Below are 1,118,505 nucleotides of genomic sequence, written 5' to 3' on the forward strand. Positions count from 1 at the left end.
ACAGGTGTCTCTGTATTCTAAGTTAAGGGGGTGCTTCGCCACAGTAAGATATTTCTATGCCACCTGTTGATTCCTGCTGTTTTCAGTTTATATGCAGATCAGTAGTAGCCACATGTGTGCATATTAATAAGAACTAACTAAACATAAAGATAAATCTATTTAGCATACTTCCACAAGCGTGCCTCAAACACCTGGCCCTAACCTCCAGCGGGACTTTCAATATTAGATGCTGTAAATCTAATGCAATTAAGTGGCTAGTTATGTGTAGGAATCTTGTTCAAACCCACTCATCTATGAAATTACTGGATGGCCTTGTAACAACTAGAAATCTTTCAATGTATTTATTTTGTGAGATGGATGGATGGTTCATACCTACATCCAAAAGTGTGAACCAGGCAGGATACAGAGATATCAAGTTATTGATAAATGAGTAAGCTGGCTTCAGTTTTTAAAATTATATCAAGTCATCATAAAAGCCAGTGTTATATTGTGTGTCAATACCTGTAAGTGCATATTACTATGCATTTGTCTTCCTAAATTCAATCTACTATGTAACACTTTAGGATGATGTAAGTTTGGAATGCTAGAAGCTATTAGCCACAATAGCCAAGTTTTGAGATTCACCTTGCAGTGTATTTAGATTTATAAATTTTAGGTATGTTGTCAAGATTTTACTTTCAAGGGTTAAATTGTATCTATCTTTTTGGGCAGTTTGTAGTCAGTATGTAACTACATCAACTTGTATAATCTTGTAAACAGCCCAGATTGTGACACAGGACATTTTCACCATATCCATCCAACTACTGGCAAATTGCTTGAGACATCTTGACAACTGTGTAAGACACATACTGAGACACAGGTGAGACTTCCAGTGAAATCCTAAGCAAAGTTAGGATCAATGGGTTTACTGGAGTAATTCATTTTAGGATTTTACTGTTCAGGATTAAAGGCAATCTAGAAAGTTCACTTGGGAAATACAGAGAAGACATTTATCAGCATGTATTATCCACACAGTATTGAATATAAACATGTTTTAAGATCCAGAAAATCCTTGCATAATAGAAATTGGAACCAATTTGAGCCACTCCAATCTGAGTGCTCCACAAAAAGTTAGATTTGCTGTAGTGCATACTTTCTTACCCATAAAGATGGGTTGAAAGTGAGAATGGGGAGGCAAGAGAACAATGTTCCTGAATAACCAGGGGATAGACAGGTGGGATTATTTTAATTTAGAAGGCTAAAAAATAAAAGTGTTAAGTTTAAAGTAAGCATAAGAACAGCTTATATCTTCAAAAAACATCTCACCAGGTTAACTTGCCAGTCAATATACTATAAACAACCAAGCTTCCATATAAAAGACCACTTTTATATGGTTTCTATTGTGATGCTAGGATTTGTGTAGAAAAATACTTTCAGGTATTTTTAATACAGTAGAGTCTGTAACCTTGACATCAGTCTCAAGAGGAAGCTACAATATATAAAGATGGCATACAGCTTGTACTTAAACTTGCCCAAGATAGCTTTACTTTAAGGAAACTGGATTAAAGTATATATATATATGCCTGAGATTGCAGTACTAAAGGATTAGATCACCTGTTGTGCCTATTTTCCAATATGAAGTGCTGTATTGTTTCAAAAGTATTATGCTAGAAGTCATTCTTTTGAAATGAAAGCCAAATGCACCCATTTCTTACTTTGCCCTTGAGCGCTTTCAGTATTATTTTAGAGTTACACTACACATGGCACAACTGCTTACATTTGAAATACCACAATGGTAGCAAAGTTCATTTATAGGCACAAACAACTATTTCTAACAGTAATGGTAACTGTGTAGCACCAGTATTTTCTTGCTGGAAGAACTGCATGACCATGTAGTACAGTGAACTCTTGGACACAATAAAATACATCCATCAAGATAATTTCACACGCACATGAAGGGATTAACTTAATATATATAGTCATTACTGAGATGTTCACTTTTCGTTTGCTATTATAACCTAGAAGGGGAGATGTTCAAACACCACCTCTGGATCAGAAATTGTACTATTCTGCAGCATATACTGCAGCCATACAGACCTATTTCTCCAAATACTTCTCTAGACATACACACAGATGTACAATAAAAAATCCTAGTACTCTTATCACGGAATTGGCATAATGCCACCCACTTCACATATTTTTCACTAGTTCAACCTTTCAATTTTAGCACCATCAGCCTTTCCCTCTTGATAACCTGTCATACTAGCAGCCATGTATATATTCTTTTTAAAAGCCTTGTCATTGTATGGCTACAGTGTCCTATAATAAATAGAAGCAATACAAAAGATCTTCTAGACATTGTGCCCAGACACCAAAGGACTGCCCTATCTGCACGAAGCTTTATCTTGCCTCTAAGAGAAAGGCACCAGCAAATTTGGAAAATCCAAGAATATAATGAACTGTACCTTACATTTCTTATTAATACTGAAAATCCTAACTTATTTCCAAATGAAGTTACTGCAAGTATTTCTGGACAGTATGATTACTGCTAGATATGGCTGGCAGAAGCCTACTTCACGTTTTTCTTACTTGTCAATTCAGGGCAAAGAGCATGAAATCAATATAGACTGCCATGTTAAGAGTTCTGATAACTGCACGTGTTGCAACGCCACAGCTATCTCAATGCTGTTTAATGCTTTATAAAAAGTACTTTATGTAGAGCATAAGATATTATTAAGTAGTCTTAACACTACTAATGTCCTCATTTCAATGGCAACTGATGTGGACAATTGTGATTGATCCACTTGTGGGTTTGCACAAATCCAAAGATACAAAATTAAGCGAATTTCTTAGATACAACATCTTAGTTTGCTCTACTATTGCAAACAGCTACACTAATAGCCATTACAACATGTTCTTTAGGTTTGTTTAACTGCACAAGTGATCAAATTCTTTTTAAGAGCAGATGATCTGTTTCATTTATTACTAGTCACTGATCCAAATTCACATTGCAGTACATTTCTAAGACTTATGAGTAAAATAACTTTTCAAACACTACTTGGCTTTAAGATCTAAATCCTATGAAAAATAATTTGAGCCAGAAATTTAACTGTAGCAATACTTTAAATTTGAATACTAAAAACCAACATTTTAGCCATATCATATATACTCACTGAAGCATGTGAAGAATTGAATTCTTTATTTGCAATATCCATAACTATTCTATATTTCTACTCAGGAAGGCAGTTTCTCTCTAGAACATTGTTAATAGAACAACAAACTTTAATTCTACTGTGTGAAAAGGGCTACAAATACATCAAGCAGACTACAGAGATTTTGCTTTACAACTGGCACCTAGGTTACTGGCTCATTTATCAATCACCTAGCATAAAATTTGAAGATTGGGCCGTTTAAGTACGTAAACATTTTGGTGGAAATTTCAAATTTATATCAGAGTTGAGCCAAGATCCACAAATTCTTTGACATGTATGCTTGACCTTTGCCATCTAAAGACCAATCAGACTTTATAGATCTGAAAGCCATTTTCTCTCTGTGGCTGGGAAGTTTACCATAGTGTTTTACTATTCTGCCAGCAGATGGCACTGTAAAATATTCTGGGCTTCTTTAGTAAGAACAGTTTAGATAGCGAAGTCATTTCAACCAGATTCTATGCAAACAAAGTATTTAATAGAAAGGAAGGAACTTTGGATCGTTTACAGGCAAGCCAATAAATAACACAATGTGAAACTGAGCAATCTGAAATTTTGAACACTTATATGAAAAAGCACATGCTTTAAATGTGTTAGAACTACGTATGCTGATGGAATACTCCTTATACAAAAAACAGACCAACTGTGTCAGCAAGGCAAATGGCCCAATTACAAAATGGTGGACATATAATAAAGTATTTAAACAGTTCATCCACCAATGGGCATTTCAAAAATTGGCCTATAACTCTGAAGTAACAATCCAATAGCAGGGCAGCAAAAAAGTTAATTGAAGCCTTTACTAGAACTGAAGCATTATACTCTAAACATATGAAGAAGTTTAAGCAGGCTCAAAGAGTCTTTGCTTTAACTGTATGGAATGAACCCTAGGAAAAAAGACATATAAAGGTCAATGAACACAATGATTTATTTAAAAAATAAAAATGTAAAAACGATTCTTCCCCCCCTCCCCTTTTACAGCCATGGGATCAGAGTAGATTTTGTAGAAAAAAAATGTGTAGGTATCCAAGTCCTTACAAAGTTAATTCCCCTTTCCCCTCCCAAGTTACTCCAGAACCAGCACAACATTCCCTCCCAGCCCCAAATAAACCAAAATTAAAACAATCTTGTTCCTAGTATAAAAACGACCAATGTCCAAGCAATAAAAAAATAGAGTCCATCAATGACTAACACAAAATCGTTGTGTGAGAGGCCCAGTCCATCTTCGGAAAGAAAGAAGTGGCACAGGTGGCAGAGCGACCCCAGCAGGAGTATTCGAGAGCTGCTCCGCATCATGGGAGCCTTTGATATGGAGGTGCCCTCAGGCGAAGAGTAGGGGACTACTGAGAATGTGGCCCGGTACAAAAGGAGAGCATACTCCATGCAGACAACACTGGCATCCCCAGAGCGATCATGGGCAATCTCCGCTTAGAAGGGGCATCCTCCATAGCCGCCCCCGCCATAACCGCCTCTGTATGGTCCACTGTTATTGCGGGAGCCCCAGCTGCCGCCTCCACCACCCCCTGCGCCTCCGCTCTTCATGGGGCCATAAGACGACTGGTGCTGGCTGTAGCTGCCGAAGCCGCCGTACCCGTTGCCATAATCACCGCCGCTGGCACCGCCTCCGCCATAGCCTCCTCCGTACGACCCGTAGCCGCCGCCGCCGCCGCCGCCACCACCGTATCCTCCATAACTGTTATAGCCGCCGCCACCACCCTTAGAGAGCCCGTTGTGGTCCCGGTTGCCGCCGCCCCGTCCCCGTCCTCTGCCGCCCCGGCTCGACCGGGAAGCCCCTCCACCTGCTGCCTGGATGTCTTCCTTGGGCACAGCCTTCTTGACCTCCACGCGGTGACCCTGAATGGGGTGAAACTTGACCACGGCGGCCTTGTCGGCGGCATCGTGGTTCTGGAAGTAGACGAAGCCGAAGCCCCGCTTTTTCCCGCTCTGCTTGTTGGAGATGATCTCGGCCTTCTCCACAGGGCCGAACTGGCTGAAGTGCTCTACCAGGTCGTTCTCGCCCAAGTCCCCCTTGAGGCCTCCGACGAAGAGCTTCTTCACCTTAGCGTGAGCGCCGGGACGGGCAGAGTCCTCGCGGGAGACGGCTCGCTTCAGCTCCACTGGGTTGCCGTCCACGGCGTGTGGAGAGGCCGCCATAGCGGCGTCAGCCTCCTCCACGGCGGAATAGGTGACGAAGCCGAAGCATCGAGAGCGCTTGGTCTGCGGGTTCAGCACCACCACGCAGTCAGTCAGGGTGCCGTAGGCCGAGAAGTGCTCTCGCAGCCCAGCCTCCGTCGTCTGCACGTTCAGGCCCCCGATGAACAGCTTGCACAGCTGGGAGTTCTCCATGCCGGAGCCGCGGCCGCCAAACCGCCTCTCACCTTCTCTCGGCTGCCGCCGGCAGGGGGCAGCTGCGGCCTAGCAAAGACAGACGGGCCCTACGAAGCGAGCGGGAGGCCGCGGCGACCGGGCCTTGTTTAACCGGCAGAGAACGGGGAAAGGGGGTGGGGAGGAGGAAGCGAACACGCACAAAATGGCGGCTTCTACTCCTCCTCAAGCGCGCTCGCAGCCGGTCACTGGTGCCCACACACAAAGGAAATGCCAAACGGCCCGCCTACTGTGGTAACGTGGAACACGCCCCCTTTGTAAGAACTAGAGCGGTTCTACTGCTATCTTTTGCCTGAAAAGACACCCCTCTCTTGAATGATAGCTCTGAAAGCCAATCATTTTTCTTCCTCGAGCAACCGGGTGAGTTTTAAAAAGTAAGAGGCAGGAGTGACATTTGAAACATCCAATCAGTTCTCCTTCACACAGCTGCGCGACAAAGAGGCGGGCACATATTCGCGCTGAAAGAAAGCCGGAAAGGCGAATAGTACGCCCGTACGTCTGTGCGTAAAAGCCTAAGCCAATAGGCTGTTTCTTTTGCAGACGCGCGCGTTTTCTCGTGGGGGAGGGGATCGCAGGCATCCGGGAGTTAACGAAGTTCGTTTGAAAAGTCGAATGAGCGTAGCCGTTAGGAGGAGCTTTCGCTGTGTCTGACGCGTTCTAGTTCCAGTTTGTCGTTGGTGCTATTTGAGGGAGCAAGCAAAAAAAGAAATTCCTTACTCTTGAGTGCTCCGTGGAGCATTGCTGTATCAGCAATGACATTTTACCTTGCACCCCAATTGTTAACGGTATTTATTTGGTAGTAGGTCTTGTTAGTCTAAGTCAATATAGCATTGGCAAACGCAGGCTTTCGTATATGGAAAAAGTTCAGTACACCTCCAAAAATGAAAGCGTTTGCTTCCTTCCCGCATGCCCCAAGTACTGTAGTACGTCTTGGTGTTGTGACATTTACTTTAAACGGAAAAGAATAAATGATTTTTCACTAGCAAAAAAAAAATAGCATTTTTGAAAATGCATTAAAACGGGAAAAAAATTAATGCTCTACTATTTTATCTTAATTTTCTGGGGGACAGGTAGGGAGTTACTGTTTTTTTTATATTTTGTAGTATAAAAGAATAAAATAGAGCATGAAGTACAGGGTTAAATGGAAGTAATTGTAAGGATTACTATTGATAATGTCCAAGGCATGTTCTGAGCACTGAAAATATAAATGCTAAGTTAATAATATTACTACTTAAAAGCACAGGGGCTCTAATGAGGCTCTTGCGACTGAGTTGCATGTAGTAGCACTGAGAAGCCATAATTCTCTGGCCATAATGCCCTAGTTCCCAGCCCCCATAATTTCTTTTGGGGCAACAGGGAAAGGTAGGTACATGAGTTTGTCCTCCTTTGCCTCCACAGCCATTAGAGAAGCTTATCTTGGGCTCATGGGATGAACTCAGCAAGATATATTACCCTCTGAGCGGAAGGGATTCATGACATGTTATATTTTGGAGCTAAGGGGAGAAGCTTATTTCTCCTCCCATCTGACTCCCCCCCTCCCCACAGGTGCTAGGTTGGAGGGAAAGGGATGGTCATCCTATGAGGATACATGAAGGTAAAAGGATTGCCTTTTCAATTCCCTGTCCCTTTTTAAGCACTAAGCTACTGAAGATCATGACGTGTTCTCCTTCAACCTAATTCCCTCTTATAGGTAGCTGATAGCTCATTCTTCTATGTTACTTTTTCCAGCCAACATTTCAAGGAAGCATGACAGCAGTCATAGCTATCTTTGAATAGGTTATTATTGTTTCTATGTTTTAGCCCACCTTTCTCTGATAAATGGATTGAAGCTGGGTCATGAATTCCCAGGGACCTATTCCAACTAGGCTAGCATTAGGGGTCAATATGGTCACATTTGTGTGGCCTTGCAAACAGCCCATCATAGACATGTGGCCTATCTCCTAACAGTGGAAATACTTGGTGACAGTACAGGAAACAGAACACACAAAAAATGCTCCAGAAATGCCTATGACAGCACAGGTTGCTCTGGTCAATATCTCCTTTTGCAGTAAGGAGTATTTCCCAATGTGAGGAAATTTTCAAAAGCATAAATAGCACATTGGTGCTTACTTCCCTTACTCAATTTGATCAGTTATCCATTATTCATGTCATGGAAGTCTTTCCCTATCTGATTTTTAAAGTTTGTAGACTCTTGGGATAATTTTACTGCCTGCTCCTAAGGATGTGGAACAACATCTCATTGACTGATGAAATTTGCTTCTAAATGAATGTGCTAGACTTCATTCTCGAGCTCTTTTTTTCAAAAATAAAACTTCATGTTAAATGTCTTTTATGAACCACATGGTGGCAGAGTAGCATAAAAGATCAGTGTACATTCATGATAAAAAATCAAAGATGTTTAACTGCTGGTTTTATGTATCAGAACTCACATTTTGTGTTTTCACTTGATCCCACTTGTTATGTCCAAAAAAAGTTCTAAGAATCTTGTTGTATGTATATCAGACATTTGACCAAGGTTGGCAGCCTCATTCCCTGGACAGAGGCAACACAGCATCTTATCTGGGCTGCTCTCGCAGCATCACTCCTTATTGCAAGTTCAACAATATTCTTGTGAAAATACCAATAGTGGTGGATTCATTATATGGGCTAAGTGTAGAGTCAGCTGTTGACAGAGATTAAAATTTTGATTGCTCTTTCAGAGTTGCTATTTTAATTTTCTGCCTTATTCCCAAAAATATTCTAGAGAACCCATGAAGAAGTTTTGGAATTATTCTGAAGTTACAAAATACTGCAGTTTGAATGCTTGAAAATTAAAATGGGTTGAATCCTGCTGAACAGGTCCATACTCATGAGGTAAGGGGTAGGAGGATTTTTACCAATTCCCCTTTCCTGCAGCCCTTCAACTGGCCCTCATGTTGCTCCTGGGTATCCACCATCTCCCAGGAACAGCAGTTCAGTGGGGGGGGGTGGGATTTGTGGCTGAAGCAGGAGGAAGCTACCAAGGGGGGAAGGGTTGTGTTTCATGAGCAGAAATCCTACCACCCAAGATAAATTTCAATGAGATCCAAGCCAATATCCCCATAACAGAAGTGTAACCCAGAGGAAATAGGTGTTCATTGTATGCAACAAGTGTCTTGCTTCCCTCATTGATTTCAGTGGGTTTGAAGTAACTCTGCATAGGTTTGTGCTGTTGGTCATCAAATTTCTCTGGGTTAGTCAGTCTGGTCAGTCCTCACATGCATTTGTCCTGCTCCTCTTGCACGTTCTGCTTAACACAAAAAGTGTTTCAATATTAGCAACCAAACTTTTCACCTGTCTTCCTGTTTGGATAATTTTTTTGTGACAGTATCCAGAAACAACAAGCAAAATGAAGTCTCTCCCTTTGAAAACCAAAAGTTAGCATCAAGGTACAAATGTTAAAGTGGGCTATAAATTGTAATAATGAAATAACAATGGAAGCGGCAGCAGCTAGACTTTTGTATGCGCAAAAATGGAAAATACAAGAAGTGCCAACTATTGAAGATTGGATCCACAAATTGCTGTATATGGCAGAAATGGACAAAATGACAAGAAAATTGAGAAACCTGGACTCAGGACAGTTTAACACAGACTGGGAGAAGCTGAAACAATATTTGGAGAAGAAATGGGAGGTGGGAGGAGAACTGTGGCAGTTTGAGAACTACTGAAGTACAATAAAATGTAGAGGGGGGTGACTTTACCGGGGAGGAGAAGAGGTAAAAGAGAATTTCTAAGCAGTTATGATACTAGATTGATATATATAGAATAATAAATAGAATATTGATAGAAAATAATTAATCATAAGGGTTAACTATAAGGATTGATTAACTAATAATATTTTCTTTTTGATTCCGTACAGTGTACCAAACTGAATATGTTTATTTGAAGTTGTATATGAGTCAAATTGATTGATATCATATATAGACTTATGACTGAAGGGGAATAGAAATACTAATGTAAACAAATATAACTAAAATAGAAAGAAGAAGATAGAATGAATAACATATAGAGTATAAGTTAAACTGGTTGATTTATATGAATGTATGGTTTACATAGTTTATGATATATAGAAATATTTGAAAGTGAAATAATGAAAAATGGGATAAATTGTTTATCCATTATGGAAAATGGGACTCATAGTCAGGGTACAGAGTATTAAAAATAGTTAAAGAAGTATTGCTTAGAATAAAGGGAGAATATATATTTGTTAGATAGAGGAGATTAAAAGGAGTAAGGGAAAAGGGACAAAGGGTTGGAAAACTGTTGGAAGTCAACAAAAAGGGGGAGGAAAGGGAGGGGGTTAGAAATTGGGAAATGGGAATATTGACTGTAATGTGTAAACATTTGATCCTAACCCAATAAAATTTTTTTCAAAAAAAAGAAAAGAAATAACAATGGAAGCATGGAAAAACTATGGAAAAATACCTTAAAAATATCAACATGTACCAGTATTAGAGAGAATGGCTATAAAATGTTATATAGATGGTATTTAACACCAAAAAAATTAGCCATAGCCAATAAACAGCTATCTAATAAGTGTTGGAAATGTAAGGGGCATGAAGGTTCTCTATTTCATATGTGGTGGACTTGTTGTAAGGCTAGAGACTTTTGGACCAAAATATGTGCTGAGATGTCTTTGATACTTTGCTATAATCTTACTAGAGATCCAGAAATAATGTTACTATCTTTGCATTTGGAAGATGTTAACAGAAATGATAAGATATTGTTATATTACATGATAACAGCAGCTAGAATAATATATGCTCAGTACTGGAAGAGAGAAGAGATACCTGAAATTGAAGAATGGACAAGGAAATTGTTGTACATGGCTGAAATGGACAACTAACAAGAAACTTGAAGGATCAAGATCCAAAAGCATTTTTGGAAGATTGGAAAAAGTTTTAAAAATATATGGAAAAGAAATGGGATGTTAAGGGACAATTATGGTCTTTTGAGGAGTTTTAATGATACTAAGTAAGATAAAATATAGTTAAGATCTTTACTAATAACAAGGTAAGAACAATTTTAGTATAGAAATAATGTGTTACTAATAACGGGGGGTTGGAGTGCTGTTGGAAGTCAACATCGAAAAGGGGGGGAAGGGAGGGGGGAATATATTCATGAGAATTGAAATGGATTATATTTGTATCTTAATTTGACTATATATTGACCTATCCAATAAAAATTTATAATAAAAAAAAAAACCAAAAGTTAGCAGTTCACATGTAGCTGCTTTTTGTTCCTTTGGGGACAACACAGAAACACCATACGTGCAACTTGTGTATTGAGCAGCAAGACAAATAGTGGGGTGGGGCAGCTGAAAATGTGACCCTACTCCTCCTGTACCATGATCCCAATATGAGTTCAGGCCTTCTGAAGCTGCCATTTACAAAAAAAATGTGTTACAGATCAAAAAACTTAAGTGTCATCTGGCTTTCTCATAAGAAAACCTTACAGTCTTAAAATAGGTGAGAAGGAATAGCCACTGCTTATAATTTTGTAGTTATGTAATACACACACACGTTTGGTGTTGAAGTTGATACACATATCTGGCATCTGAAGAGATGAGCTATTTGTCATGGATCCCAAAGATGCTAAAACCAAATACTTTCTACGTATCTCACGTAAAAGACTGATGCAAGGATAGTTTGGCAAATGACCCATCTTTACTGTTTAAGGAGGCTTTCTGTCTCAGTAATATAGACTGTGTGTTATGTGCCATCAAGTTGTCTCTGATCTATGGCAACCCTATGAATGAAAGACCTCCAAAGCGTCCTATCTTTAACAGACTTGCTCAGATCCTGCAAACTGGAGGATATGGCTTCTTTTACTGAGTCAAGCCATCTCGTTTTAGGTCTTCCTCTTTTTCTACTGCCTTCTACTTTTCCGAGCATTATTGACTTTTCCGGAGAATCTTCTCATGATGTGACCAAAGTACGATAGCCTTAGTCTTGTCATTTTAGCTTCTAAGGAGAATTCAGGCTTGATTTGATCTAGTACCCACTTATTTGTCTTTTCGACTGTCCATGGTATCCACAAAACTCTCCTCCAGCACCACATTTCAAATGAATCAATTTTCTTCCTGTCAGCTTTCTTTACTATCCAACTTTCACATCCATACATGGCAATGGGGAATACCATCGTTTGGATTATCTTGATCTTGGTTCCCAGAGAGACATCTTTATCTTTAAGGATCTTATATAGCTCCCTCACAGCTGCTTTCCCAAGTCTCACTCTTCATCTGATTTCTTCATTGCAGTCTCCCTGTTGGTTGATGATTGAGCCAAGGAACAGAAAATCTTGAACAACTTCAGTTTCCTCATTGTCAACTTTAAAATTGTGCAATTCCTCAGTAGTCGTTACTTTTGTCTTCTTGATGTTCAGTTGTAATCCTGCTTTGGCGCTTTAACCATCAGTAGAATATAGACTAATGCATAAACTATTCTACAATATTAAGAAGGATAGACATTTCTATTTATCTGAGAATTACTAGATATCATTCAGTTTAAGAATCTCTAATAAAATGGTTGTGTGGAGAGGTGAGCATTAGAAAAAACATATATAGAATGAAGCTCAATCTTATCTGGCCCAAAAGCGTAATGCTGGGTGATCAACAATTATTTAATTTTGCCTGGCCTGAATAAACAGTGTATTTGATAAGGAGAGTTAAGAATAAGTTTCTGTTGACAAAGTAAATCTCTCGACAGCCTCTGAATGTACCCATGGATATATCATTGTATATTTTGCTCCTAGAGAGCAAAGTTATTGAAAAGAAGATTAGTAGATTAGCTCCCTCCACCTCACTATATTTTCAGCTTTAGCACTGAAAGCAAGTCCATGAACTGCCGTTAAAGTCTGATTTAAATTTAACATCAGTACCCCTTTTAAGTACAAGTGTCAGTTGCTAATCTTTATAAGAGAATAAAGCAGAACATAATGAAGATACCTATTTCCTGAGTTGTGAGATCACCTTTGCAGTGCTGCCATCCCATAGTAGGTGTCTAAAACCTAGCATCAATTCCATTTAGCAGGACTTTATCTGCAATATGCACTTAATCTTTTCTTACCAGATCGAAGCAATGATAAAATTCTCTAATGAAGCTGTGGCCATGCCCTTCATTCAACTATCTGTGTTTTCCTAGTGCTAAAAGCTATTCAAAGGTGGGTTTTTACTTGGCAATTAAAAGTACCATGAATATTCAAATACTGCAAACACAGTTCTGCTATTCATTAACTTTCACTGCAAACGTAGTTGGTATAGAGAAAAATATTTTAGTGTTATTGCATTCAAGTCCAATCACATCTTTAAACCATCACTCCTGGTCTAATGTTATGGATCAGTCTGTATGGATGAATGAAGCCTGAGTTTTATTTATCTTTTATCATAATTTCAAATGCTTCTTTAGATGTTATTTTTCAGAAAATGTAACTAGTAAGATTAATTAAAATTGGGAGCCTGCAAGGAATCGCATGGGGCAAGATGCTAAACAGTTAGGAAATTTCCACCAGAATAAAGTAGTATGTATAAGTTTGGAGGAAAGGGATTAATTTTAAAAAGCATGCATCTCCCACCCTCATTTCTCTCACACACCCATTCCAGGAGGCTATAAGATGTGAAAAGCTTTGTCCTGCTTGCTGCTTAATGAATCATAAGGGGTTCCTTTCCCTCCAATCCTAGTCCTTCAACTCCAATCAATAGGCAGTCGACTATGAACCTCACTAATAGAAAGAACAAGCTAAAAAGCCTGTGAGGAATCACAGCAGGGGCCAATTGGCTATTATGGCAAACAAGAAAAGTGGACTGATGGTCTAGGCGGGTGCCTCTTCTGGCTCCCCCACAAGGGCTGCCCCAGCACCAGTCTTGCACAAAGCAGACCTCCTCAATAGCCCTTTACTGGCTGAGGCAAGCCTGGTTTTCCACTCTATTTCAAATGGCGCAGGGCAGAATTTACCATTTTCTCCTAACACTACACCTGCTAAAAGATGAGTGTCTTGCACCTCTGGGAACTTTAGAATGTCCATGGCTGGCCTGCGCAGTTCCTATGTGAGACTCTAGAGAAGACTACTTGATGAACAACAGTTACAGGTAAGTGCAATCTTGTTTTCTTATCAGGCCATTTTGGGAAGTTACTTTTACATGGTTGTTGGGGGTTTTCCGGGCTGTATTGCCGTGGTCTTGGCATTGTAGTTCCTGACGTTTCGCCAGCAGCTAATTCACACATATTTCTACATCTCTGGGGGCTTTTCCTTGAACATGTAGAGACCCTTTGAGTGTGACTTGGATTTGCTGTGTTTGTGACTTACAGTCATCCAATTTACTATTAGATACAGTATAATAATGAATAAAAATTATGGACCAGAATATTGCAGTTCTGCTCTTTGGATCATATTGTTTGATGTCTGCTACTTGTCCTGATTAAGCTCCAGCATGTCAAGAAACCGGCCTCTCTTAGCCTATTACTTAGCTTTCTCGCATCTCTCATTCAGGCTTTGGCCTAGCTAAGTTACTGAAGGCCTTTTTGGAAAAGTACTCTGCATGACTGCAGTTCCCAGAGAGAAGGGGGATGAGATGGAACCAGGCACAGGTACAGAGAATTAATGGTTTCTGAGGCCTTCCAAGGACAGAGACCAATATCGTGCTCACACTCCATCTCATTAGTGCAAGGGATCTTGGATGTGAGTTCATGCCAGCTGCAGAGTTATGTGCAACACCCCTGATTGGTTGAGCAGAATCAGGCCAGCTGTGGGCAGCATGGCCATAAAGCAAGAGTCTTCATTCTAGTTGGTTCCCTACTTTGTGCGGCTGCTGGTGGATACCTGCTGCTAGACCCCACCTTGTGCTCTGGACCTGATTCCCAGGCCCAGGACTCTTGTCTTTGGATTCTGGACTTTAGAATTCTTTCTGGACTCTGTGCCTCTAGTCTGACAAGGTAGCATCTGTGTCAGAGGAGCAAAGCTTGTATGGTGTTTTAGGATAATTATTTTTATTTCCTGTTTTGCACTGCTTCAATAATTGTATTCTTTTGCACTTTTCTTTAATAAACGTTATTAATGTTACTTCTGTGGTATTTGGGCTCTGGGCCTTCAATCTTAATCCAGTACTCTCTGCAGGACTGACTTCTTGTTTACTACCCAGTGGGACTGGAGATTCATCTCTGTCTCACAGCTGCAGGTTAGTTTAGAGAGACTGATGGTGATGCATTACTCTGAGCAGGGAGGATTTACTCCCCAGCTTTGATGTTTTGCTTTCAACCTGTGCCCAAAGTCTTCTTGTGGGACAGGGCGGAGGGGGGGCCCTTTGTCACAACATGCATTCCACCAGATATCTCTTTCCTGGTCAATAGTTTCTGTCTTCAACAAGAAATGTCTTATTCTTGAGCATGCTAGCAACTTTAGCCCATTCTAAAAGTTGCATTCAATATAGCACAGTAAAAGCTAAAGAGTGTACACACATTTTTTAAAACAGAGTCTACACATCTAGGAGGTAGCAGGATTGTGTCCACTTGCACTCACTGATCCACCTCCTACACAAGTTTGTCATAATTTATGAAAGGTCTTATATGCATAGAAATTGTACAGATTACATTACCTCCAAGCAGCTCTACAAAAGAAGGCTGATTAAGGTCCAGCACGTATTCCACATCCTTTCCAAGAGGATCATGTATATGGAATTTATGTGCATATATTTTATATGTGTATAGGCTTTTTCACCGATTATAACAAGAAGATGTAGGAGATGGGGGATAGTGCTTGCAAGTGGGCAAAGAACCCCTTCTATATTTACAGATGGTATACACTGCAGTGTATGTGCATTTCTTATGATACAAGTTAGATAGAGGAGGAGTGGCAGGGTGCATATGATCGACTGATAGTAAAAAATGTTAACAACTCTGGACAAACCAGGACAGTCAGATTTGTGATCAGATAAGTTTTTCATAGCAGATGGAAAGAAGAATTTCAGCAGTTCTTTCCATCATAGCTCTGGAATACAAATAGCAGTACATATGTAACGTTTCAACATTTACAGTTTTTTATATCACTCCAGTACTGTTACGGAAAAACTACTGATATTATCCTCGCTCCATATTATAAATGGCATGGGTATGCTGTTCTGCAGTAAATCTTGCATCTGAAAGTGGCACTCACTGAACAGAGATGTTCATCAAAACACCGGAGAAGAATTGGTGGATTAAGTAAAAATCTTTAGGTTCTAAAGGTATGCCTAAATATTGCAACCATCCAGTGGTGGGACACACTGCTTGCAGAATTGACTGCATGTGCACTTAACCTGCATAGCTTAATTGAACTTATTTATATGTTTAAGCTGTAGAAGGTTTTGACTTAGAAGAACACAGATTCCTATGCAGATGACTGAGACACCAAAAAGGACATGAAGGCAACAACTTTTCCTAATTGCTTTCCCTCTTGTAATTGGTATTAAAGGCAGAATGCCTCTGAACCTGGAGGTTCTATTTAGGTTTCAGTCTTAAACGTCAACCTCCATACATTTTTCAATGCTGTGTTAAAGTTGCCTAAGCCAGTGGCCATCACTATGTTTGTGGCAAGATTCCCAAAATTAATTATCCATTTTGTTAAAAAAATACTTTCTTTTTTCTGTTCTGAATCTATTGTACATCAGCTGTACTGGGTGCCTTTCAGTTCTAGTATCTGGGAAATCCTTAGCATGTCTCTACTGAATCCTACTCAGGTCTAGTCAATGGAGCTTACTCCCAGGAAAGTGTTGTTAGGATAGCACTGGAAGTTCTCTGCCTCCACACCATGCATGCAAATGAAGGATCCTAAAGCCCGCGCTCTTATTGGGCAGTTACGGACCTTGTGGTGGAGTTGGGAGTGTATATATTGCAGCCCCCTCGGGGGCCTGTTGTTCTTCTCTTGTACAATAAACTATACTATGAGCTGAAGTCACGGTCTGGCTGAAATCACTTGCGGGGCCAACCCCAGTACTTAATAGGATCCACCCCCAAATCTCCAGGAATTACTCAACTCGGAACTGGCAACCTTAAGCAGTATGGGAATAATAATAATCACATTGATTACAAAGTTGCCATAAAGATTACTGGGATTTAGTGTGTGTGTATCTCTATGTAAATTAATTATTATATATCCTGTCTCTGTGGTTCTTGATGTTCCCCCAAATACCATGCCATTTTTCTCGGAAGCCATTCACAACACTGCTATTAATGATTGGCTTGCAGCTAAAACAATACAGTAGAAAAATAGACATGGTTTTAATTGTGCCACCAGCAGTGCCACAGAAGGGAGGGGAAAAGCAAATTAAAGCAAACTACTCAATTTTGATACTCCCACGTTCTACACTAAAGCAATAAACCTCAGTAAATATTTACAGCTCTGAAATCCAGCATGGATGTTTTTTAAAAAAGTAAACAAGTGTGCTATAGAACAGATAACTGCAAATCAGGTTGCAAGATAATGCTTGGGGGAAAAAACCAGCCATGGAAAACATCATCCCCATGACTACTGGTCTCCCCTCCCAGCTGCCTCCTCATTGGTTTTCCTCTTCTCTCAGACTCCAGAGCTCTCTTTATTTCTCAGTTTCTCAGCAGTGGCTCTTCAGTGTGGTCACTTCAGTTCCCCATGGGAAATGTCAGTCAATCAGTTTGCTTTAGAAGGCAGTGAACTGAATAGACTTTATATCTTCTTTTAGTCAGAGAGATGATATACTTCTGATACCTTTGGACACAAAACACAAGTCTCTTAATTTTGCCAGTATTTAGTATGAAAAGGAAAAGAAGACCATTCAAAACAAAGGAGTGGAAATGTTATTTGAAATTTCCAAAAGGTAAGATATTGAAATATTCCTAATAAGATTATTGTTTGTGCCTTGCCTTGACAGCCAGTTTGGTGTAGTGGTTAAGAGTATGGGACTCTAATCTGGAGAGCCGGGTTTGATTCCCCACTCCTCCTCTTGAAGCCACCTGGGTGACCTTCGGTCAGTCACAGTTCTCTGGAGCTCTCTCAGACCCACCCACCTCACAGGGTGTTTTGTTGAGGGGATAATAATGGCATACTTTGTAAACCACTCTGAGTGGGCATTAAGTTGTCCTAAAGGGCAGTATATACATTGAATGTATATTGCCTTGCCTTGCCTTGCGGGCAGCAGCTGGGATCCAGTTCCCATCCCTGTGTGAAAATGGAAAGTGCTTCCACATGTGCATAAGAGAGAGGATATTTCCTTTCAGTGGCAGAGCCTTGCATCCCTTTGAGGGGCTGTGATGGGGTGCCACTGGAAGGGGGAGCTGAAAACTCTCATGTACATACACAGCACTGTGTATGGTGCCTTGGATCTCAGCCACTGAGGAATCCTATGGATGTATATTTCAAAGTCTCACTTTCTTCAGGCTAGTAAAATCTGTGGCTTCATCTTACTGCATTTGGAATTTTTTCTTTGACCTTAGGAAAGTGCTATTTAATCCAAAATAGTTGTGAAATCACCTTTAGGAAACAAGTAGTACAGGCTAGTGATAGATAACTTATTATCCAAATGTTATGTTCCTATGAGGATTTCTTTTACTTTTTGGTCTTACTAAAGATTCTTCAGAATCTCTGTGAATGAAAGGCTGAATCAATTGGTGGTGCAATTGTAATTAGAGATCTTTTATTCTCCAAGTGACCCTTTTAAAAAATGAAACATTTGTGAATGTATTATTTGTAAGGGAAGGTATTCATTATACAGTATGACAGTTAATTTATAATTGAGAAATTATATTGAATTGAAAACTACATTGCCAAACTAAATCTGAACATGGAATAATTATGTTGATCAGTTTTCACAAATATGATCTGTACTAGAATAAAGATGATCCTGGTTGCACAGTACAATTTACAGGTATAAAAGAAAGATGTGGAGAGAGAGATGGTGCCACTGACCTTTGAAGAATGAAATTGCAAGAAGGCTGTTGCCATCCCCACATTTTTTAGCCCCATTGCACAGTCCTAGGGCACTTTCCATTTTATTTTTTGGCAATCATATCTTCAGCACTCAGAATAGTTTTGTAGCTTTTAAAAAAATAATAGGTATGTTCTGACAAGTTCTGTGGAGCCAGGATTTCATAATTGTCAAACTCACTAAGAAACTTACCGATGTTCCATTCCAGTGCTAAAATGTTTTGATTTCTAGACAAAAAAAATCCTACAGGGATTCAGCCTGTTTAGATCACTCCCTCCACACACACAATGTTTCATCAATGTTTCATCTTTCAAAGTACAAGAAAAAAAACACACATGCAGCAAGAAAGGCAGCTACTAAAAATATAAAAATTAAAAATGCTGCCTAAGGGGAGGGGGGATTGAAAAAAATAACAACCTGCTTCAAAGCCAGCAAAATGACTGAAACAGGAGGATTTATCCACATGATTTCTGCCATAATTGACAATTGTAATGAAGGAAAACATGCTGTTCAAAAGAATTAGCATAGATTTCGGACTGAATTGTTTAATAAAGACAAGTCCCCAAGAACTGCATTTTTTAACGTAAGTGTTCGTATTTGTATATATTTACTTGTTAGGCTTGCCAGCTTTTGTAGAAACCCCCACCAGAGCCACTGTCTATCTGCATATCTGAACTGATTTACTTATTTGAAATCTGAAGTTGCTTGATGCAGAGCATTAAGCTAAAAACAACACTGGATTGGTTTAAATCATGGCAGCTGATAACACAATACATATATGGGCTCAAATGCAAAGTATGGTGAGGATGTTTCCATTCATGGAGATTTCCTTCTCTCCCTTCCTTTGGCATCCACCTGCATGTACAAGCAAAACTGAAAAATTGTCCCAAAATTAAAGGACTCTCCAAAATGTTTTTGGAGGATATGTGAGAGGCAGCAGTGAACTCTTCCCTGTGCATACACAAAAGTATCTTCCATTTCTGCAGAGAGGAGGCAATTGGGTCTAAACCACTGAAAATAGTACTTTCATAATAAAGCTTTTCCTATGGTCATCAAGCACCATTTACAACTATACTCCACCTTCAGTGGACCCATCAAGCCTCTCCCACCTTATTATCCACCTCCAGAAAACCCATTAAATCATTGTTTGGGGAGCAAAGATGTCAGCTTGACCCAGGGAGCATTTTGTCTTATATTTGGACTCCCTAGCCACCAGTGACTCTGTCTGTGTGTGTGTCTTTGGACCCGTACACATGTCCCTCAAATCCATTTGGGCCTTCTCTTCTTCTCCATGAAATGCTGGTCATTTTGCTGCTGCCTCCATGGACCTCCATCTTTGAGACTGGTAACTATCACCTTTCTCGAAATTGCTTTCTACTGTTTCCTCCCTGATTTCCTCTTAGGTAGCCTCTTGTGTGTGCTGTGTGTGTTTATATGTTTGCCCTTTTATTTCTCTTTTAATAAAAAAAACCTTTCAAGTTGAACATCTGCCTGGCTAAGTTTCAAGAGTTGTCTAAGGGAATAATCTCTGTAATTATAGGTGGAGAATCCCAGTTACCCCCTCTCCTTTAAACTAATCTCCCCCCAAAATTAGGAGACTACCTATTTGGGTAACAAGATGGGAATGAGCAGATATGACTGTTGGACTTCTATTTTTACCATTGGCTAACTCGCATACCTAAGTGTCTATAGACAATTAAAAAATGAGCATAAATAAAGCACACCCAAAATGGTGTTATTCCTGCTCTACTTCTCCATCACTTTTTGGAGCACTGAGCAGTTATTACTGAAACCAGCAGAACCACACTAGAAAGAGAGGAGTGCTTACAGTGCAACACAATGATTCTCATCATGCTACACAAGCTGCCTCTTTAAGATCCTCTGTCATGGACTGATATATCTTTCAACCCAAAAGCCAGTATTATTGCTCTCCAGCTCTGCCTAATTATTGTTCGGAAGCTGCATTCTAATATTCATGCAGAGCAACTCTATCCTACATGACAATAGAATGGCAATGTTTCTTAACAATTACAGAAATCTCCTCAATAACCCTGAAGTGTCACAAGAAGGCTCTGCCCAACATCCATTAGGGTTTGGAAGAGGTGGTCCCTCCCTCCTAGCATGTGTGTGTTTGCATTAAAGTGTAGTTTGGCAGAGACAGAAAGAGAAGCCGGCAGACACTGCTGTGGGTTGGCTGAAGTAGTCTGTCTCTCTCTGGAGATCTGATGTAGCAGATTTTCTGCCCTGCAGGAGTGCTTCAGTTGCGTCCGCTTATTATTTACCTATATGTTTGTAAATAAAGCAAAACACTGAAAAAAGTCGTATGTTTTGAGTGCTCTCCATAAGGAGCAAACCCAGGTCAACAGTGGCCCTGGAACTTGGCACTGCTCAGAAAAGTGGGGTGTGTGAACCATAATGCTCATCCATGCTCATTGCTTGCAGACTGATTTGTGCAAGAAAATTGCTATGAAGGAAAATCAGAGAGTGCTGTAGCTCTGTTAATCTTTTGCCGCAAAAACAACAAAGAATCTGGTCACATCTTAAATACTAACAAAGTGGGCTCTACAGCATGAACACTTATGCATCAGTGCGGGGGGAGGGTGACTCTGGGGAAAGAGAAATGGGTAGAAATGATTATCCATGTGTTTTTCTGGTTATATTCCAACAGCTTGTTTCCAAATCTTGGCTTTGCCTTGTAACAGAAGGATTCTTATTGATAGAGGTGAAGAACCACTGATTCAGGCATGTGTTTCAGTATCATTTCATTAATGGACTAAGGTGAGGCATATTTTGACTATTCAGGATGGGGGAGGGAAGCAAGCTACTTGCAGCAACTCATTCTCTGGCTGATGTCTAGATCCAGGCTTGTTTTCTACTTAACCCTTGGGATCCTAGAACAGTATTTGGACCAGTGCCCTTGATTTGTGTTAGTTGCATATCAGATGCTGTTCTCAAGGACTGAAATAATAGAGGGAAAAGAAGTATGGTACTGGAATGTAACCCTAAGAATATGTTCCAGGAAGAAAATATTGAATTCACTGGGACTTACTTTTGAGTAACATTGTTTGAAAACTAGGTACCGGAGACTCAGATCAGCTGTACAGCACATACGTCAGGGCTTGCATGTACAGTATTCCCTATGGCTATCTCTTCAGTGTCAGAAGCCATTCTGTATATGCATACCCATTACCACGAGAACTTGCTCACATTGAGCTCTCTGTCTTTTTAAAATTTATATATATATTATTTAACAACAAAATGATAATAAACAGTACATAAAAAAACAAAAAAGGAAATAATTGTTTAACATGGTTGTATAAATCAGAGATAATTATATATAACAGATTATATAACATAATACATAAACTACAGGATTTTTCTCCCCTCATGTGAAGCTCTATGTCTTGAAGCTCTACAGAGAAACTTTGTATCTGGGGAATGTCTTTTATAGGTTTATTTTTAAGCATCATTTTATAATTTTTGAAAATCTATAGTTTGTAGCTTGCATTTCTCCTGTCAATAACCAGTTGTCATAAAAATAACAAATTCCAAAAAGTGCAATTCCAAAAACATAATATTCAAGTATTGGTATAAACGAGCTTCCCCCCCCCCACTTTTTATTTTCAGAATTCATCCATGATCTGACCTCCCCAAGACGCAGCTCTTAAAGAAGAATTTGATTTTTTTTAAGTACACCTGCTGCTGAGATACTCCCAAAAAATTTAAATAAATCAAAGGAGGTTTTAAAAAACAAAACCGGCTTTCAAGCTGCAATTATGTCTGTGATTTCAGAGTTGTTTCATGATTGGTAAAACTATTCAAGAGCCCAGCATGAATCTGACTATTGCAAACAGCAGTAAATCACAGTTTCAGCACTTTGAATCATGCCCATCGTCCTTTCCTGCAATATTCTTGCTCATCACAGCTTATGCTGTAGTGATACTGGTGGGGTTTTTTGGCAACCTGTGCCTGATCGTCATCATCATCAGAAAACAGAAAGAAAGCCAAAACGTTACCAGCATTTTGATTGCCAATCTCTCCTTATCTGACATCTTCATTTGCATCATGTGCATTCCTTTCACTGCTTCGTACACTTTGATGGACTATTGGATATTTGGAGAGGCAATGTGTAAAATAACTGGCTTTGTACAAATATGTCTGTTACTGCCTCTATATTTTCACTTATATTAATTGCTGTTGAGAGGTACCAGCTAATAGTGAACCCACGTGGCTGGAAGCCTAGCATTTCCCATGCATACTGGGGAATTGTGTTCATTTGGGGGTTCTCTCTGATAATATCAATTCCCTTTTTTGTGTTCCAGCAAGTTACTGATGAGCCCTTTAAAAACCTTTCTTCCCACACCAATGTCTATGTGAACAAAGTTGTCTGCATTGAAGTGTGGCCATCTGTTGAAGAGCGACGGGTCTTTACCACAACCATGTTGGTTTTCCAGTACTTCTTCCCACTAGGGTTCATTTTTGTCTGTTATCTCAGGATATTTGTGTGTCTTCAAAAGAGGCATGGTAAAGTAGATAAGATAAGGGAGAATGAGAGCAGGGTAAATGAGAGCAAAAGGATTAATATTATGCTCTTTTCTATTGTTGTGACCTTTGCAGCATGTTGGTTACCTTTGAATATATTTAACATGGTGTTTGATTGGAACCATGAGGCACTGATGAACTGCCACCATAATGTGCTCTTTATCTTGTGCCACTTGGTAGCCATGATGGCAATATGTATCAACCCAGTGTTTTATGGATTTCTAAACAAGAATTTTCAAAAGGATTTGGTGATTCTGCTTCACAACTTTAGATGCTTTGCCTCTCGAGAGTTATATGACAACATTGCCCTTTCAACTCTGAACACTGATGTGTCAAAGGGATCCCTGAAATTGAACAACATGCCTGCAAATATCTGAGACAGGCAAGTTTCCAACATTTACTTATCTGTTTAGCATATTTGCATTCTTCTTATTCATTACTCTTAAATAGAATTGTGGTAGCTTTAGTTGTGCAGTTTGAAGCCTAAAATATCTTACAAATGAATAAAACAAAATAATTGTTAATATTTATTTAGCCCAGCAACTTAAGGTCCTTGCAGGAGCTTCCTATGCTGCCAGACTAGCATATCAGTGTTCAACTGGACTAGTGAAATACTTAGCAGAGTTATACCATTCTATGCACATTGGGTAAGATTAAGACTCAATTGACAATGGCCACCAATTCCTGCTGCAGACCCTCCCTCATGTCATTCTCCAGGGTCCTCTGTCACCCAGGAGCAGCATTTTGAGGAGATCAGAGGGTTATAATAGGAGGAGGGAGACAGGAGAGTTCCATTCTGCCACTGGAAAATTTAGCATGGATCAAATCCATTGACTTCAATGGACTTAGAATGGTGCAACTTTGCTTAGAGTTGCACTAGAAGTGTGGGAGGTAGTACCCAGGAAGGAGGTACCATGTTTGTTGGGGGGTGATGCAGCCCTCCCTGTAGATCAGAGGCAGCTGTTTTTGCACTCAATGGCACCAAAATCACTAAGAATATAGCTTTCCTTCCAAACCATTGACCCACCGAGTTTCCAGCACATACAAGTAAGGTGCTTGGTGTTAACAGACCCCGAAGTAAGCAACCAGCAGCCGCGCAGTTGTCATTTCACTGACTCCTATGGTGGAAAACTACAAGCAAACTGTTAGTGGCTGATTGGCACTCAAGCAGGAGTGCAGCTCCACTGGCTTGTGCATAATGTATTTGCATACCATGATTTTTAGCATCTGACTATCATCAATCATGCACACACCAATCAGAGCCAAAATATTTTGCTTCTGTGCCGGCCAGAGATATGTTCTCCACTTTTTTCCCCTATTTTTGACCAATAAAATTGGGAGATTAGTCTCCTTTTTCTATTAAAAAACCCCCAAAAATTTGAAGAAAAAAAAGAGGAGTAGAAGTAAACTTGGAGAAAGTTTCACTGGTCATTCACTGCAACCATATTGGTTGTCCACATGGAAAACTGATCTGGGAAGACAGCTACTCAAACAGCACGCAAGGAGACGTTATTCTTCATCATTCAACTCAGTTCACATTGTCAGTCACAGAGACATAGATTGCCTCTCGATGATCCTCCACCTTACTTCTGTAGGACTTCTTCAGGCATAGTTAGCAATAAGGAAAATCCCAAGCGAGCACACTAGTGGAAGGCCGGTGAACGGCACACTTAGTCTAATGCCTCAGGCCATCACTGTGTCTCTTTTCATTTTTAAAAACAGTCATTTGTTCCCAAATTTACCCTCATTTGCATAACATGATCCTTTACTGTTTTGTAGGGAGGGGAGATCCATCCCATGGCATACAGAAATTCTGCTGGCACTTCCCCTTTCTGTGCATAAAAGTGTACAGAACAGGTCTGGTGGTCTGGAGCAAAGGGAGCTTTTGCCATCCCAAACAGTTCACCAAACTCAGCTTCTCAGGGTGGAGAGCATATCTTCTGACAGCATATATGGGGCACATTAGCAGAAGGATGAGGGTTGGGAATGGGTAGTCTTTTTTTCTTCAGTGGCACTTCCACTTTCCAGCTGATGTTAAATGCAAGAGACAAGGTGTCTCCTCTCTTTTCCTTTTTTATTTCTATCTTTACAACACTATAGGTGGGAGAAGGTGCTACTCAGCATCTTTTCCCAAAATGTTAAATGCCTTGCCTATGCTAAGTGATCTGATCTCATGAATGAAGGGAACAAATTGCAAATCTTGAGACCTCTGTATGAAGCTCACCATTCATATCCATCCATTTTTCCCCTGTACACTAGCCTCTTCAGAGAAATACTTCTTCTACTATTATGGTTGGCATAGGCTGCCTGCTCACCTATTGTCTTGCAAAGATAGAATGGACGGAACCTCCCCATGAGTTTACTTTCTTTGATCCCTCTTGGACCAGATTCATACCAATCTTTGCCTAGTTTCCTTCTCCACAAGGCAAGGCAGAATAGAGGTTCAAAAACCATTTTTTCCATAATTGTTATGGTTTGGAATTTTGTTACGCACACCCTACTGTACGGTAGTAGCCTTATTTCCTTACCTTAGGATATAGTATGAAGGCAAATCATGTGCTGAAGCTCGCATGCACCAGGATGTGGATATGATCGGTGCCTACCTAGGAGACTGCCTGAAAACCCTATGTTCTCTCCCTTGAACTCTGTGGAAGAAAGGCAGGACATAAATGTAACACAGAGATGAATGCTTCTCCTAATCTACCCAAATTATTTCATCTGACAAAATTCCTGTTCCACCCTAAAGTAATACTAATAATTAGCATCATAACAACTGGCTTTGCAGATCTTTTTAGTTCTTTTCCAAATTCAAGCACTTCCCTAAGATAGCCCTTATGTAAAGTTCTTCCTCATATATTCGCCCTGATCACTTACTCTATTCAGTTCTGTGCCAAAACACACAGTCCTTGTCCATTCCTAATATTTGCTTTTAAACATTAACATGTGGCTTCTTGTCTCAAAGAGGCAGTAAATCAACCTGCTTACCTACCTCTCTAGTCCAGTTTTATCCTGCTCTTTCTTCAAAGGCATCAGGGTGGCATATATGGTAATCCCTTCCCCCTTTTATTTCCCACAACAACCCTGTGAGGTACATTAGACTGAGAGCCAAGCTACAAGTGACGCCTGACACAGGTTGGACACTTGTCAGTTTCCCTCAAGTTTTGATGGGAAATGTAGGCATCCTGGTCTTGCAGCTGTAATGGAGAGCCAAGCTGTAAAACCAGGATGCCTACATTTCCCATCAAAACTTGAGGGAAGCTGTCAAGTGTTCAACCTGTGTAAGGCGTCACTTGTAGTTTGGCTCTAAGAGAGACCATTTATTCATCAAGCATCATGCAGAGTAGGGATCTCTTCCAGGTCTTAGTCCAACACTCTGACCACTGTACCACACACCACACTGGCCAGTTGCTGTCTGTTTCTGCACCTGCAAATATGACAAATGGGGAAAGACTCTTCTCTGGGGAAGTTATTTTGTCATTGCAGAAGAGGCAAATAGCTAGAATGGTGGCATGTGGAGAGCAGCAGACAGTATGGGGAATGGGGGTGGGAGCAGTGTAGTTTCTTTGTTTTAAAAGAAGTGTTCTTTTAGAGTTTGCTCAGATTATTTATGAGCCAAACTACAAGTGACGCCTGACACTAGTTGGACACTTGTCAGCTTCCCTCAAGTTTTGATAGGAAATGGAGGCAGCTTGGTGGAATGTTGGACAAGTGACAGTTGAAAAGTCTATTGGACAGCAGTCGGAGAGCCAAGCTGCAAGACCAGGATGCCTACATTTCCCATCAAAACTTGAGGGAAGCTGACAAGTGTCCAACTAGTGTCAGGCATCATTTGTAGTTTGGCTCTATATTGTTATCCATGCTCCAGGTCAAAAGCACAGGATCAGAAATTAACCTACAGCAGTGGTGGAAAATAATTTAACACCGCAATAGGTTGGTGGTCCATACAATATAAACTGCACGTCCAGACACAGAACATAGCTAGTTGGAATTGCTCACTCCAGTCCTAGAATCCTTAACTGGATGTACATTCTAGATAAAGTGCAAGTGGTTTTGAAACATTCTCTGTGCCAAAAAGAAATACTTCGGAATGCAGCAAATGCATGTTCGAACTGCTCCGCCCACTTTAGAATACTGCATTATTTCCTTTGTTACAATACAAAAATAACTTGAAAGTAGTCAGTATAAAACATAATAAATGTGAACTACTTGTTGTCTTCACATGTATTGATATACTTTAAAATATGTGTGAACTGAAAGTGAGTTTCAGGTGCTAAAATGGGGAATACATCTTTTTGAGAACTATAAAAAATATAATGCATTGCTAAAGGCTTTCTACTTCCTTTTCTATTCAAAAGAACAAAAGTTCATATGATAATATCAACTTCCCCCTTCTAAATGAAATTTGCTCATTTGTTTTTATAATTACTGTCCCTTTTTGTGATGCCAACCATATTTAACTGCAATAAACAACAATTAAGATATCTCCTGAGGGCAGTCAGGATTGCTCAGGATAATGGACTGGAGTGCTTCTTTAGATTAGACTACACTATTGTGACCATTTCTTGAAGCATTCCTGTCCACTTCAGCCAAATTAGCTCAGATAAGTGTGTTTCAGCAAGCATTTTCTTTTATTTATCATTGGTACTATATTTTCTATTATTGATTAGAAATTGGCAAATGTATAGCTTCTCAGTCTTTCAGTGGCTTGTGGTTACAAACACAATTTATGATCTCAGAAGCACATACCAAAGAATCAAGGTTGATATTTCTCATGCACATATGCTCAAATTTAAGATGCACATTTTCTGACATCATAGGGCCAGTTCAGACATGAACTCACATGAAGGTACCTAATACTGAATCATACCATCAGTTCATCAATGTCAGTATTGTCTACTCAGAGCCAAACTACAAGAGACTAATTACACAAAGAGGAGCACGTGAAGGGAATCACAATGTTAGCTGGGAAGCTGAGTGATTGGAAGGCTTTGTTAATTTCCCCTCTCTACAGACCCTGGAAGATCCCTGCTCAGAGGGTTAATTTCCTCTTTGTTTCCAGAAGGCTCTGTCAGTTTCACCTCCCCTTCTAAGAGGCAAAGAGGAAATAAACAAACCCTTTGAGCAGGGATCTCCCTGGCTCTGTAGAGAGGGGAAATTGCTAAAGCCTTCAGATCTCTTTTAAAACGAAGCTTCTAGGCTAACATTGCAACTTCCTTCACCTGCTCCTCCTCGTGTAATTTGTCTCCTGTAGCTTAGCTCTCTGTCTGGCAGCAGCTCTCCATGATCTCAGGTCAAGGTCTTTCACATCACCTACTGCTTGGTCCTTTTAACTGAAGATGCCAGGGATTGAATCTGGGACCCTCTACATGCAAAGCAGAGGTTCTTCCACTGAGCCATAGCCACTCCCCTGTCCCAACTCCCATGCTAGTGTCCCAGAAGTGCTTGGAGCTGTATCTGGGCTGTGTTCATATCCACATACATGAAAGTTCTGATCACTGGAGTGGTGCAGGTGGGACTTTTTAAAGCTGCTATCATGCTCTGACTTAGGGCATTTTTGAATGGATAGATCTTGCAAAAGCCCTATTTAAGCAATACTTCAAGGCAAGTATGGCCTGCCTGGGATCAAAACTAATATCCAGAAAGTTAAAAGCTAGTTTCTCTCTTGGTAGTGGTAGCAGTGCTTTTTTGTAAAAAAGCAAAAAGGTGCCAGATAAGGCTGCACTGATTTTTACCAATTTCCTTCTCTGGATCGGGAGAACCCCCAAAAGGTATTCATACTCAGAACCAGTGATTACTGCCACACACAAAATGCCTTGAGTGGTAGTACCCTCTGGCTGTCAGGCTTGGTGCTTCACACTGCAATGGTATGGATTTTTACAAGCTCCATGAGCACTGTGCTTGCTCCCACACATGTTAAGTCTGCCATTCTGGGTGCCTCTGATGTCATCAAATGATTCCATGTCAACAGAAACCAGCAGAGAGAGAACAGTGGAGGAGGCAGATTACCCCTGCCCTGCCACCTAGGAAGTTTTAATTTTTGTCTCTGCCTTGATCTTTCAGATCCTCCTGACTGTTGTTTATAGCAAGCAGGGTTGCAAACTTAAATCAATTACAATCAGTAAATTAATCAACTTGAGTTTTAATTGCAGGTCCAATTGTACCTCCCCATCAGTGATTAATTACTGGGGCTGAGAACAAGCAAAGACTCTTGAAGGGCATACAGGAGGCAGGTCAGATATGCTAGCTTCCTTCTTTCCGGCAAGGCAGTGTTCTTCATCTGTGGGCCAGGAGACCAAAGTTGGTCAGAACTCTCTTGCAGGTGAGATCAGGAGGGAGAAGGAGCGTGAGCTGGGAAAGGAGACTCTGAGAGGCTCAATGGCTTTGTCTCTGGATAATCTGCAAAATGGCCATGATATACAGTCTATATGTCTATATTTATAAATATTAAACATTTTTTAAAAATAACAGCTTGTTCAGTGATAAATGAGGTGAGATTCTGTGGTGAAACTAGCATGGAATTACTCTGCAAGTAGGTCCTGATAAGTACAGTAAGTTTTGAAGTGGGTGTCACTTCAAAAAGTGAGGACTACTGCTGTTATGAAGAAAAAGGAATGTAAAAATGATTATTGTGTTGTAGATACTTTGCATTTCTGGATGAAAGTATTATGGCTTTCCTAACAATAAGAACCACATGTAATTAAATACTGTCTGTATGGCCCAGTTAAAACATGCCTTGGAGCACACAGAGCCAGTGGCAGGCTTACAACTCAGATGGGATTTAGAAGTTGTATGCCTCCCTATGGGGACTGAACATATGGGATTCTGTGACATATATGTTTGTAGCAGTTTGAGAAAGAGACACTACATTAGTGCAAATGGAAGCAAATGTGTCTGCACCACACAAATACATGCCCATAAACACATTAGTTCATAGAAACAGAGTTTCACATGAACTCAACTGGCAGCACACAGTCATGGATATTCCCACAGGGGATGCATAGGGACCAAGAAGTATATGAACTGGGCCTATATTAGAATATTTTTTTTAAATGGTGATCTTCCTCAAAACCTATAATCTTCTAACTTGCTTGACTTTTTAAAGACATGTTGACTCTAGTTAGCTATACTAAATGAAATGTCCTGCTACTACCAACCACCACCACCACCACCACCTAGCTAACTGCAGCTTTGTGGAAGGAGACAGATCTACATCAGAGAAATAGCACAGGAGGAAAGAGTTAACTCCCACACACATACACACCGCTACTCACTCAAAACTTAAAGCAATCAAGAGAGGCTGCCTGATTTGATTATTGGAAACTGGTTGTCTTTTTTCAGGTTCCTCAAAAGACAGTTTCATGAAGTTTTATCAAAACTTACTGAAAAGTAATCAGTTAATTGATTAACTCAAACTACTCACAGATTAACTTCACAGAATTAGAAAGTGACTGTTCATAGCATGAGGCCAGAACTAGGTGGTTCTGCCTTACCTGTCAAGACTGGGATGGTGTTTCAGCTGCCATGACACAAACTGGTTGGGCTGCTTGGTCTGTTTGTATCTCTTGAGTTCATATCAGTGATCCCATGGAATCAAATGACAACTTTAATCACTGCTTCCATGCTGTGATCTTCATGCTGGCAGAGTTCATAGTTCTATTTGATTTTTTTCCAGATACCACTATCTGGAAAAACTATAATCAAAATCCAAACATTCCTTAGAGTGTATTCATATATACGTTTGGGGTCTATTTTTAAGTAACATACTTCTATTTGCAATGCCAGCTAAAATCAGCCATTGGGTTGAGGTAGTGGCAGGCTACATGTTGCTTCTCTGATATTCAAATATAAGTTCCTCAAAACAGATGTTGTACCTTCAGTTATTCAACTCTGTTTATGGAAGGGAGCATGCTTTATCCAGAGAAAGAAAAGTCCAGTAGGCATGGATAAAATTTTCCTTACCATCATATGGAAAGTTGACATGAGATCTACTGGATGAGCATTACAAATCCTTGCATTTTAGGCCTGATTTAACCATGATGCTGACAGGACAAAAGTGCTTAGCTTTGGGGGTTTGCACTCGCACAGTGATTTGTTTACACTGGGCTGCCATTTGTGCAAAACAAATAGGCGTGCTTAATTAGCATGCCAGTGCAATACCCATTCAAGTTACAGGCTGCTGGTGTGTTAATTTAGCAACCCAGTTTCAGCAAGATGTAGAATGAATGCAAAGTCGCAGGGGTAAGTGCTTTTTCCCCTTAGCATCATATTTACATCAGCTCTCATGAAGAGCCTAGTGCATGAGTTACACTTTGCAAAAATGGCTCAATTGTTTTCTGATTTAAGAAGGCAACAGGATGTCAAGTATATGATAACTTCATCCCATGATAATCACCCCCACAGCTGTCATGAATAGGGAACTGCTTGCTGGAGTGGGAATTGCGAAAACTGTAATTGGACTTGGGATGATAGATGTGGAATGAGTGGATCTAGGGAAATCAAAGCCTCTCACTAATCACTCCAGAGCAAGGTGTGGGTTTGGAGGGGGCTGGAGCATCGTTTATTATAGACATATATCATGGGCATGAAGCACCAAATATATTCCTAAGGAAAAGAAATGATGACTCAGTCAGTAGCTAAATGCCAAAGCCACTGTATCTAATAGTAAATTGGCTGACTCCTGTGTAGATAATTATAGCAGCAAAATCAGTCCATGCCAAGATATGGTAGGGGCCTTTATCAGCTCAGGTGGCTCCCCAGGTACTCAGAAAGTATGAGTTTGTAAATTAGCAAAAGAAAGGCAGGGGGGACTGATGAGGACCAAATGTACATCAGAAGGGACAGAATACTGAAAGCTGTTGAGAGAGAATTAAAAGGGGGGTGGGGAGCAGAAGGGAGAATTCAGACTGTTCAATCCCCTTAAAGCTTAGAGATTCCTGGAGGGAAATATTTGGAGGATGAACTGCTGAAATTTCCAAATTGTTCCCCCTCATGATTCCTTGAAATTCCATGGTGTGTTATTTTATATTTGTAAAAAAAGGGTGGGGGGTTGATATAGGGATCAGTGGCTCTCTTTATTTCCATTAATATCTACAGTTTAGACTGAACATTACTTTTGTCAGCATCACATACTTTGATAGAGCAACTGAACATAGTATCACTAGATTTTCTGGGCCAAAAGATATTTTGACTCAGGGAAGAATGCATAGTAATCTGTTCCATAGCCATCAGTAGCAATATCTAATTTAGTCTACAATCCAACTAATGCTTATAAATGAGTAAGCCCCATAAAAGTCAGTGGGATGTTTCTCAGAAAATATGCTTATGATTGTACCATTAGTGTGCAGTTATTTAATGAGCAGCTGTTTACAGTGCTGAAAGTAAATTGCACTTTGTTGTGCAGAACATAAACATACTTAGGGAAACCCTATTGTTTTATTAATAGAGTTTCCATGTTCCTAACCATGAATTCTGTTAGTATTTCTTACTGATTTCAGTAGGATTTACCATAAAATAAAACACCTAGGATTGCAGCCTGAAAGAGTTTTAACCCTATTGTATAATAAAGTGCAATAGTTAATCAAAAAAGTTTATTTTTCAGTGATACATCAATTTTTGGATTGTTAAACACCTAGCTATGCTGCTTCATTGCTGGAAAATATTTACAGGCTATAAAAAAGAAGAGATACAGCCTAGATATTTGTCAGTTGCAGCTTACTCCTTTTTGTCTTCCTCTCCAAATTATTTTTGAAAATGTACTTTACTTTCTATAACTTTGTTTGAAATTGTTCATGCATTGAAATCTTTCCAAAAGGCAGCCAGTTTGGTCCAGATTTGGGGGGCAGACCCCATTATAAGTTGATGGCAAGCCAAAGGCTATATATAGTTTAAAGACCTGAAATATTGCATGGTCATGCATCCAACAGAACTTCAAAAAGACAAGTCTACGTCATGAACTGTACAGAACACTGCAGATTGTGCAGAGTAAAAGGGAAATAATCTAATAATATAATGTCTAATAAAATATATCTTACAATAATATAATAACTACATATAAAATATGTTTTGCAAGAGGCAGATTTCTGTCTAATTCATTCTTTAATTAAGGTATTTATTAAGAATACAGCATTGTGTCTTTAATGTATAAGGGGTACAGCAACTATGTCTGTGATAATGTACATTTTGCTGGAACTGTTTGTATCTTTTTTTATTTGTAATTATAAAATGTTTTGATTGTGAACAAATGCTGACCCTGTACATCATTTACTTTTTATACCAAATCTTGTACCATTTTTTCTGAGTCATGTATTTTGGTATGCTAAACAACGTAACCCATTGTGATTCAAATAAATACACAATTTCAAAACAGTGAAAAGTTGAATGTGAAAGTGAAAACTATCAGAAGCTAAGCAAGAAAATTTACACAAGAAACATTTCAAAGTATCAGGGTTGGCTGAAGAGTAAGCCGAGATGCTCTGAAGATGCATCTCCCAGTTGATAGAAGTATTTTTCATAAATTTAATTTTGTGTAAAACAAAAGTGTCTCAGGATAAGGCTTTCTACAATATCTAAGTGGAGAAGGTGGTAGTGACTGCCTGTACCCCCTGCCTATTCTCCCCCTGCTGAGATGATCAAGTGAAAATTTACTGCATAATATTGGGGGAGGGGGGTCAAAGGGAAAAGAAGGCACAAGACAAGAATGAGAGAATGGTGTTCAAAGCTAAACCTATTCTTTGAATGTCAATTCAGTCCAATGTGTGCTTAAAGTCACAAGGACATAGGTGTATACATATATTTAGTTTCTATGTGTTGTAAATTTTACATACTTTGAGGTCTATGTATACAGTACTTCCAGTTTTGACAAACAATCACTTACAAATATATGACCACTGTATGTTATAGCAACATCACTTTGTGTATTTTATATTAACTGATTATTGTATTATTGAGTGATAAAAGTGGAAGCAGAATGAAATTATTCTGTTTGTTAAGCTTAAGCCTTTTACCTCTATAAACAAACTGTTATTCATCATTAAACATTTAAAATGATTTAAAGACTAATAAAATTAGAAGCATAAAATCAGTCTCTGAACTCAATGTGAAATTGCTGCTGACTGTCAGTGAAGTCAAAAGTCCAATGCAACCTGAGTGAGTCTCTTAAAATTGCCACTAGTTTTACATCCTAAACGTATTTCCTTGAAAAATTAGTCTGTCATTGCCAGTGCCATTCTCGGCTGTGGAACTTCCTGAGGCAGGGTGGTCATTTCTTACTGGGTCTGGCATGGACTATATTCATTATATTCTAATTTTACTACAGAGAGAGCTGAAGATAATTTGAACTAAGATGTTTTAGGGCTGCTTTAGACCAAATGATTTTGTTGTTGGACTTACATGTATTTTTAGCCTCTTGTTTCTTCATAATATAGGTTGGGGGGAGCAGATCATTTCCCAGTTGCCCACTGATGTGCATTTTAAAAAAAAGCAAACATCTAAGAATACATACATGCAGTATTTATTATTTATTTATAGTCCATATTTCTCAGTGAGACTCAAGGCAGATTACACAGTGTAATTCAATACAATCAACAGTTGGGGCATTCAGTAAACAATACAGTAGGGTAAAGATTGCAGACATTTGAAATCGAGCAAAAATCTGATACACAGCTGAAACCATGTTGAACAAAACATAAGCAATTTGACATGACATAATTAACAACAGTAACAGACAGTGCAGTTTGGTGTAGTGGTTAAGAGCGGCAGGACTCTAATCTGGAGAACCGGGTTTGATTCCCCACTCCTCCACTTGAAGCCTGCTGGGTGACCTTGGATCAGTCACAGCTTCTAGGAGCTCTCTCAACCCCATCCACCTCACATGGTGATTGTTGTGAGAATAACAACAACATACTTTGTAAACCACTCTAAGTGGGTGTTAAATTGTCCTGAAGGGTGGTATATAAATCAAATGTTGTTGTTGTTTATAGTCTACGCAGTCTCTATTATTATTAAGCCCTCTTGAATAATTTGGCTTTGCATGCTTGTGAAAAGCTAGGCAAGAGTGGGAGCTTTCCTGACCTCTTCAGGCAGACCTTTTCATAAGGTTGGAATCACTGCAGAGAATGCCCATGTGTGGGCAGCTGTTGATTTTGTCCATTTGCAGACTGGCACCTGCAGAAGACCCTGTTCAGATGAGTGAAACTGTGGCAGAATATATGGAGAGAGGCGGTCCCTTAGATATGAGAGCTTTGTATGTGATAATCAAAATCTTGAACTGAGCCCGGTAAGTGATGGGCAGCCAATGGCGTGATTGCAGAATACAAGTAATATGCGTGCTCCACCTAGTTCCTGATAATAACTGAGCTGCAGCATTCTGCAACAACTGGAGTCTCCTAATTGACGTTCTGAGGGGAGACCTATGTAGTGTGCATTATAACAATCAAATCTTGATATTAACATGCCATGGATCCAGGTGGCCAGATGGGCCATGTCAAGGTAGGGGGCCATCTTTCAGGCTAGACTGAATTTGTGGAAAGCATTTTTTGTAAAAAAAAATTCCCCAAAACAAAGAGGAGTACAGAAAAAAGAAGGAAGGGGGATAACAGGGTCCAAGGAACGGTAAAATTTTGCATTACAAGGGTTGTTAAAACACAGCGTACACGCAACATGCCTTCATCAGAGTTCAATGTTAAGATGAAGATTGCATCTAATATTCCAGCTTCTGTGTACCTTACTAAGTACATTCTTTTTCTACCAAGTGTTCACTATTAAGTCAACTAAAGATCATATCTTAATATAGTCTGATGCTTCTATACAAATCATTTCTATTTTTTTTAACTATCATACCAAAGTTTCCATAACTTATCGAATCCTAACCTTATATTCCGTCTAGAACAATATATCAGTATACTATCTTATTCAGATTTCTGAAACTAAAACATTTTATGCATTTTCTCCTTTGTAAGTAAAATAATTCCCCCATTTCTCTTCGAATTCACTCAGTGGTCTTCTGTTTAAATAGCTTGTCAGTTTCACCATCACTGCGTATTCTGCCATCTTGTCTTTCCAGATTTCCCAAGTTGGGCAATCTTCTTACTTCCATCTAGTTGCAAATACCACCCTTGCCACCGTCAGTAAATATCTAAATAGTTCGTATAGTTTTCTATCTACATTTTCTGGTAGTATTCCCAACACAGCATAGTTTGTGGGTTCATGGCGAACTCAAATTTTAAAACCTTTTGCGTCTCAGCATGTATTTCTTTCCAGAAGCTTTTGCTTTTGTGGCAAGTTCACCACATATGATAAAAAGAACCGTCAGCTTCTTTACATTTCCAACATGACCCCACATATTTCTTGTCCATTTTCTCGATGTCTTTTGGTGTAATGTACCATCTGAAGAACATCTTGTACCAGTTCTCCCTTAATGTTTGACTTGCCGTAAATTTTATGCCCTTTGTCCAAAGTTTCTCCCACTGTTGAAATGCTATTTCTTCTCCGAAATTTTGCATCCACTTTATCATGCACACTTTAACTTGTTCTGTTTCAGTATCATATTGGAGTAAAAGTTTATCTATTAGACCCAGGATGTGTTCTTTTTTCTGCATGATTATTTTCTCAAAATCGGTAAGATTCCTTAACTGTCCTCGGAGTTTCTTCAAGGCTTCTTGCATTCCAGAAACTGCCTGAAAATATATCAACCATTGTATTTTTTCCCCTTCATCTTTAATTTCTTGCCATGATTTTATCTTTCCTCGAGGGTTTGTCATATCTTGGTACATTATAAGATCATTATCTTTCCTCTGATTCTTATCACAAACAGCATCAATTGATGAAAATAGTGGTGATACCAACAGGCTTATTCCTCTTCTAACCGAACCCCAAATTTGAATGAGACTGTCTCTTATAACATGATTTCCTTGTTTTTTTCTTGATCTTGCCACCCAAAGGAGGTTGTGTAGTTCATCTGTCAGGTCTGCTGCTTCTAGTTGTATTAGTCTATCTTTGGGATTTCTTATCCAGACTATAATCCAAACTAGACCAGCTGCTTGATAATATAATTTGATATTTGGGACTAGGGGTGTGCAATGCGGTATTCTGATTAGGTTAAAGTTACCGAATCAGGGCCATTTCGGGTTTTTTCAGTATTACCAAAACTTTTTCTGAATACTGAAAAATTTCGGTAATACCGAAACAGAGATTGCCAAAACAATTCGGCCATTGTTTTCAATGAGAAAACCTTCTCCCGGGTTTCCGGGAGTCTGGGGGGGGGCATTTTCTGTCCAATCACACCAAACTTGGTGGAGACCTTCTCCTAACTCACCTCTAACTACCCCCCAAGTTTCAGAAAGATTGGACTTTGGGGGGCCATGTTATGCCCTCCCCAAACAAGGTGCCCCCGTCCTCCTACACTCTCCATGGTTCTCTATGGGGAAAAACAAGTCTTCTTTCTAGGTGGCTTGGGGTGGCATATTGCAAGCAAAATGCACCCAACTTTCAGGGGACCTGCTCCCATCTGTTGTCCCACCCTCCACCAAGTTTCAGGCAGATTACACTTGGGGGGGGATTTTATGGCCTCCCAAAGAAGGTGCCCCTATCCACCTCCACTCCACTATTCCCTATGGGGGAAATAAGAGAGGCTTGTCTGGCTAGGGGTGGCATTTTGCATGCAAAATGCCTCCAAACTTCAGGGACCCATCTCCCACCTGTCCTCCCACCCTCCACCAAGGCCCAAGCTGATCCCACTTTGGGGGGCCATTTTATGGCCTCCCAAAGATGCTGCTCTTAGCCCCCCCTTTCTCCATTATTTCCTATGGGGGAAATAAGAGAGGCTTGTCTGGCTAGGGGTGGCATTTTGCATGCAAAATGCCCTCAAACTTCAGGGGCCCATCTCCTACCTGTCCTCCCACCCTCCACTAAGGCCCAAGCTGATCCCACTTTGGAGGGCCATTTTATGCCCCCCCAAAGGTGGTTCTCCTGCCACACCACTTTGTCTTTCTACTGTGGGGAAGACTTCCACACCACAGAAACACATGGGATTGGGACTGCCAATGGACACAGCCACAGTCCACCTGCATCCAAACTGCCAAATACCACACACACCCTCCCCAAAACCTAACCTCCCCTGTCCTGTGGCCAGCCACTTTCTATTGATTCCTGTTATGGGAAAATCTCCCACTGTCATGGCCCAGCCTGGGCTCAGTGAGAGCGAGGACTCCTCCTCAGGAGGAGAGGGGCTTCGTGTAGCCAGCCAGGACTCCTCAGGAGAAGAGGAGCTCCATGCAGCCAGCCCTGACTCAGCAGAGGCTGGTAATCAGGAGCCACAGCTGTTGGCTAATCGGAGCCTACAGCCAGCAGCTGAAGCAGAGCCATCAGTACTCTCCAGCCCCAGCACCACAGGGGAAGTGCAGCCAAGGACTTCCACAGAGGAAGCTCAGTCTGGGACTGCCAGCACCACAGGGGAAGCCCAGCCAGAGGCTTCCACCCCCCCCCCCAGGTTCACCCACACCCAGAGAACACCGCAGACAGCGCCAGAGACTGGAGCTGCAGGAGAGACGGTGCAGTGCTCGTCTCCTGAGCCGACGCCAGCTGCTGGAGAGTGATGATGAGTAGCTTCAGGATGGAGCCCCAGCAGCTGGCTGAAAACCATGCCTGGCTATAAAAGCCAGTCAGGAGCAACAGCCAGGCATGGAAGCAACATCTCTACTGCCTGCAACCACTCCGTGCTCCGTGAACCTTGCCCGTGCCTACTGTTGGACCTGACACTACCAGTAACTGACCTTGGACTGTGCTTGGACTTGCTCTTGGACTCTGGACTCAACTCTGGCATTAGCTTGTGCTCTGACCACTGCTTTGACTTAGCTTTTGGCTCCTGAAACTCCCTCTGGACTTGGTATCAAGGTTTGGACCTGCACCACCCTGCTTGGGCTGGCCCAGCCCGTGACACCCACAGCAGGAACCCATGGAATGTGGCATCTATGGCCATAGGCACAGTCCCCCTTTTAAATCCACCCCCCCACACACACACACAGCCCCACACTGACCCAAAGACACCCTCCCCATCATTCCCACACCGGCCACTACCCCAGGAGCAGGCTGGCCAGCCGTCTCCCATTGTTCCCTGAGATGGGAACTTTTAAACTCTCTTTCCAGGGCAATTATGCACAGCCCAGGGGTGCCACAATGGTGGGCACCTGAGTGCGAGCGTGTCCCTGTGAAAGAGCACCTGAACCACAGACACCCTCCCCCAAATTCCCCCACCACCTAGAGAGATGGCTGGCCAGCCAGCCTCATTGTTTCCTATGATGGGAACCAACTGCACAACAAAGAATAAAACACAAACACACACTGAATAAAGTTTTTTAAAAAACATTTTCTCACTTTCAAAGTACAAGTAGGCAAAGCATTGTGACACATTACACCAGCAGTCCCTCCCACACAAAAATAACACAACTCACTTAACATCAGAGAATCACAAAAACACAATTCCTGTCAAAAACACTTTATTTCTTTAACAGCTGTAGGTTACACAGCAGGGGGGCACACCAAATGGCATGCCAGCAGTATCTTACACAAAAATAACACAACTCACTTCACATTAAAGAATCACCCAAACACAATTCCTATCAAAAACACTTTATTTCTTGAACAGCTTTAGGTTACACAGCCTACAAATCCCTGAATACCGAAACGGTATTCTGATTCAGTTAAAACCGAATCAGGTTTACCGAAACAGGCAGGCCTTGCACACCCCTATTTGGGACTGCCAACCCTCCTCTGGAAGTTTCATCTTGTTCGGCCATACTAGACTTGATATTAACCAACAGGGAAGAATTGGTAGATGAGATGAAGGTGGTGGGGACCTTAGGGGGACCTTAGGGGGAAGTGACCATGTCCTTCTTGAATTCCAGTTGCTGTGGGGAGCCAAGGAAGTTCATAGCCAGACTCGTAGGTTAGATTTTCGTAGGGCCAACTTCGATGAACTCAGAGGCTTGATGAGAGTCATTCCGTGGGGGAGTGTGCTGGAAGGGAAAGGAGCGAGTGAAGGGTAGGCCATTCTCAAACACGAGCTTTTGCAAGCTCAGGTCCTCACTATCCCAGCAAGATGGAAACTTGGTAAGGGCTCCAAGAAACCAATGTGGATGCACAGAGAGCTCCAGAATAAGCTAAGGGAGAAAAAGGAAATGTTCAGGAAATGGAGAGAAGGACAGACCTCTAAAGAGGAGTATATGAGGGTTACTAGGTACTCCAGATCAGCCATCAGAGAGGCCAAAGTTCAGTACGCGCTGGGTCTGGCCAGGAAGGCTCACTACAATAAGAAAAACTTCTACAGATATGTGAGAAGCAAACGCAAGGTAAAAGAGGCAATTGGACCGCTGTTGGGAGTAGATGGAGAAACTCTGATGCAGGACAGAGAAAAAGACAGGCTTAATGACTTTTTTTGCCTCTGTTTTCTCCCTGAAGAACTCAGGCACATCTAGAGATAGTAGAAAATGTGGCAGGACACCTGAGTGGCTAATTGACATTGACAGAGAGGTAGTGGAGAGGCATCTGGCTGCACTGGATGAATACAGATCCCCTGGGCCGGATGGGGTGCACCCAAGAGTGCTGAAAGAACTTTCCAGAGAACTTGCAGAACCCGTGTCCGTCATCTTCAAGGCCTCCTGGAGGACTGGGGATGTGCCACAAGATTGGAGAAGAGCAAATGTTATCCCAATCTTTAAGAAATGGAGGAAGGATGACCCGGGGAACTACAGGCTGGTCCGTCTGACTTCTGTTGCTGGGAAGATATTAGAGCAGATTTTAAAGGGATCAATCTGTAAGCATCTGAAGGACCACTCAGTGATCCGGAGAAGTCAGCATGGTTTTGTTCCTAACAGATCTTGCCAGACCAACCTGGTTTCCTTCTTTGATCGAGTGACCAGCTTACTTGATCGGGGGAACTCTGTTGACGTGATTTATCTGGATTTCAGTAAAGCTTTTGATAAGGTCCCCCATGACATTCTGATGAGCAAACTGGAAGACTGTGGAGTAGACTATAGGACAGTTCGGTGGATAGGGAACTGGTTGGAGGACCGCACTCAAAGAGTGGTGGTCAACAGCATTTCATCAGATTGGAGGGAGGTGTCCAGTGGGGTGCCGCAGGGTTCGGTTTTGGGCCCGGTACTTTTCAATATTTTTATCAATGATCTGGATGAAGGAGTGGAAGGGCTGCTCATTAAATTTGCTGATGATGCCAAATTGGGAGCGGTAGCAAACACCCAAGAAGATAGAATTAAAATTCAACAAGACCTGAATACTCTGGAGAAGTGGGCAGCTGTGAATAGGATGCAATTCAACAAAGACAAGTGCACAGTATTACATCTGGGCCACAAACATGAGAAGCACAAATATTGGATGGGGGATACACTTCTGGGCAGTAGTATATGTGAAAGAGATCTTGGGGTAAGAGTGGACTGTAAACTGAATATGAGCAGTCAGTGTGATGCGGTGGCAAAAAAGGCTAATTCAATCCTGGGTTGTATCAAAGGGGCCATAGCGTCGAAATCGCAGGAGGTCATAGCCCCTCTCTATACTGCCTTGGTCAGGCCACACCTGGAGTATTGTGTGCAGTTCTGGAGGCCTCACTTCAAAAAGGGTGTGGACAAAATCGAGAGGGTGCAGAGGAGAGCGACAAGAATGATCAGGGGTCTGGAGACTGAGCCCTATGAGGAAAGGCTGAGGGCCTTGGGAATGTTTAGTTTGGAGAAGAGGAGGTTGAGGGGGGGATATGATTGCTCTCTTTAAATATTTGAAAGGCTGTCATTTGGAGGAGGGCAAAGAGCTGTTCCAGTTGGCAGCAAAGGGTAGGACGCGAAGCAATGGGCTAAAACTACATGCACAAAGGTACCGGCTGGATATTAGGAAAAACTTTTTCACGGTCAGAGTAGTTCAAAAGTGGAATCAACTGCCTAGGGAGGTGGTGAGCTCCCCTTCACTGGCAGTTTTCAAGAAGAGGCTGGATGAATACTTGTCAGAGATGCTTTAGGCTGATCCTACACTGGGCAGGGGGTTGGACTAGATGGTCTGTATGGCCCCTTCCAACTCTATGATTCTATGATTCTGTGTATACCTTGAATCTTACTCTTGGTTTTTTACTGTTCCAGATGATTTGATTAATTTGTCTTTGCCAATCCTTCAGTGTCTTATCTTTTATGCTAATTGGTAATGTTTGAAACAAAAAATTGATTTTTGACAACACATTCATTTTGATCACCGAAATCCTTCCAGTCCAAGACAGATTTAATTTAGACCATCTTCCCAAGTCTTTTTGAATTCTCCTCCACAAGGTTTCATAATTATCTCTATACAAAATGTCCTTATATCTTGTTAGGTAAATGCCCAAATATTTCATTGGGTTTGCTGCTATCTCACATCCTGATACTTCTTGATTATTTCTTCCTCTTGCTTTGTTAAAAATTTAGGGATAAACATGCTCAGTTCAGGTTCCACACAGGTTATATTTCTCTCATAAACACTTCAACATAATCAGGCAGCACACAGCTAGCCTGCTTTCTTCTGACTGAAACTTTTCTCCCTCTACTGTCAGTCTCAAACTGCATTCACTCCACCCACACTCTCAGTCATCAACCAATCATATCACTCACTCATTCCTCTCTTTCACCCCCACTCTTCACCTATCTCATCAAGCATTTAAAGATACATGCACCCATTTCTTGAAATCATTACAGTCCACTTTTAAACATGATTTGGGGTTCTTGCCTTATCTTGGAAGCTAAAATTTCCATTGCCAATATGAATAGTTATGGTGACAAAGGGCATCCTTGTCTAGTACCTTTTTCTATTTTCAGTTCTTCTGTCAACACTCCATTAATTAAAATCTTTGCTTTTTGCTTTGCATAGATTCCTTTTATCCAATTTTCAAACTTGAAGCCAATACATAAATTTTGTATTTTTTTTTGCAAAAAAGTCCAAGAAAGCTTATCAAATGCTTTTTCAGTGTCCAGAAAGACAAATGCAAACTTATGTTCTTTTTTCTCCACTAATTCCATTGCATCGATTACAAATCAAATGTTTTCTTTCATATATCTCTTCAGCACAAAGCCCATCTGATCAGGATGCATTATGTTCATTATGCTTTTTCTTAGTCTCTCTGCTAAAATGTAGGTAAATAATTTTTAATCTATGTTCAGCAGCGAGATTGGTCTGTATGATTGTGGCAACATCGGGTCATTTCCTTCTTTAGGAATCAGCATTATATATGCCTCTTGCTACAATTCAGGAAAACTCCTATCTTCACTTATTTTATTCATCACTTTTTGAAGCACCAGGGCCAGCTCTTCTTCATGGAAAGCATTTTTTGCAACTGCATTAACTTGCTTGTCTAGCAGTAGCTCTGGGTCCAGTATAACCCCCTAGGAACTTAACTGAATAAGCAAGGGTCAGCTGAACCCCATTTCTGCCTCCAAATGCCTCAATAGGATGGCATAATCTGCTGTATCAAAGGCTGCAGACAGATCCAGGAGGAGTAACAAAGAAGCATGGCCTTTGTCTACATTCAGATGGAGGACATTCACTAAAGCCAAGCTCACATCACAAAAGTTATCCAAGAAGACCTGTAGTTGGTCTGCTACTGCTTTTTCAATCACTTTGCCCAAAAAAGGCAGATTAGAGACTGAGTGATAATTGGCCACATCATTTTGTCTAGGGTTGGTTTTTTAAATAGTGCTCAGATAACTACTTCTTTGAGTGACTGGAGTAAGGTGGTTTGATTTAATTACTGATTTATGATATATATGAAGAGCTCATTTATGCAATGTTTACATGAGGAGTTTAGTAACCAAGATTGGCAAGGATCCAGTAGTTTAGGTAGGTAGTAGGTAGCAGTGTTGGTCTGCAGTAGAACAGCAAGAATGAACAATCTGAAGAAGGGAGGTCTGACTCTCAAAAGCTTATACTCTGGAAATCTTGTTGGTCTCTAAGGTACCACTGGACTCAAATCCTGCAGTGCACAAGTTTTGGCCTTCATAGATGCCCATCCATCACATATCCATCATTGTAACTGGGTCAAATGGTCCATAAGCAGACCATACAGTGTATTAGGCATTTTTCCACCTCACCTAAATTACAGTCAACATTCATGTATTCATGCTATTTTGTCAGCAAAGAACTTTGCAAATGTGTCACACCTGATTTTTGAGACAGTAATGGTTCAGATTTAGGAGTCAGAAGATATTGAAATACCTTGGGACACTCGTGATCCATCTGAGGCAATGGCTGCAGAGAAATAACATTTCTTTGCTGCGATCACCACCACTTCATAGTGGGCTCTGTAGCACTCTCAGTCTGGGCTCTGTAGCACTCTCAGTCTGATTCAGTGTGAGATTTCAGTGAGTACAGTTGTGATGTATTTGATCTTACCGTTGTCCAGCAAGTGATGTTCTATACCAGCTGTTCCTGGTCTTCCAGTGTGTAACTGGAATATGATGCAGTGTCATGGGAAAGTACAAAAAAGTCTCACTTGAAGGATTCCTGTATAGAAATTAGAGTATCTTGATTTTAAGAATATAAAAAGAGCCCTGCTGCGTAAGACCAAAGTCTAGCATCCTGTTTTTCAAACAATTATCTAGATGCCCCTAGAAAGCATTCAAGCATGACATAGAGACATCTTCTTGGTATTAAAGAAGACGCTGCCTCTGAACATGGAAGTTAAACTTATTTTTTATGGGGACCAACAATAGTTCTTCTCCCTCCAAAATTCTCTAGGTTCCTTCCTTTGGGGGACCAGTCTCTTGTTACTGTGATCTGCCTCTTGCTTGCTTTGTCAAAGATTCTTGAGGAAGCAAGATTTTCCTGTTTAAGGTCCAATTCAAATTTTCTTACTTTACTACCTCCAGCTTTGCAATGTAGATTCAGAAACACTGTCCATGCAATTGTTCCACACTTTTTGTCCACATCTCCTCTCAATCAGTCCATTTGTAATGATGGATAATGTACTTCCTCAGCCTGGTTCTTCAGGCATTAAAATTTTACATCATTGACAACTAAACATCTCATGACCAACATTTAAATATAGAATGCTGCTCTGACATTTCTCAGATTCTTACAGTTTACATTATACTGTTCATTAAAGTCAGTTGCTCTTGGTTCTTTTTTTTCTTTTCTTTTTTTGAATTTGTCAATTTTCCTCCCAAGCATCTTTGTTCATTTGAGAAGATTATGCTCCACAGGCCCTTATTTGATCTAGAAAAACAGGTACAAATATGAATGTTGTGTTCTGATAACACAACAAAATTAACATGTCTGTGCTTAACTTGAACAATGACAAAAAAAACACATTTATTTCTAGCTTGGCTTTTGCAGGCATAGCTCCTCCAGAGTTCCTTATACAAAAAAGCTGCAACTGAAAATCACTGTCTTCTTGACTCACAGTGCTGCAAAACTGCTGTACACTTCCATAAAGCACATTGTTGGATGATGAGATACTCATCCTATGGAGTACACACATTGGGTCTGGAACTTGCAGGCTGCATAACAGTTAGTTGAGAGTTGCAGGTTTCCTCAGTTCTTGCTCAGTTCAGAATGGGACTTTTAGACTCCCACCATCACCATTTCAGGTCAGAAAAACAGCATGGAGTGATGCTGAAATTCCTTCTTCATGTGCGCTGAAATCAGAATCCAAATTTGGTTCATGATTCAGGGATGTTATTGTACCTGATCCTCTTGTTGGGCAAGCAAGTGGCGTCAGTAGCCAGGAGCACTTTTCACCAGCTTTCGCTGGGGAGCCAGCTATGGCCTTTCTAAGGTTAAAAAGGTCTTGGCAGTGTGGTGGATACCCTGGTAGCACCTAGATTAAACTACTGCACTGCACTCTATGTAGGGCTTCCCTTGAAGACTGTCAGTAAACTACAATTGGTACAGAATGCTGTAGTGAGAATGCTGACTGGATTGTGTTGTAGGAACCATATCACTCCAGCCTTGTTCCATTTACACTGGCTTCCAGTTTTCTTCCTGGCCCAATTCAAGGTTCTGTTATTGATCTTTAAAGCCCTATAGATCTTGAGGCCAGCATACTTTAATTACTGCTTGCTCACATATGAACCTACCCAACTGCTACAGTCATCTTTAGGGGGCCCATCATCTGAGAAAGAGCATTTTTGGTCACTGAAATAAAAACTGTGGAATTTTCTTTTGGGGAGATTAGTCTGTCCCCCTCTATCATTGTTGTCTACCAGTGAGTAAAGACTTTTTAGTTTAATTTAGAAGTCCCTTTATGTTTTAATTGCTCTGTATCTGTGTGTTTATGTTGTTACTAAAGTTGATTTTAATGCCTTTTTAACTGTTCACTGCCTTGAAGACCCTAACTGGGTAGAAAAACAGGATAAAAATGTTTTAAATAAAGTTTTAAAAAACCCTGCTTACTCAGTAACATGAAAATCAGCCAAACTCAGTGATGAGCGGTGCAAATAACTGCTTTTTCAGTAGGAGTATGTCATGTGAGTAAAAGTGGCAACTGCATGTTGTACAAAGAAAACAAAGATCTGAAGACTCTAGTTCTAACATTCACTCAAGGATACTATTTTTTGAAGGTGGCTTTATTTAATAAATAAATAAATGAAAACAGTAAAGATGTTTTAGGATTATCATGAGAAAGAGAATATTAATGTCAACCATGCTGGATCAGACGAAAGATCCATCTGGAACAGCCATCCACACTGTATGGTCCCAGAATCTGAAGTGGTATCAGAGGAAGTGAGCTGTGACTCACGAAAGCTCATACCCTACCATACATTTTATAAAGGCTACTGGACTCTTGCTCTTTTCTACTGCTACAGACCCATCTTGATCTATCCCAGAATCTTGTATTCAGACCTATACCACCTCTAAACAGGGAAGATCCATTCTGTTATCATGGCCATTAACAGAATTATCCTCCATGAATTTGCAAACTCCTTTAAAAGTAATCGAAGCTGGTAGCATCACCAATCCTGTGGCTGTGCATTCCAGAAATTGTCCATTATATGAAAATATACTTCCTTTTTCCTATTATGAACCTACTGCAAATGAATGTCAACATGTGACTATAAGTACTAGTGTCATGAGAAGGAGGAAAAAACATAGGAAGGAGCTTTTGGTCATTATTACAAGGTATAAAAAGAATATAACAATAAAAATACTTATAAGGTAACTTTGGCTGTCTTTGTGTGTTTGAGATGGTTCCCCCACCCCATTTTTAAAAACCAGTATCTGCTATTTCATTCCATTCATATTCATTTATTTCTGTTAATCATTTATTTCATTCTGTTCATTTATTTCTGTTATTCATTTATTTCTGTTATAATCAGTTTCTGTATCTTGATCACCTTTATTGCTGTCACATTTGGCATGTAATAGAAATGTCATTGCTGATGAGATATAATGTTGTTCTTTTTTACTCCAGGTAAATGTTAAAGGTCATCATCTCTTTATCAGATCAGATTAGTCTGTCAGCCAAGTAAATGTCATATAGATAGTTATCATAATAACAAACATCATGACTGAGTGGGTTTAAGAGTAAGTCAAAATAAGGAGACCACCCACAATTAAGGTACGAGTTCCTATATACTCATAACACCCCCCAGGTACCTACATATACATCATGTGATAAACTAGAAAAAGAAGACTCCACCCCATCACCACCCGCTAAGTTCTGGTGAAAACTGAGCATACTCACTGCTCTCCATGAAGTACAAAATATTGAGAACAGTGGAACATCAGTTAAAGGGGGGAGGCAGAAAATGGAGAAGTAGGAGTGCAAACTGGTCTCCAGTTAAAAGGGTGGCAGAAAACGGAGAAGTAGGAGTGAAAACTCCTTACAATGGCAAACTTGATGATCAAGTACTATCAAATTGGAAAGACGAGGTAAGAGGACTTCAGAAAACTTCACATATTCAGTTAAAGGAGGGGGGAAAGGATACGGTGGGGTGGGGTGGAGAGATTGGCCTGCTCAGGCCTGGTAGAGCATATCCTGGAAAAGGAGATTTGGGTCATGAGAAAATGTCTTAATATTTTATCCTTCCCATAATTCCTCATTGGCCCCAGCTGATTATCGTTAGTGCAATGAACTCATTAGGGCAAGGTAGGAAGTTCTTCATACTTGTGACACTCCCCAATATGCAGCAAAATATTATTTCATAAATGTTTGAAAAAGAAGAAATGAACCCAAAAAAGTCTAATAAGGATAAAGCATCTTATTATATTTATTACTCTCTGGGAGGACTGGGATATTCAAGGAAGTTAAAAGTCAGTTAAAGGTAGGGTTGGCATCTGCAGGGTAGGAAATTAATTAATTAACTAACCTATTAAAACATATTTTCCCTGCCTTTCCTCATGGATCAACACAACTTACAATAATAGATTAAAAACATTTACAATAAAAATAAAATAACAACCCCAAATCCCTCCCTCTCCCCTTAAAGATGCCTGTTATTCAAATCTCCTGGAGATTTGGGGATGGAGCCTAGGGAAGGCAGCAGTTCAACAGGGGTATAATGCTATAGATTCCCCCTTCCAAAGCAGCCATTTTTTCCCAAGGGAGCTGATCTCTGTAATCTGGAGAGTAATTGTAATTTTGGGAGATCTCCAGGCCTCACCTGAAGGTTGGCAACCCTAGTTAAAGGGGAAAGCAGACCCGAGGGGGATAGAGCAATTAAGCTGCTCAAGCCCTAAAAGCTTATGACTCTATGGGAGGGAAGATTTAGGTAAAGAGGCAATTTCTGTCATTTATCTTCCTCCCAGGTATTCCTCATAGGTTCTCTACTAGCAGCTGTGTAGCATCTGGTTCTATATCTATGCACACAGAAGGACAGGAGAGGCCACAATTAGAGATTATCAAACATTAAGTATAAATGAGTAGAGTTTTTTTTTAAGTAAGTGAACAAAAGCTCAGAAATCAATGAAGATTTAATTGCAAAGGAGAGCAAGGATACTCAGAGAGTTTTCAGATTAAGGAATCAGACAATCACAACTCTATCCCACCCGTATTTCCCAAGAAGTACCAGATGACTTGGATAGGAGTTATTGCATTTTATCATCCCTCTAAAATAGATTAGGCTGGGAGATGATGGCTGGCATTTCTGCATTATACTATCAGCAGAAATAGGGATAGCCATAAGAACATGAAAACATAAGAACCCTGATGGATCTCTGCAGTAGTTATTCTATCCACCATCCTTTTTCGTACAGAGACCAGCCAGTTACCCTTGAGTACCACAAACAGGGCACAAAAGTAGAGCTTGCCATTCTCCTGGAGGCAAATAAGCTCCCAGCTACACCATCTCATTTTGAGGAACTAGGTTTGATTTGAAATGTAAACCTTCCCTTCAGTTGCTAGATGTCCCTATGGTAGCGAGTGTAGGGCTTTGGGATTACTGTTGTGAGATAAACGTTGCATTGTTCCTGAAGAGTACAGAGATCACTGAAGTAGGAGGCTCAGCAAAACAACAAAGATTTATTTTTGTACAGGTAGTTTTTAAAGAACAGGAGCCCACAGTTCCAGAAAGTCACAGGAGAAACCTGGTTGTGACACTTAAGATAGTAATAACTTCAGATTGTGATTTAAATTCCTTTTAACACTTGAGGTTACAAATAAGCTTTCATTATCTAACCCTCCAGGCTGGATACTCTCACACACAGGCTCTCATCCACATTAGCCTGCCCTTTCCCAAGACTCAGAGCCAAGCTACAAGTGACGCCTTACACAGGATGGACACTTGTCAGCTTCCCTCAAGTTTTGATGGGAAATGTAGGCATCCTGGTCTTGCAGCTGTAATGGAGAGCCAAGCTGTAAAACCAGGATGCCTACATTTCCCATCAAAACTTGAGGGAAGCTGACAAGTGTCCAACCTGCGTCAGGCGTCACTTGTAGCTTGGCTCTCAAACTAAATGGTACCAGGTCTGCTCATCACCAGAGGCAGGCCTCAAGACTGGGTACCCTATCCTCTCCCAGAGGTAGAGCTAAACCACTGAGCCACACTACCAGGCAGAGCTATCCTTGCTTTTTGCAAGAGTGGTGGGGGAGATTTTCTCTCTCTCTCTCTCTCTCTCTCTCTCTCTCTCTCTCTCTCTCTCTCTCTCTCTCTCTCAAAAAGCCACCCTGGATTTCCTGCCTCCCATTATGTCCCCCCTCTCGTCCCCAGGTTTTCGTCAGGTTTTCCCAGAGGAAAACCTGAGCCGAGCCTAGGATTTTTGTAAGAGAGAGAATCCCTCCCTTTGCTCTTCCCTCGGCAGAGAATCACATCGAGTGGCTGTTCTTTGTAAGACAACACTATCCAGGAAAACTTGTGGGACCCCCGCACACACCTAGGTGCCTTATGTAGTTTCCCTCTCAGTAAGACCCTATTAGCATATACTTAAAATCGAGATTTTTTTGTTCCAATGTGCATCACCTTACACTTGCCTACACTGAACTTCATTTGCCCACTCAGTCAATTTGTGAAAATCCTCTTGGAGCTCTTCACAGTCAGCTTTCATTTCCACCATCCACAACAGGTTCATGTCATCTGCAAATCTGGCCACTATTACTATTCACCCCCAGTTCCAGATCATTTATAGAGTACTTAAATGTGGATGGTAGAGAACAGAGGAAGCAGAAAGAGAAAGGGACAAAGGCAGCAAAAAACAGCAGCTATAGGAAGCATATTAGACTCATGGATAGCCATCCATAGCAAAGAAAGCATTAAAACTAGAGAACAGGAGGTTATTTTAAGCCTTTGTTTTAATGGGGGAGGGTGTAAATCAGGATGGGTTCTGGAGAACCCCCTTAGCTGTCTGATAGGCAGCATTTGCTCCAGATAGTCAAAGTACCTATATATTATCATTGTGTCTGCTATAACATCACAGTATTTACACTTTCTTAAAAGCTAGTAAAACTAACACTTCCAGACTTTTGGAATATTAAAATAGTGATCCAGTAAACTCATGATCCAATTATACAGTTCTCAGTTTAACATCATACTCTAGAGGATACTTGGAGCTTTCATTAAAGCTTTTATGAGGTATATACGTCTCCAATAAAGAGTACTGTGGATTCAATTCCTCTTCATTCATCTTTCAATTTAATGGGATTAGTCATATGAGCCAAGATACATTTATTCTTTGGTTGAAGGCCAGAGAGTCTGAATGGCATCTTCTATAACTGATCATCTTACAGTATGTCTGCATGGAGAACTCAGAAGGATGTCAGCTATATATTACACACCCAACCCTTGCAAACATATCCATAGTATGGGGACATCAGTCCATGCTGTTTTCCTGTCCATTCACAATGAAAATGTGTGGTGTGGGGGCAGAATACAGAACCATTGCAGCAACAGCAATTTGCCTGGAAAGTGTTGACTAAGGATAAAAGATACTTTCTTGGATTGTCTTTCTACTTTCATACAGAGCATGACTTACTATTATATAGAGCCACTGGCTAGAAATCCTACATTGCGAACAGAAAACTAAAACCAGGATTGTGTAACAGTGCAAGCAAAACACCTTGTCCCATAGAAATCATAAAGACAAATTAAGGGTCTTTGCACTTTCATAACCTGAAAATCAGATTTTCTGATCAAGCAGTCATTTAGCCACTTGAACTGGTGTTCTGCTTTTAGCACAACAGTATTTAATTCAATTTTTGATTGTGGTGACATACAAGGCATTCATACTGCAGCTGCTAATTCAATTTCTTGAAAGGTAAGAGACACACACAAATCAGTTCAGTATTACTGAAAATTGAATTTGATGCTACAAAATATTTTAATATGGTTTGCCACAGAAGTTTGTCCTTAGGTTACTAGACATTCAGCATATCGCAGAGCTGGGTGACCTCAGTTACCTATTCCTGTAGTTGTCTGAACTTATGCTGACACAATTTATGCCTACTAATTTTACTGCTCAGTATGTTTCACAGGCTACAAATCCAATTTTTCCTCAGATGACTGACTTAACATGCCAAGTTTTTGCCCAGCTGCACCAATAGCACGGCGTAGTATTTTGACAGCACTGTCCTGTTGCCAGCTGTTTTTTCCTTATCTCTGGCCCAGTACCCTGTAAGCTGTAAACCTGCCTTCATGAAAAAATAAGAAAAAACTTTAATTAAATGAGAATTTAGGGACCCACAACAATTGTTGCACCTGGAACTCCCTCCCAGAACCTGGACATGGACTTTATATGAACTGTGCACAACTTGGCACTGAGGCCAATCCTATACATGGAAAGGGAACTTCATGGGACTGGCAGGGCACCCTTCAGCCAGTGCCCACAAGCAACCCTCCCTGGGACCACTCTGGAGTAGCCACTCTGCACCCAGATCAATGTGCCTGCTTGCCAAGATGCCAGCCACTGCTGAGATCCCTACCGAAACCAGGACCAGTAGTGGGCCAGGAGAAACCATGTTCCAGAAAGAGTTTTAAAAAGGAAACAAAAGGATCACTATTTTCCTGTGGAAGCCATGACACGCCAGCGCTCCTGTCACAAACCACTTGCTTGGTGTGCCTCCTGGTATGCAGATGTCATTGTCCAGCCAAAGACAAAGACATGAAGCAAGATGCCTCTGGACTCTGTTAATCTCATATCAAGATAATCGGTCCAACCCATCAAGCCATGGACTGTCAGAAGATTCAATTATTCCCCACCCTTCATTCTTCCTTACCCTTCTGTCCCTTCTGAGGTGTCACAAAAACAAACATTAGATTCCAAAGTGTCCAGCCTGGATTTCTTATGTCCTGCTGAAACGGCACATTTATTACTTTTGTTAAATTACCTGAGAACCACTTACAAGGCATGAAACGCACCCCGGGACTTGCCTCGGGATAGAAATTGGTTATTTAAGACAACCCCTTCTGGTCACAGTCAGATGCTCAAGATCTCACTCCCACTCGGTCCCACCTCATGTAGTCCACTAGGCTCCTCACTGCCAAATCTCTGCCTCTCGACGGATAGGTAATGTATCACCCACCAACAATCTTTCCTGCTAATGCAACCATCTCTGTACCTTTTCCACCCTTTGATTTCCTAGTTCACTATTGAGTGTGTGTGTGTGTGATTCTTAGACTCTGTAAGCTTAAAGGTTCTTAAGTAAAAGCCATGATTCATTTTAAAGTATTAGTCTCCTCCATTATTGTGCGTGCTCCGGAAACTCTGACCCTGGTAGACACAGGTTATGATCCCATAATATATGCCCATTGCCTATTAATTCCCCATCTTTGAGGCAATTCGGCCAACACTAGCATGAAATCTTTACATGTGACCAGGCACGTTAGGAGATCATTTTTGTTTCTGGAGGGGCAAAAATGAAAGGTCAGATGAAATGGTTAGGCAAAGCTATCTAATAAATCTGTTTACTCATTCTTTCACAAGTGGGTAACAATCTACTTTACAGGTTGGGCAGAGAGAGTGCCAAACAGTGCTGCCTACAGATATGCTACAAGAAAAAATATGTTATAATTTTGGATCTGGGGTTCGAGGGGAAATTTTTATGGTGAATGCTGATTTTCAGATAAGGCATTACCAGTATGAGCTTCAAATCTGTGTGAGTTATTTTGGATTACAGTTTTGAAACCGTTATCTTCAAGGGGGAATGTATTTAAGGGTCTGGGGCAGCTGTTGATAAAGATAATTTGTACCGGACATAGTCCTCCCTCTGATCTAAAAAACTCCTAAAATCCAAGCAGATTGAACAAAGGGGGGTGCTTTCACAGACCCATGAAGTAGGTGCCTTTCCACTCAGGTGCACTTCTCTCAACTGATTCCAGGCTGGGGGCGGGTGGAGGTGGTGGTATCTGTGAGGGAGATATATATAAATATCCCAGTGAGTCCTCATTATGGGGCAATATCCTTTTACTCACCAGGTGCAGGATATTCCACCTTCTTATATGAGAGAAAACTTGTCCATGACTTGTAAATAAGATAGTTACAGTAACAGCCTTTTTTAACTGTCACAAAAGGAATGTTCATTTGCAGCAGGGAGGGGCCAGTTCAATAGCAACAGATAAACAAACTGACACTACACAAAGTATCAAGCCCCCTTTCCATCTGCAAGTACTCTTCACTCTTTCTATTCAAATTAGGCTACAGTGATTCCAGTGATTCCAACAGTGTCAAGCAGTGGCCTAGCAGGAAAGGGCTGGCCAGTGACCGGCATTAAAAAAAACAACAACCCTGGTCTGCATTCATTTCATTTTTCCACTCTGACAGTGACTGACAATAAAAAAATACCTTTCTGCTGAAAACGGTGTTTGCCATCCTTCCTTGTTGTCTGCTTCCTTTCATAAAGTGAGGAAGGAGGGAAGGAAGGAGAACTGCAGCACTGCCATTATTCTGCATGGGGGAATTAAGGGGGAGGGCTTGAGTGGGTGTTTGTCAACTAAATGACACCAAAATTACAGGCTTGCTAGCGCTGCCTGTCCACTAAAGACTCTCCCCTCCCCCACTTTCAAGCAAATTGGCCCAAGAGACCAATTCTACAGCCATCCTACTTGCAGAGATATAAAGTGCCCACTCTCACAAAGGAGGGAGGGAAGGAGAAGGAGTGAGAAAGAACTACAGCTCTGCCAGGCCCTATGCATGGCTTGAGCAAGGACGGAAAAAGGGGGGTGGGGGGGAAATCCCCACAAACTCAACCCAACCGCGTCTGGTTGGTTTCTACTGTACCTATATATATATAGGTTGTTACTTAACCCCTATAGGTTGTTACTTAACCCCTTGATTTTGTTCCTATGCATGGCTTGCACTGACTGGGAGCTGCCTTCCCTGGGCTGCTGTCTGGGAAATTCCAAGAATCAAAGAAAAACAAAACAATTGCTGCTACTGATGATATGCACACAAACATGAAAAAGTATATGGATGGGGGGGGTCATAATGCCTAAGAATCCTGCATTTGTGTAACCATTCTGAAAAAATCACAGTAACAACTCCAAACTGTAAAATTTCATGTATATTTTCAGCTTGGAAATCCCAGAATCCATTCCCCTATTATGTCTTTTTGCTCAAGGGGAGTGATCCATTAACATGTAAGCTGTACAATATAGTCTAATTTATACTTTACAAGAGAAGCATAGTAGCCATCAAAAATGGAGGTGTTCAATGTAAAACACTGTATGAATCACGATTCACAACCCATATCTGAAATTTTAAAAAATCTAATAAAACACCTGGCAAATTCATTCACCCTAATGAACAGGGGAAAATGAACCAAAAAGGCTCCATTCATTTTATTCATTTGGATTAACAAATCACAGATATTCAAGAATTTGGGTTGCCAGCTCTATGTTGGAAAATTCCTGAAGATTTTGGGGGGTGCAGCTTGGAGAGGGCAAGATTTGGAGAAGGGAGAGATCTCAGTGGAGGAGAATGTCATGCAGTCCACTTTCAAAAGCCATTTTCTCCAGGAAAACGGATTGCTCTGGCCTGGAGATCAGTGGTAATTCCGGGAGATCTCAAGCCACCATTCGCAGGTTGGCAACCTTATCAGCCACTTGCCAGTATTATCTAGTGGGAAGGCACTATCTTGGTTCCGATACCTTCCAATCTCATATAGGATAGTAAGCTTCTTTTAAAAGCTCTGGCTATAGATGTGTAGAGTCTCCAAAAAATTGTATACTGTCTGTCTTAAACAATAAAAATACACAGTTTTTATTCAGTATAAACTTGTATCATGCCCTTTTCAAAATCTTAATAGCAAATTAATGGTCAATAAGGCAGTGCAATTAATCACAGCAACAACACACAAAGTCCTGCTAAAGGGAAAAGGGAAGGGAAAATTGCAAACATGAGCAGCAACCATTTCAAACCCTAAAGGAAACTGCACTTTCTCATAGTGCAGCTTGGCTGCACTGTAGCAATTGCCAACAGAAGGGTCTGTAAATGCACAATCTTTCAATAAGAGAACACACAGCATGAGCAAAAAGAAATGACAATGGTGCATCTGTTCTTCAAAACAAAGAGCCAGTCTTGGCTTTCTTTACTTCATTGGAGGTGTTTCTGAAGAGCCCAGGAAGCATCATCTTTGAGTCTACAGGAGAACACCCATTTGAAAACAACTGCCTTCATTGTAAGAGTATGCTTCACTTGGAACCATCTAACATTTTAGGGAAACTTCCAAAATTTTGTGATTGGAAATCGCCCCCATATCAGCCATTTTTGTGGTACCACCATAGGGATGTCAACCTCCCAGTGGGATGGGTGATCTCCAACCCCTATCCCCCCTGCCCCACTTACCTGGCCAGCAGAGGGGAAAGGAAGGCTGTCTTATTTCCCTCAGTTCTTCACTAACAGAATAAACACTCCCCTCACCCACTCAGACACACATTCACCCAGGCTTTTCTACACAAATTCTCTTAACTAGACTCTCTGATAGACTGAACTCAATTAACTGAACTTTCCCTCTTCACTCAGACTAAAAACTGTGGTTCATGCCTCACCCTAGGGTTCAGCTACCAGCCAATTACAGCTTACTTCACTCACCCTTCCACTCTCCCTCCTTCTTGCTTTAGAGGCCTGTATTTGTAACAACAGTAACAAATATTCACACACGCAGCCCATATTAACCACCAGAAACAAAACACGAACTATTTATATGGCAAAACATAATATGGGTTTTTTAAAAAACTTGGTATAGTTTTCTATCCCAATATCCCACAAAACCTATAACGTTTTTGGTGGCAGAAGTCACTGAGTCTGACAATACTAAGTCATTCAGAGCTTTAAAACACACTTTCACATGAGGCAATGCCAGCAACATCTTGTTGGAATAGAGGTGGACATTCCTGGACACTAGGGGCACTATTCTTCCATTTTTGCACTAGAAACAGACTGTGTATGTGTGTGATGCCTCTCTTTGTCTGAGCTAAATGTTTCTTTCTGACTCCTCTTTCTGTGCCTTTGCTCTTTCTCTCTTTGTGGTCTTGCATGAAGCAAGATGGTTCTGCAGAGCTCTCTTGTGCAAGCTTGCAAGAAGTAAATCCATATTCCCGCTCATGTAAAGCCATATTAGGGGGCCACTTGTTTGCTTTACAAGCAGAAGCAGATATGCCAATCGAATACATGATTTCCTGAAGATTCTGCATCAAGCCATCCTAAGAAAGGACTAGGAAGTAGGAGATAGTGTTATTTTTATTTTACTTAACATGTTGACATCCCATTTTTCAGTTTGAAAACAACTAACCGAAAGGGTTGTGCATAATACTAACATAGCAAAGCATCCAACACACTAAATTCAATTGCAAGTGTACTGGCAAATGACCATCACATCACCAATGCCACACTGCATGGCAGCAAGACCAAGGATGAGCTGTGAAGGCAGCAGCAAGTGTCCACTCCCCCGCCCCATACCCATGGCCTGATCAGATACCTGGCAGAGTGCGGGAGCCTGGAGAACTCCATGCCCTGCCCACATGATGGTGGCCACCATGCCTCTGGAGAGGACAGCCCTTTACCTTGCCTCGCCATCCAGTTGCAACCTAGACTGCCAGTAAGTCAGGCAAACTCTTGTATCATGCCATGTCCCTCTTGGGCTCAGTCATAATGAATTGTCTCACAAAGCACAGCACAAGCCAGTATGGTGTCCTACCTCTGTAGCTGTACAATGTGACTAGACAGAGTGTTTCCAGTATCATGCTGGGTCATCAAAATAGAACTTTCTGATGAATGGGAAAGCTGCTTTCTTGACATCCCTTTCTGTCAATACAGCAGAGAAACAGCAGAACAGACAAAGCCTCAGGAGGTCTGTACAAATGTTGGCCATTGCATGTACAATGCTGGTGTAAAAATAACTGACTTTTTTTCAGACAGGACAAAATGGGAAACTTTGTATTCCAGGTTTTAGTGGACCATTCATATACTGTTAACAAACAGTTCTGCACAAGTCAATGGACTGATCTTCCGAAGTATTTCATAACAAAAGCTGATCAAAAGAAAGAACTTTCTTGGAGAATTGAGGAGCTCAAATTCTTTCTTTCTTTCTTTTATTTAAGAAAAGAGTGCTCTTTTTTAATTAACTGCAACAATACCCAGATTGCCTCTTGGTAAAGCTCAACAATTTGAGCCCCAGGAACACTTTTGCAGTTCCTTTCATTCCAGCTACTAGCCTCCTCCTCTCCTCTCAGTTATTCCTTTTCCCACAAAAAGTGAAGTAGGACAATGTGACAGTATGGCCAGCAAAGCCTTTAATGTTATTAAAGACCCAGGCTGCAGTCTGAAAAGTACAAGCAGCTTAATCCCCCTGAAATCAATTTTCAAGCAACCTAGATATGTACAGAATCCCGTTACCCATGCCATAACATCTCTGTTTTCTTATTTGTAGTTTTAGCACAAAAGACAGAATTGTGCAAAAGAGAGAAATACAAAGGCTCATTGTCTTAACTTAGGCTGGGACAGTGTGATAAACCTAGCTCAACATCTTTCAGCCTAGCCTACCTCATGTTGTCTTTGAGAGGATAAAATGAGCAACTTGAAGCAAGGGCAGGTTACACATACGTCAAACAACATTTTGGAAACATGCTATTGGATTTCAAGCTCATATAGTGTAGCATTTTTTAAAAAAAACTTTGGCAGGTCTTTCTGAATATAATAATCTAGTTTGAATCAAGCCTTAGCCCTGAAACTTATATTCAAAAAGTGTCTTGAGAAGCAGCAGGAAAGAAGTGCACTTGAGTCTGGCAAACATGTAATTATTACAGGAGCTTGGGGCAAAAGCTGGTAGCCCTGGCTCAGCAGGGGGGCTCCCAAATATCACAGATTGTAACTGGCATAGTGCCCAGCCTCATGTGATTTTTGTTTGGTGAGGCGAGACAAACAACAAAAAAAGGCTTATTTTATTTGGGGTTCCTGAAATGAAGAACAGTTGGCATGAACACTGGAGCTGGACATTTTGAAGAACAGAAGGACTGTGGCTTCACAAATCACAAAGTTCAGTGACCTATTCTCTATTCTTAAACAGAGATGGGCACGAACCATAAAAAAACTGAACCATGCGGTTCGTGGTTCGTCACATTTCATGAACCATGAACTTTAACAAACCTGCCCTGGTTCACAAACTGGTTCATTTGGTTCGTGAAAACGTTACTTCTGGGTCAGCAGAAAGTCATTTCCAGGCCAGCAGAAGGCCACTTCCGGGTCAGCAGAAGGTCTGCAGAAAGTCCATCCCCTATTGCCCAGGAAACTGATTGATCAGTGCCAGGCTGCCTGCAGTGACGAACCAAAAAATGAACCAAATGAACCAGCCTAAAGTTTGTGGCAGTTCGTCAGAAATGGGCTCTGATGAACCGCCAGTTCGTGAACCACGAACCGACCTGGTTCATGCCGAATTTTGGTTCATATTTCGGTTCGTGCCCATCTCTATTCTCAAAGTGGAAAGGAGGTACAGTAATGTAGGCTAGGCTGAGAGATCTTCCTGGATGACACACCAGCCAAAGACTGTTTTCAGTTTGGCTTCAATCTGGGCTTCAGAAAAGAGGTAGCTTTAGTTATTGATCTCCATTGGAATGTTCTAAGGGCTGTGCTGCTCTGTTGTTTTAGTACTTATTAGGAGTGTGCACCAAGAATGTTTCCTTTTCAGTTTTGTTTCTGGGAAGTTCCAGAATAACTCCATTTCTTTAGTAGTTTGTTCTGAGTTGGTCAGTGCCGGCTTAGAACTGATCCATTTGGTTTTTTCATTTTCATGAGTTTTGGTCCATTGCGCATGCATTGGCTGCACACGCACAAATGCCACTGTTCTTTTAAAGGAGGATGGGGAAAGGAGGCTCTGAGATAGCTGTTTTTGCACTTAACTGAAAACAACATCTACTGTTAATCCCCCTCCTAGTCTAAACCATTGATCCACTGAGTTTTTCCTCTAGCACAATAATTTACACAACAGGGTGTTCTCAAGTAGGAGAGCACTCCAACAAATGCAGTGCAACAACATTAAAAACAAACCTCCTTCATGTTCATTTTTCTATAGTGCCAATATCTTATTACCTTTGCATCCTGCTGTTGCCTGTTGCTGCTATGTTTCCTTGTGTTATAGTTTTGTTTCCACAATGAGGGGCGAATCCAAATCCTTCCTCTTGATGCTCAGCCAATCTTCTCCATCGCCCAAGTGCAGGCAGGCAGGTGGAATGATTGGGTGAGTGTGCCCAAACAGACTTATGTTTTCCTCACAAGTTTTCCTTTGGCTGTGGGAACAAGAAGAATTGTTTTTGAAAGGGTGGAGTAGGTCTATGTTTGCCACTTGACTCAGAAAAAGAGAGCCCTGAAAGACTAGGGAAGCAATCCTAAACAGGTCAACTCAGATATAAGTCCCATGTTATTCAATAGTGCTTACTCCCAGGGAAGTGTCTTTCAAATTGCAGCCTATGATTGAAGTCTCCCTTCCAAACCTTTCCAGAGCTGATAGGAGGAGTGGGGTGGGGTCTCCCCTTGTGAGGATTGGATTGGCAGGAAGGATTGGATTGCCATTTCCCTCATAGCTACAGGGTGGAGGGTGGGGAGTTGCACTCATGCATTGGTTTCATTCTCATTCATTCTCCCTTCACCAACAGAGTTAAGGTCTCTCTCCCCTTGGGATCAGATTGGTGAATGCTGTTCTGGCAAAACAAGCTGCTGCCCTGTAAGGCCAGCCCAGTGCCTGCTTGCTGCTGGAATGTACAAAACAATACATCTATATTTTTTGACCCAGAGACTTGTTACAAGTTAGTTTCCCGGATTTGGTTCAGCGTTTCAGAAGCTGCTTTAATGAGCCGAGTCAGAGAGTTCTGCGTGTATTTTTCGCTTGTTTTTTCCATTATGCACATCCCTATCAGCAGATTTTGATGCCGTGTACCATAGTTCAAGTTAGCCTTCTTTGGCATATTGCAATAATTCAAGTTATCCACTTACAAAACAGAAAAACAAGGTTAAAAGAATACTACATAGAAGAGAACCATAGAAGAGAACAACAAAAAATGAAGAACAAGAGATTTGTTCCAAAAGATCTGAGAAATTAAAGAGAAATTCAAGCCACGGCTTTGGATGCTGAAAGATCAACATGGAAATACAGTATCTGATCAGGACAAAATAAAGGAAAGATGGAAACAGTACACTGAAGAACTATACAAAAGAGATGGAAGGATGACTGATACTTTTGACGAAGATTCTTTTGATGAAGAACCAGAAATCTTAGAAAGTGAAGTAAAAGCTGCACTCAAAGCAATTGTGAGAAACAAAGCACCTGGAGTACATGGAATACCAATAGAGCTATTTCAAGCCACAGAAATGGAGTCCATCAGAAACTTAACAAGAATATGTCAACAAATGTGGAAAACAAAACAATGGCCCACAGACTGGACACGCTCAGTCTACATTCTAATCCCCCAAAAAGGGGATGCCAAGGAGTGCAGCAACTATCGGACAATCGCGTTAATTTCCCATGCAAGCAACGTAATGCTCAAAATAATACAGCAAAGACTCTTACCATATATGGAACTAGAAATGCCAGATGTTCAAGCTGGATTCAGAAAAGGAAGAGGCACCAGAGGGCACATTGCAAATTTATGATGGCTAATGGAACAAAGCAGGGAATTTCAGAAGAAAATCAGCCTGTTTTATAGATTACAGCAAAGCTTTTGACTGTGTGGATCATAAAAAGCAATGGAGAGTCTTAAAAGAAATGGGGGTGCCACAACATCTGATTGTTTTGATGCGCAACCTGTACTCTGGAAAAGAGGCTACTGTCAGGACAGAATATGGGGAAACAGATTGGTTTCCAATTGGCAAGGGTGTCAGACAAGGATGCATATTATCTCCCTACCTGTTCAACCTCTATGCAGAGTATATCATAAGGAAAGCTGGATTAGATCTAGAAGAAGGTGTAATGAAAATTGGTGGCAGGAACATTAACAATTTGAGATATGCAGATGACACCACATTACTAGTAGAAAATAGCAGACTTGAAACTAGCAGATTTGAAACAACTATTGATGAAGGTTAAAGGGGAAAGCACCAAAGCAGGATTACAACTGAACATCAAGACAAACGTAATGACTTCTGAAAAATTACACAATTTTAAAGTTGACAATGAGGAAATTGAAGTTGTTCAAGATTTTCTGTTACTTGGCTCAATCATCAACGAACAGAGGGACTGCAATGAAGAAATCAGAAGAAGATTGAGACTTGGAAGAGCAGCTTGTGAGGGAGCTAGATCAAGATCAAGATCAAGATAATCCAAACTATGGTATTCCCCATTGCCATGTATGGATGTGAAGTTGGACAGTAAAAAAAGCTGACAGGAAGAAAATTGATTCATTTGAAATGTGGTGCGGGAGGAGAGTTTTGCAGATACCATGGACAGCCAAAAAGACAAATAAGTGGGTACTAGATCAAATCAAGCCTGAATTCTCCTTAGAAGCTAAAATGACAAGCGACAAGACTAAGGCTATCGTACTTTGGCCACATCATGAGAAGACAAGATTCTCTGGAAAAGTCAATAATGCTAGGAAAAGTGGAAGGAGGAAAAGAGGAAGACCTAAAAGAAGATGGCTTTACTCAATAAAAGAAGCCACATCCTCCAGTTTGCAGGCTCTGAGCAAGTCTGTTAAAGATAGAACATTTTGGAGGTCTTTCATTCATAGGGTTGCCATAGGTCAGAGACGACTTGACGGCACATAACTCACACAACACACCATAGGATCCTATTGAGAGGCTTGGAGGCAGAAGTGGGCATCAAGGGAGTTGCTTTGGACTGGTTGTCATTGTTCATTACCAATCAGACTTGATGAGTTGCTGTTGGAGACTGGTTCTCATCAGTTTGAGACTTGCTCGATTCCACAAGTTTCAGGTTTATAACCCTTGCTGTTTAATCTTTATATAAAACCCTTGGAAGAGATCATTCATGGTTACTGAGTTTCCTGTCATCAAGATGCTGATGATACCCAGCTCTAAATTTCTTTATCCAGGCTGCGTGCCATTGCTGTAGCAGTCTGAGCCAGTGCTTGGCTGCTGTGCCATTGCTGTAGCAGTCTGAGCCAGTGCTTGGCTGCTGTGTTTAAATGGCTAAGGGCAAACGAGTTGAAACTGAATCCTGACAAGATGGAAATAATACTTGTCAGAAAGGATGAGATCTTGTGTCTTTTGCTTCTACATTTGATGGGGTTCAGCTGACTCATTTAAGAGTCTGGGGGTTATAGTAGACTGAGCATTATAGCTAAAAGAGGCCCTTCATGGTCTAGGATCCACATATCTACATGACTGCCTCTCTCAGTATGGGCCACAGTGACAACTTCACTCATCCAATCAAAATCTTCTGAAGGAGCTTTCCAGCAAATGGGTAAGATCAACATCTGTCCATACCCAAGTATACACTGTCATCACTTCCGCCAGGTGGAATGGTCTACTTAATGAAGTCATGATGACTCCCACACTTCTGTCATTCCACAGAATTTACAAATTGGAGTTGTTGAGGGGGACATTTTTATAATAGGAAATAAGATGTCAACTTGAAAAATCAGTAAAATTAGCATTGCCCATACCATGGTCTGATCAGGTCAGGAAAGCGCCATGCTCACCCTGCAAAATGTGTAAAACAGAACTGTTCCAGAGAACGTTTGCCTAAAGAAGTTGTTTAACTTCTGTGAAAAGTTGTCGGTGTTTATTGTTTATGGCATTGTTCTCCAGTTGTACGATTCAACTTGTCACATTGTGTGTGTTAATAACAATAACATTCAATTTATATACTGCCGTTTAGAACAATTTAACACCTACTCAGAGTGGTTTACAAAGTATGTTGTTATTATTAGCACAACAATCACCCTGTGAGGTGGGCGGGGCTGAGAGAGATCCTAGAGCTGTTAGTGACCCAAGGTCACCCAACTGGCTTCAAGTGGAGGAGTGGGGAATCCTCCACTTGGTGGAGTGGAGGAGAGAGAGAAAGAATGAGAGACCAGCAGAAGAAGAAGAAGAGGAGGAGGACGAGGACGAGGACGAGGACAAGGAGGACGAGGATGAGGACGAGAAGGATGAGGACGACGAGGACGACCGACAGCTGGATGGGGACAGCTATCATGGAGGGCAGCCAGGACAGTGTCAGGTTGAAGGGACCTGCAAGTGGACTGAGAGGGTGAGGTATACCCCCTGTCCTTCCACAGACCGGGATCCTGCAGATTCCCTGAAGGTCCTTTAAGGCTGAAGTCAGGCATGCTGGCGTCTCACAGAGTGGCACCCTTGGCAGAACCTGACACTCCACACATGCTTAGAGATATGTTGTAACTGTGTGGGAAAGAACCAGGCTGCTGTTTTTTCAAGGGCTCAGTCTCTTTATCTCAGTTTTCTTTCCCCAAATTTGTCTGTGCTCCAGAGTTTCCAGGCTCTATGGATCTCCTTTGGTACTCATAGCATTGCTAGCCTCCAGGTGGTCACAACCACAAAAGGAGAGGCACCTCCACCCAGAGTAGGCAAAACTATGAACAGATCAAACTGTACGTGGAGGGGAAAAATAAACCAATGTAAACCTATCCACAATATCAAAATCCAATGTTACTATATATTTTTTCACAGTGAAACCATATAAAGTATGCAATCAGTTGTGTAATAACAAGCACACATCTACATAAGGCAAGCTGCTCCTAGGTACAATGCCAAATCAGTGAACAGTCTGACAGGTAAAGTCCATTGAAGCCAGTAGTTTCAAATCAAAATAGTCCAAAAGGTAAGTAAACGAAAATAATTAGGATACTCTGTATGGAGCTGAATAACAGGTGTTGTCTCCTTTCTTCTTCTGCAGGCGTAAATAGTGTTGGAAAAGACTGGATGCCCAGAAGACGCACCCAGCTGCCCGACAGTCCGGGCTGGCTGTGTTGCCTGATGTTTCATATATCACCTCTTCAGGGGCGAATACACATATCAGCATTGTACCTAGGAGCGGCTTGCCTTATGTAAATGTGTGCTTGTTATTATACAACTGATTGCATACTTTAGATGGTTTCACTGTGAAAAAATATATAGTAACATTGGATTTTGATATTGTGGATTGGTTTACATTGGTTTATTTTTTCCCTCCACGTACAGTTTGATCTGTTCATAATTTTGCCAGCCTCCAGTGTCCGTTGCACTGAAATGGTGGTTCATGCCAGTAATGAAAATATCATGTGGTGAGCTGTTCTAATTGAAGACCATTAGGAAGGTGTACATCCAATAACTGTGCCCAGGAAGAAGTTGTGTATACGAAACGGGAATGGTATAATATGCAAGCATAATCCCGTTGGCACATCAATATTTTCATTTGATTTGGATTGTGGTCACCCTCCTCTGTGGGACTGTCTGCCTACATTCCTAAGAAGGCTCTACTGCAGCTCTCACCCAGACGTTTCTTTATGAACATTACAAAAACACGGACAAACAACTGTTACCTTGTATAATTGTTACCTTGTATTTATTATAGATTGTATTTATTATAGATTGTATTTATTGTTGACACTTTGCACTTTTGCACATTTTGCACCAATATATTGTTATCAAAATCCAAAAATTTTGACTGTATATTCCCGGTATTGTTTCCTGTAGCCTCCAGGTGGTGGCTGGAGATCTCCCAGAATTACAACTGATCTCTAGGCGACAGAGGTTCCCTTGGAGAAAATGGCTGCCTTGGAAGGCGGATTCTATGGCATTATACCCAGCTGAGGTCCTGCCCCTCCCCACACCCTGTCCTTCCCAGGATCTATCCCCAAAATTTCCAGGAACTTCCCAACCCAGAGCTGGCAGCCCTAGGTACTTAAGTACAGAAGAGTCTCTTTTCTTATCAGTGAAATGGTGGGGATGTCTCTGTTGTGTGTCTGTCCTTCCATTTACTTATTTATATGCTTGTTAGCTTTTGCTCCATTCTCTGTACTTTTCTTGTCATAGTAGATCAGCCACACTCATCTCTGCAGCCAGGTTTTTGTTTTGTTTTACTCCCTGCCCCTCATCAGATTATCTAGTCTGGCCCCTTCTTGACTGCTGGACAAAGGCAGATGGATAAATGTTTGCCTCCATTCTGTCAGACCACCTATATATATATTTTTTAAAAGACCTATCCTCAAATCCTAGTAATTTTCAAGAAAGGAAGAGTATTATGATGTGTGGCACCAACAGAAATATTTCATCCTTGATAATAAGTCTCACTAATAATTGTGCTGGTTTTCCTTTTTCTCTTGCAATTTCTTTTCCTCCCCACTGAAGGACCTGACAGAACTTGCCAGCCAACTACTTTTGGAATTAGAATGATGAACTTCCAGATAAATTTTAACTTCTAATACAACTATACTTCATTTGTAATATTGTTTTTAAATTTGTTTTTATTTCTCCATTCCAATTCCTATACAATTAGGTGATGCCTCTTTCTTGGGGAGGGGGGCAGTCAGAGCAGAAGGTAGCATTGTCAGTCCCCTGTTCAGGATGGGGCATTCCCTGTGCCCACCACCACCGCTCAAAGTTCCCACCAATTCTGGAAGAAGTGTCATGTCACATCTTCTGTCACTGATGGCCACCTCCTATGTCCCCATTCCTCCTCTCTCACAGTCTCCTGCTGGTTGCCAGGTCATGATTTGATCTCTTTGCACTTAAAATGGTTTTATCTCAGTGATTCAAAGTTTATGTAAATAATGTTTTTAGTGGCTTTCTTTAAGGGGTTTCCAAATCCCGAAAGAATTTTGCAGGTTTACTCCAGCTGAGGATATACAATAACATTCTAATTCTAAACCGGGCCATAAAGCATTGATCAAAAACTCTGCAAAATGGAGCCAGGGACAGACAGGTGGAGTTTCTCTACAACCCTGGAGGAAGCCTTAGGTAAGCAAAATAAAAAAGAAATCTTTTTTTAAAAGGAAATAAAAATATTTTGGGGGATTTAAAAACCCAAAATAATTTAAATACTACCCATCACTTTAAGAAAAGAATGTCATTGAACTGTCATGAGCCTACATTCTGAAATTTCAGTGGTCATTTTGGGGGTTGCTAGGCAACCACAGTAATATTGCCAAGCTTTCCAAACATTGGTTTATGAGAAGAAACCAAAACAACCCTGAAAACCTTTCCATCTGTTATGACCTTTGATGGAGGTGGACTCGCTGGGACCAGGCATGGTGGCTACCACTGGCAACTCACTAACCAGACAACTTGGCCAGGCTTAGTATCAGCCACCATGTAACTTTTGCAACTTTACCAGTTTTCTCCCAGGAAAGATGCTACCAGGACAGGAAGAAGGGAAAACTGAACACTGGGAGCAGGGTTGGGGAAACAGTAAAGGTAGGTCACCTGGAAAATAGGAATGAGAGAAGGAAATAGGGGAAAGGAGAAGGATATGGGAGCTGCCTGGGGAGGATAAGAGGAAGTAGTGGGAGAGAGAATACAAGAGTAAATGAGATATCTCTCGCTCACTCACTCACTCACTCCCTCTCTCTCTCTCTCTCACACACACACACACACACGTCCTTGCAGGTCCCCTGGCTACTTATGCATAATGCTTTTATTCTTTTAATTAGGCTGACATGTATTTTGTTATAAAAGGAGAAATGTTCTGCTGTCAAACATCCAGGATGCCTACACAAAAAACACAATGATAGTTAGTACTTGTTACCAGAATCTTATTGGGTTGTAGAAGCAAAGTTCTTAGACCATTCAGGAAGAGGGCATATTTTCAGAAACTACTTCAATTACCAACTGTAAAAAGAACACTGATGTTTTAACTAAGTAAACAGTATCAGAGCAACAGCATGGCTATACTTAGCAGCAAGCAATTTGTCAGTTATTAACACCCTTCATTCCATTGATATATCTGTGCTGCCATCTAGCACATACTGCTGTATTGCTGACCATCAAAACTTTTCAAGCAAAGTTAGGCATGTGCTTTCTGTATCTCAGTAGAGATGAAGCACTATGGCATAGGCTAAGTGCATATACATACCATAGTCAACCTGGTTTCATAAGCATTCCTCCTCTGCAGAAATGTAGTTCAGGAATGTGAGTGTGTGTGTACATAAAAGGGCATTCTTGGCACTTCACAAAACTACGATTCACAGTTAAATGGCTATCAAACTATTAAAAGTATGTAGTTTAGATATACCCCACTGGCTATCTACAGTCCCATGGCCAAGATGTCACACAATAGTTTATCAGCTTTCTGTGAACAGCTGAGTAACAAGCAGACATTCTGCAAGTGACGTTCTTCCAGTTGGGGCATTTCTATGCTGGAAAAAGCTTCCCTGCCTAGATCTGTTCCTCAGGCAGCTGCCAGAGTCACACGAACTCTACCAGAAAAGTGTTAAATCCCTATCCTACAGTCTTTTAAAAAAATTAAAATATTTTAAATTAGTAAAAGAAAGCTGTCCCAGGAATGTGGGCATGACACAACACTCAAATTGCCAGTTATCTTCCCCAGAGTGATCTTTACTCTGTGAGACAAAATTACAGTTACAAACAACCTGGAGAAAAAAAATGTACTGCTCATTTAACAGAGGCTTAATAGGATGTTATTTACCAGGAAATGTTAATTGTACCCTCTGTGCCATGGAAAGCTTTAACTGCCCATTTCCACACAGTAAGCCTCTGTTAAATGGGCAGGAATTTTTTTTTCTCCTGGTGTTGGCAACCCTTGTCAGTAAAAGAAGTAAGGAATTGCCCCCTTAATTTATTTGCCTATAGTCCTGCTTAACAGCCAGCTTTTCCCAAGAAGATTATCTTCCTGAAATTTCTATACAAGTGCTACATTTTGTATGATATGCCACAAAACTCTACCACTTAGCCCAAATACATGTTATTGATATCAAAAGCACACAATACTTCCTATAATAAACTAGACCAGCTGTCAGGCGTTGCTGAAATAGCCTGTCTGGCATTTCTGCTTACTACTCACTGGGCTTCATAGCTGCGGTGAAAGCAGCAAGTGTTACCTCTCCTGATTATCCTGATTATCACACAAGAAATATCACTTTCTAGCTTGGCTTGAACAACAAGTCTGCCTTTGAGGTAAGGCACTTGGATTCATATAGCTTGTCTTTCCTTTATGAAGCCAATTCATAACCCTCCAAACGTGGTGATACTTCCTTCACAAGGTGATTAGTTATTTGATAAAGCAAAAATTCCTTAGTTGTTAATTAAAAGACCTGTTATTCAAATGTGTTTTTGTTCAAGATTTATTCTCCTTGACTTGAGAAAAATGATCATTTTAAAATGTACATCAAGTTGTTCCTAGCTATACTTACTGCAATCCACCTGGTATCACACCTTATTAGGTTTGCCAGACCTAGAGAAAACTGTCCCTTTATTAGAAGCTTAATGGAATGTTATTTACTAGGTGATGTTATCTACCTCCATGCCATAAAAGTTTTCATGTGCCCGTTTCCACACATGAAACCTCTATTAAAGGGACAGGGCATCTTTCTCCAAGCCCATTAGCAATTCTACACCCCCCCAACTTCTGTAATTAACAAGTATTTAAAATCCCCACCATAAGTGTCTTCTTGTTTTAAGTTGGTTTATGCTCCCCAATTTTGATAGAGTCCAGCTAACCCTTGCTGACTCAGTTAAGAGCCTTGGGGTTATAGGGGATCCAACATTACTGCTGGAGAAACAGCTGCAAAAAAATACTTTCTTCCAACACCACCTAGCCTAGAAGATGGCCCCATACCTTGATATGGCCAATATAGCCACCTGGATCTATGCCACAGTGACATTGAGACTAGACTACGGTAATGCACTTTACAGCGGTTTCCCCTCAAAATCAACACACATACTGCAGTTGGTGTGGAACACCATGGCTCGGCTATTATCAGGAGCTAGAGAGAGCATGCATTTTACTCCCATTCTGTAGTCACTCCACCAGCTACCCATCAGTTACAGGGCTCAATTCAAGGTTTTGGTTGTCTCATACAAAGTCCATCATGGCCTTAGTCCCTCATATTTGCAAGACCGCCCTTCTCCCTTATGCTCTACCACAACAGCTTCTCTCATCTGAGCAGGGTCTTCTACAGGTTCTAACCTGCAAATGAGCAAAACAAACAAGTGCTTGTACTCAGGCTCTCTCCATTGATATGGAATAGTCTACCTGCTGAGCCACCCTCCTGGCTTTTGGCAAAAATATGCAAAACAAGTATTCAGGAGGACTTTTCTACACAGGCAACAGGGCTGTTGTGTACGGAATGCTTTAGGGCCAAGCTACACATGACGAAAGACACTTGCCTGGCAAGTGGATTGAGTGGAGGGCAAGTGAACAGGGAGAAATACACTTGCTATTCAAGTGTCATTTGTCACTTGTAGCTTGGCCCTCAGAAAGCTGCTGGGGTAAAGATTTAGGGACCTAGCTTGGCAGCTGAAAGCAGGGTTGACCATAGTTAGTATTTGAATGGGAGACCACCATGGAAGACCAGGGTTGATTTGCTGAAAAGACAATGACAAACCACCTTGATTCATCCTTTGCCTTGAAAACCCCAAGAGGGATAGCCATAAGTCATTTGTGACTTGATGACAATTATTGTTGTTGCTGTTATTATTATGAATTAATTGCTAAAACTGGGAATAGTTAATCAGTAACTTAAAATTCATTATGTTGTAATCTCCATTCTCCCTCTGAGACACAAGCTGCAAGTAATGTTACCCACCCACCCCTTGCAGCTTATTTCTCCAGCTATGTTTGCCATGAGAGGGGGTTATTAGTGGAGAAGCTGTAAGGGAAATGTTGGACTTTTCTTCAAACTTTTTGTCCCTCAGTTATTCCCCACCCAGCCCCGCCCAGGAATCCTGAAAAACAGCAGGGGGGGGGGAGAGTTTCATCCCTGTCAACCGTATGGATTAGCTTGGGTCAAGCCACACAACTCCATGCACATCTACATGACATGTCTTAAGTGTTGGAACATTCTAATACATGGAATTGGATCCATATGGAGATGCCCTAAAAGATGAAATATATGATCTGAGGGGTCATGGGGTGCATCTCCTGCAGTACTGTATCAGGGTAGACTTCAGATGGGGGAACAATTACTTCTTTTAATTGCTCCCTTGAAAATTAGCACAAGAGGGAGAGGTTTTAGTTTAGTGTTCTCTGTTGATCAGACAATTTTCCACATGTAAAGAGTTCCTTAAATGGGGGAGGGGGGTGGCCTCTACCTGAATCCAAGATGTTTCAACCCCAAAAAAGCAGCTGTGGCACAATATTGCTCTTCTTTACATTTCTGCTCTAACATTGCACACTATGTATACTTACCTGGAAGTAAATCTACTTTCTCAATGGGATTTTCTTCTATGTAAACACAGGATTGGATTGAGTGTCTCATTGCAGAAAGTTATTTCCAGTTTACACAGTTCTCAGTGTGATCCTTCCTACTGGAGAAGAGGAGCCCAAAGCATACTGACAACACTTCCATTGAAACATTTCCTTAGCGACAGCAGACTTGCAGATAACTTGCATTAGTGATGGTATGGACTTTGACACAGCCATCAAATGCCATATGGCATTCAAGGGATGTTTGCTTAATTATTCATATTAGGAAATCATTCTTAATACCAGATGGTTGACATACAGAGATAATAAAAAACCAAGTAGCAGAGATATGCCAGAACCTTTGCTCGCTAAACGGAGGCATGCCTACTTGTTTTTCCATCCCCCTCATGAAATTTCCAAATGATTTTTTAAATCAAAGGCCAACTAGTTTGTTCAGAGCCATGTTATGGAGTGACCATGAAATTCACTTATTTGGTGTCTAATGATAAAGAATGTTACCAAGAGAAACACCTTTTCATTATTTACATATTATGCAATTCCAGAGGCTCATATTCATGTATTATTTGGTAACCAAGTTATTTTGTTTCTTTTATTTGCAACATTAAAAGAAGCATATCCCACCCACCTGCATGAAACAGAACTCTTGATGCATACCTTGTATGCTCATAGTACTTCTTTCAAGTCATTTTTTCAAGTCAATTTCTTTTTGGTTTTATCAGAAATTGAATCACTGTTTGCAGAGAGCTAGATTCTAGTGCAGTAGTATCTTAAAAACCAAGATACAATGTATCTAACAAAAAGAGCTTGACTCTTGAAAGGTTTTACCTTTGCTTGTCTTCACATTGCTACTGGACTCAAACTTTGCTCTTCTACTCCTGACTAATGTGGCTACCCACCTAAAACTAGTTAGGAAGGTTTCATTGGAATAAGAAAACTAAAGGGACATTTCTGTGTTGCTCAGCTGACTCAGTGGATAGTAACAGATCATATAATCAGTTTTTCAATTCCACCTTTATACAGCTCTCCCTCCCTGCCAAACTAAATGTGATGGTAATAAATGGTATGTCAGGGCTGGGTCCCGAAAGCAGGAGAGGAGTTTTAAAGAGCTGTATGGGCAGGAGGGAGGTGGAATAAGCAATACTCCAGCCACCAACTGCCTTTGCCCTGTGTTCCCACCTGTTATGCTTTTCAAAGAGGGGTAAAAATGTAAAATGTCCTGTTTGTCTTCCAATAGGGCTCCATGGTCAGAAATAACCCTTTCTGGGAGAAAAAAATCACTGTTAAGAGGTTTCAGGAGGGTGGGGAAGAGTGGGTGGCAGAAAAGCTCAGCTCCCTTCATTTCAGCAATAATCAAATCTCAATCAAAGGTTATCACAATATCCTGTGCGGAGATCTGTTTTTCTGACTGATTACTTGTCAAATTGGGCTATGTACTTCAGAACACAAAAGTAATTTAAAGGGCCATGTGTCTTGTACATTTTTAAACCAGCCCTACAGTACTAATATTCATGTTGTTTCTAACTACCACATACTGAGGAAAGGAGATGTCAGACATAATGGACAGAGAATGGCAGGGCTGATCTGGAATTGCCCTCCTTGCAATCGGTCCTCTTCCTCTCTCAGGTCAAACTCCAGGGTCAAGTAGGCAAACTGCCCCACAAATGCATGCAAAAGGGATGAGGCTTATTGCTGTATCAGTGTACAGCTGTCTGATACACATTTCTTATCATTCTATGGGGTCACCCCATGGCTAAGAGACACACTGTGAATTCTCTTTTTCTGTTACACTCTTCTTCTCCCGGAAAGATGGATTTGTTTTACCTATGTGTGGAATGCCTGGTGTTTCTTTTATCACTGCATTCATAATGAAAGAAGGGGGAGCATGTTCAGAATACAGTCTAGGGTTCCACATATTTGAAGGGCTGCCTCTCCCCATATGAGGCCAAGTAGACTTTCCAAGCCTCCCATGAGGGCTTGCTTTTTGCTCATTCTTTAAGAGAGGCTAAAGAAGGCAAGAATGTTTTCTGTGGCAGCCCCATCCTTATGGAATTGGCTGCCAAGTGGTATGACAGCAGTACCATCCCTTCAGAAAGAGCAAGGCAACGCTTCTTAACAGGGCCTTTAGCTGAATGTGGGTTTTTAAAAATGTTTTTAGGATGCTGGTTTTAATTACTTATTTTTATGTGTGTATATGTTGAGCTTATTTTAGAAAAAGCTCTGTGTTTGTGTGTGAGACAGACAGAGAGAGAGAGAGTTAGGGAGAGTCACATTCAAATTCCTGCTCTTTGGTATGGCTTACTGTGTCAGTCAGTCTACCTCAGAGGATTACTGGGGGAAGGAAGAGACTACATAAGCTACTCTGAGCTCCTGGAGGATGAGTGAGATAAAAATAAACAAAGCATTAGAGCTGAAAGTAACAGTGAAATGGCATTTACTTCACTCCTACATTAGAAAAGAACTCTGGTGCAGAAGGCTTGAATCACCATTGTAATGAGACTTCCAGATGAATGCTTGGAGTGTCTCTTTCTGTCATGGATTCTGGGGTTTGAATCAGGAACCTCAAAGTCTGCAGCTGGGAGGTAGCCTAGTGAGGTACCTGGGGATGTACGTGCTCAGTCTTCTGGGCCTTCTTAAGGTGCTTCTGCGAAACAGGGATGTGCTATATCAGTCTCTGCAATCGCCAGGCCTGAAGTACATATTAGGAACCTGGCCTTCTGCTTCCGACTTTTTGCTGCACTCCAGCTTCCAGTCTAGGCCACTGATGGTGACTTAAAATGGGCACCCTCCAGGCCTAGGTTTCAGTGCAAAGGTCGATGCCTCAGCAAAGTGCTGACACATTTCTCTATAGTTAGTAGTTTTTTTAACCTGCAAACAATCATAGTAGGTTTGATGTAATACTATGAATACATTTAAGCTTTGTATTTTGCAATATTCTAGACAATGTTCTTTTGATCTCCAGTCACTAGACATATGTTTATTTGGACTATTGGGAAGTCACTTTTTTCCAAAATCATCATCATCATCATCATCATCACCACATTCAATTTATATACCGCCCTTCAGGACAACTTAATGCCCACTCAGAGCAGTTTCCAAAGTATGTCATTTTTATCCCCACAACAAAACACCCTGTGAGGTGGGTGGGGCCGAGAGAGCTCCTAGAAGCTGTGACTGACCCAAGGTCACCCAGCTGGCTTCAAGTGGAGGAGTGGGGAATCAAACCCAGTTCCCCCGATTAGAATCCTGCACTCTTAACCACTACACCAAACTGGCTCAGCTAATGTTTAATTTCAAATCTCCCGGTATAAATTACATTTTACCTTTATCTGAGATGCTTACAAAGAGCATTTTTGTATGTCATAGGCTGGAGCTCTCTCTTGCACCAGAGAGACACTCGTGGCATTAGGAGGGAATCATAGGTTCAGATTCTGACTGTAAGAATTTATTATTGGGGAAAGACAGAGTGGGCTATATTAGCTAGTGAAATAATTACATAGATTTACCTCAAGCATTACAGATTACAGAATCCGTACTAAATCTTTTAGGGGGGTGGTCACATTTTTTTAACTTCTACACTGATGAAACAGTTACAATGATTTGGCAAGTGATTGATTTTTCATACAACTTTGTTGCTTGCAGGAAGGTCTCTGAGTGGGCTATGAACACCTCCAGATGAAAAAAATATGCTGTACCAATCAATATATTTTAATTGCTGAAGGATGCTTCCTAAGCTCCAGTGCAGGAGGCTGAGTATTCTTGATCATACTCACCCAGTATTGTTCTGCCCTTGAAGGCAAGAAGTTATAAACTCCACATTCCTCTGTTTATAAGCATCCATTACATTGGGGACTACAGCCAGAGGGGAGAGGGATATGGCATCTGAATATCTCCTTGATAAAGTGTATGAAATATAGTAGGGACAAGGTGTGAAATATAGAAGTACAAATAAAAATAAAATGAACATGGAAACTTGCTACATCAAAGTACCAGAAGGAATAAATAACATGGAATAAGGAACTGCATAAGGAATGGTAAAGAGTTGAGCCAAAATATTTACTTTGGTGAGTTTTAAAAAGTCTAGTGGAATGTTAGATAAAAATTATGACATTTTCAGCTAATAGAGGCAAAAGAACCACCTCACCCGGCTGAGAGCCAGTTTGGTGTAGTGGTTAAGAGCGCAGTTCTCTAATCTGGAGAGACGGGTTTGATTTCCCACCCCTCCGCTTGAAGCCAGTTGGGTGACCTTGGGTCAGTCACAGCTTCCTGGAGGTCTCTCAGCACCACCCACCTCACAGGGTGTTTGTTGTGGGGATAATAATAATATACTTTGTAAACCACTCTGAGTGGGTGTTAAGTCATCCAGAAAGGCGGTATATAAATCAAATGTTATTATGACTATTATTATTGATGAAAAAATACAACCAAACCCTGTGATTGCTCATTTGGAACACAGACCCACGGATTGTACACGAGACTGCAACCTTACTAAGGGTGGAAATACACGTTGCTCAAATGAACCTCATTTCATGTGTCTCCACCTCCAACTTCCCACACACTCGCTCTCACAGTCACACTTCAATTCGCTCTGCCTAAGTACACTCAGGTGTTTGATATCAGTTCCTCCTCAACTTCTAAAAGTATCCCAGGCTGTTTACAACTGCCAAATTCCCAGTTTACCCCACCTCTCACATCCACTTATTGAAATGCAGATCTTGACTCTTTCTCACAGCTTAAATAAATAAAAACTGGCAAGTCAGAGGAGCCTATAGTACTTACTCTACAGCGTCCATCCTTGAGAGTTCTCCCTGCAAAAGCAGAGCTGAATTGAAGCTCTCCCCTGACTTCATGGTGACATTCATACTCACTTACAAATGCAATCACACAAAGGGAGCTCCCATGAAAGTGGCATTCACATGTGCCAAGCAAGAGACAGCCTGCATATGAATTGAGGACCACACATAAAATCTTGCACTTGAACATCCCCAGGTAATTTGCAATACGTATATCCACTCTATATGACTGCTGCTTGGATCCTTCTACAGAGAGAATCACCCACAATTCTTTTTTTAAAAATAGCATTTCCCAATGAATGTTAAAGAAAACTTGAGAATATACATTGCAAAAACTACAATGATTGTCACAGATCAAAAAGTGAAGCTGGATGTGATACAGGAGATCTGTGATCAGGATTTTGTGCAATTAACACACAGCGAGAGGTAACTGTGAGTCTGCTGCCCATTATGACATCTCATCAGGTCTGAGAGTCTGCACCTTTTCCATACTACTTCAGCACCAGCAAAGGTGACAAGGAAAGCTCCACTGGCCTAGTGTCTCACTGACTCCACCCCTCCCCTTCTGTTTTTACAAGCTTAATAATCAATGGCACTGCATGAAGTGTAGGAGGGAAATGGAAGGCAAGGCTTGCTGGGGAAGAAACCGGTAGACACCACCAAGTGTGGGACAATGAATGTGTGGGACAAAGAGGCTGGGCAAAATTACAAAATTTCTGGGTCATATATTTGCCTTAATGAGAGCTTTGGTTCACAAATTCTGACTGGTATTGAACTACACTGGGGTTTGGGGCTTTCCTTGCTCTTTTTCCTAAGCCTGTCCTACTGCTAAAGCCCCAAGAGAGTCATTGGTCCCACACGTAGATTCTGGTAGGAGGAGAAGGGACATATCACAGGCTAGGCCCCTAAGAGACGATAATTATTTCTTTTTCCATGGGCATCTGTGGCAGAATGGTTATGGTGTTGCTATAAGGAGAATGAGACTTGGGTTCTAGCTCTTTTCCATAAACGGATATTGTTGCTCAGGACACCCAAGAGGAAACTTTTGCTTTTGAAGGCCACAACTTCTTCCATACATGGGAATGTATCCCATTGCAGTGTTCTTCGTTGAGCTACCAACCAGATCACGGTTTTTCCTCTTGTGACCTTGCTGCTGTGCTTCCCTCTCTTCTTTGTCCATGCAGCTGCCATCAGTCTCCAATGCAAAATGTGGGTTCCCATCAGAAATACCAATACAAATATGCTATGTGCAATTTTCCAAGCATTGCCTTAGCAGTCACCATAGTGGGACTTGAACCTCTCTCCACAGATCCCTATAACTCTTACGATGTATATGCAGCTTTCCTAACTGTGGAGATCTGAAGGCCAGATGAAGGATGCACTATGGGTTCTTCAGCCTACTTCTGCATTGTATATAGAAGAAGATGTGGAATGGGTTCTTTGAAGTCATTCTAGTATCTCTTTACTGATTAGTAGCTTCCTTGCAGGTCTACCAGGGATGAGGGGGATGCTTTACTAGCAATGGACATTCTGAGCAGTGACCATCAACAAAGTTGCTAGGAGCACTGCAGGACTTTCAGTTTTGTTGTGTTACCCTTTGTTTCTACTGCTGTTCGTGTGCAGCCACAGTCAGATGGGGGTTCCAACACTGGTCCTGTAACCACCACATAGTTAGGACAGAAGGGCAGGGTTGCAACCCTTTAGCGAAGACAAGAGAAGGACACAGAAGCAAGGCGGGTAGTCAATGCAGCTTCTTCAAAACAGCAGAAGCAGGTGACAAGCTGGCAATGACAGGGCTTCAGGCCCTGGCTGGGCAGAAACTAAGGCCATGCCTCTACAGCCCAACAGGAGTGACCTGATGGGGCTGAGCCAGGGAGAAAGGCAAAGTACAGTTGGTCACAAGGGGGCACGACTGTTCCCAAGGCTCTCCCAGGGATAGGAGGCAACACCATGAACCAGAGGAAGGGGCCGAGAATTGCAGAGACTGTGAGAAGCTATTTAAGTTCTTCCAGCTCAGAGCCAAGAAGAACACTCCTCTCTCCATGGAGCTAGTTCAGTGAGAAGAGCAAGTGAGTGAAGAGAAAGTCCCCATGGGAGAAAGTGGATCAGGATGAAGATTCATCCCATTTGCCTCCCAGTCTGAGAACTCCGCAGAGGTGGAGGTGAACTTGGTACGCCCCCTGGTGGCTCCATCTCCAAAGAGGCAGATGTGAAATTCCTTTGCTCAATGACCTGCCAGCTGCAGATTGGTGGGTAGCCGTCTCTTTGTGCTCTTAGGACCAGCCACCTCCTCACACTGTGCTTTGGCCTTTCTGCTTGAGGAGGCATAGGATTGTGGCATAGAAGTAGCTGTCTTCGTGGGACTATGAGGCTGGCCTTTCACAAGATCAATACTATGTTCCCAAGGAAGAATTTGATTTAAAAATGGGAGAGCATGCTTATCAGATTTGTGGATGAAAATTAAACTGGTAGGGAGTGCATATGTTTTATTGGACTGGCTAAACTAATCAATGTGACCTTAATAAACCAGAGAGCTTGCCAGCTAGCAAGACAATTGAATTCTACCATGGCAGATATAAAGTGCTACATATAGGAAAAAACAGCCATGAGCACAATTATACCACAGGTAATAATCAGGCTAAGTAGCTGCACATGCACCATCAACAGCATGATGATGCAGTGAAATCAGTTAACAGGAGCAATAATGATGATGATAAATTATGAAGTGCCTCAAAAATTGTATAATGTTTTATAATGAGGAGGACAGGGAGAATAATTGTGCTCTAGTCAATATAGGTAAGATATCAGGCCTGTGTTCAGTTATGGGAATCCCAAAGAATGACCATTTGAAAACATGTCACAGGAGAACAACAGTAATAAATAATACTTTGAGTGCAATTCAGATACTGTGGATACATCCTCCCCCTGCACTGTTTAAGTATGACCTTATTAGCTGCTTCTCACACACATGTATGTCACTTAAATTCTCAACACATGATGTAGGCAAATATGTGAATGAGTAGTCTACAAAGCATACTTTTTTGTGATATGAAAGTTCATTCTGACCTGTGTTTATTTATTCACATATGCCAGCTACCACCTGATGCAGTAGTCATCCAATGATGAACCTGCATGTGTGAACAAATCACTCAGAGCAAGAGAATTTAAGCAAATAATGAAAGATGCTTTTAGTGGGTCTTAGACATGGTTAACTTTCACTTGAATGTGTTTTTTGATATCTATATAACAATTTCCTAAGTGCTCAAGATAATTCACATGCATTATCTCATTACTGTAAAGTAGGTGTGGTATTATGACTGTAGTAACTCTGAGGATGAGAAACAGTCTATCACTGATGTGAAATTTCATCCAGTTCATAGTTTATGCTGTGAATCAAGTTCTAGATACTGAACAATATAAGAGAACAGTGAACCTGGTTAGTGAATAAAAGTGAAAGTATGAAATGGATACAAGGAAATAACTATTGGTGGTTGACCTGGCGGAAGAATGCTTGCTACATAAATAAACAGTGGGGGAGGCATCCATATTAATAAATCTGCAATTTGTTTTACTAAAAAAAGGATTCCAGGACAAATGTGATCAAAATTTAATTTTTCCTGTTCTGCGTCATTTCTGTCACTTTAATCTCCTAAAGCACTTCCAGATGACTCTGAGATCAGCCATAGTGAAGTACAACAGGAAGTATCTTGCTTAAGTACTTCCTGTCTGGGGTGCTTTACAATCACTATTAGTATGGGCAGGTAGGTCATCTTCCTCTGCCAAGCCTTCCAAATACGACTAGCAGCAATCAAAATGTCTGCCATATAAGCATCTGACACTCTGGCTCCCCACACTGATATCTCATGTGTGGAAGTTGTTTCAGCTCCATCTTCGCGGCCCACTCTTGCATCCTTTCTTGTTGAGCTTTTCAAACTCTTTAATTGTTTTGATCTCCAAGAACTAAGCTGGAATTCTACCAGGTCTTGTCCCCATTATGTCAAAAAATTAGTTCCCGAAAATCCTAACATGATGAGAGACATGCCTCTCACTGTTTGAGGAGATCAGAGTTCCAAGATCTCACATATGAATTCCAGACTTGGTCTTTTTGTACCTTCTAAATATGAACATGAGAAGATACTAAACAGAAGCTGTCATATTTCCAAACCCACCCAGCTCTTAACAATAACAAGCTGCTTTTACAAATGCAGAACTAATGGTATGTTCCATTTGGGAAAGCTAATACTGAGAATTCTAAATACCCCATTAACAGACTATTTACAGTTTTCCATCTTTACAGGAATTTCAGCTAGCTTTATTTTTAATTAACTTTTGTTTTGCATGCTGAGGGCACCCACTTCTTGTATGCCCGTTTTTTTTTCTCTCTTAAGTATTTATTCAGTTTGCTCTAAAAATGGAAAACGCCAGCAGCAGACATAGGGTGAAAAATTTCCAACATTTGTGAGAAGAGGGGTGAATTTACACAAAGTATGGGTCCATGCTACAAAGGTAATCCTTAAAAACCCTTCCAGTTAACATTTCAAAGAAAGTAATTAACAATGCTGAAAGAAATCTTAGGGTTATGTCAAAACAATTGCCTTCTTCATTACTGATGTCAGCAAGCACTTTAATTATTTAGTGACATGATAAATGCTACAAGAATCAATGTCCACAATCTTTTTTTCCTGGGGGAATGTGTATAGATGTTAGCTGTTCCTGGAGTGAGTATGGGTTCCTGGAGTGACTATGGGTATTGAGTGTATGTAGCCTGATAGGAAATCAGCACATTGCCAAGAGTTTCCCCGTGAACCACACCACTTAACAAGAACTATGCATACAAAATCATATTCCAATCATTTTAAAAAGTTGTGCTGGATCCTATAATACCAAAAGAAATGCTAGTCATATTGCGTAATCTATCCAATAGCTGTTTTCATTGGCATCAATGGGAATTCTGTTTATAGGTGTGGCTTTCCTCCTCCCCACCCCACCCCACCGCACCCAACCCTGGGAGCAAAATTTTCTGGGCTTTCCTCTTCACCCAAAGTATCACCACTGCTATTTTAGGGAGGAAAAACAAAGCACCTAGAAGCATTTAAACTTCTCACTTTCCAAGCACAGTGTTTTGAGCAGGCTTTCCATTCCTTTTCTGAGTGGGATATTCAGGGGGTCAGTCTTGGGGGGGGGAGGGGATGGAGTATACAGGTGATGAAATCTAAATCCTGTTCCCAAACACAACTGGGCCGTTTCCACGTGGCTTACCTTTTACCGGGATGCAGCGTGTTCTCACGCGAAATTGCACAATAACAGCATGATCTCTCACGAAATCGTGCAATAACAGCGTCTTCCTGGTGTGATTTTGCGCACCAAGACGCTGTATCCCTACAAAAGGTAAGTTGTGTGGAAATGGCCCTGGTTTTCTTGCATTCTAATGAATCTTTCCTCAGTCTGGCTGTAATATCAGAAGTCTGCTGGGCTGGCAGTGAATCCTTGAAAACACTGGAATAAAATGTGAGGGAAGCCAGTGTAGTGTAGTGGTATTAATACCACACCAGGACTGGGGCATGCACTCAGCCATGGGATCTTGAGCCAGACACCATCTTTCAGCCTAACCTCCATCATAAAGTTATTGTGAGGATAAAATGGAAGGTGGCAAATCAGGACCTGCCCATTCATTAGGCGCACACAGACAATTGCCTAGGGTTCCAGATATGGAGGGATGCCAAAACCAGCCATGTCTCCACCCCACCCACAGTGTTGAGGTCTACAATGGGCAGCCTATGGTGAGCTTGCTCCTTCTTTCTGTTGGTGGAAGAGCCTTTTCCAGGCCAGTTTTTGCTTTCCAATCTGCCCTGTTGGCAAGCCACAGCGGGGGTGGAATGAGGGGGCAGTTTCCTATGGTGCATGGAGGAGGGGAGCAGCAATGGTTTCCCTGCAGTTTGAGGGGAATCATGAAGTCTTTTGCCTAGGACACCAAAATTCATTGGGCCAGCACTGGGAAGAACCATGAACCCTGCCTCAAGTTCCTGGGAGGAAGGACATGATAAAATATGGATAGGGCAGGATTTAGCTCCCATCGTTTCCACTGTCCAGTTTTATCCCAAGTATTCCCACTTCCTTCACACATAAAGTCAAGAACTGCCTATCTTTCTTCCTTACTGGGGCTAATAGAGACTTGGGGGAGCATTTGCACTGGGGAAAGGTAAGGTTACTTTACATAAAATTACAGCAGTTGAGAGATCTCAGATCCTAATCAGCAGTTCTTCCTTACATAGAGAAATAATCCAATTTTCTTGTCACTAATTTATTACATCTTTTCTGGGTTTGGAGGGAGAGGGGGAAGTGTTTACTGGAGGGTGGAAAAACTTTAATCTTCCTCTATCTCCCTGTGGCCGGGGGCGGGGGGGGGGGCACGTAGGCCTCTGCATCTGTGATCCCACTCCCACCCCTACCCCTATCTGTGCAATCATGTCTGGTTGCCAGCTAATGAAAGCAAAAGTTTTCAGGACTTAACAGTATAGTGGGTGGGGATGCATAGACTCTAACAACTCTAAACAAACCATTTACTGCTGTCTCTTACAGGGCAGATTGGCTTCAAAATTAAAAAGAAAAGCTTGGAAGACATCTTCCAGGGGTGTTTAGGTGTCTGCTTTGGGTACGGTTCCATTGGGCTCATACAGGTTTATGACTTTACATTTGAAATTATAAATATATTTTAGCAACAAGTTAGTGGGACTTACTTATGAATAAATATGCATAAGATCATCATGTCAGTAACTTTTATTTAGGTTTCATCACCAAGGTTGCCAGCTTTCTTTTTCTGGTCCTGATCCTGTGCCTTTCAGCCACCCAGATTTCTGCATGTTTTAAAAGTACACAAGTAAAGTTAGTAAAACATAAAAAGGTGTGGCAACTTTGTACACTGCAAGACTTATCTAAAAGAAAAGTCATGCTAAAAGCCTGAGGGAACACGTTAACTTTGCAACTACTAACCAATGTTGTGTAAAAATGGTTTGAGCACTCCTGGAGTCATTTAATCTAAACAACATTAGTAATGTTGATGAAAAGAAAAATATTTTACAGAACCCCTTGGCAGGGACTGTACATTTGAAAAGTGGCTTGCTAGAGGAAGAATTTAAAAGCATGAGTGCTTTTGTCTTCCCCATGATTTCTGTCAAGGGGAATAAAACCAGTACTTATTTATAAGCAAATTAAAACAAATATCTTTCTCCAGAGACAGAAAAATCTGGCAGTTCTTGGATGGTATCTACAGTTTCTAATTAGCATCTTCAAAGTTGGAGCAAGTCATTGAAAGTTATACTCAGAGTTGCTTTTATCTTGTATAACTTCTTCAACTCAGTTATTTCCCATGAGATGGCTTTGAAGAACATGAAATTAGTTTCCATGCAGTCGAAACCACTGGTGATGTGCAACCAATGGGCACCGGTGTTATTGGAAATTTCAAATGCCTTTCTATGCCATGTCTTAGCAAAGTAGTCTGCAGGCATCTGTGTTAGATTTCCATAGAAACATCTATGGGACAAACTTTTGGATGCCTTTGTATTTCATGAAAAGCTTGGGACAAAATCAGGCAAGTCATCAACTACAGATTACACATAAACAAATATCTTAGCACTAAAAAAATACATTAACATCAGTGACGGCAGCATAGGATGCGTAAAGACTACATATACGTTTGAGGAACACTGAATATGCAAATAATAGGGAAATGACATTATAAAAGAAGACCTAAATTTAAGAAAGAGACACTGAATAAGGGTTACCAACCAGGCAGAGGAAAAAATTATAGCTGTGGTTCTTTTCACAGTTATGGATGAATAATTAATCTGACAAGAACCACAGCTGTCCAACTTTTGCTTCCTGGGCAGCAACTTAAGTTACAGGAGTTTTATTTGTATCAGTAAATGGCAACCTTCCTTCATAACATAACCCACCTATGATGGAACCCCCCATCCCCCCGCCTTCACTCCCCCACCATGGGGCAGATTTTCCCACCAAAATTCAAGTTTGCCTGCTTTGGCTGAGCAGCCCCAAGTAGTGTCTCTCTATTTGTGGTTTGAAATCTGTTTGCCCCACCCTGATAAGCTGTTATAATTTTGGCTTTTTAGCACAATCCAGAAACTTGATGGGGGGAAAGCAGGAGCCCTTTTCCTTTGTGTTGGAAATGGCACTGGATACCATATAACATTCAAAAAGAAACAACTTTATTAAACAGGCAGGAATGGAATAAGTGTAGTAAGGGAATGAAAGTGCTGAGGTAGAATTTGATAGTACTGATTACACCATGAATAATAGGTAAAATATTTTATGTGAAACTAGTTTCTTGTGTTCCTGGTTCTTAACAGTGAGAGGAATTTTACTTAATTCTTTAGTTACAGCAACAAGATTTCTTCACAGAGTTCCCTTTGACAACTCAGGTTTCCTGAGTTTAAAATTGTTTGCCCTTCACAACAGACTGGAGGTCCTCCTCAGAGCAAAACCCCCTTTTGAACCTTGGTAGGAATTAACCTTCTTCTCCTAAGAAGATATAACCCTACTTTTGGTTTGACAGGGAATCTCAACCCGCTACCCTATCCCTATTGCCAACACACACTCCCAGTTCTCTCATGGCTGTGCAAACGGGCTTCAGCTTGTATGACTCTTATACTTGGAATTCTTAATTAGAATTCTTCCTCAGGACAATAATGTTAAGGCAAAAGATTCCTTTCCCCTTTCTCCAGAGGGAAACCTGTCAGATCTTCCCTGTCAGACTCACACACAGACTCCCTGAAAACAAAATCCTGTCAGCAACCAACTGTCAGCTTGAATGCAGATTCTCACTGGCCAATCAGAACGGAGGGAACAACCTGTCAATCAAGCTTTCATTCCAGGCAATTGTTAACTCTTTCACTTCCAGGTCTCTGATTGCTGCACTTAGGAAACACTCTTTTAAAGTGCATTCTATCACAGTACCATCTCCCAGGTTGCCCCTAAGTCCCATTGACTACATCATTTCTTCAGTTTCTAACCATCTTTACTATCTTACCTGTTGCATCCTCTGTTAGTCCCTTTCCATGCTTTATTAAATATTTGTTTATTTATTTCTGTCCTTAAAATGCCTTAAATGTTGTAGGAGCGAGTAGATGTCAAGCCCCCTTGTATTAACAAGCAGCCTGAGTGAGAAGAACACAACACTCAAAATTGGGAGTAAATCCTCACTACTCAGGCTAACGGTTGTCACCACCAGTTTCTCTAGCTCAACTTCAACTTGAGACCAAGTGACAAATCTCAAGTCCTACTGGGTCTTAAGCAAAGAAATCAGCCTTGCAAGGTAAGCCACTTTGCAGATCGAATGCCACAAAACAATTACTTGGATAGCTGTGGCAAGTAGACCAAAGTACTGGACTCAAGTTGAAGACCTAAAACCCAAATAACACCACAGACGTATACTCAATAGAGTTTATTAATAATAGTGCAAAAGATTACAAACACAGAAGTGTGCAAACAGGAGAAGAAAATAACAAAGCTAAATAACTGTAATAAGACACTGTGCAGGCTTTGGTCCTCTGATATTGATGTTACTTTGTCAGACTGGAAACACAAAGTCCAGGTAGAGCTCCGAAGTCCAAAAGCGAAGTCCTGTTCTGACACTGGTTCTGGTAGTTAAACCCAGAACACAACAGTGCATGTAGCAATAGGCATTCCAGCAGCAGCTACACAAACCAGACTAGAATGAAGACCCTTGTTTTATTGTCAAGTTAGCAACATGGTCTGATAATTAACCAATTAGAAGTGTTGCTCTGATGATGATGCAATGTAGGTGCAAAACTCCCTTCGGGCTTGGCCTTAACACTGTGATATCATTTTGCACCTGCATGATTCAGTTCCACCTCTGAAAACCACCTCATACTGACTGTACTGTTTCAGAGACAGTCTCTCTATGTTTATACAGACTAGAAACCTGGGTCCAAGGTTTGGACATTGCAGAAGCAGATTAGAAAAAGTCAGTTTCTTGACAGTAACAGTTTCTGTGCATGTGTTGTACCAATGCAATTATTATCAGCTCAGGGATCGTTGATTCTATGGAAAGTGTAATTGTTCTAAAGAGAGAACTCTGAGATGTCCCCATTCAAATCATTTTAGACATTCAGGAAATATCTACAGGTAATAAGGGAAGATACATAGAAGCAGTATAGCAATAGATGAAATTTTGCTGCCATCTGCTGTTGGAACATGAAGGCAAACTGTTCTTTGAGTGTACCTTTAGTGCCTTTGAGAAAAACATTGTCATTTAATATTTGATTCAACGCTATTCACTATACATTTTTAATTGACAGAATGACCAGCCTACTGTGGAACAATGAGGAAACAGCCACATTGTGCTATTATTGGGAATTTGTTGCAGCGTTTAATAGTTTTCACTAGTTTCCTTGTCACATTTTTTAAAATGCACAGTATACCCAATGTTGGTTTGACTGCATATATTTTGGTTGCTCCCCATTTTTCCTCTTCTGTGAAATGCCCGTTCTGTCCTTTGGGGCCTTCTTCTTCTGCAAACTGAACATGTTCAAAGCTGTTAGTTCAGCACTCAGACAAACCACTGCTAGAAAAATCACAAATGATGTTGTTTAGAAAGGTTTTGCTGTGCTGTTACTCAACCTTCTTAAAGACAGGGTTCCTAGATATTTATTTATTTATTTATTTTTTATCGTATTTATTGTAGGAAGAAGTATATGTTTACCTTAAATGTTGTAATGATTGAAGCACCTTAGATAAAATCTCTAGGTTCTTCTCTTACATTCTGCTTCAGTCATTCTCAGACTGATCATTGTATCTAAGTATTGTGCATCATGCGATTTTAGTCTGCATTTTGGATCTTGAGCAGGAGGCAGGATAAAAGTTTTTACTCCATACACAACTACTGGGTGCACAAGGACTGCTTCCAGACTGCTGCATTTTGATGGGGGGGAGCATTCTTACCACATCATCCTCTAAACACCCATTTTCCAAGCTTTCTCCATCCTCAGTACATTCTCTCTCTTGGTGAAAAATAATTACTCCTTCATTAAACAATCATAGATATTTCCTATATATTCCCTTTATTTGTAACTTAATCTTAAATAAGTTTGAGCAAATTTCTTAATATTTGTTGACTGATTTCAGAGATTTATATTCTACCTTTTCATTAAATATAGGTCTCCAAGTTGCTATATTACACATATGTGTATAACACATAGGAAGGCGAGAATATAATGAAGCGTGCTATGAAATTAAAGCTGTCTTTACTTACTATAGTAGTAGCACTGAAAACCTCCAGTATCGTGTATGTAATGGGTGGGGACCTCATTCTTTACCAGCTGAAACTACAGAATGTTTACAGAATTGTACAGAATTTTTCTTAAGTGTGCCAGCAAACAGGTGGGGGAGAGTCAACAGTTCAGAGGCAGAGCACATCCCAAGTGCAATCCATGGCATCTCTAATTAAAAGGATCCGAGAGCAGGAGATGGGAAAGGCCTCTGCCTGGAGAGACGCTGCCAGTCAGAGTAGATAAAACTGACCTCGATAGTCCAGTGGGCTGGCTCAATATAATGCGACTTCATGTGTGTCAGGAGCCCAATTCTACTCATTGATAAGTGCCACTGAGTTCTGTGTAGAGCATTACAGCTTTACAAACAGAAATACTGGTTGTTTTTTTAAAGGCTAGTCATTTGTTTTATTTGACTGCCCCTACTAATAAAAAAAGCATGATCTAAAGTTCCCCAAGGTACTTGCACACAGATAAGCTTAGCAAGCAGCTGTTGAATGGAATCCCACACATTCAAGGAAGGTTCTGCAAGACCTAAAAACAGAAGCTAAGTAAGTTTGGTGTCACTTGAGTCAGAAGCTGGTTGGAGCCTGTGCAGCCATGTATAAAGCCTATCATGCTTTTATCTTAGGGATTCTTCAGTTTGTCAAAAAAACAATCGGAAGCCCTGCAAAATTTGCCAGGAACGAATAAACAACATTGTACATTGTAACTAAAGTATGTACTGAGGGCCCTCTGTTGAAGGGAAACTCTGCAGTGAACTCTGCTTGTCGGAGTGGCAGGCTTTAAAATTTTAGCACGAGCAGTGGGGCCACTTATGTACCTTCTACACCCCAATTAAAGCATATGAAAAATCTTCCACTCTGCTTACATAACTGGACCACATCCACGAACCTTTCAGATCTGCTTGTGGTAATTTTCTCTCCCAGCTACACTGGGGGACTGATGGAGGCAGCAGAGGCAGCAAGCAGCAACGGGGCCTTCTAGGGCAATGGCAAAGCAAATGTAATTGCAGTTGTTAAAGAAGAGGAAGGGGGGGTCAAGGATGGGGGGGCAGACAGGAAGATGAGCCCAGCCAAGATAAGTGAGGGTTGTGTGAGGGGACAGTGACATTATTGGGGCAGGTGGACAGGAATAAAGGAGGAAAGCTGAAGCTTAGAGGGCCTCTCACTAGCTGAGGGCAGCTAGACAAAGATCAAGTAACATTTATTTTATTTTAAACATTTGTATGCTGTCTTTCTATCCAAAGCTGTGAACATTAAAAACAAGTTTGGTGTAGTGGTGAAGAGTGACGGGACTCTAATTTGGAGAACTGGGTTTGATTCCCTATTCCTCCGCTTGCAGGCAGCTGGGTGACCTTGAGTCAGACACAGCTCTGGAGCTCTCTCAGCCCCACCCACCTCACAGGATGATTGTTGTGGGGATAATAATAACATACTTTGTAAATTGCTCTGCGTGGGTGTTAAGTTGTCCTGAAGGACAGTATAGAAATTGAATGTTGTTATAAAACATTAAAAAAATTTAAACAACATTTTGAACAATATAAATTCTCCTGCAGAGGAATTTCAAAGGGCAATTAGAAAGAGACTGCTGAATTGCAACTGATTAAAAAAACTCAAGTCTATGCATCCACCAGGACTGAATCAAAACAAAGGCTTCCTGTCTCATTACCAATGCTAATTTCTCCACACCCACTACCCTTCTGCATACCCTACCCTATTCAATCACGCCTGCCCTTGTCATTCATCAGCTATTATCATTTGGCTTCTGTAATCACTCCACTCTCCAAGATAAAAGGACAGATGGACTCACATTATAGCTGTATCTGAAGAAGTGGGCTATGGCTCACGAAAGCTCATACCCTACCACTAATTTTGTTAGTCTTATAGGTGCTACTGGACTCTTGCTCTTTTCCACTAATATAAATTTAAGTTTAAAACAACATTTAAAATGGTATAAAATAAATAAATTAATAAACACAACAGCGAGGGGGACCAACAACAGTTATTGCCTGCTGATTGCCAGCATTCAGCAGGAGTTTGCAAGCCACCCAGCGATCACCTATCATTGGCAGGCAACCCAGGAAACCACATGGAAGGCACACTCCCAATGGACCGCGATGACATCACTTCCTGAAGTGAGGTCATTGTGCTTTGCTCAGGAGCACTCCCACACTTTGTGGGGGCTGATTTTGGCCCCAAACATGACAACTCTAAAAAAATTGGCCCCACACAAAGCACAGGAGCATTCTTGCACAAAGCGATGATGCCACCTCCAGAAGATTGTCATGCCAGTGAGTACTGGCCCCACTCCCACTGGGAGGGTATGGGGACCTGGCAACCCTAAATGGGGAAGAATCTCATTTTCCCCTCCCCTACCATGTCCTCTTACCCTTCCCTGACTACCCCATAGCCTGTTTCTTTCTCTCCTTTCCATCTGCCTCTGTCTGCCCCTGTTTTCAGCTTTCTCTCCTCCCCCCCGCCCCCCAGTAGCCTCTCCCCTATGCCCAGTTGCGTGATGTTGGCTGAGCTGGGACCAATTGCATCGTGGGGAACCTGCAAGGACTTGCAAGGGGTACTTCACTTTTCCCTACATCTCCTTCTCTACACGCTTTCCTCTTCCCTTCTCCTGGCATCCTCTATGTGTGTGTTGGGGGGAGGAGAGTATTTGTGAATTTCCTGCATTGTGCAGGGGGTTGGACTAGATGACCCTAAAAGTCCCTTCCAACCCTATGATTCTATATGCTCACCTTTCCCTACATCCTTCTGTCCTTCAAACCCACTAAACAACTTTTTATTTGCCCACCATCTTCATCTATATTTGTTAATTTACTTCATTTATATATTGCCTTTCTCCACAATGGGGAACCAAAGCAGCTTACGTCCATCTCCTTGCCTCCATATTATCCTCACAACTAACCTGAGAGGTATGTTGGTCTGAGACTGTGTGACTAGATCAAAGTCACCCTGTAAACTTCCACAGCTGAGTGGGGATTCAAGTCTGGGTCTCCCAGAACCTTCTCGGAAACTGTAACCACTACAGTACACTGGCTTGGGGAAGGAGGAGGCTGCTATGGAACAGTAGCAAGCATCCTGGCCTGGGTGAGTCATGCAAGTCATATAGTATCAAGTGGTTGCTTCTGGGCCTGGCCCCAATGAGTCCTCCCTCAAAGGCCAAAACAGTCCTGGAAAGGGCACTGCCCCTCCTCCACTTTTTACTGACAGAACCCAAGGATGGAATACTGGCTAAACTGTTATGGTTGCCTACCAACAGCCACTGAAGGCAGCTGGCTATAGCTACAGGTACTCCTTCTATCATTTTTTTAAGCCAATGTATTTTTTTTTAGATTTCAGGTTTTTCTGAAAACCTGTGGAATTTTTCAGGTGTGTAGGTAGATCTGTCTCGTCCATTAGTGACTCCAGTTTCTGCATGTAAGTATCCTTAGATCAGGGCCACTTGGCTATTAGTGTATAAGATTGTTCTGGATTAGCAATTATCCAAATATATCCCAACACTTTTCAAAATAACAGCAGGTACTGTACACATCTTGGATTTGCAATAGTTTAAATTACAACAGGAAATATATTTGATGGGTGAAAATGCTTAAACTGGCACAGCCTGAGAGTATATATAAACTAGCAAATTACTTGATAGGCTGCCAGGAAACATGCCTGTCAGGTCATTTAATAAGCCGGGAGGACTTCCTGAAGGAAAGGTATTTGCACAACAATTAGACAGATATGCAAGGAATCTGCACTAGGTCTCTGATAACTTGGCTGTGTAGGTTGAAGCTTTATGCAGTTAGCCCTCATGGTCAAGGTAACCAAACAACCTTCTAGCTTACTCAGCTGACATCACACGGAAGGTGAATTCCTTAGACTCTTGGCAATGGCAATCTCCCTAACCCTCTTTCAAGTCAAATCAGCCCTAGGCTGACAAGTGACAACTCATCTCTGTCCTTGTGCCTTTTATAGATAGAATCTTGATTATTTACTCTCCCCATTATATCCATTTGTTTGTAACTGTAAACAGAAAGGTTGCAGAGGTCTAATTTGTTGCTTTGGCGCTATGGCTGGACATATGCCAGTAGGATGGTTAGGCTCCTGACAGGAAAATGTATTGATCTTGAAATAAGAATCTAAAGAATGAGCATACATTGTCAAATGACACTACAGATTACAGCATATTTAAGACCCAGTCCTAGTCAGAATGAGACATCTTGCTAGTCAAAATCTGAAATCTAAAGAAGAGGCTGAGTATCAACATGTCAGGGGAGTCTACAGGTAAAAAGACTGGGCAGCATGGTAGTAGAATTCCAGACTATGCCTAAAGGGCAGGCAGTAAAGAGCCACTGACGCTAGCCTATTATGGATACTCACCCTGCACACGGATTGAACATATGAGGAGGGATAGCAGACAGGAGTACGCTGGCCTCACTGTTTGCATGGTCACTGACTGATGAGCATGGCAGCTACACACACAGTGTGCACCATTATTAGCTGCAGTCTAATGGGGCTAGGCACATCTCGCCCCTTTGCCTTTCACTTCCTAGAATCCCTTCTGAAATATACAACGTTTCTCTAGTTCTTCTGCTCCATTCATTACTTTGACATTCACTGCTGGTTCTTTCTTAAGCATCCTTTACTGACTCTTCCATGTTCCAACCCAGTCCATTTATTGTACTTATAGCAAAAAAAGAGCAAACGGGGTGGGGTGAGGGAGTAGATGTGCACATTTCCTGCACAATGAAAGAGAAAGCTTTTGTAATTTAGGGTGTAGTAAATATGCCAATATGTAAAGGATGCAGCTATATCCTCCCCCGTGCTTCCTACAAAAAAGATGGGTTGGAAGGTGTGGCCGCTGGCTCCCTAGACAAAAAGGAAAAGGGAAGGGGATGAGTGCACCAAACCTCATAAGGCCATCAAGGTCTTGGCCAACTTGATTGTGGGACGAATCTGAAAAATCTGCCTTACAGATCACTACCAGACCTGTAACATATGCACGCCACTGATAAATGGGAGGAAAAACTGGACAAAAGAAAAAACAAAGGGGTTTTCTATGTCTCTCCACCAGCTCTGTGAGGTGGGGTACCAGTAACTAGAAGGGGGGAAGGAGTAGGTAAAAGGAACAAAAAGATTTCTTCACCCTCTGAAAAACAAAACTGAGCCTGGGGGCAGGGGGGGGACAACTGGAGGAGCGCAAAAGTTTATCTCAATCTGGGGGTGATCAAAAGAAAGAGGTGGCCATCGGTATGTCTGAGATTTGCCAAACAGCACTGTTCCATTCACAACTGCACCTAGTGCTGGAAGTTCTACTTTTTCACTTGATCTTGGGCATTTTAAAAAGTGGAGACAGATGTACAAACTTTTGATACTTTTCTTGATCAAGACAAGCACTATTAAACTATAAATGCACAACACAACCTTTTCCTCAGTGTTGCTGGTCTGGGAAGGCTCAGACAGAGCTAGCTGTCCCACAGGATTTTGGATCCAATTCCTTTGGGGGTATTGCATTTTTACTCTTCTTTGTCTGGCTTGCAATATTGTTGCAAGGAGGTATAGTCACAGTGGGCTGTGTATAAATTGGCTGGACATGGATCCAGAGATTCATCATGGGGGTTACTGGGGCCAAGGGAAATGCTTGAGTAATGGGTTCCAGAGACTCTGCTCATGTTTCATGGCTGGAGTGAATTCCAGGCAGGGAAGCTGAGGTAGGAACTGAGGATGGCAAAGCTTGGTCACTCACTTCACTGCCCTTAACCCTTTTAGTCCTATTTCCTGTGCTGAGGGGACTTCCAAAGTTTGTATTCTATCCTCAGGGATTTTCTGGAAGCCTATTACATTTTGCACTAGTACTTTTAAACGGGTGTTTTCCGTTCTTTTTTCCCCCAGTTGCATCTGTACCTTAACAAGTTCACACTGGAGTTGCTCTCTATCTGTTCTTTAAGATCCCTCCTAATATCTATTTTAGCTCCAGATTTTCGTTATTAAATTTCTAAATTCTGGTTCCTATTTAAGACCATGAGATCTTCATTCTTATTTTGCCATTCAGCAAGTCTTTTAGGGGTATCTGGGAAAGTTTTTGTTGGGTTCTGGGTGAGAATCATGCACTGAGTCTCTTCATTTTCTCTTTTATAGTTTGAGCTAATTGTAATGCCCAGAGGTTGAAGGCTAGCTTCCACCTTTGGTCTTTTCTGAGGGCAGTAAACTGTGGAGAAGAAAGTGGGACCCCCGAGCCTCCCTAGCACAAACCTCCTATGTCTAGGGGCTGACTGGAAAGTGCAAGTGCTTCCGTCAGGGAGTCTTATTTGGTGCATCTGTCATGGCCTGAAAGGGGGCTGTTGCAAGCACAGACGTGGGCTGCTTATCATACTGAGTCACGTCTGCCCCAGTATCTCTAAGCCAAGCCCAGATCACTAGCTGATACTAGCCCCATACTGGTGGCTATGGCAAGTGAGGATGGGGTGGCTCTGGTGCATTTTGTGCCTGCCTGAGAGCTGAGGGTCAATTCTGACTGGGAAACCCTGGATTGTATATAGGAGCGGACTTGTGACTGCCCTGGCAGCAGCGTGCAGGGCCAGAACTGGTCCTCCCAGTTTCAGCTGCCCCTACTGTCACCATTCCGCTCTCAGTTCTTCCCCTCCCCCCCCCAGCCTACATGAGGCTGAGCAGATCGGTTACTTTGATCATTCCTGTACTGGGAATGGGGCCCGTTATTGGTGTACATAACCGTCTGAATGGGCTTGGGTTGCCTGGAGTCTACGTTTCTGTGGGAGCTCAGTGCTGCGGCCTTAAGGGCTCTGGACTCCCAAAAAAGGTCTGCTACCTTTCTAATCCTATCTGAAAGTTACCCCCAGGTGAGGTTTGTTGGCTTTAATGGTCCTGATGGTACTTTCTTTTGTGAATTGATGCCAGCATAAAGCATCTGCTTAAAGTTCTCCTCGTCAAAATCTCAGGTTCCCTGGCAGTAAGGGACTTTCTCTGCAATGGTGGCAAGAAGCTTCTTGCAAGCTACATACACCTCTGGGTTTTCACCTGGAGCCTGGTGCTCCGTGATATACAGCATTTCTGCAGTTTGGCTGGGCCAAAGTAGATGCACAATTTCCCTCATCCACTGACTCTTATGAAGGGAGGCTAGATCCCTAGTGACTATTCCTGAATCAGTATGATAAGCAGCGGTGGTTGGGGTGTCCATGCTGGATGCGCAAAGCCTTGCTAGCTGGGTTAGGTTTGCTCCATTTGTGGTGGGGTGCAAATGAGAGACCGCTGTGAGCCATGCAATTCCAGTGTCCCTGTTAAAGGGGCCCAGCTCGTCTGCTATGGCTTGTGCCTCGGTGGCAGTCCAGGGGTCTTTCTCCTGGATTTCCTGTGTGTCTATTAGCGGCACGCTTCTCTAATGTTTTGTTTTTTACTGGGTGAATCCTCCAATCAGGATTGCAAGAGGCTGTGGGAACAGCATCCTCCAGCAGGGGCTCATACATAGCTGAGCTGAGGAGGTCTGGGAGAGTCTCTGGGTGGAAAGAAGCTATTAAGGTTCTCTGTAGACCTAACTGCTGTTTTAGGGAAGTCTCCCTACATCTGCACTCTAAGGCTCGTGTGTCAACTCATTATACTCAGATGTGCAGGGTGATGCCCACATCCTCCACTATTAAACTGTTACCCAAATAGGAGGTCTCCTTAATTAACTGTGGGAATTAACATTAAGGATGCAGTGAGAGGGGGGTAATTTGGGATTTTCCACCTATGTATGCCAGGATTATTCCCTTAGAGAACTCTCAAATAAACAGGCTGATGTTCAATAAGAAAGGCTTCTTTATTAAAGAGACATAAAAGGCAACCATGCAAGCACAAAACACACACAGCACACAAACAGGGCTAACTGAGAAAACAGGGAGGAAAGTAGGATAGCAATTCAGGATTGGGTGATATATACCAGTCCTGTAGAGGGGGGAGGTCTATGGGAACAGCAGCAAAAACATCCAACATTTCACGGTAGGAAGAAGAGAGGACTCAGACATATCTGAGGGTGCATGTATAGGCCCAGAACACACACACACGGCACATGGCTGGGAGTCTAATTATAGGGCAAAATGTGTCCTGGGGCAAAACTGAACATCTTGCCTCAAAGATAGTAAGTTAGGAGAGGCTTAATGGCTCTACCTGAGGTAGACAATAGGTGCAAATAGGGCTTGATGACCCAGCAGTTGCTCTAATTAGGGTATGTGGGACAAGGAAGAGAAGCAGGACATTGATGGAATTAGCCAAGAGTTCTTGAGAGGATCTCATAGTTCTTAGATACCTGTCACTTTCCGTGGCATAGGGAGTGTCAACTAGCCAACCACGTGACTCAGCTTCTGGGCTAAGAAGTGCTATGTGCTTATGGTATAAGAAGGGGTTTATGAGATTACATTCATAAACTGCCCTTTTAATGTGGTAGGGGTCTGACTGCTAACAACAGAGGAAGTGTCCATGCATACATTCCCACTCTATGATCAGCAGTGATGCTTTCTGAATGTTACTGATGACAGAGAAGGAGTAGACACTTCCTTCACACATTCACACCATGTAGACAACCTGGTGATTACACGAAGGCAGGAGGCAGGTCCAATGCACTCATGCCCACCCTCCCTCCCCACATGACCAGTCAACATAAGGGGGGGGAATCATCCATAGAGAACTATCAGCAAAGAACCAAGTGTAAAGGATTCAAGAGGCAACTAATAGCAGAATAGAGAACTGAAGCTTTTTTATATAGCAATAGCTCCACAAAAGCAACCTCTGTTCAACTGCATAAGGAAACCATGATTAGGAAACCATATTTATTTTGGAAAGGGCCAGTAAGAGTGCTCTTTGTTGCTGACCTATCCAAGAACTGAATTCCCTGTCCTGGAAGGTGGGAGTGAGACCTACAGAGCCAAGGACAGAAAGTCACCTGTCCATCATTTCCTCCATGAGGTTGGCTCTTCATGAAGATATTGAGCTAAATTGCAATAGATCCATTCTGCATGGTCTGTTGACCTCAGCTGAAGCCTGCTAAGCAGTTTATTGTATCTACATGACAGGCTCTTCCAGAATGTCAAAATTCATACAGGTCTTCCAAAAAGAGTGTATTCACTGTAAGTTTAAAATTTTTCACCAACAGCAATCTTGTAACACTCACATTTTATCAGTGTATGGATTCGAGCTCATTTTCTCAGATGTGTATTCAAATGTGATTTTCAAAATAATTAGTTATCTTTCTCCAGTCAGATTTTGCCGCCTATGGCTGAGTGAGTAGACAGGCCAGGGAGGAGACGCAGCAAAAGAACAGGACATAGACCAAGGCTGGGAAAAAACATGGCCACAACTTTATTGTAAAACAAACAGCGACAAGGAGTATTGGCGCAGCATATGGATCGGATCCCACACCATCGGCTGACCCGCCTGCCAGCCGATGGCTCCCACCGCCCCCCCTGGCCCCCTGGCCAGGGGGGGGACCAAGGAGTGGCATTGGGGGGAAGTCACCCGGTGTTCACCCTCATGTGACCCCCCTGCCACCTGGGAGGGAGGATGCCCCGGCAGCCCCCCGAGCTGGGCCTGCCTTCATACCTCCCTCCCAAGATTCCTTATTGGAATCCCCTCAACGGGAAGCCCCCCACGGGGGGGACTCCCCCAAAATGTGATCCGATCCAATGCCCCAACGCCAGCAAGTTGTGACAACATATCGAACCGAACAATAAAAGATAGGGCGCGGAGGGTGGGTGTCTGCTCCTCGGAGCAAAGTGAGGGGGGGCGGATCCGGCAGCGAGCTAAATACTCGTCTGCCGGACCTTGGAGGAGACCGCGGCCCCGGACCCCGCCCCCCAACCGCTCCGACCCAGGGCGGCCGTGATTGGCCGCCCCGGGTTTGAACTGATTGGCCGCGGGCCCGCCCGGGGCATGCTGGGCGATCCCGCGGCCATGGCTGCCGAGTCCTCCCGGCCGTTCTCCCTCCCCGGCGGCAACCACGACCCCAGGTAAGTCTGGAGTCGCCGTATCTTTCCAAGTGATTTTTTTATATAAAGATATAATTATTTCATAAAGTCAAGTCAAAGGAATCAAAAAGGAGGGAGAAGGAGAGAGCCTTAAAAAACAGACTCTATCCCAGCTGAGTTTTTTTTTAAACTCTGAGAAAAGTTTAAGATAGTTGGAATAGTTGTTCTTTTCTTACCGTCCTTGCATTCAAGCCAATGTCAAAAGTTCACTGTGTAATTATGATACCAAGAGGTGAATAATAGTTGAAATTCCTTATGCCAGACTATCCTGCCACAGGATCTGAGTGAATCCCATTGCCTTCAGTTGCTGTCCAGGAAGGAGGATGGGTCTTGGGGTTGATTGATACATTCCTCTGAGCTCTTCAAGCATAACACATTATTTGAGAGGTGAAAGCCATGCAACAGCACCCCGGAACAAGCAGCTGCAGTGCCCTTGACATCCATGGTCCGTAGTTGGTGGTGACAAATGGTGGTATAAGTTACTGATAGGGGTTGGAAAGCATGCCAGTGTAGTTTACAACAGTAATTTAGGAAGTCACAGGCTGATGCTGTTTGCACAGGTTATATATTTATGATGAGGGAGAGAGTTGGGGGTGCTTAACCCTACTGAAATAAATTCAGGTTGCAAGATAACATAGACATAAAGAATTTCACCAAAAGTAATCTTTTTCTTACTGTTGGTGTCCATCTGAATCTGACAACTTGACTGCTCACAGTGGCTGACATTTCTGGATCTAGAGCATGTGCTCACACAGCCTCACGGGAACCTTAGTTTGTTCTCTCCCATACCCCTGAAATAAATTGCCTTTAACAATATTTTTACTGTATTTTACTCTACTGGATTAATTTGAGCAGAGTTAAACCACTATATAGCTTAAACACAGTAAAGTTTCACCCTTTAGAAGACTCTTTCAAATATAAGGAGAACTATAAAAAAGTGGAACATTTTTAAAAAAACAGGTAGTAGAAGTAATAATCAGGTCCTCATAATGCCAACGATAAAATACAGATGGCCAGCTCTGATTAATGGGGCTTTATTTTTAATTAGTCATCAAAGCCATTAACGTTTAAGTCCCAGCCATTCGTCCGCTGGTACTCTTGGCTGTAATGCAACAGATCACATTGCAAAGTAATACATTTTGTTAAACATTATTTAATTACAGTACAGTTAAAACATGCAATCTTCCTAGCTGTTAAATACATACAGGAACGTAACAAAAGAAGAAAACAAGAATCTCGTATGTGCAATACAAATCTGGGATACCAGAAACAGCATATCTTCCTTAGGTGTGGAAAGGGATGTCTGGGTTTTGTCTGCAGCTTTGTCTGCGTTCTAACAGCAGAACGAGGTGAACCAGGCCCTTAAAAATGGTTTTAAATAATAAAACTCAAGTTATCTGTTAAAAGTATACAATATGGAGATGAGCATAGGATGATGAAGTCAGGTAACAGCTGTTAGTGATATCAGAAGTATTAGCCAATAGTTGCCTGTGATACTGGCCTATCACATTTCAGTATTTAAGCGTAACAAGAAACGGATAAAACTCCAGTAAACAGTAAAACAAAGGTAGTTGATAGTGGTTACCTGACACAGAAGCTCATATTGTTGTCTTAGGCATTTGATTATAGGATGTATACATTCCCAATAACACAACAATTTCCATAAGAAGTCAGGTGAATAAGAAGGAGAAGAAAAGGCCTGCAAGTCATTTTCTTTTCCAGGTTACTCACTTGCTCCTCAAAACTGCTGCTGCTGGGAATCAAAGCAGCTGACAGCCAAGTGCCTGAGATGGAGAGAGCAAAAGCACCTTCCATCACAGGCAACCAGCTGTTAGGCAGTATGTTTCCCAGGAGGACAAGAAGCCCATGCCACAGTCTAGAATATATATAGGTATGTATCTCTTCACCTGTGTCTAGAATATGCACCAGCATTTGCCAGCTAATACTACAGATACATGTACATTAAATAGAGAATTGTAAGCATGTTTCAGCACTGAAAACCTATTTTTAATGCACAGGTATCTCTGGCCTTAACGTGTGTGAAATTCTGGGAAATTGTGACTCATTTATAGCAACACTTCCTAGATAAATGTGATCTAGGTCATGTACAAGATTACAGTAGTTGTACCATAGCCCCTCTGCAAAACCATCATGTATAGATAGTGCCATGTTTTTCTTTATTATTAATAATAATAACATATTTATCTTGCTTTTTCATGTAACATAGGTCCAGAAATAAGTTTGCATTAGAGAAAATCTCAGAGAAAAAATATCACAGTAAAACTGATAACCCAACATAATCAATTGGATAACATGGAGAAATACATTTTATTTTTGGGTGTGGGCTTGACAAAGCCCTCATATATAGTTTTAAAAGTTTCTCTCTCTCTTGGCAGAAGAAAAGTAGGAAGGTGGAGTCACCAACTATCAAAACTTCGGAAATGCTAATGTTCATTCTGGCCAGAGACAAGCTCACACCTTAGCTGGAATCTCACCTCTAGAAGGAACACATTGACTTGTATCTTCCTGGAGTTTTCAGGAAAGGATTTTTGACCCACTATGAGGTAGGGGGGAAAGAAGAGATAAAGTTACCTGGCACAGTGGGAGAGAACCCAATTTGGCAGGTCCGTTCTGGCTGAATGCACCTGGAGGAAGGAGCTGTCATCAGGGCTGGTGCTAGGGTTTCTGGCACCTGAGGCGAGATACCTACTTGCGCCCCCCCCCCACTTGCATCCTGCTAACGAATTTTTAAAAACAGAAGAAACGTAGGAAAAATGAAAAGCACAAAACTTGAAACCTTTTACATTTTTAATTTAATTTTTATTTCTTAATTTAAATTTTACATTTTAAAGTGTGAGAATAACAATCTTGGTTTTTCATATTGTGAGCCAAAAATCTATTTTGTGAGCAGAAACAGCGACTTGCATTGAAGTTTTAAGCACACCTCCTTTTGTGTGTGTGTGTGTGTGTAAAAAAGTTTCCCTCTCTCTTTCTTCCCACCTCTCTCTGAACCCAGAGACTCTTGGCAGTAGAAGGAGGGCTTCTCTTACAGGGCCCGCTTGGAGGAGAGAGATGTTTGGAAGGGGGAGACTGAGCTGAAGCCTTCTCTTTCTCTCCAACCCTCTCCAAGTCTTAAAATATTGATCACCTTTGTCAGAGATCCCTTTTGGGAACTACCCTCCATGCTCATCCTTCTCCCTCACCCTTGGGTTTGAAGTGAACGGCAGCTGACAGCTAAGCATATGGTGTATAAATATTGAAATAAACTATTAGGGGAGAGGGGGAAGGTGGGGTGATATATGTAAACTAGGGAATGAGAGAAGGGAGGTAATAAAGAGGGGGACGCAGTGCAGGGCGCTGCTCTGCTGGAGTGAAGAGGGAGCAGCATTGAGATCAGAGAAGAGGAAGGGGGAGGGAGAATGAAAGGGAGAAGGGGGGAGTAATAGAATTTAAAACAACAACTTTAAACCCAACAACAGTGATTTGCTCCTACCTGTCGCACAGGGACTGAAAGGGAATTGTGTGTGTCTCACCTCACTTCCTCCTTCCTCTGTGGCGGTACACACACAACCAGCCACTCTTTCCACCAAAAGCAGCCCCCACCCCCCCAAGCCTGAGGAAAGGTGAGAAGTGGAATTGATGCCAGCCAGGGAGGGGGAAAGGGATGTACTAAAAGGAATGACAGGATTGCCCACTGGAAATAATGGGAGAGGCTTGAAGGCCCATTGGAGAAAATGGGAGCCAGGAATGTCAATTTACTTGCATGGGCACCATTGAAATGCATTACAACACAAAAAAAGAGCAAGGGTCCAGTAGTGAAGAAGTGAGCTGTGGCTCATGAAAGCTCATACCCTACCACAAATTTTGTTAGTCTTATAGGTGCTACTGGACTCTTGATTTTTTCTACTGCTACAGACAAACATGGCTACCCATCTTGATCTATCAACACAGGACCCAGAATGGAATGACAGTCCCTGGGAGAAGAATCAGTGGACTGGAACTGGAATGGCAGTGGGTGTGAAATGACAGGGGGTGTCATTCCAGTCCCAGAGCCCTGACCCTATTCCCAGGAGCAGTCGTTCCAATCTTTGACCTGTCATTGCAGTCCCTGAGCACAGGTTCTATTCCTAGGGACTGTCATTCCACTCTGGGGCTGTCATTCCATTGTGGTGCCTGTAATTCCACTCCAAGAATGCTTCTCTACTACCAGAGGCTGTCATCCCACTGAGCAACCTGTCATTCCTTCCCAGAGCATAGATTCTGCTCTGAGGGACTGTCATTGCACTCTGGGAATTGTCATTCCAGTCCCAGAACACTTCTGCTCTTCCCAGGGTCTGTCATTCCAGTCTGGTGCCTGTCATTCCAGTCCCAGAACGCTTTTTCTACTCCCAGGGGCTGTCCTTCCAGTCCCAGAGCACTGAGCCTATTCCAAGGACTGTCGTTCCACTCTGAAACCTGTCCTTCTGGTCCTGGAGCACAAACTCTATAGCTAGGGACCATCATTGCACTCTGGGGGCTGTCATTCTACTCCCAGAGTATTCCATCTGGTCCCACAAACCTTTATGGAAAATCCATTCCACATTTTCTTTACAGCTTTTTTTGTGTTGTGATAAATTTCAGTGGAGCCCAGGCAAGTAAATTGGCATCCCCGGCTCCCATTATTTCCAATGGGCCTTCAAGCCTCTCCTATTATTTCCAATGGGCAATCCTCCTGTCATTTCTTTTAGTACATGGTGGGGGGGGGAAGCAAGAAATAAAGGAGGGAGCAAGGGGGACAAAAGGTCAAATGGGAGCTTGCTGCTCCCCTGCCAGCTAGAGTGTCTCTTGCTTGCGGAAGCTTCGCCCAAGGCTTAAAATGAGAGAGAGAGAGAGCGGAGGAGGGGGAAAAGGGCAGAGAGAGAAATGTCCCCGCTGATGGGGCTGAACTTGAAGCTCCTCAGGCACTGGCTGAGAGGGAAGACAGGGCTGCCCTTCTGCACTCCAGAAGAAATGCCTTGTGCCAAGAGAGGAGAATTCCTGCACGAGCGCACAGGAGCACACACACTTCAGGGAATGCCAGTCATTGGGGGGCTGGCACAGCACCTCCTTCAGAGTTCAGCGCCCAAGGCAGGGGCCGGCTCCACCTCAATGGAAGCACCAACCCTGGCTGTCATCACTGAGATAGCCAACAAAATGTCTTTGCCAAGTAGGGTGGGTTGCCTAGACAAAGACTTCAAAGAATGTTTAAGAAACTGTAGCTTCTAAGTTAAAGAGCCTGCCTTAGAATAAAATTGGCTAGGACATGTACAGAGTGAGGGACAGGGAACTGCATGTTTACACCTTTCTTTCATATCCCTTGCTCAGTTTGTTGTTGTGTAGAGTATGTGCATGGACATTTTAATTTTAATAAATGCTTTACTACTTTAAGTGCTTGTAGGTGTTCTCTGTATCACTTATACCTCCCCTATTTGAATATGCTATTTAAAATGGGCACCAGGGCAAGGGAAGGGGGTCAGTTTCTAAATCGCTCTTTTCCCAGGAGTGTGCAAGCACAGTAAACCATGCCCATGATAACCAGTCACTGAGTAGCAGAAGACACAAGCACTAGGTGGAGCCTTAGAATGGCAACATGGAAAGGAAAGCTGGGAGTACTGTCCCTTTCAGCAGGTAATTCCTAAAATAACCAGTTGTTGGCAGCATTCCGAAGGAGAAGAGAAAGAGAAAAACCCTCTGAGGAGAGTGGTACAGTGCTTAGGCGGGGACTTGGGATGGTCACTAGGCACCTAAATGTCTCAGACAGCCAAACAGACTGGCACTCATGGGTCAGCAGGGCTGTTCTGCCACACATAACAGAATAAAACAGACAGCAAAACCGAAAAGAAAAAGGTTAATTGTGAGCCTTGATTATTGCAATGAACAGCTCAGTTTTCTCTTACCTTCTAAACCCCCAGTAGATCAGCAGGATTTGAATCCAGTGGCACCTTAGAAATCAACAAGATTAGGGTATAAGTTTTCGAGAGTCAGAGCTCCCTTCTTCAGCCACCCTAGGGAGGAGTTTCCACATCTTTGGTATCAGGGCCAAACTACAAGTGATGAATGACACTTGAACAGCAAGTGTATTCCACCCTGTTCACTTGCCCTCCACTTGCTCTCCGCTCGAGCCATTTGCCGTTCAAGTGTCATTTGTCACTTGTAGCTTGGCCCAAACAACCAAGAATACCACCACACGTCTGATGGCGGGAAGTCATGAATAAGGATCTCTGAAGATGTTCTTAGCATTCAGGTAGATTTATACAGGAGAATGTACTCTCAAATTGTTTAGATATTTAAAAGTCAAAAATGGGATTTTAAGTTGAGTCCAAAAACCAGCTAGGAGCTAGTGCAGGGTTCCCCCACCACCACCACCCAAACTGGAGTAATAGGTTGCATTTGGCCTGGCCCTGTAAACAGCCTGGCAACTGAATTCTGCATCTGCTGAAGCCTCCAAAACAAAAGCAGCCCCAATACAGTGGATTACAATGGTTGAATCTGGAAGAAACCATGTTGTAGACAGATACTTCCAAGCCAGAAGACCCATATAAACCGACCTGGATGCTGGTGCTCCTGATCTCTGCCACTATTTGCATGTTCAAGGGTAGCACTGGATCCCAAGCTGCAAACCTGTGTCTCAGCCTACTTCTTTCTTGTCTGAACGAAGCCTGGTTGGGCTCACCCAATCCACATTATAAAAATAATTTGGGATGATTATGAGAAAATCCTGCTGTCTATTGCCTGATTCATAAAAGAAGCGATTTTGACTTTCGATAACTCCCAAAAGTGAATGCCAAAGACAACACTTCAGGTACCTTTTTTAAAAAAGGATTGCTTCAGATGAATATTCCGCTTGCAATTCTCACTGATTATAACTTATAAGATTTAAAGTATATCTTTCAGTTATTAACCCACCATCTTTGGGATGCAAGAAGTCCTCTTTTGAATTAACAGTAGCTACATTTTCAGCAACCATTCCTTTATTCTGTTTCTGGAGTGTCACACAGCATGGAGAACAAATTGCTTAAATTTAACCTCATACAGCTGACATTCCTGCCATGCCATCACTCAGAGGCAGGGATCTGTACATTAGAAATTTGGAACCAGTCTATAATCCAGAGGCAGAGGAGGCTTTGCGGCATTCTGGAAGAATCTTTCTCTTTAAATACAACCCATGGCTCAGAGAGGTGAGTGATGATTTCTGCTGGTTTAAAGCAGCACTCCATATTCTTAAGACCTACAAATTTCTGTTAAATCCATGGGTGACGCTTGGCTTTTATGTTGGTATGGGGTAAATGGGTCAGTGTGGGCAACTTAAATTTTGGATAGGGATAGTCCTGGCAAGTCTTTGTGGAATTCAGAAAATTCACAATACCTTTCCTCTGTGTAAAAAAAAAATCTAATTTTTTTGCATTGATCAGTAAAAAAAAGTTTTAATGCCATGTTAAACTCCTAGTAGGCGACAGGAGAATTTAGATGCAATTTCCTTAGCTCTAGAAGAGACAATCTGAACAAAAGTTAGATGGAAGCAAATAATCTCTCAAGTTGTAAATTCATTCCTTCAATATTCAAAACAAAAGCCAACTCTAAGTTTTTGTAACAAACTTGGCAAGATGCCATTGGCTTCCTCCACCATACCACTACAGTGGCCTTGGCTGACAGCAGAATTACTAGGATGATCGTGTGTTAAAAGTAGCAAGTCAAAAAGCCAGGTGGGATAGACACACTTCCATTTCACATGGGCCACACTCAAAAAAAGTCAAATTTTTATTACATTGTTTTTAGCAAGATTGGTGCTCTGCTAAAAGTCCAAGGGACCCTCACAGACCCTTGCGCTGTAGCAAAAGACTTTAAGATATGCTGCCACTTTTTGTGAAGTCTAGCTAGTTGAAGACAGAAAACAATGCCTCTGCCTTGGCTTTACACAGACTTCTGCAGCACAACAGTGGAGGTATTTTGGTCCAACAGTCCCTGAAATTACCATCCCACTTACCAAAGCATGTCATAAAGGGGACAGGAGGCCAGGCCAGGGAGGGAACAAGTGAGAGAAACCATGATGACTCCTCCCACTACAATGTCCACTGCCCTGGGAATGTGAGACTATGAACAGAGACCTGTATCCTATAGTGCCTTTCCAATTGCATAAGTGTTCTTGCACAAGGCAAAGTACTTTTCAAATTGCTGAGAAGGCTTGGGCATCCTCATTGTCTCTAAACCTTGTCTTCTACTTGCATAAAACATAGAACAAATACTCCTATAGAAACTTATGACCTATTTTGCAGGTCATGCTACGCCTGTCCACGCGTAGTGATTCTTTCTCTGAAGGGAAGACTCAATTTTTTAAAAAAGTTCATTAACCCAGAAATGTATTTTTCAAACAATGTAAAACTCCCATCTCTGATAAGGCGTTCAGAAGGAAGAGCTACAGTTTATTATGCATTCCAATATTCAACCTTCAAACCCAACTATGCAAAATAAAAGTCAAAAACTTGCCAGATTAACAACATTCTTATTTATGATGTTGATGCTACATTATTTATAAACTCACATCTTTAGCTCATGTCCCAACATACATTAGATTATCTCTTAGGCAGATCAAGGATCAAACAAGTACTGATTTGGGGGGGGGTGCCTCCATTGCTGGTACATACAGGAAAATCAGCACCTGCATTTTTATTGGCCTTCTCAGCATTACATATTTACTCAGTTTAATCTTCACCTTCACCGCTAGTCTCCATGCCTCCAAGAACACAAATTGCATTAGAAGAATATCACTCAGTATAAGTACAAGTCTAATGATGTTTGGATGAATACTAACACAACGCAGTCCACATAATACCCTTTATTAGGACCAACTGAATGATACCTAACAATGTGCAAACTTAGGAGTTCTGCAGAGCTCTTCCTCAGGTTGAATATTACAAAAATATTAAAAATAGGAAAAGGAAGAAGCTTCAGGACATGAAGTACTGGTAGATTGTAAAGTGGAAACTATAGTGGAAGAGCTCCTGGCCAGGTGTCTCTGTTCTCCACCACCACATGACAGGCTGCCAGTGTCAGACTGACACACAACATCATTTTCAGAGCAAAAACATAGTGTTTGGGATGAATCCGAAAATGTCACTCCGGTATGATGACATCACTTCCAGTTTTGCACTCAGAGTGATCTAATGCATTGGTGTAACACTGAAAAGACTGTCTGCAGCATCATAACCTACTTAAACTGGTCTGGTCTTCAGCAAGGGCCTCCCCTTGCTGTCCCTTAACACTAGTCATGTCAGCTGCTAGGGCTGAAATTGCTACATTGAAAAAGTTTGTTATTCTTCCACAGAATCCTGTTTGCTTCCATTCTCCAACTCAAAACTACTGTGACAGGATTACTAGGATATAGTTCGATTGAAATTGGAGATGGTGCCTTTTTAACTTTTTATTTTTCATTTTTTATCTAACAATATAAATAATAAAAGAACAAAGAAACCTATAACGATTCCCTTCCTTCCCCCACCCTAACAACATTCTTATAACATCAGAATAAATATATTCTCTCCTATATTTGTTTCCCGATATTATATATTTAGCCTGATGTGTTTGAGGTAGGTGGGTGCAAAAGTCTGTTGCCAAAATATTACAAGTTGTGTGTTATTGGGGGAGGGGCAGATGTTTGTGGCTCAAATGGTGGAAGTTGATTTTTGTAATCCTGGAACCTGCTTTAGAGAAAAAGGAATGGAGGAAATGGGAATATTTCTGTCTTTAGTCTTTTTTTGTTTGTCTCTATGCTTCTGAACATGGGGTGGGGGAGATATAAAACTGGTTCCTCAAATATGGAAATTAAGGTGATTCTGCAGTCCGAGACCCTACTTCAATCACACAAACGCTCCTACTTTTTTAGGCCAGGGACTCTGAGATGCCAGTATCCCGCCCCCCACAAAAAAACCTGAGTAGTCTACACCCCTGGACTGTATGACATTATTCATAATGAAGTCCCTCCCCTCCCCAAACCTTGCCATCCCCAGGTTCCATCCCCAAATCTCTGGGAATTTCCTAACCAAGAGCTGGCAACCCTAATTCTAAATAAAGTAATAGAGTCCACTCTCCAAAGCTGCTAGTTTTTCCAGGGAATATGATCTCTGTAGTCTGGAGATCAGTTGCAATTCTGGGAGAACTCCAGCCCTCTACCCCCAGTAGCTGGAGGTTGGCAACCTCAGGGGAAGCAGAGCACCAGGGGCTGCAGTAAGCAGACGCTAGAAGTGGAAAGGAATTTCCCTTGCACATGAGTCCTTGGGGGGTCCCCTAGTGGCAATTAGCTATAATGACTAAATGGAACCTTCATGTTCAGAAGCAGTGGTGGCTGGGGAGGGGGGACAAGTAAAGGGGGATGTTTAGGTCTTTGTGCCCTAGGCCTTCTGGTGGACATCTTATCAGCCACTATGGTAAAGGGGATAGTGGACTATATGGATCTTTGGTCTGATTTTTCAGGGCGCTTCCTGAGTTTTTATAAGAATTAAATGCTTTCTGCTTATCATTAGTATGTTGCAGTGTTGCTGATGGTCTTATGTGAAGATTCCTATGTCCAGTTTCGTGTCCAAATTATTTTTTTGAAATACAGAAACTTGAAAGTTGCATTTCAGCCAAGAGCCTTTAAGCTTTTGTCCTAAAATGTAAATGTTTGTGCTGTTTTTGGAAAATACAAATAAATGCTTTTCTCATTTAGGTGATTTCTGTTAGACTTAAAATAGAGAGCAACACACAGTATCCTCAGCTGGTCTTACAAGCATATACTGATGTAATGTATTTTGTTTACTAGCCATCTTGTCACCAAGAGTTCAGTATATGAGTTTACTCAGCTATCACCTTCTGGCAGTGACAGTCAGAGCCCTGCTGTTCTACCTAGTAGAGTCAGCTGACCAAAAAGACAGAAATCTGAGCATACCCTGAGATCACTTCCTCAATTTATCCCTAAGTGATTAGAGTGACACCCAGTAGCTGAAGGGGTCCATCAGCAGCTTAGTTTCAGATCATGGAAGCCACTCTTTGAAAACTTTTTGCAGTGTGATTCGCTTGCAACATCACTCAAGGAGATTGATGAATCTCGCGCGGGCATTCAGATTTGTACTATAGAGTCCCTTCTGAAAGAAAGAGTATATGACAAGAAAGATTTTTTTATACTGCTTATAAAAACACAAACAGGTACGTAATAGCATGTCATTTAACCATGGGGTAAAAGGGGAAAAAAGAGTAAATCAGTCATGTCTTTGTGATGTATACCCTGACATTAAATTATAGGACTTTGGGGTGCTACACACCATTTGTGTATATGGAGGTTGTTGGACTCATTTCTGCTTGTTGAAATGCAATGGCAGCAAGTTTTAAAACCCAAAGCACTGCTTTCCAGCTTGCATCTGTTTTGAAAAAAATACATTTGCTTTAGCAACACACTCAAGCTGCTTGACAGGCCAGTAGATTTATACACCATCAGCTGCTTCCATATTAAATGCGACACACTTAGCTAAAATTAGAAATTAATCAGATCAGGTTTCCAAGGGAGGATTCTGTGATACATCCACAGACAGATAGCACCCCCCCCCCCCATGGCTTGGGCTTCCAACACTAATGGAGGAATTGCTTGGCAGGAATACAGACCATTGCTATTTAATTAATCCAGAAAATCCATATCCCCTTGCTATCAAAACACCTTATTATGTTTAATATGTTTGTTTCTATATTTTGAGGCACTCACATTCTCTACCAATGAAAAATGTACCGTGGGATAAGGCTCAGCAAACCTGGCAGGCCGTTTGTAAATAATTCATGTAACAAAGCAATCACATTTTTATCCCATAATTTGTAGCATTTTTTTTGTAAAATAATGACACTTTTACGCTTTCTGGATTTTGAAAGTGGTCTGTTGCATAGCATGTGTGGGTTTAGTGTTCCAAAATTCAAGTTGTCTATAAAACAAGCATGCTGACAGCTGATAAACGAGTCTGGTGGGCTACATAGTCTATCTAGTAGACTTTGATTTTTTTTTTAACAGTGTGTGATCGGTTCTTTATTTTGCTTTCAGGAGCCAAAATGAAGAGCTGTCTGCAAATTTATATACTGAGTTCCTTCTAACTTTCATTTAACGGACAGAATTTTAAATTTATTCTTTTTTTTAATTCTCAATAAATCAAACTTTGGGTATTTAATTATTTAGATATTTATATACCACTTTTCTCCTCAGTAAGAAGTCAAAGCAGCTTACAACATTGCTCTCTCCTCCTCCATTTTATGCTCACAACAACTTTATGAGGTAGGTTAGGCTGATACAGAATAATTGGCCCAAGGTCACCCAGCAATTTTCCATGGCAGAGTAGGGATTTGAACCTAGGTCTTCCAGATGCTAGTCCAGCACTCTAACCACTGTACCATGCTGGTGTTTGCCTATGATCCACAGCTGTGCACAAAAGGAAAAAAACAGCATAGGGCATAATGTATTCTTCTCGCATCCGCCCTTTGCTTGGGTTCAGTGAGTATGCATTGCAGCATCATGAGAAGAATTATATCCAACTGGAGCCTTGCTCACATACCCGTACACTGATCCAGTCGTCCTTCATGGGGCTCAATAGCCCTGCATTAAGATACATCATGCCCAAAGCCAATTTGACGTTATTCACAGGATTATCTAACATTAATCTATCATTTTAGTTCAAATAAGTATTAAAATTATGTGGGGCTTTTTAGTGTGAAATATGCACATTCTATCAATTGAATACCTATGTTTACTGCATTTCAGACTCACTTTGAATTCTTAGATTAGTTCTGCTTGTAAGTACATGACAACATTGTAAACTTGTCATTTTCAGTGAGTTGATTTATAATGAATTCTCTGGAAACATCCAAATTAAGGCCAACTGGACCAGTGGAACAAGTTGCCTCAGGTGGCTGAGAAATCTCAGGAATGTCTTTTTGGTTTGTTTATTTAAGGGGTAAACTAGCTTTCAGGAGAGCATGTCATGTGTAGTAAAAAATGCTAGAGTGCAGTCAGTTGGACATGACCCATTCGCACAATTCACAGGTCTATGGAGACAACTGATAGTAGTCCACTCCCATTCTCAGCTAAAGAAAGAGAAGAGGGAAATGTGTAATGATATAATAAAAAGTGTTCTCACTAACCATCAGCATTAGGAGTGCTGCACTTACAAGGAACTCTGGATTACAGCCTTACAATGCAATCCTAACTGAGTTATATATCCTTGCCAAAATCTGCAGTCAGTTGTTAGGACTGCAGGCTTGTGTCTTTGGAAAGGTCCATATCTGCTGAAACATCCTTGAAGCAGGCGTCAGTGGCCAAAAGTATTCTCCCCATTTTGCACTTGGTAAAATGATTACAAGCACTTCCTTCACATTCAGCCCTTCCTACAATTCTGTGAAAGCCAGATAGTATTACCGCAATGTGCTGTATGTAGAGCCACTCTGAAAAATTTCACGGAAGCCACAGCAGGTGCAATGTGCTCATTTAGCAAATAGTCACTGTTGAGACCATGTTACTTAATTTCTGCAAAAGAAGCGTTCTGGTTTCCTAACGGTTTCTTCTTTTTTAAAAAAATATTTTTATTTGTTTTAGTTCCATCTTACTCTAATAACAAAATTAATCAAAAGTTTTACATTCTTTGGATACATGTTATAAATAATACATTCCATTTCATCTCTACAGTTCCATCATAATTATACTATTTTCACTACACTATTATCACTATAAGTCTGCATTCTTTAATTCTAGTACTTCTTTACTTTGCTCATTCATTTGATTGTATTCTGCTAACATATAGTTATTTTATACTTCTGTTTAACCCATCTATAAAACGGGGTCCATTTTTGTTTTCGATCATGTCCATTTATTTCTTTTATTAATTCTGTCAGTGTATCCATTTCTGCCGTCTCTAAGACTTTCTCTATGAATTCTTCTTTTGTTGGTATATCTGTGTTTTTCCAGTATCTGGCATATACTATTCTTGCTGCTGTTATTATATGTATTATCAAATATCTATTTTCCCTATTTAGCTCCTCCAGTATTATATTTAACAGGAGCATTTCCGGTTTATAGGGTATGTTTATTTCTAGCACCTCTTGCAACAGCTCATGTATCCCTTTCCAATATCTCTTCGCTTTTTTACATAGCCACCATATATGTATGGGAAAAGGTGCCCACTTTTTCTTTGCACTTCCAACATTTATTGGGTATTTCAGTGTACATCTTTGCTAATTTTTCTGGTGTCACATACCACCTATAGAACATTTTATACAGGTTTTCTTTAAAGGTGGTTGATTCTCTTATTTTGATGTTTACGCTTCATGACTGTAGCCATTGCTCCAGATCTATGCCATGCCCCAGATTTTGTTCCCACTTTACCATATGGACTTTTAAAGCCTCCTCTTCTGTCTTCAATTGTTTCATGAAGGCATATAATTTTCCTATCAGTTTTCCGTCTGTTTCTAACAGCAGTTTATCAAAAGGGCATCGTTCCGTGTAGAATCCCTGTGTTTTGTCTTTGGCGAATCTGGATTCTATTTGTGCTCTTAGCCACCATCCTGTCTCTATGTTCTGTTCTTTTAGTTCTTCTGTTGACTTTAGCTTACCATTCTCCCCCAATAGCTGTTCATAGGTGTGGATATTCTCCCACCTTAGTAGATTTAGTTGGGTGAATGCTTCCACTGGTGATATCCATCTTCGTGTTTTGGTATATATTTGGGGTTTTATTTTCTCCCAGACATTCATGAGGGATTTTCTTATTATGTGATTCTTAAAATATTTGTGTATCTTTTTATTGGTACCAGAGGTAGGCATGCCATCCCATTTTAAGGTCATGCCCTTCTAATTTTAAAAGCCTTGGTTTCCTAATGGTTTCTAAGTGCAGTGTGAACTGATGCTTCTTCAGCAAGCCCTACAATGGCTTTATTCATGTATCTTGGAAGGCTTTGTTTGCATGGGTCAGGCAGAAATTGTGGCTGAAATAGTTGCAATAGAAGGATCACAGTTTTATGTATATTTTTACTATGTGCCATTGGTCTACTGAACTGTACATGACAGTGGTTCTGATTTAGGGGACAGGGCCTACAATTGGGACACATGAGTTTGGGAATGTAGCTAAGAATAGCAATCAACAAGTGGGACACCCACAAGGAATCACAGGGAGAATCTCGTCTTCCCCTCTCCCACCATGTCCTATTTCCCTTATGGAAGGATAGGCTGAGAGTGTGTGTCTAGATCAAAGTCACCCAGTGAGCTTCCACACCTCCCTCTTCCAATATATATTTTTAGATTTCAGATTTTTCTGCAAACCTGGGGTGTAGGAAGAGCTGTCTTGGCTCCAATCTCTGTATTTAAGTATCCTTAGATCAGGGCCACTTGGCTATTAGTACATAAGAGATCCGATAGAAGGATCCTCAGCAAAGAAAATTCCGTTGCTGGGTGCCAAAACAAAATGTTTGACTGTATTTTTTAATATTTCGCACTGAGGAGCTTAGACAGTTATGTCTCCTCCTGCTTTAAACTGATAATATTGCTTTAAGAGAGTTTGCCAATATGGGTTGATAGCTACATGAGGTACAGAAACTAGAAGGCCTAGTATTGTAGAACAGTTCATCATCTAGCGTTTGTATCAATCACTGCACAGTTGCACACAGGGCAGCAAAGGACTACATCATCCCAGAATATCAAAATTCTGAATCATACTTATAGGCAATGATCACAGTTCTTGCAACATCTCCTTGAATGATGCATTGGACTTTACGGAAGAGTTCATCCAAGCTGTGCTGTTCAGATAGGTAGAACTGGGGGTGGGGCCCTTCCCTTCCAGGTAAATTTAGCCTCAGCATATGGTGATGCATTGGTCTTCCCCTACACATTCCAAAGAGCACACTGTATTAAACAGAGAAGGAGAGAACTGAGCATAAGCCCAAACAGAAAAATGTTAATAAGGATGTTGCTGGCAATTACTATAACACTGTAACAGGAATAATTAGAATAAACCAATTTGTTTTTAAAAGAAGCAAATGAGGGTTTTCATAAACTATTTTAAAGCATGGCAGACAATTCATTGCTTCCGAGTAATTTAAACAGTACCTTAATGCTGTGAAATTATTTCCTAGATGCTAATGGAAAGCCTGTTCAAGAAAGCAAAGAGAACAGTTTCTGGTTCACGAAGGTGGGCGGAAGGAGGACAAATGTCTCCTTAATTTTCAAAATGGCTTAATTGGGACATGCCTAAACTGGAAGTAGTAAAGAAGAACAGAAAAAGGAAGTGCAAGATTAATAGAATAACAATAAGCAGCGCATTTAAAAAATCAGATTCTAGAAAAGAATTTGCATACACAAAACAATTGCCTCTATACTAAACATCTTAATGTGAGTAGCACAGGTGTACAAAGGAAAACAAATTTGCATCCCAAATTATCGAAAACAAAATCTCAGGTTAATTTTTATATCCTCCATTTCATAACTTCCTGCAGTTAAGCTTTGTTCTGCCTTTCTGCAGAGCAAGCATAATGGAGAGTGTTTAACTTTTTATAGTCCTATGGACACAAGTGTCTTGGCAGTTTCTCCTCCCTTGTTACTAATATGAGGCAATATCACCTACTAGCAAATATGTTCCAGGGCTTCTCCTTACATCCTTGGGGAACACACTGACCTGCATTAGCACCAGGGCTGCCAAGAGCCACCCCCCCCTCCACATATGTATATATATATATGGAGTGTGTGTGTATACACACACACCCCACTCAAACGCAACTCAAATATCCTATAATAACAAATCACATGAGCTCCCTGGCCTGGCTCCATGAGCCTCCTGGGTTTAGTCCCCATTAGCAGCCCTGATTAACACAAGAGAAACTGCAAAGGGTGATGGGGTGGATATAGAGGAGCTAGTATCATACAAGGGGAATATCCTTTAGCTGCTGTAACTAATGTGAAAATGGAAACAGGTGGAGAAGGGTAAGATAGTCTTATGACTGATTAGAAAATCTTGGGGCCTAATCTTTGCTGTGGCTTGCACAATATTACTTTCTAAACAGTGAAGTTCTGGGACTAAATCTCTTGCAAGGCCACACCATCTACTCTGGGCCCCTAATCCAAGTACTTGGGAGTAACTGTAATTACTCAGTGGTGAGGAAGATACATTCTGCAGCTACTCAGACGTGATTTTTAAAAAATTATTAATTCAAATAGGGCAGGACTGAACTGCGGCATTTAAAACAAGTGAAGAAATGAAGAGGTGAACAGTAAAAAGTATTAAACAAGTATAATAATTTATGGAAGCCCTCTAAATAGTCTTGTGTAATATGTTTCAGTCTTTGTAAGATCTCTCTCAAAAGGAAAAGAGACAAAAAGAACGAATAATTTTCTTCTAATGAGGAATCTAAATGCACCGGGCAAGATACTTGGAATGCTTTAGTAAATAGATATGTTTTGATGTATTGTCGAAGGCTTTCACGGCCGGAGGACGATGGTTGTTGTGGGTTTTCCAGGCTGTATTGCCGTGGTCTTGGCATTGTAGTTCCTGACGTTTCGCCAGCAGCTGTGGCTGGCATCTTCAGAGGTGTAGCACCAAAAGACAGAGATCTCTCAGTGTCACAGTGTGGAAAAGATGTATCATCCAACCTAGTGTATGGTTCCGGTTTGTGGATGATACATTTATCATTTGGAGCCATGGGGAGGAAGAATTGATGGGGTTTTTGAATCATCTCAACAACATCCACTTGAACATACAATTCACAATGGAGAAAGAAATCGAGGAAAAACTCCCATTCCTGGATACCCTGGTCATCCGCAAAGCAAACTTTCAGTTCGGTCACAAGGTCTACAGGAAACCAACTCACACTGATCGGTACTTACACAAAAACTCCAATCACCACCCCCGACAGAAAAGAGGCATAATGAAAACATTAGTGGATCATGCAAGACGGATATGTGAGCCGCACTTTCTCAATGAGGAAATTAATCACCTATACCACGCACTTCAGGCAAATGGCTACTCCAGAAATGAAATCCGAAGAGCAATCAAACCCAGGATGAATCAAACAACCAAGGAAAAACAGTCTCCTACAGGAAAAGTGTTTTTGCCATATATCAAAGGAATTACTGATCAGATGGGAAAGCTTATGAAAAAGCATAACCTTCAAGCAGTATTCAGACCCACCCGAAAAATACAACAGATGCTACGATCAGCAAAAGACAGTAGAGACCCCCTCACCTCTGCAGGAGTATACCGTATACCCTGCAGCTGTGGACAAGTTTACATCGGGACCACAAAGCGTAGCATCCAGACAAGAATAAAAGAACATGAAAGACACTGCAGACTTGGACAACCTGAAAAATCAGCAGTGGCTGAACATAGCCTAACTCAAACAGGGCACAGTATCTTATTCCAGGACACCAAAATACTGGACAACACTTCCAACTACTTTGTCAGACTGCACAGGGAAGCCATTGAAATTCACAAGCATAAGCAAAACTTCAACAGGAAAGAAGAAACCTTAAGAATGAACAGAGCATGGTTTCCAGTTCTGAAAAACACCAGGCTAACAAAACATTCTATCCCCGACAATAGCCCTGCAGAGAAGATTAGCACATCAAGTACCAATCCATATGCAAAAGAACCTCCTCAGGATACAGTGAAGCCTCCCGCCATTAGCATTCCACACCCTGGGAAACTCCTACAGGATGACTCAGCTCAACCCCACCCCTCCTGAGTAGATACAAATGACCTACATCTTTTCCACACTGTGACACTGAGAGATCTCTGTCTTTTGGTGCTACACCTCTGAAGATGCCAGCCACAGCTGCTGGCGAAACGTCAGGAACTACAATGCCAAGACCACAGCAATACAGCCCGGAAAACCCACAACAACCATCAGATATGTTTTGCTTACCACATTGTTTGATTATGCGAAGACTATTTTTTCCTTTTCTCCTGCATTTCAAACATGTCCAAGGGTTGAAACTTTGTTTAAATTGGGAAGTTGTCCCCTTGAAGAAGGCTATATCCAAAAGGTTTCTTGACTGCTCTGGTAGATTTTCCTGATGATATGGCTAGCATTGTGCAGAAGAGCTAGTAGACTTCTGCAACTGATGTGATTGCTCCTGAGCACCTTCTCCCTTGAGCTGGGGCTCAACCCAGGAGCAAATAGTTGAACCCTCTACAGTTCGCTGTGACCAATTTGCTAGGCATTTTGTGGGCAAAACTGCTTGCATCTGATTCAACTTGGACTCTGCACTAGCCAAGATTTCAGATTCTCAAGTTTATATCAATATTTTTCATTTAATTACATTTGAAGGAGAACTGAAGCCTCCCACCTGTCCATTAGACTCGGGCTCTCCATAGCTAGTGAAAATGGCTGTCAAACTGGATGGTATTATTAATTCATTACAGAAAGACACAACACCTGCAGTGTTAAGAGAAGCTATAGTTAGACCCCTCCTGAAGAAATCAACCTAGCTAGACTGAGTATGGGAGACTAAGTATTGTGGTAGTTTGAGTCCTTCCTGACAGGCAAGTACCAGAAGGTGGTGCTCAGGGACTTTTGCTCAGCTCGTGGTCATTGGCTTATGGAACACCACAAGCATCAGTGTTGCACTTAGTATTTTATAACATCTACATGAAGTTGCTGGAGGAGAGCCATTGGAGATCTGGAGCACGATGTCATTGCTATGCAAATAGCACTCTCTCCCTTTCATTAAAAATAAAGGAGGCAGTGTAGATATTAAACCAACATTTAGGAATACTAAAGGAATGAATGAAGGTTAATACATTGAAGTTTAATCCAGACAAGACTGAAGTACTATGAGTGGAAACTAAGGCTGACCTGGGAATGGGGATTCTCCAGATTTGGGATGGAACTGCAGTCTTCCTGAAAGATGAGGTGCATAACTCGAGTGGCCAGATCAGAAGTGGCCAGAATATTTTTTACCAGTCAAGGCAAGTCTGCCAGAATAGACTTTCTTGGAGACAGTGAACCTTTAAAAGCTACAGATACACATCCCTTAGTAACATCCAGACTTGGGCTGAATCCACACATCCCAGTGTCGCAGTAAACATTCGCTAAACTTCCGGAAGTATAGCGTCTTTCTAGTGTGATTTCTGACTCATTGCGTGATGAGTCAGAAATCGTGCTAGAAAAACGCTATACTTCCTGAAGTTTAGCGACTGTTTACCGCAATGCGCCGGGACATGTGGATTTGCCCTTGATTATTTCAACACATTCTATGTGAGGCTGCTGTTGAAGATGGTTTGGAAACTATAATTGTTCAAAAATGTGGTAGCTATGGTCCTTATGGGAACACACCAGAGTGATCACATTAAGCCAGTGATATATCATCTACACTGGCTTCCATTGTTTCTCAGCCTAATTCAAGATGCTAGTTTTTACCTTTAAAGGCTTAAGGCTTAGGCCCAAAGTATCAGCTACTGTGCTCAGTTCAAGGTATTGGTTATCACCAGGGCTTTTTTTCTGGGAAAAGAGGTGGTGGAACTCAGTGGGTTGCCAGCACAGGGGGCAACTCTTGGCGGGAGGTGGTGCCCCTGGTACCACATGTGCGCGCACAAAGTGCATGCATGCTCCCAGGGCCAATGACGTCACTTCGGGTCAGCTGGAACAAGGGGGGATTTTTAAAAGTTTAAATCACCCTCGGCGAAAATGGTCACATGGTTGGTGGCCCCGGCCCCAGATCTCCAGACAGATTGCAATCTAAACTCCCCTCTGTCTGGAAATCAGGGGGCGAGGTCACCAGCCATGTGACCATTTTCAAGAGGTTCTAGAACTCCGTTCCACCATGTTCCAGCTGAAAAAAAGCCCTGGTTGTCACATACAAAGCTTCTCACAGCCTTGGCCCAGCATACCTATGGGACTGCTTCCCTCCCAATGTTCCTCCAATGCAGCTTCACTCAAGGTAACAGGATCTCCTGCAGGTGCCATCCTGCACATGGGCAAAATCAACAGCAGCCCATACATGGGCTTTCTCTGTGGTGGCCCTACCATGTGGAACAGCCTGCCTGAGGAGGTCAAGAAAGCCTCAGCTCTCCTAGCTTTCTGCAAACTATGCAAAACCGAATTATTGTAGGGAGGGGCTCTCAGATGTTTCTCTAATGAGTTAAGGACCATAGACTTCACCACTATGTTCCTTACATACTACCTGTTGTCTTAAATATGTGCTCCTATGAGCTACTGAGCTTCTTGTGGTCTAATGTCAGCCCTAGAATTGCTTATGTTCTGTTTCAGCATTTCTTCAACTCTCCATTGGATTCTTACTAATGCTATGTCTTTGTAAAATTATGTTTATTTACTCTATAGCATTGTTTATGGAAACGTCCTTGAAACTGACTGTACTAATCTCACACTATGTAATCCGCCTTGAGTCTCAGTGAGAAAGGTGACCATAAAGAGCATAAATAAAATAAATAATTAAAATATCTGAATGACCACCTCCTTCCCTGTCAGTTATCCCTTAGTAAGGTCCATGTAATTTTCCTTCAAGAATCAGTGAAATATCAGCTGGCAATAACCTGGGGGAGGAATTTTTTGGCAGATGCTTCCTGGCTGTGGAACTCACTCTTTCAGGAGCTGTGGATGGGTCTGCCCTAGAGCTGGGAGAAAACATGCCCTCTCTCTTTAATAGAGGCTTAATGTGTGGAAATGGGCAGCTGATGTTTTTTAATGGCATGGAGGTAAGTAATATCACCTGGTAAATAACGTCCCTTTAATTCTCTATTAAAGGGACAAGGCATTTTTTCCCTCCAAGCAGCTGGCAACCCTAGTTATGATTTCTCTCCCTCTTAGCTTCCTCCCCAGGAGAGGAGTCAGTCTGTTCTCCTCCTCCGGTGGCTGCAAGAGCTTAAATAGCTCTTGGTAGCCTCTGCATTCCCTACCCTCCTCAATCCTTGGTCTTATGAGACCTCTAAATCTTGAGAGATTTTCATTCCCATGGCAACTGGCTCAGAGGCAGATCACCTTGCCTCCACCCCACCACCTTGCCAATTGCCACAGGTCCACATGGCACCCTCCAATATCTCCCTAGGCTGGGTCTGCCTGACCCATGCCAAAGGACTCAGTTCCTGCTGGTTATTGGCATGGTTTCAGGGAGAGGGCCTGCTGCTCAACTGGGTTACGAAGGCAGTATCAGGGTGAAGGCTGGAGACCAGCTCTGGACAACTATATTATAAACTGCCTTGTAGACTTTTTTAGTTGAATGACAGTCTGAGAAAAAATGCAGGTGCTACTCTGGAGGGCAGGACTTGTATAAACACCAAAGCTAACACCATCAATTGGCAGTGTGTGGCAAATGCCAGCAACCACTAAGGGGGCCTTTATCAACACATACATTCTCTAAATAAATAAAGGAGCAAACCTGAAATTTCCCCCCTCAGTTACTTGTTTCTCCTGCTGTGAATAAATAAAGTAGATCTTCCAAACAAAATCCTTACGACTAGGAGGCTCCCCAAAAATAAGTGTGTAGGGAAATACTTATTCTTAATTAAAGCAGCTCAGATCATGGCAAGAATTAGAAATGGGTTAGCAAACTATTTTTTTTATAAATGTATAAGACTGGATACCATTAACATAAGAACTGGGCACTCTCCAACAGATGTATTCTGCACAGAAACAAAATTCAGTAGGCACATGATTCCCAAAAATCATATGCATCTTATGGAGTGGACTGTGATTGTGGGAAGCTCATTCCACAATAAACTGGTTAATGTTGTAGAAGCAGCTAACATAGCTGCTCCTCTGGAAGAACAATTGAAATAGTTCAGAGTATGAATTATAGCTGTATTGTATGGTTTTCTAATATGGGCCAAACACTTCACCATCTCAGAATAGTCCTGCTGCCAAAGCTTTTAGTTGGCATCTATAATTTGAGCAATATTTCTTCACACACAAAGTATTTAGGAGATCTGAAACAAAACCTGATACTTTTGCATATTGTTTGATCTAGAATGATTTGAAAAAACATAAAATGTTAAAATATTTATCCACAGTATGACATCTCATGCATTTTGCATCTCTGTGGTATAGAGATTCGGGACTAACATTTAATACATGTTTAAGAAATTAATTAGAATGCCTTAATTTTGTTCTTTATCTATTACTGCCTTACATTGGCTTAAATCATTCACTAATTTGCTTCTCTGTCTTGCTCTTTACATTCTCATTCTGTAATGAAGGCACTCAATTAGCAATTAAACATCTTTCAGACTTGCTCGCTATCACAGAAATTGTTTCCAGCAAACTTTTTACAACTGCTACATTAACAATGAACCCATCCTTTTGGACTTCACCTTTTGGCCTTCTTTGAATCCATGATTAGAATAATAAAGCCAATCCCATTTCAAATAAGAGAAAAACTATGCCATAATCCTGAGAGCTAGTTTGTTTGCATCATCAATGGACTCTAATAATCATTATTAGTACATTGCTATACTATTAGTACTGCTAAAATATAGCAGTACATTGCTATATAAAATATAAGAAGTGATGTAACTGGTCCAGCCAACCTTTTAAATTTAAGTCCTTTCTCTAGATAATTGCTTATGCCAGACTGGTCACAGATGATAATAGATAGCTTACATACTTAAGTGAATGCAGCTGATGTGACTGCCTTGCATTTAATTCTTGTAAAATATTTTTAAGAACTTAAAAAAATTAAAAGTGAAAAAACACATGGCCAGTGGCATATCTCCCATAGATTCTGTTGGGTTTGGATCAGATAGCATTTATTTGTCTGGACTCTGAAGGTCACAAAAGACAAAATTTTATATTCAAAATATCAAGGCCTTACAGTTATTATTTTGGATGAACTCTTGTGTGTTTATTAATTTTTTTTCAGTGTAGTCATTAGGATTCAAGCTCATTTTCCATAAGTGGAATTTTTGCACCAAGGCTGGGAAATGGAGCTTAAACATACTTACAAGTTGTCAAGAGTCAGCCTTGCTGACAAAGATTTTAAAAGTTATTTTCTGTCAAAGTCACTTTCCTTGGCAAATTCTGCATATTCATACTTTGTAAACAAACCAACAAGTTACTTTTGGAATAGCTTGCTCTGATAAAGTAGAGGGTAGACAGACTAGCCTTGCAACCTCCTAAAACAGCCTTCAGGGATCCAAAATGAACCCAGTGGCAGAGTTCCTTCTATCATACTGCCTATACAAGAGCGTCATATTCAAACCCAGGAACATTACTTTTTTTAAAAAAGCACAAAATAGAATTTAAGAATCAGCATGGCACATTACAAATGTTCAGCATTCATATATTAAAAGAACAAAGCTGCAAAATGTTTGCAGGTTTGCCGGATTCATTGCATCCAAATTTAACAGAAGGTGCAACAGATGGACCTTGTTTATTTAAACAGCAATCCATGCATGAAAATTAAGCCAGTCTTACCTCTTTACCCGGAAGTTTCAGGGATTCTTTTCCCCTCCCACTGACACCACCCCATTCCAACAGCATTTATTTCAGATCTACCAAAAGAAGTCTTTGTTGCTAAAACAGATTTAATACAGTGCCTGCTTTTCAGATCTCTGGCAAAGTACTACATGGAACCTTACTAATATTTTCCTTACCCTCTCTACATTAAATTTGTCTCTGCACTGGAGATGGCATAATTGTGCAAACATTTTAACTATTCAGGTAGTAGTCATTATCATTTGTGTCAACTGAGAGCACAATTGGCATGTACTTTATAATACTTCTGGTGTTTGGTTGCAAAGATCCACCTCTCCATCTGGCTTAGTCTAATTCGGTCATCTTTACTAAGATCTAGAGTTACACTAAGTAAAGGTTGCCATTTACGTGGCATACTGAGGTTGCTAAAATGACTCCCTTAGGTACAGTGCATGCTATGCCATCTTTCAAGGACACAACCAGTACAATGCAGAGGTTTCTGCCAAAGCAAATTACAATCTTTTGATACAGGGGAGCATGGCAAGAAGCATCACATTTGTTTCTACTCAGAGTGTCTATGAAATACTTGGTGTACCATTATATTGATAAAGCTGCCTTTGAATACTGTTCAGTTATGAACATGTGAGCTTAGTTAGTTTAAGTCCACTAATGTTAGGCTGATTAACCTTCTGTTGTCAATATTGGTTGACAGCTGAAATTACTTTCTACAATTAACCAGCCACAGACATCACAGCCCACCTTCATCCCAAATTTGTAGAGTGGGCTGTGATGACTTAATGGAGACAGAAAAGACCTCTGTACATGCTCAGAGGCACCTTTCAGTACATTATTACATGTTCTAGATATGAGATTTGGTGTTAAAACAGGACACCACCTCATTTGCCTCAAGCAGGGCTTGGGTGGGCTGAGCCAGGCACTGCTTCCCTCATCTCACACAGGCTAAGCTTGGGTGGTTGTACCTCCTCTGCCTCACCCTGTATTGAGCTCAGGAGGGCTGGGCACCAGCACCTTGTTTTGCCACACGTGAGGCTCAGGCGAGCCAGGTGCCACTGTCTTGCCTCACTTTGTGAGAGGCTTGGATGATCCAGGCACCATCACCTCACCTCCTGCAGGGCTCCAGCAGAACAGGTGCCACCATCTCACTCACATGGGATTCAGGTGGGACAGGCAGGCACCACTGCCTCTCCTCATGCAGGGCTTGGCCAGTTCTCAGCCAATTTAGGTACAACTTCCCCGGTCTCTCATGGGAAGGACGCTGTTTCCCCCACTTATGCAGGGCTTGGGTAGGCCAGGGTTAACCCTTCAGTCACAGGGCTGGCACAGTTAGGAGGAGGCATCAACCCACTGGCAGGCATCCTGGTGCTCCCAATGGCCAATCTGCCCCTGCCTGTGAGGCTGAGAATATGTAACTGACCCAGGATCACCCAGTAAGTTTCCAGAGTAGAATGGCAATTCAAGGTCCCAGTCTGAACCACTAAACACTACAACACATTGACTTTCATAGCATGGCTGCTGTTGAACCTTAGCAAGCAACCAGTCCTGAGTGAGATGTGCAAATCCTGCGGCAGGAAGCTTTCTGATGGTTGCTGCCAGGCCTGGCCCGGGTCCTCCCTCAAAGGTCAAAACAGCCCTGGAAAAGGCCCTGCACCTCCCCTTGCTTTTTACTGAAAGTACTCTTGAGAAACTGTTGTGTTTGCCTAGCAATAAGCCTCTAAGGGCAGCTGTTTCTTAAAGGTAGAGGCACTTCTTTTAACATTTTTTTAAACGGGGGGGGGGCCTTAGATTTTAGATTTTTCTGCAAACTTGGGGTGTTTTTTTTAGGTTTGTAGAAAGATCTGTCTTGTCCATTCATAGTCCAATCTCTGGACTGAAGGATCCTCAGATTTGATTGGACTGAAGATATATTGATGTTCTGTGGAATCATCTTGCTTCCTCTCCACAATAGAAGATGGTCCATTAAAAGGTGCCTCCTTTTTTTTTTGCCCTCCGTTGTCAAAGCAGCACTCAAAGGAATGAGAGCAAAGTTATATAGGAGAAAGTGAAAAAATGTAAGATGAAATGTATTATTGTGACATAGTATATTTTCAGTATGCTCTTCATACTCTTTGCATCTCAAAATCAGTAATAATTAGTGGAGAGCACAGAACTTTGCGGGCATGATCCTTGTAGTTATGTATTTGGACTGTTGGAGCCACTGTAGTTATATTGGCCCAACTTTCAGAGGTTTCTGATGATTTTTAAATTCAGTTCCTGCTTGACAACCCAGATGGGGAAATAACTGAAATAGTAGCTAAGTTTCTCTACAGTGCCATGGCTATACACCCTGACAAGTAATATTCTATACTGGTTTTGCTGCACTGTTGCCCTGCTCCTATCTGTATTTTAATCTCATTTTGTATGGAGTCTCTGTATTTAAAAAATTTATATTTTCTATATGCCAATAAAGTCTTGCTTGACTGACTGACTGACTGTAGTTTTGTGGGGTGGAGCTCTAGCTCTCCTCAGAGCTGAGAGTGCCTGTGAAGGGATAGTTGCAGTCAGTTAGAGAGGCTGCAGTCCGTTGTTCCCTGTTACTGGTTATTTGTTAAATAAATGTTGATTGTTTGATGCACTGCAGTTGCCTTCCAGTCTCAATACATATTAATTGTAGAACCATAATTTCTAGCTACAGCTAGTGCCAGCACACTTGCTGCTACTGCAGCACAAATATCAGCAAGAATTACCTCCTCCCACCCTTTCACTGGCTCTTAAGAAAGAGGGTGGGGCCAGCACAGAGGTTAAAGGGCTAGCCTACAGCCATGTGAGTGCAATCCAGCACAGCCTCCAGAGTGGTCACCTATGCCTCTTCCCTCCTTGGGATCATGAAATTCCTGTACTTTGCCCACCATCTTGATCCATGGACTAAGTCTTATGCACATTACCTTTCTGCTTGAAACTCTGACATATAATCTTTTTGTAAAGTACTCTGAGATTGGCCTTGGTTAGTAATTGGATGGGAGACCTCCAAAGAAGACCCAGGCTGGTATGCAGAGGCAGGCAATGGCAAACCCCCTCTGTTAGTCTCTTGCCTTGAAAACCCCAACAGGGGTCGCCATAAGTCAGCTACCACTTCATGGCACTGTTTCACCACCACCCTAGATGTTTTAAATGAACCCGTCTCTCAGAAAGAGAACTACTGATATTTTATTTGTATTGCTAGCATTTCCAACAAGGTAAGGATTTTGCTAAGAAAGGACAGAAACCATTTTACTTTATTCATCCATCACTAGATAACTTGCTATTTACATAGCAGAACAGGCATTTTAGCAATACTGCCTAGTATTCTAGAGACTGTCTTTTCAGCAGTTCCTGCCATATTGCAACACCTGCCTAATCAAGAACAGAAAATGTGCAGCTGTAGCTAATAATGAACAGGAGACATAAATATCTAAATCTGGTACCATTAAAGAGAAAGATATCTTTTAGATTTTAGTTATCCTACAGGCATGATAATGGCTAATTTTTTATTTGGAATTCTAGTTTGAGGTCAAGAAGCTATCCTTAGTTTGTGATTCAGTCCTACTCAGTATGTTCCACTATGATTTGTGGAACAAGGAAGTCTTCTATTTCCAAGCTACATGCAAGGGAAGGACAATAGTGCTTGCAAGCTAGGCAAGGAGAGGGCAGGAGGGGAATAGTGCTTTCAAGTCAGAGGAATTCCAAAGCTCTTTTGTTCTTACATCTTACAACCTTTATCCTTACATCTGAATGCAGGTGTTTACAGAGTCAAGCTGTATCCAGGCATAATTCAAAATGCTGTTTTATTCTCCTTTAAAGGTCCTAAACTGCTTGGGGCCAGGGTACGAAGCTGAATGACTGCCTTCTTGTGTACAATCCAGCTAGTAGCTAGTTAAGGTCCTCTTGTCAAGGTCTTCTTTGTGCCCGTCTGCAGAGGTGAGACACTCTGTGTCCAGAGACTATGGGTTTTTCAGTGAGGGAGCCTCGCCTCTTTAATTTCCTCCACCTTGAGGCTCACCTGCTGCCCCTGTGGGCCAAAGTAAACATGACAGCACCATCACCATTTTAAAGTGGTCTTAAAATGCTGTAAGATCCTGATAGGGCTTTCCTTCCACACACTTTTTCAAGTGCCAAAGCCACAGGATGCAGACACCCCCTCAGCTGTTTTGGCACTTGAAAAGATGGGGGGAGCTTGATGCTATGGGTGTCATCAGGACTGGACCCTCACAGCATTTTAAAATCACTAAAATGAAGTCAGTGTCCTTGTGGCAGCCACAAGAATGCCATCATGTTTAGGTTGGCCCTATCTTACTCTCCTTCAGGCGCCAGGCCAAAACTTTTATTTTTAGTAAGACTTTTGAGTTCATTTACTTTAGCTGTTTTTACAGTCTGCTGCTGAATGTTATTTTACATTGTTTTTATGCCAAAGCATTTTTAATGCCATTACTTTTTTGGCTTGTTTTTATTCTGTGGTTTTTATGGCTTCTTTTACACTGTGGTTACATGAGTTGTGTTTCGTGAGCCACCTCAAGCAAAGTCTAGAGAAACAGCATCTAAACTTTCTAAATAAATAATGTATAGTTCCCAAGGCAGCATTGGCTCTGTAAGTTCATACAACAGATACAACTAGACCATTGTTCCCAAAGAGCATATTTATTTTGAATTATTGAAAATCTTGTCAGTGGGGCAGCCATACAAAAATAAAATCTTGCTGCAAAAATAAAAAGGAACCTTATGGCATCTGTAAGATTTATAAAATTTTATTCTAGCTTAAGCTTTTATGAACTACAGCCCATTTTTGCATAAGAAATTAGTAGATATTGCTTTGTGGAGAGTAATATCCTTTTATTCAGATTAATTGAGAGTGTTTTTTTCTGTTTTGAGGTAATAAAAATTTTTAAAAAGAAGAAAAATTATTTTAAATGCAGAGCTTCAAGCACCTGGATTTAGGATCTCACTCCCCAAGAGGCTATTTAAACAAACAAACAAAAACCTTTTCTTGTTAATTCAGAAATGTTACAACATTCCAAAGTGAATGGCTTGGTCTGGGACCTTCATTTATTTTCAAAGGTTATTGTAATTTCTAGGATTGTTTCCACTTTTAAGACCATCGGCCCTTTTCTTTGCTGATGGAATAGCAAAGCTCATTTCTTCCTATGAAATCTTTTTGCCAATGGTTCTTAAAAGGGAAAAAAGTTCTCATTAGGTTAGCATATTCAATAAAGTATTTATGTCTTTTAAATTTCAGTTGGCTCCTGATAAACACCATACAAGTGGCATTTTCTAAAACTGTAGTACTAATTGAATAATTCAAAAGAGATGAACCCAAACATTTATTTATTTATTCAATTTATATACCGCCCATCCCAGGGGCTCTGGGCGGTGAACAGTTAAAATTGATAAAAAGAAGAAAACAATATCAATTCTTGCAGAATAACAAACTGGTGAAGCGGCTGGCATACTGTAGTGCTGCAGCTATTTGTACTCAATGGTAACACTGCTAATTTGGGCACGGCACATTCCTTTCCATTACATGATGTCTGCCTGTCATTCAGTTTGCACCTAATCTGTTAAATTTACTCTCCATCATCCTTCAAGGAACACAAAAAATAGTTGTGTTTAACATACAAGCCTGATTTATGTTGTTTCCTATAGGTTTATAGGGAAATCCTGACCACGTTCTTCTGGGGTCACCGAGAAATGTCACAGTAAGTCCAGAGGCTTTTTGTTCCATATAATCACCAAATAAAATGTCTGCCTCTCCCTATAGCCATATGTATTGTTTATCTTCCTTATAGGACCAAGCGGAAAACCTCCAGTCTTTCCCTGATCATTGGTTCTCCAGCCAATGAAGAATCTAGCAGCAGCAATAAAGCCCATCACAGTTATTCCACTTTAATTCAGCCATTATCCATCGACCCTCAAAGAGTAGGTTAAACCATTCATTTTCTCTTTCCTTTAATTGAAAATATGTAGCAATGCTCTCCAAATATTGAGCCCCACACTGAAGCTCAAGTTTGTTTTCATTTGTTTGTTCCTCTTCCCATTTCAAACATTTTTGGCATCAGTCAATGGGAGGATTAGAAGTAGTCATGTGGCTGCCCTGGAGCTTAGCCATTTGTCATATTCTTCTAAAGACATTTAAGAAAGGACAGTTAGATCAAAGCAGCTACTTAGTATAGAAATGAAGAATTCAAAACATTCAGGGATTTAAATGCCTTTCAAGTGGTTGGAAAGAAGTGCAGAAAAAGATTGCATAGGTTTCTTTTTATATAATTATGCTTAAAGCAAAAAAAACCAGATACATTTCCAGCAATACCAATTATTTGAGGTGTTTAGAACTTTGCTGAGCAATAGGAAGCTTCAGGGACAGCCAATGGAGTGAATGTTTCCATGTGATAAGAGTACTTAGACATTTACAGCATTTTTGTAAAACTTCTGTGTTCGCAAATTTATGCATGAGGATACAAGTATGCACCAGAGTTAGTCTTAAAACAGCAATAGCATGGACCCTTCACCAGTGTCTCACTTCCTAGCCAGTTGTAAAACCCCAGAGTAGCATTTCTGTCACAGTATATCCACATCTACAGTATTTAACATCAGCTTTGTACTATTACAATATGTACTAAAGCTCAAGTGTAGTATCTGTTCTTATCAGTTTAATAGGGCAGTATGAGCTCCATTGGCTGGTGCTTCAGGTCTCCCCTATGATCTTGTTGTATACACATTCTCACATTTGTACTGAGAAGAGGCAATGTTAAACATTAGCTACTCAAATATCAAGAAAACTATAATAATTTACAAAGATTAAAATGTTTTGATGACCTCAGTCTGTCCAGGCTTCCTGTTTGTGTGGCATGATGGTTAGCATGTTGGACTTGGGCTTAGTTGACCTGAGCTCAAACCACTACTCAGCCATGATTTTGAGCAAGCCATTCTCTCTCATCTTAAGTTCCATCACAGAGTTGTTATAAAATGGAGGAAGGGAAAACCATGAGGAAAGGGCAGGATAAAAATGTGACAGATGATATCATATCCTGAAGCCCCTATTTATTCCCAAACCACAATTTCCCCCAATTCTGGTTCAAATATTTTCTCAAAAAAAGAGAAGTTGTGGACTGGATCTACTTTATGTATTATGGCTGCCATGTGGCAGCTGTTAGCACATCATTTTTTTTCATGTGAACTGTTTACTATGCAAATTAGGCAGTTTTGCACCATGCCATCACAAGGGTCCATCCCCAAATTATGGTGACATTGTGAAAATCCTTGTGGTGAGCTAGTACTCACCAACAGCTCACCATCTGATAATTGCTGCCATGTGAAATTTATTTATTTATTTATTTTATTTGGCTTATATCCCACCCTTCCCGCAAGAGGTTCAGGGCGGCTTCCAACAAGAATATACAATTAAAACATACAATAAAATCTCATAATCATATAAATGAGATAAGATGAAAAGAACCCAGGCACAGCTAAACAATCAAGCTACTACAAAATACCATAAACCATGGGCACCGCCATGATATAAATCCAGGTGGCTGCAGAGAGAGGGCATGGCAGTCAGAAAGAGGGACAAAGTGCTCTTTAAAAATTATTAAAAGGGGACTCCAGATAGTTATTATAGGGTTTGAACTAGCTAATTATAGTACAGGTGGTTTGAGGATTCTAACTTATTTCATCTACAAATTAACCATCTGCAGTGTAGGGCTGATTCAACACAATCTGGCATTCCGCATGGCTGTACTTTATGCTTTGAGCCTGCATTGTGAAAGCAAGCATCAGTCAAGGATTAGAACAAGTGGTAAAGCAGAGTGGATACCAAGTTGTTAGGGATAGTGCACAGACTTCTGCCATGTAGACTTTTCTACCTATGACCCTGTGACACCAATCTGTTATGCAGACTCCCACAGGCTCAGCATGTATGTCTTGTGGCTTCCGGGAATGTCCAACATTCCCATTCTAGGACATGTCCAAAAGCGCATGTCCAACACTCCCAAGATTCCATGTGGAAATGCCATCACAGAATGAATGTCATACAGTTCTTTTCATTCTTATAAATCCCCCCTCAGGGGCTTAAATGAGGGATTTCAGAAGAACGTGTCCTCAAAAGAAGCATTTCTCTTGTGATAAATTAAAGATTTAAGCAGCCTCCAAGGCTAGCTATTGCAATGTATCCCCTTTGTTTAACATGCAGATGCAGAATCCATCAAAAAAACAGACTAGATCTGCCTGTGAAGCAGCCCCTGTCTTTATAAAGGTAAGCAGCATAAATGTCTTGGATATGAAGATCTCACTGCCCAAATGGAAAGTACATACTCTTATTTACAGCCCCCAGGAAATTGATAAGATCATTGGAAATCCTCTTGAGTAGTGGGATCTTTGGACCTATGCTAATATTTCTTCTCACATAATTTTCTGCCAGATATATTTCCTTCTGTTGCCTTATTTTATTCACATTAAATGGTTTGACCAACGCAGGAGGAGACAAATAATCCCCATATGAAAAATGTGTTTGAGAAATATCAGGGATCTTGTATAATTCAGATATTTCCCAAGATTTCCATCCATTGTATTGTCGAAGGCTTTCAGGGCCGGAGAACGATGGTTGTTGTGGATTTTCCGGGCTGTATAGCCGTGGTCTTGGCATTGTAGTTCCTGACGTTTCGCCAGCAGCTGTGGCTGGCATCTTCAGAGGTGTAGCACCAAAAGATAGACACACGGAGAGATCTCTATCTTTTGGTGCTACACCTCTGAAGATGCCAGCCACAGCTGCTGGCGAAACGTCAGGAACTACAATGCCAAGACCACGGCAATACAGCCCGGAAAACCCACAACAACCATCTTTCCATCCATTGCTGTATACCTTGGAGCCAGCCTTGAGTCTTGACCCGAACTACCTGCTTCATACAAATATATACAACAGTTGCCTGACTGCCATTCTGAATTACGAAAAGGTGCTTCAAGCAGGGGTAATCAGGATGGAGTAGAATGGTACTGGGAGTGGGGGTGATGCCTCTTTCTCTGCTTGCTGTTTCCTTGTTCCAAATGCCCCTTTCTTGTGAGCTTCACAAGGATCAATTTTTCCATGTGCATTTGCTTTGTTAGTTTGGAGATGGGAAACAGTGTATTAGGTAAAGTTCACAGATTCTCTGCTCTTGATTACCTACACCAAAATCTTTTCCTCATCTAACATGAGTTAAATGTTCCTGGGCACACCTTATCTGTTTGTGAGTGATATGTGGTTTGGAGTGTAGCGTGTCAAAGCTCCATCTTTAGAAATCTTTTTCCCCTCACAAATGGATATCCAAACTTTTGAATCTTCCATTACAACTTAACCACTGCCAAATTCTGAACTAAGCTGCCCCCTGGATTGCTTTTAGCCCTGTTAGGGGAAATAATCAGGTACCTATACTGTACCTGTCCCCTCACCTTGTGCATTGCTATCCTAGGAACACTTCCCTGGGAGTAAGTCCCATTGAATAAAATGGGTTTATCTTATGAATGGGCATGCTTGAGATTTCTCCCATAGTTTTCCATCTCCATCTATATTTTTTCCCAATTTATCTCTGAGTGAATTCAGTTAGGTTAGCATACATATGAGTGGTTTTTCATAATTACATTGTGTTTTCCCCCTTTTATAGGGCCTACAAAACATTACAGCCACCAAAGGACAGCTAGTGGCATTTGAATGTCGGATACGAGCATCACTCACTTTCCAAGTTCGCTGGTACAGAGAGCATAACCAAATAATCGATTCTGCAGACTTCAGAATACTAAGAAAAAGTAGGGTTTTTAAAAAAAAATCCACTTATGATGTAAGAAAATGTGGTTATTGTTCCTGTTAGTGAAATTTAGTAATTAGGTCTATAACAAACTGTAATCTGCAAGAGTGGCCGAGTGCTTTGGAGAGGAAGGGAGAATGGCAGAAGTGGGCATTGCCAATCCTCAGCCTGATTCCTGTTAAATTCCTGTTAAATTGGAAAGTACCTGAGAACAGACTGGGAAGTGAAAGTGGCCCTGGTAGAAACCAGGCTTGCCAGCCCCTGTGGTGTAGCCAGCTCAGCAGTGTAAACAATGCATATTGACTCACTCATTGCTTTCTCCCTGAAACCGGCAGCAGTGAGGGAAAAGACTATGGAGAAACAGACACTGGTTACTATTAAAGATGAAAGGTCTGAGCCAATTGGCCCCTGAGGCTCTGGCAAAGTTGCTAGAGCTTGGCTGTGCTTGCTCTTGGCCACCAGTGCTTGCTCTTGGCCAACCTAGGGCAGTGACCTGTTGGGAAATTTCCCGTACATTAAATGGCCGGTCAGCCCTAAAAGTACCTCATGTACCCCCACAGATAGCTTTTCAGTTGGCTTCTTTAGAAATCCTTAAAGCTGCCTGGCAAATAATTTCTCTTTCATGATTCTTAAACACTCTTGGAGGGGACTTACTGTGTAATCTCAAGCAGAGCTAACTTTTCTTAGGACTGCACAGTGAGCACAATCCACTGACTTCAATAGACTGGGAAGGGTATAGCTCTTCTTAGGATGGCTGTGCCAGCAGTCTTTGGGTAGGCTAATGGACTGGGTAAGTCCCAATCATGTGCTTCTTCTTCTTTCTAAAGCTGCTTCAGACACCTGAGTAGCAACAGTCTTTGCATGAGATACACTGAGTATACGCCCCTCTCCTCCACCATGTAGTATGGCAATATCCTTTAAAAAGAAGCCTTTGGATAATGGAAGGACCTTCCAAGAAAGTCACACCATTGGCATTAAATATAAACAGACTTAATTGCTAATTCATTAGGTTATGTTCACAAGAAATAAAAACATCAAGCTGCCTAGATGGAACAAAACTGAATGCAAGTCTTCCTTGTGTTTTAGAAGCCCTTTTTAGATGTTACATCCATGTGTACTGGGACTGCATGCTGCTCACCATATTGTCTGAACAGGGGAGCAAGCATACTTTGCATGTGTGTACAATTTTGATATTGCAAAGCAGAACTCTGAAAAACCCAGTGGTCAATTTGTGTGTAGTATAGCTGCTTGGAAGAAGGAACCTTGCATTGTTGGAAGTAGACTCTTCAGTTGGCAGAATGGTGTTGTAGAATCCAACCTAAACTTCTGAGATATATAAACAGGGTTTCTCACCTGTAACTGTTGATCGTCGAGTCTCTTCTGTGCAGACACACATTGGGACTGCGCAGGCGCAGGCCAGCCGCGGAAAAGATTTTTCTAGCTCTAAGAGATGTGAGGGGGACGTTCGGATCCACCGCGCATGCGCGCCGGTGTTCCCGCCAATTTTGAATGCATATATATCCGAACGTCCCCGGCATTCCCTCAGTTCACCTGAGCCGCCGGAGAAACAATGGAAGAAACCAAGCACTCACAGCGGGGCAGGCGGGAGGGAATGTGTGTCTGCACAGAAGAGACTCGACGATCAACAGTTACAGGTGAGAAACCCTGTTTATCGTCTTCGTCCTTCTGTGCAGCCCCACATTGGGAGAGTAACTAGCATCTCACCAATGGGGGCGGGTGTGAGTGTCTACTTGAACAAGGACTGCAGGACAGCTGTGCCCACAGCCGAGTCACGTCGTGCATGCACATCCACAGAATAGTGCTTGATGAAAGTGTCTGCAGTGGACCATGTCGCAGCTTGGCAGACGTCCCGGAGCGGCACTCCTCGTAGGAAGGCAGCAGAAGCAGCTTGCGCTCGAGTGGAATGAGCGGTAACCAACAAGGGACACTGGACTCCAGCATGCTGATAGCAAAGTTTAATCGTAGACACAATCCAGCGAGAGATGGACTGGGCAGAAGCAGGTGAGCCCTTGCGAGGGCCAGAGTAACACACAAACAGGGCAGGAGACTTCCTGAAACATTTGGTGCGGTGCAAATAAAACAATAAAGCACGCTTTACATCCAATGTGTGTAGTGCTCGTTCCCCTGGGGATGAAGGTGTTGGAAAAAAGGAAGGGAGGAACACCTTTTGCTGTAGGTGAAACCTTGAGACTACCTTGGGCAGAAACTCCATGCTAGTGTGGAGCATGACAGTACCAGGGAAAAACTGCAGGAAGGGAGGGTCACACCGCAGGGCAGACAGCTCCCCAACACGCCTAGAGGACGTGATTGCTACCAGGAAAGCCACCTTCTGAGTGAGCAAAGGTAGGGGACAAGAAGATAGAGGCTCAAAGGGCTGGAGCATCAGCCGGGAGAGAACCAGGGAGAGACTCCATTGCGGAATGGGATGGGCCCTAGGAGGGAAGGTCTTGAACAGGCCCTTCAGGAACTGCTTGGAAAGCCAGTGAGTAAAAACTGTCTTCCCATCAATCTGCTCATGGAAGGCAGAGATTGCAGCCATGTGGACCTTAACACTGGAAAACGCAAGGCCCTGGGAGCAGAGTTCCAGGAGGTAGTCCAGGATGACAGGAAGCGGGCAACTAAAGGGAGAAACCCCCTTCAGGGCCAACCACCGGGAAAAACGTGACCACTTCCTCTGATAGGACAACCTGGTGGACGGTTTCCGGGCATTCAAGATCACCCCAAGCACTCCAGAAGAGAGGCTCACTCCCGGGTGCCCAGAAGCCAGGCAGTCAGATTCAGTACAGCCACATCGTGATGCCACACCCCGTCCCTGGTTAAGAGGTCCGGGGCGTGAGGCAGGGAGAGGCATCGCCCCTGGGACAGGGAAAGTAAAAGGGGGAACCAATCCTGGCGAGGCCACCGAGGGGCAACGAGGATACAGTGGGTTCGGAAGGCCCTGACCCTGGAAAGAACCTTGTACAGGAGCGGGAAGGGCGGGAAGGCATAAAAGAGCCCTGGGGACCAAGGTATTTGGAAGGCATCCCCTAGGGAGTGGCGGCCAATGCCGGCCCGGGAGCAGAACAGCGGGGCCTGTTTGTTGCGGGCAGTGGCGAAGAGGTCGACCAACGGCGTGCCCCATGTGCGGAAAACCTGGTCGAGGTAAACCCTGTTTAGCGACCACTCGTGCTGAGGCAAAAACACCCTGCTCAGCGCATCCGCCGAGGTGTTGAGATCCCCGGCAATGTGCACGGCTCTGGGAAGGACGTTGTTGACCATGGCCCAATTCCATAGAGTCGTTGCCTCCTTGCAGAGCTTGAGCGAGACCGTCCCTCCCTGCTTGTTGAGGTAGTAGCAGGCCGTGGTATTGTCCGACAGGACCTGAACCCTCCTGTTCCGAATGGCATCTGCAAAAGAAGCGAGGGAGTAACGGATCGCCCTAAGCTCAAGAAGGTTGATATGCATGGATGCCTCAGATGGGGACCAGATGCCCTGAGCCGAAAGCTGTCCACAGCGCCCCCCCATCCCAAGTTGGAGGCATCGGTATAAACCGTGACCTCAGGTAGGAAGGGGCCGAAAGGACAACCTTCAGACAGGTTCCCAGGGACAGTCCACCAGGCCAGAGAGCGCAGCACCACCCTGGGGATGGAAAACCTCTGGTGCTGACCCATGGTGAGGGGGTTGTACCTCCGGACAAACCAGTTTTGCAGAGGCCTCATACGCAGGCGCGCAAAGAAAACCACCCCTGTGGTGGAGGCCATAAGGCCCAACAGAGTCTGAACCAAAAGGGCAGTCTGATACCGGCAATGCATAAAATGCCGGGCCAAAGCGGAAAGCCTGGCCAACCGGTCTGGGGGCAGGTAGGCTCTACCCAGCAGGGAATTGAAATGGACCCCAATAAACCTAATGGCCATGCCTGGGGTCAGGATAGACTTATCCCCATTAACCACCAAGCCCAGCCTAGCCAGCACGGACAAAGTGAGGGCAATATGGGCCTGGAGAGAGTCAGGTGAGGGTCCCACCAGGAGCCAGTCATCCAGGTACGGGTAGATAAAGCAACCCTGGGACCGCAGGTATGCCACTACGGTGGCCATGCACTTTGTGAACACTCTGGGTGCAGAGGCTAGCCCGAAGGGCAACACTGTATATTCATACACAGAATCCCCATACACAAACCGCAGGTATTTCCTGTGGCCCTCAAATATAGAAATGTGGAAGTAGGCATCCTTCAGGTCTAGAATGGCCAGCCAGACGCCCACTTCCAGGAGTTCCATGACTCGCGCCAGGGTCAGCATGCGAAACTTCTCAGCCTTCAAATAACCATTGAGGCCTCGAAGGTCTAAGATAGGCCGGGAACCTCCACCCTTCTTATCCACAAGGAAGTATCTGGAATAAAATCCCCATGGGGAAGTAGAGACATTGACCACCCGGACAGCACCTTTGGTAACCAACTCCATAACATTATTGTGTAACACAACATCACAACATGGAGAACAACGGGGAGGGAGAGAGAGAGGGGGTGCATCCGTAAACATTAACTTGTAACCATGGGCCACAATGGACAGGACCCAAGCGTCAGAAGTAACACGTTGCCAACAGGGCAAAAAAGGTCGAAGCCTGTCCAGAAACTGGGCAGCAGAGGAAGCACCCTCGGAGGCCAACGGGGGAGCGTCCAGGCGTAGTCAGAAGACCGAGGGCTTCTGCGCCGAGGTTGAAGGCTTGGGCGAAGAGGGCTGTCGCCTGCCCTTGGACCGGCCGGAGCGCCTGGAAGGGTGACGCTGCTGGGCAGAGTAGGATCGGTGACCGTAGGACTGGCCCGAGAAGAAGCGCCCTTGACGCTGCTGGTAAGGCTGGTAAGGGGTCTGGTAGGATCGGAACCGACCATAGCGATACCTCGGACCCGACGACTGGGCTGAGGGGGCGACCCCGAGGGACTTGGCCGTCTGCTGATTCTTCTTCATCAGGGAGAGGGACTCATCCGTCTTCTCCGAGAAGAGCTGGGGCCCCTCGAACGGGAAGTCCTCCACCTTCGCCTTCTTCTCTGGAGGCAGGGCCGTGGACCGGAGCCAGGCGTGCCGACGCAAGACCACCGAAGTTGCCATCGCTCGCGCTGCAGAGTCGGCGGCGTCCTTGCCAGCTGTCATTTGCTGTTTTGACAGCTTCACGGCCTCGGCTTGGAGGGCCGTAACCAGGTGGCGGCGATCCTCCGGGAGGTCGGAGAGGTAAGAGGACAGCCTCTTCCACAGGAATAGATTATAGGATCCCATTATGGCCTGGAAGTTGGCAATACGGAATCCCAGAGACGCGGATGAGTAGAGTTTCCTGCCCACGCCATCCAGCTTTCTGCCTTCTCGGTCCGCCGGGGCCGACGAGGAACCGGAACGGAACCGAGCCTGACCCTCCTCAGCCACGATCGACGAGGGTTTCGGGTGATTGAAGAGGTACGGGCAATCATCTTGCTTTAAACGGTAGTACCGTTCCACCTTCTTTGCCGTCGCGGACAGGGACGCCGGCGTCTGCCAGAGCGCGAGAGCGTTATCAACAAAATCCTCCACAGGGGGAAACGCCACCGACGCGGGGGACCCGGAATACAGCGCCTCCAGCAGCTTACTCTTGGGCTTGGAGGTCGTGGAGGAGACGTCTATCTCCAGCGCGGCGGCCATCCGCACCATTTGTTCGGAGAATAGCCTGTAATCGTCATTCGGGGACGATGAGCGGGGCCCACCCACGGTGTCATCCGGGGAAGGATCCGAGGCCGCGTCTGAAGAGCACTCCGACGGTGACGCCAGACCTTCATCATCCTCGGAATCCGAAAACTCCGGCGAGGTTTGCGTCGGAACCGAAGACCGGTGAGCGGTCGGGGCCGACGGATAAGTTGCAGGAACCGGCGGTCGCAGAGGCAAGCCCGGAGGTGGAGGAGCGGGTGCTGGGAGCCCGACTGGCTGAGCCGGAACGGAGACCATCGGAACCGACGGATGTTGCAGGAAGGGCAGCGACTGCTGGAACCACGCCACAAAATCCTGCCAGGAGGTCATGTTCCCAACCCCCGCGACCGGTTGGCAAGGGGGCAGAGGAGCAGGCACCGGGGCAGGCCAGCGAAGAGGCATCGGAACCGACAAGGTAGACGGCAGTGGAACGGAGGCCTCTGAAGGCGCCGGGGCGGACGGCAGGGAGCGCTCAAAAGATTGGAACGGTTCCGGGAAAGGCGGAAACGGCATAAATTCCTCGGGAACCGACGGAGGAGGCGTGCAAGGAGGCGACGGGGTGTGGAGACTCACCACATCGTCGGGTATCAGGACTGGTTCGGCCGGAGAACCAGGCAGCACAGTCGGAGCTGGGGACAATGCACGGCCCTTGGCCCTCGACTTCGCCTTGGCCTTCTTGGACGGGGGCTCCGAAACAGCCTCCGGAACCGAAGGCTTGGAGGAGGACTTCGGCTTGGGAGCGGAACGCTTCTTGGCCTTCCGGCTCGAAGGACGATCCCCGGAACCGGAATCAGGTCGGGCCTCCGGAACGGGTTGCCCCGTCGGTTCCGAGGGGAGCGGCTCTGGCGACTTACGAGACGGCGCCGGTGACGGAGCGGCGGAGCGCGGCCTATCTCCCGAAGAGCCCGATGGCTTGGGGGGGAGAAGGTTGGCATCCCACAAGAAGGCACGGAGCCTGGCCTTCCGATCACTCCTTGCCTTCGGAGTGAAGGACATACAAATGGAGCAGCGCTCGACAACATGCCCCTCGCCCAGGCAGATGAGGCAGAGCTCATGGCCGTCCGAATGGGTCATCTTAGTGCCGCATTTATGACACTTTTTAAACAAAGATGTCTGCGACATAATGAACGGTATCTCCCGACAGATGACAAGGGGAAAATACCGACCAGCAGAAGAAACGATCCAAAACTCCGAAGAGACGCTGGAAACGAACGCTAGACAATAAGAACCTTTTCGACGGCGGCGAAAAAGGAACTGAGGGAATGCCGGGGACGTTCGGATATATATGCATTCAAAATTGGCGGGAACACCGGCGCGCATGCGCGGTGGATCCGAACGTCCCCCTCACATCTCTTAGAGCTAGAAAAATCTTTTCCGCGGCTGGCCTGCGCCTGCGCAGTCCCAATGTGGGGCTGCACAGAAGGACGAAGACGATCTGAAGGTTCACATTTTGCATCCTTCAGAATGTCTTGATCTGCAGTAGAATTCATAACCATAAAAATCAGTAGAAGCCTTTCCATTGTCCTCAGTATGGTACAGATTGCAGCAATAGTATATTTCCTTAATTTTTTTCCTGACGGACTGAAACCAAACAATTTAATACTATCGTTAGTTTAAGAGTATATTTTAAAGTTGCTTTCTCCAGGAAGCACACAGGAAAGTTTTAGCCTTTCCTGTTAAAGAATGGTCATGAGTTTGTCACAGATTTCATTTTTGTGTGTTTAAGTTCTTTTCTCTCACATCCTTCATTCCTACCTGCTCTCTAACTGGTGATATACAGAAGGTACAGAGAGGTTAAAAATAAGTGAGAGCAGGCAGAGCTAATGAGGGAAAGTGGAACAGGCATTAAAATTCGAACAAATATGTTGTGTTAGGTGACACTACAAGATTTAGAACTGATAAAATGATTATAACAAAACGCTCAGCCTTTGTGGCATTTCATACTGCATCTATACGGAAGTCATACCTCAAGAGTCTGTCATACTGAGGGATATTCCACATAAATTGTCAAAAGGCTTCATTGACAGAGATGCTACTGACTTCAGTGGGACTGTCATTGGAGTCTACTAGGTCTATTTGTTATGTTAAAATATGGGTGTATTATTTTTATTTTGGTATCTCACAGCAGTGTTTACAAGGTTTGGATCATGAGAAACACGTTTGTTTTTTAGCACTCTAGTAGATGAATAAGTATTTATAAGAGCCTGTTAAATCCCAGGACAGATGTCACAATCTCATTCCATCATCCCACAAGCTTCTTGTGTTGCATGAATATACTCTTTCCCCTTAACTTCTCCCAACACTGTTAATCTAAAATGAACAGGTTCATCAAATGAGCATGCCAATACCATCCGGGTATTTCAAGAAGCATGTTTCCCATCTGTTGGTTCAACAGCAATCCAATGGTCCCATTTGATTCTTATGTTATTTTACTTCCATTGCACACTGCTTGAAACTGATTTCCCAGCCACAGAATTCTGGAGATCCATTGTTAGCTCTAAGCCCACTGGCTGTGTAACAGTGAATGATCATATAGGATTATGAAGATAAATTTTAGAGGTAATCTACAAATTACACACAAGCAGCTTTTTAAAAATGGGAGTATGTATATCACCATGCATGTGTATGTAAAGAGCCATTAAGTCATATCAACTTATGGCAACTACATAGGGTTTTCAAGGCAAGAGACAAACCGAGGTGGTTTGCCATCGTCTGCCCCTGCATAGCAACCCTGGGTTTCTTTGGTGGTCTCCCATCCAAGTACTACCCAAGGCAAACCTTGCTTAACTTCTGAGATCTGGCAAGAGCAGGCTGGCCTCGGCCATCCAGGTCAGAGAATTACCATACTGATTATTCTAAAGATGGGGGGGGGGGACCCTCTGGCAGAAGAGGTGGGCGTGGCAGCAGGTGTGATGGGATGGAGAGATTCTGAGAGACGGGTGGGATGGGATGGGATGGGATGGGATGGGATGGGATGGGATGGGATGGGAGGAGGGAGAGACTTTATCATGGTTTTAATCTGGAAAAGTTTTAATCATCATATATTCAGCTGGGTTTTAAAAATGCTTTTGCCGAATAATTTTGTACATATCTTAAAGCTTAGGGAAAAATCTTTTAAAAGATTTAATAAAATCTTCCCCTGAGATCTGCTTCACATATTTCATTTTAAGCTGTAACAATCAAATGTTTTATGTGCAAAAAATGTAATGTATAAATGCAACAAACATACTTGCAGTCATAAAAGTATATTCGCCAGGGAGCTAGAACTGAGCTAGGGCTGAACTATTGATGCAAGCCCTACCAACAGGTAGATGGGGGAAACTGTCTTAGATGATGTATTTGGGGCATCACTGAAGGTTGTCTTTGTCAGTTATTTCATTCCCACCCATGGTGATCCCTGCTTTATAGATGGGATGAGAAGAAACAAAAGAGCAAAATACTATGTTGTGTGACATCTGAAGCAAAAGGCTCTTAAGTACTGTGCTTTGTTTGTTACTACATCTTTCCTGTTGGAAAGGAGGAGGAGGAGGGCATCGGGTTTTCTATCTCAGGCTCCAAAATATCTTCAGCTGACAAATGAACACTCAAATACAGGTTTGCAACCAGATGGTCCTGAAAACAGCACATATTTTGCAGCCAGTAAAGTTTATCTGTTCTTTTTAAAAAAAATCATTTTATTAACAATCCTTAATTAGACTCTGTCTTCTATCTTCTTTCCACAGAGGCTTGCTTATCCATGGTCCCTGGTAAGTATTTGTATGTAAGTAGGCATTGGTCCTGATCTAGCTGTAGTTACACAGAACTATGCTAGTACAACAACTAGTGATCCTGGATGGAAGTGCAGATCCCGATTTGTATCAACAAATATATTCAGCCATCCACTGAATGTGCAGAAACCTGCTTTGATGCACAGATCTCCCTTGCTGGATTGGCACTTATACTTGGCATGTAACTTAATATACTATAAATAAGAAAAACAGCAGCCTTCCAAATAGAAGCGACAAGAAAGTGTATGCAAAGAAAACTCACTTATTTATTGGGTTTTGACATGCTTATCATGTAGCAGCAATACTCAAAAGGTGTGTGATGGGCTGCCCTGTCCTGTGGCAATTTACAGGCAAGTAAGTTCCACTGAGTTGAATAGTGCTTATGATATACAACTGTAAACTTGGTAGCTATGCATGGTGCATGGTTAATAAGATTGCAGTCATATTTTGGCAGAATCCAGTACAGAGTAATGTGTTTTTCCATTACCTTGCATGAAAGCTGATAGTGGTCTGCATTCACTAGTCTACATACATAGAGTTGCTTGCCATGTTCTGTATGTTATAACGGGATTATAGGAAGATTCTCCAGGTTCCCCAAAGAAATGATCCAGCTGCTTGTGAAGAAACTTAACAGGTTTATTTACATCTAATGCAGATTGGGCCTAGAGACCCTAACTGCAAAAGTTCCAGCAGCTATCTCAACAACAACAACATTGGTTCTTCCCAGATACCACCAGGAGCAGGCTTATCATTCCCCCACTGGTGGTGGGGAATTCCCTGCTGCCAGTAAAAGCTTCCTGCCACTGCTCAGTTGGCTGGCAGGAGATAGGAGGGTATCAATAGTCCCAACATGCTGATGTCATTCCTGTGTACCTGGAAGTGAAATCAGCCAGGGGTGTCAGGGATGCCCCTATACCAGAGTATTCCTTGTGTCCCCCCAGCAATATGCTAGCATCACTTCTGGGTGCATGGGAGTGATGTCAACATAATGTCAGCAACAACGTTATGATGCCACCTGTGAGCCCCCCCCCACGCCCCCCATGCTCAACCTGGTAAATCCTCACACACACTGGTTGCCAGGGGGTATCTGGCAACCCTAACAGGAGGCAAATGGTTTCTCCTTGAAACATTAACTCTTTGTACCTCTTTACCACACACAGTCCACAAAACTAGTCAGATTTAAGCTTGCAAAGATTTCAGTGACAATGCAGATAAGCTTGCAATGCAGTCTTCACTTTCATTTGAAATAGAAAAAAAGTAGCTTCTCATCAAGATCCTCATCAAGATCCTTATTACTCTGAGCCATGCAGTCATTTTTTCCTGCACACAAAACGGAGAGATGTTTGGTGATATTAGTCAACAAGTTTCATAAGGATGACAAGATTCACTGGTGTTAGCCCTTGTCTTCTTTAGCAGTGACAGACTATTGGCAGACAGAATCAATACTTTCCAGTTGGACACATTCACAGGATTCCAGTTGGACACATTCACAGGATTCAGAAGAAGCAGCAGAGATGGGCATGCACTTTCACACTACATGTACACTTCTATCGTATCAATAGAAGGTTTGATCAATTAGCAGAAACATTTTTAAGAGTAATCATGCACAAAGCATTTCCACCCAGGCTTTAATTACAAGCACATTTTTTCCTAGTGCTGTTTTATTTTCAATACTTAAACAATTAAATCCTAATTTTATGGGAGATTAAATAAATTCCCACTACTGATGTCATGGGTGGGAGCAATGAAGCAGTGAAACCTTCTGCTTGTGGGTTTCTATCTCATTCTTTATTTCCTCCTTTCAGAGGAAGTTTGCACCTTGGTGATCACAGAAGCGTTCCCTGAGGATTCTGGTCTGTTTAGATGCATTGCTGAAAATGAGTTTGGTGCAGTGGCATCCAGTGCGTGCCTTTTTGTTTTCCCAGGTAACTACAGATTTCTCTCTCACACACAATAGAGAGGGTAGCCAGTAACAGTTATTGCAGAAGACAGCAATAGAGAGGGACAGATGACTCTCCCTGGGGAGAGATTTCCAAAGTTTTGGTGTTATGACTGGGAAGGCTTTTTCTCAGGTTGCCACCCATCTAGTCTCAGATGGTGAGGACACCCAAAGCAGGACCTCCAAAGCTGACCAGAGTGAACAGGCAGGTTCATATGTGAGAAGATGGTCCATAAGATATGCAGGCCCTAAGCTACATAGGGCTTTAAAGGTCAATTCCAGCACCTTGAATTGGACGTGGAAGCAAATTGTAAGCCAGTGCAGATGGAACAAGACTGGAGTGATATGTTCCCTATGAACAACTCCAGTCAACATTCTGGCTGCAGCATTCTGTACTGACTGTAGCTTCCAGGCAGTCTTCAAAGGCAGCCCGCATAGAGCACAATCTAGATGTTATGTTAATCTAGATGTACTGCAGTGGCAAGACCTTTCCTGACGAGGAAAGGCCACAGCTGGCTCACCAGCCAAAGCTGGTAAAAGGCACCCTGGCAACTTCTGCCACCTGTTTATCCAACAAGAGGCCTGGGCCCAGCAACTCCACCAAGCTACGAACCTGGTCCTTTAGGAGAAGTGCAACTCCATCTAGAACAGGAGATAACTCATTTCCTGCATCACCAGTAGCACCTCCATCGTGTCGGGATTAATGCTATTCATTGTAAAAGACCAGTGCTGAGTGCCTAAGTAAAAGACTGGTAGGGAACTCCATGTAAATGCCTCTGAGCATCCCAAAACAAAGCTGGATGTAAACATAATAAATAAATAAAGCATCTGGAAAACCATGACACAGTCTTTATTCCACAAGGCTAAAGAGTTGAGGTGAAAATAAGCCAGTATGTGTCAGTACAGAGTACTGGTAAGAAAGTGAGTGGTACCTGCCATGACATCTGCTATGAGCCCCCTCCGAGAAACAGTAGCAGTAAGAGACATGTTACTCTCACCCCTGCTAAAGGGCCGACAATCAGCATGGTACCTGCTGAAGCTAACTTCCCTGACAAATGCACATGCTCCTCCTCCTTCAAATCCTTATCTATATAAATCAACTTGCTTGGCATTTACAGTCTATGAGGTCACTGGCATTGACCTTACCAGGAGAGGTTCAGCTGTTGTCAGGCTACTGTCAGTGAAGATCTGAATCAAACCGGGATCGGTTCTGTTCCAAAAACAGTGCAAGCCTCTGGTGTGAGTCATATGCATAATGACAAATGCTGCTTTCCCCTACTCCTTGTGTATGGTTCAGAAGTGAATTGCTTTCACTATAGTTTACCATTTTATCAAAATGTCAAACTGCTTTGTTCCGTTCCCTTCAAACCCAGATTCCAAGCCATGGATTGGAAGCATGAAAACAAACTCATTGATTGTGTTTCAGACTCAATAAGCTATGATTTGTAACAAAAGAGGAAATGATTAATTTGAGGGGAATGTTTGAGCCTCAGGATTTCCAAGGCTCATTCTCATAATGACAATCTATAGTTTCTCATTAATTTATAAAAAGTATCTAAAATTCTCTGTATTTTACTTTTTCTGGCTCTGGGTTATATACTGGATTCTATAAGGAGTCCCATCTTCATAAGCCACAGGCAAGTTTCCTGGGTAGTCACCATAAAAAAATTCCAAATAAGTAATATTTCCCCTATCCCAGCTAAAAATCTGATCCTTGATAGCTCCACATTCGGGTCCAGTAAAGATCAACTACTAGACCCAAATCTTACTCTACTACTACAGACCAAAACTGCTACCCACCTGAAACTTTGTAGTTTCAGTGTGCAAACTTTCATTGCACATTGTTTTCCCTTGCTATTCTTGTTTCATTTGTCCTCTTCACCAAGATACGATAGTGGAATTCCCCTGAGTGAAAAGATTATCAGATCAGACAGTCATACAGTAATTTTTTTTCTTTTTAGAAATTGTCTCTCTACCTTAACAAGAAAATGATAAAATGGTAAGAGTTGCTGTTATTCATTTAATTTGTACTTGTGTCACTAAAAATTGTGTTTTCCAGGAACAGAAGAAGGTTTAAAAATCCCTCCAGTATCAGAAGCACCAACTGTAATGAACATCACCCCTGCACCAAAGAGCCAATACTGTTCCAACGTTATGCCACAAATACCTGCTCCTGGCCCAGCAAACCAAGTGGAGCAGGCAAGTTCCAGGTGGCAGAATTATGGGGATGAAAGCATGGATTTCTGTGGCATTTATGAAGACCCTTCAGAGAACTCAAACTATTGGTAAGCCAAAGCAACTGCAAAGATAGAGATCTCCCTTCCACCCCTAGAGCAGCAACTGCATTTGCCAGAAAGAACTTCAAATAATATTCCACAAAAACTGCCCTGTATGGATTCTGGAAGCCTAGCTGTTGGTTTCTCTGCATGCATGCTGCAAACCTAGCCTTGCTGTGTACAGAAGTGTTTTTGTGCCATATGGGATGATATTTTGATAGACAAGACAGACTTCTGTGCAATCATACAGCACTAACCATGAAACGCGAACACAGATTTGCCAAAGCAATATGTAAAGTGTGCAGATCATCTCCCCTGCCCTTGGTTACTCTGCCCTCCTATTCCAATGGGACTGAAATCTCATGTTTGCTCTGAAACTGTCGAGGATCAACACTGGAGCAAACTAAAACCAGTGTATGTACCGTTACCAACCCTGCTTAATGGCTAATGCGCTTTAACAATACTTAATACATTTAAGCCTCATTAGTTTCCTGCTACAAAAAGGTGTTTATTTACTTTACTTTAATTGAATTGAATTTTTATACCGCCCATCTCCCGAAGGACTCAGGGCGGTGGAGTCATTTCAGTGGAGTCATTTATTCTCTGGATTTACTAATCAACCTTTCAAAGCACAATTACCTGTGCAGAACTCAATATTACCAGCTAGCCATAAGAGGGTGGGGTGGATTAATTAGAAAGATTCCTGTGGAATGATTAAATCTTTAAAATGTTAATTGTAATAGAAGGTCTGTCTATTAAACAGAGATGCAGTCCTATGGGAAGATTTCAGTTTCCTCCCCCAAACTGCAATCGTCCTAAATTCTTTTTATTTTGCTAATGCAATTTTTTAAAATTTATTACTTGAACCAATCTGGTTTTTCCATCTAAAATGTACATATAAAACAGTTGTAAATTCAAGACAGGTAAAAATATAAAGAAGGGATTATGTCTTGTTCCAGTACAGGGTTATAAACATTTAATCTCATCAGTTTGCTTCCTCAGGTTTAGGGCACTAGTCCAACAATGCTGTGGACTGGATCCTTTGCATACAGAAATGTGGAAGAATTCTTCAGAAGTTCAGGGTATCATAAACTTAACAGCCCCCAATTTGCCTTGTAATGGTACCCCAGATCTTTCTCATAGTAGTTCCAGCTGTGCTTTTAGATACCCTTATGAAATACCAGGAAGTGCAGATGGTGCTACCATGGGGCAGCCAAAAGGCACTGGTACAAGACAAATTGTCAGCTGTTTAGTTTATTGTTTACAAACTGGGAGGAATGGGCATGGAAATCGCATCTATTCTATAAAATCTCCCCATCCATCATCCTATAAATTATCAGAGGATATAGCAGGCTGGTATCTCCTCTCGCCTTCCTTTTTCCTTTCATTGCCATTTGCTGCTCTCAGCATTCTATCTCTTATAAAGCATTTTCAGTTCTCCTCAGGTAGTTTCTTGAGGATTTCTCCCCCCCCCCCACTTCCTTCTTGGCTAATTTATAATTATCATCCTATTAGAGGTGACAGCCTGCAGTGAATCAAAGGGGGAGGGGAGGAATAATTTGGAAATCCTGCTCTCAAATCTCCCTCCTGAAGGGCTTGAACAGCCTGATTTCTTTCCATCCCACACACCACCTTTCCTTTAACTGACGCTCTGAACATTCTGTCCATTCCAATGCATATTTATTCATCACCAGACCAATTTTTGAGGGTTGGGGAGGTTAATTTTCAAAATGATACTCTTCTGTATATTCCCCAGAGTAGAGACCCTAGCCTTGCCTGTGGGTAGTCTGGTTTTGGTGCTTTCATTATCCATCCAGGAGCCAGCCAGTTGGTGGTAGAAGGTGCCATCTAGTCACAGCTGACTTATGGAAACAACTGCTGGGGCTTTCAAGGCAAGAGATGTTCAAAGGTGGTTTGCCATTGCCTGCCTCTGCACAGTAACCATGGACTTCCTTGTTGATCTCCCATCCAAGTAATAACCAGGACTGACCCTGCTTAGCTTCTGAGATCTGACGAGATCTGGCTATTCACATTTAGAATGTGAATAGCCACATTTAGAATTTTCTGCATGAAACATCAAATCTTTGAGAAATGTAGCGCAACCTTTAAGAGTTTTCTTGTGGGCATCTAATCCGCCCTGAGCCTGCGAAAGCGGGGAGGGCAGAATATAAATGTAATAAATTAAATTAAATTAATACTGAAGCGTATTTTAGCTATAGAGAAATCTGTTTACAAATATAATAGGAAGACAATTCTAGACTCAGGTTAGCATCATTCCCTTGAGGCAGCACTTTTATGAACCTATGAAGCTGCCTTATACTATTAGTGGTCCACCTAGCTCAGCACTGTTTCCTCCAACTGGCAGTGGCTGTCCCAGTTCTTAGGCAAGGAGAGGTCTCTCCCTAACACCTGCAAAGAGATGTTGTTTAACTTGCAGTGCCAGAGACTAAACTTCAGATCTTCTGCATGCAAAATACATGCTCTACCACTGAGTCAGGGTTCCTTTCATAACCCTTATCTGCTGCCTTCCAAAAAAAACCCCTGCTGTACTTCAAAAATCCCTCATTAAGCAAAGAAGCCAAAATTCCAACATGAACTGTTCTTTTTAGCTCTCTTTCCCCCCCCCCCCTCAACTCTCAGACTGGGAAAATCTGTCTAAAAGTATTTTCTTACCCTACAGGTATGTGGGAGCAATCATCCAAATAGCAGAGATGGTTAATGATTGCAATAATTGCACTAATAAGTAGGCATCCATTTTTAGCAATTAAACAGCACTAAAGTTGTTTTTAATAACAGACCAGGCTGGATCATGACAGAAAAATGAAGCTTGTCCACTGGGACAAGCTGATTTAACTTGCCTTGAGCTCCTCCTGCTCTTGTGGAAACATTAAGAAAAATTAAAGACAAGTAACATAACATAGGGTAAATTATTTACTTATTTACAAGATAAATATCTTTTCTCCAATTCTAGTACTGAACAAAAAGCCAGCATACCTCACAACAGCATCTCTTGTCAGGGATTCTAAGGCAATACTTTATTTGGTAGCTACAGTTTTCCTTCAAGTTCTATTTTACATATGAAAACATTTCATCCAAGGATGATTCCATGAGCTGGATCAGACTGGAATCTAGAATCCAGACTAGATCACAACTTTGCCTTTGAAAAAACTGCATGGATGACACTGAGATGACACCTTCACAATCATGGGAATAATTCTAAACATCATCTCTTGAACACAAAACTTTGGAGAAGGAGAGAAGCAGATAGACAGGATGTTATAACTGAACAGCCTACTATTGAATATGTTTAAGACCCCTAAGAAAAAGCTGAACCAGTGCAGTGAACAAATGTCACTGCTCTCAGCAATGTGTGTTTATCTAAAACATTGTATTTGTTGAGCTTACTCCATAGTAATTGTGCCTAGAATTTATACAGTTCACTCAAAGATGGTTACAGCATTTTGCCCTCACAAACCTTCCTGTGACATAGGCTACGAGTATGACAAGCCCATGGTCACCCAGCAAGCAACCTGGGTCTCATAGATTCTACTGGCTCTCAATACCTTTTTAAGTTTTAAATATATGTTTGTAAGCTGCAGTACTGCAGCCCAAGCTCTGCTCACGACCTGAGTTCAATTCTGGTGCAAGTCAGGTTCAGATAGCCAGCTCAAGGTTGACTCAGTCTTCCATCCTTCCAAGATCAGTAAAATGAGTACCCAGTTTCCTGGGGGTAAAGTGTAGATGACTGGGGAAGGCAATGGCAAACCACCTCCTAAAAAGTCTGCCAAGAAAACGTCGTGATGTGACTCCCCCCCCCCCCATCCCATGGATCAGTAATGACTCAGTGCTTGCACAGGAGACTACCTACTTTTTTAGTATTAGTTTTAAGATTCTTTATTCCCTTGTTGGTGATTCTGGTTGTGGGTTTTGTGTACATGTGTTGCTGGTTCTAGAAATGTGTAACTCTAGTTTGTTATGGTTTGTAGGGAATTCAATTGTTTTGAAAACAGGTATTATGCAGATTCTGCCTCAGAAATCTGCAGAGGTAAGGTATAAATATTTAAAATAAATATTAAATAGTTTTATGGGTAGGATCCAAATGTCACTGAATATTCCATTATTTTGATCACTTACTTTTTTATTTTATTTATTTATTTAGACATTTAATTTAGACATTTTCTCTTCAATGGGGACCAAAAACAGCTTACAGAATTGTTCTCCCCTCCTCCATTTTATTCCCACAACAACAACCTGTGAGGCAGGTTAGGCTGAGAGAGAGTGACTGTCTCACATCACCCAGCGAGCTTCCATGGCAGCAGAGTGGGGATTCAAACCTGTCAAGACAGAAAATATCCAGGATGTAAAATTATTACTACTATGCAATATCCATGGACTGTAGATCCAATCATGGACAGCATAGTTGTACAAACTGATTCAAGCTACTTTTTCACCTCTGCTGATTTTTTTTTAAACTGAGTCACTGATTTCGGCTTGTTTATTTTCCATGCTTTTCTTTGTTAATTCAGCGTTCTTGCAGAGACAAAGCTGTTTTTTAATTGATGACTGGCTGTCAAAAATGGTTTTCAAATAGGCATGCTGAACTCCTACTGGAATCAAAGGTGCTGGAGTCTGTCTTGTAAAAGGGGAGAATGTGACCTTTAACACCCTCACAATATTTTATGAAGCTGATGATTACACTACAACTTCCTCTTATGTCTGCCAATTCCTGCTTTCAAGTAAGGAGGCTTGGCTTTTAGTCAGAACACATTTCCTTCTCATGATCACTTTCTTGAGGAGGAATTTATGTTAATTGGTATCCAATTAACACTTGCCACCCAGAATGGGTGTACCAAGCATTAGTATGCAAACTTGAGTTTACATCTGGAATCAGGTTTAACCTTGTTACCTTTATATCTGACTAAAGACAAACAACAGAAAAGGAGACAAGCACTAAGAAAATTTGTCTATTTTGAAAGTTTTTCTTCCCAAAATCTCAAGACAGCTTTAAAAAGTAATATTGGTTTCACTAATTTTTTAACCACTAGCTCAATTAACTTGAGAAGAAAGGTTCCTTCCAAGTATTCCTTTTGTAATGGAAAACACAGGAATAAATCATTGCAAACTTTTTTTTTGTCATTCCTGTTCAGACTCTAGTCTAATGGGAGCAATTGTAGAGTAGTATTTTGGCTGACCCCAAGTTTATATGGAAATTGCCATTCCCACACAGGCTGAGTTACCAAAAAATATGGATATTTTTTCGTAAAGTAAGCAATATATTCTAGAGAATCCGATACATATTTTCTTACATCCCATTGACTTAAGTGGGATTTGTTTGTAACCTAAAGGTGATGTTTTCAGAAAGATGTGTTTATTACATTGGAGAATAGCCTGATAAAATCAAATAAAGGTTCATCTTGATTTTGCTACCGCTCAAAAAGTCTTAAATACACAGAAGAATCCAAAGTCAGTATATTCAATCACTTTGCATTTATTATAAAATTCAGGTAGAGTCCGACTCCTTAGGTTTTCTGGACCCTATTAAAAGACCTTAGATAAAGCAGCTCAGAAAGACCTGCTGCTGGTATTGTGCAAGATAGAAAAATAGTCTGCTCAGTAAAAAAAATAAAAAACTGCTTCATATATGCACATGCGCCAGAGATATAACAGTAATCCACCAGTCCCAAGTGAGCAAATACCTGCTGAGGATAATGTCATGAGTTTTACAACATAGCTTTTTTCAGATTTTCACACAGGAGAAAATACATACAAGGAGGCAAGTTCCACCCACCCAACTTGTGTTGATCTAAAATGTATGTTTGTTTTTGTTTGTTTCTTTGTTTCAAATTTGTATTCCGCCCTCCCTGTGAGCAGGCTCAGGGTGGATAACTACATATTAAAAATACAATTAAAATACAATTAAAAATTCATGTTCATTAAAAACAACACATTTAAAACAGGACGGTGGACAGCCTTCACAGGGAGGGTTTTATACACCCCTTTTTTCCACGCCGGCAGAGGCCGAGCCTCAGCCATATGCCTGGCGGAACAACTCTGTCTTGCAGGCCCAGCAAAAAGATAGTAGGTCCTGCCGGGCCCTGATTTCAGCAGACAGAGCATTCCACCAGGTGGGAGCCAGAACCGAAAAGGCCCTGGCTATAGTCGAGGCTAGGCGGGCCTCGTTGGGGCCAGGGACCACTAACAGCTGTTTGTCCCCTGATCGGAGTGTCCTCTGGGGAATATATGGGGAGAGACGGTCTCGTAGATACGCTGGTCCCAGTCTGCATAGTGCCTTATAGGTCTATACCAGAACCTTGAATCTGATCCGGTACTCCACTGGCAACCAATGCAGCTCGCGTAAGAATGGTGTTATATGCACCTTATTTCGCATAAAGACTGTGTGTGTAAACTTGCATGCACACAGGCTATATATAGTAAAGAGTCCAGTAGTACCTTTAAGACTAACCAACTTTATTGTAGCATAAGCTTTCGAGAACCACAGTTCTCTTTGTCAGATGCATCTAACTAAGAGCACTGTGGTTCTTGAAAGCTTATACTACTATAAAGTTGGGTAGTCTTAAAGGCGCTACTAGGATATATATATGCGTTCCAATTTATTTGCAGAAGCTGAGGTGGAGCTTGCCACCACAAATTTATTTACTTCATTTATATCCTGCCTTCGTCCCTAAAGGGAACCCAAAGTGGTTTACATCATTCTCTTCTCCTCCATTTTATCCCGCTTTCCTCATGTCTGAAACATAAGTTTGCAGCCCTATCCTATGTCAGTTAATTTACTTTCTCTTTGGTTGAACTTACAAATTGAAGCCCCTGGGTAAGTAGAAGAGTGGGTGTGTCTCCTTCTCCTTTACTAGGCAGATGATACATCAGTTAGATCAGGCACTTTACATTGATAAGCAATGGCATGGAAACTCTACTTACACAATTATATTAAAAAGAGAAATCATGTCCTTGGTTGGTCTACTATTGGATATTGGCATGTGTTATGTGCCATCAAGTCACTTTTAATTTATGGCAACCCTATGAATGAAAGATGTCCAAAATGTCTTTGCTCAAATCTTGCAAACTGGAGGATGTGGCTTCCTTTATTGAGTCAATCCATCTCATTTTGGGTCTTCCTCTTTTCCTACTGCCTTCCACTTTTCCTAACATTATGGACTTTTCCAGAAAGTTTTGACAGCAAGTTCAGACATGCATCCACTTTTTATGCTTTCAGCATAATGTATGAAGAGGAGACACACACACATCACTGTATCTTGAGTTTCACTGAGAAAGGCAAACGATAAATGAAATAAATGAATACTTCCCTCCCATGCTAACCTGTGAGATGTGTGAGCTCTAGCTATGGGGAGGAGCTTCTGCATAATATGATTGGGAATATGTGTAAGTTTCTCCTTTGGATGTTTGACTGGAAGTGCAAAAAACAGTTTTGTGAGTCTTTTTTTATTCCCCCCCCCCCCCGTTTCTTGGTAAGAAGCCAAGATCAAAGCCTCAGAGTGCTACTTACTCATTATGATGCTTGGAATGGTATTCCGTCTTTCTCTTCCAAAAATGCGTTCAACTTTACAATGATAACAACCTGAAGTAAGTAAGTTTACAATGACATGATGTCATGAAAAATCTGTTACCTAGAAAATCCTGCAAAACAAATGCTGTTATTGCTTCACTGGCATCCGGATTATTTACACAAAAGGAACAGCATGCTGGCAGTGGATGGCCAAATCAAAAGAACTCCTATCCAAGCATGGTTACCTGCACGTCAATCCAATGAATTCAATGGGGCTTTTAGGCAAATAGATCTAGGATTCAGGCCTGACTACAGAGGAGCTAGAGAAGAGGAACAAAGATACATTTTCATATTGGACTACGGTTGTAGGGTTGTCTTGTTCCTGCTTCAGCTTAAGCAATAAAAATGGTAGTAAAATTATTGGCGCCGGCTTTTAAAGTAATTGGCATGTAATTATCCAGATACTTGATTACCTGATATTGTGCTCAACTTTCAGCACAGCTGAAATCAATGTGAATGCTTGTGCAGGGCAATCCCCTCAACTGGCCAGACATCAGGAAAGTATTTGTCAGCATCAGTCTACACAAAGACAGTTGAGCAGATACAGCTTAATCTAGTCGCCTCATTGCAGCTCCTTCTGGTTTAATGATTTAATAATGCTACCGTGGCATAAAAATATAAAAATGATAGTGGCAAGAGACAAGATGTCTCACTTTTGAAGCTCCAGCAGCTATATAACCATTCAGGTTTCTCACAACTGACTTTTTTTACAAGGTGCTTTGTTGGCTAATAAATTATTGGAGTCAGGTCAGTTGATGTTCAAATGTAGCATGTGAGCATTCAAGATGCATAAAACTCTTCCTTAGCCAGGACAGTAATAAAAATATGACTTGAACATGAGATTATGTTAATCCCACATTATCATAATATTCCCCCCCCCCCCGCCTTTGGTACCTATTTTGGTTCTGCTTAAGCATGGTTTCAAATTACTCCAAGGCTTTCTGAGATGAGACAACATTAAGAAAGGATTTCTGAAAACATAAGAGAAGAGAGCCCTGTCTGTCTCTAGCATGCACTATTCAAGACTTACAGCTCTCGTGGAAAAGAACAGAAATAAAGAACAATGAAGCTACTTTCATATCAAATCCTTAGGGTTTTTCTTTCTTTCAGGAAGTACATGCTGACATTAATGCAGAACAGAAGACCCTTGGAGCACTTTGGATTTAAAGATATGTGTCTGCAAGTACTTTTTAAAGTACTTTTAAGCATTAAAAAGGAACACAGGAGTAAATTTGTTTGTTTCCTTTGAAAAATATTTTATTGAACATTTACAGTGAAATCCTAAGCAGAGTTACTCCAGTCTAAGCCCATTGAAATAGGATTTCACTTTTAATTTGAGGCAGACTCCTAATTCTAGACTACTTGCGGATTGGCCCAATTAGTGTTTGCTCAGAAGGTAAAGTCCCACTGTTTTCAGTGGAGCTAGTTCCTAGGTATGCATTCAGAGGAAACCTAGACCCAGCTTGACAGTAGCCATGGTAGCGTAGGAGTAAGGGCCATGGTTCCCAACAAAACATGGCACCCATGGACACCATGGCACCCATTTACTTCTCAACACATCTCTTGTTCAAGGCAAATAGTCACTCCTAGCTCTCTTCTTCTTCATTGTAGTAGGAGGTGCTTGAGAACAGTACAGGACTCCAGGAGCATCTTTGTGCCTGCGGGGAGCCCCCAGTCGGAACTAGCAAGCCTCCACTGTAAGAGGTGCTTGGCTTGCTATCTCCAGATACTTTGCGATTGGTCCACAGGCAGCTCTTTTGTGTGAGTTTATTGTTGCTATGCAGCAAACGGGATAGAGTGACAGGATAGTTCTGTTGGCCTGGCGTGCCCAAATCTTGGGAGGAGCGTGCTAAATGGGGCGCCAAGGCTATCGGAATGGGTTTTTTGTTTTGCCCGGTGAAAGGCGGCTTAAACTGACTGCACACTTCTTGGCTACACAATTGAAACGTAGACAAGGAGCAAAGCTTCTCAGGCCGTTTTTGCGGGTGAGCATCACACAGCGTGGTCTGGAGAGACTCTGGCCGGGAAGGACAGGGCTGCTTTGGAACAAAGGGAGCGCCGGCAGGACTCCGCTGCAAATACCGTCTGAAATCTGATCGCGCGCGCCAGGGTTGCCGCTTGGCTCTCCTTCAAAATCGAAGTCCTCTGAAGCCCGAGGCGGGGAGGTTCGTTTCAAGCCTGACAGGCGGCCCCAACGCGGTGCCGCGGATGACTTCGCGCCTACCGTGCTCCCTTGGCAATGAGCGGCCCGAGTGTGGCCGCCCGTCTCCCCTTTCTCTGCAAACTCCCTCGCAGTGCCAAGCAGGCAGGACTGTCCCTCTCGCCACTGCAGCCAGCCTCGTCCGATACCCACGCGGGCTTTTAGGGGGGCCGCCGCATTTGAAGTCTGTCGGATATCATCGCAGCCCGCTCCTGTGTAAAGTTAGGGCTTCTGACCCTGCATAGGATCCAGCTGCGCCTGCAAGAGATGCGAACTCCCGAGCAGTCCTGCCGATGTTCTTCGGCGAATAGGACAGCGCAGCCTGGCTCAGAGTTATAGTTCCAGTAGCAGCAGGCCATTTCATTTCAGTTCCTCTCGCACTTACGCATCCTCCTCGTCACACGAACTTCGCAGCTCTCCCACCAGCCAGTTAATTAGTTTCTGGCCTCAAAAGATCTTGCGCGGGTATTTATAGCTAAGTTTGCCTTCCCTTCCATGCTTTCACTCCACAGGTGCCTGTCTGGAAAGATTTGTGCAGTTAAAGCGCTCTTACTCGGGAGTAAGCCCGGCCGAACTCAATGAGATTTGAGGGGGGGGGGAATTTGTTTTAAGCATGGGATCGAGTGGCGGACGGAGGTCACTTCAGCCTTCGTCCGTTTGCCCCCTTCCATTGTAGGTGACGGCGTTCAGACGGGGCGGAAACTCTTATTTTGACACCTGAGCCTGGGTAGGTGGACATCGAGCACACAGATGTCATTATTTGGCAGCAGATAAAAGTCACTGGGCTTCTTAATGCTAAGGAGAGCTATAATGATTGTGGGCCGTGTAAGTGAATGGCCGGCCGGCCCCCTAAACACTGGTTAAAACCCCCTCAGGTGGTGCCTTCTTTGGCTTATAGGTAAGAGACCCTCTTTGTTCCGCCGTTTGAGACTCGAGCGCTTCGCTTGGCCGGGTCTGTAGTAAAGATCTGGTTCGAGTGTAGCAATATCAGAGAGGTGAGTTTCCAGTTGCGTTCTGTGTAGTAGAAAAGACTTGGGAGTCTTTTAGCAGCGTGTTAGGAACGGGGAAGAGGGTGGCGGAAACGTTTTTAAAGTGCACGCGAGGACCTGCTTAGGAGATTATACTAGGGTTTCATTTGTCTTGTTTGTTCGAAGTAAATGTGAGTGATTCCTAGCAAACTTTACAGGGGGGTGTTGGGGACTTTTAGTTCTAGGCTGGGGAGGGGGTGGTGGTTTTATTTAAAGTATTCTACTAGTTCTTCATAGCTTTCTGAAGGTAGTCCAAAGGCTTTATTTTTAGTTTCATATTTTTGGAAAGGGAGTAGAAGAACTGTTTGCTTCGAGTTGCTAGAAACTTCTTATTTATCTAGAGTTAATCTCTGAGTTCTCTTGAAAAAGGGAACCAAAGTCACCCTTCTAAAAACTAATAGTTTGATCTCTTGGGGACTTCATGGAGGTTCTCCTATGACAGGAATGCCTCATACTGTACATATATAGCAGCTAAACAGCTGGTCCTGGAGAAAGCAGCTGGTGGGGTTGATTTTCAAATGGAAAAGCAGCTGGCAGGGAAGGGGTTAAGCATCCTCTTGAACACCCCTGCTGCTCTGTTCAAAATAGCAGCCTTCTGAGGCTGCTTTCTTTCTTCACAGGTCAGGGCTTTCCCCCTTCTTTTTTCCTAGCATACTGAAGGAAGTAACATGTTTCTTGACACAATTATTTTTTTTATCTGGAAGTATCAAAAGCATTTTGAAGGCAGGAAGTATCAAAAGAGTTTTGAAACAGTCTCATTTAAACTTCCAGGACTAACTTACTCAGCTCCTCTTTTTCCAAGTGAGCCACTTATGTGGGCAGGCCTGTGTGGCTGTTCTACTCAGAAATAATTCTCTGATCATGGGGCTAGAAAAAGAGCTGCCATCATAGCAGGAATTGGTGCAACTGTCAGTCCTAAGCAGAGTTACACAACCTTGACAACATGCTATTGACTTTCACTGGTTTAGAAGTTACTGCAGCATAGTGGTTAAGTGGTTGGACTACAAATCAGTACTCCGCTGGTTTGAATCCCACTAATACCATGCCTAAAGTAAGCTGCTCCTCTCAACCCCAGCTCCCCAGCTGTATTGTAGAGATGCTAATAATAACACTGACCTTGTTCACTGCTTGAAGAGTGGTAAATAGGTGCAGTTGTTGTTAATATTATTATTAGCATGTAATTCTGTTTAGGATTGTACTGTTTGTCTGAATGCCCATGTAAGAAAAGCTGTTTAGATCTTCTGAGTAGCCTTTATTTTTGTGAGTTGCATAAATATTTTCGTTATCACTATGTGGTTGGACTTGAGCATGATGATCCTGCCTCCTATTTGTTAATTAGATGATCAGTAGATCAGGAAATCTGACATAGACTTTTAAAAATGCATAAGATGACTGCTAGCTTCTGAGAAGCTACTTGGAATGCATACATTCTCAAAAGATATTAATGAAGTGTGTGTACAAGTCTCTGCAGGTTTGTGCATAGTCCAGAGAAAGCTGCACTTCCACAAGTGCCATTGAAATCAATTATTTTAGACAACCCCCGTCCTCTGATTTCAGTTAACATATCCAACTTTCTTTGGATTGGGCCTTTTACCTATAACCATAAGACGCTTTGCATTCTTTTGGATGCTTAACAGTGTGTTAGCCAGGAGCAATTTTGTGCTATTCTTCATAGAGAGATGTACAGCTCAGCCTTTTTGATGTCAGTTTTGAGTCCTTCTATGGAAGCATCTCATATCTCCAATACTTGGAGCTCTTGCCAAGGCTGACTTCTGATCAATGAACTCTAGATGTGTCCCTTTTATAGGGGGAGGTGGAAGGGAGAATAGTGGTGAGCTTCCCGTCTTCTATTTTTTTGCAAAACTTTGGGGGAAATATAGTGGGGCACAATTACTCATGTTCTTACCAGTGTTAGTTCCCAACACATGCAGCTGTAATCATTTGCAGTATTCTATTGTTTGAGGGTCTCTAATAATACTACGGCAAATCATGTAATGAGCCAGTACCTTTAAGTAAAAGCTATGGGTGTTGTCCGTTTTATGCTAAAAATGTGTTATACTGATTTCAATGGGAGACGGTTGCCGTATGTTAACAGGCATATAAATATGTATGGATAATTGTTTCAGTGAATATTGACATAAACAAGTGAATTCTGATCATTCTTAAACTACTGTCAAAAACAACTGGAGTATATACGTTTTTTAATTCTTGTAAAACCTGTCAGGGATTTTCAGTGTTCATATGAGAGTGCTGATATTTGCTAAATCATAAGTGATAGCAGTAAAACACAATTTACAAAGAAAAAATGGAGTACAAAGCGTCAAGATGGGAAAAGATTAGACGTTTCTTAGGGAAGCTTTAGGTATAAAATTCACTGCTAGTGACAGGCTTTGGACTGCGTTCTTCACTGGTGTTCTTCCAGTTCTCGGACTCAATGGACTCTTGCGAGTTGCTATGGCATGTCATTTATTTATTTATTTATTTGTATTGTTTTCCTAAAGGGATTATCATCATCAAGACAGCCACTCTTTCCTGAGGCAGGGGTTCCTTTCCACCCAGGAACCTAGCCAAGAAAGGCCACAAAATTTATCATCCAATTCTTTCCAGCCACCAACCCAAAACCCATTTTCACCTAAAGCACAGGAGAATTGTGAAAGCTTCCCCATGAGTGTCAGTAACCTCCCATCAGTTTCCTCTATGTATCAACCAAGCATGTTTAACTATGAGCGTCCAAAACACTTTATCCAGTCTCAAAATACACATCAAGGGAAACCACAGCCTCCAGGACCAGAACCATCTGCTACGCTTCCAAGCAGGCAAACCAAGCAGTCCTCCATTCTAATCCAGCCATGTAACCCTAGTGAGAAGAAATTTTCTTCCTCTTCATCATTAAGCTCGCCAGTCTCGCTCTCCTCGCCTTCATATAGCGCTTCATTTCCCGTAACACCTGCATCTGCGCAGTCTCCTGCTAGCTCCTCATCTGGCCAGAGGATTTCATCCATGCATAACCAGTCCCCTGCAGCATTCCTTTGCTCCGTGTTGCCCTCCCACTTTGATTATAATAGCCAAGGTCCTTCTTCAGTGGAATCCAAGTAAGTATGCTTTCCCTTGCTTTGAATTGTGTGTATGTATGGCTCTTGAAACACTTGATGTTGCTGAAATTGTGTGCCCATACCAAGTCCTCAACACAGGTGTTGTCACTGGGAAGCAGGCAGGGAGACCAAGCCAGGTAATCTTAAACTGCCATTATTTTTCTAATGAGTGATACTTCTGTTTTCTTTTCCATAAGAGAAAAGAGGCATGAGCAGTGGGTTTCCCCCAAAGCCTAATTAGAGGAGAGGCAAACACAAACTCAGGTGTAAGATGTCACCTGCAAAGGAGGATAGTTGAGATGGGTGCCTCCCCAAATACCTCTGCTTTATCAACACTTAGTTTATTATGTGGCAAAAGAAGCAGCAATCACATTGATTTATGATGAAAGCCATTCTTATGTGAAGCTGTGAACAGCTTTATCTTTTATTTTCAATTGTTAATGCTAATTGTGGAACCATAATATAAAACAAATGGGTTAAAGCTATTCTAAAGTGTAATTATATTTCTATTGTTTAGAGTAGGATTATCCCACTAAGCTTTTTACAGTGAGGTCCTAAGCACATTTACTTACCAAGTTACATCTTTCTAAATCCCTATCGTGTTTTTGGAAATAAATACTCTGACTTGGAACAATGGAGTATATGATGGTGGTCCACTTGTAGAAAATGAAAGGGGAAGAAAACCTAAGTTTTCTTGATAGAGATTTATAATAGCAACAATTCCCTAGTATTTCACAATAAAGCACCAGAATGTCCAAACTATTTTCTATCCAACCTTCTCTTCTTCCTGCTTTAAAAAGCAGTGACATCAGTGTTCTCCTTAATGCCTAAATGAAGGGCACAAAGGACAACAGTAGGAGGAATGGCAGGTACTAATAATAGGACAGAAACACAGGTGGCAGGAACACAACAAATCTGGGAACTTTAATGCTAGTTGGAATTTCTATTTCATAAGGCATACCACATTCCTGAAGTAACCACCACAGTATACTGTAAAATACATTTCTTTAATGGGTTTCACTGACAAATTGCTAAATATTTCTACCTTTTTATTCAGTGGCCTCAATGTAATGTGAGGCAAGGGGTCCTTATTTGTCTGTAAGGCTGCAACTAAAGAGACAGAAGTAAATTCCATTGCAATCAGTGAAACTTGATTTCAAATAAGTATATAGGTGTGAAGTGGTATAGAATATTCAAGAATAGCTTTCCAGTCCATTAATCCTACTATAATGGGGTATGGTGTGTGTAAGTTGCAGTCAAGTTGCAGCTGACATGGGTTTCAAGGCAAGATATGAACAGAGGTGGTTTGCCATTGCCTGCCTCTCCATAGCAACCCTAGACTTCCTTGTGTCTCCTCCAAGTACTAACCAGGGCAGACCCTGCTTAGTTTCTGAGATCTGACAAGATCGGTCTTGCCTGGACCATCCAAGTCAGGGCATTATAACAAGTAAGGGATATTAATTGTATATGATGTGCAGAAAAAGAACAGTAAAATGTTGCCAGCGAGATATGGCCGATAATTCTATTGAGCTTAGTCAGTGAATTGTATGAATTAGTTGACTGGCTGCAAGCTTATGTCTGAGCCCTCTGTAAATTGATTAAAATGACATAAAATTGCAAATGACTACAAACAGTTGTTCTGAAGCAAAATACGTTGTTTTTAGAAAGTTAATGTATGTGTGTTAATGTGATTATTTTAGAAGAGGCATTCCATCATGTGTGTGGAAGAAGGGAAAAAAACCCTCTTAATATAAAAGGTGGAAATGACAAGGACCACAAGTACTTATATATTTTTTAAAAAAACTTCCTTTAAAGATATGCTGCTAGATGGATCAGTTGCACCCTTTGTAGTCTCTGAAGTTTTTTAAAGAAACATTTCATCTGATTAAAGTAGTGAGGATATTATTGTAAATAGTTATCCAATGATTGTGATTTAGATTCCTTGGGTGTCTGACTTTAAAACAGATCAAGTGAAATTTCATTTTTGTAGTCTTGCTGCTTGGGCAACAAGTGATTGTTTTCAGGTCTCCTCACTAAAGGAATAGCCCTAAATTTTAAAAGGGAAGACATTTTACAGCTTCATCCTAAGCAGAGATGCCCTTCTAAGCCCATTGACTTTAAAGGCCATAACTCTGTTGAGAATGGGAGAGTTACTCCCATTAAAACTGATGCCCTCATACCAGAGTAGTTGTAATGCCTGTCTCTTAAAGTCTAAGTTGTTTTGGGAGCAAGCAAAGTTTCCAGTGAGGAAACCTGCTGAATACCTCTTGGAAAAGTGCACATGGAACACAAGGCACAGCCACCACAATGGTCTCTGTGTTTCCTTTCTGCCGGTCTTTACAGTTTGATACCATGGGATGTGTGGTACTCTCTCCATTGTAGTTCAGCAAAATATAGAATTCTGTGAATGGCATTAGTGATGTCATCTTTTCTTTGCATATCAACTGGGGAATGAGGACTAGTAATGGTATTATCTTCAGTACCCTCTATCAGTGCCAAATGACCAAACTGAGTCTCTCCCTTTCCCCTTAAATTAGCAGTTATTCCAAGCCTATGTACAAGAAGCAGACTAGCAGCACCAAGCAAGTGCAGAAAACTTCAGACAGAGAGATACAAGGAACAAAAGACGCTCTGATTCAAGATTTGGAAAGGAAACTACGATGCAAAGATAATCTTCTCCACAATGGCAACCAAGTAAGAAAAATAAATATTCTGTGTACCTGGCTTTAGGGATTAGAAAGTTAGCAACTGAACTAGATTACATGAAGCCCAGTTACTCAAAGAGCTTTAATAAGCTAATGCCCTGCTATGAAACTTTGTACATGAGTTTTAAAAAAAGAACATGCATAAAGCTGTTTGTTCTCTCAGGCTGTTCCACGTCAGTCAAGTTGACTCCACCTGCTCATTTCAGAATTGGAATTATTCTGCTGGAGATCTGCTACCCTAGGGCGATTAAATTCTCAGTGGGGCTACTTGGGGATAAAATGTCTCCTGAATTACCAGTGCCTGCTTTCTGACCCGGTACCATTTTTGAATGCAAGTATGTGAGTCATAGGATATGCCAAAGTCTGTCAGAGAGAACCCTAAGTGCAAAGGATCCACGTAACCATGTGATCAGGAACTCACTCAAAGTATGTGAAACTGTAGGGTGTGCGTCCAAGCTTTAAAAATTACTGCTGTTTGCAGTGGCTACCATGTGTTGCATCTCCCTTCCCTCAGTAACATTAAGTTCAACTTACTCCAACTTGGCATCTTTACAAGATGCAAATTGAACCAGGATTTACAGAGGGTTGGGAAACACAGGGTTGCGGTTTTTGGTGTCAGCTCCTTGTCTGTTACATAACCATGGACACCAGTGAAGAAGTGAGCTGTGGCTCACAAAAGCTCATACCCTACCACAAATTTTCTAAGTCTTATAGGTGCTACTGGAGTCTTGTTCTTTTCTACTGTTACAGACTAACACAGCTACCCACCTTGATCTAGCTCCATGGACACCGTTGTAAGATAGCCGCAGTCTTATGAAAATAATTGCGCACTGTAAGGCTTGGGGCAATGGTTTCTCCAGCCTGCTGAATGATCTGGGGCTGCAGGAGCAGGGCAGTTTAGCTGGTGAATGGATTACCTTGCTTTAGGACAGAAGAATTGCACTAGATTATCTTGTAGCAATTTTCAGAATAATAGCAGGGCAAAAACCATGATCTCTTCCATCTCCTTTAAGATAACCCCACTCGCCCATTCACTAATCTAATCTAAATGAGACAAACTTCTCTTAAATACTGATCTGTTGGTTTTTGTGGGGAAAATAATCAGTCTAAGAATTGTATGTATCTTTTCCAGAGCAAGTGCTGAGATCTGGTTATATAGCCAAGAGCAAGAGCTCTTAGCCAAGAGCAAGTGCTTCCAAGCAGTACTAGTGTAGCCCAGATAACCTTTGTGGTTAGAAAGAAGCAGCTTCCTTGCAGAAATCCTGAGAAACCTGCAAGTGGCCTAATAGATACATTTATTATGAAAGGGGCTAAAAGAATAACTTAATTTTTGTCCATCCCCCTTTCTCAGTAAATAGGATTACAAGAGAATAGTTTCAGGTGAGTTGCCATGTTGGTCTGTAGGAGAAGAACAAGTAGCACGTTATTCTCTGAGTACATCAAACAGTGAAATATTTGAGGGTTTGGCAGCTGGTCTTGTGTACTTGGCATGCTTATGTAGAAGAGCTTGGGCGTATACTCTGGCCACCTGATAACGTCTTCAGTATTAGCTGTTCATTTTCAAGAGCCATTCTCATATGGTTGGCTTTTCTGTGAAAACTTTTTTAGAAGGACAAATACAAAGCCTTGAAGACAAAATGTGCATTTCAAAATGTTTTGGAAAGATACGTGTTCAGTCCTTATTTTCCTAAACTGGAAGAGACAGGCAACTTTATACAGTTGGTTTAATTGTATGGTGTAACTCACCCTGAACTACCTTGCTTCCTATTTGATGGACCTTACACTTAATTCCCCCTCCATGTCAAATATATATGGATCCCCACAGGTCCATATGTTTACCTCATTTGGAGAAATAGCAGCTGTCTAGGAAAACAATAAAGGGGGAAGACTTGATGCGCACACACAAACACCTCCAGTCTTGATCTGAATCAGGACTGAATACTAAATTTTAAAAATTGCTGGGAGTTGCAAATATGGAACCCTACCTGGACAAGAATACATTGTGTTGATACTGATACGATGTGTCATCATTTAGTAGATTTGCTTTAATTAAACAGATTGCTTATATCAGAGCTATGCTCTTTTTACACTCTCTGTTAACAGCAATGTTTCGTGCTAGTTCTTAAGGTGAAACTGGCTTCAAGGCGAAGCCTAATTTTCTTATTCCTCCAGTCCAGTCTGTGAGTGACTTGTCTTGGAGCAAGAAATGAACACTGAAAACCTTTTGTTGTGCGATGTTGGTTGGAGGCAACCTGGCAAACCCTTACTCTCCATTGGCATTTTTGTCTGATGCCTGCTTGTTGGCTCTATAAAGCCCAGTTGATTCTTGTGGTGCTGTTAATTCCTTCTTTTTCCCATTGCTGTTCAAATGGTCTGTCTTCTCTTTGCCCGACACAAAGAAGCTGAAGTTGAAAATGGATGTAGAACTACTAGAGCAGATAGAGCACATTGGAAGCATCCCTACAGAAGTTACTCCAAATGTATCTTGTTTCAAAGGGTCCTACTGCAAATGGGTAGACTTAATCTTCATTTGCAGCAAGATCTGTCTATGGACTAGGCTCAGTGTAGTGTCACCAAGAAAAAGCTCTTCATCTCTGAAGCACCTGGCACTTTTAAAAAATCCTTTTTAGTTGATAGAAGAATGGATAAATTCATGAGATCCTTTAAAGGGCTGGGGGTGGGGAGAGGTAGCTAGCCTGCCTGAAGTACAGTTGGATGGTCAAAACTGACAGCTGTGTTAAGCTTGGTGGCCTGGACATCTGTCATCTGAAATCGTAAAGTGGGAGGGAGTTGGGCTTGTACCATGGCTTAGGGATACACCCTTTATTAGCTCATCTCTCTCAGCTCCATACCTGTTCATGGAAGTTTTCCTTTGTCATAATTAGAGAATCTGCCATAAAGGTCGCTTCTATTCCATAAATACTCTCAACAGTTGATCCCCGACTGTAGTGTATTTTTACCCTCTGGCATATCTTCTCTCATGAGCTCTGTAATGCTGAATGGACACTGAGATTCAACTAGCATTTTTCTAACTAGCTTTCACTTTGCCCTGTTAAGCGTTTAAGCTACGAGGAGAGAATGGCTCGTCGGTTACTTGGACCAGAAAACGCTGCATCTGTATTTGAAGCACAGAGTGAAGAAAATGCACAGGATATGCAAGTAAGTAAAGAATTGGCCACCGGCCAGAATGCAACCTAGATATTTTTGCTATACTTGCAAAAAGATATATTTGGGGTTTTTTTTAAGGTTGCAAATTGTTTCTACAGTCAATCATATGATCTAGGAGAAGGTTTATAAGCATGATATTCAAGATATGCCTTGACCTGGATAGCCCAGGTGAGCTTGATCTTGTCAGATCTCAGAAGCTAAGCAGGGTCAACCTTTGTTAGTAATTGGTTGGGAGACTTCGAGCGAAGACTAGGGTCACAGAGGCAGGCACTGGCAAACCATCTCTGTTAGTCTCTTGCCATAAAAACCCCAACAGGGGTTGCTATAAGTCAGCTATGACTTGAGGGCACTCTCCCTCATCAGTCAAGACATAGCTTGCTATATGGGAAACACCCAGTGATTTACCCAGGGCCGCTGACTGAGGACATGGATGAGGTACGGTTTGTATCCAGTTTCTTGTGCTGTCCCCTGGCTAACCTTTAGTGGGTCTCCATAATATGTATAAAATAAGCCTTGCCCTTGACTGGAGGATGTCCTGGATGCAAGAAGTTCTGAGTGACGTATTGGCACTAGCAGATAGAGCATTTACTTCAGTCCCAGTCACAGCTTTTGAAATATTACTGGGTGGTTAAGATTGTTGTCCACTTTTTGTAATAAAATACAAGTTTTTCTCTCTTTATTTGTGAATTGATACTTTCATATTGCATAGAGATGGAAACATTAACTTGAAATGAATAATTAACCTTGGCTGAAAAAAGCTCTTCTGAGTGTGGCTTCAGGATTTTTTTGCCTGTAGGCAACTGGTATAATTCATCTTGCCAAACACTAATGAAATCCATCTTTGTAACACTATAAGAATATCGTGTTATGTTTTCATGAAGCTGTCATTTCAGCTGGCTTTTAACATCTGGAATTGCATTGCATAAGCAGTTGTAGCATTAGCATGCTTCCCTTGTTTCTGCAAATCTTGCTGGTTAATGAATCCAAGCTGGCCCTTTCCTTTCTCCACAGTAATATTTCTTGTAATAGGTCCTGTTTAATATGGTCTTAGGCAAAGTGAAGACCTGGTCCCACATAGGAAATGTTCTTTCTAGACAGTTGAAATAAAACCATCTGTAGATGTTGCTTTGTAATAGTGGCCAGTATCTCACCAAGGTGTAGCAAAGCTTAAGACCATGCTTTGGTGGAATTTCCCATGTTAAATGGTATCTGTGAAGGTTTTTGGATTGCAACCTTGGTGAATGTGAAGGACTTCAGACAGAGCTTATATGGCGCAAATACTTAGAACTGTCAGTGCTGCACTTCCTATATTTAACTGTCCTCATTGCTGGAATGGTAGGAATACCACAGAGCCTGAATTATACCTGGTATTGAATTCTATTACATATGGTATGTCCTTCAAAATGTTAGTATAAAATGAGTTTTGCTAGGGAGAGAAAAAGTATTTCAGTTGCTCAGAATGTTTCTGTGATTTAGTGAAAAAGCTATTGGAAAGTTTAGATAGCACCGTGATCTAACAAGGAAAATATTTTCCAGCTTAAGATGTGTCAATTGCCATTGGTACCCTTTTGTGAGTGCACATGCTGTGCTGTTGCCAGTACTGTATTAAAGTGACTTGACTTCTATTCCTGCTCAGCTGAAGGACACCATGTCCCTAGCTCCCATTTCAGATATTCCAATGGGATAATGGCCCCCCTTCCTCCAACAAAGGCTACATCTTTGCCAAAATATTTCTGATAAGTGGAAAGAATTGCATCATGGCACATGTGTGAATTCTGACGGCATTTGTTGCTATTGATGATGGTGCAATAAAACAAAACTTACTGTTGCCCTAGGAAATTATTTGCTTTAATGGGATTTCTTTCAAAAAGCAAGCTGCTAAGATTGAATGTGCAGCCCAGAGATGGGCTGCTTTCACACGTTCAACAATGCACTCTAGTGATTGTTTGCAAGTAGATTTTCCTGTTTCACACAGAAAACTCCCATTGCAAATGATGGCTAAAGTGCGTTGAAAGTACATTATCCAACAGATGTGAAAGCAGCCCTGGTTGTAACTGTTTAGCAAGTTCAGATAGTATTAATACCCTCTTTTGATCTTCCCAGCAGCAGAATTTAGAAAGCACAAGACTGCAAGTGCCTCCAGCTCAAATCAGGTAACTGCTATGCACCACTTTTCTGATGCAAGGTAACTTTTATGTATTCTGGTAATACAAGACTGCCTCCAGTCTGCATACTTAAGTATGTGTGGAATGTATGTAGTGTACTTGGTTGAATGAAAGCTACCTAAAGCTGTATTTAGTGGGATGGCTGGCATAATACCCTTTGCCTGATCAGTGGGGTGGAACTGAATGCTTTGAAGTAATGCTGTTGATGTGAGGAACGGTGGCGCCTTTTTCAAAAAGATGCATACAGCTGAAGCAAATAAATTATAATGTAAGGGGAATTTTTAAAGCATAGGATCTTCCATGAGAAATATGAAGACAGGTACCTCGAGTATGAGGAAGCCAAAAATAGCAGCTCCTTTATGTGAAGGTAGTTTTCCTGTTCAGCACAGTAGTGGCTGTGTCTGCTGAAACAGTGAATTTTCACAAGTAGAAATATAATTTTGTCCCTCTGGGAACCACACTCCCTGGATAACTGTGCAGTAGGTTTCCCTGTTGCTTGCCAGTAGCAGGCAATCTGCCAGGGGTTTGCCCTGTTGCCTGTCAGTCACTGGTGAACAGCAGGAGGTAGTAAGCACCCCAGAGGTCACCCACCAATGGTAGGCAACCCAGGAAAGCATGAATCTGGCACGCTCCCAGTGGGGTGCGATGACATCACTTCCTGAAGTGATGTCATCACACTGCCATGGGCATGCTCCTATGCTTCGCTAGGGGCAATTTTGGCTCTAAATGGGCTGAATTTGCCTCACACAAAGCACAGGAGTGCACCCATGGCCAGCGTGATGACATCACTTCCTGGAAGTGAAGTTATGTCATCACAAAGCACTGGGAGCAAGTCCGTGCGCAAAAAGAAGCACACACAAGGTACGAGATAAGTGCCAGGTTCCCCCTTTCCCACCTGAAGGCTACAGGGGCCTGGCAATCCTACTGTGCAGTGATATTATTAAAGCGGGCTGAGTGGATCTTGGAATGTATGTATGGGGTGGGATTATCTAGGGATAGAAATTATAGGAAACTTCATTGCCTTTCATTGGCAAATGTGCTTTTACAGGAGCAGGCCGTCTTCAAGAGGGGAGAGGAGTGAGCATGGCTCAATCCAGGAGAAATTCTTTCAGCCACGTTTTGTGCAAGTTCCTGAAGACTTAACAGTTGAAGAGGGACGATTCTGCAGGATTGACTTCAAAGTAATAATTCCAAGCTATTCAACACTGATGAAATTGTAATAGCTTTCTTTCCCCCTCCCCACATGTTACAGTGATGCATCACTCTCTCTTGTATGTCAGATGTTCTTGGGAAACTCATAGATGGAAATGAAGGTGGTAACATTTCTTCGCATCATCTGTTGTTTCAAAGAACAATACCTCTGATCAGTCATTCCATTCATCACAGTTAATAGCACTGATAAATCTAAATCCTCCATAAGCCTGACTAATCCTTTTTCAAAACAACCTTAAGTCATTGGCTATTGTCACATTCCAGTATGAGGAACTGGTTAAAAGCCTTCCTGGGCAGCCTGATCATCCACTGTTTAAGAACTCTGTTATGTATCTATAAAAGAATTCAGAACATTCACCTATAGATCAGATGTTTCTTGTAATATTGAACTGAGCAGTGGCTGGTAACCTTTTGGAAAGGAGAATGTGCATAAACCTGTCAATTCTTGTGACCCTGGGCTTTTTTCTCCAGTTTTGCTTCACAAAATCTGCTAATAAAGAGAGAGGTTGGAGAATTTGCAACTCACTTAACAAAATACCACTAGTATGAGCAATGTGGCAAAGGTTTCCTGGCTTGGCTTATCTATTTGCACATTATTCCTTCTGATCTAGTTTTTTGTCAAACCATTTATTTTATATGCCACTTGTGCTACTGCATATTTTCATAGTGATCATTTCTTGTACCACTATTTCCTTCATCCCAAGCTATATATTTAGCTTTATGCCCTAGAAAATTAAACAGGCCAAAATTCCTTTATAAAGACTTTAGTTAGTAGTATACTTATAAATGCAACTAAAACCACGAGTCACAAAATTAAACCAATTACCAATACATAGACTATTGCATATAGCATAACACTGAACTGTTTCTCATGACAATTTCATACATTAGAAAATTGCTATGTACAGATTACATTTGCTAAACACATTGAAACCCATATCACATCTACATATGCATGACTTGCTGTGCTTTCCAAAACAGAAAACTCTGAAATACAGTATAAATTTAGACAAATCGGGAGAGGAAGGGCAAGAAGGGATGAGGTGGTGCTAGGCTCTCGTGGCCCCTTTTTTTACATGCCCAGGATAATGCTGATTGTCACTTTGGGGTCAGGAAGGATTTTTTCTCCAGGCCAGATTGGCCATACATCCTGGAGAGTTTTTACCTTCCTCTGGGAGTAGAGCAGGGGCCACTGGGAGAGTGGGGGATAGGTAGCTGTGAATGTCCTGCACTGTGCAGGGGTTGGACTAGATGACCCTTGTGGAAACTTCCAGTTCTATATTTCCATGTTTCTAATTCCTATATGAAAGTACTTTACAAAGCATGCCAGTAACTTGTTTTATATCTGGACTCCCATACAGACGTGCTTTGGGGCATAAACTGTGGTACTTTTAAAACCTCAAATTACCTCAATTTACTGTCTTTTCTCCTACAGGTCAGTGGACTACCAGCTCCAGATATAGCATGGTATTTAAATGGACGGCTGGTTCACCCAGATGGTTGTCATAAAATGATAGTATCCGAAAAAGGCTTCCACTCATTTATTTTTGAAGTAGTTCATGTCTCTGATGCAGGAACATGGGAGTGTGTTGCTTTTAATCGTGCCGGAGAAGCTTCTTTCACTGTAAAACTGGATGTCATTGGTATGAAAGTGCTTGGATATTTCATGTGTTCTGTTTTCGTTCAACTGATGTATCTTGACCATCTCATCCTCATCCTGCAATGGGATTTTGAACAGCAAAATTCTTTACGGGCTAAGCTTAAATGATAGTGGCATACTCCTATACTAAGGATAGGGTTTGGGAACCATTTTAATGATATACTGGAATGTCATCAATGAGGCTTTGCTAAGGACAGACTACATCTTCTTGCATGGGCAGGAAAAGCTCTTCTTCACTCCCGCATATGCACCTTCAGTCAAATGTGGGGACAGAAAATACAGATATGTTGTTGTTGCTGATCTTGAAGTCAGTAAAAAATCCCTATTTAAGCTATGAAGTTCCCTTCTGAATTGGGGCATCAAAAGAATTTATAATAGATCCATTGACTAAGGCAACAAAGAATGTAATTTGGGGATATATCTTTTATTAGCCTTCAGTGTTCATGTCATGGATGTAGATAGGGTTTTTTTTGGTCTGTGTCCTTTAAACATTCTAACTTTTCTTCTCATTAAAATTTCTAGCACGAGAACATCGGAAAGCCCCAACTTTCATCTTTAAACCACAAAGCACAAAAGTTTATGAGGGGGATTCAGCCAGACTCGAATGCCAAGTCTCTGCTATCCCTCCACCACAGATCTACTGGAAAAGAAATAATGAAATGGTACAATTCAATACAGACAGAATAAGGTAGGTAGCCACCTGATGGGTTTACTCATCTCATCAGGAGTCAAAATAGAATTAGATTTCATTGGTGGTTCCAGATAGATAAAAGTATTGCAAGTGTAGCTTTAATGTAGTAGGTTGTTATCTCTGTGGTTCCATTCACTAGAAAAAGTATTGATCTGTGCTAAAAGTATAGAAAGAAATCACTAGCAAAGTTTGCCCTGGATTGTCCTGCTTCTCTTACCACTCTTCTGCAAAGTACTGGTCTACAGCTTACAGTGTGGAGCAACTTGCTTGTTTAAAGGGCCAGATCTGGTTATGCTTGAGTCTGGAGAAAAGGTGTTTATCTAAGATGACACAAAACCTGAACATTCTGAAGCATGATTTGTATGCATGTGTATAACTGCACTGCTTCACTGAGGGGGAAAAATGCAAACCGTTGTTTCAATTAATGTGCATATTTTCTCCTCACACCAGTATGTTTCATGATACCTCTGGGAAGGTCTGCTTGTTGATCCATGATGTAGTTAAGAAAGATGCTGGCTGGTACACAGTATCTGCAGTCAATGAGGCAGGAGTGGCAACTTGTCATGCCAGATTGGATGTGGCCAGTAAGTAACATAATTTTTTAAAAAATATACGAGAGTATAAAGTAATACATGTGTGTCATCTTCTTGATTATTTTCACCCAATGCTACTACTACCACATACGCCCACGTATGCCCACTTAAGCAATATCAATCAAAAAATAAGCTGGCAGGTTACTTACTGTGGTGGGTAACTTCTCTCCTTGGAGGTCTGTGCTCCAGCTGCTACTCCATGGAGCAGCAGGAGCAAAATGGGAGAGGGGATTGCCGTTGGCAAGAACTTCTGGTTCTGAAATGGAAAACGGCATCATGGCATTGCTGACACCAATTTTTGAAGTCTTCACCCTCATTTTGCTCCCAGGGACTGCCAGCCAAGAACAATTTATGCCCCTCAGGTATGAACTAAGTTGTTACTTAACTTAATAAATTACAGGAGAGAAAATGTATGTTTTGCTTTTGGTACCCTTAGATAGAACTATAGTGTCTCATTTTAACATGCATTTAAAATTAACCGCCACAGATAGATAAAGATAGATATACCTAAATCTACAGATTTTCACAGATTTAGGTCAGTGGTACTCACTCCACAGCTCATAGAAAGCCACATTCACAGTTACCATAAACTGAAAAACTGCCAACCACAAGCCCCACCAGGCCAAGTACTTTGCCCAACTTCTTCACTTTAAAATCAATGTTCTTATTCTTTAAGGTGCCACTAGATTTTATTCCATATTTTTTAAACATGGGGGACAAGGGTTTAGAAGAGCCACCTGTGGCTCTGTAGCTACTGAGTGCTCTGGTTTAGGTTTTTCTACATCAGGGAAGGATTCGGCTACCTGTACAATAGGGACAGTATTATATCCTGTCCTGGTTGTGAGAGACAACTGTGGCTTACGTCCCTTATGCCTCTCATCTGTACTAGCAAGATGAAACGGGGATCTTCATTTGATTGTATAGTACAAGTCTTGTCATATAATTTTAAAAATCTGTTTCAGCTCACACGTACAAACCAGTTCCACATCCAAAGCAACTGAGGGTCCGACCAACATTTAGTAAATACTTGGCGCTAAATGGCAAAGGTTTGGACGTGAAACAAGCTTTCTTGCCTGATGAAGGAGAGTTTCAGCGTATGGCAGCACAGTCTGGACTCTATGAGAGTGATGAGCTTTAACTGAAAACAAGGAAGAAAAGTTCTAGGGCTCCTGCAACAGACGTTTATGTATGGCACATAGGTGCAATTAAGTGGTGGTTGCACTGATTAGAAATCGTATCTACTACATTTTTAATTTATAATTTGACTCTGGCTCTTACTTCCTGCTGTTGTGACTTGCAAATTTATGAAAATCAATCTTGTGTGACTGTAGCAGTGGGAAATATCAAATGTTTGTATTTTTAATTATAAAGGCCAAGAAACCAGGTCAGACTATGAAAGTGCAGAGGTATAGAAGGCATCTAGACTTAGTCACAAGATATTTTTAAAGAGGTTTTTATTTGTATTGCTTTGTTAATATCACTCCCAATAGTATAACAATTTTCTGCAGGCTGAATACTAAACATATCTTGAGTGTTTTTAATTAAAGTTGTATGTTCATGCAAATAAAGTTTTAAATACAACATGTAAACTTGCCAGTTATGCTTGTCTTTAAAGGAAGTATTGGGTAAACTTTTTTAAAAAAAAATTGGACACCAGCGTGTATTTTTTAAAGTCTTTTCCAGAACTGCTCAAGCGTTGCAAAAAGAACGTCTCTAGACCAAGAAAATTAGAATTCCAGTCTCTTGCATGCACTCGAACTATATCTCAGATAGCTGGTATGTTGTAAGTTAATTTATTGCATGTATCTCGTCTTTTAAAGACTTGATAGAATACCAAGGAGACTCAGATAACCAATTAAAAGAACATTAATTGAAACTGTGTAGCAATCATAAAACAGCATAACCTCACATTCCACAAGTTGGCCACAAGAAAGCTTTATACAGATCATACGTCAAAAGATAATTATTTTACAAAGATGGGCTCCATGAGAAGGAAGCTATGAGACAGAAGGTCTTACTTACACCAACTCAAAAGGAAAGGGAATTCAGAAATTGTATATGGGAAGGATCTACAGCAGGAGCTCAGGGATAGTCTATACATGGTCCTTCCATTCCAAAGAGGCAATAACTGCTTCCATATGGGGATGATTTCCTGTTATGTGGCTGAAGATGCCTCTCTCTGGGAATCCACTTATATGCTATCAACAAGGGTGAGGTTTTTGCCAGGTTTCTTTTTTTAAAGCAGTAGAAATATAGTGCTCTACCAACTTTTTTTTAAAAAGCCTGTCAGTGGTGGGGATACAGAGTGAGAGATACTGCACTACTGTCATGGAGAAGTAACAATAATATAAGTGCTGCTGTGAAGGACAGAGCCAAAACCTCAGTATGAAAGCAACATAACATACCTGCACACCACCCCTATAATTATCAATGTTGTACAAAGTGTTTCCACAGTAGTTCCTACCAGGGATAAGACATTCTCTTGAAAACTGTTACATAACAGATTGCCTCACAATCAGGACTGCATGTTGTAGCAGAGTAGAAACTAGTGAGTGGCCACCTACAACTCAATGGCAAGAAAGCTAAAATATCTCTGGGTTTTGTGGTGATTCAGAATCCTCAGTCAAGACAGATCTTTGGAATGTAGTTCTCCAAATATTTTGGAAAAATTAAAGCCCAAATTTTATCTAAACCATTGATTCACTAAGAGTAACAACAAAAACAACATTCGATTTATATACTGCCCTTCAGGACAACTTAATGCCCACTCAGAGCGGTTTACAAAATATGTTATTATTATCCCCACAACAAAACACCTTGGGAGGTAGGTGGGGCTGAGAGAGCTCCAGAGAGCTGTGACTGGCCCAAGGTCACCCAGCTGGCTTCAAGTGGAGGAGTGCAGAATCAAACCCAGCTCTCCAGATTAGAGTCCCGCGCTCTAAACCTGAGCCAGTAATGGGAATCTTGGCACTGTTTGCAGGGAAGCAGCAGCTTGCACGCAGTGAAGGGAAGTAACATTGTTAAAGGTATTCCTTCTGAACGCATTATTTGCAACCACTAGTACTTTACATATGTATTGCCTATGAGCTCTGCTAACAGTCCTGCTGAGTTATACAACAGCACTTGTAAGCTGGGTCTCTGATAGTCTACACTTATAACATGAATGTGAACATTGTGTGTACAGTGTGGAACAAAGATCCTGAGATGATCATGAACCTTTTTGCTAGTGTCCCTTATAGTTTTAACAAAGGTAGCAATAAAAGCAGGCTGTGACAACACCCGTTGCTAGAGAAAAGATTCTTCATTTAAGGGAATAAAGAAAAATAAACATGCATTGTTCTTACCATACTATGGCCATTTCCACACACCCTTATAGGGATAGCCTACTCACAGAATGCTAATGGCTTTTCCCCAGGAATTCAGATGTCTCCTTTTGCAAAATGCTTGCAGGCCATTTAGGTTTTGGGTTTTTTTGGTGACTTTTCTGGGAATGCACTTTCCACGGTCCCAGAAAAGGCGCTGAAAATCCAGAAGTCAAACAGCCCATAAGCATTTTGCAAATAGAGATGTCACCAGGGTTCCATAAGTGGGCTGTCCCTTTAAGGGCATGTGGAAATAGCCCATATATATCTTCAAGCAAAGGTAGTGTTTATTATCGAAGAAGAGAAGTACACGAGCTCTCTAGCACACCTACAAGTGATAATCTGTTTTGAAAATCCTGGATCTTACATGGGGAAGAAGGCTGTATGTCCTTTTTGATAAGTGAAAGGCACTTACCACATTCTCAGGAGCCAGCTTTATTATTGTTATTTATTGTTTTATTATTATTGATAGTTTTCACAATGGAGGAAAGTAAGCATTGATAAATAAAAAGGACATTTATAAGTATTAATAGTGGGGCAGGTGCTATTTAATTTGTTTATAAATGGTTTGAAATAGCTATATAGTGGTCAAGTTTTCAAATGATACCAAATTATTCAGGATGATGAAAACCAAAGTGTGAAGAGCTACAAGAGGATCTTTCTAAAGCAGAGGAGTAGACAGCAATATGGAAAATGAAGTTTAAGTGTCAGGTGATTCCCACTGGAACAAAAGAAAAATCCTAACTCTAAATACAAGCTGATGAGGACTGAGCTGGTTGAGACCGAGACTGAAAGATATGTCCTGGTAGCAGTGGATAGCTCAATCAAAATACTGACTCTGTGTATGGCAGCAGTGAAAATTCCATGCTGGGGTTATTGGGAAAGGGGCTGAAAATAAAATGGCCCATGTTGTAATACCCCTGTACAGATCTATGATGTGGTCTTGTTTGGCACACTGCTCACAGTTCTGGTCATCATTATTTCAGAAAGGGTATTGCAGAGCTGGAGAAAGTACAGAAAAGGGCACTTAGTATTGGAGCAACTCTCCTACAAGGAGAGACTAAACAGTGTGGGGCTTTTCAGTTTAGATAAAAAAGACAAGGGATTTATAAAATCATGCATGGGGTGAAGAAAGTAGAATTTTTTTCTCCCTCTTCCACAATATTAGAACTTGGGGGTACCCAATGATGTTGATGAGTAATAAACTCTAGATGGAAAAGAGTACTTTACTCAATTAGTAATTAAATTGTGGAATTCACTGCCAATGGATGTAGTAATAGCCAGTTTGGTGTAGTGGTTAAGAGTGGCAGGACTCTAATCTGGAGAACCAGGTTTGATTTCCCAGTCCTCTGCTTGAAGCCAGCTGGGTGACCTTGGGCCAGTCGCAGCTCTTCCAGAGTTCTCTCAGCCCCACCCACCTCACAAGGTGATTGTCTTGAGGATAATAACAACACACTTTGTAAAAGGCTCTGAGTGGGCATTAAGTTGTCCTGAAGGGTGGTATATAAATGGAATGTTATTAGCAGAGAGAGCTTTAAAAGGGCATTAGATTCTGGAAAGTACAAGAAGTGCCAACTATCGAGGACTGGATTTACAAATTGCTGTACATGGCGGAAATGGACAAAATGACAAGGAAACTGAGAGACCTTGATCCAGGACAGTTCAACACGGATTGGGAAAAGTTGAAGCAATATTTGGTGAAAAAATGGGAGGTGGGAGGAGAACTGTGGCAGTTTGAAAATTATTGAAATACAACAAAAGAAGAGGGAAGTGACTTTACCAAGGGGAGTAGAGTTAAATGAGAAATTCTAAGCAAATATTTGCTATATATAAATACTATATATAGTATTAAGTAATAGAGGTGTTATTATAAGAATTATAAGGATAGAAACCAACTAATTTTATTTCTGGCAGATAATTGTATAATGGAGAAATTATATAACTAAAATAGAATGAATATAAGACAGAAGGAAGTAAAGAGCAACATATAGAGTACAAGTTAAATTGACTGACTTATAGTGAATGTATACAATGCTTATAGAAGTACTTAAAGTTATGCAGAATAAGGGACAAATTGTTTGTCCCATATTGACGAGAGAAGAATGAATAAGATAGAATATAGAGTACAAAAATTAGATAAACGATTGTTATTATTAAAGAATATATGCCAGGAATGTAATATTTAGTCGATAAGTTAAGTGGGAAAGGGAATAGAGACAGCACTGTGTTATAATAGAGAAGCTTAGAAGAGAGTGAAAGTATATGTTTAATAGAATAAAATAAGTTTGAAATGAGTAGGGGGAAAAAACGGATAAGGGGTTGGAAAACTGTTGGAAGTCAACAAAAGGGGGGGCAAGGGAGGGGGTTAGAACGGGAATATTTAAAGGAAATTGATTGTAATGGATATTATAGTGATTTCTAATCCAATAATTTTTTTTTTAAAGGGCATTAGATTCATGGGGGAGAGGGCTATCAGTGGACATTGGCCATGGTAACTAAAGGAAACCTCCATATTAATAGTCAGTAAACCTCTGAATACCAGCAGTAGGAGTCATCATCTGGGAAAGACCTTGACCTCTATGTCCCTTTGTTGGCTCTCCAACTGGTTAGCTACTCCGTGAACCAGAGAGACCACTGGTCTGATTCAGCATGGCTTTTCTAATGTACATATTCCTTTTTATTTCTTCAAGGGCTGAGCCCAGGTATTAAAATAATACAAAAGGAAGGCCTGCAGGGACTTGCAGGGGCATCTCATCCCCCCCCCCCCCGCCGCCTTATCATGTCCTCTTTCCCTTCCCTGACGTGGCTGTTTGCTACTGTTCAACAACACACGCACCTCAGGCCAGTGTAGTGCAGCAGTTAGAGTTTCAGAGTAGGATACAGGAGACCCAGGTTCAAATTGCCACTCTGCTGTGGAAGCTCACTTGTGTGACTTTGATTCAGTTACACTCTCACAGCCTAACCTACCTCTCAGGATTGTTATGAGGATAATATGGAGGCAAGGAGAATGATCAAAGCTGTTTTGTGGATACAGTATATAAATGAAGCAAATTAAGAAATACAGCTGAAGATGGAGGGAAGATAAACGGTAAGTTGTTTAGTGGGTTTGAAGGAGATATGGACTTAGGGAAAGGTGAGTATATAGAGGCTAACAGGAAGAGGGAAAGAGGAAATAGTGTGGGGAAGGGGATACAGGGGAACGTGAAGTATCCCTGCAAGTCCTTGCAAGTTCCCTACTATGCAACTGGGCCCAGCTCAGTCAGCAACATGTAACTGGGCCATAGGGGAGAGGCGGTGGGGGAGGGAAAAGGAGAAGACAGAGCGGCAGACAAAGGTGGGTGGAAAGAGGCAGGAAAAGGGTGTATGACTGGCAGGCTACGGGTGGCCAGGCTACGGGTGTGTGACTGGTCCAAGGTCACCCAGCAAGCTTCCATGGCAAAGTGTAGATTCAATCCTGGGTTTCCAAGATGCAATAACCATTACAAAAGACTGGGATTTAAGGACCAAGTCCTTGTTTACATGTTTGTCAGCAACATCTAATTTAGGAACAAGAACATTCTCCATACACAATGCTCATGGATTTTACTTGGAAATTAATGGTAAGTATAAAACGCAAACTGATCAGGGCTAGGCCATAATTAGAATTACTTTCCATGGAATTATTTCCAACCCAATCATAAGTTTAAATATAGGTAGAAACGAAAATATATCTTAATTTCCAGCGTTCAGGGGCTTTTCTTCCATATCCAGACCTCCTCAAAGAATGTGAGCGATGAGAAACAAAGGAGGCTATAGCTCTTGTACCTTTCATAATTGTATACAGCATCTCAGCAGGTGCAGTCTCTTCTTCTACCTGACGAAACTCTGCCATCTGCGCAACTGCTAAGAAGGCGATCCTATGCACACAATTCAGTAAGGCTCGCATCTTAGGAAAGACGGTTCGACTTGGGAGTGCAAAAGTATGATGGAGTCTGTGGCGTCTAATCCCCCTCAGGACATGCATTTTATTTTGACATTTTTACTCTGGCCTTCTTCCAAGGAGCGTCTGGTTCTTCTTCCCATTTTATTCGCACAACACCCCTGCCAGGTAGATTAGGCTGTGAGGCTTTCTCGGTCTCTGTGCTAGGGCCGGGTTTGTTTCATTTTGTTGGCAGGCTTTCCGTCCCCCTCTGGCTGGGGAAACTGCCCAGAGCCGCCGCAACCGAGCCCCGCCCTCTGCCCGAGCGCGCCGTTTATCATCTGAACGCGGAGCGGTTAAACGACCGCGGCTGGGCCGCTCCTTTTAGTTCCCTTCCGTGGCTCACCATGGAGCTACAGAAGACCCAGCCCGCCGGCCAGGACGCGAGCGCAACAGGCGCACCAGGCGGACGAAGCGCCGGTGGGTGGGGCTGCTGGGCCATGCCAAGCCGCGGCACCTCCCGTCCCTTTAGCCGGAGTCCAGCCCAGCTGCCCTCAGCGCGGCGCTCTGCGTTTCGCCACACGCATGCCCGGAGCTCTTTAGCACCTCCTTGCCGGAGGCGTCGCAGGCCAAGCTCCCCCTGCCCTCCAAGGCTCTGATGTCCCCGCCCTCTTCCTCGCTAGTGTCTGGTACCGGGGGGGGGGGTACGGCAGATTAAAACTGGTGGGAAAGGGGAGTTTGGGCACTAGGCTCTAAAACACGTACGTGTCTTCCGATCTAGGTCTGTGTAGCAGAGCAGTGAGTTTCCAAGAGTTGCTAACCACATTTTTCTGGAAACCTAGCAGGACATACAGACAGCAGCCTGTTCTAATCAAGCTACCTTGTAGCTTTGCATCCTGATGCCCTTTCTTTGCTATACCGCTCCCACTTTCTGTCAGGGAAATAGTGGCTCAGGGATCCTCATTCCTATTGGTATCTGACAAAGGGAGCTTTGACTGACAAAAGCTTACATCCTGAAAATATTGTTGGTGTTTAAGGTGCTACTGGAATCAAATCTACTGCTCACTTAGGCAGGGCAATAGTATCTCAGGCTTCTAGTTATGCACTTTCCTACTGTGTCACTTTGCAAATGTCACACATTACAGGTGTTGTGAAGCCACGGCTGACCCGAAGCAGAGAATTAGAAATGAAAGCTACCCTTCGAGAGCTATTGATCTACGTAATTTTCCTTACAGATCTATGTATATGTAAGTCAATGAGCAAAAAGGATAATTGTTTTTCCTGCAAACATTTTATAGAGTACAAAGAAGGACATATCTTTCAAGGTGTATGTAGTGCTTTACCCCCTTTATGAGACCAGTACATTGCCGCCTCCCTGGCTTCCTTAATGTTTCCAAAAGATTTTTGCAGCCACCCAAGGCCTTAGTTCTCACTCAGTTTGATCGACAGTATAGAAAAGCTTATTTATATTTGGTAGATTGACAGAACAGTCAGCATGTAGCGTTGGCTGTGCAGTAAAGAGATCCTTTATACTAGTTGTTTATTGAAACATTTATACCCAGCATTTTCATATAATTCAAAGCAGCTTACAATAGTAGCGTAAACCATTTACAATTAAACCAAAATAAAGTCACAATCCTCAAATCTCTTCCCCCCTTAAAAGCTGCCTGCCTTTCAAACCCCCTCAAAGGCTTGGCAAACAGACAGGCCTTGCAGTGCCTCCTGAATATATCCAAGGATGGGGCTCCTTTCACATTCTCAGGGAACCTATTCCACAGAGCAGGGTCCACGATGGAAAAGGAGTGGATTCAGGTTGATGCCAGATAGGACAGCCAACAAATGGCTGCCTGAGGATCACAGCTAGCACACGGGGACATATGAAAAGAGACAATCCTTCAAATATGTGGGTCTCAGGCTGTGAAGGACTTTAAAGGTCATGATCAACACCTTGAATTGAACTCGGAAACGAATTGGCAGCCAATGTAGCTGTTTCAAAATGGGTAACATTCTCAGAAGCTAACCCCTGACAGTAGTCAGGCTGCTGCATTCTGGACCAGTTGTAGTTTCTGGATTGTCGTCACATACAGTGCAAGCCCCACATACAGCACAATGCAACCATGAGGTTATAGAAGCATGGATTGGCGTGGCCAGAACTGCTGAGTTAAGGTAGAGAGAGAGAGTTGGCGCACCAGATGCAGCTGGTAAAAAGCACTCTGGGCCACCATACTAACCTGATTTTCAAAGAGCAAGGCAGGGTCCGTGAACACTCCAAGGTCTTAGCCTGCTCTGAAAAAGCCAACTTCACTCCATCTAAGGCAAGTGGACAATTCCTGTAGAACATTAGCCTTTCCAACCAGCATTACATCTGTATTAATGAAATAGACTTTTTACTTAAATAAAAATAGAGTTATTAGTACAAATTAGAGGCGAGCACAACCGAAAAATGAACCGAAGTTCATCATGAACTGGGTCGGTTAGTGGGAGCTCATTTCTCACAAACTGTGATGAATTTTAGCCTGATTCATTTGTTTCATATTTCAGTTCGTCACCACAGACAGCCTGGTGCCAATCAATCAGTTTCCCAGACAATGGGGGATGGGCTCTCTGCAGACCTTCTGCTGACCCAGAAGTGATTTTTTCACAAACCAAATGAACCGGTTTGCAAACCGGGGCAAGTTTGTGAAAGTTCGTGGTTCATGGTTCAGGAAATGCAACGAACCACAAACCACACAGTTCAGAATTTTCCCAGCTCATGCCCATCTCTAGTACATATGCATAATAGTTTCAAGATAGGTGCAGATCTTCAAACATTTCTAAATTAACTAATTCACACAGACGTATTTTTCCCTCAGTTGCCACTTAGGCTAATAATATCCATAAAGAAAAGAACACACAGACTTCCCTCACATTGCAGCACTTCATTCCTTCTCCCTCTTTTTCCAGAACAGCTCTGATCAACACTTTAACAATGCACTCAGGGCTTTTTTTCTGGAAAAAGAGGTGGTGGAACTCAGTGATGGAACTCAGGACCATGCAATGATGTCACTGGGTCAGCTGGAACAAGGGGGGATTTTTTAAAAGGTTAAATAGCCTTTGGCGAAAATGGTCACATGGCCGGTGTCCCTGCCCCCGGATCTCCAGACAGAGGGGAGTTTAGATTGCCCTCCATGCCACTGCGTGGAGGGCAATCTAAACTCCCCTCTGTCCGGCGATCTGGGGGCGGAGCCACCAGCCATGTGACCATTTTCAAGAGGTGCCGGAACTCCGTTCCACTGCGTTCTTGCTGGAAAAAAAGCCCTGAATGCACTCAACTTGGAACAACTCTGCCTAAACTGCAGTTCACTCTGCCCCCTTGGGCACAGCTATGATACAATCACAGCCCCCTAGGTATAGCTACAATCCTCCTCCTTTTTTCTTAAGAGGCCTGATTTTTTAACCACAGTGAATATGCATTCAAAACTTCACATTATTTATCTGAAATAAAACACGTACAAATATTTACATGCCGAAACTTTACAGTGCATATAGAAAACTATGTTTGCAAATTGCTATATATACCCAAGATAGTTTGTCATTTAGTGCTCCACATAACCTACTTCCCAAACATTGGTCGTCATTAGTGTTGCAGATCCCCTGGTGGGTGTGGGGGATCCTTCGCTCCCAGCCTCCACACAGACACCCTGCTACCACTCACCTAGCCGGTGTGGAAGGGGAAGCACTGGAATAGGCCTTTCAGGGCATGCTCTCCCTGGAGTGATGTTATCACACAGACCCTGGGAATGCTCCTGAGCTTCATGTCAGGCCGATTTGGGATCGTAGGAGCACTGTGCAGGACCTGTGTAGGGAGCGCACGTGAGAGATGACATCCAAGAGATGAGTGCCAGCTTCCCTCCCTCACCGGGAGGGTAAGGAGACCTGAAAAACCTAGTTGTCACCTAGAAAGGGTTTATTAATATATGGGTTTTATATGAGATGAGATTGGAAGGGGGGGATGTCACACAATCCCTGATCCAGGCGTTTCTTGTTATTTTATATCACTTTACCAAAAATAAGTTCCTCAGGCTGGAGAGTTGCAAACCACCTTACTACTGACACTCTCATTTTATTTGACTATATCGGGTTCACTGTCAACTTTAGGTGTGTGAGGTAAAATGGATGTTGTTAATATAGCTTAAACAATCGTCATCTGCACGGTCCTTGTGGTATTTGGCCTATTAAAAAGCAAAGAAAGAATTTCTGTTCTGGATTTCTGTTAATAAGCATGGCAAATTTGTTGTTTACTAATCCAAACAACCCTCTTCTCTCACTTGGTTGTGTAAGATTTTCCCCTGCTTTCTTTTTTAGTAACATTTGGGATGGTGAGCACAAATATGTATTACCTAAACAAAGTCATGTCAACTCTCTTTCTGGACACCTCTGTGTCAGAAACAGATAAAACTAACTTCAAGTCCATTGGAAGCGTTGCTGACTTTTGGAAGGTAAAAATTTATTTATTTTTTAAAAAATTTCTATTTGTTTAGGAACCAAGAGAGAGCATTTTTAAAACTGTAGTTCTAAACAAGAATTTTGTTCAGGCATCCATTAGAAAACCTTTGCCCAGGATCATTCAACTACAATTACCTGGTCAAGAAAGTCACATTTATTTCTTATAAAAAAGTTTCCCTAGCATTTATTTTATTTGCTTCATTTATACTCCACCTTTTTCCCCAATGGGGACTCATGGTGGCTTAAATAATAATTCTCCCCTCCATTTTATCTTCACAACAGCCCTGTCAGTTAGGTTATGCTGAGAGAGTATGATTGGCCCAAGGTCACCCAACAAGCTTCAACGGCAGAGTGGAGATTCAAACCAGAGTCTCCCAGATCCTAGTCTAATACTCTAACCACACTGGCTCTCAGCACTTATTGTTCCTAACGCAGGTTTTCTTGTATGTACTAGTGATCTGTGTGTGCCTTGGTGCATTTGAGGGTGTCCTTTGTTGAACAGTTAATTGATGCTGCCTGTTTTTGGTGAGGGTGGGCTATAACGTCCTCAGAGCCAATTGGTCATTCTTCTTCCTTCTCACACCACTGTGTGAGGTTTGTTCTTCATACAGCTCCCTTTTTTGTACCTGAGCACAAATCCAGGAGGATGAACTGTATACAGAAGTCTATTCCTGTGCACATTTCATATTTTCCTAAACTGAGGAGCCTCTCACCTGGCTTGCATATATGGTTTCTCTCATTCATCTATGTCCAGCAATAGGCTATTTCAAGTTGATCTATAAGGATGAGATATATCATGATTTAGAGCCCCCGAATAGCTTGATTGCTAGGAAATAGGCAAGGAGAAACATATCTGGAAGTAAAAATTAAGAATTAGACCTTTTAACAATGATGGCAGGCTGGTTGTAACATAATAGGGTTGTAGTAACTTGTTTATTTGATGTTTCCACTCTCGTCACCACCATTTTAATTAAGTTTTTATTTTATTTACTTCATTTATAAATCATCTTTCACCCCAATGGGGACCCAAAATGGCTGACATCAGTCTTCTCTCCTCCATACTATCCTCACAACAACCCTGTGTGGTAAGTTAGACTGAGAGCGTACAACTGCCCCAAAGTCACCCAGCAACTTTCCATGGAAGAGCGGAGATTCAAACCTGGTTAACCTAAATCTTAGTTCAAAACCATAACTGCTACACAACATTGGCTTGCCACATTTCCTTTGTCCTAGTTGCCCAAAGAATTTAAACAGTGTAGTTTACCTTGATACACTCGGTTTGTACTTTAAGTGCAGTTTGTACATGTACTATTCATTATTTATATGTGATACTCTTTCTTCATTGCTCTCAGCACTTCACTTCATGTAGGCTATTTCAGTATTTTTTCAGCAACCCTTTAAGGATGCTGTGTGGATAGCTATGTGGATAGCTGTCAAATAGCCACGTACTTTTAAGTGGACTTTACCTGGGTCACCATGTGTGAGATGCCCATGGAGTCACTGATAATCATCTGTAAAGGGAGGTGGGTTTTAAAAAATTATCATGAATGTATTACTACAATCTTAAAGACTGATAATTTACTGTAGTTAACAAAGAAAATGTTGACCACCAACTAGTACCTCCCATTCATATGCAAGGATTCTGATTTGCATGCATGAAAGCCTAACTTTAAAGTATTTCTGGATAAGGCTTTAATTGGATATTGTGAGCCACCTTGGAAAGTGTAAATAATCAATAGACACAGATCTCCACATATACAGAGCTTACCCACAATTCATGCTCTTACCTTGTCAGTTGGAAGCCACTGATTTTGTATTGGTTGCCTAGATGAAATATATAAAACAACAAAAATAAAAAAGAGTTAAATATCTTTTGTGCCTACTGTGTGACCCAGCATATTAGAAAAGAAATTCATAATACATAATACAATAGAAATTCAAACTATTTAAATAATACAATAGAAATTCAAACTATTTAAAGCTCTAGTAAAAATGTTTCAAAGGGTGGGCTTTCTGTGTTAAATATAACATTTGTTTCCTTTTATGTCATGTAATACAGTATATACAAGGACCTCTTCTGGATGGCCTTTATTGGGACACGTCGTATATTCAACATTCTATAACTGTTGACAGAAATACTAGTCATATCTACTACGAGAACTTATTGTTAGGAGTAGCCCAAGTCAGGCAGTTAAAAATCCGTAACGACACATGTTCTATCTATCCCTCTTTCCGGGCATTTATAAAAGAGTGCTATGGTCCATATCGATATGTTTCAGAGGATAAAGAACCCTTTGGCCTTAAGAATGACACTGAGTAAGTATAATGACTTTTCATTTTAATGACTGTTCTTTTCGGATTTGAACATAGTTTAGGAAAAGTGAAATTAATAATGGGATTTGCCTTTGTTGTAAAGGACTGCAAAATCCCACTGTTAATACTTTTGCATTGCTCAGGCAGACCAATAATACAAGGCCCTATGTGCAAAAGGGATTAGGGAGAGAACAGTAGTATGCCCAGTCTAACCACCATACTCACCTCAAACACTTATCTGCCTACAGTGGTTAAAAGTTTAAGATTGGGGGAGATTCAGGTTTTAATTCACACTGTACCATGGAAGCTCACAATGTGACCTTGGCCCAGTTGTCTTTCTCAACCTAACCTACCTCGCAGGGTTGTTGTTGCTGTGAGAATAAAATAGAGGATGAAAGAACAGTGTTGTAAGCCCCTTTGGGTCCTCATTGGAGAGACAGTGAGGTATAAATGCAGTAAAAGCTGTCATCCTTGGGAAACTGTGGTTGCTAGTGAAACATGACAGTTAGCCAAGTGAGAATCCACCAAATTTAAACATTTGTTTACTATATCATGAGCAAAATTCATATTTCTAGGAAACAAATATGTGACCCTGGATAACTATTGAAATGCACTGTTACCCAATGGGAGTCCAATACGCTGTCCTAATTATTTGACATAATTATTCTCAGACAGTTCTGTATTAATAGTTCCATGACAATTCAGAGATCTGCCAAGATGACATATTTGCCATTGCTCTTCTCTCATCACCTTTGAAACCACTTAGGCCAAGGAATGGTGTTAGGAGCACCTGATTGTTCATTATTGCTGAAGTTTAATAGATATGGGCCTAGTCAGGATCTTGGGTCATTCAGACAGCCATGTAAAAATGGGGAATTGGTATAATAAATATCCTTTAAGTGCCTGATGAGATTTTTAAAAAGAGATTTCAATTATGCGTATTTGCTGCAAGATTACATATTTGCTAAAGTTAATTATTTGTAAAATTGTTTTGGCACTTATTTTTCACCTGCTTTGGGCATGTGAACCAAAAAGCGGGGTATATATGTATTAAACTTAAAGAGTATGATCTTTCCCCATGTTAGTGATGTGCCCAGAGGTCGATTTTCCTTCTCTCTCCTCTGTGCATACCTTTGAAGGTAAGCAGGCAGTGCAGTGGACCATTATGGAGAATGGGAAGTCTGTGCGTACCTACCATATTTTCCATACCACATCCAATCCTCCCCATCTACTCGGTCTAGTTACATGATCTGATATACGGACAAGTGTCCAATACCCTTCTAAATCTGTTTTGACAAACTCACCTGTATACTGTATATTGTGAGGGAGAACTCTGTTGAATTCTATTGGGATCACTCTGTGCATAGGCACTGGTGCGCATGTAAAGAAGAATTATACTCATTGTGCATGGAACTAAATGCCATTATGAGAAGAGGAGAAATTCCTATGTACTCTAAGAAGAATTCAGGCTACATCCCAAAGTGAATAAACCATGGGAGTGGGGAAGATATTTCTGTGAAATTGTACCCATTCCTTTCCAACAGGTGGCGGTATTCCACTTATCAGTCACTGTGGTATTCGGGTCTTATCGGTCTATATAGTAGTGGAGGATTTAAATTCACCTTGCCCAGGTCAAAGAATGCAAGTGTAGACAAGCTCACCTATCTCAAGGAACAAGGTTGGCTTACCAGAGGGACGAGGGTTGTCTTCATTGACTTTTCAATGTATAATGCCAATGTGAACCTCTTTTGCGTAGTCAGGTAAGCTTTTACATTCACTGCTCTTGAGATTCCATTTTTAACTGGAAGGTACTTGGTTGTCTTTTGTCCTTTCTGGAATCAGTATTTCCAGGATATAAAAGTGATATATTTATTTATTGCAGTTTTAATGTTTGTAAACTGAGGGTGAGGCACTTTAAAAATAAATAAATACCCACTTTTTTCTATTCAATAGACACAAGTACACTTATTCCTTGTACTGTATTGTTGATTAATATGCTTGAGTCCATACTTCATGGGAAACTCATTCCTGTTATAATTCAAATACTACTACTACTACTACTACTACTACTACTACTACTACTACTGATGATGATGATGATGATGATGATGATGATGATGATGATGGTGATGATATGGCTCAGAAAAAATGTAATCCAGACTATGCTAATTGCATTAGACACTAAAATAGGCCAAAATCTTTCACATCCAGATTAGACTACTGTAATACAATGTTTATGGGGTTGCCTTTAAAGACTATTTGGAACCTTCAAATGGTACAATATGCAGTAGAAGGTTACTGACTTGTGTGAGTCGGAGGTCATATGCTACCTGTTCCTGAAAATGTCATTGGTTGCCAATTTATTTCCGGAGACAATTCAAAGTGCTAGTGTTTGTCTTTACAGCCCTTAAATGGGCTGAGACCTAGGCATTTTAAGAAACACTATGCTCTGTGTGAACATACCCAACAGATAAGATCAGCGTTAAAGGCCCAGTTCTACGTTTTTCAGAAATGAGATGATGAGTGGCTAGAGACAGGGCCTTTTCAATGTTAGTATCTTGGCTCTGAACAGAGGTTCACTGTAAGCAAAGTGCCAAATGCATACCTTTCTATTTGACCAGGCAGTGTGTTAATTCTTTTGTAATATTGTACCCTTTGTAATGCCTATAGTGCTTTGTTAATTGTCTTTGTAGAATTTTCTTTATATTTTTTAATTTGCTGGTTGTAATTTTGTGTCTTCATTCATTTGAGCATTTTTGGAGACTGTGGCTAATATGTCCACTAAATAAATAAAAAACAGACTTTGAGGGGTAAAATTTTTTTTATTATTTACTGGTAATCACCGTGCAGAACTTTTAAGATTAGGATAGGTCAGTTTTATCATTTTGAATCCGTAGGTATGCATTTCATAATGCATTTTTTAAAAAACAGGCTACAGCATGATAGTTTTATGGAAGACCCAGCTGCTATTGCTTTCCTTTCCAGGCTGGTTCTAGAATTTCCTGCAACAGGTGGAGTCCTCCCTTCTTGGCAGTTTTACTCAGTTAAGCTTCTCAGATATGTCACCTATTATGATTATTTCTTGGCCTCTTGCGAAATCATCTTCTGCCTCTTCATCATCACTTTCACCATCCAAGAATTTATAAAAATGAAAACACTAAAAAAAGAATATGTTAAAGATGCCTGGAACTGGCTGGGTATATTATTGCTCCTGGTAAGTCTCAGCGCTACATGTGCTTTTGAAAACAGCTGCAGGAAAAGGTAATTATGATATAATAATGGAAAAGCAAGAGAAGAGGAGGATATATGCTTTCAGCATGCTACTTGAGGGAAGTGAGTATGCTGGGGAAGGGACAGATGTACAAAGGATGTGAGCAGGAATTAGAAGAGTCTTAGGAAATTGTTTCTGTATTGCATCTCTCATATTGAGGCCTGAAATTCTGTTTTGAGTGGCCTAAGGGGGTACAAGGATAACACTGTAAAGTCTGTAAAACCATCATGTAGAGGCTACAGTAAACCCCTTTCCCCTGAAGTACTCCATACAAGTGAAGAGATGATGTTGGGTCCAGAATAGGACAAGTGGGGTTTGGGGCTTTTCAGTTTGCTCCTTCCCACTGTGACCTCTCGCATCCTCCCTCGCCCAACCCCCCCCCCAGATCCTGAAAGTCAAAGGACCATCTAGAATGGTTTATGTATGTGCAGGAAGAAGTTGCAGTTGAAGGAGAAAACAGAGAAATCAGAACTTTTGCAAGCAAAAGGGCCTTCCATTCATGCATAACACAGTCTGGATCCCACCCATCATAAGGAACTTTTAAACATGGTATATTGTATGCTTCCAGAAGGAATGCCTTTTCAGAGAGGTCTACATGGAGGCCATTTAAATCAACTTTTATATTGTCACTGTTATGCTACCAAAACAAAAATTCTGTCTACGTGCCTGGGCCTCTCATTGCTTTATCCCAATACTGCTGAGGTATTTAGCAGAGTAAACATCTAGCATGGAAGCTGGAACTATGTGCAATCTGAGTGCTGCCTCCTTCTGGTTCATGTGCTATTAATGTGTCCATTCACTTTCCATGAAAGTTTCAGATCTCAGTATGATCACCTTTGGGAATCTTGGCAGTTTAGCATACTTTGCACTGTTCTATAACCAGGCTAAACCAACCAAAGTGTGTGTTCAACATGGCCCACTTGCCAAGTATAAGTTGGCATGTATATGATTTAAACTGGGTGCATTCATAAGCAAAGCAATTTCACATATCTGTGAAACAGAACAGATATACCTAAAGTATCCTCTTTCACAATGCTCTAACAAGAAAAAAAACAAGGTGGCAATTGTACAGCACTGCAAACCCGAGTACTTCATTCCTAAACCAAAAAAAAAGATCCCCATGATATTCTGAGATTTAACAAGAATAAGTTGTTTCCTGAAATAAAACTCCTTTTATACATGCTTTACCTCCATTGACTTCTCTCAGAACATACAAGCTTTGCAGACATGCATGACTTATTTTCCCAACTCCTTTAATGATTAGCCTCACTCAAGCAGAAAGGCTATATAAGAAAAATCTAGTCTGTAGAAGCCATTAATGTGTGTGTGTGTCTTTATTCAGTTATCTATTTTAGCTATTGCCTTCAATGTTTACCGCACTGTGGAAGTAGCCAGGCTGATGGAAAATCTGCTCTCCAATTCATTCTCCTATCCAGACTTTTATTTTCTTGCGTTCTGGCAGACACATTACAATAATGTGATTTCAGTGACTGTCTTCTTTGCATGGATAAAGGTACTCTGTTCACTATTTCTGAGTATATTAATGAAGTTTGTATTGTATACTGTGAGGGCAAACTTCAAAAGAGGAGCTTAATATGGGACTGAGGAATATTTTCATGAGTTTATAAGTTTGTCCCATTTGGCCTCTCATGATTTCTGACATTCTGAATAGACCCCTGGTAGCTTATTATCAGGGAGAAGCTTGAAGATATATGTGGCTTCCTCTGTCACTGGAACACCATGACAGAAAAGATGGTCTCTAATTTGTCACCCTTTCCCATAGCAGTTAAAAATACAGAAATAATAAAATTTAGGAGGTGGAAATCTCCTTCCAGCTCTTATACAATACTTCTTAAAGATGAAGTTTTGGATTTTGGACATTCTTTATTCATTGCAATTCTCTCTCTAGTATCAGTGGACCGCTAATGTATATGTGCACTGTTTTAGAAGCACTGTGTTTGGACTGGTGCAGACTGGTGGCACAAACTACCTACAATGTTTGTATACTACTTCCAGCCAGCAGCAAATGGGAAATGAATGACTCACACCACTACCTTTCCTCTTCTGGATATTCAGGAAAGGAAGGACTAGAATATTGTCCCCCCGCCCCCTTGAGATGTGCAAGCCCAAATACATGAAACTCACTATGAGGAATATGTACAAGTTCTTCTTTTTTTTGGTCGTGGAGAGGGAAGCAGCATCCTGCAAAACACACTTTCCCATCTGCTGTTCTTGCCTCGCATAATGTTTTCTTCATCCATGTAACAGACAATTCACAGTTGCATAGCTTATTTTTTCCAGCATTTATGTCACCTAAATTGAATGAGCATTTAGTTCTGCCAGTGGTTTCCATGTCTGTGAGAACAAAAATGCACCTCTGGATGTAATCTCCTGCTTGTCTATTTGGCTTAGAGCAGGTTATAATGTTCAGTAAATTGCTTCCATGGAAAAACTCCAGTGACATGGCCATAGAGAAGAAGTAACATCGAATCCAGTGACAAGAGAAATGTGCTGCTATGATGTAGCAGCTGTAAACATGTTGAATGTACAGATGTTATGCCTAGACATGGCTACATCATGCTTCTAATTACCACAAGAAAATCTGCCAAATTATATTTTTACCTTCAAGGTTTGATTTAATAAGTTCAATATTTGGGATGTCGATTTGTTGACAGAAAAAGGAATATTACAGTCAGTGCTCCCATGTCTTCTATTACCGTTTCCCTCACTCCCTGCACACACTAATTTCTTCTCTGTTGCACAATTTTTGAAAATTACAGCTAGCTAAGCATAAAGTCTACATACAGCATGTCTGTCAGTCTTCAACAGATGTAATTGAAAATCTCAGGTAAAAACACCAGACACTTAAAAGAGGCCAGACACTCATGAGGAAGAGGAAGAGACTTGCACTTCCTCTTATTATGCTTGTGATGTAATATTAAAAAAGAAAGTGTCATAGTGAGAGCCAATGTAGTGTAGTGGTTAGAGTGTTGGACTAGGATTTCGGAGACCTAGGTTCAAATCCCTACTCTGCCATGGAGTGACCTTGGGCTAGTCATACACTCTCTGCCTAACCTACCTCACAAGGTTGTTGTGAGGATAAAGTGGAGAGAATTATGTAAGCTGCTTTGTGTCCCCTTTGGGGATAAAGATGAGGTATAAATGACATAAATAGGTGCAAATGCCAGCTCTAGATGTGGGAAGCGCACATCCATCACACAATTGCCATTTTTAATGTGATGCTGGAAGTATACAGGAAGAGGAAGTTACACTTCTTCTGAAATACCTTCAGTAAGGTTATCAGAGTGGCATGGGATCTCACCCCAGGGAAGGGGTTATGTGTGAAACTGGGCTTAATAGTCCATTAAGGCCAATACCGTCTACTGTATCTGGCACTAGATCTCTTCTACAGATACTCCCCATTTCTATCTGCCAATACTTCAGTTTCAGCCCTGAGTATTTATTCAGTTTAATATTTTTTGTGCCAAATATAAAGTGAAGTTTTTCTTCTGAGTAAATTTGCATACAATTGTGCTGTAAGTCCCACTGTATTCAATGAGACGTCCTCTGAGTTACCTGTTGATCTGGTAATTTTATAGCTGTATAATGTGTTGGAGCCAATGATGGATGAACAGAAAGCAAAATGTACTTAGTACACAGTTCTGTTTGTGCAAGCAATTGCACAATGGCATCAACAACACATAGCACTTCAATATGATTTTAAACAACAGTATGCATACAGAGGAATGGCACGTACAGTAGATGGTTCAAATAATTTCATTCAATTTGGTTTTGAAATAGTATCAAAAGAAATGCCTTGTGCTACGTCTTGTACTTGCAGAAAAGATAGTAGGGATACAATCATTTCCACTGATCACAAGCAGACAGCAAAGAATAAATTTAGTGTTTTTGCTTGCGCAAGTAGTGTTGTGCTTGTGGAAATCTTCCATGGAATCCTGCTCAATAGGTGTAGGCCCACCATTATGTAACCTCTTCTGTTCTCTTCTAGATATTTAAATACATACGCCTTAACAAGACTTTGACTCAGCTGTCTTCCACTCTCTCCCGCTGTGCTAAAGACATCATAGGATTTGGGATCATGTTCTTCATCATCTTCTTTGCATATGCCCAGTTGGGTTACCTGGTTTTTGGATCACAAGTGGATGAGTTTTCCACATTCCAGAATTGCATGTATGGAGTTTTCCAAACTGTCTGATACCATTCTATCATCTCTAGGAGAATTTTCTCCTAAAGTGGGCATAAAAAAATGTCGGATATGGCAGCATATTGTGAGAGGCCTGAACTATTTTGACTTTTTGAATCTCATAAGTTTTGCTAAAAGTGTATGAATTGAACAGGACATGACAACATATAAAGTTGGAGAACTATGCCAAAGGCACATTGATTGATTGACTGACTGACTGACTGACTGACTGACTGATTGATATAAAATGTTTGGGTCTTACTTTTCCAAAATAGATTATTCGAAATAGAGTATACCAGGAAAAGGTACAATAAAATCACTGCAATTAATTGAATAGGAAGCAAACACTCGAACTACCGCAGTCAGGTCTAGATGACCCACAGTATTAACAAGACACTTTACAGCTGTTAAATAACATACATATGCCAAAAATTCAAACAAAATATATCACATTTATCTAGAATAGCTAGGTGTTCATGCATTCAATTTGCAAGCAGCATATACGTCAATACTAATCCACAGTCACTACAATGAATCAATGACACATCAGAGCATCATTTTCCAAATGGCAAATGCCACAGATGTAAACTGCACAGAAGGACAACCCCGCAGAAAAGTCCAGGCAAACAAAAGTCCAAATGTAACGGAGACCAAGCTCTCTTCTCCTCTACGTTCCTTTCCAGGAGCCCAAAGCCGAAAGCAAGCCGGCGAAGCGATGAGCCCACAGCAGAGGGAAATGGACATGTGGGGGAAGAGTCACAGCTGTCAACCGCTCAGCAGGGTTGCAAGCTGGATTCCTGTTTCGGTGTAGCTTATTTTGTTAATTTTGTTTAAATTTTTGGCATATGTATGTTATTTAACAGCTGTACGGTGTCTTGTTAATATCATGAGTCATCTAGACCTGATCGCGGGAGGTCTATTGTTTGCTTTCTGTCATTTACTATGCTGTGCCCTTCTCTTGTGTTGTATTAATTGAATAGGAGCAACAGAAAATTTAAATGAGCTGTAGGTAAATCAGAGAAAGTAGAAAAAATGGCAACAATAAAGTAGAATACATGGCAGTCCAAACCCAGTGCCAAACTTACCACAGCTTGCAAACTAAACAAAAGCAGAGCAAAATAACAAGATCTTCACCTGATACCTAAATGTCAACAGGGAAGATGCCATGTCTAAGAGAAGAGTGTGCCAAAGATGTGACATGACAACTGGAAAAAAAATCCTGTCCTTTTTCAATTCTCACATCACTACTGAAGGAAGGAAAATCAAAAAGAGTCCAGTAGCACCTTTAAGACTAACCAACTTTATTGTAGCATAAGCTTTCGAGAACCACAGTTCTCTTCGTCAGATGCATGGAGGGCAAGAAGAAACTGGTCAGATATATAGGTGGGGAGGGGAGGGAGGAGTAGATACAAACAGTAGCTTCTGATATGGAGATCAGTTTGCTTCTGTTAAGGAAGTCATTTACTTCTGATAATGAGATAACCTTTCATAGTCTCTATTCAATCCCAGCCTGACTGAGTCAAATTTATATATGAATTCCAATTCAGCAGCTTCCCGTTGGATTTTGTTTTTGAAAGGTTTCTGTTGAACTACAGTGACCTTTAAGTCTTTGATGGAATGTCCTGATAGATTGAAGTGTTCTCCCACTGGTTTCTGGGTGTTGCCATTTTTAATGTCAGATTTGTGTCCATTCTTTTGTGCAGAGGTTAGCTGGTTTGTCCAATGTACAGAGCAGATGGACATTGTTGGCACATGAGGGCATATATCACATTGGCGGATGAGCAGTTGTAAGAGCCAGAGACAGTGTAGTTGACGCCGTTGGGTCCTGTAATTGTATTTCCTGGGTAGATATAAGGGGCATCCAGAGTATCTCTGAAGAGCACCTAACTGAATTGAAAAGTTCATTCACAAAACACCATTCCATATTGCTTGTACTCTGAAATCCCAGCACTTTATATTATGTTAATCCTTTTATTGTACTCTAAGGGGACCATGTATTTCTTTCCCTACCACCAGCTTCCTTTTTTCTTTGGCTCCTCTCCCATGAGTTTATGGGCTAGGGCCTTTTTGGAAGACCCTCAACTTTGGAATTTTTTCCCCATAATAATTTTCCCATGTATTTGGGAAATTTTCCCCATGTATTTGATGGAGTAATCTTACACTGTTTCCTTCTCTCCATCCCACTCACCAACCTACCTATTTACATTTGGGTTGGATCCAGACAGCTTTTTCAATCAATTTCACCCAGTTCCCCTTCTTATTATAGTCCCCATCCCACATGGCTTTTGTATAATCAGGTCCCATGAATGATTCCCAAAGTAGCCTTTTTTGGTGGTCCATGGGGATCCCTCCTTTCTTTTTCATCAGCAGAGAAGTGGATTGAATCCAGACCATTATCTGCCCACACACAGAGTTTTCAGCTTTTCCTCCTCTTTCCCAGTAGGCTTTCCCCATGTTTTTAGATATTTCACTTCTGTCTGTCCCTGGCGCCACTGCATGAATTTTTTGATGCACACTCTAGAACCTGATTCAGAATTAGATTTAATGATGATGTAATACAATATCCATTGGTAAAAACACTGTATAGTGACTGTTTCAATGTTTGTTCACAAGTTTTACCCAGTTTCGCATTGTGCTTGGAGATTTCAACTTTGCCCGTATAGAACAAGCAAACCGGATCCTTGGACCCATTTACTTCATTACATTTGTATTCTTTGTGTTCTTTGTATTGCTGGTAAGTGGTATTCTATAGAATTCAAATTAAATACAAAACATTAAAAATAAAAGATAATTCAGGCCCTCTAAAATTGAACTGCTTGAAAATTAAAAGTATATATCAAAGATGTTCATGGTTCATTATATCTGTGTTTTAGGCTATACCTATATTTGCATTTTGGCAAAAAATGTTGCTGTGGTCTAGGAGTGCCAGAAACACAAATTTAAAAATTATGAGACGGGAAGATGTTGAGAGCTCCACAATCTTACAGTTGTATTAATGTATGACAGCTCCCTATATTGCTGTGAGATGCAGTATATGTTAATAAATCATAGATGTTTTGTTTATTACAGAGAGGACCCTTGAGACAGCAAACTTTTGAGGTGTAGAGGGTGCTGTGCATATACAAAAGTTTAAACCTGCACATTCTTCCACACTCACTTCAGTGAAAGAGCAGCTCTGTAAATGCACATATGGAAATGTCTCACTGCTTAAGTTAATGGGGAATCCTACACACAGCAGGGCTCTGTTCGCACATGAAATCCAAAGCTCTGGTTCAGGAACATTAAAATTACTTCAATCTAATTAGGAGGCCACAGGGACCAGGTTTGTGCGTGTATATCCTGCTCTGCACTAGGAATGGTTAATTCAGACAGGTGCTGCTAAGTGTTTCCTAATCCCATCTATCAGCCCAGCCTGTGCTTGCATCACGCCAGTCAGAAAATAAGCTATATTGCCAAAGTAGTCAGGAGGGAGCATGAAAGGTTGGATTTAGTTCACCTGCTGCTTCCTCCTCCTACCTTTACAGCTGATCGGCACTGTTGTCAGTGATCTGAAGCAGCGATGTGTGCATGTGTGTATAGCTGGATTGTGTGTGTATAATTTATGTTTCTTCATATTTTTGGATATTGATAATATCCTGTTAGGTAAGGTAAAGGTAGTCCCCTGTGCAAGCACCAAGTCATTACTGACCCATGGGGGGATGTCGCATCACGAGGTTTTCTTGGCAGACTTTTTATGGGGTGGTTTGCCATTGCCTTCCCCAGTCATCTACACTTTACCCCCAGGAAACTGGGTACTCATTTTACCAACCTCGGAAGGATGGAAGGTTGAGTCAACCTTGAGCCGGCAACCTGACGTGAGCAGAGCTTAGGCTGCCGTACTGCAGCTTACCACTCTGCACCACGGGGCTCTTTTAATATCCTGTTCGATTTGATAATTTCACACTTGCATTCTAAAAACAGAGGCCGTTTTCACACGTCTTACTGGCTCCGGCACGTTGCACAAAGCTCCCACGACAGCGTCTTCCTGGTGCGATTTCCCGGTTCTCGCGCGAAATCGTACCAGGAAGACACTGTCCTTGCGGGAGCTTTCTGCAACGTACCAGAGCCGGTAAGACGTGTGAAAACAGCCAGAGAGATTTATGCATAGTTGGACTATCATTAAATGGTTCTGCTACTGAAGCACTCAGGGTTGGTTTTGATTTCTGCAGTCCCTACAATGCTAAGCTTAGTAATGATTTGTTAATGAGTCAGGAGAACAGGGGAAGATGGTTTCAGGGATATAACGAGATGGAAAAAGAAATAAAGTGGACTCCAAGTATTCTGTAATGTTTGGGGAGCCAAGTTAATATTAGAAAGGTGTTCATCATCATTCCTATTTAGCTATTTCCTCTGGTTCAGAAGGCATGGGAGGATAGTTGTTTCTAATACATTGTTTTTATTATGTAGCCCTGTTAAGGCCTAGAAAAGCCTTGATATCCTCAGTGACACAGCAGAGAAAATGTAAAGAATTATGTAAAATCAGGGATAATTGAAAAATTCTGGTGTACCTTTTATAATTGTCACAGTGACCTAGAAGGAAAAGCAAATCCAGTCATTGCCAGGCATCCTGACCCAATTAGCTCCCAATATAATTTGAGATGCACAGATAAGGCATATGATTCTAGGGCCCAACTACCCATTACATAGGAGATCTATAACTGGGTCTTCCATGATTGCCTTTTGAAGTAAAAACAGCTGCAGAGGGTCCCGAATTGGATTGGGCCCATGACACTAAGGGAAAGGATTTAACCCCACCCCATTGCTTGCAAAAATCACAAGGAACATTGTAGGGAAATATGTCTCTCTTTAATGAGGCAATGACTTCCAACAGCATAACTCAGATGTGAAACCCTAATCAACTGATGTGTACTTTGCAAAGAGTTATTCCTGTGATGATTCCTAGAACGTGTTGAAGAAAATAACAAGAGAAGGTGCTGTCCTAAGTGGACATACACAACTGTGAAATCAGTAGAAATGTTATCTGTGCCAGTGATAAGTAATGTATCTTGTGAGCAGATGTAACCCCATTTTTATGTGGGTTGCAACTCATTTTCATGTTAATTGCTTGTTGAACTTGATACTTAGCTGTAATTAGTATTGGCTGTTGTGTTACAGCTTTGGAATGGGATGGATCAGATTGGGCAACTCTTGAGAACCTGCCTGTTAGTTCATTCTGATCCTCTTTTTTTTTTGCACAGAATGTGTTCTTGGCGATCATTAATGACACATACTCTGAAGTGAAGGCTGATTTTTCAGTTATCCCTAGCAAAAAATTTGAGATCAGTGACCTCATTAAACAGGTAAGCACTTTAATGTTTGGGCTTCAAACATTCTGAGCCACAGAACTGTGAACCAGATACTTTTACTATACCATTTCAGCCAGGACATTGAAAAACAGGTTTAATTTGCCCCCACCCAAGTTTGAAGAAAAAAGAGATGAGTTGATATCTGATTGGAAGGGGGCTTTCAGCAGCAGTTCACAGGGCCAGTGCTGGGTCTGGTATTGTTCATCGGTGACCTGGATGGAAGAATGGATGATGCAGATAGAAAAGCCACAGGTGACATAAATTTTTGAGGGCTTAAAAACGCTCAACTTTAACATGATCTTCATGATTGTGAGAAGAGCCATAGTGCAGTGGTAGAGCATATAATTTGCATATGCAGTCCCAGGTTCACACCCCAGTATCTCCAGTTAAAGGATCTCTGATAGGGGATGGGAAAGATCTCTGCCAGAGACCATAGAGAGCTGCTGTCAACTGAAGCACGTGCTGCTAGGCTAAATGGACCAGTGAGTCCATATAAGGCAACTGCATAGGTTTTTCATAACTGAGGAGGTAGGTAGATTGCAACAAATATTCAAATGACTTATGCTTAATGCACAACCATAAAATGGGGGTACTTCAACCTATAGCACTCTGAGAGAGATTAAGAGCCGGCTTCCATGTATCTTTTCAGAAGTAAATCTCACTCAGTTCAGAGGGACTTAATCCCATACCACTGTGCGTAGGATTGCAATCTTCAGTTTTATGGTGGATAACATGAAGTGTGATGCTGTGGGCACAAAAAAAGCCAGTTAACACAAGCATTTTAACCAGGGTTTGCGGAAAATAATTGTGCCACACAACCAGTGCTGAGTGCTGGTAAATCCATATTTGGAGCAGCTGGACAGCTTCAGACACCGCATTTCAAAAATGATGCTGACAAACTGAAAAAGATTAAAATTATGTGAGGAATTCTTAAGGGGCCTATGTTTAGCCTAAGGAAAGGAAAATTAAGGTGAGAAATACTGACAGTCTTCAAATTATTAAACTGTCAGAAATAGGCATCTCATCAATTATCCCCCCCCCCTTTCCTGTAAAGATTGGGCAACAAAGGTGGTCTTAAATGAAAGAGTGGCTGATTTTGATAAGATTGGTGGATGGAACTTCTTAACCACAAAAGTCTTAAAAGCCTTCAGCGATGAGCTTTTAATAAAATAATAGACCACATGACTGGGTTGGCAATAAAATATGCGATCTTGGGGTGGGGGCTGTGAAATCTCTTTGGAATTCTTTCAAGAAAAGGTTGGATGTATGTCTGTTTGGGATGCTGTAAAGTATAGGATGTTATAAGGGGTAGATCTAGCTGAATGCCCTGAGCCTTTTCCATACCTATGATTCTGTCCTACAAGATTAATTGTTCATTGTTAAGAAACTCAAGAGGCAATTCACTGAATATCATGTATTTGAACGGGAGATGCAACTCTCTTGGCATCACTAAGTCTGTACACTGAATTGGGTTGTCCCATCTCATTGTTCAGGTTGTATATGATTTCAGGAAGCTCTCTGAGATCGTTCCTTTTTCCTCTGAAACATACCAGTATTAAAAGTTCGGAGCAGCAGAGCTCTTTTACAGTAAATGTACTACTTAATTCGCCTTTGTGTTTTGAGCATCCCAAGTTGGAAAATGTGGTATACATTTCATGATGTTTGAAAGCACTCCTTCTCTTTTTACATTGTTCATTTCAAAAATATGGTGTTTTTAAGCCTTTTGTTAGAAATGACCCTTTGGCCAGAACATCACACATACAGCAAAGGAAAGAAACAAAGATGTACACTATTGTGTGTGGGTGCAAAGGCTCTTCTAATGGCATGGAGTCAACTCCTCTAGTTGCACTGAGGTTTTCACATGGTATTTAGATATTTAAGAGCAGGTCGCATATTTTATTGCCAACCCAGTCATGTGGTCCATTATTTTATTAAAAGCTCATCGCTGAAGGCTTTTACGACTTTTGTGGTTAAGAAGTTCCGTCCACCAATCTTATCAAAATCAGCCTCTCTTTCATTTAAGACCATCTTTGTTGCCCAATTTTATTGTATATATCTCAAAAGGGGCTTATTAATTGTTCATTTGACATATTGAATGTACATCTTACACTTATCAAAAAATGCAAACCCTTTCTGCTCAGTCCTTAAACCTGACACATCCTGTCACAACTCATTGAATGAGGCTCTGTTATTTATTCTTAGAGTTACAATAACACTCTAGTGAAACTGAAACTAAAAAGTGCATCGCAGACAGAAGATTTGTACGCAGTAAGGTAGGAATCTTCATCCGGCATGTTGCTTAGTCGAACATTCTGTTCCATTTCTTTGCGCAGGCTAATTATGACGCAAAAGGTCAACACAAACAGGAATTCCCCTTTCCCAGCTAAGGCAGTATTTGCTTGGGGTGTGTCTGAACAGTGGCTGTTCACATTGTCTGCTGTGTGAAGTAGACAGCGTGGAGCACCCTAAGGCTGAACATGAGTGGACAAATCACCATGTTTTCTGTTTAATACGCAATTCTGGGGTAGCTGTTCTTTGTGACACATTTATCATATTTGTAGCCCCCTCTTCCTTCAAGGCATTCAGGGCAGTGTAAACCTGCATAGAGAAACAGGTATCCTTTTAAACGGTCTGCCGTTGGTCTGGTCAGAAGTTCTGCACAGCAGAAATCTTGCTATGTCCTTTTTCCAGGTCACGGTTCCATCCCTCCTAACTCTAGCTCCTGCCGAGTTGGGCAGGGGTGGGGGGGGGTGGGGAGGGATATAGTAATTTCATCTGTTTAGGAGAGGCATGCAGATAAAATAGCACAAATTTGATGGGGAAATAAATACATAAACCATCAAACACAAGAAAGATTAGTATGGAATAGTGAGCCACTGAAATAAAGTATAAGTGCTACTCTATTCAGTGGGAGAGCTGAAAGCAGTAGGATTTGAAAGATCTCACATTTTGCTGTATGGTGAGCTAAATCTACTGTCAATTTCCTTACAAAGATATAAGGAAAAAGAAGCAGGGACCTGCAGGGAACTTGCAGGGGTGGAGGAGAGAGGCAGCAAAGATGAGGGACAGTGGTGGTGACTCTGGGAGCTGCACTGGGCCTGGAGAGGGCAGCAGAAGTGATGGTGGGAGGCAGGGAAATTACAAGGAAGGGGAATCCCATTCCCCTTGCCTTTTCTTCCCCTTTTCCCCACCCATTCATTCTCTGACACTCTTACTGCCTTCCCTCTCCCATTTACCCACTCCCTCATTTGCCCCTGAACAGTAGCGGCAGTGACTCCTCCTCCAGCCATCCACCAGGCTGCAACATTGCCTTTTGAGTGGGGGCAGCAGCTCCTTGCCTGCCTGCAGCTTCAGCCTCGGTGGTCCTGGTGCAGTCATCGGCAGGCAGCCATAGCGGTTCACCAGCTTTAGTGACACTTGGTAGAAGGCTGCCTGGGATTGACAGCAGGTGCAGAGGGGTCCACCCAGCTTTGGCCTGCCTCTTCCCCCCATTGTTGGCACCCAAGGGAAGAAGACTTGCAGGTAGGGGATCTTCTCCCGCCCTATGTTGTTTGTTTTTTACAGACAATACTTTAGGGTGGGGACAATTTAAACTCCCCAAGTTTGGAGAAGAATCTCCCCTTTTGTTGAAGTGGGCCTGATCCACCCATCTAAGTATTCACAGATGGGACCACACTTGGTTATTAGAATATATGGTGTGCAAAGAGTATTGTGCCTAATTGTTCAGACCTTGCAAACTGGAGGCTGTGGCTTCCTTATTTAAGTCAATTTGTCCAAAACAGCTTTCTAATTATGAAATGATACAGAGCTTCACCTTTCTTCCACAATCTTGAACTTAACACTGTGCTGATAGGATTCTTTCCTAAGCACCCACACCAGGAAGCAGCGCATGTCTTACATGAACAATTGCTGTCTTTAGTTAGCACCATCTGTGGTTGAAGATGAGTGATGTATTCCCAGATAGTCAAGAGTAGATAGAAAGATGGCTCATGGGAGAATTTTGCTATAGTAAATACTGTGGGTATCCTCTATCTCCTATTAAAATCAAATAGCAAAACCTCTACTGACTTCAATGGGGCCAGATTGCACCCCTAGAATTTTAAAAGGAGATGGGGGTGAAATGAACTCCTCGCCCTGCTATGTTAATTAAAGGCAAAAGTACATGTGTTCTGAAACATATGGCCATCACCAATCCACATCTCTTCTTTGCATCTGCTGGCAACTGGTTGGAGTAGATATCAGAGGTAATGAGCTCACATTCAGCATTTCCCTGGCTCCATGTTACTTCACTACCTGATGCATATAAGAAGCAAGTAAACAATGAATGTGATGTGTCACATGACTATTCCAACTACAAGTTACTAGGAGATATGGGACACGTACATGGATTGGCAAGGCCCCTGTTTTCAGGTAATATCTAGTTTGACCCTAAGGTCATAGAGCCTTTAGGTAATCAGCCACTGGAGGAAAAATAAGATTGTTCTCTTTCAGTTATAAAAAAAATATGACCAACATTTTACTCTTTTCACACATGATAAAGAGAATTCATTGACATTTTCCCACTCAAATTGTTTTTTCCCTCTTGTATATGCCTTAGAACAGGACAGTCAGCCTCCAGAACAGACATGGACTCAAATATTTCTAGCACCGTTAATGTGGAGAGGGTAAAGGGCCAGGTACGTGCCAGTTTTTCACGGGGAAAACTCTGAACGTTTCACTGAAATAACTGTATCCAGCAGCAAGATGATAATATAACATGGATTGGTGCTAATGTCTTTGGGAAAGAGTAAAGAACAGTGTATTACAATACTTTTTGACATCCCAGGAGCAGCCATGCAGTTTTGATATAAGTAATTTTCTTCTATAGCAAAAATTCCTTGCAATTTTTTACAGTACCTAATTACCAAAATTTGGCAATCTACAGTGGGAAAACGAAGTACTAGTTGTCATGGTAACAATCTGAAGTATCACAACCGGTGGTCTGTGAACCAAATTTGAAAAAAAAAAATTAGTTCAGATTCTACCATGTTCATACATATACTAGATCGGGTCATAAATAGACATGGGCACGAACAGCATTACGAACAGAAAAAAAACAACAAACAGCCTAATCTGCTGTTCTCAAACAAGCTGTTCATGAGGCTCCATCCTAAACGAACAGGGAACAGGTGGTCATTGCAAGCCGCAGGCCAGACAGTCTGGCACCTGCTGCAATCAATCCTATTGGCAACCAGAGGCAGGGAGGGACTGAACTCTGTCTGAACTATGGTTGTTGTGGGTTTTCCGGGCTGTATTGCCGTGGTCTTGGCATTGTAGTTCCTGACGTTTCGCCAGCAGCTGTGGCTGGCATCTTCAGAGGTGTAGCACCAAAAGACAGACATCTCTCAGTGTCTTTTGGTGCTACACCTCTGAAGATGCCAGCCACAGCTGCTGGCAAAACGTCAGGAACTACAATGCCAAGACCACGGCAATACAGCCCGGAAAGCCCACAACCATCGTTCTCCGGCTGTGAAAGCCTTCGACAATACATCTGTCTGAACTCCTTCTGGCTTTCCTTCTGGCTTTAACCCTTCAAAGTACTTCCAGCAGAGAGTCCCGTTTTTGCCACTGTGAAGAGAAAATGACAGCCAATGGGGAGACCTGTGGATCATGCCTTTCCCAGGGTGCAATCTCTCTGAAACTTGGGGGGGGTCTTCAGAGGACAGTGAGGACTATGTCCTCTGCAAATTTGGTGGGTATTGGACATGGGGAAGGTTAGTTTGTGGGGTGTTGAAAGGGCCCTTTAAGCTATCAGCTGGCAGGCGGCAGAGGGGAATTCCCCCCTGCCAGCTGATAGTTTAAAGGGATCTTTAAAGGGCCAGGTAAGTGGGTTTGAGGGGAGGGGGGGCTAAGTGGGGGTGGGTGGGTGGGTTCTGGCCCCCAAAAACAGTTCATGTTTGTCCATGTTCGTTGTTCATTGTTTGTGGATGGCACTGAAGGATGAACAGGGTGTTCGGGGTTTTCCCCCCATTCATGCCCATGTCTAGTCATAAACCCTAACCTTAACATGGTGAACAAGAGTCTCCCTGGGGTTTTTTCTTTCCTCTGCTTCATCAGGGGACAGATTTCCAGCTCTAAAATTCTGTGCCAAGAGAATCAAAATTCTGCACTACGCTGAATTTTGCAACCTGTAGAAGCTATGCATGCAGCATAATTTATATAGTTCTCTTATTCTGCAAAATGTATTTTGGCTTTGCTTGTCAGGAGGAGCAGAAGACAATTCTTAACCAGCAGTTGGGCATAAGTTTCCAAGCGTATAAAGACTTCAAATGTGGCTTTTTTTAATAAATGGGAGATAGGATTGTCAGGAAGCTGTATTCTGCATCATAACTCCCAAAGAACAGTTTTTCTGTGCTCCTGCAGAATCATTGCATTCACGCAGCCCTTCATAAATCCTCCTTTTTGACCTCTTCTGTCTGCATGAATCAGAACTAGGACCTTGTTTTAAAGTCTTTAGTAGAAAATATCTTGCCCTGACAGCTGTAACATGCATTCTTTGCATTCATGCTCTAAAATACCTTTGCTCAAGCAAGTGTGTAACAATGTGTGCACACAGAAAAAATATGTACCATTATGGCCATTTTTTATTTTGCAAATGATACTGGCTGTTTCTTGAACAGGAGAGAAGACGGAGAGGTTATCCTGCCTCAACTACAAGATTACATGATTCTGTTTCTCCTGAAGAGTTTCAAAGGTGTGCTGTCTGTTAATATAGTCTCTGGCTAAAGATCATAGCTGTTTAGCAAGCTTTTGGATCTGTATTTGACTCCACCCTTCAGGTTTCACCCTCTTTTATTGTCATAGCAACTCTATGAGGTAGAACAGTTATATATAATAGTTATAATGAGTTCGAGTACCTACTCATTTGAACTTCATTGGCTGAGGCTAAACTAGACGTTATGACTTAACGAGTCAACTTGCATTTTATGCAGCCAAATAGGAGCTGGTGGGGAGCTGCCTTTTAAAGAGCCACAGGAGTCCAATTCCACACTTGAGACTGCGATAGAAGAAGAGGAAGTGTTTCCATCTCCAGCCCTCCAAGCCATTTTCCTGAGCCAAAAGTGCCCTGAGGATGTTACTTGCTCCATTTTGGAGCTGCATGTGCACAGAATGCAGGAAACTTGGACCCTGGACCCTGTCTCCGACATAACAGTCAAACGCGAGTGCCTCAATTCTCACACATGCAGTGCCCAATTCAGATTGCAAATGTGGTGGTGCATAGGGATGCATAGGGGGCTTCAGGCCCCCTATACCCTTTTCCCAACCTGAAACTATCTGTTTGTCCTCCTGGGGAAAGCCTTCTACAGGCATGCCTGTTGTGAATCAGGTACCATGTATGCAAGAATTGAGGGACTCACATGTGATTCTCAAGACTGGGTGAAGACCCCCGATCCAACCTGTGTGGAAATCTGCCCTGAGGACATGGCTTTTTTAAAAAAGGTGTTCCAAAGCAGAGATGAACTCAACATTTCATTCAACGGGCCAGCAGAAAGTTGTAGGCCCACCGTAATGACACATCTTTAAGAAGTTGAAAGCCAGTAGCAGTAAACTAGGAAAATCTTTCCAAAAACCCAGCTCAGATTAGGATATGTTCAAAACACATTAAAGTGACTCTACCAGGATATATTTGCTCTGAGGCATATCACTTGCTGTAGGCTGCCATTATGCTTGTTATCATTTTGAGCCACTTTACCTGCTCAGTCTGGTCTGCTAATTTTTATGTAGCAAGAATGTTTGTATAAATGCTTCCCTCTTTTTTCATAACCGTGGGGGAAGTTATCTACACATTCTCCCTGCTCTTGGTGGGATGGGATATGTGGGGGGGACTGGATCCACTTTATGTAGGGGGCTGCTGTTGAAGCATAGGAAGACTGATGTGCCTTTAAGCTGGTACGCACTTAAACATGGCAGAGGAAGAAAGCAGAATATGTAAGTAGAGGACAGGATACACCTACGAAGCAGCTCTATAATATTTGTCTGTCTAGGCAAGTTCTGCGTACTCTCCATGATCCCAAGAGGAAGTCCGTCATTATTAACTGGAGGTGCAATTTGGGTCCTGGCAAGGGTAAAAAGAAAAATGAAGTGGGTGTGGGAACACTGATAGAAAAGGAGAGGGAACAAACAATATAAGCTTGGGGAAAAAGAAGTTCCACGGGGAGTTGATATTATATGGCATACAAACCACAATCTAAGGTGAATGAGTAAAATGACCCTTAGATATATTTCCAAAAAGGCAGAGAGGGTTTCCGTAATAATGCTCAAGCAGCTTCACAAGAAGCAAGCTGAAGAACAATGTGCAAAATGGTGCAGTGGAAAAGGATTTTATATTGAGATCTTTATTTTTTACATTGAAGCTGTGTCTTCCACAAAACTATGCCAAGTACAACCATGTAAATAAGCTGCATGCATTTCCATTATATCAGGTTCTTTTTTCCTTTCTCCCCTTGGCTTTCCAGATATAGAAAAGAAATGGAGAAACAATTGAAGGATATGACTTCTAAGCTTGACTTGGTTATGAAAAATCTGCCTGAAGGCTCAGGGTCAGGAGACAAGAAATAGAAATAGAAAGAGGTGAGAGGAGGAAGGGGCTGATTTTACAGCTTAGGCCTTGGTAAAAAATAATAACATCATAACATTTGATTTATATACCACCCTTCAGGACAACTTAACACCCACCCAAGAGTGGTTTACAAAGTATGTTATTATTATCCCCCACAATAATAATCACCCTGTGAGGTGGGTGGGGCTGTGAGAGCTCCTAGAAACTGTGATTGACCCAAGGTCACCCAGCTGGCTTCAAGTGGAGGAGTAGGGATGGGGGATCAAATCCGGTTCTCCAGATTAGAGTCCCGTGTTCTTAATCACTACACCAAACTGGCTCTCCTGTCCTCTCAAAGGGACAGGAACTGTAGACCATTTCACTAGGTATGGTCTATTGATGTAAATATGCTTCTACTGGGTAGTTTCCATGTCGTTAAAGATCTCATCTTAATTACTTACACTTTGTTTCAGCACTGTTCCATCTCTGTGTTTGGATTTATGCTTGTTTTCAAATTTCTATAACCCATACCTTATTGTATTTGTTCATTGAATGTCCTAGCTGTCATACTAACTTGCACTGTGTAATCCACTTTAGGACTCAATCAGAAAGGCAAGCTATAAATAAATAAATAATAAAGAGGGGTCCTCTTCTGTTGCATCCAGTGCAGATTTTCTTTCCAGTGCTGCTACATCAACATTTTCTAGCTGATGTTGCACCTCATGATGCTGTACTACAAGAGGATTTGTTTGGATACCATAAGTAAATTCATTGGGCCAAAGGGAAGACCAGTAGCATGATCCCACATCATTCTTCCCTAGTGATAAGCCATCCTTTTGACCTTTTTCACGTTCTAAAGCAGGGGTGGGGAATGTCTGGCCTGTGGGCTGTATATGGCCCGCAAAGTGATTTGGACTCACCCGCAGAGAGCGGTGGAGCTGCGGGCGAATCCCGATCCCACCCTCCCCCCCTGCTCCCACTTACCTACTTGGTGGGGGGCGCGCTCCCTGGGGTGCCCCCTCCCCGGGGAGCGTGCTTCCACACTGTGAGAGCAGGCGGCGGCAGCAAAAGCAGGCTGCTCTTGCTGCCACTGCCTGCTGTTGCCAGTGCCACCCACTGCCGCCACCACTGCCAAGAGTGACCCGCAGCACTGGAGAAAGGAGCCTGTGCCGCTGTGGCAAGAGCAAGCGGTGGCAGCGACAGCGGGGGTACTGGCGCTGGTGACAGAGCTGCGGCAGCTGCCACCACCACCACCGCAAGCAAGCCGCAGCGGTGGCAGCAGGGAGAAAGGGGACACAAGTGCCCTTTCTCCCGCGTGCACGCTGCATGATGATGTAATTTCCAGGAGCGCTGTCATGCGCACGGGAGAAAGGGCCCTCCCGGCATGGGACAACATAAAGTTGGCCCTTGGCAGGAAAAAGGTTCCCCACCCCTGCTCTAAAGAAAAATGGAACACAGTAGGACATATTTGTTGCTTAGCTCCAATACTGGAGTGACAGAGACTTTCACATCAGCTGAAGCAGACTGAGAACACTGCACTGTTAGGAATATTTTGCCTTATTAGCAATTATCGGTTATCAGGACATACAGGATCACCTATGCTGAATATACTAACCCTGCCTCCATCAATTTTTTGCTCTTACACTGATGCACAAACTTTCACACATGGATCTTTAATATCATAGGGAGACTGGTTCTTTTCATGGTGAGTATACAGCCTTAGTAGTGAGAACACAGCCTTTGTTTCACTTGCCATATGGGAAAGCCACCAGTTTTTCTGTGCTATGGTGGAAATGTGAAAGGAGCCCAGTACAGCTCCATTCAAATGCATACAGGTCATTAAGCATATTTCTAGGTGATTTATTTAAAGAACTGGCACTTTAAAAAGTTTTTCACTGTTATCTTGTCACTCTCATATACTTCCCCCACCTACACTATACGTTTTAATGCCTTTGATATATAGCTTTTGATATATCGCTTTTTATTGCTTTTAAGTAATAGGTTTTTACTGACAACACAGAAAATTCATTTAAGCACAAGTCACAAGTCTCCCAGAGATAGAAGACAGCCAAAAATGTAATCAAATGAATCATAGAATCATAGAGTTGGAAGGGGCCATACAGACCATCTAGTCCAACCCCCTGCCCAGTGAAATGAAAAACCATATGAAACAAAAAGGAGTCTAGGGAAGGCAAAGCTAAATATCTATAGGCACCAACTAACAGTGGACTAAATCAGTGTTTTTCAACCTTTTTTGTGCAAAGGCACACTTTTTTCATGTAAAAAATCACGAGGCACACCACCATTAGAAAATGTTAAAAAAATTTAACTCTGTGCCTATATTGACTATATATAAAGTAATTCTCTTGAATAGGAATCAAATAAACACAAAGAAATTTTCTGATTACTTATTCAGTGCGAAACCTGGGCCTGTTTGGCTGAACACAAAAATGATATTCTGGCAGGAATCGAAGACACACACACACGTAGCTCTTCGTCAACAGCTCTCAGTCTCTCTCTGTCTTTAGTTTTCATAGCAATCAGGCTTGAAAAGCTCATCTCACACAGATATGTAGTGGAAAATGGGAGCAATGTCAAAATAGCTTTGTTTGCCAGAACGGGGAACTCCTTGGCAGTATCCAACCAAAAACTGTCCAAAGGTAGATCAGCAAATCTTAGCTTGAAACCACGATTTTGTCTCAGTTCAGTTAGTTCCTCCTGCTCCTGTAAAGTCATGTCCTTTCCACCAACTGATGCTGAGCTATAGGGGTCCCTAACCCAGTCAAGGCATTCAGTGGAGACTGAAGAGAAATAAAATGACAACTTCTCCTCGAGAGTTTTTAAATGTTTAACTATTATCTCACACAGTGCAGCAGTGTGAACACCTTGCCATTGCTTGGTGAGTGTGAACATTTCAAGATTGCCACTTTCCACGTGTTGATGCCAGAGTTGCACCTTTGAACGGAATCCATTTATTTTATCTGTACTTGTAAGCAGGTTTTCATTTCGGCCTTGCATTCGTGTGTTCAGTTCATTCAGATGATGAAAAATATCTGCCAGGTATGCCAGCCTTGCACACCACTCATCACTTGCAAGCAGCTTTGCGTAATCTGACCTCTCATTTGTCAGAAACACTTTAACTTCCTCCCGCAGCTCATACACACGAACCAAGACCTTGCCACGCGACAACCACCGGACCTCCGTATGAAACAGCAAGGTTTTATGCTTCGCTCCCATCTCCTCACACAAAGCTGCAAACATGCGACTTTTCACGGGTCGTGACTTTACAAAGTTTACCATGCACACAACATCATCCAACACAGGAACTAGGTCTGCTGGTAAAGTCTTGGCTACGAGGGCCTCACGGTGTAAAAAACAATGCATAACAATCACATCTGGATTTCTTTCCTTCACTCTGCTCACAAAGCCTTTGGTGCGCCCGACCATGGCTGCAGCTCCATCGGTGCAGACACTTGTGCAGTTTTCCCACTTAAGTCCTCCTTGTTCAAGGTATTCTGATGTGACCCGAAAAATTTCTTCTCCTGTTGTTTTTTCTGGCAATGCCTTGCAAAAAAAAAAGTTTTCTCTAATTGCATCACCATCCACAAAACGCACATTGGCCAAGAGTTGAGCATGTCCACTGATATCAGTAGACTCGTCAAGTTGCAATGCAAATTTCTCACTGATACGGATCTTTTCCAAAACCACATTTTCGATGTCTGCAGACATGTCATTAATACGTCTGGAAATTGTGTTGTCTGAGAGAGGGACTTTGGCTATTTCCTTAGCTGCTTCAGGTCCGAGCATCTCCTCTACAATAGCTTTGCAGGCGGGAAGTATTAATTTCTCTGCCACAGTGTGCGACTTTTTTGACTTGGCTATAAGTTCAGCAACTTGATAGCTAGCTTTAAGAGTTCTTTCATTTACCTTTGTGGTTTTTCTCATGAAAGTTGCCTGTTTCTCCGTGTTTTCACGCAGGCGAACAAAAAAGTCCGCATTCTTGTTTTGAAGCGAAGGGTGTTTCGTTTGGAGATGGCGTTTAAGTTTACTTGGGACCATAGCACTGTTAGATAGCTTTTCACCACACACCACGCACCGTGGAGTTGGTTTCTTTGCATCTCCGGTGAAAGTAAATCCAAATGAAATATAGCTTTCGCTATATTGCCTTGTGCCAGAGAATTTGCTTGAGCTAACCATCTTTGCTTTCTTTTGATCCCCACTCGTACTTGGGCTCTCATCTTGCTCCGAATTTTGTTCAGAGTCCAGTTCTTTCCTTTTCAAAAACTTGTCCATCACTGCAGTATCTGCTCCTGTCTCACTGTCACTCAGTACTTACTGTGCTTGTCTCCTCCAGATAGCCGCTGTCCGTCACACTCAGCGCTCTTCTGCTCATGTCTCCTCCAGATCCATCAGTCAGCGCTCTTCTGCTCATGTCTCCTCCAGATCCATCACTCAGCGCTCTTCTGTGCTGCGTCCGCGATAATCCTCCGGAGTCCAGATCCATCGGCGCTCTTCTGCGCATCGGCGATCTACTGCGATGTCTCCTCCTGTCTATTTGAATCTAATGATTGGTCTATTTGTGAGCCGAAGCCGCATGTTACAGATGAAATTGGAATTTTTCCCACGGCACACCAGACAATGTCTCACGGCACACTAGTGTGCCGCGGCACAGTGGTTGAAAAACGCTGGACTAAATGACTGTCCTACAGAAGTAAATCTAAAATATATCAGTTTTTAATTGCTACTTCTTCCTCCAGTTACCACAAGTTGTCACAACAGCTTTCCTCTCCACACCTCCCCCTTGATATTTGGCATTCAGGAAAACAATAATATAGTTTAGAGCCATACTGCATATTCATAGAAACCAACCTGGCAGAGTTTGGATGCTCAGGTATTTTTGTAGTCCAGCTTATCTACAGTTAATTGCTATTCTGTCCTTGTCATGTACAAAAAGGAAACAACCTGTACTGAGGGCTACCTAACCTCTTAGAGGGAACATACTAAGTATCTGAATAGCAATGCAGAAGTTCTTCAAAGGTACATGGATTGGGAAGCTGCCTATACTTTAGTTCTTCTCTGATAAACATGCCACTGCCACCACCATTATGTTAAAATACACCGTTGCTACATGTTGTCTCAGTGTCAGAAAAAACATGGTGAGTGATCTTACGTCATCTCATAGTGCATTAGATCCCACTGTCAAGCATCACAGATGGAGAGCTTTCCTAGCCTTGTTTCCTGAGATCTTTTAACAGAAGATGTTGGGAATGGCACATCTATCTTGTGTATCTGACTGTACCAGTGCTTTGGTAGACTTGACTGTTGTAGCTAAATCTGCTTGATTTTGATGAAAGGACCAGCTGTAATCAGCAAGTCTCAGATCCCTATTCTCTGTTTTATTTAACTCTGAAAAGGAAAAGCTGAAATTTTGCTTTGGGGTTTCCATTAAACACCACCAGTGAAAGCTGTTTTAGAATTTTGACAATAAAGCACTGGACTCTCTTCTCCAGCTAACATTTCCACTTCTGCTCATGAGTCACAGGATAGTCTGTTGAATTCCTGATGTTTATTGACATTCAAGGAAGGGAGAAATCTACCCTTGTCTTTAAGTATGGAGTCACACAGAAGTCATAGAAAACCAATCTCTTACAGATAATGTCAAGATTACATGTAATGCAGAAATGCTGCTTCCTATAACTTACATGCAGTTTGATTTGGAAATTGTGGGTACGTGACAAGTTACAAGAAGTATAAGATGCAGATACTAACTAGTTGGTCTGCTGATTGCCATCACCTAGTGTCTTATGTGGTAGCTTGTCTGGGTTTAATTTCTGAGCTGCCAGACATGTTCCATCAGGTAAGTTTTAAAGAAGGCCAAGAGCAGGATCAGGGCTGGTGCGTCCATGGAGGCGGGTCCAGCAGTTGCCTTGAGCACTGAGGTGCTGGAGGGGGCGTAGGCACATGCCATGGAGCTGGTGGCGGCAGCGCTGATGGCTGAGCGGAAGGGCTAGGAAGCCACCTGCGCACCGCCCCAGCTGCCAGCTGCGCCTGGCTCACAACTGCTGCGCCCAGCGGGGAGCGCATGCTGGAGGCGGCAGCGTGGGGCAGTCTGAGCACTTGGGGGCAGCAACAGCCCTGAAGCTGCCCCTGGCCTCAAGCGCCAGAAACTCTGGCACTGGCCCTGGGCAGGATAGAGAATTGATTTTTTAAACTGACTATTTTTAAAAATTCTTTTAGGCAGGATAGAAGGGGCAAAGAGCAAGTGATCTATTTCAGAAGTGCTGGAAACAGGCAACCCTTCAGATATGTAGAAAATACTGTGGAAGAATGGCCTACTAGTGACATGTTAAGACTATTCAATGCAACAGAAAAATAAAAGTCTTTTAGTTTTGTACGTGATAACATCTTAAAGTATTATATATTCTAGGGACTGTGTGAAAGGAGTGAAAGATAGATGCCCCAATGCAGAAAAGGCAATATGCAGAAAAGGCAATATGCCTGTGTAGGCAGGCTTCTCTATAGGTGTTGAGGATAAGCATAATTCAGAGGCACATTCAAATGAGGATTCAGTCTCCCAAGGGCATTCATGTACTTACTATTGAAAGTAATCCAGTATACACAGACTACATTTGAAATGACATCCAATTAATCCTCTGTGTTCCTGTTACACATGGCTTGCCTTCTCTGAAGCTGATAATTTCTACAGCAAATTCTAATGTTTAATCTTATTACATTTAAAATTCCCTATATTATCTTGAAAACTCAGCAATTTTATAAGGTGAAAAACAATTAAGACAAAATTACAGCATTAAATTAGACTAGCCTCCTATTGACTCCCTACTGTCACATGTAAATTAAAGGCCCTACATTGCCTAAGAAAATGTTCTTTCTAGTTTCCCGGGTGGGTTTCCACTTCTTTTGCTTGTCTGAACCAGGATCTGCCTTGTTGTTTGCTAAGAAAATGTTCTGGCTTGATCTGTCACCTCCAAACAAGGAAGTGCCATAGCTACGATGAAGCCACTGAGACTGCCCTTGCCACTAGCAATATAATGCACACATGCTGACAAGACTGTGCTTGCAGATATCTTAATGGTGGCAAAACACCAAAATCTGGGCACTTCATAAAACAAAATCGTATGTATCAACAACAGCTGAATCCTGTAACTGGTATAAAATTAAGGAAGCTTACAAACATTGTTTGTTTGTACAATTTATTCTGTTTCTGCTGGTCAAGGAGAAGATCAAAGAACTATGCAAGGAAGGGAGTAGGTTAGGCAGGCAGAGTAGAAATTTTATGATGCAGCACTATTATGGAATGAGCCCCAGCTCAGTGATAAAGTATATGCTTTGCTTACAGAAGATCCCAGTTTAACCCCCAACACATCTGGTTAAAAGGATCCAGTTGTAGGTTATGTGAAAGGGCAATGGTCTGATTCAGTGTAAGGCAGCTTCAAGTGTTTATGAATCAGGACAGTGTGCATGATGTTAGATTTTATTCCAATCAGCTGTGTCTAAGTTTATGAAATGCAAGGGAACCTTGCTATACTTCAACACATATAGTATAGTAGCTGTCATTCTAGTGGGTAATGCCATAAACATCAGGAAAGAATACATGGTAAGCAAATGCTATTTCCTGACTCATCTGGTGCCACTACTTGGGACTTGCTATTCTAAACCAGAACTGCATGTCAAAGGGACAACAGAATTAGGCTACAATTAGGAATCTTTCTAAGTGATGCTTTGTTAGGATCTTGCCTAAACCCCCACAAGAATATTTTTGGAAAAAACACACACATAATGGTGTATGACAATAAAAGTTGCTTTTATTATAAAAATCTATACACTGAGATGCCAGACATAGCAATCAATTATATCTGGTTTATTTATATATATTTATATATCTATATATCCACATATATAGTTTTTACTTATACCAAAGTAAAACTATGTTATATCACAAAATGCCTAAACCTACCATTTATTGCTCAATAAGAATGGTACGACACACACTCTTAGCATAACTGATGCCATGCTAGCTATGATACTGGACAGCCAAACACTGCATAACACACACAAAAGCAGCTGTTAATAATTCTGAATTTGAACCAGTTGGATCACTCACTTTATAAAAATATTGGAATCATATAGATTTAAGCATTATAAAGGAGGAATATATTATTTAAAACATTTAAATAGTGCATATTGACATTTTGCATGTGGTATATAAAACATTCATGTACAACACTATACAGTACACATAAGTTTCAATGTTTAGATACACTTGTGTCTGCAGACTGATAGAAAAGTAACTGAAGAGTACATTGCACAATGGAGCTGAACAAATGCCACAGATGATCTCCAGATTAAATTTCTAACCTTGCAATTTACTATGGTCCACTAAACAAAAAACCTCTAATTCTGTAAAAGGCAAATCATCAGAATATAAGCTCATTTTACTGCTCTCTTTCAGGTTCCAAAATTACATGCCTACAATCACCAAAAAAAAAAAAGTCTTTCCAAAGCAAACAGCCAAGTCTGGAGTATCAAAACCCTACTTTTAAAAAAATCTATCCCATGTCAACACACTGACCTGATGAATTTACATGCTAGCCACTTCTTTGCAAAAATTCATTTTTTGGTCATTCAGAAAGTAGTGCGAAAAAATATTTGTGCTGACATCAGCTGATCATAAATACATGCAGCAACTAGGCACATGCAAAAACATGGCCACAATCAAGACAAAAAAATCCCAGAGAGCACCGATTTAAACACTTAGGGCTCAATCAAGTCCTATCACAAGCACAGTATCTGAAGCCATAATACAGACCTCCACAGCTCCCAATCAACCCCCCAGCAGCATTTGCACATGGTACTCATCTGCCTACACTGCTTGTAAAGGCCCAAACCAGAGCCTAAACAGACAGGGAGGGAGGAGGGGACAAAAAAAACACAGCTCTATTATTTCTAAACTGGAATCCTTCTGTATGCAGGTGCTGTGTCCATAGCAGCACTGTAAAGAGCGTTTAGGATTCTGTCAGATTTGAAAGAAAAACATTAAAAGCTGTTGTGTCAACTACATCGGACAAGGTAAACATCACTCAAAAAAGTTTCCGTTCTGAAGCTGTATCATGCAAGAATATGATACCTGCTTAACATGACAAAAGTTAAATCACTTTGCTTCCAGTTTCTGTAACAGTGACATAGCAGAAAGGCTCCTTTCAAAGCTGACTCTATCCAATTTCAATCCATCACATTAATTGGTTTTAGCCCTTGATAAAATATACTTAGTTCAGGTACAATAGAGTAGGTAATTGACACAGGCCTGCTGGAGCTGTACAGCACCATCACAATCTCCCCATCAAGGATAAGACGCAGGATACAATTCAGACCACACACTAAATCACCATTAACTGATAAAATTAACAGTAATGCAAGTCTTGTAGGCAATATGTGATATAAATGTTCAGTTTTCCAAGTTTTAAAAATACAACAAGCAAGGTCACTTTCTGGTTTGTCCATTGTAATCTGAAATTGAAGAGCAAATGGGAGTTTTAAGTTGCAATATCCACAGGCCATAAACCATTCTATTACATGACAGATGTCATGTGAAACCAAATAAAGTTATTCCACAGCTGTTCTCTGAAAGGCATCTCAGTTCAGTTTTGGTGCTCAGGAACACGTGTTCTTAATTTGCTGCCATTGTTCCCCATAAGAAAAAGGCAACCGAGTAGTTCTGTGTTACACTAAGAAATGCAGATGAAACGAAGATAGCAGGTCCACAGTTTTTGAATGGTTATTGTTCTACAGTCTTTTGGGAACAAGATTCAAGTGTAATAATAAAAATGAGAAGAAAACTGTGTTTGCTAAAGTTGGACAGAGCAGTCTCAAATTGGTAAGATTTTCATTAGCTCTCTAGATAAGACCTACTTGCCCTTCAAATGTGGCACCATAATAAAAGTGTACAAAACCTGCATTCTTTCAACAGCGCAAGACAAAGCAAACACCTAACAAGTACTATGATAGCATAAGAAAAGAACCTTTCAGTGTTATGAAGAAACATAACTTATATTGACTTTGAAGAATCTTGTTTGCTGATGAGAACTTCTAGAAGCCGAAGTTTGGCCTTAACTTTCTTGTACTCTCTGTATTCATCAAGCATAGGAGCACGATCTTCTTTCTGAACATTCCTACAAAAAAGAGAACAATATTAAGAAAATTCTGACCAGTCTACCTTGGTTCAAACCAATTCAGAATAAATCGCCTGTCCTGGTGGTCTCATAAAGTTGTATAGTCCACACCACATCCTGTTATCTTTCAATCAATTTTGTTCAGAGGCTCACAGAATTGGTCCTCAGGGTCCAATCTTCCTGAAACTTGGGTATTGTTATAGGACAGTCATGAGCAGGTCCCCTGAAAATTTGGTGGAGTTTGCAGGAAAAATGCCACCCCCAACCCCCCAGATAGTTTGCAGATATTTTCTCCCTTAGGAAATAATGGAGAATGGGTGGGGGAAACTTTATTTGGAGGCCCATAAAATTGGCCCCCAGGGTCCAATTGACATGACACTTGGGGGATTTTTAGAGGACAGGAGTAGGTTCCCTTTGGTGAAGTTTGGTTGAAAAATGACTTCTCCAGCCCACTGGATATCTCCCAGAGTGATTTTCCCATAGAAAACAATGGTTGGATTTTTCAGAAATACTCAAAGCAAATGAGAGAATTAATTTGGCATTCAAGGAAGTCTGAAATTTTCAGATTTACCCATTTTTTTGGTGCACACCCCTAGCCAGAACATTCTGGTACCTATACGTACAGAAGGTCACATACTTAATTTGGTTTTCTCTGGGGATAAGCTATGTGGCTGGTAACCAGTGAATTTTCCACTTTGCCCTTGTCACGGACCAACCATTACCTGGTGAGAATTAGAATAACTGACACCTGGAACCTCCATAAGGGAGACACAAAATTAGGATGGTCCATGTTGCCACTGCTCTGTATTCTGCATTTTTCCAGCTGCCTTCACATCTTTTTTCAGAACCTGATTTGTAGTTTTCTCTTTCTTACACATAGCAGTTGTAGCAATAGCTTTTCATGTTTAACAAGAAAAGCTCTACTGGGGTCTCTTAGGGATACTGTTCCTTTAAGTTTTGTTCTATTTAACAGCTGCTTCCCGACCTACTTGCTGTTCAGCCACTTGAATTATCAGTTCTTCAAGGGGAGGGGCACTTTAAAGAGAAAACTTTTCTCTCCTTTTTCCTTTATCATAATTGTATAATTATAAAATTATTATTTGGCTTTTTATCTAGTCATTTTCAGGCCTGAGTTTTTTCTTAATGTGAAAGAATATCCCCCCAAAAGTTGCACCGTTCATTAGGAAAATCAAAATATTAATTGCCATAAATAGATAAAAGCACATACTGAAATAAATGTTAGACTCTGAGATGCCACTGGACTTTTATTTTGCTACAGTAGTCTAATAACTACAATATTTTATATATGATTTTAATTATTTCTTTATAGGATTTTTAAGCTCTCTCTCACAACACATTTTTCTAATGTGGCATATATTACATTACAGAATGACTCAAAACAGCCATATAAGATCAATTAAATATAGCAACATTAGCAACATTAAAATGAAACTGCTTTTATGTTAGCAGAAGGTGAGAGAGAATGACAAAAGGCCAGGAAGGAAAAACAGCTTTTAACTGATTTCTAAAACTCTAAAGAGTTTTAGAATTATGGAAGCAGAAACAAGGAGAAAGCTCCTTAAATGAGGAGCTACAACAGATGCTCCTGGCAGCCATCCAACCTTCTTTCAGAAAGTGAGGGCACAGTCATACTTCAGGTACCCTGTGGTTTGAAACCATATAGTGCTTTAGGAGGTACGAACCAGCAGTCTGTATTGCATCCCGGAAAAAACTGGAAACTAATGAAATTATTCCAGAACTGGTGGGATATATGAGTCAGTTGCCAATTGAAATGTCCCAACAATTTTTAAAGGCAGACCAATATAAAAGCACATTGCAGTATATTTTCACAATCACATAATGTTAAACTAACCTTCCATTTTGCTGATAAAACCCCTCTTCAAATTCCCGTAATGTTTTTCGCAATTTCTTTTTTTCAGCTCTGGCTTTCCAAAGTTGCTCCAATAATTCAGGCCTGAAAATGCATTGTAAGAAAGTACATCAAATCACCAACAGCATCAAAGATATTCCATCCACTACAAAAGGGATTAGTTGGATGATAATCAACGTTTACTAAGAAGCTGCTTCATTTCTTAACAGTCATCTTACTGGAAAAAATGTTCAACTATTCTCTTGCCAATGAGACACAGAAAACAGCTTAAAAATAAAGCAATTTAGCCAAATTACTAAACCAGAATGTCATTTCAGAAAAAAAATCCTCCCTTCACTGCTCCAGCTCCCTCCCATAAACAACCACAAACCTTTGTTGAAAAAATATCAGACATTGATCATGAAATATCAGGTGATTATTTTGATCATGAAATTTTATCTGTTGCTTTGCACTCAAATGGCCCTATTTGCTTACATGGAAGCTGCACGGGTACTGGACAGACGAAGCTCTCGAGTTAGTTTCTCTTGACTTTCTTCAATATCAGATTCTGAGTTTTCAACTGGGCTCGCAGTAACAGACTGCATTTGGGCATTAGATTTCAGGAGATCAGTCAGTTCTGATGACAGATCACCATCTTCTTCCTCTTCCTGCAAGATAATGCAAAAGGAGTTAAAATCGTTACACATTTTATTATCTAGCCAGAGTCCTAATAAAAACATTAGTTCTACATCTGCATTAAAGTTTTTGTAGATATTAGGGGAGAGCACAGCATTAATGTGAAACCTGCTGCAGTGAAACTCAAGAACACATACACTTTTGGATTAGGACCATTGCCATCTTCAGCTACAAAAAATACCTTAATTTCTTCAAAAAAGTGGGCTGTTTCTCCTTCTATGATAGGTTGTAACATTTGGCTGCGTCTCTTGGTTGATGGTGATCCCTAAAATATAAATGCTTAATTATTAATCCAGAGGAGTTAGCCGTGTTAGTCTGTAGCAGCAAAATAGAAAAGAGTCCAGTAGCACCTTTAAGACTAACCAACTTTACTGTAGCATAAGCTTTCTAGAACCACAGTTCTCTTTGTCAGATGCAATCTGATGAAGTGAACTGTGATTCTCGAAAGCTTATGCTACAGTAAAGTTGGTTAGTCTTAAAGGTGCTACTGGACTCTTTTCTATTTTGCTTAATTATTAAGACATAGGAATGCTATTTCGTTACATTTTGTTAAAGTTATTTTTAGAACATATTCAAGGTTTCATTTTATGTGCCTTTCCATGCTGGCACATAACTAAAATTTTGCCAACATCTATCTTCAGGCTTTTGTTACCAGCATCCACGAAGACCACTACACATGGCATCAATGTCCTACTTCTAATTGCTGCAAATGGACTGACACTTCTGTTTGAGTTTTAAAGTACAAAGTGTCAAAAATGAAAATAACTTCAGAACAGTGTCAGTGCAGCACATCTGATAAACAAACAGGCTCTTGACTATGGTTGAAAAACCCCTGTAAGAACTCATAGGTAAGAGCTGAGGTTAAATCAGTCATCAATTATCCAAAGCCAAGGGGTCATGTAACGTTGAGTTAAAAATAAAAAAGTTACTACCCCTAGCCTTGCTACTCCTATCTTAAGAATACGGACTATTTGCAAATGTCTCTCAAAGGGGGAAATAATGCAGGACACATCATCTTTTTTGATAACTTTAACACTGAGTATTTGGCAAAAATATCAAACAGACTTTACTCACAAGGATGGGAGTAATGCTTGCTCGAGTTAGCATTTGTTTCACAAGCCTGTATCTGTCATAGAGGGGTTTAACAACATGTCTTTCTTCTCTAGAAACCTGAATGAAGAAAAATACTCAACTTGTCACTGTAGAAAAAATAAAGCACGAGTGTGAATTCAGTGCCCTTTTAGACGGTTCTTCCCAGTCACTTTTAATTATATGTTCAAATACAAAACACAAAATGAAGAGGGAAAACCAGCTCCTATTTGGAGTTATTTAACATACAACTGTGGATAAGAGTTGGAAGATTAAGGTAGACTGGGCCAAACATGCTGAGATAAACACAGAGCTTTAATGACCTTGGCCACTGGCTTGTCCAGCCAGGCCAAAGAAGATAATCTATTTTGGAATGATATTTGGTTGATCAGATCCAGACACAGCTCACTCTTTTTTGGCTTTGTGGCTTCATTTGAGGAACATTTTCATTGAATCTATCTACCTGGTGCCTACTCCTATGTTTTAAACAGCAGGCAAATATTGTTTTAATTTTCCTAGGAATCTGGCAATGTTTTTTTAATTGTATTGATGTCTTTGTTTACATAGCCATACATAGTCACTTCCATTACATTAACATAATCCTACATCAATACAACCTTTTCCCCTTTATGTTACCCTCCCCCCTCCCGTAAGCGACCAATTGGAAAGTAATACTGTATACTTGCAACCATAAGCACACCCTTTGGATTTTGTCAAATGTATCTTTGCTGCCCCCCCTTCCCTTACCCAATTTATATACCCAAGCCATTTCTTCCTTATCTCTAATATATTATCCTCCCATGTCTTTTCTTGTTTTAATATGGACAGAATGTCTGATTGGATCATTTGATATAGATACAGGTTCCATCTACCCATAGTCCACTTTGCCGCATCCTTCCAGCCATAAGCTATGACTGCGTGTACAGAAATGATCATTGTTTTAAACAGCTCCTGTTCAGAGGTATCTACTTTATTATTCCCCAGAACTCCCATAAACAATACCTTCCCTGTCAATTCTAATTTAACTTTACATAAATCCTCCATCTTTTCCAGAACCTTTTCCAGGAATCTGGCAATGTGTAACAGGTAATTCCCTGCCTGCCACTCCACCCCAAATTCTCCTTTCCAGCATCAGGTTGTTTGTTGCTGTACTTTTAATGAGCAATTTTGATTTTGATTTTATTTTTAAAACAGACTAGTCATTGTACTTTTGTGATCGATTGTATTGTTTCTGCCCTTGGAAAGACATCTGTGAAAAGAAGAGAGTGTGTGATTTTTGCTTATTTCCCCATCCACTGCAGATCACCCCCTCACATCATGCTATTCCCGAGGGTCCTACAATCCCATGGAGCAGCATTTTGGGAATGGAGTGAGCTGCACAGAGGAAGAGAAGAGAAAGATATGGTCTATGAGTTTTCTCCATATATTCTCCCTTGGATCCAACACTTTGCTATGTAATGGCATACAAATGATTAAAATAAATGAATAAATCTTGGCATCCTTTCTAGTTTCCTAACTGGCAATTACAGAATTTGGAATTGTCAGGGCACTCTACTATACAATGTCAGAAGAATTCAAATGAAGAAGGAATCAAAGCACAATGAACTATTATTTTTGATATTGACCTTGAATGCTGAAGCATATATTAAGTTACAGCTAACATCAGAATCTGAAGCCAATTTTCAAGTTAATTTTGAGGAAAAATCAGTTTAAATCACTTGTTATGATGATTAAGCTCCATGTGAAGATTATTCTGCAGCTTAGTTTCTGTACATGAGCAACGTAATACAAATTCTGTCAGTGTGCTTTTTAGAAATCTGTAGGGAACTAAGCCATAGGAAAACCACTGAGGACAGATGTTCAATGAGCATTCATTATAATGTCAACTGCATTTAAAAATACTGCAGACACAGAATTAAAAAGGTCTGAAATGTTACCGGTCGACCATGCTGACTTTCATAATACAGGAGACTTTTTTGCAGTGAAGTTTTTTCTTCTGCCAGATGGTCTTTTGTCATTGTCTGTAGTGAAAAAGAAATATAACAATCTAAACTTAAGTACATTTTATACTGCATTTTCAATAATAATAAAAGATTAAAGGGTTTATATGCTGCATAAAGTCTGAAAGGTGGCCCTTAAAAAGGGGTTCCAAAACTCAATGCTTCCTTCCTTCACTTCACTGTCAGGAAATGTTTCATGTGCCTTCAACTGAATGGCAACTCTCTTACATTCAAACTCCATGGGTGCACCTGCAATTCCAGATTAGGGCAAAAATCTGTGAAATGTTTGCATTCAAAAGTACTAATTTAAAAACATTTTTTACTTCATTTATTCCCCTTCTTTCTCCCCAATGGGGATCCAAAGCCACTTACAACATTCTGTGCTTCTCCATTTTTCTCTCACAACAAACCCTGTGAGGTAGGTTAGGCTGAGAGTTCATGGCCCAAGGTCACCCAGTGAGCTTCCCTGGCACTGCATTTCATAACTTTAGTAACGTCATAATAAAGGAAGCTTGAGATGAATGTTTCCATTTTCAGATGCAACAATACATACATACTTTTATATCATCTGGTAGGCATCTTTCAATCCGTTTTTCCTTCAATCTTTTCAAAATGAGCTCAACTGTGGCCTCCTTGGTAGGTTTCTTCTCTTTCTGAACAACCCGCAGATCATCTTCATTTTCTTCATCTTCATGGTCTAGAGAGGAGCCAAAGCTTTTTGGAAGTGTGTTGCTTCGTGGACGTGGCTGAGGTATGAATTCTCCATCTGAGCTTTTGTGCTTTGCATCTGTTTCCCAGAAAAAGTACCCAAACTTAAGTCAATCAGTGTACAATGATTCCTATTAAATCATTTAAGTCAGAACAGAAGTGATGAGAATTCTCTTCATGCTCACAATTAGACCCTAAATAGATATTCTTTAAGATAAATATAAACCACCCCTTGGAAGGCAGATCAAAATTCAGATGCCCCACACTCTCCAGTAAAGGTGACTGAAACATGCATATATTTTAGCCTCTCTTACCTTTTATTTGCTTCTTCAGTTTGGTAAGCTCTGTCATCCACTTTAAAACCTTTGGATTTGCTGCAATATCAGTATATGAGGGCTGCAAAGAGGTATACATTAGAAATTAAATTAGAAATTATACAAAACCACATAGGACTAGCTTCTCCATTAGAAAATCCTTAATGCACTTTGCTGGAGAACAGTGGCAGTTAACCTGTCTAACAGCAAAAATGGCCACTATGTTTCATCTGTTCCCTACCAAACATGTTCTCTAGTCCAAAAACACCTGTTTTCAACTGAGTCAGTTACTGTGGTAATTTAATGAGGGGCATGGAAGAGGGACTGTCAGAATTTCCAAAACTTTTATTTTTATTCATATGAAATATATGAATTCAGTTGCGCAGCTACCAGCAATGTGGAGAACGCATTGTGATTCAATGTCACTGTGATGTGCTCAGGTACATGGGTATAGCTGGAACTCAAAGTATTTTCTACCAGTTGTACAACAAGCATGCACTGAAGATGAGTATGCTCCTCTTTGTACCTACATCAGTTCATCCCCCATGCTCCCCACCTCAGTTTCTGCCCCATCTTGGGAGAGTGTGTAGCAAAACAACAACAAAAGAATAGTCAGTGCTGAGTATGGTAGACAGGGTGTTTGAGTTGTTGCTCAAGAGGCTCAGATTCTGGACCACTCAGATATTCTTAATCTAACCCACTTCACAGGGCTCTTGTGAGAATAAAATGGAATAATGTACATTATTATTTGCCCCTTTCAAAAACAGTGGATATAAATGTGGCAACACGAGAACACAGAACACAGTCCCTTTTGCTTTGGGGAAAAGATGCTGTTTGTTTTCATTTTATGAAGGGGGTGAGTCACTTCCTGCTCAGTGTTGCCAAGAAATCACTCCCTCCTACTACGGTGAGCAGTGGCATTGACGCAAGAGCCGCTAGATTCCTTCCCCTTGCAATAGGGTAGTGCTGCCGGCTTCAAGAAGGAGAGACTGGGGAAAAGGAAGAACTACTTTTACATAAGTAAGTATTAATTCTTGTCCAATAATCCCGTAAGAAAAAACATGCTGACAGAGAAAGGGCTGGAAAAATACAAATGCCAAAGACAAGCCATTTTCTTTAAAGAAGATAAATATTTGGGTGAAGTAGTTAACGATAGACAGTATTGAAAGAGCTTACCTTGAAATTTTTGTCTTTTTCAAACTGTTCCTCAAATTGTCTGATTTTTTTCTGCAACTTTTTAACTAGCTGGTAAGGAGTCTTGTCTTCCCTTCTGTCATCCTTAGAGCTACTAAATGATGCTCTTCGAGTTCTGGATTTTAGAAGGGGAAACCACTTAGATGCTGTGTTCAAAAAGGAGCAAGTATACATTTACACTGTAAAACCCATGGAGCAAACAGAATAAAATTCTCACCTGTTAGCTTTTCCTCTCACACAACATTGTCACTAATCCTCACTATAAAGTTGTATTTTGCTCAGATGAGAACATGGCAGGTGAAAAAGCTGTCAGTCAAGTGCTTGAGTCAGTGATAAGAGCCACCCCTTCCTCTTGCCACAAGATGATAGATTTCTTCCAAAAGCTGTAAACCGTTACATCTAAAAAAACTATTAAACCATTACAAGCCCTTCACCATAGGAAAATCATAGCTCCTCATCACAACTTGAAAAGCTACCTGACTAAAAAGCAACAACATAAACTGATGCATTCTTTCTCTTTGACATATTCCTTTTAAAAATCACGAACATTGTACATAACACAAAGATAAAAGGAAAGAAATAACGGAGAATTCTTATCGATGCATTAAGTTCCCTCCCATCTTGTAGGATATAATTTGTACCAGATGGCTCTGCCCCATACAAGATACTAATCAGACCCCATTTGGAGTATTGTATGCAGTTCTGGAGGCCTCATTTCAAAAAATGATGTGGACAAATTGAAACAGTGCAGAAGAGAGCAACCAAGATGATCAGGAGCCTATGAGGGAAGACTGGGGGACTGTGGAATGTTCAGTTTGAAGAAGGGGAGGATGAGAGGCGACAAGATCGCTCTCTTTAAGTATTTAAAAGGCTATCACTTAGGGGAGGGGAGGGGAGGGGAGGGAAGCTGTTCCTGTTGGCAACACAGGATAGGATTCGAAACAATGGGTTTAAACTACAGGAGGGAAGATGCCAGCTGGATATTAGGAAAAGTTTCTTCACATTAAGAGTAATTCGGCTGCCTAGGGATGTGGCGAGTTCCCCTTCATTGGCAGTCTTCAAGGAGTGGCTGGACGAATACTTGTCAGGGATGCTTTAGGCTGTTCCTGCATTGGGCAGAGAGTTGGACTAGATAGTCTGTAAAACCCCTTCCAGCTCTACAATTCTAAGCGTCTATGATCTATAGTCAAACTACACAGAGCCTAAGATTGGATGCTTATGCAAGTTGAAAAAAAACACTAAGACTGCATTAAGACTTGTTTGTGAAACAAGCTCTCATTAGTTAACTGGATCTAAGTAACTAATTCTGATCTGTATATAAAAGGCCAGTTTGTCTACTTCATGCCTCCTCCCGGCAGGAACAACAACCCACCTTCTACCACTGTCTGTGTTCAGGCAGTATGACTGGACAAAGTTATGTTTTGCAAACTCATATGTCACAACAAACCACAATCAATACAAATTGTAGCTTATAATCCGTAGTTTGAAATCCCAGTTAGATACCCACACAAGTTTGCTGGGCCTTCTGATTTTAAATGTCACAACTAACCAGGGACTGCTCAAACTGCAGATCAGAAACCTCAGCTTATGGCGACATCAGAATGCAGCCCAAGGCTAAGTACTGTATTCTAGTCTTGCTATGTTAATTTTCAAAAAGAGTCCAGTAGCACCTTTAAGACTAACCAATTTTATTGCAGCATAAGCTTTCGAGAATGTTAATTTTGTTTCTCTGGATTTCTACACTTCAAGAGCGACAAATGCCCAGAAATATAAGGAGTTTCCATAAACTATATTGCTTATTTGCCTGTCTCACAGAATGTATGCTCCGAAACAATATTTTGATTAAGGCTAAGTATTCTACAATGTGTTCCTTTCTTCACCATCATTTCTATGATTCTAGCAAAATATTATTTGTCTTACTGCAAACAGTGATCATTGTTTGATATATATTTCCAACTCCTCTTTTCAACTGAACTTCTATATATTTGCCAAGTCATAAATTTCACCTTAATTTTGTCAGTAATTCATTCCTGTGCTTAGACTATGCTGTTCCCCTGTAGAGGTGGGCACGAACAGCAATACGAACAAAAAAAAGCAATGAACAGCCCGATCAGCTGTTCACAAGCAAGCTGTTTGTGAGGCACCGTTCCAAGCCCTGTTTGTGGTGTTTATCAGCCGTTAGTCAAGCCAGTCTGGTGCCTTTCAATCAAATTCCTTGGCAACAATAGGTACGGACTTTCTGAACTCCGTCTGAACTCCGGTTGCCCTGGAAACCCCAATCTAAGCCCAGTGGTACTTCACCCCCGACTCAGCCGCTTGACAGGGAAAACCCTGACAAGGGCTGATTGCAGCCTGCCGTGGTTTAAATTTCCCTCTCCCTGCTGCTGTGCAGCACAGGAAGAGGGACATTTAAATCCCCCACTCAGCTGCTTGTCAGGGAAACCCCTGACAAGCAGCTGAGTGTAACCTGCCGGGGTGAAATGCCCTTTTCCCTGCACCGCCAACTCAGCGGCTTGTCAGGGATTTCCTGACAAAGTCTCCCCCTCTCCCTCCAGCTGGCTGGAAGGAGGGAGACTTTGGTTCCCTGCACCGTTTGCAAACAGTGTGGGGAACCTTCTTGCCTTCAGAGTCTCCCCTCCCTCCAGCCAGCTGGAAGGACGGAGACTTTGAAGGGAAGAAGGTTCCCCACGCTGTTTGCAAATGGCGCAGGAAACTTTCTTCCCTTCCAAGTACGCCCCTCCCTCCCACGAACAGGCAACCACTGACATGTTCGTGAACAGGGTCATGTTTGTGGTTGTTCATGATTCCCTGTTCATGGATGGCAACAAACAATGAACATCATGTTTGTTTGTTTTTTCCTGTTCGTGCCCACCTCTACTCTCCTGTACAACACAAGCTGGCAACAACATCCTATTCAATTGTTGACCATCTTAGAGCTGAAGAAATATGCAAACACACTTTTGTGCCTAGCTATTCTGAAAACTGAGCTATTTGACCTCTAAAATATGTGGTCACATTCACTGGTACAGCCTCTCCTCCTTCAGATTTAAGTTGTGGTGAGACCATTGTCTCCTAATGGCACTTGCACTGCATTGCCTGCCTGATGTATTTTTACTTAGTGATCAGGGATAGTGCAACACTAGTTCTGTATCTAGAAGAGTTTTCTATGACCAGGATCTATTTTTGGTTCATCTGCCAGAGAAATATAACTCGGGATGAGGAAAGTAGTACTCATATTCTCCTTTACATTACAGATGCATTTACGGTCAATGAAACACAGAACAGAGGTTCAGCTAAGATCTTTATTCAGTTTACTATCTGCCCCTCAATGCCTTACAGTAAGACAACTCAGGTAACAAGCTGTAAGGACCACATTTCTACACATAGATCGGCTACAGATTTGCTTTTACACTGAATTGCACTTCAATGTTACATTTGAAGCACCCAGTGGATAAAATTTATTCCCCAATGCATTTCTATAATATACCTATAAAATTCATGTTCCCTACCATAATGTGTTATGAAACAGAGAAGTCATCTATCTCATCTAAACTGTTCCAGTTGCTCAAAAATGGAAATATCCTTTTAAGATTTACAACATTTTATGCTATGAAGCTGGTTTGTTAATCTTCAGTTCTTTCTCTGTAGATCACATTAAGGTTTTGGTTTCTTTCTCCTCTCATAACTTAAGCATATGAATTATGAAGTCAGTTAACTAACTTTGCAATGTATTTTTCTGGATAATTTCTTTACAAAAGTCAACATAAGGACAATTAAAGCAGACTTACTTATACAACACGTAACTCCAGTTATATAGTCTCAATAAATGCCAATGCTATTTTTATTTCTAAAAAGTTAAAAACTTACATATTCAAAAGGTATTTACAGATTAGTACACTAAGACACTGTGCTGAAATTACAAGAGAAAGAAATGATCAGAAAGAGAAACTGCAGAGGAGAAAGAGAAATTATGTTATTCATTGCTGGCTGGACATCTTCAGATCAAAAGCACTCTGTCCAAAAGCAGAATAGCATTTTACATGCCAGTAAAACTCTTATTTTCCTCTTCAATCAGAAACTAAACATGAATTGTTATTTAAATCTTCTAGTGGATACTCAGTTGTTCTTATCTATTAAAGAGGAGGAAGTTATTGCTCTAAATACACTTGCAAGAGGGGGATTCATATAGATTTCCCATGTATTTACCATATATGGTAGAAAGCTTTGCTGGAAGCAAAATCAAGATATCCCAACAGACTCCAAACTGGATAACTGGGCAGATGCTACACTTCACTGTCTCAAATACTGGACTTGTTCAGACAATCTCACTCTTCTTTAATGCAATCATTTTGTGAATTTAGCTATCTGAATATGAGATGAAAAGTTATTATCATATGAATGTACCCAAAATATCTGAACAGAATAGCTGCCATCGTCTTACCAGCTTAAAATCTTTAAAAAGAACAAATATTATTTGAAAGAGGAATGAAACTGGTTGCTATTTAATACAATGGGGGAATATTATAGATACAGGAATGAAAATACAGTTACTACCGGTAACTGATATTCTTTGAATAACCATCTGAACATTCATACTTATGGGATCTGAATCGATCAGAACACATCAAGAAGTGGAAGGTTTAATTTTAAACTCAGGAATATGTCTGCTCAACACTACGAATAATTTGCCATGTGGGTTCTACCTGCTCAGCCCCACCCCATAATTGCTGATGCTTTCAAAAGCAGCATTGCTATAGGATTTCATATTTGTATTGTAATAGGATTTTGTATGTACTTGTATTGTGATAGGATTTAATATTGTTAGCCACCTTGGGTGTTCTTTTGAACAGAAAGGCGGGATTTATAAATAAGTAAGTAAGAATGACATCAAGTGAAGGGCAAGATTTGGGCCCAGTAGCACCTTGTACTATGGACCAACATGGCAACATGGAACTACCATCTGAAGGAACCCTGATCCATTAAGGGTCAATATAGAGTATGAGGATGAGAGTCTTGATATCTGAGACATGTTACCCCTCACTTCCCCCAAGGAATTAAGGTGTATTTTGGTGGTAATCTCCACTTTTTTCAGTCACATCAGTCTACTAGACACTAAAAACGTCATGCACAGTAAAGTCTTCTGTATGTAAATCTGATTCAGAGAGCAGGGCAGTATAACAAAGCTGTGTGAGAATAATGCATTAGAGTTTGCAACAGCCTTGCAGGCACAACCTGACATATGCTATTACATTACATTCTGATGTTTTTCCTAAGTGGAGGACTGCAGCCTGAAATATTTTGACAAGTTTTCACACCTTCCAGAAAGTAGCTTTAAGCAGAAATCCTGTTCCCACAGATAATACTGATACCACGTGTGCTTTATAATTGCTAAAGTTGAGTGCTACAATACTTCCCCATAACACTGACTTCATCATCAGTGTGCACTGATACATTTCCTGATTTCCTTTGTCCAAAGAAGTTTCAAATAAAAGACTGTTTAGAGTAGGGCTTGCAAAAGAAAGTCACAGTAATCCTATTGCAATCTCGTATTACACCGTCTCCTGGAATGTAGAGACAGGAAAGCTAATGTTTGGCCATTTGGCCTAGAAAAAATGGTATCACAAGGTTAAAGGGGAGAAAAGCTGATACAGACTAAAACTGAATCATTTCTAAGTGGTACTCAGCCGTCTGGATAATTGTCTCAGATGAATGGAAATCCATTCCTCAAATCAGATAAATTGTATGATATTTGGCTATAACCTTCATATTGCAGAAATAGTTCATATACTGTGCTCAGCTATAAGTTGAATTATTCACCTCAACTACGTAACCTAACTCAAATGTAGCTAATCAGCTACTTTGTTTGCAGCTAAACATAATGATTTTCATCTTCCAGCTGAAAAGCAACTACTAGTTGAGAATAATCTTTCCTCGTGGGCTGGAATTACTTACTTTCTATTGCCATTAATAGTTTCTAAGCAAGATTTGCAGTTTTTGGCATTTTTACTGATAAATTAATTTTTATTTGTTTTATTCTGTTAGCATTATTAAGGATTTACTGAGCACTGATATTATCATGCATATTGTTTTTAGTGTATTTTTGTAGTAAGCCTTTGACAATGTTACATAAACCTAGTAGAGGCATTTTATATTATTCTTGCAGTACTGGGACACACTCTCATCATGCAGAATGCCCCTAGGGCCAAGTGAGGTACTGTTGGTAAAAGAAGAGGCATAGGACCCATGTATAGGAACTATAAAAGGAAAGATATTGTAGCTGACAATTAGGCTGAAGAGGTAGCCTGCAGAGCTGGGGACAAATTTGTGTACAAAGATCCTGATACTGCAAGTATTAAAGGACAGATTGTCAGGAGACATAAACTAATACAATAAAGATCCAACCCAGAAATCAAGATTTCAGCTTACTGTCATGTCCATGGATGTATGATTCTGATCATGTTTAGAATGGAGTTAGGATTTTAGAATACTCTGAACCTAGTGTTGAACTGGTTTCCAAGAGCTGGATACCAATGAAAGGAAGTACTGAGAGTGAACTAAAAGGTGTATCAATAATACAATGACTCTGAAGGCTCTGGATAAATTGTACCATCTAAAATATAAAAAGAAAACAACTTCCCAAACATGAAAAAGAAACTCAGATGGAAGAGAGTGCCGAGGAGAAACACCTAAGAAAAGATTACCTATGATGCCACTTTCACAATGGTTAAAAATCTGAGCAGGAAGGCATTTGCCTCATACCCTCTAAGCATATGCAAAATACTATTTCTCTTTCCTAAGAAGGGATAGGCTTGAATGCTACTTCCCTAGCCAGCTGATTCGTGTTACATGCTGATGTGTGTTTCATGCAGTTATAAAGCCCAAATGTATTCCAGTATTCCATCTCTGTGAGGCATGTTGTAATTTCTGAGCAGCTGTTTCCTTTATTTACTGAAGCTGAGGGACCTTGTTGCTGCTATCACCAAGATGTAGGGTAATAGCTAAGGAATGCTCTAGAGGCCTACATGGCTCTTAGAAGGTTCAAGGGGCAGTGTGAGGAACACCAGCAAAATGTATAGGAAGAATACAAGCATAGTGACAGCCCAGGAAATGAAACCAATGAAATATATTCAGAAAGTCAGCAGTGGTTGCCTTTGGTTCCAAAGATCAACATTAATTAAAAAATAAAAGCTTTTTTTGCCACTATAAAATGTATGGAGCATAGAAATTAGTCATAAAATTATAATCATTTTAAATTGCTCTTGCATCCCATTACGGAGAAAACTTGTGGCAAGAAGATGGTACAGGTCCACAGGACTGAAGCTTTGACTGACTATGCTTTCTACACATACACACTGTTCTTCCACATCAGAAAAACTTCAAAAAATTATAGTTACCACTGTGGGACATACTCTGTGTCATGTCCATATTTTTCTTTTTAAAAACCCAATCATTACCAGAAATACACAGACAAACAAGAATTAGAGTTTGCCAAAAATCAATACAAGGCAAGCCTCCATCACTTCACTTTGTATTCATTGCAGGTAAAAGGCCTCTCCTATAGTTGTGTGGTTAAATATGCTTTCTATTTGCCTTTTCCCTAGAAGAAAGAGGAGTGGCAGCATGTAGACTTGACACAAGAAAGGCACTGCAGCTCCATAGCTGACAAAACAAAAATACAGTTCAGGAACTTCAAACTGGTACACAAGAGAGCAAACATGCTCTAATTTTGTTGTTCCAGAAAGTACTTTATATTACAAAAAGCAGCTTTCCTAAGCAATTGAAACAGTAAAAATACTGCTTACCTCAAAGCCTTAAATTTGCAAAAGGTGTAATCCTGGTAAAACATACCCTTTTAATCTGAATTCTATTCATGGTTTACTCTTTTAATACACAGATCTTTCAGAATGTAGAACAAAATAGGATTTACAAAGCAGCTTCATATGAGAGGTTTATATGATCAGTTGCACAGCCATAGTTATATGGTACCCACAACTTCAATTTACAGATGAAGAGATGCAAAATTTTAAGTCCTAACACATGATATGGAGCTGAAGATTGAGAAGTTTTTTCAGAGAACTATATTAACTACTCACCTAACAAATGAAAGTGCTTTAGATGAATCTATTTTTTCTGGATCATGTAGAAACCGCTGGCTTTGCCCAAAATCTAAACTCCGATGTGACAATACTGGATGATTGTCCTCTTCCAAAGGATGATTCATTCTTCCAGCTTGTGGAGACAGCTGAGCTTCTCCAGATTCACTGTCTTCCTGCCAAGATTTAAAAGCAGGAAACGGCTCTACAAAACACAACAAAATAGAAAACAAATGGAACTGGGCTATTAAAAGTTCATAAAGGAAACAAGTGTCCACTCAATGCTTAGTCTTAAGTGCTTTAAATAGTGTATACACAAAATAAACAGTGAAGTGCACTGGAAATCAATACATCAGCATGGTAAAGCAAATAAACAACAAAAAGCCCAACGTGCTCAGACTACACATATCAATTTTCTATTCGGGTTATAACACTTGTGTATTCGTCTTGGATAAAAAAAATGCAAGAAAATTGTACGCTTTTGCACACTAAACTATATACTTTGCACATCTACAAATCCTAGAAAAATGGCAGTAGAGACATTTTAAGCTACATAACAAGATACATTAAAAACATTTAAACACACAATGCACTGAAGTAACTGATATGCAACAATCAGCGCACGAATTGATCAGTATAAATTTTTGAAATAATGAAATCAACTTTTACAACTCTTTAAGAGTAAGAACCAATGTTTATGCTGCAAAATATGAAGAATGTGGACCTTTGTCATTTATCACTAAGTATTTGGGAGTGATAATGAAGAAGCATAATTGTTTTTCAACATGGAAGAAAGTAACAATTTTCAAATCAGAGGTACACAGATTATTTTTCTGACATATGTCCTATAAAAGCATGTAATTGTTCTAAAGACTATGAAAGTTTAAATACGGGATTCCAAGAAAGTAGGGGCCCCTTCAATGTTCAGCTGCTGGATATACAGCCTAAGAAGTAGTATGTTTTAATTTCCAGTGCAGATCTTATATCTGAAAGCTAAAGCATAAAATAATCATACAAAAATGTTGATTAGCCCACTTGTACCTGCTTTCCACTGAGAATAAAATTGTATTTGAGCATTAAAGAGCGTAAAAAAATTTAATAGTGCATGTTGCTATGATGTGATCATATAAACATATGAAGATGCCCTACACTGCATCAGATCATTAGTTGATTTAAGCCAAGTTGTGTGTAGTCTGGCTGGCAGCAGCTTTCAAGGGTCTCAGGCAGAGGCTGCTCCCAGGCCTACCACATGAGATCCTTTCAACTGGAGAGGCCTGGACTAAAGCATCGGCTCTATCACTGTACTATGGCTCCTCAGGAGGCAGCAGGTAAAGGGGTAATTTGAAAGTAACCATGAAAAAGCTAGATAACTAAATGTATGGCGAACCATACTTACCCTCCCCTTCTCTCTGAAGATGCATTGTTTTGAAATCAATGAGGGGAAAAGTGATAGAGCATGGCGCTAATAAATGAAAAAATGGCAAAAAATACTAAAGTGAACACATCGCACAGTTAGAACAAAACCATATATAACACGTAGGAAGGTACAGCACCACAAGGAAAGTCTTCCAATTGATTCTGGACCAAGTATGAGCACTCATGTGTAAGAACTGAAAATACTCAGCAGTTGTCAAAATTAGGCTCTTTATTAATGAAAGGCTTTCCAGAAGTGGTACTCAGAGCTCACAGACAAAAACGCCACGTTTTCCCATGTTTTAGCAAAACACAGCTTCAACAAAACAGGATTTATATAACAGTTTTTGTTGACACTGAGCATTAAGCCCATTCAAAATACAAGCAAATGCATAGCCCTAAGGATTACATTATTTACATATTCAACAAATGCATTTGCCTGAATTAGAATGATAAGCATTAAATATAAATACAGTTGGATTGGATTCTCTGTCTCAGGGTACTAAATTATTCTGTATATCACTGCACTACAGTGCATTCCCAAAGGTTTATACAAGAAATCTAGCAGGTCTTTAACATAAAGAATATGAGAACCCCTAAAGATTTCCCCAGGAAGAAAAGGATAATCAGACCTAGGCCAGGATCCAAAGGGCTACAGAAAGACTTCTTCCACACAGGGGTTTTCAGCCTGATTGTACAGCAGCTTGTCACAATCCCACCTCCACCCCCATAGCCCCTAAAGGTCAGTAAGTCTTTTGAAGCAGTATATTCACTGGTTCCAGAACACAGAACCCTATCACGCCTCTGTGGATCCTGGCCCTAGAATACAGAAGCAAACAAACAGAACAACTGTGTAATAATAATATAATAATATTTGATTTATATTCCGCCCTTCAGGATGACTTAACACCCACTCAGAGCGGTTTAACAAAGTATGTCATTATTATCCCCACAACAAAATACCCTGTGAGGTGGGTGGGGCTGAGAGAGCTCCAGAGAGCCGTGAGTCTAGCCCAAGGTCACCCAGCTGGCTTCAAGTGGAGGAGTGGGGAATCAAACCCAGTTCTCCAGATTAGAGTCCTGCACTCTTAACCACTAGACTAAACTGGCCAATCTCATGGCTAAAAGCAAAGCAAGAAATAGACAGTCCTATCATCTTAAATAAGCAGAATGTTTTTCTTAAATGGATTAGTGGGCAGAAGGTTCATATCTTATTCTTGGATTTTAAAAGATTTAGTATGGAACTTATTCACTTATTTGGGAATTGAATCTAAATCACGGTTTAACATTTGGTACCCAATAATACACTGCATGCTCAACACTGTGAAACAGTGTAAATTGCTTGGGAATGGGATTCAAAAATACATAATTCAAACATGATTACCATTATTTAAAAAAAAACCAGAAAACCAGAAGATGAATATCTTTTATGTCCATGGTGTATGGTGATTTGTTTCCCTTCCAAGAGAAATGAGAGGTAACTGGTTTTGCTATCATAATATAGTGAAAAGGATAGCCCGACATTTACTTAATACTAACTCCTGCTATGGTTACTTTTAAATTGTAGTTTATGACATAGAACAAATTAAGGTATCATGCATGGACAATTCTGCAATTAAATGAATTATATATTTCTAATTATTAATTATATGACAAAATGTATTTGCAATTATACATAAGTTTCAAAAATATGACTGATTGCAAATATCTAAAGCCAAACAGATTTTGTACAGGGACATCATTATGATCTTAACAATGGCTGTTTCCACACTTCTTAACCGTAACGCAAAACTCACAGTATAATGGCGTCTTCATTGCGTGATTTCCTGTCATATGATTCCGTTTCGTGACACAATTTCTGACGTCAGCGCGCTACAGAATGGAGTTATGACGGGAAATTGTGCCATGAAGACATCATCATTCTGTGAGTTTTGCACAATGGTTAAGGCATGTGAAAATAGCCAATCTCTCCTCTTTGGACTTTTATAGGGATTCATTTTTTAGGAGTAATGGCTTTCTTTGTATCATAGATCTGGAAGCTCAACCCCAAAAATGTAACTTTCACTGCTCTATCTATCGCTTTTCCTTTCCCATTTTAAACACCCCCTATGTCAATGTGAAAATTGGTAACAAGCACTGATAAACTAATATTATAAGGAAGCCAGTGTGCATTTCTGAACAGCATGTAATTTAGAATTTCTCTATTCATCAACATATATTAAGGCAGTCAGAATTACCTTCCCATTTGTCACCATCATTCACATTCTTCAAATCAAGATGTGGCACAGCGACACACAGTGTTGCTTCAGGAGCATTGTTATTTCTGTTTTTCAACTCTCCTGATTCAGTATGGGCATTTGGATCACAACTCTTGCTAACAAAACCCTGCAAATAAGCAGTAAAGATTTTAATCAGTCTGCAACAGAATCAACAAGTTTCAGTCATCACATTTTTTTCCTCTGCTATTTAGTTTTGTGAGCTTTCCTTTCCATAAAATTACATTTTCAACTGAAATATGAAGCAGAAACCAAATATTATTCAAAAAAATCCGTATGTTCCTCTTTGCTAGAGCTCTGCAAAGAAATCACTACTCTGACAAAACTATGTTACTGGTTTAGAGAAAATATACCTGCCATTCCAAGTGAAGCCACAAACTACACACACACACACACACACACACACACACAAAATTTGAGACAGATGTACAACAGATGTACAAAAGAAATGAAAAAAGTTAATCCTCACCAGAACCACATGCGAAGTCATTTTGTGGCCATCATCAAACGACACACAATCTTGCCTATAATGAGAGTCTTATTATTGTTTGAATAACTACTTCAGAGCACGTGTGAAGACAATGGACTCTTTTATGCTTTATATGTAAGTTCAAATCAGCACTACTTATAGCATAGACCTGAAAGCAGGTTTGCATTTCAAAGCAATCTATCTGCCAAGCACTTCTCTCTCTTTGTGCCATGGTCCCTGAAGGCTGAGCAACAGCTGTAAAACTATGGCTTGCAAATTCAGAGATTATAGCAAATCACAATTTACAAAAATTATGGTTTACAAGCATATTTCAAAATACTGGTTTCTGATTATGATCTGCCACTGATAGTAAATCATGGCTTGGCAATTAAGACGTCACAGATAACTTTTTGTGACAGGCACGAACTGAGCTAATAATCGTGCTTGTATGCTCCCTCTTTTTTCTTGCACAATGAACATGGAATGAAGAAAAGTCTCCACTCCAATTAATCATGATATCTGAATTCATGGATAAATTGGAGTTTGTTTCCTACAAACTAGGACTGTAAAATCAGGATTAAACTGTGGTTTCTAATCCTGATTTGTGAGGGAGAAAAAGTAGCTTGTCCAGTGGTCACATTCAGATGTCACAGGAGTTACCTGAAGACTTTAGTCTTCAATCTCCATTGCCAGACAAGGTGGCGGAGGGAGGGAGTGGTAAGCATGACCACTAACCAAGTCTGGGCATATCCACAGAGGTTTATTTGTGACTCCTGAAAGCAGACCAAATCAAGTCATAAATTCTGGAACCATAATTTAGGTGAATTGATCCCCAGTGTGTAACATGACCAAGGCTTGCTTGAACACTTGAGTTCAAAGAACTTCCAAGATACCTTAAAGAACATGCTCTTATATTACAGTTCATATACTTAAAATTATTAATAAAACAAAAAAGGACACAATGTCAACAGGTTTTATATAAAATTATTTCCTCGTTTACTTTGCCTTCCCCAATGATCATAAAGGCTCAATCACTTAAAAGCAGCAAGCATCCCCTTACCTCAACACCACAAAACACAGGTTACTCTAATGACCTTACACAATAAGTTTGCACAGAAGAGACATTTGGACATTTTCACTACCTATCTGACAACAAATATAAATTCTTCATGCTCTGGAAATTGCTTCTGGAAGGTAACTTTTGAAAGAATGTTATTATCTTTATCTGAAATTAAGCATTTTGCTAACCATAAGCAAACCTGAGCTTAAGAAAAAAACTTCCAGGACTCTGGTTTCCAAATAGTGTCACATATGTTGAAATACATACACATCTCCAAGGGACCCTTCAGCCTCAACTCCTCCATTACATGGCTTCAACAATATGCCTGCTACCTGTTGAGAAAAAAACCCAGACACTTTAGCATACTTCATGAAAATTAAGACATTCATAGCTGCATGCTTGTAAGAAAGACAGTTTTATGTAAATCTGACCCAAGTAAGTTTCTATTTTCCACCCAGCTCCTTCAACTTTATACAAACATGACAAGAGCACAACATATCAAATTAGAAACATACCACATATCATCTTTTTCATTTTAGCTCATTTGTAAGCTTCTGGCAAACAGATTTTTGGAATCTAAGCACTTAAATGTACTAGTAACTCATCAAATCTGAGGCCTGAATGTCAGGATAAAATAATAGTGACAACACATGTTGAGGACTTGTCCTCAGCTTATGTAAAATGAAACAAGTCTGTTGGACTTTCTAAAAGGTACTATTAATCCTTGTTACTAAATAAAGCAGCAACAAGGGCAGAATGAGATGCAAAGCCACTGGCAACAAACACACTCATTTTGTCTAATGCAGCAACTTAGCACCAACCACATTTTGCTCACTTGTTAAACCTGAGTAACAAGGTCAGGCCGCTCCAAGGTTGAGTCTATCAGTTTACGCTAACAATTTTTACTCTTAAATATTTCACATACTTCATTTTCTTTAAAAAACATTTTGTTGTAATTTCAATTTGTTTAGCCATGAAAAGTTATGGACTGTGTCAGGAGTGTAGAAAACTGAAATCATTACAGAGCCAATGTAACCCACGTTATATGTTGATAAGTTAAAAGAAGGAGTGCTAACAGGAATAAATGCGTAATTGCTTTAACTCGTCAGATCTTGGAAGCTAAGCAGGATTGGCTCTGGTCAGCATTTGGATGGGAGACCACCAAGAAGGCCAGAGATGCTAGACAGAGACAGGCAATGACAAACTACCACTGGATGTCTCTAGTCTTGAAAACCCTACAGGGTTGCCAAAAGTTGGCTGTGACTTGACAGCACAAAAATTATTGCTTAGAATTATTAAAATTATTTGTTAGAACTACTGAAAACATTGTATTTGCTATTAGTCTCAAATGTTTTCCTCGTTTAATTATCCAATTGTACCATTTTTTAGTTTGCTGAACTGCTTACAAGTACATCCAGTTCTCAGCAAATATAGTACCAGGAAGCACCTAGTTGCTGGGGATTTTTTTTTTAAGCTGAACACTTTTATATCACCCCGGACCATAGAATGCTTCTTGTTGTCTTTCCTTCTTCCTGAATCTTTTCAGTGGAACTAAACAGGTTTCACATTGTTTGAAGACACTGTAGCATCAAGCAGGCCTACTAAAATGGTCAGTCTGCAGTACACATGAAGCTGCCTAATATGAGTCAGGCCACTTGTCTATGAAGGCCAGTACTGTCCACTCTGACTAGTAGCAGCTCCTCCTGGTCTCTTGTAGCCTTTCTTATCAATTACTGCTTGACCCTTTTAACAAGATGCTAAGGATTGAAACTGGAACCTTATGCATGTAAAGCAGATACACACACATTCTCAGCCAAACCTACCTCACAGGAGGGTTTAGAGCAACAAGTTTTTCAGAGTGGAAGCTTTCAAGAGTCAGAGCTCCCTTCTTCAGAGCTCTGACTCTTGAAAGCTTGCACTCTGAAAACCTTGTTGGTCTTTAAGATGCCACTGGACTTAAATCCTGCTGTTCTACTGCAGACCAACACGGCTACCCTACCTCACAAGGTTCTTGTGATAAAATGGAGGACAGGAGAGTAATGAAAGCTTTGGGTCCCATTACAGCAAAAGAGGTAAATAATTAATAAATACAGATGAAGATAGGGGACTCATAAAAGGTAGCTTGGCTAGTGGGTAGGGAGGAAAGAAGCAGGGAAACTGGTGAGAATATAGGGGCTTTCAGAAAATGGAAAGAGGAAACAGCAGTCTTGCTCTCAGACAACTTTATATGCTATCTACTGGGAATCTGGAATGACAAACAGGATGGATTATTCCTAGATTATGAACTTTTTGTTCAAGAAAATTGTTGGTTTGAGTCTGCATTGTGGTAGCTCACAAACAAAGGAGCATATATCTATAGACTATGTTTTGGTTTCCTAGTATATCTTTGCTATAGACTCATTTTAGCATATATGTGGTCCAATGAGTAACAGCTACTCTCATCACATGTATGATATCAAAACACTAATTAGCATGGAACAACTACTACAGCCATTTTACTTCTGTATTTTGGTAACCAACCCTACATCTGAGAGGGATATACAGTTAATCTCATATTCATTCTCAAATGACAGAAAGCCTAATATTCTCACTTTTAGTTTGTACAGCTGCTGTAGCATAGTGGTTAAGTAGTTGGGCTGTGAATCAGAATGCTAACGGTTCAGATCCCATTACTGCCATGAGCTCAATACGTGGCCTTGGGTAAGCCACTCCTCTCAGCCCCAGCTTCCCAGCTGTATTATGGGGATAACAACACTGACTTTTTTGTTCACCGCTCCAAGTGGGGCACTGATCTGTCTAAAAGAGTAGTATATAAGTTCAGTTGTTGTTATTGACAACAACAACAACAACAACAACAACAACAACAACAACAACAACAACAACAGATTTATATACCGCCCTTCAGGACAACTTAATGTCCACTCAGAGCGGTTTACAAAGTATGTCATTATTATCCCCACAACAAAACATCCTGTGAGGTGGGTGGGGCTGAGAGAGCTCCAGAGAACTGTGACTAGCCCAAGGTCACCCAGCTGGCTTCAGGTGGAAGAGTGGGGAATCAAACCCGGCTCTCCAGATTAGAGTCCTGCGCTCTTAACCACTAAACCAAACTGGTTACTACTACAAAGCAGAGATAAGAGATTATTTACAGATTGAAACACCTAAATCTAACATTTCAAGATTATAGCTACAGGAAATAGCACCCAAGTTTACAAACAAGCATAGCTCTCTGCTACCCTTACCTGATCATTGTCTTCTTCCTCGGATACAAAATCAGGGTGTGAAACTTCATTGTCTAAACTTGTGCAATCCACTGTTTCAGAGCAGTCTCCAAGATTCTCACCATCTTTAGTAACATTCTTTTCAGCACCACCTCTACTAAAAGAAACAGGATGCTTTTTTCTAAAAGGGAGGGGAAGTCATAAAATTCACCAATATTTGACTAGCTACATTTATTGGAAGAAAGAATGCCATGTTTTTCACTGGAGTGCATGCTTTATAATAATGGTATGTGGAGTACAAATAATAGCATCTTTGGTTTAGCCCCTAATTTCCCCCCTAATTTGTGCCATGACATTATGTTTTCTCCTAGCATAAAGAGATCAACTGTTCTGCTGGGTGTCCTCTTCCCCACAATTTTTTTTAATGTAATGATTATACTAAATGAACATGTTAAATTGTTATAGGGAATGAAATTATTAAAAGTGAATGGTGAGAAGCAAATCACTGCACATCAATTTATTGGAGGTCTAGATGACACAAACAACTTCCTAATGCTAGTATTTTAGTTAAGGGTGATAATGAGTTCATAATGCATTTTTTCATACCTCCAGCAGGTTTTAAAAGAAAGTGTGTAGGAATCCCTACATCTGGATCTAACAGATACCATTGAACATATATGGGAGGTCCTTATACATGCCAAATACCAGCCCGATACAATTATATTCCTGTACTATAAACAATTAATACAATTCTATGTGTTTACACTATACTATTACACTATACTGTAAGCAACACATTTCCTACATTTAATGTAAGTCCTGGTGTTGATATTAAACTGGAACAACTGATAAACATATCCTCCTTTTCTAGTCTATGACTCAAGATCCTGATTATCCTAACAATAGACTGATAAAGTGCATTTTATGCAGTTGTGATTTCTGTATTGAAAAAGGCAGTATTATAAAATAAAATCTTACTGATTGTTAGATCCTTCTTCATTCTCCTCAATATTTGCTTCTTGACAGACCATTCTATGCTGTAAACTCTTGAGATCTTGATCTATGCTGCTCTGCAGATCAAAGAGGTGTTGTTCTACAGCTGCTCTAATTGTTCTTTCCAAGATGCTTTTAAAAGAGAAGTTAAAAGAGCCGCCCATTAATAAACTGTTTTCTTAGTCTGACCTAATTTTTTACCCAGCATGCAGAAGTTATTTGTCCCAAACAAAAGCAAATTTTAAAAGTTTTCTAGACTGCTCAATGCATGAAGACATACGGGTATGTGTATCTAATAACAATTCACAATGTATCCTCTACAAACTGTTTATTCTACTGACCAATTATCATTGAACCCTTTGGAAAATTATAGCTCTGTAGTCAGTTTTGCTTACAACACCTTCTCCCCAAGTTGCCTATTCCTCTTTTACATCATTTCCAATCATGGGACAGATTTTTTGAAATGGCCTTCCAAAAAAGGGACCCTTCAATGCCCATTTTTAGGAATGCTTACAAGCCATCCTTTTTCACAGGGCTTTCCATGGAGGTATCTGGGGGTGCTGAAGATTACACTTTGGTATTAAATGGCATTTCTATTGACTGCATTTATACAGGGCTGGATCTAGGGTCGCCAGCACCTGGTGCAAACCTTGCTCCGGCCTCCGCACGCACAGCGCACGCCAGCACTTCCATGACATCATCACACAGGGGCGGGAGCTGTGCTCCGTACCGCCCATGTGGCAGGCAAGCCGGCCAGCCGCCCCAGCACCCGCCCCGCACTGGTGGCTAAGCACAGGGCTGGAAGATCCTGCGCGCGTGGCAAGCCAGATGCCCCATTGGCGGGGCAGGCGAGGGCCTCCCAACCCTATGCTCAGCCTCCCCCCCTACAGCAAGCCGCGGTGTGCTCCCGGCGGCTGGCAGCCACGCCCGGCACCCCCACTTTGGCAGTGCCAGGGGCAGGCTCCCCCCCTGCCCCCCCTCGATCCAGCCCTGCATTTATATGAATGTTTGGATTATGTTTTTTATTGAATTTTTCTTCCATATTGGCATTTGCTAGCCATTTTAAATCCCTATAGGAAGGCAGGATATAAATATTTTACTAAATCAATCGATCATATTATGGCAGCATCTGGTATTCATTTGAAGATCCTACTGCATGAGACATTCTTAAGCAACTCTGCAGGAAGGACAAAAACCACCCAACTATGCAAGATCTTGTAGTTAAGAGAGACTTCAACTTTCCAGTATGTTCTGAAAGACCAACTCTGCCACGTGTCCAGGGTCATGCAACTTCCTGACCTGCCTGGCCGACAACTTCCTTTCTCAAACGACGGCAGAAGCAACGAGGGGCTCAGCCATACTGGACTTGATATTAACCAACAAGAAAGAGCTGTTTGATAGGGTAAAGGTTGTGGGAACCTTAGGGAGAAGTGATCATGTCCTCCTAGACTCTTTTTGCTGTGGGGTACTGAGTTTGTAGCCAAATGCACAGGTTAAATTTTAGTAGGTCAAACTAGAGGTAGGAGTTTCATGAACAAGAATACTGAAAGGGAAAGGAGTGAATGAAGGGTGGGCTCTCCTTAAAGAGAACGTGTTGCAGGCTCAAACTATCACCATTCCAGCAGGTCGGAAATGTGGTAAAGGATCTAAGATACCAATGTGGATGAACAGAGAGCTCTGTGATGAGCTAACTATCACCATTTCAGCAGGACGGAAATGTGGTAAAGGGTCATAAGGCTACTTCTTTGTTGGCTTCCTTCCTCCTGGGTATGTAAGCATGCTCTTATTTTTTTTCAAAGCCAAGAATGAGTCCTAATGTTGCTGCTTATTCCCTGCTGGCTTTAAAAGCCAGGAAAGGGTTAAATGGCTGCTTTTCCCTTCCTCCTTTGGGGTATGCACACACACACACACACACTCTTCTTTTTTCAAAGGCAAGAATTGGTTGTAACGTTGTAACATTACTGCACATTCCTCCTGGCTTTAAAAGCCAGGAAAGGATTAAATGGCTGCTTTTCCATCCCTCCCAGGCATGTTTCCGGCTTTGCCAAAGAGGAAAAAAACCCCAAGTGTTTTGCACAGCCCTTTGGAAACAATGTGGCAGGGAAGCTGTCCAGAGGGGATGAAGCAGCAGCATTTTAACCCTTTCCTGGCTTGGCTTTAAAAAAATGTGAATGAAACAACAACAAAAAGTACATGTTTTCCCCCAGAACTCTTCCACCAACTGCCTCTCCAGTGGGCAGGGGACAGCCCTATCAGCAAACACAGTGGGGGGAAGGATTCCAACATTACTACGCCTGCTCAAAGTGTGACGTGAACTGCAAAGCCCTGAAAGCCTGAAACTGCACCAAGGCTCCACACAAGAAAAGTGTTGCTGCTTTCAAACGCTGGCAGCTTTTTTCAGCTAATAGAGGTTCCCCCTCCCATCCACTGAAAAGCAGCTGGGTACACGCCTCTACTGCAGAAAGCCCATCCCTGATTGCCTAGGAAACTGATTGATCAGCACCAGGCTGTCTGCAGTGACGAACCAAAAAACGAACCAAACAAACCAGCCTAAAGCTCGTTGCAGTTCGTCAGAAATGGGCTCTGACAAACCGCCGGTTTGCAAACCATGAACCGGTCTGGTTTGTGATTAACTTTGGTTTGTATTTCTGTTCGTGCCCATCTCTAATCATTAACAAGGACAAAGCAGATAGGAAATGTGTATATTGCCAAGCTATTGCAAACCCCTGAGCTGCTGAGATGTTATAGAATACACAGAAATGTTCTGTGTAATCAGGTTAAAGAGATCAGCAGCCAGTCACTGAAATAACAGCACTTGGTGAGGTGTGCAATAGATGGGAGAGTTTCCTCGGAGTACAAGGAAAGTAGAATCTTGTGAGCAGGAACAGATCAGAGTGTTAAGAAAGTGAACAGGAAATGGGCTCCCAAGGAAGTGTGACTAAACACAGACAACACATCCAGCAGTCTGAGAAACAGGGACATTAAGGATAGTGCTAAACATCATGCAAGGTGGAAGAGACAGAAACCAGGGGGGAAAAACTTCACTTAAGAACCTGTGAATAGAAATGGCTGTATGTTCATAAAGGGAATGAACAGGAAGAGTGATTGAGAAGCTCAGAAGTTGTGGGCGAGGTAGGTGCTAAGCAAATCAACTCAACCTTGTCCACAGTTTTCCAATTACAGCGAATCTGCCACTATTTACTCACTGAAGACTCAAACAATGCAAATTTTCCATAATACAAAATAGTGCTGCTTAGGAGTACTTTCTACTCCTAAAAAGCTTTTTATACTTACTCTGCAGAGGCAGGCAAGATGCTTAAAGGGGAGAGGTGAGCACTGTAATAAAATAAAAAGAAAGACTCTTCACCATAAATTCTCAGTATGGAACTGTGGAACTTGTACATCCACAAACTTTTACATTACAGATTTCACATTAATTTCAAAGAGTACTTCTGGTTCACTAGTACACCCCTACCTTCAGTAGAGAATGGAGAAAACAGTATCTAAAACTCACTTCTGATTTCACATCAGGCAGAGTCCTGGGGCAATAGGTGGTGCAATCCTAAAAAGAGTGTCTCTAGTCTAAACTCATTGAAATCAATGGGCTTAGACTAGAGAAACTCTATGATTGCACTGATTATGACTGAAAATAGCTCCACGTCAATACTAAATAATACAACGACATTCAGCCTGTGAGACTGTATTACCAAAATATTCAAGTGATTACTTTCTGCTGAGGGTACAGAAATAAGTTAAGTAACTTTTTATGTAGTGCAAACTGTCCAGTATATTAGACAGTTAATTCAACATGCAAAAATTTCCACTTAAAAAAGCCTTAACCGTTTCTACTAATGATAAAGTTCTAGTCTGTACATTGGTACATATCAGATTGATTTCACAATAATTTTAGACAATAATGTGTTTCATGAAAACAGAATTAAATTTCACAGTGGCCTTCAAACTAGGGCCTTCAAACTAGGGATGAGCAATTCGGTTTCAAAATTTGGCAAAAATACTGAATTTTACCTGATTTAGTAAAATTCAGTACTACCAAACGTAAATATGCATTACCAAATAAATTCAGTAATACCAAATTTAAGCTGTCAGCTTCCTCTCCTGGCCTGCTTTGGACTGTGACTGGATCCTGCTGCTCAGTGAGTGCAGTGGATTCCTGGCTGCTGCCTGGTTTGAGAGTTGGACACACTGGGTTTTCTCTCTCTTTGGAGGAAAGCGATTGGCCTGGTGTCTCCAAGGAATAAGAGTGGGGGGGTGGAAAATGTTTTTGTTTTGTTTTTTAGTTTGCATTTTTAAAGCTGCATTTTTGCTGTGTGGGGGGAACTTTGGTTGGGCTTTTGTGTAGGAGGGCTTTGATTTCTTTTGTGTAGGGGGGCTTTTGAAGTTTGTTATACTGGTTACTGTTCATTTTGCTGCTGCTCCTTAGGGGGCTGTCTGTTTTCCTATTCTTGGGCTTTCTTTACAGATGTCTGGTTGATGTTTTTTGCGGGGTTCTGTTTTCTGTTGGCATAGAAGTTTGGTTTGGTTAGGTGTTCAATTGTTGTTGGTTGTTCTTCTGAGGTGGTTGTTGGGGGGTTGGATCAGTTTGTTAACTTAACCTAGTGGTGTTTGGGTGTACTTTTTGCGTATCCTGAAAGAGTTCTGAAGTGTGAATGTCTAAAAAGTGTTTTTAAAATAGGCTAGTTGTAGGTGTTTCCCATAGGGAATAATGGAGATTGTGCACCTTCTTTGGGGGGGACCATAAAATGCCCCCCAGAGCCCAATCTTCATGACACATGGAGGGTCATTAGAGGACAGTTAAGAGTAGGTCCACAGCTAATTAGGTGCATTTTGCTTTCAAAATGCCACCCCCTGCCTCCTGGATATTTCCCATAGTTTTCCCCATAGAGAATAATGAAGATTGGACATGGCTGGGGGCACCTTCTTTGGGGGAGGTGTCATAAAATGGCCCCTGGGGTCCAATCTTCATGAAAATGGGGGGGGGGAGAGTTAGAGGACAATTCGGAGTAGGTCCCCTGCAAATTTGGTGACATTTGGTCAAAATGACCCCCTCCAGGCCACCAGAAATTTCTGAATTGTGTTTCCCATAAGAAACAATGGCTAGATTTCACTGAATTTGTTCCGTATTACCAAACCAAACTGGAGAATAAGTTCAGTATTTGGGGAATACTATTTTTTTCCAATTTGGTACTACCAAACTGAATCAACCAATTTTTTCCCAGTGCACACCCCAAAAACTGACTCAGTCTATACTACACATGCAAAGGTCTCCAAAAAATGGGGGGAGGGATTTCCCTCCTTTTTCTGGGGCTTTTTCCCAATTTCTGACCATGCGTACACAGAACATTTTAAATTAAATTTTATTTATTGCATTGTTAACATAAATAAGCCTACAATCAATAAAATGTTTAAATATTGCCATGTTTTTGTCAATGAAGTAATATGAATACAAAACCTGGCATGCTGTGGAAATAGATAAAGGGCTTAAAATACAAGATAAAAGCATAAAGCTTACAAAAATTGAGGGACGGGCTGAATATTAAAGGACTACTTTTAACATTAATTTCGTATGATCCAGATTACTACAGAATAGGATACAACTCTTATTAAATCTATTATATAAATATTAGTACAAAGTCAAGGAAAGGGGAAAGGACAAGACAAATTTTACTGAATGACCTTATGGAATTCACCATTTCAGGAAAGGTACAATTTCAAGCACAACACAGAAAACAATGGGATAATATGCTTGCAGGAACTCTGAAACATCCAAGTCATATCAGAGAAGGTATTAAACTATTCAGCTCCCAACAGAAATGACTCTTAGGAAGCAAAGGGTACTTTCAAAACATTCTGCAGTTTTCTCATGCATGCATACAAGCATCTTGGATACATGTGAAGGTTCTCAAAACAATTAAGAAGAAAACAGCATTGCTTCAGATTCTAAAGAAGCCAATTGCCTCTTAAAATTTCTTTCATCAGTTTAACAGATTTTGGTAAAATGCCATACAACCTTCGCCCAAAATGTAACAAATTACAATATATACTGTCAGTGCCCAAACTTACATAAATTTTTTGGGACTTCAAACATTACTTGGGTAGACTGCTGCTGCACCATGACACAGCAAAACCCCAGAGTAAACATTTTATGTGCTGCAGAGTGTAGCAATGTATCATTTATTAATATGGTTGCAAAGCTCTAATATTAAAGAAAGGCTCAGTAAGAAAATCACACGCTTACTTGTAGAATATACACATTGCAGTGAATACCTTTCAAAGAACATTTAGGTTGTTGACTAGATTCTAAAAGTTATTTGAATCACATTAAACTATCCTTTTAAGTACATTTACCTGTGTAGTAAAACTTTGCAGGCCATTCTGATTATTTTTGCTATTCCAAATGAGCACTTCATATAAAAACACTTCATTTGAAGAACAATACAGTACGGTATTCTCTGTTGACTATTCATTCTGCTTTCTCGACAACTTCAATAGCTGCTTGTAAGATGGCACTTCTGGAGTGCTGCACTAAGCCCTGCAGTCTACATAGAAATAGACTGCAACATGAGGTCACTACTGACAATAAGCTGCCCAATCAACATTTTAGCTCTAGTGAGCATTTAAGTCTACTTATTCTTGGTGCAAAATGGTGGATCCTATGGATTCTTGACAATAACACCAATTTTCCCAGTTTGAGCACCATATTTTACAGAAAAAAAGATTCAACCATTTTAATAAACAGTAAGGGAACTGTGGATTACCTTAGACAAAGTATGATTAAGGGGAGAAGAATCATTGCAATATATAAAGTTTATAAAATTAAATAAATACACATTCTGACCTAAAGGTATATTAAAAATCTGTCAATGAAGACCAGACAATTTCAAATACAATTTCATAATGAAAAAGTTGATAATTATAGCCCCTATTGTTTGTGAACAGGTCTAAGAAGAGGTTTGCCTATGAAGAGAATCAGTTTCTACTACATCTATCTTACTATAGAAGATAACTTCGTAAAAGATGGTCACTTGTACTTAGCCTTATATCCAAAGCAAATGACAGAAGACGGTATCTTATTTTTAATCCACTTACAAAGTTTCAGTTCATGAAAGAGTTAACTATACTATCAGATGAGCTCTGTGCAACATAGCAGAATGCTTTCTCATAATACAAGAGAAAACACAGAAGGACATGTTAAATGCAGCTAAACTGACCTTTTTCTACTATATATACATTTTCTCCAAACCACTACAAGATTAGAGAGGAAAAAAGGCCAGCTCTGTGACAAGGCCACAAATCTAAGAACAAAGTTTAAATGTTTTAAAAATGTATACTATACACACGTAGAAAGATGTGCAATGGAACAACTATGCTTTAAGACAAAGGCAAAAAATCTGAAAAATTAAGCTCTTTAGCAGAATATTTTATTGATTCATTGATTATATTTCGTTGCTGCCTTTCCAGCAACAGTCTCTAACAGAATAAAAACAAAACAAAAATAAAAAACATACAACAAATAAGCTGAGCAGCAATAGTTTAAAACTGGAAGATCAGCATAAAACACCACTTCAGCCAGAAAGAACTCAAACTCAGATTGTAATCAAAGCCAGAAAACTACAGCCACAGTCAAAACAAACAAACAAAAACCCCAATCCAAAATTATATACAGCAATTCAATGGCCCACCACCATCACACTGGAAGGTAGTCTGGAGTAAAACAGGCTGAAAAAGAACAAATTGAAATTGAATCCAGACAAGATAGAAGCGATCATCATTGGAAAGGCAGAGATCCTGAAGGACATTGTATTCCCTACTTTTGATGGAGTTTGTCTGACTCTTGCAGACTCAGTTAAGAGCCTAAGGATTATACTGGATCCAGCGCTACATCTAGAAAAACAAGCTAAGACAGTTGCAAAAAATGCTTTCTACAAACTCAATCTAGCCTGAAAGATAGCAGCCTACATCTACACGGCCAATCTGGTCACTTGGATCCATGCCATAGTAATATAGAGGACCTGACTACTGTGATGTACTGTACCCAGGTCTCCCCTCTAAGTTAACCTGGAAACTTCAGTTGGTTCAGAAAGCTGCAGTTTGTTTATTATCAGGATGGAGCTAGGAAAAGTATGAATATTACTCCCATTTTGCAGTCACTCCACTGGCTGTCTATCAGCCACTGGGCTTAATCAATGTACTGGCTATAACATAAAAAAATTTCATGGCCTTGGTCCATCATATCTATAGGACCACCCCTCTCACTATGTTCCACCATGGCAGCTTTGCTCATGTGTACAGAACTGCCACCTTGCACATGGGCAAAATCAGCTGCTGCCCATACACGTGCATTTTTGGTATCATTTTTAACCATTGTAATTGTTGTGAACCACTTCAAGATATTAACTGAAGAAAAGCAGTATAAAAATTGTAACAACAACAATAATGATAATAATAATACTCTGTGGTGGCCCCCACAGAAATGCTCTATTTAGCATTTTTCAATCTTTATATTAGATTCCTGCTAGTTTTAAAGCTTTGCAAATTTGCATTTATATACCCATTTATATATTGTTTATTGAAATGTCTTTTAAACTGACTGCACTGGGTCACACTGTGTAATCCTCCTTGAGTCTCAGTGAGAAAGGTGAACTTTAAATATCTAAATAAATAAAAATTAAAACTGTAAAGCTTACTGTCTCTCAGTTTACCTTACAGGATGCCTGTGGCTAAAATATTCATGCAAACTCCTTGGAGGAGGAGGAGGAGAAGATGAACCTTAATAAATAAAAAACTTTAATAAAAAATAAGAGAACTCTGATGGGAGGTTCTTACAAATACTGCACCACAGGAAGTTCACTGGTTCTCAAGAGTAAAAAGTAAACACACTAATTTGCTGCCTATACTAGAAACTTCATTAATACCTTGTTGAAGCTGCAACACTGCATGACTCCAAGATGCTCTCGACCATATCTTGAGGCTCTATATCTTGCTTATATTCTGGGTCCTCCATATTTTCTTCTTCTTCTGGCAGTTCTGGCTGGTCAAGCTTTACATCATCATCCAATAGATCATTTATCTTTAAAAAAAATCATTAAAATCAAGATGTTCCAATAAAAAAAAAGATTAGTAACATTTCAAATTTGGAGGGAAAGTATGCTTTATGGGAGGCGACAGAAGAGGAGCAAGTGGTAATAACTTTAGGCTCCTTGTGAAGGCTGTGATATAATACTGGGGTAAAAAAAATCAAAGTATAAAAACATGGGGGGTTTGTCTATACATCTTCAAGGACTTTTTAAAATCAATTCACACTTTATATAAACATTAAAGAGGATAGAATTATCTTTAGTTTGAGCTGTGAATGGTTACAGTACAACCATTAATAATGGACATATAACTTAAAGACTGTTGACTGTTTTTATCCCACCCACCCCACTTCCTAGCAGCACTTGCAGGCCTGGTAACATGATCTTCAAGAAAAAACATACCTGAATGTTGAAACCACAAATTTCCCATAGAAATCTACTTGGTCATCCAAAAACAGACTTTTGGGTCTCAGAAATTGCCATCAAGATAGACAGCAACAAAGCCACTAAAGAGATTTTCTAAATTGGCATTTCATAATACTGCCCTACCACATTCCTTCATATCTGACATAAAACAAATTTATTCACATGTAGCATACTGTAATTCATCTTAAAGAGAATGTACCTGGAGGACAACAATATACATATAAATTTTACACATACACACATCTTTCACTAGGTTTGATTACTGGTTCATCTAGCCATGCAGCTCTCCGAGATCTCACATAAGCCTTTTCGAGCCTATTACCCAAGGTTTTTTTTAACTGAGATACCTGAAATTGAAAGTAGTAACTTCTGTATGCAAAATATATCACTTTGCCCTTTGCTAAGTTTTATCTAATGTAGAAACTATGGAGAAAGAAGTCAGGGAGGACAAAGCAGGCCCCCTCTGGGGCATCTGACACAACCAGAAGTGGCTGTGGTAGAACAGGAAAGCACACACTAACAGCAGAATGAGCCTCCATGAGATAACATAAAACCCTCTTAGAAATAATAAGGAGAAACTGAATCTCAGGAAAAGGCAAGGCTGAGGGAAAGTGAAGCAAAGCACCTGAAAGTGGAATACTTGAAATACAGATAAAGTTATAGAACTCATCAAGTGGAATGATAACTGAAAAGCCCAGACAAGTGAAGACACTAGGAAGGCAAGAGGAAAAGGAGACCAACAGTAGGACAGAACACAGGTCAGAGAACTTGTGAGTGTTGATAAGGTAAACTTCTGGAAACTCTGTTTGCAGGGGCACCAAGCTCAGATATTTGACACATTACAACCAAGAGTCTGGGTTATGCCTTCTAAGGCCCAAAAGTGATCTCGGTAATCACAAACATACAGCAGTTTCCATTGATAAAAGAGGCAAGTATCTCTGTCAACAAAACATGCCCTCTGATGAATAGACCAAGCTCGTCTTCTCCCATGCAGGCAACATTGTCAGCCCTCATCACACTCGCCTGCTCCCCTGAAGAGTTGAGCAGTTGATCTTCATGAAGGTCAACCTGCCACTCTTCAATTTCCCAGCTCTGGACTTTGAGAGTGAGTGAAGAGAGCATGTCCTTGAGCCTGCATTCTTTCTCAGTCTGTGTTGGGGAGGTGGGGAAAAGCACTCTTCCTAAAACTTAAAACTTAGGTTGAAAACCAGCCAGACTGTTTATCCAGTTGGCACACTATTAAAAAATTCACATTTGCAACTTGGAATCTATCCCCACCCCCCACCGCCACACACACACAAATCCAGCCCAGTCAGAACACGCATTGGATCCTGCCACAATTCTGTACATAAAACTGAACAAAGCAGCACCAAAATATTGTTCTTTTGCCACTTATACAGAAGATTCAGAGAGATGTTAAGGAAAGCAGAGGCCATACTTCCAATGTTTTAAAACAAGCAAAAGCCAAACTCACAGACACACCCAAAATGAAGCTAGTGAAGGCTATTGTGTTATGGTGTTCTTAGGTTAATTTCCTTCTTTATGGGAATGGGTGGGAACAGTAGGGCCAGTGTTGAAGGGCAGATGCTGCAGCTCTGTCTCAAGGCTTCTCTGGGCCACTCAGTGACAAGGTAGGCCATGCGCTCTGCACAGAGAGAACATGGGTCACCCCAAATTACCCTAGTTCTCACTTTCTGAGGTCTTCCTTTGTGCGCGCGCACATGTGTGCGTTTGTCTGCATGCACGTGTGTTCCCGCTTGCCACTGCCAGTTAACTGGCTGTGCTTGAGCTAGGTTGCTGGTCCTGCAGCTGTGTGGTTGATGTGTTGGTACTTAGTTTCTGTTCTGTATTACCACACTGGTCCTCGATTCTGCCTAGCTTCTGTGAATGACACTGATTCTGTTGGGTTTGCACCAGTATCCTTTGTTTCACTTTGCTTCTGCTAAGATGCTCTGGTCTGACATTAGTTATGGCAGAATTCTCTGGTTTGGCATTGATTCTGTTTGGCTTTGTTGGTTCAGCTCACACTGGGACTGGCTTTTGGCCAGGGATTGCCCCTGTGTTTGGCTAAGTTTCTTTGGCATGGAAAGCCTTGAAATTTCCTCCTCATAGGAAACAATAGAAAGTGACTGGGGCACCTTGTTCAGAGGCCCATAGAACTGGTCCAATCTTCTTGAAACTTGGGGCTTTGCAGTGGACTGGAAAGAGCAGGTTCCGTGCAATTTTGATGAAGTATGCACAAAGAACAGCTCTCCCACCCCCCAGATATGTTCCCTCATAGGGAATAATGGAGCTGAATATATTCAGATTCCTGAATAAAATCCAGATCCAAATACTATACCAGTGTTTCTGGACCCAAATATCAGGAATATTGAATATATATGGTGTTACACATAGCCAGATCCAAATACTGAATTTTTCTGTGCACACTCCTAATAAGGTTTGAGGCAACCACAAAAGAAAACCAGCTAGTAAGTTAAGAATATATTTGTGAACTAGTGCTGATAAAATTTTTGTTACTTATACCAAAGAATTTTATTAAACTTAAACAGTACTTTGATATTCTTACCTGCTCAGTTATTGAACTTAAATCATTAGATGAGAAATCCTCCTCTTCATTTTCAAAGAGCTCATCATAATTCACTAATAGTCCCGCCATAACTCTGCTAACTAGTTCTTGTTCTTTCAGATCCTCCACATCTGTGTAAATGCTAAGGAAAGAAGGCCAGAAAAAAGTTTTTTATTTCAAAAATATATTTTCCAAATGTTTCTAATAGTTGCCTGCTCTGAAGACTAGCCTGCCTTGGTGGGGAGGAGCCTAAATATACATATTGAGGATTCTGACTCCATGCTCCCAACTCCATGTCTCTCCTGTGACTTCCCAAGCTCCTACCCAAAAGTGATCTAGAGCTATTATCTTCAACTTTCCAAACTGGAGAACCACCTTTATCCCACAAACAGGAAGTCTGGGACCCACTGAGCTACAAGCATGTGATAGGAAATCATAAGACATTGTGGTCTCATGACATTAGATTAAGAAAATAGGATAATGGAGGGGCCAGAGGGATGGCCCACCTCACTAGTATCATAGGCAGCAAGTAAGAGAACCGAGGACAGGAAATATACTTGCAGCACTAGGTAGCATACTACAAAGAAACCCGCCAGCACAAGCAGATTCAGAGACGCTTCTCCTTGCAAAAGCTCTCCCTTGCCTTCTACAAAATGAGAGCCACTGTGGTGGTGTGGTGTAGTGATTAGAGTGTCAGACTAGGACCTGAGAGATCCAGGTTTGAATCCCCACTCTGTCATAAAAGCTTGCTGGGTGAACATGGGACAGTACACACATACATACAAACATACTTGTGACTGTTGTGTGGATAAAATGGAAGAGAGGAGAATGATGTAGGCTGATTTGGGTCCCCATGGGGGAGAAAAGCAGGGTATAAATGAAGCAAATAAAATAAAACTTGATTTTTAAATTAAATAGTTGAATTTGAGAACATTTAAGAAACACCCAACTATTAACTGTTTTTATTTGAGTGTTTATTGCGGTAACCTAAACAGCAATAAAACAGATTTTATGCAAAGGAAACTAAAATTTCTTCTGTCAAGCAATTTAACTGTCAAACCATTTAGAAAATGACTACTGCTATACTGCTGTAAAAGTCTGTAATTTCTAACTTACTGAAAGACATCAGGACCAAAAACTGCAGCCAAAGAACTTGCAGACCAAATCTCTTCATGATGTGATGCTACATTAGCTAAAAATCTACACAGAAATTTTAACAAACTGTAATTAAGAGGCGGAAGCTGCTGCAAGAGGAACCTCAATTTTCTTCCAAATTCATCTTCATTATAATCTGCAATTATAAAATGCAATGGAAGAATTGTTAATCAAACTGGGTATAAGCAACTGTGCAGCATCCTTAAACATAAAAGGCAAAGTGTGTTGCCGACGATGCACATTTTATCCTGGTGCGCCTGCACAGGAGCACCAGGATAAAAAGTATGTCATGGCCAATACAGCCTCCAGAGGATGCCGTCCTGTCCTGTCCCTGTGCAGGGCACAGCCCCTGTGGGATGGCCAAATGGGACGGCCTGTCCCTCTGGAGGCTGGCGCTGCAGCAGGTCAGCCAGGCAAGCTGGACCATCCCTCCGGAGGCTGGCGCCGCAGCAGGAAGGCCAAGCGAGCCGGCCCATCCCTCTGAAGGCTGCGCTGCTTTCTAGGGCCCATTTTTTAAAATGGGCTCTGTTACTAGTCTTTCAATATTTAAGATGACAAGTACCAAAACATAACATGAAATCAAGAATTTCATGTTTTTATCTGGCAACGATTCCAAATTTTAACTCCAAACTTAAACAGCATGTAAGCATTTTAATATACATGACCCATTTTTCCTGCTTACATACTTTTCTGCCTTCCCACACCACTCATTATTTCAGCAAGACCTTCTACACATACCTCCTCTATTGTTTCCAGTTATTCCAGAATATTACTATTGGTCAGCGTACAAAGACAGTTTATATACAGATGCTGTAAAATGGATTTACACAGCCCTGAACAAAGGATTTATTTTCAGCTATACATGACGACACTCAAATTCCCCCATCACTTCGCCCAGTTTCGTAATAATTCAGAATTTACTTTTAAAACTACCATTAATATCAATTAGTCAACCATAACCTTGACACCGACACGAGGAAGAGTTGCTAATTTGGGCTAATGAACTATTGTTATGTTTTAGAGGAGACATACTAGGACTACACTTGTAGGCTTGGGAAAAAAATACTTCTACAGGTGGATAGTAATGTTTTTCAAATGGATAGTGTAATACAGTAATATCCTTGGGGAATAAGTGTCTGTACATAAAAAGTACAAACAGGTTGCTTACCTGTAATTGTTTTCTTCAAGTGGCTATATCTGAAGTCACACATAGTTTTGTGCTTGAGAAGCCACTCCAAAAAACTAGTACTCAGATCTCCCCACCCACCTAAAAGGGAATGGCTCCATAGCACTCTTCTCAAGAAGGGAAGGAATCTTTTTCTCAAAAAGGCTTTAATACAGTGGCACAAAAGCTGTGCTGAAGAAGGGGCACGTCAAACTCAATGGCATATCTCACCAGTAATGTTAAAAGTTCGTGGTGTAAGTTAGCAGAAATAGTTTGAGCCTGGTTCTTATCAAACAGATAAGAATGGGAAGCACCAAGTTTGTTAAGTTAAAGACTTTTAGCTTTGGAGGAAATTTTTGTATCGCCATATTGTTTATAATGTGGACAGTACGGGTGTGCGATTCAGGTTTCAGATTCAGGTTAAGTACCCAAATCCAACCGGATTCGCAATGATTCAGGATTTCTGAATCAAAGCTTCCTGAAGTGATTCATATTGCTTCAGGAAACTTCGATTCAAGGGGTTAAAATGCCCCTTTACGTGCCACTGCAAAGCAGCACAGAAAGGGGCATTTAAACCCATGGATCAGCTGTTTGGTGGGGAGGTCCTCGCCAAGTAGCCGATCCAGCCGGTGGGGGTTTAAATGCCCCTTTCTGTGCCACTGTGAAGCTGACCCAGGCCTTCCCCGCCACCCAGCTGGCTGCTGTGGCGGTGGAGAAGGTGGTGTGGGCCCTGCAGTAGCTGGCTCTGGCCTTCCCCATCGCCCAGCTGGCCGCTAACGTGGCGGAGGAGGCAGCGTGGGCCCCGCAGGAGCTGGCTCTACACTTCCCCACCGCCCAGCTGATCGGCCTCCCCTCTCCCTGCCGACCAAGTAAGTGGGGTGGGTGGGTTTGCCCCAGGGGTGGGGGGTGGTTGCTCCCCCTCACTTCAGTATGCTCCGAATCTTTACGGAGCATACCAAAGCAAGCTAAATACCAGAATCTGGTAATTCTGGACTTTTGGGGGCCAAAATGGGCCCAAAATGGCTGAAACGGCCCAGATCAGGTCGCTGCCAGGTGGGGGAACCCTCCCTCGCCCAGCACCAGCTTGATCCTGGCCATTTTGGCCCTAATCCGGGCCATTTGGGCGCCATTTTGGGCCTATTTAGGGCCCAAAACAGCCTGGATCAGGGCCAAAACAGCCAGGATCGGGCTGGTGCGAGGTGAGGGAACCCTCCCCCACCCGGCAGCAGCCTGATCCAGGCTATTTTGGCCCCAATCGTCGCCCAAAATGGCCAAAATAGGCCATTTTTAAAATACCTACAAGACACCAGTCATGTGGGTATTTTAAAGAGCTGCCAAAACGCCATTCTGGGGCATTCCGGCTCAAAAAAAGCCCTGATCAAGATATGGATAGATAGAACATCCTTGTTTTCTCAAGTATGCCACCAGTATGGCCATACATTTTGTGAAGTCCCTAGGGGATGTAAAAAGACATGGCAAAACTTTCTGGTGTGGATGAATCTATTTAGATTCCTAAGTTCCAGGATAAGTCTAGCACCTCCATCCTTCTTATCCACCGGGAACTTACTGGAGTAGAAGCCCCACCGTGATTCATCAGTAGGTACCTCCTGTATTGCTCCTTTCTTTTGCAGTTCTACTATTTCTGCTTGTAACCTGTCAGAGAAGGCATGCTGGGAGAAATCAGGAAGACTCCGAATTGGGTAATAGACAAGTTCTCTTCAAACAAGGATTATCACCATGGGGAAAAACAGTTTTAAAGTGTCTGATTTGTTAATTTCTTGAAGCTATTTAAACTTTATTAATATTATTCCACTACCTTCTGAAAGTTGTATCAAATGCATATATAGTGTGCCAGGAATAACTGGTTCTGGAAGTGCTTGAAGAAAAAATCTAAGAAGACTAATAGCTGAAGGTACATCCGCTTCTTTAACCAGGTCCACATCTTCTCCATTATCATATCTTTGTCGAAGCCACTCAACTGTTTCTGCATTACCATTGACTTGAAAAAGCCCTTCTTGGTCTAGACCTCCTTAAGTTAGAATAGAAAACCAAAAAATAATTCATTACTTTACTTTGAGTCTAAGGAGACAAAATAGAAATGTTTTAAACAAACAATTAAATTACTCAGTACAATGCAAGGAGAAAAAGCAGTAGGAATATAAACAGAAGTTAGCAACATTTGTAGGAACATGGACCAGATGCAGACACTACCTGTCTAGATTAACATCTGTAATCATTGCTGTACAGCCTCCACTGTTCTACAGAAACTTCTTTTCCTATTTGAAATATGAATACTAAATACTAAATATCCCACCAAAAGGAAACATGGTAAGAGCATACAATCCACCAACAATGAAAACACTCTTCAGTCAGTAAGAATGTTTTCACAAAGCCAAACAAGGGTTGGGCTGCAGTTCTGGTAAAATGTCCATCACATTAATAAAAGAAAGAACAAAAGATCTTGTGCTGCTGTCTCGATTTGATTACATTGATTTTACTTTGTGAGCCACCTTCACCAGATCTTGGGATCTCTAAATCAATAAATAATAAAGTTCTTAAGCTCAAAACAAGAATGAATAAGCAAATATTTATGTATGTATATATCCATATTTCAAGCTTATAATTAAGCCACTTACCATGTTCCTCGATATAGTCCACAATATGGCGAACTATGAATGGAACTTCATTGCCCGGCTGTCCTTCCTGCTGCAGTTCATCGAGTGGAATTCCAAATATTTTGTTAGCGAGAACAGAGTTGCAGTTACTTGAGGAAGGGGAGGAACTCTTCCTCATATCTTTATGCAGCCCAATATCAAAGCTGTCTTTCTGTAAAATAAAACACTGTTTAAGAGTAAGGGTACCATGAGGGCATCTTGTCATCAGTGATTCCCATCTATCCACCAAGGAGGTAGGACCAAAGCTCCTGTCTCCTGGGCAGGAGTCATCCATATTCCATTCAGTAACTCTGAAGGAGTTTCAGTGCCAGAAAAACTTAAAAGTAATTCTCAACTTGTTGAACATTAGGGAACCTTGAAATGGAAACACAAAGTTTACAAGTTCCAATGTTACACTCTTGCTCTGAGGGGGATGTCACCTTATCAAGGGACTTTAAAAAGCAGTCATAGCTCATGTCAGGTGAGTAGAAATAATTACTCCACCCTAAGTAGATTTTGCAGAACCTTCCTGCCAAAAGCTGTATCAGCTGAGACAAGGACCTTGTTCAGGGTGAGGAAAAATGCCAGTCTGGAATGGGGAAGGCAAGGACTTGGGAGGAGTCTAGGACCCCACAAATACCACCTTCTGCTGGGGAACCAAGAATGACTTCTCCAGATTGACCTTGAGATCCAGTTGGTTGAGGATGGTAAGAACCAGAGATATGTGCTGGAAAAGAGGTTCTCTGGTTTGGCCCACTAGAAGCCAATAGTCGAGATAGGGAGGAGTGGTACACGCTTTTTCTCTGAGGTAGCTCACCACAACAGCCATGACTTTCGTAAAGATATGAGGGGCAGAGAAGAGATTGAAAGGAAAAACCTTGTATTGGTATTTTTCAGAGCCACACTGGAAGTGAAGAAACTTTCTGAAGTGAACATTTATTGGAACATGAAGAAATGCATCCATTTGAACATGAAAAAATGCATCCTTTAAATTGACACTAACAAACCAAACTTTCAAGGGGGTAAAACATCCTTTAACGACAACACAAAGAACTTTTATAAAACTATGAGCTTGTTTAGGGAATGAAAATCTAAATTGGGGCAGGAGCCCCCTAACTTTCTGTCCACAACGAAATACTGGGAAAACACTGTCCATACAAATGGATGGAACCAGTTCTATGGCCCCTTCTATTAACAATGACTGCATTTCCTCTATAAGCAGGGTGGGGGTGTTTAGAAGAGTTGCCTTGAACTCCAGGTAATAGCCTTGGTTGACAATGGACTACACCCAAGCTTCCTGGGTGATCAACTCCCAGGCCTTCAGAGGAAGTAAGTGGATGCCTGGTGGGGCACAAGAGGTTTTGGCATCAAGACCTTCATTTATTCAAGCCAGATTGATCCTTTGGGGATTGGGAACCATTTTTTTAGTTGATTATGAAGTACCTCCTATAGAATTGAACAGAGGTGGAGGAAGAAGACCGTTGAGAACCTCTGGACAATGTATGCATTGGCTGGGAATGGAACCAATTGTATTTATTATAAGGTGGGTATGGCCAAGGGAGATATCTCTGTCTGAAATGATTTGAGTAGAGAGGAGTGATACCCAAGGATCTAACTGTTACCTTACCAGGTCTCAGCCTTTAAAGGAAACGTCTTCTACCCTCATCCTGTGATGAAGGAGCAGTGCTGTAGTTCTGAGCCATGTATGTCTATGTATGACAATAGCAGAGGCTATAGCTCTGGATGAGCAATCCTCAATAAGTCTGGCCATATTAATCTGTTGTTTGGAGAGCCTTTGCTTGTCATCAGGAATTACATTCAAACATGAACTTACCTTTTGCCCTGATAGCCTCATAATTACCAATTCTAAAGGTCAAAGCTGCAGAAGCATAAACCTTCCTATCAAGTATGTTCAGTTTCCTCCCTTCTTTATCGAACAGAGCCAAGTGGCCTGTGCTTTTTTGGAAATCTTTCTCTTGGAGGGACTTAGTGACAATGGAATTGGTAGGGGGAGGTGAGTAAAGAGAAACCTAACCCTTCTTGTTTGGTCTTATATATATTGTCCAGCTTTTTTTGTCATCACAGGACTTGAAGATGGTCTGGACCACAGATCTTTGGTCACATAAAGCATCCCCTGCATGATCAGAAATGCTACAGGTCTGGCTGCTCGCAAGTGAAGGACCTTGAAGACTGGATCCGAAGAGGTCAGAGCAGAGCAATTCACCTCAATTTCCGAAGATCTTGCCATTCAAACTAACTGCTCAGTGTACAAGAAGAGATTCTTACTTGGAGAAACAGCAGAAGGAATTCAGTAAGGAATTCTGGGGGAGATGGTTCTAATACAAAATCTGAACCAACATTGGAGTTGTTATCAGACTGTGTAGCATTGTTTAATATTGGTGTTGTCTTCTGGAACTGAGGTCAGAACTAATGTGGACTTTATTTTTCACCTTGATTCTGAGTGATTACTTCTTCATCATGGAAGAAGTAATGAGGGAGCAGGTACATGGCCGGTGAGCCTTCACATTTGTAAGGATAGTTATGGTAAAGGGGAACCATATGGAGAGTAATGGAAACAATGGCATCTTTGATTATGAGCCAGTTCCAGTTGACTGTTATTGTCAGACAGAACAGAGGAACTTCTCTGCCTTTCAACAACCTGTATCAGAGATGGCAGCAGATGGAAAATGGCAGTAGATGGTTCAATGACTTCAGGAATTTCACCCTCTGAGAGAGGGAGAACTAAAACAGAGCAGTATCTGAAAGTTGGAGATGGGGTTCTCCGAACTGGATAAACCTGATTGAACCCAAGCAGTCGGGCCTGAAGAAGAGGATTTCTTCCTCTTGTGTTACTTTGATGTCAAGGGTTTATCAACATGCTTCCACTTGAACTTAGTCTTTTTTGCAGGCAGCTCTGACAGACACCAAGGTGGAACCAAGGAAGATGCAGCTGGAACCAACTGGTCCTTCTGAACTATGTCAGGTGCCAAACATCCTGGTGGAACCAATGAGGCCTGTTCTGGGTGCTGCAGTTCTTTATCCGCAGCATTGTGATTGGACTTGGTAGAACTCTTGAGGGCTGACTCCCAAAGAGCCGCTTTGAGTTGTGATGCCCTCTCATGATGCACTTTGGGTATGAATTGTTTGCAGACTGCACCCCGCATGGTGTCACGGTGTCTTCACCGAGACAGAAAAGGCATTTGTCATACCCATACGACTGGGCCATCTTCATTCCACAATGAATGTCTTGAAAAGGGCCTTCAGTGCCATGGACTCGAAGGCCCTAACTCGCATAAAGCACAATGAATCTGAGGAGCAGAGAGAAGAGACGTCCTCCTTCAGTGGCAGCAAAAGAAGAACTGAGGGAGGATGCTGCTCGCCCCGCCTTTTATAGCCATGCCTGGGTGAAAGTATGCAAAAAGGCTAGACAAGAGACTTACGCCTCTAGGAGCTTCAGAATGTCTACAGCTGGCCTGCGCATGCACAGATCTCAAATGGGACTGCACAGAAAACACAACGATGAACAGAAGTTCAAGTTTTGGTCCTGCCTCCTTGATCAAAATATAGGAATCATCCATGACAAGATGCCTTCCCCCTCAGAGTGAGAACTAGCTTATCACATCAAGCACAGATATTTTCAATAGTCAATTCACACATTCAGTTGCAGACCATTAAGTATTCACTTATTCAGTAATGTAAAATCAAAAGATATTTTTGGGGACAGGCTTCCACTTTACATTTGTTTTCTTGCTTATCAACTGTAGTGTTTCTTCAGCCTTTTAAAAGGCTTTTTTTACTGTTTATTAAAACTCTGAAATCTGTTCCAATAGAAGACAGTTTTATTACTGACACAAAAGTCAGCCAACCACACTGTGTGCTGCACAGCCGAGAAACAGGAAGTTGCTTCATGACTTAGAGATGGGCCTAGAGATCAATGCCATGCAAATACCATTTGTATTACAAACTAGTAAAACAAGTTCAGCCTTAGACCAACCCCTACAGTGGAAGTATAGGTGTGATCAGTGCATTTCCACAGCAGCTTTGTGACTGGAATGCTATACATCTGTAACATCCTTATATTAACTTTCCAGTTGTGAGATTATCAATCCAAGTTTAGCAACAAAGACTGTAATCCTAAGAACATTTTCTAGGCATAAGATCCAACTAATAAAATGGGACCTATTTTTAAGTAGCATACATCAGTAGAATCAGTTATATTCTACTTCCATGCTACATCCTAACTGTATCCCAAATTTTTACAGCATTATGTTGCAAGTGTATATAAATGCAAAGCCTGCATTTTGTTGTTTATAGTGTCTACTATCAACTTCATGTTTCATTTAAAATCATGCAAAATTATGCAATCATTAACAATATTTATCGAATATTCTCCTGCATGTTTTACAAATGTTATTTTGAAACAATTTATATTTAGTCATGATTACGCTGATGTTTATATTTTTACAAAGAACTATGAACTAGAAAGTACTAAATATAATAAACATTGTGGGCTCTTATACCACTTTAAACATTTAATACCCGGTGTACAAGCTTACTATTACAACACAGAACACAACAGTGAGCTTGTACATCCGGTGTACAAGCTTACTATTATAACACAGAATTCAGAAAACACTTTTATAGAAAAAATGGCAAATCATACCAATAACTGCTCCAAGGACTATTTTATATCAATTTTGAATTATAACCAATACACTGCATGTGATTTTGTGATGACTGATAAATTTACTAACTTAAACCTGATACAGTACAGTTCCCTATAACCTCAGTCAAATAAAAGCATTCTCCAGAATTGTGTTCAGAAAGTTCATGAGGTAGCCTTGGAATAACTCGCTGCCCTATCACTGAAGCATTTTTCCCCACAACTAAACAAGGGATATCCCGTATGTATTTGAAAGCAGTGGCATGTATTTTATAACTCCACCAGCCTAAGAAGCCTTTCTGCAGCTAACAGCCACTTAAACTGCAGAAAGACTCCAGTCCTTAGGCTAGAGAGTGGATCTTCCTCCAGCCTAAGAACACTCGTGGGCTTGGTAAACCTTGTATTCTAAATGCAAATTGTTTCTGTTCATTTACACAGCACACCCAACTAGAAAAAAGGAGGAAAATGTAGAATTGGCTAGGAAGTAACAAAAGAACCAGAGGCCTGTTGCTAAACTGACAGCAAATACAGTGCTGGAGGCCATATCATCAGATTCAGAACTATGCCTGCAGTAGACCACCACCAAACTTTTACAAATTGTTTACATTAAAATATTCATGTCAAACAGATCTAACATTTATTTTCAAACTATAGATTAATTAGGATGAATCAGACCCCTATTAGATTAGAAAATAGCCTTTTAAGTATAGGAAGGTTAAAACCAGTATTATAAACCAACATAGGTTTTATAGTCAAATGACAGGCACAGGAATTGGGAGAAGGAGAAATAAGAGCTGTATAAAACTGAATTCATGCTCATCTTATAGTTCTTGTTGATTACTACTAAATTACTTCAACATGCTTTCATTTATGCTCTTTCTTGTAAGATTATCCCAACTGACAGCGAACTGTTTTGGAATTAACAAACCCTCAAATAATTTATTAAAAGAAAAAATGTTAACAGCTAAGAAAACCTACCTCAGAGCACTTAAACACCTACGTTTACAAAATATTTTCTACGCCAGCTACCCTTACTGACCAAGCATTCTTTTGTCATTTATGGTTGCTTGAGGTTATGGCAGAAGATCAGCCTGTAGTTCCTCATTGAAGAAGAGCAGAACTCGATCAGTACCTCAGCTGTTAATCTGGAAAACATACACATACAGACAAAATAAAAGATTTACATAATTTCAGTTTTGCAAATATGAAAAGAATTCTCAGAACCAAGTTTTAAAACAGTGATGTTGCCAAATCATTTTGAGTTGGACCCTATGCACCTTCCCCTTGCAGCTCCACTGTGAATGTGAATGGCAAAAAGGCACTGCCAGGGCTTAAAGCCACAGAACATGGGTGATAGCAGTGAAGGAGGAGAGTTTTAATCCACTTTTTAAAAAAGACTTCAGATTTTTGTGAAACTAGGGGCTTCCCTTAAATTTGTAGGAAAAGTCCCCAGTCTGCTTCCGGTTCCACTGTGTGGATTTTTGTTTACTCCACATTCTATGGCCCAGTTCAAAATTAGATATATGATGTGAAATGGAACACAATTCTTGTTGTGGGATATTATCTTGCAAAGAGCGGAAAACATACATTATACAACTAGCTCTGTATGATCCTATCAACAACTGCATTATTTCATAATGTGTAATTATCCATATTATATGTTGCAGAACAGGTAATATTGAAAGTAATACACAAACAAGAAAAGAACCATAATTAGCTCATCAAGCTGTTAAAATGGTACTTTGTTCCATCATTATAAAATTTCTGGGTAAGAACAGATAAAGTAGTAGCAAATTAAACCAGGAATTCTAGGCTATGGGTTGGATCTAGTTAACAATTTCACAAAATCACTTTGTCCTCCTCCTTCTGGCCAGCAAAAGAAGAAGCAGTTTTGCCCAATTGCCTTTCCTTATCACTGCATATTTTATTCACAAGGGTCCCCCAACCAGAGATTTGGGGCCTGAAAGTTTTACAGAACTTCTATGTAAAAATTTCTAACATTCATAACATTAACAATGAGTGGATGACACTACTAATTCAAAATCAGGCAAGTGTAGTAGTAATTTTAAAGTTGTAATTAATGATTTTCAGATTATCCCAAGCAATGTACATGTATGTTTTATTAATTTGTAATTGGGAGGGGGGAATAAAATCACAAGTGCACAGAATAATCCATTTTTAAAAGAAAATCCTGATCTGTTACTAACAAGCAGTGCAAGGAATGCCTCCAAGCGTGACAGTGAAACTAAGGTGCCGCAGGGAAGAGAATTAAATTCCTCTTAAATATATGAGTAAACAACTACATCCATGGCATATCATGCAGAGTTTTTACAATGCACTAAGGTTAACGTGTCAACAGTTTCAGTGTATTTGTTTTTTCCTTAAAGTTGAACATAAAGGAAGTATATGCAATATAATTTTACAAGCATTATTCTAATAAGTGTAAGCCAAAATAAATGTGTTAATCGGACCATATTATATTTAGGACATCAAAAAAATTTCTGATACATATTTTTCTGGAAAGCTCTAATTGCTGGTCCTAATCTTTAGAGAGCATTTTCAGGACAAACAGCAGGCTGCTGAAGCAAAGGGATGGTGGCAAAAGATCTATTCTACCTAATCCTTCTGTGAGTTTTTATGGTAGACCAAACTCAAAGACTAGACCAATTTTAAATAAAATATATTTTGCTTGTAAATGTGCTTAATTTACTAACAATCACTTTAATCAAGCAGCAAGAAAATTACTGTAAGCTTATAACAATTTCTTAAAATGCCTTCATTTTTATTAGATATTATATAAACTCGTATAAATAATTGTTTCCGGCATGTACAACTCTACTATACAAAAGAGACCTATGATTCTTCTCTGCCACTAGTGTAACCAAAGCAATGGAGCACAACTTGAAGCTAATTATTTACTTCATTCACATCTCACTTTTCTCCCCAATGGGACCCCAAAGCGGCTTACAACATTCTCAATTTCTCTATTTTATCCTCACAACAACCCTGTGAGGTAGGCTAGGCCGAGAGTTTGTAACTAGGCCACAGTCACCCGGCAAGCTTCAAAGGTAAAGTGGGGATTGACTTCTGGGATGAGGCAGTGAAATTACGACAGGGGAGTTTTATGAGCTCCCTGCTGTGACCTTCCTGGTTCCTTGGGACCCGAGAGATTGGGCCCCCAAGTCCTCCCCCCTGGAGAGGGGAAGCAGGCTGGAACAAGGTGGAAGAGCTTAGGGGGTCTGGCAAACCCCCCAGAAAGCCCCTACACCCGTTCTGAAAGCAAGGACCAATGAAGGAGCCAATATGGCTACAAAGCTGCAAAACCGAGAGTCCGACAAGCCAAAATGAATCACAGCGAATAAGCAGATTCTTGACAAGACAGATAAAAAACAACTTTAAAACAGCTCAAGTGATCCCACAGCCTTCCATCAAGTAAGCAGATTGTTTTATGGTTTTACGAGGGCAATCCAGCTTGATTGCGAGACGGCTGCTCGAGCGAGCTGGGAGGGGCAGAGACGGGAGAGGAATTCTAAAGAGACTCTCTCAGCGGATTGCTGGAAAGCTACAAATCTTTGAACATAATTAACCAAAACAAAGCTTTTTACCACTTTCTGAAATGGCTTCTTGGGAAGAAGTACTCTCTAATTTGCAAGAAATATCTAAATTAATGACCGAATTACTAATTAAGAGGAAAAAAGGGGGGCAACCCTACAGGATACAAAAAATGATTCTTTATATAATATTTTCAAAATTCCAAAAGTGCAATGTGCTCATAACACTTCATACAGTGTCTTCAAAGTTTCAAAAATGCAACGTGCTCATAACATTCCATACATGATTCAATACATATTACATAAACAATCTTACAGGGTAGGATGAATTAAAGATGATACCATTTAGATAACCAGTTCATGAAATATTTTCCAGGAGAGAATAGCCTACATAGGCTTGAGTCTTTGTTTGAAGTCAGTTTATCCTTCTATGTTGTCATAAAGTAGAAATATCTTAGTTGTTGTTTCATTCCAGCATGGTGCAGATGTAATTGCCAGTGAGGAAACAATCGCTGGGGGGTGCTTCCTCCTGGGATAGCACACCCTAGAACGCTCTCCCCTGGAACGCTCTCAATCTCTCAATCTGAGGCCGGCTGCGAACAGATTTCGCGCCTGCTTCTTCAGGAGCTTCTGTTTATAACCACCAAGTAAAAGTAAGCACCAGCCATACATTCATTCATCCCAGTATGGGCGGCAGTGTCCTTTACACTGTAATATGTATTGAATCATGTATGGAATGTTATGAGCACGTTGCATTTTTGAAACTTTGAAGACACTGTATGAAGTGTTATGAGCACATTGCACTTTTGGAATTTTGAAAATATTATATAAAGAATCATTTTTTGTATCCTGTAGGGTTGCCCCCCTTTTTTCCTCCCAGTTTATTACAGGTACAGCCACCTATTTTGCATTCGAATTTCTAATTAAAGCAGATGGGATATTTGGAGTGGAAAAGGATGACAAGAAATGACAATGCAGAAAAAATTTCTAAAGGGACAGATCTAACTGAAAGAAAAATAGAGCCAAATGAGGGGAAAAACAGTCTGCGACAGTTTACAAAATGGACGATTCTACCAGGACATCTCCTTGAAGACACAAAGCATTAGTAAGAAAAAGGCGGAGCCACGAAGCAAACCTGCACAGAGAGAATCCAGCATGCCGCTACCGAAAGGAGAAAAAAGAGTGCAGCGGATCTTAAAGCAGAAAAACAAGCAGAGGAGTAACAATATTTATATCGACCCCCTTCAGAAATGGCTGGAAGACAAGGGAATCTACCTTTGGTGGCCCAGATGGATTAAGGATTGGATGTACTACTTTACAGGAAGAAAGAAAAAACAAGAACCAGAATCAAATTAGGATCCAATAATGCAGACCTAACCTCTTACTTTTATAGCTTCTTCCCTTCTTTCCTTATTTTTTTTTATATAACACTATATATTCTGTATATGTTTTGAAGAGTTGAGAGAGGGAGATTGATAGAATTATAGAGCTCTCTGATTTTACTACTGTTCTCTCTTTTCCTTTTTTATTTTGAAAGTAAGAAAGGAGAAATATGGATTATGATTTAGACTTCTATATGTTTAATGATATGCAATATAGATTTATTGAAAATTTTGGAGGCTCTATATCATAACAGACTTTGTATATCTACTGTTAAAGCGAGTATGAGAATCCAAGTAAACAAGTGCAGATGGCCAAAATAAAACAGAGGAAGGAAATACTATTTTTAAAATGAAAAACTGTGTTTTAGCTATATAGTTATGTGGTCACCCTGGCCGTATCAATATGAAAACCCAAGCAAATAAGTTTGGCTGGAACAAAATAGATGAAAGAGATATTTTTTATAGAATATAAAATTGTCTTTAAACTAAATATTGATTTGGCCTCTCCACCCTTACTATTATTAAAATTCAAGTAGACAAATTTGGAAGGCATGGCCAGAACAGATATAAGAAAGAGGGGAAATTAGCATAAAATTGCTCTTTTATGTTGATGTATACTACTGTCCTGCTGATATTTTATGTTTTACTATTTCTATCCCACTCCTGGAATGATTAAGGATTTAAGATCCCTGATTAAAAGGTAAAAGAGGTGAAATGTGATCTGTCTATAATATGCACAAAATAAAAAAAATTATTAGAAATGATATAAGGAGCAGAGTAAGTGGATTAAAAAGTATAGAAATTAAATAAAGACTATAGAAAATAAAAGGGAATTTTGAAGGTATATGGGGCGCTAATTACATATATAGTGGCTTTCTGTATCTGGATGGATGGATATGTGTCTTGTATATGAATCTGCTAAATGTTTGTCTTATTGTAACCCCTCTCTGGTTACTATAAAAACCCAATTAAAATTTAATATAAAAAAAAGAGGTAAGGTGGGGATTCAAATCTGGGTATCTCAGATCCTAGTCCAACACTCTATTCATTACACCACGTTGGTTCTCCTATATGCTCTATGTCCTACATGCAAATGAAGAAACAGGACTAGAGAAGTAGGAGCACACTCTGTTCTCAATTATGCATTTATGTGATAACATTTGCATCTATTCCTTCCTCTAAGAAACCCAGGATGATACAGACACTGTATGAACAATCACATCTCTTTTATGAGGTGAACAAACTCAATGTATTTTATACCATACTCAGGTAATGAATAGGTAAGAATTTATTGTATTTCTTTTATGGTTGATGCTGGACTATGAGTGAACCTTCTTGCCAGTCTCCAGTTGAGGGGGGGGGGGTAGTGTAAACCCCAACCCCAATTTTCTACCTGTAAGACCCCTGCTGTTCATCACTTCCCACCCCATAAAAATATTTTATTGGGGCTGGATAATATGGGCTGCCATCTAGAGTTGTTTTTATGACTACATTGTATGCCTATTTATGGCTTTAACGTAAAATTTTAATGTAAATTTTAATACAGATTTTATCCACTCAGAGCCCATTTGCGGGGAGAGCAGACTATAAGTCAAACCAATCAATCAATCAATCAATCAATCAATCAATCAATCAATCAATCAAATATTTGTATCATTTTTCCTTTTGGCTGAAGGCAGTATATGGGTAATTAAAACACTGCAGATAAAACACAACAGTGATCCATAAATATAATAAAATCCAACAAAAATATACCATAAAGAGAATGACAGAAGTTTAAAAAACAGTTGCAAAACAATAAATAACATCAGCACATATGAAATAATAAAAGGGCCAGTAGCAGTGTGTGTGGAGGGGAAGAATCAGCAAGTGTCTTGTTAAAAAGCAATAGATAAGCAGGTTGAGTACTAGACAAATGATTATGGTGAAATTATTCCTTAAGCAAGGCACCACAACAGAAAAAGCCCTTTCTTAAGGGTTGCCCGCATTAATTCAAAGTAGGGAGACACAAAGCAAAGTCTCCGAAGCAAGTCTTAACTGTCAGGGAGAACTATAAAAGAGCAGGAGTTCCTTTAGTTACCCTGGCTCCAGATTATTCAGGACAGGGGTAGGCACCCCCACACACACACATACACACACACTTTGCCCACTATACTGGGCTGGTTCTCTGCCCAAGGTACAAAAGCTAGCCCTTCAGACCCTGCTGAGAATCAGTTTGCTTTGAATTTGTACGGTCACTCTTTCCCCTCACACACCTTTGCTTGCTAGCAAATCAAATCTTCATCGGTAGATATGACAGTTTTTTGGCAGTGGGGCCAAAACATTGCCTAACCTGGCTGTGGGCTTTAAAAGTAAGAACAAGCACTTTCAAATGAACCTGAAAAAGTGTAGCCAATGGAGTACTTTCAACAGTGACAAGATGTGTTCTCTATAACCAGCACCCACTACAATTTTAGCGGCTGTATTTTGAACTAAATGAAGTTTCTGAATAGTCTTCAAATGTGGACTCATGCAGAGTATGCTGCAATTATCTCTGAGATATAACCACAGCATAATTAACTGTGTCAAATCACACTTCTCAAGGAAGAACCGCAACCAGTGTATACTGATCCAGCAGCATACCCGACTCACGTGAGATGTTACCCTGCTCCTTGAGGAAGAGTTCAATCCCATCCAAAGCACAATAGGTTCCAACTCTGAATGCACCCATTAATGAGCAACAGCTCCGTTTGGTCTGAACTGAGCTTCATAGATAAATTAAGAGATAATATCTTGCCCAATGCAACTCAGTGAACTTCCCAGCCAAGCTAGAAGCAAAGCCCAATCCAAGATTAAAGCTCTATCCATTATACCACAATGGCTCCCACTGAGGTTCTATCAGGAAAACTAGCTGAAATCTGGGGCATAAGGATCACTATTATCTTGGGTGATATGCAGAATCTAGTGGCTCTCTATTGAACACAACGTCCAATATTAAACACAGAGTAAAAAAAACTGCTCTAAGAAGCATAAAGTATTACAGTTATAGCACAAAAAAATCAAATGCTATATTTAATACAATATACTGAATAACCAGGTTGTCAGCGCCCAGTAAGTCAATACAGGCTCTGGAACCCATCTCCTAGGTCCAGAATAATCTACTCTGAATATCACCAAGATTATCCAAACAAAACAAACTGGGGTGGGACAACCTTGTACTATTTTATTATCTCTGCTTGTCAATCTCTGGGTATGTCTCAAACCAATATGTATAAAAGCAAATTTCAAATCATACTCTAACATATTAAGTGAATTGATCTAAGAGAAAGGCTAATACCAAATGGGACTAATTTATCTTGTAGTGGCTTCCACTTAATTTCTTGAAACAAAATACTGCAGCTGGCACTGCAGCGCCATGATATATGGAAGGTAAGCTGAAATCTGCCTCCTGTTAAATACCTGTGCATGAATGCCCACCTTTTCTTTAGGGCCATGTACACGATTTTTGAAGAAGAGAACTGTGACAATCACAGGTTCTAGAAAGTGATACAGGCAGTCCTAAAGAACAGATTCCAGCAACAGCTAGTGTCCATTAATCAAGGCAGCCTTGCCTAACTTTCTGCCTTTTCCACCCCTTGTCTGTAACTTACCCCAAGTTATCTACACTTTACTCCACCCCCCCCCATCCTTTATCAAAAGCTTCACTTGTCTTGGCAGCAAACTGGTCTAAATTAACGTAACAAGGAATACTTCCTGCGCCTGCACAGTCTAGCCTTCTCTATGTAAAATGGATTAACCTTCAGGGCATGCAGCGAAAGGGACAGATATAAAATTCTGCCCTATGGGCACATTTTATGTATCACTATTAGCTACCAATTCATTAACATAGGCATTAAATCCCATCTTTCTTCTAGTGGCCATCCATTGCTTTCAGAGAGTTCCAGCATTTGGTCTCCCACTATAAGAAAATACATAAACAAAAACACCATGCGGTAGATTTTACCAAACCTTTCTGCTAATGGTGAAACTTTTGCACTGGTAAAAAGAGCTGCTTGCACAGGAGGAAAATATATTTGTTATTAAAAAGTTCTGTTAGACCCAGCCCACTTAGTGTTAAATGTGTAACTAACTTCTAGATACGATTCTAATGTGGTATGGCAGAAAATACAACCAAAAAAATAAGATACTGAGCATGATCCATCCAAAATTAAATACATAAAAGTTCCAGATACCTATGGTAGAAAAGCACATGCTTCTCTCACCCAGAGATATTGATAGGACTTAAAAGGTTCGATTTTGGCTAGATCATTCCCATAGTTATATATTAAGAATTAAAGTGTATACAATTAAACTATGTATTTTGTCAGAAAATCTGATGAAATAGAAAACGATTTAAAATCAATTACTTAAATTAGGGTTTTTCCCCTCTCTGAATGATTTAAGATCAATCCACCCTAGCTCTAAGTGGCAATAGTTTTGAGAATCCTAGTGCGACTGGAGGAATCATCCAAACTGCATTCCTGCTCAGACACCCTTATTTCTTCCTTACTTCTTCCTAAGTATGGTTGCCATTCACTCCTACAGGAAGGGGCATTTCACTTGACAATGTCAATAACCAATGGGGCAAAACTAGCTCCATCTACTCATAAAGCTCACTGGTTCACAGTTCACTGAGAAGGATTCAATGGGGGAGGGGGAGCCATACAATGTAAGGCCCTCCCTCACCTGATGCCATCATAATGGTCATTTCATTATTATACAAGGGCCAGTTCATTTGGCAGCAACCCTCATAGTCAATCACAGAAACCGCAGCCTTATCACGTTCACACAAAGGTGCTATTTGTGTTAGAACTGCTATGTTTTACATTATACAGAAGCTTTTTTTTTGACCTACTACGTTACACAGTCCCCATGTGGAGGCACCAGTTCATATGAACGCTGGCTGATTCCGCACACATTGGATAATGCGCTTTCAATGCACATTATCAATCGTTTGAGGTGGATTTTTTGTTCCGCACACAAAAAAATCCGTTCCAAATGATCTATAAAGAGGATTGGAAGTGCATTATCCAACGTGTGCAGAATCACTCACTGTCTCTGTTTAAGCACCGCTGAGCCCTACTCACAGCAGTGGTCACATGTATGAGATGTTCAATACAGGATTCACCACATGTAACCTGAATGTTCCTCTAACTAGACCAAGGCATGAAACCCAAGCCAAGACTGTGAAGGTATGGGCTGGGCCCATGTCTTCCACTGAGTTCCATGGGACAAAGTACCTGGTCTACAACCAGAAAGCCTGCAGAGTGTGGCATTATCTGCTACCTCACCCCCTAGAGATTCCAGGCTGTCAGGCTGCTTTTGCAGAAACTTCAGAAGTATGGTAAAGGACAGAAATAATGGTGTACAATGGCACATCAACACAAAAACCTAGATGTGACAAATACATCATCCAATGCACTGAAGTCACATCTGGATTTTCAAGTGGATATGACATCATACAACATCATTTTCTCCCCTGGACCTTTCTCCCACTGATCCAGGGAGCAGGAGGGCAGTCCCACCAGAAGGAACCTTCTCACTGTAAGCAGACCGGTAAACTACCCAGACACTAGAGGCAAAATCTAGAGGAACAAATTTCGGCTTGAGAGAAAAAAGTAGACTTCAGCACTTCTTAATCATTACCCTCTTGATAACAAGCATACCATTTCATTTCTATCTCACTCTTAACATATTTTAATAAAAGGTTATTCTGTATTGCAAAACAGCTAATTATATTGATAATTATGTACTTAAGGCACAAATACTTCTCTGTGGCTACTACAAGGGATATTGTGGTTAATAATACATCATAGCATTATAAAAAAACTTGCATTAACATTTAAACAACAAGAAAATTAGAATGCCTGTTCAACTGTATGCATCTGTATTCTGAAAAACCAACATCAACTATTTTTCAGATGGCTGTTTCTCCCTGTTCTTCTATCTTCCACCTCCCACCCCAATAATAAAAGCAACCAGCAGCAACTAACTGGAGTTTTTAAAATGCTCATTTCCTCCATGTCAGCTAAAAAGAAACTCATGCGCATAACTGAACCTAGTTCATCAAAACAAAAAACTGTATCAATTTATGTACATTCATTCCATCTCATTAGCAGGAGGAGTGAGAATCTTTCCAGTTCATACGATTAGGTACCGGAAGTCAGTCTGTACAATGCTGGTTAATGAATATTCAAATGAATTGGAAGAACCCAGCAATTAACAGAACTGATTGACTGCAGATAATGATCAATCTCCTAGTTAGATGTTCTACATGCAACACGTATACAGTACTGGGAAGGAGGACAAGTCTATATAAACATAACCAGCAGCAACATCCTAGTTTCATCATCTTTATATTGTCCCTAAACTAAGCATGTAAAGTCCAAAGCAGTGATAAAAAACACAGACAATATTAATGTGCAAAGAGGAAAAGGCTGCAGGATCATAACCAAATGATCACACTTCTTAATCTTTGTAAAGCTTATGTCATGTATGCAAGCATACCTGCCATTAATGTGTTTTGCATTTTGTGCTGATCATAACTGTTTGCTAAGGTTGTATTCTGTTGTATTATCTGAGAGTGTGTTAACTGCTAATATGTAACGTACTGGGCCAGTGGGGGTTGCCTGTTATCTGTTGAAAAGTATTTACTTTCACTCCTGAAGCAAGTGTCCTTGGATGCAAGCTGTGGGCAGCCAGCAATGTATCTTTTCTCAGAGACTGGGATGATTTCTCTTTGTACTCTGTCTAGCTTAAACTAATCAGTTCCCATGCAACTCTTCGGGGTTTTCGCACCAGAATGTCAACGGACCCAACGGGAAGTTTACCTATAATTAGTAGTGCCCTGTTTTGAATAGTCACTTCTGCCAATTGCTACCTTTGTGTGAACACCTTGAACTGTATGGATCTCTAATAAAAGTTTCTTCAACCAATGTACCCGAGTGCTTGCTGTGAGGGCCTTGGGGATCTAACTGCCAGGGACTGACAGCTCTATTACTAAAAATAGTTACACTGGTAATTAAGGAAAATTTAATAGTGTTTTCAAACAACAGCCAAAACATTTCTTACATTTTAAGAGCTCCCCCTGCAGGTCACAGGTCTGCCCATCTATGGGAACATATGGGAAATTTCCAGCAGCACCACCAATTTAATGCTGCCTATATCACTACTGCCCTGACTTGGATAGCCCATTGCCTGTAATTCAGGCAAAAAACATACCAGTTACAGCTTACTTCAAGATGAAGCACAGCTCTTTTAAAAGTATCTCCATGAAATAACCTGTACTCAGGACACAAAATTATCCTACCTTTAGAATTTAGTATAATTTAGTACAATGCATTTTGCCAAAACAAATCACAACGTTCTCTGGTGACAAACAATGAAAAGCAATCCAATGCAAGGATCGCAAATCTTCCCTTCTTTTCCCTCTCCTAGTAACTATTTCCAACCTCCAAAGTTTACTCCCAAAGTTATGGAACCCATGTGTGGATATGAATTGCAAGGCTGCAGTAGGGAATGGAGCAAAATTGTTTCCTTCCTCTTTTGACAGAAGATTTCCACCGATTTAAGAGGCAGGAATAGCCATTTTGTCTCCTTCTCCCCCTCCACTGCAGCATCCTGACTTGCATGGTTACTATTCCATGCAAGTCTCTCAATCATAAATAGGAAGAAATAAGCTTTACTGGGGTTGAAAAGTTTCAGCAATGGGGCTATAAGGAAGATTCACAACCATCAGCATCTTTTGTTGACAGACCACTGAATCCAACTCAATTAGGAGAATATATTACTCATTTACAACGATCAGAAAAGTATTACTTTTGTTTAACAGTAGTTTTTTTAAAAAAATTATCTTCTCCCTCTTAATTATTGTTCAAAAAAAAAACATTGTCACACTTTAATATTTTACTCTAGCGATTTAAAAGTCTGTAAGAGTGACGTTTTTCCTCAAAACAAGAAACTGTTTTAATAGTCATAATTTACACTTTTCTCACTGCGTATAATCATTCACTCTCCTCACATACTAGAGGAAATTATCCTACCAACTTGAAGTCTTTTGCTATTAAAGTCAACAAATCCAAATCATAATGCTACAGGAGTTTAGTAAATCATACCTACAAGATTCTTACATTTAAATGTAATTTTGTTGGGTATCATTCTTAATACCTTACACTTCATCCTGGCTGTACTTAAACCAGATTCCTAAAGGTCCAATTCTATACCATAACAAATGACTTAAAACTTGTATTGTATAAAACTGGCTGCTTGAAGCATTCAAGTGATTTTATTATATATAATGTAAGTTTCTATCTTGTTTTATGACACAGCATATAGTTATGCACTAATGAACAAGTAATAAATGAGCTGACTTTCTAGTTTACGTAAAGTTTATTTAACAGGATAAAGAGGAGAAATAATCCCAAAGCACAGCTATTCAAATTTCTTAATACCACCTCATCAGTTTAGGTTATAGTGGGAACTGTGGCTATATTCCACACAGAGGTCATCTAGCTAACTCTCTTAATTCAACTGGAGAGGATGGACTTTTCACTTACGTGGCTTATATGAAGAAGGCACAATGCAACTGTTCACATTTTAACCTAAAAATTCCACCTCCCCCCACCATCATCTCAGAGCTAACTTTTGAAGATGACAGATAAATTTGCAGAAGCTGCTAAGCCTATTGGCTGACCAGATCACCACTGGAAAGTTACCAACTATAATGAGCTCCATCTCTCACGGAACCACCCCTTCCTCCAGCACACATCCCTGCCTGCTGCTATCCCTTCCATTTCCACAACGCAAACTTTCTAGAAGCAGCCTCCCATCCAGTCTCAAGATCCTTGTAGAAGATGTATATGAAGCAAGGAAATTAACAGTTAATACAGTCAGCTGTATTAACCCTTTCCTCTCTATCCAAAGGATGATGTCCAAGAATTCAGTGCTTTCTGTCATAATGATTCACCACCACCTCATCAACCAATTTAAGCCTTTAGTGCAAATTTTGCATCATCTTATGAATTTAGTACCTTGCTACATAACACATAGATAGCTTTGACACAGAGCATTCATCTGTCTCATTTCCATTACTAAATATACTGATACATTAGGGAAACAAGCAAAAAACCTTTTACTTGAACAACAGAGGCTTCTTCTCACTCATAATTCATCATTATAGGATAAAAGGAAGAAATTAAGTCTTGCAGCCTTGTGACCCAAGTGGAGAAAAACAATAATGAGCAAGCAGATAAGAGATTAAGAATTAGGACTGTATCAGAAAACAGCAGCTCAGCTGGGAAGCAAGAGCCAAAGTTTTTACAAAGTTGTGCGTGTAAAGGAAAATTAATGGTAGGCTGGTCAGTGAATATGACCACAAACGAAACTTCAAGCAATCCAAATGCAGCAATACTACAGAAGTCTGTGGACTACAGAAAAGTTGAGGGGGCAGCAACTGCAGCTGCTTCTAAAAATGAGCAGGACAAAGAACACATTCACCCTATATTGCTGAATATCATATAAAAGAAAAATGAAGGGTGTAGATTTGCTTACTGTTAAAGAGGAAAAAACACACAGACATAGTGTTGCTGAGTAAAATAAAGCAAGAGCCCAGTAGCCCCTTAAGTAGTAAAGAAGGGAAGACAGAATAGCACTGTGATATGAGCTACTGTAAAGGGATTCATACAGAAAACAACAGATCAAACCCCAACTACCCACCCAAGGAGACTTACATTGCTTCTAATTTGGCACTGCTTTGTTTGCAACAGGAAAGTCAGAAGAGCACTTGTGATACATTTGGAAACTCTAAATCATATGTAGTTGAAATTTTCTTATTTTTTAGTTGTAGAGGGAATACTCTGCAGCCTGCCATTATAGAAAGTAACTTAATAGGTACAACTCCATATAATTTTTTTTCAGAAAAAAATAATTCTCACATAGTGATAAAGCATGGTATGTCACTAATATCAACAGGTTTTTAATTTCATAACATACATTACTGTGTACTTTTTTTACTAGTCTAAAGCAATAAAGAACATATGAAATAAACACAGTTTCCTTGATTTTATAGCAGATTTTGTCTCTAAAGACTTGCCTTGTGCAAAGTACTCATTTTAGTTTAGATTCCATTAACACAACACACATCCCTTTAGAATCAAAGAGTATCATGATGAAAATATCAAATCTTCTGTTCTTTGTCTGACTGCATCAACAGTCCTGTGCTTTTTGGCCTTCATAGCCTCTTTTTAGCACCTCAAACTATGCCTTCATGTTATTATTATTCATGGCAGTCCCATTTTACTTTTAAAAACACATCATATTAAATTCAGATTTCTTTTAAAACCAGTTTATTTTAAAGGAGCATAACATAATTATATTTTTTAAAAACACTGGTTTTTATTTTCCCTAAAAAACATGACTATTTCATTACAAATATTATTAATAAAGTTCTGGAGTGTGACACAGATCTGGACTTGGATATAGAAAGCTGAAGTTAGATGAGATCTTGAGTAGGTCACTATGGGCAGCACCACAGATTACATGGCAGACACAACTGCTGCAGTATTACAAGAAGAAACATTAGAACTATGGAAAACATTCCTGCATTGCTGAACAGAGATGCTCATTTGTCTGGGAAACAAAAACTTGAAGGCATAGGAAAGTCATCCAAACTTGCCATCACCTGTCTAACAGCACTGTACCCTCAGAAATTATGTTTGCAACTAAGAGCCAAGCTACAAGAGACGAATTACACAAGGAGGAGCACATGAAGGGAGTCACAATGTTAGCAGGGAAGCTGAGTTTTAAAAGAGATCGGAAGGCTTTGTCAATTTCCCCTCTCTACAAAGCCAGGTAGATCTCTGCTCCTAAGGTTTCTTTATTTCCTCTTTGCCTCTTAGAAGGAGAGGTGTAACTGACATAGCCTTCCAGAGGCAAAGAGGAAATTAACAAACCCTCTGAGATCTCCCCTAGCTCTATAGAGAGGGGAAATTGACAAAGCCTTCTGATCTCTTTTAAAACTCAGCTTCCTGGCTAGGATTGTGACTCCTTTCACATGCTCCTCCTCCTGTAAGTTGTCTCTTGTAGCTTAGAGCTAAGGGTGGAACCATGCTATTCCACATTTAAAATTTAAATTGAACTTTAAACACAGTGGCATCTTTTTATACACACAAGGAGCTTCTTGATGAAATATAAGCTATAAAAACAACACAATATTAATATTAACAATGAGGGGGGGGTGCTTGACTTGCCCATAAAAAACTTTCAGTTTCCCGCTTTTAGGGATCCCTTGCCACATTGACTTGTCTGCTGAGAAAATCTCTGGGCATTAGCCACAGAAATGCCACATGTTGCAGTAACTTTTGTAATATGTTCTAAAGAATACAATTGTAACTGCATGGCCTCGCTGATGTCGCATGCAAACACAAAGCAAACCCTAAACAATTATCCATTACTTCCCTGCAGCTGCCCATTGCAGAGGATAATGAGGAATACTGAAGAAACTTCACTTGGTCTCATCAGGATCTCAACACAAATTCCGAATCAGTCTTCCTAAGAACACAGTTTAAATAAGCCGATACAATTATTACATCTATGTTGTTAAGTTTTCCAGAAATTCAGATCACTGAGAAACAGAACAGGAGACAGCAAGACCACTGCTTGTAACATGTAGTTTAATTTAAGTCATATAAAAGTATTTTGTTCTGCAGGAATCTTGCTTCACTGCACTTGCAGTGGCACCTGATCTGTATTAGGTAGGTTCATCCCCAAGACTCTGCTGGGTAGATGGTCCCACTCCCACATCATGGTTAGATGTGTGTGTGCAGTACTGTCAAGTCACAGCCAACTTAAGGTGATGTGTGCAGCAGTTTTCAAGGCAAGAAACACAGGTGATTTGCCACTGCCTGCCTCTGCATAACAACCCTCGTATACTCAACTAGAATTTCCCCTATGTCACTCAGAAGCTTGCGGGGTGACCTTGGACCAGTCACTATCAACCTAACCTCCTTCACAGGGCAGCTGTTGTGAGGATAAAATGGAGAAGAACAATGTTGTATGCTGCTTTGGGTACTCACTGGGGAGAAAAGGGGGATATAGCTATCTAAATAAATAATAGAAATTAAATCCTTCCAACTACACAACTTTACTTTCAGAAGTCAAAGGAGTGGACAGTGGACATAGCTCAAATATTTTTCCCTACTGCAAGTTGGAGATTACAACAGCCGCATCTAAGCAGCATCTTTCAGAAGCCATAGCAATTTCTTCACATTTAACAAAAGGCCCTCCTCAAAGATTCTTGATATGTCATTCCTCCCCATGAGTGTGACCAGGGTAAGAGGAAACAAAGTTTACTGATTATCATCCTTTCAAAGAAATACTTGAAGTTCTACTGAGGTAGATTATACATTTATACTTTGACCTCTCACAGCTTCTTTAAGACTAACAGGGCCAGACCCCACTTTTCAGATGCATCACTTTGACCAAGTAGTTCTCAGGTTGGACTTCACTGAAAAAAATTTGGTTGTGCTCCCTCAACCACCTAAACTTCTAAGTTCAGCACAACACATAATCCCTACTCTTGCTCTTTCGCCAAGCCTCTGTTATCGTTCTACGCCTCTGTGTAGGTATTCCCAAGCCCACTGCCCTTTCCCATCCTGGAGCATTAGCTACACGTTCCCCTCCTTCCATTTCGAATCGCCCCCAAAGGCTGAGCTCGCTCTCCGCTTGCAACCCCCCATAAAAGGTCCTGTCTTCCTCACAGGCCCCTTCCCTTCACATTCCCCTCGTCGCATCCATAACCACCCCCCCACCCGGCCACTGCCCTGACGCGCATGCGCCCTTGGCAGTTCCCTCACCGTTGCCGGGTGACTCTTTCCTCGGCCCTCAGTTTCAGCAGCAGGTTCCTCCGACTCTTTCCTTTCGGAGCCCCTGCTTCGTTGGGCCTTACTTGGCTCCTCAGGGCTGGTCCTCCAGCGGCGACAGCTGAGGGTAGCGAGCGTTGCGCTGCCGTCCCGATCCTGGCCCCGCCCCTCGCGGCTAGATAAACACACGATCTGTGGCGCGCGCGCGCGAGGCTCTAGTACTGCGCGAGCTTCTCCGCCGACGGACTTCTCAACCGTAGTAGCAAAAAGCGGCAGGCTTGGAAGGGAAGTGACGATCACCTGACTGACAGCAGCAGCCCGCGCCTACCGCCCCTCCTCGCTAGTTCATCACCCTCCTCCCGCTCCTCCGCAGGAGGTGACGTATATAGAAGAGGCGGATCCTCTGAAAGAAGCGAAGAGACTGAATGCCGGGGCGAGCGTTCGGGTGGAGTATAAGGGCAGGGGTGACAAGGGATGGAAGAAACAGTTGAGGAAGAAGCCAGCTGAGTGGTTAGAGCGGCGGACTTAAGTCTCGGCGGCCCATGTTCGAATCCCCGCTCTGCCATCGAAGTTTGTTGAGTGACCCTGGACCAGTCACACCCTCTCGGCCAGTCGCGGGTTGCTGTAAGGACAAATTGGAGACGAGGAGCACAGTGTGAGCCACCTAGGGCCTTCACTAGGGAGAAAGGCTTGCTATAAATAAAATAGTAAATAAATAAATATAAAGATAACCCAGTGGCGTCTGGCGTGGGCTTTCGGGGACCACAGTTCTCTTTGTCAGATGCATCTGACGGGGAGAGCTGTGGTTATCGAAGGCTTATACTACATAGGAATTGGATGGTCTAGCTGTTTTACTACTGCAAACTAACAGGGCAAACTCCTTTGAAGCCTCACCCAAGCCAACTGACAGCAAAAGGAGATGTTTACATTTACTAGCAAAGGAATGTTTTGGTTTCATCCTCCCTCTCCCCCCCTAACTGCATCTTCTCTCTCCTCCCCTCCTCCCCCCTCCTCTTCTATATTTGACCAGTTTCTGTACCATTCATCTGACAAAGAGAACTGTGATTCTCGAAAGCTTATGCTACAATAAAATTGGTTAGTCTTAAAGGTGCTACTGGACTCTTTTTGATTTTGCTACTACAGACTAACACGGCTAACTCCCCTGGATCAGTAGCACCTTTAAGACTAACCAACTTTATTGTAGCATAAGCTTTCGAGAATCACAGTTCTCTTCGTCAGATGCATCTAAAGTAGGCTTATGGGTTTATAGGATTAAAGGGTTCTATTGTGCCTGCTAGGCAGAAATACAACAGGTGATAAATTTCACCTGTGGAATTTTTGAAGGTTGTTGGGCTGTTAAAGTGGCAACCTCAATTGCATTTAAATTTATTCCCCTATGCTCAGTAATGATTAATCCAGAATAACTACTGTTCCCTGCTGCCAGATATGCAAGTATTAATAAGGACTGGATAATGTGCTTTGCTCACAAAAATGGTGAAACAGAATCCGTCCAGAAACCAGTGAAATTGCAGTTATGGTACAAAACTAGTGGACATTGCAGAGCATACCGTACCTGTTGGTTTAAATACTGGAACATGCACCTTGACCATTTAATACTCAGATAGCTATTAGGAGGTATGCACAAAGGTTTCATTGACAACAGTGCTGGAATATCCAGTGCTCTTAAGGGCAAAATAGACACTTTCCCCCTTGAGGATACTTATGCTGACTCTGCCCATCACAGTGCCCTAAGCACATGTACCTGTAAGGTTAACTCTGTTTGAAACATAAGCTTCTTATATTTATAATATGTGAAACAGCCCTAATCTGTTATCTAAACACTATACAAGAGCTTACACTGAGATGCAGAGCATCAGCCTGGGGCATTGATGGCAGGGCATAGTTTGTGGCCCCTAAAAAGATGTAAAAATTACCCATCAGCCATGTAGTTTGGCCACATTCTTACACACACATCAGGATTGCAGGAATTCATAAACATGACACTGATCATTTGTTAGTTCGTCACTTCAGCCTCCATCCTACTTAAATTTATAAATTTAACAATCCTCATCTGACTCTTACATTTTTGAACTCAAAGTGCAAATGGTTCCTTGGCCAATGGACAGGGAAAGTAAAAACCAGTGTTGGTGGTTACATCCTTCCTTTGTTTGTTGTAGACGATGAAACTCGTGCACTTCATCCCTGGATGGGCTGAGGGTGGGGTAGACTTTGATTTGACTTAAGGATGACTGCCAGAGACAAGCAACCATCTGCACTAAAGCTTCCGCCTCAAGACAAAGGCTCTACAGTTTTAACTCGAGCAAATCCAAATTGGTAGTGGCAAGAACAGGAACTGGAGGACAAAGGTCAGCAACATGGAGCAACATAACCCACATGCTGCCTCTTCCACACACCCATAGTTCATTGTCTTTTAGTCTGGGAACCTGTTTCTGTTCCCAAGATTAGATATTTTTACTGGCAACAAAACAACAAAAGACACAAGAAGGAATAAGATCCTTTTCTTGGAAGTTATGCTTTTAGTTTTGTTTTCCTAGTTGCCATGCAGAAATCTTATGAAGCAAACTAACATCAAACCCAGGCATGACACGAACTCTTTTGTATCTAAGGAAATGCAGAGCCCTTTTATTTTCTAGATGAATTAAGTGATGAGCACATTTGATAGATGTGGTCAGTTGAGGGTTTTTAAAATAATTTGGTTTTCCTCTGAAATTTTAAATATTAGGGCTTCTGCCCATAGTAATAGAAAATATAACATGACACTTTTGAATAGTGTTTTATTGCTTTTTCAGTTGGGTGGGTATGTTATTCCAAGGCAGCTCTAATGTGATTATAAAAATCAGTTTATTGGCTGAACTGAAAAATGCTTTTATCTACCAAGGTGCCTGTTCCTCTAAAAATCTCATTGCTTTCTTTAAAAGTTGTCTACATTTTCCCTGAAAAAAAATAGTAGCCACCTGGTTCATTTAAATGTGTCCTCTTTTTGTTCTTTTCCTCTTGTTGCATATAAAATGAGTGATCCTTATTACCATCTCCTATCACTTACAAGCCACTCAGAATCTTGATAAGGCTAATGTGGTTTTTTAAAATGGAGAGCTGAACACAGTATTGTGCAGGACTACTATCAGCTGTACCTACACCAATCAAGACAATATCTATGGTCTTGTTCTGCTGTTGAATGTACAGATAAAAAATTATACTAGTAACAAAATATCTTCTTGATTCTGATAGTTTTCCTCTTCTCTAGTGTTATTTTGATTAGTCTTAATAAAAAAAATTAAAAGGCCTTTGATTTTGAATTTTGCTATTGACAAACATAGCTACCTACTTTTTCTTTTTTGCCTTAATAACCCATTGACTGGTATGTTCTAATTGTGCCTTTCAGAACCATTTTCCCCACTTCTGCAAACTGACAGCCTCCCTCTTAATTCAGCCAAAGCACTTGATCATGATTACCTGCACAGCAACATGACTTACAATAACTTTATGAACTATGGACTCATAAATGCTCCAAGACACATTCCACTTTAGTTATTAGTGACAATTTTACACTATTGGGTTTTATCTCCTGGCGACTGATTTTACTAAGAGTTTTATACTTTCAATGGTTTTACAGCTATTTTAACATTTTTTTTGCTACCTTTATTTACATTTTGCTGCTGCTATTCTTGGCTTTGTATTTTACACTTTTGACATACTGGATCTGTTATTTATGCTTTTAAAGTTTTTAATTTTCATGTTGTATGCCACTCTTCTAGATATTTATTAGAGGAGGTCACAAGAGCACCTCTGTTGATCTTTAGGAAAAATGTATATAAAACAGTTTTATTCTAGAGGGCTTTCGTTGACTTATTTGTGAGCCAGTGGAGTCCAGTGGTTAGAGTGGAACTAGGATCTGAGAAATCAAACCCCCATTTTTCTATGAAGTTTGCTGATTGACCTTGGGTCTGTCACCCTCTTTCAGCCTAACCTACCTCACAGGACAGTTGTGAGGATAAAGTGGAGGAGAAGGGAAACAATATACACTGCCCGGAGCTCCTTGGAGGAAGGAAGAAATACAAATGTACTAAATAAACAAACAAACAGTATTCCTTCATCCATGGTAGCTTGGGTTGTTTGGGTGGGGATTTTTTTCCCAATATTTAGCAAGTAGATTTGTTTTCTACTGCTTACCTTGATACTATTTTTGTCAGCCACTTCAAGGCTCCTTCTTAGCAGAAAAGGTGCAATTTAAGTATTTTTTTATATGTAAAGCAATTTTCTACAGTTTAGGGACAGATTAACTGTCCTTAGTGAATTAGTTCACACTGAAGTAACAGTGAACTGAATGTCATCAGCATCTTGATGACACAACCCCAAAACTACAGGTGATTTTGTTCAGCAGACTGACTTGGATATTAAAATAGTATCCAGGAAAGGACAGAATCTTCTGGTGTTCTACAGGTTAAATCCGAAATAGTTGATCTGGTTTCTTGCTCTCGAAGGTCATTCAGCTAAGAAAAAACTGAATGCTAGAGTGTTGTACCCTTCACTTTTACTGTAGCTTCTAAACGTTCAACAGGAGAGAATGATCAATTATGTCAAAAGCTGCAGACAAATCAAGTAAAACCAAGAGGATTGCTTTGCTCTTGTCCATTTGAAATGAAGATTGTCCACCAAGTTGACCAGCAGCCCTCCAGAGATGAATTTATAATCCTGGCAACAGGAGCCCTTAGTTTCTCCAGGCTAGTTGCTTCATAGGTAGGCTAAATGCTCAACAAATAGAAAAATCCAGAGAGAAATGTTGCTTTGCTATCTGCTTTTTCTTTACACTGGTTGATGTTCCTATTCTGTTTCCACCCCCAGCTGTACCCAGTCTCTGTGAAATAATCTGTCAGTTGCTGAACTGCACTTGCTGCAAACTTATCTATATTAATTGAAGTGAGTTGAGATGGGGGGAAGGGATTAATGTGACCTTTTCAAGCCTATGCTGGCTCAGACAGTCAAAAAGAAGCAGAGGTGAGAGAAGCAGTACAGGTAATGGTGTGTAGTTTTAGTATCTTTTCTATCATTAAAATGCAAAAAGCAATCAAAGCATATAGCTTTTCCAGAAACAAATAAAAGACAGATTCTATTGGGCAAAACACATTTCTGGATGAAACCATTACCCCAGGAAGCATTTTGTCCTCTGCTTTTATGGGACAAAATCATCAGCAATTAGCACAAGGAAGCTGAGATGGATAAAGTATTTAATGCTGGAATGTTTGTCTAATGAAAACCATTTTGCATGACGTGTGGTGAAGACAGTGAGGGAAACAAAGCAATCCACACATCTGTTCTATTGTTAAGCACAATTGTTCACTCTTGTAACTAATATAGACATGTATTCTGTGCTTTGTTTGTTAAAGGAAACTGGAATGTTTTGATCTTATTCAAACAATGCGCTTTAATAGGTTTGAAAAATTCTTGAAAATAGGTCAGTTTAAAAAGCAGGTTTGAAAAGTAGGTTGTTTTAGAAACTAGCCATGCCAGAAGTCTATATACATAAGCACTTTACTTTTCGTTTAATGTTTTTAAATATTTCTGTGTTCCACAATTTGACAATTGTGTTCCACAATTTTTAACTAAGAAAAAGAGAAAATTAACTTGATATCTTGTTATGTGAAGAACACAGTGACATACTGTGTGTTTTCCCCCAGCAATAATAACAGAGATATTTAAAGCTGTTCTCTATGTGTTTTGTAACGAGGCTCTAACTAACAAAAGCCAAGGGTATATTTTTCTTCTCTTTGCCAGGATCCATCATGCCTGACAAACTATATTTTGCAGAAGTTGAAACATTTGATAAGACTAAACTGAAAAAAGTGAAACCAGGGGAAAAATACATTGCCTATTAAAGAAAGTAAGTGACTTTTGTGCTACCTCTAATCTACAATTACTGCAGTAGTAATATGTCTAATGAATAAACAGGAAACAAAGTATCCAGGGCATATTTTAACAAAAAATTTAAATTAATTTAATTAGATTTTATGATTGCATGTAGCTGTAATAGTTTATATTAGCCAATTAAATTATTTGGTAAATATAATCCTTACTGAGATTACTATGTGATAATAAAACATGTGCTATGAACCATTTCATTTACTAGATTTTCCAGAAGTGTGATTATTATATAGCTGAATTTCAATTCGAAGATCTCCTGTTATAAATGGAACACAATATCGTAGTATAGTGGAGAGCTGTGGGAAGGTCCAATCACTTAAAGGTTGCTTAGTGCTGCCCTCTTGTGAACTATATTTCTCATAGCATCTAATGAAGTAGTCACCTACAAAAATCTCATGCCACCATAAAATTGATAGACTTTCAGCTGCCTCCATATAATTAAGCTACCTCAGTTACATGCATTGCATCAGAGCAACATGGCTATCCTTCTAGAATGTAATAATGAACTTTATTTCACTGGCCTAAAAATGAAAGCCTTTCTTCAGTGTTATTCTACAAAGTAGCTAATAACAATCCAGGCTCCTTGCTGCTCATATAATCTATTCTAAAAAGGGAATTTCTTACATTTGGCACAAGTTACACAAACTGCCTGTTATTCTGTCACATACTTAGCATTCCATTGTAATATAGCCCACGATACCTTTGTGCTGCTATGTCTGGCTTCATTTATATAATTCGTGAGCACAGATGTGCACTAGATCTTGCCTTTCCAAGCAGCAAGAAAACACAGACATATGCTAGAGACAGAAGGCCAGCTCTTACTATCAAATTATTTTCTAAGAGATATATAACCATGTAGAGAAAGGCTATTATAAACCAGCTGGAGTCTTCGCACTTGTGGCTGGTGGGGGAAGTGCACTCTAGGGATCACTGGAAACAATGGTTTTACAATAGGGTTACTGGCAATTCCTAGAGAGGCGTGGCATCACTGACACCACAGCCCCACATTCCTGTCCCCGAGACTCTTACTAGTTGCCAGATGTTGGCAACCCTACCACCACCACAAATATATTTATTTAGCTCATTGACAGGTTTCCTTTTAAACAGTAGGTGCTCAAGGCAGCTGGTAAATCAAAATTCAAATCCAAATTTAAATTAAAACGAGCATGAAATTAAGACACAAAATACAAACATTAGACGCTACCAAAACATAGCTGCTAGCTCCCCAGGAGTGCATCTTGGTTCACACCAGCTTTGGGGTGCAGCCACATGTGGAACAACAGGTGAAATGGCCCAGGGACCACAAAAGTTCTTTGTTTCCATTGACTGAGACTTTTTCACCCTTTGCTTAAACATACTTCATTTCATTATGTGAAGCTGCGATACTAGCAGGCTGAGGGGAAAACTACATGTTATGTTTTTTAACAAGTTGGGTTTGGGTTCTCAAGTCATTTTCTCCACAGCCACGCTGCAGCTATGGGTAACTGCTTTTTAAAAGACCACAGGGGCCCAACTTGGCTCAGGATCGTGGTGTAGGGGGAAGGAGGGGCTTGATGCTATGGGTGAGGGACACAGAACATGCCTGTGCCCTGATCTGGTTTGTAGAAAGTACAAAAGTGATCAGTGAAATGACTAATGATGTAATTTCACAAAACATTTCTGGCTTTAGGATTGTAATGCTTTTTCCAGGACTTGAAGAAAAAACAGAGTGTTTGAATCAGGCAAATATGAGTTTGTATCCAACCAGTTTTTTCAGTCTTGCTCAATTCTGCTCCTTGCAACAGCCCCCATTCCACATGGCTTTTGTCCATGCTGGTTGCATAATCCCCCAGCATAGCCTTTTTGGGTGGAGGACTTCTCTTCCTTTTTCACCAGTGGAAAGCTAGCTGGATCTAACCCAATGGTTGGGGGAAAATCACCTATGTTTTACAAAGTGGACTCAACTCTGAGAAGAAATCAAGAGAAGCCAATTATCATTTGGACACTGCTTTGAGATGAAAGTGGTTGATAAGAAAGAAAAACACCATACCTTGCAGTATCTTGCTCTTGCCTAACTCCCAGCAATCACCTAACGCTTTCCATTAACTAAATTCAGGACTGAAAGGCCACTAAAATCTTTATGGTGTTAGTGGAAGTAAAACCATGTTTAGATTTAATGTATTATTCTCTAATCTTCAGGTTCAGTAGTAATTGTTTTAAGCTACCAAACTCGTACATGGCATATTCATGTTCATCACATCAGATAGTATCAAATGATGGCTATGCATGCAAAGTTAGCAACTTTGCCTTTTTGCTGTTCAAGAAAAAAAAAGGCAAACAACCAGTGGTCAGGTAAGGCAGATGTTTGTGATACAAAGAGATGAGTTCCAGCCTCTCCCAGTGAAGCAAGTTAATGCTTTACTGATCTTTCCACCCAAGCTAATCTTGAGTAGCGACCAAAATGAAGAGGACATGCTTAACCTGAAAGTGAAACATTTCATTTAAAATTTAATTTCATAAATCAGGGGTTAAAAATGAGAGAACCATGATGAAATGAATGTGAAGACCTACCCTTCATCATGTACGTACGAAAGGTAAATCTTAGAATGAACGTCACCAGAGACACCATTCTATGACTCAGAGATCCCTTATGTCCAGAGATAAACACTGAGCCAGCATTAATATGCCATTCAGTAGATAACAGAAAACTATAAACAGCAGCTATCTGGGAATGGAAAGGATTGGATTTGATGCTTTCAAAGTTGTTGATACATGTTTTGCACAATTTATTTCTTATGCTTAAAAAACAATGGCTTAGATACTGTAGATGGAAGGGGGGGATTTTTGCTCACTCCTCCTTCACACTGCAGATCCCCCCTTCATGGGGGCCCTAATAATCCAGAGCAGCTTCTGTGGGGGGCATTTGGGAAGGGGGTGGCTAGGGAATCACACTCCATAAACTGAAATGCCTTCCATGGAAGTTACTGATGGAACTAAGCCAAACTGCTGCACAATATGTATTCAAGCCTGCCAAGTGACACTGACATTGCTCTTTTTTCTTGGAAGCTATTGAACAGGAAAAGCAAAGCAAAAATACACCCTGAAGTTGGATTTGAAGATACGATGGACATCTTCTAATGTGGGAATTTGGATTCTTTTTTTTTTTTTGCTTGGACACCAATTGGCTATTTGTAATGAACTTTTAACTTTCCCAGGCAAGCAGGGTTCTTAAGCAAATGGCCTAAAACCAACCATTTTTTAATTCCCAAAAGTGGTTGCAAGCCTGTGTCTAATCTGACTGTTTGCCAAAAAAGTCCATATTTACCTGTCAACAAAAAATATTTTCATACAGCATCTGATTTAGCATCTCACAATAAACCCGTTTCTTACGTGTTATCGTTATTTAGAATTTGAATATGCAGTTATAAAAAGGTTTGCAGTTTACAAATCTTGAGCATGAAATTTAGAAGATTCTCAGAAATAACATTTAATTTCAAACCACAATTAAGTAGAAATTTGACCTTATTGGGGATGTTAATGCAAAAAATAACTTTGGAAAACTATCATTTTTGATGAATAGCTGCTTTGGGAGCCAATCTTATGGGGAAAGGAAGTATCAATGTGTCAAAGAACATTTTTTAAAATCATATGATGAATTAAGTAAAAATGGATTAACAATCAGTTTATATGATCATTAATCAGAGTCTTCTATAATGACTTCCCTTTCTTGTTTTTACAAGCCAAGAGGTTTACTCTACATGATCAGAGATTCATATAATCGTTAGTTGTTTATTGTCTCTCAAGATAAACAAGAAACCATCTTGGGGGAAAATTATCAGGAAATGTCATCATTGGATGGCTTTTATCTTCTGATGGTTTATAAAGTATTTCATATTTGAACACATGGACCTGCCTTATGATGGGTCAAACAGACAGCTGGTGTTGACTCCTCTGTTTGGCCATGACTGTTCAAGGTCTTTCATATCACTTCTTCCCTAATACATTTAACTGAAGACGGCCAGATTTGAGCAGCAACTGTAAAAGGATCAAGTAGGAGGTGATGTGAAAGACTTCACCCTGAGATCCTGAAATTCACCATAGGTGGGAAATGAAAATCTGTTCTCTGCTGCTTTCTAACGTATTTCTACTTTACCAACAGATTTTCCATATCCACCCTGAATTGTAAATAAACTGACAGCCTTAGAAATATATATACAAGTTTTCACCATCATTATCCTGGATAATTTAGCATATTTTACATGACACAACCTGTTACTATATCTTTCAAGGTTAGTAGAAATGGTCATTTTATTTGTTATACTGAGATTTTCCACCAGAGGGTACTTGGCCATCATCATCCAAAACAGTTTCAAAATTTCTAGTTGGAAGTAGAAATAAGGCAAATGCATCAGATTTTTAAATCTAGGGTGTTTTATTCCCTTGCAAATTCTGGGACCTTTTCAAATGCCAAGGAATTCTTGAATAGGTCCAGAAAGCAGAAGCCAAATTTTCAGGATCCTAAATGCTCTTATCCACACACACTTTGTAGTACAAAAAATGACTGGCATAGTTCACTGGCATAACTCATTAACATTTGGAAGTGAAATCCAGGATTCGGGCAGCTCAGTCCTGGCACATTACTAACACTACTGTGGTGTGCTAGTTGATATCCTATACTTTCCCCCCAGAGAAAAGGGCAAGACGGACAGCTCCAAAGATTCAAGAACACAGCAGTGGCACTAGAGTCCATTGTGACACTGCCCCCATCCACCAGTCACAGAGTAGCATGCTGACAACACACTATGGCAGCCATACATGGAGGCGATGCTCACCATCACACCTTCCAGACCTCCTGTAGCTAAGTAGTGAAAAACATTCCTGTGAGCAACAAATGATGAGGGAAGCTTGGAGGAAACAAAGCACACCTTTTAGCCAGCAACAATTCGATCAACAGCAAAACAGAAGGGAGAGGCAGAACCAGAACCCATACCTCATACAGAGAATTCCTCCAAACACACACCGAAATGGGCAAATAAGTAAAGACACAGCATGGGGCATTGGGAATATTCTACTGGTCCCAGTATTAAAACCAGCCATACCCTCCAGTGTGAAAAGACTGAAGAATGGAATAGTAGCACAGTCTTCACATGCACAAAGTCCCTGATTCAGAAGGGCCAGCATGTGGCTAGCTACCAGAAAACTCTGCAAAACATTCCAGGCCCAACTAAGATTTTATACCATCTAAAGAATACACTGAGGATAAGCCGTTCATGTAGACTGGCTGCCTCAGACTCTAGGCGTTCTGCCTAGTACATTCCTATCTAGCATCCCTCTAGCATTCATGAAGTTCATTCATGCTTCTTGCTGCTATTCAGCCCAACACACTTTGTCCTCCATCTCCCTTTTCCGTCATGTGTACCATTTGGTTTTTCACATGCCAACAGTGATTATGGGGATTGTGAATCCTGAAGAACTTCCCCCTGTGCAGCTTCCACAACTGTGCAGATGGGGGATGACTCTCTCTGCCCACATCTAATGCAAGTTCCATGCTGAAGACAGCTGAGGTTAGTAAGAAGCAGGGAGAGGCCATAGATTGTTATCTGTCGAACCCCACTAAAAGAGAGAAGCAGCCACGAAACAATCCACGCATTCAACTAGCATCAGGCATGGAGACCTGAATACAGGTCAGATAAATAGGACTGGCAACTCTCTTGCAGTGCCATCCTAAGCAGAGTTAACATGTCTGTCTACTGAAGTCAGTGGGTTGTAAATGCAGCAAGTCTTCTATGCCTTTGAAACCTCCATTGACAGACCATAAAATCGCAGGTGGAGCAGTCCCTTTCAATGCACATCCCTAACAGGTACGACTGTCATGGTGAACCTGTTAAGCACCTTGCAATGGTACAGAAGCCAGGCTAAAACAAAGCAGATAGATACACTCCAGTCACTGCAAATGATAATCATGTTGTTGTCACAGCAGGTGATTGATAATGCACTGTGAATGTGGTCCATTCTAGCATCTAACCTTTTTGGAGGGCTGCCTGCCAAAATACAAAGGAAATGTAAGGACAGTAATAAGTAATTTTCTGTAATGGCAACAAACAGCACATGTGTTCAAGCACTCTGCACATGTGTTGAGGTATGGAGATGAGAGAGTGGCACCACCTAGGGCTTCCTCCAGTTTCTATGCCTCTGACCATCAGGGATTCCACACTGTAAGTTTCGCCTACTGGGAAACATACTCTGTTCCAACCTTGTTTCCCCCACTTGCATAACTTCTCACCAACACTGTTAAGATGTTCTGCCGTCATCTCCTGGAACATTTTCTAAACTGCATTTTATTTATTTGATATATTTATACACTGCCTTCCCCGCCGTTGCATTCAAGGTTTACAAATTCAGATCTCCCACAACATGATACACACATCACAAAAGGAACTGAATAGAAAAGGAGGAAACAAGCAAATTGAGACACTGATTCATACATGACTACATGACTGTTCTGTGATGGCTGGATGGATGAGGCAGGGAAGAACTAAATAGTAATTGGTCCCAGGCAGCTGCTGAGGAGAGGCAGAGATGTTGCTGGCTGATTCCAAACCTGTTCTATTACTTTGAAACATTCTCCGTTTAACTCTAGCTTGCTTACTAGTTTAAAATCCATTCAGACCTATAATCCATCTTTTAAATAAAGTTTATTTTTGTTTTGTTTAACCCTGGCTGGCTTGAAATCATTGCCTGAGATAAAAGATCTCACACACAGTCGTCAAACACTCTGGTCACATTAAATGGACCAAGTTTAAACACTAGCAGAGCTCCTCCCTGCAACTATGCATTTCTTTCTTGTTCATTATCATTCCTTTCCCCCTTTTCTTATCCTTTTAAAAAATACACAGTGCTTTGAGTGCTGTATACTTTTCTTCTCTGGCCATCGCATGACTGTATATCCTCCCTACAGGATGGGACAGGATGGAATATCATACCAGTTGCTGCAGACTGAGGCTAGCAGTAGTATACATGTTTGCAAGGTGTGATGCGAAAAAGTGCCAGAGAATAATGGCTACTTCTAGTCAGCAAATAACTGCAGTGGGGATTTCAAACTGTAGTGGGGATTTGGTAGAGACTGTATAATGGCCTTCCTGGAATTCCCCCAGGATGTTCCTGGTGTCTGCATTGCAGAGCAATATACCCAGATATTATCAAGTCGTTTTAATCTTCAGGCTACATATCTACTGATTACGATCATCCCGGGAAAGGGAAGGATGCTCATTTTTCCTTTGAGGGAGAAGGAAAGAGAGAGACAGAGACTAGTAACAGCTTTGGAGTGGGGAGACAATCTAATTTGAAGGAAGAAACTGCAGAAAATTGTTTCATGTGGGAAAAACGTAAGAGGAATGTCCTTAACCTCACCTGACCTAGACTGTCCTTGGTCTTAGCCATGTCCTGAGGCTGTTGGCTATCTGACCCTAGGCTACAGACCAATACCCTTCAGAGGCCCCAGCATGATAAATGTTTAACATAATTCAATTTGCACACTAGATATGTCTTATCACAGAATTTTATTCCATCCCCAAAGTTTCAGCCCGAAGCTTCAAATTCCTGTAGATAACATTTCCATAGAATACATCTTCAGGGACAGCATATATTATCCCCAGAGACTTCCAGGATAAACAAAGTTGGTCTCATGCCATGTCACATATCCAGCCAGCCATTTCAGGGTACAAACATATTTAAAGTATTTTTTTAATTAAGAGAAAAACATGATTATTTCTGTTTCTCTGTAATAGCATGGAGGCCTAAAGGGGATACTTTTTAGAGCTACCAGTCCTGAAAACCTGCTTCTTCTCACCACCAGCCTTGCCAGCTGCAATACTATTTGTCTACTTCTCATACTTCAGAATCTAAGATTTACAGTGCTTGAGCTGGAAGAGGCCAGGCCCCCCTCCCTCTTATGATGGACAACCTTCACTATGGTTGTTGTGGGTTTTCCGGGCTGTATTGCCGTGGTCTTGGCATTGTAGTTCCTGACGTTTCGCCAGCAGCTGTGGCTGGCATCTTCAGAGGTGTAGCACCAAAAGACAGAGATCTCTCAGTGTCTTTTGGTGCTACACCTCTGAAGATGCCAGCCACAGCTGCTGGCGAAACGTCAGGAACTACAATGCCAAGACCACGGCAATACAGCCCGGAAAACCCACAACAACCATCGTTCTCCGGCCGTGAAAGCCTGCGACAATAAAACCTTCACTATCATTTAAGAAGGCTCTAGGGGGGCATAGCTTGGGCCATCTATTACTATTCAAGGGGCGTTCCTCAAGACCATTGTTCAAACCCCCATTCAGACAATAAAAATGACTCGGGAACATTGGGCCAGTTGTTATATCTCAGCCTAACCTATCTTACATGGTTGTTGTGAAGATAATTTGAGATGGGTAGAACCTCATATGCCACCTTGAGCTCTTTGGAGAATGGGTAAGATAAGATAAAAGTGTAAAAGAGATTTCTCACTAAGTCTGTGGCTGTGTACCTAGCTGAAGAGAAAAGACTGGTCTTCGGTGCTGCTTTGTTTATTATCTTCAGAAGGCCCAAGTTATGGCCTTATCTTTAGCCTACTGGTTGCTTGCTCTTCCTTCTCCCACCCACACATTTCCTGTCAGTCAGAGTCTCTTGCCACCCTACAAAAGCCTCAGCTGCTTCAGAGTCTATTACTCTGGCAGAGGGAAGTTTCCCACACGATACAATGTGCCTCATTAATTGTTTTAAAACCTCCTTTTATATGGATTAGTGTCTGGATCCAACGAACCACAGCCCAGGGGAGCAGCACACATTCTTGAACTCCAGCAGGAGAGTGGTCGTGGCGAGTGGGGTGTCCATAGATCTATAAGGAGCCTCAAAGAGGACAACTGAATTCTTCTGGATGTTCTGAATCATTTAAAGTGATGGGATCACTTTGCTCTGCTCTGGTTAGACTCATTTGGAGTACTGTGATCAGTTTTGGGCATCGCAGTTTAAGAAGGATGTTGACAAGCTGGAATGTGTCCAAAGGAGGACTAAATAGATGGTGAGGAATCTGGAGATCAAGTCTTATGAGGAGAGATTGAAGGAGAAGGGTATGTTTAGTCTGGAGAGGAGATGACAGAGATATGATAGCCATCTTCGAGTATCTGAAGGGCTGTCACATACAGGATGTTGCCCCAGAGGGTTGGACCACAATCCACAATTTAAATTAAACCAAGGGTTTTTGGCTAAACATTAGGAAGAACTTCCTAACAGGTAGAATGGTTCCTCAGTGGAACAAGCTTCCTTGGGAGGTCGTGAGCTCTCCTTCTTTGGAGGTTTTAAAACAGAAGTTACATGGCCATCTGTCAGCAATGCTGATTCTATAACTATGACGGATTCTATGACTATGATGCTTCGATTCTGGGCAGACTGTGAGAGGTAGAGCAGGAAGGGATGAGCCAGTGCTCACATCTCATGGCTCTTTCTTATATGCCCAGGTTAATGCCAATTGCCACTTTGGCGTCAGGATGGAATTTTCCTCCAGGCCAGGTTGGCCAGGAATCCAGGACGTTTTTTGTCTCCTCTGGACCTTGAACAGGGATCAGTGGGAGTGGGGAGCTGTGAATTTCCAGGATTGTACAGGGGTCTGTGCCATTTAGGGTCCCTTCCAGCTCTGTTTTTCTATGTCCTTTTCAAGAAAATATTTTCATGGGAATCTATCTATTTAATTCATTTGTTTAGTTTTTTTAAATTTTAAACAGCAGGTATGCAATGCAGGGAAAATATGACATACCCTTTTAGAATTACATTTTCACTGTACTAAAGCCTCGCGTTTACATTTCAGTGCCTCAAATACTGTCCCATCTTGATCAAATACTGTCAGTTATTTATTAGCCACTCTATGTGATTCATACTGATGCTACTCCTCAGAAGCAGAATCAATCATCTAATGCCATTTTCAATCAAAATAAATTGTACAAACAATCCTTATATGAAAAATAATAACAATGTAAATATCAACAGACCCTATTAAAGTCATGATTAAAAGAAACATAGATCATACATGTAGCCCGTAAGAGAAAAAGAAAAAAGTTTTTAAACAGACTCCCAAGAATTCCACTAAATGTAACTTCCAAAATTGTATTACAAATTTAAACACTTCAAAATACATTTATAAACACAGCTTTGTACTGTATTAACAGCCAAATCAGCCTTACATAGAGTTATCCATATAATGGTCAGACATTATAGACTTCTATATTCAGAAAGCAATGTTAGAAATATTTCACTCAAGCATTTTATAGATTTTACTACATAAGGCCAACTTGACAGTTAATATTTTGTAATTGTACTCTTCCAGCAGCAAGCTGAATATATTAATCAATATGTACTAGACTAGAATGTATGCCTATAGTTTTAAGAGAAGTGCATCTTGGGAGTTGTAGTGCCTTACCCCACAGGTTCAGTTCCTGGGGCATTCAAAGCCCGCCAAAATTTGTTAGGGCCATTTCCTCTTCTGTTCATTCACACCTCAGCAGGGAGAGGAGCAAGTCGTCTCTCTTTTTTCACCGCATTCACTGGGTCTACAAAGCTCCACCAAGCGCCTTTATGCATGAAAGATGCACTCTCTCCTTTCGTTATTTAGAAGAACTGTGAGTAGAGATACTTTGAATGTGTGAAGAAGTTGAATAAAAACCATTTAAGTTTGTAACCCGTGCGTGTGCGTTGACACTTGACGACAAAGGGTTGGGATTCCCTCCTCGCACTGGAATAGTGAAAAAAGAGGAGAAAGTTTCTTGCATATCTGCCCTGCTAGTGAAAAGGAGATCTTGCATGTTTGTCCTGCAAAGGGAAAGATTGCTCTTGCCTGTCTGCCCTGCAGTCCAGAAAGAGCATCTTGCAAAAGGGAAACTGAATCCCTCCAAAGTGCGTCCTCTGGTGGCCAACTCTCGCTTTTGCACCCATTTGCCTTCTGTAGCAACCCTCAGATATACAGCCACATTCTGACACAGCCACCCAGTGGATTTATACGGCACCACAGTTCATAAAAAATTTCCTTGCAGATTCCTTGGGACACCTCCCTGATTCCTCTGCAGTCATCACTCCTGGTGAGACGACACTAGTCCCCTCTGGTGATATGTCTGCATCAGCTGCAACTGGCTACACGGAAGCAAAGCCTGTGCTTCAGACTCGAGAAAAAAACCCTGCACCTAGGATGTGTGAACATTTGTCCAGTAAGAAGGCTGAACTGCATCTGAAAGCTGAGAAGGCCTGGCTTAACAACCCTGGACAGCGTTGCCAAGGTGTCTGGATTGGATGAGGCGGATGCTTCATGAACCCATTTAACTGCCCAGTACCTGGCCTGGAAAGCACTTCAGGACTGCATCTTCAGCGTTCTAGACCAGCTGAACACTACTGAGGTGCAGAGGGAAAATCAATATCTACAGGATGCATACAATGGGCGGGAAAGCCTTGTCAAGACCGCCATGACAAACCTGGAAGACCTCATCAAGGCAGAAGAAGCACACCTCCTCGGCACGGTTGATGTCGAACAAGCTGGAGGTACTGCATCTAGAAATCCCATTCTTCTTACCACACCTCCAGCACACCATGCATCTTCGAAGGCTTCTTCAGCTAAACTCAGCAAGTCGTCACGTGCCAGCCACATGGAGATCGTCAAGGCAAAAGCTGAAGCTGCTGCTGCAGCCAAGAGAGCTGAGTTTGCCAAGAAGGAAGAGAACCTTAGAAGAGAGGCTGCCAAACTAAGAATAGCATGGGAGACAGAGGCCGAGGGCCAGGATGCGAAAATCGCAATGCTCCAAGAGGAAGCTGAAGCTGTAGAATTGCTCGCACGGGCCATGATTCTTGAAGAAGATTGCTGTGATTCAGACACAGACCTTGGCATGCCAGATGTAGAGGAAGTGGACACGTCCCAATGGGTCCAAGCCTACGTAGAAGAACAGAGGGCCATCCTACATAACCTGCAGGGGCCCAAGCCAGCAGCCCTAGAATTCCAGCCACCTCTCTCCATGGACTATGGTCAGCTTGAACACATATCCCAGCCGGGGACAGAGGAGTTCTCTCACACACTCGCCCCAAGTCAGCTCCCTGCTGGGGCACTTGCTGCTATGTATGCACCCATATAAACACCTGTAGCGCTTCCAGGTGGCTTATACTCAGCCAGCACCCCTATTTGGAACCATGCCACCCCTATTCCAGCTCAACCTGTCACTCCAGTTCTTGCTCTGCATCTGCCCATTGTTTCGGCTCCTGTCCTGCATTAGCCTGCTGTTCCAACTCCTACTCTGCATCAACCTGCTGCTGTGGTTCCTGCTCCACATCAACCTGCTGCTCCAGTTGCTGCTCCACTTCAACCTACCGCTCCTGTTTCTGCTCTACAACAACCTGCTGCTCCAGTTCCTGCTGCTCTGCAGCAACCTACTGCTCCAACTCCTGCTGCTCCACAGCAGCCTCCCCACAGCTGCCCGACCAGGATTTCTGAATGTGTGCAATGCCCCGATGGTCCTGACGAGACCTCGCTGAATGGGGCATCCAGAAGTTCTCCGATTGCCCAGATGACTACTTGCTTTGGAAGGCGATGTTCCAAGGAGCTACTAGGGATATGAAGTTGTGGCCCAATGAGGAGCTCACACTCCTAATCGCATGGTTAGGTCCTGGGTCAGCAGCTCAGGCTTGACGTGTCTTCGCAGTACATGTCGAAGATTCTGGGACAGCTCTTGCACAGGTCTGGGAACGACTTGATGAACGCTATGGAGCATTATCTGAAATTGAGGGGTCACTCATGCTGCGGCTAAGGAGGTTTCCCAAGATACCCGCCACTGAACCTTGGCAACTTTGGGACTTGGCTGATATCCTCGCAGAGCTGGAAGCTGCCAAGAGGAATCCAAAACTATATGGGCTGGCATTCCTTGACCAACATTTGGCACAGATGGAGGTTACGGAGAAGTTACTAGCCTCACTGCAAGACAAATGGCGAGACACTGTAAGTAGTTACAAGGATGAGCACCTGGGGATGTATCCCCCCTTCTCACTTCTCATTGGCTTTGTCACTCGGTTGGCAAGAACATGCAATGACTCACGATGTGAATACACCATCTGTCCCTCTACTTTTCAGCCTGATAGGGCATCTCCACCGGACACCAGAGCCAAGCCAGCAGTGTCCGTGCATAAAACAGGGGTGTCTATCATGCCAGCTACTTCCAGAGAGAAGACCCGGCTGGATCGGAAGCCTCCAGAACAAAAACCTCCGCTGCAGCAACATTCAGAGTGGAAGTCACACGCATGGACGTCACCGTGATTCTTCTGCCCTTTCCATGAAGTGTCGCACCCATTGAACTCCTGTAGCGCTTTCAGAGGACAGCCTCTGGTGGAATGGAAAGCTTTGCTCGTAGAGTACAAGGTGTGCTCCAAGTGTTGTGAGTCCACTCTCCACACAGCTGCTGCTTGTACAGCCAAGGTCACATGTTCCGTGTGCAGCAGTGATCAGCACCCCTCCGCTTTGCCTCCGAACCCTGCTTCATTGCAACCACCCACACCTGGCTCCCCTTCAGTTGCACCCCAGACGGAGCCACCAGGACCAGCTGTGCCTGTCAGTGTTCACTGTACTTAGGTTTGTGGCACCATGGACAGTCAGCATACCTGCCACAAGATTTGTCTGGCCACGGTCTTCCCTACCGGTTGCCCTGATCTGGCTGCAAAGATGTACATCATCTTGGATGGACAAAGCAATCAGTCCTTGGGCAGCCCAGACTTCTTCAACCTCTTTGATGTACATGGAGAAGAGATACAGTATATCCTGAAGACGTGTGCTGGGGTACAGCGCATGGTGGGGAGGAGAGCCGTCGGGTTCCAAATCCAGTCCCTTGATGGCAGTGTTCAGTTTTCTCTGCCACCACTGTTGGAGTGCGACACCTTACTGAATGACCACACCCAGATTCCCACACCAGACATAGTGTTACACCGCCTTCATCTAAGACCCATCACAAGTCACCTTCCAGCATTAGACCCTCGATGCACAAATCTTGGTTTTGGTGAGCACAGATATCTCCGATCTGCTGGCATGCCATGAGCTGCTCATGGGACCCCGTGGCACACCATACGCCCAGAGTTTAAAGTTAAGCTGGGTCATCATGGAAAACGTATGCATAGACCGTTTACAGATGCCAAACCAGACAAGCATCTTCACAACAAATGTCTTGGACAATGGGAGAGCTTCACACTTGAAGCCATGTGAGGAACACTTCACCTTACACGAAAACAACTTTGTTTTGGAAGACACAGTGTTCCAAACAACCAAAGATGACAACATGCTCACTCCTTCCGTAGAAGACAAGCAGTTCCTACACCTAATGGAACAGGAATTTCGGCAAAAATGACTCAGAGAGTTGTGTTGCTCTACTTCCTTTCCACATCCCTCGACAATGCTTACCCAACAATCGGGACAGGCCCTATCTAGGCTCTTCACCTTGCACAGAATTCTAGCAAGGAAGCCTGAAATGAAGGTCCATTTCATGGAGTTCATGGACGATGCTGCAGAACAAGCATGCAGAACTCGCACCACCGCTGAAGGCAGGTGAAGAATGCTGGTACCTGCCATTCTTTGGAGTATACCATCCTCAAAAGCCTGGTCAGAGAGTGGTCTTTGACTCCAGAGCTCAGTTCCAAGGCGTCTCACTGAACAAGGTCCTCCTTATGGGACCTGACCTGATCAGTAGTCTACTCGGCATGCTTCTCCGCTTCAGGAAGGAAGCTGTAGCCATAATGGCAGACATCCAGCAGATGTTTTACTCCTTTCTCATCAGAGAAGACCACTGCAACTATTTGTGATTCTTGTGGTTCAGCAATGACCAGCATTGCCAGACAATCACCGAGTGTCGCATGAGAGTTCATGTTTTTGGAAATGGACCATCCCCTGCGATAGCCAACTATGGGCTACACCAAACTGCATGCATTGGAGAACTGCAATATGGTCTGGACGCAAGACAGTTCATGGAACGAGACTTCTACGTGGACGATGGGCTTAAGTCCGTAGCCACACCAGCGGAAGCTGTGGACCTGTTGAAGAGGACACAACTGATGCTGGTCTCAGCAAACCTCAAGCTGCACAAAATTGCTTCCAACAGTGCACATGTGTTAGAAGCCCTTGATCCAGAAGACCACGCTAAAGGCCTGCAGGATCTAGACTTGGGCAACGACACTCCACTCCTCCAATGGAGCCTTGGACTGAGTTGGGATTTGAGGAAGGACACCTTCACCTTCCTAGCGCCAGTCCCAGAGAAGCAGTTTACAAGACGAGGCATCCTGTCAACAGTGAACAGCCTGTTCGATCCCTTGGGGTTTGTGGCACCAGTGACCATCCAAGAGAAGCATCTCTTATGCACACTCTCCTTAAGTGCCAAGGATTGGGATGAACCGCTTCCTACAAAATAAAGACAGGACTGAGAAGCATGGAGGAACTCCCTTGGCAGCCTACAAGGTATACACATACCCCATACCTACATACTGATCTCACATACCGCTGCCTCCCACAGAGAGCTGCATGACTTTTCAGATGCATCGACCAAGGCAGTAGCAGCTGTTGCATATCTACGGGTTGATGGCGGGGAGAGCTGCATCTATGTGGGCTTCGTCCTGGGCAAAGCCAAACTCGCTCCACAACAGGGCCACACCATCCCATGTCTGGAATTGTGTGGTGCAGTGTTAGCTGTAGAGCTGGCAGAAGCAACAGGAAGGGAATTGGACCTTGACTTTGCTGCCACTACCTTCTATACAGACAGTAAGGTAGTACTTGGTTACAGATCAAAGCCGAAGGTTCTACGTGTATGTGAGCAATAGAGGGGACTGTATCAGACGATCCTCACACCCTGAGCAGTGGTGATATGTTCCTACGGATCAGAACCCAGCAGACCATGTAACACGATCCATCCCAGCCTCCCAACTGGCTAGCTCCACCTGGCTTAAGGGCCCTGACTTCCTCCTATACCCAGTCAGTCACAAGAAGACAAGGAACACTATGAGCTCTTGGACCCTAACCAGGACTCTGACATTTGGCCTCAGGTCACCTGTCTAGTGGTGAGAATTGAGGTGAACCACCATCTCGAAATAGGGCGTTTCGAGCACTACTCCAAATGGACTTCACTTGTTTTAGGCGTGGCATGCCTCATCCACTTTGCACGTCATCGGAATGCTGGGCTGACTTCACCAGATGAACAATGCTGAGCTGAAAGGATGATTCTACGCAGTGTACAACATGAGTCCTACTTGGAAGAGCTCGAGTGTGTCAAGAATGGATCAGCAATTCCGAAAGCCAGCATTCTCGTGTTGACCTCTTATCTCGATGACGAGATAAGGGCTCAGAGTAGGACGCTTGGATCAGGCCTATTACCGAAGTGGTTCTGTTCATGGCTAAGACAGACTTTGAAGAATGAAGCTCAAGCTTGCATGTCTTAGTTTGTGTTCAGTTTGATAGTTAGTAGTGTAACATGCCTTATATGCACAGTTATAGTTGTACCAATCCATTAGCACTGCACGTTCATAGTGGAATCCCCAGTATTCCAGGCGGGGAGTGTACTGTTCCAGCAGCAAGCTGAATATATTACTCAGTATGTACTAGACTAGAATGTATGTCTATAGTTTTAAGAGAAGTGCATCTTGAATTTGTAGTGCCTTACCCCACAGGTTTCAGTTCCTGGGGCATTCAGAACCCACAAAAAAACTTGTTAGGGCCATTTCCTCTTCTGTTCATTCACACCTCAGCAGGGAGAGGAGCAAGTCATCTCTCTTTTTTCACCACATTCACTGGGTCTACAAAGCTCCACCAAGCGCCTTTATGCATGAAAGATGCACCCTCTCCTTTCGTTATTTAGAAGAACTGTGAGTAGAGATACCTTGAATGTATGAAGAAGTTGAATAAAAACCATTTAAGTTTGTAACCCGTGCGTGTGCGTTGACACTTGACGACAAAGGGTTGGGATTCCCTCGCGTTGGAATAGTAATGTTGTGCTTAAATACACATTTTGATGTGCTTTCTGGAATTATAGTATGGTTTTAAAAGTTTCTGAGCATATGTGAAACTCTTGGGAATCTATTTTAAATTTCATATTCTGGGTTGGATTGCATGTATATTTTTGTCTTCAAAGCCATTTTATCCGATGGGGAAAAGAACGTGAAGCCATGCACGTGCAACCTCTCAATGGGACAAATAGCACCAAATTAGACTAACCCAAATGGAGTGCTTTATGAAAGGCTGACTTAACTCCCCAGCTCCATGCCATAGCCACATTTTAAATTAGGGCCCCACATGCCTGGAAATTATATCTGAAGTGGGACTGAGTCAAATCAGACCAGGAAGACCAGACACAACACGCTTAAAGACTGTCATTTGTGGTTAGGGCCCTAATTCTCTCTTATGACTTCTACAATTCTTTTAATAATTATTTTATTAACGTCTGTTGATATTTACTTTGTTAGTATGAGTAATTAATTTTTGTACAATGATTTTTTGAAAATATTTATTTTTATTTATTTATAGTCCACCTTTCTCAGTGAGATCCAAAGTAGATTACAAAGTGCAAGTGACAATACAGCTAGGACATTCACTGAGCAAAGTATGATAGTGAAGAACAATGAGGACATTCAGTGAAAACACATACAATAGGGAAAGGTGGCAGAAAATTTTTAAACCAGACATAAAACCGAACACCAAGATGAAATCTATCTGAAACAAAGCATAACTAATTTCCATGGCATGTTCATCAGTGTAGAAACTCGCTACCAGGTGCATAGCTACATCAGCACAAAGTACGCAATAGTGAAGTGTTCAGTCCTTGTCCCTACCAAGTCATCTCTCTGAGCTATTTCTTGTGACATCCTGCAATCTGGGTAGAAAGCCCTCATGAATACTTCAGTTTTGCATAGTTTGAGGAAAGCTAAGAGAGTAGGGGTTTTCCTAACCATCTCAGGCAGGCCATTCCATAAGGTGAGGGCTACTACAGAGAAAGTACATGTGTGGGCAGCTGCTGATTTTACCCAACTGTAGAGTGGTATCTTCAGAAAACCCTATTCAGATGAGTGAAGCTGATATGGCATAACATAGGGGAAGAGGCAGCCTCACAGATATGAGGGGCCAACAGCATGAAGAGCTTTGAATGTGATAGTCATCATGACCTTGAATTGTGCCTGGTAACTGATGGGAAGCCGATGGAGTGACTGCAGAATGGGAGTGATCTGCATGCTCTATCTAGTTCTTGAGAGTAAATGAGCTACAGCATTCTGCACCAACTTAACTTTGAGGGGAGACCAATGTAAAGTGCATTATAGTTGTCTAATCTCAATGTTATTGTGCCATGGATCCAGGTGGCCAGATCGGTTGTGTCAAGGTATGGGGCCATGTTCCAGGCTAGTCTGAGTCATGAGAAGACCTTTTTTGCAGCTGCATTTACTTACTTCTCTAGCAGTAATGCTGGATCTAGTATAACCCCTAGGTTCTTAACTGAATCAGCTAAGGTCAACTGAACCCCATCAAAGGTCAGAAGCACAATGTCAGAAGCACAAGGCCTTCAAGATCTCTGCTTTTTCAACCAGAATTACTTCCATCTTGTCTGGGTTCAGTTTCAATTTGCTTGCTTTCAGCCAATTGACAACAGCTGTCAAGCAGAGACTCATACCTCTACTGCATCACCATGGGGTTTGGATAACAAGTTATAGAGCTGGGTATCATCTGCATTTTGGTGGAATCCAATTCCATAACTACGGATGAGTTCTCCTAAAGACTTCTCAACATAGAGGTTGAATAACACGGGGAATAAGATTACACCTTAAGGAGCCCCACAAGATAATTCCCACTCTGAGGATAGCTGGTTTCCAATAGTAACCCTTTGAGTTCATCCCATGAGGAACGATTTAAATGTCCAAGACACATCCTCTGATACCTGCTTTTGCCTCCAAATGCTTCAACAGAATGGCATGGTCTGCTGTGTTGAAGGCTGCAGATAAATCTAAGAGAAGCAATAATCAAGCATGGCCTTTGTCTAAATTTAGGCGGAAGTTATCAACTAGAGCCGCTAGGGCCATCTCTGTCCCATAGCCTGGCCTAAAACCAGACTGAAAACGTGGCATCCAGATCAGAGCGTATTGAAGCTATTTTATCAGTAAAGAACTTTGCAAAGGTGTTGCAGCTAATTGTTTGTTCTTGAACCAGTGAAGATTCAGATTTAGGGGTTAAAAGATGTCAAGACATCTTAAACAGTTGGGATATATGTGAATTAGCTGATGCAGTCATTACAGAAAGATAGTGTTTCTTTGCTGCTGTAACTGCTGCTTCATAAGTCTTCCAAGACTGTACCTGTAAGGAAGAGCAATATGTTGAAACGTCTTTTATTTATTTTCTTCATTTATTCCCCACCTATCTCTACAAAGGGGACCCAAAGTGGCTTATATCATTCTCCTCTATCATCACAGCAACCCTGTGAGGTAGGTTAGGCTAAGGATTTGTGGCTATTTTCACACACACTAGATAAAGCACTTTCAATGCACTTGAGTGATGGTTTGCAAATGGACTTCCCTGTTTCGGGCCGTTTTCACACTACTTACCCGATTGCACAAAACTCCCAAAACGATGCACCTTCCTGGCACGATTTCCTGCGATAAACGGAGTTATGATGGGAAATCGCACCAGGAAGGCATGTCATTCCGGGAGTTTTGCTCAATCAGTAAGCAGTGTGAAAACGGCCTCACACAGGAAAATCCACTTGCAAACCATCGCTAAAGTACACTGAAAGTGCATTATCCAATATGTTTGAAAGCGGCCAGTGACTGTCCCAAGGTCTCCCAGCTAGCTTCCATAGAAGAGTGAAGATTCAAACCCGGATCTCCAAGATCCTAGTTTGACAGGATCCTACTCCATGTTGGCTCAGCACTTAATGCCCCAATTTTTGTCCCCTTTTCCCTTTTGTGATTACCTGCCACTCCAAGAACCTTACTGCTTTTTGTACCTGTCCCCAACAAAGTTTAGATTTCATCATAAGGGCAAAGAGCCAGAATCCAGCTCTTTCAGTAATGTGGCAAGCTGTACTTCCTAAGACTTGGTCAAGTCTGGAAATGATAACTAGATGGGACAGTTCGTGTTGAGTACAATGATAGCCCTTTTAAGTGGGAAGATTACAGATTATTGCTGAATGTTACACAGAGAGAATCTGTTCTGGCTGTGCATTACTATAAGGGGTTAATATGGAGAACAAAAGACTAAAGGGAAATGAGTCCCCCAGTATCCCCACTACCACCACCAGGTTGTGAGTTTCTGTATACAAATAAAGTATATGCCATCACACACAGAGGATGTACTCTGGCCTTCTACGGAAAACCATGTAGACGAACACAATAAAAGAAGACCTTGTTATATGCTTCAAGGAAGGGAGAATCAAATTTTCCAGGAGGATTTTTATTGTGAAGACTCTTTAATGCAGGACTTGATGCTGGAGCAAGAAGGGAATTTGAAAGGTGTCACTCACGAAACTTGATCAAAGTTTCTATCAGCTTTACTTACTTATAATATGGTTTTCAGGCAGGCCTTTTTCCCTGCCACTGTGCTATACGTTGGAACATATGTAACACAATGCAAAGCCTTATTACTGACGCTTTGCTATCTATATATCCAAACCAATGTTTGATATTGGTTTAAACTTAAGCATGTTTACTCAGAAGTAAGTCCCACAGAATTCAATAGAAATTACTCCTAGGGATGTTTGCATAGGCCTTAGCATGACAGTTTCTTCAAGGGGCTACCACCTTTTGTTCTCCCTGGCAGGGCACTTATGCCTTTAGCAGTGTCATGAAATTCAAAAGCTGAAGCCTTCCCAGTCACTGCATCACCATGCTGGGAATGGTGGCAGCTGTTGCATGTCTCCCTTATACAGCAGGCAGAGGAGCATTGCCAAGAAAAAAAACAACCACTGGTAATTCTATTTGCCACCAAGAACAAGCCACCTTTGCACTCCAGCTTCTTACTATCTAGTGGGCACTTGTGAAACTGACCCATTTTCAGGCTAACTAGGGTGGTCTGCCTAATCTTCAAGGAGTTCCACACTTTTAGAGAACAATCATATTGGCTACAGATACCTCTGTACGCCTCACAGTCAACATGGAAAATGACATAAGCAGCTGGACACCATCAAACACCTGTGAACATGTACCTAGGAAAAAATAACTGAGACAATGGTTCCCCAAAACACGTCTGTTATGGAAAACACCTGTGCAATGCCAGTGTTAAAGAAAACACAATTACTAAGTATGATTCCTGTAAATAAAATCAAACATAATATTTCGATCATAAATAATAACAAATATAAATATAATATATATAAATAAATATAAAACCATTTTCCAGTTAGCAGCAATGTTCCCATTTATTTATTTATAAATATTATATTACTTTATTATTTATTACTTTATTATACATTGAAGTCCTTTTGTGGCTCTCTATAAGGACTGTTATCTTCCCGGGACAGTAATGATTAAGAGAATGACTCAGAGCAGAGTTTTGTCTTCCCTGCAGGAATACACTCACTGCAGAAAGCTCTGTGCTCATTAAGAGGCATCTTGCATTCATTACATTCTCACTAACCCACAGTTTAATCCTTTGATTGCAAATGTTTGTTTGCAGCTTTGCCAGACTGGCTCCAGGTTTCCCTTTCACATGATCTTGGGTGATGATAAGTTTCTTTTATCGCTTGCTAATAAACTTGGAGTCAAGGGAGAATTACCATTCAGAGGGAAAATAAACAGGAGTCTTGTGGCTCCTTGAAGAGTGACACAATTTTATTCCAGCGTAATTTTTGTGGACTCTAGACCACTTGTTTGGAGGGTGGGTTCTAGTCATTCAGTATCATGGGAACATTCTGGAAGTACTTTCAGAGGAAAGGAGCCTTAAGCATCCATGACTTGTTCTACAATATGGAAATAGATACCATAAGAATTTGGTCAATGTTTCATTGTTAACATGCTTTATAAGCAAGGAAATAAGCCATCTTTAGCTCTACATGTTATGAGGAACGGTGTCTTCTGTATAAAGAATGTTGCATGTTTGAGAAGACCTTGGCAGCATGCTTAACTCAGACTCTTTACTGGAGTAATTTAACTGAGGTCAGTATGGTTACTCTGGAGTCAGTGGTTTCAAGAGTTCAGCCAAGTATTGTCTATCAGATTTAGCCCTGAGTTTAAATCCCAAAGGCCATATGCTTAATGGATCACTTTGACAAGTCACTCAGACTCATTTTCTCATGTGTAAAATTGATATAATAATCATAGATCCAGAGGAGTTAGCCGTGTTAGTCTGTAGTAGCAAAATCAAAAAGAGTCCAGTAGCACCTTTAAGACTAACCAATTTTATTATAGCATAAGCTTTCGAGAATCAAGTTCTCTTCATCAGATGCCTGATCAAAATAATAATCAAAATAATAATAATAACCAAAATAATAATAATAATCATGTATCTCACAAATGTAGGAAGCAGATACGTGTGGAAAGGAAAATTGCCTGCTATGCTATATGAAGGAAAGGATTTCATTATTTATTTTATTAAGGGAAGTTATATGCTTCCCCAGACAGGCCCAAAAGGGCTCACAAATAAAAACAATTCCATAAAATCATAAAACCCTCAGTATTAAAAACTAGCCCCTGACAAAATGGAATAAAACAATCATTGAGCAGCCTAAAAATATCCACAAAACCAGCATGGTATAGAGGTTCAAGTGTCAGACCAGAACCAACTTCAGGCCCCCACTCTGCAATGGAAGCTCGCTGGATGACCTTGGGTCAATCAAACACTCTCACCCTAACTTACCTCATAGGGCTCTTATGGGGATAAAATGGAGGAGAAAACAATTATGCAAGTCACCTTTAGTCCTCACTGGTGAGAAAGGTGGCATATAAATAAAATAAATAAATATAGTTCTTGGTCTAGAAGCAGACCATAAAACAACTAACAAATATAAAACTCCTTCATCAAAATTGGATAAAAATAAATGTCTTGGACTGGCACCAAAAATATAGCAAAGTAGGTGCCAGGAATCTTAAGAATAGCACTAATCTATTTGATGGTTATACTGGAATATTGAGGTAGCAAACCAACAAATAGAAGCACTAGAGTATTCAATTCAAAATATTTTATCCTACACAACCATCATTCTGCAAAGCAGATCAAACTATTTCAAAGTAAATACTTTAAAATAAACTAATGCTGCAATCCAATTACTTAGGCATAAGCCTCTGGAGACCATTTGTTATCAGGCTGCACAACTTCAGTCCCCAGAAGTAAGTCTCATTGAAATCAGTAGGTTTTACTTTTGTGTAAACATGGATTAGATGTATCTGTAAGCTTAGCACACATATTAGAAGTGTGTCGCAATAAATTCAATGGGTCTTCTTAGTCCTAGGGACACTTACTTGAGAGTAAACCCAAGTGAATTCTATAGGGTTTATTTCTGAGCAAACATGCATAGGATTGGACTGCACAGAATAATAGAATCATAGAGTTGGAAGGTACCTCCAGGGTCATCTAGTCTAACCCCTTGCACAGCCCAGGAAATTCTTAACTACCTTCCCCTCCACACCCCTAGTGACCCCTGCTCCATGCCCAGAAGATGGCAAAACACCTCCAGGATCCCTAGCCAAATTGGCCTGGGCAAAATGCTAAAGTGGTGATCGGCTTTACCCTGGGCCTGTAAGAAGGGGCCATGAGAAGTAAGCACTGATGTAACCCTTCCTGTCTACCCCTCATGATCTGCCTAGGTTCACAGAATCAGCATTGCTGTCAAATGTCCATCTAGCCTATGCTTAAAAACCTCCAAAGAAGGAAAGCCCACCACCTCCCAAGGAAGCCTGTTCCACTGCGGGACTGCTCTGTCAGGAAGTTCTTCCTAATGTTTAGCTGAAAACTCTTTTGATTTAATTTCAAGCCATTAGTTCTGGTCTGACCTTCTGGGGCAACAGAAAACAACTCAGCACCATCCTCTATATGACAGCCCTTCAAGTTCTTGAAAATGGTTATCATATTACCGCTCAGTCACCTCCTCTCCAGACTAAGCATACCAAGCTCCTTCAACCTTTTCTCATAGGACTTGGTCTCCAGACCCCTCACCATCTTTGTTGCCCTCCTCTGGACACGTTCCAGCTTGTCTATATCCTTCTTAAATTGTGGTGCCCCAAACTGAACACAATACATGACCATTTAGAGATGGCAGAGGAAAACTGCCTAACTCCCATCCTTCTTTTTCAGACCTTGTCACTACATGGGACTGTTTTTCACATACCTGAGAACATGCCCCATCAAGCTTGGATGTGAGGTTGGATCCCACAGAATATTTCCACATTTGCGTGTGCAAGTGAAAGCTCCTTGCTATCTGTTTGCACAAAGTGAAAGTGGTGGTTGTATCCCTACAGTCTTTTGCAGATGCACAAGATATAGTGCGAGGAATCATTGTTATTTCTTTGAAAATTATACTGAAACTCTCTGTTTGCTTGGGCCACTGCTTGCGCAAGCAGAGCTGCTCACACATCACTGGATCCAAGTCTATATTTCTGAACAAACAAGAATACTTGATATGCATGTGTTAGGTACATATAAAAAAGAACAAATATATTTGCTTTTTAAAAGATGCATGTTCATCCACCTTTGATATCACTAAGGTTATAGTGAACTATAAAACAAAAACATGACAAATGCTCTCTAAAATACAAGCTCCTCCCCCCATTTTAACTTGAATACATCAGCCTTTGAATCTTGTATCCCAAGATATGCACTAAAATTTGTTTCTTCACCTTCAGTCCAAAACTTGTCACCACCACCACCCTGTTAGGATCTTCTCAGGATCAGAAGGCAAACCATCCTGTGATACCTTCGGGATAAATGTAGGAACAGTTTACTTCTTGCTTGAGCGTGAGAAATTCGATTAACTTCACCACGTTTGTTTGTTTAAATACTTATATCTCACTATTCCCTTGTGGCTCAAGGTTTCATGCTATTCTAAATCCACAATAAAATAAAACCCTATTGTTCCCTCCCAAGAAAATGTGTTAAAACTTTTCATATGCAAGACCAGACTGTGAAATGCATTTTCATTGCTCCTTGCAACCCACTTAAGTTAATATTAGTGAACAGATGTGCTGAGAAGGCCGGGAATTGCCAGCTTTTCTAATCAAGTCCCTAGCCCTGTATCTGATGCATGACAAGAAGGAATCCATCGGGCAGAGCTCGGGCTGCCAAAGAGCATGCCCAAAGACGGAGCTTCTATTGTTAAGTTTGGGGGTGCTGCTTCTTGTTTAATTTAGCCAAGAGATTTTTTTTTTTTTTTACAATTCAGGTTCATTGTAACAAGACTGTAAGCTTTAATCTTCAAAACACTCGCTCTGGAGTATTTTAGTAATGGGTATTGGGACTTCGTTGGAATTAAGAACCTTGTGGCTTTTTCCAGAGACCCCATGGTAAAAATGACTGATAGGAGTGATAGGAGAGGTGAAATAGAGAGGGGGAGACCCTGATAAAAGACTTTTTTTTCTCAGGAGAAAGCAAGAGCATCTTAGCTCTCTGAATAGAATTCAAAGTTGTCTATTGTTAGGCAAGTTTGCTCTTCATCAGGCTCATTAAAGAGATTCAGATGGCAAGCCGGTTCCCGGCCTTTTGAAGTGCAGCATCAGGCGTTTCCTTTTGCTATCTTGTCAGCCATTGGATCAGAAGCTCCTTTATCACACAGAGTCATTGGGCAGCAAATGAATAAGGTTTTTTGCTGTTCAGGAGTTCACCTTATAAATAACTGCGATCTTGGCTCCTGCAACTTTTCTTGTACCAAGCACCTCTCTTTTGGCATAGATAGGAAAGGAGCTGAGTTATCTTCATTCAGAAAAGCCTGTTGGTGTATCTTTTAAGCTAGGTAGCAGAATACAGTTTTCACCATGAAGAGAGGGACCTTTGTCATCCTTACCACTGTGGGGATATGTAGTGCTATTTTCAGCACATCTGCTTGGTAAGACTTCAAGACTCATTACCACCAGGGTATTTAAATGGTACTTTTCAACTGCTCTTCAGTTAGGTATTTTCTTTCTTTCTTTTCCTTTTTAGGTCAGTGAATAACTTTTTGATGACAGGACCCAAGGTAATTCCACCCCCACCCCTGCATATTGTGCATTTAAATAGATGGCTTTAATGAGTAACCATCTCCAGTGATATGTTTATGGGACTGAGAGTGACTACCTCTGCAGCATGCAGGGAGACAGAATTTAAATCATGTCTCAAAGGTGTTTTGGAGGCTTGAGAGTAAAGGGATACTTGTTTTATCTATTAAAGGCATATTTGACATATTCTACCAGTGTATCAATTGGTGCCCACAGTGGGATTGAAGAGTGTAAGCACCAGTTTACCTGGGAGCGCTGGAATTGCCCAGAGAGTGCACTTCAACTCTCTACTCACAACAGACTTCGAAGTGGTAAGTGGATTTAAACATACACTTTCCTATTGGCAGATGTGTTGGGGTAAAATTGTGAAGAAATGTGCAAGTGCTACATCCAAGGCTTCACTTGTGCCAGGTGTCATCAGTGCTCTGCCAGGACATCTGTTTCCTATGCCATGGCTAAATCCTAGAATATGTACAGAAGGAAGAGATGAAAATATCAAGTAACCTGTTCAGAATGCTTTCCCCCCACTAGTCTTAAAAAAATTATATGCCGTCTTTCTATTTTAAAAATCTGCACAAGTCGTCTTACAAAGAGCCATGTGGGATTAGAGGAAAACTTTCAGAACAAAGGATGATGTTTCCAGATATACTTGAACCTAGGCATCTCTTTTCTTTGTAAATGTGCACTTGTTCTTCAGTAGATTTTGGAAACCAGTATTCCCTACACTTTCTGAAGCATTGATTTCCTGAAATATTAATGTCAGTGTACCCTACCACCCAAAATGTGGTCAACATTATACAGTCTGGCACTAAAGCAAGACCGTAATATTATAGATTTACCAACCAAATAGCTTAAGCAGGAGGCTGTGATTATGAACTTTTCTCCATTCAGTTTTGTGTCCGTGCATGCACACATGAATAATAATTTCTTAACGTATATATTCTGTGACAGTTTTCATACTGATATGTATGCCACATATTGTGCAGGAACTAAAAACCAATCTACTACATAGTGATACGAATCAATACGCAAGTTTTAATGGATTTGTAAAAGAGGTTTAGAGCTGAGGAAAAGATCAGAAAAGGACAACCATTATGATCAATGGTTTGTAAAAAACCCAGCAGAGAGTTCAGTCCTTTAGTTTAGAAGACAGGTGAGGTTTATAAAACTACACATGATCTGGGGGAAGTGGATACACTGAACTGTTTTTCTGTGACTCTGTGAGTGGTAACATACATGTCACCTAATTTGCAGGATGTCAAAACGGATCTAAACACAACGCAGACACATTATTGTGTTTGACTCTATATCTTATCATACAAGCCTGGAAAAGAGAAAATGAAACCTTGGGCTTTCATTTCTTCACTTGTTTTTCACTTTTATCCCTTGGTTTTACATCCTAACATCTTGTAGCCCTTGATCTTGTGAACAATCCATTTTAGCAAGGCCATCTTCTCAGTCATTATGGAACATAAACAGGTGAGCTGTGAGAGAAATAAATGTGATGAAGAGCTTCAGGCTTCTGATGCTTCTCTCTTCTCTGACTACAGCTACCAAGGAGACTTCTTTTGTTCATGCCATCAGCTCAGCTGGGGTAATGTACACCCTCACCAGGAACTGCAGCATGGGGGACTTCGAGAACTGTGGTTGTGATGATTCGAGAAATGGGCGTGTGGGTGAGTTTGGGCTTTCTCAGGATAATGCTCTGCTGGAGTGAGTGACTTACTCGGTAACTTCTGTGGCATAAGTGGAGGTTTGAATGGCTGTTTCTGTAGCCTGACTTTCTAATCACCATACCACAGTGACTCTCAATAAACAAATACTGTATATAAATAAATAAATAAATATGGTATCATCAATGCTTTAAAAGGCATAAAAAGACAATTCCCTGCCCTAAGAACCTCATAGTTTAAAGTTTGACTTCAGGCAGACAACAAAGGGCAGTAAGGGAGGTGAAAGTGGGAATAAACTGGGAAAGACTGTTTTCAGCTACACCTGCTAATTTCAGTACAGGAACAGGACTCAGGAGTTATGTCAAAAGGCTGCATACTTTATAGCAGAAAACACGGAAAGTTTGATTCTGCTGCTCTCTTCTTGTTGTCAGTCTGGCTTTCCAGAACCACAAGGCACAATTTGACCTAGAGAACTGCATATGCTCTTAACAATAATAGAAATTCACTTTAATTCTTCTCCAATCCCTCACAAGCACACACTGCCTCCTCTATCAGTCCAGGTTCACTTTCCTTAGGGACATGTGGCTGCACCCAAATCCAACTCCAGGCTAGCAGTGACAATTCTGCTCAGAGCTATTTGCAAATCCTGTAATTTTTTTCCCTCCCAGGTGGAAGAGGCTGGGTTTGGGGAGGCTGCAGTGATAATGTAGATTTTGGCGAGAGAATTTCTAAACTCTTTGTGGATGCTTTGGAGACCGGTCATGATGCCAGAGCATTAATGAATTTGCACAACAATGAGGCTGGAAGGCAGGTAAGTAAAACTTGTTCTTCGGGTCAAATATACTTCCTTAGAAGGTGATGCAGCCTTAAAGGGCAATTCTGTAGGGCTCTCGAAAAGAGTTATTTCATTGACTGCGTGGGCTGACTGCTCAGCTCAGGTTGCTCAGCTTGAAGGATGGTTAGGGATAGGGATTAGAAAAAAAACAGAGTTTCTTTCTAACTCTAGATCAACTCTAGACTTATCAATTTGCCCTTTACTTTTAGAAGTAAACCTGATGCTAAGGTTGGCATTTTAAGGGGCTGTGACTTCTAAATTGCTTTCTTACACATTTACCACTTTTAATTATTAAACAAAAATGTACTTCCTACCTTGTCAAACAACAAACAAATACAATTATATATTACAAAGACATCAACTTTTTTAGCAACATGGGCACCAGATAATTTCACCTCTGGCCAAAATCATTGGCTATTATCTATTAAAATCTAGCGGTAGATGAACCTGGTTTACTAGCCCTGGCCCTGTGAAGGTTTTAGAGGTCATTCATTCATAGGCTGTTTTAGAGGTCATTCATTCATTCATAGGGTCGCTATAAGTGAGTGCCCTTGGACAAGTCCCATCATATCCTCTTGGCAGTTTAAAAACAAGAATCTTGTGAAAATCTTTAAGAATAGGATTTGTTCTTAGTAATGCTATGAAAATATGAAGACAATAGGAAAAGAGGAAGACCCAATATGAAATGGATTGAGTCAAAAAGGAAGTGATGGACTTCAGTTGATAGAAGGTTTTAAAGGTCATTGATTCATAAGTTGGAAGCAACTTGATGGCGCATAACACTCAATATACACAGGACCAGGCCATATATTTCTATTTGGAAAGCTTTCCACATACCTGGAAATAGAGAGACTGAAAAGTATTTACCAAATGGTCACTTCTTCTCTAACACCATCCCTAAGGACCAGACTGGGGTAAACACAAGTATGGCTGCTGTCCTGACAATCTTATCTATAACTCTTCTCCCACGTTCTTATCCTTGGGACATTTTAATTTATTATTCATTGTTTCTTTAGCCTATTAGGATGGGGTGTCTTTTAACACTGATCCCATTCACCCTCCAAGCAATGTCCTCATTTTCCAGGTAGTGGTGGCCAAGGAAATCGAATTCACTCTTTGGGCAGAGCAGAGACTTTAGCCCAGGTCTGTCATCCGTCATACTCAGTTCATTTCAATACTGTGATTTGTATTTACATTCTGGTAAAAAAATTTATTTGATTTATGATTCTTGGAAATTCAATTGATATTAAGACATTGGCTGAATCCACACTTATCGGCATAGCGTGAAACAGTCAGAATGATAGCGCCTTCCTGGCATGATTTCTGATGTAATTACGGCACTCGTGGCGTGATGATGTCAGAAATCGCGCCAGGAAGGCACTATTATTCCGACTGTTTCGCACTATGCCAGTAAGTGTGGATTCAGCCATCGAGAGGTTCTTGGTGTTATTTTAGGCTTTTAGACACAAATAATGGATAGGGAAAGGTGAGAAATAAGTGTCTATTTGGCTAAGCATCCATTGCAGCTACTTTCACCTTCATCATCAGTTGAAGGGATATTGTCTATAAGGTATGCAGGTGTCTCATTCATAATTCTTGCTTATGCCAACATGAGCTGACTAGAATGTGGCTCTTAAACCACAGTGACCCCAGGTTCAAATTGCTTCTCAATCAGCAATATCACTGGGTGACCTTTCTTCCTATCTATTCTATGTAGGGTTTCCAGCCTCCAGGTGGTGGCTGGAAATCTCCCAGAATCACAACTGATCTCCAGGTAACAGAGATCAGTTCCTCTGGAGAAAATGGCTGCTTTGGAGGGTGGACTCTATGGCATTATACCATTCTGAGGCCCCTCCCCTCCTCAAACCCTCCCCTCTCCAGGCTCCACCCCCCCAAATCTCCAGGAATTTCCCAATCTGGACCTGGCAACCCTAATTCTATGTTGTGAGAACTAATTGGTTAATTTTGAGAATTAAATGGTGTATAATATATGTACATGTACTTAATATTGCTGTTTTGTTCATTGTGGTTTGAACAGTAACATGGACCCAACACAGTGAGAAGCTTCATGTTGATCTTGCTATTTCAACTCATACATTGCTAGATTATAGCTATTTTTAAATTTCAGTAAGTGATTAGATTTTTAAGTTAACTAGTCTACTATGCAGGTTAACTGAAACAAACTTGTTTGGTAGTATGATGCTCTAATTGCTCTTCTATATCTCTCCAAAGGCTGTGAAAGCAACAATGAAAAAAACTTGCAAGTGTCATGGGGTATCTGGGAGTTGCAGCATCCAAACTTGCTGGCTCCAGCTTGCAGGCTTTCGAGAAATTGGAAGTCACCTGAAGATGAAATATCACAAGGCTCAGAAGATGGAGGTAGACAAGAGGCGGATAAGAGCTGGAAACAGTGCAGAAAGTCGCGGGATCACTGCAGGGGCCTTCAGTGCTCTATTAGCCAATGAACTTGTTTTCCTAGAGGATTCTCCTGACTACTGCATCAGAAACATCAGCTTGGGCCTCCATGGCACAGAGGGACGAGAGTGCCTGCAGAGTGGTAAAAACTTGTCCCAGTGGGAGAAGAGGAGTTGCAGAAGACTTTGCGTGGAGTGTGGCCTTAAGATGGAGGAGAAAAGGATAGAACTTGTCACCAGCTGCAACTGCAAATTCCACTGGTGTTGCACAGTGAAATGTGAACAATGCAGACAAGTGGTCACCAAGCATTATTGCTCCAGAAGAGAAAGCCCCTCTTCCAATAACACCCGGAGACGGAACAGGGGGCATCAAAGATAAACCAAGAACTTCTTGACCACTACCTGTAACTGTCTTCCAATAGACTAATCCGGATACTTGACCTTTCAGGTTCTTGAGTTTGTTAACTGATGATCAAATTTCAAGGTATAGAAGCATTTTTTCTTGGAATATCCCAAAAAGTTTTCTTTACGTAGATCAGATGTATCCAGATCTTTTTCTTTGTTTGTTCTGGACACATGTTCCATTTCTCCATCATTCTGATACAAATTGGTACTCATTTGGAATATGTTTTTACTACGCTAAAGTTGTATACTTCATACCTCCTTTATATCCAGTCCTATGTGATGTAGGGCATGTAGCTACAATCTGCAATGTGTAGAGGGTTTTACTCTTCTCTGCTGCTTTAAAGGGATTGACTGTTAAGGTCAGGTGGCCATCTGATTAATATAGTGCGCTCTTTAAGCTTAGATTGTAAACCTTGGTGGCTTTACAGTTTACTTCTAAAGCTTTGTAAGTTACCTGTAAGCATTTTTTCCCGTTTTGAAGACACTTTGCAAACATCAACAGGTCAGATTACAGTATCATGTAAAAGGCCAGTTTCCTCCATCACACTGGGCCGTTTTGCCAAGTCAGTGTGCCCTCATGTAAGCAGTGGTAGTCACTCATTAGCCATGATGGTGCCCTCAGGCTTATGGAGAATCATTCATGTAGCCTGTATTTTTAATGGATATGGTTACAGCTATTTCCATGATTATTGCAAATGGAAAAAATGCACCTGCCATCATTGCAATGTCTGCCAGCTATTTCATATAGTCTGTTTCACACTAATATTTTCTCACATGTTTGTGGCATCACAGTAGCTTGTGTGCAGAGTAAGCCAAACGTGAACTGACAAACACTGACTTTGCAGCTACTGATGGATCACTATGCTTTCCTGGGGCCCAAAATAATGGCCACTGTATTTCAAAAAGCTAGAGTTCCCCCCCCCCCAGTTTATCAAAAATGGAATGATTGCAGAGTTCATCTCCCATTTGGAAATCCAGTTCCATGAAGCTCTCAACAACCATGGCAGGAAGGATTGACACAATGGAGGGGGAAATGGTTGTCTGAATCATCACAAAAGTTGCTTTTATTCTAGAATGCATCCCATGAATTCTGAGTTCTAGGATTTCTGTGACTTACAGTTCTCCTTTTATATGAAATGTAAGAAGAGGAGACTAGAGACTTTGACAGTGCTGCCCACGCATGAATTGTAAATATTTATCTATCTATCTATCTTATGTGAAACATATGCACTTTTTGATGTGAATAGCGTTCAGAATCATAGATCTAGTTCTCATCTAGGTAATAAGTCTTTATCTGGGCTATATCAGACTGAAGATGGGGACTCACATGATTGAATATTTTAAAACTTCACATATAAACCAAGATTTTAGAGACACTAGGGATCTCTCTAATGCGCTAGTTTTCCTTTGCAGAGAATTTGTGTGTAAGAACATTCAATCATGCAAGGCCTCACTTGCGATCTAAAGAAGTACAGCCCAGATACAGTTTGCTACCTCAGTGACAACTGAGCCTTTATTTCCACAGTTAGGAGACCAACACTTTGTTCCTGAATTTATGACTAATATTTATGTATTTCTTACATGTGCATTTTAACTGTCCTTTTTGCAAAGGCATTTGTAATAAATAAAAAGAGCAACTTCAATTCTTTGTATTGGAATGAGTATGCTTCAAAAGCATAATAAATGCAATGCTCTTCTATCAGTTTTTGCTGTTTTGAAGTGATTCAATGACAAGTGAAGCTGGAGTTTATTCTGGATTCAGTTTTGCAATAATAAACTTTCAGTACAATGACTGTTATGTTTTTGAATCAAGTGACAGTTAAGTACACGCCTTTTCTCTCTCTCTCTCTCTCTCTCTCTCTCTCTGTGCTACACTTCTAAATTTAAATAAGAATGGAAGAGTAGTTGTGTGACTTGGGGTAAAGCATATGCTTGGAACAGAAGATATCTCAGTTTCAGCATTTGGTATTTTTTAAAAGTCAAAATCAAGAGAATTGCTGAACGCTTAGTTTCTCTGTGACAAAACAGGTAAAGCCTCACTGCAGCAGGGCAGGATAGGGCCTCCCTATGCTGTAAAGGAGGCAGAACAGGAGGTTGCAAACACAAAGCTGATGGAGTAAATTTCCCTAGTCCCTTTAATTTGTCTATTGGTGAGTGTTCTTTAAACACAACAAACTCAGATTGTGTTTGATGTGCTAAATATCAGCACTTGTTGCAAAATTCTTTATTCTAAGGAATAAGCTGCAGCCTTTGAACTAGAGGGTATGAGTGAAAACTTGGAGGCAGTTGTGAATGTGTCTGTGGACTCCCTGCTGTTGTCTCCTATAAACAACCTGATGTCATGCATGCCTGGAAGGGTAAGGGGAGACACTGGCTACAGCCATCCTGGCTTCTTGCTTAAATGTGTATTCTCAATCTAAGCTTGGGATCAGTTTATTGTTTTTCTGTCTCAACTGGCAGATTACACCCCCCAAAAGAATCCAGTTGGTTTTATTAGCCATTCAACTTGGTTGATGACATGTGTGTCAAAGACCAAACAGCTAGGTCAATCTGACTGATTCTCATATTCCTGGTTTCCCTAATCCGATCAGATTCCCCTGATTTTAGAATTTCCACTGATTTTAAAGTTTTTCTGAACATCAAGGCTCTGCTGTACACCCATGCTTATTGTTTCCAGCATGTCCTGTTTCTAAAATGTTGATCCAATTTAAAGTTGCCACCTGACTGGACTTTAATCAACTTGGCTGGTTTTTCTACCACCTGGATGCCTTTATTCCCTATTTTGAGTTCAGTATTAGTCAGGAAATAAATATCAAATATGCAATTTATTAAGATTAACATATATAAATGAACAGTAGCTTTTCCATATTCCACAGCATTTCTGGCTGAAGCAGCAAATTTAATGACATTTCCCCAATGAACCATTCTTTCCAGTAAAGGGCTGTAGTGTCCTTATGTAGACAGCAGTGTAGTGATAAAAGTGTTGGACTAGGATGTGGGAGATGTAGGTTTGAATCCTCATTCTACCCTGGTGACTGGGCAAGTCCCTGTTTCACCTGCAAGTCATGTACCGCCTACTACCATAACCTATGGCTGTTGTCCAGTTACTTATTTCCCAATTCCATCTATATTCATCAGTACCTTACAGCTGCTTATGTCAATCCTTTAAAACTAGAGTCCTTTAAACTCCAGTTCTTTATGTCCAAAGCCAAAAGATCTTGTAGGCAAATAGAAAAGAAGAGGCATATGAATCAGAGTACAAAAGTCCTATCCAGAAAATCGGTGATTGACTACGCTGCTTCCTCTGCATTACGTAGTTAAGGGTGAAACTAGAAAGTATAAGAACCCCAATGCTGCTTCACCAGTGGCTTGCTCTCCCTTCTTCCTGATAATATCTAGTGTAACATCATGTATGCTATGATGTCATTGAGCTGTGAGTTTCCCCCCCAATCATGCTGCTGGCAGCTAATGATCGAGGCAGGCACATTGTCAGTGTAATGATGTCAAGCCTTACAATAGCCAAGGAGACAGGAGAACAAGGCACTGAAGGGCTCTTCCTGTATCTTGAAACCTTTAATTGTGCCCTAAGTGCTCACAGTGGAAAGCCATCATGGCTACAGAATTTGGTTTGGATGTGGGAAACCCAGCTCAGCCATAAAGCTCCCTGCGTAGGCTTAGATGAGTCACTATCTCCCAGCCAACCAATCTCAGAGGACTACTGCACTGAAATGCTGCTCTTATTTATTTAGAAAAAGAAAAGAATAAAAATAAATACCCCTATAAAGAGCACATCATTGAAACAGACGTATCTCAGCTGAAGATGAGTCTTACTATCCTTTGGAATTTTGTTTTCTCTTTACAGTATGTTGCTTCAGTAACAACAACAACAACTGTGCTTATATACTACTTTTCTAGACAGATTAGTGCCTCATCCAGAGTGGTGAAAAAGTTAGTGTTAACCCAACCTATGAGTCTTTACACAAGAAGTCTTGGTGCGTGTTCGTTGTGTAGGGAGACACAATGTTAGCGGGGAAGCGTAGTTTAAAAAGACAGAGCCATTAATTTCATCTTCGCCTCCCCTAAGGCTCTGTCAATTTCACCTCTCCAGTCTAAAACTGTGTGGGATCGCAACCAGAGGGCAGGGAGGAATGGAAATGGGCTGGAGCTGCCTTCCAGAGCCGGGCTTGGACATGAAGAGGTTATAATGGGCTGAAGTTTCCCTTCTGGCATTTCACACCTCCTTCACACAGCTCCAGTGTATAGCAAAGCTTTTGCCCGGCCTCTGGCTCTGTCTTTTTAAACTACCCTTCCTGGCTAACACTGCATCTTCCGACATGTGTTCTTCACATGTCAGTGTCAGATGTCTCGTGTAAATAGACTTTATGACAGAGGAAATAATCAAATCCATTATTACTGAAAAAATTAACTTTTCCTCCTGAAATTATAATATATGATGGTTTGTGCAATGAAATGCATAGTGGTGGCTTTATATGTAGAAAGAATACATACATACCAGCCACATAAAGCAGCCATAAATATACTAGCTTTGGCAAGCTCCTGACAGCACTGTAGCCTACTTCACAGAGTTAGTGAATGAGTGTATACAAAGATTGGATCTGTTGGCAGCATTCGATACAGACAATTACAATCTTCTGACTCACCGCCTTGCCAATGTGGGGATATGAGGGACTGCCTTACAGTGGCTTGTCTCTTTTCTCCATGGTCGGGGACAGAGGGTGGCGCTTGGGGAGAAATTGTCATCCCGCCAGCCTTTGGTGTGCGGGGTCCCACAGGGAGCAATACTCTCCCCATTATTGTTTAACATCTATATGCGCCCCCTTGTCCAGTTGGTGCGAAGTTTCGGACTCTGGTGTCATCAATATGCAGATGACACCCAGTTGTATCTGATGATGGACGGCCGGCCCAGCTCAGCCCTGGATGTCCTGGAACATGCTTTTGCAGCCGTGACTGGTTGGTTGAAGCAGAGTCGGCTGAAACTGAACCTGATGAAGATGGAGGTCCTGTACTTGAGCCACAGTGGATTAGGTTCAGGACTCCGGCTCCCGACCCTCGATGGGGCACCGTTAGTGCCAGTTCTGAGGTTTAAGAGCCTGGGAGTGATCTTGGATGCCTCCCTGAAAATGGAGACACAGGTCACAGCGGTTGTCAGGTCCTCTTTTTTCCATCTGCAGCAGACCAGGCAATTTGTCCCTTACCTGTCAACCCGTGACTTAACTACAGTGATCCAAGCAACGGTCATCTCTAGGCTAGATTACTGTAACTCGCTTTACGTGGGGCTGCCCTTGAGCCTGACCTGGAGATTACAGCTGGTACAAAATGCAGCTGCATGTGTTATTACGAGAGTGCCAAATAAGGTGCATATAACACCGTCCTTATGCAAGCTGCATTGGTTGCCAGTGGAGTACCAGATTAGATTCAAAGTTCTGGTATTGACCTATAAGGCCCTGTGCGGACTGGGACCAGCATATCTACAGGACCGTCTCTCCCCAGATATTCCCCAGAGGACAATATGATCAGAGGACAAACAGCTGTTGGTGGTCCCTGGCCCCAAGGAAGCCCGCCTAGCCTCGACTAGAGACAGGGCCTTTTCAGTCCTGGCTCCCACCTGGTGGAATGCTCTGTCTGCTGAAATCAGGGCCCCGCAGGACCTACTATCCTTCTGCTGGGCCTGCAAGACAGAGTTGTTCCGCCAGGCATATGGCTGAGGCTGGGCCTCCGCCGGCCTGAAAAAAGGGGTGTATAAAATCTTAATCCTCCCTGTGAAGGCTGTCCACCATCCTGTTTTAAATGTGTATTAATACTCTGTTGTTTTAATGTAGATGAATTTTTTATTGTATTTTAATATGTTGTTATCTGCCCCGAGCCCGCTCATGGGGAGGGCAGAATAGAAATTTGAAATCAATTAATTAATTAAAGCACCTTGAACATTTATCTAATGTTATCCACAGTTATGTATGTAAAGTATGGAGGTAGCAGCAGATTGTTCTTATTCTAAGCACAATAACTACCATACCAGTTGTCTATATCCGGAGTGAGGAGCTGTCAAGTGGCATCATCTCAGGCCATGTGAAGAGTTTGCTGGATCTGTCTAATGAGAAAGGCAAACCTTACACATGAGCTGCGAAGGGAAGTTTAAAGAAGCAGAGCAGGAGGCCAATTTCCCACATATTACTTTGCCCATTAGTTATTTCTGTACAAAAGAGGTTGGCATAGTAAGGTTCAGCCCAGCTGGATCAGACAAAGGGTCCATTTAATTAAACATTCCTTTTTATTTTTTTAGCAGCCACCAACCAGCATGTGCCTGATATATCTGGGATTGCAGCATATATTGCTCCAAGCCTCAGAGTCCATATTGTGAAATAGTGCCACTGACTTCAAAGTGCTTGGATGACAGTGACTGAATTACATCTTGAAGAATGATATCTACAGAGCCAGTAGTCATATTGACCAAGTGAAGGAGGCAATAGAGGTCAAGAGTGTGATTGACTACAACCTATGAAGGTCTAAGCCTAACATTTTCAGCAGCCTTCCTGATTATTATCCAGGTTAATTTTCAGACCAACTGCAACTTTCCCCATGGATAATTATTACAGAGAAGCATTGTTCAATGTTGCATTAGAGCCAAGCTACAAGTAACACCTGACACGGGTTGGACACTTGTCAGCGTCCCTCAAGTTTTGATGGGCAATGTAGGCGTCCTGGTCTTGCAGCTGTAATGGGGAGCCAAGCTGTAAGACCAGGACGCCTACATTTCCCATCAAAACTTGAGGGAGGCTGACAAGTGTCCAACCTGTGTAAGGCGTCACTTGTAGCTTGGCTCTTAGTCTTCAGAGTAAAATCAGGTCAATTCTCTGCTTTTAACTCAGCTGTGTGAGCAACAGAGAGCGTATAGTACATTAAAAGTTTACAATAACAGAGAAAGTGATTGCATGAACAGTTCCTGAATGAGCCATTGAATAGGTATGTGATCTTTGTTAGGAAACATAGGACATTGCAGCCACTATTTGCATAAGAAGGCCAGGCAGGCTGAATGTAGATTGGCCAGGATCTTTTCTCCTGTGAAGTAGAAAACAGTTGTAAACAGTTGTATTGGGTTCTATAGAACTCGAAAACTTGCACAATGTTTTGTGTCGTTTGGGTTGGTCACAATAAAAGAGTGTGGTTTTTTTCTCCTATGGTCTAACAGACAATTACAAACCATGTGTTAGGCGACAGAACCATACTTTATTGCAAATCCATAATTTAACTAGGGAAACAATTTCTGCTGTCAGTTTGCAAGCACCTTCATATACACAATCTAGATTTCCTTCTTGATGCCAGTGATCCACCAGGGATAGGCTTCCTTTTTTTTTCTTTTTACCACCATGGTATAAGGGCAAGAGAAAGTGCTTTTACACCATTCATTTCCTGCATTTCCACATGGGGTTGACAATTGTATGAAGTGAATATTATGGCTCCCATGCAAAGGCTCTCCATCACTCAAGCTGACATCTTGTCTCTTCAAGAGAATAAGTGACCTTTTCATATGCAGTTTAACTAACCACTCACACCACAACCAAATTAGGAAAAAACCATGGATCACATCAATTCCTTGAGGCCTTGGAAACAGAAGTGAGAGGCTCTTTTCAACTTGCAAAAATCTTCCTTAGCATTACAAAGTTAGGGGGCCATAACAAGTATTTTGATGGTCTCTTTTCCTCCATGTTTCCAAATTGGATGAGAATGGCAGCTAGGGACATTTATCTGTTGTGTCAGATTTTCAAAGCAGCTGAAGGAAAATTAGGTGACCAAATCAAACTAACATTCATGGGCAGGTGGTGAAAGCTATTACATTCAGTTATTTCGTCTTTAAAGTGCTGCTGGACCCAAATCTTGCTGTTTTACTATAGACCAACAAGGCTACCCACCTGAAACACTGAGGTACAAGTATGGAGAAAAAAAACAACTAGTAGGACTACTGGAGGGTCAAGAAACTAGAAAAAGGGTGTATAGGACCATAAACAAAAGTGAGAAAAGCCTGGGCAAGTAAATGAGCAGAGTCAATGAGCAAGAGTAGCTACTTCATTTCTCAGGAAGGTAAATTTTACATAGGGAAAAGAAAGAGTGGTAACCCAGTCACAGTTGGGAGGGGAAGAATAAATATCCACTAAAACTATAAAGGCCCATAATTTTCCTCAGAAATGTCACATGTCAAGAAGCAGAACTCTAGCCCACTTCTAGGCTGATGATGCTGACAGATAATATCAATATATCTAATTCTCAACATGGCCAAATCTGTAGATATGTAAATTGAGAGATGTACAGAAACACGCCATGAACACACAAATCAAAATTTTCTACAAACCTGAGGAAAGCCCCAGGTTTGCAGAAAAATCTTAAATCTTAAAAAATATATACATAGAGGATTTTTTTAAAAACCCAAATAGTGCCTATAGTTTTAAGAAATGAATGCCCTCTTATTGGTCATTCCTAGGCAACCAAGAAGACCAGCATTGCCAGCCTTCAAGGTTTCTGTCAGCAAAAGGCAGTGTAAGGTGCAGGCATCAACCAACATACCACACAATTTGCATGACTCAACCAGGACTGGCTGTTTGCTTTATTCAAAAGTGGTCATCCCATAAAAGCCACTGTGGTGAAGAGGTTAGAGTTTCAGATTAGGATCCAGAAGACTCACTCTGCTGTGGAAGCTCACTGGGTGACCTTGGGCCAGTCGCATATTCTCAGTCTAACCTACATTACAGGGTTGTTGTGAGGATAACATGGAGAGGAGAATGATGTAAGCTGGTTTGGGCCTCATTGTAAAGAAAGGCAGGATATAAATGAAGTTAAAAAAAACACAAATACTGCTGAAGATGGGGGGGGGCAGATAAAACATTGGTTTGTTGGCGTGTGGGAAGGAAAGAAGGAAGAAGAGAAAGGTGAGGACATGGAGGCTGCCCAAAGGAGGAAAAAAGGAAATAATGTAGAGAAGCCATACAGGAGAACGTGAAGTCCCTACTATGCAAACCCTTGCAAGTTCCCCACCATGCTCGTGAGCCCAGCAGCCCACATTGTGCAACTCAGCCATCATTTTCCTGGATAGAGGCTGCAGGAGGGACTAAAGGATGGAAAGCTGAAAGCAGATAAATATCTGCTGGTGGGTGGGAAGGCTAAAGAGAAGATGGAAGAAGCTATGGGGGGCTGGAAAGATGGAAATGCTATGGGGGGCTGACAGGGAAGGGAAAGAGAAAATAATGGGGGAGGGAAAAAAATCCTACATACCAGTACAGACTTGTATTTGAATTTCAAACATGACAAACTTTGGAACCAATTGGGTTCAGAATAACTCTGCATTGCTCCTTAAGATTTGCGGCTATCAGCCTAATAGGATGTAGGCCAACTGTCACTGTCACCGCACAATTCTTTCCTGAGAGTGTTATGTAGCTTTATCCCACTTGGGGAAACATTACTTTAAAACAAACACATAGAAATGAAGTTTCTTTGCCTGTTCCAAAGCAACATTAGCCACAAGGCTATATTGAGATGATAATTTTATCTAATTATCAGTCTGTGAAAACTTATCAAACTGAAGAAAGGTCAGAAATTTATTTATTACAGGTGTCAACTGAAAACATTGTATTCCAGCCAAAAACCATTCAGTATTCTTTTAAGATCGTTACTTAAAATCAGTCTAATCACTCTTGAAATAATATAATAAAAAAAACGCAATGATACAAAAATGCTAGCATATGTCAATGAAAATAAAGATTAAAAAGAATACATGTCATCCCTTATCCTATCTACCTTAAATTTAAAAGATAAAACACACATTCTAAGATTTTAACAAAATGTTTTCACAAAAGATAAGATAGTCTTATTGCAACCGCAATCAGTGAGATTCAGGAGTGTGGCTACCTTACATAGGCCCAATTATGTGAACCTGCCATGACTTTATTAAATCATCCAATTCATTTCCTCTGAAGGCATGATGTAAGAAATCTCTGAACATAAAATGACAATTTCCCAAAGAATACTTGTTTCAAATAGTGTTCAGCTTGCTCTGGTTGTTCTAAGATTGGGAATAAGCCAATTTACTCAGAAACTATGTTTCTCAAGATTGGGACAATGAGAACAATGCTGAAACAGTAATGAACAACACATGTTTACAGATCTGATATGAAAAAACAATTTTTCAGGCATACTTTCAAGATTCTATACCATTAAAGTCAAAGTCCATGACAGGAATATGACCCATTGACTAGACCTGAGCAGGATTTGGAGCAGACATGCTTAGGATTGTTTGTTGTAGATTTTCCAGGCTGTATGGCCGTGGTCTTGGCATTGTAGTTCCTGACGTTTCGCCAGCAGCTGTGACTGGCAACAACAAACAATGTTCTCCAGCCGTGAAAGGCTTCGACAATATATGCTTAGGATTGCTCTCTGAATATAATCAGGAGCTAGGAAAGACATCATGTAGGGATCCCAGGTCCCCTGGTGGGGGCGGGGGATCTCCTGCTCCCACCCTCTGCCCCCGCCACCACTCACCTGGCCAGCGGGGCAGGGGGCAGAAGAACAGGCCTCCCAGGAGTGCTTCCGTGGTGACATGACAGCACCACTCCCGGGAGTGATGTCATTGCGCAGGGCCCAGGAGTGCTCCCACACTTCACAGTGGGCCCACTTGGGCCCCAAACTGGCTGAATTGGGACCACAGGGGGCCCAAATCAGCTTGCTGTGACGTGCAGAACCCTACCAGGCCCTGCACAATGATGTCATTTCCCAGAGTGATGTCATCATGCTACCCGGGAGCACTACTGCACTTTACAGACGTGCAAAGTCAAAAAGAAAGGTGAGTCCCGGTTTATTTTTCTTTTTTATCTAGATGTTCCAAGTTCTAAGTTTTATGGTTAAAAATATTATAATAATCCAGAGAAAAATCAGAAATGCTATCAGAAAACAAGAGTTTTTGACTTATGACTGTCAGTTCTGTGGGCCCGGAGTGCGTTTAAATCTCTGCTAAATGCACACACAGGACATTATTCTCCAGGCCTCCTGGCAACCTTACATACTGGCCAGCAACACTGACAGTCATAAGTGGAATACTCTCTGTTAATGTGCAGAAATGGGCAGTTGAAGCTTTTCATGGCATATAGGTAAATAAAATCACCTGGTAAATAACATCCTTTTAAGTTTCCACTAAAGGCACAGTGCATTTTTTCTTTAGGCAGTTGAACAGTACAACTTCCTCATTTTCATCTCATTTTTATGTCCCCAAGTTTATCTCAAGGGACTGGTTCTTAGAGTGGACCTAAATGTTATATGTATTTCCATGATGTTCTTTTTCCGATTATTTTTTAAACAGAATGCAAACACTGGAGCTGCAAGGAGAACAGCAGGGGTGTGGGGGGGGGAGGGGGGGAGAGGCGGAATTAACTCTATTTGCTTGTTCCATTTTCCCATTGAAAACTACAACTCTCAAGCAAGTGTAACATTTAATGGGGGTGGGGAGTAAGCATACCTGTACATTTTCCCCCACTGAAGTAGGAGTTGCTTGGGAGTGGTGGCAGTAATGATTTTTGTCTGGAAAATGAAGTAAAGGATTAAATAGCCCCACTCTCTCAACGTTAGTTTTTTCCCTTTATATAGTTTCAGTGGATGTATTCTTTTTTCAAAAGATAGTGGAAGGGGATCACAGAACCACAAGTTATGATGTGCATCTCTCTTATGTTTGCCACAACAGGGCAAATAGCGTATCCCTCAGGGCATTTCATGAAAATGGCTTGGGTGAAGGCTTAACCAGCCCCCATCCTACCTCCTCTCACACACAGTTCCAGTCTGAACTGGGGCCCTGAAAGTGAAAAAACACTGTGATTTTATTAACTTTGCTCCTGTACTTTTGAAAGGAGCTTGTTGCACAGAATTTTTTAAAGGAAAGCTTTCCCCATAATTACTGATTTTCTCAGAGATATTGGTAAACACAGAAAGGTAGATTGTCTTTGATAGGTATTACTGCATAATAATTTTTATCTCTTAGAGAAGTCATTAAAGTGATGGAAATACATAAACCAATTTTACTTAAATATTTTCAGATAATGAATATAGAAATAAGGCCTGGCACAGCATCCTTATTATGTAAAGAAGTTGATCAACCATAGAATGAGACCCAGTATGTCTACCATCTGACTTTAGTAAATTCAGTGGAAACTGAAGGCATTTTAGGTAACTCAGAGACAGTCTGACACTGAAATAGACCAGTCCAACACATAAAACAAATAGGAGCTAAATAGATTGTCATCCACAACAAATTAAATTTCAGACAGATGCCAAAAGATGCCTCATACACTTAAGCAAGCTTTTCCAGAGCTATGGCTTTTTCACAGTTCATTTGCTAAGTAAGGCATTATAAAAATAGTTGGTGTGATGGTGAGGATGTGTTAATCCTAGTGTCTTTCCTCCAATGACTGCTTTATGTTGGCTCCATGGTAGAATGTTTTATGGTGCAGGCAGGAGATTTATCCACATGCATATGCTAAAGGATCTTTGGAATTTTCCCACATAACAGAGCAAAGAAGTCCTAACCGAGAAACAATATACATTCAAATGTTGCTGTAATTTGTCCTCCCCAAACAAATGCCACCCAGCAAGGACAGGCTTTTACAACACCTAAGGAAGGAAAGAAATGTCAGGGAGCCCAAATAAAGACAGCATTTACCATTTATTTATTTACACAAGGTATACCTCCATGTTTAGAAGAAATACTCATAAAAGTAACTTCCTTCTCACAAAAGTGTGTCCCCAAATATCAGAACTCAAACAAGACCAGGAGACCAATAGTTTTCTGTGTGTTTTCAAAAGGCTAAGGTCTAAATTTCCTCTGTCAGTTGTATTCCAATGATAAGATCACAAGGAGTTTTTATTCAGATACTGGTGGGATGTGGATTGCACCTTCAATCAGAACATTATCAGAGAGATTGCTTTTCTTTCATAGCCTTTGTATTTTTCCACTTATCTTCCCCTACTTTATTCAAGGACGCCCATCTTAAATGTTCAGCCTAGGATTGCCAGCTGTCTTTCTAGCCTTTCATAGATTAATAGCAGAAAGAATCCCAGCAGAGGAAGCTTTCCCCTTTACTATGTCTGATAGCCAGGAAAAGCTTCCCCTGCTGAATTTATGATTGTCATAAAGGCTCAAAAGCTGTGGGGGTAGTAGGGTTTGACTTTATTTCGACTGCGTATCTTTATTTCTGTCTGTCTGAGCCACCAACTAATTAAAACAATATTAAAGTTATCTTCTTTATTGAAACAAACTTTACCAATAGCTGAAGCAAAGCCTAGAGATAAACTCCAGTACTGTATATGCCTTTTAGTCGATGACATTTCAAAGCATTTTCATGTGCCTAAATACTGTATAGTGGCAGAGTCATATACCAGTTTGGTTTGTTCCTGTTTAGTTTATCACTAACTAATGCTTAGAGAGAGAATATGGCAATGTGAAAAGAGGAGATAAACACAGGGGGAAAACCAATATGTGCTTGTATCCGTTCAATGAGAGATAGGAACCAAGTGGTTCAAGCCTTTGATTTGGCCAATTTATAACTGAGGGCTGCAAGTCAAACACTATTTAGCTGATAAAAGGTATAATATGAACCACTTCAGGCTGATTTAACTGTGGTGCATGCAAGCAAAAATACCCTTTCCTGTGTGATCTTGCACGTTCTCAACATGTTTACTCTTCTATGCATGTAATTTTCCTATACATACAACATTAGCATGCCACTGCAATACTTGGATCTCTGGCATGACACATTTGATTGCAAAGCAGCTGAGAGCTTGGTTTAAATAATATGTTGGGTGTGTGAAAGATCACACAGGTAAGTTCTTTTTGCTCACCAATGTTGTGTTTAGACCAGACCTTAGCCTCCTGTTTCCTTTTGGGGTCAATGCCACTGCCAAAACCAATGAAACCAAAACAAAATATGCTAAAACACACACTGTATACGAGTGTAACAATTCACTTGTGTTATAAACCTTGCCACAAGGCAATACACTGCATGCATGTTATATATCTCACCATATGTTCTCTGGAGGGTGCTCTGCTCAGCAAATAGACATCTACTGGTGGTGATCCCTGGCCCCAAGGAGGTTTGCCTTGCCTAGACTAAGACCAGGGCCTTCTCGATCCTGGCACCAACCTGGTGGTACTCTCTGCCTGAGGAGACCCGGGCCCAGCAGGATTTGCTGTCATTCCACCAGGCCTGTAAGACAGAGATGTCCCACCAGGTATATAGTGGTTAATGTAGGTGAGTCATCTAACTGTCCTCCTGCTGTAGGGGTGGCGGCATATGCCCCCTGGTTCTGCTGCTTATCAACTGGCCACCCTGCCCTACCAATTTGCTGATACTGGAGGGTTGTGCAATATATGTGTGTTCTGTTTTGTTACTGATGTTTTTATATTTTTATGCTACCCTGTTGATTTTATTCTTGGTTGTGATCTGCTCTGAGCCTACGTGTGGAGCAAGCAGAATATAAATAGAATTAAATAAATAAATAATAAATACAAGCCAAAGACTACTGACAAAAATTCAAATTACAGAAGATCTTGCAGAGCGGAATGGTGAAATTCATCCAGATTTCTGTATCTGCTCTGCATGCTAGATTTTCTGCAATTTGAATTTCTGTATGTCATCTTTGTCTTGTAATATAATGAGCCTTTGGGCAAGATTTGTAATACGAGTGAATTGTTACACTCTTTCATTTGCAGTGTGTGCTTTGGCTTTTGGGGGGTTTGTGTGTTACTTTACACCGTAGTTCCTTTTTTATTATAGCCATCAATGAAACCACACTTCTGATTTTAAATAATTTTATACATAACCGTTCTGTAGAGAGAAAATCTATGCTGTAAAGCAGAATAAATTCTCAATCCTTTAATGTTATCATTATAAGCAATCCTTTAATGTTACCATTATAAACAGCATAATGCTGCCATTTGTCTGCAAGCTGCTGTTCCCGCCCACTTGCCATTAACTGCTGCCACAATGCTGGGAAGAGCAACAAGAGACTCCCCTCTGAGTCGATGATAGGGTCACTCTATCTTCAAGTAGCAGGGGGTGGCACTGCAGCAATTTGGTCAGCATCCATTCTCTAGGCCACAATACTTATCAATCATGTCTCTTGACATATTTGGGTCTCCAGGGGGCTGGATATTTGATGGAATTTCTGGGTGAGCGGTAGTAACAGAAAGCTTAGGTTGCAGGAAACTCAGAAGTGGAACCACACTACATAACCACACGATGGGCTTTATAAGTAGCACCATGTTTCAAGACTATAAAGAAGACAATTTTCTTGACTATGTCCTTTCTTGTCCTTTTTCCTACTCCTCCATGAGTTACAAAAAGATAGAATATTTTTTATCATTAATTTCACTCATTCAACACACACACTCATTCTCTATCATACACAGTCATTTATTGGTTGTGCACTTCTGACATTTTTGAGAAACTTCAAAAAAAACAGAAGCAAAGCTTAATAGGCAGACACTTCACCCCCATTTTCTACCACTTCTAGCCCCTGCTAGAAGTGGTAGAAAATTTCCCCACTTCTAGCCCCTGCAGTCATCACTAGAATGAAGATGTTCATCTTTACTGTTCTGAAACAGCGATTTCAATAAAACTCAACTCTTCTGTGTCTGTCGGTAGATATCATCAGCTGTTCAAATGCTGGCTTGAAAAGCAAGTAAGTTAACATTCTTACACCGTTCCTTTCATGTCAGCTACTTCAACTCTAGTCTCTAAAGAGTGGTCATCATTATTATTGATAGTATTACTGGGAGTGATGGGATAGATGCTGTTAAATGAGTAAAGGGACTAAATCATTCTCCAGAGATTTCACCGACAACCATAAGATAGAAATAAATTTTTCTAATCTGGCTTGTTTATATACAGTACTGCGTACTGAGATCTATGTATACTGTGTGACCTCCATGGAGTATACAGAACAGATAAAGAGTATCCTAACAGATATGGTTACTAGACACAGGCCTTGTGAAAATACCTGAGCCTTTATGAGTTACAAAGAAGACAGAATTTTATCAGGTATAGTTTTCCCTTCAATATGTCATTCTATGACTACAGAGGTTCTTGAGAGTGCCACAGAATTCAGTACGGGAAAATAATTTGAGTGAAGGATCAGACCTGTAAATAATGAAGCTTTGTCTTATTATTTATTTACACATAGCCTGTACAGTTAAGCTGAATCTTTCAATGGAGTGTATTCCCAGGAAAGTATCCTTAGGATTGCAGCCACAGTTTAGCACATCATTGTAAAATATGCTTGAAAATATAAAACATTTCTGGAATGCTTTGTGTTCATAAAGTTTATACTTTTTTTCCTTTGTGTTATTCTTTTGCACAGCTGAATGGGTAAAACCCCACATTTTAAAATCTCAAAACATTATATTAAGCATATACATGAAAGAGAATTTTTTTGCTTTGGTAAAATACACTGTCAAAACCTGCATTGCATACATTATGCATTATTATAAATCTGTCATTAATTATAAGTGTGTTATTTGGGAAGAACTGGGATAACAACAAATTTGGATATATAAATTAACTAATCAAAATGCTCTCCCCTAGAGACTCACCTTCTCCCTTCTATTGTCTTCCACCAGTAGGAGATTTTTTTTTTGGTCTGCGGTTCCCCCAGACAAAAAATTCCTCTTTCCTGCCCTATGTTCTGTTGTTTTTATGTACGTGTATTTTAGCTTGTTCTTAAGTGTTTTCATTATGTGCTTTTATCTCGGTTTTAATGGTGTTAAAGATGCTTTTTATTATTAATGTTTCTAATATATTAGCTACCTTGGTGGCTCTGTTTAGGGCAGAAAAGGAGGCTATATATCTTGTAAATAAAATAAACAAATAAATATATTAACAGCAGGATAAATGAAGACAAACTACCTTTCAACCGGCTGCAAAACAGGATAATGTTGTTCTAATCTCTGAAGCTATTTATCATCCATTACTTGTAACAAGTGACTAATCCAAGCTCCAAGAGTACTACAGCTTCATAAAAAAAATTTCTTCTCTGTACAGATGATTTTAAAATATTTATTTCACGTTACTATTAGTAAGAAATTCCAGAGACAGCATGTAATGAAATATCTTTAACTGACATCTTCTTTTTATAGGTTTAAAATTTTCTAATTTCCCTCTTTAAGGCTCCTCCACAATCTCATTATGCCGCAGCCGAGGTGTGTTGGGATTATGTTCAATTAGCCAACCAGCCAGCCAAGTCTAAAAAACAAAAATAAAGATAAACAAATTATATTTAATTTCATTTACATATAAACATAACTTTTGCTAGTATTGCAGCATTCAAGATCTTCATCTCTACATGTGGAAAGCACCAAGAAAGCACCTATTTATCAACTTCTTTTTAATAATTTCAGAGTCCTCAACTGATTTTAATACAAAACTGTTCTTAAAACAGTGAAATCCTAAACAGTTACACCAGTCTAAGCCAATTGAAATTAATGGGCTTAAACTGGAGTAACTCTGCTTAGGACTTCACAGTTAATAGTACAATCTTAAACAGAGTTACAGCCTTCTAAATTCTACAGCCTTAAAAGGGTATAATTCTGCTTAGGATCACAGTGTAAGTCTACTTTACGCTGATTCACACTTTTGATTTTCAAAATATGCCTATTTGTCTGAGGTGATGGAGAAGGAGGCAGTCAGTCTAGACTGCTACTGATATACAAAGTTTAATTGATGGTGGGTATTTTAGACTGATAGAGCTAAACTTAATATGCAAACAGTGGAATATTACCCTTATCAACTAGCACGTTCCTTCTAATTTCCATCCCTTATACAATAAAAGCTGTTCTTTACAGGCAACTGGACTTGACTCATATCTAAGAAACAGTTCAGATGTATCAGGTGTGCCCTCACATTAACTCTAGTATCCTACTGTTGGTCACTGTAATACATACAAAAGGATCTGCTGGTTTCTTCTTACACAGCGCTGTAAGTCCTTTTAGTAGTGTAGGAGTGACATAGCGTGTCAAGTAATCCTTAGCAGCTTGTCCCACTGGGATTGGCTCAATAATCACTGGAAAAGAATTAAACATATTTTTAATTAGAAAGTATTCAAAAAATCAATTGCCTGCTAATGCTTTATTCTGTCTTTGTTTCCTTATACTCAATAGCAGTTAGTTAGATCTTCTTTTCTGAGACGCAGAGCAGTGTAGAGAAATATACTGAGTAGCTCCTAATTTAACTTAGATAATCTGTGTGGAATTTGTTGTCTCGATAGTTATTACAAAGTGAAAACATTCCTCAGACACAAACAATTTATAAATGATCTTGGTACATTTGAAACCACATCTAATTAATCACAGGCTAATGAGTAGGTAAGGACTTGCCCTTCCCAGAGGACCAGTTTACAGTAGGGCTTGCCACCTGAATAAAGAAATCTTAATTTATGGGCTTTAGTCAAATATATAAAGATTTGAATATGAGAAAAACAATAGCTTTAAACAACACAGTGTACTTTCTATGCTTCCATATGATGCATATGAAAGCGAAGGTAGACATCAACACAAAAGAAGTATTCTCCCTTCTGTCCCACAAAAGAGGGAAGAAATGCTTCTTTCAAGATAGCAATATTCAAAATAATACATTTTAAAAAAGAAAATGCTGCCCTGGTTAACAGGGGGCCATTTTTAGTCTAACAAAATGTTTTAATCAATAATGATTATTGCAGCCCCTAGTCTATGGTGCAAACTGTGCAATAAATGTGCAGTTGCTAGTGCTATTCTTTTTTGAGCAAGAGCCAGGTAACTTTCCTCAGAAATATCCCTTTCTTCATGAAGTAAGACTAATAGTAGATCTCAGGTCTAATGTAACAATAGATCTATAGGTCTAATGTCATGCTTCCTCACTATGCATAGAATGTTATGCCTAAATCTGAAGATAAATATGTTATCTGAATATCTCTTTGATTATACAATACAAATTCCGCTTTCAAGCAGGGTCTGGATGGTAAGGGTCAGGGACATCCAAATAAAAAAATTTTCTGGTGCAGATGTTATGTTATGTATATGGCAGAAGGCAGAGGAAGTGCACAGAAAAAGCCCAGGGCTCACTCCTGAACTATATAAGTTTTAGGTAGGAACTTTAATTTTAACCAGCCTGCATGCTTCTTTGTTTATATTTCACCTGGAACATACAAAGCAATGTTTTAGAGAAAATGTGATTCTTTTGCCAGCTTCACTGCTGACTGCTGTCATTTAGTTGCACAAATTACCATGGATATCTATTTAAAATTACGTAATCAGGGGTTGTGTGATCCCACACTGAGCCTCTAGAAAACTAGTTTGGTTTAAAAAAAAATTATTTATTTACAAAATCACAGAGTTGGAAGGGGCCATACAGACCTTCTAGTCCAACCCCCTGCCCAATGCAGGATGAGCCTAAAGCATCTATGACAAATATTCATCCAGCCTCTTCTTGAAAACTGCCACCTTTCTTACTGAGATTCAACAACAAACAACAACAAAACCAACAACACTTGATTTATATACTGCCCTTCAGGACAACTTAATGCCCACTCAGAGCGGTTTACAAAGTATGTTATCATTATCCCCACAACAAACACCTTGTGAGGTGGGGAGGGCTGAGAGAGCTCCGGAGAGCTGTGACTGACCCAAGGTCGCCCAGCTGGCTTCAAGTGGAAGAATGGGGAATCAAACCCAGTTCTCCAGATTAGAGTCCTGCATTCTTAACCACTACACCAAACTGGCTCTCAAGTCAATACAATTAATAGGATGTGACATCTGATAAGCAATGTAATTGGACTAAGATTACAAAAAAACTTTTTGGCATATTGTGTTGCCATTTACTTCCAAATTGGTAAAGGTCCCTTGCTGAGGAAGTACTTCCCTTTTGTTCAAACCAGTGCTGGACATTCATCTAGATAAACAAAATCTGCAGACAATAGCATAGCTATCCCTGATGCAGTAAGTCTTCCTCCCATCCTATAGTGTGGGAAAGACATAACCCTAAAGTCACCTATTAAAAATAAACACACTGTCCTTAAATTTACAGCAGCTTCATATATATAGTTTTATACTTAGTGCATTACTCTTCCATGTGATCCTCCATCCACATGTAACTATCCCTTGATCCACACAATTTAAGCCCCCCAAATTTTGTGTAACAATGACACACACAGAGTTTTCTTTTGAAGATAATAAGCAGCATATTTCAGTCATCTATGGAAGCTCATACCACAATAAACCCAATAAAGATTAATGTAACAGCAGTCCTGGAATTAATTATACCTGCCTGTGTCTGCCCCACTTCTTGAGCTACTGAGTCAGAATCTCTAGGTATCATCTAGAATTGTAAATAGTGAGAATTGCTGGCACAGAAAAGGGGGAAATACCCCAGCTAAAATCCATGCGGTTCTTTAAGCAGATTTTAATCCATGTTTCACGCAGAATGCTGTAAAAAAGCCTAGATATAAAATTGACTACACCTAAAAGGAGAGGAAAACAGCTTATCTCAGTGTAATGCAAACTCTAGATAAAAATTTCATACCTTCTGGAAACATGAAGCAGATTTCTCTTTCAGCTGAGGAAAAGCTAGTACTGCCATGAAGTGCATTCCTCAGTTCATCGGTTCCATAGATTGCTCTTAAACTAATGCAACAGAGATATGTGTTATTATCACATTTAGTCTTTGACAATGAATAGTGTATCGAAGGGGTAGGAAGCATAAGGCCATATTGTGCTGTCCAAACCTTTCCACCAAAAAACTGCTTTTCCTTCTCCATGAACAACCAATCCATAACTGAGTCTTATATGGCAGAAATGTAGAATAACACAGGCAGAGGGAAACAGCTTAATAAGTCCAATAGGGCACACTGCTTACACTTGAATTTACTAATCAAGTAATTCTCATTACCTGAAAATGTGAAAAAAATAATTTCATAAATGATTTCTAACTGCACTGTCCCAGCCTTATCCCTAAATTTCAGTATAAAGGTTGCACCATTTAAATCATTACAGCCATTAACTTGAGCAATACTGTTTTATATTTTTTTAATGTATTTTGAATGTAGTAAGTTACCTGTCTGGATAATTTTCCTTAGCTACTATGGTATTTGGTGGTCCAAGCAGCTCCTTCCAGTATGATATAGCACGATGACGAGCAAGAACCATTGCAATTAAAGGCCCGGAGCTCATATATGCTGTTAAGTTAGGAAAAAACATTTTTCCATATTGTTCTACATAAAAATTGCTACATTGCTCTGGACTTAGTTGAAGCTTTCGTTTCTACAAAAAATGAGAGAGAAAAATGCTCTTTAACCCATTGTTCTAAGATTGCCAAATTCTAAGATTTGCACCAACATAATGCATTACAGAACCAGTGTAGCTTATCTTGCAGCAAACTCTTTTAAATGCTTGTACAACAAAAATGGCGTTCTGCTAGACACAGTGGGCATCAGCCTACAAGGCAGGTGGCATTTTACCATGTTCCTTTCCCCTCCTTTTGTTCTTTTTAACCACCAGAATGATCATTGCTGGGGTTGCAGGACCCATATAGAGAACACCTGTGAGGGTTGGTGGGCTGGAGAAAGGAGGGACAAGAAGCTGTGCAGTGGAAGAGCAGGGAAGAATAATTTCAGCTCCTTGTCCTTCATCCAACTCCCCACCCTCTCATGTCGGCATGGCTATTCCGTGTACTCCCATAACCCTTAAAAGCAGTTAAACAAGGCATTCTATGCACAGAATGGTAGGATACATCCCATGTGTATTCTTTTAAAAAAACTTTAACAAGAAGCAAAATGACACTGTGGAATTCATGTTTTGGAGTAGTGGGTATTCTGGATAAGGAATGCCAGTAAGGAATGTCTGGGTTCTTTGAACCATTTGAAAACTACAACAATTAAGTTCATGCTTAAAGTTTTCCACTAGACGCATTTATTACTATCTTCCTATAAGAGTCTTCTTCCCGAAAAAGGTTGTTGTACAAGTGTGGTTCCAGGAACAACTGGATATCACTAGGGTTCCAGACCTCTGCCTATGTTGCTTTCATCTAGGCAAGGCTCTGGGATTGCACTGAGTTCTTGATCAATGGTCTCCACCTAGAGTTTTGTAAGGGAAATTACAGTTGATATATTTAGACATTTCTATGTCTTTGATAGTGTATATCAGGGAGTGCTGGTAACAGCAACATAAAACCTGACGTATGTTGCTCTAAGTTCTTGATTGTGCCTATTAGGAAGCTCCCAACCAGTAATGATATGCAACCGATTCTCCAACCACACAAATTCCTGTATAGTTCTATCCTAATCCTGTTCAAAACATACAGATTATTCTACACATTCTGCTCCATACAGAAAGCTGTTTGCATGAAGTGACTACCTGTGACAATATTTATTGCATTGTTGTACATTTCCATTTTCAGGGATTTGTCAGAGTTTGGAGAAAACTGCTGTAACTCGTTCAGGAATTACTTCAAACAAAGCCATATACGGTTAGGGGCCAACATACCTTAAGGACTGCCTTATCACAAATGAACCTACCCAATTCACTCCAGTCATCTTTGGAGGCCCCACTTCAGGTGCCCCTGCCTTATAAAGCTAGTTGGGTGTCAACTTGAGAAAGGATCTTCCTGGTCTTGGTGCTAAAACTTTGGAGCTCCATTTCCAGGGAGATTCATCTGTCTCCCTTTATTGTTGTCTTCTACCAGCAGAAGACATTTTTTGTTCTTTAGTAACTGTTACTGTCCTCCTCACTGGTTTTTGGTGTTATGCCTGTTTATATGTTTTATTGAATTATTCTATATATGTTTTATTTTAAATGTTCTTAATGTTGAAATGTTTTAATGTTTGCTGCCCTGGGGACCCCATTTGTGTGGAAAGGCGGCACAGAAATATTTTAAATAAAGTACACAGAGCAGCCTCTATATGCTTGCATTTTTAAGCAGATACCATACTATCAGTCCTATATGAGGATTAACTTGTCTGGAGATATGGAGTATGATGACACCCAATTCTATTGCCCTTGTCTTTGTTTCATATCACATGGAGGACTGTAACAGAAAGAAATTGCAGTTCTACTGTAAGTTTCCTTTATCATGATCTTCAATTATTAAAAATAGACTTCCTCACAAAATGATTATTATGCACCGTGAAGTTGCTTCCAACATATGGCAACCCTATGAATGAATGACTTTCAAAATGTCCAATCATTAACAGCTATGCTCAGGCGTTGCAAACCAAAGGTCATGGCTTCCTTTATTGAGTCAATCCATCTCATGTTGGGTCTTCCTCTTTTCCTATTGTCTTCCACTTTCCCTAGCAATATTGTCTTTTCCAGTGAGTCTTGACTTCTCATGATGTCTCCAAAGTATGATAGTTTCAGTTTCATCATTTTAGTTTCTAGGGAGAATTCAGGCTTGATTTGATTTGGAACCCACTGATTTGGGGTTTTTTAGCTGTCTATGGTATCCATTAAACATTCCTCCAGTGCCACACTTCAAGTGAATCAATTTTCTTCCTGTCAGCTTTGTCTCTTGTTCAATTTTCACATCCATACATAGAAATAGGAAATACCATAGTATGAATTATCTTGATCTTGGTCCCTAGCAAAACATCCTTATCCTTAAGGATCTTTTCTAGTTCCGTCATAACTGCCCTTCCTTCTGAATTCTTGGTTGCAGTCTCCTTTTGGTTAATGACTGAGCCAAGGAATAAAAAATCTTTAACAATGTTAATTTCTTCATTGTCAGCATTAAAATTGTGTAATTCCTTGACAGTCATTACTTTGTCTTCTTGATGGTCATCTGTAATCCTGCTTTGGCGCTTTCTCTTTTGGTTTTCATCAGTAGTCGCTTCAAGTCTTCACTATTTTCTGCCAGTAACATGGTGTCATCCACATACCTCAAATAGTTAATATTCCTTCCACCACTTTTCACTCCACCTTCATCTAAATCTAAATCTAAATCTAAATCTAATGCATCTTTTCTTATGACATGTTCTGCATATAGAATGAACAAATAGGGAGATAAATATATTCTTGCCTGACACCTTGCCAACTGGAAACCATTCCGTCTTTCCATGTTCTGTCCTCCTAACACTATACTCCAAGTACAGGTTGTACATCAGAACAGTCAGATATTGTAGCATATTGTTTATTAAGACACAATCTATAGCTTTTCATGATCCATACAGGCAAGAACTTCGCTGTAGTTGATAAAACACAAAATTATTTTCCTCTGAAATTCTCTGGTATACTCCAGTCATCATAAATTTGCAATATGATCTACAGTGCCTCTTCTTTCTCTGAATCCAGCTCAAATATCTGGCATTTCTTGTTCCATACTTTGCTTGCATGGGAAATTACTATGATGGTCCAATAGTTGCTGCAATCTTTGACATCTTTTTTCCAGAATCGCAGTGTGGTGCAAACATTTCCAGTCTGTGGCCCATTGTTTGGTTTTCCATATTTGTCAATATATTATTGTTTTTACCTTGAAATAGCTCTAATTTCTCTTTACCTTGAAATAACTCTAACCGATATCTCATCTACTCCTGGTAATTTGTTTCTCCCAATTGCTTTGAGTTCAGCTTTCATATCACTTTCTAAAACTGCAGGTACTTCATCAAAAGATTATTCTTTGAAGGAATCTGTTATCCTTTCAACTCTTCTGAGAGCCAGTTTGGTGTAATGGTTAAAAGCACAGGACTCTAATCTGAAGAGCCGGGTTTGATTCCCCACTCCTCCGCTTGAAGCCAGCTGGGTGACCTTGGGCTAGGCACAGTTCTCTGGAGCTCTCTCAGCCCCACCCACCTCACAGGGTGTTTTGTTGTGGGGATAATGATAACATACTTTGTAAACCTCTCTGAGTGGGCATTAAGTTGTCCTGAAGGGCGGTATATAAATTGAATGCTGTTGTTGTTATTGTTATTATTATTATAGTTCTTGAGTGTGTTGTTTCCATCTTTATTCTGTCCTGATCAGATAACGTATTTCCATGCTCATCTTTCAGCATCCCTAGCCATAGTTTGAAATTTGATTTCTTGGATCTTGTGGAACAGAGCTCTTGTTCTTCCTTTTTTTTTATCATCTTCTATTTCTCTGCAGTAGTTATTATAATAGTTCTCTTTGTCTCTATATGCAAGTCACTGAAAAGCTGGATTTAGAATTCTCATTCTATTTGTCACCTTTTACTTTTGCTTCTCTTCTATCTTTATCAATTTTACAAGTTTCATCAGTTATCCATTGAGGCTTTTCATTTCTTTTGGCTACAGGAATAGTCTTTGTGCATTCTTCCTTCTTAATATATCTGGTTTCAACCCACAGTTCTTCTGGTTCATGTTCTGGTGAGTTTAGTAATGCAAATCTGTTCTTTACGTGGTCTTCTTTAGAAATGTTGTCCAGATTATATTTTGACATTATGATTTTTTTCTCCATCTTTATTCTAATTCTTAATATTAATAATTCATGGTCTGTACCACAATCATCTCCTGGTCTTGTTTTAACAGCAAGAATAGATCTTCTCCATCTTCTGTTTCCAATTATATAATCTGTTTAATTTCCATGTATACAATCATCTATTCAGTAGCCTGATGCATGTGTATCCAATGAACAAATTGTTGGCTTCTCAAAATTCTATGAGTTGCTCTTCTGCTTCATTTTTATAATCCTAGTTCAAGTCTTCCAACAATATTTGATTCAGCTTTGTTTTCTACTTTTGTGTTCCAGTCACCTATGATTATTAGCACATCTTGTTCAAGTGTATGATCAATTTCTTCCTGGACACTTGCATAAAAGGTTTCTGTTTCTTCCTCTTCAGCATCTGTAGCTGGGGCATTATCTTGAACAATGGTTATGTATAGTTTTCCCAGGAAGTCTGATTGATATTATTGAGTCAGACTTCGCACTGTAGCCCTGATTGCTTGCACTATGGCTTGCCTCACTATTAGAACACCATATCTTCTGAGTTTTTGCTTTAATCCAGCTTTTGCTTTAATCCATTAAGAACAGTGCTATTTGTACTTGTCCTCTGGTCTTCCCCAGTAGCTAACTGAGTGCCTTCTGACCTGGAGGTCCTGTCTTCCAGCACGACTTTTGTTTTGAGTTGTCTCATCATATGGTTTTTGAGGTATGAAAAGATCAGAAGTGGTTCAACATTGCCTTCTTCGGTGTACTAGTACTCAGGGTTAGCTGAGGTGCCACTACCATTGCATATGAAAGATCTTCCACCAGTGTCATCTACTACTACTGCTGCCCAGTAGCTATTCTTCAAGGATTCCTTCACTCCCATTACCACTGGAATTGTCAATTCTCTTCTTAACTTATCTTCTCAACTTAACTGTTGATTCCTGAAGGGAGTGGATGCATCTTAGTCTGGTGTCTCAGCTTTGACCATTATGTCTTGAGTGATGCTGCTAGGAGTTTAGACTCTTGATAGAGTCTAAATTCCTGATGGTGTTGCTCTCAACTTCACTCTCAAGCCCCCTCACCACGTTAAGGTGTGATTCCAGGAGGAAGCCTTACAAAAATAGGCATCTTTATATTACCACTTAATTCCAATGTTAATACTTTAACAATTGGAATACATTTGCTGAAAAGGGACATTTCTGAGAACAAAAAAATATACTTGCTTGCACTGAGCTACATTTTTAAAAGAGGCCACAGTTGTACAATAGTGGCATCTAGTGGTTGCTACAACAGTTTGTTCATTCTTATTGCTGTGGGTTTACTTATTGAGTAATGAATTGACATGTTTATGGAAACAGATTTCTGTTCTAGCAACTTTATCAAACAGTAGCAATTTGCCAACATATTTATTATGGTATGCTGGAGCAGAGTTTTGCAGTTACCGTGGACGACCAAAAAGACAAATAAGTAGTTCTAGGGTGAATTCAAGCCTGAATTCACCCTAGAAGCTAAAATGACAAAACTGAGGCTATTGTATCCAGAGACAAGACCCTCTGGAAAAGTCAATAATGCTAGGAAAAGTTGGAAGGCAGTAGGAAAAGAGGAAGACCCAAAGCGAGATAGCTGGGTTCAATAAAAGAAGCCATGTCCTCCAGTTCACAAAATCTGAGCAAGTCTGTTAATGACAGGATGGTTTGGAAGTCTTTCATTCATAAGGTTGCTATAGGTCAGAGGCAACTTGACGGCATATAACACACACATGCATCTGATGGTATATGAGCCCTAACTGATGTTCACCTATTAGTTTTCATTGTTAGTAGTGCTCAGAAAAAATATTTTTTATTTAATTAAAAATGTTATACAGTATGCTTTGGGAAGTTTTTTTAAAAACATAACTGGCAAAGCAATTTTACAGCTTTAGCATTCTGTCTGTTTGCAATTCCTTTAATGCCTTGAGCATTAAACTAGATCAGTAATACAGTATGAATATATTGCAAGTAAAGCATATCTGGAATGTTTTATGTTTGTTGCCCACTCAAATACAGGCCCATTGAGTAGGGTAATGTTTGAACTAGTTGCATTTCAGGTTCAAACATTACCCTACTCAATGGGCCTGTATTTGAGTGGGCAACAAACATAAAACATTCCAGATATGTTTTATTTGCAAAATCAGATTGAAATACAGTGGTTATAAAAGCTATTTAGACAGGAAAACAAGTTGAAATGATGCCATACTTATTCTCAGGCAAAGCCTCTTGAATGCTATTTTTATTAGTTGCAAACTTACTTCAAATTGCAGCTCAGTATTCAGCTTTTCATATTACCTGTACAATAGTGAATCCTGATCTAAGAATAATATCCTCTATTTCATCTTCTTTGTGGATGATATCTGGCTTAATGATTGCCAGGGTTCTTTCGACATATATCTGAGGAGAGGGCATTAACGCTTGCATTTTTCCTTAAAAAATTCAAATCAAAGTTTTCTCATTACATTTACACAGTAGTTATTTATTTATTTATATCATTTATAGTCTGACTTTCTCGGTGAGACTCAAGGTGGATTACATAGTACAAGTTAATATGATCAATGGCTGGGACATTAAACAAACAATACAATAGGGCAGGTGTCCCCAGTGCAGCACCAACGGGCACAATTTTGCCCACCTACACTTTTCCTGGTGCCTGCCAAATGTTTTTAGAAAGTGGGTGTGGGTCAAGTGGGGCTCTTGCCCACCACACTGTCAGAATTCGAAATGTGCTCACGGGCTCAAAAACGTTGGAGACCCTACAACAGGGTAAGGATAACAGAAATTTGAAAACAAGCATGAATCCAATACAGAGCTGAAAAACAATGCTGAATCAAAATATAAGCAGATTGATACCACATATTAAACAGCATGGAACTATCCAGTAGGAGAATACTTGCAACAATAGACTGTACGCAGTAGCATAGTCTACTGTCTTTACCCATGTGGTAACGCATCTCTCTAAACTATTCCTTTACAGCACAGCCCTATTACCTGGGTTAGAAAGCCATTCTGAATAATCAGGTTTTGCACAGTTTGCTGAAATCTAGGAGAGTGGAAGCTTTCCTTAATTTTTTTAAAGTTTAATTTTAGTTGCAAGAACTTTTCTATTGAACATATAGTACATATAACTTTTCCTTTAAACAACAATGAGTATTTCCATTTTAATAACTAATAACAATTAATACTTGAAAAGATAAATAAATCCCTTAACGTTTCTCTTTCTTATATCAAAGATTATCAAAAATGAGTTAGTAAATTATAATATTCTCTAGATGGCATAGTTTCCCTTGCTGCATCATTCTCTGTTAAAAACTATAAGACCAGGAACCATTGCTCCAAAAAATCAGATTTATAATTTATAATTAACCACTTTAGACCAAAACATTTGAACAAATTCCCACCAACAGTGGATAACTGCCTCTCTCCCCACATTGTTTCCAGCATTTAGAGGATTAATGTGGTGTAATTTAGCTTGAGTCAGATACCAATGCGTCATGATTTTTATTAATTGCATCTTAATACTAATTGTTTTTGTGGTGAATATATATGATTGCCATGTGTGTCCACTGATCATCATTGAGAGCTATTTTACAGTCTCTATGCCATGCCTTTTGGTAAAATAATTTTTTTAAGTGTTGTTAGGTTAGTCAATATGCTAAAAAAGTTTTAAAATAGTTCTTTTATTTCCAGTTTCATCTTTCATTCGTTTTTTCAAAAATCTGTAGGTAGCTTAGTTAATATTACCTTAATACTAGAATTCTCTATTAAGTGTTTCACCTGGAGATATTTGAACCATGGGAATTTTAATTTTTCCAACATATTTTTGGGTTTTTTTACATCAATTGAGTGGAAGTTTTCCTGATCTCTTCAGGTAGGCCATCCCATAAGGTGGGCGTCATTACAGAGAATGCACACGTGTGGGCAGCTGTTGATTTTGCCCATTTGCAGGGTGGCACCTGCAGAAGGCCATGTTCAAATAAGCCAAGCTGCCATGTGGAGTACAGGGAGAAAGGCAGTCCCATAGTTATAACTGACCAAGGCCATGGAAGACTTTGTATGTGATACCCAAAACCTTGAATTGAGCCCAGGAACTGATGGGTAGCCAGTGGAGGGATGCTAAATAGGAGTAACACACATGTTCTGCCTAGCTCCTGATAGTAATAGATTTGCGACTTTCTGTACCAACTGGAGTCTCCAAATTGACTTAAGAGGGGAGACCTATGTAGAGTGCTATTTTTTAAATATATAGCTAAATCCCTGAATATGGCAGGTGAAAACTCTTTGGGTTGGCGGGGGGGAAGTGCTGCTGTCTGCAGAATGGTTCTGTGGAATCCAACCTGCCAGTAGAAGGACTCCAATGTGGCACTTCGTAACAAGATTGATTGGCACAGGAGCTTTCCAGACTGACCCTCTCCCCCAACTGCTGAAGTGTCTGCACTTAGCTTTGGTTGAACGAAGAAAACTGAAGTTAACTGAGTGGGGCTCTTGAGGAAGTCACTTCCCTCCCCCTTTTCCAGCCCATTCTCCAAATCACACACTCACCTATGCTTTTCAGCCAACCCACATTAACTGGAACTTGGGGAAGGATACTAATTTTCTTACTTATTTTAAGATTACATCATCTCCACCAATCTGTATGAACAAACAACAACCCAGTGTCATGCATGTTTACTCAGAAGTAAATCCCACTGCTTTTAACGACACAGTGCAACCTATACAGAGCTATTTTCCAGTTTATTATTGTATTTCTTTATATATTTAAACTCCACTTTCATCCCTAATAGGGAAACTGGCATACAACATCATTTCCCCCTCTTCATTTTATCTTTGCAACAACAACCTTGAGATGTAGGGTAGGCTGAAAGAGAGAATGACTGGCTCAAAGTCATCTAATGAGCTTCCATGGCAGCATGGGCATTCAAACCTGGATCTCTCAGACCTATTCTGACACTAACCAGTATACCTTGCAGTTAAAGTATCTCTGCATAGAGGTTATCTTTACTCCCAAGGAAGTGTATCTCGGATTACAGCTTTAATTATGCTACGTTTTTGTGCCTCTAACAGCTATATGTCGAGTAGAAATCAACCAGTGAGCCTCGCACCATTGCAGACCTTATAAAAAGTGTCCCCTGTTGCTTTCTGTCTTGGGAAACAGAACTACTGTCCACAGGTGGCCACTGCACAGTACAAACTTATGCACATGCACTATAAAGTTCTATCGTGTTCTTCTGAGCGTTTTCCCTTGGTTAGTGTGCACAGGTCTGCAGTCTTACCATGTAATGGTCAGTCTTGCCCACAGGGGTGGATTAGCTATTTACTTTATTAGGAAAAATCCTAGTGAGCCTTTAGAAAGCGCCGTTCCCAGTCTATTTTTGCAGTCGTACAATCTCGCCCATTAGTTCTTCTCTGGCTACTTCTGCCCATCGTGCGAGGAAGATTAGTCGCCGTTCAACTGAACTAAACTAGCCCTCTAATGTTCAGCTTACCCCGGATAACAAGCTGGGCAACAGTTTGACCTCACCCCGTTAAAAAGTTTCCCGCTGCGCGGCAGATTTTCACACGGAGCGAATTTCACTCACCTACTAATTAGGCCTTCTCAAGCCGAAGAGGTTGCTAGGCTACCAGAAAAACAGCGATAAAGTCCGGCCATCTACGGTAGCCGGCGAGGCCGTTGCGAAGTTCGCATCAAGCAATCTTCCTTCCTGTTCCGTCGGCTTTGATTAGATTTTAACAGAAGAGGTAGGTAGGTAGGGGAGACATTGATATTTTATTTCTGCAGCTGCCGTCTGTGAATGTTTGGAGAATTTATTTTACGTACCTTGCTTTTGCTTCAAGCATCATTTTTTGCGACTTTTTTTTTTTTTTGCATTACTGTTGAAACAGCCTCTCTCTGGCTGCTTGCTCTGGAAAAAAGCCTAGTGAATCGTATTTTTCCCCGCGGGGGCGGGGGGGGGGAGTCCTGTCCTGCGGTTTTTTTAAAAGAAAAAGTTTTCATTAAGCTCTGAGACATATGCTACAGCTACACTTTTGTTCTGAATTTTGTACTGTATTGCAAACAACAACAATATTCCATTTATATACTGCCCTTCAGGACAATTTAACACCCCCTCAGAGCGGTTTACAAAGTATGTTGTTATTATCACAACAACAATCATCCTATGAGGTGGGTGGGGCTGAGATCTGTGACTGACACAAGGTCAGCCTGCTGGCTTCATGCAGAAGAGTGGGGAATCAACCCCAGTTTTTCAGATTAGCATCCCGCTGCTGTTAACCACTACACCAAACTGTATTGTATTGTATCACCAGTAAGAGGGAATATAAGCCTCTTTTTAAATTATGAGGATTTAGTAATGACCATATTTTTTTTACAGGTATTATGATTATAGACTTTTTGAAATGAATTTTGTATCCCCACAATAGAGAGATTATGGGGGCAAGGGGCACAATTAAAAGGGAAGTAAAACCTTTGGTTTCATGGCTGCAGTGCTGCCCAGATGGTTCTTCCTTATCTTGGGAGACAAGTTCAGATCTTGAGCCCAGTGGACAGTAGTATTTCCCCAGCATCAACACTAGGCCAGAATTAATATTTTAATATGATTCATAAGTGTTATGCTCCATATTGAAAAAAACTGTTTTTCAAGGGAGGCATAATAACTGAGGAAAATCTGCCTGACCTAAAGTCCCTATGTCTGTCCTCATCATGGTAATCTAGCATGTAAGTGTTGCACTGAGAAGCAAAAGGTATTGAATAAAATCCCATTCCTGGTAAATGCTGCCCCCTGTTTTCCTGAGCCTCCTGCTGTGCTGCAATTGCTGTGTATTATATGGATCAAAATAAATAAATTACTGGCCTCCTTTAAACAATCTATAGCAGCAGTAACCACTTGATTTAGTAGGTAGTGTAACAAGTACTCATTTGGGTTAAAGCTACTAAGTGGAGAAAAACCAGTAACTTGTAACATGTAGACACTATGGGTAACTGTTCTCACATGATAAACAATTGATAGTTAATAATAAATTGAACAATATGAGAACAATTTCAGTATAATTTATCTTCTTTCAAGACTGCTGTGTATATGTATACAGTGACCATTTCTGAATGGCCAACTCTGGACAGAAAAATAGGAAACTTTGTTGTGGGAACATCTGGATTTTTTTTGAAAGGATAGTGGATGCCATCAAAATGGCTGCCACAGGGTGAGGACTAGTAAACTAGTTGTTTTAACATTGGTTGTTGTGGGTTTTCCGGGCTGTATTGCCATGGTCTTGGCATTGTAGTTCCTGACGTTTCGCCAGCAGCTGTGGCTGGCATCTTCAGAGGTGTAGCCCCAAAAGACAGAGATCTCTCAGTGTCACAGTGTGGAAAAGATGTAGGTCATTTGTATCTACTCAGGAGGGGTGGGGTTGAGCTGAGTCATCCTGTAAGAGTTTCCCAGGGTGTGATGACTCAGCTCAACCCCACCCCTCCTGAGTAGATACAAATGACCTACATCTTTTCCACACTGTGACACTGAGAGATCTCTGTCTTTTGGTGCTACACCTCTGAAGATGCCAGCCACAGCTGCTGGCGAAACGTCAGGAACTACAATGCCAAGACCACGGCAATACAGCCTGGAAAACCCACAACAACCATCGTTTTCCGGCCGTGAAAGCCTTCGACAATACATGTTTTAACATTGTTTCAAAACAGACAGTACATATACATCTACTTAGGAGTAAGGTCCATTGAATTCAGTGTGAAAGTCACATAATCTGTATCTTCTTACTAATGTAGAAGCAAAATGCTTGTCCCAACAATCAAGTATATCCACTTCCTTCCATAAAAGTCAGTTGGAATCACTGGTTGCTAGTGTTGGAGGTAAAACAGAATGAGAACAAACTGTGGTCTCCACCTCAACATCTGTGGGATCATCAAGGAGTCAGTCATCTTTGTAAAAACACAGCTGCCTCAGTTACAAAAGTGGTAGGCTATAGTTCTAATGGGTTTGCAACTGATAAGCAGAACAAACTTGACTCATATAGAATATGCTATCTACCCAATCCCTTCTAATAGTGTGACGAAACATATTTTGCATCAGAGTATATTTTTTTCTTAGAATCTTTGTCCATTTTCCAAGTCTCTTGGCCTTGTTTCCTTCTTGGTGCATTCTGCATTCTGAGTTGTGGAAACAGGCTCTCAGGACACAATTTTTGAAACAGCAGGAGTAATTTTTCAGTATTTATGGCCAAATGTTTAAATAGTTTCTCATAGAATGGGCTCAAGAGGGTTGCTGTTGGAGATGAGATATCTTCAGTGTGGGAATTATCTTGCAGAGTTTCACAGGGCTCAATTTTAGCCCCCATGTTATTCAACCTCTATGTAAAGCCTTTAGGAGAAATCATTCATAGATGTGGAATTGGATGCCATCAGTACATGGATGACACTCAGCTCTATATTTCACTATCCAAATCACTGGGTAATACAGTAGAGATCTTATGTCACTTCCTGACAGCTGTGATCAAATAGCTGAAAGTGAACAAGTTGCAACTGAACCCAGAAAAGACAAAAGTGATGCTGGTTGGGAAGGTAGAGATATTGAAGGACACTGTGCTCCCCACTTTTGATGGGATTATGTTAACCCTTGCAGGCTTGGATAAGAGCTTAGGGATGATATTGGATCCAGCACTACTGCTAGAGAAGCAAAATGCAGCTGCAAAAAAGGCCCTTTTCCAATCCAGTCTAGTCTGGAAGAGGCCCCTCAACCTTAACAAGGCCAGTCTAACCACCTGGATCCATGCCATGGTAACATTAAAACTAGACTACTGTAATGCTGTCTACATAGTCTCCCCTCCAAGTCAACTCAGAGACTCCAGTTGGTGTAGAGTGCCACAGCTTGGCTAGACAGAGCATGTATATTACTCCCATTCTGCAGTCACCCCATTGGTTATCTATCAGTTACTGGGCTCAAGGCAAACCATGTTGTCGGCAACTCACTTTTTATCCTCACACAGGTGCAGTCCGTGGGGATAAGAAGTGAGTTGTTGGCAATACATCTTGCCTTCCTGCTGCCTCGACGGCCTTCTCAGGGGCCTCTGGAGGCCTGGAAAGGCTCAGCGTGGCAGCAGGAAGGCCTGGAGCAGCACTGGGGCCCTCTAGAGGCCCCAAGGAGGCCGCTGCAGTGGTGGCCCTGCAGCAGACCATGAGCAGGCTGCAACAGTGGTGGGAAGGTCTGATGTCATGGCAGCCCCGCAGCAGGCCCCAAGTAGGCTGGGGAGGCATGATGGGCCCTGGAGTGCTCCTGTGCTCCACAGTTGGCCTGCTGCGGAGTGAGGGAGCACTGCTGGAGCAGCATGACAAGCTCTGGAGTGCTCCTGCACTCCCCAGTGGGCTGATTTTGGCCTGAAACGGGCCAAAATCGGCCCACTGTACAGAGTTGCAGAGGGCTTCTCTGGAGGGTGGCACAGCCTTCTCAAGCCCATGCAGTGGGGTAGGTTGGCCCTCACAAGGCCCTGCTAGAGCCTGTATTGTTAAACATAATGGGCTTTGTTGCTGGTACAAGATAATACAGGGAGAGGAGCCTTTGTTTTCCATCATGGTGGGGCTTGGTTTCATTAGTCCTGCTTCGCACCTTGCCCTTCCAGTTTCTCCTGCAAAAAGGCTTTTTCTTCAAAAGTTGTCACTGCTGCAGAATCATTGCTGCAAGAGCCATCTTGAGACATGGCAATTGTTCTCCATGTTCTGTTCCTGCTGCTCAGGAATTGAAGCTTGCTCATGGTGTTCCACATGTAGTATATACATTCAGGGTGAGAGGGCAGTGTGTGCAGGTGAAAACTGAGGGGGGCTGACAGCCTGCCTGATGAGGTTAGGTGGGCTTTCACTCTCTTACTGTTCTGCAAACTTTGCAAAACTTAATTATTCAGGAGGGCTTTTTTATACAGGTAGGAGGGCTGTACTGTAAGGAAATGGTTCAGATAGATGCTTTGGTTAAGGGAAAGGGGCTGTAGACTATACTACTTCGTGTCTACTGGGTAGTGTCTGCATCATTTAATATGCTGTGTTTAATTGCTTATGGTTTGTTTCAACATTGTTTCAGCTCTGTATTCAGATTTCTGTTTGTATTCAAATTTCTGCAATACATACCCTATTGCATTGTTAGAGAATGTCCGGGCCATTAACCATATGGACTCACACTATGTAATCTGTCTTGAGTCTCAGTGAGAAAGTTGGACTATAAATAATGACAGCAAGATTTATTAATATGCTTTTTAAAACTGTGAGTAGCAACTAGAGAGACACCTGACTCAGATTTGGGTGATGGTGTGAAGAATGGGGCTTAACCTTTTCCTCTCATGAATCTGCTTTATATTGAATTGGTCCATCAAGGTCAGTATTTTCTACTCCGACTGGCAGCAACTCTCCATGGTCTCAAGTTGAGAATTTTCACATGATCTTCTACCATATCCTTTTAACTGGAGATGCTGGGGATTGAACCTGGGACCTTCTACATTCAAAGCAAATGCTCTACAAACAAGCCCCAGCCCCTCCAATGGATACAATAGTGTGATAACAATTTCAGGCACAGGTCAAGGAATACAATGCTGAAATTGCTGAAAAGAGCGTGTAATGGACTATGAAATATAGGCTTGGTGGGGGGGACAGGGATGAGCAGGAATAAATATGGTGACTGCGGTGTATTTATTTAGAAGTGTATTTATTTATTTAGAAATCTATGCCATAGCTTTCTTTACAAATTACATTCTGTGGAATATCTGCTTGTTGAGTGGGTAAAGCATTTTATTTAGAATTGTAGGCTTTGGTATATTTTAGGAATGATCTCGAGTCTGATTAAGGGATGAATAAAGATAGTTTATTCAGGAACTACAACTTTGACATAAAATCGAGAAACAGAATAAATACTAACTACCTCAGTAAAAAGGGAGGAGGGACTTCCGGGAAGAAGCAGGAAGTAGCCTAAGAATACTAATCTGGAGATATGCAAGAATGACAGAAGAGATCCCACTCTGCCATCTGTCTGACTGTCAAACCCACTGCCCCTTGCAGGTATTCTGTGTCTTCTGCCTTCTCTATACACAAGACATTGCATTTCCAACACCCCTTCTCAAGGTCTAGTCTACAGAGTGCACAAGGTTTAACTTCTTGTGTAGATTTTCAAATTTATCTTTAGGGAGTGGCTTAGTGAGTATATTGGCGATCATCTCTTCTGTGCAGCAATAATCCAACTCAGTACGCCCATCTTCTTGCATATTTTTCACTAGATGTTTCACATCAATATGTTTGGTTCTAGAGTTCATCTTTTCTGTTTGTGCAAGTTGTATGCACCCTTGATTGTCCTTGAAGAGTTTTATCGGTTTGGGTTCTTCTGCCCCAAAGTCATTCATCAGTTGCAGCATCCATTTCAGTTGTCTGCATGCCTCTACTGCTGATACATATTCAAAGTGTACACAATGAAAAATCACCCAGATATTAAGAAAAATATGCTCTATTATTTTTTCTAACAAAAGGACAATCACTATACCAAATATGCGTGGAAAATTCATACAGTGTGCAAACAGTGCATTCATATACTTAAATTATTTCTAAGAATGTCCTTTTCTCACAGTCCAATCCATGCAGGAAACTCCATGCCCCGCTCCGATCCTCTTTGAAACAAGGCAAGTGCTCCGTGGGTAGAAGAGATGGTAAGTATGAATCACTTATGGTCCTTAATGTATTTTATATCTTTTCTTTCCATACAGGTGTCTTCCCAGATGTTATTTATAGTGTCCAACCAAAAAACAGCCCTAACTGCAACTGGTTAAGTGGCAGATTTCGTCCTCATGACTTCCTCAGGGGCTGGTGGACCACCTGTATTCATAAGCGTATTTCTCACCACCCAGAGAGCGACACGCGTATCTGTGCTCACGTGAGGTCCTTAATACGTGATACATTAAGGACCATAAGTGATTCATACTTACCATCTCTTCTACTCACGGAGCACTTGCCTTGTTTCAAAGAGGATCGGAACAGGGCATGGAGTTTCCTGCATGGATTGGACTGTGAGAAAAGGACATTCTTAGAAATAATTTAAGTATATGAATGCACTGTTTGCACACTGTATGAATTTTCCACGCATATTTGGTATCGTGATTGTCCTTTTGTTAGAAAAAATAATAGAGCATATTTTTCTTAATATCCGGGTGATTTTTCATTGTGTACACTTTGTTCTATACCAGGTATTGCCTTGTTGTATTGCATGCTGATACATATTCAGCTTCAGTCGAGGACAGAGCCAGAGTTTCTTGTTTTCTGCTACTCCAGCTCACTGCTCCATTGCCATAAAAGAATAAATGTCCACTGGTAGACTTTCTGTCCTTGGTATCTCCTGCCCAATCTGCATTCACACATCCCACCAATCTGGGATTATCACTTATTGGGAGCTTCAGTTTCAGATGCATAGTCCCATTCAGGTATTTGTCCAGTCTCTTGACTGCATTCCAATCTCTTTTGCTTGGTGATTCAACCTTCCTGCACAACATGCCAGCTGCTGCTGCTATATCTGGACGCATTTTAAATGTTTTTAAATGTATTATTTAATGTTTTTAAATGTTTTTAATGATGTTTGTATTTGTTATCCGCCCTGAGCCTGCGAAAGCGGGGAGGGCGGAATATAAATATAATAAATTAAATTAAATGAGTGTACTTATGTACAACAGTTTTCCAATTGATTCCCTGTATTGTTTATTGTTGGGCAGGAGTTCATCATTTCCTTGTTGCTTTAGAAAAGAGTCCAGTAGCACCTTTAAGACTAACCAACTTTGCTGTAGCATAAGCTTTCGAGAACCACAGTTCTCTTTGTCAGATGCATGGAGGGTATGAAGAAACTGGTCAGATATATATAGGTAGTAAGGGGAGGGGGAGTAGATGCAATCAGTAGCTTCTGATAATGGGATCAATTTGCTTCTGATAACGAGATCAGTTATTTCTGATAATGAGATAACCATTCATAGTCTCTCTTCAACCCAAGCCTGACTGAGTCAAATTTACATATGAATTCCAATTCAGTAGCTTCCCATTGGATTTTATTTTTGAAAGGTTTCTGTTGAACTACAGTGACCTTTAAGTCCTTGATGGAATGTCCTGATAGATTGAAGTGTTCTCCCACTGGTTTCTGGATGTTGCCATTTTTAATGTCCGATTTGTGTCCATTTATTCTTTTGCGCAGTGGTTGGCTAGTTTCTTCAATATACAGAGCTGATGGACATAGTTGGCACATGAAGGCATATATCACGTTGGAGGATGAGCAGCTATAAGAGCTAGGGATAGTGTAGTTGACGCCATTGGGTCCTGTAATTGTATTTCCTGGGTAGATATGAGGGCCCCCCAACCTTAAACAACTTCTCACTAACAACCAAGAATCGGCTAGCAGAGTCACCAACACAGGTACCAGACCCTGCAACAGACCCAGATGCCAACTCTGCCCTCATGTAAGTCCATCTGTTATCTTGATACCTTGAGTAAAGGCATTGTTCAGCTTTGCCTTGCTTAAAACCTTCTTTGGTCAACAGTTGGTATAGTTTTTCATTCCAACACCTAGTAGCTTGTTTGAGCCCATATAAGCTCTTTTGCAGTTTACAAACGAGACGCCTGTCCTGGGATTGTTTGAATCCTGGTGGTGCTTCCATGTAAACTTCCTCTTTTATTTCACCGTGCAGAAAAGCTGTTTTTATGTCTAGATGCTTCATGTGCATCTTTTGCGCTGCAGCTATACTCAGGAGCATCCTTATTGAAGTATGCCTCACCACTGGTGTGAAGGTCTCATCGTAGTCTTCATTGTATTTCATAGCGTGGCTGATTTTTATAGTTTCAGTCTTTGGGTTAAGGATTCGGTATCCTCTACATCCTTGTGCATACCCTACAACAATTCCTTCTTCTGCTTGGAGATCCATCTTAGATCTTTTTTCTTTAGGAACATAACTGTAGGCTTTTGATCCAAAAACGCTAGGTGATTCACAGTTGGTTTGTACCCATACCATAGTTCATATGGGGTACTGCTTGCTGCTTGCACCTTTGGTGGGCAGTCTCTTTTGCAGGTAGATAGCAGTGTTAATTGCTTCTCCCCAGAATTTCTCAGGTAGCCCTGCTTCAAGGAGCATGCACCTACTCATTTCAGTGAGAGAGCGATTCTTTCTCTCTGCGACTCCATTCTGCTCTGGCGTGTATAGCACTTGATTTGATGATGAATCACCTGCTCGGTCATGTAATTTTTCATTTCATGTCCTACATGTTCACCTCCATTGTCAGTGCAGAGTGCTAGTGGTCCTCTCTGGAATTTGTTACTGACTATTACTACATAAGCTTTAAATTTTTCCAGCACTTGATTTTTCTCCTTGATCATGTATGTTACAGTATACTTGGAGAATGCATCAATGAAGGTAAAAATACATTTGTTATCACTTGGTGTTGCTATTCTCATTGGACCGCATAGGTCACTGTGTATTAAATCTTATGGTTGCCTTGCCTCATTTTCCTCAGCTCCTTTTCCTTTAAAGCTGGGTCTGATTGCTTTGATTTTAATGCAGCATATACATTTATCTTCAAAAAAACACTTTGTAAATTGCATGCCTTTCATCAGATTATTGCTTTAAAGTTGGCTGATTGCATTTACATCTCGATGCCCAAACCACCTGTGCCAGATTAATGAGCAATTCTTATGTTTACAGGTCTCCTTTGCATTTGCAAAGTCAGCTACTTGCTGGCACATTTCCAGGGCATACAGACCATTCCTCTTCTTAGCTACAGCTATTATTTCTCTGTCCTCCTTAATGAGACATTGTTTCCCAAAAGATACTTCCATGTTTTTCTTGGGAAGCACACTTACAGAAAGCAGGCTAGTTTCCAAAGTTGGCACATAGAAGCACTTTGTTAGCAAGATTCTCTGAGTCTGTTTGTTTGGAAGTTTGCATCTTAACGTTACAGACCCTATGCCTGCTATTTCTACAGATCTACCATCTGCTACATGCAACACCTCTCTTTTTTCTTTCTTTAACATTTCAAAGAAAGTTTTATTCCCTGTCATGTGGGATGTACGTGCAGAGTCAATATACCCAAATTGCTCTCTAGGTTCTCTTTCTGCTTGCATAAAGCATTTCCTTGCATGTTTTGGTTTGTCACATTGAAAATTCCTCCTTGCTCCTTTCTTTCCTCTCCGGGAGGAATCCCTTTGTTTGGAGAGAGCGCAGTTCTGTTTGAAGTGACTGCCTTTCCCACATTCATGAGAATACCAGAGGAATTTGTGAAAACTAAGAACAGAGTGTATGTATGTGTGTCTCTGTGTGTGTGTTTGTTTGTGTGTCTGTGTGTGTGTGTCTGTCTAAAAACATATTTAGAACATCATTTAAAGAAATATATACTTATACATACCAGTTGCCTCTTAAGTTCAGACACGCAGAAAGCAGCACACAAAACTGTATTAAAGTGCTAATGCACAAATATAGGAAACCATTCAGAAAGTCCTATGAGCTAAATTCTTAAAGCGCTAATGTGCAATATAATGAGCTGACTAGAGTGTAGATTCTTGAACAGTAATAAATATACAAAGCATCAAAACAGGCTCGCCAGCTGAAATCATTCAGTAGTCAATGCACCAAGTTACTAAGTCCATAGGAAGTCCAATTCAATAACAATTCAAGGGTGTTTTATTCGACAGGTGGACCGGTTCTTTTCAATCCAGTTTCCGTTCTTTGTCAAATATGGAAAGATAAGATGAACCAATGAACATCCAATTCATAAATAATTATCTTGAACAAATAAAAAGATACACAGAAACAATATCTAAACATCAATTTATGTTAAAAATTAATTGGTATAGCAATAAAAATAAGACTACGCACATATCCATTCTATACAAAAATCTTAAACTTTGGCTCAAGTCCTGCAAGAGGCTGCGCGAGGAACAAATGTAAGACAACTATTTATACTAATCACCTACAGCTGTAAATGTGATTAATTTAAAGGAACATTAAGACCAAAAGCCTCCAATGCTACCGGAAACAGGAGTAATCAATATTACTATTCAACCCTCCTGGAAAGGTATTTAGCTTGTATATCCAATAAACTTCTTTTCTGTGGATATCAGTAGCAATTGCCTCTGGATATTTTGCCTTTGAAGTGTATATAACTGTGTAGCTCAGATCAGTCTCACTATGACCCGCTTCCAAAAAATGGCTAACCAGGAGAGTCTTCATTACTTTATTCCTGATCCGAGATTGGTGTTCAAGTAGTCGCTGTTTTACAGGACATGTAGTGTTGCCTATGTACAGGAGTGGACATTTACACTTAATCAGGTAAGCTACATTATCAGTATTACAATTAGTAAAACCCGGTCAGTTTTTATATTTAATGAGCGAAACTTCTGTTCAGTCATGACCAGTGAACATACTTTACAATGGCCACAACAATGATGTCCTTCAAGAAGGTTTCTCTCTGTATTAATAGTGGTGTCTACAAACTCAGATTTAATCAAAAGATCTTTAATATTCCTGGTCCTCCGAAAAGCTGCAGTAGGAGGTTTCTGACAACCTGGGACATCCTCTATCAGGTTCCAGTATTTCAGTATGGCTTTCTTTATGGCAAATGCTAAGGGAGTGTAATCCAGTAAAATTTTTTATTCTAGACCCTCTGCCAATTCAGTGTGATGCCAAAAGATCTTCCCTTCTACACTGCTCAGCCTTACGCTGTGTGCTAGCCACTATACTGGTGGGATGCCCCCTCAGCTTAAAGTGCTCAGCAAGCTGCTTGCTGTTTTGGGCAAAGTCCATTTGTTGGGTTGAATTTCTTTTTATGCGCAGAAACTGGCCGAACGGAATATTGTTTCTTATGTGGTATGGATGGAAAGACTGGTAATATAAGTAAGAAACACGGTCCATCTTTTTCTTAAAAGGCCATACTGCCAAGTGGTTATCCAGATCACGATAAATAGTAAGATCCGGGAAGTTAACTTCTTGGGTGCCGTATTGCCAGTTAAAGCGTATGTGGGGATTAACACCATGCATCCATCTACAAAAAGTTTCTGCCTTATTAACATCTGCATGAATTATTAATAAATCATCAATATAGCGGCGAAAAATAATGATTGGGTCAAAGTAAGGATTGGAAGAAGGGTTGCAATAGAAATCTTGCTCTAACTTATGCATAAACAGGTTAGTCACACTAGGCGCAGCCCTGCAGCCCATCGCCACGCCTTGTATTTGCAGAAAAAACTGGTTGTCGAACTTAAAATAATTTTTTTCAAGAATTAATTCCAGCAAGGAGACCAAGAAATGTGTGGGTGGAGATTGATCTGCTCACACATTTAAAGTATCTTCCACCACAAGGCATGCCTCATCATGCGGAATACTTGTATATAACGAGGCTACATCCATAGTTATCACAGCTGCTCCGTCAGGGAGAGAAAAACCTTCCAATTGTGTGATAACATCTCTTGAATCCTGTAAAAAAAGTAGGCATGTTTTTGACAAAGAGTTGTAAAAATCCGTCCACATATTTGGAAAGGGGCTCAAGAATGGAATTCGAGCCAGAGACAATCAGGCATTGGGGGGGGGGCTGTTTATGTATTTTGGGAAGTAAATAAAAAACAGGTATTCGAGGCTGGGTATTTATAAGTGCTTTATTTACCCACTGATTAATGTATCCCAGAAGAAACCCTTCATCCACTGTAACTCTAATTAAATTGGCTATATTGTTAGTTGGGTCCTCCAATATAGGGGTTTGACTACTGATGTCCAACAATTGTCTATTAGCTTCTTGTACATAATCCGATCTATTAAGGGCAACAATAGTGCCCCCCCTTAGCAGCTTCCTTGAATATTATATCCGAGTTTTTTGCAAGTTGTTTCAGAGCTTCTCTCTCATCTTGTGTCATTTTATGCCACTGAGGTTCTACAGAAGATTCAATTTTATTAATTTCCTTATATAACATACTTTAGAAAGTTACAATATTAGGGCAATTAACATTGGGAACAAAAGTAGAACGAGAACGTAAAGAAGAGGTCTCACTAGGCGGGGAGTCATCACCAAAAAACGGATGTAATTTCAATTGATGTACCAACTTAAAGAGATCAATTCTAGTTTGGAAGCTCTTATACATGGGGGTTGGGACAAATCCCAGCTCCTTATTTAATGCTGTTAGTTCAACCTCTGAAAAAGCATATGATGATAAATTGATCACTAGGTCCACCTCCTTTTGCGGTGTGGACCACCTCGTAAAAAATTACTGCTATTGTTATTGCCGTGACCCCTGTATCTAATATTCTTGCAGGACTTAAAGGCAACGCCCCTTCCCTCAATCGAGGTATCAGTCTCCTCACCCTTAGTTGTTTCTAATTCAGAGGTTGACTCAAGAGGGTCAGACCAAGATACTTTTTTCTTCTGTGTAGCTGCATCAGACTTCCAAACATAAATTCTCCCTAAAGAGTAGTCCTTACAGTCATGATGGTATTTTTTTATTTCTATTTCCTTCATCTTAAGCTCAAACTCCCTAACCTGAGCCTCTAAGTCCTCCGATCTCTTCTTAAAAGACTCTGGTTGCAATTTCTGTTCCAAATTATTTTGGATGGTGTCAATTTCAGTTGTTAAATGTGTAGTTTCCTTCCTCACCATATCTGTTATCACCCTTGAACTGTTATTGAATTGGACTTCCTATGGACTTAGTAACTTGGTGCATTGACTAGTGAATGATTTCAGCTGGCGAGCCTGTTTCAATGTTTTGTATATTTATTACTGTTCAAGAATCTACACTCTAGTCAGCTTGTTATATTGCACATTAGCACTTTAAGAATTTGGCTCATAGGACTTTCTGAATGGTTTACTATATTTATGCATTAGCGCTTTAATACAGTTTGGGGTGCTGCTTTCTGCTTGTTTGAACTTAAGAGGCAGCTGGTGTGTCTAAGTATATATCTCTTTAAATGATGTTCTAAATGAGTTATATATATATATATATATATATATATATATATATATATATATATATATATATATATATATATTTGTCTGTTCTTAGTTTTCACAAATTCCTCTGGTATTCTCATTTTTTCATGATTTCCCACATTCATGACAAAATGCTTCAGCTTTCTTGGTTAACTTTACAGCACCCATAGCACTTTCACAGTCTCTCAGTCCAGACCCTATGTCTGCATTCTGAAATTCCTTATGTCTATTATACTCCTTCAGCAGGCTTATGGCTTGACTCAGAGTCAAATCTTTCTTAGCTTCTACTTTTTTAATGAAACTTTCATACTCTGGTTGTAGGCTGATCAGCAACAGTACTATCAGATCTTCATCAAGGAAATATCTTCCAGCTGAGTGAAGCTGCTGGCCTAAAGCCAAAACATCATCCAGGCGCTCTCGTAAGTTCTGATGCTCTCCCATTCTAATACTGAACAACTTCCTTTGTAAAAACATTCTACTCTTAAGCAAAGTATCTACATAAAGTCTTTGAACTTCCCAGATATTTTTAGCTTTATCAGTATGAATCACCCGCAAAATATCCCAGTCCTCCAAACCTTTAAACAGAATCCGTTTGGGTTTGTTGCTGTCTTCATCACATTTTCTTTGCTTTTCAGGTTCATTATTTGCCAGTCTTGGATCTTTAATTGCATCCCAAACTTCTTGTTCCATGAGATGGGTCTGCATGCGGGCTTTCCAGATTACATAGTTTCTTTTGGTCAGCATTTCTATCACTGAAACTTGCTGAATGCTATAGGCAGCCATTTTGTCCTCTCTCTCTTTCTCTCTCTCTCTCTCACACACACACACAAACACACACACACAGCTCATGAGGGGAGCCTCTGGTGAGTCTTACTACTTTAATAAGAGATCAATCCACAAATCGTTTTCTGCTACCATGTAGGCTCTGGTCTATTTTAGGAATGATCTTGAGTCTGATTAAGGAGTGAATGAAGAGAGTTTATTCAGGAACTACAACTTTGACAGAAAGGAGAGAAACAGAATAGATACGAACTACCTCAATAAACAGAGGAGGAAGGACTTCCAGAAAGAAGCAGGAAGCAGCCTATGAATACCAATCTGGAGACATGCAAGAATGACAGAAGAGAGGAGGAAAGAAGGATCCAACTCTGCCATCTGACTGTCAGACCCACTGCCCCTTGCAGGTATTCTGTGTCTTCTGCCTTTGTAGACAAGACAATGTATTTCCAACAAGAATGTCTTTCCCTTATTAGTCTCACAAGGAATTAAAATTGATTAACTATAAATAATACATATTATTAAAAATAAAATGCTTCTGTTGTATATTAATGTTCTGGAACCAGAAGTCTTTTAAAACTGAACTATAATGTTTCACTTATGTTGTTGGAACTTGTGCAGTAAAAACTTTTTAAAAAATGGGGTACTGCATTTGCCCCATCTGGGCACTCAAATTATTTGTACTGCAATCTGTCTTTTATTAATTAAGTTGCTCTGAAACTGGTGAGCTAGAAATTAAATGACTAATTCTGTTCTGATTTGTTAGGAAATGTAATTGGTGACAGGCTGCAATTCTTAACACACTTATCTGGAAATGCAGAAATTACTGGAATGTATTTCAAAGTATTCCTCCTTTTGAAATGTTGTTATAAAACCTTAATTAAAAAGAAAAAGAGGGAACATGCAGAAGCCGGTCATTCCAGACTTAAAGGAAAAAAACAAGGGAGCCATTTAGCAAGAACTGAGATCTTCTCAGCAACGTGTGCTGGAATGCAGGCGGGGAATCCGACACAAGCTTCACTGAAGTCCAGAGTTCAACTAAGCCGACCGGGGAACAAGCAGGGAGCGTAGTCCAGGGAGCCAAATCCAAAAGGTCAGAGCCGAGAAAGCAGAGCTGGGTCGCAGTAGGACCAGGCAGGTCTTTGCTCAGGTGCTTCTGCAATGAGGGAAAGGGTGTCCTGGCTTAAGAGCAATCACCTCCAAGGCAGTGCTGCATCCTGCTAGGACTCAAGGTCACTACGCCGCTGTTTGAGTGCCTGAAGCCTCGCACTCCGTCTCCTTCCCTGAACAACAAGACGCTCCTGCACCCTACGCTGCCTCTCAGGTTCAGGGGAGCTTGGTGGGGATGTTGCCGTGGTCTCAGCTGCTGGTGCAGGTAAGGGAACAGCTTTTGTCTCTGATTCTGCCCTGGATTCCTCAGCCTGCTCTGGCAAGGGTTCCTGCTGTTCCACTCCCTGCTGGTCCTCCATGTGGCTGACTCTGGAGGAGCTTGGAACACTCTCTCCGCCGTCATCCTCCATGAGGTCTTCATCCTCTGAGGAATCAGAGCCCACGACACAACGTGACAATTTAGCATCTGATATCCCATTGTCTACCTGGGAATGCTACTTTGAAGATATGTTTAAAGATACTGTGGGAGGTTCTACCTCTCCTTTCAATATTGACATCTTATGGCTACCTGATTGGCCTCCAGTGTCTCCAAGAGAAGTTTTTGCTGTAATTAAACAAAGAAAACTGGAAAAACTCCTGGATATGATTTTCTTCCAGTTGAACTCTTCAAATTAGACCCAGTATGGTGGGTAGAATTATAAGCGCTTTTATTCACAAAAATCAACCAAACTGGAGTAATTCTTGAAAGCTGGAAATTGGCAATAATTGCCCCTATTTATAAGAAGGGGATAAGAATGTATCCCTCTAATTATAGGCCGATTAGCCTACTTCCAGTATTGAATAAAATCCATGCTGCCTTTTTAATGAATAAATTAAAAGTATGGATGGAAGAATATAACTGAATTTGACAGGAGCAGTTTGGCTTTCGGGAAGGCTGTAAACGCTTACATTATTTGATCCTATCATCCCTTGTTAATAAATACATCAAACTAATGAAGAATCCATATTACCTGCTAGGAGTATGCGATTTGGGTTTCCAATTTGGGTAAAATACCCAAATTGGACCCGATTCACAAAGATTCAGGATTTCCAAATTGGGTCCAGCACGCTGAGCCCAATTCGGAAACCCCGAATCAAAGCTTCCCAAAGCAATTGGTATCGCTTCGGGAAACTTTGTGTCAAGAGGTTTAAATGCCCCTTTCCATGCTGCTGCAATGCAACAGGGAAAGTGGCATGTAACCACGGGATCAGCTGTTTGGTGAGGAAATCCCTGCCAAGCAGCTGATCAAAGAGGGGAAATGCCCTTTCCTCGCTGCTGTGAAGCAGTGAGGAAAGGAGCATCGTCCTTTGGATCAGCACTTGCCAAGCTGCTGATGGAAGCTGGCTGGGGCTTACAATGTCCCTTTCCGTGCTGCTGCGCAGCAGCATGAGAAGGAGCATTGTAAACCCCAGGATCAGTGGCTTGACGGGGATTTCCCTGCCAAGCTGCTGAGCCAAAGGGGAGAAGGGGATACAATCCCACCAAGGGCTATGACAGTTAACCTCTTGTGAGCTAAATGAAACAATAAAGGTCCTTTGGGATCTTGCTCAGATGGAGAAAGAGAACCATAGGGGTTGGAACAATTTGAGCCGTTTAGAGAGGAGAGCCTTGCAAGATTTGTCAGGCGACCCCTCTATAGTCATTAAACCGGCAGACAAGGGGGGAGGGGTGGTGGTCCTGGACAGGCAAACATATGTTAATGAGGCGCTCTGGCAACTAGGAGACGGGACCAGTTATCGGAAAATTGGGGGAGATCCCACCCCACACATTCAAAATCTAATTAGAACGGTTTTGAATGAAGCAAGCGCTATGGGGGACATCTCTGAGTATCTCAGAATGGCATTAATGACGCCAGCCCCACGGGTTCCGGTGTTTTACCACCTGCCTAAAATACATAAGAATGTGACGCCCTCTCCTGGACGTCCCATCATTTCAGGTTGTGGGTCAGTCCTGGAACCTCTGTCCATATATATAGACTCCTTCCTACAACCAGCTGTCTCTAAGATACCTTCCTTTATTGGAGACACGGGTGCCTTCATCCAATTCATTGAGGGCACCCATGTTGAGGAGAATTATGTTCTACTAACAATGGATGTGGCCCCACTATATACATCTATTCCTTTAGAGGAGGCAAGATATGTTATAGAGCTTACCCTGAGACAGAGGGAGAGGGCCAATCCGCCAACGGAATTCTTACTTCAATTGGCGGATCTAATGTTGGAACACAATTATTTTAAATTTCTGGATGATTATTACTTGCAGATTAAGGGGGTGGCCATGGGGTGCGCAGCAGCACCCAGTGTGGCAAACCTCTTCATGGCCAGGTGGGAAGCCACCTATATCACAGGACCAGGGAATCCATTTGGGTCTAATATTAGTAAATTTTGTTGCTACATAGAAGATTTATTCATCCTTTATACTGATGGAGATACAGTGGGTGACTTTTGTGGATGGCTCAACACCCGTGACTCCAATATCAAGTTCACGTGGCGGTTTGAGGCGAGTAGTATAGACTATTTGGACGTGACAGTATATAAAAGTAATGAGAACACCTTGCTTATTCGTCCCTTCCACAAGGTCACAGACCGCAACTCTTACTTATCATATCAGTCTTTTCACCCCCCACAATTAAAGAGGAACATCCCTTATGGACAGCTTTTACGTCTTAAAAGGAATTAATCTAGAGGATGCGATTATTTGACAGAAAGCCGCTCTATGTTGGCTGCCTTTCATAACAGGGGTTATCCCTCAAGAGTAACTGAGACAGCAGTAGCGAGAGCATCCTTGAGATGGAGGGAGGATCTAATGGTCCGGTCAGAGCGCCCTCAGGACCAGGGTATCAAATGGGCGATTGATTACACACCGTATTCAAAGAGGGTGAGTAATATCATTAAAAAACATTGGCCCTTAGTAAGGGACATCCCTGGTTGTGAGAACGTCCCACTGATAGGCTGTAGGAGAACAGCGAGCATTAGAGATCTAGTGGTTCACTGTCCGTCTTCTGTGCAGCCCCACATGGGACTGCGCCTGCGCAGGCCTGCCGACCGGATTTTTCTTTTCTAGCAAACGTCCACTAGGGGGCGCACGTCCGATCCAATGCGCATGCGCGGCCGTTTCCCGCCCGAGCGACATTGGGCGACGTCGCCCCCTTTCCCCTCAGTTTCTTCTTTGCCGCCGACCAGTAAAGACCTAGCTGTCCGCTTGTGAGGAAACTTTGTGAGGAAACTTTCTTAGATCGTGAGGAGAATGTCGGAGAAGTCGCTGTTTAAGCGTTGCTCTACCTGCTCGACAAAGATGACGAGGACGGACGGTCACTCCGTTTGCCTCGAGTGCCTGGGCGAGGGGCACATCGTCGGGAAATGTGAGCACTGCCAACGGTTCACCCCGAAGGCTAGGGCTGAGAGGGCGAATAGGCTGAACGCCCTGCTGTGGAGAAGGGCGATGCGGGCGTCGGGGGCCCCGGGTACCCCGGGGGGGCCGCCACCGGCTGGTGGGACGGCTGATACCCCCCCCTGAGATGGGATCTGTCCGAAGGGCCGCTTCCACTTCGCGTTCCCGCTTGCCAGATCGCCGACAAGCCCAGCACCCGACCCCGGATCCGAAGGAGGCTGCGAGTTCCGCGTCGGGTCGCAAGCACTCAACTCCGAAGTCGGATCCGACTCGGAAGAGGCACCGTTCCAGGTCCCCGTCGAGGTCGGAACCGACCGCCACACTGGCTCCGAAGGTGCCGAGGACTTCATCGGATCCGAACATCCCGGCTGGGTCGGTTCCCAAGCCGTCGGATCCGACTCCGACTCCGACGTCGTCGGCTCCGAAGCCCACTGAATCGGCTCGCACTGGCCTTGTTCCGAAGATGGGCTCTCGATCGGATCCGAAGGTTTCGGATCCGTTGTCCATGTCGCCGGCTCCGATTGACCGGAACCGAAGCTCCGATCTGACTTCAGCCGCCAAGGGCGGAAAGAAGTCAACGAAAAAATCAAAGCACCGGCAGTCGACGTCGGTCCAAACGGATGAGGTCCTCTGGGAGAAGCCCTCGACCCCGTCACCGCACCGGTCACCTCCGTTGCACCACTCCACTGATGACGATGGTGATCTGCCCGACGCTCCACCTCGGGTTGCCGAGACGTGGCATGCCGGTGACTATATGGAAAGGGAGGACCGGCCTTATCACCTTCCTCGGAGTGGCTATGACAGAGAGGGCTCCCTGTATGCCAGCTCTCCATCGTTTGGCAGGGAGTATTGGGGTGACACTCGGAGTGAGTTCTCCCACTATGGTTCTCCCAGGCGCGTCTCACCTTACCAACGTGCAGAGCCTTATCAGTGCCCGAGTCCCAGCCCTCCATCTGACCCGTCGCCAGATGACATCATCATTGGGACTGGTCGTGTGTCACCCTCTGAGGACTACCGGCTCTATTCTGAGCAGATGGTCAGAATGGCCCGTTCTCTCGACATCGAGATATCGGCTGTAGATCCTAAGCCAAAGGACAAAATTCTACAATATGTCCAGTCTGGGAATCCTCCAACTATTGCTTTCCCATTCACCGAAGGCTTGGTGGAAATCATTCACGACATCTGTGAGAAGCCGGCTTCTGTGTACCCAACATCCCGCAAGCTGGAGGCCCTGTACAAGACGCGGGATGACGTTTGTGCATACCTCTTTGCACACCCACCTCCTTCTTCCCTCATTACAGAGGAAATGCAGACCCGTCAACGCCAGGGGTCTTATGCTGTGCCCATTGACAAGGAGAGCAGGAAGCTGGATTCGTTGGGAAAGAAGTTATACTCCTCTGCTGCCCTGACGCTGAAAATCTCCAACTATTCAGCCATCATGGGGGCGTATCAAATATTCCTCTGGAACCGTATGGCGGCCTTTATGGAAAAGCTCCCTGCAGACCAGAGGGTATTGGCAAAGGTGGTTCTTGATGAAGCCTTGCGCCTGTCGCGACAACAAATAAATGCTGGTCGCGACGCGGTTGACACCTCTGCGAGAGCGTTAGCTTCCTCCATCGTCCTCCGCAGACACTCGTGGCTCCGCACGACTGCTCTGCCCGTCGAGACGCGAAACAAGGTGGAAAATCTGCCCTTTGAGGGTCAATCCCTGTTTTCGTCTAAAACGGATGACTACCTGTCGCAGAAGCGCAAAGATCGGATGACAGCCCGTTCCTACGGCATTCTCCCGACCAGGCCATCCACCGAGAATCGGTTCCAGTATCGCCCTTCACAGGGCTATCGTGGACGGCAACAGCGGTACCAGCCGTATCCACGTTATGGGTCCTACAGGCAATTCCAGCTGCCTGCAAGTTCCTTTCAGCGCTGGAGGCCTAGCTACCGCCCTCGTCGCGGTCCACAAGCCCACGATGCCAAAGAGTCAGCAACGCAGCCAAAGCAGTTCTGACTAGAATTCGAACAGTCTGTCGTGTTTGGGAACAGATTGGTTCAGTTTGCCTCTGCATGGGCAGAAATTACATCCGATAGTTGGGTTCTTAAAATCGTTAATGTTGGATATAAAATTCAGTTTGATGTTTACCCAGTGTTGTCTCTTCCTGACCACTCATTACATTCCTCTTCTGATAACTTACAGGCTGAGGTTATGGCGCTACTGGAGAAGGGGGCTGTGAAGGAGGTGCTCCCTCAGGACCCCCTCTTAGGTTTTTACTCCAGGATGTTCCTGGTAGACAAAAAGGATGGAGGGGTGCGACCCATCTTAGACCTACGGGAACTGAATAAATTCGTTCTCGTCAAGAGGTTCAGGATGCTTACCTTGAACACGGTCCTCCAGTTAATGCCCGAGGACATGTGGTTCGCTGTCCTGGACCTCAAGGATGCATATTTTCATATTGCCATCCATCCTGATCATAGGAAGTACCTTAGGTTTCTATGTAACAATAAGGCCTACCATTACCAAGTGCTTCCCTTTGGTCTCTCAACAGCCCCACGAGTTTTTTCTAAGTGTATGGCTGTTGTAGTGGCTTATTTGAGGGAACAGGGTTGTACCATCTATCCCTACCTTGACGATTGGCTTCTAGCAGCACCCTCTGCTGATGCACTCCAGGCCCAGATTCATACAGTGATGCTCACCTGCTCCCGATTAGGGCTTTTGGTTAACTTACAAAAGTCTAACCTTACCCCATCCAAGAGAATACTGTTTATTGGTATGGAATTGGATGGTGGCGTAAACAGAGGTTTTCTGCCCAGGGAGCGTGCATTAAAGATTGGCAGGATGGTGAACCTTTTTTCTAAGTGCAGGTTCCAATCCGTGACAGCGATCCAGAGGCTACTGGGCCTCATGGCCTCTTCTACAGCTGTCACCCCTATGGCCCGGTTGCACATGCGACCTCTCCAGCTGTGGTTCCTCTCGGTCCATGATTTTGAACACGAGTCCCAGAATAAACGATATTCCATCCCCAGAGGGATTATCCGGGCCTTACGATGGAGGCTTGATGAGGCTAACCTTCTTGGGGGTATTGCTTTTGGGTCCATCCAAACCGAGATCACAATCTCGACTGATGCCTCCACGGTAGGATGGGGAGCCCAGTGTGGTGCCCTGAGGGCACATGGGGTTTGGTCAGAGCAGGAAAGGAAAGATCATATTAACCTGCTAGAATTGAGAGCGGTCCGTTATGCCCTTATCGCATTCGCAGACACGCTGCAGCGGAAAGCGGTTCAGGTGCTCACAGACAATTGCACCACGATGTTCTACCTGAACAAACAAGGGGGCACTACATCCAAGGCCCTCTGCGACGAGGCCGTTCGGATTTGGAACTGGGCCATGGACAGAGGCGTGTTCATTCAGGCGGTCCATATTCCTGGCACCACCAATGTCGTCGCGGACAAGCTGAGTCGGATGCGATTCGACAACTACGAATGGACCATAGCAGACAATTACCTGAACGCCATCTTTTTGGACTGGGGGTTCCCAGACGTAGACCTCTTTGCGGCAGAGGCCAACAAGAAGGCCCCGCAATTCTGTTCCAGGGGAGGGCTGGGTCACCGCTCCCTGGGGGACGCGTTCCAGATACGCTGGACAGGGCACCTGTTTTATGCCTTCCCTCCGTTCCCACTGCTGTCTCGGGTCGTCAGCAAAATCCAGAGGGATGGGCCGCACTTAATTCTAGTGGCGCCCTTCTGGCCCAGACAAGCGTGGTTCCAACACGTCATGCAGCTTTCGCAGGGGTCATATTATCGGTTCGCACTGAACCCGGACCTTCTGTCCGACAAGGGGGTTTGGTATCACGACCTACCCAAACTCAACCTCACTGCTTGGCGCATTCGGGGACGGAGGGGATGTCTGCCAGGGTAGCTGAGATTTTGCTGAATGCCCGTAGGGACACCACTCGCAGGTCATACGCAGCTAAATGGAAGCGTTTTGAGGCCTGGGCTGCTGACAACGATGTTAATGTTTGGGATTGCCAGTTGTCTTCTGTGTTTGAGTTCCTCCTGTCCCTAAAGGACGGGGGACTCTCTAATTCTTCTATTAAAGTTTATTTGGCTGCCATTTCAGCCTTCCACCCTAAGATAGATGGGAAGACGGTGTTCTCCCACAGTTTGTCGAAATCTTTTTTGAAGGGGTTGTATAATATGTTTCCACAAGTCAAGGAAATTGTTCCCCAATGGTCACTGCAAGTAGTGTTGGCGGGGCTCATGAAATCACTCTTTGAACCACTTGCTACCTGTGATTTAAAGTGGTTATTCTGTAAAGTGGCCTTCTTGATCGCCATTACATCTGCCCGTAGGGTTAGCGAACTGGCTGCCCTGAGATGGGACCCTCCCTTTTTGAAGGTCCATCAGAATAAGGTGGTGCTGAGACCTGACCTTCGTTTTAGACCCAAAGTCTCCACTCAGTTCCATACTTCACAGGACATTGTCCTACCTATATTTTTTCCTGACCCTTCCAGTGGCCCTGAAAGGGCCTTACATTCCTTGGATGTGAGAAGGGCTATTTTATTTTACCTACAACGTACGTCACAGTTTAGGAGTGCCACACAACTGTTTGTGTGCTATTATGGGCCCAGGAAGGGAAAGGCTGCTACAGCCCAGTCAATTTCTCGCTGGGTTACTCAGACTGTTAGGGCCTGCTACTCGCATGCTAAGTTACCTTGCCCTTTGGAACTAAAAGCTCATTCCACCAGAGCACAGGCTGCTTCTGCGGCCTTCCTTAGGGGCGTGCCCTTGCATGACATCTGCAGGGCTGCAACGTGGTCGTCTTCTGACACGTTCGCTAAACATTACGCACTAGATGTGTGGGAAAGGAAAGAGGCTGCTGTTGGTCAAGCAGTGCTTCAGTCTCTTTTTCGGTGAGAACACATGCCCGCCTCCTGGGTAAGTGGCTTGTGAGTCTCCCATGTGGGGCTGCACAGAAGACGGACAGTGAAAACAGAGTTGCGCTTACCGTAACTACTGTTCATTGACGTCTTCTGTGCAGACACACAACCCTCCCTCCTACCCCGCTGTGTTCTTCCAGATAATGTGAAGGCATTCGGCGGCAAAAGGAGAAACTGGGGGGAAAGGGGGCGACGTCACCCAATGTCGCTCGGGCGGGAAACGGCCGCGCATGCGCATTGGATCGGACGTGCGCCCCCTAGTGGACGTTTGCTAGAAAAGAAAAATCCAGTCGGCAGGCCTGCGCAGGCGCAGTCCCATGTGTGTCTGCACAGAAGACGTCAATGAACAGTAGTTACGGTAAGCGCAACTCTGTTTTCATTCGGCTTTAAGATCTGCTCCTGAGATTGATTCCAGCCAGAAATTACCTGTGGGCACTTACAGCTGCGGTCACTGCGTGGCTTGTAAATATATTTTACAGGGTAATGTGGTTTTTGTGCCCGGGTCGACTAGAACTATTAAGTTGCGTTCCTTTATTACGTGCCAAACCTCAGGCATAGTATATATGATTTTGTGCCCTTGCAATAAGATATACATAGGCAATTCCATCAGACTTGGAACATGTCTCACGGATTCGCAATAAGACTCTGGAAGCCCCCCTCACTTCACATTTTTTGAAGTACAACCATGATGCTACAGAGATTAGAGTGGCAGGGTTGCATCAGGCTGCCGGGGGAGCTGGTCTGCAACGGGAACTATTGTGTAAGGAAGCTTATTGGATTCATTCCTTGGGCACCTTGGCCCCAGCGGGTCTCAATAACGAAATTGTATTCAAGTGCTTCCTGGGTTAGTCCCTTTCTGGAGAGATAAATGAGCCAGGTCAGCAAATAGTTAATCGTTAGCATATAAACAGATTAACCCGGACGAGAGGCACGCTGGGATTTTCCTGACGTCGTCTTCGGGAGCGGGTTGAGAAGCAAGTTTGTATTAAACCTGTTGGTGAGTAATTGTTACTCTGTGCACCATTTATTTATTAATTAATTATTGAGTTGCCGTGTAAGATGTGCATGATTTCCCTTGTGTAGCAACCTTGTCAGCTGCCCCTGAGGAAGTTATGGACGAAAAGCTGAGCGGAACGACTTGTCGACACCGTCTCTTCGGGCACGACTGGAAGTTTACCTTCTTTATAGGGCACGACTGGAAGTTTACCTTCTTTATATAGAGGGAAGAATGCATATTGATAAACTGACAGAAGCCTGTATAGGAGGATACCATTCTCAACCGTCCCGGTTCCACGTGTGGAACTTGTGATTATAATACTTACTCTTGGAGATGTATTATATAGCCCTTGTATGAAATGTATTATGTAATGAATATATCTCTTTTTGAGAATTCATGAAATGTATTATCTAATGAATATATCTCTTTTTGAGAATTCATGTGTTTTGATTACAAGGAAGGTAGATGTCTGCACAGTAAGATTGTTATAAAATTCTTTCGCACACATCCTTTATTGTTTCATTTAGCTCACAAGAGGTTAACTGTCATAGCCCTTGGCGGGATTGTATCCCCTTCTCCCCTTTTTCCCAATTGCTGTTACCAGGGCTGGCCCCCTTCTTTGTCACTGAAGCTGCTGAGCCAAGCTGGCCTGGGTTTAAAAATCCCTTTCTGTGCCGCTGTGCAGTGGCACGGAAAGGGGCTTTTAAACCCCGGATCAACTGTTTGGCGGGGAAATCCCCGCCAAGAAGCTGTCGACAGGGGTTTAAATACCCCTTTCCATGGCCAGGTAAGTGGGGTGGGGCGGTGAGGGGCGGGGCTGGAAGCTTCCCCCCTCACTTCGGTATGCTCCGAATTTTTACAGAGCATACTGAAATGATTTAAATACCTGAATCCGAAGTGGCTTGCTACTTAGGTTTCAGTGTTTACGAAGCTTTTTCCTGCTTTGGGTAAACTCGAAGCGGGAAACCCGGATTTTTTTCTTGTGCACACCCTTATTCTCTGCCTTTGTTGACCTTAGCAAAAAAAGGGGGGTGGGAGATACTACTTCCTCCACACAGTGCTCAACACAAGAAGAAAAAAGGAAGTATGCCAATTACTTAAGCACAGATGTTTACCTATGCAATATACAATACTAGTAACTACAATGGTCGATGATGTAGTTCTCCTCAGCCAAACTCTGATTGGCTTGAAGAAACTCATGAACAATTTCTGTGTCTTTTGTGTTAGAGAGTTATTGACAATTAATTTTGCCAAAACAAAGATCCTGAGATTTTCTAGGTCAAGGCATTTGAAGGAACATCCCTGGCAAATTTATGGAGAAACTGTCGAAGAAGTCAAACAGATTAAATATCTTTGTTTTATGTTTAGTTATGACTTATCCTGGAACTCCTATATAAATTCTGTCATAAAGACTCAAATGACATTAATTTCTCTTTTTTATACCCAAGGTGCCAATTTATTCTGCTTCCCAAACTGCTTTATGCTGCTCTAATTGTGGTCAATGGACCACTGGATCCTCTTGATAAGTTCCAGCAAACTTTCTTCCGTAAGATCCTTTCTCTTTGTCCCAGTGTACCTTCAACCATGTGTGGGTAGAACTTGGACTCCTTCAGATTTGAACAATAGCGCGGTATCATGCTATCAGGTTTAGATTATCACTTTGAGAACCTAATGCTCTACTATCCTTACTGCAATTACTGATTCCTGGCTGAGAACTTGGCTCAGCCCAATTGACTCAAAGCTTGCTATATTAAACTTGAGCCTAAATTTCAGGGATCCATTGAAAAAAAATCTGTTAACTGTACAAAATCAATTACTAAAAAAGATTGGGCTATGCTAAAACTCCAAGCAGATCGGAAATGCTCTCCTATTTATTTCCATTTATCTTATCAGAAAATGTTTGATACTTTCTAAATACTTTTTTAATTTAACTATTCTAAATTATTGTCACTCTTTCCTGTTACTTAGATGCAATGTGTTACCTTCCGCTGATATGAAGGGCTGTTTTAGCAGAACCCTTCCTGAGAAATGTTTCTTTACTTAATGTAAAGATCAAGTTGACTCAATTGCCCACATCCTTTTTTAGGTGCCCTGTTATATCTCACTTCATAACCAATGTATTAGTTCCTGGATTGACTGGCTACAGAACATTTCAGAACAACAGAAATTGAAGCTCTTACTTTCAGGCAAGATAAAAGAAATGTATATGTGATTTAGCCATATTTACCTATGTAGTTACAAATTACTTCTAAAATACTTTGACGTATGACTTGTAGGCTGTTAAGTTTAGGGAAAGTATTTCAAAGTAACATGCTTGAGCTACCCATTATTCTCACTAAGATTTTAGGAAGTTTGTACCATGATAAAGCAAGCAAGGGGGACAGAGTTGCCTGTTTTCATCCAAGTAATACATTTTATTTATTTTATTTATATCATTTATAGTCGGTCTTTCTCACTGAGACTCAAGGCGGATTACATAGTGTGAGATTAGTACAATCAATTTCAAGGACATTTCCATACAGTGTCAAGGACTTTCCATAAGCAATGTCATAAGATTTTACAAAGACATAGCATTAGCAAGGATCCAATACAAAGATGAAGAACTGCTGAAACAAAACATATTTCTAGGACTGACATTAGATAACATGAAGCACAGGTAACATATAGGAGTACATATTCAAAGCAACATGCAAGGCAACATAGTGGTGAAGTCTACAGTCCCTAAATCATTAGCGAAGCATCTGAGACCCCATCCCTACAATACTTCCCTCCTATCTGAGTAAAAAGCCTTTTTGCATAATTCGGTTTTGCATCGTTTGCAGAAAGCCAGGAGAGTGGGGACTCTCCTGACCTCAGGTAGGCTGTTCCACAGGGTAGGGGCCACCACAGAGAAAGCCCATGTGTGGGCTGCTGTTGATTTCGTCCATGTGCAGGCTGGCATCTGCAAGAGGCCCTATTCAGATGACCGAAGCTGCTGTGGAGGGACATAGGGAGGGAGGCGGTCCTGTAGGTACGCTGGGACAAGGCTGTGAAGAGCTTTGTATGTAATAACCAATATCTTGAATTGAGCACGGTAACTGATAGGTAGCCAATGGAGTGACTGTAGAATGGGAGTGATGTTCATGCTCCTGCTCGCTCCTGCTAACGGTTGAGCTGCAGCATTTTGCACCAATTGGAAACTCCTCGTTAACTTACATGGGAGACCAATGTATAGTGCATTACAATAGTCAAGTTTTGGTGTTACCATAGCATGGATCCATGTGGCCAGGTCGGACGTGTTGAGGTAAGAAGCCATCTTCCAGGCTAGAATGAGATTGTAGTAAGCATATTTTATGGCTGCCTTAACTTGTTTTCTAGTAGTAGCGCTGGATCCATTATAACCCCATGGCTTTTAACCGAGTCTGTAAGGGTCAGACGAACTCCATTGGAAGTGGGGAGTACAGTGTCTTTCAAGATCTCTGCCTTCCCAACAAGCATCACTTCAGTCTTGTCTGGTTTTAATTTCAGTTTATTTTTCAGCCATTTCACCATGGCTGTCAGGCAGCGATCTAAGATTTCTACTGCATCCTGTGGGGACCTAGATAGCGAGATATAGAGTCATCTGCATATTGATGACATCCCACTCCATAGGTGCTAATGAGTTCTCTTAAAGGTTTTACATAGAGGTTGAATAACATGGAAGATAAGATTGCGCCCTGTGGAACCCTACGAGATAGTTCCCATTCTGGAGATAGCTGATCTCTGATGGTAACCCTTAGAGTCCATTCCATAAGTAACTATTTAAACCAGTCCACGGCACATCCTTTGATACCCACTTCTGCTTCTAAACACCTCAACAGAATGGCATGGTCTACTGTGTCAAAGTGTTGCCAAGTAGGTCCCCTCCCCTGCTTCAAGGCCTGCCATGAACTGTGTTAAAGTTTCCTGCATTGCTGTTTTATTGCTACACAACGATTGCTTTGCACGTGTGTGTGTTAATGCACGTGTCAGTTTCCTGCCTGCTTGTTAATTACCCTGCTGCTACAATAGACTGTGTAGTTCCCTGACTCCATGTTTGGATAACTGCACAAAGGACTCTTTTTCTGGGCAGCCCTGCCCTGGCCTGTATCTGGATTTCCCAGTGTGTGTTTGGACTGTGTTACAAGTATGCCCCGTGCCTGCAGTGCCATCTGCCACGGACCGTGCCGGTTCCCTGCCTTGGACTGTGTTTTAAAGTGCTGTTCCCCCTGCCTCCATGGAAGCCTGCCTCATATGGGCCCAAGCCGCTGCTAGCAGCCGGGCGCCTGCCGGGGAAACCTCCAGCGAGCCTGGCTAGGCGCTCCCTGGTCAGTTCCCGCCTGGAGCCTCCCGCGGGCCGGTCGCCGAGCTTGCCCTCACTACCGGGCAGCCTGCTATCCAGCCGCAGCTATGCCCAGCCGGCATCCATGTTCTCAGGCACCCAGAAGACCCAGAGGAAAAGACTGCTTTGGGAAGCCATTTCGGCAAAGCGGGCACACCACGTCCGCAGCGAGAGCCCCTCGCCCCGCTCTGCATATCTTAGGAGCCGCCCCGGAGAAGAACTAAGTGCCGACCATCCCAAGCACTTAGAGAATGCATCTCAAAGAAACCTCTGCATTCCAGAGCTGATGACATCAGGACAAGCCCTGTCCGCTGGAACATCCTTTCAGCCCACTCGGATTTCCCCCTCCCTCTTTTGTCCCCTCTTCCTGAGGTGTCACTTATCACAATCTGATTACTAAAGTGGCCCATCCAAGCCATTCAGTAACCCATTAGACCCTTTGTTTTAATCTGTGAGAACCACCAAGTACAGCACCAGCCCCAGGGTACGTTTTGGGGTATTTAAGCTGGTCTCCCAGACCACTCGGTGTCTCGGCCATTCCCTATCCAGACCTCCTTGCTGTCCGTCCGTGGTTCCAGTGCTGGCATTGGGCCACCCTCGCTGCTGTGTCTCTGCTTCGCTTCAGGATAAGTGAGTATTCCCCCTATCATCGTTGGGAACCAGCTAATGCGAACGTCTCTGTATTTCATACTCTGTATTTCCTAGATCTTGTGTGTTTCTTGTATGCTTGTGCAAGTTTAGGCTTACGCCACACTAAATACACGTGTTTGGAACCTATTTGTAGTCTGCCTCTTTTTCACTAGAGTGTCTGGGATCGGGACCTCCGTAGACATAGGTTAAGATCCGCGCTAATTTTAAGTTACAGACTGCTACAGCTAATTCCCCATTATAATAAAAAGCAGTTCTGGTAACAGTTTACTGGTGGAGAATGCGGGCATAACCCAGTTCGTGTGAATGCACGTGAGTCGACACGCGTGTCTTCAGCGAACTGACTTAGAGGAAAATTTTCCAGACTTCTGTGTAAAGAGCGCAATTTAGCTTAGGGAATTAAAAGTGTGAGTGTGTGTGGCTCTAGCGAGCATTTCTATCTTGTGGGTTGGCTTTTCCCCATTTCCTCCTTCAGCCAGCTTTGGACTACTTGCCTTTTGTGGTGCACCGCGAGGCCCTCCAGCCGTTATAACCGGTGTACTGTGGGTGAGGACCTCTGAACTGGTGAAGTTCCTGGCCACCTTCTGGGCCGCCTAAACGCGTCTATGTGGGTGGGATCCCAGAAGTAGGCTCTATAGATATATATACATCCTGAAGTAGCACATATAAAATTCTCTTCCGCCCTCCCCCGTCTCTCCTAAGTCCGTCCAAACCCCCGTTCCTGCCAGCACTTAGGCTTCAATCCCCGCTCCGGAGGAAATGTGAAGGGATCGATAGTCCGTTCGTTCAGTCAGTATAGCTTTGGGAATCTAAAGCCAGGTTCCTGAAGCCCCGCGGCAGCCGGCCGCACCGTGCTTAAGAGTTTTAAGGTAGACTCTTGGGCGCACCTCGCTTGAGAGTTAGTAGGACTCTTGGGCGCATTTTTGCTTGGGAGTTGTTTGAACTCTTGAGCGCACCTCGCTTGGGAGTACAGGAAGCTTTACTCCTGGGCACTTTTGCTTGGGGACGTGCAGAGGCAGTCCTTGAGCGCTTTAGTCTTTTGGTCTTGGCTTGGAGACAATTTAACCGTTTGTCTCTGAGCACGAGGCCTGGGGACACTTTGAGTTTAGTTCTTGGGCTTAGAGAGCTTGAGAGCATTTGTAGCTTCGGAGCAGAGGCTTGGGAGCGTTTCAGTTTCTGAGCAGAGGCTTGGGAGCATTTCTGGTTGCCTAAGCAGAGGCTTGGGAGACCCCTTAGTTGCAGTTTCCGAGCAGAGGCTTGGGAACACTTTTTGGTTTTCTGAGCGCATAGGCTTGGGAGACCCCTGAGCTTTGGCTTCTGAGCAGAGGCTTGGGAGCACTGAGCGTTTTTGTTCTTGGGCTTAGAGAGCTTGAGAGCACCTTCTGAACCAGTAAACGTTTCCTGGTCCCGTGGCTTGTAGGCAAGCTTGAAACGGGAATAGGAATTTTCCCTTCTCCCCCGGTGGAGAAGAACCGAGTGTAGGACCCTTAAAAATACCCTTGTGTACCTAAAAGTAGTACCTTAAAACCACCCCTGGTAAAAACCTGTGTAGAACCCAGTTAAAAATCCTTGAGAACCAGAGGGAAGGATAAACCTCCCAAAGGAACATAGAGAGGAAAAAGTTGTTAAAAACCCCTAAGAATCCAGTGTAAGAATCCCCGAGGACCCGAAGGGAAATAACCTCTGAACAGCCCCTAGACGGGAAAACTTATAGGGAGCTTCAATCGCCCCACCCCTGGTGTCGCTGATCCACTCTTTAACCTCCCCCGAGATCAGCCTTAAACGAAAGTAAAATGTACCGGGCAGCCCCCACCGTGCCCCGCCTGGAGAAGTGGCTAGTTAAGAAGGGAGATTGCCCCTGGGAAGTCGGTTCCTTCAAGGGACCCGACCCGCTCCAGATAGTTAGAAGTGCCTTCCAGGATTTCTGTGAGAAGGAGAAACCTAGGTCCAGTAAGAAAGATAGATACGGAGCTTGGGCACTTTTCACCGCCCTACAGGACAGCGTGTCCCTAATTAATAAGCTACAGGCAGCTCAAGAAGAACAGGAACAGGAGATAGAAAAGCTAAGGAAAGAAAAGAAGGAACATGAGGAGAAAGCAGCCGAGTGGCGTTCAGAACGCGTTAACTTCATGCTGGAGAAGCAGGGACTAACCACTGCCCTCCAAGACGCCCAGCACAAGGCTGAAGTAGCCACCGCTCGTGCCGATATGGCTGAGCACGCAGTAATTGAAGGACAGGAGAAGATTGCAAAATTAACCCATGCTGCCCAGTTCGTGGCAGAGCAGAAAGTTGCAAAGATAGCCGCTGCAGACCACTCCGCTTGTAAGAGGGAGCTAGAGGCCCTAAAGCAGCACCTGGGAATGCAGCAGGCCGTAATTTCCGCCGTGCACCCCTCAGCCCTCTTGGCCCTCCCAGAAGATAGTAAAGATAGCTGGGCATCTCAGTCGCCCCAGCCCGAGGAAGCTCCACAGCCCCTCCATCCGATAGCTACCAAAGAAATTGTCTCCACAGACGAGGATGGCAGGAAGACAGACCGGATAGTTAAAGAGACCCGCAATTGGAGGCCCGATGAGCTCCAAGCCATAGCAGACCGCATGGGACCCCTGAACCGGGACTCAGCTATACAATGGTTCGCACACGTGACCATGTCCCAGCCCTCTGCCAGTGGCTCCGATGTAGCTCAGCTGGCTCGCCATTGTGCCAGCCCCGAAATAGTCACCTCTCTTAACGCATATATTTCTAACCGGAGACTAGCCACTCGCAGTCAGTATGGTGCCATGAAGGAGTTGTGCGCCTTCCTCTGGCCTACCAAGAGCTTGAAGGCCTTATACATAGCAGAATCTCAAAAACCCGGAGAGGACCCAGAGGCATATTTAGCCAGAAAGCAGCTCCTAGCCGAACTAGCAGATGAGGTAGACTTAGACTTGAGCGACATGCCTGACTTCGATGACTTAGAGTTTAGGAGAGCAGTCATAGATGGGCTCAACAGCACCACTCGCCTGGCCTTGGCAGGAGTCGAACCCGGGAGCATTACATGGGGAGAGCTGGAATCCCGCATCAGGAGCATTGCTGGCCTGTTGCGAGAGACCGGAGCAATCCGTCATGTGAAGTCCCCGGCCTCTCGTAGGAAGGAGAGCGAGCCGATAAGTGCAGTCACTTACGCCAATCATGGCCCCCACTCTCAGTACTGACCGCAGGGACGCAACTCGTACTCGGAGACAAGGGGAGGAATCCTGAGGGGAAGGAGCAGCAGTTTTAACCGGGGAAGAGGGCCAAGGGACTACCGCCCGGGAGTTTCCTTTGCACCCACCCCGAGTTACGGTTCCTCCTCCCAGCAGGGACCCCACGAGCCCCGACCGCAAGATGCGCCCCTAGCCCTTTCCCATTCTCGAGCATCGCACCCGTACAACCATCAGGTCTACCCACCTCCAGATCAGTCTAACGCTTGGGGAGCATCGCAGGGCGACCACGAGGGCTACCGGGACCGCGGCAGCACGCCCCAGTCCAGGGACCCCCTCCGTTGGGAACTGTGGATGCGCCTCAAAAACATTGGAGCGAACATGGAGCTATTCGATGGGAAGCCCACGTCCGTTCTAATGAAGGCGATCATGGAGTGGGAAGACCAGCAGCAGCCCCCAGTACCCCCGTCGGCGCCCCCTTTACCGCCAGACCCTCCCTTCTCGAGTCCCCCGATAGCTGCGGTCCGGGAACGCCCGAGCCCCAACAACCCCGTCAGAGGAAGCGCCGCTTCCACCGACCAGGGTGCAGGATCAGAATAGGGTCGCCCCGAGTCCCAGTCTCCTTCCGTGGGCATAGTTGCCAAACTAAAGCCGGACACATGGGGGAGACCGACAGTAAAGGCAGGGATCGGGACTCCCGGGGAAAAGAAGAAGCCTGCCACCCTCCTCATAGATACCGGAGCTTCGCTTAATATACTCCGGCCCACCTTAGTTACGAAGGGAACTCAGACCTCTACTACCATGCAGCTCGCCGGTTTTGGAGGCGGCATGCAGGAATCCCCGGTCTGGCAGGATATCCCCCTCTCCGTTGGGAACCTGGCCACCCGGATTTCGGCATGCGCAAACCGGGGAGAAGACGACGGGCTCTTGGGCATGACGTTTTTCCGAGCCGAGGGACTGACCATTGACCTAGCAAATGGGCTCCTGTGGCGCATCCCGGGAGGCCCAGACTTCGTCAATGCAGTCCATCGATGTGCAGCCCTTAAGGCCCCTTTGCCTCTCGCCCCCATCACAGGAGACCCCTGGGTTCAGGACTTTCCCGAAGTTTGGGTGACAGACAAAGCCGAGTGTGGGATAGTGAAGGGCGCCTGCGTCCTGATTGAAGGAAAGGACCCCCCTCCCCAAAGACAGTACAAGTACCCAGCCGAAGCCGAGGCAGGGATAGCCAAGACCATAGAAGGACTCCTTGAGTGGGACGTCATACTCCCGATGCAGTCCATCTGCAACGCCCCATTGTGGCCAGTTCTGAAAGCAGATGGAGTGACCTGGAGAATGACGGTCGACTTCCGTGCCCTGAATGCCACCACCCCTCCAGTTGCCCCGGTTGTGGCCAAGTACAACGAGATCCTGACGGCCATTGCCGCTGGGTCCCGGTTCTACTCGGTTATAGACCTGGCCAACGCTTTCCACTCCATTCGGTTGCATGAGTCTTGCTGGTACAAATTCGCGTTCACTTTCCGCGGCCAGCAATACGCATTCAAGCGGACACCCCAGGGTTTCCACTCCAGCCCCAGTATTTGTCATGCCCATGTAGTTCAGATGTGGGAACGCCTCCAACCCTCCTCGAGGCCCCATGTTCTGAGCTACGTGGATGACATTTTAGTCCACGCCCCTACAGAAGAACTAGCCCGCCAAGTCACGAGGGAGGTCCTGGAACTCCTCCGCGAAACTGGGTTCAAAGCAAGCAGGGAAAAGGCTCAATTGGTTCAGACCAGTGTTAAGTACCTGGGTCTGACTCTGGGACCCGAGGGTCGCACCCCGGACGCCCAGCGAATGGAGGTCATTTCCAAGCTGCCTGCACCCACCGACGTCCCCTCCCTTAGAGCCCTTCTAGGAACCTTTAACTTTTCCCGAGACTTCATCGAGTCCTTTGCAGACAAGGCTCGCCCCCTTTATGCTCTCCTTAAGAAGAACACTCCCTGGGAGTGGGGACCGGATCAACAGACAGCCTTAGCCGAACTGAAGCGCAGCCTAGCCGCAGCCCCGGCCCTAGCCCATCCAGATGTTACCCAGCCATTCTTTATTCAGTTAGCCGTGTCAGACAAGAGCATAGGAGCCACGCTCACCCAGCAGCAAGCCGGGACTGCAAGAGTAGTAGCCTATGCCTCTCGTAATCTAACTCCGGTCAAGACCAAGTTCAGCCCATGCAAAAAGACTTGCCTTGCTCTAGTTTGGAGTCTGACCCACTGGGAATTTATCATAGGAGGCTCACGCACAATAGTTCAAACCACTCACACGCCCCTCAAATATATTCTGTCTGGCAAAATACAAGATGGACAAGTATCAAACGCCCGCATAGCACAGTGGACCCTGGCCCTGGTTAACCGCGGAGTAGAGTTTAAAAAGGAAACCACTGAGCCACCAGCCCCCTATGGCCTGTTAGTAACCGGGACCGAGCACGAGTGCCCCCTGGACCCGCCACCGCAGGTTGTTTGGCCAGTCACTTGGGGAGTCCCGCTAGAGGAAGCCCGACTGAACGGCTTCACATGCTGGTTCTGCGACGGCTCCTCCTTTCACGTTGGAGGCTCCCCTCGGACAGGCTACGGCGCCGTGCGAGTGAGCGACGCATGCACTCTAAAGGGTCCAGCCCGCCCCCATTCCAGCCAAGTGGCTGAGGTGCAAGCGCTTCTGGCAGTGCTTGAGTTTGAGCCCCCAGAAAGCCCACTTGCCATAACCACAGACTCGGATTGGACGGCCAAAGCCGCCACGGTCTGGCTCCTGGTATGGCAAAATCAGGGGTGGAGAGCTAGTGATGGGAAACCCGTAGCCCACCTACAGCTATGGCAGCAAGTAGCCGCGCTCCTTCAGTCCCGCACAGGCCCAACGCAGGTTACCCATGTTAAAGGACACCAAAAGACAAACTCAGAGACCGCTTATTGGAATGACCAGGCAGACCTCGCAGCCAAGGCGGCCGCCACGGAGAATGCTCCCTTACCGGAACCAGCCACCGATTGTCCCCTCCACCCTGTCACCACCCGGGCACAAGCCCGCAGCCAGGCTCAGGGAATCGCAGGAACACTAGACCTAGCACAACTGCAGATATCTGACCCAGAAGTAGCTGACCTCCTAGCCGCAGGAAGAGATCAGACAGGAAGACTAATGATCCGAGAAGAGGAAGGCATAGTTTGGGCAGTAGATGCAGCCGGTGAACGCCACTGGGTAGTGCCACTGGAAGTCAGGGCCGACCTGATTCAGTTTGTCCACGAGCAGGGACACCGAGGCAAGGATCTGACTCTGGAGAGGGTCAAAGAGGTTGGTTGGTGGCCTAGCATGCGTACCGAAGTAGCACAATGGGTGGACAACTGTCTGTCTTGTGCTATGGTCAATGCAGACCCAACTGGACCTAGAGCTCCCCTCCAGCATCAGAGAATTGATGGACCCTGGGCTCGTATACAGATTGACTTTATCGGTCCCCTTCCTCCCACTCCCCGCGGCAATCGCTACTGTCTCACTGTCATAGATCCCTTTAGTAAATGGGTCGAGGCATTCCCGTGTAAGCATAACACTGCAGCCACCACGGCCAAACTACTGTTCAATAATGTGTTTTCGAGATGGGGCACTGTGCGAGTCATGGATTCCGATTTGGGCTCACACTTCATTGGAGAAGTAACCCAGGAACTTTGCAAGGTGTTAGGCATCCAACAACGCTTTCACATAGCCGGCCATCCCCAGGCTTCCGGCGCCATAGACAGAACCAACCGGACCCTCAAGGAGGCTCTCCGCAAGATGGTTCGCTCCTCCGGGAGAGACTGGGATGAAAAACTCCCCATAATTCTAATGGCCATCAGAGGCACCACCGCAGTTCACGGACTCACGCCCCATATGGTCATGACAGGACGGAAAATGCAGCTCCCAGAAGCCTTCTGGCTAGACACGCAGCTCCCTTCTGATATGCAGCCCGTAGTAATTAATGACGCCTGGGTTCAGGACCTCATCTCATCCATACACGCCGTCCACATGCAAGTGGCCCAGAAGTTAGGCACAGCTCAGAAGGATATGGACCGCAAACTAGGATGGGTCAGGAACCCCAGGCAGTGGGAGGAAGGACAGCTCGTTTTATATAGAAAGTTCTCACAGAAGGCACACTCACTAGCGGCAAAATGGCAAGGCCCCGTCCCAATCACGAAAAGAGTCTCTCCAGCCGTCTATCAGGTAGCTATCCAGAGGAAGACAGGAGGCACTTGGCTAAAATACTTCCATGCCTCTCAATTAAAGGAATGGAAAGGGAAGCCGCTCCAGACCGCCCCGCCAGTATATGACCCTGGGGGAGCTGCCGCCAGCCCAGCCCCCCTCTGCCCAGTGATTCGCCAGACGTCCCTTCACCCTGGGCCAGAGATACCCTGTGTCCCCTTAGACCAGACCTTTGTAGCTCTAGTATAAAAGAAACAGCAGAATATGTAGATGTAGATGTGAATGTCAAAAGTTTTTCCAGTTCTATTCTTTAACTTTATTAGGCGGGCCCCACAGTTGGGACCCTTGGTGGAAACACGGCAACCAAAGCCAAATAGGACCACCACCGAGAGTGATTCTTAATTGGATTTAAGCCGCATGTTCGGAAAAATTGCACAGGCAAAAGAGATTTGCTGTGTGTGAAAGTGTTTGGAGAGGCTTTAGCCCAAAGGTGAATACATTCTTTCGAACATAGTGGAACCACCAAAAAAGGTGATCCCTGTATTCGAAAATATATCACCCGCCGTGCTGGTGAAGATCCCGCATCTACGTAGATTCGGGGTCTCACCTGCCAGACCCACGCTTTCGCATGATGGTCGGCTTTGGCTTTGAGGGCCGTGCCTCCCCTGGAAAAGGACCCCCAGATAGCCCAACATCCCTCTTTTACTAATGTTCATATTCATCATGGTGAGTTGCTATACGGCGCCACCAGTTAGTACGCTTTAGTGCAAAGGTAAAAGACCCGCCAGTATTTTGTAAATACGTGCCCTCTGGAATATGTTATTGAGGTGCGTTCGCTACGCACAAGGGGCAGCGTGCCTCATTTACATAGCCAGGATCCCCCGCGCCAAGATGACCCCCGAATAACCCAGACCCAGTGGTGCCGGCAGATCTCGGCCGCCTCCGCCGCTTTTCGATAAACGCTGCCGAGCACCTTCGGCTCCACTTCGGCCCTTTCCGCCAGCAGCCGCCCACCCCGTCCGATGTAATCTTTTCCCTTGCCCGTACCGTATAAGGGAAAAGAAGGGGGGGAGACATATTGAAGTTATAGTGAAGCCCTGCCAGGCCTTCCAAGTGAGGGCAACCTGAAAGTAACCCACGCCTGTGTGCTTTTGCTTTGTGTGTTTCTTTCTTTTAACATGAAATTGCGGCCTCCCGAGGGAGTCCCTCCAAAAATTGATCCTAGGAAAAAATGGTCCGCTGAAATACATACATGAGGTCCTGCAAAAAAGCAGAGGGAAAAAGGCAAAGCAAAAGCAAACCATCATAAAACATACCTTCAACCCTAACCTCATCTACTTAAAAATTATTTTAGAAAAATAGAACGAAGGTCTCCTTTAGCAGCAACCCTTATAGTTAATGGAAACCGCTCTCTAGTTTTTTTTTCCTTTCAAAACGGCAAGGCCAGGCCGAGCTGGACCGATAGCTCTCAGCCCGCAAAATAAAAGCAGCCCGCCACCGAGCCAGGGGCACCTGAAGGCCACATAGTCCAGGCACCCAGGGACCCCTGGGGCAAGTTTGCATAATCCCGCCTAACGCACAGCCGACACTCGCTCAACGTAAAGACGTCCCCCCTGAAATATACATGCTCTAAGAAGAAGCCCCCGCACAGGAGTTCCCCAGAGCAACAAGCTGGAAGGCTCGCTTAGTGCCCCTGGGACTTCTCGTTCGAACCCCGCTTAACATACAGTGCTGGCAGAAATACGCCCTCCTTTTTCCCCGCTTTACTTTATTTTATTTTTGCTGCAACAAACTCAGGGAACCTGTACTTATACCCGCAGGTCTCCCCAGGATACTTTCGCCACAGAAAGGAAAAGAAATCCAGGAGATGAGGCACCTGGCTACTCTGTGTTTGCTCGTGCTGGCAGGCACCCTAATAGAGGGACGCCCATCCAAATTAATGCCCTACCCCCACTGGAGATGTATTAATACACTAGCAGAAAACGAAATGATGGTCTGCAAGGTTGTGCAGCAGATTAATATGACCACCCCCACGGATCGCACTAACTTCCGCAGTTGTGAAGAGCAGTGGATCCGACCCCCAGAACTTGTTATTTTATGTGTGGGAGTCAAAACCATGTCCCAAGAGCTAGTGTGCTATTCACCTACTGACACAGTTTCACCACTTGCTCCGATTCCTTGTATGTTCCTTCCCCGTATCAGGCCAGCCCCCACTGCAGTCCCGGTGGTAGATAAATATACCACCCCTGCCAATCTCGAAACCTCGCCATTTGTCACTGAGGCTTTCGGACCATACTGTGAAGTTATTCTAGTGTCGGCCGCAGTATGGAAGGCAGGAGACCCCTTTAGAATGACCATCCTACTAGGCACTACTACCACTGAAACTGCATCAGTCACTATCACGCCCCCTTCAGGCGCAGTTCTCTCCTTTGCTATAGAGCGCTGGGAGAACTTGACCTGGATTGTAAAAGAGGAAGACCTAGCCAAACACGGCCCACCCGATTGGATACTGGTTCAACAGACGCCCGAATGCCAAACCAAGTCCCTAGTAGAGAAATTTCACCGGCTTGGGCTGCTCTTTGTAAATTTGACTCATGAACCAGGCAATTATTCCCTGCTGATCCGGACCCAGGAGACCCACACCATCCAAATTGACCCTTTGATTGCCAGCAATGAACAATTGAGCCAAGGCGGCACGCATATAGTGGGCTCCCATGTTTTGAAAACTGACATTCGAGAGAGAGTTCTAGTCCGCCCACAAATGTCTTTAAAAGAGATCCGCATAGACTTAGCTGAGCTAAATGTAACCCAGAGGCTGCCGCAGTGCGCTCCCTATCTGGAGGCCGGTAGCAAGGGTTGGAATGCATGGCTACAACTGTGGATCGATCCCGCCCCCTCTCTCTCGCGTGCCAGACGAAGCATTGCCGACTGGACTGCTCCTGCAGCCGGAGGCTTAGCAATCATGGATTCGGTCAACATTGAGACTCTCGCTAATAAGTTTGCCCATGTCACGACTAGCATCTCCGACTTAGGTAAACCGGTGGTGCAGTCCCTAAATTCCATTTCGAATGGGCAACACGAGATCAGCTCCATTTTAGTTAACTGGGAGAGTCAAATTGAAAGAGATTTTTCTCTGCTGCTCAAAGGAACACAGTCTTTTGAACGCAACGTGTCAATAGCCATGGCATGTATGCAAGCCCAACAATTAAACCAGGCTGTGGCCATAGGGCTAATTCGGCAAGCCATGGACGGGCACTTGCCCCTGGAAATTAAAAGATTGATTATGCCCAGATTGTCACCCATAGAACTGGAGCTTGAATCCTGGTGGTCTCTCGTAAATTCCTCATTCTCACCGACCACCCAGGAGCTTAAATTATTTTTGTTAACGGCCAGTGCGCACGAGTCATTCCACGTGTATCCAGTCGTGCCTCTGGGACTCCAAGTCAGCGACACCGAAGTTCTCTACGCCAGACACCCCGACCATTGGGCCCGCTTCACCCCGACCGGATGGCAGCTCGTCAGCCTCCAAGGGTGCCAGCATCGAGACCAGACCAGCTTCATTTGCCAAGACCAAGCCTTTGCACCGCATCACCTCTGTGTAGCCCCGCAAGTCGACGCCCTCAACGAGTGCTCTTTTGAGGTCGTCCGGGAGAACAGCTCCGCTGTGGTCTACCTTGGGAAAGGATGTGCCTGCGTGCGAACGGCCTGTGACTTCGTGATCCTGAACTCGTTCCAGCTCAAGCCCGTGATCCTGGGAGTCAACCGCTGCTTCTGCAACCTGTCTTCGGTGGCAGCCTGCGACTTCACCTACACGGTACCGGTCTGGACCCAAGAGGAGATCCTAGTGGCACCCTCCATCTATCGATATGTGAAGCCCATCTCCCTTGGCATCGGTCTGGAATTAATCCATGAGCTCCTGACCCACCCGCAGCTCCACCGCACCCTCCAGAGCATAAGAGGGACGGGGATACCACTGCTTTGGTTGTGTCCCACAACGGAAAGGAGATCTTGGACCTGGTCCAACGAATCAAGACCACCGGTGAGCATTCGTGGTGGGAGACCCTCTTTGGCTGGAGCCCCACTGCCACTGGAATTTACAATTTGGCTTTGCACCCGATCGTTGTTATTTTGGCCTTTCAAGTTTTGTTATGTGCCTCACTACTTTATTTGGGCTGTTGGAGCCGCCGACAGCTCCAGCAACTCCAGATGTCTTACCGCCTGGATCACTACAATCCAGACCTCCTCTTGCCTTAATGGGTGTACTTGGCGCCCCGTTTAACCCTTGCTTGTTTTACTACTTACATTGTTATGAGATACGCTTATGTGTGTGCTTAATATGTATGAACTCTGCACCAGCCCCATGGATGCTTTGCTGCCGGACACCGCTCTGAGGCCCTCTTGTGGACTAGGGGGGGACACATTTCTCTGCCCCCAGCCCACGGCCTGCCTACGAACGACTGCCAGCGGCACTACCTCCATGAGGACTAGAACTGTGTGCCTGAAGCCCTTCTCGCCGCCTGCCGACCCTGCTCTGCGGATTGACGCAGACAGCAAGGGGGGGTGGAAGTGTGTTTTGGAACACATGGACTAAAGTTTGCTTGCTCCTGTATATATGCAACCCAGTCTAGCAGCTGTACTGCAGACTGAGCCGTCTGTGATCTTTGTTGCCCTGTTGGTTTATGAATTTCTTGCCATTGTTTTTTATGAACTTTACTCCCATAAATTTAGCCCCGAACTAGTCCCTCCCTCTATCTACTGCAAGTGCGCCCATGATCTTCCCATGAACTGGGACCCTTTAATCATCCCCTATCAATTTTTCTTTCCCATGAATTTGCTTTTAACCTTATGAATCGCCCTCTTAACCTGACTCCCTCCGCCGAGGTAATTCTAGCCTATTTATCATTTTATGAATTTGGTTTTAACCGAGACCCCTACTGAACGGTCTCTTTTAAAGGTTATTTTATTCCTGATTTTAGACTCTATGAATTTGGTTTTAATCTGGCTCCATGAGTTAGCCTTTTAATTGCGAAGTTTATTTTTCTGCCCCCATGAGCCCTTCCGTCGCTTACCCTCATGAATGATTTCCTCGCACTTCCTTTTATTATTGTTGCTTTTATTTATATACTGGTTTTAATCTCTTATGAATTGTTCTATCCTATTGATTGCTTTTAACCTCATATATACATATATATTTATTATTTTAACCACCCATGAATTACTCCAATATTGTATCGATGAATTGGTCTATGCCTTGCTTGCACATTTCATTTTTATCCTGTATGAATTGCTTTTACTCCTACATTCATGAATTGAACCATGAATTGTCTTTGCTTTTAAATCCTATGCTTATGAATTAATCCATGTATATGAATTGCCCCTGGTTTTAGTGTTTTAATCCACCATGAATTGCGAATGAGTTACCACCAGTTATGAATTGATCTATGTACGCAAAATATGAATTGTTGCTGCTTATATACATGAATTGCTCATTGCTGCTTATATCACTATGAATTACTATTGCTATGAATTATTACTATTTATTCTGATGATTGCACTTAGCACACCTCCTGGTGTGAACCCAGAGACCTGCAGCCCATTGGCTGATCTAAATTGCACTTATTCGGTTAGGTGGTTCTCCAAACTAAATTTTTGAGTGACGCCTCCTCCCCCTTCCCTTCCCACTCCTTCTTTGCTCGAAGCTCGACCACCGGACATTGCCGACCACCTCGCCTTTGAAGTCAAGTTCGGAGACCCACGCGCCTGACGTCACGTGGTCTCCGAGGGGGGGAATTGTTGCCAAGTAGGCCCCCTCCCCTGCTTCAAGGCCTGCCATGAACTGTGTTAAAGTTTCCTGCATTGCTGTTTTATTGCTACACAACGATTGCTTTGCACGTGTGTGTGTTAATGCACGTGTCAGTTTCCTGCCTGCTTGTTAATTACCCTGCTGCTACAATAGACTGTGTAGTTCCCTGACTCCATGTTTGGATAACTGCACAAAGGACTCTTTTTCTGGGCAGCCCTGCCCTGGCCTGTATCTGGATTTCCCAGTGTGTGTTTGGACTGTGTTACAAGTATGCCCCGTGCCTGCAGTGCCATCTGCCACGGACCGTGCCGGTTCCCTGCCTTGGACTGTGTTTTAAAGTGCTGTTCCCCCTGCCTCCATGGAAGCCTGCCTCATATGGGCCCAAGCCGCTGCTAGCAGCCGGGCGCCTGCCGGGGAAACCTCCAGCGAGCCTGGCTAGGCGCTCCCTGGTCAGTTCCCGCCTGGAGCCTCCCGCGGGCCGGTCGCCGAGCTTGCCCTCGCTACCGGGCAGCCTGCTATCCAGCCCCAGCTATGCCCAGCCGGCATCCATGTTCTCAGGCACCCAGAAGACCCAAAGGAAAAGACTGCTTTGGGAAGCCATTTCGGCAAAGCGGGCACACCACGTCCGCAGCGAGAGCCCCTCGCCCCGCTCTGCATATCTTAGGAGCCGCCCCGGAGAAGAACTAAGTGCCGACCATCCCAAGCACTTAGAGAATGCATCTCAAAGAAACCTCCGCATTCCAGAGCTGATGACATCAGGACAAGCCCTGTCCGCTGGAACATCCTTTCAGCCCACTCGGATTTCCCCCTCCCTCTTTTGTCCCCTCTTCCTGAGGTGTCACTTATCACAATCTGATTACTAAAGTGGCCCATCCAAGCCATTCAGTAACCCATTAGACCCTTTGTTTTAATCTGTGAGAACCACCAAGTACAGCACCAGCCCCAGGGTACGTTTTGGGGTATTTAAGCTGGTCTCCCAGACCACTCGGTGCCTCGGCCATTCCCTATCCAGACCTCCTTGCTGTCCGTCTGTGGTTCCAGTGCTGGCATTGGGCCACCCTCGCTGCTGTGTCTTTGCTTCGCTTCAGGATAAGTGAGTATTCCCCCTATCATCGTTGGGAACCAGCTAATGCGAACGTCTCTGTATTTCATACTCTGTATTTCCTAGATCTTGTGTGTTTCTTGTATGCTTGTGCAAGTTTAGGCTTACGCCACACTAAATACACGTGTTTGGAACCTATTTGTAGTCTGCCTCTTTTTCACTAGAGTGTCTGGGATCGGGACCTCCGTAGACATAGGTTAAGATCCGCGCTAATTTTAAGTTACAGACTGCTACAGCTAATTCCCCATTATAATAAAAAGCAGTTCTGGTAACAAAAGGCTGCAGACAGATCCAAGAGGAGCAATAAGGAGGCATGGCCTTTGTTTATAGTCAGTTGGAGATCATCCCAATACTAGTGGTGCTGTCTCTGTCCCATGCCCTTGTCTGAATCCAGACTGGAAAGGGTCTCGAGCACTAGAGTTTTCCAAGATCTGGAGTTGGTCAGCTACTGCTCTCTCAATCACTTTACCCAGAAAGGGCAGATTAGAGACTGGGCGATAATTGGCCACATCAGCTTTGTCTAGGGATGGTTTTTTAATTAGTGGATGGATAACTGTCTGTTTGAGTTGCTGGGGGAAGGAGCCCTGAGTTAGTGATTGATTTACAATAGATCTCAGTGGCTCACTTATGTGATCTTTACTTGATTTTAACAACCAAGGATCAAGCACACAAGTAGTGGCTTTCATAGATCCTGTTAAGGATCTGATAGGGCTTTTTTTCAGCTGGAACGCGGTGGAACGGAGTTCCGGAAACTCTTGAAAATGGTCTCATGACTGGTGGCCCTGCCCCCTGATCTCCAGACAGAGGGGAGTTTAGATTGCCCTCTGCAATCTGGAGATCAGGGGACGGGGCCACCAGCCACGTGACTATTTTCGCTGAGGGCTATTTAAACTTTTAAAAACTCCCTTGTTCCAGCTGACCCAAAGTGACATCATTGGCCCTGGGAGCGTGCGCACACTTTACGTCACACACATACCAGGGGCACTACCTCCTGCCAGGAGCTGCCCCCTGTGCTGGCAACCCACTGAGTCCCACCATCTCTTTTCCCAGAAAAAAAGCCCTGGGATCTGTCATTGTAATTGGTCAAAGCAGTCCAAATGTAGGCCAGATGGTATATTAAGCATTTCTCCTATCTCGTTTGCATTGCAGCTAGCATCTAGATCAGAGTATATTCGTGCTATTTTATCAGCAAAAAGCTTAGCAAAGGCCTTCCAGCTAATTGTCTGTTCTTGGGACTCTAAAGATTCAGATTTAGCAGTTAGAAGGTGTCTAGATATCCTGAATAACTGGGATGGTCGTGAACTAGCTGGTGCAGTGGTCGCCGAGAAATAATGTTTCTTTGCCACTTTCATTTCCACTTCATAGATGCTCCAGTGTGTTCTATAGCAAGCTCTATCAGCTTGCCAGCATCTTTCTAGACGTCTTCAGGCCTTCTTTAGATCAGCCAACTCAGTGGTAAACCATGGTGCCGGCTTCCGTCCCAAGGGTCAGAGAAGTTGACAAGGAGCAATCGTGTCAATGGCTTCAAGGAGCTTTGTGTTCCACGCTCCTACAGCAGCTTCTGTGGAGCGTGTGTCTAGAATTCTAAAATCCCCCAAGGCATTTTGGAATCTGGAAGGGTCTACGAGCCTTTGTGGGCAAATCATTTTTACTGGACCTCCCATTTTGAGGGGCATTGGGGCTATATTCACTGTTGTCTTCAGGGTGAATTTCTAATGCTGAGTGTGTTCATGTGTACATACACTTTTATGTCTGATAACCCATTCAACTATCAACTGGTGGAGACTGCATTGGCCCAGTCAGGGCACAATCTGGACTCTTAAGGAGAAAAACATGCAGATAACCTGTTGAGAACACAAGTTAGTAGCGGAGGCAAGAGAGAATGGCAGAGTATCCAAGTTGTGCTGATGTAATAAATCTACAAGGGAAATATGGTCATGCACTCACATGAAGAAACATATACAATTGAAGGAAAACATTTCTTGTGCGCAGGACTATGTCATCACAGCAATACCTAATGGCACTTTACATAAACCCTGATAAAAGTAGGGTATCACTAAAATAAGTACATGAGGAAAAATACAACAGCCAACACTGCATGGTGTCAGTGTACTTTAGAAGGAAACATAAGGAAAAGTAAGTTTCTCTCAGTGGTTCCCAATGAAAGATCTGGTGTTGCAGACAAAAGACAAGAGTCTATGTGATATGCATACTCACTTAATAAAAGCGCAAAGAAAATTATTTGACCCTGACATCAGTAATGACAGACAAAAGAAGTTACCTGCTCATACAAAAACCTCAGGGAATAAATACATACACATCCTAACTCACAAGGTGAGCAGCAACCTCTTCAAGAGACTCAGGAAAAATTACTTCTACTTTTAATCAGTATATCATCCTGCAGGCAGGCAATTGACTCTGCTGCTGAGGACCTAAGCCATGTCAGCAGATAAATCCTTTTAATTGTGACTTGTTTAATAATTGTACATAGGAAAGATGGCACATGGCTCTTTCACAAACATACTTTCCAGTCTTCCTACTTAAGATTCTGTAGCTGGATATTCTGTAGAAGCAGTTCTGTGGCTGTATGCTTGTGCTTGTAGATCATATAGATGCAGTTCTGTGATGTCATCATGCCATCACTGCTGTCCACTGCCTATTAATTGTTTTTTTTTTTAAATATGGGTACTGTGGGGTATTGTTAACACTTATCATGGTTGGTCGGTAATAGAAGAGTTGTCAGTAACACTGGGAATATATATAGGTACTGCTGCCTCCTCTTTCTATTGTTATTTATCAGCTTTTTAGGTTTTTTTTCTGAGGCATATGTTAGAAAAATGACTGTTACACTGGTATAATGGCAGCATAGTGGCTGTCTAGTATAGCATGGCCATAGAATCCAGTTGCCAAGATCCACCATCTGGTATCTGTGTAGTTGTCTCCGATTTTTAGTGTTAAAAAAATTTCAGTACACTAGCACCTTAAAGACCAACCCGGTGTTTTTGGTGGTTTGTGTTCACAGTTATGTTAAGCTTAATACAGACTACAACTGAAAGCTAGCCACTAAGAAGACCCTGGTAGGGCTTCATATTGAAACAAAGGCAATCCAATGAACAACACAATAAAATAAAATCAAAATCTTGTCCGCAAAGCAAACAAACATCAAACAATGACAGACCTTCACTGAAAGAAGAGAAAGAGGCCTTTATATACCACCCTGTGTGACAGCATATATGATCAACATTATACAGGAATGAACTGAGTCCGGGATAAAAATGTCTCCTTTTCCCCAGAAGCTGAAACTCTTATTTTCCCTGAAAGAATACACAAATATGCTGTATTGGTACAAGTAATGAAAGAGTGATAAAAGTGTAATGGAAAGACTGAAGTGAAAGAGAAACCTTTCTCTGTTTCATCTGGTTGCGACATGGGGCCACATCCTCCTTGTTCCCTCTTCTGTGAGAAGCACATTAATAATATAACTATAATTACTCCATATTCTATGAAGATACAATGCTTTCTATCCACAGTCTTAGACTGTTACATGAAGGATAACACACAGGGTGTGAGGCTGTTAGGAAGTAACCACACCTTCAAATAAATAGTACACAAAAGATTAAATGTTGCATTATCTCAGCTTCCAAGGCACATTTTTAAACCAGTTCAATTGTGGGAGCCTGGTTATTTATACAAGGCTGAGAATTGGAAAGCAAAGGCTGAAGACCTGTACAGAAAAATCTTTCACAGTAGTCATTGTTATAAGTGATGTCATAATGAGAGCAAAGAAAACAAAGGAGTTGGTGATTGAAGGCAATATACTATAAACATTTTAAAGTTGGATTTAATGGTGTGATTTTTAAGTGTCTTTTTGTGGATTTATGCTATATACCTTCATCAGTGGCAGATAAATACCATGCTGAATCATACCAAAGATCATCTTAACCCAATGCTTAAAGAATATTGCAGTGGATACTAATTGTAGAGCACCCCCAACCATAGCCCACCAGCCTTGATGATATACACTAACATTACCTCCATGGTACACCTGCATGGGTATTGCCACTAAAATTGTGTGATGTGTCACTGATTTCAGTTAGACGTTTTTCCAAGGTGACTGCACATGTTGGATTGCAGTTTAAATTGGAAGAGGGCAGCTTGTGTTATAAGGAAGATTTAGTCTGGCAAGCAGTGTGTTAGGGTTGATTATGGAAGGTTTTATCCAGTAATATTAGAAGAGAACTGATAGAACACACTGCAGAGTAGTAGCTTTGCTATTCAGTTAAGGGAGATACTTACAGCGCAATCCTAACCCCCGAGACAGTGTTGTCGCTTGTGAACTGATGTAAATGGGGCGCCACTCCACGGTGCCCTATGTACTTTCGCAGGAGAGTCCCGCTGGCGCCTGAGCGTGACAAGGTGAGGTGCGGCTGCTTCCAGGAGCACCCGCCCGCCATTCCCGACAACCCCGCTCACACCAGCCAATAGCCACACCCCTCCCCTGACATCCAGGAGAGGGGTAAGCAGCGGCACAGCCAATGGGGAGGCTGTGATCCCCGCTGCCGCCAATAGGCCCCCCCGTCAGAGAGCAGGCATCCCTGCCAGGGAGGGGGGCAGAGGTGACAGTGAAGGTCCAGATCGAACACCCACCCTCTCACGCATCCAGCCCCCATTTCCAATGAGGGCCAGGCCGGTGGCTGCAGCTTGGTGCGCCTGCAAATACCTGCCGCCACTGCCACCACAAGACAGGTTCCCCCCGCCCCTGAAAAGTAGGGCCAGATAGTAGAGAGCTGATCTCTGTTGCCTGGATATCAGTTGCAATTCTGGGAGATTTCCAGCTACCACATGGAGACTGGCAACCCTAAGTAGTCCCCAGGTTCCGGAGAAGCAGGTGGGGGGAGGCGGGGTCTTCAGTGAGTGACAGGAACACCCATTGGGAACCACGCGGGAGGCCGTTTGGAAGCGAGGGGAATGAAAAGCGTGCACAAACTTGCTGCGGTAACACTTGAACACATCACTGCATCTCTACAATGAATGAAGGCTGGATCTCGACAGCCATGCCCAGTACTGGGGAGATGCCCCCCCCTCAACGTGGACTGACAGGCCCTCCCCACACCAGATTGGTCATGTCCATCCCTGCTTCCCCGAACACATCCCCCACCCTCCGGTTGCAACTTTCCGTATGCAGCAACCATCTTCCTGGCTTATCAGATGCCAGCAGCTCAGACTATCAGAGAATTAAAGTCCTCAGTGCCCCCCCACCCCACAGACATTCATGGGCCACAATTCAATTGCCCCCCCACTGCCTGGAGCTACATTGAGGGGAGGAAGGGGGCAGGGAGGCTGGACGGGGCACCACTTGATACATTTGCGTGGAAGTGTGAGGGGACGTGTGACAGGGAGCTGAGAGGGCAACTACTGGCAATATCAGGCATGCAAACACAGAAATTTGTTGTTTTTCAACACGTTTTATTAAACTGGAAAAAGTGCCAATGTCCCTCGGCTAGAAAGGGAGCCAAGGCATTTTGCACAGCCCTTGTTCTGTGCTCCCAGCGGTGAGGCTGAGATCCAGACTGCCTTGAGATATTGCTTCCTAGACTGGATCTGAATGAAACTCGCAGAGTATTACTGGGGGGAGGGGACTGAAGCAGACATGTTTGGTCGTTTCCCGAATGAGTCACAACGTGCCTGCAAGGGAAAGACACACATGTGCTGCAAGTAACCCAGCCCGGTCCATGGCCGAGGCACTCCAACATCTGAGAAGATGCACATAGTCGAGAGCAGCAGCGGCAGCCCCACAGGGGCAGCTAGAGACCAGCTGATGCAAGACCCTCTGGCAAGGAAGCGCTGCCTGGGGTGATTTTACCTTTAAGGGAGAAGGTCAACAGGTAGTTACAAACACCCGGTCAAGAGTAGTTTTCTGAGCAACTGCCTTTGGGGCAGGCAGAAGCTGCCGCCACCATCCTCTCCCCTGCCAAGCCTCACCTGAAGAGCCTAGCGATCAGGTGAGTTCAGGTGATGAGGCAGCCAGCACAAACCAGCGAGCTAGATTAGCCGCCACCTCATCTTCTTACATGTAAGTGCTACTTCACTTCTTACTGAGTTGGAACTTCAGTCAGATAACCTGCAAGGAGACTTGAGTAGTTAGTTAGTCATTCTGGACTTTGCCCTTCTTCCCTTGAGCAAGTGCATAATTTTCCCACTAAGTCCCCTCCAGTGCACTCTCCCGCCTTGTGCACAAAGTCTGCACAGCAAACACTGCCGGGCAGAGCCTTCGGCTGTGTGCTCACTTACCTGAGGTCATGCGCAGTGCAGCCGGACGTTTTATAGGGTGCATGAGTAGGTGATTGGGTGCGGGGAGGGGGCTCGTCCACCTCGGAAGCGCACGCGGATTGACCCCCGTGGTACTTCCCATCCTATGCTCCTTCAGGCCATGGGGGCGGGTCTGGGTGCTCAGAGAGAGGGCTGAGTTTTCCCTGGCAATGGTCCTCTATGGCCTATGCCGCCTTTTTCTGTGGCGTAGCTCTTTTGCGCCGCTGTGGCCTGGCAGGGCTTAGGAAGCAAACTAACTCTGGCCCCACCCCTTCCTGTACCGGCGTGGTGCCCTGCACTGCTTATCCGCCTCCGCCCGCCCGCCAAGTGTTCCCGCTGTTGGCAGCCCAGCAGCACGCCTTGTGCCACCACTGGCGGAAGGGCATTTGCACCTGCGTAGGAGCCACTTATGCCTACATAAGCCTTGGTTCTCTCCCTATGCACTCCCCCCTTAGGATTGGGCTACCCATCTTGTAAACTTTTGTGGATTACAGCTTGCTTCATCAGATGCATGAACGTATCATCTGTTGGCAGATTTTTTCTGTGTATCCTGTAACTGGTGATAACAAACAGCTACTTACAGCACTAACAGGCTACCTGGTAGAGACATTATTAACCCTGTGTCTAGGCACTGCAACAAATCTTATTCCTACATCCACTCATACAGACTATTATGGAACCTCATACCATCAGGGGGCACATTCATTTCTTCACCTTCCAGTGTAATATATACTGTTACATGCCAACAGTGTCCTTCTGCCACCTAAACATGTCAGTCTTAATACAAAAGAACACAGATGTGCTAACATTAAAAAAACAATGAGAATATGTCAATCTTCTGTTACTCACTGCCACTGACCAAAAAGTTGTTGATAATTTACTTGTTAAAATATTTATACTATCTCTTGTTGCTCAAATGACTTACCATGCCAATATTAAAATATACAAAATAAAGTAAAACCCTATTAACCCCTACTCCAACATAATGCCTGCAAACCCCATTAAAAATTCTTGCAAATAAAATAACATGACACAGGCTCCTAAAAACTTCTAAAGACAGTGCCCTCTTTCTGTCAACACAGAGAAGGAGTCAACACAGAGAAGGGATGGGCTCTAGAGCCTTTAATAGATGCCAAGTGAGCCATCCTAAGCGGAACAACTAGAACGCGGCAAACAGAGGATTAGAGTTTGTACATAGGGACATATGGGAAGACAGAGTCCTTCAGCTATGTGGATCCTACCAATGAAGGGCTTAAAGGTTATAACCAGTAGTTGAATTGAACTTGGAAGCACACTGACAGTCAATATAGATGTTTTAAAATATGCAAGATGAGTTCCTGTCAGTCCTTGACAATAGTCAGGCTGCTGTGTTCTGAACAAGTTGGTTTTTGGGTTGTCTTCAAGGGCAGCCCAACATACAGTGTGTTACAGTATGTTCAGAACTGTACAGTCCAAACACAATTATGAAAGAATGGATTAGTGTGACCATGTCTGCTACCAGAACTTCCTCCATGATGAAATTGCTGAGCTTTGATTTCTTAGCAAGATTGTTAGAATAAATACCTTAATACTTAAGGTTTTCTTTCATTAGAAAGGTGTTAGTTTAGGAAAGTTAGTGGATGTATATACACGCGGCCTTTATGTATACTTTCTGCAGAGTATGGACTTTTGGCTCCACTGTTTACCTCCCCCTCCAATACTCTTGTGGTATCAGGGGAATTACAGATCTGATGGAATCTGCCCCTTTTACCAGTTTGTCAGAGACTCTTAAGCGTCCCTGCACGTTTCACAGTAGGCGTTATGGGACAATGCTTTAATTATACTGTTTTATGGTGCACCCCATTTTTAATATTTACATTGGTGCTGTTTATTCATTTTAAGAAGCCTATTTCATTAAAACTGTATATTGTTTCTAACCCACCTCATCTGTAAAAACCTTCCGCCATAAGTCTATTCGTCTAACTGCTATAGGACTGTTTCTTGTTAGACGAGATATTTTTGCTGGTTGGTGTTTCCTCCCTCACAGAATATTTGTTATAGAAAAAGATGCTGACGTTTAGGAACTTCATTCTCAGCCTCGCGGCCTTCGGATTTCTATTTCTGCGCTCGCGGGAGTAAAAACAGGCCGCTCAACCAGCCGTTGGAGTGGACAGGAGGGGCGGGCAAAAGAGCGTGTGGGCAAATGAGAAATGCCATTCTATATGAATGACGGCTCCTGTCTTCCAATAAGCAGGGGTCTTGTTGCAGGGTGCCCGCGCGACCCCGAGAAATTATAAAAGGAGGCCACGCGAGATCGCGCCTTCTTCTACGGGTAGCGCTGAAGTGCCGCGGCTTTCTGTATCTGAGGCAAAAACCGCGCGGGAGAGAAGGGAGGAGCGGGTGCTGCTGACGACATCGCGGTGACGGGGATCGGTTCCAGACGGCGCTTTTGGAACAGGATTCCGGCTGGCCTGGGATCGCAACCGGAGTGAAATTTAACGTGAGTACCGAAAGCTTCCCAGGCACACTCGGCCTCGGCTGCTTCGAGCGGGAGAGGTCGTGAGGCGGGCTGGGCCTACTGAGAGCGCGGCGCGCCTTTCTCGCCTCCGCTTTCACGCGTTCCTAGGCCCCACTGACGCGGGGCCTTCCGTTGTGTCCCTTCTTGCTCAGGTAGAGGCAGCAGCGGCACCGTCTTCGGGCAGGCACCATGGCCGAAGTGGAGCACCAGTTTGGCGCCACTCAGAACGGGCACGAAGCGGAAGCTGCCGAGGGATCTGCTGGCGGCGGCGGCGGCGAGGAGCAGCAGCAGCCGCAGCAGGAGGAGGAAGAAGAGGTGGTAGCGGCGGTGGCAGAGGAGGAGGAGGAAGAGGAGGAGGAGGAGGCGGCCGAGGCAGGGGCCGGAGGGGAAGCGGGGCAGTCCGCCGCTCCGGCGGAGGCGACCGGCAGCCAGAACGGAGCCGAGGGCGACCAGATCAACGCCAGCAAGAACGAGGAGGACGCGGGGTGAGTGCGGCGGCCTCCCTTCTCGGCGCCACGCGGGCTGGCAACGTGCTTGCAGTGGAGGGGTAGGCCCGAGGCCGCTTCCGCTCCGCAGCGCTGCAGGCTCCGACAAAGGGCGGCTGTGGCGCAGCTGCGTGGCGCGGCTGCAGCAGACAATAAGCCGGGCCTGAGCCGCCACTACGGTGGCGGGACCATCTCCTTTGTTCAGGAGATGCCTTTTGTTGGCGCCATGTGGTGCTGGTGCTGGGAGATCGAGCGAGCAACCTCTTTTACCTGGAATGCCAGGACACCCCCCCCTCCCCCGCGTTGTGTTCCCATTGTATAGTGACAGCTTAATTACCGGTACATTTTAAGTAACTTTTGAAAATAAGTATTTTCTCCCCATTACTTGGGATATTTTTTCCCCAATAATACATAGCCTCGTTCCTTTTCATCACTAAAGTTATCTGTAGCTTCTAAAAGACTTTTTTCGTTAGAGAAGGACACTGTATAGATAGCTAATTAAGCATTATTTAATTGGATGTTCTACATGTGCTGCATATAAATCTAAGATGAAATTGGTATTTGTGGAGTTTAGGTTGACATCCAGTATCTTCATATGGTGGTTGGGAATCTAAAAAGAGTTTGATCACAAAGAGTGGCTAAGCTGTTTCTTATTTTGTTGGTGCTTGAAGCTGATTAATTCTGTCCAGTTTTTACTGCCCCTTATGATGCTTTTAGTAGAAACATACTAAATTCTTCCCCAGAAGCAGTCAAGTTAATTTGGTGCCACATGTTTGTGTTGCTTATATAGGAGATGTGCTGCTTCAGGATGCTGTCCTACTCAAATGGGTACCTCTTCATTTTACTCAAGATTGTAATAACTGAAATTTGCTTCAGAGTATATATTCTGTTTCTAGTATTTCAGACCTCGTATCATATATAGCAAAAAAACTTTTGCAAATTCTATGTACTTTAAACGAGAAACTTAAGAAGCTTGCTGCTTTGTAAAAGGGTCAGTTGGTACACTTTATTATTAACTTGTAAAGCAATACCAATTTATTTTAAAAAGTGGTTTTGCCATTTGAGACTTGTCTTGGAGTAACTCATGAAAGGTTATGCTAGAATAAAATAAGTTAGTCCTTAATGTTGGACTCCTGTTTAACTTTGCTACAATAAACTAGCATGGTAGTTCCCTAGGGTATTGATGAACACCAAATACATGGATTTATTATTATGCAGTGCCAGTTGGCTTGTAATCTTTGCAATATTTAGAGCATAAAACTTGTTTTTCATAATCTGTAGTGCGTGCTTGGCTGGTGTCAAGGTTCAGCCTGCTTTGGATCTATGTTTGGAGAATGTTGGTTTGAAATGTATTAAATAAATACATGCCTAAATTCTTGAACGAGAGGGAAGAATGTCCCAGAAAATAAAGTTAGGATTCCTTAATTTATCTTCAGAAGGTGTTGGAATACTGGAATCCATACCAGTATTTCCAACAGATTTAAAAATACCAATTGTTGGCAGATATAATATCTTAGTTTGTTGTTTTGTTTTGAATTAAAATAAGTTTTAATTATTGATAACTGAAACTTGAAAATGAGTAGAGTTTATGTTAATTTAATACAACATGTGCACTTGTGTTAAGTTTTTCAGGGACCTTAATATATTATAAACTATTTGCAAGGTGAAGGTAAGGAAATGGATGGTAGCAACTGCTTGTTTACGTTCACATTTTAGTTTAGATATTGTTAGTGATAGCTGTTTCTGCATTAACACACTGTTCATTTCAGGAAAATGTTTGTTGGTGGCCTCAGCTGGGATACAAGCAAGAAAGACCTGAAAGACTACTTCACAAAGTTTGGTGAGGTGACTGACTGCACAATAAAAATGGACCCCAATACAGGAAGATCAAGAGGTTTTGGGTTTATTCTCTTCAAAGAGGCAGCAAGTGTTGACAAAGTGAGTTTGAAGGGTTAAAAAACTAAACTTAGTATTCTTGTAAATCTTCTGCAAGTTCCATTCTGACTTGTTAAATTGCTTTTTAGGTTTTGGAGCAGAAAGAGCACAAGTTAGATGGACGAGTGATTGATCCTAAAAAGGCTATGGCAATGAAGAAGGATCCTGTGAAGAAAATATTTGTTGGTGGACTTAACCCAGAAGCAACGGAAGATAAAATCAGAGAATATTTTGGAGAATTTGGAGAGGTGTGTGATCTGAACAGAATTTAAATATTATACTAACAATGCCATTCTAAGCAGAGTTACTCTAGTCTAAGCCCATTGAAATCAATGGGCTTAGACTGGAGTAACTCTGCTTAGGATTGCACTGTAAATCTGTTAAGTAAAATAATTAATTCCAAGATAGCTTAATTAGACATACGAGGTTTGCATCCAACTGACTCCCAGTGAACCATGTGTAGATGGTCCCTTGCATTCCTTTATGAAGACAGAGAAGGAACAACATCATCCATTTCTTACTGCACCCACCCTACATTTGGATGTTAATTCATGTGTATCTAAGAATCATATTTTCAGGTTTTGAAGGAGATTGACAAGAAGAGAGAGGAATGCAGGGAAAATCAGCACTCTTCTTAAGTGGAAGGATTATGTGAATTGGGCACAAGCAGTTTTCATAGGATCATAGTGTTGGAAGAACATCTAGGGTCATCTAATTCAACCCCCTGCACAATGCAGGAAATCCACTAATTACCCTCCCCCCCCACACACACCCAGTGACCCTTACTCCATGTCCAGAAGATGGCAAAACATTGTCAGAATCCCTAGCCAAACTAGCCTGGGGAAAATTTCTACCTGACCCCAAGGTGGCAATCAGCCTTACTTTGGGCATGTAAGAAGGGGCCACGAGAATTAAGCACTGATGCACCCCTTCCTGCCCTCGCTTTCATCATTTTCTGTAACATAAGCTCATGCCCTGTTATGGATACAGTATTTCAGTCTCTGACTGAATTAGTGCCTTACAGTTTTATAGCAGTTGGAATTTTGCAAGTAATTTTGCCAATAAGTTGTGCTCACTGATAATGCTTTGAGAAATAGAATAGATGTTGTATAGCAAAGGTTTTCATGAGTGAGCTGTCAAGTGAAGTAATACAGTAGATGAATCCAGTTGAACCTTTATTATTGTTGTTTATCAGATTGAGGCAATTGAACTTCCAATGGATCCAAAAACCAATAAAAGAAGAGGGTTTGTGTTCATCACATTTAAGGAAGAAGATCCAGTCAAGAAGATTCTGGAGAAAAAATTCCACAATGTCAGTGGTAGCAAGGTAGGTATTCATGTCAATGAACTTATCTAACTTTTAGACTTAATGGCTCACTTAACTGATATTTACATGAAAATATAGTTGGAGCAACCTTACACTCAGCTAAAGTATTCTTGATCTAATATATTATGAAAGATTCTAAACTTTGTTTACCATGATTACTGAAGAGTGTAATTATCAGATTTAAAATCATGAAGAAAGATCAATCTAAATCAAGACACATTTTGTAATGTGCTACCTCTCAGTGCTACCTCTCAGCAGCTTACACTAAAATGTAGAACCTGTGCTTGTAACACTGAGTGGGGAATTACAAATGTAGCCCCAAACCTCAACAGTAAACTGGTCTAGGAGTTTTCCCCCCTTCCCATCGCTGTATGGTAGAATTATTGGGGAGTGGGGGGAGAGACGAGGATGGGATAGGTTGGGCATGTAATCTCCAACATTAATTTCATCTGTTGTTGCAAAACGTTATAAGCTTATTGGGACTATACTCCCTTTTAAGTTTCAGGTGGTGGTGGTGGGAATTGATTGATTAGGGTTGGAAGAAAGGAGCTTCTTCTAATCCTTTCATAACTTCCCCTCCCCTTTTTCTTTTTACTTCAGAGAGAGATCAGATACTTTAAAAACTGATCATATCCTGTGCTGGGGAGTGGAAAAGGATAGATTAAGAGCATTATTGGCATCAAGAGACAGATTTGTCTAGTTTACACATAAAGATACTAAGAAATATTGCTTTTTATTTTAAAAATATTTATCCAGCATTCTCAGTAGCTACTGAGGCAGATGGACACTAAAGCTGGAATCCTGTGCATGTTTACTTGCCACCAAGTCCCACTTTGATAAAAGTGTATTTAAATAACTTGGGATTTGTTTGCAAGTAAGTGTATTTAGAACTGGTCTGGAAGTGACAAGCTTTTCTGAAGCAAGGGTGGTAATTTGTGAGTAAAATACTTCTCCATGGGATGGGGAATGAATGTCCAACTTGTTCAGTTGATAGTGGCACAAATATTCATAACCTGAGAACTCAAAACATTGTAGAGCTGAGGTACTGGGGGGGCACAAAACAGGAATGCAAGGCCATGTAATTCAGGCTTGGTGAATGACTCTGGTGAGATAGAGGACATCATCTGTTGCATCCTAGTGCCTGTGATAACTTTCTAGTGTCTGGGTCCAGCAATAATTTACAATAATTTATAGTGTATGAAGGCTTTTAAACTAGGTTCACTTAAAAATACCGTAAAAAGATTAAAATCATCCACCACAAACTTTTGAATCCATCTGAATACCAGAAGTAAATCCTCAGTGAACCTGACATAAAACTGATGAGCAAGATAGTGCTCTGATAAGTAATGGGGAAATTAAGAGAGGGCCTGAAAATAGTTTCTAGGACAGGCTTTGTGATGTGATGACATTGAAGAATTTAAAGGAAGTACTGCTCTGAATGGAGGGGGGCATTTTAGAAGGGTACAGGGATGGGAGTGGGAAGCTGAGACAAGGATCAGATGCATGATCTTGAGCAAAACTTTTTTAAAAAACTTGAACGCCTCTCTACCTTTATACCATAGAACCATTGAGCTACACTCAGGCTCTCATTTGAAAGGCACATGTGAACAAGTAGCTACTCTTCATTTCTCAGTTGCCCTGCTGTACATGCACTTGTACTCCAGTTGTTTAAAATGTAGCATAAAGACTAACTTGGCCTTAAAGCAAGAAATGAGGACTGAAAAAATTAGGCTGCTATTAAGAATTTTAAATAATAGTGGCCTTTTTGGCATAAGTTTAAGATGCTGTCATTCAAGGATCTTCATACCATGCCAGATTATATACTTACATGTGATGGCAGAGAGTGCAATCAAGTCATAGGTGACTTACAGCAAGCTGTGGTGGGGTTTTCATGGCCAGAGACTAACAGAGGTGGTTTGCTATTGCTTGCCTGTGCAACTCTGGTCGTCTTTGGAGGTTACCCACCCAAATAGTAATCACAGCTTGACTCTGCTTAGCTTCTGAGATCTGACAAGGTCAGGCTTGTCTGGGCTATCCAGGTCAGGGCCTGTACTTACAAAATTAATACATATTTGTACTAGAATTTCTATTGGCCCCGATTGCAAAATCTGAACTCTTCAAAGTTTCTGTGTTTACAACTGCCTGGAAGCTGCTTATATTGTTCATTTTAGGGTATGTTGTTCTTAAAATACCTTTCTCTTTCAGTGTGAGATAAAGGTAGCACAGCCAAAAGAAGTATATCAGCAACAGCAATTTGGTTCTGGAGGTGGTAGAGGAAGAGGTGGAAGAAGAGGTGAGTATTGTGCACACTACTTTAGAGTGGACACATTCTAAAATAAACTTCTATACTAAAATGGGATTTTGTGGATGGTTTTCCTTCTATAGCTCAAAGTCAAAATTGGAATCAAAGTTATGGCAATTACTGGAACCAGGGTTATGGGAGTCAAGGATACGGCTATCAGCAAGGTTATGGTGGCTATGGAGGCTATGATTATTCAGGATATGGGTATTTTGGATATGGACCGGGCTATGATTACAGTAAGTAAAGAGAACTGTATTGGGTATGCATAAGCATAACTAATTAGCAGTTTAATGCATTCAATCTCTTGTTCATAGGTCAAGGCAGTTCAAATTACGGAAAGGCTCCGCGACGTGGTCATCAGAATAACTACAAGCCATATTGATCAAAGGTATTCAGGTATGCAGTGGCGTGCTGTAATGCTGGACTGCTGCATAGGTTTTGTACTCAATGCTGTAGATGGACATTACAATTATGTACCAAATTTAACTTTACAATAAATTTCTATGGCCTGTTATGTGTATCAGAAGAGCTCCTTGGAAAGGTCTTTGTTTAATATTTACAGATAATAGTTGTCTAGACAGTGTGGTGTGTAAATTTCAGCCTTGCTGAAGATTAATGATTTTATGGATAGGTTAGATTGAAACTGATTTTGAGGGTCTGCTTAAAGCTGCAGCTCGGCATCTAGGGGCTGCCTTGGAGTTAACTGTGAACTGTTACTCCAGTTGTACAGAATAAGATGCATCTTAGGGAACCCGTATCACTTTCCACCTTTTTATTTTGTATTGGTTTTGTGTCATACATTTCCTGTAATGGAAGTGTTAATTTTACTGTACTTTTTGGTACCTTTTTGGAATCTAATGTATTGTAAGGTATTTTACATGTGTTCTGATTCACCATGACATGGATATTGATGCTATCCTAGCTTTTGAATAAAAAAGCATAATCCAGTGTCGTGTGCCATTATTTCAGCTATCCAGTTACAGATAAGTGACAAAGTTGTGGAAGTTTAGTAGAAGTGTTGGTGTTTAATGCATAAATTTCAGTAGTTGGATTTAGAGCATGTTATAACCCTAAAAATGATGACTAACCAGCAAAAAGTTGATTGGAATAGTTACAGGTTTAAAAGGATAGTCTATCTTACAAAGCTTAAGAAAAGATTTTAAGCAGAGATTTGTAGTGGGTGGTTAATGCTATTGAGGCTTTCAAGAAAATGCAAAGAGTTCTATACCTTCAGGTGCAAGTGACTAGCTTGTTTAGAAACCAATGTTGCCAGAATTTAGGGAGATTTCTTGTACATTTGGATATTTAGTGTACAGTTCAAGGCTGTAGTTTACACACTGGAGGCAATGTCAGACATGTTTATTGCACATCAGAGTCTACTTTTTGTATCCAAGTTCAGTTTAAATCTACCACTGGATATGATTTGGAAACATGCTCAGCACTGTTCACACAAAAAAGTCTTTGGGATATTTACGTAGTACATGAATCATATTTGAAGCCACTCTCAGGTTTAAATAATTCACTAACCGACAGGTTTCTTGTATGTATTTATGGAATAAGTATTAACTATATTCAAGGACTTATATTCTAGCACTTAATGCCAGAAATACTTAAAGTATCAGTTGCCTGAGAAACTGGTCATTCAGTATTTGTGTTTGAGTCTTCTGTGAACATCGTCATGATGATAATAGATTGGTTTTTTTAATTAGAAGCTGCATGGGTAATAGTATTAATTGGTTTTTTAGTACAAAGTCATAGGAGCCCAATGTTCTTCCTAACATCTAAAAGAAATGCCATTTTAATATAGCACGTTATACTGTGCTAAGCCTCAGCACTGTTATATTTAAAATGCACACTATTTAATACCACAATCTACATTAGGTGCAGGTTTTAGATGGCTGCTGCAAACTTTAATGTCGCCTGTTCTTTAATCATACCTAAGGGTATGATTAAAGCAGGCTCTGGGATTAGTCATTTCCCTCAAATGGAAATCTTTCCCTGCCTCTATACACAATATGCTTCTCTTCCCAGGATTACAAAAGTTTAATGCTAAATTTGAAACTATTTTTGAGTCCTGATTGTTATTGATTATGCTTAAAGAATGTGCCAACATAACATTTAAGCATAGTTGACACCACCAAGTTGGGGAGAAATGTGTATGGTGATGTGACTGGATACACCGTGGTCTGCATTGACCTGTGAACTGTTCTAGAGATTTTGTGTGTCAGACAAACTGCCATAGTATTTTATCATGTGACAGAATCTGACTCTGTCACTTTTACCCATGCTGTAGATGCCTCATGGCTCTTCTCAATTAAGTCATAATGTAACTTGACTTGGACATAGATTATTTAAAAAAAACATGTAGCCCTGCTCATGACTAAACTGTATGTGTCCTAAGAAACAGATCGTCTACAGCTTTGCCCATATCAACTCTGTTGCCAGAGAAGGAGGGCTGTGATGCTACAAGTCACTCCTAATGCATCAGAGGTCTCTCTATAGCAACTACATGTTAGAAAGCGAATGAGTAAAACCAGATGGTCTGTGTAAAAGTAGTATGCCTTTATCAGAATTCTGAAAAACTGATACAGCCAAATCTGGCTGCTCAAATGTAGATAGTACTATTTCCCTGTTCCTGAATAAAAAATAAAAGGTGAATATACTTTCCATGTAAATCGCTATTTACTTCAAGTGAAAACTTCATTTTCTGCAGCAAAACCAAACAAAAAGGTGGTAGTTACTAAAACTTTGAAAGAAACCCATTCTTCCTTTAGTTAAATGGTTGAGTTACTGGCACAACTCAAACTGTTCAAGTATTAACAGAATGTGCACTAAGATTGAACCGTGCTGATATGTAATTACAGGCACAGATTGTTGCAAATTATGTCTGAAGCCATCACAACTACAACAGCTTTTCTCAATATGCTAAAGAATGAGATAGCAGATAATGGCTGAAGCGCTTCAGACCTTCTGTACTATTGGCATTCTAACAAAATAGAGATACACATTAAATAACTACATTAAGCAAAGGTTTACTATAATAAACAGTAGAATTCAGCATCTTATCTGTAGGAAAAAGTATTAAACGTCCTCATTTTAATTTTTAATACTTGATTGTGATGTTACTGATTGTTGAGAGACCATAATTGCTTAAATTGAAAACTTGAGCCTAATTAGGTGTCCTTCGTGGAAATTTTTATTTTTCTATTTTAATTTGTCAGTTTGTACTTGAATTCTGATACAGAAGAAATACTTACCATTTGAAGTGAAGGAGCTGAATGGTTCTAGGTATTTTTCTTCTCTAATTCTGCAGAACAGTCAACAAGTGCTTTTATTAGTATCTCAAAAGCTTCAGTGTATGATCAGCAATGAAACTCTTATTCCCACATCAGAAATTACTGTAAGTTACCTACTCTCGACTAAGAATGGCTCGAGTTAAAGCCTTGAACTCTATAGCCTGCCCTTCATAATTACTCATTCATGCCTTTCTTACTTTCTTGTGAACTTAACCCCAAAGTGGTACGTTTAGAGTCTGCATAGCCATATGTTGATGCCATGTGTTTGTCTCCCTTAGAAATAATTCAAATGGCTTATTGAGGATATATGTATGCCTCTTGCACAGTTAGATCTCTTAAGGCATGGAGATGAGTCAGCTTGTATAATGAGCACACCTATGTATCAAATCATATACTGTAAATAAAATCACAGTAACAAAAATGCTTCTAGTCTAGCCTTTTGCAGATTAAGCTTTTTATACTTAGTCATTGCTCCATCTAGTTCCATACTGTCTATGCTGAAGTTGGGAAAGATCTTGCCCAACAGCAGTTTCTGGAGATGCCAGGGATTTAATCTGGAATCATCTGTACTCAAAGCATGTACTCTGCCAGTGAGCTGTGGTTGTTCTCCTCCTAGATTTTGTTTACTGGATGCAGAATTTACATACGACTGGTTTTCTCCTTAGCTTCCAGTTCACTGGTGTGTGGGGAGATTGTATGAAAGGATGCCATGTGTTTAAGGTAGCATGTAGTCTGGTTTCATGGCCTTAGTTTACACTCTACTGAATGTAGAGTATATCATCTAAATTTTGTCCCTTAAATGAACATGAATTTGTTCACTTAGCCATCCTTCTTACTCTTGAGCTCCAACAAACAGAACTGGGAGTAAACAAGTAAAGATGTAATGTTTCTAAATTGTGTATATTCTGAAGATAAGACAGCCATTTTAATGTTCCATGAAGTCGCAGAGTTTATATCTTAAGATTTTTCTTCTTACCTGTTAATATCTTATCAAGCTTGTCCACAACAAGCTCTGCATCTTTTTTATTAAAACAGAGTGGAGGCTTGAATTTAAGCACATTCCTTCCTGGGCCATCGGTGCTCAACATAATGAACTCTTCTTTTAACCTAGAACATAGAATGTGAATTAAAATTATGAAGTCTTAGGACTATTTCTCTTGTTGAATGTTAAATCTGTTCAGCTGTTACACAATTGTCTTTGGATGGTCACTTTTTTTGTACATAATTTACTTTATTAATTAAAAAGAAATTACGAAAGCACACACCAAATACAGCAATCACAATCAAAAACTAAATTAATCTCCTTTAAGCAGAAAAGAGGTACCACTATATACTATCTGAAGATACTTACCAACCAGTACTTTATTTCATTAAATCAGAATCGAAGGATCTCGGCTGACACTAAACCAAGTTGCAGTGTTTCTTGTTGAACATTACTGTATTTTTTACGGCTATTCCAGTAGGTAACAAATAGAGACCATGTATCTATATTCTGAAACTAATCTTAGACTTTTTGATCATAAATGCCTATAAATTCATTGACCATATAAACCAGACTTTATTTAACCATTGTTCCAAAGAAGGTACAGTTTGTAACTTCCCATTTTGCACTAAGGACATTCTAAGTGTAATAATTAATTGTAACAAAAGTTTCTTCTGTTGTAGATCCAAACCCTTTGGATTATCTTGCAGAAAATACATTCTTGGAGCATATTCAAAGGAGGATCTCAAAATTAATTCTATTTCCTTACGTACCATATTCCAGTATTCTTATACTTTCCTGTAAGACCACCATACGTGCAACAAGGTCCCTGACTCTTCACCACATTTCCAAAATGTATCTACTCCCCTCTAATTTTTGCTGTTCTTAAAGGTGTCATGTACCATCTATACTAGACTACCATACGATTTTCTCTGATCTCAACATTCAAAGATACCTTGGGATACCTTTTCTCTGAGACCCCTTTCCCCATAATCTCACTGTAATCTTGTTCGCATCTGGTTTTGCATTTCCACCTTATTTTATCCCCCTTTTTAAGTAGCTAATACAACCTTGCCAATAAGCCTTTATGCTGTTCACACCCTACCAAAATTTTCTCAAATCCATTCACGGGGCAAAATGTATCTTCTGTTCCTAGAAGACGTTGAACTCCATGCCTTAGCAAAAAAAAACTCTGAAAGACCGGAATCCACATTGGGGCAATTCTAGATCTCTGCTCTTCCAAAATGAAAATTGCTATGGTCTTGGAGATCTGTAAATCTTCTAAGACCAGCTTTGTTCCATTGATCAAAATTCCCAGATCTTTGCATTTCTTGTAACACTTCTGCATAGATCCAAGGCCTTTAACAGCAAACCCTTAAGTTCTAACCTGTTGAAATTTCTATCTCAAGTGTCAATTGCTGCCTTTCTAATTAGATTTGAATAGATAGCTCTTTTCTTTCTACCCTGCCACACCCATCTAGTCAAAGGCACAGGTGCCCCTTTCTGTTCAAATTCCTATTGTTTTCTTCCCTAAACCAATATACCAGAGCTGTTAATAATGCTCCCTGATAATATCTGGTTATATTAGGCATAGCTGCACCACCCTTTGCCAATGGGGCTTGCGTAATATCTTTTGGCAGTCTTGCCTTTTATCAAACCATACAAATTTATCAAGTAATGATTGTATCTTCCTAAGTAATTCTTAAGAAATAGATACCGGGTGGCACTAGAAAAAAATAAATTTGGTAAGATCTTCATTTTTTTAGAGCTGCTAGTCTTCCTAGCCCAGACAACCTATATGAATGCCATTTTTTACTAAAACTTCAGTTTTTGTAATAAACATACCATATTATATTCCAACAATTTTTTATATCCAGTGAGAAATTAATTCCCAAAAATTTACATTATCTGTTTTCCAGACAAAGCCTGTAAATGTCATAGTACCTTTCACCTTCTGTGAAATACAAATCCTCATTAACACAGATATTAAACCAAGCTCCGTTGATTTTTCTTAAAATCATCATCAACTTCTTTGGGTCAACAAGACAACACAACATCATCTGCATAGAGAAGTTCTCTCCTCCTTCCATTACAAATCCAGAGATAGATGCCTCCTGTCTAACTCTAACTGCCAATGTTTCAATATGTATATTAAACAACAGACAGGGCAGTCTTGTCTTACCCCTTGAAATAGAGCAGACCTGCACTGACAAATTTGAACCCAAACCAATTTTTTTTACTACTTGCCTCAAAATAATCCCAATTAACCCTATCAAATACTTTTTCAGCATCAGCAACAACAAAAAAGCCTTTGGGTCTGACATTCCTCTTGAAATTGACCATGTTCATTAATCTTCTAATGTTACTTGGCATTTGTAGTTCTTCCAAAACGGCCATCTATATAATCTCTATATGATTATTTAAAGTATTCTTAAACTTTTTTGCTAATATTGATACCAATATCTTGTAATCTGCATTAAGTAAAGATACAGACCTATAAGCAAACATCAAAGAGGTATCTTTCTTTGTCTTGGGAATCAATGTAATATAAACATCTGCCCAAGATTTCCCTATTGTCTCCTTTGACAGCATATCATATCATCTTTCACAAACATGGTGCAATCTCATTTATAAAAAACAAAACTCCTTTTTGCTAGCCCATCAGGACCTGGTGATTTGCCAGTTTTTAGATTTTTAGTTAGTAATTTAACTTCTTCAAGTTGAATTGGTTTTTCTAAGATTATAGTGTTCTTTCAAAATATAGGGTACCTATATCAATGCCAAAAATTCATGAATCGTACTCTTTTCAACCAATTCTTCTGTATATAGTTCTGAAACATTTTTTCCAAATTCTTCTGCAATGACTTTAGGAGCATCTAATTTAGTACCCGAGTTCACAAAAATCTGTGGGTATTCCCATACTGTTATTGTGTGCTCTTTTCAAACCTAGCTATCACTACCTGCTTGAAGATAAGATATATTCAAGGCTCTGGAGAGATTTAGTAGGGGAAGAGTCTTTCTTACAAGATCCACCAGGATGAATGCAGTAGTCTTGTAATTAAGTCCCTTGACTAACAGTGCAATCCTAAAATTAGTTACTCCAGTATAAGCTCACTGAAATCAATGGGCTCACATTGGAGTAACTCTGCTTAGCTTTGCACTGAAAGAATGGTAGTCACTTTCTGAATGACTTGCTACAGAGCCAGTTTGGTGTAGTAGTCAAGAGTGGCAGGACTCCAGCCGGGCTTGATTCCCCACTCCTCCTCTTGAAGCCAGCTAAGTGACCCTGGGTCAGTCGCAGTTCTTTCAGAACTCTCTCAGCCCCACCTACCTCGTTGGTGTCTGCTTGTGGGGATAATAACGACACTGACTTCGTAAACTGCTCTGAGTGCGGCATTGTCCTGAAGAGCAGTACATAAGCACAAGATTGTTATTATTATAGCAGCTGCTGCTAGCAGCTTATCTTTCCCAGAAGATTTAAAGTCATGGAATCTAGTGCTGGATAAAACAATTCCAGGGGAATCGTAGATCACTTACATGTTGTGAGTCACTGCACAGACAACGGGAAGGAGAAACTTCATTTTATAAACACTCTAAAAAGCTAGATGTGGTAATCACCCCCAAAGTCCTGCCCATCCTGCAGGACTCGACCAGTCCTTGTCAGCCCATGGAACTTCACTGGATGGGAGGGACTAAACCAGACTCACTTATAGAAGGGGGAGGAGATGATTTTTTCCTCAGAAAGGGCACTGCAGCTCTTGATAACAGTGACAGTTTAGCCAGAATTTTTATTTAGCTTTTAGGTAGGATTGTAGGTAGACTTAGGGAAGAAAGCTTATTTTTAGGATATAAACATACACCCCTGGTAAAAGCCAGAAGTACTAAATCTATCTGGGCAGTTGAGAGAACTTGTATGGGTAAAGGGGAATGAAATGTCGCTCAGTGTTTGTGCATGTTAACTGACGCTCAGTTTTGAAGTGTTAACTCCCATTAGGAAATTTTATCATCTCTAGGGAGTGAAGTTGAAAGTCAGTTGTACATTCTATATTGAAGTGTTCCACACAAGAACCTTTACTTTGTTACACATCTTATTTTCTGTAAATAAATCTTTGTGGTTCATCACCAGTGTGTCTTGTCTGTCCAGTCGAAAGAGCTGTGAAAAGAGGATTATATTTACCTCACTTACATTATTCTAGTAGGATACCAAATCAGATCCCTTTAGGGAGCACAAAGCTTATATGCTACCAACCTCTCAATCAAAGCTTATGTCTCTGTTTGTGGGCAGCTGCTTATTAAACAAATGAAGGACCAGAGATTGTGGGAGTGGACAGCCTGAAGGCCGCTTCCTCAAGCTTCTCTCTCATTCCCTCCTTCCCATCGTTAACTGCCACAGTCCTGCTTAGGCTGCATAACTGCTGAGTGTCCATGCAATCTCTTTTAAAGAGCACATTGCATGTGTCTTAAGAATGTACAGCTGATGTTTATAAGTGATACAAATCTTGTGTTGCTGCCTACAAGGAAGGGGAATCCTAGGAGAAACTGGGAGACACTTGTGACAGGAAATGGAGGAGGGGGGAACCATTCCTTCATTTCTCACCCCGCATTACTTATAATCCTCAAAGTAATCATATCACCAGCGTTTATATTCAAAGGTACCAAAATATATACTAGTTTGGGGGTATGAATTTAGTCATAAGACAGAGAAACTATACCTTGTTGTTATAAACTCAGCTTCTTTGGTAGCAGGTGATCTTTTTGTTTGATCTTCTACCAAATCTACTCCAATGAACAATCCAGCACCCCTTTAAAAGAAAGGAAAAGCAACATGGCAGCAGTAACCAGAAAAGAAACTAATTATGAAATCTTTATGCATTTATCAACCTAGGTTTGAATCCCTGCTCTACCACAGAAGCTTTGTGGGTGACCATGGTCAGTCACGCACTCACACAAACAGTTTAACCAACATTGCTGGGTTGTTAAGAGGATAAAATGGAAGAGATGAGACAGCAGTGTAAGATGATTTGAGGAGAATGGTCGTGTATAAACGAAATAAGTACATTTCATAGATACAGTTATTAAAAAACAATTTAGGGAGTCACGGGAAATAACAGAATTTTTAAAAGGCGGATATGCTAGTCCGATCTAAAGACTCTGTTATTAAGAAGTTATCTGCTTAATCATATGTGCTACCGTGGCCTGAAAGAAAACTTGCAAATAGGAGAGTCTATTAAAAATCCTTGGTAGTAGTAACATTTAATTCTATATACCACCATGAGCTTGTTCCTCTTCAAGTTTATTTCATGTCTACTTTTGTTTTGGCTTTTCACTTTCAGAAAACCAGACCTTGTATTTTACAATCAGTTTTGCCTCTTTTTCCACAACTTGTTTTGTTTTTTATGTATTGAGAAAAGAGGTTGCTTATGGCAGTTCTCATAAATACTCCTTGGATTAGTGGACATTTTTATAATACACTTCCTGCAAATGAGGGGTTGGATCCAGCAATCTGTCAGCAAAATGCTCTCGAGAGTTGTGAGTTTTCTCTGCTTTCCCCTCTCCCCAGCAGTCCGGATCCCTAGGAAAGTTGTTTCCCAGGGTTGTGAGACCCACATGGAATAGCAGCCACAGAGGATGGGAAGAATGAAATTGCCCTTCCTGCCTCTTCAGCCAGCAGTGTGCTGAAGAATATAGAAAGGAGTGATTTCATCCCCTTCTCACTGCAGCCACCAACCAGTATGGATAGTATACCATGTGGGTTTTGTGACCATGGAAAACAATTTTCCTAGGGTTTGAAAGAATTGCTAGTGAGAAGGGAAAATGAGAAAAATCCATGGTCCTTGTACAAGTGGATCACTGGTATACTTGCTGAGATAAAATGACTGGTACCTGACATCACCAATTAGAGAATGTTTTTCTTTTTGTTGATGGAGTAGTTCCATGAGGAAGCGTCCCACTTGAAGAGCGTGGGCTTGAAGCTGCTCTTTTTCAATGACATCCAAGACTGTGAGACCTATTGCACAGGACACAGGATTTCCTCCAAACTGGGGCCCCGGGAGTGGAGTGAGTGGGAACAAGTGACAAAAGTAGAGATGAGCTTTCTACATGTAATTGTTTGATATGCTGAAAAAAGTACTATTGTAATTAATGTAGTTATAAAACCTGTTTTTTAAAAAGTTCTTCCAAGTTCTTCCAAAATCTTCCAATATACCAACAAAAAAGTACCCATTTACAAAGTGGAATATAGTAAAAGTGGGAAAATATACAATAAATCCAACAGATACCCTGCAAAATATGAGCAGTGAAATTGTAATAAACATTATAGAAAATACTACATTCAGCACCAACTATATAATATATTCATATGAAAATAATACATCAAACTATAAACACAATGACATCTATAAGCCTCTACAATAAGCCCACAAACAGAAGGCATAGAAAAACATGGCATGTGAAATGGAAGTAAGTATGAAATGGAACGAGGTCTCCTAGCAGGTTGTTTTGATGCACAAACTTCCAGAACATGTACCTCTCTTTTTTCTGTGTCATTATTAGTACCAAACCTAATCTCTTTATAATGAAACCACTAGGAAATACATGACTGTGGTTAAATTCCACTTTTCTTGTCCAGAGATTCAAGACCTGACCTATACATTACACACTGAAATGACCTGCTAACAGATGTAATTCCATTTAATATTTTGTTCCATATTCCATTTTATTTTACATTCCATGCTTTTCCTACGCCTTCTGTTTATAGTTTTATTATAAATGTTTATTGACACCATTGTGTTTATGCATTTTGCGGTATTGTTTCCATATGGATACATTATATGAATAGGTGTTGAATGTATAGTCTTTTCTAGTTGTGTATTTATTACAGTTTCATTTTGTATATTTTGTGGTGTCAGTTGGATTTATTGTATATTTTCCCACTTCGTATTTTGGGTACTTTGGTTGTTATAAAAACATTGCAACTTTTTCAGGTAGCCCAATGTGCACATTGTAACTGTACATAAAACAATTTAAACTAAAGCTAACATCCACATTTAGAGCAAGGATTTGACAGCTACTTACTGTGTTAAAATATTCTACTCCTGTTGCTGAAAATGCCTCTGCAATGTCCTTGGTTGTTGCTACACAGGAAACAGGATGTCCATTGCCAATGGGTTTTCCCATAGTGACAATATCAGGGATAAAATCTTCTCCCTGAAGCTGAAATGCCCAAAAATGTTTGCCAACTCTTCCAAAGCCAACTTGAATTTCATCAGCAACTAACACACCTCCTGCCTTGTGTATGTGCCTATTAAGAGAGCCAGGAATCACAGAAACACATACAGATATAATCCGTAATTTTGAACCAATTTGTTCCAAATATTATGATTGCATGTTTCTAAATGTTATTACTCTTTATTTATTCATTAAACATGCATACACATATTAACCCCCCAAAAGCTTTGCCCAAATCATGCAATAGCAACCAGAGCCACAGTCAAACTAGTTGAATTCCATAGGAGAGTGCTAAACATATGCTTAATTCTCCCACTGGAATCAAATGCGACTTGGATTGCATGTCAAAGTGCTTCAGTTTGGATCATGTTCCAGATTACCAGCAGCAAAAGACCTGAAAGGATACAGCAATCTGAATATTCAAACAAAGCCATTTAGATCCAATGGAGAAAGTGGAATGAATGTTGAGTTTGCAAGTACTTACTCTGCTACCTTCTGGAAATAGCCTGGTGGTGGAATGATTTGTCCAGCAACACTTGGTAAAGATTCAGCAAAAAATGCAGCAAACTGAAAAGTTAATATAACAATATGATGCTAACTGTGGAAGGATAAATTTATATTCCAACTGCTTAAAACTTGAACCAGCATTTGGGAAACAGCTGTGAGCAATGATTCCAATCCAGAAATGCTGTCAGCAAGCTACATGCCAGCATGCTGCTGTTCACAAATACCGCTCTTCCTGAATAGACAACAGGTGTGGCTCAGAAGAGCAGCTGGTACCCAGACAGCCTTTCTGAGCAAAAATCATGCTTGCTGTATTAAGGTAAAATACATTTGTCATGTTGTATCAACTAGAGCTTACTTAAAAAAACAGTTTAAAGAGGTGAATTAAAGGTTTCCTTTATTCTACCTTTCTGCTTTTTTGGTGTCCTTGATCAATTACTTTTTTCACTTCACTGGCATATGCTGTGGCTGGATCTTCGTGGTCTTCTCTAAACAATCCTCGGTATGTATCAGGAAGAGGGACCTATCCAAAGAAAGGGTAATTTGTTATTGAGACTAACTGGGTTTTGGTAAGCAGTTAATTGAAAAAGGACAATATTTTGTAATCTCTTTTGCATACCACATGGACCCATTCCTTTTGGCCATCAAGATTTCTGAATTTATATGGACTTATGTCAATCAAGGATGTCAGATGTCCATGATAAGCACTTAAAACAAAAACAAACAATCAGTAGAACTATACTGTCAATTCCACACCTGTAATTCATTAGGGCTAACACAGAGTTTGCCAAATAAGCAGCTGCTCTAGTGTTTCGGACATTCTTTCAATTGTTTTCTTTGGAAAAGCAAGCTGAAGCATCAGTTTAAATTGAGAAGTATTTCATCAAGAAGCATAGGATCCAAGTCAATTCCAGTAACAGGGTTGTATAATTCTTTGCAAGATTGTATGCACTATACTTTGGTGACAATTGCAGTGGAATATAGAACACTATCTGAGGGTGCCTGATGTATTTCCAACTCTGAAGCTAAGTAGGATACACTTGAGCATTATGTATATGTGAAACCACCTAGAACTCTCAAGTACTCTGCTCTGAACGTTTTGGAAGAAGAGCCGGTGTGACAAAAGCCTTCTTCAGATGTTACATTCCTGACCCTGTGACTGTATGTACAGATTGTTATATACTGTCCCTCCTGATCTGTGTGATGACCATTTCTTCAGAAGGGGGCAATGTGGATTTCCTGTGTTGGTACATATTAATCTGGGGTTTGCTACATGTGTTCTAAATCTGGAACATACATGAGTTGCCTCTTCAGAAGAAACCACTGTAAAGATCATGCATTTCAGAAGGCTCATGTGTAGTATATTTGTCCTGTGTACATGGTCAAGTGTAGTAACTAACAAGGCTAAATAAATAGATGAACAATGAACATTTTAGAATCTCTGCTAGTAACGAAACTTTTTCAGTGCAAAAATACAAAAATCACAACAGCTGTGCCATACATCTGCAAAGTTCATGTTTTTGATTCAAAATAAAAATCAGGTGATTTTTTAAAAAAGTATATACTTACTGATCCACTACAATAACATCCTCATGCTTCGTGTATTGCCGGGCCAATCTTAGGGCAAGATCGTTGGCTTCTGATCTACAATTGAAAGTCCCATGACTCTTTCATTCTACATATACAGCCAAATAATGATCTCCTTAGCATTGCTGTTTGTATCTACAGGTTACATACCTGAGCAATCAGACCCTGGATTTAGAAATGGGCACAACAAAACGAGTATGTACAAAAGTGAACCACTGCGAACATTACAGTTTTGACCCAGCCAATTTACATACTTCTGTAATGAACCTTTTCAGTGTCACAAACTGCTTGATGCATTCACCTTGAGTTATAAATGAAAAATATAGCCTGAGGCCTGAATATATAGGAACAATAATTTTTTTCCTATGTAGGATATATTCAAAATATTCAGTTCTGGCTAAAAGAACAGAAAAAGTGGAAATAAATACCAAGTATCAAAACAAAGGTAACTGATGCACTACATTTTTTCTGGCACACAGTTCACTTACATGGTTGTGTAGGTAACATGCTTCCCTGTTTTATAATGTATGGAAAAAGAGACCTGTAAAATTCAACTGTCATATCACTGGTTCCAAAAGTCACTCTGAATAAAAGTACATAAAACAGCCAAATCCTGTGCACTGTTGCTCAAAATTAAATCTTACTGAATACTGTTAGCATTTTGTGTCTCGTAACTACATAACTTTGCTACTTCAGTCAGTATCGATGCAAGTCGAGAGAGTAAGAAGAAACTGCCTTATTCGCATATTAGGCCCTTACCCTGAATTCAAAAAATAGAAAGTACACAGCTTTTCAGGCAATGTATTGGAAAGTCTTTGTGCATAATCTACCAAGTTGTCATGTAGATACCGAGAGTTTGTATTTAGCAGCTGATTTTGTTGATGTGCTGCACGGACTATCTCAGGATGGCAGTGACCAACTGAAAGATAAGAAAGGTAGAGGGAGAAAGCCTATTTCAATGTCCACTCAAAAAGGGTATTCTTGTACATTTAGTAACTAATTTATGTTGTTTTAAAGTCTGGCTAATTTATACACCGCTGAGTCCTGAAAAATTATTGGGATAGTGCCTCTTTGCATCAGTTTAAAATAATCTGGCCTGATGCATGTCAGTCAGAGGCACAAGTGCTTGCTATACTTTAAATCAGCCAAGCTATATGCTAGGTATGAGACATTATCTAGCTCCACTTTAATCCAAAAGGCCCTACTATGTTGGTGAACTTCCAGACAGTCTTCTATTTTTGAGTAAGGTGTTAAGAGTAGGTGGTTGCTTCCCAATCCAGGAATTCTTGGAAGAGACTGGTTTTCTAGATCCATTTCAATCTGGCTTCAGGCCAGAGTTGGGAACAGAGACTGCTTTGGTTGCCTTGGTTGATGACCTCTAATGAGAACTATATAGAGGGAATGTGACCCTGTTAGTCCTGCTGGATCTCTCAGTGGACTTCAATATCATTAGTCATGGTATCCTTCTGAGTCACCTCTTGGCCTTGGGACTAAGGTGCACTGTGTTTTGGTTGTTTGTGTCCTGTCTTGGTAATTTGACTCAGAAAGCGATACTGGAGGACTCTTTTCTACTCCATGACCTATAGAGCCCCCCAGGGCTCGATTTTATCCCCCATGTTATTTAACACACAAAACCACTGGGAGACATCATCAAGAGATTTGGGCTGCGGTGTCACCAATATGCAGATGATACCCAGCTCTGCCTTTCCCATCTAATTCCAAGAATGCTGTTGATGTTCTGAACCGTTTGTTGTAGTCAGTAACGGGATGGATAAGGGTGAACAAGCTGATAACTCTGACAAGATGGAGGTTCATTGCTTTGGTAGAAAGACAGACCAGCAATGTGAGATCTCACCAGTCTTGGATGGGATTACATTCCCCCCAAAAGTAAAGTTCACAGCTTAGGAGTTAGGAATACTGCTTGACATAGCAGTCAAATTAGAAAACCAGGTGACTGCAGTGCTCAGAGTGTGTTTGTCCATCTTCAGCTAGTGTGTCAGCTTTTCCCATTCCTGATTCAGTCAGATCTTGTCACAGTGATCCATGTCTTAGTTACATCTCAACTGGACTATTGCGATGTACTCTACTTGGGGCTACCCTTGAAGATGGTTTGGAAGCCGCAGCTAGTGCTGAATGCTTCAGCTAGACTGCTGGTTGGAGCCAGCTTTTGGGAACATGTGACCCTGCTGACAGCAACTACACTGGCTACTGATCTGCTCCCAAGCCCAATTCAAGGTGCTGATTCTATCCGTTAAAGCTATACATGGCTTGGGACCAGGGTTTCTGAAGGACTCTCTTTTCCCATATGTTTCTGCCTGGGAGTTGAGATCACAGGGAAAGGCCCTTCTTACTGTCCCATCAACCAAAGAAGCTCGGTTTGTGGGTACAAAGGAGATGGCCTTTTTGGTGGCAGCCCATACTTGTGGAAGAATCTGCCCTGGGAGGTGCACCTGGCCTCCCTCACTCTAATTTCAGGAGGCAGCTGAAGACTGTTTTATTTAGGACAGCTTTATAATGTATTTTAACTGTTTTAACGCTGTTTTAAAGTTTTTTTATACTTAACATGGTAAGATGCATTGAGAACCTCTAGAGAAAAGGCAGCAAATAAATAAATGTTCTGACATTGCTAGCTATGGTGTTGCATGGTGCCACACAAATGGATGTGCACAGGTGCAATCTGTAAATGAAAACAAATTTGAAATCCTCAGTCAAAGCTGAGGGGCATGGAATGATATGCAGCCTCACTTCTCAGATCCCAGTTGCAACCACCAGAAGTAGCTTGCTTGGTTAAAAATGGCCACTGAGGTAGAAAATGTAATTGGGACTTAAATGAGAAATTAACTTCACACTTGCCATGAGCGACATTACTTATACAGTCCAGGTACTCATTCCCATTTTCATCATACATATACTGGCCCTTTGCTCTCGTAATCTTCACTGGGTCTTCTGGGAAAAAAAGCTTGCAAGAGGATCTGACAGAAAGAAAAAAAAATAGATCTCTGTAGAACTTAAGTACTCATTTAAAAATAAAAAAGCTCCAAATACTCATTTTTATGCCAATTTGAATATGTCAACTCCAGAAACAAAAAAACAGCTGCATAAAAACAATAACAAACATAATAAACAAATATAAAATAATCAATAACAAAAAAACAGCAGCATATAATATGCAGTAGCCTAAAATGATACTTAAAAGGCAGTCTACTGTTTAGAAGCAGAATATAGAACAGTTAAAAATAAGATGAGACCTTTGAGTTAAAATCTTGGTAAAAAGATGTTTGGGCTGGTTCCTCAAAGACAGTAAATTAGGTATCGGGTGAGCTTCAAGGGGGAGGGCATTGCAAAGCCAAAGCCTCACCACTGATAAAGTCTGGAGGCTTAACAGGCATGCTGAACAATACAGGAAAAGGTAAATGTTCAGGTACCCTGATTCTACACCATTTAGGACTTTAAAATAAGAGCCAGCACTTTGAAATAGGCCCAGAAATGCTGAGCTTTAAGCACAGGAGTGCTTAAATGAAATAGAAATAGGCCCAGACAATGAAATGAAATAGGCCCAGACAATGCTGAGCTTTAAGCACGGGAGTGATGACTGCTGTATACAACCTGGCTGCCACATTTTTACAGTACAATAGCCTGCTGCCACATATCAGCCCAATTGAAATTTCCAGATAGTTTTCAAAGACAGCACCATGTAAAACGTGTTTCAGTAATCTAACCTGAATGTGATCAGAGCATGGGTCACTGCTGTCAGTTTATACTTTCAAGAATAATAAACACAACCAGAGCGGAACTCCGCATGAAGACCATAAACACTACCAGGTGTTATCCAAAGTTAATTAGATTAATTTACAAGCGCAAGTGCTCAATTGTGAATAATTTTTCAAATATTCGTAAATTCCTTTAGTCCTTATTCCATGTTAATAAAGTAAGTCCATAAATAGATGCAATAGTCTATGACCGCAATTCCATTGTAATTCCTATTTCTTTCAGGCGGATGTCAATGCTGATGTCTTGATTTTTCTTCAGAGATGTACATTTCACACTGCATGATAGCCATCCAATTTTCTGATGCAACAGGAAATTGGATGGCTACCATGCAGGGTGAAATGTACAGCTTTGAAGAGAAATAAACTATTGGCCGAGACGAAGAGACTTCGAAATGAGCAGGTTTACAAGCCGGTGGGCTCATTGCCAATTGCCGGGAGTCCTGTGGCTGCCGTGATTCAGAACCCGAAGTGGCCTTGTTCCACGAAGACATCAGCATTGACATCCGTCTGAAAGAAATAGGAATTACAATGGAATTGCGGTCATAGACTATTGCATCTATTTATGGACATACTTTATTAACATGGAATAAAGACTAAAGGAATTTACAAATATTTGAAAAATTATTCACAATTGAGCACTTGTGCTTGTAAATTAATCTAATTAACTTTGGATAACACCTGGTAGTGTTTATGGTCTTGCGGAGTTCCGCTCCGGTTGTGTTTATGATGTTGGAGACCTCTCTCCTTTTGTGTTTAGAGTATACTTTCAAGAATGGCAGGAGTTGGAGAATTGGATGATTCTGATAAAAGTCAGTGTAGCATAGTGGTTAGAGTGTTGGACTAGGATCAGGGAGACCCAGGTTCGAGTCCCTGCTCTGCAATGGAAGCTTGCTGCATGACCCTGGGCAAGTCCCACTCTTAACTTTTAACCTAACCTACCTCACAGGGTTGTTGTGAGGATAAAATGGAAGAGAGAATGATTTAAGCAGCTTTGGGGCCCTTACTGGAGAAGAAGGTGAGGTATAAATGAAATAAGTAAATAAATAAATAAATAAATAAGTGCTTCCTAACACAGAGGAAATATGAGCCTTCAACTATAGTCCAGGGTCCAGCAGCACTCCCAAGGTACAAGCCTACTCCTTCAAGGGGAGTACAACCACCCAGGATAAGCCAACTCTTCAATCCTTGAATGGCTTTGTCATTGACCAAAGAACCTCAGTCTCATGGATGAGCATCAGTTTATTGGCTCTCATCTATCCTTTCTCTAGGTTTGGGACTTCCATAGACTCAGCTGTTACATGGTTTTTTCAAATCTAGAGCAAAAACAAGGTTTTTTTAAAAAAAGATCTTTATTTATTTATTTATATTCAATTTATATTCCACCCTCCCCACATCAGCAGGCTCAGGGCAGATTACAACAAAGCCTCCTCTTTAACTGATCATATGCTAATTAAATCTGTGAAGTGAGTTGGACTTTTTATCAGGCCAGAAAAGAAGAAGCACAAAGTGGTACTTACTCTTTGGCTTGAGAGCCACATGTGGCTTTTTCACATGCCACCTGCAGCCCTTTGGGGCTGCTCTGCATGCAACAACTTACTGGAATTTAGTAGTGTTGCATTGAAACATATGTTATATATTTAATATTTAAAAGTTTAATATTAAATAAATAATATTAAATATTAAAAATTTTAATATTATTGGATGGGTATGTTTGGTGGAGCGATATGCAGGGTATACAGCAGTCATGTTGCTCTTTTGGTTAGTGGTGATTGCAAACATGGGTCTCTGTAAGTCACAGAAGGCAGAGATTGTGCTGATTCCTGCTTCTCACTCAAGAAGATACTTCTTTACATTGTCAGAATGTGACCCCAGCCATCTGGATGCTTACTGCTTTCCTCAGATCTAAGGACTGGTGGCACATCCTCAGCAAGAAATGTTGCATCTGAGAGCCTGAGTAATGAGTGGCAGCAACTCTGAATTAAGGCAATATACTCTTACAGTGACCTATCATCACACAAGATGTCAAGCAATTGGGTATAGAAAACCATAAGTGGGGAGAGGGGCAGGAAGTTTTTACTTCATTGTGTGTAGAGCAAGCAGGTAAATTCAAAGAGAGCTAATAACCATATATCTAATTATCAACATGGTCAAATCTGGGAATGCTTAACTCCACAGACAGAAGCCATGAACAAACGACAAATCTTTTTACTAACCTGAAAAAAGCTCCAAGTTTGCAGAAAAATCTAAAATCTTTTTTAAAAATGGAGGGTTAAACACCTAAAATAACAGAAGTAGCTTTAAGAATTGAATGTTGTTGCCTGGTTGTTACTAGGCAACCACAACAGTATTGCCAGCTTTCCAGCCTTGGTTTCTATGAATAAAAGGCAGGATCAGTGGGGAGCTTTTCAGGACTGTTTTGGTCTTTAAGGGATGACTCATTGGGGCCTGGCCAAGCAGCAACCACCAGCTGACTCGCTACCACATGATTTGTGTGACTTACCCAGGACTGGCTACTTGCTACTGTTCAACAGCAACCAGCCTTCAGAAAGCTACTGTGGTACAGTAGTTAGTGTTTCAGACTAGGATCTGAGAGGATCAAGGTTCAAATCACCATTATGCTTCAGAAACTCACCAGGTGACCTTGGGCAGTTACACAGTTTCAGCCTAACTTTCCTCAGAGTGTTGTTGTGAGGATAAAATGGGGAAAAATTATGTAAGCTGCTTTGAGCCAGTTTGGTGTAGTGGTAACAGAGTGATTATGGTTGTGGGGATAATAATGACATACTTTGTAAACTGCTCTGAGTGGGTGTTAAGTTGTCCTGAAGGGTGGTATATAAATTGAATGTTGTTGTTATTTGTGTCCATGTTGTGGAGAAAGGCAGGATAAACATGTAAATATTAAATATAGCTTAAGAGCGGCAGATAAAAGGTAGGTTGCTTGTTGGATGTGGAGAGAAGGAAGCAGGGCAAGGTAAGGATATGGGGGCTGTCGGGAGGAGGGAAATAAGAAATAGTATGGGAGGATAGGATATAGGAGAAAGTGAGGTGCCCCTCATAAGTTCTTCCAAGTACTCCACTGTGCTGCCAGGCCTGGCTTGGCAGTGGGTATAGTACAGCTTGGCCAGACTTTTCCTACAGAGAGGCTGCCAGGGGTAGGGAAGGAGAGAAAAATGAAGCCAGGGGGGTGAGATAAAAGTAGGCTGGGCAGGTGGCTGGGAAAGAGGAGGAGGCAGGAAAAAGCAAAAGGCTTGGGGGGAGTTCAGGGAAGAGGAAGAAGAAATAGTAGGGGAGGGGAAAATAAAATGTTCCCTACAAGTTCTTGCTGGTCCCCCACTTGTCAGTATATCTAATTCTCAACATGGTCAAATCTGTGGATTCTTAAATCCAGAGACTGGAACCATGAAAAGACAAGACAGTTCTTTCTATATACCTGAAAAACTCCCCAGGTTTTCAGAAATATCTGAAATAACAACAACAATAAATAACCGGGTTTTAAAACCTTCAAATACTAGAAGCAGCATCTGTAGCTTTAAGAAATAAATGTCTTCTATGGCTGTTGCTAGGCAACCACAAAAGTATTGGCAGCTGAAGACTTGGTTACTGTCAGAAATAGGCAGGGGAGGGGGGCATTGCTGTATCCTGTGTGGTTTTGGCCTTTTGGGGCCAGACCTGCCAGCAACCTCTAGCAACTTGCTACCACTTGCATGACTCACCCAGCACAGGTTCCTTGCTATTGTTCAACAGCAGTATGATGTAGTGATTAGATTTTCAGAGTGTAAGTATGCTACTACATAATTTCTCCTAGAAGCTGTGACTGACCCAAGATCACCCAGCTGGCTTCAAGTGGAGGAGTGGGGAATCAAACCCGGTTCTCCAGATTAGAGTCCCACACTCTTAACCACTACACCAAACTGGCTCAGACGGAGAGACATATAAAAGGTAGGTTGCTTGGTGGGTGGGAACAAGAGGTGAGCATATGAAGGAAATAAGAAATGGTGTGGTGAGAGGATACATGGGAAAATGAGTCCTTGCAGGTTCCCTACTGTGCAACTGGGCCCAACTCAATCAGCACTGTGCTGATTGAGATTTCCCAGGGAGAGACTGCCAGGGTGAGGGAAGGAAGGAAAGTTGAAGACAGGGACAGATCAAGATAGACTGGCTGGTGGGTGGGAAGGACAGACGTAAGCAAGAAAAAGGGAAAAGCTATGGGTGCTGCCAGGGAAGGGAAAGAGGAAATAGTGGGGGAGGGGGAAATGAGATGACACCCGCAAGTACTTTTGAGTGTTCTGCTTGTCTGCTCTATTCTGGACTTCTTTGCAGAAGCTCAACAAGGGCCTTCTTACCAGCAAACAAAATACCAAATGTCCATACCATAAGCATTTTTGCTTCGAAAAAGGATAAATCCATCTCAAAATGCCCACATATTCACAGACTCCCTATTACTTATGCTTGCAGGCCCAGTTTGTAGATTGCCTACTTGGGACCTTACTCAAAAACATGCTTTAAGCTCTTAGCAACTTGCCTGCCTACATACTAGAGTCTCCAAACAACTTTTGTAATGAGGATTAAGTTTGCCTATAGGATCTTTGAACATTTCCTCCTTACATTATCAAAAGTTACACATTTTGGGTGAGAACAAAGTGGTGCTAAAAACTGACACTTGTTTTTCACAGAAAAATAGAGGCCTTGTATGTAGGTTTTAACCATTTATCACTTGGGGCAGGGCGGGAGTAAGGTTTTCTACCATTACTTACTAGATAACAGTACAATCCTACAGTGCAATCCCATTGAAATCAATAGGTTTAGAAGGGTGCATCTTTGTTCATGTTTACATTGTAAGATACTCTGCTCTAGAATTTAGCATTTTGACAAAAGATTACCAAGAACCATTACAGCTTATTCTCTACAGTACCTTTAATTTGCAAAAATCACCATGAAACTATCTGCAAAGCAACAATTTGGACATCTCTCTTCTCCACACTTTTTGCTAAACAGCATAGAATTGACATTTATAGTTGCATTGGACTGAGGAAGTAAAAAAAGTAACAAGACATACAGTGAAAACCTAAGCAGAGCTACTCCAGTCTAAGCCCACTGAAATCAATGGGCTTAGACTGGAGTAACCCTTCTTAGGATTTCACTGATAATGCATTCATTTGGTTTCAAGCCCACTGATACCAGACATGGGCTTAAATAGCTGATATGCAGAGGGATGACTCTTCCTCTTCCCTTTAATGCCCTTTGTGTAAAACAGACTGGCAGTGAATACTAGCTGTCCTGTTAACACTGGTTTTAAACATATGTCTGTTAGCTGTAGATAAGGCTTTGTCAGGCTTCAGGTATGGCTGAGAAAGCTAATGAGAAGCTTCTTTAGATCTATTAAAATATTCACATCACACTATTTGCAACAGACGTTAAGGCAACTTAAATCAACTTAAAAAAATTAATTGAGAAAAACAATATAGCATTAAAATGCTAAATATATGAACAAAAACTACCATAAAGGCTCTCTCAATCCAGTTTTCAGCATGTGTAGTCCCATCAGTACTTGATCAAAGTAGTTTTCAGTCCAAACTCATCAATCCCTTTGGTGTTTACACGGAAGATGATATTGGACAGTACTTATCTGAATATCCATCCTTGTGAAGACAATCCATGTACTTTGTATACTAAAGGTAATTTGTATATACTAGACTTGTCCTTTGCTGTAATAAGTCTCACAAGATTCAAAATACAAAATAAACAAGTTGTAGATAAACAAAATACAAAATAAACAAGCATGATGTTAATATTTGCTGCTTGAGCCTAGGCAGGGAGCTCTTTGAAGGATGAGAGAGTCATGATGTGAGTCTCTGGCAGGTATACAACACAAAAGCTGGATGAGACTCAGAATGCTCTGAGCTGTCAAAGATGCTTCCAACCTGGCCAGCCAACAGCACTTGCAAAAGGCCCAGGCCAAGGTTTCTCAGCTGCCCCCAGCCTCATCAGTATATGAGGATCACAACCACATCAGTTCCTGGCTTGATTAAGGCATGCAGAACAAGATGGAAGAATGGGCTGTACCACTTCAGACTGCAAGTGGGGAGATTCGCATCTTAAAATAATCCCTCATATAAGAACTACCTGCAAATAAAGGATTAGCATCGCAAAAAAGGTTCAACCTTGGCTGGTTGACTTCTGTGCTAGTTTTCCTCTTATGGTGTAAGGGAATTTGAAAAAAATAATTCCTCACCAGCAGTTTGGTCTGTTCTTTCACCTCACCTCTCCACAGCTCAATGCTGCTGCTTGTGGGCCAGATATAGGTATGCACCACCAGACGGAAGGCGGTGATAATGAGGCAGCAAAACTCTGAAAGGATAGTAGGGTCTCCGCCAGAAAGCAAGTGAGGGATAGCATTTTTTAAAGACTTCCCAGTGATGATAATACCAGTATAGTCTGCTCAGGCTAGAGGAGCTCCCTCTGATGTGTTACACTTTTGCCTGCAGAGAGGTGTTTTTCTTCCCCTGGCTGATCATTAGAAATGTGCCTCTCCCCTCGCCTACAGACTGACTGAAATAGTACAGCTCATGCAACCCCTTCATTCTGGGGCGTTTGTAAAAGAGGCCAGCACGTCCCTTTGCAGCCCCAGGCGAGGGCCCCACGAGCTGCGTAAGTCCTCGCCTGCGAGAGGCCTGCAGGTCTTCTAGGCGCCCGCGGCACCTACCCGATCAGCTGTTTCCTCAGAGCCAGAGTCTCGAGGCGGCAACGTGGCTCGGCCTTCATGGCTTCTCCGGCCGGGAAAGGAAGGCCGAGCGAGAGGAAAGAGGTGGAGCCCCAGCCTCAGCCGAACGGAGGGAAGTCTTTTGTGCCGGGCCAAGCGGCGCTTCAGAGCGCGGGAGGCCTCCGAGACTCGTTCGAGGAGCCGGCTTGATGTTTGGAGGCTTACGCGAAGCTTTCCTGGCTTGCTGTCTAGTTGTCAGAGTGTGTAATAAAATAAAATTGGTTAGTCTTAAAGGTGCTACTGGACCCTTTTTGATTTTGCTACTACAGACTAACACGGCTAACCCCTCTCTCTCTAGCGTGTGCGTCTCTAGCGCCAGAAAGTTTTCACTTGCTGAATTTCTGCAAGACGTACAGCTGTAAAAAGCACAGGCGGGGGGAGGGGTGTGTGTAAGCTGCTCCGGGTTTCGCTCTTTGTCAGGCTGCTAACTTTCCCAGAATGAATCCACGAATCCTTTTAATATATGTAGATTTTCTTACATGTTTTAGATAGAAGAAGCGAGTCTGGGTAAGAGCTGGCTTGGGTCTGGCCCTGTAAACGGCCTGGACACCAAACCACAGGGGAATCCATCTTTTATGGAAGAGTTGTAAAGCAGTATATTAATAATTGGATAGGCTAAAAGGTCAAGCTCGGTAGTGCTGGAAAGGTCTCGAGTAAAATCGTGCTGTGAGCTCCCAACAACTTGTGGTTGTAGAGATTCTGCTTAATCTGGAGTTTCATTTTTTCCTGTCAGGGCAAAGCAAATGCCTATCTGGCTGCTTCTGCTGGCTGGATGATCCATGATGGATAGAATTGGGAGTTACTACTACTTCATGTGCTATTTATAAGGTTATTGGATGAATCCAACATCAAGGCCACCACATACAATTTTTTTCCTTTAAAGGAGTCAGAGAAAATGTATTTGTGGAAAGCAGGCTTCTGTGATACTGCTGCCTATGCATATCAGATTGAACATTTGGTTCTCCCTAGAGAAGTAATGCTTGTATCTAAGCTCTCTCAGCCCCACCACCTCACAGGGTGATCGTTGTGGGGATAATAATGACATACTTTGTAAAACGGCTCTGAGTAGGTGTTAAAGTGTCCTGAAGGGCAGCATATAAATCAAATGTTATGTTATTAACAGATGTAGAATCTACCCAGCTTTCCAACAGCATAATATCCAGTTCTCTACTCACAGTCTGACTCCTGACAGCACCCAGCAATCCAGAGATAGATTGTCCATAGGGCTGTTTATCTGCAGAATTGCATTTAGCTTTTCATCTTTGTCACCCTTTGTCAATTCACATTCTATCAGTGATCACAGTGAGAATTGCTTCAGAATGAATGTGTATGATCAGCCCCTTTATTTCACATTAACAAAACACTCAATACTTTCAGTGTTTTGTGACTGGAGTATTTTGAAATAAGTGGTTTGAAAACTATAGCTCTGATTATCACAACAGTATAATTTTTTCTAGTCAGAAATAATAAGACCACTAATCTTAATGTCGATGCATTTATAGCTCTGGCTACCAATGCGGCAGTTCAATATATATTCACATTAAAGTAAAGACAATTTGTATAAGAAGATGTTTATTTTAAAAATATCCAAATATCAACTCTTACTATGGATTACAGCACAAAGCAGTGGTTGGAAACACAGTGACTGTTGTAAATTTACAAAACGGTTAGTGTATTTGTAGTTACTAATGTATAATACTGTATTAATGCCTTCATTTTAAAAATAGTTGTTTCCTCATATTACAACTAAATATAACATTTGTTCTGGCATGTACGTGTTAAAAATATTACAGTAAGGTGTAATCATTAACAGCTAAACATATTCATTGCATAAAATATTCGCCTCTAACTTTGTTTTAAAGCAAAGCTATACATTTTAATAAAGTTCAGAAATGTTTCTCAGTAAAGCATTTAAATACATCCAAAAAATTCTTCATAAGAGGCAAAGACCTCAACATACTATCCAGTGAATAGGATTATTTGCATGAAAAGAAAACCTGAATGGGCAATCTGTAAGATCAGTCTCCACCACAGCTAAATAAAACTATCAGCCTCTTCCACCTCCGTATTCATGCATTTTTTTGTATATTTCCTGAATAAGCCAGAACTTTATTTAATATAAAATATAAGTTTATTTTTATTGATAATTGCAGTTATGGAGTACAGTATATAGAGTTCCAAGTGGTCTTCTTGTATTGATTAGGGATTTCACTTGAATTAATGGGCACTTGACTTACTATGCCACATCCTGACAATGTGTTCAGAAATAGCAGTTAGTAATTGGAAAGCCCTCAGCCAAATACCGTCACCTGAAGGATGCTGTCAGGCTACTCAGTTACCAAAGTAGAGATGAAAATGGTATAGCAGCAGCAGTATTCGTGATAACAGAACTTGCTACCAGGTTACAGAAGGGATGGGTTTTAAGGTACTGACCCACTGTTCTTCACTGCCTTCTCCAGGTGGCCTTCTGGGAAATGTACTATAGTAGTTGACCAGGGCTGGTGAATTATGGTACAAATGTTTGTGTTATCTGCAAGGCAGAATCAGCGAAACTTCACTGCATATTGTTTGAATAAGTTCAGTTTTCATGCAATGATGGTGGGTACCTATGGTGATAAAAGATTTGTAAGACGTTCTGATTATAATTACATATTTTTCAAGCTGCTTTACAACCCACCTAAAGTGTACAGTAACTTAGGCTAGAATTGAATGCAGATGGTGTTTTCGCATGATTATGAAACAACCATCCTATACAAACTAATTCCCATTTTAAACAAGGTTGGATGTTTTTTAAAAAAAGCAAATGCTTAAATTACTGAGATGTTCCATTAATTTTGAACCCAAGACTATTTAACTGCTTGTTTTTCCAAAATTTTCCAAATGAATGTATTCTGAGTAGTGTTTATTCAGGATTTGAGAAACTACTGTGTAAGTAAATGTAGTCACTATACTCTGATATCTACCAATCAATGTTGGCTATTATGTTTTCCTGAATAATGAATGTTGCCAAATTATAGCTGTCCAGTAGAACCATATAATACAGCTTTAATTACTGCAACATAGTTCTATCGAACTGATCATTCGAAGATTTTCTTTAAAAGTTAAAGCCATGAAATCTGAGTTATGAGAAATCAAGATGAATTAAGATACCTTGTTGGCCATTCTTGGTTTCCAACCAAATTAAGAGCAATTTGAAGTGTTGTAAAATGAAGTCTGTTGGAGGCATATAGTTTATATACCAAAACTGTTCATTGTTTGAAAGTAAGCAGTGTTCTCAAAGGTATAAAGAGACCGTTGGGAAAATAATAAATTAAAAAAATCAGAAAAGTCTTGTGGTGCCTTAGATATCAACAAATTTATTGTGGCATAAGTTTTTTTTACTGTTTCAATACTGCCATCATTGGGCGTGGCACTTTACAGACCACATACAAATAGATTCCTGCCTTAAAGAGCTTCCAGTCTAAAATTTGAGAAAGGGGAGACTGGAATAAACAGAGGAAGTTCATTCCAAAAATCATCTTTAGGATCAGTAGGCAGAGTCTAGAGCCTAGACTTCAGGATGAAGTGAGTTCTAGACCATGACTTCAGGATGAAGTGAGTTCTAGACCATACCCCTATACATTTGTTAGCCTTAAAGGGACCACAAGATAAGGGAGATGCTTTTAAAAAAACAAACAAAGAAATACCTTCTTTGGAATTTATCACTTTATAATGTGCTCTGCTGTTATTCCATGGTGATACAGTAGCATAATTGCTGTTACCTACAACGTAGTGCATTTCCTCCAAGTCCCCACACCATTAAATGATGCATTTAGACAGCTGCTAAGACGAGCAATTTAAAGATGGCTAAGCTTGGTTATTTTGTCTATAGTATCCTTCAGTGCACAGTCAAATGTGTACAGTAGCTTTAACCAACATTTCCAAGTGATGTATAAGTTGAATTAATCAAATAAATCTATAACAAATGCAGAAAGGTAAAATAAACGATGCAACGAATGCATTCTGTCCACATCCAGGTAGATGCTCAAAGTAGCTCACCTATAGAGTTTTGTAGCATCTCACTCAGGGCACCACAGCTGAGGAGTATTAAGAGTGAATGCACTCTGATGTACAGCCTGTGTCACGTGATGTCTTGTGTACGGATGTCAGGAAAGTGGTTCACAAATCAAGCTTAGTGCAGTAAAAGAATATCACCCCATGCATCATTCTGTTTTATTTTTTTAAAAAATATCTAAATTGTTTTTACACTCTTTGGAGAAAGGGGATGATAAAAACGCAGTTACACTATTAAGAACAATGTCACAGTATAACACATTTACAGTGCAATCTTAAGAAGAGTTACTCCAGACTCTGATTGCACTGTTAAATCTGCTCACATTAGTGGTATCTAGAGGTGAGGAAATTTGATGCAGGTCATCTCTTTACTAAAATGGATCAGAGAATCCATGTTTTTTTGAGAACTTGAAAAGGAATAAGGCGTTTAAGCATACAAATAAATTAGACAGTGTGTGAACTCCTCTTGCAAGAACTTTACTATCTTGCCAACAGTGAGTTTGTATTTAAAGAATGCTTTGTAAAGGAGATTTTAGTAATAATGAAGTACTTCTGAATTTCTTCAGGATTAATTTTTCTGGTGATACGACTGGTACTCTTAACGGAAAAAAATATTGTTCCTAGTGAAGAGATGTTTGGCTTTGTTCCTAAAGAAACAGCACTTTAGATTATATTGGCCATATGGGAGTAAAATGAGACTAGATTTCATAAGTGACGATCCAGACAAACATGATTGAGTTTTCCCATCCAGCACCTGCCCTTGCAAAGCCAGCAAGTTATTCTTTAAACTCTCCCAAGTTAAAAAAGCTGTTCATGAATTTGGCAAAAATTTTTAAAGAGAAGACTGAGAAAAATTTAAAGAACGGTTTGTGGATTACATAGTGACAACTATCACAAAAATTCAAGATCATGTGCTTCCCTCCAGCTAACATTGTGAAGGACAACCATGTTCCTAACATTTCCTGTTTCATGCAGTGAATGTGTGTATGGATCTCACAGTAAACCATCCTGTAATCTGTTCCAGAGCCTTCATACCACCATTAGCCCCAGACAGAATGGCATTTAATATTAAGTATAGCATGTTCACATTGCAGACTGGAGAAAGGGAGTTTGCTAGAAGACTGGAGGATGCAATGTGCTGTAGAGGAGGACAAGTTGTTTTTGCAATCTGTGGGCTAACGAGTTTTAACAGTTCTGGTTCCTCCTATGGCTGTAAAAGAGTCTCCTACACAATGACTTTCATGGAAGCCTTGAAAGTAGATCTTTTGTACTGGAAGTTAACAGCATTTCCCTTGACAAAATGTTTTCAACTTGTCTTTTTGAACTCAGTGATGTCCATCTTCATTTATACAACAGTTTAATATTATTAAGCAAAATAATATCACATACACCTCAGAAGTCATAAAATAAAGCTATCTTATATATAACTCAAGTTGTTGACAAATGAAGCAATGCTAACTTTATAATCTCAAAAAAAGGTGTAGTCTGCATCTTCTGCCATGAAGACTTGTACACTGTTTTGAAGCACTGACAGCAGTTCGTCTATAAGGCTTTAACAAGCACTACTAATATTAAAAATAGTATATGTTATTGCTAGAGTAACAGGACAGCAGTTCAGAACCCTCTTTGACCTACACTCAATGAAAGCACCGCGTCATCCCTACAGAAATGAGTGCTGGCCAGTAATACACACCAGCATTTTGGAATATGCTTAAATCCACCTCTTGGGGAAAAAAAGTTGTAAAACAGAAGTAGGATGAAGCCAATTAGCACCAACACACTGTGGGGAGGGGAATTCTAACTTGTTAGTTTTTGTTCAAATCATGACATATTCACTAGTTTTTGTAAATGTGAATATTCATAACAAAATTGCTAAAAGATCTTGGGCAAAGGGTGCAAATATTCCATTGATCATGCAATATTAACCTGTTAAGTCAACTTTGCTCAGTCAGTTTTGCAGCTCCTGAACTGTGTTGTTGGCTCCTAATTCAAAGACAGTTTTTGATAGTTGTGAGACAGAGAAGGGTTCAGGATATATAGCTATTCCTATTGCAATGATGCAACTTGTGCCAGCTGAACCATTACTTGTCCTGAAGCTGTTAAAAGCACTGGTTCAGTCTGAAGCCAGATGTTAGCAACTCTACTTTCAATTAAACTGTCCTTTTCACTCTCATACAAGTAAGATACTCTTAAGCCTGTTCTGCAGTAGTTCCAGTCACAGGAGCCAGTGTGGTATGGGGGTTAGAATGAACTAGGACTTGAGAGATCTGTATTAAATTCTTGCTTGGCCATGAATCTTACTTACTGATTTGGGACATTCATTTAGTTTATTTCATAAGATTGTTGTGCAGATGAAATGTGCTCTGCAGCAGAGCTCCTCAGAGGCAGAATAAAAATGTAACAGATAGATATGATTGCTAGATACCAAACCTCTCCTAAGGCATCCCAATCCTCATTCATAAACATTCCTGAATACAGCTTTAAAAACATTATTACTATATCTACTTCTTGGGAACTCAAGAAACTTGTATTTTGTAAACAGAACATCGATTAAGATTATGTCTCTTCCACATTTAATCAAAATACCAGAATTTGAAGACCATGTGGTGTTTTATCCCTGCTAGAAGCAATCAGTAAACTATGAGGGTGTATGCCAAAAATGGGGAAGCTGATTTGTTCTGCAAGTATACAAAGCATTACATAGGGCCAGTCATTGATGAAAATGGGGCAATTCCATGAGAAATTAAATTGCCATCTTGTTACAAATGAGGCTGTTCAACAGAGACTGCTTAGGAATATGTGTTTAAGTTCTTGGAATGAGTGAGATGGAACTTGATTATAGCAAGGCGAATGATGGCTCATGTTCAGGACCATGTTTTAGTGCGACTATCCTGCCTTGTTCACACTCATAATTATGATCCATTGGAACTAGCTGCATTTTTGTGAGATAATAGAACAGCTGCACACTTTATGCATCAGTCACAATTGGACTGTGTATGATGGGTGTTTAAGGATGTGTGCATGATGTCATCTTTTGATGAAGGAACTACCACTGTAACATGGGTGTATTAGGAAAAAAAATGCACCTTTGCTCTAGAGAACTGAAGGTAGAAGAGCTCTTTCCATAACCAATTGAATCACCAGTGCTACTTAGTAAACTATTAATTTTATCATAGGTTACTGTGGGATATGCTTAGAAACCAATTAAAATGCTACTATTTGAGGTATGAATTTGATTGTTCCTACAGCAGTAGGGAAGTAAAGTAAAAAGGAGGATCCAGTTATGAAGTGTTGATGTAGCAAGCCTGGCACATCCCGGGAACGAAGTACTATACTTCATATAAGAATCCCTTCCAAGTTTGCAAAGAGCAGTTGTCAACTCATAGCTTAAAGACGTTTTAACAGAATTTGTGTTATGCCCTAATCTGTAAAAAGAGATGAATATTACAGTTCCCTTTGCTAGAAAAAGCTGTTTGGCAAGTGAGACATTCCCAAGTATTCCACCACTGTGAGAGTTCTGCAAGAGAATCTTTCAACCTTTAGTCTCAGATTATAGAAAGCTTGACTGAGGGTCTCCCTCTGCCCCGAGGTAAAGTTTCTTCATTGGGAGAAGCATCCACAGACGGTTGAATCAGTCATATCATGCCAGAACGTAAATATTTTCACCAGGTTGGAGGCATGTAGCAGCATGTGTGGTTACACTTGTATGATCTTCGCAGGCTGGAAGTTCCTCCTGCGCTCAACCAGAGGCCACAGTTTGTCTCATTTCTAAGGCTGCATCTTTTTTTTCTTTTTTGTTTTCTCCCCCTTTTGCATCTGCGTCTATGTGCAACAGAATCGCATCGTTGAAAGCCAAAGTTTAGAAAAGTTCCTTCTCCATGCAATAAGGCACACTAGGCAAATTTTCTCAGTGCTGTTAGTCCACACAGTAGCATTAGCAGCGAACAACATTCATTCCCAGCTACTTCAGCATGTCCAGTTATAAAATTCCAGATGGTGTGTGAATACATATCCCATGGGTCCTGGAAACGTTTATATCTTAAAATTTCCATATGTGACAGCATCCAATATAAAAAAGATCAATATATTAATGTTGAAGATTTATTGTTTTTGTGACTTTTCCTCTCTTTTTTGTATAAAAATTAGAAAAGGTCAAAATATATCACACTATTATTTACAGAGTTCATGCTTGTAGGATCACTGAAAAAGAACACAAACATGTTTTAAAACACAGGCACAGCGTGCATCTCATACACATATACTGTGAAACAGTTCTCCTTTGTTAACATGCTAATTAATCAAACCACCCTGAAAGTTCTTAAGAGATGTTTACAGGCCTCACTAACAAAAGTCAGAATCTGCCCACACTATAGCTTAACTGTATTTGTAACACCTTAGTGGCACTGTTGATCCTTATTGTGGCTTTCTTGTCACATACTGCGACTACATGGCTTACATTCAGTGTCTATAATAAAGTAATATTTCTTGAACTTGGAACTAGGATCATCAAATTAGGTGGTTTGTTTTAAAATGTGGTTTGCGCAATCCTCCAATCATTTTTAAAAGCTGTCCTTTCTACTCAGTCTTGGTACAGAAACACATCCTATTATGTACTGCTCTTCTTTGTATACGTTACCTTGACACTGTCATGCTACATGAAAACTAGGGGTGTGCGCTTCGGATTTCTGATTCGGATAAAATACTTGAATCGGACCCGATCTGCAAAGATTCGGGAATCCCGAATCAAAGCTTCCCTGAAGCATTCAGGTTGCTTTGGGGGCCAAGCTGAAAGGGCCCTTTCCCTGCCTCTTGCAAGCAGCAGGGCCCTTTAAACATCCCACCTCTAGCTCCCCACCCCCCCACTTACCTTGGCCCTGCTGCTTGCTGCAGGCCGCTGCAGCTGTGGAGGCAGCGGGGTGGCGCAGCAGCAGCAACTCCAGCCTTCCCTGCTGACTTGCGGGGCCACGCGCTGCCGGATCCGGCCTTTCTGACCACCCTGTGGGCCGCTGCGGCCCTGGAGGAGGTGGCATGGCAGCGGCAGCAGCGGCTCCAGCCCTCCCCACAGCCCTGAGGGCCCACATGGCAGCAGACGAGGCTGAAAAGGCCCCTCCTGCCTCTCAAATGGCCACTGTGGGCCCATGTGGCTGTGGTGGTGGCCAAAAAAGCCTTCCCCACCACCCTGCAGTGCCGCGCGCCACCGGTTCTGGCCTTCCCGGCCACCCTGTAGGTCTGGAGAAGGTGGCGTGGCAGTGGCGGCTCCAGCCCTCCCCGTAACCCTGCGGGCCTGGAGGAGGTGGCGGCGGCGGCGGAGGAGGCAGCTCTGGTCTTCCCCGCCCAGCCAGGTAAGTGGGTTGGAGATGACGTGGGGGGGGGGCTAAGTGGGAGGTGAGGAGGGTGGGAGTGGGTGGGGGAGCTGGGAGAAAGCCCAGCCCCCTGAATCACTTTGGAATGCTCCAAATCTTTACGGAGCATTCTGAAGCGATTCAAATACCCGAATCTGAAGCGGCTTGCCGTTTTGGGTTTTGGGTATTTCTGAATTCAGGTAAATCCGAAGCAGGAAACCCGAATATTTTTGGGGTGCACACCCCTAATGAAAACAGCATAGACTTTTGTAGAATATTGTTGGGGAACATATATAGAGCTCCAATATTTACTAAACAAGAGCTGGAAAGAGTGTGAAAGTGTTTTCATTTCTCAGGCAACCAGGCCATCTTTTCCTGTTTTACTATGCAGAAACGTGTGCGCATGCGCTCACATGTGTGTCCGTGTGTCCCTTCATCTAATTCAGAATGAGGGCAATGAGAGACTTCAGTTGCTCTCAAGTCATTGTTTACTGATGTTTTTATTGCCTTGGTTTTTTTTCTTACTAAGGTTTTATGGATTTCTTTTTGGATTTTTTTCTTGTTTTTTTTCTGTTCTTAGTATTTTGTGCTTTCTGGAAAAAGATAAATGGAGTGAGGATTTTGCATCTCAAAAGTTCCCTTTTACCTAAAGTTCTCCAAATGTTTACAAATGAAAAAGTTCAGGATCAAAGTTACAATTATCTGGCTGAGTGTAAAGTCAGCGAGGATGGGGGGAGCAAAAAGCAATCAGAACTCCCTCCTGTCTGTTGCTTCTTTATTGGGAATCACTTTCACCTCTCTGTTTTTCCTGCTGTATGCAGCAGCCAATGCTCAAAGATGTGGATCTGCTGCCATCTTGTGTAGCCCCATCCGAAGCTGCCTAACTTGAAATTAGTTGTAAAATCACAATAAAAATATACCATGATTAGAATATAAGGGCAAGATGCAAAGTCAACATGAAAACTGAAAAAACCCTGGATTTCTAAACTATATCTAGGAGGACTGGGAGAGCACTGTTGTTCTTGCTGAGTAACAAACCAATATCAAAGTGAAGGAAAAAAAACAGAATACATACCTTGTGCCAACACCCTGGTACTGGCAATCCATCTGGTCCCTACAAAAAAAATAATGAACACTTTTGAACTCTTGGAAAACAAATATATCATGTAGAAAAAGCCATCACATTCATTTGTGATGAACCAGCAAGATCCACAGCTGTAACATCAACTGATATAAGTGTATGCAGCCTACCCCATCAAGTGTAGTGTTTGTGCAAAAGTAGGTATATATTAGTGAAATCATATTCAATATATCTATTTTGCAAAATGAAGTAATTACTGGAGTTTACAAACAACTACTTTTAAAACTTTAAAAAACCTGTCTGGATTCTAGTTAAGTTTAACTGCCTGAATGTTTTGCTTTATGCAGTAATAGAATTTTGATGGAGACAACATGTACAAGTACATGTCATCTGTTACAAATTTAGCCATATTTCTATTAACTGATCTCTCAGAGAGTATCTCTGAGCTTGAGTAGCTCTGAGATTTTGTGTGGTCTACTAGGAAATGGCTGTATGTTTCTCAAAGTGGAAAGTATAATCACAATGGCTAAGGCATACTGGTCTCCTAAGGCGACAGTCTATGGCTATTAAGTTATTTATTTACTTCATTTATACCACACTTTTCTCCTCAATGGGGACCCAAAGTGGCTCACAACATTCCCTTCTTCTCTACCAATCTATCAATCACTGTATGAAGTTGGAGACAAAATCTCCTTTGAGTAAGCATAATTTCCTTTTCAGTTCTAGAAAGAAAAATCTGAATAGTTCCCATGCATGGAATCAACTAATAGAACCATGTGAATCAAAAACAAGACAGATGAGCCAGCGTCTCATTCTCTCTCTCTCTCTCTCTCTCTCTCTCTCTCTCTCTCTCTCTCTCACACACACACACACACACCAGTTTGCACATTCAGTGTGCACATTCTGAAGCTATCCAGATGATTTGCACAAACATGGTGTGTTTCACAAGCCAGCAACATCTGGATAAAGCTGAAGTAGTAGAATGCTATATATAAGTTGGTTACCATTTTTATCCTGACATCACTCTGTAGACAAATCCATCACACATTAGAACATGAAACATTACTCAAACTAATAAGAGAAAAATGTCAGAAGAATGGCAGTTCAGTGGGGCCCTGTATAATATATTTTGTTTCTTCATTATTCCATAACACTTTACATTTTCTGGAAATGGGGATAACTCTTGGAACTGTGTGGACAAAATAAAGAGCATAACAGTAGAGTTTAGTTTACCTCCCCTAAAATTAGCTGTTAAAAAGTCATGTCAGGCAGCATCAATATATTTAATTTTCAAACCTGGCCCCATCTGCAGATATTTAAACCTGCAAATCAGGTCTAGATGGAGAGAAGGAAGATTTTCCTACAAACTTGGAGACCCTCCCCCAGGTTTGTGGAAAAATCTCACCTAAAACGGAGGGTTAACCCCCCCACACCCTCCTAAAGAATTCTGCACTTGCACAGAACTGCCACTGATGCCACCTGCCCCCAAAATTGCTGCCTCTCTTCAGCTGTGATGCTGAGTGCAGGAGAGTTGGTGGTGGCGCTGTGAGAAAGCAAGGACCAACCATCACTGCCAGTCCCATCATTACTGCCTATTCAGCTGCAGCACTGTGGATGGGGGTGGGCGAGGAATTGCTGCTGCCTCCAGGCATCACTGCCTCTCCGTTACCTTTAGTGGCTCAGTATACAGATGAGGAAAGGAGCTGCCACCATCTCTGCTGTCATTTCCTCTCCAGAGAGAAAGAGACAGTAAGAGAGAGAAATGTGTAGTTAGCACCTAAGTGTGCTAACTACAGACTTTTCTGCAACGCACAAGTGTCCTGTGACAGATACACAGTGCTCCCTCAGCAGATGATGCAAAAACGGTTCTCTGAAGGAAAGAAGAATGATAACCATTATGCTATGCCAACAAGTTAGGACAGTTAGGTTGATACTGGGTCCCAACTGGGTGCTTGAGAAACTGTGCTCTAATGTTTTCAACACATAGCTAAACTCAGAAGTTGCCAGAATGGATGCCCATCAGTTAACCATGCAGGATCACTCCAAACCAAGCACATTTTCAGGACCAAAGCATGCATGGGGGGTGGGGAATAGGCACACATGAATCATGGCTAAGAAGTCCAGGGACCCAGCAAGGAGGAAGGGGGAGGGGCACAAAAGGCAATTATGAAGAGAAATGGCTTCAGTCTAAATTGGCATTGAATGTTTGTGATGTTATTTATAAATGTAGCTCAGCATGTTTATATCCTTGTAGGCACAGGGCTTTTTTCTGGTGGTATGCACTGGCACACAGTATTGACACCTCTTTTGACCTGGTGGGCTTGGGCTCCCAAGTTGGCAAACATTGTGAATACTGGCACCTCTTTTTTTTTAAATTACTGTGTAGACATATATACCTCTCAACTAAAAGTCTGCCTTAAATCACACCTTGGGTCACTCTTCAAAGTTCACAGGTATGCCCAAAAGTGGCTCCCTAATACTGAATGGGATGAAGTGGTTTAGTAGTAGGCTATCTGCTTTGCTCTCAAATAATTCCCGATTCAATTCCTGGTGTTTCTGTTTAAAGGGATCAAGTTGTAGGAGACGTGAAAAACCTCTGGATGAGATGTTGGAGAGTCACTGCCACTCATATTAGACAATACTGACTTTGATGAGCCAGTGCCTGACTCAATATAAGATAGCTTCATGTGTTTGTTGCAATTATTCGGCATGATCATTATACAACTAGTTATATGTCAGCACTGCTCTTGGAATTGTTTAATATTTCCAGTGGGGTAGCTCTATTAGTCTACTGTAGCAAAACACAACAATAACAATAATAACTATTGATTTATATACTGCCCTTCAGGACAGCGTAATGCCATACTCAGAGCGGTTTACCAAGTATGTTGTTATCCCCACAACAATCACCCTGTGAGGTGGGTGTGGCTGAGAGAGCTCCTAGAAGCTATGACTGACCCAAGGTCATCCAGCTGGCTTCAAGTGGAGGAGTGAGGAATCAAATCTGGTTCTCCAGATTAGAGTCCTGCTGCTCTTAACCACTACACCAAACAGAAATCCAGTGGTACTTTAAAGACTAACATTTATTCCAGTACAGAACTTCTTCAGAAAGTTCATACTAGAAAAAAATGCTGTTAGTCTTTACAGTGCCACTGGAGTTTTTTTGTATTTAATATTGCCTGCCTTACAAGGCTCTAGTGGGCTACTCTGCCCTGTCAAGACTTGGTAGCCACAGGAACCACAGGAGCCTTGAATGCAAGTGGATTTCATGAGCTGATCACATGGACATACAAAGCTACCTTATACAAGGTCTCATAACAGAAACTTTGTAAGACACTTAACTGGAGAGATCAGGGAATGAATCTTGGCTTTTATACATTTAAAGCATGGGTGGTACTATATTGCTATGAACTTCCCTCCCATGTTAAAGCAGAAACCATATCCTGAATGGTGAGGTGATCCTCTCATACTTTAAAAATAAAATATATAAATGCATTTCTTTCATCATTTAGCATTCCTCTGATTTGAATGGAATAAAGTATGTGCTGTAGGTTTGCCCTGGCTTGAGGAAATGTTGCCTAGGATCTATACCTCATTCTACGTTTTTTGGTCTTTCAGAGGTCAAATAAACACTTGATGTGTTCTGGCAAGTGTGTTCTGTTACAGCAATTTTGCTCTTTTGACAATCTGTACACTCCAAACATTTATAGAGATGAATGTGTGCTGACTGTCGGATAAAAAAAGGAAATTATCAATTTGCATTTTCTTCCCTCTGTGGAACGAGGCAGGGAAGTGTTCAATTATCCATACTAAAAGGGATTTGTACTTTCCAGCGTGAGGATGAAGCCAATCAGAAGAAGCCATGCAGGAAAGGAAAGAAATAAAGGAGATACCGTACCAAAGGGCAGAGCATATTCACACCATCCAGTTCTGGTAAACCTGGCTCTCCTTTAAAAATGAACTGTTAATTGAGAATGGAGAAATACACAGAAAAGTTAATAGGAAAGGAAAGGAGAAACAAAGTGGTAAGGAAATCTCTCTTCAGAAACCTCACAGATTTGGGTATATGCATACTGCAATCTAGGAGCACATTTGTTCCTATTTTTTTATGAACTCGCTATTCTCCCATAAACTGAAAAAAGCAAAACAAGATTAGCAGTTAGAATCCAGGTCTTTATCATGCCAGATCAAAAGCACAAATGTCCTCTTGTGTTGTAAACATGCTGCAGCTTCCTAGTAAGTACCTGCTTAACCTGGTGGGTGGAAATTAATAGAGCTTCTTCTTTTCTGTAGCAGCTGTAAAGAAGTAAAGCAAAAAAAAATATTGCTCCTGTGTCTCAGAGTATGAAGTACTAAAATGGCATGAGGTATGAGGCTTCCAGAGCGTCTTGTGCAAGGTTCTGAACCATCCGTTCAACATGAGCCTCAGCCTATATTCTCTACACAAACTGTGATCCACAAATACATTTTGCCAACCAAGTATTATTATGCTTAAAAATTTTCCCTTCTTCATTTTCTCAGGTCCAGGCAGGCAGCAAAACATTCCCGACTAGCAGAATGTTTGAATTGTTCAGTCATAAGTTGTATGCCTCTGCTATGCAGAGAGAATTCCCTGTTTACTGGTGACTCTGCATTGGTTATATAAATCACCTCCCAGACCTCTGCAGTTGCTGCTTGCGTCTAAGGTGGACTGCTGTGGTGCTGCCTTTAGGGCCCATTCTGGCCTCTGCAGGGATGATGTGCCTGGGACAAGTTTCCTCCCATCAACATAGCTGCTTGGTTCCAAGGTAGGCTGAAAAGGTACTGCCTCTGAAGCCTGTTCTGGATTCCATGAGGTGGTCTGGACAGGAAGACACTTTCTTCCATCTGTGCTGCTGCTGTTCTGGATCTTGCATGGAGCAGGAAGAGGGGAACGTCTTAATGTAACCAAATGGTGCCAGCTGGCCCTGGCACCAATCAGCCTATTGGTTTCAGAGTGGTATACAAAAAAGTGTAACTGATCCTCTGTTGTATATTGACTATTTGCTGATGTGCAACCCAGTAATATGATTTGTCTTGTTATGTCAGCATCTGCATGGTGCCCATTGCATCGGTCAGTTAAAGGTAAAATATGTACCTCCGTCCTTTCTCCAGCTTCCTGCCCTCATAATTTTTTTTGTAATCTTGGAAAAGAACTGCACTAGGATAATGAGCTCCTTCTCCCTGAGATTCTTTTTTTAAAAAAACCTGATCCTGACATGTTAATTTTATTCCCTGACAAAAATACAAAAAACAGCAGATGATGCTGGAAGTCCAAACTTCTAAAGTCACAACTAGTTGAGAGGTCTGTTTATATTAGGCATAAATATTACTGGTTTCTGCTTTGTGAGAGATCATCTAAAATATACATTTTTGTTTTTTATTCAACTCAGTAGGTTTGTACAAGCCTATTTAGATGTCAGGTCAACAGTCTCTTACTAAAACAATTTTCAAACACTTCCTCCTATACCACTACCCAAAAACAAATGCTAGACTGAATAAACAACATTAGTAATGAAGAATTAAAGAATCACAAACTCTTTTGGGTGACCTAATAATGCACAGAAAGTAAACTACAAACATTATACCTATTACAAGTGGGGGATCCACAAGGGCTTGGGGGAGTGCACCTCATGTTCCCCTCCCACACCATGTTCTCATTCTCTTCCCTGCCCCCCATAGCCTCTCCCCTTCTGTTTTCTTTTCTGCTTCCCACCCACCTTTGTCTGTCCCCATTTTCACCTTCCACTCCAGCTTCTCCCCTATGGTCCAGTTGCATGACGAAGGCTGAACCAGGCCCAGATGAGTGGAAGGGAACCTGTAAAGACTTGTGGGGGGTACTTCCCCAAACTATATCCTCTTTCTCTCCTCCTGGTAGCCCTCATATGCTCACCTTTCCCTATTTCCTTCTCTCCTTCAAAGCCATTAAACAAATTACCTTTAATCTTTCCTCTGTCTTCATCTATATCCACTAATTTACTTCATTTATATACTGTCTTCCTCCACAGTGGCAACCCAAAGCAGCTTACATCATGCTTCTTGCCTCCATATTATCCTTACAACAACCCTGAGAGTTGTTGTAAGTAAGGCTGAGAGTGTGCGACTGGATCGGAGCCACCCGTGAGCTTCCAAAGCAGAGTGGTGATTCTAACCTGGGTCTCCCACACCGTACTCTGAATCCCTAACCACTACAGTACACTGGCTTGTGGGAGGGGGGCTGCTGTTGAGCAGTAGCAAGCTGCCAGGCCTGGGTAGTCATGTGGCATCAAGTCATGTGGTGGTTGCTACTGAGCCTGGTCCCAATGAGTAAGGCCAAAACAGCTCTGGAAAGGGCCCTGCCCCTCCGGCCTTTTTCTGACAGAAACCAAGCCTGGAGTACTGACCTACAAGAGCTCCTTTATCATTTTGGTGGGGTTTTTTTTAAACCTCCAAATGTATGTTTTTTAGATTCCAGATTTTTCTGCAAACCTAGGGTATTTTTCAGGTGTGTATGAAGATCTGTCTTGTCCGTTCATAGCTCCAATCTCTAGACTTAAGTATTCACAGATCAGGGCCATTTTGCTATTAGTATATAAGATATATACGTATCCATCTATGAATCCCACTAAAGAATATCTCTAGATTTTTGCCATTATTCTGCAATGGAACCCAGATTATAGCCTCTAATATACAATCTATCAACTTTTTTCAAAACAAGTTTCATACCATTACAGTTGCACAGTAAAATACAGTATTTAGACATTTTTGCTAAATATTGTTGCTTTTATTCTCTTGTCTCTGTCCAAGAATGCTACCATCCCTCCCACAAAAGAAAACAAGGAACCCAACCAAAATATGCACAAAATCTATTTCAGTCATAAACACTGTTTGCAGAACATGAAGGTAGGGTTAATTTATATTATTCTGCCTCCACTACATGCTTTTAAAGGTAATTAAAATGTAAAAGATACTAGTTACATGAACAAAACCAAGCTGCAGAGCCCTATTCTGTATACAGCATGCCACTCTCACACTCTGGAGTTTCATTTTGAGATGTACAGTCGGGTGCAGGAAGAAGGGCTGAATTTGTTCCATGAATCCTTTCCAGTCATGTTTCATAGGATCCAACCCATTTTACACAGCATGATCAACTATTATAATGCATCTGACAAAAAAGTTTTTAATTTGGTCAACTGGTGGATTAAAAGAGTTCATTTCTAATGTTTTCTTATTTCATATGTACTAATTAGAGCAGAAGCTGCTGATGAAAGGAAAAATGTGCCCTACTATGATGGACAGGACTAGAGCCAGCTCAACCTCTCCCAGAGAACAGTCAATGAGAGCAGGTAGAATGCTAGGGCTAGGGCCAGTTGGAAGATTGGTTAAGGCAGTTGGTGAGATGGAAAGAAGGACTGGAAACTGCTGAGGAGAGACAATAGAGGTAATACCTGGCTATTGACACTTGTTAATTTATATTATAACCATCCACTATTATAAGAATTTGGGGTTATATGTACATCTCTTAATACCAGTATTTCTTTGTGTTTTAAATAATTCATTCCTGTGTTAAATATCCTGTAAATAGAAGCTATTCTGGTTTGTGTTTTAAACCTGGCTGGCCTGAAGTTGTTGGCTGAGAGGACATAAAACACATACATGAACATCAAGCATACTGGTCATGACCAGTGGGCCTAATTTAACTAAATGGTGGCAGTGCAGAGGGAGTAAACAATTGAGCTCCCATTCCCTAATAGCCCAGGGCAATAGTTGGGTGAGGGGTAGTGAATAGAGGGAACAGACTGCCTGTCTGGTGGTGTCTTTGGGAAGAGGAGAGAGAGAGAGGACATGGTGTGGATTTGGGTCAGGGCTCACTACTGGCTAAACAGAGGTTAGACAAATGGTGTGTTATGATGACTGCCCTTAACTGCTTGTGAAGCCTCAAACCTGTATAGAGAGGTTTATGGAGGCTGGCAGTGTGTAAGGGTGTCACACCTACCTTTGTATAAAACAAAATATTTTCTTTACATTTACTGCAGTAGTACTTTCAGTTGAAATATTAGAACCATATGTTACTAAATGAAGGTATCAACTCACAATAAGCATCAGAAAAAATACCTACCTGAACAGCTGTTTATTTCATCATAATACATAAATGATAGATTTGAGTTACCAAATCCACACAAACATAGCACAAACCAAGCAATTTGCAATATTCTTTAAAAATAAAACTGTTGGCTTTCTTGTTAGGTAGCACTGTTCTTTTTTATAGAATCTAGTGCTTGCTAGTTCTGAAATATAAAATATTTGCATAGGATTATGGAGCTATTTGCTTTATGGATCTCTCTTAATCACCTACCCAATCTGTTTCTTTCTACAGTTATCACCCAGATTTTTCCAAGTGAAATACATATTCAACAGACATATGGGGTTAGTCTGAAGAGTGAAGCATCTTTCTGAATCTGTCCTGTATCCAATGATTTTCTACTACTGCATCAGGGGTGGACTGGACTGTTGAGCTGAGCCCACGGGTCCCACTTGGGTGAGTCTACACCCATTGCCATTGCTGCTGTGGCTCAGATCTGAGTGGTTGAGTGACTGCTGTGGCTCTGCTTGCCCCTGGCCACCAGTGGCTCATTGGGAACTTGCCTACTGAGTTCAAGGGCCAGGCTACCTGTGTATTGCATTTTTTAGTTGTTACTGTAAGTGGTTGGCGATGTCTGTTTTTGTTGCCTCCCTTCTTTGATTGCTGTCAGATGGCTTTTCCACATTTGTGTCTATCTTTAAACACGATGGGAAGAACATCTCAACAAAGATACATTCCAGTGTCACATGAGAAAATAAAATAAAAACAGACTATTGTGATCCAGTACAAAATAGCCTAACTGCAGAAATCTTTTAAGACTTCCAAAGCACTTGTCAAAAGACAGCTGAGCTATTTTAAAAGGGAACAAATTCCCTGTAATATCAAAACCATACCACTGGACAAGGCTGATCCAATCCAGGTGGGCCCGGTTCTCCTTTTTGCCCCTTTGCTCCTTTTCTGCCTGGCAGTCCTCTTTCTCCCTGTGGATACAAAAGAAAAATGAATCCTTGATGCTCTGAAAGATTTGAGTAAAAGAAAACAGGAGTTATGTCCTAAATTCAACTATCATCTTCTGTCATCATTTTTGGATTCTGAGAATTTCATTTCTGTGAACTTACCCTGTAGCTGTGGTATTGCTGCAAACACTTACATAAAACCATTAAGCTAGTATAAAGCCACACATATTTAATGGCAATCTAGTGCAGTGTTTCCCAACTTGTGGCTCAGGATTCAAAACTGGGTCAAGAAGCCACGTAAAGTGGGTCACAGGTCAGCCATCCCTAATGGCAGCTCCTGAGTCCTGACATTTGCACCCTCCTTTCTTTCTTTCTTTCTTTCTTTCTTTCTTTCTTTCTTTCTTTCTTTCTTTCTTTCTTTCTTTCTTTCTTTCTTTCTTTCTTTCTTTCTTTCTTTCTTTCTTCTTCCCCCTTTTCAACTTCTCACATTCTTGCCTCACCTTCCCCTTTTGCGACAATAATGAGGGGTGGGGGGAAGCTGTCCAGCAACTACTAACAGCGATTCCGCACACATTGGATAATGCACTTCCAATCCTCTTTAGAGATCATTTGGAACTGAATTTTTCGAGTCTGAAACAAAAAAGCCACTTCCAAACAATAGCTAAAGTGCATTGAAAGTGCATTATCCAATGTGTGCGGAATCAGCGATTATTATAGTGGCTAGATTAAGAGGAAAAAACGCTGGAGAGTAGGTAGAAGCAGTTCAGTGCATGGAAAAATGAGAGGAAGAGAGAAAGGTGTGTGTGTGAGAGTAGGCTCTGCCTTGGCACTGCTCCTTCAGCAGCCCAATCTCTTGCCCATTTCCCTGCAGTGCCTCACTGCTCTCTACCTGCAGTGGAAGATGTACTTCACTAAGCCTCTTGCCATCCACCTCTTTGCAGACAATTGCCATCTTCCTGTATCTCCTCAACTCAGCATACTCCTGCCCCAGCACCTTCTCAATCACTTGAGCTAGCCCTAGATGTATCACCATATAAAGTAAATTTGGACTTGTGGGGCACCATACCAAAAAAGGTTAAGAATTACTGATCTAGTGTATTAACTAAGTAAATTGACATGAAGAGCTTGCTTATATATCATGCATGAACAGAATGAGGCAGTTGATTGTTGTGGATTTTCTGGGCTGTATATCTGTGGTCTTGGCATTGTAGTTCCTGACGTTTCGCCAGTAGCTGTGACTGGCATCTTCAGAGGTGTAGCACCAAAAGACAGAGATCTCTCAGTGTCATAGTGTGGAAAAGATGTTGGCAGGTAATTTATATCTACTCAGGAAGGTGGGTTTGGGCTGAGTCATCCTGTAAGAGTTTCTCAGGGTGTGGAATGTTAATGGAAGGAGGCTTCATTGTATCCTGAGGAGGTTCTTTTGCATATGAATTGGTGCTTGATATGCTAATCTTCTCTGCAGGGCTATTGTAGGATGTAGAGTTGTTTGTTAGCCTATTGTTTTTCAGGACTGGGAACCATGCTCTATTCATTCTTAAAGTCTCTTCTTTCCTGTTGAAATTGTGCTTATGCTTATGAATTTCAATGGCTTCCCTGTGCAATCTGACAAAGTAGTTGAAAATGTTGTCCAGTATTTTAGTGTCTTGGAATAGGATACTGTGTCCTGTTTGAATTAGGCTATGTTCAGCCACTGCTAATTTTTCCAGATGGCCAAGTCTGCAGTGTCTTTCATCTACTTTTATTCTTGTCTGGATGCTACACTGTGTGGTCCCGATGTAAACTTGTCCACAGCTGCGGGGTATGCGGTATACTCCTGCAGAGGTGAGGGGTCTCTACTGTCTTTTGCTGATTGTAGCATCTGTTGTATTTTTCTGGTGGGTCTGAATACTGTTTGTAGGTTGTGCTTTTTCATAAGCTTTCCCATCTGATCAGTGATTCCTTTGATATATGACAAAAACACTTTTCCTGTGGAAGACTGTTTTTCCTTAGTTGTTTGATTTATCCTTGGTTTAATCACTCTTCTGATTTCATTTCTGGAGTAGCCATTTGCTTGAAGTGCATGGTTTAGATGATTAGTTTCCTTGTTGAGAAAGTGTGGTTCACATATCTGTCTTGCATGGTCTACTAATGTTTTTATTATGCCTCTTTTCTGTCAAGGGTGGTGATTGGAGTTTTTGTGTAAGTACCGATCCATGTGAGTTGGTTTCCTGTAGACCTTGTGACCTAACTGAAAGTTTGTTTTGCGGATGACCAAGGTATCTAGAAATGGAAGGTTACTCTCGATTTCTTTCTCCATGGTGAATTGTATGTTCAGGTGGATATTGTTGAGGTGGTTTAAAAACTCCATCAATTCTTCCTCACTGTGGCTCCAAATGATAAAGGTATCATCCACAAACCAGAACCAGACTGTAGGTTTGTGGGGTGCTGATTCTAGAGCTGTTTTTTTCAAAATGTTCCATGTAGAAGTTTGCTATAACTGGGCTGAGAGGGCTCCCCATGGCCACCCCATCCATCTGTTCATAGAATTCGTTATCCCATTGGAAGTAACTGGTTGTCAGACAATGGTGGAATAAGGCTGTTACACCCACAAAACAAACTTTCAGTTAGGTCACAAGGTTAGGTCATCGTTCTCCAGCCGTGAAAGCCTTCGACAGAATGAGGCAGGATTACATCTATGCTTAAATCTTGATTAGAAATCAGAGGGGTTTCATGCGTATCCATGGATGTATTCTGTGCCATAAACTCGTATCTGCACATTATCCAGAATGATGTGATAGAATGAGGCTGAAGGCACATGTAGCATATCAAAAGAGCACCAGAGATTGAGTCTCTCTTCACAAGACATCTGGCACATGCTCTTCAATGTTTCCTCGGAACTGTAGTTTTAAAAGAGTCGCTTGGGATCGCTGTGGAGAGGAAGGTTGTAAATTCAAGCAAAATTAGGTTAGAAGCATTTTTTCTAGTGTAATTTATGGGCACAAGCCTTTTGTCGTCCCCCCCGCCCCCATACTCTGGGTGGAATTGCAAAGTTCCTCTCCCCCAGCCATCTTGCCCTGCTCTGTCTTTGATAACTTTTATTTTAAGACCTGGCATATTCCACCCAGAGTGAGGGGTGGGTGGGAAATAAAAGCTTGCACCCATAAACTACACTAGAAAACATTTGCTTGCATTTTCAACCTTCCTCTCCACAGTGATCCCAAGTGACTCTTTTAAAACTACAGTTCCCAGGAAACATTGTATCAGTTGACATTTGAACCACACATGCCTGATGTCTTGTGGAGAGAAGCTCTGAGATGGGAGCAAGCACAGAAGGACAAGGCTGAAACAGCAGCATTCTGTTTGCAGGCCCCCTACAAGAGAGAGATCAATATAGAAACAGAGCTCTCAGCATATTTAAAGGGCAGCAAGTTCTCATTCTCTCTCTCTCTCTAAATATATATATTACATGTTCCTTCAGCCTGCAGCAGAATTGTGCCATTTCAGAATCCAGGTGGGGTTCCTATTTTGATTGCTCTCACAAGAAAAAAAAGCTCCCTGCACGTATTAAATCAGCACACAATAGTATGCTAAACTTCTCCCCTGACATGCTAGTTTACTACACACAGCAAAAACATTACCTCCCTCTGAAAGTGATATAATCTAGAGATACAATCCAGAATTCTACTCCTCAGTCTTTCACCTAACTTTGCATACTGCTGAGATTCTGGTTCACAAACCAGAACAGGCTGTCCATATATTTTGTGGTAGGGTGTGAACATTCACATGCCTCCCCTCTTAATGCTTACAAGGTAGTATGTAATATGGGTCTATGCACACACAAAAGTTTTGATCCTTCAACCTTCAAAAACAAAGAGGGGGCTGCACAGATCTATGCACACACAGGATCCAGTCATACATTACGTTGTCTGTGGGTATGCAGAAGCATCCCTCCTCTTCTCTAGTAACTTACAAACTAGTCCCATGTGTATACACACAACTGGGCACACAACTATAGCCTAATGGAACTTGGCTTTTAACGGATCTTGGCTTGAGCCAGAAAGAGGATTTGAACCCTACTGTTCTCCAACTGCGAAGTTGTCCAGGAGCAGATTTAAACATGAAAAATAATTTGTATTTGTTTAATTCCTGCCTGAATTTAGACTGCTAGGGGTAGTGGAGTGTTACCATGTTTCAATGCTTTCCCAAATAACAGACTATATGAGGAAAGCTATGATGACAGGAAGAAGGCTATGTTCAACTCTTTCTGACAAGATAACTTTCTTGTGACCAGATTTAATTTTTTTTGCAGATAGTGCATTCAATTTTCAATTTTGCTGTCCACAAAATCTGAAATGATAATCATATCCTGTTTCTGCACATTTATATTTTTAACACATTTTTACCCCATCTCTCTGTCTTCACAGGGCCACCAAGGTGGCTAACAAACTTAAAACATACAAATTAAAACATCATCTTAAAACCCATTATAACCAACAAATAAATGCATAATTGATACAATTTAAAAACAGAATTTAAAATTAATACAAAAGATTTTTTAAAACCCTGTTAAAACATTCAGGAGAGATGACACATTAAACTCTTTAGTTCTCATGGACTAAAGCAGAAGTACATGGGACTTAGTCAGAAGTATATAATTCTAAAATATATCATGACAAAATATCTCATGGCATCTGTGAAGGAATGCACTTTAAAGAAGGTTTCCTAAGTGAAGCACTCAGAGAGCTAGAAGGGAAGGAGTAAATAATGGCCTGGAATAATAGCTTGATTGACAAGCTGCTCCCTTCTCTTCGATTGGCCAGTCAGAACCAGCCTTCAGGATGAGAATTGGTTGTGGACAGGATTTTGAGGAGAGTTTGTGAGTGAGTTTGACAGGGAAGGCCAGACAGGTTCTCCTCTGATATGAGGAAAAAGAAATATTTTGCCCTAACTGTAACACCATTGTCTTGAGAAGGAATTCTAGTTAAGAATTCCAAGTATAAAAGCCAGCACAAGCTGAACCCCTTTTACACTGCCACGATAGAATTGAGGGTGTACTTTTGGCAAAGAGTGATTGGGTAGTAACTGGAGACTCTCATTCAAGCCAAGTGAAGAAAGTGAGGAAGGGTGTGTGTGTCCTTCATAGCATCTAATACCATTTAAATTAGTTCCACTGTTTATTTTGGAAGAGGCTCTCTTGATGTATGGACATTTAAAATGAATATATGAATTAAAGGAAGGATTTTATTTTAAAGTTTAGTTCACTAGAAGTAATACTGACCTTTTCTCCTCTTTCACTTTTTTCTCCTTTTTCTCCTCTTAGACCTGGGAAGCCCTATAAAAGCAACATCAAACATGAGCAAAAGATGTGCAAGTTTAGTTCCAAAAAGTTCTGGTAATCAAAAGAGGGGTTATCAGGCTTTTTGGAAACAGAAGTCATTACTAACACAAAATGAAATACTTACAGGAGGAAAGCATATGGTATTTTATATACTTTGTATCATTAAACGTAACAACAAAAACACATTGAAATCCCTCAATACGTCACCAGGTGGCATGCAACCAGGCTACTTAGAATGTGAAAGAGCAGAGTGACATGGATTTTCTAACAACTCCAAAAATGTTTTACTTTTTCTTTATCAGAATTCCCTTTTTGATTTCCTCCAAAATAAGGATGACTCCAGAGTAGCTTTTTGGATAGAGAAGCTGCTTTGTTCTGAGGGACATTCCCATGCACACTTTTTAGTTCCCAAACTTTAAAATGGGAATGATAATGAACAAACCTACAGATTTCTGTGGAGATTATGCTTGTTGCTAAAATAATGATGGCACAATGAAAGTAGCCTATTCAGTACTTACATCTAATCCTGGTTCCCCTGGCTTTCCCTGGAGTCATTTAAGAAGGGAATGAGAGGAGAGTTAGTCACAATGTTAAGAGCAAGCTCATAACATTTTGTTGAAATCTTGCATATACATTCTAGAAAAGAACAGTACATTTTAGCACTATGTGAGAGTTAAGCACATACCTGTCCCTTTCACCCACCTGCCCTATGAGGAAAGACTGAGGAACCTGGGAATGTTCAGTCTGGAGAAGAGGAGGTTGAGGGGAGACATAATTGCTCTCTTAAGTATTTAAAAGGCTGTCACTTAGGGGAGAGGAGGAAGCTATTCTTGTTTGCACCAAAGGATAGGACTTGAAACAATGGGTTTAAACTGCAGGAGGAAAGGTACTAGCTGGATATTAGGAAAAACTGCCTAGGGATGTGTAGGTTCCCCTCATTTGCAGTCTTCAAGGAGAGGCTGAACCAATACTTGTCAGGGATGCTTTAGGCTGTTCCTGCATTTGGAAGGGGGTTGGACTAGATGGTCTGTAAGGCTCCTTCCAACTCTATGATTCTATGAATTTATGGGTATTAAAAACTGCTTAGCTTTGACTGCATTCTGATCTTTGCATACTGCATTTGGATAACACACACAGACATAGGGTTTCTAGGACCCCCTATACCCCGGGCAAGAGGTGGGAGTCCCAGCACTAACCTTCAGCCGCCCCTGCGCACATGGTCCTGGCCTGAGCGATGTCAGTTCCAGGAAGTGATGTCATCACACAGGTCACATGCTGCCCTGGGAGTGCTCCCGCGCTCCACAAGGGGGCCAAATCAGGCCGCTGTGGAGTGTGGGAGCATTGATATGCTCTGCAGTGGTTCAACTCAGGCCCGATTTGACCAGAATCTACCTCAACTCCAGCCTGATTCGTGCCCTAACCAGGCCGAATCAAGCCACTGTGGAGCGTGGGAGCGCGTCCCCAGGGACTGGCCACCCTACATACATACTTTTTTAAAAAATTAAATCTTCCTGTGTCATTTTATTAGCATACAATAAGCAAAATGAAAGGAAACTTGTTTGTTTCTTTAGCATTTCCCATAGAATTTGGCCTGGTCTACTACACAAGCAGCAGGTGGTAGATTCCTGAGGAAAAGATCAAATGGACTGTATCAGTGTATGCCACATGTGAAAGGTAGCATTTTTTACAATGCTCACCATATCAAAATTCCTTACTTTTAGAAATCTAGCATATCAGAATGAAAGCATCTAGCCTCTAGTGAGAGCCAGTTTGGTGTAGTGGACTCTAATCTGCAGAACTGGGTTTGATTCCTCACTCCTGCACTTTAAGCCAGTTGGGTGACCTTGGGTCAGTCACAGCTTCTAGCTCTCTCAGCCCCACCCACCTTACAGGGTGTTTTGTTATGGGGATAATAATAACATATGGTTTTCCGGGCTGTATTGCCGTGGTTTTGGCATTGTAGTTCCTGATGTTTCGCCAGCAGCTGTGGCTGGCATCTTCAGAGGTGTAGCACCAAAAGACAGAGATCTCTCAGTGTCACAGTGTCACCATCGTTCTCCGGCCGTGAAAGCCTTTGACAATACAATAATAACATACTTTGTAAACCTCTCTGAGTGGGTGTTAAGTCATCCTGAAGGGCAGTATATAAATCAAATATTATTATGTTATTATTATTAATTTTCTTCTTGCAATAAATTGATTGTGGAAGGGAGCATTCAAGAAGACTCTCTATTTCAGTCTGAGGTAGTAAAGCCTATTCTATCACCTTAGAATTTTCCCACTTCATTCATTGGACCAGATCTAATTTTTTTATTACCTACAAATAATTGTAGAATTTACCTGAAAAAATTTGGATAAGCTGCAGAAGATCATATAGAAGTTTTTATTGCAACAAACGAATCAGAAAATATCATTGCTATAATTGTTTGCAATACAACAGGAAAGACTGGAAGAGCCCCAAAACTTTTAAAAAAATGATCTGATTCTACTCAGATTCAAAAATACAAAAACAAATTATCCTGCTGGAAAACAATTTCTTTGCCACTCAAGCACTTGCCTTCTTATCAAAATGCTGTGCTTTCAAATAATGTACTACATGGGCCTACTGAGTAGGTACAGTTGTGGAGCACTATAGGTTTCTGATAAACGTATCAGTTTATTTTCTTTCATTTAGTTTTTCTTACCTTCTCTCCTTTGGTGCCTGGTAAACCAATAAGTCCATGGCTACCAGCAGGACCCTATAGAAAAAGGCAACTTATTACGTGGTGCACTGCTGCTGCTAACGGGACTGAACTGATAAAGCTACGAGGCTGCAGGAGGTTGCAGCTTTTAAAAAGACCGCATGCTACTCACCTGTGGCCCAGGGGCACCTTTTTCACCTTTGTGGCCACTTTCACCTTTTGTACCTTTTGCACCATCTGAACCCTGCACATAAATAATGGTATATATATATATCAGACTTTCCACCAATTGCTTAATTTTAATTGTTTGATCATCTGCTTTATGACTAATTAATGTATCAATTAATTTTAAATAAAGTTGCACATGACCAAAACGTCACTTACAGTGCAGAGTTACAACTTTCTAAGCCCACAGACTTCAATGAGTATAGAACAGTATAACTGTGCTTAGGATTGTACTGCCTGGACTTCCGGTTTGGGATTCATGGAGGTCTAACGCAGCTCCATTTGTGGAGCTGACCGGATTGCCGTTTTAACCGGCCGGAGGGGTGAAAATAACCCGCGGCCGACTGCTCTCAGGCGGGGAGCAGGCAAAGAACGCTCAAGACCCTAGGGTGAGTTAGATCTCGGACGAGGGGGGGCTCTACACAAGGAGTCTCCCCCCCGATCCTTGAGGTCCCACCTTGCGACGGGTCGGCTATAATCTCTGCGGCAATTTTGGGGCCAATTCGGCTGGCATAAGACCTACATACCCAAGCTTCGATCGGGGAGGGAAGTCGAGAGGAGAATTTAAGATCGAAACAGCGATTACAACCCGAGAAAGCTGGAGAGAAGGTAAAGATCGCTATCTCTTGAAACGGGACAGATTGACAAAAACAGAGAGGAAAGAAAGTAGACTTTTAAACTGCAACAGACTAGCGAAAAGGAGGTGAAGACTCGGCAGGAGTTGTATTTTAAAAGAGACTAAGTTTAAAGAAGTTATTACAAAAATCGGACTATTGTTTTGAATACCTGTGGTTTTGGAGCTGTGGGAAAAAGACACCATCGCGAGACCTGCTGTGGGAAGACGGGAGACAGGAAGTGCGTAACAACAATAGAGTGGCTGGAGGGAAGCGGCCCTTGCCAAAGGACAGGAAGTGGGGAATTGCCATCCTTGAAAGTGGAAGGGTCGTGGCTTCAGCGGAAGAGGAAGTAGGCCATCTTGGATTATAATAACATAGAGAAACCATAGAGAAAAGACGCCCGACATTTTGGATATAAAAAATTAATTTTGGCAAAGATTGGGACATTTAAAAAAAAAGGAAAACGTTTAATTATACGCCACGGAGCTGAGGAAGAGAGCAGATTCGTGGGAGCGAGCTAAAGCAAGCCCCACGATGTCGAAAAAAGAGTGGCAATCGGCAATAGAAAACTTGGACAAAAAACTTATAGATATGATGAAAGAACTTAAGGACACGAAATTGGAGCTTATTAAAGAGGTCAAGGAAGTTACACAGACAGTAAAGTCGGAGCTGTCAGAAGTGAAAAAAGGTGTGGAAACGATTAGCAGTGAATTACAAGGAACGCAGCAGAGAGTTAAAACAGTAGAAGACGCGATGGAGAATTTAATAGACACGCAACAAACAGAGATGAGGCTGGTGAAGGGGAGGATGTCAGTTGCAGAAACTAAACACATGGAGAAGCAGCTTCGTTTTCGTGGTCTGCCAGAAGTGGAAGGGAAGTCAGCGCAAGAACAGATGACTGAGGTGTTGGCTGATTACCTGGGGAAGGAGGAGGAGGAAATCGTGGCTATCCTAGATGTGGCGTATCGTGTGAACTCGAGAATTGCAACCCAGAGGAAACTACCAAGGGATGTGATTGTGCAGTTTACAACTAGAAATATGAAAGAGAGGATTGTGACCAAACAATTTCAAGATCCATTGGAGATTGATGGCAAGACGATTATTATAATGAAGGAACTGCCCAGATCAGTGTTATTGGACAGGAAAAAATATAGAGTGCTAATTCAGACTTTGAAGGACATGAATATCAGATACAGATGGGAGTTACCGGAAGGAGTGTCCTTTGAGTTTGGAGGGGCAAAAAAACGTATTAGATCTGAGCGGGAGATGGAGAGATTTATCAAGGACAATGAAAAAGACTTACCAACAAAACCATGAATATGGAGTGTAAAGTATTATCTTGGAATATAAATGGACTAAACTCACCGAATAAGAGAAAAAATATTTTTCATTGGCTACTAAAACAAAAATGTGATATTGTTTGTTTGCAGGAGACCCACATTAGAAAACAGGATGTAAAATATTTAAAATCTGGAAAATTGGGCAAAGAATTTGTAGCGGCTTCCAACAAAAAAAAAAGAGGAGTGGTGTTGTATATAAAAGAGGAGCTGCAGCCAAAATTTGTTATGAGAGATGTGGAAGCTAGATTTGTAGCAGTGGAATGTAATTGGAACTTAAAGAGAGTGTTGGTAGTCGGACTTTATGCACCTAACGGTGCAAAGGAAAGCTTCTTTGAGGACTTAAGGAAGCACCTAGACGATCTTGTATATGACCAGATAATTCTTGCTGGAGATTTCAATGGAGTGACAGATTTGGAATTAGACAAAAAGACTACAAAAGCACAAAAGAAAAGAGGACTATTGCCAAAGCTTTTTTTTGAGTTGATTCAACAAGAGACTCTCGAAGACGTATGGAGGAGAGAATATCCTAAAACCAAACAGTTTACTTTTTATTCTGCAAGGCATCTTACATTATCAAGAATTGATATGATCTGGGCCTCAAAGGACTTAGCGCTATGGACTAAGGAGGTAGAAATAATGCCGATGGTAGGCTCAGATCACAACCCAATTATGTGGAAATTTGGAAAAAGGAGAAAAAGGAAAGCCTGGAGAATAAATGAGGACCTGTTACAGGAAAGTGAGAATATGGAAACACTGAGAAGAGAGACTAAGTTTTTTATACAATACAACGTGAATAAAGAAGTACCAACCAGTAAAGTTTGGGACGCGTACAAGGCGGTTGTAAGGGGCATACTAATGGACTTAAATGGTAGAGCAAGGAAAAAGAAAGAGGAGAAAAGACAAGAGATTGAGGAGAAAATAAAGGCCAAAGAAGTACAGTTAAAAAAGAGACCAGGGAAAAAGAAAATACATCAGGAAATCAAAATTCTTCAAGAACAGTTAACAGCAATGAGTAACAAAGAATTGGAGTGGAACCTTAAAAGACTGAATCAAAAAGCTTTTGAGGGTGCTAATAAACCTGGGAAATATTTGGCATGGCAATTAAAGAAGAAAAGGGAAAAGAAAATAATAAATAAAATTTGTGAAGAAAACAAAATGTATTTGGAGCAGACTACCATTAGCAGAGCCTTTTATAAATTTTACGCTAAGCTGTATAATAAAAAAGAAGTAAACAAAGAATCAATAGCATCATATTTGGAGAAAACCAAACTTCCAGAGATCTCGGAAGCTTGGAGAAATAAGTTGAACAGTGAAGTAACTGATGAGGAAATAAATATGGCAATACAATCCGCAAATCTAGGAAAGGCGCCAGGGCCAGATGGACTTACGGCTAAATTTTATAAGACAATGGCCAATGAACTGGCACCATTCCTAAAAGAGGTGATGAACGGAGTTTTTAGGGATCAAAGAATTCCAGACACTTGGAGCGAAGCGAATATATCATTGATCCCAAAAGAGGGCCAAGATCTGACTAGCGTGAAAAATTATAGGCCTATATCACTACTCAATAATGACTATAAAATTTTTGCGAAGATATTGGCGGAGAGATTGAAGGGGTGGCTCTCGGAAGTCATAGAGGAGGAACAAGCAGGCTTTTTGCCAGACAGACAAATAAGAGACAACTTAAGGACAGTGATCAATGCTATTGAATACTACGACAAGCGTTGTGACAAAGAGGTTGGTTTCTTCTTTGTAGACGCTGAAAAAGCGTTTGACAATTTAAACTGGGATTTTATGTTTGCCACTATGGAAAAGCTACAACTGGGAGAAAGATTCGTCAGAGCAATCAAGGAAATCTATAGAGACCAGACTGCAGCAATTGTAGTGAATGATGAATTGACCAAAAAATTGACGATTAGTAAAGGAACAAGACAAGGTTGCCCGTTATCTCCATTGTTGTTCATTTTAGTATTGGAGATTCTGATGATACAAATTCGACAAGATGAGGAAATACGAGGAATAAAAATAAAGGACTACTCATATAAGGTCAGAGCATTTGCAGACGACATAATGTTAATTGTAGAAGACCCACTGGAGAACATGCCAAAAGTGATAGGCAAGATCAAGGAGTTTGGAGATTTGGCAGGTTTCTTCATTAACAAAAAGAAGTCAAAGATATTATGCAAAAACATGACTAAGCAGAAACAACAATTGTTAATGGAAACAACGGATTGTGAAGTAACTAGTAAGGTGAAATACTTGGGAGTTGAGCTGACTGCAAAAAATATAGATTTGTTCAAGAATAATTATGAAAAATTATGGACTCAGATAGAGAGAGACTTGATCAAATGGAATAGATTGAACCTGTCATGGTTGGGCAGGATTGCAGCAGTTAAGATGAATGTGTTACCAAGAGTAATGTTTTTGTTACAGACAATACCAATCATCAGAGACTCTAAACAATTTGAAAAATGGCAGAGGAAAATATCAGATTTTGTTTGGGCAGGCAAGAAGCCTCGAGTGAAAGTAAAAGTTTTACAAGATGCAAAGGAGAGAGGCGGAATGCAACTGCCCAATCTGAGACTTTACCATGATGCAATCTGCCTAGTTTGGCTAAAAGAGTGGATGACATTAAAGAATAAGAAACTATTAGCCCTAGAGGGATATAAAAAAATTTTTGGATGGCACGCATACCTATGGCATGACAAAGTAAAGGTCAACTCGATGTTCCTGCATCATTTTGTAAGGAGAAGTCTATTTACAATCTGGAAGAAGTATAGAACTTACTTACAAGAAGGAACCCCCTTGTGGGTGGTTCCATATGAGGTGATAGATCCGAGAGCTGTGAATAATGAACAACAATGTTTAACGTATAAAGAAATAACTAAGATTGAAGTATCTAAACTTAGAATAAAGACGCAAGAGGAACTATCACCTAACTATGATTGGTTTCAGTATAGACAGATTAGAGACTTATACAACTCAGACTTTGCAAAAGGGGGCATACGAACAGAGAACTCGGAACTAGAGCAGACCCTTCTTAAAGAAGACAAGAAAAGAATATCCAAGGTATACCAAGTATTGCTGAAATGGTATACTGAGGATGAGATAGTTAAAACACAGATGGTGAAATGGGCTATAAATTTCAATAAAGAAATAACAATGGAGGCATGGGAATACTTGTGGAAAACTACGATGAAGACAACGACATGTATTAATATTAAAGAGAACATTTTCAAAATGATCTATCGTTGGTACATGACACCAAAGAAGATTGCGCTAGGGAATTTGAATACTTCTAATAAATGCTGGAAATGTAAGAAACATGAGGGCTCCCTCTATCATATGTGGTGGTCGTGTGAGGTAGCTAGGCAGTTCTGGGGGGAAATAATAAGAGAAATGAGTGAAATTTTACAGTTTCAAATAAATAAGAACCCAGAACTCCTGCTGCTAAACTTGGGAATGGAGGGAATTCCAGCCCATCATAGGACGTTGATTTTTTATATGACTGCAGCAGCTAGACTTTTGTATGCGCAGAAATGGAAAGTACAAGAAGTACCAACTATTGAAGATTGGATCTACAAATTGCTGTATATGGCTGAAATGGACAAGATGACAAGAAAACTGAGAGATCTGGACTCAGGGCAGTTCAACACAGACTGGGAGAAGCTGAAACAATACCTGGAGAAGAAATGGGAGGTGGGAGGAAAACTGTGGCAGTTTGAGAACTACTAAAATATAATAAAAGTATAAAAGAGAGGGGTGACTTTACCGGGGGAGGAAGAGAAATGTGAATTTATAAGCAGTTAGATTAATTGATTGAGATATATATAGATATGTATAGGTCAACTGATAGAGAATAATTAATGATAAGGTTTAAACATGAGGATTGACTAACTAACAATATTTTCTTTCTTTGACAAGATTTATATGCACCAAACTGAATGTATAGAAGAGTTAAATTGATTGAGTATCTGAGGAGTTATATAGAATTACCATAAAAAGTTGAAATGAGTAATATATAGAGAACAAATCAAATTGTTTGATTTAAATGTGGGAAATTTTTATGGTTTATGATATATAGGTTTATATAGAATTATTCAAAACTGGAAAATGGGATAAATTGTTTATCTAAAGACGTATAGTTTGGGTGTATAATAATTAAAGGAGTTAATGATGCACTGCTTAATATAATGGAGAATGTATATCTGTTTTAGACAGAGGAATTTAATAGAAGTAAGGGAAAAGGGACAGAGGGTGGGAAAGCTGTTGGAAGTCAACAAAAGGGGGGGAAAGGGAGGGGGTTAGAAACGAAAAATTAGGGGAAAATTGATTGTAATGTAAAAATAAAAATGTTCTAACCCAATAAAAAATTTTTCAAAAAAAAAAAAAAAAAGGATTGTACTGCCTAAGGTGCCTTTTAATTAAAAAATGTAAGGCACCAAACAAATGCTACTACTTCAGAAGACAGACAATCTTCAACATTTTATTGAGCATTTCCTAGTACCATAACATTCATCTGAAGAAGGAAGCTCTGACTCTCGAAAATCTTGTTGAACTCTAAGCTGCCACTGGACTCAAATCCTGCTCGCCTAGAACCTAGCCTTTGAAAATATACAACTATGCCCTTAATTCACAGCCCTCCCTATTAAAATTTCTCTTTACTGATTAATCCTCTAGGGAAAAGACTGTGCGTGAATTCTCCACACATGCAGCTGCATCAGATGTTATATAACAAAGGTATGGTGGAACAGAGGCCACAAAGCATCAATAGCTTTGTAATCCCTTGGATTCTTTTATCAACACAATCAGAAAACTGGGAGTCCAATCCTAAGTAAATTTACTTGGAAGAAGGCAGATTGAGTACAGTGATGTATTTCATGAAAAAATATGCTTATTACTGCAGCCTTTTTGTAGCTGAGACAGAGGAAGGAGAAGCAGTGAAAAGCAGGATTCTATTAAATTCAGTTCACTGCATGTCAGAGGCCAACATACCTGTTCTGGAAAATCTCAAAGCACCTTCAGCAAAAGCCTTACTTTCCGGAAGCCTCCCTTTCTTCCCTGAATGGAAGAGTTGAGGGGTGAAAGGAAGGGCAACATGTTCTCCTTTTACGCTATGCTTTTGCATGGGGCAGGGGCAGTGGCAAGCTCCTGATAGTGCCTTCCACTAAGACTGCACAAGGGCAAACATCCCTCCCTGTCACAAATTGTCTGCATGTACCACAGGACTTGAGGAACTGAGGAGTTGGTACAAAGTTCAAGGGAAAGGTTGGTTGTTAGAAAATCAAGTTAACATTTGTGAGCTTATGATTAAAAAGACAAGAGAAAAGGATAGGGTGAGTAGAAGAAGATGAAAAATAATACTTTGGTCCTTCTCACAGTATCACTAGTTATAGTTGATATATTTTGATGATATCATCTGAAAATATCTGGAAGTGAACATGTGAAATTCCATCCCTATAATTTAATCCCTGCTTTCTTGCTTATTGCCTGTAACTTGCATGTTCTAAATAAGGAAGGAATTTCACTGATTTTAGATTGGGCAATGACCTAGGCTCTCAACCAATATTGGATTTTTCCAGTATCAACTTCACCTGTGAAATTACTGCATCTCACAAAGGAACTAAGTTTATAGACTCCATCTGAAGCAAATCCTTTGTATTAGTGTGGCTTCTTTTTCCTAGTAATTGAGAAACCAAAGTTCTAATATAAATTAAAATTTGTCCTAGATGCTTGGTACTTCTGCAGTTCATGTGTGGCATATAGTCTAGCGTATTCATGATATCAAATTTGCTGTTTTAATGACTCACCTTATGCCCATGAGCTCCTTGAGGACCCTGCACGTTACAAATGATGTATTAAAATAGGTTTTGGAGAAACAGAATTCGTACCTCTATACCAAAATGTTTGCACCATCTATATATCTAATTATGGATATGGCCTCATGATGAGGATCAAAAAATTCATATAATAAGGCCAGGTACAGAAAGGGGATATGTTTTTATAAACCATGGAAACTGTCAGGTTTGCAGAAAAATCTTGTATTTTTAAAAGACAAAGTAAAATACAATTTAAAAGTTTAAAATGCAGTTATTGATGCTTATTTTGGATTGCCTAGGCAAGTACAGACAGCCTCACTGATGCTGGCAGCTGCAATTTCATTTTGAAACTGAATTGCGGATGAGGCTAGAGAGCATGTGAGCAAGCAAGAAAAACAAGAAGAACGATAGTGGTGGGAAGGAAACAAAGCCAAAGTGGAGGGAGGGAATAAAAATGAAACAAAAGAGGAAAAATGGGAGCTGGAGGGAGTGTGAGGAGAAACTTTGAGAGGGAGTAAAGAAAAGAAGAACTAGAGGGAAAACAACAGATAAGAGGGGAGTGAGAACAGAAGGTAGGAAGGAAGGATGCAGGGCTGGAGAGAAGGTGCAGGGACTTTGGAGGGGAAGGGAAGGAAGGAATGTAGAGACAGCATTGGGAGGAGGAAGAATCCAGATTTTATTGGACACAAGAGGCATCTGCAGAACAGTTTACACTAGCCATACTGAATGTTTCTGTTAACTTTTATAATACCGTAGCCTTAATATGATTTTTGTAGAACAATCTACAGCTTAGAAACAATGGATTGAATTGTATGAACTGCAAGTGCAAAGAGCTTGCAGAGGCAGATCCTTCCTCACCTTCTCCCACCAGCTTCCTGTAACCTCCCAAAACCAATTCCAGAGATGAAGAAACTAGATCCCATGAAGGAGCAGGTGTTGTAGTAAAGAACGCAAAGCCAGGTAAAATCACTTTCCCTTTTCTGGTAGCTGAGGAAGTTTGGTTTGTAGGATCCAAGCCAATGGCTTGATTAAAGCACAGCCTTGGTTCGCTGATATGTGAATTATCCTTGAAGGCTTGTTTGTGTAACCCCTGCTCCTTTCTCTCTATTCCCTTCATGCACAAAATGAGATAATTATCTACTGGGTTTGCAGAAAACCAGTTTGTGTTGCATCTAAACTGGCAAACTACAGGTTGTGCTTATCCTGCAAACCAAGATTTCAAACTATGGTTTATTCACAGTTGAATTGCGCTGTAATTGGGCTGCCACTAAAAAGACCCCACATTTGTGTCACCAGAAGTAAAATGTAAATAGAGCACAATTTCAACTATAGCACAACATATATTCAACTATGTCTTACTGTTAATATGTATATTTTGTAGACTAGGTTTCAAATATTACATGGCATTCTTATATCAGTGGCTCACCTTAGGTCCTTGTATGCCTTGAGGACCCTAAAATTAGACAATGTTTCATTATAATAGGACTTTCAAGTATGCTAATACATAATCTAAATTTTATACCCCATCGTTCATACTCAAACTGCCTCAAAAACCATAGTTGTATATGTACATTTTTAAAAAAAGATTCTCTCAAGGTATAATGAATAATGAAGCTACCAGGATCAAAAAGAGTCCAGTAGCACCTTTAAGACTAACCAACTTTATTGTACCAGGGGTTCTAATACTGTGAAATATACTCTTCCCTCCCCTTTCTTTTCTCCTCATCAAATATTCATCCATGCCCTTTGGAAAAAAGTCTTTGTGTTCACTAAGATATAATAAGACAAGCAAGGCTATATTCAGATTTCCAGTCCTGCAATCTCTTCTTAGTTAAACTTGTATTATGCATTCTGCATTGGATCCAAAAGGAGTGCCTGAGCAAGCAAATGAATGTAATGGTTTTACTGCCTCAATCTGCAATCCCATGCTGATCCTAAGGGATCCCTGACCCTTGTGTGTAGGTTTTTGAGTGACATGACAGCCTAAAAGCTGCTTCTAATGGTTGGGGAAGATGGGAAAGATCTTGTCTGTGAGTTCAGTTAGTGATTTTTTTTGGTTTACATATTTTGAACTCAAAATAAACCCCAATTATTCTATTTCCCTCATACAAATACTCAGGGTATTAAAGGAAATGTCTGACTTTGAGTTTTTCTTACATATATTCAGTGAGATCAATCTTGCTATCAAGCAAATGAAGTCAGTGCAATAACATGCTGAGAGCCTTGAGATTTAATGTACGTAGATGAAGGCACTCCAGAAGTTCCAGACGTGTCCTTAGCACAACAGCTATCATGCACATCTGTAATGAAGTATCTATGCCTTTAGCTGTACAGTCTGCAAAAAGGTTTACTTATCTCAGGGAGTAATTTTCATAAAAAAACATGGGAAACGCAATATAGATTTTTGACCTCCACTGCTTTAGCCACAAAATGAGAGACATAAAATAGAAAAAACCCTGTAACCTTGATTGAACTCGCAATGTGGTTTTATTACATCAGTTCAGTGATTTTCATCATAGTACCTATATTTAAAAAGGGGGTCATTGATTGAATTCCAATACGTGAGTGGAATTGAAAGACATCACCCAGGGCAGGCTTACATGGACCTTAACTTGGCAAAATATCACAGCCCCATTCAAAGTTTGAAAATAGTTTTCATAAAAGTTACCAGAGATGGACTTATTTTTAGATATTTGGAAACCTTTAATGGATGTCTGTATGTAGAATTCTCAATACTTTTGATATATTTTTATTTCTACTTCTTTTTCTTTTCAAATAAAAACATTTAAAAAACTTTAAAAAAAAAGACTTACTGGAGGGCCAGGTTGGCCTGGTAAACCTGGAGGTCCTGGTTCGGCTATGACTTGCACCTATGAATTTCATTACACAGTAAAATGTTGTCACATAATATATGATAAAATGTTTATATATGATAAAATGTTCAAAATGAAAAGTAAATTCCCTATTAAGAAAATAACCAGCCAATTAACGACAATTTTTTTAAAACTCGTTAAAGAATTAAAGTTGCATATAATGGGCATGATCCATTTCACTATAAGCACAACAATACCAATCTACAGTGGATTCCTGGATATCCAATGAACAGGCAGAAGGTCATCATGATGGAAGGTGGGTTGGGTACACTTCTTGTCACTCTACTTGGTCCTCCTCCTCACTTTGATCCAAGTTACTTCTATCAAGTGGAAAGGAAGCGCTGAATGGGAATACAGGATGTACACACAGATCTATCCCCCGACATATTTTCACTGTGCAAGCTTGTATTTGGGGAGAGAGGAGAAAGCATGACTTCACTAGGCCTATAGGAATCCTCTGCATATGAACCTGGTCCCCAGTCCCCATAATGGACTGGATCATGCCCAAAGTGTTCAACGAAAGTAATTTACTAGAATCAGAAATGATAAAATCTAAAGTATCTAGTAAGTATTATTTAAATTTATTTCACTGTATGGTCACAAAGTTTTCTTGTTTTCTAGGAAACAATTACCACAGACTTAAAAAGCCTAGTCTGCTACTAGATAAAATAAATACAAAAAGCATAAAAATATGCCTATTAATAACAAGCCATGCACAATAAATAAAGCCCCAGCACTTTAAACTGTCTGTCATCTATGCAATGCACAAAGATTGTGATTTGGGGCACTGTGCTGATAGGTTAGTAGTAGATTTTGTCCTAAGCCCATGTTTGTAATTGGTGTGGTTTAGATCTAGATTGTAGATAAGTACAATAAGTCAAACAAATACATAATGTTCCTATTGAGACAAATAAAAAATAAAATCATGGAGCGGAGTGACCTAAAGAGGTCTGGAAGATGTCTAGAAAGAAAGACACTGGTGGAAAACTCATACTGAATCTGATAGAGTGTGCTACTGAGCCCATTGGAAGGCCTATGAAGTGGTGGTGATAGCAGTAAAGAAATGTTATTTCTCTGCAACCATTGCATCAGCTGGTTCACAGCCATCCAAATTATGTAATGCTATTGTGATAGCTTCTGACTCCTAAATCTGAACCTTTACTGTCTCAAGAACAGACAATTAGCTGTGTGACCTGTTTGCAAAGTTTTTTGCTGGCAAAATAACATGAAAACACTCTGATGTGGATGCCAGCTGTAATATAGACGAGGCAGAAGAAACCACCTGGCTTGCTTCTGGACTACTCTGACCCAGTTATGATGATGGATATTGATGGGATCTTGGCATCTGTGAAAGCCACTACTTGTGCACTAGATCGTTATCCACCTTGGCTGCTAAAATGATGTAAGAATCATATAAGTGAGCCCTTGAGGCTTATAATAAATCAGTCACTAACTCAAGGCGCTTTGCCCCGGCCACTCAAAGAGATAGTTATCCACCCACTACTAAAAAAAATCCCTAAACAAAAATCATGTGGCCAATTATTGCCCAGTCTCAATAAGTCAAAGTGATTTACAGAACAGTAGCAGACCAGATCAAGATCTTCTTGGAGAACTCTTGCGCTCTGGACCCTTTTCATTCTGGTGTCAGGCCAGGCTATGGGACAGAGATAGTGACTTTAGTTGATGACCTCCATCTGAATACAGACATCTTGTTGAGGTGTTTGGAGATGGAAGTAGATAGCTGGGGATGCGCCTTGGACTAATTTAAATAATTCCTTGCCATTTGAGACCAGCTATCTTCAATGTGGGAATTATCTTGAAGGAATCCACAGGGCGCAACATTATCCTCCATTTTATTCAATTTCTATGTAAAGCCTTTAGGAGAAATCATTTGTAGATGTCATCAATATGCAGATGACACCCAGCTCTATATCTCTTTATCCAACTTCCCTGCTGATGCAGTAGATGTCTTGAGTTATTGCCTAACAGCTGTAGTCAAATGGCTGAAAGTGAACAAATTGAACTTGAACCAAAACAAGACAGAAGTTATGCTGGTTAGGAAGGTAGAGATCTGAAGGATATTGTACTCCCCACTTTTGATAGAGTTCAATTGACCTTGGTACACTCAGTTAAGGGCCTAGGGGTTATACTGGATCCAGCATTGCTCCTAGAGAAGCAAGTTAATGCAGCTGCAAAAAAGGCCTTCCAACTCAGTCTAGCCTGGAAGATGGTCCCTACCTTGATATGATTGATCTTGCTACTTGGATCCACATCCTGGTAACATCAAGACTAGACTACCGTAATGCACTCTACATAGGTCTCCCCTCAAAGTCAACTTGGAGACTCTGGTTGGTGCAGAACGCTGCAGCTTCATTATTATCAGGAGCTAGATGGAGTATGCATGCATATTACTTCCATTTTGCAGTCACTCCACTGGCTACCAATCAGTTACCAGGCTCGACTCAAGGTTTTGGCTATCACATACAAAGCCTTTCATGGCCGTGGTCCTTCATATCTATAGGACTTCCTCTCTCCCTATCTTCTGCTATAGCAGCTTTGCTTACCTGAATGGGGATTTCTGCAGGTACTACCACCCTGCCAATGGGCAAAATCAACAGCTGCCTGTACATGTGCATTCTCTGTGGTAGTGCCCACCTTATGGAATGGACTGCTTGAAGAAGTCAGGAAAGCTCCCACTCTCTTGGCTTTTTGCAAACCATACAAAACTGAATTATGAAGGAAAGCTTTTTTACACAGTAAGAGGGCTTTACTTTAAGGAAATGCTTTGGTAAAGAGATAGGGACTATAGCAATACTACTGCGTAATGTCTGTTGCTGGGAGTATGCTCTGAGAGGGTAGTTTCAGTGTTGTTTAATATGTCATGTTAAATTGCTTATGTTTTGATTCAGCATTGTTTCAGCTGTGTATTGGAGTTTTGCTTGTTTTCAGAATTCTGCAACCCATATCCTATTGTATCATTTATTGAATGTCCCAGCCATTGATTGACTTACACTATGTAATCTGTCTTGGGTCTCAGTAAGAAAAGTGGAATATAAATAATGTAAATAAAATAATAACAATTCTGGTAAAGTACAAACACCCTATGTAAACTAGCAGGGCCAAATTAGATTTTCAAGTTTTACAAGGTTGGAAAGGATTCACGGTGGAGTGGGAAAAACACAGTTAAAAATCCACATCCATCAGCACCTTCCATTGATGGAGCACTGGATCCAACTGCATGTTGTATGTATTAATTCCACTGCAAAATTCAGGAGCTACTGTTAGAATGTACATGCCTTGATGAAAACAAAAGTTCTGTTTCACATAAAGATGTGAATATACCATGTCAACTTTTTGTATAGATTTGATGTCCAGGAGTTCAAAAAACTTACAAGATCCGGTTCACAGGGTGCACCAGCTTCTCCTTTTGGTCCATCAATCCCCTAAATAGTTAAAAAAAAAGAGAGAGAGTGTGAGTTATGAACGTAATTCTAAATAAAGAACAAAACACAATCCATTCCCCTTAGCTGCATTACTTCAGTTCTTTTTTAGTGAGAATTTCCCATACAAAACTGATCTCCTTTTGGTTCTTATTTTATGCTAGCCCCAGAAAATCAAATGCCAGTTATTTCATCTATAACAGAAGATTCTAGCAAGGAAATATGGCAGAATTTGAGCTTATAGAACTATTAGTGGCTGTACACAATGTGTATGTTACTTCTTACATTGCATATAGAAAGAGTTATTTATGCACACCATTAATGGCATGTCAATCATTTCTTGTGGTGGGATGTTGTGCACAGATAATTTAAAAGCAGGTGGGTGAGAATAATCATATAAATCCTCCCCACGCAATCATCACAATCCCTTCTGATTGTGATTGTCATTGTTCATGTGGCACTGGTTTTCAGACCCATACCACAGCTGTATAGGTCTCACCAAATGAAATTGGACTTTATCTGACTAGTTATAAGCTTCAAGTCTGAAGACATGTCTATCTATCGTTTCAAATATTCAGCCACAGATGTATCTCATGGCTGTCTGTGAATCAATAGATCCCTATTTCTATGAACTATAAAAAGTTGCCTCTTTAAGAATAACATTGCATGGTTATGTTGAATATCTACCATGGTATTCACTGTTTTCTCCATTAGTACTGCTTACAGAAAAGACAAAATAGCCATTTATTGTTACCGTACATGGGATAACAAGACAACATGCTACCATTTTTATAGGTCACCATAGTTCTTCCCTGTGTGTGTGTTATATGCTATCAAGTCAATTCTATGCTGTGAGATTATGTGCCTATGCTCCCTCCTCTTTTGATTTAATTGCTCCCAATAGAACAAGAAAGGTCAATGGCCTTTTGTGGCCTTAATTGCAAGTAAAGAAAGCTTTTATAATTCAGAGTGGTTCACTGAACCAAAGTTCAAAAATCCTTGCCATATAATATAAACTTGTGAAAATGAATGTCTTCTAGCATGGAAGCTATCAGTAGCAGTCATGGCATAACCAGCCATCTAATTATGAATCTGTATGGAAGGTAAGCATACCGGTGGACCAGACAAGCCCATTTCTCCTATTTCTCCTTTCTGTCCCATTAACCCAGGGCTTCCTTGGTCTCCTTTTAATCCTTTAGGACCCTAAAATTTAAGCAAAAGAGTAGATTTACTTCTAATTAGCAATACTTTTTTTCTCTTATCATTAGCTATCACTCTAATAGGGGAACATGCACATTCTGCTTGTGTACCCAAACTTCTTCAGAAGCTATCCTTTTCCTGGGACTCTCAAACTGCAGTGCTCTTTAAAACTGTGGCAAAAGGATTTGGGGGAATTTAGCTTGACAGTTTTTCAGAGGAGATGCCAGGGCAAAAGAGTACTTCGTGTACATAAACACTGAGGCAGTTTCCTTTTAAAAAGTTTCTATAAACTGAAATAACAATTTGATAATGCAGCCTTGCAGATAGAACATTTTCCAGACCACAAAATTGTTCACTTGCCCACACTTGGTTCGTCTAAAAAATCCTTTGCCTCAAAAGAATGGATACATATCATGGAAAGGTAGGTATTGGCAATAGCAGTACCAATTGCAAGACTATCATCTTGGTATGTAGCTACTTAACTACTAACCTGTATCTATCGCCTCCCCCTCCCCCCAAAAACCCTTTCGCTTGCTATGGAGATGCTATTTCAAGAAACCTACTAAGATCATGAACATATTGAAGAAAAGTTTTCTCAACTGCCAAAAGAAATCACTGGGCTACTGTGATGTGTCAGAAACCTGGAGGACCGAAGAACTCTTTGGCTTCCATTTTTCAAAACAAACACATGCACATTCTGAGTATGACCGCTTGAAACAAATCAAGAGGATTACAAAATGAGAAAGGAGCAGAAAATGAGTTAATATATTAACAGCAAATTGTTTGTAAGGGATACTGATAAAGCAGTTTCTAGATCTCAGTCAGGACCAACCTGAGGATGAAGAGGCTTCTGATTAAGTGCTATATAACACAGTATGCTACACAACTTACTATGTATTCCCAGTTTGAAATGTAAGTGAAGAGGGGCCCCAAATAGGACATGATTCTGTTTGGGTAGCAGAATCTGAGGGCAGCAGCAGCTGAGCCTCTCCTTACTGCGGGAGGCCTGAAGAGGATAGGCCACCCCACATTTCAACCAATCTTCTGCTCTCTCTACACAAAGCCAGCCCTGTTCCCTCAGAACCAAAGTACAAGTGACAGTGGTCAGAAGTCCATCCCATGGCCGCCAACACCATTTTAGAAGCATTTCCAGTGCTTTTAAAATTGCGGGAAGGCCCCCAAGCCAGAGCACGTGCACAACACAGCAGCCCCAGGAACTCTTCTCCCCACCCCTGCATTTTTTCAAGTGCCAAAACAGCCCACTGTTTTTTTGGCACCTGAAAAGGCATACGGGGGGTGGGGAGGAGCTCCTGGGGATCTGCGCTGACCTTCAGATTGGATCTCATAGCAATTTAAAAACAACTACAAGTGTTTCTAAAATGGTGTCAGCAGCCACAGGATGTACCCATGGTCACTACTACTTGTAGTTTTGCTCTTAGAAAGTTTCCTTAGGAATCCAGGAAGCTTTCTAGCTGGAAGTTTGTGAGGCAGCTTTATTGAGTCTGATAAGAATCCCACACTCTCAGGCTATCAGAAGGCATTGAGCTAGCTCCAGAAATTTTGATAGGGACTGCAGCTGTTGGGGCCAACCTCCCTGTACCTGCTCCTCCCCGTCAAGCATTTTCCACATTCTTTGGTGGAAATAAGCTTGTATATAACATGTATTGGCAGAAATCAGGATATATTTAAAGATATAAAAAAATGAGACATACTGGTAAACCAGTCATGCCAACTTCTCCTATCTCTCCTTTCTGTCCTATTGGCCCAGGGCTTCCTTGGTCTCCTTTCAATCCTTTAGGACCCTGAAATTTAAGCAAAAGAGCTTCATAGGATGATACATTTTTAATTAACAGTTCCAGAGTATATTAAAGTTTGCTGATATAATAAACAGGCGTAGTTGAGAATTAGAGGCTGATTATAACTATGTAAGAATAGGCGTTAACCATGCACTTTTCAATCTCATGTATGAATATATGAAGAATTGTTGCTCATATAATATTCTGACTGTATATTTGATATGTAAACACTTATTTGATATGTAAATAATATATATTTGATATGTAAACACTCCCTACTGTGGAGTACGTTGTACAAAGCAACAAACTCCACAGTAGGGATTGTCACAAATCCTCTTCTATATAATCTTTCAAAAAAACCCACACCCCATAAGTCATGCAAGGATTTTTTGAGAATATTTTAAGACTCTTCCCTTTGATAATGGTACAAAGGATGAAGAGTGGGACACCCAGAGTTTGCCACTGTTCTTGATGTAGTAGTGGTGATAATTTCTGGTGATCATTCAATGTGGTGGCCATACTTCTACATTTTGTGACCAGTTTCCTCTTGAGCAGCTCTTATGCCAACCCTTAAACATCTGAAAAAGTGTTTTGCAGGTTTGGCAAGGTGACTTGTTCATACAAAACTGGCCAAAAACTTTGGCATCTATGTATATTTGAACTATGAAAAATATTTGGCATTTGTGAATATTGTGCTGTAATTGCAGATTTCTAATGGGCAACGCAATCCTGAGGTCTCTCAGGCCACTGGCACCTGAGTGCCATTTTAACTGTGGTGCTGCTAGTCCGCTCCCTAAGGACAGTGGCAGAGCTGTGCCAGTGGCAAATCTTTTCTGTTACAAAACTTCAGCCGCATAATTTAATATCAAAATAAATATACCTTCTCACCATCAACCCCAGGTGGACCAGGCAACCCAAGTTCCCCCTAAAGGAAAATATAAATAATTATATAAGTAAACCCAAAACAGCCCAACAAAATCACAATCCACAAAAGAACTGTCCATTCTTTCTGGGTTAAATATGTCTGTCAACAGTTTAAAGTGCATAAACAGACTCATGTATTTTTAAAAAAGGCAGATTGCCAGTACAATCCTAAACAGATTTACACCCTTCTAAGTTCATTGAAGTTAATGGGCTTGGAAGGGTATAACTCTGCTTGGAATCGCCTATACTGTACAAATTTGTACAATATTTATTCTTAATAGAAAATAATTGTATCTAAATGACATGAAGTTCTATACCCTTGGGTGTGCCAGAAACTAATAAACAGATTCTATACACGAAAAGATAAAATCTGCTAGACTTGAATACTCATGCTTCTTCAGAATCATACATGGCATCTTCATAACAGCCAGTAAGGGCTTCTAGAGTTATGATTAGAGATGGGCACGAACCAAAATACGAACCAAAATTAAGCACAAACCAGGCCGGTTCGTGGTTCATGAACCATGGTTCGTCAGATCCCATTTCTGATGAACCACCATGAACTTTTAGGCTGGTTCATTTGGTTCGTTTTTGGTTCGTCACTACAGACAGCCTGGTGCCAATCAATCAGTTTCCTAGGCAACAGGGGATGGACTTCCTGCAGACCTTCTGCTGACCTGGAAGTGACCTTCTGCTGACCCGGAAGTGACAATTTTCTGACCTGGATGTGACGTTTTCATGAACCAAACGAACCGGTTCGTGAACCAGGGGCAGGTTTGTGAAAGTTTGTGGTTCATGAAATTTGACGAACTATGAATCACATGGTTCAGTTTTTTCCTGGTTCGTGCCCATCTCTAGTTATGATGACTACTGGTAAACTAAAAGCACTCAATTAAAGAAAAATCTCAGTTAATACCACTGCAGAATTCACAATGAGAAAAAAAGATATATAAATTATCACAATATTTTAGAATCTTTAATTTGCTTCTTGTTGCTCTTTGAAAATTTATATTCATCACCCACAACTCTGATCACCGCTGTTCTTCAAGAACAAATACTATTAACAAAAACTTTGCATCTTGCTAATGGCAACGCCTCTATATGTAGTACACAGTACAGACCAAAATATATTTTGTGTAAAGAGAATTAAATCCAACCTTTGGTCCTGGGGAACCTTGAGGGCCCGGTGGCCCTTGAGGACCTGGTGGCCCCTAGAACAAACAAAAATAAGTTGTCTTGAGTATTACTGTTCAAAGTCTAGATAAATCAAGACAGAATCTGCAGGGCCTGGCAGCAGAGCATTTCTCTCTCTCTCTCTCTCTCTCTCACACACACAAACACACACACACTCACTCCTCTTTCCCTTCCGTGAAAGCCCCCACTCCCTTTTCTCTCTCTTCTCTCCTCCCCCTACCAGCCAACCTACCTTTACCTCCCCTCCCCTCTTCAGTTTTACCTCCTTCCCTCTGCAGAAAAACTATGGCCCAATTGCATGGTACCAGTTACCAGGCCAAGCCCAGTTGCACAGTGCAGAACCTTGTGAGAGGTACTTCATTTTCCCAAATCACCTTCCCAACCTATTTTCTCTTTCCCCTCATCCTGGCAACCTTCATACCCTCACACTTTTCTGCTTCATTCTTACCTTCTCACCTACTAATTAACTTACCTTGTATATGCCCCTCATCTCCAGCTATAGCTATTTATTTCATTTATATCCCATCTTTCTCTATGATGGGGATTCCAAGCAGCTTATGTCATTCACCACTCCTACATTTTATTACCAGAACAATCCTATGAGAAGGGTGAACTGAGACAAAAAAAAACTGGAAAAGCCCCCCCCCCACTCAAGGAGGGATGGAGAGAGGAAGAGGCATAGTGTCTAACCAATTGGTGAAGCACTACTCACACCTTCAGCAGGTTGGGCAACACCTCCCTAGTTTTGTGTGGGATTAGGCAGGTCAGTAGCCACCTCTGTCACCTCACTCCAGGCCTGGGCAGGCTGAGCCAAGTGGTACCACCTGCCTTAGTCTCAACTGAGCAGAGCTGAGAGCTGGCACCTCCACATATGCTGGACAATGCCTCCCTTGCCTCATCTCAGGCAGACTGGGAGCCACCTCCCCCACCTTACACCGGGCTTGTACTGGCTTTAAACAATACTAGCCAAAACCAGAACCAGCACCTTGTACTTGCCCAGACCAAGGCTAGTTGCTTAGCAATGGCCCCAGAGGGCATTTGTTTCTTAAAGCTACAGTTCTAAAGCTAAAAAAATACACTGGGTGGGATGAAAACCTTCAAAATAACAGAGAAGCAATTATTTTGAAGGTTTTCATCCCACCCAGTGTATTTTTTTCTCTTTTTTTAGATTTCAGATTTTTCTGGAAATTTGCAATGTTTTTCCTGTTTGTAGAAAGCTCTGTTTTGTCCATTCATTGTTTCAACCTCCAGATTTAAGTGTCCCCAGATTTGGCCAGGCTGAGAATAAGATTTTGGAAATAATAAAATATCTTCTTTTCTTATAAATATCTTATATCCAAAGACAATGCCTCTTGGAGAACTGAGAGGTGGAGGAGCAGGGACAATTAAGTTCTAAGAAAATAATCCTAGCTGCATAATGGAGAGAAATGGCAAAGATCTCTACAGTCTTCTCCAGTTTTCTTCATCTCTCTTTGGGGGAATTGACAGAACTTGCACCAATCAGAGCCTGGCTTACACAGGGCTACTTTTCACATGATGAATGTAGAGTTTAGCCAGGATCCAACTGTAGAAAAACCTTCATGATTTGCAAACCAAGGATATGGCAAGTGCCAATATCAGATTTGAGACCCAAGCCTCAAGCTGAAAGCCTATGGCTTGTCTCCCCATAGCAGAAACTCAGGCACTGAACTGAGCAAGTACCTCTTGGTAGCTCCATTATCCCAAAAATCAGCAATGGGAATAATCTAGCTCTCACTGATTTCAACAGAAGATTTAAGTATGTGTTTGAATCATACCCAAAGAGTTTTCAAAGCAAACAAATGATTGCAGCATCAATTTTGAGACTTAATAAGCCAGAGAACTGTATACTAAAGCAAGTCACACATTCATAGTTTTCACCAGCAGCAGGCTTGACATACATCAATCATGTTGCAAAGGATACAGGCTGAGGGATTATCAGTCATTATTTCATTAATAGAAACCAAATGTTTGGCAAAACTTTTTAAAGATTTCAGATCCAGAAATTCAAAGCTCCAAACCACATGCTAGGCCATTCCGACAAACCAATGCAAGCAGGCATCTGGCATACAGCAATTACCGTCAATTTGGGTTTCCCTGCAGCCTGTTATAAAACAATTAGGGTGGTTTTCAAATGCATCTGGAACTGAATATTTATGCCGCTCAACCGTTTTGACATTAGCTAAAATGGCAGGATTAAAACATAATCTTTAAATAGAAAAAGAATACCATTTAGAGGGGGGGGGGTTTTGCTGCGAATGCGGTTGAATGTCTCCTCACCCACATTATAATCAGTTTCTTGATTGTTTTCATTCATAGACAGAAGTTATAAATTGTTAGATAACAACTACCTGATAATGTCATCTGTGAGTCACTTGGAGGAGCTGTTTGTCCACATAATACATACACAACAACAGAATTTGTCAGCAGCTGTACTAGCAGCTTTTGCTTGATAGTTTGGTAGTCACTACAGCAAACAGTGAAGGGTTTTTTTTTGTTCACCAGTTTCCTCTCATACAGTATCAACACAGGGATCAAGATATGGAAATATAGTACCAGAAGAACAACTGAGTTAATCTGATACAGACAGTACAGAAGACACCATATTTGAACCTGATTTCCTTACAGAACCACAAGACATCTTTTCTCGCTGTTTGTGTCCATCTTTCTTATTTCAAGGTCCTTTGCCAATGACAGCCCTCCACTGCTGACAATAGCAGCCTTCCTCACTGGCTGTAGGACTGTCACAAAAAGGTCAGTGTGAAAGTGCAGCTTCCTTTCATACATGCAAATGAATTCTTTGGACCATGAACGAACTTCCTGATCCTGGTTGATCAACCTGCTCCATCAGAAGTGGCACTATCACATTATAGCACAAAAGTTACCTTGAGAGCTTCCAATATTCTGCCATCATAGTCAATTACTACAGTATCACCCTGTTCTCCCTTCAGGCCTGGAGGTCCCTGCAAAAAGGAAAAGGAAAACAACAACAAAAGTAATCATGAATACCAAAGTGTTTCCCACACACTTACAGGAAGCCAAAGTGATTCTAATGCAGCCAGTCTTGATAATTGTTATTCATTGGAGGAAGAACCATGTAACACCTACATTGCTACAGTCTGGTCACTGGAACTATACCCAACAAGTGATTTGAGACCTGCTTCTTTTGTAGGAGAGGATTCTTTGTGTTCAAACGTTTGAAAGCACCTCAGTATTAAAGGTAAAGACTGGTCACACAAACTGCCACTGAAGATTTTTTTACAGCCTATAAAATAGCCATTTCTATTATCTATCCCCAACTATACATCCACAAATAAGTAAAAAAGACAGACTCCAATGAAATAATTTTCTATTGAATATATGACTGTCAGCAGAGCTTCTGACAGCAAATGTTCAAAGGTTTATATAATGCAGTCTACCACTCTCTCCCTATGTAACATAGCATAACACCATCCTAATTACATAAAAATGATAAAATCCATACCCTTGGCCCAATGTGTCCATCAGCTCCCCTTTCACCAGGTTCACCCTAAAAACAAACAATGTTTATTCAAATATTCTACGACAATAATATCAATATGCAATGTATTGAGGAATGCAACACAGCAGCTTTTAAAGCAGCAGCAGCTTTTAAAAACTTAAAAATAATTTAGCTACAAAATAAATCAGCCAAATCAGATACAAGGCATTAAAACCTCCTGCAGACAGTTGGAACCCTTCTAATATTACTAACATCACATTTCTAAAAAGCCAAGCCACTTTTAAACAACCAGGAAATTAACACGGCACATAGTAAAAAACAAAAACACCCCAAAGCCAACAACCCAACAACAGTTTGGCACATCAGCATTACAAATCAAGATTATCATCACATTTTGAAAGGAGAGCACTTGAGGACATTCTCATGCACTAAAAAAACCATGATCTATGAAAGTGTAATGTATGTTCAGATATAAATTCTATGAAACACCAACTAGTAGAAAAAGGATAGCAAATTGGTTAAATTGGCTTCGCATAAACAAAGCTGTTTCCTCCCTTTTCGCTATAATTCTCTTATTTCTACACTAAGGCTCATGAACAATCATGGAATGTATTCTAAAATGTTGCATCTTTGCATGAAGACAGATGTAAAATTGAATGAGCATTCACAGCTGAATCTTCCTATCTTTGTAGGTGAAGTTACTAACAAGCATGGCAGTGACCTGAATGCTGGTTCAAGGTTTGTGTGCTGATATTGGACTGTGAGATGTGAACCATTTTTATGTTACTTATCCTTGTGCTGATGCTCTTGATTTCATGATGCTTTATGATTCATGGTTTAATTATTTTTAATGTGATCTGTACAGAGGTTATCAGGTCTTATAACATAATACAGATGAACATATAAAACATTTATATACCACTGTTCTGTGCATTCAAAGCAGTCAAACAAAAAATTCGATAAATAAAATTGATAAATGCATAAAACATCAGCAAAATCCAAAAACAAATGCAAGATACAACGAAGAATAATATCCTCTAAAAAAGTGAATTTTTCATCCTTTCCAGAAATTATCCCCCTTCCAAACAAAAAAACTCAGTATTTTCAAACAGGGCTGTATCTAGGGTTGCTGGCACCCGGTGCAATCCTTGTCCAGCCCTCCCCACGCGTGCAGCATGTGCGCTTCCAGCGCTGTGTAATGACATCACTTCCGTGACATCATCAAGCAGGGCGCCTCAGCAGTTGGCGCGCCACGGAGCTGGCAGCAGCAGCGGTGCGAGTGTGCGCTGAGGTGGCTGGCTTGCCATGCAGGCCGCTGAGCACAGGGCTAGGAGGCCCTCTGCCCCAGTGCACGGTGTGCCGTGGAACTGGTGGCGGCAGCATGGGCGTCCGCTGGAGCGGCCAGCTTGCCTCGTGGGTGGCTGAGTGCAGGGCTAGGAGGTCCTGCATGTGCGGCAAGCCAGCCGCCACATCGGCGGGGCAGGTGAAGGCCTCCCAACCCTGCGCTCAGCCTCCTGCGCAGCAAGCCACCAGCTCTAGCATGCTCCCGGCAGCCGTGCCCAGCACCCCCTCTTTGGTAGCGCTGGGGGCAGGCTACCCCCCCTGCCCCCCTCAATCTGGCCCTGTTTTCAAAACAGTTTCAAGAAAAAGATTCTACAGTTTGAGTACCAGTAAATGGCATGGCGTTGGCTGATGCTGTCTTTACCAGGCATGCAGCACTGCATGCAAGGCCTACTGCCCTGGTATTAAGTGATACGATCTTTCCTTGGGAATGTTACCTCATATTTTGGTACTGAATTCTTAATTTAGTATTATGCTAGAGTGCATTACTATGAGACCACAAAGATTAAACTCTTAAAACATGCCTAAAATATGTTTTGGGGGTTTGTGACAGGTGGTATACAGGGAAGGATTCCAAACTGCTGTTACTGAACTATGATTCCTAAGAAATTAGAGTTACTAAACTGAATCTAATAATTGTTGCAAGATTAATTTTTTCCAGTGTGTTTGAAGCCAGTCCTACAATCCAGCTATGGTTTTTTGAAAATCAAGGATCTGTACTCTGATTAAACTTACTGCTTATTGGCATAACAAAGACTTTGTGAAACTAGATTTGCAGTGGTACCCTTACATATATTGGTTATTTATTTTTATTTATTCACATTATTTATAGTCCACCTTTCTCGCTGAGACTGAAGGCAGATTACACATTCTAAGTTAATGTGATCAACAGCTGGGGCATCCAAGAATCAGTGCACTAGAGGATGAAAGGGCAAGTTTGCAGAAACTGGAAACAAGCAGAAATCCCACACAGAACTGAAAACAATGCTGGAAGGGCATTCTACGCATTCGTGGATATATTTTCTCTCTCTCTTTGCAGTCCGGTCTTATCCCTGGCTCAAATTTATTTAGAATCCCCACAAAAACCTACTTTTTCCTGTTGTGAAGATGGTTATATTTTTACATTGCCTGGATATTAGACCTTGTCATTCTTTTGGCCTTCTGCAGTGTTCTTGTAATGAAAATATTTAATCTTAATGCTGGATGTTGCAGAAGGTGAGGACAAGGGTTTTGCAATAGAATCATAGAATCATAGGGTTAGAAGGGACCTCCAGGGTCATCTAGTCCAACCCCCTGCACAGTGCAGAAATTTACAACTATCTCACCCCCACACACTCAGTGACCCCTGCTCCATGCCAAGAAGATGGAAAAACACCATCAGGATCCCTAGCCAAATTGGCCTGGGGAAAATTGCTTCCTGATCCCAGAGTGGTGATCAGCTTTACCCTGGGCATGTAAGAAGGGGCCATGAGAACTAAGGACTAATGTAACCCTTCCTACCCACCCCTCATAATCTGCCTAGGTTCACAGAATCAGCATTGCTGTCATATGGTCATCTAGCATCTCCTTAAAAACCTCCAAAGAAGGCGAGCCCACCACCTCCCGAGAATGCCTGTTCCACTGAGGGACCACTCTGTCAGGAAGTTCTTCCTAATGTTTAGCTGAAAACTCTTTTGATTTAATTTCAACCCGTTGGTTCTGGTACAACCTTCAGGGCAATGGAAAACAACTCTGTGCCATCCTCTATATGAAGATAGTTATCATATCACCTCTCAGTCATCTCCTCTCCAGGCTAAGCATACCGATCTCCTTCAACCTTTCCTCATAGGACTTGGTCTGTAGACCCCCCACCATCTTCGTTGCCCTCCTCTGGATACGTTCCAGCTTGTCTATATCCTTCTTAATTGTGGTACCCAAAACTGAACACAATACTCTAGGTGAGGTCTTTCCAGAGTAGAGTAGAGTGATACCATCACTTCACATGATCTGGACACTATACTTCTGTTGATACAGCCCAAAATTGCATTTGCCTTTTTAGGTACCACATCACACTATTGATTCATGTTCAGTGTATGGTCTACTAAAACCCCATGATCCTTTTCGCACATACTACTAGTATGAGTAAAATCATTCTGCACGTGCTCAGAGGCGCGTTTTCCTTTCCAACAAGCTGGATTGCAAAGAATTATTAACAGCAAATACCAGAATGAATAAGATTGGACACTGATTTTTCTCCCCTCAGCTCCATGGCTTATTGTAATTAAGGGGTAAATTGCAAGTGCATATAGGAGGAACAACCTAAAAAGTCATATATATTTCATTCAGATTCTCTGTCCAGTGCACTGACATCCACACTGACATTAAGTGGAAGATGAGGCAGACAAGAAAGAAAAGAGTCAAGAGAAAGGTAGTTGGGGAACAGAACAAAGGCAGAAGAGGAGCTCAGTAAATAAGGGTTCACTGACTTATGGCTGGGGCATTCTTGTGGCTTTCCTCTCCCCTCACATCCCTCATGAGGAAATTAAGTGAATTAAGCTGCCTAAACATCTTCCCACATATGTTTTATAAAAGGGCTAGAAACCTAGGGTTTTTCTAAAATGAAAGCTGGCATTCAAAGACTGGGTTAGGTGTAATAATTAAAAATATATTCTCTTTTCTCTTTTCAGGTTTATTCTGTGCTTGGTTAGTTGTTCTGTAGTTTAGGACAGTGGTTCCCAACTTTTTGGGTATGGTGACCCACAAGTTCAAATGTATTTGTATGATCTAGGGCTGGCTCAAGAGACTGAGAAATAGCTGGGTGGGGCACTCAGTTGAGGAAGATGGTTGATATTGGCAAAGAAGTGGGTGGCAAGTGGTTCAGTGCAATACATCTCCCATAGCAGGTAGGGGCAGTGAGGCACTGTAGGGAGCTGGGCAAGAGGTTGGGATGCTCAAGGAGCTGCACCAAGACAGAGCCTACACTCACACCTGTTTCCTCCTCCTCCTCACTTTTCCATGCATTAAACAGCATCCACCTACTCTCCAGCCTTCCCCCTTGCTTCTTCCAACTACTATTGTAAAGTTACTAGTTGCTAGACAGCTTCCCCCTCCCCCTCAGTATTGTCTGAAAGGGGGAGGCGAGAATAGGAGAAGCTGGCAAGGAAGAAGAGGAAAGAAAGGAAAAGATGTAAAGGGCAGGAGCTGCCATTAGGGATGGCTGGCCTGTAACCCACTTTCTGAGGCTTTGCTGCCAACTTTAGGGTCCCGAACAACAAGTTGAGAAACACCGTGGCGGCCATTTGAGGAGCAGGAAGGGCCATAGGAGCCAGCTCCCTGCTTCCCCACCACTCAGCTGGCCACTGCAGCAGCAGAGGAGGTGGCATGGGCCCCGCAGGAGCTGGCTCTGTGCTTCCCCACCGCTTTTGAAAAATTTGAAAAAAAAAAAGAAAAAAGCTAAAGAAGACACGTTATTTTGAGTCTTTAAAGACTTTTCCTGCTGCATTGCCGTCACACCCTCAGGTCCTCTTGCAGAGGACTCTTGTTTCTATGTATTATGAATAAGATTGCTGAAAAATGTTGAAAAATGATATGATATGTAATATGATGTAATTATGTATTATTGTTAAAATCACTTGAAAAGATTTATAAACTGTTGCACTATAGTATTGTAGAATTTTCCTTCCCGATGGTCTTTTGACCACCTTTATTTAGTGACCAAATCTTTATGGAGCATACCGAAGCGAGCTAAATACCAGAATCCTGAAGCAGTAATTCTGTATTTTTTTCCTGCTTCGGGTAAACTCAAAGCAGGAAACCCGAATTTTTTGGCAGTGCACACCCCTAATGACATCCTTATATGTATGAGTATGTTTGTTCAATAATTTTTACATAAGAGGAAGGTACTTATATGTGAAACCAGGCTGGCATTGTTTTAACTACACAGTTTTATTGGTTGGAATTTTATTAAATGTTTTTGTGCATAGGTGGAGGACAAAGCATTCAAAGATGCTCTTTAAAAGTTCTGCAATGGCAAATTCCTGTAGTCACTAAAAATGGGAAAACTGGATGTGCAGCACTACAAGCAAGAGCAGAGGAAGCCCTGCTCAGAGATCAACAGCCAAGAATAATTACTAGCAGCCACCTGCCAATTCCAGCCAGAGCTCACAGCACCACAATATTTCTGGGCAAAACTCTTGAGTGCATCCAGCTCTGAAAGCCATGCCAGCTGCTCTGCACTTTGGCACTTGCAGCATACGAGCAAAGAGTTAAGCTGTCCTGCTAATTCAATAGGAAGCCACAATTACAAGTGAACTTGGGTGTAACCCTAACCCATCTAGCATGCAAAGACCCTTTCCCCTTTAGACATTACATGCATGGTAAGGGCAAACATGAATCCAAAATCCCACAGAGAGAATATAGCCTGGGAGAAGAAGCTGCAGCAGAAAAATGGCACATGATGGGAATGGGTTATGCATTCCCTCTCCCTCTATACTTCTCCATTCCAAACTCCATCTGCCAGAACAGATTCTCTTTAACAGAAATCAGACAGATATTAGGCAGGGTTTTTACTAGTTGTAGTCTGGAATACAAAGACATGCACTTTTGTAGGAGTACAGGCTTTTCAGCTAACTACAGAAAAGTTTGTTCTATAGGATGGAGGACTCTTCAGAGTTGCAATTTATTAGGTTAAAATGCCTGACCTAAGAAGGCAAAATGGTCAGTTTCTCCATGCATGTACAGACACACTTTGCATGTAGATATAGGTCTCTCTGTGTAACAACTGTAGTATTCTTTTGCAAGAATCCCTTACCTGTGGCCCTGGAAGCCCATCTATGCCTCTCTCCCCCTTTAGACCAGTACTTCCTTGTTCTCCCTGCAGCCATTGGAAGATGTTTAATGAAAAAAGTTCAAGAGAAGTTCCTAAGCAGGGATTTGACTATTCTTAGTATCAGCAGCAAATAAGATACCTACTTGTGGCCCTGGAAGCCCATCTAGGCCTTTCTCCCCCTTTGGCCCAATACCTCCTTGTTCTCCCTATAGTAGTTAAAAGAAGTTTAATGAAAAAAGTTCAAGGGAACTTTCTAAGAAGGGATTTTACTACTGTTAGTACTGGTGGCTATGATACCTACCCGTGGTCCTGGAAGCCCATCTATGCCTCTCTCCCCCTTTGGGCCAATACTTCCTTGTTTTCCCTGTAGTGAAAGAAGTTTAATGAAAGAAGTTCAAGGAAAGTGCCTAAGCAAGGATTTTACTACTATTACACCACAATTGTAAGAAGAGTTACTCCAGCCTAAGCCCAATGAAATTAATGGGCTTAGGCTGGATAATTCTTCTTAGGATTGCACTTTTAGTATTAGTATGATATAGTATTAGTATGATACCTACCTGTGGCCCTGGAAGCCCATCTAGACCTTGCTCTCCCTTTGGGCCAATACTTCCTTGTTTTCCCTAAGATAGTTGAAAGAGGTTGAAGGAAAGAGGTTCAAAGAAATCTTTCAGTTTCTTAGCAGGGCTTCTAATTCTCTTAATATAGGTCTGTAAGATGCTTTACCTGTGGTCCTGGAATCCCATCTGTGCCTTTCTCTCCCTTTGGGCCAATGCTTCCTTGTTCTCCCTGTAGCAGTTGGAAAAGATTCAGGAAAGAGGTTCAAGAAAAACTTGGTTCATCTTACTATTCAAAGTATTATGTTCCAGAGATGCTTACCGGTGGCCCTGGAAGCCCATCTGTACCCTTTTCTCCCTTTGGCCCAACACTTCCTTGTTCTCCCTGAAAGTTGCACAAAGTAAAAGAAACTCAGTATCTTAATTCCTTAAAAAGCTACATTTTTGTTGAAGCACTCTTGACTAATTTTTAATAGCTGTAAATAATCAGTTCTATATTATCTGTATTGCTTCATGACTGCCAAACACCAAATGTATTTAGAATGTCTACTGAACACAGTATGTCAAACACAGTTCTGTGAGGATCTTCTTACTTTTGTCTTTTGAATTGTGTCATATTAAATATTTGTCTTTCATTCATTGACAAAAACATTGCATTGATTCTGCTTTAGTGCTTGCTGTATATATAAAACAACAATAAAAATAAGCCACAGAAGTTCTGTTTACCTTTAGCCCTTGAATTCCTGATTCTCCTGGGATTCCAGCATCACCCTGATGAAACAGAACACATAATAGTGACACTGAAATACAAATGTGCTTTGCATTTGCTAACGTCAATGCTAAGTGAGAGCTAAGCTACAAGAGAAGAATTACATGAGGAGGAGCATGTGAAGAGAGTAGCAATGTTAGCCGGGAAGCTGAGTTTTAAAAGATATCACAAGGCTCTGTCAATTTCCCCTCTCTACAGAGCCAGGGAGATCCCTGCTCAGAGGGTTTGTTTATTTCCTCTTCACCTCTTAGAAGGGGGAGGTGAAACTGACAGAGTCTTTGGGAGGCAAAGAGGAAATTAACAAACCCTCTGAGCAGCAATCTCCCTGGCTCAGTAGGGAGCGGAAATTGACAAAGCCTTCCGATCTCTTTTAAAACTCAGCTTCCCGGCTAACATTGCGACTCCCTTCATGTGATCCTCCTTGTGTAATTTGTCTCTTGTAGCTTGGCTCTGAGAGATTAGCTGGGCATTCTACAAGGCTAGTCATTTTTTTTTGTCAAATTGGCCCTAATTCAGAATTTGGGTCAGACTTTTACAGAATTTTTTATTATTAAAACAAGACCTAAACATTAGCTCTGTGTTGCTTTGTTTGCAATGTTCCTAAATCAAGGAGACTTTGCTCCTTGTCAGTGGAATGCAATAAAATGTAATGTTTGTGAAATCTTGTAGCCATATGTTGTGTGTGGTTCTGACTAAGTAGTGTGTGTTAGTCATAAAGTGCCTTCCATCTCGGCCACAAATATTCAGTGGCCTTTATAAGTTTCATTAAGGCAGCAAGATTTTTAACTAGCTAACACAGTCCAAAAAACCCACACATGTATCTGCACATACTTAGCTGCCATGGGGAAATAGGGTGCTGAGAGTCACTTCTTGGAGGGCTATGTCATTTTTCAGCAAAACACTCCAAGTGGAACAGCCCTGGGGACACAATAGTGAGGAATGGTAAATGTTCCATCCAGTCTATCCATGGATATAATCAGTGGTTTGTAGCAATGACTCATGTGCTGCAGAAGGGCTGCTGAATTTTTTTTTGCTATAGTTTTGCTAATGGCTGCTGGGAAATGGGGCCCATAACCAGCAATGTTCCAGATTGGACACTGCTTACTTCATGGAGATAGACCTCAAAAAAATGCTAGGAAAAATACAAATATTTGCATTGCCAGCTAGAGGGAGAGGCTATGGTGGAGGAAGAAGACAAAGAGATCAGGTTGGAGGTTAAAATGCCACAACTTTATTGGTTACAGCATATCAGAGCCTTGGTGCTGCACGGGGCATGGATCCCTGACCAGCACACACCTGCCTGCTAGCAGATCACCCCTTCAGGACACCAGCAGAGGGAGGGCACTGTGGGATGACAGTAAGCGGGAACACACTTGGGCATATGCCTCTGCATTGTTCCCCTGTCACCAGAGAGTGAGCATGCCTTGACCACACCTGAGCTGGGCTTGTCAATACCCTGCATGGCTCCCAATATCCCATAAGGGGATCCTCTGCTATGGGGAAACAAAGCACACAGGCTGTGTTAACCCCAAATGTATCCGTGCCCAACGCTCAAATCCCCTGCAAAGTTGTGAGAAGAGATAATAACTGAAGATGAATAACATGCCCAGTGAAACCACACAAGGAAAGGGCAATGCCCTGAAACCAAAGTGACAAGGGAGGGCTGGGTGGGACCGCTAGCATGCAGCAAATGCGAGGGGGCCTGGGTGGCTGCACACTAAGTGCATGCAGAACATCCCCCCTTTGCCCAGCCAGCTGCTCCTGATCACCAGCTGGTCCCTGCCCGGGATTGGTTCCTGCATGGTCACATGGGAGCTGGTGAGAGCCATCTGGGCCAAGCCATGGCAAAGAGCTTCTGCTGCCCACCCTCGCCCCACAAACCTTGTCCCACAAACCCTTGTAAACCAGCCAGCCAGTAAGTCAGCAGGCCATATCTTATCAGTTTGTAGTGCTATCATAAGCAGTTACAACAGTTACAACCTTCTAAACCCCTTTACTTCAGTGTCCTTCAAATGGTATAACTTTGCTTATGATGGCACTGCAAAGCTTTCAAAGTTGCTATTCTTTGTGCCTGATGCATTTCAACAGAATTATTTCCGTTTCTCTGAGAAAGGCTATACTTGTACACAAAACACATCAGGTATAAGACATGGCAAGTTGATATTTGCCTCTTGTTTTGTGGCCCACATGCATTCCTATACCACAAATACAAAAAAGAGGTCAAAGAACCAAGGGAACTGGGTTATGTTCATGTCAGACATAGACATTGGAAGTTACATAAATGTTTGCTCCCTCTTTGTACATTCAGCACATCTAGATTACAGACTATATGAGTTTGTAACTTCTCTAATACATTTGGCGTGTTTTCATAGCAGTATTAATGTGTATATAATATTCAAACATGCAGGAAAATATAAAACCATCTAATATTTTCCTAACACATGACTATTCTGTAGGAGGAACCATAACAAATGCCATTTTAGCGAGTCCTGTGAATGCAGTGATACTTGTAAAAATCACCACATTTTGAAACTTTACTAAGACTTAATCTCTCATTACTGTGTGTGTAATTTAAAATTTTTAAAAAAATGGAACATAGTATTTTCACCATGTAATGCTAATACAGTGCATTAAGATGCTCTGGGATATTTATTTATTTTCATTTAGGACTACTTTTAATTAACTTTGTTTCTATGAGCAAGGTTCAAGTCCAATAGCACCTTAAAGACCAACAAAGATTTTCCAGGATACAAGCTTTCAAGAGCCAGGTTCCCTTTGTCAGATACAAGTAGCAATGGATATCTGAGTCTTTTTATCCCACCTCTCCTACCTTCCAATCGGGATAAAAAGATAGATCTCCATTCTTACATGTATCTGAGAAAGGGAGCCCAATTCTCGAAAGCTTATGTCCTAGAAACTCTTTGTTGGTCTTTAAAGTGCTACTGGATTTGAACCTTGCTCATCTACTTCAGACTAACATGGCTTTTCACCTGAAGCTTTGTTTCTATGTTTATTGGCAGTCTTAAAGCGTACTTTTAAATTTAGATTTTATTCATGTTATGATTGTTTTTATTTATATTGTAGACTGCCTTGAGTTCATGCAAGGAAGAAAGACAGCTAATAAATGTTTTAAACAAACAAACAAACAAACAAATAAAACAAACAAACAAACAAATAAAACAAACAAACAAACAAACACTGTTTCCAGTCTTCCCAATATGAGGTGTGATTAGATGGCCAGACTGAGAGTTCATTATATTCTCTGGTATTCTGACACATTTTGCAATCAATATATAATATAAAGAACATGGCCACTGAATGGATAAATACGAGTTTCAAAACTGGAGAACAGCTACTGTTTTCAGAAATGGGAAGTCTCAGGAAGCATACCAAACAAGAATTAAACTGGTGCCACACACTATCATTGGTGCAAGAAACGCTGCTCCCCAGACTTATCTGGGGTGGCCTGGTTGTAGCCTCCAGGGTGGTGGGGATGGTGTGGCATAGCAGCTGCCATCTTTGAGATGCCCAGTGGCCTCCCAGCTGGGTGGCGTGCACTTTTCCCATTTCTAACACCCAGCGGCAGCCAACCAATCAGGGATGGATGGCAGGGTTGCTCAGGAGTGAGGTCAAGTGACAGACTTGAGAGGCATAATTTCCTCTCAGGTCTTCCACCAAGGTGTAAAAGGAAGGGCCAGCCCCACCCCTTTTCATTCAGCTTGTGGCAGGCATCAAGAGTGGAGCAGCAGCAAGCATTGGCAGCAGCATTTCAGCAGCAGCATTTTGACAGCAGTAGTTGGTGGTGTGGTGGCGGCAGCAGCAAGACAGCCCAGTAGTGAAGCAGTAGTGTGCCCAGGAAGAGACAGTGTGGCATAGCAGTGAGCTGAGCAGCCCGCAGTGGGGACCGGCTCTCAGTTGCTAAGGGAAGCCAGGAGCAGGGCAGCACTGCCAGGGGTGAAAGGACAGTGAGGACAGGGCTGAGCTTCCTTGGCCTGCTGGGCCTGCTAAGGGGATGGGCCAGTGCCAGTCACATGGGTTTTCCCCCCTGACTGGGAAAGCAAGAAGGGCAGCCCAGAGGTGGCTTTGAAGGCCGTGGCTTGCTGGCAGCTGTTCAGGCAAGCGTGACTTCCTCCCCCTTCTCTCACTACGGAGCCCAAACAAACAAACAAACAAACAAACAAACAAACAAACGTGTTAAAAAAAAACCCTTGCCCCTTTGTGTAGATTCCTTAGCTAGCTCAAGCAATTGGGGAAAGGTTCTGCTATGCTGCCCAAGACTCCTTGAAGGCTGTACCTCCCAAGGCAGGCAGACTGCCCAATAAGGCCCCTAAGGCTGGTTGTTGTCAAGGGGCTCTCTCTGGTTGCAAATAGGCTCGGCTCCCGCCCCCTGCAGCCCATCTCTCATGGGCTGGGGATTGGGACAGCCAAGCTGATGCTCCCCTGGGCCTCTTGGCTCCAGGTGGGCAGGGGGTCTCTAGGGCCACACAGGGGTGCACAAGGGCTCAACACGGTGGGGTGGAGGTGTTCTTTCCTAGGGATCTCTCGGGCCTTGGAGCTCCTTTCTGAGAGGGTGAAGCAGCTTGGGGCCTCTGGGCCTGGTTCAGCAGCTGCTGTTCCAGTCTGTTGAAGCCCCCCCCCCCGGGGCAGTCGGTAAGGTCACTGGTGCTGGGAAGCCTCCCAAAAGACAGTGGCTGGTGCATTTGCCCAGCAGCAGTTCCAGCTGCTCTAGTAGCCCAGATTGGCAGAGGCAACCCACCAGGAAAGCCCACTGCGTGCATCAGAAGTAGCAGAGAACCAGGCGATGGGATGAGGGACAGTGGGGGAACAACAGGTGAGTCCACTTTGGCCAAAAAGGCAGAGGGACTTGAAGTAGATTACTGGGAGGTGGCAGGCCATGTGCCTGGCCTGCCTACTTGAGTGCTGCAGAGGAGGGCTGGGTCCAGATGGGTGGGAGCAGGCCCACAGGAGGTATGGGCAGCTGAACAAGCCAAGGGCCTCTCCTTGACCATTTCATCCTTCACAGATGATGAGGACCACCTGGGATTTACCTCACTCATAAATTTCAGCAATTCCCTGGATGGGTAGTACATGAACTTTTTCTCACTAATAAAGCCAGAGGTAGAGAACAGGAGGAGTGCCCCCCCTCAAAAAGAGGGCCAAAAAGGTGGCAGAGAGCACCTTCAGCAACTGGCTGGAGCAACTTTGTCTTCACAGGCATTGTTCAGGCGGCCTACCCAGAGTGGGGCTGGAACCTGACGAACCACTTGAGCAATGTGCTGCAGGCCTGGGTCCTCACAGGTGATAATGCGGCCATGGAGTATGACAAGGCCTTCTGCAAGAGGACTTCTCATAACCCAAAAGCCAGGAGGGACCTGGCTGTGGCTAGTGGGGCCCCATATCAGGAACAGTGCAGAGGCCTCTGAGGGTGGTAGGTGGTCGGGCAGATGGTAGAGGGCTAGGGATTTTTGCTGGGAGTATAATTAGGGCAAATGCCTGCATCCCTGCTGTAGATGCAACAACAATTGTGACAGCTGTTTTGGTCCCCATCCCAGGCCTTCCTGCCTTTGAGGCACCATGGCTCAACAGCCCTTTTGTGCTGGCTGGCCCTCCAATGGCAGTCCCTGTAAGAAGTGAGGGTCCAATGTCCCACCTGCCCACCCCTATAGTATAGGGAAATAGTGGGGCAGCTATGGGCTTCAGGTTGGCACCCCCCCAATCAGGCTTGATGCCCTTCACTCTCTTTTGCTTCACTATTCCAACAAGTCTGCCACCCACTATATATGGGAGGGGTTCGTTGGCAGTTTTGCATTCGCTTCATTGATCCCAGTGTCCCTATGGTATATGGCATCCTTATGTCAACCAAGGAACTGTACAAAATTGTTGCAGTCAAAATTGCTAAGGAGGTGGCCACTAGGCAGGTAGTGGGCACCTTTAGCATTCCTCCCCTGCCCAATCTGAGGGTTTCTCCTCTTGGGGCGGTCTTGAAAAAGGCACCATCTGTCATACCCGTGGGGCTCTTCAGTCAATGAGGCCATCCCTTCTGAGCTGTGTTCTGTTAAATATGCCTCCTTTGACCATGCAGTTCACCTGGTCTGGTGGCACTGGGATCCTTACGGCAAAGTATAATGTGCAGTCAGCTTTCCAGTTGCTACCTGAGCATCCCGACAACTACTGTCTGCTCAGCTTCAAATTTATGTGCATGTGGTATATAGACAAGGCCAGGTCAATGGGATGCTCAGTTGCCTGTGCTGCCTTCAAGACTTTCAGCATATTTTTGGAATGGGCTGTTAGGGATCAAAGGGGATGCCCACACATCACCCATTATTTGGATGATTTCTTGATCATGGATCCCCTGGATGGCATGCTCCACGTGGATCACCTGTGTACACTTCAGCTGCCGGCTCAGGATCTTGGGGTCCTGCACACTCAGGAGAAGACTGAGAGACTGGTCACTTGGCTGGTCTACCTGGGAATTGAGCTGGATTCTGTGCTAGGACAGTTTCATCTCTCACATGACAAGTTACAGAACTTATGGAACTCATTAACCGCATACTGTCCTGCCAGAAGTGCACTCTCAAAGCGCTCCAGTCCATCATAGGGCACCTAAACTTCACATGCAGGATAGTTTCCCCCTGAAGGGGCTTCTGTGCGTTTTTAGCCTTGGCCACCAGTGGGGCCCCTGTCCCTCACCACTGCATTCGTCCTACTAAGGACATCAAGGAGGACCTAAACATCTGGCTTGCTTTCCTCACCAGTTTCAATGGGATCTCACCTATTGCAGGATTTGTAGGACTTGGGGCCTGACTTGCAGGTCCATTCTGATACTGCTGGTAGCATAGGCTTCAGGGTTTACCAAGGAGGTTGCTGGTGCGCCTGGATGCGGCCTGCTGCATGGGCCGGGTCTGGCATCTTGAGGAACCGAACATTCTTAGAGTTATTCTGTTTACTAGTTGAACAAAACATATTAAATGTCTTGTGCTCAAACAAGGACCCATACAGTTCCATAACTAACTTTACAATATACACTTTCGTACGATGCAGTGTCAAGAAGACATTGGTATATTCAATATTCTATAGAATGTCTCAGAGCTGATTTTAAATACAGTAAGATCCTTCAGTACCTTGTGCTATGCAGATGATTAGTAGGGAAAAAAGCAAATGTGAGCAATTTCTTAGGATAACAGTGTTTGAGTCACATAGGCTTATGATGGTTGAGGTAGATGAATCACCCAACCGGCCCCTCCCAGTGAGGGGGAGATATTCCCCCACCTATATTTATTAAATCTTAGCCATCCTGCCCTGTGGACCTTGAGGATGCTTTGAGATGTGGGGTGCGATATAAGCTGCCTTATGTTTTAGTGCAGTATTATATGATTGCTACCAGTGTTTTACTATATGTTTTTGTTATATGTATTTATATGTTGTGAATCCACTTTAAGCCTGCTTGCTCAGCTACAAAATAAATAAATAAATAAATGGGCCTAGGCTAGGGTTCTTAGGTGCCCGCTGGTGGCAGGCAAACTCCTGGGGATTTGTCCACTGGCCCAGCGATTGCTCAGCAATTGGTGGGAGGTAGCAAGCCTCCTGGAGGTTTCCTGCCATGGGCAGACACCCAAGGAATACATGCCATGCACGTGCTCCCTGGGGACGTGGCAACATCACTTCCAGAAGTGAAGTACTGACCATGCTTCGTGCTTTGTTTAGGGTCAATTTGGACCTCAAATGGGCTGAATCAGTCCCATGCAGAGTGTGGGAGCACTCGCACAGCCAGTGCGGTGATATCACTTCTGGAAGTGATGTCGCCGCATCTGCCCCAGGGTGTCCACAAACAAAGAGAAACCTCATGCCCAACATGAGGTAAATGTTGTGAAGTCTACCCTCCCAGCAGGAGGAGAGAGGGACCTGGCAACTGTAGCCTAGGCCCAATGTCCCAAGAAGATATGGCATTCATATTACCACCTATATTGTTATGAGAGGTGCTAGCAATAGCATAGTTAGAGCACACAGTAAGTTATACTAATTACAATGTGTGTAATGTGGAGCAACACAAAATAGAGGAGGACATGGAGAGCTTTCATAAAAGAGACTCACCTTTAAAGGACAGAGAATCTAATGCTGCTGAGTAGAAAGCCAGCTCATCAAAACAGGCTAAGCTGCTGGTTTCAGCAACCTGGACAATGCTGTAAGTCTGACAACTGTTGTCCAATTTTTAGCTTTGCACATACAGTGGTACTATACTTTGCAGTAGTAATGAACATATGAAACCAGAGGCAATGATAGCAACAGTTATTATAAGCAGGCATGACACAGTGAAGAACCAAAGCAGAAATTGTAGACGCACATAATATCTAGCATAGACAATCATCCCATGCTTAGTATGTGAAAACAAATTTATTAAGGTAAGATTTAATATCAAGGACTGTACACTGACCTTGATACCTGCTTCTCCAATTTCTCCTTTCTCACCCTAGACAATACAAATTCAGTTATTTAATCTTGGACAATCAATGAGTTTCTAAAATCTGTTTTCCAAAAGCCTCCTTTCAAACTGTAAAACTCAACAGAGATGAACAGAAGCTTTAACAAAGGAACTATGAAAATGTTATGGTGGGCTGCAGATTGAAATTAATGTTATGTATTAAATACAATAGATAAGCTATAGACCTATACATTTCTTATACTTGGACTTATAATTAGTACTAACACAGGTGGGCTACCAGCACTACCTTTAACTTAATCTCCTAGAAGAAATTAAGATGCAACACCCTAACTCAATTATCTTTGTTCAGTAGTTAATGCCCCTTAATTTGCCTTTTTTCCAATTCAAAAATAGAGGCATCTGGTGATTTTTTGCTGAAATGCATTATGAGGAGAATGCCTCTCCTACTAAAACATGCATTTTAGTTTACAGCACCTCCTCTTGATATTAATTGCTCCTTACAGGGAGGCCTGGGGGTCCCCTTGGGCCATCTTTTCCTGTGTCTCCAGGGGGCCCTCTTGCACCTGGCTGTCCAGGAGGACCTGGTGGGCCAGCAGCGCCATCTTTACCTTGATCCCCCTATAAGAAGTTTAGACAAAACATCATATTGTAAAAAATGACATCACTGATGATAAGTTGTAGCTGCAAACACTCTGTTCAGCACAACAAAGACAATACCAGGAAACGTGGTAAGAGAATTGGTGTGTTTTAACAATAAAACTTCAAATTGATCAATCTTTACATAGTCCAAAATCTCTCTAAGTACAGGCCTAAGGACATGTTTTTATTATTTCAGACTTAATTATCTGACAAAAAACATGATCATTAACATTTTTAACCCATCAGTGCCCAATTTGTGTATATGCGCACTACAGAAAGGCAAGGAACTGTGTCCACAAACAATGGACTGTAGCTCTCTAGTTTGATGTGGTTGCCCCAGGTCAGCAAAAAATCTTCTCTCTTTCAATGAGAAGCAGGTAAAAGAAATGCAGAAGGACTCAGGTTGTTTAAAATTCCACAGCACTACTATGAGAAAGCATGGAACGGAACTACTGTCCAAATTATATCTTTATGGCTTTTAAATTTGCAGAACTTTTGATTCATTCATAATCCTGCTATCTAGATTCAAGAGATGCTTGCCTTTAAGAGAATGAATGGTAATACAGTATCAGTTCAATGAATAAGATCAACAGTTGTAAAATTGGATACATTATCTGTATACATTTAGTGAATTTCCAAATATCCAAAATTGCTGAGCCTCAACAGCATTTTAACATGGATATATCTGTGAGATCTAGCATCTCATTTATTGTATTAATATTCTGTCTTTTCTTCACATTCTCACATTTCTCAAAGCCATGTACTTAGGGTTCCCAAGTTATTTTGCTCCTAAATGCTGATAAAATTGAGACCTGTTTAGCCTTATGAAGGTTGTTGCTCATGTGATTTTATGCCTATTTAAATCTTGTAAGGGCACAACATATAGTAACCTGCTGAAATATTATCAAAATTTTAATGCAATGAATATAGAAAATATAAAGTAAAGTTTTTAAATGAAAAAGGACTATATCTTATAGTGAAAGGGGTGCCATTCCCCCCCACTTACCTGGCCAATGGGGGGGCATGCCCCTGGGGTGCCCCCCTCAGGCGGTGTGGCATGCCCCCGCACCCACAGTGGCCTGATTTGCGCCCTGCAGTGGGCCCGTTTTGGGCTGAATCATGCCCCACAGGCGATTCAGCCACTTGGTGAGTGTGGGAGCACTCCCAGGCCACTCTTTGACCCACATGATGATGTCACTTCCCAGAAGTGACATCATCACACTGGTTGGGAGTGCATGTGAGAGGAGAAGAGAGTGACAGAGCGAGGTAGGAGCCAACATCCCAATCTCCCACCGGAGGAGTGAAGGGACCTGGCAACCCTATATAGCGAGGATACACACAGAACGGAATTGCTAACATGCATTTTATATCATGCTCAGAGTGGGTTACTGTGAAAGTCAAGAGAAACTAAAGAGGAATCAAGACAACTGTAATGATGAATTCATGCTAAGCGCACTTATAGGACTGGATCCGATGCCAGTCTTTCCCCTCTTCCCAGCAGCCATTTCTATTCCAAAGAAAGTTTATTCCTGGAGTCCCAGGACCCGAGTGTAATAATTGTCACAGGGATTAGGAGCTTGCCGCGGGGAGAGGGAAGGTGATGAAATCACTCCCTTTTTCTTCTCTTAGTGGAGTTCTCCTCAAGAAGAGGTAGGAGGGAGCAATTTCACCCCTTTTTCTTGCCACCACAGCTTCCTGACCCATACGGTAGTTATTTTATATAGGTCCCATGGCCCCAGAAATAAACTTTATTGGGATCAGAAATGTCTGGTGGAAGGATTGAAAAACTAGGTAAATCTGGAGCTATCAGTTCCTTCCACTGACATGGGTATCCAACCCATAATGTACACAATAGGCATAATCCAGTTTGGTGTAGTGGTTAAAAGCAGCAGGACTCTAATCTGGAGAACCGGATTTGATTCTCCACTCCTCTGCTTGAAGCCAGTTGGGTAACCTTGGGTCAGTCACAGCTCTCCGGAGCTCTCTCAGCCCCACCTACCTCACAGTTATTATTGTTGTGGGGATAATAATAACATAATTTGTAAACCGCTCTGAGTGGATGTTAAGTAGTCCTGAAGGGCAGTATATAAATCAAAAGTTGTTGTTGTTGTTATTCCAGAGGAATGTGCAGCCAACTGTGTGTGTATTCAGAGAGGGTTTTTATTTTGTTTTTCTTAAAATGCAGTCCCTTGTCCTCAAATGTCAAGGCAATTTGAAATTTCAATTAGTATCCAAAGCAGATTACAACATAGTATGGACAACTACTCTACATCTGAGAATTAATTCTATAATACTGGTATTCCTTTTTTTTAATGTATAAAATGCTTTTATCTCAATCCTGTTCACAGTGTCTCTATAATTGCCAGCATTATATCTGTTTTGCTAATGATTCAGCTAAAAGAGCAGCTTGCTAAAATGAGCACAGGACAGAAACATTTAAATGATACTAGTTACCAACTATTATTATTGTAATCTGCATTATAATCTGCTGTGAAAAACAAGAACTCAAGCATCCAGGATGGGACTATTTCAGCACATGGAGATGGCTTTGAACACCCTCCTCAAAAAGACTGGACCATAAAATTCTTTGTAACATCTGGACAGAATGTCCACAGTGACAGACCTCTACTTAATGTCATCCTGCTATAAATGAGAAACTCAATTGTACAGGGCCATCCTTGGAAAGTTCCAGTTCAGGAAATTTCCTTACAGACTTCTAAAACGAATAACTGAGTTTGACAGAATTGGTTCCTATTTCTTTATTAAAAAGTTTTGCAGTTATTATTTGTTGCAGGAATACTAAAGCCGTAATAATCCTGAAAATAAAACATTCAGGATCACAGCCAGTTTTCAACACTGGTTTATCCAATAAATCAAAAAGCAAGGTCTTGATTAGGGAGCCCATTCTCCTGGTGGGGGCAGGGGATCCCCCACTCCCACCTTTTGCCCCTCCCCCACTGTTTATTTGTTCAGTGGGGGGAAGGTGCAGAACAGGCCACCTGGGTGCACTCCTGGGGGCCAGCATAATGATGTCACTGACAATTTTTTAAAAAGCACTATCTCTGTATAACGAAATTGGGTTAAAATTACTTGCTGTTATTATGGACATAGGCGGTTCTGGCCAGTGACCAAAAGGATTTCTCGTTATGGTGATATTCTTTGAGGCTGAACTGTGCACATGTCAAGTGTTGGCAAAGCACATCTGCTTGGGTAGAAGCAAGTGCTGTGTTCTTTCAACATGGTCAGGATAGGATGTATGCGAGAGGCCAGCTGTATCATTGTTTAAAATTCTAAGTGTGATGATTATCCATATAACATTTTATTTTTTCTTTACTGTAGTGTAATGGCAAATTACTAAACAACCATAAACAATTCTGATACTAGTAGTTCTGCTATGTGGTCCATTTTGTTTATTACTTAAAGTTGTTAAGAAGCATTATTAGAATGTAAAAAAAAAGAATAAAATAACAGAAAAGAAAGACACATGATTAGAACATACATTAGAAGAGTAAAAGAAAAAGAAAAACCTCACAAGAAACACAGCAAACCACAGGTCTAAAAGCAGTTCTACCTTAAGGATTCGTCGGCTAAAAATATGCTGATCAGAGAGAAATCCATGACTGAGGCGAGGAAAAGCCATCTAGTCAATGTGTGGCAGGAAAGACAAAGAGGTCAAGACAGATTTTATGATGACAGAGTGAACTTTAAAGATTCATTCAGCATTACATAACTTAGAGATTCCAGTACTGTCAAGAACTGGTATTTGGAGGGAAAGTAACTAAGAAACAGTAATAAAAGTAGCTTTAAAATACACTTGGCGCCATATTGTGTGCCATGAGAATGAATATTTCTTCATTAGTTCAACTTTCAGTTCACAGGTGCAAAAATAAAATAAACTATCCATTCTTATTCATTCTATCACTTCATATTTGATAACGAGGGTTGCCAATTCCAGGTTGGGAAATTCCTGGAGATTTGGAGGTAATGTTAGCAGTCAAGCCAAACCCTCATGCTAATAGGAAAGTTTATGCTTGTGAATATATCATATACCCCTTCCTCATGTTCCTCAAGCACGTAGCACATTGCCTGGCTAGGCAGAACAATTCTCGATCCAGCTGGAAGGGAAAATCACTGAAACATGAGTCATGAGGCATGCCAACAGCCCTACACCCCAGATATGCGCAAAGAGGACTTCTAGGTTTTCCTAAGTTAATCTCCCCCAAACCCTTCTGATCTTCCCTCACCCACCTTCCGAATCAAGGCTACTCAGGGATCTGATAGCCCTTCTCATCCAACAACTGCGGCTCATCAATCACTTTTTCTTACCTTTAGTAACACCCAGGAAGGTTTAATCAAGCCCTTCCCATTTTATTGTCTCACCTCCGGAGACAGCCATTAAGCTACTGTTTTGGGGCAGAAGACGCGATCCTGCCCCAGGGTACATTCCACAGTATAATCGGGCTGCCCACCCATAGCTGTGTGTGTCCATCTTGGGATTTCTATGCACACCTTCAGATAAGTGTCTGAGCCCTCTTCTTGCTGCGAAGCACTGGTCATTCAGCTGCTACTCTAGGGACATCCTCTATCTCCTAGACTGGTAAATATTGTCCTTCCCCCGAAGCCACTTTCCCCGCTCACCACCTTTCCAGTTAGCTCTGTGTCTATGGTGTGTATGTTCTCTCTGTGTTTGCCTTGTTATTTCCCCTTAATAAAAACCATTCCTGTTGAACGACCGCCTACTTCTTTCAGAGAGAGTACTCTAAGGGAACGATTCTGGTATACATTGGTGGAGAGATCCCAGTTACCCCCTCTTGCTGCTTCTCCTTGTACACTAATTTCCCCAACTCACAAGGAGACTCCATTTAGGGTAACAGTAAAGCCAGGAGATAGCAGGATTTGAGGACAAGAGGGACCTTAGCAGGGTATACTACCGTACAGTCCACTCTCCAAAGTGGCCATTTCCTTCAGGAGAACTGATGTCTGCAGTCTGCAGATCAGTTATAATTCTGGGAGATCTCTACCTGGAGGTTGACAACCCTAGTGATAGCTTTCTGAAAGGGACAACAACATAACTTTACTTCAATAGTCATAATTTGATAGCACAATTCTTGTATCATTTGCATCATTGGTGAACTTCCTTTGGAAAACTATGTCACCACATTTCAGCTTGCTACTATTATCTGAAGCATGTTTTTCTTGGGAGGAGGCTACATTTCATGTTCCCATTCTGAGCAGAGATGTTGAATTTGAAATATTCATTTTTTTACACTTTTAACACAAGAAACACAAAACTGGAAGCGTTCTTCAGTTTTGATAAAGGATGAAACAATTTAGTTTACGACAGTATTGCCAGTGGCTTCCATGGATTTCATTGAGGAGGTCTGGTGATTCCCTAGATGCTTTTTGCATCTCTCATACAGATGTTACATTTTTTCAGCCTCATCTAAATGAGGCAAGTGTTCTTAAATTAATTGTAGAATGATTTGCTTGAATGGAGGAATGATTGAAATCTTAGCTGAAGGACATACTAAGCTCCCAGTCCTACAGATATGATTTAATATAACTGCCAACGACACCAGATTAGGAGCACACATTAAAAGGGGGAAAAACATTAAAATATTTAGTAGAAATACCAAGCCAGGTTTGAGCCAGTGCAATTGAGTTGGAAACAAATAGATTTCGTCTTAAGTAATCATGACTGCAATCCTAAAAACACTTACTTGGGAGTAAGCCTGATTGAATAAAATGGCACTTACTTCTGAATAAACATGCATAGGAATGCACAGGTTGATAAGGGGTAGAACCTGTATTTATTTATTTATTTATTTCATTTACACCCTGCCTTTCTCCCCAATGGGGATCCAAAGCAACTTACATCATTCTCCTCTCCTCCATTTATCCTCACAACAAACTGTGAGGTAGGTTAGACTGCGTGTAACTGAGCCAAGGTCACCCAGAGAGCTTCCATGGTGGAGAGGGAATTCGAACCGGCTGGGGGGATGGCAAGCCTAGGCCTAGGGCTGCCAACTTCCAGGAGGTGACTGAAGATCTCCTGAAATTTCAATGACTCTCCAGGCCATAGAGATCAGTTGCCCTGGAGAATATAGCTGCTTTGGAGGCTGGACTCAAAGGAATTGTACCCCACTGAATTCCCTCCCCTCCTCAAATCCTGCCCTCTCCAGGCTCCACCCCCAAATTCTCCAGGAATTCCCCAACTTGGAGCTGGCTCTACACAGGCCAGCTCAACTAGTCAAGTAGCAAAGTTCTGCAGAGATTAGCATAGTTCATGATGTGCTGAAGAAAAAAACCCTGTAATTTCAGTTTTAATTAAATGAGGATTACTCACTCAGAAAAGTGTTCCTTTGGAAAGACTGTTCTTTCCTGGAGTTACTAACAGCTACTAATTATTGTTCTGTTATTATCGCCAGAAAATGAAATCTAATGCCTTTTAGGGTTGCCAGCTCCAGGATGGGAAATTCCTGGAGATTTGTGGGGTGGAGCCTAGAAAGAAGGGGGTTTCGGGAAAGATTTCAGCCGAGTATAATGCCATAGAGTCCACCCTCCAAAGCAGGCCATTTTCTCCAGGGGAACTCAACTCTGTCATCTGGAGATCAGTTGAAATTCTGGGAGACCTCCAGCCCCCACCTGGAGGCTGGCAACCCTAAATTTGTTCCATGTAAAGCCGTACAGTAATTTTAGGAAATAAACTCTACTATGAGGCTAAAGAAAAGACACTGACCATGTAAAAAATTAAAATAATTCAGGGCAGATGGTGTCAGAGGAACGAATGTCCCAGAGACTATATGAGAGAACAGAAGGACTGAGAAGCCAAAGAAATGTCCTCAACATTCAGAAACATTTGTATGTGTGAGTGAGGAAATCAGACTGTTAGCACCATAATTTGATTACTGCACAGTCCTGTGAAGAGACTTTCCTAAGGGATACAAAATACTAAGGCACAAACATATTTCATAACATGAACACTTCGAAATGCAGGTTGCTTTTATGTGTAATTGGGAACATCTGGGAACTACTTGCAAATGTTTTCCTTTCTGTTACAACATGAGACAGTTTTCGAATAAATTGCCTTAGAATGGTTTATGTTTAATGCATGGCTACGGTGCTCCTTTAGGCACAATGCTGGATCTAACACCAACAGCCTCTAAACAACTTTTTGTCAGCATTTTTCCAGGTACAATTTTGTTTCACAATTTTATATTGATGTGGTTTTCTTTATACACTAGCACAAAGTTTTCTATATAACTAGTTTTAAGAAGATCATAGTACAGGTCTGTCAAAAGTTTCCAAATCCTCTTTTATGAGGTGCTTGCAGATATAATTTGGACAGTGAAATGGTGCAACATTATGTAAAGTAAGCATTTCAGCTCTTCTGATAATGCACAGGAAACATTTCCCCTGCAGAACATCTTTCACAGTAGCCCACGAGCTTATTGTGCTATTTGGCAAACTAATCCCCCATTTCCTCAAAATTAGAGACAATGGAGAGTATACAGTTACTTTCATGAAAACCTTCTAACGTATAATGTTTTTAATTATAAAGTAAAAGGATGCTGGAATGCAATCAGAGTAGCAGCATGTAATATTTAAGACTTTTCCAGATTCATTGTGATTTACACAATGAATCTGGGACCAGTTCTTTCTGTATTACTTTTTGTTTGAATGCTACCATATTGCTGAGTAACCCAAAAATATGCCAGATTCCAGATACTCTAGTTGGTACCCACTTAGTGTTGCCAGATCCCTCACAATGGCAGGGGATCCCCCATTCCTGCTATTACTCACCTAGCCAGCAATGGGGAAAGGCATAGGGGGAATCACATTGGGAGGCAAGCTGGCAGGCACATGCACAAAATGCGTGCCCACGTCCCATCAGTGATTATGTCATTTCTGGTGCAACCCATAAGTGTGCCAGGGTCAATTCAGTAAAAGCACCCCCAAACAGAGCATTTCCCCCCCCCCATCCCCCCATTTTGACTTAGGAGACCCGGCAATTCTGTACCCACCAAGTCTAACACATATATAGAATTCTTCACCTGATATATTCTTAAATACAAAATCATAACATTTGGGGAAAAAAATTAATTTGAATTTTTCTTTCTACTTGCTCCCTCCTCCTGCCCCACACTTTCAGGCAAAAGTCTTTGGTCATGAAGGTTTGAAATTAACTTTTACTTTAAAGGGAAACTCGAGATCCCTACAATTATACCTGAAGAGTTGGCTAGCATGCGAGCTAGCCTTGCTCAATTGATTTTACATTTCCGTATGCTAGGGGCTTTTTTAACACTGTAAAGAACAGAACTTTTAAAAGAGGTTCTGGTTCTATTTATCTGCCTACTTCTGATCAGTAACTTCACTGCTCTTATGATTTAGAACAATATTCTTATGATTTAAAACAATAAAGAATAAGATGGTTAGGGGTTTGGACCACCTTTTCTATGAAGAAAGGCTGAAGAGTCTGAGACTTTTCATTTTAGAAAAGTGACAACTAAGGGCGGGGGAACGTGAAGAAGGTTTATAAAATTATGCATGGGGTGGAGAAGATAGTAAACAGAATTTTTTCTCCCTCTCCCGTAATACTAGAACGTGAGGGCATCCAATGAATCTGATGGGCAGTTGATTCAGGACAGACAAAATGAAATACTTCTTTATGCACAGAGTGATTAAGATGTGGAATTCATTGCCAGAGGATGCAGCAATGGTCACAGCCACAGACAGCTTTAAAAGGGGATTAGACAGATTCATGGAATATAGGTCTGTCAGTAGCTACTAGCAATGGTGACTAAAGGGAATCTCCACATTCAGAGGCAGTAAACCTCAGATTACCACAGCCAGGAATCAACTTCAGGGGAAGGCCTTGGCCTCTATGCCTTGTTGTTGGCCCTCCAGAGTAACTGGTTGGTCAGTGTGTGAGACAGGATGCTTGACTAGATGGACATTGGTCTAATCCAGGGGTGGGCAATTGTTTTGGCTCGGGGGCCACTTTGTGGGCGTGGAGGTTAGCGGAGGGCCGCACCTTTTAAAATGATTGCATTCATTAGTTAACTTTGCATTTCAGAAAAGGTATAAATTGGATCATAAAAATCAATAAATATAAATTAAATAAAATAGTGGTAGTTTTATTCAATTTATTTATTGTGCTAATTTCATATCATCTATAGCTGCAAGCACATTTAATTTTAGAATCAGTTTAATGAGACAAATGTACCCTATCACACTTTTCTACTGTCTTGGCGAGCCACAAAAAACTCTGTAGCGGGCTGCATGTGGCCCGCGGGCCGCAATTTGCCCACCCCTGGTCTAATCTAAGGAGCAGGGCTCTTCTTATGTTCTTATGTCACCACCTGCAGGTGGGAACTGAAGTTCTTCTGGAATTACAACTGAGCTCCAGACTATACAGATCAGTTCCCCAGAGAAAAGGGCTGCTTTGAAGGGTAGACTCTGTGGCATTATACCTCACTGAGGACCCTCTCCTCCTCAAACCCTGCCCTTCTCAAACTCCATCCCCAAATCTCCAGGAATTTCCCAACCCAAAGTTCACAACTTTAATATCAGAAAATATTTTCTTTCAAAGCTCAGTTCCTCATACAAATAAACACTAGATATTTAAAAAAGGTTTGCAAATTTGGGAGTGGGGAGGAGGTGGAAAGGAAGATAATTATTTTTTGCCTTCACATATAATTGTACCATTTTTAATTCAATGAAAGCATATTTTACAGTCCCAACTCAATAAAATTCAGCTCAATGAGAATGAATAACGGAAAGAAAGATGTCCGTATGCCTGACTGTACCACTTTAACAAAACTTGATTACTTTTATAGTTAAATGAGGTAATCTATGGATAAAATTCAAGAATTCACTTTTCTGGTTATTACATTATTGTTTCTCTGCTTTTTAAAAACATATCCAGCTAATAGTTTCAGTTTAGGCTGGGATTTTCAAATGCATACAAAATATTTAAAGCACTTTATTTCCATCTCATGATCACGATTTAGAGCATCACATGCTCTTCTTTATAGAGTTTTAGGCATCCCTTTCAGGGGCAGGCAGGTCCTGTTCTCAAGGAGTTTACAACTCAAAGCAAACTGTGATAAGACAACAGAGAGTGGGGAGAGAGAGGCAAGGGAAGTAAGAGGTTAATATGAACAAATGCAGCTTCATGCATTTTTTATAGATGAAAAGTAATGAGAAGTTATAAAACCTAAACAACAGATATTCTTATTTTCTTCTGAAAAAAATTCTTATAAAATAAGCTTGAAGAGACGAGTGACTACATATTCTTATTTTTATCTGCTTCTGTTTTCACATGCAAGAATATAATATGTTTTGTTTATCACAACCCAATCTCATAGACTTCAAAAATGTTCATAATTATTAATCATGCTTACCCTTGGGCCAATGTCCCCTTGCTCACCCTATAAAACAAAAAAATGAGCATTTCCTTTCATTAATTTTAATTTATCATTTCTTGTGTTGCTTGAATGACAAAAAAATCTATCCATTACATTTTTACGCTGCCTTTACAGAAAAAGGGCATTTACAGATTCTTCCATCCTCTGTTTTATCCTTCAATATTCCTTTGAGGTAAGTTATGGCAAGAACTAAAGACTGGACCAGATTCATCCAGTGAGAATCATAGCTTAAAAAAGGATTTGAACTCAGGTCTTTCTCAGTTTAAACCTCAACACTCTAACCACTAAACCATACCGGGTTTATTTCTTTTACATATAGCAGAAAAGGTGATCAAATTACAAAAAAAGAGGAAAGCACCTTAAAATAGAATCAGAACAAGCTTTTAGTTTTTTGATTACCTAGATCATGCATCCCCAGCATGGTCCCTGTGTGTGTAGGGTTCCCAGGTCCCTATATCCTTTTGGTGGGTGGGGGAGGACCTCAGACATACTTGTTGTACTTTACTTGCATGTTTTGCATGTGCACACACCCCGAGAGACATGATGACATCACTTCCAGGAAGTGATATCACCACGCCATCTGTGGGCATGCTTTAGGGTTACCAGGTCCCCCAACCCCCAGGTGGGAGGTGGGAGGTCCAGCACCTACCTTGTATCGTGCAACACACTCCTGGCCTGTGTGATGATGTTACTTCTAGGAAGTGATGTCTTGCACAAGGCATGTACCACCCTGGGAGCGCTCCTGCGCTCTGTAGAGGAGCCGAATTGGGTCAAATTCGTCCCAAATTGGGCCTGATTCACTCTGAATCCAGCCAGATTCAGGCACAAATTAGGCCGAATCGGGCTGCAGCAGGGCTCAGCAGTGCTCTGCAGAGGCCAGATTCAGGCCAAATTGGGTACAATTTGTCCCAACATGGCCTGATTCAGCCTCAAATCTGGCCAAATTGGGCCGCTGTGGCACGTTCCCCACCCCATTGGCCAGGGAAGCAGGGGCGGGGGGTGGAGGATGGGATCAAGGGATTCCTCCACCACCAGTGGGTGACTGGCAACCCTAGCATGTTCCCGCACCTTGCGCAGGGCTAATTCTGGCCCATTTGGGGCCAAAATTGGCCCCAGTGAATTGCAGGAACATGCCTGTGGCTGGTATGATGATGTCACTTCAGGAAGTGATGTTGTTGCACCCACTGGGAGTGTGCCTGGTGCACACTTTCCCAGGTTTCCTGCTAGTGGCGGGGGCAAAACTGGCAGGCAGCCAGGCAACCCCCTGGGAGATTGCTTGCCACCGGCAGGCAACTGGTAAGCCTATGTGGGTGCCATGATGCCTACTGGCACTTTTCCTGGCACCTACCAAGTGATTTTAGAAAGTAGATGGAGTTGCGTGGGGTTCTAGTTGAGCAGGTCTTCTGAATGGCCATCGAAGAACTGATTCACCATGTAAATTAAAATAATGTTGTTTGAGCAGCAGCTGCCACCACAGTACTGGTTTTATTCTCTCTCAATCTTCTTTCCCAGTGTATTTTAAAAAATAACCCTTTTGTCCACTGCAGTTTTTTCTTTGTGGTTGGCTCCACCTACTGAGGCAGCCATTTTGTGTTGGGCTCTACCACTTCTGGCAGCCATTTTGCTGTTGCGTTCACCACCCAGTATCACAATTCCAGATGTGCCAACAGGCTCCAAAAGGTTAGGGACCCTGTCCTAGATAGTCTTCACATGTTTCCTATATATGTTCCACATTGTTCAAGGTGAAGGTATGATTCTTTAAGTTGGACTTAGAATGGTTTGCTTATAACAAATAAGGTGTGTGTGAAACACTGTGGAAAGAAGTAAGGAACATCGGAAAGTAGTATGAGGACAGACAAACTGCAGTATTCAGGAACAAATGTCATAGAAATTGAAAGGAAAATGAATGTGCTAGTACATTTCAAACCAGTGGTTTCAAACAATAAATTAAGGCCAATTGTTTCACCATGTTGGACCTCCTGATTGAAATTTAGGTGCAGTGAGTGAGGAGAGGAGGTAGGATTGCTAGTCCCCCAGAGAGGACTGGGGATCCCCTGCTCCCACCCTCCACAACCACTCACCTGGCCGACAGGGATAAATGGTGACAGACTGGGCCTTCCAGGGTGTGCTCCCAGCATGGTGCAATGACACCTCTCCCAGGAGTGACATCATCATGCAAGCCCTGGGAGTGCTGCTGTGCTTTGTGCCTGGCCAATTTGGGCCCGAAACGGGTTTTGATTCTTTGAGAATCGGCCCAGTGCAAAGCATGGGATTGCTTCCCATGATGTCATTCCTGGAAGTGATGTCATCATGTCGCCAATGGGAGCGCGCACCTGCAAGGATCTCCTCAAGGTGAGTGCCATGTCCTTCCCGTCCTGCCAGGAGGGTAAGGAGACCTGGTAACCCTGCGGGGGTGGAGGGAGAGTGGACAAATCAAGACAGGATTTTGGAGAAGTTTTATTTTTTAATTCTCTCTTTTGAAAGAAGACTTTTTCCTCCCTTGATTGGAAATACTAGCGCTTCTTGCTTTAGGCCTTAGTTGGGACCCAGTAGGTTCTCATATTGCTCGCCATTATTTTTTTGTGCATTTGCCCTGCTTCAGAAGCCTCATGAAAGGATCAGCAAATTAGTGGCTCTCTGTCCTTGAGACAATATGGAATAAAAAAAAGTGATCTCACTTACTAGAATAAAAACCAACCTTATTAAGAATTTTAAGGCAGTTTTCTGAGTAAATAATCTTACCTTGTCCCCTTTTGGTCCTGGAGGCCCCTATAGAGATCAACAAGAGAATAATGAGTTGATAGCTCATTAACCTATAATTTTTAGTGAAACTTCCTCTTTCTAGCTTTAACGAAAGCAGAGTTACAAAACAGGCATTTATACTAAACTTTTTTTCCAGGATTGCCAGGTCTTGCTACCTTGAAACTGAGGGATGGGTGGGAGAGGTCCTGGCAGGAGGTGCTGCTTCTCTTCATCAGGAGTAGAGATGGGCACAAACAACAATATGGACAAAAAAAAGCTATGAACAGCCCAATCTACTGTTCGCGAACAAGCTGTTCATGAGGCTCCATTCTAAACGAACAGGTGGTTGTTGCAAGCCTTGTTCGTTGCTGTTCATCAAGCCAGACAGTCTGGCACCTGCAATCAATTCCCTTGGCAACTTAGGCAGGGATTGTCTGAACTCTGTCTGAACTCCTGCTGTTGCCCTGGAACCCCCAATCTAAGCCCAATTTAGCTTGATAGGCAGGTCTTCCTTTCAAGTGTGGAGCTCCAAATTTGTTACAAAGGAGCAAACAGCAGTGGGGAGGGGAGCCCCCAGCTTGGGCTTAGTTTGCAGACAGTGGAGAGGGAGAGAGTTGCTGTTGGCATTTTGATAGAGAGTGCATTGGAGCTTGAATTTTCTTTGTGTGGTGCAGTAGCGATCTACCCCTTCAAATTCCAGGGCTGCTGCCAGGCTCTGGGGCCAAGCTATTATTTATTATTGGTACCTTTCCTGGTGCCTGCTCAGGTCAGCTTTCTGGGAGTGGTGCAGTAGGGATCTTGACTTGGATGATGGCTGGAGGAGAGCCTGCTGGCCCCCACGAACAGCCAACCACGAACATGTTCGTGAACAGGGCCATGTTTGTGGTTGTTCGTGAGTCCCTGTTCGTGGATGGCAATGAACAACGAACATCATGTTCGGGTTTTTTTTTTCTGTTCATGCTCATCTCTAATTAGGAGCCTGCGAAGTGCACACCATTTTGCTGTGTGCTCTGGCCAGCCTCCCCACACCTTTCCTGCCGCTGACCAGATGAGTATTGGGTGTGTGTGTGTGTGAAGCAGCTGTGGGTGTCCTTTGGAAATACAACAATCTCTCCTTGAGATTTGTCCAATATTGATGGAAAGGCATGAAGGTATAGACCCGAGAAAAGGGTGTTTGTCTGTGTGTCTTTCACTGAAACCAGTGGGAAATAATAATGAAATAGAATTATGAAAGCAAAACAACAATAACAAAAAAGGAACAAAACTATATGAAACAACCCAGTAACAAAACAGTCCCTTTTGGAATTAATAACAGCAATGAAAAAAAAACCTCCCATGAGCAAGTCTAATTTACACCCAACCTTTATTTTTCTTCCTTTTTAAAAGTTTAGTTTAGAACTCATTCCCCTCACCTTTGTTTTCTGTATGAAGGACCCTCTTCTCTTTATCTTTCTCTGTGCGTGCATGTGCGTGTAAAGGAGCATTCAGTCATATAATGACATATAATTACTGACATATAACCCAGATACAGATTTATTACTACCTCAGTGAGAAGTAGAGTTGCCAACTCTGGGTTGGGAAATTCTTGGAGATTTTAGGGTAGAGTTTGGGGAGGGCGGAGTTTAGCACTCTAGTGAGGTATAATGCCAAAAAGGCTATCCTCCAAAGCAGCCATTTTCTCCAGGGAAACTGCTCTGTAGTCTGAAAATCAGTTATAATTCCAGGCCCCACCTGGACGCTGGCAACCATAGTGAGAAGTTCAACTAGGTTAGGCCAATAGTCACAGGTAACAGGTTTTGTTCATATTCTAGTAAAAATGTTCTTTATTTCACTTCAGTAGAATTCAAGTTTCCTGAAGTGTGATCTACAATGAAACATTTCTGCCCAAATAGTAATTGAATAGGTTTGGAGATAGAAATGGATTTACCATGGCAACCTGCTAGAGATGCCATTCACCCAGTTGGGGTGGGGGATCCCCCACTCCACTCCTAGCCTCCACCGCCGCCACCTCTTACCTGGCGGGCAGGGGGAAAGGCACTGGAATGGGTTGAATCCCCACCCCCCGAGTGCACAGGAGTGTACTCTAGATTGTTTCCACATTGCACTGGGAATGACATCATTCTGGTGCAACAGGGGCCGATTGGATAAAAAAAGGTATATTCTCCTGGTGCTCCCCCCCCCCCCAGTTTGAGCCCCTGCAGGACCTGGCAATTTTAGAAACTGCTGAAAAGGTCCCTGTCTCACCTCTGCAAACCTCCAAGCTGCCTTTTGAAATTACACCTAATGGTGTACATTTTCACAGCTCCATTCCCTAGACAAAGCAAGTGCAGGAGACCTGCTAAGTTTGGATTGTAAACTGTTTGCCTTTCATTGTTCAAGATACTCAAACCAGAAGCAGTATATATGTACATAATGTAAATTGTCTATCAACAACTTTAAGTTGAAATAATGTCTAGATGACTTTTTCAGACTTGTGATAGAAGATTTCAAACAGTATCCTTTTGTGAACATGAAAAGGTCATTTGAAAACATCACAGATGTCCAGTAGACCCAGTGCTTGAATAAAGGATAAACTGAATACCTTCTGTGAAATATATCGTTTCATACTGTCATACGGTTTCATATTGATTTTAACTGTTGTTCACCGCCCAGAGCCCCTGGGGATGGGCAGTTTATAAATCAAAATAAATAAATAAATAAATACTGTCAATATGTTTTCAACATGAAGACACTCTCACAGTAGGTGGGTTTCATGTGGGTAATAGCTTGCATATTGTTAAATGCAAGATCAAGGGGGAATTTAACAGCAAGATTCTCAAAATACTAGTAAAACCACATTAGTGCTTTGAGATTAATGTCAATGATTACTGGAATGTATGGAAATGCATAGCAATATCTTTTCATCATCATTTTGTGAAGAGCTGAATAAGGACAGTTGTTTAGTTCATTCATTTTATGTTACTCAGAATATGACTTACTGGCTTGCCATCCAAACCAAGAGGGCCCTAAAACAAAAGAAGAAAAGTGTGTGTTACAAAAGGAAATTAGTTTGTAAATCAGTACATCCTAACTTACCCTGTATGATCATCGGAGGTGATCCCCAGCTGCATTTTAGACTTTGCATGATTTGAAAATCTCTTTCACTGTCAATAGCACAATGCCCCCTCATCAGGTAACAGATGAGATAAGGATGGGAACAGATTCGCTGTGGGGGATAGTGGCCTGCCCCCTACTTTTAAAAAGCTTTCTTAGATGACCACTTCAAAATGGGAGAGTGGGAGGGAAGAGTATAAATTAATATAAAAGCTGAACAACAAAACCAGAACTGATATTTGTGAAATCAGCAACAAACTGAATGCCCCTCCATAGGGATAGTAAAGCATAGGAAACTAGTGAATGGGTGAAAAAAATAAAGTAGGCAGAGACTGGAGGAGGTTGTGTCACCTGTTACTAATCGAGGCACAAACACACACTATTAGATATCTGACTGTGACACGCCTGCAAAACAATCTCACACAATAATAATATAGGGTAATGTGCCATCAGGAGGAAAACTATTGTAGGTCTGAATAATGGGGAAATGTGAAGTACGGAAACAGGGGGCAACAGAGGTACGGCCTTGAGAGAACATGTGTAGGCTATGAATTTCAAATGAACAAAATACACATTTATTGGACAAAAATCTGAATATACAGGAACAAAAACCTAAATGTGCGTATATTGGAAGGATCTTAATTATTTAGCAATATTTTGGTTGTTTTCCAAGCACCCCCCCCATCCTCTTGTAAAACTTCTTAAAAGAAAAACTGGTCTGCTTTATTCTGCAATAAGTAACTTCCTACTCTTCATTTGCATACTGCTCCATATAATGTTTGTTCCTTCATTTTTAAAAGACTGATAATTTTAAACAGAAGTAAAAAGCAGAGTTGCCATATTTCCCACAAATCTGAATATTGATTCAAGAAAGTGCATATACATCTAGGATTCTCAACCAGCTTAGACTCTCAGCCTCCTTTTTAAAAAGAAGCTTGAAATTCAAAATTTGCAGAGGAAACTTGAAAATATGAATATTATCTAGACTATATTAAATATTGATATCTCCTTCCCATCCTTTTCTTTGCTTTGGCTCACATTTACCTGGTCTTTAACATTTGTGAACGCTAGAGTGCACTGAAAGAACATTAATCTGCACAAAGTGATCTCAGTTAAGCACTGGAAGGACTTCTAGAAGAGGGACAAAGCTGATGATGACCCCCTGGTATCACTGCCAAGCCCTAAGTACAACTTTGAAGGTCCTCACAGTGAACAGGTTCTGCTCCCAGTTCTTTGGCCCTCTAGGGGGCGAGAGGGCACTCTCTGCATTTCCTGTTTCTGCTTCTTCATGTATGTAATGGAAAAAACAGAAGAGGCAGTGCTGGCTTCTGATTCATTTATTAAAAATGCACACCAATTTTAAAAGGAGGTGTGTGTCCATGAGGAATATGATATCTCATTGCCAGCTCAAAAATGTTATAATATAGGGTAGCCGAAAGTTGATCATTAGCAGGTGTTATGGAGCTGGGGACGAGTTAGTTCCACTGTTGAATGGGATTAGATTATTTTCATATCTATTCCAATTATGAGATTTTATTATTCATCCTGCATATTTGGCAGGATGGGTGGTATGTAAGGAGGAGATTTGCCCAGGGCAATTGCAAAAGAAGTGATGTGGGTAGTGAGGGACTGATCTAAATAAACAGAACAGAGGAGGATATTTACTGGGAGAAAAGGAAGGGGAGAATTCTAGAATAACTTACTGTGTGCATGGTGGCTGTTGTGCTTGATACTATTAACTGCAATGAGATTATAGAGGGAGAGCTTTTTCATAACAATATTGTTATGTGGAAGTATTGGTCTGAATTCAATTGTTCACTCTTGTAGATTATTTCATTTTCTGAGATTGCGTATTTGGGCTGGCTTATCAGTTTTGGGAAATAATTTTCTTTAGCTTTCTTTGTGGAATTTTATGAACTAGCAACAGCAGCAGCAGCAGTGTGCTTATATATCGCCCTTCTGGACAGATTAGTACCACATTCAGAGTGGTTAACAAAAGTCAGTGTTATTATTATCCTCACAATACAACTGGGGAGGTGGGGCTGAGAAGACTGGCTTACCCAAGGTCATCTGCAGAGTTAATGGCAGTAGTGGGAATCAAAGTAGCTGCAGCAGCTCTCTGCTACTTTACTAGGGCTGCCAGGTCTCTTGCTGGGTGTGGGGGATCCTCCACTCCAAGTCTATGCCCCCTGCTGCCACTCACCTGGCCAGTAGGGGGGAAAAGCCCCAGGGAATGGGCCCAGGGGGCAAAAAAAAACACACAGCAGTTACACTCCTTCCAGCTGTGATGAAATCACTTCTGGAAGTGACATCATTGCACCCAGTAGCAAGCATGCTTCCAGTTTTGGGGCTCCCAAACTGGCCCCTGTGCAGGGCAGGAGCATGGCTGCCGCCAGGTGCAATGACATCACTTCTGGAAGTGATGTCATCACATCCTGCTGGGAGCGTGCATGCGTGTGAGGAAACAGAAAATTAAGTGCCAGGTCAAATGTCCCTCCCACCAAGAGGGCAAGGGGACCTGGCAACTCTATACTATACACACCATACTGACAATCTGAGGGTCACAAGGAGTCCCACATCTGCATCAGCTTTAAGGAGCTATGGAGTGCAGGCTTATCCTTCTCCACCTGATTATTTCCCTGGTGAAAATCCATGGCACCCAGCTCCTATTGTAGTGGAAGGGATAATAAGATGCCTTATATTTCCCTCCTAGGGTTAAGATAGGGTTCTGAATCACCGTCTCCAGGCTGACATATACAGGGCTGGCCCATCCACTAAGTGGCCCTTCCCTTCTTTAGGAGGGCAGGTCAGACCTGAGGCTGGCTCTCTTTCTTCTTCCCTCTGCCATTCTTCACTTGACTATGGTGGATGTGGGGGGCAAGATGGGGCAAGAAGAGGAATGGTGGCTTTTCACCATAAGGGGTGAGAAGGGGAGGCACTTATTTTCCCACCTCCATGTGATGGAGTGGGGATAAGGCAGGTGGGCACAATCTTCCTGCCTTTCTGCAGCCCAGCTGGGGGATGAGAAGGGTGGATGCCATCTTCCTGCCTCCCCATGAGGGGTGGGGGGCTTAAGTGCCCTAGCCTAGGGCATCCAAAATCCTTGGGCTTACTCTGGTCACTTGCTGCCTCTAGCATATCCTTTAAAAAATCCAGCCTAAGGATGAGTTCTGTGAAATTCAAAGAAAACTCACTACTTTCGGATTTTTAATTGGCCCTAATAAAGGTATTATGCTAATGTTACTATCTGGATTCTTGTTTGTACTATCCTCCTTTTGGAAAGTGGAATGGGCTCCTTAACGCCATCATTTCCCCACATTAAACATTACTCTGTTATTATTTATTAATATTCTTAATATTGTTTACCCTTGACATCACCTGGCTGTATTATACAATGCATATCTAAAAGTCTCTTCTTCTCTATAACCAAGAGTAAGTGTTGGTCTCTTGTGGCCAACAGAGAAAGGTCTATCATCTAGTCTAAGAATCTTGCTTTCTCTGGAAGACTTCCCATGGTTTAGGGTTGCCATGGGCCCTAGGTGCCAAAGTGGGTGCAGGGGGTGGGGGCAGCAGAGTAGGCAGGGCAGGAAGATGGTGTGTCTATGACAGTTTCTTTCTTCACATCTTCTTTCTCTTGGCTGATATGGAGATAAAATCCTTCCAAGATACTAATAGTAATAAATCGAATATTATTACTATTAGTATCTTGGAAGGATCTATCGCCTTTCAGGACAACTTAACGCCCACTCAGAGCGGTTTACAAAGTATGTTATTATTATCCCCACAACAATCACCCTGTGAGGTGGGTGGGGCTGAGAGAGCTCCAGAGAACTGTGACTAGCCCAAGGTCACCCAGCTGGCTTCAAGAGGAGGAGTGGGAAATCAAACCTGGCTCTCCAGATTAGAGTCCCGTGCTTTTAACCACTACACCAAACTGGCTCTTTAACAAGTCTGAACTAACAAGTCTGATCTGCATATAAATAATTTGTCAGATTTTTGGGACTCTGATATGGCAACCTAATACAACAGTAAATCTAATAAAGGTATTTTATACAAGTATGAAGACAATAAGCACCAAGAATAATGACATAAGTATTTTAAAAGAGACACAAAGGAAGGAGAAGAATTATTGATTTGGAGAAAGGAAAAAAGATGATAGCAAATGCAATGGCACTGAGATTCCTATAGACATCAAGAGTAGTAGCAGCAAAGGCAGCAGAAGCACATGCTTGATCAGATCTCCCCTAGTGCTTAGGACTCCTTCGAAACAATATCTTATTTTTAAAGTGAAAGAATATGAAAACAGAAAAGTGTCCACCTACATACAGCTACTCAATGAGTGATAATATTTTAAATAGATTAAGAATGAACGAAGTAAATTATTCTCTATAAATAGGATAACTAGCAGCTCTGTAACTACAGGTAGCAGTTAGGTGATTGGAAAAGTAAGAACATTTGGAAACTTCAGCTGATGCTCTTACTGCAAAGAGTTCGTACTGAACTCCCCATTGCATGACCAAATAACAAAACAAGACAAGCCTTCATATAAAATAACACGAATAGAAACATGGTTTGCTGAACTCTATTGTTTCTCAAGTGGCTGCTGGAATGTCTTTATAACTAATTTCAATAAAGTGCTTTCAATAATTGCCTAACGTATATGCAACTATTCTGTATACATAAAAGAGCTCCTCCTTTTACATGCAGTTATAATGTATTCTGCATAGTAGTAATAAGGCCCCAGCCATTTGTGAATATTACAGGATGAAGACATGAACCTCAAGTCAAGTATCTTTACAAGCAATGTGATCCCATACATTTTTATCTGAAACAGTGTTGAAGAATTCAGTGAAACTTACTCCTAAGAAAATATGAGTTTGGGAATGCTAATATATTCATTTAATTATGAATGCCAACACAAACATTATGATACTTATGTAGCATATCCACATATCCACTATGCAGATGGTATTTATGTAACATAATCACTATGTACATTCACCTCTTGGAGTTCAGCATCCAAGTAATAAAGCATAACAAAGCCTATATATACAAACATTCGTGTATAGAACTGTCATCAAACATCAAAATAAATTTTCAATCATTCATTGGTGCCAGGCCATGTCTGAATCCTGAGTGACTGCATATGGGAAGCAGAAAACTGAGAAAAGTGCAGGCAGTGAAAGTAATCCCACTATTAAAGTACACAGTCAAAAACATTTGGCAATTTCTCATACTGCCACTTTGAATGGTGAAACTGAATTAGGCGAAATCATTCTTTCTTAAGCAAAACAATATGGTGTGGGGGATCCATTAATTGACATCATTCCTTCAATTCAGACTCTCCTTGTTGTTTCAGACCCATCACATCCATCTGTAATGCAGATGGAAGCAGATTCTATACTGAATCAAGAGAGAGAAAGGATCAGCTATACCATGAGTGGATCCAGTGAAGATGCTAGCCTTCAGAATTTACCAACAACGCGGAGAATCACGAGTCAGAGTAGCCAAGTCAAAAGTCGTGAAACCATGTGTGCCATTATTGATTGAAAGGATATGAAATATTTTGTATGCTGTAAATAGTGAGTTGAATTTGTGATTTATTGACTGTTATTTTGTTAGTTTTCATGACTTTTGATTTAGCCTTCAGAATTTGTCAGCTTGACTTTTCCGGTTAATTTAGACCACTTAAAAGTTTATTCTGTAGTGATATATTAACTGAGGAGACACATAGCTAAGTCCTGCTTCATAGTCTCTTCACTAGGCTTTACTGTGTGGCACAGGTATAGATTGTATCTACTTGATCTGTTACAAGCATTACTTGGCAGGCATTAAGCAGAAGCCCTGTACTTCTCTTTCATTTAAGCATGTGCCCCAGAGTCACAAGCAAACCTGGCTATCTATCGATGTATTGTCGAAGGCTTTCACGGCCGGAGAACGATGGTTGTTGTGGGTTTTCCGGGCTGTATTGCCGTGGTCTTGAAATACAGCCCGGAAAACCCACAACAACCATCGTTCTCCGGCCGTGAAAGCCTTCGACAATACATCGAACACCTCTACGGGGAGGAAACATTCCAACAGACCCGGAGATTGGAAACACTTTGGAACAAGAAAGAACATCTACTCTGTTCTTTAACCTTTCTTCTACGCTGCAGGGACACAAGAACTATTCCATCTTTTCTCACAGCTAAAAGAATCTTCAAAACCACACAGGCGAACCGCATTTATGACCGTCTAGAACAGGCCCTCTTACGTGAGAACAAGACCACGGCAATACAGCCCGGAAAACCCACAACAACCATGGCTATCTATCCATCATGAAATTTGATTTTTAAATCTAGAACACATACCATAAATTTGCTCCAGAAAGCTTTGTACCTGCACCACTAATCTCATATCGAGCTACTGTTTTATATTTTTATTAGCCTTTTATCCCATCCTTCATCCAAGAAACTCAGTGCAGCATATACAGTTCCCTTCCATTCTTCCAGTTTACTCTCACAACATTGCTGTGAGATAGGTTAGGTAAAGATACAGTGATTGGCTTGAGATAGGATTGCCAGATTGCCTGTAAAAAAAAAAGCCTGGACAGGCACTACCATTGAATGCTTAACTGAGCACATGCAAAGTGCACATGTGCCCCCAGCCCATTGTGTGATGATGTCACTTCTGGGAGTGATGTCATTTCTGGCACTCGGGATGCTGGCTGGCTGCTTCTCTTCCCCAGTGCGGAGGAGGAGGAGGGTGGGTGAACCAGCCGGCCACTTCCCTTCCCTGGCATGGAGGAAGGAGGGCAGGTAGCTGGCTGGCCGCTTCCCTTCCTTGGTGTGGAAGAGGGTGGGTGGGTGAGCTAGGCAGCCACTTCCCTTCCCCAGCATGCAGGAGGAGGGCTTTCCGCTCCCTCACTATGCAGAACTCAGGAGGAAGAAGTATAAGAAGGCCTGCTGCTGCCTCCAGCTCCTGCACAGCAGCGGCCAGGTGCTCCTCCCCCACAAAAATACCAGACATTTATATGTCTAGTATTTTAACTCAGCTTCCCCTGAACAGTCCAAGAAAAAAATGGACACCTGGCAACCCTAGCTCAAGGTCATGCAGCATTTCCATGCCTATGGAGAAAAGAACAAACTATACGCATAGACCTTGGTCATCTTGTTCCAAGGGATTGACCTGTAGAGGGATTGATATTGATGTATATGACTGTATTCAAGGGAATTATTGTGGGCCTACAGTGGGTATGGGATGGTGTTTACTGGTGAGGAGGCTGGCAGAGGGTCGGAGATCCCGGTGCTCAGGGGACAGGGGAGGTACAGTGGAGGGACAAGGTCTAGAAATAGAAGAGCACAGAGATATGATAAGGCTCGGTGCCGTTCTAACCTGTGCCCCATCCCGAAATATGTTGGTTGAGGGGCTATGCCAGGTCCATTAATAATAAGACCAGGAATCTGCATGAGTCTTTTACAGCAAATAATATGGACCTCGTATGCATGACCAAGACCTGGGCGAAGGAAGGCAAGATGCTTGCCTTGAAAGAACTGACTCCCCCAAGTTTTTCAGTCCTTCATCAGTCTTGGACAAGTGGCTGGCAGGGAGGGATGGTGTTGCTCATTTGAGAGTCTTGCTCCTTCAGGCTGCTCCCCACCCCAAAGATCACTGACATAAACTGTGTGGACCCGGGCCATTTCCAGACGGCTTACCTGCCTCTGGAACGTCGCGCCATGTTGCAGGGAAAACTCGAAACTCATGCCATGAATTCATTCCCAGTGCAACAAGGAAGTGCTCTGGATCTCATCCATGTGCTGCATGCACATGAGGCAAGTCCTCCTGGCATGCTCCCTCAAAACCACCTGTGTCACACTTGAGCATCTGGTAGAGCAGAAGAGTGGCCTGACCAATTTGAACTTGGAAGTCAAAACTGTTTGAGGAGGGGGTTCAGTAATGAGAAGTGGCTGACTCTCCCAGATGATGGGGTCCCTAAGCTTTTTAAGGCGTTCATCAAAGCACTCTCATCAGATAGGGCAAGTCTCATCCTTCCTTGAAGCCAAACACTTCAGTGGAAGATGACCACCTTTTTGGACCCAGGTACAGGACAAGCAGACATTGTTCCAGCAGTGTGCAAGTTAGTGCAGAGGATGCAAGAGGGCACTACATCCCTCCTGGAACCTCTCACCCAGCAGAAGGTCTACATGGTGGCAACCATTGTGTGACCCAGGCATCAAGGGCAGCCTTGCCAAGAGGTCCAACCAGCTCATTCACTGGAGAGAAACTCTTTTGGTGGGTGCAAAATTTGCACCATCAAGAGGAGAATGCTTCCTCCAGCAGAGGAGGAGGGGGAAACACCTCTGTAGGGTTCTTCCATGGCCCCTCTTGAGATGTTCACAGAGATGGAAGCCACGAGGGAGGCAGTCAGCCCCTCTGGGAATGGGCTTTGGCAGCCTCAATGGTGAACTATCTACCTTAGCCTTATGAGTTGCATTCCACCAATCCACTACTAGGCCAGGAAAGAGGCCAGACTTCTCTTTCGTGGCTCAGAGGCTCCTCTTGTGCCTTCCAATGCAGAGTGAGCGTGCCACATTGGCCTGTGGTTCTGCTGGGATTCTCTGGTATGACATTGGTTCTTTTTGGCTTGTTCATTCTATTTGCATTTGGAGGCTTTTGGCCAGTGGTTGCTTGCTCTTGTGTATTTGGCTATTGTCTTTGCCCCAGAGAAAGCATGGAATTCCCTCCCCTCCCCCACAGGAAACAATGGAGACAAGTATGATGGCTGGGGGCATCTTGTTCCAGGTCCTGCAGATTTGGATCAGTGTTCCAATCTACTTGAATCTTGGGGGGTCTTGGACAGGCAGGACTAGGTTCCCTGGAATTTTGGTGACATTTACTTGATAAATAGCCATTCCAGTACCCCTGAAAACATTCTTCCATAGGGAATAAAGGACAAACATTTGGGGAGGGTCTGAAAAAAGAACCCCAAATATGAATACTGAAACAGTATTGGGGGGGGGGGCTAAATAACCTGGAATACTGGTATTTATGATCGTCCTGAAATCTAAATCCAGAATAATGAATATTTTTCAGGGGCACACCCCTAATTCCTATACAAAGTTGACTAGATGCACATAAGCTCCTTCACTCATGCCATTCTTATTTTTCTTGTCTCTGAGGAGCATTGTAGTCACCTGATTAACAGTTTTCATCCTGGTCAGTCTAAGGATATTAACAATATTTATGGTTTGACATTGAGTTAAGGGAACTGTGGCTGGATTAGATGCAGAAATCAGTCAGTAGAAGGTGATTTTGATCACAAATCTTTCCCATTTTTTCTCTGCCCAGCAATAATTTCTGAACTTGGAAAATTTGCTTCCTGGGATTGTGGGACCCACATGGAGTAATAGCCATATAGTTCAGAGGGCTACAGGGAGGGGAGAATTTTACTCTTCCTCCTGCATTCCAAAGGAGCCATGCTGATGGAAGAGGGAAAAGGGAGTGAGTTCACCCTCTTCCTCTACCTCACTGCAGGTCACAGATCTGTGTGGTTATTACTCTCCCAGCTTCACATTTGCAGCTTCAGGACTAAGAGTTGATGTGTCCTCATAGTACCCCCCTTGTCTTTTACAGGCATGGCCAGGTTTAGCGCAGGCTCCCTGTCAATCTTATCATCACAGGATTCCACACTTCTGTGAGGCTGCAGTTGCTTGTTGTCTTAGCAACAAAACCTTCCCGCCCTCCCCTGCTCCTGCTTGGGCATCATCCACTAGCTCATTGCTGGTCAGCAAGCCTTCAAAGGGGAGCAGCAACTGCTGAAGAGCTGATCAGAGGGGGGGGGGCACTTCAGCCAGGCTTCTTTCACCCAATACTGCACTGGTGAGCGTCAGGTGGACAGGAAGGCAGGGGAATCGGAAGCTCCACATGGCAAGTTCATAAGGACGGCAGCAACAGAGAGATTCATATCATGGAATGTGATAGTTCTACATGATGTCTTTTTGGTGATATCTATACCCTGTACTACTTAACAAATGTCACCAAATGACATTAGAAACCCTATAATATAACCGCTGTGAAGTTCACCTATCAATCAAAACTAGGAATTGGCTGAAAATCTCAGATGTAGTATTTGATCTCTAGCATGTTCTCATCTCTTCTGTATAGTGCCAAATTAACCACTACCCAGTACAGTACTGCTGTGACATACCTCAAAGCCTAAGAGACCTTTCCTTGGAGTAAACCCCATTAAATAATGTTGGACTTACTTCTGAGTAGACCTGCTTCTCATTGCTCCCCCTTATTGACCAGCTTGTGTAGGGCACAGAATCACTTGCAGCTCATTCACTCTTTGCACCTGTGCAGTGGTATGCATCCTGAAAATCACCCACACGGATGAGACTGCATTGTCTGCTTTTTGTGCCCATGCAGTCAGCAGCCTCTATTTAGGAAGTCTTTGCAAAAACTAGGGATGCTAGTCCCCTGCTGGGGGTGGGGGATCCCTAGCTACCACTCTCCACCTCCTGCCCCCGCTTACCTGGCCAGCAGGGGGGGGCACGCATCCTGGGACGCACTCCCATGCTCTGCAGGGGCCAGATCTGGGCCCTATTCAGCTCAAATCAGGCCAGATTCAGGCCTGAATTGGGCCAGAGTCAGGCACAAATTGAGCTGCTGCAGAGTGCAGCAGTGCCCCCATGCTCTGTAGCAGCTGGATTCAGGTTGAATTGGGCCCAAATTGGCCTGAATTGGGCCACTGCAGAGGGCAGCAGTGCTCCCATGCTCCACAGAGGGCTGATTTGGGCCGATTTGTCTTAAAGATGGCCCAATTAGTGCTGAATTGAGCCTGATTTGACCCTAATCTGGCTGCTGCAAACTGCAGCAGTGCTCCCGTGTGCCGCAGTGGCCCAATTTTGCCCCCTGTGGAGTGCAGGAGCTCTCCCAGGGCCAGCATGTGGCCTTTGCATATTCATATAGCACCATTGAAGAGGTAAGTGCCAGGTCTCCCACCTCCCACTGGAAGGGTAAAGGGATCTGGCAACCATAGCAAGAACTGATCACCATATTCGTTGGGTTCATGGGCAGACAGTGCAGGCACACAGAGAAGCAGACAGTGGGCAGACAGGGCAGATGGGCAGACAGGGCAGGCATACTAAGACACAACTCAAAAAAAATTTAGCTGAATTTTTCTTAAATTTTCTTAAAACTTTACAATGTCCCCTTTTAGATGCAACACAACCAAATTTTCTTATACACGTTCAAATGGCTCACCAAACAACCAGACCCCTGCTCCAACTAGCAGGCAAGATGAGAACCAAACTGGCGGGTGATCAAGCATAACTAGTTGCCATGTGTTTCACACATGTTACATCTGCCTCTAAGTCTCTATAAATACACTGTAACAAATTCTGCTTTAATTCTAATTGGCATAAATCTGAAATAACCACTAATAGAATCACAGATTTTACACGACTAATTTACAAACAAACTGTACATTTTGGAGTAAGATCACGGGCAATTCACGCCTTTGAAGGGTCTGCTATGATGAATTAAAGCAGAATACTCATTAAATAAACTCAGGCATTTCAGTACACATCGTATAGGTGCACCATCATCCAAAAATTAAACCACTCACAGCAACTCTGAACAGACACAGCATGAAATCTGCAGTTTGTATTTTTAACTTCCTAAAAAAAGAGAAGCACAAGACAGGCAAAAGTTTGCTGCAGGGTTTAGTCTAGAGATCTTCTATCTGCATCTCTGTACCAGGAGAAAGTAGAGAATGTGTTGGGCAAGGAACCAGGGGAGTGCTTTCTTTCCACCCCACTAGCACTACTGATGTTAAGTAATAGAAATGTATTAGTTATCTAGTAGTGTTTAATCATAAGTTAATTAACAAGTTTAATCATTATAGTGAAGAATGGGTTACATTCAAAACCTCATTTTTTTCTGTTCCTCCATCCCACTGCAAAGCCACACACTGCACTCAGTTCTGTGCTTGAACATCCTCTGATTTCTCTCTCCGCTCTTGGCACAATAGACAACATTAATTGATAGAAGGGGCAAATAACATAGGGGAGGATTCTACCTAGCACAACTGTAACAGTGCTAGATGAATAGGAACTTCCCTTCATCCTCTTTTCCACTGCAGACTGCTTGGCCCCCCAATCATACCCCTGGAGAGTGAGTCAATGGGCACCCCAGAAGAGAGGGAGGTCAAAGTGGCACTCTGCAGTAGGTTGGGGGAGATCTCCAAAAATAATCTCCCCTCTTCTATGGGCAAGCAGAAAAAGGACAGGTTCCAAAAATGAAAGACTTCGCTCTCATTTCTTCTCATAACCACTGCTCTATATTATCTCCCAATCTCTCTTCACAATCGAGGGTGCAAAGACAGCCTTGTCTCAACACAGCATCTGCTCTCTTCTACTACTCACTGCCATTCAAAGATATGTCTTAGGCACTCCCTTTCTGGTCTGTGCGCAGTTTTCATGAAACACCACACACCATATGACAAAATAACTCTAGAACTGTAGTGCTGTAAACATCAAGAACAAAAACTATTACTAAATGAGGCCAATTTATTGTCTGGCTGCTGCATGGAGTTGGAGATGTCGCCCTGGATATTCATGTCCTGTCTCCTGAAGTTTCAATAAACTGCAATAAACACACCCAAAAGCACATATGCTGCATCAAAGTGCCAATATAATGGCTTATTTATATATTTATTTTGCTACATTTTTGTATCTCTGCAAGTTAAAGAAATGTACATCTTGAACTGTTTTTAATAAAAGCAGCTCCCAATATTTTCTTCTATGCCATTAGTGCATGGCACAGAACATCTTCTAAGCCACTGTGTCCATTGTCCATTTATATAGGGCACTTCTGCCTTTCTCCTACATAAACAAAGTACTCAAGGTGGCTTTTAAAAAAAAATCTTGGCTCAGAGATTCAATCAGACTGGATATTTTCTGAATGGTTATTCCACATATTATGGGGCAGCCAGTCCTGGTTTGTAGACTTGACATGCTGCTGCAATTTATTTTTTCCACCTTCACCCCCAAATAATCTTGACTTCATGCATTCTCTGGTTCTTTCTGCACAGCACACTTTAAGCCAGTGCCTCTGCGTATTCATGCTGATCAGTGCTGAATCGGCTTGGGCTCCTGGCATTCTGCGCTGCACGATCTTGAGGCGATTTGGTGTCTGTTGATGAGCTGAGATGTGTCTGCTTGAAACCGCCATTTGTGGGGGCTGGAGATGACATCACTTTTTTTAAAAAAAAATTGTGCATGCATTGTAACGTTGCAATGTTGGAGCCCATTGCCCTCCCCCCTCTCCCTCTCCCTGTATTTGCTGATTGGGCTGTCCTGTGCCCACTGGAGAGGTAATTGGTGGCAGAGTTCTGGGGGAAAATATATACTTTCATGCTTGTTCCACTCTCATTCATGCTTGTTCCACTCTCATTTATTTATTTATTTATGAAGCAGTAATGTCGCTGCTTCATTTGCTTCCTCCCTCCTGGTTTTAAAAGCCAAGAAAAGGGTTAAAAGCTGCTTGGCTTTCTCCCTCTTGGCTATAAACACACTTTCTCATTTTTTTTAAAGCTGGGGGAAGAGTGCTTCTCTGCTGCTTCATTTCTCAAATGGCTGTGCAAAATGCTCCCTCCCTGGCTATTCACACACATCTTTGTTATTTTTTCTTCTTTGGCATTAGGAGAATCTTGAAACATGCCAGTGTGTGCATAGTTGGGAGGGAGGAAGCAAACGGAGCATCAGCCTTTTAACCCTTTCCTGGATTTTAAAACCAGGAGGGAAACAACATCAAGAAAAAGTTGCAGTATGTCCACAGGGGGGAAACTCAGGAGAAATATTCTGCATCCCGTGACTCCCTTGCACACATGGAACTCTGGAGATCATGGGAAGCAGAATGGAAACTGAACCGCTGCAAACTGACCTTGCGGAAAGGGCCTCTGAAGGGATCAATTACTCCATTTCAGGAAACCACTTAGCCAGAGTTTTCAGGAAAACCAGTTTGTTAGTTCACTTTATATGACAACTATCCCTCTCAGATATATGGACTTACTCTTCAAACCCTAAATTGCATTGTGCTGAGAGGCTCTTGATACAAATACCAGCTCTTGCTTATACATCCATCAACATTAAGGAAAGCTAATTCCATACTATTATTAGACTACACAATTTGGGCAGTATAGAATGTATTTTCATGCAAAGTCAAAGAATGAAAAAAAATGTTAACATTTAACTGCATGGGAAGAAAATCTGGGTCTTCGGCACTTATTGGTGAATACGCATTTGCCAGTATTGACAGACTGACAAGCACCTACACAAGAGAGAGTGTGCACAGTTCTGAATAAACAGTAATTTCTTGTCACTACACCATTATTCTTGCTCCTAGATTCAACACAGCACTGTTTGCATCTACACAAAGCTCATTTTGGACATGTTTTTTATTAAGCACAACATTACACATGCTGTAATAATTATATGACAAATCTCAATTGCATAAAAACTGTTTTAAGAAATGGGGTGGTTTTGTGAAACAAGAAGATTTTGCTAGTAGTGTATAAATAAGGCCTTGACCACACTTTGCTTCAGTTTGTGTTTAAACGTGGTAATTATTATTGACACAAATCCCATGACTGTGACAGATTTTTTAAAAAATCCTTTTTGTTTACAACCTACATTATAATAGTAAAATGATTATTACAGCAGTGCTAGTCTGTATTCCAATCTCCATCAGAATTTTTATACTGATCGGTAACCATCACTGAAACAAAGGATGAACTAGTTATAATAATTAGATCTCAAATGGATCAAAGGAAGTCATATTCACATTTTTCTAGCAGAATTTGCTGCATAGCAAAGGAGCAGCTCTTGACTGCAGCAGCACCAACGAATTTCCTTCATACAATATCTTAGAACTGAGCTTGAACATGTCCATGATCACACAGGGAATTAATTTTGAGAATCACAAATACATTTCTATAATGGTGCAAGGAATTTCAGTGATTCCTGTGATCGTTTTTCTGGAGCAGCCACAACTATGTAAATCATTAAAACCCTGAGTACTAACGAACATGTGTACTTGTGGTTCACACAGTAATTCTTGTATGTGATTGCACACAAGACTGAGAACAAGTATCATCATCAAGTCTGATACAAATGCATGGAAGTAATTCAGCAGTGCTGTCACACATGGAAACTAGCCCTATTCAGATCTGGAAACTCCAACCAATGATTTGATCCACATAAAAGAAGTGAGAACAATATACTGCACTGCCTTTTGGTATGATAACATCCTTCACTACTATGTTATTGGTCTTTAAAAGAAAGCTACAGATATTTTTCATTTACTAAAAATTAAAAAGATGAGTTGATCCTATGAATTGCAATCAGAACATTATTCATAAAATGAATTTTCCCCATTCCCCCCCTGCATTTGCATCTCCGAGTGCTCCCTAAAAATGTGCTCCTGAGAGTCAGAGGACCCATGGGTCCTGGCACAGAAGCATGCAGTCTGACGAGGACAGTTACAGAAGGGCACCTTTGGATCCAAGCCATTCTTCTGCCAAAATATAATAAAGAACTGACCACTGGGTAGGGTTGCCAGTTTCCCACTGGGGGTGGGGGATCCCCTGGTCCCACCCTCCATCCCCTGCCCCACTTACCTGGCTGGCAGGATGGGATGTGCCTCCAGGGCACGCAGTGTGCTTCTGCATGCCACAGTGGCCCAATTTGGCCCTGAATTGGGCCGGATTCATGTGGAATCGGGCTGCTGTGGAGTGCAGCAATGCTCCTGTGCATCACAGCAGCCCAACTGAGCCCAGTTTGGCCCCTTGTGGAGCATGGAAGTGCTCCCAGGACAGCACATGGCCTGTGAGATGACATCATTTCCTGGAAATGACATCATCATGCAGGCTAGAAGTGCATGCTTCACACTTTGTGCATGTGCGAGAGCAACACAAATAGGTGCCAGGTCTCCAGCCTCCTGCCAGGAGGGTAGAGGGACCTGGCAAACCTAGCTCTGGGAAATACTCACACACACTTACTCCAAGATCAATTTTGTAATTTTCTTTTTACAGAGTTTGGAATATTTCTTTTCAGATTGTGACTGTAAGAATTTTGGACATCTTGTTTTGACAAGGTTTTTCCTGGAGAAGTAGTTATCTGAGGTCTGTGGAGACAACTTTCTGACTTTCATGAAAAATGAACAATAAAAAAGCAAAACTGGAGTGAAACTAGCTGTAAAGCTTGCTTGTGAGAACTTTACTCACAGGGGCATGCAATTTGAATGCTTCAATTATGGATTTATCACTTCAAAATAACAGTGCAAATGAGATGCATTAAGGGGGGTGGGAGTATACAACCTCATGTTATACAGTTGTGAGATTTGAAGATATTGTGATGAGCTTTGATGTGAAGATATTGTGATGAGCTTTGACAGAGAGAGAAGCACTGTTCTGAAAGTACTCTAAATTAGACATGGGGATGAACAGCATTACAATCAGAAAAAACCCACAAACAGCCCATTCGTCTGTTCACAAACAAGCTGTTCGTGAGGCCCCATCCTAAATGAACAAGTGGTCATTGCAAGCCTCGTTTGTTGCCTTCGTCAGCCGTTCGTCAAGCCAGACAGTCTGTCGCCTTTCAATAAATTCCCCTGGCAATCGAGGCAAGGACTGAACTTCCTTCTGGCTTTAACCTTCAAAGTACCTCCTGCAGAGAGTCCCGTTTTTGCCACTGTGAAGAGAAAATGATAGCAAAGGGGGGAACCATGGATCATGCCTTTCCTGGAGTGCAATCTCTCTGAAACTTGGGGGGTCTTCGGAGGACAGTGAGAACTATGTCCCCTGAAAATTTGGTGTGTATTGGACATTGGAAGGTCAGTTTGTAACCCCTCAAAGTAGCTTCCAGCAGAGAGTCCTGTTTTTGTCACTGTGAAGAGAAAATGACAAAGGGGGGCATGGATCATGCCTTTCCCGGGCTGCAATCTCTCTGAAACGTGGGGGGTCTTTGGAGGACAGTGAGGACTATGTTCCCTGCAAATTTGGTGTGTATTGGACATTGGGAAGGTCAGTTTGTAACCCCTCAAAGTAGCTGCATTCCAACAGGCAGTCCCATTTTTGCCACTGTGAAGAGAAAATGATGCAAAGGAAGGTCAGTTTGTGGGGTGTTTAAAGGGCCCTGCCCCTTGCATGTGGCAGGAAAGGGCCCTTTAAACTATCAGCTGGCAGGCAGCACGGGGGAATCCCCCTGCCACCTGATAGTTTAAAGGGATCTTTAAAGGGCCACAAACAATGAACAACAAACATGTTTGTAAACAGTTATGTTCGTTACTGTTCACTGTTCATGAATGGCAACGAATAACAAACAGCTTGCTCGGATTTTTTTCCTGTTCGTGCCCATGTCTACTCTACATTTGGAGCTGCCTACTCTCAGGGAAGGCTTGTCAGTCACGTGATTCGGTCAACTGTAGCAAGTTAGTTCATTTCAAATCAAAAGTAGAAGCTGCTACAAGGCCACATCTTTAGCCAGCATGAAGATCCAAAACAATTTTTTGGCTCAGACAACAAAGAATTGGTTGAGAACATCCTTTTGACAGCCAATGTATTTGCTTAGCCAAAGCCATCCTCCTTGTTTTCTGTTTAAGGTTCTTCTGCACACTTACTTTATTGCACAATAAATAAGTGTATGTTTTTCATTTGTTGCACACAGTCCTCACACCTTCCCTGAACACTGTGCTTCTGTTGCAGGAATATTGTATTTTCAGAGTGCACAACATGGAGCAAGTTAGTTGCTTTGTATCTCTGCGAACGCAACTGGTCCCAGCAGGTACCACATCCAGACTTACTGCAGTAGTTGTGTGAGGGCGTCATTGTACAAGTATCTTAAGCAATCCATGAGAAACACTTTTGGTGACATGCTTAAAGGGAATATTTCCAGAGGGGTAGCCATATTAACCTGTTTCAGCAAAAATCGATTTTTGTAGTCTTTAAGGTGCCCCAAGCTTTCTCTTTATTTTTACTTAGAGAGAAGTGAGATTCTGCCCCAAACACTTTTTGCACTTTTAAAAAAAGTTTTGTTCTCTTTCTACTAATTGTTTTGCAACTGTGTTCCCTTATTTTTCTGCTCCAGCATTGTAACCTTGTCTATCATTTTTTCCCTTTTACGTATGAACAGCAGCACAACTATTCCCTTTACATAATGCCTCCACTGCAATGCCTTGTATTTTGCCAACATTTTGATCTCAGTAAACTGGCTTAAAAGAAACCACTTGAACACTTAAGTTCAATTCTGTTCTAATTTTTCCTACTTGCTTTATTTCTGTCATCTATAGTAGCCTAAAAATAGTAGACTCAAGTCTCTGTTAAAATACTTGAGGAAGGTAGGTTGTTTTCTTTGATAGGGTATGGCAAAATGTACTATGCATTACTTGAAATATACCAATCTTCCCCCCTCTACCTTTTCTGACTTTAGCATAAGGATATGGATTATTGTATGAAGAATGCTATCTTAGGGCAAGTTGTTGGACTAACAGCCAACTCATTTGTAAACTCATCTTAAAAAGCACTCTTGTACAAGAAAATGCAAGGCACTATCCTGCCCTTCTCAGGTAGAGTACCAGCATGCAGACATTTCACTCTAGGACTCTACAGAGGCAGCATAAACATTTACTAAATAAATAAATCCCTATGAGGCACAAGACCTTTTTTACTGCACAAAACCCATTTTTCAGCCCTAGCCAAAGGATGTACTACACATCATCAGACTATTACTGAGGATGAGAAATCTGTGTGAACCTCCCAGCCATCTCCTCCACTCAATCAAAATATGCAAGCTTACTGCACTAGGGAAGGAACTAGCTCATTTCCGTTGTCAGCTATAATTTCTTATAATCATGCAAAGCAGAAGCCATTGGTCTTTGCAACTGTACAAGTATATATATGCAATTAGCTAACTAATCTTAACAATGCTTATTCAAGAACAAAGATTTCAACTCAACTTTACTGGCAACTAAGCTTATCTTTGGAGGCCCTGCCATGTTGTTCTCCTTTACTGGAAGTAAGGTGGGCTGCTATAAAAACAGGGCCTTCTTTGTGGTGTCAACTATGCTGCTAGAGGTAGGGGTTCTTCTGAGGAACTGGGAGAGTGGGTCAAGAAAAACTCACTTAATGCAAGGTACTTTGCATGATAAAGGCTTCAGTTGGGGGAAAGAACCAGGCATAGAGCACTCCTTTGCCACAGGTGAAACAAAATAGAAATCCCCTAATTTAGGGGAGACAAGAATAATCCCTTTACTTAGATGAAAACAACACACACACACACACATTTAACTTACAACACTCAGCACACCCCTGAGTAGCTCCAGTAAAGGCAAGCTCCAGTGAAGGTAGACAAGTTCTAACAGAGGCTCCAGTGCAAGCAAGCCCAGCTATGGTCTTTTTCTCCCGATGTTATATGTTGGGCCTGTGCTTACAAGGTGCATCTTCCAGGGCCTGTGCTTACCAGGTGCAGCTTCCAGGATCAGCAACACTTGGCAATCTGTTGGATCAAGCTGCACCTGGCACTCTGGTAGCAATTTTAATTCTTCCTTCGAAGGTCACATGGAGGAGATAATCCTGAACCGATTTAGGGCTATTTAGTATTAATATCCTTGAAGCAAGAACTGGACTACATGACAACAACATTCTGCAATAGTCCTTGGGAGTGCAATTGCACTACAGTAACCCAATGTAGAATTGTTCTCCCTTCAACTATTGTGTCAGGTCTATTAAACTACTGTGGAGACTAGAGATGGGCATGAAACAGGGAAAAAAGAACCCTGTTTCGTGGTTCATCACGCTCCAAGGACTTTCACAAAATTGTCCCGTTTCATGAAACGATTCGTTAGGTTCATGATTCATCAGATCACAGGGCCCTACAACAGCCCTGTTCGTACCCAGAGAGGCCAAACTCGCAGGGAGACTTCAAAGGCATCCTCACCCAACAATCTTCCCAGCAAGGACAACAGCAGAAAATAAGAGTCTTTTCAGTCTCTTTTGAAGCAGCAGCAAATTCAGCCAAAAGCTCCCAAATCCACTCTCTCTCACTCCAAATCCCAGCAACAGGTCCTTCCTCTCCCTCTGTCTACTGGAATTGAAAGCAGGAGGCACAAAGCTGTGTCTTATATAAGAAATGCTCACATAGAGCAGAACAGGAGCTCTCTGGTTGGCAGACAGACTTGCCTAACAGAGTTTGGAGGGATGAGATTGGTGTCCCCATGGCTAAAGAGGGTCCATCTCCTCCCTTCTAGTTGCTCTCATAGAATAGAATGGGAGATCTCATGTTGGCAGGGAGAGCTGCCTATCAAGGTTATGTGGGCTAAGATTGGGGTTTCCATGGCAACAAAAGGACTGCAGACATTCTGGGCCTATGTTCCCTAGGGAATCAATGGATTGACGCCAGCCTGTCTGGCATCACGAAGAATTCACAAATCAAACAAATTGGCCCCAAAAGTCACGGATTTCATGAAAAACGCGGCCCCACGAAATGCATTTTCGTGATACATGAATCAGCCCTATTCGTCATGAAGTTTGATTTGTATTTTGATTCATGCCCATATCTAGTGGAGACAGATGAAGAAGACATTTCTATTTACTTAAATCTTTAAAATTTGCTTTGCTTTTTCTCATTTATTTAGTTTGTTCTTTTATTCCCAATTGTCATGATGCTAGTTGGGGTGTATGTGTGTGGAAAGGTTCTTCATCTTTCTGTCTGGGTCCTTTGGGGTACTTTTGGTATATGGAATGTTATTGTTTTTCTCTGTTTTATACTGCTTTTAATAGAATTTTAAGTATTCAGCTTACTTGTATCTATATTTTGCAGTGAATTGTGATATGATTTTACTGACTTGCTTTTAAGTTTGTAAGTCATTGTGCAGGATTCCTAGCCTCCGTCCCCCTCCACCTCTTATCTGGTTGATGGGGGAGGGGAGGTGCAGGGAATTGGAACAGGAGCTCCGGACTGCGCTCCTGCGTGTCCCAGAGCTTTCATTTTTGCACCAGAAATGATGTTATTCCTGGTACGACAATGAAGGCTCCAGAGTGCATGTGCACTTTGTGTGTATGGTAAGTTCCACTCCCCCCCCCCGCATATCCCCCATCCCCCAGGTTGGGCCCCAGGGGACCTGGCAACCCTATCAGTATGGGAATGTTTGATAGAGGAATGGTATAAAAATTCTTAAATAAACAATAGCATATGCTTAAAGATTGCAGTCTCCTTTCCAATCTTGCTTGTCATATCCGTAAGGTACAACTTCTACATTACCTTATTATGCACAGTTGGGGGGAAATGCCTTCAAGACAGTTATGCATATGTGCAAAAACACAAAAGCTGAAATCAACCAAACTTAATTTTATATTATCAGAATATATATATATTATCAGATGCACAGTGACCTTCTTTTTAAAAAATCTTTTTTTTTGTTTTGATATAAACAATAAAGAATGCTGAAAAGAGTTTTTCATTTTCATTTTTAGTGGCTCCAGATATACAAGACAAACTTACATGGTTTTTCACAGATAACAAACTATTAACGCGGGAGGAGGAAAAATACTCCATAGGAAATGCACCTGCTTTCCAAAAGCTACTGAAGTCAAAGATTTGATACGTGTGTAGTACTGGACTTGTATTAAGCACTCAGTGACAAGAACCAAGACCAAATACATGATACTGAGCATGTCATTGGTGTGGCCTGGTTTGACAGTGATGAACATTTTTTGAAGGGGAAAAGAAGGCCAAAATATAGCCCCTTCTTCCCACTTCCTGAAGGTGAATGGCAGATATCAAAACTGAACAGGGGTGAACATAGATTACCATGCACATAGGACAGGTAACAGCTATTTGTAGGCACAAAAATTTAACTTGTAGGTGTTTTTGATTTGGGCTTTACCTTTTATATCCCTGAAAGGGGATGCTTATATCTTGAAAGACAGGGGTCCACTTAGTATATTCTGATAACAGAATGTGCAGAACAATATAACCCTTACATAGTGAGCAAATGTACTTCTGCCTATTCGTCATGGATACAGCACTAATATTCTTAAAATTATAGCTCTCTAGCTGAGAACAGAGTTGTACACTTGTAGATAGTACAGTACAATGCCAACCTCAACATGAATAAAACCACTAGTATAGGCTGATTCAGATATTTGTTGTTTCCTCTAGATGGGACATTCCAAGGTCATTGTGACAAATAGGACTGGCTCCTGCTCCACCTCTCCTGAGAGACAGCCAATGGGAGCAGGTGGAATGCTGGGCCAATGAGCGTGAGTGTCCATTGGAGGGAGAGAAGGCTTTGGGGAGGTGCTGAGGGAAGGAGGGTTTGACTCTGCTGAGAAGAGGCAGCAGAGATATTGCTGGCTGATTCCAAACCTATTCTGTTACATTGAAACATTCTGTTTAACTCCAATGTCTTTATTAGTTTAAAATCCATTTGCCCCTATGTTGCATCTTGTAAATAAAGTTTATTTTTTTGTTTTGTTTAACTGTGGCTGGCTTGAAATCGTTGGCTGAGGGAAAATAACCCACACAGAGACCTCAAACACACTGGTCATGTTAAATAGGCCAAGTTTAAATGGTGGCAGCGTATATATAGGAAAAGTAACCTCTTTCCCCAATAGCCCTGGGCTGTAGCTGGGTGAGGGGAAGTAAATACAGGGAATGGGATGCCTGTCTGGTGGAGCCTCTTGAAAAGGAGAGAAGGTACCCTGTGAGGAATTAGGTCAGGGCTCTCTGCCTACTGAATGGGATGCTAGACAGGTGGGTGACCTGGCCTTTACCTACTAGTGGGAGGCCCCAAACCTGTGAAGGGAGGTTAGGGATAGGTGGCAGCTTGTTTGAAAGGCTGTGAGAGTGGGTCACTGCTATAACCATTTTCAGACAAGCTCTATAATCCATTTTGGTATCTGATGGTGTCTCATTTTAGACATCTCATTTTAGATGTCTCAAAGGGCAAGTATTGTTCTGTTTTTAATGAAGGTTTGATCTGTTTTTTCCAGGTTTTGTTGTGTGGTTCCATTTCTGAGTCATAGGAGATGCTATCTTAAGTGTTTGTAGTGTTTTGTACTTTATTTTTCCTGTCCATTTCTATTTTTTTTAAAAAACTGAAGCAGTTTTTCAATATAATATATTGTATCACAAAACAGAGAGAGAACAATAAATTATACAGTTTAAAGAGCCTGCCTGATAGTGCCCTCCTTGAAATGATCCCACCTCACTTTTACAACTTTTGGGACTGAACCGGATTCAAAACAGTGTGAAAATGCTCATGTCCACAGAAATGCTGGTACATGGAAGAAGCAGTATCTTCCCTACACATCCTTCGTTACAGCCACTGCTTCATGGCGTGGCTGTACCCAAGTATGCATGCAGTACTTCTTTCATATAGCTGTTTCACATGAAGACAGCAGCAAATGTCTGAACTAGCATACATCCTTACTATCTGGCACCAGCATCTTGGCACTGTGAGCCCTTTTTACTTGTCCTTTTCCATTCTTACAACAAACAAGTTTTTTTACATTACTAAAAGGAAACTCTGGAAATCAAGAGCAGACAAGCTCATCCATAGAAAAGTGATCTAATGCACTGATGAAGCTCCCAAGGCACTAAAATAAAATAATTTGGTACAGGTCTACATACTTATCTCTAAGTGCACACACATACAAACAAACCCATTCTTTCTCTTTGTTATGCCTTATCATGCCTATAACTTAGCAACCTAATTTTCTCCAGGAATGAACTTCAAAAGCCTGGAGGGGAAGGAACGTGGCAGAGGTGCAATCCAATCCAAAGTCAGCTCCTGGAAGGACAAGAGGAGACAAGCTTCAAAGTCCTTCTACCTGCCCTTCTTACCTTGCCAACTCCTACTTTCAATTCTATGGATAAATGTGTTTTAAAATAGAGACTGTAACAAAAAAAGCACTCCAGAAAAGAAATTTCTTTAACATTTTAAATCTTTAAGAATCACCTATGATGGTACATTAATCTGAAATGAGGGGACAAAATATGGGGAAGTGCAGCTGGGTGAGAAGGCAGGGTTATAGCAAGGGAATGAGCTGGATCCCCCCACAGGATTGATCTACAAACATCAAAGAAGTGATAATTTAGATGATTCTCCATAGAAATCACAAGTTTTTGATACAGATCTTAGAAAATTATTGGCTTAGACTTTTGTGAGTTTCCTTGACAAGAAGAGAAGATTGATCCTGCAGTTAAGTGCCAGGACCCCCTTCCCCTCACCCACTGGGAGGGTATAGGAACCTGGCAACCCTAGCTATTGGGCCTGAATACATAGATTTCCCAAACAAGCCAAATAATGAATCCACCAAGATCATTAAAAATTGGGATGATGAAGGTGGGAGACTGACAGCTCCTTCTCCACATGCATCATAGTTACAATGCACATCTGGCACTAAATGCATATGAACTGAGAAACAGCAAGTTTCAAGCCATGTACGACTGTTACACATGAAACAGGGTGGGGACCATGGACCCACTTTGTCTGTTTTGTAATGTGTGAAGAGACATCATATGTCTGTAATTCTCACTGATTGATTGATTGATTAGATTTGTAGCCCTCCCTCCCTGCAAGCAAGCTCAGGACAGGTTACAATCATAAATAAATTACAACAGATAAAAACAATAAAATAACATCTCAGTAGAAACATGAATTTAAGTATTCCAGATGGGGCACCCTTCTCCTTTCCCTATCCACAAGGGAGAAAAGGGAAGAAAAGGGTGGAGGTATGGGTTGGTGAAATTTTAACTCCTCAGCATGGAGGGGAGGGGGCAGATGGACCACTGGTTCCAAATGTTAGACAGCAGCTATAGCATGGGGCAGGGAGGGGGTGTGTGTGTACAGAGGCTGAGGAAGCAAGAGGGAGGTCAGGAACCAAAAAGGAATTCAGTGGAACATAAGGCAAAGAGAGCAAGGGGGTGGATGGTGGTAAAATCCACTCATTTGGGAGAATATTTCCATGTAAGAAAATACACGTACTGCTAATAAATTTAGAGCTAGTTCAGGAGAAATATATTTTTAAAGTTTTAAAACTTTTTAAAGTTAATGGTGTTACTTAAAGATTGTTTCTCATCATTTCTTTTTCTACCATATGTACAATATGAAGCTAGAGTAAGGGGTTATATGTCAGCAGAAGCAGCTGGTTTCTACTATTGTACTTGCAGATTGCACCTCCCCACCCTTTTCTGGAGGCAGTTCTAACTGTTCTCTGGCTGCTATGTTTTATATCACTGCAAATAATAGAGGAATTAGAGGTACACAAAACCAGATGATCCCTCCCTTGAATGGATTTCAAAGTTTTCTTTTGTTTGAACACTGACACAAAACCAGATATAATAACCATAGAGCACCCCATAGTAGTTTGCTGCTGCCTACCACTTAAACTTTCCTGTGAAAGAAATAAAATCCTGATATTCTGAAGAAGAAAAGGCATACCAGTTATTGCTCCACATGTTAGCCATGAAGACCATGAGCCTTCTGATACCAGTACATATTGCAGGAAGTGGCAACCAGCTGAGAGCTCTCTGAGCTGTAGCTATATCAAACCCATGTTTCTAAGCACTAAATGTTATGTTTTTAGCATGTATGATCCAGGCACATACTAAATACATAATGAATGAAACAGCTCTAGCCGAAGAAACCACAGAGAGTCCCTAGAGGATGTCTACCTGTCCCAGGCACTTTTTAAAAATTCTGAGCGGCCTGGAGGCTGATGATGATGATGAATTACATTTCTAACCCGCCCTTCCCACAAGCAGGCTCAGGGCAAGGTACAGCAGCTATAAAAATACAATACAAATATTAAAAACAATTCATAAAACAACAGTTCATCATAAAATCAACAAACAGATACTAACTATCCTAAGATGGGGTCAATTCCAGATTCCTGCCCATCAGCATACAGGGAAGCGGACAGAAAATGTACTGCAACTCATACGTGGGTCAGCTAATGAATGGGCAATACATAGCCCTGTACTGTACCCATATGTTGGGCAGCCGGCCGATGGACACTGTATAACCCCACACTTAGTGGGAGACTGGTGGGAGGCTCAGTGAAGATCTCATACTGGCCTCAACCATACGCCCGGTGGAACATCTCTGTCTTACAGGCCCGCCAAAATGATAGAAGATCCTGATGGGCCCGGGTGTCCTCAGACAGAGTTCCACCCGTTTGGGCCCAGGACCAAAAAGGCCCTGGCCCTGGTTGAGGCCAACCAAGCCTCCCTGGGGCCAGGGACCACCAGCAGATGTTTTCCAGCTGATCGAAGTGTTCTCTGGGGTACATACTGCGAGAGGCGGTCCCTCAGGTATGCTGGTCCCATTCCGTTTAGGGATTTATAGGTCAAAACTAGCACCTTGAACTGAATCCGGAATTCCACAGGGAGCCAGTGGAGCTGCTGCAGAATTGGTGTAATATGTGTCCTATAAAGAACACCCATCAAAACACGTGCAGCACCATTCTGGACTCGCTGTAGTCTCCGGATCATACCCAAGGGCAGCCCTGCGTAGAGCGAGTTACAGTAATCCGACCTGGAAGTGACTGTTTGATGGATCACTGTCATTAGGTCCTGGGCTGAGAGATAGGGGGCTAGCTGTCTGGCTTGCCGAAAATGGAAAAAAGCAGCCTGGGCAACTGTCACAATCTGGGCCTTCATAGATAAGGAAGAATCTAGGATCATACCCAAACTCCTGACCGATGGTACGGGCACAAGTGGTGCCCCCCCCTCTGACAGCCCACGGCCCAAGTACAGGACCTCCATCTTCGCAGGATTCAACTTCAGCCTGCTCTGTGCCACCCATCCAGACACGGCCACCAAAGCTCTCAACAGGGCATCAGGGGCAGTCAGGTCAATTGTCCAACAGCAGATACAACTGGGTGTCATCCGCAAATTGATGACAACCCAGTCCAAACCTCCGCACCAGCTGGGCGAGGGGGAGCATATAAAGATTGAGCAACAGGGGAGAGTGTATCACCCCCTTGAGGGACACCACATACCAAAGGACAATCTCTCCCCCAGCGCCACCCTCTTTCCCCGACTGTGGAGAAAAGAAACAAGCCACTGCAAGGCCGTCCCTCGAATCCCCATGATGGCAAGGCAGTGGGCCAACAACTCATGGTCGACTGTGTCAAATGCCGCTGAAAGGTCTAACAAAATCAGCAGCGCTGACCTGCCATGATCCAGGTGCCTACAGAAGTCATCCATGAGGGCAACCAACACTGTCTCTGTCCCATGGCCTGGATGGAAACTGGACTGATATGGGTCCAGGACAGAGGTCTCTTCCAGGAAAACATGCAGCTGTTCCACCACTGCCCGCTCAATCACCCCATTCCCTTCTTATTGTACTCTGTGCGAATGTCATGTTTTTTTCTCAGTAGAATATTTATTTTTTCAAGATACGTATGACAGTATGTTAAGACTTCAGTTCAAAAACTGAAAGAAAAAAACCCTATTGGATTAAGTATAGCACTTTCTGCAAATTGGATCATTATTCAGTATATTTTTTTAATCACCCCAAGAATCACTGCTTCAGCAAAGACTAAACTTGATGTGTTGGCTTTGATGGCTAAAGCTGAGATCTCATGAGCTCTTCTTGAGGGATAGCTTATTCTCTCTATCCATGGGGTCCTTGAGGGCATTGTCTCCATTCTTGGAGAGCACTGCATATGAGAGAAGGGCATCCACTAAGGGAACCTGCAGAGATTTCATTGTAGAAGCAAGAGTGAAGTAAAGATTCTTATACACCGAGTGCAGGGTCTTGCTTACCCTGGGCACTGCCCATTCACTCCTCAGAGTCTCATCAAGAGTCTGGAAAGGGTAAATTAGATGGGGTCTGACCATTTGGTGAAAGACCCTGAAATCTCCTTTATTTATAGGCAGTTTGTGAAGTTTTGGGTGGCATCTCAGTAGAGAGAATTTCATCCTTGCAGTAACCTTGGCTAGGAGGTAAGGGAAAGCCTGGTGGAGGCTGGTATTGTACTAGAGGACACTTTACCTGACCACTCCCCTTCCTCTCTTATCACACTGCATAGAGTTTGAGTCTAAGTGATGAGAATCCAAATGGCCAGAGGGAGCAGTGCGGAGCTGCACATGAGTTATTGGGCAGGGGGACAGGTTCCATGCCTAATTGCACCTGAAAGAGCTTCTTTATTGGAGGAATGCCCATGATGGGCCTTAGAGCTAGGCTTGAATATTTTGGAATGGGGAGGGAGGGAAACAATGAAGATGATGAGAGTGGCCCCTATGTACTCTGGCCCACTTGAGTTATGCTGGAGGGGTATAGAGCAGCAGAATCTAAAGTGGCTCACTTGTACTTCAATGGTGTTTTCTCCATGGCTATAGTGGAAGTGGTGGCTACTAGCTGAAAGGCTCCTGCCCCAGCTGAGGCCTTAGCAGGTTTGTTGGAGTGAGGCAGGGGTTTCGCCTTCTAGCTGGAAGTGGTGTGAGTAGGGGGTGCAACTCATTTTAGGGTACCTTCCTCCACTGATGGAAAGCAGGAGCACTCTCCTTTTCTCTACAGCCCAAGCTGACAGTTTAGGGTAGGGAGAAGAAAAGGGGAATTAGCTGGACTTCTGCTCCCCCTGCCACATTTGCTGCATCCTATCAAGTCTTGGGTGCATCGACATTTCCAGGATAGGCAATCAGAAGAATCAACTTCCAGCTGATCCCTGTGATAAACTGGGAGTTGGGTCCTCCCCCTCCTCCATAAACTTTGCTGGGTACAGAGCGAAATTTTCCCAGCAGAAGACCAGAGGCTGACTCCCAGTTGATTCTACATCAGCTGGGAGTTGGATTCTGATGGCTGCAAGTAGCCTGTTACTGTGAATAGATGCAAACATGTTGTAAATAGCTTATAGATTAATCAACTGCCTGACTGAACTAGTGAACAGGATCAAAGCTGAACTGACAGGTGTTCAAGCATCCCTAGGTGGCTATAGAAAGTAGCTGGCAGGTCCTAGAATTGAGATCCTGATATGGAAACTGAATCAGTTGTTGCTTCTCCTACTGACATAATCAAAAAGAGTCCAGTAGCACCTTTAAGACTAACCAATTTTATTGTAGCATAAGCTTTCGAGAATCAAGTTCTCTTCGTCAGATGCATAGTACAGAAACTGGTCAAATATAGAAGAGGAGGGGAGGAGAGAGAAGATGCAGTTGGGGGGGGGGGAGAGGGAGGGTGCAACCAAAACATTCCTTTGCTAGTAAATGTAAACAACTCCTTTTGGTGTCCTTTTGGGGTCAGTTGGCTTGGGTGAGGCTTCAAAGGAGTTTGCCCTGTTAGTTTGCAGCAGTAAAACAGCTAGACCATCCAATTCCTATGTAGTATAAGCCTTCGATAACCACAGCTCTCCCCGTCAGATGCATCTGACAAAGAGAACTGTGGTCCCCGAAAGCCCACGCCAGGCGCCACTGGGCTCCCCCAGACCCCGCCTCTGTAAAGGAAATCTGTTACCTGTGATAATGTGATAACCATTCATAGTCCCTATTCAGTCCCAGCTTGACAGAGTCAAATTTGCATATGAATTCCAATTCAGCAGCCTCCCGTTGGATTTTGTTTTTGAAAGGTTTCTGTTGAACTACAGAGACCTTTAAGTCTTTGATGGAATGTCCTGGTAGATTGAAGTGTTCTCCCACTGGTTTTTGGACGTTTCCATTTCTAATGTCAGATTTGTCAGACTATTTCTAATATTTCTAATGTCAGACACAAATCTGACATTAGAAATGGAAACGTCCAAAAACCAGTGGGAGAACACTTCAATCTACCAGGACATTCCATCAAAGACTTAAAGGTCTCTGTAGTTCAACAGAAACCTTTCAAAAACAAAATCCAACGGGAGGCTGCTGAATTGGAATTCATATGCAAATTTGACTCTGTCAAGCTGGGACTGAATAGGGACTATGAATAGGGACTGTGACTCACATGCAATACGGTATATACAAAATCATTATCACCATGTCCCATACTCTTAAAATGTGCAACTAACGGTGCTTCCTCAATGTTCCTCCGTAGCCTCGACCGATGTTCTTGAATCCTTATTTTGATGGCTCGTCCTGTACATCCTACATACATTTTTCCACATGAATATATTATCAAATACACCACATTCTGGCTATTACAATTAGAGAACTCCTTCCAATACAATCCTAAATTCCTAAATTGTTGCGGTGGCATCACCAGATCACATGTATTACATTTGCCGCATTTGTAATGCCCCTTCGGTAATTCCCTAACTGGAGCCTTTCCTACTATGTCTGTGTGTATCAAATGGTCCCTAAAGCTTTTTGTTCTACGAAGGGCAATAAGGGGCTTCCCCTAACGTCCAGGCAAGTTCTCCACCAGGGGCCAGTACTTATAAATAATACCCCTAATACGTTTCGTCAAAGTTATATAATCTAATGCAAAGCAAAACCTGTCCTCCTGTCTTTTTTCTTTATTCTTTAAGAACGCCTGTCTATCTCTCTTAATAGCTCTATTCTTGCACTGATTAATCACCTGGGTCGGATATCTCTTTGCCGCTAGTTGTCTCTCTAATTGTACCGCGTGTGTATGAAAATCCTGTATTGTTGTAGAGTTTTGACGTAGCCTCAAAAATTGGCTGTACGGTAAATTATTGCGAAGATGGGGGGGATGAAAAGAATGAAAGTGCAAAAGTGCATTTTTATCAGTGGATTTCTTGTACGGTCGTACCTGTACTACATTCCCCCTCGAACGAAATACTGACACATCCAAATAATTAATTATTATTAATTATTATAGGATTTTCATACACACGTGGTACAATTAGAGCGACAACTAGCGGTTACATTGATTGTATTAGAAATATTGTATACGGTAACATTTATATGTACCTACACATGTTATGAAAAAAACCTGTGGTGGATGACATACCCCAGGTGTTGTGATATTATATACACACTTTAGGTATTTATGGTATAATTTGGATTGCAAGAATTGTTGATTGAATGGTTATTAAAGTTCTTTCATTGAAGTTTATGATCTATACTACATTGTTACTGCATAGTTAGTTGGGCGCAGTTATATACATTGTTTTGGCAGTCCTGAACTTTTGGCAGGATAACTGATCAGATGAAGTAGGCTGATTCCACACTACCTTAGCTCCCGCTTTTCTTGTGCAATGATTGCTCCATCTGTTATTGCGCGTTCTTCGCTCGTTTGTCCACATCACCCTTTGAATAGCGCTTCTCCTGCGCAATCCGTTTATCACATCCCCTTTCAAAAAGACGGGTAAAGGGGCGGGAAAAACCCGAACGGCCCCGCAGGTTTTTTTTTTTAAAGGACAAATTGACGCTATATCGACATGTAATCATCTTGAATCAACGACGGTAGAAGGTACCGATGAACGCGAGGAACTTCACAGCCTGCTTGCCAGGTGAAATCAGCATGGGATGGGTGAGCGGTCACGATGACCTGCAGCAGCATCCCAGGGCAGAGCTTCATTTTGTCTTTGGAAACTTCACAGCTATGCCTAGCTCGGCGGCACAGTCTGTGTCGTCCGTCTCAAGAGCCATGATTGCAGTGTCACGAGGATTACTAAACATTACTGAATTTAATAAACATATTAAACTGTTCCTCTGATATTTGAGGTCTGTCCGCTAGATTGAAATGAAAGTAATATGATGAGATGTCGACATATCGACACAGTACTTTTTTTTTTAAAGGGGTGGGAACAAAGGCAGGGCAGGGAATTGCTCCTTAATTTGGAGGCGGGTCAAGAGAGGCTAGGAAATCAACGGAGGGCGGTTATTCATCACAAGATAACCCGCAACGAAAGTGCAATCGTCTGTGGCGACGCCATGCCGATTTAATGACGGCTTCGGAGACGACGCGTGTGAACAGATTAAGAAATGGCGCTGCGGAAGCGAAAAACTGCTGCGAGAATGACGGTAGTGTGGATTCGGCCATAGTTAAGAGAAATTCATTGCACAACAAGTGTTTTCATGTGGGTCCTACATTGTATGGGGAAAGTTTCATTATTTCCTTTTTATAAAACAGACAACAAGTGCATCATCATACATTCGACCTCTCCCCCTGCCACAACCCAAACCTAGAATAAATTGGAGGGCACTGCAACAGAGAAAAGGAGACTTTCTTGAAGTTAGCTCTCCCGAGAAAAATCTTTTCAAATAATTAAAAGCAAAAAAGCAAAGTGAAACAAAAGAAATCCCAAACCCTCACTTCTTTGAAAATGTGGAGCGTTTCATAGGCACAACTAGGGGGTGATGGTGAATGTATCTTGTTGTCAACAATGATCTAGAAACTATCCAATCAAATCTTTCTGAGAACAGCATCCATTTTACAGTTAGCAACCTCATGGAAATCGAAGGAATACTTGAAAGAAGAATTAACCAATAACCCCAAATCTTCCTGATTCAAGTGCTGACAAAACAGCAAGAGAGGTGTGGCCTTGATGGAAGATGTCTATATTCCCTGGAAACAAAGGTTGCTTGCAGGGATGGCTTCATCAGACACAAGCAGAGTTACTTGTATACAGCCTGACTTGCTTCTGTGATTGTTTTCTCACTGCAACTTACTAGCTTTTTCTTATGGCGTGCGTGACAAGCACAAGGGATAAAACTTGTTCAAAACCAAAATTACAAACTAGAATAACCAAAATCCTACCAACCATGTGAGACAATAAAAAGTTGGTAATACAGCAAGGAAATCTCATAAAAATGGGAGTCAACTTTCTTGTTCTGTCACATATTTTCCATAATTTTCTAGTAAAGAAGGTTGCACTACATGCATCCATTTATTCATTAAGTCTTTTGGTTCTTCTTTTCCATTCTGTGACACATCCTCATTTCCTGACACCTATTAGTTGTCATGATGGGATGATGCTGACAAGCAAACAAATACTGAATTTACACTAAAGAAGACTACCCTGAATGTAAGACGACTCTCTTAAACATATTACACACATAAAAAATTCATTATTGGATATAATTGAAACTTGGACATATCTGTAACAAGCCCCTCTTTTTTTGTATTTTGTTTTTGGATGGCATTTTTTTCCCTGGGGAAAAAACCCTAGTCTTTCAATGGAATAAACACTGTATGATTTCTGTGTGTACTGGCAAGTCACTTCTGATTTACGGTGACCCTATGAATTAATAGCCTCCAAAATGTGGTATCGTTAAGAGATTTGGTCTTGCAAACTGAAGGCCACAGCTTCTTTTATTGGCTCATTCCATCTCATGTTGAGTCTTCCTCTTTTCCTACTGCCTTCAACTTTCCCTAGATTTACTGTTTTTTCCAGAGATTCTTGTCTTCTCATGATTTCAAGTGGAGGGCAAACAACAGAAGCAGTTGCTTGGAACCAGTATGAGGTTCCAGTTTAGATCCAGCAGGCCATATAGGTTTTCCTCTATAGATGCTTCCGAAACTTGTATTTCCTGGGCTTGCCATACAAGATTATATCCTGGTGGCTTGTAATGATGACCTTAAATAGTGCTTCTCTAGCTTTGATGTACAATCTGAGGCAGAGATGAACTCCGCTCTATTTCTGTAATCCCAATCCGGTACCTTTTGACTGCTGTTCTTCTGAAGCTGGTAGCCAGTCAAGCAACCAGCCAGCCAGCCAACTGTCATGTGAGTAGTGGAACAAAGAGCATCCCTCTCAATGCCCGGTCCACCACTAGTCCTATGGATGCTGTTTCAGCAGTTTCCAAACTGCTAAAGAGCACTACCAGAAATGCTGTCTTCACTGATAAGAAGATATCACACCTCAGTGACTACATTTCCAAAAGAGTAACTCAGATTATCAGGCACTTCAAGCCTGGGGAAGAAACACCATCACGATTTTTTTCTCTTTCAGAGTTAAAAGAGCTTTTCTTTCCAGTCTGAAGAGGGAGAATCCTATTTCTCTCTTAAGTAAGGGAACCCCCTTCCACCATCATATACTGATGAAGAAAGAAGAAACACAACTCTTTCACTGTTCCACAAAGAGTTCAAGCTTGTTTTGAAACTTCCAACGTGATAATGCATAATGACACGTCCGGAGTCCTTTCATACCTATTGATGAAAGCATAAAATGAGGACGATATCTTTAAAGAGAAGACTTTTTCCTATAGCAGCTGTACCTCTGAATGCATAGAGTGAAGACTCCTTCCCCTCAGTTCTTCCTTTTTTCCTTACGCATGCTCTGGATGCAACATAAACTTCATTTCACCTCATTTCTAACGTGCTTCTGAATGTTTCTCAGGAGATGGGACAAGCTGACCAAAAGTTCACATTGTTTATCTCTTATATTGCCCACTCCCAAAGCACAGTGTGTTTTACTGGAACAGCTAAAATAATCAGACTCTCTCTGCTTATTTTTTTCCATAAATAATTTGAACCATTGAATGGCTACATAATGGGAAGATCTGACTGTATTTAAGGGTTAGCTGAAAAAGGTCTACTTCTACAATTTGCTCTTGCATCTGGTTTTCATTTTTCCTCTTTTTACTCTCTTCCAGATGCAGCTGTCTACAGTGCTAATATAAGCACCAGAAACTATCCCCATCCTAGCTTTCGCTTTAACCCAAACTCCTTCCAAATATATAGGTATTGCTGCTGCCGTTTTATGAGGATAAATGCCCACAAGCAACTTGACTTAAGACTGGGCAGCACATAAAATCAAAATTAACAAGCCCATGTCTGAGGACCTTCTAATAAGCCATTAAATCAAGGAGAACAAAACTATGTGGAGAGCAGAAAACAGATACCAGATTCTGCTCTAGCCTGAGTTGCAATAATTTATTACTCCTTTACTGCTCTGTTGTTCAGTAGAACTACTTGCAGAGCAGGCAGTATATGCCACTTACTGTGAGAGGAATACAAACTGGCCCTACACATGCCCACATTTGGGTGAACTTGAAAGCTATGCACTGTGTTCTCAGTCCTATTATTTTCAAATTCAAATGTGTCAGTGTTTGTTCTTACAAATGTTAGTAAAAAAGAGCAAAACAAATTTTAAGTACTGATGCTAATTTTGGTGGGAAAAAACACCATCAACCCCTCCCCCCATACACACACACCAAAATTTGTTTTAACAGAAGGAAACCAAAGCAAGCATCTCAGAGTTTATTGTTACCTTGACTCAAAGAAGGCTGTAGCATGCATGTCACAGACAACATATCAGGCTGCAGTCATAAAGCCATCTTGAAAAATTGCCCACCCACTCCAATTGAAGGTCTGCCATGCACCTAACTTCTTTCCTACAGCTGCTTCCCCTTCTGTATGGTCTGGAACAGCGACCATCTACAGCACTTTAGGAACAAAACAAAGCATAATTAATACAATACACCAAGAGACTGGTGGAAATGCTCTAATTGTAAACAAAAGCTCTCCTTGAGTACATTCCTCAGCTCCTTAGAGAAAAAAACAGAAGGCAAGTGCAATTGAAAGGCCATTAGGCAAGCCAACACCTTCCACAAAAGCACACTCACAAGTGCTTCACAGCACAGAAGAGAGATAACGTTCCCCATAATCAGAGAGATAAAATAAACTCAAACTCTGGTTTTATTACGAATTAAAACAGGTACTAATTCCCAGCCCTGACTTGGATGTTCCAGGTAGCCTGATCTTGTCAGATCTCAGAAGCTAAGCAGAGTCGGTCCTGGTCAGTATTTGGATTGGAGACCACCAAGGAAGATCAGGGTTACTATGCACAGGCAGGCAATGGCAAAACACCTCTGAGTATCTCTTGCCTTAAAAACCCTTCCGGGTCGCCATAAGCCAGCTGCAACTTGACAGCACAGACACAAACACTAATTCCTGAGATATGCAACATGAGTGCCCACAAGAAACATTTGTGCTGAGCCTCTGTCATGTGAACAGCTTGACATTAGACATCTGCTAAGATTGCCAACTCCTGCTTGGGAAATACCTGAAGATTCATGGGAGGAGCCTCTAGATGGCGGGTTTTGAGAAGGAGAGGAGACCTCAGCAGGGTATAATGCCATAGAGTCCACCCTCCAAAACAGTTGCAATATTGGGAGATATCCAGGCCCCCACCTGGAGGCTGGCAATCATAGGAGAGTGGAGTTTAGGGTGGGCTAAACTCCAGAGCAGTCATTTTCTCCAGGCGAACTGATCTCTGTCATCAGGAGATCAGTTGTAATTCCGGGGGAATCTTCAGCCCCTACCTGGAGGCTGGCAACCCTAACACTGGCCCAAAGGCATTTGTTAGTCCTGAGGAGCAGCAGACCATGGGTCCCAACTTAGAAAATCTGCTGTCCTACCTGAACTCTGAAATTAGCAGCAGGTCATCTGAGGGAGCAGCCTGAACCCTTGGAAATCCAGCAGCCCCTGACTTTCACCTGTGAATCATTGCCTGAGGCATAAAAGAATAGACGATTGAGCATTGCAACTATGCAGACTTCAGCTGCTGGCCATACTATGGGTCCTAAGCTCTGTTTACTCTTTAGTGATAGGTCCAGCCCTATACTCACGGTGTGTCAGAAGAGAGCTACTTCCCATCATTCATACTGCACCTTGCTGGTTTTTTTTTTGCCAGCTGGACATTTTGAAAGGGTGTCTGGAAAGGCATGGAACCCAAATAACAAATTAAGACAGAAAATCTGACAACTTTCTCTAAACAGCAAATAATCATTCAGGAGTTCCAGCTTTCATATATTTCTAGAGCAGATATCAAGAGATGCTATGCAAGTATAGTGTTTAGATAATACAAAGCTTTACTCTGTTCTGGTTAGACCTCGCTGGGAGTACTGTGTTGTTTTGGGCATGACAGATTGAAAAGGATGTTGACAAGCTGGAATGTGTCCAAAGGAGGGCAACAAAGATGGTGAGGCGTGAGATCAAGTCTTATGAGGAAAGGTTGAAGGAGCTGGGATTGTTTAGCCTGAGAAGAGTTGTCTGAGAGAGGTGATATAATAGCCCTCTTCAAGTATTTGAAGAGTTGTTACATAGATTACAAGCAGAGTTGTTCCTGTTGCCCCAGAGGGCCAGACCTAACCAATGGGTAAAAAAAGCAAAAGAGTTTTGGCCTAAACATTACAAACAACTTCCTGAGAATTAGAGCAGTTCCTCAGTGGAATAGACTTCACTTCCCTGGAAGGTGGTAGCTCTCCTTCCTTGGAGATATTTAAGAGGAGGCTAGATGGCCAATTGATAGCAATTATGATTCCACTAGCACTAGAGCCTGTTGTGATTTAATACAATGGGCTCTAGCAGTGGGCACTAACCAGCTGGCCCACATCACAGAGGTCCGCTGGGCAGGAAGGCCTGAGGCTGCAGCGCCATGTCTTCCTACTGTTGCGGGTCTTTCCCAGGCCTCCAGAAGCCCCGAGGCAGTGGGAAGTTCGGCGCCATGGTGCCGGGCCTTCCTGTAGCTGCGCTGGGCCTTTCCAGGCATTTGGAGGCCCCATGGAGGTGGCGGGGAGGCAAACTGTTTTGCCCCCACTCACTTCTTATCCCTGTGTACTGCGTATGCAGGGGGTGCATGAAGGGATGAGCAGGTAGTAGGCTCTTGTGGCCCCTTTTTTAATGCCCGGTAATGTCAAGTGCCACTTTGGGGTCAGGAAAGAATTTTCCTCCAGGCCAGATTGGAGGGTTTTTGGCCTTTCTCCGGGAATAGAGCAGGGGTCACTGGGGGTGGTGAAGGAGGGAGATAGCTGTAAATTTTGTGAATTAAGCAGGAGGTTGGACTAGATTACCCTTGGCGTCCCTTCCAGTTCTGTATTTCTATGGTTTAAGTTACAGGCTGTGGAGTTCAGGGTCTGGTAGGAGCTATGCAATTAGTATAATATCAGAATTTGAGAATTTTGATGACTGGTGGTTATTAAAGGATCTCATGATGTTTTTAATAAGAAAAAGAATTATTTTTACACTAGTAGGAACACAATTGTGAATAGTTTAGTTTTATATTTGATTTTAATTATTGACGAATAATTTTTGTGAATGTTCTAATATAGGGTTGCCACCCCCCAGGTGAGGCCTGGACATACAACTGATCTCCAGAGTACAGCAAAATGCTCCCCTGGAAAAAATGGCTGATGTGAGGGGGTGGGCTTTATGGCATTATACCCCATTGAGGTCCCTCAAGTTCCACGCCTAAATCTCCAGGAATTTCCCGAACTGGAGCTGGCAACCCTACATATTGAATATTTCTACTCTATAATCCTTATAAGTTGATACACGCTAGGTGAGAGAAATTCTGAGAAATCTAATACAATTTCTGTCACAATAATGCCGTTTTTTACTCTCCCAACAGGGCACAATTATATGAATAAAGGTACCCTGTTACAATTCCTAATGTTTCTTTGGATCCAACTATGCATTCTGTATACATCCCAGTCTTCTTGGACCCCAGAGGTCTAAGAGATATTTGGCAGCTTCCCTGTTATGACCTAGAGAATTTTGATTTCTCAAGTAGATTGCTCTGGACCAGTCAGTACTTGGATATGCCTCTGTTTGCATGTGTGAGACCAGGGCCTGTCTCGTACATATTCTCAAGTATATATGTTACTGGGCTAGAAATCAGTTGGATTTGTAGGCTAATGTACCAAGGCTCTATGGCTGCCATTGCATTTGTAGTATCCCTGATGTCAAAGAAGTAATTTTAGGCTAAATGAATGGATGCTTTGAGGATCTTGGCATATCTTAAAATTTAAATTCTAAAGTCCTTGATCAACATGTGTTAAATAAACTTTTAAAATATTTTATGCCTCTATATCAAGATATTCCCACCAGAGACTTAAAAATACACAATTCTAAAAAAACCCCTGCTCCATATTATTTTGAAAACAATGTTGCCATGAACTATACTAGAAATATACAAAAAGCAGCAAAGTTTGCTGCAAACTGTTCCAGCCATATGCCCTTCATGCTCTGATCTCTTTAGCCAAGTAAGTTTGTGTTTTCTGTATTTCTTAACTGATTCCCCCTTCCTTACCCTTAGGGATCTAGAATATAGCCACAACGGTATCTGTGGAATAGGGCGATGCCAACCTACTGCTCAGCTCATTCTAGCGTTCCTGTTGTTCTGCTTCCTGCACTTGCTTTAAATCTTCTCGGTGCCTGGATGCTGAATCTGGATATATATCAAGATACAAAAGAGTTGAGAATAAATTGCTATCTTTCCCTGTAACAAGAAACGGAATGCAGAAAAGACTGCTGTCTATATGTAGCCTGCTAAACACTAGAGGGCACTATTGTGCCTAGGAAAAAAATGCAAGGGACAAAAATTAACAAGGAAAGGGAAAACACACAGCATTGGCAGGAGGCAGTATAGTGGATTTGTGTTTGTTCGGCCATAGTTAAAATTTCTGCTAGTAATGTGGTATCATCTGCATGCCCCAAATTGTTAATGTTCCTTCTTCCAATTTTCACTCCACCGTCATCTAAATCTAATCCAGCTTTCCTTATGACATGTTCTGCATATAGATTGAACAGATATTTATTTATATTCGATTTATATTCCACCCTCCCCACACCAGCAGGCTCAGGGCGGATTATAACCAACAGACACATTAAAATACATAAAACAATTATTATAGGTTAAAAGTCATAAAAGGCCATAAAACTTCCAAAATTACGCAGTTAAAATACATATATATACATGTACATAGCAGCACTGAGTCCAACCGACCAATCCTTAACTATCTACAGAGCATCTACAGAGCATCTTAGCAGTAAGAGAAATTACTAGATGAGGGTACTGCTGGTGGGGAGGGCATATTCTATAAGCAACCGGCCAGGGGGGCTCTGCCTAGCATTGCCCCGTATGCCTGGCGGAACATCTCTGTCTTGCACGCCCGGCAGAAAAGATAACAAATCCTGCTGGGCCCTGGTCTCATTAGATAGAGTGTTCCACCAGGCTGGGGCCAAGATCAAAAAGACCCTGGCCCTAGTCGATGCCAGGGACCTTTAGGAAATGTTTCTCAGTGGAGCAAAGAGTCCTCTGGGGTTCATATGGGGAGAGGCGGTCCCACAGATAGGGAGTTAATATGCATTCTTGTCCAACAACTTTGTCAATTGGAAACCATTCTGTTTCTCCATATTCAGTCCTAACAGTAGCCTCTTGTCCAGAGTTCAGGTTGTGCATCAACACAATTAGATGCTGAAGCATACCTGTCTGATAGGCATTTGATAGGGTAGGGCACATCCATTTTTTAAAACACCATCCATAGCTTTTCATAATCCACACAAAAACTTTGCTGTAATCTATAAAACACAGGCTGATTTTCTAAAATTCTCTGGTATTCTCCTTTAACCATCATAAATCTTCAATATGATCTCTAGTGCCTCTTCCTTTTCTGAATCTGGCCTGCACATCTGGCATTTCTTGATCCACATATAGTAAGAGTCTTTGTTGTAGGAATATGAGCATCATTTTGTTTGAGTGATAAATTAATGCAATGATGCAATCTTTGGCATTTCTTTTTTTGGAATTAGAATGTAGATTGAGAGTTCTGTGGACCATTGTTTGGTTTTCCATATTTTTTGACATATTCTTGTTAAGATTTTAATGGACTCAGTTACTGTAGCTTGAAATAGCTCTATTGATATCTCATCTACTCCTGGTGATTTCTTTCTCCCAGTTGTTTTGACTGCAGTTTTCACTTTACTTTCTAAAATTGCAGATTCTTCACCCAAAGATGCTTTTTTGAAGCAATTTGTCATCCTTTGATCTCTTCTGTATAGTTCGTCAGTGTATTCTTTCCATCTTTTTAAAATTTTGTCCTGATCAGATATGGTATTTCCATGTTGATTTTTCAGCATCCCTAGCCATCATTTGAATTTCCCGTGGAAACAATTTCTCATTCTTTCTTTTTTGTTCTTATGTTCTATTTCTTTGCACTGGTTATTGTAATAGTTCTCTTTGTCTCTCTATGCAAGTCATTAAAAAGATGCATTTAGAATTCTGATTCCATTTCCGTCATCATTTTTGTTTCTTGTCTATCTTTAGCAATTTTAAGAGTTTCATCAGTTATCAATCTAGGCTTCTCCTTGTTTTGGCTACAGGAATAGTTTTTATGCATTCTTCCTTGATAATGTCCCTGGTTTCAGCATCCAGCTGTTCTTTTTCACAATCAATTAAACTTAGTAATGCACATTTTTTCCTTTACATAACCCTTAAATTCTTCAGGAATATTATTAGCAGTGCAATCCTAAGCCTTGCCGCCATGATACGCCTGCCCATGGATTTTTGGCATCACTTGTTCTCTTCCACAGAACTTTCGTAACGAAGAAATATATGGCCAGGGTCAAACCCTCAGTGCCCGACATTCCAGACAAGCCCCCAAGTCTTGGAGCTAGGAGGGGCAGCTGCTAGGTGACATGCGAGGCAGGATGGGATAAACTTCTGTGACTCTGATGTCACCAGCAGTAGCTTGGGTCCAGACAGAGAATATCTCGCTGATCAGCTGGCTCAGTGGAAAGGTGCCAGGCCAGCATGGCTGGTGTTTGTGGCATGAATCTAAACAAGGCAAGGAAGGGGAGATGGGCGAAGTCCAGCTCTGACTCCCCCCACTGCAAACAGCAAAAGAAAGAGTGGGCTGGCTTTGCCAATAAGGCACCCTTGAGATCCTCTGGTTTGTCCAGGACATTGCTCCACAATCCCCCACCACATCCTCGCATCAACACCCCCCTCCCCCACATGCCACCCAGCTGCCTGGTGTATCAGACACCAGCAATGCTGTGGGAGAGTGGGAGACCTCCTTGCCCCCTCCCAACAGACACACACAGAGAACACTCAAGTCCCACCCCACTCCCAGCAGTGTGTCTGAGGGGGAATATGGGGCTGCTGCCTCCAAGGTGTCACTGGACAACCGGTCTTTTTTGCAGCAGAACTTCGTGGCCACCCCACTCTTACCAGTTTGGAGTCAGAGGCAATCCTCTGGGATGTGTGAAGGGGCAGCCCTACAGTGAAGTGAGAAATGAGGTGGTGGCAGGGGGGAGGTTTGACTGTAATAAATTTATTGGAACTCTGTCCATACCTGTGGCCTTTCCTGATTTCCTATTATTTATTAAATATTTTATTATTTTAACTGATACTAATGGCCAAACGCAAGCTCTCCAATTTCAATCAGATGTTCATAATTAATGACAAAGGCAGCATATAAATAAATACTTGCAAGTTATTCAAATGCATTGTTACAAAAAAACTCTAAATGAGGTGCTTGCCTCTGCTTCATTCCATATGCACGTTCTCTCTTCATTTCAAAGGCAGTCATATCATTGGGAGGAAAAGTTCACACATCCTCCTTAAAAGAGCCCTGGAGATAACATTTTTTACCTTGATTTGCCATTCTGGTAACAGGACAACTGGCTAGCTCATATCCTCTGAGGCTATGACAATAGATTGCTCTGTTACCTATATTATATTAGTCCCTAAATTTCTAATCTCTAAACAGATTATAATAAACAAATGTTGTATTTGGTATTACTCTTTTGGAATATTTATCCTTCATAATTTTTTCCATGATGTTAAAAGTTTTTTTTTTAAGCAAGCAGGATGCATTATGCTTGGACTCCCATTCTAAATATAGCACACTGTATTTGTATATGTATGTTTTAGTAATCATAAATATTAATAAATATAGTTTAAATTCTGAAGCCCTGTTCCAGACTAATGTATATAACATATAATTTCCTGCCTTCCCCAATCTGAGGATCATTAAAACTACATGGACGGGGGGTGGGGGGTGGGTGGGAATGCCTCCACTTCTTCATTCTGCAGGCTTCTGTTCCTGGTTTGCGACAAGAAATCCTGTCTCCCTAAAATGTATGTTGTTTTAAGAGGGATCTTCTATCCCTCTCTATTCAACACATAGATTTTGGTTCTCTGCTGCATCAAGATATCCTGAATGATGTGTATACCAAATTTTAGCTTTTTGTCCATTGTATATGTAACATTCCTGCTTTGTATTTCTGCTGTATACATAGCAACTGCAACACACCTGTAATTGAATTAGCTGCTCAGAGATGCTGAGGGTAGAAAGTTCTTAGAGGAAAACTTAGTACTGGTAAAATTAAGCCTTCAGTGATGCACTAGACATACACAACTTCATATTCTAAAAACTCATATGTTTCTGCAAGATTTCTGATGATTAAAAACACTCTACATTACATGTGTAAGGGAAAGATTTGGGTTTCTGACTCTTGAAAGCTCATACCCTGGAAATCTAGTTGATCTTTATGGTGCTACTGAACCTGAATCTTGTTCTTCTACTACAGACCAATACAGCTACCCATCTGAAACTGTGTTACATGTGTGTTCCTGTAAAGAATAAGACCTGTAACTATGCCAGGTAAACATTTTTGAAGTTAAAATATCTTACAATGTAAATTTTAGACTTTTAGGGGTACCTAAGTATTGGCAACTTGCCTATACTTAGACCCAACAGATGCTTTGCCAACTCATTCCCTTTGAGGATGGAATCTTTGTTGAGTGTCTCATCTTTCTTTGCTCTCTCAAATGGAGCAGGACCTATCTTAGCATCCTGTTGTATCTGAACATTAGAAACATGTGTACTAAGGGCTGGATCCTGCTGCATATTTCCACTAATAGAAGGGGTAGAGATTTTCACTGTTTCCTTCCCACCTACATCACACACCGGACTATCCGCTTACTCAGTTCCTGGGGTTTCTCTGCCCTTCCCCTTAAAGACATTTGGGGAAGCACCGTGAGGGGCGGTGAGAAAGCCATGCTATGTTGACTGAAATATTTCTGAGATTTCAGCAAGTGTGTAGAGAAGTAGAAGGCTACTGTAGCATCAAAAGTTGTCCCAACACAATGAAGAGCCAGCCTAAGCACTCTTCTAATAGAAGGCTCATCTTACGCCTAAGCCTCTTGTACTATTGCAGAAGGACAGAGTAATTTAATCTGTAATACAAGTATTCTATCTGATATCTAACAACTTTGAATCCTTTCTTTTGGATACTTACTAGCTATTGTTACTTATTTCAGCATGATATGAAAAGTGTTTAAAACTAGGGACACAGCATTTCTCATCTCCTTTCAATTTTTTGCCCAGTTTCTTCAGTCTTCCTTCATACATGCCCTCATTTCCTGTTTGTTAGCAGACTATATTTAAATGCCCCCGCACATACCAGATCGAATAATATTGTTTTTTAAATTATTCTTTAGTTTTTGTTGTTTCAAGTTAATGGCCTCTTTAATCTATTCTCAAATGCAATGATACCCTGAGTACAAGTATTTCTTAACTAAGGATAACGTAAGTGCAGTTCTTGAAGGACTGGCTTGACAGACATTTAGACACAAGGATACTGTCTAGAGGTCATGAGTGTGTGCAGGGATGCCAGAAAGCAGTAAATTAGACTCAAATGGTTTTCATTCTCTGGGGATGCAGAGGAGCAACCAAGGTCAGTAACCTTCTAATCCCATTCCCTGTAATTAAAATCCAATCAGGCCATTAGATTGTTTCAAAGTGTTTCTCGGTGAGTCCCTAGAGGATTCAGGCACACAGGACACAAGGAAAATGTTTTTTTCCTTCCCAGCCATTGCAAGAACATTGCAAGAAAAAACACTTGATACATTTGGCAATAGGCTGGGAGGGCATGAGTTTAATCTGTTTGACAAATGCTGTTCTCATAAATATAGTTATAAGAGGAAGCACAGTTTGTTGCTGTTTTCTCTTCCAAGTTTTTTGCACAGTTCTCTCATTTCCAGTTGTAAACCAAATTGAAATATGCAAAACAAAACACAACCCCCCAAAAGCTAACTAAAGAAACATATGAAAACTAACAAACAAATACGCCACCTATTAAAAACTAACAAACAAATATGCCGCCCATCACAGCAAGGAATTTATTTTTTTTATATCAATATCTGAAGACTAAAAAATCCCAGCCCTCTTTTCCACTCAAAACCATTTTGATGCTGACCTGACAAAAACCTGCAATGGAAATGGCATGTTGTTCTGTTACAAGAACAGGACAGCCATCTTTCTTGCATGTATATACTCTATAAACATTTCTTTTTTCAGGAACTAGTGTTGCGTTACAGATTAAAGCTCTGTGCGCCTGGGTGCTTGATCGCTTTCTCAAACTTCCATGGATAATTGCGAGTAATGCTCTCTCTTCAAAAGGCAACGGACCCCCTAGTGGCTGCATTTGGAACTTCCCTCTGCTTGGGGAAATGGAGAGTTGTGTGCACAAAATACTGTCATGTCTCTTCCCTTGGCAGTCGGTAGCTCATTCTTACACAATATGTGAGACCAACAGACCAACTCTCACGCGTAGGACTCAGCACCCAGTAAAGTCATGACTGGATTATGACATGATATGTCCCTAACCCAAATCTGTCTGAGAGGCCCCATATGGTAAAAATAATAATTTATTATCTCAGAAAAGACACTGAAAATATAAATATGAACATACACACACACACACAAAATGCAGCATATTGTATGAACTGCAACTTTTTTCTTCTTTAGCGAACCCAGGTGTTGTGAGGCCTTAAACTGTATCATACCTAGCTTATTCCTAAACCTGGCTCTGATAGGACTGTTTATGTTTCAAGTATGTTTCTCAGTCCTTTGGCCTCAAAGCAGTGCCCCTTGCATCAAAATCAATATAAAATAAACACATTTTAAAATATGCCTATCAAAAACTAAAATCAAAACTACAGCGTAAATAAGACACTAGATAAAACAAACATGTCAGCCCATTGCCCTCTAAATGATCAGAAATCGAAACAGATTTGTCATTTTAAAAAAAATTATGAATGTGCAAGCCTGGTAATCCCACTAGGGAGCAAATTCCACAAAGTGGCTACCACAGCGGCAAAGGCCGTGGCCCTGGGACTCACCTCCTTTGTGTGTGGAAACCAGGGAGCTTTGGACAGAACTTGCCCTGATAATCTAAGCTTGCGTGGGAAGGCAGATTCATATGAAGCACATATCACATACTATCAGTAATAACATACTATAAAAGTGCCAGAGATGGGAGTAAAACAGTTCAGAAATAAACCCTGGAACACGCACTGCTCTTGAAACTAAAATATAGTTCTATTTTGATTTCCTGAGGAGATAACTTGGATTTTATCTTTAGCTTCTGCTTGGCACAGAAGTAACAGAAAGCAGAATGTGATTAAATGTAAAATATCAGTCGACATCCATACATAACTTCAATGAATGTTTCACTTTCCAAAATGCCCCTCTGACAGATCACCATCTATTCTTGAAAGCATTAGGGGAAGCTGACTTCCGGTTTGGGATCCATGGAGGTCTGAAGCAGCTCCAGTTGCGGAGCTGACCGGACTGCCGTTTTAAGCGGCCGGCGGGGTGAAAATAGCCCGCGGCCGACTGCTCTCAGGCGGAGAGCAGGCAAAGAACGCTCAAGACCCTAGGGCGCGTTGATCTCGGACGAGGGGGGGCTCTGCGCAACGGGTCCCCTCCCGATCCTTGAGGTCCCACCCTGCGACGGGTCGGCTACAATCTCTGCGGCAGTTTTGGGGCCAATTCGGCTGGCATAAGACCTACATACCCAAGCTTCGATTGGGGGAAGAAGTGGAGAGGAGAAGCTAAAATCGAAACAGTGATTACAATCCGAGAAAAGTGAAAGAGAAGGTAAAGATCACTATCTTCCGATACGGGACAGATTGATAAAAACAGAGAGGAAAAAAAGTAGATTCTTAAGCTGCAACAGATTAATGAAAAGGAGGGGAAGACTCGGCAAAAGTTGTATTTGGAAAGAGACTAAGTTTAAAGAAGTTATTAAAGCAATTGGACTATTGTTTTGAATACTTGCGGTTATGGAGCTGTGAGAAAAAGACACCATCGCGAGATCTGCCGTGGGAAGACGGGAGACAGGAAGTGCGTAATAACAATAGAGTGGCTGGAGAGAAGCGGCCCTTGCTGGAGGGCAGGAAGAAGGGAATCGCCATTTTTGAAAGGGGAAGGGTCGCGGCTTCAGCGGAAAAGGAAGTAGGCCATTTTGGATTACAAAATCATAGAGAGACCATAGAGAAAAGACGCCCGACATTTTGGACTCTTTAGAAATTAATTTATGCAAGAAGACCGGGACATTTGAAATAAAAAAGGTACTAAACTCAACGCCACGGAGTTAAGGAAGAGAGCGGACTCGTGGGAGCGAGCTAAAGCAAGCCCCACGATGTCGAAAAAAGAGTGGCAATCGGCAATAGAAAACCTGGATAAAAAACTTTTAGAGGTGATAAAAGAATTTAAAGACATGAAATTGGAGCTGATCAAGGAGGTTAAACAGACAGTAAAATCGGAGCTGTCAGAAGTAAAATCGGAGCTGTCAGAAGTGAAGAAAGGTATGGAAACAATACAAAATGAATTGCAAGGAACGCAGCAGAGAGTTAAAACAGTAGAAGGAGCGATGGAGAACTTAGCAGACACGCAACAAACGGAGATGAGACTGATGAGGGGAAGGATGGCGGTTGCGGAAAGTAAACACATGGAAAAGCAGCTCAGATTTCGCGGTTTGCCGGAGATAGAAGGAAAGACAGCGCAAGAACAGATGACTGAGGTGTTAGCTGAATACCTGGGGAAGGAGGAGGAGGAAGTTGTGGCTATCCTCGATGTGGCATATCGCGTGAATTCGAGAATTGCAACCCAGAGGAAAGTACCAAGAGATGTGATTGTGCAATTTACAACACGAAACATGAAAGAGAAGATTGTGACTAAACAGTTTCAAGATCCATTGGAGATCGATGGCAAGACAATTATCATAATGAAGGAATTACCCAGATCAGTGTTACTAGATCGGAAAAAATATAAAGCGCTAATCCAGATGTTGAAGGACATGAAAATCAGGTACAGATGGGAGCTTCCAGAAGGTTTGTCCTTTGAATTTGGAGGTGCCAAAAAGCGCATTAGATCTGAGCGGGAGGTGGAGCGATTTATAAGGGACAATGAAAAAGACTTACCAACAAGATTATGAGTATGGAGTGTAAAGTATTATCTTGGAATGTAAATGGACTAAACTCACCGAATAAGAGGAAAAATATCTTCCACTGGCTATTAAAACAAAAATGAGACATTGTTTGCTTGCAAGAGACTCATATTCGAAAGCAGGATGTAAAATATTTAAAATTGGCAAAATTGGGCAAGGAATTTGTAGCGGCCTCAAGTAAGAAAAAAAAGAGGAGTGGTGTTGTATGTAAAAGAGGAGCTACAGCCAAAATTTGTAATGAAAGATGTGGAAGCCAGATTTGTAGCAGTGGAATGTATTTGGAATTTAAAGAGAGTGTTGGTAGTCGGAGTTTATGCGCCTAACGGTGCAAAAGAAAGCTTCTTTGAGGATTTGAGGAAGCACTTAGACGATCTTTCATATGATCAGATAATTCTTGCTGGAGACTTCAATGGAGTGACAGACTTGGAATTAGATAAAAAGACAATAACGGCACAAAAGAAAAGAGGATTATTACCAAAGCTTTTTTTTGAGTTGATTCAACAAGAGACTCTCGAAGATGTATGGAGGAGAGAATATCCCAAAAGCAGACAGTTTACTTTTTATTCTGCAAGGCATTCTACATTATCAAGAATTGACATGATCTGGGCCTCAAAAGACTTAGCGTTATGGACTAAGGAGGTAGAAATAATGCCGATGATAGGCTCAGATCACAACCCAATTATGTGGAAATTAGGGAAAAGGAGAAAAAGGAAAGCATGGAGAATAAATGAGGACTTGCTACAAGAAGGCGAGAACATGGAGATATTGAGAATAGAGACAAAGTTCTTCATACAGTATAATGTGAACAAAGAAGTACCAACTGACAAAGTTTGGGATGCTTATAAGGCGGTTATAAGGGGCATACTAATGGACTTAAATGGTAGAGCAAGAAAGAAAAAAGAGGAAAAAAGACAAGAGATTGAGGAGAAAATAAAAGCCAAAGAAATACAGCTAAAAAAGAGACCAGGGAAAAAGAAATTATATCAGGAAATTAAAATACTTCAAGAACAGTTAATAGCAATGAGTAATAAAGAATTGGAGTGGAACCTTAAAAGACTGAATCAGAAAGCATTTGAAGGTGCAAATAAACCTGGGAAGTACCTGGCATGGCAATTGAAGAAGAGAAGGGAAAAGAAAATAATAAACAAAATTTGTGAAGACAACAAAACGTATTTGGAACAGACTACCATTAGTAGAGCCTTTTATAAATTCTACGCTAAGCTGTACAATAAGAAAGAAGTAAATAAAGAATCAATAGCGTCATATTTGGAGAAAACGAAACTTCCAGAAATCTCGGAAGCTTGGAGAAATAAATTGAACAGTGAAGTAACGGACGAGGAAATAAGCAAGGCAATACAATCTGCAAATCTAGGAAAGGCGCCAGGGCCAGATGGACTGACGGCTAAATTTTATAAGACAATGGCCAATGAACTGGCACCATTCCTAAAAGAGGTGATCAATGGAGTTTTAAGGGATCAAAAGATTCCAGACACCTGGAGTGAAGCGAACATATCATTGATCCCAAAAGAGGGCCAAGACTTGACTAATGTGAAAAATTACAGACCGATATCGTTACTTAATAATGACTATAAAATCTTTGCGAAGATACTGGCGGAGAGACTGAAGGGATGGCTCTCGGAAATCATAGAGGAGGAACAAGCAGGTTTTTTGCCAGACAGACAAATCAGAGACAATTTAAGGACAGTGATTAATGCTATTGAATATTATGATAAACGTTGTGACAAAGAGGTTGGTTTCTTCTTTGTTGATGCTGAAAAGGCGTTTGACAATTTAAACTGGGATTTTATGTTTGCCACTATGGAAAAGCTACAACTGGGAGAAAGATTCATCAGAGCAATTAAGGAAATTTACAGAGACCAGACTGCAGCAATTGTGGTGAATGATGAATTGACTAAGAAATTGACTATTAGTAAAGGAACAAGACAAGGTTGCCCGTTGTCTCCACTGTTGTTCATTTTAGTATTGGAGATCCTGATGATACAAATACGACAAGACGAGGAAATTCGAGGAATAAAAATTAAGGACTATTCATATAAGGTCAGAGCATTTGCGGATGATATAATGTTAATTGTAGAGGACCCACTGGAGAACATGCCAAAAGTGATTGATAAGATTAAGGAGTTTGGAGATTTGGCAGGTTTCTATATTAACAAAAAGAAATCAAAGATACTATGTAAAAACATGATTAAGCAGAAACAACAATTGTTAATGGAAATAACGGACTGTGAAGTAACAAGCAAGGTGAAATATTTGGGAATTGAACTGACTGCAAAGAATATAGACTTATTTAAAAACAATTATGAAAAACTATGGATTCAGATAGAGAGAGACTTGATTAAATGGAATAGGCTGAATCTGTCATGGTTGGGTAGGATTGCAGCAGTTAAGATGAATGTGTTACCAAGAGTAATGTTTTTGCTACAGACAATACCAATCATCAGAGACTCTAAACAATTTGAAAAATGGCAGAGGAAAATATCAGATTTTGTATGGGCAGGCAAGAAGCCTCGAGTGAAAATGAAAGTTTTACAAGATGCAAAGGAAAGAGGCGGAATGCAACTGCCCAATCTGAGACTCTATCACGATGCAATCTGCCTAGTGTGGCTGAAAGAGTGGATGACATTAAAGAACAAGAAATTACTAGCCCTAGAGGGATATAAAAAAATATTTGGATGGCACGCATACCTATGGCATGATAAAGTAAAGGTCAACTCGATGTTCCTGCATCATTTTATACGGAGAAGTCTATATACAATCTGGAAGAAGTACAGAATTTATTTACAAGAAGGAACTCCTTTGTGGGTAGTTCCATATGAGGTGATAGACCCGAGAGCTGTTGATAATGAACAACAATGTTTAACTTATAAAGAAATAACTAGAATTGAACTATCTAAACTTAGAATAAAGACGCAAGAGGAACTATCACCTCATTACGATTGGTTCCAGTATAGACAGATCAGAGACTTATATAATTCGGACTCTGTAAAGGGAGGTATACGAATAGAGAATTCGGAACTAGAGCAGACCCTTCTTAAAGAAGATAAGAAAAGAATATCTAAGGTATACCAAGTACTGTTGAAATGGTATACTGAGGATGAGACAGTTAAAACACAAATGGTGAAATGGGCTATAAATTTTAACAAAGAAATAACAATGGAGGCATGGGAATACTTGTGGAAGACTACAATGAAGACAACGACATGTACTAGCATTAAAGAGAACATTTACAAAATGATCTATCGTTGGTACATGACACCAAAGAAGATTGCGCTAGGGAATTTGAACACTTCTAATAAATGCTGGAAATGCAGGAAGCATGAGGGCTCCCTCTATCATATGTGGTGGTCGTGTGAGGTAGCTAGGCAGTACTGGGGGGAAATAATAAGAGAAATGAGTGAAATTTTGCAATTTCAAGTAAATAAGAACCCAGAACTCCTGCTACTAAACTTGGGAATGGAGGGAATTCCAGCCCATCATAGGACATTGATATTTTATATGACGGCAGCGGCTAGACTTTTATATGCGCAAAAATGGAAAGTACAAGAAGTGCCAACTATTGAAGATTGGATTTACAAATTGCTGTATATGGCTGAAATGGACAAGATGACAAGAAAACTGAGAAATCTGGACTCAGGGCAGTTTAACACAGATTGGGAGAAGCTGAAACAATATTTGGAGAAGAAATGGGAGGTGGGAGGAAAACTGTGGCAGTTTGAGAACTACTGATGTATAATAAAGTGCAGAGGAGGGTGACTTTACCGGGGGGGAGAAGAGAAAAAAGCGAATCTATAAGCAGTTAGATTAATAGATGGATATATATATAGATATATGAAGGTTAACAAATAGAACATTGATAGAAAATAATTAACTATAAGGATTAAATATAAGGATTGAGTAACCAATAATATTTTCTTTCTTTGGTAAGATTTGTATAATGCACCAAACTGAATGTCTAAGGATAAAGATAAGTCAAATTGATTGACTATATGATGAGAGCTATATTGAATTATATTGAATTATTATAAGAAGACAGCAATATATGGAGTATAAGTTAAATTGTTTGACTTAAATGAATGTATGATTTACATGGTTTATGGGTTATAGAAATATTTGAATTATAGAAATTGGGATAAATTGTTTATCCAAGATGGAAATAAGGACTTACAGTTTGGGTATAGAACATTAAAAATAGTTAAGGATGTACTGCTTAGAATAAAGGAGAATATATATTTGTTTTAGATAGAGGAATCAAATAGAAGTAAGGGAAAAGGGACAAGGGGTTGGAAAGCTGTTGGAAGTCAATAAAAGGGGGGGAAAGGGAGGGGGTTAGAAATGAAAAATTGGGGATAATTGAATGTAATGTAAAAATAATGGATTCTAACCCAATAAAAAATTTTTCAAAAAAAAAAAAAGAAAGCATTAGGGGAAGCTTTTGTTACTTAACTGATGAAACCCTTGGGCAACATACATTTTAAAAAGAATCCCAAACACCCAATTTACATTTCAACTTTCCTTGAGGCAGGCAACTGAACTGACCTCATCTATATGTTTCCCTCCCCTGCACAATAAACTCATTAGGAGTGTTTTGGCCATGATTACATAGAGAAACAAGTTCAGCTTTCTTCTCCCTGCACAAAACACATCTTGAAGACAAAAAATGATGCACATCAATTAAAAATAGTAAATCACAAATACTGAAGAGCGAATGTGCATCAGAGACCCAGTTCCCAGTTCCTGCCAGTTTCTCACAATTCTGACCATTTCACAGTGAAAGGTTTATTAATTAGACCAGTGTGCCTGAACAGCTGAGTTTGGCAGCGATCATCAGCTGTTTTTACTCAACATGAGACACTAGTGTCTGCTTTTCATTTAATTCCTTTCTTCTTGTAAGGGCAAGGCATACATAGTATACACATTTTTAAGTCTCATTACTAGAAAATACTACTTATTGTATTTTTACATTTATTTAAAGCCAATATATACTCATTTAGGTAAGATTATGATAGCATCAAGGCTAACGGTACTAGTAGGCACTGGCAGTCCCTTGGTAGTATTAGAGGCAAGCCAAGTACAGCAAGGGAAACTTCAATTCCATGCGCTGAATTCATCAGATTATATTGGTGGAACTGCTAGGCCATTCCCCGCTGGCATACTTTTTATTTCACTGCATGCATTCTGGAAGCCTTCAGTTCTCATAGCCAACTGTCATTCTTTGTAAGGGTAGGTTTTACAGCTAGAAGAACAACTTGAACTGTGAGAAAGGACAGATAGGAAGCTAAATTGGGGGCCTTTTCTATGAGCTGCAAGTGATTCGTTTGGGGGCTGGTTTTGCTATGGAGGCATTGTAAAGCTGTATACAGATACTCATTAAAAAGAGAATTTCAACCCTGATAATTTGCTTTATTCTTAATGTATTTGTGACTATACATGGGGGAATATATGCTTATAAATGCTATGGTTGTTAGTCAGGCCACTACCATCTTCTCCCCCACTTCTCTGTTGACAAACAAACACCCTACAGCTGAGTTTCAGAGGTGTTGGCCAATGGCTGGACAGTGGATGAGGGATGCAGATGATCACATCATGTGGACCTTTAAAACAGACTTCAAAGCATGCAGCAGGGCTGAGTCTCTGAGAACGGCACACCATGCAAACATCTGTACCATATAGGGCTGCTAACCTCCAGGTTGGGCCAATATTACATCTTACCTTCAGACTACAGAGATCCATTCCACTGAATGAAATGGCTGCTTTAGAGGGCGGATTCTATGGCTTTATACTCTGTTGAGGTCCCCTCCCTCCCCAAACTTCACATTCTCCAGGCTCCACCCAAAAATCTCCAGGCACCTTCCAATCCAGAGTTGACAACCCAATTACCATATCAATAATTCAATGTTTGGATTGGCCCTCAGTAGGACAAAAATGGGAGCAGGGAATGGGGACAAAAGATCTTCCCATATTTGCTCCATCTTGTCAGTATAGAGGCTTCTAGAAGCCGGGACCTGCCTCATTCTTGTGCTTCTTAAAAAGCTGAACCATTACTCCAATACTGTTAACTAGGGACCCACAATGCTTACAATATTTAATGGAAGTTTAAATACTGAATGAGCAGTTCTGCTTCTTGCTGAAAGAGTTGAAGCAATTGCTGATGAAGCACCAGCAAGAGTGGCCATCCTTTTCTGGCAAATTGTAGGCAAAATTAGATATAACAATAGTCATACCCTGCCTTCCTCTCCTGTGGGGATCCAAAGCAGCTTACATAGTTCTCTTGTCCTCCATTTGATCCTCACAGCAACCCTCTTAGGTAGGTCTGGAGAAAAGAGTGTGATTGACCCAAAGTCACCCAGCAAGTTTCCATGGCAGAAGTAGGATTTGAACCTGGGTCTCCAGCTCAACATTCTAACTACTACACCACTCTGGCTCTGATAGTTTGGGGAACTGTGTAACCCCTTTTTTTTCTACCATCTCTGTCTGCGGGACCTCACTTATCCTGTTTCCTCATGAGTAAACCTTTGCTTCCATTACAAACAGGGCTGGCTCGACGGGGGGGGGCAGGGAGGTAGTCTGCCCCGGCACTGCCAAAGGGGGTGCTGGGTGCAGCTGCCAGCCCCAGGAGCATGCGGGCGGCAGGACAGGGGGCACGCTTGCCCCGCACCCCCTGTCCTGCAGGGCAGGGGGCGGCTGGCTTGCCACGCACCCCCTGTCCTGTGGGGCAAGCAAATGGCGTGGGCGGCCTCCCAGCCACTCGCGCTGCTGCCACCAGCTCTGTGCACTGGGAGTGCACACGCGTGAGTGGCCAGTCTTTGGTTGCCCTGGGTGCCGGCAACCGTAGATCCAGCCCTGATTACAAATAGCATAAGGATGTTCTGGAGCAGATTTGGGTCAGGATATTCTGATTCCCTTCATTTTTGGCACTGCAAGTCCCATTATCATCCAGAAGCTGGAGACCAATTTTAAAAACTCCCACATTTCTTCCCTGATGTATATTTGCCACAAAAAGAAAATCTTAGCTTTCATCACAAATTGTGTGTGTGTGTGTGTGTGTGTGTGTGTGTGTGTGTGTGTGAACTTCTATGAAATTGGCTGGTGGCCAATTTCAAATGCCTAGCTTTATTTCCTGATGGGTTGTGTCTGCCACACAAAGTACCTTAGCTTCCATTGCAAATGGGAGTGGGTGGGGTTCTCAAGGTAACCTGGGCCAGGATATCCAGATTCTCTTCATTTTTGGCACTGCAACTACCATGATCATTCTGAAGCTAGTGCCAATTTTGAGACTCCTAGGCTTTACTTTCTGAGTTAGGCCTGCCACAGACTGTCAGATGAATGGATGGACATGGAGGTCATTTTAGTATTAAAGATAAGCTCAGTATTTTTATGCTTTAACAAAATTCTAATTATAATACTGCACATTAGTAAGTGTTTACACTCTCCAAACCCCACTGCTGGTAGGTGAACAATTGCAGAGTCTATGAGCCTATAGAATGTTGTTAACATGCCCAGAAGTAGGAAGGGATTTTCTTTTTTTACAGGTAGTGGTGGTGGTGGTGGTGGTGGGAGGTCTTGCACGGCTATCAAGATCCAAGCTAGAAGCAGGGCATTTTAAAACAATCTCTTAACTCTGGTAATGAAACTCTAAACAAAGCTGCAGTCTAAGGGAAATGATCTGAATCTTGCCAAGGAGTATTGCATTGCTTTCTTTACTAAGGGCAGATTATAAACCTATTATTGATTAATGGTATATAACTATAGGATTTAGTACATTCCAGCATTTCCTTTTTGCAGGGATCTATGACTAATAATAGACCAAGGGGTTACAAGAAATAAGCATTCTGAATGGGCACTAGAAGTATTTCCAAGGCTAGTGCTCATTCATAAACAAGGATTCAGCTTCCTAGTGATTATATTTAGACAGACCGTTTAGAACAAACTCTGCTTCCTTAATCTTTAATAAATTAATTCTTAGTGTTTGTAAGCCACTTAGGCATTTATATAAGGCTTTTTTGTTTGTTTGTTTTTTGCTTTTCCCAGCAGCAGATCTTACATGGTGGCAGATTTAACTTTTCCTAGTATACACATCTTTGCTACTTCCACTACTGTTCTTGCCCTTCTGTTTTGACAACTCCTTACACCCCATATCTATCTATATAAAGACAAACGTCTTGACTGACCCATCAATGCCCAGCCCAAACCCCTGGACCTAGAAACATGAAATTTGGGGTGAACATTCCTTTCATGATGTAAACACCCACTAAGAAGGGATTTTAAGAAATTCACCCCCTAAGGGGGTAGAAAGGGGTAAAATGTGTTTCCCCAAAGGATACAGCTTCCCTATATGGCTGGCAGGCTGCTGCCTATTTGCACCCCTGCCCACTGCCAACTTGGCCACTCTTCCCTGATTGAGACAGCCTTTCAAGGTCATTTGCATATGCGAGCTGATTGGGGTCACAACATTCCGTAAGCAGCCTGATTGGTCCTTACTCCCCACATTCTAAACAGTATGCATCTGCTACTGGGAGTCTTTGAATGTGTCTTGAGGTAAAATGCACCTCCCAGTCTTCTCCTCAAAGTTCACTAGGGTTGCCAATCTCTCTGTAGGGGTCTGGCTTTCCTGTGTGACTAGCAGGCTCCTGCCTGCTTGCACTCCCCTCTTTCTGACTGGTCAACTGTGTGTTCTGAGGTAAAATCAGGTAAAGGAAACTGCAGACAGTTGAAGAAAGGTGGTACAAGACTCCTGAATAAGGATAACATGCTTTGCTTTATTCAAATACCTTTGTGAAGCTTGGGTACTATTCTATTATACTAAAAAACCAACTAAAAAGGTGGCATCGTCAACATGGATGTTGAAGTCACCCAGGACCAACAGACTAGGATAATCCAACTCCCACCCCAATACTGGCTCTAACAAGCTCGACAGGGTAGCTACTGGTGCGCTAGGTGGTCGGTACAGCAAGTAGATAGCCAAACTCTCCTCAGCATCCCATGCCAGGCCAACACAATCAATACCGGGAATCTTTGGAGCAGGGAGATTCTCGAATGAGTATTGCCACCCCACCTCCCCGACCCTCCGTCCGGGACTGATGAAGGACCAAGAACCCTGGGGGAGAAAAAAACTTATCTAAAGGAGCGAAAAACTACAAAAACTTAACATCCATTTACTACATTTTAACAATCAGCAGGTAACTTCTAAATGTAAGCCTTTTTGTGAGTACAAGTTAGAACATGTACAATTCTTACTCTCTTTGTTTACAAACAAGGAAACACTGAGACATTGTGACAGGAACCTGCTCAGCATAGGTCTTCCTAAAACAAATACTCTCCAGGTGCCTTGCATATGTCTTGGAACTATAATGGAAACACAAGTCCTTGTGTAAGCAGGGAATTGCCCATTGCAGGGCACTTTCACATGCATACTCTATTCTATTTGCTATATTCCCCTAATACTAAAGTGAGTGGTAAAACCTTTGTATATGGGAAGTTTCTACATAAGAAAAGTTTGCATGAAACTTTGGAAAAGACCCAGACTGCAGCCATACACATTATTTGCTCATGCACTTATTCCAGAGTAAACCTACACATATTTAACATCTCTTTAAAGTTGTAACTATTATGACTGAAGGGTGAGAGTCAGAGACAGAGAAAGTGAAAGAGATGATGAGGATACGTTGCACAGCTCGGAGAAAGATTGCAAAATAAAGGCAAAGTTACCGGGTAACCATCTCGTCCCGACTGCCCCTGTGATATTAAATAAGGAAAACAATAACATCAATCATTTGCACTTAACAGCAGCAAGGCATTATAGTCAATAAAAAGAAGACGGGTTGATCTGAGAAGGCCAGAAATTCCACAGGCTTCCCGCTAGCCACCCCTCTTGCTGAGCAGCAGGAGAGCTCTAGAAAAACAGTTCATAGCAGGTTGTGCAAATCCTGATCCCACTGTATCTTCATTACAACACTGTGAGGTAGGGTTAGGCATTAAGGATAAGTAGAGGTTTAAATCAAGGTCTTTCAAGCTTAAACACAACACTGTCCACAAAACCACACCTGCCTTCTACTGTCAGGTTTTAAAAACAGATTTTTCCCTACCAAGAGGGAAACTTGACGTATTTAAGACCAGACTGCAGCTTTGTTCCAATGGGCTTTAAGTCTTGGCTTCATGTCAGTGCAAGGCTTTGCTCTCTCCCATATCCTGCAGCATAAACCCATTTGATTTTGGGCCCCATCATTTATCGCTATGTACAGGTCACCTTGATCACATGAGATTAGCGTTCATGTTAGAAAACACATGATTATATCCCAGAGTTAAATGGCACTATAGGTTAAGAAATCAAGTACAATTAGAATATTCTTCTGTTTTCTTTAATCCTTCTTCACTTTTTGGTTTGATCACTGAAATTTACCATTTTTCTTCTTCTTTGACTTCAAGTAGGCCAACAAATGTGTGATCAGGGAGGAGAAGAGTACTTTCCATAATCGGGGAAGTGGCTTGGCACACAAGGCAATGTTGTTGCTGCCCAATGATGTGTTTGGCACATACAGTAGAAAGGGTACAGCAGTGGCAGATTCAAAAATATAGTCCTCATATACAGTAACGCATTATTAAATTATTAGCTGGCTCATGCTTATTTCAGTGAATTATTTTCTATAAACTCCATCTTATTTCTGTTACAGCTGTTGAGTAAGTAATGAAACGGGCTGAAGGTGAAACATGTCAGTGGTTCTTTATTTTATGGGCATTATTTTGATACATATTTTATTGATACTACATTCTTAATCTTAAAAGATCCAATGTTGTTTCTATCACCTGATTCTGCCTGTTGAAAAACGGAAGTACTCAACAGTAACACCAACTTTTAGTAATGGTGCATTTTTAGTAATTTCAAATCCCTCCAAAGCATCCATCTATTTATCTATCCATTCACCTCAAAATAGAATCTCAAATCAATGAAAGCTAAATATCAAAGGGTCAGATCAGACTGCTCCAGATTTTTGTAGGAAGCAGGGCAAGAAGCCATAGCTGACTGGCCAGTTCTTTGCTGTCACTCACTCACTCGAATTGGGTATCTGTGAGATCCCCTCTAAAGGAGAGTGGGTTGAGAAACAGGAATTGTAAGAAAGGGTAAAAACTAACCCCCCCCCCCATGCAGACCATTTGTAAACTGAGCTGTATTGTTCCACCTCTACTCTCACTGGGGCTGCTCCTGCCATTGTGGGTCTACAGCTGCTTGCACTGGCCATGGGTCAGATGCAAAAAAGAACACAGGACTAAGAATGAACTTTGTAATGAAGAACTCTGTTAGTGGGCCTCCATGGTTTCTACCTTACCATATGGACTGCTTTATAATATTTGACATGGTTAGTGCTAAATTATAAGTGCATGGTAAATATATCCTTCAGGTTGCAAGAATTACCTACTCAGCATGTGATTGTAATATCCTCTGTAACTAATTCTTTTGAAGCACATTTGAAAAGCTCCCATTCTGCAGACAGAATGGTCAGTCATCTCGCAGTCATAAATATTGTACCACAAAATGTAATGGTTAATATGTGAGCCCAATTTATGACAATCAAAAAATATAACACCTGAACAAGGCAGACCTGGTGGCACAGGAAGCAGAGAATAAATCTTAAACATAATGTGATGCTATGTGGTATGGGCAATAAGCAGTTCCTTATGACGGAGGGTGAGGGAAGTGGGAGTCAGGTGGCAACCCAGAAGAAACTACTAGTCTACTAATAAATGTCTACTAATATTATGTCTACTAATAAATGTAGTGCTGTCCAAATAAAATAATACTGTATTTTGTGAGTTTGGGGACAGCATGTAGTGTTTAAAAGAACTTTTTCAAAGTTGTAGTAAAGGATACAGTTTTAAGTTTTGGTAGGAAAACATACTTTGCACATAAAATATGTATATATACTATATGAAAGGAACTGAAAGCCTTATCTGACTGGAAAAGGCTTCTTTGCAACTCTATCACATAACAATAATGCCCAATGAAATTGACTGGAGACAAAAATAGATGGAAAAACAAATCTTGACTGAAAACCCCAAACTAGAAAGTAAACAAAGCTTGAAGTGGAGAAAATGTAAGGACCTGATCCTGCAACTGATAGCATGTCTGTAATTTAATGCATCCAAGCAGAGACCTTTTAAACTTTGTAGCTCCAGGTGGAAACATAACATGGTGATTCACATATGCTAGCAATTACAAAACGACAACCAATAAAGTAATATTTTCAGTTACAATCATGTGAAGTATGGCAAGAAAAGCAGTGATTATCTTCGTGATTAAAAAAATTACCATAAATAAGTTAATCATACTGCAAGCCAATTTTTATCTCATGAATGCCAGAAACACATGCTGGAGATTCTATCACAGAAATTCTAACAAAACTAAAACATAAGTTTAGAACTGAAATTCTATCGTTATCTTATACAACATGGTAAATCCCAAGTGCAGCAGAGGTTTTAGCAGAACTTTGAGACAGGGAGCAGCGACATCCACCAACATTAAGTATTCCCTGTTAATATTATTGTTTGTAACCTTGGTGATTGAAATTGCTTTTGTAACAATGTGAGTATAATGTTTGTACTATCATCCTTTTTCATCTCCTCCTCATCCATCAGCTTTAGAATCTTGGCAGGTTGTTCTTTTAAACAGGTCAAATAACTTCTGCATTTAAACCTAGTCTGCATGATACAAGAGCAAAGTACTTTTCAGGACAGTGTCTTTTGAACAGATGAAACTCCCAAACAGAACCTCAGTAAGGTTAAATGCATATTACTTGATGCTATCAGGATTTTTTTGCAGATGACAAAGTAGTAGTTTATTTTTTGTGTCACACACCTCTGCATTTTTCACATTCATATTGCAGCATTTTCCTCTGATGAACCTTGATGGTGCTAAACTACATTTTGATCATTCACAACTGCATACAAATGTCAGAAGAACATCCTCAAAAACAACACATTTTCATTTCAGTTTCAGGTTCTGACATGCCACTGCCTTTTAATATTTGTGTCTGTATCAGCTCAGGCATATGAGAGGCTTCTCAGTTAGAAGGAACAAGGACTATAACCTCAGTAGATGAAAGCACAAAGGGTGCATGCTTCTCTAAGGATCTATGAGAGTTTGGCTCTTAATTTCTGTTGGACCTTCTGAAAATCCCACCAAGAAGAGTAAATTAGCCATGGAATAAAGAAAAGTCACTGTGGACTGGGGGACAGGAGGAGGCTTAAATAAGCAGTAAAATTAGGAAGTTGTCTGAAGACAACCAGGCAAGAAACACTTTCATTCTCTTTCCTTTCGCACTTGCAAGTGAGGAAGTTTGGGAACATCTCTGCCAGCTGAGTGGGATCTGGGCTGATCTTTGGTGCCTTCCTTTATAGCAGCTACTTACAGTCTAGGTGCGGCACAAGCCATGCTTGCAACATGTGGGCCTAAATGAGCCAGGCCAGTGGATCCAGGAGGACCCACTCAATATGTTGACACATTGTATTCTATATATTTTCCCTGTTTATTTGGTGAAATTGTCTTTTTATGTTTATTTTGTGAGGAGCTCTATGTGCAGCTGTGGGAGAAAAGTTGTGCAGAAATGCTTAAACAAACAAATAAATTGCCCAATTATCCTCATGTACCAGATCGATAGTCTGATAAAACTACCAATCTCTCTGCTCTATTAATTCTGTGGTAGGGCAAGACATAGGGAAGAATAAAAAGATGATGTAACTATGGCTGAATCCACACACCCGCGGAGCTTCCTGGCGTTGCGCTAAATGTTTGCTAAACACCCGGAAGTGTAGCATCTTTCTAGAGCAATTTCTGACTCGCGCTAGAGAGACGCCACACTTCCGGGTGTTTAGTGAACATTTAGCGCAACGCCGGGACGCTCCGCGGGTGTGTGGATTCAGCCCATGTAAGCAGATTGAGTTATGCTTTATTATATGTCTGGATTACCCATGAAGTATTTTTGTAAGTATCTCTCTTTAAAAAAAAAGATGAGCACAAATGGAGCTGAGATTTAGATGACTACTCCATGAAAACACACCTTTAAGGTTTCATTGAAAACATTCACTGATAAGTCCTGTTTTCTACTTTCTGTATAACCACACACTGACACAGTTGTGCATTCACCTGGCCAACAACAACTCTGCAGCCACCAACACTACTTAATTATACCTATGATACATTAGTTGCTGGAAGCAAGTTGGAAATTAAAATTTGCAATAAACAATATCAGCATAACGTGCACATTCTATTTTTTATATAAAGTTGAGGCTTTTTTTGAACAAGAAAGAGAAGCATGTTTTCACTAGATTCAAGATGACCACAAAACACTTTAGGAAGGAAAATAAGCATTATTCTCTTTAAGTATTTCTTTACAATCATCTGGTACCAATTTGTGTTCCAGATACACCTCTATCCAAAGTGTTGTTCTGATGAAATGTTACAAAAATGGAAATAAATGCCTTAACTTTGTTGACTCAGACCAAGAGCAATGTCCATGGTACTTACTGGGGGACCTGAAAAACAAAATGCAACGTGATTAGCATTAACAGAAGGGAGCTGAAAACTCAAAGTATATGTCTATATAACAAAAAAAAAGTGCCTTCTGAATTTACAAGTATAAGTCCTGAAATCCTCCAAATAATGAACTGCATGGCAGATATGTTTCAAAATGGAGGCGTTATTTAAGCACACTGAAATGTGACTTCTTGCATTTTTCCTTGGTTTCACATGGTTCTAACAAATCTGAGAGGCTCAGTTAACAAATGCACCCAATCTGAAAACATCCACCTAAAGCAATAAAATTGTAAGATGACATCACTGCAACACATGGCTGATTCAATGTAAAAATAGAGGAACAGATGAACATATGGCCAATGTAAGGCTGAGGTTAGAAGAATGACATGGACTGTAAGACTACACTATGACAGTTTGAAAGTAGCCAGGGTCAATTCTTCCCAGTTAACCTTCCACTCAACTTGCATTCCATTGGAGCTTTCTGTATGTGGTGTACTGGGAGGCTACAGGAAAAGGTAGCTTCAAGGTTCACTTACTAGTACATGCAAGCAAAAGTTGAGCTAGAATATGTTCAAAAAGACATTGCCCATGTCTAATAAGAAAAAAAATGGTTCCCTAGGTAGATTGGCCTTAAGGGCCTCTTGACTCTTTTCCTAAATAGGGAAACAAACTGTACAATTTTGTACACTGTTAGAAGTTAAGATTAGGCACATGTGTATTTTCTCAAGTGATTGTGTTGGAAAGATGCAGATGGCAATGGGTTCTCTACAAATGATCACATGCACGATTTTAACACATAATAAAATACATATTTACTGCCTACCTCTGAATAGACAACATTTTAGGCCCCTCCCAGACCTGTTAAGGAGTACTTCACGTTTCCTTCTGGTCAGGGGCCAATATCACATCATTCTCCTTTTCTTCATTCAGATGATTGCCTACTAAATTCTACTGCTCACTTTTCTTATTAGGTTTGGCAGATACTAGAGTTTTTTCTGATCATCTGTGTTTGAACACAACTAATAATTCTCTTTTTATCTACCCAGTCTAGTCTGTAAAATTCACATAGAACTGATAGAAGGCAAATCCCCTGAACTTCTGTTTTATTTTTATTATTCTTGTAGCCTGTTCTTCCTCTACAGATTTCAGAGCAGCTCACATGGACTTCCCAGTGATATCTTTATCAAATCCATACCTGTTTAGCTTCAATAATGCTATAGTATTGGATGTTCCTGAGCTATTTTCATTAAAGTTTGACTACCATCCATAGTAATTCCAGTTCTGTATTGCTTCAAAGTACAGAAAAATGAACACATGTTTGAATTACACTGAAGTCAGTATGTCAGAAAGAATTATTTCAGCACATCTCTTCCTAATATGCTATATTTTTATGTGCAGAGAGGTCTTTAAAATGGAAAATTCATTCAAACATATGAACCTTCATTTGCAATCTGAAGTGGTACAGGCCAGGAAAGGCTTTACTTTATATCCTTCCCCACTTCTACGTTTAAACTGGCAATAATAGTACAAGAAAATTACTGTTGCTCTACTGTTTGTTTCCCTACTAAGGCTCTTCATACTCTGGCCCCAGTCTTGCTATATCCTCATAGAGACCCCTGTACAGAGGTGAGCATTGGTCTGAATAGCCTAATGGAATCCATGTTTCAATCCTATTTTCAAGACACTTTTTACACTCTTTTCTTTTTAGTTTCTTCATGCTCCATTTCCTATGTGATCAAAACCAGAAGGATTAAATAGAGGGAAATGTGGGAAAAATTAAAGAAAAACTGAACTCCCTGAAAAACAATATAAAATTAGAAACATGCTTTTGTTTGTTTATGCAAGCATATTCAAGCACTAAATCTACTTTAAATCTTATTTTAATATCAATGGAGACAACATATCAACCTGAAGTATGGGAATAATAGTTATGGAATCCACTGGCTTCATTTTGTCTTCCTGCTGGGTTTTCAGATCTCATGCCACAACTCAAGGTAGCCTGGTTGTGCAAGAAGCCAACCCCATCTATAGAGTCTTTTATTAATATCTTTGTGTGGATATGACGGACCCTCCATATTTTCCCACCAAAATTCAGTTTGCCTGCTTTTGCTGAGCAGCCTCAAGTAGCATGTTAATCTTTATGGTTTGAAAGTCTTTTTGGCCCACCCTGACAGATATATTTTTGGCTTTTTAGCCCAGCCTTTTTGTTGGAAATGGCGCTAGAGACTGTATAACATTCAAAAGGAAATAACTTTATTTAACAGACAGGGATTGAATAAGTGTAGTCAGAGAAGTGCTGAGGATAAATTTTGTTGGTAGTACAGATTACACTTTGAGTAACAGATAAAATAGTTTCTTTGAAGCTTAGTTTCTTATATTCTTGATTCTTAGCAGTAGAGTTGTTTTACTTAATCTTTAGTTACAGCAACAATGTTTCTTCACAGAACTTCCTATGACAGCTCAGGTTTCCTGGAGTTAGTTTAAAATGGTTTTTCCCTTCACAACAGACTCGGGATCCTTCTCAGAATCAAACCCCTTTTAGAAACTGGACAGGTTAATCTTCTCCTCCTAAGAAGATATAATCCTTCTTTTGGCTTGAAAGGAAGCCTAACCTACTACCCAACCACTCTTGCCAAAACATACTCACAGTTCTATGGTGTCTCTGTCAAGCGGGCTTCAGCTTCTGCTGACACTTATACTAAGAATTCTTAAATTGAATTCTTCTTCAGGACAGTAATGTTATAGTAAAGGCAAACGTTTCCTCTTCCCTCATTCCAGAGGGGAACCTGTCTGACCTTCCCTGTCAGACTCACTCACAAACTCTCTGAACAATCCTGTCAGAAACTCACTGTTAGTCCTTCAGCCGGGTTCTAACTGACCAATCAGAGAGTAAGGAGCAGCCTGTCACTCAAGCTCTCTAGTCTCAGCAAGAGTTAACTCTTTCCCTCCCAGCTCTCTAATTGCTACACTTAGGAAACCTGCTTTCAAGTGCAGTATTCACCACAGACACATCACAGCAGTGCCATATGGCAGTGCAGCAGTGACATATCTGGGAAGGGGGCAAAGCGGAGCTGAGGCTGTTGATGGCATCTTTATGCTTTTTAAGGCCCATCAAGGCTGGAAACTCAGACACAACTCCAATAATGCCAGTCTAAGACTAAATATTGGGATGAAACGTTTCCTGACAGGGAACAGAGCTGCAGAAGGATGCCTCCCTTCAGAACAGAGCTGCAGAAGGGAATGGATGCAAGCATAAACAGTTGATTAATCTAATTGAACTATCTAACAGAGTACATCTATGTGACCCACAAATGCTGTGGTTAATAAACTATTTGATTATGCTATTTGCTTCTTAATTCAACAGGCACATTAGAACTTCAAAGAGAAAATAAAGAAATATTCTTAGTTGAAGAAGAAAATATCTGATCTCTAAGACAAGTTGCTTAGTTTGGAGTTCTTAGCAGAATGAGCTCAATAGGAGGTTTTATTTCTTACAAGTGGGATTTTTGTTTGTCATGACTGGTCAGAAAAGTTCAAAAGTCTGAATTTATTGTGCCTACTGTAGTATTGTGCATACTGTAGTGCATGATAAAACCCCAGTAAATAAATGCAGTATCTTAGAAGCTCATCAACTACAAGGCCAATAAAATCTTAGTATCATGACTTCTGTAAGCTCGCTGGTTTTGAAACGTTCCCACTGGCTGTTACTAGGCTGTTGGCTAACATAATTAGCTGAGATGTGTTACATCACACATTAAGTTTATGTTGCCTGATGAAAACACCCTCAACAGGGAAAAAAATATAGTCCCAAGGACTAATTAGTTCCCAGCCAAGCCCTATATTTTCAAAAACTAGGGAGGAAGACATTTCACAAAATGTTCAGGATAAATAACAAGCTGTTGTGCTAGGATGAGTAGAGTAGAAAGATTTGCTCTGCTTTCTCCTTTTTACAAGATTCTCTGAAGCTTGCAATATTTTAAAACTCTTTGATGTTTTGCATCCTTTGTCACTTTCCCCTTGAATTTCAATACGGCACAACATTTGAGAGGTGTGCAACTGCTTAAGAAGTACTGCCAGGGCTTTTTTTGAGGGGGAACGCCCTGGAATGGTGTTCCGGCAGCTCTGGAATCTGTTCACGTGATTCTTTTCTCCTTCGGCCCCATGGGCTCTGCAGAGGAGGCTAAGATGCTTTGAGTTCATTCTGCTTTCTTTTCATTCCTCTGTGAGTGAGAGAGAGAGTGAAAGAGAGAGAGTGCAAGCAGACCTGCTGGGGCCAGCTCTCCAGAGGAGGCTAAGCTGCTTTGAGTTCATTCTGCTTTCTTTTCAGGGGGGGGGCTGTGTGTGTGTGTTTGCTGCTTTGAGTTAATTTTGCTTTCATTCAGGGGTTTCTGTGTATGTGTGTGCTGCTTTGAGTTCATTCTACTTTCTTTTCCGGGGGGGGGGGGGGGGCTGTGTGTGTGTGTTTGCTGCTTTGAGTTAATTTTGCTTTCATTCAGGGGTTTCTGTGTATGTGTGTGCTGCTTTAAGTTCATTGTTTTATTTTCATGGGTGGGGCCCTGTACGTGTGTGTGCGTGTGTGCTGCTTTGAGTTCATTCTACTTTCTTTTCATGGGGGTGGGTGGGGCCGTACATGTGTGTGTGTGTTGCTTTCATTCTTTTGTTGACTGAAGTTGACATTGTTATGGTTCCCACAGCTTTTGAATGCAGATTGGTTCTGTGTTATAACTGTTATAACTGATACATATATCAGTTATGGTTATTTGTATTCATTAAAGTATCACTTAGGGTTATTCCAGTTTTATGCTAGGAATGGATAGCTGTGTCTAAGTCACAGAAGGCTTTCATCAATATATTCATCAGCATATAGGTGTTCTTATGTCTTAATAGCTGTAACTCAAATGGTTCTCCCCATCCTCAACTGATTAACATCACTGAAATTGCAGTGGACATATGGTTGTTAAAGAAGTTTTTATGAATATTGTTTGTCTGTGACACTGGAATATTTATGACCCTTTCACAATGTCACAACAGCTTAGCCATTGGTAAGGTAGAGTTGGCAGGCAACAAAAAAAAAGCCATTTTAAACTAAGTATAAATCTAATGCAGCTAAAGTTGAGTATCTTCTTTTGAATTGCTCCAGTAAAGCAAAACCCTCCCTGAAAATATGAAAATTCAATATTCATTAGATTTGGAATTTCAGACTCTGTGGAATTTTGAGAAAGAATTTTGTAATTTTTTTCCCTACACTGGCAGAGGGAATCTGTTAGAATTTAGATTTGTGAGATGGGTTTTGGATTTTTAGAGGCCCCCTCCTTCTTGCATATTTTAAAATATGATTCCAAAGAAATGAAATGTTTGGGAAAGGGAATGGAAAATTTCACTTTTTGTAGAGGATACAGAAAGGAAACAAACCCTTTTTCATAACAGTGTAATTTCCCAAGCTTACTAACATTTATCTCGTTGTAATTTATTTTATTTATTTATTTTGTTATGCATTGTGCTGGGTTCTGAGAAGTAGTGTCACTTCCAGGATGCGGCGTCAGTTCCAGAAGTGATGTCATCACACATTTCCAGAAGCGCACATGCACTTTTTGTGCGCACATGTGGTAATAGAGAGTTCCACCACCTCTTTTCCCAGAAAAAAAGCCCTGAGTACTGCTATCCAAGTACTACTATTTATATAGCAGTTTTAACATTTGCATTTTTAAAAATAATTTTTCTTCTTTTTTTCCTTTTTACAAATAGGAGCCAAGGCTGAAAAAGAGCAACTTGCTGAAATCTGCATTCTAATAGATACATGGCTCTGCTAGCAACTAGATAATTTCTTCTATATGGCTGTATCCAAAAGACCACTATGTACGGTGGATTTTAGCACAGATCAACTGGCACTAAATCATGCCAACCACTGTTTTTGAAAATTCTGTCATTTCAAGTACGAATTGTTCTGTGGCTCTGAGACTTCTCTTGAAAACAAAATTGACAGTGCAATCCTAATCAGAGTTCCATCTTCCTAAGTACATTGACTTCAATGGCCTTACAATTTTAATTGGCTTAGAATTGCACTTCAGGTGCTATTTGGACTTCGCAGATCTATTATGAGACCCGCATCAACCGGGTGAAGGGGTGCAGGCAAGGTGACAAAAGACACCTGACAACTTGTAGGAAATAAAATGGCCACAAATGTATTGATTTACAACTTATGGAGCCTTGATGCCACACAGGGCATGGATCCAAGTATCGGATGACTTGCCTGTCAGCTGATGACACACTTGCCTCTTCAGCCCTCCTGTGTGGGGGGTCATATACCAAGGGATGACAGTAAGCAGGATTCCACATGGGTGTACACCTCTGTGTGGATCCCCTGCCACCTGGGAGTGAGCATATCCTGATTAGGGGTGTGCACTTCAGGTTTCTGATTCAGGTTCCTTGCATGGCAAGAAAAGTGTTGCTACTTTCAAACTGCACCTTTTTTCAGCTGACAGGAGGTGGATTCCCTTCCCATCTGCTGAGAAAAGCTGCTTTCAAACACAGCAGATTTTTTCATCTTGCTGCTTCAGGATTTGGGTTATCCTGAATTGTGTGCACCTGAATATTTTTCAGGTGCACACCTCTAGTCCGGACAGCCTCCAAGCTGGACATATCCCTGTTATGCATCACCTCCAAAATCCCTTAAGAGGATCCCCAGTAATGGGGAAACTGGGCTCCCAGGCCATGTTTCCCCCTAAAAGGATCTGTGCCAAATGCCAAAAGCACCCTTAACTAAGGTTGTGAGTGACAAAGCGAGCAAACAATTAGCAAACCTAGCCCCCACCACCATGTCATTGCAAATTACAGAATGAAAACCATCAATCAAGGAATAGCATCACAAATCAGATCAACAATTGTATAGAACTCCCAAGCACCAGCAGTGCAGAGAAGGAGGGATGGGTGGAAAGCAGGCCAAGAGCCAAGCACCAAGGGGCTCAGTCAGCTCCTGAAGATATAGCAGCAGGAGGACCAGAGGGAAATTGTGTCTTCCAGGTCTGATGGTTGAAAAGACCTCTCCTGTCTGCATGCCTGCTACTGATTGGCTGGCTGGGCATTTTGAACTACAAGCTGCCTGCACAGTATCAAGGAGACTTCTGGGAGCTGCCAAGCCCCTCAAAATAATGGCAGCTGCCAAGTGCTGCACCCCCATGCCCTGTGGGCCACAACTTGGAGCCCCAGGTAAGTCTGGGGCTAGGGCCTTCAGTGACTCCGAGTCCTGGCTTCTATCTACTGAACCACATTTGCTTTTAAGACAGTGGCAAACTGACAGGACAAGAATTGGAGTCAAGCATTATTTGTATTTTCTCACTGCTTTATTTTTCTTTTTGACTAAAACAGGCATTCTTTGCAGGGGCCATGTAACCCATTTACGTTTTAAATGAGACATCTTCCTTGTTCCTGTTATTGCACCACTCCTCACTGACTTGCATAGGGCCTTGTCCTGCCGTATGCTCTGCAAATGAATATAATAAAGCAAGGGGAAAAGACACAAGGGAGGAAAGAATTCTTTCCAAAGAGTTTATAGCCTTGGAACTGTGTTCTGCTAACACTTGAAAGAGCTTAACTTTGCATTCACAGGAAAGAAGGTCTTGGATAAACAATCCAGAGGAAAAAAAGGACAAGGACTGAAGAGCTGCAGTGAGCAAAACAGACAGATACGCAGACTTATATAGAATAACAAACATTCAGTGTTCCTAGGCCTGAGTCTCAGGCATAAGGACGAACAGAAGCAAGTCTGCTCTTCCTGAGGTAGATTTAGATATACGCTAATATTGAATTATGTTACTAGAAATTGTGCTTTAAAAGTATGTGAATAAGCCTGAGGGGAAGTACCACATCTATGAAAATTAACATACTGTGCTCTGATAAGGGTGAATGCCATTGGGTTCCCTGCTACCCCTTAATCCTCCTCATTTAAGATTACTTCACACACCACATTCTCTTGGTGTATACCTACTAAAACCTCTCTCTCTCTCTCTCTCTCTCTCTCTCTCTCTGCTCCTATGGCTATTGCCTTAAACAGAAATTAAAATGGGAAGAACCTTACCTGATATCATGTCTCTGATGTTTAATTATTGCCCCTATATAATTTGCCACAGAAAGAGTGATGGAATTGAAGGCCTCAGACTTACCTGGGGCCAGGTTGCTGCCGGCGGGCCAGGGGGGGGCGAGGCATGGCGGCCGCCATCTTGAGAGCTCGCCCGGCAGGCACCGGGTGAGCCCTCAGCCTATCAGTTCAAACCCCGGCTGTCCAATCACAGGTGCCGGGGTTGGTACAGGGGGGCGGGGCTGGGGAACGGACTGAAGGGTTGCAGTCTTACCCCAGGTCCGGCCACACAGCATATATCTCCGCAGCCGGCCCCGCCTTCCTTCAGTCGGCTCGGGCTTCCCAACAAGGCGGATCACGGCGAGGGACCGAGGAGTGCGGAAGACCGAGTGGGCAGGCACGGGTCAGAGGCAAGAGGTCTGAGCTGAGCCTCGTGCTTCGTGGCAGCGTGCAAGCGGCGCAGCGGCGGTGATCGGGAGGCCAGAGAGGAGTGTCGGAGTCCAGTCTTTTCCCTGAAGCCCTTTGAGGGCCGGTCGCTTCGGCCAGGAATTCACGAGCCACATGGATCCCACTAAGCATAGCAGGGCTGGGGGAGAGGGATCTCGGCCAGCCCGGTCTACAAGCGGGAGGGGGAGCAAAGGGACTGCCCCCCCGGGCAAGTGCAGGAACCCGTCTTTTCCTCCTTCCTCGGGCCGCACACCAGGTGGGGAGCCTCGCCCCGGTCCAGGGTGGGCCGCGGGTGGTGGGAAGCCCCAGCCTCCCACTTCAGGAACCGGGAGGCCCAGCCGGAGTTCAAAGGCTAAGGGCTCCCTAAGGGGAATGGCCAAGCCTAGGGTGCCATCTTCAGTCTCTCATTACTCGGAAGGGAGGCAGAAGGGGCGGGGGCCAGCCAGGAGGGCCAAAGGGCGGGCCCCCTCTAATCAGAATTCTTCTCCTGAGTCCTTAAGCAGTATCAGCTGGGCCTTAGAGCTCCTCACAGCCCGGGTTGAACAGCTGGGGAACTCCGGGCCAGGGACAGGCCAGCCTGCCCCTGGGCCTGTCGAGGTCCCCCAATGCAATAGGAGCAGCAAGGCGGAGAGGAAGCGTTCCGCACCGGGCCAGCAAACACCGCAATCTTCCTCCGCCTGTTCGGAGAGCTCCAACAGCAGGGAGCGACGAAGGCCTGCAAAACAGGGAAGGACTTCGTACAGGAAGAAAAACCATCGTCGCCGCCAGGAGGAATCAGACAGCGAAGGAACCTCAGGTGAGTCCTCATCATCGGAGAATGGGACCCCGTGGGAGGACTATTGGGAGGTGGCTTCAGGGGTCCCGTGCTTGCCAGCCTGGGCCCTCCGGCGTCGGGTGGGGGGCACTGGGGGATAGGGCACCCCGCGGGAGGTCTGGGACTCAGGGGAGGCTCCCCTTCCGGGATTGTCCTTCATGAATGACGAGGACCCCCCGGGTCTCCCCCTGTCCCGCAAGGTGCGGGAGCGTATCCTTGACGGTTATTATTTGGACATCTTCTCGCTCCTAAAACTCGAGGCGGAAAACGGGAGGTCTGCCCCCTCATCCAAGCGGGAGAGGAAAGTGGGAAAGAAATTGGCGGTCGAACGCACGTTTGCAAACTGGCTTGAAGGATACTCAGTATACATGGGGGTGATTCAGGCAGCGTACCCCAACCGGGGCTGGCACCTTTCCAATCACCTGAGTAACGTTCTCCGGGCCCGGGCCTTGGCGGGGGAGCAGGCCGCCATGGATTACGATGAGGCCTTCTGCAAGAGGGCTTCTCATAACCCTAGGGCTCAGTGGGACCTCATCAACCAGAAGCTGTGGCTCTGGTTGGTGGGGCCACACATGAGGGGCAGGGGGGATGGGTCCCGCAGTGGGTGCTGGGAATACAATCAGGGCAAGTGCTTTCATCCTAAGTGTTGATTTGACCATAACTGTGATTCCTGCGGTGGTCCACACGCACGCCCCTCCTGCCCCTGGGGCTCTGCCCCCCCTCAGCCCTTTCGTGGGGGCCGGTCCTCCAGTACCGTTGCCAGCAAGGATGGAGGACCGGGCACCTCTGCCTCCCAAGTTGCCGGTGGCGGTAACTAGTCCCAGCCATGGAGCACTGGGCCTCGCCCACACCACCATCAGGCTTGCACCCCTTCTTCCTCTCCTCGCTCGCTACCTGGACAGGCAGGCCGCCTGATATCTACGGGAGGGCTTCTCTGTGGGCTTCCGCATCCCGTTCACAGGGCCTCACATCGCCACCACCTTCGGCAACTTAAAATCCACCAGGGAGTTGCCGGAGGTGGTCGCGGCCAAGGTGGACAAGGAGGTGTTGGTGGGCCGGGTCGCTGGGCCCTTTGACACCCCTCCTCTTCCCAACCTCAGGGTTTCCCTGCTCGGGGTCGTTCCTAAGAAAAACCCAGGTGAATATCGCCTAATACACCACCTGTCTTACCCCAAGGGTTCATCAGTAAACGACTTAATTCCCCCTGAGTGCTGCTCAGTGAGGTATGCCTCATTTGATCATGCGGTCCGCCTGGTCCGGGCATGCGGGCATGGTGCCCGCATGGCAAAATGCGACGTACAGTCAGCCTTCCGCCTTCTCAGTGTTCACCCCATAGACCACTGCCTATTGGGTTTCAAATTTGGGGAAAAGTGGTACATTGATAAGGCCATACCTATGGGCTGTTCGGTGACGTGCGCAGCCTTTGAAACATTTAGCACCTTCCTCAAGTGGGCGGCCAAGGACTGCATGGGGTCCCCTTTCATCACACGTTATTTAGATGATTTCTTGATAATGACCCCCCCAGGCAGCTCAGCTTGCGTCGACCACCTCAGCTCTTTTCAGGCCCTGGCCCAGGAACCGGGAGTCCCCCTCGCACAGGAAAAAACAGAGGGCCCTTCTTCACACCTCACTTACCTGGGTATTGAACTAGACTCTGTGGCCGGCATATCGCACCTGCCGGCGGACAAACTCAGCCAGCTCAGGGGCCTCATAGCAGCAACCCTCTCCTGGCAAAAATGCACCCTAAGAGAGCTTCAATCTATCATAGGCCACCTCAATTTTGCATGCAGGGTGGTTTCGCCTGGGCAGGCTTTCTGTGCTCGTCTCTCCAGGGCCTGCTGGGGGGTGTCCGCCCCTTATCACCGCATCCGCCTCACCAGGGGCATCAAGGCTGACCTTCAGGTGTGGCTCGAATTCCTATCTGGATTCAATGGGGTCTCCCTCCGGCAGGACCCACTAGATTTAGGCTCTGACTTGCAAGTCCACTCGGATGCAGCCGGGAGCCTCGGGTTTGGGGTTTATTTCAAGGGGCGCAGATGTGTTTGGCGCTGGCCCCTCTTGGGCTGGGTCTGGAATCTTCAGGGATCTCACCTTCCTAGAACTATTCCCCATCGTGGTAGCTGTGGTCATTTGGGGGAACCTGCTCCGGGACAGGCGGGTTATTTTCTGGTGTGACAATCTAGCCACTGTGAAGGTCATCAACAGGCAGTCCTCTCGCTCTGAGCGGGTCATGCATCTCATTCGCCGTTTTGTGCTAACATGTCTTGCTGCTAACATCACCTTCTCAGCCCGTCACATAGCAGGTGTGGAGAATGGGTTGGCCGACGCCTTATCTCACTTCCAGATGGAGAGGTTCTTTGCACTGGCACCAGAGGCTCAACGCACCCCCGACCCGTTCCCGGAGGACCTGTGGTCGACTGGCAAGACTCCGTAATGCAGGGAGTATTGTGCTCGGTGGCTCCCTCCACCCTCCGGGCCTACACTGCGGTGACCGCCCACTTCCTGGCCTTCTCAAAAGCAGCCGGCGGCCGGGGGTCTTGGCCCACCTCCCAGGCCATGGTCCTGCAGTACTTGGGGCACCTTAGGGGACTGGGGCTTTCTCCCTGGTCCATGCGGAAGGACTTGGCCACCATCTCTTTCTTCTGCAAGGCACAGGGTCACCCTGATCCAGGCAATAGCTTCATTGCCCGCCGGGCCTTGGAGGGATAAGCAAGATTGCCCCCTCAACCCCAGACCAGAGGTGCCCCATCACATTACCAATCCTGGACCGCATGCTTCGGGTCATCCCCAGCGTCCGCTGGTCTGCATTTGAGGCGCAGCTGTTCCACGCTGCCTTTATTTTGGCCTTTTTTGGGGCCTTCTGCGTCAGCGAGGTGGTGGCCAGCTCCCGTTCTGACACATCTGGGCGGCCTGTCATGGCCACCGACCTTGCCTCGTCCCCTCGCAGGGTTTCTATCACTTTGCGCCGCTCTAAGACTGACCAGCGGGGCCGGGGGGGCCACCATTGTGCTGCGGGTGGCAAGAAACCGTGGCCTGTGCCCAGTTAGGGCGGTTAGGGCCTACGTGGATTGCCGACTGCACAGCGCGGGCTCCTTCTTCATGCACAAGGACGGTTCCCCCCTCACTCACTACCAGTTTTCAGCCGTCTTGTGAGCATGCCTATGGGCTGCAGGGCTCCCACACATGCAGTTTGGTACGCATTCCTTTCGCATTGGGGCCGCAACCGTGGCAGCCGGCCTGGGCCTGCCCACTCCTGTCATCCAGTCCATTGGCAGCTGGCGCTCCAGCGCCTTTCGTTCTTACATCCGCCCCACAGGGGCAGTTTCTCGCTAATGGTGTGGTGTTCATTTGTTGTTTCCCAGGCAGGAAGAAAACTGTGTGGGTATGTGGTCACAGCATCGTTCATTGGGCGGGAATGTATGCAGTGGCCACCGGCTAGGGCCGGCATCTGGGCTTGGACATTCATCTGCACATCCGGTGGATGGGGGTTTGTGGTATGCTGTGGGATGCTCTGGTGCCGATGCTGACCCATCAAGCCTGGCAACTGGGCCCTCCAGATGCCATCGTGATCCAGCTCGGGGAGAATGATCTGGACAAGCGCGAGTGTCCGGATCTGAAGCGTTCCTTGTGCGCCGACTTGGAACTATCTGCAAGGACTCTTTCCCCAGATGGCCTTTCTCTGGTCGGACCTGCTGCAGAGGCGCATCTGGCGTGGGGCACGATGTCCCAAGAAGGTGGACGGCATCAGGCAGAGGCTGGCTCGTGCCATGGAGCACTACATCTTGGGGAAGGGGGGGGCTCCTCATCAGGCACCCGGACATTTCTCATCATTTGGAGCCCCTGTTCTGACCTGATGGGGTCCACCTTGCCAGTTGGGGGCAGGACATCTGGCTGCAGGACATCCGGGATGGCCTGCTGGCTTGGCTTCAGTTGTAGAAGCATTGGTGGGGAGCCCAGTGGGCTCTCATGGCGGTTGGCATTGGATCAGATCTCGTTTGGAGGGGGGCAGGGCCTGGCTTCAGGCCCCCTCTGAGGGGATTCCCATAAGGAATCTTTGGAGTGAGTTATGGAGGGGCATGCCCAGCTCGGGGGCTGCCAGGAAAACTCACTCCCAGGTGGCAGGGGAGTCCACCCAGGGGTGTACACCCAGGTGACTCCCCCTCAATGTCACTCCTTGGGTTCCCCCCTCAGCCTGGCTGAGGGGGTGGGGTTCATCGGCTAACAGGTGGGCCAGCTGATGCTTGCAGGGATCTGACCCACATGCTGCGCCAATGCTCCTTATTGTGTTTCAATAACGTTGTGGCCTATTTTATCCCAAGACATGTCTGGGTCTGGTTTTGTCGCCGTGCGTCACCGTCCCCGCTCTCAGCCATAGGCAGCAATCATTTGTATCTGATAGTAACCACATCACCTGGGCTCTCATATTAGGTAGTTCCATATTTTTAAGTAGAGCAAGGGATTGTTAAGCTAGCCCTCCGCTCATTAAGTATGGTACACTCTATAATCATATGTTCAACGTTTTCAATTTTATCATATAGGCATCTGCATGTTCTCTTAGCATATGGTACTTTCTTGTATCTAACCTCCAAAACTATCTGCTAAAACAGTATAATCTGATGAGGTTACATATTTGTGTGTTTACAAAGGGCAAATTGGCAGTGGCTCACTAATTCATATAACCAAAGCGTACCTGAATTTAAAATAGAAATGTAGCCTATTCAAATATCACACATTACACAAATTTTTAACATATATGCACCAAAAATGCAATGTGTGAAGTATTAAATATATAGGATGGTGGTTGAGACCTGTGCAGGAGAAAGGTTGCTTATTTCCCAGCTGCCCTGTGTGCAGTAAACACTGAAACCTGAGGCAACTAATGCAGAGAATGCCTTCCATTTCCTTTTACTGAGATAAGATGTACTTCTTTATTTTGTGAGAGTGTGATACCAGAATGCATGGACAGATAAATACTGTAAACTGGAGTTATTCAAGTTATTCAAGTGGTAAGTCCTTGGTGTGTGTGTTTATCTTTAAAAACTAACAATCCCAGAAGACAAGATCAAACACTGAAAATGCTCACTATTTGACCTTAGTATTTTCTCCCCCTTGACGTTGCTGCCAGCATAACCTATTTTAGGAATATGTAAAAATTATGGCCACCACATGACTAAACTAAAACAGTAACTCTAAACTCGTTATATTATGTTTCTCACTTGTTTGCATCCTTCCATATCATATACGTACAAAGATCAAGGCACACAGACTTGTTAGATCATTGTGTACTGGGAAAATCTTGTGAAAAATTGTTAAAACAGCAAGAATACTGGAAACAATTAACATTTCTGAATAAATACTGTTAGTCTTCTGGAATTTCTGTCTGCTATTTATGTTAAGTAGACTCAACCTGACTACAGCTAACCATTTATTATGTGGTTGCTACTTGTGAACTTACTACAGGGTGTACGTATCCAACAGGGGAAGCTGGTCCTATACTACTACTGAGTCACATAGTTTGTTGAGTAACTGATCATAAATTCAGGGAATCAGAGTTGCCTTCCCATGTTGCAGATACTAGAGGTGCATGTCTTCTCATGTGGTCACCAAATTCTTTGGTAAACTTACTAACCAGCAACAGCATGTTGAGAAGGTGGCAGAGGCCAACTAGAGACCTGCAATCTTAAGAACGTTTACTTCTGAGTGAAGATTAGGCTGCCACTTTATTATCCCCCCCACGTCATGTCTATTGTTTCTTACCCAAACATCTTCTTCACCCTGGTCCTCACCTCTGAATCCCAAGATTTGTTCCACTCTCTGTTCTTTCCACCTGGTTTTAAAACATAATTTGTGCAGTCTATGTTCACCGGTACTTTCCATGTCTATCCTCTGGATCACCCCCTTGATTCTCTCATCTTTTTCTGCTCCTTTAATTTCAATTAGTCTGTCTAATTCACAGTTCTTTTTTGTTCCCTTTCAACACCACCCTTCACCAGTTATAACCAGATTTCTCTATACGACTCATTTCTTCTATTTAAGTAATTCCTTTTTTAATAAAACACAGTCTTCCACAATAGCCTGGATCTGAGACCCTGGGTGCTATGGACTCCCCATTTGGAGCACAGGAATGCTTTCCATCTTTAGGGGCACATTCTGTTTACGTGCAGCTTGTTAGGCTTCATACTTGTTGACTGAACAGAGAGTATGCCCTATAAACATCCAGTACTTCACAGCAGTTCTACAGTGCAAGGAAAGATTGTCCATGGTGTTCAAATTGTCATTCAGAGAAGTTTGCTTGGTGTTACTGATTTAAGTGAGGAACCCTTGATATGCTTTCTCAAAAAAATTCAGATTTTTTTTGCTTGAAAACCACCGCTGTACCTCACAGCAAGCTATCTATTAAATTGTTGCCAGCAAAGTCAAGCACAGCATGTCACCTTCATGTACACTCATACAAAATTTTAAGTACGAGCATGATTTCCAGTCACTTGAAGCATCTTGTAGTTTCATTGTAAAACTAACTGATTTTTAAAGGGCAAACTCTTTCAGAAGACGCTATCTCATAAAGATCATCAACACAACAACTCTGCAGTTCACCAGCCAATATCGTGAAATGCACGCTAGAATGTCTGCTCTTGTAAAACATGTGGGGTCAATTAAATGAAGCAACCAAATTACTACCAGAAATACATAAAATGGATCATGTAGAATCAAGTGAGTCAATATATTTGCAGTTTGTCTGTACTCATCATGGAAGTAATACCTTCAAAATCAACACACAGAAAATGAAGGTCAAAACTATGACAAACATACAGAGAGATCAAGAAATATTTTGGTTTTAAGGAAATCCCCATTTGTGTGTGTGTAACAGAAATTCTGAAAAGAATATCAATCACTACTTTAGAATGAATATTACCTTATAGTTACTTAATTAACTATGATTTCAGGAGAATACATATATAATAAAAGATGTTAATAAGTATAATTATATTATATTTATATTATATTATTATTACATTATAGATATTGTAAATCAATTGCTTGCTCAGGGCAGCTTTCCCCAGCAGCTCAAACAGGCTGTTATCCATCTGCTACTTAAGAAACAATCCGTAGACAAAAATGACGTGGCCAATTATCGCTCAGTCTCTGATCTGTCCTTTCTGGGCAAAGTGATTGAGAGAGCAGTAGATGACCAACTCCAGACCTTCTTGGACAACTTTAGTGCTCTGGACTCTTTCCAATCAGGATTCAGACCAGGGCATGGGATAGAAACAGCTCTAGTAGTGTTAGTGGATGATCTCTGTTTGAATACAGACAAAGGCCATGCCTCCTTATTGCTCCTCCTGGATCTATCTGCAGTCTTTGACACAGTAGACCATGCCATCCTGTTGACGTGTTTAGAAACAGAAGTGGGCATCAGAGGATGTGTCCTGGACTGGTTTAACTAATTTCTCATGGAATGGACTCAAAGGGTGGCCGTTGGAGATCAGATATCTCCAGAATGGGAACTATCTTGCGGGGTTCCACAAGGGGCAATCTTATCTCCCATGTTATTCAACCTCTATGTAAAGCCTTTAGGAGAACTCATTCGCAGCTATACCAATATGCAGATGACCCCCAACTCTATATCTCACTATCCAGGTCCCCACAGGATGCAGTAGAAATCTTAGATTGTTGCCTGACAGCTGTGGTAAAATGGTTGTAAAACAACAAATTGAAATTGAACCCAGACAAGACTGGAGTGATGCTTGTTGGAAAGGCAGAGATCTTGAAGGATTTTGTACTCCCCACTTTCAATGGAATTCGTCTGACCCTTGCAGACTCAGTTAAGAGCCTAGGAGTTATATTGGATCCAGTGCTACTACTAGAAAAACAAGTTAAGGCAGCCACAAAAAGTGCTTTCTACAACCTCAATCTTGCATGGAAGATGGCGTCTTATCTCGACACGGCTGACCTGGCCACCTGGATCCATGGTATGGTAACATCAAGGCTTGACTATTGTAAGGCATTATACATAGGTCTCCCATCTAAGCTAACTAGGAGGCTCCAATTAGTGCAAAATGATGCAGCTCGACTGTTATCAAGAACGACCAGGAGCATGAACATTACTCCCATCCTACAGCCACTCCATTGGCTACCTATCAGTTACCATGCTCAGTTCAAGGTATTTGTTATTACATATAAAGCTCTTCATGGTATTGGTCCAGCATACCTGAGGGACCTCCTCCCTCCCTATGTTCCTCTACAACAGTTTCACTCATCTGAACATGGTCTCCTGCAGGTGCCAGGCTGCATATGGGCGAAATCAACAGCAGTCCGAATAATCTGCCTGAGAAGGTCAGGAGAACCCCCACTCTCCTTAGTCTTCTGGCTTTCCACAAATGATGCAAAACTGAATTATTCAAAAAGGTTTTTAACTCAAATGGGAGGGCTGTATTGTAGTAATGGGGTCTCAGATGCTTCACAAATGAGTTAGGGACCATAGACTTCACCATCAGAGATGGGCACGAACAGGAAAAAAACCCAAACATGATGTTCGTTGTTCATTGCCATCCACGAACAGGGACTCACGAACAACCACGAACATGACCCTGTTCACGAACATGTTCGTGGTTGGCTGTTCGTGGGGGCCAGCAGGTTCTCCTCCAGCCATCATCCAAGTTTGGTCAAGATCCCTACTGCAGCACTCCCAGAAACCTGACCTGAGCAGGTACCAGGAAAGGTACCAATAATAATAGCTTGGCCCCAGAGCCTTGCAGCAGCCCTGGAACTTGATGGGGTAGATCTCTATCCCACCACACACAAAGAAAATTCAAGCTCCAATACAGTCTCCCTGTCTTTCTATCAAAATGCCAACAGCAGCTGTCTCTCCCTCTCCACTGTCTGCAAAGACTAGCCAGAGCTGGGAGCCCCCCCTCCCCCATGGTCTTTGCTCTCTTGTAACAGATGTGGAGCTCCACACTTGGAAGGAAGACCTGCCTATCAAACTAAATTGGGCTTAGATTGGGGTTTCCAGGGCAACAGCAGGAGTTCAGACAGAGTTCAGACAATACCTACCTACGTTGCCAAGGGAATTGATTGCAGGTGCCAGTCTGGCTTGACGAACAGCAATGAACAAGGCTTGCAACGACCACCTGTTCATTTAGAATGAGGCCTCACAAACAGCTTGTTCTCGAACAGCAGATTGGGCTGTTCGTGGCTTTTTTTTGTTCGTATTGCTGTTCGTGCCCATCTCTATTCACCATTATGTTGCCTTTCATATGATCGGTTGCTTTAAATACGTACGTCTATGTACCACCTGTGCTTTAAGTTGTTTAATGTCAATCCTAGAAGTGACTATGTTCTGTTTCAGCATTTTTTTCTATTTTGTATTGGATTCTTGCTAATGCTATGTCATTTTAAACTGGTATCTATTTACCCTATGGCATTGTTTATGGAAATGTCCTTGGTACTGTATGGAAATGTCCTTGATATGGATTGTACTGATCTCATACTGTGTAATCCGTTTTGAGTCTCAGTGAGAAAGGCAGAAAACAAACAAACAAACAAACAAACAAACAAACAAACAAACAAACAAACAAACAAACAAACAAATGTTTTATAAACAAAATAAATGTGGTATGCAGCTTTTGACTTCCAAGTGGGGTGTAGACATGGAACAAACAGCTGTTGGAAGACTGCTTGTATTAAGAGACATCAGATTCTCCATCCAGGCTACAAGAATTGTAGGGAAGTTCCTCCCTAATCATCTACAACCAAGCTAACTGGTAACTAATGCCAGATCTGTAAATAATATGATCCTGCTCCTCCATTATAATTATAATTATAGTAGCCATTATAGGAGGCTATTGTCCTGATTAGTGGAATCCAAGCCTGTTTGACTGATTCAGTTATTGCACTTGCTCCACTTGGATATTCGACCTACGTCATCCCTAATTTGGTAACGAGGTATTCTGATAATCCTTTTTGAAATATTTTCCTTTGCAGTTGTACACAGAACCTGGCTTTGAATGTGTGTACTTTGTCAGGTATAGATCAGGTACCTTACTGTTATACTGGTATACTTTATGGCTAGGGAACCACATTATCTATAGGACCACATCTCTTGATATGTTGTACCAAGAAAGCATTGCTCATCTGAGCAAAGCCTCCTGAAATTGCCCGCTTACAAAGAAGTAAAAACAACAGTGGCCCATGAGGTTCCTCTGTCATGCCCCCAACCTGGTGGAATAGTAAACCTAGCAAGGTAAGAAAGGCTTCCGCACTTCTGTTATTTTGCAGAATGTATAGAACATAACTGTTCTGAAGGGTATTTTCATAAAAGAAATAGAGATGCAGTAGAGATTGTGCAGGACATTATTGGTTTGATCAGTGGGATTTGTTTTGAAAGGATAAATGTGTCTTTAGAATACCACAGACTTCTGAATGTTAGCTAGAACTTTGCTGATGGCACCCACCTCTATATTTCTTTAACTGAACGGCTAGAATTTATTTATTTTAGAAAATATATATGCCACTTGTACAAGAACACAAGAAGAGCCCAGCTGGATCAGACCAGTGGTCCATCTAATCAAGCATTCTGTCTCACACAGTGGGCAACCAGTTACAATGGAGGGCCAATAACAGGGCATACAGGCTGAGGACTTACCCTGAACTTGCCTCCTGTCACTGGCCACTTCCCCAAAGACCTGCCTGAGGTGGCTTACAACACAGCAGAATCATAAAAAGTATAAAAATGATCAATAATAAATAAATCAGAACAAGCCATTTAAAACAAGCCAGTACATAAAGCCAGCTAGAAGCATCTTGTTAAGAATTAGTGCTGACCGATGAGGTGGATAAGGCAGAACAAGCTAAAATTAAATCTAAATAAAATAAAAGGGATGCTGGTAGGGGATACTGACATTCTGGCAGATATTGATTTACCTGTGATAAATGAGGTTCAGGTGAATAGCCCAATTTTGGGCCCCTACTTTGAACAGATTTTTGGTATAGTTTTACATGGGTAGCCATGTTGGTCTGCAGTAGAACAGCAGGATTTGAGTCCAGTGGCATCTTAAAGACCACCAAGATTTTCAGAGTGAAGACTCTGACACTTGAAAGCTTACACTCTGAAAATCTTGTTGGTCTCTAAGATGTCACTGGACTCAAATCGTGCAATTTTTGGTATAGAACCTTTTATTGTTTGTATCTGTTAGTCTTTGAAACAGATAGACTCACCTGACCTAGCTACCGTGACCTATGCTTTTGCAACTTCCAGGTTGGACTAATATAATGTGGATCTGCCCTAGGGCAACTTTAAAACTTCTGTTAAAATGGCTACCTTATGGCTGAGCTTCAGCAGTTGACACACATTTAGCCCATTCTGAAACAAATTCCTTGACTTCAAGCTTACTTAAGAAATGTACATGCTGCCTCCCCAGTGTTCTGTTCAGGGCATCGGACTCAATTCAAGATGTTGTTTCTTATCGATAAAGCCCTTCACATCTTAGAATACACCTCCCCATATCAGCCAAATTAAAACCTGCCCAACAGACTCTGCTGACAGTGGCTGCTTTTACATACATTTGATAATGTACCCTTTATGGGCTTTAACTGTTGTTTACAAGTGGAAAATCCAATTGCAAACACTAAAGTGCACTGAAAGTGCATTATCTAACATGTGTAAAAGTCGCCAGTATCATGCTGATGTTGTCTATAAATTTCACTCAATGGCTAGAACCTAGAATTTCTCAACTGTGGATCTTTTTCTACAGGATGGATTGCCACAGAAAGCACAAAAGGTCCCCTCTCTGCTATCCTTTTGGATGACAAATAAAACCTATCTCTTCTGTTGCAGGGTTATTTTTGGTTGATCGATAGGCATGTAAAATAGTGATGACTTAGTTTTTGTTTTATTTGTTGTTATCTAAGAATTTTGTTTTAACAAGTAGTTCACCCTACATGGGTCTCTCTTCAACTTGGAAGACTCCAGCTGGTGCAAAACGCTGCAGCTCAATTACTTTCAAGAGATAGGCAGAGCGTGAATATCATTCCCATTCTGCAGTCACTCCATTGGCTACTCATCAGTTACCGGGCTCAGTTCAAGATCATGATGACTATTATATTCAAAGCCCTTCATAACCTTGGCCCCTCATATCTGTGAAACAACCTCTCCCTATGTTCTGCCAAGGCTGCTTCGCTCATCTGAACTGGGCCTTCTGCAGATACCACCCTGCAGTTGGGCGAAATCAATAACTGCCTGTACATGCACATTCTCTGTAATAGCCCCCATCTTGTGAAATGGCCTGCCTGAGGAGGTCAGGAAAGCTCCCACTCTCATTAAATATGGAAGCTGTTAATGTTAAGGATAGAGTTTTGGTATATTATATGACAATGGCTGCAAGACTACTCTATGCTCAACACTGGAGACAGGAGGAGCTACCAGAAGTTCAAGATTGGATCCAGAAATTGTTGCACATGGCAGAAATGGACAAATTAACAAGGAAATTGAGAGAACAAAATCCAAAGGAATTTGCAGAAGATTGGTGTAAATTTAAAAAATATGTAGAAAAGAAATGGGATGTGAAAGATCAGTTGTGGTCTCTTGATAATTATTGAATATGAGAGAATTAGAAATATAAGACAAAACTTTGCCTTAAATGTTAGGAGAAAAGCTACTTAGACTAGAGTTAGTTACTAGGGGAAAAGGGGTCAGAGTGCTGTTGGGAGTCAATATGGAAAAGGGGGAGGGGGAGAGGGCGAGATAGCATATTGCGAAAAGGGGTATATTTGTTGTAACATGTTCTTGGAATGTATGTGAACCCATCCAATAAAAAATTCTTTATAGGAAAGCTCCCACTCTCCTGGCTTTCCACAAACTATGCAAGACCGAATTATTCAGAAAGGCTTTCTACTCAAATTATTTGGCTGTGTCATAAGTAATAGCTCAGAGAAATACCTTGGTAAAGGACAAGGACTATAGACTAGCCTATTGGGTACTATCTGCTGATGTAGATATGTTCTTAGCAAGTAATTTGACATGGCAAAAGATGTCATGTTAATTACTTATGCTTTAAATTGAGAAAGGTTTCATCTCTGTGTTCAACTTTCTGCTAGTCTTTCAAATTTGCAGCTACCATACCCTATTGTATTCTTTTTCACTGAATGTCCTGTTGATCATGTTGTATATTTGCTTTGTGAATATTCTAGCTATTGATTATATTGTAGTCACTTGCAATATGCAATCTACCTTGGAACTTGGTGAGAAAGGCAGACTATAAATAATTATTGTTGTTGCTGTTATTATTGTTGTTGTTATTTTAATGCTTATATTGCAAATGTTGATTTTTGTAAGTTGCCTTGAAATGTGGAAAGGCAGAATATAAATGAATAAAATAAGCAAGATAATGGAGGAAGAAAATGATGTCATGATTATGTCTGGTTTCCAAGGTCTCTCATCTCCTGAAGCCCAAGGGCACTTTCTCAGAAGAGGAGGAAGAACATGCTGATGACCCTGATGCATCCTGAGCCTGAGAAGCTCTGGCAAGCCCTGAATTGGTCTATGGAGTGCATGAACCAAGGACTCTGAGATGTATCTGTTGAACATGCTTGACTAAGCTTATTCCTCCAGGCCTTGACACAATCACCTCTGAGCCCTAGGAACTTCAACCACAGTGAACATAGATGGAAACCATCTGTATACAGATTAGCACCTCCTTGGCAGCAAGACACCGTTTCCCTGCTCAGTTTCAAGAGAAAATATAGATCAAGATGGGTAGCTGTAATAGTCTGTCTGTAGCAGTAGAAAAGAATAAGAGTCCAGTAGCACCTATAAGACTAACAAAATTTGTGGTAGGGTATGAGCTTTTGTGAGCCACAGCTCACTTCTTTACAGCTGTATCTGAAGAAGTGAGTTGTGACTCACGAAAGCTCATACTCTACCACAAATTTTGTTAGTCTTATAGAAGAAAATATGATATAAATCCTTCAAGAGTAGACCTCCACTTATTCATCACTATAAACTGCTCACGTGCTACCTGAAAGACACTGGTGCAACATAAAAATTGTCCAGCTCCCTAGTCCCCATCTTGTGGACAGCTCCCCTGCTGAATTCTTGAACCAAGCCCAGCCTTAGGCTATCTTTCTGTACTGGACAGCTCCCTGATCTTGTTAATTTGCTCTTTTTTCCTCAGGGTACAGAGTGGGTAATTGACACAATATGACAAAACGATGCAGAGGAAAAGGGTTAGTCACCCCTTCCCCTGTACCTCAGTACAAATCTAAATCACTGCCCTCTTCCATGGCTGTTAGTTTTTTAAAAAATTGCAGGAGGTCCATGATTATATGTATACCATGTCCTTCAGAAGCTGGTCTTCAAAAGCAGCTGTGGGATAATGCTTTAAGTACAACTGGAACACAGCCACAATCATCTGCAAGAGTACATTCTTACCTTAAAATGAGAAAATAACTGTATGTTCCATGATATACAAGGGAGGTAAGAATTGTAAAGAATTCTACAAAATATGCTATAAATAAGATGATTTTATTTGTGTGTTTGTTTATAGTCTGCCTTTCTCACTGAGACCAAAGGTGGATTACACAGTAAAAGTCAATAGGATCAACAGCAAGGGCATTCAGGGAACAAATGCAATAGGGTATGGACTGCAGAAATCTGAAGAAAAAAAAAGCATAACAAATGAAACATTTCTGAAACAAAGCGTAAGTAATTAAGTGACTGAAGTAAGTGTCTGAAAAAGAAAGGAACTCTAAAGTAATTAACATGGCATCTTTAACAACGAGAAAACTGCCCAGTATGATTAGGTGTTGGTCTGCAGTAGAACAGCAAGATTTGAGTCCAGTAGCAACTTCGAAACCAACAAGATTTTCAGAGTGTCTGAAGAAGGAAGCTTCTGCTCTTGAAAGCTTAGATTCTGAAAATCTTGTTGGTCTCTAAGGTGCCACTGGACTCAAAACTACACTACCCAGTAGGCTCGTATCTACATCAGCAGAGAATGGTTCATTCAAATGCATCTCAACAGTTCAACAAATGATCATCTACCTGCTCATGACTAGCCAGGGGTGGTGCCAGGGTTTTCAGCACTTGTGGCTGGCCGGGCACCCCCCCCCCACGTGCGCACCGGCCTGCGTGATGATGTCACATGTGACATCATTGTGCATGCGCATGCACACACACACGCCGTAGGCCCGATCGCTGCAGTAGGCGGCTAGGATGGTGCGCAGGTGGCCTCCGAGCTCTCCCGCTCGGTTGCCTGCACTGCTGCAAACGCCTGCCCGCGGCTGCTGCATCCAGCCGGGGGCGTGTGCAGGCGGCTGCAGCGCGGGGTGGGAGGGATAGGAGGCTGCAGCTCTGTGGCATGCGCTCCTGCCCCCCGCACCTCCTCTGGCGCTCCCTCCGGTAACCCCGCGCCTGAGGTCACCGCCTACCTGGCCTCAATGGGCGTGCCGGCCCTGTGACTAGCAAGCAGGATGTGAACCAAACCAGATAGAATTTGAGGTATAATAGATGAGCTGAACCTACACAAAATGCACGCAACAATCAAACCACTGCTCAGACATGAATATCAGCAATGGCAAGAGGAAGCACATGCCTGAGAACAGGAACTTGGAAGGTCAAACCACTGTGAGACAGGAACAGCTGTAGCAAGACTATCACCTCTTGAGAATCTGAGAAAGCAGCTGTGCTAAAAGCAGGAGCCAGAAAGTTTCTTTATGGCACCCTTTCATGTGTTACAAACCCTTTATCTTTTCTGATCCTGACAGTGAGAAGAGATGATATGGGGGGGAGGGACATTCCTTTGAGAATGAAATGCTTTGCACCTGATAAGTGACAATTGCTTCATTCCAAATAGTTTACACTGCTTTTTTCTCTGTGTTGCTGCTCTATCACTTGTTTCCTTGTCTGGCTTTGCAGTTATGAGAGAGAAATAAAACCACTGAAAGCAACAAAAACTCTCTTGCTTACTCTGTAGCTTACGTTTCCAGAAGAAATGTAAAAACATGAACTCATTTGCACTAAAACAACAATGGCCCAAAGGATTATGGACTGAGTTCATGGTGAGTAGATCGGTACCTCCACCATGCTGTGCTCAGGGTAGCAAAACACCCAGGTTGTACTGAAAGCCTCACTATATAAATATGTCTTTAAAAGCCTTCAGTGTGATAACTACAATAGTTGCCAAAGTTCTCTCATGCAAGCCAGTCTACTGCTGAGTCTTCTGGCTCACTGACCGCATTTGTTTAGAGGCTGTGAAGTTGTAACCACATAAGAGCTTCTAGAGAATGATGCTATCACAAAAACCAAACAAAAATTGATTTACATTTATCAGCTGTGGCAAAGAAGCAAGGCCTTGGTTTGTGTGTGGTAAAGTTTCAAAACTAAGTTATCTAACAATAATACATGTTAGGCCAAAACCACTTGGCACTTAGGCCAAAACTAGCACACCAAGGATGATCTGCACTCTGGTTAGGCTGTGTTACAGATTAAGACAGGCACACATTGCCAGTCTTGCAGTGTGTGTTCCTTTTGCTTCAAATACACGGTACACAGACTTCTTCACCAAAAACAGCTATAATTGCTACTTAGTTTTCCCTTACTGATAAAAGAAAATTCTTAGTAGACAAAGTTAAGACATATTAATGCTTTCATAATTTCATAATGCTTTTATAATTCATAATTTCATAAACTGAAGATGAACTATGTGGTCAAGATAATAAATTATATGAGACTTTTGTTTTGTCCTTACACACATTTTCTACAAAATCTTTGAATCCCAAGGAAGAAGTCTAGAAAAGTTTGGAATCAGAAGGAAACAGGAATTTATGAGAACTAGGATACTGAGATGGATTACATCACAAATCAAATGATCAAAGTCAGTAAAGAATATCTTTAAAGAGTAATTTTTTTTCAGTTTGATATTAGAATGGAATCACTATTCTCAAATCAGACAAGCAAAGTAAGACCATAAAAATCAAGAATTATCTTTGAGATGAAACGTTCATAGATTGATCTAGAAATGGTAATTTCTGCTTTGCAAAGAGGACATTTAAATGTTTCAAGGACAATCATTTTGCAGGCCAAATCACAAATATTTGTTTTCCTCCAGGGAATTCTGGATAACATACATGGTTATTCTGTACTAGAGATGGACACGAATCGAATTATGACCCAAAAAAACACACAAACCAGGCTGGTTTGTGGAAGCTCATTTCCACAAACTGGTCTACTTGTTTGTTTGGGTCGTATTAAAGGGGCAGTTTAAATGGCCATTTCCCCAGGGAAATGGTCATATAAATTTTTCCTACCGCTTGCAAGTGGCAGGGCCTTTTAAACTGCCCAAACCCAAGCACCCATCCCAGCCCCCACCCCTGCTCCCACCCCTGCCCCATACTTACCTTGCCCTGAAGGCCTGCGGCATCCTTCTCCTCCTACCGCAAGAGGCGGGAAGGCCATTTTTGGCCTTTTCCACTGCTGTGTAGGTCCACAGGGTGGCGGAGGAGGCTGAAAACAGCCTTCCCACCCCTCAAACGCCTGCAGCAGTGGCCATTTGAGGGGCGGCCACTCTGTGGGCCCACACAGTGGCAGAAGAGGCCAAAAACGGCCTTCCAGTCCCTCGCAGGAGGATGCCACGGGCCCGCAGAGCAAGGTAACTGTGGGGCTGGGGCTGGGCATGGGGGTTGGAGTGGAGGCTGGTGTTTGGGCAGTTTAAAGGGCCCTGCTGCTTGCAAGCGGCAGGTCCCTTTAAACTATCAGCTGGCAGGCAGCGAGGGGGGGATCCCCCCTGCCGCCTGCCAGCTGATATTTTAAAGGGACCTGCCACTTGCAAGGCAGGAAAGGGCCCTTTAAACTGTTAAATGCCCCTTTCCCTGCTGCTGCTAAGTGGCTGGAAAAGGGCATTTAAACCCCATGAACCACAAATTGGTTTGTAAACTTGCCCCAGTTTGTGCCAGTTCGCGTTCCTGGTTCATGAAAACTCATGAACCATGAACCTCATGGTTTGGGTTTTTTGTGGTTCATTCCCATCTCTATTCCCTACTCCACTTTGCCATCACAATAACACAGTGAGATTAGGTGAGGTTGAAGCAGAACCAATGGTCCACATCAAGTGAACTTCATGCCTAAGTGGAGATTTGAACCTGGGTCTCCCAGATCCCAGCCCAACACACTAATCAGAATATTCTATCTTCTTCTACCACTATGCTCTTCTCCCTTCTTGCATGGAGAATCCTAATTAAAAATTATTTTTGGTTATCTGTGTTGTATGATCACAGGCAAAATGGTTAACCAGAATTAGCCAGTCAGAGTCTCCCTTGCTCTCTCTCACCTCCCCCTCCCCCTCCATGATTTTAAGATTGGATTAAAAACTTTGGTTATGAATCCTGGACTGTGGAGGGAAAACTAACTCTGATTAACCTGCCTGCCTCACATGGAGAACTGTGCTGCAGTTCAGACTCTGGACTTAATAGTTAGATTTCTCCCTCCTCCTCTTTATCAGATCTGTACGCATCTATGGCATGGTTAAGAATGCATGGGGTGTGTTCTCAGGGATGCTTCTATCTTCACCTTAGAAAACAAATATTGAAGAGTGTAGTCCTGTCACTCTGTAAACTGGGGCACTGGGTCTACAAATCAAGGCTTACAGTGCTGATAGCACAGAAGTAGTTACCCTGATAGCTTAAGCCCATATTGGTGGCAGGAGGGGGTGAACGAAGGGCAATAAGTTCTCCATGTTAAAATGTGATAATAAAGGACATTATATAAATTTCATCTCAGGATTTAAGTATAAAATTTAACAGCATCATTTTATGACGCACAGAGGATTTACCTGGTTCTCCTCGTCGTCCAGGCTTTCCTCGTCTTCCTGGTGGACCTACAGGAACAAAAGATAGAGTTATTTATTAATTTTGCTCCCACCCAGTTTTCTTTCAAGAAACTTGGAACAGCTTACACATGGCTTTGCAAGCAGTGTTGTATCCAGACATTGATGCAGTTGTAACCTGTTTGGCTATATCTCCCTCTTCTGTAACACTATTGGAAGCACCCAGTGACGCTGATGGCAAAAGATTCAGGACAGCCAAGAGAAATACAAATTCACTCAAAAATAATTATACTGTGGAATTCACACCTCTAGTTTATCAAGGTTAGTGTCATCTACTCTTACTGGCACAGCAGCTTTCCAGGGCCTCAGGTTGTGGAGATGTTAGAGACCGAACCCAGGTTCTTTTGCATGCAAAGTAAATGTTCTATTACTGAGTATATTTTGTAAAATCTCTATTCAATCAAAATTTCCATTATTCAGAATCAAATCTAACTTCTTTATTTCAGGTTGTTTAAAAAAAAAACCCTCTGCCGAGCCTGTTTATTCATCTCCATTGTTGAACTAATTAAACTAATTGTTAAATTGCCCAAAATACTTCCTTTTTAAATATATAAAAGAATTATTCTTCAGAATAGAAGTAAAAGTCTGAGTGTACAACAATGTAATACTCACCAATAGAAATTCCATATGCAAAGACAAAAAGTAAACTATTCTTGTTCATATACTCTAGGAAATTCCCACCTAGAATGTTATTCCTCTTCCAGACAATACCTATGTTAACTTCAAATGTAAAGCAGTGGCAAAAGGACGTATCAACATTTATATGGCAAGGGAAAAAACAAGGGTTAAATATAAAATTTTACAGGATGTGAAGGAGAGAGGCAGACTTGGTCTACCGGACTCGAAAGTGTATTATGTCTCTGCGTGTCTAATATGGATGAAAGAATGGATGCTTCTGAGAAATGAGAGACTCTGACATTGGAAGGTCATCATGACCTGAGATTTGGATGGCATGCCTATTTGTGGTATGAGAAAGTAACAGTCAATGCAGACTTTAAAAATCACTATATTAGGAGAGCCATTTTGAGAATCTGGAACAAATATAACTGTGACTAACACAGAAGACACCACTTTAAATTTCAACACAGGAAGCGTTTTACAGAAGGGAGATGATTTTCAAACCGGGGTGGTTGACTTATGGAGATTTATTAGAATTCTCACAAGGAGATTGCAAACTGAAGACAAGGGAGGATTTAATAGCTAAAAGATAATGGTTTTCCTACGTTCAACTTTTAGAAAGATTCAAATTAGATTAAAAAAACTTGGGGGCTTTGAACATGAAAAGACTGAGTTTGAAAAAGAGCTTTGTTCAAATGATGAACATGTTATTTGCAAAATGTAGAAGATGTTACTGAAATTTGAAACGGAAGATGAACCTGTGAAAGATTGTATGGTAAAATGGGCTAAAAATTTTGGGTATAATATAATGATGGACCAGTGGGAAAATATGTGAGTAAAGGGGCTTAAATTTACTTTAAAGTGTTATAGACTTAAAGAAAATTTTTATTAAATGATGTATCAATGGTATATGTCCCCTGATAAACTAGCTAAAATGAGTAAAGGTATATCAAATAAATGTTGGAAATGTGAGAAACAGGAAGGAACATCTTATCATCTCTGGTGGACTTGCCATAAAGCTAAAACATTTTGGACTCAAATTCATATGATAATACAATTTTTTTTAAATACTATACAGTTTAAGCCAGAAGCCTTTTTGTTGGGATTAATGGACAAACAGAAAATCAGTATGGGATTTTATTTTTATATATGACTACAGCAGCCAGACTTTTGTATGCACAAAAATGGAAAAGTACAGAATTGCCTTCAATTGAGGACTGGATTATGAAAACGACGGATTAGTGGAGATGGCTAAATTTACAGCTTTGATCAGAGATAAAACATTGGCTACTTTTTTGGCTAACTGGAATCCTCTTATTGACTTTCTGCGTGAAACGCGGGATAGTGATTTGATGATTTCTGGTTTTGATCTTTAAGAAAATAAAACTGGGGAAATATAAATAGAAGGGAGGCAGTAGTGGAAAAGAAAGTTTGGAGAAATTAAATTTTAAGTATGATGTTTTCTAAAATAAGTGTTGTAAAGAAGAATGGAAATGAAATATGTATTATTGTTTTCTTTCATTTCTAAGTTCTGTTTTCTTCTCTCTTGTAAGCTTCTTTTACTTTCTCTTTCTTTTTTCTTTGCTTTTTGCCCTTTTTATTGGGCTTTTAATTCTATTAATAAAATAAAAAATTATTTTAAAAAAAGAAATTCCCACTCAGGTCTCTAAGGACAGCAGATTGTCCTTTTCATTAACAAAGACTGATAAAGATGTGGCATAGCACAGAAGCCAGTGTACACATAACAGTCTTCCTTCTCCCTCTTCTAAAGCTTAACTGTGCTACACATGGACTTAAGAGAAACTAAAGGATCCCATTAGAGCCACAGGCAAGCCTGGTAGAACCAACAGCCCTTCATCACATGTGCTCCTGTTCCCTCCCACCCCATAAAGAAAAAGCACAACATCAATACAGCATGCACAAGTTTCATTTTAGGTGCTTTTTGTGTGATCTGATGCTTGTTTTAAATTCAGACACTACAGGAAAACAGACTTTTTCTGCTTTAAGCAGTGTTTTCTAACTGGCATTAGGAAAAGGAATGTGTGGGGTCAAAAAGGAAAAGGTAGTCCCCTGTGCAAGCACTGAGTCATTACTGATCCATGAGGGGATGTCGCATCATGACGTTTTCTTGGCAATTTTTTTTTTGTTACGGGGTGGTTTGCCGTTGCCTTCCCCAGTCATCTACAGTTTACCCCCAGGAAACCAGGTACTTATTTTACTGACCTCATAAAAATGGAGGGCTGAGTCAATCTTGAGCTGGCTACCTGAACCCAGCTTCTGCCAGGATCGAACTCAGGTCGTGAGCAGAGCTTGGGTTGCAGTTCTGCAGCATACCACTCTGCGCTACGGGGCTCTTACTGTGTGGGGTCCCCCCATTTTGAGACTGCCTATCAGTCAGAAAAGCTCTCTTGATGCTGAGTGAATCCCCTTGTGTTCTCCCCCCCCCCTTGGGATTTAATCAGAATAATAGGATCCACACCAAATTTGGCAGATATTCTCTTGAAACTTTAACAACACAGTAGAAAAAAGCCATTCAGTAATTCCACACATTTCCAATAAAATCAACCAGTGAACTTGCATCATGGTCATGTGAGCAACAGTGCTGATGCAGCAGTTTATGGGATCAAGTGAGTGAGTCTTTGGCACCTAATCCCAGCTAAAGTTCTGACACAATAGTAACTAATGGGTGGTGCAATTCAAGATGACACAGTACAGAAGAAGAAGAAGAAGAAACTAATCTGCAGTGCATATATGTAAAGTTCTGTTGGCTTCATTGAGTCTGTTTACATTTGGAGGGTTTTTTGGCCAGTGGTGGTTCTTGTGTGTTTGGTTATTGGCATCTATGATTTCCTCCCATTGGAAACAATGGGAGAAAAGTAGCATGGCACTTTGTTCAGGGGCCCACAAAATTTTGACATTTTATATACAGCTTGGACCTATTTTCAAGAGACTGGGAATCAACGAGGCCATATTAAACACTGTAGTTTACTGATATATATTGTAGACTAAACACTGGCTGTAACCTGCTTGCCCATCTGCAAGTCTCAAATTTGCAGCAGAAAGAAAACAGCTGCTGTAAAAGGACAAAGAAATCCAAGAAAAGGTGGGCATACAATCTGCACAGATGACAGCAGGTAACAGATCAAAACCCTAGAAATGTCTCTCTTTCAGTAATGATGAACTAGAAGACACATCAGTGTCCGCTCATCAGTCGGGCTAATTATCACTGCCCCCTGAACTTTTTACCTTGATGCCTGAAGGTAGCTTTTAAATGTTCAATTTCAACAGACTGTGATGTGTTTCATGTTCTGTTCTTCTTTTCTTGCAAAGCTTGAGTTCACATCCCACCCACTGGAAATAGTTTGTTTAGCTGGAATGTGACAAGATGTTTAGGAGTGCACTTCTTTATGCTTTGTATTTGCCCTGCCCTCTGAAAAATTCTTTCTTAAAAATGTAAATAAAGGACTCCCAGTATGATATGGGATGGTTCAAAGGACTAAGGGAAAAAATAATCTTTGTTTTTACTACTTTGACGTTAATGAGGCCAAAATCAGAATTAGATTGAACCAGAATGGGGTAAAGTATGATTTGAAGACAGCCATTAAAAATTTGTATTTCAGAGCACTTATTTTTAAGAGCAAACTAAAACCCTTTCCTAATTTCTTGCTTGTTCTTTTAGCAAAATGTTCTAAAACCATAATGTTTTATTTAATTGTGTGACAGACAGGAAGTATTACCAGCTTTTAAAGCATTTTCAAACTATTTTCCTCCTACTGCAAGCAACAGACCTGATTTAATTAGAATTTAACACCACAGATACTAGCTACTTAAAATAAATACTGCTCTGTAACTCTAGCCCTGTAAATTCATGCCTAATTCCAACTATACTGTGCCATCAGTAGCAGGTTTTTTCTAGACAATTGCTTTATTACCTGTCCTGTGCATCATTCTTATTCAACTCTTTTGGCATATCCAAACATCTTTAATTAAAGAATAGTTTCTGTTACTGTGAAAACTTGTTTGCAGTCAATGTGCAAAAGTAAATCTGCAAAATTTTGCAGTCAATGTGCAAAATCAGCCACTGAGAAAGCTGGCAAGTCCCAATAGTACTATTGCCAATACTCGTGCCAGGCAATGCACTCCATTTCATGCAATTTTGTAAATGCTGTATACTTGCCTATTCAGAACAGGTCTACTCATGTAGTCTTTTAACATTGTTAACTTCCACTCTAACAAACACTAGTTAAGTCTTCATAATGCCCCATATTTTCATGAACCGTCCCTCATCATTTTTCTTTTTAAATGTTTAGCTTCAAACTCTCTCTCTCCAGCACTAAAGTACATATCTGCTTCTGTCTCTGAGTGTATGTGTATATATAAAAATTATATAGACAAATATACAAATGCAGAGAAAGAAGCCACCTTTCCTCATTTGGACTGTACAGCTGATCCCAGTAACCACTAGTGCGCTGACATGTAGATATTGTACATGGACTGATATCAATACCATATCAAGTTCTATCATTTTGCTAGCCCCTACAAGAAGCTGTAATTGTAAGACTGGGTTTAAATAATGGGACAAATCCTGCTGAAATGAGAAACATCTATATTTCTAAAATATATAAATTAAGCAATATTTCAAGCAATATTTTATGCACAATGGCACAAGTAGGGTTGGGATAGAGACAAAAATGAGAGTTTGTGGGACCCAGATGGGAAAAACAGATCAAGTAAAGATTACTCCTCTGTCATAAATATTCACCAAATTGGAAGACTGGGTGTGGCAGCATCTATTGATCTTAATTTGGAAGGATACTTTGTTTAAACAAATACTTTGTTTACTTCCTGGGATATCAGAGAAAGTAGTTTTAGTTCCATTTTGAGCCAAGCCACCATAAAATATGATTTTCTTAAAAAAAAAGTTCTACCACAATGTTTATACCAGTCCCTCAACTATGAACATGAACCAAATAGCTGTATTAAGATAAGACTATATAATAATACCTAGTTAAGTACTTTCTTAAGTATTCTGTCAAAAGACAGGAAATAATGAATCAAGAAGGGTCTAAAATGAAATCCTCCCATGGCATTAACAAGCAATCAAGAGTGGAAGCACATTTATGAACCACTTTACTGTCCTTTGCCATCCACTCAAACAATGTCAATAATCTAACAAAGCTTCTCTGAACGCTAAGACAGAAACTAAAACGTGTTCTATTTACTCAGCCAACATCTAGCCTCTAAGCTTAAAAATACCCCCCAAACCTGGTTAGCTTACTATTGGGGTTGCCAGCTATGCATGGGGAAATTCCTGGAGTTTGGGGGAGTGAAGTTTGGGGAATGCAGGGTTTGGGGAGGAGAGGAGCTGAGCAGACTATAATGCCATACAGTCCACTCTCTAAAGCAGCCATTTTCTTCAGGGGAACTGCTCTGTGTAATCTGGAGATCATTTGTAATTCCAGGAGATCACCAGGCCCCACCTATCCAATAAATACCCGTCTTCTACCTTTAAAAATAACACATTTACTTCTGTGTATAACACTACAATTTATTAAGCATGTTAATCCACCTTACATTCAAGGATGACAACATGACTGTCATCAGGACCACATGAGCCACCAAAGACCCCAGACAAGGATTTTCTCAGCCCCCCCCCCACTACGACCCAGAACCACCCCAAACGTAGTATGAAAAAGTCATATGACTTGCTGTTAACTTCAAACATGCAGGATGTCCTTGACTTCACATGTCACAAAATTGATGTCTAAACTGTCTTTTTTCACAGCTTTGTTGAGTGCTTTCCCAGCATGTTATGTATTCTCATTGAGGAACACTGAAGTACAGCAGTAAGGGACTGGCCCAAGGTAATTCAGGGAGAATTACCTCTGCTTAGGATTGTACTGATAGAGGGCACAGAACGTATAAATATACAAATGTTATTTCTACTGTTTGGCAGAGAGTGAATACTGAGGGCAGATATAAGTGATTTTTGCCAAGGATAGTCACAGCTAGACATGGGCACGATCTGAATTACGATTTCAAAAAAAACCCAATTTTGGTGTTTGCGCCATCATGACTCAGCTAATCGGTTCCGTCCACGGCAACCGATCCAGCAGTCAGGGGTTTGCTTGTTCGGGACTTGATTGGATGTATCCGTTTCTGTTCGGAATTGCAGACACTCTGGAGCCAGTAATTTATTCCCGGGGCAACGGAGCCAGGGGAATGAGCTGTGTTTGCCCTCCTTCTGTCACCCTCGAAACATGAATGGAAGCCCAGCTTTCCTTGATTAGCAGGCTTCCTTCCAACTACGGAGCAGCAACCCAGGGGAGGGAGGGGGAAGGGGATGTTCTGAAGCCATGGGCACAAAGGAAAGGCAAAAGGCAGCGCGGGAGGCTGGGAGGCCACCCGCATCGTTCGCCTTTCCCCAGGACAAGGGGTGCGTGGGCAAGCTGGCCGCCCCTTGTCCCGGGGAAAGGCAAAAGGCAGCGCGGGAGGCTGGGAGGCCGCCTGCACCGTTCACCTTTCCCCAGGACAAGGGGCGCGCAGGCAAGCCGGCCGCCCCTTGTCTTGCAGGGCAGGTGAACGGTGCGGGCAGCCACCGAGCCACTCGCGCTGCTGCCAGCTCCACAGCACACCGGGACAGCTGGCTTGCTGCGTGGGCGGGGGGGGGACCCAGGAGCGCGTGCACACGCAAGAGCCTGACTACGGTTGCCCTGGGCGCTGGCAACTGTAGATACGGCCCTGGGAATGTCCCCTCCCTGAGGGGAGGCAGCTCGTTGCCGGGTTAAAAACTCCCCCCCTCTACTCTAAGTGTGTGTGTGTGTGCGTGAATGTCCCCTCCCTCCCCCTGCCCGCCGGGCCTGGCGGCCGCTGCCACCAACCACCATTCCTATATCGCTGGAAACAGCGGGATGCCCTCCCGCTTTGGCCTTCCCAATTCCGGATCGAAAATGGAACTTGATCGGTTAGAATCGGTGGCCTGGGTTCGGCAACGGCACGGATCCACGAACGGCTTAATCGATATTTTTTTTTGGATCGTGCCCATCTCTAGTCACAGCATTGAATCCTTAAGCACAAAGGCACTGAATATGTTGTGAACTACTTCCTTTTGTCAAGTATGCAAGTGGATCTGCAGCCAAACTAGCATAATGAGAAAGAAAACTTCTGTTTAATTAAAACCCAGAGCAACCTACTTCTTAGCAGCCCCCCTTGATCATTCTGATTTAATTCTCGCACATCCGATATTCTACATAAAGATTTTCCTTGCAAGGGCACTGCGTTCAACCGGTGCCAAGCACAGCCCCAAAATACTTTTCAACCCCATCCCGGCACTCCTAAAGTAACAAAGAAAAACTCATCCTACCCCAATCTCAGGACCAGAGAGGCATTCAGCCCCCCACCTCGTCACAGCACTAGTATGCAAGACCTCACCCAAAGACACTCTGGCACAATGCTGGATTCATTTCACCCGGGTCAGTCACATGAAAGCATATATTCAAATTCCACCAGAAGCGTCCCTTAAGCTGGCTGATGTATACTGTCTCATCCACCCCCATCATCACAAATACACCACTCCCACTGTCTAGATCAGAGGAGAGCAAACTTCATATTTTTGGGAGTCACTTAATGTTTTTCAAAAGGTGCCAGTCACAAAATGATGGCTCAGTGCACAGAGTCAGAAACAAAATGTACAAATACTGGTACAAAAAATTACATTTTAGAGCACGTTTGCAGTACTCAGGTGAGAGGACACCTTTCTTCTGCTGATTTGCCAAAACAAATTACTACCACCCTAAATCGTCACTTGCCTTGCAGGGGCAAAACATACAGTTACCTATGTTTTCCCTGAAAGAAGCATATAGTTGGTACAGGGGAAGAGAGTCAATAACTCACTCCTTTCCCATCCACATTAATGGTGCGTATGTGTGCATTAATGTGTGTACATGTGAAGGAAGAGGAGCCGTGGATGGGAAAGGATGCTGTGCTGCCATTTTCCTATCCCAGACAGGAACGAGAGAGTCATGGTAAGTCACACAAAAAGAGGAACAAAGCAAGAGCGCTAACTAAGAGAAAAACTACAAAAACAATACACTATGAATGAAAATGAATGTTTATAGAGTACTCTTTGAAAATAATTCACAAATCTATAATTACGTAATAATGCCACAGAGGCAGTCACCAACAGAGTCAAACCTTATAGAACAGCCAAAAGTAGGTCACAAATTGAACAAGATACTCAAGGTGATCCACATGAATCCAATAAAGTGCTAAGAGCCAAATTACAGAATCAACGTTATATCCATATTCAACAACATTAGAACGATGAAAGTGGCCAGTGCTTGTTCATTAAAGTGATGGTGCCTCATCAAGAATGTAAATTTATAAATATATTCAGAATAAATATGGAGTTTGAACCTCTCACTGAATGGCACACTACGTTCAAGAAATATGCAACAGTAATCCTCTATGAATACTCTTTCCAGACCCTTAATAAATAAATCAAATAAATATAAGATAAGAATCTCCAGAATCTCATTAAATGCAATATAAAACTTTCAAGTAGAATGGGTGTGAAGATATAAGTCCATAGATCAAATTGTGCTTGATGTTTTATACTCACTAGCCCGATGGTAAATCTTGCCATGGACAGCTGTAGTAGTGTTCCTAAGGTGTGTAAATCTAGCTTCTCACATACACACTGGGATGGCCATGCAATGGGGTCACGTGTGCTATCCTCATACATGCATACAGGTAAGTAAAGGGATAGTAAGTACTACTGACTATATGAGATATGCTCTATATTGACTTCTTTTTTGTCCTGGTTTTATAGATGCACCATTGCGCTGAAGATCCACATCACTGGTCTTTGGTTTAGACTTAAACCGGTCTGCTTTCACATTGTTTGAGGTCCAAAGAAGAGTGGAGGTGGCAGCTTCTTCTCCTATTTCGGAACATCAACATGTCATTCTTTGATCATCCACTTTCTACTTTTTCACTCTTTACTGCCATGTCTATCTAGCCTGGGTTGGTATGATCTTTTCTGGAAAGACTGCAGTCAAAGTGTGCTTGTATGCTGTGTATTTGAGAAGATGCATATTTTTGCAGGTCCCATTCACACTGGTACCATTTTCCTTGCCTCAGCTCATCTATGGGTGCCATTTTCTCCTACCACTGGAAGAGGATTTTTTTTTAATTGGCAATTGACATATTGCTATAATAATAATAACATCCGATTTATATACCACCCTTCAGAATGACTTAACACCCACTCAGAGCAGTTTACAAAATATGTTATCATCCCTACCACAACAGTCACGTTGTGAGGTGGGTGGGGATGAGAGAGCTCCTAGAAGCTGTGACTGACCCAAGGTCACCCAGCTGGCTTCAAGTGGAGGAGTGGGGAATCAAACCTGGTTCTCCAGATTAGAGTCCCGTGCTCTTAATTACTACACCAAACTACACCAAATCTATCTACCAGCGCCTTTGAATTCCCAGTGTTCATTATAAGAAGTAAATTTCTAGCCCTTCTCATTGCAGAGAGATGCCTTTTCCTTTATATCTTGGCAATGAAAGGGGATAGAGATGTAATTTTTTTCTGAATGTAAGAAGGGAATTCAGCAGAGCTAGCAGATAAGTCATTATAACATTATAACGTTTAAAAAATCCTGCAAAATATTCTAGCGGCATGGGATGATGGTGGTGGTGGAAGTAGCAGCCATGAGGCAAAGAAAATGTGGGGAGAAATGCCATATGGCCCTAGGTTCTCTCCTGCTGACTTCCTGAGACTTCTGGCTCAAGAGTAAAAGAATTAAAAGCCTCCATAAGGCAGAGAGAAGTCAAGCAGCTTCTTATCCCTGTGGTAGATAAACTGCAAGCTCTGCTGAAAGAGCCCATAACTCTGAAATAGGGCAGTTTCAGTCAAATACAAATTGCTGGAAAGTAAGGAGGTATGTTAACTCAGTGGGGCCCCTATGACAACTTATGCTCTAGAATTCTGTAACCTCAGTCCTCGCCTCCACAGCAAACCTGATTGCCATGGCACAATAGTGATTAAGAGCATGGCGGGGAGGCTTGAAGTGGATGGGACAGGAAGTGATGGGGTAGAGATATGTGCAAGGAGTACTAGACAGACTAGGTCCTGGGTGCAAGGCTCTCTCCTGGGAGTCTTTTAGCTTATCCTGATACTCCATGCACACATTATTTATGTTCCAGAAGCATCTGCAATTCAGGGGAGTGGCATATTACTATTGGACTGTAACTATTTATTTCTGTTTTATGGATGGGCAACCAAGTCACACAGTGAAGCAAAGCAGAGGTTGAACTCAAGTTTCAGGTTCAGATCAAAGTCAGAATTCTCTACTCAAACAGTCTTTGTAAGAGGGCTCATAATTGCTTTCAGCCTTGCTGATTCAGCTTCTCTGAATTTTGATCAAAGTTTTACAAGTAAAACATAGCGAACTGCCAGAGAGGATAAGGCTGCAAAAGGGATCATATCCATATTTCCAAACAGCGTAAACTACTGCTCTTTCGTACTGTTTGCATATTGCTGCTTTGAAGGGGGTTCCCACTTTGCTTGATCCAATGCTCTAGAAAGCATTGTGCACAACAGCAGGGAGGATTTCACTTTGAAAAGGTCACTTTTCCCAGTGGTTTCTGATCATAAGAACAGCACAATAAATATTAAAGTGCTGCTGATAAACATGAAAACATGGTTGTACTTAACCTGTGACTGGTGTTCAAGACCTGTGCATACACAGGCCAGCCACAGAATGCTTTGGAGCTCACTCAAGCATGAAGCACTCCTCTTCTTTAAATGGCTCTTCCCGCCATCATGCTATGTGAGAGGCAGGGATGATGTTGTGTCTCAGTTCCTCTAAATCACTTTTGGATCCCATACTTTAGGTACAGATTGAGCCCCTTGCAGGGCTGGAGGAAGCAAGGTGACCACATAGCAAACCACCCGATGAACATCTACTGCAAGTAAGAGCAACCATGTTTCCATCATCACAATCTCTGAAAGACTAGTAAGATGAAGACTAGCATCAGATCGTATGGTGGGTGGGAACAGCTGTATAGGCAATAAAGCACAGCTTTTTCAGCTTCCGGAAGTTGACATCAATGGAATCATTTTTAGTAAGTGAGATGAAGGAAGGGGAATCATAAAAACATAATTCTTACCTAATAAATCTGAAAGCAACCCCAACAGAAATGAGGTATCTGATTTTTTCTAGGGAAAAATGCTGCGGTTGCTGGACCTGGTCCCACTGCTGGATAAGCTGGTGGCCAGGAGTGCCTTTTAACAACTTTGGCTGGTTAGCCAGCTGCAGCCTTTCCTGGGCAGAAAAGATCTGGCTATTGTGGTACATGTCCTGGTTACATCTAAATTAGATTACTGCAATGCTCTGTACATGGGGCTGCCCTTGAAAAGCAGTCAGAAACCTCAATAGATACAGAATACTGCAGTCAGATTATTGAGGACAGATTATTGTAGGGACAGTCTTGTTCTATCTTCTCTGGGTTCTAGTTTGTTTCCAGGCCCAATCAAAGTGCTGGTGTTGAGCTGGAAAGCTCTATACAGGCTGGGACCAGCATACCTTAAGGACCACTGAAGGTTGGGGGTTTAAATGCTGTTTAAACAGAGATAGTGTACTGTGCAGTTTGACCAGGGTGATCTCTACCTCAACTTTGTACTGACAGGCTGAAACCATGAGTCCTAAAAATAATCATTTCATAAGAAACAGTAGTCATCCAGTCTCACTCTCTGAAGGCTCAAAACTTGTTCCCAAACATTTACTGTTTTAGCCTGCTTACATTCAAGGCATGCTCTGAGACATCCCCAAGTCTCATAAGAAAGGATTTTCAGTCTACCTGAATCCTATCTGATCTAAGCTTACAGTGCAACAGCTTTTTCCCTTTCACTTCCCCCTCCCATCTGACTTCTTTGTCATCCATGGGCCCTGACTGGCTGTTAGCTTCAAACAAAGCAAGCGTATAGGGGATTAGTGATTGACAGAAAGGGGCAGGACATCTTCCCATTGATTATAACTGCCTACTCCCATATGAACCTACCTGACCGCTATAGTCATCTTCTGAGGTCCTGCTTCGAGTGCCCCCACCTTCTGAGTTTACACAGGTGGCAACCCAAGAGTCAGCTTTCTTGGCTGTGTCACCAAGACTACTGAATTCCATCCCCAGGGATGTGTCACTCTATTTCAATTGGTGTCGTCTGACAGCAGATGACTTGTTTGTTTCATCTAGTGTTCCCTCAATAATCCTTCCTTTTGGCCCTGTATTTTTAATTGATATTGCTGTATGTGTGTGCATTTGTGTATGTATATGTATGTGTGCATGTATACATAAACACACTGCAGTGGCCTTGATTGGGCCAAAAGATGGGATATAAATGTATATGAGTAAGCAAGCAAGCAAGCAAATGTTATAAGGGATCTGCTATTTTTACAGCCTGTATACAAACCTGCTGTGAACTACTGTGTACCCACAGGCAAACATCTTTCATGGTTTGCCCGCCCCCTTTGATTTAGAGATGCTTGCTTAGAAAAGGGATAAAGGTAGTTACTAGGCCTCTCGCCATTGGGATGAAGAGATACTGTATTACGGTGGTTCGAGTCCTATCTGGGTGATCACTCTAGAAGGTGGTACTGGGGGGATTCCTGCTCTGCCCTTTTGCCACTGGCCTATAGGGTTCCATAAAGTTCAATCTTATCCCCTAATAACTATATGAAGCCACCGAGAGAGCTCATGAGGAGGTATGGGCTACGACGTCACCATTATGCAGATGATACCCAGTCCAATCTAGTTTTGCACCTAATTCCAAAGACGCTGTTGATGTTTTGAGCCGGTGTGTGACGGAATTTGATTTAAAAGGAAAGTTTACCTAATTGCAGCACTCAGAAAGTGGAAGGGAAGGGGTTGTTAACTGCCTGGAAGGAGAGATTGATTGATAGGCTGCTCCCCTTTAGAGTTGGAGGTTAGAGTTCAGTTTGGAGTTGGAGTTGAGAGTGTGGAGTCTGACAAGGAGGGTTAGACTGGCACCATTCTGAAGTGAGGAAAAAGAGAACGGTTGCCCTAACAGTTACAACATTGTCTTAAGGAGGACTTTCCATTGATAAGTTCAAGTATAAAAGCCAGCAAAAACTGAAACCTATTTATACATCCAAGATAGAACTGGGGAGGGGGGGATGTTTTTGGCAGAGTGAGTGGGTAGTAACTTGGAGATTCCCATTCAGCCAAGTGAACAGGGTTATGTCTTTTGAAGAAGAATAATTCCTGCCCAATGTCTAGAAAGAGGGTTTTGGATCTAAGGAGGACCCTAGATCTGATGTAAAGTGGAAAGCAGTATTGAATTAACATCAGAACACCTAAGTTGTAAAAGGTAATCTGTGGAGAAACACTGTTGCTTTAACCAAAGTATGAAACTACAAACATCTCACTCTTAAGGACTGTAAACACTAAAACTAAGCTGCAAGCAGGGCTCATTTCGAGGAGGAACACACCAGAACGCGGTTCCGGTAGTTCCCCCAAGTCAGGTGGCCCTGCCCACCTGACTTTCAAACATTTTGGGCAGTTTAGGCCTCGACTGGGGCCAAAATGGCCACAATCGTGGCCAAAACAGCCCAGATCGGGATGGTGCCGGGTGGGGAAAGCATCCCCCACCTGGCACTGACCCAATCCCAGCCGTTTCGGCCCCTATCCAGGCCAAAATGGGTAAAAATGGCCATTTTCAGCCATTTTGGGCCCGTTTCAGGGCCAAAATGGCACCAACCTGGTCCCGGCCGTTTTGGCTCTGACCCTGGCTGAAACGAGTAAAAAATGGCTATTTTGGGCCATTTTGGGCCCGTTTTGGCCCGGATCTGGGCCAAAATAGCCTTGACTGGGTCAGTCTTGGGCAGAGAAGGGTTCACCCTCTCAGCTCTGATCAGATTTGGTCCTTTTTGGCCCCAATCCTGGCCCAAAAGGCCCCAAATGGCCATTTGGGCCATTTTCTGCCAGGATTGGGGCCAGAACTGCTGGGATCTGGTCAGTGCCAGGTGGGGGAACCCTCCCCTGCCCAGCACAGATCTGCTCCAGGTTGTTTTGGCCATGATCCGAGCCCAAACTGGGCTCAAATGGCCATTTTTGGCCGTTTAGGGCCATTTTTGGCCGGGATCAGGACCCAAACCGCCAGGATTGGGTCGGTCCCTGGTGGGGGACCCCTGCCCTGTCCGGCACCAACCCAATCTGGGCCATTTGGGGCCTGATCCAGGCCAAAACATGCCCCAAATGGCCATTTTGAGCCATTTGGGGCTTTTTGGCCTGGATTGATGGCAAAACAGCCCTGATCAGGCTACTGCCAGGTGGGGGAACACTCCCCCGTCTGGCAGCAGCTGAATCCTGGCCATTTTGGCCCGATCCAGGGGTGTGGCATATGTTAATGAGTTATGCTAATGAGTTCCTACAGTTCTTTCTCTATAAAATGTCCCCTGGCTGCAAGCAAAGTATTGTGCTGTTCAATAAAGCTGCTGTTTCTTTTGTGAGTTACTCAGCCTCCAGTGCCATTTCATATTAAGAAGAAGACTGCTGCTTCTTCCATATCAAGTTTCTGGGATGGGCTAAAAAGCCAAAAATATAACCACTTCTCAGGGTGGGACAAAAAGAACTTAAACTATAAACAGAGACACACTACTTGAGGCTGCTCAGCCACAGCAAGCCAATGTTGATTTTGGTGGGAAAATCTGCCAAAGAGTAGGGAGTGAAGGGGGAGGGGTCTGTCATATGGTGCTTCAAGTCAGTAATAGGCTGGATGACACTGAACAAGCTGAAATAGAATCCTGACAACACAGAGATTCTCTGGGTTAGTAGAAAGGCAGATCAGGAACCTGAGATCTCTCCTGTCTTGAATGGGGTTATACTTCCTTTGAAAAGCCTGACTCACTGCTTGACACAGCACTCACCTTAAAAAAACAGGTGGCTGCTGTGGTTTGGACTGTTTTTGCCCAGCTTCAGCTACTGTATTAGCTGTTGCCATTTCTTGTTCAGTCAGATCTAGCCAGAATGACCCATGCCTTAGTTACACCTAGATTGGACTTCTGCAATTCATTCTACTTGGGGCTACCCTTGAAGAACATTCAAAAGCTGCAGCTACTACAGAAAGTCGCAGCTAGACTGCTAGTTGGGGCCAACTGGAGCACGTAACCCCAGTATTAGAGAAATGACACTGGCTACCAATCAGCTCCTGAGTACAATTCAAGGTGTTGATTTTGGCCTTTAAAACCCTACATAGCTTGGGACTGGAGTATCTGGTTCTTGGTTCTTGCTCAGGAATAAAGATTACAGGAATTAAGATCACAGGGAGAGGCCATCCTGACTGTCTCATCAGCTGAAGAAGCTCACCTGGTGGGTACTCAAGGAGGCCTTTTCAGTGGTAGTCCCATGATTATGGAGAGTATTCCCAGGGAGGTACATCTGGCCCTGTCACTGCTGATCTTCAGAAGGTAGCTGATGACGTTTTTATTTAGGACTGCTTTTAAAAATGTTTTAAAAATGTTTTAAAAAACCTTTAAAAATGTTTATTGGCAGTCCTAAGCTGTTTTTTTAAACTTTGTTTTATTCACTTTACAATTATTATTTTATTTATATTGTAAGTAGCCCTGAGTTCCTGCAAGGTAGAAATGTGGCTAATAAATGTTTTAAATAAATAAATAAATATGCCCAATGCACCATGCCCTGATCTCTGCAACCCCACTGTGAACCACCCCATATTTTGTACACCCAGGCCTCTTCTTGATATCTCTGGCCCTAGAGACGCCTTGAATAAGGTTCCTTTGTCCTGCCATAAAAACAAGCAACAGAGAATTTCATTTCATGATATATACCCTTATTATCAGCAAATCGTATGAACTGGCTTTTAATTTTTTGAAAGCATGTGCGTATACACATGCTCACATGTACTGTTCTATAAGAGAATGCTTATTTTTGGATGTGGTTTATGCTCCCATATGCATAAAGGAGGGGGAAAATGCTTCTAGGCCAGATTTCTATTTCCAACATATGCTTTTGGATAGTTGCATTAGTAAAACTTTAAAAAGAGGACCAGAAAGTTTCTTTCAAATGTAAAACATATGTATATGTTCTTATACTTTTTCATGCTTTATAACGTTGGTCATGGCAGGTATCTTACCCATAAGACACGCACACGGTATAGTCAAGTTACTTGCATGTCAACATTCTGTTTTGTTAGTGTTTCATATAAATGTACATATCATTAAAATTATCCATAAAAATAAGTGCTACACTACTTGAAGAACAATCCCATGATTGCTCCAACCCAATGTGAAATCATTAAACAAAAAATGAATCTGTGACAAGCACAGAATGAAATACTCTTAAGCCCGGGAAGTGTTACATTGGAGCCAGTTGCCGTTTTTTAGCCTAATCTGCATCAACAGAGTTTGTTGTGAAAAGAAAATGGAAGAGTTCTATTTATGTCTTCTCCTCCCCCATTCTTGAGCTCCCTGGGAGAAGGGAAGAATTAACATGAAATAAAAGTCAATAAAACAGATTTTTGGAAAATATTATTCCAAATGCTCTCAAAGTTAATCACAGAAGTAAGTCTAAAAGTCACTATCAAGGATGGAAGTTGAGTATCTCATTTTAATCCTGTTCTTCTTCCATGGTGTTTGAAATAGAATATAGTTTTCTATTTTATTGTCACAACAACCTAATAAACTAAGGTTCAGCTTTACCAAGTAAAATCTGTGGTTCAGCAGGAATCTGTACCCCGCCCCCCCATCATAGTCCAACTCTTTAGCCACTGCACCACACTTACTCCCCAGTTAGGAAGACAAAGGATGCACTTTCAGATGCCTGAAATATACTGCAGTGGTGAAACTAGCAGTTGTTTTGATGCAGTGATTAAACTTATGCCAGCAGTACCATGTTTATACTACAAATATAAAACACACTTCCAGAACATTCCAAAAGCGAATGAAAGTAGCTAGTATTTGACGAGAATAATCATCTCTCCTATTCCCCACAAGCAATTCCTGGAATAGCAATGCACTTCAGCCACATTAATAAGAAGCCAAAATTTCTAGAATTAATTGTTCTTTAGTGTAAATAAGGTATTATCCTGGCAAAGTGGTTATAGACCAACAGAGTTAAAATAAAAGTAAGGGCTGAAGCAAATGAAATGTTTTAGGCATTATTACTGGCTCAACCTCACAAACACAATGATTGCATAAAACCACATACTCTATCCAAAAAATCCAGCATAGGGAAGTTATTACATTCTAACATGTAAGTAGACTAGATTAGATTTATTATCTATTACATTATTCATTGGCTACAACAAGTACAACATATTTAACATACACTTGCAATCTAACACATGTGTAAATAGCTCACAAGAAAAAGAAGTAAAGTTCATCACAAGGAAATGAGAGCTTCAGCAAAATAGATCTATCAAGCTGTCAGACTGCTTATGTTTATAATTATCCGATAATCAAAGGGTCAAATTCCTTTACTGATTCTACTTCAAGCAACAAAAGTTAAGTGATGGTGCTATCTTTTCCAATTTTAAAAATTAAAAGACACAGAATGTAGTGGGCTTTCTTTAGTAGCAAATTCAAGATCATGCTGCACATTTAAGCACCTTTACTCAGGAGTCAGACTCATTGAACTCAGTGAGATACTTCTGACTGCATACAATCAAGATTGTGCTGGGAGGGGATTAATGCTTTATTATATCCATATATGAGACACAATGAAAAGACAGCATTTTTGGCTCAATGCAACATATCTGGAACAAACCCTGCTCTGACTGCAAAAGTTGATATGCTCCATGGAAAGTATGAAACTTTTACTGAGTATGTCAATAGTACAGCTTTCAAAGTTGATGGCTGGTGATTGCTTCATGGTGCTGGCAAGGGTACAAAGCTTTCTTCAATATTTAACCAGTCTTTAAAGTAATGCACAATGTTATCCTAAGAACACTTTCCTGAGAATAAGCTCTTTTGAATATTAGAAGCATTGTACCATTATACCAAAAGAGTGACAATTACCAGAAAACAACAGAGCAACCGTCTGCTTAACAAAGCCACCAAGACTAATTTTACTTACCTACTGCCTGAACTTGAAGTGAGGAAAGAAGTTAATAACATTGTCATCAAACACTGAAATGTCAGATAATATGCTTGGTGGAAAGTTCAGGACTGCCCTAAAGAACTTTTCTATAAAATATCTAGGCCATACGTAGATAAATTCACCGGCACCATGCAAAACTGAAGTCACAGGGAAGCCATTGAAATTCACAAGCATAAGCAAAACTTCAACAGGAAAGAAGAAACCTTAAGAATGAACAGAGCATGGTTTCCAGTTCTGAAAAACACCAGGCTAACAAAACATTCTATCCCCGACAATAGCCCTGCAGAGAAGATTAGCACATCAAGTACCAATCCATATGCAAAAGAACCTCCTCAGGATACAGTGAAGCCTCCCGCCATTAGCATTCCACACCCTGGGAAACTCTTACAGGATGACTCAGCTCAACCCCACCCCTCCTGAGTAGATACAAATGACCTACATCTTTTCCACACTGTGACACTGAGAGATCTCTGTCTTTTGGTGCTACACCTCTGAAGATGCCAGCCACAGCTGCTGGCGAAACGTCAGGAACTACAATGCCAAGACCACGGCAATACAGCCCGGAAAACCCACAACAGCCATCGTTCTCCGGCCGTGAAAGCCTTCGACAATACATAAAACTGAAGTCTGTTCCTTGGTCTTAAAAATATAAATGTCCAGAATAATCAGACTGCTCCCATTCTTTCTTGGGAATTATTTATGCACTCTGCTTTCACTTTTGAAACATGATATTTGTTCCAATTCTTGTGAAATAAAAACAGAAATCCCAGATCCTTGAATTCTTTCCTTTTTTTCAATTTTGTTGCCCACAAATGACCAGCTGGGGAAGAAAAAACAACTTGACAAAACAGGGCTTGGGGAAAAAAAATTCAGCTGGAAGGTGTTAGTATCCGTGGCCTCATCTTTCATGCAGACTGGTTCAAGCCATAGACATGTGTAAATCCTTGCACCAGTCTGCATGACAGATATGGAATATGGAAGCAGTAAAGCAGATTTCTGAGTCAAGTCAAAGAACACCAAAGGAAGCAGTGTGTGACCTGTTTTGATGGTGGAGAGAGCCGTTAACTCATAGCTGACTTATGGCAACCCCTGGTGGAGTTTTCATGGCAAGAGACTAACAGAGCTGCCATTTGCCTGCCTCTGCAACCCTGGTCTTTGTTGGAGGTCTCCCATCCAATCACTAAGCAAGGCCAACCCTGCTTAACTTCTGAGATTTGACAAGATTGGGATTGCCTGGGCTTTCCAGATCATAGAGAGCATGCTTTATGAAGATGTGTATGACGTGAAAATTAAATAAACTCAACAAACAAGAAAAATATATAAAAATGCAACATTATACTTGATGTTCACCGTCACAATTATATGTTGTGGAGCCAATAAGGGTTTTTTTGGTGATATTTTTACAACGGTTGCAGCAGAAGTTCTTTAACTGCCACAGAAGAATAAGCAGTAATCAAACTATACTGGGCTCAGCTCTACTGGCTGGGCATTTACAACATTCTATAAGAGCAGGTGATTTTGCCCAGCTGTGAGATTTCATTCAAACTGTAATGAATGTCAAGATTAGTTGCCAAAATGAACCAATTTCTTGCAGATGATACTATTCCTCCTTCCATAGAACAGTATGGTAACAATATGTGTATCACAATCTGAGCAGGCAAGAGAAATATTTTGTGATAGAAAAAGCAAAGTCTACTACAGGGCATGATATAACATTAACAACATTCAGGTGTGACATTCAAGACCGTGCATAAAAACTCACAGCTGTAAGATAGATGTGCTATTCAGTGATATACAAGGCAAAGAAGATGCCACAGTAGTTGCACAGGAGTCATTATGCTTTCTATGTATGGTGCAGAGGTGAGACTTCGAATGAAGCTACATACTATGCCTATCAGAAGGAAATTGTTCAACTTGTAACAGCAGCGTGACATCTAGATTCCTACCACTTAGAATTTCTGCAACCAGACATAACTTCATGTATGTACAATATAATAGATACCACAACTAGCTTTGATCTTAATATATCAAACAATGGCAGTCTATATATGCAAGAACCAAAAGTTGTGATTTGCTGGTTATTTAACATGATTTATTTTGATTTTTCTTGTATTTGAAGGTAGCTTGCTTTACTTGAATATGAAATTTTGGAATAGAAATATATTCACTTGTATTCTAATTCCTGTAAAAGGAAAGAATATGTGGAAGAGGATTTTCTATGACTTCCTCTTCTCCTGGCAACCCCCTTACTCCTGAAAATAATCTGCAGAGGTGTTTGGGGACTGTACTGAACCATATGCTGTACAGCACAGGTTAAGGGGCTGCAGTAAGGGAAACAGGACAAAATCACCTTTCCTTGCTCCAAGGCACAGCTCCAAGGCACAAGAACAAGTAAAAACAATTCTGCCTGATACCATCCTCCCTTCTGCAGCCCCCCATGCTGCAACATTCCTGGCATCTCAGCAGAAGCTTTGTTTGGGCACAAGAAGCTGCTGGGATAAAGGAGAAGGTGGAAAATACAGATCTCCTTGAATCCTGTCTGTATGCAGGAATTAGGATCCACTCCATGGTAATACCATGTAGATACATCACGAAAACATATATAATAAGTACATGCTACCAGTTCAAAGTGGCAGCTACATTGATGAAAGCATCACAGAGATTTTTATGAAGACGAGGGCATTTTATCCAACATGTGCAAACTCCAGATTTGTAAAAACACACACTTGTGCCTTCTGCCAAAAATTTTATGATTCCATAAACTTCTTATTTGCACAAGAAGCACTCAGCAAAAGCTAGGAAACAGCACTGGGCTTGGGGACAGTCAAGCTGGATCTGAAATGTTCTACTCTGCAATATAGTTGTTCATATATTTCAATGGTTTTAATATCTTGTTATTGTTTTGCTTTAATGGCTTTGTTATAGATTGTTGTAGAATACCTCAAGCAGTGGAGAGGTGGCACATACATTCTACAAACAAGCAAGCAAGCAAGCAAGCAAGCAAGCAAGCAAGCAAACAAATGGACAGACAGACAGACAGACAGACATGACAGTTTTATTGTATACAATGTGAATTACCATCAAAACAAAACCACGCTATGTATAAATATGTTTGTCAATAATGTTAATGTAGAATGTTGATTTCCTGCAGGACTTTTTGAATAATTACCAGTTCAGTTCATCATGTGCTAACTGACAAAACAACAACATGAAATCTTCAAGTGAAAGATGGAACAGTCGCCAAGTTCTTCCTGACAATGAGCCTCAGATGGCAACACAGCTGACGTTAACAGCTAGCGTTCACGTTATAAAGGGTACAAATTACAGCTTTCCTGTTTCACAATTCAAACTCATGTTATTTCAATGTCATCATTCCAACATCTTTCAAAAACCTGTTAAAAACTCTTCATTGTCAATTTTTAAAAAAACCTATGTTAAGTTCCATGTTAACTATTTTTTAGCATCCTTTGAACTCCAGAGATTAATTTGCATTTGTAAAGAAATGTCCTTATTTACACCCTATTAGCTCCAATTTACTGTCAAGATTTGTGGCCAAGTTAAGAACTGTTTCTTAAACCACACTGCAAAAAAAAAGGTGGGGGGAGGAATGGGAAAAGGGAATTGATTCTAATTTGATACTCTATGAGACAACATACCATATGCTAAAAGGACTTTTTTTACCTGTATGATCAACCCCACAAGTATTAGGTATATCTTCTTTGGCAAGCTATTAATAAAACATATACATTATGATATTATAGAAAACTGATTGATGAACACTTGGACTATGACAACCATTCATGAAGTCCAGTGCCCACCGTATGTTCTGTGAATGGAACTCTGCTCACAGTTCCCCATGCCCAAATGGCTAAGAATAAACCAGTGTGGAAGAGACTGGTACATCTTCTGATGCAAAGTTTCTGACTGAAGGCTATTGAAACATTTTTAGCAGATCTTTGTAAGTAAAATATTAATTCATGAGACATTTCTGAACAAAGAACATATTCCTTCTATTAAGAATAATAGTTATGAACAATAACTTAATAACATGCAGACTGACCACAACAGAAATCCTTTTTTCCCCTTTCAGAACTGCAGTTGCAGTAAATCTTACAATACAACAAAGTCCTGAAACTTTTTCAACAATTCTGCCAGTACTCAATATGTACGCAATAATCTTAAAAAAAAAATTTTTTTTAGGTTATTTGAAAACTGGTTTGGGGTTTTTGTGTGTGTAAGGCACGTACAAAAGATTACACTATAGAGATAATATACGTGATTGAGTGAGAATGCAGAATCACTGCCAATTCTTTATCCAAGGTAGCATATCGGACTGCTCTAGTCTAAAATAAGTTATCAAAGAACTAAGATAGTTTTCTAATAAAAATGTCTGGGAAATAACTCTCAAAATATTGAACAAATTTCCCTAGCCCCATTTTGCTGATCAATTAAACCACACTCTATGGACCGGTTTGGAAACACACACTACTGTGAGATGCTATTGCGCTCCAAACAAATCACATTATTACCCAATTTCTTGAATGCATCTTGGTGTCTATGAGTTGGATCCAAAGGTGGCCTTGTGTAAGAGGAAGTTACTTTCACTTAGGTGAATGGAGGTTATGTTTTCTGCAGATTTTCCAGTCTAGCTGGAGCTACCTGCACTGTATCTCACGCTCTGAGATACAACAGTTTTGGGGGTTGCACGATAAAAGGAGGAAGGCAGGAAATATATGTTCTGTGAATGGAACTCTGCTCACAGTTCTTTATTTTATTTATTTATTTATTTATTTACTTATTTCAGATTTGTATTCTGCCCTCCCCGCAAGCGGGCTCAGATAAAGTATGATATCAACACATTTTGAGTTAGTTCCCTACAACGTATGCGTTGGTCCTCAGACTTACCTGGGTGGCCGGTTTGCTGTCCGCGGGGCGGCCGGAGGGGTCAGGAAGCATGGCAGCCGCCATGCTTTCATCTCCCAGGCTCCTCCGGGGCCTGCGCCCAATGGGATTCAAATCCCATGGCCAGCCAATCAGTGGCAGCCACGTGGTGGTTGGGCACAGGGGGGCGGTGCCTGCTCAACCTGGGGAGCCTGAGCTTCTCTCTGGTCCAGCGGGTGGCTATTTAAACCCGCGGCCCTGCTTCCTTGCCTCATTGCGTTCCGGCAGGCAAAGTTGGAGGTTGCTCGGGCGGTGCTGCTGCAAGAGCTGAAATCACATGAAATCACGAAGCAGCAGCACTCGGCATGGGCACAAGCCGGGACTTTGCCTGCAGAGCACAGCAGTCACTGGCTCCAGGGACCAGCAGCACAAGGAGAAGCAGTGGCTGGCAGCAAGGAGTGAAGGAGGCAAAAGCGGTGGCAGTGGCCATTTTGGGCTCGAGCAGGCTTCACGCATGGCTCCAGCAGCAGGTGGCAAGAGGGTGGCGTCCAGGCCTTCACCCAAGCCCTGGCAGGCTAGCAAGCTGGGTCAGGCTGGGGGAAGGTCCAAGCCAGCCGGGGTTGCCTCGTGCCCCCTGCGGGCTCAGATGATGGCAGTTCTGGCCCTGGGGGGGGGAGAAAAAGGGGGCAGGAGCCCAGCAGCCCGGTCACAGCCTGCTCCAGCCTTGGCGGGATGGCCCAGTGGTGCGAGGCCACAGTCACAGTAGGGCTTCCAGGGGCCAACCGGGAGCTGGGAGGCAGTAAGCACTGGCTGGCTCAACCAAGAGAACCAGCGCAGGCTCCAGTAAGGATGAGCAGAAGACTCTGCAAGGCATCAGCAAGGCACTGGGGCTCACTTCTAAAGTTGAGCAGTTGGGGAACTCCGGGCCCGGGGTGGCCCAAGCTGCCCAGGAGCCTGGGGAGGGCTCCAGGGCAGGGAGAGCACCCACAGCCAAGTGCAGCAGAGTGACCAAGGGCCGAGCAGAAGAGGCTCAAGCAAGATCAAGCGACGAGACATCCACCAGCCCTGAGCAGCAACAGCGAGCAAAGAGAAAGAGGAAAACACACAAGAAATCATGGCAGACACACCAGCGCAGGGCTGATTCAGACAGCGAGCGATCCTCAGGTATGTCCTCTTTGGAGGAGGAGGAAGCCCCGGGGGATGAGTACTGCGGGGTGGCCGTCCGGGTGCCAGGTCTCCCTTCATGGGCTCTAAGGCGTAGGAAAGGGCAAGCTGTAGGAGAAGGGGGTCCTCGTGAGGTTTGGTCTGCTGGGCAGGCTTCTGAGCTCCCTCCCACCATTTCATCCTTCATGGATGAGGACCCCCCCCCCCCCGAGTATTCACCTATCACACAAGGTTAGGGAGAGGATTCTAGACGGCTACTATATAGATGTCTTTGCCCTCATAAGGCTGGAGGCAGAGGATGGCCGCAGAGCTACCTTCTCAAAGCAGGATAGAAAGGGGGTCAAGGGAGAGTCGGTCAAGCGCTCGTTCAGTAACTGGTTGGAAGGATACACAGTCTATATGGGGGTGGTGCAGGTGGCCTATCCTGACCGGGGCTGGCACCTGACTAATCATCAGGGAAATGTCCTTAGGGCTAGGGCCCTGGCTGGCGAGGCAGCTGCCATAGAATACGATGAGGCCTTCCGGAAGAGGACTTCACATAACTCAAGGGCCAGGTGGGACCTTATCAGCCAGAAGCTATGGCTGTGGCTGGTGGGACCCCACATTAAGGGCAGAACCAATGGGTCTCGTGGAGGGCGAGGGTCCAGCCACAGGGACAGGGGCAGGGGCCTCTGTTGGGAATACAATCAGTAACCAAAACAAAAATCGTAACCAACTAACTAATATGCCAGTAAAGAATATTCAAACCATCCAATTGTTACAATATTTTCACATACATTTTATGAATGATATTCAGTGTAACCAGTTAAGCACACACACACGACAATCTTGCCATGGCTGCTGCAAAACGCACTACAGTCAATTGAATTCAAACGGGGTATCTCACATAAAGCGCATAGTGCCAATATTACCATTTATACAATCCATCATACTGGTAAAGTGCAAATGCTACAGTATATACAGTTCATAAAGCACAATGTGTCACCCCACTATCATAAAATTACATAAAGAATCTGCAAAGCAAGCAGTTCGTGGATGTCAGCGAGGGGAAAGCGATCCAATCAAGGATGTGCCATCTGATGGTTGGACCGGTTCCTGGACAGAAGACCGTTTCGGATCTTTTTCAAAGACGGCAAGATTTAGTGTAAACAAACGCTGACGTGAACATTACTTCATTCCTATAAAATTAGAAGAGGCAACAACAATCCAGTAATAAGCCCACTACTATCTTTCATTCTCTATTATAAGCTAGGAGCCCATACTTACATAATAAGATGACAATTTTTCATTCATTTCAGCACAACACCCTCAACAAGAAATTCATAATAAAATGCATGTGCAAAACAACCATCACAAGGCTTTTTATACAAACGCCGAAAGATCCTTAATAAGATTCTCTTAAAGGAACATACCGATGGCCGGCCCTCCACTATAGGTAACAAGAGAAGTCATTACTGATATTAAGTCCTGTTGGAACTAGTCTTGCCATCTTTGAAAAAGGTCTGAAATGGTCTTCTGTCCAGGAACTGGTCCAACCGTCAGATGGCACATCCTTGATTGGGCAGGCGAATGGTGCGGGCAGCCTCTCAGCCACCCACGCTGCCTTTCGCCTGCCCCACAGGACAGGGGATGCGTGGCAAGCATGCCCCCTGTCCTGCTGCCCGCGCATTCCCGGGGCTGGCAGCTGTGCCCAGTGGTGGCGCCAGGGGAAGACTACCCCCCCTGCCCCCCCGTCGATCCAGCCCTGCAAGCTATCATCCCTATCAGTGAATCATTCTTAAGTGAATCATGAAAAAGATAGTATGTTGTTTTTTAAAAACTGAGATGAGATGGGGACAAAGAAAGCAATGACATCTCAACTGATTTTCCTACACATTGTTATAAAGATGCACAGAAAGAAAGGGAGTGCAAAATGTCTTTGGTCCTAATGCTGAGCCTTATGTTGCATTGAAATAAAAGAAAAACATTAATCCTTTGACCCACTGTAATAATGTCCCAATGTGCTTTGTTCTCACAAATTGAGACCAAGTAAGCTGGCACACCAGCTTTGGCACAGCAGTAATTCATCTCAAACTGGAGATCAGGGCAATTGCATTAGATTGCTTAGTCAAAGCTTAGCTGCAAGCAGCTGTTTGGCTTTCATTTCACATAAGAGCTTATACTGTAAAAGGAATTCTGGCCCAAACTCAAAAGTTGCATTTGTGCCTAAGTGGCATGCTCATTTAATTCTTAATAATGGAACAAAATCCAGGATGAAACATTCTGAGCAACATATACACACAGGAAAACTCCATCACAGACTTGCCTTTAAGCTTTCACTTGTGATGTTCAAACTCCAGTTCTTCAATTTTCATTGGATTTAACAACTTTTAGACTGATGACAAACATTAATTGAAAAGCTGCATTACTTTAAACAAGTTGTATTCCATTTTTAGGCAGTTCAATTGACTACAGATCTTAGATGATTCTAATGAAGAAGTAAATGAACATAGAAAAGAACTAGCATGAAATGTATATTACTATTGTAACTTTTACAACGACTTCTGTAAGGTTGTTTTATTGTTTGCATTCAGCAAATGGGCAGCATTTGAGCCTGAGAGTAGCTTGATTAAGACTACCTATTGAGTTAGTGGGAGATGGTTTTGCAAGGGAATTCTGGCATAGCTCACACTGTCAGTCACTTAACGATACCAGATTCAAGCATCTCAGTTATTAGGGCCTTTGCTTTAAACCAGTGGTTCTGAAACTGAAGAAGAATCCACTTCTGAGCTTACTGTACTGTTCAGAACCCACTTCTAAATGTGCTCAACTTTACAGGTCGCACTTTGCAAAGAAATTCCCTGCTGATTTCCCATTTTCTGCTCTGTCAACATAAAAGTGCAACAATCTCACCTCAATCAACACTGAGCAGATTTCTATTCTATTTTTTCATGTTTAGTACTTATAAATAGACATGGGCACGAACAGAAAAAAACCCACAAACACCCTGTTCGATTTTTGGTGCCATCCACGAACAATGAACAACGAACATGAACGAACATGAACTGTTCCCAGACATGTTCATTGTTCATTGTTTGTGGGGGCCAGAACCCCCCCAACCCCAACCCCCCCCTTAGCCCCCTCCCCTCAAACCCACTTACCTGGCCCTTTAAAGATCCCTTTAAACTATCAGCTGGCAGGCGGCAGGGGGGCATTCCCCCCTGCCGCCTGCCAGCTGATAGTTTAAAGGGCCATGTGCAAGGAGCAGGGCCCTTTAAATGTCCCACAAACTGACCTTCCCAATGTCCAATACTTACCAAATTTACAGGGGACATAGTCCTCACTGTCCTCTGAAGACCTTCCAAGTTTCAGAGAGATTGCACCCCAGGAAAGGCATGATCATGTGTTCCCCCCCCCCTTTGCTTGTCATTTTCTGTTCATAGTGGCAAAAATGGAACTGCCTGTTGGAAGGCAGCTACTTTGAGGGGTTACAAATTGACCTTCCCAATGTCCAATACCCACCAAATTTGCAGGGGACCTAGTCCTCACTGTCCTCCAAAGAACCCCCAAGAGAGATTGCACCCCGGGAAAGGCATGATCCATGGATCCTTCTCTTTGTTGTCATTTTCTGTTCACAGTGGCAAAAATGGGACTCTCTGGTGGAAGCTACTTTGAGGGGTTACAAACTGACCTTCCCAATGTACAATACCCACCAAATTTGCAGGGGACATAGTCCTCATTGTCCTCCAAAGACCCCCCCAAGTTTCAGAGAGATTGCACCTCGGGAAAGGCATGATGCATGGGTCTCCCCCTTTGTTGTCATTTTCTCTGCACAGTGGCAAAAACGGGACTCTCTGCTGGAAGTACTTTGAAGGGTTAAAGCCAGAAGGAAAGCCAGAAGGAGTTCAGACAGAGTTCAGTCCCTCCCTCCGATTGCCAAGGGGATTGATTGCAGCAGGCGCCAGACTGTCTGGCTTGCTGAATGGCTGCCGAAGGCAACAAACAAGGCTTTTAACGACCACCTGTTTGTTTAGGATGGGGCCTCACGACAGCTTGCTCGCGAACAGCAGATTAGGCTGTTTGTGGGTTTTTTCCTGTTCGTAATGCTGTTTGTGCCCATGTCTACTTATAAAAATATATCATCACTGAGCAACAGGCTATATTCATGGCCATCTCCCAGAGGCCAGTTCAGATTTGCCATCTGAATTCCCTAACCCTCCTGTCCAGTTTTCTCTCCAACAGCAGCTCTGCTGCTTTTCAATCCAACAGCAGCAGAGCTGCAACCTACTTTTCAGTCACCTCACCACTCACAGTTTTAGAACCAATGGCTTAAAACAGTAAAATAAAATTGACCTGACTATACATTTTTGTTCCAAATTTCTAGCTCTCTTCAGAAGATGGATCCTATACAACTTCCTTCATTAACACCATTTTTGGTATATATACACGATTACAAATCCACTGCTTGCATCTTTTTAAAGACTGTGCAGTCCATGCGAGATGACTCTCTGACAGAGAATTTGTTACACAGATAGGGCTGCTATCATGATTGCTGCAAAAATGCTGACATGTATCTGTCAGCACATTCAGCTTGGAGGGTATAATGAGGAAGAAGGGCTGATAGAATGTTTATGACTATTGCTGTCATGTTACAGGAAACTGGAAGGGTATCTAGCTCCTTTATAACATGGCAGCAATTATCATAAGCATTCTATGAGCCCTTCTTCCTCATTGTACCCTCCAAGATGAATGTGCTGACAGATGCACAACAGCTTGGTCAGACATTTATGACAATGTGAAGCCTTTCTGTGCCTCATTTATAGATATCTAATGACCAGCTTCTCTACAGATTTGTAACATAACAAAGCTTGGGTACACCTAGCATGTAATGGACCATCCCTTAAATTTAATACAATAATTTTGTAAAACAGTGTATGTTTCAACCGTAAGTTGTGGTCAGCTGCCATTCTGAGAGGTGAACTGACTGAATGGCTGACCTGGATAATTTGCTAATGATAACTGAACTTGCCACAAGAGACAAATGAAAGTCACAATTGCAGCAAAATATAGCTACCACACCAGCCAATTATTTGGAGTCCCACAAATCAGGGCAACAGCTGGAGACTTCATACTTTACTGATGTGAAGCTTGTCTGCATGCATTTCTTAATTTTAAATAAAATAAAAGTTTTGCAACACAACAATATGAATTCTGTTTTTAGTTAAATCCTAAATACATCTTTGTGAGAGTCACAAAGACTTTCAAGACTTTGTTTTCAGCAACATGCAGCAAATATCAAAGGGACAAAATGGAAGAATTACAACATATTATCAAACTAACATGTAGTGGTGTCTAGACATTACCTCAGATTGGATTGTCAAACTCCTGTACTGACAAACACTCTGTAATAAAAAGAGCATTTTGAAGACCTGAATAGCAAGTAAAATGAAGTTCATTTAAAAAAAGTTTTTCTGAATCTGCATACATAAATTATTCACATGAATTAGTGGCCAAGGGATCTGATTTGCTGACACACTCAAATGCTACAAATTATGAATGAAATCATATTAGAGACTTTTATGATCAAATATGCCACTCGCCCACTCCTCAAAACTGCGCATGCGATCAAAATCCAATCTATGTAATTTCCAGTGAGCAATCTGACCAGATTCACAGAGCATTCCTGGGAGGGAGCATGTCCAGGTGTTTACTCAGGTTCCCTGTTGTCTGTGAGATGTGGGCACCTGAGATTTTTTTAGGCCTCTGGAAGCATTTTTCCTGTGATTCAGGAGTCATCAGAAAACCCTTTTTGGGTTTTCATTTCACATCAGAGAGAGACCCCTATTGGTTTTCTAAGGTGACATATTCAATTTTATAAGAGATTCATGTGAATCTCTTATATGGTATTAAAATGATGAGAGATCTTTAACTAAGATGTAGGTGCACTTTTTTTGCGACTGTGCAAATTTTCTTAAATCATGGAAATGGACACCCAAGGAGCCTACATTTTTTTCCTTCTGGTGTCTGTACTTAGTGGACAACATGGAACCTTTCCAAATAACTATTCTGGAAATAAATTGCACAACTGTGAGACTTGGATTGGAAGGGAAGGAAGCAAGAACCTGGAAAACATGTAGCTAGTTTGGCTCTCAGTTACGGAGCTTTAGTCTTCTCCAAAGGAGGATATAACATTTTATTATTTAAATTAACACTTCATTCAGTGAGCATAAGGTATCTAATGTGAATACTCCATTTGGAATGCATGCACTGAATTAATAAATAAAATCTGAAAGTATCCTATGGCAAGTTTAGGACATTTAAGATGAAACCCAATCATTTGTATCTGATACAGGCTGTGTGCTCTTTATAGATTCATTATTTTGTGGTGACAGGAAGAAACGGTTCCTATTGTTATACATACATGGAAAAATCTTTTTTTCAAATATGTAACATATTTTAAAAATAGCAGTAGGTATAGAACCACTGTGTAAATGTAACAGTTCTGTGGCAAGTGGACTCTAGTTACTAGCAATACTTAAAAAAAAATCACAAAATGCAGCTGAAATATTTGTATCCTGGTTATCAGTATTGAACAAATTAGAATACAATTCCACTAAGAGTTTTCTGTCAAGAATGACTTCATTTAATAATACAGACTGAAGTTATTTGCAAGTCTATAACAGCTGCTTTTCCAGTCAAGCAGTTGCCATCAAAGCAACACAGCTGATTTTTACTTGAATTTCTGACAACTGCTTCCATTTCTGATGCAATTTAAAACAGCTCCATAATTTATAGCAGTTATCTTTATGGCCCATTCTTTATCTGATTACATTCAAAACTAAAATAATCTGATATGGACTAATCTGATTTAGAGAAGACTGGGAGCAACTTTTCAGAGGGTGCAGTGGGCTACAGTATAAAAGGAGAGGCAGCAAACTGAAATCTACACATGGTTCTTTGGATCAAATACTCTGATTATATCAAAATTCTGCAGAATTTTCCAACTACTTCATTAGACAATGCAACACATAACTACTTCTTAGCAAAATGGAACTGTGAACTTCAGTTTGTGCCTACTATTTTCAACTACCACCATCATTTTGTACTACTTAAAAACGATACAGCTGGCCTCCAGTCAGAAAGATTATTCCATGCCACCTTTGTCACCAAAGATGTCACCTGGGTTTCATTAGATTCATTATGAAAAGTAGAGATGAAAAGATAGTAAATGATAATTATAAACCTAGGAGAATTTGGCAGGAATCACTTTATCATCATTGTATTGTTGTTTCCTTGGAATCTGCTTTTGACCACTAGATATGTCACAAGTGTATGCATGGAGGGGAGTTGATCATAGGTCTAAAATTTGATATATTTTACCAAATAACTAAATGAACAAAATAAAGGAACTCCCATATTTCTATAGCTAAGGTAGGACTGACATTCTGAACACTGTCCAAGAACAGATTTCCTCATCTTTAAGAACTACCCATAAAATTTAGGGAAAGGATTTTAGAGAAAAATAGTGTTTTTCACTCATGATGACTACATGAATAACCAGCCTTTAATTTATGCTGAAGAATGAGAAAGTGTATTGGGTAAAAATGTCAGCACTATGTGATGGACATCAGTGACTATTTCAATTGTCCCAGGACAGTTATACTTTTGCCAATTATCAGTAACCCTTTTGTTCTGCTCTAAGTATATGCATGTGAAATAATTTCTTATGATGAAAAATGAATTCCGTAAGTAGTGAATATGCAGCAAATTTAATTATTAAAATGAAGAATATTTCTCTCAAGCAACTATTCACAAAATTTCTTTGTTATTATAGTAACTAATCAGGAGTATCACAAATGTATCTTTCAGTTTTTCAAAAATACATGGTGTTCCATCTCAGTCATTTTACATTAATACTTCATGTCACTTTTTAAAACTCATTGTGAATTTTCCTCCTTTAGGTACATGGGTATGCAGACTCACTAGGCTTCTATAATAATCCTTTATATATGATTACATCTACCTCTGCCTTTACCAATTAGCCTAACTTCAGCCTAGAAAGCAGCTAGATTTAATCCTCTTCCTGAAACTTTTCCAATAGATCCTTTTTTCCTGCCAAGAGAAAGAGTCTGCATTCCTTTGTTTCTAACACTCTCTGCCATATAGCTTGCCAGCTTCCATTATCCCAGTTGTAAATATAACTGTTTTAGAAATATAACCTCTGGAGAAAAGTTGGCATTGTTTTACATAACAAACCAAATGACCACAAAACCTGTATCTGCATAACTTAAGCACTAAGACGTATTATTGCTATGAATCCATGATTCTTGTTTTATAAGGGCAGGGTAATATTCCTTAGTTGTATTCACTGGGAATTAATTTCATCTCAATATCAAGAGAAATCAACATTATGCTAAGAGGTTTTTAAAAAAGGAAACCCATTTTACTAACTGTTATACCTCTTCTAAGTCCATTGACTTCAGCGAATTTGGAAAGGCAGAACTCTGCTTAGGATTGTACTGTAAAACCTTCTTGGCACTTTGAAGAAGCATGGACAAAGGGGTGGTCATTGATCCTTCCTCCAGAATGGCTCTATGCTCACTCAAAGTTGCTTGCTATCATAATACATTGCATAAAAGCAAAAATCAAGCATTTTAGCTAATATGGATTTCAATGGAGCTTTTAAATGGCATGCCAAAGATCAATTTCCTTTATGGAGCACCCAGGCAACTGAAAAATAAATTAACAGAGCAATCCTAAGGAGGGACAGGGTCTGAAAGTGCTAAGGGAGTTGACTAGCATTTAAGTTGATGTAAGCCTGAGTTATGCTGTCACTGCTCTCCAGCAGCACCCATCTAGGCTGGAGCATCAGCAGTGGCCTGCCATGGCCAGCCACTGGCAGGCCCTGGACATAAATCCCTGGTCTGGCATGGGAGTGGGTGGACCAGGGTGTGTGCTCAGAATTAGTCAGCTTCCTAAGCCATTCCAGGCTAGGTAATGCTACCAAAGAGTAGCAGATAGTTACATCACCAAAAATGTCAGTATACCCCAGAAGTGCCCATGCATAGGGAAAAGTCAACCCCCCCTCCCATGCATGGCCTGGAGAAGCACAGTATGCCAACTATAGCTACCCAATCTTCTCACACTCTGTTGGCAGCCCAACCCCCTCCCCAGCACCTAATCATGGTCCTATATAAACCCAGGTTAGGATATCCATGAATTCAGTAAGTAGGGCATACGGCAGAGCTTCCTGCTGTGCAGAGAGTGTGAGGCACCATGGTGGTGGGAAGAGCACAGAGGGGCACTTTGCAAAACTGAGCAAGCACTTAGTACTTACACCAATGTGGAAGAGCAAATACATGTTTGATCCATTTCTCTCATTGCAGACTCCTAACACGTACCTGTGTCCATAAGGTTGGCAAGAAGGGGTGAGGACTAGAGATAGGCACGAACAGAAATAAATCTGAACATGATGTTCATTGTTCATTGCCATCCATAAACAGGGACTCCCGAACAACCATGAGCATGGCCCTGTTCACGAACATATTCGTAGTTGGCTGTTCGTGGGGGCCAGCAGACTCTCCTCCAGCCATCATCCAAGTCAAGATCCCTACTGCACCACTCCCAGAAACCTGATCTGAGCAGGCACCAGGAAAGGTACCAATAATAAATAATAGCTTGGCCCCAGAGCCTGGCAGAAGCCCTGGAACTTGAAGGGGTAGATCCCTACTGCACCACTCCCAGAAACCTTACTTGAGCAGGCAGCAGGAAAGGTACTAATAATAAATAATAGCTTGGCCCAAAGCCTGGCAGAAGCCCTGGAAATTGAAGGGGTAGATCCCTATCCCACCACACACAAAGAAAATTCAAGCTCCAATGCACTCTATAAAAATGCCAACAGCAACTCTCTCCCTCTCCACTGTCTGCAAACTAAGCCAGAGCTGTGAGCCCCCCTCCCCCCTGGTCTTTGCTCCCTTGTAACAAATTTGGAGCTCCACACTTGGAAGGAAGACCTGCCTATCAAGCTATATTGGTCTTAGATTGGGATTTCCAGGGCAACAGCAGGAGTTCAGACAGAGTTCAGACAATCCCTGACTAAGTTTCCAAGGGAATTGATTGCAGGTGCCAGACTGTCTGGCTTAACAAACAGCAACGAACGAGGCTTGCAACGACCACCTGTTCATTTAGAATGGGGCCTCACGAACAGCTTGTTTGCGAACACCAGATTGGGCTGTTCGTGGCTTTTTTTTTGTTCATATTGCTGTTCGTGCCCATCTCTAGTGAGGACACAATATAAGAAAATTGCTAACCTGAGACTAGATCTTTGGAAGAAAATGGCTGAGCTTAGGTTCAGAATTGTAAGTACTGTCAGGTTGTGGCCTAGCTGATATGTGGTTACAGAGCTGATTAGAAACACCTGTGGAGCAGTCCTTGAGTTCCCCAGAGATTGGACCTTGGAGAGACTGTTCTCAAAGAGCTCTGTGTTAACTCTCTAGTTTGTCACACAGCTGAAATAATAATTAACACCTTTGCCCTGATTGGTTCTTGTGTTTCCAGGTGATTCACTCAGTCCTGAAAAGATGGTTTCTCAGCTCACTCAGTCCTCAAGTTAGCTTTCCTTCATCAAGCTTTCACCATGATGTAAATACACCAGAGAGAAGCTGAAAGTTGCATGCTATTCATCACTTCAGCATGTCCTTATGCCCAACCAACTAGGCATGGGAGAAGGCTTGCATTCTAAAGGAGGGGTGAGATATGCAAGAATGGATGCTATACAGAGATGCTTAGGTAGCTATCTCTCAACTTTTAAATAGACAGTTTTATTATCAGTTTTATTATCTAGTAACAGTAAGGTTTTTTTAATGCTTGTTGCCTGTGTAAAAGTGCTTCCTGAAAACAATCCTAACTAATAAACTTATCGATGGTTGTTGTGAGTTTTCCGGGCTGTATTGCCGTGGTCTTGGCATTGTAGTTCCTGACGTTTCGCCAGCAGCTGTGGCTGGCATCTTCAGAGGTGTAGCACCAAAAGACAGAGATCTGAGAGATCTCTGTCTTTTGGTGCTACACCTCTGAAGATGCCAGCCACAGCTGCTGGTGAAACGTCAGGAACTACAATGCCAAGACCACGGCAATACAGCCCGGAAAACTCACAACAACCATCGTTCTCCGGCCGTGAAAGCCTTCGACAATACATCAATAAACTTATCTTTTATTTAAGCTGAGTCTGGAATTCATGACTTGGGTGTAAGTACACCCCAGAAATGAATCCTGAGACTGGAAAGCCTGGCTTCAAAAAACAAAGTGGAACAAAACGGAACAAAAGGGAACATGTTCCACCTGCCTAATTACTGGAGTGGCTGTAATCAGCGCCCTGACTGGAGAAGAGAGGTGCCAAGTCCTGTATACATCGTGACAGGTAAAAAGAAACTGGGGAGGCAGTTATCCCAGCTTGCTCACTGACATCTGCCTCCCTCCTGCACAAGGCTGCCCCCCCCCAAAAGCTGAGGTCAATGACATGTTGAAGTGACATGTTGGAGCCCGGCCCTTTAGGCACCATGGCCCATGTCTGACAAAGGGGGAGGCTCCCAGGGAAGAGCACTCAACAGAGCTGCCTCAGATGGAAGGGGAGCAGATGATGCTTGCAGCCCATAACAGGGCTGGGCACATACTCCGTCAACTGGACTCCCCTCCCCCCCACACACTTCTGAGTAGAGGATAGGGTACAACTATGGCTTGGGATGTCTGGGAAGTGGCTCACTGTACTCCCCCATTAAGGTGGCCAAGCAACCCCTGGACTCATTCCCTCACAGGATCAGAACTCCATGCAGCAGAGGTTTCAGCAACAGAAGCAAATAAATCTGATGCAATAGCAGAGCCCTTTGTTGCTGGATGAGTAAGTCTCATTTGGATACCAGTAGTATCTGCCTCAGTGGGATATCCTGCCCCACTATGGGGCCATGAACCCTCCTAAGGCGCAGTTGACTTGGCTGTGGCTTGTCCAAGACTGAGCCCCTTGCCATTGCAACACCTCTCTCTGTTTTCCTTCATGCAAGTGGTGATCCAACAGGGAGACTAGGGAGCATGGCTGTCACAGTCCCCGGCAATCCTCTCAGACTGCATTTCCAGCCTGGCTCTGCCTCCAGTGTTAGCAGTCCGACCCTTCTAGACCCTGAGAGGGCAGTTTATGGAGGAAATATCATAAACCCCTTTCCCATATGTGCAAGTCTAAGCCACTGCCTGGTCCAGAGAGGATGCCAGCTGGGCAAGGGGACTGGAAAGTTATCAGAATGTGAGTCAGAGGTGGATGTCTGACTGACTATCCCTCCATGTCTCGGAGAGAAGCAGAGATAACGAGACTTCCTGGGAAAACTCCCTGCAGAATCACGTAAATGCTCTCCTCTACCTCTCCTTATCTGCTTACCCTAATCAAAGCTATTTGGCAAGCCCAATAACCCTCCCGTCTGGTACTTACCAGATCATCAAGCAATATTTTCACCTATAGAACATATCAGATAGTCATATCAAATCTTTTCCAGGACAAATTATTAAGTTATTGTTTTGGGGAGCAAGACATGAGCATTGCCCCAGAGAACATCTTGCCCTATAATTGGGCTTCCCGACCATGTGCTCTGTGCGTGTGTGTCTTTGGATCTGAACACTTGCCCCCAAACTTGTTTGGGCCTCTCCTCTTCCATGAAACACTGGTTGTTTTGTTGCTCCTCCGTGGACCTCCTTCTCTTTGAGACTGGTAATTATTGTCTGTCCCCCGAAACTGCTTTCTCATTTCCTCACTGTTTTCTTGGTTAGCCCTGTGTGTATGCTGTGTATGGTTCTCTGTATGCTTGCCTTTTATCCCTTTGTTAATAAAGAAACATTTTGATTGAACATCTGCCTGTTTATTTGAGAGTTCCCAGAGGAATAATCCCTGTTAACACAGGTGGAGAATCCCAGTTATCCCCTCTCGCTGCCTTCTTAATGTTAATTACCCCATCTAATTAAAGAGATGTCCTATTTGGGTAACATCAGGAGTGTTCTCCCTCAGGCAGTTGGTCAACCTGCAAGTCTCCTTCACTCATGACCAAGCAGCACAAGGGATGGCTCAACTTGCCTGTGAAAGGCCCCTGGGAACAGCATGCACAGACACAGTTGCTATGCCAGACAAAGAGAGATGGTGATCTGTGTACAGACATCCCCTTCATGTTTGGCAGTTCAATAAAGTCTGCGTTGTTCCACAACTCTCTCCCTGTCTGCTTGCTTGTGTTCAGATAACACTAGATCCACAACCCTCCCGGCCCCAGCACCTGTCACTTCCCCATAGGGCTGCCCTTTTACACTTTGAGAGAGTGGACTCTGGCTCAGTTTAGCAGTGGTGACCTGTAAGTTTTCTATGTGTCACTGGATCTCTGCTTTGTTCTGCTGCACAACAAAGCAGTGGTCCAGCAGTACTTAGGTCTGCAACACCTCCCCTTCTGCCCAACTGGATTTTGAACCAGGATCCCCAATCATGCTATCCCACTGCTTTTCCACTGAGCCATGCTCATCTGTGTGATATTCTCTGGCCTCCTCCATGTGGCAGGTGGTGACATCAGAGCTGCAGCAGGGTATTTAATCCCTGCTGACATGTCTTTTGGGAACCTCCTAGCCCTGGGATTAGGGTCCTGAGTGTCAGAAGCTTTGGGTTCAAGCCTAGTCTAGGTCTCTTTGGTCCCTTTGCCTTTCTGTTTTTACTTTTTTGGGTGTGTGTGGCTCAAAGCTGTGGTATTTGTGAGTGGGTGATGCTTTTGGTGCCAGTCTAGCCCACTTGGTAGCAGTGGGGTGGGAGCCCTGTCTGTCACTTGGGTGTGTGTTTCCTCTGGGCTGGGGAGGGGCTTCTTGAGCCAGGAGCCTCTGTTGGAGTGCTACAGTCACAGGGTCTTTCCCACCATAGTGCCTCCTTGGATTGCACTGTAAATTAAGCTGCCAACTCTAATTCCTTTTTGTAAAATTCTGTGCTCCCAATTAATAAAAACTTACTTTATTGTTTTGTGAAGTATTAGCAAGACAGTGAGATAACACTGGCAGATCCTCAAACACACTAACTTCTATGCTGTACTACAATCATTATTTAAAGACTGCTAGAAACAATTTAACTTAATTTGAACTAGCTCACTCAAAAATCTAAAATGAGATGTGCCATCAATCTGGTCGCCAGCCATTCAGAAACCTTTGGGCCAGACATTTTCAATTTCACCTCTCTTGTTCTGTGTTTATGTGACTTTTTAATGAAGAAAATATTTGGAGTTACACTTGTCTTCTGAATTCTACTCTCAGACAGTAATCATGAAACAGTATTTTAAAAGATTTAACATTATCAATTTACTTTTTCTATGAATGTTAATGAATATAATTTTGCTGTAATAAAGAGTGATAAATGATCCACAAGATTTTAAAGAAGGGCTTAAATCTAGTTTTGCGTAATACCAAATATTGTATCCACTGTGAATATGACTACAATGCAGGCAAAAAATTCAAAGCATTAGTATTTTTAACACAGTATATAAAGTACAAAACCTCAAATCTCCCAGTCAAGGTTCAATGCTTTGATCCTTTACTTCTGAATTTTAAAAAAACTCTCTGCTTTCAATGTGATTATAACAACAGACTAAGATCCAGACATAGGTTCTTTGCTAACTCTTGTCTATTTAATTATCGGTTAAAGATGATCAGAGAACAAGTGAATAATGTAACTCATTTTATATTGCTGAGTTGATTCAGTGGGTATATTCAGAAGCCAAGAGTGTTACAGTATATCTGTGCTGTCACAAGTCACTCATGGATCTAAAACTAACAGGTAATGTATCTTAATATGCATAACCATCTCAGAGAAGGAGAATGTTACACTAAGAATCCAAGACCAACTTGGACATATTTGAGTAGTTCTTGAAAACACAAAGGTCGAATCCACATTACTCATTCTAAGTCGCATGTTCCCCACATTCCCCACGCAATCCCGAGTGCTGGTCACATTACCTCATTAAACAGATGCATTTCATTCGCATTTCTCCCGAATATGTGGTCACAGGTTTTCAACGGGAGTTTCACGGTGGCCATGAACGGGCCAATGCGCAATTTATGTGGTTTTTTTAAAAACCATCCCCCTTCCTGTCTCTCCGGCCGTTCCGAGAGTTCCTATTGGCTGATTCAACTTGCAAGTGCTCCGTAGTCTGCAAAAGACTGTTTTTGACTTCATAGCATTGGATTTATTGATTATGCTGTTTCTGAATCAAATCTGGTAGTTTGAAAAATCATTTTGGGGTGAATCCATCCTCAGAATGGACTCGCGAAACTTCCTTTTTAACTGTTTTTTATTTTTTTTATATTACTGTAATATTGAAATTATGAAATATCGAAATAATGACACTCCAAGGAAGTGAAACGTCAGTAAAATTCAGGCACTGAACTGTCCTGCATAGGAAATGCCCACGAAAGCTTCCCACATGCTTCCAAATTTCCAAAAAACAAATGGGAGAGAGCCATCAGTGCTGTCAGTGGGGGAAAGAGAGGCATCATTATCTTCAATGATGTTTCTTTATAAGGCAAGATCGAAATAACAGAAAAGTGTGCTCAAAAAAATTTTAAAAAATGGGTGGGAAAAAAGGTCCGGCCCAAAAAAGCGGTTTTCGAGCGGCCATGTGACCGGAGGGACGCACGAGAAAGAAGGATTGGAAGCAGGAATGTGAACGAAGAGGAAAAAATCGCGGATTGGAGGCAAACGGAAGATATCCGATAAACATGCAGGTAATGGGTGAATGTGGATTCAACCAAATGCTGATCAAAGGTTTGCTAGATTTAACAGAGATCAGTGTTCCTTTAATTTTGTACAGAATAGTGGTATGTATTCTGTGCAGCTTCTCCTACAAGCCAATACTACCCAAGAATACTCCACCTTCTTATCATCTCCTCCTTAAACAAGCTATTAAGAGCCCTGTCCTCTAGATCCTCCTTTTCAGGTGTGTAGCCCTAATATAAAGAGTGCTCTGGAAAAAGAAAGTAAATTGACAAAGCAGAAGTTATTCAAGAAATCTGCCACAAAAAGAAAAGGGATTTAAAATGCAGTAACTTTAAAGGAAAACCTGAAAGAACTGGACAGAGGGATGATCCAGTGCTGAGCTCTTATGGCCCCTGCTTTTGTGCTCAGGGTGATGCCCACCACCACTTTGGGGTCAGGAAGGAAGTTTCCTCCTGGCCAGGGATCCTTGAGGTTTATTGCCTTCCTCTGGGGGAGTGGGTGGGTGGGGGTAGCTGTGAATTCCCTGCATTATGCTGAGCTCTGGATTTCCAACCTCCAGGTGGGGCCTGGAGATCTTTGGACAAAGAATTCCTATCGACCGTTAAGATGTTACTCTGAGCTCCTTGAAGGAAAGGTGTAGCAGTTTTGTTCCATCTATACTGGCTCCCAATTTGCTTCCAGGTCCAATTCAAGCTGCTGGTATTGACCTTTAAAGCCCTCTATAGCTTGGGACCACCATACATGAAGGACTAGTCTCTCCCCTGTGAACCTTCCTGTCCACTTCAGTCATTGTTGGAGGACCTGCTTCAGATGCCCCCACCATGTGAGGTCAGATGACTGGCAGCCCAAGGAAGGACATTCTTGGTTGTTGTGCCAAAACTTTGGAACCCCTTACCAAGGGAGATTAGTTGTTTCTCTCTATGATTGTTTTCCACCAGCATGTGAAGACCTTTTTGTTTTGTTTTGTGTAGCCCCAATAACAGTTATAAGCCCTTCCTGCAATTGTGTTGTTATGGCTGTTGGTTTGTTTAGATTTTTTTTTGAATTGTTCAAAAAAATTGTTCATTTTATACTTTAAATCAGGGGTGGGGAATGTCTGGCCCGTGGGACAGATATGGTTCGTAAAATCATTTGGTCTGGCCCACAGGGCCGGAGCGTACATTGAGGCAAAGCCAGCAGCTGCCTTGGGCGCAGCTCTCTGAAGGAGGCGTGGTGGCCCATGCCAGCCCCCGACGACCCCCTGGCACTAGTGCTGCGGGCTGTGCAGCACAGAAGCAACCAGGCTGTGCTTGTTGCTTTGTGCACTTGCGCCCCCGGCCCGACCCGGCAGCAGCACTGCAGGACGTGAGGCGCAGAAGCAATCAGGCTGTTGCTTCGTGTGCTTGTGCCCCCAGCCTAACCCGGTGGTAGCACCAAGGGAGGCGTGGCGCAGAAGCAATCAGGCTGTGCCTATTACTTCGTGCACCTGGAAAGTCAATCAGGCTGTGCCTATTACTTCGTGTGCTTGGTGGGTCAGGCAGGCTGTGCCTATTGCTTCGTGCGCTTGGTGGGTATTGGACATTGGGGAGGTCAGTTTGTAGCGCCTCAAAGTAGCTTCCAGCAGACACTCCAGTTTTTGCCACTGTCCCTGCCAATTAGAGAGCGGCTATTCTGGCCCATCCAGCCAGGAAAAGGGCCAGTCCCTCAAAGTAGTTGCCAGCAGACACTCCCGTTTTTGCCACTTTGAAGAGAAAATGACAGGAAAGCTTGGATCATGCCCATGGACCCATGGATCATGCCTTTCCTGGGGTTCAATCTCTCTGAAACTTTGGGGGTTTTTAGAGGACTATGTCCCCTGCAAATTTGGTGGGTATTGGACTTTGGGAAAGTCAGTTTGTAGCCCCTCAAAGTAGCTTCCAGCAGACACTCCAGTTTTTGCCACTGTGAATAGAAATGAAATGGGGGGGACCCATGGACCATGCCTTTTCCGGGGTTCAATGTAGCAGGCTAATTTTTAAGTTGATAATTTCGTATGGCCCGTGAATGATGTTATAAATATCCCAATTGGCCCTTGGCAGAAGGTTCCCCACCCCTGCTTTAAATGGTGCTTTAATGTCTCAAATGTTTTAATGTTAAAATGTTTTAATATACTGATGTTTGCCACCTTGGGGACCCTGTTTGAGTGGAAAGGTGGCACAGAGATGACTTAAATACATAAATAAAAATGTGATGACAAACAGCCAGCCAGATCTATTCCACATTTGGTTATGAGGCAGGAACAAGAACTTCCATGAAATGACTCCATAATCTGCTAATCTACCTTCTGGATTTTGCTTTGATTTGAGGTGTTTTTTTTTTAAGCAAGATAAAATAAGTGATTATTAAAAGATATCAGCAACATACTATGTGTTGCTGATATCTTTTAATAGTGATTCCACGGAAGAGGACTAAGCCACAGTCCCCCCACTGCTATGAACTGCTCATGGCAAAATCAGGTTTTCACACTTATTTGAGGGATGTAACCAAATAAATTAATTTGCATATTCGTGCTACCTGATTTTGTTGCCTTTGAAAGGTAGCATTGGAAATCTGACCTTCAATTCTGTGGTGTTAAGAATTTAAAGATATTCTTCATGACTTGCTTCTTTTTAAGGGAAGAGCTATTAGACAGAGCTTTTCTGCATAGAGACTTTAACAAAACTATTGCTATCAGCACTTAATTCATCATACACAGAAATGACAGAGCTATGTTAATAAAAATTATGGCAAATTATGTTCATACAAAGAAATGAAAACTGCGGCAGTGAGGCAACCTATACTGGCATCTCATAACCTGTTTGCTTCAATCATCATCATCAACTTCCCTGTTTCACAATGACTTTGCATTTATTATTATGCTATAGTCTGCACTGCAAACATTTACAAAGTAAATTACACTTCATAGGTTAAAATTACTTGCACACAGAATATCTTGTGCTCTGCTGGGTTTCTTGCGATCATTCACAACACCACTGAAAAAAGCAGCATTCAAAGAAAATAAGAAGAAGCCCTCCACATCAAACACATCCACCATCTTATATTTCTATTTGGACAATAAATTATTTAAATAAAAATCAGAGACAAATAATTAATGACCAATATAAAAAGGTTTTAATAGGCATATTGAACTGCTGTCAGAAGCGAAGGCCTCAAGCTGTTTTTCAAAACAATGAGTCTCCACATCTTTGTCCACAGTAAGTAAGACGGACAATGACAAACAGCCACTTTAATTTAAAGACACGTCTCTGGAGTTAATCAGTTCTCGTAGTCAGGCCACTGCAGAATGACACAGTGATTGCTTGCTGCAAACATTTTCCTTTTACCTTGGTTAACTAGCATTCTTTTCCCTTTTAAGTACAAATGTTGGGCTACAGGCATCTCCCTACCCAGCCAATTATTTGTTGCTTTTAACTTCTACCAGCTTCTGTTTCTACTCAAGCACAAGAAATTACTGTATGTTACCATGCATCTAAGTCCCTTTTTCATATACAATAAAAGAGTCATGCACTTCCTCTTTATATTGCTCAATGTCTTGAGTAAAATCAGTTTGCATTTAACTTGATCATAGTTCCTGGTCCATCAAGCTACTTTCCTCACAACCATGGGAACTACCAAGTGTGTTTAGTACATAGGCAAAATATGGTTTGCCTAAGAGTAAGAGAGCTACTTCTGAATTTGTGCATCATGACAATTGCCCTGTAAATGCAAGAGTCTAATCATCACATGATCCATCCACACATATACTGTATAGGTAGTGACTTAGGTTCTTTGTAAAGGTGCCATCTCCCCAGTGGAGGATCCCCTGCCTCCACCCCTGCCCCTTGCCTCTGCTCACCTGCCAGTGGTGAGGGGGGAGCCATTTGTGTGCACACACACAACAGAGAAGCTACTGGTTGCACTACTGGTTGCACCCCATGTACCTCTGCATGAAACCATAGCTTCCCTGTTGCAACAGAGAGTGTGGAGTGTAGGCACTCTACTGCCACCCCCCATTGCTGCCGGTGGGGCCCTTGGGGACCGGGTAAGCCGAGATTTCTTGAAAAAACTGAGACCATTTTCAATGCACTAAATAGAAATGTGATCTGATTTAGCATGCTGACTTATATTTAGCAAAAGAAGAAGAAAAATAATTCAAAAACATGCTAATTTTAGGCCCCCCCAAACAACAAATATTTGCACTGAAATATTTCAAGTAGGCAAAAAATCATGTGTTGTTTAAATGTTATATACAAAGATATGCAATACTTTATGTGGAAGTTATTTTTATTAGAACATTATGTTAAAAATCGAAGAAAACACAGCATATCCTTCCCATACTTTAAATTTAAGAATAAAAGAAGGCACTGAAAATTGTTGATCTAGTCAATTTCATTGCCTACCACACAGATACCATTCATCATTGAGATCTAGAATATAGCCCATATCTAATTCTGGATTGATACATTTAAGGGGGGCTCTGCAATTGCAATGAAGCTCAGTAGGATACTTCTGTTTGCAGGGCCTTACAATGTGGATCCAAAGCTTTGCAAGAGATAAAGTTGTGGGAGGGGAGGGTTAACAATTCAGTCAGCAGTTACTTTTACATGAAATTAAAGATGTTAAGAGATCTCAGAATTACAATACTCACTAATTTCCTAGACAGAGAGAGATCAAGGGAGATAGATACATTCTTACTGTAAATCTCTACAGTCTACTTCTTGTGGTTGTTGCCTTGCCTAACTTCAGGGAGAAGGATAATTTGCTTCTACTCTCCTATCTTGCTCCCTCTGCTCCTGTTGCCCTGCCTCACATAGCTATGAAAAACAGGCAGCAAGGCACCATAATAATAAAAATCTCCAGAAAACACAAGCTATTCTAATTTCTAAAAATCCAATGTGGAATGTTAAATATATTGCAAAAACATGGGATTAGGTTTGGATTTTCATTATTTAATATGTATTTAGGTGCACATGCCTATCCGGTTGTGCAGTTACAAAGATGTTTGTAAGAATAAATGATTAATGCCTTTTCTCAGTGCTTTTCCCCACGCAATGGTAGGAATAAATCTTCACATTTGGAAAGTGGACATTATTTTTCTGTACAATAAAGAACAATTTATTAAGTACATTGTCAATTGAAAAGTTTTTAAAAAATGACTGTGGTGTTTTACTGCCTTTACGATACCTGTATTATGCTGCCTTCCTGACTTTCTTAGAGTTACCTTAGATTTTCACTGCCACCAAAGGCTCTTGCCTTATTTCTCTCAATTTAACCCTCAAAATAGGGTTAGTTATATTTGGTACAATGATAGAATGGTCAGCGTGTGGGGGTGGCTGTGAGGTAAAAAGGGATCCTTTATTCTAGATAAAACGGATGTTTTACTTAGAAATAGAATTCGTTTAGAAGAATATGCGCATAATGGTATCAGGGTAGCTCCAAAAGTGTGATATTTCATTAAAATGACTAGCTTCCTAATTACAAGATAGATCCAGGGTTTTTTTGTATTTTCTAAACAGATCTAAGTGGCCCTCAGGTGCTACTTATAGCATCCACAAGAAGGAACACAAGGACTCAGTTTCCAGCACCTCACTTTTCCTTTCTCTCTCTCTCTCTCTGAACAACACTCTCTCAGAACCACTCTCTAAAACTGCAGTTCATTTCGCCCCCTAGGATATATATGCCATTCAATAATGACACACTTTCCTCACATATCCAACCCCTTATTTCTTCTTGTAGAAGCCTGCATTTTAAACCTTAGCAAACATAAATTCAAAACAACATATTAATTAGCAGAAATACAAAACACAAAAATATTTACAAGGCAAAATGTTACAATGACCTCCTAAGAATAAGATGAAATGCCACTCTAGCAATTTGACCTGGCAAGATAGGATTTAGATTATGGTCCCCTGCATATGACTGGTATGTCACGTAGGTCTCAAAGAGCCCTTTCTGTGGGTTGTCTCCCACAATTTATGAGTGGAGGGTGCTGACAATTACTAGGCTTCCTTGCTTTCCCCTCCTTCCAGCAGTCTTTTCTGACTCCGGGAAAGTTTATTCCTATGGCCACAGGACAAGCATGGAGTAATAGCTACATCATGGATTAGGAGGCTACAATTAGGAAGGGGGAGGATAAAATTGTTCCCTTCCTCCTCTTCCATCAGCAAAGTTCGATTCACATTGCATATCCTCCAGGAATACAGTGGGATTTTCTACTTCAGAGACCATACTTTCCAATGGTAATTCTGCCAGACACCTCTTTCCTGGTATAGTATCAGCAATTTTAACCCCACTAGGTTGTTGTTTTAGGGAGAACAGAAAAGTCCTCTTCCTCCACAACCACCGTATCTTCCACCAGCTAAACTATGGGAATAAGTTCTGCAACCAATTTACCTGAAAAATTACAAAATGCAATTCAGCACCTTAAAGACTAACAACTTTTTTGTCACAGAAGTTTTTGTGAACTACAGCTACTTTTTCAAATGCATGAAGTGTTATTTTCAGTTAATGGAGATAGGAATATCCATTGCTACAAATAGCAAAAGGAGACAATAGTGGGAGTTATTACAAAGAGAGGCCAAAAAGTCATTTGTGGCCTATTTGCCACTGTTTAGTTCTAAGAGATTAGCGGAGGATTATTCTTGTGCAAAGTGGCACACTCTTCCATGAGTTGCATATGCTTCATCAGATGCTAAGTAGAATTTTTCAAGGTTTCTTCAGTGGCAGCTGGTTTATTCTTGCCCATTTGGCATTGCAATTAGAAGTTCTAGCTTTTCCTTTCGCTAAAACTATCCTATATACTCAGATAACTAATATTCAGTGGGATAAGCTCTCTGAGACTGACGATCATGTTGGACTCTTTCCATGTCCATGGGCACCAGCAGTCTAGACTCTGAACTTTTGCCTCTGTCATATTTGAAATGTTGTCTGAGCACCTGCATCATTCCTAATCCTATGTTCTAATCTCCTGTCTGAAGCCTGACAGCTCAGCATACCTCTCTTGAATGGGTGCTGCTTTCTCGCAATGTGTGATTGAAATAATATAGCATTTCACAGCTGTACAATGGGAGTCTTACCAGCACATGCTGAGCAGAGCACACTGTCAGTAGATGGTTTACAATTTGATTTGTTTTCTCTCTTAAAGGCAAACATTCCCCCCCCCCATACACGCCAATCCTCAGTAAACAAATACCAAACAGCAATATCGAACAATCTCAGTGATGTACAGGATAAATATACCTAATATACAGTATCAATCCAGGCTAGCCCTATCTCATCAGATCTTGGAAGTTAAGCAGGGTCAGCCCTGGTCAGTACTTAGATGGGAGACCAAGGAAGACTAGGTTTGCTGTGCAGATGCAGGCAATTGCAAACCACCTCTGTTTGTCTCTTGCCTTGAAAACCCTATGGGGTCACCACAATTCAGCTGTGAACTGATGTCATAGATATATATATAGACATAAACTTATCAATGCATGAGTCTCCATACTTAGTATTCTTAATGACTTAGCACATATAAAAGACAACCACCCATCTAAGCATCTGTTTGAAGTGAAGAATAAATGGAAAGCAAGACTGATGAAGTTGTAGTACACCAAATGCCTCCGGAAACGGTTTAAGGAAGCAAACCATATCACATTATTTCGAGTGAAATGTAAAGCATGGAAAATCTACCTATCAATTCCTTTTCCAGTTCCCATTCAATTGCCTTCATCCGGTTATACTCACATTTCATTTCTTGGAGGAAAGCATACTTTACAGTTGAAGAGTATGATTAATACTTATTATTATTTTAAAGAAGTGGAAGATTTCCCCAATCAAGGGGAATAGAAAGGAGCAAAACAAATGTAAGTTAACAATAAGGTGAGCAAAAAGAGAATTTGAGAAGCAGGTAGCCAAAAACATTGAAACAAACAATAGGCATTTCTTCAAATATATCAGGAGCCGGAAACAGGCGAGGGAGGCAGCTGAGCCTTTGGATGACAAACATATTAAAAGACTGCTTAAGGAAGGAAGGGGAAATGGCAGAGAAACTGAATTATTTGCATCTCTTTTTACTGTGGAATAAGTGGGTCACATACCCACTCTGGAGGTTCTGTTCTTGAGAAGGGTGGCTGAATCCATAATGATGTGGACAGGGATGCTCTGATAAACATAATATACTTGGTTTTTAAAAGGTTTTTTTATAGATACATCACCAAAGACTTCTGAGTAAGCTTCACAAACATGGGATAAGATGATGGGCCCTCTTATGGAATATATATTGATTAAATGGCAGGAAGCAGAAAGTAGGAAAAAATGGAAAGCTCTTGCAATGGAGGCAAGTGAGAAGTGGGGTCACACAAGGATTGGTACTGGGATCAGTGGTAGTTAAATTATTTGGAATTATCATAAATTATTTGGAATTGGGGTGAGCAATGTTTGCAGATGATACCAAATTATTCAAAATAATGAAAACAGGCAGATTGTGAAGATCTCTATAAACTGGGTGAGTGGACAACAACTGGGCAAAGGAAGTTCAATGAGGGTAAGTGTAAAAAAAATCTTACTTTTAAATAAATCCTGATGGGATCAGTACTTGCTGAGACAGACTGAAAGAGATCTTGGGACGGCAGTGGAAAGCTCAATGAAAATGCTGACCCAGTGTGCGGCAAAGGTGAAAAAGGCAAACTCCATGCTAGGAATTATTCAGAAAGAAATTGAATAAAAATAGCCAATATTGTAATGCCTCTGTATAGAGCTATGATGCAGTCTCACTGGGAATACTGTGTGTAGTTCTGGACACCACATCTCAACAAGAATATGGCAGAGCTAAAAAAAATGTACAAAACAGGGCAACCAAGAGAGTTAAAGGATTAGACAACCTTTCCTATTTTAAAAAAAGACCGGAGAGTCTTTGACTTTTCCATATACAAAAAAGATGGCTAAGGGGAGAGATGACCCAAGGTTACAAAATTGCATGTGGCTGATAAAGTGGATACAGAACTCCCCCCCCCCCCCAGCTCACATAATACTACAACTAAGTGAAATCCAATTACTTCATTGAGAAACAGGTTCAGTAAGGAAATACTTATTTACCAAATGAGAATTAAACTGTGGAATTCACTTCCAGTGGATATAGTGATAACCATGAGTGTGCTGAGGAAAGTTTGTCTGTCTGTCTGGTGTACCGACCGCCCAGCGCATTCGCAGACACCCTGTCGCACCTGTTGGAGGTGGTGGCGGGATGGGCCTTGGAGTTCCCCAGACTGATAGTACTGGGGGACTTCAACGTTCCCGCTGATGACACCACCTCTGCACAGGCTGCGGACCTGGTGTCGGCCATGGCAACACTAGGACTTTCTCAGTTTGTATCAGCCCCCACACATAAAGCAGGCCACACACTAGATTTGATCTTCAGGCTGGGGCTGGATGTAGTTGTGGATAGAATAGAGTCAGTGCCATGGTCAGACCACACGGTTCTGGAGGCTCAGTTGGGTATGCCACTCCCCCTCTGCAAGGGCAGCAAACAAATTTATGCTCGCCCATGGAGACTTATGGATCCAATTAGTTTGGATCCATACTGTGGGAACCAATGCCCCATGGTGGCTCATTGGATGAGCTGGTGGAGGACTGGCAGGTCCAGCTCTCCAAGGCCAGTGATGAAGTCGCTCCCCATCATCCTCTTCATTCCCGAAATTGCCAGGCCCCCTGGTACACAGAGGAGCTATGGCAACAGAAATGGGAACTAAGACGACTTGAGCGCATGTGGCGGCGATCTCGCAACAAGGAAGCAAGAACATCTTACAGGCTGTTTATGAAGTCCTATCAGATGGCAGTGAAAGCTGTGAAGAAGGAATTTTACGCAGCTTACATTGCATTAGCTAGCTCACGCCTGGCTAAATTGTTTAATGTGGTCTGTTCATTGGTCTCCCTTTCAGGTGAAGACCGCCAAAATCTGAATTCAACTATAAGCTGTGGGGCTTTTGCGAGCTTTTTTGCTGATAAAGTTTTGTCTCTCCACCACAATTTACCAGCCACAGTTGATATAGTATGTGAACTAGAGGTCCCTTGGCCGTCTTCAGGGTGGATATTTGATCATTTCAGCCCTCTTTCTGGGGAAGAGGTGGACAGGATTCTGCAGGTTGTGAGGCCCACCACATGCCCCCTGAACCCATGTCCGTCATGGCTGGTGAAAGCCAGTGTCGACGGATTACGGACTCTTTGGAGGCTATTGTTAACTTGTCACTGGGCTCTGGGGGTTTTCCCAGGGCACTGAAGGCGGCTGTGGTGAGGCCCCTTCTAAAGAAACCATCACTGGATCCTGCTGACCCACTCAGTTACCCATTTCTGGGTAAGGTGATTGAGTGGGTGGCAGAGAAACAACTGCAGAGCTTCCTGAAGGAGACCTTGACTCTAGATCCTTTCCAGTCAGGTTTTCGCCTGGGGCATGGGGTGGAGGTATTGTTGGTCGCCCTCTTTGCAGGCATCTGGACCGGGGAGGATCAGCGCTGCTGACATTATTAGATCTTCCAGCAGCGTTTGATACGGTCGATTATGATCTTTTGACCCACCGCCTTGCCAACGTGGGAATTCAAGGGATGGCACTACAGTGGCTAGTCTCCTTTCTTCATGGTTGGGGACAGAGAGTGGCGCTGGGGGAGAAGTTATCATCCCGTAGGCCACTAATATGTGGTGTGCCACAAGGGGCAATACTCTCCCTATTATTGTTCAACATCTATATGCGCCCCCTCGCCCAGTTGGTGCGAAGTTTTGGGCTTGGGTGTTACCAATATGTGGATGGCACCCAGCTATATCTGTTGATGGACGGCCAGCCTGGATTGGCCCTGGATGTCCTCGAGTGTGCTTTTGAAGCTGTGGCTGAATGGTTGAGGCAAAGTTGGCTGAAATTAAACCCTGTGAAGATGGAGATCCTGTACTTGAGTTGCGGAAACATGGATTCAGGACCTCAGCTTCCTATACTCGATGGGGCAGTGCTTACACTTGCCCCGAGAGTTATGAGCCTGGGGGGTGATCCTAGATGCCTCCCTGACCATGGAGGCCCAGGTCACTGCAGTTGCCAGGTCTTTTTTCTACCTTTGACAGACCAGACAACTTGCCCCACGACTTTACAGTGGTCCAGGCAATGGTCACCTCTAGGTTACACTGTAACATGCTCTATGCTGGGCTTCCCTTGAACCTGATCTGGCAATTACAGCTGGTGAAGAATGCAGTGGCGTGGGTCATCACTGGAATGCCAAGGTGTGTGCACATAACGCCGGTATTGCGCCAGCTGCACTGGTTACCAGTGGAGTACCAAGTCAGGTTCAAGGTTTTGGTATTAACCTATAAAGCCCTATGCGAACTGGGACTGCATATTTATTTATTTATTTTTATTCCACCCTCTCCACATTTCCAGCAGGCTCAGAATACTTCCTAATGCTCTGGTGCTGACTAAAGGGTTGTGCCCTGTGCCTACGTGTAATGCATTTTACTGGGCCTGCTGTGTATATGTATATGTATTTTAATCTTTGGATGTTTTTAATTTATGGTCTTAAATGGTATGAACTATTTGATGTAATTTTAACTTTGTGCATGAATTGTGAGCCGCCCTGAGCCTGCTGTTGTGGGGAGGGCAGAATACAAAACTGATAAATTAAATTAAATTAAATTAAATTACGTGGCTTTAAGAGGGGAGCAGACAGATCCATGGAGTAGAGGTCAATCACTGGCTACTAATCAGGGTGATTAAACAGAACATCCACATACAGAGGCAGCAAACCTGTGAATAACAGTGCAAGGAAACAGCACCAGGAGAATGCCTCAGCCTCTATGCCCTGTTTATTAAGTCCTCCAGGGGAACCGGTTGGCCACTGCATGAAATAGTATGTTGGACTAGAAGGACCACAAATCTGATCTAGCAGACTCATTTTATGCTCTTATGTACTTTTTGCCTGTAGAGAATCAAACTTCAAAGAGATTTCTATGGGGAGTGCTCATATTACAGGGCAGAAGGATACTTACCATGGCATTAATTTATGTAAACAGTACATCAACAATAAATTAATGTTAAGTTAAGCATGTTTCTGACTAATAATTAGCACACAATCATATGGGCACTCAGCACAGAAGTGCCATGTGAAGAGATCTGGCAGCAAACTTCTCTACAGGCCTCAAAAAAAAGAGTAGAATTACTAAAAAAAAAAAGTAGAATCACACACAAATAAAAGTAGAATCACTGGGAGTCGGGCACCACAGTTGGCCCACACCAATAAATATGCCAGTGTCTCAGCATTTATTTAGAAGTTGCAAAATATTTTTCATTGTGATGCATTACTTGTATTTGAAGGACAGACTGAATTTTACAGGGACCTTGGCAGGAAGGAGAGCATGAAGGCTGGTATCTGCAGAGATCAGAATGTCAGACTAAGAGCTGGGAGACCTGGGTTCAAATCCCACACTGTCACAATGCTTTCTGAGTGATCTTATTCATACTCTCTTAAACTAACCTGTCACCAAAAGGGTTTTGACGATAAAATGGAAAGGGGAGAACCATGCACACTGAGCACCTTAAAGGAAGAATATAATAAAAGTATACTATAGAGGTAAGGCAGAAGGCATCTCTATATGCTCTGTTCTAATAGAGATACACTACATGACCTTATGAGTCTATTTGGCAGAAGTTGGGCATTTCACTGTCAGAGATCAGGCTTTACTCCTAACTAGACATGGGCACGATCGGAATCACGATGTGAAAAAAACGCCGATAATGGCGTTTGCGCCATCGTGACTCAGCTAATCGGTTCCGTCCACAGTGACCGATCCAGCGTTCGGGGGGGGGGTGTTGATCGGGGGGGCCATCATGATATAATCGGAGAGCCAGACACTCAGGCGCCAATAATCTATTCCCCTAGCAATGGAGCCAGGGGAATGCCTGAGCTGTGTTTGCCCTCCTTCTGTCACCCTAGAAAACCGAATGGAAGCCCAGCTTTCCTTGATTAGCAGGCTTCCTTCCAACCACGGAGCAGCAACCCAGGGGAGGGAGGGGGAAGGGGGTGTTCTGAAGCCATGGGCATAAAGATAAACGGGGCTTTGTAGGAGGAATGGGTGTTTTTCTGTCTGTCACTCTATGTTTTTAACCTGCTTTTAAAACACTGTATTTTGTGGGAAAACCTCATTCACAGTTCTGTGTGTGTGTTTAAAATATGCTTTTTGAAGACTAGCTGCTTGCTTTTAAAAAGGGGTGGGGAGGAATGGAGGATTCTGTCCCTGTTCTTTTTTAAAAGCTGGCTGAAACATGTTGACGGGGTGTCTCTCTCTATTTGGAGAGGCAGGGATAGATTCCCCCCCTCTGCTCTAAGTGTGTGTGTGTGTGTGTGTGTGAATCAGGGCCGGATTGACGGGGGGGGGCAGGGGGGTAGTCTGCCCCCAGTGCCGCCGAAGAGGGGGCGCCGGGCGCAGTTGCCAGCCCCAGGAGCACACCTGGGGAAAGCTGAATGGCGCGGGCAGCCTCCCAGCCACCCGCGCTGCCTTTTGCCTTTCCCGTAGGAAAAGGGGTGGCCAGCTTGCGGGAAAAGCAAAAGGCAGCACAGGTGGCTGGGAGGCCGCCTGCACCGTTCGTCTTTCCCCAGGACAAGGGGCATGCGGGCAAGCCAGCCACCCCTCTTCCTTTAAGTCAACTGCTCACAAAATATAGTATTTTTATTTTTATTTTTATTATTATATTAGATTTTTAGTCTTCCCTTCCCACCGAGCGGGAGTAAAGGTGTAGTATGCTCAGTTCTGTGCATGCAGCATTACTCAGGGCAACCATGTTATTTGCTTGTGTGGCTAAAAAAAAGTGTAAAGTCATAACAGAACAATGTCCACTGATGCAAGTTAACTGCTTAAGCAACAGTAGGGGAAACAGCCCCCTAAATCTTGTCTCCTGGCTCCTTCTCCGATTCAGTTTTTTGTTTTTAATTTGACATGAGCTTTTACTCATCACTCCTTCCCTTGGGGATGAGACAGGCACTCTAGTTTGTTGTGTTTGAATATTAATGAAAGAAATTATGAAAGCACCAATCAGACTTGGTATCCTGACTAGAGATGGGCATGAACAGCAATACGAACAAAAAAAAGCCACAAACAGCCCAATCTGCTGTTCGCAAACAAGCTGTTCATGAGGCCCCATTCTAAACAAACTGGTTGTCATTGCAAGCCTTGTTTGTTGCTGTTCATCAAGCTGGAGAGTCTGGCACCTGCAATCAATTCCCTTGGCAACGTAGGCAGGGATTGTCTGATCTCTGTCTGAACTCCTGCTGTTGCCCTAGAAACCCCAATCTAAGCCTAATTTATCTTAATAGGCAGGTCTTCCTTTCAAGTGTGGAGCTCCAAATTTGTTACAAGGGAGCAAAGAGCAGGGGGGAGGGGGGCTCCCAGCTCTGGTTTTGCAGGCAGTGAGGCAGAGACAGTTGCTGTTGGCATTTTGAGAGAGAGACAGGGAGAGTGCATTGGAGCTTGAATTTTCTTTGTGTGTGGTGAGATATGGATCTACCCCTTCAGGTTCCAGGGCTGCTGCCAGACTCTGGGGCCAAGCTATTATTTACTATTGGTACCTTTCCTGCTGCCTGCTCAGGTAGGGTTTCTGGGAGTGGTGCAGTAGGGATCTACCCCTTCAAGTTCCAGGGCTGCTGCCAAGCTCTGGGGCCAAGCTATTATTTATTATTGGTACCTTTCCTGGTGCCTGCTCAGGTCAGATTTCTTGAAGTGGTGCAGTAGGGATCTTGACCAAACTTGGATGATGGCTGGAGGAGAGCCTGCTGGCCCCTATGAACAGCCAACCACGAACATGTTCATGAACAGGATCATGTTCGTGGTTGTTTGTGAGTCCCTGTTCGTGGATGGCTATGAACAACGAACATCATGTTTGGTTTTTGCCCTGTTTGTGCCCATCTCTAATCCTGACCCACCAAATGGTGCCGTTGTTTGTCTGGCTGAGACAGGAAGCAAGTTTCTAGCTTGGTTTGTCACTGACCAATTCAGAATGAGAGTTTCAGGTGGATAGCCATGTTGTTCTGTAGTAGAAGAGCAAGATTTTGGTCCAGTAGCACCTTAAAAACCAACCAGATTTCCAGGGGATGAGCTTTAGAGAGTCAGAGCTTCGTAATGAAGGGAGGTTTGACTCTTGAAAAGCTCATACCTTAAAAATCTAATTGGTCTTTAAAGTGCCACTGGACCAAAATCTTGCCCTTCAGAATGAGAGTTAGTGTGAATCAATGAGTATCATCTATCAGAAGTTGCATACCCTCCTATACTCAGGCACTCACAGCAACAAAGTATTCAGGGTGCGCTCTGACCCACAGCTCGCTCTGTCTCTCAGTTGTCACAATTAGACCATTAGAGTAGCACTGGAAAACTCATCTTCAAACATTCATCAGTGCATAATAAATTCCAAGTTGTTTTCAACATACTGCTTTTAATATATCATTTTCAATTTGAGAAAATCATCAAACTATTTAAAATATAAAACTAAAAAGAAGCTATTTCTTAAAAATATTTCTGAAACCACTTTAAGAAACATGTGAACTAGTTTGTAATCTTGGGTTTTCTGTAGCCTGGTACTGTCAATGAAAGTAAACTGGCCTGAAAGACTATTGCTTGGAGCAATAGAGCTCAGGAGGCAACGTGTGGACCCTCCTTTAACATAAACATTAGACCCACCACTACCACTACTCCATTTTAGATGTGAACTGGGCAAATATATTAACAAACATAGCTACCCCACCATGTCAAGCTTGTCCTGAGCAAATTTCTAGTAAAATTAAATTTGTATGCTTTTGACTATGGCAAGATATGAAATATTTATTAATTTACTTCATTTATACCCCACCTTTTTTCCAATGGGGACTTAAAGCAGTTTAGATCATTCTCCTCTCCCCCATTTTATCCTCACAACAACCCTATGAAGTGGGTGAGGTTGAGACTGGCACAAGGCCACCCATCAAGCTTCCCTGGCAGAGTAAGGATTCAAACTGGGGTCTCCCAGATCCTAGTTCAATACTCTAATCACTACACCATGTTGGATCTCAAATATGAGCTGAGATTAGAACTGGATTTAAGGCTTTGTAGACCACCCCTCCCTCTCTGGCCAACTGAAGTAGATGACACGGGAGCTCTCGTATCCTTATGCACTGGAAACACGTGCATAAATTTGCTCTTTACCAACAAACTGTACATTCAGTTCTCTGTGTCCTGCAGTGCCTCAGTATAATTGCTAAACACAAATGTCTCAATATTTTTCAAAATCAACCAGAAGCCATTCTATCTGCAGACAACAGGCATGCTTCCTGATATCCACCTTTTGTATCCATTAGCCACATATTGCAATGGGATTGCCCTTACCCACCAGCAGGAGTGGGGACCTGGCACTTACTAGTGGCAATCATCTCACATGCGTACTTTGGGCCTCTGTGAAGCACCAGAGCATGCCCACCACCAGACACAATGATGTCACTTGACTTCAGTAAACCTCATTGATTCTTACACATATTTCATCCCGAAAGGTGCATGGAAATATTTTATAGACATGGACCACAATTTTGGTGCTATAATAATAATTATTATTAAAAACTCTGTACAAAATGTCAAAATAATGATATTTGTGAGTGGTACTAGAAATTTAAGTGTTTTTCTGCACATTCATTTAGATAAGGTTTTTAGACAGTGGGTGCCTTATTCAGCTAAAGTTATTTATTTCTACTTCATGACATCAAAATGTTTTTTAAAAACAATTTTTTTTGGCCTAAATACCATCTTTGGGGAATATAAGAAACAGGGCCAAAAAATACACATTTAACACAGCATCTGGAGAATAGTGTTTTGGGCAACATCAATGCATTTTACTTTCAAGACTCACTTTATTGTATTTTTGATTAGACTTTTGAGGCACTATGACTGCCAAGTAATAAACTAACCCAGACTGAAAGCTATGAAATGTCTTTGCACTTGACTTTACTCCTTTTATATCATTACAGTCATTACAGGTTAGACTGTTGGTGATTATTTTACTGGCTATGAAAGCACAAAAAATGACAACAGAAACAAAATTGAGTCCTAGCTAAGCTGTGATAACCAGCAATTTCAATCATGTCTCTGCAAAGCCATCTCTTGGGAATCATAGAGTTTCTTATCAGAAAGCGAACAACATGTACTAGCATGCTACCTAATCTAGCCCATTCATTTTCTCCTGAATACACTGAGTGATGTTCTCTGGAATTCACCACTATTTTTGGAACACGCACCCCCCCAATCACTTGACTATAACTTTCCAAGTGACCATTCTGGTCTTCCTTAGGCTTCTTGTTTGCTTATTTTTAAGACCTTTCAGAAATGTTTTTGTTCTTACGATTCACGCTTTTTCTATTTCTGCTATTTCTCTCATGTTTTGGGTTTTGACCAGCTTTACACTATATAATTCATACACACACATTGTTCACAATTCAAGCAATTAGCACCATTTCACTTCCACTCAAAAAGGCGTACTGAAAATTAACAAAAAATTAACTATAACTGAAGAGCTCCTCTGCTCTTGAAGAGATGCATAACCTTACCCAGTCAGCAGTACGTTAAGCAGATTCCATTCTATTTGCCATTCTCTCTCCTAAGACCTCAAGAAAATAAAAAGTATACAGAACAACAAACGCATTTCTGAACAATAATAGCATCCATACCAATTTAAAGGCTTCAGTAAAAGTTCTGACATAGACATGTAACAAAACAAACAAAACACTGTGAAAACAGGCTTTTGAAAATCAATGCATAAACAAAAATGCTTTATATAGAATCCTTTATGAAAACTACAATATGGTTTAATTTTATTTACAAAACATCTACAATTAAATCTACAGAACTCCTACAGTCAATCTTACAACAGCCAAACACAATGAAGAGTAAAGTCCACAATATTGTAAATAACAACTGGCCTTTAGAATGCAAATTCCAACTTCAATAGAGTGTGCCCTTCATTTTGAACTTCAGCTGACAGGTAGCTAGAGTTGCCAGCCTCCAGGTGTTAACTGGAGATCTCCCGGAATTACAACTGATCGCCAGGCAACAGAGACCAATTCCCCTGGAGAAAATGGCTGCTCTGAAGGGTGAACTCTATACCCCACTGAGGCCCCTCCCCTCCCCAAACTGCACCCTTTCTAGGCTCCACCCCCCAAATCTCCAGGAATTTCCCAATCTGGACCTCGCAACTCTACAGGTAGCCCAAGGTTGCTCCTTGTTTCATCTTAGCTTTTATCAAAACCGTCTCAGCTTAGCTTTTATCAAAACCACAGTTTCCTCATAATATAAGTAACGTATTCATAAGGCACAATAATACCAAATACAATACCAAATGCAACTTTTAAGACTAACCTGTTGGTTAGAATGAATGAGGTGGTTTTATTATTTGCTGATCAAAGTGACATTGGTGGATTTCGCACTAGGAGTATTCTGCGCCATTTATAAGCAGTTTTCGCAGTTGTGTCTGCTTCGAATTTGCACCAGCGAGTTTCACACCTAATCAGAAGCTCCGAATTTGCATTGTCCAGCCTGGATAGACACCTGCCTGGAAGCCTCTGTTCAGTTTCGGACTTTCAGGGCATTGCAGTGCACGTCAGCTTTTTTTTTTTTTAACTTTAAGCATGTGTGGTAACAACCCTGCGTTATATCTTCGGACAGACAAGTCTCCCCCCATGCCGCCCCTTCAACCACCCACCCCCACCTCACTCTTCCTGGGGTAAGGCAGGACTTGCCTCCCCAGGGGTTAGGCATGGTGGGGGGGGAGAGCAGACTCATACCCGCCTCTGGCTCTGCTCTGACACGCCGAGCCGGGGTTTGGTGTGCCTTCTGAGGGGCTGCGAAATGTGTGGGGATTGCACACGTGCACACTCCAGAGAGGAGAGGCTGCAGCAGCTCTTAAACCCGCCGGCACAATTTGGCTGAGCTTAGCACGCGGACTGCATGAAGTGGAGAGCCAGTTGAGAGCCTCTGTGTGTGTGTGTGTACACGCCTCTCTCTCTCCCCTTCTCCCTCCCAAGAGTAATGTAACTTTAACATCCCCGCCACTCACTCCTCCTCCCCCACCTCACACTCTTACTTGCTGGCTTGAAAGCGTGGAGGGGGGAGATGAAAGAGAAGCCCTGCCACTCTGACAGCGTTTTGAGAGATGCTCTTGAGAGAGGGAGAAAAAAGGAAATGGATCCACACTGAGGAGAAGGGGAGGGAAACAGCCCAACCCGGCTTAAAGAGTAAACAGGCAGTGCTCATATGAAACGTGCTGGGATGCAGGGATAGCACATAAAGCGGAGAAAAGGGAATGAAGTTAAAACAACCCCCCCTCCCTTTCAGGTCCCACCCAAAGGAAAAGTATATGTCAGAGTCATAAAGTAAGAGAGACTGTATGTGCAGCCAAAAAAATGGCGGAAAAGAGGAGTTCAGAGAGCTAAATTATGTGGGTGTGGTTAATTTCACTCAAACCAAACAGCAACCAGGGAAAAGAAGAGGGGGGGAGTGCTGCAAAATGTTCACATTGGCATTAATTGAGTCTGCCTTGACTGGGCAGCTGATTAAAAATTAACATCGGGGTATATCAGCAGGGAGAAAAATCAGGGTAATGGGGGGAAAGAGTGGCACCACGTCCAATGACTAGTTTGCAAATGTGAAACTCCTGCAAACATGGGATGTGGAACAGGTACAGACATGCTTTAAAACCCGAGTGCGAAAAGTACCATTGACTGGTAAACTCTGCCGCTATGCTTTGCACTGGAAGAACACTAACAATGCCATCATAATAAAAGGTTGCTGTTCCTTGAATGGTCACCTGAGCAGGTACACCGAAACATGCATCTATCAAACTGTAGAAACTTCTAGGGCTAAACTGTTGTAGCAAGGAATGAAACCATGGGCAGTTTTAATGTGGATGGAAAGGTCTCTCCAAGAAGCCTTCCAATCACACACACACACACACACTTCTTCCCTCCTGCCCCCTTGATCCCAAGAGTAGACAAGGGCTTTGGTTGGCTAACACCACTCTGGTTTCTCCTCCCTACTCCCTGGGTAGCTCCCTATTCAATAGGGGCATGCTAGGGCTGTCAGGTCAATCTCATCCCCACTCTGAGGTGACAGATCAGCTGCTTCCAATCACAGCTTCAATGCAGCCCAGGTTTGGAGAGTGAACATGATTCCTCCAGTGCATGTCTCTCAAGGCTCTCACTCCTCAACAGCAAAGAACACCAAGTACAGGTAAGCAGTATGCTTTTCTTTGTAGTCTCTGGATTACATTGATGGGACAAGATGAGCTTGCTTAATGAATTTCACATGATGAGGACATGAATCAGCCCAATGTTCTTCTACCAAGCAGAGTAGACACTAATTTTGACTATTCCGACTATTAATATCTGGCAACCTGCCCCACAGGAGACGCAGCACTTAAAGATAGCCTTCTGCACCATAATCAGGGATGCAAAGGGGCAGAAATAAAAGTAAGAGCAGCCCACTAGTCCCCAAGTCCTGAAGGGAATGACTTTGAATGGAAAGGGAGGAAAAGTCTGAAATCAGATTTTCTTCTCTATTTTTTGTAGGAAAAAAACTAGCCTAGTTAACAAGGTGTTGACAGAAAGAAGTTCCTAACAAAATTTCTGTCGTGAAAGCTGAAAAAGTACTAAACCGGAAGTGCTGCTTTGTCCTCTGTGAGCTTATGTGTTATTCCCCATTGTTTCTAGTGGATGGAGCCAGTTTAGCACTAGAAGTTTTTCCAATTCCATTCTGCACATTTGATTCCCAGCATTGTGATGCACATAAAGCATGAACAAGAAGCTGAGTTGCATCCTTTGAAGTCAATGGGCTGAGAAGGGTGTAACTCTGCGCAGGATTGCACTGCAAATCTTCCAATAAAACATGAGGCACAAAGGAAATAGTCTGAAATGAATGAGCAGATGCTCCCAAAAACTGAGAATTTTACCTTGCTCAGAACAAACAAAACTCAGCATAGTTTTTCTTGGCTTGATATAAATTTGTAAAGAACTTTCCTTCTGCTCTGAACTCATGCATATACTTTAGTTTTGAAATAACACAAAGAAATTGTATCATGGTAATGGCAGGCATTCAGCTCAGGCTGGCTTCCTGCATACCCAGATCCCCCCACATGGTATCTGTTTTCCTTCCATGCTTGGCTCCCGACAAAGCAAAGAAATCAGTCAGGAACATGCAGCAATATAGGACAAATGTACAGTATGAGTTTCTTCCCAATAGTCAAAATGAGTGAAGCAGAATTTCTCCCTCCCAAATTCTGCTGCAAAAGATAGCATGGGTATAATGCAGATGTTTAACTAGCAGTAACATTTAATAGGCTGTAACAAGCTTAACAAAGCAGAGGCATGGTGCAGGCATTTCTCCCTCATCACCCTAAAGTAACAGAATATTAAACAGTCCATGTAGAGACCGGTATACGCAACCATCTAATCCATGTGCTAATTTTCCCCCACCTCTATTTTTAAAGTGGGGGAATTGTACAATTCAAATAATTGCATGCACCTTTATGCAGACAAGAAGGGGTGGAAACAAGTACATATCAAAACATGCAGATCCAATATCATATTTAGTTTGGCTCTAGAAAGAAGCATGTAAGTAATATTCTGATAACTGAATGGACCTAGGGGCCATGATAGTTGAATTCTAATGTGAATATTTTATCCACTTCTAAAAATAGTCTTCCCATAGTTTCTACTGGATGGCACCGTTGCCCTTTGTTGTCACACCAAAGTAATATGTACTAGTGTCAACACCTGCTCCATTTGTTCATCTCCTCTCCCTGCCACTACATTTTAGTAGTGGGCGACTAATCTGAATATACGCAATTTGTAGAGTGCTTTAAGATGAAAGACACCATATAAATGCTATGTAGCTCTGGCATTTCCAAGCCCCTTTAGCTCCCACCAGCTGTTCTTGAACAATCATCACATAAAGCCCTGGCTCGGGTGAAATTTAAAGACAGGCACTTAAATCACCACTGAAGCAAATAACTTGCTAATGCAGTAGATTGTGAGCATCAAAATGGCATCTCCATTCCCCTCCTGAACTTTGTATTTGAAAGTGAAATAAAAATCCTTGGGAGCATTATTGCAGGTATCTTATAGTTTAAGCTTGTTACAAAATTCTTTTCATGCCACTTCTAAATCATAATAAGCCATAATATTAAAGACCAAATTATTAGGACTTACATGAGGCAGTCTAAAATAATGATTTAGCAAAGCTGTCTCTATGTTTTAAAAAGAAATTGTGTTTGCAGCAGGAATACTATAAAATGACTTGATTCAGATTGTTCTGCAATTTATTGGTGGTGGTGGTGGAAAGTGCCATTAAGTTGCAGGCAACTTATGACGACCCTGGAGGCAAGAGACATTCAGAGGTGGTTTGCCATTGTCTGTCTCTGCATAACGACCTCAGACTTTCTTGGTGGTCTCCCATTCAAGGACTAATCAGGGCTAACCCTGCCTAGCTTTCGAGATAGGCTAGCTTGGCCCATCCAGGTCAAGACCTGCAATTATAGGCAATTAACTATGGATAATAAATTCAGGAGAAATAAGTTTTTTAGTCCAGAAATACAAAGTATTACTTATTAAAAGACTGCTCAACTTGGTTTATTACTCTTACAACAAAGTATTTTCACTTTTTCTTGAGTGAATTCAGTTATTAAAGTTGTTCTTTATATACTGAATCTAAGGAAGTAACCCTTTCCTCCAACCTACTTACATCAAAATCATTCAACTGGGTTTTCATGGGCTAATTCAGTTATTGGGTTAGATTTCTATGTTTTTCTGCATTCTATGAGAGCTGAATATACACCAAAGCAAAAAATAGTTTATGCTGAAGTAAACACTGTATTCGCAAAATTAGAATGGATTTTAATGGGTTATTAAATGTATGAAACTCAATTTCCTTATGATTAATATATTATTGATTTATATGTTATTTATATATTTGAGATAGATGATAATAATGTGCCTACAAATGAGACTGTGCAGTATTATTGGCCTGCTAACACCTATATCTCTTAACTGGTATTTGTGTTTCATGTGAAAGGAAGCAGAACTGCCTGCCCCACAAATAAACAACCAGGCCTGATCCCAAACCCAGTGATTATTTTTTTTTCCATTTCATACTTCTCATTTACACTAAAACAGCTAAATTAATGTCTCTTTAATAAACTGTCGGAAAGGGTTCAGGTAAATAATGAACAAATATATGCAATATGATCACAGTGGAAGTAACAGGATGATACTGAGTTAATTCTGTAAGTATTAATCTGGACCAAGTTAAAATAACCACTATTTCCCCTCACTACAGTACCAGACTTCCTTGAGGTTACTTTGTATCCTACTTTTTGTATTCAAGTCCTACTTTTTGTATTCCTGGCATTAGTTCTGAAAACTTGTGCGCATTCAGATCACTACTTACTACGCAAAATACACAGAAGTGGTTATTTTAAAATGATCGGATCACTCTTTCCATGTATTTTGCTCAGGCAATTTAAATGTACACACAACATTCAGAACTGGCATATATATTTCATATTTGGCTACTTGAATCTGAGTACAGCAATTATTGCTTTTGGATACTCCATACTTATTGAAGACCGGCAATTATGCTTCATCTTCTTCAGCTCCTCTCTATAGGACCTTAATTGTAGTGTGTGGGGGAATGCACAGAGCTGGATATGGACCGCTGAGAATTTCATTTACTGTTGGGTCTTCATACAGATATGAGTGAGCAGACTACTTTCAAGGCCACTTCAAAATGTCACATACCAAGACACAGAGTTGCTGAAAATTACTTCTATGTAACTATATTCCATGTAGGGTATTATATTTAATAAAGCTCTCTATATACTAATAGCCAAATGGCCGTGATCTGAGGATACTTAAATTCAGAGACTGGAGCCATGAATGGACAAGACAGATATTCCCACACACAGTGGGTGCCCACTGTACTAAATGTGGCAATAACTTTAATGATACTACTCATTTGGCCAACAGGTGTTTAGTAATGCCATGCCAAATACAAAAACAAACAATTTTAAATGTCGAACAATTACTATACTTAAAATCCTTTAAATTTAATTATATAGGCAAAAATTTTGGCAACACCCTAAGTCCATGCCTTTCAAAAGTTTTTTAACCTTGTCTAATACTGACGACAACCCTTCATTATCGCAATAGGAATAATCCACTAAACCCAAATACTACAAAAATATTGCATTCCAGTAAACAATGCTCCAAAGATTCTATCTCTCCAGTATAACAGACACAAATTCTGAATATGGGATCCTTTGCATTTGACCTTGCATTACTTGGGAAAGAATAAAATGTACCTATAACTATGAATATGGCCATGAGCTTAAACTAGTTAAGTATATAATTTACTATTACATATGTAAAAGAAGATTAGAAAGCTATTATTAATATAGTTTTTTTAAGACAACTGTTTCATGGAGATCTGACTTTCAGACATATGGCTATGGTAGTGGTTTAACTTTTAAAAAGATGCACTCTCCATCTACTGGTTTCATAGAAATTTCCTTAATCTGTCTTTGTAAATCTATGTGCAGTTTCAGTGAACAATGAAGATTAGGGGTGTGTGCCAAGAAAAAAACTCTTTTGTATCTGTTTATGTTCATGTAGGACATTTCTGGTTCAGGATTCAAATCAGTGTGGCTTTTCCGGTGCTGGAGCTTCAGAACCATTATTTTCAACAGGGAATCTATTGGAGGATCTGGGACAGCTGTTTATAAAAACAATTGCACCAAATTTGCACAAGAGACAGTCCTCCCTCTACTCTAAAGGCCACCCACTAGGGATGTGCGCTTCAGGATTCCGATTTGGATTAAATGCCCGAATTGGGAAATACCGAAGCAGAGCAACCCAAAGCAATTAGGGTTGCTTCGGGTTGCTTCGGGTTTACTGGGAGCACTTTGCTGGCCTGTTTGCATTTGCAAACAGCCAGCAAAGCTCTGCAAAATGCAAGCTTCCTGCTCTTTCTTAGCAGAGGGGAGGGGGCAGAAGGAGTGAGTGACCCACTACAACCTCCTCCTTCCCCCTCCCATCTGGTAAAAAAAGGCAGGAAGCTTGAAAGCAGCACTTTCCTAGCTGTTTGCAAAGTTGCTTGCAAACAGCAAGAAAAGTGCTGCTGTAAGAGATTCCTGCCTTTTTTTCTGAATGGCAGGGTAGTTAAGGAGGGATAGTAGTACAAGGGGGAGGAGGGAAGGAGATCAGAGAAGGGAGGGTGGAGTTAGGAGTGTCCAGTCCTACTGTTGCATCCTTCTTCCAGCCAATGGATTCTCTGGAAGGAAATAACATGCTCCCCGCCCCAAAAAAGTCCAATCTCCCTGAAACTTGGGTGATTGTGAGAGCAGGGTTGGGAGAGGATCCCCTCCAAATTTGGTATTATTATTAGGGAAGAAAATGGCCCCTCCAAGCTTTTGGATAACCAGGAGCAGCATTTCCCATTGGAAACAATGGCTGAATCTTCCCTAATAATCCCTAATCAGTTTAAATACCCGAACCCGAAGCAGCTTCCTGCTTTGGGTTTACCCGAATTTTTTTTATTGCTCTGGGTAAAGCAGAAGCAGGAAACCCAAATCTTTTGGGGGTGGACACCACTACCGCTCACCCCCAGTTTTAAATGAATTGGATGAAGGGGTTCAGTTTTACAGATTCCCCAAAGTTAGATGCCTTTCAGCATCTCTCCACAGTTCCTGGGGGACATGGCACTGGCTGTCAGCATTTAAAAAAGAAAAAACCTTATCTGCATTCACTTAATTGTCCTACTTTTATAGTAACTAATTGAAAATAAAATTTTAAAAAACCTTTACCTTTCCGCTGAAAACTCTGTGTTTGCTAATTTTCCTCGTTGTGGTATGTTGTTTGTTTCACAAAGTGAAGAAGGAGGAATTATCTCTATGGGGTATGGGCAGCTGGAGCGGCTTATAATGACACCAAATTGCATCAGAGTTAGTGCCCTGTCCAGTAAAGAATCCCCACATTTGAAGAGAATTGGGTTCCTTCCAGTTCTATAGGCAACTGAACAAGGTACCTCCAGACACCATACCTGCAAAGATAAAAAAGGGTTCCACCCCCACAAAGGTAGGTGGGAAGAAGGAGCATACAAGAACTTCAGCACTGCAATTATTCCATATGGAAAAGTTGCAGGCAGGGGAGGTGGAGTGTTTGTTTTTTTACAAAATGACATCAAAATTGACAAGGAGCTTGTACTGCCTGTCTACTAAACAACCCCCAAGTTTCAAATGAATTGAACCAAGGGTTCTGATTCTATGAGCCACTGAACAAGGTGCCTCCAGACATTACTTGCAGAGGAAAAAAGGGCTCTGCTCCCACAAAATAGGGATCAAAGGAGAATGGCAGCTCTCTGCATCTTGTCTCTAAAGGTGATTAGCTGGCAAAGCTCTGTGCTCCTCCTTTGCAAGGATCTGATTGGAAGGAAGAAATGCCATTGCCTGGAAAATCAGAAGATATAAGAAAAACACAAACACAAACTGCAATGTTGATAAGCACCTGAATTAAAAAAAACAGTTTGAGGAAGGGGTGTGTGTTTTATAATTCCCATGAATCCTGATTTTGTATCCCATGTTCCAGGGGATCACTGATTTCCGTGTATATCTTTAATCGGGAATTTCATAATACACACCCGTAATAATGATGGCCTCAGCAATCCTCGTCATAATAATAAATGTACAGCTCCTGCTATTTGAAACAAAGTATCTAATTTGTGTAAGCAATCTAAAGTCATCCCTTTTCTGTTTTAAAAACTTTAGCTGTAAGTAGTCGGCCCTGGCCTTTGCCATATTTAATATACAGGCCTATGATATAAAATCATAGGGCCCCTGGATTAAATGCAGCTTGATCTGCAGCAGGGGGAATTCCAGCTGGCTGGGCAAGAGCATTGCTAAGACCCTCCCAGGAGACTAAGGCAAGAAAGGAGTGTTCATGCTAATGCAGTGACTGGTGGTGATTGAATTTACTGCCTTCCCAGCTATGGGTGTGAGATGTGATAAGACAGGGTCTCGTTGGGTCACCCCACTTAGCACATTCAAATACCCTCCTTCTGTGATGAAATCGCCACCCTAAGATCGAGGATCAATCATCCAGCACTGGTAAGTTTAATTTGGCTCTGGGAACATGCATCTTCATATCTAAATTCATCAACTCAGCTCCAGGGAGAATCATTAGCAAACTGCCCTTTTGTGAGGCAGCAGGAAAAACTTTCCATTTCTTTTCACACACCCCAGCAGCAAGTAATCAAAGTAATCAAACCTTTGTAATTCTCAGGAACTGACCTTTAGAATCTTTGTTCCAATGGCTGAGGAGGCTCTGCAGCCTCAGGACACATGTTGCCCTATAAGAACCAGGGCTCTTGCCCCATTCAAACTGTGAATGCCTTCTGGATCTAAGCGCTGCTCCCTTAGGGTCACTTCCCCTAAGTCACTCTCTCCTGGCCAAGAATGCGGGATGTTTGAAGCTACTCTCTTCCTATGTGGACTATTCTACTCTCCTGGATCAGTAAATATACATCCCCTCCCCTCACTATTCCAGTTTCTGCCTAGCTTCCTAGGACTCTGTGTATGTGTGTACCAACCATTTTTAATTGCCTCTTGTGTGTATGTTGGTTTTTCCTCTTTAAATAGAAATACTCTTTGACCTTAAAAGCACCAAGGCTCATCTGCAAGGATACTGGTGGAGATATCCCGTTGTTACCCCTCTTGCATAGCCTTCCCCCTTGGCGCTAATTCCCCCCACTTACTCACAAGGAGACCCATTCCCAGAAATATAGCTGGATTCCTCTAAACCTGAGGTTTTTTTAAAAGGCTAAATTGATTTCAGTTCTTCAGATGCACGCCAATGCCATTTATGCATAATATCAAACATGCATTCTGTATGAACTGCCAATGTTTGTCTTAGAAGGGGGGGGGAAGGGAGACATAGATTTTTACAAATTCCTGTACGACGTTTTATACATGCATAGGGACATTTGGTTTTATGTTATAAACTGTTTTCAGTCATAGTTTATCTTGACAACTTCCCCACATCTCTCGTATTGGCTTCAAACACTATCAGTAAATAAAATCGCTGAAGAATCTTTTTTAAAATTAAGAATACTGCACATGCAGAATTAAAAAAAAACACCTATGATAACAAATTTACATTCTACTAATTTAGTTATTTAAGTATTTAATGTTACATAAGTACTTAAAGCTAATAGTGTAACTAGGCTAATAGAACTTAATCTCCCTTTTTCTATATGAAAAAGACAAAAAGTTGTCAAAACTTTGAGAAGGGACACTTGCCCAAATTATAGTATGAATTGATGTATTGTCGAAGGCTTTCACGGCCGGAGAACGATGGTTGTTGTGGGTTTTCCGGGCTGTATTGCCGTGGTCTTGGCATTGTAGTTCCTGACGTTTCGCCAGCAGCTGTGGCTGGCATCTTCAGAGGTGTAGCACCAAAAGATAGAGATCTCTCAGTGTCACAGTGTGGAAAAGATGTGGCAGGTCATTTATATCTACTCAGGAGGGGTGGGACTGAGCTGAGTCATCCTGTAAGAGTTTCCCAGGGTGTGGAATGCTAATGGTGGGAGGCTTCACTGTATCCTGAGGAGGTTCTTTTGCATATGGATTGGTGCTTGATGTGCTAATCTTCTCTGCAGGGCTATTGTCGGGTGTGGAGTGTTTTGTTAGCCTGGTGTTTTTCAGAACTGGAAACCATGCTCTGTTCATTCTTAAGGTTTCTTCTTTCCTGTTGAAGTTTTCCTTATGCTTGTGAATTTCAATGGCTTCCCTGTGCAGTCTGACAAAGTAGTTGGAAGTGTTGTCCAGTATTTTGGTGTCCTGGAATAAGATACTGTGCCCTGTTTGAGTTAGGCTATGTTCAGCCACTGCTGATTTTTCCGGTTGTCCAAGTCTGCAGTGTCTTTCATGTTCTTTTATTCTTGTCTGGATGCTACGCTTTGTGGTCCCGATGTAAACTTGTCCACAGCTGCAGGGTATACGGTATACTCCTGCAGAGGTGAGGGGGTCTCTACTGTCTTTTGCTGATCGTAGCATCTGTTGTATTTTTCGGGTGGGTCTGAATACCGCTTGGAGGTTATGCTTTTTCATAAGCTTTCCCATCTGATCAGTAATTCCTTTGATATATGGCAAAAACACTTTTCCTGTAGGAGACTGTTTTTCCTTGGTTGTTTGATTCATCCTGGGTTTGATTGCTCTTCGGATTTCATTTCTGGAGTAGCCATTCGCCTGAAGTGCGTGGTTTAGATGATTAATTTCCTCATTGAGAAAGTGTGGCTCACATATCCGTCTTGCACGATCCACTAATGTTTTCATTATGCCTCTTTTCTGTCGGGGGTGGTGATTGGAGTTTTTGTGTAAGTACCGATCAGTGTGAGTTGGTTTCCTGTAGACCTTGTGACCTAACTGAAAGTTTGCTTTGCGGATGACCAAGGTATCCAGAAATGGGAGTTTTCCCTTGATTTTTTACAAAAAGAAAATAAAGGAACTACTGGACCCCTCCACCTACAAAAAACTAAAACGAGATCCCACCTGCAAAATCACCAGGCTAACAAACGCGCTGATCAAGAATTCCTCACTACATCCCGATACGCACAGAAAACTATGCAAGACAGAAGCACAGCCACCTAGACTATATGGACTCCCTAAAATACATAAGGATTCAGTCCCACTCCGACCCATCGTGAGTGCCATTGGTTCACCGACATACGAATTAGCTAGATATCTGGCCGATCTCCTGCAGGACCACATCGGGAAAACCTCGTCTTACATCAAAGATTCAGCAGATTTCATCAACAAAATCAGTTCTCTGAAACTCAATCCACAAGACATACTGGTCAGTTTTGATGTTGTATCCCTGTTTACCAAGGTTCCAGTAAAAGACACTATTGCACTTATTAATCAGATTTTCCCAGAGGATGTAACAGCCTTATTCCATCATTGTCTGACAACCAGTTACTTCCAATGGGATAACGAATTCTATGAACAGATAGATGGGGTGGCCATGGGGAGCCCTCTCAGCCCAGTTATAGCAAACTTCTACATGGAACATTTTGAAAAAACAGCTCTAGAATCAGCATCCCACAAACCTAGTGTATGGTTTCGGTTTGTGGATGATACATTTATCATTTGGAGCCATGGGGAGGAAAAATTGATGGGGTTTTTGAATCATCTCAACAACATCCACCTGAACATACAATTCACAATGGAGAAAGAAATCGAGGGAAAACTCCCATTTCTGGATACCTTGGTCATCCGCAAAGCAAACTTTCAGTTAGGTCACAAGGTCTACAGGAAACCAACTCACACTGATCGGTACTTACACAAAAACTCCAATCACCACCCCCGACAGAAAAGAGGCATAATGAAAACATTAGTGGATCGTGCAAGACGGATATGTGAGCCACACTTTCTCAATGAGGAAATTAATCATCTAAACCACGCACTTCAGGCGAATGGCTACTCCAGAAATGAAATCCGAAGAGCAATCAAACCCAGGATGAATCAAACAACCAAGGAAAAACAGTCTCCTACAGGAAAAGTGTTTTTGCTATATATCAAAGGAATTACTGATCAGATGGGAAAGCTTATGAAAAAGCATAACCTCCAAGCGGTATTCAGACCCACCCGAAAAATACAACAGATGCTACGATCAGCAAAAGACAGTAGAGACCCCCTCACCTCTGCAGGAGTATACCGTATACCCTGCAGCTGTGGACAAGTTTACATCGGGACCACAAAGCGTAGCATCCAGACAAGAATAAAAGAACATGAAAGACACTGCAGACTTGGACAACCGGAAAAATCAGCAGTGGCTGAACATAGCCTAACTCAAACAGGGCACAGTATCTTATTCCAGGACACCAAAATACTGGACAACACTTCCAACTACTTTGTCAGACTGCACAGGGAAGCCATTGAAATTCACAAGCATAAGGAAAACTTCAACAGGAAAGAAGAAACCTTAAGAATGAACAGAGCATGGTTTCCAGTTCTGAAAAACACCAGGCTAACAAAACACTCCACACCCGACAATAGCCCTGCAGAGAAGATTAGCACATCAAGCACCAATCCATATGCAAAAGAACCTCCTCAGGATACAGTGAAGCCTCCCACCATTAGCATTCCACACCCTGGGAAACTCTTACAGGATGACTCAGCTCAGTCCCACCCCTCCTGAGTAGATATAAATGACCTGCCACATCTTTTCCACACTGTGACACTGAGAGATCTCTATCTTTTGGTGCTACACCTCTGAAGATGCCAGCCACAGCTGCTGGCGAAACGTCAGGAACTACAATGCCAAGACCACGGCAATACAGCCCGGAAAACCCACAACAACTATAGTATGAATTCACTGTGCATCCCCCTTCTGGCAACCATTTCCAGTATTGGTAGGGAATCAGTGTTTGCTGGCTACTGCCAGGTATCCAGAACAATAATATAAGGACTCAGAGTTCATTCATAATACAACCTTCTCCAGTAATTAAGTCATGGGCTTGGGAGAGAAGAGGCCATCAAGCTACTGCTTAACCTTTGTAAAACAGATTCTAACCAGTATGCCTCTGAAGTAATTCACTCATCCCACCTAGATCATCCTGCTGTCCTCACTCCTCCCCTAGCATTACCATGTTTGGACTTCTTCCTGGACAAACATCATCCTGCTTCAACTGGGTACCTTTACAAAAATTCAAAAACCCTAGTAGGAAGCTAAACCTAACTTAGTCCAATGTCACCAAGGACCCTAGTTTGACACCACATTACGAAACTAGCAAGGCTCCCCCACTGGAGCCCATGTAAATCCAAGTACATAAAGAGCATCTTCATGGGTTCTGCTGCTAGCCATTCTTCCAGTGCTAAAATAATAGGATCTTCCCCCCTTCATAACATCTTCCAGTCCCCCAAATGTGAAAGCACCATATCCTTCTCTCCAGGACAGACAACGTATGATTTCATTTCCCCCAGCTTCTCCATTCTCATTTCCAGGCCACCCTGCCTTCTTTCCAGCTGGTCTTCTCTATAGTCACTTGCATTTGGGCACTACCTTTTAACAACACAACTGTTCTGACTCTGACAGCAAGGGCTTAAAGCAGACTCAGAAGCTGGATCCAGTCTCATGGGTACCATAGAAGCAAGCAAGCCATACAAAATGGTTGAACCAGCAAGGCTCTTTTCTTAACCCAGGGCTTAAATATCTTGGAGAGCAAGAGGCCCCCTGTTCCTGGGCTTCAACTGGCCAGGGCTTGATTGAGCCCCAATTCTGCAAAGCACTGTGTGCCTTTAGGCAGTGATCTGTGTCAGTAGCTGGAACACGGGCTGCCAGACTGGTGCTTCTTTGTCACTGAATTGCCTCCTCATGGGCCAGCTGTCTCTGTTTGGCCTGGTGGGAAGAGGGAGAATTTGGGAGACCAGTAGCCCAGGATTTGGCCCTACAAGGCAGGGCACTGGCTGCCCGGTCATCTGTCCTGTTGACAGCATTGCCTAGAGCTAAGTCTTCAGGAATATGTCCTTCAACTGAGGACTTGGGATCCAAGGGCTCTGGGTCTGGAAGAGGCTCTGGGTCTGGTTCAGGTTGACTGCGCTGGGTATTCTTGAGCCTCCTGGTCTTCCCCCAGAGTAGTCTCTGGCTCCTCCTGGTCATCTTTGGAGGAATCTGTTCCTGAATCCAGCATGGGGGGGGGAGTCATGAGAGCAACTAAGATTGTTCAGATATACATGGTTTTAATTGGTTTGTCATATACAAACTGATGTGGAATTTTTGCAACAGTACTTATACTCTTTTCCCAATTTTCCATATCTTGGACAGGGCAATAAAGGTACTTACTGGTTAAATGCTTGTCTTCCTGCCAATCTTTTATCCTAAAATGCTGTTATTGTATGAACCTGAATATGGTATGTCCTGCATATATTTCAGACTTAAAAGGTATATATGCCTTTTTGCCTCTGAACTTGTCATAGTTCTCCATGAGTAGAGCACTATGCACATGCCAGCCCTGACATAAGGACTGAACTGGGTAACAACAGAGTAAGTGGCTGTTTGTTTATGTGGCAAAGGAAGGAAGGAAGAAAGGAAGAAAGAGTGGAGAAGTTTAGAGACTTTGCTAACTCCTTTTCTCTCCCACCATTTTTTCCTTCTAAATAGCTTCTCCACTCACTCAACTGCTTTCCCCATCCTTGTACCATGAAATGTACTATAATTCAATTTCATCACCAATGGAGTTCCATTGATATGAGACTAGGGAACAGACAGGTGAATCTGACAAAATACAAGTATAAGATGCTAGAAGAAGAAAATCTTTGCCCCACTTGCTCTTCCCACAGCAGCTTCCAGAAAATGTGATGCTAGGAGTTAAGATTCTTGCTAAAAATGGCATAAGGCATAGGGGGTTGGGGAAATCGGGAAAAATCACTCTCACCTCCCTGTTCTACTGGCATAAGAGACGCAACAAAACATGCTTTCCATTCATACAAGATGGAAGAGGGATAATTTTGCCCAATTCTCCCCTTACTGCACTGCCCCCCCCCCCAGGTACCTCATGGAGTTTTACCTGTAAGGCTTCTCCAACCCCCAGCACCAGTGTATTGACTTAGGGGGATACTGGGAGTAATATATGCCTTTGCTACTGTCTTCTACTTTGTAGAATCCAGCCCAGAAATTTGCAATTTGATAATCTGCAACCTGCGATACATGGCAGGTATTTAGGAGATTATAGTGTTCGTGGAAACTCATAATGAGAAAGCAGCAGAAACACAGATAAGGCGTTAAGGCTGTCATGCCTTCAGTTTCCAAGATGATGCTCATCTGCCAAGAAATAGCACGCTCATAATGAGCTACAGCATCTTTCCTTGCTTACCCATCTTCCACTCTACATTCCTGCTCCTCTATTTCCAGATGGACCCACCTCTACTATAACAAATCTGGAAGAGATACTTCTGAAAGTGGTCAGTGTAGGATGTGACTAACAGCTATAGATGGCTGAAGACAGGAATATTAGAAGGCTAGGGAAACAGTTCCTGCCTTGCATGATAAAAATGAAGCACCATGCATGCTTTCTATTGTTCCCTGGAAAATATTAAAATTAGCAAAGAGGGACTGTGCAAAGTGGTAGGAGTTAAATTTCAGGGATGGACGGAAAAAGCATGTTGTCTCATACTCTTGCCCTTAGCCTGAGCCCCTGATATGCTCAGACATATTGTTGCAACTACTTTTTACTTAACATAATTACTACAAAAGCAAATGCTCTCTTTCTTTTAACTTTTTGATGTTAGCATATTTAGCTTCATGCCAATTATCACAGACCACACATCAGGCTCCTATCAGGTTAAATATAGCCAGTGTGTAATACATTAACATTGTAATAGTCCTTAGTATCAAACATCTGGGGAGCAGATAGACAGCTTTTCAGTTATTTGGGGAAAACCTTTGAAATTGGCAGTTAAGCAAGATGTTAATAATGCCCCTACTCAAACACTCTGCAGGCCTTGAGCTACGGAAAAGTATCATTGCTGGACTGAAAGGGGTTTCTTCAAATATATCTTTAGTATATCGTTTTCATGGCCCCCCTGCCCACCGAAGTAAGATGATTTAAATAATGAAATCATACTTCTCATGACATAATGGCAGCAGCACACATCATCATTACATTTTCAAATGCAAACTTGGCTGTAATGAGCAAATGAGGGTTTACACTCCTGTAAAGAGGATATTGTAAGGTGTTCTTTTTTCTGCTATACTGCAAATTTTCCTTCTGGACTTCACTTCTCTAACAGTACACATACATAACGTGAGAGTTGATTTTCTCATTATGTTTGTCCCTCACCACCTGCTTCAAGCAGCCTATCTCTCTCTCTCCCTACCTCGAAGAACCTCTAGTTCATCTGCTTAAAGCATTTGGTCCATGTCTTATTACCTTTTTCTTTTAAATAAATTTTCCTTTTCAAACATTAGTTGCTCTAGACAGTGAAAGTGGAATCATGTCACATGCCTCCAAAACAACACTATCCACAGGCTCAAAAGCTGAAGTTAGGAGAACCAATTTCTCTTGTGCTTGATGCTCCCTTGTCTGACCAAAATAGGGTATGTGGGACTCTTCAGCAGTTGTATTATTTTAATTGTGTCTCTCTGCAAACATACACCCTGACTTGTAAGTCAGTGTGCTTAAGGTCACTGTTTTACTTGGTATCTTTACATTCTGCATTGCATTTAGCTTGGGAAATGATGGACAAACAATCTACATCCAGAATAGTTTTTTTCCACTCCACTGAGTTATACAACTAGTCAGAAAAGATCATGTCAAGTCCCCTGTTAGTCCTAAAACATTTTATCCCTTGTCTTTCTAGCAAATGCTAACAGATGTTAGAAGAACACATTGAGGTAAGCATTATAAGCAGATGTTTAAAAATAAATAACACATTACTATTAACAGAATCCACAATTTTAAAACAGAACCAAACTTTTAGAAGAAAATACTTATTTCAACCATGTACTTTTCCAATCATGTACTTATTCAACCGTGTAAAGCTGAAGCAGCAAAATCACAATCCTATCTTATATACAAATTATCACTAATATGGGACTAACATGTCAATGAAGGATAAATATGATGGTTAGTTTACCATTTAAACCTTGTTGAAATGTTTATTGGAGCCACTATGAAAAATTCAAGTTAAAAGATTAAGAGAATTTAGCAGTGTTAATGTGTTTTCCTACTAAAATGTTGATGATAGATAATTTCTTACATCGACTATCAGCTTAGACATTGTGACAAGGACAGGAAAAAATCTGGATGAAGGACAAGCTATCTTGATTTGCTGAATTTTTTAAATCAAGAAGTGCAGTGTCAAACATTGTAAAACTAAAAACTAATCTAACTCCAAGCCTGCACCATGCTTAGGTGATTTTAAGAGCAATCCTAAGCAGGTCTACTCAGAATTAAGTCAAATTTATTTCAATGGGGCTTACTCTCAAGAAAGTGTGTTTAAGATTGCAGCCTTTATTGCATACAGGGAAAACAAGTTTTCCAATGTTTTCACCTTTTTCTCAAATTTACGTAAGAGCAACCATGCTCTATCTGACTTAGGGTTGCCATGTCCCCTCACCCTCCTGGCAGGAGGGGGAGGACCCAGCACTCACCTTTTTGTCACCCTTTCATTGCTTTTTGCATGCATGGAAAGCACGCGTGTGGTCCTGGGGCAGAGTGATGACATAACATCATCACTCTGCCTCAGGAGTAACATCATTGAGCTGCCCTAGGAGCATGCCCAGGAGGCGTTTCCCCACCCCGCTGGCCAGGTGAGTAGTGGCAGGGGGAGGGTGGGAACAGGGGATTCCTTGCCCCCACCAGGGGACCTGGGAACTCTATTGGCTCATCTAGTACAGCAACCTGTTTCACACAGTGGCCAACCAGAAACCACTGGAAAGTCTACATGCAGGGCCAAAACTCCCCATTTTGCTGCCCTGCCCTAAGTTTGGTATTCAGAGGGTTACTATTTCTGAAACACAGGAGATTCCATTTAGGCATGGTGACTAATAGCAATTGATGTTCCTCTATTGCCAGAGCTTCTTGTGCCAGAGGATAGCTCCACTATTACAAGAATAGATCCATGGGATCCAACCTAGTACAGTTCAGCAGATTATTTAAATGACTTATTAGCTGAAGGGAAAACAACCAAGGTTCAAAGAGAAAACCCAGTCCTAAAATTAACAGCCCTTTCATCTCTTGGAACCATATTTAATTTTCATGGGCAGTGATGGCAACAGTATGTATACAAACCATGCACAACTAAAAAAACTGAGTCCGCTTTTCAGGTATTGCCCAAAGAACATCAACCCTTTCCCCTCTGTGCCCCTTTCTACTTTATGACTTCTTGTTAAAGGAAGTTTTGCCCCACAATTTCCACAAACAAATTCAATACAGCAGTTTGGAAGTAAAACACCACTTTATTGCATTTGTTTTCTTAAACATGCCTAAAAAGCATGCAGTGTGCTTAATTAGCTGAGATGGGACTGTTTTTAGAAGCCAAATACAATATTGAGAACAGACAAACTCCTTAGGGCTAAAGTGACTATGTAAATCATCTCCAAATGACACTGTCATTCTCAAATCAGAATGTCTCTTGATTTGGAATGTGCCAAATATGGTTCTTTTAAAAAAACAAAACCCTGCCATGAGTGTCCACTGGGGAGTCATCATGCCTGCCCTGGACAAATAGACAACAGATGCTGAAACCTACATAAAAAGAGCAGAATTGCCATCATTGAGGTCAAAGGGAGACATAAACAAGCCTGTCTCTAACAGTGATACACACCAGGAAAAAGCATAAGGTAGATGACAAACAGGGCAATCCTAAACAGAGTTACTCAAGTCTAAGCCCATTGAAGTAAATGGGTTTAAACTGGAGTAACTCTTTTTAGGATTCCACTGCAAATGGCTAAAATAATAAGAATCCAGGAACCATTTTTACATATGCATAATCATAAAATTACACATTAGAGTGAATGAGCTCTGCGTTATTTTTCTAAGAATACAACAGTTTTCCTGTGTTACAATAATCTTTACCACCGTGTAAAAGTGCAGAGGACAGAACAGGTTGCAGGCAGCCTAGAGAATGTTAGGACCATCACAATGAACTTAACAAAAACACAGACAGGCCTATGGTACTTTTTCAGTGCCACCAAATTATATTTAAATTCAAATCAGGATATGAGGAATTCAGCAATAGTCTATCATCATAATGCAAAATGTCTCCGAATACTTGAAAAAACTAAGATGCTAACTATCACATGGCACAAAAATTCCTACATGGTAGCACAATGTGTACATTATATGAAACATAACAAATATGTATTTTGCTGTACATCCACATTATTTGCCATAGCTTCCCAGCATACACCCCCACAAAACCATGCAAATATATGTAGTATGTATGCTACTGCCTCCACGTAAGTGCTTTCTAAGTTGGAATTTTGCAACAAAGAGCTTCCTGAATAGACAGGCAAGATGAAACTGAGTCTTTAGTGGCAGTGGAAAGAGTAGCAGCAAGAGTGAAATATGCTTAAAATGGCTCAGAAATCTGTTGTAGGCATCCTAACTCCTCTTCTACTTGCACTAGTTGAATTACTGTTCATACAAGAGGAGGTATTTCTGCTATTTTCTCCTTCTGCTGCAGACCTCAATGCTGCACCCAAAAAGTCTACAAAGGCCAAGTGACCCCTGGGAACACCAACAAATGCACTCGGTGGGTCAGTGGGAAGATAGAAAGGTCTGGTGAAAAACAAAAAAACACTGTCATATCTAGCACAAGAAACCAAAGGTGGAACAATACATAATTTTGTACAGTAATGCTTGAATTCCTGATGGTTTCGTTCACAAGCTGTCTGCATGAACAAATGTTTGTCAAACTGTCCATTTGTACTTGACAGTCTGCATATTTTTGAGTGTATAAAAAAGTTAAATGAGCATGTATTCTCACACTGCTTCTGTGTGGTTCCTCCATCTTCTGCTACCATCTCTCCTCCTTGTCTTCTGTTTCCCACATAAGTACACAAACCATTTACTTTTCACAGTGAGTGAGGTACAGATGTAAGGGATCTTGCCCTGACATATCTTTGGCTGCCTTATCCATTGTTTGTCAATAGCCAAGGCAGGTGATTTAGCTGGACTGGGAATAACTTGAGCACACATTCTTGCAATGTTTTGCCACAGCTGTCTCCTCCTCAAAACCTCTACTCAAAAGGGGAGGGATCAACTTACAAAACAGGTGCTCTCTCCATTAGGGATGAGCCTTCACATCCAGGAGACTTCTCTTGGGAGGGTGTTTGTACGCGTCTATATTTCCAGAAGGGTATAGACTTCCATGGCCAAGAAAGCCTGACAGTCGAACCCCACAATACGAATTACACGAGACGGAGCAAGTGTCAGGAGTCCTGTCTCATCCCAAATGCCCTTGTCCAGCATTCTATCGATAAGCACGTGTCCTGGTCCAGGCACGCATTCAAAATTTTCTGCTCCAGTGTAGCCGCGATGGCATGTGCATGCGGTCACGATCAGTAAGTCAGCAATGCAGAGTGTCCTTATTTCCTATATCTTCCACTTCCTATCTGTGCAAAGTGGAGATGCATGATTGGATATCTTGGAGGTATGTGGAGAAAACCCGTGCCACTGAGAACACGGGTTTGATGGAGGTCCTGCAGTTCTGGCGCATGTAGTTGAAAACAATGTTGGAACACATGTAAGTAAGTTTTCATGTCATTCGCGTGTAATTCGTATCACGTGGTTTGGCTCTGAGTCAATTTCATTTTCAGTTCCTTGGCAAACGACTCCAGAGCTGCAGTCCTCCAGTCTAATACACTAAAAGAGCAATCCTAAGCAGGTCTACTCAGTATCCTTACTTGCAGGAAAGTATTCTTAGGATTGATTGCACTGTAACATTGCTGGCACAGGGAAATTAACCAAGGATTTAGTGGATAAGTAAATCTTGGTCAGCTTCATCTTCAACACATCAAGAAAGGACTTGTAGGTTGGGATTCTAAAGATACTTTCCTGACAATAAGTCCCATTGATTAATATTGGACTTACTTTTGCTTAAGATATTTTACCTCAGCATGTGTGGAGAAGGATAGCACTGAGCCTACAAACCTGAAATGAAATTGAGAAAACTTTGGTTTCTTAGCCAAGATGGTGTGCACCTTCAGGATATACCTGCCACTGTACAAAATGCTACCACTGTTATGTCACAAAACTGCCCACAATACTATGTGCATAGAAATATTCAAAGCAATCTAAAGAGAGGATTACATTGACAAAAGGGCATTTTGAACATGTTAAATGTGAATATTAATCATAATTTTTGTGAAGTTCCTACAATCCTGGCTGCTGTACAGCTTAACAGCCACAGGGAAATGAGGATGATATAATTAGAACAGATGTAAAAGGGAACAAAGGAAATTTGCCTACTTGACTTGGGATCTGACTAGAACATAAGGTTGAATTCTGATTAATAAAAATTAATATTTCAAACAAGAGGATTGTGGCAGGTTTGGGAGGCTCTAACCACAAAGGCGAAGTTACAGGGTGACAAGCACATACAAAATGGGTCACTCACAATTACATTTTCAGACACAAATTTCAAACACAGGTTCACTTTAGCCATGAGTATCTTTTTGGTTTAATTGTTCCTGAGTATAATATAGATGCTCGGGAACATTTTTCTCAGGGCAACGGAATCGAAATATAAGAATTAATCAACCAAATGCTAAATATGCTTTGATGAAGAGGAATGTGACAGGAAATGTATAAAACGAGGGTGGTTAACTTGCTTATAAAACTAAACAACTAAATGCAAATTGGTTTTATAGGCATATCTATGTTGCTCCACTTTTATGTTTCTCTTTAGACAAGTTAGCTCTGAATTCCCTAATGAATTTGGTCAATCACTGCATGGAACAATTTTTTGCCACAAAACAACTTTGTATGGGAAGCAACTATAAGTACAGTCATTAACTTAGCAAAATGTGAGTCATCAGAATGAACATCTGGCTTCTAATACTGTCACAGCCCAGCCACTGAAGCTTTCATAAACTGTCACTCTGAGAGCATGTAAAGCACAAATATTGAACTTGCCAGTATATGCAGTTCTTCCAGAATTACTGACCATAGCAAATGTGTGTTTCTTAGTGCTACTGTTAGTAAAATACTGACTTACTTTGATGCTTACTGACATGTGCCTTTTAATATTAGGGACTATTAGGCTCTCCCTCTCTTTCATACACACCCTACATTTCTGATCTAAATGTTTAAGAATCAAACATTTCAAAGATGTTTTAAGATATATAGAGATGTTACTGCAGTTTAATATGTATTTTTGCTTAATTACTCCTATAGCTTCTACTGACATTCAAATACCATCATGTACAATACTTCCAATATGTATGTAACACACAAGTGTTTCATGGAGACATGCTGCTGCCTACCAGGCAACTATGGTTTACCAGGAGCTAGCCTCCTGAATGAATATTCACTCTCCCTTGTCCTTGTTCTCTCTCCAGAATAATTTCCCTGCTCTCTACATTTCCTACCGCTAACACACTACCAAGTTAACTATGGTTATTACAAAATATTAAAGAGTCCAGTAGCACCTTTAAGATTAACCAACTTTACTGTAGAATAAGCTTTCGAGAACCACAGTTCTCTTCGTCAGATGCAACAGCTGATTGTTCTTAAAGGTGCTACTGGACTCTTTACTATTTTGCTACTACACACTAACATGGCTAACTCCTCTGGATCTATTACAAAATATGGTCTCCTTAGAAACCATGATTTGAAGAAGGTTTTCAAACCATGGTTATGATGAGAGATTCTGAATTGTATTATCCATTGTTTTCATGGAACACAGATATGCCTGACCCTGATTCAGTTAAGAGCCTAGGGGTTATACTGGATCCAATGCTACTGCTGGAGAAGCAAGTTAATGCAGCTGGAATAATAGCTTTCTTCCAACACAGCCAAGCCCAGTAGATGGCCCCTTACCTTCAGGTATATACTGTATCCTATATGTGGCTATAAGTACACGCCTACCAGATAATTTCTGCATCACTTAAAGTGTCATGTTTATATGCTTATGCTCTACTTCAGTATTGTTTCAGTTCTGTATCAGATTTCTACTTGCTTTCAAACTTCTGCAAACCAAACTTTATTGATTATTGGATGCCCCGCCATTGCTTGTATTGACTTACACTATGAATCCACTTTGAGTCTCAGTGAGAAAGGCAGACTATAATTAAGTAAATACATCAATAAAACACAATAGAATAAAAGATAGATGGCTGCATAAAAATACTTTAAAATATTTAATAGCGGCAGTGGTCAAAGCCACTACTGGAAACATGAACTACTGAGACTCATAAAATCAGAAAGATTTGAAACTGGGGAGTTTGGGGAACAGTCCTAGGCAGGTCATCTCACAAGTCCCAGGAATATGTTCATGGGATTGAAGCCTTGTAGTTCAATCCAATGGACACTTCCCGGAAGTAAGTTTCACTGAATAGACCTGAGTGGGATGAGTATACCTAATTTGGATGACACTGGATGACATAAATATGTCTACATCAGTTGGTAACAATATTCTGCTACTTCTGACCAGCTGGGACAGGAAGAAAAAGGTGAGATAACATGAGCCTGAAAGAAGCATTGGGGGCGGGGGCTAGGCATCCTCCTCTTTTTCTTTGCCTCTTTCCCTTACTCCATCCAATGTTCTAGATTTTCTTTTGACAAGGCCAACAAAGAATGATGGGATCTTTGCATCTGCAATCCATTCTGTGTGGGCCAGACTCAGCCGAGAAATGTCATTTTCCAACTCCTGCTATATACTGTACAATTTCTATCAATCCACAGCCTCTGTGGCTGGATGTATGACAGAAAAGTAAGACTACTAACAATAGAACAAAAACATCCCAAAATAGAGACATGTTAACTGACCTGCTGTAAGTTATTAAACTTCTTGTTTTGGTAGACAGAAAAACATGAGTAGTGCGCAGATTTCTTAAACTCATGTTTTCAATAGCTCTGACTCTATTTTGTTCTGGCAAGTATTTAGCATGGGCCAAACTTTCAATTTCCCCGCATTTATCATTATTTCTATTCCCTTCCCTTCCATAGCTCATGTGAAAATTTCTAAAGTTAACATTCATTTAGCTATATAAAGTATTGGATCCTATTACTGCAATATGCCTTGAAGTAAATGTAACTGGCAACTATCCTGCTCTGCAGCTGGAACAGCAAAGGAACACGTACATTTGTGCATTTTTTGGCGTGCAGATGAATCACAGTGTATTTAAAAGCTAGCTACCCAGAAAATGACTATGTAGGAGCATGGGGGAAAGGTTGTGTGTGCACTGGGACACAGAGAAGAAATCACCCCCAGATGCTTCAAAGATGGTGACACATAGACCAATCCACCTTCTATGAAAAAATGCAGCTGTCAATAAATGCTCCACATCATCAAAGGTGCATTCTTTGCCCCACAAACTATACAGTCAGGGGGAGATTTCCCACAGTGGAACTGGGTATCATTGAATGGCAGAGGAAGCATGATTTCCTGCCAAAAGTACAGGATAGTGTGGCCAGGATATGCAAGGCAGGTTCACATAGCTAGCATAACAATCACATGATTACTAAGAATAACCTTTAAGTTTAATGCCTTTTTTGGGTGCTTGAAACCAATCTATATTCAGCTATGAAATTACTGGCATTTTCAGAGCAATCCTAAACAGAGTTACTCCAATCTAAGTCCATTGGTTTCATTGGGCTTAGACTGGAGTAACTCTGTTTAGGATTGCACTGTTAATCACTTAACCAACAAAGTATTTCCATTCTGAAAGTCCCCAGACAAAAGAGAAAGTTCTTCTAGCTCAAGTTTCTAAAGGGCTTCTGTTAGACCATTCTTAACAGATGGCTTTTTATGCCTTGTAATGTCATTCCTAGCTTTCATTTTAGACGAAAAGTCTTCTAGCTTGTTCAGCTTGTGACTTTTAAGGTCCTTAGTGGCCAGGGACCGACATACCTATGAGATTGCCTCTTGCCCTATACTCCCTGGAGAATGAACAAAAGGGGGGAGGAGCACTGTGTAGTAAACATAGCTGTATGGTGCACTTTAAGATTGTTAGCTCTTTCAGACCTTACCGCTGTAGGTCTATACTCCCTGGTGGCTGCTTCAATCAGCAGACAAACAACTACTGGTCATCCCTGGCCCTAGGGAGGTTCGCCTTGCCTCAACCAGGGCCAGGGCTTTCTCGGTCCTGGCACCTATCAAGTGGAACTCTCTGCCTGAGGAGGCCAAGCTTCAACAAGATTTGCTATCATTTCACTGGGCCGGCAAGACGGAGATGTTCCACCAGGCTTATGGGGTTCAGGTGAACGAATTATCCAACCAGCCCCTCCCAGTAGTGGAGGGGGGATATGTGCCCGACACTACACTGGCTGAGTTTTAACCGCCCTGCCCTGTGGGCTCAAGGTGCTATGTAGGGTGCAAATACGAGCTGCCTTGTTTCTGTTTAAATACTGTATTTTCACGATTGCTACCAATGTTTTTAATTGTTTTAACTGTTTTTGTATCTATGTACTTCCGCTCTGAGCCTGCTCACAGGGAGAGTGGACTATAAATTAAATAAATAAATCTCAATTTGTGACTAATTTCAACTAATGTAAATTGATTCTAGAGTACCACATTGCTACAAGGCAGCATATCATGAACTTGCAGAGTTTTGAAAAGCCACAAGACGCTGATTGAAGTATCAGCTCTGATCAAAAATTCAAACTGGAGGCAGCTTAGATAATGTACTGAACCAATTACTGTTTAGGAGTGTAAAGGTAGATTGGCTGATGAGTGGGAAAGAAGGAAGGGAAAGAGAAGAGGGGGAAATTAGTGGAGAGGAAATGAGATGCCGCACAAGTCCTTGCAAATTATTTGCATTTATAATCCACCTATTATAATTTTGTTTGAAATCTCATCTTTTTTCAGATTTAAATATTTTAATCTTGTGATACATGATGTATAATCTGTAATAACCATCCATTGTTTGAAAATTATCTGCCATTTCAGCTGAAGTGCTGTGACAAATCGAAGTCAGTACCCCCCCCCCCCTTTAACGTTAGTATTGAAGAATGTTTTGTGGGTTTTTTCCATCTTATTAAGGTTGGTGCTTTAAATGTTAGCAGTGTGGTAAAAATTATTACCAGATTTTTGGCTAGTGGGTTTGGATGGGTAGCTCCATAAGATTTTGTTACTCCAATCATAGAAAATAAAAGATTTATGATCAAGGCACACTCATTTTTTTAATTGGTGTGAGTTGACTTGTTGGCTCTGTGTCTAGCTGAAGTGAAGATAACATTTAGGACTATCTCACTGCAGGTCACCTTGCTTTAAAAGCTGTTTTAAAAGATTTGGACACAGCTGGGTAGCTTGCTTGTCTACAACCTCATTATTAAAGCACAGAATTATGCTGAATAGTACGGGCTTTTCAAAATTATATATTCCACAGTATTCCCTCGATCTGAAGTAAAAAACCCCATGATAATGTTGGAGGGAATACATACTAGAGGAGAGACCAATGTGGTAATATAAAAAACAACCAGGAAAATGTAAAAAGAGAAACTTACAATTATATGCCCCTCCCCCATCTTCAGCTTTCTTTGCTCCCCCACCCGCCCTTGCAGCCTCTGCCTTGGAAAATTGAGTCCATAGACCCAGTTGTGTAGTGCAGGGCACTAGACCAGGACTAGTTTCACGTGAAGAACCTGGAAGAATTTGGCACACCTCTCTTTCTCCTGGATGCAGAGGAGTTAGCCTTGTTAGTCTGTAGTAGCAAAATCAAAAAGAGTCCAGTAGCACCTTTAAGACTAACCAACTTTATTGTAGCATAAGCTTTCGAGAATCACAGTTCTCTTTGTCAGATGCACGGAGGGCAAGAAGAAACTGGTCAGATATATAGGTGGAGAGGGGAGGGAGGAGTAGATGCAAACAGTAGCTTCTGATATGGAGATCAGTTTGCTTCTGTTAAGGAAGTCAGTTACTTCTGATAATGAGACAACCATTCATAGTCTCTATTCAATCCCAGCCCGAGTCAAATTTACATATGAATTCCAATTCAGCAGCTTCCCGTTGGATTTTGGTTTTGAAGGTTTCTGTTGAACTACAGTGACCTTTAAGTCCTTGATGGAATGTCCTGGTAGATTGAAGTGTTCTCCCACTGGTTTCTGGATGTTGCCATTTTTATTGTCAGATTTGTGTCCATTTATTCTTTTGCGCAGAGGAATCCATTTAAATAACCCTAAGAACTGTAGATCACCCCCAGCAAGCCCATCTGACCTGAGTTAAGAATTACTGTTCTAGATAGCATGCTACTATTTAAGCTTCATTTTTCTAAATGAAACTTGATTTTGTTATTAGTTCTTTATAGTGCCCTAGATGTTCAGAAGCTCATATATAAACTTCACAAATGCTTCTGCTAATTGGAAGTATATTACACTTCATACACAGGAGAGTTAACTATACTGCTAGAAAGTCACAAAAGAAAAGTAGTGCACAAACTACTAGTTTTGCTTCATGTTAGATCCTTGGAACATCCGGCTTAAACAAAGAACTAGGAGTAAACCTTTCCTAAATCTGGTACCAGCATGAAAACATGATTTATTTAATTTATTTAATCCAGACATATTAAAACTCACCTAGAGACATATGGTGAGAATGATCATATGGGTCACCAATGGAACCAGTACATGTGATTTCTAAATATGGAACAATAGAATCTCTGAGAAGATAGTGTGAGTATTACAGAACCAAGAAAGAACATATGCCATATGGCAGAAACATGTTTAAATATGATATTGAGGTCACTTGCACATTAGTTGTTCTGTCTGGAATTGACAATATTTATTCATGCATTTATTACACAGAGTTCAGATGACGTTGCTACAAAGTTGTCGCAATCCAGTGTGTTCTATGCCAGTGGGCTTGTGATATAGTTGAATATATCTTGCAATAAAGTTCTTACCCAATTTGGGACTTGAAAAAAAAGATCAGGAAATGTTCAAATAGCCAATTTAAGGGAGGGATGGGATGAAATATGAGTTCATAATGGAGGTGGGTTGCTTACAAGTGTGGAAATTAAAAATAACTTATTCTTATTTTGCCAGTGCACAACAATGAAATGGTGTGACTTACAAGATCAATTTAAAAAATAAAGAGCAAATGATGGTATTGCAGAGAGAACTGAGATCAAGAACATAAGAAGAACCTACTGGACAGTGGTCCATCTAGTTGAGTATCCTGCCTCACACGATAGCTAACCAGTTATTTTGAAAGGAAAATGACAGATTATACAGGCTGAGGCCTTCCCCTGATGTTGCCTCCTAGCAGTGGTTTACTTCCTCTGAATATGGAGGTTCCCTTTAATCAATATGGCAGTAGCCACTGATAGACTTATCCTCCATCAATTCCTTTTAAAGTTGTTTATGCCTGTGGCCATGGCTACATTTTCTGGCAGCAAATTCCATATTTTAATTACTCATTGAAAGAAGTATTTGTTTTTGTCTTGCCTATATCTACAGCCCATCTACTTAATTGAATGTCCCTGAGTTCTACTATTTTGAAAGGAGAAAAAAGTTCTTTCTGTCCATTCTCGGTATCCCATGCACAATTTTATAAATCTCTATGATGTCTTTGATACTTGCACTCTTAGGGGACTGTGAGTAAGGTCCTTGCTTGATAGGCCATCTTTCATCCTGGGACTTTGGGTCTTTGGCAAGAGGGAGGTCCGTATCCAACATTAGAAATTCTGTTATTGTTTACACAGAGCTGCCAGGTCCCTTTGCTCTCCCGCCGGGAGACTGGGACATTGGTTCCTACCTAGCTCTTCCATGGTGGTTCCTCCTTGCATGCGTGCTCCTGGCTGGCGTGATGATGTCACTTCTGGGAGTGATGTCATCATGTGGGTCAAAGGGTGGCCTGGGCGGCCTTTGACCTGTGCTGTAATCGCCCCAAGCAGCTGAATCACCCTGCCGCGGGGTATGATTCAGCCCAAAATAGGCCTGCTGCGGCCTGAAACAGGGGCGCACTGTGCTGCTGGGGGTGTGCCACACTGCCTGAGGGGGGCGCCCTGGGGAGCGCATCCCCCTGCTGGCCAGGCAAGCGGGAGGGGAGTGGGAAGGTGGAAGCAGGGGATCCCCTGCCCACGGCAGAGGAATGTCATTCCTATGTTTACAATAAATACAGTTTTGCTTATACCAAGGTGTGTGAGTAGAAAGTAGTATATTTGTGAACTTACCCTTGATTCTAACACCTGGGTTACATCTGCAATGTGCTTTTTGAGATATGGTAACCAGAATTGCATATAGCAATCCAAATGAGGCCATGCCATAGATCTATTCAGGGGCGTTATAATATTGGCTGTTTTATTTTCACTCTTTTTTCCTAATATTTCCCAGCATAGAGTCTGCCTTTTTCACTGCTGCAGCACACTGGGTTGATATTTTCGCTAGATTATCCACTATGACTCCAAAGTCTTTTTTTCTCTCAGTCTCAGCAAGTTCAGACTCCATTAACAGATATTTGCTTACTTGAGAGCTAATGTAGCACAGTGGTTAATTGGTTTGGCTGCAAATCAGCACTACCAGTTCAAATCCCACTACTGCCATGAACTCAGTAGGTGGCCTTGGGTAAGCCACTCTTCTCAGCCCCAGCTCCCCAGCTGCATTGTGAGGATGATAATAACACTATAAATTATTATTATTATTATTATTATTATTATTATTATTATTAAAGTTGGATTTTTTTTGTTTGAATTTGCATCACCTTATTACTTACTAACATTGAACTTCATTTGCCATACTGTTGTCCACTCATTGGATTTGTGGAGATCCTGCTGGAGCTCTTTACAATCAACCTTAGTTTTCACCATCAATCTGCAAACTTGACGACTACACTGCTTGGTCCCAATTCCTTGCCTTCCTTGACCCTTTTGTCTCCACACATGGCCCTCCTTTGCCATCCAATGCTTGCTCCCAAGTTCTATCATACTCCTGCCAATAATTCCCTGAGCTAATGTCCTTTTGGACTGAATTGGCTCAAACATTGCAGGCTCCCTGTCAGCTTTCCTCCAAGATTAGTTTAAAAGCCACTCTACGACCTTTTGGTATCAAGATCCAGCCAGGTAGGTGAATAGGTTTGGCTTGTCCCAGAAATTCCTTAGCGCCTAACAAATCTAAACCCTTCCTCCTACTTTCTCATGCACACTTTGATAGCCATAATCTGTGTCTGTCTAGCTGGCCCTGCATGTGGAAAAGATAGCAATTTTAAGAATTCTGTGCTATCTTTTAGTTCCTGTCCCTTTCTGCCTAGTAACCTAAATTCTTCCTCCGTGACTACATTTCCCATTGTCATTGGCGCCAACATGCACAACTGCTAACTCCTCCCCAACACTATCTACCAACTTCTCTAGAAATGTGTGCTCTCTACTACCTTCACACCAGGCAGTCAAGTCATTATGTGGTCACAACCTTTGTCACAGATCTCACTCTCTGTATTCCTAATAACTGAATCACCCACAGCCCCGGTGCCAGGGTTACTGGCGCCTGAGGCAATCCTCGCGCGCATGGGCCCCTGGGCTGCGCAATGACATCATCACATGCACCTCTACCCCCAGCACCCCCTCTGGCACCCCCTCTGGCCCCGCAGCGCCCGCGGCCCCCACCTCACGGCCTCAACGGTGGCACCGGCCCTGATCACCCACTACCAAAAGCCACCTCCCCCCAATCCCAGAGGAATACCTTAGTACTATTGGATATCGGCCTGCCATCCCCAGAAGAGATCCCATCTAACAGTGACAATGAGTTCAGTTTCACTGCACCAAATAAAATGCATTCCTAAATATTTAAGATCTCAGAGTGTGGGGAGAAGCATTATAGGAAATTAATGGGGTACATTAAGTGTGGAACCATAACTTTAATTCTGTTTCCAGCTGACTGTGAGAGAGCAATTCCTCAGTACACAGTGGAAGCAATCAAGAATCTTAGGGTACTTCACAAGGCTGAAGTTGGTCCCTAGTTCTCAGTCCCTTATTTTCAGTTCCTAGTTCCTTATTCGCAAATGCTAAAACTTGTGTTGCAATAACTGTGTTAGACTTTCAGATACCATAACAACCATTCTGTTGTTTTTAGTACAACAAACTAACACAATTATTTTTCTAGAATTTATCCCTATTAATGTTAAATAAATTACCTGATAAACAGGGGTGGGAGCAACAGCTGACTCTGATAAAAAGCAAGCTGCTACTCAATTTTTTTTTAAAGCTGGCAAACTAATGAGCTGTAAATAATTCATTCTATAAACAGCTTGATCTTTGAATAAATTATTTTTCTTAAGCAAGCAGTTATGTAACACAATAAATAATTGAGAAAGTTATTGATAGGATTAGTAAGTGCTTGTAAAAATAATTTATTTTTCTAATGAATATTTTAAAGAGAAGAATAACCCTATGTGATTATAATGCCTTGCATAGGTCTTTAATCTTCAGATAGTGAATTTCTCTGAACACTGTTCTGACAAACCTACAGGAAATGACCTGGTGGCCTGAACACCCCAGTTGTTTGTCTTTTGAAGTCTTAGAGACTTCTTAAAATGTCTGGACAACACCACTTCTAACATTTTTCCTCTGAATACCAGATTGTGACCTTTCATCCCTCATATGGGCCTCCTATTCTTGTCCAATCTTATAAGAGGAAACAGCATTCCTCATAAAAGCATTAGGTGGCCAGTGCAGCACTAATCAAGATTTTCGATAGCCTGATAGTGTTTTCTGATGACTTTCAAACTGATATCCCAGTAGTATCTAAACAGGAAAAAGATTAAGTAAGGTCAACTGCTGTGTTACCTAGAAATAATTTTCCACACAAACTTTCTGGTGTCACTTCTGAATACACCACACATCTCTTACACATAGACACTAATGCACACAAATGTGCAAATTAATAGTTATTTGCAAGATTTTCTAATAGGTAATAGCATATTGTTATGGCTGCATATACTCAAATGTATTTGGTATCTATTTGAACCAAATAAGAACTATTATGTTGTTGTGTGGTGGCAAATGTTTTGGGCAGTAACAAAAAAAAATAGTTTCTAATCACTTCCTGGGCTTCCATAGAGTATTCCTGGGACGGCAACTCTCTTTCAGCATAACCTACTTTATAGGGCTGTTAGCCATTCATGCATGGTTCTTTGAGCATAGTAGGAGTGTGAGACATGTTTTTCCAGTATGTGCCCATAAATATTTCACACATTTTCCTGCAGTATACTTTGCCCAACACCTAGTGCTATCTTTTTGACTAACTGGAAACCCTTTATTGACTTCCTGTGCGAAATGAGGAATAGTGACTTGATGATTTGTGGCTTTGATCATTAAGAAGAGAATGGGGGAATTTAAAATAAGTAGAAGGGAGGCAGTAGTGGAAATGAAAATTTTGGAGACCCTTGTGGCATTTTTAAATCATCCTTGTTAGGCTCTTAAATGTCTCCAGGTATGACCTGTGGATGCCATCACATACAGCTGTGCCCTTAGTTCTGTTGATCAGTTAGAAGTGTAGTCTGCATGAGCTCCTTTGTCCCGAAACTAATTGTTTCCATACATGTATCTTCTTGCTAATAAGTGTTGTTTTGAACAGACCAGTCTCCGTTGTGTGAAAAACTCTGAACAAGAATCTGAGTAAGTACCTTACTCCTAATCAACAAGAAAAAGGAAACATTCACAGTGATAGAACTCTAAGGGGGGCCTAGAATAAACCTACAGACTTTAGAATCATAGAGTTGGAAGGGGCCATACAGACCATCTAGTCCAACCCCCTGCCCAGTGCAGGATCAGACTAAAGCATCTCTGACAAATACTCATCCAGCCTCTTCTTGAAAACTGCCAGTGAGGGGGAGCTCACCACCTCCCTAGGCAGCTGATTCCACTTTTGAACTACTCTGACCGTGAAAAAGTTTTTCCTAATATCCAGCCGGTACCTTTGTGCATGTAATTTAAGCCCATTGCTTCGAGTCCTACCCTCTGCTGCCAACTGGAACAGCTCCTTGCCCTCCTCCAAATGACAGCCTTTCAAATATTTAGAGAGAGCAATCATGTCCCCCCTCAATCTCCTCTTCTCCAAATTAAACATTCCCAAGGCCCTCAGCCTTTCCTCGTAGGGCTCAGTCTCCAGACCCCGGATCATCCTCGTCGCTCTCCTCTGCACCCTCTCGATTTTGTCCACATCCTTTTTGGTGAGGTCTCCAGAACTGCACACAATACTCCAGGTGTGGCCTGACCAAGGCAGTACAGAGAGGGGCTATGACCTTCTGCAATTTTGACGCTATGGCCCCTTTGATACAACCCAAAATTGAATTAGTCTTTTTTGCCACCGCATCACACTGACTGCTCATATTTAGTTTACAGTCCACTGTTACCCCAAGATCCCTTTCACATATACTACTGCCCAGAAGTGTATCCCCCATCCAGTATTTGTGCTTCTCATGTTTGTAGCCCAGATGTAATACTGTGCACTTGTCTTTGTTGAATTGCATCCTATTCACAGCTGCCCACTTCTCCAGAGTATTCAGGTCTTGTTGAATTTTAATTCTGTCTTTTGGGTGTTTGCTACTCCTCCCAATTTGGTATCATCAGCAAATTTAATGAGCAGCCCTTCCACTCCATCCAGATCATTGATAAAAATATTGAAAAGTACTGGGCCCAAAACCGAGCCCTGTGGCACCCCACCGGACACCTCCCTCCAATCTGATGAAACACCGTTGAGCACCACTCTTTGGGTGCGGCCCTCGAACCAGTTCCCTATCCACAGAACTGTCCTATAGTCCAGTCCACAGTCTTCCAGTTTGCCCATCAGAATGTCATGGGGGACCTTATCAAAAGCCTTACTGAAATCCAGATAAATCATGTCAACAGAGTTCCCCCAATCCAGTAAGCTGGTCACTCGATCAAAGAAGGAAACCAGGTTGGTCTGGCAAAATCTGTTAGGGACAAAACCATGCTGACTTCCCCAGATCACTGAGCGGTCCTTCAGATGCTTACAGATTGATCCCTTTAAAATCTGCTCTAACCCAACAACAGATGTCAGACTGACTGGCCTATAGTTTCCCAGTTCATCCTTCTTCCCTTTCTTAAAGATTGGGATAACATTCGCTCTTCTCCAATCTTGTGGCACATCCCCAATCCTCCAGGAGGCCTTGAAGATGATGGACAGGGGTTCTGCAAGTTCTCTAGAAAGTTCTTTCAGCACTCTTGGGTGCACCCTATCCAGCCCAGGGGATTTTTATTCATCCAGTGCAGCCAGATGCCTCTCCACAACCTCTCTGTCAATTAGCCACTCAGGTGTCCTGCCACATTTTCTACTATCTCTAGATGTGCCTGAGTTCTTCAGGGAGAAAACAGAGGCAAAAAAGTCATTAAGCCTGTCTGCTTTTTCTCTGTCCTGCATCAGAGTTTTTCCATCTACTCCCAACAGTGGTCCAATTTCCTCTTTTACCTTGCATTTGCTTCTCACATATCTGTAGAAGTTTTTCTTATTGTAGTGAGCCCTCCTGGCCAGACCCAGCTCATACTGAGCTTTGGCCTCTCTGATGGCTGATCTGCAGTACCTAGTAACCCTCATATACTCCTCTTTAGAGGTCTGTCCTCTCCATTTCCTGAACATTTCCCTTTTCTCCCTTAGCTTATTCTGGAGCTCTCTGTACATCCACATTGGTTTCTTGGAGCCCTTACCATGTTTCCGTCTTGCTGGGATAGTGAGGGCTTGAGCTTGCAAAAGCTCGTGTTTGAGAAGGGCCCACCCTTCACTTGCTCCTTTCCCTTCCAGCACACTCCCCCATGGGATGACTCTCATCAAGCTTTAGATAGAAGTTCCTTTCATAGTAATAATAATGAAGCTGCAAGTGGATTCAGTAGCATGCTGATAACATATATGCAAGTCCCCAGAAGCAGAATTCCAACTTACAAGCACACATAATACATCTGTGCCTTTCTCAGCATTTTATGTAATATCACAAATCTGTGTGTACATATGTTGCTGATTTCCACAAATTTAAATAAGCATTTTTGCTGCAGAAACATTTGTCGAAAGAATCGTGATAATAGTCTAGTGTAGGAAGGAAGGTGGCATGGTATAACCAATTTTGTCAGATCTTGGAAACTAAGCAAGGTCAGTACTTGGATGGGAGACCACCAAGAAAGACTCTACAGAGGAAGGCAATGGCAAACCATATCTGCTTCTCCCTTGCCAGTTTGGCGTAGTGGTTAAGAGTAGCAGAACTCTAATCTGGTGAACGAGGTTTGATTCCTCACTCCTCTACTTGAAGCCAGTAGGGTGACCTTGGGTCAGTCACAGCTTCTCGGAGTTCTCTCAGCTTCAGCAACCTCACAGGGTGATTGTCGCGAGGATAATAATAATACATTTTGTAAATTGCTCTGTGTGTGGCATTAAGTTGTCCTGAAGAGTAGTATATAAATTGAATGTTGTTAATGATGATATTATTATTGCCTTGAAAGCCCTCCCCAAATACCTATCAAATCCTGTGTGGCTGAAGCTATGCCTAAAAATAAGATGTGTACAGTCAAAAAGTTAGCAGAGGTGCAAGCCTTATTGATATATCCTGCAAAATCACTCTTCCCAGAGATTCTGATTTCCTACTATTCACTGGCTCAACAAAGGCAGTTCCAAACATAGTAACATAATATTAAACAACCATTTTGGATTAAAATAATAGTTTTGTCTTCAAAAGCAGCTGTCTCAAGAGCATTGAAAACAATAACAATAACATACAAGCTTTAATTAATCTTTATATATATGATTAACAGTATTATATTTATTAAGGTAAGATCAGATTGAAAGACTATTTAGTCCAGCACTACGATGGATGCGTTTCCGCCCATTTTTCTGCTTCATTATGCTATTTGTTTCCATCACCATAATGAATAGGAACAATAATTAGTCTTATTGCTCAGATTTTCCACATAGGGTCTTTCTGTTGATTCTGGCCCCATAGTGTTTTGGTTTATCCCCTGATGTCCACAGACTTTTTTGTCTTTAGCTTTCACTTCAGTTTTTTTCCCATTTTTCCCTCCAGTTCTTTTGAGACCACTTTTACCCCAATCTTTTCTGGAAGGTGATTTTGAGAGCATAATGTTTCTTTTGGTTTGGTTTGTCCTGCCCACTCTCACCCACTTTTCAATTATTGGACCTTTGTCACCATCAAATTACTCTGCCCCTCTTCCTTCCCCTCTCCTCATTTTGTTTTTATCTTTTTATTGTCAATTTCATATCACTATATCAACCTGCCATTATATTCATAGGTTCATGAAGTTTTCTCAATTTCCAGCCTTTGGTTTTTTAAAAGTAAGTCTCTAGCCCCTTCCTTTGTGGATATACTCCTTCTAAAGACATGTGAGGAAGAAAATAAGGTGACTCCACAACAGGATTTTCAGAGTGTAAGCTTTTGAGAATCAAAGCTCTCTTCTTCAGATACCAGTATGACTCTCCAGTCAAGGTCTATTTTTCTTCATTTTCCTAAGACACTAATGAGCTTTCTCCCTGGGAAATAAATTGTACGTGAAGGGAATAGCTCTTATGCTTCTTGCATCCCCAGCATCTGGAGGTTCCATTTAGCTATCACGATCTCCATTAATCTGTCTAACCATGTAAGTCAGTGGCGAGGTGGCTTATTTGCAATGTTAAATTTGAGTTACCAGGTACAAAACACTGTCTTAGGTAGCTATACAGTTACAGGTTAAGCATAGGTTAATAACAGCTATTAGAGATCTGAAGGAATATTTTCAGAGGCACAACAGGAAAAAAAACTAGTAATTTTTATTTATTTCAAAAGTGAACTTTGCAGCTAATGACTTGCCCCAAACTCTGGTCATAAACAGATTCCACCTGGTAACAGATAAATGAAAGAATTTCTACTACTTTCTTTAATTCAAGGTAACCCAGATTTCGTATGCTGAAGGAGGGAGCACTATGTATATATAAACTTGACAGCTGAAGAAGACTCATCAATCACACCTCCAAAATATTAAATATAAATACTATTTTCAGGCTTAACAAGGTCCTGTGCCTTCCCATCTTACCTTAAAAATGTCATATTTTACATAATGAGCTTTTCTGTATTTCATGACTTTTATTTATACATCCAAACCCCGCAATATGATACTTGGGCCACATATTATAGAAGGTGGTAAGAATTATGTTCTGTATCAATACATAGGTCAAAAGCGACTTAATGGCACATAACACACACACAATCAATACTGAAAATAAAGGCATTTAGCAGGCTAGTGAAGAGACAGCAGTATGTGTGTGTGTGTGTGTGTGTGTGTGTGTACCACCATTTTTTCCTCTTTTTCATCAGTTTTTTAAATTTTAGATCATCTGTGGGTTTAACGTATATCTAGATTTCATCTACAATTAGGGGAAAGGTTACATTACATGTGAAGGGAGTGTGTGGGCGGGAGTTGTATTTGTATCTCATGCATCTGCAAAGGTTGCTCCTTTTACTGACCTTGCCATTAATAGCAAAACATCTATTCCCATTTAGTGCACAGTCAACACAGGATCTTCCAAGTGGTTATGGACACATAACACAGTGGAATGTACAAATATTTGAAATATGAGAGAGGATAAATGACTGTGAGCAAAACAGCCACCCCATGATCTCATAGGAAAAACCTAAAACATGGAATGTATTAACTTGTTTGCTTAAGGAATACAATACCACAGTGTCCTCTTCAAAGGAGATTGGTTTCATTATTTAAAAGAAACAGACATATTAGCAATGTAAAATACTTAAAACTGTGGCTCTGAATCCCCTTGATATTTTTTTTTCTGAGCCACACATTAGACATGCAGTGCTAGTATAAATCTGCCATTGACTTAGACAGTGGAGAAATTCTGCAATGAACGAACCAGAACCAAACAAATCTACTTCTTCAAATCCTAACAGTGGTCATGCTGTTAAGGCCACTTTTAGCATAAGTTGTCTAAATCAGCAGCAGACTTGGAATCTCTTGGAAGAACAAAAAAAAAACTTTACTAGAAGGAAATTTCCACACTTCCCTGTTTCTGTTAACAGAAAAGGCTATTTAAACTGACTGTCAAGCACTGGTACCAAAGCAAAGACAGCAGTGTGATAGCTAAGAGCCAAGCTACAAGTGACGCCTGACACAGGTTGGACACGTGTCAGCTTCCCTCAAGTTTTAATGGGAAATGTAGGCATCCTGGTCTTACAGCTTGGCTCTCCATTTAACTGAAGTTTATAGAAACCCACACACACACACCCAGCGGAGGGGAAGGGAGGTGCCCGGCGAGAGCCTGGCGCCTGCAATCCCCCCCCCCGACTGCATGTTCTCCCTCCCATAGACTGCCGCTCTGTAAACTTCAATTAAGTGGAGAGCCAAGCTGCAAGATAAGGATGCCTACATTTCCCATCAAAACTTGAGGGAAGCTGACACGTGTCCAACCTGTGTCAGGCGTCACTTGTAGCTTGGCTCTAATGGTATGTACAGACTCTGTACATAAATGTCCAGTTGTTTGTAGGGGAATGATGAATTGCAATGCATGAGAGTACTGAACATATTACTAGTCATTACGCTTGCTGATTTCCAGCTGGGGCTGGAGATCTGCTGGGATTACAACTGATCTCCAGACCCCAAAATCAGTTCTTTTGTATAACTTTGAGGTGAACTTTATGACATCACATCTCTGATGAGTTCCCTTCCTTTCCCAAACTCCATCCTCTCCAGGCTCTGCCCCCATATATCCAGCAATTTCCCAAGCTGGAGTTTGCAATTGCAACCCTACCGCCCATCATTCTAAGGAATACTCCCACCCGTTCATGGTACTGATGGCTCACAGTCAAGATGCACATGTTCTTATTTTGCTTGACAGTTTCTGCTAGTTATGGGAAGGGGCAGACGACTGCATGGCACTGGAGCCCTACCTCCTGACTATAGGAAATTTTCCTCACATGCCCCTCCCTCCATACTTCCACATTCCCACTGCAATCTTAAGGTTTACCAATGTACTTTTTAAAAGATTAAAGCCAATGTTCCTAGGAAGCTGAATTCTTCATTTAGGAAATATAGAATGTACAATGTGCAATGCAATTGCAGGATGCACACTGTCTTATGGTGTGTAAAAATGCAATATGAATGTATCTTGCATATATATTTTGAAAGAAGGACTGTTCAGGGTTGTGTGGCATTATATATCTGAACACAAGAGTGCGTGTATGTATGCATGATGGGATTTCATCAACTTCACTACATTAAAAATGCCTTGTCAGAACAAATATGGGTCAATCTAACAGCAGCCGACCAGATGCCCCTGGAAGCTCACAAGAAGGTCATGAAAACAATGGTCAAAGATCCAGAGGACTTAGCCGTGTTAGTCTGTAGCAGCAAAATCAAAAAGAGTCCAGTAGCACCTTTAAGACTAACCAATTTTATTGCAGCATAAGCTTTCGAGAATCAAGTTCTCTTCGTCAGATGCATGATACATCTGACGAAGAGAACTTGATTCTCGAAAGCTTATGCTGCAATAAAATTGGTTAGTCTTAAAGGTGCTACTGGACTCTTTTTGATGAAAACAATGGTAATCCTTTATTTGTTTCCAGCATCTGGGAAACAGAGGTACATTCTGAAGCCCATTTTGTGCCTAAAGAAGGGAACAAGAAAAGTAACAAAACTCTGATGTGTGAAAAATAAGCCACAATACCACTAAGCAACCCACCTCCAGCAGTTTGCCATTATAAGGACAAGACCTCCACTATTATACCATTGAGAATGAGCAGAACGAGTAGGCAAATGGTGCAGCATAATCCAGTACTTCCTGACTTCAGCAGTTCTTATTGGGGTGTGGCGGTTAATCCAAAAACCCGGTATGTACAAACCTACCTTTTCTGGTTAGATTCCACAGAACTTGTCAAGGGGTTCTGCTTCAGCAGACATTTGCCAGCTGATTTTTGACAGTTTTGGCCTCTGGGTTTTTTTCTTTGGCACTGCTGGTTTAATCTGCTGTGTATTTTGGTGCTGCAAAGTTGCACCACTTATGGAATGGGCTGAAGTTTTGTGAATAGCTCTTTTTGTTTAATATATTTAATTTTAGTTTTTTCATTGACTGTTGTAAGTATTATTATTTAATTAATTTATTTAAAATATTTATGAGCTGTCCTTGCACCAAAAAGGAGCTCAAAGCTGCTTACAATATAAAATAAAAACAAGCAAAATAACTGTTTTTACAATATAAAACAAATAACAATTAAAACTATAAACCACCAAGACAGTTAAAAACAGAGGTTAAAAAACACAGTTTAAAATACATGTGCTAAATAAAATATGCTAAATATGCTAAATAAAATAAAGGAGCAGCAAATATTTCTTAAATAAATAAAAAAGGATGGTTCAAGAAGCAACAATGAGGTGACATGCCCCACTACTGTGGTCCTTTCGCTACTCCTCAAGACCACTCTGCCACCAAACACAACAAGGCTCCCTCTTCAGGAAAGGGAGCTCAAAGCAAAATATTTTTAAGTATCTCCTGTGATACAGTTGGAAGTGAACCATTAATATAATTAATCTAGAAGTAGTATATTTTAAGTACAAAAAATCTTCCCAGAATATTTTGCTGAACTCCTTAACTGTCATCCTTAAAACTTTGACTGACGTAGTAGCTGTAAGATATTTGTAAGAGTGAAACAGAAATATAGGTCTCTAAGCACAAAAAACTGCCCAAGTCCTCAGGTAAACAGACTAACAGTGACATTTTGTAAACCTCTGAATTCCCATTAACACCACCATTACCTTTAAAGCGTTTATAAGAATGTCAATTTACAGGATCTAGCCCCCTCTCTCCCCAAGCAGAACAAAACCTTTGATATGCTATGGTTTTCTCATTGTAAATTCCAGACTGGCACTGAAAATCCCCAGTGATGTCAGGAGGTCATCCAGTGCTTACATGGAAGCACAAACCGAGGAGTGTCCCTCAGTGAAGCCTTGAAACAGAGCAAGGTTTATTTCCCAGGAACAGTTCCCGAGAATTGTTTATTGGTCCAGAAATATTCTTTCCCTTTAATTTAAAAAAGAATAAAAACCAAAGTCAGTACAATTCTGCTGAAAATAACTGAAGTTCGTACCACAGTGATTTGTAGCTACATTTAAAGATGATGTGGAAAAGCAAATGTAAATAAGCTAGAATGACTGTCATTCTGTGCTGGGTACAAGCAGAAAACAAGGTACAGGAATCTACAAAATAGCATGAGGCTATGAAAACAAATAAAATATTCTAGCAAACTTATTGGAAAGATCCAAAACAGAAAATAACATTCCCAAATGTACTGTTCCTATTTAGTGTGTACATTTATTTCATATTACTTGTAGAGATGCACATTATCCTGGACATCAATAAACAATTTCTGTTAAAATTAGTAAGCACAGTCTGAGACTTTTGTTCCTCTCCCAACAGTTCTGATGTTGTGTGTGTGCATGCAATAAGAACCAGACCCACCCTGGGTGGTGCTGAGACAGTATATGCTCATCACGTATCATATGAGACATTATTTATTTGATGCCAAAGAGGAAAGGGTTTGGGAGGTGCAGGGGGTGCTTTACATTCACTCCTTCCCTTTCCTTGCCTTTGCCTCTCAGCTATGATGCCATTGTTTTTTTGTTCTACCCATCATTCCAATGTGTTTCCTACCAAAGGGCGTATCCATGGTCCCTTGGACATATGTTCCATGCCTCCAGAAAAATGCTGCCAGATCCAATTTAAAACACAGGCAGCAATCTGTTTTCTTGTATGCCAGTTATGAACTGCATCAAATGGGTTAACCACGGTCATTATAGATCTTATGAAACAATCTCTTAGTACTTATAAAAAGAATACAATCTATGATGATAGCTAACCTACCTACAGAACTAGAAACAGAAAGGTACATTACTATCCAAGATCTAAAATTGTCCCAGTAAGCAAAAAAGAAAAGAAGAGAAAAAGAAAAGAAATTCTGAGGCAGAACTGGGGCATGGCAACAGAATACTTTTATTTCCTCATTGAGGTCTGGGACTTCATTTTTAATCAGCTATTTTCTCAGTTTCTTATTTTCTTTATTAATGCCAAATCAGGTTTTAGTAAAGATGATTTATCCATTTAAAAACAGAAGCAGAGTAGAATACTTCTAATGGCATACTCCAGCAAAATCACCAAGAAAGATTTAGTATCCTTATGAAAAAAAAATTGTACCACCGTGTGTTCAATGTTAGTTCATCAATCTTGTAAGGCTAAGGTATCCTTCCTCACATACTTCATCATTTTTTTAAATGGGAAGGAGAAAGCTAGGAAGTTAGGAACCTTTACTGATGGGAAAGTATGACATGGTAATAAGATGACTGCAATATGAGGGGAAATAATAACATAAAACAGTGTTACTGTTTATCCCTAAGCATTTCTAGGGATAGCATTTCTAGGTGGAAAATATGAGATTTCACAAAGAAGACAGGAACATTTTGAACTATATAGTCACTGCTGGCGCCAGGGTTTCTGGCGCCTGCGGCAACCCCCCTGCGCACGCATGCAACGCACGCGCACCACAGACTGCGCAATGATGTCATCGTGCAATGACGTCATCACGCAGAGCAAGCCGGGGGCATTCACTGGCGGATGGCTGGGGTGGCGGGCAGAGGCTGCTCCACACTCCGCACGCTGCCCTGGCAGCGGCTCGTGGCTGCTGCGCCCAGCTGGGTCGTGCGGCAGCGGCACGGGGCTGACTGGCTGCAGCAGCTGCGGGCCAACCATGCCAGCTCCATGGCACACGCCTCCACCCCCGACACCCCCTCTGGCGCCTCTCCAGTGCCCTCGCACCTGAGGCCACCGCCTATCTGGCTTCTATGGGCGCGCCGGCCCTGTATATAGTAGAAACGAAATGTTTTAATATATAAGAAGACTGATAAGCAAATAAGCACAAATGAAATGATGCAGCAGCAATGCCACATGACAAACTAATCAGCTGCTCACTTTGATCTGTAAAGCCCCAACTAGCTCATGCCCCTATAGCCCTTAGGGGCTCCTCGCTTCTGGTGCCCCAGCAGGGGTGGCCCACGCACTAGGCAAACCTATGCAATCACCCAGGGTGCCAAATTTAGGCCAAGAGGACCAGGCACCGACCTGACCATCCCTGCTTCATTTACCACACATCTTTTCTTTCTTCTAGCATGATTTCCCCATAGCTTGACAGAATTCTTCCATCCCAGCATGCCCTGTTGGCACTCTTGGAAAAGAAGCCACAAAGAGACTGGTGATTCTTCCAAGCCTGCACATAGAAGGGGTAGGAAGAAACTCTGAGGCTGGAGTATCAGCCAATGTAGCACTCACTGTAGTGGGTACACTGGCAGGTGCCAAGCCTTTCTATTGGCTTTAGAAGAGCATCACCCATAACTGGGAATGGATTTTTATAAAAGCTGCAGAACTTGGCCTTTTTTAAAAAAAGTCCCCCGGGACATTATCTAGTCGTTTTGATTTTTTTTTTAAAAGTATGAGTTTTGTTTGTTTGTTTGTTTCCATTTGAAAAGTGTGGGGCTAGGCAGTGGTTTTGAGATCTGGTCTATTCTAAGCAGGACTATGCAGAAGAAAGTGCCATTTTCAATGGAGCTTACTCCTAGGAAATGGTTCTCAGGATAGCAAGCAGCATCCTGAAGGGCAATTTTTTCCCCATTACAGAATTTAAAATGATTCCTTTATATGTAAATAACTGAAGCACACTGAAGGGAAGACACCAAGGCCTCGGACACCAAAAATCCTTGGGCCAGCTCTGTGCCTCAGCATAATCTCTGCATAGTAACTTCTTCAGAATTTTCTTCCATGTGTCAAATATTTATTTTTTATTTATCTTATTCACTTTAAAATATTTGTATGTCACCTTTCTATCCAAATAGGGTTCCTAGGGAAGCAAACATTAAAACATTAAAAATTTAAATCACGTTTAAAAGTATAAAAACAATTAAAACACACACACACACAAACACAAAATACAAAGAACAGGGAGAAGGGCCAGATATGAATAATATGGGTGCACAGAGCTGATGGCTCCCCCAACTCCAAGACTCTTTCCCCCCATCAAACACAAAAGTAACCAAAAGATGAAGGTACACTCATTTAATAGTTAATGTTACATTGTACTGAGAGTTGGCAAAAGCATACCCACTGCTTATCTATGATGAAATATTCTCTTGCCACACAACCTGTCTTTTTTAAACCAGAAAAAAATCTTAATTACAAACAAATGAAAAGCAAACTTTGATTCTGCAATGACTAATTTTGGCTCTAGTTTTATCCCATCCCTCCGCCCCTAACCCCAATTGAAAAAAATAATGCTGCTCTGTTTAATGAAAGCAGCATGTGAATTTAACGAGCTGACTGCAGAATGGCCTAAACATCCATGTTTGGCCAATCAGTGTTATGTAAAGGTTTGCTAACATTTACACTGTAGCTCTGCTATAGTTCTGGGGTGGAGACTGGAGAGCAGTGTAAGAAAAGCAACGCTGATTGAACTCAACCACAAACTAAGCTGAACATGCAAAGGAATTCAATTAGGCTGGACCAGCAGAATGCACATAACATTAAACTTTGCAAAAAAGCATACGCTTATGCTGTGCTTGTTAACATTCAATATTTTTAGAATTAGGGCACTGACATTTTCTCGGTTCTTGATTTCCCTCAATTGAGTAGCAGACTATTGAATTACCTCAGCTGGTGTTATTATAAGCTTGGTACTCCTTCAACACATCATAAACAGAGTACTCTGTGTAAGTACTCATACCATCTCAGAGGAACAGAGAGGCCAAAGCCACATCCAGCTTTTGAGAGGTCCAGAGAGGTCCCCAGCCATTACAAGAAAGGGTGAAGAGAGTGTGTCACAGTTTGGTCTGAGATGGATAAGAATGAAAAAAAAAAGTTGTAGAACTTAACATTTGCCAAATAATTAACTAGTATCTACATTTGAAGCCCTATTCAAGCTTGAGGCTGAGACCAAATGGCCCTCTTGTTCTCCCCTTTCCTCCGGCCTGACCCGGTAAATACTTGCTCTGGATGGAATCTGAAGTGTCTCTCTCCTCTTGAACTTTCATTTTATGTAGAGACCATGCATGTCAATGCCAGCCTCCTCCAGGAATATATACATGCCAGAAGAGTACTACTTGTGATGGCTGCCACAGCTTGGTATTCATGCAGAGGCCATTCCTAAGAGTTTTTGCATAATGCACCTATATATTTTAATTGAAACTATGAGACCAAATAGTAGTAATTGGTGGTTTTACTGATTTTAGTAATACATTAGTTCATTTAATGTACTGGAGTTTATTACTTAATATATTTTAACTATTGTTGGAATCCGCCTCAAGTACAGACTGGAAAGAGGCAGGGTATACATACTTCAAATAAACACACACAGCTGAATTCCTGGAAATTTGACCTTGATGACAAAAGGATTGGCACAGTGAAAAGAAACAACTGTAATTATTCAGCATTATTATGCTATATAGGAATTAAGATGAGCTCCTGTAGGGAATTTATTTGTCCACGATTAAGCAGCAATTTGGAAAAAGAAAACACAATTTCTGAATAAGTGTTTTAAAAGAACTGGCACTTTAACTTCTGAAATGGAGATGGATCTAAGGAGCAGAAAGGGATTAGCTTTCAAAAGCTTTAAAAAAGTATGTGTGTGCAAAACTACAATGGTGATTTATCTTAAAAGTTCCCCTAATTTTCCTATTCAAAATTCTCTACACCTAGCAAAATAATATTCTCCATCAACTCTACAAGATTTCGGATTCGGTTTCGTTTTCTCGGCCATGTCGGACGCTCCTCTCCGCAGGTCCGGGAGGAAGCGCCCGAGCACCCTGACCAGGCGGCTGATCTGTGAAGATTAGCCCCCAGGGCTCCCAGTGAGGGAGGCAGGGTCCGGGACGCTGCGGGAAGAGCCCCCCGAAAATCAATGCGGGGGGTAAATTGCCCGTTTGTCCCTATGGAGGCCGGCAGACGTGCGCGGCGCCTCGAGTGCTGCCGGGCCGTGGAAAACGGCAAAGAGCAGAACTAGGCGGAAGCCTGTAAGTAAGCGAATCCCTTCTGTTATTACAAGCGCACGTGAAGGAGCGGTGGGATCTGAAGCTAAGAAGGCTAGTTCTTCCCCCTCGCTGAGTTTCAGAATCCGGTTGGCGGTCCCCCCTCCCTAAAATGGCAGCGAAAAAACAGAGTCTCGCTGTGGGCAAGTCAATTTCGGCTGCCCTGCAGGGGAAAGGAGAGTCGCTCGAGGAATTGGTGCGGAGGGCGGTTATCGAAGCCATAAAACCCTTTGTTGACAAGCTGAACGAAACAGATCAAAGGGTGGGCTTAATTGAGAGCGAAGTGAAAAACCATTAAGGAAGCAGCGGGGGGGGGCAGAGAAGTCTGCTCGGGAAAGTGCGTCACTCGTGAAGGCTACGAATAAAGAGTTAAAGCTGGTGGAGAACCAGCTGATCGGGCTACAAGTGGAACAAACACAGACAGTTTTGCGCCTCCAGAACATGAAAGAGGAGGAAAATGAGGATTTATGGGGTCTGGTCTCGGAACTATTGGCGATTTTTCATCTAAAAGGATCCGAGACACTATCCTATACAACTCATATAACGCGGATCTGGACTTTTTGGGTAACAAAGTCAAGATACTGAAAGACGTCCCATTTTTAGTTTGGAAAAGACGATTTAAGTATAAAAAGCTTGCAGCTCTTCTGAGGGAACGTGGAATAAAGTACAAATGGCTATTCCCGGAAGGTATCTGGTTCAGTTACAAAGATCAAGCTTACAAGATATTATCAGAAGATCAACTAAGGGATTTTGAGGACAAAAATCCGGAATTTCAGCGAGACACCAAGCAAGAAGAAAAGGAGAAGTCTGGGGGGGGGGGGGAGGAAACGAGCACTGCGGCTGCAGTTGCTCAGAGAGAATTGCGTCCGGGACCCAGGAGGGGGAGGAAAACTTAATTTGAATTTGAATTGTAATTTGCATTTTGTAAGGTCAACCACTCCATCAATATTATACAAAGCTTTAATTTTTTAATAATGGTAGTATGAAGGGAAAGCATTCTGTGTAGTGTAGTTGTTATATGTTGTTGTTGGTTTTTTTTTCTTTCCTTCCCTTGTTCCCCTTCCTTTCCTTTGTATTGTTAGTTAATGTAGTTAATAAAAAAAAAAAACTCTACAAGATTTCAGGAAGTAATAAAGATCTTGTCAGGCCAGAGACTGATTACTTAGGGAAAGCGTAACACTTACTTCATCTAAGCAAAAGATAGTAGTATCCTTTTAGTGTTCGTTTGACACTACTACAGAGACACAGAATACAGCAACAGTTGCACCCTTCTAAAATCACTGACTTCAAAGGGCTTAGAACTGCACTGACAGTTTCTAGAACTATAAAGACAATAGTTTATGAGGCTGGGGCATTAACAGTGCAATCCTATGGAGAGTTACTCCAATCTAAGCCTATGACTTCAATGGTCTTAGACTGGAGTAATTCTCCATAGAATTGCATTGAAATCAATGGGTTTAGTTAGATTGGAGTAACTCTGCTTAGGATTTCACTGTAAGTCACTTTGGCATGAGAAAACACTCTGGAAGTGTAACTGGTTTGTTAAACAAAAGCAGACATGTCTGTTTCAGCAGCCTGCCTTGTCTTTAAGCCTCATGGAATCAATTTACAATGAGAAAGAAACAAACTCCTTGTTTTTTTCACTGAAGAAACCCATAACAGCATAAAAATCTGTGACACCTCAACAACTAAAAGGTGACTTAACATTCATCTTTTTATTTTTTTAAAAAACTATACTTCACCTTTTCCCATGGCTCAAGGCAGCCTGCAATACATTATTTAAAAACATCCAAACATCAGCAAACTCCAGTTCATCCCCATCTCAATAAAATGCCTGTGCCTACATGTCATTCAAAGTTGTAGCTATTCCAGCGACCAAGGTGAGGTTGCTGCTGATACCACACACCCTGACAACCCTGCTAGCATCACCAAATGGTCACGATGCCCCCATGACAAGCATGCGAGTAGCAAGCAAAGGCGCAGCCAATGCACAGGCTGGGATCCCTGCTGCCCATTGACACCTCCATTCCCCCTCCCCCACCAGAGAGCAGATAGCCAAGGAACCACATGCCACCGGAGTCACAGAACCCACAGTGGGGCGCCCAGTGTGGGGGGGGAGGCAGTGCCATAGGGGCAGCCCCCATGATTGATCATGGACCTGCAGCCCCCTGGCTCAGCTAGAGGTGCTTAGCCACCCCATGCAGCCCAGGTAGCTGGATCCTCACCACGGGGTGGTGGTGTCCCAGTGTCTGCAGCCTTCCGACACCCTCCTGTGCCGGCATCTTGCAGCCCACTGGCAGGGCTGGTCTCCCTCACCTGGCCATGCACACATGGGTACAAGGGGGTGGTCCACTCCCTGGCTCTGACCTCCCCCAGCTCCACAAGGGATCTCAATATGCAGATGAGGGGGCATCCTGGTGATAACTGCTCCTGATTGTGTGAGAGAGGTGCCCACTGGGATCCTGCTCCAGCAATTGCAGTAGGTACATGTTCTCCCACAGCCCCTGGCCAGTTTCCCCAGTGGGGTGAAAGCGTCATTTACTGTGTCTAAAAGGACCCTCTGGAGATGGTGGTTGGGGAGACACTGCCCCCCTGGAGGCTCAACCACAGAGGCCCGTATTTTGGAGGACCCAGATGAGGGGAGAGGGGAGGCCAGTGTGAACAAGTGAGCCGGGCAGCCGCCTCCCCAGTTCCTTCTTTTCTGTTGGTGAACCCTTGCCCCTCCCTGAGCCAGGATGCAAGAGATGGGTAACCTGCAAGGGAACTTGGGTGGTAGTTGTTAGTCAGATATTCTGGACATGGTTCTCCCCTGATATGTGAGTACAAGGCACACCCCGAATTTTGTAAAATTCCACCTGTGCATTCTTGCCCCACCAACAAGAACACCCTCTCCACCTTGCACTCTAAGTCCTCATGGCAGGGGGCTCTTGGGCAGCACCTCTGGCTACCTCCCTACTTACCTGGGTTCATGGGTGCCCTGGCCACACGTTATGTAAGGCCCCTGAGGGACTGATTGGGTACAGAGGAGGGGGCTCAGCTGTTGCTGGGGTGCAAACGGATTAGTCCCCATGGTAGTTGGCATCCTATGCTCCACCAGGTCACTTGGGCGGGGCTGCGCATGGGAGAACAACTTTTCTCATAAATGGGCGCCTATGGGCTACACTGTCATTTTTTGTGGTGTAACTTTCCATAGCTGCTGGAGGCATTCCCATGCCCAGAACGGCTTATGGAGCTGACTACTTTGTACCCCCCTGGCCCACTCCCCAGCACAGGGACTTATGCTTGCGCCCTGCTGCCGTGGCCAGGCGCTGGTAGAGAACCTGGGCAGAGCAGTGCCAGGCTGCTGCACTATCGTACAGAAGGCTGCACTGGTGTAAATCTGGGATACGCCAATGCAAGTCGACTTGGGATTGCGCTGCCTGTCTGATTTTAAGCTGGAAGCTATTTCCAAAATGAAATTATGTTAACAAACAGTAATTGGAAGATAGAAATTAATTCAGCAAACGTTATTTTAGTGATACTCTGACAAAATCAGTTAGTGAGCAAACACAGGTGGCAAAATCCAGCTTTCATCTGTATCCAGTTGAAGCAGAACAACGTGTGAATTATACCAAGGCTAAAATTTGCCATATTACTCTTGTTTACATCTATTATAGCTATAAAAACACATGCTATTTTGTATCGTTTAAAGAAACATCGTTGTCATTCTTTTTATTAACATGTCATTGAGAGATTTATTACCCAATTACAGTATTTGTTGTGAAGTACAGTGAAATCATCTGGGATGACCTCCTCATAAAATGATCTTTCAAATCACAATGGCATAACTACAAAATGCAATAGAAACATGTAGGAAACATTCCACAGATAATTTTTTCATTCACACCATAGAACCTCTCATTGTACAAATACAGCTACATTAGATGAAGCCATGAAAGATAATTCTCAGGAAAAAGGCTCTTGCCATGTGGAGCCCGAGAAGGTGTATGTGTGTGTGGGGCTGTCAGCAACCCAGCCACACAAATCAGCAGGTAGAATTCAGCTGTAGGCTGTCCCATGACAAACTATTGTACAAATAATTGAATTATTCAGTGTAAGCTTTGTTTCTTAAAACATTTCAATATTTATCTTGCTATAACAGATTGCCCAGTAAGGGATCAGTTTCAGTTGTTGGAACGTTCCTGGCTCTGAAGTCTTGGGGAGCTCTCATCTGCCTATGCTCTTTGCCTTTATTGTGAGTCCTAGGCTTTGCCTCTCCAGATGGAGTTTTCTAATCTTACAAAAGCTTCACTACCACAGTAATCAGGTCAGATCCCTTCTCCTTGCCTGCACAATGCACACTCCTCTCTGCCCTCTCAGGAAACTTGCAGTTGTGCATTTGTTGCCCATGTGAAATGCTGAAGACAGTGGTGATGAGGAGGAGTTGGTATTCTAGGTTGGCTTTGAGCAGCAGAAACAGCTAAGTCACAGCATGCCTGTATTGTACCTGTCACCAGAGGAGTATCAGCCAACTGGGCATTTGCAGTGGCAGAAACAGGACAGCAAGTTTAAGCCAACAGGAGTCAGGAATGAGCAACCTCAACTCCCAGCTAGTGGCAGTGAGTTTTTTCAAGTTCCCTCTCCTTTATGTTCATGCAGGGATTGCAGCCTTTTCTTTTCCATTGATTACTGGAATGATCATTCAAGATTACTTGAAAACAAAAGATGTCCATTGGCTTTAAGACTTATCTCTCAGCTCTAGTGTTTCCAGCTGTGAAAGGAGACCATCAGTGCCCTTTGTAGTACAACTGATTTCAAGAACATCAAGTTAATGCTGCCTCTCCCTTTTTTTACATCCCCAAGCCAAGCATTTACAGGAAGTCTTTCACATATACCCTTCGATTTCTTTCTCCATTGAAACTAAGTGCATGCAACCAGAATAAACTGGAATTCATCACTACCACCACCCTCCTTCCCTTCCTTTTTTTGTCTTAAACTCTGAGCTCCTCAGGACAGACTTGCATTCTGTATCCTGTAAAGCACCATGCATATGAATTGCACAATATCAATTATTATTAAAATATTGTGATTTCATAGCAGCCAGGGGTGAGCGCAGAGAAAAAACTCATTATAATTTCAGATCTAGGATTTCATATCTGGAATTAAGGGGTGGGATTTTCACTGACAGCTGATTTTCAGGTAGGACATTACCAATTTGGGATTCAAATCTGTGCAGGTTTATTTAGGTTTCAGAGTTTCGGGACCATAATTTTCATGTATTCAAGGGTCTGGTGCAACTGTTTATAAAGATAACGGCACCAAATCTGCACAGAACATAGTCCTCCCTCTAGTCTAAAGAACTCCTAAATTTCAAGCAGATTGAACAAATCTCTACAATGCTTTGTGAAACGTTTAGTCAAATAAGATATTGTCTCAACTACTGTTGACAGCCAGTTTGGTGTAGTGGTTAAGAGTGCAGGAGGACTGTAATATGGAGAACTGGGTTTGATGATTCGGTTTCGTTTTCTCGGCCATGTCAGACGCTCCTCTCCGCAGGTTCGGGAGGAAGCGCCTGAGCAGCCTGACCGGGCGGCTGATCTGCGAAGATTAGCCCCCAGGGCTCCCAGTGAGGGAGGCAGGGTCCGGGACGCGGCGGGAAGAGCCCCCCGAAAATCAATGCGGGGGGTAAATTGCCCGTTTGTCCCTATGGAGGCCGGCAGACGTGCGCGGCACCTTGAGTGCTGCCGGGCCATGGAAAACGGCAAAGAGCAGAACTAGGCGGAAGCCTGTAAGTAAGCAAATCCCTTCTGTTATTACAAGCGCACGCGAAGGAGTGGTGGGATCTGAAGCTAAGAAGGCTCGCTCTTCCCCCTCGCTGAGTTTCAGAATTTGGTTGGCGGTCCCCCCCCCTAAAATGGCAGCGAAAAAGCAGAGTCCCGCTTTGGGCAAGTCAATTTCGGCTGCCCTGCAGGCGAAAGGAGAGTCGCTCGAAGACTTGGTGAAAAGGTCGGTTATCGAAGCCATAAAGCCCTTTGCTGACAAGCTGAACGAAACAGATCAAAGGGTGGGCTTAACTGAGAGCGAAGTGAAAACCATCAAGGAAGCAGCGGGGGGGGGCAGAGAAGTCTGCCCGGGAAAATGCGTCACTCGTGAGGGCAACGAATAAAGAGTTAAAGCTGGTGCAGAACCAGCTCATCGGGCTACAAGTGGAACGAACACAGACAATTTTGCGCCTCCAGAACGTGAAAGAGGAGGAAAATGAGGATTTATGGGGTCTGGCCTCGGAACTATTGGCGACACCCGCGAGGGCAACTAAAGAAGAGGTAAAAAGCGCCATTTTGGAAGTCCGTTGGGCTTCTTCAAAATATGCAACGAAGCGTCAGCTGCCTCGCGAGATCATCATCGAGTTTTCATCTAAAAGGATCCGAGACACTATCCTATACAACTCATATAATGCGGATCTGGATTTTCTGCGTAATAAAGTCAAGATACTGAAGGACGTTCCATTTTTAGTTTGGAAAAGACGATTTAAGTATAAAAAGCTCGCAGCTCTTCTGAGGGAACGTGGAATAAAGTACAAATGGCTATTTCCGGAAGGTATTTGGTTCAGTTTCAAAGATCAAGCTTACAAGATAACATCAGAAGATCAATTAAGGGATTTTGAGGACAAAAATCAAGAATTTCAGCAAGACACGAAGCAAGAAGAAAAGGCGAAGTCTGAAGGGGGGGGAGGGAACGAGCACTGCGGCTGCAGTTGCTCAGAGAGAATTGCGTCCGAGGCCCAGGGGGGGGGGAAGACTTAATTTGAATTGTAATTTGTATTTTGCAAGGTCAGCCACTCCATCAATATTATACAAAGTTTTAATTTTTTAATAATGGCAGTATGAAGGGAAAGCATTATGTGTAGTGTAGTGTTGTTATATGTTGCTGTTTTTTTTCTTTCCTTCCCCTGCCCCCCTTCTCTCCCTTTGTATTGTTAGTCAATGTAGTTAATAAATATATATAAAAAAGAGAGAACTGGGTTTGATTTCCCACCCCTTCACTTGAAGCCAGCTCAGAGACCTTAGGTCAGTCACAGCCCTCCCAGAGCTCTCTCAGCCCTACCCACCTCACAGGGTGTTTGTTGTTGTGGGGATAATAATGGCATACTTTGTAAACCTCTCTGAGTGGGTGTTAATTCATCCTGAAGGGTGGTATATAAATTGAATATTATTATTATGCTATTAACTGTGAAGGGTGGATATTTATACTCTGGTTTCTCTTCGATCATATAAATCTTTCACCTAAATTAAATATTATTATTATTATTATAACTATCAAACAGTGTGGGCTTAAATCTCTTTTCCTCTCATGGAACTCTGGACACCTCTGAGCATCTTAATCTCTAAGAATTTAAGAAGAGCCCTGATGGATCATACTGTAATTAGAACAGCATCCTGTTTCACATAGCCACCCACAAGATGCCTCAGATAAAGTCACAAACAGTTAAGGCAGAACCCTCCCCTGTTGTTGGCACTTGTTCCTCACAACTGGTATTGAGATTAATATACAGTAATTGGCAGACATTTATTTATCCCTCTTTTAAGTTAGTTTAAACTAATGACCATCATTACATCTCGTGGCAATGAATTCGGTATATTAATTCTGTTTTCCATGAAAACACTTCAGGGGAGAGAGTGGCTCATGCCATCAAAATGATGAGGGTATTAGTAATATTAAACAAGATTTTATATAATTGCTGACAATTAAATGCATGTAAATATCTTTCAAAAATTTACACTTAATTTTGAATGAGAGTATTTCCTACTGAGTGAGGTAGATGGGCAGTAGACAGAAAGTTGGACATGCACCTGGGTTCCAACCCCATCTCACCTGTGACAATATTTCTGCCCTGAAGACATTTTCACAGTCACAGTAAACTTTTACCTTAATTTTTAACCTTTATTTTTATTGAACTAAAACTAGAATTCTTAGGAATATAAGATAGATACAGTAGATACTAGCATGCAACAAATACAATACTGCTCAGTCTGCTTCCATGTAGGAGACTAGTATTCCTGGTTTTAATTTATGAGACATGCTGGAAGTGCCAAGAGTTACAGAATCTCTGTCTAGTTTAGGAACCAAATTTCACAGCAATATACTTTTTGTTATTACTTGTTTTCTTAGAGGAAGTGCCAAGAGCTTTCAGTGGAATTCTGCCTCTTTGGCCCACACAAGCTGCTGTCCCTGAATGGGCAGGTGCATGAACATGATTATCCAAGCATAAAACAGAACAAGATTAACATGGTAAAAGATTAAGATTAAAACCATGTTTTTCTCTTTGGTGGGTCATTTGAACCAAATAATTCATGTGGTTCTACAGAGAGAATCTTAAAGAAGTGTTGACTTTTCATTAAACAATTAATAAAGCATTTGGACTATTTACAATCCCTCCTTGCTTCAACATTTCAGTCTCTGAAGTATGATGCCTGAATGTACAAACACACATTTTAAAAAATCCAATAATGCAAGGGGTCATTCATTCCCAAGAAGGTATAGAATAGATCAACAGCTCCAACAAAAGTTCAGATAGTTCTTTTATGTTCAGCTAACAGAGCTAACATGGCAGTTTCTTTATTAAACCCCTCACCACTCTGAAATGAATGTGTACAAATCCTCCCATTTCAGAACTATAGACATATAAAGCAAGAAGTGGAGTTAGTGTCCTTGGATGGCTGCACTAAGATCTTTTAAGCAACCACACAAAGAGTCAGAGCATACATGCAATAGAGAAAGTTAACTCCCTCTTTTACATGCTTCCAAGATTTGCCGCGCTGTAAAATGATTAATATTAAATAATTGTGACAGTTGCCTTAACAGTATCCTTGAAGCACCCCATTGATGTGGCTCACCATGTTCTCACTATAATAAGAAATGTGGAAGAGCTTTATGACAATATTGTTGTTTAGTACAGAGAGCATATGAAGACAATAAATACACAAGAAGTGGCATTGTGAACCAGCACCTGTTTATGATTTAGCATCACGACATAGCTGAGGAAGCCGTAGATGAACTTACAGTTGACTCAAAGATCAATCTCTATATTAAGGCCACAGCAACACATACGTAGATGTTTTTGTTTGTTCAGGCACAGTTTCTCCCTTGTAGATCACTGTGTTCCTGGATTCAGGTATGGAACTTTTCTTTTTCATTCCTACAGTTTTTTTCTCTGTAACAATCTCACTTAACACGTTAGTTGTATCTGATTGAGAGCCAAGCTACAAATGATGCCTCACACAGGTTGGACACTTGTCAGCTTACCTCAAGTTTTGATGGGAAATGTAGGCGTCCTGGTTTTACAGCTTGGCTCTCCATTACAGCTGCAAGACCAGGATGCCTACATTTCCCATCAAAACTTGAGGGAAGCTGACAAGTGTCCAACCTATGTCAGGTGTCACTTGTAGCTTGGCTCTCAGTGTATTTCCTGTCATTTCCTCTTCCAGTCTACATTCCCGCTGGCCTCCTTTTCTCTCTCCTCTAATCTGAATCTGTGGGCAAAGCTACAAGTGACGAATGACACTTGAACGGCAAGTGTATTTCTCCCTGTTCACTTGTGCTCCACTCAATCCACTTGCCGTTCAAGTGTCATTCGTCACTTGTAGCTTGGCCCTGTTTTGAAAGCATGTAAAAATTTCCAACTTAAAATAGAGTAGTTCTAACAAGCTATGACAGAAATCATAATACTACAATAAAAACAAAGATATTGGCTAACAATACAGCCTCCTCTTATCAACATTTAAAAACCAGTATCGAAGAACACAACAACTAAGCAACAGCATAGTCAGCAAAAGCCCTGGTAAAAAGGATTGTCTTTAGTCTGGAGCAGAATGCTGGTGAGGTAAACATCTCTCAGGAGGGAATTCTAAAGCCATGGTGCTACACAAAGAAGATCCTCTCATAAGTCACCCACTCTATTGCAGATAGTGGAGATACATGGGGAAGAGCATCTAACTACAATGCTAAGAGGCGACACTTGATACTGAGGTCCCAAACCATTAGAATTTTAAAACGTAGAACCAGCAATTTTATTTGGGCCCAGAAACTAAGTGGAAACCAATACAGATTGAACAAAATGGAAGTAATATGCTCCAAGCAGCTTGACCTTACCAATGTCTGTCAAGCCATACTTTGGGCTAGTTGCAGTTTTCAAAACCCTTTTCAATGGCAGCTTCACAGAGAGCACATATCAGTAACCTAATCTGGTGAAGTGTTGGTGAATCAACCAAAGCTAGTTAATGGTAGACACCCCTGGACATTCATTATTTGATCAGGAGCAGCAGCAGATCCATGAGCCTCCTGAACCTTATGACTGGGATTATAAAGAGGGCTGCAATTTCATTAATCCCTGTCCACCCTACAGCTCACTGTGATTCAGAACTTCCATTGTCTTCCCAAGATTCAATATAATAGAGCTGAGTATTATCTGTGTATTGATAACAACAAAGCCCAGACTTCCAGATGACATCCTATATGTTTATATTGCTATGAACATTCAAATAAAATTCATTAAAGAAGACTTTGCTGTTTTGCCAGATATTAGGGAGCACCAGATAGCAGTACCATAACTTTTTGAAGTTGGTGTGTCTAAAATAGTCGTCACATGTTTTAATATATTCAAATGGCAAATATAGTTAAGAGAACAAGAGCTCCCTGGTGGATCATACACTCTATATAAATACTCGCCTCTTTCCTTCTAACCATTATCAATAATGTAGCACTTTGACTGCAGAGATGGCAAAATTTTCAAACCAAATCTGAAGCTGGTTTGCAAATCCTGGTTCAAGACAACCATACTTAGCATTAATCTAAATAAAGGAAAAATGCTACTCCAAGATTGATTACTGAAAAGAGGAGAGGAAATTCTCTTGGGAAAGAGAGGGAGTCCACTGGGCATTCCCAATTTCTTAATCATGGTTAAAAGAATCAGAAATAATGAAGCAGCTCTGGGCCTAATTTTAGCAACTGATGGTAAAAAAGCCATAAACACATCATGAAGGTATACAACCATATAACAAATGTTCAAGGTTTATTGACTTGTCAAGGCAACACCACAACACTGCCCTCCTCTGATAAACATATTAAAATGTTCAGATACAATAATACAATGTAGCATAAATGCAAATATATATTATGAACATAGACTACCTCTACTACTTGTGTCTGTAATTTGCATTTGATTTTCCATTTTTATTTTCCATGACCACTAGAAACATTATGTAACTGATATGGTATGATGTTGTCAGCTGTATGAGCACATGAGGCTGTCTTATACTAAATCAGACTATCAGTCCATCAGGGTCAGTATTGTTTGCTCAGACTGGGAGCAGCTCTCCAGGGTCTCAGGTGGAGGTCTATCACATGACCTACAACCTGACCCTCTTAAATGGAGATGCCAGGGAACAAACCCAGGAGGACCCTTCACACACAAAGCAAGATGATTCACCACAAGCCACGGTCCCTCCCCTTGTACCAAATTCAAAATCAAGAGGAACAAGTCAATTCTGTTGTAACGAGTTAGCTAAAAAAAATGAGGTCAGCTGAATTCATGGTCATTCCAGCTCAGTGGTGGCCTTTATTTCTGGTTGAAAAATGATAAATTGTGTGATGGCAAAATTGCCCACAAAAATAATTTAAGATTTATATTATATGCATAGTATCAAATACTGACGTGTTTAGAACTGATATTAGACATCACATTTTGGCTGTGCTGCTATTTCCTTCTTTTCTGTTTTTCATTACAGATGCTGGGAACAGGATTTAAATGGCTGGTTTCTGTTACTCTGGCCTAAATGCACTAGTTAAAAAACTTATAAGAAGGGTAATTGTAGGGAGGGGAAATCCAAAGGGTGATTAAAGAAACAGTAAAAGCTAAATATGAGAACATAAAGAAAAGTTCAGTAAAAATAAGAAAGTTTTTTTAGACATAGTGGAACTGTTGGGAGGCAAAGGGGCTTCTATTAAATGTGTATCAGTCTTTTCAGAGGACACTGTAGGGGTGCCAGCAATTTTGAGGGGGGGGAACCTCCTGCTCCTTTAATAGAGGTTTAATATGTAGAAAAGGACAGGTAATGCTATTAATGGCATGAGACTAAGCAACTCAACCTGTATTCCGATTAAGAGACTATTGTAAGGACAGAATATAAAGAAAAGAATGGTTTCCAAATGGCAAAGGTGTCAGACAAGGATGCATATTATCTCCCTACCTGTTCAACCTCTATGCAGACCATATCATAAGGAAAGCTGGATTAGATTTAGAAGAAGGTGGAGTGAAAATTGGTGGAAGGAACATTAATAATTTTCCTCAATAGTGTGGCAGCTGGCTGCTCTTGCTTGCTATGGCCTGCTCTTTTTGCCTTGGATTATTGGATTTACCTGCCTGCCCTGCTGTCTTGTCTTGCTCTTGCTGTGCTTCCTGTCTGAGGAGGGCTACCTGACTCCACCTGTTTTTTTAGTTTCCTATGACTCTTCCCTGTCCTGTTACTTGGAGGAGGGAGGTTGGCTCGCCTTGTGTTCAGTGGGGGTAGGTGGGCAGTTTTCTAAGCATTAAGCATAGTTATTAATTGCTTTTAAGTAACTGGTGTCGAGGGGGATGCTTTGCTTTACTGTGTTAACTTAAGTGTTGGTTGTTTACTGTCTATTCTTGTGTGTAATGTTAATTTTCTTTATTGGAGGGGTGGGAGGGAACAGGATGGCCAGTGATGATGATGTGGGCACTTGCTTGATTCTGTTCTGTGGTGTTTCCTCATTGGTCCTGGATTCTGATTCTGCCTGACTTCTGTGAATGACACTAGTTCTGTTGGGATAGCAACAGTGCAGATTGCTTCAATTTGGACTGGCTGGAATTTTCTGGTTTGACATGATTCTCTGGTTTCATGTTGGTCCCCTTGCTTCGCTTTGGTTTGGGTGTGTGTGTGTTTTCCATCCCATTGCTTCAGTTTGGTTATGTTGAGCTTTCTCTTGCATAGGAAAAAATGGATAGTGGGGAAGGGGGCTCATGGGATCGGACCTCAGGGTCCACTCTTCTTGAAATTTGAGAGGTCTCTAGTGAGTAGGCAGGAGTAGGTTTCCAGCAAATTTGATGGGGTTTACTTGAAAAATGCCCCCCTAGCCCCCCCAGATAGTTCCTCCCGTAGGGAATGATGGCCAAATAAATTTGGGACTGGATTAGAGCATCATATCCAGATTTCAGTGGTACTAATTTTTGTTTGTTTTTTTCCTTGAAACCCTGATCTAGCTCAACCTTTTTTTGTATGCACACACTTAGTCCCATGCTATCTAGGGGCTTTCAGTGCCTATGTGAGTACTTTGAATCAGGCTCAGAATTAACTAGGTAGCCAGTATTGTTGAGTACCAAAATGTGAATAAAGATTCAAGTAACACACATTGCTGTCATGGAGAGGGAAAAGTGGCTTTTTAAAAATAAATTGAGATATAACACTTTTCCCAAAGGAAATCAATCACACAATGTCTCCTGAGCAGGAGGCTGGGTCAATTGTACAGCAGTCAGATACACATATTCTTTTCCAGCAAACAAGGAGGGTCCTTCTGCACACTTGCAACTTAAAAACAAAAATGTGTGTAACTGAACCAATTTTTTAAAAATGAGAAATTAAATGGGTGTTGATGAAAACCTACAATTTAATTTATAAAGGTTATGTCCAACTTAATTACACTATATGGCTCAGTCATTCATAAATCAAAGTATCAACTTCTACACTAAGAGAGTTATTCATTTATTTGTGTCATTTATAGTCCACCTTTTTCACTGAGACTCAAGGTGGATTACACAGTATGAGATTAGTACAATCAGTACCAAGGACATTTCCATAAACAATGCCATAGAGTAAATAGATACCAGTTTAAAAAGACGCAGCACTAGCAAGAATCCAATACAAAGCAGAAAAATATACTGAAACAGAACATAATCAATTCTAGGACTGACATTAGACAACATGAAGCACAGGTGGTACATAAGAGTACATATTTAAAGCAACAGATAATATGTAAGGCAACATAGTACTGAAGTCTATGGTCCCTAACTCATTAATGAAGCATCTGAGACCCCATTCCTACAATACAGCCCTCCTATCTGACTAAAAAGCCTTTTTGAATAATTTGGTTTTGCATAGTTTGTGGAAAATCAGGAGAGTGGGGGCTCTCCTGACTTCCTCAGGCATCCCACAGGGCAGGGGCTATCACAGAGAAAGCCCATGTACGGACTGCTGTTGATTTCGCCCATGTGCAGCCTGGCACCTGCAAGAGACCCTGTTCAGATAAGAGAAACCACCATCGAGGAACATAGGGAGGGAAGTGGTCCCATAGGTATGCCAGACCAAAGCCATGAATAACTTTGTATGTAATAACTAATACATTGAACTGAGCACGGTAACTGATAGGTAGCTAATGGAGTGACTGTAGGTTAAGAGTGGTGTTCATGCTCCTGCTCGCTCCTGATAACAGTCGAGCTGCAGCATTTTGAACTAATTGGAGCCTCCGAGTTAACTTAGATGGGAGACCTATGTATAGCGCATTACAATAGTCAAGCCTTGATGTTACCATAGCATGGATCCAGGTGGCCAGGTTGGCCATGTAGAGATAAGAAGCCATCTTCCAGGCTACAGTAAGACTGTAGAAAGTAGTCCTCTCCCTCTTAAGAGTACAAACCTAAGAACACTAAGTAAACATGCTTAGGTTTGCTCTCTTAAAACTTGTACTCCTTAAGTTTGCTATTAAATCTTTCATTTAAATATTCATTTAGGAACCATAAATTTTAGGACCCACACGCCATTCCTCACAGGTTGAATGTACTTCTAGTTAATGTGGGGGAAGATATGATTAACTCAAGATCAGATAGTGACTCTGTGGCAGAAACTGTATATACACTTGAAATGTTTTTAGGTGTACACCAACAATCTGTGTGACTATTTGCAAACATGTGCATTACACAGATAGGCAGTCATGAGCAAGCCATGGATAGCTACAGCTTCCCAATGAGTGTATACTCCATAACAAACCTGTAAAAGGCCCTGAGACAAGTCTATTAAAGGTATGTCTTTCTAAAATTTATAGAAGCATATGATGAAACATAATTCTAAGCATTACTAGGTATTTATACACTTTTCAAGATTCACTTTTCCAAGACATGAATTTATTGAAATCGATGGCTTGGATCCGTGCCAGAATTTCTGTGGGTAAAAATGATTGCTCCCAGGGGTGTGGTTTTCCTTCTTTTCCCTCCCATAACATCCCATTCCTCCAAATCCTTTTCCTGGGGAAGGGGGCCTCCTTGGAACAAGATTTCAAGGGGAATTTGGGGCTACCGTGGGGAGGAGGTATGAGGGAAAACTGCTCCCTAGGCGAAGCTTTGCACCCACAAAAATCCTAGTGTTGTTCCTAGCTATTATTTATTCAAAGATTAACATTTTTCTTTTCAGAGAAAATGATGGGAAACATAATTTAATCTCTTAACAGAAAACATTATTTTCTTGCTGATTTTAAGCATCGAATTTGTAAAACTGGAGACTATCTTCAGAATGTTTAGTAGAGATTTTTTTAAAAAAAGATCAACTACTAATTTCAGTATAATCTCTTTCACTTCAACAATAGTGGAAGACAACTAATCCTTTCAAATGAAAGGAGAAGAGTTAAATGGGTTTATCATATGCCCCTTGCAAGAAGTCATTAAGTTCCATTTAGCAAGTAAATGGGTAAAAAAGTATAAAACAAGACAAACTCTGTCTGTCAGCACTAATCACTGAAATACAAGCCCTTTATTTACCACTACACCAAACTTTCAACAAAGATCTTAGCAACATAAACACTAGAAAGGAACCTGAAAGCACTTTTGCAGAGGACTGAGGCAAGAGTGTTGACAAGTGTCTGGATTATTTTTCCCCACTTATTTCCTTGAACTTAAAAATCCCCCTACATATATAGCAATTTTTCTAAACTGCACTGCCACATACTAGTATGCCATGAGTAAAGTGATTATAAGATGTGTAAAATCAGCTCTGGAATGAGTAGACACAAAGAATCAATCCCTAGAAGAACGGGGCAGGTAATTTCATACTCTTATCTGTATTGAAAGCGACTGACTTTTAACCAAAACCTGCGCAGACAAACAATCTGCTCTGGAGAAGATTACACTCTGAGCCTTGACATTAAGCAACATGCATGTCTCCTTACAATCAGGAGACAAACCCAGAATAATGGCTCATTCTAGAGGTAAGAAATTCTTCCTTTGCATCTTAATACATCAGATTTTTGAATGGGAAGTAAGGGGGAAGCTGGATCAGAGATGATGGCCGAAGTTCCAAAATATATATTTTAAAGTAATAAAAAAGTGTACATTTGTGCATTTGTCCACTAATTAGGGTTGCCAGATCCATGCTGAGAAATTCATGGAGATTTGGGGGATGAAGCTTGGAAAGGGTGGGGGTTTGTGGAGAGGAAGGAGAGCTTTAGCAGGGTATAATGCCATAGAGTCCGCCCCCAAAATAGCCATTTTCTCAGTTTTAATTTAGGGAGTTATCCAGCCACCACTTGGAGGTTGGCAATCCTAGGCCATTTCAACTGAATTTTTGCATAACAGTCAGTGAGTAACAACTGTGTTGCAATTATGTTAATGAGTAATGAAAATTTATTGTAAATATTTTTTCAGCAAAAGACTTGGCTTTGTAGAGCAGTTAATTTTCAGGTTTTGATTTTTGTATTACACATTCCTATACACTTTTAAATTTTAAAAAAGATTTTTTTGTGTAAGTTGCAGTCCTAAACAGACATGCTTGGAAATCAATTTCACATAATGAAGGGACTTAGTTAATTGTGAACATGCTAAGGATAAGGCTCCATGTCACTGCTTTTGGATTGGGCTTGGAATGTTTCACAAGAAACACAGGTCACAATTTCATTTAATACTTACATTTTACTCAGAAAAGGCAGACTATTTTAGACACTGGAATGAAAAGCCATCAATTTTAATTCCAGATGGATTGTATGTCTGAGAAATTCTGATCAATATGTTTATAATTGCAAAAAATAGATCGTATTTCTTATATTCTCATGCAATTTATCCATGTTTTAACCGCTTTAATCATAAAGTTCCATACAAATCCTACACAAATACAATAATGGCACCACCTTCATTTTTAATTAGAAGTAGTTGAGATTTTAGTTGGTCTATCTACTATAAAATGTTTTTGAAATATTCCTCAGTTTCCAAAGTATTTTCCATGCAATATACAGCTGCTTGTTCAAGAGACAGAAGTTCAAAGACCAACTCTTTAGATACTGGCCTACAACTTTCTAGCAATTAATATAGTTTATTAATTATTGAAATCATGTTCAAAAATTCAGTTTCTATATTTGTTGAACATGAAAAGTGAACCAGTATTACTCGAACATTTAAATACTATAGTTTTTTAAAAGATTGATTCCTCTTGGCATTGGCTGAAGGTTTCACATCTAACAACTGTGGAACGACAAGCCTTGAATAAACAAAGATTTTTACAGTGACTTTCACCAATCAGATTTCAACAATGTGGTAATTTTATGAATTCTAACAGGATACCTGTGGTTTATGTAATTCAAATGTATTTTTCATATGGTTTCTAATAAGTGGTGGAGTAAATTGATACATATCTGAACAAATATCTTTTACAGAAGCAAAACCAGATTCTTTATCTGAACCTATTGTTATAACTGGGATTGCCCAATTATTCTGAGAAAATGAGGTATCATTTTGCTTTGAAAAGTGCAAAGTTATAGGCAGGAATTGGATTTTAAAATCAGTGGGGTCATTTCAAACTTCATTAGTATAGCACACAGTCAAGTACAATTTTCTCTCAGCAAGACCACAATCTGTTATCTGGGTTAGCACCTTTTATAACAATTGACACATCTGAAGAGAAAAAGATCTTTCACACATGACAACAATATAAAATTATGATTTGTTTTAGATTTAAAATTATTTAGATTTTCAATTGAGTGACATTCTACCTAGCAAAAAGTAATGCTATGTCTAGCTGCAAGATAAGCTATATAAATCATTAGAAGATAACAGGAAAAGCAGATCTTCATTGGTCCATTCTAACAACTAGAGAATCATGGTTGTTGTGGATTTTCTGGGCTGTATAGCCGTGGTCTTGGCATTGTAGTTCCTGACGTTTCGCCAGCAGCTGTGGCTGGCATCTTCAGAGGTGTAGCACCAAAAGTCTAAAAGTGCTACTCCTCTGAAGATGCCAGCCACAGCTGCTGGCGAAATGTCAGGAACTACAATGCCAAGACCACGGCTATACAGCCCGGAAAATCCACAACAACCATCGTTCTCTGGCCGTGAAAGCCTTCGACAACTAGAGAATCATTTATCTACACTATTTTTAATTGGCTATCAAAGATGAAAAGAAAATCTGTGTGGTTATATAACTTGTTAAAAAACTACATTAACATTCATATACAGTTCACTATAATACATGTGTACCATTATGATACAATGTACTCTAATCCATATTGCTGTTACAACCAGATCAATAATATAACTTGCACAGGATGGGACCTCTAATTGCTTAGGAAGGGCCCATAGTTGTCGTGGAGACCATGAAATCCAGAGACATCCTCAATGAGGTAGCTTCAGCATGGATGAAGTCCCCTAAAGCAACCAGCCTAGGAGTCCTCAATACCCTCTAATACCACCTCTATCCGCTCAGGCAGGAAGATGCTTGGACAGCAGGGTGGTCAGTACTCTAATGAAATCTCAAACTTGTTAAGCAGTCCAAACCCTAGGGTGGCAATTTTATTGTTGTTGCATAATGGCTATTGAGATCTTGGAGGGCACTCATTTCTCAAAAATATAGATGCTGCTTTTATTATTTTGGGAAGGGTTTAAACCCCCTCATGTGACATTTTTTAAAAAAGATTTCCTATTTTTCTACAAACCTGAATCTCCAGTTTGTAGAAGGGTCTGTCTTGCATGTTCATGGCTCCAGTCTCTGGGTTTATGTATCTACAGATAGGGCCATGTTGAGAATTAGATATATTGTGTTTATGTTCAAATAAGTTACATAGACTGGAACAATTGTATTGTTATCTCCCAAAACTAGTAATATAGAAGGTTAAAATCCATTTAAGAAACATTTAGAAATACATTTTAGAAACATTTATATAGAGGATTAAAATACATTTTAGAAACAATTACAATATATTTTAGCAGGAAGAAAGAACAACTAGACATTTATTAGATGCGTCAGTTTATTTTATTTCCAGATCCCATGGAATGGTTGATTCTATTGTCTGGATACACATAACTTGATTAAAGTGGCTTCTCTGCTTCTCAAATTATTGTTTCGCGGTGACTGCATATTTTTATAACCTATTCAGTCCTTTGTTTTCCAAGTCATTTATATTTTAGGAGTTAACTTTACTTATTGATTGTGCTAATTCTTATAGATTGGTTAACCACATTGGCATCTAAAATAAATTTTAAAAGGCAAAACTATGACTGTACAGATACTTCTATGATGTTTTGCATTTTCCTCCAGCAATATTTCTAGACATTAATGAATTCAAAGAGATTGTTCCTCATAGCATTTTACATATCTTAAAAGCTGCTTTTCGGGAGCCAGAAGCAAAAAGGACTAAGGACTCATCTCCCCACCCCTCCCCCCAAGTTTCAAACTTATTTTTTACTTATTCATTGGAATTACATATAAAAACTAGTGCCTGCAAAGTTCATCAGGAAACCATTATAAACCTGTTTCTAACTAAGTAGAAATACTGTTTCTCACACCAAATGTGTAAACATTCGTTCTGTCACCCAATAAAAGAATTTTTAGTCAATTAATCACATGGGTTTAGCTGGTTTATTAAAAGTTTTCTTCTGACTAAAACAATACTTGTGAAGAAAAAATGCCCCATCAAGCTTAGAAAAATCATTCTGTCTTGCATGGATTTGCGCTCTTTTGGGATTCATCTGAACTTTGGCTTGGCTGAAGCACAATGACATTCATGGAAGCTAATCATTTCAACCTCCTGTATTCTCTATCTTTTTCTTAAAGAACTCTCACCCATTAAAATGGAAGATTAGAATCATGTAGCCATCTGCTATGCCCATATACGGACTCCCAATATTTGTTTAAATAGACTGCTCCTGGACTATTTTAATGACTTTAAAAAAAATATTATTGATTTTATGGTTTTGTAACATTTAATGTATTTTTTGAATGTTGTTAGCCGCCCTGAGCCCATCTGTGGGGAGGGCAGGGTACAAATAAATAAATAAATAAACAAACAAATAAATAAATAAATAAATAAATAAATAAATAGTGACAAAAGGAATTAAGGAAAGGAAATTGCAGGCATTCATTTGGTTCCAGCACTTGGAGTTAACAGAACAGCAAAGTGATATTCTTTATATCTTGTGGGACAAAAATGATTGAGACACTTTTCAGTGGTTTATTGAATAATATTCCTTGTAGACTCTATAGATATAAATGCAAACTCTTGATAGACTCCTACAACTACTGAATGCTGCCACCATTTTAACCACACAAATTGTACTGTCACCATTGTTTGGATATCAAAGACATCAGTCTGTTACAAATATATTGTGTTTGTTTCTGTGAACATTAAAAATCAATTACCTGCCTTATTCAAGTGAGGAAAAAGGTTAACAAAACCATGGCTTGTTCTCATTTGAACTTGATCTCAACTTTTAATTTGGTGAGAAAAAGCATATGCTAGACAGCATTATAGTCCATAAAGATTGTGGAAAGGAGTTTCTTGTGGGAATATGGAAAGGTATAAGTATGTGGAGCTTGGATTTGGTAGAGGGAAAAATTCAACAACTTCACCCCTAACCTTCACCTTTTCAAGCTTCCGTGACTTTCCTGTTCAGAGAGAAAATAGACCAAAACCCCAAAGGATCAAAAGACAAGAGCAGCCATGTCAAACATGATTCACGATTGCCTTGTTCCTCTTCATTTCATGAGTGACAAAGTAAAATAAATTAAAACCAACTGACTAGAACAAGCCAAAACACTCATGGATGAACCTGGAGAATCAAAAGCTTATGACAACATTAGCAGGAAAGTCTGCTTCTGCATGCAAACAGTCCTAACTGTGTAAACGGTCCATTAATTTATGAGAGCCAGATGTTCTTGTATATTGGAGCTGTTTACCTTTCTGGGAGGCTCTTTAATGGACTGATAGATGTCACCATGTTACAGCAGCAGGGAAGCCTGAGGCGTAGCACTCTCAAATAAAGTACCAGTCCATTACAAATCTGACATTTCAGTAACTCCCTCAGTACTTTCCTCCTCTATTTGCAAATCATGGGTTCGGTAGATCAACAAGTATATGCTGTAACTAAAACAAATACGAGATTCCTTTAAACAACTCTTACCACTTGAACCAAAGTTAGAAATAAATTATGACAATAGAACAAGAATATACCTTGTATTCAAACTACAAATGAATATTAATAAAGTTGTGCAAAACTCACTAAGTAAATATAGCATTAAATAATCAATAGTACTGATTTACGAGAAAAGACAATATCAACGTAAACCAAAATGATTCAAGTGAAACAGTTGTATGTACCATTCCAAATGTACAAGAAGTCCTACTGAATTAAAACATGGGTCCATCTAGGCCAGAAATTTTTCCAAGAGGGGCCAGTCCATAGCCTCCTGGAGGTAACATTTATTCCCTTTAGTTTTTAAATAATATCTAATATATTCCCTCCAAACATGAGAAGAACCCAGCTGGATCAGATCAATGATCCATCGAGCCCAGCATCTTGTTTCTCATAGCGGGCAACCAGTTGGAAGGGCAAGAAAGAGGGTATAGAGGCCTGGGTGCTCCCTTGATGACAGTGAGCTTGAGGGTTTTGGGTGCCCTAGGCCAGGTGTAACCCCACTAACTGGCCCAGGTGCCCCGGTCACACTGCCAGCTGGTCTACAAGTGGTTGTGTGTGCACCCCAACCCAGTAATCCAGGGTTAGTCACCCTGCCTAATGGTGCCTCCTAGCACTGGTATTCAAAGGTTTACTGCTTCTCAATGTGGAGGTTCCCTTTAGTCTCCATGGCTAGTAGCCACTGATGGACTTAGCCTCCATTAATCCATCTAATCTGCTTTTAAAGCTTTCTGCGCTAGGGCCATCACTATGTTCACTAGTAGCAAATTCCACCATTTAATTACTTATTGTCATCTTATGAATTTACCCATACTCTGTCTTCTGTTGATCAATTTCGTTGGTTGAATATGAGTCTTAGTATTATAAAAAAGGGAGAAAAATCACTCTACCCACTGTTTCTGTTTCATTAATAAATGAAATAGCAGCTCTCTGGCTAAGCGAAAACGCCTCAAACATTTTAGCTTATCCTCATACTGAAGTTGCTCTAACAGCCCTAGCACCAGAGGGAGGGAGGGACTAGAGCCCTAGCCCACCACTCCCACAGACCTGACCCGATCAGGCACTGATCAATAATAATCAATGTGAGCCCTCAGCTGAGGTGCCCACTGAGCTTGGCCCCAGGGCCTGGCAGCAGCCCTGGCACCAGAGGGAAGGAGGGACTAGAGCCCTAGCCTACCATTCCCACAGACCTGACCCGATCAGGCACTGATTAATAATAATCAATATCAAAAAGAGTCCAGTAGCACCTTTAAGACTAACCAATTTTATTGTAGCATAAGCTTTCGAGAATCAAGTTCTCTTCATCAGATGCCTGATCAAAACTGGGCAGATACAGAAATGAAGAAACAAATCAACAGGGCCAGACTAGTACCCAGAAACAGTCTGCTCCAGGACAAACCTAAAGGAACTAACAACAGAACACCACTGGTTGTCACCTATAGCTCCCAGCTCAAACCCATCCAACGTATCATCAGTGAGCTACAACCCATCCTGGAAAATGATACCTCTCTCTCAGAAGTTCTGGGTGGAAGACCTTTCCTTGCCTACAGACAGCCCCCCAATCTTAAACGACTTCTCACTTACAATCATGAATCGGCCAGCAGAGTCACCAGCACAGGTACCAGGCACTGCAACAGACCCAGATGCCAGCTCTGCCCCTATATCTACCCAGGGAATACAATTACAGGACCCAATGGCATCAACTACACTGTCTCTGGCTCTTACAGCTGCTCATCCTCCAATCTGATATATGCCCTCATGTGCCAACAATGTCCTTCTGCTCTGTACATTGGACAAACCAGCCAACCTCTACGCAAAAGAATAAATGGACACAAATCTGACATTAGAAATGGAAACGTCCAAAAACCAGTGGGAGAACACTTCAATCTACCAGGACATTCCACCAAAGACTTAAAGGTCGCTGTGGTTCAACAGAAACCTTTCAAAAACAAAATCCAACGGGAGGCTGCTGAATTGGAATTCATATGCAAATTTGACTCTGTCAAGCTGGGACTGAATAGAGACTATGAATGGTTATCACATTATCACAGGTAACAGATTCTCTTTACAGAGGCGTGATCTGGGGGAGCCCAGTGATGCCTGGTGTGGGCTTTCGGGGACCACAGTTCTCTTTGTCAGATGCAGCTGGCAGGGAGAGCTGTGGTTATCGAAGGCTTATACTACATAGGAATTGGATACCTTCACTGCTACAAACTAATACGGCAAACTGACTGCACACCAAAAGGAGATGTTTACATTTCCAAGCAAAGGAATGTTTTGATTGCCTCCACGCTAATTGCATTCTGTCTCTTTGTGATATATGTTCTTTCCTCTCTCTCTCTCTTCTCCCCTCCTCTTCTGTATCTGCCCAGTTTTGATCAGGCATCTGATGAAGAGAACTTGATTCTCGAAAGCTTATGCTACAATAAAATTGGTTAGTCTTAAAGGTGCTACTGGACTCTTTTTGATTTTGCTACTACAGACTAACACGGCTAACTCCTCTGGATCTATGATAATAATCAATGTGAGCCCTCAGCCGAGGTGCCCACTGGGCTTGGCTCCAGAGCCAGGCAGCAGCCCTGGAACCAGAGGAGATAGATGCCTATCTAGATGCCTATCCCCAAAATCCAAGCTCAATTAAACTCTCTCTGTCTCTCTCTCCAAAGGCTAGCAAGTAGCAAGCAACAGCTCTGTCACACTCAACTGCTCACTGAAAGTGAAAGCCAGCCTGGGAGCCCAGTGCTTTTTATAAGCTGAGGTCCCATTGAGCAATGCAGGAGATCTGTGGTTGGCCGTCAGAGCTGCCTATCAAGGTTTGCAGGGATGAGATTGGAGTGCCCATGGCTACAGAACACCCCTCCCCCTCCCTCCCCCGGGTGTCTTCTCCCAGGTAGTAACCACTTTGCAGCTTCATGGTTGGAAGGAAAACCTGCCGGTCAAGGTAAGCTGAGTTTCCATTTGGTTTTCCAGGGTGACAGAAGGAGTGGAGACAGAGTTCAGGCATTCTCCCGGCTCCATTCCTAAGGGAATTGATTGATGGTGCCTGACTGTCTGGCTTCATGAACCACGGAAGAACACACCGAACCACGCCTCTAATGGACGCTGGTTTGTTGGCCAGGATCCGCCAGGATCCGCTGGATCTCAAATGGAGGATCAAGCGGTTCGTGATTTTTTTTGGTTCGTAATGCAGTTCGTGCCCATATCTACTAGAGAGTTAGAGTGAGCTTGAGAGCCACTGAGCCATGAAAGTCTTCTTCTTGGTCTGCCTCAAAAATTGAAACAAATGAAGAAAACATTCAACAAGAGAACAGAAAACTAGTACTGTGAAAATACTAAAATTTGAAATGGAGCTAATAAACTACCTTATATAAAAAAGAAAAACGAACTCATGCTGAAGCACAAAACCAGCAGGATATGTTCTAACACACAAGTCTGATGACTTACCACAAATATTTAACATTAATCATACTTATGCCTATATTACTCAGCCCTAATCAGCCACATAGTCTATTTCTAATTAAAATCATTCCATGATTCCTTATACAAACAAAAGTGTATCACATTCTTCATGTACTTTACAAGATTGCTTCTAGGAGCAGACTTTTAATATGGAATAGAAAAATTCAAATACTGACATGTAATCAAGGCTTTATTGTTCAGTTCATCTTATTTCACCAGTATGTTCAATGTCAAGGAAGCATAAAAAATTGAAAGGACATGGATATCATTATATATGTTTGACCAGCTCAGAGAGGGTGGGCAAATCAAGGCTCCCTCCCAACCCATACCTCTCAAACATAACCTACAAGGCAAGGACTGTTTTAAGTCCCCTTTTATAAGACTAAACAGTGCTTTTGCTTCTGCCATTTATTCATTCTTCTTACATATGAACACATTCTAATTATCTAGGTAATATAATGCTTTTATTTTATTTTTATTTTATTATTATTTGTATTTGTAAATATTTGGGCAAATACTACAATGCTACAATCAAGCACAACAGCAAAAGTACAATTTGTGGGTGTGGGTTTAACCCTTCACCAACCCCTATCCACAGACATGTATCCCAAGTAGAGATGGGCACGATCTGTATTACGAACAAAAAAACCCCCATGATAATGGCGATCGCGTGATCGTGACCCAGTGGATCGTGATCGTCCATGGCCAATGATCCAGCGATCGGAGAGAGGCCTGGATCGGGGCAATCGGGCTCGGTTTGGGGATCCAGACACTCAGGCGCCAGCAATCTATTCCCCTGGCAACGGAGCCAGGGGAATGCCTGAGCTCTGTTTGCCCTCCTTCTGTCGCCCTGGAAACCCGAATGGAAGCCTAGCTTTCCTTGATCAGCAGGGCTTCCTTCCAACCACGGAGCAGCAAAGCAGTCACAAGTTGGGAGAAGACACCCAGGGGAGGGAGGGGGAAGGGGGTGTTCTGTAGCCATGGGCACTCCAATCTCATCCCTGCAAACCCTGATAGGCAGCTCTGACGGCTGCCACCAGCACCCACCTTCCCACATAGCTGGGAATAGCAATGCGCCCCGCTTTAGCCGCCACGATCCACGGCTCGGGAACAGGAGATGCTCGGTGTGGATCGTTCATTCAGGATCATCGCCGGCGCCGATCCACAATAAGCTGGATCATTAATTTTTTTTTGATCGTGCCCATCTCTAATCCCAAGCACCCATTGCTTAGACCATGGGAGACCATGTTCTGCCTTATGTTTCTTAAGTATATCATGCAAGTGATAACAACAATAACAATAACTATGCTTATATACCACTCTTCTAGACAGAAAGGTGGACAAAGTCAGTATTATTATTATCTCCACAATACAGCTGGGGCTGATAGGATGGGTTTTACCCAAGGATCACCTACTAAGCTCATAGTAGTAGTGATTTGAACCAGCTGCTATGTGCTGATTTGCAGCTCAACCACTTAATTACTGTACTACAGCAGCTCTCTGTTTGCAGAGTAAGAGACAATTACAGAAAAAAGAAATACTCTGTGCAGAACTCCTAACTGATAAAAACCTAGACCAGCAAGCTCTGAACACTTCTCTAGTGCCCAGTTAACCAAGTCTGCTGCTTCTTGCAAGCTTCTTACCACATTCTAGAAGCTCCCATCACACTATGTTGTCTAGTCCACTGACAGTGATGCTGTAATCTTAAGAACACTTTCTTGGGAGTAAGTCCCACCGAATAAATTGGGATATTTCCAAATAGGTGCTTGGGACTGTTCCCTTACAAAATAACCAAATGTAGAATTGCTTCGATATAAATCCATTATTTCAATGGGCTTTGTCTGGAGTAACTGTGTAGAACTGCACAGCCAATCACCTGCCTTTTGTATACTGTTATTTAGCCAGTTTTCTAAAGGCTGTGCTGCTGCACACCTCCCTGCAACTCTTGCCAGGCCTCTTCCAGTATCTAGAATTTTTTTTAAAAGTCCACTCTCTTATTTGCTTTTTAGAATACAGTATTCTAGGCATACTGTAATTAATGGCCAAGCTACAATTAATGGCCAAGCTACAAGAGATGTCTAATATGTGGCAGGTTCACGCAAGTTTACCTGGGGAGTGTAATCAGGCCAGCAATGACAGCAGGGCCAGAAGGACGGGAGGGAAAGATTCAGCAAAGGGAGCCCGAAAAGAGTCTTCTGCCCTTGCTAGCCGCCTACCAGCTTTGGGCTCCCCTTCCTGGCTGAAGAGATGGAGGAAGTCAGCAGCAGCAGCCATCACAAATCATTCTTCCAGACACAAGCTAACTTCCCTTTCTAGGTGGGCACTCAATCAGCGGAGCAAGGAGAATTGCCTTTGAGACCAGGCAGCTCACCTGTGCAATTGCTGCTCAATTTCACAGCAGTCCCCGGCACTTGTGCAAGGACTCATCAGAATTTTGGCAGATGCGAGCGTGTTGAATGCGGGGCAGGAGCCAAAAGAGTGAGGGGCCTCCTGTCCCTCTCTCACAGGCCCTGGGGGCAATCAGGAACTTCTTCAGCCAAGGCTGCTTAGCCTAGCAAAAGACCTCGCCAACCCCACCCAGGCTCTCAGTGGGCAGCTTCTGCACTCTCCCAGGGCAACCTGCATCAGGTGGGCTGCCTGCTCCCAGGGAGCTATTCCGGAGACAGGTCACTGCATTGGCGAAGCTCCAGCCATGGCAACAGCAGAGGGATCTGCTGCTGCTGCTGTTATGACATACCCTCCCTCTGCCCGAGCTCCCAGAGGAAAACCTCAATGGAGCAGATCTGCTCTAGTTTTCCTTCAGGAGCTTGGGGGCAGAGGAAGGGCATGTCAGAACAGCAGCAGGGCCAGAAGGACAGGAGGGAAAGAGTCATCGATGGGAGCCCAAAGCTGGTAGGTGGTTAGCAGCGGCAGAAGGCTCTCTTTAGGTTCTCTTCGCTGACTCTTTCCCTCCTTCTGGCCCTGCTGTTGCTGCTCTTTCTTGCCCTCCTCCTACCCCCAAGCTCCTGGAGGAAAACCCAAAGGAGTGGATCTGCTTGGGTTTACCTTTGGGAGCTCAAGGGCGGGGGCATGTCAGAGCAGCAGCAGCAGGGCCAGAAGGATGGGAGGGAAAGAGTCAGTGATGGGAGCCTGAAGCTGGCAGGTGGCTAGCAGCAGAAAGAACTGCTGAGGCTACTGCCGCCACAGCTGCTACTTGACCATTCCTTCTCACAGAAAGGGGAAGGAGTTTCTGGCTACACTTCCCAGGTAAACTTGTGCAAACCCACCATGTGTTGGGCATCTCATGTAGTTTAGCTCTATGATATTGAAGTTGCTGTTCTAGAGCCAAATATCAGCCTGCACTACAGTTGTCTGTTTCTAATATGTGCAGAATTAACATGAGAACTAAGACCATTAGTCTCCAACCAAAAAGCACAAAAGAAATCAGATGTGCCTTTTATAGAGGAACCATTAGAGATTCATATTCTTAAGAATATCTGTTGCAGATGTCTACTGTACTCAGTATGTTTTATGGGGATGACATTCTGCTATTTCTTGATGAATCTGCATGCAACTTAAAATATTTGGACAAGGTGAAATGAAAAAGGAGGTTTCAAATGCAATGTTTAATTCAAGATTATAATGAAATGGCAGATAGGATCTTGAAAAGCAATTAATATGCATACCAGAACTCACTAAAGACCAACAAGCCAATGGAAGATTCCAAACCCCACTGTGGAAATCGAATCTTAATGTTACTAAGTCATACACCATAGTTAGGGATGCTTAGTCTCCCACTATGTCCCTGCCCCCAAATCCTCCCTATTTCAGTGGCCAGATCCTTTCTGTCCAGGAAAAAGTTGCAGTTAGCTAACAAATCAAAGCTGTTAAAAAGCACCTCTTTGTGGGTCATCAGTCCCCCTTACCTCAAAATCAGGAGTACTGACCATACCAATAGGAAAATACCCCAGAGTTACCAGGAAACCATTTGGATTCATGGATCCTGCTTCAAGTGCCCCTGCTTTCTGAGGCTAGACAGGTGGCAACAGTGTTGCTGGGTCTCCCATGTTAAAATAATAACAGTAATAATATTTAATGTATATATCGCCTTTCAGGACAACTTAACACCCACTTAGAGCTGTTTACAAAGTATGTAAAAGAATGCAGGAGGCATGGCAGGGGCAGGTGTCCACACCCACAGCCCCCAATGATGACATCATTTCTGGCCCAACCCAGAATCAGTGAGTTGTGCTGGGGCTATTTTGTTTTGTCTAGCATTATCACAATGAGCCCTCCCTTCCTGCCTCATGTGTTAATTTGCTGTATTTTGTTTTATATATGTACTTTTAGTTCTGATTTTTAATTGTGTTCTAGATTGGGCAGACAGGTGGGATATAAAACATACTTATGCCTTCTTTGTTTTATTTGCTTAAATTGTTTAGTTATTTGCAATTTTCTGTAAGCTGATTTCAGTTCCTTCAGGAAGAAAAGCATCATCAAAATGCTTCAATAAATTAAAAAATAATAATAAATACACTGATCTTTAATCTTAACTGTCTGGGGGAAGACCCACTTCCATTGTTCTTAAATCCTAATAAAAACAGGGTTGAGCAAGAAGCTTGTTCTTGTCAACTTTTACAGTATGGAAAAGTTAAACTATTTAGTTATTTATTATTCAGCTTATGAGATGGCAAACTCATCAGCTCTGGTAAAATGAAATCCAACAGCTAAACCTTGGAGCTGCCATAACTCATTCCATTTTTAATGTGTCATTAAAAGAAATCTAGTCAAAGAGTAATCCAGAACTAAAATACAAATTGTCTTGCTTTCGCCAGATGGCTCCATAAACAGCAACACACATGCATTTTTCAGTTTGTGCTATGGAAAGTGTCATGGGTTCAAAAGAAAGAAGAGAAAAATCAAAGCCTTTTGAAGCAAAATATTAGCATAACTGGAAGACACTAGCAAAGCTAAATTGGATTGATGGGGGTGGGGAGGTTTCACAGTTAAGCCCCTTGCAGATTTAATACTGCCCAATGTCCTAACAGTAACTGGGAGATTGATACCTCCCCATTAACTTGAGTACTCCACCACTTCCTGTTCATGTATCACTTCCACATTCCCTTTCATTTTCAATGCTAAGCATAGTCAGAATTATGTCTGCACTGTATTTTTCACTAATCGCGATGAACTCAAATCAGAGATTGTAAATTCACCTCTAACTGTGGTTCTAAAAGGTGCTTCTAAGCTAGCTGTATTTGTAATGCAAGAACATCACACTAATGAGGTTTTGTTTTTCCTTCTGATGTATGCATCAGATAGCTTATACTTGCAGCTCTTTCTTAAAACATCTCAGATAAAAACACATACACTTCACTGCCATTTCTATGTCACAATGTGCACATATCTTCATACATAACTGTAGATGTGTATGCGTTTGCATGGTGATGTAATGGCCAACCTACAACAAATTATCAAGATGGGCCAAATCTTTACTTAAAATTAATGTTATGCCTTTTCACTTTTGTGATTTACACAGCTTCAGTTAAAGACAGAATTCAATGTGCACTTTAAACGATAATGCAGAATATAATAATGGGCAGTCTGAAGAAATATGACCTCCCCCCCTCCCCACAATTCCCTTATTGCTAAAACAACAACAACCATGTTCCCATGTGAAAAGAAGAGGCCCAACATAGAAAAGAATTGCCAAGAACTCAAACACGGGTCTCTGGCTCAGAGTCCAACCCTAGAAAAACCAAATGTAGTCTTACGTTCAGTTCTACTCTGCACTGGTGGTTTATAATAGTTCCCTAAGGGCTATCTGTTCATTGGAAAGTTAAATCTCTCATGCTGTCCATCCTTCAATATATTCACTGTGTGAGAACTTCAAAGGGGCTTCTTTAGCAGTCAGACCTAGCTATGCCAAAATCCAGCTGCAGCCTGGATTTTCTGTTCTAAATAATGGTTAATGTGTAAGTCAATGGTCACATTCTCAACAGTTCTACAAGCAAGTGTAAATGGAATGTAACTCTCTTTCCACCTCCATCTGGATGTTGTGGACTAACACGTACCAAACCTTACATGATTGCACTTACTTGTAACTGATGTCTATCAAATATTCTATGCAGGCACATATAGGAAATGCACATGCAGAGGCCTGCCATAGATGTCCCTAAAATTTCTGACAGTGTGAGGCACTTTCCTACCCTTTAGCATGGTTCTTGCCAACAGAGCCTGTATAAACAGGAGGGGCAGCATCTCCCACAGTTTTCTGAGGCCACCTCTGGAAAAGAGGAGCCAAAATAGGAATCCTTGGAGCTCACAGTGAGAATGGAGGGATGGACGTGCACCTACAGAGAAGAACACTCAATGAACATCAATTAGATGTAATCATAACTATTTATCATCTTCTCTTCTGTATGGTACAACATGGCGGAGTGGCAAGTCAGCTTACTAGAGAAGGTGGGTGTGAAGCTAACAAAATAGGCTGAGGAGGACAATTTTCCCTGAATCACTCACATCAATGATGTACTGCAGGATAAATATAGATGGTGTAGACCAAATAACTGTCCTGCAAATGGCCAGTAGAGGAGATCCACTACAGAAAGCAGAGGATGACACCTGGGCTCTAGTGAAATGGGCTGTGATTTCCAGTGGGTGTATGTTCAAAATATATACCTTGCCTTTCTGCCCTCGTAATGGCTGCCAAGGGGCAAAAAAAATTAAGAACATATATAATACAATCATATCTTTAAAAACAACAATAACAACATCATTAAAACAGTTAAAACCAGAGCTAAGAACACATACAAAAATTAAAAATAACAAGTAAAACATTGGGCTGGAAGGAGGGATCAATGAGGGAACACAAATAAAGCAAAATGGCAACAGAATGGGACAGACAAATCTCTCTGAGGAGAGGGTTCCAGAGTTTGGTGCCATGACCAAAAAGGTCTTCTCCTAGGTTGCCACCTGCCAAATCTCAGAAAGTGGGGACACACAAAGCAAGACCTTCGAAGATGACCACAGCGGTCAGGTATTTTCCTAAAGTAGCAGACCAACTATGTTGGTTCCATATAGGGTTTTAAAAGGCCAGTGCCTAAACAGACGGAGAGCTGGTGTAGATAGGCCCCTATGATCTATCTGACTGCACCAATTGAAGTTCCCAAGCACTTTTCAAGGCCAGCTCCACGTACAGCACATTGCAGTAATTTAATCTAGATGTAACCAGGTAAGGTTGCCAGCTCCATCTTGTGAAATTCTTGGAAATTTTGGAGGTGGAGCATACAGCCGACAGAGTTTGGGGAAGGGACGGACCTCAGCAAGGTATAATGCCATTGAGTTCACCCTCCAAAGCAGCCATTTTCTCTAGGGGAACTGATCTCTGTAGCCTGAAGATCAGTTGTAACTCTAGAAGATCTCCAGCCACTACCTCGAAACTGGCAACCTTATAGCCAGGGCATGGATCACAGTGGCCAGATCTTTTATGTGAAGAGAAAGCCACAGCAGGCTAACCAGCTGAAGTTTATAAAAGATGCTCCTGGTGGCCAGAGCTACTACTTATAAAAGATGCTCCTGGTGGCCAGAGCTACTACTTGCTTACTCAGCAGTAGATCTGGGTCCAAAACAGGGTTGGCAACCTATAAATGGTGGCTAGAGATCTCTTGGAATTACTGCTGATCTCTAGGCCACAGAGACCGATTCCCCTGGAGAAAATGGCTGCTATGGAGGGTGAGCTCTATAGCATTATATCATGTGGAGGTCCCTCCTTTCCCCAAACTCCACCCTTCCCACACTCCACTCCTAATCTCCAGGAATTTCCTAACTTGGAGCTGTCAATCTTAGTCCCAGAGTAGGGATCTGTTCCTTCAAGGTGAGAGCAACCTCATCCAAAATCCTGGGTCAGACCCTCTATTCACCCATAGTACTTCCATCTTGTCAGGATTAAGCTTCAATTTATCAGCCGACATCCACTCCAAAACTTCCTCCAGGCACCAGTTCAGAGTTTGTGCCATTGAAAAGTAGCAAGCAATCTGGCCTGGATATGTCATGCAAGTGATGTGATAAAAAGCAGCCTCTTGGTTGCTAGTGGGCCTGGCCCCAGTAAGTCCTCCCTCAAAGGCCAAAAAAGTCCTGGAAAGAGTGTTTCCCCTCCCCCATCCTTTTACTGACAGAAACTAAGGCTCAAAACACATGAGACAAAATACCTAGATTCAACTCGTGTTCTCTTACCTAAAGGTTTGCCGGGAAGTGTAGGCGTCCTTGCAGCTTAAAGTTTAGCATTTACAGTGCAGGCGTCCTTGCAGCTTAAAGTTTAGCATTTACAGTGCAGCCGTCCTTGCAGCTTAAAGTTTAGCACTTACAGTGCAGGCGTCCTTGCAGCTTAAAGTTTAGCATTTACAGAGCAGTGAGGAGGGAAGTGCAGGCGTGGGGCACCTTTCCTCCCACTCTCAAGGTGCATCACGGCATTTTCCCTTCCTCTCACCCGGCCTGGCCCTGCAGAGCGACGCCTGGCTTCACCGGGAGACTTTAAGCTGCAAGGACCCCCGCACATCCCTCTCTGCTGCTCTGTAAATGGTAAACTTTAAGCTGCAAGGACGCCTACACTTCCCGACAAACCTTTAGGTAAGAGAACACGAGTTGAATCTAGGTATTTCATCTCGTGTGTTTCGACTGTAAGTATTGAAGCCTAGCAATACTATTGTACTTGCCTAGCAATGTCCACTGAGGGCATCCATTTCTAAAGGCTACAGACATTCCTTTTTATCATTTGAGGATTTTAGCTCCCAGTGTTTGAAACATTTTTTTTTAGATTTCAGAGGTTTCTGTACATCTGGGGCATTTTTCAAGTTTGTAGAAAGATTTATCTTGCATGTTCATGGTTCCAGTCTCTGTATTTATGTATCTATAGATCTGGCTACATTGAGAAATAGATATATTGATTTAAAATATTACAAAATAGCTTTCTAAAACAATTTTGGAATCAATTCTTAACAGATGCTACCAAACTTTAACCAGAAAAAAAAATACAGACTTAGTTGATTCAGACTAGTTCTTGGCTATAGAGGGCTACCCCTACAGCCCTAGCAGCAGCTACTCATTTAAAACTATAAAAGCAATTCATTACTTGTTTATATCTTTCTAAAACAGCTAGTTGTGATAAACTGAGTAAATACAACTTACTTTATAATACCTGCCAGAGCTAGTTTCAATATTACATTACTTTAAATGTGTCGCATCTTAGAATATTAACTGAAGGAAAAAAGTTAAGCACCTCCACCCACATGTCTTCTCTTCAAGACCACAGCACTCAATGGAAGTTTTTAATTTTTAAAAATATTAGGGGACAAATCTACAAATCTATGCAGTATGAGAGGCTTGGCAATTAAACAATGTAAGCCAGTGAGTTGTATTGTCATGTCAAGCACAGAAAATGTCACCACTAGAGATGGGCACGAACAGCAATACGGGGGAAAAAAAGCCATGAACAGCTGTTCATGAGGCCCCATTCTAAATGAACAAGTGGTCGTTGCAAGCCTCGTTCGTTGCTGTTTGTTGCTGTTCATCAAGCCAGACAGTCTGGAACATGCAATCAATTCCCTTGGCAACTTAAGCAGGGATTGTCTGAACTCTGTCTGAACTCCTGCTGTTGCCCTGGAAACCCCACTCTAAGCCCAATTTAGCTTGATAGGCAGGTCTTCCTTTCAAGTGTGGAGCTCCAAATTTGTTACAAGGGAACAAAGACCAGGGGGGAGGGGGGAGGGGGGCTCCCAGCTCTGGCTTTGGAGAGGGAGGGAGTCGCTGTTGGCATTTTGATAGAGAGAGTGCATTGGAGCTTGAATTTCCTTTGTGTGTGGTGGGATAGAGATCTACCCCTTCAAGTTCCAGGGCTGCTGCCAGGCTCTGGGGCCAAGCTATTATTTATTATTGGTACCTTTCCTGGTGCCTGCTCAGGTCAGGTTTCTAGGAGTGGTGCAGTAGGGATCTTGACTTGGATGATGGCTGGAGGAGAGCCTGCTGGCCCCTACAAACAGCCAACCACGAACATGTTAGTGAACAGGGCCATGTTCGTGGTTGTTCGTGAGTCCCTGTTCGTGGATGGCAACAAACAATGAACATAATGTTCATTTTTTTTCCTGTTCATGCACATCTCTAGTCACCACTTCCTCTTCCCCCAGGGTTGTACAATGTCAGATATAGAAGTATACTCTGTCAGTGTATAAAAGAATATTCTGACCCTTACAGAAATAAGCAGAGCACCCTGGAGCATTGCTATGTCTAGTATCAGTATGTAGATCTTCCAAAACTGCAACGGAAATGACAAGGATAATTTTATCACATATCAGGTGCAGATGTGATAAAAGGTAATCTGTAACAACTCAAATTACCATCTTATTAAACAGTTACATGCAAATTGTGCCAAAACACTATTTGGTACCTGTAATCACTCTTTAAGTACACAAAATGATTTTAAAGCAATTCTTTTAATCATCATTAAAATGAAACCATTTCATATCTGCTTTATGAAGCTTCTGACTTCTAGTTACTGTTTGTAATGATGATGATTAAAAGAACTGCTTTAAAATCATTTTTACTATATAAAAGTGAAGTCCTGATAATACTTTAAATTAATTCAGAAATTTCCAGTGACAACTTTGGAACCACCAATTTCATGTTATCAGGGATGACAGGTCCCCCTACCTAGTGGGGGGGCATACTGTTTCTCTTCTTTTGTGCATGTGCAAAGTGCACACACGTCTGATGATATCGCATCTGGTTTAAAGTGGAAGTAACAGGGTCTCACCATTTTTGCAACTGTTTTGGGCTGATTCCTAAAGAACTTAAACTGGAAGTGACATCATCAGGACCCTGCTGAGCATGCATATGCCATTTCACTATGTGTTCCAGCCAGCCTCTTCACACCTTCCCACTGCTGGCCAGGTTAGTGGGGGTGGGGCAGTAGCTGGAGTTGGGAGGATCCTTCACTAATTTCATCTTCGCCTCTCAGAAGGCCCTGTCAATTTCAGCTCCCCTTCCTGCTGTGACAAGTTGGTTCTCAGGAGTATGTGTTCCTGATGTGTGCATACCACAACCCCTCCTGCCAGTTTGGGATCCGGAGGACTTGGCAACCCTAAAACTTGCATAGAAAGAGAGAAAGATTAAAGACTGCAATCCTATGGAACACTTCCAAGTAGGTGTGCTTAGGATTTCTCCCAATCTCACAGGTTTATGGGTCCAGGCTTTTATGATAAACTCAGTGTGAATTTCTGCAAGGAAACATAGAACACTTCCCTGTATGACAATTTGAATATTACTGCTAGTCTTTCTCCACATTTTTTGGAGACTAGTGACCATAATATAATTTTATGCCTTCATGAAGTTCTGAATAATGAAATAGTGAAATGTAATTAGAGCTAAAAGGAAGTTTACAAGAATTTAAAAATGCAGGGTCAAAGGATTAGTCTTTTGTTGAATCTTAAACAGAAACATTAGAGGCATGAATGGTAGGACAACTTTTTACATCACAAAAGATATTCAGGCTCCTCATCAAACAATGCAGTCTTAAACAGAGCTATATCCTTTCTAAGCCCATTGAATCCACTGAAAAACTCTGGTTTAATGTGGTGGTAATGAGGGAGAATATATGACTAGAGCAAATTATTTATTCCTGAAAAAAGAGGACCATACAAAACAGGGCTTTTTTCTGGGAAAAGAGGTGGTGGAACTCAGTGGGTTGCCCTCAGAGAAAATGGTCACATGGCTGGTGGTCCCGCCCCCTGATCTCCAGACAGAGGGAAGTTTAGATTGCCCTCCGCTCCGCATGGTGCGGAGGGCAATCTAAACTCCCCTCTGTCTGGAAATCAGGGGGCGGGGCCAAGAGGTACTGGAACTCCATTCCACTGCGTTCCTGCTGAAAAAAAGCCCTGATACAAAATATATTATTTTCAATGTAAGTGGTTTTGCTTTTGCTGTGCAAGTAAGATATTTGCAATTGATGCAACTCCCCCCTGCCCCGTATTTATGAACAAGACATTGCACATGCAGCATATTGCCAACACAGGGATGAAATTTAGAAAGAAAGGAGCTTACTGTACATGTACATCTTCTTTCATGGATCTTTGAATCATGACTAGCAAGAACAGTGATATAAGAACATTGTACATTGTACAGAGTAGAAAGAAGAACAAAATCATTGTGTCTTGGGAACCATAATACTGCAAACTGTAACAGAATCACGATATATTGTAAATATGTGCTTGTTTGCCACTGAGAGGTAAAAACCAATCAGTCAAATCAACTGGGCAAAAGACTGCAGCAAAACTTTTACTTATGCTTCAGAACGCATAAACCTTTATATAATGGAAATATATGTAGCTATAACATGTTACTTCTGTGGTAGGAAAGGACAAATTTTACCACAATGTTATTTTTTTTGCCAAAGACAATGGCTGGAATTATAAATACAAAGTTCTCACATATCTCAATGTCTAATCCATCCTCATATTTTCAGAAAGTCTGTTAATTAGATTTTAATCTCTAACTGGATAAAAAGGTTATTTAATAGTTGTCCTAGATAAGAAGAGTGTAAGCCAGTTAAAGTCAATTCAGATCTGTTCTGCTTACATGAAACTCTCCCAGAGCAGAGATTTTTACTCTGAGAGAACTAAAACAAAACCAGGACACAAAAACTAGTCATGCCTATCCCTTGTGAAGAGATCACAAAGAAATGGAGTCAGAATCAGAATTCACATAACCCTACTGCCTTGAATGAATCTAGCAAAGGAACCAGCAGCTTTTCAACCCTGACCGAGGACATAGGCAGAAATGGCAGTAGGCTTAATCCAGCATGTGTTAGCTCAAAGTGTAAAACAGAAGCAAGGTCAAGCAAAAACAAACAGAGGCCGTTTCCACACGGCTTACCTTATTCTGCAAAATAGCGAAATCTCACACGAAATCTCGCAAGAAGATGCTGCTATCGCGCAAGAAGACATGATAACAGCGTCTTCTCGCAAAATTTCGCGCAAGATTTCGCTATTTTGCAGAATAAGGTAAGCCGTGTGGAAACGGCTGGAGTCTTGTGCTACCATAAAATTATCACTTTTCTATTTTAGTATGAGCTGCATCAGACACATTGAGGTAGAATAAAAATGAAGGGCTACAAGACTCCTGTTTTTGTGCTGCTCCTCTGGAAGATCAAGCTAGAAATCTGTCATGGAATTAATGAACTAAACCGTGATGCTGGGTCATCAAAGGCATCATCTAATAAAGTCATTTTGGAAGGTTAAGTCAGCATCCTCCAAGTCAGGGACAGAGTTGTTTTGATGCTGCAGGGAACTGACTCTTCTACAGAGATTCAGCTGGTTTGGCCACAGATCAGACTACCTGGATCCTTCTCAGACTCCTTATTCAAGCTGTGGCGGTGAAGTGCTAGATCTGTCTTTGGCCATGAGGAGATCCCTGACAAAACTAAATTTATGTTAATGGTTGCAAGAGACCACCTGCTATTCTTTATCCTCAACCATCAATTATTTATCAACTCTGCTTCAGTTCCAACACTCACTGATGGTCAAGCCAGAGCTTGGCCATATTTTATAGACAATGCAACTATTAAGAAAACCATTCTTGTTTCAAAATGTTTATAATTACAAACAAAACAAGAACAATGAGAAAAAATACAATTGTTGTAGAGCTGGAATTACAGGAGTGCCTGGGTCTCCTACCTCTTGTGATGATCCTCTTAGCTGCTTTTTAGAAGTCTACTTCTACTCAAGGGCCATCACTGCCCCCCTTCCTCAATGCCAACCTGCATTTCTTTACCATATCTCTCTTTGGCTATCTGCCTGGCTAAGGATGGCAGCCTAATCTCCAGCGCTTTGGTGCTTGGTTTCTCTGTACAGACCCAATGACGTTATGATACCTGGTAGGATTTCCTAGCCAGCTAGCTGCCATCTTCCTCAATGAGAACAACACTCCATGAGTCCCAGCTGTCTCACAGTCTACTGAAGACACCAGCTGAGAGAACATGAACAGTTCCTCACCAATTACCTTAAAACTTTCCTTATAAACAAGTCAATGTCAGAACCCAAAAGAACCTTGGTATAGTTAACCAGCATACATTTTTTTAAACTCCAGTAGGGGAATGAACAGGAAAGGGTTGTGGGGAGTCCAACTCAAATGGCCATTCAGAACCACACACAGGATCTTGTCTGCTGGGCAGGAGACCCCTTTGGGGGGAGGAGCAAAACTTCTGCCACAGAAGAAATGCTAAGGACAAGCTGCTCTCTTTGCTTGGTGAAAATCCAGAGTGGGGAATAAAATCTCTGAACAAAATCCCCCAAACTCCCTTTTATTCATTAAATTATATGTCGTATTTCTTTCTTACCACAGAGGTTCAATGGGGTGGAATTAAGTGGGTGGCATCACTGTCATCCTAACCTGTACAGACTATATTATTATTTTATTATTTTTATTTATTAAATTTATAGTCCACCCTCCCCGTGGACAGGCTCAGGACGGATTACAACATACAGATAAAAACACATTGATAAAATGGTACATTAAATAATGATAAAAGCCAAATTTAACAGCATAAAAACAAACTCTGCACTATGTTCTGACTCTGCACTATGTCCCAGGTTCACTTCACCCTTCCCTGCCAACCACAAGGGAAGAGAGGGGTGGGGACATGAGTTGGTGTGAGATTAGCCACCATTCCTACATGGGGCCCCCACTAATAAGAGACAGGCAGGGAGGCCAATTGGTGGATCTGAGTACTGGCTTCAACCAAATGCCTGGTGGAACATCTCTATCTTACAGGCCTGCCAGAAGGACACAAGGTCTTGGCGGGCCCGAGTATCCTCTGACAGAGAGTTCCACCAGGTTGGGGCCAGGACTGAAAATGCCCTGGCCCTGGTTGAGGCCAGTCGAGCCTCCCTAGGGCCAGGGACCACCAGTAGATGTCCTGCTGATCTAAGCACTCTCCGGGGTACATATGGGGAGAGGCGGCCCCTCAGGTATGCCAGTTTCAGTCCGTTTAGGGCTTTATAAGTTAAGACCAAAACCTTGAACCTGATCCCGAACTCCACAGAAAGCCAGTGCAGCTGCTGCAAAGTTGGAGTCACATGTCCCATACGGTGTACCCGCCAGGACACATGCAGCAGCATTCTGGACCCGCTGGGTCAGACCCAAGGGAAGCCCTGCGTAGAGCGAGTTACAGTAGTCTAATCTGGAGGTGACTGTTGCATGGATCACCATAGTTAGGTCACGGGTTGAAAGATAGGGGGCAAGTTGCCTGGCCTGCAGAAGATGAAAAAAGGCAGATTGGGCAATTGCTGTGACCTGAGCCTCCGTTGATAAGAGTCCAGTGTCACAACAAGACTCTTGACAACCAGTATGGGCACAAGTGGTGCCCCATCAAATGCTGGGAGCTGGATCCCCCTATCCACTGCACCGTGGCCCAAGTACAGGACCTCCGTCTTCGTAGGGTTTAACTTCAGTCTACTCTGCCGCACCCACCCAGACACAGGGCTCTATTTAGGGCACTAGGGGCAGAGCCAGGCTGGCCATCCATCAGCAGATACAACTGGGTGTCATCCGCATATTGGTGGCAACCCAGTCCGAAACACCGTACCAGCTGGCAAGGGGGCGCATATAAAGACTGAATAACAGGGGGGAGGGTATCGCCCCCTGAGGGACACCACACACCAAAGGTTGGCATACTGATAGCCTCCCCGCAAGCGCCACCCTCTGTCCCCAACTGTGGAGGAAAGAGATGAGCCACTGCAAGGCAGTCCCTCGAATCCCCACATCGGTGATATATCCCCATATCTCAGTTGATACCCTGTCTCTGGTGGAGTATTTGTTTGGTGAACCCAATATTTTGCAGGGTGGGTGGTATTTCCTGAGTCACAATGTAAGAAGAAAGAGAAAGAGCTGCAAATGACACTAATAATTTTATATAATCAAGTAGGACTGTATGCAATTTTTAAAATGTACTTGAGCATACCTGGATGGAGGCATATTTAAAGATACCATGGATCATGAGAAGTCCAAGAAGTCAGAGAGAGCAATTAGAAATATGCAAAGAAAGAAAAAAGATTATATTAGAAAATTCAGTAATTCAATATAAACTCAATTTGAACAGCCATTCATGTACACAGTGCTTGTTGAGCATACTGCTGCTCACCAATATGCATATTAAGTGTATATATGAAGTTTATTTCTGGCAAACTCACAGTGCACAATACCTACATATAAAAATCAGTTTCTGACATAAGTATACATTCAAAGCTATGCTCAACATCTAGCACAAGATAAATACACACGATGTTATGTCTATGAAATGCAAATATACAGAGTGAACATGATGCTACAAAATTTCTATAAATCTTTTATAGTTCTGAGTTTGTAATTCAATAAGTCTTTCTAAGTTTGTAAGTTTGTGAGTTTGTAATTCAATAAGTCTTTCTAAGCAATCAGCAATAAATAGAATTTCATATTATTACTGAAGGATTTCTTTACTTCTTTGTCTAGGCCTTTGTCTCTTTTCTTTGTCCACTTTGAAGTGCATTACTTGGAAACATGTTTGCATTCTGATACGCTATACACACCATGAAACATTTGGCTGTTTCAGTTTATTGCTTTGTTTTCAAGTAATATTCAGCACAATTTCTCCACAAGCACATTAAGACAATGTGTAGTTTCATTCCATGAGAAAACACATGAGTATCTATTTGACTAAGAACTATTCATTCAGTGTTCATCACTCTGGTTTAGGCTTTCTAACCAGGAGACCAACAACTGAGCACAGGGCTCAAACATACATAAGCCTACAGTATAAGAAAATTAATTGTCCCCAAACAATATGTGTCCAACTGCTGTGTACATAAACAGTTCCTGAGAAACTGGCATGCCACATCACTTACACTGGGCTATGGTTACCAAGTCATATACAGCATGCCATAAATCAAGACTGAAGCTCTTTAGTTATCTATGCGTATGACAATATGACCTCCGGGGGGCAACAATTATTTTTTAAAAACATTTTTATCCTACTTTTCAGCAAGCCAGTGTGGTATAGTGGTGACTAGAGGATCAGACTAGGATCAAATCCTCCCTCTGCCTACCAGACTAGAATCAAATCCTCTCTCTGCCAGGGAAGCTTGCTGGGTGATCCTGAGCCAGTCACACTCAGCCTAGCCTACCTCATAGGGTTCTTATGAAGGTAAAATGGAAATAAGAAGAAGAAACGTAAGCTGCTTTGGGTCCCCACTGGGGAAAGGTGGCTTATAAATGAAGTAAGTAAATAAATAAGGTTAAAGATATACGAATTCCAAAACAGCTTGACAAAGTCAAAATTTAAAATCACAGAATACAATAAAATACAACTCTATCCAAGACCCTGAAGAGTAGCTGCTAGTCAGAAAAGACTATGCTGACATTTATAGACCAATGGCATCAGTGTCAGTACAAGCACCTTCCTGAATTCTAACAGAGCTGTCCTTAGTGAATCACAACCTTCTAGGTCAATGTAATTCTGTTTAGTATTTTACTGTAAAATCATTAACTCTGCATTAAGAATAGTCTGAACAACTTGCAATAATGGTTTGAGGTCAGACAATTTTGTTTTAAGGACAATGACAGCTGGATGGCTGTGATCCTTGTACGTATGAGAGTGAAAATAATTGAAAACATAAGGGTTTTTGTAGGTTCAGAAACATTTGAGCTTATCATCTACAGTATAAAAAGTTCCTTGGAGTAAAATGAAACTACGAAGAAATCTCATTCATATTTTAGGAATATTCATTTATGGACTTAGGGATATATGCATTCCCTTATTTTAAAGGAATAAGCACGTTTCCCCTGAAAACCCACATCAGTCTCTTCTGTAATATTTGGACAAAGAAATCAACATTGTCTTCCAAGTCCAAGAAGACTTTCAGCATTTATTTCAAAGAGGAAGTGGGCATAGTCTCGTCAAAACAAGAAAAATAACTATATTGTCTGGGAAGCACAGAGAGGAATGCAAACTGGAAATTACTACCAATCAAATATGTGCTATGTTCAATAATAGACAGTTTTCCAACAAGAAAAGGACTTTAAAAAAAATTCCTCCCTACACTGGCATTATTAACATTGATAACAGCCATTTGCCTGTTTGTATTATCTGGTGTTTCGTTACAGCACTGACAATAGCTTTTAAAGAGAGAAGGGAAGAGAGTCAGGTTTCTTTCCATGAACATTCTTATACCTCCATCTTCTCCTCACCACCTCCTGGTAACATAGTATGTGTGCTATTTTTGGAGGATATCTATGGTTATGAGCCAAGCAGGAGCTGACATTCAAAGTATAACAACATCATCAGAATAAGAAGTGTGTGCATGTGTAACATTTCTGGACCTACATTAAGCATACACTCAGATCATGAATATCCATCTTTATATGTTTGGCATGCACATATGAAAAGCTGGAAACAATAAAACCTGACAAACAAAATCTCAAGAGTACAAACAAAAAATACCAAGATTACTCAACAAAAGAACTTTTAATCTCCAGTCCATAAAGTCAATGATGCAAAGCTGCTAATGTTTCATGCAGTGTCACTCATCCCATGTGCTATATTACTGTATCTCTTTATTCAACAAATAATCTTAATTGCTCCTGATTACTACTTTAACATGCAATCCTATGCAGAGTTACTCCAGTCTAAGCATACAGATTGCACTATAAATCTCCTAAGATCTGTGAAATGTATTTCACTCAAGAGCCTGACATCTCTGAACCTACATCCCTGAAGGTCCCAACCCTATGATTCTATGATGATTCTATGATCTCTCTCTTAATGTTTACTTTTAAAACACAATTTTGATCCCAAAATAAAAATCCACCCTTCTCAGTTAATAACATAATTATAATAACATTCGATTTATACCACCCTTCAGGACAACTTAACACCCACTCAGAACGGTTTACAAAGTATGTCATTATTATCCCCACAACAAAAAACCCTGTGAGGTGGGTGGGGCCACCGCCGGCACCAGGGTTTCTGGCGCCTGTGGCCACCCTTTCGTATGCACGCACACAGTGCACGCAGAGTGCTCCCCCACACATCATCACGCAGTTAAGCTGGGGCCATTGGCCGGCGGGTGGCTGGGGTGGCGTGAGGAGGCTGCCTGCGCTCTGCATGCCGCCTCGGCTCCCTGCTGCCCCTGGCCCGCGGCTGCTGGACCCGCCCCAGGGCATGTGGCAGAGGCAGTGGCAGCAGCACGGGGCTGGGTTGGCAGCGGCAGCGCAGGCCAGGCACGCCAGCTCCATGGCATGTGCCTCTGCCCCCGGCGCACCCGCCAGCACCCCCTCCAGCCCTGCAGTGCCCGCAGCCCCCGCCTCACGGTCTCAATGGTGGTGCCGGGCCTGGGTGGGGCTAAGAGAGCTTCTAGAAGCTGTGACTGACCCAAGGTCACTCAGCTAGCTTCAAGTGGAGGACTGGGGAATCAAACCCAGTTCTCCAGCTTAGAGTCCACGCTCTTAACCACTACACAAAACTGGCTTCCTATTCGCCTGTAGTATATACTTTAGAGAGAGAATCCTGCACAGCTTTTGAATACATATGACGTATATAGTTTCCATTCATTTTTTAAAATCACTTTAAAGGTGGACATAAGTAAAACATGTAACTCAGGCATGTAAGATACAAGTGTTACTCTATGTGCTGTTAGGGGCATTGGGTTGGATTCTTCAGAACATCTCTAATGACAGAAAGGATTCCTGTCAGTGGAATGGTCCTTTCTCCCCTCCCCCTCCCACTGTAGACCAACATTCCCTCCAAAAAAGATACAAGGGTAATGCATAGAAGTATGACAGAGTTTCATCAGCTTGAGGCTATACTACTGTAGATGTGTCAAGGTGCCCTGCAGTGAAAGTGACAGTACCCTAATGATCAATAACTGTGCCCTGATGTAATGAAGAAAACCATAGTGGAATCTTAAGATGTATACTAGTAGGGATAAAGGCTACACTGAGCAAAGCTTGAAGCCTTCATGTAGCCTAGGGAACCTTTCTCCAACTTAAGTGGCTCTTCCTCTAACAGAACATGATATATCCCAGCAGTCCCAGAGTATGATTGGAAGGTATGTGGCAACCTTGCTGAAGTTAAGCAGGTTTAGGTTAATCAGTGGATAAGAGGACCGGGAAACCTACATACACCACCTTGAGTTCCATGATGGAGGAAATACAATACATAATAATACATTTAATATTTCCTTAATATACCTATGTTTGAATCTGTCTATGTTATGGCATAAAGCAAAGTGTCTCAAAAACATAAAGACAGAAAGAGGATTTTGATAAGCAGTCTTCTCCAATAATTGCTGTCCCTCTCATATTTTCTTGATTCTCTGTACTGGAAATGTAGTTTTCACATATTGCATGCATCTGCTGTATCTATTTAAAAAAACTTGGCCTTTGTCTATGGTGATATGAAACATCTTGTGTTTTTGCCCTCAACATATCTTTAGAATTACAATCTGGATAGAAGCAAATATTAAAGTTCATGCACTGTCTTTCTTGCCTTTGCTTTCATCATGTGACTAGTAGTGTGCACAGGGTATGCAGGGGATAAATCTTCCTCTTTTGAATTTGCAAGTGTTGACAGGTATGCACAGGTGGCCAGTTCACACATTATGTACCTGATGTTATTGCTTCATCATACACAAATGCTACTGTAGCCCATTTTCTTTCTGTTTGTATCAGGAAATTACATAATAAGCATCAAGAATCCTAATGTTTATTATCTTCTAAAGTAACTGAGCTCTGATCTGGGCCATCCAGATCAGAGCTCAGTTACTTTAGAAGATAATAAACTTGACCTTGTCAGATCTCAGAAGCTACAATGGGTCAGTGCTAGTTAGTACTTGGATGGGAGACCACTAAAGAAGTCCAGGGTTGCAATGCAGAAGAAGGAAATGGCAAACCTCCTCTGTTAGTCTCATGCCGTGAAAACTCCAGCAGGGGTCACCATAAGTTGACTGCAACTTGACGGCACTTTACACATATAAAAAGTAACTGAATTCACTATTAATACTTCAAAAATACATGTGAGAAAATAGAATAAAGACCTGGATAAAAATGGGATTAAACACGTCAACTTCTTTAAAAATACAGTTTGTAGGGTTTACTAATGAGACTAGAATGTAAGAGATTTAATAACCTGGCTTGATAAAATGCCCAGATGGACTATGACGGATAACAAGTCAATGTATAACCTGATCCACTCAGTCACATCCAATAAATATCCTTTCTCCAGGCAACAAGAGGCAAGTGCAATGCAGGTTCCACATTAAAGTCATCATCAGCATCAGTTAGCTGTAGCATCATTTTTACCAGAAACAGCAGGACCACCAGAGGGCTCCTGCGGCCATTCTTACCTCTGCTGTCCCAATGAGGTTGTCCTATAAGGTGCCTCATCATACTTTCTTTTACTGTGTTTTATACTTTTGCTCATGGGAAAAAAAAGGAAACTGAAGCTTAATTGAGCACTAGACAACACCTAGAAGAATAATACAGAAATGAGGGTAAAAACATACCAGCCCACAGCCAGCTAACACTGCCATCAACATTTTTCCAGACTGGAGAAATTTGAGACTGTGCCTCTAATCTCACAGGCTTGCCCAGCTTCCAAACTATCAGAGTGCCACACTTCTGGGCACATGCACTGCTCCCACAGCAAGTCAATGTCAAAAGAGTTTATTGTCTATAGCCATAGGCCGTCACAATTCACCAAACATTGACTAATAAACAATTAAGGCTCACTCTTCCTAGGGGCTAAGTGAGGAGGGAAACCAGCTCTCCTCCGTATCTGTGCACATGTGATCCATGCAGTGAGGCCATGGGATTCCCCCCCCCCCGACATATAAGGAACGTACCATTTCACTCTGGGGGGAGGGAGAAACTCACCGTTTTGAATGCTGCCTTATGTCAAAGAACGCCCAACAAGTAGGAAAAAAGCACTGCAGGGAGCAGGCCAGGCAAGAGCTATTCTCCTCACAACATTTTTGTTTGTGGGAGGTGTTTTTTTAAAATATACATATTGAAAAATGGCATCTCCTTCTGTCTAATTGGATGCAGCCTACTTTCCCACCCCATTCTGCTGCCTGTTCACATCAGGTCTGAGATGTTCTAACTGCGAGGGAAACTAGCCACTGCCTGAAGTGAAGGTTATACCACAGCTGCAATCAGCGTGACTCTAAGATCCTGTTGTTGATGGACCCCTCTCTCCAACATGAAAATGGACACCAACAGCTGATGTACCTGTGCAAATAAATCCTGTGGGGTTACACTTATAAGTTACACTTATAATTATTAAGGGGTAATTCATATGAAACCAGCTCCTCACCCCATCATCATCCTTGTAAGATTTCCCACTGCAATTTTTCCTTCGCATCCCATCTGCCAAACTAGGCTGTGACCATTGAAATAAATGCTGTTAGTCTTTAAAGTGTCACTGACCATTTGTTTTATTTTGCTACTACAAACTAACATAGCTACCCCCTTGTTATCTCAAAAATGTCAGACAGTCTTAAAAGCTGGGGAGAGATGATAATATGGGCCGATTCCAGATGACTAACCTTAAGTCGCTTCATGCCGCCCTCTTCCAGATCGCGACGGGGAAAATGCGAAATATCGCATTTCCTCACGCGAGTTTTGCGCGTTGCGCAAAACTCGCGCGAGGAAACGCGATATTTTGCATTTTCCCCGTCGCGATCCGGAAGAGGGCGGCATGAAGCGACTTAAGGTTAGTCATCTGGAATCGGCCATGGACAGGTTTTTTTTAAAAAAAAATGTTAAAACAGACAATCTCCTTCCAAAAGTTAATAACCCAGTTTCTATAGTCCCTCCAACTACAAAATGAACTTGAAAATCACTCAAAATTCAGAAAGTAAAATTTAAATGTGTGATGAGCAAGCATGGGTGGAATGGGGTGGGGGGAGAGACTAACCATGCAATCCTAAGCAGATGGTTGTTGTGGGTTTTCCGGGCTGTATTGCTGTGGTCTTGGCATTGTAGTTCCTGACGTTTCGCCAGCAGCTGTGGCTGGCATCTTCAGAGGTGTAGCACCAAAAGACAGAGATCTCTCAGTGTCACAGTGTGGAAAAGGTGTTGGCAGGTCATTTATATCTACTCAGGAGGGGTGGGGTTGAGCTGAGTCATCCTGTAAGAGTTTCCCAGGGTGTGGAATGCTAATGGCGGGAGGCTTCACTGTATCCTGAGGAGGTTCTTTTGCATATGGATTGGTGCTTGATGTGCTAATCTTCTCTGCAGGGCTATTGTCGGGTGTAGAGTGTTTTGTTAGCCTGGTGTTTTTCAGAACTGGAAACCATGCTCTGTTCATTCTTAAGGTTTCTTCTTTCCTGTTGAAGTTTTGCTTATGCTTGTGAATTTCAATGGCTTCCCTGTGCAGTCTGACAAAGTAGTTGGAAGTGTTGTCCAGTATTTTGGTGTCCTGGAATAAGATACTGTGCCCTGTTTGAGTTAGGCTATGTTCAGCCACTGCTGATTTTTCAGGTTGTCCAAGTCTGCAGTGTCTTTCATGTTCTTTTATTCTTGTCTGGATGCTACGCTTTGTGGTCCCGATGTACACTTGTCCACAGCTGCAGGGTATATGGTATACTCCTGCAGAGGTGAGGGGGGTCTCTACTGTCTTTTGCTGATCGTAGCATCTGTTGTATTTTTCGGGTGGGTCTGAATACTGCTTGAAGGTTATGCTTTTTCATAAGCTTTCCCATCTGATCAGTAATTCCTTTGATATATGGCAAAAACACTTTTCCTGTAGGAGACTGTTTTTCCTTGGTTGTTTGATTCATCCTGGGTTTGATTGCTCTTCGGATTTCATTTCTGGAGTAGCCATTTGCCTGAAGTGCGTGGTTTAGATGATTCATTTCCTCATTGAGAAAGTGCGGCTCACATATCCGTCTTGCACGATCCATTAATGTTTTCATTATGCCTCTTTTCTGTCGGGGGTGGTGATTGGAGTTTTTGTGTAAGTACCGATCAGTGTGAGTTGGTTTCCTGTAGACCTTGTGACCTAACTGAAAGTTTGCTTTGCAAATGACCAAGGTATCCAGGAATGGGAGTTTTCCCTCGATTTCTTTCTCCATTGTGAATTGTATGTTCAGGTGGATGTTGTTGAGATGATTCAAAAACCCCATCAATTCTTCCTCCCCATGGCTCCAAATGATAAATGTATCATCCACAAACCGAAACCATATACTAGGTTTGTGGGGTGCTGATTCTAGAGCTGTTTTTTCAAAATGTTCCATGTAGCAGTTTGCTATAACTGGGCTGAGAGGGCTCCCCATGGCCACCCCATCCATCTGTTCATAGAATTCGTTATCCTAAGCAGAGTTACTCCAGTCTAAGCCCAGAGATTTCAATTGGTTTAGACTGGAGTAATTCTGCTTAGGATTGTACTGTAAGTGCCCCTGGTTTTCAGCAACAGGACAAGCAGGAATTCAGTAGCTGAAGTCTTCCCCCATCAGTATCTCCAGGTACGAGAAAAAGCTGCACCTCTTAAATTTCTGCCTATCAAACCAATTATAGGTACAGAATGTGTTTAGGATGGAGGGTTTACAACACATCATCCATCTCAATAATGCCACTGCTGTGTTTCCTTTAAAAACTGAACACAGCAGGGCTTCAAAAACACACACGCACAGAGGCACACACAGTGACCCCTTCAAATCATTGTTAGAGGACCAAGAAAGCTTAATTGCTGCACTAATTAAGAAGTCTTACTTTCTTTCCTGGAATATTGATTTAAGCAGGATTTCTCTTCTGCTTTGCACAGCCTGTGAAGGGCTCTTTCTCTTCCCACCCCCACCTCAATGTTTCTTCCTCCATTCAGCAGATAACTCCCTTTTCTTTCCTTGTGTGCAGATATAGATTTAAACTCACCAGGAAGGCATATGTATATTTCTTACTAGGCAGAGAGGAAGGAGGAAGGGAGCAAGAAGGAAGCAGGGAGGGGAAAATAGGCTGGGTTGTTATGCAGGACAGCCAATCCCCCTGTAAACTCCCAAGTGCATTCCTCCTCCCTAAGTTAAATGGCAACCTCCCCCCTCCCTTCTCCTGCTATGTGGGGGAGGAGAGCCACCAGGCAGCTGCCCGACTTAAAGAAAGAACATCTCCAGGCTGGGCAGGAAGAGAGTTTGCAACACTCTTTCCTCTTACTAATTATCAGAGCGACTAGAAGGAGGGAAAAAACTAAAGCATCTCCCAAATGGCAGCCATTTTTCTACAACTCAATTTCTTGAGGGCAGATGTTCGAGGCTGGGGGCAGGAAATTGCCTGCCGAAGGCGGGAACATGGCAAACCTGCTTCTGACCCAGCTGTGTTTATACCCAGTCAAGTCAAGAAAGGTATGACCCTGACTATCAGCCCCTCAGCTCACCACAGATTTTGGGTGACTCAAAACTGAAACTTTGCTTTACTATGCTTTACTGTCTTTGGCTCTCCTTTTTGCTCATGACTACAGTTGCTGCAGAGGAACAGCAATATCTCTCCCCCCTTTAAAACAATGGCTTATCTGATTGTGTATGTGTAAAAATATCTGGCAACTCCAATGTCTGTTCACCTGGAAACACATTCTCATTTAGTAGTTCACAAGAACATTTATTTGTAGATGTTGAATTTCTCAAAGATTTCCCCCCAGCTTAGGTCAACGTAATCAATTTGTTACATAGCTCATTCCTCTTAGCAGTTTGACAGGAACAATTCCTGAGAAATTTATTGCTAACAGATTACTGTTAGAGATAAAACAGAACACAACTCTTCTCCAGATTGAGAGGCTACATTTCTGGTACTTTTCTTGCATTCTTCCCAATGCAAGTCAACCAAGTATTTATGATACAGAGCAAGAACCAGTCACCTACAAAATAATGTGTAAACTATTTATCTATACTTTCTCCTGCACCTGTTTTCCAGCTATACACAAGTTCCTACATTGTGCCACTCAGGATACTTGCTTTGTCAGCACCAAAACATTCAGGAACAGCTGCCAAACAGCATGCACAATCTCCATATAAATCATTCTGACCTTTTAACTCTACCATCACTCGCTACCCTCAAATCAGAGATAACTGGCCAGAGATACCAGCTAAGAAAAAATGGTTTACAAGGCAGAAGACAACAAATACCTTCATAATGCATCTGTGGTTTAACAGGGCAGAGTACAGTATTTAAAGCATTTTAAATATTCAGAGGAATTTTTTTTTAAATTTAAATTATAAACATATTGCAACATTTTAAATATAAATAGAGGACTCAGAAAGTGAATCAATTCATGCAAGAGATGTCACTGCTAGCAAAGTTTCACTGGCAGACAACAGAGCAAGTACATGAAACGACAACTATCACTTATGGCAACAGGTCAACTGACATCATAGTGATGAGTAGATCTGGGAACTGGCACTGCTGTTGAAGAAAGCACTGCAAGAGAGACAACAAGAGACAGCACTAATGAAAGAGTTGTTCAGGATGAAACTCTTCCAAATTAACCTCAGAGGACATCTGTAAAAAAAATTATTTTATAATCTGTTAGAAAACATGTTGTACAACAGCATCTTTCTTCTAAACTATACCACATTCACTGCAATTAATCCTATCAACAACACAGAAAGAATGAAGTGAACTGGCTAGTGTGTTCTTCAATTTCCCTGTTTTTTCTGCAGCTCATAGAAATTAATAGTAGAAAACCAATTGTGTGAATTGTCTGAGCAAAAGCTTCATTTTGTACCTTACTTTTTCTATGCATGGATTAGTTGCTTAGCAAAACTGAAGCTTTAGTTCATAATGAACAATTCGGACGGTCAATTCACCAAGAAGAAGAAAACCTACTGCATCATTCATTGGTTATCTCATGGTGACTGCATTATTTTTATCTTGTAGTCCATCTTGAGTCTTGGAAAGGAAGGTGGACTATAAATAAACGATTGTTGTTAATAGTATGCCACAATCTCAGCAACGTGCACCTCACCCATGAATCATTTAGACTTGGCCTGATTCTACTCCTAAGCATGCAATCTGTCTGTGTCTGTACAGACATGTGAATGCCTCTCTCAACTAATCTGAAAATGTCCCCCATTTTCAATCAAATCTTACCACAGAGCAGCAATCGTCAAACCAACTGCACAAACAGGGAAACCTGGTCACGAAAATCCTCCCTTAGTGTTTACCCAAAGTACAGATGGAGCCTAAGGAACTATCATTTCATCAAATTTAGAGAAGCTGAATATTCAGCCAGGTGGGTACTAGACTTGTGCATCTAGAGAATTCTGGAAACCATTATAAATGCACATACAAGGAGCATCTGAAGGCACCAAGCTTACTGTCAAAGAATTCCTCTGGTTCTTGGTTCTATATTTGAAAATTCCCAGTTTAAGAACAAATTATTCCCTTTATTTCACTAACATTTGAATTATAAAGATGATGTGAGAATACGAGCAGTACCAATCAATATCAGTGCATGGAGTTTTCCAGCTTTCCTCTCTGCTCCTGCAGCCTATTCTGACCTCCCATTCCCAGTGTTGCAGAACCCTTCCGGAGAAAAAGCTGCATGGGCTGGGGGAGGGGAATGGAATGAGAACGCAGTTAAAACGCTTCTGTTGCACAGAGCATCTGCAACACTCTGTTGACAGAAGAGAAAGGAGAGGAAATTTCACCTTCCATCACCCTCCTTTCACAGCACTCTGGCCACCTAGGTATTCCGTTGAATGGATCCTGCAACCCCAGGAAGAGTTTTTTCAAGGATCAAAGAGGGCTGCAGGAATGGGGAAGAATGCTGAGAAACTTCATGAATAAGAGGAAACGGGTCAGTGTATATATCTTTAAAATCATGGTGAAATATTTAAAGAGATTAGGTACAGGGAGAAAATCTGAGAGAAAATGCACAGTAATCTCTGTAGTGAAATTGTGGCATACTATCCAGAAACTTTGTTTTATTATGAAAACAGATATGCTTCATCTCCATAAAGAGTAGTTCCAAGTAAAGTTCTAAATTCATAAATCCTGCACACAGTCAACATGGTGTACTGGCAGAGTGTCTGACTAGGATCAGAGAGACCCAGATTGGAATCTCCACTCTGTCACAGAAACTTGCTTGGTGACCATGGCCAGTCATACACACTCAGTCTAAGCTATAACATGAAGACGGGACAACAATGTAAGCTGCTTTGGCTCCCTGTTGAAGAGTAAGTTTGGGTACAAAGAAAGCAAGTAAAGTAGCAACCATTTATATTTTAGGACACCTTGTAAAACAAGACATATACCAATGTTACCACAAATTAATTACATGAATAGATGAAATGTTTCATTTCTTCTCCCACAAAGATCAAAATAAAATCCATTTATTGTCTTTGCCAAACCCCCACCCCAATGTTAAGTGTTTTGAAATCTATTGTTTTCTGGCTTTAAAAATTACTCCAAACGTCAGAAATCAATTATTTGAAATAAATACTATCATTTCAGTTAAATCACACCAGTTTCATTGTTAGTTGTTTTGAAAAAGACAGGAGGTGTACATCTGTAAGAGATGTGGCAGTCTTCAACCTGATCTTCACAGTGCACATCTCTGTTGATCAAGAAGGTAAGTATCTAGCAACCCACATCAGTGCAGTATAAAGTATCCTCCTCATATTGCCTTTGTTCTGGAAGCTGCTGCAAGTATGAAGTTAGAAACCCCTTGATGGTATGAACAATAGTTCCTCCTCATCACAGAATTACAGAGTTGGAAGGGGCCATACAGGCCTTCTAGTCCAACCCTCTGCCCAATGCAGGATGAGCCTAAAGCATCCCTGACAAATATTCATCCAGCCTCTTCTTGAAAACTACCAGTGAAGGGGAGCTCACCACTTCCCTAGGCAGCTGATTCCACCTTTGAACTACTCTGATCGTGAAAATGTTTTTTCTAATATACAGCTGGTACCTTTCTACATGTAATTTCAGCCCGTTGCTTCGAGTCCTATCCTCTGCTGCCAACTGGAACAGCTCCTTGCCCTCTTTCAAATGACAGCCTTTCAAATATTTAAAGAGAGTAATCATGTCCCCCCTCAATCTCCTCTTCTCCAAACTAAAAATTCCCAAGGACTTCAGCCTTTTCTCGTAGAGCTCAGTCTCCAGACCCCTGATCATTCTCATCGCTCTCTTCTGCACCCTCTCAATTTTGTCCACATCCTTTTTGAACTGCACACAGTACTCTAGGTGTGGTCTAACCAAGGCAGTATAGAGAGGGACTATGACCTGCGATTTTGATGCAATGGCCTTTTTGATACAACCCAAGACTGAGTCTGCCTTTTTTGACACCACATCACACTGACTGCTCATATTTTGTTTACAGTCCACTCTTACTCCAATATCTCTTTCGCATATACTACTACCCAGAAGTGTATCCCCCATCCTGTATTTGTGCTTCACATTTTTGTGGCCCAGATGTAATACTGTGCACTTATCTATGTTGAATTACATCCTGTTCACAACCACCCACTTCTCCAAAGTATTCAGTTGAATTTTAACTCTGTCTTGTTGGGTGTTTGCCACTCCTCCCAATTTGGTATCATTAGCAAATTTAATGAGTAGCCCATTTACCCCTTCATCCCGATCATTGATAAAAAATATTGAAAAGTACTGGGCCCAAAACCGAGCCCTGTGGCACCCCACTGGACACCTCCCTCCAATCTGATGAAACACCATTGACCCACCAATCTTTGGGTGCAGTCCTCTAACCAGTTCCCTATAGTCCAGTCCGCAGTCTTCCAGTTTACCCATTTGAATGTCATGGGGAACCTTATCAAAAACTTTGCTGAAATCCAGGTAAATCACGCCGACAGGTAAGCTTGTCGCTGGATCAAAGAAGGAAACCAGGTTGGTCTGACAAGATCTGTTGGGGACAAAACCATGTTGACTTCCCCAGATCACAAAGCAGTCCTTCAGATGCTTACAAATCGATCCCTTTAAAATCTGCTCTAATATCCTCCCAGCAACAGAAGTCAGACTGACTGGCCTGTAGTTTCCCGGGTCATCCTTCTTCTCTTTCTTAAAGATTGGGATAACATTCGCTCTTCTCCAATTTTGTGGCACATCCCCAGTCCTCCAGGAGGCCTTGAAGATGATGGACAGAGGATTTGTAAGTTCTCTAGAAACCCAGCCCAGGGAATCTGTATTCATCCAATGCAGCCAGATGCCTCTCCACAACCTCTCTGTCAATGTCAACTAGCCACCCAGATGTCCTGTCATGTCTACTTCCATCTTTAGATGGGCTCGAGTTCTTCAGGGAGAAAAAAAGGGAGAAAACAGAGGCAAAAAAGTCATTAAGCCTGTCTGCTTTTTCTCTGTCCTCTATCAGAGTTTCTCCTTCCACTCCCAACAGCGGTCCAATTGCCTCTTTTACCTTGTGTTTGCTTCTCACATATCTGTAGAAGTTTTTCTTATTGTAGCGAGCCCCCCCTGGCCAGACCCAGCTTATACTGAGATTTGGCTTCTCTGATGGCTGATCTGCAGTACCTAGTAACCCTCATATATTCCTCTTTAGAGGTCTGTACTTCGCTCAATTTCCTGAACATTTCCTTTTTCTCCCTTAGCTTATTTTGGAGCTCTCTGTTCATCCATATCGGTTTCTTGGAGCCCTTATCATGTTTCCATCTTGCTGGAATAGTGAGGGCTTGAGCTTGCAAAAGCTCATGTTTGAGAAGAGCCCACACTTCACTTTCTCCTTTCCATTCCAGCACGCGCCCCCATAGAATGACTCTCATCAAGTCTCTGAGTTCATTGAAGTCGGCCCTATGAAAATCTAACCTATGAGTTTGGCTACGAACTTTCTTGGCCCCCCACAGCAACTGGAATTCAAGGAGGATATGGTCACTTCCCCCTAAGGTCCCCACCACCTTTACCTCACCTACCAGTTCTTCCCTGTTGGTTAATATTAAGTCTAGTATGGCCAAGCTCCTTGTAGCTTCCTCCACCATTTGAAAAAGGAAGTTATCGGCCAGGCAGGTCAGGAAGTTGCATGATTCTTGTCGCTTTGCTGAGCTTGTCTCCCAGCACACATTGGAGAAGTTGAAGTCACCCATAATTATGAGGTTCTGATGTCTGGATACTCTACCAATCTGTTCAAAGAGAGCAGCATGCATTTTCTCTCCCTCGTCAGGTGGTCCGTAGCAGACTCCAACAACAATACCCTTTGTCCTTCCTCCTCTTATTTCCACCCATATACTTTTCACTGGGTTGTCAACCACATTCTCCAGAACTTCCTGACAATCAAGACCATTACCACATTCCAGTCATGGAAATTATCCCACAAGGGTCGAATCCACATTCACCCATTACCCGCATGTTTATCGGATATCTTCCGTTTGCCTCCAATCCGCAATTTTTTCCTCTTCGTTCACATTCCTGCTTCCAATCCATCTTTCTCGCGCGTCCCTCTGGTCACACGGCCGCTCGAAAACTGCTTTTTTGGGTGGGACCTTTTTTCCCTGCCCATTTTTAAAATTTTTTTTGAGTGCACTTTTCCGTTATTTCAACCTTGCCTTATAAAGAAACATCATTGAAGATAATGATGCCTCCCTACTGACAGCACTGATGGCTCTCTCCCGTTTCTTTTTTGAAAATTTGGAAGCATGTGGGAAGCTTTCGTGGGCATTTCCTATGCAGAACAGTTCAGTGCCTGAATTTTACTGAAGTTTCACTTCCTTGATGTGTCATTATTTCAATATTTCATAATTTCGATATTACAGTAATATAAAATAAAAAAATAAAAAACAGTTAAAAAGGAAGTTTCGCAAAAAGCGAGGTGTTGTATTATATATAAAAGATGAATTGCAGCCCAGACTAGTGCTAAATGATGCAGAAGCCAGATATGTAGCAGTGGAAATTATATGGAATTCTAAGAAGATATTGTTGATTGGGATCTATGCACCTAATGGTGCAAAAGAGAAATTTTTTAAGGACTTAGAGAAACAATTGGATGATTTGTCTTATGATCACATAATCCTGGCAGGTGACTTCAATGGAGTTACAAATTTGGAAGAGGATAAGCAGTCTAAAACAGCTCACAAAAAAGAGGACTATTGCCAAAGACTTTTTTTGGACTTAAGGAACAAGAAAACTTAGAGGATGTATGGAGGAGACAATACACATTTTACTCTGCAAGACACTTTACACTATCAAGAATTTACATGATCTGGGCCTCCAAAGACTTGGCACTATGGACTACAGATGTGGAGATAATGCCTAAGGTAGGCTCAGATCACAATCCAATTATGTGGAGATTTGGGAAAAATTTCAAAAGGAAAGGATGGAGAATAAATGAAGATCTGTTACAAACAGAAGAAAATATTGTGTTGCTATGAAGAGAGACCAAATTCTTTATACAGTACAACTTGAATAAAGAAGTGCCGACTAATAAGGTATGGGACACCTACAAAGCAGTGATAAGAGGCATACTAATGGACTTGAATGCAAGGAGTAGGAGGAAAAGGAGGAAAAGAGATCTGAAATTTTGGACAAAATTAAAGCCAAAGAGACACAACTCAAGAAAAGACCGTGGGAAAAGAAAATTTATCAGGACATTAACATTTTGCAGGAACAATTGACGGCAATGGATAATAAAGAACTAGAATGGAACCTTAAGAGGATGAACCAGAGGTCGTTTGAAGGTGCCAATAAACCCGGGAAATACTTGGCGTGGCAATTAAAAAAAAGGAAGGAGAAGAAAATTATAAGTAAAATTTTGGAAGAGGATAAGGTGTTGATGGATCAAGCTGCCATTATTAGAGCCTTCTTTAAATTCTATGCAAAACTGTACCAAAAAAAAGAAGTGAGTAAGAGTTCAATTGTGGAATATTTAGAGAAGATGAAAATCCCGACAATCTCTGAAAAATGGAAAGAGAAACTAAATAAGGAAGTGACAGAAGAAGAAATAAGGGACGCTATACAATCAACCAAATTAGGGAAGGCACCAGGACCAGATGGCCTAACAGCAAAGTTTTATAAAGTGATGGTTAATGAACTGGCGCCTTTCCTGAAAGAGGCAATGAATGGAGCAATGCAAGACCAAAGAGTTCCTGATTCATGAAGCCAACATATCATTGATTCCGAAGGAGGGTCAAGATTTGACAAATGTTAAGAATTATAGACCAATTTCCTTGTTGAATAATGACGATAAAATATTTGCAAAGGTGTTGGCAGAGAGACTGAAAGGATGGATGTCGGAATTCATTGCTGAGGAACAGGCGGGATTTTTACCTAACAGACAAATTAAAGACAATTTGAGGATAGTGATAAACGCTATTGAATATTACGATAAGCACTGTGACAGAGAGCTTGGTTTTTTCTTCGTGGATGCAGAAAAAGCATTTGATAATTTGAACTGGGACTTTATGTTTGCCACTATGGAAAAGCTGCAAATGGGAGAAAAGTTCATACAAGCGGTTAAAGAAATTTATAGAGACCAAAGTGCAGCAATTATAGTGAATGAGGACTTGACCAAAAAATTGAAAATAAGTAAAGGAACGAGGCAGGGGTGCCCTTTGTCACCATTGTTATTTATCTTGATTTTGGAAATATTGATGATTCAAATACTAGAGGACGATACAATTCGAGGTATGAAAATAAAAGAGTTTTCCTACAAGGTCAGAGCTTTTGCGAATGACATAATGTTAATAGTTGAAGATCCAACTGAAAATATGCCAAAGGTAATAGAGAAAATAAAACAATTTGGAGATCTGGCTGGATTTTATGTGAACAAAAAGAAGTCAAAGATTTTATGCAAGAACATGACTAAGCAGAAGCAGCAAGAGTTAATGGAGATAACAGATTGTGAGGTAACTAATAAAGTAAAATATCTGGGCATTGAATTGACTGCGAAAAATATAGATCTGTTTAAAAATAATTATGAGACACTGTGGATACAAATAGAGAGAGAATTACTAAAACGGAATAAATTGAACCTATCCTGGTTGGGAAGAATAGCAGCAGTAAAAATGAATGTCCTACCACGAGTAATGTTCTTGTTGCAAACCATACCAATTATCCGAGACTCCAAACAATTTGACAAATGGCAAAGGAAAATATCAGACTTTGTGTGGGCAGGCAAGAAACCTCGAGTGAAGATGAAGGTATTACAGGATGCAAAGGAAAGAGGTGGTTTACAACTGCCCAACATAAGGTTGTATTATGAAGCAATATGTCTGGTATGGTTGAAAGACTGGATAATGTTAAAAAACCGTAAGCTTCTGGCCTTGGAAGGACATAAAAAAATATTTGGATGGCACGCATACATGTGGTATGACAAAGTAAAAGCGGACTCTTTGTTTTTGCATCATTATATTCAAAGAAGCCTCTTTGCGGTCTGGAAGAAATACGAGGTGTATATGGAGGAGGGAATTCCTTCATGGGTGGTTCCGTATGAAGTAATAGATCCGAGAACTGTTGATAATGAACAACAATGCCTAACGTACAAGGAGATTATACAAATACAATATTCAAAAATGAGAATAAAGACAGAAGAAGAATTGTCTCCTTGTTACGGATGGTTTCAGTACAGACAGATTAGAGATCTTTATAATGCGGACTGCCTGAGAGGAGGTATAAGATTGGAAAAATCGGAGTTGGAGGAAGTGTTACTACAAGAAGGCAAGAAAGAAATATCTAAAATCTATAAATTACTTCTGAAATGGTATACAGAGGAGGAAACAGTAAAAGTCCAGATGGTGAAGTGGGCAATAAATTTTCATAAAGAGATAACAATGGAGGCGTGGGAGCATCTATGGAAAAATACATTGAAGATTTCAACCTGTATGAACATTAAAGAGAATGTGTACAAAATGATCTACAGATGGTATCTAACACCAAAGAAAATTGTGCTAGGAAATACCAATATGTCGGACAAATGTTGGAAATGCAGAAAGCATGAAGGATCATTATATCACATGTGGTGGACTTGTGAAGTAGCCAAGCAGTACTGGGGAGAAATAATTGAAGCAATAAATGAGATTTTGCAAATCCAAATTAATAAGAACCCAGAACTGTTGCTACTGAACCTTGGAATGGAGACTGTTCCAGTGCAGTATAGAACATTGTTATTTTACATGACTGCTGCGGCAAGACTTTTGTATGCGCAGAAATGGAAGACACAAGAAATACCAACTGTAGAAGATTGGATTTATAAATTGCTGTACATGTCGGAGATGGACAAAATGACAAGGAAACTCAAAGATCTTGACCTAGGGCAATATGTTACTGAGTGGGGGAAACTGAAACAATTTTTGGAAAAAAAATGGGATGTAAAAGGAGAATTGTGGCAGTTTGAGAATTTTTAGAGAAAAATAAGGATGAGAGAGAGGGGGGGGTCTTACCATATAGGGGAAATGTAATTACAATCTAAGCTAGTAAAAGGATTAGGGGAATTTTCTTTCAGAGTATATGAATAAGAGTATAGTCAAATGAATACATTAATGGGGCATACTATATATATTATAAATGATATATAATGTTAGTGGATCAGGTTGTGTAATATATAATGATTATGTAAAATGGTGTTGTGTGTTGTGCCACATTGGTGGCATGGCACACAGTAAGGGTTTTATAATACATATTATATTGATAGTAGTATATTTAATAGAATATAAGTTTAAAAGAAATAGAATATGTTTAAATTAAGATTTTTGTTATATGTTATGCTATATTATACTGGTCTGCTATATTAAGGGTTATAAGATGTATACTATATTGATAGTATAATTGATAGATGTGTACTATATTGATAGTATATTTGATATAAATGATAAAATATCTGGGGAAAAATTTTAGAATGTGCTTAGAGTAAGGGATTTTATTAAGTAATAAGAGGGGTTATGGGTTGGAAAGCTGTTGGAAGTCGATAGGGAGGGGGGAGGAAAAGGGTGGGGGATAGGGTTAATTAGTTATTAAGTGATTGTATGTATTAAATTTGAATGTTATACTCACCAATAATTTTTTTTTTAAAGGAAGTTTCGCGAGTCCGTTCTGAGGATGGATTCACCCCAAAATGATATTTCAAACTACCAGATTTGATTCAGAAACAGCATAATCAATAAATCCAATGCTATGAAGTCAAAAACAGTCTTTTGCAGACTACGGAGCACTTGCAAGTTGAATCAGCCAATAGGAACTCTCGGAACGGCTGGAGAGACAGGAAGGGGGGTGGTTTTTAAAAAAAACACGTAAATTGCGCATTGGCCCGTTCACGGCCACCGTGAAACTCCCGTTGAAAACCTGTGACCACATATTCGGGAGAAATGCGAATGAAATGCGTCTGTTTAATGAGGTGATGTGATCGGCACTCGGGATTGCATGGGGAATGCAGGGAACATGTGACTTAGAATGAGTAATGTGGATTCGACCCAAGTCTCAGTAATTCCTACTATATCATAGCCCTCTGTTTGCAAGAGAAGCTCAAGCTCTTCCTTCTTATTACTCATACTTTGGGCTTTGGTATATAGGCACTTGTAGCCTTGTACCTTTGTTTGATCTGTCCTACCCAGGTGAGCCCCTGCTGTTATCACTTCTTCATTGAAATCCCCATGGTGATCGTCCCCTTCCCCTTGTGGCATCAGTTTAAAGCTCTCCTGATGACGCTCTCCAGATTCTTTCTAAACATTTTCTTCCCTGACCTTGAGAGGTGAAGCCCATCATGTGCTAGAAGGCCTTCTCTAAGAAAACTTATCCCGTGGTCCCAGAACCCAAAGCACTCCTGCCAGCGCCACCACCTCATCCAACGATTCACCTCGAGTATGGTCTTCTCCCTTTGCATTCCTCTTCCTTTGACAGGAAGGATAGAAGAGAACACCACCTGTGCTCCCACTGTCTTCAACTGCCCTCCAAGAGCTTCATAGTCCTCTTTAATTTTTGCAATGGTATTTGCAGCCGTGTCATTCGTTCCCACATGAACCAGCACAAACGGCTACTAATCAGTCGGTCTGATCAGTTTCGGCAGTCGGTCTATAATATCCTGAATTCTGGCTCCCGGCAAGCAACACATCTCTTGGAGTAGGGGATCTGGCCTGGACACATGACGTTCCATACCTCTGAGCAGAGAGTCCCTGATGACCACCACCTTCCGTTTTCTTCCACTTCCGTGTGGCCCCATGCCCTCTTCACTCCCTCCTCCAGGTTTTTGTGGTTCTCCTTCTACTCTTGTCTCTGTCACCATCTCAAGCACCTCAAAACAATTCTTGAACTCCAGTGGACCAGAGTGTCGCCTTAGTCCACATCTTCGTATTGCAGAACTGAGAGGAGGCTCCAGAAGGGAGATCGAATCTTTTTTCTTCTCTTGGACTTATTTCTTCATGCTTGTGCAGAGCCCCCAGGCTCTTCTTAATAAAATCCTCCCCTTCATTGATTTCCTGAAGGGTGGTGATCCTCTCCTCCAGGCTCTGAGTCTTCTCCTCCAAAAGCCTGACCAGCTTACACTTCTGACAAGTGAAGTCCGTCTTCTCTTCCGGGAGGAAAACAAACATGGCACACTCCATGCAGGTGACTGGAAAGGGGCCTTCTGTTGTCATCATCATCTTCCAAGTATATTCCAAGAGTACTCTTCTAGCTGCAGGTCCTTTTCCTTCTCCTTCTCAGAGCCCAGATGGCTGTGATGTGCCTCTGGTGAGGAGGAGCCTACTTCAATTCAAGGCTCAGTCAGTAGAGGGTGGGAACAGCAGTTAGCCCCAGGCAAAACAGACACTCTCCAATTAGTAATAATCCCCCTCTGCAATCAGCTCCAACTCAGGCAAAAAAGACAAACAGAAACACTTACCCCAACTGGCACAACTTTACAGCAGGCTCTACACACTCACACAGCCCCAAGCGCTGTCCTCCCACACAGTAACCTCAGCAAATTCCCCCAACAGTTAAGGAAGGCAACAGAAAAAGACTCACTGCTCTAGCAGCTCCCTTTCCTGCTCCTTCTCAGAGCCCAGATGGCTCTGAAACTGGCCGTATGATGGCCTTGAAACTGGCCATATGAGGTTGGATCCCAACACCTTTTAATGTGAGTGGAAAGACAATTCTGCAAGGTTAGGAGCCATTTCATTTGATTCTCCCTTCCCACTGCAGAGCCTCACACCACATCATGGGTTGTTCCTGAGGCTCTCTCAACCCTCAGAAGCAGAACCAGCAGGAATGGAAAAGTGGGGGAGGGGGGAATCTGTTTTTTGGATCTAACTCAGGGTGTTTAAAGCACTTCATATACATTGCCTTGTAATAATTACAATAGCATTATTACCACCATGTGATATTCAAGAATGGGAGGGTAGCTAAGGTAGATAGGGGTAAAGGGTTGAACTTGAGGTCTATACCTGCCTGGCAAAGGTAAGAGTCAAATGGGAAATTTCTGTTTCATAATTCAATCATTTACTGAATGTTTCTTTATATTCCGTCATGATTGCTTTGTTCATCCGAACAGGGCCTTCTGCAGGTTCTACCTTGCAAATGGGTAAAATCAACAGCTGCCTATACATCTGCAGCCCTAACATTATGGAATGGTCTATCTGAAGAGGTCAGGAAAGCTCCCACTCTCCTGGCTTTCCACAAACTATACAAAAATGAATTATTCAAGAGGGCTTTTTTACACAAGTATAGGGCTGTGCTGTTAGGAAATGGTTCAGAGAGACGATCTGGTAAAGGGATGGTGATTGTTGACTATACTACTGTGTACTGTCCTTTGCTATAAGTACGTTCCTACTGGGTCGTTTCCACATCATTTAATATGTCATGTTAAATCGCTTATGTTGTGGTTCAGCAATGTTTCAGCTCTGTATCGTATTTCTGCTTGTTTTCAATTTCTGCAATCCACACCCTATTGTATTGCTTATTGAATGTCCCAGCTTTTGATCATATTGACTTATACTGTGTAATCTACTTTGAGAAGGGTGGGCTACAATCATGTAAATAAAATAGGTCCTAATTCATTGTCTGACCAAATGATTGTGAAAACTGACACTGCTGAAAGGGTAGTTTCCTTTTTTAAAAATCCTTTCTTTCCCTGAGGGGCTTCTATGCATAATATAGGACTATATGGCCCTGCATGCATGTACACACACCCTGCAATTTTTGTTACGTTTGTTCCCAGGCTAAGGACAATAGTGAGCACAGCGATACAACCCATCTGTTCTCTTTTGGGTATACTTGAAAGGTTCAATTACTAGTTATTTAAGGCAGCTCATGATGACAACAGTCTGATAACACCTAATATATTTTGCTACATCTGAACAACATATGGTTGAAATTAATATTTACAATGAACCTTGTGTGAATTCAACAGATTCAGCAAACGCACGTTCAAATTGGTACTAACTGTTAATAGCGTGAAGCAGATCTGGAAGATCTGGGTTTGAAATTTTATTCCGAGTCATTGACAAGACTGGCTTCATACCTATTTCTATCATTTTATAATAGAGACTAGCTTGATATCTGTGCTTCGCTATAGTATTTAACTACTTTAAATCCAGTTATAATATCCTCCAAAGACCATGTTGCTGCCCGACAGATGTGCACCAGCAGCACCCCTGAAAGGAACGCAGCAGAGGCAGCTAGTGCTCCTGTTGAATGGGCACAGAGAGTTAATGGCAAGGAGCTTAAGTAGATTTATAACACATTTTAATAAAAAGTACCACCCATCTAAATATTGTCTGCCCTTATAGGGGCCAGAATGACAAACAAAAAATGCAAATATATTATTTTATATATTATATTGATATGTTACTGTTTTAAAATTATTCAAGAATACATTGTTAACTTCAAATATTCAATATCTGATAGTTAATGTTATTTTTTATTTCAATCCAATTTGCTTATATAGCTTAATAAACATCTGTTATCTAATGGCAAGGTTTATTAGGATGGACAGAGAAAATATTCCTGAATATTATGAATATTTCTTATACCTGAAATCCTAAAATTTGTATTTTAAACGTCATATGTTTATCATATTTTGATAGTCCTTGTTATGTGTATTTTAATGTAGAGTTTATTTTTTTCTAAATTTTTGTCTTCTTTCCCTTTTTCTTTACCTCTATTTTGTCTAAAAAAATTTTTAAAAAATGCAGAGTCCTTCCAAAAGGATTGAGCTCTGTCCACATAAAATAAAACAGCTCTCCTTACATTTAAAGTGTGTAGCATACATTCTTGTGAAGTTGTCGGGTTGGAAAAAATACTGGAATGGTTATGCTCTGAGACTCATGAAATCCGGACACTACCTTTGGTAAGAACTGCAAGCTAGCAGACATCACCACTTTGACAGGATATACCTCTAGTAAGGGGGGATGCACCCTTAATGCCTGGAACTCACTAACTCTCTTGGCCGATGGAACAGCTAACAGAAATGCCACCTTAGAGGAAAGGAGAGGCTTGTTGCTGATGACGTGAATGTTTTTAACATCAGACTGGCTAAGACCAGGGAGAGGGACCGTTGCAGTACCACAAGGGCCCTTGGTGGGTTCAAATTATATAGACCCTTCGAAAACAACCTTGACAAATAGTATGAAAATATCATTTCCCCATCTATACTAGTATGTAAAGCAGAAATGGCAGCTAAGTGGATTTTAACAGAGGGAAAAGCCAAACCAGAGGTTTGCAGTAATGTTATATAATCAAAGATCTTAGACAAAAAACAGGTGTTATTTAATGGAATTTCCTGTCAGTAAAGTTAATCATGCCGAACAGTTGAAAACAACTAGTTTGTTGGCTTAATTGTGTTATGGCAGCTGCTTTCAGTTTTGTGTGACTTTATTCTGCTTTATCAAGTCTAATCCACTTTGTAATGAGATATTTGTTTTAACTTGTAATAGATTTCTTGATTGACCCAATTACAAAAAAACCCAGTAAATGAACCATTGACAAAGCCAAGAAAGCTGATAGCATACCAAGATACCGTGCATGTGGCTTTCCTTTTGGAGCAATGAAACGTCAACAAGAATGTAAGTGATCAGTCCAGAGACAGGAGTCTTGTATCTCTTCATTTATTCTACAGCCAACATACTTTGTGATACAAGACTGCTTATCCATCCAGTAGTCATTTTAATTAGTCATTTTATGATGCATTTGTAGAAATAGAGCTCCTTGTAGTGATATTTCACCCTAAAAGTAGACATATAGTTACGGATAAATGGTCTTGAGGACATATTATGCAGAAAGTTTATGCTTCGATAAATCTGTTAGTCTTTAAGTGCCACAAGCCTCATTTTTGTTTTTGCATATTAAACATAACCTAAAATTGTTGGTTCATTGGGAGAGAAAGTTCTTTGGCAGAAAAAATGACAAGAAAATTTGTACATGCTTTCTTGATACTTTTCTTCCAAAAAGCATTTTGGCAAGTTAGTATTTTAAAAAACCTGTTCTGACAAGGCACTCCATCAATGGAAGAAGTTGACTCAGTCATTCTCTAAATTTAACATAAAATGATGCAGGATTATGCATTTAATGCTGCTGTGGATTAATTCTACTTTCCTCTTGATTCTATTTAGTGTTTAGAATGGGACACAGAAATAGGAAACCATTGGGACTGGTGTTATTGCAATTTTATCCAAGGACAACTTTGGCTGTCAAGGTGGCACAGAGTACTTGGTATTACATGCTTTGCAGAACTACAAACCATGACATCATCACACACCTTATGTACAAAGACAGAAAATGAAATGTAGGGTCAAAATAAGGCACAACTCCTAAGTGAGTTATAACTATCACAAAGTCAGGCACATCAGTGTAAAAGTGATATATGAAGCAATGACATCTGGAGCAGAACTGCAACCAGTCCTCTGTTTTAATGCAAAACATGTTCATGCAAGTCACTTTTCATATCTTTAAGATGAAGGCTGCTTTTAGATGAGAAGCGTCAGGAAGTAGATAGTTTCTCTCCAGTGGTCATTCCTTACTTACGACTTTTACTTCTCTGAATTGAACCTCACACCTAGGTCTTTTCTGCATAGGGCTTGTTCACCAATTCTGGCCACATACAGCTTCAATGTATCCTCCGATATCTGAATGCATAGTCAAAATACTCCAATTCAGTGTACAAACTGCTTCCTGGACATTTTTGTGTTATGAATGGTGAAAGGCTGCATCAGCCATAGAATCAATTTTTCCCTGGGTTTTCCTCCTTGTGCACATACCCTGATTTTTTTACAGCAAAGTTAAATGTCAGCATTTTTGAAATACAGAATATTTTATCTCATGTAAACCCTGGCCCTGACTTTCTCCTTTCGTCCTCCCCTTTATTCCCCATGTGTTGCCAGCCATTAATCCTTAGTTACTGTCAGTATAATGTAGTGGAAGGGGTCTTTACAGGCCTGTTTTGTCCTTTGAGGGAGGATTTACGGGTCCAAAGTCCAGCAAAAGCTGGGTGACTAGATACCATGGGACTTGCATGACTCATGGCTGCTAGCTATTGTTCAAAAGCAGCCACCCCACAAAATCCAGTGTGGTGTAATGGTTACAGTTTCAGACCAGGATCTGGGAGACCCAGGTTTGAACCCTCCCCCCTTTGCCATGGAAGCTCATGAGGTGACTTTGGGACCTTCATGGCTGGAACTTGTACCCAGGTCTCTTCAGTACTAATTCAGCACTCTAACCATTATAGCCATTCCTGTACCACACAGGAATGTCACATCTATCTCCCCCCTCAGTGACATCTGTCTCCCCCCTCCCTCAGTGGCCCTTGCTCTATGCCCAGAGGAAGGCAAAAACCCTCCAGGATTCCTGGCCAATCTGACCTGGAGGAAAATGCCTTCTTGTCCCCAAAATAGTGATTGGCATTACCCTGGGAATATAAGAAAAGGCCACAAGAACCAAGCACAGGCTTATCTCTTCATGCATTCCCTCTCCTGCTCTGTGTACATTCATATAAAGTCAGAGAATCATCATAGCTGTCAGATGATTATCTAGCCCACCACCTCCCGAGGAAGCCTGTTCCACTGGGAAACTGCTCTAATTCTCAGGAAGTTCTTCCTAATGTTTAGCCCCAAACTCTTTTGTTTTAATTTTAACCCATTGTTTCAGGTACAACCTGCTGGGGCAACAGAAAACAACTCCACTTTATCCCCTATGTGACAGCCCTTCAAATACTTGAAGAGGGCTATCATTAGAGATGGGCACGATCCAAAAAAAAATAAACGATCCAGCTGATCGGTGCCAGCAACAATCCCGAATTAACGATCTGCACCAATCATCTCTCGTTCCCGAGCCGTGGATCGTGGAGGCCAAAGCGGGGCGCACTGCTATTTCCAGCTATGTGGGAAGGTGGGTGGCGGCGGCAGCCAACTCTCTCAGTCTCTCTCTCTCTCTCCAAAGGCTAGCAAGTAGCAAGCAAGAGCTCTGTCCCACTCCACTGCTCACAGAAAGTGAAACCCAGCCTGGGAGCCCATGGCATGGGTCCCATTCAACAACACAGGAGGTCTGTGTTTGGCCGTCAGAACTGCCTATCAGGGTTTGCAGGGATGAGATTGGAGTGCCCATGGCTACAGAACACCCCCTTCCCCCTCCCTCCCCTGGATGTCTTCTCCCAACTGGTGACTGCTTTGCTGCTCTGTGGTTGGAAGGAAGCCCTGCTGATCAAGGAAAGCAGGGCTTCCATTCGAGTTTCCAGGGCGACAGAAGGAGGGCAAACAGAGCTCAGGCATTCCCCTGGCTCTGTTGCCAGGGGAATAGATTGCTGGCGCCTGAGTGTCTGGATCCCCGATCCAAGCCCAATTGCCCCGATCCGGGCCCCTCCCAATCGCTGGATCGTTGGCCATGGCCGATCATGATCTGCCGGTTCATGATCGCACGATCGCCATTATTGTGGGTTTTTTCCGATCGTAGTGTGGATTGTGCCCATCTCTAGCTATCATATCACCTCTTTCAGTCATCTCTTCTCCAGGCTAAACATGCCCAGCTCCTTCAACCTTTCCTCATAGGACTTGATCTCTACACCCCTCACCATTTTTGTTGCCCTCCTTTGGACACGTTCCAGCTTGTTAACATCTTTCTTAAACTGTGGTGCCCAAAACTGAACACAGTACTCCAAGTGAGGTCTAACTAGAGCAGAGTAAAATGATACCATCACCTCATGTGATCTGGACACATGATACAGCCTAAAATTGCATTTGCCTTTTTAGCTACAGCATCACATTGCTGACTCATATTTAATGTATGAGCTACTAAGATCCCTAGATCTTCTTCTCATGTACCACTGCCAAGACAACTCTCCCCGATCCTATGCGTGCCTTTGATTTTTCCTATCTAAAAGCAGAACTTTACATTTTTCTCTGTTTAAGTTCATTTTGTTAGTTTTAGTCCAGTTTTTCAGCATGTCAAGATCACCTTGAATCTTGCTTCTGTCTCCTACTGTGTTTGCCACCCCATCCTAATTTAGTACCATAAAATGTATAATAAATTCTGCAATTTTTTTTTCAGAAAGAGAGATCTTGCTAACAGCTAGGAGTTTGGATGCTCCATCAACAAGACATTATTTTAGCTGCCTAAAATGATAGCTTTATATCTTTTCTACCAACCTACAGAGACTTGCAGCGATTAAATTAAGGGTTTTCCAACCTCAGACAAGCGCATTTAGAAAATACTGATCCAAGGAACTGCCTTTGGAAATCTGGAACAGAAGCTTCAAAATAAAAAGAAGTACCTCCTCAGTTATTTTTAAATTATGACATGATTGCTTATTTTTAAACACTTCCACATTATCAGACAAAAACTATCAAATTACAGGTCTGTTTCTCTGTAACAGACTTTAATCAATACATGTGAACCCTTTTGAACTGACATTACAAATTAGTAAAAGATGTAACAAGAAACATTATAACATTATAACATTTTAACTGCAGTCTTCAAAATGATATGAACAATTTAGCCTTTATTTCAGATTTATACTATGTTAATCTCCAGATAATTTCCATGAGCCAGGAAGCAGCAAAGTGTCTCAGTACTCTTTCAAAATACAGGTTTTATTCAGAAAAAGATTTAATTTCTTCCTTCTTATACTTAAAATATAAACCATAAATTAATATGAGAGGCAATTCTTTTGTTGTTGGTACAGCCATACAAAATGCTTAAAATCTTTTAATTTTACAAGCATTCTAGGAGCTTGAGGTTAAAGCATGTACAGTACAAGCATGTATTCCACTACAAGAAATTATGTTCTACATGATGTCTAACCAGTCTTTGTTAAAATAGACTTGCATTTTGTTAGCAACGTGAGAAAAATCTACTTATACTATCATTAGCTGTTGTCCTATTCATTTAGCAGGATGACTGCACATGTGATTGCGACATCATGAATGACTATACTAGCCAGGGTACTTTCCTTCTTTCCCATAAAGGATAGCACATCCAGTCCATTAATCATGTTCAAGGCTTGTCATGTGTGGTTCTGCACAAGAATCAAAGAGCGCTGTACTCATGGGTCTAATACTGAAATCTAGAGAGAATTCTGAAAAGACCACCAAACTTAAGTCATTTGGCAAAACAATCCAAAAGCTATGCCCAGCAGGATAACAGAATGAAATTAACAACTTCATTCCACTCTTATTTGCTCAGGTGTCAAAAGGATTACAAAAGCAGTGACTATCTAGATTCAATAGTATTAACAGATGCCCTGATATTAAATACGACAAGTACCCACAGTCTTATCCACCAAGTTCAGCAGGAAGCTAAGGCTACTCAGCTCTATTCAAAGATGTTTCTGGACTGAGAAATTATATTTCCTTAAACAAACATAGCACTCAAGCACACACTCAACAGCACAGCACATCCAGCTAAATCTAGGGATTGTCCTCCTTGGATATGTATGACGGTATCTGTTATAAAGGCGATCTGCTTGAAGCAACATAAAGTTATGTCTTTGATCTGCTTCCCAGTTATTTATTGAGATTATCTATAGCACCCTTAGAGAGTAGTAAAAGTGTATGAATCAGTGGGAGAAGGCAGATTTTACATTTTACTTATTTTACAAAGCACAAGATGGAGAGGGGGGAGAACCATCTTTATTTAGTCCCTGGCAGTGTGTGGTGAATAGTGCTAAAAATCACAAGTTGATTTCTTCCATTAACAAAAAATTGCATGGTTGCCTTTTATCTTCAAACATTCCTAAATATCTATCATAATCTTCCAAGAGCTGTACTAAAATTGAAGGCAAAGAATTCACTGCTAACAACCCACTTTAATTATCTTTACTGATCATGCCCCTCTGGCAGCCTCTGTGCTCACAATCTAAGAGGATCATAATAGCGTATTGCCTCTCCAGTAAGATTCATTTCTAATCTAACATGTCATAGAAATAGCACAGAAGGGAATAGCAGACCAGAACACCCTTCACCCTCCCCAAGAATTAACAAGCCATCTGTAGTTTCAAAAGAGGTTCTAGACAATGCAGCTCACATACGAATCCAATTAAAGTCTAATCTGAAACAATTACCATTTGCCTTCTTTTGTTTTTCTGAAGGCTGTCACTCTGATATATAGCAAATGCCAAAATATCTCAGCAGCAGGTATAAAAATACTGATTTTCAATAAGGAACTAAATTAATTCTACAGAGCCTTATCAAGTATCAGTAAGCACTAAAACAGAGAATTGAAATATCTCCAAGCAGTCCCCCTTCATACTGTACAGTAAAGTTGACTGACTAGCCTAACAACAAACTCAATGAGTCTTAATATTGACTGATGAGAAATGTCGGATCAAGTTGTTCTTAGGACTGCTGATTCCTGGAAAGCCGTTCTCCTGTTATTAGGACCATTGCCACCATTCAGAATATGTTCTGTTCCATGCCAAGACAGTGACATCATATCCCATTTAACACTCGTTATTATTTTTTCAATGTAATATTTTTTATTTTGAAAAACAAAATAGTAATAGGAAATTATTCAAAAAGAAAACAAAGAATTATATAATATAGTTGTATAAATCAGAGATAACCATATTACAGAATATATAAATTACTAAGTGTTTCTCCCCTCTATCTCTTTACTTACTTATATTAAAATATATTATATTCAACATTTGATATTCAACATTTGAAATTACTGATTTGAGAATGAATTCATTTTACTGATAATCATTCTTACAGTGTAATCCAAAGCCCGGTGTCAGCGCCCCTGCCTGCGCATCGATGTAAAAGCAGTGCTGCTTTGCTACTCCCTATGGACTTTTGCAGGAGAGCCACGCTGGCTCGAGCGCTCAGCAAGGTGAGGTGCAGCTGCCACCAAGAGCACCTGCCCTCCATTCCCCTGACAACCCCACCCATACCAGCCAATGACAGGCAGACGAGGGGCATAGCCAATGGGGAGGCCGTGATCCCCACTGCCCACCAACACACACACACCCATTAGGGAGCAGGCATCCCTGCCAGAGGGGACAAAAGTAACACTGAAGGTGTGGATTGGGCACACGCCCTCTCTGCCCATCCCTGCCTCCACAAACCTATCCAACCCCCATTTTTGATGAGGGCCAGGACGGTGGCTGCTGCTCCACGTGCCTGCAAATGCCCCCGCCCCACTGCCACCACTGCAAGAAACAGGTTCCCCCTCCCTGAAAAGTGGGACTAGAAAGGTGGCAGGACCCAGCAAGGGTCGTACTCACAGCCTGCAGCACCTGGGAACAGCCCCCAGGTTCCGGAGAGGCAGGTGGGGCGGCAGGTTCTTATATGTGTGACAGGAATGCCCACTGGAAACCATGCAAGAGGCTAGAAGGCCCAAGGGAGGGGATGGAAGTGAAAAGCACCTACAGACTTGTGGCATTGCTATTTGAACACATCACTGCATCACAAAGATGTAAGAACGTGGGTTGGACCATGAGAGCCATGCTCTGGTCCTGAGATGATGCCCCCAGAGTGGACTGACGGCCTGCGGGAGCAGAGAAACTGCTCCAGGGGCCATCACCCACCCCTCCCCATACCAGATTTCCCAAGCCCATCCCTGCCTCCACAAACAGCGAAAAAGAGGGTGGTTCATCCTCCCAGAGCAGAAGCCCCAGAGATCCCAAGATGTCGCTCCACATCCCCCACCTCCCAGCAGCAACCATTCCCCTTCCTCTGCATGCAGCAGTCATCTGCCTGGCTTATCAGATGTCAGCAGCTCCGGCAGTCAGAGAATGGAAGTCCTCCACGATGTCCCCCCACCAGACATACACAGGCCACACTACAATTCCCACCCCACTGCCTGAAGTTACATTGAGGGGGGGAAGGGGGCAGGGAAGCTGGATGGGGCCCCAAAGCACCACTTGAGACCTGCTCCTTCTGGCAGCAGAGCCCACCCCATCCATCCCAGCCCATTTGCAGGGATGAGTGAAAAGACATCCCGATGGGGAGTTGGGGGGAGGGGCTACTGTCATCATCAGGAAACAAGGAAACAGACTGTTTGTCCTTTTTCAACACATTTTATTAAACCGGAAAAGGTTAAGAGGTTCTCTGGATGTGTTTCCTGCCAATGTCCTCATGTTACCAGAACTGCTCTTTATTATAATGGGGAATTAGCTATAGCAGTCTGTAACTTAAATTTAGCGCGGATCTTAACCTATGTCTACGGAGGTCCTGATCCCAGACACTCTAGTGAAAAAGAGGCAGACTACAAATAGGTTCCAAACACGTGTATTTAGTGTGGCGTAAGCCTAACTTGCACAATCATACAAGAAACACACAAGATCTAGGAAATACAGAGTATGAAATACAGAGACGTTCGCATTAGCTGGTTCCCAACGATGATAGGGGAAATACTCACTTATCCTGGAGCGAAGCAGAGACACAGCAGCGAGGGTGGCCCAATGCCAGCACTGGAACCACAGACGGACAGCAAGGAGGTCTGGATAGGGAATGGCCGAGGCCACGGACAGCAAAGGGGGGGGTCTGGATAGGAATGGCCTAAGCACCGAGTGGTCTGAGAGACCAGTTTAAATACCCCAAAACGTACCCTGGGGCTGGTGCTGTACTTGGTGGTTCTCACAGTTTAAAACAAAGGTTCTAATGGGTTACTGAATGGCTTGGATGGGCCACTTTGGTAATCTGATTGTGATAAGTGACACCTCAGGAAGAGGGGACAAAAGAGGGAGCGGGAAATCCGAGTGGGCTGAAAGGATGTTCCAGCGGACAGGGCTTGTCCTGATGTCATCAGCTCTGGAATGCGGAGGTTTCTTTGAGATGCATTCTCTAAGTGCTTGGGATGGTCGGCACTTAGTTCCTTCTCCGGGGCGGCTCCTAAGATATGCAGAGCGGGGCGAGGTACTCTCGCTGCGGACGTGGTGTGCCCGCTTCGCCGAAATGGCTTCTCAAAGCAGTCTTCTTCCCAGGGTCTTCTGGCTGCCTAAGAACATGGATGCCGGCTGGGCATAGCTGGGGCTGGATAGCAGGTTGCCCGGTAGCGAGGGCAAGCTCGGGGACCGGCCCGCGGGAGGCTCCAGGCGGGAACTGACCAGGGAGCGCCTAGCCAGGCTCGCTGGAGGTTTCCCCGGCAGGCGTCCGGCTGCTAGCAGCGGCTTGGGCCCATATGAGGCAGGCTTCCATGGAGGCAGGGGGAACAACACTTTAAAACACAGTCCAAAGCAGGGAACAGGCACGGTCCGTGGCAGATGGCAATGCAGGCACGGGGCACACTTGTAACAGAGTCCAAACACACACTGGGAATTCCAGATACAGGTCAGGGCAGGGCTGCCCAGAAAGAGAGTCCTTTGTGCAGTTATCCAAACATGGAGTCAGTAAACTACACAGTCTATTACAGCAGCAGGGTAATTGACACGCAGGCAGGAAACTGACACGTGTACCAGAACACACGTGCAGGGCAGTCTTTGGTGCAGCAGTGAAACAGTAATGCAGGAAACTTTAACACAGTTCATAGCAGGCTTTAAAGCAGGAGAGGGGGCCTACTTGGCAACAATTCCCCCCCTCGGAGACCACGTGACGTCAGGCGCGTGGGTCTCCGAACTTGACTTCAAAGGCGAGGTGGTCGGCAATGTCCGGTGGTCGAGCTTCGAGCGAAGAAGGAGTGGGGAGGGAAGGGGGAGGAGGCGTCACTCAAAAATTTAGTTTGGAGAACCACCTAACCGAATAAGTGCAATTTAGATCAGCCAATGGGCTGCAGGTCTCTGGGTTCACACCAGGAGGTGTGCTAAGTGCAACCGTCAGAATACATAGCAATAATTCATAAGCAATAGCAATTCATATCAATGAGTAATCCACATACAGCGATCAATTCATGGATATAAGGTTAAAAGCAGAGGCAATTCATGAGTCAATTAAAAGCGGAAGTAATTCATGTATAACACAAGCAATTCATAGACATGAGATTAAAAGCAAAGGCAATTCATGGTCCAATTCATGAATGCGAAATTAAAAGCATGATTAAAAGCAATTCATACATGACGGAAGGTGGAAAGTGCAAGTGAGGCATAGACCAACTCATAAGAAGTTAATAATTCATAGGGGTTAAAATCATAAATACATGTTTAGATAGACTAAAAACAATTCATAGGAGATTTAAAACCAGTTCATAAATAAAAGCAGCAATAATAAAAGCAAGTGCGAGGAAATAATTCATGAGGGTAAGCGGCGGAAGGGCTCATGGGGGCAGAGAAATAGAATTCGCAATTAAAAAAACCAATGCATGCGGCCAGATTAAAACCCAATTCATACAATCTAAAACCAATGTTTAAATACCCTTTAAAAAGAGACCGTTCAGGAGGGGTTCTCAGTTAAAACCAAATTCATAGGATGATAAATAGGCTAAAATCACTTCGGCGGAGGGAGTCAGGTTAAAAGGCAATTCATAAGGTTAAAAGAATATTCATAGGAACAAAATTGATAGGGGATGATTAAAAGATCCCAGTTCATGGGAAGATCATGGGCGCACTTGCAATAGATAGAGCGAGGGTCTAGTTCGGGGCTAAATTCATAGGGGTGAAATTCATGGAAGGCAATGGAAAGAATTTCATAGAGAGCTTAAAACAATGGAGTGGCACAGATCACAGATGGCTCAGTCCGCAGTACAGCTGCTAGACTGGGTTGCATATTTACAAGAACAAGCAAGCTTAGTCCATGTGTTCCAAAACACACTTCCACCCCCCCTTGCTGTCTGCGTCAATCCGCAGAGCAGGGTCGGTGGGCGGCGAAAAGGGCTTCAGGCACACAGTTCTAGTCCTCATGGAGGTAGTGCCGCTGGCGGTCGTTCGTAGGCGGGCCGTGGGCTGGGAGGCAGAGAAATATGTCCCCCCCTAGTCCACAAGAGGGCCTCGGAGCGGTGTCCGGCAGCAGAGCGTCCATGGGGCCGGTTTAGGATCCATACACATAATCATGAAGACACAAGCATAGTTCATACCAACATAAGCAAATAAACAGGGGTTAAAAGAGGGCGCCAAGAACAACCATTAAGGCAGGAGGAGGTCTGGATTGTAGTGATCCAGGCGGTAAGACAGCTGGAGTTGCTGGAGCTGTCGGCGGCTCCAACAGCCCAAATAAAGTAGTGAGGTGCACAACAGAACTTGGAAAGCCAAAATAACAATGATCGGGTGCAAAGCCAAATTGTAAATTCCAGTGGCAGTGGGGCTCCAGCCAAAGAGGGTTTCCCACCACGAGTGCTCACCGGTGGTCTTAATCCGCTGGGCAAGATCCAAAATCTCCTTGCCGTTGTGGGACACAACCAAAGCAGTAGTATCCCCGTCCCTCTGGATGCTCTGGAGGGTGCGGTGGAGCTGGGGGTGGGTCATGAGCTCGTGGATTAGCTCCAGACCGATGCCAAGGGAGACTGGCTTCACATAGCGCTAGATGGAGGGTGCCACCAGGATCTCTTCTTGGGTCCAGACCGGTACCGTGTAGGTGAAGTCGCAGGCTGCCACCGAAGACAGGTTGCAAAAGCAGCGATTGACTCCCGGGATCACGGACTTGAGCTGGAACGAGTTCAGGATCACAAAATCGCAGGCCGTTCGCACGCAGGCACATCCTTTCCCAAGGTAGACCACAGCGGAGCTGTACTCCCGGACGACCTCGAAAGAGCATTCATTGAGGGCGTCGACTTGCGGGGCTACACAGGGGTGATGAGGTGCAAAGGCTTGGTCCTGGCAGATGGAGCCGGTCTGGTCTTGATGCTGGCACCCTTGGAGGCTGACGAGCTGCCATCCGGTCGGGGTGAAGCGGGCCCAGTGGTCGGGGTGTCTGGCGTAGAGGACTTCGGTGTCGCTGACTTGGAGTCCCAGAGGCACGACTGGATACACATGGAATGACTCGTGCGCACTGGCCGTTAATAAAAATAATTTAAGCTCCTGGGTGGTCGGTGAGAATGAGGAATTTACGAGAGACCACCAGGATTCAAGCTCCAGTTCTATGGGTGACAATTTGGGCATAATCAATCTTTTAATTTCCAGGGGCAAGTGCCCGTCCGTGGCTTGCCGAATTAGCCCCATGGCCACAGCCTGATTTAATTGTTGGGCTTGCATACATGCCATGGCTATTGACACGTTGCGTTCAAAAGACTGCGTTCCTTTGAGCAGCAGAGAAAAATCTCTTTCAATTTGACTCTCCCAGTTAACTAAAATGGAGCTGATCTCGTGTTGCCCATTCGAAATGGAATTTAGGGACTGCACCACCGGTTTACCTAAGTCGGAGATGCTAGTCGTGACATGGGCAAACTTATTAGCGAGAGTCTCAATATTGACCGAATCCATGATTGCTAAGCCTCCGGCTGCGGGAGCGGTCCAGTCGGCGATGCTTCATCTGGCACGCGAGAGAGAGGGGGAGGGATTGATCCACAGTTGTAGCCATGCATTCCAACCCTTGCTACCGGCCTCCAGATAGGGAGCGCACTGCGGCAGCCTCTGGGTTACATTTAGTTCAGCTAAGTCTATGCGGATCTCTTTTAAAGACATTTGCGGGCGGACTAGAACTCTCTCTCGAATGTCAGTTTTCAAAACATGGGAGCCCACTATATGCGTGCCGCCTTGGCTTAATTGTTCATTGCTAGCAATCAAAGGGTTAATTTGGATGGCGTGGGTCTCCTGGGTCCGGATCAGCAGGGAATAATTGCCTGGTTCGTGAGTCAAATTTACAAAGAGCAGCCCAAGCCGGTGAAATTTCTCTACTAGGGGCTTGGTTTGGTATTCGGGCGTCTGTTGAACCAGTATCCAATCGGGTGGGCCGTGTTTGGCTAGGTCTTCCTCCTTTACAATCCAGGTCAGGTTCTCCCAGCGTTCTATAGCAAAGGAGAGAACTGCGCCTGAAGGGGGCGTGATAGTGACAGATGCAGACTCAGTGGTAGTGGTGCCTAGTAGGATGGTCATTCTAAAGGGGTCTCCTGCCTTCCATACTGCGGCCGACACTAAAATAACTTCACAGTATGGTCCGAAATCCTCAGTGACAAATGGCGAGGTTTCGAAGTTGGCAGGGGTGGTATATTTGTCTACCACCGGGACTGCGGTGGGGGCTGGCCTGATACGGGGAAGAAACATACAAGGAATCGGAGCGAGTGGTGAAACTGTATCGGTAGGCGAGTAACATACTAATTCCTGAGACAGAGTTTTGACTCCCACACATAAAACAACAAGCTCTGGGGGTCGGATCCACTGCTCTTCACAACTGAGGAAGTTAGTGCGATCCGTGGGGGTGGTCATGTTAATCTGCTGCACAACCTTGCAGACCATCATTTCATTTTCTGCTAGTGTATTGATACATCTCCAGTGGGGGTAGGACATTAATTTGGACGGGCATCCCTCTGTTAGGGTGCCTGCCAGCACGAGCAAACACAGAGTAGCCAGGTGCCTCATCTCCTGGCCTTCTTTTCCTTTCTGTAGTGAAAATATCCTGGGGAGACCTGCGGATATAAGTACAGGTCCCCTGAGTTTGTTGCAGCAAAATAAAATAGAGTGAAGCGGGGAAGGGAAAAAAGGAGGGTGTTTTTCTGCCAGCACAGTATGTTAAGCGGGGTTCGAACGAGAAGTCCCAGGGGCACTAAGCGAGCCTTCCAGCTTGTTGCTCTGGGGAACTCCTGTGCGGGGGCTTTTTCCTAAAGCATGTATATTTCAGAGGGGACGTCTTTACGTCGAGAGGGTCGGCTGTACGCTAGGCGGGATTATGCAAACTCGCCCCAGGGGTCCCTGGGTGCCTAGACTATGTGGCCTTCAGGTGCCCCCTTGCTCGGTGGCGGGCTGCTTTTATCTTGCGGGCTGAGAGCTATCGGTCCGGCTCGGCCTGGGCTTGCCGTTTTAAAAGGAAAAAAAAACTAGAGAGCGGTATCCAGCAACTGTACGGGTTGCTGCAAACGGGGACCTTCGCTTAACTTCCTAAAAATGGGCTTTCGTCATATGTTTGCAGGACTAGCAATTTTTGGAGGGACTCCCTCGGGAGGCCCCATTTTCTGGTTTAAAAAAAGGTACACCGGGCAAAAAGAAAAATATACTGAGCAAAAGAAAAATGCACTGAGCAAAAAGAAAAACACACGGAGCAAGAAGCATACGGGTCTGGGGTACTTTTAGGTTGCCCTTACTTGGGGTGCCTGGCAGGGCTTCATTATATCTTCAATATGTCTCCCCCCCTTCTTTTCCCTTATACGGTACGGGCAAGGGAAAAGATTACATTGGATGGGGCGGGCGGCTGCTGGCGGAAAGGGCCGAAGTGGAGCCGAGGGCGCTCGGCAGCGTTTATCGAAAAGCGGCGGAGACGGCGGAAATCTTTCGGCGCCGCTGAGTCTGGGTTGTTCGGGGGTCATCTTGGCGCGGGGGATCCTGGCTATGTAAATGAGGCACGCTGCCCCTTGTGCGTAGCGAACGCACCTCAATAATACATTCCAGAGGGCACATATTTACAAAATACTGGCGGGTCTTTTACCTTTGCACTAAAGCGTACTAGATGGTGGTGCCGTATAGCAACTCACCATGATGAATATGAACATTAGTAAAAGAGGGGGTTGACGGGCTTGATGGGGGTTTCCTTCAGGGGAGGCACGGCCCTCAAAGCCAAAGCCGACCATCATGCGAAAGCGTGGGTCTGGCAGGTGAGACCCCGAATCTACGTAGATGCGGGATCTTCACCAGCACGGCGGGTGAAATGTTTTCAAATACAGAGATCACCTTTATTGGTGTGTCTCCAATATTGGAAATGCATTCACTTTTGGGCTAAAGCCTCTCCAAACACTTTCACACACAGCAAATCTCTTTTGCCTGTGTAATTTTTTTTCCGAACATGCGGCTTAAAATCCAATTAAGAATCACTCTCGGTGGTGGTCCTATTTGGCTTTGGTTGCCGTGTCTTCCCCAAGGGTCCCAACTGTGGGGCCCGCCTAATGAAGTTAAAGAATAGAACTGACAAGAAATAACAAAAACACTAAATGATTATATGAAGCCAAGTTGGCTTTTTACATCTAATTTCAAAAGGGAATTGGGCTTCAGGTTCACACACACATAAAGTTAAGACTGCACAACGAAAAGGGAAGGGGGCTGCGGGGACTTGAACTCAAGTCTCCTTAAGGTGGCTTTTCCACTCCTGGTTCCAATCCCTTCCAAATTCTGACAGGGAACCAGTGATTACATTTATTTGGGCTTACTTCAGCCTGGGAGAGGACAAAAGGAAGAATGGGGAGGAGGTCAGATTCCTGGTCTGACCAGTTTTTCCATTTCAGTGAGGGGTGGGGGTGTAGCGCTGAGTGGAAACAGTCTGTTTTAGATGCTGCTAGCAACTGGGAGTCTTTCTGGAGTTTGCTCACTTGCCTTATTACATTCCTGACTGCACTTACTGCTGGAGGCTCTACCTTTTCATTAAGTTTTGGGCTTGAGCCTTTTAAAACGTGGAAACAGATACACAAATGTCTCTGAATTAGCTCAAGCACTACTAAACCACACAGGCCCAACATGAGGTTTTCTTCAGGGGTGTTAGTCAGGGAAGGCTGACAGAAAGCTATTTGGTGTGTAGTTGCACGCACTGGATTCTCAAAGCAATTTAATTCTTTTAAAGGAACTGCATTTTTACTTTTGTTTACCTGTTCTTCAGGATCATTGCAAGAGGGCACAGTCACGGTGGGCTGTGTATAGCTTGGCTGGGGGCAGTCTATGGGAGCCAAGACAATTTCTTGGGGAATGACTTTTAAACTCTGCACATGCTCAGAGGCTAAAGTGAATTCTGGCTTCTTGGGCATGGGGGCTGAGGCAGAAATTGGAGGCAAAGGTGACTGACTACCTGTTTCACTGCCTTTGGTGGGGCGGGGTGCTGATTCAATCACTGATTGTTCCTCTAAAGTCTTTAATCTGGCCTCAGTGAGTCTCTGGGATTCCAGAAGATTTTGCATCAGGGTTTTTAAAGTGGCAGTTTCATTATTCTGGTTCTCCAGCAAAGTCTGCATGTTAAGGAATTTATTGTGGAGCTGCTCTTTCTCTATTGTGCAAGCTTTTAATTTTTCTTTTAATTCCTCATTCTCTTTATTAAGATCATTTATTTTTAAGTTCTGCTCCCTGTTTACACTTATGAGTTCATGGATTTTATTTTGCAGCTCTGCCAGATTTCTTTCAGAGGTGTCTGGCAAAGTTGATGCTGGGTTCTGGGTGCGAATCACCCTTTGGAATCTTTCCTTCTCTCTTTTAAGTTTCCAGCTATTTTTAGTTCCCGGAGGTCGAAGGCTAGCCTCAACCTTTGGTTTTCTCCCACGGGCAGTTAAGTGGGGAGAATAATGTGTGACCCCCGGGCATCCCTATTGGAAAAAGGGGTTCCCAGCTGGTGGCGGCTCTTCTCTTACTGTAGCCACTGGCTGTGCACGTTGGGGAGGGCCATTCCTAAAGATGTCTAGAAGGGCAGAGAGAAGCACTGAAATAGGCTGCTGGTGGAAGAGCTCCATGTCTGCCCCATGATCCTTGAGCCGCTTCCAGAGTTCCCAGCGGAGTGAGTCCCTGGCTGGCGGCGGGCCGCCTAGGTCAGAGGGCTCCTCATAGTCCTCTGGCTGCGGTCTCCAGGAGTCAGCCTGACTTGGGGGAGGGTAGACCTGGTGATTGTATGTGTGCGGTGCCCGAGGGGGCGGGGGTGCCGAGGGCAGCGCAGGTCTCCAGGGCTCAGAGGGTACCTGTGGGGAGGAAGGGTAGTGACTGGGGGTGGGCACAAAGGTTACTCCTGGACGGGAGTCCCTCTGGCTGCGGCCCCGAGTGAAGCTACCGCTTCTCCCACGCAAGATTCCACCTCTAGGCTCTGAGTACGAGCTATGCCCTTGAGGCCGATATTGGGAGTGGGGACCATGGTTGGCATAAGTGACTGTGTTGATGGGCTCACTCTCTTTCCTATGGGAGGCCGGGGACTTTACATGGTGGATGGCTCCGGTCTCTCGCAACAGGCCTGCAATGCTCCTAATGCGAGCTTCCAGGTCTCCCCATGAGATGCTCCCGGGTTCTACTCCTGCCAGGGCTAGGCGGGTAGTACTGTTGAGACCGTCTATGACTGCCCTTCTAAATTCTAGCTCGTCGAAGTCGGGTACATCGCTTGCGTCTAAATCTACTTCATCTGCTAGCTCAGCGAGAAGCTGCTTCCTAGCTAAGTATGCCTCTGGGTCCTCTCCGGGTTTTTGAGACTCTGCAATGTACAGAGCCTTCAAACTCTTAGTGGGCCATAGAAATGCGCATAGTTCTTTAATGGCTCCATACTGGCTGCGGGTGGCTAGCCTTCGGTTGGACACGTAAGCATTAAGGGCTGTGACTATTTCGGGGCTGGCGCAGTGGCGGGCCAGTTGGGCCACATCGGAACCACTAGCGGAGGGCTGGGAGGTGGTTACGTGCGTGAACCATTGGATAGCCGTGACTCGGTTTAGGGGTCCCATACGATCTGCTATGGCTTGGAGCTCATCGGGCCTCCAATTGCGGGTCTCTTTAACTACCCGGTCTGTCTTCCTGCCGTCCTCATCCATGGATACAATTTCTTTAGTAGCTATCGGATGGAGGGGCTTTGGGGCTTCCTCGGGCTGGGACGAAGGGGATGACCAACTGTCGGTACTATCTTCAGGGAGGGCCAAGAGGGCTGCGGGATGCACGGCGGAAATTACGGCCTGCTGCATTCCCAGGTGCTGCTTTAGGGCCTCTAGCTCCCTCTTACAAGCGGAGTGGTCCGCGGAGGTTACCTTGGAGTGGTTATGCTCTGCCATGAACTGGGCGGCATGAGTTAGCTTAGCGATTCTTTCCTGTCCCTCGATTACAGCATGCTCAGCCATGTCGGCACGAGCAGTGGCCGCTTCAGCCTTGTGCTGAGCGTCCTGGAGGGCAGTGGTTAGTCCTTGTTTTTCCAATATGAAATTGACGCGTTCAGCGCGCCACTCAACTGTCTTTTCCTCATGGTCTCTTTCCCGTTCGGCTAGTTTGGCCCTGAGACTCTGGATTTCTAGATGCAGGGCGTCCTGTTCTCGCTTTGCTTTTTCCTCTAGCTCCTTCCTCTCTTTGTCCTGGGCTATTCTAAGCCTCTCTATTTCCTGCTCACTATCTTCCTGCGCTACCTGCAATTTATTAATTAGGGACACGCTGTCCTGTAGGGCAGTGAAAAGTGCCCAAGCTCCATATCTATCTTTCTTACTAGACCTAGGTTTCTCCTTCTCACAAAAATCTTGGAAGGCGCTTCTGACTATCTGGAGCGGGTCGGGTCCCTTGAAGGAACCGGCTTCCCAGGGGCAATCTCCCTTCTTAACTAGCCACTTCTCCAGGCGGGGCACAGTGGGGTTTGCCCGGTACATTTTACTTTCGTTTAAGGCTGATCTCGGGGGAGGTTAAAGAGTGGATCAGCGACACCAAGGGTGGGGCGATTAAAGCTCCCTATAAGTTTTCCCGTCTAGGGGCCGTTCAGAGGTTATTTCCCTTCGGGCCCTCGGGGATTCTTACACTGGATTCTTAGGGGTTTTTAACAACTTTTTCCTCTCTATGTTCCTTTGGGAGGTTTATCCTTCCCTCTGGTTCTCAAGGATTTTTAAACTGGGTTCTACACAGGGGTTTTTACCAGGGGTGATTTCAAAGGGTCCTACTTTTAGTTTTATAAGGGTATTTTTAAGGGTTCTACACTCAATCCTTCTCCACCGGGGGAGAGGGGAAAAATTCCTATTCCCGTTTCAAGCTTGCCTACAAGCCACGGGACCAGGAAAAGTTTACTGGCTCAGAAGGTGCTCCCAAGCTCTCTAAGCCCAAGAACAAAAACTTCTCAGTGCTTCCAAGCCTCTGCTCAGAAGCTAAAGCTCAGGGGTCTCCCAAGCCTATACTCGGAAACCAAAAAGTGTTCCCAAGCCTCTGCTCAGGAACTGCTACTAAGGGGGTCTTCCCAAGCCTCTGCTCGGGCAACCAGAAATGCTCCCAAGCCTCTGCTCAGAAGCTGCAAATGCTCCCAAGCCTCTGCTCAGAAGCCAAAGTGCTCTCAAGCTCTCTAAGCCCAAGAACTAAACTCAAAGTGTCCCCAGGCCTCGTGCTCAGAGACAAACGGTTAAACTGTCTCCAAGCCTTGACCAAAAGACTAAATGTGCTCAAGGACTGCCTCTGCAAGTCCCCAAGCAAAAGTGCCCAGGAGTAAAGCTTACTGTACTCCCAAGCGAGGTGCGCTCAAGAGTTCTAACAACTCCCAAGCAAAAATGCGCCCAAGAGTCCCACTGACTCCCAAGCGAGGTGCGCCCACGAGTCTGACCTAAAACTCGCAAGCGGAAAAGCGCCCAAGAGTCTACCTTAAAACTCTTAAGCACGGTGCGGCCGGCTGCCGCGGGGCTTCAGGAACCTGGCTTTAGATTCCCAAAGCTGAACTGACTGAACAAACGGACTATCGATCCCTTCACGTTTCCTCCGGAGCGGGGATTGAAGCCTAAGTGCTGGCAGGAACGGGGTTTGGACGGACTTAGGAGAGATGGGGGAGGGCAGAAGAGAATTTTATATGTGCTGCTTCAGGATGTATATATATATCTATAGCCTACTTCTGGGATCCCACCCACATAGACGCGTTTAGGCAGCCCGGAAGGTGGCCAGGAACTTCACCAGTTCAGAGATCCTCACCCACAGTACACCGGTTATAACGGCTGGAGGGCCTCGCGGTGCACCACAAAAGGCAAGTAGTCCAAAGCTGGCTGAAGGAGGAAATGGGGAAAAAGCCAACCCACAAGATAGAAATGCTCGCTAGAGCCACACACACTCACACTTTTAATTCCCTGAGCTAAATTGCGCTCTTTACACAGAGGTCTGGAAAATTTTCCTCTAAGTCAGTTCGCTGAAGACACGCGTGTCGACTCACGTGCATTCACACGAACTGGGTCATGCCCGCATATTCTCCACCAGTAAACTGTTACCAGAACTGCTCTTTATTATAATGGGGAATTAGCTATAGCAGTCTGTAACTTAAATTTAGCGCGGATCTTAACCTATGTCTACGGAGGTCCTGATCCCAGACACTCTAGTGAAAAAGAGGCAGACTACAAATAGGTTCCAAACACGTGTATTTAGTGTGGCGTAAGCCTAACTTGCACAATCATACAAGAAACACACAAGATCTAGGAAATACAGAGTATGAAATACAGAGACGTTCGCATTAGCTGGTTCCCAACGATGATAGGGGAAATACTCACTTATCCTGGAGCGAAGCAGAGACACAGCAGCGAGGGTGGCCCAATGCCAGCACTGGAACCACAGACGGACAGCAAGGAGGTCTGGATAGGGAATGGCCGAGGCCACGGACAGCAAAGGGGGGGGGTCTGGATAGGAATGGCCTAAGCACCGAGTGGTCTGAGAGACCAGTTTAAATACCCCAAAACGTACCCTGGGGCTGGTGCTGTACTTGGTGGTTCTCACAGTTTAAAACAAAGGTTCTAATGGGCTACTGAATGGCTTGGATGGGCCACTTTGGTAATCTGATTGTGATAAGTGACACCTCAGGAAGAGGGGACAAAAGAGGGAGCGGGAAATCCGAGTGGGCTGAAAGGATGTTCCAGCGGACAGGGCTTGTCCTGATGTCATCAGCTCTGGAATGCGGAGGTTTCTTTGAGATGCATTCTCTAAGTGCTTGGGATGGTCGGCACTTAATTCCTTCTCCGGGGCGGCTCCTAAGATATGCAGAGCGGGGCGAGGTACTCTCGCTGCGGACGTGGTGTGCCCGCTTCGCCGAAATGGCTTCTCAAAGCAGTCTTCTTCCCAGGGTCTTCTGGCTGCCTAAGAACATGGATGCCGGCTGGGCATAGCTGGGGCTGGATAGCAGGTTGCCCGGTAGCGAGGGCAAGCTCGGGGACCGGCCCGCGGGAGGCTCCAGGCGGGAACTGACCAGGGAGCGCCTAGCCAGGCTCGCTGGAGGTTTCCCCGGCAGGCGTCCGGCTGCTAGCAGCGGCTTGGGCCCATATGAGGCAGGCTTCCATGGAGGCAGGGGGAACAACACTTTAAAACACAGTCCAAAGCAGGGAACAGGCACGGTCCGTGGCAGATGGCAATGCAGGCACGGGGCACACTTGTAACAGAGTCCAAACACACACTGGGAATTCCAGATACAGGGCAGGGCAGGGCTGCCCAGAAAGAGAGTCCTTTGTGCAGTTATCCAAACATGGAGTCAGTAAACTACACAGTCTATTACAGCAGCAGGGTAATTGACACGCAGGCAGGAAACTGACACGTGTACCAGAACACACACGTGCAGGGCAGTCTTTGGTGCAGCAGTGAAACAGTAATGCAGGAAACTTTAACACAGTTCATAGCAGGCTTTAAAGCAGGAGAGGGGGCCTACTTGGCAACACTCAGCTGGAAAGGGAGCAAAGGCAGTTTGCGCAGCAGTCAGAGCTGCACAATCCATCCCTTGTCCAGCCCTCGCAGGGATGAGGGTAAGATGCAGGTTGCTGTGGGAAACTGCTCTCTGGGCTGGACCTGAATGGCACTTGAGGAACACGGGGGCTGGAACAGCCATGCTTCTTGGTCTCCCAGATGAGTTGCGACCTCATCGCAAAGGAAAGAGACACATGTGGCAAGAGGCCCAGCCCTGTTCAAGCTCCTGCCCAGTCTGCCTCATTCCGGGGTGGGGGTGTGTGTCAGTGGGTGACAGTGGCTGTGGCAGCTCCAGTAAGACAGGTCCAGCCCACAACCAGATGATGCATGACCCACTGGTGAGAAAGCGCTGTGCATTGGAGTGGTCTTATCCTGTGAGGGAGAAAGTCAAGAGGCTGAGCACCCTCCATCCACAGGGAATTACGAACACCCTGTCAACCTGACCTGTGGCCACACTTCCTCCTCTGCCAGAAGGCTGAGGGAATCTGAACCCCCAAATGGCACCCCCCCCGCCAAGGACTGTGTCAAGAGCAGTTTTCTGGGCAACTGACTCCATGGCAGGCAGCTGCTGCTGACGACCCTCCCTCCCACCAACGAGCCTCACCTGCAGAGGCTGGCGTTTGGGAGGGTTCAGGTGAGGAGGGCAGCTGGCACAAATCAGCAAATGGGGGTAGCGGCCACCCCATTTCCTTCTTACCTGTCATTGCTCCCCCGCCCCTTCCAGAGCTGGGACTCCAGAGTCAGATAACCTGCAAGAGAACTTGGGTGGTAATTGGTTGTTAGTCAGGTATTCTGGACTTTGCTCCTTTTCCCATGAGTGAGTGCAAAGTTCCGCTAAGACCCCCAGTGCACTCATGGGCCACCATTGTGAATGCCCACTCTCTCACCTCGCGCACAATTCCCCGCAGCAGGCAGCTGCTGGGCAGAGCCTCTGGCTGCCTGCTCACTTACCTGAGCATGGGCAGTGGATGTTATGTAGGGTGCCTGGCGAGCTGATTGGGTGTGCAGAGGGGGGATCTCCCACCCCAGGGTCACATGTGGATTGGTCCCCATGGTAGTTCCCATCCTATGCCCCTTCGGGCCTTGTGGGCGGGGCTAGGCGCTGGGAGAGGGACTCGATTTCTCCCGTTCAATTGGCGCCTATGAGCTATGCCACCTTTTTTCTAGGAGTAATTTTTCTCCGCTGCAGAGGGCATTCCCGGGCCTGGGGCAGCTTAGGAAGCCAACTAACTCACAGCCTGCCCCCCACCTCCAGCACCAGCGCAGGGACTTGTGCCTCACTTACTTACTACTCTCGCTGTTGTCACCTTATATTTAAATTGTTTGCTATGTATTTTTTCAATGTTACTTGGTAAGATATTTAATAATATATATTTAGGATTTAACACAAAGTGAAACTTCAGTATATTTTGCATCTCTACATATATTTTTATCCAATATTTCTTCACTTTCTTGTATATCCACCACATGTGATAGAATGCTGCATCCTTGTACTGGCATTTTCAGCACTTTCCACTGTACTCATTAGCTTCTGCTATGTAATAGGTGTAATATACCATCTAAAGAACATTTTATACCAATTCTCCCTTAATATTTAACAGTCTATAAATTTGATTTCTTAAATCCATAAGTTTTCCCACTGACTCATGGATATATTTTCTCCAAAGTTTTACATCTATTGTATCATACAATCTTTTACTTGTTCTGATTCTGCAGCATATTGCAATAACATTTTATATATGTTTCCTAATAGGTGTTTTGAATCTCCAGTGATTAGTTGTTCAAACACTGTTTTGTCTCTTAACTGCCCACCTTCTTTGGATAGTTGTTCTTTGAGTTTAGACACCATTTGATAATAGGTCAGCCATGAAACGTTTCTTCCTTGAGCTTAAATTTCTTGCCATGTTTTTATTTTTCCTTGTTTATCCATCATTTATTTCTTGTGATAGTATCATACTAGGCATCTACTGCTGATGTCAATTGCAAAGTTGGTGGACTTAGTCTATTTCTACATTGAAACCATATTCTTAATAATCCATCCTTCAAAATATCAGTGCCATCTTGTCTTTGAATAGTTTTTAATGATTTCTTGATCCATAAATACTTATGAATTCCTTCTTTGGTGTCAATTATGTCCCATTTCATATTTCTTATGTTTGGATTTATAAGCCATTCTGATATCCAAACCAGCACTGTCGCTTGATAGTACAGTTTAATATTTGGTACTACCAACACACCTTGGCCTTTTTCATCTTGTAATATTTAAAATCTTATTCTTGGTTTCTTCCCATTCCATACAAAATCATTTATCCTTTTCTGCCTGTGTTCACAGAATCAGCATTGCTGTGAGATGGCCATCTATTCTCTGCTTAAAAACCTCCAAAGAAGGAGAGCCCATCACCTCCCGAGGAAGCCTATTCCACTGAGGGACTGCTCTAACTTTCAGGAAGTTCTTCCTAGTGTTTAGCCAAAAACTCTTTTAATTTACTTTCAACCCATTGGTTCAGATCTGACCTTCTGGGGCAATGGAAAACAACTCTGCACCATCCTCTATATAACAGCCCTTCAAGTACTTGAAGATGGTTATCATATCACCTCTCAGTTGTCTCCTCTCCAGGTGGAACATACCGAGCTCCTTCAACCTTTCCTCATAGGACTTGGACTCCAGACCTCCCACCATCTTTGTTGCCCTCCTCTGGACTCCAGCTTGTCTATATCCTACTTTAGTTGTGGTGCCCAAAACTGAACACAATGCTCTAGGCGAAGTCTAACCAGAGCAGCGATACCATCACTTCACATGACCTAGACGCTATATTTTTGTTGATACAGCCTAAAATCACATTTGCTTTTTTAGCTACCACATCACACTGCTGACTCATGTTCAGTGTATGGTCTACTAAGAGCCCTAGATCCTTTTCGCACATACTACTGCCAAGACAAGTCTCCCCCATCCTATAATTATGCATTTAATTTTTCTGACTACACCTTCACCTGCTCCAGAACATCTCATTAGCACATAAACTGAGCCTTAGAACACTCTAAGAATCCTCTGCAATGAACAGGGATTTTACAACCGATATTTGCTATGTTTATAATACTAATCTAATGTAATGACATTAGGTCATTATAACATTATGAAACTGATGATTTAAAAAAGATTGAAAGCGAAACCAGGAGGGAGAAGGAAGGTGGAGTGAGGAAAGAGCAGTTTGACTACAACAAACAGTCAATCATCAAAAAGAGGGTTGGAGATACGAGGGCTACCAGACTCACTTGGTGGTGAGGTTGCAGCTGTCAGGCACGGAGAGGGGTGAAGCATGGCAGCCAGCATGTTGCCGGCTCACCCAGCATCCTCTGAGTGGGCCAGCAAACCAATCAGTTCAAATTCCCTGACCATCCTATCAGGAACGGCCAGGGGAGAGCAAGTGCGGGGCGGGGCCTGGCAGCAGACCTCAGGGAAGCAGTTCTCCCTCAGGTCCGGCTGCTGGGTATAAGTTCAGCTCTGGGACCCACTCTCGCTCTCGCACATCGCTCTCATGCGCTCTCGCACATCGCTCTCATCCAGCGTCCAAGAGGGAGCTCCAGGGAGCGCAAGTGGCGAGAGCAGAAGAGGTGTGGAAAGTGAAGCAGCGAGGCAGCAGCAGCGGAGGGCCAGCGGCGGGTTTAGAGCTGAGCCCCATGCCCCGACTTGGCTGAAAACCACGCGGTGGCCCACAATGAGCAACAAGGTCTACCTGAGCCTCGTGCTCCATGGCCAAAGCTGCTCATTGGCAGGACTGCAGAGGAGTGGTGCAAAACACAACTGTCCTTATCAGGACAATCTAAAGAGAAGATCACCATGGCTCCAGCCCAGCAGGCAGGGGCTTCTGGGGCAGGGGCTTGGGGAGGTTCCAGAGCGGGAGTTTCTGCCTCCTGTAGGGTCAGGTGCAGCAACCCCCCACCCCCGGCAAGTGGCAGCAGGGCGGGCAAAACCCCTCAACCCTCTAGAAGTGGGGCCCACAGCAGAAGACACACTAATCCCCAGTTGGCCTCCAGGGAGAAGGCAGCCAAAGGGGGAATGGGAAATGGCATGGCTGTGGGGGCCTCAGGACACAAAGGGGGCACCATAAGGTGGGGCAAGCCCCAGGTGGCTCCCACAGCCATGACTGCTCCTGCCAAGAAATGGCTGGGTGCTCACCCCTCCTCTTGGGGTAGGGCCAGGTTGGGGAAAGGGAACATGGCTTCTTCCACTAGCCCTCTGCAGGGTATCAGCTGGGCACTAGAGCTCCTCACAGCCCGGGCTGAGCAGCTGGGGAACTCCAGGCCCAGGGGTGCAGTGCCAGCCCCGGAGCCTGTCGAGATCTCCCAATGGCAAAAGACCTGCAGCCATACAAAGCAGGGAGAAGCAGCAAAGGGAAGAAGATCTGAGCCATCTCCCAGCTCCAGCTCATGGGGCTCCAGCAGCTGGAAGCAGCAGCAACCGCTCCAAAGGAGGAAGGTCTCACGGAAGAAGGGCATGGTGACACAGGTGGTGTTAGGAGTCAGACAGCGATGGATTAACAGGTGAGTCCTCATCTTCAGGCGAGGGGGCCCCATGGGAGGACTATTGGGATTTAGCAGCAACGGTCCCTGGCCTCCCGACATGGGCTCACCAGCAGCAGGAAGGGGCTCCTTACAGAAGGGGGGGGACCCTCGGGAGGTCTGGGATGCAGGCTGGCAGGTGGGTCAGCCAATACTTTTGGGGATCCAACCCATAAGCTTCGCCAATGCTCCTTCATGCTGTATTCAATAAAGTTGTGGCCATTTTGTTCTCCAGCTTGGTGTGGGTCAGTTTGTTGTCTTTTTCTTTGCCCTCAGCATAGGCCGCAAAAGTGGATGAGACAAATAAAATTGAAAGAAACATTCCATACAAGGAACAAAGTAAACTCAGAATCAGCTTTTTAAAAAGAAAAAGAAACAAAGAGAACGGGGTAAAAGTGATCTCAAAAGAACCAGGAAAAAACCGGGGGAAACAAAGCAAAAAAGTGAAAACTAAAGGCAAAAAAATGTATGCACAAATCAGGGGATAAATCAAAGCTGTACACGGCCAGAACTGACCAAAAAAAAAAAACCAGTACGTGTACAATGATAATACACTATTAATGCTGTAGTATTTTAAAGCTTAACTGGTTACAAAATATGCTATTAATCCTATTATGACTCATGATGACACTGGTTCTAAACAAATGTTTTGTTTGGTACAAAATTTTCTTTTTTCAACTTTTATTTTTTCCCCATATCTCAGATGGCAAAGTTAAGATATATGTGTTCTGAAAAACAGAGGGTATAGCAGTTTACATCACCCTCTCCCACCTCCTTCGATATTCGGAATATTCACAATTTTGCTTTATAAAACGAAGACATTTATACTTTTACACTTCATACATATTATTTTATATGCTAAGTTTTAAAATTATGCATTTATACTGTTAAAACAGAAAATTAGTTGTGGTTTGAAATAATTACATGTTTATCCCCCCCCCCCCCGCCCCGCAATTTATGATCTCTTAAAGGAAGGCCTGACTTAACATGCTCCTAATATTACACATGCTTCCTAATATTTGTAGCACCATAACAATGGAGTTTAACTCTTCTCATGTTTGCCTAATCCTTTTAAATAATTTATGGGTTGGATCCAGTGAACCATTGCCAGACCTCTGCTTACAATAATCCCCACTGCCAGATCCCCCATAATGTTTCCCAAAGCTATTTTTAAGCACTGAGGGACTCTCAAGAATATTGTGGAACACAGTGCAGGAAGATGCAGGTCAAGGAGCAAATTGGTCACAGACCTTTCCCCTTGCACAGGGAGAAGCGTTTTCTGACCATGCAACTTTCAATACAAGCCTACACTATCGGAGTTGACCATGTTGAAAACAATTTAACTTGCCACCTAACAAAGAAAATGTCCTCTCTTTTAATTTCTATGGACCACCTAAAATTCAATAGGGATTACAGCTCAATTCTGAATGCATATAAATGTTATGTATGTATTCTTGTACTTTATAGTTAATGTTTTAAAATAAGATGCTATTACTACATATTTGTGGTTTAAAAGAAGAAAACCAGAAGCTCCTTGAAATAAGCAACGCAGAGATACTATGCTGTGCTTTCTCAGCTCCCATCATAAAATAATTCACATGTTGATTTCACATGCTAATGATAAATAAATCACAGAACTTATTGGGAAAAAATGCCTTTACTTTGTTGTATGTGCATAAGTGTCTTCCCCTCATTATTAAAGATAGATATTGCTTAAACCATAGATTTAATCACCCAGGTCATTAAGAAAATATTCCAGTAATTCTGGGTTTAACTAACTTTTCACACTTCTGTATGAGAAAGGCAAACTATTAAATGTAGTGAATAAGTATATAAATAGAAGGATTAAAAATTATCATGAAAGACATCATTTCATTCTTTAATATATACAAACTAACAGCTGCATATAAACTAAAAATGTTCCCATGTGTTTTGCAGAGATTTGTTGATATTAAAATATGTTTATACAACCAGACCGAAATAAAGGTGAACCACGCCCAACCAAAACTGTGGGAACTGTGGATGGTAAAGGGGACCTTTGGTGGTTTTCAGAGCAGTCAGCTGGTGAACAAATGGCATGAAAAGCCTGTGAAGGAAATTTTAAAAAATATATTTAGGCTTAGTATTCTTCTGCCAAACGTAAATAATACTGATATGTTATTAACAGTTAGGCTATTGAACAAACGCTGCATGTTTTGTACAAAAAAGAGAGGCTGTTTCAAGTCATGGCACATCATGAGGAAAATATGAGCTTCAGGGAAAGAAGAGGGAAACTAAAGGTCCAACAGCTTTGATTCAAATTTTTACAAACAAAAAGAATTTGCATCTCAATATACTCTAAAATACACTTGAATTTGATATTCCATTCCTGGTATTCCACAAACCTTGATAACTCCACTTTAACAAAGAGACAAATCTGCTAGTGAAGTTGAAAAAATTGGTACAACCATGTAGTAATACCAGCATCTCTTACTTTATACCAATGCAGAAAGAAACAAGATGCACATGATACAGCTAAATACACTTTCTCACAGACTTGGCAGGTGGACCAACATCACTGATCTGAACGACTATTGCCTATTGGCAAACTTTCCTTTTTGGGGGCAAGATGCTTGAGCAGGTGATGGCTATGCAGCTTCAGGCAGTTTTGGAGGAGATGGATTATCTAGATACATTTCAATCTGGATTGAGGCCTGGATTTGGGATGGAAATGGCCTGATCGCCCTGAATGCTAATCTTCACAAGGAGAGTGACAAGGGGGAGTGCGTCTCTGTTGATTATCCTGGATTTCTTGGCAAGGTTCAATACTATCAACCATGGGATCCTTCTAGAGAGGTGGCAGACTAGGAGTAGGAGAAACCATGCTTCAGTGGTTCTACTCTTACTTGACTGGCCAACTAAGGTGATGCCAGGGGACTGCTGCTCAGCCTTATGGCATTTATGCTATGGGATTCCATCTTGTCCCCCATGCTATTTAACATCTACATGAAATAATAAATAATAAGTGAGTGATGTCCAGCTCCTATTTCTCCTTAACAGTTGTGAGACCCCACCCCGCTGGCCGCCCCTCTCCCACTTTCCGCCGTCCTACTTGGCTTGGGGAAGAAGGGGGGTTGGATACCCTCCGCGTCAGACTGGGCAGGGACAGGGGTTGCACCACCAGCGTCTGTCTCCTGCCCGTGGGTCTGGGAGACTCCGTCTCTCTCACCAGCCGGCTCCAGCCCACGTCTTCCTCCTCGGTGTCATCAGGCCTCCTCCCCTTTATAGAGCTTCTTAGTCCCACCCCCTTCATCCTTCACCATTCCCCTTTGTTCCCCTTTCCCCAGCTGCCTTCCCTCTTGCCTCCTCCCTTCCCCCTTGGTGCTCTCTCCTGTCCTTCCTGACCGGCCCGACCCCGGCCCGGCCGCCCCCATCATGTCCTCCCTCCTGGCAGGGCCAATCCCTCCCTTGGGTTGCTGGGTGCCCCGCCCCCCCTCACACCGGGGAGCCCTCCCAGGCGGCTCCTGGCCAATCGCGGGCCAGAGAGGGCAGTTCCCTGGCCAGGCTTCTGCCCGCGGCTTCCCAGCCCACCCTTCCCCCATCGTGGCCTGCGCCTGGGCGTCAGTCGGCGCCTGCCTCTTCGGCCTAGAGAGGGGTCTGGTGCCTACCCTCCCTGGGCCTGGGCCCGGGAGCCAAACGGCCCTCCGTGCCTGCCCGGCCATGCGCCGCCGGGTGCTCCTCCTTGCGCTCGGAGCGGCCCGACGGCGGCAGTGCACTGCCCACCATGCGGCCGCCTCGCAGGCCTCTCCGCAGGCTCACCCCTCCGTTGCAGCCCCTCGCCGCCATTCGGGCCCTTGAGGGACTCTGGCCCTGCCGGTAAGTGTGTGGGGGGGCGTCGGGGTTGCCGGCTCCAGCAGCGGGGCGGGGGGGCCCAGTCCGGGGCAGGAGGGGTCAGCCCCGGACAACAGTTGAGCAGCATGAGTATGTGGAAGGCCTTGACAGGTAGCTCGAGAGGGTAATGGGATGGATGAGGGCCAATAAATGGAAGTATAATCCAGACAAGACTGAGGTACTGTTAGTCAATGACACTGATGAGTCAGCTGGAAATGGTTGTACTCCCCCTTAAGGAACAGGAACATAGCTTGGGTATGGGGATGCTGTTGGATCATGGCCTGTGATTTGAAGCCCAGGCCTCATCTGTGGCGCACAGTGCCTTTTACTAGCTTTGGCTGATATGTCAGCTATGGCTCTTCCTCACAAAGATTGTTTCTGGGCACAATCCAAAGCACTGGTTCTTACCTTTGCAACCCTTAATGGCTTGGTGCTGGATTATGTGAAGGACCCCCTCCTCCCATACTGTTCAGCCCACCAGTTAAGATCTTCCTATCAAGTCCTATTCTCCATGTTCCTACCATCCAAGGTGAGGCAGGTAGCGACCAGAGACAGAGTTTTTTCAGTACTAGACCCTCACTCTTCCTGTTGAGGCTTGCCTGGCACCCATGCTACTCTTTTAGGTGCTAGGTCAAAACATTTCTGTTTACTGCAGCCAATCATTTAACACCATTTTTGTACCATGCTTTTAGCCTGAAAATTACTGTTCATTTTGAGCAGCTTTTTAATTTATGGTTTATGCTTTGGCTGGGTTTTTAATCTTGGGTTTTAATTTATTATTTTGTTCTGTAATATGGGTCAGGCAGATTCCCCTGGAGAGGAAGCACAAAAATTGTCTAAATAAATAAATAAACACATCAAAGTCATGTGCCTATCTCTTCTTATCACATTTTGAGAGGTTACCACCTAATATTGGGAACAGCGCTAAACTAACTTAACCAGGTTCTGAAATAGTACCAAAGAGTTTATTGTCTATAGCCATTTTTTCTATATTGTCTATAGCCAAATTTTCCAAACATCAACTAATAAACACTTAAATCCAGTATCACAGTTTGAAAAGGTTAATTAAAATGAATTAAGGTTCTGAAATAGGCAAAAGTAATTATGATGTTTTGTAGGTGAATTATTTCCAGTTAAGACTATCTATCCCACCCCTCATTCAAGCAACCCTCTCACTGTGCCAACGATGACCTTGCACAATGGGATTTTTAGGATGAAAGCAAAAGATTGTATTTCAAGATTTTATAAGATTACAGCAGCAAGATTCTCAGTTTTTACAACAATACTGTTCAACCACAACACTGCTTTGGTTGAACTATGAACATCTTGTCAAATATCTCAAAAGGAAGAAGCTAGAAGCCTTTTTTAAAAAAGAAAATTTTTGCAGATTCTGACTGTTTTACTATGTTCATGATTTCAAAAAGCAAATAAACAAAAAAACAGCCACACAAGGACTCCAGGTGAAAAAACACTCCATCTATACACAGTTATACTCATCTCCCAGATATTCCACATGCAAGAAGAAGTTAAATACATAATGGAAAGATGATCCCTCCATATTTATGAAAATTAAATAGCTCAGAGGTGGTCTCAACTTCCAAAGTGTTCTACTGACCTCATAATTAGAAGCTGAGAGAGAAATGCCTATATTTATGGAGCCTGCAAATGTAAAGATATACAAAATTTTAAAATCAGCTCCCCTTTGCCAAAATGTGTTATATGAATATGATAATAAATAGGTTTCACATTTGTTTCATGCATTGGCCCTGACTGGGTGGAAAGGTGGGATATAAATGTTGTAAATAAATAAATAAATATTTTTTTAAAAAAATATTAGTTTGTGATGCTGGAGTTACCAGGTAAAGTCTAAAAAGAAGGCCAAGTTTTGGGCATTTAAAGGATCTTGAGCTGCAAAACAGAGACAAATGTTTCATATGAAAAGAAACCTTCCTACACAGGAAGATGATGAGTGAGATGTATGAGTAATGACTGTTGACAACATAACTACAAGCGACACATGCACAAGCAAACCACTATGATGGGTTGGCTGGTATCTGGCTTTCCTTTATTTTTCCTGGGAATTTCTAGGTAGCTTCAGGCCCTCATCTGTTATTTCATAATGGAAATATGGAATGGTCATTGTTTAGTTAAATAAAATTGACCCACTTCTTACATTTTCCATAATTTAAAATGACAGTATTCTTCTCGGAAACATCACTTAATTAATAACAGGACAGGAGTCATTAAACTTCACAACACTTGTGTGTATTAATAGGAAAAAAGGAAATTACAACAGCTGCATAAAGGAAACTTTAGGACAACGGTGTCTAATAATTGCAGATATGTGAGGTAAAATGTTTGGAACCATAGAGGAAAGGGGAGAACAGGCACCAAATGAACAAACAGAAGGTACTGAAAGCTAGAGATGGCCACGAACAGCAATACAAACAAAAAAAACCCACGAACAGCCCAATCCGCTGATCATGAGCAAGCTGTTAATGAGGCCCTGTTCCCGGTGAACATGTGTTCATTCCAAGCCCTCTTTATGGCATTCGTCAGCCATTCATAAAGCCAGACAGTCTGGCGCCTTTCAATCAATTCCCCTGGCAACATAGGCATGGACTGTCTGAACTCTGTCTGAACTCCTTCTGGCTTTCCTTCTGGCTTGTAACCCCTCAAAGTAGCTTCCAGCAGACAGTCCAGTTTTTGCCACTGCGAAGAGAAAATGACATGAAAGGGGGAGACCCACTGATCATGCCTTTCTCAGGGTGCAATCTCTCTGAAACTTGAGGGGTCTTCAGAGGACAGTGAGGACTATGTCCTCTGCAAATTTGGTGTGTATTGGACATTCAGAAGGTCAGTTTGTAACTCCTCAATTAGCTTCCAGCAGACAGTCCAGTTTTTGCCACTGTGAAGATAAAATGACATGAAAGGGGGAGGCCCATGGACTCTCCTTTCCCCGGCTCAAGTTCAGCTAAGTCCCAAGGGGGCCATTCTGGCTCCCACAAACCTCCAACTACGAACATGTTTGTGAACATGTCATGTCCGTTGATGTTTGTGAATCCTTGTTCATGGATGGCAACAAACATTGAACATCGTTGTATTGTCGAAGGCTTTCACGGCCGGAGAACGATGGTTGTTGTGAGTTTTCCGGGCTGTATTGCCACGGCAATACAGCCCGGAAAACCCACAACAACCATTGAACATCGTGTTCGGGTTTTTTTTCCTGTCCGTGCCCATCTCTACTGAAAGCCCCCTCTCCCAACTCCTTTATTCTGTCTGGCTCTTCTTTAAAAAAAAACCTTGACAGAAAATAACATGTTAATGTATATCCTCGAAAAAGTTAAGCTATCAAAACACAGCAAGTTAGGATTCACTTTGAGAATACAACTAGAGTGCTTCTATTATGAAACACTGTGAGATGCAGTGTCCTACCAAGCCAAGCCAAGCCAAAAAGATTAGTTAATAATTCTACCAACATACCAACCTAAAATTAAGTCTCAGTCATCACCCAGCACCAAACTTGAAATGTCAATGTGTATGCGGGTATGTGTACATGTATTTATGTATGTGTGTATCCATATTCATTAATAATTTTTTTCATGTTATTATGTAAAAATGTCCTTTTTATCTCACTGTGTTATCCCATCAGCTGGCCTACTTGTCTTCTATTGTGTTTATGATTTTGTTTCAAAAGCTTTTGTGCATTAACAAATCTTATCTAAGACTAACTCCTCGGAAAGTGGTACAAATGCTACCTAACTAAACTAATTATTATACCACCACTGTAAATTATAGCAGAGATAAAGATATGTTAAATGTTTCCTCCTCATTGTTAATCATTTAGGAAGGTATACCAGCCTTCCCTTTATTGCCAGGAGAAGGTTGTTGCATCTCAATTTGACACATTGTAGAGCCACTGGTTTACCGTAATATGCACGTTATTGACATCCATTCAAAGGGCTGCTTTTGCAACAGCATTTTTTATTTCTGTATTTAAAACCAGCATGGTATAATGGTTGAGGTGTGTTGGAATAACATCCTAGGGCAGCTTGGAACAACATCCTAGCTTTAAATGCCTTTGAAACTTGCTGGATGATCATGGACCAGTCAATCTCTCTCAGACTAACCTTCCTCACAAATTTGTTGTTTCCTGAAAATTTCCATGGGAAATGTAGTGACAAAGAACCTCTGCCAGGGAGAAGAGGGAGAATCCCCCCTCTCCCTGGCAGAGTTTCTTTCTCTAGGCATCTCATCTAGTCTGCTTGGCTCCCTCTCAGTAATTCTAGTGCACTTGGCTCCCAAGTGCATTTAGGGGAACAAGGGGAGTGCGCTTCCTGTCACTACTACCCGTGCGCTCCCGTTGCTCCCCTAAATGCACTCAGGAGCCAAGTACGCTGGCAGCAGCGAGAGGAAACACAACAGACTTGATGAGAAACTTTGCCATCAGCCCCTGAGACAGTCCCCAGGCCTCTGTTAGGCAGGACTTGAACACCGGCCTTTAGTACCCTACGGTCCTCTCCCAGTCTGAAGGAACACCAGAGGCAGAAGACCTAAGCCATGATGGCAAATTACCAGGCTAGCTGCATGCAATCCATGGTAGAGCTAGAGCAGTACCCTGAAGGTGGTTCCTTGCAGGATCCTGATTGATGTGCAGAGCAGCCTCAGGAATTCCAGCACCTGTCGCCAGTCCCCTCCCAGACTACTTAAACCAAGATTTGGGAAGACTGCCAATTTGAAAGGCCACAACTTTGAGTACTAACGCCAGCCCCAGAACTTGCCAGCTCCAGACTCTGCTCAGTGAACATCTGCAGGCTAAGTCATGAGGCCAGAACACTCTTTATGCCATTCTACATTCCTTAGGGGAAACCAGGTTTACCAACACCAAAAAAAACCTTAAAGTGCCATTAAGCCTTCAGTAAATGTTCAGGGCATTTTTCTCCAAGCTGCTGGCAACCATAAAGGAAAGGCAGAATGAATATGATTTGAATTTAAGAAAAAGACTTTTGTGTAAGGAAAAGAGGAAAAAAATAAAACAGGCCTTTGGTATGCAACAGGATTTAAAAACGGATTCTGCAACATAAAAACTAAAATTATAGTATACCCTCCAAATTAGCTCTTATTGTGCTGAAATATTTTAAAAACTTTTTAAAAAGCCTTTTCACTCACAAATGATTGATTTTCAAAGGTCTTTTTGATTCCCTGTTGCAGAAGATTGCAATGGACTCTTCTGCAACCTAGAAGCAATAATGAGAACGCCCTTGAGAAGTAGCCCATTTGTGTGTTGAAAAAGTTTTTTTAAAAAATAATTTGCATTCAAAGAATTAGTTTCGGAAGACTTTCTTTTTTTTTTAATGCTGCACTGGAGCACTGGTTCTACTGTGTATATAGTGAAAGGCAACAACAATTAAATAAAATATATTTTGCTTTCAGTACAGCAGTTTCTTTTTTCAAAAACCAATTCATGAATTTGAAAGGGATGAACTTTTTCCTTGCATGAAATCCATTATGAACTTCCAAAAATTCTCCCATTTTCCGGAACACAACTGAAGCAGAACCCAAGTCATAAATGCAACAACATCATAATGGAGTAGAACTGAGGAAATCTTTCTTCTCCAGTTCTGAAGTCTTTTTTAAAAAAAACTGTAAAAGCTTGATAAGATTGAGTATATTCTAAAATTCTAAGTAGAAAAACTCCTAAAATTTAAAATCACAACCTTATAAGTTGCATCAGTTAAAAGTCATACGTTAAATGGGATTATAAATAATTATAACCATCTTACTATATAAAGCCAAATTCCTAGTTAAAACTAAAATGATAAGTATAAAGCAAAACAGGACATGATCAAAAATTTAAAACACTTCTAATAGTGAATAATGCTAACAGTGAAGGAGGGCCAGATTCATTAATTCTTTAAACCATCTACAGTAAAGGAAAAAGTTACCATTTCCATGAGGCATATGAGAGACATTTCCAGGGCCTTTAGGCACTTAAAAGCAACATATGTTTTCAGAAAAGCAAGATGGTATCTGAGTACAAGTATGTCTTTATGCTAAAGCCAACTTCCAAAAGGTAGCAATACTATTGCTAAGGTTGCAAATTGTTCTAAGAAAAACAAAAACAAAGCACTTTGCAAAGAAGTTGCACATGTTGATTCAGGGAGGGGGGATGCAAGTTCATTTTTAAATAAGCAGGTTTCTAGACCTCTTGATTGTAGTGATATGGTTTAAAAAGTTACCAAAATGCATAGTAAAGTCTGGCACCCCAATCACAGCAAGGGAAATTTATGCATAAAACAGGATTTTGCTCAAGGATTGATTGCCCTTTTGAAAAATTCCCTCCTCCCTGTGCACATGTAGCAGGATGTGGAGGGGAATGTCAACATTCAGTACTCCAGGGGTGCACAACTGTATATTGTCAAGCAGATGATCTGGCAATGTGTCAGCTTAGACAACACTGATTTCATATGTAGTGGTGGGAAGAGAGAAAGAGGATTGAAGCCAAGCCATCCCAACAGGTCAGCAGGGAAGATTATTGCTTGCAGAAGTAGGCACACAGCCACTCTAGTGCACAAGGATCCACTTATCTGTGCCTGGAACTACAGGGAACTGGGAAGAAGCTTTCAATTAACAAGGCAAGAAATGTTTTCCACTCTTCACAGCCCTCTTTCTTTTCAATGACATAACGTAAACGCTCAAATGGGAACACTGTGAAATCTCAGTGGATAAAGAGACATCAGCAAAGGGATGCATCTCTGTTTCCTCCCCCCACCCCCTACACAAGCACACGCACAACTCTCACATGCTCCTTTGATTCTTTTATTTCAAAATCCACATGGACATGTTGTCCCTTTCTTCACTGCATATGTTTGCTTCTTTCCATGGGAGAATAAAAGGTAAAACAGGGTTGCACTTACCTGTAACTGTTGTTCATTAAAGTCTTCTGTGCAGGCACACATGAGACTCCAGACATAGGCCTGTTGATTGGTAGGTTCTATAGCTAAAATTCCTCTAGGGGGCATCCACTCCTTCCAAAATCACAGGCACTCCTCTCTGGGAGGAGTGAAACCCTCAACCCTCAGTTTCTGCTTAGCTGCTGGACTCTTCAGGTAAATATTGAAGAGCACACAGCAGGGAAGGAGGGAGTCTATGTGTGCCTGCACAGAAGACCTCAATGAACACCAGTTTCAGGTAAATGCAACCCTGTTTTCATGTTTGGTCTTCTGTGCAGTCCCACATGGGAGATTAACAAGCCACTTAACCATGGAGGAGGGATGCGCTTTTCATGAGAACAGCGTCTGCAGGACTGCTTGACCCATGGCTGCCTCCCTCCTGTTATGTACATCTGGGGCATAGTGCCTATTGAATGTATTAATGAACGTATCAGGTGAAGTCCATGTTGCGGCTCTACAGATGTAGAGGAACACCTTTGAGCAGGGCTGCAGAAGATGCCTCTGACCTGGTGAAATGGGCATGGACTCCCAGTGGACAAGGTAAGTCAGTTAGATCATAACATATCCTAATAGCCTGAACTACCCATCTGGCGATGGTTTGAGACATAGCCCTTATTTGGGCCTGCTTAGCAAACAAAAAGTTAGACTTCTGACCTAAATGATACCACACCATCTAAATAAAAGAGTATAGTCCTCCTCATGTCCAGGGTATGTAATGTCCTCTCTGCCTCAGATGTCAGTGAAGGGGAAAAATACAGGCACTAAGTTGTGAAATTTGGAAACCACCTTTGATAAAAAAATCCAAGCTAGGTCTTAGTACCACTTTTTTGGCATAGATCTTCAGGAAAGGATGATCCATGCATAGTGCTGCTAATTCATTTACTCTCCTGGTGGAGGTGATGGCTCCCAGGAATGCTACTTTCATCAAAAGCAGTCTTAAGGGACAAGTGGCCAGAGGCTCAAATGGTTTAGTCATCAGTCTTGCCAATACCAGCTGCAATGACCATTGAGGCATTATTTGAGCTGCTGGAGGAAACATGTTCTGAAGATCTTTCAAAACCAGTTTAGACCTATACTGTGAAAAGACTTTTTGTCTACAGGAGAGTGAAAAGCTGAAAATGCAGCCAGAGATACCTTGATGGAAGATGAAGAGTGCCCAGCATGTTTAAGACTCAAAAGATATTCCAGAACAGAGGTTAAAGGGCATGTATACAGATTAAGGCCTCTACTCTTGGACCATCCTACAAAATGTATCCCATTAATGGGCATAAGATCTCCTAGTATTAGGCTTTCTAGCATTCAGCATAACTTCTACAACCTTCTAAGGGAGGCTGTCTACTGCAGAATCAACCATGCCATTAGTTTGAGTTGGGGTATGCTGTGATACCTTAAATCTCAGTATAGTAGGAGATCCATTACCAATGGTAAGTATTAAAATTTGCCCTTGGCCATTGGAAACAATCTGTGAAACTAAGTCTGATGTGGCTAGAATGGTGCTATTACTATGTAATTCATCTTCCGTCAAAGCATTTGTAGTGACCATGGCTTCGATTTTTGGAGAACCAAACTGAATCCCTCTAAACAGATGGGGATCTAGCAACCACCAGCGGAGCCACTTAACCAATGCTCTGGGAATAGAATACTTTCTTTTCTCTTAGAGCGGGACCACAAGTGACGCCTGACACAGGTTGGCCACTTGCCAGCTTCCCTCAAGTTTTGATGGGAAATGTAGGCAGCTTGGCGGAATGTTGGACAAGTGACAGTTGAAAAGTCCATTGGACAGCAGTCGGAGAGTCAAGCTGCAAGACTAGGATGCCTACATTTCCCATCAAAACTTGAGAGAAGCTGACTAGTGTCCAACCTGTGTCAGGCGTCACTTGTGGTCCCGCTCTGAGTGTATCGAGGGGTTGTGGACAGATAGAAACCATAGTTGTAAGTCCCTCGTATCCAGTCTTGCTAGGGCAGTAACAACTGTAGTTGCAGCCATCAGTCCAACAACCATCTGAATTTTCAGAGCTGATTGGAATCTACAGTTTATCACAGATTTGACTATGGTCTTTAGTTTTTGCACTCTCTCCAGCGGGAGAAAAATATTATAAATGAATAACACTTTTTTAGAGGGGCTGAGGTTGGATTTTTAAAAATTAACCATTAACTTATCTCTAAAGCCAGGTTTATGTGCTCCTGTAAAGCCTATTTAGGATGGGCAGAAATCAACCAGTTGTCCAGATATGGGTAAATTGAACAACCTCTAGTTCTCAAGTATGCAACTACTACAGCCATGCATTTGATAAATACCCTCAGGGCTGTAGCTAGTCTGAACGGGGATCTGGTACTGATGATATGGTCTCCCCAAACTGAAATCTTAAATATTTTCCGTGGGATGTATGGATAGCAATATGAAAATAAGCATCTTTATGGTCCAAGACTGTAAACCAAGAATTGTGGTGTTGTTGGATCCATGATATTGCCTGATCTGAAGGGCTTGGAGTGCCCAAAGCCAACTGGCAGATCCGAGACGGAGTCGGATCCAATGAGCTCAGTGCACTCGAGATAGAGCGATGTGTCTGGATCCAAAATGGTGCAGTTGAATCCAAGAGCCTCCGAGACCGTGATGGCTGGTGGTGTCAGATCCAGCTGATCAGCAAGGACAGAGGACTTACAACTTAGTAGATGGGGTAGTTGCAACCAACAATGCTTGTTCTCATAGAGTGGCCTAGAGCCTGGTAGGTCTTTCTGTTCAGGCCTTATGGGTGAAACTGGCAGTGCATGAGCTAACATTATGCCGCCTCCCAAACAAACAAAGCAAAAAGAGTGCCCATCCATTTTAGTCATCTTTGTATTGCACTGAGTGTGTTTTTTTTAAATAAGACTTTTTTAGCCATTCTGACTCTCTCTCTCTCTCTCTCTCTCTCTCTCTCTCTCTCTCTCTCTCTCTCTCTCTCTCCTTTTGATTAGGCAAAGAATGAAATTGACAGAAGATCGCTAAAAAGAACCTCTGCAACTGGTGGTAAAAGAGGAACTGAGGGTCAGGGGTGTCACTCCTTCCAGAGAGCAGGCTGTTTCTGTGGAAAACAAACCACACCTGCATTCTGGGAAGGGGTAAATGCCCCCAGAGGAATTTTAGCTATAGAACCTACCAATCAGCAGGCCTGCGCATGTGCAGTCCCGTGTGGGCCTGCACAGAAGACCAAAAATGAAGTTAAAATTTGCAGTAGGTTGACTGTCTTTAAAAAATTGTTTAGGGACTGTTACATTTTCCAGGATCCTGATGCTCAGCAAATAGCCCATCACAGACATCAGCAAACAAAGACTACAAGGCACAAACGCACCAACTCCCAACAACAAGTTCTGCCTGCTGTCTCTATATGAACAGTGTGCTGAATGTACCAGGGGAGGGGGTCTACGTGAAAAGCCTCCTGAAAATAGACTGCAAGCATACACATGGACCAAAGGAAGGGACTGAATTATTCACCACACGAAACAAAGTACTCTGAGTAAATTAAAATCCAAATTATCATGCTTATTATGCACCATAAGCAGTAGAAATTTATTAAAAGTTATACATTTGAAGTCAAAGTTATATTGAACTGAGATTTCCCAGTCTGTGAGGAATCATGGTTTCTTAACAATGTAAGAGGAACACAATGATTGGGGAAACAGAGGTGACCAATTACTTTATACATGCCTTTTATAACTGCCTGCTTTCTGTAATTAGGTCCAAATGTGCCTTTATCAGGCTTTTCTAGTCCTCAAGGCCAAAATCCAATAGTGGGAAGAGGCACAGTCTTCCTTTGACCTTTCAATCTGCTGCTGATTCATGTTAAGTTGTAAACAACTGCAGCTAATTATGCACACATACACATTTATTCTTGCCTGTCCTCTTCTTTCTTGCTTCCTGTGCATTCAGTTACATTTCCTTCAACCAGTGTGGCCACCTTAATTTAAACTTCATTTCTTTCCTAACAAAATCTATTACAGAGGAAGGGGAGGGAAGCCCATTAGGAGAGGTCAAGCTATTAGGGGTGTACACTAAAAAAAAAGTGGTATTATTTGGATTTGGGTATTTGGAATACCATATATATTTGGTCTTCCTGGTATTGGGTCCAAAAGTACTGATACTTTATTCAGACTTCCGAATGTATTCAGCTTCACAATTCCCTATGGGGCAATCTTAGGGTGGGAGGAGGCTGGAGGGGCCATTTTTCAAGAAAACTACACTAAAATTGCCAGGAACCCAGCCCTGCCTGTTCACGAAAGACTCCCCAAGTTTTGTGAGTTGGACTAAAAGGTTCTACAATCCCCTGGTCACTCTCCTTTGTTTCCTATGGAGAAGGGGGGATACAAGGTTTTATCCAGAACACAGGAAGTCTTAGCCAAACACAACAGCAACCAATTACTAAAAGCCTCCCAATGCAAACAGAACCAATAGAGCTGAAGAGAACCAATATCAAATCAAAGAATCCCACCAGAACCAATGTCAAACCAGAAAATCCCAGCAGATTCAAACTGAAACTGTTACAAGCCCAACAGAACCAATGTCACTCAACGTTGCCAGAAACAAAGAACAGAACAAACTGTACATAGGGGGAAACAAATAATGAAATTGCCAGTCAAATGTATTAAATCACTAAACTATAACGTTTTAAACACCATGAAAAGTGGAACTCAAACAAGCATAATCAAAGCATAAATCAAAACATACATTCACCAAGCATAGTTAAAGCATGAATAAAAGCATACAATCACCCAAATTAAGCAATCCTACAGAAGTAAAGTCCACCAAATACATAGGTTCCAATGGAGGTCAAACAAAGAAGAGTAAACTGGTAAGTGAAGAGCTGTTCTACGTAGTCAAGCCAGTAACAGTCCTTCCATTTGAGCTTGAGTAGATGTGAGGAGTGTTGCAGATCTACAGAGCAGTACAGAATACTCCCCAGAGGGTTTGTTTATTTCCTCTTTGAATCCTAGAAGGGGAGATGAAGAGGAAATAAACAAACCCTCTGAGCAGCATCTTTGCTGACTCTGTAGAGAGGGGAAATTGACAAAGCCTTTCAATCTGTCTTTTAAAACTCGGCTTCCCAGCTAACATTGCAAGTCCCTTCACATGAGTGTCCTTGTGTAATTCGTCTCCTGTAGTTTAGCTCTATGCGGCAGAGAAACATGTCACATTTCTTAGCAACATCCTGATTGGACCACCATTCTGCCTGAGTGTCAGTTCTTGAGTATTTTGGATCAGCAGTTGAAGAATTGTTGGCCCTGGACTTCTATTTTGACTTTGGGGTTGACCCAACAAGGTAATATCTAGATTATTAGGCAACAGAAACCTGGTAGATTTTATTATTTTCTTTCCTGTCTTGAACAATTTCTATATATTTCTATAAATGTAATCTTTTGCACAATTTTTAATACATGTATTAATTATACTCTTGTGTGGTGATATTGGGTTTGAGGGCTTCAATCTGAATCCAGTGTCTTGGCCTATGTGGGCTAGCTACCAGTTACTTGTTTTTTTAGAACTCAGACCACAGGTGGCCTACCTGGCAGGGATGACCTTTTGATTAATACCTGGTATTGCTTCAGACTGAACTTCCTCAGTCTCTGAATGTAGGGTTAGTTGGAGGTAACTGGTGGCAGCTTTCTGCCCTGAGGTGCAAAGGTCTCTTGCCCCCAAGCAGCACATGTTGTTTCTCAATCTCACCCCCCTCCCAGGCTAGGGAACCTGGGGCCAGTGACACCAAGGATATTAGTTTAGATGCTATAAGTTATTATATTATTATATTTTATTATATTAGATTTTTTTTAGTCCACCCTCCCTGCCAAGCGGGCTCAGGGCAGAGCACAACATTTTAATTTACATAAAAACACATAAAAGCAGATAAAACATTACAATAAAATTTAAAACACTACATACAATAAAAACTTCTCATATGGCGATGGAAATGTTACTCCATTTCAGACATGGCCCATATATCCATATCTATAGATATATATAGATATATAAGTTAAAAATATATGCAATCAATAAACAGATGAAGAGGTGGCATTATGTGTTAGGGTTGCAAGATCTTCTGCTATAGCAATAGCCTATCTGCCGGCAACCCATGTTTCTCACCACCGCTCTTTCAGGTAGCAGGAGAAACTTTTTTTGGAAAATTGCTGTATTGCACACAATGTTATTTCACTTCTATGTTTTCCCCAGAAGTGACATCATGTTGCTCTAGGAATTGCTCTATAGCTTTATTATACAGTTTTTGGCAATTCTTAGAGTGACATGGCATTATTTCTGGGTTTCACAAGGTGATGTCATGTTGCACATGATGATGACACCCACCTATGTCCCGCCACCCTTTTCTCATCATGATTATTCATGAATCCCATTAAGATCTACATGGAAACAAATGCCAATCTTAGAAGTAGTTAAAAAGGGGCTTTCCTTCCCTCTCACTTCAGAGGCTGACAGGACAATCCTAAACAGAGTTACACTCATCTATTTAGGATCCACTGTGAAAGTAGGGAACAGTTTTAGCCTCCATTCAGTGATGTCTCCAAGTCGACTCCTATACGTTATTAACCAGTTGCCTCCTGCTTTATTTTGCAAATTATGTGCTGACACTAGTCTTACTGCATTTCACAGTTAACAGAGACCCTCTAATCGTCTGAGTCAGCTTGATTATTTGGAAGCAAATCCCACTGTGTTCAATGGGCCCAAGTTGCCTGGCTGAAATTCTATGTATGCTTTCCTGGGACTAATCCCTATAGAAGCTGTTTACTTAAATGCACAGTAGCTAGTGTCAGCCGAATAAAATTGCTTTCTTTCCCTTGCCTTTTCCAGCAGGAAAAGAAAAAGGCTTTTTTCTATGTTACTTCAAGATAGAAATACTAAATATCTTTCTCCTTTCCTGTTCTTAGGAAACAAGAAAAGTTGTTTTATACCTTTAGGGTTTAAGGCTAAAGAATTTCAGAGAGAGAGAGAAGATAAAATTGTGGGCTGCCAACTTCTGTGGACTTCTTTGGAAGGCAACCTTATGTCATTTTACTGGATACCAGAAGCACAGATTTGGATCCTCAGCACGCTTCTCCGCAGTCAGTATCAGCTTCAAGAAGGTTCAGTTACAGTGCAGTCCTAAAAAGAGTTACTCCAGTCTAAGCCCATTGATTTTTATGGCCATAGACTGGAGTAACTCTGTTTAGGATTGCACTGTTAGTTTCATTTGGTTGCCTTTTATAGATACAATCACATAAACATATTGTATAAAATATTAGTTAATTTAAGTGTGTTCTCCCAAGGAAGTTACTAAAGAACTATAATGATTCATGGACCAGCAGTTAAGGCTAAAATAGTCTGACCAAAATCACATGGTATTAAATTCAATTAACTACTCACAGAACTGATTTCTCCCTTCTTTCTCTTCCCAGTGCGTCTCCCTGTACCTCCTGAAATGCTGTTCCCAATCACTGAATGAGGTGGAATGTACTATCAGATCTATATTCAGACACAGTAGAACAAGTACACATGATGTGCAAACAATGCTGTGGATCTTATTTGTTACGTGTTTCTGTATTATTCAGTCCATTTAGTAACTCTAAACATTCCTGACGTAAAATTTTACAGTAAAAAAAGGTCCATGTTATGAAATGTTTTAAGTCAGTTTTTTTGGGTTTGCTTTCTTACTTTTACTAGGACACCATGTAATGAAGACAGAGGCTAAATACTGAATGCAATTAACATTTAGAGAGATTAATACACTAAGTGAGATGGACAACATTCACAACAGAAGTGGCAATAAGCTAGATTCCTCAGTTCTGCCTCTGTTTATACCACTGTTGCAAGACAGAAATGGAAGATTTCTTTCAGATGTGTGTGATGCATGCAAGTATAATTGCCTGAGCTTTTTAGACACTTCAAGGTTACAATATGAAATGATGGATTTCTTATGACTGCTGCTTGATATTTCCATGCAAAACTAACAATTGAAGCCACAGCATACAATCTGCGGTGTGTTACAGTATCTTAATTTAAAGAGACAATTGTATATTCATTTCCAAACTGAGAAGCATAGAAAATTTAAGACAAACATGCTGATTGCAAGGAATTTTTTTAAAAGATCATTCTAGATTTCCTTCCCAAGGCCCTATCCCCCTTTATAAACCTGAATATAGTTGGAATATCAAATAAATGTGCTCCATTTGAGGACCTAGACAGGATGAAATCTATAAGCCACCAAGGGAACATATTACATAATAGCAGTAAACAAAATACAACATTTTCTTCTAAGATCCATGTGGCAGATTTGAGTTTTTAATACTTAGTGTTCCCTACAGATGGGAACTCCCAAAGAGAATGGAATATCTGAGTCAAGATCTGCCATTCATATCTGAAAGACTTTCCTTCAGTTCTATTCCTATGGTGTAGGATAGCTCTCCAGTTACACTGCTTATCTTCATCGACAAAAATACTATTATCCAAGGATAATTATTAAGGGATCGTTATCAAACTTGAAAGAATTCTCAAACAGATGTCTATAGTAATCAAGACTACATTTTGTAGAACTATGAACATCTTTCATAATAATAACACTTACAATAGTCACAGTAATTATAATAGTTGTTAAGTGGGATGGAGAGGCTAGAGTACTGGGCTTATATAAAGAAATCATATTTAAATCTCTGCTCAACTACAAAGTACAATAAGTAGCTCTGGGAAGATACAATTTCTCACTGACCTGCTTCATAGACTAGTTAGGTATATAATTTACAAGGTTCTACGTAGCTGGAAAGATGGATACAATACAAATATAGTAAACTGTAATGACAATGGGCAGTATGCTTTCCAGACTGAGTGGGAATGCCATATATAAATCCAAAGGGATTTGGGATATTTTTTACCCACTGTCAAACTCTCACCATTTACCCAATTCTAAAAACTGGCCCTAAAGATCAACAGTTATCTCTGTGAAATTGTTCAGCATAACATAAAAGTAGGTATATGGAAAAATCACCAATTCATCCCTTTCCATTAGTAAACATGACACACAGGATCCTGGCCAACTGGTGGAACACACTCTCTTTGCTTGCTTGCTTTGCAGTTCATAGGGACTTAATTATTATTGTGAATTCAGCTTGAATTTTTTCAAACATTTCCAATTGCCATGCCTTCCTTCAAAAAGCTCGAGGCAATAATAAAAAAAGCACTGAATATAGTTTGGCTGTTGCATACCATGGAAAAGAGGGGGAAACTACAATGAGAGGGAAATAAATGCACAAGTCCACAACAGTGCCCACGCTTTGGAGATTATGGTGTCTGAATTAAGGTTGTGTGTACTAACAGTAACCCGTTAGCTATTACAGAGAGGTATACAACATTTAAACGTGCAAATTGCACATGATATTTGTACTGCTCCATTGCTTCCAGCTGGTTGGCAGTTTTATATAGGAACTTAAAATGTGGAGAAAATTTCCAACAGTAATAGAGAACAAAAAATAATGCAGTTCATACTCTCTCTGCTGTATTTGTTGAATTATCGCAGCCAGAGAAACTAAAAGGCAAAAAATGCTACAAAATTGCATATAGGCACAAAATACCAATAGCTCAGCCTAAAACTGGCTTTGCGTGTTTTAAGCAGCAGAAACCCATTTGAAGGAAAACCTTGCCATCTGGTAATCACCAGATGCTAGCTGGAGAGAAGGTTATGCAAATCAGTTGAATCTGCTTTATAATTTGCCTATCTATTTAGGAACTTTCTCCAATAAGCATATAATATTCCCATAGAGGCAAAAGAATTCATATGTCCATTCCCATTACACTCAGTGAATTTAGACTTCTAAAAACAAATAAACAAAAAGCAGCAATTGAATTGGTCAAGGCTTTTTCTCTTACCACTTTTGTTTTACTTCCAAAATTACACCAATTGCATATTTTTCCTCAGCCCTCAGGGTTGAAGCTTTACTTCTTTTATATCAACAAATCACACACAGAGAGAAATTTAAACCTTTATTGGTTTATTTGCTTAAGAAATAAATCAATGATTGGATGAGTTTAAGTTGTTTCCTCTAAGGTACACAGACCAATTGCTTAAAGAAATGTTTCTTACACATGTAACACTTGATCCTCATCCTTTGTTGGAAAAGGGCCAGCCTCATCAGTCTGTAGTAAATGCCTCCCTCTGTGTGGGAGACAGTGTTGAGGCCCTTTATACAACTGATAGGAAACCAATACAGCAAAGAGATGAGAGAAAGGCATGTTCTGGTGTCATAATCCTCTTTTAAGTTACAGTTTCATAGTCCAGGGATGCTCTTGAGCCCACACTGATTCTGGATGGTCAATGAGAAATCAGCTTCACCAAGGACATCGCCTGGATTTGTTCCAGGAAGAAAGAAAGAGAGAAGGCCATACTCACTTGCAGCTGCCAACATTTGAGAATTTGTATGTTCATAGTGCAATCTGGTTTTCCAGCCCAGGATCCATTGCACCACAGCATGGGAAAATCCTCCCACTTCTAACTACCCAGTCTTGTGGTGGCTGATGATGGGACTTCATACTGAGGACATCAGGCATCCCAGAAAGAGTACCAGCTCTCACAGGATCTTGCATCTTAACGTTCTCCAAAGTTGTTATATCCCTTGGGTATGAGGCTTATTTTTTTTCCCTCTTCTTTTTAATTAAAATAAAAATAAGCTGCTGGACTGATTTCAAATCAAGCCAGAGAAAATTTGTCCATAACTACTTGTGTCATTATAACATCCAAACTTCAGTATTGCTCTACATAGGACTATCCCTGGAAAAAGTTCAGGTCTTCTGCCATGGCAGGGGATCGCCTGCCTCCCCTCCCCTCCCCTGCTGGCAGGGGGGAGAAAGATGGGTGGAGGCAGGTCAGAGTGCACTGTGCAAGCACTGTACATGTCCTGATAACATCACTTCCTGTTTAAACTGGAAGCTAGTGTCTCAATAGGGCCTCAAACATAGTGAAAATGCTGGTTTTTTGGCCTGCTGAGATGCTGTGGTTTAAACAGAAAGTAGCAACATCGGGGTCCCTGTAGAGCAAAGGCATATGCAGAAGAAGAGGATCAATGCCCACACTTTTCAGGTACGGAAACCTGGCAATCCTAGCTGCTCCCCAGAATGTAACTGCCTATTAACAGGGAATAGTCCCTGGAAGCATATAGTATCAGTTTTGAAGGAGCTTGCTGGATGCCAACAAGATTTCTGCATTCAAGCCACTGTTAACTTTTTTTTTTTTTTTGAAAAAATTTTATTGGGTTAGAATCCATTATTTCCACATTTACATTCAATTTTCCCCAATTTTTTCATCTCTAACCCCCTCCCTTTCCCCCCCCCTTTTTGTTGACTTCCAACAGCTTTCCAACCCTTTGTCCCCTTTCCCTTACTTTTATTAGCTTCCTCTATCTAAAACAAATATATATTCTCCATTATTCTAAGCAGTACATCCTTAACTATTTTTAACATTATATGCCCAAACTGTAAGCCTTTGTTTCTATCTTAGATAAACAATTTATCCCAATTTTTCAATTTCAGGTATTTCTATATATCATAAACCATATAGATCATACATTCGTTTATATCAAACAATTTGACTTATTCTCTATATATATTACTCATTCTATCTTTTTATAATAGTTCTATATATCTCTCCTCACGTAGTCAATCAATTTGACCCATCTATATCTTCAGACATTCAGTTTGGTACAAAACTTGTCAGAAAAAAAAGAAAATATTGTTAGTTAATCGCTCCTTATATTTAGTCCTTATAATTAATTATTTTCTCTGTTCTATTTGTTAACCTATATATATCTATATATATGTCAATCTATTAATCTGACTGCTTATTAATTCACATTTATCTCTTCTCCCCCCGGTAAAGTCTCCCCCCTCTACTTCAATACTTCAGTAGTTCTCAAACTGCCACAGTTTTCCTCCCACCTCCCATTTCTTCTCCAGGTATTGTTTCAGCTTCTCCCAATCTGTGTTGAACTGCCCTGAGTCCAGATCTCTCAATTTTCTTGTCATCTTGTCCATTTCAGCCATATACAGCAATTTGTAAGTCCAATCTTCAATAGTTGGCACTTCTTGTACTTTCCATTTTTGCGCATACAAAAGTCTAGCTGCTGCTGTCATATAAAATATCAACGTCCTGTGTTGGGCTGGAATTCCCTCCATTCCCAAGTTCAGTAGCAGGAGTTCTGGGTTCTTATTAATTTGAAATTGTAAAATTTCACTCATTTCTCTTATTATTTCCCCCCAGTACTGCCTGGCTACCTCACACGACCACCACATATGATAGAGGGAGCCCTCATGCTTCTTACATTTCCAGCATTTATTAGAAGTATTCAAATTCCCTAGCGCAATCTTCTTTGGTGTCATGTACCAACGATAGATCATTTTATGAATGTTCTCTTTGATATTAATACATGTCGTTGTCTTCATTGTAGTTTTCCACAAGTATTCCCATGCCTCCATTGTTATTTCTTTATTAAAGTTTATAGCCCATTTCACCATTTGTGTTTTAACTATCTCATCCTCGGTATACCACTTCAACAGTACTTGGTATACCTTGGATATTCTTTTCTTATCTTCTTTAAGAAGGGTCTGCTCTAGTTCCGAATTCTCTATTCGTATACCTCCCTTTACAGAGTCCGAATTATATAAGTCTCTGATCTGTCTATACTGGAACCAATCGTAGTTAGGTGATAGTTCCTCTTGTGTCTTTATTCTAAGTTTGGATGCTTCAGTTTTAGTTATTTCTTTATACGTTAAACATTGTTGTTCATTATCAACAGCTCTCGGGTCTATCACCTCATATGGAACCACCCACAAAGGGGTTCCTTCTTGTAGATAAATTCTGTACTTCTTCCAGATTATGTATAGACTTCTCCGAACAAAGTGATGCAGGAACATCGAGTTGACCTTTACTTTGTCATGCCATAAATATGCGTGCCATCCAAATATTTTTTTATATCCCTCTAGGGCTAATAATTTCTTGTTCTTTAATGTCATCCATTCTTTCAACCAAACTAGGCAGATTGCATCATGATAAAGTCTCAGATTGGGCAGTTGCATTCCGCCTCTTTCCTTTGCATCTTGTAAAACTTTCACTTTCACTCGAGGCTTCTTGCCTGCCCAAACAAAATCTGATATTTTCCTCTGCCATTTTTCAAATTGTTTGGAGTCTCTGATGATTGGTATTGTCTGTAGCAAAAACATTACTCTTGGTAACACATTCATCTTAACTGCTGCAATCCTACCCAACCATGACAAATTCAATCTATTCCATTTAATCAAGTCTCTCTCTATCTGAGTCCATAGTTTTTCATAATTGTTTTTGAATAGATCTATGTTCTTTGCAGTTAATTCGACTCCCAAATATTTCACTTTACTTGTTACTTCACAATCCGTTGTTTCCATTAACAATTGTTGTTTCTGCTTAGTCATATTTTTGCATAATATCTTTGACTTCTTTTTGTTAATGAAGAAACCTGCCAAGTCTCCAAACTCCTTGATCTTATCTATCACTCTTGGCATGTTCTCCAATGGGTCCTCTACAATTAACATTATGTCATCCGCAAATGCTCTGACCTTGTATGAATAATCCTTTATTTTTATTCCACGAATTTCATCATCTTGACGTATTTGTATCATCAGAATCTCCAATACTAAAATGAACAACAATGGAGATAACGGGCAACCTTGTCTTGTTCCTTTACTTATCGTCAATTTCTTGGTCAATTCATCATTCACCACAATTGCTGCAGTCTGGTCTCTATAAATTTCCTTAATTGCTCTGATGAATCTTTCTCCCAATTGTAGCTTTTCCATAGTGGCAAACATAAAGTCCCAGTTTAAATTGTCAAACGCTTTTTCAGCGTCAACAAAGAAGAAACCAACCTCTTTGTCACAACGCTTGTCATAATATTCAATAGCATTGATCACTGTCCTTAAGTTGTCTCTTATTTGTCTGTCTGGCAAAAAGCCTGCTTGTTCCTCCTCTATGACTTCCGAGAGCCACCCCTTCAATCTCTCCGCCAATATCTTCGCAAAAATTTTGTAGTCATTGTTGAGTAGTGATATAGGTCTATAATTTTTCACATTAGTCAGGTCTTGGCCCTCTTTTGGGATCAATGATATATTCGCTTCACTCCAAGTTTCTGGAATCCTTTGATCCCTTAAAACCCCATTCATCACCTCTTTTAGGAATGGTGCCAGTTCATTAGCCATTGTCTTATAGAATTTAGCCGTAAGTCCATCTGGCCCTGGCGCCTTTCCTAGATTTGCAGATTGTATTGCCTTACTTATTTCCTCGTCAGTTACTTCACTATTCAACTTATTTCTCCAAGCTTCCGAGATTTCTGGAAGTTTGGTTTTCTCCAAATATGACGCTATTGATTCTTTGTTTACTTCTTTTTTATTATACAGCTTAGCGTAAAATTTATAAAAGGCTCTACTAATGGTAGCCTGCTCCAAATACGTTTTGTTATCTTCGCAAATTTTATTTATTATCTTCTTTTCCCTTTTCTTCTTCAATTGCCATGCCAGGTACTTCCCAGGTTTATTAGCACCCTCAAACGCTTTTTGATTCAGTCTTTTGAGATTCCACTCCAATTCTTTATTGCTCATTGCTGTTAGCTGTTCTTGAAGTATTTTAATTTCCTGGTATACCTTCTTTTTCCCTGGTCTCTTTTTTAGCTGTGTTTCTTTGGCTTTTATTTTCTCCTCAATCTCTTGTCTTTTCTCCTCTTTCTTCTTTCTTGCTCTACCATTTAAGTCCATTAGTATGCCCCTTACAACCGCCTTGTAAGCATCCCAAACTTTATTGGTTGGTACTTCTTTATTCACGTTGTATTGTATAAAAAACTTTGTCTCTCTTCTCAGTATTTCCATATTCTCTCTTTCCTGTAACAAGTCCTCATTTATTCTCCATGCTTTCCTTTTTCTCTTTTTTCCAAATTTCCACATAATTGGGTTGTGATCTGAGCCTACCATAGGCATTATTTCTACCTCCTTAGTCCATAATGCTAAGTCTTTTGAGGCCCAGATCATATCAATTCTTGATAATGTAGAATGCCTTGCAGAATAAAAAGTAAACTGTCTGCTTTTAGGATATTCTCTCCTCCATACATCTTCAAGAGTCTCTTGTTGAATCAACTCAAAAAAAAGCTTTGGTAATAGTCCTCTTTTCTTTTGTGCCGTTGTAGTCTTTTTGTCTAGTTCCAAGTCTGTCACTCCATTGAAGTCTCCAGCAAGAATTATCTGGTCGTATGCAAGATCGTCTAAATGCTTCCTTAAATCCTCAAAGAAGCTTTCCTTTGCACCGTTAGGTGCATAAAGTCCGACTACCAACACTCTCTTTAAATTCCAAATACATTCCACTGCTACAAATCTAGCTTCCACATCTCTCATAACAAATTTTGGCTGTAGCTCCTCTTTTATGTACAACACCACTCCTCTTTTTTTCTTGTTGGAGGCCGCTACATATTCTTTGCCCAATTTTCCAGATTTTAAATATTTTACATCCTGCTTTCTGATATGGGTCTCTTGCAAACAAACAATGTCACATTTTTGTTTTAGTAGCCAGTGAAAAGTATTTTTCCTCTTATTCGGTGAGTTTAGTCCATTTACATTCCAAGATAATACTTTACACTCCATACTCATGATCTTGTTGGTAAGTCTTTTTCATTGTCCTTAATAAATCGCTCCATCTCTCGCTCAGATCTGATGCGTTTTTTGGCCCCTCCAAACTCAAAGGACACTCCTTCCGGTAACTCCCATCTGTACCTGATTTTCATGTCCTTCAAAATCTGAATTAGCACTTTATATTTTTTCCGGTCCAGTAACACTGATCTGGGCAGTTCCTTCATTATAATAATCGTCTTGCCATCAATCTCCAATGGATCTTGAAACTGTTTTGTCACAATCCTCTCTTTCATATTTCGTGTTGTAAACTGCACAATCACATCTCTTGGTAGTTTCCTCTGGGTTGCTATTCTCGAATTCACACGGTATGCCACATCTAGGATAGCCACAACTTCCTCCTCCTCCTTCCCCAGGTACTCAGCCAACACCTCAGTCATCTGTTCTTGCGCTGACTTTCCTTCCACTTCTGGCAAGCCACGAAAACGTAGCTGCTTCTCCATATGTTTAGTTTCTGCAACTGACATTCTCCCCTTCACCAATCTCATCTCTGTTTGTTGCGTGTCTGCTAAATTCTCCATCGCGTCTTCTACTGTTTTAACTCTCTGCTGCGTTCCTTGTAATTCACTTCGTATTGTTTCCATACCTTTTTTCACTTCTGACAGCTCCGATTTTACTGTCTGTGTAACCTCTTTAACCTCTTTTATCAGCTCCAATTTCGTGTCCTTAAGTTCTTTAATCATATCTAAAAGTTTTTTGTCCAGGTTTTTATCCAGGTTTTCTATTGCCGATTGCCACTCTTTTTTTGACATCGTGGGGCTTGCTTTAGCTCGCTCCCACGAATCCGCTCTCTTCCTTAACTCCGTGGCGTAAAATTTAACGTTTTTCTATTTTAAATGTCCCGGTCTTCTTATAGAAATTAAGTTTTAAAGAGTCCAAAATGTCGGGCGTCTTTTCTCTATGGTTTCTCTATGATTTTGTAATCCAAGATGGCCTACTTCCTCTTCCGCTGAAGCCGCGACCCTTCCCCTTTCAAAAATGGCGATTCCCTACTTCCTGCCCTCCAGCAAGGGCCGCTTCTCTCCAGCCACTCTATTGTTATTACGCACTTCCTGTCTCCCGTCTTCCCACAGCAGATCTCGCGATGGTGTCTTTTTCTCACAGCTCCAAAGCCACAGGTATTCAAAACAATAGTCCCATTTCTTTAATAACTTCTTTAAACTTAGTCTCTTTTTAAATTCGATTCCTGCCGAGTCTTCCCCTCCTTTTCACTAGTCTGTTGCAGTTTAAAAATCTACTTTTTTTCCCCTCTGTTTTTATCAATCTGTCCCGTCTCAGAAGATAATGATCTTTACCTTCTCTTCACTTTTCTCGGGTTGTAATCGCTGTTTCGATTTTAAGTTCTCCTCTCAGCTTCTTCCCCCAATCGATGCTTGGGTATGTAGGTCTTATGCCAACCGAATTGGCCCCAAAACTGCCGCAGAGATTATAGCCGACCCGTCGCAAGGTGGGACCTCAAGGATCGGGGGGAGACTCGCTGTGTAGAGCCCTCCCTCGTCCGAGATCTAGCTCACCCTAGGGTCTTGAGCGTTCTTTGCCTGCTCCCCGCCTGAGAGCAGTCGGCCGCGGGCTATTTTCACCCCGCCGGCCGGTTAAAACGGCAGTCCGGTCAGCTCCGCAAGTGGAGCTGCGTTAGACCTCCATGGATCCCAAACAGGAAGTCCGCCACTGTTAACTTTTAAAAGCTTCCACAGGTTGGATCTGGAGCACCTCAGACAGTCTTCTCCCTTATGAGGTGCCCTGTGCACTGGATCAACTTAGGCCCAGGTCCAAGTATCATTATTTGCAGAAAGAAACTAGTCGGGTCAGGAAAGAGGCTTTTCTCTGTGGTGGCCCCTTCTTTACGATACCCACTAGGATGTAACTATTTTACCCTATCAAATGAACACCAAGACTTTTTAAACATTATTCTAACATATATTTGGGGTAGGGTTGCCAACTTCAAGTTGGGAAATTCCTGGAGATCTGGGGGGTGAAACCTGGAGAAACCTGGAGAAAGTGGGGTTTGGGGAGGGAAAGGGCCTTGGCATGACATAATTCCATAGAGTCCACCCCAAAAGTAGCCATTTTCTCCAGGTGAACTGATCTCTGTGGCCCGGAGATCAGCTGTAATTCCAGGAGATCTCCAGCCACTACCTAGAGGCTGGTAACCCTAATTTGGAGACTGAAAGAAAGTAGGTAGTGTTGTATGTCAGTGTGTTGTTCTAGGTTGAACTACATATGACATTTATCAGAAGTCTGGGCTGGGTTCCCCCAATATTCAGCGCACATGAAACACAATGAAACAAATAGTACCCCTGGACATCTTGGTTTGGGAAGATGGTGCAGGGTGAGGCTAAAGTCCCTTCTCCCCCAGCATGCGATCATTAGCCAAATTGGACCCAGGCATGCGTTGCAAAATTTTGGCTGTAACTCTATACATTGGGTTGGGGACCCCCCCCCCCCAACACGCGCACACACGAATTCATGCCAATGTCACACACAGTTTGGCCCTCAGTAATTTGTAGAATGTAGCATCTTGTCCTCTTTCAATATTTATGTTGTTTAAATCCATTGATTTTGCAATGACCACTATCTCTATTTCAGGCAAAAAAGCATACAAAAATGAAGTAATTAATTTGTTAATAAAATAATTGTGCTAGAATCATCTAGGATACTAACCTGTTATGCTAAAGCTTAGAACTACTGCTTTGTTTGCTTGTATATATTACAGTAAATACTACATTTACAACATTTTCTATCCTGTTTCTTGTTTTGGCCTGCAATTACCTTTCAGTCAGACCCTATCAAGTTACAATTGTCCAGAAGAATAAGGTTACTACTAAATCCCCTTGCACCCAAACTATTGCCAGCAGTGGTACCTGTACTGGCAGAGGTCTCACATCAAGATACATGGCATTGGGCTATATCAGTTTCTTCCCATATTATAGTTGAACAAATGGAAATTTAGGTCTTCTCTGCCATTGTCTAACCTCTAAATCAGGGGTCTGCAACCAAGAGCTCCAGAGCCAAATATGGCTCAATATAGAGACCTTTTACAAAGAGGGAAATGATAAAGATGAACAACAACCCAACTGCAAATCATGAGCATATTTATGCCAGTGTTCTAAAACAATCAGGGTGTGCTCCTTTGTTTATTGCTTGTTGCGAGATTTTATGTCTGCCACTTCTAAATAAAGGACTTACAACTAGAGATGGGCACAAACCGAAATACAAAACAAAGAACCGAGCCGGTTTGTGGTCTGCAAACCGGCGGTTCGTCAGAACCCATTTCTGACGAACCTCCACAAACTTCAGGCTGATTCATTAGGTTCATTTTGTGGTTTGTCACTGCAGACAGCCTGGCACCGATCAATCAGTTTCCTAGGCAACAGGGAATGGATAGACTTCCTGCAGACCTTCTGCTGGCCCGGAAGTGACAATTTGCTGTCCCAGGTGTGACGTTTTCATGAACCAAACAAACCAGTTTGTGAACCGGGGCAGGTTCGTGAAAGTTCGTGGTTTGTAAAATGCGACAAACCACGAACTGCACAGTTCATTTTATTCAGGCTCGTACTCACAACAGCTAGTGTTAGGGCTGCAGAAATGTAACAAATTATTAATTAATATGTTACTTATCAATAAAGTTAAACTTTACACCTTCATTTATGCAAAGGGGCTTTCATATAAATGGAGCTTGTTGCTCTGAATGTTGATGTAGTTTGGCTGTTTGATTATGAAGACTGCTGGCATAATCCACTATGATGGAGCTCCATGTAGTTGCCTTTCTGAGAACAAATTAATTACATCAAAAGTTGTGCCCATACTTATACCTTGTATGGCTATGAACCATTACTGGGTGATTGTCTTTTCTCTCCCAACATCTTACCCTGAAAGTGCAGCTCCCAAAGCAATATATGGGTTTTGGTGCTTTCTGATCTACCCCATCAAAAAACAGCCTTAACATGAGGGACAATGAAAGATCGCCATATTAATTCACATGGGCATTTCACCTTAATTTCACAGACCACATATTCAGATGAAATCAATCATATCTGCCATGTCTAAAATGTTCTCTAATCAAAGAGACAATTTCTACATATCTTGTTAATATTTTAGAAACAAAACCTGGATAAATGCTATGGGAAAATAGTTTAAGAAAAGCAGACCAACGCTTTAATAGGTCTGACATTCTTTTTCTCCCAGCATTACATTGTAATTTCCTCTCAAAGGTATTCTTTATCACTAGAGATTAAAGACACATTCTAGTCCTGTTTGATTTGGCCTTTGCTCAGATAAACAAGTAAACTGCAGGACTGCAGAAGTTGACAATCAAGATCAGGCAAACTGACAGCACCAAGGTAAAAATAAGCAGGTCATTGTCTGCTTTATTTCATCTACTTTTTACACATCTGGAACATGGAAATAAAAGCTATAGGAAAAATCCTTACATTCATTTAAACAATCTTAATTTGTTGAAAAGGCACATAACAGTGATCTCAAATCAGTAAACTAAAGATGAACATACAACATGAAGACACCATGTCATAGGTGGGGGGTGGGGGGAGGAATGTGTCCTCTGAACAAACTTTATACCAAGGAAAGAAAGCAAGCTTTCACAAATGCATTTACTGGTACAGTATTAACAAAGGGCAATATCTTCCAGATAACTACATCTATGGATAAAGATGGAGTAAGAGGCCTTCCCTCCTTTAACTTGGAACAAGGAAAGGTGTTTCACATTCATTGCACCCACACAGGATAGATTTGTTTCAGTCTTCCCACAGTACTTGGCATGCACAGATGTCTTCAGTAGAGGGAAAGGAGTCAGCTTCTTTCCACATGCAACCAGTATGCAGAAAAAATGTTCTCACTATTTCCAAGTGCTTCTGAAATATGGTACAACGTGAACAGCGGATCCTTTGCTGCAGGAGAGGGACATACCACTCATCTGACAATGGGCTAAGACACACTCAGAAACTTCCTTGCCACTTCTAAATGAGTCCTGATGTAGTGTGACCTTACTCTTCCAGAAGACTAGGGTAAGGAAGAGGTCAGCATCTCACCTCATGCTGGTGTGGGAAGCATGTCCTACCCTGGTAACAGGAGACAGGATAGAGAGAGGGAGAGAGAGTGCTAGGAGGCTGGCAAACACAAATAATAAGCTGTCCATGAAAGCCAGCAAAAATCTGTGAACCCTGGTAAAAAGAAGTTTCTTTCATTTTAAAATGTATGCAAAGAAGTTAAATAGTTTTGGGTCCAATGAACATTCTTGAAACACCTTAAGATGTGGCATTTGTTGAGCTGGTGGGTTGCTTGAAGACCACAGGGAGCTCTTGTGTGGGAGTGCAGTACAAGTATAATAAATATTTTGGAAAAAATAAAATAGTTTTGATGGATTGGGCTGAAAAATGGATTGCATTTCAGAATCATTACAGACCTGGAAAACTGCCATTGAAACATACAAAGAAGTGTTTCATTAGGAGCCAATTCCCATGTATGTTCATGGAATAGATGTTGGAATGACTCCAATGGGTGTATACAATTGAAATTTTTTCAGCAGAATGTTGCACCCACATAGCATCTTTGAAGACAATTCTATCAGCTGGATCTATTTGGAACCAACGGCCAAACCCACATGATTACTGGTTGCGTAGATCGCCTATTCTGATGAAGTACTCCTGAATGCATTTATCTATGGTAATTATTCAAAAATCTATCACTAAATAAAAATAGTTAACGAAAGAACTGGGTCTAAAACAGTAACTTTTGGTGGTTTCCTCAACCATTATTAGTCCCCTTATTTAAATCAGTAGAAACTTTACACAGTGATTACTGCCACCAATGCATTTTTTCTTAGCCTGGCAGCAGAATGGAGTAGGTCGAACAAACTAGGATAATTACTGTATTCTCACGAACCCTATAACCCTATATTTTTTGGCTCAATCATCGATCAAAAAGGAGACTGTAACCAAGAAATCAGAAGGTGACTGAAATTTGGAAGGGCAGGCATGAAGGAACAAAAAAGATCCTTAAAGATAAGGATGTGTTGCTATCAAGATAATCTACACTGTGGTATTCTCCATGACTGTGTAGGGATGTGAGAGCTGGACACTGAAGTAAGCTGACAGGAAGAAAGTTGATTCATTTGAAATGTTGGAGAAGAGTTTTATGGATACCATGAACTGCCAAAAAACCAAATAAGTGGGTTCCAGATCAAAGTACGCCTGAATTCTCCTTAGAAGCTAAAATGATGAAACTGAGGCAATTGTACTTTGGTCACATCTTGAGAAAACAAGACTTACTGGAAAAGTTCATAATGTTAGGAAAAGTTGAAGGCAGTAGAAAAAGAGAAAGACCCAAAATGAGATGGCTTGACTCAATAAAGGAAGCCATGTCCTCCAGTTTGCAAGACCTGGGCAAGGCTGTCAATGATAGGACCTTTTCATTCATAGGGTTGCCGTAAGTCAGAAACAATTTGACAGCACATAACAAACACAGAACTAATCCTTCAAGTGGTGCAAAACACTGTCAGCTGCAGGATGATACAACTTTGAATAACTACTGGGTGCCAGTATGGCAGCTCATCTATTATTTACATTAGATTCATTTTTTTATACTGACGGTAATTCCAGAGACATACTACTTAAATTAAACCCTTAGGAATGTTATTGTTTCTGTATGTTTCACCATTTTTAAAAATAATTTCTTTGGCATCTAGAAAAGAACACAATCCATTGTTATTGTGATGACATATCCCAAATTCTTCCTTCATAAGATAAATGATTCAGACTCTGCTAAGTTCTATCAGAAGAGAGGATTTGCCCAAAATAGCCACATATAAGTGCACAGTCCTCAGAGATCTTCTTCTATGCCATGCAACATTGTAATAAGCACTGCACTCTAATTTCAAACTTGTCTCCTTTTATTGTGTGAAAACTGCTCTGCCTACAGTTGAACTTGCAAAACATTTACATTGTTACAAAGTATCATAGAACCTCAGCCAGATCCTCTGGAGATGTCAATCATGGCTTCAGAACTGTTTCCCACTCATATTGCACCCTTGGATGAAAATTACAGCAAATGTTAAATCTCACTTCAAGCGTTTTTTTTTTTATTATTATTACATTTTTACCTCTTGAATGACACAGTGTTTGAAACTGTAGGAACTGCAGGGGATTCTACTAGGTTTAGATTTTGCCACTGACATTATTGCACAAACAGTGTTCCCGGTATTCTTCAACTAATTATTTTTAACAACCATCTACATCAAATGGACCTTAATGCAGGCCATTTCAAACAAAAACATTCCGTTAGGGTCAAAAACTCTGGGTTAGGAAATTCCTGGAGTTGGGAGGGGGGGGGAGCCTGAAGATGGCAGTGCTTGGGGAGGGGTCTCAGTGGGGCATGACGCCACAGAGACCACCCTCCAAAGCAGCCTCTTTCTCCAGAAGAACTGACCTCTTTAGTCTGAAGACCAAGTAAAATTCTGGAAGATATCTGGCAACCCTTGCATTACCTGGGATCAATGCTTTTTGAAAGTTACTTCCAATCTGTCCCATGTATTCTACAGCATTGCTTTGTTATGCGTGATGCATCTTGTAGAAGAATGTGTATGACTTAAAAATAAAATCAGAATGGAAATTGATGTTTTCTGTGGCTTAGTTTCCATTTTCTCATACTAAAGAAAAATGCATGCTTCTTACAACACAATCTGAAATGCTTTAGCATTTCTGTGTATGGATACACACTCTGATAACACAATTAGATATGTCTGGTATATTTCTCCACAGTCTTTAAAAACTACTCTATTAACTAACTCCCATAACAAAGCAGAGTACAATTAGTCTGCAAGTCATGCTAGAGAAATGTGTGCTTTCAAAGGCCTTAGCAAAATGTCATAAAGATAACTGGTACTTAAAAGTTAGCAGCTCATAAATGCTTCTGACAACTACTTAATACAAAGCCTATTCTTAATACTTATCCTCTATAAGTCACCAGTATAACACTATTACCCTAACTACCACAATTTCCCTTTTACATTAAGATAACCAGAGATATATAAAATACTAAAATCTTTAAAGGGGCCATGGAAAGTTTATCCTTAAAAGAACTTTTAATGAGGAGGCCAAGTATCACAGATTAAGTGCTAGTCTTTATCCTAACTATTAACAGGCCAGTTAGTATGTATGACTTGATAACAAAACAGAGACTAGGTCATTCCTAGATTTCTACAGCATAAGTTACAGTAAAACAACAATGACAAAATCTTCACATATTTCCCCTTGTGCATATCAGGTGCCTACTGAATTTTACAATCATCCAGCATTTATCTTTCAGATGATTTTTCATTTAATCAAAATATTGATTCCAAGTCAAACAGCAGCAAAAAAGGTTAAATCAGAAGAGCATCAGCCATGTACCTTCCTCCTTGAATATCCCTGAACACCTGTGATTTCTGAAAAAGGAACTGCAACAAAATAAAAGATATTTCAACTATTGCCAGTGTGCATTTTAGTTTTACAGCTCATAGGAGCATCCAACTAAAATGTTAATATGGGCCAATAGAAATATAAAGATCTGGGGTGAGAAAACTTTATTATACAGGAACTATAACACGTTTATTGGTTTAACATGTGGAGCCAAATATTTATCTGATAAAGCTACATTAAATTGATTCAGGAATATTGACCATTGTTTACAGTGCACATAAACTTCACACACCCCTCCCCCAAATTTAGTTCTCCAAAATTAAACAAAAACAAAGCACAAACATGAAAATTAAGGAAACATATAGAAAAACAGTGAACAGATTTAATTTATTTATTCACTATAGCAGCTGCACATTTGCCACTCTTTAGCTATACTGCATCTGTATGTTGATGATTTTCCATGTAGCTTTTATCATCAGTGAAAATGTGTGTATCACCGGAGGGCTTTGGGGGGCTTTTTCAAAAAGAATTGGTAACTGAGATATCACTATGACATATCACTATAAGCACAACCATGTGATAAGTCATTCTCCCCTTACAGCTCTACAATGAAAAAGGGTTTAGGGTAGTGACATGCCTGAGTCTGCTGGATGCAGGACTGCCAGCACATGGGAATGTTACTCATCCCCTGCACTGATAGCAGTTTCTATAGCTACAAGTTTAGGTTTGTCAAGCTAGACAATTCAGAGAGTTGGTAGGTGGCAGTCTAGCACCCTTGAAGTTTCATTAGATAAGTTAATTACACTTTTGTACACATGCAGGCATATCTCAAACCCTAGTCAGAGGTTTTATCCTTGATCATTCCCAGGGCTTTTTTTCTGGTAAAAGAGGTGGTGGAACTCAGCGGGTTGCCCTTGGAGAAAATGGTCACATGGCACATGGCCCCACCCCCTGATCTCCAGACAGAGGGGAGTTTAGATTGCACTGTGGTGTGGAGGGCAATCTAAACTCCCCTCTGCCTTGAGATCAGGGGACGGGGCCACCAGCCATGTGACCATTTTCAAGAGGTTCCGGAACTCCGTTCCACCGCGTTCCTGATGAAAAAAAGCCCTGATCATTCCACTGTTTTCTGGGTAAAGGGGGAGGGCGAGTTCCATTGCTGGAAGGACCCAGTAGGACTTCACCCCCTCACCAACATCCACTGGTGCAACATGCATGAGATGCCGCCTCCATCACATTTTTAAAAAGTCATGCATCCTGATGTCTCTGTTCAGTACTTGGCTGAGAACAGCTTCTCTTCACAAATGGTACTGCCCTCACTTTGATGGCCCTTTACAATCCTGAAAAAAAAAATGTGGCCACAGGTGATTTTGGTAGTGACTGAGCCTCTCCAGTAGAGAGTTTGGAAGGATGTTGTTATTCCTACTGGCTAACAGTGGGATCAGTATTAAAGCTGTTAAGAAGAAGGGTAGTTCTGGGGGTTGGTAGGATGATTCACTCAGTGCTCCGGCCTTAGTGAGATCCCCTTTTAAAGCAACAGCCTAGATGGTAACATATGAGTGAGCTGTTAGTTCATTCACACAGGGAAGTCTTGGAGGCACTGCAACAGTGGATTTAACACTTTCGCTGGTGGATGCAGTGTTAATGATTGCTGGTCCAAAACAGATCAACGAGCCGGGGGGCATTACATGATCTTAAAGACCTCCAAGGATTCCCATTTCTGTTTCATCAAGGCATTGGACATGTTCATGGGACCACAGGTCTATGGCCCAGGCTGTTTGTTTCAGCAAAGCAATGGGTCATTGCTGAGCATTTCCAGTTTGGGACAGTGACCTGTTGGATCGTGGTAAATGCAAGGTTGCCAGTATTTGCTGACCAGTTCCACTCTCTAATTTTCTTATTCCTTAAGTATTAAAGAAGTTTGGATAGGGACCTGAGAAATCTGAAAGAAGGACGTCTAAATAGGTGGAGCCAAGTTAAGTGATCACGAAAGTTTTCTGGAAACCCTGCAGCATTACAACCTTAACTGAAAGTACATTGATGGGATTGGAAGGGGTCACCTTCACTGAAAGGGACCCAAACAGATTATGGATGGATGGATGGTGACAGGATACTGCAGACCTGATGTGAGAATAATAGAACATGTCAGATTTATGGCATAAAGTTCTTTCCCCCTCAATACACACACAATCCAAATCACTTTATTGGGAGTAAAACGGCTAAGATTAAAACAGCACAGAAATGCTTATACTTGTCTGTTCTGCCTACGCCATTTCCTATGGAATCTGACAATATGACAGCCGCCTGCTAGCAGACACACTGGAGTCACACTTCCTGTCTAAACTAGCCTGACCCTGGAGAGCCAGGGACTAAGTAACTGCAGTGACAATTCAACCAAATGTGCTTCATATTTTAAAACCAAATATAACAGGCAACTCTCATTTTGGAAAGAAGAAAAAACTCATAAAACAGTGTGATAAAAGCAAAAGTACCTAACATTGGCACCAAACAGTAACTTCAATGGATTGAATATACAATCACAGCTTGTATATTCAGCTTTTATCAGATTTAAACATTTTTCCTTCTGTTAAAAACTTATATTTCTGCAGCAGTTAAAGAACACAGCTGTACCTAGAAGTGAGACTATACTGTCATTGTAATCTTTTAGATTCATAAGAAGATTAAAAACCTCACAGAACTAAACAGGATTAACAAGCAAGTGCTGTGTAGTGGTTAGCGGGCCACACTGGGATCTGGGAGACCCAGGTTAGAATCCCCACTCTGCCATGGAAGCTCACTAGGTGACTTTGGGCCAGTCATACAGTCTCAGCCTAGCCTACCTAACAGGGTTGTTGGGAGGATAAAATAGAGGAGATGAGAATGATGTAAGCTGCTTTAGTTGTCTTTCTGGACCTAAATGAAGTAAATAAATAAATAAAATTTCATGTGGACATGGAAGATCATCAGCTAAACTTGGACAATTAAAAGCAAGGCCAAAATGTAATGTCTCTAATTTGGGGTCTTGGTCAAGGCCTCAAAATATAAGGATATCAGTAGGCATTCTTTGCTTCAAGATAAGCTACAAAGAGGCCACATCTCCCACTTCAGCAGGAGACCTCCTGCTCCCAGTTCTCCCCACTACCACTACCTGGGGAAATGGGGTGGGGGTGATCAGCTTTGCCAGCAACACCATGATGTCACTTCTTACATGACCTAGAAGTGATGTTATCATGTTGGCCGTCATTCAAATATACATACGCCTTCCAGAAGCTATACTTGGGGACTGGCAGCAGTTCCTGCTGTTTTGAAACAGACTAATCTAAAAGTTATGTTATAAAATAGTCATCCTTCCTTGGAGAAAAGATACCATATTGGTGATTACACAAGCCTGGGCTATCACATTCATGTACACATACTGTAATTAGCATACTGTAAATGCTCCTGAGAATTCTCTGTTAGAATTAATGTAACGCCTCCAGCAACTCTCTAAATGCTCTTTAAATACAACAGATTATTTATGAAATACGAGTTTGTAAGATTACTCGGGCACTCATAATTTAATTTGAAAGTGCATGACTGATGTACTAAATAATGAACCACAAGGACAAATATGCTAAACATAATTGATTTATGTAAGCATTTCCAGAAAACTTTTAATTATATTATGAAACCACTTAATAGGTGACCATGTTTTTTCAAAACTGAAATAATTTCTAGCATTCCATCAGCAAATAGATTGAGAAGCAACTTACACACAAGGTATGGAAATTACAGCTTTCAAGATCAGCAACAAGTATTTAAAACAATTCCTATAAATGTACATGTATAAAAAAACCATGGCTATTTGTGGTAGAAATGAACCTGATTAATACCCCTTACCCTTTGCAAGAAAAGGAGACCTGAAGACTTCCTCCTTTCAGTAATTGTTAACTGAACTCCAGTTTCTTGTGAAGTTTACATACAGAAACCTAGACAAACTGGAGTCTGTTTCTTCTCCACAAAGTGGGATTCTAAACAGCAGCTTATTCCTGGTTTAGAACCCTGGATTGTGAGGAAGAAGTGTAAATACAGTCCCAATAAATGAAGATTAGATGACGATGTGCACCTGCATATTCACAATACATTGTACGTCTGTTGTGTTACCCTAATGGAGTGATGTCTCCTTGTGAGTTGGGGGAATTAGCATTAAAGGAGATGCAGTGAGAATCTCCATCTATGTATACCAGCATTGTTCCCTTAGAGAACTCTCAAATAAACCGGCAGATTTTCTACCAGAAAGGTTTCTTTAGTAACAGAGGAATAAAAAGGCAAACACAGAAAACACACACAGAATACACCCAGAGCTAACTAACAAAACAGTGAGGAGATGGGAAAGTAGTTTCAGGGGAAGGGCAATAACTACCAGTCTTTTAAGAGGAATTGGTCCACGGAGTAAAAGCAAAACAACCAGCATTTCATGGAGAGAAAAAGCACATATGGAGTGGGGGTGCATGAGCAGGATACCAAGACACACACACACTGAGCACATTGCTAGGCAGCCCAGTTATAGAGCAAATGTACCCTGAAGCAAAACTGAGGTCTTTGCCCCAAAACAATGGCTTAATGGTTTGTCCGGAGGTAAGGCAATAACTTGGGAAAAGTCTGATGTGACTATCTGGGATGGTCTATAGGTAAAAATATTTTTTGATGACCTAAGTACTGGGCATGAAGGCTATCAGATGTCCTGAATAGCCTGATTAGGTAAGTAGGTGAGGAAAGGTGGAGGAAGGCGTTGATGAAATTAGGTGGGGAGGTGTCTCTCAGGAAGCCTCGTTATCTCTTCTGCTCTCCAGGGCATGGGGACCGTCAGTCAGTCATTTCCTCTATGACTCATGGCTTGGTATCTTTACAGTCTCCAGACCAGCTGGCATCGTCTCTGCCTGGGGCCAAGCAGGTCTAGGACTTGCAGCAAGGGGGTTTAAGATATTTCATATCCACAAACTGCCCTTATGGTGTGGGGAAGGGGTCTGACTGCTAACAGTTGCAGGCAATCCACAAACTCTGAACAACATGATCTTCCCATTTCTTTTGCTATGCAGATGAAAATGTGCACCTGACAACACCAACTGTAAGTACTATGCATGAATTACTCACCTTGCTTAATGTTTTGTGGCACAGAATTATTTATAGGTAAGAATCTGTATGTACCATATTTTGTGAAATTTTCACCTGAAATGTCAACACTGATAGCAGAACCATTGAAAGCACAAGAAACCGGGCCTTTAACTTTCACAGATTCATCCTTATCCTTAATGTCAAAGCACGTTTCCAGCAACACAAGAAAGCCTCTGACCTTTAGCAACATGTGTTGCATAAAAAAGAAAAGTAACTGTCTATGGTCTAAACATATGATAGTAATATAATAATACCACTTCAAGCTATTGTAAATGGTCTCCAGCCTAAACATATTTAACAATGATTCCAGGACTACAGAATAAAATACTATGGGCTTATTGTAACATAACACATAGTAGCTTTGGGAAACTCAGTGAGACTCTAACAAAGACATCTAGCAAGTGTAGTTGTACAAGGTCACCTTGACTTATTTTCCTCCTGACATTCGAGGATATCCAAATGGAGATAATGGATTTTGTAGCAAACAGTTGTTAAATGTCATCTCCTGCCTTAACTGAGCTTTTGCATTGCTAACAAATACCATGCTACAATGGAGGAAGAACAGATGGAGAATGAGAATGCGCTGAATTCCTTGCACGGCGGCGGCGGGGGGGGGGGGGGAGGGGCAATATTTTTAGTGAATTTGTGTTCTCATGATCAGTTAAAACTTTCCTGGGATGACCTAGTTTCCAGAACAGTTTTAAACTCTGTTCTGCTGCACACTGCTACATTTTTCTGGAATCACTGCTTATCTGGTATAGCGCAAACTCTTTGTTCTGTGTTTAGTTGTATGATAGAAAAACTGCTATTTATTATTGATTTATATCTCACTTTTCTTCTTAAGGGGGATCTTACAATTAAAAAACAATCAAACAAGCAGGAGAAAGAGGGTAGTGAAAGGCTTCTGAATAATAATATTCAAGTTATATACCACCCTTCAGGACAACTTAATGCCCCTCAGAGTGGTTTACAAAGTGTGTTATTACTATCCTCATAACAATCACCCTGTGAGGTAGGTGGGGCTGAGAGAGCTCCGAGAAACTGCGACTGACCCAAGGTCACCCAGCTGGCTTGGAGCAGAGGAGTGGGGAATCAAACCTGGTTCTCCAGATTAGAATCCTGCCACTCTTAACTACTACGCCAAACTGGCTCTCCCCCTCTCTGCAAGTAGGTCTTCCTTCCTGCACCAGGCTATGACTCTCAGGCCAAGAGCATTTCTGTTCATGTCTCTGGCACACCCAGGGCCGGATCTAGGGTTGCCCCCCTGCCCCCCCTGATCTGGCCCTGGGCACACCCTTGCCAGAAATACTTGTGAGATTGGGAGAAACACACTCAGCCTGATATTTCTTAGCTGCCACGAAGCTCTTCATGTTTACAGTATTTTGAGAAATTACTTAGGAGTCTTCTCAGTCCAAACTGAGTGTGAGACATAAGGACAGAATTATCCATGTAGAGGAGCAGAGTTAATGCCTTTGAGGATAAATACAGAGGGTGGAATTCTGCTGAAGAGAGGGCAGTTGCAAGGTCATTCAGATACAGATTAAAAAGTAAAGGTGCTAAGAGACAGCCTTGCTTCACTCCTCTATCAAGGTGAAAACACTCCATAAGTTCTCCCTTTTCTTCACAGTGGACTTGAGCCACACAAGAGGAGTAGAGATTTTTAATTAGGCAGAGCAATCTTTTCTTGATTGAAGTACATTCCAGTTTTCTGCACAGTCTGCTTCCAGATATGGTGTCTCTTGAGATCTATAAATGCAATAACACAGAGCCACTTTGCTCCCATCCAAGGCTATAGATCAGGGATGGGCAAATTGCGGCCCACGGGCCACATGCGGCCCGCTACAGAGTTCTTTGTGGCCCGCCAAGACAGTCAGAAAAATCCGCCTTGAACCGAGATATAGATGATATGAAATTAGCACAATAAATAAATTGAATAAAACTACCACTATTTTATTTAATTTATATTTATTGATTTTTATGATACAATTTATACCTTTTCTGAAATGCAAAGTTAACTAATGAATGCAATCATTTTAAAAGGTGCGGCCCTCCGCTAACCTCCGCTCCCACAAAGTGGCCCCCGAGCCAAAACAATTGCCCACCCCTGCTATAGATCAAGATGGGTAGCCATGTTAGTCTGTCTGTAGCAGTAGAAAACAGAAAGAGTCCAGTAGCACCTATAAGACTAACAAAATTTGTGGCTGGATATGAGCTTTCTGAAGGAGTGAGCTGTGATCATGAAAGCTCATACCATACCACAAATTTTGTGCTACTAGACTCTTGCTCTTTTCTACCATCCAAGGATGTTATTTGAGATTATCCTTTCCTCTAATTTGAGCAATACATATGAGGTATATAACTTTGTCACTGATGAAAGAAGATTAATAGGGCAGTCGTTTGTGGGATCTGACATGGAGCCTTTCTTAAAGATTGGAATGATAATAGAATGTTTCCAAATTGGGGAAATCTTCCCCGAAAGGTTGAGTTCATAGAAAATTGGAGCTAAAATCGTAGCCCCTTGTGCTGGATTAGCCTTAAATAAATTGTTAGGTACTGAGTCCAAACCTGGAGCTTTCCCTGAGCATAAATGCTTACTCATGGAGATAACTACAAGCTTAGTGATAGCGGACTGTAGAGGGAGATCAGCAGGGGTAAAGTCACATGGTAAGGAGAATATTTTCCTGAAAAACAGCACCCATTCAGAAGCAGAGATACAGAACAAAGGAGACGGTCTTCTACCCAAGTTTCTAGAGGTCAGTGACTGAAAAAGACTGGAATATTTGTTATTTATTGCAGAGATCAGGAGGTCCCATGTCCTATGTATTTCCTCTCTTTGGTTTCTGTTTAATGTGTTCCTATATTGGACTTTAAAGTTCAGCAGTTCCCTTAGAACTTCCAGCATATCGTTCTTTTCAAATTCACAATGTTTGCGGTGGATTGCCTTCTTTAGGAATTTGCACTCACCGTCAAACCTGCTATTGAATCTTTTGAATTCTTGACTATCCAAATATGGCTTAATATATAAAGGTTTGAAGATATTAAATAAAGAATATAAAGGAGTAATAAAATAATTATTTCAATTACCAGAGAGAAGTAGACTGCAAAAACTGACAATGACACACTGTTAAAAAATAGCACAGACAAGATCCTACTGACATCATCAGCTCCATTTAAAGCTATGACAAAGCAATATCTGCTTTAAGTTTATATTAAAATTACTTAGGCATCACGTGTATGTTGCTATTAAAGAATCATACACATCACACATAATACTTTCAAGACAAATAGACCATTAAATGAGCACTGAAATTGTTGATATATAATTTAAGATATATTGGAACCGTAAGTATATAAAATATATTTTTGCTACACTGAGAGCCACACAGCTTTTCAGATTCAAAGCAATTTATTAATTAAAAATCAAGAATAAGTGGGCCAATGATAGAGAGCTCCATAAAGTTCCAAGGTGTTTCAGGAGAGCCAAGATGGTTCAGGAGAGCTTCTGGTATAACACTTTAGCATTTCAAGGTAAGAAAAAAATAGTTTACCTAGCTGGATTTTATATACAGTTTGAAGATATATTTTTAGCAAAGCAATCTGGAATTAAACAAACTTTGTATGGATTGTCCCTGAAAACTGCAATCTCTCATCAAGCTTTCAAATGAATAGTTTACATATATGCACTCTCCAGAGGTCTCAGTGCAAGCGGAAGTCCCTCTTCAACATAAATTTTGGTGTTATAATGAGAGTTACTCCTATATTTATGAGAATGTTCACTCTTCAGAGCAAAAGGGAACATGAGTACTCATACTGGTTAACAGAAGGTTTAAGCTGGAGGACAGAAAGTGATAATTAAAATGTTACATAATATGAAACAGTAATGCAGTTCTGTTGTATATCAAGCAATTTGAGCTGTAATAATCCCAAATCCCAACATCTATTGAATTTTATTAAAACAAATATGATGAGATAGTCTACTGGAACAATTTAAAATTATACTTGATCATTACTGATGCATGTCCATGTATATTTAATAAAATAACACTAATTGTTTTCCAGTTCTACACCCAAAGTCATTATATACTGCCTTCCCCAGGCTCAAGACAGTCCAGGATTAAGGAATTTCTACAACATGAGCACAGTTCACATTGTGATTATCTTATATACATTACTACTTCTATATGAAGTAGCCAATTTACAAGAACTGCAAAATCCACCAAGAAGAATACAGCCCACCAGCTGTGTATGGTGACCTATCAGGGGATCAAAAAGCCTCTTCTTTCTACTGCCTGCCTAGAACTGTGAAAAATTGTATAGATCGCAGAAATTTGAAAAAACAAGCAGAAATCTGATACAGACATGAAACAAAGTTGAAACAAAACATAAGCAATTAGTCCCCCTTAGTTTAAACTGATCAAAAGAGATCATGTTAGATCTCTTTATTTAGTGAATATCACATCCCAAAATCTCAGAAAATCATTTACCTCCCTGCGCTTTCAAACAATGCCGAAAGCTTTACTTACAGGAAGATATCATCAAACCCCAATGGCTCTCCGTCTCTGCATATGTGGTGCCTCAGTTCCTGAAGAGCTTCTACATTACACTTTATTTTGTCCCATGTATGCAGAGGTTAGAGCTAAATTTCTTGCTAACTTGTTAGTGGGGCGTAACTTTACCTCTGATACTGACAAATTAGTTTTTTTGTTATCTGATATTGATTCAGTTGTCACTAGCAGAGTATCCCAGTTTGCCTTAGCTGCAAAAAAGGTTAGGGCCAAGATTGTTTCCTCAGAAAACTAACTTTTTTCATAACTATCTGGTATTTATTAAGGTCCCATTTTAATTGTATTTTATTTTTATTATTTTAATAACTGTATTTTATGCTTGTAAGATAGATTTCTATTTTTACTGTTCTTAACTTTGTATTGTGACGGCCTTTGGCCATATACAATTAAACCTACTACTACTACTACTACTACTACTACTACTACTAAGCAATTAAACATGACATAATAAATGACAGTAACAGCTAGTGCAGAGTAGTACAGTCTACAGTCCCTATCCCTTTATCAAAGCACCTCTTTGAACCATTCCCTTTCAGTGCAGCCCTATTATGTGTACATAAAAGCCCTCATAAATAATTAAATGTTGCACAGTTTGCAGTAAGCTTACCAGAGCTCTTCAGGCAGGCTGTTCCATAATGTAAACAAACAAGGGAACAGTAGAGCTGCCAGGCAACTAAATCTCATGAGAGCTGTTAAGCATATAAACTAAAAGGCACAGTACAATGTTGGAGGTCACAACTTGTATATACCTATAAGAAGCTGAAGCATTTAACACGCTGCTTTGGATTATTACTTCCAGTGGTCCGAGACCCCAACTGGACCCTAGTTTTGATAATCTGATGCCTTTGCTAAATCAGCACATCCTTTTTTAGTCATTTTAAAATTGCTAATATAGTGACTCTAACCTACTATGCCAACCAGTGGCTTTCAGATAACAGGATTCAAGCATGAACAGTGCAAAATTTAATTAACAACACTATAACTCAAGTTGTGCAACCAACTACAATAGCAAAGGTGGCCAGTTTCAGTTGTTCAATTCTTTTCTTGGCAATATTTTAAAGCAAAAATAAAAAAAGTACATAGTACCGCCAAGCAATGAAAACCGTAGACTGTTCATACAGATTTCCCTCCTCTCTATATCCCTAGAGGTGGGGGGGGGGGGGAGAGAGAGCATAATGCCTGCTTAACTCCTTTCAACCTCTAAAAAATAAAAAGCAAAAAAAATGTCTCATGCCTGTGATAAATCATTTTAAATAGCTGACATTTAATATTTCTTTAAGTAAATATTATACCAAGCATTTAGGATTCTAATAAATCATGTAAACTATACAAAATCGCTTAGCGGTTGGTTCTGATATGACAACCATTTTTCCCCTCTCCTACTGGTCACAGTCAATTAATGAGCAAATAGTAGACCCAAGCAGACCCAATCAACTCTCCGATGACATTCAGATTTTATGTCAAATATATGCAACTACTCATGGTTTGTGATTTCAAATTTAAAAACCATCTTAAAACATCTGAACTTTATAGACCGGTTTTTCAGTCTCTTGTGAGGCTCTATAATTTGTTCTCCAGATTTCAGCTAAAACATGTGCTTCTTGTTTTTGATTTGCATGTCATACCGTCAATGTGAATTTCAAGTTAAGGCAAATGAAACACAAAAGTGAAGGAGAAGGAGAATGACTGTTATTAATATGCAGTCCTGCTTTCCCCTCAAATAGAAAACTGTAGCCAATGTTGTTAACTGCATGGGACTCAGACCAATTTCCTGTTAGTCAGTGTCACCTGATCAATAGAACCAAAATAAAGTAAGGGATGTGAGCAAAGGGGGAAAGCTCATATATGTCATTTACCTGAAGATTTCAATATATGCAAAAAAAAAATGTTATCAGAACTGCAGCACAAAACATCCTATCTATGGAAGTGCAATTGACCAGCTACAGCTGAATAGGATTTCTGCTTATTCCAAATCATGTGAAATTCCTGCTTGCATGGGGCAAAGACAACTTCTTCCAACTGGCAGAGCTTCACTGGGTCTGTATCAGGGCTTTTTTTCAGGGGGAATGCGGGGGAATGGAGTTCCGGAACCTCTTGAAAATGGTCACATGGCCGGTGGCCCCACCCCCTGATCTCCAGACAGAGGGGAGTTGAGATTGCCCAACTCCCCTCTGTCTGGAGATCGGGGAGCGGGGCCACCAGCCATGTGACCAGTTTCTCAATGGGCAACCCACTGAGTTCCACCGCCTCTTTTCCCAGAAAAAAAGTCCTGGTCTGTATCATGTCTGTAAGTTTCTCGCCATATGTGGAGTTTTGACTTTCTAAATAAAAAAGAACTATAATGTCTACACTGGAACTAATCTGATATGATACAAGAGTAGAGCTCAGTACTTCCCTTCCCAGGGTACTTCTCACCACAATATGGAGGAAAGGACACTTACCTTCTAGAAAACAGTGTCGAGAAGAACTATGGAACATATTCATACATTTTAACTGAATGTAATTGTTTGGGAAGAAAAAAGTCCCTTCCACTGTAAACAGAACAACTGAAGAACACCTACACAACTTGTCCTTGCTGTGAATGCAGCATAACAAAAGAAAGCAATTGTATGTTTGCATACATAAACAAACAACAACAAACATTAATTCTTCAAAATACAATCTGTGTACTATCTTGAATGAATCTCTTTCCAAGGACCATGTACATTTACTATCCACAAAAAAAATTGTGGGCTCTCTCTTGTGTTTCTTTCTATAGTATATGAAACATCAAGAATAAGCCACTAGGTATGTCTTCTCAAAAATATTCAGCAAGTAGAAATGTTCAGAAAATACGAGCCCTTTGACACATCATTCTGATGCCCCATAAAAATTGTCATTCCAGAGGAAATGGCACTCTCTCTCCATATCTCCTTTTTTACCATCCATCTGGATTCACTTCTTAAAGAAGAAGCTATAGTAAAAAAACAGGAATTAAAGTTACTTCCTCCGGCAATTAATTTAAAATGATATTTATTAGCTTATATTCAAGTCACATGATTTGGAATAAGCAGAAAGCACCCTCTGTTGTATGATAAGATTATTGCAGTAGCAATTTCTTTTTTAAAGGGGGGAGCCCACGAAAGCTATGATTAACTTGGTTCATTTGTACCACAGAATTTATATGAGACAGTCTGTAATACAGAATACATAGATCTTATTTCAACAGATCTGTAAGAAACCAATGAATCTGGCAACTGAACACTAGTATACTCCAACAGTCACATAAAGATTGCTCTACAGTGAAAACATGCTGTGCTAGTTGTGTATCTTTCAGTTCAATTCTCTAGAGGTACTACAAATCAATAGAGTAACGCTGCAGTTAAGTCTCCATATGATCTCACTCTGTGTACCAGAACACTCCCTTTTTAAGTTAGCTTCCAAAAGTCATGGTGTTGCCAGCCTCCAGGTGGGTGGCTGGAGATCTCCCAGAATTACAACTGATCTCCAGGTGACAGAGATCAGATCCCCTGGAGAAAATGGCTGCTTTGGAGGGTAGTCTCTATGGCATCATACCATTCTGAAGCTCTACCCTCTCCAAACCCCACCTTCTCTAGGCTCCACCCCCCAAATCTCCAGGAATTTCCCAACCTGGACCTGGCAACCCTAGAACAGCCATCTCCTGGTTTTTATAGCATGGCTATTGTGATGGACTGGTGGTCCATCCGGTGGTTGTACTGCCCTTTGTTAAGTCATGTGCCAATCAGCTGTTGAATGTGCAGAGCCCTAGAAACGTCCACTGAGGAAGAAAATGTTGGGAAGGGGGAGGGGGCTGATAGTGAACTGACAGAACCCAACAGTGGATATTTCGCTTGCCTACCATCTTGAGAGAGTTAAATAATTTCCCTCTCTTTTGAGCAATTCTCCATGTGATTTCTATTTTTAAAACATAAGGGGGAAATGAGCAATCGTGCAAGAGAATCTAAAAAAAGTAAAAGGACACAAATAAGACTGGCTTAGCTGGTACCTGATCATCATTTGTAACGAAGGTCTAGACAAACATAGCAAAATAATTAACAAAGGCCAAGGATACCAGAAGAACAGGGAATTTGGCCACTTTACACAGGAGCAATGCTGGCACATACTTTCATGTAATAGTTTAAAGCAAGAGTGCTAGCCAATGTAGACATGCTCAGACTACAAAATTGGTAGGACAAGAAGATCAATTTTTATTTGCATTATGCATGTTCCTACTAGGTAGTTTTTGCATTATTTAATTTGCCAGGAGTAATTGCTTATGCTGCTTCAGCATTGTTTCAGCTCCAGATTAGATTTTTGCTTGCTTTTTAAAATTTCTGCAATCCATGTCCTATTGCATTGTTTACCCTATGTCCCAGCTGCTGATAGTATTTAATTAGGCAGTGTAATCCACTAGTTATTTTCAGATCTTTTATGTTTCAATGGCTTAATCTTCAAAGATTGCAAGTTATGCATCATTTACAATGGTACAGAAGAAACATTAGGTTATATCCTACCACCTTTTCTTCTGGATGTTTCTTCTGTACCATTGTATATGATGCATAACTTGCAATCTTTAAAGATTAAGCCATTGAAACAAAAGCCTTGAACATAATGCTTCTCAGAGAACATCCTTCCAAAAGCAGAAATCTAAAATTATCTTTGAATATAATGTACCCACAATGCTCTTTTAGTTGAAATGGCTTTGCAGGTTTATTGGCACTTCAAGCTGCTTATGGGAAAACTCCAAATCAGTTCTCAGCAACACAACATATATCAGGACATTTTAGGGCGAGGGTGTCACAAAAGAGGTCGCCTGTTTTTTAAGTTGTTACCTATGCATCTAGGAGTGTGGAGATATATAAGCAGAAAGTATTGTTTGAATTGATCATACAAGCACAGAGACGTAAAAATCTGGAAGAAGTGGCCACACAAAACAGACAATTAATAACTTTACTGTTATAACAGAGGTACAGCAAGAAGAAGCCTTTGGTGGAAACAGCTGCTAGAAACAGTCAAACTGAAATGGAAGTAGAAAGTGAAACTTCTTCAATGAAAAGGTTCAATTCCAGCTCTTCCTAGTATGGCAATACCAGTGTGCAAGTACACTAATTAATGGTTCCAGTCTTCACTCAAAAATAACTGTGTTTAATATTTGGTTATTAAATTGCTCAAGCCAAGTTTAGGACTCTTCTTAAATGGCATCCATTTCCTCCCATTAGCTCTTGTCTTCATCTTTTTTTAGATCAAAAATGCTTCAGAGAAGGAGTTGACCTTTTTAAATCAAACCATGTCTGAGGCTCTCCTTTCCTTGGAAAGCCTGAGGCACAACTGCAATCTACCTTAGTAAATATTGTTGATCAGGGCTGTACGCAGGATGTGTGACATGGAAGAATTCTAAATCAACACTTGTATAATGTAGCACTATCTGTGAGGATGGCTGTTTGCTAAGACTTGTCGTCTTTGCTTCCAGAAAGCTTAGCTGACCTAGCAGTGAATGTTCTTTATCAACAAATTTTTCTCTCAAAGCCTCTGGCTTTGGGGGGGGCGGGGGGGAATGTATTTTAGACAGCAAGAAACATCACCAGCTTAACTGGATCCTTAAGGCAATGACCTCAGTGTCTTTTCTGAGTCGAGTAGTAACAGTGAAGGTAATTTACAACTTCTATGGTAAATATAAGCTTCAGTGGTAAACTCTCAAGCCCAATTAATTTACAGTTAGCTGCTCAATAAACATTTAACTGTTGTTTTGCAAAAGCTTTAAGTATGTAAAAAAAACCCACATGAATTTCTATTTGAAGAAATTCCAAAGGCAACCATAAACAAAGAAGATGCTATAAACAAATGTTTGGTAAATAAACAGGTCATTGATATATGCATCCAGGCACTGTTTAGTCTTGCAAATTATCAGGTTTGAGTCATACATCCACAGTCAAAACAGGCCTTTGCATGTAAAACTACCCATATGCCCCCCCCATCGGAATAAAGAGGCAGACACCAGTGATGGGATTAAAAGGGCAGCTTTATTAAATTATAACGTATTTGTAAACACGGCAAGGGCCTAACTAGCAGTACAGGTCAGGCCCTACGGTCACTCCTGAACCTCTGCCCTGACCTGTATGGGCGACCCTCGACAGCCTCAGGTGTGGACCAGGTGACCACTATCAGATCGGTCACCCGCATTGGGCTTGGCAGGGGACATCAATTGCAGCCAAAGCTGCTGATGCACCTGGTCCGAAGGCAGGGAGGGATTAAGAGCAGCCCACATGCAGAACTCTTCATCGTATTGCAGCCAAGCTACACCGGTGAAGTCTGTATACCCCCTGTATATGATGTCCATATAATGAAACAGGGGAGCTGCCCTTCAAGGCTGGGTGCGTGCAATGACCCCAGCGAAGATAAGAAACCCAGGCAACCAATTGGCCCAAGTCCTATCCACCTTACGGCGCTTAAGCTGTTCCTTATCATGATCCTCAAGGTCTTCTTTATCCTTCTTCTCCAGCTCCTTGAAGAGAAGGGTAAAGACATCCACATACTCACCCTTAAGGATCTTTTCCCTGGTTGCTGGGGTCAAGTGGTCCCTGAGAGGCATTGCTGTATCCCCAAAGGGGAATGCCCTATATGGCACTGAACCATAGCCAGCCAAGGGTACCCATAGACAGAACCCCATGGAGCTACCGAATGCATTCCCATCTGAGACTGGGGTGTAATAGTTGGCCATCCAACAGCCCCCAGGTACTGCCCTGTGAGGGTGGAGGACCCCAATGTGGCCATACAGTACTGGAAGCCATGGATTGCGATGTGCCTGGCTGCTCACATGGCACCAGAGGCTTGCAAGGAGGTGTGGGGGTAACGGCTTGACCCCAAGGCCCCCATGGCCACCCAGTACCCTGTTGAGGCCCAAAAGACTTACCAACCAAGTCTGGAGGCCAAACTGCCAGCCCTATCTGCTCATGCTCCCCAGAAACACCATCGTGTCCCTCTGCCAGGCCAGCCTCATCCACTGCTGTCTCTGGAGCTTGACTGGCAGATGCTCTGTCCGCCACTGCGCTGGCCAGCCCTGTACAGCCGGATGGACCCTCCCGGCGCACCGAAGACAAAGCTGGCCCTTTAAGGGAGCAAAGCACCTGACGCTTCTCCCTGCCCCAGATACACACGGGCAGTGCGTGGACTGTTGCAGCAGGCAAAGGAGAGCAAAAGCCCTCAGAGCTAGCTGGTCAGCTGCGCAGAGCAATACAGGCTGAAGCCGCTCTGCCACCAGGCTCCTCGTGCTGGGAGAGGGAAGAGATGCGTCCTTCCTCTACCCGAGCACAAGGATATGCAAATTATTCCATAGGATAAAATTTGAGCAGTTCTCCAAGCCCTAGTTAACAATTCAGAGAATGGTCTTAAATTCAATCCTGGCTTTAAAAGAGAGGCCCCAGCTCAAGTTCAATGAACCAAAAGAGGCAGTCCTGTCACAGGAATGCATGATCAGGCTGTCTTCTTTTTAGAAATATTTTTATATGGCAATGAGATCTAGTTTGGGGATTACTTTGATGTGCCATTTGAAGCAGGACTCATAGCAGATGGTATCCGTGAGCCCCATTTCAGTACAAGCTGAAAAACGAACTCACTAATGTTTCTGTTGACCCCATCTCTATTTAACACTAAGACACCAAGAATATTGTTTTAATATCCATTATACCACATTAAAACACCACGCAAAAGTGGCATTCTATTATGTAATTTTTAAAGTATTACATTATGCCTAGATCAGCAGAGAGACATGAAACAGGTGTGGTTCTCATGCTATTTTACCACTGTCCAGCATTTGACAACAGCCTGACTACAGAAGAATGGACTAAAACCTGTAAAATTATGGGTTTTTCATACCATTTGGAGCACCTGGTAGCAGGCATCACAGGTCTATAGAGAAGACAATATTGTTTCTATCCGTCCTTCCAAATGCTGGAATATGAAATGTTCTGATTTGCTCATTTTTCTGAGATCAGATGCCTGAACCACAGAAAGAATTTGGATAGACTCCTTATTGGAACTGATGGAAGTCCAAAGCTAACATTCTCACCAAGTTATGAGTCCATGCAAATTATACGCTGAACTTCTTTTACAGTATTACAAGATGGAGCTATATTTGGTATAAACTAATCGCATAACACGCAACAGAATTTTAGAATGCTGAGTTATCTTTTTGGATAATAAATATTTTCTTTGGCATTCCACTGTGTTGGTAATACACCCTTTAGGAAAATGGCAACAGCGCAGAGATGAAAAAATACAACAAAGTTTCATTTATACAGCAAGTAGTTAAACTAGATGCAGACCTCCAGATATCCCCAGGCATTGTGCCAGCCCTCTGGAAATTAAATGTGATGTTCAGCAACTTATATTACCTTTCCACAAACTAATGTAATCTTCCCCCCTCTAAAGGACTGCTTGTTAAGATTAAGCTACATTATAATACAACTAGACCCTTCTCAGTTCAATATTATTTTCCCCCTGTAGAGTTCAAGAAAAGAAGTAAAACATGTTTTCCAGAATTCATAGGTATTTGGCTTGTGAGAAAAGGTATGAAACCGAAGCTGCAAGCATGTAACATTGACAATAGCCTTTCCCCCCAAATCTCCCTGGGTAATTTCAGTGTCCATAATTAATACTGTATTCCAGCGTGGGCATGATAGCAGTACTGAGATATTTGATCCATTTCCTGTGCAATTTTTATCTTTTTTAAACGGGTCTTTAACACATAAAGCACATTAAATTGTTTATCTTATTCATTCTTGCAAATAATGAGGTAGGTAATGTAATTGCTTTTCTCATTTGACACAACAGGAACTGAAGCTAAGAGATAAGTTATTTGCCAAAGTGAGTCTACTGCTGAGATGAGCTGATCTCCAAGTTAACTTTAAAGCATGAATGTTTTAAATCAAGCATTTTTAATACAATAATCTTCTGCATTTGAGATTATTCACAGATTGGTTTATGCTGGAAGTACACAGAATTTTGAATACTATGGTACTTTTCGCACTTGGTTTTTAGAGCGCGTTTGTACCTGTTCCATATCCCATGTTTGCAAGGTTTTCACACTTTCAAAGCAGTCATGAGATGCAGTTCCGCTTTTTCACTGTTCACTTTTTCAACAGTTCACTGTTGACTGGCAGCTGGCCCGCATTTTGCTAATGTGAACACTTTTGCCCCCTTTTTGCTTCTCTTCCCCCCTCTCCTTTTCCCTTGGAGCTGATTGGTTTGTGCAGAATTAACCACTCCCACCCTCCTCAGCTGTCTGAACTCCTTGTCCACCATTTTTTTTAGTAAAGCGAGGTGAGGGTCATAAGGCTGCTTCTCCGTTGGTTTCCTTCCTCCCGGTATGCATGCTCTTTTATTTTTTTTCAAAAGCCAGGAATGATTCCTAAGCTTGCTGCTAATTCCCTGCTAGCTTTAAAAGCAAGGAAAGGGTTAAATAGCTGCTTTCTCCTTCCTCCCTTAGGGTATGCACACATTCTTTTTTTTTTTAAAGACAAGAATGGGTTGCAAGGTTGTAATGTTACTGCACTTTCTTCCGGGCTTTAAAAGCCAGGAAAGGATTAAATGGCTGCTTTTCCCTCCGTCCCAGGCATGTTTCAGACTTTGCCAAAGTGGGGGGAAAAACCCAAGCATTTTGCACAGCCCTTTGGAAACAAGCCTCTGCGTCCTGGGAGGGGATGACTCAGCAGCATTTTAACCCTTTCCTGGCTTGATTAAAAAAAATGAGAGTGGTGCATGTTTTCCCCCAGAACTCTGCCACCAATTGCCTCTCCAGTGGGCAGGGGACAGACAGCTCAATCAGCAAAAAGGGGGGAAGGGTTCCAACACTGCAACGTTACTACACGTGCTCAAATTTTTTTTAAAGTGTGACATGAATTGTAAGGCCCCGAAAGCCCAAAACTGCACCAAGGCTTCAAAGTGGGTTTGAAATGAAGCACAGACGCCAAATGAAAACTGCAGTGGACAGTGTGAAATGAATGGGTGCAATGCCGAAACCACTGCGATCGGGGCAAATGCTCATAAATGGCAGTTTAAACTGTAAGTGCGAAAAGGGCCAATGGCCTGTCAATGTCAAACAGAAAAAAAAATTGTGGGAAAGGAAACTTGTTTCTTAGTCAAGCAAAATTATAGCATTAGGGCTTAAGATGTGAGAAGGCATGTGAGAAGACATCAATATATGTCTCTGACCATGGAAAGGCATGAGAAAACTGATTGACATAGGTAAAGGGTGTTTAGAAAGTTGGGTAAATAAAAAATGCATCTTGAGCTACAGCTGGTATTTATAGGAATTTTTGCTGCAGTTTCCTGAATCTGACTAATAAGGATATTCTCAAAATAAGCAATGTGAGTTCATTTTAGAGCAGGCCTTGCAGAACATTTCCTGGTAAATGATATCCTACATTCTACTGACAGAATGCAGTTGTATAATTTTCATGAGAACAAGAGGGAGTCATAGTTCAATACAGTCAGTAAATATTTTTACCAAATGCTTCCAACATTCACATCTCATCCCTGGTATAAAACATTGGGCAGAATTAAAGGTGGCATGGAAATACATAAAAGAAAGATATACATTTTCTGACCACAAGATATTGGGCAGTGCCTGTGAACACCCCCCTCCCCCCAGTACTGGGCACTGTCTGTTGATGTAGATATGCTCCAGTTTCCATGTCTTTTAACATGTCATGTCAAATTAATTATGCTTTGTTTCAGCAATGCTTCATCTCTGTATTCGGATTTATGTTTGTTCTCAAATTTCTGCAATACATACTGGTCAGTGTCAGCACTGAGGTCAACAGAGCCTGGGAGGGTCCACCCTCCAGGTTGGCACCCTCTAGGCAGGCAGGATGCAGTCCCTATATGGGCCACCAATTTGTCAGTGTCAGCGCCAGGGTTGTCAGAGCTGGTGGGGGGGGGTCTGCCCTCCAGGTTGACACCTATTTTGAGCTGACCACTAGGCTGGTCTCAAAATGAGGGAGATGGGGGGTTTACAGCACCCTTACACCCTCTCTCCCCCTGGCCAGGCAGCTCTCTCTGGGAGGGTTCCACCACTCTGGAACAGTCCCCCCCCTCTCTCTCTCCTTCCAAGCACCACTCCTCAACCAACTTCCTCCCTGATCTGCCTTTGGGGTTCCCATTTATAGGTGCCTTCCTGGGTTTGTTCTTCCACTCTCCCAGGCTCCTACAAGTGTTTCCCGCCTTCCCTGTTTTGGCAGGTTCCTGGGCCAATGCCTGGGTTTGCCAGGGGATCCTCCTGTCCCTCTCCCCCACCCCGCCCAATGAGGATGGCTCCACGGAGTGGGGCTGGCTTGTGTTGGATGCCAAGGTGTCCCACCTCCTCTCCTCCGTTTCCGCTGTTTTGGCCGTGGTGTTTGCGGCAACTGTGAGCCTCGTTGCTCCTGGCTCAGGAGCCTTCAGCAGCTCCCACCCCACCTCCAGCTTGGAAGGACTTGTTCCTGTTGCTGCTGAGGATGTCAGCCCTGCGGGACTCTCTTCAGTTGGCGCTGTGGACATTGATATCTGTATTGGCCAGAGGGGGCTTTCTCCCATAGCAGCGGTTCCCAACCACTGGGGGGATCACGGCGGAGGTCAGTCCAGGGGGAGGGGGTTGCTGCCAACCTCTGGACAATACCCTATTGTATTGTTTATTGAATGCCCCAGCATTCAATAATTGATTGTTGACGTTAATTGTATGGACTTACACAGTGCAATCTGCCTTGAGTCTCAGTGAAAAAGGAGAACTATGCATAAACAAACAAACAAAATGTCTCAACCACAAGCTAAGTACTTTGGACAATGTATATGGAGAGTGGAATGATTCTTCTTCCTGACTCTACTATGCCCCTTGTGTTCTACTGAATGCTATTTTAGAGACTCTCTATCTCAGCCTATAAAATGAATTGGCTATCTTTCATAAAGTCTAAGAATAACCTTTAAACATAATGCTATGATGCATCTTGCAGGGTTATTATACCATTCTACAAAAGAATAGTTAACATTATAAATTAAAGAACAATTTAATTTGTAGCCCATTTTCCACTAAGGAAATGAATGACAAAATAGATGATCATGTTTTTCATTCAGTCAGTATTTTCCAGTAAGTAAATACATACACCACTTATCTTTGTTGTCTCACAATTTAAAAGGCAATAATACAGAGTAAAGACACGCTATGCGCTGCCTGATACACTGTGGGAAAGTGCTGTTCTCTTCTAGAAATCACTGCATAAACATCCTGTGTAGCTGAACATGTTAACAGGCTGATTCTGACATTAGTTAGTTTAGTGCTTAGAATGAAATATACTTTAGTTTTGGGGTGCCAGCTCCAGGTTGGGAAATTCCTGGAGGGTTGGAAGAGTCAAGCCTGTAGAGGCCAGGGTTTAAGGAGGGGAGGGATCTCAGAGGGGTATAATGCCATGAAATCCACCCTCACTATTTGCTCATTGGGAACTGTCCTCTGTGGCCTGAAGATCAGTTGTAATTGTGGGAGATCTCCAACCACGATCTGGAGGTTTGCATCCCTACATTTACATAAATACACCAACATTGTAGGGCAACATAATGAAGTAAATATCTAGGATCAGAGTATTTGTGTTTTTATCTATGATAAGGGCCTACATAGATAAAATCCACAATAAGTTTTAAAAATACATATGTGCCTGTTCCCTGTTCAGATGGAGGTTATACAAGAAGGTGGTGTTTAGCTCTCCTACCAATGGACAACTTCACCACTAGAAAATGAACCGCTGCCCCACATCATTAGTCACTTTAGAAAAAGGGCAAGGGATGAATGCTTGTCTTTTTTTTTCCTTCCAAGGCTACTAATAAAATCAAAGGGTTTGTTAAAGCTGTTGAAACCCTGTACAGATCGAAGTTAAACCCCTCTCCCATGACACTGATCCATCAAAGCACCTTGCAGCTACTATATCTATTCAAAAATACTATAAAGATCTCATCACAGATTTCCCAGGATCTTAAACAACAATGACATTTTTTTTAAGAGAGATTAACAGGCTTTTTGATACTTTTTGTTGATTGCAACTCAGTAGGCCTTCCATTTCCTAAATTATTTAAACAAAACTGTTGCAACTTCAACAAGCACTTGAGACGCTGAAATATCCAGGTGCTTAGAACATTCAGGCATCTATCCATTGGTACATAGGTTATATTCTCAGTTTTCACAAGAGGAGCCTACATAGGAAGGGATGTATTTTAATACATTCTGTAATTCAGAGGTCCCCAACATAGTGACTGTGGACACAACTGTGCCCGCTGACACCTTTCCTGGTGCCCACCAAGTATGTTTAGAAAGTGGGTGAGGCCATATGGGTTTTTTGCAAAGCATGGCTTCTGACTGGCCACTGGAGTATTAATTAGCTGTGCAGATTTTTAAAATACCCCTCCCTCCCAAATAGACCCATGGTATTCCTGGTAGAATTCAGCTTTCCTAGAGGTGTGGTTTGGAGGCTTCCACACACAGCCCCATATGCAGAGGAAAAAGGCTTCCAGGCTCACAGATCCAAATCCTGCTGCCTCGTTTTCTCCACCCCTCCATCTTTTCTCCTCTCCAGCCTTCCTGCTAGGGTTGCCAGGTCCTCCCTTACCCTCCTGGCTGGAGGGAGGGAACTCAGTACTTACCCCAAGCTCTTCTCTCTTGAGTGCTCCTGGGCAGGCACAATGACGTCACTTCTGGAAGTGATGTCATTGCACCTGGCGGAAGACATGCTGCTGCACTTCACAGGGGCCAATTTGCACTTAGCAGAAGTGTGGCCATTATGCTGTGCTTGCAGCACGTTGGCCGGGGAGGGAGTATTTTTGCCTTCCAGGCCCATTCCCCAGGCCTTTCCCTCCTGCTAGCCACGTGAGTGGTGGCAAGGGGCAGAAGCTCAGAGTGGGACATTCTCCACCCCCACCAGGGATCTGGCAGCCCTACTTCCTGCTTACGGGCACAAGAATTATGCCTTCCAGCAGTAGATAGATAACAGTCATTTTCAATTATATAGATATAACAATGGTCTCCAGAGCAGACCCTGCATAAACACATTCATTGTGCCATTACTTAGGGTTCACAATTCTTTATATCCTTACTTTGCACTGTTGAACAACTCATCAACAGTGGGATTTATCTGTGAAGTGAAGCGTTTCTTACCAGCAGAATGTGCCCAGACATTCATACTGAATACAGATATCTTTGTCTGTTTACATGCCAGAGAGGAAGCTAAATCGTTTACATCACGGCTTCTCTTAGACGCTCCTATTATTAGAAAGCACAAACTCCCACTAGCTCCAAATGCAAAGAGACAGAAGGAAACCTCAAATTGCCAGATTGGGCTCAAAGTGAAAACTCCTGTTCTTCAGTTAAAAACCAGTCAGCATCACCCTGATTTATTCGGCAGTGCCGCCTGACTCTCCAGCCGTGGGCTCTCGGCACTACTGCCAGGGGGAAGTGAAGACAGCCCAAGGGAGATAAGAAATGCACTAAAATTCCCTGGAAAAGTGTCTATGAAGGTGCAAAATCCAAACAAACTGCAACTTTGAATACAGATATCTTAGTATAACCATAGTAATGGTATATTAGCGTGGAGGATTGCCTCCATGCTAATTGCATCCTGTCCCCTTGTGATATATGTCCCCTTCTTTCCTCTCTCTCTCTCTTCCCCTCTCCTCTTCTGTATCTGCCCAGTTTTGATCAGGCATCTGATGAAGAGAACTTGATTCTCGAAAGCTTATGCTACAATAAAATTGGTTAGTCTTAAAGGTGCTACTGGACTCTTTTTGATTTTGCTACTACAGACTAACACGGCTAACTCCTCTGGATCTATGACCATAGTAATGGTAGTTAAAGATATTCTTCATGGAAGTCTTATACCTCAACAATAAAAATTCTTATCTTTACTCGAACACCCAAAATTAGTCAATCACTCCTCAACTGATTTCCTGCTGCATAGCCAAGTACCATGCTCCCCAAGTATAGCAAGAATTAAAGGGCATAAGCCAATCCAAAAGTCTGCACATACCCACTGTCCATATTAAACAACCTCATTTGCATTCTGTATAGATAACCCTAGAATATAGGAACCCCCCAAAACAGATGGCTTTTTGCCTTACTTTTGGTTTGCCACTGTATCCCCTCTATGTTTCTTAAGTTCCTTTTCTTTTGTACTCCCTTTTTCATTTTTCAGTAGGCCTCATTCTGCCCATGGCAACTGCAGTCCCTTTTACTGCTGGTTCCTTCTCTGCCCACTACCCCTTGCCTTTTTAGGGATCCTTTTTGCTTTTTCTTGAAAAGCCCCATCCACCCTGATGAAGTTCCAGTGAAGGACATCTCACACCCACAACTCACTTCAGGACAGGTTGTATGGTTTCTTTACTGCCTTCTCACTTAAAGATAAACTAGTATATATTTGCCATCCTGGGCATGGAGCAGGGGTCACTGGGGTATGGGGGGAGGTAGGTATGAATTTCCTGCATTGTGTAGGGGTTGAAATATATGACCCTGGACTGGAGGTCCCTTCCACTCCTATGATTCTATGATTCTAGAGGGGATCTGGTATGTAGCAGGTCTAGAACTATAACAGCTTGTGATTTGGAACATGTACAAGTGAATATTCCACTGTCTGGCTATGTGTTTTTCATTGTATTCTTCTTAGTCTATACTCTAATTACAATCTCTCTGTTCACTTACTTGCCTGCAGTAAAACCTCGCTGTAGTTCTTAATTTGTATTGCTCTAGATTTGCAGCTGCCTATGATATAGGAAATGGGAAGGCTAGTGGTTCAGTGTGTTGCTCTGTAATATTTGTAGTGTGTCTTCTGGTCTGGATATTCATTACTTTACCTTTGTTTATTTAGTAGTAGTAAGGCCTCATTATAATCCTCAAATGTCCTGTTTTCTTAATTCCCCAGTGAAAGTGTTTTTGGTGTAGTTAATTTCCTGCTGTGTTTGTCAAGTCACTGGGAGGCACTTTTAAATACTTTTAATCTAGTTACCTGTCTCATGGAACTTAACTGATGGTCAACAGAAATGGACCCTCTGTGAGTTGGCAGTTCCAAATATCAAATTATATTATGAAGCAGCTGGTCTAGTTTGGATTATAGATTGGATAAGAAATCCCAAAGATAGACTAATACAACTAGAAGCAGCGGACCTGACAGATGGACTGCACAACCTCCTTTGGGTGGCAAAAAGATCAAGAAAAAAACAAGGAAGTCATGTTATAAGAGACAGTCTCATTCAAATTTGGGATTCGGTTAGAAGAAGAATAAGCCCGTCACTATCACCACTATATTCACCAATTGATGCCTTTTATGATAAGAATCAGAGGAAAGATAATGATCTTATAATGTACCAAGACATGACAACCCCTCGAGGAAAGATAAAATCATGGCAAGAAATTCAAGATGAAGGGGAAAAAATACAATGGCTGATATATTTTCAGGAATTTTCCAGAATGCAAGAAGCCCTGAAGGAACTCAAGAGGACTGTTAAGGAATCTTACCGATTTTGAGAAAATAATCATGCAGAAAAAAGAACACATCTTGGGTCTATTATATAAACTTTTACTCCAATATGATATTGAATTAGAACAAGTTAAAGTGTGTATGATAAAGTGGATGCAAAATTTCAGAGAAGAAATAACATTTCAACAGTGGGAGAATCTTTGGACAAAGGGCATAAAATGTATGGCAAGTCAAACATTAAAGGAGAACTGGTATAAGATGTTCTTCAGATGGTACATTACACCAAAAGACATCGAGAAAATGGACAAGAAATATGTGGGGTCATGTTGGAAATGTAAAGAAGCTGACGGTTCTTTACCTGACGGTTTATCATATGTGGTGGACTTGCCACAAAAGCAAAAGCTTCTGGAAAGAAATACATGCTGAGATGCAAAAGGTTTTAAAATTTGAGTTCACCACCTATTTAGATATTTATTGACAGTGGCAAGGGTGGTATTTGCAACCAGATGGAAGGAAGAAGAACGCCCAACTAGGGAAATCTGGAAAGACAAGATGGCAGAATATGCAGTGATGGCAAAACTGACAAGCTATTTAAACAGAAGACCGATGAGGTAGGTAGGTAAGATTTATTGCATTAGGCCAAAGGCCGTTACAAACAATAAAACAGTAACAATGAGAGAACTCAAAGAGAAATGGGGGAATTATTTTACTCACAAAGGAGCAAATGCATAATATGTTTTAGTTTTAGAAATCTGAATAAGATAGTATACTGATATATTGTTCTAGACGGAATATAAGGTTAGGATCTGATAAGATGGAAAATGCTTAAATATCATTGATGAGGTCATCATTGATGACCGAATTATGAGGTAGAATACAAGATATGGAAACTTTGGCATAATAGTTAAAAGAAATAGAAATGATCTGTATAGAAGCATTAGACCATATTAAGATATAGCAGTAAGAATGTGCATAGAGTCCACTCGTTTTGATCTTTAGTTGATCTAAAAGTGAACACTGTAGAAAAAGAATGTATTTAGTCAGTAAGGTACACAGAAGCTGGAATAGTAGATGCAATATTTATTTTAACATTGAACTCTGATGAAGGTATGTTGTGTGTACGCTGTATTTTAACAACCCTTGTAGTTCAAAATCCTATAGTTCCTTGGACCTTGTTATGCCCCCCTCTTTTTTCTGTACTCCTCTTTGTTTTGAAAAATAAAATAAAATAAAATAAGCAATGGCCACTCCGTGCCCTTAGAGTTGTTAAAAGACTTATACTACAGCACTGGAAAGACAAAAACTTACTTCCCATAATTCACTGGATTGAGAACGTTTGAGCGAATTTCATATAGATGATTGCATATGGACTTATATTTAGATATTTGAAGACCTTTTATAAAAGCCTATGTATAGATTTGCCCGTATTGTTTGTGTTTGTTTTGTTTCTCTTTTTCTTTTTGCTTTGTACAAATAAATAAACATTAATTTTTTTTAAAAAAAATTAAGTCTTACTTAATCTTTGGTCAGAAAGAGGACCAAGAGACTTAATAGCATCACTGTTGGCCGCAGCCAAAGCCACCAGAGGCTCCATTTGGAAGAATCCTAAACCTCCTTCTACCACAATTTGGTATAATAAAATTTGGGATCATTTTCTTATGGAGAAAATAACCTATGAGATCTCATAGGTTATTTTCTCCATAAGAACCTATAAGACCTATAAGACAGAGATCTCACATGACTGAGAGATCTCTGTCTTTTGGTGCTACACCTCTGAAGATGCCAGCCACAGCTGATGGCGAAACGTCAGGAACTACAATGCCAAGACCACGGCAATACAGCCCGGAAAACCCACAACAACCATCGAATAGAAGATTGTTGGGAGTAGAACAGATCTGCACAAGAAGCTAGGTGTGAGGAATCTTATATAGAAAAGAATGAGTCTTTATGTAGAAAACCATGATTTAAATCTAGCCTTACTGACTAGTGATTTAAATTGATTCAATTTAAATCAAATCCACCCTGAAAAAAAGTCATCAGGACTCTCTTATTATTTATTAAAGCATATTCCTGAACTATTCCATTTTATATAGTTCTATTAAAATGCTCTCATAATTCAGTCTTATGTAGACTCTTAAACTTCGTACAACCCTGCAGAGCACCTTGAAGGAACACCTCTGCCAGTGATATCCTGGTGGTTTCCAGTCATCAAAAGTTATTTAGTCCATTATTAGTATTTGATTCATTCTTCTGCTACTCAGCACATCTGCAAACTATCATACTACTTAGGGAACATTTAACTACAATCATGGAACCAGTTTTTTTAAAGGCATCTTTCAAAATGAACTCAATCACATGTGGCTTGAATACTAAACTGCTCATAGGCACAAAAAGTTTGAGGACTCTGATACAGCTTCTCTCTCGACAGAGGCTATTTGCTTTGTTCAAAAATAATGGACTGAAAAAGCATTTCTCAAAGAGTTATAATGTAGGGTTATGAAAAAAGAGCCTAGAAGCGACTAGTTTTTAAGAAACAGAACAATTGGCAAAACTGGGTACTGTAAATAAGCTCTGTACTTATTTGAATAACCATTTATTGGACTCTATTATAATAAGGCCTTTGGCTTTATCACAGTCTTGAGCATTTTCTTCATTCAATTCCAGCCCATAATTTATTCAAGTTTTGCATTACTTCCTCCATTTGTTACTGTGTGTAGTATCTCCTGGTTCAGAACACACTTACTTCTTTGACCAGCTTGCCTTCTGTGTATGCTGAAATTTTATCCTTTATAGTTTTGTGGATCTGAGCCATTCAAATTCTCAGCTCTTAAACTCAGCCAGAGTAATGAAGGCTATACTTTAGTGCAACATCACAGATAATTTTATATCATTTCTAAATCATTTCAAATCAAACCAATCTCAGCCTTCTTCAAGGGCCAAACTATTTTGAAGACAGGAGATCTATTAACAGATCATCCTGCTATTTTTTTTATTTTACATTTTAGCCACATGGGTATCCAACTCAGATCATAGCTATATCAAAGGAGGAAGAAGGGATTATTTAATGCCAGTTTTCAATCAGAATCTCTGTGTGGAGCTGTAATTTGCTTGCTGAAATGCATCTGTAATTAAATTCCTGTGAGGCAAGCAACAGACTTGGAAATGGATTCAGACAGGTTGCCAGCTCCAGGTTGAGAAATTCCTGGAAATATTTGAGGTGGAGCCTAGAGAGGACAGGGTTTAGGAAGGGGAGGGACCTCAGCAGGGTATAATGCCATGGAGTCTGCCCTCCAAAACAGCTGTTTTCTCCAGACACTACTTGGGAGTTGGCAACTTGGCAACTCTAATTGAGACACAGAAGTAGCTTGGGCTGTGATCTATAAATTAAAAAATAACGTGTCCTGCACAGGATGGGTGTGGGGTGGGTGGAATGTGTCTTTCACTGATATCCTGTTTTCACATCTAGTTTGGCCCTAAGATATCTGTTCTCCCATATTAAGGATGCAAGGCTCCCTTCCTTACCACGAATAAGATTCCAGCTGGGTTTTTTTTAGCCTATAAATGAACGGCTGCTAAAGATCCTTTCCAAGATGATCTTCTATTGTTGTATCTTGAATTTTTTGGGACTATTGGACATTATGATTATCTTTCATTTATGAACCCTTGATGGCTTCCCAAACACTAAAACTGGCGAAATAGTACAAATTAATAGCAGACTACACCAAAAAGGCTAAAAGGCTAAACTTTAAGGATACCATACTAGAATTAAGTTCATTTTCTCATTGTTTTAGAGTTGACCAAATAAAAATCCAATAATAAAGGAATGCTGAAGCAGGTCCACCCATCAAGAATGGAACAAAACACCAATCGGTCTGAATAAAAAAAGAATAAATTTACAGTTTAATTCTTTGTAGCGGCTCCAGTACAAGCCCACTGAAATCAGTGGACTTAGACTGCAGTAATTCTGGATAGGATTGCACTGTTAGTGTTTAAATTTTAGAGAACAAAGGGCATCATCTGGAAGAAATATTGGAGGTATATACTAATTCCTACCCACAGAGGTCAAATACAGAACCATACTATGGTTGAGAAACATTTCTCAACAGGCCCATAAATGTGATCTTTTTCAAAGCAAAAGACATTAAACAATATTCTACAAATGTGTTAGATTTTTATTCCTAACCAAACAAACCCAACAGCAATTTGTGAACAGATTCAAGATCTTCTAAGGGTCAACTAACACCAAGAATTCTAATGGGGGTGGGTGGGAGGGGAAGAAAGACAGCTATTTAATGTTACATAGAGTAATTTGCATGAGAAGATAATACTTGCTTCAGTGCATTTGAACAACCTTCTGTTTCAAACAGCAGCCAGCTAAATGCTTCTCAGACTTAATTAAGGAATTAAAGTAATGGCTGTTGCCCATTGTTTCTTTAAGTGTAATCAGAGATATAGGCTACATGCAGACATCATGAGAAACTGAACAAATTATGGGATGTCCTCTGGCTATAACTCCCTTCTTTCTCCTCCAATGCTGAAGGAAATCTTTAATTACATTTAGAACTAACTAGATTTTCCATACGGTCCAACCTGGAGGCTTTAACACAGAAACAGACAGAAAAACATAGACTGGAAGTATCCCCAGTGGTCATCTAGTCCAACCCACTGCACAATGCAGGAAATTCACAGCTAACCCCCTCGATCCATGACCCCTGTTCTATGCCCAGAGGAAGGCAAAATTGCCTCCTTTTTTGCTTACAAATGAATGTTCTAAACTACAGTTTAATCCTGATTTGTATGCAAGAAACTAGCTTCATTTGAATCAAGTATCCAATCCAGACATCACAAGCAATTGTGCTCAGTTTAAAATCAAGAAGTCTTCAGTTTTGGTATGTGTTTACTGGAAGGAATGTATCCACAAGTCTGAGGACTTCTGAGACTTATAGCAGAACCACAAGTGACAAAAGGCACAGATTGGACACTTGTCAGCTTCCCTCAAGTTTTGATGGGAAATGTAGGCATCCTGGTCTCGCAGCTTCGCTCTCTGACTGCTGTCCAATGGACTTTTCAACTGTCACTTGTCCAACATTCCGCCAAGCTGCCTACATTTCCCATCAAAACTTGAGGGAAGCAGACAAGTGTCCAATCTGTGCCTTTTGTCACTTGTGGTTCTGCTCTTAGTCACTGGTTAAACAAACCAAGCTTTCGTGCAGCCATGCCATCCTGCTAAACAAAATCTCTATTTAAAGCTAATAGACTTATTCTCTAAAACCGTTTTAGATAAACAATATGGAACTTCCTTATACTTAGTCTGAACGGTAGTCATCTGCCAGTTTGGTGTAGTGATTAAGAGCATGGGACTCTAATCTGGAGAACTGGATTTGATTCCCCACTCCTCCACTTGAAGCCAGCTGGCTGACCTTGGGTGAGTCACAGCTTCTAGGAGCTTTCTCAGCCCCACCCACCTCACAGGGTTTTTGTTGTAGGGATAATAATAACATACTTTGTAAACCATTCTGAATGGGCATTAAGTTGTCCTTGAGGGCAGTATATAAATCAAATGTTGTTGTTGCTGTTATTTTTGTCTATCCCAAAATGCCAGTAATTGTAGACCACTATTCAGTGTTTGGGGCCAGCCCTGATACTGGAGATCCTTTTAACTGAGGATCCCAATAACTGAATCACAAATTTCTTCCAAGAGGACAAAAGTAATGAATATTGAGAAATTACACAATTTTAAAGCTGACAATGAGGAAATTGAAATTGTTCAATAATTTTTATTCCTTGGTTCAATCATCAACCAAAAAGGAAACTGCAATGAAGAAATCAGAAGAAGATTGAGACTTGGAAGAGCAGCTGTGAGGGAGCTAGATAAGATCCTTAAAGATAAAGATGTCTCTCTGGGAACCAAGATCAAGATAATCCAAACTATGGTATTCCCCATTACTATGTATGAATGTGAAGGTTGGACTGTGAAGAAAGCGGACAGGAAGAAGTCGGGCCCCTTCACGCCCAAAAGCGCAATGCTAGGGCTGGGGGCCTCTTTTGCCGCCACAGAAGAAGGGAAGGCAGTTTCCCTTCTCCCGGCATACGGGCACTGGAGGTGGGCAGAGCTGTGGGCATATAAATCTGCTCCGTCCCCTCCCTATCGCAGAAGGTGCTGGATTGCTCGGGCTGGTTGGATGTCTCGGCTTAGCTTCCCTGAGCCTCGGTCCGACTCCTGGGTTGCCCGGCATTTTGTGGAGCGTGTGGCTCCTTGCGTCTTCCTCTTCCCCGCAGCGGTGTCAGCATTAGGAAGAGGAGGTTTTTCCAGCGCACTGGCATTTTGGTCTCTTCACCCCTTTGCCGTTTGTTTTGTTGCACCATTTGTTCAGCGGTGTGGCAGAGGCTTGAGGGGCTAAGGTTATGCTTTGACTGTGGCCCGGGCTATATTAGCAGGGCTTGCCTTTATAACCTGGGTTGCTTTATTTTAGGCGATCGTGCGTGGGCATTAGAGGGGCTTGCCTGAGCAGCCACGGCTGCTTTACCTCAGGCACGGCATCAGTGCTTTAAAACGCTCCAGCATTACGTGTTTGCCAAATGTCTATAGCTACATTTCAGAGGGAAGTGCTTAACTGTTTGTCTCTTTTGGAAGGGACAACTGGAGTACCACCGAGAGATGGGTCTGGTGTACAGGCGGTGAGAGGCGAATTTGGCATGCAGAATGGCGTAGAGGAGCAGGGCTGGGCTGCTGAGCCAGCGCCTACGGTGGTAGCATTGGATTTGCTGGAGGGGGATGGTAAGTCAGCATTACCTACTCAGGCTGGCCCTTGGGCTGGGCGGCCTTGGGGTCAGCCTTCTGGCTTATTGTCCTCAGCTACACTGCATGCACAATACAATCCAGCTGCTTCTGTGCCACAAACACCATTTACACCTGCTGCCATGCCGCACGCTCAGGAAATATTGGGGCCATGGTCCCATTGGAATCAGTCTCTGCAACCTCACACTAGCCTTTCCACCCCTTGGGGTCAGTATCTTGTGACTCCTTGGGGTGCTACTATGCTTTATGTTTCACCTTATGAGACATCCCATTTAGGGCCCTCCCATTTGGGGACATGGCTATGCCTTTGGGCGATCACTGAACTCCCAACACAAGAGAGAAAATACTAAAGGGGGAATATGTGGATGTTTTCAGACTCCTATTTAGAGAATTGGAGAAAAAAGAAAAGGAGGACCTTGATGATACGGAAAAGGAGTGCTTGAAGTGCAGAAAGGTGGATTGCACTTGGGCAAAAAGGCTGCCAGGCATACTTATCTATGTGGGAGCGATTGCAAGGGCGCAGCCATGGTGGGCTGCATCTTTAATTCAGTATATTGATATTATCTATAGAGGATACTCGGACTTCTCTGGTGCTGCATGGCTGCAGTATGACGAGGAGTTCCAGATGCATGCCGCCCTCAATCCCAACCTTCCATGAGATCAGGTGCACCAGTAGCTTTGGCTGCAGGTTATGTCCCCTGCAAGGCCGAATATGGGTAACCGTTCTGACAGTGGCCACACAGTGCACCTGCAGCAAGCGGCTCAGAGTTCCTGCCCTCATGCGGGGCAGTCGGTTCAACCTCGCCTATTATGTTGGGAGTACAACTCCCAGGGATCTTGCTCCAGAAAGGCCTGTGGTTTCAAACATCAGTGCCTTAATTGTGGTGGCCTTCACCCATTTGCGGCCTGTCCACGTCAGCCACGAAAATGGGGAAAGAGGGGGGAGAGGGCATCAGTTCCCATTCTTCTGGAAAAGGGTCCCAGTCCCATAAGGCTGAGGGTCCTTAGGCGCCTTTTGTCTGGTTACCCAAAGCATCAAGATGCTCGTTATTTGTTAGAGGGTTTTACCATAGGTTTTAGAATACCATTTCAAGGTCCTTGGGCCTCCTGTACGTCAACCAATTTACGTTCTGTTGTCGGCATGGAGCATGTTGTATGTTCTAAGATAGCCAAGGAATGTAGGGAGGAGTGAGTTTTAGGGCCTTTTAGTACCCCGCCTGTCACAGTCAGGGCAAGGGCTCCCGGCGAGGCGAGGGCTGAGCTGAGCATGGGGCTGTGAGCGGGAGTCCAGAACACGCCAAGGTCACGAGCCGGGGAGTCTGTCCGTCAGGGGCGCAAGCAGGGGAGAGTCAAGGAGCCATACCGAGGTCTGAGAGCCGGAGAGTCAGTTACAAACGGAGACAGGCAAGGGGTGGTCGGGGATAGAGCTGAGGTCAGGTCGCAGGAAATCCTTCCGAGCAAGGCAGGATACGAGGCGAGCCGCCGGGCGCAAGGAGTGTGAACAAAGTTGCTCCCACGCTGGGCTCTGCCCAGCGTTCTGCTTATAAGGTCAGGGCGGCATAAGAGGGCCAGGTGTCTCGCCTTCGCCTGACTGCTCTGCCTCGTCTTCGGCGGTCAGCCCCACCCACCACTGTGCCTGCAGCTGTGCGCTCCTCCTCCGTTCCCACACTGCCTCGCATGCACGAGCCTCCCACCTCGCTGCTGGCTCGCCGGGCTTGGTCTTCCGAGGCGCCGGTTCCACCTCCTCTCCGCATGCACCCTCACCTCCACTATCCTGCGCTGAGGGGCCGGGTTGCTGGTTGCCATCTGGAGCTTCAGGGGCTGCAGGTGCGTCTCACGCTGGCTCTTCCAGCCCCTCGGAAGAGGAGGAGGAATCATCTGCGGGCAGAGCGCCCCGCTGGGGCGGGTCTCCGACACCGCCAGTTCCAAACTTTAGAGTCTCCCCTTTAGGTGTGGTGCCAAAGAAGGCGGTTGGCGAGTTCCGCCTCATTCACCACCTTTCTTATCCCAGGGGCGGGTCAGTGAATGATGGCATTCCTGACTATTTGTGTTCAGTACATTACATATCCTTTGACGAAGCAGTCAAAGTGGTTAGAAGGTGTGGGGTTGGGGCAGAAATGGCGAAATGAGACATCAAGTCTGCATTTCGCGTCTTGCCCGTTCATCCCGGAGATTTTGAACTCTTGGGATTTTCTTTTGATGGCCAGTATTACATGGATAGGGCCCTGCCCATGGGATGCTCTATTTCATGTGCGGCTTTTGAACGTTTTAGTACCTTCCTGGAATGGTCCTTGAGGTCTCAGCTAGAGTGCAGGGACACCGCCCATTATTTAGATGATTTTCTTTTCGTAGGACCACAGGGCACCGCCCAGTGTGCCAGCATATTAGCTGGCTTTATGGGCCTGGCTGAGGAACTTGGGCTTCCTTTGGCTCATGAGAAAACTGGGGGCCCATCATCTGTCCTTACCTTTTTGGGCATAGAATTAGATACCGTGCGTCAGACTTCATGTCTGCCGCCCCAGAAGCTGGAGGAGCTGCGGGCTCAAGTAGCTTATTTTTTGGAGAGGCACAAGGTTTCCCTGTTAGAGCTCCAGCAACTAGTTGGACACTCTAACTTTGCTTGTAGGGTTGTAGCACCTGGTCAGGTGTTTTTATGACGCCTTTGTGATGTCATGGGAGGACTTAGATTACCTCATCACAGGCTACGGATTAGCCATTACAACGGCGTAACTTTCTTGAGGGAGTGTCTCCTGTTGGAGGCAGAGTTGCAGGTGCCCTCTGACGCATCTGGGTCCACAGGTTTTGGGGTGTTTTTCTGGGGGGAGTGGTGTGCTGAGCAGCGGCCTGAACGCTGGATACATCTTGGGCTCATTTCAGACCTGACCTTTTTGGAGCTTTTCCCCATATTAGTGGTGGTTTATTTGTGGGGGGCCGAACTGGCAGACCGTACTGTCCATTTCTGGTGTGATAATCAGGCAGTGGTGTGCGTCCTTCGCTCCCTCTCATCTAGATCTCCTTGGGTTATGAGGCTGGTCAGGGCTTTCACGCTTCAGTGTTTGAGGCTAAATATTTTGTTTTTGGCAAGACACGTTCCAGATGTAAATAATGGCGTGGCAGATGCTCTGTCTCGCTTGCATATGGAATGGTTTAGGTAGCTTGCCCTGGAGGCCGACTTGCAGCCAGCTCAGATGCCCCAGGAGCTGTGGAGCCTTGGATGGTAGAGGCGCAAAGGGCCATCCAATTGGCTATTGCCCCTACTACCCGGCGATCTTACAGCTGGGCAGTGCATCAATTTTCTGGTTTGAGGCATGTGGCCAGACTGCCGCAGGTATGGCCCATACCGGTGAAGCACATTATGCAATTTTGTGTCGAGCAGAAAGGTAAGGAGCTGGTGGTCAAGTCCATAAGAAGCTAGCTGGAGGCTCTCACTTTTGAGATCAAGGCCAGGGGAATGGAGGACACCACAGGTGATTTTAGGTCAAGAAAGATGCTTGAGGGTTGGTCACGCAAGCTGGGAACGAGGGCTGATGTTAGGAAACCCATTTCTCCTTCTGTGCTCTGGGGCCTTGGCCTTGTGTGGAAGAAGGTGTGCCACTCGGATTTCGAGGTGGCATTATTTTATCCAGCCACTCTCACGGCATTTTGGGGGGCTTTGCGTGTCAGTGAATTGGTGGCCCAATCCTTTAGGGATGGGTCAGGTCATGCCCTTTTGGCGCAAGACCTCAAATTCATTGGCAATGTAGTTACCCTCAGAATCCGGTGGTCAAAAACTGATAAGTTGGGTAAGGGAACTATAGTTCAGTTGAGCACCTGTTCTGAGCCAGGATTGTGTCCCATGAGTGCACTTAAGCACTATGTAGAGTTGCGAGCGGACGGTGAGGGTTTACTTTTCCGTCATGTGGACGGCACCCCTCTTACCAAGTTTCAGTTTGGGGCGGTTACGGGCAGGGCTCTTGCTAGATTAGGTTTGGCAGGCATTAAATTTGGCACCCATTACTTTAGGATTGGGGCTGCTTCTACAGCAGCGGCCATGGGCTTTCCCCAGCCTGCCATCCAGAAGGTGGGGTGTTGGCGGTCCTCTGCGTACAAGGGTTATGTTCGACTGCTGACTTCTTTGTAATTTGTTGGTTCTTTTCTTTCTTCAGGTGCTGTGTCTCGCCTCAAGAGGCTTTGGATCCTCATCTGCGGGCACAGTATGATCTTTTGGGCAGCCCACCAAGCCAGGAGGACTCCGATCAGGTCTCAGCTCAGCCTTAGTGAGTGGGCCACAGTTGAGTGGCAGGGCCATAGAGGCCTTCGTTGGCCAGGGTTGCTGCCACTCCTCTTTGAGGGGAGAACCGGTCCACCCCCTCATATCTTGGTCATTCATTTAGGTGGTAATGACCTTGGCTTGGTTAAGGGCAAGGCCCTGTCTTTGCAGGCCCGGGAGGACTTCCTGTTGATAGGCAAGTTCTGGCCTAAGGTGCTGATCATTTGGTCAGTGATGCTTCCATGCCAGTTGTGGCAGGAAGTGTTACATCCTGCTAGGATGGAGCGGGCTAGGTGCAAGGCCAACAGAGCCCTTGAGAAAGCCCTAGTACATGGGCTGGGAATTTACTTGCCACACCCCTTGATTCAGGCCGAGCACGCCGACCTATACAGGGGTGATGGTGTCAAACTCTCGGGGGTGGGCAACAACATATTCTTGAATGATCTACAGCAAAGCTCAGGTTGGCCATAAGCCACCTGTGGGGCGCAAGGGTCTAAGCAGAGGCTTGAACCTTGATATTGGCAGGTTAGGATGACAAATGAGTGGGCCGGTAACCCCCTTGGCACATCCTCATTGGTGAGGAATTGGGGTCTGTCTGGAGCAGCTGGTGGGCTGTACGGCAGCCAGTTGCAATGGCAGACCCTCCTGCTGTACGGCGAGGTGCTACAGGCTTGGAGTGGGAACCATTTGCCTGTCCATTGGGTACAGCCATTCACTGGATGGCTCACCCCTGGGACAGTGGGGGCTCACCCAGACAGGTCAAGGCAGAAGTCCACAGTGACCCCAGCGCTTGACCTTTACCACTAGTTAGTTAGATTCCTTGCCATAGTGACAACTTATGTTGTAATCAATAAAGTGGCCCAATTTTATCCCAAGCTTTGTGTCTGCCTTTCATTTCGACTGGGGGGGGGGCAAAATTGATTCATCTGAAATTTGGTGGTGGAGGAGAGTTTTGCGGATACCATGGACAGCCAAAAAGACAAACAAGTGGGTACTAGATCAAATCAAGCCTAAATTCTCCCTAAAAGTTAAAATGACAAACTAAGGCTATCGTACTTTGGTCACATTATGAGAAGACAAGATTCTCTGGAAAAGTCAATAATGCTAGGAAAAGTGGCAGGCATTAGGAAAAGAGGAAGACCTAAAATGAGATAGCTTAACTCAAAGTTGCATCCTCCAGTTTGCAGGATCTGAGCAAGTCTGTTAATGACAAGATGTTTTGAAGGTCTTTCATTCATAGGGTCACTATAGGTTGGAGGCGACTTGATGGCACATAACACACACACACAAATTTCTTCCATTCAAAGCTCCACTATTGAACTGTTCCAATGTTCTGAGCCAACTTTTTATGGACTCACATTGGAACAGATAGGATAGTTCATTTACTGCATGAACCCTACTACATCCTGTGCAAACTGCCAGTCACTATGCTGAAGGTTACTCCTAATTTCTTCTCTTATAAAGACATTTCTTATTAATCTTCTCATACCTTTTTCTTCAGTTCATCTGCCATCATCACTTCCATTTACAGTCCATCAAACTATCCTAATAACTAAAAACTCTTTAGAACAGATCTTCCCTTTAAATTAACAGTGTTTTAATGGGCCAACATAGCTTCATTAATTCTGCCACCACTGTGCCGTCTTATCTTTTCCCATCTCTCCATCTCACTTAAAGTTGCCAGGTCTCCCATGGCAAACAGTGGGATATGGGTGGTAGGAACTTACCAGGAGTGCAAATGCCATCCCCATGCAACATGTCATTTCCAGCACGACCCCAAAGTCGCAGCGTTGTGCCAGGGCCGATTCTTCGGCACTTGCCACCTGATCCCACTGTGGGGAGGGCGGAATAAAAGTCTAAAGTAAATAAATAAATAAAATAAATAAAAATATAGTGTTTCTGGCCAAGTGCTAAAGAATCAGCCCAAGCACAACACTGTTGCTTCTGGGTCATGTCAGAAGTGATATTATCACATGGGGGATGACATCTGCACACACACCCTTTGGCCAGCCTGCTTTCACCCACCAATCAGGATTAAGCTGAGAGGCAATAGCCCCTTCATTATTGTTCTTCCCCAAGAAGCCACATAGATGACTTAGAGAACTGGCCCTGGGTTAATGAACAAATCACTGTCTGACAGTGTATCTGGTAGACTAACTAGGGTTTATGCAACAACTGTTGCTTCAACAAACCACAGTGTATTATGATGTCTGGAAGCAGCTGAGTCAGCAGCACTAACAGATTTACAGAGAAAGTAGAAAGGAACAATAAAGTCCCCATTTCTTTTTAATCTACTTTTTTCCATGTTTGATGAGGATCCATTTATTAACTATTCCCTTACAGTTTTCTTAAATTGCTTCTGATATAGTCCTGTTTTGTAAGTCAGAGAAGAAAAACAATGATTAAAATACAGTATTCAATAACACACAGAGGCCCTACAGATCTTTAAACAAAGAGAGAGAAACACCCAAGTGTTTTAAGCTTCCTCTTGCTTGACACAGCAGTTTGAATTTCTGCCAAGGACCAGTGGAAAATTTTAACATCTGTACTTTGTGATAAAAATGTCAAATTTGGAGCTATATACTATAGTAGGAATGAACCAACAAAGTGAACACATAATCTTAGTTTGAAGCAAAAGTTATGCAATTATTACCTCCTAAACTGATGAGAATCTTTGGGAGATGGAGTCTGCTGATTTTTCTAGACTGTAGCATGATTGACAAATCATGCTGCTTTCCCCAGAACTTTTACACATATACAGATCAGAGTAGTTAGCTCTACAAATTGTGTCAATTTAAAATTGTAACACTTCACTCAGTGGAACAAAGAAAGAAAGTTCCTGTAAGATGTATTATATATCATCTCTGTTCTATGCATGCTGCTTGTGTATTCATATACAAAAGGAGTTCAAGTGATTAGATATAGTCACTCTGAATGACTCTTCTAATGCAGATAGCATTCCACTTATAAGACCTGGTGTGATATAGCAGAGTGCAAGATTTGTCACTTGAATAAAATTTCCATTCAGTCATGAAGCTCACCGTGTGACCTTGGATCAGAACTCTCTTTCAGAATAATCTTCCTTATAGATTTGTTCTGGGACTAATGTACATCGTTCTGAGTTCCCTCAAGGAAAGATGAGCTACAAATAGGGAAGTGTGCCCCCCAAAAATAATCCAGGAAATACAGATCCAGGTTTCAGGGATATTAAAAAAAATGGGATTCCTGAAATTCAGGGAAGCTTCTCTGATCTGATTAGGACAAATCAGAGACTCCTGGATTTATTCAGCCATTATTACCTATGGGGAAAACTATCTGGCGGCTCTTGGGGAGGAGGACTGAAGGTATCAAACTCCATCAAAATTTGCTGGGAATCTACTGCTGACTGCCCTCTAAAGGCACTGAAATGTCAGGAAGACGTCCCTGGGTCTAACTCTATGGGCCTCCTTCTTCAAAGAAGTTTGGCCCTTGAAGAAGGCTGAGATTGATTTGATTTGAATGATTTAGAAATGATATAAAATTATCTTCAATTAAGTCTATGGGCCTCCTGATCCTTTGAATCAGATTGCACACCACTAGCTACAAATATAATTAATAATAAATTCTGTCCATGTACATTAAGCCAGGTATTTATTTATTTAAGATATTAATCTATCTCAGCTTTCTCCTCACATCTATTAAAATAAGTAAAACATTAAAACAGATAAGTCAGAGTCCTAGGGTTGCCAACCTCCAGGGGGGAGTCTGGTGATCCCCTGAAATTACATTTTCAGACTACAGAGGTCAGTTCCCCTGGAGAAAATGGCTGCTTCAGAGGATGGACTCGATGGCATTATACCCTGCTGAGGTTCCTCCCTTCCACAAACGCTGCCTTTCCAGGCTCTACCCCGAAACCTCCAGGAACCAGCTGAGAGTTGGCAGATTCCACATCTGTAGCTTTTACGCTGTGCCATAAACCCACCTAAACAGTTCTGTCTTACCACCTTGCTAGAAAGTCTCAAGAGTAGGAGCATGTATCAACCCTTTTGGGAGTCCAGTAGAGGAGCAGCAACAGGCATGGGCCTTAACAGATCATTTCCTCAAGAGTGATGGTACTGCTAGGAGGTATTTCTTGTGATGACTAGAACCACAGCACTGGTTCATAAGGTCTTATTAGACAATATGTTAAATGCAAGTTGGGTTGGAGGAAACCTCAACTCAACTCGTGGTTAATATGCTCCCCACAGCCCTTTTCTGCTGGTGAAAGCCCACAGGGTGGATGATGATGCTCATCTTGCATTGACATGTGCTCAGGAGCCAATTTGCACCCTCACAAACTATTTTAAAGGTGAGCAATGAGTCACACATTAAATTAAGGTCATGAACGGCTCTCAAGGAAAGCACCAGCACCTTATATTGGACTCAGAAAAAAATAGACAGCAGTAAAGAGTATTCAGAACGAGTGTAATGTGGTCCCAGCCCCTAACAGTAAATGTGCTGCTTCATTTTGCATCAGTAGCTCTCAAAGAATAATCAGGAATAACAGGAATAACTGACTATCTCTAAATGAACTTTTGCATTTTTAGTGAAGATAAACAAGGAAGTGACAACCTACTTTATCATTTCTAAGAGATTGTTTGAAAAACCTGACCTAAGGAAGCTAAAGTTCAGAACTAAAACTTGAGCTAGAAAAGCTATCATGAGAGAAAGATAACTAATATTAGCCTTTTTAAAATCTGCTTTTGGAACCTTTCGATTTTTCAAAATAGCCAGCATGAGGTCGCTTTTATTGTTTCTTCCTGTTAGCAGTATTTGAATTATCTTTTATTCCACTTTAGTGGGGTTTTTATGGCAAGAGACTAACAAAAATGGTTTGCCATTGCCTGCCTCTGCACCCTTGGTCTTTGTTGGAGGTCTCCCATTCAATTTCTCACCAAGGCTGACCCTGCTTAGTTTCTGAGATCTGATGAGATTGGACTTGCCTGGGTTGTCCAGGTCAAGTAAAAAAGTATGCCAGTTCTGTTAAATTAACAATAACAAGTAAACCAAAATAGTAAAGATGTTAACAATTACAACAGTTAACAGTTTACTACAGCCAAAGGGACATGCAAGAGAAGTTCCCTTTGTGTTTCTCACTGCGTAAAACTATTCATCACTGTTATGTTTAAATGGATATAATAGCTAATTAAACTGCAGAATACATTTTAATGAATATGAACATGTTATCAATACAAACATATCATCTAGTTACAAGAAAAAATATTCTCAAACATTGCCTTTTTATCTCTATGCCTTGTAAGAGGTTTTTTTTTTCAACCAAGCATGCTTCTGTTTAAGGTCTGTCAATTCTTCACCTCCTACCTTGTCCATATATCTTTCACTTATATCTGTTACCAACTTTGGCCCATTTCCTTCAGCTACATTCTACGCTTTTAGTCTTACAGTTTCCCTCTTTTAGTTCTTCCAATCAATAGGTCAGCTTAGCACTTATCTTTCTAGGTGTAAACGGAAGCACAGGGTTATATACAGAAGTACAACACTCTAACCATGTAGAGAATGGTTAGATCTCATCTAGCTTTTTATCTTTTAGCAAAATCATCCATCATTACTTATTTTCCTTCAATTAACAGTGAAAATATAATTATGGTTTTTATTGCTAAAGTGAACACATTCTTAACATAAAGAGACTTCTGAAGCAGCTAATAGAGTTGCCAACCTACAGGGGAACCTGATGATCTCAGGGAAATATATATTTCCCCATTTTATACTCATAACAGCCCTGTGAATTAGTGACTAGACCAAGGTCACAAAGTCAAGGTCACCCAGGAACTTTTGTGGCAGAGTGTGGATTTGAACCTGGGTCCCCTATCCTAGTCCAGCTCTGGTTAAGACAGATCACAGAATCCTAGAATTATTCAGCCATTACTCACTATGGAGTAGGGAAGAACAACAGAACCAAAATGAGGCAAGGGAACCAATGTCAAACCACAGAATCATGTCAAAACAGAAAATTCCACCCAAACCAAACTGTTGCAACTTAGCTCAATTGAACCAGTGTCACAGAAGCCAAGCGAACAGGAGAAATCCTGCATGGATTGGCTACTCATACTCCTTCCCTCCCTCCCCCTCCCTCCTGCTTCTAACTCACTCCTCTGCCCTCCTGCCCCTCCCTTCTTGGGAAAAAAAGTGGGAGAAGCCCAGGAAGAAGCCAGCCAGAGGATGAAGCCATGTGCCGCAGATTTACCTGGATTATCCTGAATCAGATCCTGTATTCTCTGATTTGATTTGGAAAAGGCAGATTTAGCGAGCTTGGGGGGGGGGAATCCAGTTTTCTTCCTGAATCCCAAGAAATCCAGATTGTACAACCCTAAAATACAGTTTAGCACAGAAGAAAACAAAGCCTTTATAGGGCTAAAAGGGAGAGGAGCGAAATGGCTCATGGTAGCAAGCTGTCCGGTGCAATCTGGCAATCATTCACATATCCTCCTTAAAACTGCATTGAAATAAATTTAATTTTTAATCTGGTTTAAAAGCAGAAAGCCCCCAGGCATGCCCAGAATGAGTATGATGTAATCTAGATATTCCCATTTACTGCAGGACCCTCTTGATTTTTTTATGCAGAGAAAAATTCCCGTGTGGACACCAGCAAATACACCACACCGTGGTGAATATTTCAGTTAAGAGATACAAAGTAATTCAGAGTGGATAAATTTTCCACCTTCCGACTCAAGGGCAAGGTTAAAAGTGTTCCTAAGAAGTGGGACTTCCCTTTTGAATTTTCAATCTGTATGAAAGCCAGAGGGGGATGAGTTCAACAGAAAATTGTAATTAACTCTTTCACTTACCTTCCAACAAAAAATGTAGAGATATGGGGGAGTACTGACCTTCCACATTTCAATTAAGAAATATTGTCAGAGTTGTAATGGTTTATAACACTATGCTGAGTGGACAGAGTGACTTATCTAAAGAAGAACAGAAATCCAGAATTTCCTTTGCTCCCCCCATAGACAAGGCATTCACAAAGTGAAATATTCAAAGACACTATATTCTAGGGGATGCACTAGTTCCTCTAACCTTAACAGTACACATCATTATTTTAAAGAACTTTCTGGATCACTAGGTAAAAGGCAACTTTAGTTAAGATGACAGTATTCATTTAATTTGGGGCTGCAGCTGGAAGGGGAGGTGAGAAAGTGTGACATTGAAGCTATAATTCAAAGAAATGAATAAAAGTGATGTTTAAATAAACTTTACATAAGGAGTCATCTAAAACATCTCAAAAAGTATTAATTTCATGGCTATTTCTAGACTGAGGGAATAGATTTACAACACCTAAATATTTATACATTCCTTTCCAACAGTTCCATTTTCTATAATTTTGTATATAGACATTTATTAAAAGTATTATCAACATTTTCTGAAGTTAATAAAAAGTCCAACTTTCCTTGTATGCCCTCTTTGAAGAACAGCTACCATTCAACTGTAGCATTATTTGGCTTCAAACTTCAGATTGACTCCCCAAGGCAGAAATGTACATAATACAAGATTCTAATAAAGGGTTCTATGTTTGGTGGACCAAAATGTTTTAAAAAATTGCAGATCTCTTCAGTGAAGCCCCAAGTTATTAATATTCAGTATTCAAGAAAAAAATAGAATTAAAGATCAACTTTACACATTCCAATAGATGAAGGCAACCGGTTAATTGATCATTACTAATAACACTGCATCTGTTCCTCTTACTTTTGAAGTGTCATACCTCAATTCACATTTGCAAGGCTACTAAGGACCATATCAACAAATAACATACAAGAAGAAATGCTGTTTCGTCACAATAGACAAACAAGAGCCCTACAGCACTGAATTATCACAGAATAAGATTTTGCAAGCAAACACTTGCTTCACTGGATCTTTCTCTTACTTAGACTGTTTTTGTTTGGCCCCTTTTGTTTGTAAAATTTCAGGCCTTTTGTTTAATGTAACTTATATTTAAATAACAATAGAAAGTTTTTTTAAAGTACTATAAATGTAATTTCCAATCAATAGCACTACCTTGTCTCTAAGTGACAACTTGCTTGACTCAACAGACCTGAATATTCAGACTGATAATCATTTGGCTTGCATGAACCAAGCTGACTTTAAACTTCAAAGCAAAAGCCAATTAGCTTGCTTTCATCCTTCCAATCTACAGTGAGAAAATGCCAAAAGGGTTTCTTCCTGCTGTACAAAGTCAGAACTTTTGTTATGTTCCAGAAAGATGCTCAAGTTGCTAAAACACTACCCTTGGGCATTGCCTTATATTTAGGATCCTTTCAGCAGTTATGGCATGGTGATAGCTGCTTTCTGTATTTATTTACTAAGGGCTGTTGACCAAGGCAACACTGGTGAGTGATCTGCATATTAGCTACAATCAATGGGAACTGCTAGATAGGTCATCATGGGTCCTGCATTTCTGCTGGCTGTAGAGGACTGGGCATCGATCAACTTGCATTGTTTTAGGAGTGGTACAGCCCTCTCCACCCAACTATCAAAACTACAAATTCATAATTTCTGGGGAAAGCAGCTGCTTTATAACAGGAATGCTTGAAAATTATAAACCAGTAGTTTTTTAGAAGCTAATGTTAACAAGTTCATTATTATAAGGCAATGAGTATTTTTTCTTTATCTGGAAGTTTTGAAACACCTTCAGATTTAAACATTCAATTGCCTGGAAATTTGTGTAGGTCAAAAATATTAAAAGAATCTGATCAACTGTAATAAAATCATGTTTAAACAGTGGCTAATGGTAGCATACTGACCCTATTGCATGGATGTCTGGGTTTCCAAACTGGTAACCTTAAAAACAAGCACAATTTGAGCAAAACATCCATTGAACGCACAATAAAAGCAAACTGTCAACAATAATTGCACTAAATCAAAAGCCAGAATAAAACTTTAAAAAAAAGGAAAAGAAAAGTTTATTCATTGGGGCAAAAAGGAATGTGGTGGTTGGTTTCTCTGCTCCTTTGTTTTTAGTTCATTTTCTTTGCTCATTTTACTCTAATAAGGCCTAATGAGTTCCTCTTTCCAGAGTTCCTGTAATACCAAAAAGAGCTTTGAACTCCTCTCGGAAGTACACAGAAGCAGTGCTTAAAATGCATATTTCAGTGTTATTCAGTACTAAATGATGCTATTTGCAAACCAATTAATAGACAACTGACCACTTTCCTTTAAAGACCCAAGGATTTCTAACTATAGACAGATAAACATAACTGTAGCTTTACTACAGTGGAGTCTTCTATACAAACAGCCTCTTTGCAATTGCTGTAATAAGAGCTGTTAAGCTAGAAAATAACAATATGAAATAACCATGTGTAACAATACTCATGGCTAAGTATAACATGAGAATATAATGTGGCCAACCAACCATTTTTCTAGAAAGATATAGTTAAAGGGGTACTTCCCCCTCCTCCACAATGTCTCTTAACAAGCAATGTGTATTAATAGCACTCACTTGCAGCTGACAATGACAGAGATGAAAGCATAGAGTCCCTAATGAATGGAGCTTTTTTCCAGAACTAAAGTAGCTGTTTTATTGCAAGCATGGTGGCCTTTGGCCTCTCCCTCAATCTTTCAGTGCAGAGCAAGAGAATAATAGAACTGGTTTGTATCAGATACTCAGAACCAAATTAGTGAGTCAATAAACAAGGTGAGGCAAGCCAGTGAAGTTATTCTAATATGACCTCCCCAGAGAGGACTCCCAAGTCATATTACAGTTTTGGTATCATCTGCTGAATTCTAAAGCAGATAAGCCTTTCACTGTGGAAAAAAAAATAACAAAATCGGAAAAATTTTAAACAGAGGCTCCATTAATATGTATGTACTACTCAGGTTGAGGTAAATTTAAAAATAAGAACATTTATTTTCTATAGCTAAATCAGAAAAGTTAATGCTATAAAATCTGACTTAAGCCAGACATAAAGACCGTTTTCCTTTCATAAACTGATAAACAAAAATACGGCCTCTGATTCAAACGAGCACTGGACATATGTACTGTAACTGCAGGACACAATGCATTCTTAACCAGCACAAGTTTCTTGTCAAAGTCAGGGTCATCATGATGTGAGGGGGGTGGGGTGGGGTCTGAAGGCTTTCCTCCTGCTCCATTGTCTGAATATGGAATGGCCCCAGGGAGCTACTATTTGCCCACTGGGTTAAACATACAGGCACCTGTAATGCCTCTGTATAAATCGATGGTGAGGCCTCATTTGGAGTACTGTGTACAGTTCTGGTCGCCACACCTTAAAAAAGATATCATAGCACTGGAAAAAGTACAGAGAAGGGCAACTAAAATGATTAAAGGGTTGGAACACTTTCCCTATGAGGAAAGATTGAGGCGCTTGGGGCTCTTTAGCCTGGAGAAAAGACGACTGAGGGGAGACATGATAGAGGTTTACAAGATAATGCACGGGTTAGAGAAGGTAGAGAAAGATGTGTTTTTCTCCCTTTCTCACAATACAAGAACTCGTGGGCACTCTATGAAATTATTGAGCAGTCGGGTTAGAACAGATAGAAGAAAATACTACTTTACACAAAGGGTGATAAACACATGGAATTCGTTGCCACAGGAGGTGGTGGCAGCTACAAGCATTGCCAGCTTCAAGAGGGGACTGGACAAATATATGGAGCAGAGGTCCATCAGTGGCTATTAGCCACAGGAGATAGATGGTATTCTCTTTGTGGGGAGGTGGTGCTCTGTTGTCTTGGTGCTGGAAGGAAGGCAGTGGGAGGGCTTCTGGTGTCCTGGCCTCACTGACAGTCCTTTAGATGGCACTGGATTTCTAGCCACTGTGTGTGACAGAATGTTGGACTGGATGGGCCACTGGCCTGATCCAACATGGCTTTGCTTATGTTCTTATGTTCACCTCTATCATTACCTGTATGGCTTCCCCTAGGCCACTTCAGATCAGGAAAACAGAACATGGGGAACCGCTTAAACACAACTACCCTCATACTCATATTCCCTCATTAGAACCTCGCTCAGTGTTGACCCCCATTCTCTTCCAAATATGGTGTTGTTTCAGTACATTATTTGGCCTTTATAAGACAGAAACGTACAAAGAGCTGGAAACTCTACACAATTTCCTTTTAATAAAATCTTAACTTCTTTGAACCTAAGAGGGTGGGGATGGGTGTTGCTTTACTGCAGTTCTATGAAGTGGTGCTCCAATTGTGAAAGTTATATTATTCGTATTACTCAAAGATACGTATGGTCTCTTTATGGAGCAACTGCATTACAGTGGTTTTAGAAAAAGTACTTCAAATGCATCTCAGTTTTTCTGGCAGGATTACACTGAAGTTCTGCTGTGGCTGTTTTTTGAAACAATGAAATATATTCTGCCAAATCCACATGAGAACAGCTCTCCACTCTATTACACAATGTATCTGGGCTAAGCAAGCTTTAAAAAGTCCCACATCTACACTATTAATACTTGTGAACCTTCAGTGAAGCATAAGATTTCAGAAGACAGCAGCGCACCAAACCTATATCTCCAATTTTTCATGAGACAGGATCTTGAAATAAGGTAAATCACAACTACTTTCAATATAAATCTGTTCTGGGGAAATCTGAAGCATTTAAACAAGGTTTTCTACCAAACAAAATATAAGCTGCAATTCTGCAGAAACTTATTGCTCTTCTAAAGTACACAGAAGTCAATTGCAAAACAACTTTTAATGGAACTGGTAAAATAAGAAAGGATAGCATGTACTGAAGACTTTTGCTCAGATTTTTCTCTAACCTTGAAGATCTGACAGTCTACTCCCAGTTCTTACAGAAAGGATGTTATTATCACCAATGCCCAAGCAAAGGGAGGGAAGGAAAAGCCGAGCCAGCAGTACATTAAGTGGCTCAGCTTGCCTTCATCACAAAAGGGAGAGGGAAGCCTCTCCCACTTCAGTTGATAGACCTCTGAGGAGACTTTCTCTCCCCACATTGGATGAATGGCTTCCTGTAGCCTGGGGGCTGCAGATGGGGGATATAAGAAAGCAAGTTATGGCTTTGTCACATTGCTTGCCTTGGGTGATCCAATCAATGCAAGGAGGGTATCACTTATTTAAGGCTAAAAGACCCACGTCCTTGAACACGGTTCAATTAGTTCAGCGACTGCAACCAGCAGGAGTCCGGGGGTAAGGGGACATGGTGGGGTACCATCAGGCAACAGCATAATATCGCCTCTGGGGAAAAGCCAAAAGTGACATCATGTCACTCTAACAATCACTGGAAACTCCATGGTACAATCACATAGTAAAATTTCTGATGATTTATAAGTGTGACACCACTTTCAGTTTTCCCCTGGAAATAATGTAATGCCATTCCCCAACATCAATTTTTCTTATTTTCTTTCTCCTGCTGACCACTGGAGTGCTGGTAGGCAATGGGAACTGGGTGTGGGAAGTCCACCACCCGCATCAAGCATATGGCAGGCCTATCAGCACCACTCATACCTCTGAGTTACTGGAATTAGCTCACTGCCTGCAATGACTAACAGGAATTTTTGGCCTGGTAGGTATGAAGATTTTTCCTCAAACTATGCACTGAATTTTAATCGGGTTGAAATGTCTTTTAAAATAAGTTCCACTCTGCAGTTAGTTCAGATTCCAGAATAAGAGGTATATTGGTGAATATATCAAAGCTTTGTTTTGCAGATGAAGGCAGCCTTTCCGGGCTACCCAAAGTAACAAAGTACGACAGTTTCTTGAGGTCATATTTCAGGGTAGGTCACCATTTTGGCCCCCTCCAGGAGGAAGGGGTGCTGCTGTTGGTAGATAAAAGGATTGCTAGACATACAGGGAGCAAACCAAGCCTCACATGCCACTTCCAGTGCCTCGGGCACTTTTCTCAGACTCAGTGAGCAGCTGTGTAGATCTGGAACAACTCTCCACCATAGTGCCCACTGACACCTTTCCTGGCACTTGCCATGTGTTTTAGAAAGTGGGCAGGGGCAGATGGAGCTTTTCTGATTGGCCATTGGAAATAAAATTGGCTGTGCAGATTTTTAAAATGTTGCTTTGGCAGCAACTACTGCCACAGCATGAGAATCTTCACTGCTTGACTGAAGGTAAGCTGTGCATACGCAAAAAACCCCGTCTTTAAAACAGTATGTTCAAATGTTGAAGATTTACTGTTAAAATTATGCATAACCTCACTCTCTGTCGGTCTGTGGTTGGAACCGCCTCCTGCAGCAGCCATTTTGTGGTTGTGCCATCACCCTGACGCAAAATTTCAAAGGTGCCACAGGCTCAAAAGGGTTGGAGACCCATGGTCTGGGAGATGCCAGGTCCTTCTGGTGACCATCAGGAGGGCGGTACTCACCTGGACTTTCTTCGCGTACATGCATGTGTTCCCAGCCCCGTGCATGATGGTGTCACTTCCAAAAGTGAAGTTATCATGCGGAGCATGGGATTAAGCATGCTTTGCACTAGAGCTTATACCCTGAATATCTTTTTGATCTTTAACATGCCGAATTACTCAAATCCTGCTGTTCTACTGCAGACTAACATGGCTACCAACCTAAAACTATTAAATTCCTGGGAGGATGATTTTAAGATACATCCTTTCAAGTTAGGAGTCACGTCATTCTTATCCAGTGCAATATTTACCATGTGTTGCATGCAACTGAGGAACTCCATTTCTCTGAATCTCATAAAAGTCCAAGATTTTGGATAGGTTGGTCCATCCATTTTTAATGATTTACAGTTAGCTTTCATCCTATCACATATATGAGATTTGATAGATATGTTATTTATTTTGTTCATTTTATAGTTGTTTTAGTACTGTTACCCATGCCAAGCTCCAAGTGTGAGCTTGGAGCTTGGAGCTTCACTTTTATGTTTTATTTCCAAATGCCCCCATATTCTCCCTTTCTACATATCATGGACCTCTTTAGCCTATTACTACCACTCAGTGTAATCAGATGGGGATAACTTGTGTCACAAACCACTGCAGTGGAAGGAAATCCATTTTTTTTAAGCAGGATGAAGAAAGAAATTCAAGTTTGGCAGGCAATCAAGGTCAGAATAAGGAGGGCAGCCCTTGTTCTGCAGAGTTTATGTAAAACTTCCTGCCTGTACATAGGGGTAGAGAAGAAACAATACACTAAGAAACATATATTTATTCATTTCTGGATTATTCTTCCTGTTTATTTTTGTGTATATAAGCCTAATTTTTGCTTCTAGTACTGCAGAACAGAAAGTCTAGATGATTATGAACAAAGATGAGTCTGTAAATTTACCAGAAGGGATTAACATCCAAAAAACACAGACTTTCTAAGGTAACTTTGCAAACTGGAAAGCATGCAAAAACGCTATGTAGAGGATACCATCTACCCAAGTCACCAGAATCGACATTTTAAAATAAAAATTCCTAGAAAGATGCTGAAATGATATGGATAAAATTCCTGATCCATGTCTGTGTTATAGTAACACAAAATTCAATCCTGACATTTTGCTTGGCTGACTGTGGAGCCTTCCTCCAGAGGAAATGCCTCTGAAGAAGGCTCCATACCTCAGCTGAGCAGAGTGAGAGTAAGAATGCCAAAGAAAACAAGTTAGATTCCCACGCTAAATCCTTTCTGTAAAGTTGGGGACAAGAATCCAAAACTGTCTATACAAGTCAACAACATTTATACCCCAGAATGATCATGTTGTAAAACTGAATATGGAACCAGATTTTTTTATTTGTGGATTACATTGTTATATGTGATCTTTCACATTATTCTTTGCAATCTTCTTCTAAATTCCATTAATCAGAAAACAATTGTTTTAAATTATAATTTTGTAAATTTCCAAGTTACCAAGTTGAAAAAGCTAATGATATAAAAACAAGAATTAATTTCATTATATCAACTGCAATATTTGCTGATATAGGTCATTTTGGCTGTTTGTTTTAGACAGTACATCTACTAACATACTATAAATGTTACTTTTCCCCCCTAAATTTGTTACAGCCTTCTGGTTAAACAACTCCATTCATTCAATCATTCTTTAAAATGGAACACTAGATTATGTGTATAGATTGTTACAGATGTGCAAAGCAGGAATGAAAGTCCAGTGTTTCTATGTCAAAGGGTACTTTTCATACTGACAATGTATGTCAAGCTGACCTGGGCTGCAGCCTGTCCCACTGACTGCTCAATAACTTGACAGGATTCCTGGAGTGAATCAAGGCCTGACCTGTTAGAGGTCAACTTTAAGGTTGACCTCAAGCACTGAAAAAGATACCCATTTCTGTTTTTTTTCAAGGAACAGTTCAATTTTGAAAACAATTGTACCCACCAAATATATTACAGGATAGTTCAAAGAAATCCTGTTGACAAACCATTGCTAGCATTGTGTTCTTCAAGTATGTTATCTAAGGCTTAGGAATCCCAAATGATATTGATAACACAGTAGCATATATAGACTCTTCTTTCTTCCTACAGCATGGCTGCACACATGGAAGTTACTAAATAATATCCAAGATAGGTGTTGAATAATAAGCATCTACTAAAATGTCCAACCAGCTGCAGGTCAAATAAATTAAATAAGGACTAAACTCACATTTACAACTGAGTACAACTTACTACGCATCAGGGTTGCCAACCCTTACTGGAAGAATACATATGTAGATTTACCGTGCAATCCTATGTAGAGTAGCTCCAGTCTAAAGCTGTTGGTTTATGGCACAAACAATCAACACATGTCGACTTAACATTTCACGCACTAGCTGTACTATAAAGCCTCTATGAATGTCTTACAGAGATCTCTTGCTGGCAAGATCACTCTAATACTTCTTCAATATTCAAAGTCATAGAGCAACAAAAAGGGAGAATCTTTCAAAACCAGTATAGCACAAGAACAATTCACAGAAGGTGGAGAAACAAATTAAATAAAGAAAATGTTTCATCTCAAGTATTTTAGGTTACAGATGTCTCTCTGTCAGAGGAACTATATATGTTAAGAAGAAGACAAAAGTTTAAATAAGCAGGAAAGTAAAAACCACATGCTGTGTTTTCACAACATATTTCCTCTCCTTAAAGAAAGGGCCACAGAGCAACAGCAAGTGCATGCTCTGCGTGCCAAAGGTCCCCGCCCCGGTTCAATCCCAGCATATTAAACTAAAAGGATTTCTGGCAAGCACCTCTGCCTGAGACTTCAGAGAACTGATCCAAGCATACAGAACTAGACTAGATGGATTAAAGGTCTCACACAGTATTCCAGATTCTCATTTCCTCTTGCAAAGTATTTACTCCTGTTGCCTCTGAAATAGCATTCTGTACTCTTTGACCAGCAGACACATAGGTGGCTGTACACCCACATATGGGTGTGCAGGGACAGAAAGATTCAGTTTTCCCACTTCGGAATTTCCAAAGTGGGAAAAAGAATCAGAAATAAGCACCAAAACTTCCTGCCCCATGATTATTTTATCAGATGGGATGGAGAGGAGGAGGTTCCCTCCTCCCCCTCCTATCTGGTGAGATAAGCTGCAGCAGGGCTTCTCGCACATCAGCTGGCCGGGAAGGATCTCCTCTCTGCCTGCCTGCTGAAGTTTAAAGGGCCCTTTCCACACCACTGCAAGCAACGCAGAAGGGCCCCTTGTCAGGCTTCAGCTGGCAATGGGGAGGATCCCCTCCCCCCACCATCTGAAATTTAAATGGCCCTTTCCACGCTGCTGCGAGTGGCAAACAAGAGGACCTTGTTGGGCTTCAGCAGGCAACAGGGGGGAATCACCTCTCCCCTGCCAGCTGACATTTAAAGGCCCCTTTCCTGGCCATCGGCAGAAGGGGCTCTCTGAAACGCCCCTGCCTGGCTTCACCTAATGTGCAACAGGTGAAGCCAGGGCCAGTATGTCTGCAGCTGACAGCATTACTTCTCCTGTCGCTCACTAGGGCATTGGGTGTCTGCAGCTGACAGCACCCTTTCCCCTGTTACTCACAACTGGAAGGAGAAGGAGCGCTTTGAAACACCCAGCTTCACCCAATGTGCAGCTCACAACGCCCCTTCTCCTGTCACTTGTGAGCAGCAGGAAAAGGGGCACTTTGAAACGCCCGGTGCCCAGCTTCACCTGGTGTGCATCAGGTGAAGCCAGGGCACAGGGTGTCTGCAGCTGACAGTGCCCCTTCTCCTTTCACTCGCCTATGGCAGGAGAAGGGGCACTTTGAAATGCCCTGCTGGAAGCACCCGTTTTCGTGCCGCTCGCAAGAGAGTGACAGGGAAAGGTGTGCTTTAAACTTGCTTCAGCTGACAGATGGAGCTTCCCCGCCTGTCAGCTGAAGCAATGCCTGAGGAGAAGCTCCAATTTCTGTGCTGCTTGCAAGGGAGCGACATGGAAAGGGGGCTTGAAACTTGCTTCAACTGTCAGGTAGGGAAGCTCTGCCTGTCAGCTGAAGCAAGCCCAGTAGGAAGCACCTGTTTCTGTGCTCCCACTTGACCCAAAGCTTCCTGAAGTGATCTGAATCACTTTGGGAAGCTTTGATTTGGCATTTCTGAATTGGGCCTGCAATGCTGGGGCCGATCCAGAAATCCTGAATCTTTACTGATTGGATCTGATTCGGGTGCTAATTCTGAATCAGAATCCCGACTCACACACTCATAATATTGACTACCGTAGGTGTCTTAACTGAATTTAGCTAAAAACAAGATGATTTTCATTTGCCTCAAAGGAGAAGAGGCAAAAATCATAGCCTGTTTGCAAAGCTTTGATATATTCACTTTCTTGCATGTCTACCACATGATAAAATGTGCACTGAATCCATATTCTTAATAATCCATCCTTCAAAATATCAGTGCCATCTTGTCTTTGAATAGATTTTAATGATTTCTTGATACATAGATAATTATGAATTCCTTCTTTGGTGTCAATTATTTCCAGTTTTATATTTCTTCTGTTTGGGTTTACAATCCATTCTGATTCCCATAACTAGTGCAGCCACTTGGTGGTATAATTTAATATTTGGCACTGCCAACCTATCTCGGTTTTTTCATCTTTAAATTTTATTCTTGGTTTCTTCCTATTCCATACAAAGTCATTTATTCTTTTCTGCCATTTATAAAAATTTTCATCTATATGAATTGGCAACATTTGGAAGAAGAGGCAATTTTTACTGAACTGGGCTTCAGCACACTCTGCACCTCCTCTATCGCTCTAGAAAATAATGTCATTTTCCAGCATGATGGGGGCGCATATGCACATGCTTCTTGCCCCTCCCCCATACCTTTCCTCCCTATCGGCCAGCTGAGAAGGCTGACGGGTAGCAGCTGGGGATGGAGATTCCTCTGCCCTGGGCAGCAGGGGCGGGGGGGGGATGGCAAGCCTAGAGAAGGGGCGGGGGCAAGCCTAGAGTACTGTTTTCAATCCATTCGCCCTCTTGTTTTTTAAACAATTAAAAGGTTAACATTGAAATATACATACATCAAAAATAGGTCACAGCTGGATTTCTAATAAGAGCAGTGAAAATGAAATGGGGTGTGTGGGTGCCATAGGACATTCCCCCCACTTTCTGAGGTCTATTATAATTCTCTAAATGAAGTTTCACTTTCCCCCCCCCTCCCTAGTAGGAATTAGGGCTGCCAGGTCTCCTGGATTTGCAGGAGAGTTCTCACTGGCAGCCTTCTTCCCTCAATGCTGTTCAGTGGGCCAAGTAGGGGGGAAATGGAGGGATTGCTGAGTGTCAGTGATATGGTGATGTTGCTTTCTACATAACCCAGAAGTGATGTCACCACTTAGGCGCAACTTCACTTCTGGGTAGCGCTGGAAATGACCACCATATTACCCGAGAGGATACTCTGCTGGTAAGTCTATACCACCAATTGCCAACCTGAGGCTGGCAACTCTAGTAGGAATGCATATCAGTGGAAGAGATGCCTGAACTTCGTTAATTTTTGACATCTACTTTATGGCAATGTAACCCAGGCACTGGAAATAAGGGCAAGTTCAAGGCTTAGAGTCTCCTTTCTCAAAGCCCCCCCACACAAACACACTCACAAACCTTGGCTTAAGCAATAATAACAACATTTGATTTATATACCACCCTTCAGGATGATTTAACACCCACTCAAAGCGGTTTACAAAGTATGTTATTATTATTTCCATAACAATCACCCTGTGAGGCGGGTGGGGCTGAGAGAGCTCTAAGAGAGCTGTGACTAGGGTTTCCAGCTCCAGGTTGGGAAATTCCTGGAGATTTGGGGGATGGAGCCTGTAGAGGGTGAGGTTTGGGGAGGGGAGGGGCCTCATTGGGGTATAATTCAGAGGAACTGATCTCAGGAGCCTGGAGATCCATTGTAATTCTGGGAGATTTTCAGCTATCACCTTGAGGCTGGCAATCCTAGCTGTGACTGACCAAAGGTCACTCAGCTGTCTTCAAGTGGAGGAGTGGGGAATTAAACCCAGTTCTCCAGATTAGAGTCCTGCTGCTCTTAACTACTACACCAAACTGGCTCTCTATTAATTACAACAGGAAAATTCCAATTTTGCACACAGCATAAGGTAATCCCCTCCACGAACCAAAAACCTAGTAGTCAAGTGTCCCAGAAGTGCTGTTTTCCTGTTGAAGCTGGTTCAGCCACAGTCCCTCAAAAGCAGGCCTCCAGTGGGAAATAAAGTTCTCAGGGCCTCTCTCCTCACCCTCCAAGAGAAGAAATCAAGCTCCAGTTCAAAGACAGATGGTCTGGGGCCTAACCTCCTCCTGAAGATGTGATATCCAAAGAAAAAAGGGAGAGCACTCACCAGACAAAGCTTCTTCAGTTGAAGTCTTCAGTACCCCAGTCCTCGGTGAGACCAAAACTAACCAGGCCCCTTGCTCCACCCACCCACCCCAGTTCTCTTTTTTTAGTCACTCTTACACATATTCCTCCCAATATGCAAAGCAAGCATTTTCATTGCTCCTCCCAAAAGGATATATTCTCAAAACTCTACAAGAACCTGTACAGTACACTAGTTTTGAGCGGATTTGGAACAGCGAGCTTTGCAGCTTATTTGCAAGTCTTAGACAAGTCACTGTCTCTCAGCTAACAGCCTATGAAGTGAGATAACACCACTTATGCTGTGCTGTTGGATATTTTAAAATGTTTTTACTGTTTTTATGGTGTATAAAAGGTACCACTTGCTGCTATTCAACCTATGCAGGAGGCTTGCCGACTCATGAGGAGTCCGTTGTCAGGGATAGATGGATGCTTGCTTGCGAGGAGCACATGGCACTTCCCTTTGATCTGCAGCTAGGGGCTATTTGGTAATGCAGGTCTTGTTGCCCACCTCACCTTCTCTTTCACAGGTACCGCTTGCTGCTATTTAACTGGAGCTCCATGCAGGAGGCGTGAGCCTCTTGGCGTGAGCCGAAGGGTGACAGCACAAGGGTTCTTGGCCTGTGGCTCTTAGCTCAGGGTGCGTGGCCAGGGAGTAATCATCAACTACACAAGGTGGAGGACACGAGAGAATAGGAGGAACATCACTATATTATCATCTGTTCCTGGAATGGTTGCAATGCCAGTTCGACACTATTTGCTTAACTATACTATGATTGTAGCCCTAATCTGTTGTCTGAATTGAGACCACCAGTATGTTTGATGCTCTAGTACATGGCTGTCATACTAAGCATGCTAAGCTTCTTACTAAGCTTCTTACTTGCTTGGTGAAAATAGCATATTTGCTATTCAAGTGCAGTTGGGAGCTGGTAAATATGGGTGTAGGACTTACCAAAGGCATTCAACAGCAAGCAGCAATGCTAGCTGTTTATCTAACCTCTCCAGTATTCCCGCTACTGTTAATGGGGCCACTTCCACTACCACCCCCGCTACACTAATACTATGCAATACCAGATCTGTTAGGAACAAGGTTGCATGCATTGCTGATATGTTACAGGATGGGAAAATTGATGTGGCTTACCTAACAGAAACTTGGTTGCAGGAAAATGACAAGGAGTGTCTTTCCCAACTAACTCCCCCTAGCTATGTTGTCGTACACCAACTTTGCTATGGTAGCCAGGGTGGAGGAGTTGCTATTATTCTTCACAAGTCCTTCAACTTCCGCAGCAATCCAGTACAAGCTATAGCTGGTATTGACTGCATGTTCCTGTCTCTGAGAATTAAAGATAGACTGGGATCATGCTTGTTTACAAACCAACCAGCTCCTCCATAAACACCCTTTCAGAGTTGGCAGAGCTTCTAGCAGACATGGTGTTGGAGACACCTAGACTTATTGTTCTGGGAGACTTCAACATCCATGCTGAGTGTTCAAAGTCAGGCCCGGTTCAGGAATTTATAGCTTCCCTGGCAACCCTGGGTCTCTCTCAAATAGTGTCATGAAAGAGGCCACACACTAGACAATATTTTGCACTGAGCCTTTGAGGGAGAGTCTTATTTCAACATTACAGACTCGGCCTGAACAATGGTCAGATCATCATCTGCTGAAGACAAAATGAATATGGTCCCAAAACCTCGCAAAATAGGGGGTCCAGTTAAAATGATTCACCCACAAAGGCTCATAGACCCTTCCAGATTCCAAAATGCCTTGGAGGATTTTAGAATTCCAGACATATGCTCCACAGAAGCTGCTGTAGGAGTGTGGAATGAAAAACTCCTTGAAGCTATTGACAACATTGCTCTTCCTCTGGCCCTTGGGACAGAAGCCAGTACCATGGTTGGCTGGCTGACCTGAAGAGGGCCCGAAGATGTCTAGAAGACACTGGTGTAAAACACGCACAGAAACTGATAGAACTTGCTACAGAACACACTGGAGGATCTATGAAGCAGAAATGAAAGTGGCAAAGAAATGTTACTTCTTGGCAACCATTGCATCGGGTAATTCATGACCATCCCAATTGTTCAGGGTATCAAGACACCTTCTAACCCCTATATCTGAACCTTTGCAATCCCAAGGACAATTAGCTGCGAGGCCTTTGCTAAGTTTTTCGCTGAGAAAATAGCACAAATACACTCTGATCTAGATGCTAGCTGCAATACAAACAAGATAGAAGAAATGCTTAATACACCATCTGGCCTATATTCGGACTGCTTTGAACCAATTACAGTGACAGCCCTTAACAGGATCAGGATATTTGTGTGCTTGATCCTTGCCCATCTTGGCTGTTAAAATCAAGTAAAGATCACATAAGTGAACCACTGAGATCTATTGTAAATCAATCGGTAACTCAGGGCACCTTCCCCTGGCCGCTCAAACAGGCTAATTAATCCGCTAATTAAAAATCCATCTCTAGACAAAACTGATGTGGCCAATTATCATCCAGTCTCTAATCTGCCATTTCTAGGCAAAGCGATTGAGAGAGCAGTAGCTGACCAACTCCAGATTTTCTTGGAAAATTCTAGTGCTCTAGACCCTTTCCAGTCTAGATTCAGACCAGGGCATGGGACAGAGACAGCACTAATAGTGTTAGTGGATTATCTCCGTCTGAATATAGACAAAGACCATGCCTCCTTATTGCTTCTCCTGGATCTATCTGCAGCCTTTGACTCAGTAGACTATTCCATCCTTTTGAGGCATTTAGAAACAGAAGTGGGCACCAAAGGATGTGCCTTGGACCGGTTTAAATAATTTCTCATGGAACAGACTCAAAGGGTTGCCATCAGAGATCAACTAGTACCAGCAGCAGCAACCTTTATTGGCATTACATCCATATTAATGAAAAAAAACAACTCCACGCAGTCAAAACCCAGTCTACAAATACATAACTGGCCTCATAGCCACAAGATACAAAAATTTAACTATCTCCAGAATGGGAACTCTCTTGTGGGGTTCCGCAGGGTGCAATCTTATCTCCCATGATATTCAACCTCTACATAAAACCTTTAGGAGAACTCATTCACAGCTATGGAGTTGGATGGCAACAATATGCAGATGTCACCCAACTCTATACATCGCTATCCTGGTCCCCGCAGGATGCAGTAAAAATCTTAGATAGCTACCTGATAGCCATAGTGAAATGGCTGAAAAATAACAAAATTGAATCCAAACAAGACTGAAGTGATGCTTATTGGGAAGTAAGAGATATTGAAAGACATTGTACTCTCCACTTTCGATGGAGTTCGTTTGACCCTTGCAGACTCAGTTAAGAGCCTAGGGTTATGCTGGATCCAATACTACTACTAGAAAAACAAGTTAAGGCAGCTGCAAAAATGCTTACTACAATCTCACTTTTGCCTGGAAAATGGCTTCTTATCTCAATGCAGCTGACTTGGCTACCTGGATCCATGTTATGGTAACATCAAAACTTGACTATTGTGATGCACTATATATTGGTCTCCCATCTAAGTCAACTAGGAGGCTCCAATTAGTGCAAAACGCTGACTGTTAGCAGGAGAGAACAGGAGCATGAGCATCACTCCATTGGCTACCTGTTAGTTACCGTGCTCAGTTCAAGGTATTGGTTATTACATACAAAGCTCTTCATGGCCTTGGCCCGACATACCTATGGGACCGCCTCCCTCTCTATGTCCCTCAATGGCAGCTTTGCTCATCTGAACAGGGTCTCTTGCAGGTGCCAGGCTGCACATGGGCAAAATCAACAGCTGCCCATATACGGGCTTTCTATGTGATGGCCCCTACCTTATGGAATGGCCTGCCTGAGGAGGTCAGGAGAGTCTCCATGCTCCTGGGTTTCTGCAAACAATGCAAAACCAAATTATTCAAAAAGCTTTTTTCTCGGATAGGAGGGCGGTATTGTAAGGAGGGGGTCTCAGATGTTTTGTTAATGAGTTAGGAACCATAGGCTTCACCATTATGTTGCCTTACATATCTGTTGCTTTAAATATGTACTCCTATATACTACCTGTGCTTCATGTTGTCTAATGTCAGTCCTAGAATTGATTATATTCAGTTCCAGTAATTCTCCAACCCCATATTGGATCCTTGCTAATGCTATGTCTTTGTAAACTTGTATTCATTTACCCTGTGACATTGTTTATGGAAAGGTTCTTAACACTATGGAAATGCCTGCCCTTGTCCTTGCTACTGATTGTACTAATCTCACACTATGTAATCCGCCTTGAATCTCAGTGAGAAAGGCGGACTTTAAATGACATAAACAAACAAACAAAGTCTCTCATAAATATATAGCCAAGTCTTTTGTTAAGAATCTTCGATTTTGAATTAGCAAAAGCTAAGCTCCCCAGATTCCTTGTATCATCTGCCAGGGACATCACTCTAGACAATGTCGTATTCCAAAACTGAATCCTGAAACACACTTGACCCAAGGATATCTGCTGTTAGGATGAAATTAAAGCAGCGCACTCTATTTCAGCACACTGCCAAAGTTTAATGTGAGCAGAGAAATGTTGGCACCATCTCACACACAGAAAAGTTCGTCTGCAACAGTCACAGCTCTTGCAACAACAGGTGGCAGCTTAATTATACTTTCAAAATAGTTCACTACTTACTAGAATGATATGTACAGCAATGCAAGCTGCTTATTCATTAAGGCATTGTTCTCTCTGAGACCACATCTATGGTGTGGTTAGAGAGAAATATATATATATATATATATATATATATATATATATATATATATATATATAATCCAAACAAATATTTTAATTCTGGCATGAAGAATGCTGTCCTTTGGGCAAATGTGAGTGCTGTAATATGTACAAGCAGCCTGTAGGGGACAGCTTTGCATCACCAAGTATGAACAGAGAGGGCTAAGGTAGAAGACAGAGACTCGGAGACCATGTGTGGAGGTATAAAAGAGGACAACTTTATTGCTTATACTTTAATAGAGCATTGGCACTGCATGAGGTGTGGATCCCCTATAAGCTGATCCATCTGTCAGCCTATCTCCCCCTCACCCATCCACCCTTTGGAACCAGTGAAGCTGCTGCTGGAGGGCAAGTAGCCATGCCCAGGGCCTCATGACTGACTGCTGGCCTTACCTGCCCCCTAGGGGGGTCCTCAACAGGCCCAGGAATGGAGGCCTCCACTGCCACTCCAGGCCCAGAGGCACCCAGCCATTCCACCTTCTCTGCTAGGATCTTGAGGACCTTGGACAAACCCTGCAGGGTGGAAGGTCCCCCTTGGCTTTAGCAGGACCTCTTGAGCAGGCCTGGAAGGCTGCAAAATGCTGCCCCCTGCACCCACTGCCATGGACCTCAGTGGCCTCTCCTGATCCTTGGCCCTTCTGCCCACTGCCATGAGCTTGTGGGCCACACTGGTGTATCTGCCCCCACCCCCTTGGGAGGAGGTAGCTACCGGTGGCTTTCCCTGCCTCCTAGCTTCATACTGGGAGCCAGCCCCGCTGGGTGGCATGCCTGCCCAATTAAAGAAGGGGGGTTGCCCACCAAAGTGGTGCATTGGCACCAAGCCACTGTTCCCCTGACCAGCCTGCCCAAAGAGGAGCCGCCTGCCATGGCCTGACACCACTTCATCCTGGACTTACTGCCGTGCAGGGCAACTGTTGGGTCTCAGCTGAGCCACACAGCCGCTGCCCTCAAAACTGCAGTTGTCCCACTGGGTCACTGCCAGGCACTCAGGAGTCATCGGAGAACTCCCTGCTGCAGTTGAGAGCCAAAGGCCCCTGGAGAGCCAAAGAGCTGACCACTGAAGAGCCGCCCAAAGAACCAACCACTGCCAAAGAAGATCAAAGATCCATGAGGATGACAAAGAAGCAGCCTGAACAGGAACGCTGACTCATGGTGAAGTGAGGGGAGGTGAAATTGACTGCCTTCGGAGAGATGACGGGGAAATTAACAAACCCTCTGAGGAGCCATTTCTGCTGGCTCTGTCTTTTTAAACTACGCCTCCTGGCTAACATTGCATCTCCCTACACTTGAGCATCCCTGTGTAATATGTCTCATGTAGAGAGACTCCCAGTCTTTTTTAAAGAAGATTTTTTCCTCTTAAGTTTATAATGTTAATGTAACCTAAAAGCATTATATTAGAGACTAGACCATAATCAGTGTCCAAGGTTAATTGTTACCTGTGTTTTTTAAAAAAAATTCTCTCATTGTTTTTGACAGACTCTGGTATTTGGAATTTCAGAACATAAGAGCATGGTATTCCATGCTGAAATCATTTGGGCCACTCTGCTAATGGTCACAGATATTTCCTGCTAGATATAATTGTGTCACTCAAAAATCTAAGAACAGCAGTAAGAAGTTTCTGACCTCCTTGAGGAATAGGTTTTCATGTTTCCGCTTCCATAGTCTCTTTACAACAGAAAGCAATAAAGTTAACAGAAGAACAGAAACAACAATGAAATCAGGCAGAAACTATCGAAGCAGTTTGCTCTTTAGCAAATAATGGCATGACACATCAAAAAGAGTAATGGTAGCCAACCACACATATGTGTGAATCAAGGATTCTCAAACTTTTCAAGCCTGTGGGTACCTTTGAAATTCTGACTCATGGTGGTAGGCATTACCACAAAAAAGCTACCACAAGAGGAGAAGCCAACCACAAAATGTCAATCTTAAAAAAATACAGTCTCAAAAATAACAGAAGTACTATCTGTAGCTTTAAGAAATTAATGCCCTCAGCAGCTACTCCTAGGCAACCTTAACAGTACTGCCAGCCCTCAAGCCTTGTTTTCTGTCAGGAAATGGCAGGAGAAGGGGGTCAGAGCCCTTTCTACGGTCATTTTGGCCTTGGTAGCAACTGCCAGACAACTTGATACCACCCAGCTTGCATGACTCACCAGCTGTTTGCTATTGTTTAACAGCAGCCACCCCATGAAAGCAGTGTGTTTTAGTGGCTAGAGTTTTAAACTAAGAAACGACATACCCAGGTTCAAATTCTCACTCTGGTGTGGAAGCTCACAGGGTGACCTTGAGTGAGTCATACATTCTCAGCCTAACTTACCTCAAAGGGTTGTTGTATGAACAAAGTGAAGTAAGGGGAGAATGATGTAAGCTATTTGAGTCTCCCCTGTGAAAAAGGTGGAGTATAAATGAAGTAAGTAAATAATAAATATAACTGAAGATGGATGTCAGATAAAGGGGGGGGGTAGGAAGGAAAGAAGGAAGGAAGCAGGAGCAGGTAAAAATATAGGACTGCCAGGAGAAGGAACAGAGGAAATAGTGAGAGGAGGGGGACAAAAAGGAAAATTAAGTCCCCCCCCCAGCAAGTTACCTATGACACAACTAGGCCCAGCCTGTAAGCAAACACCACAAAACCGGGCCATAGTTTTCACTGGTGAGGCTGCCAAGGGCTGGGAAGGAAGGAAAGCTGAAGACAAAGGGGTGGATGAAGACAGGGGTGGGGGGTGATGGGTGGGAAGGGAAGAAGCAGCAGAAAAAAGGTTGAGTCTACAGGTGTGCTTTTATGGAAGAGAAAGAGGAAATAGTGGGGGAAGGGAAAATTAGATGACCCCGGCAAGTCCTTGAGGAGCTTAAGTTTTAAGATTTTTAAAAAATTATTTATTTTGTTGTGCAGGAAATACACTGATGCCTTACAGTTCGATCTAGCCATGATTTTCCTGAAGAATGACAGCATGAAAAAAATTAGTCACGGTTTGAGTTCATAGGTTATTCAGGAAGATTTCAAGAGGACTAGTAAAATTACTCCCCTTCATTTTTTCTATCACAATTGATTTTTATTTTACAATATGTACTTCATGTACACACCCTTTTCTCCTCAATGGAGACCCAAAGTGGCTTATCCTCACAACTACCCTGTGAGGTAGGTTAGGCTGAGCATGTGTGACTGGCTCAAGGTTATCCAGCTTCCATGGCAGAACGGGGATCAAATCTTGGTCTCCCAGATCCTAATGAAAATCTAAACACTACACAACACTGGCTCATGATGTAAGTCATGGTAAGCAGTAATGGCAAATAAGATGCACAACATGTAAATACTCTCAGATTGTCATGCGAAAATAAATCCAATCTTAACTAAAGTCAACCTTTTACCAATATATGGATGTTAGTTTTACATATCCAGAACGTAAAGAGAAGTAATGAGTAATCTTCTCCATGTCTGTCATCAATTCTCAAGTGCAGACTCTCAGAAGTCCAAGCTGAATATAAAACAACTATAAAAACGAAGTAGATTTTCAGCTCAAAGACACAGTGTGGCAGAAGTTCAGCAGTGTTTTACATTAATATTCTGTTTTTATATATGTATTTATATATTTATTTAAAATTATCTCATGTCTCAGCCTTACAGACTTTGAAGTGGCACCCAATAAAAAACATTAAAAGTGAGTACTGTGGGTTGGATCCAACACAGCGTGCTCACAGGCGCAAAGACTTCCTCTGGCAGCAGCCTGAAAGCCCCCCTCCCATAGAAACAAGGTTTTAGGAGATGTTTCGGGCTGCCACCAGAGGAATGAACTGAGAAAGTCCTTGCACATGGAAAAATGCTGCACTGGATCCGACCCCACAATGTTTTAAAACGTTGAATTAAACAGCATGCCACAATGTCAGAACTAAAACACGTTAAAAGACAGCAACAGTATCAAATCCACAGCAAAAAAATAAATAAATCCAAATACAACCAGGGGTGTGCCATTCGGGATTCTGATTCATAAAAAAAAACCCAAATCGGAAAGATTGGGGAGTCCCGAATCAGGCCCAGCATTGCTGGCCCTGATTGGGAAATCCTGAATCAAAGCCTTCTGAAGCGATTTGTATTGCTTTGGGAAGCTTCGGGCAAAGATGCAGCAGCTGCTCCTGCAGCACTTTTCTAGCTGTTTGCATTGCAAACAACAAGAAAAGTGCTGCTTGCTTTCAAACTTCCTGCCCCGCTGCTTTTTTCCCTCGATGGGAGAGGAAAGAAGGAGGGTTCCCTCCTCTCCCTCCTTCGGGGGGGGGGGCGGGGAAGCAGAGGGGCGGGAAGTTTGAAATCGGGAGGAGAAGGGGCGCTTTCAGTTTCAAATGCCCTGCCACCAGCTTTATCCGATGCATCAGGTGAAGCCAGCATTGGGTATTTGAAAGAGCACCTTCTCCTGCTGCTGGTCTTGTGCCAGCTTCACCCAGTACACATTGGTGCGGGGCATTTGAAAGCCCCCCCTTCTCCCGCTGTTCGTGAGCGGCAGGAGAAGGGTGGCTTTGTGCTTCAGTGTGCTCCAAATCTTTACAAAGCATACTGAAGCTTTTAAACACCCAAATCCTGAAGCAGCTTGCTTTCCCGCTTTGGGTATTTTTCAGGTGCACACCCCTATACACAACAACTACAACCTGAGTAAAAACCTCGGTATGAACAGAGAGATATTCGCATCACTCTTGAAACTATAAAGCCCAGTGGAGAGGCATTCTACAGATGCATGCTATTAAAGAAAAGGAGTTTGGGGCAGCCACACATCTTACTGCTAATGGTAGGAGAATTAGGAACACTGCTTGAGAAAGAATCCTTAGTTCTCTATTAGGGTTATATGGGAGCAGACAATCTTTCAAATACCTGCTGGCATGCTGTTTGAGGCTTTAAAAGTCATACCCAGCGTTTTGAATCATGCTGGAAGCAAATAAACAACTACAGAAGCTGGCAAGATATGATCCCAGGAACTAGCATCTGTTAGCAGCAGCATTTTCAAAGGCAGCCTCCAAAGAAGGCACTTTGCAGTAATCCCCTCTAGATGTGATCAGAGCATGGATAGCTGTGACCAAATCCTACTTTTCATGGAAAAGGTAATATCTGGCATATCAATCAAAACTGGGCAAAGGTGGCTGACACCACAGTGAGATTTGGGCCTCTGTATGTAAACATGGATCTATTAGCACCCCAGTGCTAACTTCCCATCAGAACAGGCTGTCTCTTAGTCCCTGACTGGCAATGTGATCAACTAACATTTCCTTGCTTGTCTGTACTGAGCTTCTATCAGCCTTCATCCGCTCCCTTCCTAGCATGAGACACCAATTCTGAACATCCACCATCTCACCCAATTCCAATTTAAAAGGAGAAACAGAGTTGATGTCACCAGCATGTTGATGACAGTTTACTCAAAATTTCCAGACAATCTCACTCAGAGGTTTATCTACATGTTAAACAGCATAAGCCTTGCATAAATCACAGAGGAATGAGCAGCAATCAACCAGCACCCCTTCTGATGTCAGTCCACCAAACATTCATTCATTCATTCATTCATTCATTCATTCATTCATTTATAGTCCACCTTTCTCACTGAGACTCAAGGAGGATTACACAGTATGAGGTTAATACAATCAGTATCAAGTAAGTACATTTCAATACAATACCATAAGGTAAACAAATACACGTTTAAAGACATTGCATTAGCAAGGATCCAAGACATAGTAGAGATACTGAAGCAAAACATAATCAATTCTAGGACTAACATTAGACAGCATGGAATGATGGTTGTACATAGGAGTACATATTTAAAGCAGCAGATAATATATGAGGCAAAAATGGTGATGAAGTCTATGATCCCCAACTTGTTAGTGAAGCACTTGAGACCCCATCCCTACAATGCAGCCCTCCCATTTGAGTAAAAAGCCTTTTTGAATAGTTCGGTTTTGCATCGTTTAGGGAAAGCCAGGAGAGTGGGGGCTCTTCTGGCTTCCTCGGGCAGGTCATTCCACAGGATAGGGACCACCACAGAGAAAACCTGTGTACGGGCTGCTGTTGATTTCACCTGTGTGCAGCTTGGTACCTGCAGGTGACCCTGTTCAGATGAGCGAAGCTGCCGTGGAGGAACAAAGGGAGGGAGGCTGGCCCGTAGGTATGCCAGACCAAAGCCATGAACAACTTTGTATGTAATAACTAATACTTTGAACTGAGCACAGTAAATGATGGGTAGCCAGTGGAGCGACTGTAGGATGGCAGTGATGTTCATGCTCCTGCTTGCTCCTGATAACAATTGAACTGCAGCATTTTGCCCTAATTGGAGCCTCCTAGTTAGACCAGAACCACTGAATCACAATGGTCTCTCTTGCCATACCATGCACCTGGGTCAGAAAGCTACCATGGATGGCTGTAGCCAAAGCTAATGAGAGATCCAGGATTATCAACATGAAAACATTCCATCTGTCTCAGGGCCAAGCTACAAGTGACAAATGACACTTGAACAGCAAGTGGATTGAGTGGAGGGCAAGTGAACAGGGAGAAATACACTTGCCGTTCAAGTGTCATTCGTCACTTGTAACTTCACCCTCAGCTTTGATTGTTTATGAGGGTGACCAAAGCAATTTCTGTATTAAAAATAGATTGAAATGTATCCAAATAATCAGTATTCTCAAAGAAAGCAAGGATTTGCTTACTTGCCATATATTCAGATGTCTTGTTCTTCATTACTAGGAATTCTACTAAATTTTACATTTTGACTCAAATGTCCCCAATTTCACTTTTCCCTTTTGCAAACCAAACCTACATGTCTCCTTGTGCACTTTTCTATTTTTGCACCATTTTTCTACTACATTATATAAGTTTTAATATTATGCTTGTATTGATTTGGTAAACGTCATAAAATAAACAGAAAAATCAAGAACGCCAGCAATAAAAAAGCAAAATCAAAAGATTCACAATGACAAAATAACATATGCATAAAGAAATAAAGAAGAACACACACATATATATATAACCTGATCACTACAGAACTGTGGCCTCTCTTACTATTACCTGAGATTTCCCATAGTCCAAAATATTCTACTGTTGTGCCTCATAAAAGAAGTACAGCTGATTATGATGTATACAATGTGCTTTTATGTACTGTTATTACTTAGCAAATTTGCATATAATGTCTGAGATTTAAAAGCAAGTTAAGGGAGTTGCAGTACAATCATAAGCAGGGTTACCCTCTTCTAAACACATTGAATTTAATTGACTTAGAAGGTGTCATGATTCTGTTTAGGACTGCACTGTTAGGCATTTAAGTTCATGACATTTAGAGGGGGTCCAGCACTCCAAGCTCCTTTGATAAATGAAAGCTGGGATTTGAACAAAGCAGCAGACTTTAAAAAGTCTGAGGAGTCACTGATACCTCGCAAATGCATTAATGTTCACCATCCTAAAACTTCTTCTCAGGCCAGTGAATGTGGCTTTCACTGCAAAGAAATAAAACACTATGCAGCATAACAAGAATAATTTCAGTATATTTATAGCCAATATACTACTGGGAAATGTTTACTTTGAATTAATTCAATGTTCCAGTGACAATTGTGCGCCCCAGGGCTCATTTCGAGGGGGAACGCGCAGTAACGCAGTTCCGGCAGTTCCCCAAAGAGGTCACATGTCAGGAATTTGCAAAGGTTCTTTCCATGAACTACAATCTCTACACAGTCAGGGCTCATTTGTAGGGGGAACACACAGGAATGCAGTTCTGGTAGTTCCCCAAAGAGGTCACATTTCAGGTGGCCCCGCCCACCCGACTCTCGGCCATTTTGGGCCTGTTTCTGCCTGGATTTGGGCCGAAATGGCCCAGATTGGGCCTCTGATGGGTGGTGCATCACTCTCCCACTCAGCAGTGGCCCGATCCTGACCATTTTGGGCCCCTTTTCGGCCCTGAATGGGTCCAAAACAGCCAGGATAGGTGATGCCAGTGGGTGTGGCATATGCAAGTCAGTTATGCTAATGACACACTTCTGGTGGTGCCAAGGGGCGTGGTATATGCTAACGAGTTGTGCTAATGAGTTGTGCTAATGAGTTCCTCCAGCTCTTTTTCTACGAAATGACCCCTGGTGCACACAGAACTATTACTTTAAAGAGGAAAGATTACTTTGTAACCCAGGAAGAGACAAGAAATTATGAATGGAAGCTTGCTTCTCTCTCTTTTTTTTTACTTATTTGAAGCTAGCTATTGTGAAATAATCAAGGGACAGCACACACAGTTATTACACAATAAATTCTCCAAAGATCTTGACTTTCCCAAGACTCCAGGTTGGGAAAGGGGCTTCTTGATGGAATCAGGTGCATCTTCACGGAACAACCAAGGAAGAAATTTTGCCAAAAAATCCAATATGATAGCACCACACATGATGGCATACATACTGCATAGACATATGGAGACATACATTAATTCTTCTAGTAGTACTAACAAATATACCAGAATGTCCACTACTGGAGGAACCACAATGTAACATCTGTCTGTGATGTATTTTAAAAAATCACAGAATTATAGAATCATAGAATTGGAAGGGGTCTTACAGACCATCTAGTCCAACCCCCTGCCCAATGCAGGAACAGCCTAAAGCATCCCTGACAAGTATTCATCCAGCCGCTCCTTGAAGACTGCTAATGAGAAGGCACCACCACATCCCTAGACAGCCGACTCCACTGTTGAATTACTCCTAATGTGAAAAGTTTTTCCTAATGTCCAGCCAGTACCTTTCCTCCTGTAGTTTAAATCCATTGTTTTTGAGTCCTGTCCTCTGCTGCCAACAGGAACAGCTCTCTTCACTCTTCTAAGTGACAGCCTTTTAAATTCTTAAAAGAGAGTAATCATGTCTCCCTTGAACCGCCTCTTCTCCAAACGGAACATTCCCGGGTCCATTGGACTTTCCTCATAGGATCTGGTCTCCAAGCCCTTGGTCATGCTGGTTGCACTTCTCTGTACCCATTCCAATCTGTTCACATCCTTTTTGAGGCCTGTTACCTAGTGAAGACAGGCCTCTTGTATCATAGACTACTAGAGAAAAATATTTTCTGGATATATACTTATTTGTGGCATTCCCTAACAACTTTTCAACTTCAGATCAAAGCAAAACAATTTTGCCCCCAAATGTACAGGCCAAAGGATAAAGATCTCTTGGGAAGGAATTATACAACTGGAGCACCTTATAGATTTAGAATTCTTCCATGTATTTGATTTTTAGCTAACAATATGTTCATGAGAAAAGTTTTCCAAATGGAAGTAAAATTGGTCAAAAGATCCGGGCAAAGACTTCTGTACAATATTAGTATTTCCCTTATTTGTGGTAGTCACTTTCATGCTAAAACACAACAGCAACAACAAAAATCAAGCTATTTTGTGAAAGCAGTGTACTTATAGTTATTAGAACCTATTAATATCAGTAATACATGAAAAGAAAATGAAAGAAAACATCTGGGAAAATTAAAGGTCACAACAAAAATATAAAACAGTTAAGTTATCAGGCACTCTAGATTACATTCTGAGCAAAGATTTATCCACATTGAAACAGCAATCTAAAGTGATTTAAGTACATTGATTTTAATTAAATATTGTACGTTAATCTACCCATCTGGAATGATAGTGAGTCACTCTTTTGAATGATGTATTAGATTTTCAAACTTTTTCTCTTTGAATATAAGCACTGAAAAGCTATGAAGCAATTCTCTACATTTTAGCACCTATTTCTGATGTTTTGTTAGCACATCTTCAATCTGGTTTCTATGGTATTCATGAAACAATATTAGCTCCCTCTTGTGGTCAGTAATGGCAAAGGCTCTATAGACTACTGATTGTAAGTAAATTTCAAATGATTAAATATTTCAATTTGTAAGGGCACATCTCAAGTGCTGTTAACATAGGATTGAGTTGTCAATCTCACTGAAACCAGTGCGATCTGTTACTTGTAACTAAGCCCCAGGATTGGGGCAATAACTATATGTTCATTTTTTAAAAAGTCGGACTGACTGAGACTCTTAATGTTTTCTTTACATTTCATACATAACTTCACTAATACACACATACACATAAACTTTTTTTAACAGTTACAAAAATTAAAGCTGGACTCAAGAGTGGTTAGTTACTTTGAACCAAGGCAGTTTTCTGATTGTTTGATTATATAAATTTTTATCTTATCTGAACCAAGAGGATTTGATTTTAATATAACTAGGCAGCAGACAAAAATTTGGTATAGGCCTACATCCTAGCTCCAAAAGCCCAAAGAGACTTTGGCGTTGCATTTCCTAACAAGCAACCTCTCCATATGGCAAAGTACTTTAGGAACTGAGCCAGATTTTCAAAAGCAATTTGGGTTAAGACTTGGATTTTTGTTGGCTAAGGAGAAAAAGCAAAATTTTCAAATGAAAATGCCCAAACCTCTGGGTCAACCTAACTGGCAGCTCTTTAGATTATAGGCACAACTGTTATCTCATATATTAATCCAAAGAAACAGGAATATAACTCTGGGTAGATTCCAGACAGAACAGAATCAAACTCCTGTCCTGAGTATCTATTTCTTCTGCCTTGTAGAAAAATCCACTAAAACAAATAACCAAGCATCAGTATGACTTTGCATTTTGTTGGAATTAAACTTTAAACATGTCCCTGGGATTTTTTAAAAGTTTATTTCAAAAGAAAAAGACAACAGAAAATGTGTAAAAAAGCTGAGATAGTATACATACAGTAAATTTAGGTTAGCACCAAAAAAGAGAAAGAAAAAAGAAAAGCATAGTAGACAAGATGTATAACAGCACAGCTAAATTGCAAAATATTACTCCTCTCCCTCTCCTTAATTACTTATGCCCCAAATTTTATACTTAACATTCTTCCTATTTTGTATTGTACATTTTTAAAACCTTAGTTTTATAATTAGTCTATGTCCCTATTAACTATTCTTAATTTTTCTTAATTCCCAAGTACATATTCAAAGAAATCTCTCAATTTTTTCTGAAATTCCAGTGTTGGTCTGTTATGCATATAAGAAGTTAGTTTGGCCATACATGCATATTTATGCAGTTTGTTCATCCATCCATTCACATCTGGACAAAATTCTGTCTTTCATTTTGCTGCATATACATCTCTCGCAGCTTTCAACATATTCTTTAAAAGTTCAAAAAATTCATAATAGGTATCTATTATCTATAGATAATATTGGAGATCTATTGGAGATAGATTGGAGATCTATCTCCAATAGATCTATTGGAGATGTCAGCAACAAAGTTGGCAGGGTTAATTTATTTCTACATTGAAACCATATTTTAAGTAGTTCATCTCTCAAAATATGAGCACCACCTTGCTTTTGAATAGTTTTTAGTGGCAGAAAAATATAAATGAATTGTATGGCAAAGGAAGAAACCAAGAGTAAGACTTCAAATATTATAAGACAAAAAAAGATAAGGAATATCAAACTATACTGCCAAGCAACTTCTTTAGTTTGGATATCAGACCGGATAATGTAGCAGACATATAAAGCTGGAGGCAATAGATGCCAAGGAAGGAATTCACAATTACTTATGGATTAAGAAATTACCAGAGATTAAGAAATCAGTAAAAACTATTCAAAAGCAAGATGTCCCTGGGATTTTGTTTTGTTTTTGTTGCTTTAGAAAGAGAAACAGAGATATGGAAATTCCAGAACTGAAATCCACTGCCGTACATCCTCTGCTAAGGTGTCAACGCAGAAACAACAGAATAGAAGAGAAAGACAAGCAAACAAACAGGTTCCCACTTAGCAAAGGATAAAAAGGATGGACAAGATGCAGTTTGTAGCTCTGAAAGCAGGGTGGCTGGGGACACCTTGTTCTACAGGGGCCTGTAGAATTGGATCCCTTGGTCTAATTTGCTTGAAACTTGGGGATTCTTTAGTGGACAGACAGCACTAGCACCCCTGCAATATTGGTGACATTTGGTTGAAAAACTACCCTCCAGTCCCTCCCCCCGCCCCCCAAAGTCCACCATACTAGAATAATGGGACTCAAATAATTCTGGAATAAAGGAAAAACCTTAATCTGAATTCCAAAACAGTACTGGGGGACCTGATTGTATTCTCAAATTTCTGCAATCCATCCTATTCTATTGTTCACTGACTGCCCCAGGCATTTATTATACTGATTTACACTGTGTAATCTGCCTTGAATCTCAGAGAGAAAGGCAGACAATAAAAAATGATGTCCTTCCTGAAATTCAAATCTGAAAATACCATTTTTTCCAGGTGGACATCCTCATCAAATATCCACCTTATGTAAACTCCTACATAAGACTCTACATTCTACGCAGTTCTGCCAAGATGGCAGTCATATATTAGGATCAGGGTTTTTTCCCTAGGAAAAGAGGTGATGGAACTTAGTTGTGTAGCGTGAGATGCCAGCACCCAGGGAAACTCCCAGCAGGAGGTGGCCCCGCTTGTACCGCTTTTGGGACTGCGTGACGATGTCTCTTCCGGGAAGTGATGTCATCATGTAGGGTGCAGCCGCCCCCTGGGAGCACTCCAGCAATTTGGGCCCATTCGCCTCCCCGCCCCTTAGCTGGCAGCAATGTTTCCTCTAAACAGTGCACTGTTGTGAGCCAGAAATCTACTCTGTTAGCAGCAACTTGCAAGTTTTGAGCACGCCTTTTCCAAAACCAGAATCCATTTGATTAAAAGACTTTTGAATTTAGATTGTCTGAGGCACTGGCACTGGGTGCCATCAATATGTTGATGATACCCACTTATGCATGTGGTTCTCAAAAGCTTATGCCTCAATAAAGTTGGTTAGTCTTAAAGATGCTACTGGACTTTTTACTATTTTGCAACTACAGACTAACACGGCTAACTCCTCTGGATATTAAAGAGTGCATCTGTAATATAAGGAATTCACTGCTACATGATGTGGCAACAGCTGGAAGGTATTAGGGTCTTTAAAAATGATTAGAGAAAAGTGTGGGATGAAAAGTCTATTCACAGTTATTTTAGCATAAGAGTTAACTGGATACTCCACGTATAGGGGCAGTATACCACCTGAGCCCAGACCAGGACAACCCAGGCTGGCCTGATCTTAGATCTCAGAAACTAAGTAGGTGATCCCTCCAGGGTTGTTTCACAGAGGCAGGCAATGGCAAACCACCTCTGCACATCTCTTGCCTTAAAAACCTTGCAGGGTTGGTACTGATTTTGTTTTGTTTGCACTATTTATAGTCGGCCTTCCTCACTGAGACTCAAGGCACATTTCACAGTGCAAGTCAATACAATCAACAGAATGGGGCATTCAATAAACAATACAATAGGGAATGGGTTGCAGAAATTTGAAAACAACCAGAAGTTTGATACAGTGCTGAAAGTGTTAAGAAACAAGAACCTAACTTCCTTAACATTTATACCAGGGTAATAATGTGGGGGAAGACTTGATGGGGGGGGGTTGTAGAATACAGCTTCAGTTTCAGGAGCTGGAAGCAGACACCCTCAACCTCCACCCTCTCCAGCCCCCAAATCTTCAGGAATTTCCCTACCTGGAGCTGGCAACCCTAAAGCACATGAGCAAGCCAAGGCCAGGGCACACCATGTAGCTGACTGCCTGCCCACACTCAGCTGCCCACCCACTGCTGCCGCCTCCTCCAGGTCCCAGCGCCGGGGTGGAGAGGCTGCTCGGTGGGCCCAGCAGAGAGGCTGCTCAGGTGCCTGCCCTCTGCCCCTGCCTCCTCCAGCTCCCAGCACTGGGATGGAGAGGCTGCTTGATGGGCCCAGCAGAGAGGCCACAATGGTGCCTGCCTACCACCACTGCTTCCTCCAGCTGCTGGCGCTGGGTCAGAGGCTGCTCAGCGGACCTAGTGGAGAGGCCGTGTGGGCACCCGCCCACCACCACCACCTCCTCCAGCTCCCAGCACCAAGAGGTGCCGGAACGGTGTTCCACTGCGTTCCAGCACTGCACTATTCTCCCTTTCTCTAGTCTCTGTTGCTCTAAGGAGAAAGATACGTGGCACTGAATTTCATTCCTCAGGTCTTCATAATAGTGGTCAATGGTTGTATCTTATTGACAAGAGTAACATTTAGCTAGAAATGTTACTCTTCTAGAAAGCTAGAACAATTAATAACAATGACAACATTTGATTTATATAGTACCCTTCAGGACAATTTAACACCCACTCAAACAAATTATGTTTACAAATTATGTTATTATTATCCCCACAACAATCACCCTGTGAGGTGAGTAGGGCTGAGAGAGCTCCAGAGAGCTGTGGCTGACCCAAGGTCACCCAGCTGGCTTCGAAAGAGTGAGGAATCAGACCCAGTTCTACAGATTAGAGTCCTGTTGCTCTTAACCACTACACCAAACCCTCAACCAGCCGCTGTTAAGTGCTGTGGATGAGATCTGCCAACAGCAATACCAGCACTTCATATCTAATATATCTGCTCTGCTAGGAATCTAAACTGTTTGCATGCTAGAATGCTTTCAAAATATTACATGATCAGACCGAAATTGAAAACTTCAAGGAAAAAAGTTGCCTTTTGATTCAAGGACCCAAACGTACATTTTAAAAATTAGACAGACTTCCTTTTCTCCAAGTGTAACTGACATGCAAGTAAGAATTTTAGATTAAGGTCTCAACCAACGTTGCCTCTCTTCAAGAAAATCAGTCTAGACTTTGAGCATAAAGACAGCTATCAATTTATTTGCTAGTGGTTAGCTAAATAAGCAGACTACAATTAGATTGTTATGCTTAAAAGAGCTACAAATTTAATATTTAAAACTATTATATATAATTTAAAGGACAAGATCAAAAGAGGATAAAATGCTTCTTCTGCCCCCCTCCCCCAGATTCATGATTCCGGAAATTATACTGAACCATATTATGTTTTATGTCCACTTAGGTCAGGAAAATTCCAATATATAAACTTTTTGTTTGTTATGGTTCCAAATGCTGGAGCCCAAAATGTTTTCATTACAAAACAATAATGGAACCAATGGTGCACAGGTGGACTTTGACTTCTGTACAAGACAATGTTCATATGGAAACATTTGACCCCAACATCTAAAAACCGACCCTATTCCTATAATGTCCAGATAGTTCCCATAACATGTTCCAAGCTGTTCCAGATATTATAAGACTGTACTTATTATACAAGCAAACAATTGAGCATTTCATACCTTGTCCACAAAGAAAAGCATTACACCTGTGTTCAACACAGGAGTAAAAAACCAAAATTCATCAATAAGCAGGACCTCAGCCCATCATTTTTTTTAATTTCCAAAATTCAATTAAAAATATCTGTGCATTATGTGCACGTGCACTCTCACATAACTTTCCTCATCCATCATCTTTTGATGTCAAAATATATATTTTAAGGAAGATATTATATTATCCTGTTTGGGGAGAGGGGCAAGCTGCACGGTTTGTCTCTCTGTTCTAGCTTTGTTTGTGTGCCTGGCTGACTCAATATTTTTTTAGTCCAGACCTCAATACTTTGTCATGGTTGTCCCTCCTCCCCCATACACACTAATCTAGTGTGAATAAATGGTAGGGGGCTGTGGCTCAGTGATAGAGCCTCCGCTTTGCATGCATAAGGTCCCAGGTTCAATCCATGGAATCTCCAGTTAAAAGGATCAAGTAGCAGGTGATATGAAAGATCTCTACCTGAGACCCCAGAGAGCTGCTGCCATTCTGAGAAGACAATACTAACTTTGACGGACCAAAGGTCTGATTCAGTATAAGGCAGCTTCATACATTTATGCAGTCCACACCCGGCACATGACTCTCAGATGTATGCAATCCAAGCAAGCCTGTAAATTGTGACTACGTAAGGGCAGCAGCCGGTCACCATGAATACCAATACTGCGCAGATGAAAAACTTCTCTAATGCTGTTTGTGACCAAAATGTTGATGTGACTGACTTGACACAAAACCGGTGAACTAAGTTCAAATGTCAATCACATTTTTTGCAAAGTTCTCACCATCCCTGATGTATAGGTCCCGTGAAGGAGATGTTTGGAAAACAAAACAGAAACATAATCTATCAAATATTAATAAAGAATAGGTATGCTAGGAATCTGAAAGAACAATTAATTTACCACAATGGGATTTCAACTATTCCTCACTGTTTATTATATAAGGTCAGATATCTACTAAATGGCTTTAATAGTGAGCATTCTTTCCATACATCAAATCTTTTTACATCTCTATACTGAGAAATGAAAGCTAGTATAAGAATTAGTGAATAATAGCAGGTCACATACCATCTTCTGGAAATAGACTACAGCTATGCAACAACTACATATTACCCTTCCACATACCTGGTGGGCACCGGCATTCAGATGGCGCCTCTCTTGCTGTGCGAAGTTTAGCTAATCCTTCACCAAGTTTCTGTTCAGAAAAAGGACAAACATACATTTATATAGAACAGTGTGTGTATAGATATATACATTATTTTGTAAGAGTACTATTGGCAATTGGCATGATCCAACCAAAATTAAGCACTTTTAAGCCCCATTGATGGTTTTAGAATAGTTTTAGAATAGCTTGGGATGGAATTTACTGAATATTTTAATATTGATTTGTTATATGACTTAAATTATACTTATACGACTTAAATTAAAGTTAGCCCATATAAGCTGAAAGGTCTACAGATTTTTTCCATGGAAGGAAAAGATTTTCATTCACAGAGCATTAATCCCTCTTCTCCTCCCTCCCACTGCAGCTCAAAATTCCCTCTGAGATGCTGCTTTGGGGGTCAGAAGCAGGGCCGGCCCACCCATTGAGGCCTGCCCGGCAGCTGCCTCAGGGCACTAAGGCACCTGAGAGAGCGCTGGCCCAGGGGCAGGGGCGTGTGCCCCAGAGCTGCCGCTACCGCCGCCGGCCAGGAGCACGTGCTGGCAGCGGCAGTGTGGGGCAGCTGAATGGGCAGCCTCCCGTTCAGTTGCTCTGTGGGCCAGGAGCAGCTGCACTGCTCTGCGCCTGGCCCGCAGAGCAACTGAACAGGAGGGCTGGAAGGCCCCCCATGTGCGTATCAACCCTGCTGCCTCAGGTGCCAGCAATGCTGGAGCCGGCCCTGGTCAGAAGACTCTCAGGAACAGCATGCTGGGGGACTTGAAGCTCTGCTAAAGGAGGGAGGAAATCATGCCCCTCTTCTGTCAATGTAAATCCTCCACTGGATCCAACCCCAGATGAGGATGTGTATGACGGGAAAGACAGCATACAAACGTTAAAAAAAAAGATTTAAGTGGTTAAATAAAGCATATGCTTAACAGTGCAATCCAAAGCAAAATTACACCCTTCTAAGTCCACTGACACAACTGATTCATGACCTGGATAACCCAGACAAGCCTATCTTGTCAGATCTCAGAAACTAAGCAGGGTTGGCCTTGGCTATTAATTGGATGGGAGACCTCCAATGAAGACCAGGGTTGCAGAAGCAGGCAAACAACCTCTGAGAGCCCTCTTTCTTAGAAAGCCCCAGGAGGGATCATCTTAAGTCAGGCATGAATTGACGGCATTCTCCCCCATCACCAAGTCCACTGAAGTCACCCTTAGGATTGTGCTGTTAACTCTTCCACAGTGGAAGACTTCCAAAAAATATGTAGTATATCATACAGTAAAATATATTATGTGTGTGTGTGTGTATGCATATATATTCATGCACAGTATATCACTTGGTGTTTGAGGCTAAGTTTCACTTGTTTCTGGTCCTGGATGGGGTATGGCTTGTTCATTTATTATTGAATAAAAACAAAAACCACACTAAAAAGTATGATTAGGATTTTTTTTATTAAATGGAATGCTAATTCAAATAAAAAAATAAATCAAGATTTTTTAGGTTTTTTACCAAAGAAAGCAGTGATGAAACTATTTTTTTCTTTTCTCTACAGTTTTTTTTAATTATTATAAGTTATTTTTTACTAAGAATAAAGAGGGATTTTTTACAGAATAAAGAGGGATGGGGAAAAGAAGTTCATATTATATCACTCTAATACACTGCACCGTTCAATCCAATATATTTCTTGTCACATCAATATGTTCTGCAGATCAGCCACTTATTTGCAAATTTTTCCATTCATTTTTAAATAATGTCTATAAAAGTCTTCATCCTAACTAAGAGCTAGGTTTCTTCAGATTTCCTCTGTAACCAGCTATAAAATGGGTCCCAAATGTCATTATATATTGAATTGTCCATCTCTTTCAATAAACTCGACAGTTTATCCATTTCAGCTGTCTCAAGAATCCTTTCAAACAGATTTTCTTGCGTTGGGAGGACGGTCGTTTTCCAAAGTTTCATATATAGTATCCTGGCTGTTGTGATTATATTCAAAATCAAATGTTTTTGGTTTTTATTAACTGGAACCAACATGTGGCTTAATAAAAAGAGTTCTGGTTTCAAAGGCAATGAAATCTTAAGTATCTGTTGAGTCATTTTGTGGACCAGTTTTTTGAAGAGTTCCCACTTTTAAGTTTTTGCAGCTCAGTTCCACGCATAGCAACACAGCCTTCCAACCAATTTTCATTGAAAAGTCTGTGAACTTTCTTATTCACATTCGGTCCATCTGAACCAATCAGCAGCAGCTTGTGAATGGGCAGGTTTGCCCTTCTGGTGGCAGTGTGAATGTTTTCATGAAGAGTTTGTGCATCAGCTTTCCCGATGAAGAATGTCTGCAAATGTCTTGAAACTACTTCACCTCTACCCTCTGACCAATATCTCACCGATATCTGGAGCTCCTTTTTGTCTTCAACATTGGTTGTTTCATCAAAACAGACTGAATAAAAGGAGGTTCCCACATCATCTGAGGTCATCTGTTGAAAATATGGTCCCAGTGCATCAGTTATTAAATATCGCATCTTTTTAGGGCTTAAAGAAAAATCAGTTGGAACACCCCCTGGAAACATTGCATCAAATGTTTCCTTTATGCCACTGCAAGAAGATGCCTAAAAGTTGCAACACACCGACTTCATAACCCAGATGAGTTCAGATACTGTTGATGCATTCTTCGAACTATAGAGTTTAATAACAGGTGTTGAAGAACTATGGCTTGATCCGGGATATTCACTCTGGATTGTTTCAGAAGAATTACCGGGATTAGCTGCAACTAAAACCATCTGCTTAGGCCCTAGAACATCAGAGGCTAATTTTTTATGTTTAGCATTGTCCGAGTGTTGGAGAAGAGCATGAAGACCCCTGTTCTGAAAATCTACTGTACACAAACAAAGTTTGCAAAACACTTCAGTTTCACTGTGTCTTGATGCCCATACTGACATCAAATGTCCATTACGGTCTTTTTAAAGAAGCCAATTGGCTCTAAATTTGCACTTTCCCATCATTAACACTTCAGTTCACAGATCAGCAGCCAACCATTTCAACATGTATCCTGAAAGGAAGGAAAAAAGAATTAGAAAATGAAAAAGTAAAGCATTAAAGTAAAAAACTAATACTAAAAAAAACTAAACAAAAAAAAGGTACTAATAGAATAAAACATGACACTGTAGTAAAATGCAACATGCCTAATACTAACAAAATGTGACATTTTCATGGGGTGGGGTTGAAAAAGGGCTACACAGGAAAATGATACAAGTTAGCTTCTTCAGAGCATCATGACTCACACAGAGAAAAAAAATTGTATGCATTATGAGCAAATTCTCATCATAAGAAACTCATAAAAAAGAAATATTGACCGTACATTTAATAAGACAAATCACATACCTTTATTGCATTTGAAGAATAGCACATCCCACAATCCTGTTCCACAATTTTAATTTCTTGAGCACTTGAAGGCACAAAAAAGGAGATAAAAGACTTATTCTGAAAAAAAGAGACTTTAAGAGACTAACCCAGAAATAAGAGACTAAGAGCTAAAAAACAGACCCGCTCCTAGGCCTGTGAAACCGATGTATCAGAAAGCATTTAACTTTGGCTGGATTGTATCCTATGTGTATATTACAGACAGCATTCAACATGTTGTGCAAACCTTGTCTATGTAAGTCTTGGCCCTAATTTATACTTGCCCTCTGAACTCCAATATTAAGGGGGGGAAACAGCTGAACACTGATCAGAACTCAGAAATACTTGGCAAAGGGAAAATACTGATATGCATGTTCACAAATAATTCTTTGAAGTGTTGCCATTAGAAGATTTTGTTACACTTACATACACACAGAGAAAGAATCTGAAGGATTTAAATGTAAATGTAACTCCTTCAGATCATTTCAAAATATGTTTGATGGATACATAGACTGCTTTCAGCACAAAACTGTAAATAATATCTTGCAGCAGGGAGAGGTTGGTGCACAGCAACAATTTCCAGGACAGGGAACTTTTTGAAAGCTATAAGCATAGTTCAAGAAATTATTTGGTGATTCTATATTTTTTCCAGCTTACTGTTGGAAAAAGATTAAATATTTACCTGAAAATTAACCTTTAAGTTAAAAAGTACCTTTAAATCTTAGCATTTCCAATATTAGAGTGCTATAGGGAAAAAGAGCTAGTTCTATGTGAAATCTGAATGCTTACACGCTCCAGATGCCTGTTATTGTCCCATCTTTTGCATCACTTTATTTCTTCAGAATGCAATATAACCTATAAATAGCTGAATGAACCAGTACTTAGGGCCCATCATTCAAACTCGGGGGGGGGGAGAGATTCTTGCACCCCAGGGCAGAGCACTGCCATCAATTTCCTCTAACGAACCCTATGGTCAGAGTCTGAGGAAATGCTAGGTATTAATCAAGAAGTCAGCTCCATAAGGTAAACCACTTGCTTGGTGAGTCAACCCACAAACTGTGAACTGGTAGCTGGGCCAATAGACCAAGGTGCTGGATTCAGATTGAAGCCCAAACCCAATGATACCACACAAACATCAAAATATTTATTAAGGACTGAGTAAAAAGATTATATATATAGAAAGCGTTCAAAGACAGGATAAGTAAAACAATAAAGATTACTTAACTAAAATCCTTAAATTACTTAGCAGGATTCTATGCCTGATAAACCAGACGTTACCTTGTAAAGCCAAGCCATAAAATCCAAACAGAACACCAAGGGCTAGCTTTCCAGTCTAATCCAAGAATGAGATGGCCAAGGGCCAGCAACCACGTCCGACTGCTGGTACAAGAGCAAAGAACTATCTTACAAATGCCCATGCCTGTTTTGATACTGAAATGATAATTCCAAGCTCAGATACTAATGCCATTTTCTTTTTTCTTCTTTTTGTAAATTTTATAATTTTTTATTTAGAAGAAAAAAACAATTGAAAGTGCATAGAATTTATAGAAGATTTATCTAAGAGAGTATGCATAATATATAATAATAAATTGAATAATAATAAAGTGAGATACATGCAAGATATAATTAAAATATATAAGATACTTTTGCTCCTCTCCCTCACTTCCATTCTAAGAGAGAGAGAGAGAGAGAGAGAGAGAGAGAGAGAACATGAGAAAAAGAAACAAATAAGCCAAAGTACTGCTAAATATACTTTTTAACCTATTGTTAGGGGGACAACAAAAGTCGAACTTTGATCATTTTTATATCTTACCAATGCCATTTTCAAGCACTCTTAATAAATGAATGTGATCCACTAAAGTGAAATGGTCACGACACATGACATATCAAGACCTGAATTAAAGATTGTTCCACTTAAGAATAAAATAAGACTTTATTAAGTAATCCATGATTAATAATTGCAAAGTTTTAGAGTTTATCCAGTTCTTTGAATATCAAAACATAGATTCAGAAAGTCTGGTATTCAAACTGTCTATGTTAACTGAACGTATGTGTCTTAGAGATGGAAAGCACCTGGTCCGTTGAAAGGACCTGGTCTGTTGAAAGAATAAGTCAATGTATTGCAAACAGGAATAGCATTTTGAAATTATTTTAGGGTACAGAAATCTTTAAGTTTATAATTAGTATGCAGAAGATATAAAGAGAGGAAATACTCCCTCCCCTTTTGCTCCTTTAATCAAATACATCACACTTCTTACTTTGAATTGGTAAAAACTTAAAAGGATATAAGTAGTCATCGCACCAGTGTATAACGAAGCCATAGGATTATATGTGAAATGGCTATCAGTTTGGAAAAACATAAAACATCTTAACACAGTGTTATTAGGTTTTTGGGTGGGGGGGAGTATAAACAACTGAATATCACGAACTGATTCAGGAAGTAATTATCCAATGAAAATTTGCTCTGTCTGATCAGTTAACTCCTATTTGTTCCACTTCCTGCTCTTATTTCAGTACAGAACTTTAGTATAGTGTGTTCTTATTTTGTGATAACTCTTTGAAACGCTTATGAAATACTTTTTTAAAATTCTGGGTAAATGACTTCTATTGCCCTTCATATTCCAGGATATGAAATAGTAAAAATACACTCCCAGCTACATTTGTCTCCTGGGCATGCAGAAGCACACCCAATCTACATATCTGCTCCTTCAGGGGAGTACAATCCCAACTAGGGATGTGTGCTTGGATATATCTGGTCCGAATATATACCTGAAAAAATCTTCAGGTACAGTCAGGTATCCAGATTAATATTTGGGATTCTCTTCTAGCTCACAGCTATCTGACCATGGGCAAAAGGGATAAAAAGCAAGCCTGACTACAGACTGACTCTACCTTCAGGGTGAGTTTATCTGAAATGCTGGTGGTATGCCTCTAGTTGTTCTGGTCTGTGCCTTGGATTACATCTGCTGCCAGCCTGCCTGGAAAGACTCTCACCCTCTTCTTGTTTTCTGTCAACAGCCAAGACTGGAGTGGTTTGCAGTTTGTTTTAAAATATTATTTAAATTATTATTTCAAGTGTTCCTGGTTTGTTGGGGGAGGGGAGGGCTAGTAGGTTGTTGGGGAGGGGACATTTGCTTTCTTTCCAGTTCTTAAAAAAAACAATTTTATTTGGGTTTGTGCTGTTTGATTTTTCTCTCTTGGCTTGTTTTGGAATGTTACATTATAATTGCTTTGCATGTTAATTTTAAAGGATTTGTGCTTTGGGGGGGAGGTTCCCAGATTGTGGCTGTTGTTTTAAAAAGTTTTTAAAACTTTAGTTAATCTTTTAGTATTGTTCTGGTTTGTTCTATAGAAGTTTAAAGATCTTTCTGAGTTGTTTTTCTGGGGGGAGTGGTTTAGTAGAGTTTTCTGTGGTTCTTGATGGTTATTCTTAGGTGGGTTTTTTTTTAATGGAGAATAGGTTTACTTTTTAAAACACCTATTAGGCTGACCTCTGGGCTTCAAAACAATTAAAGCCAGGTGGTTCTACAAAACCAGACTTTAGGCTAACCTTTTAGTCTTAAAAAAAAAATCAAAGTCGGGCTTTCAGAAAGACTAGGGATTCATTTAATTTTTTTTTAAAAAAGGCTTTGTTTGTAGACTAGGAAAAATAAAATGTAAAAAATGAAGACTTTTAAAAAAGAATTCCATACTTCCATCTCAAGTTTGTTACAAAAAAAACACACCAGTTTTTAGGCCAGAAAGTCAAACCCAGTTAGAATTCAACTGAAGCAAGCTTAGGTGCAATTTTACAGGAAAAAAGTAAGTTTGTGTGGGGTTTTTTTTATGCAATTGTAGACTAGTGCTGAGGAGAAAAAAGTCAAGGGCAGCAGGTTTATGAGTCAAATCCAAGATTGCAGTGTAGCACAGCTATCTTACTTTGGTGTAGAAGTTCAGGGGGGTCAGAATCAATAATAGGAGAGGAATGAAGCAGGGCCCTAGGGGGGAGGCAGAAGAGCAATTAGGGCAAAGAAGAGGGAGAGGACTGTGACTTTCCTTTCACCTGTGGGGAGGCCTGTCTCATAGCAGCCTTCCACCACCCTGTCTTCTTATTGGGGTGGTGCAATGAAGAGGCCTTACAAGGTTTTCTTCAATGAGGCAGTTGGAGCAACACCTGCACAGGTGCCTGAGGTAAGTGCTGGCAGGGTAAGTGAGGAGCAGGGGACACTTACCAGGGGTCTGGTAAGGAGCAGGGGTCTGCTCCTCATGCTGTCTTCCTTCAGCTGTTGCTGTGACTGAATAGCAAGAAGAGGAGCAGCCTGAGTGGTATTTTGGGCTAAAATGGGGGGAAATATCTTCCAGCTCTTGAGTTCAACCCCTTGGACCCAGAGGCTGAAGAGCTAGAGGAGAGACTGGGTGCCCCTTATCCAGTTCTTCCAGAGTCCAGCAGTCCTTCTGAGAAGAGTGAGAAAGAGAGGCTGGAGGTGAAGCAAGAAGAAGATATGGAGATGCATCCCAAGATAATGCCCCCTCAACCCCTCCCTCAGACTTCTTCTGCCCCCCCCCCCCCGCACACAGCATGTCTGCCCTGAGCCTCTCACAGGAAGCAGCTCCAGAGGAGGGCACAGTTGCTAGGCAGCATGGGTGCTCCTATATCTCCATGATCTGGAAGCACTTCCAGAAGATGGAGGATCCCTGTTTCACACAGTACAGTGCTACAATTACACTGAGAGAAAGACCTGGCTCATCTCTCAACTACCAGGCTCAGGAACCATTTGAAGAAGTACTACCAGATAATGCTTCTTTAGGGAAGAGAGAGACTGATGGGGTGGCCATGTGGCCACCAGCCAGCCAAGAGAGGAGATGCTCCATGACCCCTCTAGTGCTCTGTCCTCCAGGTCTCCTTAGGGAAAGAACATCAAGTATCTTAGAGCGGAACTACAAGTGACAAAAGGCAGAGGTTGGACACTTGTCAGCTTCCCTCAAGTTTTGATGGGAAATGTAGGCATCCTAGTCTTGCAGTTTAGCTCTCTGACTGCTGTCCAATGGACTTTTCAACTGTCACTTGTCCAACATTCCGCCAAGCTGTCTACATTTCCCATCAAAACTTGAGGAAAGCTGACAAGTGTCCAACCTGTGCCTTTTGTCACTTGTAGTTCCGCTCTAAAGACAGAGATGTTTGGTGAGGCTGGCACTGCCTCACTGGTGACATGCTCACTCCAAATGGGTTGTCCGTTCTCATGTTGAAGATGTCAGGTTCCACAGGCTGATCTAAGATGCTATTCTCTAGTACATGATCCCTGTTTGTATGACACTGAGCAAGACTGTGGTGTCTTCCTTGTATAGGGCTGCTAGGGCGTATGTGAAGGCATACCTGCTCTACACTCATGGGAGATCTGTACACATCCAACATCTGGACCTACTCTCAGCTGCAGCACATGTACCACTTGCTGACTGTACACAGGTAGCAACCCAAGGGTGTTCTGGGTGGGGGTATAGGACAACCAGCTTTAGGCAGGGTGGGAGAGGCCACTGAGCTATTTATTGTCAGGCTTTGTTCCACGGCGAGGTACTGGACAAGGTGCACATAGCAGACAACACCGTTTGCATTTGGGCTCTGTAAAGAATCTCAAATCAGAAGCAGTGAGTCCTGATTCCCAGAATCTGCTCCAAAACTGCTGGAATATCATGAAGCCACTTCTTGTGCAATGTGAAAACTACCCATCAGTTTGTTGGAAGCAAGTCCTGACAGGCATGCCAGAGCACCATCTGATCAGCAAAGTCACCACTGGCTGGAACTCCATCTGCACTATGTTTAAATGTTTGGTAGAGCAGAAGAGTACCCTGACCAATACAACCTCAAAGCTGGACATTATGTGGGGGAAGAGAACATTCAGAAACAAGGAGTGGCTGACTCTCTCCCAGTCAGAGGAGATCCTTAAGCCCTTTAAGGAGTTCACCAAAGCACTCTCAACTGATACAGCAATCTGGGTCTAGTCATTCTCTTGATCCAAATGCTTCAGGGAAAAGATAGAAAGCTGTCTGGACCCAGACACAGGATGTGCAGACATTGTTCCAGAAGTGCCCACACTGGTGCAGAGGCTGCAAGAAGGCACTGTGTCCCACCTGGAACCTCTCATACAGCAAAAAAGGTCTACTGTGTTAGTGACCACCATGTGACCGGAGCATCAGGGGCTGCCTCTCCGAGTGAGCCAGCCAGCTCATTTGCTGGAGAGATGAGTTCTCTCAGCAGGTGGAACATTTGCAGGCCAAGAGGGGTACACTTCCTCCAGCACAGGAGGAGGAAGGGGAAAGCAGCTCTGTTGCTTCCACCACCCACCTTCTAGGCAGGATTCTCCTACAGCCACTCCCAAAGATGTCCATGGAGATGGAGGCTATTGGGGAGGCAGTTTGCCTCTCTGGGAACATGAGGCACATCAGTCAGGCTTCAGTGATTGCAATGGTGAGAGATGACCTATCTGAGCCCTTTGAGTTGTGTTGCATCAACCCACTGAGCTTCTAGATCAGGAAGATCAGGAAAGATATGGTCTGGCCAGACTGCTCTCCTACGGCTCAGAGGGCCTCCAATGGACGTGCATAATGAGCGTGTTTTCTCCCAGATGGGCAACATTCTCAGCCCATACTACTCATATCTGCTCACTTGAAGGGTTGAGCAACTGGTCTTCCAGAAGGTCAAGTAGTTGCTTTTCAACTGCCTAGCTTGGTACTCTGAGAGTGTGAGAAGTGAGCATGTGCTTGTGCCTGAATCTTCTGAGTCTGTGATGGAGTTGGAGAAAAATGCTCTTCCCAAAATTTAAAATTCAGAAATAGAAAGAAAGAACAAGGAAGTTATCCAATTTGATTAACACTATATAAAATCCACATTCCAAACTGTATTCTAAAGCAACTTTAAAAAATAACCATCAACCTCTTGACAGAATTCTGTGCAGAAAATAAATACGGTACCAATAATGTTGTTCTTGCCACTCTCAAGAAGATAAAAAGCCCATAAATATCACTGGAACATGAAAAGATGTCAAGAAAATGGAAATGATGCACACGTATGTGCATTAAAACAAGCAGAACCCACTGCTGTTGTGTTCCTTTACATGGGTGGGAGGAAACAGATGCACCAATGATGAAGGGTTCTGCACCTCCCAAAGCTCGTCCTCTGAGGCAGTGATGGTATATAGGCTGTAGACTGCAGAGAGAGGAGAACTTGGGCGCCCTCAAAACTTTTCTTGCTTTCTAAAACCTTTCTTGAGGAAGTGATGTTACTGAGTAAGAGTGTGTGGTGTGTGTGTATGTGTCACCCATCTTGCCAGGACTGGCTGCCTGCCTTTGTACTGGCTTGCTAGATGGGTTATGATGGAATTCTCTGGTTTGATGTTGGTTCTCTCGGGCTTGTTGGCTCTGTTTGTATTCAGAGAGTTTTGTACAGTGCTTGCTCTTGTGAGTTTGGCTGCTGACTTCTTGGCCCTGGAGAAAGCATGAAATTTTCCCCATAGGAAACAATAGAGACAAGTAGGATGACTGGAGGCACCTTGTTCAGGGGCCTGTAAAATTGGACCCCTTGATCCAATTTGACTGAAACTTTAATGGTCTTTAGTGCAGGCAAGACTAGGTTCCCTGCCGTTTTGGTGTCATTTGCTTGAAAAACAGCCACTCCAACCCTCCAAAAATATTCCCCCATAGAGAATAATAGACCATGAAAATTTCAGGATTCTGAAAAAAAAAATCCAAATACTAAAACAGTGTTAGAATACCTGAATAACCCAGCGTACTAGTATGTATGCCCTTTCTGAGATATGAATCCTAAAACTACCAACAGTCTTTCAGGTGTACACTCCCAAGGAACCTGAACTGATTCTGAGCCATAACCTGAATGAAAGCCAAACTGAGAGAGATAAAGGAGCTCAATTTCATCCAAAAACTCATAGAACTATATGGTAATCACTTTCTTCAGGATCCTTGTAATTACTTAGATCAGATAGGTCTAATGCTGCTTTTTTACGCAAGGCCTAACAACTGTTTTTTTTTTCATAATGGAACTGACCTTTGTATCAGAGACGTACTGATATACATCATTCTTTGAGATAACCTTCTCCATAGATTTTGTTAACCAAGAGTGGGAAAAGTCCAGTAAACTTGAGGTGGGCCTTAATGTTCCAAGTATTCTGTCCCTGTCCTCAAAGTGCACCAACAGAAGTAAATCCACGGATACCTACCAAGAGAAACCTCAGGAGTATTCAGAATCTCTGTAGATAATGTGGTGTCCACACTGAATTGAACACAATTTTATCCACAAAGTGTTTGGCTAATTGATCACTGGGCATTTCTAAAATATCCTCTATTTGTTTCCAGGGCTTAGAGGCAACAAGCCTCTTAAATCATGCAACGAAGATGGCTGGTTGACATAGCGGTGGCAGAGAAGTAAACTTTCTTAAGTACCGTAACATCCACAGAGTATGAGCTAAGATGAATTCTTTGTGTTCAGTCAGATTCAACACAAATCTTTCTTCACTCACTCCATTGTCCCAACCACAGCATCCAGTTCCATTGAGCACCAAGGTACATAATGTCCTTGAAGACATGAAAGAGGATGCTTAAGAGAAATCATATCCACTGCTCATAAAGCCTCCTAATTCCAGACACCTACTTAATCGCCTGCACTACACCAGAGACACCAAATGGAAAATGCCCTAGAGCTGTCAGAAAACCATATCAATCCATCTTTCTTCAGACGCCAATCATTCTAGTTAATCTCCCATCCATGCAGGAGTTCTGTGCTACCTTTAAACTAATGCTTGCAGCTTTCCTAATTATAAAACCACCTTTATATTAAACTGACTTTTCCATTCAAACTACATTATTTCTACACAGAGATAATTTTTAATTCTACACAAGTTTTTTCCTTATGAATTCTCCTAGGCCACAAATCTTACTGCACCCTTAAGTCCTAAACAATGGTGCCACTGTCTCTGCTTGCAACATAAACATAATCCATGGTTTGCTTAATTGTACTGGTGTTACTGCGGTTGTACTTTATTCATGCGATCACTACCCAGGGTGCATTTGCCAAGTGTATGGGGAGGGGGTTGATGTCCAACTCCTACAAGGCCTACTGATTCTCCCCTATAAATGCTCACCCACTCTGCTCTCCTCTCAGCCAGGCTTTCCTCTTGCCTGGCAATTTTGCAGGTGGTGGAGGAGAAGAAAATAATTTTAAATGATCTAGGGAGGATCTGCAGGGTGAAATAAGTAAAACCTCTGCCACCCCCACTATTTCACTGTGCCAACGTTCACCCAACCCTGCATTAGCATCATGTGTAAAACACAGAAATGGGAATCCCAAGATCCCTTGGAATGTACAGCTTGCACTCAGATGCCCATACCTCAAGTCTTAAAGCTAGTACCTAACAGCCAGAATGTTTAATGCTGCTAGAAAACAATAGAGCTATTATGAATGAAACTATTCTGGTTTGTTTGCTTCTAAATATTTCTTTAAACTGCGCTCATTAACATTTTTACTATAGCCTGAAAACTATGCACTTTGCATTGAAGCTTTTGTTATGGAACAAATAGAGGTATTGCTACATCCTGGCCATGTAGTTATGATGTAAATGGTGCTAGGAATCTGAATAATTGCTGCATTAAAGGACTACATGGTCCCACAGTAAAGTTTGTGGGAAAGTTTTTGCGCCGAGCGGCGCAGAGGGCAATCTCAACTCCCCTCTGTCTGGAGATCAGGGGGCAGGGCCACCAGCCATGTGACCATTTTCAAGAGGTTCCGGAACTCCGTTCCCCCGCGTTCCCCCTGAAAAAAAGCCCTGGGAATACCTACCAAGAGTCGTTGATAGCAACAAAGAACTATTATTTCTCTGTAACCATTGCAACAGCTAGTTCACAACTATCCCAATTGTTTAAGGTACCTCAACCTCTTAAATCTGAATTTTTGTTGTCTCAGGAACAGACAATTAGCTTTGACACCTTTGCAGAGTTTGTTGCTGCTGAAATAACATGAATAAGCTCAGTTTTGGATGCCAGGTATAATATAGGTGAGGTAAAAGAAATATTTAATATCTGATTCACTTGGACCATTTTGACTCTGTTACAGTGATGGATATTGACAGGATCCTGGGATCTGTGAAAGCCACTACTTGTGCACTGGATCCTTACCCATCTTGGCAACAAAAAGCATGCAAGGATCAGATCAATAAGCCCTTGATGTTTATTATAAATCAGTCACCAATTCAAGGCACCTTCCCTTGGCCAGTCGAAGAGGTGGTTATCTGCTCGCTACTTAAAAAACTATCTCTAGACAAAAATGATATTGCCAATTATCACCCAGTCTCTAATTTGCCCTGTCTAGGCAAGGTGACTGAGAGAACACTACAGACCAACTCCGGGTCTTCTTGGATAATTCTAGGCCATTTTCAGTCTGGCTTGAGGCCAGGGACAGAGATGACTGGTGGCTTCAGTCGATGACCTCTATCTGTATGTAGACAAAGGCATGCTTTTTTGGTGCTTCTCCTGGATCTATCTGCAGCCTTTAATACAGTAGATCATGTCATCCTATATTGCTGAGGTGTTTGGAGGCAGAAGTAGGTAGCAGGGGATTTGCCTTAGACTGGTTTAAATCATTTCTTATGGAATGGACTCAAAGGGTTGCTGCTAGAGATCATCTGTCTTCAGCCTGAGAATTATCTTGTAGTGTTCCACAGGGCACAATCTTATCCCCCGATATTATTCAACTTCCAAGTAAAGCCTTTAGGAGAAATAATTTGTTGCTTTAGAACTGGATGTTATCATTATGCAGATGATACCCAGCTCTATATCTTTCTATATTTAGTTGTAAATACATTTTAACTTGTAAAGGCGTATGGCTATACTGTCTGTCTATCTCTCTATCCAAATCCCCTGATAATGCAGTTGATGTCCTGAGTCTCCTGGCTGCTGTGGTCAAATGGCTGGAACTGAACAAACTGTAACTGAGCCCAAACAAGAAGGAGGTGATGCTGGTTGGGAAGGTGGAAATCTTCAAGGGCGTTGTGTCCCACAATTATGACAGGTTTCAGCTGACCCTTGCAGACTTAGTTAAGGGTCATGGGATTATACTGGATCTAGCATTACCGCTAGATAAGCAAGTTAATGCAGCTGCAAAAAAGCCTTCTTCAGCTCAGTCTAGCCCAGTAGATGGTCCCCTTTGTTGACACGGCTGATCTGGCCACCGGGATTCACACCACAGTAATAGTGAAACCATACTACTGTAATGTATTATACATAGGTCTCCTCTCACAATCAACTTGGAGACTCCAGCTGGTGTAGAACTCCACAGCTTGGTTATTATCAGGAGCTAGAAGAAGAATGCACATCACTCCCATTCTGTAGTCACTCCACTGGCTACCTTTTAGTTACCAGGATCAATTCAAGGTATTAGCTATCACATACAAAGCCCTTCATAGCCTTGCTCCCTCATATCTATGGGACTGTCTCTTGCCCTATGCTCTGCCATGGCAGCTTTCTGAAAAAAGCCTTTTACATATGGGCAAAATCAACAACTGCCCATATAGGTGTATTTTCTGTTGTGGCCCCTACCTTTTAGAATATCCTGCCTGATGAGGTTAGGAAGTTTTCCCCTTTCCTGGCTTTCCACAAACTGTGCAAAACTAGATAAACTAGGAGGGTTTTTTTTATACAGGTAGGAGGGCTGTACAGTAAGGAAATGGTTCAGAAAGATGCTTTGGTAAAGGGATAGTAACTGTAGAGTGTACTACTGTGTACTGTTGGTTACTGTAAGTGTGCTTCTACTAGGTGATTTCTCCATCATTTAGCATCATGTTTAATTGCTTATGCTTGTTAAGCATTGCTTTAGCTCTGTATCAGATTTCTGCTTGTTTTCAAATCTTATGCTATCCAAACCCTACTGCATTGTTTATTGGATGTCCCAGTTGTAGACTGTGTTTACTTGCACTACGTAGTCTGCCTTCAGTCTAAGTGAGAAAGACAGACTATAAATAACATAAATAATAATAAAAAAAAATTCAGCAAGAATTCTAAAGGTTTTAATGTTTCCACAGCTATGTTGAGTTTTTTGGTGGGGTTAACCATTCAAATTAGTTATTGAAATGTGAATGTTTTAAGTAAACTCAAAGAGTTTATGGGCACAGGACATAATATTGTAAGCATATCAATGAGAAAATTCCAAAAAAACCCATAAAAATAAAAGACAGAGATCTGACACATTAAGTAGTGAATAAATTATGAGAGGAAAGCACCACATAAATAACACTTGAAAATATTTCATGAAAAGACAATTTGGTATTTTAGTAGTTTCTTAAAACAGCATGAACACCAAATAAGTGTATATTGATGCATTTTTGTGCTAGGCTAAGTTCTCCCTGTAGCGCTCTGAATAAAATACTCCCACTGCATGCACTAAAGCTCTAAACTAAAATATATACATTAAAACTGCTCATTTATATAGCACATTTTAAATGTTCACCCCACTTTTATTAGCATTTTATAGAGGGAACACCATTTTTTTAAAGCACATCTTTTTTCCCTTTAAAATGTTATTTACAGATGGACAGATAGTCACAATCCTAATCAATAACAACAACAACAACATTCGATTTATATACTGCCCTTCAGTACAACTTAATGCCCACTCATAGCGGTTTACAAAGTATGCTATCATTATCCCCACAACAAAACACCCTGTGAGGTGGTGGGGCTGAGAGAGCTCCAGAGAGCCCTGACTAGCCCAAGGTCATCCAGTTGGCTTCAAGTGGAGGAGTGGGGAATCAAACCCGGCTCTCCAGATTAGAGTCCCGCACTCTTAACCACTACACCAAACTGGCTCACATTTGTTTGTGCCTTTCAGTAATCTTTACAAAGAGTATCAGTAATCACAGATTGAATGAATATGGATGAGATTGGGGCTGATACATTAACCATTCACTTCGACTACCCTCACATTGGGGCTGATACATTAACCATTCACTTCGACTACCCTCACATTGACTGGGTAAACAGGCACTCAAATCATGTCATAGAACAAAGGTTCCCAGACATCATAAATGACTATACACCAAAACAGCTGGTTACAGAGCCAACCAGATAGGCAATGATCTTGGATTTGGTTCTGAGTGGGGGCTGTGCAAGATGTAGATATTGTTGCACCAGCTGGGAACAGTAACCACAATGCTATTAAGTTCATCAACACATGTTAATGTAAAGTTTCCTTTACAGTCCAAAACAGTAACATTTGATTTCAAAACAGTGAACTTTATGAGGGGACTGGTTAGACAGAAGCTGAAAGGAAGACTTGAGAATCAAATCCATAAAGAGTGCTTGGAAGTTATTTAAAACCACACTAACTGAAGCCCAGATAGAACACATTCCCCAGGTTAGGAAAGGTACTGCCAAATCTAAAAAGATGCCTGTGTGGCCCAAATCAAGGAAGCCATAAAAGGGGAAAAGGCTTTTTTAAAAAAAGAAGTGGAAGGTCTGCTCTAATGAAGTGAACAGAAGGGAATACAGGGTCTGGCAAAAGAGGTATAAATTATGCAAGCAAAAGAGGTATAAGTTATGCAAGCAAAAAGAGAATTTGAGGAACAGATTGCTGAAAGCATCAAGACAAACAATAAATATTCCTAGAGCAGGAAACTGGCCAGAGAGGCAGCTGGGACATTAGATGACGACAGAATAAAAAGATTGGTAAAGGAAGATAGGGAGATGGTAGAAAAACGAAATAAATGGTTTGCATTTGTGTTCACTGTGGTTGTGTGGGGCAGGTATTCAAGTTGGAGCAACTGTTTTCAGGAATATGGTCTGAAGAACTAAGTCAAACTGAGGTGCTGAGAGATAACGTTCTACACTACTTGGGGAAAGTACAAACCAATAAGTCTCCAGGTCCTGATGGCATACATTTAAGAGTTTAAATGTCAACTTGTATAGTAACCAGGATATGTAAGCTGCCACTAAAATCAGCCACTGCACCAAAGGACTGAAGAGTAGCAAATATTATACTAAGTTTTTAAAAAAGGGTCCAGAGAAGAATCAGGAGATTACAGGCCAATTAGCCTAACATCTATCCTAAGCTAATTAGTAGAAACTGTAATCACAGTCAGAATTATTAGACATATAAAGGAACAAAGCCTGCTGAGGGAAAATCAGCATGGTTTCTGCAAAGAGAAGTCCTGCCTAATGAACCTTCTGGAGTTTTTGAGAAAGTGAACAAACATGTAAATAATGCTGATCTGGTAGACTTTATACACTTGGACTTTCAAAAGATTTTGACAAGTTACTTCATGGAAGTAGACAGATCCTTTTAAGAATTAAAAACTGGTTAAACAAAAGAAAGTAGAGATTAGAAATAAATGGACATTTCTCACAACAGAGAGAAATGAGCAGTGGTGTCTTACAAAGATATGTATTGGGGCTGGTACTATTTAATTTGTTCACGAAAGACCTGGAACAGGGGGAGAGCAGTGTATTGGCCAAATTCACAGGTGACACAAAATTATTCAGGATGGTGAAAACAAAAACTGACTGTGAAGAGTTCCAGAAGGATCTCTACAAATTAAGTAAGCAGGCAACCATGTTGTAAATGAAATTCAATGCAGGTAAGTGTAAGGTGCATAGTGGAACAAAACCTCCCAACTTTAAGTGCATTTTATTATTTAAGTGTGTTGTATTATTTACTTATCAATCAATCAATTAAAGCAATATATAAATCTATGGTGCAGTTTCCATTAAAAGAAAAAAAGACAGGTACAATATGGGTTCCTGGCTTTTTCCAGTCAGGTCTGATAATTCGGGAGAGGAAAGGCATTTCCCTCAGGGAACTAGCAGGATGCGAGTTAATACTTGTGTCTACAATATATGGGTTCTTTTTTCAGTGCTCCCCCCAAATGTCCAATTTTTTTCAATGGAAAAATGCAGCAAGAAAATGCCTGAGGACTTTCTATATGTTTCATTGTGAAAAACCTTGCCTTAAAAGGCATCTTACTCATTCTAAAAGAGAAAATATTTTCTCAGCGCTCCCCCAGATTTTCCATTGGAAAAACTGGAGGGTGGGAGGAGTCCTTGGAAAAAAACTCAACGGTTTTTTTTGGGGGGGGGGGTGTCAAAATTTTTCTGGGCCTTCACGTCTCTACCAATAGGTAAGTAGTTTGGGCTTAAATAAACATAACTAGGAAAAATGTATGAAGGATGGTAATGTTAAACTGAAGAAGCATGTAACAATCATAAGACTGCACAAACATTAGCAACTGATGGAAGCTGCATTTTTGTTTTTAAGTACTAATAAAGCTGCAAGTGGATTCAGGTTCTGGCTGACAGTACAAATATTAGCTTACAGAAGTACACCTTCCATTGATATACAGTCTCCTCTGGCCCTACAGATGATAATATGTTCCACACTCCTACCTAGGGTGGGGAGGAACTCTTAGCCAGTAAGGTACATTATTTCTCATGCCACCGTGTTCATTCCAGTGCTATTGGGACACATGTACACAAAACACTGTATTCCTCCTTGAATTCTCCTTTGTCAATATAACCCTTTAGAGGTCAAATTTCTCACTGCGCTCTCAAAAGTATGCATGTCATCCCAAGATCACATTCAGTGCTATGAAGTTTGCTGTCAAATGAAAATGGGAAGTTCACAGGAGGTCATTATGGGACCCATTATGTTCCCAAATCATTATGGGAACAGTATTTGCTTTACCTGCATGCTTCAAGTCACCTCTGTCTAGAAAGCACTACAATTTACTTCTTTTCCTTTTCCATTTTATTGTGCTGGCTAACTAGAACACACTGTACATTAGGCATAGCAGAGAGCAGTAACCTTGAGTGAGATTTGACAGTGGCAAAAATCTAAAACTATTTCAATCTTTATTAAGGTCCCTAAAGTTTATTTTTTCCTGCTTATTCACTATTCTGTCTTAGGAAAAAAAATTCAGCTAAAATTATCCTTAACCTGTCAAAATGTAGTTCACAGTGTTTCTCATCCCCTTTCGCTACTGCCAAACACAATTCTTGTGATATTATAAAACTGCACAGCATTGGTTTAGTCACATTCCTCTCAGACCGGGGGCTAGTTATGGGCTTTCCTTTTATCCATCTTTTCTTTGATTTGTAAGTCTATCTTTATGATCCTTCTGCAGTACAGGACACATTGCTACATCAGCTTAACCTATAGCATCTGTTCTGATGCAGATGCAAATACTACAACAAGATCATAAATATTATTTTTGCTATAGTGAGATTTGTATCATATCATGACAATTTCTCACCCTCCACCCACCATCTCATCATTTCAAAAGAAATAGAGCAATCATTTATCTCTGAAAAAAGGATAAGGAATGGATTGTCTGTGCCCATAACCAAATTTCCAAGAGGAACAACACTTACTTTAGCCAGATAGATAGTACACCTCATCCACTACTTTGAAACAGGAGTAGATTTACTGTACTTGCTGCTTCTCTCTGTTGTATGAGTAAAATATGCTGTGTTATAACCCTGAATAATGCCTTACCAAATGCTACTGGAGTTTGAGCATCTTACAGTTAAAATGTAGGACATAAATTGTAGGCTTTAGCCAGCTTTGATGTAGTGATTAAAGTAGTGGTCTAGGCTCTGGGAGACCCAGGGTCAATCAAATCCCCACAATGGCATGAAGCTTGCTGGGTGACCTTAGGCCAGTTACACACATTCCTCCTAAACTACCACACAGGGTTGTTGCTAGAATAAAATGGAAGAAGGGAGACCAAGGTGCACTACCCTGAGCTCCTTGGAGATTAACAGGAACAAAATGGAAATAAACAAATAACAAGATACTGTCACCAAAAGAGCAGACTGAAATTTAGACTCAGTACTATGGATCCAGCGACCTCAGGCTGAAGTAAGTATATGTACTCAAGATTTCTTGTGAAAGAGGACTTGAAGGCTCTGAAGGGGGATAATTACCAGATAAATTTTTCACGGTGAAACAAAACACAAAATCTGAAACTTCATACATAAAATGGAAAAATAGGCAATTTGCACAAACATACAGAATAGACTGAAAGGCAAAGGAGTCGTTCTTTATTCAACCTGTTTCTTCTATGCTCTCTTCTTCAAAACATTCATTTTTATTTCCCAATGTCAATTAAAGAAACTTTCTTCAAGGCAAGGGCTGAGAGGTCATAGAGGGATATCCTGAAAGAAATATTCACCTACCAATGACAATCTGTGTGTACCCATAATTACTTGTCAATGTGGGATCATTTGAGATCCCTATGACCCATCTTAGGACATTTTGTGCAGTGAGAGAGTGAAGTATACCACATGCTGCAACAGCCTCCTTCACAGCTCTCTCCTTTCAGCTAGCATGCCACCACTGATCTCTCTTCAGTGACATCTACTCCTGTCTTTGGCACCTCACCATAACTACTAAAAATAACAAGCTAGCAATATTTGAAAAGCAACAGTACACCATTTGCTTCCTTCAAGAAAACGTTTTAGCAAAAAACGTTTTATTAGTTTTCAGTTGTGTTCACCACCACTCCAACACTTAGTTTTGAAATCTACACACCATTAAGGCATAAGTATGGAATAAAGTAGTCCTCGTTATTGGTTTTAGACAATTTTTGAAGACTTATTTATACAGTTACAGATTTTGGGGTAAAGTATTGTGTACATCAACATTATAACTGTATAGCAAGTCACACCGGCTGCAGATTATGTGCAACCTGGATCCTTACCTGTTAAACAGGTAACATGCAGCAGTGTATTTCTGAGAGTTCTGTTAATTGCTTTCTTAACAGCCTCATGGGGATATAAATATGAAAAAAGAATTTCTCAAATAACATTAATCCTCTGTGTGTGTTAACGTACCTCACAAAGAGTCATAACAAAAGCCTTTTTGTGAGGGCACAGCAAAGAAATTCAACTTTTCTGATGTGTAACTGATAAAAATCATTCTAACTTTTTACACCCTTTCAAAAAAAGAAAACAAAGTTTTACACAAACAAAGATATAGATATACAGCCAAAATAAACAAAACCAGAAAATGTAAGATGTATGTATAGCAGTGTTTCCCTGATTTTGGCCTTACTGCACATGTCCTATACATTTCTGAAAAATATGTTCAAATGTATGTATAATTACATTGGATCAAAAATTAAATTAATGGATTTGTTTTACAGAGAAAGAAACAAAATTGTCATTGGTATCCAAAAATGTATTCGTGATGTACCTGGATAATTTGGAACTTCCAATTAACAGGTGAAGGTTTTGTCACCCATTTTACTTTATCACCTGAACTATGTTCAACTTAAAAGATGCTCAGCCCTGATCTGGGTACCCCAGGCAAGCCAATTTTATCAGATCTCAGAAGCTAAGCAGGGTTGGCCTTGGTTAGTAATTGGATGGGAGACCTCCAAAGAAGACTAGGGTTGCAGAGGCAGGCAATTGTAAACCATCTCTGTTAATCTCTTGCTTTGGAAAACCTTGAAGGGGTTGCCATAAATCAGCTATGACTTGAAAGCACTTTTCACCATCAAAATATGCTCAAAGATGCATTTTCATTATGATTTTCCTCTTATCCAAAGCATAATTAATTATTCAAAAAGAGGGCTCTCCCTACTGTGTATCTTGCTGTAGCGTCACTCATAACAGCACACTACTTCAGTTCTCTTTTGAAGTTCCCCACTCATCTGCTCTTATTCCAGTTATTAACAAATATTCTTGGTCTGAAATGCTACTGAATAGAAATCCCAGGTCCCAAGTCCAATATAGAAACATTATTAACCAGCATCTATGGGGTTTGTCAGTTAACCAAATATGCTGGTTAGTGAAACTTTTACTGAGCAGTGACAGGGCAGCAGCATCAGTCAATAGCTATTGCCACAACCTGGCCAGAATCCACAGTCCACTCCAACACTGACCACTTAGAACTACTGCACTCTTGCCAGCACCAGCTGGGGCATTATTGCCCTTTTGCAAGCAAGTCACTGAGCCAGTGAGTGCTGCCACCCCAGCCAAGTGGCCCCCCGAGGGCTGCAGAGTCAAGCAGGCAGCCCATGAGTGACTCAGGTCCCTGGGTCCTGGTCATGCAATTAACCAAAGCTTTACTGTATTGTGGTATTAAACAAGTCTTTACTATACTGCTACTTAAAGCAGGAGAGTCTAATCCAAGATCAAGTTATCTTAGGGCAGCAAAAAGATAAAGAGTATGTATGGCAGTTACTAGGCAGCTGCCTACTGGAATGAGACCAGTAGCAGTACAGCAGATTGTTAAGAATCCAAGCAGCTTGTGCCAGCTCCATGGTATTGAGAACTGTCCATGTTAAAGGGTGACATTTGCTCTCCAGTTCCAGTGGGGTGGCTGTGTTACAGTGCAATCCTAAATGTAGTTACACACATTGACTGTGCTTGTGATTGCAATGTTAGTCAGTTTTTGCAGCAAAAACAAACAGGAGTCTAACAGCAACTGAAAGACTAACAATTTTATCCTAGCACAAGCTTTTGAGGGCTAGCACCCACTTTTTCAGGTGCAACCAATTAGTAGGTAGTCAATAGATTTAGTCACAATATAGCTGCGCAGATGAGGTCTTCACTGCACCTCAGCTCATGAAAGCTTATGGTGGAATAAAATTTTGTTTGTTTTTAAAATGGCATTACTTCTGCAGGATCTTTATTACTGAAGTCCAGCAAAACTCACCTTGTTCTTCCAATCATAGCTGCTGAAATGAGCATGTGAAATTAAAGCAGGATCTAGATATTGCTGTCAGATTCTGACCCTGATATTGTTTGAACATTTAGCGATTTCATGTCAGTTTCCAGTGCTGTATATATCATACATAATGAGAAACATTACTTATGTGCTTTTTAATTTGCCCATATCTTGTTTGAATGGATTTTGCATTAAATATCTATAACTTAACCACTTCTGAACTGTCTCTTTAGCAGCAGTGTACAATTTGTACACTGCAAAACCGAGTGACAAATTCATGAGACTGGTTCTTAAAGCTCTATTCAAGACACACACACACATTCTGGCCAAACAGCTGGCCCCAAGCTCCAAAATCTTGTGGACAACAAAGCACCAGGTACTGTGCATGTTATGTAAAAACCACCAGTCCCAAATAATTTTCTCTCTTTCCTGCCATGAATCTTTACATAAGGGGTCAAAAACAACCAAAGGGTGGTGGTTGTCAGGTTTTTGATGCAATGAACTATATAACTGGGTCTTTCTGAAGAAAAAAACTTCTGCTACCCATAAAAGTTTGGTGCACATCTTCAGAGATCTCAAACATATTAATCACAATTTGCAGGAAAAAATTGCAGCCGTATGAAAATATGCTTAATTTGTAAAAATCCTTAAATCTTATTGTCTATTTCACAGCCAGTATGGTATAGAGGTTGGGTGCTGGACTAGGATCTGGGAGACCCACTCTGCCATGGAAGCTTGCTAGGTGCCCTTGAGCCAGTCACACACACTTGATCTAACCTACCACGCAGGGTTGTTGTGAGGATAAAACAAAGGATTGGAAAACAATGAAAGTTGCTTTATTCCACTTTCTCCCCGTGGGGAGGTGAGTATAAGAAAGGTGAGAATAAACAATGCAAATAAGCAGATATTCAAGTACTAGCCAGGGTAAGACTGTAGAGATTACTTTGAGGGACCTTGTTAATTTCGATACGGAACAGTTGTCTTCTAAGCTATCTTCCAGCAGTTTACAGTAGAAACCAATACCACTGTAGAGTGCTTTTTATTTTTTAAATCTCACTAACTCCTTGGTCACAAAACAGCTAGCAAGAAAGTCTCCTTGGAACCACATGCTCTGACACACAGGCTCTTTTCTGTAAGCCCAGATGGCACGAGTTAGCTGCATTGACTCAGGGATGATAAAAAGCACTCTGCACATGGGCAAAGATGCTGTCTGACTTCACATATTCTAAGGTTTGTCCTGACTCAGTGTATGCAGTGCACCCAAGAAGGGCAGTGTGCAGAAGCTGGAGATTCCAGTCTGCCTCCCTACTGGCCTCCAGCAGCTAAGGGTCAAAAGAGGTAACCCTGCCGGTCTCTTGCAGCAGAAGCTACAGTGTCTTGTGGAGTAACCACTAAGGACTAACCACTATTTTGCAGCATGCACTTTTGCAAGCGACGGCCCCTTAGCCTCTTAAGTGTAACTCGGACCTGGAATAGAGTTTAAGGTGCCACAGGCCCTTTTTAGTTGACCTTTATATATTCTGGGTCTCAGCCCTGCCAATCAGATGAGGTTCCTGGGACGAGCCTTGGCTCAGAATTTAGCCCCGTCTGCTCTTTATTCCAATAGCCTGCGCGGGGTTGGGGGGGAGCAACCTTTCCCTCTAAAGGCCAACAGGAGAGACTGAGCCGCTTCCTGCCCCCCTCCCTCCTCACTCACCTCCTGGAAAACCTTGTCCACCTGAGGCTGCAGCAGGGCGAGCAAGGGCTCGGCGTCAAGCTGGTCTCCCGGGCTCCAAGCGCGGCTGGCCAGTTCTCCCTCAAGGGCTAGCAGCTGGCCCTGCAGCTTGGATGTCTTGGCGCTGAGCAAGAAGCAGGCGCCCACCGAGAGGAGCGAGAAAAGCAGCGAGAGGATGATGGGGCCCCTACCAACTCCCCCGGCGCATCGGCAGCCGCCTTGGGGCGAAGCCGCCGCCGCCGCCTTTCCCCGAGGCTCGCTCATTGCGCGCACGCTCTGCCAGGGAAGACGCCGCTCCGCTTCTCCCCCGGGAGCTGGAGGTGGCGGCCGCCCGGCGGCTCGCGGGTCCTTCCCGGTCGCTCAGCAGCCGCTCTTGGCAGCCGGCTGCTGCGAAAGTGGGGCAGGAAGTTTGGGGAGCTTGGCCTCTTTCTCTCGCATGGCCCTCCAGCTGCGCAGGGCGGGGGCAGCAGTAGGAGTAGGAGTAGGAGTGGGTGGGTAGCTAGGTGGGTGACTGACTGACTCTCCTCCCTCACCGCTCTGGGACCTGGGAGGGAGCTGCTGCCTGCAGCCCTCCCCGGGGATTCCAAAATGGATAGCCTCTCCCAGCCCCCCTCCTCCGAGCGCGCTACAGCTATGCAAATAGCCCGGACCATAATAAATAGGGGCCATGTCCAAGGACTGAGACGCGAGGCCACAATACGAGGGGACCGGACGGGAGGGGGGGGGACTAGGTGCGGAAGGATCCTTTGTTTTTTAAATGGGGCTCATCAATCTCTCACATTGGAGGGGCTACTTAAAGCCCCCGGGACTATTTTCAAGGGAGAGAGTTGGAAGCGACTCGTATCTTGCAGTTGCTGGAGGTCTATCAAATTACTTTCGAGCCCCTTTGGAAAGCAACGGTTTGTGGATTACAGCCGCGCGTATCTCTGTTTCCCAGCCAAATTACAGGGAGAGCAATTCACATCAAAAGAAACCTGTCTGCTTGAGAGAAGTAACACATACAGAACTGCCTGCCGTGAGGCTTTATTTCAGCTCCATGAAGCTGAATGGAGAAAAGCCACAGAATCTGTTTCCGAGACTTCAGTTCGTAGTATCAGTTAGTTGGGGACTCCCTTTCCACATATACACTAGCCTGTTCGTAAATTCCAGTGAACGGGTGTGCAATCCATTATAAGGTATACTTGATCTTTATAGGTATGTTGAGTAATTCTCATGTTAACCAATGCATACACAGCTGAACGTTTGATACAAACCACATACATTGATGCAGATACTGATCCCTGATACTAATCCTAAAGTGGCTTTTTCTTGCAGAGAGACACATTTACAGGCAGGATGTACAAACATTCACTGTAACGTGAATAGGGCTACTGTAGAATAATGGCTAGTACTGGTTGTAGACTAGTAAGGTCCATCGAACACAGTAGGTCTACTTCTGAGTAACCATGCATTGAATTGATCTCAAAGTTCAGTGTGGTTCTAGCACTATTGTGTGGCCTGCGTTGAAGTAAGGCTAAAATGCAACTGAGTTCCAAGGTGGTGCAACAGTGACTTTCTGAGCAGTACATTTTATTGAAACCAATGAGATGTCTGAGTAGTGAAAAAGGGTATGATACAAATGTAACATAATAAATTTTCTGGTTAGCTGAAAATAATTTAATGCCTCTTGGAGTCTTGAGAGTTTGCAGGGTACTTGCTTCCACTGGGTAACCAAAATTGTTTCTAGTAGAGTTGCCAGCTCCAGGATGGAAAATTCCTGGTAATTTTGGGGGTGGAACCTGGGAAGTGCAAGGTTGGGGAGAGACTTCAGTATGGTAGAGTCCACACTCTAAAGCAGTGAACGCCTCCCCATGTTCAGTCTGCAGAGTTAAATTCTTAAAAGTTAATGCAATGCTAAACAGAAGCCCATTAAGATGAATGTGGGATTAACTCCCTAGCATATTTAGAGCTGCAGCCTAACTGATGGTGCTTTATATTCTATAGATACACCACCTCCATGAGGGCCATGTTTGGATACATCTCAAGAAACTAGTATTTCAAGAACAGGCTATGATGTTCTGGACTAGGGCTGGAATCTAGCTCCTTTGTAGAACAGAGGGTAGTGTTGGGCATGGACACTCTGTATAGGTATTCGTGCTTAACTATGCTCTGCCCATCCCCTGCTTTGCCAGAGGAGGTCACAATTGTTCCTATGTTCTAAAGCAGCGTGTTCAGGACTGATTCCAACAGCCCTCAAGTTAGAAAGCAATTTCAGTAACAACAGGCTCTTGCTGATCCGGTTTTTGGAAAGATTTACACATATTTGAGAATATACCATTGAACTCTTGCTTAATTTACACAGGAGTAGGCTGCATGTGCACACTGGTTCCTTCATAACTACATAAACTCCTATACCAAACCCAATCAATGGTGATTAACCTTATACCCCCATTCTTCCTGCCTCATCCACTGCCCTTGGCTTTGTCTTTTTATTTTGTAAACCCAAAGGCAGAGGGGGTATGGCTTTTATGTGAGCCAATCTGGGAGACAACTGTCTGAAAATTGGGATTTATTGTAAGCATGATAGAATATTCATACCCAATATTTAGTTACATGACTCTTCAGTTCTAGAGTTGTTCTGTGAAGTGTTGCAGTGTAGAGATTTTCATAAGCCTAGTGGTTGTGTCACTGACACATGCTGTTGCTCTTTACTAGTACAGATGTAATAGCAGCATGACAGAGGAAATGGCAACTCTTGACAGAGCCAGTAACACCAGCCAAACAAGATAACAAGAACCCCCTTTATGATGTACTCTTCCTGCTTAAGTCTCTGGCTAGACAATAGTGATGGGGAAGGTTACAGACATCTGAAAAAGACTTAAAAGTTAAATATATTCGATAAGATTCATGAAAGCCTTATCATTGGAATTCATAGTTGATATATTCCAGCATGTGGGAGTTCCAAAGATTTATCTTCCTCCTCCTATCAGCCTTTCCTTAAGCCAAGGCATACCAATCTGATTTGACAAGATTCTGTTTGGAGATTTAAATTAATCTCCATGGGCCATCTTTAACCCAAAGTACATTCTGTTCACAAAACAAGACCTTAAAAAATACTGTTTGGCAATTAGACTGCATTGCAAGCGCTTCTCACAGACTATCTTATCACTCTTTACAAACTAGCCTAATAAGGTAGGACCAGTAAAATGCCCACATTGCAAGATGAGAGACTGAACAGAACTTTCTGGGGGGTGGGGGTAGATGGAGTCTTTTCACCTCATAACTTTCAGATTTAGCCATTATGTGCACCAGTCATTTTGTACTGCAAAGGAAAGACCAGGAGTCCAGAAAGACTAATGCCTTTGAACCAAGCTTTTCTACCTGTATTTGTTTAGACCATTAAAGCATACTTCATACCAACATTTTAACAAACAGAATGTAAAGACCATGAAGGCTTCAAGTTTGTACAGATGTTCTAAAAGTGAATAGCAAGATTTGGATCCAGCAGCACCTTAAAGACCAACTAGATTCCAGGGTATGAGCTTTTGAGAGTCAAAGCTTCCTTCTTGAAAGCTCATACTCGGGAAATCCAGCTGGTCTTTAAGGTGCTACTGGATCTTGCTTTTCTACTGCATACCAACATGGCTACTCAAGTGAGACTATCTAGAGGTGAATGTAATTTCTAAGTTTAAATATAGTATTACAGTCTGTATAGTACATACAATTACATGTAGCGCTTAAAAATTAATGAAAGTATTCCCTTATAATAGAACTAAACCAAACTAGTAACTGCAAAAAGCAAGAATGTAAAAAGCAAGAATGATAAAACTGCTACATTCTTGTTCTTAGAGAAATACTATTGAAGGAAAGCACTGTACATAAAGAATGAAAATCAAGTCCTTCTCCCCTGCAATCAAATTTTTAATCATTGTGCAAAAATTCTGATTCCTAGTCTACTCTATTCTGGGTTCTGAGCTTGCCAGCAGACACAAGGATCAGTTAGAAAAAATTTAAAATATCAATAAAAAACCTACAAATAAGCTATTAAGTTACCAATGTTTGTTCTTCAGGGTTCTTTTATAAACTTGTATATAGTGCCCTCTAATGGAAAAAAATACGAATGCAGATTGCAGACCATTGGATCTTGTAGTTTTGCCATCTACCATCACAGCTACCCTTTGGGAATACTCAAATTTAGCTGCTGAAGAAATGGACACTTCAACTGGAGGGGGAAAGAACCTGGGAAATTTCGCTAGAAATAACCAATTTGGCTTAGACTTTTCATTTAATGCATCAATTTAAATTGATCTCTAACATGGTTAATATAAAGACTGCTATATTTTCCTCTGCTCTCAGCATTTTCAAGTATTTGTGGGTTCCATATGGTAAAAGAGGGGACACAATTGATCAGTCACTGACTGTTACATTTTCCAATTGGAGAGATTTCATTTTTTACTTGGTAGAGGCATACAACCTGATGCCAGCTAGCAACACCAATGAAGCCAGCAAAGCAACCTACACAGGATGCAGAAAAGAAGGCCTGATACTCCCCTGCCCCTGCATTTTAAAATCCAGCTTGATGAAGCGTTTGAAAAGTCAGAAATTTTCACACGATTTTTATTGCTCTTAATGTTATATTTTTGTGACGATCTTGTAAACCTCTTATACTCCATTTCCCCATTATTTATAATTCTACCTCTCTCACCCAATTTTTATAGGACTCATTTCCATATAAACATATTTATGGTCAAAGTATTAACTAGCAGTCTAGCTGGACTGTTAACATTAATCTTACTTCAAGTACTTTTCCAAAAATCTGCATAAGCATTATTTATTAAGGAAATATGCCTTTGCCAAGCTAGAATGAAGAACTGAACTTAATCTCCAAAATGGTTGGTATCAGTAGGTATAATGTTGATTTTAATCCTTATTGTGTTTATAAATATTTACATGAAAAATATCAGTAGCTGTTTAAATTTTTAAAAAATACAAGCACTTCTAAAAAATATTTTAATATTTACAACAAATGTATCCATGATCAAGGCCATAACTGTTCAACAGACATGGCATAAATACAAAATGAATATATTTACAGAATCAACTGTACAAAATGAATTTACAAAGTCTCATGCATATATGAAAATCTCACACTGCCTGCTGACTAACACAGTCTATATGATCTCCTTGAAGGATAAGATCAGTTGAGTGTATTTTTTAGGGCATCAAAGAAAGGATGTTCCAAGGCTTCATCTAGGGTAATTCGGTTGGCTGGATCATATTCCAACATCCTCCGAATGAGGTCAAAAAGAGTCTCATGATCTTTATCATGGCAGTGCATGAATTCCTGGAAAAGAGAGACCAAAAGAGAGCATGAATATTAAGCTATATCTCTCTGAAAACCAGCCTCAAGAGGAAAAAAAATCGTGCTATTGCTACCTTTAATGGTTTACAGCGTCTTTTAACATAGCGACCTGCAGAACTATGTTCATCCCAGTCCAACTGGTCACGATCAAAGTACTGCTTCCTGTATACAAAAAAAGTTAAATGAATTCTTCGCTTCAGATTTTATATACGGCTCACTTCTCTCTCTCTCTCTCTCTCTCTCTCTCTCTCTCTCTCTCAAATAGCATTCATAACTTCTCATTTTCCCACTGTGAATGGTTTCATTTTTCTTGCTTAGAGCTTCTAGATCCAAGGCTGAGAGAGACTCTGCCAGCCATGGATTTAGTAGTTTTAACACCAAAAAGGTGGAAAAGAGATCAGTTCTGTCCCTTTCCCCCACCTCTCAGTTTAATAGTGGCTCTTTCCTTTCTATCATCTTTAAACATAACATTGCACAAACCAGAGCATCTCTCTTACTCTTGTTAACTTTCAAAGCAGGACTGTCATCTAATTAAATGTATTTTAGCTGATGACGATTTATTAATTTTACATACATTTAAATACATCATTTTGGAAAGAAAAAAAGCACCCTTTTAAGATGACACAGACAGCACTAGGCTATACTGGCACTAGTTCTCCTAAACAGCACCTATAACTCAGTTTTTTAAAAAGTACTTTTATTAAAGTACTTCCTGATGAGTTAAACAAGGGAACATTTTAAAAAAATTATTTCTAAAACTATCTAATTGATTAAACAACAGTGTAATCTTAAACAGATTTACACCCTTTTAAGCCTATGAACTCACTACTCTTAAATAAAGGGGGGAAAACAGAGGAGCAGTATTGGGTTTTGTTCTTTCTGTTGTTACAGCTCCTGAATCCACAGCTAGCAAAGAGCAGCTCTCATACAATTACTAAGACATCCCAATGACTTACTTCTGAGTACAGATCAATCATACTGTAAACGTCGTGTTTCTGCTTCAAGCATGAAATCACACACTATGCATTGAAGGAACTAACTAGGTCTAGAGATGGGCACGAACTGGAAAAAAAAGAACCATGCGGTTCGTTGCATCTCATGAACCAAACGAACCATGAACTTGCCTTGGTACGTCAACTCGTTTGTTTGATTCGCGAAAATGTCACTTCTGGGTCAGCAGAAGGTCTGCAGAAAGCCTATCTCCCATTGCCTAGGAAACTGATTGATTGGTGCCAGGCCGTCTGCAGTGACGAACCAAAAAATGAACCAAATGAACCAGTCTAAAGTTTGTGACGGTTCATCAGAAATGGGCTCTGACGAACCACCAGTTCACGAAACCACAAACCGGCTGGTTTGTGATGAATTTTGGTTCATATTTCGGTTCATGCCCGTCTCTAACTAGGTCATCTTTACTGTCAAAATTATTATTTAGTCACTTGTTTTAAAATACTGTAATATTTATTCATATCCGATTTCTTCTACAAGTTTCAACAAACTGGCTGATCAGCAAAAAACTAGACAAAGCTGGATGCTCAATAACAAAATAGACAAAGTGTTTTTTAAACAGAATGATGAAACCTCCTTTTTATTTAGAAAAATAAAACTTACATAGCAATATGAAAAACAAATTGTATAAGTTCTCACCACTAAAATACACCATCTTAACCTATCATACCATACACATAACAAAATTTCCAATCTTACAACTTCCTCAGGCTTAAATTTATTCTAATATAAAATAAATGGCTGCCAATTTTAACATATTTAAGCATAACATTCTTTATTATCGTCTGTTAAATTCACTGTGTTAAGCTTCTCTTACATCCCACAAACCAGCTTAATTTTTTTAAATAGACAACCCTATGCCTCAATAATAGTTTTAAGTAGCTCAATACATTTACCTTGATTTTTTAATCATGTGCACTGGTAAAGGCCCTAGTATCCTCTCCATCATTGCCAGGTGTTCCTTACTATCATGTGTCTGAAACAAAACAAACATTATGTCATATACTCTAACTCAAGTAATCAACTATCGAAACTGGAATAAATTCCACCCTGCATAACTGTAACAGTACAAAGACTTTTTCAAACAAAAAAGGCATTAGGAACCTTTTGACCTTCAGCAAAATCTTGGTGTTCCCTTGTCATAATACCTGGCAGCAGCTCTACAACACATAGCGTCAAAGCAGACAAGATGTTGTAAGATTCATGAACAGATTTCCAGCATGATTTCAACTGCTTCATGGTAGCATCTAGGAGAGGCTGCCTGTCACATCCAGGCTGACATTTTCTTCCCCCAGTTTTCCTGAACTCTAACACTGAGCTACTTATTTGCTACACTAAAAGAAATATACAGGCAAATTGCATATCCAAAGTATTGTTCTATTTTATATACCAAACCAAAATTTAATCCAGAAAAGACTGGAGTGTAGTTAGTGGTAATTTTTTGGGAACAGAGGTACCTAGGTTGGATTGTGTCAAGCTGATCTTGTTCTAATCACTTCAATTAATAATACTCATATTTAAGTGGACTGAAGAGAAGTCCTAAAATAAAACAATATAAACTTACCTGAAATACTGTAAAACCAAGGTAATACTCAATCAGAATACACCCTATACTCCAGACATCACAGGGCTGGGACCATCCTAGTGCTAAAATATAAGACACAAAACAAGAGTTATTTAATGATGACATTCAGGCTGAAATTTCAAGAGCTATCACCCCCTCAACAATGCAGCTCATTATTGAAACTATTTCATTTACATATATTTTCTCTTGAACTTTTAGAAACAGAACTTAACACAAATACTATCTATAAACTCATTTAAAAATAGTAATTAAAAGGTTTTAAAAACTCAAATGGTTACATTTTTCGCTAGTAATTTTAAAAAGACTACAATAATTTTAGCTCTACTAACCTAATATAACTTCAGGTGCTCTGTAGTGTCTTGTTGACACCAAAGTGCTGTGATGTTCATTATCGTATGTTGCACTTCCAAAATCTACAACTTTAATGTCTGTGTTTTTCAGTGTGCATTCATCCTGCCTCTGCAAGAAAGTCAAAATGCCGCTTAAAACCAAAAGAACTCTCTGTACAGCTGTACTTCCAGAATCTTCCAAATATCTACTATCCATGTTCAGAACATATCCTCAATATCAACTGCGGGACTGCCTCTCCCCATATGAACCCCCGAGGACTCTTCGCTCGAGCGATAAACATCTATTAAAGATCCCTGGCCCTAGGAAGGCCCAGCTGGCATCGACCAGGGCCAGGGCCTTTTCAGTCCTGGCCCCAGCCTGGTGGAACGCTCTGTCCAATGAGAACAGGGCCCAGCAAGATTTGTTAGCTTTTCGCCAGGCCTGTAAGATGGAGCTGTTCCACCAGGCATATGGTTGATGTGAGGCAGTGCCCCCTAGCCGGGGAAGTATAGCATATGCCCTCCCTTCCAGTGACACCTTCCATCTCTCACATATTTCCCTGCCAAAATGCTCTGAAGATTGCTAAAAAGGTGGTTGTCCAGATTATGTGCCGATGTGTCTACATTTATATATGTATGTATTTTAATCTATGGTATTTAAGGTGTTTTATGTTTTTAAAATGGTATAAATTGTGAAATGTGATTTTAAAATTTGTTGTAATCCGCCCTGAGCCTGCTGATGTGGGGAGGGCGGAATATAAATTGAATATAAATAAATAAACTCTCTCTCAAAGACTAAGCAAATCAAGTTCTTAGTATAATAAATCTGACCTGATACTTTTACTGTTTATGGACCAGTAGCCAGCAAAATTTTACACCTTTTCCGTTGGTTTATCTTATGTAAACTTAAGTTAGTAACAAGCAAATGATTTAACCGCAGCCTAAAATGAAGAAATTAGCCCCTAAGATGATCTTCTTACAATCTCCAAGCTGAATCACTAGTATTATAGGATTTTAGAGCAATGCAAGATTTCAAGCCTCATATCAGGGAATACAACAAGCAACCTTAAAGCTTTAAAAAAATCCGATACATCTACATAGAATTCCTTGGGGGGGAGGGGAAGACAACTGACTTTTTTTGACAACTTATTAAATAGTTCCTTTTTATTATCTATCTATAATTGTTTTACTTCACCCCTCTTGCAAGTTGCTCAGCATAGCATAGTTGTCTCCTCCTCCAGTTTACCCTCACAACAACTTCCTGAGGTAGATTAAACTGAGACAGTGACTGGCTCATTGAGCTTCATAGCAGAGCGGTGATCTGAAACTAGCTGGGCCCAGTCCCTAATCTAACACTGTATTACACTATACTCACAGACTTAAAGAAAACGTAGCATTTGAATGTCTCATGTATGATGACAAGGCAAAGATTAGACTAAAACTTGAATAAATAGTATGTTCAACCATCAAAGATATAGAAAATACAAAGACTTCACACAGGGAGATGCCTGCCTGCCAAGCGACGGTTTCCATCAAAGGCAGAGTTATTAGCACCTATTCTAACACCCCTCTCCAATTTGAGGATTAGTCTGATGGCTGGTAATCCTGTTAGGTAACTTGTGTTTTGTGAAATGTGACTTTAAATTTTATGTGTCTTGACATAGTAACGTTTTGAGCCTGCACTGAACAGAGAAAAGCGGGCTTTAAAATGCCCAAATAAATAATACAGGAAGTAGTATTAAGCAAGTGAACTTACCATTTTACCATTGTATTTTATTACATAATCAGACTCTACAAATAAGATATTTTCAGGTTTCAGATCAGTATGAGTCAACTTATTGTGATGCAAGACTGAAAAAAGAAAAAAAACCATGGTAGAAGTTTAATATTTACACTGATGCCCAAAATCTTTGGCTCTGCAGAATTTTAAAATATTACATATACTTACAGTTTATAGACTGGCAAATCTGATAAGCCATCTTCCTAATAAGTTCAATACGAAAGGGCAAAAAGCTATTTTCTTTAATAAAGTCATAGGTACTGAGTCCCAGCAGCTCAAACACAATGCAAACATGACCACGATGATCAAACCATTCCAACATCTGTACACAACGGCTGAGGAAAAGCAAGCAACAAGAATTGTATTAAGATAAGCAGACATTTTTAATTTAACACGGAGTTCTTAATTATAGTTTATACTTACTATGTGCTGTCAGGATCCAAGGCATTTAAACGCTCCAATACCTGGATTTCTGAACGAGCAGCTTCTCGGTATCTACCAACACTTTTCACAATTTTTATTGCAACATGCATCTCTCTCCTAGGGAATAAAATAAAATATCACCCAGTTTTGATCAGGCATCTGACGAAGAGAACTTGATTCTCGAAAGCTTATGCTACAATAAAATTGGTTAGTCTTAAAGGTGCTACTGGACTCTTTTTGATTTTGCTACTACAGACTAACACGGCTAACTCCTCTGGAGCATTAACTATGTCCATTTTCAAGTGTCAAATGGTTCATTGCAGTAGATCGTAGTCACCACTTTGCATCTAACTCCAGCCTCTGACTAGCTCAAACATACAGCCCGGAAAATCTACAACAACTAATCAAACATCTGTAGTTGGCACATCAACACTTTTAGACATCATGCAAGTCACGTGGAATACCAACACTGACAAATGTGTTTTGGTGGCATCAACTCTTTTAAGAATACTTGCAAAATCAGTTTGTTATTGCAGACTTCCACATATAAAATTGTAATTAATGACTACACTGGAAATTTTAATTGTGAAAATTAAGAGCTTAGGAAGCTGCTAACATACTTCTAAGTACAGCTATTAAAAGCTGTATTATCAAACCAATCAAAAAGATGATACAGAATTGCATCCACATCCCTTGGAGGAAATTTATCATTTAGGCCTGGGGAAAGTAGTGAACAAATTGTGTTTGTGGGTCATGCTCACTGGCATCTCAACTGCAGTTTTTAAATATAAGTCACTGACAACTATTTTTGGTTCCTAGTTGAAATGGAGCAACATAAATAAGTGGTATATGATCATATATCAATTATATTTAAGTAAAATCATTGTCTAATTTTTCTACATAAAACCAAATTGTGAAAAGCTTTCCACTGGAATATTTGTCATCACAGGTTCTGTTCATACCAATCAGCAAGGGATTCCCATAAAAATATTTTGTACAGTGGTGTTTAACCATATCTTCTTGTAAGTTAAACGAATATACGCTAACAATTCCAAAAGCCAACTGGCATACTTATATCTGAATAATGGCAGCTGTATTACAGTAAACTGAGAAGCAGCTCTAAGGGTGAACTTAAGAGTCCTAAGCCTAGAGCAACTATGAATATTTTTGTACTGCTGGTCTCCACAAATCACTTGCTATGTATGTTAGCTTCTCTTGTGGCCTTGTGGCCTATTACCAATGACCTTAACAAGAGGTGAAGATAGGTGGGTGAGTAAACAAGAAATCAAGTTGTTGTTTTATCATGCATATTTGTAAACACTCCCTGAGCTGTGGGCATCACTTGAAAGATTCTGAACCCTGATGGAAGAGTCTCTATTCCCTCAAGAGCATAATTTCAATGGGTATTTGGGGCTGTGGTAGGATAGGGAAACAGCTGGTAGAGAAGTCCCTCTCTGCAGACAGAAATCTTTTCCCTCTGTTGCATCCAATCCACTGTATTCATCCATTGCATATAATGAACAGTGTGACATATTGCCTTTACTATTAGTTATTAGAACTTCAGCCATGATTCAGTGGAGCATTTTCACACATGACCAACCCACTTTTAAATACAGAACAGTTATTTGACTTGCACTTTATGGAATACAGAAAATTAAAATTATAAAAAAGCAACCTTTCGTGCTTGTTTCTGGATCTTTTAGATCATGATGCCCTTTTTTGTTTTTCAAGTGATTTATGTAATCCTCTGACCTAGTATGCTGCATTTTAGCAACAAAGAAAAAAATGTTTTTTGGGGGGAGGGAAAGGGCAAATTAGTAACATGTGCAAAGTGATTGCCAATTTATTTTGAAAATATTTTTTTTGAAGATGGAATACTTACATATGATGATCAATGCATTCTACTACTTTTCCAAATGCACCTTCACCTAAAGTAGAAACAATTTCATCTAAAAAAAGAAATGTACAATAGCTGTTATTGAGCTAGCTGAATAAAGATGAATGTTATTAAATATGTCATTAAATGTTAACTTAATCCTTGCCTTTGAATACATTATTTTATTGGACATGTGTCATGAAACAGCTATCTAACTAGTAATCTAATTTAAGCTTTTCTATTTGGAATCTGAATAGGAATATTTAACTATACAGGGGGAAAAGGAAATGCAAAAGAATACAAAGACAAAACAAAACACAGAGAGAGCAATGAAGATTTCTCAGGCCCCCTTCCCCACTCCACTTCTAACATACTATTCTAAACTGATTTTTCTGCAGAAAGGTTTTTTTTAAAAAAAGTGTTGAAAAATATTCTATACATCTTGCTCTTAGTACGTCTCCACTTTGACAGATCAGGTGACCCTCCTCATCATCCTCTATATTCTTGGATCTTTTCCTTCGGTGGCTCTTCTGGAAACGGCACCAAGATCGTCCAGCCAATCAATATATCAGAGTGAATTCAGGGTAGAATACGCAATTCATTCAGCAGGGATATTCAGGCATTCAGTTACACACCAGGCCACGAACAGTTGGCAGGAGCAATTTCAAATTCAGTCCCCAGAAATTCACAGGGCACAGTTTATGTTACAGAAGAAAAACATGGCAAGGAACAGATTTTCAGATAAATACTTAAAGTAGTAAAACAACAGAAAACACAACAGAATTTTGTCTCTCAAATACTGGATTAATAGCAAATGTAGTTTTATTATTCAATGTTAACATTTGCTATTTGAAAATTATCTTGTCATTTATGCATCTACTTCTATGAAATGGTAATTTGGATAGAGCTCCTTGAATCTCTAGTAAAAATATTAAAAATAATTGCTGTTGATTATTAACAGCAATGGCTGGCTTTTCAAGCAATCTACTTTTTATTCCATATTTAAAACAACTAAGATGTATTCAGTATGTTTAAAATGCAAGCTAAAATCTAAAATTCTCATGTTACCAGAAGATACAAGAACACTTGCACCTCAAACAATCTTAAAACTAAATATACATATTAGTACTTATCATACTGTTTAGAGATAATTCAGGCTGATTTCCTTGCTAAGTGGTAGTGTGAAAAGTAATAAAATCATTCAGTGAATTGTCACAAATTAAAGGAAACTAACTTGCTGAGTCAAACCATGATGAATTCATTACAGACTGCAAGACATTTTTTATATCCTAATTCCATTTAAATAAATACTTTCCATGTCTTTATGGGTGGAATGAAGAGTTGCCTCACTGAGCCGCAAAACTAATTCAAGAGACAACAGTGCTTGGCTACTGCTCTTTAACAGCTGTAATTTCAAAGACTGTCCAATTTAACCATCATCTGAGTTTTCCCAAGTACTGGTCTGAATAGAGCTAATGAAAACTCATGTGTCAGATGCCACTGACTATAAAAAGGTCCTCAAATATCTAACTTCATACTCTCTGTATATTAACAGGGCCTACATTTAATTATTTGTTACAAATTCCCAAGCATTTATGCTTAAAGAATCTAATATGTCACAAAGAAACTTTATATATCTAATGTAGATCTTTATTAACCAAGCTTAAAGTGCACATACCGAATGAGAGTGATGACTGGGACCATGTTTCTTATGCTTTCTTTTATGACTACTTCTCCTGCTTCGACCAGATGACTTGCTATGGCGATGGCAGTAAGTCTTTTCATAATCTCTGTGATGGTGCCTGTGGTCATCTACATCAGAGAAGTCATTTCTGTATTCTTCAACATATCTTCGGTTGTTACCGTCTCTCTCATGCATGGATTTATAATCCAAGCAGTTACTGAAAACAAAAATAAATTAAATTCTTTCACCATTTAACACAGTTGATCAAAACATAAAATTGTATGTTATACAACCTAACCAATCTGAAACATAAACATGGTAAATTTATACTAGTAATCATGTTTGCCTAGAAAATAGTTCATTCAAGGACCCATTCAAGGAAAATAGTTCATTCAAGTGAATACCACTATCAAAATGATCTGCACAAGTACTGAAAGATACCAAAATGAAGTATATGCCCTGTCACAGGATCCAGACTTCCCAATTCTCAAGAAAGTCACAATAAATTAATTGTACCTTCTATTAAGGGAGAGGGACCATTCAAACCAGGGCAACCCAGTACCCTGTTTCAAGACCTCACTCTATCTCATTTGCTAACATTCCAAAGCTCCCTGACCAGATATTTCCAAAGCCAATTAATACTCAAGTGCTGGATTACTCATGAAAGCAGCCCCTAGCTGAGCAAAACAGTCGCTACCAAAAAGGACTGTTTTGACCAAATAAGCACACCCTGTTAAGACCAAATAAGCACACTTAACAACAATGTGGGGGACAACATTGTTGGTAATGGAAAATTTTCTACTATCATTGTATTTATGCAGAAAACTTTCAATTTCTATAAATGCATTGTTCCATTAATTTAATTAGTAACAAAGACTGGATACAGTGTCTGTCAATGTTAGTATTTTAAAAGCCAAAATTAATTTTTGCAGGTGACTATCCCTAGGAAACATTTATTTCTCATATATAAAACTCTTGATTTAAACTACATTAAACGCACTTTACTGAGGTTTTTCCTAATCAAATAATTAAGTTAATTATTTTTTTTCTAGAAAAATGAGATATTTATACAGCATATAAAATTAGCATGGCATTTTAAAACCATTTTGTTTTAAATGTAAGTCAAATAAGCATCATATTAAGGATAATTTGTAGAAGAGAATTTCTGGGAAAATCCATTTCACTGAACCTTACACCTAGCAATCAAGGAAGCAATTTAGAGCCAATTCAAGAAAAGCCCTCCAACAGAAATGCTCTCCTTGCACCATTAAAGTGCTTCAACTCAAACAGGACACATGTACTTTGGCAGCTCAACTCACAGGTGACTGCAGAAGTCCTTCACTAGGCAAGATGCCTAGAGCTGGCCAAAATAATACAGCAGACTCAACTGCTAAAGGGCTAGAGCATCTCACTTCCCCCACCAGTAGTAGGAGCAACAAGAATTGGCATAAATCTTAACATAGCCGACTGCACCAACTCCACAACTTAAAAGAGCCCAATACAAAATATTTAATTGTAGTTGTATAGGTACACTATAAAGTTACAAAGAAAATATTCCTACCTCTTGTATGCCACTGTCCCTTTGTTGACAAATAATTTAACCACCTTCCAGTTCTGAAAGACTGTTATTCTGCTATCCAGCATTCAAATAAGTAAAGTTACTGGACTATAACTTTTCCCATCTCCCGCAAAGATGAAAGGTAAAAGCAGATGTCTTATAATACTCATCAGCAGACTTTAAAAGTATACATTCTCTTGAGAGTTCTATTTAACTCAATAAAAGAAATATAGTAAATACATCTTGAAACAAATCAAGCTCTACATGAAAGTACCAAAGGCTATGTTACCCTCTTAAAATACTTTTTGCTTTCACAAAAAAAAGAATAAATATAGATCAAAACATGAGCAAGATTTGGGTCCAGTAGTTGGTCTTTAAGGTGCTACTGGATCCAAATCTTGCTTTTCTACTACAGGGCTACCCACCTGAAAATATCAAAACATAGTTTTACTAAATTGATCTTCAGGAGCTATTGTTAATTTTGTTTTACGGGAACTACTATTAAACAACTCAGGATGTAAAATACTACACAAATTACAACTTAAAAATAGCTAACATTTTTAAATTGTAATTTGTATATTGCTATTTAAAACTGAAACCTCTTCTTTCCAGATTTGGTTAAAGCAACTAACAACAAATGACGACTTAACAATAAATCATTCTAGTGAACACAAGATTTTCTTAAATTGAGCTATTATTATTAGAACATCTATCATTATATTAGTCAAGAGTTATTTACCTGTCAGCAGTTCTATGTGATTTATAACATTTGTAATCTCTTTCACTGCTAGGAGACCTTCTCCGCTTTTGACTATTTGTGTTCTTTTCTTCATCCCAACAGCGTGTTCTTTTTGAATGCTTCATCTACCACAAAAAGTACAAATGCAGAAGGATTACATGCTTTAACAAAAATCTCAGAAAAAGTAATGAAGGATACAATTCTATGTTCAGTCACTTGAAAACATGCCCTGCTGAAATAAATGGGACATGTATATCCCTGATCTGTATGTCACCTGTGTCTGTGAAAGGTATTTATAGAGACACAATCATGCAGGAAGACTATAAAAGAAATATTCCATTAACAACAAAATCCAACAAAATCTTCTGGGAGGCATATTGCCTACATATTGCTTTGAAAATCCACCCTTAATCACTTTATTGGAGTAAGGAGACTGCACTAATGAACATTCAGAACTACAGTCCAGATCACAAGTATGTGACATAAAGAACTACAGTATATCTATATAAAGTATTTTGATTAGGGCACATTTCCAAAGTAGAAGTTTTTTTTAACAACCATTTTTTCCCTTCAGAAAATAACTTAATCAGAAAACAGTCTCCATTCTCACCCTAGAAACTGCACTGTAACATTAGGGGGTTGGACTAGATGACCCTAGGTACCTTTCAACCTTATGATTACAATATTCATGTTTTCAAGAGAATCCATAATATTAACATTTAACATAGCATTTAACATTTAATGACAAGGAAGGAACAACAGCTGTTATTTAGGACAAGGACCAATTTTTGGTTTTAGCTATTTTACCAGAACATAAAATTTATAAAATACAAGGATTAGAGAGATGCAAGTTTAAAAAGGAATATAGAAGATTTTAGGAAGCTGCACTACATACTGTATTCAGGCATAAAGGAGGAATATGGAGAATCAAAGTAAAAGTATGAAAATACAAATGGAATGTTCATATCTTCATCCATAAAACTAATGGACTGACAAAAGTACAGCCTAAATAGGTTGCAAAAGTACTCATTACAAATTGATTCTTAAGTTAGAGGGCACAAGTGCCCAAATAAATTCTTTAAAAGTTCCACTATGTGCTGTAATGAGCATATGGAGTTGCTCTATGTTGCTCCAAATTCCGCCTCACTCATTTCACCATATTTTAGTTTTTCTAACATGCAAATTCTCAGTATTACAAAATCCTCTCAAAGATAAGTTACCAGAGTAGACCAGTCACATCAAATACAATACCATGCTAAAAGTTATTCTACACAAAATTTGCCATAAAACCAGCCACAGCATCCCCCCCCCCATTTAAAAAAAACACTCAGAAACACAGCAAAGTGCTTAAGTGCTCTTCCCTCTGGTCACTACCTTAGTCTCCTGCTGCCTCTGAAATTATATACCCTGCTATTTCCCACGTAGTGGAAAAAAACCTTCTAAATTTCCTATCATCAGCACAACCTGGTGTCCCATGGAATTTTACTGATAGCTCAAGATTGCAACACGCAGACTGCTGTAAAAAACTCAATAGTACATAATCCCGGTCACTGATCGTTAGTGAGATGAATGCTGCCACTAAATAGATAAAATATAACGTTTCGTCCAAACTGAGCTTTTATTATGGCCAAGTGTCGGGTCACACCTAGTAGGCCTCTTTTTTTCCTTTTTGGCTCGCCAATGACACACCTCTTTTAAATCGGGCTAGCGACCAGGCCAAGCACGCATAGATCCATTGCACTGGATGCCCGCGCAGCGTAGGTGAGACGCGGAACTCTTTGCTTCGCCAGCCAGACGTTTACATCGCTCCTGGGCACCGGAGGAAGGATGGCGAGTAAACAGAGACGGGGCCTGGAATTTCAACTGATCTCCAGGTTACAGAGCTCAATTCCCCCCGCCCGAGGAAACGGCAGCTTCTGACAGCGGACTCCACGACATCTCACCCCCGCTGAGCTCCCTGCCCTCCCCAAACTCCAGCCTCTCCAGACACTAATTCTCCAGAAATTCCCCAAGCAGAAGATGCCAACCCTAGGTAAACGGGATTTTGCAGAATACTTTACGCTCTCCCCTCTTCTTGCATTAGATTTTCTGAAGCACATATATAGGGGAAAGCGCCAGAGGACAGTCGCCTGGGAACAGGGGCTCCCTGAGAAAGGACATCACGCCCACACTTGTTCAAAAGAGCCAGGAGAAAGAACAGGTCCTCCCCAGTCCTTCACTACTTACAGCCGACGTCTGAGCAAGCAACAAAACTGCCTTCCGTCACAGCACACAAACAAACAAAATGGCGCCTTCCGTCCCCCTCCCTCTCGATTGTGAGGAGCAGCATTATTACGTCACTCAGGCGCAGGGCGGTTATGAGTAAAGAGAACGCGAGCGGGAGTTTACGCTCCGCCCTAAGAGGAAGTGAGTTGCTCAGGTTGTTGCTGGACTTACCTGGTCGGCTGGCCGGAGTTCAGGCTGGGAAAGCGCAACTAGTTTCTTCTCTCACGCTCAGTCTTGTGACTCACACAAGATACTAGTAGCTGGCTTACAAGTAGGGTTGCCACTCTCCAAGTGATAGCTGGAGATCTCCTGGAATTATATCTGGTCTCCAGATGATAAAAATCAGTTCCCCTGGAGAAAATGGCTGACTTGGAAGGTAGATTACATGGCATTATACCCAACTGAGGTCCCTCCCCTCAACCCCCCCCCCCCCAAAACCTACAGGAATTTCCTAACATGGACCTGGCAACCCTACTTACAAGACTAGAAAATTGAAATGGGATCACACTACAACTCCCTGAATTATGTTTGTAACGAGTCTACATCTTGCTTGCAGGTGTCCACTTCCGTTCAGGATGTCGCACTGGTGTAAATCTGTCATTTATTCTAATTTGATGCACTCAGTCTTTCCCCGGTGACGCTTACCTACAGTAGAACACACCCGGGAGTGTCATTCACTGGGACTGAATGATGAGGAGAGAACCAGGCTAGTAGGGGAGCAACTTAGGCCTTCTCAAGAGGAGAGATTGGGGTTGCAAAATGGAGACATATTAGGTCAAATTTGGATAGTAAACTACCTCTACCAGCCACCATAAAGGTTGCAAAATTGCAGCAGACCACATGAGCTCTCAAGATTTTTTTCATCAACGGTTTCATTGAATAAACAACAAAACTCCAAGACAGCATACTCTGAATGATGATGCAGCTCGAATGCAGAAAGATTTCAAGAATGTATGGAATAATAATGTATGGGATGGCCAAAAGCAGTTTTGCTGCCTTTAAATACACAAAAACAAAAGGCCGGACATAGAACAGGAAGCTGTCAGTTTTGTAGGATGTTTGAATCTATTAGATAAGGTATATCAGAATCTATAATTGTCACATTCTTTGCTTCCTTTCCTTGTCTGCCTCTATAAGTATTCTTTGTCATAGTTTTAGCATTAGTGGATGGAAAGTAACCACGAAGCAAGAAAGTTCATTCATTATGCAGACAGAAACTTGCGTAGGGAAAGCTCATGTTTGAAAACCTATAAAAGGCATAAAATCAAGCCAGCATTCATACAATACTAATCAACAGGAATCTTAAGAAATGTTGGCAGATAGATTGATAAACAGGAAGGTCAAACTGTAAACCCCCATCCTATGATTGCTAACTCTGGGTTGGAAAGTTCCCGGAGAATTTTGGGAATGGGGCCTTGAGGGTGGTATTCAGGGAGGGAAGGACCCTCAGCAGGGTGTAATGCCAAATTCTATCCTGCAAAGCAGCCATTTCCTCCAGTAAAATTGATCTGTCACCTAGAGATCAGCTGAAATCCTGAGAGATATCCAGGTGCCTCCTGGAGGTTGACAACCCACCATATACCCATCCAGTGTGACTAACAGAAGCTGCAAAAATAATTGTATTGGGGCTTTATTACAATTTATAACAGAAGCTACAAAAACAATAATACTGTATTTGGGCTTTGTAAATTAACCACACATACAAACACACACACACAAAGCAGAGTTAAATAAGCTTCGGAAGGGGAAAAAGCTGATGACAGTGCCATCCTAAGCAGAGCTGTATCCTGTAAAAGAAAAAAAAAGTGAAAATGGAAATTCATTTTGGAGGGAATGAAGGTTTGTAAAGTAGCCTGTTGGGCAGTTAATTTTTGGACATGAAAAAATAATTTCTGGAATGTGTGTCTGGTAGAAAATATACCATTAAGGGGGGATTAACAGCCCCATGGTGCAAAGTGGTAAACTGCAGTACTGCAGCCCAAGCTCTGCTCACAACCTGAGTTCGATCTTGGTGGAAGCTGGGTCAAAGTTGACTCAGCCTTCCATACTTCTGAGGTCGGTAAAATGAGTACCCAGTTTCCTGGGGGTAAAGTGTAGATGACTGGGGAAGGCAATGGCAAACCACCCCGTAAAAAGTCTGCCAAGAAAACGTCATAATGTGCTGTACCCCCATGGGTCAGTAATGATTTGGTGCTTGCACCTTTACCTTTTAAGGGGGGATTAATTATGCACAATTGATTTTTGGAAGGGGAGTATTGGGGAGGAATTTCTGAGTGAAGGGATTTTTTAAAAGAAGAAATCAGGTTGGAAATAACATTTTGAACAGGGAGATTATTTTGATTAAATGGGATTAAAAGGAAGTGAATGTGAAGGGAATACATTTTTGCAGTGCAAAGATTTATTTAGGAAGAATGGATTTTTGGAAGAGGATCTAGTGGGAAATGTTTTTTAAAAATAGATGCAGTTTTTCAAGGAATTTGTGTATAAACTAATATTGGAGAGAATGATCATTTTGGTAGATTAATATGTAAAGGGAGAAAACATTTTCAGTAGCTATAGTCCCTGGCCAACATTGAACAAAGGGCAGAAACAGAGAAAGTAGGACCACAACTGATTCTATGATGCTAGTTCGAATGAATACACAACTCTGAAGATTCTCAATTCACCCAGAAGTGGGTATTCAGATTATTATCGAGGACTCCTAAATATCTTCAGTGGGCCTTCTGCTACAACAGATTGCCACTAATGTCATGCTACAATCTATACATTCCATTTTCTGCCTTCACCGAGGTTTGGATTTGACTCTAAAAATGGCCTTTCCTTCTAGAACCATCTTCATTTTTATCTTATTTGAGTGCACAGATCGCTCACTGCACCAACCTTCTGTTTCTAAATCACTAAATTTTTATTGCCCTATAACTGGATCCAGAATCCTTTCTTTTTTAACCTGCTCAAAGAACATTTTTTGTGGGATGCAGAGCGCGTGCTAGCACATTGCGTGTGATTCTGCCTTTACCTATCAGATTTATTTGCTGCCCAGCCATCTGGACCCCCTTCATAGGTGTACGACTGTCTACTGGACCCAAAAATCAGTCGTTATTACTTTCCCTCCCACACTTCCTCCATCCATCCCTTCTATTTGAGTTTATACCTTTGGTGCCTGAAATCAGTCTTGCATTAATTTAGATAGCTACTTCCTCCTGCTTTTGGTGCAATATGATGTGCTCCTTAATAAATTTTGGTTTTGATTTTCTTTTCTACCTGGGTTCTCCATATTCTTTCCAAATTTGTGGATGCTCTTCATCACATAGTTGCAGATGCTTAGAACTTCTGTATGAGTCATTGCTCTTGAGTCACAATACATGTTAAAATCCAAACTATCAGCTCTGAAGAAAAAAAAAAGAGGCTATAGAGTAGGGTTGCCAAGCGCCAGATGGTGGCTGGAAATCTCCCAGAATCACAACTGATCTTCAGGTGACAGACATCAGTTCTGGAGAAAATGGCTGCTTTGGAGTGTGCACTCTATGGCATTATACCCTGCTGAGGTCCCTTCCCTTGCCAAACCCTACCCTCTACAGGCTTCACCCCTCAAATCGCCAGGAATTTCCCAACCCAGACTGGACAACACTGCTATAGAGAGGAGGGTCACTCCTTTACTCTGGAATATTTTATTGTGGATTTCTTATGGAAAATGGGTCATATCTACCCTGACACACATCCAGAGTACACATGTTGCTAACCACCCACTATAACACTCACTATGATGATGATGGCTTCCCCTTATCATTTGACCCTAGCATCTGGTATTGCTGCTTTGAATGTGATGGTTCTGTTTAGCTGTCATGACTAATACTATTGATATACCTATTATCCATGAACTTGTTTAATCTCTTTTTAAGACCACTTAATGCAGTAATCATCAGCATACCTTGTGGCAGTGAATTCTAAATTAACTGAAAAAGTAATGTTCACAGCTTTTCTTTGGGAGGCTAAATAAATTTGTTTTTCTTGCATCTGTGCGCCAAAACACAGTACATGACTCAATTCACAGTCAGACATACATTGGGGAAGCACATCTTAAACAGTGCTGTAAGGGAGTGTTGTGAGGAAGCACTAAGAGGGGGGAGGAGGAGCTTCTGGTTTCCTTCCGTGTTGTTTAGACAGTGTAAATGGCATGGTGGGTGCTTTTTGTCCCTTTCTCCAGCTCCACATGCCTGTCACAGATTTCCAGCACATTGCTGGCCCTGATACAGTGTCGTTTGTCTTGCAGTGCTTGGCATTAGTAAGGATTCATTCACAAATCCAGTTAAACGTGCATAGGATTGCAGACTTCCTTGATAATGGATCTCACGATTTTGTTAGTTGCTACTGAATTTAGGATTTGTTTTGAGATGGACTTTTGTCACCAACCAAATTCTAACTGTGAAAATGAGCTTCCTGGTTGTAAGAAATATATATGTTGCCATCAATAGTATAGTAATTATTTTAGTTCTTATTTGCTACAATATTGTATTCATCACAGTACTTCTAAATGTATTTTTTCTCATGTTGGAATATATACACTCTATCTGATTAGTAAAAAGTGTTATAGACTACTCTGGTTAATCAATATATTATATACTAATACCACCATTTAGGTTTGCTGTGCTGGAGAAGGGCAACTTTCAGAAAGCTTTAGCTTTAACAGGGGGTTAGGCAAGGTTCTTTGTTTGCCCCACTTCTTTACAACGTATACCTAAATGATCTGATGTTGTTCCTTTCATCTCCGAAGTTCCATGCTTCCAGGGAGTGGTGGGGGGAGATATATTCCAGCTGCAATTCAGATGTTTGTGTCTGGAGCCGGCCTGGTGACCTGCCCCAACTGCCTTCCCCAGCCCCCCCTCAGCATGCGCCCCCCACCTCCACTGCAGTGGACACAAGCCTCGGGGGTCCAGTGAGCCTGGTGGGGAGCAGCGCAGTGGCAGGAAGCAGAGCAGCTGCGGCCACGGCAGTTGCCTGGCCGCAATGAGCAAGGAAGACCAGCAGCAGGCAGAGGGTGCCTGGAGCTGATGTGGCAGCAACAGCCATGGCCCCAGCTCAGCCCCGGGATGGGCGAAGGAGAGGAGAGTCTCGCAGAAGATTCCCTGATGGTGCAGAGCCAGCAAATGGTGCAGTGGCACCCCAACCACAGGCACAGCACTTGGTGGCACTCAGGGAGGAGCCAGGCCACTGGAAGGAAGCCAGGCAAGACCAACAGCTGTTTTTCCCCAGGGCAGGGATTCCAGTCCCACCTCATAGCTGGATTGACAGCTTGGGGTGAGTGGCAGCCAATGCCTCTCCCAGCTGCACCTTCATGCCGGCCAGGATTAGCCCCAATGCTGCCAGGGCCAGTGAGACAGCTGGGAGACGGGCCGATGGGCCAACCAGAGGACAGGGGTGGAGTCAGGGGTTTTGGCCTGCCATACCCCAGTACTGGGCCTTGCTTGGAGAGTGGGCTTGTGGGGAGAGGGGTGGGGACTTCATTAGGGGAGGGTATATGAGGGCATAAGGTCCCTGGCCGAGGAGGAGGAGGACTGTGCCTGAAGTAAGGGCAGCTTTCCTGGGCAGAGGAATGATTGTAAGGGTTCAGTGCCCTGTCTTCCCCTCCGCCCTATTGAGGTCACGAAAGGGGCCGCCCTCAAGGGGAGCCTGCTGGGCATTGGTTGGTCAGGCGACCACTAGGTGGTGTCCTTTTCCGGGGTGGCAGCAGGCAAGTTGGCAGCACCACAATGGACCAGTTGGCACGTGGACCCAGAGAGGGGGAGCCTCACAGTTTAATTCAAAAATAACCCCACAGCTACTCTATGACATTGCTATTTGGATCTCAGTGATTACAGAATCTTTTGATCATCCCCTTTGCCAATTTATATGTAGGATAATAGGCATTCCTCAGTGTGTCTTAAATGTATCTCCAGGGCTGATTTAGGCCAAAAGTCACTGGAAGCTAGAGCATGGCTCAGTGCTTTTAAGTTAAGAATAAAGACCATCTTTGCCACAGAAACAGGCGGGGCGGGGGGCGTCGGGGGGAGCGGCGCAGCCGCGACCCCCGGGGGCCCCCGGCCCGCCGGGGGCGGGGCGGGGGGCGTCGGGGGGAGCGGCGCAGCCGCGACCCCCGGGGGCCCGGCTGTCTTTGTCTTTGTCTTTGTCTTTGTCTTCGCCTTCGCCTTCGCCTTCGCCTCCGGTCCTCCGGGATGGGGATGGGGAAATTTATTTTTGGCATCCTCTTTTACATGCAAAACTTAAAACTTTTGTGGTACAAAGTTGTAATGTTATAAAATGGTAATAATGTCATAAAATTGTAATTTTTCTAACAATCCAACTCAAATAAGCATATAGATAATTCAAACAGTATAGCTTCTATAATCATATTAGCCATAAATATTAAACATACCTTTTAAACATTAAGTAAAAAGTGTTAAATACTCAGTAGAGATGGATCGAAGGTTTTATCTTAAATCCTGAGCAGCTTGAAACCTTCAAGTGAGAATTGAAAACACGTTTCTCTTTTTCAGAGAAACTGTTTGTCAGTACAAAATAAATGGGATGGATGTTTTTGTTGCACTCTCCAAACCAGGAGACAGACTCCTCCTAAGAGTTTAATGGCTTCTTTCATTAACAAACACTAGTCTTTTTCATTAAGTGAGGTATCAAAATATAAATGTTTCCTTACATAAAACATAGAAAAATAGAACAGATGAACACAACAAGAATTAAGTTTCCTAACATTTCTTAATGAAATCTAACTCAGTCAGATTAACGATGAAATGCATTCAAGTTACCGTAGCACATATTACAAGGGTAACTTTCCTGCCTAGATCTTCATGTGATTTCTTTTGCCTAAAACCCTGATCTGCTATTTGGATTTTTTATATATTTTATATATATTTTTTATATATTTTCTTATGCAGAAATCTAAGATCTTTTCATATGATAACATAGATAAATATCAAACCAATCATAATTTAATTCTTTTTTACTATTTCCAATCATGTGACATTCTACCTAGCCAAAAGTACCACTATGCCCAGCTGCAAGATAAGAGAGATGGATAGTAAAAATGACAGGAAAAGTTACATGACCAGATCATCCTTGGTCTCTGCTAACAATTACAGAACATTTATCTGATACTGTTCACTATTTTTAATTGGCTGTCAAAGATAAAGAAGCACCAGTTATACACCATACTAGAAAAAGAACTACAGTGAAGTTCATACAGCGTTATTTAGAATGCATATGTTTCACTAAGTATGTGTTCTAAACCATAATCAGGAGTCTACTGGTTTGAATCCCACTACTGACATGAGCTCAGTAGGTGGCCTTGGGTCAGCCACTCCTCTCAGCCCCAGCTCCATTGTGGGGATAAGAATAACACTAACTTGTTCACTGCTCTGGGTGAGGCACTAATATGTGTAGAAGAGCGGTATATAAGCAAAGTTATTATTATTATTTATATTTCCATGACGCCATCCCTTGACCTGTGAAATTAAGTATTTTGATAAATATGAAAGTGATACAAAATATAAATGCATTGCATAATGTGTGAGTGTACATATACAAACTTTAAAAATTGTATTGGATAATACCACAAAGTATGATTACTGAGAAAGCTGCTTTCACTGCTTTCAGTGTGGAGAGCTCCTTGTAGATCAAAACAACCTGGCGAGCTGTCTTCATGCAGAGTGCACTTGATTCTCTTGGCTTTCAATTCTGCTTTCGTTCAGCATGGGTAAATCAATGTGTCAGCAGTAAACATTTGTATCACTCCTCTCTGAATGACCTTTTAAATTTTACTGCCTATCGTGTCAAAGCAATTAAAATTAACAATACAGTTACTAAGCTGTTAAGATCAATTAATGGCTTTTAGGCTTTATTTATTGATCTAGTGACATCTTCAAAACCCACTGGTAACAGACTATACATACTTCTCTTCTATCCACAATATATACACAAGTATTGATTACATATTCTTATCTTCTAAATTACATATTTAAATGACATATTCTTATCTCCTAAATTAATTAGTCAAACTCTTTACATCAAGGATTTGTGACAAGTTGTGGACAGCCTATGCTTGGACAGAATGTACACTGAGAATAATGGACATCAAACAAATTGGAAACTAAATAAATCACTTTTACTTAACAAAAATTTCTTCTGAAGTCTCTTTAGAAATTAAACAATAGAAACAAATAAACTATGTGGCATTCCTCAAATCCACGTGTAGGATGCTATGGAACTGGTACTTAGAGGGAAATTAATCTCCATTGCCTCCTGTCATGAAGAGCAAAAAGAAAACATTAGAAATGAAATTATATCTAGAATAAGAAAACTAGAAGATGAACACAAAAAAGGCCGCCCAATCTATAAACTTACTTGCTTGAAAATTAAAGGAAAAAACCTCCTCACATTCTATACAAGCTATTAAAGGCACCCAGGAAAAACTCAAACTAATTATGTAAAGTCGAAGGCTTTCACGGCCGGAGAACGATGGTTGTTGTGGGTTTTCCGGGCTGTATTGCCGTGCTCTTGGCAAGACCACGGCAATACAGCCTGGAAAACCCACAACCATACTTCTGTAAAATTAGCCAATTTATTTTCTGAATACTATCAAACCATTTGTACATCAGACAATCCTGACACTAATCATATTTTAAATTATTTATCATCACAGGAAATTATTTGGAAAACAACTCACAAGAACATAAACAATATCTGGACCAACCAATCACAACAGAAGATGTTACAGTCACTATCAAATCCTTGAAAAAAATAATAAAGCTTCAGACAGGGATGGATTCCCTGCCAAATTTTTACAAAAAAATACATTCACCTACTTTCAACTCCACTAAATGCCACATGCAACTCTGTTATGATAGGAGATAGCATCCCTCTATCTTGGTCAGAGGCTGAAATAGTAGTTACTCCAAAAAAGGACAACGATATTACAAATACTAAATCTTCTCAACCAATACCCTTACTGAATCAAGACCAAAAGATCTTTACAAGCATATTTGCCAAAACATTGTCTAAATTTAAATAACCAATTACATTCACCTTGACCAGACTGGCTTTATGCCAATAAGGAATCTTTTTGACAATACACGTAACACTTTAACTATAATTAATTTCTGTGTAGCATACAAAACCCCTGCATTACTTCTGACCTTTGATATAGAGAAGGCATTTGATTAAGTGGAAATACCATATCTAAAACTTTTACTTCAAAAATGGGTTTTGGCAACCAATTAATGCTCTTTATCTTTCTACAAAAGCTACAGTTAGGACCAGCAATGTACATTTGATTGATATCCATATAGCAAGGGGAACTAGACAAGGCTGTCCCCTTTGTATTGTCGAAGGCTTTCATGGCCAGAGAATGATGGTTGTGGGTTTTCCGGGCTGTATTGCTGTGGTCTTGGCATTGTAGTTCCTGACGTTTCGCCAGCAGCTGTGGCTGGCATCTTCAGAGGTGTAGCACCAAAGGATAGAGATCAGTGGTGACACTGAGAGATCTCTATCTTTTGGTGCTACACCTCTGAAAATGCCAGCCACAGCTGCTGGTGAAACGTCAGGAACTACAATGCCAAGACCACGGCAATACAGCCCGGAAAACCCACAACAACCATCGCTGTCCCCTTTCCCCATTTCTTTTTGCCATAACTATAGACAGGGCCGGTGCTACCATTAGACCAACTAGGCAGCCGCCTTGGGCACAGACCTCAAGAGGGGCATAGTTTTATACAAATTACTTTCTTGGAAAAAATGCAACAGAGCACCCCCTAAATGGTCCTGTCCACAGACATCAAGCAGCTCAAAAGCTCACGGTAACATTTTTTTAATTTATTTATTTTATACCCTACCCTACCCACAGATGGCCTAAGGGTGGCTAACATTAAAAAATACATTAAAATCACAGAAACATAAAATCAATAATATTTTTTTAAATGATTAAAATAGTCCAGGAGCAGGCTATTTAAACAAATATTGGGAGTCCTTATACAAACATGGCAGATGGCTGAGGGCAGCTCCAGAAGAAATGGTGGTCTTAGATGGAAGAAGAAGGACACTCGCTGGCACTCAGCCAAAGGCCCAGCAGAACATCTCCATTTTACAAGCCCTGCAAAACTGTAACAGGTCCCACAGGGCCCAGATCTCCAGCAGGAGAGCATTCCACCAGGCCAGGGCCAGGGCAGAAAAAGCCCTCGCCCTGGTTGAGGCCAGATGGATGTCCTTTGGGCCAGGGACCACCAGGAGTTGCTTGTCTGCAGAGCACAACACCCTGCAGGGGACGTAATGGAGGAGGCGGTCCCACAGGTATGGAGGTACCAGTCCATGAAGGGCTTTAAATACCAAGGTTAACACCTTGAACTGGATCTGGAACTCCACTGGAAGCCAGTGCAGCTGGCACTGCACATGATGAATATGCGCTTGGATGGGCGTTCTGGTAAGAACGCGTGCCGCTGCATTCTGGATCAGCTGTAACTTCCGGGTCAGGCCCAAGGGCAGTCCAGGATAGAGTGAGTTGCAGTAGTCTAGCCTGGAGGTGACCATTGCATGAATTACTGTGGCCAGGTCCTGGGGTGAAACATAGGGCGCCAGTTGCCTGCCCTGTCAAAGATGAAAAAAGGCAGACAGTCATGACCTGGGCCTCCATTGAAAATGTGGCATCCAAGGTCACACCCAGACTCCTCACCATCAGTGAAGATTTCAATTCTACCCCATCGAGGGCTGGGAGCCAGTTCCCAGGTCAATTGCCCCATGATCCAGACACAGAACCTCTGTCTTCAGGGGATTCAATTTCAGGTGACTCTGATGTAACCATACCGTCACAGCCTCAAGACCCTTGACCAAGGAATCCAAAGCAAGATCGGACTGGCCATGTGTAATGATTCCAAGTAAATGTGTGCATGTATCTTTAAATGCTTGATGAGATAGGTGAAGAGTGGGGGGGGGGTGAAGGAGATGGATGAGTGAGTGATATGTGTCAGGCTATGGCATTCCAGACTTGATAGTCTGTTTCACTCCCTTCTGCAAGAAGATGAGGTCTTTTGATTTCGAAAGGTTTATTGTGAAAGACAGCATTCAAGCCCAGATGTGCATATTCCAGGATTAGAGATCCTGGCCGAGCAAAGCGTTGCTAGGAATGAATCATAGAGTAAAGGTTGTTACATTTCACACTCCCGGAGCCCAGCCTCCCCCCCGAGTTCATACAGCAAAACTTCTCAGAGGTGCGTTGAGCTGGCCAAGGTCGAAACAGCAGATAAGACAGGATCCTTTCCCATGGAATTGGCTCCTTGCAGGTGTTGCCTGGAACAGCAGATAAGACAGGATCCTTTCCCATGGAATCGGCTCCTTGCAGGTGTTGCCTGGAGGGAAAGAAGTCTAAACACTACACGATTAAATATGGCGTTACTTAGGTTAAAACAGTTTCTTACAATATGATTGGTTGAGGACTGAGAGGGTGGGTGGAGTGAATGCAGTTTGAGACTGAGAGTAGAGAGAAAATTTTAGTCAGAAGAAAGCAGGCTAGCTGTGTGCTGCCTGAATATGTTGAAGTGTTTATGAGAGAAATATAACCTGTGTGGAACCTGAACTGAGCATGTTTGTGAAAGGACACTCACTCAGGGAAAGAGAGGCCAGCTGTGTGAATGAGAGTAAATGAAGTAACTGTAAGAACCGAGAACTACGTTTATGAAACCAATACGCTTCTTGACTAAATAAAAGTTTATTTTTGTTTTGTTATATCCCAGTGTAGCTGTTATTGCTATATCCCATTCCTATCTTCAGGGCCACATAGAACCACGAAGGAGCCTGACGCTTAGGAACGTTACCAAAGGGAAAATTTAAATAAAATATCTTGGAATAAAATATTCCTGGTGGCAGCAGACTACCCAGAGGGTTAAGGGATAGATTAAAAGAAAAATCTACCCTAAAGAAAGTAAAAGTCATAACACCATCCATCAGCAGATAGAGCTGAGTGTCATCCGCATACCGGTGACAACCTAGCCCAAAGCTGCGGGCTAACCGGGCAAGAGGGCACATATAGATGTTAAATAGCATCGGGGAAAGAATCGCCCCCTGAGGGATGCCACATACTAAAGAATGGTAAGCAGACATCTGTTTCCCAAGTGCCACCCTCTGTCCTAGATTGTGAAGGAAGGAGTTCAGCCATTGCAGGGCTGTTCCACGAATCCCCACATCGGCAAGGCAGTGAGTCAGAAGATTATGATTGATCATGTCAAATGCTGCTGTAAGATCTAAAAGTATCAGCAGTGCTGACCCACTCCGGTCCAGGTGTCGCCGCAGATCATCTGTGAGGGCAACCAGAGCCGTCTCTGTACCATGGCCAGACCTGAAGCTGGACTGGAATGGATCCAGGATAGAGGCATCACCCAGGTATACCTGCAGCTGTTCCACTACTGCCCTCTCAATTACCTTACCCAGGAATGGAATATTCGAAACTGGGTGATAATTGGCTGGATCAGCAGGATCCAGTGATGGGTTCTTTAATAAGGACTGCACCACTGCCTCTTTCAGTGAGTCTGGAAAAAACCCAGAACTCAGAGAAAGATTAATGATGTCAGCTAATGGTGCCCAAATCCCATCACCACCACTTTTCACCAGCCATGATGGGCATGGGTCCAGTGGGCACATGGTAGGTTTCACAGCATGCAGGACCCTGCCCACCTCCTCCTGGGAGAGTGGCCTGAATTGATCTAATATCAACCCTGAGGACAACCAAGGGGCCTCCAGTACATATACTGCATCAACTGTGGTGGACAGATCCCAGCGGAGCGACAAGATCTTATCCGCAAAATAGTCTCCAAAAGCCTCACAGCTTATTACCGAATTTACATTTTTATTTGTCCCATGCGTGACGTTAAAGACCAAATCACTCTGAAGAGTTGTGCCGGGCGAGAACTAGTGGACGCAGTGGAAGCTGCATAGTAGTCTCTCTTTGCAGCTTTCAGTGCCATCTCATAGGCCTTCATAAACATCCTATAAAACGTTCTTGTCATTTCATCATGAAGTCGCCGCCACACTCGCTCTAGCCATCTCAGCTCCCATTTGATTTGTTGTACCTCATCAGTATACCAAGGAGCTACTCTAGTTCGGGGGCGGAGAGAGCAACGGGGAGTGATCTCATCAATAGCTTTAGAGAAACGGGCATTCCAGTCCTCTATCAGCTCATCCAATGAGCCACCAGGGGGCATCGGATCCTGCAGAGCGTTCTGCAATTCAATTGGATCCATTTGACTCCACGGGCGAGCATAAATCAGCTCGTTGCCCAAGCAGGAGGGGGTCATGGTGCCCAGACAAGCCCTCAGGATGAGGTGGTCTGACCATGGCACTGCTATAGCTTCATCCAGATCCACTTGTATCCCGAACCCAAAGATCAAATCCAGTGTGTGTCCTGCTCGATGTGTGGGCATTGATACAAACTGGGAGAGTCCTAATGCTCCCATGGAGGCTATCGTGTCCATGACCTGTGAGAAGGTAGCATCATCAGCATAGACACTGATGTCCCCTAAGACCAGAAGCCTGGGGTACTCCAAGGCCCAGCCAGCCACCGCCTCTAACAGGCCTGGCACAGCATCTGCTGGTGCGCTGGGCGATCGGTACGCCAGACAGATGGCTATACTCTCCTCGGCATCCCACACCAGGCCCACACAATCAATGCCAGCAATCTTTGGCAAGGGGAGCAGCCTGATGGAGAAAGACTCTCGAATGAGCACCACTACCCCAACAAGACATTTCCCAATATGTAAAACAAATATGAGAAACCTGTACCATAAATGTGTTGGAATATATGTGTGTTGCAAGGTCTGAGATTCAGTCATTATGGGGTTAATGTGTTTACCTACCATGCTATCGTTTAGATTGACCTGGAAGGGGAACCTGGCTCAAAGCCAATAATCTGCAAGCCTGGAAAACTTGAGAGTGTTTGTAAACTGTTATTGGTCAACAGGTCAGGTGATTTTCTTTCAGGGTCAAGAAGACAGAGGAATAAGAAGATTCTCCATTCAGTTATCCCAGCTCTTTGTTTGTAACCAGTAGTGAGAATGTAGCTCCAGCCATTTGTTATTTTGTAGGCAATCCTGTTAACCTTTTTCCTTTAGAAGTAAATGATTTTAAAAGCTAAACTCGTGTGCTGACTCTCTATTGATTCAAGATCCATTGCACCTCTGAAGAAAAGCTATTTTTTAACCTTTTTCCCCCAACCAAGTGGACCAGTTGAAGTAATTATTAAGGTGAAAAAGATGCTAGCGATTTGTGTATATTGTTCTTTGAATAACAGCAGTATGGTATGGCTTTGGATAGGCAATATGAGATCATTAACTCTCAAAAAAGGCAAACCTTATGAGTTATATCATCCTGCTTTCAGATAATACTGCCAGTCATTGCTGCATCTCAAAATAGTCTAGGAGACTCAAAGTTATCTCAGAAGTCTCAGTCAACTTGAGAGGAACAATCCTTACTGAAACTACTCCTTTTTAGCTCTCCAGAGAGCCAGCTAAAAAGAAGAAAGCAAACAAACAAAGTAACTGCAGACAAAAGTATCTCCTTTTCAAGTACAACATAATTCTCTCTCTCATTGTCTCACAGCAAACATGAGAAGGGGGTGGGAGTAGAAGACACTCTGTTGTGCCAGCCAGGAAAAAGGTGGGGAAATAGCTTCCAATGCTACAAAAAGAAACTTTTCAGCAACTTGAGGAAGCCAAGCAAGAAGTGAGAAGGAGAACAAAAGGGAAAAGGTGGGAAACTGCCTCCAGAGCTAAGAAAAAACCCCACTTCATAGAGCAAACTGTATCCCAGCAACACCAAGAGAAGCGGCAGAGTGGAAAACACTAAATCTTCACAGCTATTCTGCTGTGTCTGGAAAGAAATGGGCAGAAAGTCAGCTTCATGGCTGCAATAAAAGGGAGGAAAGTAGGGAAATTCTACTGTAGCAATGCGCAGAGCATACTTGCTGCAGAGGAACAAGTGCAGGGAAAAATACCTCTGCACTAGAACCTACAACTATATAGTCAAGCTTTTAAGGTTTCCTCAAAATCTGAAAATCCTTTAAAGAGTTATGATGACCTCGTCCAATCCTTAAGGCCACTTTCGGTAGGTGCTCGAGAGGGAAAACTGGTCAAGACCAATTTGTCATCTAAACCTTGGTTTGATCAAAGCTGTATTTGTGCTAAAAATGCTTTAATCTATGCCTATAAGCTAGCACTGAGAGCTGATGAAAAGACCAGACAGGATGCATATCGTTCTCTTTCATTTTTAAAAAAGAAAGATAAATCACTGGTTGCCCGCTGTAAGAAAGAACATACCCGAAAACTGTGGGCCAATATAATTGAAGCAGCTACAAGCAAAAACTCAGTGGTGTTCAGGAAACTAGTGTCAAACCGCGCCTCCACAGCCGCCTCCTCCTTGGCTTCCTGTATCCCCCCAGATAAATGGACTTCTTTTTTCCAAAAAATGTATGATGATCCTATTCAACCCCCTCCTGCCCTAACAATAGAAGATCTGGCCAAATGCCCCCCAGTTCATGCCGAAGAGGTAAAAGCTTATATTAGCCAGTTAAAGAATGCAAAAGCCCCTAGGCTTGATGGAATATCTCCAGAATTACTAAAAACAAATAAGGACTGGTGGGAAACTTTCCTAGCCTCCCTATTTACTTATATTGATGAAACCGGCTACATCTCCAATGATTGGGGAATGGCTATAGTAGTCCCCTTCCATAAGAAGGGGAAGAAGGAGGATCCATCCAATTATAGGCCCATCAGCTTACTAAGCATTGTAAGCAAATTGTCTACAAAACATCTGCTGGAGAAATTTTCAGACTGGCTAGAACAGGATGATATAATTGCTGATGAGCAAGCTGGGTTTAGAGCTGGCAGGTCAACAATAGATCATTGCCTAGTAATGCAACACCTTGTAGAGAAATATGCTACAGGAGACCAAGCATCACTTTACCGGGCATTTGTTGATTTAAAAGCAGCTTTTGACACAGTCTCTAGAAATAGACTTTGGAGGAAACTGCAGGCCTCCTCTATTGATAGGCAACTGCTGTTCCTTTTTGGGGCTATGCACAAGCAAACTGCCCTGAGTAAGGTGCAGCTGAATTGGGCATTTGACTCACCCCATTCAAACTTACAGGCAGATGTGCCTTCTAGCCCCCTTTCTGTTTATCTTCTACATCAACAATTTGGTAAACCTTTTGAATGACCCTGGATTGCACCCTCCCAAATTATCAAATAGGCACATTCACGTACTGCTCTATGCAGATGATGCTGTATTACTTTCTAGGACCCCCATAGGGCTGAAACGAGCCCTAAAAAAATTCTCCCAATTCTCTGATACTGAACACCTTCTAACTAATTACCAAAAAACTAAGATCCTGGCTTTCGATAAAAATCCAAAGATCAGACGATGGGAGCTTCAGAGGCATCAGTTAGAACAAGTTACCAGCTTCAAATATTTGGGTGTAGTTTTGCAAGCCTCAGGTACCAAAATAACACATAGCAGCTTCATTGCTGATGTGGGAGAAAAAACAGCACACAGTATACTGAAATTCTATCGATCACAAGGGGGACAGTATGTACCGGCTGCACTCAGATTGTTTAAAGCCAAACCATTGGCCCAATTAGTATACGGATCATTCTTAGGGCTGCCATCCTCCTCTTTCTCTCAACTTGAGAGACTGCAGTCCAAATTCCTTAGAGCCCTATTACAAGTGCCCAAATGCATGCCTAACTCATGGGTTAGACTGGAAACAGGAATGTTAAGGGTAGAGGCCAGAATCACCATCCTTTCAATTTTCAAATGGCTGTCAGGATGTCTAAACCCACAAGGTCTGCTCCCTCTGTTATTCCAAGACAAATTTCAATCTAATTGGCAAAAGGCGACTCTGAAATCCCTGGGAAAATTGGGTCTTTCCCCTCAAAGTTTGCTAGTCATGGGGTTAGACCGAGCAAAATCACTCATTAAGCAGAGAGCGACAGACATTGAAAGACAAACAGATTTACTTAGAGCACCAGGTTTTATTTCTTCAGATACTACTAAATATATTGCCGCTCCTGCAGCCTACTTTTACTTTCTTGAATCCAGTAACTTCAGAAGGGCTAGAAGTTCAACTCTACCCTCTGCCGTTCTGGAAGGAAAGTTTAAAGCTGCCCATTACTCTCTTAGGCTTTGCTCCTATCCCCTAAGAGAAATTGACTCAATGGAGCACATCTTCTTTAACTGCCCAAGTCATAGTAAAATTAGAGCGGAAACCATCAGTCCATTAGTAGAAAGATGCCCTGGAAGTTCAAATAAAATCAAACTTGATTATCTTTTGTCTGATCAGAATCACCAGACAACACATCAAGTAGCAAGATTCTGTGGCCAGGTCTACAAGCAACATAAATCGCATAAGGCAGACTGAATGTATTTTAACCTTTTAAACAACTAATTTATGATTATCTTATTTTTTTACTCTTATATTTATTCATCGTTCTTCCCCTGTATCCAGTCTCGACTGTTTTTAAACTGATTTGCAAATGGTTTTATATGTACTGGTCACAGACTGTAATAATAAACTTGACTTGACTACCTCTGCACTAAGAACAGCAGAAATACCTGAACCTACTTCATGGGGTGAATTATCATAGCTACCACCAGAAGAAGCTGAGAAATGGAGAAAAGCGGAGGGTGTGGTGTCGGTGTTGAAGAGAATGATAGCACATTGAAAGAGCTCCATCTGGGGGGCGTGGCGTCACAGCGGAGAGGAATGGACGCATGTTGAGAGCGCTCCAATCCCCCCGAACCCAAATCTCGCCCTTACTCGCTACAACGAAGGAAAACTTGCAGGAAAATAATGTACACAAACTCCACTAAGAAAAAGAAAAACGATCCAAAGGCAGTAAAAAACTTACAGACGTTTTTCGCGGCTTCAGGAGGATCGGTGGAGACGGAACGCAGCGGCATGGAGAGAAACAAAATGGCGGAACTCGCTGCAAACGACGATGTGAGAAAAGTAACCGAAAAATACCTAGATCCCGAACTTGAAAAACTACGACAAGACATTGTAGACCAAATGGCTAAACTCATTAACCCTATCACTGCACAACTCACGGACATAAAACGTGACTTACAAACAACTAATCAAAAAGCTGAAAAAGCTCTGGACGTGAGTGTGCAGGCTCAGCAAAACGTCACAGACATGCAAAGAATAATTACGGAGCAGCAAGACAGACTAACAAAGCTAGAAATCAATGCCAGGCAAAATCACGTTAAGATACAAGGAATAGACGAACAGTATACACACAATATAGATCTCATAAGCTTCATTGCTAACTGGCTAGCTAAACAACTAAGGCTTGAGGAAGGAGTCTTCCCCTACATCACAACAGCCTACCGAGTGGGACCTTTTCAACAAAACAAAAACAAAGAACGCCCGAGAGATATAATCATAGAGGTACCCGACCAGAGGACAAGAAAGAAGATAATGGAAGCAAGGGGATCATTTAAATGCGAAGGCAAACATATATATATATTTGCTGATCTCCCAAAAGAAGTGCTTGCTAAAAGAAGGGAACTTAAGCCAATCTCTGAGACCCTGCAAAAAGCGAACATGAGATATAAATGGCAAGATCAAAGCAAACTTATGGTCATCCATCATGGCAAAAGATATATTGCAACTGATATCGATACGGGACTAGAGCTATTGAATGCAGTCGGGTTAGAAACACCAATGGAGATGAGCAAACAAAATCAGAAAAGAAAATCTTCAGACTTACTATCTCCTCAGAAAGGGAGCAAGATCCCCATCAGAGACACTTAAATCTTACTTTTACCACACCACAAACTGGTAAAACTGGATAAATATACTTCGGTTTGACTGTTTATCAAGTTGTAGTACTTGAAAATAGAGATGTAACTATAGAGGTTTTGGGGGAAGGGGGGAGGGGCTTTCAACATAGCTCACCTGGGGTTTTTTTTAGCTCTCATAAGTGGAAGGGGAGTGAGATAGACTTCCACAACTGGTGAGTGAAGGTAACTCAGCAGTTTGAGAGAGCTAAACTTGAACACTTTATTACAGTAGCATAGAATACTAATAATATCCAAGTGGAATTTACAGCTTACTAAGACACAAAGGTGGTTGAGGGGAGGGAGGGTGGTAAGGGGAAGGTACAGGAACAGTTAGTTAGTTATATAAGCTCAGTAAATAGATACATAAAATTTTGGGAAAAAAACTGATAGTAAGGGAGGGAGGGGAAAAAAAGGGAAAGAAAAAGGACATTAAAAATAATAATAATAACAATAATAATAAAAATACAATAAAATAATTAAAAATCTCAAAAAAATAGTTATATATATATTATTACTATAATCTATAAGTATAAAAAGGGAAGGGGAGGGTAAAAAAAAGGAAGAGGGTTGGGGAGAGCATAGGGAGTGGGAGGGGAATAGGAAAATAATAGGAGTAGTTTACAGTCTGTAACAAAGACTAAATATCATAGAAAGGAAAAAAATATATATATAGGAAAAGGAAAGAGAGGGGAAAGAACAATAATACAGAGTACAAACATAGGAAGAAGTCAATTCAACATAAGGAGTTAGAGGGGTATAACTGGTAAACACTTGACTGGATTGAATTCTAAGGAATCAGGGAAGGTTTATCGTGCAAAAATTAAGAGAAATCTGGCAACTTTAGTTTCTATATATTGACCTAAAGAGAGTAATTTAAATATAGGCATTAAGAAATAACATAGTAAATAAGATTATTGTGATATTAAAACAACTATATTGATAGTTATATTGTTATAACTAGTTGAGAACTATAAGCAGAAGTTACAAGAGTGGAATACTGATTGTTTGATAAGTTTGATGTTATAACCATACAATTCACTCAAAAAAAAAAGTAAGAAAGAAAAAAAAACAGTGAACCAGATACTATCATTTTTTTTTCTCTTGTTGTTTCTTAATCAAAAGTGCTGGTATAGAGTTGAACAATCGCATATAGTTGTAAGGATTCAATTTAGACTAGGATTGTATATTAATCAACAGTTAAGATATATAGCGAATTCGGAATATATACAGGTGGAGAAAAAGGGGGGGGGAAAGGAAGGCACAAGTAATCGTTATAATCAAAACAGACAATGAGCTCTAAAATCAAAGTCTTAACTTTCAATGTTAGAGGATTAGGTAATCCAATCAAAAGAAAGAGAGTGATCTCGAACTTAGCCCAAACCAGACCTCAAATTACATTTCTGCAGGAAACCCATCTACGACATAACAATACAGATTCGCTAAAAGCTAGGTGGCTGCATACCCAGTATCACGCAACTGGAAACTCTAAATCAAGAGGAGTAGCCATCCTAATTGCAAAGGACCTACAATTTCAACAAACAAAAACACTTAAGGATAAAAAAGGCAGATTTATCTTTGTTAAAGGGAAAGTAGGGGAGCACACGCTCACACTAGCCTCAGTATATGCTCCAAACGCAAACCAATTAGGATTCATAGAGGAAGTAATACAAAAATTGATTTCATTTCAGGGAGGATATTTGATAATTGGAGGAGACCTAAATTACATAATAAATCATCAACTGGACAAATCAAATTTTAACAAAGTACACACAACAAAAAAAACCAAAATAACAAAACTAGCAGCTATACTACAGAAATACCACTTAATTGACACATGGAGACATTATCACGAGGGAGAAAGGGATTACACATACTTCTCACAAAGACACAACACATACACAAGAATTGATTACCTTCTTAGCTCTAATGACATAATTAATAAAATAGAGAAAACAGAAATAGGAAGTAACACAATCTCAGACCATGCTTGGGTATCCATGACACTTAATCTCGGTGCCAAAACACAAAGCAGTACTCAATGGCGCTTACCGAAACATTTATTATACAATCAATATGCAATTAAAGAAGTTGGCAAAATAATTGAAACAGCTATTAAAGACAACTTCTCAAAAGAAATTGGGATACACATATTTTGGGATACGATAAAAACAGTGACCAGAGGACATTTAATAGCCCTTACTGCTAAAATCAACAAAGAAAAATTGAAACAAAAATGTGAGTTAATAAGCAATATAAAAGCACTAGAAAATAAACATAAATTAACAGGCAGCAAAAAAATATACAGGGATCTCTTAACACAAAGGAAAATATTAGAAACCTTGGAAAGTCATACGGTATACAAAAATCTGATTGCTATCAAACAGTCACATTGGACCAATACACCTAAAACTTTACGCATTCTGGCAAATAAAGTAAAACAAAAGAGAATACAAAATACAGTCAGTAGAATTCATAACAGTAAAAATATAATGCAGTACAAACCAGAATCAATCCTTAAAGTCTTTAAAGACTTTTACACTCAACTATACTCATCAAAAAATCCGGACCAAACTAAAATGTCCCATTTTTTAAATTCACTAAAACACTTCAAGAAATTAGAGGAAAAACACCGAACATTCCTAGAAAAACCCATCACTATCCAAGAAACAATGGATGCAATAAAAGCAGCTAAGAATAATAAAGCCACAGGGCCGGACGGATACCCAGCAGAATTTTATAAAAAGTTTACGAGCTTGTTAGCAACGCATCTAACTGATTTAGCCAACTCGATTCTGGAAAAGGGAGTAATGCCACCCACATGGGAGAGAGCCGACATCATAGTGATCCATAAACAGGGAAAAGATCCCCTAAAAGCAGCATCCTACCGTCCTATTTCATTACTCAACCATGATTATAAAATTTTTGCTTCTATTATGGTAAATCGACTAAATACATTCATTTCTAACTACATTCATACAGACCAATCAGGATTTATACCAAAAAAGAGACATTACAGATAACATTTATAAATCATTAAACTTAATAGACCATTGCACCCAAAATAATACGGAAGCCATCTTTTTATCACTAGATGTCGAAAAAGCTTTCGATTCGGTAGAAATATCATACCTACTAAAAACACTGAGGCATATGGAATTTGGAGAAAATTTTTTAAACACAATTGAAGCTATATACCACCAACCTATAGCAAACATCAAAGTAAACGCTAAGTACTCAGAAAACATTTACGTTAAAAGAGGTACAAGACAAGGTTGCCCCCTATCCCCTCTTCTATTTGCAATAGCCCTAGAACCCTTTGCGACTGCCCTTAGAGAACACAACCAGATAAAGGGAATAAATGTTAACTCCACAGAATTTAAAATTAGCTTGTTCGCGGACAATATGATGATTTATTTGACCAAACCATTAAGTTCACTGTCCCATCTTTCATCTCTACTTACAAAATTTGGTGCAATATCAGGACTATTAATTAACCAAACAAAATCTTACTATCTTGCCATCAACACCCATAACAAAATGGTCCAACAAATTAATACAATATATAACTTTCAATGGTCCCCATCAAACCTTACATACCTAGGAGTTGAAATCACCCCCAACCTGAAAGACCTTATAAAATTGAATCACCTCAAATTGATAAATCAAATTAAATTAGATATTACCAAATGGAATAAACTAAAACTCACGTGGTATGACAGATTTCATTTAATAAAAGCTTTTATGTTACCAAAATGTATTTTTATGTTTAGAGCGATCCCTCTTACTATAAACAGATCACAAATAGCTCAATGGCAAATATTAATTAATAAATTTCTATGGCAAAACAAGCATCCGAGAATTGCATTCACTACTATGAGGAGGAAATCAGCAAATGGTGGTTTTAATTACCCAGATTTATACCTATATCAATCAGCGACAAGACTGGCTAACCTCTTGCAAATGACTTCAAATTCCCCTCAGCCAGATTGGGTTATGATCATACAACCATCCTCAAAATTTAGTGACATAACAGACACAATTTGGAACAAACCAAGTAATAGGCCACAAAGCATCAAAAAAAGCTTCCTGATACCATCTATCTTAAAGACATGGGACCAAATCAGGATCAAAATTGTTCCCAAAATATCTAGATTCTCTACGTTTCTAAATCAAGAATGGTTTTTACCAGAGTGGGATCGATCACTTATCCTATCATTACACCAAGCAAAAATAACTAGACTAGTTGACATATCCACAAAATTAGGTCTCCTAGAGAAAGTAGATATAGAGAATAAATTAGAACAAAAACTACATTGGTTTAATTACTTACAACTCTTACACATGGCAGAAAAAATAAGGCTAAGGAACATCATGAAAGAACCTCTGACAGAATTCGAACAATTTCTAGACTCACCAGTACAACAAAAAAAAGGCATGATAGCTAAACTATATAACCTACTGCTAAACATTACTGAGAACAAGCAGCTAAGTTGTCAATCTAGTTGGGGTAAGGACTGTGCAATTGAACAGTCCCCAGAGATTTGGAAAAAAATATGGACATCTGGAATATTCACCTCGAAAGTCAATATAACTAAATTACAAACATTTAAAGTGATTCACAGATGGTACCTAACACCCAAAAAATTAGCACACATATCAGCTAGATCATCCCCAAAATGTTGGAAAAATTGTGGCGGGGAGGGAACCTTCGCCCACTGTTGGTGGGAATGTAAAGGAATTAGACAATTTTGGAAAGAGATATTAATGAAAATTAAAGATATCACAAACCACGACCTCCCCTTTGACCCAAAAATGATCTTTTTAGACTTTTGGCAAAACTCACACATCCCCAAAATCAGAAAGGAGCTCATTGCCTCTTTTTTTATAGCAGCTAAGAGTGCCATAGCGACAGTATGGAAATCAAAAAAACTACGGACAATCGAAAACTGGTTCTCTAAGGTATGGAATCATTTTATTTTAGAAAAAGTAAGCAATGATATGCAAAATGCTGTACAACTCACAGAAAATACTAATTTTATTGAAAAGTGGCTCCCATTTCTGGAATACATAGAAAAGTATAATATGCAGCCTAACTCGAAAATACTACAAGTTGTAACAAACAATGGATACCTCTCCTTCTATTAAGCTGATAGTATAATTGTGTAATTACATGGAATTACTTTTTCTTTACGTTAATTATTAAGGATGTAAGTCTAACTGCGTATTGTATATTGGTTTTTGTTTCATTCAAATTTGAAATGTTGTTTGTTACTTGAAGGTTATTAGTTACATCTAATGTTACAATAAAAATTTTAAAAAAAAGAAAAAGAAAGAGCTCCGTCTCTCCCATGCCTGAAATTTAAGATTTATGTTGGAAGGGCAAAATAAAAATATTTACCCTTCCAACGTAAAGATACACTAAGAGATCCAAAATGCAGATTCATATTTATTAAAGGCACTACAGAAAACCAAACTTACACATTTGGCTAAATTTATGCCCCAAGCCAAGACAGCCTAATGAAATTCTAAAACAAAGTTCATTAGAATACACATGTATCACTTAGTATAATGTGCTCTAAACCATATTTTCATGACAAACCCACAGAAACAGCAGCAACATAATCTAAGAGTATAATGGAAAGCAACAAATAGAAACAGAAGGATTAAAAGTATCCTACTCACTAGGTTGGAGGCAAGTTCTGACAACAACAGGGCCAACAACAAAGATTCTCAGGTCAAACTCCATGGTCAAGTAACAGATTCCAAAATCAAAGACTGTGACCCACCAAGGCTCAGGCAGCCAGAACCTAAGAGCTCACCAACAGCCAAATCCAGAATACCACAATTGTGACTAGCTAATCCCATGCTAGCTGCGGCCTTATAAAGGGAGTTTCTCCTACAGGTGAGGCTGGGTTCATTAAGCTTCTTTCTCCAAGCTGGCTCATCTCTGCTACTCAAGAGGAGTAGATCAGATCCTGTACTGGCTCTCCTGACATTTCCTCAGCAGAGGGAAGGCCGTGGGCTGCCAGGAATGAGCTCCTGTGCTTGGTCCATGCCTCTGCCCTTACCCTCAGCCTTCGCTGCTCCTGGAGTTTTTTGGGAGACAGTGGTAGGTCTGACAGCAGGCAGGACCATGCTAAGGCTGCCTGGCTTGATGATACTGTGGTTGCCAACCCTCCTGGAGATCTCCACAAATTACAACTGATCTCCAAATGACAGATTTTAACATTCTCCGAGACATGGAGGCTTCTTAGGCTGGCCTATGTGGAATTATACCCCACATAGGTACTACCTGAAAATTGATGCCAACCCACCTAGAGAACTCCGAGAGTTACAAATGACTTTCAAATGACAAGTTTTAATTATCTCAAACAGAATGGTGGCTTTGGAGTGTGGCTTCTGTGGAATTATACCCCACTGAGGACCCTCCATATTATGATTGCCGTACCTGGAGATCTCCCTCCATTTCAGCTGAACTTCATATGTCCTATTTTACCTAAATTGGAGACAATGGTGGTATTGGGTATTGGCAACTGGGGTGTCTGAAGCACCTCCTTACAGTAGTTGCCAACTTGGGGTTACGGGGGGCTTATATTTTCACCACTTCCTTATTCAAAGCCATGTCTAATACAGGGCGCTTGGAGGGAGGCCACATTTGAGGACTTAGGTCCAGAATCAGAGACTGGATCAGCACCAGCACATGTCCTCTTGAAGGGGACAGTCTCTGGAGTTCAGGGGTGTGTGATTTGGGGTGATCCAAAGGTTGTTTTGGGTTTCAGAGGGCTTATATTTTCACCGCTTCCTTATTCAAAGCCATGTCTAATACAGGGTTCTTGGAAAGAGGCCACATTTGAGGCCTTAGGTCCAGAACCAGAGACTGGATCAGCACCAGCACATGTCCTCTTGTAGGGGACAGTCTCTGCAGTTCAGGGGTGTGTGATTTGGGGTGATCCAAAGATTGTTTTGGGTTTCAGAGGGCTTATATTTTCACCACTTCCTTATTCAAAGCAATGTCTAATAAAGGGTGCTTGGAGGGAGGCCACATTCGAGGACTTAGGTCCAGAACCAGAGACTGGATCAGCACCAGCACATGTCCTCTTGTAAGGCACAGTCTCTGGAGTTCAGGGGTGTGTGATTTGGGGTGATCCAAAGATTGTTTTGGGTTTCAGAGGGCTTATATTTTCACCACTTGCTTATTCAAAGCCATGTCTAATACAGGGTTCTTGGAAAGAGGCCACATTCGAGGACTTAGGTCCAGAACCAGAGACTGGATCAGCACCAGCACATGTCCTCTTGTAGGGGACAGTCTCTGGAGTTCAGGGGTGTGTGATTTGGGGTGATCCAAAGATTTTTTTTGGGTTTCAGAGGGCTTATATTTTCACCACTTCCTTATTCAAAGCCATGTCTAATACAGGGTGCTTGGAGGCAGGCCACATTCGAGGACATAGGTCCAGAAGCAGAGACTGGATCAGCACCAGCACATGTCCTCTTGTAGGGGACAGTCTCTGGAGTTCAGGGGTGTGTGATTTGGGGTGATCCAAAGATTGTTTTGGGTTTCAGAGGGCTTATATTTTCCCCACTTCCTTATTCAAAGCCATGTCTAATACAGGGTGCTTGGAGAGAGGCCACATTCGAGGACTTAGGTCCAGAACCAGAGACTGGATCAGCACCAGCACATGTCCTCTTGTAGGGGACAGTCTCTGGAGTTCAGGGATGTGTGATTTGGGGTGATCCAAAGATTGTTTTGGGTTTCAGAGGGCTTATATCTTCCCCACATCCATATTCAAAGCCATGTCTAATATAGGGTGCTTGGAAAGAGGTGACATTTGAGGCCTTAGGTCCAGAACCAGAGACTGGATCAGCACCAGCACATGTCCTCTTGAAGGGGACAGTCTCTGGAGTTCAGCGGTGTATGATTTGGGGTGATCCAAAGATTTTTTTGGGTTTCAGAGTGCTTATATTTTCACCACTTCTTTATTCAAACCCATGTCTAATACTGGGTGCTTGGAGAGAGACCTCATTCGAGGACTTAGGTCCAGAACCAGAGACTGGATCAGCACCAGCACATGTCCTCTTGTAGGGGACAGTCTCTGGAGTTCAGGGGTGTGTGATTTGGGGTGATCCAAAGATTGTTTTGGGTTTCAGTGGGCTTATATTTTCACCACTTCCTTATTCAAAGCCATGTCTAATACAGGGTGCTTGGAGGCAGGCCACATTCGAGGACATAGGTCCAGAAGCAGAGACTGGATCAGCACCAGCACATGTCGTCTTGTAGGGGACAGTCTCTGGAGTTCAGGGGTGTGTGATTTGGGGTGATCCAAAGATTGTTTTGGGTTTCAGAGGGCTTATATTTTCCCCACTTCCTTATTCAAAGCCATGTCTAATACAGGGTGCTTGGAGAGAGGCCACATTCGAGGACATAGGTCCAGAACCAGAGACTGGATCAGCACCAGCACATGTCCTCTTGTAGGGGACAGTCTCTGGAGTTCAGGGGTGTGTGATTTGGGGTGATCCAAAGATTGTTTTGGGTTTCAGAGGGCTTATATCTTCCCCACTTCCATATTCAAACCCATGTCTAATACTGGGTGCTTGGAGAGAGACCTCATTCGAGGACTTAGGTCCAGAACCAGAGACTGGATCAGCACCAGCACATGTCGTCTTGTAGGGGACAGTCTCTGGAGTTCAGGGGTGTGTGATTTGGGGTGATCCAAAGATTGTTTTGGGTTTCAGAGGGCTTATATTTTCCCCACTTCCTTATTCAAAGCCATGTCTAATACAGGGTGCTTGGAGAGAGGCCACATTCGAGGACATAGGTCCAGAACCAGAGACTGGATCAGCACCAGCACATGTCCTCTTGTAGGGGACAGTCTCTGGAGTTCAGGGGTGTGTGATTTGGGGTGATCCAAAGATTGTTTTGGGTTTCAGAGAGCTTATATCTTCCCCACTTCCATATTCAAAGCCATGTCTAATATAGGGTGCTTGGAGGGGGGCCACATTCGAGGCCTTAGGTCCAGAACCAGAGACTGGATCAGCACCAGCACATGTCGTCTTGTAGGGGACAGTCTCTGGAGTTCAGGGGTGTGTGATTTGGGGTGATCCAAAGATTGTTTTGGGTTTCAGAGAGCTTATATTTTCCCCACTTCCTTATTCAAAGCCATGTCTAATACAGGGTGCTTGGAGAGAGGCCACATTCGAGGACTTAGGTCCAGAACCAGAGACTGGATCAGCACCAGCACATGTCCTCTTGTAGGGGACAGTCTCTGGAGTTCAGGGGTGTGTGATTTGGGGTGATCCAAAGATTGTTTTGGGTTTTAGAGGGCTTATATCTTCCCCACTTCCATATTCAAAGCCATGTCTAATATAGGGTGCTTGGAAAGAGGCGACATTTGAGGCCTTAGGTCCAGAACCAGAGACTGGATCAGCACCAGCACATGTCCTCTTGTAGGGGACAGTCTCTGGAGTTCAGGGGTGTATGATTTGGGGTGATCCAAAGATTTTTTTGGGTTTCAGAGTGCTTATATTTTCACCACTTCTTTATTCAAACCCATGTCTAATACTGTGTGCTTGGAGAGAGACCTCATTCGAGGACTTTGGTTCCAGAACCAGAGACTGTATCAGCACCAGCACATGTCCTCTTGTAGGGGACAGTCTCTGGAGTTCAGGGGTGTGTGATTTGGGGTGATCCAAAGATTGTTTTGGGTTTCAGAGGGCTTATATTTTCCCCACTTCCTTATTCAAAGCCATGTCTAATACAGGGTGCTTGGAGAGAGGCCACATTCGAGGACTTAGGTCCAGAACCAGAGACTGGATCAGCACCAGCACATGTCCTCTTGTAGGGGACAGTCTCTGGAGTTCAGGGGTGTGTGATTTGGGGTGATCCAAAGATTGTTTTGGGTTTCAGAGGGCTTATATCTTCCCCACTTCCATATTCAAAGCCATGTCTAATATAGGGTGCTTGGAAAGAGGCGACAATTGAGGCCTTAGGTCCAGAACCAGAGAATGGATCAGCACCAGCACATGTCCTCTTGTAGGGGACAGTCTCTGGAGTTCAGGGGTGTATGATTTGGGGTGATCCAAAGATTTTTTTGGGTTTCAGAGTGCTTATATTTTCACCACTTCTTTATTCAAACCCATGTCTAATACTGTGTGCTTGGAGAGAGACCTCATTCGAGGACTTAGGTCCAGAACCAGAGACTGGATCAGCACCAGCACATGTCCTCTTGTAGGGGACAGTCTCTGGAGTTCAGGGGTGTGTGATTTGGGGTGATCCAAAGATTGTTTTGGGTTTCAGTGGGCTTATATTTTCACCACTTCCTTATTCAAAGCCATGTCTAATACAGGGTGCTTGGAGGCAGGCCACATTCGAGGACATAGGTCCAGAAGCAGAGACTGGATCAGCACCAGCACATGTCGTCTTGTAGGGGACAGTCTCTGGAGTTCAGGGGTGTGTGATTTGGGGTGATCCAAAGATTGTTTTGGGTTTCAGAGGGCTTATGTTTTCACCGCTTCCTTATTCAAAGCCATGTCTAATACAGGGTGCTTGGAGAGAGGCCACATTTGAGGCCTTAGGTCCAGAACCAGAGACTGGATCAGCACCAGCACATGTCCTCTTTTAGGGGACAGTCTCTGGAGTTCAGGGGTGTGTGATTTGGGGTGATCCAAAGATTGTTTTGGGTTTCAGAGGGTTTATATTTTTACCGCTTCCATATTCAAAGTCATGTCTAATATAGGGTGCTTGGAAAGAGGCGACATTTGAGGCCTTAGGTCCAGAACCAGAGACTGGATCAGCACCAGCACATGTCCTCTTGTAGGGGACAGTCTCTGGAGTTCAGGGGTGTATGATTTGGGGTGATCCAAAGATTTTTTTGGGTTTCAGAGTGCTTATATTTTCACCACTTCTTTATTCAAACCCATGTCTAATACTGGGTGCTTGGAGAGAGACCTCATTCGAGGACTTAGGTCCAGAACCAGAGACTGGATCAGCACCAGCACATGTCCTCTTGTAGGGGACAGTCTCTGGCGTTCAGGGGTGTGTGATTTGGGGTGATCCAAAGATTGTTTTGGGTTTCAGTGGGCTTATATTTTCACCACTTCCTTATTCAAAGCTATGTCTAATACTGGGTGCTTGGAGAGAGGCCACATTCGAGGACTAAGATCCAGAACCAGAGACTGGATCAGCACCAGCACATGTCCTCTTGTAGGGGACAGTCTCTGCAGTTCAGGGGTGCGTGATTTGGAGTGATCCAAAGATTGTTTTGGGTTTCAGAGGGCTTATATTTTCACCGCTTCATTATTCAAAGCCATGTGTAATACAGGGTGTTTTTTTTTGAAAATTTTTTTTATTGGGTTAGAACATTATTTTTACATTTACATTCAATTTTCCCCAATTTTTTCATCTCTAACCCCCTCCCTTTCCCCCCCTTTTTGTTGACTTCCAACAGCTTTCCCACCCTTTGTCCCCTTTCCCTTATTTTTATTAGCTTCCTCTATCTAAAACAAATATGTATTCTCCATTATTCTAAGCAGTACATCCTTGACTATTTTTAACATTGTATGCCCAAACTGTAAGTCTTTGTTTCCATCTTAGATAACCAATTTATCCCATTTTTCAATTTCAAATATTTCTATATATCATAAACCATATAGATCATACATTCATTTATATCAAACAATTTGACTTATTCTCTATATATTACTCATTCTATCTTTTTATAATAATTCTATATATCTCTCATCACGTAGTCAATCAATTTGACCCATCTATATCTTCAGACATTCAGTTTGGTACAAAACTTACCAAAAAGAAAGAAAATATTGTTAGTTAATCCTTATATTTAAACCTTATAGTTAATTATTTTCTCTATGTTCTGTTTATTAACCTATATATATCTATATATATATCAATCTATTAATCTGACTGCTTATTAATTCACATTTATCTCTTCTCCCCCCGGTAAAGTCTCCCCCCTCTACTTCAGTACTTCAGTAGTTCTCAAACTGCCACAGTTTTCCTCCCACCTCCCATTTCTTCTCCAGGTATTGTTTCAGCTTCTCCCAGTCTGTGTTGAACTGCCCTGAGTCCAGATCTCTCAGTTTTCTTGTCATCTTATCCATTTCAGCCATATACAGCAATTTGTAAATCCAATCTTCAATAGTTGGCACTTCTTGTACTTTCCATTTTTGCGCATACAGAAGTCTAGCTGCTGCTGTCATATAAAATATCAACGTCCTGTATTGGGCTGGAATTCCCTCCATTCCCAAGTTCAGTAGCAGGAGTTCTGGGTTCTTATTAATTTGAAATTGTAAAATTTCACTCATTTCTTTTATTATTTCCCCCCAGTACTGCCTAGCTACCTCACACGACCACCACATATGATAGAGGGAGCCCTCATGCTTCTTACATTTCCAGCATTTATTAGAAGTATTCAAATTCCCTAGCGCAATCTTCTTTGGTGTCATGTACCAACGATAGATCATTTTGTAGATGTTCTCTTTGATATTAGTACATGTCGTTGTCTTCATTGTAGTTTTCCACAAGTATTCACATGCCTCCATTGTTATTTCTTTATTAAAGTTTATAGCCCATTTCACCATTTGCATTTTAACTATCTCATCCTCGGTATACCATTTCAACAGTACTTGGTATACCTTGGATATTCTTTTCTTATCTTCTTTAAGAAGGGTCTGCTCTAGTTCCGAATTCTCTATTCGTATACCTCCCTTTACAAAGTCCGAATTATATAAGTCTCTGATCTGTCTATACTGGAACCAGTCGTAGTTAGGTGATAGTTCCTCTTGTGTCTTTATTCTGAGTTTGGATGCTTCAGTTTTAGTTATTTCCTTGTACGTTAAACATTGTTGTTCATTATCAACAGCTCTCGGGTCTATCACCTCATACGGAACCACCCACAAAGGAGTTCCTTCTTGTAAATAAATTCTGTACTTCTTCCAGATTATATATAGACTTCTCCGAACAAAGTGATGCAGGAACATCGAGTTGACCTTTACTTTGTCATGCCATAAATATGCGTGCCATCCAAATATTTTTTTATATCCCTCTAGGGCTAGTAGTTTCTTGTTCTTTAATGTCATCCATTCTTTCAACCAAACTAGGCAGATTGCATCATGATAAAGTCTCAGATTGGGCAGTTGCATTCCGCCTCTTTCCTTTGCATCTTGTAAAACTTTCACTTTCACTCGAGGCTTCTTGCCTGCCCAAACAAAATCTGATATTTTCCTCTGCCATTTTTCAAATTGTTTAGAGTCTCTGATGATTGGTATTGTCTGTAGCAAAAACATTACTCTTGGTAACACATTCATCTTAACTGCTGCAATCCTGCCCAACCATGACAAATTCAGTCTATTCCATTTAATCAAGTCTCTCTCTATCTGAGTCCATAGTTTTTCATAATTGTTTTTAAATAGATCTATGTTCTTTGCAGTTAATTCGATTCCCAAATATTTCACTTTACTTGTTACTTCACAATCCGTTGTTTCCATTAACAATTGTTGTTTCTGCTTAGTCATGTTTTTGCATAGTATCTTTGACTTCTTTTTGTTAATGAAGAAACCTGCCAAGTCTCCAAACTCCTTGATCTTATCTATCACTCTTGGCATGTTCTCCAATGGGTCCTCTACAATTAACATTATGTCATCCGCAAATGCTCTGACCTTATATGAATAGTCCTTTATTTTTATTCCACGAATTTCCTCATCTTGACGTATTTGTATCATCAGAATCTCCAATACTAGAATGAACAACAATGGAGATAACGGGCAACCTTGTCTTGTTCCTTTACTTATCGTCAATTTCTTGGTCAATTCATCATTCACCACGATTGCTGCAGTCTGGTCTCTGTAAATTTCCTTAATTGCTCTGATGAATCTTTCTCCCAATTGTAGCTTTTCCATAGTGGCAAACATAAAGTCCCAGTTTAAATTGTCAAACGCTTTTTCAGCGTCTACAAAGAAGAAACCAACCTCTTTGTCACAACGCTTATCATAATATTCAATAGCGTTGATCACTGTCCTTAAATTGTCTCTTATTTGTCTGTCTGGCAAAAAGCCTGCTTGTTCCTCCTCTATGACTTCCGAGAGCCACCCCTTCAATCTCTCCGCCAATATCTTCGCAAAAATTTTATAGTCATTATTGAGTAACGATATAGGTCTATAATTTTTCACATTAGTCAGGTCTTGGCCCTCTTTTGGGATCAATGATATGTTCGCTTCACTCCAAGTGTCTGGAATCCTTTGATCCCTTAAAACCCCATTCATCACCTCTTTTAGGAATGGTGCCAGTTCATTAGCCATTGTCTTATAAAATTTAGCCGTAAGTCCATCTGGCCCTGGCGCCTTTCCTAGATTTGCAGATTGTATTGCCTTACTTATTTCCTCGTCAGTTACTTCACTGTTCAACTTATTTCTCCAAGCTTCCGAGATCTCTGGAAGTTTGGTTTTCTCCAAATATGACGCTATTGATTCTTTGTTTACTTCTTTTTTATTATACAGCTTAGCGTAGAATTTATAAAAGGCTCTACTAATGGTAGTCTGCTCCAAATACGTTTTGTTGTCTTCACAAATTTTATTTATTATTTTCTTTTCCCTTTTCTTCTTCAATTGCCATGCCAGATACTTTCCAGGTTTATTAGCACCCTCAAACGCTTTTTGATTCAGTCTTTTAAGATTCCACTCCAATTCTTTATTGCTCATTGCTGTTAACTGTTCTTGAAGTATTTTAATTTCCTGGTATACCTTCTTTTTCCCTGGTCTCTTTTTTAGCTGTATTTCTTTGGCTTTTATTTTCTCCTCAATCTCTTGTCTTTTCTCCTCTTTCTTCTTTCTTGCTCTACCATTTAAGTCCATTAGTATGCCCCTTACAACCGCCTTGTAAGCATCCCAAACTTTATTGGTTGGTACTTCTTTATTCACGTTGTATTGTATAAAAAACTTTGTCTCTCTTCTCAATGTTTCCATATTCTCTCTTTCCTGTAACAAGTCCTCATTTATTCTCCATGCTTTCCTTTTTCTCCTTTTTCCAAATTTCCACATAATTGGGTTGTGATCTGAGCCTACCATCGGCATTATTTCTACCTCCTTAGTCCATAGCGCTAAGTCTTTTGAGGCCCAGATCATATCAATTCTTGATAATGTAGAATGCCTTGCAGAATAGAAAGTAAACTGTCTACTTTTAGGGTATTCTCTCCTCCATACATCTTCGAGAGTCTCTTGTTGAATCAACTCAAAAAAAAGCTTTGGCAATAGTCCTCTTTTCTTTTGTGCCGTTGTAGTCTTTTTGTCTAGTTCCAAGTCTGTCACTCCATTGAAGTCTCCAGCAAGAATTATCTGGTCATATGCAAGATCGTCTAGATGCTTCCTTAAATCCTCAAAGAAGCTTTCTTTTGCACCGTTAGGTGCGTAAAGTCCGACTACCAACACTCTCTTTAAATTCCAAATGCATTCCACTGCTACAAATCTAGCTTCCACATCTCTCATAACAAATTTTGGCTGTAGCTCCTCTTTTATGTACAACACCACTCCTCTTTTTTTCTTGTTGTAATACAGGGTTCTTGGAAAGAGGCCACATTTGAGGCCTTAGGTCCAGAACCAGAGACTGGATCAGCACAAGCACATGTCGTCTTGTAGAGGACAGTATGTGGAGTTCAGGGGTGTATGATTTGGGGTGATCCAAAGATTGTTTTGGGTTTCAGAGTGCTTATATTTTCACCACTTCCTTATTCAAAGCCATGTCTAATACATGGTGCTTGGAGGGAGGCCACATTCGAGGACTTAGGTCCAGACCCAGAGACTGGATCAGCACCAGCACATGTCCTCTTGTAGGGGACAGTCTCTGGAGTTCAGGGGTGTGTGATTTGGGGTGATCCAAAGATTGTTTTGGGTTTCAGAGAGCTTATATTTTCACCACTTCCTTATTCAAAGCTATTTCTAATACTGGGTGCTTGGAGAGAGGCATCATTCGCGGCCTTAGGTCCAGAACTGGAGACTGGATCAGCACCAGGACATGTCCTCTTGTAGGGGACAGTCTCTGCAGTTCAGGGGTGCGTGATTTGGAGTGATCCAAAGATTGTTTTGGGTTTCAGAGGGCTTATATTTTCACCGCTTCCTTATTCAAAGCCATGTCTAATACAGGGTTCTTGGAAAGAGGCCACATTTGAGGCCTTAGGTCCAGAACCAGAGACTGGATCAGCACCAGCACATGTCCTCTTGAAGGGGACAGTCTCTGGAGTTCAGGGGTGTATGATTTGGGGTGATCCAAAGATTGTTTTGGGTTTCAGAGTGCTTATATTTTCACCACTTCCTTATTCAAAGCCATGTCTAATACTGGGTGCTTGGAGAGGGGCTACATTTGTGGCCTTATGTCCAGAACCAGAGACTGGATCAGCACCAGCACATGTCCTCTTGTAGGGGACAATCTCTGGAGTTCAGGGGTGTGTGATTTGGGGTGATCCAAAGATTGTTTTGGGTTTCAGAGAGCTTATATTACCACCACTTCCTTATTCAAAGCCATATCTAATACATGGTGCTTGAAGGGAGGCCACATTCGAGGACTTAGGTCCAGAAGCAGAGACTGGATCAGCACCAGCACATGTCCTCTTGTAGGGGACAGTCTCTGGAGTTCAGTGGTGTGTGATTTGGGGTGATCCAAAGATTGTTTTGGGTTTCAGAGGGCTTACATTTTCACCACTTCCTTATTCAAAGCTAAGTCTAATACTGGGTGCTTGGAGAGAGGCCACATTCGAGGACTTAGATCCAGAACCAGAGACTGGATCAGCACCAGCACATGTCCTCTTGTAGGGGACAGTCTCTGCAGTTCAGGGGTGCGTGACTTGGAGTGATCCAAAGATTGTTTTGGGTTTCAGAGGGCTTATGTTTTCACCGCTTCCTTATTCAAAGCCATGTGTAATACAGGGTGCTTGGAAAGAGGCCACATTTGAGGACTTAGGTCCAGAACCAGAGACTGGATCAGCACCAGCACATGTCCTCTTGTAGGGGACAGTCTTTGGAGTTCAGGGGTGTGTGATTTGGGGTGATCCAAAGATTGTTTTGGGTTTCAGAGGGTTTATATTTTTACCGCTTCCTTATTCAAAGCCCTGTCTAATACTGGGTGCGTGGAGAGAGGCCACATTCGCGGCCCTAGGTCCAGAACCAGAGACTGGATCAGCAGTAGCACATGTCCTCTTGTAGGGGACAATCTCTGGAGTTCAGGGGTGTGTGATTTGGGGTGATCCAAAGATTGTTTTGGGTTTCAGAGAGCTTATATTACCACCACTTCCTTATTCAAAGCCATATCTAATACAGGGTGCTTGGAGGGGGGCCACATTCGAGGACTTAGGTCCAGAACCAGAGACTGGATCAGCACCAGCACATGTCCTCTTGTAGGGAACAGCCTCTGGAGTTCAGGGGTGTGTGATTAGGGGTGATCCAAAGATTGTTTTGGGTTTCAGAGGGCTTATATTTTCACCGCTTCCTTATTCAAAGCCATGTCTAATACTGGGTGCTTGGAGAGAGGCGACATTCGCGGCCTTAGGCCAAGAACCAGAGACTGGATCAGCACCAGCACATGTCCACTTGTAGGGGACAGTATCTGCAGTTCAGGGGTGAGTGATTTGGAGTGATCCAAAGATTGTTTTGGGTTTCAGAGGGCTTATATTTTCACCGCTTCATTATTCAAAGCCATGTCTGATACAGGGTTCTTGGAAAGAGGCCACATTTGTGGCCTTAGGTCCAGAACCAGAGACTGGATCAGCACCAGCACATGTCCTCTTGTAGGGGACAATCTCTGGAGTTCAGGGGTGTGTGATTTGGGGTGATCCAAAGATTGTTTTGGGTTTCAGAGGGCTTATATTTTCCCCACTTCCTTATTCAAAGCCATGTCTAATATTGGGTGCTCGGAGAGAGGCCACATTCGCGGACTTAGGTCCAGAACCAGAGACTGAATCAGCACCAGCACATGTCCCCTTGTAGGGGACAGTTTCTGGAGTTCAGGGGTGTGTAATTTGGGGTGATCCAAAGATTGTTTTGGGTTTCAGAGGGCTTATATTTTCACCACTTCCTTATTCAAAGCCATGTCTAATACTGGGTGCATGGAGAGAGGCCACATTCGCGGCCTTAGGTCCAGAACCAGAGACTGGATCAGCACCAGCACATGTCCTCTTGTAGGGGACAATCTCAGGAGTTCAGGGGTGTGTGATTTGGGGTGATCCAAAGATTGTTTTGGGTTTCAGAAGGCTTATATTTTCACCGCTTCCTTATTCAAAGCCATGTGTAATACAGGATGGCTGGAAAGAGGCCACATTTGAGGACTTAGGTCCAGAACCAGAGACTGGATCAGCACCAGCATATGTCCTCTTGTAGGGGACAGTCTCTGGAGTTCAGGGGTGTGTGATATGGGGTGATCCAAAGATTGTTTTGGGTTTCAGAGGGCTTATATTTTTACCGCTTCCTTATTCAAAGCCATGTCTAATACTGGGTGCTTGGAGAGAGGCCACATTCGCGGCCCTAGGTCCAGAACCAGAGACTGGATCAGAACTAGCACATGTCCTCTTGTAGGGGACAATCTCTGGAGTTCAGGGGTGTGTGATTTGGGGTGATCCAAAGATTGTTTTGGGTTTCAGAGAGCTTATATTACCACCACTTCCTTATTCAAAGCCATATCTAATACAGGGTGCTTGGAGGGGGGCCACATTCGAGGACTTAGGTCCAGAACCAGAGACTGGATCAGCACCAGCACATGTCCTCTTGTAGGGAACAGTCTCTGGAGTTCAGGGGTGTGTGATTAGGGGTGATCCAAAGATTGTTTTGGGTTTCAGAAGGCTTATATTTTCACCACTTCCTTATTCAAAGCCATGTCTAATACATGGTGCTTGGAGGGAGGCCACATTCGAGGACTTAGGTGCAGAACCAGAGACTGGATCAGCACCAGCACATGTCCTCTTGTAGGGGACAGTCTCTGGAGTTCAGGGGTGTGTGATTTGGGGTGATCCAAAGATTGTTTTGGGTTTCAGAGGGCTTATATTTTCACCGCTTCCTTATTCAAAGCCATGTCTAATACTGGGTGCTTGGAGAGAGGCGACATTCGCGGCCTTAGGCCAAGAACCAGAGACTGGATCAGCACCAGCACATGTCCTCTTGTAGGGGACAGTCTCTGGAGTTCAGGGGTGAGTGATTAGGGGTGATCCAAAGATTGTTTTGGGTTTCAGAAGGCTTATATTTTCACCACTTCCTTATTCAAAGCCATGTCTAATACATGGTGCTTGGAGGGAGGCCACATTCGAGGACTTAGGTGCAGAACCAGAGACTGGATCAGCACCAGCACATGTCCTCTTGTAGGGGACAGTCTCTGGAGTTCAGGGGTGTGTGATTTGGGGTGATCCAAAGATTGTTTTGGGTTTCAGAGGGCTTATATTTTCACCGCTTCCTTATTCAAAGCCATGTCTAATACTGGGTGCTTGGAGAGAGGCGACATTCGCGGCCTTAGGCCAAGAACCAGAGACTGGATCAGCACCAGCACATGTCCTCTTGTAGGGGACAGTCTCTGGAGTTCAGGGGTGAGTGATTTGGAGTGATCCAAAGATTGTTTTGGGTTTCAGAGGGCTTATATTTTCCCCACTTCCTTATTCAAAGCCATGTCTAATACTGGGTGCTTGGAGAGAGGCCACATTCGCGGCCCTAGGTCCAGAACCAGAGACTGGATCAGCACCAGCACATGTCCCCTTGTAGGGGACAATCTCTGGAGTTCAGGGGTGTGTGATTTGGGGTGATCCAAAGATTGTTTTGGGTTTCAGAGAGCTTATATTACCACCCTTATTTAAAGCCATATCTAATACAGGGTGCTTGGAGGGGGGCCACATTCGAGGACTTAGGTCCAGAACCAGAGACTGGATCAGCACCAGCACATGTCCTCTTGTAGGAAACAGTCTCTGGAGTTCAGGGGTGTGTGATTAGGGGTGATCCAAAGATTGTTTTGGGTTTCAGAAGGCTTATATTTTCACCACTTCCTTATTCAAAGCCATGTCTAATACATGGTGCTTGGAGGGAGGCCACATTCGAGGACTTAGGTGCAGAACCAGAGACTAGATCAGCACCAGCACATGTCCTCTTGTAGGGGACAGTCTCTGCAGTTCAGGGGTGTGTGCTTTGGGGTGATCCAAAGATTGTTTTGGGTTTCAGAGAGCTTATATTTTCACCGCTTCCTTATTCAAAGCCATGTCTAATACTGGGTGCTTAGAGAGAGGCGACATTCGCGGCCTTAGGCCAAGAACCAGAGACTGGATCAGCACCAGCACATGTCCTCTTGTAGGGGACAGTATCTGCAGTTCAGGGGTGAGTGATTTGGAGTGATCCAAAGATTGTTTTGGGTTTCAGAGGGCTTATATTTTCACCGCTTCATTATTCAAAGCCATGTGTAATACAGGGTTCTTGGAAAGAGGCCACATTTGAGGCCTTAGGTCCAGAACCAGAGACTGGATCAGCACGAGCACATGTCGTCTTGTAGAGGACAGTCTGTGGAGTTCAGGGGTGTATGATTTGGGGTGATCCAAAGATTGTTTTGGGTTTCAGAGTGCTTATATTTTCACCACTTCCTTATTCAAAGCCATGTCTAATACATGGTGCTTGGAGGGAGGCCACATTCGAGGACTTAGGTCCAGACCCAGAGACTGGATCAGCACCAGCACATGTCCTCTTGTAGGGGACAGTCTCTGGAGTTCAGGGGTGTGTGATTTGGGGTGATCCAAAGATTGTTTTGGGTTTCAGAGGGTTTATATTTTTACCGCTTCCATATTCAAAGTCATGTCTAATATAGGGTGCTTGGAAAGAGGCGACATTTGTGGCCTTAGGTCCAGAACCAGAGACTGGATCAGCACCAGCACATGTCCTCTTTTAGGGGACAGTCTCTGGAGTTCAGGGGTGTGTGATTTGGGGTGATCCAAAGATTGTTTTGGGTTTCAGAGGGTTTATATTTTTACCGCTTCCATATTCAAAGTCATGTCTAATATAGGGTGCTTGGAAAGAGGCGACATTTGAGGCCTTAGGTCCAGAACCAGAGACTGGATCAGCACCAGCACATGTCCTCTTGTAGGGGACAGTCTCTGGAGTTCAGGGGTGTATGATTTGGGGTGATCCAAAGATTTTTTTGGGTTTCAGAGTGCTTATATTTTCACCACTTCTTTATTCAAACCCATGTCTAATACTGGGTGCTTGGAAAGAGACCTCATTCGAGGACATAGGTCCAGAACCAGAGACTGGATCAGCACCAGCACATGTCCTCTTGTAGGGGACAGTCTCTGGAGTTCAGGGGTGTGTGATTTGGGGTGATCCAAAGATTGTTTTGGGTTTCAGTGGGCTTATATTTTCACCACTTCCTTATTCAAAGCTATGTCTAATACTGGGTGCTTGGAGAGAGGCCACATTCGAGGACTTAGATCCAGAACCAAAGACTGGATCAGCACCAGCACATGTCCTCTTGTAGGGGACAGTCTCTGCAGTTCAGGGGTGCGTGATTTGGAGTGATCCAAAGATTGTTTTGGGTTTCAGAAGGCTTATGTTTTCACCGCTTCCTTATTCAAAGCCATGTGTAATACAGGGTGCTTGGAAAGAGGCCACATTTGAGGCCTTAGGTCCAGAACCAGAGACTGGATCAGCACCAGCACATGTCCTCTTTTAGGGGACAGTCTCTGGAGTTCAGGGGTGTGTGATTTGGGGTGATCCAAAGATTGTTTTGGGTTTCAGAAGGCTTATATTTTCACCACTTCCTTATTCAAAGCCATGTCTAATACATGGTGCTTGGAGGGAGGCCACATTCGAGGACTTAGGTCCAGAACCGGAGACTGGATCAGCACCAGCACATGTCCTCTTGTAGGGGACAGTCTCTGCAGTTCAGGGGTGCGTGATTTGGAGTGATCCAAAGATTGTTTTGGGTTTCCGAGGGCTTATATTTTCACCGCTTCCTTATTCAAAGCCATGTCTAATACTGGGTGCTTGGAGGGGGGCCACATTCGAGGACTTAGGTCCAGAACCAGAGACTGGATCAGCACCAGCACATGTCCTCTTGTAGGGAACAGTCTCTGGAGTTCAGGGGTGTGTGATTAGGGGTGATCCAAAGATTGTTTTGGGTTTCAGAAGGCTTATATTTTCACCACTTCCTTATTCAAAGCCATGTCTAATACATGGTGCTTGGAGGGAGGCCACATTCGAGGACTTAGGTCCAGAACCGGAGACTGGATCAGCACCAGCACATGTCCTCTTGTAGGGGACAGTCTCTGCAGTTCAGGGGTGCGTGATTTGGAGTGATCCAAAGATTGTTTTGGGTTTCCGAGGGCTTATATTTTCACCGCGTCCTTATTCAAAGCCATGTCTAAAACAGCGTTCTTGGAAAGAGGCCACATTTGAGGCCTTAGGTCCAGAACCAGAGACTGGATCAGCACCAGCACATGTCCTCTTGTAGGGGACAGTGTCGAGTTCAGGGGTGTGTGATTTGGGGTGATCCAAAGATTGTTTTGGGTTTCAGATGGCTTATATTTTCCCCACTTCCTTATTCAAAGCCATGTCTAATATTGGGTGCTTGGAGAGAGGCCACATTCGCGGCCTTAGGTCCAGAACCAGAGACTGGATCAGCACCAGCACATGTCCCCTTGTAGGGGACAGTCTCTGGAGTTCAGGGGTGTGTGATTTGTGGTGATCCAAAGATTGTTTTGGGTTTCAGAGGGCTTATATTTTCACCACTTCCTTATTCAAAGCCGTGTCTAATACTGGGTGCTTGGAGAGAGGGCACATTCGCGGCCTTAGGTCGAGAACCAGAGACTGGATCAGCACCAGCACATGTCCTCTTGTCGGGGACAATCTCAGGAGTTCAGGGGTGTGTGATTTGGGGTGATCCAAAGATTGTTTTGGGTTTCAGAGAGCTTATATTACCACCACTTCCTTATTCAAAGCCATATCTAATACAGGGTGCTTGGAGGGGGGCCACATTCGAGGACTTAGGTCCATAACCAGAGACTGGATCAGCACCAGCACATGTCCTCTTGTAGGGGACAGTCTCTGGCGTTCAGGGGTGTGTGATTTGGGGTGATCCAAAGATTGTTTTGGGTTTCAGAGGGCTTATATTTTCACCACTTCCTTATGCAAAGCCATGTCTAATACTGGGTGCTTGGAGAGAGGCCACATTCGAGGCCTTAGGTCCAGAACCAGAGACTGGATCAGCACCAGCACATGACCTCTTGTAGGGGACAATCTCTGGAGTTCAGGGGTGTGTGATTTGGGGTGATCCAAAGATTGTTTTGGGTTTCAGAGAGCTTATATTACCACCACTTCCTTATTCAAAGCCATATCTAATACAGGGTGCTTGGAGGGGGGCCACATTCGAGGACTTAGGTCCAGAACCAGAGACTGGATCAGCACAAGCACATGTCCTCTTGTAGGCGACAGTCTCTGGAGTTCAGGGGTGTGTGATTTGGGGTGATCCAAAGATTGTTTTGGGTTTCAGATGGCTTATATTTTCCCCACTTCCTTATTCAAAGCCATGTCTAATATTGGGTGCTTGGAGAGAAGCCACATTCGCAGCCTTAGGCCCATAACCAGAGACTGGATCAGCACCAGCACATGTCCTCTTGTAGGGGACAGTCTCTGGAGTTCAGGGGTGTGTGATTTGGGGTGATCCAAAGATTGTTTTGGGTTTCAGAGGGCTTATATTTTCACCGCTTCCTTATTCAAAGCCATGTCTAATACTGGGTGCTTGGAGAGAGGCGACATTCGCGGCCTTAGGCCAAGAACCAGAGACTGGATCAGCACCAGCACATGTCCTCTTGTAGGGGACAGTCTCTGGAGTTCAGGGGTGAGTGATTTGGAGTGATCCAAAGATTGTTTTGGGTTTCAGAGGGCTTATATTTTCCCCACTTCCTTATTCAAAGCCATGTCTAATATTGGGTGCTCGGAGAGAGGCCACATTCGCGGACTTAGGTCCAGAACCAGAGACTGGATCAGCACCAGCACATGTCCCCTTGTAGGGGACAGTCTCTGGAGTTCAGGGGTGTGTGATTTGGGGTGATCCAAAGATTGTTTTGGGTTTCAGAGGGTTTATATTTTTACCGCTTCCTTATTCAAAGCCATGTCTAATACTGGGTGCTTGGAGAGAGGCCACATTCGCGGCCCTAGGTCCAGAACCAGAGACTGGATCAGCACCAGCACATGTCCTCTTGTAGGGGACAATCTCTGGAGTTCAGGGGTGTGTGATTTGGGGTGATCCAAAGATTGTTTTGGGTTTCAGAGTGCTTATATTACCACCCTTATTTAAAGCCATATCTAATACAGGGTGCTTGGAGGGGGGCCACATTCGAGGACTTAGGTCCAGAACCAGAGACTGGATCAGCACCAGCACATGTCCTCTTGTAGGAAACAGTCTCTGGAGTTCAGGGGTGTGTGATTAGGGGTGATCCAAAGATTGTTTTGGGTTTCAGAAGGCTTATATTTTCACCACTTCCTTATTCAAAGCCATGTCTAATACATGGTGCTTGGAGGGAGGCCACATTCGAGGACTTAGGTGCAGAACCAGAGACTAGATCAGCACCAGCACATGTCCTCTTGTAGGGGACAGTCTCTGCAGTTCAGGGGTGTGTGATTTGGGGTGATCCAAAGATTGTTTTGGGTTTCAGAGAGCTTATATTTTCACCGCTTCCTTATTCAAAGCCATGTCTAATACTGGGTGCTTAGAGAGAGGCGACATTCGCGGCCTTAGGCCAAGAACCAGAGACTGGATCAGCACCAGCACATGTCCTCTTGTAGGGGACAGTATCTGCAGTTCAGGGGTGAGTGATTTGGAGTGATCCAAAGATTGTTTTGGGTTTCAGAGGGCTTATATTTTCACCGCTTCATTATTCAAAGCCATGTGTAATACAGGGTTCTTGGAAAGAGGCCACATTTGAGGCCTTAGGTCCAGAACCAGAGACTGGATCAGCACGAGCACATGTCGTCTTGTAGAGGACAGTCTGTGGAGTTCAGGGGTGTATGATTTGGGGTGATCCAAAGATTGTTTTGGGTTTCAGAGTGCTTATATTTTCACCACTTCCTTATTCAAAGCCATGTCTAATACATGGTGCTTGGAGGGAGGCCACATTCGAGGACTTAGGTCCAGACCCAGAGACTGGATCAGCACCAGCACATGTCCTCTTGTAGGGGACAGTCTCTGGAGTTCAGGGGTGTGTGATTTGGGGTGATCCAAAGATTGTTTTGGGTTTCAGAGGGTTTATATTTTTACCGCTTCCATATTCAAAGTCATGTCTAATATAGGGTGCTTGGAAAGAGGCGACATTTGTGGCCTTAGGTCCAGAACCAGAGACTGGATCAGCACCAGCACATGTCCTCTTTTAGGGGACAGTCTCTGGAGTTCAGGGGTGTGTGATTTGGGGTGATCCAAAGATTGTTTTGGGTTTCAGAGGGTTTATATTTTTACCGCTTCCATATTCAAAGTCATGTCTAATATAGGGTGCTTGGAAAGAGGCGACATTTGAGGCCTTAGGTCCAGAACCAGAGACTGGATCAGCACCAGCACATGTCCTCTTGTAGGGGACAGTCTCTGGAGTTCAGGGGTGTATGATTTGGGGTGATCCAAAGATTTTTTTGGGTTTCAGAGTGCTTATATTTTCACCACTTCTTTATTCAAACCCATGTCTAATACTGGGTGCTTGGAAAGAGACCTCATTCGAGGACATAGGTCCAGAACCAGAGACTGGATCAGCACCAGCACATGTCCTCTTGTAGGGGACAGTCTCTGGAGTTCAGGGGTGTGTGATTTGGGGTGATCCAAAGATTGTTTTGGGTTTCAGTGGGCTTATATTTTCACCACTTCCTTATTCAAAGCTATGTCTAATACTGGGTGCTTGGAGAGAGGCCACATTCGAGGACTTAGATCCAGAACCAAAGACTGGATCAGCACCAGCACATGTCCTCTTGTAGGGGACAGTCTCTGCAGTTCAGGGGTGCGTGATTTGGAGTGATCCAAAGATTGTTTTGGGTTTCAGAAGGCTTATGTTTTCACCGCTTCCTTATTCAAAGCCATGTGTAATACAGGGTGCTTGGAAAGAGGCCACATTTGAGGCCTTAGGTCCAGAACCAGAGACTGGATCAGCACCAGCACATGTCCTCTTTTAGGGGACAGTCTCTGGAGTTCAGGGGTGTGTGATTTGGGGTGATCCAAAGATTGTTTTGGGTTTCAGAAGGCTTATATTTTCACCACTTCCTTATTCAAAGCCATGTCTAATACATGGTGCTTGGAGGGAGGCCACATTCGAGGACTTAGGTCCAGAACCGGAGACTGGATCAGCACCAGCACATGTCCTCTTGTAGGGGACAGTCTCTGCAGTTCAGGGGTGCGTGATTTGGAGTGATCCAAAGATTGTTTTGGGTTTCCGAGGGCTTATATTTTCACCGCTTCCCTATTCAAAGCCATGTCTAATACTGGGTGCTTGGAGGGGGGCCACATTCGAGGACTTAGGTCCAGAACCAGAGACTGGATCAGCACCAGCACATGTCCTCTTGTAGGGAACAGTCTCTGGAGTTCAGGGGTGTGTGATTTGGGGTGATCCAAAGATTGTTTTGGGTTTCAGAAGGCTTATATTTTCACCACTTCCTTATTCAAAGCCATGTCTAATACATGGTGCTTGGAGGGAGGCCACATTCGAGGACTTAGGTCCAGAACCGGAGACTGGATCAGCACCAGCACATGTCCTCTTGTAGGGGACAGTCTCTGCAGTTCAGGGGTGCGTGATTTGGAGTGATCCAAAGATTGTTTTGGGTTTCCGAGGGCTTATATTTTCACCGCGTCCTTATTCAAAGCCATGTCTAAAACAGCGTTCTTGGAAAGAGGCCACATTTGAGGCCTTAGGTCCAGAACCAGAGACTGGATCAGCACCAGCACATGTCCTCTTGTAGGGGACAGTGTCGAGTTCAGGGGTGTGTGATTTGGGGTGATCCAAAGATTGTTTTGGGTTTCAGATGGCTTATATTTTCCCCACTTCCTTATTCAAAGCCATGTCTAATATTGGGTGCTTGGAGAGAGGCCACATTCGCGGCCTTAGGTCCAGAACCAGAGACTGGATCAGCACCAGCACATGTCCCCTTGTAGGGGACAGTCTCTGGAGTTCAGGGGTGTGTGATTTGGGGTGATCCAAAGATTGTTTTGGGTTTCAGAGGGCTTATATTTTCACCACTTCCTTATTCAAAGCCGTGTCTAATACTGGGTGCTTGGAGAGAGGGCACATTCGCGGCCTTAGGTCGAGAACCAGAGACTGGATCAGCACCAGCACATGTCCTCTTGTCGGGGACAATCTCAGGAGTTCAGGGGTGTGTGATTTGGGGTGATCCAAAGATTGTTTTGGGTTTCAGAGAGCTTATATTACCACCACTTCCTTATTCAAAGCCATATCTAATACAGGGTGCTTGGAGGGGGGCCACATTCGAGGACTTAGGTCCATAACCAGAGACTGGATCAGCACCAGCACATGTCCTCTTGTAGGGGACAGTCTCTGGCGTTCAGGGGTGTGTGATTTGGGGTGATCCAAAGATTGTTTTGGGTTTCAGAGGGCTTATATTTTCACCACTTCCTTATGCAAAGCCATGTCTAATACTGGGTGCTTGGAGAGAGGCCACATTCGAGGCCTTAGGTCCAGAACCAGAGACTGGATCAGCACCAGCACATGACCTCTTGTAGGGGACAATCTCTGGAGTTCAGGGGTGTGTGATTTGGGGTGATCCAAAGATTGTTTTGGGTTTCAGAGAGCTTATATTACCACCACTTCCTTATTCAAAGCCATATCTAATACAGGGTGCTTGGAGGGGGGCCACATTCGAGGACTTAGGTCCAGAACCAGAGACTGGATCAGCACAAGCACATGTCCTCTTGTAGGCGACAGTCTCTGGAGTTCAGGGGTGTGTGATTTGGGGTGATCCAAAGATTGTTTTGGGTTTCAGATGGCTTATATTTTCCCCACTTCCTTATTCAAAGCCATGTCTAATATTGGGTGCTTGGAGAGAAGCCACATTCGCAGCCTTAGGCCCATAACCAGAGACTGGATCAGCACCAGCACATGTCCTCTTGTAGGGGACAGTCTCTGGAGTTCAGGGGTGTGTGATTTGGGGTGATCCAAAGATTGTTTTGGGTTTCAGTGGGCTTATATTTTCACCACTTCCTTATTCAAAGCTATGTCTAATACTGGGTGCTTGGAGAGAGGCCACATTCGAGGACTTAGATCCAGAACCAAAGACTGGATCAGCACCAGCACATGTCCTCTTGTAGGGGACAGTCTCTGCAGTTCAGGGGTGCGTGATTTGGAGTGATCCAAAGATTGTTTTGGGTTTCAGAAGGCTTATGTTTTCACCGCTTCCTTATTCAAAGCCATGTGTAATACAGGGTGCTTGGAAAGAGGCCACATTTGAGGCCTTAGGTCCAGAACCAGAGACTGGATCAGCACCAGCACATGTCCTCTTTTAGGGGACAGTCTCTGGAGTTCAGGGGTGTGTGATTTGGGGTGATCCAAAGATTGTTTTGGGTTTCAGAAGGCTTATATTTTCACCACTTCCTTATTCAAAGCCATGTCTAATACATGGTGCTTGGAGGGAGGCCACATTCGAGGACTTAGGTCCAGAACCGGAGACTGGATCAGCACCAGCACATGTCCTCTTGTAGGGGACAGTCTCTGCAGTTCAGGGGTGCGTGATTTGGAGTGATCCAAAGATTGTTTTGGGTTTCCGAGGGCTTATATTTTCACCGCTTCCCTATTCAAAGCCATGTCTAATACTGGGTGCTTGGAGGGGGGCCACATTCGAGGACTTAGGTCCAGAACCAGAGACTGGATCAGCACCAGCACATGTCCTCTTGTAGGGAACAGTCTCTGGAGTTCAGGGGTGTGTGATTAGGGGTGATCCAAAGATTGTTTTGGGTTTCAGAAGGCTTATATTTTCACCACTTCCTTATTCAAAGCCATGTCTAATACATGGTGCTTGGAGGGAGGCCACATTCGAGGACTTAGGTCCAGAACCGGAGACTGGATCAGCACCAGCACATGTCCTCTTGTAGGGGACAGTCTCTGCAGTTCAGGGGTGCGTGATTTGGAGTGATCCAAAGATTGTTTTGGGTTTCCGAGGGCTTATATTTTCACCGCGTCCTTATTCAAAGCCATGTCTAAAACAGCGTTCTTGGAAAGAGGCCACATTTGAGGCCTTAGGTCCAGAACCAGAGACTGGATCAGCACCAGCACATGTCCTCTTGTAGGGGACAGTGTCGAGTTCAGGGGTGTGTGATTTGGGGTGATCCAAAGATTGTTTTGGGTTTCAGATGGCTTATATTTTCCCCACTTCCTTATTCAAAGCCATGTCTAATATTGGGTGCTTGGAGAGAGGCCACATTCGCGGCCTTAGGTCCAGAACCAGAGACTGGATCAGCACCAGCACATGTCCCCTTGTAGGGGACAGTCTCTGGAGTTCAGGGGTGTGTGATTTGGGGTGATCCAAAGATTGTTTTGGGTTTCAGAGGGCTTATATTTTCACCACTTCCTTATTCAAAGCCGTGTCTAATACTGGGTGCTTGGAGAGAGGGCACATTCGCGGCCTTAGGTCGAGAACCAGAGACTGGATCAGCACCAGCACATGTCCTCTTGTCGGGGACAATCTCAGGAGTTCAGGGGTGTGTGATTTGGGGTGATCCAAAGATTGTTTTGGGTTTCAGAGAGCTTATATTACCACCACTTCCTTATTCAAAGCCATATCTAATACAGGGTGCTTGGAGGGGGGCCACATTCGAGGACTTAGGTCCATAACCAGAGACTGGATCAGCACCAGCACATGTCCTCTTGTAGGGGACAGTCTCTGGCGTTCAGGGGTGTGTGATTTGGGGTGATCCAAAGATTGTTTTGGGTTTCAGAGGGCTTATATTTTCACCACTTCCTTATGCAAAGCCATGTCTAATACTGGGTGCTTGGAGAGAGGCCACATTCGAGGCCTTAGGTCCAGAACCAGAGACTGGATCAGCACCAGCACATGACCTCTTGTAGGGGACAATCTCTGGAGTTCAGGGGTGTGTGATTTGGGGTGATCCAAAGATTGTTTTGGGTTTCAGAGAGCTTATATTACCACGACTTCCTTATTCAAAGCCATATCTAATACAGGGTGCTTGGAGGGGGGCCACATTCGAGGACTTAGGTCCAGAACCAGAGACTGGATCAGCACAAGCACATGTCCTCTTGTAGGCGACAGTCTCTGGAGTTCAGGGGTGTGTGATTTGGGGTGATCCAAAGATTGTTTTGGGTTTCAGATGGCTTATATTTTCCCCACTTCCTTATTCAAAGCCATGTCTAATATTGGGTGCTTGGAGAGAAGCCACATTCGCAGCCTTAGGCCCATAACCAGAGACTGGATCAGCACCAGCACATGTCCTCTTGTAGGGGACAGTCTCTGGAGTTCAGGGGTGTGTGATTTGGGGTGATCCAAAGATTGTTTTGGGTTTCAGAGGGCTTATATTTTCACCGCTTCCTTATTCAAAGCCATGTCTAATACTGGGTGCTTGGAGAGAGGCGACATTCGCGGCCTTAGGCCAAGAACCAGAGACTGGATCAGCACCAGCACATGTCCTCTTGTAGGGGACAGTCTCTGGAGTTCAGGGGTGAGTGATTTGGAGTGATCCAAAGATTGTTTTGGGTTTCAGAGGGCTTATATTTTCCCCACTTCCTTATTCAAAGCCATGTCTAATATTGGGTGCTCGGAGAGAGGCCACATTCGCGGACTTAGGTCCAGAACCAGAGACTGGATCAGCACCAGCACATGTCCCCTTGTAGGGGACAGTCTCTGGAGTTCAGGGGTGTGTGATTTGGGGTGATCCAAAGATTGTTTTGGGTTTCAGAGGGTTTATATTTTTACCGCTTCCTTATTCAAAGCCATGTCTAATACTGGGTGCTTGGAGAGAGGCCACATTCGCGGCCCTAGGTCCAGAACCAGAGACTGGATCAGCACCAGCACATGTCCTCTTGTAGGGGACAATCTCTGGAGTTCAGGGGTGTGTGATTTGGGGTGATCCAAAGATTGTTTTGGGTTTCAGAGAGCTTATATTACCACCCTTATTTAAAGCCATATCTAATACAGGGTGCTTGGAGGGGGGCCACATTCGAGGACTTAGGTCCAGAACCAGAGACTGGATCAGCACCAGCACATGTCCTCTTGTAGGAAACAGTCTCTGGAGTTCAGGGGTGTGTGATTAGGGGTGATCCAAAGATTGTTTTGGGTTTCAGAAGGCTTATATTTTCACCACTTCCTTATTCAAAGCCATGTCTAATACATGGTGCTTGGAGGGAGGCCACATTCGAGGACTTAGGTGCAGAACCAGAGACTAGATCAGCACCAGCACATGTCCTCTTGTAGGGGACAGTCTCTGCAGTTCAGGGGTGTGTGATTTGGGGTGATCCAAAGATTGTTTTGGGTTTCAGAGAGCTTATATTTTCACCGCTTCCTTATTCAAAGCCATGTCTAATACTGGGTGCTTAGAGAGAGGCGACATTCGCGGCCTTAGGCCAAGAACCAGAGACTGGATCAGCACCAGCACATGTCCTCTTGTAGGGGACAGTATCTGCAGTTCAGGGGTGAGTGATTTGGAGTGATCCAAAGATTGTTTTGGGTTTCAGAGGGCTTATATTTTCACCGCTTCATTATTCAAAGCCATGTGTAATACAGGGTTCTTGGAAAGAGGCCACATTTGAGGCCTTAGGTCCAGAACCAGAGACTGGATCAGCACGAGCACATGTCGTCTTGTAGAGGACAGTCTGTGGAGTTCAGGGGTGTATGATTTGGGGTGATCCAAAGATTGTTTTGGGTTTCAGAGTGCTTATATTTTCACCACTTCCTTATTCAAAGCCATGTCTAATACATGGTGCTTGGAGGGAGGCCACATTCGAGGACTTAGGTCCAGACCCAGAGACTGGATCAGCACCAGCACATGTCCTCTTGTAGGGGACAGTCTCTGGAGTTCAGGGGTGTGTGATTTGGGGTGATCCAAAGATTGTTTTGGGTTTCAGAGGGTTTATATTTTTACCGCTTCCATATTCAAAGTCATGTCTAATATAGGGTGCTTGGAAAGAGGCGACATTTGTGGCCTTAGGTCCAGAACCAGAGACTGGATCAGCACCAGCACATGTCCTCTTTTAGGGGACAGTCTCTGGAGTTCAGGGGTGTGTGATTTGGGGTGATCCAAAGATTGTTTTGGGTTTCAGAGGGTTTATATTTTTACCGCTTCCATATTCAAAGTCATGTCTAATATAGGGTGCTTGGAAAGAGGCGACATTTGAGGCCTTAGGTCCAGAACCAGAGACTGGATCAGCACCAGCACATGTCCTCTTGTAGGGGACAGTCTCTGGAGTTCAGGGGTGTATGATTTGGGGTGATCCAAAGATTTTTTTGGGTTTCAGAGTGCTTATATTTTCACCACTTCTTTATTCAAACCCATGTCTAATACTGGGTGCTTGGAAAGAGACCTCATTCGAGGACATAGGTCCAGAACCAGAGACTGGATCAGCACCAGCACATGTCCTCTTGTAGGGGACAGTCTCTGGAGTTCAGGGGTGTGTGATTTGGGGTGATCCAAAGATTGTTTTGGGTTTCAGTGGGCTTATATTTTCACCACTTCCTTATTCAAAGCTATGTCTAATACTGGGTGCTTGGAGAGAGGCCACATTCGAGGACTTAGATCCAGAACCAAAGACTGGATCAGCACCAGCACATGTCCTCTTGTAGGGGACAGTCTCTGCAGTTCAGGGGTGCGTGATTTGGAGTGATCCAAAGATTGTTTTGGGTTTCAGAAGGCTTATGTTTTCACCGCTTCCTTATTCAAAGCCATGTGTAATACAGGGTGCTTGGAAAGAGGCCACATTTGAGGCCTTAGGTCCAGAACCAGAGACTGGATCAGCACCAGCACATGTCCTCTTTTAGGGGACAGTCTCTGGAGTTCAGGGGTGTGTGATTTGGGGTGATCCAAAGATTGTTTTGGGTTTCAGAAGGCTTATATTTTCACCACTTCCTTATTCAAAGCCATGTCTAATACATGGTGCTTGGAGGGAGGCCACATTCGAGGACTTAGGTCCAGAACCGGAGACTGGATCAGCACCAGCACATGTCCTCTTGTAGGGGACAGTCTCTGCAGTTCAGGGGTGCGTGATTTGGAGTGATCCAAAGATTGTTTTGGGTTTCCGAGGGCTTATATTTTCACCGCTTCCCTATTCAAAGCCATGTCTAATACTGGGTGCTTGGAGGGGGGCCACATTCGAGGACTTAGGTCCAGAACCAGAGACTGGATCAGCACCAGCACATGTCCTCTTGTAGGGAACAGTCTCTGGAGTTCAGGGGTGTGTGATTAGGGGTGATCCAAAGATTGTTTTGGGTTTCAGAAGGCTTATATTTTCACCACTTCCTTATTCAAAGCCATGTCTAATACATGGTGCTTGGAGGGAGGCCACATTCGAGGACTTAGGTCCAGAACCGGAGACTGGATCAGCACCAGCACATGTCCTCTTGTAGGGGACAGTCTCTGCAGTTCAGGGGTGCGTGATTTGGAGTGATCCAAAGATTGTTTTGGGTTTCCGAGGGCTTATATTTTCACCGCGTCCTTATTCAAAGCCATGTCTAAAACAGCGTTCTTGGAAAGAGGCCACATTTGAGGCCTTAGGTCCAGAACCAGAGACTGGATCAGCACCAGCACATGTCCTCTTGTAGGGGACAGTCTCTGGAGTTCAGGGGTGAGTGATTTGGAGTGATCCAAAGATTGTTTTGGGTTTCAGAGGGCTTATATTTTCCCCACTTCCTTATTCAAAGCCATGTCTAATATTGGGTGCTCGGAGAGAGGCCACATTCGCGGACTTAGGTCCAGAACCAGAGACTGGATCAGCACCAGCACATGTCCCCTTGTAGGGGACAGTCTCTGGAGTTCAGGGGTGTGTGATTTGGGGTGATCCAAAGATTGTTTTGGGTTTCAGAGGGTTTATATTTTTACCGCTTCCTTATTCAAAGCCATGTCTAATACTGGGTGCTTGGAGAGAGGCCACATTCGCGGCCCTAGGTCCAGAACCAGAGACTGGATCAGCACCAGCACATGTCCTCTTGTAGGGGACAATCTCTGGAGTTCAGGGGTGTGTGATTTGGGGTGATCCAAAGATTGTTTTGGGTTTCAGAGTGCTTATATTACCACCCTTATTTAAAGCCATATCTAATACAGGGTGCTTGGAGGGGGGCCACATTCGAGGACTTAGGTCCAGAACCAGAGACTGGATCAGCACCAGCACATGTCCTCTTGTAGGAAACAGTCTCTGGAGTTCAGGGGTGTGTGATTAGGGGTGATCCAAAGATTGTTTTGGGTTTCAGAAGGCTTATATTTTCACCACTTCCTTATTCAAAGCCATGTCTAATACATGGTGCTTGGAGGGAGGCCACATTCGAGGACTTAGGTGCAGAACCAGAGACTAGATCAGCACCAGCACATGTCCTCTTGTAGGGGACAGTCTCTGCAGTTCAGGGGTGTGTGATTTGGGGTGATCCAAAGATTGTTTTGGGTTTCAGAGAGCTTATATTTTCACCGCTTCCTTATTCAAAGCCATGTCTAATACTGGGTGCTTAGAGAGAGGCGACATTCGCGGCCTTAGGCCAAGAACCAGAGACTGGATCAGCACCAGCACATGTCCTCTTGTAGGGGACAGTATCTGCAGTTCAGGGGTGAGTGATTTGGAGTGATCCAAAGATTGTTTTGGGTTTCAGAGGGCTTATATTTTCACCGCTTCATTATTCAAAGCCATGTGTAATACAGGGTTCTTGGAAAGAGGCCACATTTGAGGCCTTAGGTCCAGAACCAGAGACTGGATCAGCACGAGCACATGTCGTCTTGTAGAGGACAGTCTGTGGAGTTCAGGGGTGTATGATTTGGGTTGATCCAAAGATTGTTTTGGGTTTCAGAGTGCTTATATTTTCACCACTTCCTTATTCAAAGCCATGTCTAATACATGGTGCTTGGAGGGAGGCCACATTCGAGGACTTAGGTCCAGACCCAGAGACTGGATCAGCACCAGCACATGTCCTCTTGTAGGGGACAGTCTCTGGAGTTCAGGGGTGTGTGATTTGGGGTGATCCAAAGATTGTTTTGGGTTTCAGAGGGTTTATATTTTTACCGCTTCCATATTCAAAGTCATGTCTAATATAGGGTGCTTGGAAAGAGGCGACATTTGAGGCCTTAGGTCCAGAACCAGAGACTGGATCAGCACCAGCACATGTCCTCTTGTAGGGGACAGTCTCTGGAGTTCAGGGGTGTATGATTTGGGGTGATCCAAAGATTTTTTTGGGTTTCAGAGTGCTTATATTTTCACCACTTCTTTATTCAAACCCATGTCTAATACTGGGTGCTTGGAAAGAGACCTCATTCGAGGACATAGGTCCAGAACCAGAGACTGGATCAGCACCAGCACATGTCCTCTTGTAGGGGACAGTCTCTGGAGTTCAGGGGTGTGTGATTTGGGGTGATCCAAAGATTGTTTTGGGTTTCAGTGGGCTTATATTTTCACCACTTCCTTATTCAAAGCTATGTCTAATACTGGGTGCTTGGAGAGAGGCCACATTCGAGGACTTAGATCCAGAACCAAAGACTGGATCAGCACCAGCACATGTCCTCTTGTAGGGGACAGTCTCTGCAGTTCAGGGGTGCGTGATTTGGAGTGATCCAAAGATTGTTTTGGGTTTCAGAAGGCTTATGTTTTCACCGCTTCCTTATTCAAAGCCATGTGTAATACAGGGTGCTTGGAAAGAGGCCACATTTGAGGCCTTAGGTCCAGAACCAGAGACTGGATCAGCACCAGCACATGTCCTCTTTTAGGGGACAGTCTCTGGAGTTCAGGGGTGTGTGATTTGGGGTGATCCAAAGATTGTTTTGGGTTTCAGAAGGCTTATATTTTCACCACTTCCTTATTCAAAGCCATGTCTAATACATGGTGCTTGGAGGGAGGCCACATTCGAGGACTTAGGTCCAGAACCGGAGACTGGATCAGCACCAGCACATGTCCTCTTGTAGGGGACAGTCTCTGCAGTTCAGGGGTGCGTGATTTGGAGTGATCCAAAGATTGTTTTGGGTTTCCGAGGGCTTATATTTTCACCGCTTCCCTATTCAAAGCCATGTCTAATACTGGGTGCTTGGAGGGGGGCCACATTCGAGGACTTAGGTCCAGAACCAGAGACTGGATCAGCACCAGCACATGTCCTCTTGTAGGGAACAGTCTCTGGAGTTCAGGGGTGTGTGATTAGGGGTGATCCAAAGATTGTTTTGGGTTTCAGAAGGCTTATATTTTCACCACTTCCTTATTCAAAGCCATGTCTAATACATGGTGCTTGGAGGGAGGCCACATTCGAGGACTTAGGTCCAGAACCGGAGACTGGATCAGCACCAGCACATGTCCTCTTGTAGGGGACAGTCTCTGCAGTTCAGGGGTGCGTGATTTGGAGTGATCCAAAGATTGTTTTGGGTTTCCGAGGGCTTATATTTTCACCGCGTCCTTATTCAAAGCCATGTCTAAAACAGCGTTCTTGGAAAGAGGCCACATTTGAGGCCTTAGGTCCAGAACCAGAGACTGGATCAGCACCAGCACATGTCCTCTTGTAGGGGACAGTGTCGAGTTCAGGGGTGTGTGATTTGGGGTGATCCAAAGATTGTTTTGGGTTTCAGATGGCTTATATTTTCCCCACTTCCTTATTCAAAGCCATGTCTAATATTGGGTGCTTGGAGAGAGGCCACATTCGCGGCCTTAGGTCCAGAACCAGAGACTGGATCAGCACCAGCACATGTCCCCTTGTAGGGGACAGTCTCTGGAGTTCAGGGGTGTGTGATTTGGGGTGATCCAAAGATTGTTTTGGGTTTCAGAGGGCTTATATTTTCACCACTTCCTTATTCAAAGCCGTGTCTAATACTGGGTGCTTGGAGAGAGGGCACATTCGCGGCCTTAGGTCGAGAACCAGAGACTGGATCAGCACCAGCACATGTCCTCTTGTCGGGGACAATCTCAGGAGTTCAGGGGTGTGTGATTTGGGGTGATCCAAAGATTGTTTTGGGTTTCAGAGAGCTTATATTACCACCACTTCCTTATTCAAAGCCATATCTAATACAGGGTGCTTGGAGGGGGGCCACATTCGAGGACTTAGGTCCATAACCAGAGACTGGATCAGCACCAGCACATGTCCTCTTGTAGGGGACAGTCTCTGGCGTTCAGGGGTGTGTGATTTGGGGTGATCCAAAGATTGTTTTGGGTTTCAGAGGGCTTATATTTTCACCACTTCCTTATGCAAAGCCATGTCTAATACTGGGTGCTTGGAGAGAGGCCACATTCGAGGCCTTAGGTCCAGAACCAGAGACTGGATCAGCACCAGCACATGACCTCTTGTAGGGGACAATCTCTGGAGTTCAGGGGTGTGTGATTTGGGGTGATCCAAAGATTGTTTTGGGTTTCAGAGAGCTTATATTACCACGACTTCCTTATTCAAAGCCATATCTAATACAGGGTGCTTGGAGGGGGGCCACATTCGAGGACTTAGGTCCAGAACCAGAGACTGGATCAGCACAAGCACATGTCCTCTTGTAGGCGACAGTCTCTGGAGTTCAGGGGTGTGTGATTTGGGGTGATCCAAAGATTGTTTTGGGTTTCAGATGGCTTATATTTTCCCCACTTCCTTATTCAAAGCCATGTCTAATATTGGGTGCTTGGAGAGAAGCCACATTCGCAGCCTTAGGCCCATAACCAGAGACTGGATCAGCACCAGCACATGTCCTCTTGTAGGGGACAGTCTCTGGAGTTCAGGGGTGTGTGATTTGGGGTGATCCAAAGATTGTTTTGGGTTTCAGAGGGCTTATATTTTCACCGCTTCCTTATTCAAAGCCATGTCTAATACTGGGTGCTTGGAGAGAGGCGACATTCGCGGCCTTAGGCCAAGAACCAGAGACTGGATCAGCACCAGCACATGTCCTCTTGTAGGGGACAGTCTCTGGAGTTCAGGGGTGAGTGATTTGGAGTGATCCAAAGATTGTTTTGGGTTTCAGAGGGCTTATATTTTCCCCACTTCCTTATTCAAAGCCATGTCTAATATTGGGTGCTCGGAGAGAGGCCACATTCGCGGACTTAGGTCCAGAACCAGAGACTGGATCAGCACCAGCACATGTCCCCTTGTAGGGGACAGTCTCTGGAGTTCAGGGGTGTGTGATTTGGGGTGATCCAAAGATTGTTTTGGGTTTCAGAGGGTTTATATTTTTACCGCTTCCTTATTCAAAGCCATGTCTAATACTGGGTGCTTGGAGAGAGGCCACATTCGCGGCCCTAGGTCCAGAACCAGAGACTGGATCAGCACCAGCACATGTCCTCTTGTAGGGGACAATCTCTGGAGTTCAGGGGTGTGTGATTTGGGGTGATCCAAAGATTGTTTTGGGTTTCAGAGAGCTTATATTACCACCCTTATTTAAAGCCATATCTAATACAGGGTGCTTGGAGGGGGGCCACATTCGAGGACTTAGGTCCAGAACCAGAGACTGGATCAGCACCAGCACATGTCCTCTTGTAGGTGACAATCTCTGGAGTTCAGGGGTGTGTGATTTGGGGTGATCCAAAGATTTTTTTGGGTTTCAGAGAGCTTATATTACCACCACTTCTTTATTCAAAGCCATATCTAATACAGGGTGCTTGGAGGGGGGCCACATTCAAGGACTTAGGTCCAGAAGCAGAGACTGGATCAGCACCAGCACATATCCTTTTGTAGGGGACAGTCTCTGGAGTTCAGGGGTGTATGATTTGGGGTGATCCAAAGATTGTTTTGGGTTTCAGAGGGCTTATATTTTCACCGCTTCCTTATTCAAAGTCATGTCTCATACTGGGTGCTTGGAGAGAGGCCACATTCGCGGCCTTATGTCCAGAACCAGAGACTGGATCAGCACCTGCACATGTCCTCTTGTAGGGGACAGTGTCGAGTTCAGGGGTGTGTGATTCGGGTTGATCCAAAGATTGTTTTGGGTTTCAGAAGGCTTATATTTTCACCACTTCCTTATTCAAAGCCCTGTCTAATACTGGGTGTTTGGAGAGAGGCCACATTTGTGGTCTTAGGTCCAGAACCATAGACTGGATAAGCACCAGCACATGTCCTCTTGTAGGGGACAGTCTCTGGAGTTCAGGGGTGTGTGATTTGGGGTGATCCAAAGATTGTTTTGGGTTTCAGAGAGCTTATATTTTCACCACTTCCTTATTCAAAGCTATTTCTAATACTGGGTGCTTGGAGAGAGGCATCATTCGCGGCCTTAGGTCCAGAACTGGAGACTGGATCAGCACCAGGACATGTCCTCTTGTAGGGGACAGTCTCTGCAGTTCAGGGGTGCGTGATTTGGAGTGATCCAAAGATTGTTTTGGGTTTCAGAGGGCTTATATTTTCACCGCTTCCTTATTCAAAGCCATGTCTAATACAGGGTTCTTGGAAAGAGGCCACATTTGAGGCCTTAGGTCCAGAACCAGAGACTGGATCAGCACCAGCACATGTCCTCTTGAAGGGGACAGTCTCTGGAGTTCAGGGGTGTATGATTTGGGGTGATCCAAAGATTGTTTTGGGTTTCAGAGTGCTTATATTTTCACCACTTCCTTATTCAAAGCCATGTCTAATACTGGGTGCTTGGAGAGGGGCTACATTTGTGGCCTTATGTCCAGAACCAGAGACTGGATCAGCACCAGCACATGTCCTCTTGTAGGGGACAATCTCTGGAGTTCAGGGGTGTGTGATTTGGGGTGATCCAAAGATTGTTTTGGGTTTCAGAGAGCTTATATTACCACCACTTCCTTATTCAAAGCCATATCTAATACAGGGTGCTTGAAGGGAGGCCACATTCGAGGACTTAGGTCCAGAAGCAGAGACTGGATCAGCACCAGCACATGTCCTCTTGTAGGGGACAGTCTCTGGAGTTCAGTGGTGCGTGATTTGGGGTGATCCAAAGATTGTTTTGGGTTTCAGAGGGCTTATGTTTTCACCACTTCCTTATTCAAAGCTAAGTCTAATACTGGGTGCTTGGAGAGAGGCCACATTCGAGGACTTAGATCCAGAACCAGAGACTGGATCAGCACCAGCACATGTCCTCTTGTAGGGGACAGTCTCTGCAGTTCAGGGGTGCGTGATTTGGAGTGATCCAAAGATTGTTTTGGGTTTCAGAGGGCTTATGTTTTCACCGCTTCCTTATTCAAAGCCATGTGTAATACAGGGTGCTTGGAAAGAGGCCACATTTGAGGACTTAGGTCCAGAACCAGAGACTGGATCAGCACCAGCACATGTCCTCTTGTAGGGGACAGTCTTTGGAGTTCAGGGGTGTGTGATTTGGGGTGATCCAAAGATTGTTTTGGGTTTCAGAGGGTTTATATTTTTACCGCTTCCTTATTCAAAGCCCTGTCTAATACTGGGTGCGTGGAGAGAGGCCACATTCGCGGCCCTAGGTCCAGAACCAGAGACTGGATCAGCACTAGCACATGTCCTCTTGTAGGGGACAATCTCTGGAGTTCAGGGGTGTGTGATTTGGGGTGATCCAAAGATTGTTTTGGGTTTCAGAGAGCTTATATTACCACCACTTCCTTATTCAAAGCCATATCTAATACAGGGTGCTTGGAGGGGGGCCACATTCGAGGACTTAGGTCCAGAACCAGAGACTGGATCAGCACCAGCACATGTCCTCTTGTAGGGAACAGCCTCTGGAGTTCAGGGGTGTGTGATTAGGGGTGATCCAAAGATTGTTTTGGGTTTCAGAGGGCTTATATTTTCACCGCTTCCTTATTCAAAGCCATGTCTAATACTGGGTGCTTGGAGAGAGGCGACATTCGCGGCCTTAGGCCAAGAACCAGAGACTGGATCAGCACCAGCACATGTCCTCTTGTAGGGGACAGTATCTGCAGTTCAGGGGTGAGTGATTTGGAGTGATCCAAAGATTGTTTTGGGTTTCAGAGGGCTTATATTTTCACCGCTTCATTATTCAAAGCCATGTCTGATACAGGGTTCTTGGAAAGAGGCCACATTTGTGGCCTTAGGTCCAGAACCAGAGACTGGATCAGCACCAGCACGTCCTCTTGTAGGGGACAATCTCTGGAGTTCAGGGGTGTGTGATTTGGGGTGATCCAAAGATTGTTTTGGGTTTCAGAGAGCTTATATTACCACCACTTCCTTATTCAAAGCCATATCTAATACAGGGTGCTTGGAGGGGGGCCACATTCGAGGACTTAGGTCCAGAACCAGAGACTGGATCAGCACCAGCACATGTCCTCTTGTAGGGGACAGTCTCTGGAGTTCAGGGGTGTGTGATTAGGGGTGATCCAAAGATTGTTTTGGGTTTCAGAGGGCTTATATTTTCACCGCTTCCTTATTCAAAGCCATGTCTAATACTGGGTGCTTGGAGAGAGGACACATTCGCGGCCTTAGGCTAAGAACCAGAGACTGGATCAGCTCCAGCACATGTCCTCTTCTAGGGGACAGTCTCGAGTTCAAGGGTTTGTGATTCGTGGTGATCCAAAGATTGTTTTGGGTTTCAGAAGGCTTATATTTTCACCACTTCCTTATTCAAATCCATGTCTAATACATGGTGCTTGGAGGGAGGCCACATTCGAGGACTTAGGTCCAGAAGCAGAGACTGGATCAGCACCAGCACATGTCCTCTTGTAGGGGACAGTCTCTGGAGTTCAGGGGTGTGTGATTTGGGGTGATCCAATGATTTTTTTGGGTTTCAGAGAGCTTATATTACCACCACTTCCGTATTCAAAGCCATATCTAATACAGGGTGCTTGGAGGGGGGCCACATTCGAGGACTTAGGTCCAGAACCAGAGACTGGATCAGCACCAGCACATGTCCTCTTGTAGGGAACAGCCTCTGGAGTTCAGGGGTGTGTGATTAGGGGTGATCCAAAGATTGTTTTGGGTTTCAGAGGGCTTATATTTTCACCGCTTCCTTATTCAAAGCCATGTCTAATACTGGGTGCTTGGAGAGAGGCGACATTCGCGGCCTTAGGCCAAGAACCAGAGACTGGATCAGCACCAGCACATGTCCTCTTGTAGGGGACAGTATCTGCAGTTCAGGGGTGAGTGATTTGGAGTGATCCAAAGATTGTTTTGGGTTTCAGAGGGCTTATATTTTCACCGCTTCATTATTCAAAGCCATGTCTGATACAGGGTGCTTGGAAAGAGGCCACATTTGTGGCCTTAGGTCCAGAACCAGAGACTGGATCAGCACCAGCACGTCCTCTTGTAGGGGACAATCTCTGGAGTTCAGGGGTGTGTGATTTGGGGTGATCCAAAGATTGTTTTGGGTTTCAGAGAGCTTATATTACCACCACTTCCTTATTCAAAGCCATATCTAATACAGGGTGCTTGGAGGGGGGCCACATTCGAGGACTTAGGTCCAGAACCAGAGACTGGATCAGCACCAGCACATGTCCTCTTGTAGGGGACAGTCTCTGGAGTTCAGGGGTGTGTGATTAGGGGTGATCCAAAGATTGTTTTGGGTTTCAGAGGGCTTATATTTTCACCGCTTCCTTATTCAAAGCCATGTCTAATACTGGGTGCTTGGAGAGAGGACACATTCGCGGCCTTAGGCTAAGAACCAGAGACTGGATCAGCTCCAGCACATGTCCTCTTCTAGGGGACAGTCTCGAGTTCAAGGGTTTGTGATTCGTGGTGATCCAAAGATTGTTTTGGGTTTCAGAAGGCTTATATTTTCACCACTTCCTTATTCAAATCCATGTCTAATACATGGTGCTTGGAGGGAGGCCACATTCGAGGACTTAGGTCCAGAAGCAGAGACTGGATCAGCACCAGCACATGTCCTCTTGTAGGGGACAGTCTCTGGAGTACAGGGGTGTGTGATTTGGGGTGATCCAAAGATTGTTTTGGGTTTCAGAGGGCTTATATTTTCACCACTTCCTTATTCAAAGCCATGTCTAATACTGGGTGCTTGGAGAGAGGCCACATTCACGGCCTTAGGCCAAGAACCAGAGACTGGATCAGCTCCAGCACATGTCCTCTTGTAGGGGACAGTGTCGAGTTCAGGGGTGTGTGATTCGGGTTGATCCAAAGATTGTTTTGGGTTTCAGAAGGCTTATATTTTCACCACTTCCTTATTCAAAGCCCTGTCTAATACTGGGTGCTTGGAGAGAGGCCACATTTGTGGTCTTAGGTCCAGAACCAGAGACTGGATCAGCACCAGCACATGTCCTCTTGTAGGGGACAGTCTCTGGAGTTCAGGGGTGTGTGATTTGGGGAGATCCAAAGATTGTTTTGGGTTTCAGAGGGCTTATAGTTTCACCACTTCCTTATTCAAAGCTATGTCTAATACTGGGTGCTTGGAGAGAGGCCACATTCGAGGACTTAGATCCAGAACTAGAGACTGGATCAGCACCAGCAGATGTCCTCTTGGAGGGGACAGTTTCTGCAGTTCAGGGGTGCGTGATTTGGAGTGATCCAAAGATAGTTTTGGGTTTCAGAGGGCTTATATTTTAACTGCTTCCTTATTCAAAGCCATGTGTAATACAGGGTGCTTGGAAAGAGGCCACATTTGATGCCTTAGGTCCAGAACCAGAGACTGGATCAGCACCAGCACATGTCCTCTTGTAGGGGACAGTCTCGAGTTCAAGGGTTTGTGATTCGGGGTGTTCCAAAGATTTTTTGGGTTTCAGAAGGCTTATATTTTTACCACTTCCTTATTCAAATCCATGTCTAATACTGGGTGCTTGGAGGGAGGCCACATTCGAGGACTTAGGTCCAGAACCAGAGACTGGATCAGCACCAGCACATGTCCTCTTGTAGGGGACAGTCTCTGGAGTTCAGGGGTGTGTGATTTGTGGTGATCCAAAGATTGTTTTGGGTTTCAGAGGGCTTATATTTTCACCACTTCCTTATTCAAAGACATGTCTAATACTGGGTGCTTGGAGAGAGGCCTCATTCGAGGACTTAGGTCCAGAACCAGAGACTGGATCAGCACCTGCAGATGTCCTCTTGTAGGGGAAAGTGTCGAGTTCAGGGGTGTGTGATTCGGGTTGATCCAAAGATTGTTTTGGGTTTCAGAAGGCTTATATTTTCACCACTTCCTTATTCAAAGCCCTGTCTAATACTGGGTGCTTGGAGAGAGGCCCACATTTGTGGTCTTAGGTCCAGAACCAGAGACTGGATAAGCACCAGCACATGTCCTCTTGTAGGGGGACAATCTCTGGAGTTCAGGGGTGTGTGATTTGGGGTGATCCAATGATTTTTTTTTGGGTTTCAGAGAGCTTATATTACCACCACTTCCGTATTCAAAGCCATATCTAATACAGGGTGCTTGGAGGGGGGCCACATTCGAGGACTTAGGTCCAGAACCAGAGACTGGATCAGCACCAGCACATGTCCTCTTGTAGGGGACAGTCTCTGGAGTTCAGGGGTGTGTGATTTGGGGTGATCCAAAGATTGTTTTGGGTTTCAGAGGGCTTATATTTTCACCACTTCTTTATTCAAAGCTATGTCTAATACTGGGTGCTTGGAGAGAGGCCACATTCGAGGACTTAGATCCAGAACTAGAGACTGGATCAGCACCAGCACATGTCCTCTTGTAGGGGACAGTCTCGAGTTCAAGGGTTTGTGATTCGGGGTGTTCCAAAGATTTTTTTGGGTTTCAGAAGGCTTATATTTTTACCACTTCCTTATTCAAATCCATGTCTAATACATGGTGCTTGGAGGGAGGCCACATCCGAGGACTTAGGTCCAGAACCAGAGACTGGATCAGCACCAGCACATGTCCTCTTGTAGGGGACAGTCTCTGGAGTTCAGGGGTGTGTGATTTGGGGTGATCCAAAGATTGTTTTGGGTTTCAGAGGGCTTATATTTTCACCACTTCCTTATTCAAAGCCATGTCTAATACTGGGTGCTTGGAGAGAGGCCTCATTCGAGGACTTAGGTCCAGAACCAGAGACTGGATCAGCACCAGCACATGTCCTCTTGTAGGGGACAGTCTCTGCAGTTCAGGGGTGTGAGATTTGGGGTGATCCAAAGATTGTTTTGGGTTTCAGAGGGCTTATATTTTTACCACTTCCTTATTCAAAGCCCTGTCTAATACATGGTGCTTGGAGGGAGGCCACATTCGAGGACTTAGGTCCAGAACCGGAGACTGGATCAGCACCAGCACATGTCCTCTTGTAGGGGACAGTCTCTGCAGTTCTGGGGTGCGTGATTTGGAGTGATCCAAAGATTGTTTTGGGTTTCAGAGGGCTTATATTTTCACCGCGTCCTTATTCAAAGCCATGTCTAATACAGGGTTCTTGGAAAGAGGCCACATTTGAGGCCTTAGGTCCCGAACCAGAGACTGGATCAGCACCAGCACATGTCCTCTTGTAGGGGACAGTGTCGAGTTCAGGGGTGTGTGATTTGGGGTGATCCAAAGATTGTTTTTGGTTTCAGATGGCTTATATTTTCCCCACTTCCTTATTCAAAGCCCTGTCTAATATTGGGTGCTGGGAGAATGGCCTCATTCGAGGACTTAGGTCCAGAACCAGAGACTGGATCAGCACCAGCACATGTCCTCTTATAGGGGACAGTCTCTGGAGTTCAGGGGTGTGTGATTTGTGGTGATCCAAAGATTGTTTTGGGTTTCAGAGGGCTTATATTTTCACCACTTCCTTATTCAAAGCCATGTCTAATACAGGATGCTTGGAGGGAGTCCACATTCGAGGACTTAGGTCCAGAACTAGAGACTGGAACAGCACCAGCACATGTCCTCTTGTAGGGGACAGTCTCTGGAGTTCAGGGGTGTGTGATTTGGGGTGATCCAAAGATTGTTTTGGGTTTCAGAGGGCTTATATTTTCACCGCTTCCTTATTCAAAGCCATGTCTAATACAGGGTGCTTGGAGAGAGGCCACATTTGAGGTCTTAGGTCCAGAACCAGAGACTGGATCAGCACCAGCCCATGTCCTCTTGTAGGTGACAATCTCTGGAGTTCAGGGGTGTGTGTTTTGGGGTGATCCAAAGATTTTTTTGGGTTTCAGAGAGCTTATATTACCCCCACTTCCTTATTCAAACCCATATCTAATACAGGGTGCTTGGAGGGGGGCCACATTCGAGGACTTATGTCCAGAACCAGAGACTGGATCAGCACCTGCACATGTCCTCTTGTAGGGGACAGTGTCGAGTTCAGGGGTGTGTGATTCGGGTTGATCCAAAGATTGTTTTGGGTTTCAGAAGGCTTATATTTTCACCACTTCCTTATTCAAAGCCCTGTCTAATACTGGGTGTTTGGAGAGAGGCCACATTTGTGGTCTTAGGTCCAGAACCAGAGACTGGATAAGCACCAGCACATATCCTCTTGTAGGGGACAATCTCTGGAGTTCAGGGGTGTGTGATTTGGGGTGATCCAATGATTTTTTTGGGTTTCAGAGAGTTTATATTACCACCACTTCCGTATTCAAAGCCATATCTAATACAGGGTGCTTGGAGGGGGGCCACATTCTAGGACTTAGGTCCAGAACCAGAGACTGGATAAGCACCAGCACATGTCCTCTTGTAGGGGGACAATCTCTGGAGTTCAGGGGTGTGTGATTTGGGGTGATCCAATGATTTTTTTGGGTTTCAGAGAGCTTATATTACCACCACTTCCGTATTCAAAGCCATATCTAATACAGGGTGCTTGGAGGGGGGCCACATTCGAGGACTTAGGTCCAGAACCAGAGACTGGATCAGCACCAGCACATGTCCTCTTGTAGGGGACAGTCTCTGGAGTTCAGGGGTGTGTGATTTGGGGAGATCCAAAGATTGTTTTGGGTTTCAGAGGGCTTATATTTTCACCACTTCCTTATTCAAAGCTATGTCTAATACTGGGTGCTTGGAGAGAGGCCACATTCGAGGACTTAGATCCAGAACTAGAGACTGGATCAGCACCAGCAGATGTCCTCTTGTAGGGGACAGTTTCTGCAGTTCAGGGGTGCGTGATTTGGAGTGATCCAACGATTGTTTTGGGTTTCAGAGGGCTTATATTTTCACCGCGTCCTTATTCAAAGCCATGTCTAATACAGGGTTCTTGGAAAGAGGCCACATTTGAGGCCTTAGGTCCAGAACCAGAGACTGGATCAGCACCAGCACATGTCCTCTTGTAGGGGACAGTGTCGAGTTCAGGGGTGTGTGATTTGGGGTGATCCAAAGATTGTTTTGGGTTTCAGATGGCTTATATTTTCCCCACTTCCTTATTCAAAGCCATGTCTAATATTGGGTGCTTGGAGAGAGGCCTCATTCGAGGACTTAGGTCCAGAACCAGAGACTGGATCAGCACCAGCACATGTCCTCTTGTAGGGGACAGTCTCTGGAGTTCAGGGATGTGTGATTTGGGGTGATCCAAAGATTGTTTTGGGTTTCAGAGGGCTTATATTTTCACCACTTCCTTATTCAAAGCCATGTCTAATACAGGGTGCTTGGAGGGAGTCCACATTCGAGGACTTAGGTCCAGAACTAGAGACTGGAACAGCACCAGCACATGTCCTCTTGTAGGGGACAGTCTCTGCAGTTCAGGGGTGCGTGATTCGGAGTGATCCAAAGATAGTGTTACCAGAACTGCTTATTATTATAAGGGGGAAATTAGCTTAGCAGTCTGTAACTTAATATTAAGCGCGGATCATAACCTATGTATACGGAGGTCCCGATCCCAGACACTCTAGTGAAAAAGAGGCAGACAACAAATAAGTTCCAAACACGTGTATTTAGTGTGGCGTAAGCCTAAACGTGCACAAGAATACAAGAAACACACAAGATCTAGCAAATCCAGAGTATGAAATACAGAGACGTTCGCGTTAGCTGGTTCCCAACGATGATAGGGGGAATACTCACTTATCCTAGAGCGAAGCAGAGACACAGCAGCGAGGGTGGCCCAATGCCAGCACTGGGACCACAGACGGACAGCAAGGAGGTCTGGATAGGGAATGGCCTGAGCACCGAGTGGTCTGAGAGACCAGCTTAAATACCCCAAAACGTACCCTGGGGCTGGTGCTGTACTTGGTGGTTCTCACAGATTAAAACAAAGGGTCTAATGGGCTACTGAATGGCTTGGATGGGCCACTTTGGTAATCAGATTGTGATAAGTGACACCTCAGGAAGAGGGGACAAAAGAGGGAGGGGGAAATCCAAGTGGGCTGAAAGGATGTTCCAGCGGACAGGGCTTGTCCTGATGTCATCAGCTTCTGGAATGCGGAGGTTTCTTTGAGATGCATTCTCTAAGTGTTTGGGATGGTCGGCACTTAGTTCCTTCTCCGGGGCGGCTCCTAAGATATGCAGAGCGGGGTGAGGTGCTCTCGCTGCGGACGTGGCGTGCCCGCTTCGCCAAAATGGCTTCCCAAAGCAGTCTTTTCCTTTGGGTCTTCTGGCTGCCTGAGAACATGGATGCCGGCTGGGCATAGCTGAGGCTGGTTTGCAGGCTGCCCGGTAGCGAGGGCAAGCTCGGGGACCGGCCCGCGGGAGGCTCCAGGCGGGAACTGACCAGGGAGCGCCTAGCCAGGCTCGCTGGAGGTTTCCCCGGCAGGCGCCCGGCTGCTAGCAGCGGCTTGGGCCCATATGAGGCAGGCTTCCATGGAGGCAGGGGGAACGACACTTTAAAACACAGTCCAAAGCAGGGAACAGGCACGGTCCGTGGCAGATGGCAATGCAGGCACGGGGCACACTTGTGATAAAGTCCAAACACACACTGGGAAATCCAGATACAGGTCAGGGCAGGGTTGCCCAGAAAGAGAGTCCTTTGTGCAGTCACCCAAACATGGAGTCAGTAAACTACACAGTCTATTGCAGCAGCAAGGTAATAAAAGAGCAGACAGGAAACTGGCACGTGTACTAGAGCACACACGTGCAAAGCAGTCTTTGGTGCAGCAGTGAAACAGTAATGCAGGAAACTTTAACACAGTTCATAGCAGGCTTTAAAGCAGGGGAGGGGGCCTACTTGGCAACAATTCCCCCCCTCGGAGACCCCGTGACGTCAGGCGCGTGGGTCTCCGAACTTGACTTCAAAGGTGAGGTGGTCGGCAATGTCCGGTGGTCGAGCTTCGAGCGGAAAAGGAGTGGGAAGGGGAGGGGGAGGAGGCGTCACTCAAAAATTTAGTTTGGAGAACCACCTAACCGAATAAGTGCAATTTAGATCAGCCAATGGGCTGCAGGTCTCTGGGTTCACACCAGGGGGTGTGCTAAGTGCTACAGTCAACATAGACAGTAATTCATAGGCAGCAATGAGCAATTCATGCATATAAATAGCAATAATTCATATTTGTGTACATTGGTCAATTCATGGTAGGGGGTAATTCATATGTAATTCATGGTGGATTAAAAGCACTAAAAACCAGGAACAATTCATATACATGGATTAATTCATAGGCATAGAATTAAAAGCACAGGCAATTCATGGATACAATTCATGAACGTAAGAATAAAAGCAGGCTACTTCATAGGAAGTTAAAAGCAGAATTCATAGGTGAGGGAATAATACATATAGGAAAGTGCAAGTCAGGCATAGACCAATTCATCAAGGGTGGAACAATTCATAGATGGCTAAAATCATAAATACATATATAGGATTAAAACAATAATTCAGGAAGTTAAAACCAATTTCATAGATGATAGAAGCAATAGTAAAAGCAAGTGCGAGGAAATAATTCATGAGGGGTAAGCGGCGGAAGGGCTCATAGGTAGGGGTGTGCAAGCCAAAAATTTTCGGCTATAGCCGAAAGTAGAAAGCCGAAAGACGATTCTCTATCGTTAAAGCCGAAAGCCGAAACAAGAATCTCTTTCGGCTTTCGGGATTCTTTCGGCATTATTTCGGCATTCTTTCGGCTTTTTTATATGGGAAAATGCCTCCGTCTTCCAGGACGTCTGGAGGAGGCATTTTCCCACCGAATAAGCCCAAAATTGGTGGGGACCTTCCTATAACCCTTCTCTAACAACCACCCAAGTTTCAGACAGATTGGACTTTGGGGGGCCATGTTATGGCCCCCCAAATCAGGTCCCCCATCCTCCCATAAGAAAGCGAAGGAGCAGCATATTGTTAGCATGCTGCTGCTCATCTTTCTTCATTATTTCCTATGGGGGAAAAATGAAGAGGCAGGCTTCCTTTGCCAGGGGTGGCATTTTGCATACAAAATGCCCCCTTACCCTCAGGGGCCCTTCTCCCACCCCTCCTCCCACCCCCCACCAAGGCTCAGCCTGCTCCCACTTGGGGGGGCCATTTCATGGCCTCCCCAAGTAGGTGCTCTAATCTCTACCACTGACAGCTGGGGGAGGCTTGTGTTGCCAGGGGTGGCATTTTGCATGCAAAATGCCCCCCAGCCCTCTGGGGCCCTTCTCCCACCCTTCCTCCCACCCCCACCAAGGCTCAGACTGCTCCCACTTGGGGGGGGCCATTTCATGGCCTCCCCAAGTAGGTCCTCTCAGCCCCTAAAGTCCACCCCTTACAGCCCCACACAAACCCAATTCCCCCCCAGCTGCCACACACAGACCCAAATCCCCACATTAGCCCCTCACAGACCCAAATCCACCCCCACCTGCCCCACACCCATAACCCCAGGAACAGGCTGGCAAAGGCCAGCCCTCTCCCTTTGTTCCCTATGCTGGGAACTTCTAAACTCTCTTTCCCTGGGCAATTCTGCACAGCCCAGGGGTGCCACAATGGTGGGCACACTTCTGAGTGCCAGCTGGTCCCTGTGAAAGAGCACCTGAACCACAGACACCCTCCCTCAAATTCCCCCCCCCCCCCCACCTACAGAGATGGCTGGCCAGCCAGCCCCATTGTTCCCTATGATGGGAACCAACTGCACAACAAAGAATAAAACAAGAACAACACAAAATAAAGTTTTTTAAAAATTATTTTCTCCCTTCCAAAGTACAAGTAGGCAAAGCATTATGACACATTACACCAGCAGTCCCCCACACAGAAAAATAACACAACTCACTTAACATCAGAGAATCACAAAGCACGATTCCTGTCAAAAACACTTTATTTCTTGAACAGCTTTAGGTTACACAGCGGGGGGGAACACCAAAGGGCATGGCAGCACTATCTTACACAAAAATAACACAACTCACTTAACATCAGAGAATCACAAAAGCACAATTCCTGTCAAAAACACTTTATTTCTTGAACAGCTTTAGGTTACACAGCAGGGGGGGAACACCAAAGGACATGGAAGCAGTATCTTACACAAAAATAACACAACTCACTTCACATTAAAGAATCACCCCAAAAAATTGCTGTCAAAAGCACTTTATTTCTGTAACTGCTTTAGGTTACACAGTAGGAAGGCACCACAGAGCAGGAAAGCAGTGTACTACACAAAAATAACACAACTCACTTCACATCAGAGAATCACACAAACACAATTGCTGTCAAAAACGGTGAAGTGGGTTGTATTATTTTTTGTAGTACATTGCTATCATGCCCTGTTGTGCCCTCCTACTGGCACGACCAGCTGGCACTCAGAAGTGTGCCCACCATTGTGGCACCCCTGGGCTGTGCAGAATTGCCCAGGGAAAGAGAGTTTAGAAGTTCCCAGCATAGGGAACAAAGGGAGAGGGCTGGCCTTTGCCAGCCTGTTCCTGGGGTTATGGGTGTGGGGCAGGTGGGGGTGGATTTGGGTCTGTGAGGGGCTAATGTGGGGATTTGGGTCTGTGTGTGGCAGCTGGGGGGAATTGGGTTTGTGTGGGGCTGTAAGGGGTGGACTTTAGGGGCTGAGAGGACCTACTTGGCGAGGCCATGAAATGCCCCCCCCCAAGTGGGAGCAGTCTGAACCTTGGTGGGGGATGGGAGGAAGGGTGGGAGAAGGGCCCCAGAGGGCTGGGGGGCATTTTGCATGCAAAATGCCACCCCTGACAAGACAAGCCTTCCCCAGCTGTCAGTGGTAGAGAAAAGAGCACCTACTTGGGGAGGCCATGAAATGGCCCCCCCAAGTGGGAGCAGGCTGAGCCTGGGTGGGGGGTGGGGAGAAGGGTGGGAGAAGGGCCCCTGAGGGCTGGGGGGCATTTTGCATGCAAAATGCCACCCCTGGCAACACTAGCCTCCCCCAGCTGTCAGTGGTAGAGATTAGAGCACCTACTTGGGGAGGCCATGAAATGGCCCCCCCAAGTGGGAGCAGGCTGAGCCTTGGTGGGGGGTGGGAGGAGGGGTGGGAGAAGGGCCCCTGAGGGTAAGGGGGTATTTTGCATGCAAAATGCCACCCCTGGCAAAGGAAGCCTGCCTCTTCATTTTTCCCCATAGGAAATAATGAAGAAAGATGAGCAGCAGCATGCTAACAATATGCTGCTCCTTTGCTTTCTTATGGGAGGATGGGGGGACCTGCTTTGGGGGGCCATAACATGGCCCCCCAAAGTCCAATCTGTCTGAAACTTGGGTGGTTGTTAGAGAAGGGTTAGAGGAAGGTCCCCACCAATTTTGGGCTTATTCGGTGGGAAAATGCCTCCCCCAGACGTCCGGGAAGACGGAGGCATTTTCCCATTGAAAAGCCGAAAGAAAGCCGAAAGAATCCCGAAACGTTTCGGCTTTTTTCTTTCGGCTACCCGAAACGTTTCGGCATTCCCCGAAACGTTTCGGCATTCCCTGAAAGAAGCCGAAACACTTTTGTTTCGGCATTCTTTCGGCATTCTGAATGCCGAAACGCACATCCCTACTCATAGGGGACAGAAAAATAAACTTTGCAATTAAAAGACCAACTCATACAGTCAGATTAAAACCAAATTCATACAGGCTAAAATCAGGACTAAAATGACCTTTAAAAGAGACTGCTCAGGAGAAGTCCCGGATAAAACCCAATTCATAAAATAATAGATAGACTAGAATTACCTCGGCGGAGGGAGTCAGGTTAAAAAGGCAATTCATAAGGTTAAAATCAAATTCATAAGGATAAAGTTAATAGGGGGTGATAAAAAGGGTCCCAGTTCATGGGAAGATCATGGGCGCACTTGCAGTAGATAGAGGGAGGGACTAGTTCGGGTCTAAATTCATGGGAGTAAAATTCATAAAAGTAATGGAAAGAAACTCATAAAACAATAGAGCTACAAAGATCACAGACGGCTCAGTCCGCAGTACAGCTGCTAGACTGGGTTGCATATATACAGGAACGAGCAAGCTTAGTCCATGTGTTCCAAAACACACTTCCACCCCCCCTTGCTGTCTGCGTCAATCCGCAGAGCAGGGTCGGCTGGCGGCAAGAAGGGCTTCGGGCACACAGTTCTAGTCCTCATGGAGGTGGCGCTGCTGGCGGTCGTTTGGAGACGGGCCGTTGGCTGGGAGGCAGAGAAACATGTCCCCAAGAGGGCCTCGGAGCGGTGTCCGGCAGCAAAGCGTCCATGGGGCCGGTTCAGGATCCGTACACATAATGAAATACAAGCATAGTTCATAACACCATAAACAATAACACAAGTAAGGGAGGAAACTAGGGCGCCAAAAATGACCATTAGGGCAGAAGGAGGTCAGGATTGTAATGATCCAAACGGTAGGACAGTTGGAGTTGCTGGAGCTGTCGGCGGCTCCAACAGCCCAAATAAAGCAGTGAGGCACACAACAATACTTGGAAGGCCAAAATAACAACGATCGGGTGTAAGGCCAAATTGTAAATTCCAGTGGCAGTGGGGCTCCAGCCAAAGAGGGTTTCCCACCACGAGTGCTCTCCGGTGGTCTTAATCCGCTGGACAAGATCCAAGATCTCCTTTCCGTTGTGGGACACAACCAAAGCAGTAGTGTCCCCGTCCCTCTGGATGCTCTGGAGGGTGCGGTGGAGCTGGGGGTGGGTCAGGAGCTCGTGGATTAGTTCCAGACCGATGCCAAGGGAGATTGGCTTCACATAACGATAGATGGAGGGTGCCACCAGGATCTCTTCTTGGGTCCAGACCGGTACCGTGTAGGTGAAGTCGCAGGCTGCCACCGAAGACAGGTTGCAGAAGCAGCGGTTGACTCCCGGGATCACGGGCTTGAGCTGGAACGAGTTCAGGATCACAAAATCGCAGGCCGTTCGCACGCAGGCACATCCTTTCCCAATGTAGACGACAGCGGAGCTGTTCTCCCGGACGACCTCAAAAGAGCACTCGTTGAGGGCGTCGACTTGCGGGGCTACACAGGGGTGATGCAGTGCAAAGGCTTGGTCTTTGCAAATGAAGCCGGTCTGGTCTCGATGCTGGCACCCTTGGAGGCTGACGAGCTGCCATCCGGTCGGGGTGAAGCGGGCCCAATGGTCGGGGTGGCGGGCGTAGAGGACTTCGGTGTCGCTGACTTGGAGTCCCAGAGGCACGACTGGATACACATGGAATGACTCGTGCGCACTGGCCGTTAATAAAAATAGTTTAAGCTCCTGGGTGGTCGGTGAGAATGAGGAATTTACGAGAGACCACCAGGATTCAAGCTCCAGTTCTATGGGTGACAATTTGGGCATAATCAATCTTTTAATTTCCAGGGGCAAGTGCCCATCCGTGGCTTGCCGAATTAGCCCCATGGCCACAGCCTGATTTAATTGTTGGGCTTGCATACATGCCATGGCTATTGACATGTTGCGTTCCACAGACTGTGTTCCCTTGAGCAGCAGAGAAAAATCTCTTTCAATTTGACTATCCCAGTTAACTAAAATGGAGCTGATCTCGTGTTGCCCATTCGAAATGGAATTTAGGGACTGCACCACCGGTTTACCTAAGTCGGAGATGCTAGTCGTGACATGGGCAAACTTATTAGCGAGAGTCTCTATGTTGACTGAATCCATGATTGCTAAGCCTCCGGCTGCAGGAGCAGTCCAGTCGGCAATGCTTCGTCTGGCACGTGAGAGAGAAGGAGAGGGATCGATCCACAGTTGTAGCCATGCATTCCAACCCTTGCTACCGGCCTCCAGATAGGGAGCGCACTGCGGCAGCCTCTGGGTTACATTTAGCTCAGCTAAGCCTATGCGGATCTCTTTTAAAGACATTTGCGGGCGGACTAGAACTCTCTCTCGAATGTCAGTTTTCAAAACATGGGAGCCCACTATATGCGTGCCGCCTTGGCTTAACTGTTCATTGCTGGCAATCAAAGGGTCAATTTGGATGGTGTGGGTCTCCTGGGTCCGGATCAGCAGGGAATAATTGCCTGGTTCGTGAGTCAAATTTACAAAGAGCAGCCCAAGCCGGTGAAATTTCTCTACTAGGGGCTTGGTTTGGCATTCGGGCGTCTGTTGAACCAGTATCCAATCGGGTGGGCCGTGTTTGGCTAGGTCTTCCTCTTTTACTATCCAGGTCAGGTTCTCCCAGCGTTCTATGGTAAAGGAGAGAACTGCGCCTGAAGGGGGCGTGACAGTGACTGATGCAGACTCAGTGGCAGTGGTGCCTAGTAGGATGGTTATTCTAAAGGGATCTCCTGCCTTCCATACTGCGGCCGACACTAAAATAACTTCACAGTATGGTCCGAAAGCCTCAGTGACAAATGGCGAGGTTTCGAAATTGGCAGGGGTGGTATATTTGTCTACCACCGGGACTGCGGTGGGGGCTGGCCTTATACGGGGAAGAAACATACAAGGAATCGGAGCAAGTGGTGAAACTGTATCAGTAGGCGAGTAACACACCAATTCTTGGGACATGGTTTTAACTCCCACACATAAAACAACAAGCTCTGGGGGTCGGATCCACTGCTCTTCACAACTGCGGAAGTTAGTGCGATCTGTGGGGGTGGTCATATTGCTCTGCTGTACAACCTTGCAGACCATCATTTCATTTCCTGCCAGTGTATTAATACATCTCCAATGGGGGTAGGGCATTAATTTGGACGGGCGTCCCTCTATTAGGGTGCCTGCCAGCACGAGCAAACACAGAGTAGCCAGGTGCCTCATCTCCTGGCCTTCCTTTTCCTTTTTGTGACGAAAATATCCTGGGGAGACCTGCGGATATAAGTACAGGTTCCCTGAGTTTATTGCAGCAAAATGAATGAAGTAGAGTGGGGGGGAAAAGGGAAGGTGTTTTTCTGCCAGCACTGTATGTTAAGCGGGGTTCGAATGAGAAGTCCCAGGGGCACTAAGCGAGCCTTCCAGCTTGTTGCTCTGGGGAACTCCTGTGCGAAGGTTTCTTTCTCAAGCATGTATATTTCAGGGGGGACGTCTTTACGTCGAGCAAGGGTCGGCTGTACGTTAGGCGGGATTATGCAAACTTGCCCCAGGGGTCCCTGGGTGCCTAGACTATGTGGCCTTCAGGTGCCCCTTGCTCGGTGGCGGGCTATTTTTATTTTGCGGGCTGAGAGCTATTGGTCCGGCTCGGCCTGGCCTTGCCGCTTTAAAAGGAGGAAAAACCTAGAGAGCGGCTTCCATTAACTATAAGGGTTGCTGCTAAAGGAGACCTTCGTTCTATTTTTCTAAAATGATTTTTAAGTAGGGGTGGTTAGGGTTGAAGGTATGTTCCACGATGGTTTGCTTTTGCTTTGCCTTTTTCCCTCTGCTTTTTTGCAGGACCTCATGTATGTATTTCAGCGGACCATATTTTTTCCTAGGATCAATTTTTGGAGGGACTCCCTCGGGAGGCCCCAATTTCATGTTAAAAGAAAGAAACACACAAAGCAAAAGCACACGGGCGTGGGTTATTTTCAGGTTGCCCTCACTTGGAAGGCCTGGCAGGGCTTCATTATAACTTCAATATGTCTCCCCCCCTTCTTTTCCCTTATACGGTACGGGCAAGGGAAAAGATTTCAGTACGTGGGGCGAGCGGCTGCTGACGGAAAGGGCCGAAGTGGAGCCGAAGGTGCTCGGCAACATTTATCGAAAAGCAGTGGAGGCGGCCGAGATCTGCCGGCGCCACTGTGTCTGGGTTGTTCGGGGGTCATCTTGGCGCGGGGGATCCTGGCTATGTAAATGAGGCACGCTGCCCCTTGTGCGTGGCGAACGCACCCCAATAACATATTCCAGAGGGCACATATTTACAGAATACTGGCGGGTCTTTTACCTTTGCACTAAAACGTACTAAGTGGTGGCGCCGTATAGCAACTCACCATGACGAATATGAACATTAGTAAAAGAGGGATGTTGGGCTATCTGGGGGTCCTTTTCCAGGGGAGGCACGGCCCTCAAAGCCAAAGCCGACCATCATGTGAAAGCGTGGGTCTGGCAGGTGAGACCCCGAATCTACGTAGATGCGGGATCTTCACCAGCACGGCGGGTGATATATTTTCGAATACAGGGATCACCTTTTTTGGTGGTTCCACTATGTTCGAAAGAATGAATTCACCTCTGGGCTAAAGCCTCTCCAAACACTTTCACACACAGCAAATCTCTTTTGCCTGTGCAATTTTTTTCCGAACATGCGGCTTAAAAATCCAATTAAGAATCACTTTCGGTGGAGGGATTCGGTTTCGTTTTCTCAGCCATGCCGGACGCTCCTCTCGGCTGGTCTGGGAGGAAACGACCGGGCACCCTGACCGGGCGGCTGATCCGCAAGGATTAGCCCCCAGGACTCCCAGGGAGGGAGCCAGGGTCCGGGACGCGGCGGGAAGAACTCCCCGAAATCAATGTGGGGGGGAATTGCCCGTTTGTCCCTATGGAGGCCGGCAGATGTGCGTGGCGCCTCGAGTGCCGCCGGGCAACGAGAAACGGCAAGTAAAAGAAACAGGCGGAAGCCTGTAAACAAGCGAATCCCTTCTGTTCTACAAGCGTTTGTGAAGGAGAGGTTGATCTGAAGAAGACTCGCTCTTCCCCTTCGTTGAGTTCCAGAATTTTGTTGGCGCCCCCCCCCCCCCCAAAATGGCAGCAAAGAAGCAAAGTCCCGCTCTCGGTAAGTCAATCTCGGCTACCTTGCAGAAGGGGGAGCCGCTCGAAGAGTTGGTGCGCAGGGCGGTGGTGGAAGCTATAAAACCCTTTGTTGACAAGCTGAACGAAACTGATCAAAGGGTGGGCTTAATTGAAAGCGAGGTGAAAACCATTAAGGCAGCAGCGGGGGGGGGGCAGAAAAGTCTGCTCTGGAAAGTGCGTCACTTGTGAAGGCTACAAAAAAGGAGCTGAAGTTGGTGGAGAACCAGCTGATCGGGCTACAGGTGGAACGTGTCAGCTTGTGGCTAGATAAGGCTCTTCCTACAGGTTCCCTTTCAAAAGCAAACAGGAGTCCATTGATTGAATAAGGAAACTTTACTGCAGAAAAGGTCCATTATAGTCCACAGTCCTGAATAGGAGACTCAGGATGGTACACAGTCATTGTTACCAATGAAGGGCAAAGCATGAGGTACAAAGTAACAATACCCATCTGGATTTGCCTCCCCCCACAGTTCTCAAAACAACATCTCTCAGTCCTGGGAAGCTGCTCTCCTTCAAGGCCAATGCTTGGTGGAACGGTGTTAGACAAAACAGTCGCCTCCGGTGGGAATGCTGCCTGGGAACTGGTGCACCTGGGAAGAAAGCACTTAAACACTAGAAGCATTAGAAAATGGAGTCAGTACAGTTTAGATATACACTGGACCTGACATTCTGCCCCCCTTAAAACAGATCCCCCCCTGGTTTATATGGGTAGCGAGTATGAAAAGCTTTGGTTAATTTAGGAGCATGTACATGTACAGAGTTCACCCACTCATCGTACCCAGAATCAAAGTCCTTCCATCTAATGAGGTAAAAAAGCTGATTTCGTTTGAGTTTAGAGTCCAAAATTTGTTGCACCTCATAGTGTATTTGGTCGTCAATCAAAGTTGGAATGGGTGGAGCTTTGATGTGCCACTTGTCATCGGTAGGAGCTCTTTTTAAAAGACTGACATGGAACGTATCGTGTACGTGGCGTAAGTTCTTGGGCAAAGTTACAGCAACAGTCACTTTATTTATTATTTTGCGCACAGGGAAAGGTCCTAGGAATTTCAGAGCGAGTTTGCGGCTTGTCTGAGCTAGTTTCAGGTTCTTTGTGGAAATATACACATGATCTCCAGGTTGTAAATCCCATTCGGCCACACGATGGCGATCTGCGTATTTTTTGTAATCCAGTTTGGCTTTTTCAAGATGTTTCTTAATAAGAGTCCATTGTTGCGCCGCCTCCCCCCACCACGAAGATACATCTGGCAAATTAGAGGAATGGAGAGGGGGAGCGTCCAACGGGAAGGGATTGAAGTGAGCTCCATAGACAATTTTGAAAGGGGCCTCTCCAGTTGAAGCGTGTACACTGTTGTTATATGAGAATTCGGCCAGAGGGAGAAGGTCTACCCAATTATCTTGTTGGAAATTAATGTAGCAACGAAGAAACTGTTCTAGTATCTGGTTGGTTTTTTCGGATTGTCCGTCGGTTTGTGGGTGGTGGCTTGAGCTGATGCCTTGCTCAATATTCAACATTCTCAAAAGCTCCCGCCAGAAGTTGGCAACGAACTGTCCGCCGCGATCCGAAATCACCTTGGACGGAAAAGAATGTAATTTTACGATGTGTTTTAAAAATAAATCTGCTAGTTTTCGAGCGGTGGGTATAGCCGTACAGGGAATAAAATGAGCTTGTTTGGAGAACAGATCTACCACGACTAAAATGCAATTATGTCCTTTTGAAACAGGTAGATCAGTGATAAAGTCCATAGATATTATTTCCCAAGGTCTGTTGGGTGTTTCCAATGGTTGCAGGAGACCCGGAGGTTTTCCTTTTCTGGTTTTGGCGCTGAGGCAAACGGGGCAGGAACTAACATATTGGGAAATGTCTTTGCGCATGCCCGGCCACCAGAACTGCCTTTGGATTAGATGCAATGTTTTCAGATACCCATAATGACCAGCAGTGGGAGCATCATGACAGCGCTGCAAAACCTCCAGCCGGAGGCTGTCTGGGACATAAAACTTGCTCCCCGCTAGCCAATCCCCCTGTGGGGATTGGACCAGCTTGTTTCGCGGAGCCTTATCCCCCTCCTTTTCCACCTCAGTTTTAAGTTTCGATTTCCACTCCTGGTTGGCCGGGAGGGGCTGTTTGGCTCGACTGCGAGTAGTCACCACGCCCCCAAGTTGCGTAGGCGAGAAGACCGTGTCGACAGTCTCCTCCCGTTTGCTCCTGTGTTGGGGCATGCGCGATAGGGCATCCGCCAAAAAGTTAGTCTTGCCCGGGAGATAATTTAGAGTGAAGTTGAATTTGGAAAAGAATTCCGCCCATCGCAATTGCTTGGCATTCAGTCTGCGTGGGCTTCGGAGGGCCTCCAGATTTTTATGATCTGTCCAAACCTCGAAGGGGTATCGCGCCCCCTCCAGCCAATGTCTCCAATTAGTAAGGGCTGCTTTTACTGCAAAAGCCTCCTTCTCCCACACATTCCAATTCCTTTCCGCCTCCGAAAATTTTCTAGACAAGAACGCACAGGGCCGCAACTTTCCATCCTCCCCCTTCTGCAGTAAAACTCCCCCTATTGCCGTATCGCTGGCGTCGACTTGCACTACGAAAGGGGACTGTTCGTTGGGGTGGGAGAGGATGGGTTCCGTTACAAATTGCTTTTTCAGGCATTCGAAAGCAGTTTGGCAATCGGAGGTCCATTGTAGTTTGGAGGAGGGTTTTTTAGCTTGGTCCCCTTTATCTTTTGTTTTCAACAATTCTGTTAAGGGGAGCGTGATTTGGGCGAAATTTGCTATAAAGTCTCTATAGAAGTTGGCAAAACCCAGGAAGGATTGTAGTTCTTTACGGGTGGTGGGTGTTTGCCATTCTTGAATCGCTTGTATTTTGGTTGGATCCATTTTTAAACCCTCTTGGGAGATGCAATACCCAAGGTAAGTGAGTTCGGTTTTATGGAATTCGCATTTGGACAACTTGATGGGTAGTTTATTATTCATCAAGGTGGCCAGGACCTTTTGTACCATTTGAATATGTTCTTCCTCTGTGTCTGAATAAATTAAGACATCATCAAGGTACACCACCACCCCTTTGTACAGAAATTCGTGCAGAACTTCGTTTATCATGGACATAAATACAGACGGGGCTCCCGTCAATCCAAAAGGCATAACTAGGTATTCATATTGTCCGAGGGGCGTATTAAATGCGGTTTTCCACTCATCCCCTGCCTTGATACGGACGTGGAAGTAAGCATCTTTTAAGTCTAATTTTGTAAAGATCTTACCTTGGGCCACGACGTTGAGAAGGTCTCGGATGAGTGGTATAGGATAGGCGTTGTTGGTGGACACTGCATTAAGTCCTCGAAAGTCCGTGCACAGTCATAGTCCCCCATCCTTCTTTTTCACGAAGAGAACCGGAGCGGCGTGGGGGCTGTTGGCTGGGCGGATGAACCCTCGTTGGAGGTTGGTGTCGATGAATTTCCGGAGCTCTTCTCGTTCATGGAGACTCATGGGATAGAGTCGTCCTTTGGGCAGTGAGGCTCCGGGTAAAATTTCCACCGCACAGTCCGTTCGTCGGTGCGGGGGTAGAGTATCAGCTTCCTCCTCGGAAAAAGCGTTTAGAAAAGGCCAATACGGTTCGGGTATTTGGTTGATTTCTTCTTGAGTAAGAAGGGCCTTTTCAGTATGAGTTGGATCATTGCCCCAGTTTTGGTTCCAACGGTGATTTTTGCAGTTGGCATGACTGAAGGTGATACATCCTTGTGCCCAGTCTATGTAGGGATTGTGATCACATAGCCACTTGCTGCCTAGAATTAACGGGTATTTGGCAGTGGAGCTGATGACAAAAGACCTCTTTTCCCAATGTTGTCCCATGCCTGTGATCACTGGGATGGTCTCAGTGGTAACGGGGTTCATATTGGTGCCATCCATTTGTTCAAAGATTACTGGATTTTGTAATTCCCGAGTTGGTAAGACTAGTCCATTGACTAGAGCTGGGGCGATGATGTCTCTCGAACAGCCCGAGTCGATAAGGGCTTGCACTCGGATGTGCATTTTTCTCTCTGGGTTGATTAGAGTTACTGGCATGAATAAGATGGACCCAGGCGGCCGGTTCCGTGCAGGGACGGGCTTGGGGCGGATCTGTCGTTTGGGCCCTCTTACGACAGATCCATCTCGTTTCCCGACTGGGGGCTTTCTGGATTGACTTCTGCGTTTGGGGAAGCGGGGTCGTATTCCATAACTTCTTCCGCTTCCAGTCCTCTCTCTGAGGCGGGCCTTTGGGAAGCGCCGCGGCCTCTGTTCGCGCGTGGCGCGGGAATCGGGCGTTGGAGAGTAGGAAATGGAGCAAGGGTTGGGCGCCGTAGTTGAAGCGGAGGTCTTTGCACAGGCCGGTAGGGGCATTGTGCTGCAAAGTGACCGGCTTGTCCGCATTGCAAACACAGCCCTTGTTGCCATCTAGCATCTCTCGCTCCACGGGTGGCGTACCCAGCTCCCCGTCCTCCCTTCTGTAAAGTCAAGGGTCTTCTTTGTCCCGTTTGTTGTTGTTGTTCAACCAAACGGACTTCCAAAATGCGATTCTCAACTTCGCATGCAAGTTGGATCCAACCTAACAACGTAGGGGGATTGTCCTGCATGAGGGCTCTGTCCAAAAGTCTCGGGTTTAGTCCTTGCTTGAACAGAATGATTTTGGTGGACTCCTCACACCTAGGGCATTTGGCGGCCAATTGTCGGAATTTCGTAATATAGTCTCTCGCCGACATACTGCCCTGTTTAAGGGCTTGCAATTCTGTTCGGGCCCTGGTTTCCTCTAAGGGGTCTTCATATTGCGCTCGGATAGCATCCACCAACCCCTGGAGAGTATCGAGTTCCGGGGCCCCGATATTGTATAGTCCTACATACCAGTCCGCTGCTTTGCCTTGTAAGCGGGAGCCGAGATGTTCAATTTGACTGGCCTCGCTGCCGAAGAGGTGTCCCCACCGGTTGAAGAATTGCACCACTTGCACTAAGAAAAATCCCAGTTTGGAGGGATCCCCATCAAAAGTAGCTTCCAGTTTCACCCAACCCATCGGGAGGTCTTGCCTCGGAGCCGGTGCTGGGTAGAAGTCCGTCGGAAGCATCAATGGCACTTGAGGTATGGGGGGACCCGGTTGTGGTAGCGGTGCTGGTTGCGCTGGCGGCGGCCTCACCGGTTGAGCCGGGGGTGGCGGTCTCGGCTGGGCTGGCGGTGGTGCTCTCGGCTGGGCCGGTGGCTGCAGTCGTGGTCGGACAGGCGGCTGCAATCTCGGTCGGGCTTGTGGTGGCAATACAGGAGGTGCTGGCAGTAGCGGTTGAGGTGGAGGTGGCCTGTGCGGCTGTGTAATGACCGGCCGCTGAGGGATGGTTTGGTGGGGTCGTAGTGGTGTAGGTCCCACCGGTTGGTTCGGAGGTGGTAACACGGGTTGATCAAGTGGCAAACGTATCGGTTGCTGCAACGGGGTTAACTGCGGTCGAAGCGGAAGGGGCCGCAGCGGCGAAGGTCTGATGGGTGGTGGGTCGCGCGGGCTTGCCCCTCCCGACGCCGTGATCCTGGGAAGCAGAGGCTGATCTTGAGGTGCCGGTAGGCCGTCCCTCGGGGATAGTTGAATGGGGACCGCTTCTCGTGGTTGTTGTGGCAATTCCTCCCCAGGAGGAGCCGGAGGCTCTTCCGTCTGAGTCGGCCGTACCGTCGTTGTAGAAGCAGGAGGGGGTATCACCGTCGTCTCGGTTGGACGGGTTGGTCCTTCTTCCCCCTCTCCAGGCCGCTCAGCTGGAGTCTCCTCGGCAGGTGTATCCCCGTCTGATTTAGGGGTTTCCGTTGGAGTCTCTCCGGGTGCCTCAGCTGGAGTATCCCCGCTAGGCGGAATTTCGTCTAATCTAGGGGGTTCCTCGGGCGTTTCCCCCGGTTCTCCAACGTCCTCCACTGGATAGGACATAACGCTTTGGAGGGTGGCTATTTGTACAGCCATTTCTTCAGGTGAAAGCCTCTCTCCTGCCCCCATCGCTGAGATTAGGTGGATGGCATGAGCCAAACTTTCCTCCATATCAATCAGTCTAGCTTCCAACTGTTGCATTCGGCTTGGACCCGGTTGCCCCGTAGCGGAATCTCCCTCGGTAGTACTCACCGGGGAAAACGGCCCCCAAGGCGGAGGATCTCCTTGATCGACTCTCGATCTCGCTGCTAAAATTCCTTTGGCTAGACCCGTCACTGCCGAGATCCCGGAATCTACAGCATGGGTGCGACTTTGCATCTGCACCCAACTTTGTTCAGGAACTTCCGTTGGCTCTTTCCATGGAGCAAGTTCCGAATAATCCCAACTCAGGGCGCCGCGGTGGGATGTATTCCCGTCCGTACGTTCGGTAGTCCTGTTCCAAAACAGCCACGGTTGGCTGCTATCCAGCTCAGGGACAGTTCCTAGGCTTCGGCGCCCGTCCATCGAAACTCTAGGATGTAGTCCTCCGGCCCGGCGCTCTCGCGTTTCTCGGGGTCTGGCTCCCCACTCCGACGGGGTGGGTAACGAGATCAAGGGGAGAGCGGTAGCCTTCGGCCTGGTCCCCTCACCGCCGAGGTCGATGAGAGGCGGTGTGGAGGTCGAAGCTCCGGCCCCGACCGACACCGGTTCTTGAGGTTCTTGGGGTTGCGCTGTTTGACTGTCGGGGGACGCATACGGATCAAACAAGGGATCCTTGTCCGGGACTCCCTTGGATTCCGCTGGGCCCGACTCAGGCATGATTGGTAACAAAATGTCAGCTTGTGGCTAGATAAGGCTCTTCCTACAGGTTCCCTTTCAAAAGCAAACAGGAGTCCATTGATTGAATAAGGAAACTTTACTGCAGAAAAGGTCCATTATAGTCCACAGTCCTGAATAGGAGACTCAGGATGGTACACAGTCATTGTTACCAATGAAGGGCAAAGCATGAGGTACAAAGTAACAATACCCATCTGGATTTGCCTCCCCCCACAGTTCTCAAAACAACATCTCTCAGTCCTGGGAAGCTGCTCTCCTTCAAGGCCAATGCTTGGTGGAACGGTGTTAGACAAAACAGTCGCCTCCGGTGGGAATGCTGCCTGGGAACTGGTGCACCTGGGAAGAAAGCACTTAAACACTAGAAGCATTAGAAAATGGAGTCAGTACAGTTTAGATATACACTGGACCTGACAGAACGAACGCAGACAATTTTGCGTCTCCAAAACGTGAAAGAGGAGGAAAATGAGGATCTGTGGGATTTGGTCTCGGAACTACTGGCGACACCCGCGAGGACGACTAAAGAAGAGGTTAAAAGCGCCATTTTGGAGGTCCGTCGGGCTTCTTCAAAATATGCAACAAAGCGACAGTTGCCTCGTGAGATCATTATTGACTTTTCATCTAAAAAGATTCGGGACACCATCCTATATAACTCATACAATGCGGATTTGGACTTTATGGGTTTGAAAGTCAAGATTTTGAAGGACGTTCCATTTCTAGTCTGGAAACGGCGTTTTAAATATAAAAAGTTTGCAGCTCTTCTGAGGGACCATGGAATAAAGTACAAATGGTTATTCCCGGAAGGAATATGGTTCAGATATAAAGATCAGGCCTATAAGATATTATCAGAAGATCAACTAAAGGATTTTGAGAATAAAAACCCAGAACTCTGCTGCACCAAGAACGAAGAAAAGGAGGAGCCGGAGGGGGGGGAGGAGGAGGAGAGCATCGCAACAGCAGTTGCACAGAGAGAATTGCGTCCGGGACCTAGAAGGGGGAGGAAAGTTTAATCAGAATTTGAAATGTTTATTCTCTGTATGATTAACCACTCCATCATTATTCTATGGAGCTATTTTTGTATTATGACAGTATGAAGGGAAACATTGAAGTGTAGTGTTTAGTGTTTGTAGTTCATTCCCCCCCCCTTTTCTTTTTCCACCTCCCTTTGTCCCTTCCCTCTCCCCTTTCCTTGTGATAGTCTGGTGTAGTGTTTTGTAGTTATGAAAAATAAAAAAAAATATTAAAAAAAAAAAGAATCACTTTCGGTGGTGATCCTATTTGGCTTTGGTTGCCGTGTCTTCCCCAAGGGTCCCAACTGTGGGGCCCGCCTAATGAAGTTAAAGAATAGAACTGGAAAAACTTTTGACATTCAAACCTACATCTACATATTCTACTGCTTCTTTTATACTAAGGCTACAAAGGTCTGGTCCAGGGGGACACAGGGCATCTCTGGCCCAGGGTGAAGGGATATCTGGCGAATCACTGGGCAGAGGGGGGCTGGGCTGGTGGCGGCTCCCCCAGGGTCATACACAGGAGGGGCGGTTTGGAGCGGCTTCCCTTTCCATTCCTTTAATTGAGAGGCATGAAAGTATTTTAGCCAAGTGCCTCCTGTCTTCCTCTGGATAGCTACCTGATAGACGGCTGGGGAGACTCTTTTCGTGATGGGGACTGGGCCTTGCCATTTGGCTGCCAGTGAATGCGCCTTTTGTGAAAACTTCCTGTACAGAACGAGCTGTCCTTCCTCCCACTGCCTTGGGTTCCTGACCCATCCTAATTTGCGGTCCATATCTTTCTGGGCTGCGCCCAACTTCTGGGCCACTTGCATGTGGACGGCGTGTATGGATTAGAGCAGGTCCTGGACCCAAGAGTCATTAATCACTACGGGCTGCATATCAGAAGGGAGCTGCGTATCTAGCCAGAAGGCTTCCGGGAGCTGCATTCTTCGCCCTGTCATTACCATATGGGGTGTGAGCCCGTGAACTGCGGTGGTGCCTCTGATGGCGATTAGGATTATGGGGAGTTTTTCATCCCAATCTCTCCCGGAGGAGCGAACCATTTTGCGGAGGGCCTCCTTGAGGGTCCGGTTGGTTCTTTCTATGGCGCCTGAAGCTTGAGGGTGGCTGGCTATGTGGAAGCGTTGCTGGATGCCTAGCGCCTTGCAAAGCTCCTGGGTGACTTCTCCGATGAAGTGTGAGCCTAAATCAGAGTCCATGACTCTCACAATGCCCCATCTTGAGAAAACATTATTAAACAGTAGCTTGGCGGTGGTGGCTGCACTGTTGCGCTTACAAGGAAATGCTTCGACCCATTTGCTAAAGGGGTCTATGACAGTGAGACAGTAGCGATTGCCGCGAGGAGTGGGGGGAAGGGGGCCGATAAAGTCAATCTGTATACGAGCCCAGGGTCCATCAATTCTCTGATGCTGGAGGGGAGCTCTAGGTCCAGTTGGGTCTGCATTGACCATAGCACAAGATAGACAGTTGTCCACCCATTGTGCTACTTCGGTGCGCATGCCAGGCCACCAACCAACCTCTTTGACCCTCTCCAGAGTCAGGTCCTTGCCTCGGTGTCCCTGCTCGTGGACAAACTGAATCAAGTCGGCCCTGACTTCCAATGGCACTACCCAGTGGCGTTCACCGGCTGTATCTACTGCCCAAACTATGCCTTCCTCTTCTCGGATCATTAGTCTTCCTGTCTGATCTCTTCCTGCGGCTAGGAGGTCAGCTACTTCTGGGTCAGATAGCTGCAGTTGTGCTAGGTCTAGTGTTCCTGCGATTCCCTGAGCCTGGCTGCGGGCTTGTGCCCGGGTGGTGACAGGGTGGAGGGGACAATCGGTGGCTGGTTCCGGTAAGGGAACATTTTCAGTGGCGGCTGCCTTGGCTGCAAGGTCTGCCTGGTCATTCCAATAAGCGGTCTCTGAGTTTGTCTTTTGGTGTCCTTTAACATGGGTAACCTGCGTTGGGCCTGTGCGGGACTGAAGGAGCGCTGCTACTTGCTGCCATAGCTGTAGGTGGGCTACGGGTTTCCCATCACTGGCTTTCCACCCCTGATTCTGCCACACCGGGAGCCAGACCGTGGCGGCTTTGGCCGTCCAATCTGAGTCTGTGTAAATGGCAAGTGGGCTTCCTGGGGGCTCAAACTCAAGCACTGCCAGAAGCGCTTGCACCTCAGCCGCTTGGCTGGAATGGGGACGGGCTGGACCCTTTAGAGTACATGCGTCGCTCACTCGCACGGCGCCGTAGCCTGTCCGAGGGGAGCCTCCAACGTGAAAGGAGGAGCCGTCGCAGAACCAGCATGTGAAGCCGTTCAGTCGGGCTTCCTCTAGCGGGACTCCCCAAGTGACTGGCCAAACAACCTGCGGGGGCGGGTCCAGGGGGCACTCGTGCTCGGTTCCGGTCACTAACAGGCCATAGGGAGCTGGTGGCTCAGTGGTTTTCTTTTTAAACTCTACTCCGCGGTTGACCAGGGCCAGGGTCCACTGTGCTATGCGGGCGTTTGAGACTTGTCCATCTTGTATCTTGCCAGACAGAATATATTTGAGGGGCATGTGAGTGGTTTGAACTATTGTGCGTGAGCCTCCTATGATAAATTCCCAATGGGTCAGACTCCAAACTAGAGCAAGGCACGTCTTTTCGCATGGGCTGAACTTGGTCTCTACTGCAGTTAGGTTGCGAGAGGCATAGGCTACTACTCTAGCGGTTCCCGCTTGCTGCTGGGTGAGCGTGGCTCCTATGCTCTTGTCTGACACGGCTAGCCGAATAAAGAATGGCTGGGTAACATCTGGATGGGCTAGGGCCGGGGCTGCGGCCAGGCTGCGCTTTAGCTCGGCTAAGGCTGTCTGTTGATCCGGTCCCCACTCCCAGGGTGTGTTCTTCTTGAGGAGAGCATAAAGGGGGCGAGCCTTGTCTGCAAAGGACTCGATGAAGTCTCGGGAAAAGTTAAAAGTTCCTAGAAGGGCTCTGAGGGAGGGGACATCGGTGGGTGCAGGCAGCTTGGAAATGACCTCCATTCGCTGGGCATCCGGGGTGCGACCCTCGGGTCCCAGGGTCAGACCCAGGTACTTGACGCTGGTCTGAACCAATTGAGCCTTTTCCCTGCTTGCCTTGAACCCAGTCTCGCGGAGGAGTTCCAGGACTTCCCTGGTGATCTGGCGGGCTAATTCTTCCGTAGGGGCGTGGACTAGAATGTCATCCACGTAGCTCAGTACGTGGGGCCTCGAGGAGGGTTGGAGGCGTTCCCACATCTGAACTACATGGGCATGACAAATACTGGGGCTGGAGTGGAATCCCTGGGGTGTCCGTTTGAATGCATATTGCTGGCCGCGGAAAGTGAACGCGAACTTGTACCAGCAAGACTCATGCAACCGGATGGAGTGGAAAGCGTTGGCCAGGTCTATGACCGAGTAGAACCGGGACCCAGCGGCAATGGCCGTCAGGATCTCGTTGTACTTGGCCACAACCGGGGCAACTGGAGGGGTGGTGGCATTCAGGGCCCGGAAGTCGACCGTCATTCTCCAGGTCACTCCATCTGCCTTTAGAACTGGCCACAATGGGGCGTTGCAGATGGACTGCATCGGGAGTATGACGTCCCACTCAAGGAGTCCTTCTATGGTCTTGGCTATCCCTGCCTCGGCATCGGCTGGGTACTTGTACTGTCTCTGGGGAGGGGGGTCCTTTCCTTCAATCAGGACGCAGGCGCCCTTCACTATCCCACACTCGGCCTTGTCTGTCACCCAAACTTCGGGAAAGTCCTGAACCCAGGGGTCTCCTGTGATGGGGGCGAGAGGCAAAGGGGCCTTAAGGGCTGCACATCGATGGACTGCATTGAAAAAATCTGGGCCTCCTGGGATGCGCCACAGGAGCCCATTTGCTAGGTCAATGGTCAGTCCCTCGGCACGGAAAAATGGCATGCCCAAAAGTCCATCATCTTCTCCCCGGTTTGCGCATGCCGAAATCCGGGTGGCCAGGTTCCCAACGGAGAGGGGGATATCCTGCCAGACCGGGGATTCCTGCATGCCGCCTCCAAAACCGGCGAGCTGCATGGTTGTGGGGGTCTGGGTGCCCTTCGTAACTAAGGTGGGCCGGAGTATATTAAGCGAAGCTCCGGTATCTATGAGGAGGGTGGCAGGCTTCTTCTTTTCCCCGGGAGTCCCGATCCCTGCCTTTACTGTCGGTCTCCCCCATGTGTCCGGCTTTAGTTTGGCAACTATGCCCACGGAAGGAGACTGGGACTCGGGGCGACCCTATTCTGATCCTGCACCCTGGTCGGTGGAAGCGGCGCTTCCTCTAAAGGGGTTGTTGGGGCTCGGGCGTTCCCGGACCGCAGCTATCGGGGGACTCGAGAAGGGGGGGGTCTGGCGGTAAAGGGGGCGCCGACGGGGGTACTGGGGGCTGCTGCGGGTCTTCCCACTCCATGATCGCCTTCATTAGAACGGACGTGGGTTTTCCATCGAATAGCTCCATGTTCGCTCCAATGTTCTTGAGGCGCATCCACAGTTCCCAACAGAGGGAGTCCCTGGACTGGGGCGTGCTGCCACGGTCCCGGTAGCCCTCGTGGTCGCCCTGCGATGCTCCCCAAGCGTTAGACTGATCTGGAGGCGGGTAGACCTGATGGTTGTACGGGTGTGATGCTCGCGAGTGAGAAGGGGCTAGGGGCGCATCCTGTGATCGGGGCTCGTGGGGTCCCTGCTGGGAGGAGGAACCGTAACTCGGGGTGGGTGCAAAGGAAACTCCCGGGCGGTAGTCCCTTGGCCCTCTCCCCCGGTTGAAACTGCTGCTCCTTCCCCTCAGGATTCCTCCCCTTGCCTCTGAGTATGAGTTGCGTCCCTGCGGTCGGTACTGAGAGTGGGGGCCATGATTGGCGTAAGTGACTGCACTTATCGGCTCGCTCTCCTTCCTACGAGAGGCCGGGGACTTCACATGGCGGATGGCGCCGGTCTCTCGCAACAGGCCAGCAATGCTCCTGATGCGAGCTTCCAGGTCTCCCCATGAGATGCTCCCAGGCTCTACTCCTGCTAGGGCTAGGCGAGTGGTGCTGTTGAGTCCATCTATAACTGCCCTCCTGAACTCTAACTCATCAAAGTCGGGTACATCGCTGGCGTCCAAATCTACTTCATCCGCTAGCTCAGCGAGAAGCTGCTTCCTAGCCAAATACGCTTCTGGATCCTCTCTGGGTTTCTGGGACTCTGCAATATACAGGGCCTTCAAGGTTTTGGTGGGCCATAAGAATGCACACAGTTCTTTAATTGCTCCGTACTGGCTTCGAGTGGCTAGCCTTCGGTTAGAGATATAGGCATTGAGGGCCGAGACTATTTCAGGGGCGGCGCATTGGCGGGCCAGCTGGGCCACATCGGAACCACTAGCGGAGGGCTGGGAGGTAGTTACGTGAGTGAACCATTGGATGGCTGTGTCTCGGTTTAGGGGCCCCATACGATCTGCTATGGCTTGGAGCTCATCGGGCCTCCAATTGCGGGTTTCCTTAACGACCCGGTCTGTCTTTCTGCCGTCCTCGTCCATGGATACAATTTCCTTAGTAGCTATCGGATGGAGGGGCTGTGGAGCTTCCTCGGGCTGGGACGAAGGGGGTGACCAACGGTCGGTACTACCTTCGGGGAGGGCCAAGAGGGCTGCGGGATGCACGGCGGAAATTACGGCCTGCTGCATCCCCAGGTGCTGCTTTAGGGCCTCTAGCTCCCTCTTACAAGCGGAGTGGTCTGCTCCGGCTACCTTTGCGACTTTCTGCTCTGCCATGAACTGGGCAGCGTGGGTTAATTTTGCAATTTTCTCCTGGCCTTCAATTACTGCGTGCTCAGCCATATCGGCACGAGCGGTGGCTACTTCAGCCTTGTGCTGAGCGTCCTGGAGGGCAGTGGTGAGTCCCTGCTTCTCCAGCATGAAATTAACTCGCTCTGAACGCCACTCGGCTGCTTTCTCCTCATGTTCCTTCTTTTCTTTCCTTAGCTTTTCTATCTCCTGTTCCTGTTCTTCCTGAGCTACCTGTAGCTTATTAATTAGGGACACGCTGTCCTGTAGGGCGGTGAAAAGTGCCCAAGCTCCATATCTGTCTTTCTTACTGGACCTAGGTTTCTCCTTCTCACAGAAATCCTGGAAGGGACTTCTGACTATCTGGAGCGGGTCGGGTCCCTTGAAGGAACCGGCTTCCCAAGGGCAATCTCCCTTCTTAACTAGCCACTTCTCCAGGCGGGGCACGGTGGGGGCTGCCCGGTACATTTTACTTTCGTTTAAGGCTGATCTCGGGGCGGTTAAAGAGTGGATCAGCGACACCAGGGGTGGGGCGACTGAAGCTCCCTATAAGTTTTCCCGTCTAGGGGCCGTTCAGAGGTTATTTCCCTTCGGGTCCTCGGGGATTCTTACACTGGATTCTTAGAGGTTTTTAACAACTTTTTCCTCTCTATGTTCCTTTGGGAGGTTTATCCTTCCCTCCGGTTCTCAAGGATTTTTACCAGGGGGTTTTAAGGTCCTATTTTTAGGTTCACAAGGGTATTTTTAAGGGTCCTACACTCTGTTCTTCTCCACCGGGGGAGAAGGAAAAATTCCTATTCCCGTTTCAAGCTTGCCTACAAGCCACGGGACCAGGAAAAGTTTACTGGCTCAGAAGGTGCTCCCAAGCTCTCTAAGCCCAAGAACAAAACGCTCAGTGCTTCCAAGCCTCTGCTCAGAAGCCAAAGCTCAGGGGTCTCCCAAGCCTATACTCGGAAACCAAAAAGTGTCCCCAAGCCTCTGCTCGGGAACTGCTACTAAGGGGGTCTCCCAAGCCTATGCTCAGGCAACCAGAAATGCTCCCAAGCCTCTGCTCAGAAGCTACAATGCTCTCAAGCTCTCTGCCCAAGAACTAAACTCTCAGTGTCCCCAGGCCTCGTGCTCAGAGACAAACGGTTAAACTGTCTCCAAGCCAAGACCAAAAGACTAAATGCACTCAAGGACTGCCTCTGCAAGTCCCCAAGCAAAAGTGCCCAGGAGTAAAGCTTACTGTACTCCCAAGCGAGGTGCGCTCAAGAGTTCTAACAACTCCCAAGCAAAAGTGTGCCCAAGAGTCCCACTGACTTAAAACTCACAAGCGGAAAGGCGCCCAAGAGTCTAACTTAAAACTCTTAAGCACGGTGCGGCCGGCTGCCGTGGGGCTTCAGGAACCTGGCTTTAGATTCCCAAAGCTAAACTGACTGAACAAACGAACGGACTATCGATCCCTTCACGTTTCCTCCGGAGCGGGGATTGAAGCCTAAGTGCTGACAGGAACGGGGTTTGGACGGACTTAGGAGAGACGGGGGAGGGCAGAAGAGAGTTTTATATGTGCTGCTTCAGGATATATATATCTATAGAGCCTACTTCTGGGATCCCACCCACATAGACGCGTTTAGGCGGCCCGGAAGGTGGCCAGGAACTTCACCAGTTCAGAGGTCCTCACCCACAGTACACCGGTTATAATGGCTGGAGGGCCTCGCGGTGCACCACAAAAGGCAAGTAGTCCAAAGCTGGCTGAAGGAGGAAATGGGGGAAAAGCCAACCCACAAGATAGAAATGCTCGCTAGAGCCACACACACTCACACTTTTAATTCCCTGAGCTAAATTGCGCTCTTTACACAGAGGTCTGGAAAATTTTCCTCTAAGTCACGCTGAAGACACGCGTGTCGACTCACGTGTATTCACACGAACTGGGTTATGCCCGCATTCTCCACCAGTAAACTGTTACCAGAACTGCTTATTATTATAAGGGGGTGTCAGGGCTTGCCGTCGCTGCCGCTGGGCGTGGCACTGGGCGGTCTGCTCCTGACGTCACAGGGGGGCCAGGGAATCTGCAGGACCCTGCTCTGTGGAAGAAGGGGCGGTATACCTCACCCAGACTCCCTCTCAGTCCACTCGCTGGCCTGCTCAACCTGGCCTGCTTACCCTCTGCGCCCTCCTTCATCTTCTCCTTCCAGGACTCTCCTCCAAGCCTCCACCCTTGCATCTTACTGCTCTCACTCCACATCATCACTCCTCACTCACACCCACCACCACAGGGCTCTTCCCAGCCAGCTTTTATAGGGCTTCCTCCTACTGCCCCACCCCTCTTCCAGCCTGGCCTTTGGCTGCACCAAGCAGTTGCAGCTGGGGTAGCTGATCTGGCCCCACTGACCAGCACCAGCTGTGCCTTGTTCTCTGGCTGCCCAGCCTCCCTGCCTTGGCTGATTGCTGAAGGCATGTCCAGCTGCAGTCCCCTGGCTAGCAGCCCGGCCTCCCTGGCTGAGCTGATGGCTGAAGGTGGGTCCAGCTGTGGCTCCTTGGCTGGTTGCCCAGGGCTTCCTGCAGAGTGCCTCCAATAGCCCCACCTGGAGTGGCTTGGCTTTTGGCAACTCCTGGGCCAGGCTACTATTTTCTAGCTGGGGCGTGGCTTTGGGTTGTTGGGGCTGCTGCTGCTTCTCCTCCTCAGGTAAGGTCTTTGGGTGGGTGACTGCTGAGTTTCCAATCCCTCTGCCCTTGCCCCCTTCCGCCTTGCCTAGCCCCCTTTCCCTCCCTAGGGGAGTGGGACTCGCTGGCCTCTCTCTGTCTCCCCCTGCCTCCTGAGGCCCTGGGCTTTTGCCCCTTGCCCCTGGCACCGGCAGGTTCTGGCTCCATTTGCCTGTGGGAGGGGTTGACCTGCTGTCCCCCAGCTGCCCCCTCTGCCTGCCAGTCAGACCGGTTGACCTGCTGTCAGCTGGCTGACCAGTTGACCTGCTGTCAGCTGGCTGACCAGTTGACCTGCTGTCTGCTGGCTGCCCCCTCTGTTTGCCCATCAGCCCGGCTGACCTGCTGTTCCCTCCTACCAAGTCTGGGGGCTGGGACCCAGACCCCGGACAGGGGGAAATTAGCTTAGCAGTCTGTAACTTAATATTAAGCGCGGATCATAACCTATGTATACGGAGGTCCCGATCCCAGACACTCTGTCAGACTGTGGCTAGATAATGTCCTTCTTACAGGTTCTCCTTTACAAGCAAACAAGAGTCCATTGTTTGAATAAGGAAACTTTACTGTAGAAATGGTTCATTATAGTCCACTGTCCTGAATAGGAGACTCAGGATGGTACAAGATCATTGTTACCAATGAAGAGCAAAGCATGAGGTACAAAGTAACAGTTCCCAGTTGAGCCAGCCTCCCCCCACAGTTCTCAAAACAACATCTTTTAGTCTTGGGAAGCCGGATTCTGTCAAGGCCAATCTGGGATGGAACGTTGTTAGACAAAACAATCTCGTTCGGTGAGAAGTCTGCTTGGGAACTTGAGCACCTGTGGGGAAAGCACTTAAACACTAGAAGCATTAGAAAATGGAGACAGTACAGTTCATATGCCCACTGAACCTGACATTCTGCCCCCTTAAAATAAATCCCCCCCAGGTTTATATGGATAGCGAGTATGAAAAGCTTTGGTTAATCTAGGAGCATGAACATGTACAGAATTCACCCACTCATCGAACCCAGAGTCAAAGTCCTTCCACCTGATGAGGTAAAACAACTGATTGCGTTTGATTTTAGAGTCCAGAATTTGTTGTACCTCATAGTGTATTTGATCATCTATCAATGTTGGAATGGGTGGAGCCTTGACGTGCCATTTATCATCTGATGGAGCTTTCTTCAACAGGCTGACATGGAATGTATCATGTACATGGCTCAGGTTTTTGGGTAAATTTACAGCAACAGTCACTTTGTTGATTACTTTGCGCACTGTGAAAGGTCCGAGGAATTTTAAGGCTAGTTTGCGGCTGGCTTGTGCTAGTTTTAGATTCTTGGTGGATATATAAACATGATCTCCAGGTTGCAAATCCCATTCAGCCGCATGGTGGCGATCGGCGTATTTTTTGTAATCCTGCTTGGCTTTCTCGAGGTGTTTTTTAATGAGAGTCCATTGATGGGCTGCCTCCCCCCACCAGGAAGATACATCTGGCGAAGTCGGAGAAGAGGAAGGGGGAGCGTCCAGCGGAAAAGGGTTGAAGTGGGCCCCATATACGACCTTGAAAGGGGCTTCTCCTGTAGAGGCATGTACACTGTTTTTGTATGAAAACTCTGCTAGAGGGAGGAGATCCACCCAATTATCTTGTTGGAAGTTGATATAGCAACGTAGGAATTGTTCTAAGATCTGATTAGTTTTTTCCGACTGCCCGTCGGTTTGTGGGTGGTGGCTTGAACTGATTCCTTGTTCAATGTTTAACATTTGTAAAAGCTCCCGCCAGAAGTTGGCAACGAATTGTCCGCCGCGATCCGAAATTACCTTGGACGGAAAAGAATGTAATTTTACAATGTGTTTTAAGAATAGATCTGCCAGTTTCCAAGCGGTGGGTATAGTGGTACATGGAATGAAGTGGGCTTGCTTGGAAAACAGATCCACTACCACCAAAATGCAGTTATGCCCTTTGGATATTGGTAAATCAGTGATGAAGTCCATGGATATCGTTTCCCACGGTTTGCTGGGCGTTTCCAGGGGTTGCAATAGACCCGGAGGTTTTCCCTTGCGGGTTTTGGCGCTGAGGCAAATGGGGCAGGAGGCGACGTATTGGGAAATGTCTTTGCGCATGCCCGGCCACCAGAACTGCCGTTGTATTAAATGTAGCGTTTTCAAGTACCCATAGTGTCCTGTGGTGGGGGCATCATGACACCGCTGTAAGACCTCTTTTCGTAGACTGTTGGGTACATAGAATCTACTTCCCGATAACCAATCCCCCTGCGGGGATTGTTTTAGCTTGGATTTGGGCACCTTATCCCCCTCCTTTTCCACCTCCGCCTTAAGTTTCGATTTCCATTCCTGGCCGTGCTGAAGGGGTTGGCTTGCGCGGCTGCATGTAGTTACCACGCCTCCTAATTGCGTAGGTGAGAAGACTGTATCTATAGTCTCCTCCCGTTTACTTCTATGTTGGGGCATGCGTGATAGGGCGTCTGCCAGAAAGTTGGTTTTGCCCGGGAGGTAGTTCAAAGTGAAATTGAATTTGGAGAAAAATTCCGCCCACCGTAATTGCTTGGCATTTAACCGGCGGGGACTTCGGAGGGCCTCTAAGTTTTTATGATCTGTCCACACCTCGAAGGGGTGGCGTGCCCCTTCCAACCAATGCCGCCAGTTCGTAAGGGTCGCTTTCACTGCAAAGGCTTCCTTCTCCCACACATTCCAATTTCTTTCTGCCTCAGAAAACTTTCTTGATAGGAATGCACAAGGTCGAAGCGTCCCGTCCTCCCCCTTCTGCAATAACACTCCTCCAATTGCAGTATCGCTGGCGTCAACCTGCACTATGAAGGGGTAGTTTTCATCGGGGTGGCGGAGAATGGGTTCTGTTACAAATTGCAATTTTAAGCATTCAAAGGCTGTTTGGCAATCAGGTGTCCACCGCAGTTTGGAGGAGGGTTTTTTCGCTTGGTCCCCTTTGTCTTTGGTTTTTAACAGTTCTGTGAGGGGAAGCGTGATTTGCGCGAAATTTGCAATAAATTCCCTGTAAAAATTGGCAAATCCCAAGAAAGACTGCAGTTCTCTACGGGTAGTGGGAGTTTGCCATTCTTGGATCGCTTGTATTTTGGTCGGATCCATTTTCAAACCCTGTTGGGATATACAGTAACCGAGGTAAGTGAGTTCAGTTTTGTGGAATTCACATTTAGATAGCTTGATGGGCAACTTATTGCTCATTAGAGTGGCCAAAACCTTTTGAACCAGTTGTATGTGGTCCTCCTCTGAATCTGAGTAGATTAACACATCATCAAGATACACCACCACTCCTTTATATAGAAACTCATGTAGTACTTCATTTATCATGGACATGAATACGGACGGGGCTCCCGTCAATCCAAAAGGCATAACTAAGTATTCATATTGTCCGAGGGGTGTATTAAACGCGGTTTTCCACTCATCTCCCTCTTTGATACGAACGTGGAAGTAAGCATCTTTTAAATCTAATTTTGTAAAGATCTTACCTTGCGCCACGACGTTGAGAAGGTCCCGGACCAGTGGGATGGGATAGGCGTTGTTGGTCGACACCGCATTAAGTACCCTAAAATCCGTGCACAGTCGGAGTCCCCCGTCTTTTTTCTTCACAAAGAGTACTGGGGCTGCGTGGGGACTATTGGCTGGGAGGATGAAGCCTCGTTGAAGGTTAGTGTCAATGAACTTTCGGAGTTCTTCCCGTTCATGGAGACTCATGGGATAGAGTCGGCCTTTGGGTAGTGAGGCTCCTGGTAAGATCTCGACGGCGCAATCAGTTCGTCTGTGCGGGGGTAGAGTATCCGCTTCTTCCTCGGAGAAAGCCTTCAAATAGGGCCAATAGTATTCGGGTATTTGATTTATTTCTTCTTGGGTGAGAAGAGCCTTTTCGGTGTGAGTTGGATCACTACCCCAATTCTGGTTCCAACGATGGCTTTTACAGTTGGTGTGGGTGAAGGCGATACTTCCTTCTGCCCAATTTATGTAGGGGTTGTGATCGCATAACCACTTGCTGCCCAAAATTAACGGGTATTTGGCTGTTGTACTGATGACAAATGACCTTCTTTCCCAGTGTTGTCCCATGCCCGTCACCACTGGGATTGTTTCTGTAGTGACGGGGTTCATGTTGGTGCCATCCATTTGTTCAAAAATGACTGGGTTTTGTAATTCCCGGATTGGCAATACTAGTCCATTGACTAGGGCTGGGGCAATGATGTCTCTTGAACAGCCGGAGTCAATGAGAGCTTGTACACGGATGTGCATCTTTCTTTCGGGGTTTAGCAAAATTACTGGCATGAATAATATGGACCCATGCGGCCGGTCCCTAGTTGGGACGGGTCGGGGGTGGATCTGTCGTTTGGGTCCTTTTACGACAGATCCATTTCGTTTCCCGACTGGGGGCTTTCTGGATTCCCCTCTACGTTTGGGGTAGCTGGGTCGTATTCCATAAGTTCTTCTGCCTCCAGTCCCCTGTCTTGGGCAGGTCGTTGGGAGATGCCGCGGCCTCTACCCGATCTGGGAGCTGGTGTTGGGTGTTGCAACGAGGGGAATGGAGCAGGGGTTGGACGCCGTAGTTGGAGCGGAGGTCTTTGCACAGGCCGGTAAGGGCATTGTGCCGCGAAGTGGCCGGCTTGACCACATTGCAAACACAAACCCTGTTGCCATCTAGCATCTCTCGCTCCGCGGGTAGCGTATCCAGCACCTCGCCCTCCCTTCTGCAAAGTTAAGGCGCGTTTTTGTCCCGTTTGTTGTTGTTGTTCAACTAAACGGACTTCCAGTATGCGATTCTCAACTTCACATGTGAGTTGAATCCATCCCAACAGAGTAGGCGGATTATCTTGCATGAGGGCTCTGTCCAGAAGTCTCGGGTTCAGCCCTTGTTTGAACAGAATTATTTTAGTAGATTCTTCACATCTAGGGCATTTAGCGGCTAGCTGTCGGAACTTTGTAACATAGTCTCTTGCCGACATGTTGCCTTGTCTAATAGCTTGCAATTCGGTTCGGGCTCTAGTTTCTTCTAAGGGGTCTTCGTATTGTGCCCGGATAGCATCCACCAACCCTTGTAAGGTATTGAGTTCGGGTGCCCCAATATTGTATAGTCCCACATTACCAGTCTGCCGCTTTGCCTTGTAAACGTGAACCGAGATGTTCAATCTGGCTGGCCTCACTCCCGAAAAGATGTCCCCATCGGTTGAAGAACTGCACTACTTGTACCAGGAAAAATCCCAGTTTCGAGGGATCTCCGTCAAAAGTAGCTTCCAGTTTCACCCAGCCCATTGGAAGGTCTTGCCTTGGGGCTGGTGCTGGGTAATAGTCCATCGGAATAGTTAGTGGCGCCTGTGGCGCGGGAGGAGGCTGTTGGGGCAATGGCGGTTGCTGCAGTAATGGTTGCCCAGGGGCCCCCGGTTGCTGTGGTAGATACGGGACGGGGTATATCGGAGGGGGCCTTACCGGTTGGGCTGGTGGTGGCATCACCGGCTGAGCGGGCTGTGTTGGCAGTGGTTGAGCGGGCGGCAGCCGCACCGGTTGTGCTGGCCCTAACGGTTGGCCTGGAGGTGGCCGAACAGGTTGGGCCATGATTGGACGCGGCGGTGCGGGTCGATGGGGTCGAAGTGGTATAGGCTGTAATGGTTGATCGGAAGGTGGTAACACCTGTTGCGTTGGTGGCAATCTTACCGGCTGCTGTAGCGGTAGTAGTTGTGGTCGAAGCGGGAGGGGCCGCTGCGGCGAAGGCCGGATGGGTGCTGGGCCGCGTGGGCTTGCCCCTCCCGGCGTCGTTGATCTAGGACCTGGAGGTTGTTCTCGTGGTACTACCTGCACTGGTTGATCCTCCCCTGGGATTTGCTGTACGGGGATGATTACTGGAGTTTGGTGCGGAGTTCCCTCCCTTGGGGGAGCTGGAGGCTCTTCTAACTGGTCCGGCCGGACCGTTGTAGTGGACGTTGGAGGGGTTATCACCAGCGACTCTGTCGGGCGGGTTGGTTCATCTCCCCCTCCTCCTGGAACGTCCAGTGGAGTATCCCCGGAATGCGGAACCTCGTCTGGTCTAGGGGTTTCCGTTGGGGTCTCTCCCGTCTCTCCAGGGCAGGGTTCCCCCTCTTCTTCCGACTCGGAGGACTCTTCAGGGCACTGGCTAGTGGTGCAGGACCCCTCTTCATCTTCCTTCCCTGGGTTCTTCGAGGGCAGCGGCTGCAATGGAGCAGGTTCCTTCGGATTGGAAATTACGCTTTGTAGGGTGGCTATTTGGATGGCCAACTCTTCAGGTGATGGTCTCTCTCCCGCCACCATCAATGAGAGTAGATGTATGGCATGAGCTAGACTTTCTTCCATCCACAGTTCTCAAAACAACATCTTTTAGTCTTGGGAAGCCGGATTCTGTCAAGGCCAATCTGGGATGGAACGTTGTTAGACAAAACAATCTCGTTCGGTGAGAAGTCTGCTTGGGAACTTGAGCACCTGTGGGGAAAGCACTTAAACACTAGAAGCATTAGAAAATGGAGACAGTACAGTTCATATGCCCACTGAACCTGACAGGTTCAGTGGTAGTGAAAAAGGTAGTGAAAAAGAGGCAGGTAGTGAAAAAGGTAGTGAAAAAGAGGCAGGTAGTGAAAAAGAGGCAGACAACAAATAAGTTCCAAACACGTGTATTTAGTGTGGCGTAAGCCTAAACTTGCACAAGCATACAAGAAACACACAAGATCTAGGAAATACAGAGTATGAAATACAGAGACGTTCGCGTTAGCTGGTTCCCAACGATGATAGGGGGAATACTCACTTATCCTGGAGCGAAGCAGAGACACAGCAGCGAGGGTGGCCCAATGCCAGCACTGGGACCACAGACGGACAGCAAGGAGGTCTGGATAGGGAATGACCTGAGCACCGAGTGGTCTGAGAGACCAGCTTAAATACCCCAAAACGTACCCTGAGGCTGGTGCTGTACTTGGTGGTTCTCACAGATTAAAACAAAGGGTCTAATGGGCTACTGAATGGCTTGGATGGGCCACTTTGGTAATCAGATTGTGATAAGTGACACCTCAGGAAGAGGGGACAAAAGAGGGAGGGGGAAATCCAAGTGGGCTGAAAGGATGTTCCAGCGGACAGGGCTTGTCCTGATGTCATCAGCTTCTGGAATGCGGAGGTTTCTTTGAGATGCATTCTCTAAGTGTTTGGGATGGTCGGCACTTAGTTCCTTCTCCGGGGCGGCTCCTAAGATATGCAGAGCGGGGCGAGGTGCTCTCGCTGCGGACGTGGTGTGCCCGCTTCGCCGAAATGGCTTCCCAAAGCAGTCTTTTCCTTTGGGTCTTCTGGCTGCCTGAGAACATGGATGCCGGCTGGGCATAGCTGAGGCTGGTTTGCAGGCTGCCCGGTAGCGAGGGCAAGCTCGGGGACCGGCCCGCGGGAGGCTCCAGGCGGGAACTGCCCAGGGAGCGCCTAGCCAGGCTCGCTGGAGGTTTCCCCGGCAGGCGCCCGGCTGCTAGCAGCGGCTTGGGCCCATATGAGGCAGGCTTCCATGGAGGCAGGGGGAACAATACTTTAAAACACAGTCCAAGGCAGGGAACAGGCACGGTCCGTGGTAGATGGCACTCCAGGCACGGGGCACACAGTCCAAACGCACACTGGGAAGTCCAGATACAGGTCAGGGCAGGGTTGCCCAGAAAGAGAGTCCTTTGTGCAGTCACCCAAACATGGAGTCAGTAAACTGCACAGTCTATTGCAGCAGCAAGGTAATAAAACAGCAGACAGGAAACTGACACGTGTACTAGAGCACACACGTGCAAAGCAGTCTTTGGTGCAGCAGTGAAACAGCAATGCAGGAAACTTTAACACAGTTCAAAGCAGGCTTTAAAGCAGGGGAGGGGGCCTACTTGGCAACAATAGTTTTGGGTTTCAGAGGGCTTATATTTTCACCGCTTCCTTATTCAAAGCCATGTGTAATACAGGGTGCTTGGAAAGAGGCCACATTTGATGCCTTAGGTCCAGAACCAGAGACTGGATCATCACCAGCACATGTCCTCTTGTAGGGGACAGTCTCTGGAGTTCAGGGGTGTGTGATTCGGGGTGATCCAAAGATTGTTTTGGGTTTCAGAGGGCTTATATTTTCACCACTTCCTTATTCAAAGCCATGTCTAATACTGGGTGCTTGGAGAGAGGCCTCATTCGAGGACTTAGGTCCAGAACCAGAGACTGGATCAGCACCAGCACATGTCCTCTTGTAGGGGACAGTCTCTGCAGTTCAGTGGTGTGTGATTAGGGGTGATCCAAAGATTGTTTTGGGTTTCAGAGGGCTTATATTTTCACCACTTCCTTATTCAAAGCCATGTCTAATACTGGGTGCTTGGAGAGAGGCCTCATTCGAGGACTTAGGTCCAGAACCAGAGACTGGATCAGCACCTGCACATGTCCTCTTGTAGGGGACAGTCTCTGGAGTTCAGGGGTGTGTGATTAGGGGTTATCCAAAGATTGTTTTGGGTTTCAGAGGGCTTATATTTTCACCGCTTCCTTATTCAAAGCCATGTCTAATACTGGGTGCTTGGAAAGAGGCCACATTCGCGGCCTTAGGCCAAGAACCAGAGACTGGATCAGCTCCAGCACATGTCCTCTTGTAGGGGACAGTCTCGAGTTCAAGGGTTTGTGATTCATGGTGATCCAAAGATTGTTTTGGGTTTCAGAAGGCTTATATTTTCACCACTTCCTTATTCAAAGCCATGTGTAATACAGGGTGCTTGGAAAGAGGCCACATTTGATGCTTTAGATCCAGAACCAGAGACTGGATCAGCACCAGCACATGTCCTCTTGTAGGGGACAGTCTCTAGAGTTCAGGGGTGTGTGATTTGGGGTGATCCAAAGATTGTTTTGGGTTTCAGAGGGCTTATATTTTCACCACTTCCTTATTCAAAGCCATGTCTAATACTGGGTGCTTGGAGAGAGGCCACATTCGAGGCCTTAGGTCCAGAACCAGAGACTGGATCAGCACCAGCACATGACCTCTTGTAGGGGACAATCTCTGGAGTTCAGGGGTGTGTGATTTGGGGTGATCGAAAGATTTTTTCGGGTTTCAGAGAGCTTATATTACCACCACTTCCTTATTCAAAGCCATATCTAATACAGGGTGCTTGGAGGTGTTGCCAAGCAGGCCCCCTCCCCTGCTTTAAAGCCTGCCATGGACTGTGTTAAAGTTTCCTGCATCGCTGTTCTACTGCTACACCAAAGATTGCTTTACACGTGTGTGTGTTAATACACGTGTCAGTTTCCTGCCTGCGTGTCAATTACGTTGCTGCTGCAATAGACTGTGTAGTTTACTGACCCCATGTTTGGTTAACTGCACAAAGGACTCTTTTCCTGGGCAACCCTGCCCAGACCTGTATCTGGATTTCCCAGTGTGTGTTTGGACTTACAAGTGTGCCCCGTGCCTGCATTGCCATCTGCCATGGACCGTGCCTGTTCCCTGCCTTGGACTGTGTTTTAAAGTGCTGTTTCCCCTGCCTCCATGGAAGCCTGCCTCATATGGGCCCAAGCCGCTGCTAGCAGCCGGGTGCCTGCCGGGGAAACTTCCAGCGAGCCTGGCTAGGCGCTCCCTGGTCAGTTCCCGCCTGGAGCCTCCCGCGGGCCGGTCGCCGAGCTTGCCCTCGCTACCGGGCAGCCTGCTATCCAGCCCCAGCTATGCCCAGCCGGCATCCATGTTCTCAGGCAGCAAGAAGACCCTGGGAAGAAGACTGCTTTGGGAAGCCATTTCGGCGAAGCGGGCACACCACGTCCGCAGCGAGAGCACTTCGCCCCGCTCTGCATATCTTAGGAGCCGCCCCGGAGAAGAACTAAGTGCCGACCATCCCAAGCACTTAGAGAATGCATCTCAAAGAAACCTCCGCATTCCAGAGCTGATGACATCAGGACAAGCCCTGTCCGCTGGAACATCCTTTCAGCCCACTTGGATTTCCCCCTCCCTCTTTTGTCCCCTCTTCCTGAGGTGTCACTTATCACAATCTGATTACCAAAGTGGCCCATCCAAGCCATTCAGTAGCCCATTAGACCCTTTGTTTTAATCTGTGAGAACCACCAAGTACAGCACCAGCCCCAGGGTACGTTTTGGGGTATTTAAGCCGGCCTCTCAGACCGCATGGTGCGCGTGCCATCCTATCCAGAACCCCTCGCTGTCCGTCTGTGGTCCCAGTGCTGGCATTGGGCCACCCTCGCTGCTGTATCTCTGCTTCGCTTCAGGACAAGTGAGTATTCCCCCTATCATCGTTGGGAACCAGCTAATGCGAACGTCTCTGTATTTCATACTCTGTGCTTCCTAGATCTTGTGTGTTTCTTGTATGCTTGTGCAAGTTCAGGCTTACGCCACATTGTTAGACAATACACGTGTTTGAACCTATTTGTAGTCTGCCTCTTTTTCACTAGAGTGTCTGGGATCAGGACCTCCGTATACATAGGTTATGATCCGCGCTTAATTTTAAGTTACAGACTGCTATAGCTAATTCCCCATTATAATAAAGAAGCAGTTCTGGTAACAGTGGGGGGCCACATTCGAGGACTTAGGTCCAGAACCAGAGACTGGATCAGCACAAGCACATGTCCTCTTGTAGGGGACAGTCTCTGGAGTTCAGGGGTGTGTGATTTGGGGTGATCCAAAGATTGTTTTGGGTTTCAGAGGGCTTAAATTTTCCCCACTTCCTTATTCAAAGCCATGTCTAATATTGGGTGCTTGGAGAGAGGCCACATTCGCGGCCTTAGGTCCAGAACCAGAGACTGGATCAGCACCAGCACATGTCCTCTTGTAGGGGACAGTCTCTGGAGTTCAGGGGTGTGTGATTTGGGGTGATCCAAAGATTGTTTTGGGTTTCAGTGGGCTTATATTTTCACCACTTCCTTATTCAAAGCCATGTCTAATACTGGGTGCTTGGAGAGAGGCCACATTCGCGGCCTTAGGTCCAGAACCAGAGACTGGATCAGCACCAGCACATGTCCTCTTGTAGGGGACAATCTCTGGAGTTCAGGGGTGTGTGATTTGGGGTGATCCAAAGATTGTTTTGGGTTTCAGAGAGCTTATATTACCACCACTTCCGTATTCAAAGCCATATCTAATACAGGGTGCTTGGAGGGGGGCCACATTCGAGGACTTAGGTCCAGAACCAGAGACTGGATCAGCACCAGCACATGTCCTCTTGTAGGGGACAGTCTCTGGAGTTCAGGGGTGTGTGATTCGGGGTGATCCAAAGATTGTTTTGGGTTTCAGAGGGCTTATATTTTCACCGCTTCCTTATTCAAAGCCATGCCTAATACTGGGTGCTTGGAGAGAGGCCACATTCGCGGCCTTAGGCCAAGAACCAGAGACTGGATCAGCTCCAGCACATGTCCTCTTGTAGGGGACAGTCTCGAGTTCAAGGGTTTCTGATTCGTGGTGATCCAAAGATTGTTTTGGGTTTCAGAAGGCTTATATTTTCACCACTTCCTTATTCAAATCCATGTCTAATACATGGTGCTTGGAGGGAGGCCACATTCGAGGACTTAGGTCCAGAACCAGAGACTGGATCAGCACCAGCACATGTCCTCTTGTAGGGGACAGTCTCTGCAGTTCAGGGGTGTGAGATTTGGGGTGATCCAAAGATTGTTTTGGGTTTCAGAGGGCTTATATTTTCACCACTTCCTTATTCAAAGCCCTGTCTAATACATGGTGCTTGGAGGGAGGCCACATTCGAGGACTTAGGTCCAGAACCGGAGGCTGGATCAGTTCCAGCACATGTCCTCTTGTAGGGGACAGTCTCTGCAGTTCAGGGGTGCGTGATTTGGAGTGATCCAAAGATTGTTTTGGGTTTCAGAGGGCTTATATTTTCACCGCTTCCTTATTCAAAGCCATGTCTAATACAGGGTTCTTGGAAAGAGGCCACATTCGTGGCCTTAGGCCAAGAACCAGAGACTGGATCAGCTCCAGCACATGTCCTCTTGTAGGGGACAGTCTCGAGTTCAAGGGTGTGTGATTCGGGGTGATCCAAAGATTGTTTTGGGTTTCAGAAGGCTTATATTTTCACCACTTCCTTATTCAAAGCCCTGTCTAATACATGGTGCTTGGAGGGAGGCCACATTCGAGGACTTAGGTCCAGAACCGGAGGCTGGATCAGTTCCAGCACATGTCCTCTTGTAGGGGACAGTCTCTGCAGTTCAGGGGTGCGTGATTTGGAGTGATCCAAAGATTGTTTTGGGTTTCAGAGGGCTTATATTTTCACCGCTTCCTTATTCAAAGCCATGTCTAATACAGGGTTCTTGGAAAGAGGCCACATTCGTGGCCTTAGGCCAAGAACCAGAGACTGGATCAGCTCCAGCACATGTCCTCTTGTAGGGGACAGTCTCGAGTTCAAGGGTTTGTGATTCATGGTGATCCAAAGATTGTTTTGGGTTTCAGAAGGCTTATATTTTCACCACTTCCTTATTCAAAGCCATGTCTAATACATGGTGCTTGCAGGGAGGCCACATTCGAGGACTTAGGTCCAGAACCAGAGACTGGATCAGCACCAGCACATGTCCTCTTGTAGGGGATCGTCTCTGCAGTTCAGAGGTGTGTGATTTGGGGTGATCCAAAGATTGTTTTGCGTTTCAGAGGGCTTATATTTTCACCACTTCCTTATTCAAAGCCATGTCTAATACTGGGTGCTTGGAGAGAGGCCTCATTCGAGGACTTAGGTCCAGAACCAGAGACTGGATCAGCACCAGCACATGTCCTCTTGTAGGGGACAGTCTCTGCAGTTCAGTGGTGTGTGATTTGGGGTGATCCAAAGATTGTTTTGGGTTTCAGAGGGCATATATTTTCACCACTTCCTTATTCAAAGCCCTTTCTAATACATGGTGCTTGGAGGGAGGCCACATTCGAGGACTTAGGTCCAGAACCGGAGACTGGATCAGCACCAGCACATGTCCTCTTGTAGGGGACAGTCTCTGGAGTTCAGGGGTGTGTGATTTGGGGTGATCCAAAGATTGTTTTGGGTTTCAGAGAGCTTATATTACCACCACTTCCGTATTCAAAGCCATATCTAATACAGGGTGCTTGGAGGGGGGCCACATTCGAGGACTTAGGTCCAGAACCAGAGACTGGATCAGCACCAGCACATGTCCTCTTGTAGGGGACAGTCTCTGGAGTTCAGGGGTGTGTGATTCGGGGTGATCCAAAGATTGTTTTGGGTTTCAGAGGGCTTATATTTTCACCGCTTCCTTATTCAAAGCCATGCCTAATACTGGGTGCTTGGAGAGAGGCCACATTCGCGGCCTTAGGCCAAGAACCAGAGACTGGATCAGCTCCAGCACATGTCCTCTTGTAGGAGACAGTCTCGAGTTCAAGGGTTTCTGATTCGTGGTGATCCAAAGATTGTTTTGGGTTTCAGAAGGCTTATATTTTCACCACTTCCTTATTCAAATCCATGTCTAATACATGGTGCTTGGAGGGAGGCCACATTCGAGGACTTAGGTCCAGAACCAGAGACTGGATCAGCACCAGCACATGTCCTCTTGTAGGGGACAGTCTCTGCAGTTCAGGGGTGTGAGATTTGGGGTGATCCAAAGATTGTTTTGGGTTTCAGAGGGCTTATATTTTCACCACTTCCTTATTCAAAGCCCTGTCTAATACATGGTGCTTGGAGGGAGGCCACATTCGAGGACTTAGGTCCAGAACCGGAGGCTGGATCAGTTCCAGCACATGTCTTCTTGTAGGGGACAGTCTCTGCAGTTCAGGGGTGCGTGATTTGGAGTGATCCAAAGATTGTTTTGGGTTTCAGAGGGCTTATATTTTCACCGCTTCCTTATTCAAAGCCATGTCTAATACAGGGTTCTTGGAAAGAGGCCACATTCGCGGCCTTAGGCCAAGAACCAGAGACTGGATCAGCTCCAGCACATGTCCTCTTGTAGGGGACAGTCTCGAGTTCAAGGGTGTGTGATTCGGGGTGATCCAAAGATTGTTTTGGGTTTCAGAGGGCTTATATTTTCCCCACTTCCTTATTCAAAGCCATGTGTAATTCTGGGTGCTTGGAGGGAGGCCACATTCGAGGACTTAGGTCCAGAACCAGAGACTGGATCAGCACAAGCACATGTCCTCTTGTAGGCGACAGTCTCTGGAGTTCAGGGGTGTGTGATTCGGGGTGATCCAAAGATTGTTTTGGGTTTCAGAGGGCTTATATTTTCCCCACTTCCTTATTCAAAGCCATGTGTAATTCTGGGTGCTTGGAGGGAGGCCACATTCGAGGACTTAGGTCCAGAACCAGAGACTGGATCAGCACAAGCACATGTCCTCTTGTAGGCGACAGTCTCTGGAGTTCAGGGGTGTGTGATTCGGGGTGATCCAAAGATTGTTTTGGGTTTCAGATGGCTTATATTTTCACCACTTCCTTATTCAAAGCCATGCCTAATACTGGGTGCTTGGAGAGAGGCCACATTCGCGGCCTTAGGCCAAGAACCAGAGACTGGATCAGCTCCAGCACATGTCCTCTTGTAGGGGACAGTCTCGAGTTCAAGGGTTTCTGATTCGTGGTGATCCAAAGATTGTTTTGGGTTTCAGAAGGCTTATATTTTCACCACTTCCTTATTCAAATCCATGTCTAATACATGGTGCTTGGAGGGAGGCCACATTCGAGGACTTAGGTCCAGAACCAGAGACTGGATCAGCACCAGCACATGTCCTCTTGTAGGGGACAGTCTCTGCAGTTCAGGGGTGTGAGATTTGGGGTGATCCAAAGATTGTTTTGGGTTTCAGAGGGCTTATATTTTCACCACTTCCTTATTCAAAGCCCTGTCTAATACATGGTGCTTGGAGGGAGGCCACATTCGAGGACTTAGGTCCAGAACCGGAGGCTGGATCAGTTCCAGCACATGTCCTCTTGTAGGGGACAGTCTCTGCAGTTCAGGGGTGCGTGATTTGGAGTGATCCAAAGATTGTTTTGGGTTTCAGAGGGCTTATATTTTCACCGCTTCCTTATTCAAAGCCATGTCTAATACAGGGTTCTTGGAAAGAGGCCACATTCGCGGCCTTAGGCCAAGAACCAGAGACTGGATCAGCTCCAGCACATGTCCTCTTGTAGGGGACAGTCTCGAGTTCAAGGGTGTGTGATTCGGGGTGATCCAAAGATTGTTTTGGGTTTCAGAAGGCTTATATTTTCACCACTTCCTTATTCAAAGCCATGTCTAATACATGGTGCTTGCAGGGAGGCCACATTCGAGGACTTAGGTCCAGAACCAGAGACTGGATCAGCACCAGCACATGTCCTCTTGTAGGGGATCGTCTCTGCAGTTCAGAGGTGTGTGATTTGGGGTGATCCAAAGATTGTTTTGCGTTTCAGAGGGCTTATATTTTCACCACTTCCTTATTCAAAGCCATGTCTAATACTGGGTGCTTGGAGAGAGGCCTCATTCGAGGACTTAGGTCCAGAATCAGAGACTGGATCAGCACCAGCACATGTCCTCTTGTAGGGGACAGTCTGTGCAGTTCAGTGGTTTGTGATTTGGGGTGATCCAAAGATTGTTTTGGGTTTCAGAGGGCATATATTTTCACCACTTCCTTATTCAAAGCCCTTTCTAATACTGGGTGCTTGGAGATAGGCCTCATTCGAGGACTTAGGTCCAGAACCAGAGACTGGATCAGCACCAGCACCTATCCTCTTGTAGGGGACAGTCTCTGCAGTTCAGGGGTGTGAGATTTGGGGTGATCCAAAGATTGTTTTGGGTTTCAGAGGACTTATATTTTCACCACTTCCTTATTCAAAGCCCTGTCTAATACATGGTGCTGGGAGGGAGGCCACATTCGAGGACTTAGGTCCAGAACCGGAGACTGGATCAGCACCAGCACATGTCCTCTTGTTGGGGACAGTCTCTGCAGTTCAGGGGTGCGTGATTTGGAGTGATCCAAAGATTGTTTTGGGTTTCAGAGGGCTTATATTTTCACCGCTTCCTTATTCAAAGCCATGTCTAATACAGGGTTCTTGGAAAGAGGCCACATTTGAGGCCTGTTGCCAAGTAGGCCCCCTCCCCTGCTTTAAAGCCTGCCATGAACTGTGTTAAAGTTTCCTGCATTGCTGTTTCACTGCTGCACCAAAGACTGCTTTGCACGTGTGTGCTCTAGTACACGTGTCAGTTTCCTGTCTGCTGTTTTATTACCTTGCTGCTGCAATAGACTGTGCAGTTTACTGACTCCATGTTTGGGTGACTGCACAAAGGACTCTCTTTCTGGGCAGCCCTGCCCTGACCTGTATCTGGACTTCCCAGTGTGCGTTTGGACTGTGTGCCCCGTGCCTGCAGTGCCATCTACCACGTACCGTGCCTGTTCCCTGCCTTGGACTGTGTTTTAAAGTGTTGTTCCCCCTGCCTCCATGGAAGCCTGCCTCATATGGGCCCAAGCCGCTGCTAGCAGCCGGGCGCCTGCCGGGGAAACCTCCAGCGAGCCTGGCTAGGCGCTCCCTGGTCAGTTCCCGCCTGGAGCCTCCCACGGGCCGGTCGCCGAGCTTGCCCTCGCTACCGGGCAGCCTGCTATCCAGCCCCAGCCATGCCCAGCCGGCATCCATGTTCCTAGGCAGCCAGAAGACCCTGAGGAAGAGACTGCTTTGAGAAGCCATTTTGGCGAAGTGGGCACACCACGTCCGCAGCGAGAGTACCTCGCCCCGCTCTGCATATCTTAGGAGCCGCCCCGGAGAAGGAACTAAGTGCCGACCATCCCAAGCACTTAGAGAATGCATCTCAAAGAAACCTCCGCATTCCAGAGCTGATGACATCAGGACAAGCCCTGTCCGCTGGAACATCCTTTCAGCCCACTTGGATTTCCCCCTCCCTCTTTTGTCCCCTCTTCCTGAGGTGTCACTTATCACAATCTGATTACCAAAGTGGCCCATCCAAGCCATTCAGTAGCCCATTAGACCCTTTGTTTTAATCTGTGAGAACCACCAAGTACAGCACCAGCCCCAGGGTACGTTTTGGGGTATTTAAGCCGGCCTCTCAGACCGCATGGTGCGCGTGCCATCCTATCCAGAACCCCTCGCTGTCCGTCTGTGGTCCCAGTGCTGGCATTGGGCCACCCTCGCTGCTGTGTCTCTGCTTCGCTCCAGGACAAGTGAGTATTCCCCCTATCATCGTTGGGAACCAGCTAATGCGAACGTCTCTGTATTTCATCCTCTGTATTTCCTAGATCTTGTGTGTTTCTTGTATGATTGTGCAAGCTAGGCTTACGCCACACTAAATACACGTGTTTGGAACCTATTTGTTGTCTGCCTCTTTTTCACTAGAGTGTCTGGGATCGGGACCTCCGTATACATAGGTTATGATCCGCGCTTAATTTTAAGTTACAGACTGCTATAGCTAATTCCCCATTATAATAAAGAGCAGTTCTGGTAACAGTTTACTGGTGGAGAATGCAGGCATAACTCAGTTTGTGTGAATACGCGTGTCTTCAGCGAACTGACTTAGAGGAAAATTTTCCAGACCTCAGTGTAAAGAGCGCAATTTAGCTCAGGGAATTAAAAGTGTGAGTGTTTGTGGCTCTAGTGAGCATTTCTATCTTGTGGGTTGGCTTTTCCCCATTTCCTCCTTCAGCCAGCTTTGGACTACTTGCCTTTTGTGGTGCACCGCGAGGCCCTCCAGCCGTTATAACCGGTGTACTGTGGGTGAGGACCTCTGAACTGGTGAAGTTCCTGGCCACCTTCCGGGCCGCCTAAACGCGTCTATGTGGGTGGGATCCCAGAAGTAGGCTCTATAGATATATATATCCTGAAGCAGCACATATAAAATTCTCTTCCGCCCTCCCCCGTCTCTCCTAAGTCCGTCCAAACCCCGTTCCTGCCAGCACTTAGGCTTCAATCCCCGCTCCGGAGGAAACGTGAAGGGATCGATAGTCCGTTCGTTTAGTTTAGCTTTGGGAATCTGAAGCCAGGTTCCTGAAGCCCCGCGGCAGCCGGCCGCACCGTGCTTAAGAGTTTTAAGGTAGACTCTTGGGTGCCTTTCCGCTTGCGAGTTTTAAGTCAGACTCGTGGGCGCACCTCGCTTGGGAGTCAGTGGGACTCCTGGGCACACTTTTGCTTGGGAGTTGTTAGAACTCTTGAGCGCACCTCGCTTGGGAGTACAGTAAGTTTTACTCCTGGGCCCTTTTGCTTGGGGACTTGCAGAGGCAGTCCTTGAGCGCATTTAGTCTTTTGGTCGAGGCTTGGAGACAGTTTAACCGTTCGTCTCTGAGCACGAGGCCTGGGGACACTTTGAGTTTAGTTCTTGGGTAGAGAGCTTGAGAGCATTTTGGCTTCTGAGCAGAGGCTTGGGAGCATTTCTGGTTGCCTAAGCAGAGGCTTGGGAGACCCCTTAATTGCAGTTTCTAAGCAGAGGCTTGGGAACACTTTTTGGTTTTCTGAGCGCATAGGCTTGGGAGACCCCTGAGCTTTGGTTTTCCGAGCAGAGGCTTGGGAGACCCCTGAGCTTTGGCTTCTAGGCAGAGGCTTGGGAGCACTGAGCGTTTTGTTCTTGGGCTTAGAGAGCTTGAGAGCACCTTCTGAGCCAGTAAACTTTTCCTGGTCCTGTGGCTTGCAGGCAAGCTTGAAACGGGAATAGGAATTTTCCTTCTCCCCCGGTGGAGAAGAACCGAGTGTAGGACCCTTAAAATACCCTTGTGTACCTAAACGTAGGACCTTTAAACCCCCTGATAAAAACCTGTGTAGAACCCAGTTTAAAAATCCTTGAGAACCAGAGGGAAGGATAAACCTCCCAAAGGAACATAGAGAGGAAAAGTTGTTAAAACCCCTGAATAGCTTTAATCGCCCCACCCCTGGTGTTGCTGATCCACTCTTTAACCTCCCCCGAGATCAGCCTTAAACTAAAAAGAAAAATGTACCGAGCAGCCCCCACCGTGCCCTGCCTGGAGAAGTGGCTAGTTAAGAAGGGAGATTGCCCTTGGGAAGCCGGTTCCTTCAAGGGACCCGACCCGCTCCAGATAGTTAGAAGTGCCTTCCAGGATTTCTGTGAGAAGGAGAAACCTAGGTCAAGCAAGAAAGATTGATATGGAGCTTGGGCACTTTTCACCGCCCTACAGGACAGCGTGTCCCTAATTAATAAGCTACAGGTAGCTCAGGAAGAACAGGAACAGGAGATAGAAAAGTTAAGGAAGGAGAAGAAAGAGTATGAGGAAAAGGCAGCCGAGTGGCGTTCAGAACGCGTTAATTTCATGCTGGAGAAGCAGGGACTAACCACTGCCCTCCAAGACGCCCAGCACAAGGCTGAAGTAGCCACCGCTCGTGCCGATATGGCTGAGCACGCAGTAATTGAAGGACAGGAGAAAATTGCCAAATTAACCCATGCTGCCCAGTTCATGGCAGAGCAGAAAGTTGCAAAGATAGCCGCAGCAGACCACTCCGCTTGTAAGAGGGACCTAGAGGCCCTAAAGCAGCACCTGGGGATGCAGCAGGCCGTAATTTCCGCCGTGCATCCCACAGCCCTCTTGGCCCTCCCTGAAGGTAGTACCGACAGCTGGTCATCCCCTTCGCCCCAGCCCGAGGAAGCCCCACAGCCCCTCCATCCGATAGCCACTAAAGAAATTGTATCCATGGACGAGGACGGCAAGAAGACAGACCGGGTCGTTAAGGAAACCCGCAATTGGAGGCCCAATGAGCTCCAAGCCATAGCAGATCGCATGGGGCCCCTAAACCGAGACACGGCCATCCAATGGTTCACTCACGTGACCATCTCCCAGCCCTCCGCTAGTGGTTCCGATGTGGCCCAACTGGCCCGCCAATGCGCCGCCCCTGAAATAGTCTCGGCCCTCAACGCCTATATCTCTAACCGAAGGCTAGCCACCCGCAGTCAGTATGGAGCCATTAAAGAACTGTGCGCATTCCTATGGCCCACTAAGAGTTTAAAGGCCCTATACATTGCAGAGTCACAAAAACCCGGAGAGGACCCAGAGGCATACTTAGCTAGGAAGCAGCTCCTTGCGGAGCTAGCAGACGAAGTGGACCTAGATGCAAGCGATGTACCCGACTTCGACGAGCTAGAATTCAGGAGGGCAGTCTTAGACGGCCTCAACAGCACCACTCGCCTGGCTCTGGCAGGAGTTGAACCCGGGAGCATCTCATGGGGAGACCTGGAAGCTCGCATCAGGAGCATTGCTGGCCTGTTGCGAGAAACCGGCGCCATCCGCCATGTGAAGTCCCCAGCCTCCCATAGGAAAGAGAGTGAGCCCATTAACACAGTCACATATGCCAACCATGGTCCCCACTCCCAATATCGGCCCCAAGGGCATAGCTCGTACTCGGAGCCTAGAGGTGGCATCTTTCGTGGTAGAAGCGGTAGCTTCACTCGGGGCCGCAGCCAGAGGGACTCCCATCCAGGAGTAACCTTTGCGCCCACCCCCAGTCGCTACCCTTCCTCCCCACAGGGACCCTCTGAGCCCTGGAGACCTGCGCTGCCCTCGGCACCCCCGCCCCCTTGGGCACCTCACCCCTACAATCACCAGGTCTACCCTCCCCCAAGTCAGGCTGACTCCTGGAGACCGCAGCCAAAGGACCATGAGGAGCCCTCTGACATAGGAGAACCGCCACCAGCTGGGAACCCCTTTTTCCAATAGGGATGCCCGGGGGTCACACAAGCTTCTCCCCACTTAACGGCCCGTGGGAGAAAACCAAAGGTTGAGGCTAGCCTTCGACCTCCGGGAACTAAAAATAGCTGGAAACTTAAAAGAGAGAAGGAAAGATTCCAAAGGGTGATTCGCACCCAGAACCCAGCACCAACTTTGCCAGACACCTCTGAAGGAAATCTGGCAGAGTTACAAAATAAAATTCAGGAGCTCATAAGTGTGAATAGGGAACAGAATTTAAAAATAAATGATCTTAATAAAGAGAATGAGGAATTAAAAGAAAAATTAAACGCTTGCACAATAGAGAAAGAGCAGCTCCACAATAAATTCCTTAACATGCAGACTTTGCTGGAGAACCAGAATAATGAAACCGCCACTTTAAAAACCCTGATGCAAAATCTCCTGGAATCCCAGAGACTCACTGAGGCCAGATTAAAGACTTTAGAGGAACAATCAGTGATTGAATCAGCACCCCGCCCCGCCAAAGGCAGTGAAACAGGTAGTCAGTCACCTTTGCCTCCAATTTCTGCCTCAGCCCCCATGCCCAAGAAGCCAGAATTCACTTTAGCCTCTGAGCATGTGCAGAGTTTAAAAGTCATTCCCCAAGAAATTGTCTTGGCTCCCATAGACTGCCCCCAGCCAAGCTATACACAGCCCACCGTGACTGTGCCCTCTTGCAATGACCCTGAAAACCAAACAGACGAGAGTAAAAATGCAGTTCCTTTAAAAGAATTAAATTGCTTTGAGAATCCAGTGCTTGCAACTACACACCAAATAGCTTTCTCTCAGCCTTCCCGGACTAACACCCCGAAGAAAACCTTATGTTGTGCCTGTGTGGTTTAGTAGTGCTCGAGCTAATTCAAAGACATTTGTGTATCTGTTTCCACGTTTTAAAATGCTCAAGCCCAAAACTTAATGAAAAGGTAGAGCCTCCAGCAGTAAGTGCAGTCAGGAATGTAATAAGGCAAGTGAGCAAATTCCAGAAAGACTCCCAGTTGCTAGCAGCATCTAAAACAGACTGTTCCCACTCAGCGTTGCACCCCCACCCCTCATTGAAATGGAAAAACTGGCCAGACCAGGATTCTGACCTCCTCCCAATTCTTCCTTTTGTCCTCTCCCAGGCTGAAGTAAGCCCAAATAAATGTAATCACTGGTTCCCTGTCAGAATTTGGAAGGGATTGAAACCAGGAGAGGAAAAACCACCTTAAGGAGACTTGAGTTCAAGTCCCCGCAGCCCCTGTCCCTTTTCGTTGTGCAGTCTTAACTTTATGTGTGTGTGAACCTGAAGCCCAATTCCCTTTTAAATTTAGATGTAAAAGGCCAACGTAGCTTCCTATAATCATGTAAAAGGCCAACTTAGCTTCCTATAATCATTTAGTGTTTTTGTTATTTCTTTTCGGTTCTATTCTTTAACCTTCTTAGGCGGGCCCCACAGTTGGGACCCTTGGGGGAAACACGGCAACCAAAGCCAAATAGGACCACCACCGAAAGTGATTCTTAATTGGATTTTTAAGCCGCATGTTCGGGAAAAAATTGCACAGGCAAAAGAGATTTGCTGTGTGTGAAAGTGTTTGGAGAGGCTTTAGCCCAGAGGTGAATGCATTCTTTCGAACATAGTGGAATCACCAAAAAAGGTGATCTCTGTATTTGAAAACATTTCACCCGCCGTGCTGGTGAAGATCCTGCATCTACGTAGATTCGGGGTCTCACCTGCCAGACCCACGCTTTCGCATGATGGTCGGCTTTGGCTTTGAGGGCCGTGCCTCCCCTGGAAAAGGACCCCCAGATAGCCCAACATCCCTCTTTTACTAATGTTCATATTCGTCATGGTGAGTTGCTATATGGCGCCACCAGTTAGTACGCTTTAGTGCAAAAGTAAAAGACCCGCCAGTATTTTGTAAATATGTGCCCTCTGGAATATGTTATTGAGGTGTGTTCGCTACGCACAAGGGGCAGCGTGCCTCATTTACATAGCCAGGATCCCCCGCGCCAAGATGACCCCCGAATAACCCAGACCCAGTGGCGCCGGCAGATCTCGGCCGCCTCCGCCGCTTTTTGATAAACGCTGCTGAGCACCTTCGGCTCCACTTCGGCCCTTTCCGCCAGCAGCCGCCCGCCCCACGTAATCTTTTCCCTTGCCCGTACCGTATAAGGGAAAAGAAGGGGGGGAGACATATTGAAGTTATAATGAAGCCCTGCCAGGCCTTCCAAGTGAGGGCAACCTGAAAGTAACCCACGCCCGTGTGCTTTTGCTTTGTGTGTTTCTTTCTTTTAACATGAAATTGGGGCCTCCCGAGGGAGTCCCTCCAAAAATTGATCCTAGGAAAAAATATGGTCCGCTGAAATACATACATGAGGTCCTGCAAAAAAGCAGAGGGAAAAAGGCAAAGCAAAAGCAAACCATCATAAAACATACCTTCAACCCTAACCACCCCTACTTAAAAATTATTTTAGAAAAATAGAACGAAGGTCTCCTTTAGCAGCAACCCTTATAGTTAATGGAAACCGCTCTCTAGGTTCTTCCTCCTTTTAAAGCGGCAAGGCCAGGCCGAGCCGGACCGATAGCTCTCAGCCCGCAAAATAAAAGCAGCCCGCCACCAAGCAAGGGGCACCTGAAGGCCACATAGTCTAGGCACCCAGGGACCCCTGGGGCGAGTTTGCATAATCCCGCCTAACGCACAGCCGACCCTCGCTCGACGCAAAGACGTTCCCTCTTGAAATATACATGCTTGAGAAAGAAACCTTTGCACAGGAGTTCCCCAGAGCAACAAGCTGGAAGGCTCGCTTAGTGCCCCTGGGACTTCTCGTTCGAACCCCGCCTAATAAACAGTGCTGGCAGAAAAACACCCTCCTTTTTCCCCCCCCGCTTTACTTTATTCATTTTGCTGCAAGAAACTCAGGGAACCTGTACTTATATCCGCAGGTCTCCCCAGGATATTTTCGCTACAGAAAGGAAAGGAAGGCCAGGAGATGAGGCACCTGGCTACTCTGTGTTTGCTCGTGCTGGCAGGCACCCTAATAGAGGGACACCCGTCCAAATTAATGCCCTACCCACACTGGAGATGCATCAATACCCTGGCAGGAAATGAAATGATGGTCTGCAAGGTTGTGCAGCAGAGCAATATGACCACCCCCACGGACCGCACTAACTTCCGCAGTTGCGAAGAGCAGTGGATCCGACCCCCAGAGCTTGTTATTTTATGTGTGGGAGTAAAAACTCTGTCTCAAGAATTAGTATGTTACTCGCCTACTGATACAGTTTCACCACTTGCTCCGATTCCATGTATGTTTCTTCCCCGTATCAGGCCTGCCCCCACCGCAGTCCCGGTGGTAGACAAATATACCACCCCTGCCAACTTCGAAACCTCGCCATTTGTCACTGAGGCTTTCGGACCATACTGTGAAGTTATTCTAGTGTCGGCCGCAGTATGGAAGGCAGGAGACCCCTTTAGAATGACCATCCTACTAGGCACTACTACCACTGAATCTGCAGCAGTCACTATCACGCCCCCTTCAGGCACAGTTCTCTCCTTTGCTATAGAGCACTGGGAGAACTTGACCTGCATTGTAAAAGAGGAAGACCTAGCCAAACATGGCCCACCCGATTGGATACTGGTTCAACAGACGCCCGAATGCCAAACTAAGCCCCTAGTAGAGAAATTTCACCGGCTTGGGCTGCTCTTTGTAAACTTGACTCACGAACCAGGCAATTATTCCCTGCTGATCCGGACCCAGGAGACCCACACCACCCAAATTGACCCTTTGATTGCTAGCAATGAACAATTAAGCCAAGGCGGCACGCATATAGTGGGCTCCCATGTTTTGAAAACTGACATTCGAGAGAGAGTTCTAGTCCGCCCGCAAATGTCTTTAAAAGAGATCCGCATAGACTTAGCTGAGCTAAATGTAACCCAGAGGCTGCCGCAGTGCGCTCCCTATCTGGAGGCCGGTAGCAAGGGTTGGAATGCATGGCTACAACTGTGGATCGATCCCTCTCCCTCTCTCTCGCGTGCCAGACGAAGCATTGCCGACTGGACTGCTCCTGCAGCCGGAGGCTTAGCAATCATGGATTCGGTCAATATTGAGACTCTCGCTAATAAGTTTGCCCATGTCACGACTAGCATCTCCGACTTAGGTAAACCGGTGGTGCAGTCCCTAAATTCCATTTCAAATGGGCAACACGAGATCAGCTCCATTTTAGTTAACTGGGAGAGTCAAATTGAAAGAGATTTTTCTCTGCTGCTCAAAGGAACACAGTCTTTTGAACGCAACGTGTCAATAGCCATGGCATGTATGCAAGCCCAACAATTAAATCAGGCTGTGGCCATGGGGCTAATTCGGCAAGCCATGGATGGGCACTTGCCCCTGGAAATTAAAAGATTGATTATGCCCAAATTGTCACCCATTGAGCTGGAGCTTGAATCCTGGTGGTCTCTCGTAAATTCCTCATTCTCACCGGCCACCCAGGAGCTTAAACTATTTTTATTAACGGCCAGTGCGCACGAGTCATTCCACGTGAAACCAGTCGTGCCTCTGGGACTCCAAGTCAGCGACACCGAAGTCCTCTACGCCCGCCACCCTGACCATTGGGCCCGCTTCACCCCGACCGGATGGCAGCTCGTCAGCCTCCAAGGGTGCCAGCATCGAGACCAGACCGGCTTCATTTGCCAAGACCAAGCCTTTGCACCGCATCATCCCTGTGTAGCCCCGCAAGGCGACGCCCTCAATGAGTGCTCTTTCGAGGTCGTCCGGGAGAACAGCTCTGCTGTGGTCTACCTTGGGAAAGGATGTGCCTGCGTGCGAACGGCCTGCGACTTTGTGGTCCTGAACTCGTTCCAGCTCAAGCCCGTGATCCCGGGAGTCAATCGCTGCTTTTGCAACCTGTCTTCGGTAGCAGCCTGCGACTTCACCTACACGGTACCGGTCTGGACCCAAGAAGAGATCCTGGTGGCACCCTCCATCTATCAACATGTGAAGCCCATCTCCCTCGGCATCGGTCTGGAGCTAATCCACGAGCTCCTGACCCACCCCCAGCTCCACCGCACCCTCCAGAGCATCCAGAGGGACGGGGACACCACTGCGTTGGTTGTGTCCCACAATGGAAAGGAGATTTTGGATCTTGCCCAGCGGATTAAGACCACCGGCGAGCACTCGTGGTGGGAAACCCTCTTTGGTTGGAGCCCCACTGCCACTGGAATTTACAATTTGGCTTTGCACCCGATCGTTGTTATTTTGGCCTTTCAAGTTTTGTTATGTGCCTCACTACTTTATTTGGGCTGTTGGAGCCGCCGACAGCTCCAGCAACTCCAGCTGTCTTACCGCTTGGATCACTATAACCCCGACCTTCTTCTGCCTTAAGGGTTGTTCTTGGCGCCCTCCTTTAACCCTTGTTTATTTGTTTATGGTATTATGAACTATGCTTGGGTTTTATTATGTGTATGGATCCTGAACCAGCCCCATGGACGCTTTGCTGCAGGACCCCGCTCCGAGGCCCTCTTGTGGACTAGGGGGGGACCTGTTTCTCTGCCTCCCAGCCCACGGCCCGTCTCCAAACGACCGCCAGCAGCACTACCCCCATGAGGACTAGAACTGTGTGCCTGAAGCCCTTCTTGCCGCCAGCCGACCCTGCTCTGCGGATTGACGCAGACAGCAAGGGGTGGTGGAAGTGTGTTTTGGAACACATGGACTAAGCTCGCTTGTTCCTGTATATATGCAACCCAGTCTAGCAGCTGTACTGCGGACTGAGCCATCTGTGATCTTTGTAGCTCTATTGTTTTATGAATTTCTTGCCATTGCTTTTTATGAATTTTACTCCCATGAATTTAGCCCCGAACTAGTCCCTCCCTCTATCTACTGCAAGTGCGCCCATGATCTTCCCATGAACTGGGACCCCTTTTATCACCCCCTATTAACTTTATCCCTATGAATTTGATTTTAACCTTATGAATTGCCTTTTTAACCTGACTCCCTCCGCCGAAGTGATTTTAGCCTATTTGTCATTTTATGAATTTGGTTTTAACCGAGACCCCTACTGGACGGTCTCTTTTAAAGGTTATTTTATTCCTGATTTTAGACTCTATGAATTTGGTTTTAATCTGGCTGCATGAGTTAGCCTTTTTAATAGCGAAGTTTATTTTTCTGCCCCTTATGAGCCCTTCCGCCGCCCCCCCCCCTCATGAATTATTTCCTCGCACTTGCTTTTATCATTGCTGCTTTTATCTATGAGTTGGTTTTAACTTCCTGGTTTATTGCTTTTAATCATGTATATATGTATTTATGATTTTAACCATTTATGAATTGTTCCACCCTTGATGAATTGGTCTATGCCTGACTTGCACTTTCCTATATGAATTATTCCCTCACCTATGAATTCTGCTTTTAACTTCCTATGAAGTAGCCTGCTTTTATTCTTACGTTCATGAATTGTATCCATGAATTGCCTTTGCTTTTAATTCTATGCCTATGAATTAATCCATGTATATGAATTGCTCCTGGTTTTTAGTGCTTTTAATCCACCATGAATTACGTATGAATTACCCCCATCCATGAATTGATCAATGTACACAAATATGAATTATTGCTATTTATATGCATGAATTGCTCATTGCTGCCTATGAATTGCTGTCTATGTTGACTGTAGCACTTAGCACACCCCCTGGGATGAACCCAGAGACATGCAGCCCATTGGCTGATCTAAATTGCACTTATTCGGTTAGGTGGTTCTCCAAACTAAATTTTTGAGTGACGCCTCCTCCCCCTTCCCTTCCCACTCTTTCTTCGCTCGAAGCTTGACCACCGGACATTGCCGACCACCTCGCCTTTGAAGTCAAGTTTGGAGACCCGCGCGCCTGATGTCATGGGGTCTCCGAGGGGGGGAATTGTTGCCAAGTAGGCCCCCTCCCCTGCTTTAAAGCCTGCCATGAACTGTGTTAAAGTTTCCTACATTGCTGTTTCACTGCTGCACCAGAGACTGCTTTGCACGTGTGTGCTCTAGTACACGTGTCAGTTTCCTGTCTGCTGTTTTATTACCTTGCTGCTGCAATAGACTGTGCAGTTTACTGACTCCATGTTTGGGTGACTGCACAAAGGACTCTCTTTCTGGGCAACCCTGCCCTGACCTGTATCTGGACTTCCCAGTGTGCGTTTGGACTGTGTGCCCCGTGCCTGCAGTGCCATCTACCACGGACCGTGCCTGTTCCCTGCCTTGGACTGTGTTTTAAAGTATTGTTCCCCCTGCCTCCATGGAAGCCTGCCTCATATGGACCCAAGCCGTTGCTAGCAGCCGGGCGCCTGCCGGGGAAACCTCCAGCGAGCCTGGCTAGGCACTCCCTGGTCAGTTCCCGCCTGGAGCCTCCCGCGGGCCGGTCGCCGAGCTTGCCCTCGCTACCGGGCAGCCTGCTATCCAGCCCCAGCCATGCCCAGCCGGCATCCATGTTCCTAGGCAGCCAGAAGACCCTGAGGAAGAGACTGCTTTGAGAAGCCATTTTGGCGAAGTGGGCACACCACGTCCGCAGCGAGAGTACCTCGCCCCGCTCTGCATATCTTAGGAGCCGCCCCGGAGAAGGAACTAAGTGCCGACCATCCCAAGCACTTAGAGAATGCATCTCAAAGGAACCTCTGCATTCCAGAGCTGATGACATGAGGACAAGCCCTGTCCGCTGGAACATCCTTTCAGCCCACTTGGATTTCCCCCTCCCTCTTTTGTCCCCTCTTCCTGAGGTGTCACTTATCACAATCTGATTACTAAAGTGGCCCATCTAAGCCATTCAGTAGCCCATTAGAACCTTTGTTTTAAACTGTGAGAACCACCAAGTACAGCACCAGTCCCAGGGTACGTTTTGGGGTATTTAAGCTGGTCTCCCAGACCACTCGGTGCCTCGGCCATTCCCTATCCAGACCTCCTTGCTGTCCGTCTGTGGTCCCAGTGCTGGCATTGGGCCACCCTCGCTGCTGTGTCTCTGCTTCGCTCCAGGATAAGTGAGTATTCCCCCTATCATCGTTGGGAACCAGCTAATGCGAACGTCTCTGTATTTCATCCTCTGTATTTCCTAGATCTTGTGTGTTTCTTGTATGATTGTGCAAGCTAGGCTTACGCCACACTAAATACACGTGTTTGGAACCTATTTGTTGTCTGCCTCTTTTTCACTAGAGTGTCTGGGATCGGGACCTCCGTATACATAGGTTATGATCCGCGCTTAATTTTAAGTTACAGACTGCTATAGCTAATTCCCCATTATAATAAAGAGCAGTTCTGGTAAGAGGCCTTAGGTCCAGAACCAGAGACTGGAGACAGTCTCTGGAGTTCAGGGGTGTATGATTTGGGGTGATCCAAAGATTGTTTTGGGTTTCAGAGTGCTTATATTTTCACCACTTCCTTATTCAAAGCCATGTCTAATACAGGGTTCTTGGAGGGGGGCCACATTCGAGGACTTAGGTCCAGAACCAGAGACTGGATCGACACCAGCACATGTCCTCTTGTAGGGGACAATTTCTGGAGTTCAGGGGTGTGTGATTTGGGGTGATCCAAAGATTGTTTAGGGTTTCAGAGAGCTTATATTACCACCACTTCCTTATTCAAAGCCATGTCTAATACAGGGTGCTTGGAGGGGGGCCACATTCGAGGACTTAGGTGCAGAACCAGAGACTGGATCAGCACCAGCACATGTCCTCTTGTAGGGAACAGTCTCTGGAGTTCAGGGGTGTGTGATTTGGGGTGATCCAAAGATTGTTTTGGGTTTCAGAGGGCTTATATTTTCACTTCTTCCTTATTCAAAGTCATGTCTCATATTGGGTGCTTGGAGAGAGGTCACATTCGCGGCCTTAGGTCCAGAACCAGAGACTGGATCAGCACCAGCACATGCCCTCTTGTAGGGGACAATCTCTGGAGTTCAGGGGTGTGTGATTTGGGGTGATCCAATGATTTTTTTGGGTTTCAGAGAGCTTATATTACCACCACTTCCTTATTCAAAGCCATATCTAATACAGGGTGCTTGGAGGGGGGCCACATTCGAGGACTTAGGTCCAGAACCAGAGACTGGATCAGCACCAGCACATGTCCTCTTGTAGGGGACAGTCTCTGGAGTTCAGGGGTGTGTGATTTGGGGTGATCCAAAGATTGTTTTGGGTTTCAGAGGGCTTATATTTTCACCACTTCCTTATTCAAAGCCATGTCTAATACAGGGTTCTTGGAGGGGGGCCACATTCGAGGACTTAGGTCCAGAACCAGAGACTGGATCGACACCAGCACATGTCCTCTTGTAGGGGACAATTTCTGGAGTTCAGGGGTGTGTGATTTGGGGTGATCCAAAGATTGTTTAGGGTTTCAGAGAGCTTATATTACCACCACTTCCTTATTCAAAGCCATGTCTAATACAGGGTGCTTGGAGGGGGGCCACATTCGAGGACTTAGGTCCAGAACCAGAGACTGGATCAGCACCAGCACATGTCCTCTTGTAGGGAATAGTCTCTGGAGTTCAGGGGTGTGTGATTTGGGGTGATCCAAAGATTGTTTTGGGTTTCAGAGGGCTTATATTTTCACTTCTTCCTTATTCAAAGTCGTGTCTCATACTGGGTGCTTGGAGAGAGGTCACATTCGCGGCCTTAGGTCCAGAACCAGAGACTGGATCAGCACCAGCACATGCCCTCTTGTAGGGGACAATCTCTGGAGTTCAGGGGTGTGTGATTTGGGGTGATCCAATGATTTTTTTGGGTTTCAGAGAGCTTATATTACCACCACTTCCTTATTCAAAGCCATATCTAATACAGGGTGCTTGGAGGGGGGCCACATTCGAGGACTTAGGTCCAGAACCAGAGACTGGATCAGCACCAGCACATGTCCTCTTGTAGGGGACAGTCTCTGGAGTTCAGGGGTGTGTGATTTGGGGTGATCCAAAGATTGTTTTGGGTTTCAGAGGGCTTATATTTTCACCACTTCCTTATTCAAAGCTATGTCTAATACTGGGTGCTTGGAGAGAGGCCACATTCGAAGACTTAGATTCAGAACTAGAGAGTGGATCAGCACCAGCACATGTCCTCTTGTAGGGGACAGTCTCTGCAGTTCAGGGGTGCGTGATTTGGGGTGATCCAAAGATTTTTTTGGGTTTCAGAGAGCTTATATTAACACCACTTCCTTATTCAAAGCCATATCTAATACAGTGTGCTTGGAGGGGGGCACATTCGAGGACTTAGGTCCAGAACCTGATACTGGATCAGCACCAGCACATGTCCTCTTGTAGGGGACAGTCTATGGAGTTCAGGGGTGTGTGATTTGGGGTGATCCAATGATTGTTTTGGGTTTCAGAGGGCTTATATTTTCACCTCTTCCTTATTCAAAGTCATGTCTCATACTGGGTGCTTGGAGAGAGGCCACATTCGCGGCCTTAGGTCCAGAACCAGAGACCGGATCAGCACCAGCACATGTCCTCTTGTCGGGGACAGTCTCTGGAGTTCAGGGGTTTGTGATTTGGGGTGATCCAAAGATTGTTTTGGGTTTCAGTGGGCTTATATTTTCACCACTTCCTTATTCAAAGCCATGTCTAATACTGGGTGCTTGGAGAGAGGCCACATTCGCGGCCTTAGGTCCAGAACCAGAGACTGGATCAGCACCAGCACATGTCCTCTTGTAGGGGACAATCTCTGGAGTTCAGGGGTGTGTGATTTGGGGTGATCCAAAGATTGTTTTGGGTTTCAGAGAGCTTATATTACCACCACTTCCGTATTCAAAGCCATATCTAATACAGGGTGCTTGGAGGGGGGCCACATTCGAGGACTTAGGTCCAGAACCAGAGACTGGATCAGCACCAGCACATGTCCTCTTGTAGGGGACAGTCTCTGGAGTTCAGGGGTGTGTGATTAGGGGTGATCCAAAGATTGTTTTGGGTTTCAGAGGGCTTATATTTTCACCGCTTCCTTATTCAAAGCCATGTCTAATACTGGGTGCTTGGAGAGAGGCCACATTTGCGGCCTTAGGCCAAGAACCAGAGACTGGATCAGCTCCAGCACATGTCCTCTTGTAGGGGACAGTCTCGAGTTCAAGGGTTTGTGATTCGTGGTGATCCAAAGATTGTTTTGGGTTTCAGAAGGCTTATATTTTCACCACTTCCTTATTCAAATCCATGTCTAATACATGGTGCTTGGAGGGAGGCCACATTCGAGGACTTAGGTCCAGAACGAGAGACTGGATCAGCACCAGCACATGTCCTCTTGTAGGGGACAGTCTCTGGAGTTCAGGGGTGTGTGATTTGGGGTGATCAAAAGAGTGTTTTGGGTTTAAGAGTGCTTATATTTTCACCACTTCCTTATTCAAAGCCATGTCTAATTCAGGGTTCTTGGAGGGGGGCCACATTCGAGGACTTAGGTCCAGAACCAGAGACTGGATCGACACCAGCACATGTCCTCTTGTAGGGGACAATCCCTGGAGTTCAGGGGTGTGTTATTTGGGGTGATCCAAAGATTGTTTAGGGTTTCAGAGAGCTTATATTACCACCACTTCCTTATTCAAAGCCATGTCTAATACAGGGTGCTTGGAGGGGGGCCACATTCGAGGACTTAGGTCCAGAACCAGAGACTGGATCAGCACCAGCACATGTCCTCTTGTAGGGAACAGTCTCTGGAGTTCAGGGGTGTGTGATTTGGGGTGATCCAAAGATTGTTTTGGGTTTCAGAGGGCTTATATTTTCACCTCTTCCTTATTCAAAGTCATGTCTCATACTGGGTGCTTGGAGAGAGGTCACATTCGCGGCCTTAGGTCCAGAACCAGAGACTGGATCAGCACCAGCACATGCCCTCTTGTAGGGGACAATCTCTGGAGTTCAGGGGTGTGTGATTTGGGGTGATCCAATGATTTTTTTGGGTTTCAGAGAGCTTATATTACCACCACTTCCTTATTCAAAGCCATATCTAATACAGGGTGCTTGGAGGGGGGCCACATTCGAGGACTTAGGTCCAGAACCAGAGACTGGATCAGCACCAGCACATGTCCTCTTGTAGGGGACAGTCTCTGGAGTTCAGGGGTGTGTGATTTGGGGTGATCCAAAGATTGTTTTGGGTTTCAGAGGGCTTATATTTTCACCACTTCCTTATTCAAAGCTATGTCTAATACTGGGTGCTTGGAGAGAGGCCACACTCGAAGACTTAGATTCAGAACTAGAGAGTGGATCAGCACCAGCACATGTCCTCTTGTAGGGGACAGTCTCTGCAGTTCAGGGGTGCGTGATTTGGAGTGATCCAAAGATTGTTTTGTGTTTCAGAGGGCTTATATTTTCACCACTTCCTAATTCAAAGCCATGTGTAATACAGGGTGCTTGGAAAGAGGCCACATTTGATGCCTTAGGTCCAGAACCAGAGACTGGATCAGCACCAGCACATGACCTCTTGTAGGGGACAATCTCTGGAGTTCAGGGGTGTGTGATTTGGGGTGATCCAAAGATTTTTTTGGGTTTCAGAGAGCTTATATTAACACCACTTCCTTATTCAAAGCCATATCTAATGCAGTGTGCTTGGAGGGGGGCACATTCGAGGACTTAGGTCCAGAACCTGATACTGGATCAGCACAAGCACATGTCCTCTTGTAGGGGACAATGGAGTTCAGGGGTGTGTGATTTGGGGTGATCCAAAGATTGTTTTGGGTTTCAGAGGGCTTATATTTTCACCACTTCCGTATTCAAAGCCCTGTCTAATACACGGTGCTTGGAGGGAGGCCACATTCGAGGACTTAGGTCCAGAACCGGAGGCTGGATCAGGTCCAGCACATGTCCTCTTGTAGGGGACAGTCTCTGCAGTTCAGGGGTGCGTGATTTGGAGTGATCCAAAGATTGTTTTGGGTTTCAGAGGGCTTATATTTTCACCGCTTCCTTATTCAAAGCCATGTCTAATACAGGGTTCTTGGAAAGAGGCCACATTCGCGGCCTAACCCAAGAACCAGAGACTGGATCAGCTCCAGCACATGTCCTCTTGTAGGGGACAGTCTCGAGTTCAAGGGTGTGTGATTCGGGGTGATCCAAAGATTGTTTTGGGTTTCAGAAGGCTTATATTTTCACCACTTCCTTATTCAAAGCCCTGTCTAATACATGGTGCTTGCAGGGAGGCCACATTCGAGGACTGCGGTCCAGAACCAGAGACTGGATCAGCACCAGAACATGTCCTCTTGTAGGGGATCGTCTCTGCAGTTCAGAGGTGTGTGATTTGGGGTGATCCAAAGATTGTTTTGCGTTTCAGAGGGCTTATATTTTCACCACTTCCTTATTCAAAGCCATGTCTAATACTGGGTGCTTGGAGAGAGGCCACATTCGAGGACTTAGGTCCAGAACCAGAGACTGGATCAGCACCAGCACATGTCCTCTTGTAGGGAACAGCTCTGGAGTTCAGGGGTGTGTGATTTGGGGTGATCCAATGATTGTTTTGGGTTTCAGAGGGCTTATATTTTCACCTCTTCCTTATTCAAAGTCATGTCTCATACTGGGTGCTTGGAGAGAGGCCACATTCGCGGCCTTAGGTCCAGAACCAGAGACTGGATCAGCACCAGCAGATGTCCTCTTGTAGGGGACAGTGTCGAGTTCAGGGGTGTGTGATTCGGGGTGATCCAAAGATTGTTTTTTGGGTTTCAGAAGGCTTATATTTTTACTACTTCCTTATTCAAAGCCCTGTCTTATACTGGGTGCTTGGAGAGAGGCCACATTTGTGGTCTTAGGTCCAGAACCAGAGACTGGATAAGCACCAGCACATGTCCTCTTGAAGGGGACAATCTCTGGATTTCAGGGGTGTGTGATTTGGGGTGATCCAATGATTTTTTTGGGTTTCAGAGAGCTTATATTACCACCACTTCCTTATTCAAAGCCATATCTAATGCAGGGTGCTTGGAGGGGGGCCACATTCGAGGACTTAGGTCCAGAACCAGAGACTGGATCAGCACTAGCACATGTCCTCTTGTAGGGGACAGTCTCTGGAGTTCAGGGGTGTGTGATTTGGGGTGATCCAAAGATTGTTTTGGGTTTCAGAGGGCTTATATTTTCACCACTTCCTTATTCAAAGCTATGTCTAATACTGGGTGATTGGAGAGAGGCCACATTCGAGGACTTAGATCCAGAACCAGAGACTGGATCAGCACCAGCACATGTCCTCTTGTAGGGGACAGTCTCTGGAGTTCAGGGGTGTGTGATTTGGGGTGATCCAAAGATTGTTTTGGGTTTCAGAGGGCTTATATTTTCACCACTTCCTTATTCAAAGCCCTGTCTAATACTGGGTGCTTGTAGAGAGGCCACATTCGAGGCCTTAGGTCCAAAACCAGAGACTGGATCAGCACCAGCACATGTCCTCTTGTAGGGGACAATCTCTGGAGTTCAGGGGTGTGTGATTTGGAGTGATCCAAAGATTGTTTTGGGTTTCAGAGGGCTTATATTTTTAACGTTTTCTTATTCAAAGCCATGTCTAATACAGGGTTCTTGGAAAGAGGCCATATTTGAGGCCTTAGGTCCAGAACCAGAGACTGGATCAGCAGAAGCACATGTCCTCTTGTAGGGGACAATCTCTGGAGTTCAGGGGTGTGTGATTTGGGGTGATCCAAAGATTTTTTTGGGTTTCAGAGAGCTTATATTACCACCACTTCCTTATTCAAAGCCATATCTAATACAGGGTGCTTGGAGGTGGCCACATTCGAGGACGTAGGTCCAGAACCAGAGACTGGATCAGCACCAGCACATGTCCTCTTGTAGGGAACAGTCTCTGCAGTTCAGGGGTGCTTGATTTGGAGTGATCCAAAGATTGTTTTGGGTTTCAGAGGGCTTATATTTTCACCACTTCCTTATTCAAAGCCATGTCTAATTCTGGGTGCTTGGATAGAGTCCTCATTCGAGTACTTAGGTCCAGAACCAGAGACTGAATCAGCACCAGCACATGTCCTCTTGTAGGGGACAGTCTCTGCAGTTCAGGGGTGTGTGATTTGGGGTGATCCAAAGATTGTTTTGGATTTCAGAGGGCTTATATTTTCACCACTTCCTTATTCAAAGCCCTGTCTAATACATGGTGCTTGGATGGAGGCCACATTTGAGGACTTAGGTCCAGAACCGGAGACTGGATCAGCACCAGCACATGTCCTCTTGTAGGGGACAGTCTCTGGAGTTCACGGGTGTGTGATTTGGGGTGATCCAAAGATTGTTTTGGGTTTCAGAGAGCTTATATTTTCACCACTTCCTTATTCAAAGCTATTTCTAATACTGGGTGCTTGGAGAGAGGCCTCATTCGCGGCCTGAGGTCCAGAACCGGAGACTGGATCAGCACCAGCACATGTCCTCTTGTAGGGGACAGTTTCTGCAGTTCAGGGGTGCGTGATTTGGAGTGATCCAAAGATTGTTTTGGGTTTCAGAGGGCTTATATTTTCACCGCTTCCTTATTCAAAGTCATGTCTCATACTGGGTGCTTGGAGAGAGGCCACATTCGTGCTCTTAGGTCCAGAACCAGAGACTGGATCAGCACCAGCACATGTCCTCTTGTAGGGGACAGTGTCGAGTTCAGGGGTGTGTGATTCGGGGCGATCCAAAGATTGTTTTGGGTTTCATAGGGCTTATATTTTCACCACTTCCTTATTCAAAGCCCTGTCTAATACATGGTGCTTTGAGAGAGGCCAAATTCGCGGCCTTGGGTCCAGAACCAGAGACTGGATCAGCACCAGCACATATCCTCTTGTAGGGTACAATCTCTGGATTTCAGGGGTGTGTGATTTGGGGTGATCCAAAGATTTTTTTGGGTTTCAGAGAGCTTATATTACCACCACTTCCTTATTCAAAGCCATATCTAATACAGGGTGCTTGGAGGGGGGCCACATTCGAGGACTTAGGTCCAGAACCAGAGACTGGATCAGCACCAGCACATGTCCTCTTGTAGGGGACAGTCTCTGGCGTTCAGGGGTGTGTGATTAGGGGTGATCCAAAGATTGTTTTGGGTTTCAGAGGGCTTATATTTTCACCAGGTCCTTATTCAAAGCCATGTCTAATACTGGGTGCTTGGAGAGAGGCCTCATTCGAGGACTTAGGTCCAGAACCAGAGACTGGATCAGCACCAGCACATGTCCTCTTGTAGGGGACAGTCTCTGCAGTTCAGGGGTGTGAGATCTGGGGTGATCCAAATTTTGTTTTGGGTTTCAGAGGGCTTATATTTTCACCACTTCCTTATTCAAAGCCCTGTCTAATACACGGTGCTTGGAGGGAGGCCACATTCGAGGACTTAGGTCCAGAACCGGAGACTGGATCAGCACCAGCACATGTCCTCTTGTAGGGGACAGTCTCTGCAGTTCAGGGGTGCATGATTTGGAGCGATCCAAAGATTGTTTTGGGTTTCAGAGGGCTTATATTTTCACCGCTTCCTTATTCAAAGCCATGTCTAATACAGGGTTCTTGGAAAGAGGCAACATTTGAGGCCTTAGGTCCAGAACCAGAGACTGGATCAGCACCAGCACATGTCCTCTTGTAGGGGACAATCTCTGGAATTCAGGGGTGTGTGATTTGGGGTGATCCAAAGATTTTTTTGGGTTTCAGAGAGCTTATATTACCACCACTTCCTTATTCAAAGCCATATCTAGTACAGGGAGCTTGTAGGGGGGCCACATTCGAGGACTTAGGTCCAGAACCAGAGACTGGATCAGCACCAGCACATATCCTCTTGTAGGGAATAGTCTCTGGAGTTCAGGGGTGTGTGATTTGGGGTGATCCAATGATTATTTTGGGTTTCAGAGGGCTTATATTTTCACCTCTTCCTTATTCAAAGTCATGTCTCATACTGGGTTCTTGGAGAGAGGCCACATTCGCGGCCTTAGGTCCAGAACCAGAGACTGGATCAGCACCAGCACATGTCCTCTTGTAGGGGACAGTGTCGAGTTCAGGGGTGTGTGATTCGGGGTGATCCAAAGATTTTTTTTTGGATTTCAGAAGGCTTATATTTTCACCACTTCCTTATTCAAAGCCCTGTCTTATACTGGGTGCTTGGAGAGAGTCCACATTTGTGGTCTTAGGTCCAAAACCAGAGACTGGATAAGCACCAGCACATGTCCTATTGTAGGGGACAATCTCTGGAGTTCAGGGGTGTGTGATGTGGGGTGATCCAATGATTTTTTTGGGTTTCAGAGAGCTTATATTACCACCACTTCCTTATTCAAAGCCATATCTAATAGAGGGTGCTTGGAGGGGGGCCACATTCGAGGACTTAGGTCCAGAACCAGAGACTGGATCAGCACTAGCACATGTCCTCTTGTAGGGGACAGTCTCTGGAGTTCAGGGGTGTGTGATTTGGGGTGATCCAAAGATAGTTTTGGGTTTCAGAGGGCTTATATTTTCACCACTTCCTTATACAAAGCTATGTCTAATACTGGGTGCTTGGAGAGAGGCCACATTCGAGGACTTAGATCCAGAACTAGAGACTGGATCAGCAGCAGCACATGTCCTCTTGTAGGGGACAGTCTCTGCAGTTCAGGGGTGCGTGACTTGGAGTGATCCAAAGATTGTTTTGGGTTTCAGAGGGCTTATATTTTCACCGCTTCCTTATTCAAAGCCATGTCTAATACAGGGTTCTTGGAAAGAGGCCACATTTGATGCCTTAGGTCTAGAACCAGAGGCTGGATCAGCACCAGCACATGTCCTCTTGTAGGGGACAGTCTCTGGAGTTCAGGGGTGTGTGATTTGGGGTGATCCAAAGATAGTTTTGGGTTTCAGAGGGCTTATATTTTCACCACTTCCTTATTCAAAGCCATGTCTAATACTGGGTGCTTGGAGAGAGGCCACATTCGAGGCCTTAGGTCCAGAACCAGAGACTGGATCAGCACCAGCACATGTCTTCTTGTAGGGGACAATCTCTGGATTTCAGGGGTGTGTGATTTGGGGTGATCCAATGATTTTTTTGGGTTTCAGAGAGCTTATATTACCACCACTTCCTTATTCAAAGCCATATCTAATACAGGGTGCTTGGAGGGGGGCCACATTCGAGGACTTAGGTCCAGAACCAGAGACTGGATCAGCACTAGCACATGTCCTCTTGTAGAGGACAGTCTCTGGAGTTCAGGGGTGTGTGATTTGGGGTGATCCAAAGATTGTTTTGGGTTTCAGAGGGCTTATATTTTCACCACTTCCTTATTCAAAGCTATGTCTAATACTGGGTGCTTGGAGAGAGGCCACATTCGAGGACTTAGATCCAGAACCAGAGACTGGATCAGCACCAGCACATGTCCTCTTGTAGGGGACAGTCTCTGGAGTTCAGGGGTGTGTGATTTGGGGTGATCCAAAGATTGTTTTGGGTTTCAGAGGGCTTATATTTTCACCACTTCCTTATTCAAAGCCATGTCTAATACTGGGTGCTTGGAGAGAGGCCACATTCGAGGCCTTAGGTCCAAAACCAGAGACTGGATCAGCTCCAGCACATGTCCTCTTGTAGGGGACAATCTCTGGAGTTCAGGGGTGTGTGATTTGGGGTGATCCAAAGATTTTTTTGGGTTTCAGAGAGCTTATATTACCACCACATCCTTATTCAAAGCCATATCTAATACAGGGTGCTTGGAGGGGGGGCACATTCGAGGACTTAGGTCCAGAACCAGAGACTGGATCAGCACCAGCACATGTCCTCTTGTAGGGAACAGTCTCTGGAGTTCAGGGGTGTGTGATTTGGAGTGATCCAAAGATTGTTTTGGGTTTCAGAGGGCTTATATTTTCACCTCTTCCTTATTCAAAGTCATGTCTCATACTGGGTGCGTGGAGAGAGGCCACATTCGCGGCCTTAGGTCCAGAACCAGAGACTGGATCAGCACCAGCACATGTCCTCTTGTAGGGGACAGTGTTGAGTTCAGGAGTGTGTGATTCGGGGTGATTCAAAGATTGTTTTGGGTTTCAGAAGGCTTATATTTTCACCACTTCCTTATTCAAAGCCCTGTCTAATACTGGGTGCTTGGAGAGAGGCCACATTTGTGGTCTTAGGTCCAGAACCAGAGACTGGATAAGCACCAGCACATGTCCTCTTGTAGGGGACAATCTCTGGAGTTCAGGGGTGTGTGATTTGGGGTGATCCAATGATTTTTTTGGGTTTCAGAGAGCTTATATTACCACCACTTCCTTATTCAAAGCCATATCTAATACAGGGTGCTTGGAGGGGGGCCACATTCGAGGACTTAGGTCCAGAACCAGAGACTGGATCAGCACCAGCACATGTCCTCTTGTAGGGGACAGTCTCTGGAGTTCAGGGGTGTGTGATTTGGGGTGATCCAAAGATTGTTTTGGGTTTCAGAGGGCTTATATTTTCACCACTTCCGTATTCAAAGCCATGTCTAATACTGGGTGCTTGGAGAGAGGCCACATTTGTGGCCTTAGGTCCAGAACCAGAGACTGGATCAGCACCAGCACATGTCCTCTTGTAGGGGACAATCCCTGGAGTTCAGGGGTGTGTGATTTGGGGTGTTCCAAAGATTGTTTTGGGTTTCAGAGAGCTTATATTACCACCACTTCCTTATTCAAAGCCATATCTAATACAGGGTGCTTGGAGGGGGGCCACATTCGAGGACTTAGGTCCAGAACCAGAGACTGGATCAGCACTAGCACATGTCCTCTTGTAGGGGACAGTCTCTGGAGTTCAGGGGTGTGTGATTTGGGGTGATCCAAAGATTGTTTTGGGTTTCAGAGGGCTTATATTTTCACCACTTCCTTATTCAAAGCTATGTCTAATACTGGGTGCTTGGAGAGAGGCCACATTCGAGGACTTAGATCCAGAACCAGAGACTGGATCAGCACCAGCACATGTCCTCTTGTAGGGGACAGTCTCTGGAGTTCAGGGGTGTGTGATTTGGGGTGATCCAAAGATTGTTTTGGGTTTCAGAGGGCTTATATTTTCACCACTTCCTTATTCAAAGCCATGTCTAATACTGGGTGCTTGGAGAGAGGCCACATTCGAGGCCTTAGGTCCAAAACCAGAGACTGGATCAGCACCAGCACATGTCCTCTTGTAGGGGACAATCTCTGGAGTTCAGGGGTGTGTGATTTGGAGTGATCCAAAGATTGTTTTGGGTTTCAGAGGGCTTATATTTTTATCGTTTTCTTATTCAAAGCCATGTCTAATACAGGGTTCTTGGAAAGAGGCCACATTTGAGGCCTTAGGTCCAGAACTAGAGACTGGATCAGCAGAAGCACATGTCCTCTTGTAGGGGACAATCTCTGGAGTTCAGGGGTGTGTGATTTGGGGTGATCCAAAGATTTTTTTTGGGTTTCAGAGAGCTTATATTACCACCACTTCCTTATTCAAAGCCATATCTAATACAGGGTGCTTGGAGGGGGGCCACATTCGAGGACTTAGGTCCAGAACCAGAGACTGGATCAGCACCAGCACATGTCCTCTTGTAGGGAACAGTCTCTGGAGTTCAGGGGTGTGTGATTTGGGGTGATCCAAACATTGTTTTGGGTTTCAGAGGGCTTATATTTTCACCTCTTCCTTATTCAAAGTCATGTCTCATACTGGGTGCGTGGAGAGAGGCCACATTCGCGGCCTTAGGTCCAGAACCAGAGACTGGATCAGCACCAGCACATGTCCTCTTGTAGGGGACAGTGTTGAGTTCAGGAGTGTGTGATTCGGGGTGATTCAAAGATTGTTTTGGGTTTCAGAAGGCTTATATTTTCACCACTTCCTTATTCAAAGCCCTGTCTAATACTGGGTGCTTGGAGAGAGGCCACATTTGTGGTCTTAGGTCCAGAACCAGAGACTGGATAAGCACCAGCACATGTCCTCTTGTAGGGGACAATCTCTGGAGTTCAGGGGTGTGTGATTTGGGGTGATCCAATGATTTTTTTGGGTTTCAGAGAGCTTATATTACCACCACTTCCTTATTCAAAGCCATATCTAATACAGGGTGCTTGGAGGGGGGCCACATTCGAGGACTTAGGTCCAGAACCAGAGACTGGATCAGCACCAGCACATGTCCTCTTGTAGGGGACAGTCTCTGGAGTTCAGGGGTGTGTGATTTGGGGTGATCCAAAGATTGTTTTGGGTTTCAGAGGGCTTATATTTTCACCACTTCCTTATTCAAAGCCATGTCTAATACTGGGTGCTTGGAGAGAGGCCACATTTGTGGCCTTAGGTCCAGAACCAGAGACTGGATCAGCACCAGCACATGTCCTCTTGTAGGGGACAATCCCTGGAGTTCAGGGGTGTGTTATTTGGGGTGTTCCAAAGATTGTTTTGGGTTTCAGAGAGCTTATATTACCACCACTTCCTTATTCAAAGCCATATCTAATACAGGATGCTTGGAGGGAGTCCACATTCGAGGACTTAGGTCCAGAACTAGAGACTGGAACAGCACCAGCACATGTCCTCTTGTAGGGGACAGTCTCTGTAGTTCAGGGGTGTGTGATTAGGGGTGATCCAAAGATTGTTTTGGGTTTCAGAGGACTTATATTTTCACCGCTTCCCTATTCAAATCCATATCTAACACTGGGTGCTTGGAGAGAGGCCACATTCGCGGCCTTAGGTCCAGAACCAGAGACTGGATCAGCACCAGCACATGTCCTCTTGTAGGGGACAATCTCTGAATTTCAGGGGTGTGTGATTCGGGGTGATCCAAAGATTGTTTTGGGTTTCAGAAGGCTTATATTTTCACCACTTCCTTATTCAAAGCCCTGTCTAATACATGGTGCTTGTAGGGGGGCCACATTCGAGGACGTAGGTCCAGAACCAGAGACTGGATCAGCACCAGCACATGTCCTCTTGTAGGGGACAGTCTCTGGAGTTCAGGGGTGTGTGATTTGGGGTGATCCAAAGATTGTTTTGGGTTTCAGAGGGCTTATATTTTCACCACTTCCTTATTCAAAGCTATGTCTAATACTGGGTGCTTGGAGAGAGGCCACATTCGAGGACTTAGATCCAGAACCAGAGTCTGGATCAGCACCAGCACATGTCCTCTTGTAGGGGACAGTCTCTGCAGTTCAGGGGTGCATGATTTGGAGTGATCCAAAGATTGTTTTGGGTTTCAGAGGGCTTATATTTTCACCGCTTCCTTATTCAAAGCCATGTCTAATACTCGGTGCTTGGAGAGAGGCCACATTTGTGGCCTTAGGTCCAGAACCAGAGACTGGATCAGCACCAGCACATGTCCTCTTGTAGGGGACAATCGCTGGAGTTCAGGGGTGTGTGATTTGGGGTGATCCAAAGATTTTTTTGGGTTTCAGAGAGTTCATATTACCACCACTTCCTTATTCAAAGCCATATCTAATACAGGGTGCTTGGAGGGGCGCCACATTCAAGGATTTAGGTCCAGAACCAGAGACTGGATCAGCACCAGCACATGTCTTTTTGTAGGGGACAGTCTCTGGAGTTCAGGGGTGTGTGATTTGGAGTGATCCAAAGATTATTTTGGGTTTCAGAGGGCTTATATTTTCACCACTTCCTTATTCAAAGCTATTTCTAATACTGGGTGCTTGGAGAGAGGCCACATTCGAGGACTTAGATCCAGAACCAGAGACTGGATCAGCACCAGCACATGTCCTCTTGTAGGGGACAGTCTCTGCAGTTCAGGGGTGCGTGATTTGGAGTGATCCAAAGATTGTTTTGGGTTTCAGAGGGCTTATATTTTCACCGCTTCCTTATTCAAAGCCATGTCTAATACAGGGTGCTTGGAGGGGGGCCAGATTCGAGGACTTAGGTCTAGAACCAGAGACTGGATCAGCACCCGCACATGTCCTCTTGTAGGGGACAGTCTCTGGAGATCAGGGGTGTGTGATTTGGGGTGATCCAAAGATTGTTTTGGGTTTCAGAGGGCTTATATTTTCACCGCTTCCTTATTCAAAGTCATGTCTCATACTGGGTGCTTGGAGAGAGGCCACATTCGCGGCCTTAGGTCCAGAACCAGAGACTGGATCAGCACCAGCACATTTCTAATTGTAGGGGACAGTGTCAAGTTCAGGGGTGTGTGATTCGGGGTGATCCAAAGATTGTTTTGGGTTTCAGAAGGCTTATATTTTCACCACTTCCTTATTCAAAGCCCTGTCTAATACTGGGTGCTTGGAGGGAGGCCACATTCGAGGACTTAGATCCAGAACCAGAGTCTGGATCAGCACCAGCACATGTCCTCTTGTAGGGGACAGTCTCTGCAGTTCAGGGGTGCATGATTTGGAGTGATCCAAAGATTGTTTTGGGTTTCAGAGGGCTTATATTTTCACCGCTTCCTTATTCAAAGCCATGTCTAATACTCGGTGCTTGGAGAGAGGCCACATTTGTGGCCTTAGGTCCAGAACCAGAGACTGGATCAGCACCAGCACATGTCCTCTTGTAGGGGACAATCGCTGGAGTTCAGGGGTGTGTGATTTGGGGTGATCCAAAGATTTTTTTGGGTTTCAGAGAGTTCATATTACCACCACTTCCTTATTCAAAGCCATATCTAATACAGGGTGCTTGGAGGGGCGCCACATTCAAGGATTTAGGTCCAGAACCAGAGACTGGATCAGCACCAGCACATGTCTTTTTGTAGGGGACAGTCTCTGGAGTTCAGGGGTGTGTGATTTGGAGTGATCCAAAGATTATTTTGGGTTTCAGAGGGCTTATATTTTCACCACTTCCTTATTCAAAGCTATTTCTAATACTGGGTGCTTGGAGAGAGGCCACATTCGAGGACTTAGATCCAGAACCAGAGACTGGATCAGCACCAGCACATGTCCTCTTGTAGGGGACAGTCTCTGCAGTTCAGGGGTGCGTGATTTGGAGTGATCCAAAGATTGTTTTGGGTTTCAGAGGGCTTATATTTTCACCGCTTCCTTATTCAAAGCCATGTCTAATACAGGGTGCTTGGAGGGGGGCCAGATTCGAGGACTTAGGTCCAGAACCAGAGACTGGATCAGCACCCGCACATGTCCTCTTGTAGGGGACAGTCTCTGGAGTTCAGGGGTGTGTGATTTGGGGTGATCCAAAGATTGTTTTGGGTTTCAGAGGGCTTATATTTTCACCGCTTCCTTATTCAAAGTCATGTCTCATACTGGGTTCTTGGAGAGAGGCCACATTCGCGGCCTTAGGTCCAGAACCAGAGACTGGATCAGCACCAGCACATTTCTAATTGTAGGGGACAGTGTCAAGTTCAGGGGTGTGTGATTCGGGGTGATCCAAAGATTGTTTTGGGTTTCAGAAGGCTTATATTTTCACCACTTCCTTATTCAAAGCCCTGTCTAATAAATGGTGCTTGGAGGGAGGCCACATTCGAGGACTTAGGTCCAGAACCAGAGACAGGATCAGCACCAGCACATGTCCTCTTGTAGGGGACAGTCTCTGGAGTTCAGGGGTGTGTGATTTGGGGTGATCCAAAGATTGTTTTGGGTTTCAGAGGGCTTATATTTTCACCACTTCCATATTCAAAGCCATGTCTAATACTGGGTGCTTGGAGAGAGGCCACATTCGAGGACTTAGATCCAGAACCAGAGACTGGATCAGCACCAGCACATGAACTCTTGTAAGGGACAGTCTCTGCAGTTCAGGCGTGCGTGATTTGGGGTTATCCAAAGATTTTTTTGGGTTTCAGAGAGCTTATATTACCACCACTTCCTTATTCAAAGCGCTGTCTAATACATGGTGCTTGGAGGGAGGCCACATTCGAGGACTTAGGTCCAGAACCGGACACTGGATCAGCACCAGCACATGTCCTCTTGTAGGGGACCGTCTCTGGAGTTCAGGGGTGTGTGATTTGGGGTGATCCAAAGATTGTTTTGGGTTTCAGAGGGCTTATATTTTCACCGCTTCCTTATTCAAAGTCATGTCTCATACGGGGTGCTTGGAGAGAGGCCACATTCGCGGCCTTAGGTCCAGAACCAGAGACTGGATCAGCACCAACACATGTCCTCTTGTAGGGGACAGTCTCAAGCTCAGGGGTGTGTGATTCGGGGTGATCCAAAGATTGTTTTGGGTTTCAGAAGGCTTATATTTTCACCACTTCCTTATTTAAAGCCCTGTCTAATACATGGTGCTTGGAGGGAGGCCACATTCGAGGACGTAGGTCCAGAACCAGAGACTGGATCAGCACCAGCACATGTCCTTTTGTAGGGGACAGTCTCTGGAGTTCAGGGGTGTGTGATTTGGGGTGATCCAAAGATTGTTTTGGGTTTCAGAGGGCTTATATTTTCACCGCTTCCTTATTCAAAGCCATGTCTAATACAGGGTGCTTGGAAAGAGGCCACATTTGAGGCCTTAGATCCAGAACCAGAGACTGGATCAGCACCAGCACATGTCCTCTTGTAGGGGACAATCTCTGGAGTTCAGGGGTTTGTGATTTGGGGTGATCCAAAGATTTTTTTGGGTATCAGAGAGCTTATATTACCACCACTTTCTTATTCAAAGCCATATCTAATACAGGGTGCTTGGAGGGGGGCCACATTCGAGGACTTAGGTCCAGAACCAGAGACTGGATCAGCACCAGCACATGTCCTTTTGTAGGGGACAGTCTCTGGAGTTCAGGGGTGTGTGATTTGGGGTGATCCAAAGATTGTTTTGGGTTTCAGAGGGCTTATATTTTCACCGCTTCCTTATTCAAAGTCATGTCTCATACGGGGTGCTTGGAGAGAGGCCACATTCGCGGCCTTAGGTCCAGAACCAGAGACTGGATCAGCACCAACACATGTCCTCTTGTAGGGGACAGTCTCAAGCTCAGGGGTGTGTGATTCGGGGTGATCCAAAGATTGTTTTGGGTTTCAGAAGGCTTATATTTTCACCACTTCCTTATTCAAAGCCCTGTCTAATACATGGTGCTTGGAGGGAGGCCACATTCGAGGACGTAGGTCCAGAACCAGAGACTGGATCAGCACCAGCACATGTCCTTTTGTAGGGGACAGTCTCTGGAGTTCAGGGGTGTGTGATTTGGGGTGATCCAAAGATTGTTTTGGGTTTCAGAGGGCTTATATTTTCACCGCTTCCTTATTCAAAGCCATGTCTAATACAGGGTGCTTGGAAAGAGGCCACATTTGAGGCCTTAGATCCAGAACCAGAGACTGGATCAGCACCAGCACATGTCCTCTTGTAGGGGACAATCTCTGGAGTTCAGGGGTTTGTGATTTGGGGTGATCCAAAGATTTTTTTGGGTATCAGAGAGCTTATATTACCACTACTTTCTTATTCAAAGCCATATCTAATACAGGGTGCTTGGAGGGGGGCCACATTCGAGGACTTAGGTCCAGAACCAGAGACTGGATCAGCACCAGCACATGTCCTTTTGTAGGGGACAGTCTCTGGAGTTCGGGGGTGTGTGATTTGGGGTGATCCAAAGATTGTTTTGGGTTTCAGAGGGCTTATATTTTCACCGCTTCCTTATTCAAAGCCATGTCTAATACAGGGTGCTTGGAGGGGGGCCACATTCGAGGACTTAGGTCCAGAACCAGAGACTGGATCAGCACCCGCACATGTCCTCTTGTAGGGGACAGTCTCTGGAGTTCAGGGGTGTATGATTTGGGGTGTTCCAAAGATTGTTTTGGGTTTCAGAGTGCTTATATTTTCACCACTTCCTTATTCAAAGCCATGTCTAATACTGGGTGCTTGGAGAGAGGCCACATTCGCGGCCTTAGGTCCAGAACCAGAGACTGGATCAGCACCAGCACATGACCTCTTGTAGGGGACAGTCTCTGGAGTTCAGGGGTGTGTGATTTGGGGTGATCCAAAGATTGTTTTGGGTTTCAGAGGGGTTATATTTTCACCGCTTCCTTATTCAAAGTCATGTCTCATAGTGGATGCTTGGAGAGAGGCCACATTCGCGGCCTTAGGTCCAGAACCAGAGACTGGATCAGCACCAGCACATGTCCTCTTGTAGGGGACAGTGTCGAGTTCAGGGGTGTGTGATTCGGGGTGATCCAAAGATTGTTTTGTGTTTCAGAAGGCTTATATTTTCACCACTTCCTTATTCAAAGCCCTGTCTAATACATGGTGCTTGGAGTGAGGCCACATTCGAGGACTTAGGTCCAGAACCAGAGACTGGATCAGCACCAGCACATGTCCTCTTGTAGGGGACAGTCTTTGGAGTTCAGGGGTGTGTGATTTGGGGTGATCCAAAGATTTTTTTGGGTTTTAGAGGGCTTATATTTTCACCACTTCCATATTCAAAGCCATGTCTAATACTGGGTGCTTGGAGAGAGGCCACATTCGAGGACTTAGATCCAGAACCAGAGACTGGATCAGCACCAGCACATGTCCTCTTGTAGGGGACAGTCTCTGCAGTTCAGGGGTGCGTGATTTGGAGTGATCCAAAGATTGTTTTGGGTTTCAGAGGGCTTATATTTTCACCGCTTCCTTATTCAAAGCCATGTCTAATACTGGGTGCTTGGAGAGAGGCCACATTCGCGGCCTTAGGTCCAGAACCAGAGACTGGATCAGCACCAGCATATGTCCTCTTGTAGGGGACAGTGTCTGGAGTTCAGGGGTGTGTGATTTGGGGTGATCCCAAGATTGTTTTGGGTTTCAGAGGGCTTATATTTTCACCACTTGCTTATTCAAAGCCATGTCTAATATAGAGTGCTTGGAGACAGGCCACATAGTAGGGCTTAGGTCCAGAACCAGAGACTGGATCAGCACCAGCACATGTCCTCTTGTAGGGGACAGTCTCTGGAGTTCAGATCTGTGTGATTTGGGGTGATGAAAAGTTTTTTTCTGCTGCAGCTGCCGCCCCTTTCTTCTTATTGAATTGTTCTGGGAACATCCTATTTTGAAGCTGTTTACTCAAGATCTGGGTTTTGTAGGACGACCCAGTATAGCTCCCCTTAGAGTGCTGAGTCTTATTAATATGGAGGTGTATAATATGTGCCCCCGCAAACTTCATTTTGGAGTTGTAGCTTTTCAGTTTCCCACAATATTTTTCTTTGGCTTTGCCGCTTTGCGAATAACGAATAAGGAATAAGGAACTGCGAATAAGGAACTAGGAACTGGGAACCAACTTCAGCTTCGTCTACTGTGGTGTATATTGTTCACAAAGGCCACATGGCTCCCAGAGGGTTTTCAAGACAAGCACCAGACTGCTAAGGAAAGATGGAGAAAGACCTGCTTTGTCCACCTCCTTTGTAAGCTTTACTGAGAGTTTCAATGAGTCTAATATTTTTCTTGCCTACCAAAGTCACAAAACAAGCTTGACTTATATTTGGTGGAAAAGTTTGCAGTTACACCAGGTTGCCCTTTTTCAATGTGTAATGCAATCTTGTACAGCATGCATACATTTGTAATAAAAATATCCTGTAAGATATTTCTCGCTTGTTTTACCTGCTCTCTCTCTCAAGATTATAACCCAGCTCTTTAGTATACATCTAAAAACCTTCTTAAGAACAACAGTGCCCATGTATTGAAAAAGCTCAAAGTCTGGACCAACCACATGTAAGTATTTTAAATTTTACATTCACATTACAAAATTTAGAAACCATAGACAGTTCAGGCAAACTGTTAAAACACAGTATAAATTAGGCTTGTCATAAAAATTCTGTACATAGGTAAATTAGATTGTACATATATGACTGACAACAAGTTTCATAACAATCTCACCACAGCTATGTAAAAAATGGGTATGATATGAATTCTGAAAACATGAACACAGTATAGGATGTTTTCATCACTAACAGCTATTTTATGACCATGGTACTTTCCAGTATTAATGAAGATAAGGTAAGCATTAAAATTTTGCAAGAATATGTACAACCACAAAACTATGATACACTTTTTTCAAGTACCTTAGCGTTTTGTCTGCCAGGCAGCCAAAGTATTGGTAATATTTGAAAACTTTAAATAGTAAAGTTGCATTAGCACATACACAGAGACATAGATTCCAATTTGCCCTGGAAATGCATATTTTAAAAAGCACAAATGTCAAGGGCGGAAAGAACCTGTTTATCATTTTCAATATTTGCACATTCAGAAAACAGCTAAGGTGTCAGAACTATATAATTTTATTTTATCAGTGCTTGTTTTTTTACCCACATTTCCCACTTTTGTAAGTAATACTTTACAGATAATAAACCATCATTTTTGTTATAGATAATGGCTGAGATCCAAGGAACTATCAAACTATTTCCACTTGTCAAAAGCTGTTCAGGTTTGTTTTTTGTTTTAACAGGAGCCTTCTATGCTTCATAATATACCACTCTGAAACTGAAATGCAGTCTGTGATACAATAGGAATCTGTGGTTGAACAGTGAGTGAGGGAATCCACCTAGACAATCACAACACATTAAGGGCCAAGCTACACATGATGAATGACACTTGAACGGCAAGTGGATTGAGGGCAAGTGAACAGGGAGAAATACACTTGCTGTTCAAATGTCATTCGTCATGTGTAGCTTGGCCCTAAGTATCTTAAGGAGCTCTTTGAATTCTGGCCAAGGTAAAATTTGCAATGTAGATAAGTACTCCTAAGTTCTGGTCTAAGGAACAGTTTATTCAGTCAACAGAATAAAGTGGGAATAATTTTCTTGATACTATTTTAGTCTACAGAGGATGGGAAGAAAGGGTTCATGTTTGAATGCTCTCTCAGAAAAAGATTACTCCCCTGCACATTGACCAATACTGTGCAAAGGAAAAGACTAGATTGAAACTTTCTCTTGTGGCATGCTAGACTTGTATGTTTCAGGACTTTTCTATGTGGAGAGGCATAGAAGCATGCAATTCCCTGCTCCCCATATAATCCAGGCCTTGATTCTGTGTTTCTTGGGAGTCAGATTCATCTGGAACAAATACAGTAAGTCTGTAAATGTTTATTAAGTAGGCTGGGCTTAGTGCTTGTGCAACTGACTTGGGATAGACTGCAACTTGGGCAGAGGAGTTCAAGGAAGGGGGGCCTCTAGGCCATCAGCTCACAGGGACTTTTCCCAGTGCCTATTCTGCCTCTGCTCCCAAGAAATTCTGAGTTTGCCCAATACTGTCGAAGATGCAGGGCCATCTCTCTTCCACTCAACCTGGAACGTCTAAGTAGAAGGCTTCCTCTTGGATGCTCATTAAAAGAGGAGAGGGTTTTCCATGGAGCAGACTGGGAAAATAAAATGGCCCTGGAAATGGCCCCATCCCAATGGAGGATTCCACTGGGGAAGGCTGCTAGGGGCAGCAGTGGCTGTGCAACTTGCACAAGGAAGGTAGCTTGCACAGCTCTTCCAGATTGTGCAGAGCAGCAGTGGCTGCACAACTTGCCTGGGCCAATCTCCTTACCCCCCTCATCTGAGCTGGGGGGGGAGTCAACAGAGACAACCCCCAGGCCTTTGTCCCAACAGAATTTTCCCAGGGCCATAATGGCTAATCCACCCCTGGGGGTTTCAATTTACCCAGTTCTTCCTCCTCTTTGTAGGCCGGTCCTACTCTCTCTGTTGCAGCCTTAGGCTGCTGTCTCCTCCTTGGATCCTGGTGCCAAGGTTTTAAATGTGGTCGTTTAGGGAGCAATCCCAAGTAGGCCTATTTGAAAGTAAATTCCATTTTAGTCATGGCTCCCAGGAATGCATTCTTTGGAATGCAGCTTGAATACAAATCTCTTTGGGACTTTGTTGTTTTGCCTCAGTAATGGGGACTACCTCTAGCTCTCTTCAGCAGTAGGGCTGGCCATTCCTAGCCCCTTTCAGGATTCCTAGCAGCCTGGCAATTTAGGCTGAGCCCAAGTTGATCTCCGGGGATTACAACTGATCTCCAAGCCATAGAGATTGCTTCCCCTGGAGATAATGGTGGCTTTGGAGGATGGACCTTATGGCATTATACCCTAATTAGGTATAATTAGACTCTATCTCTAAAATCGCCAGGAATTTCCCAACCTGGAGCTGGCAACCCTAGTACACCTCTCAGCTTGTTCACTGCAACAGGATTAGGGCTGGCAGTGGCCAGTAAGATCATTTACAGAAAAGTCACGTGAGGGGGTTAGAGTTTCCAGTGCTGCAGGGAAATGTTAAGTCTCCATAGTGACATAGCACCTAGATTTGTCATGCCCTGGTATAATCTAAAGTGCTACAGTTCTGGGGAAAAAACCCTTTACATTTGATTTCATTGCATGTATAATCTGACCCCAACTCAGTAATAGCCTATGCTATCAACTTTTGAAATATCTGTAGCAGAAAGTAGAACAAACCATAATTTAGATAACCCTAATTTAGACTTTTTTGTAAATGTGACAAAACAGCATATGCTGCAGTCATATACTTTAAAAAGACATGAAACTATGTTATGTTTTCACATATAGCCTTTACTTCTGTTTGTGAAATGTTCATCCTTGGGAAAGTTAGTAATGGCACATTTATAAGAATAATGGCTGGGATCCAAGAATATTGTATGCAAGCAGAAAGTCCTTCTGTGTGTATGTGGGAAGGTGTTGAGGCTAGACTCTCCTTTCCAACAGGTCTCTTACATTGTATCAAATGGCAGAGCTCCTAGCCTTCTGCAGTAGCTTTTTGGAATGCACAAGGGAATGCAGTGGAATGGGGGGGCGGGGGCGGGTAGAAATGCTGCACACGGCCCTTAAATTTCCACGATTGAAAAAAAAAAGCTACTGCAACATATTTTCTGAGAATCTGTATTATTATTTTAACAATTACTAATTCACATCTTATAATTTTCAAGCACATGTCCACTCCTGCAAGTGATTTTTGTGGCGGGGTACTTAGGAAAATCTATTATGCTTTATGTATGCTACATGATTTTTCTGCATGCTTGTGTATAGAAGCTGGTTCAGAGGGAAGCACCATATGCTGAACATACTCATAACCCACATTTAGAAGACGCTATAATACATAAATTACTAAAGGAAGAAATTCAGAGACTTGACAAGGTCTTTAAGAGTTAACAAAAGTTGCTACTAATATAATACTCACACAGTCTGCAAAATCTATCTTCTTCACTGTTGTTCTCAAACATTAATCTTCCATTCAAGCCCTCAGCACATTTCTTTAGAAGACTGTCTAATCTTGGATAGATTAGATGGGTTGTCCCCGGAGTCTAAGATCCTGGATTGAATGCATATTTCTGGCCTAGAAAAGATGGCAGTGGCCACTACAACTGATGTTCCTACCAACTGAGAAGAAACATCCCCATGAGTCAGTGGCTTCCAGGATTAAGGAGGAAGGACAATGTGTAACTATGCACACATTGTTACACAAATGGACAACCTACACAAACCTCCACTTGTGTGCAGTCAAGCTACCAAAGAGAAACAAACAGTTCATTCCATTTTGAGAATACACTTTAGCCAATTTAACTTGATTTTAAACTATTGTTTTAATTTAGCAGACCTTTGTGCACAAATTCAAATTACGCCAAAATGTGTGACTTTTGTACACTATCCAGCCTTTAGCCTATTCAGTAGTTCACTGAAATTTCATAACAGAGACTGTATATGCTGCACACAAGTGCATTTTTTAAAGAACACAAACATTTTTTGGAATTGTCTTTTATTGATTTCTTTGCTATTGTTTTCAAAAGTTCGTTGCTAAATAACTTCTCCTTTTATTTAATTGCTGACTGGCTTTTTAACCATTATTCGTAGCAGCACCAAACAGAATTATAATGATTATTAGTAAACATCTTAAAAGTGGCTGTTTTAGTACTTTCATAGTTTATGAGTCTGCCACACTGAAAGTAGAAATCTTAATGAGGCAGGATTTTTAAAACATATTTTCTGCTGGTCCAGTTGATAACAACTTTAATGTATAAGGTGAAATGAAATATAGCCCTTTTATTCAAACCCCAGAAACTAATCTTCTATAGCAATGCATGGGATGGGAACTATAAACTGCTAATAAAGTAGACTGTATTTTTTTTTAATATCTAACATAGAAAACTACAAAAGACTACAAAGATATAAGGGAAAAAGGGGGGACTGGGGAAAAGGGAAGAGCAACATATAAACAAAAAACGCACAGTACTCTACATGTCTTGTATTCCCTTCATGCTGCAATTTTTCTTTGAAGTTACGCTTTCTAATATGCTATCAGATTGGTAGATCTTATACAATACAGACTATATTCAGGATCAGGTCTTCTTCCCCCACCCCTCCTGCGTCTCGGTCTCAGTTCTCTTTGCACAGCTGCAACAGCTGCGCTCGTTCTCTCCTCCCCCCCACTTTCCCCTTCAGACTTTGAACTTTCTTCTTGCTGAAACTCCTGATGGTTGAACAAAAAGTCTGTCAGCTGTACTTCCGATGTGATCTTGTAGGTTTGATCCTTATATCTGAACCAGACGCCTTCCGGAAACAACCATTTGTATTTTACATCACATTTCCTCAGGAAAGCCGCAAGTCTTTTATACTTAAATCTTCTTTTACGAGCCAGAAATGGAACATCCTTCAATATTTTAACCTTGTTGCCCAAATAGTCCAAGTCCACATTGTACGAATTATATAAGATGGTGTCCCGAGTCTTCTTAGATGAAAAGTCAATAATAATCTTGCGAGGCAGCTGACACTTCATTGCATACTTTGAAGATGTCCGACGGACTTCCAAAATATCGCTTTTTAACCCTTCTTTTAAATTTTCACTTTGCTCCTCTTTTACATTCTGAAGACGCAGTACCGTTTGGGCACGGTCCACTTGCAATCCTATTATTTGATTCTCCAAGAGCTTCACTTCTTTACTTGTTGCTTTCATGAGTATTACGTTTTCGTGTGCAGACTGCTCTGCTCCAGACGCTGTTTCTTTAATGGTTTTCACTTCGCTTTCCACTGAATCAACCTTTTGCCCCATTTCATTTAACTTCGCTACAAAGGGCTGCATAGCTTCAAAGACCGCTCGTCTGACCATCTCTTCCAAAGTTTCCCCCTTCCCCTGTAACATCGCCATCACCGATTTACTCATTGCAGGGCTCTGCTTTTTCGTCGCCATCTTAGGGGGGGGGGCGCCAACTAAGTTCCGAAACTCCGTGAAGGGGAAGAAATCCGCACCTTCTTAGCTTCAACTCCCACAAATCCTTCGCATACGCTTAGAAATCAGAAGGGATTCGCTTACTTACAGGTTTTCACCTTAAATCTGCTTATTGCCGTTCTCCATGGCCCGGCTGCACGCGATGTGCTGCGCAAGTCTGCTGGCTTCCGTTGGAGCAAACGGGCAATTTACCCCCTGCATTGCTTTCAGGGGGTTCTTCCCGCCGCGCTCCGGACCCTGGCTCCCTCACTGGGAGTCCTGGGGGTTAACCCTCGCGGGTCAACCGCCCGGTCAGGCTGCTCGGATGTTTCCTCCCGGACCTGCGGAGAGGAGCGTCCGACATGGCCGGGAAAACGAAACCGAATCAAGTAGACTGTAATTTTAATGCACATTTTTACATGTTTAAAATAAAGACACAATACTGGAACTACCTAAGGGCCCGAAACAATCTCAAGCAAGTAATTTTCACCTTTACACTCAGTTTTCCAATTATTACGCCTGAAAATCAATAGTGATCTTTGAAGACAACCAGAGTTACGATAATAGAAAGCTGTGTATGCAGCTACAATAGAACATCAAATGCACATGGAGATTTCTTTGAAGATACCTGCTGCAGCCACTTGCATGGCTGAACAGTCAAAATTAATTTAACTGGGAAAATGGCTTGACTATTCAGTTGTGCAGCACAGAAAAAGTTTCAAAAACATTTCTGCCTGTTCAAATAGTTCTCCCAGCTAGCAAATGCAGCATTCTTAGATTATGGCTCTGAGAATCTAATTCTGTTAAACTTCTAATAGATAGTAATTTTCTGGAAACTTTTGGTTCAAGTGTTAGTGCATGAAGTTATGTATTGATTATAAGTTTGATAGAACACATTGCGGAATATGCAAGTTATATCTGGAGTCCCCACCCTGGGTCCAATGTAACAGTTACATGTCAAGTGCAGGTTCTCCTCAGTTCCCATGCCATATAGCGCCCCATGGAATTGTTTCAAATCAGGAAAATGGCATGGGGCAGGGGAGGCCTTCTCTATATGTGCCACAGTTGCAATCTGAATTGGGTGCTGCCTGTGCAGGGACTGAGGAGAACCTGCAATTCATGTGTGACTTACATTAAACACAGAGGATAGGGACCCCAAATACAACCTACAAAAAGATACTCAAATAACCAATTTACCGAAAGCCATTCAGATTTTTCAAAATGACAGACTTGAGTTTGGATAGAAATAAATAGCTGAAGTCACACACCTAAGTGTAGTATGCATTGGCTTTTAATGTCTAATATATTTTGGTTTTAAGACAACTTACTTATGATAGAACATTGTTGTTTTAAAAAACAATGTATACTTCCAACCAGGGGCGTAGACTTTCAAATTTCCTGGGGGGGGGGGGCTGGGCCAGAGGCACTGCTATATCCGGTCCTTAAAAGAACCGGGGTCCAGTGACATCATAGGGAGGAGCCAATGACATCATAGGGAGGGGCTTCCATTGCCACCACCTATGGAGGTGGCGCTATGGAGGATTTAGGGAGGGGCTCCCCACAAATTTAGGGGGAACCAGGCACCCATGAGGACCCCCTAACAATCCCCCTGGGCTGGGCCAAACCTAGGAAAAGGTGGGAGTTGGCCAGTGGTTATAGTGCTATCTCAGCAATCTCCCGCTGTGTCCTGTTTTTGAAATTCACTTTTAGGATAGTCACTTTAAGATCTACAAATATACATGCCATGTGTATAGGACAAACTAATGGCCACAAATTTGACACTAAGAAAGTCAACAAAGAAAAGCCTGTAGGGGAAAAATTTTTTAAGTTTTCCCAGACGTTTACAGGAGTCTTGATTCTGCCTTATTCATAAGGGTGACTTATGAAATTTACTAAATTGTAGCATTGCAGATGCCTTCACTTGGTAAAAGTGTGGTTGATGTTTGAATCAGGGCAGAATACAAAACAGTTGCTGTGCACTCGATTTCTGAGCAATATACAGAGTTCAGAGTAGTAGCAATCTCCTTCTTCTCATTTTCAAACTCATATCCGCTAAGTGAGTACAAGCACATTTTGAGGCAATTCAGAACCGTGCTAGTCACGACCCCAAAGAAAACTCACAGTTATACTACCTAGGATTGTATATACCTTATACCTTGCTTTCTTAGCACACTGCTTAAAAACACCTTAAAAACACTGACATTTAGAACACATTATTAACAAAATCACATAATTAAGTGCATGTTCCTTGCCAATGTTCTCTCCGGGCTGCATACAGGGCAAAAGGAAATTTTTAAAGGCCTCTGATCTGCATCCCCCCTCCCCCAAATCTTGTTCATGTAGATGGGCTTTTTCATTGTTTCAGAGAGACAGCACTCAGGCTGCCATTTTAGGAATTGTCCTTTTTGGCAATAGATACCACCTCTCCATTTAAAAATGGAGTGGAAATTGAAAGAGGAGCTTAGGAGTGGCTGAAGCACCCCCCCACACACTACCATGATAAAACTAACTGTTCTCCCACACCCAGCCCCCCCCCCCCCAAAAAAACAGCAAGCAAGCAACAAACAAAGCTTTTTCAGCAAGGAAACAAGGTCTACCCCTTCCCAGTGTTCCATTTCCAAAATACAATGTAATGTTAAAGTAACTGAAAAGTAAAATAAAATAGACTCATTTTTCCCTATTAAAAGGAACAGAAACTATTCCTTAACAGAGTTGCATTGATTGCAGAGAAAACGTGATGATGGGTGGTTGGAGCATGCTGGCTGGTGCCAAGGAATAGAAAAACTTGGACAATTTCAATTTCCTCAACTTTAAAATTGTGCAATTCCTCAGTAGTCATTACTTTTGTCTTCTTGATATTCTGTTGTAATCCTGCTTTAACACTTTCTCCTTTAACCTTCATCAGTAGTTGTGTCAAGTCGTCACTATTTTCTGCCAGTATCATGGTGTCCTCTTCATATCTCAAACTGTTAGTGTTCCTTCCACCAGTTTTCACTCCACCTTCTTCTAGATCTAATCCAGTTTTCTTTCTTATATGCTCTGCATAGAGGTTGAACAGGTAGGGAGATAGTATGAATCCTTGTCTGACACCTTTACCAACTGGAAACCGTTCTGTTTCCCTATGTTTTGTCCTTCCAGTAGCCTCTTGTTGAGTACAGGTTGCACATCAAAACAATCACATGTTGTGGCACCCCCATTTCTTTTAACAGTCTCCATAGCTTTTCATGATCCACACAGACAAAAGCTTTGCTGTAATCTATAAAAAAAATGCTGATGTTTTTTTGAAATTCCCTGATATGTTCCATTAGCCATCGTAAATTTGCAATGTGATCTCTGGAGCCTCTTCCTTTTCTGAATCCAGCGTGAAATCAGGTATTTCTTCTTCCATATATGGTAAGAGTCTTTGGTTTAGAATTTTGAGCATCACTTTGCTTGCATGGGAAATTAACACGATAGTTCAATAGTTGCTGCACTCTTTGGCATCCCCTTTTTGGGGAATTATAATGTAGACCGAGCATTTCCAGTGGGCCATTTTTTTAAAAAATGTAAATTGGAACCAAGCAATTATGTTGCAATTATGTCCAACAGAGGCCTTGCAATCTGACTGTTGCTACATTGAAAGTGGGTGGAGCCAGCCAGGGTTAAGGCCTAAGTTACTTAGTGTTGGCCATAGCTACAGGCATCTTAAGGCAGTGTATAAATTCTTTTTTATATAAAATTATTTTTATAAATATAAGCACAACAGAGAAAATAAAATAAAAATGATAGCACAATTATAATTACATCAAAAGAAAAAGAAATGGCAGAGTAAACATATAATAAACAATATAAATAACTCAGGGTGTTTTTTATATCCAGTATATATCAATCCTTGAATGTGTTTTGCATCGGTCAGAAAAGAAAGTATAGTCTCCAGTATTCAGATTTTAGATCCTCCAAGCATCATCCAATTGAAACATTTCTATATAATTAAACACATTTGGGGGGAGTTTGCCTTCTTTGTTTTTTTTACCTATCATTTTTTTAGATCCATTACCCCATTCATATCTCCAAATATCATTACCTGCTTGAAAATTGAAAAAGGATTGGAAAACTTTTTCATAAAAATTTTCTCTTGCATTGTTTGGCGCATATATTGTTGCTAGTGTGTAAATCTTGCCTTCCAGGAGCCTGATTTTCAAAATCATATATCTTCCGTCAGTCTCTTAATTCTTCTGTAGCATTTATTTGTAAATTGTTTATATAAACTGCAACTCCTTTTAAAAATTATAAATTCTTAATAAACAGAAATACATAAGAGCAAAAAACAGGAACAAGCCCCAAAGAATCATGGAAATTGTAATATGATAAATAAGAGGGGTGGACAGTCCTGTGCTTCATCTGTCATTATAACTCAGTCCCTCATATGAGTTTGTCATTGCTTGCCCCCCTGGCCAAATTCAAGGGGGCTTGAGCCCCTCAGCCCCCATGAAGTTCACCGATTGCCCGGGGGGCTCAGCCCCCCCGGCCAAATCCGGGGGGGCTCAAGCCCCTCAGCCCCCCATAGTTTACACCTATGCTTCCAACATCCAGAATTTTTATATAGATTCTACAGAATCTGGAGGGGAAAAGCCAAGCATGCTATATAGGGCCATTTAGGTGGATTTCAGTTGATCTTTTATTTTAATAAAAACAATCCTTATTTGGATGTCTTTAAATCAAACTAAATTGTTACATTTTAACTGCATGGATTGTCACCCGTTCATACTAGATGTTAACAAAAACTAGTACAAATTTTAATGTCATCCAGAAAAACTCTGATCCAAGGTTGTACTTTATCCCCAAAAGGATGCCTCTGTTTACATGACAACAGGCTCTGTCCCAACATGTCAGATAATGCAAACTGCTCATTGCTATAATGGATTCTTCCTAGTATGACAGCAGCTCTGATCTAAAGCATAGTGAAATTATTAATCAGCACTTTTCTGGGCTTCTTATCACCTCTCCCAATTTTAAATATTTTCTAAATTAGGAAATTAACTATAGTATCCCTTAATCCTTCCTTTTACAGCGATATGAATAGCTATGATCAGGGCTTTTTTCCTGGGAAAAGAAGTGGTGGAACTCTCTATTATCACATGTGCGCATGCAAAACGCGCGTGCACTCCCAGAAATGTGTGATGATGTCACTTCCGGAAGTGACATCACTCCTGGAAGTGACGCCGCTTCCCGGAACCCAACACAATACATTATGACAAGATAAATGTTAGTAAGCTTGGAAAATTACACCATTATGAGAAAGGATTTGTTTCCTTTCTGTATCCTCTACAAAAAGTGAAATCTTCCATTCCCTTTCCCAAACATTTCATTTCTTTGGAATCATATTTTAAAATATGCAAGAAGGAGAGGCCCTCTAAAAATCTAAAACCGATCTCACAAATCTAAATTCTAAGAGATTCCCTCTGCCAGCGTAGGGGGAAAAAATTCAAAATTCTTTCTCAAAATTCCACAGAGTCTGAAATTCCTAATCTAATGAATATTGAATTTTCAAATTTTCAGGGAGGGTTTTGCTTTACTGGAGCAATTTAAAATTAGATATTCAACTTTAGCTGCATTAGATTTATACTTTGTTTAAAATGGCTTTTTTTTGTTGCCTGCCAACTCTGCCTTACCAATGGGTAAGCTGTTGTGACATTGTGAAATGCTCATAAATATTCCAATGTCGCAGACAAACAATATTCATAAAAACTTCCTTAACACCCATATGTCCACTGCAATTTCAGTGATGTTAATCAGCTGAGGGTGTGGAGAACCATTTGAGTTACAGCTATCAAGACATAAGAACACCTATATGCTGATGAATATATTGATGAAAGCCTTCTGTGACTTGAACTCAGCTATCCATTCCTAGCATAAAACTGGAATAACCATAACTGATATTTTAACTAATACAAATAACCATAACTGTTATGTTTAACTAACACAGAACCAATCTGCATTCAAAAGCTGTGGGAATCATAACAATGTCAACTTCAGTCAACAAAAGAATGAAAGCACCACACACACACACACACACACACACAGCCCCCACACCCCCATGAAAAGGAAGCAGAATGAACTCAAACACACACACACACACACACTCCCCAATGAAAATAAAAACAGAATGAACTCAAAGCAGCACACACATACACAGAAACCCCTGAATGAAATGAAAGCAGAATGAACTCAAAGCAGCTTAACCTCTTCTGGAGAGCCGGCCTCAGCAGCTCTGCCTGCTCTCTCTCTCTCTCTCACTCACTCATGAATGGAAAAAACGCAGAACGAACTCAAAGCAGCTAAACCTCCTCTGCAGAGCCTGTGCTGGGCTCTCTCTCTCTCTCTCTCTCTCTCTCACACACACACACACACACACACACACAGAGGAATGGAAAAAAGCAGAATGAACTCAAAGCAGTTAAGCCTCCTCTACAGAGCCAGCACCAGGCCTGAGCAGCATCTGCTTGCGCGCACTCTCTCTCTCTCTCTCTCTCTCACTCACAGCGGAATGGGAAAAGAGCAGAATGAACTCAAAGCAGCTAAGCCTCCTCTACAGAGCCAGCACCAGGCCTGAGCAGCATCTGCTTGCATGCACTCTCTCTTTCTCACTCACTCAAGAAAGCAGAATGAACTCAAGGCAGCTTAACCTCCTCTGCAGAGCCCGCAGGGCCGAAGGAGGAAGGAATCATGTGGGCAGATTCTAGAGCTGCCAGAGCGTCCCCCCTCAAAAAAAGCCCTGGAGAATCACTGCTAACAAATATGCTGTCTCTTTTTCTTTTAAATAAATCTTACTTACTGAACTGACAGCCTCAAATTGTGATCACTTTATATTGTCTTGAGCAGACCAATGTCCATGATTTAAACAAGGTATTCAATAGTTTTTTAAATTCAAAATATAGTAAGTCATGTGGATATAATGAGGAATTGGACTGTTTTTGTGGTCACTGCACAGGCCGATGATTCTTTCCCAAGCAATAACTATTTCAAAATGCATCAATATAAAAGATACATGTAACCTTTAGTTTACTTTTCAAGTTTAACTGAAATACTGGAAATCCTGCATGGCACATTACTGATGCATGTAAAGTTTATAACTTCATTGTATAATTACCCTTTCCCCCCAAGATCGGAGTATAAATTGAATTGCTGTTCTGTATAAACTAGTCACACTTGTATACCTCAATCCAGGGGTTTTTGGGGGGGGAAAGAGGTGGCGGAACTCTCAAGAGGGAAAAGAGGAAGAAACACACAGAGTTCTTTGAAATAATATTATTTTCATGCACTATTGCCGAGTATTTTCAAGAGGTGCCGGAACTCCGTTCCACTGCATTCCTGCTGAAAAAGCCCTGCCTCAATCCTTTAAGAGACAGCCACATGCATAATAGACTTTTCATCCAAATATATCTAGTTATAATGATGGGGAGGTGTATCAGATGTGCATCTGCATTCAGTGTGCATAAGGATAACATCCAGAGTTTGTACTGTTGCTGAAGATGTGCATTTCAAATAAACTGCAATGTGGATAGGAATGTGCATTCCATCACATGGAAATTTCTAATAACACACCTATAGCTGGATCAGAGCCATCTCAAGTAGAGTTATGCCATTTTTAAGTTCATGGAAGTCAATGGGCTTGGAAGGGTATAATTCTACTTAGGATGGCACTGTAAGACCCTTCCTTAATTAAGATTTGGACCAAGTTCTAATATGCAAACCTGGATCTATTTTGGAACTGTGGCTATTGCTGCTATGAGGATTGCTTTGAACTGATTTGGATTTTTTTCTGAATACCCCTATGTGGTGCTCACAGAAGAATTTATTTGCTGAAAGGATTTGCATAATATATTCATATTATACTTCTGCTGCAGACATTTGCTTTGTTCGTCACACATAGCATCTGCAGAAGTAATTGTCACAAATGCAAATCTGTTGGAAAATAATGGAATTGGAAATCTTCAGCAGTTGTCAGCTAGCTGCTGAGAGGTTAGGTCAGCATCTGCATGCTTTTAAAAGATCGGAACATGATGTTTTTAGCTATTACTTTCTTTTAGATAGGAGAAAATTCATTACCTGCTATTATTGGATATTTTAGAAATCTATATATCTGAATCATTTTCTATGACCTTCTGGTAAATTCCCAGGTAACTTATTAAGGGATACATTTGTCAAAGCAGCTCAGGTGCCAGGCTACTTTGAGCAGCTTCAGTTAATATGTACAGGAGTTAAGTATGGCCAACTTTATTTCTGTGCAGTATTACCAATTTCCTGTTTTTGTTACTTTAGTCTGCTTTGCCCATTCATGCATAGTCCTTAGAGAAATGTTCAGAGGTATCTTATTAGTTGGCAGAGACAAGAACAGATTATTAAGGGGTTTCTGTATTTCCACTCAAACTCTGTGCCAAGGGTGTTCAGATTACTGGTTTAAGTGACAAAATCAAAAGTGTAAGTAAATTAGTTAATCTCACAAAAATATGTTCAAGCTAGGTATTATTGCAGTGCTTGAGGCTTTTTAAAGGGATTGGGCAATAAGTGTTGCAGACTGTGAGCAAACATGAATATCTTTTCAAACCACAAGAAGTGTCTGACAAGGCAAATATGCACACCTGTATCTCTCTCTCTCCCTCCCACTAATATAAAAGCAAATTGAAAGCTGAAATTTTTAGGAATCCAAGTTTACATATACACAATTCTGCATTCTTATCTCCAAAACAAGGGGAGTTTCATTATCATTACTGAGTAACTAAATAACAATATATAGAGACCATAGAAGTTAATTTACTACAAATAGTACCTTATTTTTTCAAATATTTTTCAAATATTTTATACTATTGTGAACCTCAGGTTAATCTCCAGCTGCCATCAGTGTTGGAAGAAAGGACGTTCAGCACATCTGAGAAATGCCACTAACTTAGATTTAAAACATATAGCTTAACCTAACTGTATAGTTCCAGGGCTTAAATTTTTGGTTCAACTTCTGACAATCATAACTTCCAATAAGATGTCCTTAAACTCAGCTGGAGTGGAAGAATTCTTCTGAGAGAAGTTTATCCTATGCCAAATACTGTTGCATGTTTTATAGTACATTAGCAGAACAAATGCTTATATCAGATGAATGCCTGTCATCTGTCAAAAAGCATGACATTACATTACATCAGCACCTCAGACAGATAGACCAGATGCACATTTTGATCAGACCACAAGTCATCTTTTTGGAGTCTCTTTGCAGACCTGGCTGGTAACTGAGCTTGACTTCTGCAAACATTATATCTGCCTTGGATCACTTAGCACAAAAGAGCATTTTCACTTTTAAAAAAGCAAGCTCGTTCATCCACTTCTGTGCAATATAATGTCAGCCATTCAGGTCACAAATAGGCAATTCAAAACATGAACATATTTAAGGAAATGGCCATTCAGAGAATACACATATGCCTCTGATAGTTATTTATGCATATGTTTATCGTTTGCTGGTTGGAATCTAAAGGTGCTATACAGAAATCATTAGGGAAGTGAATAGTTGTTAAGAGAACCTTTCATTAGCACATATTCAAATATTAAATAGAAAACTGAATAACATCAAATCCACACTGTCTTCCTCTTATCAAATAATTTCCACATTGCCACTTGCCCATATTCCCTTGAGACTGAAGCCTGTGGACCATGTAGCTACAAGTCAAAAGCTCAGCCCTTGGCAGACAAGGTTCTGCTGTATTTGGGAGGGAGTGGATCCAATACCAAAGGGGTTCTTTACTAGATAGAGACCAGCTGGTTCACAGCTACTCATTTCCCACGTAATATGCAGTCCATGTGGGAGGGGCGTACAACTCTGCAGCTATAATGGACAGCTGTGATGCCCCACAAGGAATCAAAAGGTGTGCTTCCATAGGGTATTCACAAGTAGACTTCAAATAACCTATGATTTCTCCATTCAGATGCTGAAATCCATTAAAGAAAAAAAACCCAGAAACAAACACAGGAGATGGCACAAACATTACAAACCCACATTGTAGATTTCAACCTAAAAGCTGTGAAGTTTGCACAGAACTTGCAATGTGGGGGTGTGGATGATCACATGAGGAGGCCTGTATATAGCTACTTATCTGGCTGTGCCAAAGAATTTCCTCTGGGTGACCAGACAGGGAAGCTTATCAAAGCTTTTATTTTCTTTGTCTTTTTTGGCAATGAATAACTAGTGTAAATTTTCCATAACCTAATAATTTCACAACAGGTTTTTTGGAAGGCTGACATGAAATGTAGAAGCTGTCATGAAATGAGATTCCATTATAGAATAGAAACATGAGCACGTGTGAATAGTTTTCAAACAGTGATAATTTAAGTCCCTGTAGATACAATCACTGAGTTGCATCCTAGAGGTTAAGATGGCCTCATTCAAAGAAAGCACCCGTGATGGCTTCAGAGCAGTACTCTGGGGAGTCTTATCAGACTGTGTTGTTTATACACTCAAAAGTGGAAGTCAACAGTCTAGCCAAATTGCTATTCAGACATATCCCAGTGTCTAATGACTGCTTTGTTGTTCAGATGAGGGCCATTTCAGACATTGGTCATAATAAAATCCTATACATGGTGGGGGCAGAGTATATATGCAGTAAAGAGCACATGTGATTCTGAGACTAAGCCCACTGTATGTAAAATATTATTGAAGTGAACTACCTGTAAAATGGTATCAGTGATACAGTTCTGTTCCTACTATGCAACAAAGCCCTGATTGTGAAGTGAAGACCTGGACATTTTCCCTTTGTTCTTTTTACAGTTAGCTATACACAGTATGCTTTTGGCTTCCCTTCTGTAACTCATATTTACATTTTTAAAAACTGCAATATTACTTCTGTTTCATATGATGGTACATGTTAGTTAGTACTTAAGATTTATCTTAAGTAATGCCTCCTTGATCTCCATCAAACACCACAAGAAGACATAATAGATGGCTTACTGTCCTCGTAGATAGAAAGCAGTGAGCATGGGTTCAGTACATAAAAAGGAGAATTATAAAATGAGATAACCCATTTGTGAACAGTGTGTTGACTATTCTTTTTCAC

At 42.4% G+C, this 1,118,505-nt stretch overlaps 12 protein-coding genes and 2 long non-coding RNA genes across 32 annotated transcripts; 6 read left to right on the forward strand and 8 right to left on the reverse strand.

The window, feature by feature from the left end:
- Positions 1-3,163: 3,163 nt before the first annotated feature.
- HNRNPA0 (heterogeneous nuclear ribonucleoprotein A0) lies at positions 3,164-5,780 on the reverse strand. Its single transcript, XM_054978195.1, has one exon. It carries the CDS (start codon positions 5,529-5,531, stop codon positions 4,614-4,616), a length of 918 nt encoding a protein of 305 aa, XP_054834170.1. The 5' UTR covers positions 5,532-5,780; the 3' UTR covers positions 3,164-4,613.
- A 16,481-nt stretch (positions 5,781-22,261) lies between these two features.
- Positions 22,262-23,435, forward strand: LOC129329103 (neuropeptide Y receptor type 6-like). Its single transcript, XM_054978531.1, is given in 2 exon segments — positions 22,262-22,666; positions 22,669-23,435. Coding segments are annotated over 2 exon segments (1,116 nt in total). The 5' UTR covers positions 22,262-22,317.
- An 84,954-nt stretch (positions 23,436-108,389) lies between these two features.
- On the forward strand, positions 108,390-172,969 carry MYOT (myotilin). Of its 7 annotated transcripts, none has more exons than XM_054975368.1 (16): positions 108,390-108,570; positions 127,474-127,526; positions 127,617-127,746; positions 130,016-130,078; positions 131,463-131,604; positions 141,031-141,054; positions 142,881-143,000; positions 145,074-145,299; positions 161,730-161,886; positions 164,955-165,056; positions 167,172-167,218; positions 168,279-168,411; positions 169,878-170,085; positions 170,625-170,790; positions 171,244-171,377; positions 172,349-172,969. In XM_054975368.1, the coding sequence occupies exons 2-16, from the start codon at positions 127,519-127,521 to the stop codon at positions 172,522-172,524; spliced, it is 1,836 nt and encodes a 611-aa protein (XP_054831343.1). In that variant the 5' UTR covers positions 108,390-108,570; positions 127,474-127,518; the 3' UTR covers positions 172,525-172,969. The 7 variants fall into 7 exon arrangements, with proteins under 7 accessions (XP_054831343.1, XP_054831342.1, XP_054831344.1 ...); XM_054975367.1 differs by having other exon boundaries at positions 108,391-108,570; positions 167,169-167,218; XM_054975369.1 differs by lacking the exons at positions 108,390-108,570; positions 127,474-127,526; positions 127,617-127,746; ... (3 more) ...; positions 142,881-143,000; positions 145,074-145,299 and adding exons at positions 155,849-155,970; positions 158,602-159,192 and having other exon boundaries at positions 167,169-167,218.
- Positions 110,997-121,869, reverse strand: LOC129327004 (uncharacterized). The gene is made up of 3 exons (XR_008596773.1): positions 121,801-121,869; positions 113,489-113,634; positions 110,997-113,284 (listed from the first exon to the last, which is right to left on the reverse strand). It is a non-coding gene; the product is annotated as an uncharacterized LOC129327004 (long non-coding RNA).
- Positions 172,970-177,865: 4,896 nt separating the features above from the next.
- On the forward strand, positions 177,866-206,862 carry PKD2L2 (polycystin 2 like 2, transient receptor potential cation channel). The gene is made up of 14 exons (XM_054976356.1): positions 177,866-177,881; positions 179,792-179,893; positions 182,991-183,124; positions 185,191-185,447; positions 186,989-187,204; positions 188,430-188,658; positions 190,058-190,228; positions 192,725-192,906; positions 195,533-195,653; positions 198,157-198,258; positions 200,467-200,537; positions 202,862-202,940; positions 204,924-204,997; positions 206,760-206,862. Exons 1-14 carry the CDS (start codon positions 177,866-177,868, stop codon positions 206,860-206,862), a joined length of 1,857 nt encoding a protein of 618 aa, XP_054832331.1.
- Positions 206,863-208,785: 1,923 nt separating this feature from the next.
- Positions 208,786-211,135, reverse strand: LOC129327602 (zinc finger BED domain-containing protein 5-like). Its single transcript, XM_054976357.1, has 2 exons — positions 209,707-211,135; positions 208,786-208,850 (listed from the first exon to the last, which is right to left on the reverse strand). Exons 1-2 carry the CDS (start codon positions 211,133-211,135, stop codon positions 208,786-208,788), a joined length of 1,494 nt encoding a protein of 497 aa, XP_054832332.1.
- Positions 211,136-214,640: 3,505 nt separating this feature from the next.
- FAM13B (family with sequence similarity 13 member B) lies at positions 214,641-282,224 on the reverse strand. Of its 4 annotated transcripts, none has more exons than XM_054976273.1 (23): positions 281,955-282,224; positions 265,192-265,297; positions 259,472-259,661; positions 258,652-258,864; positions 255,632-255,806; positions 254,516-254,657; positions 251,359-251,513; positions 245,720-245,761; positions 242,411-242,557; positions 241,454-241,586; positions 238,479-238,543; positions 237,152-237,206; positions 236,644-236,791; positions 232,994-233,198; positions 224,883-225,015; positions 223,707-223,788; positions 223,242-223,471; positions 222,622-222,705; positions 220,670-220,765; positions 219,777-219,860; positions 219,395-219,567; positions 218,903-219,004; positions 214,641-217,029 (listed from the first exon to the last, which is right to left on the reverse strand). In XM_054976273.1, exons 2-23 carry the CDS (start codon positions 265,207-265,209, stop codon positions 216,906-216,908), a joined length of 2,796 nt encoding a protein of 931 aa, XP_054832248.1. In that variant the 5' UTR covers positions 265,210-265,297; positions 281,955-282,224; the 3' UTR covers positions 214,641-216,905. The 4 variants fall into 4 exon arrangements, with proteins under 4 accessions (XP_054832248.1, XP_054832246.1, XP_054832245.1 ...); XM_054976271.1 differs by having other exon boundaries at positions 241,454-241,589; XM_054976270.1 differs by having other exon boundaries at positions 241,454-241,613.
- Positions 282,225-282,379: 155 nt separating this feature from the next.
- Positions 282,380-291,431, forward strand: LOC129329212 (uncharacterized). Its single transcript, XR_008596930.1, has 3 exons — positions 282,380-282,615; positions 287,754-287,859; positions 290,946-291,431. It is a non-coding gene; the product is annotated as an uncharacterized LOC129329212 (long non-coding RNA).
- A 22,410-nt stretch (positions 291,432-313,841) lies between these two features.
- WNT8A (Wnt family member 8A) lies at positions 313,842-319,361 on the forward strand. The gene is made up of 6 exons (XM_054978093.1): positions 313,842-313,912; positions 314,008-314,041; positions 314,233-314,371; positions 315,611-315,736; positions 316,402-316,544; positions 318,801-319,361. Exons 1-6 carry the CDS (start codon positions 313,842-313,844, stop codon positions 319,359-319,361), a joined length of 1,074 nt encoding a protein of 357 aa, XP_054834068.1.
- Positions 319,362-336,475: 17,114 nt separating this feature from the next.
- On the reverse strand, positions 336,476-364,427 carry NME5 (NME/NM23 family member 5). Of its 5 annotated transcripts, XM_054977637.1 has the most exons (7): positions 350,446-350,466; positions 349,409-349,498; positions 347,162-347,295; positions 340,516-340,721; positions 339,985-340,085; positions 337,374-337,492; positions 336,476-336,675 (listed from the first exon to the last, which is right to left on the reverse strand). In XM_054977637.1, exons 3-7 carry the CDS (start codon positions 347,288-347,290, stop codon positions 336,595-336,597), a joined length of 636 nt encoding a protein of 211 aa, XP_054833612.1. In that variant the 5' UTR covers positions 347,291-347,295; positions 349,409-349,498; positions 350,446-350,466; the 3' UTR covers positions 336,476-336,594. The 5 variants fall into 5 exon arrangements, with proteins under 5 accessions (XP_054833612.1, XP_054833611.1, XP_054833614.1 ...); XM_054977636.1 differs by lacking the exons at positions 349,409-349,498; positions 350,446-350,466 and adding an exon at positions 364,409-364,427 and having other exon boundaries at positions 337,400-337,492; XM_054977639.1 differs by lacking the exon at positions 349,409-349,498 and having other exon boundaries at positions 350,446-350,504.
- A 38,493-nt stretch (positions 364,428-402,920) lies between these two features.
- On the forward strand, positions 402,921-409,715 carry HNRNPAB (heterogeneous nuclear ribonucleoprotein A/B). 2 transcript variants are annotated; one of them, XM_054975947.1, is made up of 8 exons: positions 402,921-403,128; positions 403,299-403,631; positions 405,401-405,569; positions 405,656-405,814; positions 406,762-406,893; positions 409,099-409,186; positions 409,279-409,431; positions 409,510-409,715. In XM_054975947.1, exons 2-8 carry the CDS (start codon positions 403,336-403,338, stop codon positions 409,575-409,577), a joined length of 1,065 nt encoding a protein of 354 aa, XP_054831922.1. In that variant the 5' UTR covers positions 402,921-403,128; positions 403,299-403,335; the 3' UTR covers positions 409,578-409,715. The 2 variants fall into 2 exon arrangements, with proteins under 2 accessions (XP_054831922.1, XP_054831921.1); XM_054975946.1 differs by lacking the exon at positions 409,279-409,431 and having other exon boundaries at positions 402,926-403,128.
- Positions 406,729-433,536, reverse strand: PHYKPL (5-phosphohydroxy-L-lysine phospho-lyase). Of its 2 annotated transcripts, none has more exons than XM_054975944.1 (13): positions 433,265-433,536; positions 425,645-425,763; positions 423,551-423,710; positions 422,774-422,848; positions 421,824-421,911; positions 421,611-421,727; positions 421,185-421,267; positions 420,548-420,773; positions 419,357-419,511; positions 418,186-418,275; positions 413,468-413,598; positions 412,453-412,502; positions 406,729-406,857 (listed from the first exon to the last, which is right to left on the reverse strand). In XM_054975944.1, the coding sequence occupies exons 1-12, from the start codon at positions 433,321-433,323 to the stop codon at positions 412,480-412,482; spliced, it is 1,326 nt and encodes a 441-aa protein (XP_054831919.1). In that variant the 5' UTR covers positions 433,324-433,536; the 3' UTR covers positions 406,729-406,857; positions 412,453-412,479. The 2 variants fall into 2 exon arrangements, with proteins under 2 accessions (XP_054831919.1, XP_054831920.1); XM_054975945.1 differs by lacking the exon at positions 433,265-433,536 and adding an exon at positions 432,060-432,141.
- A 1,346-nt stretch (positions 433,537-434,882) lies between these two features.
- LOC129327368 (collagen alpha-1(XXIII) chain-like) lies at positions 434,883-942,068 on the reverse strand. The gene is made up of 35 exons (XM_054975948.1): positions 941,598-942,068; positions 916,787-916,856; positions 607,239-607,283; positions 579,074-579,081; positions 574,264-574,290; positions 516,462-516,488; positions 513,484-513,510; positions 510,718-510,744; positions 500,174-500,290; positions 499,664-499,699; positions 491,190-491,234; positions 490,786-490,848; positions 490,633-490,695; positions 490,467-490,529; positions 490,211-490,273; positions 490,053-490,115; positions 483,765-483,809; positions 483,166-483,243; positions 482,361-482,384; positions 480,226-480,279; positions 479,025-479,069; positions 478,061-478,150; positions 476,262-476,351; positions 475,101-475,151; positions 471,649-471,705; positions 470,262-470,288; positions 468,827-468,853; positions 461,007-461,078; positions 460,838-460,891; positions 458,672-458,698; positions 458,094-458,147; positions 452,771-452,857; positions 447,696-447,758; positions 443,792-443,830; positions 434,883-441,196 (listed from the first exon to the last, which is right to left on the reverse strand). Exons 1-35 carry the CDS (start codon positions 941,877-941,879, stop codon positions 441,143-441,145), a joined length of 2,064 nt encoding a protein of 687 aa, XP_054831923.1. The 5' UTR covers positions 941,880-942,068; the 3' UTR covers positions 434,883-441,142.
- Positions 942,069-946,590: 4,522 nt separating this feature from the next.
- LOC129328655 (dual specificity protein kinase CLK4-like) lies at positions 946,591-960,235 on the reverse strand. 4 transcript variants are annotated; one of them, XM_054977861.1, is made up of 13 exons: positions 960,162-960,235; positions 957,936-958,060; positions 955,633-955,855; positions 954,394-954,484; positions 953,961-954,027; positions 952,079-952,195; positions 951,824-951,990; positions 951,632-951,726; positions 949,876-950,005; positions 949,526-949,608; positions 948,858-948,937; positions 947,031-947,118; positions 946,591-946,938 (listed from the first exon to the last, which is right to left on the reverse strand). In XM_054977861.1, exons 2-13 carry the CDS (start codon positions 958,058-958,060, stop codon positions 946,792-946,794), a joined length of 1,413 nt encoding a protein of 470 aa, XP_054833836.1. In that variant the 5' UTR covers positions 960,162-960,235; the 3' UTR covers positions 946,591-946,791. The 4 variants fall into 4 exon arrangements, with proteins under 4 accessions (XP_054833836.1, XP_054833837.1, XP_054833838.1 ...); XM_054977862.1 differs by lacking the exon at positions 960,162-960,235 and adding an exon at positions 959,625-959,862; XM_054977863.1 differs by lacking the exons at positions 957,936-958,060; positions 960,162-960,235 and adding an exon at positions 957,200-957,925.
- Positions 960,236-1,118,505: the final 158,270 nt, after the last annotated feature.

The sequence above is a fragment of the Eublepharis macularius genome, chromosome 4 (assembly GCF_028583425.1).
Source record: "Eublepharis macularius isolate TG4126 chromosome 4, MPM_Emac_v1.0, whole genome shotgun sequence".
NCBI lineage: Eukaryota > Metazoa > Chordata > Lepidosauria > Squamata > Eublepharidae > Eublepharis > Eublepharis macularius.

What these genes read in the sequence shown, in the direction of transcription:
- WNT8A (XM_054978093.1), top strand. Translation starts at nt 313,842, where the DNA reads ATGAAGAGAGGGACCTTTGTCATCCTTACCACTGTGGGGATATGTAGT. An exon ending in ATTTTCAGCACATCTGCTTG is followed by an intron (nt 313,913 to 314,007) that starts GTAAGACTTCAA and finishes TTTCCTTTTTAG; the next exon opens with GTCAGTGAATAACTTTTTGA. An exon ending in ACAATGAGGCTGGAAGGCAG is followed by an intron (nt 316,545 to 318,800) that starts GTAAGTAAAACT and finishes ATCTCTCCAAAG; the next exon opens with GCTGTGAAAGCAACAATGAA.
- PKD2L2 (XM_054976356.1), top strand. An exon ending in TGGGTATATTATTGCTCCTG is followed by an intron (nt 188,659 to 190,057) that starts GTAAGTCTCAGC and finishes GTCTTTATTCAG; the next exon opens with TTATCTATTTTAGCTATTGC. An exon ending in TCAGTGACCTCATTAAACAG is followed by an intron (nt 198,259 to 200,466) that starts GTAAGCACTTTA and finishes ATTTATTCTTAG; the next exon opens with AGTTACAATAACACTCTAGT.
- HNRNPA0 (XM_054978195.1), bottom strand. Translation starts at nt 5,531, where the DNA reads ATGGAGAACTCCCAGCTGTGCAAGCTGTTCATCGGGGGCCTGAACGTG.
- LOC129327602 (XM_054976357.1), bottom strand. Translation starts at nt 211,135, where the DNA reads ATGGACAAGTTTTTGAAAAGGAAAGAACTGGACTCTGAACAAAATTCG. An exon ending in TGTTCACACTGCTGCACTGT is followed by an intron (nt 208,851 to 209,706) that starts GTGAGATAATAG and finishes CTGTGTTGTCAG; the next exon opens with TAAAAACCTATTACTTAAAA.
- LOC129328655 (XM_054977861.1), bottom strand. Translation starts at nt 958,060, where the DNA reads ATGAAGCATTCAAAAAGAACACGCTGTTGGGATGAAGAAAAGAACACA. An exon ending in AGACGTACTAAGAGCAAGAT is followed by an intron (nt 954,028 to 954,393) that starts GTATAGAATATT and finishes TTCTTTTTTTAG; the next exon opens with ATGAAATTGTTTCTACTTTA. An exon ending in GAATGCATTGATCATCATAT is followed by an intron (nt 952,196 to 953,960) that starts GTAAGTATTCCA and finishes TTTATTCCCTAG; the next exon opens with GAGAGAGATGCATGTTGCAA.
- PHYKPL (XM_054975944.1), bottom strand. Translation starts at nt 433,323, where the DNA reads ATGAAGGCCGAGCCACGTTGCCGCCTCGAGACTCTGGCTCTGAGGAAA. An exon ending in TTCTATTTTTTGAATTCAGG is followed by an intron (nt 422,849 to 423,550) that starts GTAAGGGCCTAA and finishes TTTCAATTGTAG; the next exon opens with ATCAGAAGCCAACGATCTTG. An exon ending in GAGTAGAATATTTTAACACA is followed by an intron (nt 419,512 to 420,547) that starts GTAAGTAGCTGT and finishes CCGGGGCCCCAG; the next exon opens with TTTGGAGGAAATCCTGTGTC.
- LOC129327368 (XM_054975948.1), bottom strand. Translation starts at nt 941,879, where the DNA reads ATGAGCGAGCCTCGGGGAAAGGCGGCGGCGGCGGCTTCGCCCCAAGGC. An exon ending in ATGGGCTTCCAGGACCACGG is followed by an intron (nt 490,116 to 490,210) that starts GTAGGTATCATA and finishes TAACTACTATAG; the next exon opens with GGAGAACAAGGAGGTATTGG. An exon ending in AAGGTGCCCCTGGGCCACAG is followed by an intron (nt 460,892 to 461,006) that starts GTGAGTAGCATG and finishes CTTTTTCTATAG; the next exon opens with GGTCCTGCTGGTAGCCATGG.
- NME5 (XM_054977639.1), bottom strand. Translation starts at nt 347,290, where the DNA reads ATGCAAGCGTTAATGCCCTCTCCTCAGATATATGTCGAAAGAACCCTG. An exon ending in CAGGATTCACTATTGTACAG is followed by an intron (nt 340,722 to 347,161) that starts GTAATATGAAAA and finishes CATTTTTTGTAG; the next exon opens with AAACGAAAGCTTCAACTAAG. An exon ending in CTGCTTCATGTTTCCAGAAG is followed by an intron (nt 337,493 to 339,984) that starts GTATGAAATTTT and finishes ATTCTTTTCCAG; the next exon opens with TGATTATTGAGCCAATCCCA.
- FAM13B (XM_054976270.1), bottom strand. An exon ending in TTTGATACAACTTTCAGAAG is followed by an intron (nt 255,807 to 258,651) that starts GTAGTGGAATAA and finishes TTATAATTGCAG; the next exon opens with ATTATAATGAAGATGAATTT. An exon ending in TGATGGTGACAAATGGGAAG is followed by an intron (nt 233,199 to 236,643) that starts GTAATTCTGACT and finishes TGTGTTTTGTAG; the next exon opens with AGCCGTTTCCTGCTTTTAAA.
- HNRNPAB (XM_054975947.1), top strand. Translation starts at nt 403,336, where the DNA reads ATGGCCGAAGTGGAGCACCAGTTTGGCGCCACTCAGAACGGGCACGAA. An exon ending in ATTTTGGAGAATTTGGAGAG is followed by an intron (nt 405,815 to 406,761) that starts GTGTGTGATCTG and finishes GTTGTTTATCAG; the next exon opens with ATTGAGGCAATTGAACTTCC. An exon ending in AGGAAGAGGTGGAAGAAGAG is followed by an intron (nt 409,187 to 409,278) that starts GTGAGTATTGTG and finishes TTCCTTCTATAG; the next exon opens with CTCAAAGTCAAAATTGGAAT.
- MYOT (XM_054975367.1), top strand. An exon ending in GTGCCTCCAGCTCAAATCAG is followed by an intron (nt 167,219 to 168,278) that starts GTAACTGCTATG and finishes GTGCTTTTACAG; the next exon opens with GAGCAGGCCGTCTTCAAGAG. An exon ending in TCTGCAGGATTGACTTCAAA is followed by an intron (nt 168,412 to 169,877) that starts GTAATAATTCCA and finishes TTTCTCCTACAG; the next exon opens with GTCAGTGGACTACCAGCTCC.